General features: G+C 37.4%; 1 protein-coding gene and 1 long non-coding RNA gene across 6 annotated transcripts; one reads left to right on the plus strand and one right to left on the minus strand.

The window, feature by feature from the left end:
• The first annotated feature begins 261,160 nt into the window (after positions 1 to 261,160).
• Positions 261,161 to 958,138, plus strand: PCDH9 (protocadherin 9). Of its 5 annotated transcripts, XM_030036363.2 has the most exons (5): positions 261,161 to 261,754; positions 262,984 to 266,153; positions 563,689 to 563,754; positions 705,888 to 706,089; positions 951,620 to 958,138. In XM_030036363.2, exons 2-5 carry the CDS (start codon positions 263,118 to 263,120, stop codon positions 951,991 to 951,993), a joined length of 3,678 nt encoding a protein of 1,225 aa, XP_029892223.1. In that variant the 5' UTR covers positions 261,161 to 261,754; positions 262,984 to 263,117; the 3' UTR covers positions 951,994 to 958,138. The 5 variants fall into 5 exon arrangements, with proteins under 5 accessions (XP_029892223.1, XP_029892224.1, XP_029892225.1 ...); XM_030036364.1 differs by lacking the exon at positions 563,689 to 563,754; XM_030036365.1 differs by lacking the exon at positions 563,689 to 563,754 and having other exon boundaries at positions 706,014 to 706,089.
• Positions 958,139 to 1,103,984: 145,846 nt separating this feature from the next.
• On the minus strand, positions 1,103,985 to 1,121,813 carry LOC121233801. Its single transcript, XR_005933969.1, has 3 exons — positions 1,121,790 to 1,121,813; positions 1,113,902 to 1,113,908; positions 1,103,985 to 1,103,997 (listed from the first exon to the last, which is right to left on the minus strand). It is a non-coding gene; the product is annotated as an uncharacterized LOC121233801 (long non-coding RNA).
• Between the last annotated feature and the right edge of the window lie 31,620 nt (positions 1,121,814 to 1,153,433).

Below are 1,153,433 nucleotides of genomic sequence, written 5' to 3' on the forward strand. Positions count from 1 at the left end.
ATTGATTTCAGGAGAACTGTGAGGGTTTTGTGCATTACTCAACTTTATGTAAAATGGCCAACTAATGACAATATTTAATTCTGAACTCTGTGTTCCATTAGATTTATAGACCTCTCTCAGTTCTGAACCAGAAGCACAGATATGAATTTGTAAAAAATTTATACAACATAACATTTTATCATTTTGTTAATTTCTTCAGGATAATATAGACATCTTTACACAGGCTGCAGTACTTCAAAATCTTAGACTATTTTTGGTTTAGTAATTTTAGAAGGCATTATGCTTTTATGAAATATATTTGTAACCTGATACCCAAAAATGACAGACCTGGCCTCATCAGTCAATTTAAACATAATATCAAAATGGTGTCTCTGAAATTACTTATCTGAAATATTAAAGCACAGAAATGTTAACAGTAACATTCATTCTTTCCTTTGTGATCTACTCTGGACTGCCTAATTTGCAAAGAATCACACAATCTGGATTTGCCTTTGAAAAAGAATGCAAGAGCCATATTGTTGGTTTTTGTGGTAAGGAAGAAGATACATATTATTCTTCATATTGGAAGAATAAATGATACCATCAAATTGTCACTGATGTAAATGGTGACTGGTTATGCCTAGGATATAAAAAGAAGACTTGGAGGGAAATGGAATTTCAGAAAATTACATTATTTCTGCAAGAGAGAGGAAAAATGTGGTAAAATCTTTGAGGATTGGCATGTGCCTCAGGGACTGGTACTAGCAGGAGCATTCCAAGATGTTTAATATTCAGACATAAGGGTAATATAACAACAGACTCTGCTTGCATAACTCAAAAAATAACATTTTAGGATTCATGGTGACTTGACTAAAAATGGAATTTTAATCTAGGAAGTAGTCAGTGAAGTCCTGCAAATTCTGATATACATGGAAACATGGAAAGCAGATATATAAAAATGGGGGGAAATAAAAACTTAAGAATCTTAAAAACAAACAAAAACAAAAACAGAAGGTAAGTATTAGGCATAGTATTTCAGAAAATGGATTGTGGTTGTTCTGATTGAGAACTACGTTAAAACCAAACCCAAACAACTAAAATATCTAACTAATAATACAACCAGGTTGGACAATAAATTAAAAGAATAAGAATTTCCATTGCAGGATAGAAAGAAAGGCAGAAAAATGGAGAGGGAAAAGAAGCAAACAAAAAATTAACATAGTGATTGACTATTAATTTATTTTTTTTCTCCATAGTTAAGAAACAGAATCCCTTGAGGCAGAAGTAACTCTGGAGAGGTATGTTTAGGAGCTATACTAATGGGATCTTCCTCTAGTCCGCAACATCCAGACTTGGATTGCAGTAGGAATCTTTGTAAGAATATGAAGAAAGAAGCAAGAAGAGGAAGTACATGATTATGGGAGACTTTAATATTCTGACATTAATTTGAAAAGAAATACCCCCATAGGCATCAGTAGGTCCTAAATATTCTTGAATGCATTAGTTGACAAATTTATGTACAAAATAGTCTATGAAGTAAAAATGTGCTCGTGCTACTTTAGAGTTACTTTAAGTAAGCAGCAGGGACGAGCAGTACAGGGGCTAGTTGGAAAAAATAAGCTTAGACTGAGTATTCATGAGCTGATTCAGTTCATTTTAAACTGCAAGACAAACAAAAATGAATACATAGCTGTCATGGTTTCAGCTGGGATAGAGTTAATTTTCTTTCTAATAGCTAGTATAATGTTATGTTTTGGGTTCAGTATGAGAAGAATGTTGATAACACGCTGATGTTTTCAGTTGTTGCTAAGTAGTGTTTAGACTAAGTCAAGGATTTTTCAGCTTCTGCCAGAGGGAAAGCTGCAGGGGCACAAGAAACTGGGAGGGGACACAGCTGGGGCAGCTGCCCCAAACTGGCTAAAGAAATATTCCATACCATGTGACATCATGCCCAGTATATTAACCAGGGTGAAAGCTGGCCGGGGGCTGCTCTTGGGAACTGGCTGGGCATCAGTCGGTGAGTGGTGAGCAATTAAATCATAGAATCATAGAATGGTTTGGGTTGGAAGGGACCTTAAAGATCATCTACTTCCAACCCCCCTGCCATGGGCAGGGACACCTTCCACTAGACGAGGCTGCTCAAAGCCCCATCCAACCTGGCCTTGAACACTGCCAGGGATGGGGCATCCACAGCCTCTCTGGGCAACCTGTTCCAGTGCCTCACCACCCTCACAGTGAAGAACTTCTTCCTTACATCTAATCTAAATCCACCTCTTTCAGTTTAAAGCCATTACCCCTTGTCCTATCGCTCCATGCCCTTGTAAAAAGTCCCTCTCCAGCTTTCTTGTAAACGCCCTTTAAGTACTGGAAGGCTGCAATAAGGTCTCCCTGGAGCCTTCTCTTCTCCAGGATGAACAACGCCAACTCTCTCAGCCTGTCTTCACAGGAGAGGTGCTCCAGCCCTCTGATCATCTTTGTGTCCCTGCTCTGGACTTACTCCAACAGGTCCGTGTGCTTCTTATGTTGGAGGCCCCAGAGCTGAATGCAGTACTCCAGGTGGGGTCTCATGAGAGCAGAGTAGAGGGGGAGAATCAACTCCCTCAACCTGCTGGTTACGCTTCTTTTGACGCAGCCCAGGATATGGTTAGCTTTCTGGGCTGTGAACGAACATTGCCAAGTCAAGTTGAGCTTCTCGTCAACCATTGCACAATTGCATTGTGCATCAGTTGTTTTGTATATTTTAATTCTTATATTATTATTATCATCATTATTATTATTATTACCATCCTTCTCTATCTTGTTAAACTGTCTTTATATCAACCCATGATTTTTTTTTTTTTTTCCCGATTATTCCCCCATCCCACTGCAGGGGTGAGAGTGAGTGAGGGACTGTGTGGTGCTTAGTTGCCTGCTGGGGTTAAAGCATGACAATAGCTAAGGTCTGGGGTTTTAGATGAGCAAACTTTGAGAAACTGAGAAATTAGTTACTAGGGTTGACTGAACTGAAGAGCTCAAGATTTGAACATAGTGGAAGCATGGAATTACTTTAAGTCAAAAGTGCAAACACTGTTTGAAGCTTGTATTGCAAGCAAGAGGAAAAAAAATCTTGGCAGGAAAGGGCTATAGACTTCTCTGGAGGAAGAAACACCTCACATAGGATATGAAGAGTAAATAAAGAACCTAAAAGGAATAGAAAAAGGGATTGATCAGCAAGGAGAGCTATGTCTCAGAGGTCAAAAAGGGCAAAAATAAAACAAGAATGGACAAAAGCCTAGTTGAGCTGAAACTTGGAAAGAAAATTAAAACAAGTAATAAAAGTTCTTCAACCGCATAAATAAAAAAGAGTAAGAAAAGAGAAAAGTAAGACAGCTACACATAAAAATGTTGAGAAAGGAACTAATCTAAGTATGGCAGCAGCATCAAATACTTTACCTTACTTTTCAAAAAAGATGGTAAAAAATATGACAGCAATTGCTGATCAGTCAGTAAGAATGAAAGTAATGTAAATTACCATATCCAAGGCAGAAACAAAACTTGAAATGCTTACACTGACCAGGTGAGGTATTCTATAAGCTCTGAACCCCAAATATGAAAAGAATGTGTAGATAAAATTGAAAAATAGGTTGCAAGGAATTTCAGCTGACTTGACTACAGTAAATACTTGTAAAAAGTCTTTTGATGCCTGTAGTGCAGAAAGATAGTTAGCAAGAAAATGAATGGTAAGCAACTATGAAACAGATGAAATAACAACTTGTGAATCATAAGAAGTGTGCAGGAAGTCACTGGAAAAATATAATGTGATATAAAAGCAGTCTCTTTCCAGAGTCCAAGATTCTTATATTCTGGTAGAATTATACCTTCTAGTTCACAGTTTCATAATTTGAGTACATTTTATAGATCTACCTTAAGAAGATCTGCAGATCTACACAAAGAATGTGGTTGTTTTCAGGAAAACAAAAACAAAAACAAACAAACAAACAAACCCATTTTTCAGCCTTTTATGGTTCGTGAGTTCATTATAGAGCAAAGTTGATTTTTTAGCTGCAGCCATATATTTCACTTCTATGAAGGAATATGGTACAGTATATGAAGTATTTCACATAAGCAAGGCAGTACATTTGATACTGGATTCTGAGAGCTGACCTTACTCTCGCTGGCATTTAAGACAAGTCGTGATGCCACTCTGGGACGGGATATTGGTGTATAGGCTGATAACATCTCCTGTGACCAAGCTGCTGGTTTATAGTTAGGTGTTGTGTAGTTAGGAAATATACCTGCCTGAGACAAAGACAGTTTTTTATAAATCCTGAAGGGTTAGAATATCATGACTATTTGTAACAACTCTTGCTGTTTCCTCCTTTTGTGGCTTATGGGAAGTATTTGAGAAGTACTTGTGCTATTTTTACCAGAAGCTTTCAGAGAAGGAATTTAATTTTATATTTTGGTTCCAAAATGAAGAAAGGTTTAGGAATTCCATAAGTTCCTTGTGGTGAATCATGTCAGAGAACTCCCTGTTACACTCATTTATGTAGTCTCTGCTGCCCAGGCTTACTACAGTCTTTCTTTTGCTTTTTGGTTTAATCATTGTTTGGTTGCACTCTCCTGAGATTGTATAGATTTTCTCTCCTAGAAAGACAGACTGACAGTCGTTGAGGGAGGGGGGCTGACTATATTATTGTTGATTCTTTTTTTTTTTTTAGGCAGTCATTGTCAGTGTTTGAAGCAGTGTCTATGCTCACGGTTTATTCACTAAGGGACAGCCAACCTTATTTTCACTACTGTTATTGTTGCTTTTTATATTTTCATGGAAAGCTGCTGCAAAGATTTAGAACGGATTATGAAGGAAAAACTAACAAAGGATATGGAAGTAAACGCTCATCTGTGACAAATCAACAGGAAGGAGAAAATGATGTAAAAACAGAGTCTGAACTCTCACAGGTCCCGCTTGGAAATGACTCCCAGTTCATGGAGGCCTAAACTCAACATTTGCTGTCAGCATCTTGCACTGGCTGCTGAGGCCATTCTGCTGTAGTTCTCAGCTGGAAGGCGTTAACATCCTACTGAGCTAGCAAGAAGCAAGTTGGAGTATATCAAACCAGAATTATGCACCTTACTGAGGAGGAACTACAGCAGGCAACCAACCAGATCTAGACAAGGTCTGCATGGTCCCTTATCCCTGTACATTACCTTCAGCAGCTCCTCTCCCTCATCATTCCTCTTCTCCAACAAGTGATAAAGAAATAAATCCTCTCAGAACATTTTGCTCATTATAGCAGGAATATGTTTTTCCCAGAAGTGTCTGTGTCTAGTAAGTTGTAATTGATAGAACTGACTCTACAGATAATAGGCAGATGAATAAAAACTACAGAAGCCCTGAACGTGGTTTACATTTTCATTTTGGAGACTGATCCTGTTGAGAACTGAATGTCACAGCCCCAGATGAAAAACCTTTATCACAAACTTCACATATGCATTGGATTGGGGTGCATGGGGGGAACAAGAATGACCATGGCATTGAGATAGCTTCATTGAGATAGCTTCTTGATAGTATTGATTAGACTGATATTACACTTAGGTTTGGGTTATTGGTTTTGTTTACCTTTACTGCGGCAACTGTCTTTAATGAAAATGTCCTTTTACAGCATGAGGCACTGCTTCTCAGTAGTTTTAATGAAAATTTTGTAAGGTTCTGTATGTTAAAGAAGTTTATGTCAGCTACTTGTTTCCTCACTATCAGTACACCTTTCTGTGATACTGCCTTTAAATTGAAAATGTTGCACTTCACACTGCTTCTCTATTATTTAGAAAATCCTTACAAGGGGATTTTACTATGTCCTGTGAACACATCATAGTGGCAGCTGCAACTGGGACTGTGGTGCTAGCTTGAGCAGCAAAATTAAGGATGATGTCCAGATTGGGTGTATTAGCTGGATAACAGGAAAGACGAGAGTCTGTTTTGAGGTCAGATATCTTTGAATAGTAGATCTTGTTTGAATCTGTACGTTGTACTGGAGTGGAAAGAAAGAAGATTGGGTTGGGGGACTGGCATTTTTCAGTGACATTTAAAATATAAAGCTTTGATTCATTTCACAGAAGTGTTTGAGCCAAGGATCAAAGCTATATGCGGAAGTAGAAATGACATCCTGTACTTCCAGTAGGAGAGTTAGTGGATGACTTTGTTTTGACCTATTTTCCAGGTGTCCACTGAGTAAATAACAATGATCTAAGATGATTTTTCCATCCAAACAGAAACACCAGATACACTGTTCATTCATCACTGCCTCTAAATGCATTCAGAGAAAGCAGAAAACACCTCCTTGCTATACTCCTTCTCCTCCTCAGTATTAGCTATGGTGTATAAAACACAGATATGATAACTTTCTCCTCTAACTCATTCTGCAGGCAGCAATCAATTTTCATTTCTTTCTCTTTCTACACTGGTGTGAACCCCCTTAAAGTTTTCAGTCTATGTAAGCTGGACCATAAATAAATGTGTGTCTGCTTTGAAGTTTTAAATGGTCTAATGTATGTCTATCTGCAGTTTTCTGTCATTGTTGCCATATACTTTAGTCCATGCATCTGTCTATTTCTTTTTTGTCAGAAGTTAATCTCAGCCCTCTAATGAAATGTCAGACCTGAATACAAGCTCCCTCTGAAAAATAATTCCATTTATTAAGTCTTATCATTCCCTCAGGAGACCATATTTCCAAGCTATTTTGAATATATCGAAAGTACATTTGAAGCAAACAACTGTACAATAGTTCATTACCATTTATGTACAATTAATTCTTTGTTTATTCACCTATAATGACATTTTGCTGTATAAATTTTTTTTGTATGTTTGTTTCTAGCTTTAAATTTCTGGGTTAATTATCTTTAATAGGGTTTCTTATATCTAACATACCACTGGACCCTAACAGTGTGTAGTTTTCAGTTAGTTTTATATATTTCTGTCTGTGAGAAGTGTAGAGTGAACTATAGAACTGAAACAAGTAGCCCAGTATCTTCTTCTTTATCCTTAGGTAGGGGCAGGGATGTGTGCTTTGGGAGTGGGGAGAAACGAAAGCCCTGTGAAAATGGAAGACTAATCAGTGGCCTAAAATGGCCATTAATACCATTCACAGTATCAGTTTAAGCTAATGGAGTCTTGACATTTCTTTACAAATACATTCAGTGTATTTTAATAAGATGTGGACAGGTATGTCCTCAGCAAATAAATTCAGCTCAGTGTGCTTTAGAGTATTTTTTAAGGTTGGAAACACAGAGGATGGGGAAAAATTTTGTCACCCAATATGCACCCTATCTGATCACATAAATAAAAATATTGAAGTCCCCTCAGCCCTCTGTTAAAGTGAAAATATTGTCCAAGATCATGTAAATAGTCACATCAGTAAAATCATTCCTCAAATCCCTTGTTAATTCCTTACTTCCCAGCAACCATTCCAGAAAGCAGGGACTTTTTTGCAGGCTGTTTATAAAATATCCTAGAATATATTTGTATAGCTTCCCCAAATATTAATTGATTACCAAGGAGTTAACCAATGGCATTTTAGCTAACTGTAATTCTTTACTAACTTAATAATAAAATATTTTAGACACTTGTTAGATTTATTCAATGAAGTCTATTAGTAAAGTACTAATAACTTAGCATATTTAGTAGAAAATGAAAGGCATTGTTAACACAGAGTAAAAAGAAATAAGAAGCATCGATTAAATTTCCTTATCATGCTTCAGGCTTTAATTTTCTGATTACAGTACTGGTGTAATTTTTTATTTCCAAAGTCAATGTCTGAGGAACAGTTTCTTGTAGAAAAGACTAAGTTTTCTGAATCTATGAGAGCTACTGTGTACTTGTTTTTATTCTTCTGGGGAGGTATTAATTACTTGAAGAGACATTTTCTTGCTTTTTCATATGATTGTCTAACTGTCATGCATATGTATAAGTATTTATGTATATAACATAAAAAGCAAGCATGATGCCTACATAATCTTTATATCACATAACCACGTTGATTGTGAACTTCTTTGACAGCAAGTGACCTTCAGTTGCTGCTGTAGAAGGCCATAGGCACCATGTGAAACTTTTCACTTAATTGCATGGTTATGAAGCAAGTTGACCACATTTTACCAGAATCTCATTGCGCTGCTTCTTTTGTATGTAAACTTATTAGGAGATCTATGGTCTTCTCAAGTAGGATCTGAAGGTCAGGCACAATACCCTAGAACATCTCATATGACACTAGGCAACTGTATCAAGCCTTCAGCAGCCATTGACTGTCAAAAGGGTCCAGGTACGTATGGTTTTAGCTCACTTTTCCATGCATAGGTGTCTTAATACCATCTGAGATGCTTGTCTTCACAAATTACAACTGTCCTCCAGCTGTGTATCACACCTGCTTGTTCCACAGGGATGTCTCTGCTACCCTTGGGCATCTCAAATGCTGCTAGACATCTACATGTGGGTAGCTTAAGTGACTCCCTACCTTAGATGTGTAACATGTATTTTAATTTTGACCTGAGTCTCCCCCATACTAATTCAGTGAGCTGTCTACGCTATGAAAATTAACATAATGTACTCCTTCAAGTCTCAGGAGAAGCAATGTATTTTGGAAGGAAAGAGTTGTGGGTTTCACAGAAGAAAAGAGACTTTGTAGGTATCACAGTTTGAATGAATTTTTTTTTTCTCTCTCTCATATTGCTTTCCCCATTGCAGAGGGATTTCTGCTTTGTTTTGTCCTTCTTGGGCAATTTTATTTGGTGAGAAGCAGCCACTACTTCTACCAGAAATGTGTCAAGCAAAGTGTACGTACTGTCAAGATAAAAATCTCCTCATTTTCCGATATAAGACATCAGCAACAGGAAAACTTGTGGCTTTTACCTTCCCCTAAAAAAAAAGAAAACGAAAGCCAGACAGCATATGCTCAAACTTACTAGTGTTTTCTGAAATCCAGCCAATACAGCTGAGCAGAAACATTCAAATACCTCATCTAAACTTAAAGTGACTTAAGCATAATGAATATAAATTACATTCTTGATTTTTTTCAGGTTTCTTCCTTTTCTCATCTTCATTTTTCATCAGCCAAAGAAGTACGTGTTTTCCTGATAATTAATCCACATAACTCCTTGAAATTTCTCTTACTCCTAAGAGGCCAGATGAATCTTTATCTCGGTAGACATACATCTTTCTGAACCATTTACTAAGCAAATGAGAATCTCACTACCTATTACACAGAAAGTACAATTCTGTTAACCTTTCACTCAGATAGCTGGTTGTTATCTAAAGCCATCTATCTACAAATGTGTAAGGACAGAACATTTCCTCAGTAAAATAGCTCATTGCAGCAATCAAGAATAAAACAGGCTTCCTGACAGAGGATGTTGAGTGTCTTGCCTTCATCAAAATAAAACATCTGTAGCTCATGTCTGCTCCTGACAAAAACTGAAGGAAAAGATAACTTTCACTTAAAGTATTGCAGGAAAACTGATAGCTAATTAGTAAGCTTGCCCCTGTGGCCTTACTGTTTGAGTTATATAATAGTCTCTACACAATGAATGACTTTACTTATTAAAAAATTCCCAATTTCCTTCATGACAGTGAGTTGAATGTCTTTTTTCCTTTTGGTTATGTTATTCCAGTGTTGGTGATCCAGCTAACCTCTAGGCAACTTAATAGAAGTGAATCATATTTTTTGTCATTATAGTTCCTGCTAATCTTACTGTAATAATTTTTTCTGTATTTAGAGATTGAAAGATGGGCTGTAGCCGTCACTGTTTCCAAAGGAGACATTTACTTATATTGCCTTCCTTGCTAAAGTTGGTTAGAGCATGTGCCAATATGCATAAAGGTATATTCTACACATACATCACTGGAAAAGCTTGTTGTTATCCATTGCTGTCAAGGATGACAATCCACAACTTCTTCCCAAATTTAAGTTTGATTATTAGCTTTCATGTGATTATCAATACATAATTTTGCAAGGATTATTTTCCCACAAAGACAACATATGAGTTCATCTAAGAGTTGTCCTTTTACAGATTTATTTTGGGCTTTCTTCATTGGTTTGGATAATTTTATTTCAATTTTATTAGATCTTCTTTCTTCATGTGACAGAAACGCTATCTGCCAATAAGACAATTTAAAAGGATGTGACAGAGTTTCTTCATATCTTGGGATATGATTCCATATTTTGGCTATCTTCTGCATAAAGTGGAGTTATGATTGTCCAGATTTTCCCCATTTTTTTATTTGAAGCCTTTAAGCAAATTTCAGCAAGGCTTTCCCAACCTGCTGCTTGAGACAGCATGAAACTGATTTTATTATCCAAAACCATACCATGCAGTCTGATAATTCCTGTGTAGATATGGTTACAGGCAAATAACTGCCAGTGATTATGTTAAGTAACAAACACAAACAGTTTATCAGAAGGAGGTTGATAACTCTTTCCATGTTGCTGAAACCAGTAATAAATCCATTCAGGCCCCTGATTGTTGTGCTTTCGAAGATCCTGAATGGATGAACAAGAACTCCCAAAAAGGAAATTCAGCCATGTGAGGTTTAGGTGGTAGCAAATGAGCAAATGCCATACAGCAGGCTATCAATGATAAGGTGTGTTTTCACATATATATCTATATTCCTAAAGGCATACATGAAAATAGATTTAAACAGTGCACTAAACAATATATCAGAAAAAAAAGGATTAGCTCTTTCACTTTTTCCTATGATTCTAGTTATCAGGCTATAATGGATGGACAAGCAGATCAACTGGATGAACTTTACAGAATAAGTTATTCCATGTGCTACTAGTAATAATTTCCAAAGGTCATTTCCACTGATCCTGTAAAGAGCTTTTGTCAGACACACAAAGGCATAATAAACGTTTTTGTTCTGCCACTTGCACTGTAGTTTATATATATATACATATATACACATACACACAGGGAAACAATTCCCTACTGAACTACCAAGTAAAATTTTCTTAGCTACATCTTCAACACAGGAATTTAATTAATCCAAGCAAAGATTATTCTGAAGTAACAATCAGAAGATTTCTTTATGTTTGTCATGTTTTTCCGTTCATTGATTTTAAATAAGGGAACTGAAGCGTTACAGAATTATTTCTTTCCAATTATTGCTTCATTTCTCTGCTGGACTCATTCAAGGATCATTCTTAAAAATTAGTTAGTGAACTCTGTCTGAAGTTTTATGTTTTGTCTGTCAACTGTGTGGAACAACTACTGCTTATAGATAGGAAAGAGCCATAAAAACCCAATGACTGCTTTTAATTCAGAATCATTCTCACTTAAATTTTTGTTTACCTGCAATCCTATAATTAGATCACACTAGATTGCTAATTTTTAGATTGCAACAACTGGGGAATGAATTCACCTTTGTGTGTGCTTGAATGGATTGTTTGTTAGTCTTCAAACCAAAGAACAATGGGGATGGGTTTGGTATTTTTTTGTTTGTGTGATTTTGTATATCCTGCAAAAAGTTCAGTAATCTAAACATACGGTCTTTTATTCCTACATACTGTGTCTGTCAGGAACAGATGTCATTCATCATAGAAGAAAGAACAGGAGTAAGCAAAACCACAATGTGACAGTGACAAATTTATTAGTGGAGACAAATATACTGTAATCAAAATATTCAAAATATTGGTGGCTAATTCTATTCAGTCTCTTAATTAGTCAAACATGAAAGGGTATTATTTGTATTTAATTGTTTTTTGCTGACATAGAATACTGCAACAATTGCAGACACTTGTGGGACTTTGAAAAACTAAAAAGGATAAAAATGTGATTCCAATGTGCACTGCAAAGGCACCTGTTAACCATTACTTCTGAAAACAGTTAATGTTATTGGATAAGAATTAGATCAAGTTTAGGTCTTGCTGCATGCTTTCCAGGTAGAACTGTAGAAATTCCTGGAGCTGCAACAAGTTTTCATGACAGATTCCCTCAAATGGTCCCATAGTAACAGAGGTGAGAGGCAATGGACAAAGAACTCCTCTACAAGCAGGTGTGGAAAGTTCCTTCCCTTGATTTAGTCAGAAAGGAGTACATACCAACCAAGTAAAAGTTTCTCCATTATTAGACTTCAGATGAAAGAGTTTATGCTTACATTTTTGTGTACCATAAATAGGTTCATGTAGCTGCCACTGTTAAGCCAAAAAGAATACTAAGTAATAACATATTTCATCATTTCTCCTGTCTTAAATATATAAATAGCAATGTATTTCTTGTCTTTGTGAGGTTTATACTCATTCTGAAGTTTAATTGCCACTAAAATTTTCCTTAATATTTCCCGGCTACTGCTCTCTGCTTACTCAGTTTTCACTGTGAGGTCACTGGCATACATTAACCTATAATTTTCATATGCTCTGTAAAAGTTAAACCTAGGCTTGCTTTAGTAAGAGTTTGCAATTCTAAATTGTAAAGCACACTAATATGCAAATCTAAGAAGATGTTTGTGAATTTTGTGACTGCCTGAGCTAGTTATTCAGCAAATGTTTAGGAATTTCTTTCCATAAAATGACCTCCACAGACCAAGAATATATTGCTTTTGGAATTTATTTATTTCTTATTTATATTGGCCAAGTAGTTCATAGCAAACGTTCACTTTCATCTTCCATATTCATAATTCAGTAAGTCTTGATTGCATTTTTCTTTGCATTCATTAGATAAGATCATAAGAGTATGAGGAATTTTTTGTTGTTGTTTTTATTTAAGAACTGTTACTTTGACAGGTATTGGGGTGTACTTTGTGTTAAAACTGAATTTACATGTAGTTTATAAAGTGTTAAATAATTGTTATATTTTACATTTATGTATAAATAGTGTCATTTTCACACTTGAAAAGATGGTTTTAGAATAACGGTTATAAGTAGTTACTGTGCATTGTAACATATTATGTAGCTGGAAATCATTAACTTTTATATCAAGAACTGCAAATGTGCTTTTTCTGTGTACAGTATACCACAGATCATGTCAACTAGCTTATGCCCAAAATGCCTTTCCAAACATGGCAAGGAAATATCCTTTCTGGGAAAAATAACATACAATCTAATTTAAACAGTAAGGATATTGAAGTAATTTGAAATAACAATTTTCAAAACATGATTAAAATAAGTCTGAACACTTTTACCAGGAATCCTCAAGTATTTCTGTGAGCTCTTCACATATGTCAAATACACCTCTACTTATTCACTGTGTTATGGCTTGTTCTCTCATCATTCAGATATTAGACACACAAAAAGAAATGAAAGAGAGGAAAAATATCCAGAACACCACTGTGTACTAAAACCTAAAAATATTGAAGCTACTTTTAACAAAATAATTTTCAAATTGTTTTACTCAAAGTGATAAATAAATGACCAGACTGTCACATACATTCTCTTCTGACTTTAAATCTTAGTGTCCTGTGTTAGAGAAATCAAATCAAGATTCAATCTTTTCCTTCATGTTTAGTATTCCCATTAAATAAACAGTTACTTCACTACATGTATTTCCTATGACAACAGAGCCATTGTAAAGCATTTATATCTTACTTTAGGTACAAGGTTTTTTGTACCTGTTCCAACACAAGCCAAATGCAAGCAATGAAAATGCTTTATTAAATAGGTGAACGGGCAACAAAGCTGTATGAAGATGACATCTTCTAATTGCCTACAGTGCATCTGCTAATAAACTGCAGGGGCTCACAAAAAGCACTTCTAGGATAAAGGCCAGGACAATTGTAAAGGCTAAATTATTAATTAATATCAGGCAGCTATCATAACTTGCTGGTTTCTTGCCAGGATACAGCATGGTGTTGGAGGGCTTAACAGGAAGGGGTTTATGAATGCTGAAGACTATAATAAATCTTAGCATGTTCTAATTTTACATAAACCTGCTGCAGCCTTCATTTGTTGCTAATAGTCAGACTGAAAAAGCTGTGATGTCCTAATTGCCTTAGATAATTCACTGAGGATTTAAATTCAGCACAATGAATAATTTCCCAGAAACTGTGAGTAAAATCTAATGCTTTGTTGCTGAGTTCTATATGATTTCTTACTGCATTTATCTGAAACAAAAAGATCCTCAAATTATGACTTGGAATTTAAATTTAGGAATGGCATACTGAATTTACCTCTGCACTTATTAGTCCATCTTCTGGTCAACAGACAGTTGGTGAGCTGCATTATCACCCAAATCTGTAGTATGATGTTTAATGGTAAGTCCACACTGGTTTTAGAGTAATAACTTAATCAGGCATCTCATGCTACTTGTCCTCTTTAATGAATTAGAGTCCTGGGATGATCATTGGTAGTTAATTCCCTAAATGATGGAAAAAAGGTCATCTTGGTTCAGGTAAAGAGGATATTTATTAAATTTGCCAGAGGCTAACAAAAAGAAGTGATATTTCTTGCTGATGTCTTCAGCTGCATCACCATTCAAAATAGAGGAGAGTTCACACAGGTGTCAAGTTTCATCCACCTATCTCAATTATGCCCACATATAAAATTAATAAGCATAAGACAAGTAAATTTTATTATAAAAGGAAGCAAAGAAAGGAGATGGATAATGCAAGTCAAACCTGCTTAAATCATTATTTCAGATGGGGACATTCCAACCTAATTTCCTAAACTTCCTAAGAGAAGCAATGAATAAGTGAGCAGCAGACACAGAATTTAGTTTCTTTATTTTAGAGAAAATTATATGTTCTGTTAATTTTCATTTAGAACTCATGTAAAAAAAAAAAAAACAAACCCTTAGTGTCATATTTCATTCATTCTGAGATAGCACTGTTTATGATTTAGCAAGAGAAAAACCAGGAAATAAGTAATATGTTGTTTATTGTCCATATTGGAGTCACTTTACTTGGCTATGGATAACAGGAATAGTTGTCTCATACAGATGTATCATTAGATATTGTTTTCACACATTAAACTCCATAGGTTGGTTTATTTATATTTGTATTGACAAAACAAATGAAAAGCTGAAGTACAATTTTTAAAGTGTTTAACATAATAAAAGCTTAAAAAACTTAATTGGGCCATTGAATACAGTGCAGTAAAGTTCCAACTATTTTAAGTGTACATAAATGCAGTTAATGAAAGAATATAAATTATGAGAAACTAGGATTTATTGTCTTATTTTCTATTTCTACTTCCTGAATAACATAAGATCTGAAAATTGAAATCTCTGTTATTATGCACATTGAATTAACTGAAGTTCATGGACATTAACAAAAGTTTGACTATTGAAAATGTGCAGATGTATTCTTTTCAAGAGACTAGAGTTTTTGTCATGAATCAATTAAAACAACTTGAATCTGGGTCAAATCCAGTGTGACACTCATAAATGTATCACATAAAGTTTTCTCCCAACATCTATAATAGCAGTTCCACCAGAAAATGTAAATCCTACACCACTTGTTCTTCAGTAAAATTGTATGGGTTTGATTAGTTTTCCTAACCCAGTTGGTACATATTTTTGTGTGTATACATAAATATATATGCCTGTGTTTTCTAAATATATATGTGACTGGACTGTGGTTCATATTGTGCTAGTAAGGCAACAGCTAAACCTCTCAGAAAGACAGCAAAGAAGACTCCCTTTCTTTTCTAATGATTTCAGTTCCGAAAAAAAACCCACCTAACAGTGATATTTTCTATTTATTTCCTGAGGTGTTTCAAAGCACTTCAGAAACAGTGAAGTCTAATGCCACTGAACCACACTGACCTCTGAAAGGCAGGGAATTGCCTTTGAAATACAGACTTACTTGTTCAATGGTTGATTTTGGAAGATAAAATGTTGTCCAAGGCAATAGGAAACTACCTCTTATATATTTTATAATGTCAAAGTGTCTGAAGTAGACATGTTGGGCAGATAATGCATCTATTATAAACAACATAGTGAACATAACCTGTGAAAGGATTTACCTGTTTGGACTTCAAATTAACTTCATGCATATGACTATAAGAATATGTTTTAAAAGCTTGTTTGATTAGAGTTTCATGAAAAAGTAAAGCCTTAGATTATGAGCTAATCAAGTACCTGTATCTGTTTGATCAAAAAGCCTCCTTGGTTTTCATTTTCCAGAAAGAATAACTAATACAAAGATTGAACAAAATTAGGCTTTACTGTTCAGACGAATTTCCCCTTTTCTGATATTTACTTTTTTCATTGATTCAAAGTAACTTCTATGAAAAGCAGCTCTCCAGTAGAAGGACGTGAAAGCTGGCATTTGTTCCAGTAGGGAACAAATCTTTCTTGAAAAGAAACAATTGCAGACAAAGTGTGAAAACAGAATAAAACTGAGGTTAAATATTATTGCAATGAGGTGTCCTGCATTTTCAAGGCACATATTGAAACAAATTATTTCACATTGTTTTTCAAACAGAGTTTGAGAGAGGGTTTATGAACAATAAAGTAAAGAACTTAAACAAGAATAGATGAACAGAAAACTTGCGTTCGGCATTCTTTTTGTCTAGAAAAAAAAGATGTAAGGATTTAATAATTCTTTTTTTCTTATCTCCTTTCTCAGCAGCTGTTCTGTTAAGAGGCTGAATTGCCAACCTGATGATTTCTGTCTTTGGCCAGAAGTAAAATTCTGAGGGAGAAAACCTGGTAGCAAAAAGCCTTACTGACTTCAGGCAGTATATTTGATTTTACTTTGTAATCTTCACAAATATACGAAATTTTATCTTGTCTTTTTACAAGGTAAAGGTGATAAAGGTTTACATATTAATGTGAAAAAAAAAAAAATTAAGAGATTTGGAGTTTAGAAGGCAAAGGTATTTGGGGAAAGCTGCCCATGAGAGGGAAATCATACCATTCTTTACTTTCAAAGACCACAAAAATTGCACTTTTTTTATTGAGCAGTGGGATGAACTTAATAAGAACAGACTCAGCCTAGCATATCATTCAATAGATAATGCAGTGAACAGTCAGTGTTGTGCCATGTGTACTCTTACACAATGGCACTGACACATGAGGTGTCTAGACACATGACAAAGTTTTGAGCTTGAAAATATTATCAAGGATTCAGGCTTGATAGATACTGGTGGATGAGCATTTTTGTAGTAAGCACTCTACTTCCTTTTCAACTGCTAGAAATTCGGTTAACCCCACAATTTGTAAAAGACCCGTGCTCAATTTTACATTATAGTAATGTGGCAAGCAATGGACAAAAACATTTCAAGTAAATTCCTTCCTAGTGGACTTCAGCAGAAACTGAAATATAACTATATTAGCAGAAGCATCCTGACATTCAGAAACCATTATAGAAATAATTTCCTCCATTTCTTTACCCACCCCCAGCTACCCGCCACTTACAATACCTTGCCTTGCACATCTTTGCTGGAAAGAAATGTGGTTTGCAGTGCACTAATAAAACTCAGGATGAAGAGCAAATTCAATTCCAGAGTAAGACTAAAATCAGAAACACAACTCAGCATCCTTCAGTTTGCTTAGAGCCAGCAGACACAGAGTAGACAAATTCTAAAATCAGGGATTATACCAACACTTTAAGCCTCACACGAGCAATGGAATATTATAGCAGAGCACCAGTTTCATTATAGTTATGAGTAAGGAGGGCTTGCAGTTTAAAAAATAACTTAAGTACTCTAAAAATCTGCATCCCTAGAGTATCTTGAAATTTGCTATGCCTCATATGCATGTCAGGTCGTGTTTGCTGTCTGTATCTGGGGCAAACACAAGCAAGAAGCAGTAAATTTATATCGAGGGATATATACACATATATAACTATAGGATATACATATAGTTATAAAGCTGTCTATATATAAATTTGTTATATATTAAAATTTACCTATAAAGTTATAAATATATATGTAAAAACTATGTAAAATTTCATATGTTTCTAATAAATTTCCCCAGCAAATCTCAGTTTGTCAGTATTTATCCTCACTAAGAAAAAGCATCTGATCTCCATTTCGGGGCAGGCTACTGAAGAAGGCAGGATGGCATGTAACAAACATTCTTTTGCCAAAGAATTAAAGTAGATGTATGTGGTAAGCCCGGACAAGTTTCTCCTGCTTGTCACTGCTGACAATCAAAAAGATATCTCTGCATCACCATTGAAAAAATATACTGAGTACTAAAAGATAACTACACATCAACCCAGGTGGAACCCATGTATTTAATTCCCCATGCTTAACACAAGCTACAGAAAGGAAATTCTTTGGACTGTACTCTGACCTTTCTTGTGGCCAGGGTGGCATGATACTGTGGAAGTCAGGAGACATTACAAGCTGAACTGAATTCTTACTTATCCAAGATATCGGTGAGTACGTACTAGAAAATATTAAGCCTTCGTATGGTTCACATTTGGAAAGACATTAAATGTTACATCCAGTTCACACAAAAAGAGCTTACGAAGCTTATATGCCTTTAGGAAACAATGGAACTGCTATTACAAAGAAAATCTGCTTTTAAATTGCAAAAAACTAATCCAATCATTTCATTTCAGAAGCTCACAAATGGCTTAAATTTCCACTGTGTTAAAACACTGTTATGCCATAGTAACACCTTGCACTCAATGAAGTGACACTATTAAAAAATTATATAGGCAAGTACTGTATCCAGTCCACATTCGTAAATTGCTCACTGTAGATAACAACAGAAATATCTAAGGATTTATAAAATAATGTTTCAGGCGTTTTAATAAGACCTTCCCATGGGAGAATAATTAATTACTTACAGCACCAAAAATAACCCTACATCATTTGCATCAGAAGAATCTGAAGGAAAAAGATCCTCGATCTGCATTTGCATGAACAGATTATTCCCATTTAAGATCTTTTCATTTAATTCTTACTAGCCATTCTTAGTCTGCCTGCAAGCTTCATTCACCCTACCTTGTGAAACTAAAACAATCGGCTAAGCATACATTCTTGAGAAAGAAAATACAGTTCACAGCATATAATTTTTTTTTTTTTTCATTTTGCAGCACAAAGGCAACAAAACTGCTATGCAACAACTCTTTGGGTTTCTCTGGATTAAAAGAGGTGAATAGTGCGCAAAACACACTTATCATCTGGTAAAAAAGCAGAAACTGATTTTCTAAACACATGTCCAGTGGTTGGGGAGGGCTCCATGACACCACCTAAAACGGAGAACTTGGCCGCTCATGCCAGGGTTATCCTTCAAGACACTCTATCTCCCATAACAGGCTTGACTCTGTGTGTGCACCATTCCTCTCCCTGCTACAGGCTGACTTAATCTCCAATTTGCACAATGAAAGGACAAGGACAGAGAACACACCAGAAGTCATTTAAGATATAGTCTTATATTTATTCTGCAATCAAATTGTTCAGTCATTTTGAGACTTTATTCTGTTTGGAGAAATGATACCAGACATTAATAGGTGTTTTGGTTGAACAAGAGTAAACTAAGCACATTATTACAGATCCATGAGATAGCTTCAACATTTAATTTAGTGTAGTACAGGGTACATCTATCTGTATGTAAAACAAGGTCAGACAGTGAGATCAAGCATTGGATCCCCAAATAATTCATACCAGTTAATTGCTAACTTGCTCTCTTTTAGCCTATTTTGGATCACTCTAACTAGTTCTCTACGAGACACTGCCAAGTCACAGTTCAGTACAGAGTTCACAGCTGGGGCCCTCCCTGAAGGCAACATAGACAAGACAGGAATAGATACTCGGCTCCTTTTTATTTAGCAGCTAAGACATAGCCAATAAATAATACTGTTCACATTTGCATGCAGTAACTCTCAACAAAAATGGGTGTGTATCTGCGAAATATACAGGAGAGAAAGAGGCAAGGAGAGTGGGAGGGAAGGTAGGCAGGGAGGGAAGAAGAGAGGAAGGTAGACAGTAGGGAGGAAGGGACAAAGGAAGGAAGGAAGGAAGGGGAAAAATGAAAAAAAGATAAAAAAGGAAAAAAGGAAAAAGGAAAAAAGCAAAGGGGAAGTCAAAATAAAAAGGGAAAAGGAATAGGGGAAGGGGAAAGGAGAAAGGGAAAAGGAAGAGGAAAGGGAAGGAGAAAGAGAGACAGGAGAAGGAAAAGGGGAAAGGAAAGGGGAAGGGAAAGGGAAAAGGAAATAGGAAGGGAAAGGGAAAAGGGAAAGGGAAAGGGAAAAGGAAAAGGAAAAGGAAACGGAAAAGAAAAAAAAAGGAAAAGGAAAAGGAAAAAAAGGACAGTAGTATTGCCGGACAGCAGTATTTCTAAGAACCAAAAAGGAAAGGAGAACATGAATATCTAATAAACATATATTAATTATTTAGCTTAAAATACATTGAATTTAAAACTTTTTTCAAAAAAAATCCCACTAATTTAAGGCATAGTTAACTATTATTGTCTACAGTATCATTTCATAGTCAATACAAATACTATAAGCTGGAAATTAACAAAGCTGGTGGCACCAGAATTCAACTCAAATATTTTTATCTACAGAAAACTGTTTCTTCAATAGTTCTTACAGACTGTATTCATTATCACATTTGTTGTGTTTTAACATATTTTTATGCAATATGCTGTTTCCAATCCTTTACTTGAGATAAGCAAGGCAAACAAGTGAAACATGATATAGCTCAGAAAGAGAAATGGAAAAGCTTAGCAATGAGCACTAAAGTGCAGTTGCAGATAATGAACTTCCGTTTTGGTTTTGTTTGTCTGGTTTTTTGTTTTTTAAATAAGGATAGTTTTTCTAACAATTTTCTAAAATTACAATGAAAAAATTAAAATTAAATAGAAAAAGTAAAAATAAGGGCTGTCTACTTCATTTTTCATTAAGGTTTGTTTTTTTAATAAATTTTTATTTCATTTTCATTTAAGTGTATTTACATGCCACATGGAATTTTCAGAAGTATTCAAGCAGCTGTTCTGCAAGTTTTAGATGTGTAGATACTTTGAAAAGCCTCCCAGGGATAGAATTCAACTGTAAACTGCATACACTTAACACTAAATAACTACACGCATGTCTACATACAACATACATGAGAGATAAGAATCTAAGATTCTTACACAAGGAGGTCTAGTCCATGGAGTCTGTACAACTATCCTTTTCACCTAAAATTAGACAGGTCTGGCTCAATGTAGGTGGCCAAAAATAAGTATTATTGCCCTTTTGGACACCCTAGGTTATATGGACATCTACTCAGGACTGTGAGATGTGGGGCAGTATCTTTGGGAGACGTATGCTGTGCTGAAGTGGTGGCTAGTCTTCAGGCGTAACTGCCAATATGGCACATCTCATATGACATTAGACACCTGTGGATTAACAAGTAATTACACCATGATGTTTGGTCAGCACTCACCTATATTTAGGTTTCTGCAATCTGAAATGGCATACCTGCTAGAGACTCACTTCACTTAATTATTCATAAACTTCTCATCCTTAATGAGGCTGCAGGGCATCCAAGACATCCCCAGGGAGCTGAGAGCTGTCACTCAGGGTCTCTGGGACACCAGGCTGTTTTAGGGTGGCAGCTGACAGCTCTGAATAATGCTCCAGCTGGTGCAGGGGTACTCTGATGGCTCTAGATATTAATGAGTGAGAACAAAAAGATGTCTGGGTTACCTGTGTTCATCTTCAGATGAGCACATTCTTTTGAGATGACCCTTTAAAAATTTGGTCTTTAGACATGTAGCAGCAGCTTCAAAAAGTAAAGCAGTTAAGACCAGTGCTGCAGTGCCTACAGTTTAGGAGTTTATCTCCAGAAGTTGAATATTCAGTTAGGCATTTCCCAGTTGCCAGAAAACAGAAATGAGAATTCACAGGATGAGAAATGAGAAAACAGGATTCACACAACTCTCTGTGCTGTGCTGGGAGGTAGCTGAGCTACCCAAAAAGAAGGCCAAATGGACTGAAATAGACTGAGGGTGTATCCCAGATACATGCATGCAGGACACTGACACGGCCACAGCTGTGGCTGCACAGTTGGCCACAGAGCAGGGGGTGCCTGCGGCAGGCCCCCCCACTCAGGACTCGGCCCAGCCACGTCCCCTCCTCCTGTGGGGCTGGCAGAGGCAGAAGGTCCCTGCTGCAGCACACACCCCGCACTCTCCACCTGCACCGGCGCCTTCGCCGATCCCCCCGGCACCGGCACGGACCCTCTGCCCGCCCGGCACCCCTGCCCGCGTCCCGGCCCCCCTTACCCGCCCCACGGGTCCCCGACTCGCCGGCCGGTCCCGCTGGGCGCTCGCCGCACACGCGCAGCACTCGCGCACTCGTCCCACGGGCACCCCGCTCTCGTGGGTCCCCCCGAATACCAGCACGGACCCTCCGCCTGCCTGATACCCCTGCCCGGACCCGCGGCCTCCTACTTCCCCGGCCGGTCCAGCTCGGGGTTGGCCAGCGAATCCACGCGCGCCCCACGCACACCCGGGTTGGGGAAGGTACAGACACTCACCCCCCGCACCCGGCACACGGGCTGTGACCCGCGGTCCCGATCCAGCGCTGAGCCCCTCACTCACTCCAGTCCCCCCTAATAGCTGTTTTGGGGGACACACACCTCTCCCATCCCACTGGCTGGAGGTTGAAGACCCCACTGGCTCCAGTAGCTGACACCACAGGCCAGGGGTGCCCACAGCCCCAGTCTGAATCCAGCAAGTAGCATACTGACACACATGGGATAGAGAGTGAGATTATGCAGAGACATCATTAAGAAAGGATTTAATAAGAAGACAGGACAGACTGGGGTGATCAGGCGCTGGGCTCGGTCAGACATGTGTACTGACCGTCATAGGTTTACACACAAGTGGCCCCTTTTGTACCCCTTCTACCTGATCCTCCTTTTTTCCTCCCCAACTCACTTACCCTAAACATTCCTTCATAAACTTTGCACAGTCCCACAGGCCCCCCTCAATATCCCAAATCCTCATATTCCTCTACTTTCCCCCCTCTTACCAGCTGCAAAGACCAGGCTGGCCCTCTCCAAAGCTGTGCCTGCAGTACCTCAATGGCCCATCAATTAATAACTGGAGACTTTGGATTTTGGCATTGTCTCCATTATGCCTTGTCTATCAGGTGTGTGTCTCTGAGTGGTTTTGTTTATCACTTCTCCCTTTACTTATAACTGAATATCGGTTTATGTATTTTGGTCCACAGTTTGTTATAATTGTTACCTATGGTATGGTGCAATAAAGAAATACGACAGCCATGTCAAGTCAAGCTGTATGATGAGGCAACACTGAGTGAATCTGGTTCCTTGAAGAGCTAGAAGTCAAGAGAGCTTCTGGAGCATGCAACCTCAGCCAGAGGGGAGTCCTGAAAGTATGTCCAAGTTCCCAAGGTGTCAGTAATAACCAGTGACAGAGGCAGAGCCTTGAGCATGCCTCCAGCTGGTGAAGGCTCAGCAACATTAATGTCTAGTCTCAAGCCTCTCCCTCTCCTCCTCTTCTTCTTCTTTCTCGCTCTCTCTTTCTGTCCCTCTGTCTTCTGTCTCCACCCCCAATATTACTGGCGTCCCCATCTAAAATTTCTTAAACCCCAATAACATTCTGCATAAAAAGCATAGCTCTTATGACGTCCATACAAATTTACATCTGCAGCTAAAATGAGTATGTCAGTATATTAATCACTAAGCTTTTTTTTTTTTTTTAACATTACTAATCTAATACTACTTATTCCAAGCAGGCTAATATTACTGGATTTTTCTCAAGAAATATGATCTGGCTTAATAAATACAGCCCAACAAAAACAAATATAAGGAGAAAAAAAAAAAAAAAAGAGTGAGCTCCATCCCATCACAATGGAAGAAATCAGTTCTGACCATTTTCAGGTTAATAGAAGTACAGTATATCACAATATAATAAAGCTTTACAGGCACACTGCCACAGTTATGTTTCTGTCAGCAGTTTTATAAATGAAATGTCTCATCAGTCTGCAATTCCATTTCCAAAATACAATCCATATTTAGAGGTTTGAACTTGAAAGGTGTTACAGAGTTTTAATAATCATGGGATAGCTCTATTAAAAAACCCAAACAGATATTAAATAACAAATTGTATGAAAATAACACTTCAGCACTGATGTTACTTTTATTATTCCTGTAGTGAGATATATATATATATCTACAACACATTTATTAAATCCACAAAACTCACAGGGGGCGGGGAGAAAAAAAAAAAGTTAAACCTTAAATCCCAGACTCTGATCTCAATTATATATTTTAGTCAGTTTTCATTTAAATCACTTCTAGTTCCAGTAGCATCTATTGATAGAAATATTTTGTAAAGTATTTCTTATGACTAGTTTTATACAGTATATACTAGTCTCCTCTTCAGACAGTTTCTTTCAGTTGCCTGGAATAACTTAAACTAAGAATACAATTAGCATTACTGAACTTTTTTCTTTTTTCAAAATGCTTAATTTTATTCATAAATTGACTAGAAACAGACGTGAATATGGAAGAAGATAAAATAAAAATTACAGAAAGGTCTGAAGAAATCAATACATTTGCTCAATGGCATGGGTATTTAATGTACAAACTGGAAACTATGGTATCTTTCTTTGTTGCTTGGTGTAAATTTTTTATTCTTATAGACCTAGAAATACAACAGATATATCTAATAGGAAGAAAAAAGTGCCAGATTTATAATAAATTTCGTCAGACCAGGAAAAAAAAACCCAACAATAAATTTACAATTTACATGCATTTGGAATCTGCTGCTTTGAAAGAATAAAGCAAATATATATATTATATATAGTAATAATAAAAGGATTAGAATATACAAGTGCTACACAATGCAGTTGCTCACCACCCACCGATCAACACCCAGTTAGTCCCCGAGCGGCAATGCCCCCGCCCCCACTCCCCCCAGTTTATATACTAGATGTGACGTCACATGGTATGGAATACCCCTTTAGCCACTTTGGGTCAGCTGCCCTGGCTGTGTCCTGTGCCAACTTCTTGTGTCCCTCCACTGGCTGGGCATGAGAAGCTGAAAAATCCTTGACTTTAGACTAACCATTACTTAGCAACAACTGAAAACATCAGTGTGTTACCAACATTCTTCTCATACCTAACTCAAAAACACAGCACCGTACCAGCTACTAGGAAGACAATTAACTCTATTCCAGCTGAAACCAGGACATATACATATGCTGATTCTGCACAGATTCTTCATTAAATTAAATAAGCACAGCATTACTAAATAGGGCTATACCCGGGTACCCTGAATAAAAAAGTTTAAAACAACAGCCAGACAAGAATTAAGCACTGTCCTAGTTCAAAAAGGTACACAAGACTGGAAGCATAGCAACTCATCAAATCCAATAGCCTTTCTTATGTTTGTATGAGAGGACATGTCTTCACCACATGCCAGATCTCTACAAAATGACATCTAGACTACCTGCATACCTCCCTGTGAGCACCATATGTACTCAGACCACCGAGAGCACATCTTGGTTCTCAGAGTTGTAATCCCTCTATTTGAAATACACAATATATGCCATGCCAGATGTGTGTCTGGCCAGTTTTGGAAAACACAAACCACAACCCTTTGTTGTTGCATTTGGCCTTTTTTGTTTTGACAAAAGATCTGTATTTCTGCCTCTGGCCTCAAAGAATTTACTTAGGCAGCCTGAATTTAGAATCATATCTGAACTGGAAATGCAGAATTTTGCCCAAGGAACCCAGTAGCTTTGCCATATATTTCTAAAAGTGGCAAAAAACTTTGAAACTGTGAGGACTTCAGAATCAGGAAAAAGGGGAGTTTGTTAGAAATGCTACATGGTGGGTCGAATCTGGCTAAAGATGAATAGATGAGGTTTTCAACACAAGAGGGAATAATACAATTATATCAGTTCCATTTTGCATGTGGTGGAACAGGAGTTTCCTACAGGGTGTCACATATCCAATAAAATGCAATATGGTTGGCAATTTATCATTGTTAATAACTCAGCTGCTTACCAGACCTTGGCAGTTTTGCTGACCTTATTCTGTTTTTTCCAGCAGGAAATCTGATAGTCGTATTCACATTTTCTTATTTTCATTCCTCTCTCATTTTTCTATATTAACTTTATTCTGAATTAAAATACTAATATACATTTTCAGAGAAGAGTGGAAGTATAACAGTATATAGTTAAAAATGTGACTATAAAATGTGAGTTGTGGCTTATTGCCCGCATTTACCAGTTTTTGTGCATGAAGAGTCTAACTCCACCTGTGTCAAGAAAAGCTAAATACATGTACAATAATAGAGTCACAGAATCACAGAATGATGAAGGCTGGAAGTTATTGCTGGACATCTAGCAATGTCAGCTAGAGGAGGTTGCCCAGGGCCATGTCCAGTTAGGTTTTGAATGTCTCCGAGGATGGAGACTCCACAATCTCTCTGATCAACCTGTTCCAGTGTTTGACCACCCTTACAGAAAAAAATATTTTCTGTGTTTCAACAGCATTCCTGCATGCTCAGACAATGTCTCTATTTTTCTCCCTGATCACCTATTTCTGAATTTATTTCTTGTATGTTTCCTCTTTACATTTAAGCTTAGTCAGAATCTCTTTGTTCACCCATGCAGAAGTCCTGCCATCTTTGTTTGAGTTCCTTCTCATCAGGATGGATTGTTCTTAATCCATGAAAATCAACTAGTTTTCCTCTACCCCTCATTTTTGTAGGACAATAACCCATGGGCTTCTTCCAAACAAATCCCAAAACAGGCCAAAGTCTGCTTTCATGACATCGAGGACTCAAATCCTGCTGCTTGCCTTGCTCCCTCCTCTCAGGATTATGAACACCCTGTCATGGTAACTACGGCCAAGGCTGCTTCCAACCTTCTCATCTCTGACCAGTGCTTCCTTGTTAGTAAAGATGAGGACCAACAGAATGTCTCCCCTCATTGGCTCCTTGACCACCTGTGTCAGGCAGTTGTCATCAGTGTACCCCGGAAACCTTCTGGATTGTTGTGTCCTGTTGGGTTGTCCCTCCAGCAGATAATCAGGACTGCTGAAGTCCTTCAAGACAATCAGGGCTTGTGAACATGAGGCTTCTTCTGATCATCTGAAGAAGGCCTCATCTACTTCTTCTTCGTGATCAGATGGTCTGTAGCAGACACCCACAACAACATGTTACACTGCCCTCTAATCCTTACCCACAAGCTCTCAGCTGGCTCAACTCTTGTCCCTAGGCAGAGCTTCATGCATTCCTGTTACTCGCTCACATACAAGGCAATTCCCTGCTCCTTGAAGGAGAAGAGGAATTTGGTCTTGTGGTTTAAAACGTCACTGAGCAACCTGCTCTGCCTGCCTATATGCAATTATTGAAGTTGTCTTACAAGAACATTAAAAATGCAAACTAAAATCTTGATCCAAATGAGTAGACAGAGCTAGGACTTCATCACTGAGTCCATCAAACTGTGTATTAACACATGTACTTCCACATCCAAACACATAGACAAATTAAAACATATGAGACAATATGAGTGACATTGCTTTCTGAAATGTTTAAGGCAGGAGATATTTAGAGTATAGCATCTGTCTTATAAGCCCCTTTCAAGTATTAAAAGGCTGCAATATCTAATCAATGACATGCATAAAATGAAGCCAGAGCTACATTAGCATATCTAGTAGAATCCTAATGAAACCAAAGCTGTTCTCAGAAAAGCAAAAATCATTGTAATCTTTTATCATCCTGAATCCAGAAAATATCTGTCTTGTTACCAGAAAAAATAAAGTCAGTTAAAACAAATGGGGTGTAGACTGGTCATGGTCATAACTGACTGGAGAAAGTGGAAGAAATTTAAAGGCTGAAACAAATTTGCTGAAGTAGGCATTCATAGCTTCTTTATTGAAAAAAATAAGCAAACAAAAAAGCTAAAACTTTAAAAGTGATCATCTGAGGTCAATAACACATTATTGTTATTGAGTGGAGACAAAATCTCCAGATACCTAAGTCCCAACTTTTCTGTTATCAGAATGGCCTTAGTATGAAAAAATTACTTCCATCCACCTTTCTCTCTCTCTCCTCCTGGGGTATGACACAGTGAAGTCTAAAGATTTGTCTACTGCATCATGAAGACAATGGTTTCAAGGGACCTCCCTATAGACCATAAAGGAGGTAATCAATCATAGAATACCAGGTTGGAAGGGACCTCAAGGATCATCTGGTCCAACCTTTCTTGGCAAAAGCACGGTCTAGACAAGATGGCCAAGCACCCTGTCCAGCTGAATCTTAAAAGTGTCCAATGCTGGGGAAAACACCACTTCCCTGTGGAGATTATTCCAATGGCTGATTGTTCTCATTGTGAAAAATTTTCCTCTTGTGTCCAATAAGAATCTCCCCAGGAGTAGCTTGTACCCAACCCTCGCCTTTTCCATGTGAATCCTTGTAAAAAGGGAATCTCCATCTTCTTTGTAGCCACACTTTAAATACTGGAACATGGCAATAAGGTCTCCCCTAAGCCTTCTTTTCTCAAGGCTGAACAAACCCAGCTTGCTCAGCCTATGGCAGGCTTCCCAGTTCTTTGATCATCTCTGTGGCCCTTCTCTGGACCCTCTCCAGCCTGTCCACATCTTTTTTGTGTAGTAGAGACCAAAACTGAAGACAGTATTCCAGGTGTGGCCTGACAAGCATTGAGTAGGGTGGGACAATGACTTTTTTATCTCTGCTGGTGATGCCCTTGTTGATGTAACCCAGCATCCTGTTGGCTTTCTTTGCCACAGCAGCACACTGTTCTCTCATATTGAGCTTGTTGTCCACCACGACCCCCAAGTCCCTTTCCACAGAGCTGCTCTGCAGCTGGGTAGATCCCAGCCTGTGCTGCACTCCTGGATTATGTTTTTGCAGGTGCAAGGCCTTACACTTGTCCTTGTTGAACTTCATAAGGTTCTTGTTAGCCCACTCTTCCAGCCTATGCAGGTCTTCCTGCAGGGTGGCTCTCTCTTCCAAAGTGTCCACTTCCCCACTCTGTTTGGTATCACCAGCAAAATTCATCAGGATACACTTGATCCCCTCATCCAGATCACTTATGAAGATATTAAACAGCATTGGGCTTGATATCAATCTCTGGGGGACCCCACTTGTGACAGGTTGCCAGTTGGAAAAGGAGCTATTTACCACCACCCTCTGGGTGCAGCCCATCAGCCAGTTCCCCATCCACAGCATGGACCACTTGTCTAGACCATAACACATCAGTGTCTCTAGGAGGAGGCTGTGGGAAACAGTATCAAAAGCCTTGGAGAAATCCAGGTAGACAATGTCCACCACTCACCCCACACCAACCGAGCAGGTTACATTGCCATAGAAGGCGATCAGGTTTGTCAAGCACAATTTGCCCTTGATGAATCCATGCTGGCTTTTCCCAATCATGTGCTTCATTTGACTTGTGATAGCCCCCAGGAGGATTTGTTCCATAACTTTCCCAGGGACTGAAATAAAACCGATAGGCCTATAATTTCCTGGATCCTCCTTTAAGACCTTCTTGTAGATGAGGGTAACATTTGTCACCAGTCTAGTCTTCTGGGACATTCCCCATTCTCCATGACTTCTCAAAGATTATGGAGAGCAGCCTCACAATGACATCAGCCAGCTCTGTTAACACCCTCAGGTGGATAATATCAGGGCCCATCGATTTGTAGGGGTCAAGCTCCTGTAGTAGTTCACATACTAACTCTTCCTTCACGGGCGGTAGGTCTGTGTTTGCATCAACCTCGATTTTTGTTTCCAAGGCCTGGGGCCCAACAGTGCTGGTAAAGACAGAAGTGAAGAAAAAGTGTTGAGAACCTCTGCCTTTTCAGTGTTGTTGGTAATAAATGGCACATAACATGCTTTTGTCAGTTCTTCAGCTTCCTAAGGAGACGGTGATGCCTCAGAAATCTCTGTTTCACCAGGGAAAGTTCTTTTGCACCGACACACCTGTAGAGGTAGCAAAACCAGCTTCAAGAATCTGATTGCAATGTGTCACACATCTGAACATAACTCCAATCCAAAATGTACGATATTATACCACTATAACTTTTAGGTTGACCCAACAAAGAAAAGGCTAGGAAAGGTCAAAAAGATCTTGTGGTGATTATTCTATACCATGCCAGCTCTCCCTGGAGCCTTTCTTTCTTCATTTTTGGGGGGTTTGGGGTTTTTTTTATCTCTGCTGTTTTTTGTCACAATACTGAAGAACACAAAACATTACAACAATGTAAGGCATTATAAACAATGTAAAGCATTATAAACAATGTAAAGCTTTATAAACAATGTGAGCAGTGGGACAAATTGGGGTTAATAACTATGTCAGCTTGTGAATAGTATTCTGGCTCTCTGAATATCCTGGCATATTTCAATGTCTATTTTGAATGTAAATTTAAAGTAGCTAAATTAGTTCAGCATCCATTTTGAAGGTGGAAATAGAATTCATATACAAAATCTTAAGTACCTGAAGTTAGATGTCTAAACCTCAGGTAGCCACCCTAATCTCCCATTGTAGTCAATAAAGAGAGATGAGAATATACAGTTTCTGAGCTCATATGGGCATAAATGAGCATATATGGTTTCTGTCTCTTTCTGAAATTTGTGTCTAAATTGCTGGGACAATCTTATTTTCCAGGGGATATATTTAGCTGCTCAAGCATATTCATTTACTGCCATATGAAATTCTCTAAGCATCCAAGGCATCCATGACACCTGGAAAATCTGACACACAGGTTATAGGAGAGCAGCACCTTCTGGACCAGCAGCTAGAGGTCAGATATAATAATCGATGGCAGCTAGATAATGCTGAAAATCAAGAAAAGTTAAAGCCCTCATTATAGGGGCAAGATGGCAAGAATGCAAAATCCTCTTGCACAAAGTAGGTGTCACACCTAGCAACCAGAGCAAGGAAGAAAGCTTGGGACATTTAGGTGCATGGGGATTTTGATAGAGGAGTAATTATTGAGAAAATAGGACTGAATCAGGTTACAGAAACTGGAAAACTACAAAAAATGTATAGACAGATGGTCACAGATGATTTACCAGAAACATCTTAACTTCTTTTACCTGTTTTTAGAACAGCATCCTCTCTAGGGAACATTTTTAAATAATAATCGGTCTCAGTACTGTACATGAATGAAAAACGTGTAAACAACATCAGTGGTTAACTGGATTTACTGATGTAACTGGGAAAAAACTTTTTTTTCTTGTTAAATGAACATTTTCTGAGGTTCTTTTTTTTAACCTTTGATGAAATTGTAGTAGGATTTAGTGATATGCAAATTTTGAAATTTTCACAATATGACTGCTATGGCTAAATGTATCTGAGATCTTTAGAAATTTTGAGTACCATTTTAAGCACCTGAAAGTTTAAAATATTTTGACCATTACCTTCAAATACAAAACAAATTTAGAATATATAATACTTTTCTTGTGTAAAATTTTAATGAGACTGAACTTAATGCTCATTTTACAATAACAGCGTAGTATAAACTGTGAATTTCTTAGTAAATGAGTCTATTGTAACCAAAATTGTAATTGACTATATACTTTGACCAACTTCATTCATACTTTGCAGGAGAAAACATAACTGACCACTGCCTGTGTTCATTGGATTAAAACTAGCACAGTTATCCCCATCTATGCTATAGAGTTCATCAGTTTACTCTAGATGTTGCCCTTGGATGTGGCTATATAGGGGCACTCAGGAAAATAAACTCAAACTAACACTGTGAATTTAAAGTAGATTGCTTAAACCAGATTAAGCTCATATTGAAAGAAATTGAATTTATCTAAATTTATGAAGTGGCCTAAGTAATCCACTATAAAAAAATATTAACAAAACTATTTAGAGTGGTTTAATTAATTTACTCTGAAAGTTAATTTGAGTTAATTTTCCCCTGAAAGATCTCAAGTGCACAAGCCTTTAAGAAAACCAATATTTGATACAGTATACTTCAGAAGTCTCAGGTACCCATGTCTGTGTAAATCTACAGAGATACATATCTCTGTATAGATGTGAAGTATAAATATAAGCATTTGTTTACTGTTATCATTAAATATTAAATACAAGGTGGCAAACTACTGAACTGAGAAAGTTTTATTTGATTCTATTAAATACAGATCATTCTAAGGAACAGACGCACAGTTCAAACAATGACTAGTTAGCAATTTCCTGCTATGAACATTTATTTGCATAATTTCTAAAACACAGCAAGAGAATTACAGCACATCCTGCTGAACTATGTAACATTTCCTTTGTATTTTCTGTCACTCCATACCTGTAAAGAAATTGCTTCAGGGTTCACTGTAACACTGACAACTTTTTGCATAGCAAGCAAAGTTGAATAGTTCAATATACAAGAATAGCATTGATTCTGTATATTAGTAAATCAAAAGGTAAATCCTACAATTTTGTTAAAATAAAATCTCTACATTTCCAGGCTTCTTTGACTTTTATATTCTTTCCTTCCACTCAACATATCAGAGAGGTGCACAAAACCCTTGTCTCATAATCTCTTCTCAGTCTTCTTGCATTCTGAAAAATGAGGCCTTATTATCAGGTTCACTAGCAGAGATAGAGGCATTATCAACCCACTCTACGCAGCACTTCTCAGGCCACACGAGTATTGTGTCCAGTTCTGGTCCCACAATTTAAAGACAACAAAGACAGACTGGAGAGGCTTCAAAGGAAGGCCACAAAGATAATCAAAGGGCTGGAAAACCTGCCTTCTGAGGAAAGACTGAAGGAGTTAGGTGTCTCCTCCCTGAAGAAGAAAAGGCTCAAGGGGGCCTCATCACAGTATTCCAGTACTTAAAGGGCAGCTACAAAGAAGATGGAGGCTCTCTCTTCACAAGAAGTCACATGAAGACAAGGGACAATGGGAACAAGTTGCTCCAGGAGATGTTTCATCTCGATATAAGAAAGACATTTTTTACAGTAAGAATAATCAATCACTGGAACAACCTTCCCAGGGACATGGTAGAGTGCCTATCACCAGAGGTTTTTGAGATGCAATTGGACAGGGTGCTAGATAATCTCATCAAGGCTCTCTTTCCCATGAAAGTTTGGACCAGATGATCTTTCAAGGTCCCTTCCAACCTGGGCTGTTCTAGAATTCTGTGATTTATTGTGATTTTAAAATTCTTCTTATGTTCTACATAGGAGACAAATTTTGAATTATGAAGTATACTAGTATATTTCATTTAGGTACTTAAAATGGGTACCACTGGGGCCAGGGTTATTTTGAATCTGTTTCTACCTATTGGGTACCTATTGTATTGGGTTTGTGTGACAAGGTTTTGGTAGTCGGGGGGCTACAGGGGGGCTTCTGTGAGAAGCTGCCAGAAGCTTCCCCTATGTCTGACAGAGCCAATGCCAGCCGGCTCCAAGACAGACCTGCCGCTGGACCAGGCCGAGCCCATCGGCGATGGTGTTAGTGCCTCCAGGAGAACAGATTTAAAAAGGGAAAAAAACCTGTGCAACAGCAACAGCAGCCAGAGAGTGGAGTGAGAACATGTAAGAGAAACAACCCTGCAGACCCCCAGGTCAGTGCAGAAGGAGGGGGAGGAGGTGCTCCAGGCGCCGGAGCAGAGATTCCCCTGCAGCCCGTGGGGAAGACCATGGTGAGGCAGGCTGTCCCCCTGCAGCCCAGGGAGGTCCACGGGGGAGCAGATCTCCACCTGCAGCCTGGGGGGGACCCCACACTGGAGCAGGTGGGTGCCCAAAGGAGGCTGTGACACTATGGGAAGCCCACGCTGGAGCAGGCTCCTGGCAGGACCTGTGGCCCCATGGAGAGAGGAGCCCATGCTGGAGCAGGTTTGCTGGCAGGACTTGTGATCCCGCAGAGCACCCACTCTGGAGCAGTTGGTGCCTGAAGGACTGCAGCCCATGGAAGGGACCCATGCTGGAGCAGTTCATGAAGAACTGCAGCCCATGGGAAGTACCCACTTTGGAGAAGTTCATGGAGGACAGTCTCCCATGGGAGGGACCCCACACTGGAGCAGGGGAAGAGTGTGATGAATCCTGCCCCTGAAGAGGATGAAGCAGCAGAGACAATGTGTGATGAACTGACCATAACCCCCATTCCCCATCCCCCTGTGCTGCTGGGAGGGGTAGGTAGGGAATCTGGGAGTGAAGTTGTGCCCAGGAAGAAGGGAGGGGTGGAGGGAAGGTGTTTTGAGATTTGGTTTTACTTCTCAGAAGCAATAGACCTACTCTGGTTGATTGGCAATAAATTAAGTTAATTTTCCCGAAGTCGAGTCTGTTTTGCCCATGACAGTAATTGGCTGAGTGATCTCTCCCCGTTCTTATCTCGACCTAGAAGCCCTTTGTTATATTTTCTCTCCCCTGTCCAGCTGAGGTGGGGTGGGGGGGAGTGATAGAGTGGCTTTGGTGGACACCTTGCATCCAGCCAGGGTCAACCCACCACAATATTGTACACCTTTCTTTGCTGTTCCTTAATGCATTTCCAACAAATAAGAGTGGCAACAATACCATTTAGTCTACTTTCATTAGCTAACACTAATTATATCTTTGTTGACACTGTTTAAGTGAAACTGATGCCATTGCCACTAAATGTATTTGTACTTTTCCTGTAAACATGCTAAAGAGAAAATTTCCCTACACCAGTGATACATGGCTTCTGAAAGAAGGTCTCAAATCAAAATAAGCATTTTCTTATTTAATTATATGTATCTTTGTGGTGGATTGACCCTGGCTAGATGCCAGGTGCCCACCAAAGCCGCTCGATCAGTCCCCCTCCTCAACTGGACAGGGGAGAGAAAATATAATGAAAGGCTCATGGGTCTAGATAAAGGCAGTTTAATAAAGCAAAAGCAAAGGTCACACACAAAAGCAAAGGAAAACAAAAGATGTTATTCTCTACTTCCCATCAGCAGGTGATGTCTGGCCACTTCCTGGGAAGCAGGGCTTCAGTACTTTTAGCGATTGGTCTGGAAGACAAACGTAAATAACAAATCCCCCCCCTTCCATCTCCCTTTACTTAGCTTTTATATGAACTGACGTCATATCTTGACCCACGAGCCTTTTGTTATATTTTCTCCCCCCTGTCCAGCTAAGAAGGGGGAGTGATAGAGCGGCTTTGGTGGACACCTGGCACCCAGCCAGGGTCAACCCACCACATATGGAATATCTGTTTGGTCAGTTTGGGTCACCTGTCCTGGCTATGTCCCCTCCCAAGATCTTACCCAGCCCTAGCCTGCCATTGAGGGGGGCAAAAATGTTGGAGAGACAGCCTTGATGCTGTGCCAGCACTGCTCAGCAGTAGCCAAAACACTGGTGTGTTACCAACACCTTTCTAGCTACCGATGCAGAGCACAGCACTATGAGGGCTGCTATGGGGAGAATTAACTCCATCTCAGCCAGACCCAATACAATCTTCCATGTCAAATTTAATAAATTCACTACATTGTTTTTAAATTATGCCACTGGAGTCTTTAGAATTCATTATCTTTTTTTATTTCTCTGTAAGAAGTCTTTTAAAACAAGTGTTGCTTGGGGGTTAAAATATATTTTAATTGCATATAATTAAATATATTTGTATTTTATTTATATATAAAACTCCTTACAATGTGTTTTAGATCCAGCATTTTCTCATTTTAAATAACTTACCTATTTTAGATCCACTTTTAAATACAATTTGAAGGTTATTTTCTTTAGACAGGCATTGTTTGTTCCAGGCTTTATTTTACTCCAGATTTTAAAATTAAGTTTATTAGATGGAAACTCTAAGTCTCATCTGTTTCACTTAGAACATTGACCCTGCAGCCTTAGCTTAAATTTCCTATTCTGCCTGTAGCAATTAGTCGTTAATACTACCAAAGGTTTAACACATAATTTTTATGACTGAATACTCATAACCCAGGCAAGATTTTCCAAATATTTTTCACAATTCTTTAAAAAAATAGAATTGTTGATATTTATTTTCTGAAAAACTGCAGATTTTAATCAGCTTCAGTACATGCATATGTAAGTTTTTACATACATGTGTGGGATATACCACACAGTGCATACAGATGTGGCAAAATCACAGTCTGGCTTCCACTTCAAGGAAGGGTGCCAGGAAAGTTGTACTGCTACATTTCTGTTGAGCAGAAGACGTGTAGAGAAATCACAGAGATACAAGATCCCCCAGAATATTGCAGTCAGGATTTTGTGGAGGTTCAGCCCACTAACATATCTGGTATTATATAGGGTCAGGCAATGGCAGAGAGAGGAAGTTAAAAAAAAGAACAAGTGCATATAATCAGTGTGGCTATAGGATGGCTAAAGCTTTTAAAATAAATAGTACTCAATTCAGTTATAAAGACATCTATGTCTAATAATATTTGAGATGCCTTGACATATCTTGCCTGACTTCCATGTGCTAGTCTAGATGTGGTTTTTCCATAGTTCCTGTGTCATATTTCCCAGACTTTCATGAATGGCTAGGGTACTCCAGGGGTATGTAGAGAGCATTGTAAAGCTCATTATGTGGTATTGAAAAGTGACTCCATTAGGTATATTGACCATGTTTGGAATTTTGGCTAAAATCCACAATCTGAACACCTCAGTTAAGCACAGATGTTGGGCATCTAGCCTTAGTGCAATGATTGAAGTGTCCTAATAATCAATCAACTAGGACAATATGGAAGACAGGGAAGTAATTAGAGACAGCCAACACGGCTTCACCAAGGGCAAATCATGCCTGATTTATCTAGTGGCCTTCTATAATGGAGTGACTACATCAGTGGATCAGGGAAGAGCTACAGACATCATCTACCCAGACTTCTGTAAGGCCTTTGATGCAGTCCCCCACAATATTCTTCCTGCTACATTGGAGAGACAGGGGTTTGACAGATGGACTGTTAGATGGATAAGGAACTGGCTGGATTGCTGCTTCCAACAAGTAACGCTCAATTGCTCAATGTCCAAGTGGAAACCAGTAATGAGTGGTGTCCTTCAAGGGTCTGTACCAGGACCAATACTATTTAGTATCTTCATGAATGACATAGAAAGTTGGATTGAGTGCACCTGCAACAAGTTTGCAGATGACACCAAGCTGAGTGGTGTAGCTGGTTCACTAGAGGGAAGGGATGCCATCCAGAGGGACCTGGACAAGCTTGAGAAATGGGCCCGTATGAACCTTGTGAAGTTCAACAAGGCCAAGTACAAGGTCCTGCACCTGGGTTGGGGCAATCCCCAGTATCAGTACAGGCTGGGAGATGAACGAATTGAGATCAGCCTTGTGGAGAAGGACTTAGGTATACTGGTGAATGAAAAGCTCAACATGAGCTGGCAATGTGCACTCGCAGCCCAGAAAGCCAATCATATTCTGGGCTGCATAAACAGAAGCATGCCCAGCAGGTCAAGGGAGGTGATTGTCCCCCTCTACTCCTACTCTTGTGAGACCCAACCTGGAGTACTACATCCAGCTCTGGGGTCCTCAACACAGGAAGGACATGGACTTGTTAGAGAGTGTTCAGATGAGGGCCACAAAAATGAGAGCTGGAAGAGCTCTCCTATGAAGAAGGGCTGAGAGAGTTGTGGTTGTTCAGCCTGGAAATGAGAAGGTGCTGAGGACACCTTATTGCAGCCTTTCAATATATAAAGGGGGCCTATAAGAAAGAAGGAGAGAGACTTTCTACAAAGGCCTTTAGTGACAGGACAGGGGGAAATGGTTTTAAACTGAAAGCCCAACCCCATGGCAGAGGGGTTGGACTAGATGATCTTCAAAAGTCCCTTCCAACCCAAACCATTCTATGATTATATAATGCTATGAAAGTAAGAGGTCTTAATTCTAGATTGTATAATGTTTCTTAGATAAGACTTTTCCTGCAAGCAAAACATTTAAACAGAATATTGTATTAATTATTGACTAGTAGAACATCTTTTTTTCTGGCCCTATTCTCTGAAAATCAGAATGCTATGCAAAAACTTTATTCATATTCATCTATATCTTTGGCTATATCACTCAACCCTTTGAAGCTCCCTGTTCCCCATATTTCTCCATGCTTAAATCAAGATGCTTAGCCTCTCAATGTCTTGCCTTACCCTCTGTATTTGCTCTTATTCATTGTTATTACCTTGCCTCCAGTCTGCAACTGATCAGTCTCAATTGTTTACTTTTTAATTTTTTAAGAAACGTTCTCTTATATTTGAGATATGCTCCCCAGATACTTCTGAAAAATGTCTCTTTATTATTCCCTGATCTGCTGCAAAAAGTCTCAACAACAGTTAGGCTGCTGGTTTGATGATACCACATACTGACTTAATACAGTCCCTCAAATTAACCTTTCTATGTGAAACCAAGTGATAAAATTTGTCTTGGATTTTGATGAAGAACTTGTAAGACAATGAAGCATCCTTTAGTTCTGTGTTTGTACAGTATCTAGTTCCATGTGGGCTAAAATAATAAGGAAAAATTAATACTAAAGAAAAAATTGCTAACAAAGCCAAGTATAGATTTCATATACATGTGTGTGTTTGTATGATTACTATGAAAAAGTTGTGAATTTGGAAAGATGTTACCTTACACTTTGAATATTGCATTGCAGGGTATTCCAGTTGCTTGGAATAGGGAACTGATTTAAATTTAAGTATCAATCCTGAAAAACCAAGTATATTTCTCACCAAAAGCTTATTAGCAGATGTTTTGCCAAAATGCTTCAATATAAGGAAGGAAAAGAAACAAGGGTACATTTAATTGGTATTTTAATTTGAAAATATTTTGGACTGTGTACATTACAAGTTATGAAACTTCACAGCTGAAAGCAGATTCAGTTTTTTGCCTGGGAAAGGTACAGAAAAATGTGATATTTACGGCAGCACAAAAAGCCATCAAAAAGCCAGTATTCCAGTTAATTCTTATAACCCAATGGAGCAAAATATTCAGCAAAATTTGTGCATTCTGTTGAATTTATGTATAGGGGCAAATTTCTTCCAAGGAACAGTATTCTGTTATAGCTTCAGTTAAAGTTGAAGGTGTTTCTAAGTTTCCTAGTTACATTTTATTTTATTGTACTCAAGTGTCCCCAAACAAAATTAAAGAAAATACTGAAAGCAAGCTGTTAGTTACATGTTGCTGCTGAAAACTTGACAGGTAATAAGCAAGCTACCTAATATAATAGGAGGAATATTTTTCTGTAATCTGTCCATCAAAGGGGACAATAAAAATACTTTTAACTTATCTTTCCACATTTTCAATTGTAAATCATTGCATCCCCTTTTTTCTTCTTTTTCTTTTTGTAGAATTACAGTATGTTAAATTTTGTTTTATCTTTGCTACTTCAAAATTTCTCCAGAATCTAGACTTCTTTTTATATCAGTTTTCAATACATAGTCAGAGACTCCAAGCTGTTAGAATCCAGAAGTCGTGTTTCATAATCCTTTTCTTCACTGCACAAAAAAAAGGCTGTCATGGCATTTTTGTATTTATTCATGATGTTATTTATCTCTGAAACACTCAAAACAGTGTTCAAGAGAGTTAGTTTGAAAATGATATCAAGTTATACCATGCAACAGCATAATGAGTGTGAATGAGATACAATGGTAAAGGATAAAAACAGCTTGTTGAATTTTTTTGCCTTTTTTGTGTGTTTTTTTCTTTAATTTCAACTCATCCTTCTGAATCAGGGAACAAAAAGAAAACAGTAGACAGTCTTGCTTCTACAGAACTTATGACACACATAGTTAAAATTTTATACTGACTATAAAAAAGACAATGCAATGTATTGTGTAACTTAGGAACATCTTACATGCAGTTTGAACACAAAATATTCGTACATCATTTATGTTTTGATTACACTCTAAGTGCTGACAAGGTACTGCATTTATGAATAATGCAAAGAAACTGAAAGAACGGGCTTTTTATATTCCATTCTGAGCCTCTGTTTTTCAGCCAAAATGATTTAACAATGTAAAACACATGTCATTGATGGAATATGATTAGAAATACATTGTGTTCTTGACAGTTAACAATTATTCCTGTGTGCATTACTGACGCAGTCATAGCAGCTATAAAAGCTAAGTGTCAGGTATCTCCAAAAATATAAGACCACAGTCATTTCAGTAACACCTAGCACTTCTAACTCTATCGGAATAATGTTTTGCCATTAAAACAAATAATTAGAGAGGAAAATTAAAATATAACTCTGTGGCATTTCCATTGATCAACTTAGTAAGCATTGAGAAAAAAAATGCAATCACATTAGAAGTATATTCAGAAGCACAGTGCCCCATACTCAATTAATTCTAAAAGAAACAAACAAAAAAAACCCTTAAGAACCCATGCACCCCCATCCTGCACAGTGAAGCTTAAAACTCTGAAAATTTGTTGCATTTTTAATTGAAATGCATTGCATGATTAATCTTTATTTATGAAAAATCTAATGTCTGTTCTCTTTTCATTTCCCTTTGCTGAATATATCCTTAGTCATCTTTTTAATCAATATTAGAAAAAAAATCCACTTTGTCACATTACAGTAGGATCCCACAGAGCCTAGCTCCAGCATAAGCAAAATTCTCCAACTGAGTAATATTTCATCTTGGGCTACACAAAGCAATTAGCCCCCTTCAATGAACGACATCTAGATGTTTAATGATTATTTGTTTCAAGTGACTTAAACAGTTACTATAAGTTACTGTAAGTTTTACATACACAAATGAGACAATCCTTCTCATTAAGATTTAATGAGAGTGTTGTTTAATATAGTCACTTTAACTCTATGGAGTCTTTCCTCAAGGACTTCTATTCCCACCATTTAATTAGGACAGAAGTCTATTCAGAGCTATATTCTATAATCAGAACAACACCAAGATGTGAATACCATATTCAGAGTTGGTCATAGCTAGAAGCATTTCCATTTTTTAAAAATAAACCAAAAACTGAAGCAATGTGCTTTGTGTGGGATGGGAAAGTACTGTGCACAGATTACACCAGCACACTAAGACTTAGGTATGTTAGTATGCCACTAGACACTCAGCTGAAAAAAAGGGGATAATTTTTTTTATTTATTTAATCAGTTTTTAAGAGCATGTTAGGATGAAATTTACTCTGCACTGCAAATGTCTCTGCCTTAAGGGAATTCTAGACCCCTTGTTCAGACATATGTGTCTGCGCTGTAGCTGCCTAAAATCTGGCAGGATTTTGCTGATGACGTCCTACCACAAATTATTTCATTCCTTTCAGTAGTCTTAAAGACAAAGAAGACTGTGTATTGCTAGGTTGTGATGTTCATATAACATGGTGACATGTTAAAATATTCAGAATCAAACTGCTTTCTATTAGATACTTTTGAAGACATGCTCCCTTTACAATACCCAGCAAAAGAGGTTTAAGTTCCCATTTCTACACATTGCTTAAAATAGTTCTGAGTTATTTGTTTGGGAATACAGAGCATCAAATGCAAGCCGTGGGAAAGCAGAGGAATGTATTTTAGACCTTTATTATACCTTGCAAAAAAAATCTGCTTCCATTCTGACTGTGTCAATACTATGGAGTCCCCTCTTAACTCAAAAAGAGCACAGAATACTTTGGAGCCAAGGTCCAAGGAAATCAGAAGGGAGGATGGGACCATCAGTGGTGGCTTTAATGAAAAATGTATCCTCTAAGAATTACATGAAATATACGTTATTTATCAGTTGTGAATGGTAGGCAGATCTCTTCTTGATCAAATTCACTGAGAGTCCCAGACTTTTTTCTTCTCTATAACCTCCCAAGTCTTTCTGCAAGGAGAACCATCTTCCTTGGAAAGAGGTTTAAATAGATTTTGATCTTCCTGATAAAGCGAACAGGTAAATGCCTAACCTTATTTTGTGCCTTTTATTGACTTTGAGGTATATTGTAGAGGTAACTGTTTTATAAATATATTTTCAACCATTGTTTGTTTCCTATGTCAAACAGGATATTAGATTTCATCAGAAAATCTTTGAGAATATGCTACAGGATGGAAAGGAGCCACCCAAAAAGTATCTGCTGAGTCTCAATAAAAATTGCTTTCAGGCATGAAGGCTTTTTCTAATCCAATGCAGTCATTAGAGATAAAAGTATAAAATCTTCTACAAAGTGAAGGGAAGAAAGGGACAAAGAAACTAATTTTGCTTTTATTCAAAAAAACTTAGTTCCCTGATAGAAGAGGAACTTTGATACATGTACAATATGTTAAATTTTTTAACATGTGTGGTTTTATGTCATGGGTAATGCTCCTTGAGATTTTTCCAAATTGCTCTGCAATATCCCTTTTTATTTTATTTAGTTTAGCTAAAGTCATATGCTAGAGCATATGACCTCCAGTCAGGAAGACTTTTCCTGACCTATAATCATACCAAAGCATTCCAGTTGAAAATGTTTGGAAAGCTGTTCTCAAGACTCAGCAGGGCTTAATTTAATATCAGAATTTTCTACTTTTTTAGACTATCAAATCTCCAGCAAGAATTGAGTTTCATTTTCACGCAGTTCATTTTGTATTTATATTTTTCACTCAGAATGCAGGAGTCAGCAGGAAAAAGAGATGTATTTGAATAAGGAGGAGGTAAATACATGATTAAATTTTTTTGGTTTCACATTTTTCAGATGTCAGTCTGCAGTTTACAGTCAAAGTTAGTATGCTTTAGTTAGACTTCATGAAAACAGGTCTTGCATCTCTAAGATATCTCACATTATAAAATCAGAAACAGGTGATAATAGTGTCATCCTTCTTATCATTTGTACTGTTTCTTTTGAGATTAAATGATCTGTCATTCTCATTTAACATCCAGCTGTTGCTCCAGAAGGCCAGGGACCTCCTTTAGGTCCTGCTTTGTGTATGATAGACCAATGTGGATGGCTTGGACATCTTGTGATGCCTTCAATGGCAGTAGATGCCTGCATTTCAGCAACTGAATTGTCCCCATGAGTAAAATTTAACTCAGATTGAAGACAGCTTAAAACAGGTGTCTATGTACAAGTGTTTGTATATAACCTAGAGCTCTAAGCTCCCATCCTATCTCATCTCCCATTGATCTAAATCTCTGATCAATGAAGCTAAAGGAATTCTGAAGAGCTACTCAGTTCACTGTAAAAAGAGACATCTATGTTTAGCCAGATGTCTTCTCTCTGTTATATTTCCTATATTGACAGGATCTCATGGGTTTTGGCATTTAGCTCCTATATAGACACCTGCCTTTAGACCCCTAGAGTCTCAACAGTGTGGAACAGATTACCACCCCAACAACGTGATCTGTTTTACCTAATTTTAGCAATGAAAAAAATAGTTTACTTGTCTAGACAAGTAACCTAGTTCTTTCCATATTAACAGATATTTCAGTCTTCAAAGAATCAATTATACTACTTGTCTTAAGGCAGGAGTAATGGCTTCCTGGAATGAATACTTGTCATTCATTGCAGAAGAAACATACATAATTAGGTTAGAGTAATTAGGCACAGTTAGGTAAAACTTCAGGAGATACAGGTGAGATGAGGCCAGTGATGTCTGTTTCCTTCTCTGCTGCTACAGCTTCTTTACCAGTGCACTTTTATGCATCAGATGTGAATTCTATTTATTTTTCTTCAATTATATCTCAGCTGATGTTAAAAAAATCAGATTTTTAAAATTTTCACCATGAGTGATCACAATTCAAGTTTTTTTCCTGTTAGATATTATCATTATCAGCATCAATTATCATATATGAAGACTTTTAAATTACTTCTGGACTATATATGAGCTGTTTCAAACTCTGACTTTGCCAAAGGATTGGAACTTTTACAGAAAGACTAATTTGGATGTTTAAATATCATAGGTATTTTGTTCCCCAGTTCATTTTCTCACAGACATTACATTTGGAAATAAATGTCCTCTCTGAGATAGAGCGATGATCCTTTTCCTTAGTATTGGAATTAATGAATCTAAAGCAGTATTGGAATAACACTATAGCAGAGAATGATTACATATCCCACTACTGAAAGAATACGATTTGTATACAGAAAATATCACCCACTAACATATTCTTATATATAGCAGTACAACATAACAGAATAACTGCATTAAATCATTGGGGGGGGGGGGGGGGGGGAGAGAAACAACCCAAAACCAGAACCAAACCATTACATTTTTAGCCCTCCAATTATGCAGTTCCTTCTGCAGTATTTTTTTTTTTTCAGGTTTGATTCTTCCTGAAGAGTGACTGTAAATGACATCTTCATTTCAAAGAGCTGTTTTTCCCATGTATTCATTTGTAAACTCATGTAAACTCATATAAGTCAGCCTAGATACTGAGTTTGGTATGGGAGGGGAAAGAAGGGAGGGAAATGACCTTAACTTTTTTTAGGACCAAACAGACACTTCAGGAAAGACACTGGAACAATGAGAATAGCTGAATTCATGTCAATCAGGTCATAATCTGAACATGGGGTTGTACTAGTGACCTTCTGACCCTTCTCTGTGGAAGAAAGTACATTCTGTGTCAGATCATGAGAGATGGCAGTAGCAGCAAAGACAGTTTCTTGTTTGAGAAGTAACTGCATTGAATCTTCAGCCACTGAAAGATGAGAATAGGAATCCCATGATGTCATTTTTTCAGTCATTTTTTTTACTATAGTAGAACTTTTTCCTTCTGTATGAAGCTTTTAGGGAAAATAATATTTTTTATATCATCTCTGATTTCTGTTGAATTTACACATAGTTAATGAATTTTAAAAAATAATGATAGCTAATTACCTAAAGGAAAAATTCCTCACAAAGACCTTTTTGTTACAGAGAAATCATTAACCCACATATGATGTTCTTATTTTCTCAGTCTAAAGCCTATTATTCAATCTATTTTCAATAGCTCACACAACACTGAATTCAGTTCTTAGGTGTTCATGAAAGCAAAGTAAATGGTTACTACAGGAAGCATACCATAATGCACCACAGAAATCATGCCAACAAAATAATGTAGAATTAATGACAAAGCATAGACAAAAGCTGAGATCAACTCCTGACAATCTGTGTCCTGATATTTATTGATGGGACTAGGTAAAACAGAATCTAGTTGTTGTCAGACTTGATCCCAGGCACTTGTTGCCTGATTCCTGAAGTGCCAATAAAAGGCAAAGGCTGATCACTTAGAAATCTTGTGCTATTTAAGAATGTCACTACTAGGTCTGATCAAAAGTCCAGTAACCTCTGTTGAGCAACATTAATGTAGCAGATACTTAAGGGCAGAAGTTAAGTACCAATAGAATAAATTATTCTTGTTGTCCAAAAAATAGTAGATTAGAGACTTCCTGGGCCAAAAGCTGAATTCGGTTTCAATTTTTTTTAAGTCTTTTGTGAACCCATTTACGCTTTGGGTCTCCACAGCGTTCTGTGGTGTTCAGTTCCATGACTCAACTGTGCTGTAAGGAAAATTTTACTTTTTTCTCTTTGTTTTAAATGTAATGCTTGAGAATTTTATTGCATGTCTTCTCTTCTTCTTTCGGGAAAAATAGTACACAATTTTATTTCTGGTGCAGCTTTTCAAACTTTTGTTCCTTCCTACATGTCTATTTCTTTATCCATACTGTGTTCCAAATCCCAGGGTCTTAAGTTTCTCCCCATACAGGAGTTATCATAAAGCTGACCTTATTTTGCCATCCTTTTTCTAGTTTTCACTTTGAAGAGTGGATGACCAGAACTGCACACAACATTTACAATGGAGGTACTATGGATGCTTTGTACCATGATAATGGAGTTCAGAAAAACTAACACCTGTGTGGAAAAGATGTATTTTTACTGGGGAGACGAAAGTCAATGAGTCCCTCTTGACGAAGATCAAAGGATGGATGCATGGGAAAAGAAGTTAATAGAAAACGAACCCATAAAATATTGTTTCACCAAAATTTACAATTCCATTCTTCCATAAGGTATATATGAAGCATGAGGTAAAGGTTTAAGAAAGCAAGTAGTTTTTTCTATCTTTCTGAAATTTCCTCAAGCAATCACAGCTATTTGAGTTTAAAAATTTAAAGGAAATTTTGATGGTAAATATTCTATTTTACTGCAATTTTTTTAATATGTATTACAGGTTTTTGCCTTCTTTTGTATTTTCAGTTAATGAAAGTCAAGTTTGACTTAATATTTTTGCACTATTTTTGTGTAGTTCTAATACTTTTTCTTCAATGATACAATACCTGTGGGAAACCTTGCATTTCACCACGTTCATAGTTATAGCTTCTCCGTGGCTTGAGACCATTTTTTATCTTAACTATATAGTCTAGTCCTGATGTATTACATGTTTGTCCAGATTTTCCAGGAACACACTTGCTTTGGTCAGTCAGTTATATTATTTGAAGATATACTAATTAAGCTTTACATAAATTAAATAATATTTGAATGTAAAATGATGTAAGACCCATTCATATCAAAATTATCCTTTGAGTAATGTATCATCATCACAGGTCATTGCTCTGATGAAATTAATCTGCAAAGCCACCTGTGTGACAGAGCTAATGATATATTAGTGTGATTCATCATTAGTGATCATCAACAGCCGATGATGTATTAGTACGTTGCTCCAAGGATGGCGCTATCCAGAAAGAATGAACTTCTGTAATTAAATTATGGCACAGAAGTCAATGACAAGAGCATAGTCTAACCCAGTCAACAGCAGGTAGGAACACCGGCACTAAATCAATTTGTCTAGAATTTTTTGTTTTGGCTTGCTAGTGGCAGTTTTGCAACTTTGTTAATCAGGTCTTATTACCCTTGTGGAAAATTACATTTGCTCTACTTCCTTCTCCAGTAGCATTTGGCAACACTTACACTATTAAACCCTCCAATACTTAGAGAGGGGAACATTTTTCACATAATATAAAAAACCGCAAAGCGTCTTGCCAATAGCACTGCTATGCTTTTCTGTGAAGGTGGCAAACTAGGCATTTATAAGAAATTTTTACAGTACCACATAAATTAAGTTAATAGACACTTTTCAGCTTTGCCAATTTTTACCTTTGTCATGGTAACGGTCAGCGAAAATTAGAGAGCAGGAAGCTAAGACAGACAAAACATACTAGAAGAGTAGACTACTCAGACCAACCTAATCATTTTAGCTTCAGGATTAGGTCACAAAATCCAGTTCGGAATGACAGAACTATGACAACATAGAACTACATTGTCCTCCCCTTATAGTAGACAAAAAGTCCTCTGGAATTCTACTTCTACTACTCAACTACCTTCTTTTCGTATCCCACCTAGATGATAGGCACCTGTATCCATTTTTTTTCAGAATCTTCTTTCCCATTTTAAGCTTCTCTTAATTCTCATGTCTAGATCCTTGGTCTAACATCTGTAGAAAGGTGAAAAGACAGATCTCTGTCTCTATGTTTTGCCCAATGTACCATGTGCTTATGGTGCAGACCCACCACTCTTGGCATCTAGCTTTCTGTCACTCATACTTCTCTTTCAGCCAGGTGAACTAAACTTGTTCAACAAGGCCAAGTGCTGGGTCCTGCACTTGAGTCATAACAACCCCATGCAGCACTCCAGGCTTGGGGAAGAGTGGCTGGAAAGCTGCCTGGTGGAAAAAGTCCTGGGCGTATTGGTTGACAGCCGGCTGAATATGAGCCAGCAGTCTGCCCAGGTGGCCAAGAAGGCCAACGGCATCCTGGCTTGTATCAGAAACAATGTGGCCAGCAGGAGCAGGGAAGGGATTGTTCCCCTGTACTCGGCACTGGTGAGGCCGCACCTCAAATACTGTGTTCAGTTTTGGGGCCCTCACTACAGGAAGGACATTGAGGTGTTGGAGAGTGTCCAGAGAAGGGCAACCAAGTTGGTGAGGGTCCAGGAGCACAAGTCTTATGAGGAGCAGCTGAGGGAACTGGGGTTGTTTAGTCTGGAGAAAAGGGGGGGTCAGGGGAGACCTTATCGCTATCTACAACTACCTGAAAGGAGGTTGTAGTGAGGTGGGTGCTGGTCTGTTCTATCAAGTAAATAGTGATAGGATGAGATGAAATGGCCTCAAGTTTCACCAGGGGAGGTTTAGATTGGATATTAAGAAAAATGTCTTTACTGAAAGGGTAGTCAAGCATTGGAACAGGCTGCCCAGGGAAGTGGCAGTGTCACCATCCCTGGAGGTATTCAAAAAAGCGTAGACAAGGCACTTCAGGACATGGTTTACTGGGCATGGTTGACAGTTGGACTTGGTGATCTTAAAGGTCTTTTCCAACCTAAATAATTCTATGATTCTAAGGACAGGGCATAAAAGCATTTCCCAAGGCAACCCAAACTCTAGAGTAAAAATTCTGTAAATCTTCAGAATAGTAGTTTGTAGGTGGCCAGTTTGCAGGCTTCTCCAAGCAGAGCATTTATGCCACCTTGCACATCTCTATGCAGTCCTATAGAATAGAATAGTATAGAATAGTTCACCTGGAAGGGACTTACAACGATCTAGTCCAAGTGCCTGACCAGTTCAGGGCTGACCAAGTTGAAGCATGTTGTTAAGGGCATTGTCCAAATGCCTCTTAAACACTGACAGGCTTGGGGCATCGACCACCTCTCTAGGAAGCCTATGCCAGTATTTGACCACCCTTCTGGTAAAGAAATGCTTCCTAATATCAAGTCTAAACCTCCCCTGGTGCAGCTCTGAACCATTCCCATGCGTCCTGTCACTGGGTACCAGGGAGAAGAGCTCAGCACCTCCCTCTCCACTTCCCCTCCTCAGGAAGCTGTAGAGAGCAATGAGGTCGCCCCTCAGCCTCCATTTCTCCAAACTAGACAAGCCCAAAGTCCTTAGCTGCTCCTCATAGGACATGTCTTCCAGCCCTTTCATCAGCTTTGTTGCCCTCCTCTGGATACATTCAAGAACCTTCACATCCTTTTTAAATTGTGGGGCCCAGAACTGCCCACAGTACTCAAGGTGAGGCCGCACCAACACTGAATACAGCAGGATAATCACCTCTTTCGAGCAGCTGGTTATCTGTGTTTGATGCACCCCAGGATGCGTTTTGCCCTCTTGGCTGCCAGGGCACACTGCTGACTCGTGTTGAGCCTCCTGTCGACCAGCACCCCCAGATCCCTTTCTGCAGGGCTGCTCGCCAGCCACTCCTCTCCCAAGTTGTACTTGTGCCCGGTGCTACTCCATCCTAGGTACAGAATCTGGCATTTTAGCTTGTTAAATGTCATGCCATTAATCATAGCCCAATGCTCCGATCTATCTAGATCCTTCTGCAAGGCCTCTTGTCCCTCAAGAGAGTCAATGGCACCTCCCAGTTTGGTATCATCAGCAAACTTGCTAATGGTTCATTCAACTGCATCCAGATTGTTGATAAATATATTGAACGGAACTGGCCCTAGAATTGAGGCCTGTGGAACACCGCTGGTCTCCAGCCAGATGTAGCCCCATTCACTACAACCCTTTGAGCCCTGCCATTCACACAGTTCTTCACCCAGCGCACCATGTATCTGCTCATCTTACAGTTGGACATCTTGTCCAGAAGGCTATTGTGAGGAACAGTATCAAAAGTTTTACTAAAATCCGGAAAAACTACATCCACCACCTTCCCATCCCTTCATCCACTAGGCAGGTGACCTTATCATAGAAGGATATCAAATTAGTTAGACAGGACTTTCCTTTTGTAAACCTGTGTTGACTGTGCCTCATGATTCCATTGTCCTTTAAATGCCTTTCAATAACATTTGAAGTATCAGAGTGCTCTGCTTCGAGTCCCTCATGGTTTTTGAACCTCTGACCTCATCTTGATCTCTTTTCTTTTTCTTTTTTCTTCCCATTTATTACACCTGGATTTACATGGATCTCACTTCCACGTCACCTTTATTTGGGGATAAAACTCCTCTGAGAAATTGAGTAGAAACAATGACCAGAGCAAAAATAAAGTTAAAAAAAAAAAAGGCAAGTGTAATTGATAGTTCTCCCAACTTTTAACAAACCACAGCTCCGGGATTTCTGAGCCGCAACTTGTCCACATCATCAACATAATGTCCACATCACTATGTCTAATAGCCTCTAATGAACTTTTCTTCTGTGAATGTGCCTAATCTTTGCTTGAACCCCTTTAAATATTTGTAAAAATTTTTATGGGTTTGAACCCATTTATATTTTTGGCCTCCACAGCATTCTGTGGTAATAAATCTGACAGCTTAATTATGGGAAGAAGTACGTTTTGTTTACTTTAAGCTTGCTGCTGATTTAAAGTTCTCTGGCTATCACATTGAAACTGGACCATATCGTAGTCAGGAAGGGATGAGTCAGTGCTGAAATAAATACAAGATTCATAGAGATAGAAAGGCATAGAGCAGGAAGGTGGCTGGTTCCATTCCTCACAATTAAGAATTCTTTTTGCCAAAGAAAGTCATGGGTTTCCCAGCTTTACTCCTGGAATTTCTGCTACAATTTATAATTATTTTAGTAAAGAAATAATCCAAGAGCTGTAGCACTCCAAAGTGAAAATGCCTACTGATTTCACGTGCCTGCAGGAGTCAAATGGTGTTTGACAGTACAAAAACTAAATCACTTTCTCAAATATAGACAGTCTCCACTACTGTGAATTCATTTGGCTGAATGTGGATGTTTACAAGAGATATATCTACATCTGAACTAGTCACCTACAGTTATTTTTGTAGTCAATGGGAAGAGAAGGAGCAACTTTCAGAGGGCAGTTGATTTCATCCTGGATTAAACACCCATATTTTATCAGATGAATCACATTCTAAAAGTGTCAGTTCTCCAACATTTTAGAGTCCTAGACAGAATACAAACTAAAGTACTAAAACTTTCTTAAAACCAACCCTACTGTCCCTGACAAGGAAAAGTCTTACGTAGAGAATCTGAATTTAAAGCCCTGACAAATTCTGTGATGAAAAGTGACAAGTATGGTCAGGATCATGTTGACTGACACAGTACTCTTCCAACCATATACACTTGGAGGAATCAAAAAGGTGATACTCCAGTAAAACACTTCTCAGATACATGATCTGGCAAATACGTATCTTGTTAAACACCTAATAAACGGAAAGGAGGACAAGTGATTAAATATTCCCATCTTTCAGGTGGAGAAGGTCCTAAATCAGAAACCAATTACCAAAGACATTCCAGTTCTGAATGAAGTCGGTTTGATTTAGATGGATCACAGCTGTCAATACACACTCAAGTTATAGCAAGGTGACATTTTATACAATCTTATAACTCTTGCTGAGAAGTGTGCCACTTCCTTTTGATGAAGAACCACCCCTCCTCTTCATTTTCTGGCAAAATGAACGTGGCATGGGTGGATCAGAGAAAAGAAGAGAGAAGCCCAGTGAAGGCTAATGATAGTACAAGTGCTTACAGGAGGGGAAAGATGCAAAATGAGAGGGAAAAATGGTGTGGGGACATGTACCTGAATGTACTACATTTTTGCTAGTGGGAAATAGCTAAGTGAGCTCTGGTAATTTCAGAGGAAATGCGGAGAAAAAAGTGGATGCCAGGTGCCCACCAAAGCAGCTCTATCACTCCCCCTCCTCAACTGGACAGGGGAGAGAATATATTACAAAAGGCTCATGGGTTGAGATAAGGACAGGGAGAGGTTACTCAACCAATTACCGTCACAGGCAAAACAGACTTGACTTGGGGAAAATTAATTTATTACCAATCAAACCAGAGAACTGTAATGAGAAATAAAAGCAAATCTCAAAACAAGTTCCCCTCACCCCTCCCCGCTTCCCAAGCACAGCTTCACTCTTGAATTCTCTACCAGAAGCACAAGGAGACAGGGAATGGTGGTTACAGTCAGTTCATCAAACGTTGTCTTGGCCGCTTCTTCCTCCTCAGGGGGAGGATTCCTTACCCTTCCCCTGCTCCACCGTGCAGTCCCTCCCACAGGAGACAGTCCTCCATGAACTTCTCCAAAGTGGGACCTTCCCACGGGCTGCAGTTCTTCATGAACTGCTCCAGCATGGGTCCCTTCCACAGGCTGCAGTCCTTCAGGCACCAACTGCTCCAGAGTGGGTGCTCTGCGGGATCACAAGTCCTGCCAGCAAACCTGCTCCAGCATGGGCTCCTCTCTCCATGGGGCCACAGGTCCTGCCAGGAGCCTGCTCCAGCGTGGGCTTCCCATAGTGTCACAGCCTCCTTTGGGCACCCACCTGCCCCAGTGTGGGGTCCCCCCCAGGCTGCAGGTGGAGATCTGCTCCCCCGTGGACCTCCCTGGGCTGCAGGGGGACAGCCTGCCTCACCATGGTCTTCCCCACGGGCTGCAGGGGAATCTCTGCTCCGGCGCCTGGAGCACCTCCTCCCCCTCCTTCTGCACTGACCTGGGGGTCTGCAGGGATGGTTCTTTTACATGTTCTCACTCCGCTCTCACAGCTGCTGTTGCTGTTGCACAGGTTTTTTCCCTTCTTAAATCTGTTCTCCCAGAGGCACTACCACCGTCGCTGATGAGCTCGGCCTTGGCCAGTGGCAGGTCCGTCTCGGAGCCGGCTGGCATTGGCTCTGTCGGACATAGGGGAAGCTTCTGGCAGCTTCCTAGAGAAGCCACCCCTGTAGCCCCCCAGCTACCAAAACCTTGTCACACAAACCCAATGCAACACACAAGCAATGGATAGATAGAAAAAGAACGCACATCCTTTGGTCTTCTCAGAGAGTACTCTCTTAAGCTAATTGTGCTTCTTTATTTTTGGTGGCAAGAGGTGTCAAGAAGTCAGGAATGTCTTCCTTTCCTTCTTCCACAAAAAGATACATTATTTCCAGATTACATCAGACATACAGCAAGACATACTGCTGGCATGGTCTTTGTGATTGAAAGGGATGCAAGAATGTTTTCCATCCCTCCATCCATCCTGAGCTGTCAGGTGTAAAGTCCTAAATCCTGACATGGTCTTCAGCTTCCTGTGCAGTATTAATCTTATCTAAAAATTCTTGCAGAGGCATCTACTTTCTCTAGTAAGGTAGGAAGAGGTTTGGTCATACACTGTTCTTTCTAGAAGCTTTCTGAGCTGTTCTTTCTGCTTTGATCATGAAAATACTTTTGGTGCATTACCTTGGCAGCATAAATCAGAGTTCAAGGGTCAAGCACCTAATTTTTAAATAGTCTCAAAAAAAAGTAAAGATGAAGAACTTTTATACTATATGAAAATATCCAAGAGATCTTACAATACTCTGAAACAAAAGAATGGCCTCTACAGATTTTAAACTTCACTTGTCCTGCCTTAATGAAGGAAACAAAATAAAAAGAACCTTGAAATCTCATTGAGCTTCCCTGCTTTCCTCCAGGTTTTGTAGAATATTTCATCTTCAAGGAATATAGAAGGCACAAACCCCATACACTTGAATTTACATAACAATAAATAATTGTTCATCCTCAGAGGGAATAATCCAAGTGATCCAGAATTTGAAGTCCAGATAAAATTATCAAATGAAATTAGAATAATAATTCCTTAAAATATGGCCAGTATAGGTAAAAATAAGCTAAGCAGTATAAACCAGATTATGATTTGGTTTTCAACAAAATAGATCTAAATTGACAGGATAAAAATGGAAACTGAAATGACAATATCTCAAGAACAAAGAGAGGATACTCTGAGCTGAATAATTTCTTTTTTCAAGGATTGACTGCAAGAGCCCAACAATGAAAGAAATACTGTTACTGATATAAATGCTGGGACATGGAAAGAAAATTGCATCTTTTCTTATTTCTTCGAAATTTTCTCCATTTCTAGTATGATATCCAGAAAGAAAATTCATTCTGTTGAGTCTTTTCCACTATCAACACTACCATCAATGCATAATAAATATGAAATAACATTCATTAAATTTAAAGCTGCTAAAACTATATTCATAGTCACATAAGATGAATAGTAGAGGAGAAACCTCATATGTCATAAGTCTGGTCTTGTGAAAACTTTTTTGATACATAGCTGCCATATGTGAAAAAGGGAAAAACATAAACATCATAACCTTTTTGTCACACTGCAGTAAGTACAGTTCATTCTTAATAGACTCAGCATTAATAAACAGAATAATTGTATCAGTAAAAGAACGATGTAAATCTGAGAAAGGTGTTAGAAAAATACATGGCCATACTGTAAACTTTGCTTTGATCTTATGGACTCTGTGTGTTGTTCTAGAAAACCAGTTCCATCTCTCTAGAATAAGAAAAAAAAAAAAAAAAAAAAAAGGTGTGCCAGGATTCTTCAGAGGAAATTACTGACATTAAAAAAGCTATGGTAGGCAGGCAAGCAACACAGCACACTTTCATAACACTGGATTCCTTTATTGCTGTTAAACAGAGTGTGACTAGGTCGGCAGGCCTAGCAGAGCAGATTCTGTTTTATTCCATGAGGTCCTGAACAGGCAACTTATAAAACAGAGCACTCACTCAGAAATGGAAACTGTTGGAAAGAATACATGTGATTAAGCCATGGAGGTATCTATAGCAACTGAGGTTTGGAGTCTGAAGCATCTCAGCCAGCAGACTTCCACACATGAAGGGATAACAGTGAAAGAATTGAAGGAAAAGGTAGAACTCGGTCCTACTCTGCTCAAAAAGCAAAAAAGAACAGAGATTTACTATTTGGGATCTAAACCAAACAGCTTTGTGGGTGTGCAGCAATCCTACTAGTGCTGTAAGGCCAGTATTAAAAAGCTTCAGTGTGGGTGCTAATCTTTAAGCTAGCAAATCTGACTCAATTTTTCTTGTATATGTTTCAGCCTCTTCAGCCTCTGCACTATATAACAGTAGTCAAACAAATATTGGTATTCGTGTCTAAATATTGTGAAACCAAAAACTGTCTTTGTGTTGATTCAAAAGGGAATTTTAATCTCCTTTAACACCCTACAGTAAATTTTGTCCATATTTTATTATTACATCAGTAGATCAATTTCACAGCGACAGGGAATGTCAAATACATAAACTGAAAATGTGATAGATCAGAAATTTGTGTTTAAATATAACAACAGTTCAAGCCAAAGTGCATTCAAATTTACAATATGTTTATTTATACTTCTGTGTCTGTGGAAAAGACATACAAACCGTGCAGTGTCAAGGAAAGTGAAGAATGCTCTGGATATTTATGTTCTTTCAAAGCACACAATGTAACACAATTTTTACAATAAATTTATAGTTTTCCTCAGTATCAGCACTTACTTTCAATATCCCGAAGCTAAGAAAAGGTTTAAAGACATTAATATACAATCAATATTGTTTCCTGTAAGTATTTTTAAAGTTTGATTCGATATTTTAGATGTTAAACTATCATTAATAACTCATCAAAATGAGTACATTTGTAAATCCCATAAAAAACTTTAATCAGTATTCAGTTCTTATGGATAATTTTCATATTTAAGTAGCTGTATGAATATTAGAAAAAGTAGGAAAATTTCCAAAGATTGGTTATTTTAGTACCACTCTGGCACTAGTAAGAATCTAGAAAAGAAAACAGGTCGTTCATGGGTATGAAATGATAGACAAGGACTTTAGGTCACCGAGTTTCAATTGTAGAGAAACTATGGACCCTTTCCATTCCTTTTAATCCAACTAGAATGGCATCTGAAAGCAGTTCCAACTTTTGGTTTCACAGTTCCTAAAAATTATGTATCTGAACAATCATTCAAAGAGTTGCAAATATGTTCTTAAAATCTGTCTATAATGCCTGGCAAAGTTACAGACTTCAGACACCCATTAAGTCAAATCTGCTGAGTAGACCTGACTGCTAGAGACTTCTACTAGTCAAGAAGAAATTATACTATAGTTAAACTCCAAGTGTTCTCTAAACAAAAGGCACTTTCCTTAACACAGTCAACAAGTAAATTTTTTCCACAAAACTGGAAGCCTAAGTAGAACCTAACTGGAGAGAAAACACCAAGGCAAGGCAAGAAATGGGAAGAATTGACATCTATCTGCTTATGAGTAGTGATTAGATTTCAGAAGGAAATAGCTGACCTAAATTCTAGCTCAGATATAACTCTTGAACTTGATAGGATTTGACCCCAACCCCAGGCTCCCACTTTTCAGGAAATATTCTAATTGTATGGCCTTTAACACCCTTTGTTGAATCTGGGAGTGCTTACAGTCCCAAATAGAAGAGGCATGGAAGCAATGGGGAGATCTGCTTTTTATATCTTCAAATTCAGGGCATTTTTCCAAACACTTAACATTTACCAAAGACACTATAACTTAGATAGTTTGGATGACTTCCTTAAATTTAGGCAACAAAATTTCAGCCTCCCTTATTTTAGACACCAACATAGACTTTCTGGATCTGTTCCAAAATCTCCAGGCCAGCTAGTAAGTCATCTGTCATTGTCTTCAATTATGTGTATCAAACCTGTCTAAAAAAGATGTAAGAAGGAAAGTTGTTCTACACTGATTTTGAAATTTACCTCAAATTCCCAGCAGCAAGTGAACAATGCAACACAATCATCTCCAAATATTTTTGTTGTTAACAGAATACAATATTGGTAATCGTTAACAAATAGTTAATTGCAGTTAATTACTGCAGTTTCTATGAATTTATATTACTTACATTGTAAGTAATACAATGTTGTAATATTGTATTGTTGTAATACAATATTACATTACTCTACTTACATTGGCTTTTACTGTGATCCTGACTGTTCTTACTTGCTTAGAAAGGTTGAGGTCAGCCCATGTGGAAAGCTTCCAAGAAAAAGCTAGATGGTACAAGAAATAGTACTAGTGATTTAGTGGGCAATATTTTCCCCTCTGATTCAACACTGAATCAGTGCCTCTGCTTTTAAGGGGCACTCTGCAGTTGTAAGGATGATATTTCAGAAGAAAAATTAGTTCTAAGAACTTGACTTCACTATTTCTGGTCAAATAAAGTACAATTGCATATATTTATCTTGTCTTCCTTGCCAAGTTGTCTCCTGCAGAGTTACATTTTGTTGTACACTTCTTTTTATATTTCATTTCAATAAGGGTGTTGGGGTTTTTTTTTTTGCTTTTCACTTTATGGCTTAAACTACTGAGTATCCACTGGGCAAAGTTACTTTGCCCCTTGAAAGAGCTTTCATGTTCCATATCCTTTTCAGTGACAACATTTTTCTAATATAATTTTTATTGTCATATGGGTATAGTAAAGCACTGGAACAATGTTCTTAGGGACACTGTAGAATCCCTTTTGGAAGCTTTTCAGAACAAGTTAGACAGACTCTTGTCAGAGACAACATCAGTGCACCTGATCCCATTTCAATACAGAATTGGACTGAATAGTGAGAGTGGTTTCTCATGTCCTTTCAAGCTCTACATTTGTCTTATTCTCTCTTTCAGAGTTGATTAGAAGGGCTCATTAAGTACTTTAAATTAAGTAAGTTGCCTCTATCCATGGAAAGTGTTAGTAATAGTACAAATAATAAAAAATAAATTAAGAAAAAATCAAAGTTACTAGTCTTCAAGTGCTTCAAATGGTAAAAGCCTAAAATGAAACAAAGTGTAGTTGCAGAAGCTTTCAAGTGATTCCATACAGGTATGTCACTGAGTTGATCTTTGACCCACAAATACTGCTTACAGTACAGTATAAATATATTGACCGTCTACATAGTCACTTTTTCTTCCTGAGCAATAATTACACTTTCTTTCTGCAGTACTCCCTGAACATTTATCAAAACACCAGCGGAAATAAGGAACACATCACAGCATCAGCCCTCAGGAATAAAGTTGATGCTGACAACAATAACCACATAAGTCACTTAAAATACACAAGAGTTCAATACTAATATTTCATTAGCAAATAAAAGCAGTCAAATAGACTCTTGAGATAAATTCTATACAAAGAATTCTGGGCAATGAAATGAGTGTTTTCCTTCAAAAATGAATGAAACCAATGTAGTATAACATAAATGGTTACAAGTGCATAAAATAGTCCGGATTTCTAATTTAATTTTGAGATTGATATATATTTTGCCAAGCTAAATAGTGCCACTTATTTGACTTCTTACTTTAGGCTGTGCAGTATTAGTTCATTTACTTAATAGTATTCCTAAATATATTTTATTACTCCAGTGAAAATGATTTATCTACTAAAAATTTATGTACAAGTAAATATCTGGGGCAAGATCTAAAATGGACATCAATCAAAATTGTTCTATTAAATTACACAGCAAGTGGCCAATTTCTCAACTAGTGTGAAAGACTTCACTTTTGTGAAAATGAGCTCAACCAACCTGTGGAATTATTTGGAGGAGTTTCTCCAATATTTCAACAGGCAACAAAAGTGAATAAAACAGTGAGAAGCATGAGAAAACAAGAACCAGGGAGGAGAAGGTGTGTGTATATATATATATAACAGATAATAGATAATAGATAGATAACAGATAACAGATAACAGCTAATAGAAAATAGAAAATAGATAATAGATAATAGATAATAGATAATAGATAATAGATAATATAATATATTGTGGTGGGTTGACCCTGGCTGGATGCCACGTGCCCAAAAAAGCTGCTCTATCACTCCCCCTCCTCAGCTGCAGTGGGGAGAGAAAATATAACAAAAGGCTCGTGGGTTTAGATAAGGACAGGGAGAGATCACTCAGCAATTACCGTCACGGGCAGAACAGACTTGACTTGGGGAAAATTAATTTAATTTATTACCAATCAAATCAGAGAAAAGTAATGAGAAATAAAACCAAATCTTAAAACACCTTCCCCCCACCCCTCCCTTCTTCCTGGGCACAGCTTCACTCCTGGTTCTCTCTCCCTCCTCCCCCCCCAGTGGCGCAGGGGGACGGGGAATGGGGGTTGGGGTCAGTCCGTCATACCTTGTCTCTACTGCTCCTTCCTCCTGAGGGAGAGGACTCCTCACTCGTCCCCTGCTCTACCATGTGGTCCCTCCCATGGGAGACAGTCCTCCATGGACTTCTCCAATGTGGGTACTTCCCATGGGCTGCAGTTCTTCACGAACGGCTCCAGCGTGCATCCCTTCCACGGGCTGCAGTCCTTCAGGCACAGACTACTCTGGCATGGATCCCCCACAGGGTCACAGGTCCTGCCAGCAAACCTGCTCCAGCGTGGGCTTCGCACAGGGTCACAGCATCCTTCAGGCACCCACCTGCTCCAGTGTGGGGTCCTCCCCAGGCTGCAGGTGGAGATCTGCTCCCCCGTGGACCTCCCTGGGCTGCAGGGGGACAGCCTGCCTCACCATGGTCTTCCCCACGGGCTGCAGGGGAATCTCTGCTCTGGCACCTGGAGCACCTCCTCCCCCTCCTTCTGCACTGACCTGGGGGTCTGCAGGGTTGTTCCTCTTACATGTTCTCACTCCACTCTCTAGCTGCAGTTGCTGTTGCACAGGTTTTTCCCTCTTCTTAAATACGTTCTCCCAGAGGCACTACCACCGTCGCTGATGGGCTCAGCCTTGGCCAGCAGCAGGTCTGTCTTTGAACTGGCTGGCATTGGCTCTGTCGGACACAGGGGAAGCTTCTAGCATAATCTCACAGAAGCCACCCTTGTAGCCCCACATGTACCAAAACCTTACCACGCAAATCCAATATATATATATTTTTTTTCAGACAGTGTACTAGCATAATACTTATGAGACAGAGAGACAAAAAGCAAAATATGTAACTGAAAGATAACTTACACAGGCTGCCTTGGGCACTAGTCCTTGGTAATGACAAAATCAAATTATTGAATAAATACAAAATGGTAACAATAATAACATTGGTCAAATTCTTTAAAATGGAATGGCTCTCTTCCTCTTTTCTTGTGCAAATGATAGAATACTCTATATGCTCATTAACAGTTAAAGACTCTGAATATGTTTCAGCTAAGCTTTCCTTATTTTTGTTTGCATTTGAAGGGTATTCTGCAGAATTACTTTATATCCAGAAAATGAATGGAAAAAAACACCTGGATTTGGGGAGAAAATTAGTCAGTACCACAAACTGACTTTAACCTTAATGTCCAGTGAAACTTAACCCATACCTCTCAGCTTTATACACTGGAAAGCTATATAGCATACATAGACACTAAGGAATACTTTATAAATTATCCTTTTTTTTAAAGGAGTAGAACATAAAAGACTGCTTATGATTAGAAATGAGAGGCAGATGAAGTTAATTGAATGCATTCCATATCTGAAATTATTCACTGAGCTATATAGATGTTAAGACTTCTGGCAGCTGCCAGCAAATAAGGGTAGGATTAATCTGCCCTGGTTTCTAGTCATCTGACTAGGCATGTCTGTTTGAGCTAATCACTCCAGGCTTTTTCATAGTCTGTGGAGAATGATCAACATCTACAGAGCCAAATCGTCTCCCCTTAGGCATTTAAGAGGCAAATGAATCATCCTTAGCTTGTTTCAATCTACTATCTCAAAAAGGATAACTGGCTGAGGAATAGACTTGTAAGCTTTATATGTCTCAACCTAGGGCAGAAGAATGGCAGAACTACTTGAGGAGTTAGAAAAAAAACCTGACTTAATTACAGACATGGTTGAGATTTGGTGTTTTCTATAACACCAATCATGGGCACTATTAGAAGGAAAAGGCTTGTTGATCAGTTCCTACCTGCTTACTTTTTTCCTTGGGCTATAATCTGTCAAATGTATTTGCAGACACTGTGACCCAAATGAAACATGTCTGAAAAATTCACAATTTTATTTTTAGGCAGAAATTCAAGTAAAAATGTATTTGATATATTCTTCAGTTTAAATGCATCATTAAGCTTTCATTATATGCCAAATCCTGCAGCTCTTACTTAGTCCATATCCAGATAATGTTTGCTTTTGAAGTCAAGCATCTGGCAAAATATGAATACTCCCAGACATTTTTAAAAATGAAGATGCCAATGGGATCTGTGCTCTCTCACCATTTCAAAGGGACCATCAGTAGGAGTTGTAAAAGGCTTGGTTCTCCTAAAACATTAGGTTTTCTGCTGAAAGCCAAAAGTTCTGTTTGAGAACAACCCAGGAATGAGATCCTATTCCTATTTTCATGTCACAGTGGCCTTCTCAGAAGTTACGATTTCAATCCTTATGTTCCTGTCTCAGGCTTCTGCAGAGTGAGTTCCAGAATTTCCCTGAATTTCTTTACTACTGATGTGACCTTTGAAGAACTGTGATATATATCATCTAGTTCTAGTGTCCATTTTATCCAAGTTACATTTTTACATATTCTGGAAGCGATAGATGTTTATATTCCAGAGAAATGTCTAGAACTGGCAGAGAGTTTTCAATTTACAAGTTTTAAGGAAAAAATTGAAGGGGGGGGGAATCTGTTTTTTAATTTATTTTGGGACTTTCTCCAGAACCTCACAGTTAACAGAAAGACATTGACTAACCTTCAGAATTTGTCTCTGGAAAACAGCAGGTTGTCTTTGTGGTTTACATGTACCTGGAATACTGCCTATTTGTCCTTGAGAAATGTTGGACTACTTTTACTGAGCTTTCAGAAACATTAAATCTTATGGTGCTATAAGTTTTCTGTTGTTGCTTTGACTGTGTAATTTCTTCCATCTAATCAGTAAACCTCAAATGTTCTTCACCTTTACATCCTTTTTTGATCTTAATCCAACACCTCATCATTACTTTAAAAATAAAAAAAAAATAAGCTCCATCTTCATCTTAACCCTTGTTTCTAACCCCTCTTCCTCAAATGCTCTGTACACTCTTCTTGCCTTGCCATCTGCTTTGCCTCTTCCCAACGTGAAAGTTCAGCTATATTTTAGCCATTTCAGATAGCTAAAGCTTGGCTGTCGATTGCTTTCCAGTTGTGCTCACACATCTTCTTTCTTTCTTTTGTATTATTCTGATCATGAGGAAGGAAGTTTCTCTGATCTAGAGGCGACAATACAAAGGCAGGGATCCTGTAACATTCACAAGAATAGTTTCACAGCCTTTGTTAACTTATGAATAAGTAATACGGCAGAGCTGGCTTAACTTTCTTGTTTAAAAAAAAAAAGTGTTGTTTTGTTTGTTTGTTTTCTACAGGAACTACATTGCACAGGCTGATAAAGCGATTTGGAACCAAAGCTTGTCTATTTTTTCAGTTAATAAAGATCTAATGGAAGATATTGCTTCTTCTGGCACACTCTGCCTCTAAAACTCCATAAATGTCTTTGAAAAATGTTTTCCTGTTTTTTCACAGAACTATTTTGATCATATTCTAGAAAGTAAAGCAAGCAAAGAAAGTACCAAATCCTTTAAATATGTCCTCATGTCTCAGGTCATTAATGCCATTTTCTTGCCTGTATCCTACCTCTGTACTGGGCTGGCTTCTTTGGCAGCTGGCTGGAGAAGTAATTGTTACGTTAAGTGCTATATATCAGCTTATTTAAGCAATGAAACTGAAATTGGATATTTCTTCTGAAGACGAAAACATTAGAAACTGCTATAGAACACATGGAAAACATTAGCTTGTTATAATTAAAAATCAAGATGAAATTAGACAGATTTGAATAGCTCTAAAATACAAAATATAATACAACAACGTGTTGTGATTGGACACTAAAATAGAGGGTCTCCACACTATAAGCCAAGGCTTAAAGGTGGGTACAGAGGGTGTTTATTATTCCACTACTATTCTACTAAAATTACTCAGAGAATTGTTAGATAGAAAATGTGTTACCTGTACATAGGGCACTGTAATTTTCATCATCTTAAGCTATTTTGCGAAAAGAATGTGCTGTGAGGCAGAAGATTTATGGAATCATGTTAGACATTTCTAATTGTCTTCAAGGTTGTTATAAAATTTTGAAAATAATTTAAAGAAAGCTGTCTAACTGGGCCATCATCCCATTTTTAGTGATGTGGCTCAAGAGGCGCAGTTCAGTAGTTGAGGTCTAAATCCTTTACAGAAAAATTTTGCAAAATAATATCAGACTTTGTTATTTTAATTTGGTTAAATTAAATTTGTTATTTTCATTTATACTACTACGAGCAGGAAAGGAATTTCTTCTTCTAAATTATAACACAATTTCTGATTTTCCTTGTGCAAACTGCCCTATGTTGACACAGTATTTAAAAACTATAAATGTTTTGAATACTGCTGAATGAACCATCTAACAATCTGGATGAATTATTATTTATGTCATGTATGCTCTGTAGAATGAGTTAAATTTGAGCTCATGGTAATACACACTATCTGGGTTGTTACCTGATCAAATATGACTGCAATAGAAATACAGGTATACTGGTTCTATTGCTTGATTTGCTGTTAACTGGTTTTGGCTGAGTGAGATTATTTTAACACAATATGGAGGGAGGGCGGGGATAATAAAAACATTTAAAACTACTGACATTACTTAAACTTTTTGTGTTTAAAAACCTTTATGTCTTATGGGTATGAAACATCTAAAGATGTAAGCAACAATTTAGCACTATTTACTTTAACAAAGAGTAGTCTGTAGTTTTACATCTTTTTTTTTTTAAAAAATCTCCAATAGCATGTACAGTTGAAAATGAGTATTTAACTATAAAACAGGAGAGTAAAAATGGATTTACTACCTTTTCTGATGGCTGAGATATTTCATAATTAATTTTAGATATGTAATACCTAAGCATCACCCTAAAATGACTAATTTTACAACACCTACCATAATATATTCTTGAAGGTGTGTCTTGTTGTGTAGATTTTAATGGAATGAGCAGTTTTATTATCATCAATAGAATAGCCAATAATACAACCCCTACTGCTATGTCTACATTGCTGTAATATGCACTGTAGTTCATCTATGTGTGTATCACATTTGTATGTCTGCTGTATTCTGATATAATGACATATGGTTAGAACTAATTGAATGTTTAATACATTTCATTTATATACAGATTAAAATAAGTTAGGAGTGCTATGTCTTGCAAGGCTGCTATTGTCATCCACCCAAACCAACTATTTTTTTATTATCATTTATCACCTTACCCTATGATTCAATTGGTGCAGCAGTCCATTTTTTGTATGTGTTTATTTTCAAAACTGTATTTGAGTGTATGTACATGCATATTTTCAATAAAATGAAAGACAATTCACCAACAAAAGTATTGCATAGCAAACTATATGTTCTTTTGCATTCAGAACAAGTAATCTGAATGCTGAGGATCTGCCAAGATCAGTCTTTGAAATCATATCATGTTGTCTCTTGTGCACTTACTGTATAATAACTTGCCATAAAGCAAAACCTGCAGCTCAGAAGCTTAAAAGCCCTTACAGTTTAAACTGGTCTGTGGATAACTCACTTAGATTATACTGATGTCATTTTCAAGAGTGCCTGATTTGATCCAAAACAACATTTATTTCTCAGACTCTAATTTTCCCAAAACACATAGACAGTAATAGGTAATTATTTTGGGGAAATAAATTTGTTTCCTTAGTGTAAATACATGTACTTTCAGTAAATTACATTCAAGTTTAGATAATGTTACTTCACTCATGAAGGAAGCAGTTCAAACATTACTTATTCATCTCAAGATGGTCACAGGTATTTTAATGTAGACACTTCATAAAAGAGTAAAAAGACATACAAAGTAGAATTGCCTTCAGGAAAACTACAAGGCCCTTTCAGCTGGGCAAACCCGTGGGATAGGTAAATCTGCGGGTACCTGAATGAAATGAATAGGAAAGACTGAGAGTCAAAAAACTAGTTAGACTGTGGGCTTGCAGTTCATCAGTCACCGTCATTTAAATGCATGCAAGATACAGGTCAAGCTCTTGCTGGAGAGTCAGTTTAAATGAGAATTGTGTACAGGGCCCAGTGAGTCAGAACTGGCGCTTAGTATAAGGTTAAATATGGATTGGCATGACAAGAAAGAAAGAAGAATTACTATCTGGAGTTTCATAAAAGAAAAAATTCAATTATTAAGGCATAACTTTTAGGTCACTGAAGAAAACTGTAAGCTGGTTGAAATTACACAGAAGCAGAATTGGCCATGATTGAAGGCAGTGGCAAGCCAAACAACTTGTGATAGAATCACAGAATCACAGAATCATAGAATCACAGAATGGTTTGGGTTGGAAGGGACCTTAAAGATCATATAGATCCAACCCCCCTGCCATGGGCAGGGACACCTTCCACTAGACCGGGTTGCTCAAAGCCCCATCCAACCTGGCCTTGAACACTGCCAGGGATGGGGCATCCACAGCTTCTCTGGGCAACCTGTTCCAGTGCCTCACCACCCTCCTCGTAAGAAATTTCTTCTTTATGTCCAATCTAAACCTACCCCCTTTCAGTTTAAAACCATTGCCCCTTGTCCTATCACTACAGGCCCCGGTAAAAAGTCTCTCTCTGTCTCTCCTATAAGCCCCCTTTATACATTGAAAGGCCGCAATCAGGTCTCCCTGGAGCTTTCCTCTCTCCACGCTGAACATTGGTATAGATTGGTAGTTGCTCATCAAAATTATTGTATATGCCAAATTTTAGGGAAGATGGACACATTTCCTTACCCGAAAGTTGATACAATTTTTAAACTCATGTTAGGAAGGTGACTGTTTTTACATAGCAATGCATGCAAAGGAAACCAGTCAAGCTAGTCACTAGTGCCAACTTGTGGCAGATAACATGCTCTTTCTAAGTGTCTTGGTGTATCAGGGAAGGAACATTGTTTTCACACCAGAGAATCTGGCAACTTAGTATTAATATTTACAGCAAAGTGACTACCTTCTTCACTGAACTTGTAGCCCTGACAAGAGGAAAAGGCAGCGACGTCCAAGCAAAGCTAGGCACCTGCTGCAATGGGACACAAAAGGTAGTAACAGCCACTCACTAGGTAGAAAGAGGAAAACAACAAATGATGACCTGCAAAATACTTTTTGCCAAATGGCTACCAGATGAGTAAATAAAGTTGTGTCCTAATTTAAGTGCATGTCCTCCTGCAGAACAGTGTACCACTGGAAACTACAGTCATGTCACTTCACAGTCCTTCACTCAGCCTCATTTCAAAGGGGTGTTTTCTCCAATTACAAATGCAGTGTCTTTTCACACTAAATTCCTTTCACCTTCAGTAGCATTCCATACTTGTCCAGGATTTGCGAGTTCACATTATTTGTGATTTATTGCGCTAGCAAATTATAGTCAACAAAAGGGGGGGGGGGGGGGGGTGGCAGCTGAATAGATATTTGAAGTTTTCTTTACAATCAATAAAATGGGAAGCATTCAACAAATGCCAAAGAAAGAATGAGTCTGCAGAATGAAGGAAAAAAAAAAAAAAAAACACAAAACAAAAAGACAGAGAGAGAAGACGCAAAAAAATGGAGAGGAGAAGAGAGGAGAGGAGAGGAGAGGAGAGGAGAGGAGAGGAGAGGAGAGGAAGGGGAAAGGAAGTTCCAATAATTCGTATTTTTGTTTCCTGTGCATCAAATAAAAAGGAAATCCATGGATAACTGGTATTCTGGAATACTCCTTCTGCTTTTCCTTTTTTTCTTTCTTTTCCTGCATTTATTTTCTCCTTATCCAAAGTCAAATAAAACTGTTTCCAAAATCACAACAAAATTTCAGTTATATCTGCAATAGTGTGTTGACTAGATGTTTGACCCTATGTGGACAGTATTATTAATCACAGCAGCAAGAAACAATATCACTGAGCTATTTAAAATTTTAATAAATTTCCCTGGAATTTATATACATTTGATTGATAGAAACTCAACGAATCATGGCAGGAGTTACTGATGAAATCTCAAATAGGTTTTATTATCACAGGCCCTTTTAGCTGCTGTTCTTGCATGCAAGGTAAGCAGATTAATGCAGTGAATACAGGAAATATTTGAAAGCTGTTGATTGCAAATTCTGCCCTAAACTATATATTAGAGAGGTTGACAGAAATGGTGTGTTTTGCTAGGGTTCTGGTAGAACTGTTACTGACTCTTCTGTTCTGACCACCAACACTATTTACAGTGTGTTCTGACACTGTCCCATGACAATAACCATAATTATGACCTCAGGCCTTAAGATCCAGTATGTATTTTCCTGCAATTCCAATGGGTTGTTTTGATTATGAAGTCAGGAAGACAAGTTTCAGGTGCAAAGCACTGGCCAGTTTGTATGATTTCAGCTTGAAATACTTGTGAGGATTGGAAACTGAGGCACAAAAAAAGCACAACCCGGAAATGTGATCACCCAGAAAACGGGTAGAAGCCTTCATCAATTGCTTCCTTAGACTCCACTTCAGTATTTCCTGAAGAATAAAAGCAAGGCAGCAGGAAACTTGTTTTTCCTATGCTTGTACAACACATAAAAGGGCACCTATGCCTCAGAGATGCTATCTCAATAAGAGTAATGAATGATAAGAAAGGCAAAGAAACCGGGGCAGCATACTCAAGAGTCAAGAAAGCTAAGTATTATGTAATTTATCTAACATCATGTCCCTCCTCTAACAAAATTACTCCAAAAGATGTCTCAGTATATGGCTCACAAAATGTGTACAGAATGACCTAAAAGCCACTGAAATACTAAGGGAAATCACAGTTTCTAATGTATTTCATCCATTATGATCAGTACTGAAGTGTTTTAAGAAACTTCATTTTTTCAGGAGGTATTACCCCGATTTTGTATAGTTCCGTTTGTAAATGTAGTAGTGATGCCATCTACAGGTTAAATGGGGATGAACTAAAATACCCCAACATACAAGCTTGACACAGTAACTCATACAAACTGAAGGTTTTATTAAACACATAAAAATAATAAGCAAACTAGAATATATTGAGTTGACTAAAGTATGAAAAAGAAGAAACTTTGCTTTTCTAGTCAGACTACATTACTGATAGACTTTTTTCCTCCACTAACTTTTCAAGAAAAAGAGGATTTATGACTATGCATCTCATATCCTCATATTGATCCTCAGAGGTCAATTTGCATAGTTTAATTAACCTCTTCTAGTTCTCTGTCCTGGTTTCAGCTGGGATAGAGTTAATTGTCTTCCTAGTAGCTGGTACAGTGCTATGTTTTGAGTTCAGTATGAGAAGAATGTTGATAACACTGATGTTTTCAGTTGTTGCTAAGTAGTGTTTAGTCTAAAGTCAAGGATTTTTCAGCTTCTCATGCCCAGCCAGCGATAAAGCTGGAGGGGCACAAGAAGTTGGCACAGGACACAGCCAGGGCAGCTGACCCAAACTGGCCAACGGGGTATTCCATACCATGTGATGTCACATCTAGTGTACAAACTGGGAGGAGTGGGGGCGGGGGGATCGCCGCTCGGGGACTAACTGGGCATCGATTGGCGGGTGGTGAGCAATTACATTGTGCATCATTTGTGTATTCCAATCCTTTTATCATTACTGCTGTCACTTTATTAGTGTTATCATTATCATTATTAGTTTCTTCTTTTTTATAGTCTATTAAACCATTCTTATCTCAACCCCTGAGTTTTACTTCTTTTCCCGATTTTCTCCCCCATCCCACTGGGTGGCGGGGAGTGAGTGAGTGGCTGTGTGGTGCTTAGTTGCTGTCTGGGATTAAACCACGACATTCTCATTGCTACTAGAAAAGCTACTTCAAATAATTTTTTTCTGAGGGGGGAAACCTCTGAATTTTGTCCTTTGAGTTGAAATTTTATTGAGGCTTTAGTTATGTCGAAGGAATTAAATATTTGCACAATGCAGAGGAAATGCATGGTGTTTAGTGCTTTTCTTTTTATAATATATAGGAGAACATGACTAAATCCATATTTGGACATTGAAACTATAAAAGTAAAGTGGGAAAGACAGCAAGGGATGGAAGATATGTGGAAAACAAGTAACTGATACCAAGGTAAACACAGCTAACTCATAACTAGCTGTGAAAATTAAAAAGCTTTCAGAAATATTATTCCAAGAAACTGTTCTAGGAGTCTATGAAACACTCATGATGTTATTTTGGCCCCCTTTAGTAATTTTTTTCCATTGGGTCCAGTGAACTCACTGCTTCATCCTCTCACAGACGTTTAAAAGGACTTGGAGTATTTCCCCCCCAAAGTCATAAGGACAACACCCTTCCGGTGTAAATGTGAAAAAAATTAATTATGTGTTGAATATTTAGAGGCTCTTTTACATTAATTGAATTCCTACAACCATGTAACTTTCAGTGTAAGTTACTAAAAGACATAGGTAATGCTGCAGATAAGAGCTGTATTCAGCTAAATACATTTCTAGCATCAGTTGGATGAGGGGTAGAGGGAAGAACGGAAGGTGAGAGAAAGGCAAGCTTTCTCTCCAGTAGGCCTGGCTTTGCTGGAAAAAAGCTTCAAAGATGTTTTTAAATCTGTATCTGCAGAAGTAGGTTTCTCTAGAGTGTTTCCAAACCTGTATGTTGAAATGCTTGTTAGGTAGTGCCTGAATATCACCATTCTGGAATAGCATTTGCAAAACATTTTCCTTGCTATCCCAGACCAAACAAGTTTTCTGTATCAAAATGATCCTTTTTAATGAAAAGTGTAGATGTTTTTGCATACTTTTTTAGCAGCTTGATCATATCTTGGTGTAATCAGCCTTGGTGTAAATCTAGTCTACCTCTCAAAGGAGAGTGTTATACTGAATAAAAAATTGCATAGACTCTGGTTTCCCATGCACAGTTTTAAAAATAATGGTAAAGAAAATTATACAGAACTGTGCTGTTTAGGCAGACTTTTAATGAATCCAGGTGATTGATAGGATTTTCTATAAACAAACAGCCACACAGAAGCAGTAAAATGGAAAGGAGGATTCATAGAATAGCATTATGCTAATCCCAGGAAACTAATTCTAGTGATGTACTACAACAGCCACTGTATATGTTCCATTCACCCAAAACAAGAAAATATACTGCAGAGACCACTCAAAAGTTTAGTGTTACCTCGCAGTGCTTTACAGCAAATCAATGTAATATGCATTTCTAGTGCCAATATTAGGATTTTGTAAGCAGCTATATAAGTTTGCCAGTTCAAAAAAGAGATGGACAACAAGTCTTCCTTAATTCATGGAAGGTAATATGGCACGTGTCTTTCTTAATCTCAAATTTTTGGTCCTAATGGAACTTTCTCACAGCAACATAATATAAAACAATCCATGGTTGCACTTTCTATGGGAGCACAACCTCCTGCATCCTTCTCTATTTGTCTTTCCCAGAATATTACTTTTCCTCTCTCTTCCTTTCCCTTCACCACACATTACCAAAAACTTCTGAGCTTGAGAAAATTTGCCATGTTCTAATTTCAAAACTTACCAAAAAAGGAGTAGACAGAGCTTTTGTAAAAAGCTTCAGAACATATGTCATTTGTATAAATCTCCATTATGTATGCAATTTGATTAGAATGCACATGCTGGTGTTAAACACATCTATACTGCTACAACAATTATGTGTTGTTTAGTGTTATAGTGTAATAACATATGCTTTTAAATTGATTAGACATTTTAACTATCACTCTTTGCTCTTCTCTAACAGCACTTGTTGTGGAGATACATGATTGACACAACCAGTAGTGACATATCACAGCAGAGAATGTGGGCCTGGAGGGGGAACAAACAAATGCTGCTTGTCAAAAACACATGATCAAAGTAACCAGAGATTTCAGGGACTTCTGTTAAAAGAAAACAAACAGAAAAAATAAATGCAGACACGGAAAGAGGTCTGCAGTTAGAATTTGCATATGCAGAACATAGAGGGAAAAATCAGGTTTTAATGTCATGTTTCTCTACAGCCCTATGTGGTAGAACAAACTCCTTATGTGGTACTTATCTATATAGTTTACGGAATTATGAAACTGAGTATCTTAATCATTAATGAGGTTTTATTCACCCACATCTGTGAAACATCCGTCTTCTTTTATGTCATGAGTGGCTAATACAAAGAAGAGGCCAAGTAAATTCTTCAGATAAAATTATCTTCTCTATAGCATATAAAATACCATTAAAATGTTTTGATTTTTATTAATAGCAGTAAAACACTATTGTGTTACTTCATTTACCGTCTCCCCAGTGGGATGGGGGACAAAATTGGGAAAAAAAGTAAAACTCAGGGGCTGAGATAAGAACAGTTTAATAGAACAGAAAAGAAGAAATGAATAATGATAACACTAATAAAATGACAACAGCAATAATAAAAGGATTGGAACATACAAATGATGCGCAGTGCAATTGCTCACCACCCGCCAACTGACACCCAGCTAGTCCCTGAGCGGCCATTCCCCGCCCCCACTCCCCAGTTCCTGTACTAAATGTGACATCACATGGTATGGAATACCCCATTGGCCAGTTTGGGTCAGCTGCCCTGGCTGTGTCCTGTGCCAACTTCTTGTGCCCCTCCAGCTTTCTCGCTGGCTGGGCATGAGAAGCTGAAAAATCCTTGACTTTAGTCTAAACACTACTTAGCAACAACTGAAAACATCAGTGTGTTATCAACATTCTTCTCATACTGAACTCAAAACATAGCACCGTACCAGCTACTAGGAAAACAGTTAACTCTATCCCAGCTGAAACCAGGACAACTATGTAAGGAAGAGCTTGTAAGATGACTTTAAAACAAAATTTTAAATCAGAAGAACATTTTTAAGGCTTGAAAACCTGTCAGATTAGAAAGCACAGAAAGTACATAGCCTGCTTGAAGGATCCAAGTACAGGAACAAGTACATTCCAAGGGATTACACAGCAGTGGCTATGTAATAACTAATGCTAATTACATGTTAATAGATTTTAAAGTTAAAATGGACTTCTAGCATCAACTGACCTTGCATGCGATACAGTTTACAGAGATTCTCATTCTCTGTGCCAGCTTTTTTTTTTTATATTCAATTAAAAGTCTTCAAGGATGGAGAGAATGCACCCCAGTCTCATGTAACCTGTTTTGTTGAAAATTGCTCTTATTAAAAAAAAAAAAAAAGTAATTGCAGTATGCATTCAGCCTCCAACTAGGGGTTCTTGATCTGCTTTCATATATTAAGGTAATCTTTAATATCATAAATCCTATCTTCAGGTGACTTGGAAAAGTGTATTAGGTTACTTCTTGACCTTTTTTTGATAAGATAAATAAGATTCTCAAATCTCTCTGTAAGATATATTTTTCAGCTTCTGAAATACCGTGAAATCTCCCCTCCAGTTGGGGTGGGCTTAACTTGAGATGTCTACTATTATCAACACCTGTACATGAACTGGTATTGTGGCATCCTTCTGCAGAGACAAATAAGCTCTCTAAATGTCTAGTTCACCTGACCATTTTAAGACCTGTGTTTTGCTATAAGTGCTTACAATAGAAATCAAGTTAGATTTAGTTAAATTTAGTGAAATCAGTCTTGCACTACATACATCTTGGTTTTGACAACATAGACGACCAATAACTTGTTAACAATTCTTAACTGCTTTTTTATCAGTATAAATGACAAAACTGTTACTGTTATGAATCTGCAGTCATAGCAAGTACATGCCTGAGAGCAACTGAAAAGGGCACTATTTTTAGGTTGTGTCTTGTGAGCTGTCTGGTCAATAAGCTTGGGTTTATGGAAACCTGGACACGTGTGTGGTGTACTGTTGGTGCACATCTTGCATTTTACCTTCTTGTAGCGGTGAGTGTGTTTGAGGTGCACAGCTGAGCTTTGGAATTTGGTTGTACTTCAAGCACCAATAATATTTAAGAGGTCAAAATTATGACATTCACATCTGATCTGAATATGTTTAAATTATTTTCCACTATTTTAAACTATACAGTGTGTACATTATTGTCTTTCAGGACAACAAGAAACACTGTTCATGTGTTCTGAAAAGTGCAATTATTTTAATCCTGCTAGGAAAGAGATTTGTGCATTCTCCAGAGAATAAGAAATTCCTCCAAAGAAACTCAACAAATTCTCTATCCAACCTCTAAGGAAAATTGTTTCAGTAGTTTCCACCACAGTAATCACTAACAAATTCTATTACGGTGGGTCAAGATGTAATACTAATCTATGCATAGTCACAAACTCTTTTCTTGAGCACTTTGGCAATTTCTTACAGCTGGCAATGCTTATGTATGTATATATTTTAGACACATGACAGAAACTGCTGATCATTAATATGATTTATTAAATAAACAGGTCACATAACTTTGGTAAAGGATAAATTTCAAAATGTTGCTTGATCCTGAAAGAAATACTAAATGGAATAAAATACTTAATGTTTCCTTTTGCAGTTTGTTTTTGACTGATAACGGCTCTTACATAAGTCTATGTTGGACATGTGTATTTTCCTGACTTTAACTTCCAGTCATGGAGTCTTCTTTGGCATTCTTGTGAGATTAATCATCACTTTGGGAGTTTACATTTTCTCCTCTTTGTAGTACTGAACTATATCTTCATCACTGGGGGGGGGGGGGGGGTTGTGTGTGTTTTGGTTTTTGTTTTGTTTTGTTTTTTGATGTGGTTATCATAGGCTTTGTCTGTGCAGTTTTGAGGTAGAGAGAAGCTAAGTAGGCAGTAGAAATGTTTTTCTTGGTTCCATAGTCTGTAATTTAGAGTCCTTTTGTTGTGATAATGTTATTTGGGAGAATATTCAAACAGGTAGTTCTGCAGGTGTCCTAAGGTGCCTACATTTCTTTTACAATAAATTTGGAATCACAAAGTTATTTATGGTTAATAAAGAGTTTCCAAACGAAAGAGTCGAGAGATGATCAGGAAGAGTGATGTAGATTTTTGTCTCTCAGAATTATTGTGTACTTTCCCTCAGATTATCATTGCCTAAAATGCCAAATACTTATCTGGAAGAGGAAATGAAATATCCTATATTATTAGTCACTGAGCTGTTAATCATGTGTCCTTTCTCTGTCATCTGATGGCCGGAAAAGGGTCCTAGGACATGGAAGAGGTAGATGAACCCTTAAAATTCTCTCCCAGATAACTGCATTAGTATATAATAAAGTGGTCAATAATTATTTTTTCATTGAAATTTTGTATTGTTGTTCTGTTATATACACTTGCCATTTTACACTGAGAATAGTCAAAGCCTACCCATCAGATAAGATCTTCAAGAGATCTAGATGACTGAAATACCTACTCCAAGATCCTCTTTACAGTTAGGCACCACAACAGCACTGAGCTACTCCCCCTTATCAAGACTATTCAGAAAGATAAAACTTGTGTCACCTAATGAATTCTACTAGGAGTTTTTTGATGTGCTTTTGGATCAGTTAGTATCTACATTACATTTAATTTCAATTTTTTGTCTTTTTGTGACACTTTAAAAGATATGCCCATCCACTTCCCAGAAGATTTTGAGAACTAGAACAGTAATATTCCAAAACTAATCATGACCTTTCTTTAAACTCTTATAGTGGTAATGTGAAACTAAAATGTATCAGGCAAATTCTATTTCAAACTCCACAAAGGATGGATAGACAAAATGGCTTAATAATTTCTAGTTTCTAATTTCTTCTATTAAACTTAATTGTATTGGCAAAATATTCATATCAAAACACTTACACTAATGAAAAAAAATTAGTTCCAAGCCTTTGATTTTTATAGCATAATTGCTAAATGACAAAGAATGTGGAATTTACATATGAGTCAGTTAAAGCATGAAGGACTCCATGTTCTCAAATTACAGAATGATAATAATAATACCTTTCATTTTTATAGCATCTTTCATCTTGGAATATCAAGATGTGTAATAAATAGTAATGATTCTTTGAAAAGAATTCATGCAGTAAAGTTGCAGATAAGAAATCACTATATTGAGGTAAAAAGTATCAAAAATCCTGGCATGGATGCAAATCCAATGAAGTAAATGAAGTTCCCCCAGTTTTTTAGAGTAGTCTTCACATCAGAAGCTTACAGGAAGTTCTCTCTACTGGTGTTGATGTGACTGGGATCATAGCAACATGTAATACCGAGAATGGCCTTTAAATGCAGATTGAATTTTCAACAGCTATCAGGTACCTACAGCCATATACAGAATGATTGCTTTATACACAGGAAAGAATGTTCTACAAACACAGGGCTAGTTAAACATTTGGTCCTAGGAAATTCTGTTAATTAAATTAAATATGAAAATATTTATGATCTATTGCAGATATTTAAATCTGAATAGATCTCATTTAAAAGATAACATAACGCTATGCTCATGTTGCATTAGGCTTGCCACGTATTATTCTTCTTTTTCATCCTTTTCCATTTACAAGCAAAATGTTAGCAACTTTTACATATTTTCATGCAGAAGAACAATATCAAATTCACTTGCAACTGTTAAATGTCATCAGTGATCCCTTTAGAAGGAACAAAAGGGTAATTTGTATAAAGGGTAATATCTCCCTGGATGTTGTTTTATGACATGTCATGACCTGACTGAAAACCATAATTATCTTTTGGGAATAACTGTAATCTTTTGATTAATAGGCTTTCATGAGTTGGAACTGCTTGAAGTTTGGGCTCAGATTTAGATCTCTTTTTCGGAAAAATAAATCATAAATAATTATACTGAGTCCGAGGGATCAAAATGAGTCTAAATTTAATATGCTAGAGATCAGAATAGACACCATCTTTCTTGAAATTTTTAAATGGCCTCCTTTCACTGTATTTCTTTGAAGAGGAAGAAAAATCTTGCAAGAAAAAAATTCTTTTATCATCACTTAAGACAACTGCAGAAACAACTCAAGCTTACAAATAGGAGTATGAAAGTTTGTCAACAGATCTAAAATATGGGCTGCATGTTGTCTCTTTGGTTAGTGAAGTTACATACCAAGAGGGTTTGGAGTTTTTTTGTCAGGAAAAGATCACTAACAAATGCAGTCAATGTATTCTGTACTTCATCTCTTGGTATGCAACCTCACTAACTGAAGTGAAAAAAAGCTAATGATTCTAGAAATCTTGAATTAGTGTCATGCCGCAGTCATCTTATTCTCCTAGAAATGGGAACTTAATCAAAGCTCTAATGACAAGTTCCAGACACGGTAATAAAAGTAGTCTGAGTCATAGTGGCAATGTGTTGTCTTCAAACAAAAATTTTCAAATCCATTCTGCACAGCTTTCGTCCTGGAAATCCCCTGCTGTAATCAGGAGAAGTATGCAGAGCCAGCTGTTAAGGCACAGTGTAGGCATCTCTTAATTAATTCTTCTTTCTGTGGTTGCACTTAGCATTCTTCTAGTAGACTGTGAAATTCTTATATGCACATAGCTTCTATATTTACAAAATACAAGTAGCCACACATAAACATCAATGAGCATAGTTTCTTATACTTAAAAATATAACAACATATAAATATTCATATATTGCATCACTTTTTGCCAATTTGGTATATCAGATTGAAGAAATAGTATGTGGAATTAAGTCCTAGAAGGTTCAAGGATGATCTTTTTCTAAAAGACATAGTTTTCTGTATTTCTTCTCAGTTAGATTTTAATTTTTTTTTTTAATCTAGAGATTTTCTTGCCTTGGGTTGTACATGTTTTCCTACAACATAGTCCTTGTCAAAACAGACAGACTACTGGTTCTACTACTAAGCAACAAGAGAAATATGCATTTGTTAAAAAAAAATCTAAGAAATGTAGTAACAAAATTACTTATTACAGCTACCTTTTTTTTTTATTTTTTTGCCAAAACTCATGTCCTTCACAGACTTTCTGTACTTTCAGTACACTATACAGACAGTTGATAAGCAGAATCAGAGCATATACTACTGTTATTTACAGGAACAATAAGTCCAAAATATTTTACTGCTGCTCTGTGTTAGCAGAGCAGGTCTCTAAGACCTTTTTTTTTCTTTTTACATGTTATTAGTCACTTAGCTTTTTGAGGAAGAAAATTAAGATTCCATTACTTTTTGTAATAAAACTATAATATCAGGGTTTCCCCAGTGTACTGACAAACATTAGTCTTTAGTAACATCTATACAAATAAATAGGAAAGGCCATTCTCTGACCTTGAGGGAGAGCCATAGCTTTTGCCATATGATTAAAGTATCTCCCCCTCCCTGAGAAGGACGGCCTTACTGATAAGGCTACTGTGTAAGGTCCCTGGCCCATGTTGCTCCCCAATCATCCCTGTGTATTGTGCATCGAAGTGCAGCTATGGATCATCACATGCCAGTGCTCTGGGGCCATGCCTTCATTTTGTTTTCACTAGCATAGATATAGTCTCTGGAGTATACCTGGAAATTATGTGAACATCCATGGAGATGTTAACTGCTTAGTACTTTAAAAGGATCATCCACTTTTTTAAGTATATTTTGGAGCTGAGTGAGTCTGTAGAAGTTCAATGGCATATGAGAAATCTTACTAACTTGGAACAAGTGTCTCTTCTGATTTTAAAAGTACTGGTGTTTTAACATTATCTAACTACCACATATACCAAGATATTAGTAATATGCAGTTACAACTGACCCATGTAACTGCAGACACACACACAAAAAAAAAAAAAAAAAAAATTAGATTTTCACTTCTGATAGCATAAACAAGGCTCAAAGAATGTAGAGTTTTTATTTTGTCATATGATACATTTACTTGCAAGAGTGACTTCCAACTTTTCTTTTGCCTCAGGGGTCTGTATTATCAAGGAAATATCATGTTTACTCTGTGCTTCATAGTAAAGATTGGATATTTTTAGTGATTCAGTTTCCTAATATGCAGGAGTTAGCAGAAAATTCCTGTTTTGACTTTCAGCATGTAAAATTAACAGACAAATTATGTCAGATTCAAATTAATCAAAATGAAGAGTCTTTAACATGTTCATTATATTGGGGTTTATTCTGTTTTTTATTGTTATTGGCTTTTCTTACTTCTGATTAGATGGACAGTGCTGAAAAATTACTAAATACATGAAAATTTTGAAAATAGTACAAAATAGAATTTTCTCATGAAGTAATTTGCTCATTTTTATGTCTACTCTAGTCAGATGACATGTCTTTCCTAATTAGATGTATAATTCTGAGACTTGAATGTATGGGACAAATATTCTTATTTTAAGGTCCAAAATTCATGTTCCTTAATGCAGGCTTAAAATTTGCTTTCATGAATATCCTGCCAATAAGCTTATTCAATGAAATATTTACAGACATCTAGCACAAAGGAGATGCAAACTCAGCTTAAGCATACTTCCATCTCTTATTTAAGCAAGTACATAAAGACAGTTTTTGAGTTATTAACCAAGCTGTACAAGTCATTGACCTATATAATTCACAGAACGGTACCAGAGCAGACTTCTGTCAGTGGCAGATAGACTTGTTGTTAAACAGTCCATCACATCCTCAGCGAATGTATCAGTCTCAGCCTATAGTAGGAGTATCTGACAACAACCCTGTCATGCTGATTGCTAGACCAAATTTTATGTTACCTTTATGTGGAGAAAAATTATTTAGAGCAAAAAACTTGGATCACCATGAGCTGGCAGTTTAGAGTGCTTTAGGGAAGATATTTACTGAAATTAATTTATGCTTTAAGAATATGAACAGCCAATCAGAAAATGTGCACAATATAAGCTGTCTTAAAATATTCATTTTTACTTTTGTGTAAAGCTTATACACTAATTTTTATGTTATCTTTGTGTGTAAGAAAGGAGTCATCCAGAATCTGCTTGTAATATAATCCCTAAAGAAATATAATTTTAAAAGACAATGTTGATATTTAAGTATTTTTGTCCTTATCTTTTTTCACCACATAGGTAGTTTAACTGTTAGACTGCCATAGGGTATTTTTGCTTTTGCTAGGGCTATGAATAAAAGATATGTTCATGTGTAAAATCTAAATGATTAATTGATTAAAGAAAACAGACATTATGTTCTTCTAGAGAAGTTCAGGTACTTGTATGAGAGAATATAATTAAAACTTATTGATAATGCAGACCAAGGAGACCAACTGTAATAAATTAAGTGACCCAAATATTCTCATTTATAGAAAATACTCTCCCTTATTTTCATATTTGTAGTGATAAACTAAGAATGGTTTTAACCATAAGATTAAAATAGGTCTTCATACAGTATGATTTTTGTATACAATTCAGTTAGATTTTCTGCGGTTCATATTCCCCGCTGTATCACTCAGGACACGGAGATCTAACACAGCATTTGTTCTGCACTGGTTTATCCTACAGGGCTGGGCATCAGGCCATGGATCAAAATATAAGAGCCCTGTGATTTTAATAACTCAGCTGCTTTCCCACCAACACCTATCCAAGAGACACATAGTTTTTCTTTTAGCTTCCAGTTTCACATTCTGGGCACGGTTTCACCACCTAGTATTCCTTCTTGGAAGGCAGACTCCACAGTTCACTTCAACCCCCAAAATTCAAGTACTTGCTTTTCAGATCTCCATTAGACTTGTAATATCCCCTCTTCAGGAATATCTGATAGCTGGAACAAAGAGACAAAGACTTCTCAGAGATATGCACAAACACTCTTCCATCAAAAGCGCAAAAGATACACATCGTTTATCTGGATAATTGTCATGTCTGAGGGATCCTGTTGGAAACACTGCAGAAGTCTTGCTTGCTTTCTCCTTTAGAACATTACCTTCCCATAGATGGATTCTTGATACTGAGGGAGGTTACTTTACCTTCTTTTCCCTTCACCATAAAGTTTTTCATTCATCTTTCTGTTGCACTGCTTTTAATTAGCACATTGTTGGCTCCAGCTTTTCTCTCTGATAGAGCCTTCTGCAGATAAACTAGTAGAATTTTATACAACTTTACTGTAAGAAATATAACACAGCCTCCTTACAAGATTTAAGCGATGCACTTCAAGCACTGAATGAGGACTGAAAATAATAGCACAGATGGTCAAATTAGGAAAGCAAGGTTTAATTTGATTCCAGTATGACCTTTGTAATACAGGGTGTGTGAGATGATCACACATGACTATTATTGTCACTATCATTTCTAATGAATGCTCAACACAGGGTCATGGATATATAAGTGAGTTTTTACACCATTTCTTCTCAATACTTCACACCCCACCCTGATGCAGTTTAGGTTAGCTAATGGCAAGCTCAAAAGGACTAAACTGGTTTTCTTCAGATTCAATACAAGTTTGCAATAATTTATTGTTATAATCTTGCAAAATATTTTATGCATTTCAGATGAACATCTATAAACCCAGTTGCCTCAGGGTCTATACAGTATTTTTGACTGCACTGATACTGCTTACCCATCACATTTCTCAAAGCCTAGGTAATGTATGGATTTCTAGGATTTCTTCAGTCCTTTAACAGGATTTTTTTTATTTTATTTTTATTAGCTCATTAGCTGAGTTTCTAGTACTGCTTGATTTTCTAGTAAATCTGCCTCAGGTTACTAGTCTATCTTCTTTCCACATCAGCATGTCACCATAACTTTTATTCTAATCAATTGCAAAGATGACCTACAGATTAATTGAATATGCAGTCTTGCTTTTTGATTAGTTCTCAAAACCAAAACTTTTCTCCTTTTAGCAATTTGGTGGTGGTGGTGTGTGTACATGAACAGACTACAGTCCAGAAAAGTTCTTTGCTTATAATCTTTCGCGTTTACTGATACTTTAGTTCCTACACCCTCAATAGACAAAAAAATAAATTAAAGAAAACTGAATACTCCATCAAAAGCAGCAGTTCCTAAAAGTCAGTTTATAACTATCACTTCCTTTTCAGAAATTAGCCCTCAATAGGGCAAAGGAAATTCCTCATCTGATGGTTGTTTCCTGAGGTATGCTGGTACCTTCTTCTACTCCCCGGTATCAGAGGCAGGAAGGACACAAAGCAAAACTCCAGACCTTTCTACCATATCCTTTCTACTATATCTACTTATCTCCTCCTTCTAAAAGGTCCTTCTGTGTTTTCTGTAAATGGGATTTTCCTACCTCCTGTTGGGGGCAGGGCTTTTTCTTTTTCCTTCCCCTTCTCCCTAATGTATCTGATTAACATTTCTATTGTATACCTTAATGAGTACATCCTTGGTTTCAGGCTGCTTGGCTCTGTTACAACTTTCTGAAGGCACATTGTTAGAATCATGAATATAATTTTAAAGGAACAGTAAATGTGCAGCCTTCTTTCTCAATTTATAGTTGACATTAGTCTGTAGCCATCACCTGATGGCCACAAATGTGGTAAATGGAATGGGATTCTTTAACTAAGTAAATCTCCTTCCTTCATTGTCCAGTCAGTTCTTGGCTTTACATGGTCTATTCCTGCAGTCTCCACCACAGGAAGAAGAGAAGGTTTCAGTTTGACTTCAAAAAGCATAGAATATAAGCAGATTCTTAAGGACAATTGCAGTATAGGGATATCTCTCTGAATCCAAACCTTAAAATGTTTTGTCAAATGTAAGTAGACATTATTCTTTTTAGTACAGAAGAAAGAAGCTTCAAAAGGCTTGAGAGTGTATCAAATAAGCTTGCTATAAATGCATTAATAATTAATGTCTGAACTAACATTGTCATCATCCTCATGACCTTGATTCAACAAGATCTAAGTTCCATTGCAGTAAATGGGACTGCTGCATGTTTCTCAGAGCTTTACACTTTTTATAGTGGAATCATTAATGTAATGAGGAGGACAAGTAATCTTAATTATAGTGTTACTAAATTAAATAGTACATATGATTACAAGTGACAACTCTGTGTGGCTATGAAATCTAACATGTTAAGGTTCTTTGTTTCATTTTTTTATTAGAAGTCTCTAAAGGATAACAAAGAAAAGTTTTAATTTGGCCAATCACTTTAATATGAAATCTGAAAAATTTCTTTTAATTGGAATTGTGTCGTTATAAAACATATTTCAATTATGAAGAAAAACTATTGGAAAACATTTAAAAATAAAAAGACATATTTCAGATGCAGTCAAAGAAATAGCTTCATTTAGCTTATGATGGTCATATTGTAATAGTATGTCTTTTTTCCGTTTTGTCAAAAAAAAATTTACTTTCATAGATCTATTACTGACAGAACACTAATATACATACTTATGCTGATATAATCAAAGATACAAATGCAGAAACCAAAAAGCAATACAGCAATAGACATACTGGCTTTTTTAACAAAAATAAACTACAATAGTGCAATGGTATGCACGTATACAAGAAATATCAGATACTAGAAAAATATTTCAGATATCTCCCAAAATTATGATTTTTTACAATTTTTGTGTGACTTTAAACCATTATTTTCTTCTTAAAACATTGGCATTGAAGGTGGACTTGATAAGCAGCTGAGCCCAGAAGACCAATTCAGGGGCCAAGTTCAAAGTGAGTTAAAACCCTGCCCAATTCTGTAGGTATTTGAAAAAGAGGCACTTATTTTTTAACTAATAAAATGTGCTACATGCCCAGAGTTCTGCACTTGGTTATGACTAGAATTGTCAAGACTGCCTTCTGCTTTTAACTACTTCACACAAAGTAGTTAGTTTTGTGTCTATGTCTTGAGAAGTGTTTGAACCAGGTTTTGACCATAGCTAACCCACACTGTAAGAATTAATTAAACTCAGAGGGACAGTCACATCAATTTTTGTGTAAAATCTCTGGTGGAATAACACCTGGTAATATATAGGGATAATGATAGGGATGTAGTCATTTTTTGTGCTCAATTTAGCATAACAGATTAGCAGTTAGAGTTTATGTTCAAGATGGAACTAGACTCTGTGTCCTCTTAAGTCTCTATATACTTCCTCTGGATTCAAATCTTAATTCTCCTTTCCCAAGAGAAGAACTTAACCACCATTCTGGGAAAGAAGGAATGTATGTTCTCCACATTTGTTAAACCAGTAGAACAATGCAGAAAGATGACAGAGTCTTAAGAACATAGGGAAGGCAGAATAGGGTGCATGACCTGGTAGCCTGATATTTGAACTACTAATTTGGGAGCAAGAAAGTCCTTAAATCTGACTTCTGTTCCTACAACTGCTTACATGTTTTCCATTTCATAATATACAAATAAAATTTTTTTAAAAAGCCACTTTCTCAGATGAACAGTCCCATCAGTGGGTTAAGAGTCAAGGAACTTCTTATGCTTATTCTCTCTCATCCCATAAATCTTAAATTCTCAGCTGCAGTGTCAAAGCTCTGTCAGAAGAGCTGGAGGGAAAGCTCCCTCCCTTTCCACTGGTTAAGTCTCTCTCCCGGGAAATGCAGGTTTGAACAGCCTCAGGCTGAGGAAGCCACAGAAATGAGATCTGTTACATCTTGAATGTGTGCTCTAGGCTATCCTATGAAAGGTGGACAACGCTGATACTTCCAGACGTGTTTCAAAGGAGGCAGAGAGGGAAAAGATCCAGTTCACACAGAGAAAGACTGTCAGCCTAAAAGGAGAAATTTTCACCCTGTTAATTGCCATCTTAAATAACCAGGGAATTTTGAGCAGTGAAGGAGATCCCTAAGTTCCCTCTCCTGTTTTCTGTTGGCTAATTTGTGTTTCCTTGCTTCCTGCGCTGGCTAATGGAAACCTTGTTTCATAGTGTTGAATTCTTTTCCTAAAATGTAGGTGGAATTTTAGCAGCTGATGTGAAATTAAAAATTTTATTCTGGGAGCCAAATAGTTGCATATGGATATGGGCCCTATTTCTCATTTCCCTAGAACATGTTTTTTATTTTCCGAGTGCATTTTCCCACGAGTCTGAAGAATTCACAATGTACCTCTAGGTCCACCTTGTTTCCCTGACAGATTACTTGTCACAAAAACTATATTTACCTAAGCAAGACCAATCTCCTGCTGCCTCTACAACTAGAGAGCAATTCAGCTCACCAATAGTTTATTTTATTGAAGTCACTGTTCAGATATGCCTAGCTCTCTTTTGGGACTATAGAGAGAATGTAGATATTTAAACTAGCTTAAGACTATATACTTAACTCTGGTTGCTTACATTATATTACATTACAAGAATTCTACTTTATGTGCTATCATATAAATTCATATAAAAACTAGGTTTTAGAATCTGAAACTGATCTTTGTATAAACAGTTTAGAACATTCAGTCCTGATCCACTGGAGTAGCTAACTAGTGTCTCTGTATAGTAGTATATAATTGGTTGATATAGAAACAGAAATTACGTATCATATGGTAGTCAGAGATGCCCTATCTTTGGGATGCAGTATTGGGTTTTAGAGGTCAAAAAAGGGTCAGATGCTGTTTTTGTTGAATACTGTTGAAAATACATTCTTTTTTAAACTTTCCATTCTCATTGTTTTCAGCCGGTTTTATAATGTTACATGAAGAAGTCTGGGTTGGTGACAGAAGGCTGAGCAGTTGCTCAGTACACTTCCAAAAGATTTGGAAACAGGGCTACAGGTTATGATTATTTGCCCTGGTGTTTTAACTGATATTTTGAATACCTTGAATTGATATTTTTTACAGAGAGAACTCAATTTGCAATGAAAAACTGCATCCAGTGATTTGTAACAGAGAGAGAAACCACTAATGCATATAATTTCTATGAATTGCATGCTTGTATATTGGGGGTGGGGAAGAAAGAAACACCACACTCTAGAATGTGTATAATGCCAAAAGATAGTTGCTTTCTCTGTTAGATGCAAATTCCAAAAGAAAATTCAAGGAGATCTGGATGATGCTAAGTATTGTAACACTGCAAACAGTGAAACACTGATGCTCTGTGGAAAATACACAGGCTATTTGATATGACTACTATATTTCTTACATCACTACAGTAATGACAACATAATTTGATGGAGGCAAAATTGTACTAAACACTTCTGAAAGCCTATCTTTGCTCTGAACAATTTATTGCCTAACTAATGATTTAAAAAAAAAAAAAAAAAAGATATGCTATTATCCCTATTTCACTAGGAATGGATCAAAGAAAACTAATCATTCTTTTTCATAGTAAAGCCATGTCTGTTTCAAAACCACCAATGAAAAAAAATTTCTAAGTTTTAAGCAGAAATACATGAAAAGCCAAATCTCATGAGTCATGGGCTTGAAGCATTAAGGCCTTCTTTATTGTCTAGTTGTTCTTTTCTAAATTGTTTAGTATTACAGGTGTTGTAATTCTGCTTTTTCATAGTTCCATGAAATTGTTCAAGTACAAGCAAATGCATGAACATGAACAAAATAAGATCAGTCTTCATCAGCAGGAACAGTAGTGACACTGCTGTGTCACTAGACAATACTAAAGGTGTGTATGTCAAACACTTATTTTACACTTGGTCCTGAACACTTCCTTTATGTAAGAAAGACATATCTCAAAACAAAGATTTTAAACATAGCTTATTAGTGAAAGGAAATAAGCACACTAAAGTCATAATCTGATAATGAAATTGCTTAGATCTTGTCAAACAAACCAATAATTCCTTTTAAATTTTATGTATCCATTTACAAAGGCCACAGCTGCAATTAATTAAAAAGGAAGTAACCATAATCAATATATGTGATTAGTGTATTTATATTCTAGACTGCAACAGTTTTCAACTAAAGCAAATGTAAAGTTACAACTGTGATGCTATTAAAGGCAGCCTGGCCAAATTATGAATGGCACAGCACTAGCCTGTCTACACCTCAAGCCTAGCATGAAACCTCAGAGTCCTGTGTGATGGCATACCCTATTTCATTTTGAAATGCTAAGAAATAATTGTTGAAGAATGATTTTTTTCAAGATTAAATATATAACTCCTGATAAAAAAAACTTCAGAACAACAGGGTTTTTTAATACAAGTCTGTCGTGTTGAAGAAACTACTCTGTAGGCATCATACTCAGATAATTTCTTTTTACCCATTTCTGCACACCTTTATTCAAGCTCAGTATCTACCAATTGCTGGAGTTAATTGCTTAGGAAGTAGAGTACTGAGTAAAGGCACCCCTCTATTCATGAAAATTAAAAAAAAAAAGAAAACAAAAGTGCAAAAGGCTCTCCCTTCTGCATCACTTAACATGATTTTTATTACAAGTATGAACATACGATGCTAAAATAAGAAAAAGGTCACGATTTTTGCAAGTCAGTTGGTTAACATCAATGGATCACTAGCTGGAGACTGAGGTTTTGTAGACATGGTCAGCCAGTAAGGCAGAGGGAACTCAAGACTACATGTCTGGCATGGTGATATCCCCTGGTCAGAAGCCATCAAACAATAATAGTGGCAATCATGAGAGCCACAGGAGCTTAAATCAAACCCTAACAGCAATGTGTACATGGTGATCACCCCTGTGGATTCTTCCACAGATGTTTTCAGGCAAATCATCAGAGGTACCCTTCTTCTGAGGCCACTAATGTCACCTAGTCTTACACTCAGCTTGAAAAAGTCCAACTGAACAGCAGAAATTTGATAGAGACATAAGCAGTTGAGAGCAGTGACTTGCAAAAGCAGGACTAGGCAGCCTAAAAAACTGGTAGTACTACCATCCTCACATATGACCCAAATGTTCACAGGCATGTATACATCACGTTTCGCAAGAACTTTATGCTATGTTTTTTTAACAAAGTAAATAAAAATAAAATTGGAAACCATAGATTTAATATAATTTCTTTTGATTCTACCATTTTTGCTCAGTTCTGCACGTGCATGTGTGGAATCAGTGAAGTATTTTGTCCAAAGTAAATGAGGCTTGTAATTAGAATCACCTTCTCCTTTCCAATAATTTTGCTGGTTCCAGGAGCAGACCTGTATCATTTCTAATACTCCAAATGAGTAATATGAACTGGGCAGGGGTATTTCTTGTCTTCACACAGCTAGACTTTAGATGATATCTGTATTTGATGTCTACGTCTGAGCTCATTTTCTAGATTCAATTATGGTCAATGAAGAGAAAGGTGCAGTTAGAGGCAGTAACACATTTAATCTTAAAATAGGCATATAAAATCACTTCTCTGAACTGACCCCTCGAGAATTCCATTTCTCTTTACAAACAATAAAGAGAGCTCAGTTCATTTGCACTAATGACATTATCTGTATAGTAGGTTTATAAAATAACTTGTGATAAATTGTGCTCTAAATTGAGATTGTTTCATTTTCTCCCATTAGTAAAATAACAAGTTGTCATCCTTCACTCTACAAACAGCCGCTGCCCTTTTCTGTATCTTAGTTCAAAGTATTTCCAAACGTACTTTCCATTGTTTTTATTTTTAGTAAAATACTACTTATTCAAAAGGCACCATGCCATTTTAAGCTTCTTTTCCACCCTCATTTTCCAGGTCATATATCACTAGTTGTGCTTTTCTCTCTTAAGGGAGCTCTTCTGCTGCTTTTCCTTGTCACTTCCACCCAGTATTTATTTTGTTTCTTCAAGCTCATTCTGAGTTGAAGACAAATTTACAGTCAAAAGATTATGCATCCAAAAGTAGAAACTTAACATAACCAGCTGTTTGCCAACTAATCACCCAAATCGGCTAATCTTAATTTAGTTAGATAGTTTCTAAACCTTATACATCTACTACTCTTTACCACAAAAAGCAGGCATTAAACAAATTAGTCCGAACTGAATGCTAATCTCTGCTTTCACGGAGAAAGAAATAATTTAGGATTTCATGACCATTATCTCCTCAGTTCCTTGCCTGTACAAAATAGCACTGCTACAGGGAAGGTAAAAGATGCTTTCTGTCTTCTCTCCACTGTACTTCTTTCAAGAACAAAGACAGATAACTGTCACAAAGCATTATTTGGCTGTTTGAAAATATCAGAGGCTCTTGTTGTCAGTTTTCATTTAGGGGAATCCAAAGTTTTAGGTACTTTAAAAAGTATATTAAGTTAGAAGTGTGTCAGCATTTTGAGACTTTTTATTCCAGTTTTGTTTTTCCTGTAAGAAACAAAAAGACTTAAAATAATACTGCATTGTCCACAAGGAGAGCATAAAACAAAACCAGCAGACTAGTTCTCCATTAAAGACTTAACTATGATTTCTCCAATCAGTGGTGATTAACAGGGTACTAAAAAAATCAGAAATGCCAGATAAGCCTGATCTCTTTTTTATGTGATTATGAGTAAATTGAGATCCAATATGTTGATATAATTTACTTAAACTATGATAATGCTCAACATAAGTGATCATGCTATTACAATTAAAAATACACACACAATTCATGTACTGCATTTCAAATGGATTAAAATTCCCAGACATAACTAAATAGAAAACTATCATCAAATCAACTGTTTCTACTGGAATCCTGTAGTAATCTGTGTTTTTCCCAGTGCTAGTCTACTTTTTATCAGTTGTACTGAGGCAATGAATGATTAAAAATATTGCAAGAGACATATAAATTAACAAAAATGTTCATAGAGTTGGAAGACTGGGAAATATAAAACACATAGTTAAACTGATAGAATCCCATCTAGCTTTTCAAGGTTGGAGTATAGTGTCTTCCAACTCATCATACAGAATTACAAATCATTAAACTGTCCATATCATTGTACTATGCTGTGTAGTCATTCTTGAATAGTCTGCTACCCTCTACCAGGCCAAAGAAGACAACATGACATCAATGGTCATCTGTTTCAAACCAGTTGTATTATTTAATTTGTGATGTGTCCTTTTCTGATCACTACAAGAATCATTGTACCATTTCATTTCAAAAGCTGCAAGTCTTTGGATGGTTGTTTTCCTGAAGTTTTTCATATTTGATCCATGAAGGCTCATTATATAGACATCTTGAGTGGTCTGACTGCTGGGTTTAGCGAAGTTTTATATACATATATACATCTTCCTTGGAAGTTACTAGGTAACAACTATGCCAGATGAATCCCGCTCATAAGCTCCTGAGATAAATCACTATGCAACATGAAATGCAACTTGACAAGCCTTTTCCATTCGGTCCTTCACACTGTAATGAGAGCTTCCTTTGTCCTTAAAAGGTAGTTGGAGATCTTCCGATTGACCTATGCTTGTCCCAGTATTCAATACCCAGTATTTGACAGTGATACTACTGATATGAGCTATAATGATGATGAAAGCATACACTTTTTCTAGATTACAAGCTAGAATTGCAATTGCTTAAAACTGTAAAGATTCAGCAACTTGCAAAACAACAACAACAAAACAGAAATCAGTAGAGTTCACAATTATTCCCATAATGACTAGCATTGGAATCAAACCTGCATATAAATTGTGGGCATCTAGTAAACCAGTTCTCCCACAGTAAAAAACTGAGTTCCCCCTGTTTGTCAAGGGAGAGGGCGGGAGTATTGAAAGATTTACAGAAGAATATTGGATTAATCTAACTTGGAAATCTGAGTAAGGGATACTGATTCTCACTCTATAATATTAAATAATTATTTTAACGTATCAGAAGTTAAGATGTTATAGAAAATACTTCAGAAACCACACTGCATTAGTGAGTTTGGTTATTTTAAATTTAAAATACATTCTTCTTTTTGTTCATTGGGACCTGCATGATTTTTTTTTTTCATTATTTAGATTACATAGCTTTTAAAATGCAGTATATTAGGGCAAAACTATAGAAGATTAAGCAAAACTATAAAACTCTAAAAAAATTAAAGCTCTCTTTAAGTAGCTGGTCAGATATATAATTACCTGATATAATGTTTGTTTGTTTTTCATAAAAGAAAGCCTATATTTTATTAATGGATCATTTAGCAAATCAGCATAAATCCATATATATGTTTCAAGTGCATTAGTTATAGATAATGATTAATTCTACTGATCCACATTAGAATAGGTTTATAATGGCTGCATTATAAATAGGAGGAAAATGACATTATATTTCTAGCTATTTCAATTATCTGAGTGTGAATAATTTTTAGGATTAAGTCTGAACAATTATATAAACAATATTTTTTCTATGAGGTGTCTTAGTGTAAGGCCATATAATGTCCTTGGTCAATGTACACAACTGCCATTGAAATCACCAGCAGCTCCATTGTGGTTAGGGACAATATATAGCTTTGTTTGCTAGATTGTAAGTAATGTTACATATCAGCCATAATGTACTCCATAGGGGAAGAAAAAATGTCGATAATATGCTTCTGAAATTGCATGTTCTTCTCACAGTCCCAAAGAGTAAAAACATATAAATTCATGTGGGGGTTTTTTGTGGTCATTTCATGTACTAGATATCTATGAAATACACTTCTCATCCGTATTTAAACCTTGTATCCGGAATGAACTTATAAAAGCAGTTTTGCACATTAAAACACTTTTAAATAAACAAAACAATATCCCTAAGTGGAATTCCTAAAGATATTCCCAACTCCCTCACTCTCACTTCTCTTTTTTATGAAGCTTGGGGGAGGTATAGGGGGAAGGAAAAAAAAATGTTTCCTTTAGGAAAAAACTCCCTCAAAAATAATAGTGACAGAAATTAATTAAATAAGGTGTTTCAAAATACTCTGAAAAGTTTTCTCTGTGCACAGCTCTTCAAATGAATATCAGGTCAAAAGTGGTCTTTTTGTGTTGGGTCTGGAATTTTGGCAAATCCTTTGTTTCTTCTTTTAATTCTAAGGTAAGGACATTAAACCAAAGGGGTATAAGAAGCTGCAGACTATGGTGGCTTTACTTCTTTCATTATTTACTATAGACGTTGTCATTTGTTCGTCATCACTTGCATTTAAATAATCTGTCCTTCACACTTACATATTTTTGTATTTATTTTTACCAGGCAAGGTTTTACATTTTTGGTGGCCACCTCCTTGGTTAGAAGACTGCATAGATTACCTGTTCCAGCTTTAGTTTACATCCAAATTAATGTCACATCTGTAACAAAATGGTACTCTCTCCTATTGTTAAACACTGTAGGGCCAAGGTTGGCAAATTAGTTAGTATTAGCATATAGACCTTCTGGCAGGAAAAGAAAGCTTTCTACTTGGAGCTGGGCACTCAGCTGGGTCTGTCAACTCAAAGCTGCCACTGGCCTCATTATCTCATTTGTCTTAGTTAGTCTAAATTGGCAGTTATGTCTTCATGGCAAATGTTTGTTTTTACAAATGAGCAATAGAGCAGTGAGTAGAAGACATAACACAAGGACTTTTTCCCTGAAATTTAATCGGAGAATGCTATAGCTGGTGACTGCCTTCTCTGATTTTAATTCCCAGGCAGTTTTGAAAACTATCCTTCTCTTTCCTGACTCAGTAAATGTACTGTAAAGTTATGGAAATAGAGGTTATGAAACTAATGTTAAATACATTTCTCTTCTCTCTCTTTTGGATTTTTTTTTTTTTAAATAACGTCAACATGTCTTGCAATGAAGTATTTTGGAAACCGTAACTAGATCAACAAAAAACATTGCCACGGTCATGATGATGTATGTACACCCCATTTAACAGGGCTGACAAGAATAGGCAGGCAGGAAGGTTATACATCTTATTAAATAACATCACATTGCACTCTGGGCCACAAAATGACAATGATAGAATTTTCCAGTTAATCAGCATAGAAAGGCATTGCACAAAAGAGAGCTATAAAAGTTACATAATATGCTTTTATGCTTAGTGATATCTGGCACTGCAATCTCACTTCCAGTCATGTTCTCAAAATGACATTTCTAAAGCCCATTTTAAGTCCTAAGAACAATTTCCTGGCATAAGAAAAGTCCTTTCCCCTCTTTCAAATTTGCGCACATCTCTCTTCAGAATGACAGGGTACTATAAAGGGGTTCTGGCCCATCTTTCCGGACAGTTATGCAAGAACAAGTGAAAATGATTATGCAAAATAGAACTTATTAACCACATTTTTCTGAAATGTATAATAATGCCAGAGTAGGTTTTTTCCCCAAGGGTATAAATAACGTATTAGGGAAATAAGTTATTTACCTTTTATGATTTAATCATCTTTCACTTAAGAAATGCTCAGCTGCCTAAGAGCTGAGTTGTAGACCTGTGAATCAGGTTTAGTTCTGGTTTTCATCCAGTGAGTGTGTAATATAAAACGCATACAGTGCCTGCAATGCACAGTTGCCTTTCCAAGCAGAGTAGACTAATTATGCTGTTGAATTAGGCCATGGCTTGCATATTCCCATCGTAGACCTCTGAAATTTGTCACTGCATAACTGGAAGATCTGGAGGCAGGGAGGATCCTTATCCAGTTCAGCCTTCAGGCCCATTGACAGTATAATTTTTTGAAACTGAAAAGGTCTTCCTGTGAGTGTTTATTATACATTTCTTACATATTTGTCATGGCATCTACAACTGCCTTTCATGAAAGACTGAGTCCTATTAAGATTTATTAGGCATGCTGCCGGGTTATCTATACATTCAGGTTCTTCGTTAATGTGCATATACTTTGCCTGGCTTATAAATAAAACTGAGGTTCAGGCTAAGAGATAGATCCTTTGCTGTTCACACAGCAATTTTGGACATATGCAGAAGGAGAAAATAAACTGACCAATAAACTTGTAAGTCTGAAAGGAGGAAACATAAGTCATCTAACATCCAGAGAAGAGGAAGAAGGAAGGTAAGTTTTAGCTTTTCTAGTTGACCTCTAAAATGTTTTGGATTTTCTGGAAGCTACTAACAAATGAAGTTTCTGAGCAATTTCCTTAATGTTTCTTTAATAGTAATATTTCTTTAATGTTATTTAGATGTAACTTATTTCATTCTGTTATTCAGAAACAGTAGTTTACAGTATTATATAGTGCAGCTTCCTAGAAAGGTATGCATATTGTATTACCAGGTTATGCAGTTATATATTATGTTTCTTCTAAAATAATTAAATAGCTAATAAGAATTATATGAAATTTAAGACATTTCAACATTTTTGCTATGGAGAAAAGTTAAGGTTGTTAACTTTAACTGATGTTAAGACAAACAATTAAGTGATATATCAATTTTTTACATGAATATTACTACATATTAAAGCTTTTCAAATGTGAAGTCTCTAATATAATATATGTATATTTAAAATATTTATATATAGGTGTGACATTTAAACAAAAACCTTTAAGTAAAATAAGTAGTTTGGACTGTGCTATTTACAAACACCACCATTTTCAGCAAAACAAGTCTTAAGTGGTTTGACAGGGAAAGATACCATCTGATGATTTGTTGCTGAAAAAAATGACTAAGCTGAGGTCAAAATAAGTGTTTAACATTTATTAACCTGTTTTATGAATGGATTCTTTAATAACATGTTCATTATGGTTTGCACTGCCTGACTTCTGATCCCCTGCCTAATTTTTTAGAAACAGCACAGTTCTTGCAAGATACAGCTTTTCCTGATGATCAGACAAGCATGTTAGGACAGGTTGCATTACTTATTTAACACAATATGCAGAAAGCTAGAAGGATGCACTAGTTTAAAGGCATTTGTAATTAATCTTCCAGGTAGAAAAACTGTGTTCTCTTCAACTTCATCTTCATTAGCCTAGAACCCTCTCAAGTGGAATCTATACTTCATCCTATCTTCAGGACAAAAAAAAAAAAGACTGGAAAGGCAGGATTAGAGTACAAAAGTCAGAACTAGAGGTATGCCAACCGAACAACTCTGTGATCAAGGAGTAGCAGCTGGAAAAGAAGGCAACAGAATCTCATCAAAGGGGAAAGCTCATGGACAGACCAGAAGTTGATAAAGTAGTTATGGAGCATTGATTTTTCAGTCGTATACAAACCTTTACAAATACAAGGAATCACAAAGACATGGAAGAAAGTCAGAGGACTCCTGACATAAAACCAAGTAGAGACTTGAAGAAATACCAAGAAGACAGGTCAATATGGGTAGCGCAGGAGAGCACAAGCACCAGAAGGTTTCTGGACAGCATTGATGGTAAGTTCCTAGCACAGATAAATAAGGAGAGGTATAGTCTGCTGGACCTTATACAGACAAGGAAACACTTGTCAGGAATCTGAAGGCTGAAGGCAGTTTTGACTGGAGCAACCCAACTGGTACCCCCTGCTCATGACACCTGGTACACAGTGTTGCCAGGATGACACCCATTATGGAACAGAGAAGCATAACAGCATATGAGATATTCCTTATGGCAAAACCTGTGATCCCCTGGTGTTCAGGGATGCCTCCTGTGACTGTTCACTCAATTCTTTCTCAGATTTGAGTAACACGCAGACCATGCTAAGGGCTGAGGTATCCTGGGAGCAAAGCCATTAGGTCAAACGAGAGCAACAAGTAGGCAGGACCAGACATAGCAGTGGACAGGAAGAGATAAAGATCATTGTGCAGCCATTACCACCTGCAGCTTGCTGTCCCTTGCAGTCAAAATTCTTGCATTTTTATTGTCTGGCAGCCTCTTCAGAATCCACTAACTTAAGGTTCTTGAAGCTGACCCAACAGCAGCCAGACTGCTAAGGACTTCATGCTTCCCAGTGTGGTAAAAGGGAGGCCTGCACCATGGTGGAGGGGGAAGGTGGACAACCCTCACTGTTGGCTAGAGTAACTTTGCACCAGCTCTGCTGTTCTTCTTCCTCTGAGGACTGACTCGTGTACTTTTTAAAGTCAGAGTCTAGATTATTATTATTATATTGCTCACTGATTATTAAGAATTTGACTCAATCTGCAGAGGGTCCAGGTGACTGAAAAGTCTAGGTAACTGACATTTTAGATAATAGGAAAGCTATGCTAATGGCTAGAAATTCTGCACATTGATAAGTTATGCTGATTGCTAAAATCTTTGTATGACAATAAAGCTCTAAGTATAACTACAACCCTGTAGCCAGTTTTCATTCTATCAAGGATTCGTAAAAGCACCTGCCTGTCCCCATAGCGTTGGGTAGCTCTGGATGACAACCACCATGAGATGGTAGAATTCAAGATCCTCTGAGGAGGGACTAGAGCAAATAGCAGGATCACAGACCTGAACTTCAGGAGGGCAGAATTTGGCCTGTTCAAGAATCAACTTGGAAGAATCCCATGGTAAGCAGATGTGCAGAGAAGAGAGATCCAGAAGAATTTATTAATTTTCAAGGATTATCTCCTTCAAGCTCAACAACAGTCTATCTCAGTGAACAGGGAGTCAAGCAAAGGTGCAGAAGCCTGCATGGATGAACAGTGAGCTTCTGACTAAACCCAAATATGAAAAGGAAAAATACAAGAGGTGGAAGCAGGGACAGGTACACAGGGAAGAATACAGAGGCACTGTCTAAGCATGGAGGGATGAAGCTGGGAAAGCCATGGCCCACCTGAAGTTGAATCTTGTGAAGGATGTGAAAGTCAACAAGAAGGCCTTCTACAGGTCTATCACTAGCAAAAGGAAGACTAGGAAAAATGTGATCCCACTACTGAGTTGGGTGAGGAACCTGGTGATAAAGCATAAAGAAAAAAACGTACATATTCACTGTCTCTTTACCTCGGTCTTTTCTGGTGAGATCAGACTTCAGGATCCTTAGGTCCATGAGACCTGTGTGAAAGTCTGGAGCAAGCAACCCTCAGAGGAGAAGGTTAGGGAACATTTTTTAAAAAATTAACATGCACAAGTCAATGGGACATGATGGGCTGCACCCACGAGTGCTGAGGGAGCTGTTTGATGTCATTGCAAGGTCACTCCTGATTATCTTTAAAAGGTTATGGCAATTGGCTATCTTCAAGAAAGGCAAGAGTGAAGATCTAGGGAACTACAGGCCAGTCAGCCTCACATTGTTCCCTGAGAAGGAAATAGAGCAAATAATCCTGGAAACTGTTTTCAGACTCATGAAGGTTAAGAAGATGATTGGCAGTGGTCAGCATGGATTCACAAAGTCAAAATCATGTCTGACCAACCTGATATCCTTCTAATGGTCAGATGAATGGTTTGATGGATGAGGGGAAGGCACTGGATGTTGTTTATCTTAACTTTAGTAGGGCTCTTGACCCTCTCCCATAATATCCTAATAGACAAGCTGATGAAGTACAGGCTAGATACATGGAAAGTGACGTGGATTGGAAACTGTCAGAACTGCTGGGCTCAGAGGGTTGTGATCAGAGGCACAAACTCCAGCTGGAACACAGTCACCAGTGGTGTACCCCAGGGGTCAATGCTGGGGCAATACCCTTTAAGGACTTCGTTAATAATGTGGATGATGAGACAGAGCACACCCTTGGCAGGTTTGCAGACAATACAAAACTGGGAGGAGTGGCTAATACATCAGATGGTTGTGCTGCCAGAGACACCTGGACAGGCTGGAGAATTGGGTTGAGAGGAATCTCATGAAGTTCAACAAAGGCAAACAAGTGCTTCCCCTGGGGTGGAATAACTCTACCCACCAGTACATACTGGGGGACAAAAAGGTGAAAAGCTGCTTTCCAGAAAAGGACTTGGATGTCCTGGAGGACACCAAGCTGACCACGACTGAGCAATGTGCCCTCGCAGCAAAGAAAACGAACAGCATCCTGAGCTGCATTAGAAAGAGCATCACCAGCAGACTGAGGGAGATGATGCTTCCCCTCTACTCTGCCCTGGTGAGACACATGTGGAGTACTGTGTCCAGTTCTAGGCTCCCAAGTACAAGAGAGACATGGACATGCTAACACAAGTCCAACAAAGGGCCACAAAGATTAAGGGACTGAAAAACCTGACATAGAGGAGTGTCTGAAAGAACTGGGATTGTTCAGCCTAGAGAAAAGAAGACTCGCTGGGGATCTTACCCATGTGCACAAATACCTGATGGCAGGGAATAAAGCAAAACAGTCCACACTCTTCATAGTAATAGCCAGTGACAGGAAAAGAGGCAATGTGCACATACTGAAATACAGAAAATTCTGCTTAAACATAAGAACAAAATGCTTTTACTGCAGGATCAATCACACATTACAGCAGATTGCCCAGAAAGCCTATCAAGGCTATCTCTATCCCTAGAGATCTTCAAAACCCAACCAGACATGTCCCTGAGCAACCTGCTTTGTCTGACCTTGTTCTGACTAGAGCTATACTAGGTTGGACTAGACGGTCTCCAGAGGTATCTTCCTACCTCAGCTATTCTGTTACTCAATGGATAGTCTGGTCTCTGATACCTAAGAAATACAGTATCACAGACACAAAGCATTACCTTAGAATATGATCTCTAAGTGGATATTGGATCCAAGACTAGTATGTCATTGTTTAAATTTTTGAGAGGCACTTATATACAACTTGGACTCTAGAGACCCCCCCAAGTTTAACTGCTATTGTAGCTGGAATACCATCCATATAGGGGCTTTTGAAAAAATGCTGAGAGAATTTGACTTCAAAAAAATTTGGAGTAGCAAAAGAACAGGCTGGAAAGGCTATCTATTGACCTGAGAAGCACTATTGGACCACAGTTTAGGATCAAGTTAGAAGTAATTGTCATTTACCTTTAGATTTAACTAGCAACATTAGGTTTTTCTATTCATTTTATTTTCTGGCAGCTACTAAATATTTCCTGTGTGGCAGGTTGCATAATATTGCTGAGCACTTCTATGGCTTATAGCATTTGAAGTACCTTTAGAATTTGTCTTCAAATCATTCTATGCCTGGCACTTCATTAAACACAATGAGCACTTCAGCATACCAAGGCCCTAACAAGCACTAATACTTCCAGAATATAACTCTCAAAATAGAGAGGAACTGAATGAATCATATAATTTCTTAGCAATTGTTGAACTGATGGCCGTGAACCTCTCCTCAGAGGGCCTGTATCTGCCCTCAGGTACAAGTTAAACCTCCACTGAGTTTATATCTTCACTAGATCCCAATAACAAAACAGTAGCAATGGCATTGCAATTTCCACATTGATCATATGTCTTGTCACTGCCTAAAGGAAGCACATTTACAGAAGAGAGAACCATGCTTAATGAATCTTTGCTCTCTCTGAGACCACTGCCAAAATGAAGTGTGTGAGTTCTTTGTTATGTGAACATGTATAAAGAAGAATCTGACATTGAAACAGTGTCATCACTTTGTTTCACATAAAGGAAGGAAACAGCCATCCAATGACAAAGACTCACAGTCAATATCAACTCCCTTTAACAGATATCAGAAAGCTGGCATGCTCTACATCCCACTTTCCAGTATCTTGAGTCATTATGTCTCCAGGTCTCTCTTTTCACACACTCAGTTCAGAGCCTTATTTTCCTGATAGAAAGCAAATATTGAGCCAGTGTAAAAATTGGAATTTGTACCCTTGGGAAATGTAGCAATGGAAAACGTAAGCCCGAGTGTTAAAAGAATTCTGTTCATCAGAGCATGAAAGCTAGCTGAAACAAAGGTTCCTATTGTACATTTCAAAACCCAGGTCCTGCTACTTTGATTGCCCTTTCACTATCATTGTATTGGTCTTTGCTTTAGACAATGTCTATGATTTTTAATTCTTTTGTATTTCAATCTTTTCAGAAGACTTCAGAATTTTGAGATTTTTTTTCCTTCTTCAGCAAACTTTGAAATGCTTATAACCCTATTGTCACTTTTTTTCCATTTATGTATGAAGAATGAGTTTCTCTTAATGTCACTGATCACAGTGTTTGAAAAAGTAGTTTAAGGACTAATACTATGTCATGCTTTGTCAACAGTCACTGATATATGAGCTGTTAGCTCCTGAAGGCCCCTCGGAGCCACGTTCTTATTAAAGACGTGTGGAAAAGCAGTGTTCACTGTGGTCACTGTTTTCACTCCCTCTCTTTTTTTTAATAATGATTTACATTACTGCACAAAACGGTTGTTATAAATAAACCAACAATGTGTGCAGCTCATTCTAGAGGACAATAAGGCATTGGATTCACACTCCAAAAGTCACTGTCTCGTTGTATGAAGTTAATATTCCAGTTCTTATTTTAGTTTGTGACAGGGTCTTTAAAGACAGATTTTAGGTAGCAGATCTGCTGGCATGGGGGGGATTTATTCTTTTTTCTTTGTCTTTATAATGCTGTGAAGCTCTATTTATGCTTACATAAACCAAAGCTACTACTATGACACTATCCTTCAAACTCTATTTTATTTATTCACATTTTAGCCTTGTTATCAGGCAGGAGTTGACTGAGCTTCTCTCAGAAAGGGAGCTTTTGCTTTCCAATATCAAGCAAATGGAAGTACTTACATAGAATGTGTCATTCATATTTTCTTCATCTTATGGTATATTTGAGTCTCAAGAGAGTAGAGCTCTTCTAGACTATTAACAGATCTGCAAGTCTTCTACAAGGATTTACTTATCATTGCTGAGATGGCACTTCAGTCTGAAACTAAAACCAGGAGCACAGCAGAAAAACACAGCAGCAGATTTAAATTTCCTCTTGTTCAACATTCCTTCTAGTATGGACATCTTCAGTGCCCCTCACTTCTTTCTGCAAACGCTTGAGCAATGAAGTTGGGAATTCTTCAATTCTTTGTTCCTAGCAGTGTCTCTTCAGTGCCCATTACATTTTTATGCAAATGCTTGAGCAATGAAGTGGGGAATTCTTCAATTCTTTGTTCCTAGCAGTGTGTCTTCTTAACTCTCTTATGAGAGAACTGGGACATACAAGTTTGCATTCTCTCTAAATTACTAGTTTTTATTTTTAATCCTACAGATGTTCTCATCAGTGACAAATTACTTTCTGAATCTTGCCAAGCTCTTGGCCTTGGTGATATAATAATCCCATTACATAAAGTTCCTTTTCTATGTAGTCAGCTACAGTTTAATTTGAGATGTTACACTCTGTACATGTGCATATATGTATTTGCATATATTATTCTTACTATTATTATGTTGGAATATTGTTACAAACAGAACAGAACCTTGTGCTTTGCTTTAACCTTTCCATAAGAGTGAACTATTGCAGCACCTTGACAATGGTACTTCAAAGAAAAATAGCCTTCCTGCATTCCTGAAAGAAAGGCTTGCTTTTACACTCTCTGAACGTATCTGTAGAAAGATCAGCATAAATAAAGTAAATAGAACTAGTCATACAGATTCTGTTCAAGATGCCTCAGAAAGAAAAAATTAACCTGGAACACTGAAATCTACTATTCTTCATCAGACTGTTTTGAGCATCTTGGCAGTGAGTTCTACAGGGCAAACATTCATTTTGCAATGATATTTTTTCATTTTCAACTTTAAGTTTTCTACTTTTCAGTTAACTAAACATACTCTTGAAAGCCCAAACCATTTGTGTTCGTACAAACCTTTCTACACTATTCACTTATTAACATCTAATTTGTCTCTACTTCAATAATCAATAAACTAGAGGCTCAATAATCCATAAAATAGAGATAGATTATAAAAAAAAAAAATCTGTTCATGAGCTGCCATATCTCATGGCAATCTCTGAGTCTCTGAGTTCAGAGAAATCAATGGAAATTTATGTGAAATTAATTACTATTTGTGATAAGCCATAAAGAAGAAATGTATGAAAAATATTTATGTGAAAACGATTGATCTCTGACTTTTTAATATTTAAGTGCTGAAAGTGTTTTTTATATTACACATAATTTTGTTGATCAGTTATAAAATGTTCCACGAATTAACTGTCTCTGAAAGTGATTGTCAGCACCTAGAACTTAAGTTAACAGTACGCATTCTCACTCTTAAACAAGATTGGACAAGTTTCAGTTTGAGTATTTCATATAGTTTAAATTAGCTATGAAACAAAACATACATAGAATCAGAAAGTTGTAGTATGTGATATAATTACACAAACAGTGTTTAAAACTATGCTTTGGAAGAACAGAATTCCTTCAAAAGCCCTATTAAGAAAATATTTCTGATACCAAACTGTAAGTACTTCTATGAAAACTGAAGATTATCTGTTCAATATCAGTACTGAGCATTTTTACATTAGCAGACTCAAACTTCTGTCACTTTAAAATTTTCCTAGTAGGAAAGGTCAGATACTCAGAGATGTCCACATACACCTATCCTTGAATACCTGCACAACTCCTTATATGAAAAGCCGTGCCTGAATATCTGGTCCAATTGTATCAGAGAAGGTTGCATATTGCTTTCTAGTGTTAGGCAACCTTTGTCCTCTGTCTACTGACCTTTATACTGCCATTCAACTCTTTTATAATTGTTTCTGTACTGGTTCTCCCTAAATTGCACCTTTTGACTCATATACCCTTATGACTGCTGAGCTCTCTGGATATGTTCTCAGAATACTTCATCAGGATAGGGTCAGCTTGCTACTGTGTTACTTAAAGAAATCTAAATCAATGCAGCAACTTAATCTAACTACAGACGGTACCGGTACTCTTTTCCTCTTGAACTTTGCCTCTGGAGTGAGTTACCTAAGCTCTCCTTTTCACAACGTGCTGGCTGTGTGCAGTCTTAATGGGATCTAGGATCTCCAAAGCAAAGAATCAGCAATTCTAGACCAGGGTAACCTTCCACAGTCTTCTCTGTTGTTGGAAAACAAGTTTTCTTCTTCTACCAACTTCTAACAACATGATAACTGTCACCTGAGATCTATTAAATGTTATTACCTATAATATGTGCAAGTTAGTTTTTGCCTTGACAATAGCACTTTTCATCCATCTCTAGTACTCCCACTGTATGTTTTTATGTAAGTGCATTGTGGACGGCTATCTCACAATGCTGCAGTAGCAAGTCTCCAGGTGGAGTGAAATTTGACTAATTTATGGACCCACCTTTCACATACATTTTTATCCTGTAGAAAATACCTGATGCTTTTCCACATATAGAGATGAAATAAGGAGCTACTTCTGAGTACCACAGAGGAAGATCCCGTATAGCTATATTTAAATACCAAAATTTAGGCATTTGGGTGGGTTTTAATTAACGGAGTCTTGAAAACTTCAGGTGAACAAAAATAACTGTCTATTTTCCAGTGAATTGAATTGCTCTCTAAGCTCCCTTCACTAGTTATTGCTAGAACATCATTGACTGTAATGGTAACATAAATACCTAGATAGATGTAGAATTGTGCACTGAGACAACTAAATTTAATTACCTGCAATCAACATCTACAATCTACAATTTGGGAGCTGAATCTAGTCCCCAATTACAAGGAAAAGCTGCTGAAGCATGGGATTCAACCCTTGCAATATTTAGATGTATACAGCAAAGATATCAGCTCAAAGTCTTGTCAATTATCCATAGCAAAGTTTAGACTCTAGATGGATCTGAAGAGCAAACCAAGATTCAAAGGTCCCTCCACAGTTAGTGCAGAGGATTATTGCTGGTGGTGTTCATAGTGATGGATAAGGAACAGGAAAATGGAAGAAGTAGGAACTAGAGGCTACAAATGCTGATGTATTAGTGCTAGAGAAAATCATATAAATCATAATGTAAAACTGCTCAAAACTAATGTAGTTCACCACTTAAAACCATCCTGTACTCTGCAAAGTTTATAACATCCTATTTTGATCACAGTTTAATTCTTTATCCTGGATGTTTTATGTCTAGCACATCTTATACAGGCTTTGCCCTAATTACCTAAAATAGTTCTCCTATAGTAATGTAAGGATTTCAATTTTACACCTCCTGGATTAAAAATCCACAACAGCAGGCTGTGTATGTGTGATTATTTCCTCAAACTGGATTTTAAATCATTTTAAAACAGGCTTAGTCAGTTACTGTAACTGTTTGGGGTTTGGTTTGGGGTTTTTTTTTAATTATTATTATTATTACTTGTTACTCCTCTTAGTAATTCAAATAGTAATTTTCTGTAATTTTATATGTACTGTTCAGACTGGTCTCTTCCAGAATTTACCTTACAAATATGCGACAAGAAGCAGTCCATAGAATTAGAAACTTTTCTGTAATATTTCACTTTAGTATGTTGTAAAATTATTTAAAGCATTATAATCTCCTGCTCTGATCTGAGGAAACTGAGGCACCAATAGCTAAAACAGACATTGCCAACCACTAAACTAGTGGCAGAGACAGGATGAGAACTCTTTTGCTCTCAGACCAAGAATTTAGACCCTTAAACTGGTGTGACAATCACCTGCTCGCAGCCCTAGCAATGCCTGATACTCCATCCCGAACCTGATGTTTCAGAAGAATTCTGACTTCGTAAGCACTGATGCCTACCTCTCAGCCTATGCTTATCTTACAGACAATCGAGAGAAATAGTCACAAATGAGATCTGTTCACCTGACCTCTTTCAGAGCTCTATTACTGGAAAAGATTCTTCACATCTAGAAGTGCTTTCTGTCTTCATAAATTTTAAAGAGTATTTCAAGTAGCTAGCACAGATGTAGAGGCCTACAATGTAGCTATTTTCATGTATTTTAAAAAATGTCACCCTGCCTTTTTTCTCTGTCAAAGTTGCCTACGCACAGTAACCAACCATCATTTGAGACACCCAAACGTATATGGAAATCCACATGAGAAATCCTCTCTGTGTCACAAGACCTACGGAAGACCCACGGAAGACCCATGACCTTCTGCAGCCGCTGCTAGCAACCAGGCTCCTGGCCTCTGCAGACTTTCCAGTAACAGTGGCCTCGGTAGGCAAGTGAACTGAGACCAGTCAATCTCCTCTTCCTCACTTCCACTTCTGTAAATGTCTTGCAAACTGTGTTCACTGAACATGCAAACTGTCATGCATCCCTTTCCTCCTTCTCCAACTAGCCCAGCTCCAGCTTTTCCTGTTCAGCCTCAAAATGAAAATGTGCTCTTCTCCTTCCAGCCTCTGCTGAGAACTGACTTCTTTTTATTTAGCTTCTCCTGCCCTTCAGACCTCAATCTAGATATCATCTATGCAGCCACTAAATTAATATAAAGCTAGAAGCAAAAGAAGATATAAAAATATGTACATACCTGCCATCATGTTTAGCATACATCTTTTATTATAAAAAATTCCATGGTCCAATATTCCCCATTTTGTCCCTTCTCTCACCCTTCACCTTGCATTATATTATGCCAAATCAAGAACATAAAACCTTTGGGGATTTTGCGAGTTAAACTCTTTACCCTTGAAACAGGTCAACTATATATGGCACTAAAATAAAAACAATGCCAAAAACAATGTTAATGAATCTTTGCACTGTAAAAGCTGTGCAAGGTCTTGAACCACCAGACCACATGAGTCATGCACTAGCTTAAAGATAGGCACTCAGGTCAAGGTAATAAGAACATCCTCTCCCTACTTTTTCTATTACATACGCCCATTCATTGCAATACTCATATTTATGCACAAGCCCACGAGCATCAGCAGCAGCAGTAGTGCAGATGATCAGTATAGCAACATTTTTAATATTAGCCACTGATTTAGTATTCAGAATTGTTTGTCTGTTGAAGATTCTCTTGAAAGACACTAAAGAGAGAGACTACAGCAACACATTTTTTAAAAAGGTTGTTTCTTGAGGCATTTTTATTTCATTGTTAATTTAGTTCATTTTAATGATACAACTAAAAATCTTAAAAGCATTGTTTCATAGAAACCACAGATCTTGACCTCAAAATACTGAAGTACTACCATTAGTTATTCTTATTTTTTTTCTTTTTTCTCTTTTTTTTTATTTTTCATTTAGAATTTCTGTACAGAAGTGGTTTTCCAATGAGAGGAAAGGAAAATATATATCAATGTTTCCCTGGGCTAATTCTTGGCCCTGCTGAAGTCAATGGCAAAATCCTAAATGTCTTCCATGAAATTAAGATCTGACCATACTTCTTTTTGTTTTAAGGAAATCTGTCGGTGTTAGGCATATGGCCTCTTCCATGAGAAATCCATTCACAGAAGTGGTCTAAAGGGAGCCGCCACAATCTTTCTTCCATTCCCAATGCAATGGAGCTTTCCATTATTGTCTGTATTCAGCAATATTTTGTTTCACAATTATTTTTAGTATTTTTAGCAGCTTTACATATGATAGTAGAAAAGAAAGAGTGACAGAAATATGGAAAATTAGATACATAGTAGAGCTCTTAGGCTTAATGTGGTTGCTTACATGTAGCAATTTTTTCTGTTTGAGATTTCCTTGGAGATCCTGCCCAGCCTCTGGCTGCCACTCTGATAGATTATGAATGTCTCATAAGTACTCTGCTGTATCTATTAGCTGCATACAGATGTCTCAGGCATGTGGGGTTCTCTCAGGTGGCACTAGATGCCTGTGTCTGGACAGCTGAGTCACAGTACTCAGGCAGGATTCTGTGCCAGGTAACGGACACCTCTAACTGGAGATCCAAGCTTTCCTTATCAGGCAAACATATATATGCAGGTCCTCAGAGCTTGATTTTGCTGCTTACACTCAGCTGCTTTGGGTACTGACTCAGAGCACTTTAGTCATCCTCAGGGCATCCAAGGCAGCGAGACAAGTTTCTGGTAGATATGAGATACAGCTTGCAAAAGACCAATACCCTTCTAGCATGATAGATAGAGGTGAGGTAGGATACCCAATGACATGTCCATTGGCCCTAGAAAACTATGTTCAGACTAATGAATTGACACTTATATTTACGGTCCTGCCAAGGGGAACTTAAATTTCTATAGTGGGATTCAGCTGACAAACCTGTATCCGATGTCATGCCACACATTCATCTGGTGCTGGCAGATATCACAAGGAACCTACAGAAAACCTTCATTCATTGTATCAGCATCTATAGGCTAAATAGGATGCTCAGCAGTGCTAGAATGACACTAGATGTTTATAGTAGGCAACCTAAACCTTCAGTTCTGTTACCCATGGGGACTCACTCACACAGAGAGTAGAATTGCCCAAATAAAGATGTCTAGTACTGCTTTAGATTAACTGTGCTGTAGCTACTGGTAAGTGAGGCTACAGCAAGGCATCTTCTTTCAGTTCCATGTAGATTTGGATTCTCTTACCTGTGAGGCATTTTTTGTGGAACTGAATCCTGCCCCTATACATAGAAACCTATTTCTAACTGCAGAGGTATCACATAATACTACCGTCACCTTTTTGAAAATCGACTTGCTCTGCTTAGTACCAGACTTCAGAATAAGGCTACGCAAAACTGATGTCAGGTTACATAGGTACATGTCGCTTCATTTTGGCTCCCTACTCTAACAGTCAGGATAGCTGGATGCCTGATTTAAGTAAACTGAATCTCCACTCAAATGGCTATAGATTTTAAGCATTTCGAATTGGTTTTCTACATAGTGAATAGAGCAAGATGTTCCCTTACTTAGGTAAATTATATCAGATGTTCCTGGAGATATCTAGCCAACTTCAATGATTGAATCATTAAACAGGTGTGTTGGGTTGAGATTAATGGCATCCTGGAATATTTATTTTTTTCTATTGACTATAAAAGGAAGCAAGATGAGTAATGCAAATGCAGATATTGCAATACAAATGTCTAGTTAGCTGACATGCATTCCGCTTTGGGTTCCTATTTTTTCCCTTCTGCTCTTCACAGTGAAGTCAAAGCCCAAAATCTAATGCTTTTATTTCAAGTTATTTTTATGGATTTTTTATACTATTTTGCTTTCTAATCACAGTCCTTATTTATTTTGTAAATTTTCAAGTTATGCAGTGATATTTTACTAAGCAAAACCAGGAACTTTCTAATTAAAATATCTTTGCACGGAAGAGTTCAATCTTTTAAAGAGCGGATATTATACTTGCTGCTGTCTCTTTGATCAGTCTTACAATATGTGATGTTCATTCTGAGTTGATCAGTATTTTTTTTCTCTAGTAAAGAATTATTTTATTCATTTGAAAAGTTCTGGGATTTGTATTACACCAAACTATTATTAGAGATCTACAAGCTTTATGGAAATTATTTAACTCACACAACTTATATAGTCTTGATTGTCTTATCCAACACAATTTTGGATTATGGGAAAGAGAGAAGACTATTTCAAACAATCCAGTTCCACAAGGGAATGATTTTTCATGAGTTAGAGGACAGGAGAGAAGGTAAATGTTGGCTCTGTGGGAAGATTGACTCTGGGTTCCATCCTGAAAGACTACATGCCACCTTTATTTATGTGGTCGGTTGACCCTGGCTGGATGCCAGGTGCCCACCAAAGCCACTCCAGCACCTTGGAGCACCTCCTTCCCCTCCTTCTTCACTGACCTTTGTGCCTGAAGAGTAGTTTCCTCACATTTTCTCACTCCTTTCTTCTGGCTGCTGTTGACCAGCAGTTTTTTCCCCATCTTAAATCTGTTCTCCCAGAGGCGCTACTGCCGTCTCTGATGGGCTCAGCCTTGGCCGGCGGCAGGTCCGTCTTAGAGCCGGCTGGCATTGGCTCTGTCGGACATGGGGGAAGCTTCTAGCAGCTTCTCAAGAAGCCACCCCTGTAGCCCCCCCCAGTTACCAAAACCTTGCCATGCAAACTCAATACCACTTAATACGCTGGTTACCTATTCAGCTGTCCGTATAACATCTGTATATGAGCTCCTATATACTGTACTTTCCACTGAGAGGGTTTCAACCTGTAATCAGTCTCTTTCAGAAAGTGCTTGCAGCCTGGAAGGTCTGGGGCCAAAGCTACCCCAGAAAAAAACAGTTTGCAATAAGCTATAGCTGAAGGCTCTGAAGCTGCTATCACACAACTCTGTTTGCCTGCCTTTTTTACAAAAACACTTTTGTTAGATCTGCCTTGGATCTAATGAATTTACACAAATTAATAGAGTTCTTATCTAAATGAATAGACATATGCTGGCCTAAACTGGAATGATACAGAGAGAGGTTATGACCTTTGCATACCAGATATCTGTTCTGGTCAATTTCTGGCAGCAATTTGTAACAGAAGCTGTTAAAATTGTTCTTGGGGCAAAGCAATACATATGAACCTTTTTTTTTTCATAAGCAAACCAGCTTTTTTTTTTTTTTCCCCATGCTTATTAATGGAATTGGAGAAAAATGGGAGTGCTTCTGTTTAGGACATTTTGGCAAATCATAAATTATAGTTCCTCTTGTAAGAAAGTGGTAACCAGACAGTATGGTTTGTACACCTCTGTGCAACTTGTTCCTGCTTAGTTTGGATAATTATTTAAATTAGATTTAACATTAAGTAAATAAGTATATTTGAACAGCCTTCTCTTACTGCCAATATTAGCAACTGTCACTGTACTTTTACTCCACTGACCTTTTAGAATCTCAGCCCATTTACACACTAAAACTCCATTAGTGTGTCTGATCAGATTACATGTCTGGGGCTATAGGATGATTATCAATTATAAATTATTTGAAGGGGATGTACCATTGTAATATATTTGCCTGATGGATCTTCCATAAAGCTCACAATTGGCATAGAATGAGGTCGTGGGGATGTTATTCAAGTTAAAGTTTCCATTCTTAGTTTCAAAATCTCTGGAATCTGTCTTCTATTTACATCATACTTACTGGAAAATCATAGCAATGACCCTAACAACAAGAACACAAATTTAACACTTCCCCTTCTAGAGTATGTAGTGGTTTTCAAAATAACAAAGAAAAATGTCTCAAATTAGAGAAGAATCAAGCATAGTATATATGCATTATGTATGTTCATGAAAAGAGAAAGTAGGAAGGATGTTTCACACTGTACTGGGTGGTTCCCCAGAACTCAGTTACAAGGAACAGGAAGGAATCCTTTATAATCGGATAGTAGGAAAACTTAAGGAATACGAAAACAGTCATAACTTTTTGTTTGTGTTCTTCCTCTCTTCTGTGATGGTGGTAGAGAATTAGAGTAATCAACAACCATCTTCGCACAGTAAGACAACTTCTATCTAAAGTTAGTAGGGGGAAGCTCTAGCTCAGAGAAGAAGAAACAATCTGTATCAGCATAACTAACTACAAATTTCTGCTTCTTTTTTCTCTCTTTTAATTTTCTTCAATAAGCCTATTCTACTATTTCTGGATAATATTATATGTAACCTGTTTCATCCCTATACATATGGCATAACCTGTGAAGCAAATACCCTGTTGCCTTGCGAATTGCTCCACTGTATCCAAAGAGCCATATTAAGCCTCTACAGAACCTGCAGCAACTGATTAGAAAACTAAAGTTCAGGAAAAAGTGAATTCTTTCGGTGTCCCCTAGCAGCCAGGCAGGACTCCTGACATGCAGAAAAGTTGTAAGGATCACACTGGAACAGAGGAAGTACGGCATATTCATTTTATCAGCTTTAGAAGGGAGGTCCTCTTTAAAGTAATGATAATACAAAGATATGTCGAAGGTATTTGTGATCCATTTTAAAGGTTCTGCAAGCTAACAGGACTGACGCATGACAGATCTAGTTATTTAAAAACAAGGGATCAGATACCTTTGATTCATTTAAGAAAAATCTTTGCACTGTGCTCCAAATTTAAGATCTATCATCTAGATCATCCAGATGCACTAAACACATTTTGTCACAATAACATGGAGTTGACCACACACATTCAGTAAATGGAAGTATTACTATGCCAGTATTAATCCTTAGCATGTGAAGTTTTCAATTGTCAAGATACATGTAGTTGTACATACCTTTCAGCTTAAAAAAAAAAGCTAATTAAAATCTCTGACTGCCTTTTATAAAATTTATGATGCCCTGGAGACCCTTTCTTCCATAGATGAAGAAAGAACACATAGAATATTTGTACTTGTGACTGATCCCAGAAACATGCCACATTATAAAAAAGAAAATATTTTTCTATTTCTGAACATGAAGATGGTAAACACTGGGCCAAAATAATCAAGAGTAGAAGTATAAGAAGTGGGTATATTATGCATACTATATGTATGACTTTACTGAAATATCACATTAAACTATATCAAATTATATTGAACTGCAGCCTACTTGAGATAGGGTGTAGGGACTTTCATAGTGTACAGTGTCACCATAAGTAAGGCAATAGGGACCAGATTTATCTCAGAGAAAGGTAGGAAGCTTACTTTGGGTCATAATTAAGTTGGTGTCCTAGTTCCTTCAGAACGTAACTGGCTCTGTGATAAAATCATAAGGGCCTTATTCTAGACTCTGAGCACAACTGGTCAAGTGGGATTACTGTAGGAGTTAGGGTAAAGCAATACTGTGTGTGATTTACTCTCACTTATTCAGTATTTAAAGAGTAGTCCTCTGAAGCAGCTCATATGTAATTAGTATCAAGCCCGTAATTCACCCTTCTTTATGCATGTAGGATATTACCAATGATTACAGTCTTGTTTCATTGTAATAAAGGGCAAAAATCCACAAAGAAATGTCATATTATGTATGAGTTCCTTTCAAAAACCTGATCTCTGAGTTAGTGCTCACCCGGAGATTCAAGTGCCACTTACTGAATTAACAGCATCATCTCTTGTCAACATGTTAGCTTTTTTTTCTCTTTAAGTTTTCCAAGAACATTCTAGTAGTGAGCAATTTTGATATTAGCTAACCTACATAACTGACTGGAATGAAACAAGATAGGATAAGTGTTAAAGCTGTGAGCCTTGAGAGCCGATCATTACTTCTTTGAAACCCTAAACCAAGTTTGAATTCCCATTTAGATGCTTCATTATAAAAATACTTCCTGAACCAAACAGGACACTGACTTAAAATCTGCACTGCTTAAGAGTCTAATGTTAATCCACCGAAATAAATGGAAAAGTTACTATTCATTTCAAGTCCATTTTTGGACCAGATCCAAGAAGCATAATTTCCCCCCTCTTATAAACAGGAAGTGGTTCTTTATGCAACAGTTAGCTCCTGAGCTTCAGTGAAAGCTCTGAATGAGTAAAATGTCATCCTATATACATTGCTGGATCGGAGTCAATTTGTTGCCCACCAGGACCCCCAGGTCCAGATATTATATATCTGACCATATATCAAATTACAATAATCTTGTTTCACATTTCTGGCAGTCACTGATTTTTCAGAAAATTCTTATCTGCATTAAGTATCTGAAAAGTTCTTCATTTTCATTCCAGATGGAAATTAATAAATTTCACCAAGGGGCAGATGCCTTGTCTTTCAGCCTGTGAGCATTTTCAATGCTAGAAAGCTCATCAATATATTTAAACGAGCAATGATATCACCAAGGGTGTCAGACAGAACTGGTCTGTCTTCCATCAGACATATCTGAACATGTTGTTTTGAGTAGTCAATAGGGAGAAACAGGGAAAATTTGGCACAGCAGTCTCACCTATTGAAAATAACTATGAGGTAGATGTCTAGTTAGGTAAGATGAATTACACTCTAAGGATCCATCAAAGGTGAGGACAGAGTAAGTAGCAACCCACAGTTGATATAGATCCTGAGGTTTATTGAAGAACCAAGCAGATTAGAGCTTTGGCTCCACTTTTACTTGCTCACACATTCACTCACTCATTCATTCCCCTCCAGCGTTACATTCATAGGTCTTACCATGCCTGCCCTGCAGACAGGTCACTGCTGGCCCAAAAAGGTTCTTGCCATGCTGCTGCTCACAGGCACCAGCCTCGTGTATTACTGCCCAAAGTCCCTGGCCATCACCCAGCATTTGTCTCCACACAGGTCTTCACCCATTTCCCAGATCTTTTCTTCAGCCAAGATCTTCACCTTCTTACAGAGACCACTTCTTCTTAAATCTAAATAGTCAGCGTGCAGAAGCACAATATGTGATCAGCCTTGTGGTGGGCTGGCCATGGCTGGACAACAGGTGCCCACCAAGGCCACTCTGTCACTCCCCTCCTCAGCTGAACAGGGGAGAAGAAATATAACAAAGGGCTTGTGAGTCGAGATGACAACAGGGAGAGACCACTCATCAATTACCATCATGGGCAAAAGACTTGACTTGGGAAAAATTAGCTTAATTCATTGCCAATCAAACCAGAGTAGGGTAATGAGAAATAAAACCAAATCTTAAAATACCTTCCCCCCACCCCTCCCTTCTTCCTGGGCTCGACTTCTCTCCCAAATTCTCTACCTCCTTCCCTTGTGTGATGCAGGGGAACAGAGAATGGGGGTTGGGGTCAGTTCATCACACGTTGTCTCTGCTGCTCCTTCCTCCTCAGGGGCAAGACTCCTCACTCTTCCCCTGCTCCAGCGTGGGGTCCCTCCCATGGGAGACAGTCCTCCATGGACTTCTCCAAAATGAGTCCTTCCCATGGGCTGCAGTTCTTCATGAACTGCTCTAGTGTGTCTTCCTTCCATGGGCTGCAGTCCTTCAGGCACAGACTGCTCCAGTGTGGGTCCACCGTGGGGTCACTGGTCCTGCCAGAAAACCTGCTCCAGCATGGGCTCCTCTCTCCACAGGGCCACAGGTCCTGCCAGGAGCCTGCTCCAGCGCGGGCTTCCCACGGGGTCACAGCCTCCTTCGGGCATCCCCCTGCTCCGGTGTGGGGTCCTCCCCGGGCTGCAGGTGGAGATCTGCTCCACCGTGGACCTCCCTGGGCTGCAGGGGGACAGCCTGCCTCACCATGGTCTTCCACACGGGCTGCAGGGGAATCTCTGCTCCGGTGCCTGGAACACCTCCTCCCCCTCCTTCTGGGCTTCCCCCAGACATAGGGGAATCTTCCAGTAGCTTCTCACAGAAGCCAACCCTGTAGGCCCCCCACTACCAAAACCTTGCCACGCAAACCCAATACAAATTCAACCATTCTGTCATGCAATATTTTGTAATATCTTGTAAATTTGTCATGATGGCATTTAAATTTATAAATAGGTCTTACGCTGACATTTGTTGTATCACAAACCATTCCTATATAACCCCCAAACCTGAACACACAGGTTTGGTTATAGCTCTTAGTATCTGGAATCCTTCATGAGTATTGTTAGAATAGTGCCCTGCAGGGCTCTTATGAAAAGGTTAAGCACTTCAGTACAAGTTATATCCTCAGTCTTGACTTCCAGACTTAACCATTTTATTGAGACTAAGTAACTTACTTTTTATCTTTTTTTTTTTTAACTGCTGCTTTGCTTAGTCAATTTTTATTTGAAATAAAATATTGAAATGAGTTAATGGCCTTCACTTTAATAAATTATCTCATTGCGAGTATATAGCTGCATCATCTGGCATAGGCAAAATATGATGGTAAACAATATGAATACTCAAAAAGTAGTTGCATTGTGAAATCCAGTTTTTAGAAAATAATATCTGTTCTGTCAAAGGCAACACTGCATAGACAGAGCAAAAATTTATAAGAAAAAAACCATTCTGAAGACAGAGTAATCATCTCTCAATACTAGCATTTCTTTCACAGTTGTTGATAGTGTATTATGATCTGAAACTGTGAAAACCCTAATATTTCTTGTAAGGTCTTGTCACAGGTAAAAAAAACAGATTGAAATGTGAATGCTAAGACAGCAGATAACTGGGTGTATGTGTGTCTGAAAATTTTGATAAAACTTGGACTGAACAAAAGTGGCATGTCCTGAATCCTCTAGCTGACAGCGACATGAGACGGAACTACCAGTCAGGAGGCTGCATTGGGTTTGCATGGCAAGGTTTGGTAATGGGGGGTCTACAGGGGTGGCTTCTGTGAGAAGCTGCCGGAAGCTTCCCCTGTGTCTGACAGAGCCAATGCCAGCCGGATCCAAGATGGACCCGCTGCTGGCCAAGGCTGAGCCCATCAGTGATGGTGGTAGTGCCTCTGGGAGAACAGATTTAAGAAGAGGAAAAAAACTACATAACAGCAACTGCAGCCAGGAGAGAGGAGTGAGAACATGTAAGAGAAACAGCCCTGCAGACCCCGAGGTCAGTGCAGAAGGAGGGGGAGGAGATGCTCCAGGCGCCGGAGCAGAGATTCCCCTGCAGCCCGTGGGGAAGACCATGGTGAGGCAGGCTGTCCCCCTGCAGCCCAGGGAGGTCCACGGGGGAGCAGATCTCCACCTGCAGCCCGGGGAGGACCCCACACCGGAGCAGGGGGAGGCCCGAAGGAGGCTGTGACCCCGTGGGAAGCCCGCGCTGGAGCAGGCTCCTGGCAGGACCTGTGGCCCCGTGGAGAGAGAAGCCCACGCTGGAGCAGGTTTTCTGGCAGGACCAGTGACCCCACGGTGGACCCACACTGGAGCAGTCTGTGCCTGAAGAACTGCAGCCTGTGGAAAAGACCCATGATAGAGCAGTTTGTGAAGAACTGCAGCTGTGGAAAGTACCCACACTGGAGAAGTTTGTGAAGGACTGTGTCCTGTGAGAGGGACCCCACGCTGGAGCAGGGGAAGAGTGAGGAGTCTTGCCCCTGAGGAGGAAGGAGCAGCAGAGACAACGTGTGATGAACTGACCCCAACCCCCATTCCCCGTCCCCCTGCACGGCTGGGGATGGTAGGTAGAGAATTTGGGAGAGAAGTCGAGCCCAGGAAGAAGGGAGGGGTGGGGGGAAGGTATTTTAAGATTTGGTTTTATTTCTCATTACCCTACTCTGGTTTGATTGGCAATGAATTAAGCTAATTTTCCCCAAGTCAGGTCTGTTTTGCCCCTGACGGTAATTGGCTGAGTGATCTCTCCCTGTCCTTATCTCGACCCAGGAGCCTTTCATTGTATTTTCTCTCCCCTGTCCAGCTGAGGAGGGCAGTGATAGAGCAGCTTTGGTGGGCACCTGGTGTCCAGCCAGGGTCAACCCACCACAGAATTTTACAAAATTCTATGTTGCTAAAGTTGAACTGTTCCATATTCTAGACAAAAAGCAGTATCATTTTGTCTCTTAAGAAATTTCTAGTATTTTTATTTTGTCACATTCTAGCACCCCAAACGTTCTACGTGCCAAGACCTCTGGAAACACCAGTCATTATACGGCTGATTGGTCTGAGGGTGAAAAATTCTGCCTGCAAAAAACGCTGGTACTCCATGAAAGCAATACAGAAAACAAGGGTCAGAGAAGGCTGACAGATGGATGGTTAATTTGTTTGATGAGGCTCAGGGCAGGTCAAATGGATTTGTGTGTATTTGGTGATCATAATTTCTCTGAAGCAGACAGGCATCTCTCTGCTTGTTTTTTATCTTATAAGGAGAGCTGATGGAGAATTTGTATTGTCCAGCTTAGAAAAAAATGTGCGTTCTGTATCTCGTGATCATCATATATTGGAGATGAGGAGGCTGCAAGATCCCTCAAAACTCCAGGCAACACTAGGAAAGCTCAGGGAAACCACTTTGCTTCTATGTTCTTTACCTTGCACAGCGACAGATTTCAGTATTCTTGCTTTGTTAGTCACATTTATAGACAAGTACACAGTAAATATTTCTTGTTAAAACTGCCACATCCTTTCACTTTGCAAAAGAATCACAAATGAATGCTCAGCTTTAACTTCTAGGTATGCTAGTAGCTGTGTTTGAATCTTTCCTCCCTTCTTCCAAAGTTTTTGAAAACTTCTGGACTGGCCCTTCAGAAATGACAGATATGTTTTGGCACAGCTATATCATCTATTCCTTCTATACTTATGTTTAGCATTGACAATGCAGAGGTCTTGTAACTTTCAATGGCTGGAGGAAAGCACATATGGGTACTAGCAATGTCTCTTCTTATAGAAAACTATAAAAGTTGTGCTGTTGTAGCATTTGTTTGCAATTCAAATTGCACTCTTCAACATGTAGTTTACCTGACATAAATTTCAACTGAAATGAATTACCATTGTAAACCAAATTGATTTTGACTTTGTAAACATATGCCACAAATATTTCACACTTTCAAGTGATGGGCATTTTTAGTGGACTATTATAATGAATACTGATCATTATTAACAGAAGCCAGATAAAATTAGTTCAGAAATGTTTAATGCATGGCAGTCAGAATTGCTAGTTGTTCTAGTGTTATATTTTTGTCTAGAAGTGTATGATTTATATTAGCTCTTGAATACATATGCTGGTGGCATGAATGTGTACATCCCCTCTGCAAAATCCTCTTTTCTCCTCAAAGGACTTTATTAGCCTACTGAGAAATTAAAGTCTACACTGAGAGCTGATAATGAGACAGAAATACTTAGAAACAGATCTTTGTGTTGGAGTATTCATTTACTCTCTTACATATATGCCTAATTCATGTCTCGTTCTTGCTATTGAGAGGTACATTTTACGTTTCAATTTTCAAGATCTATTTGTTGACAAAATATTTTAAAAACAATATTTGCTTGAGTGTTCCTCCCTCTCTTCAGTTCTTGGTGACTTTGCTATTGGATTTTAAGAACTACAAGGTGAAATATATTGGATAACACAGTCAAATACCTTGTCAAATACCTTCAGCTTTGAAGGGAATCTGTAACTTTGCAGATTTGAATAGACTTCAACTCAAATAGTATTTTAGTAGATAAGTGGATGGATCAGATCAAAGAAAATAAGAGGCTTACATCTGAGACAAACCAAACCAATAAAAACATTTAATACAATAGGGGTCATAATTTCATACAATTTATTTATCAATGCTTCCTTGTTTTCAGAGTATGTTTGTTTGGCCCTTGTGGGAGAGGCATTTGTTTTTATGCTTCTCTTCACTTTCTGATAAATGGATATTGCATTCAGAACAAAAACACCAGGAAAAAAAAAAAAAAAAAACTACAAAAAAAACCTTTATTAACTTTATTTCTGTGCAATAACATACAGATTATAAAGAACAGCAGCAACAGAAAACATTATGCAAGGCTATACTGACTACAGTGGTCAAAAAGCAGAATCACAAACTTAATATCATATACAAATCTGTGGCAAATTTAAAATTGTATTTATATGGGGGGGAACAAAGAGAAAGATTTCACAGCTCCATCCAGTAAAGTGATGATCAGTGATTATTCATATTTAAATTGAGGACATACTTTAAATGCTTAGTTAGATCTGATCTTGAAAGCTTAGCTTCTTGTAAGTTTAAGTTCTTAAATGACACATGTTGTTTCACATGGGAATTCTGAGAAAAGAACTGTAACTTAAGAGTGGACCTGTTTGCATGTAAATATGTTTTAACCTCCAAAACCGAACTAGAATAGTAAATCACAGATTGTTCACTTCATATACAAGATTAATTTCATACTAGACCTTCATATAATACAGGATGTGAACTCACAATTTCACAATTTTTCATAGTGTTGCCAAAGCCAGTGCTCTAAGAGGACCAAGTCGGAAAAGCTCTATATGAAAGAAATAAATCGTTTTGCAAAAGGCTCCTTAAAATTAATAAATCATCAGGGGGCAAAAATAGCCCATTTTGGCCATTGATTACTAATAGATTTTTCATTATTTAGACTTCTATAAATTTGTTATTTTTAATTGTTTGATGGACAATAAATGTGAAAAATTGCAGCCTGTGGATTGTTTCCCATAGCTACTCAAAATTTGCTGTACGTGATTAGTCATCAACATCACATGGTTTTGTTTCTGCTTCTGGTAGAGTTACTGTAAAGAGAACAGTAGAGAATAGCAAACACCAAATAACAAATACATATGTCCATATGTGAATGCCTTTCTTCTCATATGAGTAAGTACATACAGAAAAAATGGTATTCCCCCAAACATCCTTACAAGCAAAAACTTGTTTCTGTAAATATTTAGAGTTTGCAAATAAAAGCAGCTTGAAAACAGTTAAAGCAAACACCCATCTGGAATTTAAACAAATATTTGTAAACATTGTTTTAATACATTTCTCCATATCTGTCTGCATACATATTTTACCCTCTTACACTTTTTAAAATGCAGAGGAAAAAAACATATGAACCATGGAGCTTTTAAACCAAATTTCATATTATATTTTTTGTATTTGCCTTATTCAGTGTATGAAATAGACCTAGTGTTTTCTACAGGGGAGCCTTGATTGTTTTTTTTCATTCATTAATCTTATGTTTTTAAAACCCGTAGCAAGTACATCATATTTCTCTGTGAATGTTATCATTATATTCCCTGATTGTTGTCCTATGTAATAGGGAAAGTAATCAACTATCCAATTTTTGTTGAAAATCACAAAAAGACTGTCATATAAGCTAGAAGAAAGTAATTTCCTGAATTCATTGACCTTTCAATTGATATCATAACACAGCATAATCACTAGGCATTCAAATTAGCAATGTAACTCAACATAGACGGGTAACAGTGAAATCTCAAGGGTTTGTTGCCTGAACAAGACCACAGCACTGTAGCTAAAAGGGTAAATGTGCTTCATGTTTAGGGATGACCTTTAAGTCCCACAGCTGCCTATCATATGTCATGTTAATCAGCCCTGTTGTTGGGTTCATCTGCTTATTTTATCCTTCTTTTTTGTGGAAGTTCAGTTTTCAGTCAGGTCCAACGCTTCTGCCAAAGGTGCAGCCCAGGTCTGTGTGCTTTATTTTATCTTAATCTAGGCTCACAGTCATCTGCCTGAGGAAAATGTTCAGGCACTGAAAAATAAAAAAATTTACTCTTAAAAACTTTGTCTTTTAAATGAAATATAAAATACAAGGAGAGTTTCATAACGCTTATTCTTTGACACGTGTTTGATTAGTAGTAGGATTCATCCGACAGAATTTTTACTTCCTTAAGGTTAAACATCTAACATAACTGTTTATAGTCTGAATAGTCAACAGAAAAGAACTTGGCACTCCCAACTTTTTCTAGATATTATAGTACCTAACCAAAGATGAGGCAAAAGAATGTCTACATAGAGGTGTCTCTCCTTTTCTGTACTGAGGATAGACAGCAGCAGCCACTCTCTCTGATGGCAAGGAGAAGAACTCCACAACAAACAGGGAGAACTCCAGGACAAGTTTTTAGATGAGGTCACTTTTGAGTGAAGAATTCAAGGTTTAAAAAATATTGTTTTTTACAATGCCTCTTCTATTTGCACTTACAGACTGTCTAGAAATGAAAGTGCAGCTGCATAATTTCCTTTGTCTGGACCCACAAAATTAAAGATTTTCAGTTTGTGTGCCTTTGAAATTATACATACATGTGTACAGAGACTGGATACATTCTTCACTATGAAGGTAGTGAAGCACTGGAACAGGTTGCCCCATCCTTGGAAGTGTTCAAGGCCAGGTTGGACGGGGCTTTGAGCAACCTGGTCTAGTGGAAGGTGTCCCTGCCCATGGCAGGGGGGTTGGAAGTAGATGATCTTTAAGGTCCCTTCCAACCCAAACCATTCTATGATTCTATGGTTCTACATCTGGTAGGATCATGGTTCAGCATTAATCGTGTCCCATGAAAACAGAGGAGATTATTTAATGAAAAACAAAATTAAAACAAAACAAAACAAAGCAACTGATTAACTTAACCAGTACTTAAGTCTATGAGGTCAAATTCCACAGCCATTGACTGGAAAAGCTTTGGAAGAAGCCTAAGGAGGTTTGTTTGATGAAGGACTGGAAAAATTGATTCATTGGTGTCTGACATTGGTGTTTGAAATGGGTTTGGGTTTGCTTTCCAATCCTTAACAGTCAAGTGCCCATACCACTGAAAAACTTTGGCGCTGACAAGAAAGATGTTAAGGACTGAATGCAAAAGGCAGTTGGACAAACACTTTTATACTATAAATCACCTCTTCTGGGCATTCACAGCTATATTTTTGCTCCAGTTGAATTTCTGCGGTTATTCCTGCTTTTTACAGAATGAATTCTGGTAATCTAAATAAAACCTATTTATTCAGTATTACCTACTGATTAGCTGTTGATCCCAACAAATCTGTGATGTACCAAAGTAACATCCCACATGAGCTGACAATACATGACTCTTGGTAGCCTTGACAGCAATACCAGAATGTTCCTCTTTAAAAAGAACACAAGTTAAGTGATGAAGTTTGAGTTTGTTTTCCTTTTAATTAGGGGAAGAACTACAGTTTTGTGTACACAAATTACTCTGTTCTTTTAATCTATTTTTTTTCCTCTCTGACATACAAAGTTTTCTAAAATAAGCAGTAATTTTCTGGGTTTATAACATTCATTATCCCCTCTGCTTATCTTGTGTAGCAGGCTTGTGCTTTTTAAAAGGACATTTTTCTTCTTGTATTGCTGTTTACTTCTCACACAGTACTTTTACAGAGAAAATGTCACATTGTGAAGTCTCCAGGTAACCTCCACGTAATGCTTTTTTACCACAACTTTATTTTACAAAAGGGCTTTTTAACAGCAAACCCAGTTCAAAGCTCTGCAGACTTTGGAAACAAAACAAAAGTTCCACAGTAAAGAAAAATCAATGATCTTTCAAATAAATCAAGATTAAATCAAATCAAGCCAGCTTTAACAGAGGATTTTAAAGCCAAACAGTGACTTGGCTTACCTGATAGCCAACCACAGGTACAGCAGATCAGATGAATGTAAAGCCAGTAGTAAATGGCTGTACCCTCTCCAACCAGATGTTATAAACAAAGACATTGAATTAGTTCCTGCCACCTTTATTCACCATTGGCAGCCACTTATTCCACAGGATGTCTTTCTGATTTCAGTGGGACTAGACTTAAAATAAGATGCTATTTTATAGAAGATGGCAGAAATTGGCTTTTATCATCAATCAGATATATCACTTTAAGTAATTGTGAAGTACTGAAAGTCAATAAATATATTCAACATCCCAATTAAATATTAGAATGGCTAAATTGAAATTCAGTAAGCTGTTTCAAAATATGCAGGCCTTAACTACTTCCTTTTGCACAAAACACAAGCTAGATAATTCTTTAGAATAGTATGTCTCATTAAACGCTATATTTATTCATCAGTCCTAGTGGGGGGAAAGGTTTATAGCACATAGTCAGCAGCAGGAGGAAAAATATTTGACTTGAACTTGTACATTTGTTCTTATACTGTAACTGATTTTGGCATTTATAAACTGATTCTTGTTCTGGGCTCCCTAAATCTCAGCTAAAATGCCGAGCTAGTCATTAGCCATCCATTTCCCTTTCATCCAAGTGCTCTGCCCAGTGTACGACTTGACACATTAGACAATGTGGTGACATTCTGCATATATGCACCGTCTCAGTTTATTGTTTTAGTTGCCAGCTAAGCATGGCTAGTTTTGCACAAAATAGCACATCTGATTTATCAATTCAGTCATAAAATATAAAGTTATCATCATAGCTGAAAGACATGAAGTTTCTTTTTAAGCTGCCTCCAATTTTGCTAGCAGATAGCTAGATCATAGCAATAAAATACTAAGTTCCAACTCTCTGATGATAGTTCACAGTTTACAATCTGTCTTGGGTAGTCCAATGTTTTAAATGATCATGATCAGGGTTTACCTCACAGGAGGGAAAAGAAGAGATAAGCCCACATTTCACTAATAAAATACTACTCAAATGTTCCCAGTGAATTCACCAGCCTCCCTAAAAGCTCTCAAACAATGAAAAATATCTGCATATCTTTAGCCATACAAAAATCTAACACAGAATGTAGGATTCATCTCATTTAGCTTTATTAACATAAAAGTTAGGCATCTACCTTTGAGCTAGACATCCACTATATGCTTGGTACTCTTCCATGGCAAGGAAGAAAGAGGGCTTAGATTTAGGTATCTGATTCTTGCATATCAGAATGCAGGCAAGAAGAATCCTAGCCTTCATTGTGCAATATGTTCATTGCCCACTTTAAAAGGATAAACATTTTCATCTGCTACTGATATCAATAGATTTAGGAAGCATTTACCTCCATCTGACTGGAAGGTCACACCTCCAGTCACATCTCAAAGTGCTGCTTTAGATTCTCTTCTCAGTATCTTATGGGTCTAGCACATACAGAGGTACTTTCTGGCATGGACGTTTGGTTTTCTTTTTTTTCAGCTAGACATTGATTTCTATAAAATAAATGATAAAGTTCATTTTCAACTCATATATTCATTTGTCTGTATGATTACCCCTTTTCAATAATTTCATCTGGTTAGCGCCTTAAAACAACACGACAACATAGATGTCTTTACTGAGTATCAGGCAGGATGGGTCTTACCTTCTTGGTTTTGATGTTCATTTAATATTTTTAATCCTCACAAATCACAGTATGTTGTTATTGTCTCTTACAGTGTCTTTACGATGATTTGCTATGTGATTAGCGGTAACTTCAGGAAACAAAAATCCTAAACTTCTTGCAGAAAATACCGCTAAATGCCAGTATTTTTCCCAAAGCTTCTGCTCACTGGTGGCTTTTTTCAGTTCAATTTTCCAATGCAGATCATCTTCGCAACAGCTGCACTAATAGCCAATACTCCATGCCAGGTCTTATTTTCTGATCCATAGAACACATTAAATCACTTTTACTCACTAGTTTGCCAATTAGGTTTTTCCACTGGATGAGTTTTCTTCATCAATTAAAATTATTGGTGATCATCTAAAGTCATTTCCCTAGTTCATTGCCACTATTTCTGTGCCACCATTAAAGCTGGCACATTATGCCTTTGCCAGCTGCCTTTAATCTGTCTATTGGTCTAAACAGACCAATGCTGATATTTAAGTTACAATGCCGGATCTCAGTCATGCGCTCAGTAACAATTTGGGATCCACTCAAAATTTACCTTTTTGTTCCCTTTATTTCTTCTGCTTGCTGGGTCCTTGCTTTTCCCACACCTTGGATCCTGTCTGGCTTTTGTCACATTAACTAGATTGATCTCTTATCCCTTCTTGATTTTCACTGTCATGTTTACTGTGTAATACAGAGACAAATCTAAAACTTCCTTCACATAAATCTTATCTAACAATTTCATGACATGCAAAACAGCATTACAAGCAAATATAAACAACCGAAAAATCATTATTTCCCCTCATTTTTCTTTTTAATGAAGCCAGTCATCAAAAAAAGGATTGAGGCATAATCGTAATGTTAGTTGAGTACAACTGAAATATATGTGACCAACCATTGAGTAGTCTCTATTAATGAATCACAGAATATGAATACATTCAAAGTGTTGCTCCAGCCCCATGTCCATGCATGATAAGTATGATGTGATGCGGGTTTTTGTTGTTGGTTTGGTCTTGTTTTTTTTTTTCCTGAGGCACTTTCAATGTTCTTCCTATTTTAGCATCCTTTTTTTCTAACTCTTTTTTAGAGATTGCTGTATTTTCTTGGTGCTTCAGGAATCTGCAGAATATTGTTCAGTGCCTGAACTGAGAGAAAAGATGGGAGAAGGAAAATATCATTAAGCTATTTAGTACTGAAAAAGCAATCAAGCAAGGTTGTTCATTACATACTGCTTCTGAAATTCATGATGAAACTATTCAAGAATAAAAATTAAATGAGAGATAAAAACTAATGTGATCCAAACTGCTTTAAATGAATAAATAGTGACCACATCAACACCACGGGGCAGATGTGCTCTACAGTCTTGGATCTATAAGTACATGATCTGGAAGCATCCCAGATGCATGCCAGAAAGACACCTGGGTATGCATTGTGTCTCTGTACACTAAGGTTTCCTTTGGAAGGAAACCTGGGCACATAAAGAACTACAATGTGTTCTGGATGACTGGAAAAACAGGTGCACAACAGAGTACATTTGCTCGGCAATACAGACAGCAGTTCTGACTCAAGAACAAACAACATTATCCAAGCCCTCTACAAAACTTACAGGCATCTTCATTGCCTGGGCTTCCAATCGTCTTTCCAAAAGAGAAGATAGTTGGCCCTGCCGTTGACCAAGACACCTTTTTTTAATATATTACTAGTTTGTAGCCATTAATAGAAATATTGGGGAGTGGGGGTGGAGGTGGTGGTCTTTGGCTTCAGTCCAATTTATAGTTTCTTTATTCCAGAGTTGAAACTGCTAATATTGCTTGCAAAGTGTATATGAGTGAGCTGAAAGTAATCCCTTTGATTTTAACCTACAAATATTACTGGTGTCAACTTTTATTTTCATTAGGAAAGCATTACTTTCAGTGTAGACTAGCAGTTGCAACACTAGCACTGGTCAATAATCTGATTCAATTTAAAATATAAATAAAAAGAGTCATTTATGAAAAAAATTGCAATAAAAATCTTTAATAAAGTAGTTTAGCGTCTCATGAAAATGATAGAGTTTCTCTATCCTCCTTTCTCCTTTTTTTTACATTTTATGCTATTCAATGGCATAGGAAAAATAAAATCGAAATCAAGGCATTTTCCCTCTTTTCTGATGGCTTACTACTTTTTTCTTTTCCTTCTCCACTATTCCAAGTATTGGAAAGGTACAACAGCAAAAGGAAAACATACAAAACAACACCAACAATGAAAAACACTTTTCTACTACACATTTTGTTAGTGGCAGAACCAAGAATTTAGAATATTTAAAAAATAATCAGTGTATTTTAATTCTTTAACTAGAATCCCATTTTTTTTACTCATTTGACTGAAAAAAATAATTAATTTTTAAAGTGCTGTAGTCCCAAAATTCTATTACAGCCAAGAAATAGAGATGATAAACTTTCTACATATTTATAGGTCTAATTATAGTGGATCATTGTCACATTCTCAGATCTGGAAACTGATTTAGGTAGCAGTTTCAATGGAAGTTCCTCCAACATGATAAGCAAGATCTTCCCCAGTAAGACAGTTTTCTTTATCAATGTCAAAGCAGGTTGGCTACATATGACCGTATGTTTTCTGATATTATAATCAGAATTCTATAAATTTGTGATTCAGCAAGACAGAGTTCATCCTGAAACATCTTTTATTTAATAATAAGGTATAGAAAAATACATCTACTAAAGTAATGTAATTATCTAGATCAGTTGAAACATTTTAAAAGTAACCATGTAGTCAGTTTTTATGAATGCAATCATAAATTTAAGGTTAGACTGTAGTGGCTAAGCCACATGTGGTGGGTTGACCCTGGCTGGATGCCAGAGGCCCACCAAAGCCATTTTATCACTCCCCCTCTTCAGCTGGACAGAGGAGAAAAATATGACAAAAGGCTTGTGGGCTGAGATAAGGACAGGGAGAGATCACTCAACCAATTACTGTCATGGGCAACACAGACTCAACTCAGGGAAATTAATTTAATTTATTACTAATCAAAAGTCAGAATAGGGTAATGAGAAATAAAACCAAATCTTAAAACACCTTCCCCCCATCCCTCCCTCCTTCCTGGGATTGACTTCTCTTCTGATTTCTCTACCTCCTCCCCTTGTGTGATGCAGGGGGACGGGGAATGGCGGTCGGGGTCAGTCCGTCACACCTTGTCTCTGCCGCTCCTTCCTCCTCAGGGGGAGGAGGACTCCGCACTCCTTCCCTGCTCCACCGTGGGGTCCCTCCCACGGGAGACAGTCCTTCATGAACTTCTCCGGTGTGAGTCCTTCCTGCAATGATCGGGGACATCTCCAACTAGATCAGGTTGCTCAAAGCCCCATCCAGCCTGAGCTTGAATGTTTCCATGTTTTTAATATCTTAGATCCTATTTCTCCCTTCAGTTTCCTCATCTTTAGGTCAAATGTAGTGCAAACAATGTGAAAGAAAGGAATAAGGTCTCCATTATTACTCACTTCAATTTTTCAAGACATAAATAAGATTAATCTTTCTCAGGATGATAAAAAATAGCCCAAGATTTCCAATAATTGTAAAGAAGAAGTAGAAATGAGAACTGGAACATTTTCACACCCTGACAAAGCCATTGCATATATCTGAGGTATTCTAAGAGTACTGAGAATTTATTAGGTTGTCTTGTCATGTTGCACATTCCCAAAATGTAAGCATCAGCAGCTGTCTGTTTCACTTTCCTGTAAAAATATTAAATTTGACTAGTTCATAATGTAGACCATTCAGTTTCCAAACATTTTTAAAATGAAAACTGGCTTAGCAATGATGTCTTAGAATATATTGTGAAGGTACTCTGGGAATGGAGTCTGGTCCTAATATCACAGATCAAAACCTGCACATACCTTTTAATGGTTCCCAAACTGAGATAAACTTTGACTTGCATCAATTGACAAGCTTTATAAACTAAAAAATTCTGCTGTAATAGTAAGTTGTTCAATAAGGGTGTGGTAATTTCTTTCAGCAATCTCATAATAGAATACGTAATGATCACAGGCACAACTACTACCTGTGGCTGCAGTTCAGGATGCTTAGTTATCTTCTTTCTTACAGTACATACACATAGATGAAGTAGACTGCTGGTCTGGATGCCAATAGCTTCAGTGTGAGAAAGGAACTGATTTTATTCAATCTGTTTTTGTAGTAACAGAGAGAGCAAGAAACAAAGATAATAAGCCAAGATGGCTGCTAGGGTGCTTAGGTCAGTGCAAAATAAACCCCTGTATTTACAGAAAAGAACAGTTATTTATTTCAAAATATTAAATGGTATGTTTTGATAGTAGTCAATTAACACAAATAGACACAAATTGTCTATTTGTTGTGTGTGATTGACCAAGCAGATGATCTGCTATCTAAAATGCAAGCTTCGGGCCTATTCCGGGAAAGAAAGAAAACAACAAAAAAAATCTTCATAATTTATATTCTCTCTCCTGACAATGTATTCTGATTTGTAATTAGTTTTCAATCTGATTAGGTCATTTCTTGACTGTAAGGATATCTATGGCTCTATTTCAGCCCAGGCATTCTTAGGTTGCAAGACTAGCTACTTCTGACAGCTGTATTTCCAAAAGATGTGAATGATTCTCATGTTTTGATTAATTTAAGCATGCTCTTGTAGGGGATTAGCCATGGCTAACAGTCAAGCACACACACAGCCACTCACTCTCTCTCTGGCCCCCACCCTGCTCAGCAGGACTGGAGAGAAAATATGAAGAGCAAGGGCAGAAGAACTCACGGGTTAAAATAAAGACAAGGAACCCATTCTCCAGTTACTTTCATGGGCAAAAATGGATTTGACTTGGAGAATTTAACTTCATTTAAAACATTTAATTACTAATTCAGATATCAGGAAACAAAGACAAACATTTAAACACTTAGGGAAAACACCTTTCCTCCCTTTGCTAGACTTAACTTCACTCCAAACACCCTCATCTCCCCTTCCCAGCCTCTACTCTCCTTGTTAACACCACAGATTACAATCTGTGCCTTAGGTGAGGCGACAGACAGTGCGGGAGGCTGGGGTCAGGGCACAGCCATTTCTTTCTTCAGCCCCTTGTTCCTTACTCTTTTCTTCCCTTGCTGATTCATTCTTACTCATTTTCTCTGCTCCAAAATGAGTTACCCAAGTGCTGCAGTCACCTTGGGTGTGAACCTGCTCCACCATGGAGCACCATCTACTGCTCTGGCCTCTTGTTCCTGTCTCTTGGCATTTTCTACTCTTTCTTAAGTGTGTTTTCACAGAAGCACCATAAACTCTTCCAACTGGTTCAGAGATGCCACCAGCTTGGTTGATGGGCTCAGCTACGTCCTGCAGTGGGTCTGTTCTAGAGCCGGCTGGAACCAGCTGTGTCTAGCACAGGGCAGCACATGTCCTCTTCTCTCAGAAGCCACCCTGCAGCCACCCTGTCTACCAAAATCTTGCCACAGACACCAAGTACCGCATTATGGGAATCTTTTGTTAAATTATATTCTTCATAATGAGATAAAATTGCTTTCGCTTAGGCCATTAAAACTCTATATTTTGGAATGAGCATGATTTATAGGGACACAGATAGGGAGGGCAAAAAAAGTAGGAAGGGAGTGAATATCAGCTTTTGAGGAGGAAACTAGAGAGCTGGAATTAACATTTCCATTTCTTCTACATGGGAAAATAAGTCTGTTGATTACTTTAGTAATCTTCTAATATTAACTCTTATAAGTTTAGATCTAATGTTTTCTTTTAAAACCAAATGTAACTTTCATCAGTAAGAAGTCAGAAATCCATGAAATAACTATTCTATAGCACTTTTCATCCATCTGTCCTAGAAAGTTTAATAAATGTGAGTATGAGAAATACTTTTTCACAAATGAGAACACAGAGGCACAAAAAAAAGAAACAAGCAATAGTGATTGCTGACATAAACCCAGATGTCCAAGTCCCATCCTAAAAACCAAACCTTATACATGTCACCAAACCAGTTTAGTCACATAATATCTCTTAACAGTGAATAAAAGAAAGGAACACTTTTTCTGAAGCAGATATTCTGAACAATTTTAATGCCTGCCTTACAATGAGGTGAATCATGCCCTAGACTCCACTGACTATATCCACCAGATTTTATTGACTATGAAGTAAGACCTGCATGAAAAGCTCCAATAGACACATCTAAACTCTATACTTGGTGAGACAAATCCCACATAAAGACTTTGAAATCATTATGCAATACATTAAACACTTTTTAGCTTCATTCCTCTTCAGTAAAAAAATAAAAGAAAGTCTTTGTAAGAAATGTCTTGTTTTCTTGAAAGTTTTATTTTGCTGTATGTCCTGGGGTTTTTTGTTGGATTTTTGGTTGGGGGTTTGTGGGTTTTTTCATTTTTACCAGGAAATTAATAGCCTAAGAAAACCTAGAGCAAGGGAAAGAGGATAGTTTAGCAAGGCAATTTTTGATCTTTCAGTAATGAGTTGATATATTTTTCACTGGAACCACTTATAAAAATTATTTTAGCTTGCCATATATTTGCTAGATAGTTATAACAACAAATTAATTTGATTATTACTGCTGCTTACTCCTCTTTCTATATGCTTCGTTCCCCCTGTAGATTTCAATATATGCAAAAATCAGCCTATAATTTCTCTATGCACCATGAAACTAATATCCTGTGATGGAATGCTAATTTAATTGAACTTACTTCGAAGTGGATGTTGCGTTGTCATTCCAACCAAAGTTTCAATAAATCTTGTCTAAATCCTGTATAGTTCCTTGTAGTATAGTCTTTGCAAGCTCAGAAACCTCTTCATTAATTTCATTTGATAGGTTTAGACATCACAAGACAACTCTTCGTATCAAATGCTTGTTCAAAAATAAGTCATCACACTAGGGGGAAAAACTCTCAATTATTATGTTCTTTAGTTCAGTGTTTCCAAGAATATGAACGTTATAAAGGGTCAATGTGCATTTGGTACTGAGGTAGGTGGCTAAAGAAAAAGGTTGTATTTCAGAACTAATTACTGTACCTGTTACTTGTAACTAGGCCTCTACAAACCACTTATTAAAAAAAATGAACACAAATTGGACTCTCATATTGTATGCTGACAGAAGCATGATTTTTTTACTGAAATTCCCATTTCTAACAGTGAGACACAAAAACTCTCTAGAAAGATTTTGCATGACCCTGCCCCACAATGGTTGAGATCCCCTGTCCTGGGATCATTTTCTAGGACTGATTGGCTGGCTTTATCATCAAAGTATAACTGACTGACAGCACCAACTATTCATGAGTCTTGGAAAGGTCAACAAGATGCATCTGGAATATATATTTGCAATTGAACTTCTGCTTGAAAGGTGAATTAAAATAATGGAACTGTAAATAAAGGGGTGTAACAGAATATAAATGAGAAAGAAACTCTGAAAGACTACTGAGAATTTTCTCTAGTAGGACAGGACAATGACTTGTATGTAAGGCATCTATACATGAATTCATTTCCAAATTTTTCAGACTAAATGAAGTCTCTGAAACATGGTGTTATCTTTCCAACTTTTCTGCCATAGCAGCCATGAAATGTGTCTCCTATACCACACCTATAATTACAAGATTTTTCATGTTCAGTGTTATTGCTAAAATAGAGAAAATTGTAAGAATGAGACTTCATTCCCAAACAATAAGAAATAAATTCTCAGAATATATAGACTTCATAACTGAAAGGCTACCATGCTGAAGTTGAAAGTTTCCACCTTAAAGAGCAGTACTTTGCACAGCATCCAGAGGGGAGGATGATCTGAGAGAGATACTGGTAGCTTGGTAGCTTACAGACACTTCCAGGATAAATAGCCATCTCTGTACTTACAGTGATCCTCTACCAACTAGATCAGCATGAAATTAAATTAATAAGTTTGTGGGGTTGTTTGGGTTTGTCCCCAAAGAAATACAGTAGAGATGACCTGGAAACAGACTCCTGAGAAAGACTGAGCAATAAGAAGGAGGAAATAAAAAACAAGCCAGAAAAGTGCATTAGTATCACTATCACATAAAGGTAAGTCTACCATTTTCTAGGCTTCAGAATTACAGTTATGCAAAAGTGCAACTTTCACACTGACTGGCACAGAATCTTGAGTGTCAAGGCAAGGTGAACAGGACTTCCAATACCTCCTACGAAAACTGAATAGCAAGCTGTTTATCCTCAGTTCATCTGCAATATGAGTCAGCTCTGACAGGACTTGAATCTGTGATCAAAGGGGGCACATAAACCAAAGTTATTAACGGTATAACTGAAACAAATACAAGCAAATTTAACTCCCAAGGAGTTTACTGAAAAAAATACAGAATATAAAGTAATGTTTTCCAGCTTTAAATATTTCAAAACCCCACAAAGACTTTACCACATGTGTAAAAGATTTATTCTGTGAACACTAGAATGTTGATGGTTTGACTAGTCATATTTTCATTGATTCTGTCTATCCACAAATGTTTGAGGGAGGTTGAAAAACAAATTAATATTTGAGTTTTAGAAACATTGCATATTATATTATATTATATTATATTATATTATATTATATTATATTATAGTTGTTATAGTTATTCTATTATTTGACACCATATGTGTTTGGATGTATGTATCTTTTACATGATATGTGGACTGACATATATGAAGGATATGCTCCTTCCCATTGCAAACTATTCTTGAAATCCCAAATATTTAAATTCTTTCAAGGCTTCAACCACCAAAGACCAACAAAGCTACATTTAATTTTTGCTAGGTTCTTATTAAATGTCTGTAACTAAATGCAACTCTACTCAAGTCAAACATGCTTCAGGGGAGCACAGATTTGGATGACTTTAATGGAATCTGAATTTCATATATTAATATACTTCTCATCAGCACACTAAATATTGACATTACCTTATACTGACATAAAGAGCTAAAGTTTTCTAGGATACATACACAGCTGACAGTTACATGGGACTGCAAAACAGAAGCGTTCAGCTGTGTCTAAACTGCAGTGAAAATACGTGCTCTATCCCATGGACCCAGTGCCTTCACTTTTCAGATGATTACTCTCTTCTTGTCAGACTCTTTGGCCCTCTTTCCAGTAATTTCAGCTCATTGCTAATTTTTTGTGTATTTATAAAAGTAAAATGAAAAATAATCATTTAATCAAAGTAATTATTTATGAATTTTACCTAAAGTAAATTTACGGTGAGTGCTGCAATATACTGCTGTGTCATTATATAATGCAAGTAATTTTTGTTTTAATTAAATACATTTCTGAAACTTCTTGGTTTGTATCCTTGAAAGTGTTTAGCAAGTCCACAATTACTTTTCTCTTCTGATGATTTTTATTTGGCATAATGAATTACTAGGCATTTTTCTTGACTTCTACTCTTTTCTAGATTGTCTCCAACTGGTGCATAACTTTCTAGGCATATGGTAACTAAAATGAGACAAAATAGCAACTTGAAAACTTTCCAGTCCTGGGCTTGTTAGACAGTTACTTCATATATCTTACAGATTATGCTATTCATAGATCATGATATGATATTAGGTGGGTTTTTTGCAACAGCATTATTTTTTCCATGTCTGTTCATCTTGTGATCCGCAATAACCCCATTATATTTTGTTCCAATACATTGCATTTCTTTCTATCAAATATCATTCTCTGTTTTTCAGACCAAATCACCAAGATTTTCCCAAAATTAGATCTTCAGTATTATGACATATATATATATATGATCTATTGTACCACTGAAGTCATTAATTAAATTATTAAATTGTACCAGACCCAGAAGATACCATGCAGAATTCATTATAAGAACAGCTACATTAACCTTCAGTTAACTCACAGAATGGTTGAGGTTGGACAGGACCTCTGGAGATCATCTGGTCCAACCCCCTGCTCAAGCAGGGACACCTAGAGCAGGCTGCCCAGGACCCTGACCAGACAGATTTTTAGTATCTCCAAGGAAGGAGACTCCCAACCTCTCTGGGCAACCTGTGCCACTGCTCAGTCACCCTCACAGTTAAAAAGTGTTTCCTGAAGTTCAGAGGGAACCTCCCATGTTTCAGTTTGTGCCCAGTTTGCCTCTGGTCCTGTCACTGGGCACCACTGAAAAGATCCTGGCTCTGTCTTCTTTGCACCCTCCCTTCAGGTATTTATGTATATTAATAAGATTTCCCCTGAGGCTTCTTTTCTCTAGGCTAAACAGTCCTAGCTCCTTCAGTCCTTCCTCACACGAGATATAATCTATTCCTTTAATCATTTTTGTGGCCCTTTGTTGGATTCTCTCCAGTATGCCCATGTCCCTCTTACACTGGGGAGCCCGGAACTGGACGCAGCACTCCAGGTGTGGCTTCACCAGTGCTCAGCAGAGGGGAAGGATCACCTCCCTCAACCTGCTGGAAATACTTTGTGTAATGCTGCCCGGGACACCATTAGCCTTCTTTGCTCCAAGGGCACATTGCTGGCTCACGTTCAGCTTGGTGTCCACCAGGACCCCAGGTCCTTTCCTGCCAGGCTGCTTTCCAACTGAGTGGCCCCCAGCATATATTGGTGCCTGGGGTTGTTCCTCCTCATATGCAGGACTTGTTGAACTTCATGAGATTCCCATCAGCCCATTTCTCCAGCCTGTCAAGATCCCTCTGGATGGCAGCATGACCCTCTGGCGTATCAATCACTCCTCCCAGTTTTGCGTCATTGGCAAACTCGTTGAGGGTATGCTCTGCCCCATCATCCAGATCATTAATGAACACTCAATAGATATGGTGTTACTCTTTTTCTTCCAGTATACTCAGAAGCAAAGGAGGAAAGTTTTGTCTTCTAAGCAATGTCTTCCATCTAAAGTCTAGATAAAATATTTTACGTGTGTGAATGACTTTGCCGAATGTTATCAGGCAAAAACAAGAAACCTGGGGAGAAATTATGTTTACTGGGACTGAGAAAAATTAAAAAGGCCCAACAAACCCAAAATTTTTACCATCCTGGAGGTAATTAATCAGATATTTCTAAATATCTGATAAATATGTATCTTTAATAACTCATTCCAATATAAGGAAATTATGGGGGGGGGGGGTGTTAAAAAAAAGGTCTTTTTCCTTGTTTGATACTAACTTATTACATAGACACATTGTGTTCTGCTGAATTCACAGGTCAACTTTGAGTTTTATTGGAAATCCTGCATAATTTTCCATCTTTAAAGCTACTGGTATGTGTAGAATGCTTCTGGGTTTTTGAACAGATGTAGAAGGAAAATGAAACAATTTCTGAGCACGTTGCTGGATTAACAAAATTAACAGAGATATATAATCTCAGACTGAGTTTAAATGGTAAACTGGCCATGAAGTGTACTCCATAAAATTAAGCAAAAAAATAAGTACAAACTGCAATGGACTTGACCCTAAAATAGACACAAAACATTGCACAGCAGGAAAGCAATAGTAATAGTGATCAATTATTTCAGAGAGTAACAGTTTTGCATGACTTGTAAAATATATAAATGGTAGGTCAACTAGGAAACAGCATTTGGACAATGTGTGCTTTTGTAGGGAAACAGAGTTGCAGCATATACACATGTGGTTCATTTACCAAAGGATATCTGAATAACCTTGCAAATGACAACACACAGTCCACTGAAAAATTATAGCAGCTCTCCAGCTGTTTAATTTAGGATATGATAAATGGCATGCTGTTTGGATTTCTTTACAACTAGAAAGGATGAGATTCAAAATCAAGCTGAATATCTGCCTGCTCTTTCTGTAATTTCACAGTAGGGTTATCAGAGACTATTCAGTCTGGACTAATTGAAGAAAAGTTCAGTGCTTGGAAATAGGTATCTGTGAAGTAATGTTTCATTTCATTTCAACCAGGAAGACAAATTGTTCTTTGTCTTATACTTGAAATAATCACAGTATCATCTCTACAGAAAAGAGGTAATATGTGAGAATACTCAGTTAAGTGTGATATGTGGTAAGTTATCCCTATGAAGCTTAATGCATTCTTAAAACAGGAATTACATGAGACATTTGAGAACTGTAATGCCATTCCTTACCAGCTGTGGTGCAATGGCAGGACTGATAAAGAAATGGAGGACATAGCAAAATAAAGTCATGGGTCACAGTAAACAAAAACGTTTTTACATTCTTGGGAATGGCAAACAGTTCTGCAGTCTTTTTGTTTCATAATTTTATATCAATATCCAGTAATCATGATTCTATTTTATAAAAGCCTAGAACATACAGTCTACCCGTATCTCTAATGAGTTAATACCAAGAAGGGCATAGACAATCCAAAAGCAGGATATCTTTGAAGAAACTATACATAGAAGAGAAGTCTGGATTCGCTAAAGGGAGATGCACTTCCTGGATATCTATTTCTAAACTATAATGATATGAGGCTTTTCACACTTAGAAGTAAAACCATTTTGACGGGTTTGAAGAATTCTCTTTCCATCTTTATTAAAACCTTTGTTTAGAAGTGCTGATGCCTGTTTTCACACAATGATTGGACTTTAACCCATCAAGAGCCAGCAGTTTGAATAAAGTTTATAATCACCATCTAAAACAGAGTTTATGTTTAGTATCTTTTCATTATCAGCTGATAGCTTCCAGATACTTTCACTCTCCATAGAGTTAGATGAAGCTATTTATGGGTATTGAGATGAAAAATTGGGTGATATTTTCTGCTATTTTCAGATCTATTTCAAAATGTCTGAAATTGTTACCAAACTAATAGAAAGGCATTTTCACAGGGATATGTCTCTGCTTGAAATGGCTGGTTCCTAGCACTAAACAGATACACAGAGTAGCACAAAATAATAGTGACCTATTATTTGTCTCCATTCTTTATATTTTTGTCATCTTTGTATAAGGGAGTACAAGATAATTAAACTCTAAGTCTTTGATCCTTGATCCTGGCTGCAACAGAGCCCAAGAACTGAAGAAAGAGTTTTTACCAGAACTAACAAATTATGACATAAAGAAAGTGCAAGATTTCAGGAAAATTCTTATCTGCTCAATTATGGCAGGTCATACTCTACTGCCGTAGCTGTTGGAAGAAGTGTTAACACAAAAGACCTATTTCACACTCTCAGAAATCAGATGGCTTCATTGTTTAAACTTGGCCAAGAAATAATAAAAACTGACTGCCAAGTGCAGCAGCAACCACAGGTGCACATCTGGGTCTTACTCAAATCTCATTTATACCTCTGTAAATTAAAAATAACTTGATCGAGATCAATACATTTAGAGCAATTTAAAACCAATGTAAGACTATAATTAGGCCAGTTATTAAAAAAAATAAAAATGTATCTAGTAAGAGTATATCTGGCATAGATTTTTTTTCTACTCTTCCTGACTCATTTCCTAAATCCTAAAGATATATTTGTGTAACATTTATTAAATGCCAAATCATGGTATAGTATAGATTAAATTCTTTTGTTTGAAGCTCTCCAGTCCTAAATCAGCTAGAAGACAATATATGCTTGGTTGCTTTAAAACAGATTTTGATATTCCACAGCTCAAAATTATATAAATGGCAATTTCAACTCTAGATGAGACCTGCAATGAAAAGACATGTCAGAGGTCAGATATAGACAAATACTTGAACCAGCAATAAATAAAATATTTCATTTCACCTGAAAAGGTATGTTTATATTACACCTATGCTTTGACCCCTCACTTGAATACTGTTCATTCAGTCAAAAAAGCTTCCCTTAATGAGTAACATGTGTTGGCAAGTCGGCACCACTTCATATACCAATATAGCCATTATAGTCATACCAGTTTCTGAAACATGTGGAAGAAATGATGCACTGGTCTATATTTCAAAATATCTTCACTCTTTGGTAAACATTTATTTTGTACAATTATAAATATTTATATTGACTAAGCTCTCTGGTAATTGAAGACTTCACTCCTAATAAAAACTCTCTGCACACTTTCAGAGAAAGCATCAACCATCCTTGTAGCCATAATCCCCCAATTTTGGGGCCCTTTCAAGTGATGTGTCCTGCCTTAGTCTTTCAATATGTGCACACAGACAATATTCAAATGTAAAACAATTTATCTCACCTCCTATCTTTCACTCCTTTGCTTACCCTAAATCAGTCAAACAATCAATTAGCCCATTATTAAAGTATAACTACAGTAATAGTTGCAGCACAGTTGAATCTGAATTGTAATAAGATACTTTACAAAGGCTACATCTCACACCTTGGGCTGGGGATTACAAGGGTAGGCATTCTTCCTATGCATACCACTTCATAAATGATTCAGAGCATTGTTTAGTATTTTAGAAATACAGAGTCATATCTTTTAAAAGCATACAGTTAGTAGCCAGTTCCAGGAAGACAAATTCTATTTTTCTAATATGAATTGAAAAGTAGCCATGTGGTTTTCATTCAAGCTTCACCAATTGATTGTTATCTTTTCTGGAGATAAACTGCTTGCTATAATTAATGCTGCCCCCAGGTAGTTGTAAAATTTACAAATAGCATTTACTCAACGTGTCATCATAGGTCTCACTGGCCATGATAGCAGCATGGGGTCACATTAATACAGATTAAATGATCTTGAAAAAAATCTTCAGTATTAAATTTATCTCTCCAGCTATTTTCTCTTACAAGTAAGTCTGTTGTAGAAGTAGGGAAAAGAAAAACCCCACCAAATGCAAATAATGTTTGTCATCTTTCAATTGTCTTGAATTGCCAAAGTGCTATTCATACCTATATTTGTCTTTATTTTATATGGATCAGGCTTCATCTTTCAAGTGTTGTAAATCCATAAGGTTTTTCAATGCAGTATTTAAAGTTCCCGCTAGAGTACACTGTATTTAAATGGCTGCTCACACAGCCAAAACACTTGTTCAACTGTCTTCTTGGTTTCAACAGTATGCACTTCACTATTCTTTCCAGTCCATCACATCTCATCTCTGCCACAGCAATATAAAATTAATAATACTAACGTTTAATTTGCTCTTTTTACTGTACCTGAAAGCACAAGGATGGGGTAAAGCATCTTGTTTTCATCCCAGTTACCAGATGAAAACTGAAAAGCTAGTGGATATGTTTACAGAGTTTTTGCAGCCTCCTGGAGTAGTTGTAGAGGTCTGCTCAGGCCAAAAAGAACAACACAGTACATACCCAGTATATCTGATATCTATCTAGACACAGCTGACGTCTGTGAGGAGCTGTCACTATTGAAAGCTACAATTTAAACCATGCCCAAATTTTACTCCAGAGATAGCGAGTTGACTCTCTCAGAACAGAGGAAGCCCAGGAGTTAACCAGCATGAGTGTAATTTGCACAGTCAATGGACCAATGCCCTGGAGCAAAACTGGGAAAGAAACTGACCGTATGGACACACTCATTTCTTCATGCTTTGTCTTCAAGCCACAGCCACTACCTTGGAATTTAAGACAACATTTAAGATACCTGCTAAAAACTATGAGGTAATTGATACACAAAGCCAGTGACTGAATTAAAATGAGAAATCTGGTGGGTCTTAAGGAGCTTTAGTTACTTTGGCTAATTGGTGAGAAAATGAGTAGCTCTTCTGAAGGCTAAATGGCTGAAGAATCAGCTCTCCCAGGAACCAAGGGCAATCTCATGCTTCTTCAAAGTACAAGATGTAGATAACATCTATTGTTTTCTCTAACAGAAATATACAGAACAATGAACTTTTTTCTAGATATGTGTGCATATAACATAATATTCATAAATATTTCTACTGCTGGGGAGTGAAAGAGAAAATATGTTGTTGAAAGATTCAGACACATCTGTGACAAAATCACCTACATAGCATAGACTATAGAACAAGTTAAGACTACATATCTCCTTTCCAGTCCTCAATACAATGTCTACATAACCTCATTTCCCACCCTTACAGTTTTATCTCTGTTATGTTCCCAAGTGCGTTGCAATAACATCTTCATAATCTAACTTAGTACCGCTAAACATCACTTCTATAAAAATTAGCAGCTGCACTGCTTATTAAATAGTTATTTTTTATGTAAGTGGGATTTTGCACTGTTGATAATCACTGTCCACCGGCAAAAAATGGGACATTAAAACCACAGCAGTCATGTAGGCATCATTTCAGTAATGACTCATGCCATTGCTCTGGTGTTCTGACCTCACTGTGCCTCCCTAGATCAAGTCTGGCATTATGACACTGATATCTTTAACACTAACAGCCCTCTTGAGACCAATTGAGGCAGCTTGAGATGATCTCAGAATATTCAACATCCAGGTCTTGAATAGCTTCTGATTCATGAGGAGGATACTTCTGACAGTCAAGCACTATCCTCCAAAGTGAGCTCTAAGTCTCAGAGGTGGTTAGAAAGTGAAAAAGGTAGGCAGAAGTCAGAAAAGCTTGAGCCTTCTTTATATGACACTTGGCCTGGTTAATGTTAGTGAATACGTTATGGGCCAATAGAGCAGTCACTCACAAATTCACAATGCTCTGATTTTGTATTCTTCCCATGAGGTTAGGATAGCTTTGTTAGTTCAACTTTACAACTACAACAACAACAACAACAACAAAAAGAAAAAGAAAAAGACAGGTGCGATTTAGAACACACATAGGTTATTCATTGCATTGGTGAAGAGACAGAAAATATGAGGTTTTTCAACCTTCTTTTTATGTAGCTCAAGGCCTTGACCAAAATGAAAGCTGCAGTGTACTTGCCCTTATACTAATAATGAAGACATTATACCTGAAATACAGAAGTTAAAGCAGGATAAAATCAAGAGGGGGTTTTTTTGCAGGCAGATAAAAAGGTACAAAGTAAATAGCAGAAGGTTGAAAAAGATTTTGTCTCAAGATACTCAATAGTTTTACAAATTTTATATTAAATGAAACAAAAATGGGGCACAGGGGAGAATTCATCAGTACTCTGCTGTAGAATATTCTTAGCTCATGGTCTTTAAAAGTGCCAAGAGGTTAGTTCAGGCCTTTCCACTGGTTAGCTCTCTAGAACTTTAAATTATCTTATCACAATAATAAACTAAAGCTCAGCTTTAAGTGCTCCTATGGGAATGGATGCCTGAAAGGATTATTATGCATTTTGAAGACAGTGACCTCTTGGTCATCCATTTTAATCTAATTTGGCTAAGTAATAGCAATAAACTGTTATAATCCAATGAATGTTTAATGGCATATATAAAATTACATGTGTATTGTTATTTTTGATTAATGATCTAAGTCTGACTCTCCTTGATTCTTGAAAAAAAAGTTATATATCCATATTACCATTTATATGCAAATACATTTTAAAAGATAGGTCTATTACATTCTAAATTAGACATAATAAAGGACTGCTTTAGAAGACATATGAAGGCAAAGAGAGGGTGATATGCTAAAGTGAAACGTGCGTCTTATTTCCTCTGTACACCAATGTTTTATAAACAAGTGCTATGAGTGCTCTGCAACTGAGTAGTAAAGTTGTCATCATGAACTCTTGCCTCTCCTCAAATTCTTTGAAATAGTTAACAGATACATCCTAGAAAGAAGTCTTGTGACAGAAGGAGAAGAAAAAAAATGACAGCTCCTTATTCGCACTTTACGCCTTCTCAGGCAACTGAAAACAAACCTTAAATTAAACCCAGTTAAAATGCTTATCATATAGGCCATAATTAAATGAACGTCCAGTCTTGAAGAGGTTGTCTCTTGAGGATCAAGGGTTCCAGCTACAATATCACTGTCATTTTTAAACCATATTGTTGCTTAGATGAGAGTGACTAAGCAAATATTTAATCCATCTATTTATGGTTTTGATTTTGACAATTAGCAGACTCTCGAAAGACTGCAGTAATTATTGACCCGACTCTTCTCACTGTGAAATTTCAATAGCATTGACTGAGGTCATGAATAGAACCACGTGTCTATAAGGCTTAAAAAGGTACTTCTGGGACCTGGCTGATGCTCCAAAAGATGTTTGCATAACAAAACAAAGCCAGTGAATATGATTCTCACAAATCTGAATAGATCAAAGTTTTCCAGATGCTTCAAATCAGCCGAATCCCAAAGTCACTCCATGGCACTTCTTTAGTATTTTATTTGCATAAGCAGAAGAGGCTTGGGTATTTGCTCATACTGGTCACAAACAGAAAGAAAACATTATTGCCTTTTTTTTCCATATAGCGCCTTTTTCAGAAGTTAGCATGATGCACAAATAGTTGAGCAAATTAGCAAAACTACAAGCTTTGCAGCAATTTTTGAGAGAGCAGAATCATAGGACTTCAAGTGCTACAGCATACTGAGAGTGAAATGCTGAACAGCAATGAATGAAATGGTATCTTGCACTGGGGTTTATCACACAGCCAGTGCTGCTGTACTCAGACATATTACATCTTGTGCTTAAATCCGTAACACACAAAGAATGCTCATAATCGGGCAGCAATTTCACCTTAGCTACTGTCATTGTGTGCAGTTTTAAACTGCACATAAATATCTATAAGAGTCAGACACTTTTCTCTCTGAATTATTAAGTTTGTATAAAGAAGTTGCTCTCCAAAATATGATAATAGTTGCTGATTTTGGAGATCAGAAATTAAATATATGTATATTACTACTACATGTACAATCACCTACTACAGAAAAAGTGAAACTGAAAATTTTATTAAGCTTATAAAATGAAAAGTTTTATTTTGAAAAAAGGTAATTTTATGACAACAAAAAAGTAAATTTTTATTGAATTCTGTTATTCTCTATTACGATGAAGTATTTTCATATAGTAATATATTCTATTTTCTTCAAATGGGCGAAGCTTTAGCTATGCATTTGGTACACAAACCTGGGAATTCAGTTTGGCTATTTCTTTTTAGGTAGTATACCTTTAAATACTTCCACTGAAGGGCTTTTCTGGCAAGAATTTCAAGCTGAGAGGTCTTAGAAAGTGATTTTGTTGTTCTTAATCAAATGTAAAAGTCACCTATATTGAAAGTAATTGTTTTGACTTTTTATGTATAAAGCAGAAAAACATTTTCTGCAAGGGCTTTTATTTAAAATGTATAGATAGTTCCTGGAAGTAGAATAATCATGCCATGCCATTTAAAAATCTAAACACTTGAATTCTTCCCTTTTGCTTTTCACTGATTTCCTACTTTTTTTTTTACAACTAAACAAAACAAAACAAAAAACCAGCAGGGCTTTAATATATTTCCTTTAAAAATATCAAAGAATTAATTTTTCTTTATTTATTTTACAGACAATAATGAAAGCAAAGTTGACGGGTATTGCCACTATAACATGCTTTCTATAGTCATCTCAAGTGAATGCTGGGGTTGATTATTTACATTATTGTAGTTCCAACATAAGAAGCTCAGCATATGGTAGGATATTGTAAGTGACATTCACATGACTCAGAACTCAGAGGTCTGATACATAAAGCAGGAAACAGAGATATAAATCCCTCTTTGAGGAGCACACGAGACACTGGAAGGTTTTAAAATTTATTTCATTTCCCTAGGCAATTTGGCTCCACCAAATTTATCCAGGAGTTTACAAGATAATAGAGCTTTTGCATACCATTTTACCTTTGGTTATAATGAAAAACTCAGACAAGTCTCAGTATTTCTTCTTTTTTGCCAGTCAGGAGAAGACAGTTTATCACTCACAGCCTGTGTATAACTTACTTCTTACTTTCACACAGCTGTTTAAACACTGACTTACAGTGACTTTGCTAAGCTTTCTCATACATCCTGGATCTCCTGGTTTCACATGAAAATATGATTTAGAGTAAAGAGCTTTTAAAATTCAAGACTGTTTGAATCCTAAATATCTTTAAAAATAAACCTTTGTAAAATTCTTAATTACATTTAGCCCTGAAAATGGTGCATTACGTTGTTCAGAAATCACTAAAAGCTAAGTCCGCCAGCAGACTGCTTCACTTAGAACAAGCTATGGTTGTCAGTACTCAACATGAGCCTCTGAAGAACAGAAAATACGGTCCAGCTGATATATGTTAAACCAGTTATGATCTCTCAAAACACACTTTTTAGGCATACAAAATTAACTAGTAATCTACAACAATAAAATTTAAAAAACATCTTTTACAAAACACATATTTCATCTGTGATATAAAACTAGCTAGGAATGTGAAATCAACTTCTCAAGTGCCTGACACTGTCACATGTACCTGAGGACCTTTCTTTAAAAAAAAAATCAGTAAAAAACCCAACTGCTGTTACGTAGTAGCTCCATTAGTTCTGACCTTGACTGGGAGTTTATTGTGAAAAAGGACAAATTATTGAAAGATCTTCAGAACTCCTTTTCCTGCTGGATGGTGTTTTCTAGAGCTGACATCATTCTTCACTAGACTGTCTCCAGTTGAGCCTTATCTTTCTTGAAAACCTCTTTTTCTACTGAGACCTTACTTAGGCCAGCCATTGCAGAATATTTACTTCATCTCTTGGAGTCAGAAAAAAATTACTTTTTACTGTCTTCTTCCTTTCTGCAAATTGGAGAGAAACAGGCATTTCAGGGTAAGCTTCATCTGAATAATTTTAGATTTCTTATCTTTGGATCATATTTTCTTTTAAAAATATTTTCTACACTGCTCAACTCAGACATTGATGGTACATTGAGACTATATAAAGTTAGGTGAGAGAAATTCCATCTGATGTTCCAGCTGAGGTTCTACTAGTATTCTACAGGACTAATGGATTACACTGCAAGACATACATACTATTCTTATGTTTACTTAGCTCACTACAAGGTCTTGAGTAGCAGGACATTACTGAATTTAATGAAACATGAGATACATCAGAAAAACTTACTTTTTTCAGAAACGTCTAGATTTTATTTGGGCTTGCTTTGTATAGGTGATGATTTCTGCCTAAGACAATACCTTGACTTGCTCCTAATGAATGTGTTCTATTTTTTCAGGCAATAAGACATACAAAGGTGATCTGAAAAACAGTGAAAAATACGCAACCATTTACCTGAAAACTGAGTTAAAATAAAGATTAAAAATTAATATTTGAAGTGGAACCTAAGTGGATTTTTATGTGCCTGTGACCAAAAAACATGAAAAATAATGAAAGGACTGTACAAGGCGTTTGCTAGATGTTTCATAAAGATTAGGTGGTCACTGTTTTTTAAAAAATATTTAAATACTGCTTTAGAAATTGAATCTGCTAGTCCAGAATCTATCTGATCTCTACATTTAGGGTGGAACTCTATACATTTATAGTGGAAGATGTTTGCCAACACAATCTGAAATTCAGGAATGAATCCCAGAAATTGACAGTAAGCAGCTTATGGTCAGTTTTAGCTACCAATTTTCCTCTAGAATTAAAGTGAAGCTTTTCATACCTAACACTAAGAACTGATTTATCTTCTTTATTTGAACACAATAGAACATAGTTGTTAAAATACTCCATGACATTTAGAACCAGCTATGATGAAACATTGGTTTTTAACATTCATGTATTACCATGAATAAGTTAAGGTATGACTGCAGTGCAGTCAGAGCAGAAAGTCAGGTGTATTGTAAAAAAATCCCAGGCAGCTAACATACCACCATGGAGCCTGCAAAGATACATTTTCTGTATTACAACAGACACATATCCTTAGTTTTCTGTTTATCACAACAGTTCTAAAGGGCTAAGGTTCACTAAGCTTTTTGAACAATTATGTAATGCTATGCAATACTATAAAAACATTTAAAAGAAATGAATAAAAAAACATTTCGGTTCTTTAAATTCTTTGTTAGAATTTGTATCTCGGCTTTATTGGACAATTTTGCACAGTAGCACTCTGGGGTTACTGATATAGGCATAGAGTTCCAGCGTTTATTTTTATCATGAAATATCCTTTCTTCTCTGCTATAGTAGGCATGCTGAGGATCAAAACAGTTTTACTGTCATCTTCTCTTACACCTTAATTTTTTCCCAGGTATATTTCCAATAACAAAAGCTTAAATTTTTTTTGTTTAGCTTTAGCCCAGAAGCTATGGTTTTCTCCAGAACTGCCTGGAGTCTGTAGCCACACTTTTTTACTGTCACTTCTCAGAACAAAACATCATCTGTGCAGAAATTACCTGTCTCTATGCAATAAAATAAATCTGTTGCCTTTCCCAATGACATGCAACAAGTGCTGAACATCATACAGCAGTCAGAGGAAATGGTACTTTCCAAGAAGCTATACAGTGTGCATAAACATGAGCTCTAGTTTTCTATGGTCCTATATCAGGACCTGGATGCTGAATCAAATTAGAAAATACCTGGCATCAGCTATCTCTCAAAAAATTATTCTCTTTGTAGCTGAATTTAAGTTCATTTTCTAGGTATTTGTTCCTTTGAGCCTATCTATAAGCATAAGTACCTTGTTTTCTTTTCTCCATGATTTTACATTTTTCCTATGGTTCAATAACAATTAAGTCTATGAAGTAATTATACATTTTCTCTTCAATCTCTGATATAAAAATTAAAACAAAATGTCTTCTTTAAACTCTGCTTCAGTGTATGGTGAACTTTCCCAGAATCTCCATCTGTGCTGTCTGCATACTCAGTGGTGGTGGCTTTTTTTTCATTTATGTTGAAGTCAAGTCAGTGACCCTGTATAATCTAATTATTTGTGGTATGGTTGCTGGTAGAAATTAAAAATTGCAAATTCTTCTATATATTGGCACATATATTTATCTCACATACTTCTGTTTGTGAACAAAATAATCAGGTCAAGACCCAAATAATTATCCTGCCTCATTTTTTTACCTATAGATCCCTTTAACAATACTAATGTCATTATTTCTGACACCACAGTGCCTTTTGTATCAATTTAAATTAGTACAGTTCCTAGGTACTTTTCAGCCATTCCTTCATCACTGTAACACCTTATGAATAATTCTTCTGAACCAATGGTACTTTATCCACATGCACATTCTGTTCTGATACTTGCAATCTCTTATGGTGATGATCATTTCCTCTGTCCTTTCCCAAATGTTAAGTGTTGGCTTGGTCCCCTGCCATGCAGAGTTTTAGATGGACTCCACCTTTGAGTTTCCCATATCCTTCTGTTTCAATATCTTTCTTCGTAATATGTTCTCCAACAGTTCAAGAATCCTATCCATTGTCCATCACATTCAGTTTTGTTTGGGTAATTTCCGTTGCTTATCAAATTCTGCTTCTTTTGCTATCTCCAATTTGTTTCCACCCAGGCTTTTTTTAATGTTTGTTTGTCTTGTATATTTTTTTTTTTAATTTTCATTGTATTTCTATTTCATAATAGGAGATTCCAATTACTCCCGCAAATTGCAAGATGAGCTCTTATCCATAGATGCATTACAGATTTCTCACTGCTTTTATTTTAATAAACTCTATTAAAAGCATCTTTCCATCTATTTTGCATGAAGTGCAGTACTTCTCATTTCTATAATAGTTATATAGTTAGCCTCCTCTGCTTGAATTAACTGAGCAGTACTAAAATCAGGTAATGCTTCAGAAATAGCTGCTTTAGAAATAAGACTACCTCTAAATGTCGTCTTTTCTGCTATCACCCATTTATTACACATTTCAAGTGAAGTTTAAATCTTCCACATTTCCAAATACTTTTAAGACTAGGGAAATTTTTCATTACTCCAGTCTTCTTTTGCAGTTCTCATTTAATCTTTTTTTTGGTGCTGTGCACTGTTCAAGAATCACTGAAAAGTGAAGTGTTTAAGAATGGTGAGGTACCTTGAGTCACACCAGATTTCTAATTGATCTGCACTGTGAAGCATGGGCCATAGCATCTTATAACATTAGTGACAATTAATTCAAGATTGCACACATTTTTAAAAAGCGTAGAAAGGAGGACCCTGGGAACTACTGACCTGTCAGCCTCACCTCTGTGTCTGGGAAGATCATGGAACAGATCCTCCTAGAAGCTTTGCTAAGGCACATGGAAGACAGCGAGGTGATTCGAGACAGCTGGCATGGCTTCACCAAGGGCAAGTCCTGCCTGACCAACCTAGTGGCCTTCTATGATGGATTGACTACATCAGCGGACAAGGGAAGAGCTATGGATGTCATCTATCTGGACTTCTGTAAGGCCTTTGACACGGTCCCCCACAACATCCTTCTCTCTAAATTGGAGAGATATGGATTTGATGGATGGACTGTTTGGTGGATGAGGATGGTCACATCCAGAGGGTAGTGGTCAATGGCTCAGTGTCCAGTTGGAGATCAGTGACAAGTGGTGTCCCTCAGGGGTCTGTATTGGAACCAGTACTATGTAATATCTTCATCAATGACATAGTGGGATCGAGTGCACCCTCAGCAAGTTTGCAGATGACACCAAGCTGAGTGGTGCAGTTGACACTCCTGAGGGACGGGATGCCATCCAGAGGGACCTGGACAAGCTCCAGAAGTGGGCCCATGTCAACCTCACGAGGTTCAACAAGGCCAAGTGCAAGGTCTTGCACCTGGGTCTGGGCAACCCCCGGTATCGATACAGGCTGGGGGATGAAGGGATTGAGAAGAGCCCTGCAGAGAAGGACATGGAGGTACTGGTGGGTGAAAAGCTGGACATGAGCTGGCAATGTCTGCTCACAGCCCAGAAAGCAAAGCGTATCCTAGGCTGCATCAAAAGAAGTGTGGCCAGCAGGTTGAGGGAGGTTATTGTGTCCCTCTGCTCTTGTGACACCCCACCTGGAGTCCAGCTCTGGAGTCCTCAGCACAGGAAAGACATGGACCTGTTGGAGTGGGTCCAGAGGAAGGCCACAAAAATGATCAGAGGGATGGAATACCTCTTCTGTGAGGAAAGGCTGAGAGAGTTGGGGTTGTTCAACCTGGAGAAGAGAAGACTTTGGGGAGACCTTATTGCAGCTTTTCAGTACTTAAAGGGGGCTTATAAGAAAGATGAGGACAAACTTTTTAATAGGGCCTGTTGTGATAGGACAAGGGGTAAGGGCTTTGGATTAAAAGAGGGCAGATTTAGGAGTACATTTTTTACGATGAGGGTGGTGAAACAGTGAAACATGTTGCCCAGAGAGGTTGTAGATGCCCCATCCCTGGTAACATTCAAGGTCAGGTTGGACGGGGCTCTGAGCAACCTAATCTAGTTGAAGATGTCCCTGCTCATTGCAGGGGTTTGGACTAGATGACCTTTAAATGTCCCTTCCAACTCAAACTATTCATGATTCTAAGACAGCAAATTCTTCTATGGCATTCTGGTTTAGGAATGTACTTTAACAACCACCTCACCAAAATTTTAGGCATTTGGCCCCATGGAGGCAATTCAGTCTATCTAACATAATGTCCTCTGTTGTGTCAAAGGAGGAAATCATTTAAAGACAAGCAGAAAGATATACAGTCCATCCAGATAAGGTGCCTGCTTTTTTTTTCATTGAATGTATAAAGAACCTTCAAATGAGTTCTTTCAAAAAGAAACTCAGTTAATTAGGTCAACTATCTAGCTCTTTCTACTGGAGGGAAATTACTATCTCAAGCTTCTTGGAACTCAGTCCATCTCACCCACTTCACTAAAAGAGTGGAGAAAAGCATTTTCTGCCCAATAATCTACTAGTTTGAGCATTCACTCAGTCACAAGAGGACTTAGTCATTTCCATAAAGGCAAAGGTGGGTTGCAACCACAATTACATGGAGTATTGCTGTTCTTTCTGGTTAACTTCAGGCCACTGTGAAGCCCAGCATGCAAGCACCATAAGACCAACCAGAGAAAGGAGTGATTAATAGTACATACAGCTGAGTGCAAAAAAGACTGATGGTTTCAAATTCGCTTTCAGAACTTTTTTTTTTTTAAGTGCCATCTAATTGTAGTTTGAAATTAATTTTTACAATTGGACAAAAATTGCCCATCTCAGCAGAAAACACATCTCAAGCATGTGCTGGCAAACAAAGTACATAATGCATTTTCAGAATAATGAAAACTAGATGCTCAAGTAGATGTCTAATGAATTAAAGTACCTACTGTGTTAAGCACTCCCCTAAGATAGGTGGACTAGATTTCTCCTTGTATTTTAAGTGGCTTTTAGGGACACCAGATTCTATGTCTACCACCATCTGAAGGTAAATACTCCATCTTAATTTCTTTTTTTTTCTTGGCTTTGTAAATTTTCTATAGCAATGAGTTCCGTACAGTTTATGAGAAAGTATTTATTTTCATCATTTTTTAATATGTTACCTTTAATTTCATTAAATATCTTCACTGTTCTTGTGTTCCAAGATATACATCGTATTTTTATCTTTGCCATTCATTAGCTTAATCTCACTTTAAATGACAATTTTTCCATTATTCTGATCATTCTTATCATGCTGCAGTACATTTAATGCATATTGTACTCTCCAGTCTTCATTAATGTGACATATTTTATGAGACTCGCAGCACAGCTTTGCTGCAAGAGTAATTTACTACTATTCCTCTGCACACCGTATACACGTCTATAGCACTAAAATTAACATATGTAGTCTCTTAATGTAAAAATGTATTTTTTTATATGAAGACTGTATATCTATATAAACACACATGGATATATGTGCATAGTTCTACACTGCTGAACAAAAGAGAACCAGAGCCCCAAACTTGGTCCTCCTTCTAAGTGTCACATACTAATTTGTATCCACAGTCCTTAACACTGATGCCCTTCAGAGAAGATTTGTGTTTAAGTAAACTAGTTGAAAAGGTTGAAAGCAACAATCAAAGATGCAGTGAACTATTAAGCAGCATGGGCAATCAGGGTACAGTGATCTCCTTGGTGTTCTCTTGTTTGCAATGCAATTATGCCCAGATTAATCAAAATTAATGTCTAAAGAGTGCCACCCATTTCTGAGTAATCCTAATTCAGCTGGAGTGAGTCTTGCTGGAACCCTGCTTAGAGTGAATCAAACACAGTATGTGATAATGTCATATGAAAATGTTTCTCCAGGACAGTGGACTCTGCCATTATTTAAAAACTGGGAGAAGTGTCATAAATCTCCCTTGTTGTTCTGATCTGTCTTGTTCTTACTTTCTCAAAGCCACTGGAGGTAGGTTTACACTGAGCAATTTTAACCGGCCAACAGTTAGCTTGAAAATACATTTAAGACTAGTAGGAACATTGCCTTCAAAAACTTCTCCTTTGCTCCAGACACCTGTTTACCAAGTGCCAATAAATTTACATAGAAAACACCTAGTGAAGATCACACAGTTCCTTACTGAAATATTGATTTAGAAATTGGTAAGAATTAATAAAAATCATCTTTTTCCGCCAACCAACCAACCAACTTAAACATCCTCTTCACTTTGGAAGACTTGGGAGGATGCAGCAAACAGTGCACAGGCTAACAGTATTGCTTCTCTCACTTTTATTCAGTAGTGTGACATCTGCTACATTTGACTATCTGCAAGTCATAACACTTTTTACCACTTCTGCATAATGTTTTTGGAACAATATGAAGCATCATTAGTGTATTTCAGTTCCCAACATTATTGTCTCATGTTGCTTTATTACCATAATAAACTTGTGAATCATAGTAACTAACACAGTAGGGCTCCCGTAGTGAATTCATTTTCATAACCTCTTTTGTTATCATAAATGTGATCCAGAAAATTGTAAAGTCAGCAGTTCTATACAGCTTATTAATAAAGCACATTACAGGGATGCATTAAAGCCTCAACAGCTGTATTATAATGAAACACTCTACTTATAATTACAATTATGCTAACACTTAATAATAATTGGGCCTCTGTGTCTGTAGCTCATTTGCTCAATAGGAGATTGGGTCTTGTCAGAAGTAGCCATTCCCTCAGCAGGTGACCTGGTTGCAAACATAACAGAGTTTAAACAGAGCATGAAGTTAGTAATGGCATGAAAAGGGCAGATCTGCAGGTGGGGTTACCATCTGTGAGGAGGAAAATGTGAAATAATGAGATATATGGGCTTACCTCTTCGTGGAGATCAGCTATCCAAGGGTGAAAAGAGGAGAAACAAAGATAATGGATGAGAGAGGGAACAAGGTAGACAGGTGAAGAAATACCCTAACATGCAATGCACAGCTTGCTACCATTAACAATATGTAGGACTACAATGTCAAGAGTAAACAACTAGTTACATATGTCCCAGTAATGCTACCAACTTTTCTTCTGAAGTAGAAAATTAATTTGAGAAGACTAGGAGTTTATTATTGAATCCCAACTTTCTCTTCAAGGGTGATAGCAGGGATCTTGGAGATAGATAGACTATTGTCCATTACAGCTTCTTGGTCTCCAACAAAAAGACACTGATACACTCTTAACTTAATCAAGAAATAGCAGCAGGAGTGAAGCTGCAAAACTATTCTTACACTCTAGAGATGTAGCTGTGCAGCCTGGAAACTCTTATGTTCCAGGTGGTAACAGGTTCTTCACAAGAAGCCAACACTTCTCCAGTAAGAAAAGTACTTTGCATCCAAGAATTTAAAGGAACAGAAACAACTCGTTATTACCATCCCTATGAAATTACCAGAAGCAGAGGTGGTGCACAGCCTTGCACCATGAGACAAAGTTGCAGTTCCTATTGCTGTCCCAGCCCTTATCTAGATCAAGGCTGCATCTGCTTTTGGACTCATGGTGCAAAGATTAAGAAGATTTCTACTTCCAGTAGGAGAATCTTTACATGGGATTACCCTTTCCCCAGTATCACAAATAAGCTTATTGTGTTTGTATTGTGTAGAAATAGACACATTGTGACCTCTTTCAGACAACGTGTGGAAATAGTGACTCCACAAGCATATCCTCCTGTACTGTATTGTAAAATGACTGACTTGAACAAGGAAGGTCTTTCATATCTTGTGGAAGAGTGACTGAGAGTCACTGGAGCATTATCAACTACTGGTCTATTGCTAATTGGATAAAAATGTCCCTTCCATGGTCATTCTCCAAGGTATAGTAAGTGCGGTCTAGCGGATTTATACCTTCTCAGTGTGTATAGGTGGCATTGGAAGAGGAGCCTATCTCAAAGCAGAATGTATCTTTTGCAGAATCTTCCATTGCAGTTGAAGACTTGTTGGCAAAAGGGAGAAGGAAGAATTTAGTTCAGCCTGAAATACTGGTGAATCTCTGATTCATGAAAGGAGGGGAAGCTGACAGCCTGCTTGTAACTCTCAGTTGCTTTAATAGAAAGTGGAAGTAATTAAGAAGGTGTTTTCTGCTCCTAACTTTATGTTTCTTCCTGCCAAATTTTCTTGGAAAAATATAAGAGGATATAACTGTAGCTTGGGAAAGATCTGATAGAGCATGAGGAAATAATGAGGGAGCTCAGGAGGTTTGAAGCACTTAACTTGAAGCACCTGGAGGCTGGATCACTCAAACAGCATCAGGCATATAACTTGAGGTCAGTATTGTGCACCAGAGATGCAGAAACAAGAACAGTCATCTGCTTTGGCTTATACATCTATCTTCAGTTAGGATGAATGATCCTTATTTATCCATCTTCTTGGGGAGGTTTACACAACTAGCTTAGACTAATGTTTACCTTTCTAGGAGTACATGAAATGAATCCAGGCAAATTATTGAAAGATGATATAAGAATTAATCTCTAGGAGGAGAAAAATGCAGGAAAAGTGGCCTTCAGATACTGAAAGGACAGAAATGGGACCATACAGACCCAGTATTGATTCTTATCTCAACTTTTCAATGAGATTCTGAATTAATTAATCTGAGTGTCCTAATGTCAGTCCATATTGGTCAAAAATAAGTGCCATAATGCCCCAGGTGTATCCGTTTCTAGTGGAATATTCAGAGCTAGAGAAATCTGGGGTCTTTATTTAGTGAAGCAACTTAGGCACCTTTAAAATATGATTCTGTACTCCTACATGATGTTCCCACCTAGAACTAGAGTTGTGAAGACACAGTTGGTGATCCCTCAGAATTACTCTTAGATGCTGTTCAATTAAGCCCACAGTATGCCTTTCTTAGGATATATGAATATCACGATTCAAAAAAGCATGCCAGTGATGTGTTTCTTTGATGGAACTTTTGAGTCCATCAAAAATTACTGTCAAGTATTTTAATTTTTGTTAGGGGTGGATATAGCATAAGTGTCACACACCCATGTTGCTTTCAGTAGAAAATATTTCTAAGGACAGATTCTATGTGACAATCAGTGTAATGCTAGAGTTGAGTAAATCAGCATAGTTTAGATGGAATGAGTGTTCACTGTACTCTTCTGTGCTTGTAGGGAAATAACCGAGAAAAAAACTTTATCAACTGTTCTCTGGAAAGAGGTATCTGGACTTATTTAAAAAAATAGAATGAGAGAATAAGTTATCTCCCATGGAGAAGTGAATAATGGGGTTTGTTTATAGAGAAAAGTTTTCAAAATGTGGTCCCTCTAAAAAAATGTATATAATTGTACTTTTATTTCTTACCAATTTGATCTTCATTTTATTACTTAAGAATTCTTATCCCATCAGAGACATTTGTATAAAAAAATTAACTAGTAGACTGATTTCTTTTATATTCTTTTACCATATAATATCTGTCTTCACAAATTGTCCCACCTACTTCTGTGAAGCTTGTCATATAGTAATCATAGAATCATAGAATCATTTAGGTTGGAAAAGACTTTTAAGATCATCAAGTCCAATCATTAACCTAACACTGCCAAGTCCACCAATAAACCATGTCCCTAAGCACCACATCTACACATCTTTGAAACACCTCCAGGGATGGTGACTCAACCAGTTCCCTGGGCAGACTGTTCCAATGCTTGACACCCTTTTGGTGAAGAAATTTTTCCCAATATCCAATCTAAACCTCTCCTGGCACAACTTGAGGCCGTTTCCTCTTGTCCTATCACTTGTTACTTGGGAGAAGAGACTGACCCCCACCTTGCTACAACCTCCTTTCAGGTAGTGGTAGAGAGCAATAACGTCTCCCCTCAGTCTCCTTTTCTCCAGGTTAAACACCCCAGTTCCCTCAGCTGCTCCTCATAGGACTTGTTCACTAGACCCTTCTCCAGCTTTGTTGCTCTTCTAATAGCTATTTTATCTGATTTAGGAAGACAATTTAAAAAAACCAAACCCATACTATATTAAAATCAGACATTCTTTTCAAAAGACATCAGAAAGCACAATTACAAATACACATTAGTAGAGCATACACATTAGTATATTTTTAATTTTATCAGTCAAATTATTTTTGTAACCAGTAGGACAATATACATGTGACATTATAGCATTATAGAATATTTTCAGTTGGAAGAGACCCATAAGAATCATTGAGTCCAACTCCGTGCTCCTCACAGGACTACCTGAAACTAAACCATATGACTAAGAGCATCGTCCAGACACTCCTTGAACTCTGACAGGCTTGGTGCCATGACCACTACCCTGGGGAGCCTCTTCCAGTGGCCAACCACCCTCTTAGTGAAGAACTTTTTCCTCATGTCCAATCTGAACTTCCCTTGACACAGCTTCATACCATTTCCTCATGTCCTGTCACTGGTCACTAGAAAGAGGAGATCAGGACCTCCCCCTCTGCTGCCCTCCTTGAGGAAGCTGTAGACTGCAATGAGGTCACCCCTCAGCCTTCTCTTCCCCAAGTTGAACAAGCCAAGTAACCTCAGCTGTTCCTCGTAAGTCTTGCACTTGAGACCTTTCACCATCTTAGTCACCCTCCTCTGGACACCCTCTAATAGTTCAATGTCCTTCTTATATTAAGATGCCCCAAACTGCACACAGTGCTGGAGGTGGAGCCACACCAGTGCTGTGTAGGGTGGGACAATCACCTCCCTCGACCAGCTAGCGATGCTCTGCTTGATGCACCCCAGTACACAGTTGGCCCTTTTGCCTGCCAGGGCACACTGTTGACTCATATTCAACTTGCCATCAACCCAAACCCCTAGAGCTCTTTCTGCAGGCCTGCTCTCCAGCCTCTCATCCCCCAGTTTGTAGGTATAACCAGGATTACCCCATCCCAGCTGCAGAATCTGGCACTTGCCCTTGTTAAATTCCATATGGCTGGTGATTGCCCAGCTCTCGAGACTATCCAGATCTCTCTGTAAGGCCTCGCTAGCCTTAAGGCAGTCCACAGCTCCTCCTAGTTTAGTATCACTAGCAAACTTACTTAACATACATTTGATTCCTGTGTCCAGACCATTTATAAAAATGTTAAAGAACACTGGCTCTAAAATTGAACCCTGGGGAACCCCACCAGTGACTGACTGCCAGCCTAATGTAACCCCATTTATTATAACTCTTTGAGCCCAACCCATCAGCCAATTGTTAACCCAACATATCATGGACTTGCCTAGCTGTATGCTAGACATTTTGTCCAGAAGGATACTGTGAAAGACAGTATATGGGAGACATTAATACATGTAACATTGAAATATACTATTGGAATACATGTTCTAAATTCTCTTCATCTTGAGTATTTTCACTGATGAATTAGTGAATGATGGAAATAGATCTGAGTAGGATTACATGAAATGGTAATTGCTGTGATTAAATTTAGTCTAGACAGGAAATAGCCCTGTCATACAAATGTCTTCCATCTGACCGTAATCATTTATCTTCAGGTTTGAATGATTAAGCCTGATTTACCAAATCTGTAAGTGAATTGTCTTCTTTTGATTTTTAGGTATTACTTGCAGATTTGTATAACACTATATGGGTTTATTTATGGATTTATGGATATTACAATATTTTAATACATCCTTAAGCTTTTTAGATTTAGACTGGTTTGCTTTATATAAAGTCCTTCTTTGAAATGTGCCAGTGTTCAGTTTTGATTGTTCGCTCAGTAGATTTAGCATTCAAGAAAACATTTTCATATTAGCTAGACTGCTTCACTTAGGGTGTTGTAATTCCATAGCAGAACTCTCAATATTACTACATCATTGTTCATACTTTATTATTGATTATACAATTTAGGGTCAGTATATGGCCCTTATGTTTTAAATCTTGAAAATACATTGCCAAGCATTTCACTGTTATGATTCACACTTCTGCAATATGGTCAACTGCTCTCTATTACTTGAGTCCATCAAAACTCAATATATTTTTATCCAGAATTGGTAATGGGCTCTTCTGCCATTTTTTTGAGACATGGAAAATTGTTAGCCCAATAAATAGATTCTAGAATATTTTATAGCTGAAAACATCTGTCACTATATTCTAAAAGCTTTCCTCTAATTTAATCATCTCTTCATAACAGTTATGGTTTTTGTTAAAAAAAATGTAATACAAGCAAAATAGTTTATGCATTCCACTGCTCAGCTTTAATATTGAAGATTAAAACAGATTCTAGGGAAATTATCTGCCAAATTCTACTGAAATTCAGGTTAAATCACCCCATTAAAACTCTTTGCAAGAACTGATGTGTCCTCAGTGTCCTCACATTGCATAGAAACTTCACCCAGAGTCATCCAAACATCTTCTGTTTAACTTTTGGAATAATATATTGCTCAGTACACATAAAGACATGAATGTGTAGGAGGGTAAGAAAAGATTATTTAGATGTCTAAAGTCACTAAATAATTTATAAAAATGTTTTCTAGCTCTTGATTTTTTTTTCTTTTTTTTAGTAATTTATTCTTAAAGAATATCTACATTCTTTCAATGTCACTAGACACATCATTGTATTTTCTTCTTAACAACTGTTGAAGAGATGGCTCCCTATTTCCTCCTTTCACAGCTTGGAAGGAAAGTTGAGTAATTAACACCAGATAATTTTGTAAATTAATATACATATTTTAAATTCAAATAGCTTATTACAGCTACATTGCTGGAATATGTACTACATTACTAGAAACTTTAAAATTAGTTTCTTGTACCAAAACTGTCACCATACAAAAGACAGGAGAAGTACGTAAAGTGATATCATGTTCCCCTATATATCTTATATGTGTAAACAAGATATAACTTGTAGAACGAAATTTTGGTCACAAGCAGATCACCAACAGTGGTATGGCTTAGATGAAAGATGAACTAAAAGTAATCAGAATTCTTTGCAAAATAGTTTCTAGTCAGCAATATTTTATTACAATTTGAAAGAATTACAGTGTTTATGAATTAAAGGCTTTCAATAATCTTTCCAATAGGAATTTTTATCATAATTCTAGTGAATTTAAATTGAAGGGTCATTTGCAATATGAGAGAGGAAAGTCAAATTTTACAGTATAGTTTATCACTGTAATGATTCCTACCTTTCTCATAATTCCTGAAGAGTAAAATACATTATTTTAAGATTATTGTTAGTAATAATGTATCAGTATATCAGTATTATTTAAAAAAATAATAATTATGTAAGGTTCACTTTCAGGGATTCTCTGTTAAAATAGTGTTTTATACAGAGAACATGATTCTATAAAAGAACTAAAATGTGATTGGTCAAGAGTTCTTGATAACATATTTTTAACTTTCCTATATATAAATTGTAACATACACAAAAGACTTCAATCAAATCTATTTAACCATGCAATATGCCAATGACATCACTTGTACACATTTTACAAAATACTCTGGACAATATTATAGAAAGTTGGAGTACGAGAAACATATTAAGAACATCCCAGAATGTATATAAAAAATACTGAGATTTCATAATTGTAAGTGGAATCTCTTTAGATATTCAAGATTTTCTGCACAGTGACTGAAAACAGAAACACCAAAAATTTGATAGTTCTTTTGATCTTTTAACAAAAAATATGCTTATTTTTCAAGCATCACAGATTTCTCTTAAAATTCAGTAGAAGCATAAGTAAACTCATAATAGCATTACATGATATGAATATATTACAATTATTATATTAACAGCCACTCTTGATTCAAATTGAGGTTTTCCACTTCAGTGAGAATATGAATCCTAATAAAATATGCATACTTATGTATGTAAGACCTAAAGAGCAATTTAACACTATTACAACACAGTTACTTAATCTCTTACTTTTCTGTGGTATGTAGATGTTCAAGAGACAACTTCAGAAATACATCTTTTAAGTAGATTTACTGTCATAATAAATGATCAGGTTAATAGCAATTCTGTTTGGAATATGCTTTTTAAAGTTGCTTGTCTGACTCACAGTACACTGTTCCCACAGCTTCTGAATTTTAATATTTTATATTAAAAAAGAAACATCTATCAAAAAGTAAATATACATATATTGTTATTTACAGCAGTTTCATATTAATTCTTCAACTTAATCAATGAGTATTAAAACTGCAAGTGGCAAAACAAGTTCACACTTCTTCCTTCTAAAACACAAACAGTAAATCATAACCACGCATGATTTCTGCTGTTATATATTGTAAAGGTTATGTTTATACTATGAGCTGTGAATTAGATTAATGAGTTTTCTTAGCACCATAAACCTCCTCCACCAAAACAGGAGCTAAATTGCAATAAATCACTGTTTATGTTCACATATTTATGGGACAGCAAAGATTTAGAGTTCCTCTATAGGGAAAACTACCCCAACACAAGAAGAAAAAAATTACAGCTTCTGTATTGTAAGGTGGATGAACAGGGGCAAAAGCATGAACATTGTTTTCACGTCACTATAATATTGCCAGTAATTTATTAAAAGCAATTGCTACAGCAAAGCTTTTTGCCAGTGCTTCAGCCAAAGTGACAATACACCAGCCCAATATGTTTTCTCCTTTTGTGCCACTGAAGATCAAAACTATTAAATTATACATCTTTTTACATTATTCTTGGAACCAATATTTCTTTTTTGTCAAAAAGTTATTAGTGATGGTATAAGTGAGCTGTATTCTTTATCTACTGCATACATTAAAAACTCCTTACATGAGCTTGAACAGTATTATTTACTTCTACACATTTACACTGGTGATTTCAGATTACTGTGGCCATGATTTCTAAATGTATTCCTCATAGAAGAGTACTGTGCTGTCTGCATTTTCCGCATTTTCTTTCATCAGTCTTTCACTCTACATTTACTTTCATCAACTACCCATAAAATTTTCTGTTATCTGTCCAAAAGAACAATCTTATCAAGCCCTTTTTAATTTTTAAAGAGGGGTTTTTTCCTGATTTTTTTTTTTTAATATCTGCCCTTGAAAAATAAAACCTCATATATTTCCATGGGAATCTTATGCAAATACACCTACTTTCCACTGTGTATAGTAATATTTTCTACTTATGGAGAAACACCTGAAATTACAACAAGAATGTTTTGTGGAGCTAGTACTTTTTATTTCTTCCAATAGCTTCAAACAGAGGAGCAGTGCAGCGTTCCCTCCCCTGCCCAGGCACCCAGGCAAAACAACAAAGGAGGGGAACATTCTTATCACACCATGTGCATTGTTAAACTGTGGAACTGATTTTTATAGAATGTAGCAGATGGCAAAAACTTATATGAAGTACAAAAGTCATCAGATAAGTTCAAAAAATAAAAACATGCATGAATAGGAAGCTTTGTTAATGGAAGTGATATTTTGTGCTTCCTACACTACAGCTTTGTGTTCCAACACTCTTCTCTAAAGCATCTATTATTTGCTATCAACAGAGACAAGTATGAAACTGTGTGGTCCTTAATTTACATCATATGGTTCTTAACCATCCATTGGTTCTTACAGTTCTTACTTTACATTCTTATGCAATTGCAGTGTCTTCTGCACTCGCTAACCTGCAGGAACCAATCTGCTGCCACCTCAGCTGAGAAACAGTAAAATGGTGGTAGTTACTGAGTTTTTCATATAAGCGGGAAAGTGAATGCAAGATCTTTCCTAGAAATAAAGTTACTCATTTTAAATTGAAGTGATTGGTTAATAAAACGTAAAGTTTTGAAGGAAAAAATGTTTAGTTTGGATTTATAAGCAGAAGGTGGCACAAAAAGACACATGACCCTGCATAGGTGGATTTCATTTTCAAAAATTTGAGAACCACTGTATGCATGGAAACATGTTGCTATGCTATAGATATTATTTCAGGTTTGTAGCTTCTTAGGGACCAGCCATGTCTTTTAAAGAAAATAAATCCCAAACCCTATAGAATCTCTACTTTTTAGGAAGAAAATCATCCTGTTGCCTGGTGCAATACATTTCTATTGCTCTTCCTTCTCCCTTGAACCTCCTAGGCAAGTGTATACATCATACTCTTGTTATTTAAAAAGACTGGAAAAGGTCACTTAGTCATAGTCAATGAAGAGAGATAAGACCTTCTAGTAAACTGTCAATCTGATCCCCGCTGATTATATACTTCAGGATGCTATGCCCATGTCCTACAAGTGCCTGTTCCTCCTCACTGATTGTAAAGGGAGCATGTGCTCACTGTCTCAGACAGAGTTGTCTTCACCGTGGCAGTCTACATGTAGTCAGGTGATGACTCCCACCTGAGGAACAGAAACTCTTTAACACAAAATGAAGAAGCACAAGTGTTTCTTTTGATGTGTAGAGGGATGAAATTAATGATGTCCACTCTAGAAGCAGAATGGTATGCTATGTAGTCTTACTCAGTCCAAAATTAACAAAAAAAAAAAAAAAAAATCCTCAGTTAATCACCAATCCCAAAAGTTCTTATTCAGGTCACTAACTCAGGGTAGTGTCTAGCACAGGTAAATTTATGGCTGCAGAAAAAGTCAGATAAAAGATTCTAGTGAGCATTAATTCCTTAGACACACTACAATAAGTCATCAAATCGCAATATTCAGTTCATCACTTACTGGACTTACTGGAAAAAAAAAGGTTACTGTTAAGATCCTGCACATGAGAAGAATGAGAAGGAACAGCAGAATATTTTCTATTCATTAATTAATTATCCTCTTGATCTGATACAACAGGGTCATTCTAAAGGACTGAAACTTCTTATCAGTTTTTAAGTGAATTTTCTCCATGGAGATAGTGTCTGCAATGCTAAAAAAACATTACACAGCTTGAGGTGAGGGACAAATTTATGGATCCCCATTCATACTGGGTAAAGCACACTTCTCGAGCAGAGACCATCCTTACATTTTAGATCTATATGACACTGACAAAATGTTGCCACAGATATCGTAATTTCTGTTCTACATCTAGTGTTCCCACATGCAGCAATGAGCATGTTTCAAACTCAATTTTCATCAACATAGCTGACAAATTCTGGAAACATCCAGCTCCTTATGGCTTAATTAAGATTCTTCTTAGTCATCTGGATATGCAATTACTCATCTCTGCAGTTTTTCTGTAAAAGAGTTAACCACCCAGAATCTTTGAGTTTTTAGCATATAAAGGCTTGCAAATGTATCCATCTCATTAAAAAAAAAATATTTCAGGAATATTTATAGACTTATCAAATTTCCAAGCCATGCTTCTTTTTCCCCTAGGATGAGCAATTGGTTATTGCATTCTCTGTCCCCAGAAGAAGACTTGAATAACCTAGGCTTTTCCAATTTTTTTCCAGTTCTTAAGTGGTTTGTGCACAAATGCTGACCTGATTCCTAGTCGTTTGGTTAAATAAAAAAGAAACCTAAAATCCAGCAGCATTGTAACTGTCCTGGTTGGTTTTGTGAAAATTTTTTGTCTTCAAGTAAAATACAAATTCCATTTTTATTACATTGCATAAGAAAGAAGCAGTGTCTTCCATGATAAAGAAAAAACCCAAAAATATATATTAATGGCAGGGAACAAAAAATGTAAAAGTTCTGTCTGTTGACGAAAATTCCATTAAGTTACGTAACTTCTCCTGGAGTTTTGCTTTACTTTCTTTGCTAATCCTGCTGCTAAAGCTGCTATTAGGTACATTGAGTAAATTCATGTTAGACTTGCTCCAGCATAACAAGTCCTCATTTTACAGAGTTAAGGTCACATGCAGAAGTATTAAAATAAAGAATCATTTAATTTCCATAGTAACAAGAATAACATTTTTAGAAACAGAGATATACAGATATCTATAGTTGATAAAACTTGCGTTGTTTCAACATAAGTTCAGATCATCACACTATTTTTCCTACTTTTCTGCCCTTTAAAAAGCATTATGCCAAGAAAATACTATGCATCCATTTCTCTTGAGGAAATAAAGAATTTTACAAGACAAAAGTTTCTTCCCTAATGGGTTTTTTTGTGTGTTTGTAAGTGTATCCCAGCTGCTATCTGGAGAAGTAGGTTGTTTCTTAGATAATGGAAAACCACATACAATTCAAATGTCCAGATTGTCTCACCAGATAACTCAGGTATTACACTAAAACCTAGATGTTACTTGACATATTTTATTATGATTTATGGACAATCACTTGTGACTTGCTGTAGTCTGAATTGTAATGTACTGAGGGGTAAAGAGGACGAAGGATAAACAGTCACAGGATGGCATTCCATATACAAAACAGAAATTTCCATCTAAATGATAGTGACCATTCTTTACTTATCCTTTATTAGACAAAAAAAAGGTAAAGGAAACTGTGTAAGGTACTCTCCAGAGAGCTACAATTCGTTATGGAATTATTGATTATTGATATTTTATTGGATTTCTAAAAAGGAAAGTTCCTTTTTTTTTTCCCCAATTGTAGTTATTTACTATTTGGTTAATTAATGCTGTTAAGTCATGCATTAGCTTGAACTTGATTATAATATCTCTTTCTGAAGTAAAATCTGTAAAAATGTAAATAAATAGGTAAGAATAGTGGAACAATTTGAAGCAGAGTCTGCCAAAATCATATTCAGTTCATACGTTGGAGGTTTTACATTAAGTACCCTAGGAAGAAACAGAACATAGTGTTTACACCACAATCGTCTTTGTGAATGCTAGAAGAGGAAAGTAGTTTACAATGTGCGTTATATAAAAAGGTGATCACAGCTGCCGCAGTGCTGCAGTCATCTTTGGCCAAACAAGGAACTTTGTGACATTGATTGTTACCAACAATGGCTTTTGAGTGGAATCGATTCCCACAGCTTTTCATTTTCTTCTAGTAAAACTTTTGGAAACAGCAACATTTAGGGCCTATGTAAAATGTCCTATGAGGGCATTAGATCATTTTTCAGCTGGTATTTTTACATTCATACCAGATATAATCACTAGATTATCACTATTTTGCTATTTTGGATTAACTGAGGCATCTAACTATTTGGCAGAAAGATTTTTGACATATTTATGAGTTTTGGAAGCTAAAGGCTTTTCTTTCTCTTTCAACATTTCTTCCTACAACTAAGACACTTCCTAGCTAAGTCCTTCTGGATTGACTGTTTTCCCATGGGGCACTCTCTTCAGGGGTTATTCAGGGCTTCTGTTGTGTTACTTTTTTTATCATAGATTCCTTCTGGACCAGGAACTATTGGGCAATCTGGCCTATGACCAGACTGTAACAAGCATGATTAATTTACTGTAGTGATTAACTTATTATAGCCCTCAACTTACAATAACTACCTGAAAGATTAAACTTCTCATCTAATCTAAGCTATTTTAGGTCTCTCAGGAAGCGGAGATAAATAAACATGTAAAGAAAGTGGCTTATCCCCTCTTAAAATAGGTGCCTAAATTGGATAACACATCATCTAGGTGGCCTATCTTCCCCCATTAACCAACTACAGTGGAAACCAAGACAGGTAGCTTAGAGTAAACACTTTGGAGCTTTCTGTACAGTGCTATTTATACACCTCAGCATCCTGTTCCACCAAGGTTCTTTTAAGTATAAACCTAAAACAAAAGGTGATCTTGCTCTGAAACTCTTTATGCTTGGATAGAGATAGTGCTTTAATTTAATTATGAAGTTAACTTGCTATTTGTTTTCTGTAGTGCAGACAGTGGTTTTTTAACAACATGGTTCTGCAGTGCAACAAACCTAACTCAGTAACACATGTGTAATCAACACTTCCTAACCTGACAGTTGACAAATTCTTGAAGCTCAAGCCATGTAAACCAGTAACCTTCCTGGTTCCCTGGAAGTTGCAGTGACAATAGAGTGAGGATTATAAAATTCTCATTCTTTAGCACAGATTGTGTTCTCCCTTATATTTTCATAGAGACCACAAATGACATGAATAATACAGATGCTAGATTTGGCATTTCAAGTATTTTGTCCCTGACTTTTGTTAGCTGTGGGACTCGTTGTTTTAAATAAGCAGATCAAGTGACAGAGAGAGTGAAATATAAAGAGCATGAAATAATTGTACTAGCCCTCCAGACTTAAATTACAAATGACACTAAAGAGACAGAAAATACCTATGTGAAAGGAGAATCTTAATTGTGACCTAGTTGGTTTTATTAGAGTTAATTAGGTCAGTGGAGATGACCTAATTTTTTAATTAATAAACTGATTCCAAAGGAACGCATGAAAATATTGCCAGAATTCCATAAACCAGGCAGGATAATTACAGTGTAGATATTACAAAAACAGTTTGTAACCACTAATTTTTCATTTGAATAACTAGGTTCTTACACAACAGTTCTAAACTATGCTGTAGCGTAGCTACAGTGTAGGTGGTACTTCTTACAGAGTTTATATAAATATGAAACAGCAAGTATGCATTTTTTTTCTCCCCCCAATTCTTTAGTCTGTATGATTTGGGAAAAGTCTATAAGCATATACTTTTTTTATACCCTTCTTATATATTTCCAAATAGAAAATACAGATAATTTTAGCAACCAGAGGACATTATCAAAACTGTGAGCAAATTTCCCCAGAAGTTTTTTTCTAATAATGTCTTACAATTAGTATAGTTACGCTTTATACTCAATTTCTCTGCTGTTATTTTAATTATTTTCATTTTTATATTGCCTTAGAGAAGATTAAGTATTCCTAATAATTAGAGAACATTTTAATTGGTTTTGAATATTATAAATAAATCAGCAAGGTTCTTCCCTGGGAAAAAAAAAAAAAATTGTAGACCTGATGAACTGTTTTATATTCCCAAAGGAATTCTGAACTCATTTAGGTTAAGTTACCACTAAGATTAAACACATTTTTTTTATATGCCTTACAATTTGAAAATTAGTTGTAAAGAAACTAACATAGGGAAAAAAAAGTTTGATAACATGAGTAAGAATGTTCATATTATACCATAACATTAGAGAAATTTCTTTGGAGGAAATTTTTAAAAAGGTGAATGGCCGAGTAATCAGAAATCACCTTTTATTAGCACTAGATCTGAAGCCAGTTCATTCCCGGTTTCACCTGGTCCGTCTCTGCTCAGTCTAGTAAGGTCCATTGCAAGTTCTTACACAGTATGTAAAAGATGACACTTTATTGCATGGTCTTTCTGCACAGGAGAAGCTATATAATTCTGATTCTGCAATGCCTTTTACAGGCTCATAATCTCAGAACTCCAAGTTTACAAGTTTTTGAGCCTGATCTCTCAAATCCCATCACACAAAACTTCTGTTGAAGTCCAGGAATTTTAAGAAGTACAGAATCTAATACTTAGATATGTATAAACTATTACATTCAATACAATACTATTTAGAAATATCTCATTTCTGTACCTCCTAAGATTTGTCCTGCACTTTACTTCTGGAATTCACAGATCAATTAACATGTACTCATCATCTTATGTTGGTACACTAACTCTGTTAATAACTGAGATATGTAATAAGGTAGGTATTTATTTGGTTAAAAAATTCTTTTTAACACTAAACAGCAATGAATTCTAAGTATATCATGGAGCATGATACAGTGCACAAAGCACTGGGTTCTAAGTCAGGAGAAAAATGCTATGTTGCAGGCTGGCTGTTATCATGCACAAAATGTTGAGGTCACTTCACCCTCTGTGCCTTTGTTTCCTTGATTATAAACCAGAGCTTGTCTGTATAAACCAGACTTACATTTGTATGTATTTATTACATTACTTCTAAACTGACTGTGATGATGATGATTATTAATTATTATTATTATTATTATTATTATTGGCAGTATAAATTCCTGGAGATAGGCTTACCAAATATTAATATTAATCTATGAATCTATGATTATCAAAAGATGATAACAGCAACTGAACCAAATAAAGATTTAATTGATTTCCTTTATAAAAATAGGAAACAATTATATGGGTTTAATGATATCCATTTTGATCTAAGATTGTTTAGTACCTTAATCATTTAAAATGTCCATTAATACTTCCCGAGTTCGGGAAAGAGTTGTATATTACTTTGGGACCCTGGTCAAGAACCAGGTAGGATAACCAAGTAGGATAATGAGAAATAAAAACTAAATCTTAAAACACCTTCTCCCCACCCCTCCCTTCTTCGAGGCTCAACTCCACTCCTGATTTTTTCTCCTTCTTCTCCCCCAGAGGTGCAGGGGGATGGGGAATGGGGGTTTCACACCTTGTCTCTGCCACTCCTTCCTCCTCAGAGGGAGGACTCCTCACTCTTCCCCTGCTGCACTGTGGGGTCCCTCCCACAGGAGACAACCCTCCACTAATTTCTCCAACATGGGTCCTTCACATGGGCTGTAGTTCTTCACGAACTACTCCAACATGGGTCCTTTCCACAGGGTGCAGTCCTTCAGGAGCATACTGCTCCAGCGCGGGCTTCCCACGGGGTCACAGCCTCCTTCAGGCACCCACCTGCTCTGGCGTGGGGTCCTCCCCGGGCTGCAGGTGGAGATCTGCTCCACCATGGACCTCCCTGGGCTGCAGGGGGACAGCCTGCCTCACCATGGTCTTCCCCACGGGCTGCAGGGGAATCTCTCCTCCCCCTCCTTCTGCACTGACCTGGGGGTCTGCAGGGTTGTTTCTCTTACATGTTCTCACTCCTTTCTCCGACTGCAGTTTCTGTGCTCGCTGAAACTTTTTTTCCGTTCTTAAATATGTTATCACAGAAGCATTACCACAGTCGCTGATGGGCTCGGTCTTGGCCAGCCATGTGTCTGTCTTGGAGCCGCCTGGTATTGGCTCTGTTGGACATAGGAGAAGCTTCCAGCATAATCTCACAGAAGCCACCCCCGTAACCCTACCATTACCAAGACCTTGCCATGCAAACCCAATACAAAAGGAGAACAAGCATGATACAGGCTTTTCTTTAGAATCCTACCAATTTCTTTTAATCAGGTTTCTTCAAGATAAGTATGTCCTTGGGGGAAGCAAAACCATGTGGTAGGATGCCTTCCTTCATAAATCTGACTATGCTTACTGGTATCATTTTTCACTATCCTCACCCTGAGTCCTGACTACATTACTCCCCAGCTGCCCTTTACATGAACTCTAAATTTTATTCATAACTCCTTAGTAACAGAAAACATCCCTAATCAACAACTAAATATGAAGTGGAGAAAGAATGAAATGCAAAAGGGTATAAAGTAGAAACAATGCTTCAAAAATCTAGCTGAATATGTTATCCTTCTAGCAATGTGTTACCCTTCACTAGCTATCCATTCTGCTGCTGTAACATTCTTAAGTGTAGTATTTAACAACTTTTTTTCCTTCTTTCCCATTCCTCCCTTGCCAAATATCATAGCTTCATAGCTTTTCCTAAAAATCTTGATTTTTCATTTTTACACCATGTGCTCTCTTACACTTTTGAGACAGTAAAGCTCCAAGTTTCTTTCTGCATGGTGTATAATCACACTGTATGAAAACTCAGGAAATTGTTTGCATTAATCTTTATAAAAACAAGAACTTCATCTTATCTGCCTGCATATACTGAATTAATCAAATTTGACTATTAGAAAGAAACTGAATAGAATGTAAGTATGATGTGATAAGGTGCTATCATAGAGAATACTAACAAGAAAAGGGAGTAAGGGGGTTTTTTGATGGGGAAAAGTCTTGCAAAGTAGCCAAAGGTGTTCTTCCTAAGCATGAACCAGGCCTCTAGAGGCTTGAAGCAGCTGACCCAATAAGAAGGTCAGTAAGCTGTAGCACATGTTGGGAAAGAGACATACAGAGCACAGAGAAAGCAATCCTATTTCTAGATAGTTGGGGGATCAGTTGGTATGGGGAGAGTTTAGAAATTATGGGAAAAGTAAGTAAATCGTAGCTAGTATTCATAGATATTAAGCTTTTTTTCCTTCTTTTTCTTCTTCTTTTCCTTTCTTTTATATTCCATGAACCTTGGGTGAACCAGTAAATTACATATTGTTTTGCAGGAGAGAGTTTTTGCCACTCACAATCTACTAACATCAGTGTGAAAGAGTTCACAGATGCCAAGCTCTTCTATGCCTGTCATGTTAGTATGATCAGGAAATATGGGGCTCAGTGCAGAGATCTAGCATACCAGTTCTGGAATGGTATGGTGTTATCCAAAGAGGAATGAAGTGACATAAAACCTTTCCCAAAGGACTATACTTTAAATGAACGGAATAACTCTGAAGTTGTATCTGAACTGGGATATACTAATGGTAATTTCCTTGCTAGCACCAACCTCAAATAGTACACTTGTCCCTGCCGTGCTGAATAGCAACTGCCAAAATCAATGCCCCTTTTCAGTCACTGACAAAAAGCTCTGCCTTGAGCCAGTTTGCAGAACAATGGACCAAGGAGGTCAGCAGCAATAAGAAGCTTAAAAACAACAGTGAGGAACCGAGTTTCTCCCTGTGCTGTTCTGCAACTCTTTTCACGTCTCTGACATGATGGGCACATTTTAAAAATACATAGATAATTTAGAAATCATGCAAAGACTCCAACTGACTTGAGTACCCATGTACTCTCTCACTAGTAAGAACATGAGCCTCCTGATTCACAGAACATTATGTTATTGTCCTCTAACCAAAATTTTTATTAACCCCAGTGACAAGACAATTTAAAACACATGCAAATCTACATAAGAGTTCTAATTGCCACATTTGGCAACAAATTTAAAAAAAAATTCTTTATATCTCAAATATACCGGATCAAACAAACAAGCAAAGAAAAACAAAACAACAAAAAAATCCCAAACCAAAACCACCACTGTTTTTAAAGAGAAACTGGAGCTTTTTACGTTATGCTTTACTTACTCTGGCATTCTTTTTGTACTTTGCAGAGTAAAAATTATTAAGGATTACCTTATTCATGGAACAATATATACTAGAAATGAAACATCAAAAGAATAGTCCTCTGTAGCAGATCATATTGTAATGCTTGCAAATACATTGCTACAGCCTAAGATTTTTGTACCTATATCTTCATTTTACAGGCAAGGTTGATAATGACTGTGCATATAATATATTTTATTTGGATTTGTAGAAAGCCTTTGATCAAGTTTTACATGACAGGCCTCAGCTTAAAACTACAAGCTTCAGAGATCCAGATTAAGACACAGAAAAGGATAAAGAACTAGTTAAAAAATAGACTAGTGATTATGTGGTGGAAAAAAATAACTCAGTGTGGTTTTATGTGGGTCAATGTTCACATCTGAAAGTGTTAACATCTGCAGAATGTGTGAGGTAAGTAACAACACCTAACTAACTGCCCATAAATGCAAGGATGATGCAGAGTAAATGGAGAGGTGGATGGCAGCTTTCCATGGGGGTGATAGTGTGAGGAGAGCTGGGGTACCTCCCCCTCAAGAAGCACAGCCACCCTTTCTCAGGGGTAATTTGGGTGGCACAGGCCCACTGCTGCACTCAGGCATGCTTGCAAGTACATTGGGCATCCTCAGTTTATGACTGGACGCCAGCTTATAACTATGAAAAGCTGTTACCTCCGTATGTGCTTAAACCATTTGCTTTCCTGCTCACTTTCTCATGACCTGTATCATTGACATGGCCACGAGTGCTGTCCCATATGCTCTGCCATGGGGCAAGGAGGGAGGTAAGTATATATTATGTCACTGAGTTACCTTTCCTAGGTGAATATCCTTCAGTGAGCTGGATAAAGTCCATTAGTTTATGGCACAGAAAAAAATACCAATAAAATTATATCTAAGTCTACAAGCTTTTAAAAATGCTTATATTTGTTCTACAGAAGTAAAACAGTTCTGAGTTTCTCATGTTCATTTTTGTGCATTGCTTCAGTGCAAATTAAGTTCATAAATCCAAATGTAGAAATGTAAATAAATGTAGACCAATTTTAAAGAGGTTTAGCTCTTTCACCTTTCATTGATTCCATCTGTGGGTACCTAGTTCTTAGGAAAAAAAAATAATTCTAGTGTAATATTTAGTTACTTAAGCACTAATCGAAGAGCTTAACATAGCAACTTGAGCTTAAAAATTTGCACTGTATCTCACGTGTATACTGTAGTAAAACACATCACATACGTTTCAACATTTCAGAGATTAAATACTTTTAGGTTATCATTCTGGGGGGAAAAAATATAATTTAAAGATGTTTGGGTTTGCAACAGGGCCTCAAGGCCTTACAGGAAAACATGTCCAAAGCTTAGGCAAAAGCTATTTTCTACCTGGAAATTGGAATCAAAATTAGCCAATGCGGTAGCACTGCAGTAGTGGGTAGCCAGAGCAGTTGGGAAGGTGACTTGTATTTTTTACTGGTTTTAGCTGGGATAGATATCTATCTACCTCTCTATCTTTACAGCTCCTTTAGGACTACTCAATGTACTGACCTTATCATGCTGCCCTTTGAGTTTTGTCTAGATGAAAGATTTGGGGAGACATGAGAAGGGAGAATGAGAGTTTTGACGTTCCTGATTCCAGGTGGAAAGAAATTTTTAAAGTATCTGAATTTTTGTAATTTTTGTTGTCCTACATCACTCTTGAAAACTTTTTCCTTCCCATAGTAGGACTTTTCTCCATTACTCTCCTGGAATTTACTAAATCAAATTGAATAGAATAGAATCATTATGTTGGGAAAAACCTTTAAGATCATCAAGTCCAACCATTAACCTAACACTGCCAAGTCCACCAATAAACCATGTCCCTAAGCACCACATCTACACATCTTTTAAACACCTCCAGGGATGGTGACTCAACCAGTTCCCTGGGCAGACTGTTCCAATGCTTGACACCCTTTTGGTAAAGAAATTTTTCCTAATATCCAATCTAAACCTCCCCTGGTGCAACTTGAGGTCATTTCTTCTCATCCTATCACTAGTTACCTGGGAGAAGAGACTGACCCCCACCTCACTACAACGTCCTTTCAGGTAGTTGTAGAGAGCGATAAGGTCTCCCCTCAGCCTCCTTTTTTTCTAGGCTAAACAACCCCAGTTCCCTCAGCCGCTCCTCATAAGACTTGTGCTCTAGACCCTTCACCAGCTTTGTTGCCCTTCTTTGGACATGCTCCAGCACCTCAATGTCTTTCTTGTAGTGAGGGGCCCAAAACTGAACAGAGGACTCGAGGTGTGGCCTCACCAGTGCCGAGTACAGGGGGACGATCACTTCCCTGCTCCTGCTGGCCACACTATTTCTGATACAGGCCAGGATGCCGTTGGCCTTCTTGGCCACCTGGGCACACTGCTGGCTCATATTCAGCCGGGTGTCAGCCAGCACCCCCAGGTCTTTTTCCACCGGGCAGCTTTCCAGCCACTCTTCCCCAAGCCCGTAGCGCTGCGTGGGGTTGTTGTGACCCAAGTGCAGGACCCGGCACTTGGCCTTATTGAACCTCATACAATTGGCCTGGGCCCATTGATCCAGCCTGTCCAAATCCCTCTGGAGAGCCTGCCTACCCTCAAGCAGATCAACACTCCTGCCCAACCTGGTGTCGTCTGCAAACTTCCTGAGGGTGCACTTGATCCCCTCATCCAGATCATTGATAAAGATATTAAACAGAACTGGCCCCAGTACTGACCCCTGGGGAGCACCACTTGTGACCAGCCGCAAATTGGATTTAACTCCTTTCACCACAACTCTTTGGGCCCAGCCAGCCAGCCAGTTTTTTACCCAGTGAAGAGTACACCCATGCAAGCCATAAGCAGCCATTTTCTCCAGGAGAAGGCTGTGGGAAACAGTGTCAAAGACTTTACTAAAGTCTAGGTAGACAACACCCACGGCCTTTCCCTCATCCGCTGAGCAGCTCAACTTGTCATAGAAGGAGATCAGGTCAGTCAAGCAGGACCTGCCTTTCACAAACCCATGCTGGCTGGGCCTGATCACCTGGTTGTCCTGTACGTGCTGAGTGATGGCACTCAAGATGATCTGCTCCATAACCTTCCGTGGAACTGAGGTCAGACTGACAGGCCTGTAGTTCCCTGGATCCTCCTTCTGGTCCTTCTTGTAGATGGGCATCACATTTGCTAACCTCCAGTCAACTGAGGTTAGCAACATGATGGAAAATAGCTTGGTGAGCATTTCTGCCAGCTCCCTTAGCACCCTTGGCCACTGTTGCTCCGGGCCCTGCCCAGGCCCATCAGCTGCTGTGGCACAAGTTGTGGGCTCGCGGCAGCTCTCTCAGCATCCCCAGAGGTTTCCGTGGTTCAGGAACTCCCCTGTGCACCACGCTGGAGCACTCCACTGCAGATCATGCAGGCATCAGAGCTGCTCGCCTCAGTGAATTGGGTTTAGTAACTTCAGAGAGCTGTTCTGGTTTTTTTTTTTTAAGAAAGCATGTTAAATTTATTTAAATTTTCCAGCCCAAGTAAATAATAAATGCAGGAATAAAGATTGACTACAAATTTTTGTAGATGTCTATCAATTTGTCAGACAAAAATATGTCCATGCATGTTATGGAGCTCATGCACAATGTCTCTCGCCCAGCCAAGATGGTGTGCAATCTGCTGCCTACAGATAGTGTGTTCATTCACAGAAAACCTTATGTGCCCTGGAAATCATATACATGTTGTGGTGGGTAGACCTTGGCTGGCTGCCAGATGCCCAACCAGCTGCTCTCTCACTCCCCCTCCTTAACAGAACAGGGAGAGAAAGTAAGATGAGGAAACTCATGGGTCAAGTTAAAGACAGGGAGATCACTTACCAATTACCATCATGGGCAAAACAGACTTTACTTGGCGAAAATTAATGTAATGTATTGCCAACTAAAAGAATCAAGTGGTGAGAAACAAACACCAAACAAAAGTAAAACAACATCTGTTCCCCAGCTCCCTTTCTTCCCAGGCTCAACTTCACTCCTTCTTTCCCAGTTCCTCTACCCCCACCTGGAAGGGTGCTGGGGGATAGGGAATGGGAGTTGTGGTAAGTTCATAACACTTTGTCTCTGCCACTGCTTCCTCCTCATGCTGTTCCCCTGATCCACCGTGGGGTCCCTCCCACAAGGTACAGTCCTTCACAAAATTCTCCACTGTGGGGCCTTTCCATGGGCTGCATTTCTTCAAGAAATGGGTCCTCCAGCATGGGTCCTTTCCATGGGGTGTAGTCCTTCAGGAACAGACTGCTCCAGTGTGGGTCCCCCAAGTGCCAAGGTTTCTGACAGAAAACCTGCTCCCGCGTGGGCTCCTCTCCATGGACTTCAGTTCCTGCCAGGACCCTCCTTCTGTGTGGGCTCTCCACAGGCTGCAACTTCCTTCAAGGGCACATGTACCTGCTCCGGCGTGGGGTCCTCCCCAGGCTGCAGGTGGAGATCTGCTCCACCGTGGACCTCCCTGGGCTGCAGGGGGACAGCCTGCCTCACCATGGTCTTCCCCACCATGGGCTGCAGGGGAGTCTCTGCTCTGGCGCCTGGAGCAACTCGTTCCCTCCTCCTTCTGCACTGACCTGGGGGTCTGCAGGGCTGTTTCTCTCACGTTTTTCCTCACTCCTCACGGCCAGGCAGCACTTTTTACCCTTTCTTGAGCACACTTTCCCCGGGGCACCCCGGCCTTGTCTGCGGGGCTGAGCGGTGCCCTGGGGTGGGCGGGTTGGAGCCGGCTGGAACCAGCTGGAACCGGCTGGAACCGGCTGTGTCCGGCATGGGGCAGCCCCGGCCGCTCCTCGCAGGGGCCGCCCGGTGGCCCCCCGCCGCCAGCGCCTGGGCACCTGCACCCAGTGCACATGTTCGTTACTTGTGCAGAACTTCTTTACTGTATAGGCATAGTAATCCAACATATTTGTGAAGTTGTACCTTTATTGTGTGTACAGACCTTTTATATGAGTGTGTGTGAAGTAAAACTGAATTGTGCCCATGTAATAGATATGGCTGATGTTGCTGAATGTTTAAAATTCGCAGATACTTCATGGACCAGAATTTGGAGTAGAAAAGAAAGACGAAATTGTGAAAGAGTCAATCTTCCTGTACAAAGATCTGAGCAGCAGAGCTCTTATTTCTGTATGAATAGTCCAAATTTGCCACACTTAAGTATTCCCTTTCTTTTCTGAGTTTCTTGTCAGAGCACATTCAGTTCCTCTTCTTGAACACCATGAATGGTTCTCCTTATCTCCAGATGCTTACTATTTTGTTCATTCACTAACGTGTGAATATTTACACATTTTATTTTTTAATCCTACCTATTATGCATGATTATTCATACAGTCCTTGTCTTAATCCAAATGACATCATCTCATAGTGAGTTTTATTCACCAACTAGTATTTCCTCTGTACACAGTGAAAATTATGCTTTACGTTGCTTTTTAGTCTATTGATTTTCAGTATTGCTGGTTGCTCATCAGTCCTTGCCTGTGAAAATAGATCATACTTAAGAATTTAGTTTACTTTTTCTTTATTGTTATTGTATGTGTTCCTTTTAATTAATTATCAGCCAAATTTGCACTGTCCCACTGCGTTTCTCAAATGCCTCAAGATAAATTTATCTCTGCCTTACAATACTTGCACTTCATGCAAGGGTTATATTAAAATTTCTTTTGGAGAAGTATCCCCAATTCTACTCAGGTTAATTACTTTATGTAGGTTTTCTTAGAAATTGTTTTAGAGTATATTCTTTTGGATTTCTTTTAATCACAGAGCAGATGCTTTCACCTCAAACTTTGCACGTGATCAATGTCCTCAATGCTCTTAAAACTAAAGGAACAGCAATATACAGAAAATGAAAATTAGCTCACTTAGGCCCAGAGTCTATGCTTATGTTATCACACAGAACCCTGAGGCATTTTAATCATTCATATCATGGCTGACATTGCCCATTCTACTTTAAAAAAAAAGAGATGAAACTGCAGAACGCTTAATAGCACAGGCCACAGAATAGTGTTGTATTTTTACACATACAGTAATTGGAGAAGGATCTTCTTCAAAAAATATACTGGGAGAACACTGTTAGAGGTTTGATTAAACCTCTCCAACTCAGTAGGATAAATTGCATCTTTTATCAAAAATAGCAGAAATTATTAAACTTATTAGGGAAGCCTCCAAATTGAAACAAAATAATTGTAGTCACTCAGCCACTTGAGCTTTCTGGACAGAAGATCTCTGGGATACAATGTTAAAATTGCAGAGGTCAGAAAGAATTGGGGAGGATAAAAAACAGAAAACAGACAAAGATGGAGGGAGGAGAAGGAAAAAAGCAATCTAACCATCAGATTAAATGTAATTCTGAGAAAGGACTACAAAGGTTTTGGGGAATAATGAGTGAAGGAAACTTGTTTCAGTAACCCAGGAAATTGTGTCTCATAATTTCATTTCTCATACTATTCAGCATGTCAACATTTTGTATGGGTTTTTGGAAATACAGACATTACCTGAAAAAGGCATTTGAACCTCTCAACGTGTTCTCCTCCTAACTGTAATAACCTACAACATCTCAAACCTTTTAGTGTCTCATGTGAAAGGGATAATATTACAATCAAAAAATTAAAATTATGAGGTGATATAATTTCTTTTGATCCTGCACAGCATTTATGTAAGAAAACTGTCTTGCAGCCTTCATTTGGATTTTCATTGTATTCCTTCCCCCCTGTATTTACCAAAGTTAATCCAATGAGCACTAAATTAAGATTGACATTTTTTCAGGGACAGCAAAAAAGAGTTCTGAGGTATAGACACATATTAACAGCAGAATGCATTTTCATCCTAACAGAATCAGTAACAAGTGAGAGACAACTAAAACTTCAACCAGAGCACAAGAATTTTTCAGAAATTTGTCCAGCAATCTAAGCCGCTGCACTATGGTCGTGTAGCCCACAAGCGGTCCAAACCACACATTCCCAACAGGCACCTGTCCTTCAGTCTTGCTCTCAGTCTAGAAACCATTCAGGGGCTCCCCGAGTTACAGCAAGCTCTGCATCACCTCCTCTGAATCCCTAGGAAAAGTCTTTCTTTCCCTCAAAATGAGAGACAGCTCTGCATATGTTTCTTGCTTTTCTGAGATATCTATTATCTAGGAGAACTGCAGATTCTTACCTCAGGAGCTGTCACTTGGTCTCCCTCTTGGCCTCTGTCACCCTGTCCTGAGCTGCAGGCACCTCACCCCGGTGGGCGAATGCTTAGGTGGAGAGGGAGCAGGCAGAAAGCACCACGCTCTCCAGATGTCCCCGTCTGACCCAGAGTGCAGGACTGTTAATTTCTGTGGGCTTGCCCCACAGTTTTTGAAGAAGCAGTACACGAACAAATCAGATATGCCCAGTTACAACCACATAATTCTATAGTTTCATTAACATATTCCTAGAACTCATGCTTGAAATTGAAGATACGTGGAAAGCTTCAAAGAAACAGTTTTGTCCATTGACTTCAGGAGATGCAGTTAGGCCACTGTGCTCATGGTACAAGCAAGCTATTTTGTGCTGACAAACCAGAGGTCAGATAGTTAATTAACAGTACATTACATTGAATCTTCCTTTTTTGTGCTTTTGAAATTTCACTTTACCCAAATTATAAGATCTTGAGGCCAAGCAAGGATAGCACAGGACAATCGGTATGCACTGAAGTCCGTTTCAGCAAAGGGTCTCCTACATGCTAACCCACACAGAGTCATGGATGGTGGGGGAAAATGTAGAGGCAAAGCTATTTTGCTTTTCACACTCAGCCTAATTACAGATACATAATGAGGTGGCAGACTCACTGAGTGCCAAGCGTATCTGCAGAGAACAGAGTCCATTTTCAAAATTTGTCTCAGTTTAGTGAAATTCATGTAACTGAGAGCAAGATGACAGAAGTAATAGCTTTGAGAAGAGAAGCACAAGACTGGAATGCTTTTCTTTTTTAAAAAAATAATTATGATAACAAATATTTGAAAAAGAAAATATCTAAGCCTGAATATTTTTAAAATACATATTTGATAAGTATAAAAAAGAACAAAAGACTTAATTCTGGTTACATGCATCTCGTCAATTTATTGCATTGAGGTTACGGAATACTTGAATTCCCACCAGTTACACACAGAATTTTGTTATGGGCAAAAAGAACTCATCATATATGCAAAGCTGAGAACTTATTGTTAGTCTCATTAAAGTGTTAACAGTGTAATCAAAGAACTATTACTCCAGTTGCATTGATTTTAACACCTCTAGATCAAATCATATGCAGGTAGAATGATGTATACACAAACTCTGTAGTATGTACCCCTTTCTCTGGCATTATGCTCAGCCTTCTACAGCTCCTCTGCATCCTATGGTCAATGGCTTCAGGTCTTGGGGACTGGGGTGGCAAGTCATCAGTATACCAAGTCCTTTGAAGTATGATGCAAATGTTAATGATTTCTTCGTCCTCACTCTAGGATCCACTTGGGGTTATTTTTATACATGTATTATCACATTCTACATCCTTCTTTCACCAGCAAGTCCACCATACTTCTGAATTTACGGTATATGGTGTGATTTACATGTAATGGATACTTGCTCCCTCTTTTTTTTGTCACCCCTGTAACTGTTTTTTCCCATCTCCCAAGGTTGTATTCCTTTGAAGACCAGTAGCTGAACACTGGTGAGTGGTTCAAAGACATTGGAGCCTCCTTTCACCTTGGGCCTGTATTTTCCAGGCCTCTGTGATCACTGTCTCTATTCTCCTTACTATTCTAGGTTTGCAGCCTGTCACAGGCAATAGCAACAATGTATTTACTGGATTACAATGCTACAGATTTGCAATACAGGAATTTCTGATCTAATTTCACATTGAGTAAAAATGTACTTGTCCACAAAAATAGTACAGTACTTTGCCTAAAAGAGAAATATTGAATTGTTTTGACAGTGATTAAATAACATATTGACACTTCCAATTTCAACATTTTTTTTCATCTAGCTGACTCTGGTAGCTCAATATTTTTTAACCTGTTAATAGAGAATTAAAAGAACTTATGTCAATGATATCCCATATAATTGTCAAATAAACCTCCCAAAACTGAATGCTATATTCTATTTCGTCATAACAATCATATTTTTTGTGATTTTATTTAGTTCCTTACAAGTGTTAATATCCTATGATAAATGTATTCACTTAAAGTTTCTGAGATCTATTACCCTTGTTATGCTTCTCATTTCCTAGAATTAGTGCCACTTCTATTGTCAATATTTAAACAGGTGTGAATTTTAAAATACAAATTTTATTTAGAAAAGTTCAAATTCAGCAGGTGAACAACAAATATGGTCTGTTTTATTCAAGACTTTTGTTTTATACCATCTTTATGTTAATGTCCTTTTATTGATCATGACTACTCTTCAAGAGACAAAAGTAGTTATTGGCTAACTATGATCTTCCCCACTGAATTAATGAAGCTCCTCACACTACCTGCTGTGGTTAGACAATGATATTGAGCACCAGAGTGGCACTGTACTGTGGTAACTGTTATGTAAACAGAAGTTAATTTAAGAAGTTTCAACATAAAACAAAATAATCCTTCATATTTTCCAAATCACCAGCAGTACTATTTCAACAGCTCTACACTATGCTTTCAAAAATGGATGCATTTTCAGAGAGGGTTTTTTTTATCACTTTGCCATGGTGATAAAGAAAATCTTCATGATTACAATCCTTGGTTCATGATATTATAAAGCCTCTGAAATAAGAAAGTCAATGCTTATTAGACAAAGAGCTGACAGAAAAGAAAGGAAAAGCAAGAAACTAAAGATAAGGAAAACAACAGGAGGTTGCTTGTTGAGCCTAGTGACCTTATTTGCTGCTCTTAATATGCTAAAAATTTTGCCAATCACAGAAAAAAAGAGAAAAAAAAGTTCTTTTAAATTCAATTTTTCAGCACAGCAGTTGGATATTGTCAGGTTTTTGTTTCCTGCATCTGTCTTCAGTACTTTTATTTTTTACCCCTCAGGGTAATACTTTAAAATGCAACTTGTTGTAAGCTAAAACGGAAAAAAACTGATTATACATCTGTAAGTTATTATTACTGACATGTATGCAAACTGCTAACCAGTGCTGTGTGCCCTTCATTCAGCTTGCATTATTTCCTTGACAAGCAGCACCAAAATTACTTGGGAAGAGTGAAATACAGCCTTGAACTAGTCTCAGAGCTTATTAAATATTTAATAAGTAATAAGAATCTGTCGAAGGATGGGCTTTACCTTACCTGTGACAGCTAGAGGCTAGAATTGTTTTACAACTTGGCCTGAAAAGTGATTCTCTAAGAAAATGACATGAGCATAAGAGGCAGGAAAGAGGAAAAACTATTCTATTGCTAGCATTTAAATATAGAGTAATCTACAAATAGCTGACTTACTGGCTTTTACATTTATTATTATGGGGCCCCAGGAGCTAGCAGCTATGACTGCAGACATAGTTATGTGCACTTATCTGTGTGTACGAGTATGAGTTGAGTAACATGGAAGGCTTTGATCCAGTTTCAGCTGAAATTTCATCTTTCCTGCTTGTGCTACCAACTATTTAGACACCATAATATCTGAAGAATTTTAGTGCTGTTACTTTGCACATAATTAAGAAGGAATATGTAGCTCAGTGCTACTTTTGGTGAAATATACATACATTCAGTGTTGCGTATAACTGGCTTTATCCTGAATAAGAATCATAGAATCAGAGAAGAGTTTGGGTTGGAAGGGACCTTTAAAGGTCATCCAGTCCAACCCCCCTGCAACAAGCAGGAACATCTTCAACTAGATCAGGTTGCTCAGAGTCCAGTCCAACCTGGCCTTGAACAATCCCAGGTATGGGGCATCCATAACTTCTCTGGGCAACCTGTTCCAGTGCCTCACTACCCTCATTGTAAAAAATTTCTTCCTTATATCTATTCTGAATCTACCCTCTTTTAGTTTAAAACCATTACCCCTTGTCCTATCGCAACAAGGCCTACTAAAAAGTCTGTCCCCAAAGAAGCCTGTGTTTCAGAGAATATGCTAAACTTGGAGTTTCTTTCGCATCATTCCCTATCTTTTATAAATCTAGATTATCAATTCTAAGAGCTACTTATCACTTTTGCAGCATTGGAAACTGTTCCTTTAAATATTTTTGGCTGGAGAGGGTAAAAATTGAAAAGATAAAAGTTCCAATAAATTACCAACTTCAAAGTAGCCTGAAGTAGAGGAATGAATGGCTAAAAACTCTATCTGTGCTGAAAAGTCCCTGAAAATGCAGAATATACCCAGGTGAATCAGTGCTTCACCCAGGGTCTCTGAGCAACAAGCACCGGTGCAGAACACAAATAAAGCAACCTCACATCATATTATCACAGGTCCCATTGTATTTGTTGCATTTTTTTTTTCCCATTACATCAGACAAGGGCTACTTTAATAAGCAAGAAATTTTAGAACTCTGGCATTCTGCATATAATTAAGCACGTAGAAGACAGGGTTTCAAACAGTGAAATAAAAAAAAAAGTAAAACAATTTTTGAATGTCATAACTCTCTTAAGAGATGGTACAAGTCATTTGTCTCTGGTAAGTAGTAAGAATTGACCAAGTACTAGACAAGGGTCTGAGAGATTCCTGAATTAAAATCAACCATTAACAAAGTAGCTATAAATTCATCAATCAAATTAAATTATAATCAATAATTAAATGTATAGAAAGTACAGAAATGCTGTGACAAGACTGAAAATTTTAATTTAATCCAAGACAAGACACTCAATATCAACTGAATGCACAGTTCAGAGCTCAGGAACACCAACAGTACACCAATTTTATCAAAATGAGTACAGGTTACGAAAATGTGCATTAAAAAAAATGAAAAAAAAATAGCTGTCAATTGGATCCATTTGCAGACAGCTAGAGTGAGCACTATGAAGATAAAAGGACAACTGCAGCACCTCTAGCACCGATGAATTGTTTGGTGGAGCAGTGGAAAATTCAATATAGGTAAACTATCACACTAAAGTAACAGTAACATTTACTTATTTAAAATGACACAAAGGTGCACAGACTGCTGTTACAGCAGAAGCAGAATTAACACTAAAATACAAGTAATGAAAAGTTAAATTTAAAATTCCAAACTTCCAATGGTGTGCTTATTACCACTAAAACTATATATGAGAAAGATGTATGAGGAAGATAAAAATAAGAAAAGCTTTTATAAACCAGGGAAAAAAGGATGTTTGGGGGCTAAAAATGCATCTAGCCAGATAAAACAAATGATTGATTTTCTTATTTGGTACTGTAAAGCTTATATTTTAAACACATGTATTGCAGAATCATGTTCCTTGCAGAAGGGACATGTCTCCAAGGAAATATTAGAGTTATAAAGGCAATCTGAATGATCTGTTTCATGAGTCTGGTAGACCCAGAGAAAGAGAAAAAATGAAATATCAGAGTGTATATCTGGTCATGCAAACATCTCCAGTTGTTAGGCACCCCACTTCAGGATTAAAATAGAAATTCCAGCCTGCTTCTGGTTTGAATCCAGAACCTGGGATAGACCACTGTTCAGAACTAATACAGAATTCAGAAGACAAAACGCAGAAACAAATCATAGCCACTGATATGAGCATTCAACTGAGAAGAGCTTGGTCTCTGTGCCTACTAACTTTTATTAATTTTCTTCATTTGTCAGCAGATAAAATAGGTTCTGATGTTTTAAGTTGCCTAGATTAATTTTTTTTTTTTGGCTGGAATGTATTAAAGAGAGACAGTTAATTGGAAGAACTGGGGAAGTGACAGTAACTTCCAACAAGTGATAGAGAGTGGCCCTGTTTTGCCATCACAGTTAAAGCTAGAAAAGGTTGTAAACCTTTGGCATGGGGAAGGACTGAGCACAGCCTAGCCAGTTATGCATGCAGCAAAATCTTTGTTAAGAACCCTGAGAGTTTAGTAAATATCGATCACTACATATGGCTCCCACTGGACTTGAACACACTCTGGGCCTTCCGCAATGTGCGATACTCATTGGGTTGATTACACACAAAACAATATGTATATGAGCAGTATGTTGTAGTTTTAGTGTCTAGCAATATAGATAACTTTCTAATGAAATAAGGAATACTTCACGTCTTTGCAGAGGTTTCCAGAAGTCTCTGTGGTGTTTATAATGAAGGCAAAAAGATCCAATGTTCTCATGAACTTTTGCACCTTTCAACTTGGAAAAGTGCGTTTAGATATCTCCAAGGGTAAAAAGGCTTAAGCAGCTCCAGGTAGTGATGAAGAGAGTGCACACCAGGGATAAGTTCAACTTGTCTTACAAGACCTAGATTGTGCTCAGACAGACATTGTCCATAATTGATACCATTCTGATTGATAACTAGTTTAACGGGGTCCTAAGAGGCCCAAAGAAATAAGGAATTCCTCAACAATGTTTAGACTTTTATCTTGAAAAGTTTAACTGTCACTCTTGACAAGAGGATGAAAAACAAATTACTTGTGCTTTATCATGGATTATGCCTCATACTGTTTTTCCTTCTGCTAAAAATGTGTAATTGTTAGTGCTGTGTTAAAAAGCATTGTACATTTTTTGTGAAGTGTCTTAATTATTTAATATATTTCTTGGAAAAGCAGTGAATTTAGTATGATGTCTTTTGTTTACCTACCCAACAGTGAACAGTTAAATAGAAACTATTAACAAGTGCAAGGTAGTTAGCAGTGTGTCTGCGGGGTAAAGAAATGTTCTCTCAGCCATTCTATCTCAAATGCAGAACTGACTCACTGAGCATAAGTAATATCTAAGCTACAGAGAGTGGGACCTAGATCATCAATAACATCTAGATTTCTACTGATTTTAACGGGAGTTACATACCCGAGTGTTTCTTAGGATTTGGCCTGTTTGGCATACCTCTAATTACATAAAAAAGCATGGTGGCACATGGATGTTTCAGATCCAAAACTTGTGTCCTAATAATTGAGCCTGACCTCAAAATTAATTTTATATCCTAGAAAACTAAATTAACCATTTATATTTACACAAGTTTCTGCTAGAGAAACCAATATATGAGAGAGATTGCAACAGAACTGTCCATTGCAGCCTCCATTCCATCATGGGAGAATTACATACAGGTGACTATGTCATTGCAAGAACAGAGAAGAGACCATGAGGAAGGTTGAACAGGCATTGTTTTAATTGGTTGCCTCTTCACTGTACTCTCCTGATGAAGGTGTTAGCAGAGACAGCTGATAACGTAAAGCTATATCCACACAATTTTGGCGATAAGTTTTACGGGAAGAAAAAAAATCAGTGTTTGGTTTCTATTCCCTATACCAAATTTGGCAACAATATGTCAGAACAAATACTACATTTTGTATAAAATGTGGATTACATTGCATTAAAAAAAAATCCAGTAAACTGAACATTTTATTTATGTATTTCTGAAAACATAAATGTAAGCAGTAAGAAAGGCAGTACTGTCCTCTTCTGTACTATTTTTACCTTTACAAAATAGCATCTTTTGATGCCAAGAATGAAGATGTTGTTTGTTTGTTGTTTTCTCTTTGTTTTAACCATGTACCATGTTCTCTTTGTTAGAGAAGCAGGTGTGGTGTAAAGAATAACTAATGAATTCAGGAGGAAGGATTCATTGTGTAATTTCAGTAAAAGAAACTCTCTTATTCAGTCTTTCAGGACCTGATCCAAGTCTTATTGAAGTCAGTTTGATTCTTTACTCCAATCATTCAATACTGAATCAGCAGAGACAAAGTAAACAAGACACATCCTAATAAGTTCCATAGGAGCTATGATCTTGCCTAAGGAAATCAATACAACTTCCGTATCTAGTTGTCTCTCATTGTAGCCATCGTGCAACAAGTACCTTGTACCCTCCAGATTTAGACACTGAAAGTACCGATTTCATCTAGGCATCAGTGCGCCAGTTCTCAAAATCCCTGTCTGCTGAGAAATGCCAAATACAGCTGAACTTGACAACCCGTAGCCTTCCAGCATCTTCTGTATCTTTGAGTTTCTGAGTTTCTTATCTCACAGAAAATGCAGAACTTCAGCTGATTCAGAAACGTAAGTCTTAGATATGTCAGTGTCCAATTCCTTGGGATATGGACCACTAAGACTTGCTACCTTGCATTTCCCATTTATACCGTGCTTGGCAACATAATCTAAACTGGTAAGTAAATGTGTTATGTGTTGAGTTGACCTCACCCAACCCCCACCCAGTCATTCGCTCAAGTCTGCCTCAGTGGAATACGGGAGAGAACCGGTGTGACAAAAGTGAGAAAAACTCATGGGTCCAGAATAGAGCCACGAAGGGAAGGGAAGGGAAGGGAAGGGAAGGGAAGGGAAGGGAAGGGAAGGGAAGGGAAGGGAAGGGAAGGGAAGGGAAGGGAAGGGAAGGGAAGGGAAGGGAAGGGAAGGGAAGGGAAGGGAAGGGAAGGGAAGGGAAGGGAAGTCTCCAGCTAATGGCTACTTTGCAAAGACTATGCCCCAGTTCTATTGCTGAGCACATCTTATGGTATGGAAAATCCTTTTGGTCAGTTCAGGTCAGCTGTCCAGGCTGTGTCCCCTCCCAGCCTCTTGCCCACCCCTGTTCTACATGCTGTGGGGGCAGAGTGAGAAACAGAGAAGACCTTGATGCTGTGCAAGTACTGCTCAGCAATAGCTGAAAAAATGATGTGTTATAAACCATGTTGATAACATAATGGTGTTTTATGTTTCAGAAAACATAAAACGTATCCGAGAATACTGTATAGTCAGGTACTTAGGGATTCACCTGGGAGGGAATAGTTCTATTTCCCATTCACAGGGCTGTTTCTGTATTTTAACACATAAAACAGACCGAAACAATCTTATACTTGCCCGTCTCTTTCTTGCCCAGTGAATCTTGAAGTCTATGTGCAAAATAGCACAGCTTTAGGCACTGCTTCTACCTGCAGAATTCTTATATCTGTTGTTTTAAGAATATGGTCACGGAAGATGCATGTTGATATTCAGATTGCATGTTGTTTGTGGAAGAAATGTTTGATTTTAACAGAAGAATCAAGAAAATTTGCCTTCAAAGAGGCAAATGGCTCAGAATTTATCTACACAAACTACAATTGGAACAGGAATATGAGTTTTAATTTATTGCTTTATTTCAAGGTAAATCAAGTGCAGGGAACCATCTTTTTTGGTAATAACATAATTTGATAAAACATTTTGCTCTTGAAGGCATAAGGGTCTTATTCTGAACTGAACCATTGCTTAGAAGCAACAGAACTACAGTGAGTGCTCATTTTTTTTCTTTCCCTTTGAGCACATGTGAAAGATCCAGGGACAGTCTAACTCTTAATTCTTGTCTAGGTAATTACCTCCTAAATAAGTTAATCAGCTTTCTTACCTACTAAAAGGATGCATGAGTAAACGGCAATTTTTGACACTAACACCTTGACATGAGGAATAATGTGAAGTGACTGATGGAACAACATACAGCAATAAGCCACTAAGAAGATTCACTTTCCAGTTCTTGCAAATGTGATTTTAGATCATCTGCAGTTTCATTTCTTCAGCTACACTTTTTTGGCACTACAAAAACTTCTGAAGCACAATTTCTACATCTTTGACAGCTAGTGAGCTATATGCTGTCTTTTGCTGCTAATTATCCAGCATAATTTTCCTGGTATTTTAAGACTATTTACAACTTGCTATTGAATCCCTGTTTCCAGCTACTTTTTTGTTATTTTGGGGTGCTGCATAGCAGTAAAAACATTCAAAATGTTTACATACAGTAAACTTTATGGGTGATTATCGGAAAGGCTGTGTTCCTATCACAAAAGAGCTGATTGCCGCTGTGCTGTACCTTGACTGTACCTTGGCTTGACTCTGAGGGACACCACTAAGCTGCAGCTGGCACAGCTGGCAGCAGCACACCTGCTAAGCAGAGCAGGCTAATGAGAATATCTCACACCAGCATGCCTTTCTTTATGGTAGATAATATAGCTCTTCAGCAGAGGAAAAGTCCTTGTCCCTATCTGCAAAGTCCAAACTCTGTGTGGGTCTGTTGCAAGCCTGTTCACCGCTTACCCTGAAATGACAGCTGCAGTTAGCATGCAGTGTTACATAGCAAAACCCTGTATTTATTTATTTGCCTTCCAAATGCTCTCTTTCAATCCTTTGTATGTTTTTTTTATAGAATTCTAAAATACAGGTGTACAAACCAAAGAAAATTATACACCTCTCGCTACTTTACCTTCATATGTAAAAAACATTATGAATATTCCCCTCAGGTAGCAAGCACGCAGCTGGTCACCACAGATTATGAAAATAGTCAGTCAATATTTGCTCACCTTCATGTGAGGAAGGGTAAAATAGTTAAAAATTACATGACCCCAGCAGACTTTTCCATGTCAGTTGTTGATCACCTCTGCAGAGCCATATGCTAGCAAAGTCATACCATGTAGTGTCACAGCCTTTGGAGAAAGTGTGTTTTTATAAAGAACCTGTGTATTATGTATGGATATATTTTACAAAACAAACACTTTATTAAATATGTATCAAATAAAATGTGTACAGAATTTTCATTTTCTAACAAAAAACTTCTGGTTAGCATTTTATTCTCATAAGAAAATAGACTATGGATCTCTAAGATTTTGGTTGACAAATGCTTGGGGTGTGATTATGTAATAAAAAAGACTTCTCCGATGATATTTTTCACATTAGGACACCCTAGGTATTAGCTATTTACATAAGTTTTGTGTATGCTACTTATTGTATATGATTTCTTATCATTAGTCCTGCATCTAAACTGTTAATAACTCACAAACCCTCCTCATATTGTCACTGATAATTAACTAGCAGAACAATTGATCATCTTCATGGAAAATGAGACAACGCTAGTAGAAACTTTGAACTATACCTCTAACAAAACGGTAAATACAATGATTGTGTAAATAGAACTACCCAACATTTCCTTTTACGTGATTCACCCTAATTAAACAGGCTTTCAGTGTTAATTGCCTGATATTTCACTTGCAGATTGATTAGGACACTGTTTTCATGAACACTCTGGAATTTTGCCGATATCAGCTTCAGATTTTTGTCTTTCATTTATACTTTTTCAGCATTAGAAAGCTCTGAAGAGACAAAAATGGCCACCTTATTGACAGAAATCAAAGTTTCATAACCTCCAGACTGCATTTTTTTTCCCCAGATACTCTGTAAAGAGGTAGGGGGAAAGTACAGATTTTGAAGGTTGTTATTAACATACATTAGCTGGCGATTACTGAGTTCAGAATGTCATTCTCTAAAGTGATACTCTGAAAAAACTTTTATGCCCTTCAACTTCTTAAATTGTTTAAAATCTGCACAAGTGCTATAAAGCTGATTATCAGTTATTCAATAAATTAGATATTTATTTGAAAATAACACTTTTCTTTCCACATATCTTTGAACTCTAACAGAACTTATTTGAAATTAAAATATATATATATTTGTAAGGCTTTTACCCCACAAAATAATTTCAGTTTTAGTATTAAAGAAGCAGCTAGAAATTGGATGACTTGTAATAGTTACTCCAAACCTCTATCAAAAGAAAAAAAATTATCTCATGTACCTTGGACTTCACGGAGCTCTCTGTTGCCTTAGACGTTCTTCTCCCTAACCATTTAAAATATTTAAATACTGATAGTTTTGTATCATGTTTCAGTATATTTCTTGTAAAGGTAACAACCTGGATTGAAGAAAACAGAGTTCTTGTCTGTTTAACGTTCCTAAAGTTGTTTTGAATCATTGGGAAAATATCACTGTTGCTGGAAGGTAACTGTTACTACACTTGCTTGGTACTTAGCAAATTTTAGGACTTGTCATCACCAACATACAGGTTGTACACCATTGCATTTGACTAAACAGAAAAACTATCATAGCATTTTGTAAGTGTCTCCTTGAAAAACTAAGAAGCAAAACAGCAATGCAGCAACGCAGCAACAATGGTGTAATTTGATAACCAGACAATGTTTACATCAAACATCCAGGTTGGATGCAGATTCCCGAAGTTACTGAGTTAGATCAGTTATTTCAGTTACTTAATCATTTCAGTCCAACCACCCGTGTAGCTAGTCAGAAAAATAGTATTTAAATGATGTTTCAACCAAAGTTTTTACACATTTTTTAATATATGGCACAGAATTGTCATTTCCTGCCAAAGCTCTCTACCAGCATATCAAGTTTATTAGTTTATTGAAACAGCATCAATGGCTGTCTTGAGTGAGGGACTTGGGAGAACCCCTCCGAACCAACGTCTCCTTGCACATACCCAGAGGAGGTCAACTTTTTATGAATTCCTCTGTTCTTCATTCTCCTCTTCCTTGTTCTGTACATTACACCGGAGGAGGCTCAGGCACATAGAGGGAACAAAGTAGCCTTGATCAGGTCCAGCTAGACAGTTAGGGAAGAACTTTAGGGCATGCCTCACATCGCACCAGTACCTCCACATGAATTCAGTTAGCATAATATAGTGAAAAACAAAGCAGAGAAAGAGAGTCATAACACAGTGATTCCTATACCATCATAAAGAAGAAATTAGGAATGGAAACCTCGCAGCATTTTGAGAATACCCAAAGACTTCCACTAAAGTTAAATATTTGTAGAGATACTTTCCAAACTAGAAACAAACTTTGAACCTGAAGGCTTTGGTGGAATACATGAAGTTTTAGTTGTAACTCAAGTTTTCCACCTCTCTGTAAGACAGTCTAAAAGGTTTGTTCATACCTGAAACAGGACTTTTAAAAGGTGTCTATGCTATGGTTAATTGAAGCTAAAAATAAGTATCTATTTCTTTGGTAAACAAGAGTTGGCCTTGCCCTGGGTGAACCAAATTTTATTGAAAATGAAAATGAGTAATTAACAATGTCTTCTGCCTTATCCCATTATAGAAAACCTTTTATTTCCCAAAGAGAAGAACATAAGCTGCTTTAAACAAAACAGAGCATAGCTGGAGTAATTTGAACTGTAGGCTATGCACAATTAAAGCTGGAGCTAGTTCTGCTTACGTTCATTTTCAAAGTGTGTGATGCAAGCTAAGAAAACAAAAGATTTTAAAGTGCTCCGCCCAGGGTTGCAAGGGAATAATAAGAAAGCCACAAGTTGGGCTGTTCAGGGTACTGCTTTATAGTACATGATACAAAAAACGTACATGAACAGAGAAGCCTAGTGTTTCAAAAGCCGACTCCGGTACAAGGCATGCAGCTTTCAGCAGCGGTTTCAGAGCGGCTAAGTTTCACCGGGAACACTCCTGTCACAGTGTGGCAATAACGCGTGATTGCTCCTGCCCATGAGTTTAAAAGCAGACAGAAAGCACTGTTGAATAGTGATTGTCAGTGGGAGAAAATGAAAGTCTAAACATTATTTTGCCGGACCTTAGTGCATTCAGTAGGTGCACGTAAAGCGCCTGTGCGTGGGCCTGGTGCTGCTCTAACTGTCCGTCAGCCCGCTCCCCTCTCACCTATGCTCTCGCAGGGACAGGAGCGCAGCTTTGCTTGCTCTGTTGATGACAGTACACATCCCCCTGCTATGTAAGAGCCTATCAGCAAATGGTGTCAGGAAAAATCTGGGCTGTATGGAAATCAATAACAAAGCTTTTCATTGATTATAATGAAGCTGGATTTCATGTTGCAAACCAGAATTCTTACACATTAGCTTATTGCATTTCTTTTCATCGGCATTCAGGAGCTGAAAGGATTGATCTCATGACACCTTTTATTTTTAATTTACTTATGATGGAAAATTCTTTAATTAAAAACCCTTGTTGGGCAAACAAAGAATTGTGGGAACTTGTTTATGAAATGAAATCTGTGTTTACTATTTTATACACCCTGGCTTACTGGAAAAGCTGTTAGGACTTCTCTGAAAGTATTAATATATGTTTAATAAATTTCAAATCAGTCTGAGGACATGCAGCAACAAATACTCTCTTGGTCTTTCTTGCTGTGGGCATGCGGAAGGGATATATGATAAACACACAAATTTACAACCACCACTGAAATATATCTCTTCCTTTTATTTAGTGTCTTAAAGTGTTTAACGCTCAGTGTCCCAAACACTGCTTCATTCTTTTAATAAAAGTCACAAATTTTCACATTTATTGTTTAATTGATGGTGTTAATTTCAACAGGAAAAAAAAAAAAGAATTCTCTTTATTTAAATGCATTTTAAATAATTCATCTGATCTGTTTCATAAAGAAATAGTAGAATACTAGTGGAAAAACTAGTATTTAGGACTGTTTAGAAGCTGATTTGTTTGTTTGTTTCTTAGCATATTCTAATATTTCACTGAAGATAAAAGAGGTAATTCTGAATTTAAATAGAAATACAAACTTTTGAAATTAACTGTCAAAAGGAGAGTCCAAATACATTCACTCCAGACCATCAAAACAGTGTGTTTCAAGTAATATGATTTTTTAAAATGTTATTATTTCATGCATTTATTAATGTACATACCAATAAATACTTTTACTTGAAGTATAAAAATTTACATTAACATACAATCTACTCTGAAATCACTGGTTTTATTCCTTTATTGCTAGTGATAAGCCATTAAAAAATATTTTATATTCATAAATTCATTTAAACTTAAGACTGTTCAATTTAAAATATTTCAGCCAAATCCTTTTGAAAATTATTAGATAGTATAATGAAAGGAGCCAATCTTGATTTTGGGCCTGATCCAAGACTAGGATATTTCCACTGATTCAGTGGTGGGTGCCATCACATACTGGGATGTCTTCTCAACTGATTCTGTCACCTACAACTTAGGTACCTGGTTTGAGTTAGCTACTCCAGACTCCTTTTGTAGTCAACAGAAAGAAAAACAAATATTTTAGGCTGTGATTCATGTGACCACAGGCGACATGATTTCTGCCTAAGGACTCAAATTGCAAATTTCTTTGCCTACAGTGCGCTGATATTTCAGATGTAGATGTGCAGATTTTAAATATGAACTCTATTGAGTCAAAGGAATCCTAGTCTCAGTACACCTTCCTTTATTCAAGCTATCAAAATGAATAATGTTGTACAAATGCTATGGGCCTTCATTGCCTCATTAGAAAGGGCAATAGCCTTCACACCAATGACCCACATGTGAAGGCATGGAGGGATGCAGCATGGCAGCGAATACCTTGCAGTGAATACAGTGAAGCTCTGAAGACAGACAAATTTCTATTTTGTAAAATACCAAAGTGAGGATAGACTCCCAGGTTCTTAGAGCATTGGCTACATACACATCATGCACTAAAGTACAGAGCTGTGTAACTGCTGCAGGAAGTATGTCTTTTATACAGTGCTTCCCTCTGCTTCAAGGTACACCAGGACAGAAAAGCCTGGCTCTTCGAATGGCACCATGGAATGAATACAGATCCTCAAAGGAAGAGGACCTTATTTGCAAACAGCTTGGCTCATGTTTAAGGTAATTTCTAGCTCACTAATAGGAAGTCAGTGAAGGGCTGGAGAAGAATTATTCAGATTTTGCTCATACTTTTTTTTTTTTTTTTTCCAGGATGGGGGGATGACCCATAGTACTTAGACCTGGTTGAAAATGAGATTGTTTTCAATGTACTAATAAACTAGGAAATTTGGGGGGACTGTGAAATCTCAGAGAGTAACATGCATTTCCAGACAAATAGGTGCAAAGATCTTAAATACATCTTCTAATCTAACTGAGGATTTTATTTTAGCTTTCCACATTTACAGTAACAGGCACCTTTCACTCAAAGCCTAAGTAATCTTAGACCTTAATAGCTTTTCACTGCAACATGAATCATACTTTCCCTTACTCATCTCCAGCAATGGAAATGTGAATTTGAATTATTGGAATAAGAAAATTATAGGTAATTCATGTTTGTTGTAGTCTTGTTTCTATGATTTCAAGAGAAGATGGCCATAATTTGTAGCCCTGGTAACAGGGACTGCACATCCATTTGTTAAAGCTGACCCAACAAACCACTTGTCCCTCTAGATTTTAGTTGGGGGAGGGGCAGGAAGAAAGAAAGTAAATGAGATTAACTCATCATTTGGGAGTTTTCTTCTTGTTGTTATTGTTTCATTATTCAAGTAGCATTAGAGAATGAAATATTATAAAAGGATTTCATTAATAACTGCTTCTGCTGGAGTTATTTTTAATTGTCTCAATCTTAAAGAAAACAAAAAAATATTTCCTTTAAATAATGTTTCTGGAAAATTCAGATGATAACACCAATAATCACCATCCATTTAAGAACACACTTGATTTCACCATATGCCTAATATCACCTGTTCAGATTTTTACCTAAGAGCTGGTTAAGCATTTACTTATAGTTGTGGCAAATTCAGACCAAACAGTGAGAGTAACTGCATATGGCCTGAAAAAAATCCTTCAAAGACCCCAATTTTTTGTGAAAGATGTGGATCATGACTTTCTGTTCCCACTGTAGTAAATAGAAATTAAAATTCTTTAAAGCTTACAAGAGGTGCCTAGTAACTTCTAGCATCTTGTCCTTGATTAGCATCAGTTTACAGCTGAAACGTTGGTCTGTTAATTTAAATTGATTTGGTGTGATGGAGCAGACTGTGTTCTAAATGCTTTTTCCTAAATCACACTCAATTAAATAAAAAGCTTGTGATGTGTTGATGTGATATCAGTGCCTACAAGCTGTAGGGTTTGTGTGTATTATACAAATGCTTCTTTTTAAAAACAAAATGTCAATCTCTGTGCTTCTCTATGATATATCCTTTGAATACCACTGCTGAAAACATACCCATCCCCTGAAACATTCCCATTCTAATGACCACATTCCATTATCCACCTTTTTTCTCAAGCATGTTGTTCTCTGAATCTAGAGTACCTTTTACCCTTTACCTCCCTGCATACGTCCAATTTCTCAGCCATTTTACACAAAGTAGTGAATTTCATCTTCAAAGTCCGTTTACCACATATTTCTTCAGCTCTTAAGTAAAACATTCAGTTACCTAAGCAACTGTCACACCACTGAATTTTGCTAGCCGAAAGAAAATGCATGCACCTATGCACAACACCCCATACTTTTTCTTTTTTCCAGGTAAACAAACAAAACCAAACCCCCGCTACTGATACACAGATTTGTCGAGACTATTTACTTGCACTGTATGTGAGGTCTGGATTGAATCGCTGGATCCCATACGTTTCTCCATCTCCCAATCCTAGTTAATGGCTGATCATAAATTCCGGAAAACTTTCTTGGATAAACTTCTTTAGTGCAAAATCAAGTTAGATCCTGTTTATGTAATGGAACACCATATGGTGCTGCTGCTAACACTGTAAAACCTGTGTATCAGGCTCCTTGAGACACAGCTGTCTACGAAAATTTGACTTGGAAATTTTTGACAAAAATTTCTGTGCTCCAGTGTAGTCCGATTTCACGATGGCAACATCCAGCGACAATGTGCAGGAAAAGAAAGAACCACTGGCTCAGCTATGCGATTTCTCCAAGATGCATACACGCTTTCAAATTTCAAAAATAAAGCACAAATCTATGTAAAACTAAACATCCCAGAAAGCATTTACCATTCCTGTTCCTTTAGCAACAGAGTAGACTCAGGATTTAGGCTATGTCTTCGAGACAAACAACCCTCTGGCCTTGTTCAACTGCCCACCTGGCTACTGAAGAAGAAACTTCCCTGTTTGCAGCGAGAACTTTCCCCTTTTAAAACAGCCTGTGACTGCTTTCAACACCCTGCACTTATGCTGCAAATTTTCCAGCTCTGACATGAACACGCACCCTTTCAGCTTCTGGGCAGAGAGTTGTTCAAAGTCAATGGCCCTGCTGCTTGCAAGCCCATTGATCCACTGGTGTAGAGCCATTAAGTGTTGATGGCCCTTGATTGCTCTATCAAAGCTTCCCAGCTATGGTCTCTTCACTATGTGTCAACCTCCTGCTTTAAAATGAATGCTCTAAGCTGCGCTTAATGGTACCTTCAAAATGAAGTGTAAAACACAACAGGGTATTCACAAAACACAAATGGGAATCATACATTGACAGCGACATAACCACAAACCCTCACCACTATTCTTGCGAATTAAAAGAATGTCAATTACTCTTTCGGTCAATTAAAAGACTTTAAAGTCTAACAAAGAAAAAGTGAAGAGCAGAGTTCGAAAGACTACTGCAAGTATGAGAATGGAACAGAGAAGAGCGTCTCTGAGAAAATGGATGGATAATAGTGCTCTGACTTCATAGCAAAAAGGACAATCTCTTACTAAGGCTGAGCTAAATGAAGGGCTATAAGAATCTTAAGTATTGTCAATCATGTGACCGAACTATCCTAAGGAGTCGAGTTTTATATAAGACTTTTTAATGAGCTCAGCTCGACTCACTCTTTGGCACAGTGCATATGATTACTGACAATTTGCACACTAAATCGATGAGTAAATTCTCATAATAAATTATTGATTTATTTCATCCCATTTCATCCAGTCAGGCATATAATTAGTCACAGTTCTGCAAAAACACGGACTTGTTAAAATCCAAATATGTATGTAATCACCAGTGCTTCTCAGATTAGTTTTAATCTGTCAACTAATAACGTGCAGATTGATATTCCAACTCAAACAACCCTCTCTTCATTGAAAGTATGGACGTATATCGAAACAGCAAATGGATTTTATATTTTATCTTCTAAATAAATGCCAGATGCTCAGCTGGTGTCACCTGGTATAGCTCTATTAAAGGCAATGTCAATTTATACCAGCTGGTCCATGCGACTAGGTGAAAGTGAAATTTTGTTATTTGTATACAGAGTTCTTTGTTCCACTTACTTGATTCTTCTTTAATGATAGAAAATTAGAGTCAGCTGCATATGTTGTTTTGGTTTAAAAATAAAATGTACAGCCTAATGTTGCCTTTATGTCTGTCAAAAGAGCTACATTTCCAAACAAACCCAGAAAGGGACAGTTATTCCCCCATGAGAAGGAGGAGCAGTTTTCAACTGAGTTAAAAAGGCAAGTGAAAAGAAAAAAAAAAAGGGGGGGGGGGGGGTTGTTGCAGGGGAGAGCACAGGAAACTCTAGAAGGACTAAAACTCAAAAGTGGAAAATTCATGCAAGAGTTTCAGTAACGAGCAACTGCAGTTACAATAAGCTGCAATCTCAGATGTTTCCATACACGATTTTTTTCCCCCTGTGTCTTCAAGAACGACATGAATATGTACAATAGACCAGTCTATCCCAGTCCTATATATGAGGTTTTATAGGTAGCTTCTTGTTACTGCTTTGCAGTTGTTGTTTTCAAGCTGCTTTTATGTCTCATTTTGATATGCAAATAACAGAGGCTCAAATGTTAAATCACCTACCAAATAACACGACAATCTTATTTCATTCTACCTTTCAAAACATTCTTTTCTGGTTTTGCCTTTTTAAAGGCAAAAAAGCTCTTCCATTCAGATGAGAAACAAGGCTCCAAACTAGGCTATGTAAACTAATGGGATGATTCTGAGATTAAATCAAGTCAAGAATTTAAACACTTTTTTTTAACAATATTTTGATAAACAGCAAGGTTTTCACAAAGGCATAATTATAAACAGAAAAATATATAAATACACACAACTGAGTGATCTAAACAGTGTAAGATAGCACTGAGACCAAGCCTACCTCAGAGTCTAAAAGAGCTAAGTCTCCTCAGCAGTATTTTTCTTCCCTTCGCTTTTAAGATATTATTTACATATACATGCAGAGATTTATGATAATGCATTTGCAAGTATTGTGGCCAGACAGGAAGAATAAAGTAAATGCACTTGTTACCTACTCATATGAAGAAATGCCATAGGAGTGAAAGCCTGATAAGCAGAGCATCCCTATACCACAGTGTGAGAAACTACCCCTGAAATAAGGACGGAGCACAAGCGAAAAAGCTTTCACAGCACGGTATCAGCTGAAGTTGTGCTGCTGGGAGAACCTCCTGAAAAACACTCTCAATACCACTCTCAGTGAATAGTTCCACCAATGGAGATAACAGAAATCACCGAGAACTGGTGGCGCATTCACAGGCCAATGTGACTGTGACTCTATATATTCCATATATAAACATTCCTGTTGTTGTCTCAAGCCTTCAAAAGACTGATTAACAAATAAGAAGGTGGTGAGAGCATAAAGAAAAAAAAAACCTAAAACATGAGAAGTGTGATATCCTTGCTATTCAAGGACCGTTTAATTTATGTGTGCTCAAGGTAAAGCTTATCTAGTTTAAGATTCTGCTTACAATAGAGGGTGCCTAAGGAGTGTTTGGATAATAGTCAAGGCACCAGATAACGGACATTTCAGAGTCACAGACTTGCTAATTAAGGACATCCATCCTCCTTCGGCATTGAGAAACGAGGGGTTGGCAAGAGCAACAAAGCCCCTGGTGTCGGCAGATGAGGCATGCCCACAGGAGGACAAAAGGAGGAGGGCTAGTCTTCCCCAAACGACCCCCGAAGACCACCAGAGACCCCCGCGCAGGCACAGAAGACTCTGGGATGATTGCACAAGAGAACAACACGTCATGCTTGCTCGACAGAATGAATATGCAATAGTTAGGCGGAACACATGTATTAGACAGGCGTGGTGTTTTAACTATAGTGTGTAAGTATGGACTGAAAACCTCAGTAGGTCTGCTCGGGGTTTGTGGGGGTCTTCTACCTTGCATCCTGTGCAGAATAAGGCAACGCCTCCTCTCTAAATATACTTTGCGTGTTTCGGGAGTTACTTTCTGATCAGGTAACACTGTGACTATATATATGCCACCCAGGAAATTCCACAACAGTGTATGCTGAAAAATCATGTTCTCACAGCTGGCTTAAGTTGCACTTTCTTTTTTAAATGAGCACTGGACAACACATTCTGCCCAAAAGAACTTCTATTTGTGTAACTAGGCAACACAGGCAGACTAGTTATCAATTATGTCATAGTTTGCCAGTAATCAGTGCCTATGACATCAAGGTTTCCTTCTTGTCCTTGAGTAGTTCACATACAACAGCGTGCTAATAACTGGCAAATACTAAGGACTTTCCTTTATAAATAGGTGAATAACTGCAGTGGCTCAAAGTTAGAGGCAATATTAAATAGGAAATAATTAGCCATGGTAGAACAATACTTACATAAACAAAACAAAACAAGCAAGGTCCAGCCACCTCTGAAAAGAATCCTGGGACATACTTGAAAGCACTCAGCAAACCAGCTGTCTGGACAGAAAAAGAAGACTAATACTTTATTCAGTTAAAATTAGCAGATGAACTTCAGGGAGCAGAAAGCAATTACTTGATTTGGAGTTTAGCTCAGCCACACCCCAGTTATGTGACAGTACTATAGATCTTCTGTGGCCACAAACAGGCAAACTTTGTCTTACAATTCACAGAGCTGTACTGGGATTACGGTATCTGCTTATAATTTTTGTGGGTACTTTATAGACTATTCCAATGCTGAAATTGCAAAGCAACTTGAAGATCAGTACATTAAAATTTTATGAAAGTGGATCAAAAAGATTATTTTAAAAGTTCTTCTGGGAAATGTTTATTTGTACGTTCAACTTTACAATATAAATTACTGTAAGTGAGTTAAAGATTCTAAACAAAGAGCATACCAAATGCTCAAAAATAATTCATTTTCCTATATCATCACCTGTTCAAGAGGCATCTCTCCCTTGAGTTTTTTAAGTGTAGTTGACAACTAGTGAAATATTGCATAACACAGGCCCACTTGCGCTCTTCTGCTAAAAATAATCACTGACTTCAACTGAGCTTGCCAAATTTAGATCAGCAGTGTCCAGAGTAGAAACTGGACCTCATATATCATAAAATTTGTTAGAATTATTTTAAAAAATAGTACTTTTTGGCAGTCGCGACTCAGAAGGTTTGCAGACTTCCCAGTGGAGGAACTAAAAAATTAAACTCTGCTGCTGGACCACAGCTCTGACAAGTGTATACAAGATGTTTTTCTGTTACTGTGCTGTTATGTCTACCACGCATTGGACAAAGTAACGTGGTCCATCGTGCCTGTAGCTTTCCTCAGCTTGCAGTTTATAATGTTCTCTGTGGTACTCATTATACAGCCTGCAGCCACTAACAGTTGCTGAACATGTTTTTGAAGTTCAGTATTTGAGCCTTTCTTGCTCTCTGACAGAAAAGTGAAAATGCTGTCTGTGCAGTCAGCTGATTTAGTTAGAAGAAGATGTAGATATATCTAGTGGTACATATGTAGGTTTTCTTGAGGTTTTCTTAGAAACAGTGTATTTTTATTTCAGAAGAAACTATATGCACTTCTCAGCTGGAGGGACAGTGTGGATCAAGCTTGGGGAATAATGAAATGTTGGCAGGGGAGAGGCAGAGAGATTTGTTTTGCAGAGATTTGTTTTACAGAGAGTTTGTTTTACAAAGTTTAACTGGGGGAAGTATCTGACCCAACACTGTAAAATTTTGAAATGGGAGCGTGTAATTAGGAAAATGATTCTATGATTCTGTGATTCTGTGAAATGTAATTAGATCTGTCTGATGTGAAAACTGGATGAGTCATCATTTTCTGTAAGCAAATAATTAGTGCACATATATTTCAAATATAAAGTCTAAGGAGTGCATACTGTCTGCAATATACATTAATGACTATAATCTTCTAAATGGGTGTCCAGATATTACTGGGGGAGTAAATAAAACAGTAACAGGGAGTTGTCATTTTTCACAGCTTTCTAGCTAGGAAGTGCAAATGCGGTATTATGACTGAGGAGCTGTCACTCATGGGAGTGTTTTTTGAATGTTACACTGTACTAGGACACTTTTATTTTCTACTGCTTCACTGGAGTGAGGTGAAATATGATATATAGCTTTAAGGGATGGAGGCTATTTGTAACTGAGTGTACGAACGTTAAGGAAATCAGAATAAAAATAAAACACTTAATGACGTATTTCTGTGAGAGCAGTTAGGACTGCACAGCAATATTTTTGCTAGCATTAATAGGTCAACATTAATGATATGTCCTCTGCTCCACAATTAAGCTCTCTGCTGTGGGAATATATGCTCCTCCCTGATAATGTTTTTTTCCTCCTTGAGTATAGATTGTGTTCTTTGTTCAATGCAGAGTAAAAGGCTTTTGTCACTATAAATATTATATGTCTACTTCAAGACATGCATGATAATGAGTGTGTTTTATAAATGTATATATATTTTTAAAGACATATATAATAAAAAGAATGATCACTAATCATGTCTTCAGGTGCAGAAATCAAGATAAGGGTAATTTGTTTTTCAGCTCCCATTTATTTGTAAAAATATGGTGTCTCTTTTTAAAGCTCTTTTATTATACTTCAGAAAATTTAGCATAGGTTTATTGGTAGAATTGTGGCTTTTAAGTTATGAACAGCAACATTTATTCTGAAGACTCCACATTTGTATGAACTATTCTATATACATCCTCTTGATGTAACTGCATGGGATTAAGTTTTCAGCTATACATTCTATTTACATAGAAACATTTGTAAATATATTGAGAGAGAAATTCTGAATCTCTAAAAGCAAACAGATGAGAAAATAAATGACCTACAAGTACCAGCCACTGAGTTGGTAATCAAATCTATAGCATCATGTCTTGAAAGAGAATCACGGGATTGCATATTAAATACTTGACATTATTTTCTTTTCTCCCAGAGAGAATATGACTTTCCTGTGCAAAACATTCAGACTGTAGTTTGTGTCCTGTGCTCTCAGCCCTTCAAATTGTTTAAGACTTTAAAATTTAATCAAGGGATTTCTTAATGGAGGCGAAGGAAGAGTAACATCAGAAATACATTTGACAAAAGGGTAACAAATTTCTACTTAATTATTTACAATGCCCCTATACTGCTACTTAGAGACACAAAGTAGTCAGACTCCTGAGCATCAGATCCAACAGTCTGGAAGGACAAGGGCATCAATTCGTCCTCACATCATGCAAACAGTTTTCAAGATTGCATCTTGTTGATCTTGATGAAATTACAAGTCTAGGATCTGATGCAGCATGCCAGTAATTTATGATCACAGGTCACTCCAAGCTGAATGTTTTCAGGGCACATCAAGCCTACTTGTCATTTGCATGCAACTCATTTTATCACCTAAGAGATGTTTTTCATCAGGCCACTGGGCAGACATTTGCAGTTCTGGAAGGCCTGCATTTTAAAAAAAATTGACCTCTTTTCATCCATCACAACATTAAAACAAACATCAATGCAAAATGTAATATTAAAGCAATTAACCTATTATCTTCAGGTCAGGTGTTTGTTATTTTGCCATTTACAGAATGACAAACTCTCCCACTTGGCTGCTGCTGTTTGGACTGGGCCAGCTGTCTGTTCTTTCTAAATGCTGTTTCAGTTGATTACGTGACTATGAAGTGCCCTTCTTCCTGCCATTTGGGATTACTCGTAGTTAACTCTATAGCTGAGCAATTTTCCCTATATTGCCTATTCAAGGGGTGAAGGGGGGAAGATTCCGCAGCTATTATGTTCTATTTTTCTCACCCTGCAACCTTTTGGACAGGTTTTCTTTTCCAGAGGAATCTGTCTCACTCCTAATGTACTAGGTGCAAAAAAAATTAAGTTCTTTGATATTGTTATTTCTAATGTCATGACACTCACAGGAATCACAGGGTTCCTACAAGAATAATAACAATTTAGAAAAGGAAGGCAACATTTCTTAAGACATTTCAAAATTAAAAGCTAAATGATAGAAGTATGCCAAGTGCCATATAGAATTCATGGAGGAAGTTTAAATATTTGAATAATTCTGATCAGGGTAGGGGGGGTGGGGAGTAGAGCGGAGTCTGCAACAGGAATAGGATTTATTTGCACTAGCTTAGGCATCTTCAGTCTATGTCTGTGCTAGTCATCCTAGGTTCCTTTGCAAACAGCTCCAAAAGGGAATTCATCCCACCCGATGATCAGCATCTAAGATAAATCAGAAAAAAAGCCTCCTGAGGGTTCCCATTTCTGTCTAATGACTATGGGGGGAGACAGGATGATTCATTCAGATTTAGATATAGAATTGATGGTTGTCTGACGTTATGCAGGATGAATCCTGCATCAGGCATACTTCTACTCTAGGTGCAACTGCCAAGTGGGTCAAATCTTTGCTGTGGCATACTTAGTGCACAGGTTCTGTATATCACAATGCTATAGCTCTAGCTAGCTACCATGCTGCAGATGTCTTGCTTCTATTCTAGAGAATAACAATGGAAATGTTTACATGGTCATATAAAAGCATTCTAACACGAGTAAAAAAGGACTATGCCTATACTGCCCTCACAGTAGTTTAAAACAGACTAGGTTCAAAGCATCTGACTTGAAACTATCTCTACCAGTGATACCCACAACAGGCTAACTATTGCAGACTATCTTGCTTCCTTGATCCATTTAGAGACTACATGATACCAGCCCAGTAAGATTTCGATCCGAGTAGTCAATCTGGAGATCAAACCTAAATCAGGGTCTTCAACAGCAATTTGATTTGAATCACTGTTGTGATTGCACTAGGCATATTTATAGTCTCTGATCTCACTCTCCCCCAGACCCTGAAACAGAATAGTCCAAAAATGCATATGAAAACATGTTTACTGAACAATCTGAGTAAAGTTGTTGCAACCTGACCCTGTTCAGACCCACTTATGTACACTTTCATGCAGTTTTCTAGGTGATTGTGTGTGGTGCATAGCTTGGACTTTAAAGTAAGTGATATGGATGTAGTATTTTAAAATCAGCTCTCTTTTTCCTTCTTTGCTGGTATACCATGTTGTACTTTGCACAGCCTGTTGCCCTTATGCTTTGTCTGTTTTACCTCATCAGCTTTCATGTTTCAGCTACTATAATTAGACAAATATCTATATCTCTCTCCACTTTTTGCTATTCCATGTAATAAGGCAAACAGCTCAACCAAACTTTCTATAATGTCATCCTGCCACCGATTCAAACACAACAGAGGAAAAAAATCCCCCCTCCCTCTCTACTGCTACCAAAACTGTCATACAGACTTATAACCCAGGTCATATAATTTCCTCCAGAACGTTTTCTGCAACATTCATGGGAGATGAAGGTGCAAAGAGCATCCAAGGGTGTCTTGTCACCTACAGAGGAATCCAAATTAGTCTTTCAAAAGTGTAAGGTTTGTTCCTAGTTCATACCTTTTCTGAGTGAAGGGCCAAGTATGCTTGGACACAGCAGTTACTTCTAAACTCCAGCAAATGCAAATAGATATTACAAGAAAAATAAGACATTTTCTCTATGTTCTGTTTTCCTAAAATATATGCCTATTAAGCTTTGAGCAAGAGTACCAATTAAACTAACCATAAAAGCTTGATATTTAATAGTGAAACAGATAATAAGGGAACACAAGTGAAACCTTTCAGGGGAGTGAGGAAACTGATAGTGAGTCATAGCACCTGGAAACATCCGTTGACTCTGTATGAAACTTAAAGGACAAATTACATGCAGATTATAAAAATATAATTTTATAATGGATACAGCAACTTGGGTGCTGCAGTGCCATACATCTGTTTTATAGACTGCTGAATAATTTAGTAATGAATTTTAAAATTAGAATATGTTACGAAGAGCCATTAATATTGCATGAAGCATTGTTGAATTACATGGTATCAAAATTACATCTGTTATAGGGTGTTTCTTCCAGTAATGGTCAACTATGTTTATACATAGTCACTGCTTTTCTTAATTGTAAGTATTTTACTGATGTTCTGGAGAGTGAAATCAACAGATGTTATATAGTATATAGCTCTTCCAGATGGTGAACGCTCCTGCTTTAATAGCCTAAATCAGCCTTTTTTTTATCATCAATACCTAAATGATCACTACAAAACTCTGGTTTTTTCTTGCAACTATTAAGTTGGAAAAAACTTGTTATAAATTTTTCAGTGTGCCCTCAGAAAGATGACAAACAGTGAAGCCTTAATCCTGTAAATATCTACTTGATTATGGTACACATCCCATCTTCTCTGAAGTTCCTCAGGGAAGGGTTTGGAAATTGTGAAAACCATTGCTGTTGAAGAGAAATAGGCCCTGTTTCTTTCTGTATCTCACCAAGCGTCACCATATTTCCCTTTTAAACTGCCACACTTCTATGTTCTCACCAGACAAAAACACAAGGCTTTCTGAAAGTGAGTGGAGAATAAAACTTCCACTTTGTTGTTAGAGTATAGAAGGGTGTCTTATACAGTAAATTACTTTCTACTAATATGATATACAGTATTATTTTATAAGGATGATATTGGCCAATCTTTATTGCTACTACTTTTATTGATTAAAAAATCTTTTCTCATATTCTTTTAGTGAATGCTGTCTTCATAATATGACATAATTACTGAAACAGTATTTCAAGATGCTGATAGACTCGTTGATTAGCATTCTGAAAGTAATAAAAGTGATTGTATCTGACCCTTTTGGTTCAGAAAGGCACAACCCTTGGCACGGCACTATTGCAAACAGCTACCACTAACTACTTTCCTTACTGAAGCCTAATTACAGACATTTAAGTATCTGCCTTCCCAAATACAAACCTATATTCATTTTGCTGCAATATTACTGTCAATCTCAGCACAGCTGTGAAATATAACAACCCAGCTTGCTGTACTAATGAAGAAAAGAGCTTTCTGTTTAAAAAAAAGTGGTAAAAATTATATTCAAGCCCAGATTTTTTTGGTTGATGTAAAGGTAACTTCTATGTTTAGTCACCGGCTAACTACCTGGACCACCTCCTGCTTCTCCAAAGCTCACTGAATCAAGTTGACTTTGCAGGCTTCCAGCTAGGTACTTAGCACAGATGCACACTGTTTTTTTCTCCCACTCCTGCCTCAAAACACAAGGTCATATTGCCACTCTTCCGTCCCTTGATGGGTACTCTCCAGCCGAAATCTGTTATGTAGCCATCTGTTTATTAAATACCAGCATTCTGCAAAATGCACCTCTATAAGAATCTAGACCTTTTAGAGATACCAACTAGCACTTCAGAAAAACAAACTCCCTTTTCTGCACCCCAGTCTTGACAGTGATTTCCCTCTACCTTTTGCCTGTTTTGACCTTCCTTATTGAGCATTGATCTTTTCCTTTCCTTCACTGTTCACTTGAGTGAATAGTGAATGTTCCTGTTTCATGTATTTTGTCTGTGCTCCAAAGTCCTTGCTGATACAATTATTGTGGTAATGTATCCAAGACTTTCTAAAAGCTGTTTTCTTTCTCCTGTCTGTGACTGAATGCATACTGAGCATAAATCATTAAAGAATTGCAGTGCTAACAGAGGTCCAAATTTTGGAAACTGAACTGTCAGCTTTAGGATATTGCAAAGGTTCTTCACTGATATAAGAGGGGTAGAAGGAAAAAACAGAACCACTTTTCTTTCTTTGTGATACTAAAATTTCTGAGATTGAATTTTTCCCTATTATTAAAATTGTAAGAGCTCCTTAGTCCATTTGTTCTTTGTCTGATATAGATGTGTGTGTGTATAAATATACACGTACACAGACAACAGGTGATTGCAGGCAACAAACACAGAGTATGTGTTCAGAATTCAAATCCCTGGGCAGGTTGCTTCAGGTGTTACTGCCTGCCATTCTGCAGTTTGCAGTAAGTTGGTTCACAGGTGCTGCTCAGTTACCATCTTTGTCTGGAAGTGGATATACACTATACATTTTGGCAGTGGCAAAAGTTGGAGGAAGAAAGTTGGTGGTCTTTTAGAGGGAGGGAGTGGAAACTTTCCAGGCATGATTCTGGTGCAGACAGGAGTTTTGGCAGTAATTTACAAGACTGTCTGTAAAAAAACAGATGAAGAAGTGAAAAGTATCATCACAGCTCATTTGCTATCAAGTATATTGTGTCTTTCTCTCTGTTTTTTTTTTAACATATCATTAAGAATCACTGCATCCCCTATTACAACCTGAAAGTCTCAAATTTTAAGCCAGTGAGAGGGGGACTAACTTAAAAAATATATTATTAATATTATAACCAGGTGTCTGATTGATAGAGAGAAATAGGCATCTGTTATAAGACAGGTGTTTAAGATCAGCAGTATTGTTAACTTCAGAGGTCAGACCATAAAAATAGCTGACTGTGGAAGAGTTAAACAGACAATGAGCTATAGTGAATACACTATGAGCCATATTTATAGCTAATACAGCAAACTGATTACCATGGCAGGTAAATTACTGACAATCCCATGTCTTACGTAAGTGTGTCAGAGTGTAGGTAAATTATCTGAATAGGCTATTGAGTTATTCTATGAGTCATTCTAGTTAAGCCTTGCTGAAGGAGAGTGAAAGTGGATGGTGCATACTACAGATCCTGACAAAATCCATTCTTACCTCCTTCTTTATTCAGGACACTTGTAGCTAATCCACAGTTCAGCGACATCCTGAGCATGAATATTTTCTATACTGCAGCTTATCATGTAAACACATCATATAGCTATGTATCATATAGATTATACAATAATTACTATATTGCATTAAAAGCACCACAATCGTGATACATAGAATATAACTTAATTCGAATATGTCGAATTCGACATTTTCTCAACACATACCAATATTCAGTGGTTCTAAATTGTAAGCCTCAGGAACAAAATATGATTTTCACATAGATTATTCACATAGCCAAGGCCTGACATTTTCAAAGGCACCACTTGGGGACAGGGGTCTATGTAGTATAGAATATAACCGAAATAAAATATATGAGAGCACCAGGGAGAAATAAAGATGTCTTAAAATGTCTCCAGGCACAGATATTTTTTATATGCAAAATATACAGAAAATCTCTATCAAACACTGCATAGAATGGCCTTGATTTTAACTCTTTTATGTTAAATTCTAAATGGAAAAGACATCAGTAATGTGTGTACTGTTGTTTATTTAGTACAGGTCCATGGCTTTCATTACATTTCAAAGCATTATTTGCTGCTTTCTAGATTTGAATTAGTCTCTCAATCTTCCTCCAACAGAAATCTACCAGCTGTGACCATCAGTAATTCCTCTTTTTTGTCGTAACAAAACATGTAGTGCCATATCCAGAGATAAATTAGTCTGGTGGGTTCAGAGATGGGAGTCAGCAAAATTAAAGAAAGAATGTATTACCTAAGAGCGGAACAACGAGGCTGAGAACAGACCCACGCTGAGGGTGCCGTGGCACAGATAGATGTACAATGTAATCAGCATAACAAAAATAAATACTTTACTTCCAGCTGAAGAGACTCCAAAATTTCTGTCCAAACAATATAAATGAAAACTGCTTCTTCTTAAAATTTCTGGACTTCTTCTGTTTCCTGACAAGTTAAAGTACCAGTTATTATTAAAATGATCTCAAATTTTAGCAGGCAGTTCATTCTTTTTGTTTCCATTAACTGCAATAGATATGTACTTTGTGTCCCTGCAAGAAGAGATATCCAGTTATAAAAAAAAATGTACTATATTTAAGAGCAAACCTATTTTACACATGTGTCTCTGTCACCATCTCAAATTTGGTGCAGCTTCAGAGATGATGTCTTTACGGACAGAACTTACCTCAAAAATTATTTCCATGACATAAAGATCTATACTGACTTACACTAAAGGGAATCTACTGTATTTTTTAATGGAAGGATCCCTCTTGGCATTGTAGAGAACAGAAGGATCTGCAATTTTATAGACTGAAAGTTGATGTATTGATGCCACTGAGGGGGAGAAAATAAGATGAAAAATCTCATGAGTTGAGATAAAGACAGGGAGATCCCTTACCAATTACCGCCACAGGCAAAACAGACTTGACTTGGGGAAAATTAATTTAATTTATTGCCAACTAAAATAGAGCTGGGTGGTGAGAAACAAAGACAAAAAAAATTTTAAAGCAACACCTTCCGCTCACTCCCCCCTTTTTTCCAGGCTCAACTTCACTCCTCCGTTCCTGATGTGTGGATAAACCTGCTCTGGTGTGGTCTTCTCCAGGGGCTGCAGGGGACTCTCTACTCCGGCGCCTGGAGCAACGCGTTCCCTCCTCCTTCTGCACTGACCTGGGGGTCTGCAGGGCTGTTTCTCTCACATTTTAACTCACTCCTCACTGCCAGGCAGCACTTTTTACCCTTTCCTGAGCACATTTTCCCCAAGGAGCCAGCACCTTGTCTGCGGGGCTGAGCGGTGCCCTGGGGTGGGCGGGTTGGAGCCGGCTGGAACCGGCTGGAACCGGCTGGAACCGGCTGTGTCCGGCACAGGGCAGCCCCGGCCGCTCCTCACAGGGGCCGCCCCGCGGCCCCCCCGCCGCCCACACCGGTACACAGACATAGGCTGCAAACAGGAAAAAAGGATTTTCACCATCTGAACTCTAGCCGATGTGCATCACTGACACTCTCTCTGTTGTTATACAAACACAAAAAAATGTAGTCCTGCAAAAGGAGACAAAATAATCGGGTTCGTTCATAACTGGGAGTCAGCAAAGTAGCACTCGCTACCTCAGCACAGTTAGGGCCTCATAAAAACCCAGCCTTTCAGAATGGCGCTTGCCTGAACTTGTGTCAAAAGTTGCATTCAGCCTGTCTGACACCGACGCCTCAGTGCAATGCACATATCTCACCCACAAGGAAACAGAGGGGAGAGCAAAATGTCTTACGGGACTTCTGAACCAAAAGGATGCTCAGTAAGGATGTGATCCCACCTTAACCAGTTTTATAGCTCTACAGTATAGATATCTACACCTTAGCTGAACACATTTGTCACCCTTTACAGCCAACGAGAGAAACAGGCATTCTTCAAGGCACAATTCATCTTACTGTTGAATAGACCCATTGGTTGGTATTACCATGAAAAACATTCTCTATTTACCTATAGATTATTTGGATTTAGCCTAAAAAAAAAAAGTACTGAAATACAAACCATAAAATTAAGGAAATCCAAGCAGCATGAAATCTTTGTACTCCTCTGTTATAGGAACAGTGTGCCTCAATAAAACTGAGTAACTAGCTAATTGAAAGTCTCATTTTGTTCAGTTATTCATAAGCTACAAGCAATACATTGAACCCACTAGAAATGTTGAGCTACAACAGAGACCATCACAGTCACCACTGTGTAGATATTTAAACAGCAAAACACATGGTCTCCATTATATGCACCCCAAAAGTTCCTAAACTCCCACAGGCTGCATCTTTCCTCAGTTCCACCTGTCCTAAAAAGATGGATGAGAAAACAAAACAAAACAAAACAATGCACTAAAAACATAGTAAAATTTCAATTTAAAACTGAGAAAGGAGCAGTGTGTCCTTCGGTCAGTAGCTCTGAAAGACAATGTGAGAAAGAGATGCTTTGAGACACATATCCATGCTCCTCAGCTTGTTCAACAGGATAGTAAGTTTCTGTTGGTCTAATCCAGCAGCAAACAGCAATTCCCTTTACAAGACAGAGTTGTCTTGGACACTGCATTGAGGAGTGGAGTCAGCGCTCTGCTTTCTTCCTGTTCACGTCTCGCCTGACTTGGGAGGACTAAGCACACTGAATAACACGTATCCCAGCTAGGTTTAGGTACCTAACCAAGCACTGTTCCTGTTAGCTCCTCACACAGCCAGTGGAGATCTGAATCACCTATGGCAGCTGTGGTCGTAATTTAGCCACTTCAGTTAAGTGTCTTAAGTGAAATTAATGCAGGCCCAATTACCTGCATAAAAATTGTATCTATCTGCAGGCCAATCATCAGGCATAAAGGTGTAGGGGGGAAGCTATTTACTCCCATGGGCAAAGGTTTCGTCCAAGATATTCAGATGTATTACAAAACAAATGTGCGTGCATGTATATAAATATGGAGCTGGCCCAGCTAAGAAAAGCAGTGATGCCTTAGCCGAAAGCTGAAAAATGACTGTTTTAATAGGTGAATTAAGGACAGATTCTTATCATATTGCATCATGTGTTATATAATTGAAAACACAGAATAACTCAGCTAGGTTTAGTAAACACACTCCCCAAAGTAGTTGGCTTTCATAGATTTTCAACACAAATGTAGGCAATGTTTAGTTAGTCAACAAAATAGTGGGTTTTTTCTTGATATACAATAAGTGGCAATATCAGCGTAGTGATAAACACAGACCTGTCTTGGCTAGTATTTTTGCCCCTATTTCTGAGCACTCTGTCAGGCAGTCTGTCTAAAGCTTTCTGATTTTCTAAAATAGTATTATGGAGCTGTGGTAGTCATTCCATGGCTAAGGTTGTAAGTACCTTCCATTATAAGCTCAATTAGGCCCTTCCATCTAATTTTAACATCAGACTGTTCTATTAGAAATTTCTCTTGTGTGGTATTCTGAAAGAAGATGATTTTTTTTCCCCCTAGAAAGTTTGAGGGTAATTGGACAAGGCATTTGTGAGATTTGAGAGGCTGTAAAATCAGTGGTAATTTGCATTTGTTACATTATCCTAATGTATTTCAGAACAGCATATCCCCAAAACAGCATGTTGTAGAAACGGCAAATGCGGTTTATTCTCCTGTCTTCACTGAAGACTGAGTAGTTTATGAGCTTTACAGGACTAGACAGAACTACCAGGGCTAGGGGAGAATCAGAGCTTAAAAGGTTCCCAGGAGCTGGGCTGCAGTCAGAGCTTTTGTTTAGCAGGTGCTCAGCAAAAAGCAGGCCTTTGGAGCATCTTCCTGCCTGAGAACACTTTAAAAGACAGATTTAGGAATAAATAGAAATATTAGATTAAGTTTTCTCTTAATAAAAATAACCAAATTCCCTTAAAAATCACTGACACTAATTTTCCGTGTCCATTAGTTTAGAAAAAACCTTACTAGAACATTCTGCAAGAAATAGGAAATTTGAAAGTCAGGAAACTGTAGTATTCTAAAGGAAGATTAATAAAACCTAAAAATAAGAAACATTAACATTCTTATGTAAAGTACCAATACCTCACTTAGTTCTTTCTCCTACTCTCGATCATCACGTAGCTTTCAGGTACAGTTCAAATACTATGTATTGACCTAGACTTGTAGGTCATGATCGCCTACCAAGTAATAAAACACAACTGCAAAAACATAACATTAAAATATGGGTACCATAAAGTACTGAAAAAATATTACATATTTAAGCAAAAAGAAATCATACTTTTATGCTGTTCTATCCCCCTTTCCCTATCTTATGAAGTATTCTCTGTAAAGTTCTTAGAACACACATATATATAAATTACATGGGCTTATCTTTATTATCACAGGTAACTGATATATTTTCTAATGTAAATCTCATGCTTCCATTTTTCACACTTTACTTCAAGGAGGCTGAGAAACATAGAGCAAGTGCCACATTATAAGCCTGTAAACTGGGCAATAAAACATAACCATTACAAGTTGAATACCAAAATCCCCCCCCCAAGTTACATACAGATCAAAGATTAGAATATTACACACACTATTCTTCATATTAATATTTTATATACCTTACTGCAGGTTTTAATGTGCTGTATTTCATATACTTTTCAGTATTATTCATAGAACATAATTATGTGACAGACCAGAGACTGATTATTAATCCAGCTAGTATGGAAGGCATGGAAAAGAAATTATTTCACCTAACTTCAGTCACCTAAAATTTAGTCACCATGTCCAAAGTAGGTGTCCCAAACTCTATTTATCCCATGAAAACAGAGAACACCTCCAGAAAGTAATTAATCCCCTTTTTGAAGAGTCAAAGATGAAGTTCAGTTGCCTCAAAATAGGGATTTTCTGTTTCAAGTGCTCTAAGATACCTGAGACATCAAGATGAGGTTGGCAGACATGACAAAAGAGACCCCTTTGGAGATCGCTTTGGAGCTGTTGCTGAAAGCGAAACAAGACATACCAAGATATTTAAAGTGTCACTAGATTAAATGTTTGGGGAACTGAATTCCACTCAGCTAAGTTTAAACTAAATACACAATCTGCTTGGTGACTTAAATTAGGTAAGAGTATTGCCACCCACCCTCATAGACATAAACATAGGCCTAGGAGGTGGGTTTGCTAGTCATGTGACTTTTTTTTTATTATTATTATGTTACCTGGAGAAGAGTTAGTACAGGTCTGCCAATCTATGTTGCAGTTGCAGTACAGTTATACCATCACAGAGATATAATGAAGCTATAATGAATGACTTTTACAGCAAGAAGAGCAAGCATAGACAGTTCTCTGAGTCCTTAACCTGTGAAAATGTCACTATTTAGGAAAATAATTAAACACATTCTAAAAACACGTTTTTCAGTCTCATCAACTTTAAGTATATGCTTAAACTTAGCAATTGCCAGGCTTTTTCTGAATGAGAGCTTAAAAGATGAAGGATAAACACAAGAGAGAAAAAGAGATCACTGGGAAAAAATTGAAGATAAGAAAGCTAAAAATATTTTCTTCTCTCTAGAGTAATACATTTTCTTGGAAATACATAATGATCTAAGTACAGTGAGGCTCCTCTTACAATGAAAATTTATTCTTAAATGATTTAGCAATGGCAGTGTATGATGAATAAATTATACATGAAGATTAAGTAAGGCAGCATTAGAGTGTCAATTGCAACTTTTTTTTTTTTTAAACAGAATTTAGTCAAGGATACTTTAATGAGGGTTCTGTTTGAAAAATTTGTGAACAATCTAATAGCCCCAATGCATGAAACCAGTTTTACACAGATAATTTCAGAGTTGTCCCCTGTATTTATAGTTGTATTCTAAGCAGAACTGATATTATTTTACGCATCGTATTGAAGGAGTCCTTAAAAGAATTTAAGAAGTTATTTCTCTTGTTAAGATACAAATCTTGAGGTCTAGAGACACTCCTGTAATTGCAAATTTTTGGACAGTCTGACGTGCTTTGGGCAAATTTTACCAACCTACCCTTCCTCTTCATGTGCAAATGATGCCATATCAATATTTGAATATAGTTATAGGTGTCAACACTTAATGGACTACTGGAGCAATCAGTACAAACCAGCTCATTTAGTCTACAAGTTTCTTGTACCATGGAAGAACTTTGTGCAGAGATTTGAAGTCCTATTTACAATTACCCATTCCACACTTGTAGCTTAGTCATTTAAACACCAAGTGAGAGATACGTAAGCTTCCTTGGTAATCAGCTGATGGCAATCATATTTTCAGTTAAGGGGATGCCTAGCATGCAAGTGTGAAAAACAGACAAAAAATTGCTTCTGTGTTCTTTAATGGTTTCCTAAATCAATATAGCACATTTTGTTTCATAGTATCGCTCATCTTTCTTCAAACAATTCTAATTACTATCTCCTATCAAAAGACTAACAAAGAGAACCCATCTTAGATCAATTTTTCATGACAGATCCTTTTAATGATTGCTACCCAGTACGCATATTTTATTTGTTAAGCTGACACAGCAAATTAGCTCTACTTTTCCTTTAAAACCCTCTCCCGCAAACAAATCAAATGACACTGAATATCAGATAGGAGAATAGTAAAGACAGCCTGAGAAACTGGGATTCTTTAAAATAACGTATATTTGATAGACATTAAAAAGATTATTAAATACCTCTCCCTTTGTTATTTGGCATGAGCAGTCTAATATATTTCATTTTAGTCTATGGGGGTTTTTGTCTGTACATTAAATGAAACTGAAGAAATGCAGGGCAGACAACTCTTCATTCAGAGAACTCATAAGCTCACTAAGCCATAAGCCCTGCCTCAAATGAGCTATCGTTTTTCACTTTTCTTACACATCTGGGAGGCATTAAGCAATTTTTCCTACAAAGGGGACTTCTTTCCCTATCCAAAGGAAGTCCTCTCCTTGTATAGCGTGTAAATAACAAGCCACTTTAAGAAAAGTATAAGCTGAGGAGCCTGTGTAATAGAAATGCTACATGCAGCTTATATGTGGGTAAAAGCCCATGGTGAAAATTCTACCTCCCAAATTTCCTCTGACTGCAGGAATCCTGGACACGGATAGAGATTCTGCTTTTTATCTAAAGTACTGTATGGTTAAGAGTTTGGATCTTTTACCATAAATCTTCACTTAGTAACAGGATGTTAGAAAGTGTTATGTGGTCTGTGATATACAAGGTCGTATAAAGTAGATGTTCTGTAGATGCTGTACAGGGCACTTACCTACAATTCATAGGGTTTGAACTGGATTATTTCCAGGTCTTTTCCATCCTATGACCCTACTATTTAACCTCTAGATGATAGCATGTAAAATCACTTCTGAAGGTTATACATTTCATCTCTAATACCCAGAAAATAGCTTTGTCCAAGTTTTCAGTCCTATCATTGCACCTGCACCATGCTTCTGAAGAAAACTGTAAATTCAAAGGCTTGAAGCTTTGATGAAGTGCTTGAACTAGAGCCGAATCTGAGGAGGGAATCTGGCACTGAGACTCAGGAATGTGAACTTCCATGTCTGAAGAAGGACAAGGAGATAGCTAGCTATCAGTGCTGATTAAAAAGCATTTTTACAATCAGACACAGAACCATGCTGCTCTACATTTCACTGCTGAAGTCTGAACTTGCACTTGGTTAAATAAAAAATAACATTCCCATTTATTCCAGTGATTGTCGGACTAAGCTCCTGAGAGGACACTTGTCATACCCTTTAAATACAGGGGAAACCTTCTCAGTAGCACACACTTCCATAGTTTTCAGAAGACATTATGTCTTATAGAAATTACAAAAGAAAGTTGTTTCTAGTTTGCCTTCTCCTGATACAGTTTAGTCTCAGAAATTATAATTGAGCCATATATAGCAAAGAGTGGGTGAAAAGGAAATACCACAGCAAGAATACAAAGGCTACCTGATACATGATACCTTTCTCTCTGTCAAGGCACTTGTGAAATACTGACTGGAACCTTAAGGAAATTAATATGAATTATAGTCATAGGGAGCAAAGGGAAAGAAAGATGTTAAACTTGTCTTTCTTGCTTTAAAGGTTATTTCTAATTTTTCATTTAATCTCCTTAATGAGATGCCTGTTGTTACCCTAGACATACTTGCCTGCTTCAACAGGTGACAGATCGAACCCCAAGCTTCAAATATTAGAAGATAATAGCTAGTTAAGGATTTTTTTATAAGAATCATAATGAAAAAAACCATCTACAAGTGTTCAGAGAATTCAAAGTGTTCAAGAGTGTGACCCATTCCTGAGTTTTAAATGTTAATTTCATACAGCTGATTTTCAAAATAAAAGCATATATGCTCCAACATAAAGCATTACATGCATATTAAATAGCTTTACCAGTGAATATATGAAGATGTTAAGAAGTCAGTCTATTTACAGCTTATGGGCTGTGTTTCATATTCAGTGCTAGTACATAGTGCTAGTACCAAGTGTCAGGTTGCAACATCACTTTGAACCTGGGCCTTGCATGTCTTTTCTGCTGACTTTCAGCTCAGCATTGAGCTAAATCCCACAGGTGGTGTTATGAGAAATTCTTGCTTTTATCACAGAGCAGACAACAAGAGTCATTAAACTTTGATGACTTAAATGGGATAATGTTCAACAAAGAGATGCATGCAACCCAGAATATTTTTCTTTTAAGTTTGAGTGTGAAAGATAGCATTACTTGGTAACAGATTACCCTGTAAAGGCTTTGGTAATTTGTCTGAGAATTATCTGAAAGTCAGTTGACAATTATAACAGAAAGGTTTGCTGAGACTCTTCTCTCCAGAATGGGTGCACTCCATAATAAACCTCATAGTCCTTGTCTACCAGTTATCCATGGGAGGGCACCTGATGAAGAGCACAGGAGCTTTCTCTAGCCATCAACTTAACTTTCATCCACAACAACTGATGCATCAGTGATAGAAGGGCATGCACCCAGGTCTTTTTCCATTGTGTACATGAGAATCTCTCCTGGGTTAGTCAGTTCGCATACAGCCTTGTATGACTGGAGTGAGAGAGACTGAAAGAAGAAAGTCAACTGCAGAAATGCGAGGATATTTCATGGCTTGGAGGAAATATTGTATGCCAGAAGAAACACAGAGAAGGGTCTTGGGCTCTTTTACAAGCCTTTTCCTAAAACCTAAGGATGCTCACCAGTCATGATAAAACTGAGACAGAGAAGCGTGTGCAAGTATTTATTGTTTTACATGATCTGGTCTTCCATTAGCAAAGCATGACACGTTTATATGTGTCTCTGAAGACTGACTGTAAACCCAGAATGTACTGTTATGTTTTTGTGGGAAAAGGTGTTTAAATGACAGTAGAGGCTGAGCAGGAGCAATGACATCGAGCAAGATTGCAACTTGCTTATGGGAAGCAGTAACAGACAGAGAGAGACCTGTGCCCTGAAAGGATGCCAGAGGTTATATCTACACTGCTAAGTGCACTCACCCCAGGGAGGGGTCCCTGCCTACAGACCAAGAGGTAGAGAATAGTGCTCCACACTGCTGAGCACTGGTTCACTAGAGCGGACTGGCTATATCCACAATACATAGAAATCAGTGCTGGATTTTTCTGACTCATGTAGGCAAGGTGTAATGATTTTATTTTTTTTTTCCTTTCTCCCCAGGACAAAGTGAATAATGTGAGGGCTCTACTGCAGCTCACCAGAGTGATCTTTTTACAACGTGAAAGAGAGGCCATGTATTGCATGCCCAGGGGTGTGTTGTTAGAGCATGTATGAGGTTGGGATAATATTGAAGGGAGGAAACAAACCTGCTTCATTCTTGTCTACCACACCTTTTAAAACAATTTTCTGGATATGTTTGGAGGTTAGCTGCTTGATGCATTGTGAGCTTCAGCATGAATTAACATTCATGCAATCTGGAGCAGCAGGAGACCTGCACACCGGAGGGAACTTGGAACTGAAACTGATTAACACCAGAGATGTACTCACAGCGGGCAGTGAGGAAACATATTCAGGCTAAGAGAAGTTCAGGAGTACAGGAGTCCTCTGTGTTTCTGGGGAAAATGTACCTGGGATAGGTAATAGCTAATTATTCTTTCAACATGTATCATTTTCTTTTGAATTCAGTCTTAATACTAAGTGATTTCTTTTCCATGATGGTATGAAGCAAAGTTTAATCCCACCAGAGCAGCTACCAAGCTTTAGAGGGGAATAGGAATGCAAGGAAATAGTGATTATTATCACTTATAATGTTTTATACCAATGTACAAGAGCTTTCTGGAATTTTTTTTTTCTTCTTTTTTTTTTTTTTACCTTGTAAAATTTCATGACATAGTAACCATATTTCTGCTCCTTGCATTGCCACCATGTATTCAAACCTTCTCTCTCCATCCATCCATTAAGCATTTAGGTAGAAAATGACCTTCATGACTGAAAAATCTTTTGCTCTTTTTTTTAATGAAGTACAGTCTCGATATATTAGTGCTAAGTAGAGATAGCCTCTTCTTACTGACAGTGCCCTGAGCAATACAAAATTCCTGTTTGTCAGTAGACATCCCTGCTACTTCAATGTTTATCACTAAAATGAGATAATAATAATAAAACCCCTTCTTTTTTAAGGATGACACACTCCTCTGGCACTGTACCCTCTGTTGGCACCATATGATCAGATCAAAGTAAGAGTGACTTGGGGGAGTGTAGAAGAGCAAATCATTCACAGTGAATAATTTAATAACATTTAGCCTCTTTTCTGTGTGTCAAGTGCCAACAAGTAGCTTAATACTTTCTCAACTAAATTCATTACCTGCAACTATTCACCACATATTTTGTCTCAATAACATGGATTTTAAATTGTTCATTTGAACTGTTTATTCAAATGCAGTATTATTTTTCTTGACATACAAATTTTGTTCAATGCATAGATAAATGCAAATGAAGTCAGGTATCTGGTGGAAATATCTTAGATTAAAAATTCATAATTTACTCTCTCAAATATTTGCTATGTGAGCAGTAAACATATTTCTAGTAGCAAGTTTTCACTAGAATGCCTGCAAATATTGTGAGTACAACTAGAAGACATTTAATAGCTATATTCTGTTTGTTAAGGTAGTCTCCTAGAATGGGAAACCAAATCAACAAAAAGAATTAACCCAATTCTACCCCCACCCCCAAAAAAACACCCCGAAGCAAAATCATGCCAATATTAAAATAAACAGGTCTGATATTAATTTATCTCTTAAACCGGTTTCTTCGGGGCAGTCTTTAAGGTTTGGGGGTAAGTTCTGATGTCTCTTTATTTTCTGTCTCTTTCTCTAAAGCACTCAGATGATATACACTAAGCAACCTTTTCTGTGAAAAGCTATCTATAGCAGCATAGAGGTCAGCCTCACCCCTTGGCCAGGAGTCCTTGGAACAGTAGTTTTAGAAGTGTAATCCAGCCCTTTTTTACTAGCAAATGTGATAGCCCTTTGGCAGAGCTCTTATAAGCTCTTCCCTCTCTCATTTCAGAGTGCTTTACTACATGTTGCATATTCTTTCTCTAAAAGCTAGTTCAGCAGGAATGTTCAAAACAGATATTAAAGCCATTTACCTGTTCTGTGCTCCTCGCAATATTTAATGATGGTAACGAGGCTTTCCATAGAAGACCATTGAGATGTTACAGTGTTTGCTAGTATCTACTGCTTTTCAATCCTATTACAGCATGCTGAACCCATTGATCACTCATTTGTATTGCACATGGACTCATTCAAGCATACACAAGTTTGAATTCCTCCAGCTGTTACTACTGTGCTTGACCATAAAGGAGAAACAGCTCATGCATGACTTCCCTTTTTGTAACTCTCATGCCTGTGGCATTATTTTTCTTTAATATCATCTCTAAAGAGGACCCAAATTTTATTTTACCCAAAATGCCAAATTTACTGCAAAGCTAGATATGGATATCTGCAACTGATGGACCCAAGGTTAGTAAAAGGGTGAGGGGTTGAGACAGGTCATTCATTGAAAGCCATTGTACAGACAGAAGGCAGCTACTGCTGCTGCCACCTGATATGCTGACAAAGGCTCTAACTGTTGCTCAGTTTCCTTTTTGTAGCTATATTCACAACCTTTAAGTTGCTGAGACTCGGTTCCCCTTTCCTTTCATGCCTTTTATTTTACCCTTATCACTTCAATAACTTTTCTTGAGAGATTTGCAGGCAGGTTATTACTGCAGTAGGTCTGGTGGTGATAACCAGGATCAGCCAAGAGTCCAGATCCCCAGACAAGTCTGTAGGGATGGGGAACATCCAAAGTCAAGCTGGGATGTCATCAGCAAGCCAGGGTCAGGATCAGGTCTGGAGACAGCACGAAGAGTCAGACATAGCCCAGCAATATCTGGGCAGGTCTACAGTGACAAGGCAGGTCTGAAATCAAGCCAGAAACTCAAGTCTGCAGTATGCTGTATGTACCCTTGTTTCACTAAACCTTTTGTTCATTTGAGATTTACTCAAATTACAATCATCAGCACCTATACTAATCAAGCTGGAAATCCAAACAAATAGTTTGGATGGAGAGACCATCTCTTTTTTTTATTATCATATACCTACCCATACCCTGTGGTAGCTACAATGAGAAAGAAAAGTGTGAACTTTCTCAAGAGCACATCTTTTTCATAACATATTCTTATTCACAAGGCAAACACCACAGGTCTGTTTCCCTGCTAGCAGCATGGTATTGTATTTGTTTCGGGTCTGTGTTTTGCCTGATTCATAGCCATATTCTGTAGCCTTTTCCCTAAGTATCTTCAGTATTAGCCTGCTGAATAGCTATGCTGAAGCAAGGTCCCATCTTCCACTATCTCTGTAGTGAGGGGATATTACTCTGCTTCTCATGCTGTCCCCAAAGTCATTCTCTATTGTAGTTACTGTGTTTTATAAACAACAGATGCTCTGTGCCCCTTGTCCATCTTAAACAATTGCTGTCAAGATGTAGCATCAGAATAGGCCACCTTGGCAACAAACAAACATAAAATCCCCCATTCCAAAGTCTGGACTATAGGTCATGCTTTTAAGTGTTAACTGCTCTGGCTGGAGATGTGAACATCATGCCAGCTCTTCTGCCTTCTCTCTGGGTTTAAAGAAACAGAGTTCCCAGAACACTTGTAATTCTGGCAAAAGAATTCATTTAATGAATTATGCTCCAACGAAACACAACCATATATGTAGTCAGTGGGTAAGATTCATACCCATACCAATGCAAAAGACCAGTAGAAAGCAAAATATACCCTTTTACTACTGAGCTAACTTTCCTCCTTTCATTCATCCCAGAGTTGTTTTAGCCATGAACTGAAAAAAAGAAAAAAATCTCCAGCATAATAGCTGTTTTCCATCTTTTACCAGAGAAATTCAAGAGACTGTATGTGTTGGGTTTGCATGGCAAGGTTTTGGTAGCTGGGAGGCTACAAGGGTGGCTTCTGTGAGAAGCTGCTGGAAGCTTCCCCTGTGTCTGACAGAGCCAATGCCAGCCGGATCCAAGATGGACCTGCTGCTGGACAAGGCCAAGCCATCAACGACGGTGTTAGTGCCTCTGGGAGAACAGATTTAAGAAGGGGGGAAAAACTGTGCAAAAGCAACAGCAGCCGGAGAAAGCAGAGTGAGAACATGTAAGAGAAACAGCCCTGCAGACCCCCAGGTCAGTGCAGAAGGAGGGGGAGGAGAGATTCCCCTGCAGCCCGTGGGGAAGACCATGGCGAGGCAGGCTGTCCCCCTGCAGCCCAGGGAGGTCCACGGGGGAGCAGATCTCCACCTGCAGCCCGGGGAGGACCCCACGCCGGAGCAGGGGGATGCCTGAAGGAGGCTGTGACCCCATGGGAAGCCCGTGCTGGAGCAGGCTCCTGGAAGGACCTGCGGATCTGTGGAGAGAGGAGCCCACGCTGGAGCAGGTTTGCTGGCAGGACCAGTGACCCCACAGGGGACCCACACTGGAGCAGTCTGTGCCTGAAGAACTGCAGCCCTTGGAAGGGACCCATGCTGGAGCAGTTCATGAAGAACTGCAGCCCATGGGGAGGACTTACATTGGAGAAATTCATGGAGGACTGTCTCCCGCGGGAGGTACCCCCGGCGGAGCAGGGGAGGAGTGCGGAGTCCTCCTCCCCCTGAGGAGGAAGGAGCAGCAGAGACAAGGTGTGACGGACTGACCCCAACCCCCATTCCCCATCCCCCTGTGCTGCTGGGGGGGAGGAGGGAGAGAAAAACTGGGAGTGGAGTTAAACCCAGGAAGAAGGGAGAGGTGGAGGGAAGGTGTTTTAAGATTTGGGTTTATTTCGCATTACCCTACTCTGATTTGATTGGCAATAAATTAAATTAATTTTCCTCAAGTGGAGTCTGTTTTGCCCATGATGGTAATTGGTTGAGTGATCTCTCCCTGTCCTTTTGTCAACCCACGAGCCTTCCGTTATATTTTCTCTCCCCTGTCCAGCTGAGGAGGGGGAGTGATAGAGTGGCTTTGGTGGGCACCAGGCCTCCAGTCAGGGTCAACCCACCACACTGTATTTGGTAATTATAGTTCAAACTTTAAAAAGGCATGTGAAAATACATCAAATTCTCCCCTATGAAGACAGGCTGAGAGAGTTAGCGTTCTTCAGCCTGGAGACGAGACGGCTCCAGGGAGACCTTATAGCAGCCTTCCAGTAGCTAAAGGGGGCCTACGAGAAAGCTGGAGAGGGACTTTCTACAAGGGCATGGAGCGATAGGACAAGGGGTAATGGCTTTAAGCTGAAAGAGGGTAGATTTAGATCAGATGTAAGGAACAAGTTCTTCACTGTGAGGGTGGTGAGGCACTGGAACAGGTTGCCCGGAGAGGTTGTGGATGCCCCATCCCTGGAAGTGTTCAAGGCCAGGTTGGATGGGGCTTTGAGCAACCTGGTCTAGTGGAAGGTGTCCCTGCCCATGCCAGGGGGGGTTGGAACTAGATGACCTTTAAGGTCCCTTCCAACCCAAACCTTTCTATGACTCCATGATTCTATGAAATTCTCTTACATGACTTGTCCTTAGGTTCTGCTGGTACTGTGGAAATCGGTACTGTTTTAATTATTAATTTTTCCCAGGCTACATGTTCAATGCTTTCTTCTCTTAGTGGAAATTTAAAAATACAATTGTATATTTTTATCTTAATATCTATGTTAGAGTTATGTACTCTCACCACATAGTTTACAGACACTTGCAAATTCAGGAAAGCTAGCTAAGGAAAGAAAGCTGTATTGTCAGTTTAATTCTGGACTTTGCCTTTTCATTGTTAAAGCGTACAAGGGGCTGAAAACCATAAAAAATGACCCTCACTTTATTCCTTCAGTTATATATATTACAGCTGAATCAAAATCAGTTCAAAGAGTCCCATGGCCTGTGTTAAGTCTGGCAAGATGATTAAGATGATTTTTTTCTGGCCTTAGAAGGTATAAACCTATGAAATGACTTATATGTGATAGGTTGGAAAGTTATGCCAGTTTAAGCCTTGTGCCAACAAACTGAGTTTATTTTAGATATGAGCATTTTTTTTTACAGATACACAGTTGTGAATTTCCTTTAAAGCAGACAGGAGAAAGCTGATTTGCATGAGTTTGCATGCCAAGGACCCTGAAGACAATACAGGTCAAATAGGCTCCTAACTTACTTTAACTTACACCTTCTTCTTGCCTCCTGGCATAATGATTGCACCAATTTACAGTCCTTTATACATCAGCAGAATGAAAGCAAGAAAAAAGATTCCGAGTGAGTTTAATGGGAAGTACTCTAATTTGGACAACCTTATGAATAATTTTTGGACTTTCCCCATAGAAATTAATGGTGTGGAATGTCTCTTAATTCACCTATTCCATCCCCTACAGTACAATAAATCTACCCTGGCCTTACGAGGTTCTATCTTAGATGAGAAAGTAATGAGAAGCTGTCTTAGAAAGCACCTACTTAGCCAATGATTTGGGAAAAATTTCTGACCATGTAGGAGGGGAAATACATAACAGATTAATTTAGACATATGACTCAAAAGTAGCTTGCCATTCAGGAGTAAAATATACATAGCAATAGAAACCTTTCTAATGTGTCTAATTTTGCTATACCATTCATAACAGAGACTGCACACAAAATTCAGCCATTTCCACCCATTTCTAATTTTCTAACAACCACAGTGATTTAACTTTCAGAATATTACTAAGATCTTTTTGCTTTTACAGTAGTTTGGAACAAAGCAAGAAGTGGTCATTGTGATCATCTGTCCTATGAAATGTGGACACTAGGAAAAGACTGCACTGTACTAGCTACTCCACCATTGCTGAATGTAGAGTACAGTTCCAACACTAACTTGGTATTGTCCTGCTTGTGTAAGTAATATTCTCACCAGTTCTTTCAGTTCAGGTGTCTTAATGGGAGCTTACATACAGCTGATGAACCCTCTGATAACTGAATTTATTTTTCCCCAGTCACATAGACCTGGAATATAATTTCTTATCTTCCATTTTTTCAGTGAGTGACGACACGTTTGGACATACTAAAACACCAGTTTGTTTGCTTGTTTCTAGTTTAGAAGCATCCATATAACTTTCTAGCAACATATCATTCTTTCCATTATTTAGTATTTCCCAGTCTTTATCAGTCATGTTTTATTCCATATTGTAATAGTAAATGAGTGAGCAGCTGTGTCGTGCTTAGTTGCTGGCTGGGGTTAAACCATGACATAATCTGAAATAGATGGGTGCAAAATCCAAGACCATATCTACACATAAGGTGGCCAGGGGCAGAGTTCTGTTCCCCAAGCCAAGTTTAATGCCAAAACAGCTTAAACCTAGCCTCCTGTACAGCAGATTGGCTACATTCACAGTCTGTGGTATCCCTCTGACCCCAGGGCATAACTACCATTACTACTTGGAGAAAAAAGTCAGGTCAAGTATCTGAAGTAATGTAAGAACTGTTTTGCACAGTTGCTTGAGAAGGGCAATGGCCTGGTCAACTTCCACCCCCAGTTTGGTAGTCTACTCTGTTCTTCCAAACATACCAGTAATTATTGGGCACTGTACTTTATTAATACATTGTAAAAAGGAAAGCAAAATCTACTTTAATTATTTTACATCATCCAAGAAAAATACTTCTATTTGCTGTGTAAGTAGTCTGGCACCTTCTTTTCAACAAGTATCTTAAGATCAAGATTATCATTATATATTTTTTTAATTGCAGCACAATCAGCAACTGTATCCATATGTTACTTCTAATTCCAGTCTACAGCTACTGCTTATTAGCAAGGTGATTTAAAAAAACATTGACAATGTCTTTCAATGCTAAAAATTTACTGGAAGCTTTTAAAACTGTCAGGGTTTTTGCAGCAAATGAAGTGTACTGCTTAGAGAAAAGTAAACGAAGCTAAACATGTACTTGATATTGATTCAGTCTACACAACAGATGGCAACATGGATGCAAATAAAGTGCTTGTCCTTTTATTATTATTAGTTAATATTTACATCACTGGAATGCCCAGAGGCCTCAGTCAGGAGCAGAGGCCCATTATGCTAGACACTACACAAATACGCACCGGAACATTTTGTTCCAGTATCATCTTTCTCCCGCTGCACACTAAAGTCATTGATGACTCATTTGTATTTCCCAGAGAGTCGTTCAAGCATACAGAGGGTTGATTTCCTCCAGCTGCTCTGAAAAGTTTATAACCTAAGCAGCAAAGGAAGGAAGGAAGGAAGGAAGGGAAGAAAGCAAGCTTCTGAAATGTAAAATTTCACTTTGAAGGTTTTGCCTTGCATTTTGTATAGGACAGATGTGTTGGAATACCCCTTCACTTTCTTGTTTCTCAGGTTCCCTTCTTAGTTTCCCACTGCTCCACCATTCCACTCATTTTCTTAATCCTGTCTCCTTCCCTTTGCTGCATTCTCTTTGCTTTTTCTCCACCGCTTTCATGGCATATACTTTTACCAGAACATCACCCCATATCCTCCAAGCCTGATAAGACACTAGGATCTATATAGGAGTTACAAAGTGTACAGTATTCACTGGCCCGCAAAGACATCTGTAATTATTAACTAAACTAGTGCATTCAATTTTCAAATTCAAAATGTTCCACTGTTTTCATCCAGAGCGTGATGTATTTTAATTATGACAAATAATGTGTTGCTGTATTGTATATGATCAGTTCTACAATACAACTGTTTCTTATATATAATCAATTCTCCACAGAAAAGCCTCTTTGGTGGTAAGTTTTTGTCTGAGGACCGTTTCTACCAGGTAACAGGAGCAAGTTCCTCCCAAATTCATCCTTGCCCTCAGCAGGTGCATTGGTCTGTCTCTCACAGTTAAGCCCTAGTGGAGTTGGAAACTAGATTTCAATCAACTGCTTCCTGATCCTGTGGATGGGTCTCAACTACATTGGTATACAAAGTGTTTTCTCTCCTCTTTTTCTGCTTTCTCACCTCTTAGAAGGAAAAATTGAAAGACTTTTTTTAGAAGTCTACTGAGTTTTTTGATGTTTAGGATTGAAACAGGAACCTGCTATTTAGCTTATTTCAAATATGGTGGAAATCCAGCTACCTAAAAAGAAGAATAGTCTTTATCATTTTAAAATTCAAGAGATGGAAAAATCAGGCTTTGTACGGAAATTTTGTTGCAGCGTAAACTACAAAGTACTGTATTAGCCTTACCAAAAAGAGAGAAAAAAATTCTTAAATGCAAAAGAAAGTATTCCTTTGCAAAATAAAAACATTTAAAAATTCAATTAGCATTAAAGAAATATTTTGATGTCTTATAAGAAAATGATGCAAATAGGGAAAAAACTTAAGAGAAGTATTGCTTAGACTTAGTATTAAGAATCTGTACCTCACAAAGTAATGAAGTGTTCTTGATAAAATTTAAAGGAACAAAATCCATTATATTTGCAGTCAGTCATGATTAGGGTTCAGAGTTAATACCCGTACTGCTACCTTATACCTCTTCAAAAATGTCACAGGTAGTGATTTGTGCATACAGCGTCACACTGCATTTATTTGATTAAATGTTATTTAGTTTCATTGCTAGTAGTATCTTTCTTTTGTAACTCTTGGGGCTAAAAGAAATATATCTGCACAGATTGCTGACTGGTACAGCTTAGTCTAAACTTACACCCCAAGATTCAGTAAAACCAGTTAATAAGTATATTCACGCTAAGTTTCTTTGGGAACTATTGGCTAACATCAGGGAGCACTGAGGTCTACTAACAGTCATTACTGAGGTGATCCTTTGACTCATATTTTTGTAGTGAAGAAAAAAACATGTTAGTAATATCAAAACCAAGGATAATTGATTATGTACAATCTCATGCAGCTACTCCTATGCAAGAGTGGTAATACTGTCCAGGTTACTATTACTGTGCTGCACTATTACAGGAAATGAGAAGCACTGCAATATTCCCCCCAAAGAAAACAAGAATATTCTGTTCCATACAAATACTTCCCTTTTACTGATACTACCTTTTGTCAGGGGCTGTTGCTTGTAAAATAGTTCTGGTAGGATTATTTAGTTAGCTGTATTTACTGTAAATCAAATAGAAACACTAGGTCAAGCTCTCACCTGGAAAATTGGGGGAAAATTATATTAACTGCCTATGTTTGATAAGTAATAATTCCTGATTCTTTAGTAATAATATTGGCTTTAAAAAGAACAGGAAATAGTGAATGCAAAAATTAACCTAGAAGTTAAGATAATGGGAGGGGAAGGTTGATCCATAGGGGACTGGCAAATAATAGAACAATGTTATTTGTGAAAGTTCCCACCTCCGGATGTTTTGACAACAGATACTGCCTCCTGATCATGAAGAGCTGTTGCTATTCAACCATTACCCATCAACTATCCTTCCTTGTATTTCCCACAGCTTATTGTCCAGTATTGATAATCTACATTTGGACAAGACCACCTCTTGTCCTTCTGACACATGTGGTTCCAGAGGATGAAACAAAATTATTATTGCTCTCTATTTGGCAAGGTTGCCTACAGAGAGTTTTCTGGCTTCAAATGAAGCACTCCCAACTTATCTGAATATTGCCTTATAATACTGCCATCTTACTCAGGTCTAAAGCCAGTATTATAGTATCAAGTGGGAGACTGTAAATAGACACACGAGACACACATGCTCCTAACTAATGAGGTAAACATTTCTCATTCCTTCTGGAATAAAGCTTTGGATCAAATGTCATCAAGTAGCTCTAGTGGTACCAATTACATGACTAGATTTCTATTGCCCAGCTCTTTGATTTATCTTCAAGCTTGATGCAAGCAAGAATTCTGGAATTCATTTCCAAGCCTTGATTTTTGTAATTAAATGTGAATGTGGTGGCCTGACTCTGCACCAAAAATGCCTTAGAACATGTGCTGTGAACTGCACATGTTCTCCGTAAGTCCCTAACACTAAAGCTTTTTGGTAGCACAATATGAGTGTTACAGTAATTGCAACTCTGCAGTCAGGAGCCTATTATGTGTTTCAGGGCAGTAATCTGAACTCTGTTCAGCTGGCATTTTTGGCAGTGGTACACACCTAATCAGAAGTTCTTGCTCCCCAGCTCATGCCAACTATGGTAATGCCATAACCCCTCACTGACAGCCTTGATGACCTTCCTTTATAGGTAGTCCAACTGCACAAGGTAAAAAACAGGAATGACAAGAACATTGTGTAAGGTCACAAATTCAGATACTAGCAGTAAATCATAGGCTTCAAATGCCAATAAAGCTGGAAATAATGAATGCCACCAATAGCAGCTCTCAATATGAAAAAGTTATTTTTAATGTTTTTTAAAACAATGTAAGTATGGCTTTAGAAAGTCACACAAGCTTATTCTGGTGATGCATATAGTAGCAGCCTCTGCAGCAAGAAGGTCAGATTCTATTCTGGTTTATGTCAAAGACTCAAAAGAGTATTCCAGGTTGACACTGGGGACAAGGAAGGAAGAATCTGACCCTTAAAAGCTTGTATTAAAGAGAGGACAATGGGTTTTTTGTCAAAGACACTTGGTTTCAATTTGTGTGTAGTTTAGCCTATATTCTTAACATAGTTCCAGATGGTATACATTAAAATATCACTCTTCTGACTCCACTATGACTTACTTTAGCTTTATTACAAACCATGTGTAAGTATTGGTTGGGGTTTTTTTCAGTATGGAAAAAGAGGCCCGGAAAGATTTTTGATGTATCTGTTCGGTATTGGTCTTGATCTGTGTCACTGCTCTGTTTTTTTATTGACACAATTCAACCGTATACTGATGCGTCACTCATATTTTAGCCTAGCATATATGAAAGAAGAAAGGTTCAAACAGTATGAAAAAGCAAGTGTAGGGCAGACTTATGTTGCTAGTACGGGTTAGAGGAATTTTCTTAAGTATTTTGGCACTCTTTTTGCCAAATAAAGGTTTTAGTAAGTTTTGCTGCTGAAAAGAGGAAGACAGGCTATAGATTGTTTTCTGTTACAGTACTTTATGAGCCACATAATTTGCCATGTGTCATGTTTGTCAAATAATGCTTATTAATAAAGTTAATCTTCAGCTATTGGCTAATTCATCTGAAAATTCCTTAGCACCCATACATGATATAACCTTTTCATAAATGTGAGTCATTCACTTAAACCAAGAAAATGTTTATGGCAGTGTAAAACATTAATTAGTTATCAGTCTAAGATAATTCGAGGAATGAATGTTCAAACTCCTTGTATTTTAACAAGTGACAAAGAGATTAAGTCAAATAATTAACCTTCATATGACAAAAAAAGTCATAGAGGAGAACAAGTCTTTAGTGTATCTGTTAAACACAAAGAAAGAGCATGCAAATATCTAATCAGCAAAAAGAGATGCAGTTATTTCTATACAGAAGTATATTTTACATCAGATGTCATTCAGGGTACTTGTAGCCTTCAGCCTATGATTCACATTGCTTGGGCAGCATGTGGCAGTGCCACAGCAAATCCATTCCTTAGATTATAGTCTGAAATAAAACAAATTTTAAATTATGGTCATAGTTTACTAACCCATATTAAATAATATGATGTAGTGACTCTGCATTGCCTTCCATTTGGGGGACTGGCTTGCCCTTGGTTAAATAATGCCCTTGTAAAATTGCAAGGCAAAAATAAACTGTTTTCCTCTTAACTAAACACAGATAGCCCTGTGATGTGAAATTACTGAAAAGATGTGATTTGGGGAAATTACAGTTCCTTGCTTAGTATGTATTGTGCATGCCCTACAGCCTTCCCTAACCAGTAGCTCCCAATTTCATTTAAATTGTAATGATTTCCTTTAAGGACAATTACGTTGCCTAAGAGCAATGCATGCATAATAATGCTGCTTTGGCATGGTTCAGTATGGAACGAGAGTAATAACTGTTTATTAATATGATAATTAACTGTTAATGCTTAGCAACCTAATTATATCTGTTAAATAACTTACATTTTTAAGCCAAATTCTAGCAAAAAGAATTCTATTAAAAATAATAAAAAGCTATGAATATCATAGTAAAGGCACAGTTACAGTTTAAAGTGCTGGATTTTTACTTCACTTGCATGAAACAGATTCTCAATTTCTGCATACTGTGAACAAAAGTGGCTGTAAGGCCTTCCTTGTTCTAACAGGAAATGGCTCGATGTTAGAATTTGGGGCTTATTTCAGGGAATGTATGAATGAACTACGAATACCATAAAATATGAAGAAATTAATAAAACTATATGTACTCTGTAGAGTTATTAGAAAGAGTTTAGAAAGATAAAAACTCTTTTAGCAAAAGTTGCACAAGTTTCACCAATGGTGATCTTAGTAAATTGTATTATTACTTTTCCTTTCTTTGGTCTAGCAACAAGAACTGCCTTGATATTGAACAAACACAAGGACAAATACAGCCCTGGCAAGGTCTTGGCTAGGAACAATAAAATTTCAATGCCATACCTCAAAAAGGTGGACTAATTGGTGATAGTCTGAAAGAGAAAAATAAGAATGATCAAATACCTAAATGGTATAACCTATGACAGAAATGCATTTGTTTAGCCTAAAGAAGAAAAAACTGAGGGGGAACATGACAGTCTTCAAGTCAGAAGTTAAGTAGAACTGAGCAAGAATTGAATTGAGTAGAGTTAGTGAACTGAACATGAAGAATCATCTTCAACTGAAGAAAAAAATGTTAAGGCAAGGCATTAGAATGTATTTCTAATGATAAACACAGCTTTTCTGGGATAAACATAGGTTTTCTGGGAAGACTGTAAAGTCTCCATCATTGGAGGTCTTGAAGCTAGTGAAGCAGCAGCTGTCAGGAATTACACAGGCTGAGCCTACTCAGAAGCAGCAGCATGGATCAGTCAACTCCTGGAGACTCTCCCAGCCCTGGGACTGTTTGGTAGTTTTTTTCTCCAGAGCAGCATAATAGGACTAACTATTATTTCAAATACTCAAAATTTTAAGTAGTGGCCTATGAATGGATTGTTTGCATTAATTTGGCCAATTGTTCTCTGAAGTACTATCACTGCCCTTCAGATATCTGTGCCATTTGATTATCCCTCTTACTATTCACTGGACCTGCAACCTGTGCAGCAAAAGCTACATTTTCACCTCTGTGGCTGCTAACTTTTTATTGTGTTCTTCTCATTTCTTGACCATACAATGCTTAAAAACATTGCAGTTGCAATTTCTATTATCCCTGTTCTATAGACTTTGGAACAAAAGCTCAGGAAATAATTCACCTCAGAATATCTAGGGGCACAGATAAGAATGAATCTAAGTATCTTGAAGACAATGCCATATCATGGGATTCTGTTCTTTAGATAACCCTTCCAGCAAACATATGTTTCAGATGGAAGTGGAAATTTTCCACCTTACTTTGTTTCCTACAGCATCTTCTCTTGCCCCATAATTTTGAGGACTATTATTTTTCACATGTTTGGTCTCACACTAAGCCTCAGTTCAGAATTTTATATTATAATAAAGTCTTTTTGAAACCCTGACAACCTCTAATAAAACCCAGTAAGAATCTTCTGGATTTTCCTTCCCTCAGCCCTTTCCTCTGCTCATCACTATTAAGTTAAATAAGAATATAACATAGAAGAATTTTATGTAATCCTTTTGATCTCCTTTGGATAGGACTTCCATAGCTCTGAAACTGGTTTTATAACCTACCTCCTATCAGCTTCATTATCATAATCTATAATTCCATTCTTCGGGATAAAGAATACAACTGGATTCAGTATTTCAAATGAGTTCTCCCTGTGGCGTCCAAACATAAGTAATTGAAGGTTTTAATAAGGTTTTAATAATCAACAACAAGCATTTGAATTTAATTTTGTTCCACAATTAAGTCTAACTGTCATTTGCAGAATACACTGTCATACTAGCCAATGTCACTCAGTTGGCAGACAGACACTTACTGAACGAATACACTTTTCCCCTAGGAATTCGTTGGCATGCCAAGGTCAACATACAAGGGGCATGTTGAAGATTAAGGATGGTAGGTAATACAGGGATTGATTTAGAATCCACTGGAGCGATCCAGAAGTTTTGTATTAACTCACTGGACACTAGATCAGACTTTACAATATAGACATTACAAATGCCAAAAATTAAAATATATCCTAATAATGGTCATTTGAATCACAAATATAATGGTAGGAGAACTGACTGACACAAAGTGTACTCTCAAATGTCTTATTAGCCCTAATCTAGAGATTTTAATTTGTAAGAATTGAAGGAAGCAAAAAAGGAACAGTGAAATTTGTGACCTTTCATCACAACTGGAATAAATCAACTCTAAAATAAAAGGGCATAACACTAGTGCTCTGCATTCTCCACACTGAAGAACCTCATCTATCTCTCAGAAGAGAAATGGATTCTTGGCAAACCGAGCTGGCTGACAGTGTTCTGACTTGTTTGAGCCAGCTATTTCAGGGTGATTCATTAAGATCTATTAACACAAAATTTAAGATCCCTGACTTTTCACTTTTTATTTCAGAATTAGAAATTCTGCTGCAGAGAGGTCAATTAAACCCTGTATTATTACCAAGCTGATAAAGTTAAAAAGACTTTTATTTTCCTTTAACTCATTTACAGATGGTGCAGGCAGATTATACTGAGCACTAGAACTGTACTGCAATCAGAATCGGGAGATTCAGGAATCACTGCACTGTTCATAGCTCTACGAAACATACATTACACAAATATATACATACATGAAATAATTATGATTAGCATGAATCACAGTATGATTTCAGTGTTTACCCCCCTCAGGGGAATTGTACTTCTATCCCTTCAGTTCTTTGTGATGCAAAGAGAGAAAAAAGATTACAGTTGCTTAGAGGAATCTGAAGCACTTACCAATGCAGTGCTGGTTAGTGCCTGTACAACATGATGACCTGACCCTGCTGATTTCACCTCATCCCAGATACAGACACCTGGCCCTAACAGAGTGGCTCACAGATCCGGACTTCAGCATCTTCACAGACTGTTTTGCAATGACTAGATACAGCCTGAGAAAGATGATCTACAAAACCATTTTGCATTTGTTAAGGAACTGTGTAAAGCTAGTCAATAGAAAACACTCCATACGTATTTCTGGATGCAGACCTTCCTTCTCAGAGACAAGAAGCCTCTATCGATCTAGGATCAGAGGTTAGGCCCATTCCTGAAAGTCTGGAGGCTTAACTGAGCAGGCTTGTATTCATTAAAGAGCAGATTCAGCGATGCGCTCTGACTGTATACACTATCCTGGCAGGTAAGTGCACTCACCCAAACAGTGAGGGACCCGTGCTGAGTTTGCAACTCACCCTGAGGAAATTCACATCCGCATTTTAGTCTGGGTGAGTGCAACGTTTGGCTTTCATGTATAGCCAGATGACTGTACGAAAAGGAATACAAGACTTGTGGTGGCAGGTGGAGAACAGGGGAGAAAGGTAACTCGGCAGTCAGGTTTTGAGTGTCCGCTGCTGGGATGTGGAGGAAATTGGGTTCGGCAGTTGTCAGTCTGCTTCTGATTTTCTAATCTGGTTACCAAGCAGTGTCAAAATGCATAAACAGTTCAGGGCACAAGGATTCAAATGCAAGTCTCTCTTTACCAGTCACGTATCCCATCCACTCATCTGCAAAGCCCAGTTTCCGAAATTGTCTCCGTCTGGTCCCAGGAATCTCACATCTTTTTGTACGTTGGTACAGGCGCAACAGCGGGAAACATCTGTGCAAGGCAAGCTGCGGTGGCTCTTCCCTCACCTGAGAACTGGAGAAGTCTCCCAGGAGGAAGGCGTGGGTTTAAATACGAAGCGGGAAAAAACCTGGCGCTGGGTTTCCCATTTCCTCCCTAAACCGGGAGCTGTCTGAACTGGGAGCTACCCGGCTGAGTCCTGCCGAAGGCACGCCTGTCCTCTGGCCCTGCATTTCAGGGAACGCGTCCGCAGCTGCTGCTCTCCCGAGAAGGGCCGTACCCCGGGCGCGCCGCAGCAGTGCTGTGAGCGTGGCTGTGGGGCCAGGCTCACGCCGGGCCCCCCCTGCCACCGGCCCAGGTCATGGTGGAGCACAGGTGAGGGCCCGGCACCTCACGCCCCGAGGGCCACTTCTCCTGCGCGCCTGTGGGCACCTATGACGCTTTACGACTCAAAATTAAGGCATCAAACTAGAGTAAACAAGTGATGAGTTGCGTGCTTTTGGGATATATTTCCACATACGGTGGGGGTTTTTGGTGCTCGCTCTTCCTGATTTGCGCCACATCAGTAGTTTCTTAATCTCCAGGCGTACAAAAAAAATAATAAATCTAAACAGATAAAAAAACGTCTCTCCCATCCTTCAATCCCCTTCTACCCAGTGGCCTAATGCTCTTCCTAGCAAAAACAAGAAAAAATGCAATTGTATTATCCACAGATCACTGGTCATGTAATTTTTTTGTAACTTGTCTGTAAAGCACCAGTGGAGCGATATAAATAACAAGGAGAAATTAAAAATGAAAATCACTCAGTGGTTGATATAATCCTCTCCACGTTGCTTTGTATCATTGAAAACCTTTTCTTGCCTCTTGGCATTTTTTTCCCTAAAAATTAGTAAAGTGGAGAAAGGTTGGGATGTCATATGTCAGCCTCCCTAACAGGCTCTTGCTCACTTTCATTTAGTGAATGACATTGCACCTCACAAGTGATCCCAGACCATATTCTCTCTTAGTGTCACTTTATTGTTATTTATTGTGCTGCTGGAGCCTGTATGCAGCAATTTGTAGAGTACGAAAGGCAAGGCTGCTTGGCACTCCTCAGCTTAGCAAAACAAAAATAATATCATATTCATAAATTAATACTCAAACACAAAAAGATATATAAGTCCCAGTGTAAAAAGGAGAAATAAAATCACTGCCTTATTTATTATTGATTTTTCTAATGTTTTTCTGTCTTGGCAGAGTTTTCTTAGCACACATATAATTACAGACATGATTAAAATCATTGGTGACTAAAAAGGTATAGGAATAAAGGCATTGTGAAGGAGAAAACTATAAGGTGACCTGAAGAGACTGCGCAATTTGTTGTGGGAAAGGTATACAGAATTAAAAGGAAAGATATCTGGAAATGGAAGGTAAAATTACATAAAGGCTTACAAAGCAATATCCTTGTGAGAGATTAAAAAAAAATATTTTTTTTTCCATAAATATATTTAAATATCTGCATGAACTCCATATAAACAACAAAAATTAATACTGTGCCAATGCTCTTATCCATTTCAGGATGATGAGGGATTTTAGAACAATAAAAGCAACATGTTCCTCAAATTTAGGAAGAAGAAATATAACATAACAACCCAGACAGAATAAGGAGAAGCATATAGCACTGGGAAAAAAGCTTTCATAAAGTATTTCCAGTCTGCAAAATGGCAGAGCAGACTGTAAAAAATGTTAAAAAATCAGTTTGTAAATAAAAGTGTTCATGATGATGTGTAGCTATATTCAAAATCTTGAGATGTTATCAAGATGTTCTTAGCATCACTTTGTTGTTAATTTTCTACCATCATTGTAAATTAGTTCTAAGCTCTTTTTAAAAAAAAAGGTATCATAGGTAACAGTGTGTGGAATAATTGTCTCTACACAGCTGAAATTGACTTTATCATCAATCAATGCCACATTTGAGCCATAAATATTTGTACGATGTCACAGCTGTTAAATGATGTCACAGCAACACATTAGCGTTATACAACACTAAAGAGCTGAGGGTCGCCGAACAGTTTTGAGACTTCACATTGACAGCACAACTTTTTGGCCACTTGGAGCCATTTGATACTATTTTCTCCTCCTGTTTCATCCCTAACAGAGAAATATATTTGGTATCTGCACCTGAGTTAATCACGCTCACTAGTCTTGCTTTAAAATCAGTAGGGAAGAAACAAAAACTTTCGAACCATCGTTGATCTCATTTTAAAGTAAGCGTCTAAACTAGGTCAGAAGTGTTGCACCTTGAAAGGTTTTATTTCTGTCCCTTGATTAGAAAAGGAGCCTACAAAGGCTATATCACGTAGATTTCTCTACTGTAGATTTCTAAAGTTAACTGAGATTCATTCCACTAATATATTTTAAATCTTTATTTTTCTGTATAAAGTCCTGGTTACATGTGTCCAAAAGTACAGGTAATGCTCCTGTGAGTGCCAGTGCTCCCTCTGCTTGCTTCATCAAATCTCCGAAGATTCTGCCAGAGCAGCATATCATATTCCAAATATATGTACACTGAATTGTCTTTAACATTTTGTGTCTCAGTCAAAACACTATTGTCTTCAAGGTAATATTTTCTGAAGGGAATTAATTATTCATATCCTCAGAAAATGTTATGATAAGGAAGAACAGCTTATGTCACTTAACTTCAGACATCTAAAAGTTACAGATATAAGACTGAGCCAGTCACCCTAAGTTCCCTTGGTAGTCACTGGAAAGAAACTGGCACCTCCGAAGGGCAATCCATCTGACCTATCCTAGATACCGATCTTAGGATGAGATGAATCATTCCCTTGAGGTGCCTATTTCTCTTCGTTGACTACAAAGAAAGAATAGGGTGAGTTAGACAGAGAGATTTAATTTTTTTTTTATGCCTAAACTAGGGCAGATTAATCTTACCCTAGGAGGAAAAACATTAGGCTACTTTGTACAGAAAGCTCATAAGAATATAACACAGACCAAACTGAACTCTGTTTAAAACAGGGCAACAGCACAGAATTTGGTGAATTTCTTGACGTGTACTAGGCTGAATATATATTCAGTATAACTAGCCACTCAAGAAAACTGTAAACAAAAAGGACTTTCTGATCACACACAGAAATAAAGTATCTGTTCCAAAGCAGCCACATATTTCATATTTAATGCTAAGAATCCTTTTTGGAGTTCAGACTTAAAAAAAATTGATAGGCTAAATTTACCTGCACTTTTAGAGTAATAAATTAACCCTTCTGATACTGGTGTTGTGCCCATAGAAAAGCTTAAAGCCAACACCCTCCTTATACGTAGGAGACTTTCAATAAAAAGGCACAGGCTTAAAGCCAAATGCAGAACCTGACCTACAGTGAATGCATGTTTGGAAGCTAGTCAGGGCTGGGTGGACAGGAAGGGTAGGTTTGGAAGGAACTGACTGGAATATAAGAGGAATAACAATTTCTTGCTCAATTAATTTACAAGAACTATCCTATATCAATTAGATGTATATTTAAAACTGGTAATTAAAATTGTTCCTAAAATATGGAAATTGCTTGTAAAGAAGGGAAATTTATTTTGTTCTATCTTGAATTTCCAGTGGTCTAACTTGCCAAATTGGGCATGCAATGATTTAAAGCTTTTTGTCAGGGTTTTGTCGTGGGTTATTTTTGGTAACTCTAGCTTAAAATATAAACATCACACCTTCATACAAAGTGCAAATAAAACAAAAGCATTCTAGACCTTTTTTTTTTTTTTCCATAAAAACAAACAAAAACCTCCTTATATGCTAGTATTTTAAAATCTATAATCAAGGGTAATTTATGGAGGAAAAAGAAGGAAGACTCCTTACGTTCTTCAGCTAGATATTGCATAAGGTCAGGTTGGACGGGGCTCTGAGCAACCTGATCTAGTTGAAGATGTCCCTGCTCATGGCAGGTGGGTTGGACTAGATGACCTTTAAAGGTCCCTTCCAACCCAAACCATTCTATTCTATGATTCTGTAAGCTAATATTTTCATAAATGTGCATGACTTTTTGTAGAGTAAACATATAGAATAGCTGTCCTGAAGTCAGTAGGAACACTTCCAAAAAGTTGGTTAGGGTCAGGCTTTCAAATGGTTCTGGGTGTATTGAGACTGTGTTTTCTACCCAGACCATTGCACTATAGGTGCTCTCTTCCCTCACTCATTCTGTTCGTTATACTGACTCTTATTTGCATAACGCAAATAGCATATCTGATATTTTACTGAAAAGAGACAGGACTTGCTTTGGTCAGGCGTGGGGCCTGTGGTAGGAAAGAAGGGACACATGCATGAGCACTAGGGAGTAGGAGAGCACTGGAGTAAAGACAAAGACAGACCAGGCTGCACAGAGTAGTATCAGCTGAAGTACAAGGCTAGTATCATGAATACCTTGACATCTCAAAAACTTCAATAACATTTGGTTTTAAAGCACATTTGACTACATTTAGAATCATGATATAAATACAGTATCAACAACCTACACTGAAAAAGGGGTTTTTTAAGTCTGTCTGATTTTACAAACGCATTTCTCTGATGGAAAGTTAATACTCTAAAAAGTTCTTGGAATTGTCATTACATCATATTTTTTAAACTATATTAGACAGGAAGAACATCTTCATATTTTCCTAGCAAAGTCAAGTTACCTAAGAATTTGTTTTTAAACCCTGGTGAACATAACTATGCTTGCAAAAAGTTACCCAGAGTATATGGCCTGATGCATTGACAAAGGACAGAAGGAAAAGACTTTATCAAAACCTTGAATATATAGACTACAGGAAAGACAGCATTATGCTATGATTCTGTGTTTGGGAGCACCACAGGGACACTGGAACTATGTACAATATGAAAGAGATGATGCAAGATTCTATTTTTTTACTCTGGAGTTTATCAAAAGTTATTTCAATGTTAACTAAATGAGACTAGGAGTAAAATTTTCCATAGTGATAATCTTGTTTCATAATGGTTCTTTTTAAGTGTCCACAGGGGACACTAGAAGGAGAACGCCAGGTCAGATAAGCCACAAGTCAGATACAGTATAGTTATTTTAATGGTGCAATAAGGAAGACAGGGATATGATCCAGAAGGTAGGAACTGAGCATAGAATTCCCCCAGTCCAGACTAGTGCAGGAACCAAATAGAGTAAGATGGAGAAACCTGAAAGGAAAGAAGGATAAAGGATATATTTGGAAAACACATCAACGTTGGATAACTTAGCATTTAACTTTCAACATAGCACAGACAGAGGCAAGTCCAGTCAGGAATATTTACCTAACTGAAAACATGCATTTGTATGTAAAATGCACTTTTTTTCTTACACCAGACTTAATAAAAGAATTCAGCAGCAACATAACATTTCCATTTTACAGATATCATGGCTTTCATGAATCTTGCTTTTACTTTTTACCTACATACTGTATTCAACAGAATGATCCATGGTCTTTCATAGTGGATAAGCACACAAAGGTCATAGACTCAGGCTCCACACCTGGCTGAACTACTCAGCAGAAATGCAGCTGGACTGTGGAAACCAATTCTGTTAAATTCAGCAGGTGTCCCCCGAAGTGAGTAGCTGGGAACTACTTATTTCACTCAGACCAGTTTCTTTAATTTCATCCTTCCTGTGCACCACTGATTCCAACAGGCCTCACAAACAACCTCCTATAATGGTGAAGACTTAATGAGAAAATGAAGCCAATGTTCTGGATTAATGCCTTCCAAAGTCACAGGCTGTTAAGTAGGTGCCCAGAACAATTTTCAGACACGTTCTCTAATCATCAAAAGGTCCTTAGTATCTAAGCAATGACCTCAAGCACAATTTTATTAATGCTTATCATTAATTTATTGCTGCTGCATTCAGGTTTTGAACAGAAAGTTGCTGCCAATCAGCCTTAAAATAAGCTTAAAAAATCTTCCTACTTGTATGAATGTCAGTTAAACTGCTTATAATATGGCAGGTTTTGACTAGGAAATTAGAAAAACATTGGATGATGATGTACTAGTAAGCACAGGACACAATTATAATGAGAGTATTTGTTACCATAAATGCTAGGGTATACTATCAAACACAAAAATTCAGGGCGAGAGCTTAAGAGGGAAAAATTTAAAGTATATTCTTTTCTTAAATAATGTACTTTCTTAAATGTAATACACATTTCTTATGATCACTGTAGAGGAAGTTATTCTCTAAAGGAATTTGAATACGTAAGAGCTGGTGGTTAAAGATTTGCTGACACTGGAGAAAATCTGAACATGAGGATTGGGTGGAAAAAGAGTAAGGAGAATAGTGCAAGAAGGTAATGAATTGGGTATGAAGGTTAGAGCAGAAAATTGGGGGCAATTAGTCTGGAACACTGCAGAGAGTCCATTGTTCCTGGCTAGGACGTTTGCTGAGACTGCAAATCACATATTTATTTATTTCTGCTGAACTAGCCTTCTAAGTAATAAAGTGCTGCAAGGGCACAGACCAAGAACAGTAACATAATTCATTTGAAATTAAGTCACAGCAACCAGCTTATAGATAAATGGATAAAGAGCTACATATTCTCCTGGCATAAATTGGGTGTAACGTCACTGGAGTCAATGGAATTGTGTCATTTTACATCAGGAGAGAATTTGTTCTACAACACAAGCAATAGTTTTGGCAGTTATGTCCCATTTTCAGTAACACCAAAGCTAGAGAAAAATCCCATTTGCAGCTTCTTGTTGATCTGCCTAGTAGTTCTGTCTAATGGCTGGAAGGGTCCCCAATAATTAAAAAAGAAATCAATTTCCCTACTGGTGGCATCCAAAGACAAAGGTATGAAATGAAATTCTGACGCTATTCACACCTGAAGTTTCACTGAGCTCAACAGCACCATTCTATGACACACAAGTTTGGTACATTGCTTCCTATAGTTCTTTGCCATTTAAATATCTGAATGTTTGTGTAGTAACAAATACAATATCTGCATCGTCATGGCTTAACCCCAGCCGGCAGCTAAGCCCCACAGAGCCGCTCGCTGTGTCCCCTCCCAACTCCTTGTGCCCCCCCAGCCTGCTCGCTGGTGGGGTGGGGGGAGAAGCAGCAAAGCCCTTGGCTCTGGGTAAGCACTGCTCAGCAGTAACGAAAACATCCCTGTGTTACCAACACTGTTGTCAGCACAAATCCAAAACACAGCCCCCTACCAGCTACTATGAAGAAAATTAACTCTACCCCAGCCAAAACCAGCACATGCATAAATGTAGATACTTTGACACCTTCAGCACCGACATTTCCTTCATATACAGCTTGATCAACAAAGGAATGAGCTGGGACAACTTGTCCAGATTGAACATTTAAACAGCTTTATTCCTTAATGAAATTTCCATAGTGTTTTTTTCTTTAGGCATTTAGAAATTGTGTTGCAACTTACAGCAATGATAATTCTTTATTTCACAAACCACAGAGTTTTACAGGGATCCTAAAACACTTCAAAAATTAATTGAAATACTTGTCTCTGCAGAGGCATTGAAATTCTTTCTTGCTCATATTTTGTTGTGTATTTGTTTCTTTCTTGTTATCATTTTTTGTTGTTGTTGTTCATTCTGATATTTTTCAGGTGAAGAAAGAAACTAAATCTCTTTGAGAAGACAGATGGATCTAAGAGCAGCATAAGCCTTACTAAGAATATGCTTTTTATTCTAAAATATTTCTATATTTTTAATTCATGTTTCTGACAGTTCATGGAATCCAACAGAAAAACAGAAATGGCTTTTACCAAAAGGGAAAAGCTTTGTTCCAGAAGATATTAGTCATTTCCTAAATATTGCTACATATTTCTTCCTGATTTTTCAACAAGATACATGGACTTCTGAGAGTCTTATAGACTCTTTAAATTTCTTCTTCAGTCTGCTTAAATGCAGATAAAATAGGAAGAGCATAAGAAATTGTTATTGTCAATGCTGCTTGGATCACAGTCAGCTACTTACAGTCATGACAAGCACCCTTTCATCTTTTTAGTAAACAAGAAGTCTTAAACTGAGGCTGTCCATACCCTGATGTGTAATGTTAATGACAGGACAACGGCTTACACTGGAGGCTTGTGGAATCTGGAAACTTTAAGAAAAAATGTAGCCTGCAGTGCTGAAGAATTCACAACAAATTTAGACTGCATACTAGTGATCTGCCATAAACATATTTTGGTGCAGGAAGTACTGTGACTGTGTTGCTGTCATACTAGGCTACATCTACAAAGGGACTTGCACACCCAGCACCGACGCTGTGGCTTTGCTGTTGCTCAGAAGTCTTGTTGGACTGTCACCTACATCTATAGGCAACTGAAGACCCTTCATTCCCTGTCCAACGATCTCCGTAACAGAGGTCCTGACGCTACCACACTGCTTTGTGCCTATGCCCTGGTAAGGCTGTTAAATGGCTGGTCTCACCAGGGACTTACTTCCAGTATGGTCAACTCTCTTATATGTTTGAACAGCGTCACACAAAATGCTTTTATCCAGTATCTTAGTAGTCTCCTAGGACAGAGGAGACCCTGAATCCTCACCTCTAACCTCGGCCTCCTTTGAGATGAATACTCTATTACTATACTGAGAGTGGCTGGGACTTTTCTGTAGGCTTTTCTGTTGTTCAGTTTTTATTTGTCAGGTTTGGGGTAGCAGTGTGTAAAAGAGGTGTCTTAGGCTTTTACATGAGAGAATTCTTGTGTCAGAGAAATAATTATGTCTTTTTGAGGAAGGGGCTGAGGTCCTACCCTTCTCTATCTTCAGTATTTTCAAAGAGCTTGACTATTTCATGCAAATCCCTGTTCAGCTTGCAAGTTTCTGTGACACCTCACTTTCCCCATGCATTGAAAAAGGAGAAAATACAGTTTGTCTGCAAAGCTCTCAGAAGTTAGGTATTGCAGTACTTAAATTCTTCTCTGGTTCCCTATCAATTTCCCTGATGACCTGGGAAAGAAGGAAATTGTGCTGCATTTCTATCCAGCACAGCATCAGAATTTCAACTCATTACTATACTATAATTACAGTTAGGTACATAGAGATGCAGATTCAAGGTATTCATTTCTGATGGCCTCACATCCACATGGAGAGGTAAGTGAAATGTCATAGCTGTGCAGAATATGCTTCCTCTTTATCAGTGACCAATACAGAGTATTTGTAAATATTAAAACATTTTATTTCCAGTACTTCTCTATTTAATAATGGTTTTCAAAGTATTAGATTGAATTCACCCTCTTTAAATGTAATAAAACCAGTGGAGTCTCACCAGGAATGCATCTGATTTGGTAACAATAACAACAACAGCAACTTTTATCTAGATTTCTTTCATATCAAAGAATCCAAACTCCTTTATAAACAAAGGAATGAGTTCAGATACTAATGAAATGCAATCACCCATAGGTGAAATGCAGCAGATTTCCTCTTTTAAAAAAAAAAAAAAAATGTACATAACTGTTCAGCACTGGTAGTGGAAAAGAATCTCTGAGATGAGAGAAATTGTCTGCAACTGATTTTTTTTTTCTTTACTCCCCCGAACACAGCAAAACACTGTGAAGTTTCAGGGTGAACTACCGCCACAGTTTTAGAAAAGAGGAAGGCTAAATTAGGCCCTTAACACATAAAAAAATGTACAAGAAAATGACTTACAAACCCACTGATCACTAATTGTCTCAGCTAGGTTGAGAGGTGCTTGATGAGCCACTTATTTGGGTAGGGACACAGGACTTATTAACAGAGGTCTATGCGAGGAAAGAAAAGGCAGTCTCACAATGAAAGGGTTTAAGATGTCAATAAAGCACATGTTTACGGCAGTAACATTAAGCAGTTAACTGTGATTCATGGTTTTAAAAGCAGAAGTCATTTAGCTTGCTAATTACAATAACAGCTGCAAAATTGAAGAATTCTTCAACTATTTATGAGGTATGAAGACAAAGCGTGGAGATAAAGCACTAGAACATTTGAGATCTGGCCGTTAAGGGTTTCCTATTAAAACAGTCTCATCTGAGTCCAGCAGAGTCCCACCAAAGGGACTTTAGAGGCATCCTCAGTCTTTCCTGCTCAGTCCCTGTCTTGCATATAGTTTTAGATGCTGCTGGTCCTTTAGCTGATTGTTTTAGCACATTGGCCGGGTGTTCAGCATGTGAGACGCCTCGACTGGATATTGTGAATTGAATTCTTATATGCCTGCAGAAAGTTTGATTCAATGAAATAGCAAGTCCTGTCACAGGATGAGCAGGCCACAAACCACAGATGTCTAAAACAATTCATCTGAGTTGTGGCTTCTGACCCCTTCTTTTCTGCACATACCGCAACCATGAGAAAGTAGGCTGTGACCTATGCGACAATTCCTGGTGGTCCATCCCCAGGTCTATTTCCTCCTACTTGCTCTTCTGAAATTCACTGTTCCTCTTCCATTTGTTCTACAGACGTGAATCTGTTTTCAGTCAGAATATATCATACTATATAACCTAGTACATAAACAGCGGGTTCTGTGGTGGGATATATACACCTGGTCACGCCCCTAAAAATACGCCAGGGATGATCTGCACACAGTTTATGCTTAACAGGACTCTGAAAAATTCCCTGTATCTTTTGGCAGCAAGGGGTTAGATTTCTTTCTAAGGAAACTATAAAAGGGTCATTACTCTGGTTTTTGAGGGACATCCAGATAGAAAAAAATGTAGGAAATTTACCCTCTGCATAAGGAAGCAACAGTTAAATACGCAGTGAAGGAACTTGAAGACGCTTTTACGTAAAGCTGACCTGAGTCGATCTCACAGGATTACAAGTTATATTAAAAAACAGTGCAGGGAAATGAAAGTGAAGGCACAGTATCCATCAAAGTAGTGTAGCAACGTATATAAACAGCCCTTTGATAGCTATCAAGCATTGGATGCCACTGCAATGGCACTGGCACTAAATACAATAAAAACCTGTAGCGGTCATCCACTGTCATACGTTGGGCAGTCTCATACTAAGTGGTACTGTGCATGCTGTGCTATCCTTAGGAGAATGCATTTAACTCTCTGGAGCCTTGTTATTCTTATTTCCCCTATGAAAAAGATTTCCCAGCGGGAACACGTGATAGAAGCCGCTCCTACAACTGTGTGGACAATACCTGGGAGTTGCTCTTCTATGGCATAAGTAAGAGAAAGGAAAGGTAGCTGGCAGATGCTCCCTCTGTGCCTGGGCAAGAGCACCTGGAAATCAGGTTTCACTCGATACATCACCTGTTGCCTATCTACCGTCTTATCATGGTTTTTCTTGACAGCAACTAACTCCTGTGCCTCAAGAATAAAGACTATAACAAAATCCACTGTAGGAAACAGCCCCAGTCCTTTCATTTTGCATCCACACTGGTTAAACATTTTGGGTAGGAAGGGCCCCGCTGTTGGACTTGCTTTTCTGTCCTCTGTCTGTCTCCTTTTTGCCCACCTTCCAGCCTATCTACATGAATAAAATCCACATTAAATACGCAACGGTTAGTGGAGATGTACTGGAGAACTTGCCACTAAATAATGTCATTTAGCTAATTAAGTTAGACTGCTAATAAAGCTAATGATAGAAACAATAGTTTTGGCAAGAAGAGCCGGGAACTGTGGCGGAGAATGTGATTGCTGCTTGGATCATATTCACCTTTTAAAGTGCCATTTTGACGTTCATAAAGCAAGCACTGCTTGGTGGAAAAAGAGAGCGCTTTCAGAGCTGCATAGATCAGTAATAACTACAGAATCAGGGGATAAAAAAGGCTGTTTAAGATTCTGGGTGTCTCTCATGCCAAACTCTGCGTTCTCCAGAGAGTTCAGAAGCTCAGAGCCAGCCTCTTCTGGAAACGTGTCACCTTCGGTTGCTATTGATCAGTAGCTACCTACTGTTGTGCTGGAGATTCAGCTCACCAGCAACAAAGTATTGTTGGCACCAAGGGTGTTGCACAACAGTGCACAGAGCTTTTTGATGACTAAAGTAAAGAAAGAGGTATCTTTGAATAAGGTCAGAAATTACTCAGTGATAACATGTTTTCATGTTTTCTGTGAAAGCATCACCATGGCTCAGTTGACAGAGGTGAGAGACTTCTCCAAAACACTGAGGAAAAAAATCACATAGGCTATCTTGTTTTTCTAATACTGAAGAAAAGAGCTTCTTTCTCTTGTTTTTATCTTCATTTTTATCAAACTGAACTTGCACTGTATTACTTAAGTTTTATGTAATAATACTTTGTGAAAAGTGAGTTATTTCTAATGTATCAGCAAAATATTTCCAAAAGGTGGTCTTTTTAAAGTAGAAAAAACAGAAGTGTATACTAATTTCTATAAAAAATTGAAAATCGTCTGTTGTAACTGTACATTAGAAAAGTTAAACCTGTGCAAAAAAGAACTAAAGTTATGACAAACGAGTTGCACACAAGTCACCAAAGTACATACACGCACATCAATTCAGTTTACAGTCTAGTCAACCTATGGACTTTCTGTCTAACTCCTTTCCTGGAAACCTGTGGGCCGTAAGGCTTTGCAGTATGTTCCCTCTTGAATTCAAGGTCCAAAGCTCAGCTACGAGAAACTATTCTTTTTTGGTATAGGGAGTGGAGGGAAAAACCTGTGCAGCTTGCACCTACCTTTTCTTCTCTGCAGCCCCTGAGATCATGGCAAGGGTCTATGCAGTCCTCTGGCAGGCAGTAGAAAAGTCCTTTTGAGACCATCACTTATCATAGTCAAGCAGAAGAAAATCTTCATGCTGTGAGTAATCATCTGACTTGTTTCCTTGAGGAATCCCTTACAAACCCACACGTCTCCACAAAAAGAGTGGTAAAGAGGGGGCTGTAGGAAAAAAAATGTTGAAGTCAGAAAACACCATTACTAGATATACACAGTAAGATGATGCATAGACACTTTACCTCTGGCCAGAAATGCAATGGAATGGATTATCTTATCCATCTGTTGTGGACTTTTCAGAAGGATGTATCACCATAGACCTGATTCTCTTTTGTCTAAGTTTCTGCAGTTATTTCCCATGTGGTTTCCTCCAACATTTACAAAAATTGCATTCAAATTATAATAATGTTAGCATAGTCATTATCTAACTGGTTATACTTAACTTTGGGAGGGGCAAAGTTAACAAAAGGCAGTATTTTTCTTTCCTGTCAGCCTCATTTTTGTGACCAGCAACTGACTTCCTTTTGCTTTTACAAGCTGATTTGCACTTCTATTCACATTTCTAACTTTCCGATGGCAATTAGGAACAGTTGGATGAAATTTAGTTCAATGTCAGGCTATTAGTATATAATTACTAAAGGTGATTGTGCTTGAGAGCACGCATCTGTGGGAAGCCAGGGAATGGGGGGGTGAGGTTCTTAAAGTCTAAGGCCCGGTCTTAAACATATGCTGTATATTTACTGTAATGGGTGAAACACTGAGTTATTTACAAAACCTGGAAAGTTCTGCAGCCTGCTATTACAGGAGGCAATGTTCAGCAGACTTAATAAAAAGATGTGCCCTTCAGACAGCTCTCAGTTTGTCCTATCGTGTCTTTTTCCATCTTCTGCCTTGTAACTTTTTCTGTGCCTTGTAAACTGATAGGAATTCATTCCTCAATGGTCATACACAGAGGTTAATAAGCTCCCAGCAGCAGCTGACTTGGCACTAGAGAAGAAATACTCTCCCCTACATCCAGTTCAGAAATGTTACCTTCATATCCCCTTCCCTGTTTTGGGAAACTCTACTGACACTAAGTCTTTTTCCACCTCAGTTCTTCTGGATGTAGTCTGGCAATGCAGTAAGTTTTAATTCTTGTCCTGTAGCTGAGAGGCTGTTCGTTGTGCAAATTGCCGGTCAGCGTGATGTGACACTGAGTCAGCCAGAGCCATGAGGTAGGCGTGCCAACATTATTCCTTACGTCAAACCACAAAATAGGGCTTTGAGTGTTAAAAATAATCATTCATTAGGTCACAGCGTAGGACGAGATAACTATTACAACAGACAAAAAGAAGATTGGGGGGGGGGGGGGACAGCTTAAACCATTTGAAAAAAAAAAATCTCTGCCCTATCCGCTGTGTCCGTCCTTCCTTCTGACCTTGTTCTCCATCCAGCAGTTTTCACCGTGGATTGCAGCAGACTCCCTCTGACTGTCTCAGAAAGTTTCCTTTCCATCACCTCCGCGTCTGTGCTCTCTGCTTTCTCGCTGGCTCCGCACGCCAGCTGCCGGCTCCCTGCCTGCTCCACCCTGCACTCGCCAAAGGTTTTTCCAGCAAAGCCTCTAAGCTCGCTCTCGGAGATAACACCATCTCCCTCTCCCTTCAGAGGGTGCAAAATCCAGGACAAAACAAAGCAGCAGCTCTTGACCTTGCTGTCCGGAGCAGCCTTTCAACAAAACAGACTGCGCACGGAAACTGTGAACAAACAAATAACTCAGGCTGTTTAACATGGCACAGTGACAGGGTGGTGAACGGTAGGAAAGGCTAAAAGAATTTAAGAGATTATTGGAAGACAAGCAACTAATCCTATGTGTATTTCTCCCACATTTCTTACATTGTAAAATGTCATTCACTTGTGTAGCCAGGAAGCAGAGAACTTGCTTGTTTAAGAAGAACAGATCAGGAAGGCGCTGAGGATTTTTATTACTCAGAAGGATTCCTTCTAAGGTGATAAAAGCACATAGTTATCTATACCGGCACAAACAGCAAGGTGTCTCTGCCTTGTAATATTAGAGCCAAAATATGACACACTCTGTGCCTTAAATTCTTTTTTTTTTTTTTATCCTTGGAAGACATGTACAAATTCCACTATAAAATAAATAGAGCTTTGCACCGAGTGTTGAGAATGTTAGAGGTTAAAAATATTCTCTACCTTTCACCTCATCCCTGACCTGCCATCTCTATATATTTGCATACATATGCAAGTTTATGCTGTAAAATGTTCCTAGCAAGAGTTTGCTATTAGAAATGCTGTGCATTATACCTGATAAAATGCTGAGATAAAATGGAATTACAAAAAGCTGTGAAATACACCTCGGACAGCGTATGATGCTGCGCTAGGAATTGTACCTCACAGGAAACTATGAAACCTGTAACCCAAAGCATGGCACCAATCAATCTACGAGGAAAACTAATATACATGATGCCTGGGTTTCATGTACTCAGTGAGCATATTCACATGATAAGGCTTTTTGTCATTTGAATGTGCTGCACCAGAAGGGCAAGGATAAAAAGTACGCTGTCACCGATTTGGAATGACATCTGTAGCTGTCTGCTGGAAAGGAAGCAGATCATAAATGGGAGAAAGGGAGATGTCTAAATAGGCAAGGCTTTCTACAAAAAAACACCTGGAAGAATGAAGACAACTGCTACAGTTTGGTTTTTTTTGGGGGGGGGGGGGGGGGTGCTACAGATTTTTTCAATTATAATCCTCAAAAAATTTGGAGACAGTAATTAATGTAAATGTTGAAATGTCCTCAATTTACCTTCTTCTTCTTTTCCTGCTCTTTGCAATTTAATACAATAATATGAGCAATGTTGAAGGATTTTCTTCCACCTTTTCCATTCTTCCAGACCCTCAGCTCCTTAAACAGTCATGAAAGCACCAAAAGAAATATTAAGCCCTGTAATTTTTCTAGTCTGCTGCTTTTCCAACACTCAATTTTTTAAAGTTAAAGAATTCCTTTTTTCACCATTCTGAAGCTTTCATAGGTGAAAATTTACAAATATAAAAATAAGCCCTAACAGAACTGTCCCTCAGTGCATTGAACTAAATGGCAAAAATGGGGTAGGAAGAGAAATGACAAGTAAGGGAAATTGAAAAAAAAAATTAAAAAAATTAAAATACTTTTTCCAAATTAGCTGCTTTTAAAAATGCATGTATATTTGTATTTTTTTGCTTGTGTCTTCTCTTCTAGTTTGATCTTTACAGCACAGAAAAAAACCTGCAATATACCATTTATTTATGTTTTTGGCTTTGCACAAATGTTTCTCTGCTTTTCAATAAATTCTACTCATAACATGTAAATATCTGTGGCAAAGACCATCCCCCTGGAGTGATACAGGATGCATTGCTAAGCAACATTTTTTTGAGTTTGCTTTAGTTTTGTCCTTTTGTTCTCTCTCAGAATTCTTTTTGTCATTTGTTTTCTTACCATATGAACGCAGATGAAGTTCCACAAGGGCCTCTTTCTGCAAATAATATACACGCAGCTATGTAAAGACTTCAGATTTCAGGTAGCCCGTGCAGAAGATCATGACATTTATTAACTAACTTTGAACGTGATGTTCAGAAGCAGAATCCCACCGGAACGTGGGAATACAAATCCAGAGTATTTCCACTCTAGATGACCATTACTCTCTGGGTGGATGGGTCTGCTGCAGGCTCAACTCTACAGCAGAAAATTATGAATTTTTCCACTTTTTTTCCTTCCTCTGTACTTTGCGTTTTTTGTAAAAGCAATCTGAGCACATAGACTAGATGGGAGCCCCTGAGCACTCCAGCAAGGTCCCTTAACTAAGTGATCAGTGGTGAGGACTTGAAGACATGCTGAAGTATGCAGTCTTTGACCAACTTCACACAGCCTCAGCTTGTCTGAGTCTCACCTAACTAAGGATAGAACACACATACAACAGAGCTCCTCGTATCATTGAAAAGCAAGCATAAGCCTGAAGGTCTAAATGTGTATCTCCATATTTAAAATGTTTGAAAATTATTAATGGACATATATGCTCTAAAATTGCCAACCCAAACAGCAGAAATGCAAGCACTCTTATGTTCATAGATCTGTGGCTGTGCAAAGTGTTCCCAATACAGAATACTCTGCCAAAAGCTAAAAACATAAAATCAAACTTTTTGGCATTTTCCTTAAAGAAAAAAAGTTGTGGGTTTTTTTTTTTTTTTTAAAGTACAAGCTGCTTCTGAAACTGCCATTTGAGAAGATTAAGCTTTTCACCTCCTCAAATCATCATGTGTCTTCCTGCCTTGCTCTTTTATTGAGACCTGCATTTTTGTTGATACCACTGTTAGGTATGACACGGCAGCAGTTTCAAATGGGTTTACAACTGACCAGTAGCAATCAGAAATGGTAAGTTTCCAGATGTTTATGACAAAATGCATCTCTACAGGCAAGGAAATCTTATACTGGTATGATACCGGCAGCTCCAAGGCAACCTTGACATAAATTTTCAGCAAACATATTCCTGCCGTTGCTAGCTGTGCTATCCTATCAATTCAGTGTGATTATCTAGTCCAATACAAGGAATCCACATTTAATAGATGGTTCCAACGGCAATCCTCTGACACCATCAGCTAAAGCTTGTTCTCACTATCTTCTTTACCCTCGTCTTTATTGCTGTCTGCAAGAGAGCTTCCCAGTTCCATGAATTGGTATGTAAGGGCAGGTATTTGCTTCATAAACTCCTGCTGTTTCTCAACTGTTTGTCGGTGCAACAGAGGATTTTCAATACAGCATGTAATTAACTATTACTGAGCAACTAAAAACAGGAGCAAGAAGTGTTTGTTGTTGAAGTGTAGCAGAGAAAAATGTGATTTGTCCCCGTTGTTCCTTCCTACAGTTTTTAAATTGCACCATGTCTCTCCCAAAAATGAATTCATGAAAGACTATGGTATTTTCACCAGTGATCTCTGCTTGTGGAAATGGAAATTCCTGGCTGCCCTCCAGAAAAATAAACTCTCTATGAACAGAAACAACCCCTCAGTGTTGCACGTAGCAAGGCAGCAGTGCAGATGTTATAGGACACTTAGGCATGGCAACAATTCATGGACATCCCTACCCATTTTAATACAAATATTCATTTGTAATGAGCTAACAAAACTAATTTTGGGCAAAAGTTACACTTTGGAAGAAGTTACATCAAGAATTTTACTTTGAGGTTTCATACTTGGGGCAATTATATTTGTGTGATCTTTTCCACTGAGCACAGAAACCATTTTTGCAAGCACTGGAACTATTTGGTGGGGACAGTCTGAGACACTCTGGCAGTGCCTTTAACACTGAACTATATCGTCCTCTAAGAACACTGGAGGTCAAGGCATTAGGCCACTGACAACTTGACAACTGTACAACTTCACTGTGATACTATCAAATATAAGCATGTATTAAATGTAAATATTAATCTCAAACTAGCAATTAAGCTTGAAAATATGGTTGTATAACCATCAATCAAAAATCTTGTTTTAATTATACCAAACTTATATAGTTGCTGCTCTCTTTCTCTTTTTGTTTCCTAATTCATATCCCCTCTCTTGGTGTTGCCTTTGTTTCTGCTTCCTTCTTGGCCTTCCTGACTACAGCCCTTTCTTGTCAGAACACTCTCACATCTTTGCTACCTAGTGCTTCCTAAATGTCTATCATCTCTACAGCTAAACTGCAGAAAGCATTACTTTGCTACCAAAAAAAAAAAAAAAAAATCTTCTGCGAGGGATCACATTTTCCTATTTGATGCTCCTATGGACTGTTTCCATTTCCCCAGCTATCTCGAGATAGGAAGCCCAGCTGTTTGCTTTTCTCACTTCTTTCATTAGAGTTCACACTTTACCTCCAGATACCCTGGTAGAGCAACTGTCTTCCTACACCAAAACCCTCTGGAGATGTATAAACATTAGTGATCATGTTAGAAGTACTAATGTGCAGAAACTTACCCTGTATTGCGTATGCTGCCTCTCGAGTTCTGCACAGGGAGCAGTCAGTCTCAGAGTGCTCCTCTGTCTGAAAATAAAAGAGAGTGGATGAAATGAGAAGGGTTCTGTGCAACTGCGGGAACATGTTTGTTTTCTCCTTATAAATGCATTTACCAGGCAAACATCCAAATCCAGCAGAGTTCTGCCTGACGGAGCGCCTGTCCCTGCGGGGCCGTGGTTGCCGTCTCTTCAGGAAGCATCTCTGGATGCTCTGCGCTTCCCCCACCGCCTCCACCTTCGTCCCTCGTAACGGGGTGCGCTCCCGGCTCTGTGGTCTCTTCCTTACCTGAGAAAGCAAGGTCTTTTGATTACGCGACTGGGCTTGAAATAGCATTTCTAATCATTTTAGTTACTGTCACTTGATCACAAAGAAGGTTACGGTCCTATCGTCCTTGTCGCCAAACTTTACGAGAGAGTCACTAGAATAGGAAAAGCATCACCTGACAGGCATCCTCCTTCCTCTAGCTTCACTCCTGCAACTGTTTGCAACCTTTCTTGCCAGGCAATAATGCGCTGGATGCAGAAGCATTTTTAATTACCTCGGTCACCATTCTAATACTATCGTTACTCCCATAATATGTACCCATATAAATGTAAGCTTATTGTTGAATGCAAGTGATGTCAACCTTCAAAATGGACGGTCACTTTAATTATAACAGAATTATAAAGGGAAAATTGCTTTTTAGCCAGTATTACCCTGTCAAAGATTTTATCTGTAACCGGTTAACTTGACAGCTTTACTGAAACTTTGTTATAATTAAATTTCTGTATCATGTAACTGCCTTGTTTGATTTTATTTCATATTACAGTTTTTAATTCATTTAATTAACATTATAGCCTCATTAAGCAATGGTATGTTTTTAATGCAGCTCATTTGTAAAACAGATATTAAGTTACATCCTAATGGACCCATTGCACTCAAGTTCTATACAGATTGCACTCTTGCCTGACCCATGACTGAAATTAGACACAGCCTTAGATATTTAAATTCTTGCAAAATAATACGAAACTGTGACAAGCAGGAGTGGGATAACACATGAAATTTATAAGTCTTTCTCTGGCAAAGCAGGGGTAGCAGAGAGTTGCAGGATATGAAGATGTTTGTGGTTTAGACAGAAAAAAAATGCAATTTCAGTTAAGGCAAGCAGTAACACTTTTCCTAGCAATTGTTATTTACATACAGGGGTTTTGGTTGGTTGGTTAGTTGCTCTTTTAAATAAAAAAAGTCTGATAAAGATTCTAGCCCAGAAAATGGCAGAACTGAATTATGAAAAAAGGGAAAGAAAGACATATATAACTCATCACCTGTTAATGGAATGAGGTTTTGTTAATTGTTGCTACTTGCTGCATCTAAGGTTGGAAATAATAGAAACTTCGTAGTAATGTCACGTTGTCAATGTAAGATGACATTCAAAACGTGCCTCTCTTTTAAGTCCTTTCAAAGAGATCATTTCCTACCATAGGTGCCATACTATTGTTTGATGAATTAACAATTATTATTTGCTTGCTTTAGTTAGGTTTTAAAAATAATTTTTTTTTTTAAGTGCAATTTGTATTATCTTATATTAAGCACAAATAACTAAAGGCAATTATTTAAATATGCACTGGTTAACACCACATAATATTACAAATTATTACCTTATTTTCTATTATGGCAATTTTATATAATATATTGTCACCTTAATTGAACTGAACCAAAGATTCACAGTAATAGTGGATGTTAGCTTAATTTCTTTAAATGCTTGTAATTAAATGAACAGCCTTAAGGCATCCAAGTATTTTGCTGTGACAGTGTATTAGGCTTTCTGATGTCCCAAAAGCAGAGTGTATTCAATAATACTTTAAAAAAAAAAACCCAAGATAATTACCAGGGCAACTGTCTAGCTTCATGCTTTCACTTTGCTTATCAAAATCTTTGTGGAAGACATGTTGTCGATGACATGCAGTACTTAAAAATATCCTCTAGATGACACTGTTTACTGCATTTAGAAGATGTGCGGGCGTTTATAAGAACTAGCTGTAAATTGAACGAAATACATTTGACAAGTATTGTTTGAGCCTAAGCCTGCTCTCTTGACGTCAGTGGCCAAGTTTTCAGCAGCTTCAGTGAAAACAAGAAGAGCTTCTATATTTATCTATAAAATGAAGCAAAAATCTTCTGGTTTTCTTTCAACAGAAAGGACCTCTCTTTAACATACAATTAAAATAGTTTTCATTGCATCCTAAGCTATAAAATGTACCATAGGAATGCTTCCTAATTACTGAAACTCCTTCTTACATACACGCACATACTTAATTATTCTGGATGGCTTTGTTTAAAAATGACACTGTATAAATATTAATCTTTTTTCCAACTATTCTTTGTTCCATGATCTACATTCATTGTAGCACAGTAAATTTGAGTTCATTAGATCAGTTACTGCTATTTAGATGTAAATGTCTTCAAGGAGGATTAATTACTCTCTAATTCTGATTTTTTTAAAGTCAGGATAATGAAGACATTCTCTGACATTTCTCTGATAAAAAAAACCAGAAACTCCCCTTGTGCCTCCATATGACACGGTTCACAGCAGATAGATAAAATTTTGGAAAGTGTCTGGGTAATTTTGGGGGACTTGAGCTAGTAAGTTAGGCTAGGTTGAGCTCCAGGAAGCCATTCAGTGGTTGAAATGTCCATGCTTAAGTCGTCTGTCCCCCCCAGGGGCACCTTGGTTGCCTCTAGAACACATGGGAAGAGTGACAAATTCCGGAGTGCTCTCCTTCAAAAATGCATGAGAGGCCACTCTTTCCTTTAAGCCAGTCGGAGAAGAAGGAACTGTGACTACCATGGTGATTTATCCACAAGCACAGGCAGAGCGTGTAGCTGTACATCTTGCAGCAATATTTTGATCAACTTGTCAATTTGCACCTCCCTGCAGATCCTCTTCAAGAACGAGAGTCCTGTTTAGGAAACTGAACGTAACTGTTAGTAGGAATGTTTTTGAATTACCTGTTACAGACCTCTTAGAAGTGGTAAATGAACCACCAAGAGCACTTGAATCACAGGCTGGAAATTCCTGACAGTTCTCCAAGTAAGCGGGAGAGCCAAGAGGTTTTTTTCCTTCTGTCCTGTGTGATTCGCGCGTGCACCACCCTTCCGTTAGCAGAGTATCTTCACCTGCAACTCGCTGGTTATTCATGGAGAGTCAGGCTTACTGACAGGGCGCAGGATTTTCTTCAATGACTGCTTCATGCAAGGGACGTACACAGTTCGTGGAGGAGGGAATGTAAGCCGAGACTCTCCCTCCAGTCTTACCACTGTGCTTGGGAGTCAGCACACACACCCCCACATAACCTGTCCCGATAGGACTTTAACCATAGTATCAAAGTGAACAGCATCGTCAGGAGACACAGTTAAGATGTTCTTCCAGAAATTAGGAGTTGTGATTTTGAGTGTATAAAGACAAAAACTGAATAAGTGCCTTCTGAGCTAAAGGAATATTAAAACCATTTAAACACAAATTTCATGGTTGTGCTTAAAAATAAGGCAAAACAAAACGCGCTATGTTTTACACAAAGCTTGATTTTGTAGGCATGCACTGTTTTATCCAGTGAGAAGAGGAAAAGCATCTTATTTGTAGACCCTGATAGGCTTGAGATATGTGTTGCTCAGACAGGCCAAGACTAAGAAGCTTTTGAACAGCCACAAAAGTACAAGCTCAGCTTCTCAGAAATTTTAACTAGGTAAATTGAAGCATGCTGTGGAGAAACTTCCTCCAGTTTGATGACATTTAAGTTCATATCTTCTCAGGATTGCATTACAAGGCAGATGCCTATATTCTGTCCATAACTTACTTTAGATCTGTTTTTTGAGGCTTTGGGTTTTTTTAACCACTTATCTTCTCAGTGGTCTTACAGTATTATGCAAGATCTACTTCACATCAGAACAAGCAGTATCAGTGTTAATGAGAACAGAATTTGTGACAGTATACTTTAAATTAGAGCTGCCTTAGGCTATGTGGGAACACTGACATAATCATTTGTAATGCTAACTTCATACAATTAAAGAAAGAATTATGAAAATGAGCCTCATGTCTGTATTTTGTGGGGAGGAGCTGGGTTCTCAACATTACTTCCTCTCAATACTACTAAGACATGCAGGTCCTGATCTTAAAATGAGTTCCAAGTGCCTTAAAACCATGTTTCTGATTCAAGGCCAATTTTTTCCCCCATTTTTAGGAAAACTGAAACATATGAGCTTCTGAAAGAGAACCTGTTAGGTTCAACTTCTGTAGCCTGATTGGAAGCTTATATCCATTTAAAAAAAAAAAAAAAATTAAAAATTACCCTTTAGCCATAGATGTGTAACTGCCAAAGAATGCCAAGCTTTGGCAAAAGCTTTGACTTTTACCTTATAGCATTTTACATTAAATACTTCCAAGTGACAGATTGGGCTGGCTGAGGAATACCTGGGTAGTTGCTCCATAGAGAAAGTACAGGGCACTGACGCATCACACACCAAAGTGGGTCTGCAACAAACACTTTTATCAATGGAATGGAGATTTTCACTCACGTTCAAAGACTTAGATTCAAGACCAAGTACTTAATGGGGAAGAAAATTGAAGGCCTACAACTCCACTGGTTCTCTCATAGTAGCATAGGTATATGTACAGAGAAAGATTCCTGCTATACCATCTGTAAAAAATACGTATCTCTAGGGCTAGCAGAGACAGTCTCTTCATTCACTTAAATGTAATCATGTTAATAAGAATTTCATAGTTTCTGGATTAAAGAAATTCTTATTTCTGTCAGTAATGAACAGCATATTATTGTGCTGAATACAACTGGCTACCCTCATCGTATATCCTGAAGTCCTCTGGCACTCATGCTATATGAAAAAAATCCTCTTCAGTAAGACTCCCTACATTGCTCAGTCAAGAATCAGCTGAACAGCAATGTAAACCAAGCAATAGCTGAAGACCACCTTTGAAATGACTGCTGTTCAGTATATGAAGTTTACTAAATTGTGGAGGTGTTTTGGGGGATTGACAGCAGTGCACCAGTAGGGAAAAAAAAGGCTTTGTAATTACTACTCCTCACTGGTATGATAATAGCATAGGCAGGGTGGATCTGGTTTTACAGTGACTGACATACTTTGTAATGCCTGAATGTAAAAGACCTCCCAATTACAGAAATGAGATAAACTCATCATTTTTTTATTATGCCTTCATGTGTCTTCTCCTAGCATCACATGCGTTTCAGTCCAAGAAAATCTGTAGGTTTCTTTTTTTTATTGCACAAATTTACTGTCTTCAGTGACAAATAGTTACATAGCTATACACTATACAGAAAAAGAACGTCTAAATAGGACTCTGAACAAACTTGAGTCACTGTTTTCCAAAATATCGTATCTTGGAAACAAGTATCCTCTCCTCATCACAGGCCTGAGGTTTGCAAGCACGGATATAAGCTAATCAGCCAGAAGGCCTTCAGTCTATCCAAGCTTTAAAAAGATAAAGGGGAAAGGCAGAGATATGAAAGGGAATCTAAGCACTGATCCCTGTAAATCCATCTCAAAATAACAACTTTTTGGCATATGTCAGAACAAACTTTGCTAGGGAAAAACTATGGCACTTCCAAGTGATTCCTAATATTGGATTTTTTGGATTCTGAGGTGTCCTCCCTGGGAGGGAGGATTTTCCTTGCTCACGCAACCTGAGTCTGCCCAAGCCCAGTTGCTGGGCAGACGGAGATGGGTGCCTTGTTAGGCTTTGCTGTGGACCACTGTGGCACCCTCCTGCCTCTGTTAGGACTAAAAGCAATTTAATCTACCTGTCTAGACAAGGCTTTGCTCTGGTCTGATCCCTCTCTTTGGTGTTGCTTGTGACATCCAGAAATTTGACAAGGAAAGCAATTATTGATCAGTCTGAGGTGTGTTTTGCTGTGATAATTGCCTAAGCATGACTGAGTGATGCCCCTATAGATAGGTGCTTACTTATTTCCTGAGGCATGTCGTCCTCAGAGCGACAGAAACATTGATAAGGAAGAGGACAAAATGACTAACTTTGATGGAGTTTGTGCTGAAACATCTGCCACTTGTCAACATGGGAGGCAGAAGCAGTGATTTATTAGCAGTAAAAAAGGAAAGCCAATGAAACTCTCTGTCTTATTCTTCCCCTAAACTATTTTCTGACTATGAATGCCCAGTAAGTTCCCATGAAGAGAAAGTACTGTCCCATTATCTGTCTATTTTTACTTTGCTTACATTACAACTTACCACGTACATGATAACACATTATTTACTTTAAAACTTCAAGTAACTTCTGCCTATTAAGGAACCTGGCCGATAAAGTCACTGAGTGGAAGGGTGAAAATCTATGGACGGGTCAAACTGTGGTCATTCAGATTTTTTTTCTCTTGTCTAGAACCTAAATATTTTCAGGGTATTGAACAGAATGTAAATGAATGCGAAGATATTTGGTGACATTTCCTATTCCCTGAATCCATACCACAGACCTGTAATTTTCCCCCCATTGTTTTAATGAGAGTAATTTTGTTTGGATCAGTCCTATCTTTCGGGCTCAGCTCTGCATGGGCACTCTGCAGAATACTGGCTTCCACATCAAGAGGAGCTCTGAGAAGAATTAGCCTCCAGAAAGCCAAAATTACATCAAAGCACTTTCCCAGAACATGGTGGCATGTACAGAGTCGGGGTACTGCTGCCCGCAGGAGGAGGATGCACACCTTCTCTTTTACAGCTCTCGAGCCCTGAAAAACAAAGGTTCTTTGAGGATCGCAGTCATACCACAGGGGCACAGAAAAGCGACGCGGTTCAGGAATCAGTGCTCTTCCCTTCAGTGCATATGCATGGTAAATAGCTGGGCTTAATCTGCTCAACAAAAGGGTGTAGCTATTGCAATATTTCTACTATCAGAACGCAAAACATACCACCCCCAAAAGACAAAACCTCAAACCCGTAGATCCCTTGGTTTAACTGGAATGTTAAGAAAAGCGAAAGTGTTAGAAATAAGAAGAAGCGATCATAACAGCACAACGCTTTTAAACAGAAATTAGTCATCTGTCTGCCTGCCTATCTGTAATTTAAAGAATGAAGCTATGTCTATGTCGATCGAGTATTTTTTTCCCCAGAGGACATAGTTTAATCAAGCTTCACTACCTTAGTAACCTTCTGTAAATGGTGAGGCATGACTGACATCGGAGTAGAACTGAAAAACAGAAGATATTTAGGTTCAAATCTGGATGTAAAGATGTCAATCTCACTAATGCAAGTTAGTGTGAGTATATATATTGATTTAAATTGAGCATTTTCTATTTTCTGTGCAAGCAAGGAGCAGGTCAGAAGTTGAAAGCAGAAAAACAAAGTAAATGCCTGAAGGAGGTCTCATTCCACGCTTCGGGTCTCATTCTGATCCTGTCAACATTGCATCAGCATAACTCCATCAATTAGATTTACATTACCGTTTTGATGGAAATTAAAATGCTTTAGTAAAGCTTTCTTCAGACACTATTTTGTCTGAAAACCTTTAGACTTCCTTTCTTTTCCTGTCTTTTTCCTTCTGTTTTTAAACAATAAAGCATCAATAAGACATCAGGTTATTTGCAGGTCTTGGAATATTTTCACCTTACACAAAAGCACACTGGTTGGAATCTGCTTCTGTATTCTGATTCATCAGCTACTTCCATCGTAATAAATAACGTGAGGGTAGGAAAGAATAAAGCGGTTTTTTTTTCTTTTTGTGCCACATGCAATTACATCTCTTTTAAGTGGTCCAATAATTGCATTTTAAATGGCACTTGTTTATTATTCTCTTTTTGCTATATCCAAATTGATTTTTATTGTTTTACTAAATAGTTACTAAAGCCCTGTGAAGGAGAGAAAACCCACACACACTTTCAAGCAAACAATTAAAGTCTGTACGTTAATCTGTACCTTTAAATAAACAGCAATAATTAATGGGAGTTCGGCACCTTGCTGAATTGTACAGTGACAGGGATTAAACACTGGCACTGCAAAATGCCAGTTTTCAGCTTGTGCATTTGTAGACCCTTCAGAGCCACGAACTGACATTTGCAATCTTTGTCAGTCACAAAAAAAAATGGCAAATTCAGTTAAATTTAGTTCTGCCATTCAAATGGAATGAAGGTCGTCACCTGCCCCTTTTGTGATTTGATTATCCAGGGACTGAGTTTATTTTCCTGAAGAAAGATACAATAAAAGGGCCCCAATTCTGCAACTATTGCCCCATCTCAGCAGCTCGATTGGCTTAAATTATTCATCATTAACTGACTTAGCTATTACTGTTTATTTAAGAGTACAGATTAATATATAGTCCTGAACTGTTTGCTTAAGAGCTCTTCCTTTCCTAGAGCCTTCACGACCATTCTGAAAAACAATTAAATTGAAATTATAAAAATGAGTATATTAAATATATTAAATATAATTTATAATTCAATTACCTGGCTTTTTGAAATGCTGTAGTTATGTACGGTTTACATTACCAAAAATCTTTCCACTGACTTCATTTGAACTACTCACGTAAATAAAGACTCCAGGTTCAATCCCTCCGCCCAAGAAGAGAAGGAAACTCTGAAGCAAGCTCCTGAAAACCAAACCATTAGTTGTATAAAGTCTGGACAAAAGCAGCATGCTTGTAAGGAGAAACACACCTGTAAGGATGTGCAGAAAACATGGGCTCCACAATTCTCTCCGTATGCTGCTCCCACCTTCGTGGCATTCTTGTCTTCAGACTCCCTGAAGTTTTGGGGGTTAGGAGCGCAGCAGATGATAAGCATCACTTTTTGGCCCAGTACTTCATGTAAGAAGTGGATTTCCCGAGGTTGCCGTGGGACTGAAGTGCGGCAGAAGCCCGAGGCAAGGACAGAGCAACGCCAGTGCTAGTTGGAGTCGAGCAAATGCCTGTCTGCCCTGTGGAGGTGGACTACTTCATGGATTAAATACTATCTGTAACAGGACGAGTCCTCGCTTCTCACCTGCCACACTGAACTCCGAACTCCTTCTCTTTCGGGGACAACGACATCAGGAACACCCTGAAAGATCTCAGCAGAACCGGCAATTTGGCCTTGAATATGTCCTACTGGCAATGGGACCAAGGCTGTATTTGCTAATGACTTAAGCAACATTTAAGAAACAAGGCCTCCAGGGATAATGCTAAGGATTGCTAAATAGCTAGCACATAACCTGCTATTTGAACACACAAGCAGATGTTTGTAACGCATTTTCTCACTGTGCGGGACTGAAGCGGACATGCTATAGGTGCACCATAGGTGAGGTGCCAGTGTTGCAGTGCGATGGCATGAAGTGAAAGAGCTCGTTCATTAGCATATGAATCAGCTCTCCGTAGAAAGTGGTAGAACTGCAGGAGAGGAAAAGCCATTTTGCTTTAATAATAACAGCCTGTAAGAGGCAATCCCAGGTACAAAATGATCAAGTGACCAGAGCCAGTTCAGTGAAGAATGATAGCATTTTATGCTCAGCACTTCAAGATTAAAGTCTTTAGTTAGCTAAGCATAATGTGAATCAGTTTCATGTATAATGTATTGTGTGAGCCTGTAGCCAGTATGATACAATGTAAGCAATTCCATTTAGTGCAATTTGACTATAGCTAGTACAGAATAATTGGAGTCAGTTTCTAGCATGCTAGAATTTGAGTCAAATACGATATGGAAAAGAATTTGATACATAATAATATGGAAGCGAAGATAACAAGCAATGATGTGGATGAATAGTTAATATGCTATAATACAGAAGTCATTTTAATAGGTTATGATGTGATTAGGAGTCCAGTGTTCTTATATGCAGACAAAAGCCTAATACATCACAGTAAAGAAAGGAGACTATTAAGGAGCAGTATAAATAATGGTACATAGCTGTATTTGAGGAAAGCGTAACATCAAATACGGCAGTTTTCTCAAATATAAGAGTGAGCGAATAAACATTTACTGGAGGATAAAACATGGCTACTCAAGTGAACGTGGGAACTGTTTCCGAGCAGGTCCTCACTCACGTTTCAGGCGCAGCGCAACGCCGCACTGGGCGATTCCAGCTCCCGCGCAGGAACTCAGCCCTTTCTATTCATTTTCTCCCATTATTAGAAGCAATTGTGACAGTTCTAGCCCCTTCAGTACTCCGGGCCTCAATTTTACAATCTGTTCTGCAAATACTACGGTCTGAAGACCTGCCTCTTCTGTGAGGTTAATAATGCATGATTAAAGAACTACAGCATTTTAAAGCAAGCACATAAACATTAACATGACAGGTCTGCACGTAAACATCTTTGGCTTTTTAAAATAACTTGAGAAAACAGCAAAAATATGCTATTATTGTGACCTGTGACCGGGCTGGGTTTAAATCGAACAGCCACCATCGTCCCACGCATTGAAATTTTACTTTTTTTTTTTCTGTTCCTAACTCTTCATGAGGCTAACCCTGTGTACATGAGAAGAGTTCATTTATGAGCATGTACTAATCAGTTCTGACTACAAGTTAAAGTCATCCCTGAGCAAACAGAAAACTATTCAGCTTAGCAATAAAGTTAAATAATTATTACCAGGCTATGTGATGTGACTACAATGTGACATTGAAATGACTATGGTGTGATTAGAATAAGAATGTTATATGTCTGTGATGTTACTAGAATGAGGCTATAAAACGTCTGTGATGCCATACTGCTGTGATATGACTAGTGTCAGGAAAAATGTGTGCATTATTAACGCATACATAAACATGCCGTATTTCAGAAGCAGACTGCATTACGCAGAATGCTAGTAGTTCTAATTATCTTCTTTATTAATGGCTGTTCTGCTTTGTATTTTAAAAGACGAAAGAACTGCATACTTAATTCATTCACAGAATTCTTTTTCTAAGTGGTTTGGCAGTAAGGTTGCTCCTTCATGTCACTTGCTTGACTTTCAATGCTGGGGCTCTAGCCATCCTTTCTGTATTACATAATGAAGGTTTTTCTTGAACTATTATTAGATTCAGTTCCGTTTGCTACCATTACTCGATGTCATCAAAACCAGGATCAATTTTTTTCCGTGTGTATCTGTAACAGGAGTCTCTTGGACACAAATACAAAGCACAGCAAAACTAAAGAGTGTTTAATCTTTACACATCATGGGATTACAGGATGTGCAGTGCTCACATACAGCGTCTGCATCCCTATGACTAGCAAGGATATGTACGTTTATCAGTATGTACCACACAATACCAAGCCATGCAAATTACTGACCTCTGACAGATACAAGCAGCTTCCACCATTAGTTAACACTGTGTCGTATGTGCAGACGCATATGGGAGTCTAAAGGTAGGAGCCTGCATCTGAAAACGTAAAATCTTCCAAAGTAGGAACTCGGACCTTTAGCTGGCCAACGCTATCAACTGAAAATGCGTGAATTATCTAGATACAGTACCGCGTAGAGAAACAGTCAAACGTTACCTTTGGGTTTTGTGTGCATATATATTTGAAAGGCTTAACCAGAAACAGCAGCCAGCGTGGCCACGTCCCTGGGCACGCTAAATTGGATAGGTACTGTGTCATACGGCTCGCAAGTTCAAGCTAAGAAAAGCTAGCAATAAAAGCACAGTCAAACGAAGGTTCATTCATGCTTCAGAAAACGTTGAAAAAGGCAATACATTTAACGCACTATATATAATGCACTATAATCATCTTCTTGTCACACTTTTGAGGTCACTCATATTGTAATACATCGGCATTTTATTACACTGCCTTCCAGGCATGTGATGCTTCTTGTGGCTAGCCGGATAATTTACCTGTGTCATTTACGGGGAAGGCGAAATGATCACTTTTATTATTTATCAAACCACAGAGGGGAACGTTTTCCAGCTCAATGTTTAAGCAGACAAAACCCAAACCCGCCGAGCAGCTCTCTCCCTCCTTCGGCAAGCATCTCGGCTGACCCTTCGGGAAGGGGAAGGAGAAAGGTGTGCAGGCGTAAATGGGAGCCGAGACGGGGCTGGAGTCAGAGCGGCGTGAATTATAGATGAAAAGGCATGTATTAAATATAAAGTCGAACCGCGCGGAGGCGGGCCGGGGCAGGGTGTTTCCCGCGGCGGGAACTGCGCGGCCGCCAGCGCGCCGCGCCGGACCCGCAACCGCACGGCGGGCGGCCGCGCTTCCCGCTCCCCCGCGCAGGGGCGGGGGGGTGCGCTCGGAGGCACCCCCCCCCCCAAAAAAAACCCACCCCCACCCCCCAAAACAAGCCACCGCCGGCCCAAACCCACCCCCAACCCTGGGGTTTCCGCATTACCGCGGGGCTACTCGCGAGCCCGCCTCCGCGCCCACCGCCCCGGCCCCGACCCCTGCTGCGCTGCCCCCCCCCCCCCCCCCCCGGGGCGACCGCGGATTGCCCCCCCCCCCCGCACCGCGCCTGCCTCCGCGCCCGCGGCCGACCCCCCCGCGCCCCCCGCCCAGCCCTCTTCCGCGCGGCGCGGAGCCGCTGCGCCGCCCGCCCGCCCCCGCCGGCCGGGCGGGCCGGGGAGCGACGTGCCCGGCGGCCAATGCCAGGGCCGAGCTCCGGCAGCCACCGCCCCCGCCGGCGCGGGCCAATGCGGTGCGGCGGGAGGGGGGGCTTCGCGCCGCTCACCCCCTCCCTCTGGGCTTATTGAGAGTTATATCAAGAATTTCAGTTCAGAGAGAGAGAGAAGGAGAGAGCGTGTGCGAGGGAGAGAGGCTGGGAGGGAGGGAGAGGGAGGGAAGGAGGGAGAGAGAGCGCCGTCGCTTCCTCCCGTCACTAAAGCAATAACCTATTAGGATTTTTTTATTTTAATTTTTTTTTTTTTTTTTTTTTTTTTTTTTTTGGTGGGCAACTATCACCCCAGAGGTAAAGAGGGAGAGAGAAGCACCGCCAGACCAACTCTTGTCATTTCCAGTAAGAAGTTGCAGACTTCATGTAGCTGGCTCTGCTCTGCCGAGGGAGGGATGGAAACCGTGTGCAGTGCAGAGTGGAAAATACCCCCGGTCTAAAGAAGTGCACCGGATTTTTGCTTGCTGTTTGTTTGGGTTGTTGCGTGCACGTTAAACGCCCGAAGGATCGCCGCTTAATAGAAATGAAACGTGGAGAGGATGACTAACGACGGAACTGTGAATTTGTTCCCTGGAGTTGCTAATTTGCCACCCCGAAGCAACAAATATCTCAAGGAGGACGCGTTTGGCTGCTGCTGATTTCTCCAAAACTGGTGGTTTACCAGATGCATTGTGCTGTATCTGCTGGAACAGATCATTGCTTAGCTGCAGCAGATCGTCAAAGGTAGACAACCAACGTAAGTGCAAAGTTACCCATACACTGTGATGCATTTCATTTAAAGGGGAAAAAAAAAAAAAGAAAAAAAGCCAACGCGCAGTGTATTTCTCTAGGGAAAGAATCAGTGTTTCGGATTCAGTTGATGTTGGTGGCAAAGGCTCACCTACTCGCTGTCTCTGCATCCCTACCTGCATCACTCTGCTGGAAGTAATCACGGGCATCAGCTATCGTGCAGCTTAATGCAGATAAGATTAGTGCTTAGGGGCTGCCCGGTTCCGCCAAACTGGAGGTGCCGGCAGCCTTGCACCCGGATAATTCGCCGTTAGCAGAGCATGCAAACAGAAGTCTGGCTGTAGCTTGCCTTTTTTTTTGTCACCTGCATTATTAGTCTGCAGTATTTATGTGTGGCAGCTGCTAATAACATCCTGAAGGGAGATCAGTGTCAATGGGGAAAGGCTGCACCTTTTTCCTCCTCTCGTCATCAGAAAATAGATTCCCGCCCCCCCCCCCCCCCCCATCTGTAAACATGCGGGCTGCTCCTAAGTTGCGTTTGGAATTTCCAGCCTCCTGATGTAGACTGTGTTTAAAAACAAAGAAAGAAAGTTTAAGGTTATTAAACAGAAGGAGAAGTATCCAACATCTGGACAGGAAACATTGAGCTGAGAGTGTAAGAAACTGTAAGTCCTGTTATTGTCTCATCAGTTAACAGGGATGTGAAGTAGCCAGTGACGCCTGCTGCAGCAGCAGCATGTCCGGGTGGTTATTTCCCAGTACCAAAGCTGTGGAGGGGGATGCGAGGCACAAGGAGCAGAGAGAAAGCTGGTTTGCAAGAGCTAAAAAAAATACGTGTGGAAGCAAACAACAAATTGCATTTGGCAGCTGACATAGCAGTTAGAATCCAGAAGTAGTGCGGGAAGATTTTTTACTTGCACCAAATGACTGGGTGGAGGAGGGTAGCGGGGTAATGCACGTTACGGCTTACACGGTGTACCACGAAATTATTCAGAAAGTACGTGTTGAAAACGGTAGCTACCCTTAATCCTGCAAGTAGTTATTTCCATTCTCGCTCTGTGCAAATGCAGCCGACGGGATATTGGTGCATTTGTCCGGAGGGATTGCTTGTAAAAGGGAGCAGTGGGAAAACGTACTGCTGCAAGCGTGCATTGCAAAAACAGGTAGTAGTTGGCGACTGTGGATTTGTCATGCCTAAAAAACCAATAATGCTGTTCTGTGTGGTTGTGTTGACAGTGCTGTCTCCAAATAAGAAATGAGATGTAATGCATCCTGCAGTCCATGCATGCCTCCTCTTGCAAATCGCACATCATTCCTCTCTGGAAACCTTTAAGTCCTAAAATCCGGGAAAAGAGAATAAAAACATTATCATGGACCTGAGGGATTTTTACCTGTTGGCCGCTTTGATTGCCTGTTTAAGGCTGGATTCTGCTGTAGCTCAAGAACTTATTTACACTATTAGAGAGGAGCTGCCTGAAAACGTACCCATAGGGAACATACCAAAGGACCTGAACATTTCTCACATCAACGCTGCCACGGGGACCAGTGCCAGCCTTGTCTACAGACTGGTGTCTAAAGCAGGGGATGCCCCTCTGGTCAAAGTGTCCAGTAACACCGGGGAAATCTTTACGACATCTAACAGAATAGACAGAGAAAAACTCTGTGCTGGAGCTTCCTATGCAGAAGAAAACGAGTGTTTCTTTGAACTCGAAGTGGTGATTCTCCCCAATGACTTTTTTAGGCTGATCAAAATAAAAATCATTGTAAAGGATACTAATGACAATGCACCCATGTTTCCATCCCCTGTCATCAATATCTCCATCCCAGAAAACACTCTGATCAACAGTCGCTTTCCAATCCCATCAGCAACAGATCCCGACACAGGTTTCAACGGTGTGCAGCACTACGAGTTGTTAAACGGGCAGAGTGTCTTTGGACTGGATATTGTAGAAACTCCCGAAGGAGAGAAATGGCCTCAGCTGATCGTGCAGCAGAACTTGGATAGAGAGCAAAAGGACACCTACGTGATGAAAATCAAGGTGGAGGATGGAGGTACCCCCCAGAAATCCAGCACAGCCATCCTGCAAGTCACAGTAAGTGATGTCAATGATAACAGGCCAGTGTTTAAAGAGAGTCAAGTAGAGGTTCATATACCAGAGAATGCCCCTGTAGGCACTTCTGTAATTCAGCTTCATGCTACAGATGCAGATATAGGAAGCAATGCAGAAATCAGATACATTTTTGGTGCCCAAGTCGCCCCTGCAACCAAAAGATTTTTTGCTTTAAACAACACCACAGGGCTGATTACAGTTCAGAGGTCCTTAGATCGAGAAGAGACTGCTATTCACAAAGTGACGGTGCTGGCTAGTGATGGTAGCTCTACACCGGCCCGGGCAACTGTTACCATCAATGTCACTGATGTAAACGATAACCCTCCTAACATAGACCTCAGGTACATAATAAGTCCCATCAATGGCACAGTGTACTTATCTGAGAAAGATCCCATCAATACAAAGATTGCCCTAATTACGGTTTCAGATAAGGACACTGATGTGAACGGCAAAGTGATCTGTTTCATTGAGAGAGAGGTCCCCTTCCACTTGAAGGCCGTTTACGACAACCAGTATTTGTTAGAGACCTCTTCCCTGTTGGACTATGAGGGCACCAAAGAATTCAGCTTTAAAATTGTTGCTTCTGATTCTGGCAAGCCCAGTTTGAACCAGACTGCCCTGGTAAGAGTTAAACTGGAGGATGAAAATGACAACCCTCCGATTTTCAGCCAGCCTGTAATTGAGCTGTCAGTTTCTGAAAACAACCGACGTGGTCTATACTTAACAACTATTAGTGCCACAGATGAAGACAGTGGGAAAAATGCAGACATTGTTTATCAGCTCGGCCCTAATGCCTCCTTTTTCGATCTGGATCGAAAGACAGGAGTTTTGACAGCCTCCAGAGTTTTTGACAGAGAAGAGCAGGAACGTTTCATTTTCACTGTTACAGCCCGAGACAATGGCACCCCTCCTTTGCAGAGTCAAGCAGCTGTAATTGTTACTGTGTTGGACGAAAATGACAACAGTCCCAAATTTACTCATAATCACTTCCAGTTTTTCGTATCGGAGAACTTACCAAAGTATAGCACGGTGGGGGTGATCACGGTGACCGATGCGGATGCCGGGGAAAATAAAGCAGTGACCCTTTCCATCCTGAATGACAATGAAAACTTTGTGCTGGATCCGTACTCTGGAGTTATAAAGTCCAATGTTTCTTTTGATCGAGAACAGCAGAGCTCCTACACCTTTGATGTTAAGGCAGTGGATGGAGGGCAACCTCCTCGCTCTTCTACAGCGAAAGTAACCATAAACGTCATGGATGTTAATGATAACAGCCCCGTTGTCATCTACCCACCTTCTAATACTTCTTTTAAGCTAGTGCCACTCTCGGCAATTCCAGGATCGGTGGTAGCCGAAGTCTTTGCTGTGGATATAGACACTGGCATGAATGCCGAGCTTAAGTACACAATTGTAAGCGGAAATAACAAGGGTTTGTTTCGGATTGATCCAGTGACAGGTAATATCACTCTGGAAGAAAAACCAACTCTTAATGATGTGGGGCTGCATCGCTTAGTTGTCAACATAAGTGATTTGGGTTATCCCAAATCCCTGCATACTCTCGTGCTTGTATTTTTGTATGTAAATGATACTGCTGGAAATGCCTCTTATATTTATGACTTGATACGCAGGACTATGGAAACGCCTTTGGACCGGAACATAGGGGACAGTAGCCAGCCCTACCAAAACGAGGACTATCTCACGATCATGATCGCTATTGTGGCGGGTGCCATGGTTGTCATAGTGGTGATATTTGTCACGGTTCTCGTTCGCTGTCGACACGCATCCAGATTCAAAGCCGCCCAGAGGAGCAAGCAAGGTGCTGAGTGGATGTCTCCCAATCAGGAGAACAAGCAAAACAAGAAAAAGAAAAGGAAAAAAAGGAAATCTCCGAAGAGCTCTCTTTTGAACTTTGTGACCATTGAGGAGTCCAAACCTGATGATGCAGTTCATGAACCTATCAACGGGACAATAAGCCTTCCAGCAGAGCTGGAGGAGCAAAGTATAGGAAGATTTGATTGGGGCACAGCACCACCAACAACCTTTAAGCCTAACAGTCCTGACCTTGCCAAGCATTACAAATCTGCCTCTCCGCAGTCTGCTTTTCATCTCAAACCTGACACTCCAGTTTCAGTGAAAAAGCACCACGTGATTCAGGAACTCCCGTTGGACAACACCTTTGTTGGTGGTTGTGACACCCTTTCCAAACGCTCTTCCACTAGTTCAGATCACTTCAGTGCCTCAGAGTGCAGTTCCCAAGGAGGCTTCAAGACAAAGGGCCCCTTACACACCAGACAGGTAAACGAGCACTTTTACTGGTCTATAAGTACTGCATACAAGTGCCCGATCAACCAGTATTAAAAGTGCCACTAGGTTGTGGGGTTTTTTTGTTTCAGTCTAATTTAATTTAGTTACATTATGGGGGGAACAAAAAAAACAAAACCCAAACAAAACAAAAACAAACAAAACCCAAAACTTGACCCCGCTATCATTTACCTGGGGCTTAACCATGCATTTGTAAAATGCCTCTGATACTTTGGGCTTTGAAGAATACTGATTGTTAAAGGACTGTTATGCATCTGTGCATCTGCACATACATGTGCATAAACAAAACTGAAAAAAAACCACCAAAAGACTTTTTTTTTTCTCCCCAGTATTTGAGTGTCCAAATGTAAAAGTTATTGAAGAAGAAAAACTGTTTCCTTATATGCTAAATTTCAGTCAGAAAACTTGACTGTTTCAAGATTGAAGGGATATGTACATTCAGTTTCAAATTGCAAAGTGAGTTGGCTTGAGTTTCTTTTACAGTTCAAGCTGATTTAGAACCTTGCTAAGTTAGTGTTCCTGAAGGGGTTAATTTTTTACCCTAAGAAAGACGGCCAAATTTCCAAGCTACTTCATCTGTGAAGCACGTGGTTTGTTGGTAGGATATAACTAAGCCATACGGAAGTCTTCCTCTGTTTTGCGTTCAAAACGATTTTGTTGTAATAGATGAAAGTTGGTATCGCAGAGACAGTTTGTTGCGTATGTTAAAAAATGGCCAAAGCATACTTTTGAAAGGAATGCATTCTCTGAATACATCTGAATTATGCAGGAAAAAGAAGTCAGCCCATTGTAAATATTTTCTCATCTTAGTAATGCATAAGTGATCTGTCATAACTCATTTTAAACTGTGAAATACGCCATATGAGGAGGGATTAGGAGGCTGAGAAACTCATATTTCAACCAAATCCAGCATTAGTTTTTCTTAGGTCTAATAATTCCTTGCTAATAAAGATTTAAATGCGGCGCTGTCTTAATTTATTTTAGGGGGGCTTGCCTCTCGCCACGGGCGGAGCGGGGCGGGCCGGCCTGTAGATGGCACCAAGGTACCGCGTCGCTTACGCTGGCCCGGCGCCAGCCCTGCGGTAGCTGGGGAAGGGGGGGGGGGAGGATCAAGCTGATATTACAGCCAAAGAACCTTTTATTTAATGATAGTTGCACTGGAGTGGTCAGTAGTTAAGTTTCCGCGCGTTGCGAGGCAGCTTCTTTGGCGCTTCGCTTTCGCCGCACCGACGTCGTAGGCGTTAAGGGTCGCGTTCGCGTTCCTGCTGGCGCCGTGCTCTCCAAGTGATGGTGGTTTGTCTGAATTTATTAGGGATGTGAATCCTAGAGAATCAAGTGAGACACATTTAGGCTTGTCTTTGCAAAAAGATTTTGACAGTAGCCAAGTTTAGGATAAAGTCATCCTCTTGCTGTTGCATTAGCCTTATCTGAGATGAATGTGACGTTCCCAGAACTGTGTCTTGACTTTGGGTGTCTGTAAGGTGTCACGCTAACAAGATGCCAAGAATAAAACAAGCACTTGTGAGGCAGTTCTGCTAAAGTAACTGCTCTAAAACAACTCGTCCTTACAACGAGACACTGAAAAACATCGCAGAAGATTCTCACAAAAGCTTAACCTTTCTAATGACTTTAAAGAAGGGTATGCTCCCAGAGCCGTCGTCAGGCTGTTACACAGCACCGTACACGTACTGTCAGCATAAGTTAAAAAAAGAACCAATTTAAAAAAAAAAACCAACAAATTTATAGGAGAACTCTGCGTAATCTGTGGTTACTCAGCTGAAGTTTTCTCCCCAGTTTTAGTTACCACATGTAACACCCCCAACCCACACATCCCTTTTCTGTTCTGAGATGTTGTTAATTTAGCTTAAATTAGCTTTCCAGACTCTGATAGGAAACTCAGACTTAATCCCCCACAGCATCTAGAGCCAGTTGAGACCCAAAAAATGATTTACCTGACAGAATGTATAAGCTCTGCTCAGTGAAATTGAATATGAGGGGAAAAAAAACCCCAACTCCCCAAAAAACTACTGGCAGTATTTTCAGTCACCTGTGTTCATTATATTAAGTACACTGGTTTCAGTTTAACAATAATATCAGTCATTATACCTGTATATGGACCTGATTCAAATTCCACTGAAGTCTTATTGAATCCTTTTTGAAGTCAGCAGATACTCGTACCGTATGACTTGTACCGCTCCCTGCAAAGGCTGAAATATTGTATGTAACTGAAAAATATAACTCTTTCTTAGGTAGACAGTTGTCTAAACTAAGCTTGTGTATTTTTATTCTGTGGGGGAGATAGCGTCTTTTTTTTTTTCCCCCCAGTGAAGAGTGTTACAGGACATAACCTTTTTATGCCCCCTTGTCACTTTTGGCTGGGGGAGTATAGCCAGCGATGGCAGTAATCATTAGCAGCCTTCCTATTATTCTGTCTGTAATTCCTGAAATGAGGATGCATTTTAGCTAATATTCATTGGCACAGGAGTTAAACACACCTTTCATAGGTCTTTTTTTAGATTTGTGATAGAGTATGGCTTTTAAGCAAAGTATTCAGACTTAAAAATCTTACTGAACAGTAGTGTATGCTAATGCCACAGTATCTGAAAAACATTTTTTACAATTCCTTTCGGAAGAGATACTTAGTTCTGTGCCACTGTACTGTTTTCTTGAGGTTTAACATAATTAATTTCTCTGTATCTAATGTTGGAAGTTGTATTAAGTTACCTATATATTCGGCAAGTTTTCTTTACGTGGTTTGCAAAGGGTGTGGGAATTGTGGAGGATGTTAAGATAGGGAAAGAAGAAATATAGGATTAATATATATCTCAGAAATACTAGCATCCTCCATTTTTACTTACAGTTTCTTTCAGTCCAAGGTAAATACACATGCAACGTATCTTGCAGATACATTAATATTAATAGAGAGCTGAGACCTAAGTCCACACTTGGACTTCATTCAAGCAAAATCCCGTTAATGTTAATGGGAGCTTGGCCCTAGAAATCTGTTAGAACTGGCTCCTAAGTCAGAAAGGTTTTAGAATTCAAAAATAATTGTTAAATACAAATTTCTTAGTATTTTTTTGCTGGGTAATTTCTGTGCAATCGTCAATAAATTTAGTGGAAATTCTGTGGTTAAGTCTTCACATGTCACTTTGAATTGCACAGGCTGATGTTTCAGAAGTACCCAGTATAAAAACCAAAGCCTTCTTCAAGTGCCTATCTTGCAGTAAACCTGGTGGATGTTCTGAAAAGAGCATTTTTGAATACTTGAACTTGGGATTGTTCTAAATGCTAATTCACATAATTAGGAGTACGAAAAGGATGTTGCACACCACCAGCTTATATAGCTAAGCTTCCAAAATCAGTGTTATGACTCATAAAGAATACTGAAATCTATGCAGGCTTCTCAATCAGTGTTCTTTTCAGTATTTGATTGAACTTTAAAATGCACTTCAAATTAGTAAGTCACTACACCAAACAGCTACACAGAAATACAGTAGAAGACGACATGTTGTATTCTTCTGTGTGAAAGGCCTCTTAATAAAAAGCAAATAAACAGACAAAAAACTCCCACTCAGTGTCATTAGATTAACAATAGGTTAAATAGTAAAAGAAATTAGGGCCAATTTACCATGGTTATCCCAGTTTTAAATTATAACAACTTCATTTAATCAGATTTGAAGTGCAGCAGTGACAAATAACACAGGTTTAAAAATATGTGTCAGTATGGGTTATGAGCAAAACCTTCAGTCTTCATTCCTAATCAAATAGCATTTAGGCATGTGCTTAACTTTCATTTAAAGTGGTGGGACTGAAGCAGATCCTTAAGGTCCAAATGACTTTAGATGTTGTCTTCAAGAAAGACAGCTGTAAGCACACTCTAAGCACTTTTCTGAATTAAGATGATAATTTATAAATTTTGGAAGTGTGCACAGTTCTAGTAGATTCAGGAAAGCTAAATACATGTTAACGCTATCCTTTTATTTCTGTGCTCTGATGGCAGAAATTAAGGATTTGGGGCTTGACTGACACATTAAATGCATTCCATACTAAGGTATGTTTTTAATCATAGAGTCAATAGCATCAGCTCTATGGAGCTTGCTTTACTCCTTTTTCAGTCAATGGACTTCTTGCCTGATCAAGGAACGAGTAGCCAGGCTCCCGCTGATCAATGCACATCACTTAAGCTTTCTGTGGCAAATGTAACTGATGTTATCTTACTCTGGAGTGTTTAAATTTGTAACTTTAGGGTTTATGTAAGAGAAAAGAAAAGGTGAAAACATTAATGACTCTTAATTTGCTATGCTGAGAGTGGCAATTTCAAGGTGCGTAAGTTGATGGAAATCTGCATTGGAACAGCAGTGCAGAGTCTACGTCACCTGCAAATATTAAAATTCTGTAACCATAGCATTCCGTAATTCTGTGCACGGTATTATTTTTAGTGGCCTTGTTTTACTGCTTAGTATAAAAAAAATACAATTCCATTATTTCTTTTTTATGCTTAATTTCTTTTACGTATTAGCATGGATATTAGTCTTGGGTGAGGACTAGTCACCTGGAAAAACGTCTGCATGTAAAATTGAATTGTTTTCTAGTTCTGTATATTTATATATCTGTATCTATACTAAATATTAGAAATGGTGAAAATGTACAGTGTATTTTTTCTATCCTTGTATAACTGAAAAATAGGTTAACAGATTTTGCTCAACTGTCTAAAGAAATTCATCTTTCAGCTGAGACCAAGCATGGAAAATTTCAGCTGAAAAGAAGAATTTTTCAGAAAGTTAAGAGCATGTGAAAACTGGGGGTTATAATGGAAATCTGAACATAACCCTAAGCTATAATACCATTTTCAATAGTGACAGTAGAAATGCTAAACTAGAGTAGGGAACATTTTGTGTATACAGATACAGACAGTAAAAGCTTAGCAAGCTTCATTTCTCTTTAAACGTTTCCCATGCAAAAGATTTTTATCAGAATCACTGGGGTCTCATCTGTCCTGAATGTGCAAAGCCAAAGTTTCACAAATGCTAATAGGTTTGTGCCACACACGGGAGTGAGAACCGGATCTTGAGAGTTTAATGCTATTGGAATTTTGTGATAATGTTCTTTTGTATATAGGAACAAGGGAGGATCTTTTTGGTTTCCATTTCAGATTTTGACTTCCAAAGAATCTATTCTTCTAGCACAGCAAAACCATATCAGCCACACTTTATTGACAGCCATTTTATTGTAGCTAGAGGCTTACAGTAAGCTGTTTATTGCTGTTCCCTAACTCGGTTGACAGCAATTGGGGAATTAATTTTCTTGCCCCTGATGTGCTTTCTTGGGTATAAACAACAGATGTTAAAGATATGAAAACTGTGACCCATTTACATTCAGCAGCTCTTTACGGGCACAGTCTACCTGTCTGAAGTGTAGGTTTCAAGTCCTAAGTAAGATTGCTTCATCAGTTGTAGGATTCTTATTTTTGCAATAGAACTGCTCATCTATACATAATCTGTATGCGGGCAGATACATAATACCGAATGGACCAATCCTCATCTAGGCAAATTCAGTTCAAGAATAGCCGAGTTCAAGTTTCATTTATTTCAGGAGATGCTGTGCCTTCTTACTGTAGCATTTAATTGCACCGAACATGCAGAATATAACTGACAAAATGGACATACCATGTTCTGAAAGATGTAACAGGAATTGCAGGTGAGACCTGAATTTTTGGTATCACTTCTCCCACAAAATATCGTGGTGGTCTGTAAAATCTGTAGTCAGAAGTTTCCTCAGTTGCTACTCAAGTACAGCCATCTCACACACATTCTGTAATGCCCGTGTCTTCGCTGAAGGAAAAACAAACATACACAAAATCATCTATTACTTTCCTCTTCTTTTATTACTGCTTTGACTTTCCACCCTGTGGTGGAACGTATGTAAAATGATTTATCCCAATAGACTGATGTGGGCATTTAAGCAGTTCATTTCTGGTTTACATGAGGTAACATTCCATTGACTGGAAATAGATTTCCCAGGCTGTAGATAAGAAATGAATGGATGCTATCATATTTTACTGAAGTATGGGGGGAAGGTGGAATCTTTTGTTTGTTTCCATTGGCATCTTTTAGCAAGACATTTGCAACATAAGGGGCTTTAGCATCTTACCTAGCTGAGAATTTAAGTGCTTGTCTAGATGCAAAATGCGTATCATCTTGACTGTTCCTTTAAAATTAAAATATCATACAAAAAAGTTCCTTCTAGTATAGTTGCAATAATTTTGTTGTAACGAATTGTGTTGTAGTGAGCTATAAACTCTCTGTGGAAACAGAAATAGCCGTTACCGACAGAAGACACCTTAAATTGGTATTACTGCACTATGGCATTGGTCGTGCGATTATGAAGACTTCAAATAAATAAATAAATAAATAAAATTGTTTTGTATAGCAACATTGTTGTAGCCATACAACACCAGTCTAGATTATTCCTAGGACCTAAGGATTCAAGGAGGCATTGGAGCCACCGTAATTTCAATACTAAATTCATATTGATCTTACTAAAAATATCTGGACTTTCAAATCTTGGAAAGATTTGGCCTGCATTCTCAATTTAGTTTTCAGGTTTTGTGAGTACCATGAATTATGTGTGATAATACAGAGAAAGGTGGTTAAAAATCTGGTTTGTAGTCATACTGAGGTGTCTAAATCGTACCAGTCTCAAAAGTTACCCATTCTTTGTTTCTTGTTGTTGTTTCTTTTCCAGCTAGTGAGTTGTGGGGGAGACTTGTTTTAAAGTCTTGGCATGGGTTGTCCTGCATCTTCTGTTGCACAGAGGGAAAATTGAGTAATTCAGCGTTTTTCAGGATTTGTTGGTGTGTAGTGTCTGTAGTTTCCTGCGAGCTGATGTTGTAGTTTTGCCATTTCTTTTGTGAAATGCCACACTGATTTTTTAGTGCACAAATATTATTACTTGTTGTTCTGGAATATGCACACTTCTCGCTACAAGAGGAATATAAGGAGCTCTTTCTTAGAGTAACAGTTTAACATTTGAAGCTAAATCCAAACTGGGGTAAAACGGATGATTTACACCATCTGCAGCTCTTCCTGATGTTAACTTCTTCATAAAAGCAATAGGATGATGTTGAGATAATATTTCCAAAATCTAAAAAATATGTAAAATTAATTGGGAGTCAAGTGAATTAAAAATAATTTTATTTTGAGCTGAATTTGATAAAATGTGGAGGATCAACTGTCAGATTTTTCTTCCTTCCTTTGTTTCCTCCCCCAGGTTTGCAGAAATAAGACTTAGGTAGCATTTTAAAATAGCAACCTCTCCTCACTCCAAAAAATTAAATTGGATATTCTCACTGGCTTATAGCTGAAAGAGGATAGCTATTGATATTGATTTGTAAAACACTTAGTAGCCTCAAACTGGTATTTGTCCATTCTTCCTCATTCCTTCCAGCCAAATCAAGTGTTAGATACAACAACTTTTATTTGTAATTTTGCAGGATATTCATAATACCTCCTAGGCTTTCATGTGTTATTAGTAAGAAAGTTCTGTGATTGGTTTTCTTAGTTGTTAAAAACTGTTAAATATCTGCTTGTACAATATTTTCAATCAAATGAGCTACTTTAGCCTATGCCTTGTATGGTCATATAGCCTTTAAAACACCAAAAAAGGTAAGAGGAAGACCATTTCAGTTGTGAATGGTATTTGCCATTCTGATAGCCTCTTGTTGATTGGTAGCTAACAGTAATACCTCTTAAATGGCTAAACCTGATAGGTGCAAATTTCTGTCTCATTATCTATGCTCCTTCAAAACACATAAGGTTTTAGAGGCAATTGTGGTTTTGATGTAAAGGTGTCTGTAGGATATATATGTTTCTATATATGATCTATATATCAGGTTATTATAGGAAGTGTTCACTCAGATTCCTTAAGGATTTGCTACTGAACTTGATGGTGGAATACTTTCACCACTGAGGTTTATGTGAGTCTCTATCTTCTCCTACCAGTATTTTTTGGAAGAAAGTTTTAACAAAAGTTTGGTTTTACAGGAAGGGGTCCAGGAGCTCCAGAACAGGGTGCAGACTCCTGAATTTTTATTTAAGAGAACACCTCCTTCCTGTGTAGAATAAGCCTGAAGGGAAGTGATATTTAACCCATTTTTAGTAGCTTTCCATTCAGTGGGGCTAGTTTTGGTAATACTGTTGTTATGCCAGCCCCTCTCCTTGCAGTATGTAATTAATATATCTGAACATTATGGTTGCTTCAAGTGCCCAACTTCTGATTGTGGAGCCAGCCTAATTTCTGTAAATGATGTTCACCAAAAGTATAATTTGTATCATCTTCAACAGTATACTTAGCTGGCAGCGCCTGTGCACACAGTACCTGATTTTGCTTCTGTGGACATTATGTTGGGATTCATCTTGTCTAACTTCTAATTGTACATCAAATCTAGTCTGCTTCACTGGGTTCATGATTTACTCCACCCTAAAGAAAATATTCTGGTTTAAACTGGTTGCCAAACCTGATGGATACAGTTGGGTAAGATGCATCCCACACCAGTGAAGAGTCTGATCCAGTGAAGAGTATGACCGTGTCATCCATACTCTTCCCTTTACCAGTGAAGAGCATAATCCAGTCCAGTTTTCTCACTGAAGTCGAGAGAAAGGTTTTAAGGGTGTTTATTTCTTTAAGTAAAGGTATTATTTGAATAGTGTTTATGTGCACAAAAATGTATAATGTGCACAGCTGCCTTTGGGAAAGTCTTCTTTAGATTATGGCTCAAATTCAAAGGCTCCCAAATCAACAGAAGGACTCTTAGTGACTTTTTATTAAATTGTTATCTGGCCATTCGTACAGCTGTCTATTTTAGGAAGATGGTGCAATGAAACACCGGCTATTTTGTTTTGGTGCTGTTCTGCATATTTCTGGTTTTCTTCAGCGCTGCATGTTCCTTGATACCTCGTTCTGTGAATGTGAGTAGAGAAAAAGGGAAGTTGTAAACTTTTGATCTCTACCCTTGGTCACATCTGGCCATTCGCATTATAGTGTAAAAATGCTTCTTTTGCCTCTCTGGTTTAGCTGTGTGTCTATAGCACTATAGATTTTCAGTCACTTGTCAGATTGTTTCACTTTCGCCATTTCAAAAATGCACGTCAAAATATCAGTGAAGTGCTAGTGTTACCAGTAAGAGAATTTGAAATTGCCTTCAGTTTGTGACAACAGTACCCTGAAACATGTATTGCACTGAAGTTGGTGGCATCCAGAGCAGCAGGAGGTAGACTATGCACCATTAGAAAAGCCCTAGTCATCTCCCATATTTTTAACAACTACCAGATAAATAAGAAAATAAATGAAATCTGCATCTGCCTAAGGACAGTAAACCTTGCCTGTTGAAATTTAATCTCTCCCCTGTACAGGAGATGGACTTTCCTGTTTGAGATTTCATCAGTTTCATTTCAGAAAGCTGTTACATCTGTCAAACATCTCAGTTTGAAATGAACGCCTGATTTTTTTTGCCTTTGTATGCTACAAGAGCACCAGGTTGTCAATCAGCAGAAATACAAAATGAGACAAGATAGGTGATCCGCTACTATGATTGGCATTTTATTTTTATTTTACAACCCCTTTTTTCTTCCTCGAACTGCAATGACTTAAAAATGGCAATGCTTGTCTATACTGTGGAAACAGATGAGAAACATGGATAGAGTGAAGGGAAGCCACCCTTGGTTTGCCCTGATCCTGTTTGTCTTGACTTCTGATGGCCGTCCTTTTGAGACTACCGATACAGTCCAGGTGGGCAATGAAGCTGTAGCTGGCTATCGCTATGAATTGTGTGAATGTCAATCTCGTGTGAATAAGTTGAAAATATATTGTATGAATGAGATTTAAATACATTTACTTTTGCTTTTCTTCATTTTTGCTATAGAATTAATACATTGCAACAAACCTCATGCAGCCCATAATATTTAACCAGTAGAGCAGGACCACTTCTGGGTGGGCTGTGTAGGCTTTCAAAGTACGTCCAGGCAAAGGGGTGGTCCAGAACCTTCAGCAAGTAATTTGAATCTCGTAACATTTTGGGTTTTTTTAATCTGCTTCCCTGATTACAGATCAGAACTTTTGTTTCTTAATGTGATTTTTCGAATTCTGGACTAAGAAATTGTCAAAATGGTAGGTGCTTTTCGAGAGTTTTAAGATACTGATGCACTTCTGTGGTTCTGTGATGTGTCTATTGATAGCATCCCTGCTGAACATCCCTGGATTTCACTATTACTCAGCTTTGCTCAAATCTAGGCTTTGGCCTTCTTCTGTGCTTTAGCAGTTGATTAAGAAATACTCTAATCTGACACAGAGTACCAAGAAACTAATGGCTTGTGGAGTATTTTAGTCTTCAAGCTTCCACTATAAATGATACGAAAAATAGTGTCATTTGGCTGATGCTTAAATACATCCCTTTCTTTTTTGAGATATTGTTCCTGTCCTTTCTTGTTTCTCTTTTTAATCTCCTCTTTCATTCTCTGAGCACACTTATTTTCATAAAACATATGTATGCACATATTAGAAATCTGAGATTTCCCCTCAAATGAATACTATGACAGTAGAGAAGTGGCACATCTTGTGTGCGATCGGTTGTAGCACACCTGACTCGTAACCACACGTTGCTGTAGGTAAGGACTTTTAAAGAACCAACTGGTTTCATTAGGATTTGAAGCATTTGGAAGCCTATCTGGATAGAAGTGTAATATGGGAAGTAAAACACTTTCTAAACTAGATAGACACTTGCTTTGACATGCTCCAGTAGATTTAAAAGAATCAAATTAGAATGAATTATAGTTATTAATACAAATCTGAGAAGAAAATCCATTCCTGCAATATGTAACACACATTTTCCCTCTGTAGCTCGGTGGCATACTACATTTGGACTGCGAAACTGAGCTGAAGGTTGGGCAGAGGAGAAACTAGGGCCTAACTTCCTAACTGTGGATTTGCAGAGCTGTTGGCTGCGACAGCTTCTTCTGGTGATAGTGGGAACTGAGGGAGTATATGTATCTGGCCCTAAGTTGCATGTCAAAATCTGAAGTATGTTTAATTTAGTGGGCTTGTAAGTACTAAAAGCAGTTATAGGATGAACAGAGATGGCTGGTTTTGTAGTGTTACGCATCTGCATTTTAATACTGACCAAATCTGATTCACTTGTAATTAATTTTATATAGGCATCCTAGATGTGCATTATGGAGGAGTGAAACTAGTTCCGTATGGTATAATGGCTTGTATGAATCATTTGCCCTCAGAGCAGTTAACATCTGTATTATAGACACACACAACCAAAATCCTCTGTATCTATCCTCACCTACAGCTGCTGGAGTACTGTGCAATACCATAGTACCAGCTAGCCTGCTGGATTTCACCAGCTATTTTTGTAGCCATCCTGCATCTGTCATAGTTAAAACAAGTAGACAAAATATTTCCTTAATATATGTTTTGCTTGCTTGCTTTTTTTTTTTTATAAGATTGTTCATACTTTTCTCACAGATGGCATAATGCCTTCACAATTTGTAAGAGGTGTGGTATCTCACTGAGACTTATGATAGAAAATTGATTCTGAAAACAACAGCAAAAAATGTAAATCACAAAGCAGAACAGTGGAGATTGCAACTCAGTAACTGGATAGTGCTTCTTGAATTCAGCAATTTGAAAGGGAGACTGGGATGAGAGATGAAAACATTCATGTATCTTTACATTTCAAAATGGTTAAAAGCTCAGTGTGGATGTCTGGATTTGTAGGAAAACTTATTCTTTTAATAAGAAAGCTGGCAGTGCTGCTGTGATATACAGAATGTCAGTGATCCTTGCGTCTGCTTGTTTAAAGCAGCATGCTGAGCACTTTTCAGCAGAGTGGTTTCATGCAATGCCTACTAAGATGCTTTATAGATGGTGCAGATCAGCTCCAGACAAAGTACTTCTTGTTGCCATTTATGATTTTTATCTGTCATAAATATGTCACAGAAGTAATTCCCAATTTCAGAACTTTCTTTCTTTGGATCAGTGGTGACCACATTAAAAAACATTCTGCATTCACTATCTTGCACTTGGTGTTTTTTAACATTTTCATGTCCTAGTGCTAAATACAAGCCTAGCTTGTATTCAGTATTGTTGAAGTTCATTTTGGGAAGCCTCTAGCTACTGAAGAGTGTTATATCTTACTTCCTGCCGTCCTCAGTAAAGATAGTTGAGGGTCGGGAGAGCCCTCTGCACGGTGTGCTGCTGCTTGCTTTTTCTCATGGCATTTGGAGTCTGATAGGAATGCTGTGATAGCACCTTCAATTAAAAGCCACAGGCAACAAGCATAACAAAGAGAATCCTTAAGACTGCTTAACATTATGCCATTGCCTCGACTAGAATAAAACCAGCATGAGAATAAATTGGCTATGTTAGCTTAATTGTGATCTTCACCTAAGTGCTGCCCATGAGACCTTAGACCTAGCAGACAACCCTAGCTGAAATATTGAGGGGCTTTTTTTGAGATTGCTTAAATTTATCATATTTCCATTAGAAAACACTAACACAATTCTATTCCAGTTTTAAACCCTTAAGCTTTTGCTGCCTGTTTTGGGTTTTCATTACTTTTACATGTACACAGTTACACAGATAATGAGAAACCTGCAAAACCTGCATATCACTGCATGTAACATCGCTCTGCAACTATTTACCACCTCATTAGTTTTTTCAATAGCAAAGATAAGTTAGCATTCTGTCATGAAATTTGAACTGCCACCACATCCAGCTGAAGCTTATAAGCCACGGCATAATAACTTTCACAAAGTGCATTAACTCTTGCACCAGAAGATGCAATCTTGTACACACAAAAAATTCATACCACTTTTTATATCCGTGAAGCCAATTTGTTTGACATTTTCTCCTGTAAATTTTGCTGCTCTTAGAAATCTTTCAAAATACAAAGGGAGAAATCTAGTTTTTGTGTTATTCTGCACAACTCAATTGAGTGAGATAGGCTTGATCTCATTTACATTTGGACTGTGCTGTACACTCATTACTCTTTAAACATGATGTACCTTTTTCTCATTTTTGTTAAGGCGCTATCTTCACTGGAAAAAAAAGGTGTGTTTTACATCAAGATTGCTATTGTGAGGTATCTGTCTAAATGTAAAATCCTTGTGGAGGCAAGAAGCAGGTATTTCATACCTTGATGTAGCTGGTCGAGGTCAGCCCCGAACAATACACCTGGGGTTGATCTCAACTGGCTGTGTACAAGTGAAACTACAATACCTTATCATTAGCAGGATTTTATACTGCATAACCTACTTCAGTGTAAAATCATGTTACACTATCTTGCAATGTAAAGGTGTCTTTAAGGATACGAATTACCTGTGTACTTTCGACGTCCTTGTATACTTCTAAAGTGATGCAAAGTGAATCTCTGCCCTACTGTCTGGCAAAACCATACAATTTGGTCCTGTGGCTGAATTAAAGTCCTTGTTGGACTTTCACATACATCCCTGGTGGTATTAGCGGCGGTACTCCTGAAAGTTCGTGCCAGGCTTGCATTACCATCTGGTATAATTCCAATGCATTTTCATACCTTCTTCAATGTTGGTGCTACCGTTTTGCAAGCTATGCACGATTGCATCAATGATTGAAGCTGCATACAATGGTTATAACTCAGTCATCCCCCCAAAGTGGAGTAATATGAAGCATCAAAAACATTAATTCAACATAGGCCATTAAGTCATGATGGTGATGGTAGAGATGTGCCTGTATTCAATTTTTACTTCAGTAAAACACAGTGTTTTATAGGAAGCATGATCAGAATAAAACATTTCATCCACAGTCTACTCTATGTTGACAATAAATGAATAGAATAGGAACAAATGCCCATTCCTTTGCAAGCAAGGTGAGCAGTCCTGAGCATGAGTTGCCTTCTCCAATTTTTTTGTGCTGTAGTTTGGCTGCCTGCTCCTAAGAGTGCACTTATCAGTGTATGTCTCCCACCTTTGTTAAAGTGTCTTCCTGAAATTGTCCAGAGGTTTGGATTGCTGTCAACCGAAGGGTTACCATTCCTTTAAAACCACCCTTAAGTTTTGCTGTTTATTTTAGGTAAGCACTCTGGATTAACAGTTGTTTTATACCTCTTAAAATGTTCCTTTACTGTTGTCTCATGTCTTCATTTTTTATCTAAACTCAATGACTTGTTTTTGTACTTCCTACTTCTGAACTTTCTAGGTAATTTGCTTGCTTCATATCCTGCAAAGACGCTCCACCCATCCAAGGATCCTCTCGTTTTCAATATACTTTTTTTTCCCGCTTCTTATTTTCCCCAACAAACCTACCTACAGGATGAGGTACTTGGTTCACAGTCAGTAGTGACTCAGTGGGAGACATTTCCCATTCACTTGTGATACCTGCTGGCTGCTGCTTCCAATTATGCCATATGCTGGAAAGCCGAGCTGTTGAGGTATTGGAGTCAATGTTACAATCAAACTAGTTAAGAAGGTAGCAATGTGTCTCATAAAGGGTTCTGGACAATGTCTGATTTCTGCCATAAGCAAAATACTGACAAGTCCTGCTTTGTTTTGCTGCTTTTTCAGGTGGCAAAAAGCTAGACATACATTCATTATATTGTAAAATCACAACCTTAGAGATCTTGCTGAATCTGCCCTACAGCTATTTATCACATGATTGCAGGGAATGAAAATAACATTTTTCCTTCTACTAGGAATATGTTGCTAACCTTGAGGCAAGATAGTGCATAATTTTATGTGTGCCTAGTCTTGCTGTTATATATAGACTATTTTGAGATGAATCAGTGTTATCATTTCCCAGAATTTAGCACTAGCGTTTTACCAGAGCCAAGGAGATTTCATATACTTAGGCTCTTGGCTGCAACAGTGACCAAGGATCCCAAGTCTGAGTCACATTTACACTAATGCCATTTTATAGTAATGGAAAAAGGCCAAGAAGATGCTAATATCATTTACTCCTAAGTTAAATTTTTTTTTGTTGAGCTTAGAGCTGCATGTAGTAATCTCTGTGTGAAGGCTATCTGAGCGTAATTCTGATTTCACATCCGTTAATTTTATATTTGTGAAATTACAGCTATTTCACTGATGTTTTTGCTTGTAATCAAGAGTTGAATCTGTCTCCTCATGTCTGTGTGATAATCCTTCTTTCTTCCTCCCACAAGCAACAGTCTGCAGGAGACTCAGATCTCAAAGACTCTTTTTTCTTTCCTGCGGCACCCATCCTTCTCTTGCAGCTTTTTGAGTAATCTCTGTTTTTTAATATGAAGCATTAATTCACTTTAAATAGCAAGAAGTAGGGAAACTGGAGCTCAGTCCATCTCTACAATTACCAGTTTAACTATAAAGTTGCCTATCTGATGCTTTTATAAGCATAGCTTGACTATAGCTGTGTACCTTATACGTAGCTCTGACTTCTTGGTTTATTTTATTTGCAGAGTGACCTGCAGCGAGTAGTTTTAAGCACATTGAAATAATTTCTGACACTGCTTGGACTTTTTCTGTCATGGTCCACTTTTGAGCTACTTATGCATATAGACAGCAATTTTTAGGTATTGTCCAGAGAGAAACATTTCCAGAATGCAGTTTCCAAGGTATGTAAATTGAGTTTCAGTTTTTAATATTTGTGATACTTTAACATCTTAAGAACATCAGGACAGCATGAAATTTATAGAAAAAAATTGAGGCGTATACTGATGAAAACAGTTGAATATGCAAATCAGGCCACATCCACTGTTTTAAGGAATGAAATACTTCTCAGTGTAGTTGTTAGGATCATCTGTGCCCTTAACAGGAACTTGTACAGTTATAAAATAGATGTCATTGTTTTCTAAGCATGGGGGACAAAAGAATCACAGTCCATGGATCTGTGGTATTTTGAGGTAGTTTAACACAGTGGTGAGATGTATTGTACTTAATCCAAACCCACTGGAGCTTCAGATTATGTTGTTCCAACTTGCTGTGTGAATTTTCTTTAGGGGATTCCTAGTTGATTAAAGCTTGATAAAAACAAACATCAGAAAGGGCGATGTTTGGTTTTACTCTCTTCTGGATTGGGGTAGCTGTCCCAAAATATAGGTATGAAAGCGGCAGCCCACTTTTGCAGACTTAGCTGAGGCAAAAATATCGTGATAAATTCTGCAGAACATACTTGGGCAAAATGCCCATTTGTTTTATTGAGAATTTTGCCTGATTAAGACCTGTTTTCCCTTATCTCTGAGTTTCTTGGACAAACTGTGTTGACTCTGATCCAGTAAAGTAGAGCAAGCTTCTTAATCTGGCACATTAAATAAAAGCTCAGCTGGGAAAGGAATGCAGTATTTTGTCTTTGCATTTCAATTGAGTTGAAACTTCTTATTTAAGCTTAGGCTGTGAGAATCATCTCCAAACAGTGTAACATCATTTTCAAAGTCAGGTGATAGATGCTTGGACTGAATACAAGTGTATGATGGGACACATCTTTCCTGTTAATAAAACCAAAAATAAATAAATGCAGCGTTCAGACTTCCTTATTCAGTTCTTTCAAGCAACTCCATTCTGACTTCAGCACTCCTGCTGTTTCGAGTCGTGGACCTTTCTTTTAACACAGACAGCGCATTGTGCTAATCTGCATGCTGGGCAAAAGCCCAGCTGAGAGTAGCTGAAAGTGTAAAAGAAGTTTCACTTTTGACCACATCCCTGTTTTGAACCAAGATTGCTAATGTAGAAAGACTTGCTACCTCTAGAGGTGTGGAGAGGGTCTTGCACCTCTTCCTTAAAACTCTGGTGTCCTTTTTTCCTGTCATTTTGATTCCTTTTCTCCTGGGGAAATTACCCATATTTTTACTAGTGTAATAATGAAAAGAGTTGCACTCTTTATTTCTAAAACAAGCAGGCATTTTTTTTCCCCTTGTACTGAGACTTCAATCTCTGCCAAAAATCTGAAAAGAAATCACCAACTGTTCTGTAACTCTTTAAGCAATTACCATTGAATACACACACTATGGTTCAAAATGCAATAAATACATAAAACTTCAGCAAGGAAAATCTAGCACAAATCATAAACAAGTAACTGATGCAAGTACTAACATACATATTTTTATGTGACTACATATAAGTTATGAAATATAAGTAAATTGTAAGTAATCCCATGGGTGATTTAGTGTATCGTCTTATCACATGGTGAATGAGGGGAGGCTGCATGTACACTGAAGGCTTGTAACCTAATTTATCTCCCAGGAATACTGAAAATAGTCAGTTTAATATGCAGAAGTATTTGTTAAGAAGCTTACCAAAACAATATGGTGGGCTTAGACTAAGACCATACCAGAAGGTCCATCCTTCAGTTCTCTGAATCATAAGAAGAAACAGATTGTGTCAAATGGAAAGTAATCTAACCAATCTGCACTTTGGCAGAGTCTTTGTAGGCTGGCTGAGGCTTCTTGCCTATTGTCAGTTAATGTCGGTATTTGACACGGTACTGAAGAACTGACCATTTTAATTGTGAATATGTTTTCCTGGAAAGCAAAAGTCTCGGTAGGTTCAGAGGAGTCTTTATTGGTGGGCTAGTTACCTAGTGCTCCTCAGGGTCAACCAGCACGGTGAACCAGTTGGTTGCGTCAGTGCTTGCACCAAGCCTCATTTGGGAACTGCAGTATTTAAGAGAGCCCAGGAAAAAATAGATACTTGCTTCCTTCACAGGTTTTATTGCGTCCTCTGAAGCCTTCTGTCCATGATTCCTGTTGATCTTTGAAGTTCATGAAGTTTTTTTCTGGGGCTTGGGAACTGTCACGTTTTAGAAATTTACTGAAGAAAGTTTTTTGACTCCTGCTCTTTTTGCTGAGGCTGCAGACTTAGTTCTTCTGTCTCTTTAAGGCGCTTTGGCTTCTCTTCCTAATGTCTAACCAACAGTAACAAGAGTATCCTTACCTTTGTCCTCTCTCTTGCCCTGACTGCAGGCTTACTGTTTTTCACCTTTGCTTTATTTCACAGGAGAATGTGCAAATACTCCCACAGAGTACCCATTATTTGTTATGAAGTGAATCATACGTCTGTTGCATATTACTAGCTTGTGCTGTTTTAGCAACAGTTAGTATTAACTATGTAGGCTTAATTAGCATATTTGGTTTTGGAATCTTAAACTATAAAGCTTTCCTGTTTCCTAAAACAATCCTTTTAATTCTGTATAAATGACAGCTATTATTTCAAACAGAACAGGCAAAAATACTTATATGGGATATAATGTTGCATAGCTCCTAAAAATAAATTTGTTTTAAAAAATTGTTTATATAGTTTATATAAATTTAAAAGTGGTTTAGAATAGAGAAATATCATTATTGCTATTTCCACAGAGGGTAAACTGAGGTATAGAGGAACAACATCTTAAAGGCAACAGTTATTTTCAAAGCCAAGAATAGAACGTGCATTAAAGACTATGTACGTTAGATGCAGTGGCCCGTATGTAGAACAGTTGTTGAATTAGATATAAAATGTTGATGTTTTCATGGAGGAAAACATAACAGTTTTAGAAAGCTGAGAATGCCAATACAACATCAGCAGTTATTTGCATAGGATTGTCAGGGACAACTATGGTGGAGACAATTCAGTGAATCAGAGCCGTTTGATTAATCAAATCAAGTCTCTGTTGTAGCAATGCAAAGAGGTTATGTCTGCTGGCAATCTGATTTGAAATCAAATGTTTATGGATTAATGAACACAAGACAATTGCTTCTAAGCCTCTTTTCAAGCAAAATCTTAGGTCTTTAGAAATGTGGATAAGTAGGGAATGATTAGCCGGGTCTGACAGCACAAGCGAGAATTTATCCCCTCAAACATACACTCTTCACAATTAAAGAAAATCCAAGCAATTAAAAGCAGCCAAAATAAAGCAAAGAACAAAATTTACAAGTTGTGTTGGTTATTTTATTAACATACGGTAATGTAAGCAAATTGTAATCGTAGTTACATTGCATTCTAATTGAATGACAAACTTAACAGAGCTATGTCATTTCATATCAACTGAGGATCTATCCCACAACCTGCTTTTTAAAAAGCAGTCCAGGCCTCATCTTCAGATGACCCTTGCACTTTAATGTATTGAAAAAAAATCATTCTTTCTTTCTTAGCAGTTGTTGTTCATTACATTATCTTTAAAAACTGTGAACAATGTGCATATTATAAAAGGAAATTTGTAATCCATTTGAGCATAAAAGAAAGTTCTTCTGCTTTTATACGAATTGACTCAGAAATAATTCAGGTACAATTTTGTGTTCCCTTTGGTCTCTTTCTTCTCTGAGAAGGCTCTCTGCTTTGGTTTGATACTAAATTAGTTATATCTAAATGCTACCTTCGTTTCTGCCCCCACTGAGCTTAACAGTTAATTTTCCTAGCTAGAATAAAGAAATCCTTGCTTTCATATTTTATCCCATCCCCATGGTGCAGTAGTCCAATAAGAAGCGTATAGTTCTTACCAAGTTAAGAGAATAGGAGCACTTCTCTGAAGAAAATTGGCTGACTTTCACTCGCTACATAAAAAATCATCAATTAAAAATGGAAACAGCTGGAAATGAACATCTTCCTCTTGTCAAAGGTGAATATTAAACTGCTGCCTGATTTGACTTTCCTTTTATTTGTTTTATGATGATCATCATTATTTTGCAATGACTCTCTTATTTGCTAAGGTAGCAGCGATAGCATTACCTGCTTGGGCTTGTTTTTGGAAAACTTGACTATGCATAACATTTGATGTACAAGTAGCTGCACTGGCTTCTGTGCATGAGGTAACTGAATCCTAAGTTCATAGGGGGATGAAATTTTTATCGGAACAGTTTAGGGTTAGCAAAAGACTTCCTTTAAAGTCTGTGGGAATTTTACAATTGATACTAAGTGCTCTTGAAAAACCTACCCTTTTGTCTCACGTTAAACTCAGGAGGATCACTAAATCCTAAGGGTGTTGTCTGCTACTTCACCTGAAAGGTGATGTAATTTGGAGGTTAGAACATTTTAGATGGAAACAGTAGTTAATCTGACAAAAAAGTTAGCAAGACATCAGCCACACTGTCTTAAAACTGTAACAGGTAGATGCTGTTTTGTGCAAGGAGAAACTCCATGAACTGGCCACTTTGATCAAGTTTCATACTACATCATCATCTCAAAGTCATGATTCCTTTAGTGCGTAATGGTGTGTCGTATTTTTTAGCTGCTTACTTTAGTTCTATTAATTTTCTTTGTTTGTTTTAGTTATTTTAGTTGCATTAGTTTAGTTAGGCCTAAAATAATTGAAGCAAGGAGAATATGATGTCACTCATCAGATTGCCTTGTCACTATGCATGTGCATATGTAGATATGTGTACAGATATATACAGGTGCTTGTATGTACAGGATTATATATACTTATTGAAATATACTGAGGATTCTACCTTAAGGAAAAGACACAATGCTGGCCAAAGGTACATTATTCATGTTGCCTAAAGAACATGCACTAGTATATAGTTAATAGCTAAAGAATCATAGGAAGGAAGTTCAAAGTAATTCTCGGCACTTTCAGAAAGACCAACATTACTTCTCTTATGACTAAACCAAAATTGCTTTACATTTTCAAGTTGAGAAGTCAACCAAGTCCTCAGGTAGTACTGGACAATCTCTTTGTTTATGAAAACAGCTGAGGATCTGATTTAATGACATTTGAAGAACTATTTTACAGGATAAAAACAGATCCTGGACATTACAACGAACCATCTGAATATCTAGTGCATTTGCAGTCCAAATCAAGGTGAAGGTTATCCCACAGAGACCTATGGCATATATACATCAGAGGTGAATATATTCTGTAGGAATGCCTTTAGACAAAAGCACGATAGAAGGCAGAAGAGATGAACAGTTTGTAACAGCCAGGCTCCTCCTTAGCAAGCAGTTCCCTGACTGTAGCCCTGCTGCTTACAGTCTAAAGGAGAATTAAAACAGCTAGGGATGTCATTAAGGCATCAGCTAGCATGTGATAGGAGAGAGTTTCTAACTGGAAGAGATCATGAGGTACCTCCACATGAATATTTCTTACTTCCTTTGGGTTTACTTGCATTTTAGTATTTGTTTCTTGATGTGAAAGTCTTCAAGACTGCAACTACATGAATCTTTGGTCCTGTAAGAGCTGGGCAGCTATTTTCAAAATTTCAGTCAGGGAACACCATGCTGGTACCGAGAGTGAGCTGTCGGGTACCACAGTTCCCACGTGCAGGGGTGTAGCACTATTGCATTGTGCCAGAAGAGAAACCCCTTGTCATCAGCATGGCTTGTACAGCTGGCTGTGGCTTGTTTGGGTCTGTGCTGATGAGAAGGCCTGTCCCGAGCATCTCCTGAGGCAAAGTCCAGGTGTAAATGTCGTTTGGCCTAATGTAGGCAGCAGTGCAGACTGGTGTGACTTGTTTTGAAGTGCATGGTATCTGCTACTACTAGTATGACCTTTAGAGAGCTGCTAGGGTCAGAATTAGACACCCAAACCTTTTTTTCCAGTCAGATTTCTCTATCAGATATTGAATGTGTATCATTGCTCAGCATGCATTACGATCGCTTAAACTAATTGCATCGAGCCTTTTATTTTCATGTAAGAAATTGCATTTTGCTAAGTGTTTTACCATAAGAGTGTCCTGCTGGTTTAAACAGTGTTGCAAGGACACATGGCTGGTATTGCTGGTGGATCGTTTCTGATTATATTTAGTATTATAAATGTTGAAGTTTGGCAGTGAAATCTCAACTATTTTTATAATTAGTCATAGAAAATAATTCCAGTTTGCCTTTCAGTACAGAATGTGTTAAGTTTGGGTTAATTGGAGGTGATTCTTTAAGCGATCCGAACCCCTCTCTCTCATTTTAAATTCCCCTCCATGACAGTTAGGCTTCAGTAGTCCCATCAAGCTTAAATATGATTCTTCTGCACAGAATTTTCCACATGTTATGCCCTGTGTACATCAAAACAAACAAAACTAGCTCAGTGATCTGGAGGCAGTATACGCTGCACCCATGGGTGAGTAAGACTGATTCATGCCACAGTATGCTAAGAAACCTAAGGGGTGTGTGGCGAGCATGTAGATCATGTAATCACACTCACGACTGCTGTTCTAGTGGAAAGGATAAGATCTTGCTGGACTTCCGAACGATGAGATAGCAGTGAAATTACAATACTTCCAAAAGACAAGTCAGATCTGAGAAATAAAATGTTACAACTTTAAATACCTGAGATGATAACTAAGAAGAGGCTTTTTTTAAAATTTCCTCTATTTTGTGGTTGATTAGTGAAGCTTTGGCTGTTTCATATTTTTTGTGATTTATTTGCTTATTTATTTCCCTACTTATTTTATTTCAGAATTAAAATATCTAAATATTTAGTCAGGTTTTTCTTAATTAAAGATTGTGGTTGGATATGTCACTGAACACAGACCTTAGTACAACTAATAAGCAAACAAGCTTTTCTGTAAAGGCTTCACTAGGTAATCAATCACAAATCCTGGCTGGGAGCTTGTAGCTGTTACTTTTTCTTGTCAGTAGAATTAAACCAAGGTTTACAGGTTTAAATTAAACAAGCTGATGAAAGGCTGTTTTTTGTTTGTTTGTTTGTTTGTTTTCCTAAAAAGTAGATTAATTTGACTTCTGTCTACATGGGAAAAAAGATAGGCATACACATAGTTGATTTGGGATAGAAACCTGGTGGCTTTGTGTGTGTGCGCACGCGCGCATCTGTATATGAGAGAGAGAGAAGATCCAGGCAAATAGATTACTTTGCAGTGTTAAAATGTTGAATTAAAAAGAGAATCGCTCATGTTTATAGAGAATCTTGTATTTAACAAGAGCAGCCCTGGAAAGGAATGCTCCCAGTAATCTCTCTTTAACCGACTCAAGTGGAAGAAAGCCAAGTTGTTCAGTTGCACAATAGGTTGCAATCATGTGGGAGAGTTCCCAGTTGGGAGTTGAAAACTGAAAACCTGACATGCATAAGTGAATGAAGCTACCCTATGTGATGTGTTGATTTAAGATTTTTCCCCCCTCCTTAAAAATACAGCTGTGCTTCCGCCTTTGGGTACTGAAGAGGCGACAGTGAGACACAAAATTAGTTTAAAATTGACATTTTGGATGTCGGTGATAATTTGTCCTGATGTTATGGCTACTGGTTGTGATTGTGACAAGCAGGCTTGATCCAAACGGGCACTCTAAGTGCCAAATTTAATAGACGACCACTGTAATTTTCTGCCTTGCGGACAGCAGAGGCTTTCCAGTGTTCCTTCACCACAACAATCAGGGATTACTAAATAACAAGTCCACAGGATTGGGGGAGGATTGAAAGGATTAATGGAGTATGACAAAATTGCACCTGAGGGGGAAAATCTGTAGCAGTTTTTGTATGGTGATGTGGTACATCAGGCAAATTGGCAATTGCTACTGATCTTTACACATGCATGTCTTCAAACAAAGTGTGTCAAAGTCAAGCAGATGCAACTATGTGGCTAAGGCTGTCATAAACATTTATGTCATCAACTGCATAAATCACTTAATACTATCGTTTTAAGTATTTCGATGATCAACTATATTAAGCATCAGTGGATTGTAGGCACTGTACTAAATCATTTTTTTACTCTGCTATAACCTCTTATCCTGCTAAACTAAATCCTAAAAAAGATTAAAAACGTAGGGTTAGTCCAACCCTTCTCTTCAAAGATAATTAAGGAATACAGTTCCTGTTTAGCAAGAGTATTTCCAGCTTTAGAACTTAAAAAAAAATAAAAATATATATATATAAAAATTGGTTTGCAGTCTGCATTCATGTGCTGACCTGATGTTAAATAAACCCCCTCTACTCCTTTGATAAATATCCATTTCAAAACAACAATAACAATCTTAGCCCCAAGCTTTTATGGGATATTAATGTGTTTTTAATAAACTGTTTAGCACTATGAAACACCAGAAGTTTGTTAACAGATGCTTGGTGTCTTTTCACACTGGTTTAAATCAAGAATCCCACCACTGATGGCAATGGATTTACATGAAATAGAAACAAAGAGAAACAAGAAGAGAGGTATTCACCTTTATTTTTAAAACCCTAACTTTTCTTTGGAAAGGAACTTATCTATTAAACATTGTTTATCACCTCCAGGAAAAATCTAAACTTGGGGGTATTTTTTTGTCTTAAGTGGAAGTTTTAGATTTATGTTGTGTTCATGATAGCTGAACTTAGCCTTTAGAGCAAGATACTTTCCCTTTTTTCCCAGTTTGGTATAAACACTTGCAACTGGTGCAAACGGTTAAACATTCATCTATTAGATCTACACAAGAGAGAGAAAAATTAAAGAAGAAAAATCACAAACACATCCATAAGTTGCTGTCTGAGGTCATCTCTCGTGTTGTAATTGTTTAAGGAAACGCTTCTTCGGCAGCGTTGACTGAAGGTCATATTGTTATTTAGACTTCTTACTAGTGAACAGCAAACGATTCATTAATTCCATTAGCAATCCTTTCTGCACACTGGGAAAAGCAAATGTAATTGTCAACTATTCCTACTGTATACTTAAGCTGTCAAGGATCCTGGAAGGCTTCAGTTATCCTCTTTGAAGATATCAAAGGAAGGGGTGGGCTATTTTGTGTCTTTAAAACAGAAATAGGGAAAAAATGTGCCACATAATGTAAGCTAAAAGATTTCTTTTTAACCTAAAGTGACACTCTAATACAGAAACACTGGGCAGGTTTCTGACTGGTAAAGCTTCTGGTTATTATTATTATTTTTTTTAAAAAAGAAGTCTTAAAGTACAGCCTGTCAGCCTGCCATTAGCGTCATCTCTAAACCTGTCTTGTCTCCAGGAGCCATACCAGTGACTTCTTGTTTCCCTTCCCTTTGGGTTCCCGAGGCAATCCGTAGGTCTCACCCTGCGTGCGGCTGCGTGCGCTGGACAGGCGAGTGTAGCATGACTGAAGTTGGCGGGCGTGCTGCACTCTTCTTGCATGGGTATTTGGCAAAATCGGCATGCCTATTTTTATAGCTTTACTCCGTGAAGTTTCCGGAGGGTTAGTGGACAGCAAAAGTGAAAAACATCAGGTGGATCTGCAAAACTCTTAGCATTTTTTTCTGCTGTTAACGGGGATGACAGCTGAAAGCCTAGTCTACTACATTTAGCATGAAAAAGCAAAGAGAAGTTCCAGGATTAGTACCCCCGCCAAAAGTGGATTACAGCTGAATTGGAGTGTCTGCCCTCTAAGTGATCACTGCTATTAGGTAGTGTTTTGCAGAGAGAGAGTAAACGTTTTCTCCATAGAAGAGACAGTTATATCCAAAAGGCAGTGAGGCTCTTTGGTGCAAGAGGTTTCATTTTAACTCTGGTGAAGTCCAGGAAAAGTAGGTAAGCAAATCCATGACCAAAATCCACCCTACCCGTGTGCTTAAAAGAAATAGCATGCTCTCTTCTGCAGATCTTAACGTCCCAGACATCCTTGGTGGCGGTTAAAAATCCACCGTCAGTTATTACACATTTCAGCATATTCCTTTTATTTTGGCAATAATGAATGCAAAGCTGTCTTGTCCTTTGCAGTGCTTTGAGCTGTTCAGATAACACATTGCAGGGTGGTTGGACACAAATCACATAACCCTACTGTGCTCTGTTTGAAAGGAAAGTACAACTTTTAATTCATTATTGGCTAACTAATTTTCTGGTATGCTTTTCCCACAGTTTTGAGTGACAGCCCCACACCCCCAATACATGGTTTGTTTAATTGCGGTGCCGAAAACTTGACTTTCTCTTTAAAGATGTAATTTTACATCCTGATTGTAAAATAATTAATAGTTTGCCGCTCACTCTTCGATCCTGAAAAAGGAAACACATTTTGCATACTTCTCAAGACATAACTTTGTCACTGTGTTATGATTTTTCTCTAAAACATGAAAAACTGTGGAAAAGGAGGTCCATCTGTTGGGAAAAGTTTTGCTCTCCTCTGTGTGATATAATGTAATGAGTAATCATAAATGTAAAACATTTGATGTGACGATTTCCTATATAATGATTATGCAGTAGTTAGTAGCCACAGTATACTATATTACTCCTGTTATGTATTTTGGAGGTGGACGCTATGGATTCATAATATGGTTTAACTTGTATAAGTAGTATCAGTCCATCTGAGGGATACTCTTCCCCCAGGTTGAGAATTACAAATTTACAGTGTTGATTTTTTGAATCTTATGAGCCACTACAGAGTGGAAAATATTTAAGGATAGCAGTGTATGTACTTCTATATGTTACTGAGTGTTAAAATAAGCAATCAATTGATTGTTAAATAAACTAATATATATATAATGCATTATATTTATGCAAAAAAATAGCTGCAAAAATCAGGTGAAGTGTTTCACTTTTATTGTAGTAATAGGCACCATTGCTATGTATTTATCTATGCATAGTTTAGGAGAGAAGAAGATGCTGTCAATGATTCTGTAATATTTTCTTCATTGTAGTGGCCATTGAGTTGAATAAGAATTCACTGATATGTATAGTAATGAATCTTTAAAACTATCATTTCTAATCAGTGTTGGACAGTGCAAACACGTGTCCTTTAAAAAATGGACCTTTGTACACTTTGAGTAAAGAACTACCTAAAAAGGATATAAAGTAGTTGTACATTCAAAATGTATTAAACTCCATTTTTACTTTGCTATATTTTGTAAAACATTTTCATTGTAAACAGTATGCCTCTCACACATGTCAAATCAAAACTCTTGATTTTAAAAATATATACCTAATGTAATTGGAAGCTTATTGCACTCTCATGCAATGTATATATTGTGACTTCAAAAAGTCTGTACTGAACTTTGCTTAAACTACTAGTATGTGGATTTCTTTCAAATTTATTTTTAATTAATGATATTAAGGATAAGATCCTTTCTAAATGTACTTTAAAATACACAATAAAGTTTCAGAAGTTGTTTTGTACAATGTTGAGGCTTTGTGTTGAATTTTCTTCTTGAAATCTTTTTAAACTGGTACCTTGACCAAGTTCCACATTCCTCGAGTATGTGCAAATCTGTGTTTAATATCATCATCATTTAAATCTGGTGTGCCATATCACAAAATACAGTATCTCCACTTACTTAAGAGCTGTCTTCATTAAATTAGGGATTGCTGCTCTGTTGAACACAGCATCCTCTGGCACTTCTGTAATTTCTGCTGGAGATTTAGTCTGGGTTCAAGAAACTCTCTGTATTGTAGTTGAAGGGTGGGGTAAAATGTATACTGTATTTTGTGTATCAGCTCAATCCAGGAGACAGTATGGGAATGAGTTAGATGAAATAGTGGGGTAAACAGAGAGAAAAGCATGTGTTTATTTTAGAATATCTAAAAATCTGGTTTATAGCTTCCAATGGAAACAAGAAATAAATATGACAATATTGGAGGAAGATGCAGTGGTACAGTATACAGTCAAATCTATTGCAAGCTTTCATTTTTATTCTCTATGTCTTTTCATTTTAATGGTATTTTATTATTAGATGATTCAGTAGTTATTGAGGTAAAAATGTTGGTGGCCTCAATGGGAAATTTGCTTGAGTAAAGAGGTAATTAAGCTCTGTAGAGCTTGGAATAACAATTATTTTTCATTTCTGTCCTTCCTCAACTGGAAAAGAAGTGACAATTGTTTTGCTCAGAAATAGAAGTTTCTATTAGCTTTATGTTTAGCAGTGACTGAAAAGGTTAAGCAAGAGGGTGGTATAATTTTTCTTTTAAGGATAAAATAGTCTGTTCCCCATGAAACTTACTACTATTTAGCTGTTTACTTAACCAAGAGAGGACTAGGCTTTCAATTTTATGGATGAAATTTTAAAAAACATTTAACATTGTCCCACTGATGTCACTGTGAAAACTGCTAGTGGCACAGTTTTAGGTCATTGGTGTACATGTTTGACAACCCTACATGGCATACCTGTATTATCATGACATTGTAATTTTAAAAGATGCTTTCACTGGCACTGTAGCTCTGCATATCTGAAAACATATATAGCTTGATAGTTCCCATTCAGAAATCCCAATATAGCTCCTTAACTATGGTTAGCTAGATTTCTGTACATTAAAAATGTAATTCTGATGTCAAGTAAATCTGATTTGAGAATGAGCTAGAAATCTATATGTCTTTCAAAATCCCCTATTTAACTTGTCTGTTTAAATAGGTAAAATTCTTCCAGAACTTATTTCCCACTGCAAAGCTTCAACTAAGGTCCAAGGTAAAATTAGACCTAATTATCTTAATGGCAGATAATACTCAGCTGAATACTTTACTTAAGAAATGCCTTAAATTTAACAGTGCTATTCCTACAGAAAATCAGATCTTTCTTTTCGAGGGACTCCTTCATAAAAGACTGAAGAACAGTTTTGAATTGTCTTTGAAAAAGAATCTGAAATTCAGGCTCTAAAGAGAGCCCTCAGATCTCTAAAGAGATAGATAGTTTCACCATACTTGGCTATTTTTTTCAGTCTTTAATAACATTTATCTCCTTAAAGATCTGCTATAGGGCTAACTCAACACTCAATTACGGTGAAGCACTGATACTCCAAACGAGAGAACCATTTTCACTTTTAATTCTGGAAATGGAAATGGATGTTCAAGTATTCTCATGTGAGGAAACACTGATGACCAAAAGGAGGTAGGATCGTGTACTTTTCTTGCAAATATAGCCAGAGACCAGAAATAGTGCACCAACATTACTGCACAACAAAATAAACAAAACACTCACTGTCATCAGGAATGAAAGTCGGCGCATTGTCTGTTGCCTCGTTTGACTCTAGTCGTTGCCTGCTCGGCTTGCTGGTATTTGAGACCCATAATTGTCTCTTGATGTATGACTTTGTGTCTTTTTGCTGAGGCTCACATCTTCACCTTCTCCATTATGAATTATGAATCTTTTTATTGCAATACTACTGCCAAAGTTAAGCGATTAGCCTAATTTAGAACCTGATTGTGTAACCCAGGCTCATGTTAGCTGGCAGCTAAATAATCTGCAAGGGTCCCCATTAGTTTCAATACTGCACAGTGCGCTTGTAAGCGCTCACTGGCGTGCCAGGGGTTGTGTCATCCAGTGCTGAATAGGTGGATTCCCCTGTGCAGAATCTGACTTTAGCCAAGGCTGAGGGCCCCCTGTGTTAATTTTTAAATAATTTGATCTCAGTGACAGGACAAGGATCCCTGGTGTGCATAAGCAGAAGTCCCATCCTGAGTTTCATTTTATATAGTTTTATAATACTGCAATACCTTGGTAAAATGGTGCTAAAAACAAACGTGTAGTCAAATTAGGATATGGTAACTTTCCTCAAATAGGACAGACTTCTTGTAATGGGATTTTTTTTTTAAGACCTACACATGAGACTGATGAGCACCAGTTTCTATGCCATTTATTCATATTGAATACCATACACCAACATAAACCTTCTCTAGCTTATTAAGAGCCAGACTCTGCCCAGAAACAAAATAAAAGAAAAAGAGAGAGATAGATGGGAGCCAGCTGTAGCAGGAGGTGGGGTAGAATGAACTAAAATCTCTGCACTGATAGCCATCATCAAAGAAAAAAAAGAAAAACAGAGTTTATTATGAACCCAGGGGAACAATTTAGTTTTTGAACATAGATAAACTCAAAAACAACACCCTACAGAAAGAGCTTTAAGTTAAATCTGATTTTGATCTTATGAATGTCACATTTTTTTATTTGTTGCAGGTTTTTGTATATCAAGTGGTATGATCAATCCATGAAGTTAGATGTTAAAAGGCATTATAACAGACTCAGTCAGTTACTTCTATATGCATGTATTTTTTCAATTTTATTTTTTTTAATAGAAGAAATTATTTTGTTGATGAAGTTTCAGGAAGTGCTCCAGCATCTCTACTTTGCAGCTTTCTTGAAGAAAGAGGGAATTTTCCAACAGCCAGTGTCTAAATACCTGATAAAAGCCTGCTTCATAAGAAATGGAGTAAAATGCTTTTGTCTTTGAAAAAGCTTCCCCTAGATTTTTGATAGTAAGCAGATTTGCTGGAGGAACTTGTTCAAGTTCATTCCTGCATATTCACTTTGCATTTAATACAAAATGTTTTCTTGCTTGCAACATGAAGCAGGATCTTGTCATAGCACTGCAAAGGGAAAATACATAGTGGGCTTGGCATTCTCTGACAATATGCTTTCATTAAAACTTTAAAATGTAAATGTATGGAGAAACGCATGTCGTAACCCATCAGAGAGCTTCACAGCTATTGCATTCATTGCCACTATTATGTGGCAGAGTTGTTCTTCTTATAGCTTGTTTCCCTTGTAAATGTAACTATATACAGCGAGTTATATTTGGGAGTGAATGTTTTACCAACCCTAGCTAATCTATAGGAGTCTTAGCTCCAGCTCTGTTAGATCATCAGTAGTTTAAATCAGTAACCAATGATTAACAGATTTTTAACACTGCAATTTTTCTCTCCCCCCCCCAAGTTCTGTCTCAAACTTCTTTGCAGCACTGTTTTCAGGTCACTACTCAATGTCTTATCAAAAGGAGTGGGTGGATTAGAATTCAGATACATGAGAAATGTTAAATGGAAATTGCTCAGTACTGCTTTGACTATGGCCAGAAATATGTTAATTAAAAACAGTGGAGAACATAATCCGTTTCTGAATCCAAATGGCTATGACAGTTCCTACAGTTGGGAGGCATGGGGCATGCTTTAACCAGTTACAAAGCTATTTAGATGGATCAGAAAATACAGTGTAGAAAGATTATACCAGTGAATCCAATTCCAGAAGTGTCACATCATCCCTCCTTTTGCTTTTAGTTCCTTATTTTAATGTTAAATACTTGAAACACAATCTATCATTTGGAACATATGTTAATTACAAAATAATGTAAGAGCTCATTTTGCTGTCAGAAACATTACTTTTTCGGTCTGGTAGTACACAGCAATATGCCTGACAATAGCATTATCAGTGGTTTGGAAAGCTTCTTTTGATCCAGCTTCTTCACACTAGCCTTTCCAAAAGCATGTTCAGAGATCACAGAGACAAGTCTCATTTCATGCCAGAAAATCATACTTTCCTTAGTAAGAGAGGGTGACCACAGAGGCCAGTTGAGAACCTATCCGAGGATATTTTTTCCTTGCAAACAGGAACGTCGCTGCTCTGTCTTCCATGGGAGATGGCGGTGGAAGGAGCTGGAGTTACGTATGCTTCCATGACAGGACTAGGAGACATCACTTTACAACCAGTACACTTGGTATTTATCTCCATGTGTACTTTTAAACCATGGCTGTAAAAGAATTATTTTTGCGATTGATATGCTTCTTTTTATAGAAGTCTCTGATAGGAGACTTACTCTGTGGTGACATACCTGCATACCACAGGGGTACAGTAAGAAAGCTTCAACGGTGTTAAGCATCCATGCTTCTTTGTGTTTTTATGCTTTATTTTAAAAAGTATTTTGTCATGGCTTTTTTGTGGGTTTGTTTTGTTGTGGTTTTTTTCTCTTATGCTGGCCCAGTCTTTCCAGACTTGCAAAATTATTGATTTTTTTTCCTAATTAATATTCTTTCTTAGATAGTCTCTTCTGCTGATATACCTCTCTTTCAGGGTGACACAGTATTATCTTGTTGGAGGCAAATGTTCACATCACCTAGAGTTATACCTTTAAAAATGGAAATAGTATATTACTGTTCTGATCCAGAACAAATCACTACACAAATACCATTGTAAACATCTTTGCTATATACCATGACAAGAAATTAGGCAGTCTGTCTTTGTAAGTGTGACAGGAATGTCAAGCTACAGTAGAAATAAGTGGGAAATCAGCATTATTTAAGAGAAAAAATAATTCACTCTCTTACCCAAAAATAGCTGGTTACCAAATGCAAGTATTTCACTCAAGTCAAGTCTTTCGAGCCTTCTTTAAACAGATCTATTTTAAAGATTCAAAAAAACCCCACAAAACCACAAAAAACCCCAACCCATTAAAAAAAAATCTAGAATTATCACCAAAAAATACAAACTTCACTAAGATAAATAATTTAAAAAACCCTCTTACATATTTTCTCTAAAGAACTGGTGACACAAAAAGCTATGTAAGAGGAATAGTTTCTGAGAAATAAATGCTGTCCTCTAGTATTATCAGCTGCCTGCTTCTCCAGTTATCTTGGATTAAATTCATCTGATCAAATGATGTAATCACCTAGACACCCTTTATTGTTAGTGGAGAGAAACAAACAATTTGGGGGTTTGATTGATCTGATTTCATCCTGAAGTAGGTGCCCCAAATCAGTCCTGTGAATTTAACCCTAAATGTTATCTAGCTCATGTGTAGACATGAACCCTGTAGAGATTTAAAGCTAGATGAGGTCAGTTTTTTCAGACCTCCTATTTCTTTGAGTGTTCTAAGTATTTCCAGCCTCAATATTTCTCTGTCCAAGGCTGTGAGTTCAATATATAGAATAAAAGTCATTACTTGCAATGTGCTTCATTTAGAAATGTGTAAGGAATAGAATTAAATGGAGCTGAATGTTTTCAGTGACGGCAGGCTGAAGCCTTGATAGTCATTGTGATTGCAGTACCTTAACAAAAAGCATAAGTGATGATCCTAGCATTTCAGTTAATCTTTAACACTAATGTGAAGTAATATATGTGGGTTTATACCAGTTGACCACTTAAGTGATTTATATGTTGGTCATTATCTCCTTTGAAGCAGGTGAATGAGTTAATTCTTAGGACATTCCTAAGAGTAAGCCCTGTAACCACCAACTACTTTGACCTACTTTTTAGTTTAAAAAAAAAAAAAAAAAAAAGCATTAAAATTAAATTTTATGCTGAAAAGTGGCTTTTTTACCTTTGTCGCCTGCAATCATTGTCTTGCAGCCACCTGTGTCTGATTCGTGTCTAGCTTACTCTATAAATTGATATTTTTCTAACGGCTAGCCCAGAAAACTCAAATCTGAATGACAGGCTAGAATTCTTTCTTTCTTATGCATCATCACCAATTATATGTGAGTCAGACTAAATTGCTCAATCAGATTTACGTGTTTTTCTCATTCTCTGAGGAATGTGTGCCTCTGTAAGTGTTTCCTCACAGATTTCTTTTGTTTACTTTTCTGAATGGAAGGGATTTGCTTCACTATTAAACCCTAGATATTGTGACTGGGATGGAAGAAGGTTTATTGAAATATTTCTGGAATTTTCTTCCAAATTTCACCTTACTGGAACATCACTCTGGAGGGTATGGATTTTTATCTGTGAACCTCAGTGGCAGCGCAGTCCTGTCCGAGTGCCATCTCCATAACACCTTAAGGCACTTAACACCTTAGGTCTAGCTGGGTTTCTTCAGGTGTCAAGGGTGCTGGGGACAGGGCTACCTTGGTTGCTCTGTTCCTCTCACTATTACAGCTTTGAATCCACTGCTTCCATTCTTTTTGTCTCCAGGGTGAAGAGGAGGATTTTAGCTTTTGATGACAGCAACAATAACCATAATAATAAAAAAATGAAAAAGGGAAGAGAAAAACAATTTCAAGCATAAACTCTGAAAGAGAGATCAACAAGCCTATGTATATGTAATTTCAAACACCTATAGATTTTCAATAAATGCGCTAGCAAAATATTTATTTCACAGTGGGATATGATCAGCAGCCTGGAATTTATAGAAGACTCTGAGCTCTCGATCCATTCTTTTTTTCCAGCTGTTCTGCCTTTGGGAGCAGTGGAGCAGTCTGGAAAAGACTGCAGCAGATGAATCCAGAGACTCCTTTAGGAACATAGCAATGAGTAAAATATATCAGCATTTCTCTACTGACAATATGCAGTAGGTGATCTTTTTCAAAACTCTGTTACACAGTGTTAAAAAGACATACAAAAGCTTAGCGTGCCCATGGGGCTTGGGAGTCAGATTATTCCTCTCGGTGAGTTCGCATCCATAAGTTAAGGACTGTATTCTGGATGTTAGCTTTGTTGGTATAATAAAGTCTCATAAAAGAGAAATATATAAAACTAGATCCATTACCATGGAAATAGTGAAAGGTCATTTCCATGGAAACCATGGGAAGCTCTCATACTATAATTTTGAAGAAGCCTGTCTTTGAAGCTACAATGCATTTATACAATGAGCCTTGTTTTAAATTAAATTAAATCTATATATGTAAAGTGATAGACATTTGGAAAATTCTAGCATAGTAAAGCCATTTGCTGGAAAGGGAATGAGTATCAAAGCCAGATGTGTTACTCATTTTGGCTATGGGGAAGCTGTTTGGTATCTTTTTGTGTCTCATGTTGTAAATAGCTGAGCTTTTTTACTGAGAACAGTAACCTTTTAGGATTCGGGACTGAGGTTTCCGTTTTCCATGGTTTCCTTTCCTGTCTAAGCGTGATGCCAGAACTTCAGCCTCAGGAGAATGCTTGCTAGTATATATGTATATATTTGTAATTTGAGAGCTCAATCAGGCACAGTGATGAGACAATTGGCAAGGATCTACCTTTATGAAGAAATTCTATAAAATTAGTACAAAGAGCAGGGTTCTATAGAGATGTCTGTGCTAGCTAATTTACCCTAATTTTTTGTTCCTTATCGTCCATCACCACAATCTTTTTAGATTTTTCTTTAGACAGTCTTGTTGGTAGTCCTTTTTAGAGACTCTTGAATAACATTTCATAAAAACTAAATAGACAATCAGCCTATAGATGTAAAAAAAAATCTTATCTGAATAAATAATTCTCCAGTGTGATTTTTTCATAATGAGAGAGAATTTACTGTTTCTATAATGCAGGTCTGGAGAGGTAGATGGAAAAAGAAGAACACTAAGGTATTTAAAGGTGGTTTTTATGATACTGGAACACACATACACCTGCCTTCAGTGTGGATTTCCAAGGAAATATGAAGTTTGCTTGCAAAAACTTTGAAAGTTTGCTAAACTAGCTTTAAAAAGTAATTCAACTTCAGGATCCTCGAGCACTGGAGGGTAAGAATCCTTACTTAAAATAATTTACATAAAATCATAATGAAGGTTGGAGCCAGACTACTTTCTTTTTCTCTTATCTCATCAGAATCACTGAAGCAAAAGTCAGGGCATCTACTTTTACATACCTGCTTTAGATTTGAAACAGCAGTAAGCTTTCAGACATCCTACTCCCCAGGGCTGCCTATGAAGTCAATGGGAAGAGTCAGTGATATCTAAGGTTAGGCAGACTCTGCACTACAGGTCCTGCCCACAGAAGTGTTTAGGAGTCTCTGCCCCATTAAAATCATTGGAGTGCAGTCACTTAAATGTCTTCCCCAGTCTGACTACACAGTTACTTGATTACAGAGGAAGCCCGGTTTTGCAGCCTGGGAGGGCCATCTGAATCACCCTTTATCTTCGAATAACAGTAGTTATAGGGCTGTGGCTGCACTTTTCTAGATGAGGCTCTGGATGCTGTCCATACTGTCTTTCCTGTCAGGATTTCAAAATGCTTTCCAAATGTTAAACCTTTTCTCTTTCTGCATATGAGGGAGTTAAGGATCAGAAGTGTTAAGGCCAGCATTTCTAAGTTTCCACTAATTCGATGAAGGTTTATCAGTACTCATTTTGAAAAAGCTTGGGCCTGACATCAGTCTAAGAGTCTAGGAGTCTAGGACAAGGAGTTCTTGCTGAAAATAGTATCCGCTAGCGTCTGCATTAACTGAAAATCAATTTAAGTTGTTTATCAGAAGTTTTTTACAATTTACAAGTGGGAAGAAAGAAGCCATGGACTGATCTGATGCACGGGTCACTATGAATAAGGTTTTCCTGATTTGACATCCTGACTTTTAAGGTGCAGTTAAACTGAAAGAGGTAAATGAAAACATTGTGAGTTTTCTGCATTATTCCTCGTGTCAAGCGGACAGCCTTGGTTGGGGTCATCACACAGTTTGTCACAAACTATAGTGCAGCCGTGCACTTCAGACTTTGAAATTGGAGATTTTCCAGTCAAAACATTTGCATTTTTTAAAAAGTAATATTCAGAGAGGCAATTGCAATACGAGGTCTTGCCAAGAACCAGCTGGTGTCATTAAATGCTCTAAATGCATAGAACAGTGTTAAAATGTTTTTGTAATTGTATGCATGTAATTCTCTCCATCTGGGAAAGCAAGTACTTGAACTCACTCAGAGCATGTATTTAATTTATATTAATTTAGTTCAGTGATACTCTCCAGGTTATCTCATTTTTTTGGCCAGTCCCAGACTGGCCAGATGAAGAGGTGTGGATGCTGTTATGTTGAAAGTCCACTTTGCTCCTTGATTGTCTGAAGGATGTTGCTAAACATTAGAACAGTGGTTATTTTACTCTTCCTCACCGCTGCTAATCTCTGCTGAGCAAAGATACAGATCTTGATAGCAGAAGATTCTTTTGACATGAGACCACCATGATCTCTCTGCTGAGTGACATTTAGGTTGGGATCTTTCAAAAAAGTTCTACTCACATCCCATCTTTATTCACTTATCTTAGTTTCATGTATGATATAGAAGTCTCCTTTAATTTTTAATTATTTGAAATGTCACTACAATCCTATGGCATTTGTCAGAAAATGTCCTGCTCTACAGGTTTTCTGGAAATCAAACCAAAATATTTTGAGAATTAAGTCAACAGCAAAAATCAGTCTACCTTTTCTATCCCATATCTTTTGTCTTAAGCCTCGCTCCTCCAGTCTTCCCAACTGGGAAGTTATGTTCAAAGTTATGATTTTTTTGGCAGGAAAGTTCTGAACTACATTCAATGGACAGTACATCTATACTTTTTAATTTATTTATTTTATTTATCTATCTACTATTGCCAAGGAACTGTAGTTGTCTGTTATGTTTTCTTCAAATTTGGCCATATCCAGAGCAAAGTCAAGGGAAGACTCAGAAGTTTCAATGAGCTTTGGAAGAAACTCGTTCATTTGCATACAGCTAGAAATATCAGAGAGTAGTATTTGTAAGGGTTTCCAATGACATGAATCAATCCTAAGGCAAATATTGCAGTTATAGAATTTCAGTTCATAGGTGTTGCATATGAAAAATAGCTTTGAAGTCGGTTGGGATGGAGGATATGGGAAGACACTCACCAATGGGCGTTCATATAGGATTCCCTTTGTGTCCTCCCATGAGCCAGCTTTTAAATATGTAGATGACTTTCTTATTTTGCCTAAATTATGACTATTTCTAAAGCACAATTTGGCTACTTCCAACCTTCCCTGCTCCCCCCCCCCCCCTTTTTTTTTTTCAGCTAGGTTTTTAGAAGACTAAATTTAGTACAGTCAGTCACCAGCTAGCTATGGTCCATTGCCCCAAGCCTCCCCTGACTTTTACCATTTTCACTGATGTAAAGGTAGTAGTTTAAGTAGCATTCTTTCATATTTTCCAGCCATTAAAATAAGGAATGAAGCAGGACCAGACCCGTTTGGTCTAACCTTATGGGTCCAATCCAAATCTTCTGCAGATTTTCTCAGTGACAATGCTTATACCACAATGTACTTTTCACCTTTGGTATTTGGAAGAACTAGATCTGTTCCTTTGTTTATTCATTTTATAAAGGATATGCTTAATAAATGCATAAAAATGGGTCTGCATTTCTAAACTAATCATTTTCATCAAAGTAAGTAGGATATGTCATTTGATATCATTATAACTGACAGTGTTTAATTGACATTTTTGAGATTAAAAGAAAAGAAAAATAGTTTTAAATTATTAAAATGGGTCAAATGGTAATTTGGTGTTTTGAGCTCAAGAACAAGAACCAGAACAGTATTTCTTTGTATATTTCCTGCTCTTGATGATGTGAAAGTGGGAAATTGGAAAATATAAGTTTGATTTCTTTAGAGGATATTTATCTGCTCAAAGGTCAAACAAAAGGTTATCCTGAGATGACATTTTTTAGTATTATGTGAAAAGAGGGATGATAAAGATTCTAAAAAGAGATGCAAGGAGTGAAAAAGCTTTATAAAAAGCATCAAAAGAGAAATTATCCGTCATTTCAAATTTTCAGGAGAATATATGCTAAAATGTCAGAAGAAGAATATTCATTTTAATTATCAATTTATCAGTAAAAGAGATGACATACACCATCACCCATGATTGTTATTGTCTGATTTAGTATTTTGATTACAGACACTGTTTATATAGACAATAATTTCAAGAGTGTACTGTCACAGCCAGATCCCATGTGCCTTGCTCTCTGCATTTGCAGAACATCTTACAGCATTGGAGCCAATTCTGCAGACAGTCACTTTTAGCAAATTAAAGAAAAAGTGGTGTGTATATGTGTTTCAAGATCAAGTCCCCAGTTGAGAAGTAACTCAGGAAACCAGAGACAGAATTTTGAGTATGTCAGGCGGTAAACAAAACTGTAGGAAGACACAGCTGGCGGAGAATTTTAAAATAAAAGCTGTCCGCAGTCTGTATTGTACCATGTGAATGTCAAAAGTACTATAATTGAAGTGGAGATCAGAGAAGAATGGGCTTGAAACACAGAAGCTTATCGATATTTTTGAGTGGAAAACAAAAAAAAAGTGATGGTCATGCCAACAGAAAGAAAATCTAGCCTCACCCACTCTAATTTATTATTATCTAATTAATATTATTGTTCATAATATTTTTTCTGATAGTAATAATAAATATACATAGGATGTATCTGAAGATTAAAGGTGTGATAACTGATATGCTAGTCACAAAGAGCCAAAGAATCTCAAGCAATTCCTTCCGACTCAAAATGTGACACTGGTCTCCTTAGGGATATGCTGGGTGCAGGAGAAGGGCAGAAGGGGGAGCAACCGACAGTAGAGGCATCCATTCATCCTGGGCTCATGAAAAGCCCTCTGTCAGTGACACAAATTTGAGCTGCCTGGTAAGCACTGGGTAGGGGGCTGAGGTCGAGAAGAAGGGACCAGGCGCTTGTTTCTCGTCACCTCCTGTATCCTCCCCGGGCACAGGGAAGGATCGAAGCCGAAGTGATTGTTCATTAGTGGATGCAGTTACTGACACCAGACAGACCAACATTTATCTTTACCCAATTCTCCTCTGACATAGTGTACTGCCCAAAGGTCTGACTCAAGTATAATCATGTATGCAAACTGAAAATCTACTAGCATTTCAAAGGTACCCGTTGGTGGACAGTTACAGCATTGTCTGTGAAGATACAGTTCTTGCCTGTCTACAACATTAACCACACTGCCAGTGCTAAAGGAAGTGATACTAAGTGTAAGACCGTAATATAATCAATAATAATGCAAGGTATAAGGCCCACTTCTTCCATTACTGAAAAATCTGCTGAAGTTAAAAAAACCGTACCAAGGCAAATTTGGCTTTTCTTGTCATTTCACAATATATAAACATAGGATACACAATGAGTTGTCACAGGATCCTGAGGATAAAATTCTGCCAAAGATGCTTTCAGGTCTTTTATAAGTCACTAACACTGCTGTGCATTAAATATATAGCACAGGATTTCTTTTATTTAATGTTTGGTATAGTTTAATTCTTCCTTTAATATTTAATAAACAGAATAAGAACCATTCAGAAGTTTGTTCTGTGGGGTATCCCCTAATCTTAGTCTTTATATCTATTTCCACTTTGAGAGTTTTTTGGAAAGTCTTTTTATTCTTTACATTTTTGTAAGAATCCATTTATTTACAAAGTTTTACAGTTATGGCATTACTGGCAAAGTGACTAAACATGTAGGAAAACAGTAATCCCTATCTTATTTTTATATTATATATCCGTATATATAATAACCACGTACAGAAAACCCTTTTAAAATCGGGGGGGGGCGGGGGCGGGGTATGTGCACAGATCTTATAATTTAAGTAAGATGATATATTTGGTGCGGCTTACATTTTCCATGTTCAGGTAAGTAATTTACGGACCATTTTGTGTCAGAAAATTGTTACATAGTTTTGTGTGACTTCCTCCCATAAGGTTCCAGCTCATCTCAATGACATTGCAGTTTTTGTTGTGCAGGCATTATCTCTGTCTTACAAATACTAAAGACTTTAAAAACACTTTTTGTTGTTGTTGTTTTTATTTGCAAAATAAAGCAACAACTGTCATGTTCCCGTTGATAATAGAGATTTTGTGAATGATTCCTGTGGGAGCTGGCATACTGGTGTAACACATCTATCTAGATCATCCAAACAGCATTCAGAATCCCCCCAGAGTTTGTTGGATCTATGTCCAATCCAAATTACACAGTGCAGTTAGATAGTTATAACTAACTACACTGGAATCACTAACTTTGTGGCGCGTTGAGCTGGTAAGTGTACAAAGAGCTAACATATGTTTGGAAATAAGCATTGGAATTACTGTGCTGGGGATATTTTACATCCTTCTTGATATTGGTTTTCATTTCCATCACTCCTAGTTGCACGCAGATATTTTAGAGAGATAAGATTGCTGGTAATATGATCAGAAAAATGACTCTGAAAAGCCTGTAAAGTCCTGTACTTCTTCTCAATGACTTTTCTGTCAGTGTAGGTAGGAAGTCAAAGATGGCTTTTCTAATTGCCAGCTCTGTGAATACAATATCTGAAAATCCATGCTTCTGACTTTTGCATTTACCTTACTAATAAAAATTCTGCAGTTCAGATGTAGATAAATCATTTTGCTGATGATGCATAAGATAGAACAGAAATTCAGCTCACTTTTAAATGAGGTGTAATTCTGATGGTAGTAAAAACTTGGTATTTGTTGTTAAGGGAGACTTGCATGATTTTTAGAATGGCTGGGCAGATAGGTCCTTATGAGGGGGAATGGCAAGAATTGGTCAAGCAGTGACTTTCCTGAGTTTACTTTTAAATACTGAATGTAAAAGACCTGACCTTAAGCCTACTGAAAAGAAGATCCTCTCTAATTTCAGCAGGCTTTGAGTGTTGGGCTGATTACAGATTATAAAGCACGCACTTCTGGTTCTTGTAAGTACATTTATGAGAGTTTGTAAGGTTCTGCATGTACACTATGCACCATGATAATACCCTGCTGAGACCAGGCACTTTGAACCTGTCCTCCATCAAACTTATTCTGACTATGCAGATGTGAGGTCCAGTTACCACCTAGTCTTGCCTTTTTCAACTTTAGAAACATCTCCATCATATTTTCAATTTAATATATTCCGATTTCATTATTCTGTGAGAAATTACTTTTTGAAATCTAAATTTGCTAATTAACGCACAAGTTTTTTTCAAGCCCTTAAGGAAAGAAACTTTGAATTGAGTGTACAAGGAAGGTATGAAAGGCAAAAAGTCCTTATAAATAAATCTTTATGCTTCAAAAATAGTTTGATGGAATCAAACACTTCTTTGAAATAAAGCTGAAATATGCATGTGATACAATGATTTTTAATGGCTAGAGTCCATGGGTGTCATGAGACATCCCATTTCCCATTTCTTGGCAGTTATAGCAACTGATGCCATGTAAGTCAAATCCATCAGAGGACACCTCTCTGCAAATTTCTACGCTCCACCGTTGCAGAGCTCCCTGAGGGCTCTGGAGAGACATGAGGAGAGATGTTTATTATGGGCTTCATTTATTGAAGAAAACAGCTCTTGCATTTAGTGGGAGGATCACAGAGGCGCAGTGAAACACGGAGAAGTCCCTCAGCTCTAGATTTTAAATCTCCCAAGCTTGCTTGTTCTTTTATTTGTTTGTCATTGTGCACAGAACAGCATGACCACTGTTTGCCTCCCAAGCCACAGCTGCCGGCGGGGGATAAGCGAGAGGCCCAGTGCAGCAGAGGGGAGGGGAAGATGTTTACCCAGACCCAGCCGGCTTGAAGTTTATGCAGGAGGAACTGCTATTAGAGATGTATAAAACTGTTAAAAGGGAGGATTGCTTGTCATCTAACGGGGAACTTTCTTAACCTCTGCCTCGCTGTCTTTCTGCCTCACAGAGCGAGGGATTCTCCACCTCCCTTCAGCTCTGCTGAATTTTCTTTAGCTGAAGCTTTGCTGATCAGGTGGCCAGCCCTGGGGAACCTGGTTAAGTGTTAAAACAGGCCGGGTCTGTGGCCCAGTGGGCAGCTGATGAGCTTTCTGCTCAGCGTGGGCAGTGGGGGCTCCTTGCTGCGCGGTTGCAGTCACTCCCCCCTTCAGTAGCGTCGCCTCAGGGTTGTTTCTCCATCCGTGCTCAGGCTGCTGTGAAAATGCCAAAAAAAAAGTGCCCCAGCCCTTCTGAAGCTCTTCATCCCCAATGGTCGCTACAGATTTTGCAGCGATTGCTAGCGTGCAGCCTCCGGACCACACGCTTCAGTTTCTTGGGAGTGGCACACCTTTGAATACCCGTCCCAGGAAGCTGGGTGGCATGTGCTGTGTCAGTCTTCGGAAAGGTACAATTCACTTCTCCTTAGCCACCTAGCAACTTCAGTGCGCTCTTACCATCCCTCCTGGACACCCGGCAGCGTAAATAAACAGCAATCTCTTTGCGAGGAAGAGGGAAAACCCTGCATGTGATCTCATGGATGCTTCAGCTGCAGCTTGGCCTTTTGCTTTCTTTGGACTACCAAATATTAGGTGTATAATGTATTTGTATTTTTTTCTCTAATATGCTAATTTATGTAAGCATGTGAAATTCTACTCAGAGATTGTATCACCTGAAAGACAAGAACCATGTTCAGGGTGGGGTTCATCTCACCTAACCCTAATTGCCTACAACTTAGATATTACATCTGAGCTCCGTATATAGTTGTAAAGAAACAGGGAATAGGGTGTCACAAGCCATTTGGTGTTTTTAACAGCACAAGATGACCTACAATTCCTTATTTTGGTCCAGTGACTAAGTGTAGTAATGCTGTAGCATACTAATATTTCTTCCAGGATGGGATTATTTGGATTTGATACATTTGATCAGAGAAGGAGCTGGTTCAGTGTAACACATGTATGTCATAACACATTCCCCCAGGGCATGTTAATTGCTTTGATCAAAAAAAGTTTAAAGTTTTTTTTTAAAAAAGGTGTTTGTAATCTAGAGCAGCTATGTTATATGGGTACATTTTCCTTTATAGCATGTGTGATATTTAAAACTATGCTACTACAGTATTTTTATAATCAAGCACAAGCTTTTCCTCAATTTGAATCACTTTATTGTCTCTCTGTATTTATTTCTTTTCAAGCGTATTTGTCTCTTTCATACCTCACTGTGTATTTTATTTGCCTATGGTTTCTTTCTCTCTGTTTTATCTGCCAGTCTAATCTGTCTAACCTATTTTAGGCTTTTATAGCAGACTTATCACTACAGTATCTAGGCATTAACTGCTTCAATGAATTTCTGAAGGCTTTCATTTTACTTAAATGCCTTTGAACACACTTAGGAAGTGTTATTAATTAGAATCAGCAGCCCAGTACAACTTCAGGTACTAATTAGACATTGCCCTTCCATAAATTCTTTATAACTTTCCCCCACACAGAACATTTTAGCTAACTCAATAATTTGGAGATGGAGAACAACATTGTATGTACTTCTGTCAATCTTTACTGTGTACACATTAGATATGACATGGTTAGATTATGCTTTTTTGTAGAAAACAAACATAAATCTTAAAAATAAAGTTCTGTGTGGCCAATTATGTGTACTTAGGTAAGTTCTGCCTTTGGTCCCCTTCATGGGGGATTTAATGAAGACAGTGAACTTTAAAGGCAGTCATCCAGTGGCAGTTTAATGCCAACATTTTGTTTCCTTTCATGTTTGGTGTGGCTTAAAGGGTTGGTTTGTTTTATCTCTTTTACCACATAGAAATAACTTGCCCAGAATATTTTAAACAACATTTCCTTCTTCAAAACAGTATGGCTGTACTTATACAAGTCCTGTAATTTTCAAGTTGAAAACTCAATAATGGAATGGTAAATATGATGTCCAACCTTTTATGTGAGTATGACAAATTGTTTCATCCATCTGGTATTGTATCAGCGTTCCTAGCACAAAGCCCAGTGAGCAAGAATTTAAATACTTTAAACATCTCAGAAAATATCTTACTGTTCATTGAAAGCTAGGCTATCACTGGGAACTAACAGAAGCTGTCCTTACTTCACCGGAAAGCAAAACTTCCTTTGCACTGCTACAGCAGTTAGAGCTACAGAGCTTGGATGCACCTCTCGCCACCCTGGGGCTGTATGAGTTACGGGCAGCATAGTGCCGTTAGGCAAGGCTGCCGTACCCTTCGTCTCACCACTTGAGCTACATCTGCGTGCGCAGCCTTTCCCCAGAGGTTCAGCATCAGGGTTGTTGCTAGCGATCCACCAGCTGTAATCACTTTGCTGGCCTTCTCACAAGATAAGGAATGAATAATGCTTTCTCCTGGTAGTTGTTCGGATACAAAAAAGAAGTCAAATATGAGAGACTTCAGTTACATGCATAAATGCTTTCCTTGGCATTTTTTTAATGTGGTGGCAGTACTTGCAGGACACTTCAACAGATCATGTGCACTTAAGAAAATAAATTGACCTAATGTTATAAACTCAGTGGGGAGAAATACAATACGTGTTAAATGTGAGCTGCTTTAAGTCCAATTCCATGCTAATGGGCTTGAAGAATAACTCCTCTGTCTTTTGTGCTGTAAATTTTGAACTGCATTTTTTAACTTTGAAATTGTTATGACGGGAATGAAAATTGGATGTTAGATAGAGTAAATATGAGGCTATTTATGAGAAGAGGCTAAGATAGATTTGCTTAACTTAAACAACAATCTTTTATTTGCACCACATTAATCTTTACACCAGAACTCAATTTCTGCCTTGCATATTTCTTTTCTAGTATGAGCACACGATATTGTTTCCTCCAAATAATTCTGTGAAAACCTGAGCCAGCTTGCTACATTTGGACAACATTCAGTTTCTTATGACCCATTTTTATGACCTTTTTCTTTCAAATAGGCCCTATACTTCATGTACCTCATAAAGTCAGACAAATGTGAGTATATTCTGTGATTAAAATTGCAGCTAGTATAGTTTAGCCTCTTGACACAAGTTTAAAACGAACAAGTTTTTCAAATTATTTTACTTTCCATTACTTAAGGTGCTGAAAAAAGAACAAGTACATGTGCTCAGTTTATTCTTTTGCATGAATCAACATTACACTGAGGGATATCCTCAGCATTTACACTGAAGCAAAAAACATCCTTCCTAACAGTGGCACTTACTGGTGTTGAAAATTGTAGGAGATTCTTCCCACTATGTTTACTACAAAGAGATCAAGGAAGGAGCTTGCAAGACATTTAAACCTTAGATCTTGGCTAGAAATTCAGCGCCAGAATCTGTCGTGAATGGACCCACAGTGTTTGCAGAGGCCAGATCAAATGATAGTCATTGTTAAACCCATGTTTAAAATTGCATCTGTATAATACCTGAAATTAATTTATGAATCTCTAAGGAAAACGATAGTGCACTTGATGAACACAATTCGAGCAACATGCCAGTTTTAAAGACAACTGTCTCCAGAAAGGTTTATCTCAGCAGGCTGACTTCTCTACCTGAAAATAAAAGTGTCATAGAAAGGTAGCGCAGTGATTTATGAAATATAACAGGAACTGATTCTCAGATCTCAGAAATCTCCACATAACCTCTGCATGTCTACAGCTATCCCTGAAGTCATGATGCTGAATCCTAAAGAGCTAGGAAAGAAAGCAAGCTTTTGTCAGAAGTAGAGCCTTTGCAGTCCTTCAGGAAGGAAGCTTTTGTTCAGCTCAGTGCAGTGAGTTGCAGCTCAGCAGAACTTTTTGTACTTTATTTTTTGGCTGACATTGGACTGCAGCTGTGATACAGACACCTTTTCAATGGATCTTTGCTGAACAAAATGAAAGGTTGAGACAGGGCAAATATTTTTATGAGGTCTTCGGGGGAAGTTAGGATCCCTGGAGCAAAAGGAGTAATGATCATAAATTCACATAGTAATCTGACATTAACAGTTCACCTGAAATCTGAACTTTAAACTAAAGGACATATAGGTCACATTTAGGACATGGAGACCACAGCATCTCTCTTCTTTCCTCATTACTTCCAGTACAGCATATCATGTACACAGCGATCTAAGTAAATCATATCTCCTTAGAGTGTCAGATTCCTATGAAATAGCCACTCTTCTCTTAAATCATATTAGAATGAGTTCTGCCAGAAGCCCACCAACTCTACACTGTCATTCGTACACAGAGACTTATATGAAGGAGTGATCTGGAAGTCTGAACTGAGTATGTATCAGCCACCGTACTGAACGCACTGTGTGTGCTTCCAGTTGTGTTGTCTGACACTGGAGCATCTGTTACTTCTTTTGATACTCAGAATACATACTAAGGCACAAAGAAATGCTATTTGTGTTAATGTGTACATTTAATGTATATTGGTTTGTATACATACATTTCTGATAAAATTCAACATTGTAGTTATGCTTTAAGAATGAATGGAAATTAGTTAAGTGAAATGAAAAAATCATCACATTATGTAAACCGTAAACTTAGAAATACCTGATACATTTTCAGAAAAATACAGCTGTAGGTATATTTTAAACATGTGGAAACTTCTCTCACTTTACTGAAAAGTGGTGTTGGCTGACAACAAGCATGCAATACAGTTTGGGGGTGAAAATTATCTAATTGCTAAGAAAGTTTTCTTTCTTAAAACTGATGGCTTTATTTACTCAGTTTAGTAGAACAAGCCTTCATTGTGGAAATTGCATGCAAATTGTTTGTTCTGCCCTTTTTTATTCCACAAAGATTTCTCTTGGTTTTTTACCAGAAAAGAATTTTCAAAAAAAACCCCCCAAAACCCCAATAAAATAGTAATACAATAAAACAATAGACAATAAAATAAACAATGGAAGTAATTCTCCATTTAATCTGTTCCTTTCTCTTGAGTTGAACTTTTAGCTCAGGTAGAAAGAGTAAACCTTCCTTCATTTAAGAAAGCCATTTCAATTTTTTAAATGTATAATGTGAAAAATAGCTTTACAGCTCAATCCACATCCATCTGAGCATTGCAGGGTTGCTTTCATTCAAGTGTGGATAAAATTCCTTATATTTTAATGGCAAATAGCTTAGAAATATATGGGTTCAATGCCCCGTGCTTTTTCCAGGGCAAGTGACTTACAGAAATCCTTTTTCCAGATCTCTCCAGGGATCTCTCAGTAAGAAGCATGACAGGGCTAAGCATCCTATCTGAAACACGGGTTGTTAGCCTCTCCATTCTGACTACTTTGCTCCTGGGCATCATAGTCCTTGTAAACAGATGTTTGCAAACTTTGAGATGAACATGACTGAAAAAGATTCCTTTTCTTCTCTGTGTAATAAATACCAGAAATTCCTAGTAACAGAATGTTTTCTCTCTCTGTAGGCCTAGCTGACCACTGCTGTAATAGATTCCTGATTGCTTATGAAAAAGGCAACTTTCATCCTCTTTTTTTCTTTAAAAATTGTTTAAAAGACATTTTTTTGGTTTGTGATGACAGGAAGAATATATGATACCTTTCAAAGGAGTCTCACTGGAACTCTAAAACTTTCTGATGTCAATCGATTTAAAAAACTCCAGCCAGTTCTCTGTTTATCTTGTACAACATACAGAAGAAACAGCTTATAGCATCATTCCTACTGTCATACCTGCGTCCAGCCCACCATCTGCATAACTCTTTAGCATGAGAATTTAATGGCCAGAACTCTTGGATGAAAAGCAATAGCTATTCAACTCCTGCTGTCTCTCTCAGGCATTCTCCATATAATATAGTATCTCTTAGTTGACATCATCCTAAAAATGTACCCTGGACAGGTGTTTTTTTTTTAAAGTGATAGTTTCCTGTACAGTCTGCTCCATCTTGGATCCAGTTCAGTACAGAGGAAGGTAATTTATCATTCTGTAGACTGATTTCATAAGATGGCAAGGGTTGGCTCCTGCGAAGTCAAAATTACTGTAGTGTCTGCAAATACTAGCACCTGGGAGCAATGGCTGTGCAGTGATCTCAAGCTTAGTGAATTAGGATTTTTCCCATTCTAGAACTCTCCAAAGCACACTCATCTTCCGGTCCTCTTCCCAAAAACCTGAACCTCCAAAGACAGTACCCTGCCACCAAGACAATAGCTGTGTTTCCAAAATGGACCCAGTGGCATCATGCCATTGCATCTCGATGGATAAGAGGTCACATCTACTGCTCTGGACCATCACTGTGAGGGCTCCACTTCCTAAGAGGGAAATACTGTCCTACAAAATGCCCAGGTTCTCTCTGTCCCCTGTTCAGCCTAGAAAGGAAGGAGCATGATGGTGACAAAGCTGACTCTCTAGAAGTCTGACAAGATCTGTCATCCTCACTGGTTGGTAAGGGGAAGAGAATACACGTTGTTATGTGACTTAACGGCGGTTATGAAAGATCTAAAATGTCCTTCTGTGCAGATTTTCCTGCTATCCAGCGGGAATTAGAAACGGTTGCTCGCGGTGCTTTTCCTTATACGGCACAAAGCCATCACACATTTTGTTTCCCAACAATTTTGGCTTGTATCAAATGTGAAGCTGGCTCAGAAACAGCTTGTAAAAGAGAGAAAACTAAGACTCTTAGCTCCAGTAAGTGCCTGAACACTCTTTCTCGTTAACTTGGCATGAGTATGATGGTATTTCAACTTGACATTGACATGAACATTTCAATGGCTGGACAGTAAGCTCCCTGATAAAGCCATTGTCTGACTAGGAAACAAGGCTCTTTTACAGGGCAGCCTCTTTATAGCAATTATAGTAAAAATTAACCTTTCAGAAGTTTCTGTTTGAGGGGCCAAAACAAGGAGTGAAAGCAAGGATTAATTTCCCAGCAACAATCTAAGCTCTTTCCTTTTCAAATGAAAATAAAACTCAGACAGGATTTTATGAGAAGTATTTAGATGCACATGAAAATATCAGTCTTTTAATTTTTCTAATTAGGCTCTGCTTCCAGATATGAACACAAAGAGTCTTACATCTGGAAAAAAACCTTTCCCAAACTTTAAAAAATTCAAAGCAAAATAAAGAGGAAACCCGCACAGAAAATAATATTTTTTTAGAATAGGACAAGCTTGTACTTTTAGGAATAGATTTTGACAAGAGTTGCCTTGTTATGCTTGGCATTTTTTGGCCTGCAGTTTGAATATAGTACTCTTTCTGAGCACTGCATAAAAATATAGCTTTGATATGGCTTCGGATGCCTGTTCTGTGGTTCTCTGTATATTTCTTAGTTTTACATTAGTTGCCATTGTGTGTTTTTCCAAAATGTACATGCAACTCTTCATTTGTCTCTGCTTCTTCCTGTTCTTTGTTCCTTCCCTTTGGTTATAAGCATTTTATATCAGCCTTCTGAATCTGTGTTACTATACTAGAGCAGTGCCATAAAGTGATATCATCTGGAAGTTAAATAGAGGCATTATGTTTTGAAATGATTCCTAAATCATACATTCCACATTAAGAAAAATCTGGGGGAATAAAATTTCTGTCATGGCTTGTAACTAATGTGTGAAAGACTTGCCCAATACTGTCAGACAGTAATTGATATCCACAGTGAGAGTCCATCATATTTAGTTTATCAGTTTGCAGTCCTTTCAGTTATATATTTTTTATTTGAAGGTTTATTATCAGTTGCTGTACATTCATCCACTTATTTAGGTTTCAGTCATCTTCTCCCTGAATGTATGATCTTAAACCATTTATTAATCTGAAGATTAATCTGCCTTTAAAGAGTACTTTTCCCCCTTATTAGCATCAAGAAAGCCTTATTCCTTGCTGCTTTAGATGAATGCAAATTGTTTTGGTTTGTACGTGATGGCAAACTAGGACTTCTGCCAGATCCCTTGATTGTTTTAGAGAAATTCCAGACAGCTAGTAAGTAGTAGCTCCTTAATGCATGTTTAGTATTTGTAAGTCTCCTATTGATGGTGCATTAATAGCTGTCATCAGAAGTATCATATAAAAATGTTGGTGTCAGCAGTGCTATGCCTAATGGCAGTCTCCTTGTGAACAGACTACAGAGAGAGGTGAAAAAGGATGGATGATTGTTTTAGACCCTTGTCCTTTATTTAGAGGAAAAGAGGGGTAAGACTGTCACTTTAAAGAATAGTTTTCTACTTCAGGAGATAGTTTGTTGGTTATTCGCTCTTCATGTTATGCCAAAGTTGATTTTTGTGTACTGGAGACAATAAATGTAATGCAGGAGCCTGATATGTATTCATAATTTTGCTCTAAGGCTAAAGTGCTTTCCTTGTAAATTCATCTAGCTACAGATATTGTGAGCACCAAAAGCAATTACTTCACCCCATCAGTTTGGTCTAAAAAAGAATACCATTAAACTCCTTGTTCTATATTTATTGTTCTAACAGGGAACAAGAAGAACATTCTGCTGAGACACCAGTGCAAGAACCAAAATTAGGATGCTTTTATTCAATTATATTTGACAACGCTGGACACCTTTTTTTCAATCTGTAATGTAGTAAATTTATGTACCTATCAAAAACAATTCATAGAGCTCTCCAGTGTTAAATCGTGGTAAAAAGGGAAGGCTAGGCAAATTTAGAAAAAGAACAGTATGCTTTCCATTTGCAAAGGAAGACATGAGACTCAGCAAAGAATGCTAATTTTCCAAGTTGGTGTTTCTACTGTCTGTTTTTTCACTATATAACACCTAGAAACAAGAATCCATTGACTGGGTTCTGTACAGAGATCAAAAAGATGTGTCCTGACCCCAACACTTACACATAACAGAATTAAAATCTGTATAAAATCAAAGGGACAGTGGAAAACAGAAAAATGAGGAGTTATTTTATGGTAAAGAACAACTATAAGTGAAAATTTAAAAAAGAAGAATGTACTAGCTTTCTAAGTAGGTAGCTAGGAGGCATTTCACCAAGCTTGAAACACATATAGAGAAGTATTTGTTTGAAAGGGAATAGAAGACAGAAGTTGGGCTCACGGGCTCATCAGAGACAGAGGTCAAACTCTCAGTACAGAAGAAAAATTGATGGAAAGGTGGAAGGTCAGCTGTAAAAGTTCTTGAACATTAAAAAAAATAATTTCTATGGCAAAGTAAATAATGCAGATGAGGCAACATTTATAAGGAGCACAAAGCAAGGAATATGATGAAAGCATCAGACCGAGCCAATTACCTTTTGCACAAGTACTTTATATCACTGCGTCATGGTTTCAGCCCAGCCGGTAACGAAGCACCACGAGGCTGTTCGCTCTCTCCTCCCCTCCGGCCACGGTGGGGTGAGGAGAAAATATAAAGAAACGCTCGTGGGTCGGGACAAGGACAGGGAGGGATCACTCACCACTTGTGGTCACGGGCAAAAGACAGGCTCAACTTGGGGAAAAAACAAAATCAATTTAATTTGCTACCAATCAAATCAAAACAAGGATGATGAGAAGCAAACCCCACCTTAGCACACCTTCCCCCAGCCCTCCCTTCTTCCTGGGCACAGCTTCACTCCCGGTTCTCTCTCCCTCCTCCCCCGGCGGCGCAGGGGGACGGGGAATGGCGGTCGGGGTCAGTTCTCCACACCTTGTCTCTGCCGCTCCTTCCTCCTCAGGGGGAGGAGGACTCCGCACTCCTCCCCTGCTCCGCCGGGGGTCCCTCCCGCGGGAGACGGTCCTCCACCAACTGCTCCAGCGTGAGTCCTTCCCGCGGGCTGCAGTTCCTCACGAACCGCCCCGGCGCGGGTCCCTCCCGCGGGCCGCGGTCCTTCAGTGCCAGGCTGCCCCAGCGCGGGCTTCCCCAGGGAGCGGCGGCCATCTTGGGGGGCACCCACCCCCTGCTCCGGCGTGGGCTCCTCTCTCCCCGGGCTGCAGGTGGGCATCTGCTCCCCCGCTCCCCTCCGTGGGCTGGGGGGGGACAGCCTGCCGCCTGGTCTCCCCACGGGCTGCAGGGGCATCCCCTCCTTCCCCCCTGCCCTCGGGATCCGCACAGGGGTTCCTCTCGCACCCCGATCCCCCGACTCCCGGCAGGTTTCCCCTCTGGAATCTGTTCTCCCAGAGGCGGGTCCGGCTCCCGGCCGGGGAAGCTTCCAGCAGCTTCCAGCAGGAGCCGGCCCTGCCGACCCCCGCCACACAAACCCGTAACACACTGCTAGTGTGTCAAGATGGCAGTTGTTGAGGTAAGGGGGGACTGTGAAGATGTGAGGTGGGGAGAAGCTATATGATAATTTTTGCTGTGTGCTTTGGGAGATACGATATACAGATGCTGGCCTGGAACTATACTAATTAATGGAGCTGCCAACGTTAATAACATAGTGGTCACTGATTCACTATGCAGTTGATGGACAGAGGCACCTCCAAAGCATCATCCATCCTAAACCGGGCAGGCAAAGTAAATAAGATGAATCATTTTTCAGGGATTCCTGGGTTTTTTTTGCTATACAAGGCAGTTTACTGACTACCCCAACTTATAACATAAACAGCTTGTCATAACATTATGCAGGATGAATCTTACCAATAATTGGATGGTGAGCGTAGATTTTTACTGCAGTACTGCCAAAAGGCTCCTCACTATGTTAAAATCTTGTTGTGCAGGTGCTGTAGAATGTATACAGACATGTATCTTTCTGTACATGCATCATGCATCTTACTTGGGAGACTTCTGAAGCAGGAGTCTTGTGGACCAGAGGCAAAAGCTTGATGAAGTGAACCACAAAGAGCTTTTGAAATGTTTTTAAGTGGGCTGAATTGTGTCCAAGGCTGTTCATAGACCTTGTTTCTTCTCCATTTAATGGCACAAATCTCAGGCACTGTTCTTCTGTTTGGGAATGTAGGTAATGTGAACTGCTGCAAACCAAATTGCATTATATATATTTGTATACCATATTAGATGAAATGCACAATTAAAATTACATATTTACCATGAAAAAATGATAGTGAAAAAGAAAATTATTTTAAAAGCTAATTTATCTGTGATTTTCTTTTTTTTAATGAGTACTGCCAGTTTAGAACTGGTGTATACAGAGTTAATATCTACAGTTGTCTTTTTTTAAAATGTGCTCTAAACAGTGTGAGAGTGTCAATGAGTGAGTACTTGTAGCTAAAGAAGAATTTAATGTGTGTGGAAAGAATGTATTTCAGAATATATGCAAGGACAAACCCCTATTTTTACACAGATTTTCAGATTTTATTCTTTCCTGCCTCAAGACAAAAAGAATTTGCTTGGGGAAATTAGAATTTTCATACTTACTTGTTTTATTGTTTTTAAAATTAACCTCAGGACAGAGTAGTTTCCTATGCAGCACTGGACTTACGGGTTCACTTACTACTGTGAAGAAAGAGACTTTATTCCAGAGGCTGAGCTACTACATGGTGGTGAGGAATGGATGTGCCATCTTGGTGGCACCAGAAATGTGGTTAGGAGCTGTTGTTGCCCTTATCACTGTACTATCTCAGCATGACAGTTTGAATTTATCTATCGTCACTATCTTCTGTGAAATAGGAAGTTGTTGTCCTTTCCTCTGAGGTGGCAAACATGCTGGATTAAGTGATTTCACCAAGATGACATAAGAAATTTGTAGCTGTAGTAGAAGATGAACACATGCCTCCTTAAGCCTATTCAGTCACTTATCAAATTAACACCCCCACCCCAATTTTATTTGTTTTTCATTAGGACAGGTGTCTCTGTAGTGTGCATAGAGAAAAGCTTTGAACTCTGCTGAAGTTGGGGTTATATGTCACGTAATTCCTAGAACCCAGAAGCAAAGATATAATATTATTAGATTGGTTAGTTTAGTAGGAATGTTTCTACTTGGTATGATATCTGTGAAAAGAAAGTCTTGCCTAACTACCAAGGAACTGGAAAGAGGAGCATGAAGAGCAGGGCCTCCACATTGGAAACCCTTATGGTTAATCTAGGAGGGAGCAGACATCTTCAGCTTTTTGTCATGGTTTTTTTTGCTATTCAAAGTTCTCAGCTGTTTTTGTATGTCAGTTTTAAAAACATGATTTCAAATCCTGGTTGGCTTCTCTGTTCTTAACAAAGCTTGCCGCTCAACACATCACCATCTCAACATGTTCTCTGTCTGGACACCCATTACAAGGTCTCTTTCATGCAGTAGGACACATTGCAAATGATCTGTTCCCTCATCTGTCCACATACACAAAGGCTTTTTTTTTCCTGCAAACACTTACTGTTTTTTAAGCAAATTCTTGTCAGTGTGAACAGGATCTGCCTGTGTCAAGGTGGGAATGAGAACGAGATTTGACTCTGGATGTACATCTGAAGTAGGTAATTTGAAGTTTGGCTTCTGTTCATCAGCAGTACTGGCCACCATTAGTATTCGGGAAATATTTTGGATGTTAACCTCTGTTGCTGTAGTTACATCTGTACTAATGAAAATTTCTGTAAAAGTTTCACAGGAAAAACTATCACTGGTAAATTTGAGATAGGGAAGTTTTCAATTCATTGCTTCTAATAAATTCAATAATATAAGAAATTAAAAGAAATTTGGTCTTTTCTGTGAAGATGCTGTAGTGCAAATAGGATAGTTACAATGAGCTATTGCACCCATTGTCAAAAGCCCTTTAAAATAAGATTAGATCATTTCATTGTTGTACCATTTTCAGTTGGCGAATTGTAACTTTGTTTTATGAGGCTTATTTAATATACAAATTTCACTGGAACTTGAGGGAGTGAAGTAATAGTTGTGATGATTTAAGATTAGAAGTGTTTGGATAAACACAGGTGATAGTTGTAATAGATCTGAATTGTCACCTGAGATTATATAACCTGATTTATCATTTCACTGAAGAATTGCAGATAACAGTTTACAATATATTTTCATATGTGGTCTTGTCATTGTTTCCTTAGTAAATTATGCTTCTCTATATAGCAGAAACAAGACTTTTATTTTGTCCTGAGGACATGTAAGATTTATGGAAAATAGTTATTTTCTAGGTAGAAGAACTGATATTATTTGCTCATTCACTTTGATACACAGAGGGACAGTTAGGGTCTTCATGTACTTATTTATATTTAATGCATTTTGTTTCTCCTTTGTGTTCTGGAGTTGCTAGAATAACAGCATTTGTGAAAAGTTGCAGTTAATTTACTTTCCATTTGCCAAAGTTAATAAAACCACTCTAAGAAAATTGCTTCTTTGTCAGCCTATTCTAATGATTACGGTGACTAGACAGGTCATGTCTCTCAGCTTCTGGAATCAGGAGACAAGAAAGGATTCTGGTAGGACAGTATAGTTTGTGCCGAAGTGTTTTTGCATAAGTATTTTTGCATAGATTTCCCAGCCAACTTCTCCAAACTTTACTATTAAAATCTAATGGCTTGTTTAACAAAGATTTTCTGTTTCAGTGGTCATGAGTCAGATAGCTATTTTCTCTGCTCGAAGCAGCAGTTTGTTTGACATAGATCTTTTTTTCTGAACGCATGATCACAGAGAGGGCTGCAGACAAACGAACGCACAGTCACTTTCCACCCTCCTGCTATGCGTAGAGCGGCACAAAGGCAAGGTTGCACCTTATTTTCCTCATTCACCCAGGCCTGTAGCCTTTTTGTCAAGGGCACTGAAGTACGTCCAATTTTTATTTTCTGATGCAGTCTGCTGCTGACTCAAATCTAGGTTGAAACCTTGTGACCTTACCCCACGTGCATTCTTTCTTGTCCTTGGCAGCAGTGCTGTTTGATGGCTGCGCTGCGAGCTTGTAGATCAGCCACTGAGAGGCATGTGGCACCGAACAGTTTCGGCTGCACATGAAACTGTTGTTCTAAACCTTTCTTATGCAAGAGCTCAAGAGTTAATGCGCTGCCTGTTTGAAAACATCATATTCCTCCATGAGTGCTAAGGTATTTCAGTAGCAATCCAGCAGTGTCACCTAGAAGAGGAAAATAACTTTCTGGGGTCACAGTAAAGGTCCTGCTTCTGGCAGCGGACAGCAGCAAGTGTTGAAGGAATGGCATGATGGCGGGGAGCCCAGAGAGGTGACCTTCTGAGGTGGAGGGTTATTTATTTCTTGCTGCTCCATTCAGAGCAGTTAGCAGTTCATACAGGTAGGAATCAGGCCTCCTTCGTTTGATAGCAGGGGCAGAGGGAGTTAACGCGAAGCAATGGGAAGTAGAACATGAATCAAGCAGGAGAAATACAGCTTGAGTATCAGAGAAACTACTTAGTGGTAAGCTGTATTACAGAATCAGGCAGCTTCCCAAGGAGAGATGACGGATTTGTATTGCTTGTGGCATTTAAAAGTGAGCTGCGCACAGCACATGAAGTATGTTAAGAGGGTTCTCACCATCACTAGCAGAATGACAGATTAGATGAACATCTCTAGATACAAATGTGTTGCTACCCAGAAAAAGATGTAAATAATTTCCAGAATTGCTTAAATAAACACAACAAAACCAAAATGCATTAACTTTTCTTTGAGATTGTAAAAAAAAAAAAAGTTTCAACCTTTTTTTTCCTGTTCGTCTTGCAGAAATTACCTTCCTTCTGTGAACCATAGTTTTGCATGTATAGCTTAACTTTCATAACACTTGTTCAGTGTTATAAAGGTCATATAATAGTCTGTATTCGTACTTAAAATATATATGCATTTTTAGAGCACTAGGTGACTGAAAATATCTTGCGTAATTTTACTTTACAAAACTAAATTAGTATGTACTGTATTCTAGCTAATGCCAAACAGCATCTTACACCAACTCTAGCTCCGTGGGAGTAGCATACTGTTCAGTCTAAATAAGCATTTCATAACCCGGGCTTTCATTTTAGCGAGTTGAATGCATCTGCCTTGTGTCTTTTAATGAATACTTTGTCCAGAATGTCATACACCCTCTAGTGAATTAAATTCTCCGTAGTCTGAAGCATTTACATTTAAAAATATTTAATGTGCAGCTGCCTGCTAACAGACATAGCAAATCTCCATGTGAAGCTATCAAGTAGAAAAAAAGCACTTAAAAACTTCGAGACATCACACAATTTTGCCATTGAAGACTGTTTAAAGCTTTAGGCACTTAGGTAACTTAATTTTTATATGAGGGAAGAAAGAGATTTAGGTATTCAGAAGAAGATGAAGTCAGAGAGTGCTGTGCCAGGTGTTTCAGCTGTTGGAAAGCTTAAAGCATGGAAGGAGCAATGTAGCAGCAAAGCAGACCTGCTGAATAATTCATCACTGTCTTACACACTTCTGCGGCTGTACCATTATTTAGGAAAGAATATTATATTGTTATTGATTACAGCACTTGCTGACACATTTCATTTGCTGGGAGGTGTGTGTGCATGCTTTGTATTTCCGACATTTACACCATCACCAGAGAAACTTACGTATGAGCTCGATTAAAATTTAATGGGCTGGATGTTATACACACACACACGCACGCACACACATACTCAGCATTTATCCCTAACACTCCCCGTTTGGGGAGGCAGAGCTTGCTTCATGTGTCAGAGGAACAATCTTCCCACAGATAGTGTTTTCGAAGTGATGAAAAACATTTCTTAAGGGAGTACAAGCGGCTTTGCCTTTACTATAACACTGCTGGGAAAGCGACTCCTTCGTTATGCTGACCTGCCACTTTGGAGTGCCACAGAAAGGACCCAGGAGCATCCTCTGCTGTGAGAGCCAGCCCCGCTGTGCCGTGATCACGGACAGCCCCACTTCCACAAGCCAGACCCCAAGGGTGCCCTTTACTTAGGCTGCTGCAGTTGCTGATACAAATAAACTTTCAGCTGTAGTTGGCTAAAGGCCAGAGGAACTTGATGGCTGTTGCAGCTAGTATATGTTATTTGAACAATGAAATGAAATCCTGTTCCTTACATGCTTGAAAACAAATATAGAGATTTATATATGCATGCATATATAGAGGGACAGAATTGAATATCTACATAGAATATAGATAGACGTGTATACAAATATAGATATATGCCATTATTTATGCTTCCAGATTTATACTGGAGTGTTGCAAGATATTTCATTTTTAGACTTCTGAAACAGTGAAGGATATTCTCCTCAGTTAAGGAGAGGGAAGGGAAGAAACAAACCAGAAATATTTTTCTGACTTTTTTTCTTTGTTTGTTTAAGGGAAATCTGGTATAGATGAAAAAGGCATTGTGGCAAAATCTAGATTGTCTAGAAACAGTATTGAGAAGATCCCAAGTGGCTGTGGTGAGCTTTCTCTCAAATGTTGAGCTTGTAGGGGATCCTGTGCCAAATTCTGAACAGCACTGGAGATTGACAGAGAATGAACTGCTTGTATCCTGGAGGAAACCCTTTCCTTACCTCTCTTTGCATGTCCAAATCCATAAATAGCAAAAAAAAAAAGACTATAAGCAGAACACGAGGGACCCTGAATGCTTTACTAAAAGAATAATCAGGTTTCTTTCCCCATTTTAAAAATCAATGTGGTGGAAATAAAATTTATTTTATACCAGGATTAATCCACAGTAAGATAACTGATCTGTTGCAGCAAATGGCTGCCCTCTCATTGATTTCAAAAGAGTCAGGGTTCCCTCCTAATGGCCAGTTTTCTCACGTGGCAAACAGTGATTAGATTCATAAATATTTGTTTCATAAATATTTGCTTCTGCTCAGATTTTGGAAGAGCCAGTTCACATTTAGCAGGTCCAGAAGCTTAGCAGGTTGCACGATCCCCCAACCCATCAGTCATACATACACAGCATATCCCTGTTTGATGTACGCAAACTGATTTTGTATAGCTTGGATATTTTTAACTCTCTAAATACTATATGAGGACTGCTCAGTAGAATATTTAGTAATAGAACTAGCAAGTGTTAATTGCAGGTTTGTTCTGTTGTCTCTCTCTCTCTCTCTCTCTCTCTCTCCTCTCTCTCTCTCTCTCTCTCTCTCCCCCCCCCCCCCCCCTTCATTGCCAGGGGGAGAATTAGAAGGACAGTTAATATTTGATTTTGTAGATTTTTTATTTTACTCCTTAAAACTGAGATGGCAAGACGGAAGGAAAGTGGTGTGCTTGGAAGAGAAGATTTTAAATAGATTTCTCGTGGGTTTTGTTTGCAGTGACTCTGTATGGATATTGGATCAATATCTGAATAGAAATTTGTGAATATAAACTTGCAAAACCGTTCTTCAAAATGCTTGGCCTTTACTATGGCAAAAATGGATGAATGCCGCAGATTTAGAAGTAGCTGCTTCAAGGCTTTGATGCTTTTGCATCAAAGACATCTCTTACTTCCACTATTTACTTATTGTGATTTACCTAGAAGAAATCCATGCACAGATTCAGTCAGTGTTTTTGATTCTTGGCAGATTTAGTCAGTGTTTTGATTCTTGGTAACTAGTTAAAATGAAAAGCAATAAATCTCTGAAACTTATCAAGAATGTTAAAAGGTACAACTTAATCGTTATTTACTGTCTAGAGCTTTCGGTATGTCTGATTCATTTTCAAGATAAGTGCTGAAAAAAAGGAATGCAATGTATCTTTTACAAAATGCTCAGCAAAACTTACAATAATATGGTAGTGATTAGTGCAGAGCAATGCTTACAGCAGTCGTGTAGTGCCAGTGATTATACTTCGGATCCACTATAAAAACAAGCTGTTCCTGATGTGCTCCTCAAAAGCAGGACAAAATGTTCTCCATTAGTCTGTTGCGACTTAACATCTTTCTCTACATCGCATCTTAATTTTTCTCTCATGCCATCTGCAGAAAAACATGTCTTTCAACCTTCTAGATCCTGAGATGGCAATTTTCAGAGCTGTAAGAGGAATTAGGCCATGTGAGAAGGGAATCTTGTCATGGTGGTACTGTAGAGGCTTTTAAAAATATACAGCTAAAGAAAAAAGTTGCCAGCACTGATTTTTGTCTTCAGTACAGGTAATTATATCGTTATTCACATATAAAGTCAAATATAAATTCACATATAAAGTTCAAATATAAATCATATTCTGTGATTTGAGTCTAGTTTTTTGCTGCCAAAATATACGAATGTTTACACCTTTAATCTTGGTGTTGGTCATTAAGTTAGAGCAATGTGAGAACAGAATGCATTTTGAGAGCAGCTGAATGTATCTTCCTCTAGAAATGAAAATATTTCATAAATAATTACACATAAAAATGTACTCATTGTGAAACATGTTCTTGTACATGTATATGTCTTGTATTGCACAAAGAGGGCTCCAGCTAGGTAGGGAGCATCATGGACCAGTCTGACAGTATCTGGTGTATGCTCCCTTGCCAGCATGTCCTCTGCAGCAGAATGCTGATGAGATGAGCCTGGACCCCAGTGTCCTGCTGGACCGACACCATGGCACTTAGTGTCCCACCAGCCCTGGCTGCCTCCAGGGACTGCCTTGTACATTTTCAGCTCCCTTTATTGCAGGTGAACAAAGAGCAAGAGTGTGTTTCTGCTGCAGGGCAACACTGGGATCTCTCTGGACTGGTTGGTGATGAAAGTGGAGAGGGAGAAGTGTGGGAAGGACTTGAGTAGTACACCTAAATTCATTGGGCTTTTCAGAAAGAGGAGCACTTGTGACCTAGTGACACAGTGAGTGGTGGCATTTTTCTATAACACAAGTTGCTTCCTGACATGATAATGCCGTCTGTGCCCTAAAAACTAATGCTGCTCAGCTACACTGAACAACTTGGCTCGAGAAGCTCAAGGTATTATTCTACCTATATGAGAAACAGGGCTGGTTTGGAAAAGATTAGAGGCCTTAATGGGGCTCAAAACTGTACTCTGTAATGCACTGACAAACTTGAAGCTTCAGAGTGAATTATAACTGTCATGATTGTAAGGAAGCACCTATGGACAAAGAGGCAAGGCAGCTAGAAAATTTTGAATGGGTTTGCTGAGTTGAGAGAGGGCAAAAAATAATGGGAGATGCAACTAAGGATCTTATGACAGGCTGAGACATGGTATGATGTGAAGTTTTGTTGAAGTCAGTGAAAACTAGCGGAGCTGAGCATTAAAGGAACATCTCACTCACCAAGCGTCCATCCATGTGTCATGTGGCAAATCCCAGAGACTTTTAGCATGTACAGTATTCTCCTCCTTTGGCTCTTTTTCCTATTTCAGACACACTCTTTCTCTCTCCCATGTGCCTGCAGTTTTCTTTTTACAGTGAGTTTCTTCTTTTGCTTAACAGTGAATATTTGATTAGCAGCTACTCAAGTACTATCCAACTTCCACTCCAGGTAGCAACAGTCTTTTTTCCTTTTTTTTTTTTTGCATCTTTCACCCTGGCTTTTTATCCCAGGAGTTTTTATCAATGCTGCATTTTTGCAATTCTCACTGGCATCACCATTTTCTTTTTTCCTATTCCATTTTACTTTCCATTCTATGTTTCATTCAGTACTGAGAAGGGAGATTGGCAGGTATTTTATGCCAAAAAATAAAGGGTTGGAAACAAAGGGTTTTACAGAAGCGGATAGAATTATTTATTGTTGAAAAAATCTCAGTGATCTTTTAAAATTAATTGAAATACCTTCAGTACTGAAAGCCCAAATATCACAAGGTTGTGAAAGAGCTTAGCCTAAAGCAGACTGATGCCAATAGAAGGATCACAGGTGACTTATAGTCAATTGGTATTAGAGCTGATTGGGATCTGTGACACTTCTGTGAAAAATATGTCCCTCTTTCTGGGATTAACTAGCCTTAATTTGTATTTACAGTGTGAATATAGCTGCTCTTGCCATAGGATATGATTGCCTTTCATGTTCTGCAATGTACTATATCATATACTGTACTATATTATGTAGCCTGGTTTTAAAGATTTTTCTGTTTTCCATTTTACAGTGAAGAACTGAGGCACTCACTGCTTCTATGGCTTGCTCAGGGTAACATGTGGAAGTCTGTTTCAGAGCAAGGACTTGAATTTCAATCTTGTGAGTCAGTGCTTTAGCACTCAAACAGTTGCTACTCTCTGACACCTCTCTAGTAATCAAAGACCAAAAAGTGAAGAAGGGTAAAATGCCTATGGTATATCAATCTTTATGTTGAACAAGAAACAGAGGGAGAGAATTAACCTAAAAAACCCCCTTCTAAAATGTTCTTAGTTTATTGAAACTGGGCCACTTGTGCACCCAGGGATTCAAGATTCATGGATTTAGGACAGCAAACACGAAGGTGCTTTATTGTATATCCTAGTGGCTGAACAACTCCCCAGGGATACAGGAGTCTTAGAGATCTGCTCATTGCACTGTTCAGGCATTTTATATTAGAAAGTTGTTAGGTAAAGAAAAAGAAAGGAAGAATAATGGAAATTAACACCACCACCACCCCCCGCCGCCCAGAAATATGCTCAAGTTAAATTTTAGGAATAAATGTAAGGTTTATTCTGCATTATTCCTGCAGAAAGTGAACATCTAAGACTGCTTAAAGGAGAGGTTGCAGGCATGCTCAGAACAAATACCTAGGACATGGTGTGGCATGCACTCACAGTACAAATAAGCCTGATCAATTTAGGCATTTTTCATCCTTTATGCAAATATTTTATTTTACATTTATTTGAAAGAGTGTTATTTGTGCTTGCTGTGCATAAAAGAGGTACAATTATGTGTATCTGAGTGACATCTCAGCAGTTTACCATGTTACTGTGCCTCTCAGATAATAGGTGCAGAGAGAAAATATGGTCGGCAATAACATTGTCTCTTTAATTAATTTCACATCAATACAAGTACACATGGACATGTGTCTTCATGGACATGATTCCCACATAGGAACTGTAGAGCTATAGAGGAAAAATGTTGCAGCTTTAAATTCCACCGTCTTGTAATAAAGTAGACGTAAAAATTGAGAGCTCTAACAAATGTGTACACCAATCTTATTTAAGGACTTGCTGTTGTTACAGAAAACAGAGTTTCAAGCTATGAGACAGTATGTTTAGGAAAGCTTCTTGTGACACACTGGTCTTTTGAGAGCAACGATCTGGAAACGTATGCGTCAGGAAGCTGAGATAATCATATATGAACTTTCCTGAGAAGACAGTCCTTTGCTGATTTTCTGATTAAAATACATGCTAACCGTTTTGGGGGATTGTTTCTTCTTCTTTTCCCTGTTAATTGCGGCAATATTGGAATATCTGTAGAATAAAACTGAATTGGTTGATTGCCCCTTCCCTTCCCTTCCCTTCCCTTCCCTTCCCTTCCCTTCCCTTCCCTTCCCTTCCCTTCCCTTCCCTTCCCTTCCCTTCCCTTCCCTTCCCTTCCCTTCCCTTCCCTTCCCTTCCCTTCCCTTCCCTTCCCTTCCCTTCCCTTCCCTTCCCTTCCCTTCCCTTCCCTTCCCTTCCCTTCCCTTCCCTTCCCTTTCCTTTCCTTCCGCCACTATCTTCTATGTCCGTGTGTATCTGTAAGGTGCTTTTTTCTATTTTATTGTGGTTACTCCTTTAGCAAATTTCAGCAAATATTCCTTCACCAAAATTCTTGACAAGTTTTATTGCTACACTTCAACCTCTTCCTCCACTTAGGGGTAAAATAATGTCAGTCATCTTGCTCTCAAAAATAAATAACATAAGTGCCATTTCTTTCCTCATTCTTCCTTTGGCAATATGCGGTTCTCTGTTTTCATTGGGAAAAAATGCTACTTTTTCAAGAATGTCCCTGTTTTGGAAGATTTCATAAAGAATATAGTATCATGGATTTTATAGATTTGGACAAAGGGTAGCATCATCTTGACTGACACAGTGAGGATTTAAGCAATGACTTGAGTAGATGTGCCTATGTTTACATGCATCTGTAATTTTAAAGAGCCACACAGGATGCAAAAACTGCTCAATGGCTATTTCAAGACTAGTAAATAAAAGAGCTAAAGCCTGTTCTTCAGCTCTGAGGACAAGCAGTATGTCACAGCTTACATCCATGCAGCTAGACCGTCTTTCCCAAAATCAAGATGACCACTGTCCTGCAGTTTGGGATCTGTCCCCATTCCAACGTAACCCCTGAACTATGCCATGGTGTTGTCTATGACAGCAATAGTTGGCTTAAAACTGACAAGGACTGTGCCACTAAACATAGTGGATGTGCCCTACTCCTGTTTAGTTTATGAAGCTGGATGAACTTTTCATTTTGTATGGTTCAACGACAGGGTGAGAGGGCACACTACATACTGAGAAATGAGCTACATATGGTATTATAGTTTTCTGCCTGCTACACTGAATCTCAGCAGTATCCTACTTCCATAGAGGTTGCTATTTTGGGATTATAAACCCAGGAGATGATGAACCCCTGGGATTAATCACGGATATCCAGAACTCAAAGTTTGTGGATGCTAACTCAAATGGGGGCCAGGCCCGAAAGGGACATTTGGTAACGGGGTAAAACAAGCATGCCTGACTCTAGGACACCACATATGTTTGAAAAGTTGTTATGACAAAAAGTGGTCATATGTGAAGAATTAAAGCTAATCTGCTTAATATGCACTGCCTAATCATTCTGCATGTATGGACAGGTCTAATTACAATAGTCACTGTTAAAAAAAAAAAGCTTTTTTTCTTTAGCCATGTATATGCATGCAACCTGGGTGCATTAACTTGGTAGGAGGCTTCAGTGAGTGAAAAATAATGAATAGCAATCAGATAGCTATCTATCTTCTGTATGTATTTTTCTAGTTTTGAAAGGGGAAAATATTATTCAGTTTCAGACATTGAGATGTTTTCTCTAATCTAATTGTATTTTTTTGTGGAGTGCTATTTCTTTTTCAGAGGTATCCCCTATTTCTCAGTTTTTCTATCTTGTGTTATAGAAGACACCAGTATTACCAGCATATATTACTGAATATTCCTATGTATTCATGGCTTCTTCTAAAATATTAATGTCTATTAAAATCCTTATTAAAAAAAAGTTATTTTTTGTGCATAAGCGCACATGCATGTTGATGTACAAACACACCATATATCTTCCTCCTTCCTTCCCTCCTTCCTGCCTTTCTTCCTTCAGACATAACTGCTGGCAGATTGCTGTCCTGTCTTGCCATTCAGAAGGGACATCACTCATTTTGAAGCTGAAGATATTTTCAGGAAAATGCTCAGGTCTTTTCACATTGAAAGAAGCTTGATTTGATCAGAGATTTGAAAACTTCCTTTACCTGTCCATGGAGTCTATGAATTCGACTGCCCTTATGTTGTCACTGTAAAATAAAAGCAAAAATACGTATGTTTGTGAAAAAGACATTCCTTCAGTTTTGCTTTTATATCGATAAAGCGGCTTGAATGGCACAGCATGGCTTCAGATACTGAGGATAAATAGCTGTAAGAAGTATATTGTTAATTTTATCATCTCAGAGAGAACCAGGCCTGGAATTCATTATTCCATTTTGGTACTGGAGGAGAGAGTTTGGCTGGGGCTTGCCTCTGCATCTGCTTGGATCCAACTGAAAATACACAGGATTTCATCTTTCAAGCTAGCTGAGAGATGATGCTCTCAGCCCAAAGGAAGCAGAGTGTGCTTATTCGTTTTGTGTATTTGGTGTGCTCACTTTTCTTCTGAATGTGATAGAGTCAAATGAGGCAGGGTTAGGAGCTTTGTAAGCTCTGTGACATGGTGTGGCTCTTAAGTTTATCTAAGATCATACTTATGTAAGCATGCTTGATTTTATCCAGCAAGCATTTACCATTCATCTTCTGGTTGAAAAGCAGAGAGTCTAACTGCTTCTGTAGAGGTGACATGATACTCTGGCTGTACCATAAGTTACCTAACTCAAGCCTAATGTGTAGTTCCTAGAAATACCCCCATTATTGACCTCTACATGCCTTTCTTCTTTTCTGACTAAACTTTTCCTGAAGTGAGATACTTTTCCGAACTACCATAAAGTCCCTCAGAAAAATACTTATGGAACCTTTAAAATGAAGTCAAAACAGGAACCTGTGCAACTAAGTAGTGTTTTCCCCACTTCTATTGTACATTATCGCCTTCTTGTCTGTCCCTGTTGTGTTTCCAGACTAGAAACTCCTGGGGTGACAAAGCAGGTTTTGTTGTTGCTGTTGCTGTCTGTTAAAAAAAAAAAAACAAACAAAAAAACCAGAGTAGCTTATGGTGAGCAATGATAAGTAATAATATCCACTGATTTGGAAAAAAAACCCGCTGTGATTTCAGATTTGGGCAGACCGGTATTACGCTAGATTGAAATCCTTCCAATCATTTAATTTGTGGGATAACACAAGATTTAATAAAAGTCTTATCCTTATTGCATTGAAGCCAGTTCACACTCTCAGTGACTGCTGTGTGAACAGCATCAGCTTTTATGCATGCAATAAGGTACAACTCCTACAGTGCTTTTTTAAAAAAAAAAATGTTTACCTCTCTGATAAAACCAAAATTGAATTAATTCTCCCGGTTCTTTTCTGAGACAGCAGTGGCAATAAGTCATGACTGTTACTGAAAGCCTATTTAAAAGCCAGTGACTACCAGAGCTTTAATATCTCAGTTATCACAGAATTTCGAGGTTCATAAAGAAGAAAAGGCTACATGCTGGTCTCCTTGAGTCAATGAGAACTTTGCATTGATTTTGAGGGAAGCAAGATGAAGGCCCAAGTGCGATATCTTGGATTGTACATTCTGGTTATCAATAATAAATATTGACTTCTTTCATGGCAGGTACTAAAGATTATTTTCCCCATTTTACAAGTGACAAAAATCAAAGCTGAGAGGTTAAATGCCTTGTGTTCAGCCACAGGTGAAGAACATTGAAGAACTAAGAGGCTCAGGGAGCTCTTGACAGTCAACTCTGAGCTGAATCTCCCAGAAATTTGGCAGATAGAGCAGGCAGCTGGTGAGAAAGGAGGCATATACTGACTGAAGAGCCAGAGAAATGCACTGAGATCCTTAGTGGATTGAGTAAAGCATGGGCTAAAAAAAGGCCAAGAAACATTTCCATGTATTGAAACTGCAGTGTGTGTTGTTCATAATGAAGGTGTGGAGGGGCCCCGTCAAAGCCAGGACTTCAAGGGTGTGGGAGCCCTGGCTGGGGATCCTGATCATGTTCACTACTGGATGAGGTTTGACAAGGTCATGCATTGCTTCACTGGCACAGTGGGAAGTAAAATTGCAATGTGCAGATACAGAAGCACCAAGTGAGCCTGCATGTCTGGTATACTGTGTTTAGGGAGGCTGAGATTGATTTAGTCAGGCTTCTCTAGATGACAAAGTAAGAGAAGGAGCTGAATGAGCAGGCTAGTAGCTCTTTTAACCTTAGAACATGAAACCTTTTGTACTGATCAGCTTTTCCAGAAGGCCTCCCCATGAAAAAGAAAATTTCCTTAGTACTAAATGATGTAACCAGCAGGATGCACAGCACAAGGAAGTGGATTTTGTTAGCTTTTTGCCTAGAACAGTTTTGCTGTCTGGAGTTTCTGCAGAAGGGAAAAGAGGAAGAAAATAGTGGCTATAGGAGATATAAGTTGCATAAGCTAAATTGATACATTATGTTTCAGGTTTCTGCTTTTCTTTCATGAGGGTTCTAGTTCACAGTAGAAATTATCACATTAAAATAGGTGGTGAGGATTACTTATACATAGCTAGAAAGAACATAGTGTGTTTTCCTCGTATTCCCCACGACACGTGTAGCATCCCTGTTACCTAGGAGAGGAAGGCATGTACATCAGGTGTAGAAATTCGAAGGACACGAGAAATGTCTATAATTGGTCCCTAACTGTCTGCAAAAAGAGGTGTTTCACACAAGAAAAATGATCTTATTAGGCAGTGGTTTTGCATCTTCATTAATAGAGAAAAGGAGAAAAAAACCAACAGAAATTACAATTCTTTTGCCAAAAAAATAGTCTGGATGTACAGTCATCAACCGTAAAGGAGTGTGATATGCATTTCATATATCTATATATCTATCTGTATCCACGCATAACTATTTATAAATTCTCAGTATCACTGAGAGCTACTGGGCTGCTGAGGACTTACGTTAAAAAGATAGACTTGCATTTAAATGCTGATCTCAACTTTCCACGAGGGACCACTAAAAAGTCTTTCAGTAGAAAAGGCTGGGATCAGCAAAACATGAAATCATTATAGCTGCAGACTTTCTTGACCTGCTTTGTATTAAGCTTTTGAAAGGGACATTTGTTTAAGGATAAGATAGTTTTATCTTGCCTCGAATGCTTAATCCTTTGCTATGGCAGAACCCCCATGTGCTCACAGCAAGGTCACTGAACAAGCACTGAGGCACACACCTGTCCACCCCCTCCAAAGTGACACACGACAACGTCCCACTGCAATCTGACTCTTAAAGGATGCCTACACTAGGAAACCTTGAAGTCTTTGTCTTGATTGCATCATTGTTTACATCATCATTTATCAAAACACATCAGTCTTAAGATGTAACATGGATTTAACAGAGGTGACAGGGCAGCCAGGTGAGAATTTACCTGGGTGAATGCCTTGGGGGATGTGCCAGCTTTTGCCTTCTTCAATTCCTTTACTACAAGCAAAGTGAAGGTAATACTTCCACTGTCATGGAGTGAGTATGACTTTTTCAGCTTTCCAGGGTCTTTCTGAATTCCATCATAAATTTGGTCATACAATGACGTTGTCATTTCCCTGTAGCAGCTGAGTGAGGGGCTAGCATGAAGTGACCTGCAGCACCAGGGTGACCTTTTATATCTGAGTACATAGCTCCAGAGAAGAAGGAACATCTGCTGGCCCTAGATTCAGTGATGGGAAAAAATAAAGTACCCGTGTTTATGGTAGATATTTTTTTATTTGCACAATCCGAAGTGTCACTGAGGAATTACAGGGGAGCACAAAAGGGATCCCATGCCAATGTAATCCTGTGGAAATTTGGATGAAGAATTGTAGATCATCTGGGCTTTATCTGTGAGTTGATTTATCTTACAGCTGCACTCAGGTCATTGGGATGATTTGCAGACCTGGGTGGTCCCTATAGTCTGCAACCTACAGAAGACAGAGACAATGCTATGAAGAGACAGTTGGTAAGGTGATTTGCATTAGGATTGGCAGAGATAAAAAACATTCATAAAAGCAATACTATGAAAGTGAATACTGTGTAGAATAACTTTTTTTTTTCCCCAGCGTGTGTTAAAGAAACACTTTGTCCTGACTTCTTGCTGCACATCCCTTTCACCTGGCTAGAGATAACTCCTCATCCTTTTCTCACTTCTTCACGATTCTTGAAGACGTAGCATATTCCAAGGCACTTTTTTTATACATCCCTTCTGCATCTTTTGATGGTACTATTTGCCTTGGGTATTAAGTTCTTTAAAACAGGGATTTTCTCTGGGTAGCTTACCAAATTCGTCTGTCCAATATTCAAAAAAAATTAAGTAAAAACCATAGCAATCAACTGTGACTTCATAAGCAAGCTGATTCTTGCTCCATTCTTTGGAAGAAAGAGTGAATGGACTTCTGAAGTAAAAACTGTGAATAAGAATGACAGATACACTAAAGGGGGTGCTAAAAAAAACAGTTGAATGTACATGGTAAGCACAGACCTCAAAGAAGTTATCTCATAATAGCCTTACACAAAGTCTTTGATTTGTTCATATACAAAACAAGACTAGGAATTCAACATGTTGAGAGGGTCAGAGCTGAACTTATATTCAGTTGCCTGTTTAATATCTGCATGTATTAAAAATAGCAGCATAGATGTTGATTGTTTAAGCTACTCAGTGATGCATGCCATGTATCTGAGTCTATAATTTGGCATCTGGGATACAGAAACTGTTCTCACTAGAAGATTTGCTTATAATCCGATGATAAATGGCATAAGAAGTGTCTTTTCCTAGAAATGAAGGGTGGTCAAGGAAACAAGCTTTAAAATCCTTATTCTTTTCCCCTTTTTTATAATAACTATGAGTCCACTGAAGTATTCATACACCTGATGAATGCTGAACAGGAACATTGTGACGGAAAGTGCACTGCTTGGTAATCCAAATGCTTAGAGGTAGGTCGCATCTCCTGAGCTGCTGAATTTTAGCTATGTGTGGGTGAAACATAACAAAACAATGTCCACATAGTTTGTGCACTAGTGTATAATTAGCCAAGTACTTAAGCTTTCCTTTTTATTTTTGATCTTTTACATGTGATAGGTAATGTTCTGTACATAAAAATGAGACAAAGTGCTCTCTGCAATTCTTTCAGAGTATTTCCATTTATAGAGATGTCAGAGAGCTTTTTTGTTATAATTCTGAGGAACACGAATGTCTATGCCTCCGAACTGATTAACATCTCGTGCATGCAAATCTAACACAAAAGAATCTATTTAGAGCTTGACTTCACAGCAGATTGCTACCATATTAGCAAACACCTTTAAGTAGTTTGAAAAAGTGATGATTTGTTATTTCCTTTGGGCTGTGTATCTCTCACTTGTATATGGCTGCTTTTTTCTCTCTCTTTTAATGATCTCCCCATCATCACCACCACCACCACCAAAAAAAAAAAAAAAAAAGCCTTTAATAGTCGCTCCCCATGCTCCCTATGTTGATGGATAATATACACAAAAATCATTTAAGGTGTGGCATGGAAACCAACTACTTCAGTCTAGCTGTGGTTGTCTTTTAAGTTTTTACAGATGGCTGGAAGACATCCCATAGAATCTTAATTCAAATTAGAATTTCAATGTGAATATGACTAGAGTGTGAATAGTGTGTAACCAAATGCATCAGAATAAATTAGTAAAGAAAACTGTTTTGAAAAGATTTTTTAAACAAATTTCTGTTTAGCTGTCTTTGCAATACATATATTATCAATTTAATAGTGGATCAATTCAATTTCTGCTGTATAGGTAAAAATTTATGTGCATTAATTAGCTTACAGACAAAAATAAAAAGAAAGCTGAATGAGCATTGAGACAATTTTACAATCTCATGCCTAGGAGTGGTTATTTTGGGTCAAGGATATTGTGAAGGAGAGAGCAAGCAAGGACAAGCAAGAAATCTTGCTCATTGCTCCTATGTTGTGCCTGCTCTAAATTTGGCTGTTTTTAGGGAATTCAATCCTACCATGTTCAAAAGCAGTGCTGAATGAACAAAAGCATGTCTGGGAAGAGGGGACCAGATTCTTAGTTGATGTGAGTTATCATGGCTGCACTGACATCAGTTAAGCTACTGGTTGCAATATACAGTGTTCCAGAAAACACACACACATATGTATATTATATGTATGTATATCTTTTTGCTAAGATATTTATATTAATGGAGGGGAAGACGAAGAGGGAATCAGATAAATGTTTGCATTTGTAATGGGCATGGAGAGGAAACCTACTAAAACTAAAAACTAAAACTAATAGAAAAATATTTTTATAGTTAAATATAGCCTTAGAAATGGGAAAATAAAGACTGCTAAATGTTTCATAATAAAGTTGTAACTTAGTAAAAATTTCACAGTGAAATAGAAGGAAGATTAGTTTTAGGACTCCACTCATAGCTTACGTGAGCTGCTTCCAAGCTGTCCAAAACAATATGTTGTGAGGAATTCTTTGGTTTAAGAGTAGCTAAGCTAAAACCAATGTGTCTCATTGAAAAGTCTGCTTACTCTTATTGTATAAAAATGAGACCACAAAGAAAAAGCAAAAAAATGGAAGAAAAATATGTATCATGAAATACATATCATGATCATCCTTTAGATAATGATGATGATGATGTGTATTTCTTTCTGTACCACTGTTACACCACTGACACAGTTGCGGTTTGATGGTTGATACTGAGAATGCCCAAATGACAAAATAACATGGTTGCAATACTGTAGTGTTATGGTGCTGTGAGTATAACATGATGCATAACTGAAATAAATTTACACAGCAGAAGTGCTGTAATTTTGAAGTTCAACTGATTCCTAGCCTAAGTAAATGGAATACATTGCCGTTGCAGCGGTTGGATACTTAACTTACTGTTTTATTGGTCTGACATACCATTTACAAGCCTTAGTCCTGGAGATGGATTCTGTTGCATTCGATATTGTCCAAGCCCTGTTAAGGCCACACCTGAAGTACTGTATCCCGTTCTGGGCTATGCAGTACAAGAGAGGCATGGACATGGAGTCCAGTGAAGGGCCACTAAGATGATGAGGGGACTTGAGCATCTCACAGATGAGGAAAGGCTGAGAGAGCTGGGACTGTTCAGCTTGGAGAAAAGAAGGCTCAGGGGGGATCATACTAATGTGTATAAATACCTAAAGGAAGGTTGCAAGGAAGATTGAGCCAGACTCTTTTCAGTGGTGCCCAGTGACAGAACAAGAGACAGTGGGCACAAACCGAAACACAGGAAGTTCCTCCTGAACATGAGGAAACACTTTCAGTGTGAGGGTGACCAAGCACTGTCACAGGTTGTCTAGGGATGTTGGAAGTCTCCATTCTTGGAGATATTCTGAAGCTGTCTGGACATGTTCCTGCGCAACCAGCTCTAGGTGTGCCTGCTTGAGCAGGGGGGTTGGACTAAATGACCTCCAGAGGTCCCTTCCAAGCTCAACCATTCTGTGATTCTGTGAAACAGGGCTGCTACCTGGTGAATTTTTGAAGGTTCAGAGCTTGCTTTATGGTGCTGGACTCTTGCCACAGTATGAAAAGTGAGGGCTATGTTAGGCATCCATCTGAATTTATCTACGAGAAGACTTTTTAAAACTCAAGGAAAATAAATGATTGTCTTATGCTAATGTGGGAATTAGTCCTATAGCAGTGGAAATTATACTTGTGCAAATAGAAGTGTAAAGGATATAGCCCTGCTAACTAACATGCTAATTCCTCTTATGGTAGAAGAAACAAACCAGGTGAAAATGAAGGCTAAAATTAGAGACTTCACAAAATGTTGCAAGACTGAGGAGAGCCAATGTTTCTAAGAAGGATGTGAAATAGAACTCAAACTGAAGCTGGCCTGTGCTTGGACTTGAACCTTATCATTCCTCGTAATTAAGAGGTCTGTTTCCAGTAGATGATGCCATTGAGAGCATTCTGTAGTAATAAGAAGATAAAAAACCATTGTGTCCTGGGAAATACTGGTCATATGTGTGAGATTTTGCCCCCCCCCCAGCCCCGCTACTTCTACCCATGAAGTACCTTAAATTACAAAGTATTAAGAGTAGGATGGGAAGAGCAATCAGAAGGAGAAAAGCTTGTGTGAGAGGCTGACATCACAGCTTTTTCAGGTATCTCTTGAAGAGACTGAATATGGAAGGGAAGAGCAGGTGTTCATCTGAAATAAGGTCACCAACGAATAGAATACTAGACACAGTTTTACTAAAATTGGGTCTGACTCATTTTGGAACAGTATGAAACAGTTTTTCTCAAAAGGACCAATTCTCAAAAGGATTTTTCTCCGAAGAGCTGGTTGGTCAGTCTGCTTTTAGAACATCATATGAAGGGACGAGGAGTTGAGAAGTGCTGTCGTTAAGCCATTCAGGTTTTCATTATAAAACCTTTGCTCTTCCTGTCTTCATGAGAGTAGTGAAGGTTTTCTAGCATGATAAAATGATGCTCAGGTATCTTGCCTTTTCAGTTCTATTGTATTCTGTTCTGCCACTCTTCAATCTATTGTATGCCTACAGAGCATTATAAATGTATCAGAATGTAGTTTGCGGTTTATCATTGTCAAAATATAATGCGGCTGTGATTAGTACAATAAATGTTGAAAGCACTGAAACCCAGTAAATAATACCAAATCTTTAACAAAATTCCAAATTAAGACTTTCTAGTTCTTTACAAAATGTAACCCTGTGTTTATTGTCATACACAAGCACAATGCTAAACAATTTTTAACATGAACAGACCTTAATGATCAGAGATTTAACAAAGAAAGATATATTAGGCTGCCTTTTAAAAGATAATTTCTTCTCTGTGCCTGTCTGAAAAGTATGGCTATTAATCAGTCAGATATTGTGAGTAACCTAAACATTGAGTTAAGTCAGGGAACAGAGAAAATACACTAGAGTATGGGAGGTAAAAGAGTTTGGACACCTTGTGGTACAGACAAAATTGATTAGGAGAGTTTGGGGGTTCCAACTAAGCACACAGTTTTCTGTGTGGTCCTCTTCCTGAATTCTTATCACTTGTATCTGCTGATGTCCTTTGCCAGCCTCTTGTTCTTAATATAGTCCTTCAAGATGCTTAGATTAGTTTTCTTGGTTTATTCTGGCCCAGTTAAGCTCAAACAGCTGTTTCTCATGTTGACCTGGCCCATTATTTATCTCTTGTACTCACAGTTTTAATTTTTTAGATTTGTCTTCTCTTTCGGAAGAATTGACTAATGCTTATTTAGCGGAGCAAAAGCTAATAAAGCATTTCAAAGCAAGGTAGATAGCTTTTTTTTTTTTCCCCCTCCATTTTGGCAATATCAGATGATGTGTTACACAGCTCTTTAAAAGTCTTGGTGATATGGCTGATATCACTTTTACTGACATTACTTCTAGCTACTCTTGGTTTATTACTTGTTTCAAAATGGAAGAAGGCCTCCTTTGACGAACTTCAAAACTGGAACAGTAGAGATGGAAGGGTACCCATGTCTCTGCATTATTCTGCAAATCGTAATTAAAAAAAAGCAAAATGCTAACTCCTTCGACATCTTGAAATATTTTACATTGAGACCATTTTTACTTTTCAATTTTACATTGATTTCCATTTCACCCTCAACGTTGATGTTTTTTAAAGCATGTAAATTAGCTAGTAATATGGTTATGCTATATCCATGAATATTTTCAGTTCCTGTTGTCCTGCATGTTCACTTACTGATAATTTATAGAGGAGATCATCCCAAGTATGATGTCTTTTTCTTCTGATTAGAAAATGCAGCTGTATGGTTCACACTCAGATGAGATTAATATCTGTATACTGTGCTAGGGAATTTTCTTGCTAGCATGTTGAAGAAATCTGCTCAGTTTATGTTAAAGTCATTCATAAAGTCGGTGATGAGATTTCTGATGATACCCATCTATAAGATTAATTTGCCTTACAAAATACTAGGGACTGTTCTTATTAAAGATGACAGTCCATTTCTAGCTATTAAAATACCTAAAATGTTCCATCTTCATTAAAATTCTTAAACTATTACTACCTTAACTGATAATTAGTAAAATTCTTTATCAAATCCATTATTTATGTGAACCAAAAAATGGCAAACCAACAATTCATGATGTGGCTTTCAAAACACAAAAATGGGAAAAGTGGAATGATACATTTGACTGTTTGCATTTGTCTTTGAGAAGGTTGACTCAGAAGATGAAACTGGATTAGTCAAAAATCTTTTGTCTCTCATGGAATTCACTTAGAGCATAAAAATAGTTTAACTTGAAGCAAGGGTAAAATCCTAATCCATTGCAATGAATTATAAGGCTGCTTTGGCTTTAGAGGTGACCACTAGTTTATCTTCGTTGCCAACTGAAAAAATTTCTGAGAACCATGAATGTAAATGCTCCTAATTAAATTGTATTGTGATGACAACTTAATCTGAAGTAATCTTGTAGTTCATATTATTTTCTTCACATACATATTTTGTAGTTTGACATTTCCCCTAAATCTCTTTGTTTTTAGGAGGGGATCTTTGTGGCTTGAGATGTTTTCCTAACAATCCCAAGGACTTTCATTATGAACTTGCTGTAAAATTTCAAGCATGATTTAGCTTCTTTAATTCTTCTATTTATCTTGGCCTGTGTATTTCAGTCAGTCATGTCCTCAGCCTGGATTCTCTGTCAAGTCTATGGACTTTGGTTTCTATCAGGAGATATGGTCTGTTTAGTTAGAAAAAGCACTCAGCTGTATGCCAAAACTGTGGTTATTATTTAGAATTAACAATGTTGGAAATGCAGCGCTTGATTTTTTCAGTACTTATTTTGGTTCTGTTTGAAGGCACTGGGCCAAAATCAGGAACAATATGAAAAGCTATAATTCTATTGATGTCGGTATATTCAATCCTCTAACTCTGAGGCTAGATTGGCCCATTGCCTATGCATTTTAACTTTCAGAGGATCTGATCCCAGAGCAATGGACATAGAAAGCATTTGCCTGTCAGTCTTTTTCAATTACTTGAGAGTCAATATGGTATATTCCTCAATAGCTGTAATTATAGTTCTCAAGGGATAGTCAAGACACAGAGCTTTCCTTTCAGACAATGCTTGTTGCCTCAGGGGGGAACAATAAACATGCAGATATTCTTAGACAGCCACTGCCACTCACAATAGCTGTTCCTAGATGTATAGGATCATAATGCTGAGGAATTGTATGGTTTATTGTAAGGATTTTTTTTATATAGTTGCCAGCAGCCTCAAACTGCAAACTAGTCCAAAGACTGTATTCATTTATTAAACTTCATCTAAGCTAGTATCAATAGCCCATTGAAATGGTAAAGAGTCGCAGAATAAGTTCACAAATATGAATACATTGCACAATTAATTTAAAAGTTAGTCTTATCTGCCTGGCATTTCTCTTTAAATAAACACTTTTAGATTGGTAGGTCTAGACTGAAGGTGAGAGATGGAGTCTGCTGAGGGTTCCCTTCTCCTGGGTCAGAACTTTCCAACACACTGGGAAGAGCAAAGTCATCCGAATGCTGATGGTCCTCTGGTGCCTTCCTACATTATCCCTGAGGATCAGCCAAATGTGCTCATAATTAACCAGGAGAAAATGCTGGAACATCTTAGCACAAAGAATCATGGGTTCTGTCCTTATCAAATACAGCTGAGTGCAGAAACAAAAGACTCTGCTATTAATGGAATTGCTTTGCTATAGGATGCTTGCATGCGGGCAAGGTGGGCCTGGATGCTCAGTCTTGGATGCCAGTCCGTCAGCTTGCTGGCTACTGCAGATAAGACCTTGGTGCCAGAATGAGCTGCCCTCTCCCTCGCCCTCTGCATGTGACAGTATGACCTGGCTACAAGAATCAGAGATAGAAATGGAAATGGTCTGTCATTTCTTGTCATAGGCAACTGCTGTTCAGAAAGGAGAAAAAAGGGTTCTAAAGTGGAGGCAAAAGTGCATTCCTATTATAAATGTCATTTATTTAAATACCAGGATCACTGAAAGGGTATTTTATTCATTTTCCTGCTTTTGAAAAATTAAAGGAATATGTCTGAGAGTTTCACCTCAATGATCGCAGTACAGAAAGCGAGGAAACAGAGGTCAGCTGTTAGTTGTCAGTTTTCCCATTACATTATACATCATAAAATGAAGCTTTCTGTGATTTACCATTTGTGGTGTTTATTGCTTTCATCCAGTTTTGGAAAATCCATTTTTTAAAAAATTAGTGTTAAATTAATTCTGTCAGAATGTAAGTAAATTAGCAGACTTCATAATGAAATTGTGATGACTCCTGGCTCTGAAGGTACCTTGAGTACTGCTGCTAAGCCATGCTTTCAGGCGGTATAATGGTTATCGGTGCAACAGATTCTTTATCCAGTACATTTTGTTTAAGGTCTTTGTTCTTTTAATAAAGATACGAATCTGAGGGACTGATTACTTGCATTGTCTTAGGTGGAAATAACTAAATGGATGTCAACATTTTTCAGAGTTGTGTTTGAATAGGTTTGGACTCCTTTCACAGGAGCCTACAACTTTTCCATTCACAGAATTCCTGCAGAAGCAGTGATCCTAGTAACTTTAACTCCGTAAAAATACTTGAATGACTCTGTTTTCAGGTTTGTCCTAAGATTTTACTGAGATCAGCCAAGCCTCTGTGTGACTAGAGTGAAGGAAGAGTGAAAGGTTTCTTGCATCTTTTCTTCAAAGCAGTACATCTTCCTCTTCATGTGTCTTTATGTGTGTGTCTTTGTGTTCAGGGCAGAAATGGTTTGAGGATGAATGCATGCTGGCAAAGGAAAGAGGGTTTGTCTGGAGGCCCCATGTGGCCTACATTTATAAAAATGATGACAAAAAATTAGGACAGATGTGAAAAAAGGCGCAGGTATTTTTAGGGACATAAAATTGCTCCACTCACTCCTTCTGTAGATATCTATGAATGAAAAGGTGGAGGATTAGGTTTTGAATATTCAATATTGCACTGTAAACTCTCATCTGTGGGTTGTCCACTGTTCTGCTGAGGCAAAACAGGAAAGGGAAGGAGAGGAAGCTAGAGGTCTGCTGTGAAAAAATAATAACCATAATATAGTTCTTTTCCAAATCGAGATATGTAGTGCTGCATGAAACACCTTTGTTTGAAAGATGAGCTTTGGAACAGGTGAGGTTATTGTGATCCACAGCTGAAAGGCAAGGGAGAGCAAATTAGGGGCTCCTAAAAGAAATATAAGTATCTGTCATCAAAATTAATCTGCCTTGTCTAAACCCAGAAGATAAAATTAACTCAGTCCTGCCTATCAGAAACATAGTGGATGGATTTAAGGTTAGTTATTCTTAATTTGTGACATATTTTTAACTGCCGAGGACAGGGTTTTAGTTAGTAAGAGCATAACTTTGCTTCCCAAGATCTCATCTCCACATCAGGTAAGTCACTAGAGAATAGATAGATGTATGTGCTGTGGGAAGGAAACTTATTACACTCATTGTTTATGAATTGGTCAGAGTAACCAGATGAACATTTCATGCTCTTTAAATGAAGGAGACTCACAGTTGATTTTTTTATTATTTTACTGTATGAGCCTTATTGATCGTACATAGTTTAAAGTCCCATTTCAGAAGTTAAATCCTTAAAATCACTCCACTTCTTTTTTATCAGGAGCAGATGAGTGCTGGCTGACAGTAAAATTGAGAGACAAAGACAGAAGTTTCTGAGAATTACTTTGTAAAGTATTTATGAACTCCTGTGGAACTAAAATACATAGAACTTGCACTAAATGCATCCTTTATTTTTGAATACCAATTTAAAATATCTGGTAAGAAAAATGAAAAAAAAAATGTTTTCAGATCAACCAAATTTTTAAATTTTGGTAGATGATAGTTTTGATTATGAGCATATTCAAATGCTTTTAATAATTTTGAATATTTAAATTAAATTTTGAAATTAGATCATGAATACCTATCATTTAGATAACACCAGAACTAAAAGTAGGTGGCCAGTCCCTTGGCTTTATAGGGAAGTTTGGTTTTGTTGCATTCATTTGCACCTCTCCTTCATGGATTACTGACTGTTTCAGTGCTGTAAAGCTGTATTTGTCCCCACCTCTCTCCCCTCTAAACTGTGCTCTTGGGCCAGTTTTAGTGAGTGTGCATAACTAACTTCCATCGCTTTGGTACAAATAAAATAAATTGCTGAATACTTTCTTCCCCCAAGTCGATAGCTGTGTAACTGCATGCCTTCTACTCATATTTATCTGATTGTACATATTGCTTTACCCAGAAAATACCTGCTTTATATGCTTATCTTCTCAAATATATTTTTGTTTTGTCATCCTGAGTCTTAAGCCATATATATTTTTTCTTTCTCAGAAACCATCTCCCAGAGAGAACTAGCTTCTTTAAGGGTTGCTCCTTTCAAGGTGACCCACTGCAGACAGACTCAGCAACTTCAATTTGTCTTTACCTTCCTCGGGCAAAGCAGAGATCACAATTCGGTAGTCTGTTGGCAAGAAAAACAAACAGTGACAACCTCAAGCACTCCAGACTTCTCAGAGAGCATTCAGTGTATAAAAATAACCAAGTTCATATTTATTTTGTTTGCCTTTTGGTTTTAGAACATTTTGAGTCCACCTGGGTGATATTTGCAAAGTCCTCCCTGCAACTAAGGAGCTGCATGTGTATTTTATTTACAAGCCACTCGGCCTTCTTCCCTCAAAATGCTCATGCATTGTTATGACTAAAAGAGCCAAAAAGCACAGAAGAGGCTACAAAATACGTGATAAATCCTGGAAGCTGATCCAAAGCAAATGTGAAATGTGCAACTTCTCATGGCCTAACAATTCCTTCCCTTTATTGAGGAAGGAGAAAAAAAGAGGGGGGCATATTTGCAGCTCTTTACTCAGTCATTTTATTCTTACTTCTGCTCCAGCAAAGCTGAGACAAAGGACAGTTTACCACGACAAATAATCTGTTGCTACAACAGGAAGCTTCACTTAGTTCAATCAGTCTCATATACAAAACGGAAATTGAAATTCCCCTGTGCAGATATTGTTTATCCTCATTGTATGAGGGTTTTTTTTCACTGAGGTGACTTTAGAATTGAGCCTGAAAAAATAAACTCAGTGTGAGTGAAAGTAGTGTTATAGAGGACCACAATATGCTTATTTTAAATGGAAGAAAATTCTAGAAATAAAAGACTGTTTACTGTCCCATTGCAGGTACAACTGAAGCTGAGAGAGTTGCAGTAATGCTACCTCTTCCATTGCAGAATGGGAGCGGGGGAGGCCACACTATGGAAGACCAAAATTTGAAATCTCTTTAGACAGCAGAGACTATGAAAGCCAGCTTGCATAACAGGATGGAACTGTACAGACATTTCAAGGTGTGCAGCCCTCTAGTGTTTTAAGATCAAATACTGTGAATAGTGGAACCCAGCAGCTTTTCTCCAGCTAAGAGACTTTTCTGCTGTGCCAAACAACTTTTGCATTTTCATTATTAGCTGAAGTGTAGCAATCAAGAGACCTGATTCAAGTAAATTACTCATGCATCAGCTGCTTGCATGTATGTTACTTATATGGAACAAGTTACAAGTTCCAGCAGCTTTTATAATCAATGCAGCAGCTCACTGAAGAAGACATACTTTGTGCAGACAGATTTTGTCATTTATTCTGTCAGTTCCATAGTTGCCAGATATGGTATATCTCATAAGATCTCTTTATATTATGGTGCTTTGCTATAATCCTCAACTTCAGTGAATTTCATTGAAAGCAATAGAATTGTGCGCTTTTACTTTCAATATGAATTTGACCCATTAATCTAATTTGGTCCATTCTATTTCATCAGCTACTTCATGTACCAACTTTATGAGGCAAAACGTTTCCATAGAGGTGCCTGCACACACATTACAGAAACTTAACTCACAAAAACCCAACAACCGCCCCCCTCCCCCCGAAACCGCACACAATACAGAACTTTACCTACATAAAAAACACAAGATGAAAACAGTAAAACAGTTAAGGAGACCGACATGACACATTTTCTTTTTTGCCTCAGAGTGGAAAGGACACATTCTCAAGGCAGAGCCTGTGGCTCTGAATGCAGTATTTAAAGCATTGTATACAGTTAGGGTATTATGTGCTTTAAATAAATCTGAACTGAAAAATAAACAAAAGGATATTTGTAGGTATCAAATTAGCATATTATAATTTAATTCAAATTTACAAGTAATGAAAAATAAGTGTAATTACCTAAAAACACACACAGAGGTAATAATCTCCTGTGTTTAAAAAATTTCTTTGGAAGCTTTGGCTTTGTGGAACAACTTTAAGTTCCTAATTTTGAAAGTTTTTTTTTTTACTTATAGTAGCAAAGTGGTGCATCCATAGCCACTGTGTTAGTCTCATATGGCACAGGAACAGGGGATATGCGAGAAGGTATATACTAATATACTAAGACTGCTTTGTTTCCAACATTTATTTGTAAATGTGCGGTTGAAAAACATTTATACATCATATCACTGTGAGTGAAAAAGAGATGCTGAAGATGCCAGGAAGAGAAAAATAAAGCGGCTTTGATTTTTCTCTGGGTTGAGCTAAGAAACCCTCGCAAGTTCCCGAGTGTGTCTGTGTGTGTTGGCTCTGTGTGGGGGGTGTTTTATCTGTGATGTTAGTAACCTAATGGCAAACATCATAAAAACTGTACAAAAAAAAAAAAAAAAAAGTTATTGGCAGAGCATATGCAGTCACCCAGAGCAACAGAGGGGATTGTTCTAGAAGTGACAAAGTTTCTCCTGGTATATACTGATTTGTCACTTCCCTTGGGAAATAAATACGTCAATGCATTTGCTGCCTTATGTGTAATAAAATACCCTTGCAGCCAAAGAAACAAATAAATGTTCCCCTCCTCCATCCCTCTCTAGATAATAAGCAAAACTGAAGTCAAACTCACTTTCCGTCTCCAAGCAATACCTCAAATAAGAAGCAGTGTCCTGTAATTTGATTCAGCTAAAAACTACCCTCCATTCCATTATTCAGGAATGTCAAATCTAAGCTTATGGGAGAAGGATTTTGAGCGAGAGAGATTTTTACATGGGTGCGGTTTATTTTGATTTTACATGCAAAGTAATGAAAAATCAGGCACAGCGAACCTGAAGTCAGTGTGTAACCTGCATATGTGGGTTTGCACCTCTGGACGGTGGCCACAATACACACGGTCCATAAAACAGGGTTCAGTCACATGCGAGCAAACGGCATATTCATTGAGTACTCACTGCAGAGAGTACTCCTCGAGTGTCCAGCAAAGCTACAAACTCAGCTTTTTATTTCGACATGATCCTCTGTAGTGGACACTACTGTAGAGCTGGACTGACAGAGCCCTTTGCTTGGTCTAGGCCATCTGTCTCTTGGACTTTATTATTCCTGGCATGGAGGAATTTAAGCAAAGATAGTTTGTGACTTTCTCAGTATTGCCACATTGAGTTTCCATCTGTTTTATTCCTGTACAAGAACGCGTATTAGTGCTACCCCAATGAATACATGTGAGTTCAGCCTGGTTCTTCAGGTGTGCTTTGTGGGAAGTGTCCAGCTGTGCTAGAGTGCTTTAGGTTACCGTAGTTATATCATTTCCATATTGCTCCATTTAAGGAAACTTTTAGTGGAATTTGGTGCATGCAAGTTGAGTAAAACATAACAATTTTTTTTATTTTTAATTTCTGGGGGGTTTTGCAGTCATTGGCAGTGCTAAAAAAAGTATGTAATAAAAATTGGTCTCAAAACCTGTATTCTCTATAAAACATTAGTTATGAAGGATCAATCTGAGCTTCAAAAGCTTTTTTTAAAGACAATCCTGTATTCTCTTGATCAGAAAAGTGTAACTAGCATCCATTTTGTTGCATACTTAGATAAAAAAAAAAAAAAAAGGCTGGAAGGGGAGACAACTGTTTTGTTTAGTGCCAATCATTTATTCTTATGTTTCTGTTATATTCAGGAGATAAATTTTGCCTTTCCAGTTATGACTTGTTATTTGACAGTGTCTTAGTTCAGAGTGTCGCATCTTGAAAGCTCTACAGTCATTTTAGACCTTTGAAATCTCCTCATGAATACTTAATTCTGCATTTGTAGGAGAAGAGTCTGTGCTGGAGAGATCTGTAGTACCGTTCAATCTGTTGCCACTAGCTCTCAGTGCAGATTGTGCAAGGCTGCAGAATAAATTAGTATTATTTTGAAACACCGTTTGTCCACTGGAATGTCACCCCTTCAGATTCTCGCACAGAGCATACGAAATAGCACCAGATGCAGACAGTGATGTATGTTCCAGTGTGGTTCTCCCAATTATCGTCATGAAGCTCTCTTGCCTGCATTGACGTTTTGTGAGAAGAACAGAGAACGGCGCTGGTTCCTGATTATATGTGTGATGGATGGCATTTATTTTCATTTCTTTGTTCCTCTAAAAAGGGAGTGACTGGGTAGGATGGAGCTAGCTTTATTTTCTTGTGTAGGGGAGATCCCAGAGCAGAGGGCAGAGAGCGTGTGGCAGCTAAGCAGGAGCCTGTAGCACGGGCAGAGGGCAGGGAGCTAGTGAAAAGTGAAGGGAGCAGATGTGCTGCAGAAGCGCAGAGATGATGGAAAGAAAACTTTCAAGGGACCTAGAGGGTACTGCATAGCATGTGCTGCAACCCGGATCGAGTCATTTGGTCTGAAACCAAGCCTAGAGAGAAGGAATTGCTTTCAAATATATGATTTGAGATACACTGAAGGGAACATTCTTTATAATCCCGTTTTATTTCTGTTGTTTTACTTAGCTGAGTTTTCTCCATTAAAAAGTATTTCATCTAGTGTTAGTTCAACTACAAACCTGCTTTAATGATTAAGAACCTGTTGGAGTTTTTCGGGTACTCCTTATACTGAAAGAGAGTACCATTTCAGTGTAAGTAAAGGTCTGTCTGCCTTTGGCTCTTGTCACAACAGATTGAATTTTTCAGATCAGAAATGCATACTTTTTTTTTTAAACAACCTCCCTGAATTACTTGCTCTAAAAATGGATTCTGTAATCATTGAGCTATCAGGGTTGGGCAGATGTAAATCAAGAATGGCATAGCTGCTGCCCTGGATTCCCCCCCGCCTTTTGCTTTAACTATTTAGACTTCTTCCAAAAGGAAAAAAAAAAAAAGATCCCAAAGCCTAGTTAGCATGCAAGGTGTTGCTCTTTATGGCTGCTAGAAGTAGTGTCTTGAAGACCCTAATCTGCTTCTGGAAACTGTAAAAATAAGCAGTAAGAGGAAAAGAAAAAGTATTAAATTATTTTCTCTTTTTCATAACTTCCAACAGAATTAACTTGTTTGAGCTACCCGTGCATGGCATCCTTAACATACTGAATGCCATGCTGTTTAGACAAACCAGAAGCCGTAATAAAAACAATTCAATTAGACAAGACACTTAACCACTTTACCCTTAAGTGTAAATTGATATGTGAGCTGAACTCAGTGGAATTTTCCCACTGAGCTCAGTTGTGCTGGAATAGATGAAATGTTACTGGTTTGTGTACACGACTTACAAGTGAGGGGGTTTGACACATGCTGCAGCAATTCTGGCAAACATTCCCTCTCACCCTCTTTTTTCCTTTGAATTTCCTGAGGGTCCTAATTAATAAAGTTAGTAAGAAAAGCAGTCACAGTCTATCAGCATCCCTAGTGGACTTTCATTAGAGGGGAGGCCAACTTCTTGCGTGTTTCTGATCCTCAGTCTATTGGCCACAATATCTGGTTTGGATCTGAAACCTTTATTTTCTTTCAAGATTTCTGTAATAATAAATTCCTTGCCAGACAACTCTATTTTCTAAATTTTGTACTGAGTTAGCCTCTCTACAATTATGTCATTTTTGGGGGGAAAAGTTAGGGGGCTTTGCGGTCACAAATCTTCTCTTGGGTTGCAACCAAACCTCTAGCTTCTTAGCCAGAACACCTGAGAGACAGAGAAACCAATATATTTACACAAAATACTGGCTACACATACTTATAAAATAGCAGTTAATCAGCAGAGCTCAAGTATAACCCTGGGGTTGGCTCTGTAAGAATGGCTTGTTTAAAACCTCTCAGTGATTAAAAAATAATAAATACTTAGTTCTTACTTTGGCATTTGTTTGAGTAGATTTAAAAGCTTTTTAGAGGAGGTAACCTTGACTAACCGTGTTTTACAGATGGGAAGAGAAGGACTTAGCTCTCCTAACTTTGCTGAACAAACCAATAGCAAAGTTACAATTAGAAATTCAGGCCTCCAGGCTGCCTGTCAGGGCCGTCTATGCTAGGTCCCATTTACAGGCAATAATATAATATGAAAGTTGTCTCAGTGCCTATTCTGGATGGACTATTATTAGTGTTGTGTATTTACAGAGGTTTGTGTCCTTTGACATTTACACACAGGCATCACTGTTCGTAATAGGTGCATCACGTAACACCGGCAACGCTAAACCAAATGCAAAGTGGCTAGGAATGAATGGGGTTTATGGCAAAGACGCTTGGGTGGCAGACTCTGGCTCTTGTTCTTGCTTTGTTAACCACTGAAAGAGGGGAGAAAACCCAGCATGGAAGAAGGCAGAAAATAGGCAGTAATCAATAAGGATAAAGAGCAATTGCCAGAAATTCTGGAGGAGTGTGAGTGGACCTCTGGGAGCCTGAGGGGAGAAGTCCCAGGTTTAAGTGGTCTCAGGGAGAGTGGAAGTACATTGACAGTGCAGCATTATTTGATTAACAAGAGGGAGGAGGTCAGAATAGAACAGTGACATGGACACTCTGGTTTTAATCAAACTGAGAAATGAATAGCTAAATGCAGCAACTAATATTTTCCTAATAAGGCTATGTGACATTCCTAACTAATTTTCATGTGAACCAGAGTAGGTCGCATGGTCAAGGTCTTCCATGCAAATTTTGTCTAAACCAATGTTAAATTTAAGTTCAGTGATGACAATTTTTCTGTACAGAGCAAGAAGAGTGCACATCAGGTAATTCCCACCCCAAAACCAGGCGGTGAGGAAGTAGCCGCTAGCAGATGGGACAAGCCAGTGGATTTTAATCTTGTAGTCAGACCGGGGTCTGAACGTGAATTGAACAACTCAGATTCAGATTATTGGGCACAACACAGCAGGCAGCCAATTGCTGGCAGCCCGCTGGGCTGCATCTCTCGAGAGTAAGATCAAGCACTCAGCAGTGGAATGGAGAGATCATTTACTATGGGAGGCTTAAAACTGTATTCGGTTTAGGCTCCATTTAACCTCCAGGACCTTTGTGAATACAAGAGACACAGAAAGTAAGGAGTGAACAAAGAGATGAGAAAGGAAGGATAACTGAGTCAAAAGTAGATAGAGGAGAAAATGACTAGGACATGAGAGAGGATGAAGCAGAGAAAGGATGGCACAAGGGAGAGAGGGGACCATCTTGTGCTCGGGGAGAAATGTGGAAGAAGTTTCCTTTTAGAAGGTTTCCACCCAGCAGTATCTAAGGCCCACAATGAAGATTTCATGATTCGTACTACTTTTAGTAGTACATACTAAAACATACATGCTTTTACCATCTGGGCTTGAGCCTGCCCTGCTGCACGGTGTCCCTGCAGGGAGTAGGGGGGTGAAGGTGGGTGCCCCCAGCACCTTGTCTCTTCCCAGTGCGGGGCATTTTGCTCGGGACGGCAAGCACAGCATGGGGGGGATGCGGCCACAGGCAGCCGAGGACTGTGAACCACGTGGGGACTGGGGCTCAGGGTGGGCTCTGTGCTGGAGCGACAGCGGGTCGGGGCTCTCGCAGCAGTGGGGTACCAGGGCACTTCTCAGAGGTCCCATTCAGAAGTGGGAAGGAAGCAGAAATGGCTGCTAGGTGTGTGACTCAGAGAGGCCATTCATACCTCTGCTCTGTCCTTTCTCCCATCTCAGGAGCTGTCATATTTTCAACCATCTTCATTATTTTGCTACTTTCCTCTGGATGGACCTTTTTTTTTTTTTAAATTCTTCTTTTTGAGACAAGACAAGAACATAGACTATTTAAGGTCAGTGTATTTAAAGGCTTTATTTTCATTATTGTTCTCTCTTTTAGTACTCTGAATTCTTCAGGCCTTAATAATATCGTTGGGCTTTTTGACTGCCGTTGTACATGGAACAAATGGTTTTATTGAACTGTCCAAAATACTTTCCACATCTTTTTCTCTGAATAGGTGCACTTAATTTAGAACCCATTTATACGTTGGGGCAATTCACATTATTTCATCCAGTGTGTATTGCCTCTTGTCTACACTGAATTTTATCTGTTGACTTTCTTAACGCGTAACTTTGTTCAGCTTTTCTGAAGTTCTCCCTGGCCTTCTCTAATCTTGAGTAACCTGTGTCACTTTGAATGTGAGTTTTAAAGGTTCCATTAATACTTTAAATGGTTTTTACTTTTTTGTTTTGTTTTGGGATTGGCAAGGCAGTATCAGAGGTACACTGAGAATACCTTTGTTCAGCAGAGCTGCAGTAATTGCTTCTGTCTCTTGTAGTTTGAAGAAAGTGAAATAAAGTGAAAATACCCATTCATAACAAGAAAATGTAAAGTCAAATAGGCACAAAGTTTTTAATATTTAATTTTCCACATTATAAAGCAGACTCTTCTTCTCCGCCTTCCCATAAATGCAGAAATGGATAGGATTAATTAAACATTAAACCATTATTCTTCCTAAAAGAAAAGTCCTTGCTGGTCATGTTTGATATAATATATTCCCAAGGTGATCTTTCCCCCATCTGAAGTTTCCCCATCATTGGTTTAAAAAATAGTTAATAATAAATAAATAAATATTTTGTTATCATATTGCTCTTATCTTTTTACTGGATGAGAAAGGGTATTATTTCGTAAATCTTCCTTTAATTAAATAATTGACTGGAGGACTGATTCCATAATGGAAATGTTGTGTGACATTCAGTGCAGGCAGTGATTTAGAAATGAGACAGTGAGTCTGTGGAAGGAAAAAGGTTTCTAGGTCCTTAGGCTCTAGGGAAGAAGCATATTTACTTTCCAGACTGTTTGCCTTCTAGAAAAGGAGGAGGAGCAGGGAATGAAACCAACAGAATAGGGCCACTAGCATTTTTAGCTAATGATATGCAGTGTCAAGAAGGTGCTATTTGTATCTGTGAGATATTGCTATAGGCTGACAGAGCAAGAAAACAAGAAACATATGAAGTAAACTCAAGAAAGGAAAAATATGCCAGGAAGAAAATAAACCAGAGAATTCCCTTTTTTTGGTATAAAAGTAAGTCATGCTTGCTTAAATTACTTAAGGATTGCATTTTGTAACCATGAGCATATGAACATAACTATTGCATTGGCTGTATCTTGTATTCTTTAATTTATCTCTATTACTAGCTTTGTTACTTTGCAGAGTGTGCTTAGGCTAAATGGATAGTTCTGGTCTACATTTTAACCATAATAGCACTGAATAAAAATTATAGTTATTGACGTATTTACACAAATTAATGGGAAAAAATAAATTGTCTTTATAGACCTACAAAATTAGGGGGGGTGTGGGGTTGTAAGAGAAGGAGATATGTCCATGTAATATATTTCCTGATGTGATGCTGGTGAATAATGAATTGCCAGGAACTCTCTGGACTTAGGGAGATAGGGAACTTTAAGAAACAGTCTGAGCATTTACCTACTCCCTTTATTGCTCCATGGAAGCTCAGAGGACTTCTACTGATCCTTTAACTCAGACTTTACCTACTCTTTTCGAGCAATAACTCTACAATTTGTAGCACTTTCTTTTAATCTCCCAATGGTATATTTACTATCTTAGATCATATGTTAACAGCACAGTGAGTCCCAGAGGAAGAAAAGGGAGACCTCTTGTTATTCAGATGTATAAAACCTTCTCTCAGACAACATCCACCAGTATCTTTCTAAAATGAAACCAAAAGAAGAGTGGACAAATGATACAAACTTGGGGTGCAAATGTCAGTGGGAGAGGAAGTGAAAAGAAAGGAGATAGTGGCCCAATCACTGCTGTGAGTACAAGAATTCAATCTAAGGTAGGGTCTTTCTAGCTCCCAACTGCCATAACTTTGATTAACCTTGCAGTGTTTCAGCACAGGGTCATGCTATCCCGTTGACACTTTTCCTTTGAGATGTCAGTCACATTTCAATAACTTTCCAGTGTGGGCTTGTAAGTCCTGTCTCCTCATTGACTTTGAATGAGGCAGGTTGCTTATGAATGCAGCTTGAAGTGTCATTCAGATATTCTTGCATTGTGTTATCTTTGATTGACGTGTCTGGAGTGGTGGAAAATTCAGGGTATCTAACTGCCCCTGTTTTGACAGTGAGGACCCTCCATTTTTTTTATTTTTATTTTTAATTCTTGAGACTCTCTTGCCCTTCTGATGATAATGAGATTTGGTACTGCTTTTTTCTTTATGCTATTAACAAGCACAGGAGAGTCCCATCCAGCAGATGTAGCATCTTAGGATTTCTGTCTGGAGTTTAGGTTCTCACAGCACGAAAAGCATAAGCTCCACTAATGGAAGATAATACGTTAATGATAGCAGAGAAAGCACCGGTACAGGAAAGGGCATAAAAGAAATTCCTATTGGTTTAGCCTTCAAGATAGCTTTTAGTTTATGTCTGGCTTGTGTAATTCCTAAGGGTTAGGCCCAAAGCCATTTAAAAAGGGCCAGAAAGAAGGAAGGAAAAGCATTTGTAGTTTTTCAATGTTCATTATTAGCAACATAGACTGTAGCTGTTTTTGTGGAAGTTTCACTATGTAGTAGAAGGCTGTGTCCCAGAACAGTGATTGTTCCAAGGCTGTGTTATTCAATAAGCTGATTTATAACATATGACTCCAGTTATAATCCAAGAGTTTCTCCATTTATTTTAAACAAAATAAATATTTCTTTGCTGTAGCCACTTGAGGTTTATAATCTTGTTTTCAGGAGTGCCCTGGCTCACATAAACAGACTTACCCCCCTTCCAGTGCTAAAAGAAAACGCAGGGTCTGTGGTGGAGGAGGGGAAAATTCTGTAATATAAAATGGTTCGTATCTGTTCCATAGTGTTTCATAAATCTGGTTCCCAGGCAGTGGAGGAAAATGAATAAGAAGCATTTTTGGTTTTTTTCAAGCTACAACTATAGTTTTTTTGCTCAGCTGAAGGGAAAGAAGTGTATAAAAACAGCTAGTGCTGGAAACTAGATGTAAACCAATTGCAAACAAAAAAACCTTTAACAAACATAATCTGTTGTCAGTGAAAGGCGAAGACATCATTAAACTCACAACAGTGCTTATTTTGCTAATGTAAGTCGTGGAGGAAGCAGTCATGCTGAGATGTGAAAAAGGAAGCAAGGGCTGTATCCTGAGCATTGCCACGCCAAACTCTTGCATGCGTGTCGGTCTCTGAGGCTGAACCTTGGCTGGATCCATAGCCACCCATGTAGCACACAGGGAGACTGCCGTGTCTGGGGTGGAATCCACAAAATTTACTGCAATGAGCAGAGAGCTATTTAAGCAAGATAATAGCACGGAGAAGGGGGTGTCTTATGGATCATCATGTACGGTTTCAGCAGCAGGAATGAAAAATAACCCATCATAGCTCATAGTCTTATTGCTGTGGCATTTTACTTGGCAATAGGAGTTGGAATACTCTTGAAAGACAGTTGAACTGTATCCCCTCACATGTTACATCAGTGCTGGAACTACTGGATAATTGGGACCAATGGTTCTTCCTGAAGCCAGGTTTTATTTTTGAAGTGGTACTTAGAGTGGCATTCTGTATAGACCTCGATCTGCTACAGGTGCTTGAGCGTGCCTGTAAGATCAAGCTCTCAGAAAAAGGAGGCAGAAGAATATCTAGCTTATTGGTCCTGTTTGCTCTGGGCATGAAACTGTTGAGCTCTATCGAAACTGAGACTCTTCCCTGTGTCTTCAGAAGCAGGACCTTAAATGTGTGAAAATCTTCAGTGTATGAAGGAAGCATGGTGGGTTGATCTTAGCCAGATGCCCACCCAGCGGCTCTCTCACTCCCTCTCCTCAGCAGGACAGAAGGAAAATAAATTGAAAAAGCTCATGGGTCAAGGTAAAGACAGGGAGATTGCTTACCAATTACCGTCACTGGCAAAACAGACTCGACTGGGAGAAAATAAATTTGATTTATTGTCAATTAACACAGCGTTGGATGGTGAAAAACAAAGACAAATTAAAACAACACCTCCCCCGCCACCGAGCGATGTAGGAGGATGGGGAATGGGGGGTTGTGGTCAGTCCGTAACAGCTCTTCTTTGCCACTCCTTCCTCCTCGCATTTTTCCCCTGCTCCCCCATGGGTCCATTCTATGGGCTGCAGTCCTTCAGGATAAACTTGCTGTGGCGTGGGGTCCTCCAGAGGCTGCAGTGCGGATATCTGCTCCACCGTGGTCTCTCCACGGGCTGCAGGGGAATCTCTGCTCCGGCGCCTGGAGCACCTCCTGCCCTCCTGCTGCAGTGACCTGGGGGTCTGCAGGGATGGTTCTCTCACATTTTTCCTCACTCCTCACTGCCAAGCAGCACTTTTTACCCTTTCTTGAGCACACTTTCCCCAAGGCACCCCAGCCTTGTCTGCGGGGCTGAGCGGTGCCCTGGGGTGGGCGGGTTGGAGCCGGCTGGAACCAGCTGGAACCGGCTGGAACCGGCTGTGTCCGGCACGGGGCAGCCCCAGCCGCTCCTCACAGGGGCCGTGTCTGCAGCCCTCCGACATCAAAGCCTTGCCACATACACCCAATACACCAAGATACAGCACCTGAGGAAGGTAGATGGGTTCACGGATACTGTAGAAACTGGGTTTTCAGGATTGTTATTTTGTCTTTAGCTACCAATGAAAAATTGTCCAAGTTCTGTCTTGGGATCAGGAGAATCCCAGCCTGAATTTGTAAGAAATAAGGAGACACTATTTTAATTAACTTGCCTTTGAGTTACTATAAGATGTACTAATAATTTAACAATTCTACTCAAAAGTTCCTCTTCCCTTTCGCTCTGTATTTTCTCTAATACTTATCACCAAAAGTTTATGAAACTTAATTAATGTTTGCAGAAGCTTTGAGAACTTTGGCAGAACCAGTAAGTTCAAATTTGTCCAAAAGCTAGTGCTTTGATTGGAAATTCCACCACCTTCTTCTAATACACGTTGCAAGCAGATGTTATGTTTTATTATGTGATGCTTAACAGTACCAAGATTAACCTTAGTATGCTTTCCTTATGGCTTACACACACAGAAAAGGCAAACTGATCTATGAAAATGTAACAGGTACATAATAGACATTAGTTCATTGGCTGGCTTGGAATCATGATTTTCAAATGAGAAGCACAGAGATGCATTCACAAATACCTAGATGCCCTTGCTAGTAATTATTTTTTTATGATGTTTTCATTTCCATGAGTAGTTACACATGTTTCTTAATACTCTGATACCTCTTTAAATGTTTCGGGAAATAATGTTAGCATATTTTCTTTGCAAGTGGTTTCTTCTGTTTTTTCGTCATTTATATAACATATTGCATATAACATTAGTGCAAAAATGTGTACATATGCATATGTGTATATTTGATGTGTGTAGTATAATATGCATAATATAATGGAAGGATTTTTTCAGCAGCAACATTATGGCCACCTCAGTGATAGGAGCTAATAGGCTCAAGAAGAGACCTTTCTAAAACATACTAAACCTCCTTCTGATACTGACATCATTCTTCATTCACCTGTCTTGAAATGTAGCAGAGCAATAAGAAAAAAAAGAAAAAAAAAAAGTATCTCCCAGTGGACAGCCATGAGCAAAAAGACAGAAACCTGTGACATGACTTGAGATATCACACTGAGGGCCTTTGTCTAACTGCTGAGGTCTGTGTATTATCACAATAAATGGCCGTGGAAAGTCTTTTAGTTATCTTTCTGAAAGGGGTGTTCAGGAGCAATTTTCTAATGTCGCCATCTAATTTGTGCTTTAATATTCAATGCCTACTGAACTATTTCTCCTGACCTAAGTGCCTGTATTTTTATGCAGTTACTGAAGAGATTTAAGGTGTGTAAGCAGGCAGGATCTCTCTGTAAGCCTGTGGAGGTGCATAACTTCTCTTCATTGCTAAGTTAAGTTGCTCATAAAAGCAACGTAATGTACTTTAGGAAGTTGGATTTGCCAGATACTCATGATGTATCTGGCATCATAGGTGTAAACAAGTTAAGTTAGGCTGAGTGCTAAGGATCACATTTAACTAGCATAGCCAAATATGTAGTGAATACTACATAGAGAAAAAATGAAGGGAGGGACTAGATTTTCATATTAATCTTTGACTGGGAACATAAATTTTCATTTTTATTTATTAGTCAGAATTTTCTAGGACTCCAACTTTTTACAATTGTACACTTTCACCAGGAAATTTAGCTTATTTCAGGATGAATAAAAAAAAGATGTTAGAAGGCATCTGTCTCTGTATCCAGTACTTCTTGCTCTTTGCAGCTCTCTACTTTCTAGCAGTCTGACTGAATCTTTATCGTATGTGCTAAGTGTGTTTAAGCCATTCTTGTCAAGAGATCATCGTCAAGTGTGGCAGACTTGGTATCATTAGGAAGTCTTGCCTGATATTTTGCTAGCAGGGCTCTACTGAGGTTTGCAAGGTAGTGCTGTAGCTACAGGACTGCAGGACTGTACCACACACAAGCAGTGGCAAGGTGGTATGCATTTCTGGGATAATGACAACAAATACTTTCTAATCACTTTGGAAATTAGTGAATTTTTTTTTTTTTTTTTTTTTTTTACATTTTTGGTTTAGTGATTCTACCTGACTGCATGCGAGTGCTCTTTGACCACTGCTGTCATCTCTCAGTTGATGACTCTCGAGTATTAGCCTACTTTTCCAACCACCTCTCATTTGTCCCTCTCTTCTGCAGCAATGATGTAGTTGTGAAATGCTACTATTACTTGAAGCTTTTCTTATTTGAATTCCACTTTACTTCACTGTATAGGTCATATAACTTGTGCATTAATATCTCCCTGGGAGAGTGGGAAACACTCATCGTTTTGATTCCCTTCAAGAAAAATGGCTTCAGCCCAGTTCAGAATATGTGCCCTAACCTGTTAGATGAAACAGCAACAACTATTTGTGTGCAGTGCCAGATTTGTTAGGTGTGACCCAGGAGTGCTTACTACTGAAACTGATCTAGCAAGTCTCCGTCATGGATTTGGATGGACTAGAGAAGGAGGCACTCAGTCCTGAGAAGGCAAGAGACTGGATTTCATGCCCAGGTCAGACATATGACTGAATTACAGAGGATTCATGGTCACTACACATCTCTGAGCTTCAGTAGCAGATTGTGTGAGTACCCTTATCCAGTGTTAATTGAAGTGTAATTAGACATCATCCGTTGATGTAGCTCAGCTCACGTATGGTATGCCTCTATACTAAGGTCACTCGAGAGTGTGAGTAAGCCAACTCGGATAAGCAAAAAATACTGATTTGAAATAGAAGGGAGGGTTTTTTAGGGTAGATGTTTAGAAAAGCTTTTCAGTGGCAGAGATGGTTAAGCAGCAGGACTTTTTTGTGATAGTGCTGTCACTGTGGATCTGGAAGACATGAACATGTTAAACATAGTAAGAATTGTCTTCTTATGGGTAGAGGTGACTTCCAGCTCTAGGACTGAAAGGCCCACAAAAGAATTTGCTTGCCTGAAGCCATTTAGCAGAAGTTACATGGTAAGCCTGTGGTGGAAGAGGGAACCTAATTGTGGTTTCCCAAACCCTGCCGTTCATTTGAACAGAATCTTCGGTCCACAGCTTTTGTTTACAATCTTTTAGATATTTTTTCAATCTGTCTGACAGTATTTGTATTTCTGTCCCATAAACACATACTTCTTTCTGACTTCTATTTGTTACTTAGATGTTTTCCATCCAAATTCTGAGCTAGGATGGTTTTGCTGAAATTGTGGTTGCTGGAAGAACTGCGAGGACGAGATATGTATTTTGTTTGAGTTCCTTCATTTAATCTTGAGGGGAAATAAAATTATTTGCCTTCAATGTTTAAAAAATGTTCAGTATTATAAGCAGCAGCTATCATTCCTGCCTCTATATGCATGTGTGCCTCTGGAGAGAATAGCTGTGAGAAGCACCTTTTTCTAGAAGTCCCGGGGGTGATTCTGGCTGGAGTTTGAGTGCCATAGTCACTCCTGGCTTGATTCTCGCCATGCATTTACCCTGGGGCAAATGCGATTTTAATTTCAATAGCATTTACTTTTTATTAATTTTACTTCATTGTATATTTTCACTTCAATTTCATTTGGGCTTTCTTTTCCTACAGAAAAGTTGTGTAGAAATTAGAAAATAAATTAAAAAGAATCACTGACACACTAGGAGACACACAGCTCAATAACTCATTAAGGTTTAGAGATGCTTATTACATATATTCTTAATTTTCATTCACAACATGCGAAGTGCAAACTCCATCTCTCTTTTGACTGTGCACTGTTGGTAAAATGGATTACATTTTTTCCTTGCGCAGGATATATTGTCTATTGAGATCCATGAAAATAAACACAATAAAAATTCCAATGAAATGTTATTGTATAGAATAAGTGGTTGCTTTTAAAGTCTCACTATTTCAGCTGCATTAATTGTACAAGCTACAGAGTTTAATATTTTTTGAGGAAAAAAATTAGGAACTTGTTTGAATTATTCATGTTTTGAAAATGGCCTGTATGACAGCTATTTTCATAACTCATTTTTACTGCAAGTTTAGCACATACCAAAACTCCCACTGAATTGAGAAATTAGGATAGTTATGATTTTACCTAAAGTATTTTCATGCTTTCTTTTAAAGAAATAGCTTCCTTACTGTTAATATGCTGCACAGTCATGAATGGGGAACTACGGATATATGGAATCATATAATACTTTTCTTCAATTCATCATGCTGTAAGATTTTCTCCTTCTTAGTGTTAACAGGATAGCTTTCTAATTAAAAGTTTTTTAATATCTTCCTTTCTCTCAAGTGCAGGGAAAACCTAGGCTCCTGTGTTAATGGTAGTTTCATAATACACGATGAGGAAACTGGTAGCAAAAAACCCTAGTATTAAGCCTGGGATACTTTTTTCTAGTTTCGGCCTGTAGAAGGGGAGAGTCAGAAACTGAAAGCTGTCTCACTCTCCTGTCTTTGTTCTCCCTCCCTGGACCACATCGAAATAATTTGACAAAGGGTCTCAAGTACCTTGGGTGCAAAGAGAGAGTAACAACTGAAGGGCAGGATTTTTCTCTGCAGGGACCCAAGTTGCTTGACGCATGCAGATTAGCCTGGATCTTGGTTCACGCTTCTCACAGTTGAATCCAAACACTTAAAGTTAGCAGCTGGAACCCTAATATCCTCCTTGGAAGAATGACACTAGATCCATATTTATTCAGCACCTTTTTAGGAATCTCATTTGTGCAATCAAAAAGATTACTTTACTTCCAGCTTGCTGCTCCTCTATTGCAGCAGCGATGTTTTTGTCCCTGAGTACAGCCAAATTAATAATTTCTTGATATATGCCAGGTTATATTGCTCTTTCCTGACCAAATAAACTAATTTAAATATGTTGCTTGTACTACACTTGGATGCTGACCCTAGTAAATTGTGGTGACATCCAGAAAATTACTCATTAGGAAGAGGTATTTAGAATAAATGAGCTGTAGATTGAAGGAGCAAATGTGCTATAAATCTCATTTTTTTTATGTGTTTGATTTAATTTACAGTCCCAGTTCTGGTCCATCTTCATCTGGATATTGCTTTCTTCTTAAAAGGATTTTGAACAAAATATACATCTGCCTAGCAGGGTATTGTGAATATGTGCTTACCTTTGACAGACCCTTGGGCTTTAAAGGAAAGTAACAAAAGCATGTTTGCCCTAATAAAGGGATTTTTTAAAACAAAAGAAAACCACTAATTTCTAATGAAAAACTGCTAAACATTAAAAAAAAAAAGAAAATCATGTGCCATATGGCAATTACGCCAAAAGATTGAATTTATTACCAAATAAAACTGTTGGCTTGTGCATTTCACAGTTTCCTCCATTCCCAACCAGTGTGTTTTTAGAGGCTTTCTGTAGGGTTAGTTGCCCAGACTTCTGCAAAAACAACAGTTTGTCCTTATTGCAGGAGGTGTTAGGAAATCAAATCCAACTGGAGCACTGAATGAAATTACAGACTGGTTTTGTCCCAGCTGCATGACACATGCCAAGAGCTGATTTTTCAGTGCAGACATTTCAAGAAATGAATACAGAATTCTATTTGTTCTCCTACTGAATGAATTATCCTTATTGTGTTTTTCATACTTCAGTGTAATATTTCAGCAAAGTCACTGTTTGCTTTCAACTCAGTGAAAATGTTTTTATATGTCACGTTTTCTTTTAATAAGTAATCTTCTGAGGAAAAAAAAATAACAACCTATGTAAAACTTGAGTTTGATTACTAAATAATGTTTGTGTGTGACAGACTTATTGTATCAGTGATAGCCAGATGATAGCCGTAATGACTTATAACAGCTTCAGATGTAACATGTTTCATTGTTGCTGTTGTTTTATTGAATGATATTTTTTCTAAAAAAAAATCTATGGGATTTCAGAGCAATTCAGTCACTGGCATTACAGAAAATTCCTGTGAAATTTCTTCTAATGTTCCCTTGTCTCCCAGAACCTGCAAATGAATAGTCACATCACAACATGATTTTGAATCATTAAAAATATGTGTTTAATATCTGAACTTTTGTGCCACCAATTTCCTTTATAATCCACAGTTTTAATTAGGTCACATTATGGAAAGTATTTTCCCTTCTTCCTCCCCCTCCCACCTACTGCAGCCGTTCATCTATGAAAGTGGACATTTGCATTACCACCTCAGATTTGTAGATTTGTACTCTGAAGTTGTGAGGCTGAGATGCAGTTAGCATGCATTTAGCATGCTTATTTAGATGACATGCATATAGCTTGCATCCAAATTGTAAAACGACATCTTTTTTTGTGCAGGCACCTACTGAATGAGCTTTCTCGGTGTGTTCAGCAGTGCTTACTGCATTCAAATTCTGTTGCCAAAAAGAGGGTGAAGGGATAAATTTGAAGACGTGAGATCCCCTCACTTCCACTTGGGCACGCAGTGTGACTCTCACAACTAAGTTGGCAGAGATCCTTGAGACATGAAAGGGAATTCTTCAGCAAGGACAATGGTGTTTTTATTTGGCAGTAGGAAAAGATGTAAGGGAACATAATTAAGCTCCATACTCTTGTGCTGAATGGCTTAATTCAGCTATGTTTGTTCACCAATATTTCACTCCTGTTCCTGTGATTGGCATGGAGAGGAATACAGGAAAACAAGTCCACAGAAGCTCTCTTCACAAGGACAACTTATCTATAACCTGTCAAATTCGCCACCAGCTGATGTCAGTGTATTAAACCCTTTCTGAACTACTTGCGCAGTTTGTTGATCAGATCGGTTCTGTGAACAGAACTCATCCTTGAATCTCTCCCCTCTCTCAGGCCTCTCCTAATTTGCCATCTTTGGCATTTAATGTCAAGGAAATAGTATAACGTGAATTTGTGAAAAATATTTTCAGCAAGTTCATGCTGATATAGAATTTCCCTGAGAGGCAACATTAATAATGGGTTGGCACAACACATTTGCTGGAGTGGGTTTGATGCCTTGATTGAGTTTCCGTGGTGCGTTTGTTGTTGCTTTGGGGAACGTGCGGATATTGGGTTCAACAGACCATAGAATTTTGAATTAACCTCTCTTTTTCTCTTCATGAATATAATGGCTTCGCAATCTGTTCTTTCTTTGGCCTTTTATTTAAGGGAAGAAGAGAAGCTTTGATTTTTAAAAAAATCTGCCATTTTTGAGAGCATTGTGAGGAAAAATAAATATACATAAGGAAACATTGATTCATAAGAATCTCTTAGGCTGCTTTCCCTCAAGAGTTTCCTACACTGATTCTCTATAAAATATTCAGTTTAGCCCTAAAGTGCAAAAGATGAAAACCATTAGCACTAAGTTCAGATATGGTAGCTCCAGTTACACCCTTTGTTTAGGAGAAGCCTATGATGATTTTAAGAGTCCTGTTAAACCGTGTCAGGGGTCTCATTTTAGGTGAATTTCTCTCCTGGGATTCATAATTGAATAATGTAATTTTACAAGATGAAGACTGAAAAAAAAAAAAAGAGAAAAAAAAATTTTTTTTTATTCCCTGGTGCTATGCTCAGAGTATGTTCTGGATGCCTTTTCAGTCAAGAAATTTGCTTTGAAGGTCTCAAAACACCAGAGTAACAATCTGATCTTTGCATTATTTCCAAAGTCTAAGAAGTTTCTTTTGTGTGTGTGTTTGTCTGAGAGAGTTACTCACTTGGATGGGGGAGAGGGTAGCTGCTAATAGAAAATAGTTAGAGGCTGTATTTGTATTGCAAGGTGAAGAAATGTGCTCATGGTTAACAGGGGAAAGTTGGTATAATACCTACTAATATGGTGATTTGTAAACTGAGCTATAGGGTGAATATGAAATTTGTGTTATTTAAAAATGGTATAACTGCCAAAGTACGTAACCTTCTTTGCATGCTATTTTTACTCCTTAGATTGTTATATTACAAAGAAGGTAAGCATTAAATTTACTCTTTATCTTCAATGTTTCACTATGTTTACTCTTTAAGCCCTGTTTGCTTATCAAGACACATGTTCAAGTTATTTTAATTTACTAACCGCCTACTTTAGCTCAATCTCACCGTATTTTGTTTGTTCCTCTCACAAGCAAATGTTTATATCTAAGCTTTTAATTCAAAATAAAAAAAAATAGCCTGGGATAATATTATTATTTAAGGTTTTGGTTTTTTTTTTAAAGAAAAGCTGATATGAAGAGTTTTTCAAGTTCACTAGTTTAACTCTACCTTCCCAGCAAGCCATTGGCATATTCCTGAATGTTCTTTCTGCCTAAGTGCTGGCCATGATTACAAAGACTTAATAAAGCTGTTTCATACTTTAGTGATTTGTTTCCTGAGATCCTTGTTCAAAGCTGTGTGGGTTTTAGAAAGCAAGTTAAATTGGGGGAAATTAAATTAACCTTTGGGACAGTCTGTCTGTATGCCAGTCTTGCAGTAAATAATTTGGGTGAAATTTATTTGCTCTAGGAATTAGCTGAAATTATGCTGACCATAGTTTAGCTCTTAAGAAAATGGTGTTTTAGACTTTTAACATGCCTTTTTTTTTTTTCTTCTGACAGAAAGGCCCAAAAGTGGCCGTTTCCTCCCTTTGTTCATAAAACACTACAGCAAGCATAAAAAGGCTTTTCACTGGTTATTGTATGCACCAGGATTTTTTCCAAATTTTCTTGGTCTTCCTATTTTAGCTCCGTTTTTGGTAACAGTGAGGAAAGCAAGAAACAGATAAATAGGTCTTTGCAGCAAGACAAGCTTAAAGTAGCATAAGCATAGGGTGAAGCTTCAGGAGTAGGGGGCACTGTTGTTTTATTATCAATTGGCTTAACATTCCTGCTCTTTTTGCTCTTGCCTTTGCCCCTACCAGCTCCACAGGCAAGAGTCAGAACTGGTTGTTGAATGGACCTGATTTTCTGAATGGTCAGCACCTGTTACTCTAAGTAGGGTACAGAGAACTGAGAATGCCAGCAATCCTGTAAAAAGATAAGAAACATTCCTTTAATACTGTCTTTTCCACTATTTTTATCTCTACTGGGCTCAACTGTAATAGCGACAAAGGAAAATTTTAGCAAAAGTTGTCATGATATTGCAAAGCCCACACAACTGCACTTGATTTGGTAGTTTAACTTCTTGCATGACACAAAATGTGGGCAGTTTTGGTATCAGAAGATCACACTGCTTTTTTACACGCAAATAGAAGGCACTTAGCTTGTCACCATATGGAACAAAAGTAATTACTGAGGATGAAAGGCAAAGCAAGACAATTAGCACGCTTGTTGTTTGTCAAGAAGCAACCTTCTATATCTCAGAATGCTGTAATTCGGGTTTCATGATGAGGGTTTTTGGGAATGCACCAGAAGTAGTGATTTGAAAGATTTATTCATTTATTGCAGTGACAAATGCAATGGAAACCTGTTCAGAGGCTTGCTTTATACTCAATTGCTTCTTGTAACTGATTCATTTATCAGGTATTTGACTAGGAGGAACTCAGTATAACATTATATTGATGTAGATCAGTGCAGAACAAAATATGTTGAATTTCATAGGCTTGCCTATACAACAGAGCTGATTATCACTGTATCTTAAATATCAGGTATTTTCTTTGATAAGATTTGCCACCTGTTGAACGTGATCTTTCTGTAGTAGTCTTATGGCATGGTAATTTATAATGATAAATATAAGGAAATTCTAGATATATAGAAACAATGTAACGAGATTGCTCCTAATTTCCTGTCTTCTCTCATGTGATTTCGGTCAAGGATATAAGAGGGGCTGTCCTTTTTTCCGTGGCAGAATATTAAAAAGTGAATGTGTTTTGGAGCATGTTTTCACATGTTCTCTGATCTAGATTTAGCAAGACCAGTTAGTCTAGGATAGGATAATTCAATAGGATAATTCAAGTTTACAGTCACATTATTCCTTCACTTGTTTTCTTCTTCAGGAAAGCTTCAGCTCTTAAAGTCATAAAGAAAATTATCTCAACAAAAGTCCCAGCAGAATAGTTTGTAACTGGCCACACAGAGAGAATAGGCTGGCAGTCTGCAGTCCTCACAGTCTATATTGGGTGCTTTGATGCAACTCTGTGAGAATTAGGGATGCTGTTAAACCCTTTGCTACCACAGGTTCTTCAATCCTGAGTGAAAAAAATCCTTAATGTGACATGAAACACTCTTTTGTCTGGGTTGGAGTCTATCCATTTTCCCCTGCTCAGGAAATGCCCTGGCATTTTCTCCACCCTCTGTGGTACATTGCTTCCTCTTCATGACTTGATGCATTGGATAGGGAATCTAGGGACAACGAGAAATCTGGAATCCAGTGTATGTCCTTACCTATTTCTGAAGTCTCCATGTCACATTTGTAGGATTTATAGTTATTTTTTCTGAATAATCCTTTCTAATTTCAGGGTAATGAATATTCAAGCCATCTGTTTAGACAGGACTATGCTATTTTACTCTGTTTCTCACCACAAAATTTTTCTTAACTGTAAGGTTTGCATGATATTCCCATGTGAATGTTTCAAATATGTAAAAAAAAGTAAGATGGAAAATTACAAGACAGAAATTGACTTTTTTGAGCCTTTCTTATTCAGGGGAACATTTTAATAAATTTTATGGAGCATATTCATAAAATATTGTCTGCTAATTGTGAAATGATTGAAATATTCTCAAAATAGATACTATGTACTTAAGTTAAAAATTAAGAATGTGCTGATAGTCTTTAATAAAGAATACCAAACTTGGTTGAAAAAAAAAAAAAAACAAACCCAGAAATTTTATTGTATGCAATTAATGTTCTGAAATGGTATGCTGTACCATCATGTATCAGTCTGCTTCAATCCATTTGTATGCTTGCATATGTATATATATTTTACTTATGCAGTTGTTATAATACTGGAGTAATGATGAGAAAGTGAATTCAGAGAGGATAGGTTACACACACAAAAAAGGGTTATTTTGTAGTTGACCTGGGTGATGGAACTGTTGACTTACTAGTTGCCAACAGAGCTACAACACATTTTTTGATCGACTTGCATGAGAATAGCGGCAACTTGTCCAAGGGTTGTGTTTTTGTTTTCCTTTTGTATTTCAAAGACAGCAGCCTTAATTAAGATTTGTGTGATGACTTTAGCTTAATTTTTCTTCATTTAGTCAAAGCCTTTAAATTTCTTAATGGTGCTGTTTATAGTATGCTAATTTGAGTTAATCTCACTGCACTAGATGATACACTGATTTAGAAATGCATGTAATAGTCCAATTTTGAGTGGAAGGAGACCCTTTCTTGGTTTATTCTTGTAGGCACGTATTGTCTGCTCTGACCTGCAATTCAAGTAATAAATCATTTTTAACACTGGCACAGGTGTCCTTTTGAGTTTAAGTATGCTTTCCGTTCATATTGTCTGCTATAATTTTTTTCTGATGTATGGCTCATTATCACATCATTCTGTGTGTGCAAGTATTTTTATAGCATCAGCTTTTGTAGCCATTTCTAGTTTCATAGCTGAATTTCCTATACTCATTTTTTGAGTTTCATATTCAAACTGTATGCATGAGCTTTAAAATAGCATGTTCGAATCACTCTTTCAATTTTTCAGTGAAATTTGAATCTGTCTGAACCTGATTTATTCTCCAGTCTGAAAACAAATGGTCTGATCAAGTAATGGTTGAGAAAGTAGAAAAGAATTCCAGAGTTCTCTATAATTTCAGATATAGCTAGCTACCTATGGCATTACAGCGGCGAGGGCTTGACTCTGCAGAAATAATTTATAGTAGTTCTTAAACACACAGGTAGTATTTCTGGCAGGCTATGTGTGTAAAGGACTACAGGACTTTCTCTAAAAGAAGTATTTTTTTTTTTCCTCAATTTGAACTGAAAAAAAAAAAAAAAAATCAGGACCAATAATATGGTTGATGATCCAGTCCCTTCCAAAGCAAGATCAGCTATACCTAGGTCATTCCTGACAGATGTTTGTTTCTTAAAGACACCCACCTGTAGAAACTCCAAAGCTTGCTTAGAAATCTGTTTTAGCATTTCAGTAACCTTCCTTACTGTTAGAAAGGTTTTCAGCATCTTGCTACAATTTAGTTTCACCAATTCTTTACCATGGACAAGATATTCCTCTTCAGAGCTACCTTTTATATGTTAAAAGATTGCTATCATCTTTATGTTCAGCCTCCTCTTCTTTAGCTTTAACAATCTCAGATCTTTCCTTGTTGGTCAGACTCATGATAGTTCTCCTTTGGACTTTTTCCTGTTGGTGTGTATCTCTTTGAGCTGCCCCAAATAGGACAGAAACAGTCCATCCCAGATTTTTCCAAAACTGGAGCAAAGCAGAAGATTTCTCTTTTGCATCCTGCAAGTAGTTTTCAGTTTTACATGTCCAAGGATGTATTTCTTGCAACAGAAAAACACTTTTAATTTATTTCCAGACTGGATCTCCTCATCCTTTCCTGAAAAACCTCTACCCACCCAATTGTTCTATATCTTGCATTTGTACAGATTGCTTCTTGCCTTTTAGAATTTTGCATTCTAACTGACCTTCCAGCACACTGGCAGGCCCAGTTATGTGTCTTCTTTAAATGCAGTAAGCGCTCTCTCCATCACTCACACTATTATTAAAACTTTAAACAGGCCTGCTAGAGAAAAAAAAAAAAAAAAAATCAATTTTTAGCAATAGCTTAGTCATGATTACACTATATGTACAGTTATCCAATCAGTTCTGCACCCACACTATATTAGTACCACTTAGACAAGCTTTCCCTTTCTATCTTTTTTGTATGTTTGAGAATTTTCTGAGGCAAGAGCTACATAAACGACCTTGCTCACAGCTCACCTCTCTTGCTTACAGCTCACCTCTCCACAAGGTCTGTTACCATTTTGTAGAGACATTTAATTCTGTTGACATGATTTGTTCTTAAAGGATTGACTAATACTTAACTAATTGATTTTGCCTGTTCCTTACCTCCTTTTCATATTTCCAGGTACTTACAAATCATGTTGTTCATTTGTTTCAGAACTTTTCTGACACTTAATAGCTGACAGGCAAATTTGCTATTCCTAAGTTCCTGCTTCCTTACTTCTTTAAAGATGAGTATTGCATTTTAATTTTTTTTCCATTTTATTGATACTTCATGTGTCCTTCACAGACTGCTTTTCTGATGGCAACATGGTTCTGAGATGGCTTTACCAGTTCTCTAAATACCCGAGGCAGAAGTTCATCAGGCACATCTGTTCTGAAAACTAATTTACTTAAGTACTCTCTAACCTTTTCTGTCTGTATTTTTAATTGAAATCATTCCTTTGTTGTTTGTATTAATTATGCTAGTCACCTCCTCATTGTTGACCTTTTTAATTAAAACTAATGCAAAAAAGACATTAAACACTTTGGCCTTCTCAGTGTCATCTGTCAGTAACTTTTTTTCTCTATTGGATGGCAGAATAACACTTTCCTTTGTCCTCCTTTTAGTCAGTTTGAATAGATTCAGTTTGATCAGTGCAGGTTGTGGGTATTTTAATTATGTTTTATCCTCCCAGTAGGTCAGTTTAAATTTCCACAGAAGGGATTTTTTTTTTTTCTTTCATTGACCTTCCTGTGTTCATGTTCATGCCAAAAGTCAAATTGCTGGTATTCCTGGAAAGTTTTCTACAAGTAAATATACATTATTTAAAAAGAAAAAAAAAAAAAGGCATTCAAGCCAAAATCAGGAAAAGTTGAACTCCAGTGACTTGACAGTTCTGTTTTCTGAGTGACACATTCAGCCCCTCATTATTCACACACAATGAAAGTGAACACTTCGGCAATTGGAAATCACTGGCATGATCAGTCAGTCAGAGGATTTGATGGTGTGAACATTCCTGATTCTCTAGTCTACTACAGAGGATCTTTTATACGCTGAAATGGTTTTTAGCACATCTAGCAATTTTCAGTTGTAACTGTTCTACCATGAGAGATGAGAGTATCATGAAATATGATATTAACATGGAAGTGTTAAAAAGGAGCAAACAAGAATAAAAATAACATCACAATCTTATCTCTTTCAGAATTAACTTGGACTGATTCTCCTTCACTTGTTTAAATGTCATAATTTGTTAATATCATCTTTTTAGATTTACTTCTGATACTGTTTTAAAAAATTAAGTACTTAGAAGATATTCTCCCTGGTATCCAGTGACAGGACACATGGGAATGGTTCAAAGCTGTGCCAGGGGAGGTTTAGACTGGACATTAGGAAGCATTTCTTTACCGAGAGGGTGGTCAAACACTGGCACAGGCTTCCTAGAGAGGTGGTCGATGCCCCAAGCCTGTCAGTGTTTAAGAGGCATTTGGACAATGCCTTTAACAACATGCTTTAACTTTTGGTCAGCCTGAATTGGTCAGGCAGTTGGACTAGATGATCATTGTAGGTCCTTTCCAGCTGAACTCTTCTCTCCTCTCCTCTCCTCTCCTCTCCTCTCCTCTCCTCTCCTCTCCTCTCCTCTCCTCTCCTCTCCTCTCCTCTCCTCTCCTCTCCTCTCCTCTCCTCATGTATGCTGGCCATGATGAAGGCCGCCTACAATTGAATTAATACAGGTCTTACTAAGCAGTACATTACTGCAAATACACTTCTCTTTCTCACATTGTCACTCGAGCAGCATGATCTTAGAATGATTCTTACATTAAAATCACACTAGAAGAATTAAAAATAAATTACAAAAAATTAAAATTGGATTTGGTAATATCCGTGACAACGCTTTCTATAGCACTTCAGTAGCATCTGTTTGACCTAGAAACAACTGTTCCTTATGGCACAGTAACATCACTACAAGCTGGCTGAAGATGGTTTAAAGCAGTTAAGCAGGGACACTTGGGGAATTTTCATTAAGCGGGTCCTTCAAAAAATTTTTCTACCACCTGAAGCAGAATGAAGTTTTACCATTGTATGTGCAATTTGCAGACTGCCTATGAGCTGAAGAATGGAAAAGTTGACAACCAAGAGAATATACTCCTGGATCCTTTTGTCTTCAGATGGGAAAAGAGTGTTGAACATGATGATATGGACTCTGTAACTATTCATATTTACTTTTAGTCACTGGAAGAGCAGCTTCCTGGCTAGAGGAGACTGAGATTTACAGTGCTGAAAATGTATTAAATCTGCCTTGGGGAACTTAAAGGAGGAGTTCACAGCTAGAGGAAAGATTTGTCTTTTGGTGTATGTGTAGGAGAAAAACGAATGTGGAAGAATGTACTTAAGAGTTAAGTTGAATCTTTCAACTTACTATATATGTTCTTCAGGTGAATATATCAAGAGGCTTTTATTGGATATATAAGTATAAGGACATAGAGCATCAGATACTCATGTAAAATACTCTGCTATCAGGTCATAGGAGATTTCAGGATGTTTTGTTGTAACTAGACAGCTTGGAAGAAAAACTTGCCCTTTGTTATAATACAGATTGTCCATGATGCCAGGGCTGCTAATGTACCATAAGCACTTACAGGCAATTTGCTAAAGCTGTGATAACTAAATTTCATGCCAAAGATATCTAAATTATTTGTGAGATTTTAACAGCCTCAAATGTAGCTACAGTATTTTCTAAGGAATAGAAAACATAGGGTTGTATTTCACAGTGACAGTAAATTTAGTCTAAGAGGGGGAAAGAAAATTTAATTCAGCAATAGCTAAATAGCATAATGTTATTGCCACCAGGGTGTGGCTTTTTAAAAATTTTATTTTGTTGGTTGTATCCCATGAACTGCTTGCTGTTGCTTGGTTAGGTATGTCAGGTGCTAACTTGCTGTAGGCACCACAGCGAGTGAAACGAGTGAAATGCTGTTACAGCCTTGGGCACCTAACACCCATGCTGTTTGTTAGCATCATCAGACAGGTAATTCTGAGCATAGATGATACTAACTTATCACAGCCCCACATACCACAAGGGTGAAATCAGTCTCCCCAAGTTAATCCTGAAAGAGTTGACAATATATGCTAGAATATGTATGTTGTAGCTTTCATCATTCTGTTCATCAAATACCGTTTTGAATAGTTTATAAATACAGGAAAACAAAGCAAACAAAACCCAACCAACTAACAAAAAAATAAACCCCAGCTTATTTCACTTTATGGCTTTGTATTTCAGAAAACATATTGTGTTAATCCCGCCATTGTTGTCATATATACAACATTCTTACACCATCTTCCAGAGAATGTATAACCCTTCCACTAAGAACTGGGTGGAGGCAATGGTCCCATCAGCCTTGTGATAACCGAAAACAATCTACCCTACCTAAACAAGGTCTCAGATTTCATTGTTTATTTGGGGGCAGTGTAGCATGAGAAGACTTTTCGCAAATCCTCCATTCTTCTTAAACCTTGCTTGTGTCTTTATTAGGCTGGATTTCATTACCAATAAAACTCTTTTGCATTTATCTGTTGATTAAATTGCAGGTTTGTGCAAATGCTAAGTAAAGTTTAGCTAATGCTGAAACCTGCTGCAGATAGTGTACATTGGGGTCAGTGTAATTCCTGCAATAGAACTTGATGCTAAAATTACTTGGCAATCAAAATAAAAAAGATTTTCAAAGGGTAAGTAACTATCCAGTATGTACCACAGTACATGTGTAAACGTTGTTCTCTGACTCAGATACACATTAATTTTAATAACCAATTTCCATCCATAATAATATTATCTTTTCCTGGTCTCTATTCAGTTTATCAACCTTAAGCTCTAGGTATTATTATTTTTATTTATTTATTTATTTTTTATTATTTTGTATGCACAAATGTATTGAGTGACCTCAAAAACAGATGAAATTTTGAATTTTTCACTCTTAAAAAGGAAATCTTTGAAAAAAAGATTTAAAAACCCTCGACAAAACAAACCCACAAAACTCCTATTTGGTTTTACGCAGTAATTTATTTTTGATAATGCAGTGTTAAGGACAATTGTTATGGCCAGATTATTACGAAGAAGATGAAACAAACCCCAGCAGTTCTTTGGTCCTTTTTGGTCAGAGAGGTAGCGTAGTGGTTTAGCAGGAGTCTGGAAACTAGGAGGAATCCATCTAGACCATATTATCAGGTCCACAACAGTTGTTCAGTATTTTTTAAAAGGACTGAAATGATTGCATCCTTCTCCACCTACACTCCCAGGTTCTGTTCACCTAACACCCATCCCCACAGCAGTTATGTTACAAAAGAATTTTTTAAACTTAACACAGTTTGTTCCCTTTGCTTCTGGAGGCTTTTGCATTTCTTTAGTCTCGGTTCGATATTGCAACTTTCCAAGGTAATTCTGAGTAAGAAGTAAAATAAACCAAACTGTATGTACAATTACAGTAGATATTGAACATGCTATGTGTGGAATTATCAGCACATAGGTCATCATCTTAAGAAGATGTTATTGTCATGGGCTAGAATTTAGTGAAGTAAACATCAACACTTTCAATGGTGAAGCATTAAGACCTGCTACTCGTATTGAGAAATCCTTCCTCTTATCGATTTTATTTTTCTTGGAGAAAAGTAGTAATAAAAATGGATTCTAGAATAAATTTAATTTGCAGTTTTTTTCTCTACTGCATAAAAGCATTCATTTTTAACTGTTAAAAAGCTGGTCTTCTTATCCATATTATTGAAACAGAATACTGTGCTGTTAAATTGCAGTTAAATCTCTGGCATAACTGTATTTTTATGGAGGTAAAAAGACAGCTAGCTGAATTGGAAACGAGAACATTTCTTTCCTTCTGTGTTGATACAGAGGACTCATTAAATCTCATATCAGGCTTGCAGGCACTGTAGAAGGACAGACATTTCAGAGATCTTCAACCTCTTAGGAACTTTGGAAGTTAATGAGCCATCCCATAGTTATTATTTTGTGTTTTATCAGGGGTTTGCTCTGGGCTTTTATTTGATTTTCAGATTGTAGTGTGATCTCCTATGTGTGAGCCCTGGATGACATCAGCTCTAGAAATGCTGTGTTTTCCAGTAATGATGGCCTATACCAAAATCTTTTAATGCTCTTTGAGTCTTTTATGATCCTCCAAGTATGCCAACACCATTAAACATTTCAGACAAGAATCAATAGGGCTTCATGGAGTTCTTCAGAGAACCAAGGACACTTTGGACATGGTGAAGTCTGTAGCACTAGGATCTGCTAGGTGTACTGGGACATCCAAAAATTCTGTTATCTACCCATAGCATAAATAATGCTTCATCTCCTTCAGAGCCCCCAGGCTACCTTTGCTCCTATGCTTGTCTCAGAAGTGCCCTGTTTGAGGAATTTTGATGTCAGGATGAAGGGCGATCACTTAGTATGGGGAGGAGGGCATAGCTGCCTTCTCTTCCTCCCCCTTGTCCCTGGCAGCCTGGAGAGGCCAGCGGGGGAGCACTGCCTCAAATCTAGAGAAGCATATGGTGAATGGGAAGAAAAGGAATAAAAGGGCACCAAAAAAATGTATTATGATATTACTGAAGCATCAGAATTGAATAATTTTTGTGTCATTTGGGGTCAGTCACTGATGCTACTTTCCTGTTTGTTTCTCCCTCTGAGACAGTCAGAAATGCTTAAAAAAAAAAACCCAACAAAACAGGCTTCTTTTCTACTGGTTGTTATAAGGCTACCAGAATATTGTTTCAACAAAAGCTGCCAGTAAAGAAGTATATCAGAAGATATTTAAACATCTGGGAAATGTGAACCCACTCCCTCTAAGGCTAACAAAGAGCACCACTACAGTCACTGGTGTTACACCATTAGCATAGCTTGATTTATCCAACCTGTTCATGTAGACCCGTAAAGCACAGCAGTAGCATCACCCTTAGAAATGATGATTTACCTTGCCCATGTTATGTGTTTGAACTAGCGGGTCTACGTCAGAGGAAACTGAAGTTCATTCCTGGAGTAAACCAGGTCCTTTAGATATAACACTTAGAAGTCAGTAGCAACCTTTCCATCTCCTTCTTTGAGCTTTTGATCAGAAACTCAGGGTCGATTTTCTTCAGCTAGAAGCATCCTTTTGGAGAATTTCAAACAAAACTCAAAACTATTCCTCTTCACACATTCTCTCTCCTACCCTGCAAAAGTCTGTCCTTTATTCAGAGACTTGTATTCAAGTTTCTCGTCTTACTGGTTTTGATTACTTAAAATCAGAAAAACAAAACAACCATGCTTTTTCTGAAAATATATTTATCTTATGAGGTAAAATGAGTACTGGAGTTCATTGTCTTTTGAACTTAAGTAAGAAGTCAAAGAATGAGAGTCAGTTGAGTGAACCTTTTCTTTGTATGGGGGAGGGGGTTAAGGAGGTGAGGAACTAAAAAGATTATTTGTTTTATAGCAATCAGGCCTTCTCGTGCTGACATGCAGTGTTTTTCCACTCCAGCTGACATGGTTAGACATCCTCTGACACCCTGGGGGATGTAAATCAGAGACTGAGAATTGTAGACTTTTTACTCTCTGGAGAAATGTACCCAGTATTTCAATGATTATTTATCTTTCCCAACTGTACATTTGCTTAGATGCATGTAGATTTAAATATATACAAATACATATCCCATCTCAAATCTTTAGAAGACAAAAAACTTGAGTCTGTATAGCTTATCATTTTTCTATACATTTTCCAGAGGTGTACTAGGAACAGCCTGCTGTACAGCTGTTCTGCTCCAGCTGAACAGGTTCATAGGGAATGAAGAGCTTAGAGCAATTTGTAGGCAATGGAGCAAAAAGCAAAATCCACAAAGCAGCAGCTGATGTTAGCAGCTTTTAAAGAGATTGAAAGAAAGAGGGAAGAATAGGGAGTCAAATGTAGAACAGAGAGAGAGAACATGATTTTGGAAGAAATCTGAATTACTATTTTTCCAAACCAAGGAGAAGGTACAGTGCTTACCTTATAAGCCATACTTTATCCTTTCATGCTCTTTACTGCTTGCTGAACAATATGTACACTTAGAATATGCAGACATTAAGCCAACTCCTTACCTTCGTTGCACAAATGGCTAGGAGCTTGAGACTGGCAGCCAAAGTTTTGTGTTACAGCTTTGTCACTGACACACACCTAGGCCTCAGTCAGGACCGTGTTTAGGATGTGTTAGATTTTAAGCACATGGTTAAATCCCACTACTTGCAGTAATACCTTTCTGGAATGAAACCTGCATGCTAAACTCCGCAAACCAGTCTTGCAGTGCCTGTTTTCCTATTTGTAAGCCAGGAATAATCATACCTAGTTCCTATGTGTGTTTTGAAGCTTAATTCAGGGCATTTGTACACCACTCTAAGCAAAACTTTTAACATGACAGAATTGTGGTTTATTAGCACAATTATTATTATTTCATTATCATTAATAGGAATTGTTATTATGGGTGTGTAGTTCAAACAGATAAACATCTAAATTTTCATGGCATTACACAGTATTAAGAATTTTAAAGGGAAGACTGTCAGTATTAATTGTCATTAAATCAATATCACAGAGACAAGTTCAGCTCCTTAGCTCGCATCAAATCACATGGGTATTACTTCAAGAGATCCTTTAGTCCTTTTTTTTTTTTTTGCTTTAGTTATTTGCTCCCATACAAAGTGAGTGTGAGATATTAGCAATCAAAACTGTATATCAATATACAATTTACTTTCCAGAGGGGCCTATGAACTAAGGAAAGCGGGGATGAGGTGAGAAACTTTATGAACGACGTGTAAGAGCAGCTGTGAGAGTACCAGATATTTTTATTTAGATGTTTTTATATGGACATTGTTTAGAAAGAAAATAAATACTTCACGATGTACAGATAATCTGATAAACCATTAAAGGACAAAAAAACCCCAACTGTGAGAGAAAGAATGAAGAAAAACACTTTAAAATGTTGTGTCTGCTGCATTTATTAAAACACATTAGTGATTTTGAATTCCCCATAAAAGTACGTTTGATATTCCTGAGGTATGTAATAGATGTGATGCAGTGTCATGGCACAGAGGGACCCATTATTATATGTCATTGGTTCTTTTATTACCTGAGGGTTAGCACAGGCAATAGAACTAGGTGTCAAACTTACTTTTAACCTTTGGTCTTAGAAGAAACTAAATGAAGGGTTTAAGTGTATTTTAAGTTATTATCCTTAGAATCGTCTCTCTCCTTCTCTGTTTGCAACTGGTGAACATGAATGTTATCCAGTTTGCAGTGTCAGCCCCTTATATTGCGTTCCACTTAGACCAGTTGTTTTCACCACAGGTCCCTTCATGCTTTTTCCTCTGCTTTGTGTGACAAGCTATAGGTTGTGTCAGATAACTTCAACATGATTCCTGCTTAGGGGAAAAAAATGTTAAAAAAAGAGAAATATTATTTCACTTTTGAGTGACGGTAGAAATGTACAAGACTGGCGTATTTTTTTGAAACATACACAGGTCATAGATCAGACAGAGGAGTGTGGCACCCATACTTAGAAAGAGGAATAGACTGTTCTTAAATACTGGAGGATAAAAAACTAGAGAAAATGGCAGAATATTTTTCTAATGCAGAAATATTATGGGTGTATGTTAGTACTTGCAACGCTGCCAAAGCTTGTTCCTAACTGAGCTTCAGATATAAACTGTGGAGGTCAGACAGAGGGTAAACCAGGCTAAATCATGCCTCTGCTTTAGAGAAGGCACGTGGACTGTGAGCCAGGAGAGCAGGGAAAATAATTTTACTATGAATTTGGAATGGAATTAGAACTATGTATTTTCTCCCACTTCCCCACCTTCATCCCCTGCCACACACAGTCTCCAGTCATCAAATAATGTGAAAAGTGATGGCGGAGGCTGATGGAGAAGGGACCACAGTGCTGATAGCCTTCCCTCTCTTCCCTGAGAAATTTCAGTTTGACAGGAAGATATTAATGTGAGGATGTTAGTGTCTCTTAAAAAGAAAAATTAAGAGAGAATAATGTGGAGAAAAATAATGTAGAAAATATTTTTTTAGCAGCTTTAAGGTTTAAGGAAGCAGCGCCAAAAGTCCATTATTACAAGCCAAGGAGACCTCTTCTGTGTTGGGTAAAAAAATTATATAAGAATCTCCTATGACTTTGACGTTGGAAAGCACTGAAGGTTCTCCTAGCACTAAGCAAAGTGATAATAAATATTTTACTACTGCTAACTGCTTAATTCAAATTCATATTCTAGTGTTCAAGATTCATTATTTTATTTTCCTTAGACGTCTGACAGTTGTCTTGGGGTGGTGAAGGATGGAAAGTGCTGAACTCTCTCCTCATTGAAGCTGATGTCATTAAGTGTCCTAGCCTTTACCCCATACACATAATTCTGCCTGTAGTTTTGTTTGAGTAAAGCCAGCTCAGCAACAAAGACAATTATTTTGAGAGAACTTTTATGTTACAGCTCTTTATTTTACTACTGAGGGTTCTCTGTGTTTAGTGACTCCATCTTGGGAATCCACCTCATTTCTTGGCTGCAATGACCTTTGTGTTTATAATGTTTCATCAGTTTCCAAGCAGTCAGTTGGAGGTGAATGCTGTAGTATTAATATATTTATCATCAATTCATGTGACCTGAACATAATTCCTTACCCCCCCTGGCTCTTTTCCCTTTTAAGCTCTGCTGTAATGCATGTTGTTGAAATCCAGGGGAAATATTAGGTTCACTGCTTTTCAGACAGATATGAGGTTTTATGATTTTAGGCTTCTATTGTAAATATATCAGTTTGCACTTTCTATCATTGCACATTATTTTTTTCCCTGCCAGTAGTTTGAACACATCTAATACCTGTTCATTATATCATTGTGTCAGTGTTTCACCCTTAATACTAAAATAGCAATACAGTATTCTGCTTTTTTTAAAGTTTTTCAGCTGTAGATCTGGGAGTACTTTACAAAGGAAGTCAATATTGTTAGCCACAGTTTACATATTGGGAAAGTGAGGTACAGGAAGGGAAATGACTTGCCCCAAATTAAACTAAGAAAGCTGAGATAGAACTGGGGTTAGAGGCCACACTTCCTAACACTTGTAACCCTCTTCTGCTTCCAAAATGTTGAGGTTATTATGTTCCCATGCAGATAAAGAAAGAAAAAACACTTCTTAAACCACATCCCATTCCTTAATTTTGCAGGTTATTTAAAACAAAAACAAAACCAAAACCCCCAAAAACCAAAGGATCATATTTGTAAGGATTTCTCCAAATATTAACACACTCTGTTTAAATTAAATTAACTGAAATTAAATCTGTATGATCAAAATACCTCTACTGGAGAATAACCAGTGTTTTAACTTTGTTTTTCATTTGGGTCTGGCTTTTTGCTACTTTAACAGGGTAAAGATGAACTGGAATAAGGCCTTTGCTATGCAGGACCATCGGAGAATGTTCTTGTGTATTGTCTAAGTAGCATTTTACAACACAAAAAAGAAAAAAAAAAGGACATTTTAAAATCAGCTGCAAAAACATACACACCTCTTTTTGATGTGGCAGTGCCTCCAAAACCGTATTTTAAATAACTAATCCTTCAAAACCAAGATCAGTTCATTAAAAAAAAAGCCAGTCAGTTTACTAGTAACATATAAATGGATTAGTGCCACGTTGTCTCTGTGATATATTCTGGTAGTCAAAGTTTAACAAGAAAATACATACCAAAACACAATCCATGTTTGAAACAGGATGAGTTTTTGGTAATAATTTACTGAAACTACATTTAGTTCACTAAAAGCTTATTTATATGGAGAATTTCAGGAAAATTAATCTGTAAAACGAATTTAAAGTGGATTAGTTAAACCTAATTAAGTCCCTGTATAGATGTTCATTCAGAATAAAAATTGCCTTGATTTGGTTTAACTTAACTCCCTTCCAAATGAATTACGACTACCAGAGATTTAATGTAGTTTAAATAATCTACTTTAAAAATTAAATGCAGAATAATTTTGCTGCATGTCTCTGTGTAGACAAGGTCTCTGGGAGAAATCTGTCTGTCTGACCCTTTCCCAGATGTTAACATAGGTGTAGACATTAACTGAATTTCAAAGGTAGTCTGGAGTCTTGCGAAAGGTATTATATCACTCTGAATTCAGAAATGATCTTCTAGGAGAGGACAAGATGCAGGCAAATAAGCTGTTTAACAAATATGGACATATGATAGCGGGGAAGGAATATCTTCTGGTGGTACCTGCTACCAGTAACGGTGGAGAAAGTATAGACTTCAGCTTCCAGGCTAACTTTTGGTGAAGTGAACACGACTCCCTCCCTGAGAAGGAATAAACTGGGTAGGGTCATCTTCTGTAGGATGATCAGAAGCTGGAACCTGGTTGGTTATTACCATAATTATCTGTCATCTGTTTAGAATATGATAGCTTCTTTATTCTGAGATTCCTGTTTGGATACATCCTGGTAATATTCCTGAATTACCGATAAAGTATTTATATGGTTCTTTGACTGTGTGTTTTTTAAAGGCTAGCATTTCATTCCAAATTTTAGAGTATTGCCACATACCACAGTTTCCGAGTGACAAATGACTTAAGCAGACGTAAGGCCAGACAGATTCCTAAAGAAAAATAACACCCATTTCTGCCATAGCTGTGCTGTGCTTGAATGGACGTGGAAGCTTGGAGGAACATAGAGGCATGGTCAAAATGAATTTTGAAAAGACCTTACCCATGAATGAGCTTCTTAGGGTTTAAAAATGAAGTCTCTTATGAGCAGGAGAGACTTGCATTGCAAGTGATGACAGTAGCTTTTGTGCAGATGATCTCATTGACTCTTTTGGAGCATTGGAGGTAACTTCTTCCTGTCTTAATTTTTCTCTGCCAGTTGTGCATGTTGCGTGATTCCAATACTTCCCCTTCGGTTGTAGTGGACTGTATTTTTTAACAAGGGACTTAGGAACCAGCATTATTTGAGGCTAAAATGTTTTCATCAGTGGTAGATTATCTCCCCTTACTTAAAGCAATAGAAAGAATGATGCTTCTGTAAGGCCTCAAACTGATAAATTTCCCAGTACATTGAGGGTGTTATCAGAACCACTGTACGTTAAAAATACTGTGTGTGTGTGGGAAGTTATTGAAACTTAAGAGAAAGACTGATAGTTCTGCGTATACAGTAAGTACACAATGATTCCAGATATAGGTGATTTAATTTTCAAAACATCAGCAGTATTATTGTTCTCTTCAATTAATTTTTACATGGCACAGTTTAAAAGCTGGGTTCGTTTCTCTTTGCTTGCTTAGTAACAAACATCAGTGGAGAGCAAACTTCCAATCACTATAACGAGAAGTGTCACAGAAATGCTCATTTCAACACTACTAACTTTACACAGTGATTGTACTATTGGATTTTGAAAGAACAGGAAGGAAAAACAAAATATAGAGTAGTAATAGAAGGAAACAACAGAACAATTTTGAGAACTGAGAACTACCTGGTAATATCTTTCACATTTCACCTTTATGTGAAATAAACCACAGAACTGTAATGAAAGCCATTACTAGTGCATAAATGTACTTCTCCACACATACAGATCAACGCTGGAGTAACTGAAAAAAATTATAATGGGGATAAACAAAGTTAAACTGTGCAACTGCAGAGCTGCAAACATACACTCGACCCTTTCAGAAAAGGATCCTCTCTGCTGAGGGTCCCTGGCAGTATGAACCAGCAAAATCCACCCTGCGGAGGTACCTCCTGCCTCGCCCCAGGTGCACGTCCCCATCCTCTGTTCTGTCTGACCTCTGTGAGCTGTTGCTGCTTGCCATGTCCACAGAAAGCAAACCGTACCAAAACACAGTAAGTCATTTTCTTCTGGCTGAGCAAGCTAAATATGCTTCCTGGGGGGTCAGATGAACACTGGTACCTCCAGGCGAGGAGTGGGAAAATGTGCCCTGAGTGAAGCGGGACAGGGCAGTTTAAACTGCTTTTGAGTACACTTGAGCATTGAATTCAGGTACAGATATGAAAATGTTTGTTGTCTGTATAGGTGCATATTTTTATTGTTCTTACACAATCATGCAGTACATCTGAAGTGATATATCTGCTTACTTCACATTCATAACTTCGGAGCTGAAAATGCTTCTTCCCTTGTTTTCTGTGGGGTTTTTGTTTGTTTTTTTTTTTCATTTCAGCTTTTATGGTAAATATTGCTTTGTTAAATATTTTCTGAAATGTCTGAATTATTAAGGCATAAATTAGATTACTTAAGAGCAGAACATTGTTTATAAAAGTGCACTTGTCAGTGTTGGGGAGGTAAAAAGAAATAATCCTACCATGACAGTAGTCCCTCGGGAAGACCTTACCTTCCTGATACCATTCATGTTTCTTGTGGTTCAGAACACTTGTTAAGCTGAAAGGGGGGAAGAGAAGTGCATGACATTTAGACTTGTTGTAACATAAACCATTTCTTATCTCTCCCCTCAGTCCCTCTCCTCTGCCTCCTTTCTGTCTCCATTTACAACTTCACTATCCCTCCTGCCTCCTGGGACCATAACCTTAGTGTAATCTTTGTTCTTTTTGCTTCCCTCTGCATATCTAAGACAAACTGTTTCTTTTTTTTTTTTTAAGTCTTAAAAAAAAATTCCACATTTCTCTCAATGTTTTTGCTGCCAGAAGCCCTGTTCCTTCTTTTTTTTTTCAGACTAAATCTTCTCCTATCTCATCTCTCTGCCTCACAATTCCCATATCAGCCAGCCCACAGGACTAAAATCCCAGGTGACACTACCAATTCTACCTGCTAGTTCTAGGGTTTTTTTTGTCATAAAGTGGGCATTGTCCCATTGGGTTGTAGAACTGAACTCCTTTATTTCTTTTCCCAAAAGACAACCTGAGAGATATTTAATTATGTCAGAATGCACTGTTCTTCCAACCTGGACTGGTTTTCAATAAGCCTGGAAAGCATCGCTATGCCATTATCAACTTCTCAAATATTCACCAGCCATTTTACTCACACTTGTTAGCATATTTCATGATTTTCATGTTAATTAGACATTTGGCAGTATAGGTTTTTGTTTTTCAAATTCCCAAGTGAGCCAAAAGTTCTTCGTCAGGGTTTTCCCAGAAGTACTGCTATCTTCGAAGAGCAGTCCAACTTGCACTTTACCCTATTTAGATTTACAAAGTAAGCATCCTTGTGCCTAAATCCCATGGGGATCTATCTGGTCTGGATAGGTGCTCTGCAAAGGAGCTTAACACACACAGACAGCAGCGAGCTTAGCTGCAAGTAGTCATGACCACAGCCACTTTCATTCAAAACACGTTTAGTATATAAAGTGGTGCTGTCTTTCTTTTGGAGCATTTGCCCAGGAAGTGACAGACTTGGGAAGACCTGAATGATGCTAAGTTCCTTTATGGGTTTCACCCTAAACTCTGTTGCTTCACTTCTTCAGAAGAATAGGAACAACAATATTTGCATATGTCACAGGGTGTTTTGAGATCTCCTGTTGAAGAGAACTGTTTTTTAAAAAGATGTACAGATTTTAAAAGAAATTTTGAAGTGTCCATAATTTTGCATTAATATTTCTGTATTAATAGTTTTGAGGTTCAAATTAATGCTGTTATAAATGGCACCACTTAGATATGCCTTGTATGTTCCTAACTGTGCAATCACCAAGCAAATGCAGTAGTGAGATATCTTACGGCAATTCTATGTGGGAGAACAACTAAAAGTATGAAGTTAATGCAGCTAAATTAAGGACCATTAAGCCTCTATATGGAAACTCTTATTGAGAAGTAGAGTGCTTAAGGGAGGATTAAACTACAAAAAATAAAGGCATTTTAATTCAGAATGAGAGCATCTACATATAGTTTAATGTGGTTTAATTTCTCTGCATTAACTTCATAGTTTTAGTTGATTCATTTTAACATTCCCAACTGCAGGCAGTCCCAAGGGGTACTACTTTTTCACCAAAGTGTATCTTTGGAAGCCTTCTCTTTAAAATTTTATATCCTTCTATCCCACTCCTTGCAAATAACCCAAGAAAATTCTTGTTTAAAAAATAAATAAAAAGAATAGTAATATGCATTCTGTTGTCAGCTGATTATGGCAGCAGACATGATCGTCAGAGTGAGAAAATACTTTACCATATTAAAATAAATATATAAGCTAAAAGTAAATTCATATTTTACAAGTAGAGGTTAAAAGCTTAAGGGGAATTCAAAAGTTCATGAATGACAGACACAATGGAAAATCAGTGAGAACAGCAAAAGAAAGACCAAGATAGTAAAAGGCATAACATACCTGCCCACTGAAACTGCATGGCTGAGTTCAAACCTGATGACTGTGGCTGAAGTGAAAAATACAGATATTTGTGTGTTTGGCACAGCCCGTGGTAAAGAAGTACATGAAGCTGTGCTATGCCAAAGCTGGGATTCATCCTGTTACTCCATGCAACTTGTTCCCAAAAGAATATTTCTCTTCTTTATTTCTATGGTGTCTCCTGAAGCTTTACTAGCTTTGGAGGGATTCAGCTTGGCTGCTTGGTTGTCATTTTATTGTCCCTTAACCAGAAATATCAACTCCGTATAAAGAAATCTATAAAACTGCCAGATAAACCATCCCACATCTTATATGCTATAGTCAATAGAAATTTCTTCTCAGTCATTAACATAGGAATTCTGCAACCTTTTCAGCATTGATAAAGCTGCGTCATGGACATGAGCATTAATACTTATGTCCACTGGAATCAACACTCTTTGGGTTAGAATTTAAATAATTAGATATTGGTCCTTTTTTTTGGCACTTAGACTGACTTAAATGGCTTCCAAATATTAGATTTCCTTTTTTTTTTTTTTACCCCTGGCATTATTTCTAAAAGTTCATGGAAATTAACAAAACTGTGGCCATGTCCACTGGCAGAGTAGTTGGTTCCAGTTACATTCTTCACTGATGTTTGTGTTATGCTGATGATAACACTCAAGTAAATGGAAAACTAGCCATAATGATAGTAGAATACAGTAAGAAACAGAGGCATCAATATCTCACATAGAAAGCAAGCAAAGTATTTTCTAATTCTAAGAGTTACCTCATCTGTGAAGGACAAAAGTCCTGCTTGTCGTTATTGCTGAGTTTAGATTTTAAAGGAACTTGCTAACATCACTTTAAGGTATTAGAATGCTACTGACTTTTTAAAATAATAGCCTGTACAATTAAGAAGATTAGAAAATTCAAATCTTTTGTAGTTACTAGAGAGGGTTTTTATGCAGTATTGATATAGTCAATGCTAAGTAGATTTATGTAACTTGGTTATTATTATTTTTTAATATTTAATTAGATATTAACAGTAGACAGTAGGGAGTAATATTTGAAAGCAGTGCAGCATTTCAGTTTAAGGTCACATAACTAAATTTCAGTGCAGATCTTTACAAAGGTGTCCTGCTACAAAGGGAGAAACACAACAGTCTTCATAGATAGATGCCAAATCCCGTTCATTTACTTTATCACGAGTTACAGTAGACTTCCAGTCCTGGGGCTAGTGCTTCTTCTTGTTCACCCGTGCATTTTGTTGTTAGAGTGTGTAGACTTGCATTCTCCATTTAGAGAAATCAATGCTTCCTTCCATCCCCCCTTTTTTCCCACTGCCGACCATTTTTCTTGTCAGTTTGCTTTCCCCGTTGTTGGGTGAGCAGCTTATGAGAAATAAACCACTGAGGCACATCAAACCTTATAAGAAGGCCAGGGCAGTAATTCAGCGGCTGAGTTTTTCCAATCCATTCTCTTTCAAGTGGCTTGTTTAAAAACAAACAACAGAAATGAAACCTTACAGTGTCTCTTGTTGATATTTAACAAAACTATAGAAAGACCTTTTGCCTTAATAATGCCAGTGACATGCATTTTGTTTATCTTTCTAATTATTTATTTATAGTTGACATGAAAATGCTTCCCACTAGACATCACTAACTGCACGAAACCCAGTTGTGTATTGCTTTTGTGAGACTTTCGTTATTATAGCATGATTAAAATAGTACATTAATTATGCATCCTGCTATAAAACTGGATACAGCAGAGGAAATAAATACATATTAATAATACATCAGTTATTAATCTGTATACTTGTCATTTGAATGAGATGCAAACTACTACATCTTCAGTTCATGAAGACCACCACTCATCTGCTTTTTAAGTCCACTTACATTTCACTGCTGTGGAAGGACAAGCTTTTGTTAAAGGTCACCTTGTGCTACAAGTGAGTAGTCCCAAAATTAAGTAGCCAAAACAGCTCTATTACAAAGCTAAAATTTTACCTGACTGTGAGATATGGTGGTAGCATAATAAAGCAGATTGGCCACTAGACTGGGCCATGTGCAGTCAACTTTTGATCATTAAAAGTGGTAGAGTTTATGGTCATTACAAGGGAGACACCTTCCTGAAGCAACAAGAGTGATTCTGACTTTTTATTTGTGAATTTCCTTGTACAGCTGGAAAGGAAACTTTTATACTAAAGGGAAGACAGCTACAGTTTGCTGAATTGATGAAAAATATTGTAGACGTGGGTATTTTAAAACCAGTAGTTCTTGTGAAGTACATCATGTGATCAGATTGCTGTAATAGAAGATTGTAAGGTTGTGTGTGAATATCTCAAATGTGAGGAAGTTACACCTATTTAGTAGTAACACAAGGGGTTTCTAAATCTTTGCACATAAAGCTGTCATTTAGTTAAAGGACAGAGCCAATAGATTAAGAAGTAAAATTGCAGCCAATTAGCTGCAGCAAACTTTTATTAAAATAAACCATTTGCTTTCTTTTTGGCTCAAGCTAGAATAAAAATTAGTTTATTTAATGTAAGAGCTGCTTGGCAAGATTTGCACTAGGAAATTAAATGTGCCTGGGACTATTGATGCCAATGAGGTCAACTGTCATGGAGTGACCCATGTCCATATTATTAAAATTTGCTAGTCTACAGAAGAAGGTGAGTGCAGGCAAATTGCCTGTGGAGAATACTGTTAACTCCTAAAGCTTGCCTGAAATATAGTTTGGGAGAGGCCTAGCTGGCCAGGAATAAAACTATGCCGGGGAGTATTTGTGTAATTTAACAGGTGGTTGAGTTTCAGTCCCTTGGTACATTTGCTAGCACTGATTATTTTCCTGGTTAGTGGTAGTGTTGTTGAGTGAATGCCCAGAAGATGGAGTTTTCCAAAGATATATTTTCACTCAAGATCTTAGTTCCATCATTAAATGGCATATGTCTGACTTCTGTATTGCTTAGAGTTTTTAGATATGTTTTAATTATTGGTCCAATGCATGTGAAGGGGAAGTTAGATACTTCTGCTGAGGCTAAGTTAAAACCAGACATAAAATCCTTAAACTGTCAGCTACATTATGGTTAAGTTTTCACATTGTCTTAATATTGAACAACGGCAAGTAGAAACCTTCATCATGGGTGTGCAGTTTTAAAAGTTGTTTGATTAACTTGATTTAAAAGTTCTGTCAGCCAAGGCAGGTTAAAATAATTAATATTAATATTAGTAATAGCAATACAACAACAACAACAATAATAATACATAGTTCTGACTTGGGATTTGCACCAATAGATCTAGAAGCACATGAACAAGAAAGTAAATATTATTTTATGGACTGTGAAAGTGAAACAGAGTCAAGTGGAGTGTCATGACCAGAATAACCTTTTAGGTCATGGGCAACATCAGGAATAGGATGTAGATCTCTTGAATCCCACGCTAAAGCTCTGTTCACTGTACAGCACCCGTGGTTCAGCACATAGGTTTAAATTTTTCCCAGATAAATTCTGAAGAAGGTTCTGAATCATGTAACGTGGACAAGTCATCTTTAAGGGTAGTGATTCAGAACAATATGTGAATGTTTATTAAGCTAAAACGGCTTTCTCTCTTTCTGTCTCTCATTTCTTGTATTTTCATATCTTCTTAGTTTTCTCTGACAGAAGACAGAAAAGATCACCCAGTCAAGAAAGCTGTCTGCCAAAAGGCAGATTCACCTGTCTATAAACCCTTACTGATAAATATTTTATACACATTTTAAAAAAAAAAACTTCCAGTGGTGGAAAATAACGGTCTCTTTTTTTGTAATCTTTTCAGTCTGTCATTACCCTTACTTTCGGAAAGTTGGGGTTTTTTCTTAGTGTCTAACCTACATTTCCTTTGCTTTGAGTCCATAGTGTCCTCTTCACATCTGGCTCTCTTCTGTCCAAATCCATTGCCTTCCCTTTTATAGCACCAGTTGATGTATTTGAAAATTGTTTTATGACCTTAAGTATGGAAAAACTTGACTATCAAGTATACCAAAGAGTGGATCTATTCCTTCTTTCACCACTATTTGCAAACCTTTCCATCGCTTTCATTAGAACACTCAGGAAACATGTTAGTATTTTTCCTTGAAAATGTGGTTATCTTCTTCCCTTCTAAAAACACTGTTCATTACAGTGTAGGCTCCTCTAGTAAGAGATGAAAATACATGAATACTGGTGAATACCAGCTCGCAAACAAGAAAAAAGCAAGCTGAAAAAAACAGCACATTGATGTTGTAACCATTCAGCTGTTGTACTGTTGAATTTCCTTAATTTTAAAACAATGTTGCACAATTATATATTCACTGTTAGCTTTGTTTTGTAAAAACCCTGGAGTGATTTCTGTGAGAGGAAATGAAATGATCTGGCTGGATGCTGAATGCTTTGGCTGCTTTAGGGCACTTCGGTAGAAGTGGTTTTGCATTAGCTGTTTGGATTTTTTTTCCCCCCTTTATTCTCTTCCTTTCCTTTATTGTGGAAGGGCAAGTCATAAATAACTATACTCCAAAAACGTGATACCATAGCATTTCTGTAGGAATCATGTCCTGCTGTTTGCTAGCCTTATATAGCAACACTGCATTTATTCAATTAGTTTACAGGGATGCTTTGGCAGTGCTATATTGTCATAAATGCATGCAAATCCTTCTGTGTAAAGCACTAGGTTTTCTTAACTTCTCCAAATACGCTAATGGTGCTGTAGCTGACAGAGCACAAAAAAATCAAACAATATCAGAAGAGTTATCCCTCAATTCCCACACTGCTACATAAATGCTTTCCTTGTTTAAATGAACTCTTGACTTGTGCTTTGGTAATGTTTATATTTGTGATTAAAGCCCCTCCCAGTTTTTCTGTAAGTTGTTGATTATGCTGCATTCATCCATCAAGGTTGGTGAGCTGAAGAGAAAAAACCCCTGACACTCCTAGGGGATTTATTGGTGGGGGAGAGGAAGTTGGAGCCATTTCCCCAGGGCTATATAACACTCTTTTAGTTCCAGGAATCTGTAAATTTCCTTCAATTAGACCATTACTCTGGAGCTATCACCAAGAATTGCTCTCTATATGTACAGGCATTTTAAGGTATGGGGAAATGAGCAATGGAAAACAATATGTGTCTCAAGCGAACTTGAAACCTCTAGTTCCAAATAGAGAATGTTCCAGTTGTATCTCAAGACAGCACAACTTTGATAAATCTTTTCAAAATCCACTTTGAGGGGAAGTTCTGTGGCATCTCTTTAAAATTTGCTCAGATGACTATGCTGAAAGGAACAGTTTGCAAAGTAATCTGTAGGGTCTGAATAGACTAATTAAAAATTCTTTGTGAAGCTAGAGAAAGGTGAACTGGAGTTTGACAGGCTTCCTACCTTACGCACTGGTCTGAACTGTATGATACTTGTTTTTTAATACAGAGCAGCAACATAAGATTCAGGAGTTAAAGGTTAGGTGGTGGTCATGTACGAGACATGAGCTTAAGGAATATGGTTTCCTGAGATTTGGGGTGGTTCTTGCCCTCCCTCCCTGCCTTGGCAGCCAGTTAGCTTTCTTTCTGAATAACACCTGTGGCTTCTTGGTTTTATGTGGCTGGTAAGGTCACAGGTATTTTTGGCTGGGCATCATCATCACATATACACACATACATGCAGGCACACATGCACAAACCCTCTCTCTCTGCCTGGCAACCACAGAAGACATGTCCAGTCAATCTAATGATAAAATAAAAATGCTATACAAGTGAAGCTACTGCTTTGTGGTTTCTTCATACTAATGGTTTGACAGTATGCCAAGGCATTGCAACTCGGATCTGAGATACAAATGAAGTCTGGAGTGAAAAAGGAAGGGGAAAAAAAATGACAATGTAACACCAAAGTGAGCTGAATGTTATTCTGAGAGGTGCTAGCAGCTGAGAAAGCAGGCAATGGTGTAATATTCCTCTTTCATTTTCCGTTCTTGCTTGTTATCTTTCATGTTTGCTTGGAACCCCTTTTTATGAGTGAGATATGCTCTGATAAAGGAAGCGATGATACGTGAAGTAGCACTGTGACAAAGCACAAAGTGATCATTGCCCTCACTTATCCTCACTGCACTTTCAGACCATTAACAGTGTAACTAATAAGACTTACACTTAGGATCTCACCTTTGTGCTTTCTGTGGTAGTGCCATACTTGTGAAGAGTGACAGCCCCTGCTAAAGCACTGCAAAGTATTAGGTGATTCTCATAACATCACTCTAACCAGACGCATCTTATTATTTCCCATTGTGTAGGAAGGTTAAGTGACTTGTTTCTGCTCAAACAGGAGGTCCGTGATTATGATCGGGAATTCATATACTTTTTTTGGTACTTAATTTACTTGAAATAACATTATAACATTAACGAACATGGAAAATAACTGTGCATATTTGGCGATTGAGGCAAATTACCAGACTGTGGTAACTAATTTTAGAATTATTTACATAAGCAATTTACTCATCTGTGTAAAAGTTTTAATTCCCTTTCTGCTAATATTGAGATTTCTTTTTCTGGTTCCTTCTCTTCATTCCCTTTGGTCTGTTTTTTTTTTTTTCCCTCAAAGTTCTTTCATCCCTTTAGCCAGGATCTGCTCCTAAGTACTTTGCTTTCAACAAGAGACTGTCTTTTTCGCAGCAGACGCCAGTTCCAGTCGGTGGGATTGTAAACAGAAAGTACCCATGACAACTGATTAATCCCCCACAGAGACCACACATAGTACCTAGGAAATGTCTGCACTTACAAAGAGTGGATCCTGTCCCCAGCTCAGGTTTGCAACACGAAGTGCCAGAACAGGTGCCATGAGAATTCGTTTTGACTTGAACTTTATGAATAAACTAATGTATGATGAGGAATGCAGTCTCCACTGACGTTGCTGCCTGCATTCTCGCTATTGAAAGAACAGAGGAGCAAGCTTCAGTCCACAACGTGTGATCATTTCCCCCAATACCTGATTTAATAGGAGTAATTTCTACTTACACCGTGTCTTCCTTTTGAGAAGCTCACACTCTACAAACATAAATTAATTAAGCTTTATACTCCCTCTGTGCAGCATAGGTAGACTCAGGAACAGAGTGGTTTAACATTATACTAATGTGCCAGTTGGGAAATACCAGAAACCTAGTTTTCTTACTTTCCACATGCCCCGGGGCAGATTCAATGCATGCCTTAAATGCAAGGACTGAAAAAGACCATGAGGAATGTGGTATTGATAGTGCCACTAGGCTTATAGTTTGAGACAAGGAGCCCTGCTTGGAAGAGCTGGAGTGCATGTGGCAGCGAAGCGAAGGCTGATTCCTTGTGAAAACGTGTATGCTAGAGCCTGCTGAGGTACACAGCCTTTCCAGTGGTCCTTGAAGAGACTGTCTGTTGCTGTAGCCTGTACAGTTCTGCCTCGTTGCCTTCTCTCAGCTCAAACCAATTAAATTAGACATACATCTTCCTTATAATGATTTCCCTAAGAGCAAGGTGGTGGCTGTGTGCAGGTATGGATTTCCTGGTGGGGCTGAAAGGGTAAGAGCATTCCCATTTGGCATCACCTGCTATGGCATATACTCCTGAGGTATGTGACAGCCATAAAAACTCTAGCCGGTCAGACTGGTACTGTGTATACCCCCAGAACAGACAGTTGAGTTTAGGAATCCTGTCTCCCAGTTTTGTTACTATCAAAAGTTGTCTAATAAATACTTTTAATTTTTTTTTTTCCTCTCTGAAGCCCTATTTTTTTATGTGCAGTAACTTTTGGTTTTGTTTTCCAGAGTAGCAGCTCTGCACTGTATAAATTATTACCTCAGGCACTAGGACACTGTTGCTAAGAAAGCAAAAAGAGAGACTGTAAATGGGTGTGAGAAAGAAAGGATTTCCACATTTTAAGAGTAATGGCTAGAAGACAATTAAGGCCTAGCTTTTAAATCATAGGGCTAGGCCAATGTATATTGGGAGTGCAAATTGGAAATGTTGCATTATTTTTAAATGGCTGAATACCTGCTGCGGCATCCATAACAATTGTTACTTTGCTAAAGCTGCATAATTTACTGCAGTGAAAAAAAGGAATGAGATTTAATCTACCTAAAGAGAATATATCTTGACATTTACCCACCATTAAGTATACATCCTAATCCCATGCTATCCATACACTTTGGTTTACAAACAAATGACTCAATTAATGTCTCTTAAAGCCCTCTGGGAGGGAGAGTGGAGGACATGCACTGCTTGAGCAATGGTTGCCGAAGGCATTTTGATTACTTAAGCTTGGAATAGGCATAATATCCCAGCATGGGGGGTCCTTATGCCCTGGCAGCGCTTTCTCTTCTCCTTCTGGAAAGTGTTCACATGCTCCTGCAGTAACTCAGGCTGTTTACTAATCCCCAGGGGGAGGCTGTGGCAATGCTGCCACCCAAGGAGATGCAACCTCCTGGGGGTCACTCAATACCTAGGGAAACATGAGGTGCTCTCCTTCTTCCTTTTGTGCTTACCCAGTAATCCCATTCAAGTATCTCTTTCCTCTAGAGCTTAAGGGAGCAGCGGAAGCCTTTTTTTCTTATAAAAACTGGATAAAATCAAGTCATTTGATGTTTTTAGCCATTAAAAATTATCAGGGATGTAATTCCTGAGACGAGCATTGATCCACAGCTAGCGTTTCAGGGGCCTGGAAGCCACTGATTTCTGAGCCAGAGAAATGGGTTCCAATCCTACCTTCTCTCACTTGTCCCAGGTGAAGCTGATCCTCTGCTTTCATTTTTTATTTTTCTAAGTCTTAACAAGCAGCAGAAAGCTGTTCCTTATTGTTTTCAGAAATGTGTCCTCTACTGGTGGCCGGTCTGATGTTCCAGTTGGCCGGTTATATGTTGTTAGGCTGTGTCTGTCCTCTTACGACTTCCAGCTAGCAGAGGAAACATCCAAATATGTGAAACCTCTCTTAAAAGCTCTGGTATGCATCTAGCACAGTTAACCAGGATTAGCAGAGTCCCTTTACTCAGTATGGGTCAGGTTATGTCTAAATTCTGTTTGCAATTCAGAGTCTAGCCAGAACTTCATGACAAACTTAAGGAGGGAAAATAATTGAGTCATTCTACCATCAGAGTCAGTTTGCCCATCCAACATTACCATAAAAGCAATTGGACTCGTCCGTTTGCTTTGTAGGGGTTCTGCTACTGGCACGTACCAGCTTGTCCTAAATGTCCACTGGTCTAAATCAGGGTATGTCAGGTTTTAATATTAACTATTACTTCTGTCACAGAATGAGTCCTCTAAGGGAAGTAGAACTCAGAAGGGAAAGATATACCTTCGAAGTCCTCTATCTGTACGTGTGATAACTGGCGAATTCCTTGAGCAACACAACAGGAATCTTTCCAGAACCTTTTGCAAATTCTAGTTGTGATTTTACTAAAACTATTTGTTCACACTTCCAGTGCTTCTTGAGCAAGGGATTCTGTGTAATACCCACCAGATTGCTTTTTAGCTTATGCAAATTCACTGACATAGATTGTTGATGGCTGAAAAAGAAAAAAAAGGAATCTCTTTGATTTCCTCAAGTTACTTCTGAGTTTAAGTTGCTACAGCCTAGGCATCTCTGCTCAGTTTAGTTTCCTGTTTTGGTAGGCGATAGTGTTAGGAGATGCTTGCATTTGTCAGAAAGTAAATTTAGTGTTGTAACTGTGCCATGCTGAGACGGACTGAAGCAGTTAAAAAAATGAAAGGGAGAAACCAGAAAAACAAGAGGTTATCATGTCAAATTCCCCAACTGATTTTGAATTAAAAGCAGAAATATGCTTTGCTTTATAATCATGATTAAGTTCCACCATTCCAGTCCCCACCCCAGAGAAGACTGTATTCATTCTGTTGAAATATGGAAAACTGAAAATTCATTTTGATATTGTAATAGGAAATAAAAAGGGCTGAAAGATTAATAATAGAATGTCAATGTATACGTGTAATCCAGGCTTGAACCTGAGGGCAGTCCTTTCAAGGAGTTGAATGACATCTGTGTGTAATTTAATAAATGACTGTCGTAACACAAGTGGAGAAGCTCTCAAACACATTGTTTTTGTGTTGATTGCTCAGTTCAATTACTGTAAACAAATAATGTAACGTTATAATAGTCACTGAAATAAATCTAGCCTAAAAGGGTTGGAAAAAGGTTGGAAATATCAAAGCCACATTTATCCATAATTCAGTGATTTGATGCCTAAAAATACAACTCACCTAAAAATAAAAGGCCATCCTTCTATGAGTATATCAGTAGCAAGGTTACCAATTTCAAGAGCTTAATGACAACTTTTAGCTGATGGTTAAAATAGATATTTTTTTTCCCAGCATAAATGTTCACAAGTTATTTTACACATAGAAACACTTAACAACAGATAGAGGTTAAATATATTAATTGGTAGGCTTTTATTTCTATTTACAGGCACTCCTATAGAGAGCTGGATTTTCAAAGAAAAGACAGATGAATGAAACTGTAATTTAAAATTAAACATTTTTTTTTTTTTTTTTTTTTTTTGCCCTTTGAAATAACCAGGTGGTTCATTAGATAATAAACCAAGTTCCTCTGGAATGTCCAATTTCAAGACTTAACACAGTGCTCCAAAATAATTTTTCCCCATTCTGCTTTTTCCTGCAGACTACAGCTGCTTTCTTGTATTAAAAAGGTTTTGTTTGCTTAGTAGATCACCATGTGCCTGAATTTTCATGCCCTTTCACCCCAGATTTTTCCTAAACCTTTTGCGTAATTTGGTTACCTCATATCTCCAGCTTTTTCAGCAGCAGCAGCCTTGCCTCCTTCCCACAAGCTAGCCCTACCCAGAGCAATGCGTTCAGGCTGAGAGGACAGGATGCAGCTGCCTCTAAAAGCCTGTCAATGATGCTTCTTTTTAAGCTACTGAGAACTGCTAGCACAGCTGCACAGTGAGGTGGATTTACACTTTATACTTTTCTTTTTTTTTTTCTATATGAGAAATTTCTCAAAAGCTGTATAGAATAATGACTTAACTGCTGATGCATGAAGGCAAATGAAGACACTGCCTTATGCTTAATGGCATCCTATGGACAGCCCTGCATTTTAGAGCTAGTTTTTCTGGGGAGACATTGTCTAGGTCAGATGCTGGGGTTATTCTTTACAGGGAATTTAAGGAGATTCTTAACTTCAGATGTGACAGTCCTAGAGTAGGAAAATATTTGACTTAGCATTAAATTTACAGCTTGTATCTTATTTCCTCTGAGCACATAATTGCTTCAATCTTGACGGCTCACACAGTACCAGTACACTGCAGCAAAGCAATTAATTTGGGGCTCTAATTTATGAGTTATGATGCATTTTAACATCAATGCAGGTTTTTTTTAATACAGAGCAGTAGCTGGTGGCCTTAGTGACCAATGAGCCCCCCCCTTTCCCAGCACTCCTCTTTTCCCTGCAGGCTCCATTAGTTACTAGCTTCATCCAGTCCAAGAAAAGCAAAAGGCAAGGGAGCAAGCCTGGCAAGGCTGCAAACTGATGTTTCTTTTCCTGCTTGCTTCCACTTTCCCTTTTTCTGTTTATTAAAGTTGTAGCTGTCATCCACATGGCAGCTGTGCCTGGTTGGAGGAGGGCAGCAAGGGCAGAGGAAGACCTGGGCAGTAACGGCAGCGAGAGTGGATGCCACTGGATGTTTGTTGCTGTGGTTAAAAGTGCCAAGTTAAAACCATATCTTAACATTGCAAATGAAAACAAGTCATTGTGGCCTTCCTGTAATTTCCAGCTGGGCTGATTACAAAAGAATCAAACATACATTTGATGCTATAAAGAACCTCTGTCCATATGACAGTCTGGAAGAGTGGGTTTACGGCTTGGTAATGACTGACCTAATGACTCAGACGTTACCTAATGCAGATATATGGGAAGAGGCTTGAGTTGCCCCTGTCCACTTTCCTTCAAAACTGAAGCCAGATCTTCAAAACTGAATTCTCATCTTGAAAAAACAACAAATCATGGGCATGTGAGACTTGCAGAGAATTGCAAGCAAAGGATTGTATTAAATTCTCTTAATTCCGTAACAGTATTACTGCAAGATAATCTGTTTGGATTTCTTTTTACAAATTTATGTTTAATATGCATCCATATGTATATCCATATGCATCATGTTAAATTTTTCATAATTTGTGTTCTTGTGCCACTGCTTGTGACAGAGGAAGTGGCCACGTTTAAAGGGGACACGATTTCATTAAAAAATCTCCTATTGCGGAGATCAAACCCTTTGCCTTGTAAACAGGCTGGAGAAAACATTCTCAAAATGATTAAAAGGTCTTTGAAAATGTAATTCTAACAATCAAAACCAAATTAACTACCAGTTAACATGATTATGTGCATTAAAAAGTAAGTATAAAGTGTGAAACCAGCAGCTTCATATGATTTAAGTTCATAAAAAGGAGACATCAAAGAAACCCACAACTATAAAATGTTACCAAAATTTTTGGAAAATTAACTTAAGGTTGTACTGTGGTGATTAGAATTCATTTGAAAATTCTTTAAAAGAGATGTTCTGACTCGATTTTAATGAAAACACTTGCTTTGGTGGCTTTAATAAATTGGGATTAGTTGGTAAGAAAACATGAAATGTCAGCTGCTCCTACATGATAGAAAATATCACCTTTCAAACACCCAGCAGAATTTCAGAGTAGCTACTAATCTGTTACTTTGCCAGTGCTCGGAAGTGATTGCCATATTTCCAAATGTCATCAGAGTAGTTTGAGTCATGCCATACACAAGTGAATTTCTGAATATTCTAATGAGCTTTTCCAAACAACTGAGTTCCTCTGGCTTTGGCAATTCTCTAAGCTGTAGTTTAAATACCCCACAAACTCATTGAGCATTTTGGGCTAAAGGACTTTAATCACTTAAATCACAGATTATGTGGGTATGTTCAGCACTTAGATGGGAAGAAATCCTGAAAACTCTCAATAGCTACCATTGTGTTGAAGTCCAAAATATCTGCTGATAAAACCACCAACACTGCTGCATCAATGTATGCATACAGCTGTTCATGTACTGAAGCTTCTGGCTTGCTAAAAGCCCTGCCTTTTGCATGTGGTATTTTCAAAGCAAGTATTTTTACTGTTGGGCTCCCTTCTTTTCGGCTTTCTCTGGCTAAGAAGACAGACTAAACCTCTACTCACCTGTCCAGAGAGCCTGTCACTAGAGCCCCTGCCCAGGACACGGTATGCATGCTTGCATGGAGAGGGAGAAGTAGCAAGGACAGATGACATTCCCTGTTCCTTACTTTTGCTTAAGAATTAATGACATGACATGACTCCAACTCCTTTTGGAGCATTTGACTCCAGAAGGGGGAGGGAGTGTGCTAGGAAGCTCTACAACCTGAAGTTAGGTGACATACTGTCCGAGAGGTGGGATTTACACATCCCCTTCTCTTCTACTTCTCTCTGATTACTTTCTGCATCTCCTTGTTCAGGCTGCTGGCTTTTGCAAAGCTATTCTCAAGCACTTAAAGTGCAAGAACCTGACAACATAACACAGATCTACCCAATCCTGCAACTGGGTGCCAGACAGATATGTCACCACTGAGTATTGCAAAGGCTTAGTCCTTCTTTCTTTTATCCTAATTAGCACCATGATTAGAAAAGTGGCTGCAGGCCATGACTCGCGCTGCTGTTACCAGTCCTGGAGTTAGACCAGTATAACAAGAGAAAGTATATCCTTCACCATTAAGCCTCCTGTGAAAAAGGCAGCTTTTACTGGCATGTGATTAAAAAAAAGCAGTGTCCCTTTTCATGGAACAGCATTGCATGTTGTTCTGGCAATGTTAGATCAGATAGTGAACCTGCTGAGAAAGCACTGAATGGGATTTGTTGGGGCAGCTGCCTTACACAACTACCCAGGTATAAGGGAAATGGTTAAGCCTTTCAAGTTTGGTACACAGGATTCCCAGAAGCAGACAGCACTAGGGAAAAGGCTCAAGTTTCATATACAGCAATACTAATTTTGGATTGCTCTTTTTATTAATAAATTAGGTGCTCAGTAGGGTGAAGGTTTTTCTTCTTTCAAGGAGTTGGCATGTACTTTTGTTTGTAACAGATTAGAAATGTGATTTCACAGAGGAAATGTAATCTCATCTTAAATATTTACAGAATGCTAATTTTATGCTTATACGTTGGCAGAAAAACAGAATAGCATTAATTAGTCTGAATTATTTTCTAACAGAAACATGTTCTCTCCCTTTGGCTAGGACTATATTAGTAAAAAACAACATTCAGGCCCATTCTTTGGCCCTCAGATAATGCAACACAGTTTGCATCCATATGGCTAAATTCTCCCCTGTTCTTTAACCCTCCTCCAAAAGAGGATGGCCTGCTTTGTACAGCCAGGTGGAAAGTGCTACTGGTTCCTCCTATTTCACATGCAATACTGCCGTGGTTTCAGCCCAGCCGGTAACGAAGCACCACGCAGCAGCTCGCTCACTCCTCCCCTCCGGCCCCCGTGGGGTGAGGGGGAGAAAATATAAAGAAACGCTCGTGGGTCGGGACAAGGACAGGGAGGGATCAGTCACCACTTGTGGTCACGGGCAAAAGACAGGCTCAACTTGGGGAAGAAACAAAATCAATTTAATTTGCTACCAATCAAATCAAAACAAGGATGATGAGAAGCAAACCCCACCTTAGCACACCTTCCCCCAGCCCTCCCTCCGTCCTGGGCACAGCTTCACTCCCGGTTCTCTCTCCCTCCTCCCCCGGCGGCGCAGGGGGACGGGGAATGGCGGTCGGGGTCAGTCCGTCACACCTTGTCTCTGCCGCTCCTTCCTCCTCAGGGGGAGGAGGACTCCGCACTCCTCCCCTGCTCCGCCGGGGGTCCCTCCCGCGGGAGACGGTCCTCCACCAACTGCTCCAGCGTGAGTCCTTCCCGCGGGCTGCAGTTCCTCACGAACCGCCCCGGCGCGGGTCCCTCCCGCGGGCCGCGGTCCTTCAGTGCCAGGCTGCCCCAGCGCGGGCTTCCCCAGGGAGCGGCGGCCATCTTGGGGGGCACCCACCCCCTGCTCCGGCGTGGGCTCCTCTCTCCCCGGGCTGCAGGTGGGCATCTGCTCCCCCGCTCCCCTCCGTGGGCTGGGGGGGGACAGCCTGCCGCCTGGTCTCCCCACGGGCTGCAGGGGCATCCCCTCCTTCCCCCCTGCCCTCGGGATCCGCACAGGGGTTCCTCTCGCACCCCGATCCCCCGACTCCCGGCAGGTTTCCCCTCTGGAATCTGTTCTCCCAGAGGCGGGTCCGGCTCCCGGCCGGGGAAGCTTCCAGCAGCTTCCAGCAGGAGCCGGCCCTGCAGAACCTACCAAAAATCCCCGCCACACAAACACAAAACAAATACTTAGGCACTACCTGGGACATGCTATTTGGAATGACTAAAGGAGTATTGATAATTGTGTACCAGTGCTTGACCCCACGTGTTTTATAAGTATAGAGAGAGCCTGTGGCAGATGCCTTAAGACCAACACACAGGGGTAATACTGAAGGAAGAGCTAAGTACTTGTGCTGAACACTGAACTTAATTCGCTGCTTGCCTACATAGATGTTAGACAAAATATAGCATTACACCATACTTTTAACTAAAAAGACTCTCCAAGCATTGAGGTATGTTATGCAGGAGGCTGTGAAATGCCTATTTCTGCAAGTTTTTAAGTGTAGGTCAGGCAGATATGTACTAGGCATACTTAATCCTGCCTCACATTAGGGACATGAACAAGCTGATGTCCTGAGGTTCTATCAGTAGTCCCCTTCTATAATGCTGTGATGTTAGAATGCTTCTTTGCTAGCAGTTATGGCATGTGTGGAAAAAAATTCACAAGTCTCTCTTGTACTGAGTAAACAGTTCCCAGATTTTTTGTGCTCACTGGCATGGTCTTCCAAAATGGTGAATTTTTTTTTTTTTTTTTTTTTTTTTTTTAATCTCAGAAATACTGATATTAGAAAAGATTCCTTTGGGTATTTTGATACTGAGACTTGCTCTATATCTAGAAACTGATCTATAGCCATGTATGCAGATTAATTTTTCAATAGAAAAAAGGAAATTTAGAAATACATGGTGCGTTTTTCTTTGATGACTTAAGACTGCCCAAAGGAATATTTCCTATTCACATAAAATCTTTAAAAAGGTAAAATGGTCAACAGATCCTTTACAAGAAAAAGCCATATAAACATTTGAGTTCATCCGTATTCAGTATAGCTGTTTCTGATCCATAAATTGAAATCTCTTAAAGTTAATCTCTTATCTCCTCTTCCTGCTCCCCACCCTCCACACACACATAGGCTTTCACAAAGGATTGTCTCAGGATACATAATGCTAGGAATTAAAAGTGTTGCTCTCCCCTGTAAAGTTATCAGTGTTTTGGGATACGACTAATATGAAATAAATTACACTTTTTGGTTAACCATCATGATTTATGTTTTCTGTTTTACAGGAAGATTGCTTGAAAACTCAGTTGTAGATTCAATGAAAAAAATGGCTCCTTTGAATCCTAAGAACCAAAATCTTATCCAAAATCAGCATTAAAAATGAACTTTCATTTTTGTGTTAGTTAAACATCTGACACATTCTATTGCAGTTTTTCTTTTGTGAGCATAAAAAGTTAGAAGCTTCTCAGATGGTGTTTAGTGTTTATAATGCATTTGTCTGGGCAGATGTGCTTGTAAAATTACCAAACCATTCAAATTTATAAACATAGTTCAAATAAAGCTTGCTTCATCTGTGTGAAGGAGAATGATTCCTTCCTCCCCAGACTTCCTAGAACACAAACATTATTACTGCTGTTTAATGGATGCCACTGTTCTATGTGGATTGTGACTGCTGGTTCTCCCTGCTTTTTTTGTTCCTTGGTATGTTTATTTATAGGGGAGTTATGAGACTGTGATTGAAGTTGGAAAAGACGGTCCCCTTGGGCCTGAAAAGTGACTGACCCCAATCAGCAGGGCTTGTTGTCAGTGATGCTGGAATCTCTTCATGAGTGAGTGGAAAGTAGTTTCCTGTCAAGTTTAGTTAGGGTTGGGTTTTTTTTCTTTTCATTTTTTTGTTTCTCCAGCATAGACAATCTTTGGTTTTATGTACAGTGTGATTCCTGTGCTGCCTTAAAGACACAAAGAAGAAAGCCTGTGTTTGAAATAGAGAGACTATTACAGCTAAATTTTGGTTCAGTGGAGTTGTCAAGTAAGAGCTTTCTGTACATCAGAGATAGATTTCTCCAACAGCGAGTCCTGTCAGGGACCCTTAAAAAGTACAGACTCATGATTGAGTTTCCCATCACAGTCCAGTCTCCTTTATCTTCTGCCTCTGCAGTTTGAAACTAACCTTGATTGTGTCTTTGCATAATAGGTTGTACAGGTGATATGTGAGGCTACACAGGTAGAGAGTAGAGATGTGTCTGATGATGCTGTGGTTGGATGAAGGAGTAAAGAACATGCCTTTGAAGGACATTTTCTTCATTCTCCAGTGAAGCAGTTTTCCACACTGGAGAATTAATAAATGTGAGTTTAGGGTTGTGGTTTGCTTTTTTATTTGTTGAATAAATTTAGGAAAAAAATGTACTTTAGTTGAGGGGATTGGATCCATGTTTGACAAGACATTACCCCTTTCTGAGAGTGACTTCTAATTTCCTTTCGACATTCCTTCTGTAAAAAAATCCATTTTCCTTTGCAATATTTTTCTCAGTATGATGGTCTGGCATTGACCCTTTACATTTGGCAGAACCAAGATACAGTTCTCAAGTAGCCATTTTATTTCTGGAGTTTGCTGGCTATTGTTCCTTTTATTGTTCCAGTGGTGAATGACTTTAACTCCTGTCATTTTCCCCCTCTAACTTCTGCTTTAGGAGAAAAAAAAAGAAAAGAGAGAAGGAAATTACTGAAGGAGAATGACATTTTTCACACTTACTTTTGATGGTCAGAGAATTTATTAAAGTGCTGTTCTTGACAGGATGGTTTCAATTGCAATTGAAGCCTGGCCTCAGATCTGAGTCAGAGCCTGGATCTGACTAGGACAGAAGGGTTTTTGCCTAAAACCTTCTCGCAGTTCCAACTACATCAGCTACAATCGCAGTTTCCTGTTTTTGAAGATTGTTGTGAGACTTGGTTTTTAGATTAAAGTGCTTGGAGACAAATGGTGGTCTGTCATAGAAGTGCCAAGTATTATTAATTATTAGTAAAAGTATTTAATTAGATACCACCTTGCTGGTAGTGATTATCTGCAAATCCAAGGGGCAAGCTCTGAGATGGTTGGTATTTAAGTGATTTGAAGCTTTTTTTCAGGATTTTGGCGCATTGTCACCAGGAATTGTGCTGCCTTATGAAAAAGCCAAAATGCTTCAGTATGTCAGAGGATTACTTTTGTTTCCTACAGGTCTCGAAGCAACTGCTTCCCTCTCCCTTTGTTTGCTACCTTTTGACACACTTACAGCGAGGAATGATTGAATATCTGATTAACATCACGTAAGAAGCGTTTTTGCCCAGTTTTCTGACGAGATACCGAACCAGTCCAAATCCCTTGAGTCTTATGCAGGAGGTAATCCCACGATCCAATGTCAGCATAATCCCCCCAAGACAGCTTAAATATTTGCAGTTCTTTCTTAAATCAAGAAATCCCTTGAGGTTTATACCAATCCCAATTTAAAAAATTACTTGACCTGAAAACCCTGGAGGAATGTTTGAATGAGGTTGTCTTGCCTCTGGCTTCTTGGCCAACTTGCTCTAATAAGATATGAATAAGATATACAAGGTCATAATTTATAATATGATATGAAAATTATGCATCCAGTGAAAGGCTAGGGGGAAAAATAAGGGATGGCAGTGGTGGTAGAGACAGCATTTATTGTGATTACTAGAAGGGGGCCTTAGTGGGCTGGGATTATTTTACTTTAAGTGAAATTGATTTTGTTCATGATTTGATTTTAATCTAGTTTAGATGAATCAAATTCTACAAGGAGCAGATATTTAATTTAGTACATTAGGATGAAAAGGACATCAGTTCAGAGAAGTTTAATGCATATGATGTGATAAAAGCAGTATCTGATTATGAGAGGAGTTTTTATAGTAATTCCTTGTTATTTCATTACTTCTTGGATTTTTTTTTTCTCTCCACATAATATTTTTATTAAATCCAGCCAAGATTCTAGTCTCCTTAATGATATTTAGGCTGATTGCCTGAGCAAAAATAATAATAATACTAAAAATTGGAGGAGGACAGGGAGGGAGACAGAATTCCAGACTTAGCACACTGATTTTTGCTAGAGATCTACTATTGGAACAAACAGAAGATCCTCGCTTGCCTCCGGGGCAGTTGCTGCAGGCGAGCTCCTTTGCAGAACGAGTCATAGCTGTCTTGTTACAGACTGCAGTTGTAAACAGAGAGTCTGTAGAAACCAATCTCCTGCAATTTTCCAGTCTACTGTTTTCTAATCTAGGGGAGCTGGAATGCTTTGCAATTTGGAAGAAGTTGGTTGCTGTTGAAGAGAGGTCTCCTACACTTTAGCAGTCAGGACCAGATGGATCTGTTTTCTTAGGTTAACACCAGAGTTGGGAAAGCCATCCATGCTGAGAATGCATACAAAGTTCAGCTGATGTGTGTATATATATATATATAGATATATATACACACAGAGGTTTCTTTTTCTTATAGAATAGTTTATGTGAAAATATTCCTATTTCTCTCTTCCCTGACACCCAGTTACTAGCGGCCTCTTTTTGGAAGAAGGAAATACTGTTGATTCACTGGCTTTCTTCACCTTTTTAGCACTGTTCTTTGGGTTGTTATAGATAAATCAGAGAAGTAGTTTCCTCACTGAAGAATGTTTTCTGTTTGGATGCTTAATGAATAAACCTTTTATATGCTTAAGGAAAAAATTTGCTGTGGTGGAAGGGACTTTCTATTACCATCTACATTCACAAAGATCAGTATGGGTCATGGTGATCTGCATGGGAAAATAATAAAAAGGAATAATGAAGGAGAATTCTTACATCATAGATGCAGGGCAGAAGTTGGCAGAAAAACATTTTAATACATCAGTCTGGGGATGCTTGATTATATGTCACCTTGCTGAGCTTGCTTGTGTTAAAACTAATTATGAGTGCTTTTGCCTTCGTTGTAAAAAAATATAATTAAGATTTTTCATTTGTTGAAATGCTTTTCAGCAAAAGGCAAAAAAGGAGGGGCGGGGAGGAAGATTAAAAAAAAAAAAAAAGTGGCTGTATGGGTCTGGCAGCCTGTGTCCAGAGGATGGGACCTTCCCTTTCAGTGCTTAAATCTAATCATGTGTCTCAGGCAAAACTACATCCCCCTTCAACTCCCCCTTCCGTATAACAAGTTGTTCCAATTTAAAACCAATTTAGTTAAACTGGGACACTGGTGGGTAATTGTCAGATGCCTCCTGTTTGGAGGCAGAATGCACTCTAGAGAAATCTCTGGAGATGGGTTTACATTGACGTAAATGAAATTAAGATTTTAAAAGAGTGCACACTATCTGTAGAAAATGCATTGGGTTTCCCCCTTATACTGTTTTAAAGCTAGTACCTATCACCTATTGCCCTGGTCCAAGACCTGTGGTCATTGTGGTTCCCCACCAGAGGCTGAGAGCCACCATAGGAGCCATTTGAAGGACACATTGAGGATGTGGTCTGGCATGACAGAGAGACACTGTTTCCCTTTCTCGTTTGGAGACTTGACTCCTTTTTGGAATATCCAGTAAATAACACTTCCTGAGAGCCTGATGAATCAGCAAAAGTAGATGTTTTATATTTTGGTATCTTATACAGACACTTTGCCAATGAGTAGATGTATTGTTTCTTTCCGTCCTTAAATACTTGCGTGTTGTAGGCAACAACTGGAATTCTAGCTTGTTGTTTTAAAGTATAATGCCTTTATCCATCTACATTGTTTTATTTTCTGTCATTGACTAATTGGCATTGGCAAATAAGGTGGTATCGTTTTGGATCACATGAAGTTCACCTGAGGTTTGAATGAAGTAGTGTTAGACAGGGTAAGGGATAGAGCATTGAGTTTGGTCCATGCCTTATCAATAATCTTGAATTTCTACCACCTGCAACAACTATAGTTCCACTCCATCTCTTGCTTTTTCTTTGAGATGCTGGGAGTAATGGGAATTTTATTGTCATTGCTGACTATAAGTCCTGTACTGAGATTGCATGAGTTCATTTAGCAAGAGCTTTTCAGGGACCTACTGGCAGGAATTGATTTCCTTATTTTGGTCCTTCCATTTTGTGGATCAACCCAAAAAGGAGTCTTCAGTGAAAGAGGTTCTACTCTTATATGTATTAAAAAAATTATCAGCACGTGTTATGCTAGGGAATCCAATTTTCTTTATATGTAAGTGTATTTTAAATTTGCTGAATGCTTTAAAACATTTTATTTCACATTGCAATGCTAACTAGTATGTCTTTAGGAAGAGAGGGGTAGAAGGTAGCAAAGTAAACATGCAAATCTGGACATTGTGTTGATGAGATAGACTAATCTGGTGCAATTAAAGGCTTGAGTATATTCTTATTTTTATCGTATTGTATTTCCTAGCTCTTACTAGGCTTTAAACTGCCTGAAACCGTGAAAGGCTATATTCAATGTCACAGATGTGTGCAAGAGAATGCAAATGGGTTGACATGTACTTGTCAGTGTCAGCTGAGAAAAGAGCTGGCATGGATTGTTCAGTGGAACAATGAAGGAGGTGGTGTCTCCGGGACAATAGCATTAGCTGGCGGAGCAGATGGACTGCTAGCTTGGGAGGTCTAACTAATCCTCGATCAGAACAATGAACAAGAGTTTACGCTTTACTTGGCTAAACTCCACTAAAGTGAAACAGAAATGTGGATGTGTAGGGAATCCCGAGTTAGGGCCATCAAGTGCAATAATTTTGCCTGTTTTAAATATTCCAGAACGAGTGAGGGTATCAGCACAGGGATTCATTACTGTTAAGCAAATCTAGAAAATTTACCCATATGAGCAAACTCTCATAGGTGAAGTGGTAACATAATTTCTTGAATAAAGAACCTTTCACTAGGAGACTATCTTCAGTTCCTTATAACTTTGCCAAAATGAAGTTATCTGACATTTTCCCTTGCCAAGATCTGCCTAGGCTCAGATTTTTGAAAATGTCTAGAGGCAAAATATATTATTAAAATGAAATTAAAAAACAAAACAAAACAAACAACCCTCTTCTAACTGTTTATTAGAGGAAAGTCAATCCCTTTGTGCTTTGGAAAATGAACCTGGAATTGGTAAGAATGTATCTTTTGCTCTTTCTTTGGGAAAACCACCCACATTTAGTCCACTCATACACATTTAAAAATACCTCAGTTTGCCCTGGCTCAGTAGCAACATTAGCATTTGGCAGCTAAAGTCTGTGATTTGTGTCTGAATTGAGCTTGCTTTATCTCTCAGAAATCACTGGTGTGACCTGACTGCACATGAACTATCCCTAAATGGCTGTATCCATGTATATGAGGGTGAGCAGCTCTTTTTTTTTCCAATATGGTATTCGCAGAGGGCTCTTGATCTCCACAGCGAGATTCTCTTCTCTGTTTTCAGTATTTGTCCACCTGATGTCCAAACACAACTGAGAAGTGCAGTCTGGCGTGGTTGCAGTGAGATGAGGAGCAGGCGTGGAGTAGGAAACGGGAGTTGGAGGGAAGAGGTACCTTGGTCAGTAAGGAGAAAGAGGTGGCAGGAGCCACCCGAGAGGCATAGGGAGGCCCATGGGTGGTACCGACTGCAGCTGCAGTGAGGCAGGAATGTAAAAACCGGAGATAAGAGCAAAGGTGGTGAATGATACTGGCAAGGTAAACAGGGCTTATGAATCTGGGAGAGCAGTGGCAGAGACTGGACAGGAACAGTCACTGAGGAAAATGTAGGTAGACAGGTCAATGAGAAGCTGACAGTTGGAAAAGAGCTATGAACTAGAAGCTCAGAGTTAGAAAATATTCATGAGGGCTAATTGGAAGGCTAGAAGCTTGCTTCTGTAGGATCGCTCTGATATTGATGGTGAGAAAGCCACATCAGCTGCCTGTGGCAGATATGCTAAGTCTCCCTCTTCACTGGCTGGAAAGGAAATGTAGGAAAGAGAACTTTTTTATGCCTGAAGTTAGCCTGGCGATACATGACTTAAATGAAGCTTTCATTTCAGTGAAGGCTTGCTTGCTGTGTGTTTCTTATTATCCATGTGACAGCCTGTGATGCACTGACTCTGATGTGCAGAATGCCTTGCGCTTGCCCCGGCAGCCGAGGCTGAGGGGTATCTGCTCAGAGCCTGCGGGAGGCTGTGCAGTGCCAACCGCTGGAAAAAGCAAGACCCTGGAGCTCCGAAATCTATTTCACACCTCTCTATTTTTGGTTTCAGCAGATGTACATCAGCTTTTCTTTGTGAAATATGCCCAGCAATGCTACCGCACGCTGCACAGTGACATTGTGTGGATAAATCTGTTAATATTTAGAAAGAACTAAAAATCTGTAGTGGGAGAATCAAGAACCCGTGAGAAAGTTAATATTTTGGTATCAAGTCATGATTTGAACAGTGTGCTGGAAAGGATATATGGTGTATTCACTGAATAGTGAGGAAAAAGTAAGCACAGAATAGCTGCTATTTAACAAGCAGTGCCTACTCTGTGCACTCAATGAGAAGAGATAGCAGATGTGATTTAAAATGTTTATGTACAGAGAGGGGAAAAGAAAACAAAGCAATTGTTATTCTGGCATTCCCTAATTTCTTGTTACCTGATTTTGTGGTGTTAACAGTCTGCTGTATTATTTCAGCAGTGCAGCTTTCACTAATGTTCAGGCTAGTCCTACCTACTCATCTTCTTTACTTCAGAAGGCTTTCTTAAAAAAAAACAACCAACCACAAAAATTCGTGCTTGCTGGGAAGGGGTTAAATAACACAAGCCTTTTTTTCTGTCTACTTTGCTAATCTGGACACCGTGTTAGAATCACAATTGCCTATGAGGTTATCTACCCTGTTGAAGCTCAGAAGAATTTTCAATGACGCTCATTTGTAGTAATACCTGTTGGGGGAAAGAAAGAGCTTGTGCAATTACAACTTCTCTTATAGCCATTGCTTATCTGAGTCTGCCTCTGAGTCAGGAAGCCTTTTCTGGCTTGAGCAGTGCAGTGAAGAATGACTCTGCTGCCGACAGAATGGAAACTCAAAACGAGATTGAGTTTAAATCCACAGCTGGGACTTGAACACTTGGCACCAGGGATCATAAGGTCATTGCAGTAAGACAGGGAACGTTCAGTGTAGTGTCTAAGAAACACATCGGCTTGCCAGTCCCCACTGCAGATTTTCACTATCTGGTATATGTGTGCCGTACAATAGATGCCCACCTTTTCAACCTGCAAAAACCCCCCAAGTCTGTATGATTTTTTCTTTTTTATGGTCAGACAAAAATATTTACCTGCAGCAAATAGTTATTTATTAAAGTTGTCACTTCCAAAACAGTGGAAAATGGATTTTCATATTTTTTTGACATATAAAAGATACAAAATGTCCTATGAAATATGATTACATTGCTCAGGATATCAAAACTCAAATAACTGAAGGCAGTTGTTTGGTTTTTGGGTTGTGTTTTTTTTTTTTTTGTAAAACGTTGTTTGGGATTCATGTATAGCTTTTAATGCCTTGCACACTGAAGATTGCAGGGCCACTGAAGTTATTAATAGTATTAAATTCAGAAAAAATAAACAAGGATTGTTTGTAAAGGTAAAGCTATAGTAATAGATAGCTACAGTCTTACAGATTTTCTTGTTGGTGTTTATTCCAGGTTAGGTGTATTACCTTTCATAATTCTTGATAAATTCAAATGACCAATAGAGCAAGAGCAACTTTTTAAAGAGACAGTGTGACCCCTGAATCCAGAGGTGCATATTAATCTTACAGCCAATAATCCTGCCTGAAAAAATACATAAAATGCATTTTAATAGAATCAGAGGTAATAATTTCTTGCTTTGAAGGAAAGGTGAAAGCTTCACTGAGACAGAAAGCAGAAACCAGTCTGGCTTCAAGGACTTAGGGTAAAACTTGGTACTGTACAGGGGAACAGGCACGGGAGCAGATTTGGGAATCTGCAGAGGACTGAGTTCACAGGAATAACGTTGTCTGGTAAGAACTTATTAATGAGAAAAAACATTTAGTTGACATTATTTATAAGCTCTTTGTAACTTTTGTGATTACTAATGCACTAATCTTCTAGACATTTAACATGTTTTTTCTGTTGTCTGATAAATGTGACAAATTTGTCAGAGATTAGATGTATGTACTTTATACAGTATATAAACTATACTTTTAGGCATCTGAGTCCTCACAAGAGAGAGCTGTTGAACCCCATGAGCTTTGAAAAACAGAGCTCGCATGGGATAATTGAAATGCCAGACATAAAACCATATTAAACAGGGCTTCATCGGTTAAGCCTCTCACAGAGCTGTTATGTGCTGTATAAAAACTAGCAAACCAACCAACTGGTATTCTGACTTTTACTTTCAAATGACGTGATTGATTGCTTTTTTATGGTAAGTGGGGAATAACTAGGGGCTAATAATCCAAATAATGCACACCAAGGATGGACTAAATGTATGAAGAAAACCGTAAGAACTACAAAAGGTAGAGCTGAAACCTCTATCATTTGATTTAAATAGACTGTAGCACTGTAGACTATTAAAGAAAGGAATCCAGATTTGGGAATCTTATGGTTTGAGAAAAAGGTCAGTCTGAACTGGATGAAAAACAAACCCTTTTGCAATTTGCTGAATCAAAAATTAAAAAAAAAAGTTTCAAGAGTGCTGGCACACAGTGTTTTGAATTTAAATAGGCTCCCTGCAGTTGCTCAGTGAAGCTGGCATTCTTGACAGACCAGCAACTTCAGTTTAGTGATCAGCTACTTTGGGTTTTAGGATCTGTGGCTCTGATAGGAATTGGGATACTTGAGGCTGTCCCCATTGCAGAATGGGAGATAAATACAGAGAGAATTGGACCTCTCAGCGCTTTCAGTCTCCAGGCTCCTTCACAGAGCACCCCTGGCATGACTAACTGCCCTGATGGGAGCCCTTAAAACTCTCTTTTGGATTCATCAGCAGTTCATCTATTGCAGCAAGCATGGACCCAAATATTTTTTGGGGTCAATGAATACACAGTCAGAGAAACTCCTCAGGGAAGCTGAATAGAACTTGCAGTAATAAGGAAAATGTCACTTTTCAGTGACTTCCCTGTCATTTTTTTCTGTTTTACAGTAGTGTCTTCTTAACTTCCCTTGACAAAGCTTCCCATCTAGTCCAAGACTATTCAAACTTTAATTTACACTGAAACCTTTTTGACTGCCAAATCCAGACTTTATTCAGTAAAACAAAATTTTTCTGGCCATGGTATGTTCTCTCTTCATTCCTCCCCCCCCCGCCCCCCTTTTTTTTTCTTTCTCTTGGCAAGACAGCTTTTCTGGCTGCAACTCTTCATGCTTCTCAAAATGGTGATTAAAGACTCAAACTCAGATACTGATTTACTGCTGAAAGGTCATACTCTCCCCCTTCAATTAAGTGGTTTATCCATTCCTTATCACAAGACACAATCATGTCTATGTAACAGTTTCCCACGCTGCTTCCACTTAGATCTGTGTTGCATCAGTTGCTAACAACCAAGAACTCTCTAAATAAATAAGTAAACTCAGTTTAACCTTCACTTTACACAATGTTCTTACAAAATATGTTTTGTTATTTTAAGGTTTGTTCTGCCAAGTGAATAACACCCAAGATCTTCATAAGTAAGTATTAAGGCTAGAAATACGGACCTGTGTTTACTTGGCACTACATTTACCTTGGCAAAATGAAGATCAGGTTCTTAAAATATGATAGGACAATAACCATTAAGCTCCCACCTCTTAACCTTTCATTCTGGCTTTCCATCTTTATGTATTAACCACAGCACTTTCTTTCATTCTGATTTATTTTTATTGTACTTTCCCAGCAGGCTTGCAGTAATGCTGCTTGCTGTGGCTTCTATGTGCAGAACACACACTCTTGCAGTAATCCAAATTTTGTTTATTCCATTTCAGGGGCAAGCGGATTTGAAGAGAAGTACCTTGATGGCTAATTCTCTTCATAGTTTCTCTTACAGCAGGTTGCAAATTATCTTTGACTGCTATTGTAGGCAGAAGTATACTGTAATGACAAAAGAGTATTGATATATGAAGGAATCCATTAACGGTTTGTGGCTGTGATTTTTCTCATCTATGGTGTGCACGTTTCAATATATGTTCTGCCGAACAAATCCATAGCTCATACTACAAAACAGCTTCAGATGGTTTCACTCATACAGAACACTTTTGTCTGCTAAAACTATTGTGGAATTATGCTACTGACATTTCAGCCATTGAAAGTGGCCTTTCTTTGCTCTAATTAGGCAGCTGAGACTGTCAGCTATTTCTATGGAGTAAAATTTTTATAAGATTTACGGTGGCTTCTTCTTCAAGAGGAATTAGCTGTGAAAGACAGATCTAAGTAGAAAAACTTGCCGCTGTGCAAACTGTTCGGGTTGTGTTTGAGAGTGTGAGGATTGCTGTTAAAGACACACTGGTGCAGGATGGATAGTTGGTATTGCTCTGCCCAGCCAGTAAAGGCAGGGTAGTTTCACAAAGCCTTCTTCAAAAATTAATTGTATACATCCCAGTATACTGTCCTGTGAGTAAAACAGTCAGGGCTACCCTTGGGGGCCCTGTAGAGACTTTCATGGCTGTTGGCAGGATACACTCTGTAGAATGTATTTAGTCACTGTATGGAACAGGCTTCTTTTTGGTGCTTTTCTGAGGTTTGAGGGAAAAGGCTCTTCACAGCCCCTTCCTCCCTGAAGCAGTGCATCTGTACACCGCACGGTGGGATGTGCTAGCTCTCAGGCTCCTGGGTACTGTGAAGATGCTGGACTGTATGAAGGAAAGTGTTTGTCATGGTTTAACCCCAGCCAGCAGCTAAGCACCACACAGCTGCTCACTCACTCCCCCCTACCCAGTGGGACAGGGGAGAGACTCGGAAAGAAAAAGGTAAAACTCATCAGTTGAGATAAGAACAGTTTAATAGAACAGAAAGGAAGAAACTAATAATGATAATAACAACAATAATAAAATGGCAATAATAATAAAAGGATTGGAATATACAAAACAAGCGATGCACACTGCAATTGCTCACCACTTGCCAACCGATGCCCAGTTAGTTCCTGAGCAGCGATCCCCCTGGGCCAACTCCCCCCAGTTTATATACTGGGCATGACATCACATGGTATGGAATACCCCTTTGGCCAGTTCGGGTCAGCTGCCCTGGCTGTGTCTCCTCCCAGCTTCTTGTGCCCCTTCAGCAACAACTGAAAACGTCAGTGTGTTATCAACATTCTTCTCATACTGAACCCAAGACATAACACTATACCAGCTATTAGAAAGAAAATTAACTCTATCCCAGCTGAAACCAGGACAGTGTTACACTGCTGAATTCCCCCAAATACCTCATCTACTATTTGCTTCACTTTGAGTTAAGTTTTTACAACTCTTGAAAGAACAAAGCCTGGTAAAGTTTTCAATTAAAATAGACAGCAGGGTGGTATACTAGCAGGAGTTGTTATTTTGTTAGTGAGGAAAAGAAATGCAAAAGTGATGTATATGAAAATTGGACCTCAGAGTGTATAGTGTATGTATTGCTGCAAGACCTACCGTACAAGATACATCTCTGCTTGTCAGTGAGACTGGATTTTTAGGAGCAGATGATTTGATATTTAGAACAAGACAACTTGCCAAAGTCATTACTTTAGTATTTTCCATTAGATACACTCCCTGTTCAAATCAATAAAATACCCATCCTCAGCTTTCATTAAGCACGAGCCAAATGTCACCATCTCCTAGAAGTATGCTGCGAGATTACAACATGTAGCTGCCTTCTGCTTATACACGAGTAAGCTTGTGATAAGTTCACTTTAAACCGGATTTTCCTCCTCTTCCTTCCTTCCTCATCCTTCTTTCTTATTTTCCCCTTGCTTGTAAGGGTTTAATTTTCACTAGCTTGCCAAAAGCATAATTATACTTGCTGCATATAAATATCCAGTGGAGATCAGAAGAGAAGACAGAGAAAGTAATTTTTAGAATTCTAAAAAAAATTGCAAATGCAAACTGAAAGTGCCGACAGGATTGGAAGTGTGTGGGCTGGATCACTAATTTCCACTAGGGCAGGCTTCATTCAAGGGGAAAATACAGTTAAATTAGACACACTTAGGTAATGAATTACTTGCATATCTCTAATGAGCACTTCAGATTACCTGCTATTAGAATTCTAGGACACCCAACCTAAATTTGGGTGGGATACTGCCTACACAACTCTCAATTTCAGGAAAAAGAATTACATTTACTTTTATTATATGGGCATTTCATTTGACTATAAGATGTTTTGTGTCTTAATTGAAAATGCTGTCAGTTTATGTAGGATTTAACTATACATACATACAGAAAATACAGGCTGGTTTATGTGGAGAGTCTTTGTTCTTTGTGTTAAATTGTGATTCACTGAATTCCAGTGAGGCAACTTTAGCAGATTGAAATAGCAACATCCCCACTAACTTTTAGCAAGCTCTGCTTGCTGATCTGTGTTTGGAAAAGAACAGGGTAGTTCCGTGTGTTAGTACATACTAATTTTAAAGTTGTCAGGGCATTCATTTATCGCTTTATATAACCTTTGACGGAAGGTATGGACTGTAGGTTGGATAATCAAGTCACAGATACACAGTTTACATTATTTAGATGATATTTTGATATGATGATATTTTGACACAGGCTGTATTCTTATTAGCATGGCTTAAAGAAAAAGAAAATGCCTTCAGATCATCAAGGTGGAATTCATATGGTCTGATCAGAAATCCCCTGTAGTCATTGAAAAGACTCCTGTTAATGCAAACAGACTTTATATTAGACCGAAAACGTTCTCCTTCAAAGCTCTTCCCAGCTTTGTAGTCACTTATTTTTATAGATTGCTTTTCCTCTAATTCTCTTTACTACAGAGTGTCTCTTACTGATCTCTTGTTCTCTATTTTGTCCTAATACCTTTCTCCTTCTGGGCTTTTATTCTGGATCTCACTATTAACTTTTGTCGACTTCTATTCATGAGTTAAATCACTGTCTTTTGTCTTCATTCAAATAACTCTTCAAAACTCATCCCTTTTATGGAGCCTTTAGGGAGAACCCATTGACTTAAAGAAATCTGAAATGCAAATAATATACTTGGCAAATATACAGTATAGTTAATCACTTTCACTGGAAAACTGTGGTTTTCCAGCATACTTGGGAATATTCTTATTTCCTGTGTGGTTTTTCTATGTGCCACTTTTTTTGTATTCCCCACTAGTTTTTTGTTCATTGTCATTAAAGAACTTGTGCATTTGGTTTATTATCACTAACATTTTAAAATGTTTCCAGAAGGTTCCTGACCTTATTTCCCTATAACGTGTGTGATTCACACATGGGGTTAATATATCTGTGTATATAGAAACCCATTAGATTTTGTGCTTAAAAATACCGTGCTGCTGATCTACTGTCATACTTCGCTTTTATCAAGCAATCATATTTTAAAAACACGTATACAAATTTACCTGAATGTCTGACCAAGGTCAGAAGTAAAATACATGTTAACTTTGTGAACGCTAATAAATTGTCCTGTAATCTTTTCTGATATTTGAGCACTTGTTTTATGTTGTTCCATACGAGTATAATGAACCTTTTCCATTACCTTTTATGGGTATTGCTGAAAGGTTCATTAGAAGAACACTGACAGGTGGATAGGAATGCATTTTAAACCTCTCTGAATATACAAAATGTGAATAAACTAGTTGAAGGTAAAATATTTCTCTAGCCTTCCTGTATGCTTTAAAATGTATGTCAACCTTCCCCTGTCTGTGTCAGGTCATGAGTGACATTTGAACAGCAATTTTTGTTCACGTGGCACATCTAGGCTGTCCCCAGATTTTTCTTTAACAATGAGAACAACGTCTCCCCTCTGCCAAACCCACAAACACAGAACAATTCCATAATGATGCCGTTTCCAAAGCCCTTTGTGTCACCACTAGAAGCCAATATACAAGTCATTCTTTTGTTATATAGAATCAATACTTTGTCTTATTTGCAAGAATTTTGCATGCATATAAAGATTATTTTGTTAGAAACAAAGACTGCCAGCATCCTTTTAATGGTAAAATGTTTCAAGTATCATTTGTCTATTATCACCAGAATAATATCATCAAAGTCAATTCAGTTTTTAACAAATCCAGTTAGATGCTAGATGTTGGTTTATAACTTGTGATACCATTACAAGAAGCGAAAAACTCTACTAATTTGCACTAAGATCCTTTTGTGCATATAATGCTTAAATATTAAATAAATTCTTTCTACTGGTATTTTGCAGCCAAAGTTAAAAGTAATAAATAAAGAAAACAAATTAAATTGAGAAATATTTGAAATGACAGGCTCAGATTTTCCTCAGCTGGGTTAGAGCTCAGAGTTAAATACAAAGGGGTTATTATGAATCTGCTTACTAATAATTGTGATTATCAGAAATGAAAAGAATAATTGTTATATTTACTTTGCATATGGGTCCTCACAAAACAGCGTGTTATCTCAGGACCCATGTGCAAAGCAAATATAACAGGGTAGTTATTCTAACAAGGCTTACTGAACAGCTACTCCAGCAACTTTCTTTTATCAAATGTGTGAAACCAAACACTTATCTATGAAGAAAATATAATGAGAAGAAAAAGTAGGGCTGCTTGGCATAAGATAATATTAAATGCAAGACACTTGCATGATGTTCTCTTCAAGATCAGAAACTTCTTGGTTATCATTGGGTAAGTTTCAACAGGAGGTCTGGTTTTTATTTTTGTCTTGAGAGATGTTTCTCTTTACAGTTGACATCAAACTTTCACATCAAACCTTCACATGTATAAACAAGATCAAAAGTTTTGAAAAACTTTAAATTCCTCAGTCAGCATCTCTTTTTATGAGCTCAGTCATAATGTTACTTTACACAGTGTGGTATGGCTGTTTTCCCTGATTCCTTTTAGTTATTATTCGTAACCGTGTGGAAGAACTAATGGTGTTAAAACCTGAGAAATGGAACAGCATCAGAAAATGGGGTAAAAGAATGGTCTGGATCAAAACGTCTGGATGTAAAGGTAGAGCTTTCACGGGTTGATAAGGAATAGACGAAATGATTGGGATTGTCATATTCTGTTGCTTTTCAGTTCTCAAACTGCTGTATTTTTTAAGTTAAAGAACAGTGGATCTTCATGCGTAAACCTGCATCTTGGATAATCTATGCAAAATCAAAGCTAGAGGCAGGGGGATCAGCAGCAGGGGTGCTCCTGGGAGGCAAAGGAAGTGGGCTGTAAGGGATTGACAGGAACAATATTAAGGAAGGGGAGTCTTTGTGTTAAATTCTCCTTGCATGCTCACACATAGGTACTTTGCAGAATCCCTTGTTTCATTTTGGTTTACTTTTATAATAGATAACCACAGGATCAGAAAATGAAAAAAGCAGTAAACCCTTACAAATTATATGATGTTTTCTGAATACCATATAGTCTCCTCTGTCATTGAAGGGCCAGATTTTTTGCTGGTGTGAACCAGTATGGTTCCATCAACCTTATGGAGTAACTGGTAGGATTGGCAACAGTGGGATTCCAGGGATTTACATCAATTAAAACTGGATTTCAGACTGAATTCCCTAGTTTTGTTTTATTTTATTTTGCCTTAATCTGTACAGAGACTGTTTTAAGTACCATTGCATATTTCCTCCCCATGACTCTCACGTTTGTCTGACCTTAAAAAAGTTAAAGTTGACAGCCAAATAAGATTTTCTTAGTGCACAAGGCATTGTGATATGCATTTAGGTGTCGTCTCTTTCCGTTTTACTAACTTGCTGTATAGTTCATCTAACTTCTCTGAGTTGAGCTGAAAGCCTTGTATCAGGAGCTGTAGCTATCAGTGGAAGTAAATGAGTTGCCACTAGTTACAACACTTTTTTTTGCCCCTTAAGCAGCAGTAGTCAGGAAGCCTGGGACAGGATAAAAAAAATCAAAATAATTGGATGTAAGAAATCTGAAGGTACAGCAGAGTCGTCTTTTTTTTTTACAGGTAACTGTAGAATTTGAATAATTTAACCTTTAAAATGTTGTTTATTCTGTTGTGATCAAGAGGAAAAAATGTCACTCCTTTCTTTTGCTGATGCCATTTACAGGGTATGATTACAGATGCACGGTGTAGGTGCTTGTGTACAAGGAGCCTTCATCTCGGTGAGGAGCTTTGCTCTGCGAAACACATCAGCCAGAACAATTAAAAAAGGAAAAAAGAAAATCACACTCAGATTTACCTAGCATCACTCTGGGCATTTACAAGGTGAAGAGTTTGGCTTGTGAAACTGGACAGGAAAAATCTGGCATAAACTAAGAAGAGCTTTTGGGTTTATCACCAAAACCATGACCATTTCTTTGCTTTGTTAGATAGGTACCCGTGGTCGCCCCATCTCTTATCCTCTGGAACTGGTTGCTGCCTGGGCAGTACACGGGACAGTGGCTCCCTGTGGGCTGGGGCTGGCAGGTGGGGGTGTCCCCACGGGGGTGGCAGGGTAGGAGCCCATCGCCCCAGCCAGGGGCAGGGCAGTGGGGGCAGCCCCAGCCCTGGGCGTCAGGCACCTGCCTGGGGACGGCCTGGGAGTCAGGCCAAGGTCTGGACCAGCGGGAGGAGAGCTGGGCACAGGCAGGGCTCTTGATGCAAATGGCGATGACGAGCGGTAGCACCTGCTCTTCACAATCCGTTGTACTCCACTTCTGCGTCCTTTCCTGCGCGCGCAGTGGTGGACGCCATTGAAATTGCGGTCGTAGGTGACAAAATCAGAAAAGACGTTGGGATGACTGGTTCCAGGTGCCGTAATATGGTCGGGTTTACATTTCGCAATGTCCTGAAGTTGGAAAGTCGCTATTCTCTTGCCTTTGCTTGAGGAGATGCAGTTCAGACTATCATTGTCTGTCACGCTGCGTATAGCAGTGCTATGTGCTGCCTGGTACTAGTCATTGTGGAGCTGAGAAGACCTTTACTACAAAGACCCTTATTCATAGGGTCATATCCATATATGCTTTGCCAGCACTACTTCACCACTGGTGAGAAGATGGCTGGCTGCCTTTAATATTCCTATTCTGGGAAAGCCAACAGAAATGTATTAATGGAAAAGTGAGATTAAATCAAGGAACAGATCTCTGACCCAGAACTTTGTGTGCTTTAAAACACGACCGATATGCTCCAAAAAATGGCCTCACGATGTGGTATCCTTGTACCTTCCAGAAAAAATGTTGTATTTTCTGGAATGTATTGCTTTACCAGGTCTAGAATATATTCTGTTCTATGCTGTGCCACTGCAGATAGTCCACTGAAAATACTTTGCTTTCCTTAGGAAGCACGGCCTGTAGCATGCCTTAGGGCATGGCACATGTGGGGCTCAAGTGATAGCTGAGTTACTGTATACGCGCTGTATAGTTGCTTATACTTACTTCAACATAAAACAGCACATTTACACATTAGACAAGCACAAAATGGTCCATGTGGAACTACTTTCACTTGAGGCAAAGTGTCCTTGTAGAGGTTTGAAGTGTGAAGTGAATTTTATCATTTTAAATTGTACAAATAAGCAGAAAAGAAAGTTAATTTGTATTCTTTTTCCAGTTTCAGAACAGTTGAGGGGAAGGTTTTCCCTTTTTCTCTGCTTCTTTTTTTTTTTCATTTTTTGGGGAAGGGCAGGAAGGCTAAGACAAATTATCTTTTTCTTAAGGGTGTAAACCAATTTCCAAAGGAATATAAAATAAAATAAAGAATGTGGGAGAGTGAGCCTCTCAAAGGTGACTTGACATGTGTGATGAGTAAATTTATTTTGTGTTTTATTATGTGGAGCTTTTTATTTAGATGGGTGCAAAGTGAAAGTTCACGGTCTATTGGAAAAAGTGCTATGAATTTCTCTTTCCCTGGGAAAGCACTAGCCATTGGACATACCAGTTGTGTATTTGAATATATTTCAAGATGAATCTTACAGGTTGTATCACTTGCATCCTACTTCAAACACTGCCATATGCAGAGAGGTAGTGCAGTGTAGAATTTATCCCTTTACCTCACAGGTGTTTGGGCAGGCATGCTGTTCCTGAGAGTTTTTATGAGTTTTTAAAAACTTTCTCACGTCTTACTGTCTAGTTCTTTTCATTCAAAATTGCAGTTTTCCCTGAGGAGCTTTCTGAAAGATGCTCACCAAAACATAATAAACAATTTGAATTATTTGGATTTAGTGCTTCAGGTGGAAGTATCACCAGTGTGCAGTGGCAGATCTGAGAAGACTGTGATTCACGAACAGCAGCAGTAATTCAGAGACCAAAATCTGGTCCTTTGAGCTTGCAACGCACTATGACTTGCAGAGTAGTAAAACTGAAGTCTCTCCATGGAAGGCATTGGAACTACATCTGAGAACGAAGCCACTACGCCCCAGTCACCATACTACAATAGTATGCTTGCAAGTAAAATGCCTGCGGAAACAGCCGAGGATTCCTTTTTTCGCTGTGACTATGAAAGCTTTGGCAATTGCCTTTTCAAACCTAGAATGTCTGAGTTTCATGGAGAGCTCAGGACGGCTTAACGAGGGGTGGTCTCTACAGCTGCCTGGGCCTGAATAGACAGGGCAATCTGGAAATCAGCCTCTCTAGCTTGTAGTTCACTATGTGTTAAGCTCCCATTTTAATTTACAGTCCATAATATAGTTTCTTTGGCAGGGATTCATAAATCTCCATTTCACTTGTACGACTGCTGCATGATAATGGACCTTTCTCTGCTGCTGCCTCTATCTCCATGAAGCCTGCCTCTTAGGACACGCAGAATTCAGTGGTAGGAATATCATCCGATGCCAGTCCTCGCAGACGCCTAGCGTTATGGAAAATGTGCTGGTACCTCACATTGCTATGCAGGTCCATGGTCATTAAAATTTTATCATAAAAACCCTGCCGTCTGCACCAAAGAGGAATTGAGAGCCTTAGCAGAGGATGGCCACATATTTTATCAGAATCTTCTGAAAGGGAAAAAACAGCAGGTTCATAGCAGGAAGGAACCAGAATAACATTCCCTTTAATTTAAATATAATGTAATGTCAAACCCCTTGAAATTTACATTTATCTACTGTAGTTCATGTTAACTTTTTCCTCAGAGTGCCTCAGTGTCCCATGGTTGCACAACAGTTCAAACTAGTGCCACATGATATAATTTTCATATGTTTCTCCTGCAAGGCAGATATTCATCAAAGCATGCAAGAGACAGCTAAAACAAAAGGCAGCAAGCTATAGATTATAACATTGATTTATCAGGGGTCAGACTGTCAGATTAGTAGGTTTAGAGGCTAGGCCATTTGTGCTTCCTAGCACCAATGCAGATAGAAACTGGCAGGACGATAATTAAGCAGAGTATTCTGCAGGCAAGACAATTAAGAAGTTTCAATGTAAAAAAAAAAAAAAAATTAGCTAAGCCATTTATTGGCCAAACTCTTTTTGGTTTGTTGTTAGCAAAGGATCAAATGAAAGGAGTTTGGCCTGCTTGTGATTTTACCAGGATTCTTTTTTATTCTTAATATTTTGCTTGTGTATGTATGGTTTCCTTTTCAATTACAATTAAAAAGAAATTAGAGATTTTTTAAATATATAGGAAATATTTAGGAAATGCTTATTCTGGATTAACTAGAAAATAAAGGAGAAAGGTGAATTTGAGCTAAGTTTTCTGAAGTGATAACCCCTTCTATTTTTCCCTATCTGAATACATATCTTGAGATAACTTGTATATAGAAATTACACCTAGCTTCCACTGAAGACAAAGAGAGTCTTTCTGAGTTTCTCAGCACCTCTTGTATTAGGATCTAGTTCCCACAGAAGAAGTACTCAAAATATAATACTTTGAATCCACAACGTGTAGATTCAAACTTCACAATGACCTGTTTGCCCCTGAAGAGAGGTAAGGTCCATAAGCAAAAGTTTCTGCCCCATAACCTGTATTTAGATAAATAAAACATACTTGTTCCTCAAATGAATAAAGACAAAGCCAGATCTACTGCAGGTAAAAAGTATTTCCATTCATATTTCATGCATACACGAACTATTTCAGTGTTAGGTGGACTTCAATGATTAATGAATTCAGGAAAGGCAAACCCCAATTTTCCTAGAAGAAGAGTGGCATCTAACTGTTCTTGCTTTAAAAGCTAAAAAGGGGACTTTTTCTGTAAAGCATTAGGACTAGTGCCAAACACTTCAAAGGTACTTAAAAGAAGCACAAGTGTTTTCATTATTTAATGAAATTAAGGAGCAAAAAACCTGTATTTTCTTATTGAGAAATAATGTTTATCCCTAGAATTAACAATAGTGGGTATTGCATGAATGTTTCTTCTGGATTTCTTCTTACTCTTTAATGTAACAATGGCTTTAGATCAGATGGCTACCTAGCAAGTTCTTACCTTACCTTTGTAAGTGTACCTATTATCACAGTGATTTTATTTCGCTTATGAGTTAAAAGTGCTTGTTTTTTTCAGCTCTTGGCTTATCTTGTCTTTTTTTTTTTTTTAATAGATGAGTGCACCTTTGTTTATTTCTGTGTCAGGCTAGCTTTGTCTAAATAGAAGAAGTACTTTGTTATGATGGCTTGCCCCAAATTTTTTAATAACAAGCAACGATTTATGTCAGGGAGGGTCTGGCACTACAATGAGAAAATGTTGTGAAACTACAGACAAGCAAAGATACGTTGATGTTCAAAAAACTACCTGTTCTCTCAGAACAATTTTATATTCTGAGCTACAGGGTTTTTTTCATTTCCTAATTTTCTATAAGTGAGCGATTCTGCATGTGTGAGAGTTACTCACACTTTTATGATTCTCTTGAAGCTCCTGAAGGAGGATGCGAATGGCAAAAGGACTGTGGAGCCACCATCTGCGAAAGGAGAAACTGCTTCTTCCAGTGTGAAAATCTCCATAGCTTCATCTTTGTCCAGCTTTGCCTTCTACAATACAGGCCCTCTGAGAAAGGAGGGTGGAAGGTAGAACACGGGGTTTAAAAAGTTTTGGAGGAACTGGTAGGTTTCAACGAGGGCCTGCTTCTGGTATCATTCTTGAAGATCACTGAGCTTATTCCCATGGGTTCAAATGCATTAGACATAAATGAACAAGGGATTTTGCATGAGAGATTTCTGTTTACTCTCATCTTTTACTGTACTTTGGATGATCTAGATTTTTATAGGGATAGTAATCATCCAGGTGAGTATTATGAGTCACCTACTGAAAAATAACAGGTTGCTCTTATCTGTTAAAAAAATAACTGTTACCCTTTCTGAATATGAAGAAACTGCAAGAAATTCTACCATATGCCTGCTTTCTGTAAAAATCAGCTAGATAATGATACTTCTGATCTCTGATTAGTATTTGTTGACAGGGTTGCTATCAAGTGTTTTAAATATAAAATTTGAAAAATGTCAAGGTTACTCTCCAAATATTTAGAACATTATTTTACTTACTTGTGCTTGTAGGCATGTTTCATATACTCGTAGCTGAAGTCTGCTTCCTTACCAAAAAAGATATGCCCTATTTTTTGAATGCATATAACCTTTTAAAACTTGTAACTTGATGAAATCTATTTGGACTTGTTTTCATGGATCTAGCAAAAGAGAGCTCTGTGACCTTGGTACTCTTTCTTTGCTTAGGATCAGGTTGTGGCTCAAAGTCTTCATAAAGCTATTCAAAGAAAGTACTAGAAGAATTCTCATTATGAGTAGTAGCTAAATGACGTGGTTCTAATTTGTTTCTTTTTCAAAACCAATAAAAAACTATTTCACTGAAATACTTGGTAAAATCAAGTCAACACAAAACATCAATTAATAAAAACCCTGAGCCAGTCTGATTCAGATGACAGGCATAATTTTGGTTTCATACAGTAAAAGTTGCACTAAAGTGTAAGTAAATGAGAACACAGCTTTCCGTATGTTCTAGGAAACTTGGCAGCCTTCACTAGGGGCATTTCTACCAGCTATAATCATCATATTATTTCTTGCATTCCCTTAGCTGTGGGAAACATGATGAGTAAGAGCAGTCTCATAATGTATATTGATCACCTAAGTATTAATCTACTCAAACAATATTTACCACTTGCTTAGCACTTTTCATTTCTTTAAACATGAAGGCACTTTTAAAAGGCTGAGTGGGTCTGTATTTTTCCATTTTACTTATGGAGAAAACGAAGAAGAGCACAGCTAAGTGACTTTCCCAAGTCATGACCTCAGAAGGGCAAGTGAAGTGACTTGGGGCCTCATGCTCCCAAGGAGTGGAAGAGGGGACAAATATGGCCAATTTCTCCAACCGTGGTTGCTCCTGCTATTTCTGGAAAAGCACATATTTGTGTAAATGCCTCTCTAGATATTTATTCTCCGAAAATAACAGCTTCTTCCATGCTTGTTCTATCTCACAGCTTTTTTGTCTCTACCCATCTTCGTGCCATTTCTAGGCTTGAAAAGCGCATGCACACAAATCAACCATTGCAGATTTCTAGGGCTGAATACGAGGTTTTCTTGTTCATCCTCTTGATTGTGTGTACAGTCAATCTTGGGAAAAGGTGCTTGTAGGGAAGTCCAGTTCAGCACTTCAGCTTTACCAGACGTAGTACTTCATTTTTATCTCTTTCTGCCAGTACTCCAGCAGTTTTCCAGGGGGCTGGGACGATGTTTTGAGAGAGATAAGATAATACAGTGCACACACACTGATTCCTAAAAAGTGTGCTTTCTAGCATACCACGTTGATAGCACAGCAAGTAAACAACAATAACTACCTCTCTGGCATACACATCCACAGCTATCGCTAAGGGACACTGCCATCCAAAACCTTTTCTTCCATGCGGTGCTGCACAGCTGGGCATGGGCACTGTGATTTATGGTCCACTGACTGCAGTTCCAGCTAGCCTCCTTTGAACCAAATTTTGCTTTTAAAATGACCAGTCTCTGCTTTGTTCTTTGTTTGAAAAAAAAAAATCAACCGAGTTTTCCACCAGATTTGTAAAGTTCCAAATCCTTTTATTTCAGTGACAAATACTTCTTCCATTGAGCCCTTGTACATGTCAGAGTGGAACCATCCCCAGGCTAATTTAAAGGCAAAGACAGGAATGGGCCACTCCAGGCTTCCTGTAAACAGTTTAGATGAGAACAATGTGCTAACAGTTCCATGCAGTTTTCAGAGGCAGCTGAATTTGCTGGATTGCTGAGTCACTGACAAGCTGTCGCGTGAACGAGACAGTAATTTCTTTAAATTAGAAACCCATACAGGCAGGAATACCCTTCAAATATCACAGGGGTAAAATGGAAATTCAGCTCCATTTCAGTGATGGATTCCTCCACTGCCATAGAGCAAGTGGCAGACGATGGAACTGTGCATCCACTTATAGACATCAAACTTCTTTCCTTCTTTTCTTTTTCTTTCTTCCTTTCAGTATTTCCTAACTATCTTTTCTAAATTCATTTTACTGTTGGCTGACTGTCACTGGTTACCATAGCAACAACCTCTGGTAGCAGCAAGTCTGGGATGCCCGATGTGAGCATCTTCACATTTGAGCCTTGCCAAGGCTAGCTATAAATCCAGGGTTATATATTGGTTCAACACTGTAAGATTGCTCTATTTTTCCCCTCTTTAGCTGGCTGCCAGTCTGCTTTTCCTGAGTTGGTTACTTCTTTTCTCACATAGCTATTGGGCAATCTGGTGTTAATTTTCATTTGACCTTTTCATGTTGGTTATTCTGGAGGACTGGTTAGCTTAAATGTCTTTTAACAAAATAACATACAACACGATTGCACTAAAGAACCTCTTTTTCAGTATGGTTCTTAATGAAAAAGAAGGATTTGAGGTAATCTTGTTCTTTGGACAAATAGTCACACTTTATTAGAACAAATTTCACTTGCAAACTGTTTAAATGCTTTGCATGGTGCAACAATGATTAGTTTTTTACTAGGGTAAGGGGGAGAGATACATTTAATGGTAGTGTGTTTGGAGACAGGCAACTAGTATGGAACAGGTGTGAAAGATGCAGCACTTAATGGCAGCAGTGGAAGGGTATAACGGTCTTTAAAATTTTTTAAACCCCCATACCCTCACCATAAAACAACCCCTAATAGCAGTTGAAACCTTGCTGTAAAGCAGAAGTAGCAAAGTGGTTAAGAGTAGTTGGTTGGGAAATGAGAGCTGAAAGAGAAAACTGCAGTGCAGTGATTGGTTTGATTTGCTGAATAAATTGCTATGTTCAGATTCAATTTGTATCAATAAGCAAAGCACTGTACACCTGCAGAGCCTGTCACACTTGGTATCCAAAACTCTGACACAGCTGGTCTTAAACAATCTTTTTACTGTTGCCAATAATTAAAGCCAAAAAACCCCAAACCATCCCACCAAAAAAACAACCACTAAACTTATAATATTTGCGGTTTTATTCCATATAGATGAAAAAAGAGAGTAATGTTTCTTTGGGGTATTTCCTTAAAGAAACACAATACTTTTTATAAATATATGGAATATTGTAGTATTCTCAATGGATTATTTAAAAAGTAGCCAAGGGGTACTGTTCATTCAGTAGAAGGATTTCTCTTTATTAAACGTGACTGAAAGCTAGAAGCATAATATGCTGTCTCCTTAATACAGTGGAAATTGCACTTTGATAATTTGCAGCTATGATGTAAAATGGGTAAATGTGAAGGCTTTTACATTTGCACCCAGGCAATTGATGTTTATCCCTGTGTGTAATCCCTGTAGCTTTTCAGGACTGAGAATAGCTGGTTTCTAGGGAGTGCTTTTCTTGCTTTTTGTTTTGTTTTGTTCATATTTTTTGGTCTCAAACCTCTTTGGATGTGTTTTGCAATGAGCAATTCATTCAAAATCTGAACTCTCCTTTTTTTTGGTTTGTTGTGGGGTTTTGGTTTTGGGGGTTTTTTTTGAGTTTGGAAAAATCCCTGCAGGTTTGTTTGGAAGTTTGAGTTCAAACTGCTGTGATGGGAGTTTTCGGGAGAAACAGGACTGAACTCTTACAAATGATTGATGTAGAATAATATATCTGGAGAAAGGGGAAGGATGGATCCTGAGAGGAGGTATAATGGCTCCAAGGTGTACAAGCTTATTTGGACCAACCCTAGTAGATTTTAGGGGAATTCCTCAGGTATTTAGAAGGTTGCAGACCTGACTGAGAGGCCTATCAGCTTAATATTTTCTATTAGGGAATTCCATTTATTTCTAGGAGAATAGAAAGAGTGTAAATTAATTATTTGTTTGGGAGAGTAAGTAGGGTGAGTCGATGCTGAGAACCTTTTGTCCTGACTCTTTGAGCTGCTATACTCATACCTGATTTTCATCAGAATCCTGCAGATTCAGTTTCTTATGGTAAAAATGCATCTTTTTCTGCAGCCCAGCATTAAGTACAAACTTTGAAATGTTGCTTATTAATTACAGTTGACATTTGTGAGCTTGGGGTCAGGCTACTTTTTGAAAAAATGTCTACATGGCAAATTTCAAAAAGCATTTTTGGCAGTTGCAACCCAAAAGACCTATGGACAGTTCTATAAACTAGTTTTCAGCCTTCCTTAATATTAGTTTAACACTCTAATGTTTAATCAAAGTATTTGATATTTAAATATTAAACCTTGCCATTTTCCTCTGGACACTTAAACCAATATTAAAACAGAGTGAACATGAGCATCTTGTTTAATTATTGTTAATGGTCCAGGCAAATTCCAAGACTGAAATATCAGCAGTTATTATACATCTAAAGGAAATGTGATTCTATTTATTCTTGGTGACAGGTACTTTCACCATGTGATCTTAAAATGTTTTGAGCTGCTTCTTCAATAGATAATTCCTTTACACTGGAGGGAAGTTTGGTGTCAGGATGAAAATGATGTTCAGTTTTTTATGACTGACAGAAAGAAGGTCTCCTTCACAATATAGATAGGAGTGACAATCTGTGGTCAGAAGTATATTACCAATTTGGAATATATGTCACTGAGTATTCTGGGCTAAATTTTTTAAGACATGTAGTTTTGCCCTGCATCTAATGTGAGACCTTCACATTGTAGGTTAATGGTCTCAAAAATACCCAAAATATTATGGAAAATCAGTCTTAGAAATTTGTACTTTCATGCAAAACAAAATATTTGAAAAGGCCATATGCAACTGTTTGGATTTACTGGGTCTTCTGCCTTTTTTTTTGAAACAAACAAACAAAAAAGCAAACGAGAAATTAAAAAGCAGGGAAAAAAAAGCAGCTTGGTTTTCAGTGGTGGATGAAATCCAGAAGACAGTCCAAAAAAAAAAAAAATAAAGGGGGGTAGGGGAAAGACCTTTGACAGTGGGTCTGACCACTCTGTTAAACTGGGTTAAATGAAGTTCTTTAACCTCAATCTCTAACTTTGTTCATGGACCTAGTTAAATTGGTGGGTCGGCTGGCTCACCATACTTCCTTCAGGCTACACAGAAGGAACAATTAAACACTCTTTTATGTAGTCGCTGCTGGAAACAGTAGAAGCTGTGCCACAAAGTGTTTGGCTGCATGGCAGAACTTGTACCTACCCACCTGAAGAAATAAAAAGTATTTCTGAAATGGAAGTTCAGAGGCTAGTGGATTTATTGGCTGCAGCTGTGAAGGTGTGTGGCTAGAAGCAGCAGACATGGCCATTTGGCTGTGAAGATGCAAAAAAAAAAAAAAAAAAAAGGCTCTTTCTGTGTTCTAAGGATTCTTTTTTGCTGATAATGTTTATTTCTGAGCATGAAAGCTGTATTTTGTATCCAGTTTTTAGACAAAGTCAGGTGTCCTGACATTTACTGTAAGTAAACAGGATTGTGTGAAGGAAATTTTTGATGACTCCTTTGTTTCTCCTAACAGAAACAGCAAGCAAGTTCTCCAGTAATGGCAAAAAATTTAAGATAAAATATGCATGACAGCATTAATTGTTGCAATATATTAAAAACTAGATGGATTGTTGTACTTGTGTTATGCTTCAAAAGCATGATCTTCTCTTACATCATTTTTAATACATCATTTTGTTAGAAATGCCATGGATATTCAGCAGTTGCTGTACACAGAGAGGTTTGCCTGAGTTTCTGTCAAATCTCTGTTAATTTATAGAAATCTTTAAGGCACTTTAGCCAAAAGGGATTTGGTCTTGTGGTGCCAGTGTGCGCTGCCAGCTTTTATGGTTTTACTATACCTATGTTCTTGGTGAATGGGCTGTTCCCTGTTTCTCTACTTTTAGGGAGCTTTGCTCCTTTCAACCTTGTTGTTAATGAAGCTAAGGAATCTCTTCCTACACATCTTTTTGACTCTCAAGCTTTTGAGTGGAGGAATGGAGTCCTGAGTTTTGATTTCTTGTTGGTTTTAGAACAAGCAGACAAGAAGCATTGACTTACTGAACAAAAGAGATCAGACTTAGATGATGATGCAAATGATGATTCAGAAGAGGTTTTAAATGAAATGCCAATAAATATGATCACAGGTCATACCTACTCAGCTATTTCTTGATCAGTTGGCACAGCTCTGTATGTGTTTGCTACTAAAAGCCATTAAGCAATTTGTTTGTGATGAAGACCATTAAACTGTAAAAGCCAAATGCCTGAAACAGAATGACTATGCTAGTCATGCAAATATTCTTTGGTGTACAGAGACAGACAGCTTCCTGAGACCGTGGTTTCTTGATAGGTAGGTAAAGACCTAAAAGTCAAGATGAAATTGAGAGGATATTCAAAGATCTTCTGTTTTTCTTGATTGTGAGGGAAAGGATAAATAATGAATAACAGCAAAACAAGCCTAGCAGTAAGAGGCGACTGGCTTTTTCTGCCACGTGATGAACATTTGCTTCATTCATGCATCATAAGTTTGCAGCTTGTTGTCAGTGTTTTTCCTTAGTCTTCTAGTGGAGAGCCCTGGAGCATACCCACACTACTTGTTCTTGGAAGTGTATTGAAATAATGACTGTGATTCAGGCCGAGGTGAATGGAGAAAGGAGGGACTTCTGATTTGTACTGACTAGATACGTACTGTTCATGAACTTGCATTTACTTGCTCTCTGCAAAGGTGGGGGTTTTTTCCGAGGTGTTACTCTGCATGTGCTGCTTTTTATTTTAAACCAGATACAGCCATTTACATCACAGGGAGTTTATAAGCAACAGCTCCTGAGGCCTGATTTGCTACTAACTTTCTTTAACACAGAGTAATACTAAAACACTAACAGATCAAAATGGTAGTATTTACATCACCAAAGTGTAAAAAAAAAAAGATGCAAACCAGTAATTTATTAAGAGTTTGCTCATTAACCCTCCTGAACAGTAAGAGATGCATCAGTTCCTGCCAACTGGGATGTGTGGTGCTGGAGGCAGTTTACCTAAGGAATAATACACCTGGCAGGTGAATTGGTGAGCTTTCTGAGGTGAATGGCTTACACCTGTGAGAGGGATGGGTTTGCTTTTCCCCCATTTTTTTGATTTGGAAATGGTTGCAGCTGTTAGCCTGCCTGTAAATTCTGCCCCCCTATGCAGCTAGTATTACTGCTGTGCAAAACTCTAGTTGCACTTTCTTTGTCACAGGCATTTTGGGATGGAGTCACCTGGTAATTCTCATTGACTTCCCTGAGAACTCATTTGCAATACACAGTCATTTTAGGTACTTGACAGTGATTTGATTGGTTATTATTTTGTTTCAATCAGATCACATACTGCATGTCGCAGCAAATTGAAAATATTTCATACACACCTGTTCCAAGTTGTGGTTTTATGAGTTAAATCTAGATCTAAAATATTTTTAACCATGACTTTTTTGTTACTTGTGGTTGTTTTTCTTCTTATTTTTCTCAATGGGACTTTTTTAATTTGCTTTGTTGGGATCTTTCTGAATTTTCATTAAATACATAGATTTTAAATGTAAATTGAGAAATAGAGATGAGCTACCTGTTTATGAATGTTAGGGATCTCAGGTGATGGCCACCTGATTTTTTTTATGTTACATTATTTTTAGTTTTTACTTTATTTTACTCTATGCCTTTAATTGCCAGACAGATAACATTATCTGCAGTGATAAGTGATGAATACAGTGGGTCCCAGTAATGGCCATTACCTGCAACTTGTGCCCAGTTTGCATTCTAATCCATTACTAGCAAGTGATGTTTTAGGTTCATTTATACAAAAATGTCATTGTATTTCAAAGTTTGTATACCAGTAAGTTATGCTACTTTAGAGAACATAGGGCTTTACAAAATCTTATGCTTTAAAAATAAAGGGAGAAGTTTTCCAAGTTTCTTTTCAAGCAACCCTTTGCAGAGTGAAAGCAAACTACATACACATCAAGAAAGCGGCGTATGATAGACATCAAGAAAAACCTGGAACACTTCTCTTTTTTTCCATCAGATAGTTTGAAAATGTCAAATAAAGGCTATGTTGTTGTTTTCATTTTAACTAGAAAATTCTCAGCAATACCTAGGTAGCAGGAAGAAAATATTCATGGATTGTTATGTTATAGTCACAGTTTCTCTCATTTCCCAAAATGCACAGCTGCTGTGTCATTTTAAGATTTAGAAGTCACTGCATTTACGTTTTAACGATCAATGGCAGCTGTTGATCTGAGTCATTAATGAGATTTTGACTGCATCTGCATTTAAACCTTGTATCTTCTGCAAAAGACAGAGTATGCTTGGAAAATGAGATTTCTTTCACGGTAATAATGAAGAGTTTTACATGCTCAAGCTGAGAGGATTCACTCTCATGAATCCTCTGCTCTACCCTGTGGAAGGTTACACTGTACAAACTTTCCGTTAAGTGAGAAGGGTCAGATAGAGAACTCTTGCTGCGATTTCAAATGGAGCCCTTCGGTCTACAAGCACATAGTAAATGGCCCCTAGCTGAAGGTACCTGCCACTTCTATGTTGAGAGCAAAGTAGTAGGAAAGTCTCCTCAAAGTGAAATGTGATTTTGTAGCTCGCTCATTTATTAAAATACTATCTATTACTTCCTTTGAGGGCAGCAGAGTACCTTGAGAATGACAGATTGAGTGTATACAGTGTCACCTGGGGGTTGTTTAATATAATGTCATAGATATCTGGGTATAGTTAAACTGCTCTTAAAAATGGCAAATAATGACCTTCCCAAACAATGTCCAAATTGTAATTCTGTTCCATAAAATCCCTCCTTATAATTAAGTGTTCTTGTATTATTATTTTTTTAAGGTTGTAAGTATCAGTGGGTTTCTGTATCAGTAGTAACTTGCTTACAGGTTAGTAGAGAAAAATATAGATCTTTTTCAAGCTACAGAGTGAATTGCTAACAGTGTTTGCCTTCTTGCACACTGCCTTCTCTGATGTATGTATTTCACTAGTCTATCTATCCTTTCACTCACAGACTTGTTCTGTCTACTTCAGATCCTTGGGAAATTCCTCTGGTTAACTTCTCCTTGCCAGTAGGCTAAATTAAATTCCCAATATAACAAAAACAATTTTCCAAATTAGAAGCTGGTGAATATGTGCAAAAAACCAGAGTGAACCATGATCAAGTTTTCTTGTAGAAGTGCTATAATGTTGTATTTACTCCTACTGAACAAGGAGTGATTATAGGCACCTCACTGGGTCCTTAGTAAAGCCGTATCTTTTTCAGGTGATTGCTAATTATAGTCTAAACAGGCCAACTGCTGTTGCAAAGCCCAAAGTACTGCCCATTAGGACATGTGAGAAGTAGCTTGGAAGAGCTATGGGAGGATGCTGACATGTAATTGTTTGCAGAATGTTGGGACCAACCTACTATTTCAAATACCTTACTTTTGTGAAGACTAAATCTGTGAATTACCCAAGACATTAGGTAGAGAAGTAGCGCACAGCAAAGTAACAAATCAACTAAATACTAGCTTACTTTCAGACAATATACACCTGCTACTGATTTCTGGTAAGGCAAAGACTCACAATCATAACCATTGCTTTAGAAAAAGTTTGCTAAAACATCCAAAGTCAGGAATAATGGTTGTTGTATAGGTTATTCATTAAATGGGGTTAACTGTGTTGGAATTTGGCTGGCATAGACAGTTTAGGAACATATAGTACTTCTAATTTGGCCAGAGAAATTAAGGACAATGAGAGATAATGTTAAGGTTGACAAGAACAATAACACCATTTTGTTATCTCTTAAAAAAAATTATCCACTGCTGATTAAGATTATTTCTTCATCCCATTTGTCCTATACAAATCTTTGATTTGGCCAAATGCCAGCTCTCAGTTCTTCAGCATCATCATCTCATTTACAGCAGAGAGCTTATACTTTGGCTTTTGACATAGTACGTTGCAATTGCAGCCTGTGTTAGCACTAAATCTTGCCACTTGGGCATTGCAGAACTTAATAACTAGTGAGAATTAAATAATTTCATACAAATAAGTACAATTGTAGCAGACTCTTTCCCTTGGAGAATTTATGCTATGTGATTGTGAGCCTCAGTTCTTTATGAGCTTGGGTAGAGGACAGAATATCCATAGCCCAAATGTACCTTACCTCATCATCCAGATCTTGAAAAACTCAGACTGTAACATGTTTAGGACCTTCCCCATCTCTACTCCTTCATCCCATGTCAGGAGTTCATAAAATTATAGAATCATTTAGGTTGGAAAGGACCTTTAAGATCATCAAGTCCAACTGTTAACACTGCCCAGTCCACCACTAAACCATGTCCCTAAGCACCACATCTACACACCTTTTAAACACCTCCAGGGATGGTGACTCAACCAGTTCCCTGGGCAGACTGTTCCAGTGCTTGACACCCTTTTGGTGAAGAAATTTTTCCTAATATCCAATCTACCCCCCCTCCCCCCGGTGCAACTTGAGGCCATTTCCTCTTGTCCTATCACTTGTTACTTGGGAGAAGAGACTGACCCCCACCTTGCTACAACCTCCTTTCAGGTGGTTGTAGAGAGCGATACTGAGCCCTGGGGAAGACCACTTGTGACCAGCTGCAAACTGGATTTAACTCCATTCACCACAACTCTCTGGGCCCGGCCAGCCAGCCAGTTTTTTACCCAGGGAAGAGCACGCCCATCCAAGCCATGAGCAGCCAGTTTCTCCAGGAGAAGGCTGTGGGAAACTGTGACAAAGGCTTTACTAAAATCTGGGTAGACAACATCCACAGCCTTTCCCTCATCCGCTGAGCGGCTCACCTTGACATAGAAAGAGATCAGGTCAGTCAAGCAGGACCTGCCTTTCACAAACCCATGCTGGCTGGGCCTGATCACCTGGTTGTCCTGTACGTGCTGAGTGATGGCACTCAGGATGATCTGCTCCATGACCTTCCACAGAACTGAGGTCAGACTGACAGGCCTGTAGTTCCCTGGATCCTCCTTCTGGTCCTTCTTGTAGATGGGTGTCACATTTGCTAACCTCCAGTCAGCTGGGACCTCCCTGGTTAGCCAGGACTGCTGATAAATGATGGAAAGGGGCTTGGTGAGCCCTTCTGCCAGCAACCTCAGCACCCTTCGGTGGATCCCATCCAGCCCCATAGACTTGTGTGTGTCTAAGCGGTGTAGCAGGTCGCTAACCATTTCCCCTTGTATTATGGGGACTTCATTCTGCTCCCCGTCCCTGTCTTCCAGCTCGGTGGGCTGGGTACTCAGAGAAGAACTTGTCTTACTATTAAAGACTGACGCAAAGAAGGCATTATGTACCTCAGGAGTTATGCTGGGACGTCACGGAAGCCTCTTGTGATAATGGTGTCCACTTGCATCCTCTTCTGGTGAGATAACTGGCTGCTTTCTACTTTGAGATCTCTTGGAAGAAACAAGTGAGCTAAAAACCCCTGTTCTTATGTCTGAACACTGACAGTTTTGGAGATTAGGAGAAGGGAAATGAAGAAGAATAGTTCAAGAGAGAGCTCTGGTTACCATGAACTGAAAATCCAATTAATTTCATAAACTAAGTAAAAGAATGTCTGTCTCAGCGGTGGTTCAACAAACTCTTATCGCCCCAGAGACTGCTTTGCTTTTTCAGAATTCCTCTTACTAGCAATTATAATATCAGGGAAAACAAACAAACCAACAAACAAACAAAAATCCTATGTAGTAATTGTCCACTGCACAGTGGACTGCATAAGATGAGCACTCTGTAATGCCCCTTATAAACTTAGAAAACTGACCTTCCTGGTCAAATAACTACTGGCTAACAACAAAATAATGATTTCAGGCCTCATCCTACAAATGCCTTACATGTGTAAGTAGTGAATAGCATGTGATTAATTATATGGATAAGGGTTGCACATCTGGGCCCTTGGACACTTTGGAGTCCTGAGTAGAGGCTGATTTTGAGACAGGAGTACTTTTGTGGAAGCTGTTACAAATCTGCTATTACCCACATTTTTAATATTGGAAGATGTTAATTCCACATCAGACACTAGATGCAGACAAGGAAAATAGTAACAGATCATATTCTATGCAGTAACAGCCAGAGTTAAGTTTATGCTAGGACAGTAGCAGCAGAGAATTTGTTATTATCTTTGCTATTGCTTGGAACCTATGGTTTATTTTAGGATTAAAAAAAAGGTATATATGCATAAACCATATATTTATGTTAAGTTACATTTATAAGTATACTTAAGTATTAGTTATGTTTAGACTTATATTAAGTATGGTTAAGCTTTTCCAATTGTTTAACCATTTTCATGGAAATATGGCTTAGGTCCTGATGGAAACTACAAAATAAAAAAGCTGTCCTTTAGTGTTGGTGTCTTCCAGTCACACCAGACCTTGAAATAGCTTTTCAGCCTTAGGAAAACCAATTCAGAACCATTAAGCATAGCTCTATCTCCTGTACTGAGGGGAAAAAAAAATAATCACTTTTGGATTGAGGGTAAAGCCTAAGTGTATGCCAAATCCCAAATAATGTGTGAGAAAGCTACAAGCAAATGAATGAGTTCTGCACAGAACTGAATATGATTGTGTATATTATAAAGTTGTAATAGACTGGAGAGCATAAAACTCAGTAGGCCTTTGTTTCAGCGTGCTCAAGAGCATCCCTAACTTTCACCTCTGTTACTGAAGCCTAAGTTGTAACTGGGTGACATTTCTGGGTTTGGAAGGTTCACTATTTAGAAGTGCTGAGTAGTGTCTTGTAACATTCTGCACATTCACTTTTTTGTCATTTAAAATAGGCATGAATTCTCTTTTCTGTTTTGAAAAGACATTTGCCATAATGGAAGCAGATGTGATATACTTCTCATTGGTACTTCTTCCAAAACTCATTTTCAAGTATACAGTGACACCAAACAAAACAGTGTGCCCTTCAGCTGAGATGCTAAAATCTATCACATCCATATTTAATTCCATGCATATTTCTACCTAATCTGATTGGATCTGAACTTCTAACATGAGAAGATTATTTTAATGGTAAGAGAAGTGTATTTATTTGTCCATACCAGGCACAGTGTACAACAAAATAACACATACCCAATACGAGGTACAGGGAAAAAAGCACAATATGTTGTTTTGATTTAACATGCAAAACAAGAAGATAGCATGCATTTGTGTAACATGAATGAGGTAATGTTATTTGGGAAACCTAGTTTTGCATAAGCATAATGAAATATTTTATCTTTTATTTTAATAGTTGGCTGACATTTATGCTTCTTTGCTAAGAAAGGGAAAGTAAATTAGTTGAAATAGTTTTCAGTAATTGTGTAGATTTTTCATATGAAAATAATATTTGACTTCAGGCCATGCTTTTTAACTGATGAAAAAATTTAGAACAGAGGACTTGACTTGCAAAGGTAGGCTGGCAGACCTGAAAAGGTAGCGTGGGCATCTAGGTGAAAACTTTTTGTTGCAAAATAGTGATCATTTAGCTAAATCTGCTCTTCCTGATAAGATGTTCTGCTACTTCTTTCACAATATGAAATATCAAGAAAGAAGCTAACTTAAAACTAAGTAGTTGTTAGTAAAAATAAACCGGCCAAATTATGGCTGGAAATACAGTATTTATGCAGAATTAGGGTGTATTTTTTGCATTTGTGTAGTGTCGTGGTTTAACCCCAGGCAGCAACTAAGCACCACGCAGCCGCTCACTCACTCCCCCCCCACCCAGTGGGATGGGGGAGAAAATTGGGAAAAAAAGTAAAACTCATGGGTTGAGATAAGAACGGTTTAATAGAACAGAAAAGAAGAAACGAATAATGATAATGATAACACTAATAAAATGACAACAGCAATAATAAAAGGATTGGAATGTACAAATGATGCGCAGTGTAATTGCTCACCACCCACCGATCAACACCCAGCTAGTCCCCGAGCGGTGATTCCCCGCCCCCACTCCCCCCAGTTTATGTACTAGACATGACGTCACATGTTATGGAATACCCCTTTGCCCAGTTTGGGTCAGCTGTCCTGGCTGTGTCCTGTGCCAACTTCTTGTGCCCCTCCAGCCTTCTTGCTGGTTGGGCATGAGCAGCTGAAAAATCCTTGACTTAGTCTAAACACTACTTAGCAACAACTGAAAACATCAGTGTGTTATCAACATTTTTCACATACTGAACTCAAAACATAGCACCATACCAGCCACTAGGAAGACCGTTAACTCTATCCCAACTGAAACTAGGACATGTAGTACTTAATAAGAAGAAATACAATACACTTTTTTCCCAGTAGGTGGCTTTCAAATTAAAGGTATTTCATTGTTTCATGATTGTGGAATTGTTATCAATGAGAATTAAGTCTTAATAAAAATTTAAAAGGTGAAGAACAATACACACACCAATTATCTTGAGCTCATGTTCGTAAATACTCATAGGCTGGAAACAGCTCTCACTCCTGTGAGACCAGCAGTATTTATACATTTTATTACCGTACGTAATAGAATATCCATTTCTTCTAGGCTTTTAAAATTAAATTCCTCATTGTTGCTAACCAGCTCCTCCTCTTTTGCTATTGAACGTTGTACTATAGTAGCTTATTTATGCCAGAGCGTGTTCAGTGCATGTCCTGTGGACTGGATTCAGCCTAAAACCAGTCTTGCAGACTAACTGTAAACCCTCAGACATATCTAAACCATATGGTGAGTGCAATGTGGATGTCTCAAAAGACAGCGCTGACACAAATATGTAATCCATATGGTGCTTTGTAGCGTTGTGCAGGGTATACCAGCTCAAGATGGGAAAGGCAGAACATAAACTTTTTGTGCTGCTTTAATCATAGGACCATGTCTGATTAGCGAGGCATGCATCTGAAAGTTGAGAAAAATAAACGGTACCAAAGCAGAGGCAATTCATAGAATCATAGAACAGCCCAGCTTGGAAGGGACCTCAAAAGATCATCTGGTCCAGCCTTTCATGGGAAAGGGAGCCTTGATGAGATTATCTAGCACCCTGTCCAATTGCATCTCGAAAACCTCCAGTGGTGGAAGCTGTTGGGGAAAGAGAGGAGATAAAGCACACCACACCTTTCTTTGTAGTAGCTAGTCACATCTTAGCTCAATTGGAGCTGCCCGTCTTCTCTCAAGTATTATCCCATGGTCAGGTATCTTCGCAGTCTCTCTGCAGCGTCCATCTCGTGAGCAGTCTGAATTCAGCTTCTCTTCAAGGCAGCTGCAGCCCTCCAGCATTTTGTTCAGCCAGCCAGCCCTACAACAGCAGCTGCTCTGTGTGCCCTCACCCCCAATCTCTTCACTTACTTTCTAGTTACCCTCAAACCTCCACAGAACTTACCAGGTTTTGCGCTGAACAGGTGTCAGATGAAAGCAACAGTAGCAGTTAATTGAACCTCTTTAAAGGTACCAGTATGGTTTATCTCCCTGCTATCTAGTTTAATAGCTTCTGTTGAATGAGGTCTCTGACAAGCCGGTTGAATCTGAATCTTTGAAGATTGTAGGTGGTTTCAATGACATATAATTAAATTGCCTTTTACTATAATACCAATAATAATAAATAGACTACTACCATTTTCCTCCAAAAGCTTTAACAGATACTTAGAATACTTAAAGGTTTTTTCTCCCCCTGCCCCCCTCCTCCCCCTCCCAGCTTTGAGAATGTAATGAAATTAATAACAGTGGAAGGAAGAATTATTTGAGAATACTGTTCAAAATCAATGATCCTGCTTCTACTAAGTATCTTTCACACTCTCTTTTTGATTCAGTTTTCAGTTAACAAATCTGACTTGAGGAAAAGCTCTTTTATGCTTGTGCCTATCATTATTTACTTTCCCTGAAAGTAAAGGAAAGAACTAGGGAACGAAAAGTTAATGAATTAGAAAAGAAATAGTTTAAGAACAAAAGGGGGAAGAAGAATACCTTATCTCTCTGAGCAGCAAGACAGGCAGAAAGGAGAAAATAATGTGGTAATGAAACTGTGGAGAATAGGAAGCATAGGAAGCAAAGAGTCTCTTGTTTGGAGACATTGCGTGTGTCTTCCAGCTGCAGGATGTGAAGCAAGATGTCAATAGCATAGCTGGAGGTTAAGGTAGGGCTTGAAGACAATTGGCACACATGCAATCAATTGTATACCTGCCACAGCAAAAAAGTATTTGGTTCTGCAGCTAGAAATTTCACAGTTGCTCCAAACACATGCACAGTGCTATACAGCTTATGGCAATGGTTGTACTAATTGAGAATGGGTGACAAAGCCAGCCAGCTAACTGGAATAGAGCGGAGTGGAATACAATAGAGCATCGGACAATTATTCTGCAAAAGGGAAGACCAAAGTCCTAATACTAGGATTTCATAGGAGATACTAAGATACTAGGGTAGTACTAGGATAATAGTTAATTGATCAGAATAGTGATTCAGTCTCTGTCCAAGGCTGCCCATTTTCTCAAGAGAAAATGCAGACAAAACAAGCAGAGCAAAGAACAAAATAATCAAATAGCCAGAGATGGGAAAATCCACTTCCAGGGAACTTTTCTCCAAATTCTTTTTGAAAGTATTGTCTTTTAAATCATGAAAAATGGCACATAACCTCTCTTTCAAAACTTTTTAACGGTTAGTCTGCGTAAGATTCCTAAGAATATCAAGAGTTGTAAGTGCCAACTCCTTCTTTGAATCTTGGTAAGGTCTTGACATCAGTGACATCCTGTGGCATGGAGTTCCATAATCTAATTATGTGCTGCGTTAAAAAGTATGTCCTTTTATCAGATATGGAGCTGCTGCTTTTCACTTTCACTTAGTGTCCTTTTGTTCTTGAATTATGAGATGCAGGACTACAGAAGCTCCTGATCTATTTTCTCTTTGCCACTTACCATTTTTATACTTTCATCATATCCCTCCTTATTCATCTTTTTTTCTAAGGTTAACAATTCCATTTTTTTTCAGTCTTTTCATATGAAGGCTTCTCTATATGCCTAATTATCGCAATCGCTCTTCTCTGAATACCTTCTAATTCAGTAATATCTTTTTTGTGATGGGGTGACCAGTACTTCACACTATTCCAGAGGAGGGAAAATTATTGATTCATATAATGACATTATATTTTCTTTCTTATTCCCCAACTCATTTCTTATGCATCTTAACATTTTACTTGCTTTTTTGACTGCAGCTGCACGTTGAGCAGGGCTCTTCATTGAGCTGTCTGCAGTGAGGCCCTGGTGTTTTTCCTAAGGTGGTGCTCTTAATTGAGATCTCTGGTAAAGTGAATGATTTGCTACAGCTTATTTTTTACTACCAATATGCATTACTTTGCATTTAAATATATTATTTTCACCTCTTTTAAGATGGCCCATCCATCTAGCTTGGTCAGTTACCTCTGAAGTTTCCTGTCTTCGTCAGACTTGGTAAAGAGGATTTTTTTGCATTATCTGCAAATTTTGCCACATTGCTGTTCACTCATTTTTTTGACATTAATTAATATACTTTGAACACCTGGTCCTCGTATGATGTCGTGAAGCACCCTGCCCTTAACTTTTTGCTATAATGAAGATAGACAATATATATGCCTTTTTTTATCTTTGAGAAGAGTTTTGCTTCGTTTTGCATCCTATCCCAAAATGATTTAGTCTCTGACTGAGATGGGAGACCAAGTTAGTCTCTTGAGAGGAACATTGTTCTTGCCACATTCATTCAGTTACTTTAACAAGGTTAAGGGCCGGATACCTTCACAAGTACAGCTAAATCTTTGAGAGACAACTATGCTCTTTGTGACCACAAGTATGGAAATTAAGGACAGAGGATGGAAAAGTAGTTAATTAATTCAGTATGTTGCGCAGATGCATTCAAAATTAAGATGGGAGCAAGCTTTTGACATAGCAGTTCTTAACGCTTTCTTGTTGATAATCCTAAAAACCAGGAATATAATTAGTCTAAATAGACAGGAGTACGAGTCTACTTCTTACACCTAAGACTTCGTGTGAAAATAAGGAAAAAAAGGAAATGAGTGGTAAGGTCTAGGCAGCTGTTCATTTTCCAGACTTTCTTTCAAAATCTGATATGAACCGAGATATTTTAAGATTTGGAATCCCCAAAGTTCTTGTGGAGAAGGGGAAAGGCAAACTTATTTTGAGGCTTTGTATGTCCTGACATCCCCTAGGCCTGCTTATTTCCTGGTATCTCTCTCTCTTTCTCTCAAGTGTTCCCCATCCTCTCCCTGAGAGAGTCTATGTCTGCTTCATCAACCCTGACTGCCTACAGTATGCAACAGACTCCACCACCTTTCTTCACAAAGAAGATTGCTTGCACAGAGGAAGGCTCCTCAGACTGCTTGGGACACCTTGCACAGATGCATGCCACTGCCTTGAATTCAGAACGGACACTAAAAGAGATCCTGAACATACTGGTGGAAATGTGATCACTCACCTGCAACTCAGACCCTACCTGTTTGGTAAAGGAACTCTAAGGACAACTAGAACTTCTCGTGATATTGCCAAAGTTTTATCTGAAGGAAATAACATTATTTTCCATACCATAGTCCACCCAACCCTACACCAAACTATTTTGGGTGGAATGGAGGTTGACAACAGGTATCAAGTCTTTATTTTCTGAACGAGCCTATGAAACTGCTAGTAACCTCTCTGCAATAGTACTGGAGCCTAATAAGATTTGACGGCAGAACATGGAATATAATCTATGGCTATCTGTGGACCAATTATACATACATATATATATGCACAAATATACATCTTTGTGTGTGTATGAGTATATATACTATATATATTCTTTTTCCTTGCACAAGCTATTTTGGTACAGTCAAATGTAGGATGCTGAATCATAAGAGAGTAACAGTAAAACTTGACACCGTGACCTTTTTTTTCATGCGTAGCAACACAAAAATTATCAATATAGCACAATCAAAAATATAAATACAGTTTCTTATTTGAAGGAAGAATAGGAAGAAAACTTGGTGCTCTTCACTTAATTTTGGAAGGTTCTAAAATACCACAGTGCTTGTGCAGCATAAGAAAGTGACAGGGATAGAACATAAATTGCACAGTCACACCTATTAAAGAACATAATGTTATATTAATGATGCTTTTGCATCAAATATAAGAACAGAAACTGTACTGCGTGTCATTTAGTTAATTTAGAGGGAAAAAAAAATGTATACCAAAAAAATGAGCTCACTGCAGTGAACAACTAAAAGCTGAATGCTCTTCACAATGTATTTGCAAAATAAGCAGCAACCTAATAAAAAGTTATGTAAGTCTTTACAGTTTGCCAGCCAAACCTAAGAAAATTACTTAATGTTAAGTGATTGAAAGCTGAGTTTTGCAGAAACAACGCATATGGAAAACAGTGAGAATACTGTGCCTGCTGCTGGCTTCATACTGAAAATATCCATGCTTTGCTTTTGCTGTGGGTTAATGTATCTCTTGAAATGTGTGTGTATTCAGATAGTATTAAGAGATAAATATATGCCTTTCTAATGGTGCACTGCCATTTGGGTGAATAGCACGGAATACTTTTCAACATTTCTAGGAGGCTGTCACTCATTAAATGAAGCCTGTAGCCCACTATTTTTCATGTAAACCCACCATGATAAAATGTATCAATAAATAAGCATTAAAACACTGTCTGAAATAAATCCGTATCCTGGTAATATTCCAGCACAGAATTGGCACATTTTTTTTCAGGATTTTTTTTTCTCTTTTCCTTTTCTTTGTCTCTAGAACCTTTATCAAAATTAATGTGAACACAGAAAAGATTTACCAGTGCTTTTCAGGCAGGCTTCTTGGTTCTCTCCTTTCCTTAAAAGGCTGTGCATCCACCTATGTTCCCCAGATTTTAGTAGGGTATCGGAACCCATAAAAGATGCTGCATTTTTCAAATGAAATGTTTTAATACCTTCCCTCCCTCCATCCTGTTAGTCCCTGGTAATGACTTCTTCTTGGGGAGTGGTATCAATGCTTATAATTTTAGTGTACAAGATAATAAGTGAAGCAACACAGTGGGAATAGGCTGTGAAGGATTATATTGGCTAACATCTTTTGTTTGGAAGGTCCTGTCTGATATCCTTAAACCTGTGAAAAGAAACCCATCAGCTTCTCGTCATGGTAGTTACTGTAACTATTGGGAGCAGGCTTGTGTTGTACTTTTAGTACCTCTGCATTTCAAGTTCATATAAACCCTAAAATCATTATGATTTTTTTTTTTCTTTAGGCTAAGCAAACTAATAGAATTATGAGGCACAAAAGGTAACCTTTCTGAATTTTAGCTCCTTTTTTTTTTTTTCTTTCTTGACATTCACAGCTATAAAAAAATTTTCTGTGTAAGATCCTTACTCAGCTATCCTACACTTAATCAAGAACTGGGACAAGGTATTGTTGCTGCCCTTACTGGCGATTTTCCACATATATACAATCATAGAGGCATAAACACATGCAATTGTTCTTTTCAGTTCTTAAAAATTCACTTAAAAGTAAAAACTGTATCAGTAAAAATCAATAGGAATTTTGTTTTTTACTTCAGTGGAACTCAGATTTCATCCAAATGTGACAAAGGTATAGTTGAAAAGCTGTTCTTTATGAACACTCTGAAATCACTTGTGATTTCACTTTTTTTTTGTGATGGCACTCTATTTCTCTAAGACATTGATTTTTTCCTGACACTTTTAATTATACTTGTCTATGTAAGACAAACTGTGATCCTCAAACCATCCAGTCAAAACTCTCAGAGCAGAATTATATATGGTTCCCAGAAGGAAACAGCTGAAAACACTAAAGCTATATGGACAGATACATTAATTATTACATTAACTTCAAATATTTTTTTTTTATACCAATTCCACTTTGAGAAATGGAGAATCTATCAAATCAAGTATTTGACAGGTAATGTACAAAATCTCATGCCATTTATCTGTTAAAGAAAATACTCTCCTAGCTGAATCTTACTAAAAGAAATTTCTGTGTCTTCACGCTAACAAACACAATTTCACAAGATACTTAGGTCTTGCCTATGCACAAGATGTGCATACCCTATTCATCCATATTAATTTTTGTTTTAAGTATATTAGTGTATTGTTAGCAACATGTGAACATCAGCAGATGTGAATGTCGTTCATCCCTAGAGTGGATTGCCTTTTGAAAACATAACTATCAGAGTGCTTCCTTTGAATTTTTCTAATTGATATGGAACCCAGGGCTGAATCGGTGGAAATATTTAATCTTTTCTTACCAAAATTAAATCTAGTATTGCAAATTCTTGTGATATATTCCCAAACTCTTACTGACCATTCATTGTAAAAGCATATCAAACAAGAGCGTCATTAAAATTCAAGATGTTCTATTCTGAAGATTTAAATGTTGTATTATCTTTGTAATTTTGTAAAAAGGATGCTAACCTATGAATAATATCTTTATTTTAAAGGTGACTCTTTCGTGTGTAACTTAATAGAAATTAACTGCCTTGTCATTTAATAGCAATGGTAACTGTCATAGCTTCACTCTCTAATTTGTTTTTTGTTGTTCATCTGGGTTTTGTTTAATTTCAGATCTCACTGATTTTGAACAGTGAAATCAGATTGGCCTTTAATTTTTAGGTTCCATTTCATATTCCATTGAGCAGGTATAACACAGTGCCACTCATGCAATAGTAAGTTAGGGCTACAGGAGGGGGAAAAAAAAAACCCCACCACAAAACAGCAAAGTACTTCATGTTTGTACTTTCTTTTTCCTTAAAATGTAAAAACATATCAAGTCAACTAACTTCTTTTTATAACTTCAGAAGTATATGTATATTCAAGGTACTGGAATTTTTTGTCCCAGACTTATTTTAGGAAAGCAATTTAAAGACTTAGAGTACAGCCAGAAGTGTTGATGATAGTGTCAATGTTACATCATAGTGCTATTGTACAATACATTTTTTCTCACCAAAAGAAAAAAAAAAAAGCCACAGTACTTAATTTACAAAGAAGGCAACTGATAAACATTTTAATCCTGTGCCTAACCGTAAAAGAAGAATTTTAATGAAGCAGTAGTTAGTTTGCATACAAACATCTCTGAACTGCCTTGTAAATTTTAGCCAAATGTTTGAATTTTGTCCGTAACACTGAGAAATGTGATGTTTAAAATAGGGTACGTTATATAAGTTCTTCCTACCTCCCAGGAATTGGTAAACCCAAGGAAGTAGCCCTGTCATGACTGTCAGTCTGTATGCCCTTATATAGATTCAATTTAAAATGCTTTTTGTACTTAAAACCTGTTTGGACAGATCTTGCATCTTTCCATATCCTTGTGGTTCTCCTTAGATAGTCAATTCCTAGTAATTACTGTGGTGGAAAGCAGATCTGATTAGGAAGGAAAAACAATGTTATTTTGGGTACAACTAATTCCACTAATTTTAATTAAATTTTTGATAAATAGGAATTAATAGTAATTGCTAGATATACATTTTTTGTAAATCTAAAGAACCATGGATAGAAATGCCTTACTTCTTTCAAAATCATTCTTCGTATGCCTGTGTCAGCTAAACATTTTCCTGGACACTTAAAATAGATTTGTGATATTTATATTATATAGTCTATGGGATCACCAACATGTCTGCTATTAATGGAACTTCCAAGATAAAGCTTAATGTTATAATTCCATAGTCTTTTCCCTACTGTTAGTACACAGTTAGTTATGTTATAATTCCATAGTCTTTTCCCTGCTGTTAGTACACAGCATAGCACACTGCGTTTTTATGCTGTGGACAGTCCATATTCAACTATATATGGTCTTCATCTTGCCTCTGTAAGTTTTGTTTAAAGTACATGCATTCATTTTGCAATTGAGACGACAGAAAAAAAATTACTCGCTTCTTTTTCTGTCTCTCATCACCTTATCATATGTAACATTTTTTAACTAAATAAATTGATAGTTGATATGTATGTTGATCAAGACTTTTCTTACGGCTTGGTTGAAGAGGAGGCTTTCAGAAGTTGATCTTGAATATCTGGCTTGCAGCTCTCAATATGTTGAATTAGGATGCATAATTTATGGCTGACATAATTAGTTGTGATACATGGAAACAAGTAGTTTTAACATTAGATCCTGATACAAGAGGAACTTAGTAAATTCTTAGATCACTTAATTTGTGTGAGAGAGATGATAAACTAAAAATCAACGACGTACCAGGAAATCATTCAGACATTTACAGTATAAGCCTTTCTGTGTCCCAAGAGATCAAAAGAAAAGTATGTGAGTGGTGCACTTACCTGCTTCTCATCTTGAGACTTACCAAGGTAGTTGTCAGTGGAAGATCTGTGTTGAGCCAATCAGGAATCCCGTGTTAAGCAAAATGTATGATCTTTGTCCCCGTGGTAACAGGTGTGTTTAGCACAACACAAAATGTGTTGCTCTAATCATTGCTCTAATTGGCACCTTTGTTGACAGTCTCAGAAGAAAGGTCAAGACGTGGTTAGGCATGGGACTGATGTACTGTCTTACCCACAGCTGCAGCCTCCTTGGCTGCATGCTGCAATTTATTGAGCAGCCATGTGCTTTTTAAATTCTACTAATGTTTTAGAAAATTCCATGGGTAAATACCATATGCATTTAATCTTTTTATTTCCTCTTTTTCTTTTATGCTTTCCTACAGATAGTGTGCTTACTGTGTTAAATTTAGGTGAGAGAAAATGAAAGTGAGGTGCTAAGCTAGTGAAAAAATATCTGCAACCCAAACACTTCATAAATTCACTTACTGTTGACAGGCAGTGTTTTATACAGTGGAATATTAACACCACCTAGGCCAAGCTACTTTGGGTATTTGAAGAAAGTACATATTAGAACACCTAAGTTTAAAAATGACTATTCCATATATAGTCATATTCTATGAGGTAGGCACTCGTAGAGGGTGATTCAAAGCCCTAAATTAGTTGACTAAAGTTAGACAGTGTGAATACCTCCCACAGTAGCAATATGTTGCAGAGGGACAGAAAGGAGACAAGTGAAGGGAGAAAGGGAGGAACAGAGTGATAAGGACTATAAATGAAGTAAGTCTACAGTGAACTTTAGAAACTGTTAGAAATGAGTGTAAGTTTTTTGACAAAAGGAAGATCAGTTTGGTTGGTATAGCACATACTCCAAACTGAGTAGCATCTTCACAGGTAACTGTAACAATAGTATAGGTATGACACCTTCAACTGTGAATATCCATACATACATTTATTATATCTGTATTACAATTGTTCCTGGAGTCCCCAGCCAATACTGGAGGACTAAAGTACATTTATAAATAATTCCTGCTTCAAAGAGCTTGCAAGAAAAATAGGACTCATAGGCAAAGAATAGGAAGGCAAAGGAGAGAAAGAAGAATGAAATTACCTGCCCAAAGTCACCAAGGATAATAATTCTTTCTTACTATAACATGGACTATCATCTATAATCCCCACGATTTCCATGTTTGAAAGCATTTATAATACACACAACTTTGGGGAATTCATTTGTTTAAAAAATATTTGCCTTTAGTAAAAGAGCAAGTATTTATACTCACAAGTAATGGTACCACAGTAAACAGTTGTATTTATGTGCATAAGGGTTGGGTACAGCTCTTGAAAGCGTAGTCCTTTCACAGTATTTATGGCTCTTCTGTTTTTGATTAAAATAATTCATTTGGGTTGTAGGCACCTTTTTAAGGAGAAATCAAGAATTCTGCATTCATCTGTCTAAATTTATTAGCTCATTAGTCACTGTACAAGTGGATGGCAAAGCTCAATTTTTCATCCTCAAAACCAAAGGTTACTAAAGGACAGACATCCTACATGTCACAGACTTTTGATTTTTTAATTTGTATTTAACATCCATTTAGATGTCTTTTTGGCATTTAATGGGATTGCCAAGGAGCTTTCTAGTCATGCATGGACATATATGCACACACAAAGTAATGCTTTGTATCTGTTCATTTACCTATCTACCTATCCATCTGTTATCTTCTGTTAAAATTGGTAGAGCCATTATTTCACTTGCTGTTCTCTTTGATGGACTTTCCTTTGCTGACTCACTGTAAATTGGCTCAATTGATAAAGTTTTGAAAGTCCATAACTTTAGTTTTGGAAAAGCTAATATGTGAGTCATAGGTTGTAGATTCAGGGTTTCCCATTTCTAAGTACTGATAGTACAGATAGTCTGATATCAATCTGTATCTAGTGGCCACTTTTACAGAAGTACACTATATTGGAGTAGAGCAATACCTTCCTGACAGTATGTGGGTTTCCTAAATTGCATCATATTTTAGATCTGGGTTTAGGTTTGGCCTGGGCCAGCTGTTGTAGACATAATGGTACTGTATATATTATATTGTGGATGAAACTCAGCATCTATGCCAGTTACTGTAAGTCTGTTTGATCTTATTGGACAGAAGGCTTCAGCTGGATACCTGTTTACTAGCAGAGAAGTGCAAATTTCAGCTTGCATTCTTTTATTTGATAACAGGCAAGAAAAATATTTAGGCAAGTTATCTTCTGCCTGAAAATACTGAAATAAATTTATATGGCCATTTATCCTATTCAAGGATATGTGATCTTTTCGTTGGCTACAGAAAAGGCACAGGCTGTATTTGATATCCAATGGCTATAGTTTTCTTTAGACAGGCTCATGAATTTTGCTTATTAATAGAGAGAAAGTGAACTAACCCATGTTGCAGTGTCACATATTTAGCAACGAGAGCTTTATAACTACTGAATATTGAGATTTTTACCGTTCTACAAAAAGCTCTAAATGTTAAAACACTAGAAAAAGATCGATTTACCTATTATTGTAACTATCACTTTATAGTCCTCCCCCTGCCTAACTTCCCATACTTTTTTGTCATTTTAATAGAGAGAATATTCAGATATATTGGATTGAGTGTGTATCCTTGGGTAACAACTGCTTCACTCAGTCACTATTTTCTTTGTTCTGGAGTAGAGAGATAAGCCCTTTAATTCCAGCACTATCAAACTTCTCTTCATATATATCTGTAGCATTGGACACATTAGCCCTGCAAATGTCCAAGTCAGGGAGCACGTTCCTAACAGGATGCATATTTCATATTTCGGCAGCAGCAGGACATCTGCCATATTCCTCTTCTCAGTGTCCTGGTAATCCTGGAAAGGAAATCAGGGCACACGGACTGGGCAGAAGATGGAGTCATGTTCCAAGAGGGTAAGTTTAGATGCAGCTGGAACATTTTGAGCTACTTAAGCTGTGCTTGATTTTCTGCTCTCTTATAACATGTACTAAACATATTTATTTGCTTGCTTATGTACACACTTACTCTTGCTTAAAAGTGTTAACATTTTTTATATGCCTGAGTTACAAAGCAGTGTACCTCAAAAATGCAGTCAAAATGCAGTAGTTTCTTAGAAAGTACTACAGCAACCAGTTTCCCTTAGTAGCTGAAACTGTGTCTAAAAGAATTTCTGTGGAAAGAACTTCCTTTAAAACTGAGTCTATCTTCTTTCCCACCAGCAAAGAAAGGTGATTTGGTAATGAAGTATAAAGAAGAAAACTTCTTGTGAAAGGAAAGTGGCCATTGTAAAAAAAACCAAAACCAAAAAGGTGTTTACCTGTTACCAGAATAATTAAAAACTGGTTGTGCTTTAACCCCGGCAGGCAGCTCAGCCCCACACAGCCACTTGCTCACTCCCCTACAGCAGGATGGGGGAGGGAATCAGAAGAGTAAAAGTGCAAAAACTCATGGGTTGAGATGAAGACAGTTTAGGTAAAGCAAAAGCTGCTTATGCAAGCAAAGCAAAAGAAGGAATTCATTCACCACTTCCCATTGGCAGGCAGGTGTTTAGCTGTTTCCAGGAAAGCAGGGCTCCATCATGCCTGACGGTTACTTGGGAAGACAAATGCCATCACTCTGAACTTCCCCCCCTTCCTTCTTCTTCCCCAGCTTTACATGCTGAGCATGACGTCGTATGGTGTGGGATATCCCTTGGGTCAGCTGGGGTCAGCTGTCCCGGCTGTGTCCCCTCCCAACTCCTTGTGCCCCCCCCCAGCCTGCTCGCTGGTGGGGTGGGCTGAGAAGCTGAAAAGGCCTTGGCTCTGGGTAAGCACTGCTCAGCAATAGCTAAAACTCTGGTGTGTTATCAACATTGTTTTGGTCATAAATCCAAAACATAACACCATACAGGCTACTATGAAGAAAATTAACTCTATCCCAGCCACAACCAGTACAAAACTAAACTTCAGGATATTATTAATCTTATTTATTTGTTGAACCCTGTGTATTCTTCATATAAATATATACTGCATAATACTTTCAAAACCGGCTTCCTTTCTTGGATCCAGTCCTGTACACTTCAGGAAAGCCCACTAATGTCTAAGTTGTTATCCTTACAGAATGAAACAGAAAAAAGGACATTTTTGTTTCATACCTTTTCCTTCTCATTTTGAATACAAATATAAAATTTTCTTATACATAGGCAGTTTCTGTTATAAACTGTGACTACTCATCTGAGGTTATAATATATTTCCTTGGGTCAGCTAAAGACAGATAGGATTAAATATAGTGTAGTTCGACTTTGGGTTTTTGTCATTTTTACTGGTAGCAAGTTCATCCCACTGCTCATGTTTCCATGCAACCCTATGTCTATGTGAAATCACATTTCATTTTTTGATGAATAAAGTCCTTCTAATTTCCTCTCACATCAGCTGTAGGACTCATAAGCGGGGTGGAAAGTGTCATGTAGTTAGATCAAGATTATAATATATTTAGAACTTACAAGCACAATCGTGTGCTTTGTTTTGTTACTCACTTTCCTTTATATTGCTTAGATGCTGGGAATTTGCTTCCTGACTTTTTGGAAGAATGCCAGGCTCAAAGGAAGTTTCAGGGTCCTCTTCCTTTTTACCTTCTTGTTCAGATGCTCTTGTGCATTCAGCAGGAGGATGCCAGCTGCATGAATTCAAGAAGCGCAGACTGCAGGAGAAGACGTTTTTAGCATAACTCACTGCTCTCTGTGGTTTTGCGTGTTGCTTATTGGAACCTGTTGTTCTTATGCTGGCTAACACTGTAACATGTGTGGCAATGTGAGATGGATAACTATTGAACACTGACATTTTACAATTCTGGGAAAAAAGCATGCTAAGTATTTTTTTTAATTATTCGACAGTGGGGGGAAGGAGACTTTTCAGGCAGTTTTAACAGTCATTTACAATCATTTAGTTTAGTGTCTGTGGAAATATATAGTACAGCTCGATTATGCTGTGAAAGCCTTTCACTGCTTGAGTGGTAGTGTTGAGCTGTCCTGCTCTATGTAAGCCAAATGTTTTTGAAATGGAGTTGCTTGTGGAAATCTTAGGATGTCTCTGGAGGGATGTGCCAGGGCAGGGGCATATTGGTTTTGACTAAGGAACTTGTAACCATTTTTCCTAGCCAAATTATATATTACTAATGACAGCAGTTCTACAGGGAAACACAAGTAAAGGTGCTGTAGATAACTGCAGAGGAGGGAGAGAATATATCATCTCCCTGCCTTTTGTTTTCAAAGTCTAGCCTTAGAAAATTAAAGGACAGGAGAAAAATAAATTATTAATACCGCTCATGAAATTTTAAATGTACAAACATATCCTGAAATATAGTAGCAGAAGGGTGATAAACCCACACCCTTTCCACTTTTTTTCAGTAGTGGACATGTTCGTGCAACAGCACTCAAGCACAGCTTCTTACTGCAGGTGCTCTTCCCATTTTGGGAGTTCACTGCCCTTGTTTTGTTAGCCTCAGCATTTTGAAAGTGGTGGCTCACCCGCAGTGCTTGCAAATGTATCACTGTCCATGCTGCCTTTGCTCTTTGTATTTACTGGTGTCTTATGCTTCAGGGTTTCTGATGCCCTTGAGAAGCTGTGACCATTTTTTACATCTGAAAGAGTGCCAATTCATTTATTAAGACAGAGTCTGTGAGGCCTGGATAAATTTATTCTATCTAACATTTAATAAAACATTAAATTAAAAATGTGACTTACGCTGTGACATACTCAGCATTACCCTTCCAAGGTTTATATTTGAGTGTTGCAGGGCCCCACTCTCCAGAAGGTAACATGCTATCAATCCAGCTCTGAGGTGACAAGGCCACTGATGTTTTCCTGTGGTGGTTGTTTAATAATTAATTTTTCATTGCTGGTGTGTTCAATAAATAGATTGCAACATTTAAGACCAGTTTAATAGGTTTATAGGTTCCTTATAAATTCCAATAATGATAATAGTTAATAAGAGAATAATGAATTTGCACTCAAAGATCTCAAGATCAATCAAGCAAATTAAATCTGGCCTACGCCTAAGCTGTGGCTGCTAGGGTGGGGGTTTTTTTGTTTGTTTTGGGTTTGTTTTACTATAAAATGTACCCTGTGTGGATAAGCCTATCTGCTGATTTGTTGAATTTCTTAGTGTTTCACTTGTCATATTAATTTAAATCTTTAATCTGAGGACGTGGCAGGCATATGAAGTGGCGCATTAAATCAATATTATGTTGCAGACAATGTCTCTGAAGAGGTTGCCATTGTGTAGGGGAATGCAATAATAGGAATAATAAAAAGAAATTGCATTTTGATCTTTCCACATATGTTATTACAATGCTGTTCACCCATTTTAAAAAACATAGAGCTCTGCTTGTAAAGGCAATCCCTTGCACAGTGCTTTGTCACCTACTCAAAATGCAAAGTAAAAAAAAAAAAAAGAGTCCAGATGGGGAAGTCTTGTCAGTTACTATTAGGATTCGAGAGCATCAGCCCTACGAAGAGGGAGTCTGTTGCTTAACAGGCGTTTCCTTGGCATTTAAAATAGATGGTTGTTGGTCTCCTTAGAGTTCCTGATAGTCAGAGATAACCTCATTAAGAAAGTTAATAAAGGAGGAAGGTACATTTGGTTTATCTACTTGCTTTATGTCTCATCCAGGGCCTGATTTTCCACTTCTTTTCAAACTTTTCTATATAATCACTTGAACTGGGGTGATTCTGTGGTTTCACAGCCATCTCCACAGCTCTTTATTATTGCGCACACAGTACACTGGAAAGGGATTCAAAGCACTGTTATTCATTCCTGGCTCTGAAACTATCTTACTGAGCATCCATTCTCTTCATTATCTGTTTTCTACATCTGTAAAACATGAATTAAGCTGATGACCTCAGTAAGATGTTTGGATTAAAAATGCTGGATAAGAGCATATTATGTGAGATGCAAAACAGTGGGAAATTGGGGCATTCATTCTTCCAGAACTTTAGGATCTGACTTAAGATCTTTTTTTACCAGTTCTTTTTTTAAAGTAAGTCTGCTTAGACAGGACCTTGCCAAAAATCTGTGATATAACCTGAAAAGCAAGCAGAAAAACAAACCAAACCAAACCACAACAACCACATCTATTATTATCTAGATTCTAAAGAAATTAACCTTAGGAAAGACTACATATCTAAACAAACCCCTGGCAACCAATACTTCCTGTGACACATCAAGGCATTTCTTTAACCTTCCTCATTCTTGCCATAAACCAAGGCTAACACCTCTCAAGCTTGCAGGCAAGGAAAAGACAGCAAGGTAGCAAGTAATCATCGCCTGGGCAGCAGTTAACTGTGGCTGCTGCTCCAGTTTATCTGCTAAACAACTTCTAGAGATATCATAGGCTGGGTATCCATATGTAGGTGGACGAAATAAGAGAAGGGCTTGGGAAATGCAGCTGTTGTGGTTATTGCAGATAGAAAGATATGCAACTGGAAAATTATGTTGCACTACTAAGGAGTAGAAATAGGCTGGGAGGATGTTGTAGCAAAATGTAAAAGAAAACCTCGGGCGTGGGGGTATCATAAGATGATAAAAAGAGGTGAAGGGCTGATAAACCTCCATTGCTACAAAAGAGTTAATTATTTAGCCTTGATTAGTGGAGATTCCACATATTAAGAACAGGCACTACTTATCATTAACTGGTCCTAGCCTGTTTCTGGTTTTGGCAGTAGCTGATTAATACTATCAATGGCAATCTCTGTCCTGACAAAAGTAGGTATTTCACTAGTGTAAGCTCATTAGGTGCTGCAAACTGGATTTGCCATGCTGCAACCCATCAGTGCCACCTGCCATTATTGCAGTATTTGCCATTTTCAAATTGGACACACAATGACTGCTTATCTTGTGGCAGGAGATCATTGCTAACCCATTTCTGCACACAGCAGTTGCCAGTCAGTGGCCGGTAGTGACCTTTTTCTCCCGATGTTGAATGGTCATCACTGAGAAGCAATGGGCACTGACCAGTGAATGCAAATTGCACTTCTTGCATAGCAGCTTGCTAGCAGGGTATATTCTGTGGAGGCTCTTATTTTGGGGCAAGGAGCTGCAGAAAGCAGTTATTGGTTCCTGCTAGCTATAGGTCCCTAATTAGCTTCTGCAGTGACTTTGTGATTCACAGCAGGTGATGAGCAGTGATAGTTTACTCGTGGAGAATGTAGTGACTTCAGATAAGAAGCCTGGGGCTGAGGAGATAGGAAATGTAGTAGGAAAATGGGATTATTGTGGCTACAAGGGAAGCAGGTAGCAATATATTTTTTTTTTAAACTGAAGATATAACAAACAAGCTAGTTAAGATTTTGAAATAGAAGGAGAGAAGAAAGGAGGTAGGAAAAGGGATTACAGCATGGAAATCTTAGGTTGAAATTTAAGTGGCTCACCCATTCATCTGCCTCGTGCACTCTCATTTAGTCTAACTAATGTCTTGATATTGCTGTGACTGAAATCCACTTAATATTTATTCTCTGAAGACCCATGTAATCTCAGTGAAGTCATTCCTGAAACACAGTGGGAGATTCAAACTCAGTGCATGTGTGTCTACAGAACAGCCACTAAATCCCAAGAAATGCTATTTTCTAAAGGATGGAAGGAGCAATGGTGGGTGGCTTGACTGAAGATAAGCATTTGGAATAGACACAGTAACGAGATTTCTGCTCGATGTACAATAAGTGCATAGAAAGAATAGCAACAGCAAACCTATGAAGTTGGAAATATTTAGGGGAAAATCAGAACGTTCAGCAACTATTCTCTCTCCCGGAAACTGTAGGAAAAATTATTAAAAGTAGTATTTTACTGATGGCTCCATATAGGCAAATGGGAGAGCATACTAATTTGTTTAGTATTCTATTTTGACTTCAATTTATGAGGTTAGCAGTAACACTGCAGTGATGCAGAATGATATGTACAAATCTTTGCATGAATTAGTGGCCCTTCAAAAGTTATGCTGATCCTACAGAAGGCAGGCAGGCCTTTATTACAGTATTCCTTATTATCAAAGAGAATTTTACTGGGTGAGTAAGATACCCTTTTGTAGCCCAAAATAAATTTTGAAGAGGGGAGGACTAAGAAGTTGTATTTCCTTACCTGTTAGAACTGCGATGAAATAACTCTTAAAAATCAGCAAGGTGTGAGTTTTATTTAAATTGTACACTCACTTGATTCCCGTTCCCTAGGTATGTAACTCATATGTACAATTAGCATTAGCTCAGTTACAGTATGGTCACCTTTAACTGTCCTTCTCTTGGAGCTAGTTATTTCAGTGAATCTGGGAGTGACAAATCCCATTTCTTGCACTCTGCCCAGCACTTACATCTGTGCAGGAAACCTTAGTTGCTACTGACTGAGAGTCCTTCTTTAGCCTATCAAAAGTGCATTTTTTCTTTCCTTTAGTGCTCTCAGCCTGATATAATCATAACCTCCTCCAAGTCAATGTTAATATTCATTCATTTAGGGTATGGAATCTCATGTCCCTCCTTAATTACCTCCTATGGTTGGACATGCTATTTAAAAGCCTGGGCTTGTTAATAAAGTATGGTATGTGAGGTCTCAGTTCATTCTATTTTAAGTTTATGAAAAATACCATTTCAAATCTACAGTATTGTAACATTTGAAAAATGCTGACTTGTTAAAGATAACCATTGCATATTTCTGCAGAGAATGCTTTGAGGACATTTGCTTTTAGAAAAACATCAGGTTTTAGGCAGAAGAAATAGTTCTAACTCCATCTAAATTATTTCTTCCTTGTTAGTGCTACTTTCAGAGGACTATGGAGGTGTTTAAATACCCACACAATAATTTGATGTGGGTTATTGGTGCCTCACTTTAAACTTGGGATCAACACACTACTTTATTTTTCAAAAATAAATTTGCAAATAAAATGTAGCAGGCAGTTAGATTTTTGTTCTCTGACTGGATTCCTTGATTTTCAGGCCATGCCATGGAGGATCAGAGTGGTATTCCCTCGGGGTCCTTTTTTAACAGTAGACAGTGTCAGAGGGAAATTAAGGGAACTATAGAAAGCTCCAAAATGGAAACATAGCAACATTTCCACTGAGCCTGTTTCTATCCTGCATTTCTAGTAGCAGGGTTATGCACTGAAATATGAGAATTTATTTTCTTATAGAAAAGAATACATACTGTCCAGTGTAGCAGTTGATGGTCTTGTTATCCATATAAATATCTAAACCTCCTTTGAATCCTGCTGGGCTCTTAGCTTCAGTCATGTCTTGAAGGAATATGATAAAACATGCTTCCTGACACCAACTTTCTCTTCTCTTGGGAATGAGCTACTCATTATTATGAGGAGGTATTCACCATGGTCTTCTGGCTCTGACAGACCTGATCAAATACATTCCTACCAGAAGTGGCCAGCCTCTTATTCCCTGGGATAGAAAAAATGTGCTTCTCCCTCTCCACTCTATTAATAGTGTTTAGATACTAATGGATTGGTCTTGCGAAATTGAATTCATACCTGCTGACAGCTACCAGCTCAGGCTTGATTCAGTCAGCCATATAGATCATTTATGGACCATGGACAGATTCAGGGCAATACTTCAAAAATAAGAAAGTATGGTATGAACTCTGTATAAATCCACATCAGACTTAGAACAGTTGGGTTGAAGTAAAAGTAATTTAGAAAAAAGTTTGGTGTACATTGCAGGAATATGCAGATTAATGAAGTAATAATGACAGAGGGCCAGATCCTCAGGGTGTTGTAAATCATCATCACTTAGCTGAAGTTACTGAAGCTATGCTGATTTACAACAGCTACAGAATTGATCCAGTAGCAAATCCTTAGTGATAATGTTGGTGTTTTCTCCTGGTAACAGAGCTGCAGGCATCAGGGATGATGGTATGTGGGGCAAGTTTAGAACAGAATATTAGAACAGAGAAAAGACAATGTGCATATTTACAGTGTGTGGGGAACTTGAGGCTGGAGAAGACCTTCAGGAGTTTCTGTGTTCAGTTCCTTTTTACTGTTGCAAGCAATGACATCTTATCATCCCATTCAATTTTTTTCTTAGAAAGGAAGTGGTTAGTCGAGGCAGAATGGTATTTTAAGCACAGCTTTACTCTGAAAAACAGATTGAATGGAACTTTTATCACATGCTGCCCTCTGGTTTCTTTTATGATCACTTTTGCATCTTTCATTTGAAGAAAGAAAATTATATATTAAGGGGGGGGGGTTGTGTTTGTTTTTTTTCTTTGCTGGTGTGGTTTTGGGGGTGGTGGTTGAGGGTTTGGGTTTTTTTGTTAATGCTATTGGTAACCCTGTAAAGCTGGGGGAGTTGTGGAAGAACAGTTGATGGTCTTCTAGTGCATTCATCTTTCAGGATGTTAATAATGTTCTCCGTTTTCAGGGTATATTTTTGTAAAGGCTGCAGGACCTAGATACACTGCCTATGTAGCTAGAACGGGTAGCATTGAGGAACACAGTATGAATGCACTACAGCCAGTAAATTGACTTGATGCTGCTTAATACTGCAGCATGGAGCTGCACTTAACTTACTATCTGAAGTATCTGTTAATCTGGGAATGTCCAGCACACCCCAGTCCACTGTACTGTGTCTACTGAGCGAGGAATTTTGTCTGCCAAATCTTTAGTGCTGGCAGCAATGTATGAAGCCAGAAGGACAACAGCTTGGCTTACAAGTAGCATGCTGAGTCTGCAAGGACCAGATAGATTGAAAGACTATTGACTTGTACATTCAGAAAATTTGGTAGTGAATCCTGTGGCATACTCAAAATGCAAAGGTGTTCTATGCTGTTTATGAATGTAATTTACAGAATAGGATTACACTTCAGGTGAACATCAGCTTTTTATGCAGCAGTTCTGAATAAACTCTGAAAATTTTTGATCAGTAATGAAGCGTAACTTCAGCTCCAAAAACATTTGAAATTGTGTGTTGCTGGTTTTAGCTAGAGATTTTTACTTGCTTCAGACAGTTACTAGAGGAGTGCATATGTGATGATGTCATGCGCGGGTAGGGGGGGAGATGTGAGAGAAGGAGAGAAAGGAGGGCTTTTTTAATCTTCCAAAATGCAGTTCCTGATAACTGATAGGGAAGATAGCATGGATAAGCATTTGGTGTTCATTCCCTAAGCTCAATCTGATTTATCTGAATTTATCAAAGTTTCCCTATCTCCAGAGAAGAATGAAAATGAACATTTTGCTGAGAAATGTTTTATGATATTTCTAGAGGTTTTTTTTTTTTTTTTCCTGGCTAGCTTTGAGAGCCTCTGGGGTCTCTTTTCCTGATGTTTATCAAATTCAGTTAAGGTACCATCAAATCTTTGCAAGGCAACGTATACAGAAATTGACTGTTACGAGAGACTAATAAAAGTTATCAAGCTTGTTGTCTTTCCAAAACCCTGTGTTCTTATTTTCCTGATCAAATACAGCGTATTGTGAATGAGAGCTGCTTTATTTATTCAACTAAATTGTTTTGAAACAACAACAACAGTAACAAAAGATTTCTGTGAGGTGTTTGCTGGAAAACTGTATTTACTCCTTCTAGGAAAACACTGGGTCTCCTGCAGAGGAATAGTTATCAGCTGTTTGAACTTTGGAGCTAAAGCATACTGACATTAAAGACAGCATCCCTATGGTAAACAGGTTAAAATATCTTCATGTTTGACTGGTGAGTTTTGGTTGGGTTTTTTTTTTTTTTTTGAAAGGGAAGGTGTTGTTGGTTTTGTTGTTGCTGTGGTTGTTTTGTTTTGTTTTGTTTTTTAATAACAGGCCAAGGAATTCAGGTCATGAAGAAGTTCATAGCAGTAACTGCTGAATCAAGAGTTTGAGACAGGACACAGTCACATGCAGGAATAACATATATATTCAGATGATACTTTAAGTATCAGTAGTAGTGCACATGTTCACTGGCTTGATATTCCTGACAAGGGTGCAGCAGAGCAACTAAACTCATCTAAGTATTTAGGAAAGTGGCAGCATGAAGGAGCTTCAGAGGTATATGGGCTAATTTTATAAAGCACCATTGCCATTATCAGACAGTTGCATTCACTACTAGAAAAAATTCATTGGGGAATGAATTGCATTGTTTCTTAAAGGGCTCGCAGGTATGAAAGTACAACTTGGATAATGAAATGTAAATTTTGGATCTGTTCGCTAGATACAGTATTTAACTAATGGAAAATGGTATATGTTAAATCAGCAGGAACACCACCACCCAAGAGTTATTTTAGGATATTGCCCAATAAAAGGCACTTTTCAGGCTTATACTATGCAATTAAAGTGGTTAATTGAACAAAATTGACTACACCAAGGAAAATGACATTAAATTGGTAAACTTGGCTATTACATAGATATATGAATATACTCATTATTATAGACCAAAACTCCCTTTTTTGTAGTACATTACACTAATGTGAAGCTGCCCTGGTTTGCAGGGTGATGTACAAACTGTCTTCAATTCCCCTGGCTAGTACCCAGCAGCAAAACTCTGTCTGTGGATGTACTTCTGCCTGTGGTTTATACTGTGCAAGACAACAGCTGAAATGGGTCTGTTGTACTTTGTGTATGGTAGATTTTTTGATACTATAGATACCAACAATTTATTTAGAACAGCACAATTCACATATGTATGGAAACTCTTAGCTGCTTGGTCCAGTTGCTTTCTCATTATCATTATTAAAAAAATATTTAATTAGCCAGTACAAAACGTGCTACAAATGCACTTAAGGACATCCGAGAAAAACAGACGAACAAGTCAAAACCCTTGAAGAATTAAATTAAGATAACAAAAAAAAAAAAAAATTCATTGAATCCACAACTTAATAGAATGTAATCTTGCAGATCTGTGAATTTAATACCATGTTTAGTTGGAGATTTAGAGCAAGTTATATGATGGAGTCACTGTAGTAAATGGTGATGTGAAAAGCAAAAGTCTGGAAGAGTCCTTAGATTGAATAAACATGAAAAAAAGTCCTTATAATAGAGTATTTCTATTTTACTTACTTGTTGCAGTTCACCATAGTATGTCTCCCTAGAAAGATAGCAACTGAGCAGTTGAGAAGCAGACTCTTGTTTTGCATTGATCTGGCCTCTGCACTTTGGCTCAGACAAGTATCTGCAAAGAGAGTGTTTACCCCTTTGCTGGGAGCAGCAGGACATCGGGTGGGAGAGGGGAGTGAAAACTAAGGATGGGACTTGCCGCACAACACAGACCTGGAGTCTGCTGCTGCTGCCGCCGTGGTTCCAGCCCAGCCGGCAACAACGCGCCACGAGGCTGCTCCCCCCGGCCACGGTGGGGTGAGGAGAAAATATAAAGAAACGCTCGTGGGTCGGGACAAGGACAGGGAGGGATCAGTCACCACTTGTGGTCACGGGCAAAAGACAGGCTCAACTTGGGGAAGAAACAAAATCAATTTAATTTGCTACCAATCAAATCAAAACAAGGATGATGAGAAGCAAACCCCACCTTAGCACACCTTCCCCCAGCCCTCCCTTCTTCCTGGGCACAGCTTCACTCCCGGTTCTCTCTCCCTCCTCCCCCGGCGGCGCAGGGGGACGGGGAATGGCGGTCGGGGTCAGTTCTCCACACCTTGTCTCTGCCGCTCCTTCCTCCTCAGGGGGAGGAGGACTCCGCACTCCTCCCCTGCTCCGCCGGGGGTCCCTCCCGCGGGAGACGGTCCTCCACCAACTGCTCCAGCGTGAGTCCTTCCCGCGGGCTGCAGTTCCTCACGAACCGCCCCGGCGCGGGTCCCTCCCGCGGGCCGCGGTCCTTCAGTGCCAGGCTGCCCCAGCGCCGGCTTCCCCAGGGAGCGGCGGCCATCTTGGGGGGCACCCACCCCCTGCTCCGGCGTGGGCTCCTCTCTCCCTGGGCTGCAGGTGGGCATCTGCTCCCCCGCTCCCCTCCGTGGGCTGGGGGGGGACAGCCTGCCGCCTGGTCTCCCCACGGGCTGCAGGGGCATCCCCTCCTTCCCCCCTGCCCTCGGGATCCGCACAGGGGTTCCTCTCCCATCCCGATCCCCCGACTCCCGGCAGGTTTCCCCTCTGGAATCTGTTCTCCCAGAGGCGGGTCCGGCTCCCGGCCGGGGAAGCTTCCAGCAGCTTCCAGCAGGAGCCGGCCCTGCCGACCCTACCCGGTTACCAGAAAACCCCGCCACACAAACCCAAAACAGCTGGGCAGGGCAGGGAGGTGAAGTGGAGCCAAGTTGTAGGAGGGAAAGGTTGCTCTTGGTTTTTTCCTGTTTGTTTTCTTCCCTAAGGGAAAGTCACTTCTATGGAGTTTCTGCAGTGTCCGAGCTACTGAAAGATAGCTGATCTGAGAGGAAAGCATGAGAAAGAGACACAGCAGGCAAGAGAGATATTTTTTTATAGTCTTATTTGTTACATTCTGAGTTTTTTCCATGTTAATGTATTTGTTTTTCCAACTTATTTTCTAATACAGCTCACTAAAAAAAAAAAAAAGAAAAAAAAAGTCATACTTTGCTTTGCTTGTAGAGCTCACCTGAAGGAAAAGGAATGGGCAGGCTTACTTGCAAACTGTTGCTGACTGAAGCCTAGTCATAGTCAAAAAAAAAAAAAAAAGTAACTTGCTAAGAGATGCTATGCAAAAAATTCCAGATGGTGAAGCCTCAGGAACTTTTAGGCTGATTACAAGCACTATGGATAACTGAGTCTGATAGTTACCAAGATACCAGCCACCACATCTGGTGACTTTCTTTCTTCTTGTCCTGGTTTCGGCAGGAATAAAGTTAGTTTTCTTCCCAGTAGATGGTATAGTGCTGTGTTTTGGATTTCGGATGAGAAGAACGTTGATAACACACTGGTGTTTTAGTTGTTGCTAAGTAGTGTTAAGTCCAGGATTCTTCAGCTTTTCATGCCCAGCCAGCAAGAAGGCTGGAGGGGCACAAGAAGCTGGGAGGGGACACAACCAGGGCAGCTGACCCAAACTGGGCAAAGGGGTATTCCATACCATGTGATGTCATGCCCAGTATATAAACTGGGTGAGTTGGCCATGGGGCACCACGGCTCAGGAATTGGCTGGGCATCAGTCAGCTGGTGGTGAGCAATTGTATTGAGCATCACTTGTTTTGTATATTCTATTATTATTATTATTATTATTATTACTATTATTATTATTATTTCCCCTTCCTTTTCTGTGGTATTAAACTGTCTTTATCTCAACCCACAAGTTTTACTTTTTTTTTTCAATTCTCTCCCCCATCCCACTGTGGGGGAGGAGTGAGCAAGTGGCTGTGTGGTGCTTAGTTGCCAGCTCGGTTTAAACCATGACACTTCCTTATCATGACATAGGTGGAGAATGGGGCCAGACTTGCTGCCAGTGCCAGTGTTTTGGGGGACTGCATGTTTCCCCCAGGGAACTAACCACTGAAGGATTTTTTTCTTTCATAAATGGATATGCACCTGACACATTGGGATGGTGTCAGGGTATTATCTTGGCATTTATCCTCAAAAATCCAAATCCCGTGTTAGCCAGTTTGGTGCTATATACAGTGCGTGAGTTAATCGGGAGCAACCAGCCATGTCTGACAACCACAATAACAAGCATGATAAGTTGGAAGGTGCTTTCAGCATGTGGCATTCAGGTATTTTGACAGCATACATGCAGCAGTTTTGAAGTAAGTTATATAATGCACCTTGGGAACAGTGACTGTATAGCCACTCAGTAAAGAAATACTTAGGATGACAGCTACAGGTGAGTTACTGGGTCCAAAAGTGCTTCTGACGAAACCTTAACATATTGCAGTGTATGCGTAGATGAGTATTCTAAGAATAGGACTGTAGAGTCAGCGTGCACGTGGATGTCTGTCTTTTCTCTTTCCATAAATGCTGGATTTAGGGAAATTTTCTCAGAGTTATTCTCTCACTGGAACTGACCTTTTTAAGGCTGAAACAGAACAGAAAATACCAAACTCTTTCTACCTCCCTGTGCACTCCAGTCAGTTCATAAGGGGAGGCTACTCTTTGAGAGGTATTTGAAGTAACAGGGTTATTTACCTTAGGTATTTACATGATTCCTAAAGCACTAAATTAAGAGTGGATTTTATGTATTTTATTACAAATGTAATTATATCTTCATTTAGATATAGACTGGCAATTAATGGGAATGAAAATGCAGGATGATTTTATATAATTTGCAGCTAGACAATTCAGGGAGTTGGGAAGGGGATGATAATATGTTTTCCAGTTTTTGTGCATAGTATATTAAGTCCAGAATGGGTTTGTGGCTTAAAGCCTTTTCCAGCCATCTACAAACAGCAATTTTCATTTGCTGTGGTTAGGACTGAGTTTGATAAGAGGTCAGGAGCTGATTCACTAAGTCGCTTGACCTCCTTTCAGTGTCTTATTTCAATACTGAATCCTGTCCTTTTTATCTTTTGCACCATCAGCTGAGTTCACATCTTTTTGTTATGCTCTGAGGCTTTTCTACTGCTTTGTGGTTTAGTCAACAGTACTCCCTTTTATATATGTATGTCTATAAATACATGTGTCTATTTACAAACATCGAATTACTTCTCTTGTGATATAACACTTTGTATATTAACTGACATTTTGTCTCTAGAAGGTAAAGATAGCGCTTCCCAGGGAAGAGCTAAGCTCAGGTCCCACAGATGTCTCTTATGGTGTGTGTGTGTCTATGTTAAACTGCTTGCTACTTACAAGGGATCCAGAACCTTTCTTGCAATCTCTGTGCAGCCTTAGCTCCATAACAGAATTGTGACAAACTTGAAATTTATTTTTTACAGAGAATTTCTCAAATTGGCTTTTGTTTTGAATTCTGAACTGGATAGGTAAGACAGAACTTTTTTTTTTTTTTTTTTTTTTTTTTTTTTTTTTTTTTTTTTTTTCAGTTTATGTTTTCAAAATATTTTGGGAAGATTGGAATGAAATTTTTAAAAGGTTGACAGCATCAGGGCAATCTGGCATAACATTATTTTATGATACTTTACCAGTCAGCCTAGATTTCATGCTTTTTTTTTTTCTGGATGTCATAACTCTTTCAACCATAGCTACATGTCAATAAGCATTACAGGTCTTGTTCTTCCAGTTTACTTTTATTACAGTTTGTGATGCTTAGAAGTCTGTTGTGCATATACACATCTTATTTTGGATATTCAAAGTCTTGATTGTTGGGGCAGTTTTTTGCTCTGTAAAATCAGTCTTACTGATGTCAATAGGACTACTTGTGTGAAGGTAGGTAATATTTGTGTTCTTTTTCTTTTTTATTACATATATTCATTAATAATATAGTAGATATAATTTAGGTTATTGAACCTGGTAATTCTTTGGGTGAGTTCACAACAAGGGCACATTGGGCTGAATGAAAAGTTGTAAAACTTTAAAGTAGTCAATAAACCAATTAGTGTATCAACAGTATATACTGTTAGGCAGCAGTGCAGTAATACTGCTCATACAGCAGTCTTTAAGGTTTAATCTGGAAGAGGAGTAAGATACTACTGTTCTTTTTTATTTGTGCTGCTAATTTAAAAAAAAATAAATTGATGTGAGAGTAGTGGAAGGTAAAGGCAAATTTCTTCAAATTATTCTTTTCGAATAAATGACTTTTGAATAGGTCCTAGCTTAAAAAATAACAACAACAAATATAAACAATGAAAATAGTGTAATTTAAGAGATTGCTCCAACTTCTTAAAACACAGTTTGTTTAGGAAATTAAATGCCTATTACAATATTCTGAGTGCTATCAGTGGAATTAAGTGAGGTTTTTATTTTCAGTAAATGACAAGCTGTGTAGCAGACTATGCCACACCCTGCAGTTTCTCTCCCCCTCTGTTTTAAGATTAAGAGCCTCAAGTATCATTAACAATCAAGGCAGGCTTTCCTACAGGAACAGTATCATCACAAATAAGTAGCTTAACACTCCGTGCATGTTAATGCACAGAACAAATCCTAGCACTGATTTGCTAGGACTAAAACCCATTAGAACACTGGCCTCAAAAGGGGCAAATAATTGAAAATTTACTAATTATCAGTCAGGGTCTTCGGAAAGATTTTGGGTCAATGCCAGGCATTATTAAGATTTTCAGTAAGTTTAGACTGAGTTTTCTGTTTGGTTCTCTGTAGAAACTTCTAGGTAGAGAATTTGTTTTGTGCGTGCATATTTTGAAACCTTATGGGTTTATGGAAGTTTTTGAGTTAAAAGAAAATCCCTGTTTAGTGGGTTCCTGTGTACTGCTGGGGTAGGAAGTGCTAGCAGCACACTGTGCTGTCTCTGAAACCTATATTCAGCCTGTGCTTGGGTCTTGAACCTGGCCCAGGTTATATCACCATTGTTACTTGCCCGTCCTTTGTCAGGAAGCTGAAAAGCAGTCAACATAAAATAATAAATGAGTAAATGTTTACACCGATGTCATGGCTGGTACACTGCAGAGCATCTGGGGCGGGGGGGGGGGGAAGCTTGTCAGTGAAAAATGGACAATGTGTGAATTTATGGCTCTGTCAGGTCATTTTCATGGCTAAGGGAATGGGTATAGTGGTTATCGACCAGCGGAGAATTTATATCTAGCATTGACTATCGTTGTTCAGTACAATGGATTGTTTCTCTCATGTCTCATAAATAATGTGCAGCTTTTCATTCAAACTGATGAGTATACCAAAAAGTTGTATTTTCTGCTTTCCCTCTACATGGTGTTGAAACAGTGATGACATCTTGCCACTTTCTTCTGCTGCTTTTACATCTATGAGGCCTGAGAGAGAAAAGAAGATAAACAGCTATAGAAGCACCTACTTGCTTATTTTTTTTAAGCAGTCAGAAGCCATCTGTTACAGGATGTGTACTGACACTGTCTCATCACCGCCGGAGTCCATGGTGCGACTGGGTTCTCCACACTTTGGCATCTCAAGATGAAAATGTTCCAGGAAGGTGGTAGAAACTGAATTTTCGAAGTAAATGGGACGTTCATTGGCTTCCATGAAGGTTAATTCATTTTTACAGTGCTGGATAGTCTGGCAGAATCTTTAAAGCGCATATTCCTTCAAATAAGCAGAGAAAAATCATCTTATAGCTGCTTAGTCATGTAAGCTTGTGCTACCTAACTTGAATAATCCATCATTTACCTTTTCAGTGAGAGGACCATAGTCCTCCACTACTGTTCCTTTTAGTAGTGTTCATGAGAGCAGGTGAGAGTGGGAGGAGACGGGATGCTTCAAACAGTCATGGAAATTAAGTGTAGGCTTTTCCAGCCTACGTTCTTCATTTGTGAGCAGCTTCCACACAGGTAGTGGCGGAAAATGTTGACCGCAAAACTTGTGGCTTTCAGGGATTAGCTGGGAAATCTGATGTCAGTGTTAGGTACCTGGATCTCCTGGTGTGACTGTGCTTTTCAGAGTCAAGGTGGTATTCACTCCTTTTCTCTGCTAACCGGGTCAGATCCCAGTCGGATCCCTGTCCGCTTAGTGTTTGTCTAGCAACTGTGTACTGTGGTGGGCAGCCTCTGTGGTGATACTGGAGCTTAAGCAGACATTCCCAATTAGCTTGAAGTGAGCCAGCTTTGCTTTTGCTAGCAACGTAGCCACGGGCAGCATGGTGGGAGCTATTTGCTGAAGTGTTTACTCAGCATCTGCTAGATGGGGCAGTCATTAACGGGCTGATGTAATGGATATACTACTATGTAAAAATGTGAGTGATAGCGACTGTGGTATAGTTTACACCACAGTGGTAATACGTCTCCTGGGGATTTGCACCTCAAAATGGACTGAGAGCTGTGCAGGGTTTGTGGGGGCTTTGTTTCGGTTTTTGTTTCCTTTTGGGAGGAATGGCTTTGTGTTGTTTGTTTTTCCCTTCAGCTTCATTCTCCCTCAGAACAAAGACATGCCCATTCTTAAGATGTAAAGCTGTATGCTATTGTGTTCCTCTTAGGAAGAAAATTCCTTTCTACTAATTTCTAATGCTTTAACTATACCAATGAAAGTACTGCATGGGTTTATGTTAGAAAGCATTACTCTTCATAATAAGAACAAGTTTGATTTAAAAAGGCCTGAAGTGGATAAACAAATAGTTTTTTTCCTAGTGCTTTATTTTAATTCAGTTTAGTATTCTTCAGGTGTATTTTAACTGCTGTATATTAATTTGGATATTGTTTTTCCTGCGTCTTTGTGAAGGCAGTTTGTGGTTGCCGTTGCAGTAGATCACCAATCAACACTAAAATGTCTTGCCTGGATTTTGAACCTCTTAATTTTGGGGTTAAAGAATATTTGGATTTGCTTTGGTTAGAATTACTACCTCCTGCTGTTTGAGGAAAATACAGTTAGGACTGAAGCAAGATATTTTTTGCTTAATAAAGGGAGAACAGTGTGTTCGATATGTGTAGCTTTATTCTCAGAGTCTCAGAAGTGAATTCATTAAAAGGGAAACTAAACTAGTGATTTGGTGATAAAGCAGCATGCTTCCACGTGGAAGATTTAAGTTCAAATTTACAGCTTTTTTCTTCATGTTTTGGAGTAGCAGTTATGAAGCAGACATACTATAATTTCTTAATCATTTTGCCCTTGTCATACACTGAATTCCTGTAATTGAAAATGGATGCAGAACCTCTATTCAAAGGATGAAACCTATTCAGGAGTTCCTGCACCAAGCATCGGCTGTCCCACAGCAAGGGATCATGCCAGTTGAAACGCTGCAGAAGTGCAGGGTGAAACTGTTTCTGAATGCAGGGCCAGTGTTAGCTGTGTGAGACATTTTTATGTTTGGATTTGGGGTTTGTTTTTATTGTATTTTCACTTGAAAAGAGAACTTAACTGTAGCTGAACCATAATACTTCACCAGGCTTTGCTTGCTATAGCTTGCTAGACATAGTTCCCTTGGGAACAGCAAACTCCCCTCAGATGCCTCTGAACAGCCAAGATTTCTTTTCCTTGACCTATGGATTTGATCCCAATCGACAGGGATCCCAGAGTGCAACTGATACTCTTGTCCTTGATCCATCTGGAAGCAAATCCTGCTGCGATACAGCTGGCGGGCTTAGGCAATGTATACACATAGAAGGACTCAAATAAAAGCCATTGCTGACCTTGTTTGCTTATTTTAGCATGATCTTTTGTTATCCATTATGAAATTGAGATCGAATGCACAGTAGTGCTGAAAGCAAAAGGCCTGTCATGGACAACCGAGGGGATGTGTGTCCAGTGATGAGGATCAGTAAAAGAGATGCATCTTGCTAATGCGATACGGAGTTAAATACGCCTCAAGCTCCCATATTTTTGAGTGAGAAAGACGCCTTGCCATCCTTTATGAGCCTTATCCTTTATGAATGGGTGTACTTCTGCCCAGAATAGTACTTCTTTGCTGTAACCCCAATGCCAGCGTAAGTTTTGTGTTTAATCCCCTAGATTCCATCCGTGTGTCTAAAATGCATCCCATAAGCTCTGTGAGAGCTTATATCCAGTATTTTGAATAAGCAAGTAGGATTTCTTCAATAGTACTTCATTTGTAAGAATGTCCATGCACGGTTCTGTGGTCACAAAATTTTGTTGATAGCCTGCAAATTTCTGGAGAGAAGGAAGATTATATGTTCATTATTTATACAGAAAAATGATTCTTCTTTCTCCTCATATTTACTTGTGGGTTGTTTGTTTGTTTGTTTGTTTTCCCAATAGACTAGGTTGTGTATTTAGAGGAGGCTGTAAGTATGTGTATTTTTAATTGTATAATAGATCTGATCTTGTGCCACTCATAAAAATGATATGCTGATAAAGCACTGGGCTGAGATCTGGTGTTCAGTCTCTAACTTGTTTAAAGATTTTGAATAAGCCTTGGTAACTCACTTATCTCTGTAATTAATTTCACATCTGCAAAGTAAAAGACATTCTTACTTTTTTCTTCCTTATATATTTCACTATTAAGATTTATGAGAGAAAGATTTTTTTTTTAAAGTATGTTTCTATTGAACAAATTGAACTAGCTGTATCTTATCTGGGTTTTTCAGTTAATCCTCTAATTTAGTCAAATGAGAATATTAAAAGTAAGAATTCGTCCTTTTTTACTGTTGTGAAACAAAGGAAAAATATAGTGTGTTTAAGCATAATACAAGTAGGAATCATTATTATGATTTTTTTAAATAGAGAGCTTTATTCTTGCATCAGGATGAGGACAAATCTGACTTTTTTTTTTTTCTTTTCCAAAGTCAAAAATACTTTTCCATTTTTATCACATTGATCAGTTTGGTTTTTACACATAAAAGGATAGTACTCACTAAGATTAATGTGTATTTGCATTATATAGAACAACATATACATTTTTAATGCCTTACATTCAAATTCTAGCTTAGACTATTTTTATAGCTCTCCTTACTATGAAACTCATGTGCTGTTTCATCCAGTGAGTGATTCCATCTCTAAAATCTGGTGCAGAAAATAAACATCTAACAGCACTATCAACAATGATATTGTACTTTCAGAACAGCAGTATTATCCTTGGATCTTAAGTTGTCTTCACAGGACTTGATATAAAATAGTGCATTGTATTTCAGTCTCAGTGCATATTGTTACTAAATGACTGTTCAGGCAGCTTAGTGATGAGTAAGAGAAAAGCAAAATTCTAGTATGTTCGCCCAAAACCTAGCAAGTAAGTCCCTAAATAATCAAATATTGGGGTAAGATCTGGCAATAACTAATGATCTGTAAAATGAAGGTTCTGCCACAGCTATGTAGCTTGGACACTTCAGGATCTGACAGCATCTGGGAAGATGTTTTTAAAATTGCAGTTTTGTAACATACCTGTTACCATAAAAATGTATTTTCTTTACCTGTTAAGGTACAAAACCCACTGTGGCTTCCAGCATAGCCTGCAAACAAACATTTCATTTACAACATACGATTTTTTTGCCTTTAATATACAGTGTGAACAAAAGTGCTTTCAGTGACTTTAACTATTGGAAGTACCCCGAAGTAGGATTTGGATTATTATATAATTTCTGGATATTAGTCTGAGAGCCAAATAAAAATGCCGGAGCTAAACTTTCTAAGATCTTTCATCCTATTTGGCAATAGCATATGTATATGCTTCAATTTCTAAATCTTAGTGCGTGCAAAATTGGAGTTTGATAATCTTGTATGACAAGCACCTATTCTGTATGCTCAGTGATCAACATTATTACTGCTGTGTTTGCAGTAATGATTATTAATGCTACTATTATTTTAAAATAAGTATTATAGAATAGAATAGTTCAGTTGGAGGGGAGGGGACCCACAACGATAATCTAGTCGAACTGCCTGTGGTTTTAGCTCCCTGATATAACTCGGGCTGATGCTGAGAGAAATGGATAAATATGTAAAATAGGTAAAAACTTTATTTAAAAGGTAAATATTCATAAAATGATAGTGATCCTATACATACAGATAGTATTTGCAAGCGATGAATTTCATATTAACTCAGAATTCAGGGCATGTCCAGTAGCTATCTGTTGGCAAGGCCAAATTGCACAAACAACTTCAAGCTAATTGGAAACAGGGAACAACTCCAAAGGCAAACTTTTTGCCTTGCACAGATCACTTAGTTACTCGGCAGTGAAATACTTCTTGGTGCATGCTGATATAAAGATTCCCTAAAGTTAGACAATGATTTGAAAACTAGAGCTGGATTTGTCATTTTGAATTTTTGGTGAGTTTTAATTGTGTAAATGCCAGCTTCTCAAAATTCCTATTGTTTGCTATAGAAGATCAATCCTTGGCTTGCATTAGAGCAACTATTTCGATTTTCATGCATGTCGCAGCCTTCCAAATCATTGCTGCAGTAAAAGCAACCTTACTCTTCTGTCTCTCTCCTCTCTCTCTCTTTTTTTTTCCCCTAAAATATTTTATTTTTTGCTTTTTCTTACCATGCACATGTTGAGAGTTGCTACTTTCACCTATAGGAATTTCTGTGATTCTTAGTGCTGCAGTACACAGCCAGCCATCTTAATTTAAAAGACCAGTAGAGGTGTTTTGGAAGGTTTTCTACTTAAATTGATCAAGGATTATTCAGACAATCCTGTCTGCTAGCACTTCTGTGGGATGCAGACATCTTAAACCGCTGAAGCTGTTACTAAAGTGGTTGCAACTACACCTTTGAAGTGCAAAAAGCTTAAACTATAAGAAAACAAAGAATAATGTCTTTTTTAAGGTATTGTTGCTATTTATAAAGATTATTTTAATTTCTTTTGTACCAGTTTTGTATTACTTTTTCAGATAAGATTTTGCTGGTAGCTGATTTTAGGTTCTGCTTCAGTGGTACACATTTTTAATGTAAAAAAAGGATCACTAAAATTTTGACTTTGGAAAATCTGCATTTCATATGATGGTATTTGAATCACTGTTACTAAAATATGTGTTGGGTTTTTTTCCCTTTTTCTTCTGTAACAAGAGAAAAATAAAGGCTAGCTTTGGAATCACCTAAGTCTTAGTATGATCTTACTTTTTATGGTAGGTAAAAATAGAAGGAATATCTTAGTAATTTTTCTTGTTTTCTTTGGGCAAGCATTTTGGAATGGAGTAAGAGATTTAAGGAGCTGCTTAGAAAACAATTATCAATGTAGTCAACAGATTTTACAGCAAACTGCTTGTAGAGCCTTTCACGACCATATGCCAAGACAGTATGGATAGTCAGTGTCTAGCCTGACTAGTATCTTGCTGGTGTAAATCATCTGAGCCTTTTTTCCAACCATTTTTCTTAGTGATGTTTATGGAATTTTTTGTTGTGCAGGTAGAGAAATAGCATGTCTTTGTTGCTTTAAGGGAAGCTGAAGGCAATTATGTTGAATCATATTTGGGAAAGGCGATGTATGCGAGTCCCACATCACCTACAGCCAAAGTCAGAGTCCTTTTGACTTTCAGTTTCTCTCTCTTATAGTAACTTCTATGTATTTGAGTACTGAATCTTTTATCTCTGGCAACATTTGAGGTAGCGTAACATTGTGTAAAAGGAAGTGGGAAATTTTGGAATGTGCCTCCAAGTCCTGGTCTGCCAAGTGCTTAAGTCAGTATCTGCCCACAGTATGGACAACTGGAGAATGGAGCTGTGGGCATGGAGGAGAGATGTGTTGGTGCATACTGAGAAGCTATACAAGCATAGAAGTTATAGTCCCTGGTCCCTAGCCAAGATGAGAAGTGACATTGCTTTATAACTGTACAATTGCACTTTTTGTTTTGTGTTATGTTTCAATCTGTTTTGAGAATTAATTTGACAAATACTTCAGTGATGCGATTTTTTCAGCATCAGTGATCTCCCACACATGGCCAACCTTAAAATAGCTATTACACTGGTTTGATGGACAGGAACATGATAGGAAAACTTAGGTTAGCTTGGAATTTGCAATTAAATAGTTCAACAGCTAACTTTAAGGCCAGTGACATTAACCCAGTGCTGTATTAGGAGTGACCTCAAACAATATGTGACATCTTATTTCAAGTCATTTCCCCAGTGTCCAAGAAGATCATCTTCACCATGTTTGCGTATGTTGAGTAAAATTTGAGTCCCCAGGTAGTTTGTAATTATTCATTCTCATGGAAACTATTGAAACTGCTATTTCTCTTCAAATTTGGCACAATCTCTTGCACAGTTCAGCAGTGCTCTGTTTTCATCACTACCATGTTTTTGTTTACTGATACACTTTATTCTTGTTCTTCACTTAATCTATAAATGATGGATTTCAGAAAGTTTTTGAAAAATGAGAACTTAAAATTGTTCTTTGGAGGGTTAATTAATGCTTCTGTCCCTCTGTCCTCTCTACCATGCATAGTCTGAGATTTATTTTTGGAATATAGCACTTGAAAGTGTTGCCGTGCTGCTGCGTGTTCCTCCTTTCTCTGTGGGAAGTCCTGGTTAGGCCTCAGGCTTGTCTCACACATGCACCAAATTATCATTCAGAACAAGAGCACAATGAGTTGCTATTGCTCAGTTATTATTGCTCAGTTAGCTTACATTTTAGCATCCTTCAGTTGGAGGTGCTTTAATCCCTACTAACTCAGTGGTTATTTTTTTAGAATCATAGAAATTAGGATTTGTAAAAGCCTATTGGATTGTGTAGCATCAGCCTCTGCTATAACAGGAATTTTCTAGACTGATTTGAAAAAGTGAAATCTCAAATCAAGTGGCTTTTGCCTTGTCACCTTACTAGACCATGGGTTTTTTTTGTGTGTGAAATCTGGTGTCCTAGTTTCAGCTGGAATAGAGTTAACTGTCTTCCTAGTAGCTGGTACGGTGCTATGTTTTGAGTTCAGTATGGGAAAAATGTTGATAACACCGATGTTTTCAGTTGCTGCTAAGTAGTGTTTAGACTAATGTCAAGGATTTTTCAGCTTCTCATGCCCAGCCAGCGAGAAAGCTGGAGGGGCACAAGAAGTTGGCACAGGACACAGCCAGGGCAGCTGACCCAAACTGGCCAAAGGGGTATTCCATACCATATGACGTCCCATCCAGTATAGGAACTGGGAAGTGGGGGCGGGGAATCGCCGCTCGGGGATTAGCTGGGTGCCGGTCGGCGGGTGGTGAGCAATTGCACTGCGCATCATTTGTACATTCCAATCCTTTCATTATTGCTGTTGTCATTTTATTAGTGTTATCATTACCATTATTCGTTTCTTCTTTTCTGTTCTATTAAACTGTTCTTATCTCAACCTGTGGATTTGCTTCTTTTCCCGATTTTCTTCCCCATCCCACTGGGTGGGGGGGGAGTGAGTGAGCGGCTGCGTGGTGCTTAGTTGCTGGCTGGGGTTAAACCACGACATCTGGTTTTTTTAACCTTTGTTTCTTTGCTTTCCTTGATTCCTATACTTGGCCTTCAAACAGCTTTTGTTAGGTATCTTAACTTTTTCTTGGGGTTTTAAGCCCTCACCTTAGAGTTTGATATTGCAAAGCAATGTATGAACAGGAGCTGAAAACATTATTAGATATTGGAACACTTGGAACAGGGATGAGATAATTTTCCTGACTTCAGGGGGACTTACAGTTATTATTACCAACTAAAGTAGTATGTATGTGTATTGTAGCACATAAAAAGTTTTATTTAAAAAACATGTGTGCTTTCACAGTATATTAAGTAGTATGTAAAACTATCAGCTATTAGTGGGTATTTTACAGTTGTCATATATTTTGAATCTTCTAGTGCTGATGAAATGAGATAATTGATGAGGCAATTTGCGGTACAGCATAAATATATAGCATTCATCAGATAAAAATGGTTGCTGAGGAATTATACCATATTTAGTAGCATTAACTTTTTTGCCCTTTATATAATGGCATAAAAATGCTTCTGGAATGAAAATGGGTCTTTCCTTGAAATATATCCTCCATTAATATTGCTTGTAATTTCTGTTATGTATCACCAATTATATCTTGGCACTTTGCCTATCATAGTGGATATGCTGTTACAGTTGCAAAACCATTTCATCTAGAAGACCTGGTGGCCTGGAACAGTGCATTACGTTTACAGCAGAGAGAATTTAGGGAGAAATGCAATTTTCCAGAAACTCTTGCTAATGGAGGTTGGATGCCTACCAGAAATGATGCTAAAGAGATCTGAGGTATGAGAGAGACAGTGAGGGAGACCTTCTGCTCAGTTGCCATTCAAGCTGTAACCTGCTATGACAGTTGTCAACATTGCCCTTTCTGATTTCTCCCAGTTGTATTCCATTTATTATAAGCACTTCAAAGAGATGCCTGCTGGGGAATCCAGAGGAGAGTCACTGCAGGAGTCTGGCTAACAGATTTAGTCAAAAGTATCATTGCCCCCTGCTATGAGGAATAATTTAATGAGCACTTCAGGACAACAATATCAAAATAGGTATGCCCCTTGCTTTCAGTGGAGGGAACAGGTGAGAAGAGTGGGCTTCCAAAATGCATCCTGTGTTTTTGCAGCTGGGATCTGAGCCCCTATCTTCTTCCCTTGTTACAGTGAGCATAGAGCAGAAGTAAGTTAAAAGCTTGACCTGTTACACCGGATGCGTGATGTTTGAAAGCAGACAAATACTGCAAGGTTTTCTTACTGGCTCCCCAAAGATCTCTGCCCCCCCCCGCCTCTGAAAATGACAGAGGTGGGAGAAGGCTTGTACCTAAGCAGTTTTGTGTAATTTTGAAGGGAAGATGCATGTTACTAAAGCAATAGACAGAGGGTAACGTACAAATCTCAAAACTTTTTTGTGGAATGTCAGAGAAAAATGAGTGGAATAAACCAATACAAGGTCTGCAGAGTGTGGGAGAGATCTTTAAATAAAGTTAGTAATTCTACTTTTGGGATATCTGAGTGGCTTACTCTGACTGGTTTAGGGAGGTGATCCTTGTGCCCTCTACCAGTACAACCTCTTGCAACTCTCTTTTGCTGGAGTGGGAAAAAATACATAGGCAAAGAATCACAAAACATTCTTTAGAAAAAGCCATTTCCTGTCTGAGAGCAGCTGAGCATGACTGTCTGTGGTACTTGCTTGGGGGAGCAGTGTTGGCCCTTCATCTAAAAAAGGCACTTCTTAAAAATACATTTTCACCTCAGTTGAAGCAGTGGGGCTTTGTGATGCAGTAATTTTCCAAATCTTGTGCAATAGTTGTGCAATGGCATCTCCTCCAAAGTCGGGTAAAACAACTAAATTACTGCTAAAAGAAATGCACAAAATGAACGTGTGCACAGCAGAATCATCCGCTGGAGTACCAAGAAAATAGCATTACCTGGTAAAGTGCTATGTAGGTTTGCAAAGAGAAGGTATTTGCATGCAGGAATAGTTATTTATTTACACATTTAGTTAACTGCCTAAAATATAGACACATGTTAATACCTGGCACACATTTCACAGGCACAGACTTGATTATTTAACTTTTGAGCCACAAAATTATCCTTGTATTAACGTCCTATATACTTGTTATAGATCAGTGCCTGTATTTTAGATTATTCACTAGAGTTTACAAAATCTGTTGTTCTATGATCCTAATTTAGTTTATTTTCAAAGAGAAACTGTAGGAGGCCATTACCAGTACACTAATATGGGGCAAGCTGTTACTAATATCAAATCAGAACTCATTAAAACACAATGCTGGAGATACCAGTCCGTTATTAAAGTCGGGTTACACCAGTGCATTTCTGTCAATGAAGAAGGTGAGTAGTTCACTCAGGATTACTAGTGCAGTTGCTCATAATTAGCCTACAGGATCTTGAATGTCAGTTCGTTACACCTTTAGACTATTTATGCCCTGGGGGCCTGAAAATTCAGTTTAACATATCATATAACGGACCTTCCTATTATATCCTGCCTTGGTTGTTTCCTGTTTTTTCTCTTTCTTCCAGCGAAGAAGGAAATCTCTTCTTCAGTTATTTACCAAAAGGCCTCTTTTTATGCAAAACAGCATTGTTGAAATGAACTTGATCAATTTCATTTTCTTGCTTTCTCTGGGTCCTACTATGACATTTCAGCTTCACAGAGAACAGACAGCTGGCTTTGTACCTTGTAGGAGTGTGGATATCACTGAGGTCTAGATAACATTAATGTGACTGGGAGTTAATTTGCTTGTCTACGTGCTCTGCATTGTGGGGTGCATCTTTAGGTTTAACAGTTGTGCTGGAAAAGCAGTCTGCCTTCAGAGCTGGGTAGTATGAATAAGAGGAGATAAGAGGATTCACAGCCAGAGTAATTTCTAACTGATGCTGTTAAACCTTGATTTAGGATATTTCTGCACAGCTTGGCCCATGCTCACAAAATGAAACTGGTGGACTGTGGTGAGATCATAGGCAGTGATTAAACATTTATAGTTAACCGTAGTATACTATGGTATTGCTGCTGCCCAGAGGCAAAGCATTGTAATGCAGATTCAGTATAGCTGCTGCAAGAACTCTAAAACAAAAGGGGACATAGAATCTCCTCTGCAGTACTGGCTCCTGGCTGTTCTCAAAACTGTGTGTTTCTGTAATATTCTTCTTTATTTTAGTAGGGTGGCAAGGGGAAAAGTAAGTGGAGGCTGCTAATAATGCTTCAAAAACTGCAACTTCCATCCTTTGTCTGTCCTTTGCATCTGTCCTCTGCTTAAAGTTTACTCTCATGTATGTTAGGTTACTCAGCTTTTGTAAACTGGTTTATGCAATTAAGTTCTGTTACCCTAATGCAAGTATGTAACTGCTGGTGGTGATGGCTCAGTGGCAAGATAGATAGATTAATTAGAATGTCTGCTTGTAGAGGGCCACCATTTATTAAAGAAATGGGTGTAGACATTGGGATTTTAAATGCAGTCTTGTCATATCTGTGATCTCTTTAGGTGTATATATGACAATCATGTTTAAAACAGTGGGGGTCTTGTTTGTTTTTAGGTGATTATAAGAAATGATTTCTTGACTACCAGCAGCAGGTGATATTATTCAAGAGTTCTGTGTTTCGCTTTGTTTGTGTTTATTTGCATACCAGAGACTACTGTTTGCATAATAAGACCACTTTTAGTTTAAGTCCCTGTATGGCTGATTGCACACGCATCGCAACGTGGTAGTTTTTTTATGCTATGTTGAGATCCAGTTCAGCTTTCTGTCTTGCAAAGTGTTGACTTGTAAATGTTCATTGTATCCAAAGAAAATAATAGGGTCATAGCAACATACTTTTGATGCTAAGTGTCATAATTGTTACGCTGTGAATTTCCTGATGCTGGCAGATTGGTGGAAGAGGGAGAGAGAAAGGGACTTAAAGGACATAGATAATCACATCTCCATTATGCAGATGTAGCGGTTCGGATAAACAAGTGCTAGTTTACTGCAACAAATGGCACTGAGGAAAGAAAAATGGTTGTCTGCTAAAGTCACTTAGAGGAGGAAATTCTAGGATGAGTTCCTTTGGGACATACAGAAAATACTTAAACCTGTTTTAGTCTGCATTTACTGCTGCAACACTGGAATTACACTTCTAAAATCACTTGTAAGCATGTATATGATGTTTTTAAAGAGGACTTTTATGATGAAATTATATAACCTGTGATATGATTAGCTGGTGCCACACTTGGGCCTAATAATTAATGTGATTTAAAAAGAAGTACCTGCTGGGAAGGCACTTACTGGAGGGGTAATTATGCATTGGTAAGTTCTTAATTCACATGCAGCAGAATATAAGCATGCCTGAAAGCGGAGCCTGACCTTTTCTCAGAAAAGGATTGGGGATTTCAGCCGGTTTCTTTGAGGAAAACATGGTCTGATTGGCCCCTGTATCAGATAAATGGCACCAGCTCTTAGAAGAAGTGCTGCTGCTATCCTTACTGGTGTTTGTATTTTCTATGGAATTTAGCTGCCCTAAGAATTCCTTGAGTGGCAACCGTGTTTCACAAGCTCTTGATTCATGTCAGCATTTGAAAAAGGGAAGAAGTACATAGCTGTTGGCCAAAAAAAGCAATTAAAGGCAACATCTTGTTTTAATGCAGCATTTTGAAAACAGGGATGACCTTTGAAATCTGTATTGTCTTTTTGTTGTTTTGTCTTTAGCTTATGACAGAATCTATACAAGCCTGATTTGTCACAGCACAGCGTCATCTGTTGAAGAGAATTGTGGAACTGCTTGCTGTCGCTTATCTTGCCCTTTTTCACCTTATTTCTTTCTGCTTTTGTGTTTACCTTTTCGTTCAACATAAAGACACCTTAAGCTTTACCCACTGGGAGGAAAAGCAAAGAAGAGGTGCAAAACCATGTCTATATGAACCTCAGCATGTCAGAAAAACAGACCTTTGTATCAGAGGAGGATTTATGTCTCTCTTCTAGGGCCTGGGGAAAAGGAAAAGGAAAGATGGAGCAACTGCAATACGTAGAAAATGAAATGAGAGCCTTTACTGATAATGCTGTTACAAAGTGCGGGTGTGGCTTAAGTGTTAGGGCAGGGGATTGGAATTAGGTCACCTGGAGGCATAAGAGTTTCTTCAGTTGATTTATCCTTGACCTTAGGTTACTTCTTTGTGGTTCAATTTGCTTGAATATATAATAATATGGAGTTTTTTGTTTTGTGTGGATGTGGAGGGAATTGACTGTTTGCAAAATGCTTTGAAATTCTCCAAGCCAAGTGACTCTTACTGGAGACAGTTTGCAACATTTTTATACTTGTGTTCTGCTGAGAAATGGCAAAGGACAGGTAAAAAGTAACGCCTTTCAAACCTGACTTTCACTGCCTTGCAACGTGTGTAATCGTTTACCGTGGTGTAAAGTGAGTGTAAAAATGCTACTGAACTAGAAGAAAACAGCATTTTATGCTCATTTTATCCAGGTACAGATGACTACACAATGATCAAGATAGTAGGAAATCAGGCTTTCGTGGTAGATACAGGATGCCCATGCTGGACAGGTTATGCTGCTATGCCTGCAAATTCCCCTGAGAAACCCTCTTTCTCCTCGAAGACGACATTTCTCATGGGAAGTTTCTAAGCAATCAGAGAACAACTTTCATCTTTCTGTACAGTCTGCCTCAGTGATGGCTTGAGACCTCGTCCTGAAGGTGGAGCAGGGGAAAATGGCATAATTTCTGAGCTAATGGTGCCTGAATTAGCACTGATCGTGAATCTTAATTTATTGCTTCCTCCTAGGTGTGTGCTGTACCTGGTGGAGATAAGGGCTAGGTTAGGGTCTATGTGCTGTCTTGAGTTGAACAGTAAACCTGTGCTTTCCATTGCTTGCAGAGCTCAAGACCCTCTTTTCTAGGTGAAATGGCTCTAAAAATGTGGCCTGACAGAAGAGGCAGGGCTCTCATGCATCCCCTTCATTGCATACCACATTGCATAACGATGTGAGTAAACTAATTGCATTCTTTTATCAGCTAGAATCCTTAAGTCAGGTTGGACTCCATGTAGCATGGCTGGAAACAAGCCCAGAGAGGTGGAAGGCTACAGAGTTAGCAGAGTCTAGAAAAGAAACTCTCAAATATTAGTCCTGCTTTTTGGGGGGGGGGCGGGGGGTGGTTGTTTTTAGTTTTGTTTTTGTTGTTGTTTTTGGGTTTGGTTTGGGTTGGTTTGTTTTTTTTCTTCCCGTGATTGTAACATACTGTCCATATGTAGTGAACTTTTTCTAAAAGCTGTGAAGAGATGGCTCCAGATATGTGGAAAATAGCCTATGACATGAAGTTTTAACTCTTCAGTAGTATTATCAGTAGCATCTGTGATTTTTAAATTAAGATGGGCTAATTCCTATGAAGCTCCTTCAGTATAAGAGGTTGTTAAAGACAAACTGTGTCTCAACCTAAAGTCATAGTGCATTCTTTAGGGGAATGCAAATTTCAGAAGCTTGCCAGGTGTATTTCAACCCAATAGTCAATATTTAGAGCAGATGCCTATTCTATAATTGATTTTGGTTTTTTTTTTTTAATGACAAATAGTAGAACTGTGTTGGGAGAAAGACAGGTGATGGACTCTGTTGATCAAAGTACTGATATTTACATATGCCTTCTCTGTAAAGGACCCTTTGAAGTTAGTCTGCTTGCTAATTCATTTACCTCTTTCCTTAGAAGGCAGCTTTGAGAGTGGCAGTGTTTAATTTGTGAGTGAACAATATTTTGTTTGGTTATGACTGGGTCTCAAACATCATAGGATACTAGCCTTGGAGGTCAGATTTCTTTGGCTGATCACTGACTCTGGTTGACTGCTTTCTGCTGTGATTCTGTGAACCATATCAGTATTGATCAAAATAAAACTGCTTTCATGTCTGTGATCTCTGGCTGTGCTGTAGAATAACTTTTATTTTAGCCAAATTGTGCTTGGGTAGCTTGCTGAAAAACTTTTTCTGTTTTTTTTTAAATCTTGCTTTTGTATAACATCTGGCAATATAGCCTATCTATTATTTGTTCTCTTAGGTAGCATAGTAAGAAATTCACCTTTTCCTCAAGAGTTGTTTTATTGGGTCTGGCTAAGATGGAGTTGGCAGCCCTTGTGGTGCTGTGCTCTGTGTTGGTAGCTAGGAAGGTGTTGATAACACACCAGTGTTTTGGCTATCGCTGAGGAGTGCTCGCACAGCATCAAGGCTTTCTCTCCAAAATTCCCTCCTCACCAGTAGGCTGGGGGTGAGCAAGATCTTGGGAGGGGACACAGCCAGGACAGCTGACCCAAACTGACTCCAGGGATATTCTATACCATATGACATCTGCTCAGCAATAAAACCTAAAAGAAAGGAGTAGGAAGAGGGGCGTTCGTTATTACGTTTGTCTTCTGGAGCAACTGCTACGTGTACTGAAGGCCTACTACCCAGGAAGTGGCTGGACATCGCCTACTGATAGGAAGTAGAGAATAAATCTTTTGTTTTCCTTTCCTTCGGTGCGCAGCCTTTGCTTTTGCTTTATTAAACTGCCTTTATCTTGACCCATGAGGGTTTTTTTTCCATCTTATTTTCTCCCCATCCTGTCCTGCTGAGGAGAGGAGTGATAGAGCGGCTTGGTGGGTAGGCACCTGGTGGCCAGCCAAGGTCAACCCACCACAGTTGTCAGTGCACAGTTGTCCACACTCTGTAAAGATGTTTTGGAAAATTCTGTTGAAAGAAAAAGGTTGCACTTGCTGCATGTTTTTTAGTGTCTTTGGAAAGCTACATTTGCCAAAATGACCTGTTGTGAATGTTGGCATGGAGAGAAAGGAAAAAAGTTTGTTACGGAGCACAAATCCCTGCAGTGCAATGCTTGGAGGGGTACAGTGCAATGTTTAAGGGGATGTTTCGTGGATCACCTCACCCTCTAGATAGCAGGTTAACCAGTGAAAGTCGGAGTCAGATTTTGAGGTGATCAGTGAAGCTTTCTGCCTGTGTATGAGAGGAGTGTGTGGCTTCATATTTTCACTTACGTGTGTCCCAGTATTACTGCCTGGGGTGGAACTGCACAGTTTTTTAGTGGCAGACAGTGAGATAGCAAGTTTAAATAGGGATATGAGGGTTGATTATGAAAATGTGCTCCTGAGGAAATTGAAAATTTGGGTAGTGAGAAGTCCTCAGATGGAAAATGGTTGTCAGTAGCTACAGGGATGTTTTAGAAATCACCTGTGCCACATTTAATGAATCTCTCTGAGCTCTCTGGCTGGGAAGATCAGACCTTAAAAAAAGAGAATGACTCAAAAAAGGAAGCAGAAGAGACAGGGCAAACCTAATCTAGTTGTTCAGGTAAAGCTTTGTGACTAATTTATTTCTTCAACATCTGTAAAGGAACAGTTTGGGAATCTGCTAGACCAATTAAGATGCATGTGTGTACACATTTAATCTGTATTCTAATGGTGTATGGTTAGCTGTGTTATATTGATATATGAGCAAATTCTTTTTCTTTGATTTCTTTGATTTCTTTTTCTTTTTAAGAAAGTCGAACAGATACGACCCAGATGAGTTTTACTTGTTTATTTAAAAAAAAAAAAAAAAAAAATTGAAAAGATACCTATTTAAAACAAGCAGCATGTCTATATAAAAAAAATAACCAACTTAAAAGAAGAAATGAGGTCAGTTATTTAAAGGTGAGATAATCTATAAATAGATACAGGACTTGCTATTAAAATAGCTAAGCTAAACAAAACACTGTCCTTACTCAAGCATCAGCAATCTCTAAACAAATTGTAATTTTCTCTTGGTTCCCTATCGAAATATGTAGTTCTTTTCTAAGCAGTGTGCTACGTGGTTTACAGCTCACAGGTAATAGCAGCATCCTTCCTGCTGTAGAGCAGAAATCTGTTTTTTACAGCCCTAAGTAAAGCAAATGGCAACTATAGACAGCAGTAAAACAAGCAAGGGTGGTCATTTTTTCCAATTTTTAACTTCATACTGATAAAAAATACACTTTCTTGTAATACTAATGCTGGAAGTTTTTTTGGCCAGTAGATGGAAGAGGATTATAGATGAATGTCAGTGAAACTATTACAGGCCATTATTAACATCTCCATGACAAAGTATGTATTAGTATAACTGCACTGTATATACACTGGATTTTTTTCAAAAGCTTCTTTGGCTTTGTAGAGGTGTAATGGTCTGTGCATGTTGCTAGTGGAGAGTCTTATCCTTAGGTATGCAGTTCATTTAACAAGAAGTGAAGTAGTAATGTACGTGGATGTGACATACGTACATATCTTTTTTTATATATGGATTTCTCTAATGAGACATACAAAATTTCAGTATTTTATTCTTTTCTGCTTTAAAAGTGCTTGTGAGGGGATCTTGCCTCCCTGTTGTTTCTTCCCTATTTATTTATTTTATTGTTTTCTTCTAAGGGTAGTAAGCTAGGAGATGCATACTGCGTATCATGCTGTGTTTTCAATTGTCATTTTGAGATGATCTCCAGACAGTAGGGTCAGACAAAAAGTGTATGCCAAATGGGCCAGACAGAAAGAAGCTGGTCAAATGAATTAAAAATAGAATAAATGGATAAATATTCCAGATTTGTGAAGTGGTTGGCTTTAATCTCTCAACCTTCTTTATTGCTTTTCTTCTCCTCACGTACAGAGTTCCTTTTGAACTAGCAGGTATACTGCACAGTATAGGAACTTTTCATTAAGGCATCAGTTAAGATTTATTCCCATATCTTAAAAATAGCAGTATATTCATAACTTTACCGTATTACACATTAGAGATTATTTTTCATCAGATTTTGTCTCTGAAATATATCTACATTGTTTTGTATTTAATGAGCGTCTCAAATATTTTTTGAATTTTAGCAAAAAACAGTATTTCACTTGTGCTTTGTATCTCTTGAGTAAAAGATGTGCTCAAACATTTCTTAATTAGTTAATCTGAAAACCTCACACTTTTTCAGTGAGGAATAGATGTTCCATTCTAAACATTTCAGCTACCTCATAAGGAATAGATATTTGTATCTAAACGTTTCAGCCACCTCATACTGGGCAAAATGTGTTGTACATAAACAAAAAAAAAATTGGATTTTTATCTGACTCTGCATGTCTAGGAAGCATGCATAGCAAATGGTGTGTAGATGAAACTTAAATTTGAAATATAGTCACCCACTTATCTACCTTTTTACTCTGTGGCTATGGTACCAAAGCAGCTTCAGCTGTTACTGAATTTGCAAAATTACAGAATCTGGTATCTGTCACCGAAGCCTCACTGAGTGCCACCTTATACGATAGTGTGAGAGTTTTACTGCACAAAGAGCATCCCTGGTCATTCTCTCATGTCGTATATCTGAACATGTTGACAGAATTTCTGCCCAAGGAGTTAAATTAAGTATCTGGATTCTGAAAATACACCGTGATCAGCATCCCATCAGAGAAAATAGCCAAATCATGATATTTTCCCATGGTCTTCATAAATGAAACATCCGCAGCAGTATAACTCACAATCTGCAGTAGCTAAGGGTTAAACATGTCCAGACAACAAGAAGGTTATCTGGGAATGCACTTTTTACAAGTAGTCTCCTGCCTCTGATCCTCTATAGTCTGCTCCCTCTACTGCAATGACCCCTTTTGCTATGATTGGTTTTTTTTTTTTTTTTTTTTAATAAGTAGGTTATCTGAAGTGCTGGTTGTATGGATAATTGTATATTTTTAAGATAAGGGATTCATAAACTGTAAAATACTGCATAGTTCAAGCAGTTTTTTTTTTCTTTAAATATACATGAACTTATTTCTCAGAGGATAAATTAAATTCTCTACTATGGAAGTGCAAATGAAAACATATATATGTTGTTTACAACCCTTACAAGTGTGCTGCCTCTATCTTGACAAAGAAAAACTTTCTTTAAAAAACAGGATACCGTTCCTACTCCTTTCCTTACTAAATTCTGGTTTGACACATTTATTCTCCCTTCTGGATCAGAGTTAGATTTTACATAAAATGAAACAGATTTATATTTATAGGTTAAATGAAGATAGGCCTATCTGGAATTTCAACTTTTAAGACTAGTCAGGATGAATATCCAGCAGAACCTGCTTGTCTTTTACTCTAGCAGTGCTACAAAAGAGAGTAACAATTCATTTTGGAACTGGAGCACTAAAGTATCTTTAAAGTTCATATTTTATTTGATTTGACAAAGGTAGAAGAGTGCTTTGCTTGCAAGCTCATGTCAGTTTCTGTTTTCTCTTATGGAGTGGAAACCTAAGTGGTTAAACATCACCAGTTGCCACAGTTTATTGTTTTTTATGAACAATGAGATCTATAGCACTGAACAGTGGAATGAAACTCTCCTGCCTTAAATGTATGACACTAAGACTCTGCTGTAAAACTTTCACCAACAGCATTCAAACATACTGTTACAAAGTGACTCATGTCGTCATTAGATGATGAGACTAGCATAAGATTTATCAAGACACAGGAGTATGGCAAAAGTCCTAAACTGCTCAGTTTCCTTAGATGAGAGGAGGATTCATTTCAAGCAGGCTCTCACCTCCCCACCAAATAGTCTAAATGGTGTTTATTTTAGATTCCACTGATACAAGAATTCGTCATTATAATGTAGTTGCTTTTAAAGATAATAATTTTATCTGAAGAGGTTAGCATTCAGGAAGCTTTTGTCATTTCTTACGTTTTTAGAGACAGATGTTCCACTATGGAATTGAATGTGAAGAAAATTGAGAAGTGTGCGTTTGCATGTTTTTACTGGAATCCACCACTTCACACAAAATCTACCCATTGCGCTGTTCCACAGTTGTGTAAGCATGAGTGCCCGGCATGTAGTCTGGGGACTTCATGGAGTGTGGTAAAAATTATTTTCTCTCCTATCATGCTTGCCTCAGTTTGACCCTTGATGTTTCAGCAAGTTTTTGAAATCTTAGAAACCTAGTCTGTGGAAGAAGAAGGTAAAAGAGCAAAAATTTGAGTGAGATAGCAGGTAGAGCAGCCCCAAGAAATAGAATTGATAGAGCATATTAAATATTTTATAGGAATGTCTTAGTTGTCAAACACTCACTCATTTACAGGCTTTTCTATAAGCAGCTCTCAATATGTAAAAACTTGGGAATCTGTGTTCATTAACTTGCTCATGTTCATAATGGGGCACAGATGCAGTTTCAAAGGCAAAAGTGATAAAGGTTTGAATACTTTTCTCCTGTTGCTGGTAGCAGAAACTCCAGTGAGGTAGAAAATAGGAGTTATGACTGTTGCTATCTAACTGCCACAAATGCACCAGTATGGCAAGGTGCTTACACTTGCAATGTGTACTTGTATTTCTTCTTGACCAATTCATCTCTTTCTTTAGAGTATAATAACTTTTAAAACTTCTTTTCTCACTTATTAATTTGATAATTAACTACTTTAAGTACATTTCAGAACACAGCTTTGAAGATAGAAATGTTTTAGTTGTCTGTGGAAGTCAGAAGCTGAGGAAGTACTGAATATTAAATATTGAATGTTGTTCTGGCATACTGGAGCTAGAAATCTTACTCTTGTCTTCCTCATGAAAGGTTAGTAATCTGCAATTAGTACATTAGTAATTTATAGGATTTTTGTCACCTTCTGCCTTTTAAGTAAGGTCAGAACTGGTCTGTGTGGGGATATCACTTTTTCAGTGGAAGGTTCATGTACGAGTAGTGTGAAGCTTAGAAACAGAAGTTTAAACAGAACAGTTTAAAACCAGAAATATTTACTAAGCTAATAGCCCAGTCTGGTAAACAGAGTTTTTTTGTAAATCAGGGCTGGTGCTTTCAGGTGGGTTGTTAATTCATTTTAAGCAGGTAACTACCCTTTCAGTATTGTGGTTAAAGTTCAGAAAATGCACCTTGCACTGCCCAAGTTACTTTTAAAGTGACAGTTGGTATTTCATTTACTGTGATTTAAAAATAAATAAACAAAATAAAAAGAGCAACCCTCCCAACTTTTTTCCTTGTCTGGAATCCTGTTCCTGATGTAAGAATCCAGTGACAATAAAAGGTGATAGGCAATATTCATGTAAACAGTTCCACAGGGGAAAGACTAGTATGAATACTTGGGGAAAGGGGAGGAGTCCAAGCAACAGTGGGTAGAAAAGCCATAAATTCTATGAAGGAAAAGTAAGAAAAGCTTTTATATTGCCGTGCTACCTCATCTGTTACTCTCCACCCTTCTTAGGGCAGGGTGTCAGAACAATTTATTTCTAGAAATTTATGGTTAGTAGATTGAGATGCTTCAAGATAAAGATAGATTCTTTTTGGAACAGATATACTTAAATCTTAAATCACCATAGACTTGCGATCAAATTCATGTAGATGGGAGCTGTGGAGAATGTCTTTTGAAGAGTTTTTTTCAGGTAGTGGAATGGAGTCACTGTTTATTAAAAAACAAAATAAAAAATCATCAGGATTGTTAACCTGTTCCTTAACAAAACTGCATGCTTTGGTTCAGGAGCTGCAAATAGTCACCTCGTTCCTTGCAGAGCATAAAGTTAAGTATGTGACTGAGCTGTTGCTGGGGTAGAGTCTTAGCTCCAACTGCTTCTGGAGATGAACTGTGTGTTCTTATGAATTTTTATCTAAAATATCTTTTTCCCTCTTTAGCTGTTAGCTGCTTTCCAAGTAATTCATCTGCTTTTTTATCTGACTGAAAGCTTGTGAGGCCTCATTTAGTGTTAACCAGTAAGATCTCTTACAGAAATAAACCATTTTTTATTGCAGTAAATTCTATGAAACGATTATTTTCTTTCTGGAAGGGGAAACAATATCTTCTGTATCATCGCTGTATGTTAGTTGCAAAGAAGAAACTGTTATACATTAGAAATTCATGACTCCAAGAATTTTCCACTTTTTTCTGCTGAAGGTAATTAGAATTCATGTAACCAGACCTACTGTGAAAACAGCGTAGAGTCTGAATAACACAAATCTGCTTTTACAATAACAACAACATTGTTGCATGTATAAAACCTGAGGTCTTCATTTTAGTATTAAAAACCAGAAAATAACCACCAGGAATTAATGTTCCCAAAGGGTTGTCAGTAATGGTTTCTAATAAAGCAAATGAACCCATACTTTCCCTTTGCACATTAGGTACTGAATGAGAAGTGTTAGCTTGGAAGGATTTACTGTTTAGCACTTCACATGGTAAACACAAGTAAGGATTTGATTAAACAGCTTAAGACAATGTTTCCTAAAGCCGGTAACTTCCTTAGCTCTTCTACATGGTTTTCTGAAAGGCTATGCATTATAGTTGCAAAAAGATTGCTTCTGACAGCAGTGTTCTTCATAGTAGAGCATTGTCAAAACAGGTATATACATAAGGACAAGAAACAGCTGAAATAAATCGCTTGCTGAACATATTGCTGGGCATGCTCAATCTGGCTATGCAACTGCATAGCAAAGCTCAAGGCAGTTACACAACAGATGTAGTGACTTTGGGCAGTGAATCTATACTGTTGGAATTATTTTTTTTTTAATAACTTTTTAGCGAGGCTTGAAATACGTTCATATTTTGGGTAAGAAGGAGTGATTCATCTTCTCATTCACATGAATTCACATTCAACTTTTGTATTTTGACCAACATCATTGCTCTGTGCATGCTAAATGATGGTGGAAAGTATATAAAAAAAAAAAAAAGTAGCCTTTCTTACATTCAATTTCTGATTTGATTTCATGATTTGCCCTTGGAGTCATTGAGTCACATATTTACAGCATGGCTGCTTGAGGAGTTGCATACATTATCGTGCTAATTAGACAACAAAGAGACAGAACCAAGTTAGCATAATTGTCATATACCATCCAGGTATTTACTCTTCCTTACTGAAGTGAGGGCGGAAATCTGTTTTTCATCAATAATAGAGGAGGGACTTGTTTTAGATCTCTCTCTGAACCACTCCTGACAGTTTATACTCAACTGAGAATCTGGACCTTGCATAAATTCATTCTCTTCGTCTCCCAAAACCTGACCTTGTCACTTGAGTGTGTTGTCTTTAACTTCTGCTCCAGGAAATACATCTTAACATTTTTAGAGTCAGGTTTAATAGTCAGCAGAGAAAGAAAATTCTAAGACTAACTCATCTTGACAGAAACTTTGAACATTTGCTAGACGTGTTTGGATTAGGACGCCAGTTCTTTTCTCTCTAGGAGGGTAATAATAATAAACACTGTAGGCTTTTGCAGTGTCTCCTATCCCAATTTAAAAGATGTCTAATTTGGAAATACTTTATTATGCACATGAGAAAGCCTAAGAAATGTGGGTCCTTATCTCAGGCCAGTAGAGGCACATGTGTGAACATAAATTGTTTGGTTTTCTGAATGCCCCAAATATTCTTCTAGTCTGTGCCTTGATCTTTTTGTGCCTCAGTTTACAGGCCTGTAGTAGCAGTAACGACTCTGGGTTGTTTTGAAGCATAGTTAAGGGGCAGATTCTCTGAGGGAGGCACAAAAAGTATAGATTACTCGTTACTAGACAGGATCTGTGTGTCCTACTTAACATGTAAAGAAACAACCCGTGTTCTTCCTTGGATCTGATTGACTTGGGAACTGCAACAGCAAAAATAGACATCTTGCCTTAAGTGTTGCTGTTCCAACCTCTCCAGTGCAGGCCCTTCTCTATTGCAGACCTCCATTCCCATTTCCCTTCCCACCTCCATCATATCGAGGCAAAAACAGTTGAGCCACCTGGTGCAGTGTATCTGCAGGAATCAATTTTCATTTCCTGCTGGCACGTGAGCATCCGCTCACAAGGTGAGTCAGTGGAAGCTGGCTGCTCCTCTGTTGGAAGCAGTGTATGAATTACAAAGCATTACTGCTGTGTTGTGGAGTGGGGGAAGGGGGAGTTGGTAGTGTCATTTAAGTGTAAAAATATGTGGTTTGCAAGCAGTGTTACTGTAGTTAGCAAAAAGTCACACCAGAGTGCAAAAGAGGGATTTGTATCACTGACTTTCCAGCCTGTGAAGTGCATTGTGCTTTACTCTGTGAGAATGGAGAGTATGGTACAGCCACCTGTCAGCAGCCTGCTACTCTATGCAAGAGTAGCTGGTAGAGTCAGTATTCATCTGTGAAAACATCTGTGTAATTAAGCTGAATGCCGAAGAGCATGGGAGTTCAGATGATAGTAGAAAGCTTCAAATATACCCTTAGATAGAGAGATTTGATTATCACATGGTTTTCCCAGACTTGGCTACATAACTCAGTAGGCATTAATCAATTGATAGGCGTGTATGCCAAGTGCATTAAGAACTGTTATACTGAAGTTAGGGTAGAAAGAGAAAGAAGTAATCTCTTTAACAGATACTTTCTTGTAAATACACAGCATTCTCACCTTCTGTTCAAATGGGAATTATGTGGCTTTCTACTTGCCGTTCCCAGTTACAATAAAAAAAAGTATATGATTTGTGGTATAAAATAAGGATTTAGTTAAAATAATCCTATTTCTTCTTACAAATAAAAGTGTTGTCAAGTAAAAAATGTGTTCTAATTGCATTAATAACTTGTAGGTGGTGCATACTCTCATTATATCAGTGTAACATGAAGTATCGGTATGGTGTGCATAAGACGAGAATACCAATGTGTATGATGTGTGATTGCAATATGTTGATTTTTGCAGAATGTAATTTTCTATAAAATGCCTACAGATGTTTTAAAAACAAACATCATTCTCAGAACACATGCTTTCCTGAAGATTAAAAGTGCATACAGCTGTTGGGGCTTTTTTTTTTCTTTTAAATCACATTTTTATTTTTAAGGGATTGTGAAAGTCTTACATTAAGGATTAAATTGATCTCAATACTAACTGAGAGTTGTTGTTCTCTTTAAAAAACAAAACTAGATTTTGTCTAAAATAATGAATTCTAACTTTCTTCTATGATGTATCAGATTCAGCTGGGAAGCTAGTGAATATGAACAGATGTGAGATAAGTTTTGTGCTACTCTGAAGTTTTGTTGGGAACTTTCAATAGGAGCCCATTTAGGACAAAGGCTACATGATTATTCATTTATTGCCTTTTTTCTATCATATTGCAATGATACTATTCATGTCACAATTCAATTTCTTCTATTTACATTTTAACCTCTGAATATAGTCAATTTTGCTATTGAAAAAAGAAGTGTTCCAGTAACTCATCTGCTAACGTACTCGCTTGGTTTGATGAATGGACTGAGTCTAAAGGATTCTCTACTATGATGTGTGATACCTCAAACAAATAGAAATATGTTTTTCATCAACACATTGGAAGGAATCATTTATATTGTCACATATGAATGACTTGTTCTGAATGTTGTGTTTCCTCTGTCATACTGAGCCGCTTATTTAAAGTGTGCAGGGAGAACTCACTGGATAAAAAATGTTGTTCAGCTAAATAATATCCCCAAATATTTAAAGCAAATCAATCCAGTGTTACTTTGTGGAGGTTGTTTTGGTTTTTTGTTTTTTGTTTGGTTTGTTTTTTTATAGAAATGACAGCTCTGTTTTTACTAGCATTCTGAGCAGTGTTGAAAACTAAGAATAGTGGCCAGTCTTTTAACGTTAAATGTTAAATCAGTGTTAAAACTTAGATACTTTGACATGCACAACAGGCAAACCCCTGTGGTTTCTAGCTTAAATACCTCAACATCACTCAGAAATGTTTATTAATTAGCAATGTTGAGGATCAATTTTTTTTTTATAGAGACTAAACTTGACCTAAGAAGTACATTTGCAATGTAAAAATGTTTGTGTCTGTATTTCTTTTGTCAGTGGAAGAAAAACCTAATGTATGCATACAGTATTTCTTGTGCAATTAATTAATTTCCTATTCTTTGTGTGGGGTAGAATTTCTTAAAAACACACACATGCTCGTCTGATTTGCCTCTCATTTTAATACTTGCATAAAGATTCTCTAGGCTTTCTGATCTTCTCTTTTACATATTTCATTTTCCTCACACTCTGAGGAGGTATTGTATTGAGGGAGTCAACTGGCACAATGCCCGCAATTAATGATGAGACTTCCCTTGTCATTCTTTCTCTGCATCATTGTAGGCATTTATGAGTAAAGTAAAAGAACATAGTGTATCTGTGCTTCTGAATGCAAAATCCGTCACTTCACCTTTTCTTCCAGGGAGAAGATGTGTAGTTGAAGGGACAGGCCAGGACAACTGATGTCACTAAGAAATGCGTAGAAAGCTTGCTTCTTTCTTTTTCTTTCTCATATTTATTTATTTTTAGGCTTTTCTTTTTAACTATAATATTTGCTCATAATTAGAAAAAGCATTTGTAATACTGTAGTTTTAGTCCACTTATGGAATTTTTTTGAAGGGGACTGTGTGAATGAGCCTTCACAGGCATTTAGATACTGCATACTGGTATCAACAGGGTATCACAGTGGATTTGGCTTAATAATGCTAAATGCAGGATCAAAATATTTGAGAAGGTTGTTAAATGTTTGCTTGAAGATCCTGTACAGACAGGTCGTATATTTCCCCAACTTCTTCTCTTATAAACATGAAGAAAATAATTTTAAGGATTGATCTGACTGATCTTAGTGTGGTGTGTACCTGTCCTGTGCTCCACAGAAAAGCTCTGAATGACTCCTGTGCAGAGAAGTGTTTTGAGTAATACAATGTTTAGGCCTTTATGTAATGTCACTTCCATTGGTCATGTTGTCTTGTACCAGTCTTCAAGGTCCAGATTCAAAATCCAGTGGAATCAGTAAAATACTTTCTTCTAGGTTCAGGAGATTTTTTATTTTTTTTTTTTTTTAATTGGCATACTCTGATTTTAATGCTGCTTCTAGGGTTAAAATTTAAGCCTCTACACCTGGACTTCAAGAACCTTCTAGAGAACCTTTAAGGTGACAAGAGATTTCTTGCATTCTAGCAGCTATCATAATTTACAGTTAATTAGCACTGGCTTTCAGATTGTCAGCAAAGAGAAAAAATGAATCTTCTGATTCAGGGTAAAGAAAAGAGTACATGGACATAGTATATGCTAACTCTGATTCTCTGCTGTAAATTATAGCAATGGCTAGTAGAAGGACCTTTCCCAACTGTAGAATGTAGTTTTTGGTACAACATGATTTTGAGTCAACAGCATATAGTCCTCTACTAAGGAAGTATTTTTCTAGTTTTTCTTACCCTTTAGAGAAGAGGGACTGTGTCTTAATGATTTTGCAGTTGTGTGATGGTGCTAAGAGACCTATTTATGACAAAAGAATAGCACTGTTACTAGGAGTATAGCATGACTTGTCAAAAGATTAATTTTCAGTAGATTTACTAGATTTCTTGACTGAAATCTTGACGGATGCTGGGTCTATCAAATTACTGATGTAACCTTGTTGATACCTGGGTGTGTTATACAGGCTGTGAGGCAAGAAGAATATGACAAAAGGATGCCTATAAGAAAATAACACTACTATGTCTTATCTTCTCTAGAAAAAATGATATAGTTTTGCAAAATATATATTGCGACATACACAGTGGGTAGCTTTCACAGATAACCATCACATGTTCAGTATCAACAGAGGACAAGGTGATATTAGTTGATGATACAGTCTTCTCTGCATTGTGACATTTTGGGATGGCCTTCCAAAATAAAACTCCATGGAGTTACTAGGATGTAACATTTTAAAATAATTTGTTTTTAAACATTTTATAAAATCTAGAATATTATAAGCCACATTCAGATTGCCTACTATACAGGTCTAAATTTTGTATTTGTTGAATACATATGTAGAGACAGTCATGGGTAATAATTTCAGTGACTTGCTCTGTTGAACTAAATATCTGCTAGTGGAAATAATACCCGAGTACCATACCTAGCACTTCCACTGTATTGTCTTCCCATATAATCCTGTTAGAACATTAAGTAGGTAGATTTAAAAGATGCCCATACACCATGGTTGTTTTGTGTATTTTTGGAAAAACTTCTGTAGAACTCTATTTTTATCTGTATTAAATTCTGTTGTATTTTTCCACTGGAGCATTGTTTGCCAGTTGGTTACTACCACAGATTTGATAGAACTATCAATCAGAAACATTGTAAAAAGGGAAAATAAAAAGCAAACAAAACAACACAGCAGAACTGGCTGTGAACAAAACCTATGGCCTTTTTTGTACTGTGGAAAGGACACCTATCGGAACGTCCTGATTTGTTTGGATGCAACTGAGCTTCAAAAGGGCAAGACAGGTATGCTGTTTTTGGGAATCTTAATTTATTCTGTGACACACTTCATAAACCAGTGGCTAAATGTGAGAACAGAATGCATTTTGGGGCCAGCTCAATGTATCTTTACTTTCTCCAGAAATGAAATTATTTCATAATTTTTTCATGCTATTAACCTTCTGCACTTGAGATGCTGTGGCATCACGGCAGAGTGGAGAGCCTTCTGTGAGAGATGTGCCAGGATGCTGTCTGCTTGGCTGGGTTAGCTCAGCACTTCAAAAACCTGGACAGATGGGGTGCCATCTCATGAGAGGTAGCATTCTGCTGGGCTTCAAAGGAGCTAATAGACGCAGGTAGGGCACTGTATCCAGTCAACATACAGTTCTGCTGCTAGCTTGTGTTACAGCAAATGAGAAGATGATGGCACAAAAAAATCCCAAAGAGGCAGGCTAGGGAGCAAAGTTATACCCAGCAGAGCCTGGTAAAAAAAAAAAAAAAAAAAAAGGATAAGCATGCCTGTTGTGTTGTGTCTCTCAAATCTTTATATTGACAGTTTTTAGAGGTAGGAAGAGTCTTTGAACAGACCTTTACTTCTTCCATTGTCCTACTCTCTCTGTCTGGTCCTGCACTTTCTGCGTGTAAATGTCCAAACCAGTACAGAAAGAAATTTCTTAATCCTCTGAATATCTGAGAATCACTTCCAGTTTTGTGTTTTTGTTACTATTCCTGTAAAGATCCTAATGTACTGTACTGTTTCTGTGGCCTTTATTGAAATACGAGCTGTGCTTCCTACACTTAGTTCATTCTTTCTGTACTATTCACCAGCACAGCTCTTTTTCCTCTTTTTAAAGCATTTGTATAGAAACAAATCAGCTGCATACAAATGGATCTGCAGTGACATACCTTCTGCTTGCAAACAGCATAGGGCAGCCAAATCTCTACAAGAGATCAAAGAGTTAGGTTACGTGGGTAAAGGTGTGCATTGGAGACAGAGCAGCTGCTTCAGGCTTTTGAACTTTCATTTACCACCTCCTCCTTCACAAGCATGGTATCATGGCAGCATTTTTTCACAGCCATCAGAGACTGCATTCTTTTCTGAACCGTTACCAGATCTCTGGTATAAGACCTCTGGCATATGCTTGTGCTGTATAATTGCAATTGAGCATGGTTAGGGCTTACGCAGGTTAAAGTACTGCGTGTTGAGGACTGAGTTTAGCATTTAGCAGTGAAGTCACTGAAAGTCAGTAGCGCTCTTGTACATGGGAAGGGCTCACTATTCATTTACTTAGCTAAAAAGCAGTCACCTCTTCCATTCGTACCCTGGTATAATAGTTCAGAGTTGTCTGAAGGAAGTGGAATTAAAAAATACCACTTTGTATTTTAAAAAGTTATTTAATTTTCTTGTCCTCGTTGCAATTTGGAAAGAAGAATGGAAGGCTGTTTGCACTTTCCTGAGTGACTTCTGCCTACAGCACAGTCCAGTGGCCCTACACTGATGTGGGGCTGTGCGCACAGCTGATTGTGACTGGAAATGAAGATGACTCTTTGTCTCTTCTGTCATGTTGAATTGTAGGACTGGCATTTAAGAAGCCCTTTTGAATGAGTAGCTTCAAATTGATCCATTTTGTTGAAAAGCTTGAGGCCCACTGAATTGAAAAATAGCATTTGGATTGGAAAAAATTATAGATTTCAAGTCACTATGCAAGCTTTGTGAGACTGGATTTTGCATTGCAGCAGTCATTTAGAGTGTGTAACTGCTTGTTTCAGCATTCTTCTAATTTAGTGACTCTTCCCCCACTAAATTTAGAAAACTATTTCTGTATGTATGTGTGTATATATGTGTCTCTGTGTGTGCATGTACATATAAGTAACAGCTGTATATAAGAAATAATTATTTGAAGTACCCCCTAATGTTTAAAAGGGGTTAGAAGCTATTTCAGTGTATTTTCTGAGCATGTTACAGTTGTGAATACCATGTGTTATGGCTTTACGCAGATCTGTAGAAGTTGCAATATGTGGTTGAAACCCTTGATTATAAACTTAAATGCTGAATTATAAGATTTGTGGATAATCAATTACTGTGGATTACAAATTTATTAAGACATTATTAATTTATCAGCTATTCATAAATACGTGAATTGTTAATGGTGTCATGTGAACACACAATATCGTAATTTCATTTTAAGCTTTACTGTTTTTCCTTTCAGGAGATTTTATGGCTAGAATCTTGTAGGTTTTTTTCTAGCAGTAACATCATGAATCAGCAATTAGCCTTCTGTTTGCAGAAAAACTTCAAAATTAAATGTGGAAGTTTTTTAGTAAGGTTGCATGATGCATTTATTCTCATTTTTGAAAACAATCTAGGTATAATGAGGACAGTTAAAGCTTACTGCTTAAACATTGATTTAAAGCATGTATTTCCATGTGTTGTCCATTTCTCTAGAATGTGTTGGTTTTAATTAGAGGTTAACAAAAGGATTTGGAAAATTCCATTCTTCAGACGTCACAGCACTGATCACAGCCATACACGTAAACATTTATTGTCCATCTTCCCTGCCTGTCTGTTCTCCCTCCCCCAAAAAGGTTGCCTCCTGGGAGAGCAGTCTCAGGCCATACTGACAGCTTGAACCATGTTAAGGAATTGTTAAGAGTTTTCACAGTCCAAACAGTGGACAGTTTACAGGCTAGTGAACAGTTTGACCATGTGGATATGTGTGTGCCAGAGTTCAAGGCTGTGACCTGCTGCTGGTCAGGGTACTAGGACAAACGTAGCCATTGGGACCAGGATTAGCTGTTTAATTAGAACACCATGTAAAATTCGTATACTATGTTATTTGCTGAACAGGACCTGTATCATTATACATCTGGTATATCACAGTGAAAGGAAAGGGAAAGTCAAGTAGTACTTACATAAACAATATAATTAGAATTCTATAGTTTTTGGGGTGTCACATCATAATGTTCAGGCTTCATAGTTTGCATGAATTGCCTGTGTTTAATCACAGTAAAATGCTCCAGGGCAAAATGCTGTCGTGGAAAACAGTAACAATTTGGCACCGTCATGTATTACAGTTTGACATAATAAAAAACATAAACCACTAGGAAGTTTGGAGGCATTTAAGTGAAGAGCAAGAATATCAATCACTATGATAAGTAATGCTAGCAAGAATAGTATTGGGGTTAAAATTCCCCATTTCAAGGTTTAAACTAATTCCTTGCTATTAAAAATTAGGATGAAAAATAGAGATGAGATGACCTCAGAGGTGCCTAATGGGTACAGTGGGTTTATTCTGCACAATACTGGTAACAGCTGGAAACAAGATGCTGGATTTAAATGGAACATTCATTTGCCTGAAATTTTCTTATCAGTTGCTAAATTCCAGAATGGAGCTGTATTCTCTTTTCCAAGGTGGGCCAGTAAGTTTTATAGCCTAAACACTGGTGTCCTAGGTAACTCTTAAATACCAAGGCCATTCAGACTTCCAGCTGCTAATAATAGCTGGTGAAGCTTTTGTCTGTTCTCAAACAGTACAGTGACACTTGGTCCAGAGTTATGCTTGTACAGAAGGGAGACACATAGTAGGACCATGGGGAAGACAATGGAATAGTTGCATCAAAGTGGTAGTTTACTATGGCTGCAGAAGGCATATTCTTACAAAGACTGTAACTGTAGTTGCTTACACTTTCTGCATTTATAGATGCAATATGCCTGAGAGGCTGATCAAGGCAGTGACTTGCAATCCTGTGCTTAGTTTATGGGAAAACTCAGAATTGACATTTGGTGACTACACGTAAATAGAATAATTTTCTCCTAAGAAAAAGTGTCATACTTAAAATTTGATATTTTTCTTTTCAAAATGAAAGAAGCCTTTGGCATAAAATTCATTCAGGGTCACATTTCACCCATAACCTGTTTTTTTTCTTTTTCAAACCTGTACCTAGTTACACTTTAATATTTGCAGTCTCTCTAGATTGTCAACATCATTGTATAATAACCAACTTATTATAGAAAGCAGCAAATGCCATGCTGCCAATCACTTGTCCATCACGCTAACAGGTGCACTGCCATTGTCAGTGTCAGGCTGAATACTGGGGATCAGTTAGACAGGTGGAGTAATTTACTCATCTTGTAGTGGCAGAAGGGGACACCTTATCAAGGAAAAAAGAGAAGTGGCTTCCCTAGGTGCATTTGGTATGTGGCTATGTAACTTGGATTTATAGTGTCTCTGTAGGAACTGATGCACAGACTAAATTGTACTCTAAAGGCGGGGAAAAAAGTTCTTTTGGGTATTATGCGAGAGTATTTGTTTTTCCTTTCTCTTCACCTTATCCACTGTCATTCTCACCCTCTCCCCCCACCCTGAACCTTTTACTATTGTCAGCTTAACAGACTGCTAGATGCTAAATCCTTGAAAGATCTGTCAGTCTACTGGAGTTAAAAAAAAAAAAAAAAAAAGACAAACTTCAATAAGAACTAGCAACTCTCTGCATTAAAATACCTCCCACTGCAATTTCTTTTGGCAGTGTTTGGCCAGAGCATGCTTTACCATTTCATCTGAAGGAGAATAAATGGAGGAGTTTTATTACAGCAGTACTGATGCCAGTCTTTACCCTTCCTAATTTCTGTAGCCATGACAGCTGCTGGTTAATACCCAGAAAGTTTCTGGGGGCAACAGGGAAAGAAGTTGCTTTATTTACCTGTCTTTCTCTGTTACTATAAGTGTGCTGGACAAATTTTCCAGTATCATCTATGACCTCCTGACTGGAACTTTAAACAGGAGAGGTAAGCCTGGTATGTTTGTACTTGTACCTTCTGACTAAAACCATCTGTGGTCAGGTATAACCAGTAATTGCCCAGGCCAGTAAATAGAGCTATTACTTGTAACAGGGATCTATGAGTCTTCAAAGTCAGAACAGTAGAGGCAGCCTCAGGCTAAATAGTGGGAAGGAAGAATTCGTGGTAATAGTTTTGAAACCTTGCTTTTATTGTAGCACAGAGAGCAGTGTCTGCTTGGTAGACGAGATCCACTGAAGGTTAATTCTGATTTATTCACAGAAACATTGTTAGGAGTACATGTACCCTCACACGAGAAAATTTGGTGTTTAAACAAACTTTAGCTTGCTGAAGTGTCAATTTTCTTTAGGATAGTGCTAATAATAGGCTTGACCTGTGGGTTGACGGGGGGATTTGTGGTGCATTGACTGTCATATTTAGCAAATGGCTCCCATAACCTCCAATTCCATCTTCCAGATATGTAGTTCAGCAATTCTTGTAGACAGCAGAGCTTTCCTTTCTTCTCTTCTCTGTCTACCAAAATGTAATGGGCAGTGCTAAAACTTCAGACGGCCTTGGGCATAGTATCACATTATACCTAATCTGATGTAATTACAGGCTGCTGCCAACAGGGATGCTCCCAGCCCTTGTGCCCTTGTGCTTCCTGTTGCTTATCTTGTATCCCTTAAAAGGAGAAAAAAAAAAGTTCTTTTCCACTAATCAGTAAGAACCAACTATCTGCTAGCTGCAGGAGTGCTGGGAGATGAAGACGGCTAGGATTACCTTTTTCTGTGGCAGGCAGCAATTAGGTGGAGGGTGAAACTGCACCTGTGCAGTTCTTTCCTGTTCTGCACGCAACCCTTGTGGACAGGCACCTAAAACTTCCCTCTGATTAATTTGCTATTATTCCCCATAAAGTGATACAAGCCCATTACCATAATGTGTTAACTTCTGTGATGACATTTTTTTACAGCACTCTAATGTTATCTCTGTTTACCTAGTATGATGTTTACTGGTATTAAAAAGCATGATCCCATCTGAACATTTGGTTTACCAGAACAGCATGCAACCCCAAAGCCTGTGATTATAAAAGAGATTTTTTTTCTTCTTTTTCTTTTTTTCTTTTTGATGTCACTTATAAAGTTCAGAGTCATTGACAAGTTTGAAGAATATGATCCAGAGCATTTTCTTTTAGGTTACTACTTTGAAATTCAAGTTGCTAAACAGAAAAAACAGGAGAGTATTTTGCATAGATGGAAAAATGAAACAAAAACCAAGCAATGCTGAAAATAGCTTTTCATACTGGACACTTAAAGAAAACATTTTTTTTTTTCTCTTAAATCCATTTTGTATTTTAAGTTGGCATTCTTGCACTGTACTAGAAAACTGGGCTCAGAAACCACAGATCAAGGTCAGGCCCTGCAAATGAGCCTGAGGCTTTAGCTACACAAAGGCCCAGGGCTGGATGCACATATCAACTGATCAGATTCTGATTGTGCAACTACCTCAAGACCTTTATATTCCAGTCTTTCCCCCTTTCTAAGCCCTTTCTTCCTAGAGAAAGGAAGTGTGGGTACACACCCTGACTGGATGCTAATGTGTATGATAATTTGGTAAATCAGGCCCCTAAGGCATGCTTAAATGCATGCAGCCACAAACTTTCCATCAGCATTGGGACTTTTGTGTCTGCATCAAGAAAAACAGAAGCCAGGTGATCCCCAGCTCCAGGTGGTTTGCATGACAGGGCTGCCATTATGGAATTGAGGTTCGGTAGAAGACAAGGCTTAGAAACTTGGTTTTGGTTAAATGCCATTTTGGAAAAATAGGTGTTTCAGCAAATGCCACTGCCACTTCCATTTGAGAAAGTATTTGACGTCTGAGAACTGAAACACTAAGAACACCCTCTGAAGGTATAGATCGGGAAATACATTTATTGCTGTTTATTCATAATAAAATGTTCAACAACAAAATGACTACAAATACTTAAATTAGGTAAGAAACCTCTGCAATGACATAGGCTGAAGATTTAGTTTTGGAGTCCCCTATACATATTTTTCTCTCTCACTTGAATAGAGATTGCAAAGATTAGTTCAGTTATCACAGCTATATTGACTTTCTTTTCATTTTCAGAGGTACTTTTAAAGGTAAATTATGCTATTCACTGACAATAAGCATGCTAGTGTTCTTTGCTTCTTGCAGTTCTCTCTATAAATTAAAACTATCTCTAGCGCTGGCAGTCCAGCTCTTTGCATGACAGCTAAATTCCCCTTTTCTCTCTCATGCGTACAGTACAGTTTCTCAAAAAAGCCACACTGCACCACCTCTCTTTCAATGCCTTTTAAATATTTCTTCTATTTCTGCTATGTAGTACAATCTAAAAGGAATGTGGTCTTTCACCAGTTCTGATATTATGGCTTCCCACCCAGTGATACAATTTTGTCTGAAGTATAACCAATGCTTTCAGATCTGGTGTGTAAAGCTAAGTGTCTGCACCCATAGTGAATTGAATAAAAATTGCAGTTAAATATACCCCATATGGATTCAGGAGCTGAGCCGTTAAGTGTCAGGTCTGAAAATGTTGGTCTGTGTGTTCTGTAGCAATGAAGGGGAGAAGGAAAGGATAACATTAAGGAAAAATAGTAAGGACTTTTTTTTTTTCTTTTTTTTCCCATCAGAATACATTTATGTTGCTGTCATCAAAGTGTGCATGTGGAAGCATCTCTTTAGAAAAACTGAATTCTTTAACTACATGCTGCTTCTTAGGTAGCAAAGCACCACTAAAATGCTAGGAAGTTCTTCATCACTGGATTGCTTTTATGTGTTCATAAAAGCTCTAATAATAACTTCATTTTTTGAGCTCTGTACACATTGCAGGATTCAGGTAGTGCTTACCACAGTTCAGAGGAGCTGTATACAGTGTGACGTGTTCAGGCACTGTTTTGTGTGTGGTTTTTGTTTTCTTTGTTTGATAGAGTAGTGAATAGAGACACCAAATTTCAAGGGGTTTCTTGTTTAAAGAGTGAATACCTTTTTCTGCCTGGAAATTTATATTCATAAATCTTGTTGGCATGATAGGGAAAGTAAAACACTTAGGATATGTAACTGTCCTGATGAAGATATACAGACCTCCTAAAAACTTAATCTGGTGCTTAGAGTACAGAAGGCTGAAATTTTGCTTATATAGCTAAAATTGTTACAAGATTGAAACCCCAGAGGCCAACTCCAGAGAGAAACCGTGTACTCAGCTCATGTATGTGTGGTGGTTCATTTTTCAACAAATTTTTCAACAACTTGCCATTTAAATGTTATCACATAAAGGCGCAAGGGATTTCTCATCTTCTGTTGTTAACTTGAGGTGCCATACTGACAACTGCATGTAGAAAATTGCTTTTCTGTTTTTTGGGGGGGGGCTGGGTTGGGGGTGGGGGTGGTGTTTTTTTGTTTTGTTTTGTTTTGTTTTGTTTTTTTAAAAGAGCTCAGCTCCCTGTTCTTAGAGTATATTTTAAAAGAGATGTCTCAGCTGCAGTTTTTTGGGGGAATGCTTGTATTGCTGCCAGCTTACATCTCCCACTGGGAGCCACTGTGGAGCAGGGATTACCTCAAATAGGTTCTAGCAGATTAAACAAGCCACCAAAAAAAGCTTGTCTTTATTTTTTCTTTCTCTCTCTACAAATAACACTGTAGACAGAAAGGGATGAATTACAATTTAGTGTGTCAACCATAACCAGCCTGCATCTCAGGAGGTTTTTTCCCAACTTTACTAGCATATGAGTAAGGTATCATCTGAAAACTCCTAAAGATAATAGCAAATATGTATATGATATCAAATTTGTAGGAACGTGTAGATTTTGCTAAGTTTCTGCACTGTTGCTACATTGTAATTTTACATTTCTGTTCTCAGTCAAATGTTCTCTTTTGTTTTGTTTCTGCTTTCTGGGACTGAAAGGCATTTGAATTTTGAAGCAGCATGTACTGACACAAACCAGTTATGCTAACCAAGTTTTTCGCTAAACAACAAATATGGCTTGCTTTTACACTGAAGGAAGGATCTTTTCTTATTATTTATTTGGGAAAAAAAGAGTAAATCTTATGCCTGCACGCACGGGCCGTGGTTCTGTAGATGTAGTTGCGATTCTTGCTTGTTTGTCTCCGAGGGCTGTTGAAGTCAGTTAATGTTTTTGCATTTAAGTTGATCATTGAGTTTCAAGACTGAGAAAATGTTGTGCATATGTACTTGGAGCCCACACTTTACCTGGTGTAGAGAAATGCAATCCATATAGTCTCTCATGGTGTACGGCCACAGATGACTGCTGAGTTTCTAGCCGTAAATGTCGCTCTGTGGGAGTAAAGCAGTAGTGGCAGAGCATCTTTGAAATTCTACTTGGGGAGTAAAAGTAAAATTCTATTTGAGAGATAGGCCACATGCAGAAGATTTTATCTTGTTAAATTGTTGCTTCATGTCCTATCTGTATGTAACTGCAGGCATTTTTCCACATCATAATACTACCTTCGCTGTTCTGGCTGATTCCCTGTTAGAATCTGTAATCAGTTTCACATTTGTCTCCAACTGAAATCTCTTCTTCAGTAACTCCAGCCATTCAAGGTGAAGTGATGCAGCTTGCCTCACTGATGTGTGATTACATATTAATTATACAATACAAATTCATATTGTTGAAGGCACTTTATAGGATTGCTTGCATTTTTCCCCTAAGTTGAATAAGGACGGGTATATCTTTTGTTTCTTCTACAAGCTTTATGAACAAATTATTAAAAAAATTCCTAAGCCTTTCAGAAAACAATTGCATATCATTCAACTGATAAAAATGTTTCCTCTTTCTAAAGAAGTAAAATGTTTACAGTGCATGCTTAAGGTCTAACTATAGATTCTCACAAATTTTTTGCAAGGAAAAAGCAATCACTTAATGCTTTCCAATCCTGAATTGCTATAACAAATGTCCAGCAAACAATATCAGTTCACAACAAACAAATATTTGTGCACTCCACATATTTTATAATAACATTCTTCATGCTGTTGTTGGTGATATTTTATACTGTAAGTAAGAACAAGTGTGAAGTGTGATTGCTAGTTATGACTGAATTGGGGAAAAGGAGAAACCCCATTAATTTTCCCCAAAACTTGGCCTAAGCTTCTCGAAAGTTTGTTTTTAAAAAAGTTCCTTCATGTTATTTGGAAACTAAATTAACCTCTACAGCAGTATAGTTTATAGTGGATGAATGATAATGGGATTAATGCTCATACACAGAAAGCATGACACTGTAAATCATGTCATTCTTGAAATGCAGTTACAGTCAAAAAGGTAACTATATGAAAATGACAATGCGGAGTTCCATATTTATTCTTTCTCAATGATTTCCCTATTAAACGTGTTTAGCTTGCAAGTCAGAAAATCATTTTTCTAACTGCCAGCTGTTCAAACTGAACTTGAGATCTTAAATCTGTCTCTCATCTCTTAACCAAAGAATAGAGTTCACATATTGAAACTTAGATGCCAGTCCCTTTTAGTGATGGATGAGGCAGAATAGGACCCAGCTCATTTTTCCATGTGGTAGCTGGAGTGACATTACAACTGCATTGCAACTAATTATGAAAACTTTGCTAGATGAGGAAGCAGATGCAACTCTGTAAATAGAAGCCGTTATGTGGACTGGAAATATGTCATTTTTACATCTTATGTTTTGTCTGCGCATACCAAAGCAAGTTCGAACAAATGCAGGTGTCATTATCTTTCCTTTATAAGGAGAGAAAATACAGCTGAGAGGTTGGAAGCTGGCTTATCCAAAGCCACAAAGTTTTTTCATAGTCTAATGTGTGTCACTTTAAGACTGATTTGCTTATCTCTATGGCTAGTAATAATCAAATATTTTAACTTCCTGAGTAGTTGCCTCACAAGATAGCGCAGCTGTAAATTGAAGGGTTGTCAAATGGTACTTGTTTGTCTGGGAAGCATATATTTAAACTCATTTTTATGTGCACTGGGGTCTTTTCTATCACTTTCCCTTTCCATTCCTTATTAATTTTCCCCACAAACAGAAACAGTGAACATCTCAATCTCTTTCAGCTGTCTTCCCTAGAGAAGTCAGAGCCTCCAGATCTGCGTATGACCAGAATTATGGAAATGTGTAATCTTAACCAGCTGATAGCGTCCCCCATGTTTGTAGGCTCCTTTTCTCCCTGTCACCTATCTTCTTTTCCATGTAGCACCATTGGGCCAGTATTTGATTCAGTAAAACATAAAGATTTAAAACAAAACTTTCATTCCCCACTTTTTGCTAAATATTTTGCTTGGCAGAAGCTTCATTACACAATAAATGAGTCTTTTGGAAACAGCCAACTGCTTCATATAAAACAAGCTCCTGTTCCTTTATTGCTTTCTGGGGAGAACAATGAAAATTCACTGTTACTGGCCACATCAACCTGAATGAAAGCCAAATAGGAAAATTGAAAATGATTGTCAAGTTCATCATATCTAATACAATAGAGGCAAATTTGAGTTATCTGCAGCAGCAGAAGTAGCAGCAGATTGCATTATAAATCATCATATCATTGACAGTCAATTACATTCAAAACTTTTCAAGCATGAGGCAGCGGCAGTGTTTATCTACTAACAAACTTATTCAAGCCAGAAAACACAGTGTGGGTGCATGAGGAGAATTTCTTGGGGGTCTGAAGGGTTTGCATTTAAAAACAGAATTTCAGCAGAAACATATTCCATGAAGGGTAGAAAGGATGAAGCCTGGTTTGTTGCACAATTGTGTCTTTAAACCTATTCTGCCTTTCTTCTTCCACTGCAGTAAACCCACATTTGCCTGTTGTCTGGGAGAGCCCTCCAGTAATGTCAACTTCTCTCCAGTCTTCTCTGCTTCATTACCACTTCTGCTTTCACAGTACTTTCAGCTCCCTTCTGAGTTCCCAGCATTTGCCCCCTTCCCTTTTTCTGTTTGTTTGTTTGTTTGTTTGTTTTCAGTTTGAAGTACATTTTTAGTTTGTCTCCTTCAGGAATGAAGAGCTTTGTGTAAGTTATTCAAAGTAAGTAACCTTGCATTTTGGGGAATCAGTGACTCACGTAATGGATAATGTGATTTTAATTAAATAAATTCTAATCAAGTAGATTGTATAAAAAATTAACATAAGCTGAGAGAGAAGTCTTGACAACATTTCACCAGTCAATTTATTGTACGAACTCTGAGAATTGGACTGAACCCTCAGAATTAAATGCAATTTTTTCTCTACTGGAAGTTACAATGGTTGTACTTTCTGGCTGTTCCCGTGGGCACCAGGAAGAGCACAGAGCAGGAGCAAAAACTTCAGGCCCTGAGAGGAGGGTTTGTGATTTTGCTGTAGTGCAAAAGAAGGGGAGAGCGCTCCATATGATGGTCCATCTACCTTTTCGATAGGCGTGGAAAGCCCTGAAGCAGTAACAGAGTGTAATGCAGGGTTAGTATTGATCTTCTATCCACGCGCCTGTGTGGGGTAGGAGACGTTGTTGGATTCTGGGGAGAAGATCTTAGTTTTATGTTTATTTTTTTTTAATTGAATCTGGGTAAATCTCCAGAGGCTCTCTTTTAGGATCAGGTCTCTTCATATTTTTTGAATGACTTGAGAAAACTACCATGCAATAGAGCAATGAATTGCTCTAACATTAAATTGAGTAAAGAGTTGAGAGCTGTGCTGCTGTTTTGCAGAATAAATGATTTATTTTTAAGAAGAAATGAGAGACTCCAGGCCTGAAGTCTTCCTCTTCCAAGAGCTCTCCTTTGTGCTCTAAGTGCCACTGTCTCCATCCCATACCAGTCAGCTGACTTCAGTTACACTGCATGGAGACATGCCTGCGATTCGTTCTCAATTCCAGTCCTAAAGCACCGCATAATTTTGGCATTAGCCACCCAGCCTGTGATGTACCTGAGATGAGAGGAGCATGAAGGTGAAGAGCCACCTTGTTACAGTTGCCACGCATCTCTGCTGAATTTTAGTTTTGCCACATCTGAGAACTGATCTGTGGGTCCCTCTCAAATTAAGCAGCCACCTGAAGTGCTAAACTTAGTACTTCTTGGCTAGTTAAAAGGGAAATAGAGGTAACAGCAGAAGGTAGTTCAGGTACTAGGTGGGTTGAATCATGCTGAGAATCTAGAATGAAAACTGAGTTAATGTAGGTACCATAGTTAGTTGCCCGAAGATAAGATGAACCTATTAAGGCTAAGATCAGAATGAACACGAAAAGGAATTGTTACACTGGCATAAAGTGTTAATAAATTAGATTAACAGGTAGAAAAGAAAGGCTTGTGCATAAAGGTGAAATCAAAAGTGTGTGTGTGATTTTACATGTCTGGAAACAATAAAAAAGTCTCTTAGCTGATGTCTGTATCAGGGAAGTAAGGAATAAAAATGTGGATACTTCGGGTGGAATTCAGATGTCTGAACATAGTTGTCCCATGCAGTTTGGGATGCCCTGGCATACCCCAAGTATGCTGCTCTTCTAGAAGTAGTTGACCTAATAGTCCTATGTTCTATCTACCCTATGAAACAGCAGATATGTCATAATCTGTTATGTGAGGGAGTCTCTGGGGCATTTTAAATGACATTAGACATCTCTGTTTAGGTAACTGAATCTCATCCAGTCTTTGGACTGTTGTCACATTATGAAATGCCAACTACAATATAGAAAACAATTATGCAGTTATTGCAATTGTTTGCTTTTGTTTTAGAAGATGTTTCATTGAGTCTGGGCTGAAACCTAAACTTCTGTGTTTAGCCAAAGTTTAGCATATTTTCAAAGATTTTCAGTTTTACTAAGTCCTTCATACAGTTCTGACTGTAAATCATATCTTTATTTATCCATCTCCTCTGCCTCTTTTAGCTTTTTATGAAACACTCTTGCACCCACTATTGAAATACTGAATACTAAATTTAGTATGTAAGTAGTTTTGTAGAGGATTATGTTCTATATCCATACCATATTAAGAAACTGTGGCATTTGGCTTGCTTGGTTGCTTTTAGGGCTTCTTGACAGCTGGGATATGACAAAAAAAAGCTTTTATGTATGCTTGTTTTGAATTTTTTTGGACTTATATTATTCAGTAGCCCTAAATAAGTCCAATTGATCCAGGTTATTTTACATTTGCTTTCACACATTTCACATACTGAGTTCTGTTGTGTGCTTTATTCCAAAGGAATAGGTCAGGGTTAGTAACTCTGTGGGTAATATTCTGAGAATGTGTTAAGCTCAAGAAGGACTTGATTATGTTTATAAATATATATTTCAGTAACCATCATGAATAAAATACTAGATTTCAAATTATGTTTTTGATTACTTGAGAGTGGAAGTTATTACCATTGTGTTATCATAAATATAAAAGCAAACTTGTGATAAGAACATTAGTTAAGATCAAGAGTAGTGATTTGATCTCAATAGCATAAAAGACTATTCAAATCAGAGTCTGTTTTTTTTTTTTCTTCTAAATCCATTATTCAACTTCATTAATCTTTTGGGACAGTTTTTCAGTGGTTTTGTTTTTAGCTATTTTCATAAAAAAAAAAATAATGTCTTTTTTTTTTCACCTGTACCGAGCTACATGATGCTGCTAGTATTGACTGAAATTGGTAGGATACCTATCTTGCTTAATGCTGTGTATGATCCTTTATTTTAACTACTGGAATTGGTTTTGGAAACCCAATTTTCTGCTTACTAGCTTTAAATGTGTGGTTTGATTTAATGTTCTGAGCAGACACAAACAGGGCTTCTACAAAGCAGTTCTGACATATCGTTAAGTAGTATTTAGATTGTAGGAACTAATTTGATACTTTGTTCTTGCTCTCTTATTAAAGTGTATGTATTGCCAACTAATATTTGGGATTATGTTCAAACTCTTGAACATGTCAAACCCTCAAAACCATTCCATTTCATATTAATGCATCCTGAATTTCAGCCTTATCATAAGACTTTATATTATAACAATATCTTTCCTACAATTGGAGGCCCTTGATGTCCATCTTTACTAAATGCAACATGACTCAATTCCTGTATTTCCAAGAAGTCTAAAAAAGTTCTTCTGATTTGTAAAGTGATGCCATCTTTTGGGGTTTATTTTGGATTTCTTGGTGGATTGGGGTCTTGGTGGGGTGGGGACAACTGTCTGTATTTTTAACTGCTTCACAGTGGGAAGAATCTTATCTATAAAAAGCCTAATTAGAAGCTACGGAAATGCATATGTTCTCTGAATTCTGTAGTGTATAGACAACATGCATAATTTATGTAACACATTTGGGATTTGCACCTTCTTTCTATTATTTTGTAGGAAGGAAAATGATGGATTGTCAAATCATGCTGCATGTTTTAATTTTTGATAGAAAGAGTGAATATGTTTATACAAGGTCACTCAACTCCTGTAAGAAAGGTTATTAATGTGAGAAATTATTTGCTGAGGTATACCACCTCTGTTAGACAGCAAAATTCATCACTCCAGTCTTGTTTAGGCATGTACAAAACACACTGTAAACGTTAAAATTTCAAGTGAATTAATGTTTTAGCCAAAATATTTTCAGGCTATCATAACAGTAACGCTGGGGATCGATAACTGGTTCTGTTGATGTCGACACAAATGGTTTCTCTGACGTGATCCAAGGTTTAGATTGCCAAATGTCAGCTACAGTATGCTGACGTGGTTGAGTGTGCAGTGACCCTACAGAATGTGTTTATCCTCCTCCTGTTTGCAAAGGAGTAAGACCAGGCTTGCAGGTAGTTATTGTGAAGTAGCTAACAAGATGTAAATTGTGGCAAAGTAAAATTGCACCTTATCTGCCAATTATATACCTTCTAATAATGCAGGATTTCTTTTATACTCTATGCTTTTTTGTTTTTTTCCTTTAAATAAGTTTGCCTTCTGTGTTGTGTTTGTATTTTAAAGCACTTCATAGTTTGTCTGGCACCCAACTCAGTCTTCTGGAGTCCCATTGTATTAATATTTGTCTTGTTCCATATATCTGTTCTCTATTTTAAGGGAAACAACATTAATTTTTTTCCCAGTTGCTAGCAAGTATTAAAAACTGTTTCCCAGTACTCCTGAATTCAAATTGTAAGTGAAGCTTTTTCAAGATGGTGATCACAGAACAGAATGCTAACTGTGTCTAGTTATCAAATGTTTTTCCCTGTAAATAACACAGTACCAGTATTTATACTAGTCATGTTTTTGAGTGGTCAACTATTAGTACTTAAAGGGGAGAAGGTTATTCTGAGACACATGGAATTTCCTGAAAAAAATGCAGAAGTTTTTGCAAAGAGAAAGAGAGTTGTGGGATAGGGTGTGGGGTATTGTTTTGACATTCTGAAGACCTGGGTTTATTAATCTGAGCATGACAATTGTTTATGACCCTGTCCAATTGTCTAAGACTCAAATTTTGAACGTTTGAATAACATGTTTGAATAAACAATTGGAACCTACCTTTCAATCTTCTTCCTCACAGAGAGGGAGATGCATAACAGTAGAATGAGGATTATGGACTTTGACAAATTTAGGGAACAGGTAAGTAGGCTCCTTGAGGAAGATCATCTTAGGTATATTGATAACTGGAGACACAGACTCTGGTAGAAGTAGAGCTCCAAACCCTTTTGAGAGATGCAAAAGGGACAAGCAACACCATAAAATCCCTTTATGACTGTGTTAGAAGCTCTTTGATAACCTGAACCAGAAAGAAATCCTATAAAAATTGAAGAAAGGTATGTGTAACTAGGCATAAGAATAGAAAATAACCTGGAAATAAAGATAAAGTAATGCAAAACTGTATGTTAGAAAGTGGTGGAAAAAAAGATAATGAAAAGGCTAGGTTGATCTCATAGACATAAAAATAAGAAAACAGTATCTTTCCATTATAAAATATGAAGAAGAAAGTAAATATAGGATGATGTAGAGAAAGCTGAAGAATTTGGTGCTGTTCTTTGCTTCAGTCTTCATGCAGCATCATACAGAATTATTTGACCAGATACTCAATGGAAGTGTTTTACGGAGTACATAGGGTATATGAGAAACGGGAGGACATATATGATGAGGTACATGCTGAAGTATGGCTGCCTATAAAAAAGACCTTAAAAAATAAATTTCATGAATGAAAGTAAAAATTAATAAATGAGAGCTTTCTCTGAATCTTCTACATTTTGAGAACTCATGGACGTTGAGGGAGTCCTTGGGGGTTGGAGGAATGTAAATATATTTACTGGGCTTCAAAATAAGAAAAAAAAGAGAACAAGGATGTCATAGCCAGTCTGACCTGAATCCTTGCAAATAGTCTAGAGCAAGCTTTTAATATCTCCAAGAAGTGAATTTAACTCTAGAATGCTTTTGACAGGATAACAGATCTATAGAAATCTGTAGATGTAACACAACTTGCGTTTAGTACACTCCTTCACCCCGTCCCACATGACATTCCTGTAGGCAAACTTGGACTCCGTTTAATCAATATCACGTGATGTATAAGAATCTATCAGTTACTGTTAGTCTCCCCTCAAATTATGAAGGCATGTGAACAGTCCTGCATTTGTCTGTCCTGGACAGAGTATTCTTTTCAGTGTTTTCATTAATAATTTTGGTGATAGACTAATGTATCCTTGTAACACTTGCAGATAAAATCAAGGTTTTAACAAAGTTCACATGTCTATGGCGCTTCCTGGGGATCAGCATTCAAAAGTTTGGAAAGCACCTTTAAAGTGACAAGTTGATATTCATTCAAGTTTTGTGGGAAACGTTACACTCAGAAAGGAGAAATTAAATGCAGCAAGCCGAAAATATCTGGCTAATCAGGTGATAATTGGTCAGAAATGAAACATGAATTAACAATGTGATCCTGTAAAACACGAACAGGATTACTCTGTGCAAGATGTGGAAAATAATTATTCAAGTCAGTGCTTCTGAGGCCATATCTAGTATATTGTACAGTTTTGGTCATCACAGTTTAAGGAAGAGTTGAACAAGCTAGAGAAAGTCCAAAAGAGAACAGTAAGAATGATGAGGGGTTTTGAAGATATGACCTATAAAGAAATGCTGATAGAATTTGTTTTATTTAATCTAGACAAAAGAAGACTCAGAGAAGATATGAGGTCTCTGTTATGCAAATTTTGTTGCAAACAGGACGATGATCAATTGCTTTTCTTGGCCACTGAATGAAAGAGAAGAATAAATTGGGTTAATCTACAGATTAAGGTTAGGGTAAAAGATGTTAAAGCTTATCAGGCAGTAAACCACTGGAATGAATGACCCACAGATATTTTCCTTCCTGGAGTTTTCCTCAAGTTTGCCAAATGTCTGACAAATGAGTCAAATATAATTGCTTTTCTTCATTTTATGTAGTTGAAGTAGATGTTCTGTGAGATCTCATTTCCCATTCATTAATATGAATCCATAAAGTTTATGTTTATTGTACCAGATTTATTTTGCATTTTGTGCCTCAGTTTCTTAGCCTTAAAATAAAATAATAATTTTTCTACATTTGGTAGTCATGGTGGGAGTATGTGTACATGAAGTACTGAGATTGCTTGGATACTGTGACAAAGGAAGCCATATACGTTTACACTGTAGAGTGATAGACAGCTACTCTATGAAGTCACTGTGGAAATGACATCTCTTTGTCTTGAACTCTTACTTTCTATTTCTGGGAGATTGGAAGATACAGTGGCTTCAGAGTTGTAAAGGAAGTATCTAACCTCAGTTGTGCCTCTTGGGACCCCTTGGACAATTTTTGGAGAAGTGTTATTTGCATATCTACAATCAACTCTTTGGCAAGTATGGGAAAAGTTCCCAGCTGCCAGTTTTGACAGCCACAATTCTGGCAGCTGTTAGTCTTGAAGGGGAAAGAGCGAAAAAAGAAAAAGTAATAGCGTTGGTATTTTTGTAGCGCTTGGGTGACATTTAATATTACCTACTGAAAATAATAAAAATAAAAAGGCATGAACGAGAAGGAGAGAAAAGGGTTCCAACTCATGGAGCAGATAATAGTAATTTAGTATTTTAAAGCAACTCCATGACTATTTCATCTCTGAACAGTTCCGCTTTCAGCTTGTTAAATTGGAAGTGGAAATAAGAAATTACAGGCTGAAGGAATGGGGTTAAAAATAAATCCTCAAGTGGGCTGGCAAACTGCAACTTCTTGGGGAAAAGTAGTTTAGCTAATGTCAGTTTTCTGTTGTAATTTTCACAAGTGCTAAGTATTTCTCAAGAGGGAGGTTGCTTTAATATAAAGGTAAAAATACATAATAATGCATATATAGAATAATTTTTTTTAGGTGTTTGAAGGTTTTAGAGACAAAACTTTACTAAAGGGAGAGATGCTGTTTCATATATTTTATTTGTACTTGCAATATTTTATTTTACTTCTAAACAATAAAACACTTTAACTTTTCAATTAACTGTGGTAATTTTAAGGAGAGATCATGATGTGGTTTGGCACTGGTTGCTGGTCATTTTAGTGGGATTTGTGTTTTCATTGACTAGGAGACTATAGTCTTCTAAATGCAAAACTGTTGTTATAAGAAATTTTGCTTGAGTAGGAACCACATAATTTGACCTGGAGGTCACAGTAGATTTTCTCTTGTATTGACGTGTCATGGATAGTATCAATCTGTATTTGTCTTTTGTTTTCTGCTATATGTTATCATGATGCATTGCCATTATAATAACAAATAGCCTGTCAACACATTTACTGGACCGCAACCCTCTTGGGATAATCACTGAATTTTCATCAAGACTGCAATGATTAGTGTTTCTGATTATGATAATCAAATAACTAATTAGCTATCATGTTTCAGAAAAGATATAAAATTAAAAATGTTTTCAGGATATGTTAAGACTGAAGTTTTTAGCTACTTCCACTTTTTTTTTTCTTTTTTTTTTTTTTTCCCCAAAAAGCTTAGAGAATGTAGGAAGAAATGGAAATTGCTAATTTTTATTGAAAAGGAGCTGAGTTGTTTCTCACTCTGTCCTGCTATGTAAAGACCTGTACTTATGTTCCTTCCCTGTATTTTTGAGCAGAGCTGATTAAAAAATGTGGTGAAATTACTGTTGGACTGTGTAACACAAGATAACACATTTTGTTTCTGGGGTTTGTACATTTCTTTTCCCTTTTCTTTATATTTTGTGCCTTTTTTTGCAAATTTTCAGAAGTGTTAAAGTCTGATTAAATGTCAATGTAGAGATAGAGAGATCTCATCCTCACAGATTGCCTCACAGCGGTGTTGCATTGTGGTGCTGAGATAGTGTTCTCACCTTTACGTGTATTTTCTCTTTTTGTATTTTTACATGAGGAAAGCTTGTGGTGGTGTTTCATTCAGGTTTCCTGCCTTCAGAAGTGAGTGTCTGACTGGAATTTCAGGGTTTCATTTTCTGTTTTGTTTTCTTTAATGGTATGACAGAGAAAGAAGGCAACACAAGGAACGCTGGAGTTTGTTAAAGGATTCATTACATGCAGTTCCAGTTCCTTGCTCATTCCCAGAACTATTGTTGGATCCAGATACTTGTAATTGCATTGTTTTCCACGCTGTCCTTCATCTGTGCTCATTTTAAATGTCACAGAGAGAGGTGGTGACATTATGCTAATTTGTAATGGATTCCAGTGTTACATTGCCCCATTTCTTTGACCTCAGCAAAGAGCACTTGCTGAGAAGAACAGAGGATGATTACCTCCCCTCTGAGCATGAGCTAGCTGCTATGGCTACATGACCTTGGATTTAAAGAATAAACTCTAAAATTGCTGTGCAGAGGTTGTACAGGTTTTGTGCCTAAAACAAAGAAAGGATTTCAAAGAGAATTTTTCTCCCCTCTGTGGCTGAGTTTACAGATTCTTCCTCATACAATGTATCTCTCATTCAGAAATTCCCCCATCTAAGCTTGTGAGATCAGTTTTCAGCGAATGTGAAAAGAAATGTCGCTCACATATATTTAGGATACACTCTTTAAGAGATATCAAGCTTTTATAGGAGAATTAGATGAAAGACTTAAGTATTGCAGTTTATTATGAGTTCGTGGCTGGAGTTAGACTGTACCTGTATCAAGATAAGGATCTTGCCTGAAAGATTGCTGTGGTTTGATCCTCCTGCAGCCTAAATGCAGGAATTATTGAGCTCCCAACTACAAAAAGACTGTCAAAGCAGCCCCTGAAACTATATCAATTCTATACTGCAAGAATATAAAAAAATGGTGGCAGGATCAAAGGCATAGTTCAGCCATTACTGCTCCTTTTAAAAGAGAACTGAACAGGGTCATGTGGGAGGACCCTATGAATGGTGGAATTGAAGGAAGATTTCAATCTCCCTTTGAAAATACACTGGCATTAATATGATTTTGAAGAGCATGAATAAGAAGCTCTACAGTCAAAGCACTGCTGCAGGAGCAGGGTTTTGGCCTTTTTTACGTCAGTTACAATTACATTGGAGCTCCAAATAAAAGGTGAGTAAAGCCTGAGGACATGATTCTGCATTCATTCCTCACCCAAAACTCCCCCTCACGCTTGGTGGGAGCATAAGGGGGAGTTTTGTGTTATGCAACACTGCTTCAGTTCTTGATTCTGGTTCACAGTGAAAGATAAATCCATTGTGCAACTTCCTTATTTCTCGTGAATCAAACAAATCAAAACCAAAGAGAAGAACCCAGTAAGCAGATTTTAATTCCATTTGGGAAAAAATAATCTGGTTTTCTCCAGATGTGTTCTGGTACTTTGATTTTAAAAGATTAGGTGCTTCACACTTTGTGGAAGTCAGAGGCTATTGAGCTCTGTCCAAGGAATAACTGATATTTTCATGTAATACCTTTGATTTTGGGTCTTGACACTAATTATTTTTTCTCTTGATGGTTATCAGATTGTTAATGGTACTGAACTGAAATCTCTAAGACTATCAACAACTTGATGGATTTGATTTTTTCTGTCAGTAGAATAGGAAAAGTAAAATTACATCCTGAACAGATGCAGAATGAATGTCAGTTGTAGGTTACTGTAGCGTTTTTCCCTCCATCTTAAAAACAGATTTTATTTGTTCTTGAGGGAACAGACCTTAGCTTTGGTACCCCTTTGGGCTTCATAGATTTTAAAATTTCTGAGCAGGCTAGACTGTTTTGTAGATTGAAAATGAGGGAAAAAGCAGTGATCTTAGTAAAAAAATCCAAGCTTTTCAGTCACACTGAATGTCTTCCTGTCTTCATATTTAGTATCTTTTCCCCTCCTTGAAGCTTGCTTGTAATTGTTCTGCAAAGTTGCCAGAGAAGAAAGCTTAAGACCATATAGAAAGATGATTTTAATGTTCATTATATTGTTATGTTGTATTATAGCTCAGGTTCATGAATCAACTTATTTCAAAATGTCATCTTTATCCTGATCTTAGCACATTCACTGTCCTAAGGTCCTAGTAAAGAATATGTTCTCTATCTAAAATCTAAAACGAACACTTGTGTGGGTGTGCACACATATTTGTGCAGGTAATGAACAGGGTTGTTTTTTTTTGTATGCTCAGAACGTCCTTAATTTTAAGACCCCAATACATTATTAAAATCTACTAAAATAAATCATATTTGTGTTTGCTTTCTAGTCCCATAATTTTCTAAATATATCTGAAGAAAAACTGTAGTTTGAACTATTTGTTTATATGTCCAATCACATCTATAACAGCTGCTGAAATGCATCTGCTTTTGGGTGGATTGTGACAGGTGATTAGAATGGTATCTTCCATTAAAATTGTATTACAGTTTTTATAACGACAGGTAAATTTGAACTCTGAGCTAAAATACAGCTAGTTTCCATATTTAGACAGGCAATCACTTATTTTAATCAGATACCAGTATTACAGTGTTGTACTTCACCTGTTTCAGAAATAAATTTCTGTTGAAATATACTGCACAGGAGGTTGGGTTTTTTTTAGCACTGCAGTAAGGTCATATTTCATATTAAATATATAAAAGGAGTTAATTCTGCGGTGTAAAGGTAACTTCATAATATTGTACAATAAGAATAGTATGTTCACTATACTTATAACGCTTCGGTTCTTTAGTGGAGTCAGTCTACTTAGCGGCAAATGGAATGAATTCCTTTAGCTATTAATGAAAATATCTGATGTATTCTTCCTAAGGCAGTCTTTGAACCAAAATGGCATTCGTATTCATCTGGTTGTAAAGTTACAAATGCCTATATTTCTTGTCTCAATTTATTTAAAGCATAAAGTTGAGGTAATCACAGTGGCCTGTAATGCAGATCTGTAGAGCCAGTCCACCATGTTATCCTATTGTAATTTGAAACCTCTCACTGCATTTTCCTTCCATGAAATAAATTTTTGGCAAGACAATAACTGTGTGTGAGGAAGTAGCAAGGCAGATCCCATTATTGTTCAAAGTATATTTTAATGAGAATTTTTTTTAAGTGCATACCCATGGCAACTTGGTCAGAACAGGGGCATAAATTTCAAATATAATGGTTACGAACCATTTAAACCTGAGAAACAGGCACAGGACATCTAAAAAGTGTGATCCATACTGAAGCATTTCTGCATTCCTTCTGCTTCGTGAGCAATGACTTGAAATTGCATCCAGTTTGGATATAGTAAAATGGAGAGATGGACAGTAATTGAATGTGAATAATCTTTACAGTTAGACTTTGAAATACAAGATTGGCTTTCCCACGTGCAAGGTTTTGCTTACCATTCTCCAATCACTTGTTTCTCTGTGTTTTTTTCCTTGGCACACTTAATGCTTTGTTGGATTTTAGCTGAACTAGTCTGGCTTGTATATTACAGATCATTTACTAGGAACCTGCTGGGTTACTTTCAGAAAGGGTGCTGTTCTTCAGTTCTTAATGAAATCACCAACAATTCCATTGTAATCGTACATTTAATATATTATTTGCAAACTTTTGCTGGATTATTTTCAATGGGTAACTGAAATAGTGGTTTATTTTATGTTTCTGCAGTATGATGGCTGTTATATGTGCAACAAATACACTGTTAAGCTTGAATCAGCTCTAATTTAAGTATTACCAAGTAATAGTTTATTTTTTCTCTTATTCACTTTAAAACAAGACATTTAAAAATAGACCTGGTTTATGAGTAATTTTCTCTGATATTTTTAGGTGAGTTTAATTACGAACATATGCCGCGGAGCTGAGTGTTCTAAATGTATTATACAAAATGCAGTGGAAAAACCATTATCAATATTTGATATCTTTATGTCTCAATTCAGTTTTACTATCACAGTTTCAGAGTTAAAGGAATGGAATTATTCTTACCATGACATATATCCCTGACTTGATCCTCATCCACTGCTGGTTGTTGCTTTCCACGGTGAACACTGTCTCTCTTCCTTCTTGGTGATGACTCGGGCGAAGAAAGCATTGAGTACCTCAGCCTTGCTTGTGCCCACTGTCACTAAAATACCTGCACTCTTCAGTAACAGTCCCACATTTTCCTTGTTCACCCTTTCACTATCAGCATCGTAGTAGAAATTCTTGTTGCCCTTGATGTCCATTGTAAGTGTCAGCTTTAGGTGGGCTTTCGCTCTCCTAACACCAGCCCTTCATGTCCTAGAAGTGTTTCTAAATTGCTCCTTTTGTAACTTGTCCCTGCTTCCACCTCTTGAAAACTGTCTTTCTTACATTGGAACAATATGGTATTGCACAACTATAATGTTGTGCAATATTTCATTACATGAGGTTATGATAATAGATGCATTTATTTGGGATGGGATTCTGCTGATAAAATTGCTTCAGGCCTGAAGGAAAAATCAAACTTTGTCTGACATTTGGCTGTTTGGTTTCACTTCACTTTGGTGCTAAATTCTTTCAAATCCTTTTCCAAACAGATACATTACTTACTGTAAAATGTCCTTTAGTGAAATACCATTTAAAAAATACCACTCATTTTGCATAATGGAATAAGTAAGTTTTTATGGCAACAGGTACAGTTGCAAGTTTGACAGGTTTAATTGTAAGGAAAATATATGGTATTCTTCTGTGATTCATCCTGTTTCTGTCAGCCTATCTTCTTTCTGAGACTATCCTTCCAGCTTTAAGAAAAACTTGAATGCTGGTTTTAACACAGTGTAAAAAACATCTTTCTAGAGTGTGACATAACAAACTTGCTAATATAAAAAAAGGAAATGTGCTGCCAACAAACATTGTGAATTTGTTTCTGTAGACCTAACAATTCTTGAAATTGCAATTTCTGTTGGTCTTGTATAGACATGCAGATGAACGTTCAGTGGAAGACCTTCTATGACTTCCTTAAATCATCGTGTTGTACATAGTTGCAAGATTTTTTTTTTTTGCCTTCCACCTAATATTAATTTCATACCCTTAAGGATTTATAGATGTGTTTGTGCACACTTAATGCTTCTCTGATTTACAAGTCATTCATAACAATTCTGAATATGAGAATATTCTACAGACCATATGTACAGATATTTAACACTACTAGTATATAATACTAAAAAGAAATTACAGCTTTGTAAGTATTCTGCTTCTTGGGCTATTATTAGACTGTGATATTTGCAACCATAGAAGTCAGTGTATGTTTACTTGTATTTATTTATTTGCTGTTATGGTCCAACAGCCTTTCGTGGCATACTTCAGTCTTTGTCTGAGTAATTGTGTGCTTATTCAGATTGGTTGAGATGTATTCCAAGAGTATTTAATGTGAAGAAGAGCATTGGGAACATCAGGAAGAGCAATGGACATCATCTGCCTGGACTTGTGCAATGCGTTTGACACTGTCCTGCATGATGTCCTTGTCTCTAAATTGGAGAGCCATGGTTTTGATGGACGGACCACTCAGTGGATAAGGAATTGGCTGGATGGTCGCACTCAAAGAGTTGTGGTCAACGGCTCAATATCCAAGTGGAGACCAGTGATGAGTGGCATTCCTCAGGGGTTGGTATTGGGACTGGTGCCAATTAACATCTTTGTCGGTGACATGGACAGTGGGATTGAGTGTACTCTCAGCAAGTTTGCCGATGACACCAAACTGTGTGGTGTGGTTGACACGCTGGAGGGAAGGGATGCCATCCAGAGGGACACTGACAGGCTTAAGAGGTGGGCCTGTGAGAACCTCATGAAGTTCAAGAAGGCCAAGTGCAAGGTCCTGCACATGGGTCGGGGCAACCCCAAGCACAACTACAGGCTGGGTGATGAGTGGATTGAGAGCAGCAGATTGAGATTGTGGAGACGGACTTAGGGTTATTAGTGCATGAAAGACTGAATATGAGCCAACAATGTGCATTTGCAGCCCAGAAAACCAATTGCCTTCTGGGCTGCATCAAAAGACAGTGTGGCCAGCAGGTCGAGGGAAGTGATTTTCCCCCTCTGCTGCGCTCTCATGAGATCCTACCTGGAGCACTGTGTTCAGCTCTGGGGCCCCCAACTTAAGGACGTGGACCTGCTTGAGTGGGTCCAGAGGAGGGCCGTGAAGATGATGAGGGGGCTGGAGCACCTCCCATATGAGAACAGCTTGAGAGAGTTGACGTTGTCTAGCCTAGAGAAGAGAAGGCTCCGGGGAGACATTATAGCAGCCTTCCAGTACCTACAGGGGGCCTACAGGAAAGATGGGGAGGGACTCTTTTTCAGGGAGTGTAGAGGTATGATGAAGGGTAATGATTTTAAACTGAAAGAGGGTAGCTAATAGGAAAAAATTCTTTAACGTGACGGTGGTGAGACACCGAAACAGGTTGCCCAAAGAAGTTGTGGGTGCCCCATCCCTGAAAGCGTTCAAGGCCAGGCTGGATGGGGCTTTGAACAACCTGGTCTGGTGGAAGGTGTCCCTGTCCACGGCAGGGTGGTCAGAGCTAGATGATCTTTAAGGTCCCTTCCAACCCAAACCATTCTGTGATTGTGAACCAAACTTGACTGAGCGTGCATCAGTCTTAGTGGATAAGAGGCTACATCCTTTTTCAGATAAACATGTAATATGAGAACTTTGTAAGAATTGTTACTGGCAAAAGTTGTTGAATAAGCAAACTGGAAATCACCATCTTCCATCTTAACGTTTCAGCCCTACAAAAATTTAAAAATCAGTTGTGTGCTTTCCAGGAATAAAATGACTATTAATGGTAGTAAGATCCTTTTCAGGTGTAAAACCATATAAATATATGCATATGGGATGTATGTGTGTGTATGTGTATATTTATATATAAACACACATAAATGGTTGTTCGATTCCCTTCCTCCTCTCACAAAAGAAAGCCCTATTTTGATCTCTATTTAATTTTGAAGAAATTTCCCACTTTGTTTTGTAAGGAACTCGGCGTATAGTCCTTACCTATTCCTTCCACTCCATGTTCGTTAAACTCTGTTTCCTCAGCAAAGGATGTGAAGAATTACATTTCCTTCAGGGCTTTTAAATTCAGAGCATGGGGCTCTTAATGAGGTAGTAGAAATTGGTGGTACTTGAAGCAAATAAATAAATAAATAAAAAATGGTTTAGTGAGGAAGAACTGGTGTAGCTGATAGAGTGCTAACTCAGTCCTGACATCTGTTGGTCTTTTAATGTATCCTGCAGCATAAATATAAGACTCCTGCCTCCTTAATTATAGTGAACACATTTTATAATGGTTCTATTGATCTTCTGTGAACAATGTTGATCTTGTAGGAAGGATAGGTTGAGCAACTAAGTAACAGCATACACTGCTATTGCTTTCCAGCAGGGTAGTGGCACTGAAGTGCTTCTTAAACAAAAATATTCAATTATTTGTGTAATTGATGTAGCATATATTTTCAATATTCTAAAAAGTAAGTGAATATCGTTCTCAATTTCATGACTTGGACTGTTATCAGCTTCTGTCATTCACAGGAAATTACATCCTAAAATCTCAATAGATAACATGTAGCTGCTGTAAAAGCTGGTGAGATGAGGTAATGCTATGTAGGCAGTACAGATTGTCCCTGATTGAATACAGATTGAATATAGCATTTGGAAGAACTTTTGCCAATCACTGAAAATAGTAATTATATAATTAAAATGAAAGAAACGCCTTCCTGGATTGAAAGACTTTTTTTGTAAGGAAACTAATTAGTGATCTTAATATAACAATGATATTTCAAAGTTGGATAAACCCTTGCAGAAAAGTGGTAACAAGGATCATAAAGTACAATCAAATTCAAGCTATTCTAGTTTTCTTTCAATCACTATCAGTAAATGCTCAGTTCCAGTACTGACAAGGAACTGTCTGAACTTGGTTAGAGAAACTGTTCTTTGTATTAAGCTATTTTTATTTACTCATTAGATGTCATAGCTAATCCTGAGATACAAAACATAGAGCTCTGTAATTTTTTCCTGGTTTTGCACTGTTTTTGAATCTAGTATTTTCTTATTTAAGTAGAGTTTGGAAACACAAGCTGACTGCATAAACTGTGTCAAATATCTCATTCCAAGAGATGGACAAAATCCTTCTGACATTACTCACAAGGGATAGTTTGGCATAATTCAATGAAATTGGAAACAGTATTTGATAGTAAGAATAAAGGTCAGAAGCATGGGAGGAAAAAATGTCTTCCTTTTGCAAACAAAAAGCATAAGTACATTATGTGCCAAATATCATGCGTCATTGGATGGGGGAATGAATTGTGTGGGATCTGACAAGTTCCCAGCACTATCTAATGGTATTTTAAAAACCCATGTTTTATTGTGACTTTTCAGAAATACTGTTAGTTACAATTTAGCAGATCCTTCAGAGAAATTACATGCTCTTCAGGAAAAAGAGCAGTTATAACAGGCAAGCATACTTGCTTGTACGATTGAGGCCTCCGAATTCATTCTGTCTCTCTCACCGTATAGAAAAGCAGCAGCATTTCAAAAGAAAACATTTAGAGTTTTACAATACTGCTGTAAAAATACGCTGTCCTATTCAGTGACATTTAATGCAAAGCAGTACCCTACTGAAGTTGGTAAATCATTTTCAATCATATTTATCATTATGAAGTATTCCTAGCTTATGTATCCATCGTTAAATATCCCCTATCACAAGAAAAAATGCTGCAAAACCCATAAAGACTTATAATAAGTAGGTAGACTGGCATTCAAGATACCATTTTAGGATAAGTTCGATCTGGGTCTGGCAAGGACTCATTCATTCTGAATGAGCAAGAATTTTTATGGTGTCCTTTCTTGCAGTCTCTAAAATCCTTGTTGCAGTTGTTAGCTGGGAAGAGGAATTGTTTATAAATTTGCCACAAACTAGTGGGGAGGATCTAAGTCCTAACTCTGTCCTCTTCAATGCTGAGTCACACTTCTTCTGTTGATGCATGCTAAGTTCTGGTCTGCCAATAATTTGGACCACTGTAGGGTCAAAACTGCAGCTCTCATCTTGGCCTCGTGTCCTGCCTGTTGTGACAACCCATGACCCTACTACATATTATCTCTCATCTTTTTGAGATTTGTATTATTTGCGGGTTTAAAGACTGCTGCCATCTGAATAGGAGTCAGTAACTGATGTAAATAGGTCATGCTATGTTGATAGCCTTTGAATGGGGAACAAGGCCTTGACTTTCCAGCAATATAGAAATAGGAAGGAACAGAATATGTGAGACGCTTTATGTATTCACTTATTCTGTTGGGAATTGGGCAGTCACATTTTGTATTAGTTTCAGAATTGTAACATATGGCAGCGTATATGGTAACTAACAGTCATCTATTTGGTCTGTTTTAGAGACACATAATTTCCTAGATAGCTGGCAGTGAAAACTTTTTATATAGTCAGTGTGTAATAATGTGGGACTAGGCAGAACTCTAACAGATTCATACTCTGGAGCTGAGTTTTTATATAAAATTCAGCTTTCCCATGTAAAATTATAGGACTTTCTGACTTACAGATAGTTTCAGTGATTTCCATGGCTTGCTTTGTCTGGAGCACTTGATGTTATTTTTTCTGCAGTGAAGCTCATTATTGGTAATCACCTTGAGCTGTGAGTAGCTGACTAGTTTTTCACAATCATTTGGCAGTCACATTCAGTGCAACTCAGCCTAGCAAAGTTGACAGTATTCTTCTCACAACTGTGCATGAAATCCCTATGTGATAATCTCTCACTTGCAGAAGTCTGGAAAAAGACAATATGAGGTATGTTTCTAGGGAGTCTTCATGTTTGTGTCACTGACTTTCTCCTTGATCACTTGGAGGGTTCTCTTTTATGTTGCTGTTTCCTCATTAAGTTTGTTGCCATTTTTAATCATCTGGTTTTTGTGGGTGTTTTGTGGGTTTCTTTGTGGGTTTTTTAATGATGTCTTCAATACACTATTAATTTATTAATACTGGTTATATAAAACTAAACAAGGGAAAAATATTCTACATTAATGCCATGAGGTAAAATGGTCCTAAAAATTTGCTACAGAAATACAGCTTTTCAGTCAAGCAGTTCAAAGTACTGATTAAACTTGGCAACTCTTACTAGATTCCATAGTTGGAAATTTCTTGCAGAGGTAGCTTAGAGCTTCTTTCTTTGATTTCTATTTTATTCAGTTTTTGTCTTTGTGTTTTGTTTTTCTATTTAGCTCAGTAGTCTGTCTTCCAGAATTCTCTGAGAAACAACCGCTGAGCATGGCCAGGTCAGCTCCACATAACGTGGTCAACAATGCATCGCAGGCACATTGGGCTCATGGTACCTGTCATTAGAGGGATGGGATAGTCTTAATTTATACAAAATTTGAAATGTTTACTTGGAGTATACAGTTTATTGGCAAGTGCAGCATCGATCTTTCATAGGACCTACAGCCATTAGCAAATTTGCTAGTAGTATCAAACTCAATCATCTCATAAAATATTGTGATACCTTTTTTTGGTGTCCTCATCTCATTTGATTAGAGACATCCTTGAATTCTAAGTGCTTCCCAACTCTCAGCCAGAGCTTACTTATTTAACACAAGATGGAGGTATCTCCACTTAGCTTTTTTTCTTATGAGAGAAACTACTTATGGAATGGGTTACTTAATCTATAAAGGTGACAAAGCCAGGCCATTCTTACCTATTATTTCCTCAACATTAAAATTGCTGTTGCAAACCTCTAAGTTTCAAATTTATCGTGGCAATAGTGTCAGTGTAAAACACTGTTGTCCAACTGTGAAGAGAATCTGTTTCAGCAGGTATGGAAATTTAGAAGATACCTAGATATGGATGAATTTACCTTCTCATTTTTTCACTTCCTTTAATTTAATTGAGTAGTTTTAACCTTAGTTTATCATTTGGCATTTTCAGTTTTTTATGCTCATAACCATGTCTTACCACAAAAGACTTTTTGTTTGTTTCTTTTATGCAGCTCTTTAGGTCCATAGAAGACATTCAAACATGAAAGGCTAGAAACCCGGGGGTGTAAAATTCCAGCACAAACCTGAAAGTTGGAATATGTCTTCTGACCCCACTGGACTAACTTGAGCTACTAGAGTTCATCCACCCATACACAGTCAAAAATTGTTTATCTCTGGGACTAGGATTTTCTAAGAATGCTTAACTGGGCACTGTGCAGACTATACCGATCTTCATGGTGATCTCAGCAATGGCAGCAAAGGAATGGGATGAAAAATGCATTGCTTTAGACTGGTCTGAGTGGAGAACCTCCTAGAGTGTAGATTAATTTGGGGATTGGGCTTGTTTGTTATCATTGCAGGTATAGGAGTATGAGGGGCACAAACTGGAGATAGACTAGCCCTTTTTCTTTCCTCCCCCATGTTAGAGGAAGAAAAAAACCCAGCCCAAATACTCCTAGTGATACCTCAGGTTGATCTTATGCTGCAGTCCAACAATATGGACTTGCAGCATATATACACATGCCTGATCAAGTAGATACAAACTTAACTATGGCAATATTGTGTTCAGTGTGAGCTGAAATACTCTCACCCTCATCCTTTGGGAGCTTGGGTAGACTGGTCTGGCAGCTGGAATGTCCTCAGCTCATTCCACTACCCTGATTCCCCAAGCTGCTTAGATTATATTTGGGGTCCAATTGCAGTCGCACCTGGGACTGCAGTGTAGGCATTCACTCAGAAACAGTGGGAATATAAATGTTAAATTTGGAAGAGAAATGTGTTTAAACTTCCGGTAAGGAAAGTATAGATTTCTGTTTCAGTGTTGGGTTTGGGGTTTGTGGGGTGGGGTTGGGGTTGGGGGATTTGGGGGGGGGTTGTTTGTTTGTTTGTTTTTTCCTGGAACAAACAAAACAGGAAGGATGTAGTTGAATGTTTCTTTGGCTCATCCAGTTGTGTTTATAAGAATATGATCTGTATTTCTCTGGATTCATCTATCCCTTTAGACCCCTTTGTGTATCTGAAGGTACATTTGTCTAAGACAGGAAGGGAGAAGTTGAGGAAGTTAAAATATCAGTAATTGATAAGGAAGACAAAAGGGTTTCTTTTTGTGTGTGTTTTGTGTTTGATCAGTATAAGTGACTGTGTTAAATGCTCAGTGGTTTACAATTTCAAGAAAAATTAAAATCTCTGTTTCTGTGTACTCACAAACCTGAATTGCATTCTGTGAAATATAGATTATGAGGCATACATGTCCATGCACTCACTTTCTCTGAAAATTCGAGAAAATTCCTCTGCCCCTCAAAAGTTAGTCTTTTCTTGCATTTTCTCACCTTTGTACAGCAACATATTAGTGCAGTTCTCTTATCCCCCTTTTTTATTACATTATTAAATGTTCTTCTCAGCAAACCCTGTTTGGCAACAGCTTTTGCTGCATGCTCCAATAAAAACCAGTATAGAACAGCGTACGAACACAGTTTAATGTCTTAAAGTGTGAATTAGGAACCTTAAAGCTGAGTTTGCTGCCTCGCCATTCATAGAAATATACACAGAGATCCTATTTTAATTGATGACAGTGTTTGCTTCTCTTACATACTTGTTTGTACAATGAATAAAGGATAAAAAATGGATTTCTAAGGGGATCTGTCCTACCTGTAATAGAATGTAAGGTTTTGTAATAATGAGCAGTAAAAATACATATTTCCTTTTTCATTTTCTTCCCAACTCAAAGTTACACAGGTCTTCTATTTAATATACTTTTTGATCTTTTCTTGAGAAATAGAACTGTTACAGGATATTTGCCTTTTGCTGGTATGGTATCTAAGCAATAATAATTACAGATTAAACATTTTACTTTTTTTAATATTGAGTTTCTCATTACTTTGCAGTCAGGTGTGTATCATTCAACACCATCCACAGAATAAAGTGTGAATGGTTGTTATTGTTGTTTTATTTTAAAATAATTACTTCCATGAAGGGTTTTCTTTTTCATTTTTTAAAGAAAGCATTGCATTGATCTTCTGTTTTGTAAAAACTTTTAACAAAATGAATTTTGTAATAAAAGCAAACTTTAATTGTTATTTGTCTCAACCAGATAAACAAGGAGTCTGTTGATCATGATAAATTATCACCAGTCTGAGTTAAGAATTCCTTTTGAATTCCATCTCCTTGAATTGCTATTAAGAAACATGACTTAGAGATTTTTTCTCTGAAAAACAAAAAAAAATCACCCTATCAGTATTGCCGGTTAAGTAAATGACTGTGTCTAAATTGATATACGTGGGATACTTCCGACTTGGGGTGAACATTTTGCCATATCTCATTTCTCTCAAAGGACAGGACTGCAGTAGCTGCACATGTGGTTTTCCACGAGACCAGCACAAATTTTACTCGGTCTCAACACAGACTGAATCTTTCTATGAGTGAGGATTTTTTCTATGGTTGAAGTGACTAAATCAGTTCCTTACGATTGGAAGAAATGGGAGACACAATTCAGAGGAACTGAAACCAGATCATTATAAACAGAGAGGGAGCTCTATGTACATTATAAACAGAGAGGGAGCTCTATGTAAGGTTAAGCACTTATGTAAATGTTTGTCATAATGGGGCATAATCAGGCGAGTCAAACAAAGTGTGGAGATGTTAAAATTAAAAATCCAACATCAAAAGAGTTCAGAATTTATCCTGTGAACTCCAGAAGTGCTTTAGATCTTTTTGTAATGTCAGGTGGTCTGCTCTTTATCTAAGAATGTACTTTTAATTAGGGGTCACATCACTGTAGTAACTGGCTGAATCACAAGCATTCGAAAATAGAAACCCTTGCAGATTTATAGAATAATGCTTATTTTCAGGAAGCTTAATGGTATGTGAAAGCAGGTGGAAAATTAATGTAGTTCACTATACATCTGGGAACAAATGGAATTTGAGTGCAGCATAGAACTGTCTGGAAAATGGGGAAAAAAATACTGTTCCACTCCCTTCACACCCTTCAAGTGGGATTTTTTTCTTTATTGGAAGTTTCTAAAGCTTCCCCTTCTTCCCTTGTTCCCTTCACAGAGGACATTATATATTTATTCTTCCTCACTCCTCTTCTCTTTTTGTCAAAACTATTGTATTTTTCGTTTTCCAGTAATTGTCTCTTGGTTCAGCCTGTGTCCTCTGGCAGTTGCCACAACAATCTGTGTATTTTCAGATGTTTCAAATGCACAGTTGTGGTGCTTCTTCCATAGCTGCTACCTCATTCTGCTGAATTTAAAAAGGGAACTTCAGAAGTACGATGAGTAAATGAGTTGCTTCTTCCCATCACAACAATTTTTTTGTTTCGCTGAAGGTATGAATGAATGAGTGAAAATTTATGTTAACTAAAAGAATTTAATTAATCTCAGTGTCCATTTCTTTTATTAATCAATTAGCATACGTAAGAATGGTCCTACTGCACTCTGGCCAAGAGTTGACCTAGCCTATTATGTGGCCTTCAATAATAATAATATAAAAAAAACCCCTAGAAGATTAGGACAAACATATTGTGTATGTATTGCCTATTTTTGTTTGTGTGGGGTTTTTTGTTTCTCTGTTTTTAACCTTTGTAATCTGTGGTTTAAGTGCCTGCTGGATCAGGGGCTGTATTTTATCTTTGTGTTCTGTGGATCTTGATGGACTTCCATGCTGCAGTTAAATGTGGAAAAAGACTTCTTTGGGTTTTTTTTTCTGTGCATTTAGACATACCAGTTCTTATTTTACATTTCACTGAATTCAGCTGACAGCTGAAGTAAAGTAGTTGTTTTTTCTTTGCTATTTCTGTAGTTCTGAATTGTTAATTTTCATCTGGGAGGTAAAATGCATGCACTTCATTTGTTTTCAGAGGTACTTTTATGAAGTAACAACTGAGCAGTGTATATAACTGATCATACAGTAAGGTTTTTGACAAAGCTTTTAAATTAGGCTATTTGATAACTGTTTTAAAATAGAAGACAAAGCATAGAATAATTTTATATTGTCCATTTTAGGCAAACGTTGAAGTCAAATTGTGAAAAATAGCATTAGGTAAAATACTCCGCTTTTCCCAAACACTGTGATCTTAATTAAAATCCTGCTGGAAGTCACATTAGGCTGTGTTTCAATGCAAGTACCTGTTCCCTGTCACTGTCTTTGATGCTTCAGCTGAAGTAGTTTTACCAAGTCATCCGGTGTGCAGTGTATGAGTGTCTCTGATAAGACTTCTTCCTTGTAGGGATGAAATCCAAAAATCAATGTCAGATGGGAATCAAAGTTCTCAAAGTTTGAAGGATTGGTGGAAAGAGATTTTAATGCGTGTGAATTTCAAGCTTTACCTTCGTAAATTTGGCAGAAAGGGCAATCATGAAATCCCTGGGTGCAGATATCTGGGAGAGATGTTTGAAAATAAGGAAGTTAAAAAAAGTTTAAATGAAAATCAGGAGTAATATTTTGATGGAAAGAAAGAAATATTTCTTCCATATTTTACCTGGAAATGTGACTCAGATTTTGAGGAAATTAAGTATATGCCTGGACTTTTGTGAAACTGGATGATAACCACATTCCAATTACCTCTCAGTAATAAGAAGCATAAAACTTAATTGCTTCTATTCAAGTAGCTATTTCTTCTAATTTAAAATAAATAAAAAATCCCACCACCCAGAAACAGAGTTACTGAAAACAGTGCCAAGTTGACTGATTAAAGTAGAAGACCCAGACAAGGGAAAAGTATTTCTGGGAGATGAGGTAATTCAGCCTAATTTTTTTTTTTTCTTTTCTTTTTATTTCAGCATGTCATCACACAAAATATTCTGTAAGCTAAGGTTAATTTTGTCAGTGATCAATTATAGCTATATGGAACTAAACCAATTTTAATTGGTAGAACTGCTGCATCCATATTTTTCAATAAAACCCCATTTTTTTCTAATAGCTCTATTCTGATTTTTTTTCTGTTCAACCAATTCCAATTTTTCTTTGCTAAAAATTGTGTGCTTGTGCCATACATTGGATATTGGCACTTAAGGAGCTAATTTTATACTATGATGGGCAAATCATTCAAGTGAAAATAAAGGTAGTTGCTCTTTCTTCATGTAACAGTATCAAATGAAAAATAAGTAATAAAAACAAAGGAGAGAAATAAATTGGAAGCTTATTCATCACAACAGTTGGGTTCCACAGCTACTAATTCTAAACCTGAGATTTGCCTCCTTTAAGTATTTACTCTGAAATAAAAATGCAATTAAGAAACAAATGGGGAAAAATAGTTTAAAAAAATGACTGCAGTGAGAAAACCTTTTTGGAGCAGGTTATATGCTCTATTGACGAAAGAGCTTGGTCTTTTTGGTATTCTGGATTTTTTTTTTTTTTTCCCCCTAATGGATATTGCATTGAAAACACATAGCCTTATGATATTTTTCAGAAGTCTGTGAGAAAGATGTCACTTTCTTACATGAACTCGGGCAACAGCCGTGCCTGTGTTTTGTGAAGTACAAAGACTTCACAGGTAGTGAGAGTTTGGAAGAACTCTTCGTGCCACAGGCATAGTCTTTTCCCAGGTGTCGTTTGAGAGAAGAGCCATTTTGTACTCAACTGCATGAAGCTAAAACTGGCAATAGAGAATCTTCATCCTTGGAGATTCCCCAAACTTGACTAGACAAAGTCCTGAGCAACCTGGTCTTGCTCTGAAGTTAGCCTCTGCTTTGAGCAGTTAGACTAGATGATTTCCTGAGTTCCCTTCCAACTTAAATTATTTTAGAGTTCTAAACAGCACTATATTTTAATATTTGGCATAATGGCTGTGCTCAGATTGCATCTTCCTGATGCGACGGCACCATGCCCACACTAATGGCTGTAGCTAAATATTGTACTTTAGCTTTGACGGCTCAGATCTCTACAAACCATTGAAATTAAATATGGCAGCTCCCCATGGGCATCCCAGAACCTTTTGCTCTATAGTGACCTAATCACAGATTTACTTTCCTTTCTTGTTCCCTTCTACATTTTCATCTTCTTGAAGAAACACTCCTACAGTCCAAAGGTTGTCATTTTGACTGGAGCTTGGCTTCAGCTAATTACATGTGCTTGTAGTGCTCAGTGTATACATAGTAAGCTTTGCTGTGGAAGGAAAAAAAAATCACAAGAAATTGTATGTTCTTGGCTGTTATTTATTAGAAATATGATTTTTGGGGGAGATGAATGCTTTTAGAGGATAGATTCCAAAAACTGTGATCACAAATACAATGCCAGTTACAGGTGTATTAGCCTCTATTTCTACAAAAAAATTAGTCTGTCCCACCCTTGCATTTTGTGTCTCGTTTTGCTGTCATAGTTGTGAGTTGTTAGTAGAGGAGCTAACTGGAAGAGACAAAACATATGCATAGAAAGGGCTTTAGTAGGTATGAAACACTTCCTACTGAACACTGACACAGCCTGACCCTCCACTTTCTCTCTACTACCCCTACGCCACCATCTTTCCTTAGCTGTAAAAGGAGGCTTTGCCAGCCCCCCTAAATGAGGAACCAAACACGACAGCTCGGCTGATGGTGTTGACATTGGCAGAAGACTTGATGGACAGCACCAAACCTTGCTGTGGCCTATCTCCTGCTAATTAGCTGCTCGAAGGAACTCTGTGTGCCACAGGCACAGTCTTATCGGAAAAGGACATCTTTGTCGTTCACCCTGACAGCTGTGATGCAGCTGTTCGTGGAGCGAACTGAGCACGGAAGGGGAGGGTGGGAGGCGGAGGAGGAGGATTTAGAACAAGTGACAGCTCCGTTAGCTTGCATTGAAGCCGTCCTGAGCTATAATAAACAAGTGGAATGGAGAAGAGAGAAGGTGGGAATCAAAATTTATAAAATGGGCACATAGGTTAGGCATGAAACAAGAGGAGGAGTGAGAGGAAGGAAACAGGACTGTCCCATGAGGGCTCTCTAAGGGAACTGGAGCTGTATGCTCTTGTGATTAATGCAGGCTGAGGGATTTAACATATAAACATTTGTGATTTTCTATAGGTCGTGTGCATGTCCGTGGATATTTATGGGGTTGTGTACCAGGAAGTCCCACAACTGAGCAAGACGGGGAGCGGCATGGGCCTGAATAATTTCTCGGGGTGCCATAGATCTGATGGCTTTGGAAACAGGCTGCGGGAAGGAGTTTAAAAAAAAAAAGAGAAAGAAAAAGCGCTTGCTACTTGCTCTGAGTGCTTACGAGTGGGGAACAAGAGAGTTTGAGAAAGTGCTCCTGCCACTTTTCAAAGCAAATACCCCTGCTGATGCAGAAACTCTTAAGTGGTAAAATACACTGTTGTTACAACTTTCTTATTCAAGCTTGTAATGTATACTCTATTGACACTTTTGAAGACATATGTCTAACTTGGTTGAATGTTAACTAAATGGTACAGAAGTAAAGGTGTGGAGTTGAGGATGTAGAAAATTCAGTTGAAACAGTGACATTTTCACTGATGTACTTTTCTTAGTTCCCATTCATTTTTATTTTCTAGTGGTTTGGTTTTTAAAAGAGAGAGTGAGACCATTTTTAAACTTACCAGTCATTTTATAATATAAGTTGAGAGGGGCAATAGAATGCAAAATTTCACAAATAATTTTTAAGATTAAAGAGGGTTTGCAATTTTTCAAAAACTTGATCTCATTTAGAAGGTAAAAAACCAGTTTAGATTAAATAATTGAAATAAGGATGACTGCCACATTCCCTTCCCCAGAACTCAGGCTAAACACTTTTTAATGCTGATTGTAAAAAAAAAAAATGTTATTACAACATTAATTGATTTTCCTCTGTGTTTTCTAGAAGCAGAAAGATTAAGACAAGTATTTTGCTTGCAATATATCTGTCATAGGCAAAGGTAAGGAGTTTTAGATTGCCTGGGAAATCTTGCTTGTAAAAAGCTTCCGGTATAATTTTACAACTGAGTGGATTAGTTTGTGATAGCATTGAGACTTGGGATGTTCCTGCAAACTAACTGTTTTTAAGATTTTCTCTTTTTATTGCTGATTACCTGTGGGCTTTACTACATGCAACTTCTCTTTTCTCTACTGACATATAGACAAAATAGCTAACAGTATGCTGCAGTCAGTAGCCAAAAATGTCCCAAAGCAGATGTTTCTATTGTTACAGCAAAGAAACCACACATATGCTTATACACATCACCAATGCTTTGTTTTTACATTTACTACCATGCTTGCTATTACCTCTCATCCTGCACTGAAGAACTCATCTTGAGTTGCCCCCAAAAAATAACATAGAAACTTAGAATATATATCAAAGATGATTTTCCTTATTTATATGTATATAAAAAGCCCAAACTAAAACACTCAGAAAAGATGAACTTACACTTCAGGGACTTTCTCAATCAATAAAATACAGATCCTTGCTCTACTTTATAGCGATACTGCTCCTGTAATTTTTATTTGTGTGTCTGTAATGTATCCGGTACCATATTTACAGAGACGTGCAATGGCTTATGCTGACATTTTGTTTATTTTCACTCCTGACTTGTGAGGTAATCCCAATTATCATACGGAAAACTTTAGATATTCTTCATAAACATTTGATGTGCCCACATAACCTGAGATTTATCTTTCAGATTTTATACAAGTCTAATGACAAATGTGAAATAAAATTTTAGTGAAAGTGATTTTGCTCAGTAAAAAAAAATTGTTTAAGTGTTCACTCTAAATGGTTTGTCCATTATTTCTGACCTTTTTGTTACGTTTTTTAGTTTTTAAAGAATTCAGCATACCATTTACAAATGAGTGGGAGTTTATATTTCTCCTGCCAATACTTTTCAAAATTGTACAAGATTAGTGTTTTTGAGTGTTTAGATTTTGACATCCGTGTAACTGATCGCTCCACTTAATAATTTTAATAGTAAATCTTATATCAGTATCTGTTCATAACTGATTTAAGCGTTCATTGTGCAAATAGAGATTTGGAAAATGCTTACTTTTATGTGTTTTCCAGCTTTAGCAGTAAGAAAACTTCAGAGGTTTGCATGTACTATCATACGACTACTATTCCTGTGTTCTGAATTGTGTGAGTTTGCCATTGCACAGAAAATTAGTGTTTTCATACAAGGGATTTTTTTGTAGCTTTATATTACTGGTCTAGTTCACTAAAAGTGAACTAATTTTGTGTCTAATTATTTTTGCTATGGCTACATTTTTGGTAGTGGGAAAATTGTTCTATATTCATCTCTTTTTCAGTGGGTGATATAATGCAATTTTGTGTGGCTTGTGCATGGATGGTCACAGCTGAACCTTATGGTGTATTAACAACATAAAATTAGACTTACTGTTCTTAACGGGTAATTCTTCTACAGGAGATAATGATATCTTTCACTTCTATTTAGGTTATGCAGAAGCCAAAGACAATATTGGTAGGTTCTTAAGAGTATACCAATACATACCGTGTGAACTGCCAACTTTTTTTATATTGAACAAACTTAGAAGCTGGGAGTGTAAACTAACTTTAAAAAATCCCAAGCTAGCCTTAAGGTTTAGGCAGAGCTGTGCCCAGAAGATGGACATGACCTGCCAGTCATGAAGAGATGCCTTAGAAAGGCCTTTAAGGGTTAATGTGTTTAATAGTCGTGCTGCATGAGAGTATGAGCTGGGTGGCAAAAAGAGGAGGGTGGGAATTTTTAACCTTGTTATCCTGTATAAGTGACAAATCAGTGAGGTGAAAGGAGAATGACAGTTTCTTTCATTCTGTTTTCACCAGCAGTCTCTGTTGTTTCTTTACTGCTGATGTGACTGAAGGGCAGCAGCAGAACACCCCTATAGATACTGGCTATTAGGCATACTTATGAAGACCAAATACATCAGTAAGAAATCTGATTTTTTTATTTAGCATTTTTGTAGTAGTGAGTTTTGTTTTAATCTTGGATCTTTTTATTGGAGATATTATGATAATCCACGAGCCTACTGCAGTCATAATCTTTCAGGTTTCTTCTCTCTCTGAAATGAAAATGGTGCCTCTGGATGCTGCAGATACAATCTGTTTGATGGCATGTGTTTATGAGTTTCTAAGAGATGAACAGGAAGGAGTTGTTCAGAGAAGCACAGTTTTTCATCTGTCAGATATAGTCAGTGTCCATTTAAAAATCATAAGTGTATGTATTTTCAATGTAGTTAATACTTATATATTAGGAATGCAGTTACCAGAAGCATTAAAATGCTTTTTTTCTAAATAATGCTGTAAGTAGTAATAAGCCATAGAGGGAAGTTTCCATGTCTTGTTTTCAGGAAGGGAGTTTCCATGTTTGGTTTCTCCTTGTTTATTTTCCTTTGTCTTTCTTGCACTCTTCCTTGCTCTGTCTTACTTTCTTTCACATGTTCCTCTGCACTATTCCTGTCACACCTGTTGCGCACAGTGTTGCATTTTCTCTTTCTCACATGCATGCTCCCTGTCTCTTTCACACTTTCTCAAGCACGCTCTCTCTTTCATGTGCTCTCTTGCACATGCTGTCACTTGGTGTCTTGCTCATTCTTGCACACTCAATTTCTAGATCACTTGCTTTCTCTTTCTCTCACTGTCACATGCACTCTCGTGTGTGCCCACTCTCTCACTTTCTGTTGTGTGCACGCTTTCTCTTATGCTCACTCCCTTTCTCACTGATGCTCTTGCACTCTCATTCTCTTTCTCGCTCCTGTGCTCTGTCTCTCTGTCTCTTGTTCTCTCACTCCTCTCAAATTTATTGTATCTTATTTTTTCTAGGGAAAATATGTCCTTTTTGTTACCCAGCAAGTGGTCAGGGATTAGTGATACAAGATAGTTCGATCACCAGGGATAATACTGCTTTATGAACCTTCTTAACTGGATTCACAGGCGAGATTTTTTTTTTTTTTCCTTTAAGTTGTCCCCCCTTCTTCCTTTCACCCCGTCCCCCCCTTCAATCACATCGTTGCTTGGAGGCAAGAGAGTGTGGGGAGAGGGGAGAGAAGCTCATTTAGCAGCCCTGGTAGACATAGGCATCACAGTACCAATCAATCAACACACACGCTTTCCCACTGAGACTCCCCTGTGACCTTGAGGAGCGTGACAAATGACTTAGAGGACGGAACAGACAGAAGGTTTGTGATAAACCAAAAAATTATGTTCTTCTGGGTGATGAAGAAAAATAAAAATGAAGAGTGAGGGTAGATATATATTTGGTTTGAACAAGACTCGATAAATTCTGTAACTACCTTTTGCTCTACTGGCTGTGGCTAGAGGAGTTTACTGTCATGGTAATCAAGACTTCTTCAATAAACCTCACTGCAGTGTTTACAGTACTTTTTTGTGCAGTACTACAGTACTTTATGGCTCTGAGCCCTCAACTGTGGCTGGAGGTTGTAGCAGTTATTGATAACAGATTCCAGAGGCAACGTATCTCATCAAATTCATGTTGAGAGAAAATAATCAGCAGAGTGAATCACTTAACCTGGATTGACTTGACTCATTCTGAAATCTGCAGCATGTTAACTCAGTCATGAGAAGATTATTATTAATCATAAATGTTTGATACATTTAATAAGTGCACCAACTTACAGTCTGGCTGTAGATACATTTTCAGCAGATTTTTAAAAATTATTTTTACATACATTATATATATTTTTTAATAGAGCAGTTGGAGTCAGCAATCTTTATATGTATCTACGTATATAGTGCACTATGGGAGAAGGGGTGCATTTTCTTGCACCCACCAATGTGTGTCTAGTCTTAGCAGAAAACAATATGTTAGGAGAAAGATACCTTTTGCCACATTACTCATTCTTTGTGTCTCCTTCAGAATGCAGATTGGCATTTTCACTACTGATTCTTACCCATTCCATTTTTCTCTAGTTCCTTCGACCCTTATCAACATGACTACTTGTATTTGTCCTGTGTTAAGCCCCTAGTAATAGCTGTTGCTATTACATATTTCAGCCAGCCAAATCACTGATACTCCTGGTTCTATACTTAGATTCCTCTTCTTTGCAGCTCAATAAAAAAAATAGTGACCTTGTTGATGAAATACAGACTGCCAAATATACATCAGAGGTCAGTAATGCTTGTTCTCCATAATTGTCATTGCATTCAAATCTATACAGGACATAAAACTGAATTTCTAATCTCATTGCCAGAGTTTAGAAGTCTATTTCCATTCCAACTTTCTTTCGTGTTCTGGGAAAAAGACGTCTATTTACAAATTTGGAGACTACATTTTTTCTAATGACAGGCCACGCTTTCCAATGCAGGAAAGGTATTTTGGTTCATTAAGCTCAGTAGCTGTGCTAGTAAACCAAAGGCTAAATGAAAGGAGGTGGCATGTGTTTGGGGAAGCAGGCAGTAGAGTGTCATCATCCTTCTAATGATATTGAAGCTGGTCAGATTTACTGGTAAAATGCCCAGATCTCACTTGTAGCAGCCATAATCCAGTATATGTCTGATGTTTTAGAGTGCCAGAATTGCAAATCAGAAAAAAATAAACCATTACCTTGTGGAGAGTTGAAATGATTTAAAGAAATATAATCCAGTTTAAGGAGGATTGAATGACAATCGCTATAAGGTCCTAGAAAATGACAGGAGAAGGCAGTCTGTTACTGTTTCAAAAGACTTGTGTTAAATTTACCAACAAGGGGTGTGCTATCAGAGGGCAGCAGATACATATCAGAAAAAAATTCAGAAAGTTGATTGTTCCTGGGGCTTTTAATGAGGTCAGTAACCCAGTCCTGTAGAGGAATTAATTTCTTCAGCACCTTGCTGAATGCAATTCTGTTTTGAAAGTGTTAGGCTCTTCTCTCTCAACAGATTTAGCTGCACTTTTCATTCAGGTAGAGCCAAATCAGTACTGTGTAACTTTGCTGCCCACTCATCCCCTCATTTGCTCTAACGAGGGCCTTCAGAGTGGGTCTGACAATGGAAAATGACAGACAAGTGGGATTATGGATTAGTCTGAGGAAAAAAAAAATGAAGTAGAGAACGGTTTAGGTTGTAAGCCATTAAGTATGAACTGTATTTACTGAATGCTCTATTAATATGACTAACTATTCAGAAGTGTAGAAAGCAAGACTCTGTAGTTTTCTATCCAGTAGATGTTTTAAATTCCAGATATTATACCTGACAATAAATACCAGAAAGCCATTAAATGGTTTTCAAGAGCTTCTGCTTTTCCAAGGAAACTTTTTTTTTTTTACACTGGATATCATGTTGAAATATTGTCCACTTGGAATTCATTTATTTTAGTTGGATCAAGTCTGTGTCTACCAAAAGTAGTTAACTTAAAAAAAACTTTTGAAAGTATCTTCAAGGACAAGGAAACATGAGCATCTGGGTATTTTTATTAGCTTGGGAACACAAGTCATGTAGCTTTGTGTCTCAAAGAGATAAGGAAAATAGAACAGAGACTTGAACCCAGGTCATTAAAGCCCTAAGATAACACTTTAATCACTGTACCTATCCATCCTTTCGAAGATTATTAATGCAAGTATTTTCATCTTCTGCTTTTAAAAGTCAGTTTTCTCATAAAATAGCAATACACCTCAGTGGAGAGTTTCTGCAGCTCCTGTCTGGATTTAATACAAATTAAATAATAGGTTCTTTGTGTTATCAATGCCAAAAACTTTCAGACTGACTTCTGTTTTGGTTTATCCCAAAAAAGAAAGGTTAGCACATTTGAGAATAGAATACATATCTCTTTATAAAATTTGTCTTTATATGGCAGAAATATGGATCCATTTGGCTCGTTCAGTTTACTGTTGAAGGCATGAAATACTAGAGGCCAAATTCTGAGACACCTATATAGTCTATTTAATGGAAATACATGGTTTTGTAGGGTGAATGCAAGGTCTGAATTTGGCTTTAAAACTAACAGTAACTCTGGGAAGTGTTAAGTATGCTTTTAATGCAAAACATAAACACAATTGTATTGGGACGGGGAGGATAAACTAAAAATTTTGAGGGGAGAGCCCAGTAAAACCAGCGCTTAACAGACTAATCCTGTTCTTAGTGCTGTTGAACAAAACTGTATACACATCACTTTACATAGATAAACTTTGCTGTAGCAAGATTTAATTCATGGGAATATTATGAATCATAGTGATGTAGTGTTTGTTAGAATGTGATATTTTAGGTATAGTCTAATTTTGTGTGTCAGTTATGCTTCTCCATAGATTGGTAACTGTGGAAAACCTGCTATATGTGGCGACATAAAACCAAAGCAAACAAAAACATTCTTGTTTTGTGGTATCAGATTTTAGGTTTTTCTTTTTTTCCCCCCAGTGAAGAGGTCCAGTGACAATGGATCGTGGTTGGTGTTTTGTAATCTTTAAATGATTATTAAGCTAGAATCACCATGGGTGGGTAAGGGTAAATGAGTAAATAAGGAGGAACCGAGGAAGAAGAAGCCAATATATTACCCAATCAGTGGTGACATTGATTCTGAATAGAATTTCTTAAAATAGGTGCTCAGAAGTCATGAGACCATAGCTGGGTTTAAGGGAAGGATGTACCAGAGTCACTGCCAGTAAATTTAAATTTAAGATATTGGTTATCCTTGTAGTAACAGATAAAAAACATAATTGGTTTGTTGTTTTTTTTTTTTTTTTAAAAGAAAAATAATTAAGAATCCCATAAAGGTTTGTGACCTGTATGTTCCTGAGTCCAGCCTTTAAGAAAGGAAAGAAAAAGAAAGCCTCTCAAACTGTAATGAAATGAATTTTATTTTGCAGGCACTGGGCCCATGCCATTTCATTTCATTACCAGGATACGCTGAGCGGGCTGGAATCAGCAAGAACTACAGGCAATGCAAGCTGATGATAAGCATTTCATCATGGCCCTAAACATATTAAATTTTTAGCTATAAATTTTATCAACAGCATCTACATGGCTGGATAGCATTTCCCCCCTTCTTTCTTCACCACTCCCCCACCCCGTTCTCTTGTGCTCTGTAAATACAACTTGTACTTGACTGTTCTGAGAACAAATTTTGAAAATCAATAAGTAAAAATACATCTACAATTTAGCTAGTTCAGTAATTATCATTCAGGCTACCTTCTGTACTTACTGAAAATGGGAAAACAAAGTTACAGCATGAGCAAGGGTAACAATAGACGAACCTCATTAGGTTTTGTGATAGTCTCCAGAAGATTTCCTCCTAAAGCTAATAGCATATCCCAGGGGAATATTTTTCAGTTGAAGACCTCATTCCCAGACATTTGGTCTTTATAGAATACTGATAGAGAAATAAAAGGTATAAATCTAAAAGAAAAGGTTGTAGATTTGACATTTCTAATAATATAGTCAATAAAATTTCACCAATTTCAGATGGCTGTAATGGTTAAATGGCCAAAACCAGAAATATACTGGAGTCTGCAATAATGTTTTTAATTAAATGTTCCTGAGGATCAGGACCAGAAGAAAACTTAATCCTCTGCATTACCAGGTGATATCCCAGTAATCAATAGCAGACAAAAAGGGAACATAGAACTGTGAAACAGAGGGAGCAGGTGATCATTTTGCTTTAGACTGGGAAAGGGCTGGTTTTCCTGAGCAGTACTCTGGGTAACTATAGTAGCATCTTTAATGATAAGAGAAAGAAAGGTGCCTATTTGAGAACTCTAAAGGCATAACAACTCTGGGGCTGGTTAGAGGCTAATTAGTTTCAGAAGTGAAGACTCTAGAGTAGCTGAGGGAAATCCTAATTGTATTAATAATGAATTCTGTTCTTGCATAGTGTTATAGTACAGTTCATCATTGGAAATGTGCTTTTAAACAAATAAGTTCTCTAAGTTTTACGTGATAGTTAATACTGACAGAGTGGTCTGCTGGGGAAGATGACCACACTCACAGATATGTTGAGTGCTAAAGCTAGCATGTCCAATATCCTGATGTGACTCAGGAAAACCTGAAAACTCAATACATTGCTCCTCCACTAAGCTGTATGTGCTCGTTTTGAAGCTTGTAGTGCAAGATCTAGGGAGCAAGAAACAGGTAGTGGTGATAATTATAGAAGCAACTCATTGGTCATGTAGCCATACAGGGAGTAAGTAGGGAGAAGGCCTCAAGATCCTAAAGAAGTTTGTAACAAGTGTGTATGGCTTCTCCTTTTTCTCCTTCTCATCCATTATAAGGAAATTAATCCTGCTCCTCTATCTGGTATTCCTGGTTCCTATTCTTACTGTTACAAGTAAAACCTGTTTGCCTGTGAGGGAGTAAGGACTGATAAGCAGTGACAGTTGGAAAATTTGTAGGCATACCTGGATTTTATTTAAAAAAACACCCTGTAGTTTGAGAAAAACTAACTGTTACATTAGGCCTGGAAGTATGGCTAGGACAGGCTTTTCTGATGGTACCTACACCGTATTAATGTAATCATTGCTTATACTCAAAAGTAGAAAAGATGCATTGTTAAAGGAAAAGCATAAAGGAAAGCATTTTTGTGTCAATAGTTATGTTGAATATTCATCTTTTTCTTTAAATAACATTTTTATTATTATTTTTGCTTCAGTTTTTGTTATATAGTATAGCTTTTTGAATATGTTTTATTGGTACAGCTCATCCTGGGCATATTGCAAAGCCTGATGCATGTGGCATTTGTACAGGTTGCTTTGGGAAGACTTCAGGAAATAGCAGCTGACATTGCAATTCTTGGAAGTGGGCAAATTATTCTTGAAAGAAAGTAGGGAATCTATCTAACTTCTAATATGGTTTTCATCACTGTGGTATCTGAGTGTTTCATACAAGTAGAGGTAACAATAAAGGCTTTTCTCCTTCTTCCTTTCCTGCTGAGAAAAATGCAGCAATGGCTCTATGGGACATCTGGTACAACATACAATAAATGATTAGAGCAGTGTCTGTGCACTGAGTTTATCAGATATTGGAGCAGACCCTATGTGGCTGCATCCCATTTGTCTCTATGCAGGAAGTTTAGCATGTAAAAGGCTACTGTAAATAGGGAAGGACTAATCTGTTCTCTGTGTTATGTCTGTGGTGGGTACAACAAGAATTAGCTTAAACTGTAGCACTGAAAACTCAGGTTAAAACTTTCTTCCTATAATAGTTCAAAAGCATCATCACTTGAAAATAGGTTACCTGGAGAGACAGAAGACTTGTCATCACTGGAGGTTTATTAAGGGCAGAGTTGATAAATATCAGTTAAGAAAACCATTGACAGAGTTTGTCGTGTCCTGGAGTAGGAAACAAGGGGATGACATCCTGCAATTCATTCTAGCCTTTTGGCTTCAGGACTCAAAGCAAACACTAATGATGTTTCTTCCTTTAGATATGCAGTTAGAATTTCAGTTATAGGTGTTTGCATACTTCTGCAAATGGCGAGCTCACTGACTTCTAACTCACTCCCAACTGTATTGCAAATTCAAAGCTTATTCCTTTTTTTTTTTCCTGCTAGCTATTCAATCAGTAAATTCAAGAACAGTAACCATCAGGTTGCTTAGAAATACTATCCCTCCATGTCCTATCTCACTAAGAGATTTCAGCTTCATGGCCAAACCACCTCTAAAGAAGAGGCAGCAAAATTTAAAAGGCTGTTTCTTTCATAAAAATGTTTTGGTTTTTTCCTTTCACCTATGGCATATTAATAAATACTTGAGCTTTGTCTTTTTCCTACTCTTTCAAGCATCAAGGAAATACTTCTTCCAGTAGAAGCCAAGACAAGAAAACTTTATGAAAAAGTAGGTGAAACTTTCAGGCAAATAGAAGGTGACTAAATTTAGAGAATGGCAAGGGCAAAATGAAAAATTACCTTATCTAATAATTTATTTGTTAGTCTTCTTTCAGAGCCAGATAAGATCTTTATTCCTTATGTCTTTTAATTTTACTGGAATTCTTTCAGTTAAGATACAGATGAAGACTTCTGTGTTCACCATCTTGTGTTGAACTCTTGACATACATAAAGCTACTCTTAGAAATGTAGAAAACAATAAATTAAGAAATAAGCACTATTTTTTTGTGAAAATTCTTAAGAAACTGAAAACAATTATTTAGTTCAAGAATAGTTAAGAAAATAAACTACATGAGAAAATAGTTTCACATTCTAAGATGTGAAAACCCTAAGTTTGCCTTAGGCTAGCATGGTCTTTATGATTCATTCAACCTCTTCCTAAACTCTTCTGTCCTCACTTCTTTCTTTTTGTTTTGTTAATATACTGGCCTAGCATTCATTTCTCCTTACTGTTATTTCTGTAATTTTCACAAAGGCAAATTAAATCTGTTGCATGACAGCATTATGCAACAGTTCAGTAGTTTCACAATTCCTACAAATATTCCAAGTCTATTGCTGTCATAAGTGATGCTTTTCTGTGTGACTTTCAGAGAGCAAAAGCTTATTATAGGCAGCTGTGCTAGTTGTCCCATTCTCAGTTCTTGAAGTGAGCACAGTGGAAGAATTCTGTTCTGGTATGCCAAAACTCCCTGAGAAATCATCTCATGCCCATCATGGATTGTACACCTCCTGATGTTGTGCAATCCAAAGCATCTTTTCAATTACCACATGCCTCTGCTGTGCCTTTTGTCTCAGAACTTGTTTGTTTTTATTTGTACTGAATGGTCTTCAAACCACGGCATCTAAATACATCTGCAATTGCATGAATTTCTCATGATTATCTTACATTTCCTTCTCTTTTCTTAGCAACATCTTTTGTTCTGTGTTACTGACGTTACCATTCTAATAAGCATACGTTTTAAAATAAACAACTAGAATTAGATTTTTGCGGACAATTTCAGTTTCCCCTGTTTGTTTTGCTTTGTAGGGATATAATTTTCTGTATGCCGTTTTTAAATATTTAAAGCTACCTGGCAAATATCACTGCTAATTTGTCCTTCTGCTCATTGCTACTCTCATCAGTGTAATTTGATGAGTTATAAGGAAGTATTATTTCATGGAATGATACAGCATTAGACAAATGAAGCTATTTTGCCACTCTCCAACTGCTCTTCTTGTTCACTTCCAGTGAAAGCTCTTTAAGTTGTGGAAAAGAAATATGAAGTTATGGAAACAAAGTACAATGGATGGTGGTAAACCAAATGATCATCTTGCAGGCTGTCAACTATCCATATTTTATCTGAAAATTTGGAAAATGTTGGCCTCTCTGTATCTATGCAAAACTAATTTCTATATTAAAATAACTATTTTTAGGTCATAAGTCCTAAAGCAGTTGTTGTCAACCTTCATTGATTTATTAATAATTCTGCTCCCCTTCTGCACCACCTTGCATTCAATATCGGCCTACCCCCCAAAAATTGGTGGAGATGCATGTTATGGTATATGAACTACAAGCCTCTTGTCAGTATGGTTATGTGGTATTTGCAGTTACCATCTATCTGTCCTTATGCATCCATGTTCTGGAGTTTCTAAAATAGTAGTACAAAATACTGATAGTGTTGTTAGGTGTTGAGAGATGCCATCTGAACACAACAAGCATTTTTCTTGGCCCTGGAACATGAGTTAAAATATGGTTACTCTCTATCTGTCATACAGCAATGACTGAAGATCGGTAACCTATTTTTACACTTTCTGAATAATCACCTTTTTAAAAACTTTAGTGATAATAATAATATATGAATGTAATAATAATAATAGTAATACAGTAATAATAATACACGAGACTTGACATTATCAGCTGCAATCTCCTGAGTTTTTCAATATCGCTACTGATGCAATCTCAACAATACTGAGTAAAGTTGAGCTACGCTGGTCGTAGAGGTATGCAGCTTGCCTTATTTGCCATGAGATGCACATTCCACCTGACATCAGCCATAAACTTCAGAGCCCTTTTAGCAGCCAACCACTTTCCAGTCTGCATGGGGTTATTTCTTAAAACTTTGCATTTTACTGAGTTTTTTTGTTGGTCCAGTCCTCAAGTTTATCCAGGTTCTTCTGTATTGAATCTCTTCCATTTGTTGTGTCAAGCACTTGCCCAACATTACTGACACCTTCAGACTTGTTGAGGGTGCTGTCTGGGATATTCTGTTTGTTACCAGCTGTTAGCCAGATACCCAGCCTTTGGTTTCATGGCAACGCAACCAACTTTCATCCCACCTAACAATCCTTTTTTCTAGCCCATGCCTCTTCAGCTTTCATATGAAGAAAGTGTGGGACGTAATGTCTGCAGCCTTACTAAAGTCAAGATAGGTTAAACCACTGCTCTTTGCAGCCAAACATTTCATCAGAGGTGTCAGTTTGGTCAAGCATGACTTACTGTTGGTAAATCCATGTTGCACATTCCTGATTACTTTTTTGTGCTCATGTGTTTGAAAAAGGATTCCAGGGAAACATATCCCATGATATTTCTATAGTCAGGGGCCTAGCTGAGGCTCATACCATTATTCTCTGGGTCATTTTTCTTGCCTTTTTAAGGATGAATGTAATGATAGCATTTTTACAGCCATTAGGGACCTCATCTAATTGCCATGCAAGTTACAGACAGTGGACTACAGTCAGCCCTTACAGCACTCTCAGGAGAATCCTGTCAGGTCTTATGGATTTGGATACATCCAGCTTGTCAATGTTGTCCACAAGCTTTTGTAAGTTTTTCCTTTGGTGTGAATAATACATCATTTCTTGCCTGTTAATTATGTCATAACTTCCCCTTCTTTTGAATTTGATACAACTGATTTTTTTCTTGTATTGAGGTAAATTGATCTTAGCAATTCATTTTCACAAAAAAACTGTTACCTGGAATGATATTGTGGCTAATATTCTGGATTCAAGAAACTGGCTCTACAACACAGTTTTCCACGTAAAAATAATGTAATTCATGTGATTTCTTCATGTGTAGGTTCTCCTTCTGTTATACTACTTTTCTTTTTCTTTCTTCCCCCCTGCTGCTCCAAGGCAGTTGTCTGTTGTCACCCTGCTTGTAACATCGGAACTTCAGTCTAGGCTGAGACCTCAAGGTTCTGCAGTAACCCAAACACTGTTAATAGGTCAAATGGCTTGGACTATGAGTTCATTCTTCTCAAATCATATATATTTCCTGAAAACTCAATTTTTATATTCTCCTATTTTTTCTTACTAATTTCTCAGTCAGTCAAATGACAGACAAGAGTTGGTTAGTTTGAAGTAGTCTGCAGTGTACTCTTTCCCCTACCCCATTACAATTAATAATTTGCTAGAATACATATGCTAGAAATTACATTTTTTGCCTCACAGATAGGCAAGCATACGGTAGTACCTTTAAAAAATACACTTCTAATTCTGAACATTTCTCAGAAAAATCTGATTTAAGACACTTTCACCTCTGAACTTTGAACCCTTTCAATGATGTTGCTCAAAGTGTAGATTACTAAGCATTGCAATATCATATGTAAAATTTGATTAATACAGTTGATAGTTTCTGGTAAGTTGTCTCTTTTCAATGGCTTTACAAAGTTTGTTATGGTTTGCAATGAGGAATTTTGTAAACACTCTCAAACCTGTGTTTTTTTGCCTATTGCATTTCTGTTGAAGTACAGACATCGTCATTTATGTGTAGAGGGCATAAAAAGGACTTTTACCATCAGGACTTTCACCATCTCATCTGTGGTATGTGCTTGTTTCTGTTTAACTGACAATATAGACAGACTACAGGACTCCTCTGGTTGCAAATGGCCCACAATATAGGTATGGCCAGAAACCAGATGAATGCCACCCATACAAATTTAATTAAATGGTCACAGATGTTAATATCTTCTTAAATTCTCTTAGTCAGTTGTTATAGTTCAATAATCCAGTGTGCATAGATCAAACTCAAGGTGCTGATTTTGGATTAGATGTTACTCACTATGGGTTGTTCTTCTCAGTGCTAGCAGAATGTAATTGATTGATTTGCAAGGCAAGGCAGTAAGACTTCGTGTGTCTGGCATAGGTGAAATAAGCAGATTTCCAAGATGTCTGAAGAGACAGAACATAATACAAAGAAAAAACAAGAAAAGAAAAATAGGTTAATTTCACTGGGACAGGAAGGGAATTGATATACTGGGGGCATGGGAAAGGTTAGAACCCAAAACTATTAGAAGAAATCTAGTGCATAATACTATCGATAAAAAAATCACCCTGAAAATCTCATCATTTCATCCTTTCTTCACCACCCCCCTCTCCCCCAATATCCTTTATAGGAACCCTTGGCAGTCGTGGCAGCTTTCATTCTGGCCAACACTTGGGCATTTTCAGTGTATTTTAGCATTGCTGGCGTCTTTCCTAAAAGTGAAAACTATGACATTTTTATAACAAGACAAAAATAAAAGAGGAAAAAAGTGTCCTATTCACCCATTTCTGTGTGTGGAGGTTTCACATTTGTGGTTTTAATGCAATTAATCAAAGACCAATGCATTTGTATTCTCTGAACGGTTTGGGAATACTTTCGTATTTTCTCAGTGTAGCAGTGTGAAATGGTGCAGGATGCCAATGGATAATAGTTCTGGGAAAGATATCTTTCATGCTAGGACAGTTCTTACGGGTTTTGTTTTAGATGATGGATTGTAAGTTCTCAGCCATTTGCAAGCCACAAGCTTTACGTGTGCTGTCTACATTATCAAATTTCTCACTCAGTTTGAAAACCATAGCATTTTAATTGAAAGGAATGCTAGACCTTCCTGCCGTATCAATGTGGGAAGGTTGTTAGACTCTGAGAAATAACCTTCCCATTTCAGAAAAATGAACAAATACCATACAAATGTTTTTACCTTAGTAACCAATGGGGCTGAAAGGTGAGTTGGCACACATTCAAGTGCAAAATATCAAACAGTGAACCCTGTGCTACAAGGAACTCTTTTTAAATTCACTGACTTGGAAGAGATTGAATATCTGAGAGCTTAGTAATGTCTAACGATGGTGTCAGTCTTCCTAGAACTGCCATAGAAAATACTTTCTCCTTTGAGGCTAGTTTCAGTGTACGACAGAGATTACTGGATCTGTTTCAGTAAGAGAAGGGATCAGAGCAAGGGAATTGGGCATTTGTACAGCAGAAGCTCTAAGATTGGATTGGTGCAGCTCATCAAATCGTGGAGTTTAATTTAGCTCAGATCTCACACAGTAAAACAAACCTCAGTAAGAAGTGAATACTTTAGGGCCTTGACACTGTGAAATGTCTTAAGATAAGTAGTATACTGGATTTAAAAATAAAATAGGGACTTTATTTATACTGCCTTTTTCAGTAGTTGAAAATACTGCCTTCTCCAGTGGTTGGAAAGTTACTTTTCAGAGTGGCAATGTATACATAGTTTACACAATGTTTGGGCATAACTGCTGATGTATGGGTATTGTAGTTAATGAATTTAACTTCACAGGCTGCTCCTGATGTTCTGGCTCCCCTCTTCTAATCCCTGTTCTGAGGACCTACCTTTGACAAGTTATTTTCAAAGCCACTTTTGGAAAATCCAAAAGCTTATTTTAGTTGAGAGGGAAGAAGATCTGTGCGGATTTCTGGAAGTGTGAAAACATTATTTAAATGGTTTATTTTTCAGATACAGCTATTTTCTGAGTATATATTAACGTTTCTAGGGTATATTCAGTGTTTGTCATTGTGGCATTTATGAAGACATCAGTTTAGTAGCTGTGTAGATAATAAGGCTGACACTGAATTAGGGAGAATGACTAACAATGAGATTGAAATACATCTGGGAAAGTATCAGGTTTTGGATCTTTACCTAAATAATCCCTAGTATAGTATAATCTGAGTTTTTCATTAAAAAAAAAAAGATTTAAAACAAAGGTCTAAATCAGAAGTTTTGACTGCTGTTTTCAGGTGCAATCTGAAGTTTTAGAAGACTTACAGAAGTGTACTTACCCTGAAAGTTCAGTTGTAGAGATTATTTTGTTGCAAATTGCTCTTTCTGGAAAGAAAGACCACAGTATGTCTCTAAGTCCAGGCACTTATTTGAAGAAGTAGCTACTGATATTGTTCAGTAAATATTCAAGGCAAACAGTTTAAATCTGCAGTGTTTCAGTTAAGTAAATTTTCTAGAAGTATGCTTCCAATAATTGTCAGGGGTGGACCACTGATAGGAAAAAGTCATTACCTTTTATTCCTGAAGCTTCTTTGCCATGTTTTGTGTGAACCAGGCTTCGTATTAAATGGCTTATCCATTTTCTTCATAGAGAGAAATTCTAATTTTATTTTTTGTGATTTCTCTCCCATTAACATGAAATTAGAAGTCATCTGGTAGACCCAAAGAGCAAGCAGTTATAGTTTACTATGAGCACTTTGGTTTGGCTCTCTTTCCTTCTTTAAATGCAATATATGTACCTTTTATGGGCTTTATTGTGGTAGATGTCTGATGAACCTTTTCTCTAATAGCTCTCAAAGGAACAGCAAAGTGACTACTTTGGCAGGTGCTCCTGACTAAATCCTCTGGTTCTGTGGCTACTTGTTCTTTTAAAGAACTTGTTTTCCTAAGTTTTAAAAAGTCAGTATCCTTCTCAGTGTGCCCCTTGTGGAATGATAGCCTAGCTTCAGATACCATAAATCATCAGATCATTGTTCCAGATAGTGAAAAAGTACTGGTGTTAGCTGGCTGTATAATAAAGCTAGTTCTAATGGGAATTCATGTTCATCTCATGCGCTTCTAGTTCAGGAGAAGAATACGGAATGAGATACAGCTCCTGTCATATAATATTCTAGCTTTCTCTTTGATGTCTCAGCATCAGTTTTGACCACACTGCTGCCAAAAAGGCAAGTCGTGCTCTTTTCCCTGCCTCCAGCTGTCTGTTCCTGCCACCTCTGTTGTGTCAGCACTAGTGATTGTTCAGCTGTTCTGGGAAAAATAATAATTTGGGGAGGCAGGTCTAGTTTTTAGTCAGTTCAAGGAACTGACATAACTGGTGAGCTACGTGATTTAAGTACTGACATAGCAAAGGATGTGCCCAGCAAAAAAGAAGAAAGTGAGGGCAGTCTTTCTGGTGGCAGCACAGCCTGAGATCACATAAAACTTGATGAAAGTTTACAGAATGAAAAAATTCCCTTAAAAATCTTTGGCTGGGATTTGTGAGTGTTTGCTAAACTCTGGAGTTTAGCAAATGGCAACTGCTTAATTCTGTTGGTATCTGCCCTTGTACCCTGCTCTGTTACTTGCGTTTTCAATTTCGGTGATATCTGAAGATTTCTATTAAAACAAGTGAATTATGTAATCAGGTTTGTTGTTCTTTATATTATATGTATCCTGATGCAATTCTTGATTCACTTGTATGTAGAAATTTGCAAGAGAAAACTAAGATTTTGCTTTTAGTTCTGAAAGTGCTGAAGCGCAACTTTTCCTGGGAAGTCAACAGAAGGAAGAATGGAAATTCTTTCTACTACTCTTGATGCCTTCTGGTGGTACAGTTTGTTTTCAGAGGAGCCTGGTTGTCATGGGAGACACAGTGGGAAATGTAGTGTTTTGAGCTAAAGACATTCTGTAGCATCTTTCTGTTGAACTCTGTAATAGTGAGAATATCACTGTATGGACAGAATACTAAATTAATATGTTGCTATTTGTATCAGCTGGACTTCTTAAAATCATGGTTTGTTTGGGTTTTTTTTCCTTTACTAGATGCTTAAAGAGTAATCCTCAAGAGTCCAAAATATGTGCAGTTTGAGTCACTAAGTAGTAGCCATTATTAAAGACAGAATTAGAAACAGACAAATCAAAAACACACCCTAAAGCCCCACAGTTGCCTGTATAGGCCAGTTCAGCTTTAGCTAATTTCTTTCTATTCAGATGATCACTTTTATCAGTTGTTGAAGAATTTATCCTGAGTAAGTATGAAATATTGACGAAAGTTGTGGGTTTCTAAACAGCTTTCAAGGCTGATTTTCAAATAATCAGAAGCTGGGACAAAGCTTGAGGGATGCTTGCTTATCTCTTGCTTTTCCTAGGGCCAGCATGAACTGTTTGTTGTAAACTTTGGTTTGGGGTCTGTTTTCTGAAATAAAGAACTGCCTGTTCTTTTTTTCTCTAGAAGAATGACCAATCCTGCATAATGTATGCACACAAGAAATTACACATTTATTTTAGACCCGTGAAGGAATAAATCCACTGTAGATCCAGATAACTGAGTGTTCTTGAGTTTGTACTAGAGTAATTTCATAAAAGTTGTCATGGTTGGAGACAGAATACTGAGCCAGGCAGGTCCTTGACCTGAACCAGTATGGCTGTGCCTCTGGAGGTCATCTGATCCAACAACCCACTACCTGTCACGTGGCACATTCAAATATTTATGGCTGCTTGGGTTTTCGGTTTTTGGTTTTTTTAAATTTTTTTTCCTTGTAGTTAGGGTTACTGTCTGACAAGCAGAAACATGATGAGATGGGCTGTCTTAGTCACGGCACCCAGTCATGTTGTACATGCCTGGACCTGGAAGCTAGGCAGTTGTCCTAATTTCTGCAGTTCTGAAAAAATCTTGACTGACTCTGTTGTAATTAGGATCATAGTACTTACTATAGATTATGTAATTTAATGCTGAAGTAGTAAATAAGTGATGTTGGCTTGAAAACCACCCTAGTAAATTTTAAAAGTGAGAGGGTCTTCCTCTTTACTACCTAATCTTCATGGAGGATTTTAAAGTCTCAGGCAGCTTAATGTGGATCTTTAGCTTAAATTTTAAAGTCTTTTGCTTTCAACTATTGAGGTTTTCCTCCAATCCCCAATCAAACAGAGGCCAGGAATTTGATTTCTTCCTCCTACTTATCCAAACACAAATAAATAAGTAATATATGTATATAAAAGAGAGAGAACATAGGGTGACCTGCTTTATATAACACTTCAAATAAAAGCTATGTGGGGAGAAACGATTTGTGAGACACTTGGTGATTAGAATTTGTTTGGGGAGGAAAAACAATTAGTTGAATGATCCATATAATTAATTTGAAGAACTTTGTGCAATACTACTGCAGCAAATGCTTTTTAGTAAAACATACTAGACAAAATTTATGCAATTAAAAAAGTTAATCTATACATTTCCCTTCCCTGTCTTTAACTTCTAACATGATTTTCACAGTTTCTTTCAGACTTCATGAAATTATTTTCTTTTGCCAGTAAACTGATGATTTGTATTTTAAGTTGAGGATTTTAAAAATTATTTTGTTTTCCTAAATTCAGAATTTAGAAGATTGTGTGTAATTAAACATAGGACCTGTATCATAGCACTGCAATCTACCTTTGCAAAATCTGACATAAGTAATTGTCATGGTAAAATGGATTCTAAATTCATCAGTGTGCTAATATTTTCTTAAGATAATATTGAATTTTATGAAAAAGAATGAAAAAGTTATGTTGGATTTCTGAGTTAATAAAAGCTTCAAATAAGTTGCTGTGTTATCAGCTGCTATATTACATCAGAGGATTCTGTATCACATCAGGGAATATTGGATTTGCAATAGGATACTAAATGTCAATGTAATATAAAACTTGCACAACTGATATTTTTTTAAAGCTGTTAATATAACAGACTAATCGAGTGAATGATTTTTGTATTTTGTCAGCAGCTTAGGAGTAATGAAGAGGCTCATCTTGGCTGCTTAAACTGAAACTGAGTCACAGAATGGTATCATCCTGGTCAGTCCTAATTCTGTATGATTGTCTTAGGCAAAAGGAGGGAGAGGAAGAGTCATTCCTTGGTTGTCTGTATTTTCATGCCAGCTGCCATAGAAATGAAAGATGTAATAGATCTCTAATTTTTTCTAAGCAATCCTTAGATGGTGGGGATCTTGCAGGATTTTTTCTTCTTCTCTAAGTGGAATATCTCACTACCGGAGGGATAACTTCATGATGACCCTGAATTCAAGGATTAAAATTGTTGCTTATTTTAGCATAGGATTACTAATTGTTAAACATCAGCCACTTAAAATGTAAAAATGTTAAATGAAATTAAAACAGAGCAAGCAGCAGTAAAATTTCAACTCAGACCCAGAAGTGGAAACAGATGATTGATCCATCTATGTAAGGGCAAGAGAGCTTTATTTGGGGGTCAAAGGAAGGATTCTGTTTAGGATGGCTCACCCATCTTTTCCATTTTCTTGGGTTTCCCAAGCAAGAGGTAAAATTTAAAAGTCAGAAGTGTTGAGTTTTGTTACTCAAGTTTATGATTTTAGTAAAATGATTGTGAAGGTATTGATAAGTGGAAACACAGAAAATATTTAATACAGTCATGTACCATGAAAGTGGAAACACAGAAAATATTTAATACAGTCATGTACCATGAAAGTTCCTTCAGAAAAACTGTGTGAGTACACCTGTGAATGTAAATTTCCATCAATAACAGCCATAGTTAAGATTGTGTGTGCTTCCAAAGAAAATCCCAGAAACCACCACCACAACAACTACCCAGCACTGCCCACCCCACCCAAAAAAAAACCCCAAACCCACACTTCTATTATGTCATTGCTTGCAGTAACCAAACTGTAAAAATTTGGACTGAAATATTCCATGAAAGGTATTGACTATAGCCATAAAAACTTTTGAAGAACACTGAATTAAAATGGTTCCACTGTTTCTAAAAAAATGAGATTAGAGAAAAATCTGTTTTCCATCTCTGTATAATTTAACCTGACAAAACAGACTTTTCTCTAACCTCATATGGATCATATCATAGTGTTAAGGATACCTGTTGGCATTCTGAATGTCTTACTAAGCTAATAGTTCTCTACAAAATGGAAAGTGAATCACATCAGCCAATTGTCTGACGGTATGGAAAATATCTTTGAACAATGATGATAAGATCCTTCTTGCTGAACTTTTCAACAGCAAGATGATAGACACTGAAGTTCAAACGCCTACGCTGGGCTCCATCTCTAGTAAAAGGAGTGGCACTTCCGGAGGGCAGATCAGCATAATACAAGTGGAAAACTGAGTTACAGACCGTGTTTCTACCTTTGCCAATAATGTAGCATTTGACTGCTGGGAGTTGGGCACCCTCAAATTATGGTAGGATATGCAGCAAAAAGACATGAATTTCTTTTTGGGTTTGGTTTTAGTGGGTTTGTGTGTGTGTGTGTGTTCTTTTTTAACGGTTTCAGGAAGGTGACTAGTTTAGGACACCATCCAAATTCTGGTGGACTTCAGAGACTTTCGATCAGACCTAAGATGTCTGTCCCTACATATCTGTTAATCTACTCTGTTTTCGTTCCAACAGTCCCTGTTGAAATACTGTCAAAATGAGGTTTTGTGCTGTTCAAAGGGTTCCTCCTTTGAAAATGAAAAACATTCACTGCACTGCTAGACATTTTAAAGAAGAAATTCATTTGATGCTGTGGTACCTACAACCTTACTCCAGCCAACAGTAAATACAGACTATTGAACATATGCTTTCCTGGCCAGCAGTCAGACTTCTTTAGCAGAGATTCTTTTATGCATACGCTCCCTTTTCAGCTAATGGAATAGTGACAACATGTTTTCTAAAGAAAACCTGTGTATGAGAAAATTGCTTAGACATGCATAATGTTTTTTCAAGAAGCTGTCAAGGATTTGTATTGACGCTTGATGGTATGTTATTAACATGCTTAGAAAACTAATTTAAAGGCAGTAGAGCAGGGCTGTTTATACTATCTGTGGTAATATTACCATTACTAATTACATTATATTGTAATACTCACTGATACAGATCAACTGCTGGCAGTGTCAGGATTAGTGTGGGATGGTATAACAAGCCAAGATTTTAGACCTTTGAGTTCAGTTTGGCATTATCTTGTTGAAAAATGGTTTTTATCTTGTTCTTTAACATAAGTGGAACATGTTTGCTATCCAAATTACTGCAAAGACAGCATTTATTTGTTGACTTCTGTTTTCACTTTAAGCTTTGCTTTTGTAGAATTAGAAAAATTTTAAAGAGATTGAAGACTATATTGTTCATTTAAAAAGGTAGTCGTGTTTATGAAGAAACACAATAGGGAAGGTGTCATTTTTTTTTCTTAATATGGAGATAATGGATGACAATGTGATCAATACAGATCAGTTAAGATATCTTAGGGTATGAATCAGCCTTTGACTGATTAGGCAGGCAGCTGTGTTAATTGTATTACTAAGTATGTAAGGGGTTAAACCTCAGCACAACCCCTTCCTCTCCTGTTATTAACATCAGTGTAAGAACTGGGCTAAAATTTGTGACATTCAGACAGAAGAGAAAATAAGATTAGACTTACTAGGAACAAGGTATATGAATAATTGAATAGGAATGTCTGTAACAATGTAGGTTCTTTATGTAAATCTTGACAAAATATTTTTTTCTGTTTGTGAAAGGGAAAAGTTACTAACAGTGGGCTCAGTCAATCATATCTTAGGCATTGCAATCAGGGTAACTTCTGAAGTTTCTTTCAAGCATTGCTTTAGTTTCTTTGATATCCTGATGGTCTTCATTAGGATGACTTTATCACCATTCTTTATAGTGAGAAAAATAAACTGATCACACTAAAATCCTTATGATTTTCTTCTGACTATTGTCAAAAGTTTACACTTATTTTCTTTGAATGGCAACAATAATTAACTGTACCCCTCCTCCTCAACCAGAAGGCTGCTGCTCCCTTCATATTTTTTTCACTTCATAACAGAGAATTGCCATGCTACCTGTGCAAATCACTACCAGAAAGTCTCAGTGTATGTTTATTCCCAGCACAGATTTGAGCTTATAGAATTCACAGGTTTGGAGTCAAAGCATTAAATTGGGAAAAAATTAGTACATTGAATCATTGTGCCAATTTTAAAGCTGAATCACACCTACCTTTGGGATTTCAGTAAAACGTAGCTTTGCATGACTAAGAGTCTTCTCACCAGACTAGAGTCCTCTTCTGAGGTGTAAAGGATTGTCCTTTGCAACATAGTATGCTGCCTCTGAGAGAAAGAGAAAATGAGAGAGAGATTTTATTGCTTTTAAAGAGAGATTTTATTTAACTTTTTTTTTTTTTTTGGCAAACTGTCACTTAGTATTTAGAAATATCTGGAGAGTACAAAAGTGTGCTCTTTTTTCTTTTTCCCATGCATAAGGTTTGCTGACTTAATGCTGCAGCTACTGAAACAATGTCCCCTGGATGTTGCTGTGCTTTGATATAATTGACCCCTCTGTAGTTTCACCTGAAGAAAGTTTCACAGTGGTGAAAGGTGATATATAGACCTTTAGCATCCACTTTTGTCACAGTGTATCCACAGAATATGTGGAGTGCAATGAACAGCAGTGCAAAGAGCCACTCACTGTTAGTCAGGTAGTGGTTTGAATCTTTGATCTTTTTGACCTTAGAGTTACCAGTAAGTAGTCTACTTGTATTTTTTCATAGATATATCACATCTGCTTTGAGCTAAATTGAAACCACCAGTTTATTTCATGTAGGAGTAATCCACACAAGCCAAAATAGTGGTTGTCTGTTTCTCAAGAACCACACATTATTCTTTGTCTTATATGACCATGTCTTTCCTTTGCCCTTGGGATGAGGATGGAAGACTTCACAGATCATAATTTTCAGCAACACTGAAGAAGCAAAAAACCACAATAATTTGATACTTGCAGGATGATAATATAATCTTTTATGGCTGAACCCAGTTATAAACTGTCATCATTAACAGTCAGTCCAGATCCATTTCAGCCATAAAGAATTGCACTGTACTAGAAATACCAAGAGGTTTTTAGTTAATGATTGGATTATGTTGTCCTTATGCGTGGATTGCATCTAGGTGTCTGTGTTCAAAATAAGAAAAGTCTTTTGTTGAAATTATATATTCAACACCTTACATGTGATAAAGTTTTATACCTGTCAAATGGTCTCACATCAGGAGATCAGCATTAATTAGACATCACATAGACAATAAATAGATGAGAGCAATGAATTCACTGTAGAATATGAAAGATGAACTTGCTGTTAACATTTGCACTGTCTTTGCAATGTTAGTTCCTCTTTACATCTCATTTTAACAGTTACTAGTCAAGTACCAGAGACTTATTTAACAAAGGAGTCTGGGACAAAAGCAGGGAATATAGGTCCATGAGGCAATGGTGACTAAGAAACGTGACTCTAACAATAAAATTTTGATAGTGTAGAGTATTATGTTGCAAGTACAGAGGTTGCATGGGGGCATACACATGCTTTGAGCATCAAAACTGAATTATGAAGTCTCTTTTTGCTTTTTTCTGATGGGGTAGAATTTCTCTGTGATCTCCAAGACATTTCTCTTAGTAGATTCTCTGTGTTCTGTATTCACTGCTAACATCATGTAGATTCTAGAGTAGGTTTTTTGAAGGGGAAAAAAAAAAAAAAAAAGAGTAAAAAAATGTACTTGGTTTCTTTATCTAACAAAATGTTCATTTGTCTTTCTAAAAACATACTAATTGCTCACACAGCAAAATAATTACATGTCTTGTGAACCTTTCAGTTCTAACGCTGACATATTCTTACTTTCATTCTTTTCAATAAATTACAATTTGCCTTTTAAGGTTTTACTTCATCTTTTAGAAAGTGACTGTGCCTATGCAGGTTTTTTGGTTGGTTTTGCTTTTGAAAGCAAGCAAAATTGCTTATCTCTGTAACTGATGTATTTCTTGCTTTTACTTTCTGGTGTTTTTTTCCTCATCCATGATGAGCAACCATCATGGTATTATGTAAGTATTATTTATTTAGTAGTTCAATAAAATTTATTTATTTAATATATTTAATAAAGAACCAGTAGGTATTATTTATTTAATGTTTTTCTGTGTGTTTTCAAGTCCTGTAAATTACAGCATTTAAAAATAAAGGCAAGCTGTAGGCAAAAGAATGCCGAAGTCAATTTAAACCATGCCGGCTGGCAAAGAAGAGAACCCAGTGAGTTGGCAAGGACTTACCTGGTGCTGCTTCTTCAATTGAATGTTTATTGTGGAGGTATTTTGTGTGTGTGTGTGTATTAATGTGTCAATGTCCGTCATCCTTATTTTTCCTTCTTTCTGTCATCTGTTGGATCTTTTATTTCTTCTCTATAATTAAAAGATCAGTAGTTCATTATGCTTGAATTCTTCATAAATGAAGGCAATGTTACAGAATCTCCACAGATATTACAGCACCTTCACAGGAAGGTATAATCCTATGTAAGAATCCATGCAGAACTGTATCGTTTCTAGACTGTATGCCAGTGCAGTACAGCCTCTCACAGGCTCTCTAAACGAGCAATTAAATGCTGTGCTGTCCTGTCAGTTCTTGCATATATATACACTACTGCGCTGTTGAAGTGTAAAAATGAACAAAGGAAATTATCCTTGCTAAGGCCTGTTAATGATCAGCCATAAACAAGTCTCATAGTTTTTCTTAGGACACTGTTGTTAGTACTACCTGATTTGACAGGTTATGGTGTATTTTATTTTTATTTCTGTGCAAGAGCCTCCTATACTTTTTCAGCGGGAGAAAACTGAGAATTATGGTGGGGTAACGATGCTACTGTATTACAGCCAAAAAGACAGTAAATTCTTTCGAATACAGAAATTTCTTGCTAGGTTTTGGTTTGTAGTTGGTTTTCTTTAAACTGTATAAGAACTGTCATTTTCCTGAAATGAGTGACCAACAGTCCGCAAATTGAAGTGATTTACTGAGGCATACAAATAAGGATTTAATTTCATTCCTTTTAGGCACTGACATGTCAGACATATATTGCAGGTTGTGTGAGGCTAGATGGGAGAAATGGGCGCTAAACCTCAGTCCCTTAACTCCTTATTTGCTGGGAGTGAGAGACAAGGCTGTTCAGAGTCCTTTATGTTTTGGTCTATTAGTTTCAGAGAGGTGTGCCTGATTAGAAAGCTTGTGCACACACGTTTCAGTTGTGTAATTCAGACAGCTTAACTTCCACAGGCAGTGTGCAACAACATCTGTACGAACTGTTTGAACAGGCCAAAATTAAGTATTTGGTGTCCAGGTAACCAAGATTCTTCAGAATCGGGGTTTTATTTGTGAAACTGAGCTAAACTTTTGAGGATAACAAAATACAGCAGGCTTTTTTCCTCTGGCAAGGTTATGACTTCTAGTGTCCGTATTTTTTAATATATGATCCTAGTGGAAAAGGAGAGGAAAAAACTAAGAAGTTTGATTAATGGAAGAAGCTTAGAAAGAGCTAAGTTTGAGGACTGATCTCAGAGCTCTTAGGCTGGAAAAAACGTCCCATTAATTTTAGTGGGAGTTTTGACTGCACAAGGACTTTCAAGATCAAGTGCTTTCTTGTTCATTAAAGGATAGAAGGTAATTAGAAATAAAGCACAGAAAAGATTTTATATAGTATTGCTTTTGTCAGCTGAAAAAATCCATATTATTGTAGGAGTTTTAGGCTAATCTTCTCTCTCCCTTTCTTGCATAAAATGATGACACAGTAGGTTGTTTTCATTACTCTTAGAGGTCTGTGGTTCTATCTGTTCATTTTATTGGGAAAAAGCAATTGGCAAGTTTTTTCTGTGTTATCTTCCTTGCTGTTGGATTGCAATCTCATCTGTGATGCTGACTTTGTCATTTCCCTCCTCCATCCAAACTGTTTAGCTCAAGATATTCCCACAACATTTTTGTTTGTAAATGTTGGATGATAAATGAAATAAAAATCCAGTGTGCATTTTGGTTGAAGGATTTTGCCTATGTCAGCTCATGATACAGAGGAACAGTTGGAAAGAAAAAGATAAAACTATGTAAGTTTTACAGAAGCAAATCTTGCATGTTTTATGATACCTTAAAGTATGTTGACTTTTGAACGCTTTTTAAGGAAGAGGCTATATATACTTAAGACCTCTTGAATCCAGCTCTGAATTTTAAATGTATGGCAGTCATGAGCCATTTCAGGAATCATGAATTTGGGTCATCAGCTGATGGGAGTGCTTTCTACACTGACCTGAGGGACAAGGGACTCATCTCTTGTTAGAACTTCAAACCATTCTTTGTAATACTTAAAAATATGTTTCATGTTACTTGTTCCTTACAGCTACTTTTCCTGCTTCACCCTCCCGCCCCTGGCCTGTATCAAAACCTTTTTTCCCTTAGCCCCTAGCTGTAATTTATTTGGGTGAATTCTAGTTGGAATTGCCACTGGTTGTAAGACTGAGAGCAGGAGCCGCTTTCTGTACAGCTTTCTCTCATGTACTGGTGGGCACAGGGAAGCTGTAGAAGGATGGGGAGCCAGAGAAGCTGTTGTGAAGCTGTTGCTTCCCTGGTTCTCTTTGCTGGCCCTTCAATACATAATGATCTTAAGCATTCCCAAAAGCAAGGAAAAGTGAGAAAGACATATTTCACTTCTGATGTAGCAGTAGTCTGCTTTTTGAGAAAGTAGTTATGTAGAAAAAAGGCATTGTATTTAATGATGCCATGCATTTGTCTTTTCAAACTGCAATTGTTATACGAATGAGATTTTATTGCTGCTCATTCCTGTTTCATTTTGGTGGTCTCCCTAAGCTTTCAACTAGCAAAAGGGATGGGGGAAACATTCATTATGTGTTGTTATTGAGATTACTCTTGTGATTCCTTTCCAATTATTTTCAGGAAACAATACTTACTATTTCTGCAAAGGTGACTTATTTCTGTAAAGGTGACTTCCTAACAAGTAAGTAGGTATTTGGTAATAGGGAGTCTGCCTTCGAAAACTCATCAGTTTATCAAAGTGGATAAAACTGTGCAATATACATTCTAAAAAGAGCTTGATCCACAGGGACCCCTCCTTTGCTTTTTTACCAGTTTAATTCTGTTGCCTTTGGGTGAATTGCTCTTCAGTTGTACTCATGTAAATGAGGAAAACAATCATAGGTAAAATATCAGAGGAGATACAGGCAGATTTTAAAATGAGGCATTCTCAGTGGCTTTTACCTTTCTGTTAAGCTATACTTATTAATCTCCATGGAGTGTGTAAGTGCATTTTCATTCAGAGTGTAAGACCAAATAACATTTGTGCTTGTGTAAAGCATTTTGGGTTTGTTTTTTTTCAAATGAAATTTTAGATGACAAAGAAGGGACTTCCTGAAGTTAGTTGGAAATGTGACTTCAGATATCAGAGTAGAATATTTTTGGTAGATAAAATACATAAGATGACTTTCTGCTTTCAAGGGGATTTCTTGAAAAAGCTTTCAGAACTGTGATATAATTCTCCAAGAACACAGAATTGTGTGAGATATCTGAGGTACCTGTTGGGAGTACTTTGGGAGAGACATATGTTTTCCATCGTGAGTAAAAGTACTATTTGATGTAAAGTTTTCTGAGGATTTTGCTCACTATATGATGGTAAAGGAGCGGATAAACCATTCTGTACAGAATACTAATGTCCTTTCTGAATATGGTGCACAGAGTGCTTGTTTGCAATTTGGGCATATTACTCTACAGAGGATGGATTTGAAATTGTCCGACTTTCCAGAAACATTACTCTTAATGTAATGTTCTCTCTCTGGGAAGCTTTGTTTTCTCAAATAAAATAGAACAGTACAAAGGCCTGGTGCTGGGTTGATACCTGAGTTTCTGACTGTCCTTCCAAATGGAGGTGTTGCTCTGGCTTAGATTGTTCAGAATTACTGTGGTACTATTCTGCTGCCGGGTCGGATAACCAATTCAGTTCCTCTAGGAATAGGCAGTTTTGAAGGTTCTGCAGACTTGGTAATCTACTGAACTTTCTCTCCACAATTCTCTTACAGTCACATATACACAGAGTCCTTATGATTCAAGTCCTTGGAGACATGATATTTTGGGGTGTCTGAGTATTATACTCAGGAGGGAACCTGAAGTAGATAGGGCTATTTATATTCAGCAGTTGGTAACAGAGCATGAACATCCATTAATGCTCCCACATTAAACACAACTTTAATTGCAGTTTTAAAGATCTGCTGGTTTTGCTTTTTAGAGTCTCAGGGTTGATTAATAATATCTTAATAAAAAGCTTAATAGTGCATTAAACTAAAAAAAAAAAAAAGTTTCTTCATATTATGAGACAGCTATTTCACTTGGTAGTTCACTAAACAGAACAATAAAAATCCGTCTGAAAATCTGTTGCCTGGCTGCGGCAAAGTGTTATACAATCAGCCTTCAGAAACCAAACTGAGGTTTGATGTAGCATTTTAAATGTTACCATGTATGTGTTTGGTAACACTAGGCTATGGCCTCTGAAGTTTGTGAACCCTCATAAAAAGTTATTTATCTATTTTCAGTAGAAATTTGCTCACATTTTGCTTTCCATATTACCAATATCGGGCCATTGGGGAGGTGGGTTATCTGAAGATCTGTAGTAAGAATGACACATCTTTTTTATTTAAATATTGTTGCTTTTTAGGCACTGAATTTTGGAGATATGCCGAAGTACTTGTGGGAGATTTGGGTACCTGACAAACCATGGGTGGTAAGATATCAGATCCACTGACATAAATAAAATAAACATTTAATTTTAAGATAGGTGTTTTGGGCCCTGCTGTCACTGAATTCAGTGGGCAAAACTCCGGCAGGGCTTGTAAGAAGTCCATTACTGCAAATTTATGCAAGTGTGTTTACATTCTTTTCAATATTGTCACACTGGTGTGAAGCTGAAGTAATGCCTCTAGTGAACTAGAACTGTGCAGTAGCATCTGACGGGGGGAAGAGAGAATTCCTCAGCTGAAGGTTGTAAGATCTTTAATCTTTACTCAGGCAAGCAAGCAGTTAGCTAGTGCCCATTGGAGCAACTCATGGTTCACAGGTGGGCCTACTGTATAGTACCTTTCTCCAGGCACCCTCGTTAGTCTTGTTTAACACTTGCTCTGGACTCCAACCCAGTAAGTCAAGGAAAATAACAATCTCCTTTTGAGCATCATGTGGACTTCTAAGAAAATGAGTCTGGCAGATGCTGTCTGTCCTCCAGTTTCAGAGGCAGTAATCAGAGAAGAACCAGGGTTCAATGCTTTGATTTCTAAAGCTCTGCAGTAAGGAGGAGCCATGGTTTATTTAGACGCATAGTTTCTTCTCTGTACAGAACTGTCTAGTCCATTGGTTTCCATGCTGGCTTTTTTGTGTGAAATAAAGGACTGTAGTATCTATCCACTATCTGTGCTTTTTAATGAGAGTCTCTCCAAAATTAATACCAGAAAACTCCATGTAGAAGTTCAGAAATTCCAATTGTTTTAAAGGTTAAAAGCAATAAATGCAATTTAAATTTAATTGCATCTTATGATACATTTAATTACATTTGTTCAACTGTTCAAACTACAAGATTACAGTAAAAAGTTGTTTCCTTTATAAAATAGCCCTCCTTCCCCAAAACTAAGCGCTCTGTGGCACTTGCTTTAAGCTACATCAGCAGAAGAAAATTTCCTGGAAACTGGAGATTCTTGTGTCAGGCATTAAATTTAAAACTACATTTTTTAGCTACCTACTGGGTATTTGACTGTTTAACCTTAATAGTAGGCTGTTTTAGCCTCAATATGGGCATTTCAGAGATAAGGGAATTGCTTTCATTTCGTAGTGTAAAATATTCTAAATAAACTTTGTTGAGTCTCTCTTAGTGCTCTGTTAGTCTCTGTTAGTTGATATAGATACATAAATCTAGATATCTATCTCCTCTCTAATGATAGAGAATGCTGTGGTTATATATTAATTCAGTAACACAAGAATTTGGAAGGAAATTTTTAATGAAAAAAAGGCATTACACACAGGACAAAGTAATTTAAACTGAACACAATAGTAAGTGGGATTTGCAGTTGTACTAGATGATCATTGTAGGTCCCTTCCAACTGAAATACTCTAGTCTATTCTATTCCAGATACTAGAAATTTAGGTGCCTATAGCTATATATAAATTCTTATTCAGGCAATGGAGAATGGTTAGACCACTCTGAGGTGGATTCAGGCAGTGGAGTACCATCTGAGACTAAACATGCACTTAAGCTCTTAGCTCAGTTGTGGGATGTCTTTTTTTGTATCAGAACTAGAGTATTATGTTTCAGCAGAAGCTGTCACTTCTAATATTTTATTTTGCTGGATATTAATTACATAATAAACAGTCCTGATGTACTGTTTTATTTAAAGCTCTAAGAACAATACATATGTAATACTTCATGGTCAAGTCCAGTTTTTTGAGAGAAAGTGTATTATTCTGTACGTTACACTGTAAAAGCTGGTCTTTGAGGAGTTACAGGTGTTAGGGAAATCTTTTTCATAAGTTGGATGTTGATTACTAGAAAGTAAGTTCTAAAGTAACTAAACAGGAAGTTCTAAGCTTTTAAGCTATTTCTGGAAGATTTTATGGAGCGCTCTCAGCCTTTCCCTAAGAATTGTTGCCCTTTGTTAGACAAATCTTTTCATCTAGGTTCAATACTTCAAGAGAGTTAAACAAATGGGTAAACTATTTCCCATGCCTGTTCTAGGTTTTAAAAAATGTGAAAATTTATTGTCTTTTCTCTACCAGCTGATATTGGGCATGGAAAAATTTGGGCTTTTTTTTTCTAGCTGACAACAGTAGCCTGGCTGATCAGTTTAATTGAAGCTTCTCTTCCATCCATGTGAATGTTAGGCTTTGAAAAAATCCTCCAACCCTTTACTTAGGGAAAGCATTTAAAGTATTTTATTTATTTTTATGGTTTTAATATTGATAGATCTTCACAGTCTGAGCAATAACTAAGTAATGTTGATGGTCTGTAAAGTGAATGAGGACTGCTCATTTTGCAATGCATTATTGAGTATGAATAAAGATGTATTGTATTCTTGCTTTTTAAAAAACAGTTGAATTACCTGTGAGTACATTGCTGATCTAAATAGCAATTACACAGTCTCTTTCTAAAGGGTTCTTGGCAAAGAAAATCTCCATTAACATTGTATGTAACAGAATCTAAAAAACCCTCTTAAAACAAGTTTCAGACTTAATGGATTTTCTATTTCTTGAAGTTAAATTTTAGTTATTCCCTTTAATGTTGGTGGTAGCTGGACCTAAACATTAGATGCAGAAGTTCTTAGATAAGTGTCTGGTGTACCTGATTAAGCAGCAGTTCAGACAGCACGATTTTGTGGGGGAACTAGGCTGGGGCGGACGGATGCAGGAATGGAAACACAACAGTCGGTGATGAATAATCTAAAATGTATTTAGCGCGTGGGAGGGATGGTAGCATGTAGATAGCAATTTGTCTTTTAAGAAACCTATTCTACAACACATGCACACAGATAGACACCAGTCAAAGCTGCATTTACTCCAGCCCAGTTCAGGCCAGCATGCAGGTGTATAGGACACTCACTCCAACAGTGCAACGTGTCTGGGTCCTGGTTGTCAGCAGGACTCCTGTGTGCACGGTTCAGGCTCAGCCTTCTATGGGATGCTGGATGCCAATGGATGTGTCCGCTCATGAGGAGTTATTGTCTTAACTGTTTATTGGTCGAAAAATCATGTTGTTGGCGTAAGCCACTATAAGCCAAGCTAGTGAGGCATGTGGCCTCACTGGTCATGTAGCCTCAGGCCAATCTCCTTGCTATCATCCATGTGTAAGGCCAACTAGCATTGTCACTGAGGTTTCTATCACTCTGGTCTCCCAGTCCAAATGTGTTACAGAATTGTGAAGTCAGCAACAATTGTATGATGGAGTTCAGCTAGAGCAGCTTTGTTTTCCATCTCATACCAGGTTAATTTTGTTATTTGCAGATGGGCAGATGTAGTCATGGTCGCATTTATCTGAGCAGTGCTTTTGGGTAGACTCCATCTTGTGATGTGTGATCAAAATGATCCCTTGTAGGAATATAATGGTACTTTGGCATTGGTAACATTAACATCTGTTCCTTTGGGGTGGAAACACCCCCTCCCACCCCAACACATGAGCACACAAATCTGGGAGTATGCATGTATAAAATGGAGAAAAAATGCATGGAATAATCAAAAGCAGGACGCAGATTTGTGAAGGATGTATTACGAGCATAAAGCTTATGACTGAGTCATCCTAAAGTAACATTATCTTTCTTCAAGAGAGGAAAGAGATGTAGAGCTGTAGGAAATGGGCTAAGGTTAAAGGAAAGAATCTGAGACTATTCAAATATCTCATCTGAGTATGTTCCATATAAATGACTTGGTTTCCAAACAGTAGATCATGCAGGAATAATTTTTTTCCTGTAAAAAGAAAAAACAAAAAAAAGTAGCTTTTTCTCTGCTGTTCAAGCTAGATGATAATAATTGAGTCAGGATTCTGAGGAATGCTCTGTACATTTTGTTTTTTGGAGTCTGCATATACAGATATTGTTATTAAACCTGGCAGAAGTTTTCACAATTTGTGTTTTGTTCTGATCATAACTCTCTGTGCCTGTTAGCTGATAAAAGAAGTCTCTTAAGTTGGATGTAATTCAGGGATCTTGGACAAACACTGATCTTCTTTGTAATTAGATTTTATTATGACTTTGTTTTCAAAAGTAAGCTGCTTTTTAGTTTAGAACCATCATTAAAATTACTTGTGAAGCAGCTCTTTCAAATGAGTTAAAATAGATGCTGGTCAATGAGGTACTGCTCTTCTGTCTCAAATGCGATTGAAGTGAAACTGTGCAACCTCAGATTTATATAAAAATAAATGTTTACATATATATCTTGACTTCATTTTTCTCCCTAATTAGTAGCATGCAATGTACCATTCTGATTTTTGATTCACCCCCTTAGTGCCTGCACCTCCCTTTAGGGATCCCAGCTGTTTTCCTCTCCTGCTGTAATTGAAATCAAACTTGTTCCAGCCTGTAATTGATAGTGAATCTAACCATCTAATGTTTTCTGTGAGACAGATGCACAGCAGAAGCACATGAAATGGCATATGGAAAGCCAAGTGCCCTACTGGGGTGAAGAAAGATCCATTCTTGTTTTGTTATACAATATTCCAATACTTTAATCAACTAGTTCACCTATATTTTAGTAAGTTAAGATTGTGATATGTGTAGAAAATTTGGAGTATATGTGATGTATTAATTGAAAAGGTTAGGCCAAGTCTGTCTGCTCTTATGAAGAACTGTGCCTCCAGACTGCTCTTACATATTATCCTCTTCACCTGCTCTTTTCTTTTCCGATGTTAAGGAAAAGTATTCTAGTGTGTCTGAACGTTGTTATGACGGGTCTAATGGCTCATATGGGAATGTAAATCTAGATATTCTCTCTCACCCTTGTTTTGGCATCTAGTGCAAACCATAATCTTGTATAAAGAGTGCATCTTTTTGTCTCTGGGTGAAGACATTTGCTAGGAATCTGCCATTGGAAGCAGGATGCTGCTGTCTGTCAGCACTTTGATATATTCCTGTTTTTCTTTCTCTCTTAAACCATATAATGCTTCCATTCTTAAGAGAATAAAATAATAAGGCATTCCTTTATCCTATATCTCTCTGCCTCTCTCTCTGTATATAGTATATGAGAGAAATGAGCATCAGTCATGAATATTTATGTTTAAGTAATATTTTAAACCATGGGGTTTTGGTTGCTTTTTTTTCCCCCTCTCTGTTGGGGATCTACTCTAGTTCCTACACTAGAAGGGTTATATAGTTTTAATACCATTCTTCTACCTCTAGCTTCTCTTCATGACACAATAGACAGTAATTAAATACAGAACTAAAGAGAAGTCGTAGGTTAATAATAACTATGTTGGCTGCTGGATTTCTTGAGCTATTTTTGAAGCATATTTTCTAAGCAGAAATAATGTAATACTCCCCTGTGTGGATTCCCTCATATCTGGTTTTGAAAGGAGCCTTGTGTGTTCCTTCCAGTACTACTGATAACGAGGTGTTATCAGTACATCTGAGTCAGGCAGACTAAGGCTTTGAGCGATTGCATCTGTAACTAAGACTGAAGACCTAGCTTAAGTCAAAAATCACACTTATTCTGTACTGTTCCTGACTCTAAATATGGTTGCCCTGTGTAAAGTTCAGCAGGATTTCTCCTGGGGTAGCAAAGTTCCTTTAGGTATATCTAAATAAATATTAGCTTTCTGATGAATACTTATAAAGAGATTTGGAGGAAAGCTAGTTATTCTGTAACTCCTCAGATTATACCTGGTTTCTCAGGGACCTGAGAAAAAATAGAGGAGAAGTTAACTTCTTTATACTGCTCACAATCACAGTGGAGATTATTCTCATTAAATATTTATCCATCATGGAGGAGGAAAAGAGTTGAGTAATCAAACAGTTGGTGTTAATTTAAATGTCATAACCACAATTAGAAAAAACATCCTTGCAATCAAATTTTATTGTGGTTTCCCAATCTGTGTTCTGAAAATATCCTTCACTCGAGGATTTCCACTCTGAAGGAAGAGAGGAGAGCACAATATAGATTTGACTCAATTTTCCTGAACTTTTTCCTCTTTCTCAAAATTCCATAAACTTCTGTGACTTAGTGATCCCTTTATAAGATATACTAGGTTAATTTGGGGTTGTCAGTTGTTTCCTGCAAATAGAGTTGCCTCCAACTTGATCACCCTCTACCCTGAAAGAATGATCTGAAGCCACTAGCTGTACTTTCTGTGTGACCTTAATGAAATCAATACAATTGACGGCAGAGGGAGAAGTTGATGTGTTTTTTGATTGGTTGTGGTTGTTGTTGGGGTTTTTTTAACATCTGTTTGTTTTTTTGTTTTTGTGGAGAAGAAGCTCATATACAAAGTAGTGCATTTTTGTTGATGTTATTACAACATCAACTCATTTCATACTGTGTCAGGTTACTTATCTGATACTATTTCTAATAGCATCATCAGAACACTTTTAGTTAAAAGTAGTTCTAATATTAAAATGTGTAATGTTTAAACAGATTAGCTTTGATGTATGATTAGCTTTTCTGTGTATTACACAGAAAAAAATTACATCCATTGAAATACTACATAAAAATGAAAAGTACTAAATATATTAAGGCTAGGCATGTGATTATTCTTAATAGTCTTGCTATATGCATGGAGTACTGTTCTATTATCATGGAGTAATCTAAGTTGGAAGGGACCTTTAGAGGTCATTTGATACAGTGTCCTAGCCAAAGAGGGCTAATTTAGATCAGGTTGTTCAGGGCCTTGCCCAATCAAGTTTTGAATATCTACAAGGCTATCTCCAAGGCTTGCCACGGCCTTGCTGGGCAGCCTGTTCCAGTGTTTGATCATCCTTGTGCAATTTTTTTCCTTCATATCAAATTAGAATTTTCCTTGTTGCAACTTGGGTTCTGTTGCTCCTCATCCTGTCACTGTGCAAAAAGAGTCTGGCTACATATTCTCCAGGCCCTCCCGTTAAGTGGCTAAAACTGCAGTACTTTTGCATCTTAAGGGTGAGCACGTGCAGCTCTCAGAGGCCTTCTTTATAGTCTCCGGCCTCTTGACCAACTTGTTGAGCCTTTGCTGGGCTTACTCCAGTGTTTTTCCTGTACTGGGGAGCTCAAAACTGGACATGTCATTCCACATGCAGTCTCATACATAGAATCATAGAATTATTTAGGTTGGAAAAGACCTTTGAGATCATGAGTCCAACCATAAACCTAACACTGCCAAGTCAGCAGTGTCCTTAAGTGTCATGTTGCCAAGTGGCACATCTAGATGTCTTTTAAATAGCTCCAGGGATGGTGACTCAACCACTTCCCTGGGCAGCCCGTTCCAGTGCTTGACAACCTTTTCGGTAAAGAAATTTTTCCTAATATCCTATCTAAACATCCCCTGGTGCAACTTGAGGCCATTTCCTCTTGTCCTATCACCTGTTACTTGGGAAGAGAGACCAACACGCTGAATAGAAAGGAAGAATTGCCTCCCTGAGCTTTTTGGCTATATTTTCACTGATTCAGTTTGCCCTTTGTTTAAGGGCACACTGCTGACTCATGCTGAAATAGTTGTCCACCAGGACCAGCAGGTCTTTTGCTGCAAAGCTGGTTTCTATCCAGTTGGCCCCCAGCCTGCATTGCTGCATGGGCTTATTCCCTCCCGGGGCAGGACTCCATGTTTGCCATTGCTGCACTTCTTGAGGTACCCGTTGCCCATTTATCCAGCCCGACAAGCTCCCTCCGAATAGGAGCCCGGCCTTCTAGCGTGCAGAGCACTTGCCCCCCCAGCTTGGTGTCATCCGCGCACTTGCAGAGGATGCACGCTGCCTCATGATTCAGCTTATTAGTCCAGACATGCCATGCAAAGGCAGCATTGGCCCCATTATCCACCCTTATGCACCAGCTGCCCATTGGACTGTACACCTGTGATCACAGCCCTTTTGAACCTGGCAGTCCAAGCAATTTTTCCAGCCACCTGGTAGTCCACCCATCCAAACCATATTTTCATCAAGTTGTTAGTATGGACAAAAAAAGTGTTGCTGGCATCACTGTACAACTTTTTCAGGAAGGCAGCCACCTCATCACAGAAGCCGATCAAGCTGGTCAAGCACGCTTTGCCATTGGTAAATGCACGTAGGCCGTTTCCAGTCTCCTCCTCCTCCTCCTTTATGTGCCTGGACGGATGTGGCTTCCAGGAGGATTTGTTGCGTAGTGAGGCTAGGCTGACTGGCCTGCAGTTCCCCTGATGATCCTTCTCCTTCTCTTCAAAAATGGGTGGTTTTTCGAGTCATCAGAAACTTACCCCAATCACCCAGACCTTCGTAAGACCATAGACAGTGGCCTTGCAATGGCATTGTCTGGCTTCCCCAACACTGTTACAAGCATCCCATCTTGTCCTATGTTCAATTTACTTAATTGGTTTCTACCTCGATCTTATACCGTGGGTAATTCTTCAGTCCTCTGGATCCCGGCACAGGCTCTGACCTGGGAGGCTTGAGGCAGACTTTACCAGTAGAAACTGAGGCAAAGAAAGCATCTAGTACCTCAGCTTTTTCCATGTCTTTTGCCGCTAGGGTCCCTACCACTTTGAGTGGCAGCCCCATGGTTTCCTTTGTCTTCCTTTTCCTGATAGTATAACTTTCTTTTTATGCTTCACAGTCCTCACAGTATCAACTCCAAGAGAGTATTGCCTTTTGTGATTCAGCTGAGCTCAGTCGGCATTTCCCCATTATCCACTCTGACCTTATGCTCTGCTTGTTTGACTTCCTGGGCATCACACTGGACTTTTTCTGTGCTTTGAGGAAGTTGTCATTGATGATCAATCAGCTCTCCTGAGCTCCTTTACTGCCCACGGCAGTCTCCCATTAGCCCCCACCGAGTGGATCCCTGAACAAGTTTAACTCTGCTTTTCTGAAGTCTAGGTTTGTAATTGTAATTTTTTTCCTTTTTTTTGTTTTGTTTTTGAGTAATAGGTCCAGCTGAGTGTCTCTTCTGGTCAGTTTGTCAGGCACCCATATGCCTGTATCAAAAAAACAGTTCTCGATGCTTGCCAGAAATCTCTTGAAATTTTCGTGTTCCACCATTTTGCCCTTCCAGAAGATGTTGGGGTTGTTTGTATCCTCCCTGAGAACCACCCTTGTGATTGTGAGGCTTCCCCCAGTTTTCTAAAGGAGGCTTAATTTCCTCTTCTTGATCAGTCAGTCTTTATCAGACACTCATCACTGCACCCACCCTGATCTTGACCCATCAGCTCTGGACTGGTTGGTCACCTGCTCCAGTGCAAAGCTCCATGCAATCAAACTACCCTTTTCCATAGAGCGCATCCTCTCTTCCTCGCTTGTCCTGAGGAGCCTGGTGGGTTCCCTGCGATCTGTTTTCCACGCTGCGCGTGTCTGTGTACAGGCACTTAAGGTGAGCCCCCCAGGTGCACTGTGTTCACCGGTGACGTTCCTCGTGTGTCGTGCTTGCTCCTGAGCACTTCCTGGCTTTCTCCTATCCCTCCCTAAGTCTCAGATCATTTGTCCACCGTCTCCAGATGTTTAAAGGCCCTTTGACTAGATTAGCAAGCTTCCCTGCAAGGCTGGGTCTTGCCCCACGTTATTAAATACACGATAACATAGAAATACTTTGGTATATTTGTTTAACATGTACATACAAAATATCTATGCACGTATTTTATGTCTGCCCATGCTTAAATACTGTATGCAAGTTCATGAAGAGAACAGACATTGTATATATTGTTATGTGTTTGTGCACAGCAAGAGAAAGAGGAGAATGTTAAAAACTTCTTAAAGTACTGAATAATTATCTTTTTGTTTGGGAGTATTGTCTTCAGCTTTTTACCTCCTACATGCTTTACTGGCACTCTTATCTTTCAGTCTGATTTTTCAAATGGTACAATGTGTTTTTGTTTTTGTTTTTTTGAACATCATTGAAGTGTGAAACTGAAAGCAGTCATACATATGCTTGGCCAATTTGATGGTGATGGTTTATTCTTCTTTGTAAAGAAGGTGTTGAAATGTTTTGGAAAGGCTGGTCCTGTATAGGGGTTCAAAATACAGGAGTTAAAGAGATACAACAACTTTCATGTTCTTTTCTTCCAGAACTATAATCATACATAAAATAAATTTGAAAAATCATCAGCATGTATTATTATAAACACACGTGAACTGTAATACTGAATTGTACTATCAAAAAAGACATTTTTAAATACTCCCACAGATTTATTTTGTTTAAAATCTGTTTTTCTTGGGGGGGGGGGGAAAGATCATTTTCAAGTATCTGAATATTTTAAGGAAGATATATCTATTATTTAACGTTACTAATATGTCAGTCATGTTTGGGAAGGAGGATGCCACAGAGGTTATCCATGTGGCTTTGTTTGATAGTATATTTGCATGAGAAGTCTCTTGGACATTCCTGTTTGTGTACCATTGTTTATGCTATTTTGTTTTCTTAAACCAATAATTATCATTGTAGGTGGGAGAGGTGAGGAAGTATGCGTGAGAAAAGTTCTTCACAAATTTTCTTCATCTGTCCTATACCTATTAAAATAAATTTACTTTCCGTACTGAAGGATACACTTTCAGTTGCATTTTCCCTTGGAGGAGGAGAGAATTAAAAAGAACATTGTGTTCCATAATTCAAAGGTTTTCTGATCTAGTGTTAAATGCAGAGGTGGAGTAGTACAAAAAAGGGTACAGGTGTGATTCACAATAGTATCAATTTTACTCTTTTTTGGGATGTGTGTGCGCATTTCCTTTGATTGAAGATTATAGTGTCACAAAAAGAATAATTTTTTTTTTCTGTTGATGTTTACCTAAGGTGTTGGTTTTTAGGTGTCCTGTCTTATATGCTTCTAAATGGGTAGTTGACTGTATTGGAGAGCATGCAGCATACTTTATAGTATCTCAAATGTTAGCAGACCCCATGTTTAGACAATTGAATGAAGTCTTAGTACTTCAGTGCCTGTACCTGGAGTTTAAACACCTATATTGTGGATGCCTAACTTTGGGTGTCTGACCCTAGAGTTGAAACACAGCCGTCAAGTTCATCCTGTTTTTTTTTTTGTTTTGTTTTGTTTTGTTTTGTTTGGTTTTTTTTTGTTTAGTTTTGGGGTTTTTGTTTGTTTGGGTTTTTTGTTTGTTTAGGGTTTTTTGTTGTTGTTTTTTCCAAATCATATCCAGTGAATTTGTTAAAGAAACTTGGGAAAACTCTGCTCACAGAGATTGAAGTGGTGTATGGATGTCTAACATTTTTGTCCGTCTTTTTTGTGCCATGTGACATCAGATGGTGAGACCTGTAAAAAACACAGCTCACATGGTTGTCACTGAGGGCAGAATTTGATAAGCTTTCAAATGCAGAAATTGAACAGGGACATGAAATGTCAGTATAGGCTAGCAAGAGTGTCTTGTGGGGATAAACACAAGTGATACATAAAATGTAATTGGGCACCATCTTTGTCAATGAAGAAGCATAGATAAGGATACCTTTATCCTGATTAAAGTCAGCGGACATTTGCGACTGACCATAATGCTTCTGGATTTTACCCACTCTATTTGACTGAAATGGAAGTTGGCCAAATATGTGCCAGAGATTCCTCTCATCTGTAGAAATTTAGTCTGTTCTGGGTAAAAGCTTTGTTACTATTCCTTTCATCAGGGTGAGTTATGCAGACATTACTTAATAGCTTTAAAAAGTTTTCCTCATTTGCGATGTTTCACCTGATTGGAGAAGAGTAGGATCAAACATTTGTAGTGAATTTAGTAGCCTCTGAGGATCCAAAATAGGAATAAGAAAGAGGTTTCAATTTTTTGCATGCATGATGTATCAGATTAATTGTTTCTGGTTTAGGATTAATGAGGCTTCATGGATAGGGATAGAGTGGATAAGCAGTCAGTGATCTTTGTAGGAAAGGAATAGAAAGTATTTTATTCTGAAATGTTTCAACAGTGCTGATTCTCTTCAATCAATTTTCTGTGTTTAATGCAGTGCTGTTTTGAGCTGTCATATTTCTTATATACTGCAGCACTGTAAACCCTCACAGCCTGGACCTTCCTTTAGAAGATTGGGTATATACGCCTGGGTATGTGAATGTAGCAATCAGGAAATAGCACAAAGTGAAATGGCTGTTACTGCATGTTCTTCAGCATGACAATGTACTGCAGATCACAAGGATTTATTACAAGAGGGGTTTTTTTTGTTTTTCTTTTTTTTTTCTTCTCCACATGATCTCTGCTGTGGTTTTTTTTCATTATACCATTCCATTGTCAGAAACAGTAAATCCATTAATAACTAACATTCACTCACTAAATATTTCCTTAATACAGAGTAAAATAAATCATTACATTTTGCTTCATATTCTTTGTTTCCCTCCTCCCAAAATACAACTTGACCTCTACCAACTTTTGTTAAGTTCAGTATCAGAGGCTTTACAAAGATGAAAGCTGCCAAGTATATTTGCTAGCAATACATTTGTACACTTTTCAATTTACAGAACTGGCCCTCAGTCTCAGTTTTTAATTTGGTGCTTTAGATGAAATCCTATTTGGGGAAATCAATGAGAGGTTAACCAAAGCCTAGGCAGCTGTAGTGGTTAGAAGTTGACAGCTTTGATTGCATGCCAAACTGACATCTAGGTTCAGTTTTTCTGTTTTACTTATTCCTCATTCTCCAGCCTTTTGCCATATCACATGACATTATTCTATCAATCTTCGATACTGGGAGGGGAGAATTAGTGTGCTCAACAGAGCATTGCTTGTTACCTTATACTGTAATTTTACAAAGTCGGAAATATCAAATGAAAAAAAAATATACAGCAAAAATAGATATTTAACACAGAATTTCTGACAAGGTTCCAGCTGCTGTGCATGTTGTTCTGACACCCTTCACTGCTGCTGATTTAAATCAGGCTAGTGATTAAATCATATCATTGGTGGAAGGTAAAAGGCCAAAGATTAATTTATACAACACAAATGATACATACAAAAATACATTATTCATACTCACTGCATACAAAATTAATGTGGGCCACTTCATGTTTTCCACCAAATTCCTTTATCTTTTTTGTGTTAAAAAAAAATTTAAAATGTTCTTGATGAATTAATATGGTAGTTAAATGGAATGTTAGCAATGAAATTAGGACAGTTAATGTAACAGGATGTAGATTTCCCTCTCCCATCTTACTAATGGATTTAAGTGGGGGAAAGAAGAAAACTAAAACAAAGACAGTTCTCAGCTATAATGTTTTCTACATGTAGCCATGTGTATAGGTTATTATATGTATTATTACTCATGTAAAAGCTACTATGCAGAGATCAGTTAAGAAAGTGAGCAAAGTGTCCAGGCCTGATAACAGAACCCACATTTGCTGTGAGCCTTACAGTGCCCATGTCCATTTTACCATGTAAAACCAGCCTCCAGATGTCTGTGGAGGCAAAAAACCAGGCACTGTAAACAATGTGTAACAGAACAGCTTTTGGCACTATTACAGTGACAGAAAGCAAAGGCTAGAGGGGCAAAAATTAGAGATCATGATGCTGGGAGAAGGCGGGAGCGATGGGTTCCTGCTTGTAGCAAAGATCCTTCACTAGTTGCATGAAGGCCCCTGACAGAAGCTCTGTACATTGCTCATTGCAGCCATGGGTTATTGTCCTGGTTTTGGCTGGGATAGAGTTAATTTTCTTCCTACTAGCTGGTACAGTGTGTTTTGGATTTAGCATGAGAACAATGTTGATAACACACTGATGTTTCCGTTGTTGCTAAGTAGCGTTTATCCTAAGTTAAGGATTTTTCAGTTTCCCATGCTCTGCCAGCAAGCAGGGGTACAAGAAGCTGGGAGGAAGCATGGCTGGGACAGCTGACCTGAACTAGCCAAAGGGATAGTCCATACCATAGGATGACAGCTCAGTATATAAACTGGGAGGAATTGGCCAGGAAGGGCGGATCACTGCTCGGGCATTGGTCAGTGGGTGGTGAGCAATTGTATTGTGCACCACTTGGTTTTTTCCTTGGGGTTTTTTTTTGTTTGTTTGTTTTATTATGTTCCTTTTCATTATTGTTATTATACGTTGTCATTATTATTGTTAGTAACACATTTTATTTTACTTTAGTTATTAAATAATTCTTATCTCAACCCATGAGTTTTACTTTTTTTGCAATTCTCCTCCCCAACCCACTGGGTGGGGGGAAGTGAGTGAGCGGCTGTGTGGTGTCTAGTTGCTGGCTGGGGTTACACCACGACAGTTATGAATAGTAGCTTTGTGTCAAAGGCAAACACCTTTTGATAACACTGTTCCATTACAGGTATGACTAACATTGAAGGCTCTTTTGGGGAACCTCTTATGTCACGCTTTTATTTTATTCCAGTTGGCTGAATCTTTCCTGCTGGAAGTAGGTCTGAAGGAAGAGTAGGTGTTTGATCTTGCTCTGATTAAAGTCAGTGCAAAATTGGTTTTGAGTTCAACAGCACGAATTCAGTCTATAGAGAGAAACCATTTAAGCCCTTCCAGCACATTTAGAATATTTCCAATGTGAAATGGGAACTCAGAAGGTGAAAGCTTACGGTTTTTTACCTAAACTTCTTTTTTGCTAGGCATTTGTTAAGCAACCGGAGATTGCTTTGACATGCTATTATTCACTGTAAGTTGGGAGTTTAATGGAATGAAAAGCCAGGAGCAGTAAATTAGATCATCTTTCTGTATTTCTTACTGTACTTTAAATACTACCTCAATAGTAATCCCAGAACATAAGGTATGGTTTTCAAATGGTGGCCTATAAACTTCTAGTGACCCACTGTTTCAAAAAAACTATGCAAAGAATGACTCAGAAAACCCTAAGAGGTTAAGTTAATTATATTAATATTGAAATTATTCATCATTGTCTGTGATTATAGCTGGCTGTGTCTTTTCCATGTTGTTGACAAAGGAGGTAACAACTGAAATTAAGTACAGTATCAGCAAGAAGTGCTTCTTTGGTTTTTGGGATTGGGGTTTGGGTTTTTTTTTTTCACGAACATAACAAATCTCAAATTGACCTACGGGGTTTCTTCCCTAAATTTCCTTTGGGGTGTCTTCTTCAGCTGGCTGGAGTAATTTCTTTTTTTAAAATCACGTAGTAATTTTATGTTCTCTTCTGCCATTTTTAATTTTTTTCTCACAATGGAATGTACATTCATGTAAGCAGAGAACTGTTTCTATTTATCAAAGTAATAAGTGCTTGGCATGAGAATTTGGCTTCTATCTAAGGCTGGACATATAACTAAACATTGGAAAGAGTATAGAAACAGTGAGAGAGCAAATTCCCAGACATAGATTGGTGTTTAAAGAGGTTAGCTTCTAAGCTGTAGAAGGCAATTCAAAAGAAAAAACAAATTACTTTATAGCTTCGATGCCGGAGAGCCTGTAAATACCTAAGGTTTTTCAGGTGAAGTTTATGTATCTAAAAATCTGCCAATGCGGATGCACAGAGGCAACACCCAAATTGACTGAACTAAATATTTTGTTGTCAGACCTGTGAATTCCAAATATGTTTAGGCACAAAGTGGTCACCTCTGTGAATGATCCCTGTGAGAAGATACATCATCTAGCAAGTGGATTTTAGGAATGCGTAGCATTTGCTGGCCGCGCTCAGTACAGCACGAAGCACCAGCCATCACCATTTTTGCTTGGAGGTGGACAAAGGCAGAGCCAAGCTGCAGTGCAGGACGCTAGCACAGTGGTGTGCAGCGTTTTGTTGGGACAGAGCAGAGCACTGTCGAGGGAGGAGCGTATGACCTGTCACATAATGATCATAGTGTACATCTTTTTACTTCACATATGCAGAATTAAAGTTTTGAACCTATTGTATTTATTCAGTGAAATCATATTGGGTAATGAATCTGGCATCACAGACACTTAGTGCCTTTCCTTGAAGCTAGTGCAGTTTCTGTATGGCAGGGAACCCAAGATTTGTGGTGTAGGAAAAGAGAGCGAGCTCAAACAAAAGGAATCATGGCTTAGTAGCATATTTTCAGTCATTCTGGCATGTGTGTGCTCTTCATTTTCTGGGTTCAGTTCCAATACTGTTATTTGCCCAAAGATTTTAATGCAAAAGCAGTTTTAAAAGAAAGGTATAGAATCCAGGGCAAAAATTCAGATTGTTAACCTCTAACCCAGCTCCCATATTAAAAAAAAAAAAAAAAAGAAAGAAAGAAAAGAAGAAGAAGACAGACAATTTTGGGGGTAAACAAATTCATAGAAATTAAAGAAGTGAATTACGTTTTAAACTGTAGTCTCACAGAGATGTTTACCTCAAGATTGCAGGTATGAACAAGTCCAGGAGAGAAAGATGCATCTACTGGGTGTTTCCTGTTGATCAGCATAGCTCTTCTCCTCCATGACTAGCACTATCTGCCTGTCTTAGTACACAGTTGCAAATTCCATTCCAAGAAGTTCAGTATATTACAGAATTTAGGTGTGCAGCTTCTTCAGGAAGTCTGCCCTGAGAGTAGGTACCTAGACACCTAATGTCCTTTATGGGTCTTTACAGAGATCTATGGCATATTTAGAAACAGATTTCTCATTTGTCACGTTACAAATTTCTTCTGTAATGTTACTTAAAGATGTGGAAACTTGGCATTAGGAAGCTTTTGAACAAAACAAAACAAAAAGATGAGAGAGGAACACATGTATTGTTTTTGTATTGTTAAAGAGCCTAAAATCTCTGTAATGAACATGCTCCCCTCCAAGCATTTAATCCTTATGTAATAAGTAATACTGATTTTGGAATAAATTTGTCAAGTTGAAATAAAGAACTAATCATTCTAAAGATTGTTTTACACTTCTGTTGCAGTGACTAGATTTGAGACTTACAACTGCTTTAAAATTACAAAGTAAATGATCCTGCCCCAAACCTTTATCCTAATACTGCAGCATTCAGAGGGCCTGAAATCACTGTCTGCAGATTATGTGCAACTTCCATTAGGTCAATGGCAATCTTTCACATCTTGTGTAATGAGACTTAGGGTGCATAGCTTCAATCTGCATATATTTTGTTATATTGTGTTATCATGTGATACTTCATGATTCTTTCCCTTGGAACCAGCTGCTTCCTTATTCTATTTATACAGGTCATGCTGTGTAATCCACAAAGATTGTGTTGTCTTTGCTTCTGTGAGGAAAATATAAATTAGTTTATTGTGAAACCAAAACACAGCTCAGGACCCCACATGAGATGCATTCTCAATTGCAAGCATTAATGGTGTTAGGTTTACAAACACTGGCAGGATATGTTGAAAGATGGACTGCTGCCTGGGCTCTCTGAAACAAGTTATGAACCCCAGAATGCTAGCATGAAATCCATGGAAGCTTTACCATGATTTTTGTAAAATGTCAAATTATGCCTGAAGAAAGATGGACAGCTGTAACTCATAAGCACAGTAGGAACAGATGAATTGCAAGGTCAAATTTTGTTCTGGAGTACAGCACTAAGATTGATTTTTATTTCATTTTTAACTCCACCTGAAGATTGAAAAATAATGAAATTAGGTTTTCAAGCTTATGCATGAGTGTCCATAGAGTGGAAGGGCCTTCTCAGAAGTCTCTCTTTTTTTTCTCATGATTTGTAAGTATAGATTTTTTGTGGCTATATGAATGAAGATGACTTAGGAGAGTAAAACTTCTGGGAACAGTGAACATCTGTAATTTTGAAGGAAAGGAATTCATGACCAATTTTCATGCAAGTTTTCATGTGCAAAATTTAAACTCATACATCAGTTGTGCAGAATAAATTTAAAACAGCTCTATCAACCTGCTCTCTCTTGAAAAACAAAATCTCTAAAAATTATATGAGCTGTATAGGGGGTGTCACAGCAAAAAATACTTTCTATTTAACCCCTCAATATAAGGGTAGGTAATGAACTAAGTAGTCACCATCTGATAAAATGAGCTGACTTCCATGCAGGTCCCAGAAAGTAAGATACGCCCTTTTGTTTGTTTTTGGCAACCTCTGCTAGGCCAAATGAATGAATTCAGGGACTCAAATATTCCTTCATCCTTCAGATCCTATTTCAGGAATGCTGAATCTGAAGCTTGATCCATCTGTTCAGGGCTTGGCACAGGATCTGGATAAGGAGTAAGATTGAAGGACAGCTTTTCAATTCATTTGATCTATCAGCTGATCTTGAACCAAAAGCAATCAAAGGAATTGTTTTGCAGTTGGGGGTTGTCTGAACATGGAAGGAGATTGCTTGTCATTTCAGGTGTTGTATTGTTCTGTGCAGCTAATTTCTCATCTACTACATTTTGGAAACTAAGGATGGGCTTCCTCTTTCATACCTTTGTCTACCTAAAAGTTATTTTTATATTCTAAGCTAGTTATCGCAGGCTTTCTCTATAGTCGGTGTAAATTTTCAGAGAATGTTTCTTTTCTTCTTCAGTAAGTACTCAAAGATAACTGAAGTTAGGTGCTCCAGGAGTGTACTCATTTCCAGCACAAAGTCCAGCTTTTGAATGTCTAAGGTCAGCTGAATCTCAGCCTGAAAAATGAATTTAAAACTATAAACAGTAAATGCAGTGTAGCTGATTTTAATCCAGAGTTGCTGTCTTTGTTGCTAACAAGTGAGAGCTAGGTATGGAAGTAGCAGAAAAACTGAACCAAGTCAAATACTAGCTTACAAGCCTATTTTAAAATAAATGCAACATATGGTTTGGCAAGATGTACTCCTAGAGATTATATGATAGAATTTCTGGTGTTGTAGATGTTATTTATTGAGGTTTCTAATCACAGAATGGTTTGGGGTGGAAGAGACCTTTAAAGGTCATCTAGACCAACCCCTTCTGCATTGAGCAGGAAAATCTTCAACTAGATCAGGTTGCTCAAAGCCCTGTCCAAACTGACCTTGAATGTTTCCAGGGATGGGGCATCTACCACCTCTATGGGCAACCTGTTCCAGCGTTTCACCACCCTTGTTGTAAAAAATTTCTTCGTTATGTCTAGTCTAAATCTGCCCTCTTTTAGTTTAAAACCTTTACCTCTTGTCCTATTGCAACAGGCCCTACTAAAAAGTCTGTCCTCATCTTTCTTATAAGCCCCCTTTAAGTATTGAAAAGCCACAATAAGGTCTCCCTGGAGCCTTCTCTTCTCCAGGTTGAACAACCCCAACCCTCTCAGTGTTTCTTCATAGGAGAGGTGTTCCAGCCCTCTGATCATTTTTGTGGCCCTCCTCTGGACCCGCTTGAGCAGGTCCATGTCCTTCTTATGTTGGGAGCCCCAGAGCTGAACGCAGTACTCCAGGTGGGGTATCATGAGAACGGAGTAGAGGGACAGAGTCACCTCCCTCGACCTGCTGGCCACACTTCTTCTGATGCAGCCCAGGATACGGTTGGCTTTCTGGGCTGTGAGCACACATTGCCAGCTCATGTCCAGCTTTTCATCCACCAGTACCCCCAAGTCCTTCTCCGCAGGGCTGCTCTCAATCCCTTCATCCCCCAGCCTGTACTGATACCAGGGGTTGCCCCAACCCAGGTGCAGGACCTTGCACTTGGCCTTGTTGAACCTCATGAGGCTGACATGGGCCCACTTCTGGAGCTTGTCCAGGTCCCTCTGGAAGGCATCCCGTCCCTCAGGAGTGTCAACTGCACCACTCAGCTTGGTGTCATCTGCAAACTTGCTGAGGGTGCACTTGATCCCACTGTCTGTGTCATTGATGAAGATATTACATAGTACTGGTTCCAATACTGACCTCTGAGGGACACCACTTGTCCACTGATCTCCATCTGGACACTGAGCCATTGACCACTACCCTCTGGATGCAACCATCCAACCAATTCCTCATCCACCAAACAGTCCATCCATCAAATCCATATCTCTCCAATTTAGAGAGAAGGATGTTGTGGGGGACCGTGTCAAAGGCCTTACAGAAGTCCAGATAGATGACATCCATAGCTCTTCCCTTGTCCAGTCATGTAGTCAATCCATCACAGAAGGCCACTAGATTGGTCAGGCAGGACTTGCCCTTGGTGAAGCCACGGTAGTGGTCTGGATTCACTTCCCTGTCCTCCATATGCCGTCTTAGCACAGCTTCTAGGAGGATCTGTTCCATGATCTTCCCAGGCACAGAGGTGAGGCTGACAGGTTGGTGGTTCCAAGGGTCCTCCTTTCTACGCTTTTTAAAAATGGGTGCAGTGTTTCCCTTTTTCCGGTCACCAGGGTCTTCACGTGATTGCTGTGACTTCAAGTATAGAGTGGCTTGGCAACTACATCAACCAATTCCCTCAGGACTCTGGGATGCATCTCGTCAGGTCCCATAGACTTACGTGTGTTCAGGTTCCTCAGGTGGTCATGAACCTCATCTTCTCTTACAGTGGGAGGGACTTTGCTCCCCCAAGCCCCATCTTGCAGTCCATCTACTCGAAAGGTGTGGGAAGAGAGGTTGCTAGTGAAGACTGAGGCAAAAAAGTTGTAGAGTACTTCAGCCTTCTCCTCGTCTGTTTTTACCAGTTCACCAGTCGATTCTGTCGGGGGGTACGCTTTCTCTGACCTTCCTTTCCTGGCTGATATACCTGCAGAAGCCCTTCGTATTATTCTTTGCATCCCTTGCCAAGTTCAGCTCCAGCTGTGCGTTGGCCTTCCTGACCCCATCCCTACACAACCGGGCAGCGTTCCTGTACTCTTCCCAGGATACCTGTCCCTGCTTCCACTGCCTGTGCATTTCATTCTTGCTCTTTAGCTTGCCCAGCAGGTCTTGACTCATCCATGCTGGTCTCTTGCCTGCCTTTCCTGATTTCTTACACCTGGGGATTGAGAGCTCTTGCACTCATGACTTAATGCTTCTAAAATGTATTCGTCTGCCGGAGTTGTGAAGTCTGCTCGCAATCTAGATTCTTCAATATCAGACAGCTATTGATATATTGGATGTGTTGAGGAAAGTGGAAAAAAAGGGCCTGGCATTAAAGGAAAGTTCAATATATGTAAGTATATATAGCTTGTGCTAAATGGGTATGCAAAATATAGCCCCTAAAAAGGCTTTTTTGAACATCTTTGGAAAGTAGAATTATTTAACTTTTTTACAAATTTATACGTAGTATAAATTTATACTGTAATTTATACGTAGACGGGTTTTTAAATGAATTTCACTGAAAATATCAGTACAATGAGTGTTGATATTTTTAAATTGGCTTATGTAAATGTTGCAGGAAAAAAAACAGTGAAAGTATCAATCAGTCCTTCAGATATCTGAAACTAGATTAGACAAAGTTCTCAAGAATGTCCTGTGGGAAATAATTTCCTCTAGAAGAAGAAGAGTTATCTGGCTATATTTATTTGTTTATTATTCTGTGGTGCTTAAAATCCAAAATCTATATCTTATAGTTGAATCTCGGCCAAGAAGTGAAACTGCTATGAGAACTAAAAACCACATCACATTTCATTCCAGGTCAGAATATTAGCTCTCCCTTAAACAGCGATTTAGGGTCTTTACTCAGTTCATTTCTGATTGTTCTTTTGATATGTTACTTGCCGAAGCACTGTGTATTGCATTCTCCAGACATTAAATGTCTGCATAGGAGAAAAAACAGAATTTCTGTAATTTGTTGAATGTCTCTTGTTCTTTCACATTGGTAAATGTCATCATGTATGTCCTTTTCTTTCAGGTCTGTTGTTAGGCTTAATGTAGTGTACATTCACATGTCTGTAAGGCAAATTCATGTCTTACACTATGTCTGAGTATTTTTTCTCACTGACTGTGATTTTTGGGGTAATGTTTGGACTAAGATTGCGAGAAGTAGTAGCTATACTTTTGAAACTGTTGTCATGGTGTCACTCTTTATATGGTAAAACAAACTTTCTGAAGTTCCAAATAGTTACCTCTGTAGAGTCTTTATATATTCTGGCTTTCCCAGCTGTGAATCAAGAGCCCGTTAACAAGATTTCTTTCAATCTCTATTGCTACATCTGGCACAGATAAAGAGGTACCTTCTAAGGAAGATAAGATCTAAGCTATAAAGGTCCTCAAAGATTAAAATCAACAACTTCAATTACTCCTCACACTGGTCCAGAGTTAAGTGTAGTTCAATCCTTGTAACCACCTCCCCGTAACAAGTGAGTCACACATTTTGTACCGCATGAAGGCTATGAGTATTCTTAAGTGTAGCCTGAGACTGAAGCCATCATATAAATCTAGTCCAGCTGGACAACAGTATGACTTAATTTTTTCCTCAAATTGGTGTACAACATTTTTGCATGATTTCAGGGAAAAAAAAAAGTTTTGTTTAGTAAAAATAAAAATAAATTAATTGGTTTGGTTTTCTTTCAGTTTAGAAGTATTTTTTAAACATACTGACCATACCTGTAGTGCTATTTGAAAGAGTATACCATGGTCAGCTCTCCGGCTCTGATACCGAGTCAAGAGCATTTAAACCTAAAGTCTTCTGTGGCCGATTTGTTTGTAGATAGGTTGTTGAAACTGTCTAGAACAGACCCAAAAGGTAATATAGCAAGGTGAATGATCAGGGGCCTAGTATTGGAGGTTAGTTTCATTTAGCAAAATAGTTTACCTAGTGGTATACAAATACATTGTTATGCAACATGATAAATGGTTATAAATTCTTGAATAACAACTGTATTGAACTACAGTTCAATAATTAATAAATAATTGCAAAATTAAACATAGGTTAAGCCTTTGATAATTTACATTTGGCAGGTTTGGGTTTTTTTTATCTTGTTGTCTGAGATATTAATATAGTACTCAGCCCATGTACATTTAATTTCATATACAAGTTCAGCCTTCCAGACATATTTACACCTGGCCGTTGACTGAAGAGGAGACTTAGGCAACTAGTCTTCTACCTTAAGTAAGAAAGGCTGAATACAGAAACTAGTACTTTTGTTTTATTCCCTTTCAGAGTGTTCTCTCATAATCCAGACCATTCTGTTATACAGGGAACTGTAACTCACTTCCTTGACAATCCAGAGAAAGTACTTTTTGTAGAAGCTAGAAGTGGGATGACTCCCATGCAGTAATGTGTTCAGCACCTTATAACAAAACCTCATTCCAAGTACACTAATTACCAACCAGCTCCTGTAAATACATTTGTCTGATTCCCTCACTATAGCTGCAAACTGTAGTCCCCTATCTAAGCAGTTAGTGCTGGCCTAATATGTTGGCAGATGGCATGCTGGTCCTTTTCCAGTAGAGTCTGCCAGCTCACATGGCTACCACCCACTCCCTTCCTCTTTCCCCCACCTTGCACCTCCTGTATCTTTTTAGTACCCTTGCATCTCCCCAGAGCTCTTGGAAGGTGGTATATTTAGAAAAAGGACAATTTCATGTTCCAGGAGATTTTAAAACTGTAGCCAACTATGGCTTAGCTGGCATGCTGAAGTTTGCAAGAGCATCTGTCTATAAAATATTCTGACTCTACTTCTTACTGATCTCTGTTGGAGGTTTTGAGGGGAAGCTTGCAGTTCTTGTTCTACAAACTAAAAAAAAAGCCCTTTAAAAAAAAATCCTTAAAGTGTTTGAAACTTGATAGAAAATATATTTTACTAGTACCAAAAAAGACAGCTGCAAGGCTACTACTCTATCTTCTCTCTCCTGCTCACTATGATTTATTCTAAGAACTTGTGCCCTCAACAGAAAATTTGGAATAGACTTCTCAGGATGAAGGCTCTGGAAATAAAGACTATTTAATATCTGAAGTAAGAGTCACACTTTTAGTGAATTATAAAATCTGAAAGTTAAAGTAATGAGCAGCACAAAAAAAAAAAAGACATTTCAGCTGTGTGGGTGTTAGATTTTCTTATTAATTAATACTCTTATATAACATTATAGAAAAGTCTAATTCTATGCAAGATCAGATTCCCCATAGCGAATGGTTGGCTATGCCTCAAAGGCTATATACCATTTACAAAGAAAACATGGGCAAATAATGAGTGTCAGGAAGTTTTGTTATTCTCAGTTTAAAACCATAAAATAATTTTGAATTTAGTAGTTATTTTTAAGAGTATCTACCAGCTATTAAAAAACATTTTGGCCATCTCCATCAAGTGTAATGACACAATTTGTATAGGCAGAATAGGTTTGGTGCTTCTACATTTTAGCTTATGGTGCACCTAAACTTCATCCACTATTTGCATGAAAAATGTTATCATTACATGAAGGTAATTAGGTATCTGTCATTGCCAGATGCTGTTCCCTTTTAAGGATGGTGACATTTCAGCATTGAATTATGACTGGATTTGAATAAGGAGTTACAACAGACCTTCTCTACACTACTGCCTTATCATAAAGCACACTGTACCTCAGTAATTGTAGTTTTCTTCATGCCATTTGCAAGGAGTGCTGTTTAGGGTGGAAAACAGGACTCAGAATTTGTGAGGAAAGCTGGCACAAATTAAAGCTGCAGTTATGACTGAAAGTTGGCAGACAGAGACTACGGAGTAGTTTGCTCCAGCATGTCTATCCCTGCACGACTGGCTTCATTATTGGCCAGCAAGCAAAGGAATGAAAGCAAAGAAGTAGCAATCAGAGCATTAATCTTATCTTTCTTTACTTGGAAGTTTTCAGTGAATAAAAACAAGAAATCATATGAAAAATGTGATGATCACTGCTTTGGTGAATTCCTGTATTCAGTTGCAGGTTGCCTGACAAGGTGGGGTTTTTCATAGGGAAGAGCTGCTCGCTCTACTCTTTTGCACTTCACTGAAACCAAGATCTTGTAAGCTTGTTGTATTTTCTGAGTCTATGGAAGCAGAGATCAAAGAAATATTCTTCATCATGTCTATGCTCCATTTGAAAAGTTGATGAGCTATAAAATATCTTTTTGCTTTGGTTGGTCTCCACAGCAGTTCCTTAGCTGAGTATTTGCTTCATGTGGCATTAACAATTCCTATAGGCAATGTTTTAAATCCCAGAGACTTTCTTTGAAATAAGATACCCAAAATGCGGGGATCCTGTTTTTTTCTGGATATAGGAGGTGGTTTTGTTGTTTTTTTTTTTAACCACATGTAACTGAATAAAATGTGGCAGTCAGAAGACTGGAATGAGTCAGTTATACATCTATTGACTTAGTATTTCCAGTTTTCATATATCAAATCCAAAAGAAACTTGCTTGGTTCTGCTTATGTTATGTCAAATTATTATGATATGTCTCTCAGTCATTTTCTGACAATTTCCACTGTTGTCGTAAAATTGTTAGCGGTGTGTAGGGTTGATATAGTAATATTTTCAAAAATAACTAATGGCTTTGGCTTTAGTTGTTGATTTTTGCTTTTTAAGCCTATTTCTTTTTTTGAGTGACTGTGGTGTACTATTATATTTTCACAGGTGCATAGACAGTAAAGGTAATAGCTAAAGGGAAAAAGTCCTATAAACTGTAAGAGTTGCCTGCACACTGCACCCTCTCACCTTGTCACTGCTAGATCTTTGGGTTTCTAACCACCTTCTAATTGCAGCTGCCTTCCTGAACAGCTTTGTCTCTTCATGATGCAGGTGAAATTCAGGCCTTCATCCTGACTCCAAACTGGGTCTTTTTTAGGCTAGGTGTTAAATTTGGAAGAGACTTCCTGCATGTCACTGTAGTTCTAACAGAATTATGGTACCCCAGTAATAGATTTTCAGGTGCAGCTGAAAAAGAAGTTAATGCATGAATTTGTTTTTAGCTCTGTCTCTCTTAAAACAATAACGGCAGAAAAGTGTAGTGAGTGCAGTAATACACACTTACAAGACACAGTTTCACCAGATCCGTCACAGGATGTTAAGCAAGTTTATTGTTTGACATATCTTTATTAAAATGCAAATTCTGGCATTTTCCCAAGCTGGCAAATCCTTTCCACTCTACAGTATGAAGCAATAAAACCCACATAACTGTATTCAGAGAGAATGTAATATTGCCTGGGCAATTTGCTAAAACCAGTAAAAATTTCAAACTTGGATAAAGAAAAATTATTAGAAGATTCTAAAAGGAAAGAAGTAAAATCATAATCTGGCTTTCAGTGTTGTCATTCTCCTACCTTTCTTATTCACCAACCAGTATTTTCTCAGTATTTTTATTGTTCAGTACTGACCTGCATGTTTTGTAATCATACTTCAAGACAAAATGACTCAAATAGTGTCCTAAACATTTTTGACAATAGCTTATCAGTATAAGCATTCTAGCTCATATATATTTGAATATGATATACATAAATTGAAGGCAATTGTACGGTTACATTGTGAACTAAATGAAGAAAAAAGGGGAAACATTTCAGTAAGAAGGAACTGTGTTTGACTAATGGGGCGGGCGCTGAGGTATTCAGCATGCTATATAGAAGGGAGTAAAGCGTAGCATATTGAATTACATTCCTTTTGATCAATTAATATCTCTGTTAGCAAAACCTTCTTTTTTTTAACCCAACTGACAGAATTGGCTTAATAGCATCTAACGAGAAGTTTAATATTGAAAGAAATTTACTATCATTAAATAACTACACAAGTCAGACTGTGACACCAGTGTGAAAAGTTAGACAAGTTAGAGAATATCTAGCAAGTCTTGAAGAAAGTAGATGGTATTTAGCATAAGTAGAGACAGAGGAATAGTTACTGATCAGAAGGTCTCTATTTTATAAAGGGGTGAAAAAGATCTAGAGGGAAGTACTTAATGCTTCTTAACTTGTGCATATGGGGGCACAGTACTGCAAATGAAAAGGAAATTAGTCCTCAGTCCTGGGATTATATGCTATGATAAGATATAAAGTAGTGCTAATTAATTATAGGTAAGAACGGGCTAAACTGGTTGGTATGCACTGCTGTAATTTATACAGCGAAGTCAAAATATTAGTATAATGCTAGAATCAACCAAAGCTGTTAAAATCTTGTTTAATGACAGAACAGAAACATTAGAGCTCTTTTGTAGGATCCATTCGTTACAAGGCATGCTGGATTGTTTAAAAAAGATTATAGACCTGCCCCGGCTTTGTTTCTGATTTATTTTAGAACCAGATAGTTGTGGGATTTACAGTTGCCAACATGGGAACTGTTGGACTCTCAGCAAACTATTCTGAAAATAGAGGCTGAAGGGAAGGACTACTTTTTCTTGTTAAGAGCAAAAGGACGAAATGAGCAGAGTCTTGGCTGTGTCTCTCTTGGCAAAGAGCCAAACAGGATTCTGAAAGAATTTGGATGACACATGATAAAAAAGAAGTAATGTTTTAACTAAACATGTAATATGCGAAAAGGATTACCCTCTATCTCCAGTGACTGCTTTTACGTTTTCACAGCCAGAGAAGACAGACGGAGAAAGAGGCTGATTTAAGGATTTAGATCTTTATTTCATCTGGAACGAATGGGACTTTCACTTTAGTGGAAGGGCTAAACTTTCATAAGGAACAGCTTAATATTGAGGGTGAAATGAATCACTGCAATTTTAATAGTTGGAAACTGGCAGATGAAAAGAACTGTTGCAGCCTTCATCAAATAAAGAAAATAATACCCTAATCATATCCCTGTAGAGACCAAAATATTTAACAGACATTAAAAGTCTCAACTCATTAGATTATTTTAAATTGGGTTGTATGAGTACTGGAGATTATATTTCATGGTCATTCCCACCTTCAGAAAAACATAACACATACCTTTGAATAAATGTGCTGTTAAAATCTTAGAAAATTTAATAATTCAGTGTTAAACTGGTTTGATAAAGCAGTCTGATGGTTTGATAATGGAATTTAATTTCCATTTTCAGGACAGTGGTCATAAATATAGGCTACAAATATATATATATTTAAAGTATAAAGTAACCTTTGCTGAGGTAGGCTCAGTGTTTGAAGATCTTTCAAATACAAATGATGTACAGAAATCTAAGATATTCGTGTTGTGAGACAAAGCCAAGTGGTATTAGTGGCAGGTTAATCTTCCTTGCCATGGAAGATTACACTTGGCATACATAATGACTGGATTTCTGTAACCAGAAAAAAACCATCTGAAAACCCACTTGTATAAAATATAAAGTCTAATCATCACACAGTAAGTCTGCAAAACAAGTGACTACTCAGGTATACAAAGTTATTTTCTTAAGAAAAGAAAAAAACAAAACTATTGCCTGGAGAATGGGTGAGAGAACCAAAGGAAAACAAAAGGAAAACATTTAATCTCTTATTGGCATTACTGACGTCAGATCCCAAGAAATTTTTAACGTATTTGAAGTAGAAATATAAACCCACTAACTATAATTTCAAGTCTTTCTCTACTCCAAGATAAAACTGAGAATTCATTCTCCCTCACTTTTATCAAGATGCCAGACTTCTCATTCCAAGCTGCATGTTTCTAAAATGCATGCATCTTTCAAAAGTTGACAGAACAACAGAATTAATCAAGACTGATGTGCCCTCATTTCAGCTAGTTCCTTGTAATCCATCAAAAATATTTCTGTAAAGATTGGATTAGCCTGGAAAGCATTCTAGAAAGTTACAATTGATAATGACCATGTGCTTCAACTCCCAAAGTTTAAAAAATTATGCATATATATGCATGTATATATATATCTATGCCTAAGCACGCACACACTTTTTTTTTTTTTAATTCCACTTTTTGGAGACATTATGGTAATTTCAATAATTTTATTAAATCTTGTTACAATCTTATTAGTCTATTACGGTTCTTTAAAGTTATTGCAAAGTAGTGGTCCTTTATATTTATTGTTTTATGACATGAACAAAACAAACTGAGTGTTGTAGTTCTTTTTTGAAGTCCACACCCATGTTCCGTATTTGGTCCCTTACTCAGTTCCAGTTTTCTCTTTACCACCATCTTAGATTTCAGCACAAGAAAAGAAGTTGCTCCCTAATATTACAGTTTTAGGGACATAAAAGAAATAAGATGTGTGTTCGTGAAGAACCTTGTCTTTTTCCTAGAATGTAACTGTTAGTTAGTTTGTGCAGAAGTACTAATCATGCTTCTTCTTAAGAGCCATATATGCAGTCATTTTATTTTGTTTATATCTATTTTTCAAGTATATTGTACAGAATGATGGCAGTAGGAGATTCCACCATCAGTTTCTGTCATCATTCATGTTTGGAAATCAGTGTTTTTCTTTTTTTTTCTTTTTCCTCCTCTGTAGTCACCCAAATAGCTGCCTATTCCTATGACTCCTTTTTTTTTCCCCCCCCTTATAATTTTTATTTCTTAGTTAACATTTTTATTCTGTTTTACCTTAAATTATTATTTTTAATTCCCATTTTCTTTTTCTGATTGTTCATCTCAGAGATATTAGGACTTGTGTCATGAATGTATCTTCCACAAGAAGAGAAAAAGTATTACTGTTTTCCATTCGACTCATTGCTTTGCGTTTAAAAGGATATTTGCAGGTATTTTTCATGCCTCCCTTTCTATAACCCAGCAGAAAGTTTATGGATTGTTATCATAAAGTATCTATTAGTCTGAAGAAACTGAGAAAAGTCAGTAGGAATTATGGAACATTTTAATGTTTTAGTTTGGAACATTTTACCTGTACAGGAAGGCAATGAGCATTATTATGAAGGTTAAACAAGACTAAAGCCTTAAAAAGAAACCCTCTCTTAATCAGTATTTTTCCAGATGATAAAAGGAAAGCCAAAGAGATGAAATTGACAAATGCAGCACATAATGGTCCTTCTTGGAGCAGTACTACAGGGGCCTCATTAGTAGACGTTTTAGTACAATCATTTTTACCCCTGTGGCTGTCACTTCAGACTACTCAGAAAAGGTGGCTGTAGGAGCTAATCACAGCGATGCCTTTCTCAATTTTATTTTCCTTGTAAAAATGAGGCACAAGAGAGCTACTAAGTTCTAATTGAAATCAGAATTATCATTGCCATGGATGCATGCTGTGTCTGTAGGGTATGTTTGTGCCAGTGGAAAATTTCCTTTTTCCCTATAATAAGTTTGGGGGCTTTAGACTTAAATGTAAAGTTGTGCTGAAGTCAGTTTTAACAAACATTTTGTTTTGCTGTTTTCAGCAGCATTTCCATCTTGCTGAGTAGGAGTACAGTTGTCCACTTATGCTTAACATCACTAACTGTGGTTGATAAGAGGAGGGGCAGACTTCAAGATGCGCCATTTACATTGCACTTTGAAGTTTAAACGGGCTCTCTCTTGCATGTAATTCCTTTTCCTTCAATATTCCTCTGTTTCTCTTACAAAAATAATTATAAGTACCATTTGCTGCTTGCAGTTTAATTGCCACCTTGAGAGACACTACAAGATCTCCATTGCTCAAAAAATTGTGTAAGACCAAAGCAAAGTATTGTAACGGTATTTTAAAGTGGAGCAAAATCTCCATTTTATTCAGCTTCAGAGAAGTATCCTCCTGTAGTGGTCCATCATGCAGATACCAGAAAAAAAAAAGAAAAGAAAAAGATTCCTGAAATTCCATTCCTCCCACCATTGAGTTGATGTGGTAGTGATGGAGTAGCAATCACTTGCTGTAGCAAGTCTTCAAAAATATCTTACCTTTTTCTCTTGGAAAATAGGAATTTCTTAGAAAGCAGAACAGAGATAGAAAAAATGGCTTATCAAGTTTTGAGCTCCATTGAAGATGTCTTTCAATCTCTGTTCATGTCCTGGAACTTTCTAGTTTTGGAGGACTGAGACATCTACATCCTAAAAGGAAGGCAAAAGGAAGAATCCCATCTTACTGTATGAGCAACTGATGAAATCTAAAAAAAAAATCTTGAAGAGTTTCTGTCTGAGAGAAGATGATACCACAGTGAAAAAGAGATGAGACTCTGTGAAAACATAGGTTAGAAAGATTGAACTTTGCTTTGGTTTAGTACAGTCTTTTCACAATTGAGAAAATGGAGGCTAGACCTGGAATACCTTTCCACCCAGCATTTTTTGTGCATGTCTTTTACCTGTCTTCTAATGTCTGAAAACATGATTTAAAAGTTACAAAGCTTTTCTACTGTGTTGTTATTCTTCTGGAATGAATTGTTGAACGTTGCCGTAACTAAACATCTGAAAGTAAACAGAAACCACCTGATTGTTGTTTAAGTCTTACAAACCAGAAAACCTTTCAGTAACTTAATGAACTGTGATTTTCTGATATAAGGGTAAAGAACCCACTATGGCATAGCAGTTACATGTCATTGCTATCAAGCAAAGGCATGCTTAAAAAATGAGAAAACTTAAGAACAGAAATTCTGACAGTATGCCATCAGCAAAACGGATATTCACTGCATGTGGTTCTTGCAAAGGCTGACAGTTGAAGAGAAAGGGTGAAGCGATTCATTAATGAAAGTTGCTATTAGAATTATAACTAAACATAGACCTTTTAGACACCACCTATAACATGGCTAATTTATCCGTGATCTCGCCATCTTTGGCCAAGGAAGCCAAATTGTGTTATGGAGTAATAACTGGGATAGAGCAGAGGTTTTTTTGAGTGCTTCTAGTTATCCAGAGTGCTATTGAAGCAACAATAAGCAGGGAGTGTGAAAACAGGTAGCTATAATGGAAACTATTTTTCAACTTTAACTGAAGCAGGTGCTATCACATACTTTTTGTGATACTAACTTCTGTGGAGGTGAGCATCAGGAGTTATTAACCTAAGAGGTTATACTGACAGAGGTGGAATTAAGGTCAGCAGAAATACAATAAATCTATGTTTCATGAACGTCCAAGTCCAAGCACGGATATTCTGAATGGTTTTATTTGTCACCCGCAGAGCTATCTTTTTTTTAGGGGGGAAACAGTATTGTGGTAATGATTTCCTAATGCTTTACAGGTTCTGGGGAGCTGAGTGAAGTAATTCTAAAGCTGATGTCTATAGGGATAGACACAGCTTCCAGAACAACTGTTGTAATTGAGATGTAGTTGTTTGTGTGCCTAGTCTAACCGGACAAAACATCTTAGCTAACTGACAGGAAATCACATAAATTAAATTTATTTATGAATTGTGAACTTCTTAACCAATCTGCTGCATAATTTTATAACTGCTTTATATTTATAAGTAGAAACATTCTGTCATAAAAACACATGTATAAGTGTTTACTTCATTATGATTGAAGATCTCTCAAAAAGTATAAAGCCAGAACTGATCACTTAAAAAAATGGTATAAAGGCATATGCATGGTGTCAACTCTATATCAACAACATTGTATTAACAAAGCCTCAAGAATGGAAAATTCAGTTTTAATGGGAGGAACAAGAGGGAGTGCTTTTGTTACTATTAAACTTTGATGATTTTAATAATTTTAAACAAGATTTAAGTCAGAGATAAAAATAGGAAAAGGTACTGTAAGCAACAGTTAAGTTAGGACTTCAGGAGTTAGAAATGAGAGACAGAAAGAATTCTTGATCTCTTTTCACATCAGTATGAGACAAGTTTCAGAAAATGATCCAAAAGATGTAGGAATAGTTTATAGTTTGAGGAAGCTTTGGGGGTCTTAAAAGGAGCTGGAGTGAAGAAGTCAACGCAGAAGCCTGCTAATACTGTTTTACTTTTATTGATAGTGCGGATGACAGTGTCAGTGCTGAACTGATTTTCTAGTCAGTTGTCTGGGTTTTGTGTCTGAAAAACTAAATAGCCTTCAGACTAATTTGGTTCATTTATCTGACTAACCAATTGTCTGGTTCCTTCACTCGGTGCAAGGAAAGTAGCTTTTGTGGTTTTTTTTCCATTTGAGATCTAAGCCTTGTATCATGGAACACTCTTATCTCTTCTTCCTCTGTTCTTCTATGAAGATGGACATGGTGAGAGAGGTATTTGAAGCAGTTCTGTTATGGGTTACAAATTACCTTTCCCACTGCCTTCTTCCCCCAAGTCCTGTTGTCCATGTGCTATCCTGAAAGCATGAATAATTAAGAAGGCAAGTACAAAAATACTGGTAAGAATCGATTACAAAATTATTTTAGAGGAAGAAACTACATCATTTACAGATGTAAATCTTCAAAACCAAAATCCTTTTCTCTTGACTTTCGTTTTGTATTAAAATGTTCTTCATTACAGAATAACTGAAAGTGCTGAAATGTCATCAGCGTTGTTTCTGTATTGAATTTTTTAAAGAAAATGTAATGTTGTCATCAAAAGTTATATTTATATATAGCAGTGTCATGTTAAAGATATGGGGCAGAGATACCATAAGCATTGCATTGGAGGAGCAACAGATTCTTGCCACATTCTTGTTCCCAAGTTGCACTCAGTGTCTTTTTGTGTGCTTCATATTTGCATGATTAAATACTTTTGTAAGTAGGACAGACCTCGGTGTGGGCTTACGTACAAGATTTTAATGATTTTTTTCCCCTCTCATAATAATTTCTCACTGGAAGAATGTTCACTGAGAAGTTTGGGAATATTCTTTATCCAAAAGTGTAGATATTTAATTCCTTTCTCTTTTTTAGTTTTAAGGCAAATAATGTTAATGACACACCCATGAATATCAGGAAGGGGTCTGTAGTTCATAGCAGTTCGAATTTGTTTCAGAGACTAAGTTTCAAGAGTAATTCCCCAACCTTTGGATAAACAACCATCTATTATAAACCACAGTATGTAATGTGTATTATTAATGATGCTCTCGTAGGGCTGTCTCTCTCTCAAAAAAAAATTTCTCAATTGTCAGAATCACATTCAGAGTGAAGGAAGGGAGGGCAGCAAAGGACAAAGAGCCAGACTCCACACTACAACTCTATATTCTGTTAATGCAGATGTTGTAATTCATCTTTCAAGTCAATTACCCTGCTGGTGGCTTATGGGGAGAGCACAGACATTAATATTTCCAATAAACCTGATTGTAGTCAGATGAAATTTCAAACAGTTTTCAAGCGGGAAAGGAAATTAGGTCAGGAGAAATAGCCACTACAAATTAACGAGCCCACTGATAGCCTCACCATTAGCATCACTATTTCCATAAACTATTCCGATGATGTAGAATTAAATATCAGACACTATTTCACTGAATAAGGAGAAAATATAGTCATTATCTCTATTTTTTTCCTTTCTTTCTTTTAATACACTGAAAAGTTTGCTGCTGGAGCAAGCGGAGTATAGATTTTTAAAATCATTAAATATGGGGGTTTTGGTGTGGTTCCTTTCTTCTTCTGCTATGCTTTTCTACATGCTAAAGCATTTATTCTGTAGAGAATAAATTGCAGGTCTGTCTCATAGAAGTGCTACTGTATGATATCAGAGAAATCCAGAAAGAAGAGACAACTGGGGTGGGGGGAGGAGCTTTAACTATGTATATATAAATCAATATATTCTGTAAAATGATCACCTAATAACGATTTTATTTTAGAATGCGAGAGATGTGAGAACCATATTCTCTGCCTCTTTCTCTCTTGCTCTACTATTAAAAAGCATCTATGTATCTACAAAATAGGTAATAGTGTCTGTGTGTCTGTGTGTGTCTGTGTCTGTGTCTGTGTCTGTGTACACATGCAGGGACTTCAAGATGCCACAAGTGATTGTTCATAGCCTGAGAAGTCATCTCAGGCCTAGATAAAGAAATGAATCAGAACACTCCCTGTATTTGATGTATATATGTACACATATGTAGTATACTCATATAGGCCAGAACAATAGGCACTATTACCTTTGCTTTTCGTGTCTTTCCAAGGTGATTACTTTAGAATCATTTTGTACAAAAAGGAGAAGAAATACACTACAAAACCGTGGAACTTCCTAAAGATAACATTACTGTGTAAGAAAATAACAAAGTTAGGTGGAAAAGCTGTATATGTTTCATGTTGCTTCTTGCTTTACTGTGATGAATCTTTAAGCATTTAGAAAATTTTGTTGAAGTCCCATGAAAGTTTAGGATGTAAACATAACATTGCAACTGAATATAGGTATATCTCTGTATACTAGGAAGTTAAAAGAACATTGTGATGGGAATGTGATGGGAGAAGACTCCAAAACCAGCCAGCTTCAAGCATCAGAATGACTCTTGACTGGATCGACTGGATTTGTTAATGCACATTGCCAGTATTTAGCACTTAATCACTATCAATCATCCATAACAAGTTTATCTTAAATTAGTTGCAAGTGTACAGTGCCACTGAAGTGATGCTGTTTTAGTTCATACTGATAGCTATAATCCATCAGTCCAGAGAAAAAATTGAGAGGGAAAGCCTTCTTTCTTCCCCATCTTTCCCCATAAACCACTACTGATGTTTTGTACTCCTCTGCCTCCTCCCCACAAAAAAATTGGGTGATCTCAGCTTCTCTTGACATTTATTTTTGAGATGAGGGCTTGTTCTGGTTTTGCATATTCTGCAGGATTATTCTGGTTCCATCAGACGCCCTGCCTGCCTGCTCTGCAGGATTATTTTGGTTTTACCAGACATCGTTCTTGCCTACTCTGCATCCTCAGTTCTTATCTTGCCAAGTTTAATACTTACACATTTTTTATGCACCCTGTTTGTGCCACTGTATCACAACTCCATCTGCTCCTTTGCAATTAAGGCTATTATTTATATATTAAAGCTGAGCTGCATTGCAAGACGTTATTAATGTTTTTACTATATTAAAATATGCTTATATATTGTACCTGGTTTTGCTATTTTAGTGTGCTTATGTCTGTGTTCCAGGCATGTAAATACTAATTTTCTTGCTTAGTAGGCATCTAATTACTGCATGCAACAGGCATCCTTTTTGGCTACAGTAAAACCAAATCATGGTTTGGAGGCAAGAATATTTTAACATAGGTTGAAACTCAGTCCCGTACATGCATCAAATAAAGGTTAAATCTCTAGTATAGTTCTAATTAAACTCAATTTATATTAAAAAGGAATGTCTCATTATAACTTACTCAAGTTTAAATATGACCTAGGTGGTGTATTTAGCAGGCAGAGACTGAACTGCTCCTAAAGGAGAATACTCATATATTAGTGTTCTGAAAACATAGGCAGGTATGAGTTTTCTTCACCATGTTAGAGCATAAAGTCTAGATGGCAATCACTGAGTTTAAAACAAGACCCCCTTTCCCTGAGCAACAATTCAAAATCATGAGAGCCTGCCTTAATCACAAAGTAGTAGGAATTTTGACAACCACAAAGCTATTCTGAGTATGTCTATGAAAACTGTGTTAACATACTTTTTCTGTAGTTTTTCTTAATATCTATTCATCTAGAGGAGTAAATTTCAATTTTCTACAGATAATTTACTTGAAAAATTGAGGGAGAGACTTGGAAAAATGTTGTCATTGGAAAAAATGGGGAAACTGTTGGTAACAGGAAGCACCTTGTGGTATTAAACATGCTGAATCTCCTGTAGCATTTTGGAAAACCTTACAGAAATTGCATGCGTAAGTTAACTGTGTGTGCTTAGGAGACTACTTAAAATCACTTGAGGCAGCTAAGCAGCAGATCCCCTTTGGCTGTTATGTGTTTGCCTATATTAGCATGTCATACCTGCACACAGATATTCAAGCTGTTTTTTTTTATTATTTTTTTAGAATTTAGCATTAGGCACATGCAGGCATTTTTCTCATTTCCCTTCCCCTTCCATCCCTTCCTTCCTTCCCTTCCTTCCTCTCTCTTTTTCTTTCTTTTAATATGGCAGATATGTAGAGTTTTATCCTTTCACTTTTTTATTAGGATAGAGTGGATAACTTCTAAGGGCTTTCACAGGAACTCAGGTCAAAGTGAGCCGCTAACTGTGCTGTACATCCTGATCCAGAATGGAAAATTGAATTGTTGGTTTCAAAGTATGCAAACTGATATTTGGAAGTCAGCTGCAAATCTGGTTAGAAAAAGTAGAGGTATTTTAGAAAAGTGTTCAAGTTTTCCCTGCCTGTTTTGTGTCCAAAGTGGAGCCTGTTCAGTATACAATGAATACTTGAATTGCCAGCCACCTCCTGATCTGTGATACTCTGCTGCCTATTGTAAGAGAACATCCTTTACTAATGACATCACTTTTTTAGGGGCAGCCCAATCCAAGCTATTCACATTCTTAGACCTGGCTTTTACACCCAACTAAGTGACAGGAACCCTTGGAGGATTTTCCTGCTGTTCTTTCACTATTTCAGGCTACAAATAATTTAAAACCTTTGAACTTCAGTTTACAGATATGTAAAATAAAAGCTTAGAATCATAATTAATTTCATTGTAACACTGAGATGCCCATACGGAAGAGTATTGGAAAATTTTGGAAAATAAGTGTGTCAGTCAGGGCTTGGAATTACATGTTTTTTCATAATATTCCCAAGGCCATTTGGGAAGGAAAGGCATATTGGTCTTCCCAGTATGCCAAATGGCATGGGGAACATGAAAAAACTATCTGCTTGAGCAGCAAACTACATGGGACTTATGGTTTCATAGCTGAGTAAACTCTAAGTTATTTATAATTATTATTCTTATAGCACACTTATACCATAGGGAAATATAAATATCCCTGTATTATAGAGGTCTGTCACATATTGGAGAACTGGCTTCATTGGAGTAAAGGTCAAAAATTCTATCAACTTCAGTGGAACCAAGAATTTATGAAAGATTATCAACCCGATGTTGTGAGTGAAATGTCAAGGAAAAAGAAATTGTTGCTATCACCAGATGCTTTGTCCTTTTCTTAGACCAACATACTGGGATTGTACATGCTTTGCACAGATCTCCATGCTCTGCAAGGTATAAAGTGAAAAATGGAAGGACACAAGAAATAATAATAGTAGAATAAGAAACATTTAACTAGTAGTATTTTTCTAGCTTTCGTGGCATAGAACTTTAGAAAACACATATTATTTTTCTCCGGAAGTAATTTCAGTTTTAGGGAGGACAAAGTTGATTTTTCTTACTGTGCTATGAGTCTATCCAGAAAATGTATTTTGTCTTGTTACCTAAAAAGTGTTTTCATGAGTAAAAAGTCCAGAGGAGGTGAGGACAATAACTTTTTGAACATTGGTGTTAGGAGATGTTTTCCAGCTTCCTTTCGCTAGCTATAAATTCTTTCAACTAATTTCAAGAATGTGTATAATTACTTGGGTGAGATGTGGCTTTTTGTGGTAGGTTTTCCTAGAAAAATAGGGTCATGTCAGGTAGGAAGGACAGGTGAAATTACTGGAAAATCTCTCCAGTTCAGATTTAAGAGCTCACATTTGAGGAATCATGCTTTGTATACTCTGTTTTAGTAAAACAATTTGATATCTGCATTGAAATGCATTTTCAGTTAATGTTTGTCTGGAGGCCAGTGGAGTGCTGTGAATGTTGAACATTCTTTGGCTAAAACACTGAGCACACACCACAGCCATTCCTGCTGTGTTGAAGACCAGCTGGGAAAAGATACGTACTCTGAAGTTAAAATAGTCAGAACAGGTCCCCTACTTGATAACAACTGAGTGCTGTAGTCAAATACAGCTATTGCAGCGGGATTCTATTGATTTATACTGGACAAAACTGGTGCTTTTATCACACAGTTTTGTGGCTACTCAGCAGTCTGTGTCAAGCCATAGGCGAAGATTTTCAGGAAGTTCCTGGCTTCCAGTGAGACAGAGAAAACTGGTTATTATACCAGGCAAATCGCTCAAATCACTTAACAGCATGCCTGCCTCAGTCAGATGGAAAGCACATTCACATTATTCGGATTATACTGCAAGCTAGCACAGCAGAAAGATTAGGCCTCACAATTTTCCAGGTAGTGTTTAAAATCTTTTCCCCAGCTAAAGGATATAGCTGACAGTTCACACTCCAGAGTCAAGTTAATCTGTAACATTATCCGCCCATTTTGCACTGAGCAGTCCCCAAAGCAGTTTGTAATATGCATATGAACTGAACCATTGTTGTGATCAAATTTTAAATACCCTTGTGAAATGGGAAAAAGGAAAGATAAAATAAAACCCTGCTGCTCTGGTACTGAAGATTGACAGCAAAAGGAAAAGTATTGCTTCATTGAGTGCATGGCTCTGGCTACAGTGGCTGCATTAAGTTGCTGGTGGGACTTCCAGTCTCTCCTCTAATGCATGGCTAATAGCTCAGCATTAACTCTGTAGAGTTGGGAGATGAAGCTTTCCTATTTCAGAATATTATGAAGTTGCAGTGGTGTGAAATTAGTGTAATAGTTATCGTAAATTTGTTTCAGACAAGGATACTTGGTTAATATAGCTCATGAATGTAGTTTTGCGTGGTAGGTGTTTCACAGTAGCTCACCACTGCAGCAGCAACAGTGCAAAGTGATAGCAATATTTATTACATTTTCTGAGATTGATGGCTTTTAAAATTATTTCTTGTGCTGGAGATCGCACATCTGTTTGAAAGTGAGAGGAGAAACGGAGCACAAGAAACAATTGCCATTATGGCAGAAGGTAGAAAACAACACATCCTTGCTCGGTCTTCTGCTGGCATGATGCCCTCTCCTAGAGTGGTTGACACCATAATTAATTATATCCATTTGTTTCATAATAGTGAAATTCACTCCTGACTTTACTGTGTACTCAGAATTGATCCCATTTGTAAAACTATATAATTCACTTTAATAACCTCAACACCATCCGTATGCCATGAGATTATTAAAAGCTTCTATACTTTATGACTATCTTGTTAAATTAAAGAGCTCTCTGTTAGTGTAGTCTCCACAATATGAGGTGAATTAAAAAAAATAATGTATGGAATTTGTATTATTGCTGCTAGTATTTTAGTTCCTTCTCTGGCTTATTAGCTATTTACTTTTTCTTATCACTGCCTCTACTATGGCTTATTCTTGAAAAAAGAAAGAAGCAAATTATTTTTCGCTCTTTACCTCACATGGGATTGGCAAAACACAAGTATTTAATCCAGGTTTTCTCACAGAGCAACAGAGAAACCTGCAACATATTTCCCCCCACTTTCATAAACTATATTTAAAGTATTATTATGAAAAATTATGTCTCTGTTGTTTGACAGACTGTGTTTTAGGAACATGTTGAATCAGTCTTGCAGTTCACACAAATAGAACTGATATCTAATATGACTTTTGTAGAACTAATACTGGTTATTCAGTATTGAGATGATTTTATAGCAGTTTCTTTTCTCTCAAGGCTGCATTGGAAGTACAAAGACATTCAGCTTTTGGTCCTGCAAGCTACTTCTATAAACATCACATAAACAATTAAAAAAAGCTCATCATTGCGGGGAAAAGGATGCAAGCAATGATGCAGCTTCCACTTACTATTACATGATCTTAGGCTTGGTGATATAAAATGTATGATGAAGTCAACAAAAGTACTCCATATCAGTTTGCTTCTAACTAACTGATAAATTAGAATGATGCATGACGTAACTAATATGAATTGTGTTTGATTCCAAACCAAATCCAAATGCAGTTTATAGAGGTAGAACTCTAGGATACTACTAAGTTTTCATAATCATTATAAATTAGTATGAAAAAATAGTGTTACATAGTTGTGCAAAATCAGCAACAAAACCATTAGTTTAGTAATACTGTGGCATGTGCCTTAATTGATTTACTCACTTTATTGTGGAAGTCTTTTTTATGTTAATATTCATGTATTTTATCTTGAAATAAATGTAATTATAAATTCTGACACAAGTATTATTTGCATAGCAATTGGTCACAAAGAGTAATTCATTAATATTCAATGAAGTGTTAATTTGTGCAGAGCCTGGGGGGATTGTAAACTTCATTTTACCTTTAGATGGAAATTTGTTGTAGTGCAAACATAACTGTGTATAATTGTATTAATCAGTCCCAAAGAGTATTTGAGGTTGAAACATATATTGTTCTTTTATTTTTGACCTACAGTGGTGCAATATGAAATTGTTATCATGACAGAGAATGGGTTTTCTAATATTCTTAACATTCTGCTCTACAAATACAGTTAGAAGCAACTGGGTTATTTTTTGAAGACTTTGTTATCTTTGTTATTTGTTACCTGAGTTATGAATTCAGAAGGATTTTTCCTTGTATTTTCTGTTGGAGATTTGAGAAAGAGAGAGGGAGAAGGACATGAAGAAGTTACTTTTGAGAGAGACATTTTGCTTTTGAGAGAGATGTTTTCAGAGCAACATTTGCTCACTCTGATTTTTTGGGGGTCTTTATTGGACTGTAAATATGAAACCTATTTATTTTGGTTTTAAACAGATAGGGTACTTTTGTGTGCACCTATGCGGCTGAAAATGAATGGTGTTGCACCTCGGCAGCTGGGGACATCTACTTATATTAGGCTTAAATTAACGCGCTTTGCAAGTGGAAGTAGGCAAGTGAATCCCTGAGCCTTGTGATAATATGGATTTCTTTACTGTTCATAGGTAGGAGTTAAGTGGGAAATATACAATGTGAAGGAACAGTAAGCTAACCTAAATCAAACATGATACCCAAAAGGGTTCTTCTAACAAGCTGCTAATGACCTGTATTATATGATTATAAAATATGGAAAAATAGTGTTGAACATGCTGCATATTGAAGGTGCATAGAACTTTGCCACTGCAGCTAGTATTGACCTTTGTCTCAGACCTTATAACTTCCTGTGCTATATTGTTTCTGGATTGTCAGGAGAAAATGGAAAATCAAGAGAGAGCAAAAGGTACATGCGCTGCAGAAATGCCCGTATCGCCAAAACCAGTTTGGGAGATCAGTAAGTAGGGATACCGGCAGTTCTCAGCAGTTCTTTCTGGAAGATTACTACCTGCTGAGAAGAAGAAAAGCTTGTATCACTGTAGGAGGACATCATGGAAGTAGGTCAAATGCAGACAGGTGACTGACCAGTAAGGATATGTTAATGCATGGGTCTTGCTCATATATTTTCTTTTTGTTCGTTAGGTTTTTTTTTTTTGAAGTGTCTTACTAGTGGGCTCCTTACAGCTTGCCAGCCATCTGTCATTTAGCAGAAGTCGTTTGATAGCAGACTACTTGCAGTATGTTGATCCCTGCTTGTTATTCAATCCAACTGCTCTATTACCTGACCTTTAGTAGTAAAAACTGCATACAGTATTTTCACATGAAAGGATAACCTAAAGAAGTCTTGTTTGAAAATGATAGTTCATGTTAGAGCAGTTAACTGGATTGCCAGACTTGGCAAACTAGGATTATTGTTTTTGAAGCTGTGAAGAAATGTAATGATAGGTTCAAAATTTATTTTTATTATGTAAAGATGTCTTGCAAAGGTAATTTCATTCATTGAAATGTTACCAAATGTAGTTCCTTAATAGCTTGTATAAATTTCAGCATTCCAGTTACAATTAACAGGAATAGCTCATTTAGAGGGAGCTGATCAAAAGAATGTAGGATTTTTTTGATAGAATGAACAATGGAAGCAGTGGTGGAGTTTATGTGCACTCAGGTGTTTAACAGCCATAAGCTTTTGGTTTCATGTGGAAAAACAAACCAGCAAAATAATTAAAGCACAAATACAGATAAAAATCATGTTTTCAGAGCCAAAGTGTACAGATTACTTTAAGCTTTCACTGTTATCTGACTTCAAGCTCTTTGATTCTGTATTCAAGATGGTAGAAATGCAGTACTGAGCGATTATTTTGAACACTCTAAAGTTTATAGTGTTTTTTAAATCTAAAATCTCATGTTGATTTAACACATAGGAAAACTTTGATTTTGTCTGATCATATCTCAGCACAGCTCTTTAGGGGATCTCTTGTACAGATATAGCACCCAAATCTCTTTTTCTATCAATAAATGAGATTCCATTTAACATCAGTTAGGCTATGCCCATTTATTTTGGTAGACTATTTGCCCCTCAGGATTTATCAGAGGAACTTCAGTTTTGCATTTCCTTTATCACTCAAGCTAGAGAATCCTCTTTTCTGCCTATTTGAAATGGATTTCACCTGTGGAAGACAGAACTGCTTTTTACAGCTGACCTTTCAAATCTGTTCTGGTATGTCCAGTTGAAAAAAAAGTAGCTCTCATAGCAATATTCCTTAATTCAAACCTGTCCCATTGTATATAACTCCTCCCACACCCCTGAAAACAAAAAACTAACCAAAAAAAGGACTGAGAGAAAACAAGAGGAACTCTGTGAAGTGGCACTCCAGAGGTTGTATCATATTAACACCGTGTCATCTGTGTATCACAAAGATCTCCTTATTCTTTTCCAGTGCCATTTGCTTACCTGTAAATTAGTTGTATAACATTTTCAAACAAGTCTATGCCCTTGTCCTCTTTTCCTTTTCACAGCCAAAGAGTGTGGCTGGTGAACAGTAGGTTTCCCCAGTTTACTTTCCAAATGGGAGACAAGTTTGACTTGGCAATGCTGCCAACAGCTAAAGCAGGCTGGGGGCACAGCTTAACTGACTGTCACTAATTGAAGGGAGAAGACTAATGGCTACATGTAATATTTTCACAGTAATGAGAGCACTGCACTGACACTGCTGTGTTGCTCTGTGAGAGACTAAAATGTTTTACAGGGATGGCAAGGCAGTACCACTCTCAACTCCCTCCACCCACACAGCCTAAATGTCATAATGTAGTGAACAAGCTGGCTTGGCTGAGGAATTTCAGGCTGCTTCTTTTCCAATTCAAAATGGGAAGAAAATTGGGCCTAGTGGAAAAACACTGGCCAGCTACAACTCAATGCCAAGAGCACTGCTTAACCGACATCTAATGACAACCAAAAAAATGTCCCCATGCAGACCACAGTAATTACAGAGTCCTAGTGATGCCACGTCGACATGATTGCTTAAATTACTCTTGAAGGTATGCTGCATTGGTGACAGACACGGTTTCACCAATAAGTAACTAATGCAGTGAATTTAGTGTGAAGAGGGAGAGGAAGAACCCGCCCCAATGGGTTCAGTGCACAAGGGAAAGGCTGGACAGCATCCACCATCTCCCGTCAGAGAAATGAACAGGTTTCATTCAGGAAGCTGAAACAAATCACTGCAAGATAGTGGGGGGGGAGACCAGAATTATCTCTTCAGACTCTCCAAAAGGTGCTGTTTAATAGCTCCAGTCTACACTCAGCTTTAGTATAAAATATTTTTTCTCAATTGCACAGTATACTCTGGCTTAGAAGTTCGTTTTGTCAACATGAACATGTTTACCGTTGCTTTCAAACTCTCTTAACTAACTGGCTTGGCAGACAGGTAGCTCAGCTATGGAGAAATGTGGGACAGCAGCTGCATCTGTCTGCCTGCTTTATAAAAGGAAAGGAGGAGACTTCATCTGAAACTTTATAGCTGCTCAGGGCAGTCTCACTGATCATTGTCCACCCTTACACATGTCCTATTCTAAGAAAAGTAATGAAGAGGATAATAAGGTGTGAATGGTGTATTATGATGCATGAGACAGAAAAAAAAGAGGAGGTTGTGTTATTCCAGGTAATTTGGACAGGGTTATACATTTAGATATCTATCAGGAAGATATTCAGCTAGCAGAAAATTTACCTTTGTAATCTGTTCTCATTGTGTTCCTTTAGACCTGAGGACATTAAGCTTTTAACAACCAAAACATTACCATTAGAAAGCCCTTGGCAGGATTTTAACATAGAAATGTATTTGTAACATTAATTTGGCCCTGCCGGCTTATGGAACTGATGAAGTGCTACTTCCAGGCCAAGGACAAGTCATAGGTGACATAAATGCTTCTTAATTAATACCTTAACATCAGAGAAAGTATAAAACAATGTTTATATGCCAAAGAATTGTCATATTTTTCTGGAAGAATATAGATATCAGATGACACAAGGGTACTTGCTTGGTATTATCTCTTCCGTTTGGTCCTACTGCAAGACTTGAACCTGTCTCATATTTTAGGATTATATAGGTCCCCAATTGACGTAAACACGTGAATGTGCTTTAAATGCTATTCTAAAGGAAAACTTTTTTCTCTGCTACTCCAACTTAAAGGCCACTAGCTCACACATTTTCTCACAGCGGTATTGAGATGTCACCCCTACATCAAAATCTGTATCTCTTCTGACTTTGGTCCTGTATGTCTGTAAAAAATTCTTGGATGCACTGGTACATAAAAGGCATGTAATGTGGTCTGTGGCACTATTTATTTATGTATTTATTTATTTTAATGAGAAATAAGGATTAATAAATTGTACTTTCTAGGAAAAAATAACAGTAAAAAACTTCTTTAAAGTAAACCCCTTTTTATTCACCAATAGATAAATTAACCCTGGATTTCCATATTATATGTATTTATTATTAATCCATTTGCAAAATTATCTGATTAACAACTTTATCAATGAAATGTAATTTAGGATTAGTAATGATGTTACTCCTGTCTCTCGAGATTAGAAGTAAGCTGCCTGTGGTGTAGATTTGGACATGGTGCAAGGGCTGGTGTTTATATGCATGCAGTTTTCTTTCAGTGTACAACATGCAGACATTTGTTTGACAAGTATTTGCTGTAACACTTCAAAGAAGTGGTAGGATGCTACTGACAGAAAATTTTGCATGGGGGTAGTTACTGAATTAGTGTAGGATGAAGTATTTGCAGGGTTAAGGTTAAAGGACACATAGAATGAGCTGGAAGTGGTTGGATACCCCTAGCTGTTCTTCAGTGTAGATCTCAACCTTAATCCATAAAGATTGTTAGAGCCTCTGGAGGGGCTGGGTGATAGTGGTGACTGTTATCCTAAAAAACAGATGGTAAAGTGAGTGACACCTATAAATGTGCAGGCTGTGTTACTTCACTGACAAGATGCTAAGCCCTTCTGGCACTAAAGTAAAAAGACAGGTGTTTTTGACACAAAAAAGTAGTATTGAAACTATGCCTCAAGCCATGTGGAGAGTCGGAGCCAATTTTTCAAGTAAAAGTAACTAAAAATCTAAATTGGGGTATACAAGTAAAAGCACAACAGCTTCAGACCTTTCCCATCGATAAATTTTTGACAAGTTCTAGTGCCTGTCTCATGCCTGCAGAATTAGCCGATTGCCTTTCAAATAAAACTTTAATTTTCGAGGCTTGACTAGATGGTAGCTTTGCTCTGGAAATCTTGTGCAGCTCATTTCCAAGTGAATGAAATGGCAAGCAGTATTTTTGGGCTTCTGTGATAACACCCTTTAAGTTTGGTGGTAGAATTCTTCGATTACCTTTATGTCTGCCTTAAATATAGTATGAAGTTAATCAAGGGTTCACATACCACATATTATATTTGTAATTAACAATGTCAGGTTTAGAGATTCATGTAGCCAACAGGGAAACCACAGTGGTGTAAACCCCAATGTAATGAGTATACTTACTATAAAATCCATTATCACTTCAACAGATTACTTTGTTTAAAAAGGTATTAAAGTTAATAGCATTTAATCTACTTGCTTGAATGTAGTAGTATTTTTCAAAAACCAATGAAAATAAAGCTTCAATAATCGAGCACTACCAGATGGTAAAATCTCCAGTGCAATTCTTTCTCAGAGAAATTAGGTTTCTATCTTTTTTTCTGCTTTCAAATTTAAAACACCTATTTGTGTTTATGGATGAAAGGAAGCTGTTAAGCAATAAAAACTGCATCAGGTATTCACCAAAATAAAATCCAGTGGAACCCACTTAAAAAAAAAAAAGAAAAAAAATGCATAAAAAATAAAGGGAAATGTGCCTTCTGTTTGCTGCCATGAAGTGAAATTAATTACCTGCACTAGTTAAAAACTTTCTTTGCATTTGTATGACAAGGCTTTTATATATCCAGTAGTTTGCTTCTCATTTTCAACAAGTACAATGTCCATTAGAGTATACTATAATAATCAATGCCAGAATATCCTGTCCTATTTCCCTCTTGTCTGTTTCCTTCATTTAGTTAGGGTAGTTGTCTTCTTGGCAAATAGTCTCCTTGCACATTCAGATTTGTTTCGGCTGGGTAATTTATTATCACAGTTCTGATGAAAACCATGTGTCCAGCCACTATGTGTTACTGGTAGCAGGGACAGTTTAGCAATGTATTGTGTTATGCTAAGAGAACTAAACAAAATTGTGATTAGAGGGTATAGCTATTTCAGTGCAGGTGCAGAAGAGCACATGCAGTGAATGATATGCTGGTGACCATTTGCACATCAACATAAATCAGAAGACAATTTTTTTTAATTGTTTCTCATGTTTTCATCCAATGTCAATATGATAGAATAGTGACGTCTAACACAAAAAACATTTATGGGTCCAAAAGTAGGGAGCACAAGAGAAAACATGGCTCCATTGTCTTCTGTTTGGGTTACTAACCTAGGAGGGGAAATCCAGTCAAGAATTTTTTTTACTTTTTTTCTTTTTTTCTGTTTCCGTTTGAACGGCATTGGATAAAATCCTTGGGAGTAGGGACTGGAGCCAGGGACTTCCCTCTCCTCAGTCTGTGCTTGTACTATTAGGCTGCCTCATTTGCTTTACTTTCATGACTAAAAATTCTACATTCTTGATTTTACAAGAAATTTCTATAGGAAGAATAGAGAATACTTGGATTCTAGCCTCGTGATCAGGACATCCTCCAGGGCTTCAGTATAGACTGGGAGGACCAGGTTTCCTGTTTCTTGAGTAACTGTCATAACCACATAATTACTGTGCTAAAGCTAGCCATCATAACAACCTCAGTTTTCCGATAGCCACGTTTTAAAAAAAAAAAAAAAAAAAAGTTGAATTTTGCTAGGGATGACTGTAATTTACTGTGTCTCATCTACTGAAATTCAAGTGAATGAGTATTCCAAGAAAGTTTTATTTTCACAGCCCCAGAAGTTTAGATATGGTGAAACTAATCTGCTTTCACTGCCATTACTAATACCAGTAAGTCTCTTTCCTGATTGTTTTTTACAGCTTTTCTTTACTATTTATGCACTTTTGTTACCCACAGTAATGTTTCTATTGTGCGTTTTTAGCACCATATATTACCCAAGCTCATCACAGAATGTGTCTTTGACTTTGGACTTGTTTAGTTTGTTTTGTTTGCTTCTTCAAGGAGTGCATAATATATTGATATGTTTGATAGATCACTATCCTTCTTCTAAGCCTCAAATAGCTTATTTATTTCCTAATAGTTCCCCAGCCAATAAGCGTCAAAAATGTAGTATTGCTCATGAAAAAGTAGTTTCTATTTCATGTCTTATAATTTTTGCTAACAACAACATGGAACAAGAGAGTTGTTTCTCACCCATCATCTCTTTTAAGACTGAGATGTGCATATGGATGTCTTTTGGATTAATGTCAGATTTGAAGTATTCTGTGATGCTAGTTCTTTTTCAGTAGTTGCAGACTTTCATCCATATTACCATTCATAGTATTCCAAGACTAACTAGATGGAAATTCAGCTTTTCAAAATGTGAGTTTTTAATTTGACCTGAAAGAACACTGGGATGCTTCTTCATCGGTCTTCTGTACTTCACCCAGTTTGGCTTGGTAGACCCAGCTCTCAGAGAATGTACTTGTTACCTGCATGTCAAGACTTTGGGTGAAATCAAGTCCTTCACTGTGTGAAAAGTCACATTGTTTATAGGACTACAAATTTCTAAGACTTCAACCAAGTGCATAAGCTTTAAAGTATAAAATTCTCTCTGACTTGTATCCTTAATGGATCTGGCAGAGATATGCATAAGTAGCAGTCATAAAATCATAAAATATTTTAGATTGGAAGGGATCTCTGGAGGTCCAAAGCCCAGCTCAAAACAGAGCGCCCCAAACTGGACACATTATTCCAGATACGGCCTCACAAGTGCTGAAAAGAGGGAAAGAATATCTACTCTCTTCAAGCTGATTACATTTTTGCTAATACAGCCCAGTATGCAATTGGCCTTCCATGTTGCAAGGCCACACTGTCAAGCTCTGTTCAACATGTTTTCCATGAGCTCCCCTCAGTCCTTTTTTTGCGAAGCCGCTTTCTATCCAGTTGGCCCCCAGCCTGCATTGCTGCATGGGCTTATTCCCTCCCGGGGCAGGACTCCGTGTTTGCCATTGCTGCACTTCTTGAGGTACCCGTTGCCCATTTATCCAGCCCGACAAGCTCCCTCCGAATAGGAGCCCGGCCTTCTAGCGTGCAGAGCACTTGCCCCCAGCTTGGTGTCATCCGCGCACTTGCAGAGGATGCACGCTGCCTCATGATTCAGCTTATTAGTCCAGACATGCCATGCAAAGGCAGCATTGGCCCCATTATCCACCCTTATGCACCAGCTGCCCATTGGACTGTACACCTGTGATCACAGCCCTTTGAACCTGGCAGTCCAAGCAATTTTTCCAGCCACCTGGTAGTCCACCCATCCAAACCATATTTTCATCAAGTTGTTAGTATGGACAAAAAAAGTGTTGCTGGCATCACTGTACAACTTTTTCAGGAAGGCAGCCACCTCATCACAGAAGCCGATCAAGCTGGTCAAGCACGCTTTGCCATTGGTAAATGCACGTAGGCCGTTTCCAGTCTCCTCCTCCTCCTCCTTTATGTGCCTGGATGGATGTGGCTTCCAGGAGGATTTGTTGCGTAGTGAGGCTAGGCTGACTGGCCTGCAGTTCCCCTGATGATCCTTCTCCTTCTCCTTGGAAATGGGCAGGAGGTATGCCTTTGTTTAGTCCTCAAGAACTCCACCATGAGCGGACTGCGTAAACTTACAGAGAATTCTTCTTTCTTCCTGAAACCACAGTTGATTCCTATGCTCTTAAATTTACCTGGGATTTTTTTAATTGACTAGTGTTAAAAAAAAAAGGGGGGGGGAGGTAATTCATATGTAATTCTCTTTGTCTAGAAAAGAAAGGCACACACTTTTGGTCTAAAATTCAGCCTTGAAGTATCTTTTTGTGAAATTGGAGAACAGAGGCTTGGATTCATCTCACATACAGTCATTTAAGGTTCCTCTGTGGTTACGGTAGTGATGCAAGTGGATCTGAGGATAAATCCTAACAAGTTTGGTGGTGGTCTACCTCTGTGTTTTTTCTTCAACGTCTAGCTAAGGAGATTATCTAGGTAGTTTACACTAGGTGACTTAAGTTGTGACATCTAAAATTAGATGAAATAAAGACTATGTTTGAAGTGTATTTGATTTCACAGAATTCTGTTCTATATTCTAAAGGCATTGAACTGCATTTCCTAATGTTTCTGTAAGAAGTAGCAATGCTTCATTAAGGGTGGGAAATTTATAGAAATTATTATTAAAATTATTAATTTTTAAAATTAATTCCCAGCTGCTATGGCAATGGGCAGTCTATAGAGTAACTGATTGTGCTGTCAGATAAATGTACGTTTGGGGATGTCTGAGTTGGGCAAAATTTAATTACTCATAATGGAGTTTGCAAAGGTCACCAAGTCTAACACTGATAGTATTTTTTATATGGGGAAATACTTCATGAGGTTTTAAGCAATCCCCAGTGATCTGGATCTTGATTTTCTTTCTTATTTGAGAGATGGCACATTAGCATTACGCTCCACTGTCTATCACTATTCCTTACCAAGCACATCATCACCTTGCAATTTTCTTTTAAACAAAGAGGTAGATACTGATGAAGTATAACATAACCTCCTGGATTGCTGATATTTCCATTGACAGTCTTCTATCCTAGTATTTGCTGATCTGCATGGTGTATAATTTAACATCTGATTCCCTATGCAGATAAAATATATTCTCTTTAAATGCTGTATTTTGAATCTGTTGGTGATAAGACTATTAACCTACCATTTGTACTCCTTAATGAGGAAGTCATGCATTTTTTTGCATTTATTTAATAATTTCATAATCTTTACAGACTATAAATTATTTACAAATAAGTGTATGCTGAAATCAACCTCTGAAACTAAAAACCCTAATTGCATTTCATTAGATTACTCTGTAGAGTAGTATGAAGCCATTACATATATTGACTAAAATGTTAACTTCAATATATTTAAACAATGGAATGACATCTGCATGTCAATATTACCTCTAAGGAATGTAGATCCTGCCACGTGCACAGACATTATGTAGGCTTTATCTAGTTCAATATTTCACCAAATATATTTACTAACATATCGGTGATACTATTTCATATTGTTTCTTGTTTATAAAGACAGGAGGAGCCATGTGATAGTGCGTTTCTCCATTAGAAAGGCTACATTGGTTGTTCCTTTAATTTGAATCTCTCTTTTAGAAGAAAATAGTTTTGCTTTAAAAATGGTCAATGACAGTGAATCTCCCAGAACTTTTGATATTTTTTTTATAATTAAACTTATTCTTAAATTAATGTAAGATGAACACCATATTCTAGTAATGGTCACCCCTGCATGAAATAAAACCCCCTAATGCATTGGTCATGTTTTAATATTAAAACTATATGAGTCTTCTGAATAGAATGTATGCAAGAACCATGTTAGTCTTCTTGATTGCTGTCTTTTACTTGGAGCTCATGGTCAGCTGATTATCCCTAACAGCCCTCAAATCCTGTTGGCTGTAATTACTTCCCCAGCTGTGTGAAGATGGTCTGCAAGGTTTCCTGTTTGTTCATTCCCCACCACCACTCCCATCCCACATTTTTTTTTTTTACATCTGGTCATGTTAAAATACATAGTTTGCTTGGTCCCAGATTCCAGCATGATCCAAAATTCCTTCTGAGTCACTTATTTTACTTATTCACTTTCCCCTAATCTTTATCTTCTGCAAACTTCATCCCTAATTTCTTTGCTTCATCCATTCATGAAAATCTTAAATCACAGTGCAAAGACTTGGGACCTGAAGGGTATCAGTAGCATTAAACCTGCTTGATAATGATTCTATGTTTACCTCTACATTTTGACACTTACTAATTAGCCTTATTTATTTAATTATTTAATATGTAAGGACTTGATTTTAGTGTCTAGTTTCACTAGTAAAAGGTTGTGGAGAGACAGATTTTTTTAAATTTTTTTTTTTTTTTAAATAGAAACTGATGTCAATAACTACTGCTATTTTTGTCATACAGAAATTAATCTTGTAAAAAAAATTGTATTAGTTTGGCTGAATTTGTTTTTCATGAACCTATGTTATCTTATTTCCTTCCTACTCATGTCTGCGTTATTTTTTGTATCTAAATCCCTACAGATATGTATTACTTTGCTCAGAATCAGAATGAAATTGACTTCTACAACCTTTTATGTTAGCTTGCTTTTTTCTGTGAAAAAACCCAAACTATTTATGGAATATTTTTGCCTTTGTGTCATCTTTAACTATTGCACCATGCCAGTCTCACCATGATTCTTTTGAATTTAATGTACACTTCTTAAAGATGTTTTCCCTTCTGTTCTAAGCTGCATTTTAAATGAGTACTACTGTCTTTCTTGATCATTGTATCTTTTGGGATCTAGTAAAACATTTTTTCTCTTATCTGCATCTGATCCATTTAAAGGTATCTACTGTCTATATGGTGCCACATATGCATATTTATGTACTATGCTTATCACAGAACTGAGTCTTTAGCATAGAAGACAAACTAGAGTTTTGGACAATAAACATCTCTTATTCATAGTACTGAAAGACCAGGGATCTTCACAAGAGCATATTATGAATAAAATATTCGGCACAAAGCTCCACATAAAATTATGGTGCAGCTTCCAGTGCATTAGGACAGTCTGTTCCTGATTCACCCATACACAACTGTCCCTAGCTCAGTATATATGAAGAGATTGCAGAGGCACTTATGATACCTTATTTCTTCCCTGAATGACCCAAAACTTACCACACTGAAAATGGAGAAAAGGTTAGTACTCTTAGCATAAAGATACTATTGTCTCTGCAGCCCTCCACTCTTGCATACAAGAGTGCAGGAATCTGTAATGATCACAGTTACTCATGACCTCTTTTATTACTGTGTTATTTCCAAAACACAGTTTAGAACATTTGGCATCATGACAGTAAATTGGCATAGTATTCCATGAGGTGATGAATGCTGTAACCTGTTCAGTCAAGTATGATAATTCAGTTAACTTTTTTAGGCATAAAATCTCTGAGTTTATAATAAAACTGCTCCAAAGCATAATACCATTAAGCATGTATAAAGCTATCTTTCTCCACTGATATCTGCAGGATTTTTTTTAACTGCTGCTCAGTATGCCACTGAGCACAAACTGCTGCTCTGTTTCTTCTGCCTTTGGATGGTCAAAAATACTATCTCATGCCTTTGGCTGGTTTCAGTGAGTATTGTATCAGGTGTAACAGTAGAGTTAGATATTTGTAAGATTGCGTGTATTCTTAAGGGATAGAAAACAGTTATCATAGCTAATCTGGTATGTGTTCCACTCTGCAAACCATTTTCCACACACCAAGGACAAAATTTAAGTTCTGAACTAATAAGCCCTTAAGAGATAGAGTCCCTACTAATTATAATTTCCAGTGCTGCTTTTTTATTCCTTTGTAATCTCAGTAACCATTTTAACACCTTGTCAGGCATTCAGTAACTTCCATCTGTGCAGCCTAGTGCATTTGTGAAATAAACCCATCTGTACAGCTGATTAAAAGTTGGATGTAGTCCATGTTTTGTCTTTATCCTGAAAGAAACAGTATTGCTGCAGCAGTTGTTGATGTAGGGCCTGAATACAGAGTGGAATGCACAAGGCTAATGGAGCAAAATAGCTTTTAGTGTTTTCATTTGTATTTAATAATTGTTTAAAATAAAATCAGAACAAATTAAGTGTGACAAGCAAGACCAATTAGAAAGGCTGTGGAGTTCAAGTCTGCAGTTAGATGCAGGAAGCAACTCTAGAATTGCTGTCATTTCAAGCACGTGTTAAAACAGCAAGGTGAATCCAATGAGATAGCATCTTCATGTACTCTTCTTACTCTTCTACAAACATACTTTAATTTATTCTGAGAGTGCATGTGTGTTTTTCATCAGTGTGGTAGGCAGTTTTCAGTTGCATGTTTTGAGAAAGGTAGAGGAACAGATGCACAATTCCTTACCTACAAACTAGGTCAGTAGAATAACTGCATCTGACTGCTTGGTTTGCATCCATGTTCGGTAGTCAGAGATACCGTCTCATATTTCTATTCATAATCTCACTGCCACTGCTAAAAGTTTTATAGATGCAAAGCTGTACCTTCAAAAGGTTTTAAGGAACATCTCATCTTTAGAAAAACAAAAAGAAACAGCAAAAACCCGCCCAGCCAAGCAGGTTACTAAAAATTTCAGATGAAGAGACATGGATAGGGAGTGAATTATCCTCTCACAATTCACATGGGCATATGGAAAAGAAAAAGGAAGAGAAAGAGAAGGGGAGTGGAGTTTAAGAGACAGAATGAGAATCTTTGTCTTATGGTTTTTTGGTATCCTCAGGACAATTGTTATCACACATCTTTCTCCTCTAGCATAGCAATGCACACCTACTTTTGGATATCAGGAGAGGTATAATAGAAAGCATTAATTCCACACTGAACTAGGATAAAAGTAGCATAATAACATAGGTTCTCATATATGGATCTGTGAGCTAATGTTAATGCAGGCAAATAAATCTGAATCAGATGGCACATCACCACACAAATGTACTAGGTCACATTTCACTGGTGCAATGCCATGGACCTATTTCCTCAGCATTGCATAAATGTGTCTATGTTGCTGATTGCTCCAAAGGTATTTCAGACAATGCTTGCTCAAGGATGTATGTCACGTGTTCGATTGTGTTGTATGGGCATGCTCATTAATGTTTTCTAAATGACAGGAGGTATAATATAGTGGTAAAATAATATTCATCACTGGATGCTCAATGTAATGCAAGACCCTTTAATCCTGTTACACCAATAAAAAATATCATGCGGTCTCATATATGAAACCACATCTAAACTTCCTGAGCTATGATTTAGGTCTATGGCCCTTTATTGCAACATAAGTATAGGACTCGTATCCATTCTAACTATCTGCAAGGACTTCCAAAGTCTGTAGGCTGAGAGGATTTTTCTGAAGTTACACAAGTGCAACTGAAAAAGGAACATGTCCTTAGGTTTTTAGGTGAGAAATATGGAGGATTTTAGCTAGCTAAAGATGCCAACAATACCACGTAAAATGCCATAACTCTCAAACTGGAGCAACAGAGTCTTTTATACAGAGTCTTTTATACTGCTAAATAAAGATGAGTAGTTTTTTTTTTTTATTTTTTCCAAGGCATTTATAGTAATCAACAGAGACCTTAATTATAATGTAGATGCAGCTGATAATTACATTTGGTAGCAATGTCATATATTCAGAAACCAAAACAAAAGAAACCTCAAACCTCAGAACCCAGAGTGGTGCTAGAAAGGAAGGATAATCCAGGTGTTCCAGTGAAAGAATAGTATAGGTGGGAGTTATTTAAAGAATCAAGATAAAGAATTGTTTAAATATTAAAATGCATCTCCTTAGGTGTTTCGAGGGGTGGAGAAAGGTGGGTTTGTTTTTTTGTTGTTGTTGTTGAAGTTGAAAAGTGAAAACACATTTAATCCTGGGATGGGAAACAGCAACTATAATTATACACTGCAGAATTGCTTCCCACTGAGTACTGTTTTGTTGAATATGGTTCACTTTTGGTGTTAATAACAATACGTCATTTGGTGAATTGTGAATTCCCTCAAGGAATTTATGATACAACCCTGGAGCTGAACAAATCCCAAGTGCTGGTGTCTGACTTAAACGAGATAAATGCAGCTGCTTCCTATATAGGACAAGTGTCACTAAAATATTTTTAAAATACTGTGTTTGGAATTTCAGTTTCAGGTTGTGGAGTTAAATTGGCTTGAATGCACTTTAAATTTCTCCCCTCCCCCCCAAGGGCACACTTTAGTAACATGTACGTGAAAAGATGATAGACATAGTTTTCCCCTCCCTTTTCAAGCACCTTGTTTGGTCTACGCAGTGCTGAGCCATCAGCTTCAGGTGTATCATCTTTACCTTCTCACAGATGCAGAGGGTGATTCATTCAGGTATAATCTAATCATTACCATTACTTGAGGAGGAAAAGTCAAGGTACCTGACTGGTGACTCATGTTCTGGTTCCTTTAACAGACTAATACACAGAAAGCTTCCTCATTCCATGTGGATTGAATGACTAAAGGTGCTCCAGGGAAGTACTGTACTGAAGACAACAGAAAGAATTAATTTAAGCAATGTCATATGTAAATCCCTGTTGCCTTTTCACACCAGAATGTTAATTCTAGGGATATGTGACCCCACTGGAGTTTGTGTCAGTCTCAGACAGGATAATATAGAGGTATGGCACAACTGAGGGAATAACTTTTAGGTTTGAATAATGCTGACTTCAATATGATAGTGACAAATTCACCAGTGGCTTACACTGGTGTAACATAGAATGTCATTTGGGTTATGAATTGCATAATAAAGAGAAGAACTTGTCCGAGTGTTTTTGCATGAAAGATAAAGAAGGCTGGTTTATATACAGTCTAATTTATTCAGTGCAGTGTCAAATCAAGCTGAATGTAAAAAAAGGTTTCGGGCATCATGTTTGAAATCAATTAAATTTAAGGGGCTAAAACTTAACATTTATGTTTGCCTCCCCCAATATATTTCCTGAGCAGACATCTTTTTCAGCCACACTGTTTGAGCAGCTGATCCAAACTCATTAATGTAACAGTATTTTAGCAGAAGTCATGCTGATAGCTATTGGTTCATTACTGCCTGAATCCAGAAGGCATATAGAAATAGTTGGAATCAACTGCCAATCTTGGCTTCGAATGCGATGCACTTATAAATAGTTTAACAATGTTTTTTGAGATTTTTGTCTGTGTGTTGAGAGATCAAGATTATACGGTGTTTGAAAAGATTGCTAGTAGATCTACTTTATTATTGTGTGTTTATTTCTCACACCAAGTTACAAATTAGTTGCCACTTATTAATGATGTGTTTATTGTTATCTTACTAAGTCATGGTGTTATACCAAATTTATCACACAATTTCATTGACTAAAGCTGACATCTGTAGTTATGTCAATTAATGTATCACTCCATGGTATAGTTCTAACAAGATGAAGCTAGAGACTTTTTTGGAGCTAGGAAAAATCATGAACAAGAAAAGTTGCAAAGTGTACCCATCCAAAGAGCAAAGTATGAACATGGTCAGAGGCCAGAAGAATCATCAGAGAACTGGAGGAACCAAGAAATCTGCCAGTCTGTAGGACATGATGATGGGACACCATTGGCCTGAACAATTTCTTCCACCCCTGCTTCATCTTTGTCCTAGATTCATGTTACTAGATGGAGTTTAAAATGCAGAAAAGCAGGATCCTGAGCTGTAGCAGCAGGAGAGAGGAGGTAGGGTAAAAGAAACAAGGCACATCCAAGCAGCATCTCAAACAAAGAGCAGTGGGTGAAATTCCATAAGATACCTGTTAGCTGAGGTAACCATATCAGGCTTGTAGGGTAGTTCTTAGTCTTCAAGAAACTCACCATGCCTAAATGGATAACTATAGATTAATTATGCAGGTAGGGCCTGACAGCTGGATCTTGACAGCTTGACAGAGATTGGGACAAGATGAAGTAAATGTGAAGCAATTACAAAAAAGGAATCTTTGACACATTTTTTTTCCCTATTTTAATCCAAGAATGGCTTGAGACCACCTGAAAATATTTTTGTAAATTGAACAAATAGCCATGGGCCATACCATGTGTATTCAGAGAAGGACTTTGTAACATGTTTACAACCCCCTGAAATACACACCTCAGAAACAGCCTTCAAACTTTTCTAGACTAGATTTTTAGGGGTGATTAATTATGCCGATAACTTTCTGGATTCCTATGGACCACGTAAATTGTTTTACACTAAAATTGTATCACAATAAATCCAATTCCATGTATACTCTGTGGGATTTTAAAACATTTACAGAATTCAAGCTTCTCATCTGTTGCATGTAATCTCAAAAATAAGGATGGTGAATTAGTATTGAAATAAGTTATTTTGCATACAAATCAAATTTGTAATGGAAAAGAAATTGTCTTTATCTTGAATGTTGTCATTTAGGAAAGAACATATGGTGCTTTTAGAAAATATGTAATTTCTTTCTTCTGTGGGTGTTTTCCTACCCCTAAAGGGAGATTAAAGCAGGAAGTCTGATCACCTTTTGTGTTGTATGAGTAAGGCTTTCCTACTGTGCTTTCCAAGTTGTCTAAGGGACACACAATTCATCAGCTGGATGCCAAAGTTTCCATGACACTTGTATTATGGTATTAAATTGTTTCTCTTTCAAATGGTTTCACTAAAATTAGTCCTTGGAGCAATTCTGAGAAGCAGTTTTTCTTTGTAGCAGTTCACCAGATCTTTATAGTCTTCTTCTTTCTTTCTTTTTTTTTTTCTTAATTTAGTGTAGTATTCTCAGGGTAGGTTTCTCTTGAAGGACTTTGTTTGACTGCAGAAACTATCATGGTGTATGTATGTGTTAAAATAACATCTCATTTAAACTGTAATCACAGAAGGTGAAACTGTATTTGAACTACTAATGTACACAGCAGCTACATGTGGTTTACAGGTCAAAGTATAATAGCGTGAGCATTTTTTGATTGGTAAAAATTGTAACCACGGTTGTCAACTTGGCTCCAAGAATCCAATGCACTTGGGGAAAAATAATAATGTGGTTTTTAACGATGCCAAAGTACTTCAGGATATTGCTTCACCAAATATTAATTCTTCTGTGCAAGTTCCACTTTCCTCTTAGTGCTGCCCCCAATTAAAGCTTTAAGCACTTAACCTGTAGTTGTGAAAAAAGCAGTTTATGATGGGTGTAATCTTATTCCCAGAGGTCTAATTATCTCAGTTGGTTCCCAATTAATCCATGAAGTTGTTAGGTCTTCCTTTTAATTAGAACTGTTCTTCTTGAAGAACAGTTTTATTTTTCATATTTCACTTTATTATTTCCTTCACTGGAACCCTGCAGGGTGGGAATTCTACTTTGAAATGTTCTTATTTGTTTGATTGCTGGTTGATGCTTAATGAAGATGATGTTCTTTACCCACAGCTTACATTAAAGTTCAGTTTGGAGATTGGAATGCAAGTCCTTTAAGCATGAAAATTAAATGTAAATATGTACCAAGTGAGAGAGTGAATACTTCCTTTGTTCTAAAGCCATTATTTAAAGGTGGGGTTTTTTTAAGTTAAGGCACATTATCTTGTGTCCAATCTCACAAAATTGAAATTGAGGTAATTCTAAAGATACTCAGAATTAGCGTTTTTGTTGTTGTTGGTGGTTTTTTTTTTGTATTTCACTAATGCATATATTTAAGAGGATGCATATATGAGGAAGTTGGATATAAAGTCATATTTTCCGTCTCACTTTCACCTGTGAAAAATCTTTTTATATAACAGGGATCTGCAGGCAGGAATAGAAGCTTCATTAAGTAGTCACAAAAACAGCCAGTAAGTGGAATATTATCTGAAGGCTGTTGGGAATTTCACTTACCCCTCCACTCCTGTGTCAGCTCTGCATGATAGAAAGCTATATTGGTTTATCTGACAGTGTCCTTTCCTCTGTTGTGTGTCAGTGATATTCCCTTGCTGTATTCCATCACAAAATCAAACAGTACCCACTGGAACGGTGACTCACTTCTAGGAATAGTGATCATCTGTAGTCTTCTTAACTGTGGAATTTACCCAGCCAATGAAACTCTATTTGATGTATGTGTTACACAGTTTCACTGACCGAAATATTTTCTTCCTGTGATGCACAAGTTCTGTTTTGAAACCTGCATCAGTTTGGTAGCTGTTTAATTTTGTATTAATTTTACAGTTAGTGAAATAACTGTCCATTCAGAATTCACTATACCATTTAAGGATTACTTAATAATCAGTTAGAGTTCTTTATACATAAATAATAAAGTTCATTGAAAAAGGCAATATTCACTAAGACAGGAATGAAAATAATAATCAAAATAGAATCATAATTATTGTTCGTAGATTGCATTCATCTCCACAAATACACATTTTAACAAAATTACATAGGCTACATAAATGAGAATGGGAAATAATTGTTATCGAGAGAAGAGGCTCTGATACATTTTCTACAGTAATTGATGGTAGTGTACTGTAGTAGTGAAGTGGTTATCATTTTGTGCTTTTAGGAGGAAAAGTATATAAAAATACTGGGTTATCCTGTGCCTGGCTGTAAAGACGTCTTTTTCTTCTATCACAAATTAAAAACTGTGAAAATAATTTGTAACTCCCTCAGATTTCATTGTATCCCTTTACACCTCAAACTTAGCAGAGACCCTTTGTCAGGTGGTATCCATATAAAGAAGGTGGTGGTATTTAAGTGACTAAAAAGAACAGTAAGGAAGAGCCAAGAAATGTACATTGTCCTCTTCCTGACCTCTGGATATTGGTTAAAGAGTGGAAGTCTGAAGGACTGTTTCTGCTCTTTAGGTTTTGGGCAGGGGTATGACCAAGGTTTTCCATACTGGTACCCTTCAACTCTTTTGCTAGAGAACAACATGGGCAGAAAAATCCTGGAATTCACAGTCTAAGAACTTACCTTACTGATGTTTTTTTGTTCTTTTTCAACGATCAGTGTGATGAGCAGAAAAGAGACACTTGTGGCTAGTCTTTTTAAGGGGCAATGTAGAAAAATGTTCTAAGATAGTTTCTGTGAATATTCCTCCCCTGAGATGAAATAATTGGAAATATGTATGTGGGTATGCTGTACCTTTGAAGAAACTTGCTTACTTAAAATAATCATATGGATTTGTTTTGAAATCCTTCAAATTTCAGTTCAGGAGTTTCTTCTCTGTTCTCTTACCTTAATTTTCTTGTAACAGCTTGTAATTCTGTGACTTCCATAGTGATGGCAGTCATTCTAGCAATGTCTAGCTAAGTCTGTAAAGGAGAAAGTGACTTTAATAGTGGTTTGAACAATCAGCATAAAATACTATTTAAAAAAAAAAAAAAGTCCAGTGGCTACACTTAGCATAGGTAATTTTCTGCTGATGTGATGTGCCTTTCTGCTGTGTGCAAAAATTGCTTTATTCTTAAAAACAAAACAAACAAAGAAAACCAGAAAAAGTCAACAAAACCTCCTAAGCCCTACTCACCTTCCTCATTTTGTTTTTTTTTTTTTCTTTCTCCTAGAAGCAAGGAGTTCAAGTTTGCTATTTTACTCTTTCCCTAAGTATGTAGACTACATCTAATACTATCAAGTAGGGTGACACAATAGACCGCCTTAGAGTGAAGCAACTGATGCTGAGGTCTTGACATCTATACCTTATGAATTTTCAGAATTTTGCTAGGTCTGGCTCTTCTGTGGTCCTGTGCTGGATGCCCTGGAATACGGGACCTCATCTTACTGTTCAGCTGAATTCACCTGAAAGCCAGTTTGTGCAATTCCAAACCTCCCCACACTGTAAACCAAGGCTCAGTCAGTGAACACAAGCTGTATGTTCCATTCTAAAACTTGCTCCTGATTCAAACCAAAATGCTCACGTAGGTGAATCCCTAGATACATGCAGGTTTTAACTAACCTGAATATAACAGGGATTTCTGGCAGTCCAAAAACATTTAGTATGGTTGAACTACTGGTACCACATTGTTAATTTTATTGAAAGCTGTGTTACCTGATTTTCCTGCTAATGTGTGGTGTTAGTTGCACACTCCGCAACTTTTTAGTTTCTAAGGAAATTTTTTTTAATAAATATGAAAAAAAAAAGACCAAAAAAAAAGAAAACAAAAAGGTTTATGGCCACGTGGAACTGTGGCAGGAAATTGAATATTGTTGTAGCTACATTTTTAGGAATAAAAGTGTGATATCACACTGCATAGCTGTGAAATTGTATCTAAATGTTTAAGTGGAAATGGTAGTGAAATGCCGCAACATTTTTCTTGTTGAACTTCATATGTTCTGATGGCTGAACACTTAAAAATGCAACCATACTAACCTAACATCAGGTGTTGTTTTAATTATAGCTAATGTGTGCAACATAGGTGTATGAATATTCTGCTGAACTCCCCAGCTGTCAAACCTGAGGTAACATGAGGAGAATTGAAGGAAGCAGAAAGCTGGTGTTATAATGGAGATTGCTGATATTGGACCTTGCTCATACCTAATCCACAGTCTTTTGACATTATGGGGAGGCCTTCCATCCTTTTCATCTACCCTAATCTTAAACTTTCACCATGTTATCGTGATCTCAGGTCTTCAGGCTGGCAGTGATGCAAAAGTATTTTAGCTAGTGCCATTGATGCACAAAGCAGGTGGCACAGGGCATGAAACAGAACCAGCTGCTACACTTTCTGTCTCCATTAGAAATAATATCTTTACTGATACCTATGCAATTGGAAATATTGGAAAAAAATAGAATTTAGTTTGAAAAAGCGTTGGAGTTTTCTAAGAGAAATCATTGGATTCTGCTCTATACAAGCCTGGATGTAAAACTTGCCAGTAGATGGCATGACCCTGCCCCTCAGTTATCAGTGGTCCCTAAAGTAAATGAAAAGAGAAATCAAGTTCAGCCCCAGAGCGGTGATCCATGAAAGTTAAGTACGCTTCAGGGACAACATGATAAAGGTGAGGTTGTGGCTGTTGGCAGGTAGATTAAAAGGGAACGAAGAAAATAGTAAGTTCGTGTAACTAGGAGAATTTATACAAATATTTAAAAAAACCCAGTTATTTTAAAAATATTATTTTGTGGTGTAGATTATTTTTATTAAGTGTGTGAAATTTTTAGGTTGACTTTTATTAAAATGGGGTTCCTAATTGTGAAGTCTAACCTCTGAAATTGCTCTGGCAGACCTTTGTTCATTATGCAGTAATTAGAAAGGCACCATTAGCATCTATGCTGTGAACTTTTCAGTGTAGTTCAGGACACATGGTAGTATAGCCAATTAAAACACAAACATTTAAGTGGGTAAGAAAACTATTAAAGCCAATTCATTAGACCTGCACATTTTGGGGTCAGTGGTACAGAACATGCACATCAAAGCAGAAAAAGCTTGAGTTGCTAATATGCCCCAAAGCACTGAAGTGAGCAGCATTGCAGATTGTGAATTTGAGAGGTAGGGCAGCCTTAGGGTACTGATTACATTGATGAGGATATGGTAATGACTTAAGCAGCTGTCAAGAGTTACAGAGACCAAAATCCACAAGGATGTGTGGCTAAGTAACAGATGCCTTTAAAACTGTCTGTTTTGTTACTGTTCAGTAACTTACAGCAAAACTTTAATGAGGTGACCTCCACAGCATTTTGTACGTAGATTAGGTTTCAGAAGCCAGGTTTCTTACAGCAGTGGATGAGCTCAGGTAGATCTGATTTGAAGAGCTACCAATACATGTGTCAGATCAGAGAGCAGAAATAGGGGAAGAAGGTGATTTGGAAGAATGCTGAATAGTAAATTAATTCAATCAATACAGGGCTTTTCACTGCCTTATACAAATCCAGCTGAGACCAGACACCAATGATCCTTGAAGGTCTCTTTTAAGGCCAGCGTTATGCTGGACAAATAGGATCAGGTTGGTCTAATGTCCAGTCATATCACAAATACTTCTGACAGTCTGACCAAAGCCTGTAGACCGAGAATCAACAATAGAAATAGATTGGTCAACAACTTGAAAGAATCTAGAGACTGAAATCATAATTTGTTTTCTGTCACGAAAGTTAGTGTTACTAAAAGTTAGGCGCTAGGTCAAAACTGGTCATCCCAGGTCTGCCTATGGTCGGTGTAGAAAAACAAGCATCTCAAGGGAGTGAATCATGGTGTCTGGGGCATCTAATTTCTGATGTTTGAATTATTCTCTGGAGGATCTTTCTCTTTTGTCTATAGATGTGGACTGGATGAGTAATTTAGATTGGATGCCTAACTTGTGGAAGGCTAAAATAACAGACAGTGGAAGAGGGGTTAAATAATAATGTGCCTGTGACAAATTACCCAGTTAGTACGACTGTGTAACTATCTGCCCATATCCTATCCATTTTTCTATATTCATATATTCCAGTACTTGCAGACCACTTATTAAGTATATAGAGCCAACTGTCTTTTTTCCCCACGCTGTAGTTCCTACAAATGTTCCACCAATAAAACTGAATTGTGCTGCCTGGACAGTATTGTCAGTAGCAGGGTGCAAAGTGGTATTGGCCTCAGGAGAGGTGTGGGGAATCACTGACACCTGACCTCCGTTAAGCTTATATGAAGTGCTGAAAAGGCCTCATACTGATTATAATAATTCTTCAGGGATCACCATCCTTCTCTCCTGCAGCTGATGTGCAGCTCTTTTAATGAGCAGCTCAGTGGTCTTGTCCACAGCAAGGACAGAAGAGAAGACAGTTGAGAGCCAATCAGCAATGTGATTAATCCCTGTTAACGTAGGAGCAGGGTACTGCCGACTGTTGGTATGCACTGTTTGATTTGAATGCATTTATCCGGGGAGGTGGAAGTCTCTCTTTATTCTGACTGGAGCAACCCTGCTGCTTCCAACAGCTGCTGAAATCAAGCATGTTTCATTGCTATTAATTCAACACAAGAAATCATTATCATTGTGTTGAGGCGCCGGACACCTGTCATTCTTTCTTGTCTGAATTCTAAAGTCAAATTAATAAGACTCATGTGCTCCTAGTCAATAAACTGTTATTAGGTAGATGGTTTGTCCTAGTCAGAGTTCAGTGCTGTTGTTTTACCTTGCAAAATGATGCAGGAGGTATTCAAACTAGTAAGACTCAAGAGTAAATTAAAAAGTGTGTAGTTCTCCTTTATACCAGATGTGAATAGCTCTCTATGCTGATACTCTGTGTGATAAAAATCAAGGATTTGCGTATCATTCTTGCATCTCAGAGTGATACTGCCTTTTCCCTGCTGTTTTTGTCAGAACATTATTAAGACGTTTTTCCTTGCTTTGCCTCCCCATTGAAGATGATGGATGGTTACTTCCTTTTGCTGTCAGCTAGCCAGTGAATAACCAATTGAGAGGAGGAGAATATAGGACCAAGCCCCTTTCCATTTCACAAAGTTTTAGACTTTTAACTGAGAAGGCAAGCATTAAATCTACCCTAATCTATTTACTGTAGGCTGCCGTCCATCACCCTGGTATATGAGTGCCTTCTAAATGAAATAAATGGCAGTAGAGAGTCCGTAGCTGAACAACAGCAGTCTCCTTGTTTGAGATAAAGTCCCACCATGCTCACAAAAGGTTTTTATTGTTTGTGGAATTATTTGCTTTCCCCTCCCCTCCTCCGGATTATTAAAATACAGATTTTCAGTATTAAGTTCCATTTGTATAGTGAAAAGTTTTCTTTGGACAATAATTTTGGTGAACTTTATTTTGTAGAATTTGTAGAATTTTATGAAATAAAGATCCTCAAGCTTTATTATTTCTGAGTTCTTCTGAGAACCTCTTTCATAGCCACCCAGTTTCCAAGTGGTATTTTGGACTCATGCCCACTATTGTAATCTTGAGTGTACCTCTCACAAGGAAGGAATTACGATGACATTATGTGGGGTTCTTTAATTTTTTTTTTTGTTTTGTTTCTATTGTCATGAAGCAATGAATTAAAGTAAAATAATAGAGTTTTTATGATAATTTATGGAAATATTACTTTAGACCAAAAAGGATAGTTCTTTAATTTGCGAACTTCTCATGACTATTTTGACATGATTTTCTATATCTTGGAAGCTTATATTTTGGTTCCTGAATAATTAGAAGCTATAAGGTGGTTATTATTATTGTTATTGGCTTTTTAATTTTTATTGTTATTGTTGTTGTTGTTATTATTGTTTTCCTTTTTTAGAATAGATGCTGTTAATTTAAGTTACCATATAGGTGGCACCTGTACTCTCAACTGACTAGAGAATATTGCTGAGGTGACTGTTTTGTTGACATTTTTAGGGGAATATCATCAGGCTACATGCAAAAAAATTGTTCTACCTTCTGCTTTTGATAGTATTTAGCAAATGGGAATATTTGATTTATGCAGCTATTTATGTTTTTTCTTTATAATTTCAATTAATGAATTCTTGAATTCTTGCCTTTAAACTTTCTCTTCATGTGGTATTAGCGATCTGATCAATACAGAATCCACAGAATTTTGTCTGTTTCAGGTAAATGGTGTCTGTTTAACCAGTTATCTGTAGGCTGATTGAAAGGGGTTTTTTTTATTACTTTATTTTTCCCCCCCTCTATTAGAAAGTGACAGTGAGTAATCTATGCAGAAAAGCAGGATATAGAAAACATTATAGAAATTTAAATACAGTTTTTTACATTCTTGAAAGAGAATGTTAATAAGCCCATCTATGCTGAATACCCTAACAGAAAAGTGAATATAAACATTTATTATGTGTATCTGAAGTTTTATGTATTTATGTTTTGCCTCCAGTATTTACTTGCCTGCAGCACTTCCCCATTGCTAGTATTTCTTATATATCCCGTGTCCATTTTCTACTGTGTGTATAGCCATTTAAGGTGTTTTGTTTGCTGCTTTGGTAGTTTAAGAGCAGTAAGTAATATGAAATGTTAATGAAGTACTTAGTAACCATAATAGAATACCTGCTTGTGCTTTGATTGACAGATCATTATATGAAATAAAAAAAGTCACAGTCAATAAATTCCCAGCCATTTGTCTGGCATAAGTAAAGACAGACTATTAATGCTTCCAATATTTCTTAGAATACCAACCAGATGGAGACTAGTAAGTACCTTGTAAACAAAAATATGACATATAATGGAACATTGGCCTGAAAACTTGAGCATGCTCCATTTATCCACTGCTTAAATAAACTGATTCAGACAATGAAGATCATAAATAGTAATTATTTTTGGCTTGCTGGTATTATCCAAAACATCAGCGACCAATATCAAGAATGGACCATTAAAAGAAAGTTTTTCATATTATAGGGGCAAATAATCTGTGTCACATGAGCTAACCCAGCTGTTTTCATAAAAGCCTATGCTATAACGTGTACATTGTAACTGTGCTTAGAAAAGGTGCTTAAATCAGATGGCTAAGTCAAAATTAGATGTCCGGGATAACATTTTCATGATTAAGAAGTTACATTTCATTTCTAAAGGTGAGCTTGGAGCCTTGGTCTCCTTCTTAATTCTGTCAGTCTGTGATTGAGTTCACAATGCTGTGAATCTCCCTGTTTCTGATTTTCCTTTAAGACTCTGCTGACTTGATCATAGTCAAGCCGTATTACAGAATAGGATGTGGCACTTTGGACAGCTGATGAGCTTTGGCTGAAGTACGGATTGAGTCCTCATCTAAGACTACATTACAAGAAGAACATTAAACATACAGTAAAAATTAGATTCCTAAATTTCAGTGTAGTTTTCAACTCATTGAATTTTAACAGCCTTTGAAATTGTGTTTCTTGTAGCTTAATTTTCAAAATTATGCTCAAATAGGAGCTATTCAGTATCTTTTAAACCAGGTGTTCCATGTAATCGTCTAAATCTGAATTTTAGAGAACACTGAAAATGCTTGCTATCTGATCTTGAAAATGTTGTCCTATCTTTTAATTTCATGTGGCAAATTACTATGATAATAAGAACAACCTGTTTCTACTTGAGTATATATATTTCAAAAGTATCTTATAAACAGTTATTAGAGAAGGATTAGTATTTATTTTTCTTTTTTTGCTTGTTTGTAATCAAGGAAGTCTATAGGAAGCTTTTGAAAGCAGTAACCTTAGTTGTGTGAGTTTTCCTAATTTGGGGGGGGGGGGGGGTGGTTCCTGGTAATTTGTAATAGCTATATGGTGACTCCTAAATCACTTGTATGCTTGAAGTCAACACAAGCATTTCTCATTCTCTGTTACAGGTTCTCAAAGTTATAGTGCATGTTAAAGAGCTGGTACTTTGGATGTTATGAAAACACCCCTTCAGAAGCTATTACTGTATTTAGCTTTGATTTGACAAATATTACCTCTTGACACCTTGAGGTTTACCAATAACTCTTTGCATGCTGGAATGTACAACATGCTTAAGAACTGCAACTATTTAATGATGCTTCATTAATTTCAGTGGAATGCTGGGAGGCATATTTTCAAAATGACATACTGATATCACTGTTCTGGGAATACATCATGTTTTGCAACAATTACAACATCCATAGGGCAATACATCAGTTAACTATGCTCCTCTAGGCCCAGAAAATGAGCTAAATCGCTGTTTCAGAAACAACTTTTCCCAAGCTCGTTTAAAATGAGGAAGGTTGGAAAGGAAACGTTAGTACAGGAATAAATTGAAAGACCAAGTGAGGTATATATAGGTAGAATAGAAGGGCATCATGGGGACCATGAGCAGGATTCTTTCTGTCATAGTATACAGCTAGAGATAATGACAAAAATGTGCTGTAAATAACCTATAGCTACGGAGAAAACTGAAATAAGAACATAAAACAGTGACTTATGATCTCTGCATTTTAATCGGGATGATGGTTCCACAGTTTACTTCCAGCTGTGGGGGTAGGGAAAAAACAGAACAAAATCCCTTGGTCAAAAATTCTTTTAACTCCTGATGTCCCTCGGTCCATAGCAATATTCTAAGTTTGTATCCATTTAAAGCTTTTGATCTCTGTGAAATACTGTGGTGTCCGAAAAAAAAAAAAATTGAGTACCAAGGAATACCAAGAATTATTCCTTTATTATTCATACAACACACATATATATATATTTACTATGCACGTGTGTGTTGTGTATATAAAGTTCTTTAGGGTTTTTTACTATTTTTCCCCAAACTTTCATTTAACTCCGCTTAATGTAAAATGACACAGCAGAATCGTCAGGTAGTCAAAAAAAGAAAAAATAACCCACTTAAATAGGAAACGTTGTGACCTTACAACAACAACCTTTAGTGTGAGATATGGTATAATGTATCATAATACTGTGCTGCTTGTGAATTGTTGGGCTTTTATTTATTGTGGAATGTGTGTGTGTGCATATATATCTACACATATGTATGCATATCTATAGATGTGAATAGATATATATACACATGTATATAGCTATATATAGAGGTATGCATATCTATAGATGTGAATAGATATATATACACACACTTGTATATAGCTATATTCTTTTTTTTTTTTTTTTTTTTGCTCGAGTTCATTAAGGCTGCCGTCTTCTTCACAAAGTCATACTTTAAACACATTTGTGCACCCACACACAAATATGGAAAATTCCAAACTTTTTATTACAGTAGTGGTAGGGACTTTTTAAGTAATTGAGTTATCTCACAGGCAAGAGAATTACATATAATATGAAGGAAATATATCTGGGGCCTGCTTCACCTTTTATAGTTATGTTAGCAAAGAGCTTTGAAATTACAGAAGTTTCATACATGTAAAACTGAGATATATGTAGAATTGTCCACTATATTTAAAATACAGGAAAACACTGGAGCATAAACAACTGCAAATCATATAAACTGCATATTTCCAGTCCAGTGGGCTGATTGGGAAATGTATCTGCAAAAATATTGACAATTTGCTGCAATTCTGGAGACTGGGTAAACTGCAAAGATTTCTTCTCAAATAAGACATGAACAAATTTGGGATGATCAACAACATCAACATTTCATTGTTTAGTTGGACTGAACGAAACTGTGAACATGATAGGATCTCCAAAGTACCTGTGCTTCTGAACTTACTGTGTTTACTGATACAGTGAGAAATTAATTTTATATGTATTTAGCTAATTTAATACACATCAGTGAGTCCTTTTCTTATGTGAAGCTGCACCTCCCAGAGCTGGTAACTAGTCTCTAGATTTATTTGTCTCTTTATGGGTATGTCAGAACTGCAGTCAGAGGGATGACTCCTGTTGACATAGTCAACCAAACTTTCAATTCCTTCACTCAGTACTGAGTGTGATAAGACCTACATAATCTTGCAAAATACTTGTTTATGCTAGATTCCCTGTTACCACAGTATATGAGTTTGCTAGGTACAATTAGCAAAGTACAGCTGTGCGAGCTGCAGTGCACTTAGCACGTGCAAACTGCAATGACACCTTTGGTTGAAGAATACACGTACATGTCTCCCCAAAATTGCATGTATGTAATACATGTAAACATCTATACATTAAAACAATGCCATAAAGCATTACAGATATATTTTTTTCTCTTTTCCTATATATTCTGCCCTTTCCTTCGTGTGAAATTGCTTCATAATCTTAACTTAGCCTACCTGGCAAACATTATTAAAATTAAATATGTATAAAAGGACCTGTGTTCCAGCATTCTCTATCAGTTAATTTCAAAAAACATAAAACATTTTCTTGTTTATGAAAAAGTGCATATATTGGAGCCTCTCACTGATTGGTACACTTCAGTAATTAAAAGTGTTGCTGCTATGCCATACCTAATATGATCGAGACCCAAGTCCTTGTAGGTTGTCCTTTGTGTCAATCTGCAATAATAACGCAGATCGTGGTACACATAGACGTGCATTTTCTTTTTCTAAGCTAACCTTTGAGGGAAATGCTGGCCATTATAGGTTTTCTGTACAAAGATTGAGTTAAACAGAGCATACATTTGATTTCTGATATTAGATAATTGAAAGGATGAGGCTCAATTGCTGACAATCCAGAGTAGAAAAATGTGGACCAGTTGAAAAGAGTTCACTACAGGCGAGCTATGAGAAAGATCAGATGTCTAAAGAAAACATATTCCCCGAGGAAAGTTGTAAAGAACGGCAGTTTTTCAATCTAGACAATACCAGACTTGTGTGGGCATAACAAATAAAGACTCAAATCAGCAAGGGAGATTTAGATTAGACATTAAGGAATATCTTTAACAGTAAGGATGCTTAAGCACTGGGTTAGAGGTTTGAGAAAGGTTTTGAAAACTTCACTGTTGAGAGGTTTTGAAGTTAGACCGATATCAGCTAGGATAGAAAACAAGTGTAGTTGTTTCTATAGAGGGGAAAAGGGTTAGAAAATGTGATCTTCTGAACTTTGTAATAGCCTTTTTCTTCCATGATTATATACTCTGTGTCTACTCAGGATTGCTTTCAGTCCTGAATTAAATAAAATATATAGGGATTTCTTTGTTAGAGGGAGAGAAATGTTTTCTTTGGTGTTTTTACAAAGAAATAAATCTGCTATATGTATGTGTCTATTGTCGCCTCATCATATGCAAACGGGAGACTGGTGAAAATTATTACTCTTAAAAATGATTTTGGGGAAGTACATACACTAAGTTGTTGTTTTCTGTCCTAATGAAATTTGCATTTTTTAAAAATTCCCATAAGCAGGTAGCTGTATTCTGCCTTCTGTTACCCTTTCCTTGCTGCTTTTTCTTATAGTTAGGAGAAGATGTTTTGATCTGGTTTCTTGTATTTATTTTTTTTTTCCTCTGTGTACATGATAATGAAGTGTACATGAAAATAAATGTTTGGGCATTTGAAGTGATAAGCTATGAAAACAATTTGAAGATGTGACTGAAATTTTATTGGTACTTTGAAAAACATAACATGAAAATAATGATGTTTTGCAGCAGAATTGCCTATAAACTCCTTATGGAGAGAGCTGACTTAACAGCGTGGACAGTTCAGTTGGATCAGAACTGTTGAACGATATGGTACGTCTAGGATGAGAAACATGATCCAGCAGCAGGATAGCTGATTTTCTCTTTCCCATCCCTAAAATGACTCCTAGGCAAAATGCTGCAGGAAGAAATATGGTTTATATGTAGTGGGTATTAGAACCAGCCTGCGGCTGAATCAGAAAGAATTAATTTAAACAGGGAGGCTAGGAGGGAGTTCTTAGGACCTGAGATGGATATTGGGAGGTTAAAGGGCTAGAAATGCAAGGAAAGACTGTAAATATTGGTTTGACAACAGATTGACAGTGGTCTGCAGGTTACAAAGTTTGGAACTAATAACTTACTGATTTTTTAACAGGATTGTATGTTATGCAGACATCCTTTTACTGATGTCTGCATTTTTCCTAGTCAAATAATATTCTGCATTAATGTGGCATGTCTGTTTTGATTTGGTTTTAAGGGAGCTATTCCAGGGTTTTAAATCAAGCAGTGAAATTGCTCCTGCGCTGTATGCAAGTTTGTAAGTGATTAGTAAATAATATAAATACCTATTTCATTCATTTAATTGACAGAGGCATAAAGTTGTACAATTGCAGAGACAGGAAAAAACCTCAAGCAATCCAAATGCAGCAGGTAATTATTTTTCCAGAGAGGTAGATTATGTCTGAACAGCAAGAAAATAGATAGAGGAGACTTGTCAGGACACAGAAGGAAGACCGTCCCAAGTGGCTGAGTGATCACAGTAAACAAACTCTCTACAAAAATAATGAGATTGTGTGAAAGGATGGAGATGCACCTCAGTTGGTGGAAAGATGATAGATAATCAGAAAATATAATTTGAGCCAAGTCATGGAGTTTTTATTTGTTGATTGGTTTTAAAGAATTGTGTTTTTATTTAAGCTTTCCTTTCTTACAAATAATTAAGATTGATTCCTCTAATGCTTTTATAGGGTGCAAAGTTTTAACTTCTGCATTTAATAGTTTTGCAGCTTATGTAAGTTAAACTGTATTTCTCCATCTTACAGAAAAGATTGGCCTATTAATAGTGTCCTTTTCCACATATGGTATTATATTCCGTCAGTACTTAAACAGGACATGGTTCTTTTTTTATCCTGAATCCCACTTGTACTTCTAAACTGATGATGCAGAGTTATCAGCATTAATTTTCTTACAGAAATCTTGCCAGATCTTTCTCATTGCCTAATGATTATCTGTGCTGTAGCTTGTATTCTATCAGTTTCCCAGAATTCAGTGTTCTTTTAACCTTATTGAGTGATTTATTTTTGCACTCAGCAGGCTTTGAATATTCATTTTTTATATCACAGAATTGGATTTTTACATGCATCCGGTTTTGCCATTTTTAAAGGAATAGAAAGATGTGCAGCCTCTTTTAGACTGTTTGTGGTCTTTTTGCAGAAATCCTTCACATCCTTTCTGATTCTATCACAGGACTTGGGAAGTGTCTCTAAACAACTTGCAAACCATGATTTTTACATCTACCTGGCTTCTTTTAAATAAAAGAAATAAATAAAAAATTATAAAATAAAAATACAAATAAAAATAAATCTTCCTTCTCTCTTGAGCTAATGGTATCTTTACAAAATTAAGGAGATTATGCTTCCTCAAAAACATTCATCCTACTTCTGCATCATCCCCACCTTGCTAGTATTGATAGTCACGCCAATAAACCATTAAGTTAAAGGCCTATGGCTAATTCTTGTATAATCCTGTTTAAGGTTTGTATAAAAAGCCTAAGCATGCTGATGGAAAAATATCATAGAGTCTATGCAAGCAAATACCAATAAATTAATATTGAGCTAATTAAGGCATATATGGTAGTATCTGTCCAATATGTGATGGGATAAAGACTGAATACAAATTAATTCATTTACTAGTACATGGGGAAATAGAAGCACCTAGATAATGTGTGTGTGGGGGGTGGTGTTTTGGTTTGGTTTTTTTTCTGTAAGTGGAATCCAAAAACTTCTCTGCAGATGATCAGGAGCTAAGGCAGAGGACTTCTTAATGTATTTGAGATAGCAGGAGAAAAGAATCTTAGGATCTTCCGTTATTTTTAAAAAACAAATTGATGAGCCCAAATAAAAATTCAGTATTGGATGAATTTGAGTACTTCGTAATAGAACATTAAGAGTTTTGCTGGGAACAGAAAATCTATAAAAGAAGCCTGAAATTGTAACGGATTATATGATAATGCCATTTCTTAGAATTCAATTTGCCAGATAGAAATTTCTTCATGTTTTTCTATCCAGGGAGGTGCTGCCCAGAGCAGAAAGAGTAATTGAAGTAAACTTTTAACATTCTTATTCTGTTATAGACATTTAATGGAGTTTAACTGGAGTTATGAATAGCTAAAATTAATCAACCTAGCATGCCTTTTAAAAGCTGAGGGAATCAAAATGGAAGTCATGCCTTTGATACAGTATCGTTATGACTAGTTCACCAATACAAAGTTAGCAGTAGCTTTACCGCACTGCAGTGTTCACCTTTCTACTGACTAATCTTTATGCAAGGTTGTAAGCACTGTGTGTTCTGATACCTGTGAGATTCAGAAGTGTAAATAGTGTAGGGTTTTTGGAGATGAGTAAGACAGTCTTGACCTATGCTTTTGGAAAGTAAAAAATACAGAAAAACTCAAAGGTGTGATTTTTGCAATTTATACAGATACTGTCCCTGTGATTAAAATCTCTGTGGAACTTGCTTTAGTTTCTTCCTGAAGATGAGAAGTAATCTTACTCCATCAAAATACTTTAACATATTATTCACAGTGGAGGTAGGATATGAATTCATGATTACAAGAATCAACAGTCATTTATAATAAATGTATCATTAGTATTTGGCACTTCCAGATATTAAAAAATCCTCCAAAATGCTTAATCCCAAATCAGCTGAAGGCAAATGAAGAACTACAGTGATTTTAGTGAGCTTCTCTTGCACCCCTAATACATCACATTACAAATTGAAACCCTGTTCTGTTGCATATTAAAGCAGTTCAGTATGTTTGCTACAGCATGCTGGAAAATGTTTTTGTTCCTTAGAAGCTAAAGATACTTACTAAGCCTTTTTTTGTCCTTTACAGCAGTTCACTCAAAAATTCTAAGTGTGATTTCTTGTCTGTATCAAAAATATTAGAGATTTTTTCTTACACGCCTGGTGAGTTCTTGGACAGAAACTATCAAGATTGTAAGAGTCTACTAAAGAACATAGACAAGCACAAAACAAAAAGGAGACATAGTAATACTTATGAACAGAAAAATCTTTGGTGATTCAGGCTGCAAAGAATTCTTGAAATCAGCTTTTACTTCTTTAAGACTCCAGTGCATCTAATGTAATTACAGTATCTTACTCTTTTCAGTCATTGAGGTGAGCAAATTATAATTTTGGTGATGTGAGTGAGGAACTGATTCTTATTAATCAACAAAGTACTTTCATCAAGGGTGCTCTTTGGTAGGGATTATGTATTTTTGTATAGAAAAGAAGCAGGTTTTTTAACTTTTACATAGCAGCCATTTCTCCTAACTTTACCTTTGCTCTGCTTTCACCATTTCTTTTATTTTACAGCTTTAGGAACATTCCAGATAAATTTAATATAACTCTGGAAGCATGAGGAAAACACAGTAACAGAGATGTTTTCTCAGTTTTCTCACTCAAGACTTTGAATGTTAATCTCCTTATTTTTTTAGAATGAACCCACGTACAGTATTTGTCCCTCTCAGCCTCCAACTGTCAGCACAACTATGAGATTCGAGGCTTTCCCATCCTAAAGTATACCTTAAAATAGCTTGACTGTTTGATATAGATCATGGCAAAATAAACAAAATTGAGTCCTGGAAATGCATGGAAGTTGGCATGAATCTATCAGCTGGTGACAGATCAGGATTAGGTGGCTGACTTCTAAAAGGGATTTGTTCTTCTCATCACACCTATTTCCAGTTTTCAGATTATATTCCTGGTAGATTACATTTCTGAGTTGTTCTGATGTTTCAAAAGCATAGAAAATAAAATTTCTACTACATATTTCATATACTTTATTGTTATCTTGTACCCGCTTGTAATTCAGAAAACTTTCTGTGTATGGAAGAGAGCTATCTACCTCTATTTCAGTTTACTTTTTTGTCTGGTTGCTTTTTTGGTTTGCCTGGGTATTTAGCTGAATGTTGTATGTTGGCTTTGGCTCTGCTGTGGAATCTAAAAAGCTCAAAACTGTGTTTAGAACTGTTGCTTGTGCAAAGCAATTGTAGAATTACAAATAGACACAAATAATTATCCTAGGCCTGGGGAATACTAGAAAGTTTTCATCTCTTGTATTTGATATAAGTGAATTGTGTAAGCCTCTTACATTTTATGTAATTTAAATAGGTGCTCAGTTTGAAACATCCTGATTTCCTTTGGTGGACTAGCGAGCTTCCACATCCTTTTAGGATCAAAGATGTATGGAAAAGAGAAATACATACTTTTAAAAGCTGAGAGGAAATACATTATTGAGGACGTAGAAAGAGATAGAAATTAACTTACTCCAGAGATAAAGAAAAACCCAACTGGATAATGTGGAGGCCTCTATTTCTAGATATTGGACAAAGTCTTTCACAACAGTTTTAGGAGAATACACAAAAGAGAGTAGGTAGTTTGAGATAGAGTGACAAATAGTATTTTAAGGACAGTTTGATTTAAAAAAAAAAAACTAAATAATTATTTAAATTCCCTGATTAAGAAGTGCATAGAAAGCTTCTCTTCTATAGTATTTCCCCCTTGTATCTTCATCATAATGACATTTAAAGTCCCATTGTGTTTTTAAAGTGAAAAACTTTGTCTTAAGATCTATGAGCATGACAGAACGATGCTATACGATTTTCCTTTGAAGTTCAGAAAAAATTCTTCTCATCTCATTGTGTGACAATTTCTTAATGAGAAGGAAGATATTGCTGGAGTGGAAGCTCAACGATTTTCTGTGTGAGTGGCAAGGGCTTCCTTTGAGTTAAAAAGACTGTGAAAGCAAACTGTAATGTTCATATGGATCTAGACACTATCTATAGCTGTCTTTATTATGTTTGCTTATTTTGCCATAATTTATTTACGACTAAATTACTTGGTGGAGTTTCAGGAAGACCGAAAAGGGATTTTCTGGTTATTAAAAAAAAGCCCACAAAACACAACCCAAAAACTTATTTTAATTGTTAAAAGCTTTAATAGTATAAGAGGAAACTCAAAGGGGTAAAAAGAGCAGATATGACAAATATAATACGTAAAAGACCTGCCTTAGCATAATACACAGGTAACAATCAGATTACTTAGGAACAGATTATAAAATTGCATGTTGTTCAAATGAAGTCTTATCACCACTAAATTATTTATACTTCAGTTTGAAAAGTAAATAAATGCTAAGGGCCTCATACTTTTTTCTTTCTTTGGAAAAGACAAATATAATCTCTTGCTATCAAAAGCTCTCTATCATTTATGAACTAGATTTCAGCCTGATTTGTTTGAAATTAAATTGCCTAATATATTTTATGCGCAATCTGGACAGCCATGAGGGAAAATAAGTATGAGTTATTGTTTCATTGGAAAAATGCAGTTTTATAATAAAAAAAAGTTAAAAATCATTCAGGACTAAACTCTTCCCATTCACCTTTGTAGTAACTCTCTTGAAGACAGTATAAAGCTGTAGAATCTGGAGATACAGCATATCATGACAGACAGATGTTGATACCAGCAGTTGACACAGTACTGGGCCCTTCATGAACAAATATCAATTCCCTCCTCTGCAAAACCAACCTATAGTCAAATATGTTGAAGTGCTCTATCTGAGCAGCCTTTCCGTGAGGCTCTGGCGCTTGCCAGTCTCAGTCTGTTTGATTACCATCAGACTCTTCTTTGCTCTGCGAAGTTAGGCACACCTGTGCAAAGTGGCTGACGTAGTCTCAGGAGCAGACCTTCTGCTCACACAAATTGTCACAGTGCTATTGACTTCACAGGAGCTATGATAACAGTCGCTGCCTTGTTTGACTGCTGTCTTATTTGAGCGGATAATCTGATTTAGCAGTGATTTACATTGTCTTTGCAGGAGTGTAAATGATTACTCAAGGTAAAACGCCACAGAGGATCAAGTCTCACTCCTTGAGAATGCTACATTGAAGAGAGAGATTTTTTTGATACACATGGTGGAACTTAATACATAAACAAATGTCTTTTCAGCGTACGTGCTTTCTAATTAGGGGGTTTCAGAGTTACTGTTTTATAAACAACTTTTTTCATGGTCACACATGGAAAAAACCTGCAAAAAACAGGAGGAGAATTGTCACAGTGCAGTATCTTTTCCAAAATATATACTTTTTCCCTCATTACATGAGTCTTCAATTTGTATTAATTAAAGCTACTTCCTGGGTGGTCAAAGATACAGGGTGGAAATTTCGTTAGGGTATTTTACACTATAGCTAAACACCCTGGTGTTTTATTGCCAATTTTCACATTTTCACTGCAGTTCCTCATTGCTTTGGTGGGCTGTGAAATTATTCTTTACTCCTATGAAATGAGGTAATACACTGTAGTCTGTTAAATGGGAGATCTTTTTTCCGAGTTCCGATTTCAAAGTTTAGTGTTTATGCTGTTTACATTTAAAAATAGTCTTATTTCGACTCTGCAACAAAAGAAATGAATAGATGTCATCATTGCACCACTTAGGCCACTCTGGTTGAAGTGCATTCCCTCTGGTGTTAACCTGGTTGAAGTAATGAATAAGTCTAACCCGCGGTCTCAGAATGTACCCATTAACCAGAAGATCCCCTCCAAAGGTCCAAATCAAACAAAAACCCTAGAAGTCCAATAAGGTAAACTACAAAGTAGCTTGTTTTAGAGTTTGCACCACTGCCTGCAGGCTAACAATTTTCTACGAAGATTGGCTTTTAAAATCCTAGTAAACCTTCCAAACTCTGTGTTGGTTCTTAGTCTGTGTTTTTTCCTTTGGAGGGCTGTGGAACTTGTTTTGTGATACGGTTTAAATCAAAAGTTATTAAAGATAAAGGGGACATTGTAAAAGGAAAGCAAAGAAAACAAAAGCAAAGAAAAAAGAAACCTAACCAACCCTATACATTACAAAGTTGACCTTGCATTAGCTTCCCTCTGGCAAAGAGGAGATATTATTTCACTGGAAATTGGTTGCCTCTGATTAGCCTGGGTAGGAATTATCTCACCCAACTCATTTGTCTAAGAATTGTTGTCAAATTGTAAACTGGACATCTAGCTCCTCCTATGGTCAGTGGAGAGAAATTGACACCAAGTGATTAATAATCTTCAAAAACAGGTGTCTGAGAGTGGTGGGAAGTCCCTGGAAGAAGGCTTTGGACTGGATAAAAAGGGAGCCTGTATATGTGGTTGAGACTTAGATCACTAATCTTAGATGGGTAAGGCTGAAATGCTTTGCTGGCAATTAGCCTTAATACATCCCTTGCTGCATATATACAGTATCTCATACTTAGGATACTTATCAAGTACTTGATGTTAGAACTCAGTATCATTTTGCAGTTGGGTTACAGGACGAATTCACAAAAGTATTTAAGAATACCTAACGGAGGGGACATCAAGTATTTTTCCTTTCTTTCCTGACGTATCTCTAAGAAGTTTGCTACCTTTTTTCTTGTTCAGAATTTCAAAGGAAATTTTGCTTTCTCCTTCCTTATCAATGTGTGTGGCGGGGTTGTGTTTTGGTTCTTTTGGGGTTGTTGTTTGTTTAGGGGTTTTTTTTGTTGTTTGTTTTGTTTTATCTGTACCTGGTATTCTTGGAAATTTTATGCTTACATTGGAAATATCTGTTTTCTGATTCATTTGGTCACAGAAGTATTCAGACCTTTCGTACCAGTTTTCCCTATTAGAAAGTATAAGTAATGGATTCCAATGCCTTTGCCACATAGTTCTTTGAATACTGTCATGATAAAAATATTTACCACTGTAGAAAGTATTCATAGTTTTTGCTAAGGAAAACTTGAAGAAACACAGGTTTGAAGTTGAAGGAAAGCTTGAGACATAAACTTCGTAGAGGTAATATGCTGTTACATACTAATTGTTAATTAAGAGCAGTACAAGGTTATGTTGCATTTTGTTTGTGATATCAGGCTACCTGTTACAGTTGGTAAGAAGGAACAGCTTTTGGATACATAGGCCTCTTCTTGATCCTTTTATGTACAGTACCAGTGCAGCTATTTGTGAAAACAGTTAACTCAAAAGTACGGTACTTAAACCTTCTGGAATCAATTTTGTGTTCAATTACCTGCGCTCATATAGCTTTACGTTAAAATAATAAATTTCTGTTAAAAATAAAACAAACAAATTTTACAGATTCATTCTGCAAAACTGGGACTTAGAACAAAATTAAAGACATTGCCAAGGGGGTGAGCAATGTCTTGTTTTAGAAGAATTGTTATAGTGTCATATGAGTGATATACCTATGTTTAATTTTACTGCTGTGGTGGGATAGCCTTGGCTAGGGGACAAACTCCCACCCAGCCACTCAGTCACCACTCCTTCTCTGTGGGAAAGGGGGAGAAAATCATCTGAGAAAGCTGGTAGGGTGAGATAAAGACAGGGGGGTTGCTTACTAGTTACTGACTTGGGGAAGGTTTAATTTCTTGCCCATTAAAGTAGATTTGGGTAGTAAGAAACAAAACCAAATAATAAACCAACACCTTCCCCCCCGCCTTTATTCATGCCCAACTTCATTCTTGGCTCCTGTGCCTTCCCCCCCCCCCCCCCCAAGCGGCACAGGAGGATGGGGAATGGGGGGCTGTGGTCAGTCCCTAACAGCTCCTCTCTGCTGCTTCTTCCTCCTCGCACTTTTCTTCTTCTCCAGCATGTGTCCGTCTCATGGGCTGCAGTTCCTTTAGGCTAAACCTGCTCCAGCGTCGGCTTTCTGCTGGCTGCAGGGGAATCTCTGCTCCACCACCTGCAGCATCTTCTTCCTCTCTTTCTTCTCTCACCTTTGTATTCATAGGGCTGTTTTTCACACCTTTCCCCCCCCCCCCCCCCTCACTACTCTCTTGTCCAGTGTTTTGCCCTTTCTTACATGTGTTTTCCCCAAGGCACCACCAGCTTGGCTGATGGCTGGCACTGGCTGTGTCTGGCACAAGGCAGCCCTGCGCTACCAAAACCTTGCCATTTACACCCAGTAAACTGCCCACAGAAAAAATAATGCCATACATAACTACCTTAAATACTGCGAAAGTTCCGAGTGAACATTTCTATGAGATTTCCTTGGAGTAGCAAATAGACCCTTCCTAGCATGAAAAAAGAATTGAGAGTGAGGTTGAAACAAAGGCAGTGTAAATTTCCCAGTCCCTTTGCAGTATGAATTTAGAATTCAGTCCTGTTGAATTCTCAGGCTAACAAATTACTGTTTCATCAAAAAGATGTGAATTTAGGAGGGAGAGAAGGTTGTGAAGGATTTTCATGTTTTGCAATCATATGTGGGGTTTTTTTCTGTTTTAGATAGTTATATCTGTGTATGCAAAGAATGAAAGTCTCTGATCCCTGTAGGTAATTTTTCACTCCATTGCTAGAAGAAATGTTGAAGTAATTGCAGTTTCAGTAACAGTCAATGAGTATTTGTGATTGCAAGTTCTGTGACTACTACACAGAACCATATATTAACCAATATATAGAACAACATCTGTATTTGCCTGATTATATTTTTAAGAAATTATAGAGTCCCTTAGTCTCATTTAAAGATGCTGTAAAAATAGCTGCAATGAACATACTCCCTGCCCTGCCCCCCCCCCCAAAAAAAAAAAAAGAAAAAAAGAACAGTAGTACTATGACTGTATAAATGGGGGAAAAGGCATAATTTACATTTGTTAACCTGGCTGGGGTTTGACAATTAATTGTAGCCCTCTTAACTGTTATCTTTTACAGAAATTTTCAGTTTGCACATTTCCTAAGATTGTGCTACTGTATTGTGGTGTAATTTTTTTTCTTTTTCTTACACTTCATGTTATAAAAGGATTGTTTGTGAATCTAATAGTCAAAGAAGAAGCCCCTCTCTGTTATTCATCTCAAAAACAAAAGAAAAGAAATCTCCTTGCCCTTGCCTGTCCCTCTGAAAGCAAGGCTAGCCTAATCATTTATATCTAAGGTGGGTGACTTGTGTGCAGTTGACATTCATAATGGTACATCTTAAAAGCACAAGACTTTTCCAAACTGACTTGGTCAAGATTATGATGAAAGTAATCACATGATTAGACCTGGTATTAACATCATTAGTGATAACATCTTCGAAATGGTTTAATTGTTGATGGTATAGGAAACCTTTGTCTAAATCTTAAAATATCTCCATATTGCAAGACTGTGTAATTAAGGCAGTGACTAAACACGGTCCTTGCAAAGTATAAATTGTATTTAAATGCATATTATTCTCCAAGTTTTGTGGAGGGTTTTTTTCTTCATCGTTTGTGCAAGTTATTTCAGATGGACAGCCAGATGAATTGAAAAAACGATAGAGTGAGACATGGAAAACAATCAAGGTATTTTCCTTTTCCTAGCTAACCTTTCTAAAATCATGCTTGATCTTCAGAAACAAAATGAAAAGTGTTCTCTTCCATTAATATTGAGAAAATATTTCCCTTGGTATACAAGAAGTAGCGATAGATTTAAATAACATTGTGCATAGAAGAATTCTCTGTGGGAAGCTTTTATTTCTTCTTGCAAGTAGCTAGTATATTATCTCCTGAATAAGTATCATGGCTAAGTAAGTAATCCATACACATGCACAGCGTTTTAAGAAGGTGTGAGCCAGTCCACTCGCAGAATAGAAAGAGGACACTTGGGGCCCAGATTCATGTCACTTAATATGAGGCACTTAACTGAGACAGCTGAAACACGAGCATAGGTGCTCCAGGTTTCAGTGGTCAGAGTGTGACTGAGATCTGAATTGGCTTATCGAGATACCTACCTGTCATTACTGTCTGTCCAGGAAGCGTAGGAGGACAAACCTGGGTATTTTTAAAGGCCCTGCTTAGATGTTTTTGATTCCAGTGGTTTGGGGCTTTTGTTAACAATGGCAGGAATAGCATGAACTATGATTTTTCTTTTCACCTAACCATCTGATATTGTTGACATAACAACAAAAGTAACAATAACTGTGTTTGAGTTATCTCAAGGAAGTGAGCCTGAAAGCTGTGTCTCTAAAACCACTTTAGTTAAAGGTTAATGTTCATTAGTGTGGAGTCAACAGCACTCTGATAAACCTCTTAGTTTAAACTAAATGACAGAACGAGAGCTAGTAGTACACTAGTGAGCATTACAATAAAACTTGATGCATTGCATTTATAAAAATAAAAACAACAGACTTTAGAATACGGGATAATGCTTGCATTTGATATATTACAACTGGACTTTTATTCCCAGTTCTTCTTGCGGTCTCATATGCAACATTTCTGTTGCTTACATTGTATAATAAATGAGTGCTGGATTTCATTGCTTAAGATCAAAAGATGAGACCCAGGTGGATAAAGGTCAGAAAATGCATAGGTTAGCTCACAATAGTCTGCGAAAGGGTGGTAGGTTTGGAGAGGGGGCAGAGACAGCGCATGGTACATTTTCTCGGTTCTGTAGGTATGCACAACTGACTTGCCAAGTGCAGGCTATTTGGCAGATCTACTCCAGCAGTGATTTAAAGCAAGACAGGGACTAACCTCAGGAAGAACAAAGCAAATGTTCTCTACACTGAAAAAAGTATTAATTTAAACTAAGGGTGAGCAGAAGCCAACTTTTATTCTAATCTGCACGCCAGCCTTTTTTCTAGACAGTTACTGGGATCTGAACCCCAGATCAAAAATAACTTTTAGACTGAAGCCAGTCAGCGTTTACTCTAGCTAATCAGCACGATAACATTTTCTTGAATTACTTTACTAATAAACTCAAAGCACAGCAATAGCTTTTGGAGGATGAACATGGAATAGGAATGAAAAATAAGTAAGACTCTCAGAAATAAGAAGGACCAGACCAGTCTGAATTTAAAGTTAGTTCTGGATTTCCATTTAGGACAGCTCAAGTTTTATTCCTGCTTTAATACTTCAGAATTATAATTGGTTAAACAATAAAATTCCAATTCATAAGTGAGGTTTTTTTTATCATGGCTCCTGTTCTGTAACCCATGAAGGAGATTATAATGAAAAAATAGTTGTTTCATGAGCTGGAAAGGGATCATGAAAAGTGAGACCTAAGAAACAGGTATAAAGATAAAATAAAGCTGTTGCTTTGGTAGTTTGGATCAAATCTCACACATATCTAGCTGTTCACAAGCAGAGGTTAAGTGCCTATTCCAACTCCTGAAATAATCAATAACAACAAATATTGCAGTCAACTTTCTGTAATAACTTCAGACATTTCAAACCAGAAGCACACATAGGAGAACTCTAAAGATTTTTAAACACATTGCAAGTAAAAAAGTATTATATTGATGAAAAATTGATTATGGTTTTGATTATTTGTATGTCCAGGTTTCCATAACTGCTGACAGTAGAAGGGACTTTTTTGCTTCATTTGAATAGTACAGTTATTTGAAATAACAGTTTTAAATATCACAGTATTATGTTTGGATTAATGGTTGGGGCCTGTGGATGCCTTTTCTTTGCAAAACCCCAAGAAGTTGAAAATTTCCCCATGAATCCTCTTTAGCTTTTAGGGTACTCCACAAACCGGTATTGTATTTTTATGGTTGATCTCATTTGAGTTCTTTCGCCAGGTGCGCTGTATTGAGGACTTTGGATTCCTTTCTCATTTTAGATACTTAATCTCACATTTTTACTCCTTGTTTAAACAAATTTCTAGAGCTGAAAGCATTTCAGGGTCTACTTCCTCTCTAGAAGATAACAGTGTACCAAATATTGTCTGGCTTCCCTATTTTAATGTATAATATCCCAAACTGGTACACAATAGAACTCTAATTCAAGACTGAGTGTGATTTTTTTTTTTTTTTTCTTCCCCTCTTAAGAACTGTATAGACCAGTATAAGAGTTAAGGACAGGTAGGTCTGGTGACTCAGCTTGAGGAGTGAGGAGCATTAAAGTGTCAGTGTACGACAAGTATTTTGGTGCCGAGTTCCTTCAAAGATGAGAATTAGCTGTGCTTTCAATTGTTTTTCATTTCCTTGTTGTTGTAGCGGAACTGTAATTGGTTTCTGTGGGCCCAGAACATCATCCTCTCTAACACAGCAACATTGCCTTGCACATATAAAGGTGATGTACCTGTTAATATAAAAAGAAATGTAAACACACTCCAAAAGTCTTTCAGTAAGTAATTCCAATAAGTAGAGCGAAATGTTATTTGTCATTCTTTCTCTGTATATATTTATATATTTTATAAATATATTTATCTGTTTTATAAATACATAAAAAGCCATTCTTTGTATATCTCTGTTTCTCACAGCAACAGCAATTGGCAGTCAACCATTATTTTTGTACAGTAAAACTGTCCTTAAAACTTAAGCTGTTCTTAAACCTGGATGGTGTAATTGACCACGCCAGTGACTGAAATAAGTTAAATTTAATTGGATCACCTAAAACCAATGCCTCACTGTAGCACTCTATGAATTTGGAGATACTTTTTTTTAAAGTGTTTTATGATGTTCTATCCTTTGAAAATGACATCTTAAACACATTTCCCTCTGATCTTGAGACATTCCACTTTCATGGGTATGTGTGTGCATGTGTAAATTCATATTTTTAGGCATCTGTTTTTATAGTTTTGTGTATCAATTGATTTTTAAGTCAGTCAGTGGGAAAAAATAGGGATTCCATAGACATCATTTGTAGAATATTCAAACCCAAATTGGTATGTTTTCTTAATAACAAAACTCGTTTGGTTAACTGGTTAATTTGGGCACTCTGAGAGTGCCCCTGTTTAACCAGTATGGGCTTTTTTTTAATAATTGTTTTGGTGTATGTTTAATACTGGCTAGTGTATGGCCAATCAGACTAATCAGACATTTGCAAATGGAAAATAATAAGTGTATCACTCACACCACCTCCTGCTGCCACTTATTGTTCTGTATATGTTCTGATGCTTTGCTAAAAATGGTTAAGTTCTTACACTAAACTTGCAAGATTGTTCCAGAAACAAATCAATGCCAGTGTTGGTAATTTGTTGGTATTATTTTTCTTCAGTAGTTTTTACCTCTTACTTCTACTTACTACAGCTTGTTGCATTTCCATAGTAATTTCTCTACTCCCTTTGCTTTAGTGGTTTTAAATTCTACACAGACTATATGCACCTCTCCTACTGGCATGTCTGTTGCTGTTCTCCGAACTTCCTTTCAAGAAAAGGATGATGAACATGTAACTGAGCTACAGTTGCAGTAAGCTAGAATAGAAAAGAGAATATTTGCTTTTTATTCCATGGTGCTTTTGTTACTGGAGTCTAAGCTTGCATTGGAAAACATATAGCCAATTTGCCTCTGTTGGGGAGTATTTTTCAACATCAGTGCTAATAAAATTTTTAGCTTCCATTAAATATCAATGTTTAGAATTATTTCACTCCAGCTGTTATTATCAAATGGAACTTGTTGTTGCCCATAGTTTTAACTTTCTTTATAATAAGTTCATCTTCTGTGACAATAAGGTCATCTGTGATTTTTGTTACTTTTTTAGAAGGATAGTACAAAATGTTCTAAATCCCCGCCCTGTTCTGAACAGAAGATACATCCAGCTATTATTACCCAAAGTTGTCCTTTTCTTGGACTATGCTTTTGTTGTTAACTCAAATGACACCAAAACATATTTATCTTCCTAATCTAATTGTTTTCATGTGTTTCCTCACAGGACCTTTCCTGTCCCACCTTCTGCTTTCTTCTCTCTGGTTAAGCATTCTAGCAGCTCTCACATCCTAAGAGGTATTAATAAGGGCCACCTGCCACTGTGACTGATTTAAAATGTCTCTGCACAGTCTAAGATGAGAGATAATAAATATGTCCAGGCCATGGGGGATCAGAACAGAGCCATGAGACAGTATTGGTCAGCATGATGGGCAGTGGTCTCAGCATGAGAGCAACCTAACCTTATGCTCCATTATTTCGCTGTGTAAATGCTCAGCAAATGTCACAATCCTGTCCGTACGCTGTAAGCAGTTTATGGCAGGTACCACATGCTGCTGCAGGTCTGCACGTAACCACTGCAGTGTTAGCTTTTAACAAGTCATTTTTGATACCCCCCAAAACATTTCTGAACAGTTGCTGAAGTCTTTTCTACCAAAAAAATCTCAGCACTTCTTTTGTATATTTTCAATAAAAAGTTAGACTTGCTTTTTTTCTTGGAGGAGAATGGATATGCCTCTCCCTCCTGTAGTTTTGCAATATTAATTCATTCAGTCATACTTCTAGCTCTAAGCATCCCTAGCTAAATTACTTACTTAAACTACTATTCCTTCTATAAGTTCAGCACTTTTTCTGGAAAGGTTTTCCCATTTCCTTAGTAACATTTTCTCTTTGATGATAGTACATGTTACCCCGTAAATATACAAATTTTATTTGCTTTCATCTAGCATGCAGTTGAGAGGATACAAACAAGCAGTGGATATAACTTTGTAAAACCTTTATGTAGTGAAGGGCATGGCAGAGGCACTTGTCTTTGCAGATGGAGAACATGTGTCTGTTTCACACCCAGAGCATAATTTTGTACATGGCAAAGAAAGCATTCTTGTCATGTTGTCTCATGTTTTTTTTTTCTTTTCAAATTTTTTTGTTTAAGTTGAAACAAGATCAGACATTCTTCAGAGAGTCAAGCTAATGCAGTGAATCTGATTTTGTTTTGTACCCAAAAATAATAAAAAAATTAAAATAAAACCAGAACCATTGTTTAACAATAATGAATTTAAAAAACCACCCAAACCCAAAACCCACCATAATTGGAAAACACTACTGAGAAAAGCTGAATGCTGCTGTACAAGAAAAGAAGTTTTATTCTTTTAATAAAATACACTAAATAATATGGAATATTTTCTTAAGTCTTAGATTTGACTTTCTAGCTGATTTGCTGGGGTTCTGATGTATGCCTTCTATTTATTGTAGTATATTTCTTCTGAAGTATTGAAAAGTTCCCTTCCAAATGCTCTTGGCATTAGAAACAAATTTGGAGAATAAAAATCTGAAATAAAGCAACATGATATCTTAATCAGCCCTGAATTTACAAAACTTAGGCCACACAGCAAAGTCGCTGCCACTGAAAGGAGTAGTTCTTAGGTGCAAAATGCTTCCTACTTCTTCATATCAACCTCCAGAGAACAAGGATTCAAAAAAGGGCATCAAATTCAGTCTCAGTTGCACTGTGGAATAACATGAATCATCATTTTTTTTTCTCAATGTGAACATTACATTCCTGTAGAAATTCTGTCAACTTTGCTTAGATGAAACACTGAATTGGCGATAGCTGCAAATTAAGTAGTGTGGTATGATAGAGGGAGTGAAGGCTTGTCTGGAAGAGCAAAAGATACATACTAGTAAGACTGCTCATATAGTAGATAAAACTCTTCTTCTCCCCAGTTTGAGGACTAGGAATGTTATTAGTCTTAGAAGCATTATCTGTCCTTTGTAACATCTGTCTGACTGTAAAGCAGATGCTGGTTTTATTCTACTTTTCTCAGGCAATCATTTTCTACTTTCTATACTTCTTTCTTTACGGTGTCACTCATCATTTGGAAATGATCAGAAGCGTTCCTTGCCACCAGCCCAAACCAGCTTAACACTTTTAGAACTTTCCTCTGTGCCTCTGGAGAGCTAGCAGATAATTTTGGATTATTCAAGTATACTGATTCAAGGACTGAGTGCAGGTGTTCATTCAGTTGGCCGATTTCCTTTCTTACCAAGAAATGAAAAGATGCTGTTCACCCGTTGGGAAAAATGTCTTTGTCAAGTGGCCATATAAGTCTTTTCAGGTCAAATGTTATTTAACATCTTAGGCATTTTTGTTTCCAGCCTGTAGTAAAAGGGGCATGTTGTCAGAAAGACATTTTGTGGTATTTTCCTACTTCATTAAGTTATCGGTTAGGAAAGGGAAGGGAAGGGAAGGAAAGGAAAGGAAAGGAAAAAGGAAGATAGTAGGGATTTTGTTTGTTTGCAGCTTCAGCTTGTCAGGGAAGTACAGTGTAAGTAACATGTAGTAAGGGTCTCATGTAGCAGAAAAAGGTGGAAGAAAAAGAACCCAAAGCTATTTCATATGCTAAGTTAAATGCTTGTGACTGAGATGCAGTTAAAAGAGCAATTGTATCATTTGCAACCAGAACTTCTTAGAAGGTTTTTGTCACCGATCCGTTGCTTCAGAATAAGCCTTCTTTTCCTGAAATGGTATATAAGTTGTCAAATGCTATAATCAACCAGCTCATCCAGGCTTATGGCAAAATTAAAAAGCCCTGGGGATTTTCTTATGGCTAAAATATTCTGTCTCACTTTTGATCACATCCCAGAATGTACTGTGACCTCTTAAGTTGTGACAAGACTGCTTCTACTTTGTCATTTTGTGGAATTATAATCGACTTCTCAACCCAACCACCATAAATGTAGTTGGGGGGCAAGTTTCAGTCTACAAGCTTAGTTTCACTGAAGCATGTGGAGTCCTGCATGGTCTCACTAGAGCAGGCAGATGCCAGAGTTTTAGCTGTAAGGCAGAGTTTTCTGTATGCAGGAGATTGCATCCTTCCCACTTGCATGTGGTGCCCAGAGCGTAATTCTAGAATTAGTGCATTATCCCTAGGGTATTTGTAATTTTAACACACATTTTTCCATACTGTCCTCCTGTGTATGTGCATATTCTTCAATACGTAAAATGTGTGTGTATATTAAGTTCATGTGCATGTGTCTACCCACGTGTATAAATTGCCACATAGGAAGCACTGTTTAGTGTTTTCTTTCTCATCTTCTGAAGTTTCATTGCCAATAGTAGTGACTTAAAAACAGCATGTTCACAAAAATTATCAAATAAAGTTTAAAACAGTTTAAATATGTGTCCATTAAAAGAAATACTTCCACGGTATTTGCCTTCTATGAACATTAATCTCTTTGATTTTCTGTACTTAGACTGCTTGACTCTCTTGCTATACCAAATAAACACCTCTCAAAAAAGACAAGGGGAACACAATTTGAAAAGGGCAAGGCATGTAGGCTGAGCAAAGCCGGTGTCAAAATACTAACCACCTGCTCTTGTGACACATCCAGTATGATGAGACTACATTTTCTTTTGGGCTTAATATTATCATGATCCTCAGAGATGTCCAGTATATAGTCTTTACAGAAGTCTGCCTCAGACTTGTCCTGGCTAGGTATTTGTATTTGGGTGAAGAATAACTCCTCCCCGCAGATGAGCACAGAGCGAGAAAACTGACTATGGATAGCAACTTCTGTTCCTCCACCAGCTCTTGATGGTTGCTCATCCCTGCATAAGTGTTTGTAGTGTTTCATGAAAAGCCTGCTAATCCCTATAGGTTGTGTAAAGCGATTCCCTGCGGATGATCTAATTGAAGCAATTAAGGTGGGTTTATTATCGCTGTTTAGTAACTGGACCCATAGTCTTCCTGTTGTATTCTCAGATTGAAACAAATGCTGGCTAGGAAGAGTGATGGGTATTTCTTCTTCACAAGTGTGGACAGAATTAAGTAGTATCAAAGCTAAGCTGATAATCAGACGGGTGAGTCAGGGGTTAATTTGCAATTAGAAGGTTTTCAAATTTATTAGCTGCTTCTCCCTTAATTAAATTTCTGTTGAAGGTCAGTTTTTGCCTTGATGGTCTCTTTATTTTATCTGTTAAAAACAATGGCTCTGATAAAAGCTTTTACTGAAACCCAGAACAGAGCACAGGGAAAACTTAAGGGAGCATATTAGCATGTAAAAGTGAGGGATTCATCTCCAAGGTGACAAATTTCCTGAAGTCCTGTAGCTTCGACAAAAGTCAGTGATAACTAGGCCCATGCCGGTTAGGGCTGTTAGTACTGCGGTACTGCCTCAGAGGGACTGACATAAAACTCTGGACAACTTGGTGCCACTTGCTCCTTTAAGCTCTACCATTTTGTTATGTTAGCTGTCAGGTATATTGAGCGGATATCCGAAGGTCTGCTTTTTATCCAGTAAAAATATGTCTGTGATAACACAGAGTTCCTGCCTTAATATTTTGTCTTTCCCCCTAATTCTTTGGAGGTGAGCTCTGAGCTGTAAAATGTAAATGCAGCTAGCAGACCCTTTCTGTTGACTCCTCTAAGCTTACCAGCCTTTAGCTAACACAATTTTAGCAGATTATAGTATTTCTCAGATTGCCACACCCTTTTAAATTGCGTTGGGTCTCCACAAAGATCACAAATGAGACGTTAATAACATGTCATGTCAGTAAGAGTCAGTAGGAATAAGAATGTCCAACACACCTTTCCCAGTCCTTTTGTCAGAATCGGGAGCTTAGGCTGTCACACAAAACTTTTGAGAGGATTATATCTAATACCTGCATATAATACTTAGTTAAAAGCAGGCTTCAGCCTAATAGATCCAGAATGTTTTAGATCATTGAACTATTACGAAGGCCTTGCAATTTTTGGTAGGCTCCAATGCTCTCTTGTCACTCTTTTAAATCTCAAAATGCTATTGAAAACGTGCTATTTATAGTTTGTTGAACTAACTGCAGAGCCACTTGGCCTGTGAATAACCAAGAGCTACTACTCAAAGCATGACCCCAAAATAAGACACATCTGTATTCAGGGTCATGTTTTCCAGGGTCCGTATTTCTTCAGGGACATGTTTTCAATTGGAAAACTAAGAAAAGCAGTACAAAAGCTTTTGCTGTGTAGAACAAGTTCTCTTTTTTGAATTGGACTTAGCCTTGCACCGTATTAGATAGGACTTCTTTTTTTTTTTTTTTTCCCCCAGCTTAATTGAAAGAAATTGTCAACATCCTGTTTTCAGTTAGTTACATAAATGTAAATCATGAATAGCTGGGCTACTGTCAGAGAAGTTATTCTATATTAACAGTTTGCAGTCAAGAGACAGAATTTGGCCTCTAACTGGATTTTTGTGCACTCTCAAAGACCTTCAAGCTACAGGGGAAATTGCTGGTCTGAAACAATTAAAATGGACACATCTCATTAATGGTTTTAGTCAACTTTTGTAGCATCATTCCTCTCTTGATTTATCTGGGAAAAAAACAAAGATACGGAATCAGGCTTGTCAGATCTGCAACTTGCTCTTTTAAGCTGTGAGAATACACACAGTTGATTTCTTTTCTTAAATCACTGTCTGAACCTCCTTGGAATTGCAGTTAGGGACAAAATCAGAGTAAAAAAACCTTCTACTATAAACCTCTCCTGCTCCTGTTGCTCTCTGAAACTGCAGGTGTGAAAGGAGGGGAACGGCAAAATGCCCATAGTTGTATTATTTTCAGAAATGTAAGACTTTGGAAACCAGCCTGGCTGTAGCTGCTCCCGAAAGAGGTCTTGTGTACCCATCAGAGAGGGTGTGTGATGAATTTCAGGCTTCGCGTACATACCAGGAGTTTTCACTACCCTCTCTCTTCGTGGTGGCAGCAAGCCAGAGTTGTTTTCCTTCTGGCTTTCTCTTACAGGTTTGCCTCTGCCCCTGTTGCAGAATGAGCAAAATGTTTGTCCGTCATACTAAGGGCAGTAAAAATTAAATTTCCCCTCATATCCTGAGAAGTGTTGAGATTGCTCTGGTTAGATGCCAGTGTTCAGCCAGTGTGGTGCTGGGTCCATGTGAACTCATTGCAATAGTTGGGGATCTTCTCTTGGGTTTTACATGCGTTGCATAAACTGCTCTCAGGCACCACACAAGGGAGCACAAAAAGTGCAATAAAGATCAGCACTGCAGATACGAGCTTTGCAGCAGCATTGAGGAAGAGATTTTTACCTTAATTATATTTTTTAAAATTCTGAAGGGATTTTGACTCCTCTCGGCATGCTTAGATTTTTATCTGCCAGCCATCCAGAAAGGAGAGGCATGTGCTCCTCTAGGATACAACAAGTAGCGGTTGCCATTTTCTTTGTAGTCTTTTTATGTTCATGTTGTTTTCATTGAAATGATTTTAATTTCCTTCTTTAAGAAATAAACTTGAAATATTGTTTTCCCTGATAATTCAGCTAAGGGTTCTTACAAAAGGCAAAACATTGTTTATGGTGATCACTTTACACTTACTTTCTGCATATTATCTTATGAAAACACAAGATCAGCACAACTTGCAAACTTGCATTCATTTGAAGTATTCAATAAAACATGAATGTTCTGTGTGTGTATATATATATACAGGTATATGTACAAGTTTGTATGTATATATTTGGAAGCTTACAGAAAAACAGCACTAGAAAAGGTCTGGTTTTCTTGACTGTTGTGCTTGTCACGTACAGTTTGAGATGGGTTCTGTCTTACTGAAATATGGCTGTATGCTATAGTGAAGGTTATAGCTATCTAGAAAAATTAAGACAATTATTTGTGATATTCTTTTTATGCAACAATCAGCAACATATTTATACATCAGTCTGTCAATAAAAAGGCTATTTTTTGCATTTAATTTGTCTGAGAAAAAAACCCAAACATTCTTTTCAACACAAAAACCGTGAACAAATTATTAAAAGCTGAAAAATATATACTAAATATTAATTTTAAATGCTGTGTAATATTATGATACACATGCTGTGTTCTAAAAATGTAGAATGTCCATTGCAAAACTTAGTTTTTTAGGAAAAAAGATAACTTTCCCTTCCATCCAAAAACCACCTACATTATGTCCATTTTGACCAGAAAGAAATAGTAAAATAACTAACACAGACTGTCAAATCTGCTATTACTTAATGTAATTAAAACTGTGTTCTGATAAATCTTATAAATAGTATAAAAGCAATTCTATATGTGTTGCTTTTCTAGATAAAGCGACGCTGAGCATTCATAATGGTGTTGGAATGGAGAAACTTTGTTGTCTTTTCTGTGAAGTATAGTTCTAAAAATTTGATCTAACGTAGTTAAACCTGTTGTTTTACAGCACTGAATCTGTGTTGTCCTAGCCAAACACTGGTTATCCAGGTTTCAGACTGAAGTGAGTTTTCAATTCAATTTCTCCTGTCATATTGAATGACTGTATACAGCTTCTGTGTGCTGTTAATAGCTTTCATGTGCTGTGCAGCCATTTCAGCAGTAGATGGTTTCCTCTCTTTCTATGGTATTGACAGTTTGCAAGGCAGAGTTTCTGAATTAAAAAAAAACAACACAAGAAAACAGTGTAAAATATGAAGGTATAATATTGTAAAAGAAACAGAAGTGGGATAAGAGGTTGTTTTGAAAATCTTCATTGAACGATGGGATTCAGACACAGCAGGCTGTGTGAGATTTTGATTGCAAAATTTAAGTTTTACGCATCCTGTGTACAAATAAACTTTCAAAAAAGTTGTGAATTTATTAAAAGATTGCAGAAAATCTGACACCTTTACACTGTTCTTTTCTTACTTTCTTACTGAGTTTCCTTACCTGAATTTAGACGTCCAAATGTGACCCAAATGACCCAATCCATGTAAAGAAGTAGGTGCCTACCAGCCACCATTCATCTCATTTTAAGATCAGTCAGATAGATCACAGCAGTCATGCTCTGGCCATACCTGCAAAAGAAGACAAGCTGACTAGCTTACACTGAAACACAGCTTCTAGACATTTAAAGTGAGATGAATTGTATCAAAGTATTGACAGAATGTAGGTACATATGAAGCATGTATGAAATTTGTGTTTTAAAAATTTAGTAATTATTGAGTGGTCTTTATTGGTCTTTGTTGGTCAAACTGAATACCCTGAATTTTAAGGAAATTTGAAAGAACCAGTGTGAGGTACAGCTGAAAAAACAAAACCACTGGACAGCATGTCATTTAATTGAATATACCTTAGAAGTTATACTTAGAAGTCCTCTGTGCCACGTGCTGCATCCCTAATTCTCAAGGCTGCTGCTATCATACTAGGCCAGTAATTCTCTACATCATCATGCTAAAGTCATAAATAACTCATTCTATGTAGAATAATTGCTTGTAACTGCTATCTATGCAAAAATATGGTTCTACTGTACAAAGACACACAAAATTGATGCAGATTAGCCATAGACACCTGGCCAATTAAAGAAATTGCTGTCACAACTCAACCAGGTAAAACAAAGCTGCAGGTCCAGGAAAGCTCAGTCAGAGCACGCTGGACAAGCTGCAGTCCAGAGACCTTGCAGATTTAGTACAAAGTTTACGCCTGTTTTTATCAATGACAATAATGTATTACTGGGCTACAGGGTTACAGCGTGTAAATGGGAGTAATTAAATGAAATTATGGAAAATAAGGGAAAATAATGACTAATATGTATTTGACTGTGAAGGAAGAAAGATTCATCCCATTAATTTTGTTGCTTTACACAAATATCTGCTTACTGCGTTCCACCACTTGCAGCATAGATTATGTTTTCTTATATATTTTTATGTGATTTTTGACATAAGTATGTACAACATCCACAAGGGGTTGTCTGTAACAAAGTCTCCTAAGCTTTTGGTATTATAAAGCATCAACTGTGGTGCAACTGTCTTACCAAGGAAAATGAAATCACTTGGTTTTGGCTATTAAATCAGATTACACTCTGACAATTTGAAAGGCTGTACAAGAAAAAGTTGTCTATTTAAAAACTTTACCATTAATGTTGCTATTCTGTTACTGGTTTCCTTTTTAAAATCACAGTGATCACATTGGACATGCTTCTTTTCTCACACAATTGAAATAATAATATTGACTTCAGTGGAATTATTCTCCATTTGCCTGGTCTGAGCAGAGAATCAGATTAATTCACCAAAATTATTTTCTTGCCATGTTATAGGAACTTCCTACTTTTCCCTGTCAGACATTATCATGATAATTTTAGTAGGGAATAGATTAAAATAATCTTCATCCAGTTGGGCAAATAGAGTCAGCCTGCTGCTGTGTTATATAGCCCGTCTGTTCTGCCAACTTATTTTTGATGAGCTTCTTAGAAATAGTTGCTTTTATGCCAGTGACTTAGGGTAGGATTGTCTGTAATTATGCTCTTAGTAACATTGTAAGTATAAAGAAAGAAGCGAAAAAAAAAAGACATAGCTCTTTTATGGGACCTCTTGTAGGCTTCTGTCTCATTATGTTAACAATCTGCCTAGAGAATGGTGTCAGATTTAGAGAGCAGACGAGATTGATTTACTTTTCAGGCCCTTCTACCCAGCCTAATTATTGCGTTACAAATGGCGATTCTTTCACCCCTCTGAAGGAGCACTTTGATTAGTGTCTGCAATGCAGGTGCCAGGGCTTAATACGGTAAGTGCATGTCAACTAGTTTCTTTCATCACATAGTCAAACTGTATAAAGCAGCCGCTGCACAGTAGGAGCTGGGACATGGTTTTACCATAGCTTATATGAGCTTAAAATTGATAGGGTTACAACAGCTACGAAATTTGCCATCTTGTTTTGTTTAATGGTTTCTTTTGTTATTCTAGTAAACACAAGAATGATGGATAGATGCGAAATGGAAATAAAATCAGTGTGAATACGTAGTTTACCATTGTAGAATTTTATTTAAAATTCAGATCAGATTTCTCCCTTCTCCCTGCCCCCAGACAAGATTGAATGGTTCTTCTCACAAATTAGAGGTATAGTTTCAACATGATAGGCTCTCTTCTTTGCTCATGTACTTGGTGACTTGACTTACTGAAATGGTTTTATTATTGAGTGATAGTAGAGTGATGTTCTTTTTAGTTGGTTAAAGATTCATTTATAAATAGCATTTTTTAGCAGTTGACAATGGATAGGTAAATACAGACTCAGCTAAGTACATAGAAACACAGGATTTTATAGTTAGCACCAATTACTTTAAAAATTAAGAATCCACACTCCTGCCAAATTCGACAGGATTCATATCAGACACTAGACTTCCCAACAACTTCCTATTGCAAGTTTCTCACTTGTTTGATATGTTACCTCATTTGCTAGAGAAACAGTTACAGGTTTTTTTTTCACTTTCTGTGTACTGAAGGAGAAAAATGTAGAGGATAGGCAGTGTAAGATCATTTCCTAAATAATTTTACATAAGCTAGTACTAAAAAAAAGAAAGGGGGGAGGGGGAGCAATGGGGAAATTGTAGGAATGCTACTATTCTGAGTGGCACAAAGAGGCGAGGCTCTTGGGATCGCTGAAGATGGTGTGATGTTTCTCAAACACCTGTGCGCTTGAGTTCTTGGCTCAGAGAATGCCAGCTTCTTCCTCAGCAGCCTCATTCCCCTTGGATCCTCATTATGAACTCTGTCAATTCTTATCCCACGTTTAACCGGCATTGTATGTTAATAGGTATCATTTACACCTCAAATGACTTTTCCATGTTCAATTTGATACATGTTCCTTTCAAATTATGTCTGAATATATTCTGAATTACGCAAAAATTGTTCGGTCTGCTTCTTAGCTATTTGGTGTGGAATGTATGTAGTGTAATTATCAAAAAACAATATCAGTAATCATTGCGGTATTCATTATTTATACAACAAATATATCCAATGCCCATTAATAATGCTTGATAATAATTTCTGTTTTATCTTAGATTCTTAGTTTTTTTTAAATTTTATTTTCTAATTATGGATCATCATATGGAATGTACCTGGCAAAAATAGTATTTGTATTATATTAACACAGTTCTTCTAATTTTAATAAAATAAAAGGAAAATACAGAGACAAATGTAAAAAGTTAAATTAAAAATATACAACTGTTGCCTTAGTAAAATGTCCAACAGGGCTAAGATCTCACACAATATACCTGTATATTGTTGGCAGTCCAGTAATTGATTTTAATGTACCCAAATCAAAATTTTGTGTTTTCCCAATTAAAATAAAACAATAAGATTATATTTTCACATCTGAACTCACTGTAGTCACCTGTGTTAAACACAATTCAGTCTTAATATCCACATATAGACTTATTGAAACCAGACATCAGTGACGACTAGGAATATAAGCACTTAGAAATGAGAGCAGACATTTATAGAAAAATATTCATGTCTACCCAAATTTTAAAATTAGGCTACCCTAGTCATATTTTATTTAACTACAGTAATATTGACTCCCAGCTTTTTGCTTAACTTCCACGTCAGGCTATTAAAATTTATTTGCATTTTCTCCAATATCTAGATTTCGTCAAACTGCATTTTTTAAACTTCTAGTATAGCTGTTCATCCTTCTGTAAGACTTCTCCTTTAGCCTGTGAAGTTATTTACAGTCCTGTTGATGAATTTTGTGTTTTTCTTCTGTTTTTTTTTTCATGTACAGTATTACTGTGCAGAAGGTTTTTATAAGCCATGAAATCCTGACTTCATCTTCTTCCACTTTTCCATTTTTTTCCCCTCCATCAAGACCATTACCAAATCATGAGGCAACTTTCTTATGGAACTTTTTTTGTAAGAGTTCTTTCTCTTTGTCTATACATTTGAAACATTTTACTAGTTATCTTTGACCTCATTTCTTAATCCACTTTTACTCGCCATGCTCCGCTGGGCTGTGACATTCCATTTCACCCAAACGTGTAGCACAACCTCTTTGCACAGTTAAATGGATAGCGGTGAACCTTAATCCTCAATCACTGCAAATCAGAGTACACTGAATTATTTAGTTGGGATCTTCTGTAAGAACTTTGCATGTTGTTGTAAGACTTAACATTAATTATATTATTCCTGTAGTTATTTTTCTGTTTATACAGTATTTTATAGGTTTAAATCTCCCCACAACTAGATAATGCTATGTCTTTAACTCTCAGCATGTGCCTGTGTACTGTATAAATATGGTCTAAGAATTCCAGAAGTGACAGGTGAATTTAAGACTCTATATTGCTAGATAAAAGAGAGCCAGAGACTGATCACGGCCCAGCGGCTGAGTCAACATTTGAGTTGTGTAAGGGTATCTCCCTCTCTACAGCAGGTTTCTCTTGGAGATCCAGTGAGTTTGGATTTTTCGAAAATGAGACACTGAATGGTGCCTGTTTTGAATGTTCCTTGTAAAATCCTGCAAGGCAAGTGCAAGGTACATTGCAGACTTTTGGGGTTCTCTTTAAGCTTTGTTTTGTTATGTTGCAGAACTACTAGTTACATCCCATTTTTTGTCCTGGCTGTAAGTTACGGAATGCAACATAGTATTATAAAATACTGCCTTTATGTTGTATGCCTTTCGTAAAGGAATTAAAAACTTCTGTAAGCATGAAGGAATTAAATCTTGCATAAATATATTAGAGGCTTTTAAAGTACTTTGGCAAGCTAGAAACTGAAGCAGATTAATGTGGTCTGAACAACAAATAGTTAAAGGGCTATTTAAAATGCTAACGGTATACAGAGCTCAAAATTTTTCATCCAGTTTAAACAGAAGACAACAAACAAGCAAACAAGCAGAAACAGGAATATAATTTAGGGGATACAAGGTAAATGCAAAAAAGCCAGGAATAAAAGATTACTATGTGTACTGTTGGACATTTACTCTCCTAAATTTCTCTAGTAAAATGGTATGTGTAACCTTATTCTTTTGCTACTTTTTTCTGTACTGACTCACTAAGTCATATGCAGTCTATGGTGTAGATATTTTTAGCTTTTGGGAATGATGTTTATGCTCAGAGTGTTTGCAGAATGTGTATCATATACTTGAGTATAATTTAAAAAACAATCATAAAGGGGCAGTGCCACTCTGACATATGCATCTTGCAGCAGAATGAGTTTGAAATTTGGTTTCATAAGCTTTTAATGAAGTAGTAGTCAGGAATTTTAATAGACCACACTTTCTCACATATACTGAAGATACCTTACAGTAACTGGGAATAGAATTTTACTGTATATTTTCAGCATTTTAACTAACTAAATAACAAAATCCAGCTTAATCTCCAGACTTGTGAATTTTAAATCAAACCTTTGATTCAGATTAGGCAATTACTTATTTTTTGCACTTATCTGCTCAGATTGAAGTATGAGGCGTTTCAAAGCTGCAGCAACACATTATCATGCTTGCAACACTAATTACAACGTAGCTTTTTTCAATAGCATGAGAACACAGAGATCATCTGTGTCATCATTCTTGCTTGATGCGTAATTATGACCCAGTGCTTTAATTTGAATTGTCCAAAGGAAGGTTGAATTAACTTTCTTGCTAGTGAATATAACAGCTGGGATTCTGTTAGTTCCCTGCAGAGATCTCCAGGCAATATTTATCAGAAATTTCAAGTGCAAAACAAACTGTTGTGCTACAGCAGTCAGTCTGCACAGTGCTATGCGTACAGCTGTAATAAGTGGCAATATACAGTTAAACAGTGTGAATTTGATCCTGTTACGCCTCTCCTATCAATAATGCTCGCACATTTCAGGTGTTCCGATGCACAAACATTTACTTCATAAATACAATTTTTATGGGAGTGTGTAGCGCGTGATTTTTTTGTGCTGTAGAAACCAACTACGTTTCGTGCTTTTCGAAAAGGAGTTAATGCTGGTAACAGGAACACCGATGCTTTGTATATCTCTCTCTTCATTACATAATTTCTGATTTGAATTTCTATTCACCTGCCCAGATTTGTTAAGGTGCTTTTCTGTTCTTATCTTGAAGGTTGGCCAGGGAGTCTTGCTCTGGCTTTCTAAAGTCAGGAGGTCTGGAATCGTACTCTTTCAGTTGTGCAGAGACACAAGTAAGAACAGCAGCAGCAACTCCAACAGCACTACTACCACTAGTGACGCGAGCAGTAATGGAGCACCGCAGCTGGAGGAGCGCGCCGCGGCGCTGGGGCGCTCGGTGCCAGCCCAGCTCATCTCCCGGGAGTTGAACTGGTTTGTCAACAGCTCCATCTGCAGCCCACGGGCGGCCGAGTGCCACGCACTGCCGGCCCGGGATGTGCTCACGGAGCACGCTTGTCTGTGAAAATTAGATTTGAAAGGCAACACCTTAAAACACCTTTTTGCGGTTGAAATTTTGGCACTGTCAGGTTTTATATGATTTCTGAGAGTATAGCCGTAGGCTCTGTCAACGGAAACTCGCTGGGAAAGAAGCAGGGAGGGAGCAAAAGGAGAAACGAGCTATCGCTGTCGCTGAAGGCCTGCAATCAGGCATAATAAACTCTCCAGTCAGCTCTTTAAATACGCACACAGCAAATTAACCCGGTTCTTTGATATTTTTTTTTCCCTGTCCTTTCTGTGAATACGCGTTTATTTGCAAAGACCACACCTAAGCTTTCGGGGAGTTGGTACCATGTCCCTTGTGATGCGAGGGTGAGAGCAGTGTAACTCATTCTGCCGGCGCTGTGATTTTAGTTCTTTGAATAACTTGTGTGCCCAGCAGTGGCAGCGTCGGCAGGATTTCCTTCAGGGTGTGGGGCAGAAGTTAGCATTGCTTTGGTCTATTTTTAGCCAGGGTCTGTAGTTTGGCAACACTAGAGGGCTGTAGAAGTCTTTTCTAGTCACCTACAGGTGACAGGGTTTTTGTGTTGTTTTGGTTTGGTTTTTTTCGGGGCGGGGGGGAAGTGGCGGTGCTAATGGAAGTACTTGTGCAGGGCAGGAGGTGTGAATGCCTAAACAAGTTTCAAACCAGCACTAATTTTAAACATCTTCGAATTATCAGAATGCAAGGAGTTTGGTTATGAGTCCAATTATAACTATATCTTTATATGTGCTGACTTTTAATAATGTAGTAATTGTCATTACTATATAGAATCATTCAGCATAACATTTGTCTCTGCCTTACTTTACTTTGTACTTCAATTAACAGCAAGTGAGTGTGAGCTTGTGTTTGGGTTTTTTTTTTGGGGGGGGGGTTAGGTTCACCTTCATACAACAAGCTATTTCTAATGCTCCCGTCTCTGTATATGTAGTGTTAAAACTCTGTATGTTGTCTTCAGAACACCTTCAGATATCTTTTTTGACCTATTGGTGCTCTTGACAAATTAAAATGCCATTCACGATGGACAGGAACATTAGTCAGAAGGCAACAGTCATTCCCTGGCCACAGAAAACAGTACACAGAAAACCTTCCCTTCCCCTTTTCACTTTTCATGACAGCAATCCTACCTACATGTCTGTATAGATGGATGGGGTTTTGGTATATTCTAAAGATTAACAAATTTAGATCACTTCAGATAGGTGTGGAAGTGAATTCTGCAGTGAAAGAGCACTCATATACCTTGTCATTAGTTCCCTATCTTTCACTCGAAGGTGCTTCAGTGCTGTCAGTAATCTTAACACATGGGGAGTGAGTCAGTCTCTCAAAAAAAGCAAGCTTCAAGTCATTTTGGGCTTTATAGGTCAAAAACAGCACTCCAAACTCCACTTGAAAAACAACAGGCAGCCAGAGCAGATTTGGAGAGCAGATGTCAAATGCTCATAAAGGGATACAAGGCATATCAAGCAGAATGGCACCTTCCTATACCAGATTGTTTCCAGGTTGATTTAAGGTGCAACCCAATGTAGAGCTCCTATCAGTAGCCAGATCAGCTACTTGCTAAAGACATGTTTGCAAATGCTAAATTACGGTAGCATATTATAACACAGAAATATAATTATGCATTAAAAGAAGAGTTTATCCTCATAATTTTGTGTGTTACGAGGCCATGTAAGATTGCATTCAGAAGGGAGCAATACTGCTCAGTGTACTTCAATTTCACCTAGAAAGAAGCCACCTCTACTCAAAGGCCCACTCACTTGGCATTGTTATTGCCATTGTCTCTTTGGGAAAGCTTCACGGATTGTAATGTACTTCCTTGGAGATCTTGAATAAGACTGGAGGAAGCCAGAAGCAGAAAAAAATCATTCCTACATATTCTTCTGATCTTAATGACTTCTGTAAGTCTTTGCAGAGTTGTAAGTTTATGTGTATTATTAGTAGAACTATTTTTTCTAGGAACAATGCCCCTTGCTTTCAAAGATACAGAACTTAAAAATAAGTATTCCCTTTCAAGCATTAGATTTCAAGATGTCTTAATAACATGCTATATGAACAGTATTAATCAGTATATTCAGATTCTGCTCTCTAGATCAACCCTTCATTTTAAATGCAAATTTATTTTTTTCCCTTTGTATCACTTTATTGTTGCAATAGATTTCATTTAATTTTGTACATCCATGGCATTTTTGGAAACCGGAACAGTATGCTTGATTTGCTTAGATGGCACAGGATGTACAAACCATGGAAAATTTTTCGTAGCACCTTTCATAAGAGGCCCTCGTATGTTTTATAAACTCAGTCAACCCATGCTTATATTATTTGTGAGGCCATTTTACATCATGATGAAAGTCAGATATCTGTTGAGTAGAGTGGCAGCTCTTACCAATGTGTACTGACATTATGTGACGGTTTAAAATGGGAAGTAAAGAAGGCAGCATCCAGTCTGCAATATTTCTGGTATGTCTAAGTATGGTCAGCTTGTTAACAATTTTTTTTTCTATTGTGGATTATAATCAAATGGATTTTGTTTCAAACTAGCATAGAATAGCAAAGTCTTTGCTACTGTTTTCAGCTGTCAAAATACAGTGCTAGTAGGGTTTGTTATCAGCTATTGCTGCCAGGTATTCATTACAAGAAAGGAAAACAATAGGTACTCAATCTGGGCAAAGCGGGGGGGTGTGTGGGGGGGCATCTTACAAAGCTCAAAACATAAATCAGTTAGCTCTATCCCAACAATTCTTTGTATTTTCTTCGTATTTTCTTCCCATTAGGAAAATACTGTAAAAGTGAAAAAGCAAAGTGGGATGGCGCTTTTACTAAACTGTCCAGAAAAGGACAAGTTTAAATGTACAACAGATTCCTGCTATCACTGCAGCTAAAAGGGAGTTTTTGGGACAATATAGTTCAGGTTTGCAAACTATTACATATTTTATTCTGATTTGATGGTGCATACAGTATCAGTAATTTTTATAGGGAACTTGGAAACCCATTAATTATCTGATTAAGGAGCATCAGGGCTTGTTTAATTCTATTTTTGCTTGGCATCAAGCAGGTCTTAATATCCTGTGAACTGACCATTCTGGATGATCTTGTTGAGCTCTTTGTAACATTAGTGCATTACTGATGTGTCCTTGAAGAACTGAAGGTAAAAAGAAATGTTGTGATACCAGTTATTTAATTTCTTTTATTGATTTATCTGACTATGTAGCAGGTTTCCCAGCATCAACTGTGAATAGCATGACCAAAGAGCTTCGTATTTGATTATACAAATAAAGTGAGAGCTAAACTTTCAAATGTGAAGAAAATGAACCAAGAGGGCATTTGTGCTGCATGAGGGAAATTGGCTCTTGTTTCTCTGTTACTTTGTGTGTTGAGGAATTAAATCATAAACTCAGTAATGGTACAGTTTTCTTGTGCCACATAAGTTGGTAAGTGGTTGGTAATAAAGACAGAAATGGCTAATTCTGATCAGACTTGCTAAACTGATATGAATTCTACTGGGAGCACTGTAAAATCCTGGGAAGATGGACCGTATTTACAGATGGGAAACTACTGCATCAGGAAAGCAGTCACTTTCACAAAGTGAAAACTTTGCGGAGAGAAATGCTGGATAAACAATGGAATGTGAGCTCACAAAAGTGACAGGTTTTTAGAGATGTGGCTATGCAAATATTGAGTAAGGCTCAACAGATTATATTGCCCTGGCTCTTGGCATTTGTATGACTATTTCATGAATATTGTGTCCTATTCTGGTGCCATCAGTTAGGAAAACAAAACACTAAATGTCAAAGAAGCACAAAAAAATGATAGAAAGGACTGGAACACGTGCTTTGCAATGAAAAGCTGAGCTTAGTCTAAAAAAAAGAAAAAAAAAGTGGACTTAGCAGGTATTTGATTGGAAGCTATAAATACCTACATGGAGAATAAAAATTTGTTAATGCTGGTCTATTAAGTCTGTAGGCAGGAAAATGTCGAAGTGTAATGGCTAAAAGCAGAACATAGACCAAATCAAACTAAAAATAAGCTGGTTATTTTAACTAATCCTGGAAGCTACTTTCTGATGCAATTGATAGATTTTCTGTCACTGGAAATAAAAATGTGACGTTTATTCATTTTCTTCTCTTAAAGATATAGTCTAAATCAAGCTTAAATATTGAATTTGAAGCAGAAATCATTAAAGTGTAGTATCTATAATATACAGGAAGTCAAATAACCACAATAGTATTTCCTGTCCTTAGAAGTGCATTAACTGAAAATAGAAAGCATGCACACTTTCTGTTTCTTTTAATTTCCTTTCTATATCCTAACTGTTAAACTATGTGCCAATTTGTTGTCTACTCCTGAAAATACTGTGTGTAGAGAGCTTCCATTTATGTCAATAAGATTAGAGGATATTAGAGTCATACCCTTAATATAAAATATAATTTATTTGGATATTGGCTATCTTCCAGTTGATACCATAACAAATTCTACTTACCTGAAAGCATACAGATTTTTTTTTCTTCCACTCAAGAATGTATAGCATTGCACAATTGACCAAGTGTATTATGGGAGAAGTTCATCTTTCTATAGAGGATTAAGTACTACCCTTCCCCAGAGGCAGAATGCCAGATTGATTTGATGGACCAGTTTACCATAGCAAATTGCATATTCCATAAGCACTTTCGACCAAGAGTTACTGTCTGTAGTGTACCATCTGCTAAAAGTCTGATATCTCTAAATTTAGATGATCGGTGCAGTCAATTTGGATAGTAAATTATTCATTTAAACATTGTAGTGGACACTTCACCACATGAAAGCCTGCTTCTATTTCTTCTGAAACTTTAGTTAAGTAGGATAGAAAACTGGTGGATAAAAGCAAATAATACATTTTTTCACTACTTTGAACCTATACAATTACTTACATCCAAAGAAAACCATCTATCAGTAGAATTGCAATTATAATGTGAATACACTAATTTGACACTCAGCACAGAAAGTTAAGTAATGAAGAATGAACTCAGGCACTGCAAAGTAATGGCACTGTGATTACATTACTTCGGGATGACAGTTTACAGGGTGTAACATCACACTGTGTATGTCTTTAAACTGTTCTGTCCTGAGAACGAGGGAAGGCAACACAGAATGTGCAGCTGCAGATTTTTTTACTTTTTCTTCCCCATTTATCTATTTGTCCTTGTATCCAAAGGGGTATTGTGTAACTCCTTTGAGAACAATGACTGGCGACAAGCCTGACTTGCTGGTTAAGCTGTGTAAATTGACAGTGTGTCTGGGCTAGAATGGTGCTAGGCCAATAGTTTGTGACTGCCCATTGGGCCAAAAAGTACAAATTGGAAGTGTCTCATAGGCTTGCCATCAAAACTGAAGTTTTCTTGACTGTGGGATTTGCAGACAGCCCACTCCTGTACTGCAACATGTCCTAAACCCAAATTTAAATGACAGCTGCAGACTGAGCTAGCAAGTTAGCAGTTCTCACAGGTATTACGGGTTTCGCTGGTAACATTTTTCTAAGTAGCCTGTGCGCTGACAAATTAGAGCATAGCAGGAGTACCGAGTTGGGTGTTGTGTTGATTCTTTTACGCTTCCTCTTGATGGCCCTTGAGACAGGATGGACTGCACGCTCTCACGTTCTGTGCTTCTGTCTCAGCGTTTCAGGGTGTGACTTTTCCAGCTCTCTGAAACAGGCTTTGCTGGTACTGTGGACCCATACGTGCTGCCTGTCAGCAGCTTCGAAGCCTTTGTAAGCCTCATGTCTAAGTAAAGATGGCATTTCTAAGTAACTTTGAAAGGTGGAATTAGAACACATGTAGTACATTAGGAAATTTCAGTGCTGTTTCAGATATAATTCATGTTGGAGAATTAAGGAAGTAGCTCAGAGCCGATGCTATTTTTCAGTATCATCCACAGGAGCCAGCGGATGGTTTGTTACTCAGGCATATGCGTGAAAGCAGGATAGGCAGTACTTTTAGTTAGCGTGATAGATAGCGGCTGAGTATCACATCATGTATAGCATTCACAGGCTTGACTGCTCGTTTAACAGAGTCTTGCATTATAATTTGTTAATTTTTTCATTCTTGCTGTTAATGATCTTGTTACCTGTATGGTAGAATAATACAGTGTTAGTATGGTGTGCTGGCTTTGAGCTCTCTCTATTGCTGGGGATAGTGGGGGGGTTTGTTTGAAGTGATGTGGTGAACACACTGAAATATCCGTTGCTGATTGGGATATGTGTGTCACTGATAGTTAATTAGTGCAATTTTTCCAGAGGTGTTAAGTAGAAATGTAAAGGTAATGAACATAAAGCTCAAGTAATCGTAAAAGCAGAAGTCAGAATTCTGTAATGTTTAATTTATGTGGGTGCTTTTCTGTTTTCTTTCCTTCCAGATTAATGATGAAAAATATTGGTCCAATAAGAAGTTTCCTTATTTAGAATGAAAATGAAAATAACTGTAATGTGTGGCTTGGGGGGGGGGGGGGGGTGTTGTTAGGGTTTTTTTAAAAGTAACTACAGACTGCATGTACATAATTACGAAACACTAATTACTTAAAGGTCACAGAAAGAGTTTCCGATTTTTTTTAATATCCTATGGTTTCCTTTTTATAAAGCATAGTAATTAAATTCCCTATCAACCAATTTCATGTGGTGTCATTTCACTGCATTATTCTAAATGGAAATACGTAGAGTTTATGCTGGTATAGGACTTCTTAATCCGCTGTTTTTGCTGATTGACACATGTATGGAATATTCCTTAAGAAACAATATAATTAGTCTATTTGCATTGCCTGGAATTAGGTGACCTTTGGTTTTGGCAGTAATTAGACTATCCCTGCTGTACACTGTTACTTGCTGGTAGTCACTAACCAGGCAAAATAGGAGTCCAAGCAGCTCATTTAGTGAGCTACAAAAGCTTTTCAAATGTCATTAAAATGATCAGGAAATTATAATTAGTAGTGCGGTATCATTTTATGGATGTGTCCCACAGATGAAATGTGGCTAGAAGCAGTTATTTACCTAGCCAAAAAAAACCCTTAAAATAAACCAGTATTTTCTTGGGCACAACTTCGGTAGCCTCTAATCCTAAAATTCTTCAGTGGTACAGCACCTGAGAACATGTGCATTTTCTGAGTGTTTTCGTCACATACTGAGCCTAATTTTTACCAAAGGTGTTTATAACTGGTTCTCTAAGGCTACTGAAAAATTTACGTAGCTGTGTGTATTATTTATATAATCCAAAGCCATATCTCTTTTATAATGCTTCAGTGTTATTAATTATTTTTTCATAGAGCATATTTAAAGGCAACGTGGTAAATTTTGGAATAATATTCTTTTACACTATTCACAGAGACTTAGAAAAATCGGTAAGAACCGAATTCCCAGGTACTTACATGGTTGATCGTATATGGATGATATCTTCCTGCATGAATCCAGCCCTGCAATAAGATAAATCTGGATTGCCATTACAACAAATTGAAGGTTCATGCTTTCATTTCTAGCAGTTAATTGAGGCACCCAAGTTGATAGCCTAGATTAAATAGACTCCTAGTTTCGGTCTCGCTTCTGTGCTTCAAGTTGCATGGTAGAATGAATCAAAATTGTAGGGTACCCGTAGTAAATGACTCACCAGAACTGAATTCTACACAGAATATCAGGACTGTGTTGAAGATTTACCAATAAGTAATGGCTGCATTGCATCACCTGGTTAAAATAATTGATCTATGCATTTTTATGATTGGCTTGTAGCACTGTAGCGTTGGAAGACAAATGAGGCATATTCACAGGACAGTATTAAAAAACAGAAATTACCGTAGTCAACTAACTTCCATGATATGCTCTCCTTTCATTGATCATAATGGATGTGAGTTAAAAGTCGTATAAATTCAGGAATGCTGAATACCAACCAAGAGGGGGTTTTTTTGGAGGATAATTGGAACCTTTTTCTGGGGGGAGTTGCAAACATCAATCCTCAAGTATTTTTGTGGGATAAGTATGCATTATCTATTTTTATATAGACATCAGAAGAATTATTCTCTTAGCTGAGTGCACTGTATGATACTATAGCTTTGCATGCTGTTTTCTGTCTCTGTTTTCATAAATAAGCACCAGATGTTGAGAAGTTCATTTAAATTCAAATTATTGTTAACATAATGTAGAATTATATACCTTGGAAATAAGCGATTTTTTAATCTAAAGCTGCAGGTATTTTTTTCACTGCTGGCACCACTGCTTCAAATCCTTAACCAGCAAGTGGTTTGGAAAGGTGAGCAAGGTGATTTTTCTTCTTAGGAAAAAGATTTATTCTACCTTACTTTAAACATCTAAGTCCCACACCTTAGAAGAGTCATCTTTCTGTAGTCAGAGGAGATAAAATAGATGCACTTTTCTGTAGAGATGCCTATTTCTCTCTCTAACTACTTTTGCCTCTGAATAAAAACTTAAAGGTAAGTTATCCAGGATGTCTAATTTCAACTTAAACATCTGATTCTTAGATTTCAAGACTGAAGTACATTGATCACACTTTTCTCTAAACTTTGACAGCTGTGTCTGAGTACCATCAAAGAGCTCAGCTGAAAGAAAGTTAACTTCAGTACCTTACATTGCAGTTCTGTAGTCAAACCTCCCACCGAGTTCACTGAAAGAAGGCTAGAGACCTGTGTTACCATGCTACCTTTGTCTTTCAGCTGTTTGGGTTTTTTTTCACTTTCTTTTAAACAAGAAGCCAGTTTATTAGAAGTAAGCATACAGGTGTTCCTCACTCGCTTGTCTGAAAGAGTTAAAACTTTACAGTGTCACAGCTGAGATTTCTGAGCACTCCGAGAACCTGAATCGGTTTTGACAGTAACAGTAGACAGGCGGTTGCAAAAATGAATAAATTAATTTAGAAAATTCAGGATCTGCTATTAAAAACAGAAGACTGACAACTAGCAAACTTTTTTTCTCAGGCTTGAAAAAAATCTTATTCTTGACATTTCACAGTCTTTTGAAACACTGGTTCAGTGAGATGTCAAACTTGTAAATGTAACTTTCAATACAAAATGGTTATTTTCGGTTTTTATTCTGTATTAGTAAATTTGATTTTTTAAAAATACCCATCACAGAAACAATCCCGTTATCAATAAAATAACATCATGCGGATGCACACCTAGAACACTGTTGGCAGAGGCCCAGCCTCTAATAGATTCAACTGTCTGAAAAATTAGGCACCTTACAATTGTCTGATGAAGTAGAAGGATATAGGCACCTCCACAGGCTGCTTAATCTCACCCATTTTAGATATATTTCTATCTAAATAGAAGTATATCATAAACTTTGTTTATTTTTTATCATTAATTTTTTTGACAATGTATATCAGTTACATTGAACTAGGTTTAGACAATTAGCTGAGGTTGGATCCTTAATTTTAATAACTAGTGTTAGCTGAGATGCATGCTGCTCCAAAAGTTTCACATTGATTAGCTGCCAGTGGAAAAATATGTGGAATTTTGTCTCTCTTTCAAAGTATAAGAATAGAAAGCAGCCGCTATACAATGTGATTCATCCTAGAGATAGTGACATTTGGTTATAGCATTTCATTAGTTCCACAAAACATTCATCAATCTCTATACTGACACAAGAAATCTGAAATTCTTAAAGGATTCTTAACTGAGGACTGCTCTGAATGATCTCCTCTGACCAAACTTGGACAAACAGCCACTACTTGGGTGAAAAAAAAACCAAACCAAAAACAAAACACAGATTTTTTTTTCTTTCATTTTAGTAACCTGATAATACCTCTCAAGTCTATTTTAGGAACTTTCACTATCCAGCCACACCATTTTAGTTCGTAAGTTGCCAAACATGATGATGATGTTTCAGTTTTATAGTAGGAAATTATATAGTGCAGAAGTGAGGGGCAGGGAGTAAAGCATTAGACTAACTGATTGAATGCCATGTCATGTTACTTTCCTTCAAGAACGGATTTTTGTGTTTGTCATTTCAAGTTTAGTGAATCCCTCATTTTGTGAGCTGCTGGGCGAAGGTAAATTATGTTGATTTGCCTACTTTAAAACAAAGTTGTTAAAAAAATATTCAACAAAATATTTTTCTAGCTGAGGGTTAAAATAATACAGACTGGTGCTCTTTTCTATGTGTATTATTACTTTGCCAGTGTTCCGTGGATCTGTGGAAAAATGAAAAGAAACACCCCCCCCCCCCCCTTTTTTTTTTTACAGAATCCAAAACTGTCTTTTCAGTACCTTCCCTGGATAATGAGACACAAATATAGATATTTATGAATATTTTGTGTAATAGAAAATCTTTGTGCTTATTTCTAGAGTGTAGTCTATCTATCTGCCTACCCATCCACATGTTTACAAAGACATGTAAATACACAGACCTGCTGTGCAGACATAGATACATTGGCTGGGAAACTGAAGTATTTTGTCAACTGTATTTTAGGCCAGATTTTTAGCTGAAGTTGTAAGTGAAACCTATCTAGATGTAATTAGAAAAAAATGTTATTTTTTTAAAATATAGTGAAACATCAACTTTAGTAATTTCTAATTATTACATGTGCGGTTAAGAAGGATTTGAAGGATAACTCACGTACAATTAACATTCAGTATTTTCAAATTCATAAAGAGCAGAAGATACTTTTCATCACTTTCAGTTTGGACTGTTTCTAATTTATTTCCCTAATCAACATCTTAAAATCCAACCTTCTAAACCTCCTAAATAGGATGTGAAATTGTCTCTAACTGTAGCCCACAAAATGTTCTGAGTGTTAAACCTACTAGAGAACTACACAAAGTACTATCCACAGAGAATGGCCTTTTCAATTTCTTTATATTTCAGAAATGTTACAGGAGAAACAATAATGGGATATGCTTGTATATAGGAGTCCTAGATGTACAACAAAGGTGGTTGTAGAAAATGTTTGCAAAATTGGCATTTTTCTGTGCATAAGGGATGGGAAGATTTTTCCTCCCAAAAAGGATGAAAAAAATTCTGGCTTCAACTATATTCAGAATGACTCTAAGTTTGTTTTGCTTTAATCACTTAAAAAAGAGAATAATTAGATTTGATGCAATGGCTTTTTGAAATTTAGTGTCGAAAGTAACTTGAGTCAGTGGGAAGTGCAAAGGAAAGGCTTTGTGTTATGCCATGAATTTTCCAGTACACTAGAAATACCCACAGATGCATTTGTGAGAATATCTTTAGCTCAGAAGGATTTGTAAATTATAAACCTGTGAAATTAGGAATTTAGAAAAAAACGACTTACTGACCCTTAGCTACAAAGGTTTCTAAATCCTTTATTAAATTCACTGCTAGCATTATAGGCTCTGGAACTATTGAGAAGAGGATTATGCCTATAGTTTGGCTCAGGATTAGATTTTGAAGTGATTTACTAGCATTATCTGAAAGGTGTTGCAACTCCCCCACCCCCTGCAAAACAAAACAAGAAATCAATATTGAACGTTGTATTATCCTCAGATTTTAGTATCTTTATTTCTAATAATAATAAGTAGTGGAATTTGCTCTAGCTAAAACATGGAAGCATACAAGCTATCAATTCTATTTTTATACGTAAATATTGTAATTGGAGTAACCCATATTAATTTGTATTATTTACAACAATTCCAAGCTGTTGGTTTTTCTTTTAACCTGTACTAGTCTTAATTACCTAAAAAAGGAAACAGGGATAGAGTATTTCATCTGCAAACATTTTTCCCTTCTGTATTTCTCATTTCTGTACCAAGTAAGAAACAGAATACTTAGAAGTTCTTTGGAAGTTATTAAAACAAAGTGTCATCGACAGCCTAAGATGTTAAAATAGAAAGTTGTCACTGACATTTTATCTATGCAAAAAAGATTTCTAATCTCAAGATGTGGAGGTAAAAATGACAGATAAATGGTAAATAGAAGTACAGTATAAAGGTGTCACTTCTCTTTTGCATTTCCAGCTGCTTTCCTCCTCAGCCTTATTCAAATTTATTGCTGATTTTTTTCAAGGCTATTAAATCCTGGAGTGTAACACAACCTCACATAATGCTCCCCTCAACTTTTATAGCAGAGGTATGATTTACTATTGCAATAAAACTCTGCTATCAAGTATTTTCTAACTGCTTTTATCTCTTCTGTTGATGAATAAAATGTAAAATGAGATTCCCATCTGAATATATAATTGAAGACAAAGTTACATATTGCAAACTACTTTGGGAAGCAAAATAGATTTAGGTGTGTTAGTTTAACACTGACACAAAAATGTCTCACGATGTATAATTCTTATCTTTGGTACCCAGGAGCCTCAGAATTTAAGCAGACTGGTAAAACCCACAAGACTTTGACTCTGTAATCACAGGGGCATACAGTAATTTCTGTGTTTGACTTCTGTATCAAACAATTGGATCATTAGTGCTGTTTTCATGATAGAGTTCAAATCTGATCCAAAAGCAATATTGCCCAAGCTGTTTCTATATATTCCAGTTATGCTTCACTTTTTTCGATCAAGAATTACATTTCTAAATGCTAGAATTCTGAATTCTTTGCAAAGAAAAAAGGCATAAAGCATTTTATTCATACAAAATAGTCATGCACCAACAAGCAAAATAGATTTTACACCTGCTCACTTTCCCCTTCATTCATTACTCATTAGCTTTGCAATACTTTCCTCAGCAATGTTGCACGAAGATAAAAATAGAAATATAAAATGAAGAAAGAAAAAAAAAAAAAGGAACAATACTGCATATTTCCTCCAGATGTGAGTGCTGTTGAATGCCACATCTTAGAAGCTTTGGCATCCATTAAACATGCTGCCCCCTGTGGCTTAGAAAGAAGTTGGGTTGATATTAAATTCAATGAGTTTTTTTCACAGGCCTGCATGGTGGAGTTGCAGTTTAGCATAAAGGAACAGCTTGTAGTCTGAAATGTGTGGCATGCAGAAACTGTCAGATGCACAGTATGGACATCGAGAACGGAGTATTTTCTAACTTTGTGTGCAGGGATTTCTGCATGGGACTAACCTAGGCATGAATGGAGATGGTAGCATACCCTGCTGAGTTGACTTTTGTGCTTTTATTGCAGTGCTCATACCAGACTTACATACTGTTTCTCTACTGGTTTCTCTTCTCAGATGAACAGTGGGAACTGCACTTACTATTTGCTACAAATTCTTTCTCCTGTTTGCTGCCCTGTCAGATTTATTTGAAAGAATTTTTGGAGCAGTGGGAAAAATGTTACAAGGCGGCTGCCATTTATAAGAAGCATTGTTTATTAGAGCTTTTTGAGGGCCTTTTTTTTTTATTTTTTCATGAATGAGCTCAAGCTTTTGAAATGTGTCTTCCTTCTGAATTGGAACTAAATCTGAAAATTCATATGAAGGGATTTTTAAAAAATAATTTCAGATTAATCATTTTTATTTAAATTCTATTTTGTACTGTACTACACAGAATAATATAAATAGAAAATAGAACAGGATGACATTTCATGGCTGCCTGTGACAGCATGGTTTTGGATTTGCTAACCTAGTAGATCTCTTTCAATTCTATGAATAGTAATTTCAGAAGAAAGGATTAAAGACAGTCGACATCGTCAGCTTTTTGCTTCTTTGAAACAAAATTTCAGCAAAATTACAACACTCTGCGAGCTGTTTCACTGTTCCAGTAGAAAATGCTTCCAACATTTCTTTTTCTCAAAATACTCTAGGTGTTCAATATACATTTTAAGAAGTTACTCGTGGAAGTAATTAGACTGCCATTTTGTATGTAAGGTGTATGCAGAACAGTACTTTCAGTTTGTGCTGGCTTTTTTCTTCAGCATGAATTACTAGAAGGTGAAATTGTGCTGCTAACCTTGACTTGCTCTTATCATAACCCAGTAATCCTATAACAATTCTCTACCTGCATTTTTCTTCCCCTTCCTGTGAGGTTTTAATTTCGATTGAATGAATGGACCATCTCATTTTTGGTGGAAGATATTAGTGAACTGCGACATTAGCAGACAAGAAAAGGCAAAATGCAAACCAGAAGACTATGCACTTAACTGCCTTGTAGCCCCGTGGAAGCTAGCAGAGGGTTTGAATTAAGAAACAGAATACCAAACAGCAATGCTGTACTAAAGGACTGTGCTACTCAGACTTTTCCTAACTAAACATTACTTAAAGAAAGACAAGAGGTTTTTATAAGTACTTAATAAGTCTATCTCATGAACAGTGTAATAATAAGGTTTTAGAAAGGAAATTTTAATTACAACTATTTCAGAAATTAGAACCTGGGGCAAAAAAAGGGGAAGAGGCTTGTCTGAAGTCAGCAACCAGAGCAGGGTACAAAATTCATGTTTCCCAATTTTTAGCCACTACAGCAAATGCCTTCTTAACACCAGAGAAAGTGTGTATAAATCACTTATCTCACTTAATCAATTGTCTGCCATTTCAGAGGAGTTTGGATTGGTAGCATCTGTTTTTCTCATTTTCTGTCTGCCTTTGGCAAAAAGCTTAGTCTTCTGAGAACTGGAGTGCTAACTAAAGTCTTTGGGCTTAATTTAAGAGCTTGTGGGTGAAGCTTAATGGTTTATGATATATGGGAGGTCAGAGCAGATGATCTAATAGTCCCCTCTCACCTTAAACCATATGAAACTGTGTTGACTCCTGAAATATGATAAAGCTAGTACCAGTGTCACAGATCACGGTGATAAATGCTGAGCTAAACCTTCTGCTTGGCTGCAGCCTGAGAACAAGACTGACTGTGAGCATCCCAGTGCTGTGAAGAGGCTCAGCCTGCCGCTGTATGCCAGAGAAGAGCAGAAGTGCAGGAATCCGACATAGCTGCACCTTGTGTTATAGGCAGCGTGTTTTGTGAAAAAAGAAAACTGTTGGAAAGTAAACTCATACTTGAAAGAAGTATGCTAAACAGTACAATTGAGAGTGTGGCTCACTTAAATGAAAAGCTCATGGTTTTTGTTCTCAGGAATGAGAACTGTTATATACGGAGGTTGTTAATTCTTTTTCAGAGTCTTTTGGTTTTCGTTTAGCTACATACGCTATGAACAGGTTTTCTTGAAAAAGGTTATTACTGAGTCTCAAGTAAGGGACTGAGTCCCCTATGGCCACTGAGTTGAGGAATTTCTGGAAACCGCAATGTAAGCGGGTTTCCAAAAGGGTCTGAACCTATTTCCACGTTATCCTGCACCCTATATGTACCAGTGAAAAATGCTGCTTGCGAGAAGGGTTGCATGTCCTGGATGACAGGTTGAACACTATGTTTCAGTCACAGCAGGCTGGAGGTGAAGGCTCCACTGAAGTTTGCTGAAAAACTACTGTGGAGTAGAAGCCGATTAGAAAATGCCGCAGAGGTGGGATAATTTTGCTCGTGTGGAAATACACCTGCTTTCTGTATACGTATTCCAGGCAGGAGAGCAACTGCCACTCTCAGATGTGCAGAGGCAAAATAAAGATAACTGAAAACCTGATCTAGCTCCTGAAATATGTACAGAGGCATCAGCACTGCATTTCACTCCAGCTGTTGTCATCCTTTTCCCCATGCCCTCTCCTTCACTGAGCAGCATGACTGCTTTTGCTATTGCTTTGAAGATTTACTCAGCAGGTAGGTCTTGTGATGTGGGACGCTGCACTGCTAGCTCTGCTGCCCTTGTGCAATGAGAAGGGCCTAATACCTTATGAAGATCAACAGACATGCATTTAGGGGAGGAGAATTTTGTGGATAAGCTTCATTCTTTGTTTCTCTTTTCAACTCAAATTCTTATGTATTGTCATTAAAACATAGGCAGGGATGATGCAGTTAGGTGATCTTTGTGATAGTATTCTGAATGGAAATGAATGGAGCAGGAGTGTGTTTTATAAAGTGTGAGGAAGAGATGTTGCTGTAATCAAGGTATAGGATAAAAAGATGGATAGGGATTTCAGTTGTGCAGACATAGCTGAGAAATGTCTTTTTAAATCTGTCAGACAGAAAGAGTTCTTAAAATTTAGGCAGTATCTGGATGTAAAGACCTAGAGAAAGGAATCTAGAGAGAAACATTACTTAAAGTATCATTATTTTAAGTGACACAATAAAAATAAGGAAAGCGATCAGAAAATTGCAAAATAACAAGCAACTAGCAAATTCATTTCCCCATAGGTCAGGTCCTACATACAAATGCAAATTCTAAATGCACGAATTCTTCAGATGGAGATTATAACTTTCTTAAAAACTAGAGATTAAAAAAGAATGTTGTCCTAGCCAAAATAAAGTTGTTTAAGGGAAGAAAGTCCAATACACATTTATGTTATCAAACACAGGTAAATATCTTTCAGGAACACAAAACTTTTCCTGAATACCCATGTTGACTGAGAAACTGTAAATCTTTTAGTCTCAGAAGGAAACTAAAAATATAAAAGCAGCTTCATGGAATAAATTCTCAATTGGCAAAACTGGGATTTTGATGGAGTTTCAACAACATATGCTTGGCTGACATAAACTTATTCTATAGAATGCTGTTCTTCATCTTACTCAGAATTTGTGCGTGACCAGGTCTTTAGACTGTTGTCCAGCTTCCTCCTTTCCAGCTGAGTGCAGATGAGGACCTGTCTCATTTGTGATCTCATTGTGACTCTGCAGGTCTGTTGAAATCTGGTTGGAGGTGCTAATGCACCTTCTGGCTGTATTAGAAATGGATAATTGAAACAGGAAAATGAAATTGGCTTGTATGGTACAAACCCATTCTTCTTATAATCATATGGGTCTGTTACAAATATTTTATTAAAAGAATGACATTACTACGAAAGGTGGGGGGCTTGGGGGTCTTTGGGTTTGGTTTTGGGGGTTCGTTTGGGGTTTTTTTTGGTGTTCCCCCCCACCCCCCAGGGAATTCATCAGTATTCATATTTGTGACTATCCAAAAAGGAAGAAAAAAATCTACATAAAATTGCACATGAAAATTGAAGAAGACTAAACCACTTTTTTACTTACACATTAAAACTAAATATTGACTTCTATTTATATAAGTGCATCATAGTGCAGAAAGAGAAATCTTATGCCTATACATAGAGAAATATTAGCCAGCTAAAGAGAATGAATATCATTGAAGGGCACATTAAAGCTCCTTTTGCTTTTTAGCTTTACTAAATATTAATCAGTGGTTTTAAGGGTTTCCCTAGCAATGTCACGCTAACTAAGGGAACCACATCCCTCCCTAATCAAACACCATCAATACAATAAGTTGGTCTTGCCATGATTTTGCAGAAGTTACTCAGCCTGGTGCACTACCTCTTAGATTCCAGGAAGAGTGATTTCCTTGTCAGTTTTTCTGGCAACGAGAGGTTTTTCTCATTCTTTGTATTTAGCAGGCATCAGGCTACAAAATCACGTTTCAGCTATTTAGTTGGAATTCACTTCTTATGTCAGCATTACGTCACATAAGTGTATCTTCACTGAAGAGGTTTTGGGGTGTATGTGACTTTTATATCCAATCCCACCTTACATTTGTAAGAACTAAACCTCACTGAGGCATCCTATAAGTGTAAATCAGTTGTGATATAAATCTCAGAATTTTCCTGAAGAATTTTCTCTCGCTTTCCGATAAACAGAATTTTACATTTACTAATAGCCCTTTGCCATTTTCTGCCCAGACAGCGTATTAGATTTCCCTCTCATGATTGCTGACTGCAAGGAAATAGTTAACCCAGCGTCAAGATACTAATTTCCGGCTATAGAGGTGAAGTCTGAATCATGGAGTATAGCTTCTTTATACACTGGAAGGTGTATTTTGTGTAAACATGCATATATTGGCAATCACAGGTTATGCACATAACTTACTAGGTTTTTGCTGCAATAACACATGCTGGTAACGGAGCATTTCGAGGTGATTGTGGGCTTGGGGCATAAAATTCAGCCTTCGCTTGGACAAATACAACAAAAAACTGCATTAGATTTATTTCTGGATATGATACAGAAACTAATGACCTTGTATTGACAACAAAAGACAACCCATTTTTTTATATAGACTGTGTCGTATCTGTTCAGTGCCTCCTATATTATTAATCAAGAGGTGGAGATGGAGTCTGAGAGGGGACAGATGAAGTTGTTCTGGAGTTGTCCTGTTTCTTCCTTGCTGGGATGAGATACCGGGTAGCGGAGAGCAATGGCTTACCCTCCGTGAAGGTCCTCTTGCACATGGATTGACTTAATTGACTCTCCTGCTTAATACTTGAGGCGATGGAGTGAGTTGATAGAACAGGTGGTATCTCTTAACAGATGGATACTGCATGCTATCTGTCTTTAAAGAACTGAAGTGATGATTTTGATTTGCTTATCTAGTATCTTCTTGTAACTGGGGTTTGAATGAGGTCATCCTAATTATGATTCATTTCACAGCTGAGTGACTTTATTCTACTATTAGTAAGAGTGATACTAGTCCTCTTTAGATGCATGTGTATCTGTTATTGCCGGCAAGTGTCCTTTCTTTCTTCCACCCCAGTAGTTAAGGTCTTTCTAGCTGCTATTTGTTTCAGCACAGTAAACATAAAACAGCCTCAGCTTACTATGCATGTGGGGGGAGGCACAGGGGAGAGTAGGAGCTCTCTGTGTGCACAGGTGAATTTTGGCTTTATCCACATGCAAGCAACATGTTCTTCTCAAATGCTGGATGTTGGGAATTCAATGTCAACTGGTTGATACCTTCCTTTCCCCAGTCTAAAGAGGGCACAGAATAGGATCTAGGGCAAATAATTCTGCTGTTCGGTGTAAGATTAAAAGTTTGTGGAAGAAGGGTATGCTTTTACAGTTTACCATAAAATTAAATTGCATTTACTGGTGGGTAAAAATGTTGTGAACTAATTTCACCAGTTCATTTCAGACCTTTTCATTTAAACTGACAGAAGCAAATTATGGTGCTATAGCTCATTCATCCATGATTTCACGGTCCTGCACCCTAGGAAACAAGAGGCAAATCTCCACGGGTTTCTCCGTGGTAAAACAGTTTTAATTAGTAAATAATTCTGAAGCTGCACATTGAAAACAAATCCTCACTAAGCAAGCCATATTGTCAATTCCAATGACAGCACTTTCAGATTTCTCAATGACTGCATGCATAGGTTCACTTTTCACAGCAGCTTTCTCTCCAAAGAGAGGAGAGTCAGTCCTGAACACTGTTGTTGTTTCTTGCCAGTTAGACTAGCATACAAATTGAGCCAAGTATGCCTTTGTGGAAGCATTTCAGTCTGCAGTCCATGAGGCTTATAAATAGAAACTAAACAGTGAGTGTTGAAAAATCTGAGAGAATGTCAAACAAATATGCTTTTGGTTTAATGGAAGTATGGTCAAAAATAGTGTTTTCCGGTGATGGCTTTAACAGGCAGAGTGAAAAACAGAAACTTGAATGTCTTTGTAATGTCAGTTTGCTTTTAATTCATAAAGAAGAGAAGCAATTAAAACTCCTGGGCTAGGATAAAGAGGATATAAATAAAACAAACAGGAAAAAACTGAACCATATTTCCAAAAGATTTAGAAAGACTTGGCAAAGATGATTGAAAAAGGTTGTATAGAAAGCACAGATTTTCTTTCCAATTACTTTGATTTCCTTCCCCATAGCAGGACTACCTCTCACACTGGTGTGGATCCCTTGGCAAGACGTCCTCTCTCCCTACCTGTTTGCAAGTTGCTGTGGTATATCCACTAAGAACAAAGTATATTTAATCATCATTTCAATGTTGCAGAATCTAGCACCCAGCAGCCAGTATTAATGTTGCTACTGGAAACTCAGTTCAGCCCCTCTGTGTGTAGGAATTACAATAGTCTTTAATTACCTAATCATATATCAATCATTGTTTCCAGAGAATCTTGATCCTATTCAGTGCACAAAATATTCAGTCCAAGTTAATGAGCTAACCTCAGTGTTTGCCTTCCTCCTTGTTGTTCACTTTATGTTAATGTTATTTGTTGCAGTGTTCATATCCTGTTTTGAAGACAGAGCTATTAGTTTTCTCATGGAATTTGCTATGACGTTTATCACTACTGTATCTGAATGCTTTGCAAATATTAACACATTTATTCTTCAGTGCAGAATCAAAAGGATATTAGTACCCTTTGTGGCTTTGAAGAAGTGGAGTATAAGGCACTGTTGCATGCATGGTCTCAACTCTTGGACACTAAATTAACCATTCAGGAAATAAAGAACAGAAACTGAAGGTGAAATTACCTGACTTCAGTAACATTTCATCTTACTTAGAGGAGGTCATGTAGATGTTGGTTTTAGTCAATGGAAAGTAAGTGGCGCTGACAAGACGTGATTCATCCCATCTTAAGGATGACGTCTTAAACATGGCATTCCTGGCAAATGCCCATGTGTTTCCATTGACTTGAAAAGTAACCTATTCTTTTCACCCTAATTGGTTCTTTGTAGAAAGTGTAACAACTTCCCTAGTACCGTATACACATGTGGTGAAGGCAAGGACAAAATCCAATTCAGAGCTGGATTCATCATATAGCTTTTCCAGGGGACATTTTTTAATCCTTTAACCTATATATTTTAATACCTAGATTTGAAACAAATGATCCATTTCTGATCACTATAAAACTATTCACTACTAAATTTTGGTTCATTCCCTGGAGAGTTTTGTCCTATTGCACTCAATCAGGGAGTGTTTTCTCTTAGTTTCTTTTCTCAGTGGATTTCTCCTTGTCTCTTCAATCCATTTCCTAGTCCTAACTGTGCAGGCCAGCTAGAGGGTTTTCTCCCAATTCCTTGTAACATCTGCTTCCTTTCACCACCACCTTCTTCTCCCACTGGTAAATAAGAATTGGTATCTATTCTTACTTCGTCCTTGGCTTGTCATACAGCCTTGGTCTTATCCACTATTCTTGTGCTGCCTTTCATTTCATTCTTCTTTCCTATCTACAAGTTTCAGACTGCTTCCCTGACTCCAATCCTCCTCTTTCTGTCCAGTTTCAGTCATCTCTCCTGTTATGTTTTTATTTCTAGACTCAGCTTCCTTGCCACTTCCCTGCTCACAGTGTACATGCCTTACATCCTCTGCAGAGATCTAGCTCGTGTCCCCAGTCTATTGCTTCTTACGTCTTGCTCCAAAAGACAAAAGAAAGTGTTGTTTCTCCATAAATGACTGTATTGTGGAACAATGTAGTGCATTAAAAACAACATTTAGGCTTGTTTTCCTGGATTTTTACTGTTAAAAGGAGAGAAATCAAGAAATTACCCCCCCCACACATGCATTTAAAGACATTATGAAGTCTGGTTGAAAAAGTAGCTGCCTTGCTAACTCATCTGCCCCAAATCACATGTGCTGCAATTTACAGGAGTGAAGCAGTCCTGTACTGTTTACTTTCTTCAGTCTTCCATAGTCTAAACTGCTGCAGAGCAAAACTAACCTCCTTCTCGTCAGTCTCCTACTGCTCGGAGAGTTTTGAATAGCAGCAGGAAAATATGACAAAAGGCTCTTGTCAGTTTTAACTCTGCTGTAGCCTGTCAAATCTTTGGGTTACAGCAGTGGCACTCCAGCTGTCTGTCTGCTGATTTAGAAAGCAAGCACCGCATTGCCTTCGTTCAGTTTATAGTTTTGAGACCTTCTTTTCAGAATATTTTAAAAAGCTTAGATTCTGCAGAAGCCGATAAGGGCCTAGAAGGAGTGAATGTATTCACTAATAACTCAGAGCAAATTTCCAGGTTGACATTAATTTGATTCACCCATATAAGTGGACTGGAATTAAGTATTACATTGCATTTTGATATCCTGATATTTCTTTATGATGAATATCTCACAGAGTGTAATGAAATTAACCCAAGTACTAGAAACATCACAAGAAAGTGATCCTGCTGAGTGTTCAACTGAATGAACATAGATAGGCAGAAGGGCTCTTTTAACATTGGAGTGTGTCTCAGAGGAATTATGTAGGTGAGTATTGGCATGTAGAAAGCTAACGCATTAGGCACTTTCAAAATACGCTGCTTCTAAGATTTTTCAAAGATTTTTTTTGCCTATACACATTTATGGTTTGTATTATTGACATCACTTAGAGGATTGCATACAATGATGCTTCATGTGAGTATCAGATAGAATCCTCATCTTGAAATCCTCTATTGCCTGTAGCTTTCTTGTCACTTCAAAACAAAATGGCAAGTGAAGGAAGATCTTTACCCTGTCAGGCTTCACTAATGTATTGCAGCTCCTGTAGTGTTCTCCTAAAGTGTCAGAATGCTGTGCTGAATGTAGGCACCATTCAAAAATATCAGCTAGTTCACTACCCCCCACATCTATCCTTTACTTCAAAGCATTTTAGAAATAAGCTGTTGTGTTGGAATTGCTTTGTCCAAGTCCTTTAAAGACAACAATTGCAAAGAAATCAAACTGCCCTCTCTCTCCTTGGCCTGGAAAGACCTGAATATTCTAGCTGTCTCGGCAGCCAACTCCACTGGAATTTGAAGAATTACTTCAAAGTTTGATTGTCGGTATCCCAACCCCTGTTAAACTCTGGACAATGCTTGGGGAATTAGTTTCAGAGCAATATTTAGGGTCTAAAGGAGCATGTCTGTTTAATCTGGCAAAAGCCATCTCAGCAGTATTATTAAGCCACTGAGGGAATTTTCAAATGCTGGTTTCTTTGTTCTTCTTCCTTCTGGCATCTATCCTGAATTGCTCCCAGATCAGAGAGATGTGAAAGTCCCTTATGATTAAGGGTCTCTTTGTGAGAGTGTGTGAGTGGCCCTGTGCCAGACCACTGCCTTTCATTTCTGTAAAACCCTTCACCTGCAGATGACAGACAGTAGAGTGACTGAGTGATAGCTGTTAGAAGGAAGGTGAAAGAGAGAAAGCTGTCATCGGTGTGTTGGCAGATTCACAAATATGTGACTATTCTTCCATACTTATCCCCAGGCGAGATAGTGGCCATTGAACTGGGTATTGCTTTGCAAAATTGCTGCCATTTAGGCATTGGAAGAGAGAAAAACTTTTAGGCATCTCGGGTCATCTGCCTTAGAAGCTATCCTTGCTATTTTGCTCTGCTGGTGCCCGAGCTGCTGCAACTTGTTGTTTTCAAGTGTCAGTAAACAATTTGAGAATAGGTGATGCTATTGATTAAAGCAAATAAGGCAATGATTAAAGCTTCTGATATCCTACCACTTCTGCACTCAGCCAGCTCTAAAAGAATTTGAAGTGACGCTGTTGGATCCATGTGTTTTCATGTAGGCATCTGTATACTGCGACTCTCTTAATTAATACATCTTGTACTTCGTAGGATTCACTCATCTGAAAAAAAAAACAAACCACAAAACCAAAAAAACCAAACCAAAACCCAAACAGAACAGCAAGGGTTTAGAACAATATTTAGATACCCTTACTTTTAACATAACCTATTAGTCTTGTTCTAAGTCATCATTGCCTGCATTGCCTTAGAAATAGCAAAGCACAGAACCTGACATATTAGTCATTTCTTCCCCAAAGTGTGCCTAAAAGATGGGAAACCTGGTTTTGGAGTTTACGGGGAAATTGTTACTAGGCAGAAGGATTAGGATTTTGCAAAATATTTTTGTTTTAGAAATGCCTGGGTTTCAGCTCAATCCTCTTTCTTGTCAGTCTTTTAAAAAGTGTTATTTGTACAAGGTTTTCAGCGATATCTGTGAAATAAACCTTCCAAACCTCTTGCATTACCTGTTATCTAGGGGTATTTTTTTCCAAGATGGATGCTGATTTGCATTAACAAGGGTCAGAACCTTATTATCAATATGGTGTTCTATTTGTAATCTGGAAGGTTTGGGGAGTTTGGTCAAGATCCTGATGCAGAACTGCTGTATAAGCTTATATAAACTATGGATTTTGTATAGAAGTGTGGCAAAATCATTGAAACTAGGTACATAGATGATTTAGTTAAAGTTACTGATAAAAAAAATAAAAACAACCCACAAACCTTGAAGATGGTATGCAAACGTATGAACCTAATCAAATTTTCCTTGAGGGCAACCCTGAAAGGAGTTTACGGTTGTAGTACTGTATATGAACCAGGGAGGGGTATTTTCACTTGACAAGTGATGTAAGCATGCAATTTTTGTTTAGATTATATTCTTGCAAGTGGATACACTTGCTTCTTTGATGTAATTGTGACTCTATGGACGTGTGTGTGTGTGTTGCCATAGTCTTCGTCAACACATGTAATTTATAAGTGCACTCACTGCTATGCTGTGTAAGCACTTTTGAATTCAGGACTCTCTTAATCATGGAGAATAGGTTTATTAGAGAAAGGAAAAAAAATATTTTTAATGAATAGAATTAAAATGGATCTCTTCTTTTCTCCAAAACAAAGCATAAATGCTGAGAATAGTAAGTGTTCTAATTGTAATTCCAGAAACCTCTCATGGTATTCCTTATTTATTTATGTAGAAAAATGCATGTGAAAATTTCAACTCCCCAATCTAATTAATTCTGCTCACTAAGATTCTGACTGGCAAGTCTTCTCTAGGCTGAGCTTTTGTGGGTTTGCTGTTCATATTTCTTAATTATTTTGGTCAAAAAACTCTCTCTATGCTCATTTACCTCAATTAATTTCACTCAGTTATGACTGGATCCCAAGCAAAAGTCTTTTAAGAAGAATTTTCCATTAGTTTTTGTTTCTTTTACCCTCTAGACTCTTTCATTAGTTTTGCCAACATGTCTGCTTTTTTGGCACACCTGCTTTTGCTGCCTAGATTGTGTTAGTTCTTCTCTCAGAATCAATCGTGAGCAGCTTGCAACCAAATGCCTGATTAAAAAGTTAGCAGACCTTGAGTGCAATTACTTCAGCTCTATGGCATTCACGCATTAAACCCAGTGTTAATTGTTTCCCATTTTTGTAACGATCCTTATAATAGGATAAAACCAGAAGAGATCATTTCTTGAAGTTAAAACAGCAGAAAATAAAGACATTTACTCTGATCAATCATCTCAATATGAAATTAAACACAATCACAAGTAAACATAGAGTGTCTTTGTGCTAGATACCAGTGGAAATTGTCATTGGTACTGTTTGGAGTATTTATTCTGGAGGCTGGCACAACACACACATTTGTCATATTTGTGTTTAGACAGAAAGGAGGATTGAGTAAAGCAGTTTTTGAGTTGCTGGTTTGGAGGAGTTTCACACCATTATTTATATAAGCAATATTTGGATATTATCATAGATAAATATCCGTATCATGTAGTGTGTATAAATATTCATAATTTTCCAGAAGTGAATAGTTCTGTGGTTTCACTTGGGCTACTCATGTATGATATTGTATCAATTCAGTAATGATTTTTGTAGATTTGAAGAAATCTTAGTTAAAAATATCTTTAAAGTGGCAATAAAAGATAGCCTGAAAACACAGTGAGCTGAGTGGTATCACAGACTAATGACCTCTTCTAAGATTAAAACAACTCCTGTAATTACTGGAAAACTTACATTTTGGTATTTTCACAACCATTTCATAGAAGTGTTAATGCAGATTATCCTGTTCTCGCCATTACTTTATAATGGGTCTTCCTATGTTTACTTTCCCAAAGATGCCCAAGCTGTTTGCAGGTAGGTGACTACTGGATTTTACAAGGAAATGTCTAAAGGGGGGAGCAGTAAGTGTAATTTCTATTTGTTATTGTTTTAAGAATCAAAACCTGAAAAGGAATATCTTAAAGTAAAATTCATCATAATAAAAGTTAAATTAGGAGATTAAAGAAAAGAGCAATAGGTTATGAAAAGAAACAGAGGAAGATCTGCTTCTTATCTTTCTTTTTTTTTTAAGAAGGAAAGTATATCTCCAGAAACAACCCGAAAGCATAATGATTTAGATCCATCAAGCAGGACATGTAGCTAACCATAGTAATCATATGGAGCTGTTACTGCTACCTTTGTTATTTCCCTGTGGCTCTCTTGTTGTCTTTACTTCATCCAGTCTTCAGTCAGATTGTAAATTTTCTGAGGGAACAGCTTTCTTTCCTATGTTGTTTGAGTATTACCTCTCACAGTGCCGCTCTTCTGTTTTCTCTACCACCCTTCCCCTGCTCAGTGTTAAGCCTTTTATAATCAAGTAAATGGAAATTATAAACATATTTCTTCTACCTCATTTTATAAAATAATAAAATATTTAGTCTTTGGATAGCATTTGCCATCTGAACATCTTAAATTAATTTGCAAATATCATGTTAGCTTTCGTAAGCATCATGCCTAGCTGAAAAAAGGCAATATCTTTCCCACTTATCAATAAGCAAACATGTTGAGTGTTTCACATCACTGGCAGCTGACAGCAGCTGGCCACCATCAGGAGGTTCTCAGTACCTGGAAGGTAGACCCCAGGTACCTGAGTCTGAGTCTCATTGGAAACTTTCTATTGATTACAGTGACTTACATTTTGTTACGCATGAAATCTGTCACAGAGTCAGTCTTCTAACTCCATGTCCTGTGCTTTAACCACATGATCACCCTCCATCCCCTGGGTGCGAATGACTACTTATATCCTCTCACGTGTTAGCTTCTCTGTCATTTTCAGTTTAGCTTAGAAACTCAGTATCATGAATTCTTTAAGATGCTACTTGTCTGACCTGGCCCCTGATTTTAATTGTTAAGATTCAGGCTAGCATTCCAGATGGTCCCCTCTACAAGGGCTGCACAAACTGGACCTGGCTAGTGTTTTGCCATTTCCAAGGAAAGTGCCAGCTGTTAGTCATTTTGCTTGTTACTGAATACCATTTGAGATGATACTAGTGGGCAGAGTCCTAAAGGATATTTGGCATTACTGCTCTGGTGAATATCTGTAGCCAGCATTATTGAGTAAGCAGTTTCATCTATGTCTGATAGTCATCTTACGGGGAAAAGAAAAAAAAAAAGATGAAAGGAAAAAAAAAACCCCAAGAAATTAGAGCACATCTGTCTTTCTTTTCCTTCCATCTGTCAACCCAGGGCATGTACCATATCATTTTTTTCCTAGTGTGGGAAACATTTGGCTTCCTCGTTATGAAGTTAACTGTACAGTTTGATGTTGGATTATTTTTGTTACTTTTACTGTTGTTATTAGGACCGCTATTCAAAATACATTATCCAGAAGGTTTCTAGTGTCAGTTCTAGAGATTTTGGACTATGCATTTTCCTAAGAAATAATGATAAATAACCTTGCCTATACAGAGCAAAGCCCATACCCTCTGGTCTTTTTCAAAGTGCATACAAGGCATTCCTCTAATCTGTTATATATACATGTTTTAGGCTCTTTGCATTAGATGCAGAATGAATTATTTAATCATTTTGATTGTGTTCCTTTCAATAAAACTAGTTACAATAAATATTATCTATGACTATTCCCATGGAAAAAGATAATTTTGTGGTAAGCACTTATCCAAATGTAGTCTTACCTGCTTTTTTCCCCAATTCCAGGAAATCTTCCAGAGAAATGCCTGATACCAAAAAGACTGATCTAATTAGCCGACCTGCTGTTTTCCTCCAGTACATTGTTAGAGCTGTTGTCACTCTGCCTTGATGCAATGAGTGTGCTGTTTTAGGAGCAAAGGGAATACATCTCTGCCGAATGGGACTTCTGGTGCTATTCTATCATCTGCATATACGTGAGGACTGGTCTGGCCAAATATGATGCATGCTTGACGCTTTAGTAGTTTGGCCAGTCTGTCTGTATAAGGAAGGTATTAATGGAATAATTACCTGTTGGTGAAATCAGCAATCCTTACTGCAGTGCAAGGCCTCCATTACCTTCTGAAGAATTAACTCCAGGATTTGGCCTTTAATGAAACATGCCTGTCATTTCATACTGAAATGTCAATCTCACTTTGACTGCCGCATAATTTTTAACTATGTTTTTTTAGCCATTGGGTAATTCAGAAGTTGAGGGCATGCTTCATATATAGTTCATTAATTACATGTAAGAATTTGATGTCCATTTAGAAACTAGAGAGATAAGCTATTAAAAGAATATATATTTAATTGATTCTAGAAAGTTCAAGCATAGGAATCTGCACACACACACAAAAACCTGACACACAAAACACTTACTGTCAACCTAAGTGATTATTTAATATACTTAAAGCTCGTTTAAGAAGCCATAATCAGGTTTAAATTTTTATATCCAAAGAACACTTATTAGCACACACTGGAAAAGAAAATCCAACGCTACAAGGCAAAAAAGTAGATTATATATGATGAGTGTCTTCAGTACAAAAGATAATATCTGTGAGTAACATAATTTAGATTAAAAAGGTTGGTAAAGTCAGAAGCATTCAGAACAATGACGGTTAGATGACAAGAGAAACTTGGGATTTTATTAGCTTTAGTGCTAACAAAAGTGCTGAGAAACCAATCCTAATGCTATTGATAACCTGTGGGAAATTTTCCAGTGACTTTACTAGGTTCTAGGTTAGGCCCATGTTTATTCCTTCTACAAATGAAATTCAAAATTGTGTGAAAAAGTATTAAAGTCTGCATTTCAAAGGATTTTCTCAGACTTGAGGTTGTTTTCCCTGCTCTTGTCACTGCTTTCTTACATTACGAGTAACTGTAATGTAATAATGACATCTTCTTCCTCCGCTCATTCTCTCTAAAAAAACCTTTCAATTTTCAGATTTTTGCTAAGTAGGCGTGGTTATGTGCCATTTTTGACTAGCCATTGTGACTTTCCACCCTACTTGCAGTTCCTGTGGAAATATCTCAGGCTTCCATATCTGTGATCTGTCAACAATAGAGATCAAACCGGGATGCATTCCATTTGGATGCATTCTTTACATGCCTTGTCAACCTGTGAAGGCTGAGATAAGATGACTTCTACAGGCACTCAGCTCTGTGATGTATTCTACAGTTCGATAACACCTTAAATCTCAAAGTAACGCCATGTATTTTCTTCCATCTGTCATAGTAGTACGTATCAGAAAGGATCCTGATCTACTACTATGTGACAAATTGATATTAAAACAATAATACAACTCAGTTCGATTTGCCCATAAATAGGTAACATTTATTTAATAATTGTTCTAATGCTGAATTCTCACTCAGAAATGCATCCTGTCTGTTCTGTAGATAGCTAGTAATGTAATGTAAAATGTATCATGACATAACAGCAATGCTCGTAAACCGTTGGTTTAGGTTTAGATACAACCTCTTTGGACTTCTTTTTTTAATGTTCTCTGGAAAACAAAGACACACAAGGCATGTGCATATACCTTTACAAAATTTTTCTGAAGAGCAATTTCATTCCTTTGTGCCTCTGTGTTTTTCATGCTTTTATTTAAATTAATATTGTTCCATAAAATGTGAAACAGAAGGTTTGTGCTTGTCAGTTTGCCTAATGAAAAGCTAGCATTTGCAAAATACATATAAATTACCCTTGAAATGTTAGTAAATGTTGGGCTCAAAAGTCAGCAGTCTTTGGCTATCTGTATTAATAGACATGGTCGTGTTCTCTAGGTGGAAAGTGCACAAGTAAGTCCATCAGTTTTAAACATTGGGATCAAAGGTGATGGCATCCAACAAATTCTGTGAAATGAGAAACTTGCTAGTATGTAAATTTGGAAAAAATACACACCAATCACTAAATGGTTTATGTTCAAAGTAAGTCTCCAATGTCCTGCTTTCTCTAGTTTTGCAGACAGATAATGTTGGAGAAGTCACAGGCCAAGATCCTATGAAGGTCTGTAGTTTTGGGTATGTGACTTAGTGAATCTATTTCCAACAGAAGCTAAGCAGAAGCAGGTGGTTATTAGCACCAGTTAATGTAACTTCAAAGACTTCTGTGAAGTTATTCTTTTAGACCACAGAAAGAAAGAAAGAAAGAAAGAAAAAGAAAGAAAGAAAGAAAGAAAAAGAAAGAAAGAAAGAAAGTCACCAGTGTGAGTTCACTTTACTAACATTAAACTCAGCTGGCACAAATTAGGTTAGATCATCAACACCAGAACATGAACACAGACTATCAAACTTACCTCTCGGCTTACTCCAAATGGTATTGTATCCCATGGCATTGGCAGTGTTTTCTAAAACTATCCAGACCATAGTCAGAGTTCTTGTTTTCCCTATAACTTTTAATGTGTCAAGAGCATGCCATATGTAATTTGTGGAAAATACTGAAAATCGGATAATCGCTATTATTATAATTGGATATTATTATTATTATTATTACTATTACTATAATATTGATACTACTGTTATTATTGGATAATATTATTATAATATTATTATTACTATTACTGTAATATCGATACTATTATTATTATTGGATAATCACTATTATTATTGCAAGTCCAATAATAATAGTGATTCTTGTCAGCTCTCATTTGACTACTACTTGAGGCCAGCAGAAAATATATTTCTAACTAGTTACTCACAGTAAGATACCTATGAGAGTGTCGGCTGTTTTGATAGTACAGTAGTACCACTGTTGTCTCTGTGTAGCTGATTTACATGCAAAAAGGCCTTATTTTTTCCTCTTTCTTTTTTCATCTTGTTTGTTAATAAATGAGGGTTTAGCTTTCTTACTGGCTAAGCTGCTGAAGCATATATTTTTTCTAGAAATCTCTGTGTGGAAACACCTTAATATGCTTACTCTTCATTTTGCATCTTACTTGGGACTATAATTTCATGTAGCAGAGATTTGCCCCAATAGTCAACATGGCACAGGAATGAAAGACCCATTATCAAAACAAAAAAGCTCATTCAACCACTGAAAGTCCTAACATTCTCTGTGGATTTAGTTTTCCAAGCTTTGACATCATAAGTTATTACCAGGCAGATGTACATATGTGTTATATGTGGTGAAAGAAGAATTTGTAGTCAGTATTTGTAGTATGTATTGTTTTCTGAAGAATCCTAAGTTAAAAGCTGGGGTTTTATTTATCTTTTCATTTTCTGTAGCATGTGTTTGCATATGCAAAATGAAAACTCCAAAGCTTTGGGAGTTCAAATAAGAAAGAAAACCAAAATAAATTTAGAAATCTGCTCTTAGGAAAGCAGTTCTTAACGATATCCTGTCCCAAGGAACAAAACATAGGTTTTTATGGTGCAAATACTTTATTGTCTAGTTCCTTTTCTAGTAGACATGCAGATACGTTTTAACAGGGGTGTTTTAATTAACTTAGAGCGAGTGCACTCAATTGCGGTAATAATACGAGCTTCAAAATTAAAATATTATAGAAATTGCATCTTTCCCAGGATGCACCAGCTTAACCGTATTATCCTTGACAATCATGTCCACTTTCAGCTTTTCCAATGTGGATCAATTTATCTAATGTGACAGCTATAGTGTCCATTGTGTTAATAGGTGTGCAGCTGCTTTCTAGAATCATAGCATGTAAAAGGCCTTATCCTCAAAGGGCAATGCTGCTGCTCTTTCTGCTTTCCGTGCTTGTAGGAGAAGACATGACTGCTGACTCAGAATTAATTGTAACCCAGTGAGCTGTCAGTGACAGATACCCATTACACACGCTAGTACTAGTTCAGGAGGCAATGTTCTAATGTACTCTTCTCCCTACAGCATCCCTAAATTGAGAGCCTCCTTCCTTGCCCTCCTCCCACTCCCATGCTAATACAGGATATCCTTAGAATCTTCATGAGGATTCAACTTTTTTCTGCCTATATTAATCCTTGCTTTATTGAGGAGCAATATGATTTTCTTAATTGCATTTCCTCAGGCTCACATAAATAAAAGTGGAGTTTGACATCACGATGTCACTATGAGCACTGGTTGTTTTAGAGTGTGATTGTTTAAAGGGCTTCAAATTTTTTTTCTTCCTTTAAAACAGTGTTAATCTGACTACCTTTAAAGCCCTATGATACCTAAATTCCTAGTGGACAGCTGGTCATTTGCTGCTAAATCTGTGGATTTTGAAGTATGTTTTTCTTCCTCTTAATTAAAAATGAAGTATTCAAATCCTGAAGGTTAGAGTGAGGGCTGCACTGCCCTGGACAAAAGATTGCTACCTTTACACAAGAGTCGTGGCCTGCTTCATTTCCAAGGTTATATGCCGTACTAAGGAATGCTAATAGAACAGAATCGTAAAGGGGTTTTTATCACATCTTTCTTTTTCCTGAAGATCACTGGAAAATTTCCTGCTTCCTGGTACTGCATAACTCTGCATATCTGCTGTAGTGACTGACAGTGATAAAAGTATAAATATATAGCACTTCTTTAACACAGTAATTATCAGCTTCAACAGTAAGATGCAGTATCAAGAATGATTATTGACATGATACCATATGTATCAGTTTACTCTATACAATTAATAAAGCTTAGCTGATGGAATACTTCTGTATCTCATTAAATGCTATAAACATAATTTATGTTAACATTATAGATATAATTGGAAATATAGCAGTCAATATTTTCATATATGACAATAATAGGGTTATTTTTGTAAGCAGCCTCCAGATAATGTACATTCCTTAGATGGGAAATATTCTCGATTGTTTCTTCTCACATTTAAAAATGTAATTTATAGTTAAAAGAAAGTCCCAGAAACTTTATTACCCTGTTCACATTACTGAAGCCAGATGAGTTTTACAGAATGTAAATCAGGGCAAATTTATTATTATAATTAAACTTGTAAAATTTCAGCAACAGCTGTTTCTACATTTTAGTAGTTCATATACGTTATTGATCAACACATGCTTTTACTAATGTAAAACTTCTCAGAGTGTAGAGAAGTTACGCTGGTCATTGTTATAATTGGTACAGTGCTTCTGCAATGCGTCTTCAATTGAATGCACTCGTAATGTGCATTATCTGTCTTGCTAGGAGGAGCTCATCACCAAAATCAGACTAAACAAATAAATTGAAGATCACTGAAGTCATTAAATTACTAAAGATCCCATAAAATATAATTCTATTACAACTAAATTGTTTATATGTGAGGTTCTTTGCATGCTGTAATACAAATAAGCTCTTCTTATAAAATGTGCCAGAGCAACAGATAAGTCAGTGTAGCATCTTTTTGTGAGTGAGATCTGTTTCTTCAGGTTTTTGTATCCGAAATACTTAATGGCAGCTAAAATTTCAAGTGTTCAATGGCTAGAGTCAGGTGGCTAAATAGTTATGAACATAGCGCAAGATCTACCTTTTCTTACTGGTAGGTTAAATTTGGGCATTTAAATTGGAAAACTCTAAATTTCATGTCTCTACTGTCAAGGAGTATAACAATGAGTTGGCAAAGGAATTAATCTGTCTTAAGTCTTCTAATACATGTCCTATGTTTACCTAGTCATCTGTAGTCAATGATTGAGTACAGACACCTCAAAAAGGCATTTTACTGTTATTTTACAACCATATATTTTTTAGGATGGTATGAATGTTCACTAGCACTCTTTCTCCATTAACTACAAATGTGTTTAGAAAACTATCCTAGATACAACACTAATTTTTAATAGGTATCTACAAAATGACTACATTTTTAATGAATCCTTTCTCAGGTTTATTTTCCACAGAGCTGCTGGGAAGAAACATGTAATAAATACAGCAAACTGTGGTTTATTAATGTCTAACCATTTGGATGAATGATGTTTCTGAACATTAACTTAGTTGTCTACTGGTAGCACACCTGGCTACTTTCTTTTATGTTTTACTGTGTACAGCAGTTTCCATCTCTTCCCCCCACTTGCCTTTCCATGCATCTGAGATATTAATTTGCATAATTGTAGGCTTAGAACTGATTTCCTGAGTCTCAGACAATTAATTTAGGAGGATGGGGGCTAAGACTGAAAATGTTGAAAATTTATTAGTATTTTAACAGACTTCCAAGTTGAACAAGGTAATACTGTGGTTTAGACTAGATTAAATTGTAACACTCAGCTTTCCTGCTAGGTCAAATTTACCTTGTGGTCAAGATGATCCTAGATAGATAACAATACTTATTAGGAAGAGGAGTATTTGCTATCTAAGTGGATATTAGGAAGGCAAAACTTAAATATATGCTAGTCCTGTGTTCAGTGTCTTTACTTAAAGGGTTTTCAGTATGTAGAGTGTCCAATTTAAAAAAAAAAAATTATCCAACAAAACCCAGGAAGAATTTATGGCACAAAGACTATAGTTTCATGAAATAAAATGAAGGAACATCACTACATAAACAAAGGAAGAAAGTGATATTACCTCAACAGATGACTGAAACCATAGGATTTGACCGCAGGTCTTTCTTCATTCACTGTCTCTGCAAAACTGAAACACGTCCCCAACCAGAGAGGCTGTCTGTTGCCCATGTTTAAATGTGCTTGGGACCGTCAAGCAGTCATTTCCTCCCCAGGCAGTGGGCAGACTGTAATTGAAAATATTTTTCACCATGAAGAAAAGGCCAGTTCTCTGCAACCTAAGTAGCAAGAAATATAATAGGTGATTATATTTATGCTTCCTTTTAATATATTACAGTGTAATTTGCTGATTTCTATGAAACTTTGGTACTGCGAAACGGAGCAGAAGAAATCAAATGATTGTCTGGTATAACAACAATTTACATTCTGAAATCAATACCAACATTGTTACCTTCGGGGGAAAAAACAAGTAAATACCTAACCACTCCAGCTATTTATATGGGTAGCATGGTATGGAGATGTAGCATGAAGATGCAGTATGAATTGCTTTTTTCTTTTTTTTGTTCTTAGTTTAGCCTGAGAGATTGATGGAAACCTTATCTATCTCCATTGTCTTGGTTCTGTGGGTAAGATATCAAGATGGGTGTGGAGAATGGGTTATCCTGTGATGCAAGTAGGATCCTTGAATAAGGACTGCCATGGGAACTGCACAAAGGAGTTTTGTTTACATGTAGCCAAGAAAAAAATAACCCTATTTCTGTTAGCAAATTGCAGGGATCTACTGCACAATTTGTATGTAACTCAGAGTTGAGTCGAGATTATCTGGGAGACGCAAGAAAGGCTTTTACTAAGAAAGTAGAAGGATTTTCTCTCAGATTCATATTCTTTTGTTAGCTTGAGTGAAACACAAAAGAAGAAGGTGTGTGTAAGTGATCACTGAGCTGAATTGTACGAAGCCCTATTGGAGGTGCTTTGCGGCCTTCCCTGTAAGATACACGACAACTACACACTTTCAGAGAAGGTCACGGTCCAGAAGTATATTTTCATTCATCTTTCCAATTTGGAAAAGAGAAGGTAGGTTGTAGATTTTAGGAGGCTTTCATTAAGTCAATCAGAACTGAAAAAATATATAACAAACCATTGTTTATTTATAGAAGAAACTAATACAGCAACCATACGGTAATTCAAAGATCTTGCCATTTTTTTCTGTGGAGCAAATACAAACATAGATATTTCTTGTGTAAGTTTCTTGTTGTATTTTAGTTCGAAAAGAATCCCCTTATCCCAGATTACACTCTTGCCGCGTTAAAAGGTGCACTATGTGTGCTTCCAGCATAGGAATTTAAGAGAAAAATGTGGTTTATCTTAGGAGAAAAGAAGGATTTAAATTTTAGTTTGTTAAAACTATATTTTAAAGCTTGGTGGTGCCCTGCACATCTTTTCTCTTCCCCTCTGAAACTGTTATTAGTCTGTTTTTTGTGACTTCTTCTATTTACAGGCTTGATCTCATTAAAAAAAAAAAACAACAAACCAACTAAACTTCATGTTTTGGTGCATGAACCAGGAGTCTTTGTTTTGATCCTGGGAGGAACAAACTTTATCAGACATCTTCCACAGAGGACCTCCAGTGAAGCATAGTTTTTTCTTGTGTCCTTACAACATTTTCTTGACCTTGTGCACAAATGATATCTTCTTGATCATCATAATTTCACAGGCTTTTTAGAGTATTTGGCTACTGTTTACACTTGATTTTATTTTAGTATGTTTCTTCTCTGACTTCTTTATTCATGAGTGGGGTTTAAGTTTCAGTAAAGTATGTAAGGTGTAGATTCTTCTGTTTATTTTCCATGACGGTAAATTATTTTTTCAAGTTTCTCTTTCAAGCCTCCATATCAACAATCTTCCCAGAATGTTTTCTGTGTCTTTGTTTTTCCTTCATAATATTCCTTTGTCATCTTAACACAAAGTATGGCATGATATTTCAGAAAGGAAAGGGAAAGAATTTTTGTTGATGCAAAATCTCCATATCTGAAATAAAAGATCTCGACGACAATTGAAGATGTGTCATGCTTGAATATATTTTCTGATATGCAAATGTATGGCCCATTCTGTAAAGCTTAGTTTGACTTGCTGTGAATTGGATGTTTTGGTGACTTCTGCCTGTCTGGGAAATCAAGGACAAAAATCAAGGCTCTTAACTTACCACTATATTGAGCGGAGAAGAGGGCATTTTGTTTAAAGTACCTGATTTGTAAACTCAGAAGCCAGCTCAGTTGGTTAAAATTCAGCAGGTTCTATTTGCAACAACCCAGTGTAGAAATGCTTTTTTAATTATAGCTTGTTTTATAACAATGGATAGGATCTGTAGCCAAATCTGTCCCTGTGAGACATTCAGCAACGGAACAATAGTATAATTATTTCTTGGATCCCTGATTAGCAAAAACAATACAGTAGTTGTACAAAGCTTGGAAGTCTGGTTTTCAGAATAAAACAGTCTCACCATGCAAAAGCTCCTCTTAATGGTGATTTCTGTAACTTGCTATTTGATTCAAGCACGTAATTGGAAGTAAAATGCATTTTAGAAGCTAACATACAATGGAAAGCACTGAACAGTTTTGAAAACTGGTGTTTATACTTCCTACATTAAAGTTCTGTTTCCAACACAGCCCGTAACTCATCTGCCGTAGGACATTTCAAACACTCGATATCACATAGCATGATACTTCAGACTTTCAGCGCTCAGGTCAACAAAATAACTTAGACTATTTACAGCCCACTTTCTGCCTGCATATGAGGGTTTCTGGGAAAATAAGGCGGCAGCAAAAAGCTTAGTCTCACAAGCAGTACCCAAACCTCACTGGTATTGGCCCACCTTTTCTAGAAATCCATGCCGAGGTACAATTCCTACCAATTCTTTTGCTTAAGAAAGGATTTCAGGATTGTGTCTTTAATGCTCTGTGCCACTTTCCAAAGCAATAGATTTGTATGGAATGAAATTACAAATTCTGGTATCAGAATACATTTTATACAGCTAGGATTGTCAGAAATAAAGTATTTCAGTATCAGATTATGTTTTCAGGACTGGAAAATTATGAAACGGCTCCAGATATTTCTAGATTTTCTTTTATTTTCAATTAAAATTCACAGAATCACAGAATGGTTGAAGTTGGAAGGGACCTCCAGAGGCTATCTACTCCAACCCCCTGCTCAAGCAGGGACACTTAGAGCCGATTGTCTAGGACCGTGTCCAGATGCCTCTTGAGTATCTCCAAGGAGGGAGACTCCACAACCTCTCTGGAACACTTGTGCCAGTGCTCAGTCACCCTCCCAGTAAAAAAGTGTTTCCTGATGTTCAGAACCTGCTGTGTTTCAGTTTGTGCCTATTATTACCTGTCCTGTCACCGGGCACCGCTGAATTCCTCATACCAAGACAACAGATGTGAGGAAAATAGGACAGAAGAACATGAGGAAGGGAAGATGATAAGCTGCGCCTAAAATATATTTTTAAAATGTTTTCAGTATCTCCAGGTAAAATATTGTAATGAAGAAAAATGCAATATGCTATGTCAAGCACAGGTTCTACTTTTCTGTGCTTGATCAATAAGATTAGGAATATCCCCCACCCTCCACCATCCATTCCTCCACCCAAGAGAACTTGCTGATATTTTTATTGGCATTTTCAAGTACCACAGGTATTACTTATATTCAGTAATTCCACAAATTACGATTGTTAGAAAGTACTAGATATGTATTTGGTTTTGTTGTAGCAGGAAAAAAGCAGCTAGACCAGTTTCATGTGTGGTTGATTTGATACAATTTTGGTTGTTACTGTGATTAAAAAAAGTATCGGCTGGCTGACCACCTGGTCTGAAAACAGAAAAGAAATGTGTTCCTATTATGCTTGAACTGTCCTTTTATCAGCACCAGAGTTTGCTATCCTTTATCGCCATCTAAGATACAGAATTAATTCTTCTCTATATCTCTTGTGGGTGTGAAGTCATGGTTCACCTGGATGAGCTTTATAGAATCTGCTGCAATAGGTGATTAAAAGAATGATTCCATGTAATGGATACCAATTGTTTTCCTGATTTTTAAACTCAGCCCAGGTTCAAAACCCTATTGAGTCAAGTTGTTCTGAATTATATATTGAAATTACTTTGACACAGGTTAAAATCATATCATTTTGACTGAATTTTACTTTCAGTTTTTGTTTTCACATAACAATGATGTGATATTTCCTGATTAAAAATAAAGACTGGGTGTTTTTCAGGACCTGAAGAAAACCCATATCCCCCCCCCCCCCCCCCCCCCGATGGTTTATGATTGAATATGTCACAGATTTTACATTTGAATTTTGGCCAAGTGTTTTGGACCTGAACCATAACCCTACCTCATGCTGTATATAATCCTGCATATGTTGCAGCGTAATTAAAATTGTAATTACTTGTTATCATTAGTGCCAGTGTTGTACCAACTATAAACCTCATTACTCAGAATAACTTGATTCTGTCTTGAGGTAAAAAGAATTCAAAGCTGCATTTGGTTGCACAAGGGAGCAGATAAATACAAACAGTCTAAGCATGTTGTAGGTTTTTCTTCTGAAAGAAGAGTCCCTGATACTGTTGTAGAGAGAAGAAATTCTATGTACAAGGGAGGGGCTCAGCGCTGGATCGGGACCGCGGGTCACAGCCCGTGTGCCGGGTGCGGGGGGTGAGTGTCTGTACCTTCCCCAACCCGGGTGTGCGTGGGGCGCGCGTGGATTCGCTGGCCAACCCCGAGCTGGACCGGCCGGGGAAGTAGGAGGCCGCGGGTCCGGGCAGGGGTATCAGGCAGGCGGAGGGTCCGTGCTGGTATTCGGGGGGACCCACGAGAGCGGGGTGCCCGTGGGACGAGTGCGCGAGTGCTGCGCGTGTGCGGCGAGCGCCCAGCGGGACCGGCCGGCGAGTCGGGGACCCGTGGGGCGGGTAAGGGGGGCCGGGACGCGGGCAGGGGTGCCGGGCGGGCAGAGGGTCCGTGCCGGTGCCGGGGGGATCGGCGAAGGCGCCGGTGCAGGTGGAGAGTGCGGGGTGTGTGCTGCAGCAGGGACCTTCTGCCTCTGCCAGCCCCACAGGAGGAGGGGACGTGGCTGGGCTGAGTCCTGAGCGGGGGGGCTGCCGCAGGCACCCCCTGCTCCGTCTGACAGGCTGTGTCCGTGTCCTCGACGCGTGTCCGTGTCCGTGCCCGTGCGATGCACGCTCAGTCTCGGTACTTCGCTAGGGCCGCGGGGACAGCGGCAGATGCGTCCCTCCGCCTGCGCAGAGACCCCGGGACCCGGGCACCGGGCTGGGCTCCAGCGGCCGGGCGGGAGGGCCCTGGACCGGGCAGCTGGGGGAGGCGGCCACCTACCCCCTCACTTCACACGGCCATAAGCTGCCAGTAGGCTGAGCGACGGTCTGCCCTTGCAATTAATACGGTATGCGTAAGCTTCGGTGTTTGCTTCGAATCTCTCTTTGTGGAAGGCTTTTTGCCCGCACTGTTTTGATGGCGCAGCTTAGTCTAAAGTTTCTTGACGGACTGCATGCTGTCCGTTCATCATCTCTGGAACTGGATCACTGTTTACCTGACCTTTAGATCTTTTTATAATCCTTTATGGTTTGCGGGTCCTCAGTGGGGAGCTCAGAAAGCCGAGCCGGTATATTTTTTTCTTGTCGTTTAAAGTATGGATTTAAAATTTTATAGCACCATCAGCTAAGAAGGTGCCGGTATTAGTGTTAGGCCTGTGCCATTTTACTGGCTGACCGGCCCCTGTCAGTATAGAGTCAGAGCAGATTTTGGCTACTGTGAGGAGCTTTTGTTACCCAAGATCAGTATTTTTACTATATAACTCATGAAACTGGACATTTTTGTAATTATGCATTTTTCTTTTTATTTAAGTGGTTAATTAATTACAGGGGGTTAATTATTTTGCAGAATCTTAAATAGAAATTTTCATCTCCTCCCTTACTTCAAGGATTTATTTTCTCAGTCATTCATATTTTCTCATAAAGTCTTTTAGTTTAAAAATTGAAAGTAATTTCCTTTTCCTGTGCCTCTTGCTGATTTTACTAGTGAAATAAATTCTTACTTTGGAAAACCAGATCTCTAAATTTGGGTTACTGAAAATAAATGCGGAAAGAAAAGATTTTAAGCTGTGTAGTTAGCTATGTTTCTATTTTGTTCATATTGAAGGGAAAGAACCTGCTAGTGATTAAAAAAAAAATTGTTCAGAGTGGCAATTCCAGAATAAAAAAGTTGCAAGAAAAAGTAACAAAGTGTGAGGTAGAAGTTTGCTTAGTGATAGTATATAGAGTTAGGTCCTCTGTTGATGTAAATGACTACAACCCAATGACTCAGAGGATCTATTTGGTTTTGCTACAGCTGGATTCTAATCCTAAAGCTAGAAAAGGAACTTAAAAGCAAAATGCTAATCATAAAATCACAGCCAAGAGCAAATATTATTACATCTATTTCTATACTGAATTACACAGTAGGCCAAAATTGACTTAATCAACTATCTATGTCCACCCAAGGGAGATGAATAAAAAGAAATCTGGTAGAGGATATTGATCATCATATAAAATGGTAGCAATTACCATTAACAAATAGTTTTTAATAAGCAAACATACAGTTATTACCATTAACTTGAGGTTTTCCTCATTAAAAAAAATAGCGTGAAAAAAAGAGAGTCGGCAAAAAATGTGAGTCAGGGCCTGATGCTCTTTCCATTAACTTCAGGAAAACTTACTTGGATTTGGAAGGGATACAGGACACCTGATTTTAACTACTTAAAAATTGGTAACTAGTGGAAGATACCTGTTGTCGTATCTTCCTGATGTTTCTTTCTCTACTGACTCTGCAGAAATCTTGAATGATTAGCTTAGATATAACCCATTACTTTCAGATGGCTAATATTAGTAAGAAAGTAACCACTAAACTAAAGAGTTATTAAGCGTAAGGCAAACTCTGTGAATCTCTTCTTTATTCTAAACCAATCTAGCTAACCAAATCACTCAGGCTCCCTGCTGCTGAAACTCATTTTTTGTGGGAAGATGTGTTTAACTTAATTTAACCACTCTCTTGAGATGCTCTTGAACTAGTTGTTTCCGATGCTTCAAAGATGCAGCGTTTTGATCCATGAAGACCTATAATATTCCTTTCATGAATCCCACAGTCGCGGTTGCTAAACAATTCGCAGCAGTGCTGTCGGCTCTGGAGCTCATGGGGAATCACTGTATCATTCTGTGGCCACAATTCAGAAAGTCGGGTTATTTTTCCAGATGAGAGAGGTTCAAAATCAATAATGGTTAACTAATCCAACTGTACACTGCAGATTTTTTTTTTTTTTTTCTTTTGAGATGACTGCAGGGGGTTTTTTAAGAAGTTCAGGAAAATCTGTAATTCTGGCTCTCATTCCCTGTGTTGTTTTGAACAAGTATGTGCTGTTTGTTTTTATTTCTCTTACCAGAGTGATAATTGCATTTTCCATTGTTGCATTCCGTGATTCTTTGCTGACTACTGTGATTTCACAGATATATTATCAATCCTAAATATCTGTATTAGTTAGATAATTTGTATCTGTTAAATATCCTTATAGATAGGTATTTATATATCCTTCTATTCCTGGAAGATGACAACCGTTTTTAATTGGTTTGTTTAACTTGGTGGACTTCTTTTTCCAGTATGAACAGTGATAATACAGGTTTTAACCTCAGAAATATATACTTATTACATTTCCTGATGTCATTTGCTTTTCATAACATAGTTTGCAATGGTTTCTGCTTCTCAGAGAGAGTTTTTATAGGTCATGCTTTTAAAATTAGGAGAAATATACCTAACTGTCTACTGATCACTTTCTTGTGAGAAGCTTACTTCACAGATGAGCATGTGCAGACCTTTGAAATTTGGCTCTCCTGCCTGCCATCTTCCCTGGGTTGCTCTAAAAGCAAGCCAAAAGAAAAAAACCCAACGAGCAAACACAAGAATAACAATTGCCTCATAAGCATTGCCAGGAATCTATTTAAATGTCAAAAGTTTAAAAAAAAAAAAAAAAAAGAGTCAGGAGAACAGAAAAGAAGAGCACTAATCAGCGTGTCCTGTGCTCTTCTTTGTAGTCCCAGCGCCGTGTTACATTTCACCTCCCCGATGGCTCCCAGGAAAGCTGCAGTGACAGTGGTCTGGGAGACCACGAGCCGGTGGGTGGTGGAACCCTGATCTCACACCCTCTCCCTCTGGTTCAGCCGCAGGACGAATTCTACGACCAGGCTTCACCGGACAAGAGGACTGAAGCTGATGGCAACTCTGACCCCAACTCGGGTGAGTCACTGTCAGTGCTCTGCTTATCTGAGTTGCTTTGGTAACTCGGTTACTTTCTTGTTCCTCCTTTTGAGCTTTGCAATGGTAGAGATGTTTTTAAGCACGTACATGAATATTTGGTCATGTTAGCTCTTAACAATTAGTAAGAAATAATGTAGATTACCTGAAGTGCCTTATGTTGTCATTTGACTGTAGAAACAAAAAAATATCCAATGAGAAAAAGCAGCTCCATACTAATTGCGCAGTAAGTGAGAACAGCTGGGAAGAAGGAAGGCCTACAAGGTAGCAAGCTTTTCTTGATGTTTGCAGTGCTGTTGCTATTTAGCATTGGACATCGTTTTAGGAAAGTCATTGTAAATACAATTTTAAAGAGCAAGGACATGGAGGTCACACTATCTGTTAGACTAACACAGAAAACAGTAAATCGGTAAAGCACTGGAAAATTTAAAGAATCCCAATTTGTGTAACACACCTACAATTCCCCCTTCTAACAGCAAGAAACACAGGGTTTCTTTGGTAGGTTGGAATGGCATGATGTTCTGCTTTTTGGAACTGCCAGATACGTGTTTTCATACAAATATTAAGTATGTGCAGTTTGTCTGATTTGGGAATTTATGCCTTTCTTCTTCTTTCCTTCTCTATAATACATTTACATTATTGCAGTGTTTTTGTGACAGTCAGTACTAAAATTGAAGTGAGGTCTTAACCAATACTGTGGCTAGTATTTTGGCCTTGGAATGTGGAGACTTGGCCATACTGAAAACTGGGAAGGGGCAGTAACACTGCCCTTAAGCCTCTTGTTTTCTGTCTAGAATGTGGAGGCAAAGGTTAAAAGTCTTATCTGTGCTCTTGGAAGGTAATTGAACTTGAGTTCTCTTGCATCCCAGGAGTATAGAAATAAGAATTAGTTTCTCCCTTTGGCATTTCTCCCTTTTGTATAGATGATTAAATTGTCACTGGGCCTGTACAAGCCGGGAGAGAAGGTGGCCTTGGGATCTGATGAACAATATTAAGGTCCATGTTCTCATTTGGGCAGAGCTGGATCTGAATTATGACATTTAAATCGTGGCAGATGAGAATGCAAACTGTGGAATATTGACCTTAGAAACATTTTTCTCATACTTTTTATGGGAAGACTGAGAGGGTATGTTGGGTGAAACTCTATGAAGAAACAATTTGAAATGCTTTACTGTCTCTGAGTTGTATTCTGGTTTCTTAGTCCCTTTTCTCCTTTTCCTTTCCCTTTTTTCCTGGTTATGACACCTGCATTTTATTTTCTTTATGAAAACAGAAATGTTGTTGGAACTATGATCTTAAACCCTAAATCTGTAGAAATACAAAGAACTGTAAAAGAATAGCAACTATGAATGGATTGACTCTGGAGCAAGAATCTATGTCTGTTTAAGCAAGCGAGGAGCTTAAGTGGAATTATCCTGTTAATTCTTTGACCACGTATGAGGCGTGTGAAAGATTTAGCAAGATCAGAGAGGAGTTTTAAGGGAGCATTGCATCTTGGCACTGTCACTATGGCTTCACTGACTCTGAACTGCACATCTCTTCAAAATGTGACATAAAAATCCTCCAGGAGAGTTAGGGAAAAATGGGCTTAGTAAACTTTATACCAAGTTATTAAAAATGTGTTTTTAGAAATTTTGTGTCAAGCACATTGTGCAAACTTAGTAAATTAATCATGATGATCTATTCATCCCTCATACAGAGACTAATAGAAGATTAGTCAGAGTGAGTAAGTGTTCTTAAAAGCTATATGAAAAGTTTTAATATGTCTGTGGTTATACCTGGTTTAGCCTTGGGGATGCTAAATTCATGGCAAATTTATGAAAATCTAACCATCAAGCTGTACTGGTGATTAGTTAAGTATTGAAGTATAGATTTTTCACCTTTTATCAGGCTGAATTAGGACAGACATTGAAATAGTGCATTCCATATCTCATCAAATCTCACAAACTCAGAAGGGAATGATATGGTCATTACTGTGACAGAAATCATCCTAGGAGAACCCAAGGCAGGAAGGGAGTGATGCTGCCCATTAGATGGATTTGACTTTTATATCTTATTCAGTATCAAGCTATTGCCTAGGCATTGTGTCAAAAGTTATTTTGCTACTGGAGGCATAACTTTTTGGATGAGATGTGAAATAGAGTTTAAAGCAGTTTATGGTTATTGAAGAACCTGTGGCAATTTTCAGAAGAGAAAAATGCTATCTGGTGATTGGGCAAAATAACTTTGTGGGTATTTACACGTGTTCATGGTTTAACTGTTGTAGTATCATTTCAACATTGTATTGTTTGACACTTCTAAACTGAATTTCTAGTTCTATTGCAGTGAAATATTAAATAGCTGTATTTAACAGCAGAGCTAGTTTCATTTCAGTGGCTGTTTAAGGGATTGCTGTTTATGAAAATACTTGGGGCATGCTGAGGTAAAAGATACAGCTATAAAGTAAGGAAGAAGTCTTGGTGGAGAGTAGTAGTATTACTATGTACAAGTACTGCTGCCAGTTTTGGATGATAAATGTTGCAGAACAATATTTTATTTTGATTTTAAATCTTTCAACTGAAGAGAAGTGCTTATGGGAATATTTTCTAATGATCTCCAAGAATAAAATCTACACAAAAATACAGATTTGTCCCACTGTATTTTTATGAAAGTTCATTCTAAGTGAAAGTTTGCTTCAGCTCATAGGAATATGATGTTAATCTTGGTAGTAGAGTCCTTGCCTCATGGTGAGAGCAATTTTGGTTAATGGCTTTAATGCTCAGTGAATTGTGTCGTTTATTAGTGTACACTGTGAAGTTATGTGAATAAAAATGTAGCCATTGTGTCTCAATATTAGTTTGTTGCTATTTTAGTTATATTTGAAGAGTGACCAAGGCCCAGGTCTTCAAAACCTGAAATAGGGGGAAAAAAAATAGCTAAAAGACTTGATAACTTATTACACAAAGGTATGAGAAACCTTATTGTCATATTTTCTTGAGACACAAGAGCTACAATTACATTATTTAATGAAAGAAACATACACAGTGAGAGTACATTCATCTAGCTAATCTTAAAACAGCGATCTCTGTCACTGGGGGAAACTGAAATGAAGAGAGATGCCAAACACTGGCATTGTCAGCCACACACTGTCACTGTGCTTGTGAGGGAAAGGCAACAAGATACAAATATGATGTAAAAAAATAAATTTTATAAGAACTTTTATAAGACGTGTATAGTCCAAGTTTGGTTTGCATCATTCAAACCTGTCTTCTTTGTATGGAGTCTTTTATTTTTAACTCGAGGGTTTCAGTCAGTTCACTGAGATATCTTTTCCATTTCCCCATTGGTAATTGATCAGTATTAATGGATTGTCAGAGGACTATGATGTTAACCTGCCAGTTGTAACTTCCTTATAGTTCACCTTTGTCTCGTTTGCACCCTGGTAGGCTTTATAAGAATTGTTCCATCAGTGAGCAACAATTCACCATGTTTAAAAACAATGTAACGTTACAGAGTGACACCAGCACTGTGGTTTTGTTATGCATTATTAAATGATAATAACAACAAGTAATTCAAATTTACTACAGGAAGTCTCATTATTCAAGAGTCATGGTTATGATGATTTAATTTTGCATACAATATTGATTTGTAAGGCAAGCCTTGTGTATGTTACAACATTTTATTGCATTTAAATGCAGTGATTAACAACCTTAGCTTTGCCTTGCTGACCATGACTTTGCCAGAAGCATGGGCCAAGAGGAAGGGAAAGCAGCATGGTATTACCTGGCTGCATTGTGTGTCACCATGATGACAAACAAAAGAGAAAGATTGTAAATATTATAGTGTTGAGAATCTGTAAAAAACCCCAACAAAACAAAACAAGGCACATGCCAAAAAGGAGATTCTATAATTTCTTGGAAACTAATGGTTTTGAATAATCTGAACGGTGCTTTGGTGTGTGGAATGCTAGCCTCACATGTTCTCCAAATGAAAGCTATCTTTTGCATTTGGAGGGTGTTATAGTACACTTCCTATAAAAACTGAAGGAAGATATTCCAAAGATCAATCAGCTGATTACAGTTCTTTACCTTTTAGTATATCAGATAAGAATGTAGAAAACATAAAGTTTCTTTAGGATCTAAAAAAAAAAAAGGTCACTGTAAAATTGTATTTACGGGTATGACTTCATAGCCTCTCTTATTACCAAAAATCCTGCTTTTTAATGGTTTTAAATGTGTGTATCAGGAATTGCACTTTTAACACAAACGTCTTCTTTATAATCAGTTACATTAAAAGTGTACAGCTGTCTGATGTATTTTAATGTGAATTATTTCTTTAGTAATCACTCAAAGGAAAACTGTGTTTTTGTTTGCCAGTAGTCAGGTGCAGAATGTTATTTTTCATTACTATAAGTGTGGTTTTCATTGGCATATTCTCCCCCCCCCCCCCCCATTAGTGAACAATTCTTCTTTCACTGTGGTTTAGTAAAGGTTGTCAGGGACTTAAATTTAGATTGAAATTGTTAACGTTTCTAAGGGTTTCATGCAGCAGAGCTGTGCAATAGAACTGTATGAAGGAAAAATGTGCCTCCTAGTGTAAAGAAGGGGAAAAATGCACTTTCATGAAAATGCTTGATAAATCACATTTTGATAGCTGCGAGCTGTGGATGTGATTCATTTTTCTTCAAAGAGATAAAGAGGAATAGCATATATTTAGTGGAGTGTTAGAACTGCTCTAGGGAAAAAGCCTACTATACACTGTGGATGAAACTATGCAATAATTCCAATAGTTTAAAACCAGACAGAAATATAATATTTATGTCTTCTGATATATGTTTATGAAGCTAAGTAAATGCTTGCCTAATTCCTACACCTCATTAATAAGTAGTATCAGTGTATGTTACGTAACACAAACTAATAGCTTTATAAAAACAGGGAGCTGTAGAAAAAATTTGTTACAAAAACACTGTTTACTAAGTAAAAAGGATGGCCTTCAAATTAACTAGAATATTCTATTATATCCTAAGTTATTAGTTACAAATTCCAAAGCAATTCCATATTCTTGGAAGCAATGTTACAGTGTTGTCTATCAATAATACTGTTTGTGGATAGCTTTTTTATTTCCAGTACATTAAAAATTGTGTGGATAACTGTGGCTGTTAAATATGAGTTCCCACATTTTAATAAACCTAATACTATGGTGGTTTAGTCAAGTGATGTCAGGGGTATTAAATCATACTATAATTCCAGTAATAAGTAGGAATATCTCTGTGGCAGTGGTTTAATTATGATTAAAGTTCAGAGTAATGGCAAGATTGCCTTGTATTACACTTGGTCATATGATAGGGTCCCATGTGGAGAAACTAAGCCTTTCATGCAAAGAGCTTTGGTTCTACAGTGTCACTATCATTACACCCGCTGGGTGATGATGCTTTAACCTTGCGGGCGTACCCTCTGCTTAATCGTGCCTTTCGTTTTGCTGCTTCAAAAGAATCTTGTCTTTCTTGGCAATATTGGAGTCCGTAGCTGAACATCCTAAGGTGTAGGAAGAAATGTTACTCTGTTAATGCTTAGCTCTAGATAAATCACTGTCCATAGTTATTCTTGTGTTTTCATAATATGAGACTCTATGTGAACTAAAATAGGAACATTTGCCTTTGAGACATTTCCTCCATTTCATTAAACACAAGTTCATACCTCACACAGAATCTAACACTGTCACATTTAGCTACAGGCAAGTAGGAGTAAGAAAAACTGGAGTCAAGTTGGTGAATTAGCCTACCGAAGAGCTATAAAATAGTCTGAAGTCTGAATTCAATCTTAGCCCGTGTGCTTATTTCTTTAAAAAGATAAATAAAATCTGGGAGGCATAAGAGGTATTGCTATCTCTTTACATCTCTTTGCTGCCTCATTACAGTGAGGATTTTAAAATTGTCTTGGTTTAGAAAAGCCACTGTGCTACATCTGTTCCTGTTCTACTCTCTTTTCCCCCATACACCAAAGCTAATTGGAGTGTAAATCAGGATGGCAGAACCATTGAAAGAGCAGTGAGAGGGGAACTTGTCCCATTGCTTCTCTAAGATGGACACCTAATGTGTCTGAACTTTCTAGCTGCTGCTGCCATCCAAGGTGAGAAATTGCAGGTCTTCAGCAGTGAGCTGAAAAGGCTAGATGGGGCGTGGGGACTATTGAGACTTGTGAGAAAAATTTAGAAGGGTTAGAGGATTAAAGGAAGGGGAGGGTTGCACATTAGGCGAAAGCTGGTGCCTCTGACTGCCATGTCTGAGGATACCTAGGACAGTTTAAAACCATGGATGCTTTTGACAGTGGTGCAGGCTAAAACAAAAGACTGATTTAAGGAATTGCTAAGAGTTATTTTCACCTATCAGTAAGAGTTATCTTCTCACAAGGCTTTTCTTCTTATCACAGTAAGCCCAAATCTGCTGCAGAGATTCATGGATTTTTTAAGTTTTAAAGCATTATCATTATCTAGTCAAACCTCTGTCATAGCACAGTACATAGAATTTCACACAAGATTTCTTAAACCAAGCCTGTATTTTAAAGTATTCCAGTGATTTATTTCTCTTGGTGTTTATATTGGGTTTATATGGCAAGGTTGGGGGGGGGGGGGAGGGGCTGCAGGGGGTACTTCTATGAGAAGAGACCAGAGGCTGCCCCCATGTTAGACAGAGCCAGTTCCTGCAGGCTCCAAAACAGACCCACTGCTGCCCAAAGCTGCACAGCAGCTGGGAGAGAGGAGGAAGAAAAATGTGAGAAACAACCCTGCAGACACCAAGGTCAGTGAAGAAGGAGGAGGGAGATGGTGCTCCAGGCACCAGAGAAGAGATTCCCCTGCAGCCCGTGGAGAAGACCACAGTGTCCGCTGCAGCCCATGGAGAAGACCACGGTGTCCCCTGCAGCTTGTGGAGAAGACCACGGTGTCCCCTGCAGCCCGTGGAGAAGACCACGGTGTCCCCTGCAGCCCGTGGAGAAGACCACGGTGTCCCCTGCAGCCCGTGGAGAAGACCACGGTGTCCCCTGCAGCCTGTGGAGAAGACCACGGTGTCCCCTGCAGCCTGTGGAGGACCCCACCCCGGAGCAGGTAGGTATGCCCTGAAGAAAGCTGCAGCCTGTGAAGAGCCCAAGCAGGAGCAGTGTCCTGGCAGGAACTGCGGCCCGTGGGGGACCCATGCTGGACCAGTCTGTTCCTGAAAGCCTGCACCCCGTGGAAAGGACCTACTCTGGAGCAGTTAGTGAAGGACTGTATTCCTTGGAAGGGACCCCGAGGGACCAGGGGAACAGTGTGATGAGGAAGGAGCAGCAGAGACAAGTGTTGTCAACTGGCTGCAACTCCCATTCCCTGTCCCGCTGCACCACTCGGTGGGCAGGGGGAGGGAGAAGGAGTCAGAAGAGTAGGGAATGAAGGAGTGAAGTTGAGCCTAGGAAGAAGGAAGGGGTGCGGGGAAGGTGTTTTTAGTTTTGTTTTTCCTGTTTCTCACAATCCTACTCTATTTTTAACTGGTGATAAATTAAATTAATCTTCCCCAGCTTGAGTCAGTTCTGCCAGTGATGGTAACTGGTGAGTGATCTCCCTTTCCTTATCTCAACCCACAAGGTTTTTCATCTTATTTTCTTCCCCCGTCTTGCTGAGGAGGGGGAGTGATAGAGTGACTTGGTGGGCACCTGGCAGCAGCCAAGGTTAACCCACCAAAGTGTTAAAGTGCGTATTGTATTCCCAGTCTGAAAGCATTTATCTTCAGTGTCTAGCTCTTGTCTGTGAGACTGTACTGCCCTTTGTCAACAGGAAGTCTTTGACTTCCAGAACTGCATAGGCATTTGAGGCCCAAGGGACTATTTCGACTAGTACAGCCTCCTGCATAATACAGGTCAGAAATCTTAGCCAATAACTTATAAAAATAAGTGTGTATTTCTGCTTGTATCTACAGCGTATGTTTCAAAATGATTCCTTGATTTAATGATCTTCAGTGACAGAGGGAAGAGTATTCCGATGCTTACTGACTTCAACTGACGTCAACTTTTCACCTTTATTTGATAAACTGGATGTTTGGTGTCCATAGTTTAGACATAGTGCTCAAGTCATATTGGATCTGTAATAAATTGGTTAGTTCTTTGTAGTATTTTGAATGTTGCAGTATTTTGTTCTTGAGCACTTTTTTTTCTTTCTTTTTTTAATATTGGTCCCGTATCTGGCCAGAACAAAAAAGAACAGTGAATCATTCAGTCCTTTCTAACACTCTTACAGATAAATGACATAGTCAACAGTTTCAACTTAAATATTCACAACAAGAAAAATAAAACATAACTCTTCTAAATCACAGACTTTTAAAAATCAGTCTCTGTCATTCTCATTCATTGTTTTGACCTGAGTGCATACTTTTCTATGCCTCGTGAGCATGGTATTTAACAGTACTTTTTAGCAGTAGAACAGCAACAGATTTTTCTATTCTTTAGAGACTTTCCATGGGAAATAAAAGGAAAAAGCACGACTGAATACATATAGCTTTAATCATGGTTAAATATTTTAGAAGGGCTTTATTAGCATTCTAGGTGCTCAATCAGATAGCTATATTGGAGACAATGCAACTCTTAAAGGTGTGATAGTGTGATTATGGCAGCAATATTTAAGATTTTTGAGGTCGCTTTTTCTGAAATTCAATGGAAGTTATTATTGCCAGCTATGACTCTTTTTTACATTGATACTAAGATTCATTTTCTGATGTTTCACATTCTGTTTCTAATGGAGTCTTAGCAGTGGAAACTCCTATTCACAATGGCAAACATTTAGTTGTTTAAAAGAAAGACTATAGTTGTGAGAATAAAGGTGTCAAGTTTGGCATGGAATTGTTAATTTCAGCGTTGAAGTGCTTACAATTTGTAAGTAGAATTAGAATTGCTGATGGGGCCAATGAGAGGAATGTAACTCCATGCAGAAGGAATAACCCCACTGCACCAGCACAGACTTGGGCCTGACCAGCTAGCAAGTGGCTTTGCAGTAAAAGAACTGGGAGTCCCTGTAGACAACAAACTGACCATGAGCCAAAAATACACCCTTGAAGAAAAGAAAACAACCTCCTGGACTGCGTTAGGAAGGGTCTTGCCAGCAGGTTGGTGGAGATGATCCTTCCCCTCTGCTCAGCACTGGTGAGACACATTTGAAGTGCTGAGTCCAGTATTGGGCTCCCCAGTACAGAAGGGAAACGGAAATATGGAGTGAGTCCAGGAAAGGGCCACAAAGGTGATTAAGGTATTAGAGCATCTGTCAGATGAGGAGATGCTGAGAGAACCGGGCCTGTTCATCCCAGAGACGAGAAGGCTTAGGGAGAATCTTACGAGTGTGTGCAAATACCTGATGGGGTGGAGGGAGAGAGAGTAGAGATAGAGCCAGACTCTTCTCAGTGGTACACCAAATAAAAGAAGAAGGGGCAATGGGCACAAAGTGAAATACAAAGAAATTCTCTTTAAACATAAGGAAAAAAGAAAATACTCACACTTTCTTACTGTCAAGGCGATAGAACTCTGCATCAGGTTTCCCAGAGAGATTGTGGAGTCTCCGTGCTTGGACATTTTGAAAATTGAACTGGACATGGCTCTAGTTGACCCTGGTTTCAGCAGGGAACTAAACGATCTACAGACGTCCCTTCCAACCTCAAGCATTCTGTGATTCTGCAATCCTATGAATTAATGAAATTTGTCTTGTATAGACTGTGCAATACAGATGTGAAGAAAGGAAAGTAAAATCGATATTCTCCAAGGTAAATGAATTATAAACTTGTAAATTTATGGTAGGATATCTTGTGTAGTACTATACACAGTATAGAAAGAAAAATAAACATAAATGTGTACAAGCCAAGCTACTGGTTTCTGGTCCATTTGCCTAAACGTAACAATGCAGTGCCATTTGTGATGCCATAGGGTGTGCAATACATCCACATCTGACATATATGCCACAGGAGCTATTTTCTATGGGAAACCAGACAGGGTAATGAAAAGATACCTCAAATTACACCAAAAGCAGCTATAAGGCAACTATATTGAGACTCAATATCTACACTAGTTTGCCTAAGTAGTCTTTACATAGAAAGATATAGACCATGGTAGGCTTCATAAGAACGTAATAAAGGAATAAGACCAATGGTCTGTCTAGCCCCATACTTTGTGTGGGCAGAAGCAGAAGCTATATATGGAAAGCACTTTAGCTCCTAAGGTAGGTATCTGAAATTGGTCAAGTAAATTTCATAGAGAAGTGCCTGTATCCCACCACAGGTTATGAATGAAGGCTGTAGTAAGTAGCCAAGAGGTATGTGTGTTAGTTCCAGACATCAGTGATGGAACTCATCTCCATATTATAGACTCCTGAATTTGGATGCTTACACATAGAGATCTAAAATTTTATCCTAAGCATCTAAGCTCCCTTTTTGATTTGTTGAGCACTAGAGCTTTCATTTCATCTTAAAGCTGGTACCCAAAACAGGTCGGCTAAATTTCACTCTAGAGTCCATTTACCATATTTCTATTCAATATAATAGGAGCTCAAACACCAAACTCATATATAGACATTTGGGATGGAATTTAGCTCCAGAATGTAGATGTATAGGGCTCAAATAATTTGTTATACATAGGCTGGTGCTACTTGAAATACCCTGAGGTTACCTACCTCTTGTTAACTGCACTCCCTTCTTTCACATTTGACATCCACATGCAAATATCTTGGGTACCCCGGGATGTTTCTAAACTGGCATTGCATGCTAATGGTTAGGCAGGACGAGTGAGGTTTAGGTTGAGATTCATTCAAAAAGAGGTTAGCACATTTAGGTGACTACTGGTATAAGTGCAGGTGTTATATATGTAACCTCTGTATGGATCTATAACTCATTCAGATGTGAGTTAGGTAGTCTGAGCTCCAATTACAGTCAGCAGAGACCTTGTCAGCATCATAATTTAGTCTAGAGACCCATTCAGTTACCAAACATGTGTGTCTACTTTAATGTGAGAAGCATAGTTTTCCAGACTACATCGACTAGATTGCCATTGTGTATGGGGGAGGCTTAAGACACCTAAATTTAGTTGATTCCAACAAATCCAACCTTTTGTGTGTGATTAATCCCAGCTGTTCTTGTTGCTAAGGGAATACTGTTATCTTTTGGGAGATTGAACAGCCTTTCTTGCCTACCTGCACATAACATTTTTCAAAAGAACAGCCCATTTTTTAATTTCCTTCCTCATTTTTACAGTACTAATTGAATACAAATACCAATTTGCATACCTTCCTCTTCCTCTTTTCTAGTATAACTGAAGTTAAAACATCCTATCTTTTAAAGCACAGTTCTAAAGAAAGATTTCTAATAATGTTTTTTATCTCTAATCAGTTTTCCTTCCTCCAAACAACCACCAAATATTTGCTAGTAAGTAGTGTAAGTCTCATGCCGTTTTGCAAAATAGCATGTCTTGAAGTGAAGGTTTTGCATTTTGACTGTCTCTTTAAGAATGTCCGTATGGGACATTAATGGAATCCAGTCACAGGATATTGAGTTCCTTCCTTAAAGCAAATAGCTTGATAAGGTTTTGCTTTCCAAGACGGTGATCTAGTCCTTTGGTAGAAAAAGTGTGTCATCTTAAGAAATACCCTTACATATCAGCGTCTCCAGATTTGACCTAGTCTTGTCCAGAGACTAGGCGTTCATTTTGTTTATTATGCTTATTTTATGGCCTTGTCTTTTTCTCAGATTTTATGTTTGCTTCTTTGTTGTAAATCTAAGGAGAAATCCATGCATATGAAGGAAGGTTCCCTGAATAAGATCTGAAAGTTATCTGTTATATAGGTAATGAATATTCTCTTTTCTTTCAAAAATTTTCCTTCCCAAGGAATGCTTTATGTTTCTGTGCATAAACTTGATCTGTTTGTCTTAAACAAGAGGAGAAGGGGGAGGAAAGATGAATTAAGCAGATTGAAAACAAATAAGGAATTATATTTACAGTCTAAAACATATATAAGTAAACCTTCTAGAAATAGGAATAACAGTTGAATCTTTTCTTAGTCTAAAGCTTTATCCCCTTTCATACTGATCCAGGTAAATACATGTTAAAAGAAGATAAGTAGGGAGAATGAACATAATAATAGAATACTTACTTTCTTTATTGTGCACAGCATGTTACATTTGTTTATTCTTTGGTTGCAAGGTGAAGGCATGCCTTCCGGAGAGAAGTAATCCAGATGTGGTAACATCATAAGCGACCAAACTTAGGACATATTTACATTCAGCAAGGAAAGGGAAATATGTATGAAATCTTTACCAAAGCCTAAACCCTTGTTTTTTTCCCGTCTGCAATCAATTAAATAGATAAATAAAGACATAAATAATACTTTAACTCTTCAGGAAGGTTAGAGAATTTTGCAGCTTTAGCAAAAAGATTTTCAATATAAAACCCATGCTACATCACAAAATTTAAAAAAATGTTACTCTTTGTTTAGTAACATCTGGTCATCTTTGGGAGAAAGTAGAAAAAAAATATTTTCTTGCATATACCCATATATTATTTTTATAACTTAATCAGTGTGGTTATAGCTACATTAGTAAGTAATATACAGCACAGTAGGAACAGGTCTGAATGTGAAGCAGCTGATGCTGAGGATACAATGTTTGCTGCGTACAATTCTGTGGCATTTATTCTGGACTTGTGTGGTCCCATGGACTGAATGCCCATTAGTTACTGGAGAATACTTCTGGTTTCATTTCATCCAAAAGGAATCCCATCCTTGTGCTCCAAAAGGGCTTCACAATAAAAACCCAAGTGTGTCAAGTGGAGACGATTAGGAGATTAATGTCAGAAGTACACTCCTGAAAGTTAATGTAGACATACTGTTTAGTAACATACGTTTCTTTCTCTATGGGCCAACTGACCTATCATTTTAAAGAAATTTACATTACTGAACTACCGTCCAAATACTGCATGCTTAAATATTCCCAGCTTATTTATGGTGATTTTAAAGTTCTTCACCCTGAAAAACCCACAGAAATGTCATTTTCAAGATAAAACTTGAAATTAAATTCTGGGTGCCTACCATTTAGGAGAAGGATTCTTTTTGCTCTCTTGGTGATATGCCCAATTACTCTTTTAGATTAGATCTGTGTTGTCTTCAAGATCTAAAGAAAGTGTTTACGTTCATTGAGAAAGATTGAATAACTTCTTTCTTTTACTTTATCCTTACTAAACAGTACTGAAGTATTTCATTGCATAGCTGCATTTATGGAAAAATGTCATGGAGATAGCTATTGAAGACATACTTTTATATCAAGTAAAAGCATCAGTTATAAATGATTCATCCATCTAAAATAACTGGAAAAAAATGAAAACCTTCTCAACTTTATAATCATTGCATATTTTTTAATCCAGAAAACTCATGGTGTGCATGTTTATCACTTTACTTGTCCTTCATTTTTGCTTATGTATAATATATGTATGACTGACATTAGAGTGTGATGGAATAATTGACCAGTTTTGATGTTTAGCTTTTACTGAATATTAACATATCTTTTTCTGTTAAAAAGCAGTGGTCAGTTACTGAATTTAAGGAAAAGCAATTTATTAGTCAAAACACGTAAGTTGCAATTTAAAATGTACTTAAAATATGCGAGCACTTATTTCAATATTGCCAAAGACTTAACTGTAACACAGCAAAGGCATACAAAATAGATTTTATTTTCAGTAGAGAAGCCAATACAGTTTGGGGGTTTTCTTTTTTCTTGGCTTTTTTTTTTTTTTTTTAGTATATTGGTTTTGCAAAAATGTAACAAAAGAGGCTAGTTTTAATTGGTGGTGTTATTGCAAGGCCCTTGAAACCCAGCCACTTGGTAGTTGTGAGTGTGAATGTAATCTGGCAAGCACAGCATAGTCATTAACTAATGGATTGTAGCTACAGTCTTTCAATAAAAATGTGTAGGTGGTTAGTAGTACTGTAGTGTTACTGGCAATTTTAAAGTCATTTGTAGGTTAGCTTGTGAAATTAAAAGTGTAATCAAAAATTTCCCTGCGCTGCTGCCTTTTTCAGTTGATTTAACTGCAGATTCCTTGGATCATTGAGAAGAGAGGCCAAATGACTCAAAAATAATCATCCACACCACAGTGGATTAGTTGTTTGAATGATAGTTTCACAGTTTATATATTTCTCTTCATGAAAAATGAAAGGAACATGAGGTAATTGCTTTGTGCCATTACTCCAGGTCTAATTTATTTTGTTGATACTATACATACATGTCCTTTATTATTGCTTCATTATGAATGGAAATCATATATTTTCAGTTGTAAATAGACAGTTAATGATATAAACCTCTATTTGCATGAGCAACTACACTGTTCGGAGACATATTAATGATACTTTTTGCAGAAGAGTGAAAATATCTAACATATGTTATAGATGAATATAGGTCACTGTGCCAGCTGTAAAAGATAAATATATGCATATCTATGCATACTGACATGCATAGATATAACACATTCAGCTAGGGTACAGAGATGTTCAGATAATCTAGATGTTTACTAATGATACTAACCTTTGGCTACCCAACTTCCCTTCAGCATTTAAAGACATAGCATGACTGATCTTAAAGATGGACATAGTTAAAAATAACCTGATGCATCAGTGGTTATGTTCTGTTGATACTCTGTGCAGTCTAATCAGACACTTAGGGTCACATTTTCAAGAAATCCTAGCTAGGATCTTATGCTCACAAGCTCTGAATATATGGACTCCTGCATTAGGCATAGAAGGCCTGTCCAGTTCATCTCTGAGAAACCTAACAAAAATAGTCTCTTTAACCCTAATTAGACCTTATGCACACTTAAGTCTCTAGCCTATAATATGAGTCATGCCTCCCAACAGAACAAAATACTTTGGTGTTAAAAAAACGTATTAATATTCACTTTCTATCCTGAGAATCAGACAGCATTTTTGAGCTACTCTCTGTGCAAATGGCAAAAGAAGAGGTCATGTCAAAAGAGGGGAATGGGATGAAAAAGACAACTTTAGAGACACTTGTGAGTTTATCCATCGTTATTTTGCAAACAATGACAACATTATTATGAAAAAGTTATCCATTGAAAGAAGTCTGGTTAAGCAAAAAATAATGAAGAATCCTAGAATAGCCAAATAGTGAGTTGCTTTGCATGCTTTACTCACTTTTGGGCTTCAGGGTGATCAGCTGGTTCCACAAGAACATACATAATATAAATTTAAAAAATCTTTATAAAAGCACAATAAAAGTGAAAGAAACATTTAAGAAATAATTTGATCCTTTGGAAGATGTCTTGGTACAAAAGAGATTCATGGGCCACAGTCTTTCATTTTTGGAGGAACATTTTCTGTAACCTTTTATAAGTCTGTATCTCTCTCTTCCTTGCTTGTTTGACTAAAAGTGTATTCTACTCTTCTGTCTAATTTAGTTCAACTGCTGTGCATCTTCACACACTAAAAGAATAAATCCTGGTAGCACTGTATGTTAATGTCTGTCTATATCTCATGTCTTTCATTTAGAAATCAATATGTTTGTGTTGATGGTAAGACAGAGTGTATTTTCCAGTGGAGCAGGTCCAGAAGTGACTGTTGGTATTGCCTACTCTGTTGCACAAGTGCAGGGAAAGAAAAGGAGAGAGATTAGACTGGTGTTACTGGAGAGGCAGAGAAAGGAATGGTATATGAAAAATGGAGTGCTGGGGAACTTACATTGGTATAGGTAATTCTTCCATGTACACTGAAACATTTTAGAACAGCTCTGTGCTGTTCAAAAGTCAGAAAGCACTTCTATTTATGACTCAAAAATGTCCATGAATCATTCTGTCAACTGAACAAACTTGAAGGGAAGAATGCTTGTCCTCAGAAGACTGAAAAATTCCAGAGCAAACTGGAAAACAACCCAAATTGAGAAAGAGAGCGCTTAGTTGGGGGAAAAGATGAGTGTAATACTGCTTAATTCAGCCTCTTTCCTTTTTGGTCTTGTCAAATGTTTGCCTATCACAAGATGCCAGCCTACTCAATGTTGTATTCTGCTACAAGGTATATGGCATCTCATAAATCTGGCAGTTCACTGACAGCAGTGTTCTACTTTTCTACCCTGGTTGCCCATTAAAATCTGTATAATTAAGTTGGGGCTATGTGATCTGAGGAGCACGTCTAGACTAGCCAATGGTGTTAAACTGTCATGGTGCCAGATGTAATGCTTAAGAGCAGGTAGCACTGACCTCTGAAATGTATTGAGGAAATATTTGCATATTGCACATCTCTCCTAACACTAACAGTAGTATAAGAACAGGCTTTTGGGTTTTTTTTCTTTTCTTTTTTATATCATATGTGGTATTACTTCCTCAAATGTGTATAATTTCTATACATTCTGTTCAGTGAATCGGAAATTAAAGTATAAGTCGTATGCAAATGAATCTCTTTAACGTGGCAGGCGTACAGAGTGGTATATTCAGTCTTAGGAAAATAGAGTAAAGATGACAAAATACTTTTTTTTTTTTCCCAAATAAATTTGGCATATATTACTTCTTAGCCCAGATTAAATAATTGGATCATTTAAATTATTTTACTGGATGAAAAACTGGAAATCTCTTTCCACTGGAACAGATAAGTGACTATAAACATGGGTTTAGTGTCTACCTACATCATTAACAGTGTTTTTGTTTTGATGGAGTTTATTCCACAGCTTTGATCATTTGAATCAGGCACTCACAATTAAAAAGGGTGGATTTGTGTAGCTAATTGTATGTCTCTGGATGATACTTCAGTAAAGTCCCAGTTTAAAATAGCTGAGAGATGACCAGTTAAAAAAAAAAAAAAAAGAAAATAAATAATTGAAAATAATCTTGAGCTTCTTTCTGTGGTTGAGGATTACCTTTGCTGATAATCTGCCTTCTGAAAGTTTGTCAGACTAGGCCATTGGTCTGTGTATTAAAGGGCCAAACTGCAAGCAACCTGAAAATAGTGCTTTCTAATGTAATAGTTGGTTGTACCCCATAATAGAAACTGGAGATTTTTAAAGGAGAGAAAAGCAATGATTTTCATTGTTGGGGTTTTGTTTGTTTGTTTGATTGTTTTTTCAAGGTGCTGCCTTTCCAGGCAAGACATTTGAGGAAAGTAGTCCTTAGTTATCATTGTAAGCACATTTGTTTGATGATCAGGAATAAAAAGCTAATTAGCATAGAGATCTAAACTTCCAGCCATGTGTGCACAGACATACATGGATTTTCCTCCTTATCCAACAAATGTGGTTTTAGGAAGCACCAGAATGATCAGCTAATTATGAAGCACTTTGGTTATTTCTAGATCTGTTTTGCATAGTAGGTTCCCAGATACACTGTACTAATCAAATAATTTCTATTCAGCCATACGAAGTGTAATAAAAAACGAGTACCTCATCTATTGCCATCTCCTGTTTGCTCAAATCTTTTCATGTGTCTCTTACAAAACTTTACGACTTAATGCCCTTTCAACTCTTCCCAAATAACGCTTTTAATTCATAAGGGTAAAGAAGACGTACCAGTTTTATCTTCATTAGCATGTTATGTAGTAAACAAATTTGGCATGCAAGAATTTCTCTGTGTTAAGATTAATTCAATCATTAGACTAACGTTTGCTGCACTACAAATACCCATTTCAACCTATTGAATTTATTATCTGATATCTGTGGGCACTGATTAGCAGTTTTGCCCATTATCACTCTGAACCTGCTACATAAATCATGGCCTTAAATTGTTTGTGTGATTGTTCCCTGAACTTTTTTTAACCTTTCTGGCTCAAGTGTTTCAACTAGTTTTTAAAAAGATAAATATTTCATTTTTCATGTTTAATCTTGACTGTAAATCAGACCAATATATGAAAAATTCCCTACAACTACATAGAAAGAGTCTCTGTCTCATTACTCAGCCTGGGTCTATGCTATAAAACAAATGTGTACATTTTTATTTTGCTAAATACTCTTATATTTTTTCAACCTCATTCACTTAGTATTTTTTACACCCTACCCCCCCTTTTTTTTTAAAGTATAACGGATGTGGTTTCAAGAATTATGTAGAGATGTATTTGTTGTAGGTGCCCAGGCGCTGGCAGTGGGGGGCCGCGGGGCGGCCCCTGTGAGGAGCGGCCGGGGCTGCCCTGTGCCGGACACAGCCGGTTCCAGCTGGTTCCAGCCGGTTCCAGCCGGTTCCAACCCGCCCACCCCAGGGCACTGCTCAGCCCCACAGACAAGGTGCTGGCTCCTTGGGGAAAATGTGCTCAGGAAAGGGTAAAAAGTGCTGCCTGGCAGTGAGGAGTGAGGAAAAATGTGAGAGAAACAGCCCTGCAGACCCCCAGGTCAGTGCAGAAGGAGGAGGGAACGCGTTGCTCCAGGCACTGGAGCAGAGAGTCCCCTGCAGCCCCTGGAGAAGACCACACCAGAGCAGGTTTATCCACACATCAGGAACGGAGGAGTGAAGTTGAGCCTGGAAAAAAGGGGGGAGTGAGCGGAAGGTGTTGCTTTAAAATTTTTTTTGTCTTTGTTTCTCACCACCCAGCTCTATTTTAGTTGGCAATTAATTAAATTAACTTTCCCCAAGTCAAGCCTGTTTTGCCCGTGGTGGTAATTGTTAAGCAGTCTTCTCATCTTTATCTCACCCCGTGAGCATTTCTATCATATTTTCTCTCCTGTCCTGTTGAGGAGGGGCAGCGAGAGAGCAGCTGGGTGGGCATCTGGCAACCAGCCAAGGCCAACCCACCACAAGTGGTAGTTTAAACTAGTTGCCTAGGAAAATAGCCTCAGACTTTAGAGAAAAATATTATTCAACAAATACTCATCCTTACCAGTGAAGATCCCAGTTAAAACATTATGGCCAGTTTTTGATCTATCCTATATTCTTTTAATTTCTGGCTTTCCACTGTCTCAGTTTCTATTGACAAGGATGTCAGATGCTAACTCTGTGACATTACCATACAGATATATGTGAGGAATTTTGGCAGAAGATGTCATAGCTCTTCTTAATTATACATAATGAAGTTTTGGGAAACTGATGTTTTGAATGTATATATATTTGCATTTCAGAGAAGGATCCTGTCATGTCACTGAGGCAACACTCATAAATATAAAATTTCAGAACAGAACCTATGCTGAAAGAAGTACTGTTCCCTCCCACCTCCACCCGAGGTTTTGTTCAAGCCTTTGCTTCCTCAGCAAAATCTTTCCATGCTGAACAGCAAGCTTTCTCCTAAAAAAGCTGTGGTGTTCTGTAAGTGTTTCCCATCTAGGAAGGCAAGCTTCCTTAGTGACATACGAGAATATTATTGGAGTCATAAAGCCAAAGATAATAAGCCATGTCTCACCTATATTAGGGTCAGCGGGAAGAGATAGCAGCAAGAAACTAGGATCTATTAAGCACGGATCGTTCTCCTGTTTTCTTACATGAAGAAGCTGTAGAGAGTCTAAGTCAGTCTGCCATTTCAGCTCCTACAAGGGCTGTAACACCACCATTCAAATAAAACACTTCCATAGTATAAGGTTTTGCTTTTCATATAAGTAGAAGGGAGCCTGGGAAGAAAAACGGTAACATTTGCCAATCCACTTTGCATAACAGAAGCTCTCACAGGTTCCAAATGACCTGTGCTGTGCTATCACTCACCTCATTTACCCTGCTTCCCAGAGATTTTGAAGACTGGTTTACACAGTGGTAAACAACAATGCTTTGCGATATTCATATTATTTTTTCAAAGATAATTTTCCTTTCCATTCTTACAAAACAACAACTATAAATAAAAATAGAAGTCCTGCATTACTGTCATAAAACAAAATTAAGATATGGGTGCCAAAAGCTGTCTGAAACATGTAGCAGTGCTACTTCTTGGATTGGTATCTAACTTTATTTTAAACACTTTACTCTAAGAATCTCACTTCCTTGCTTCATCAGAACAAAAAATGTTGGGTTTTCATACTTGTGGGTTTTTTTTCTGGAAAAGGAGCAGGAGACACTGCAAATGCTTTGTACTGTATTCTCCTTCCTTCCTTCCCCTCTCAAATACACTATATTGCCATTCTGAATGGCTTATCCAGAAACTATGAAAATGAATTCTGAATATTAAATAATGTATATCTAAACCTGAAAAATGCATTTTAGAAAACTCAAGGGTTAGAGTCTTTCAATTCACATCACACAAAACTTTTTTTTAACCCAACAATACCATTATCATTTTATTTCCAGGTGAGTATATTTTTATTGCATGCCTGTATCTGAAAAAGCATTCATATCTTTATTTTTTTCCTAAAATTACTGCCCTGACATACAACTGTGAACAGCTTAAAAGGAAAAACTGTAAACAGCTGTCACAGAATACGTTGATGTTTCACAAGGCTTTTCTTGCAATCATTTTTTTCAAAGTACTGTAAGAGACTCTGCTTATGTTTCCATTATAGAGAGCCTCATTCTCTGCTAAATAGTGTGTGGATCTTTTGTCCCTGGTGCTTTATTATTTCATCCTTTGGATCTATTTTTCGCTTGGTTGAATAGTCAACTATTTAACATGAGTTCAGATAACCTTTGAAAATGGCTTTTCCTGATGTTTGCTATGCAAGACCTGTTCTCCAAATGCAAGCAACAGCATTCTTGAGAGCATTTTTGGTTTGTTTTATTTTGGTTTTCTTTGATTTTTTTTTCCCCTTTCTTTTTCCTAATCTGACTGCAAGGCATATTTAGGAGTGTAAGCCCACAATTGCTTACAACACTTCCACCTTCTGTCTGTGCAACTGGAAATCCAGCTGTAGAATACAGTGAGCAGAATAAAGATGTGAAAAAAAAACCCAAGAGAATAAGAGATGAATGGAGCAGTCTGGTCAGGGTGCCAGGTTTTGTAGCATTAAAAGAGAGCCTTGACTCATTATGTTATAGTACACCCTATAGGTCAGTGTCTCAATTTTTATGCAGTCTCTTCAGACCTAGTCACTCATTGATCAGGAGTGTCCTTTAAGCATATATATAGATGATATTGAACTCCTTGTCATTGTTTTTATTAATACCATTGTGTAGCTAACCTAGAAGATGTTTTCTATCTCTCCAGAAAACTCTTCAGAGGTAAATTCCCAAATGCCACACTTCCAGAAAGATTCTGCTCAGTTGTTTGAGCTTTCTAGGTGTCTTATGAACTCTCAGGATACCTCCCTTCCCATCAGCTGAACCTACTCCTGTTGTTAACTAATTGCTTATGATACAATGATGTAACTAAAGGTAATATTACAGCTGTCATAAATACGGTTGAAATTCTAATTTGCTCGTGCCATCAGGATTTGGCAAATGTGTGCCTGGTTAGTATGGCAATTCATTTTTACACAGGGTGTTTCTGTAGCCAAGGAAAGTTCTGCCATGACAGGCTAACTTCTGATAGAAGATGGATTCCATATTTGATCTTTGTGGTATTCCTCAGATGGGATAAATTCTGAACCATACAGCAAGAATAGTATCTGACTCCCAGCAAGCAGTTAAAACTTGATTATAGTTTATCTAGACCTGATACATGACCATGACTGCATAATTCCCTAATTAGAATTGCTTAGCCTGTTGGGCTTTACATGAAGTTCAATATTAATTTCAGTCAAAACAGTATTAAAATAAAACAGAATTTAGAAGTCAGTAACTTGAAAATAATGATTCTTGAAACAAAGCTTTCTAAACCTTTCAGTTTATTGCTTCATCTGTTTGAAATTTAGCTACAAAGGAGGGGCACTGGACTTTTAGTTAGTTCAGGTAAATACAATTTTTTCATGTGCTACTCCTTCTTTACAGAATTTTGCAAAGTACAGTGTTGTCTTCACTGAGACCAAAACCATGATAACCCCTGAAGATGGATGACAGAGTCAGTTGAATTGTGGTGCATGAAAATAAAAGTGCTTCTTTAACCACTCACAAGCATTATATAGAAACATGGCTCATGATGCTAAGGAATAGCGTGCTTGCCTTTGTGGTAATTGCTGATGATGAAAACAAGAGTCCTGAAGATGAGAAAGATACTGTATCTGTGACTACAGGTTATGTGAAATTTCTGTATTTAGGATAAGTTGAGAAGAACATGTCATGTTTTATTCGGTTCTGATTTTAAATTTGTCCTCCTTTTTTTTTTTACCCCCAACTTTGTGTGTGTGTGTGTGTATGTATGTATTCCTGAGGTTCTCTCCTTTGAGTGTAAAATAAAATAAAAAGTAATAACACTGAAAAGCCGATGGGCAAAAATTGATTCATAAATGAGAAGGTGGCATTCATCTCGGCGCTCTTATTGGAAACCTAAATCTCAGTAAATTTGTAGCCTAAGGATACAATGGGCTTAAAGGATTTCTGTCTCTGAAGAAAAATTAGAACGCCTTTGAGGTAAGGTAAATGGAAAAGGTTGTTTGGGCAAACGTGGAGCTCTAGCACTATTAAATGTTAAGCACCATCAGGGGGTATCTCAGTCATTAACAAGAGTGGCATGTTGAAGATTGTTTCAAGCAGGAAAAGAGTTATGGATGGCTATGTGGAGGTGGCACAATGCCACAGGGAAATTATGTCAAGCAAAAAGAAGATTTTTTTAAACTTATTGTGGGGAAAAAAAGTACTGAAATAGCATCCTTTCTTTACCTACTTTAGAATCTTTTCCCCAAAATAACCCTATGTTGTCCTTTAAATGAAGCAAATCTTGGACACTAACTTTGAAGTGTATTGTGCAACCTTGTGCATACTAGTCTCCCTTTTTCTTTGGCGTATTTTGTGTTCATTTGCAGTGTAAACATAAGTACCAACTTAATCCAAACATAAGCATGTTCACTTCAAATCCAAGTAGTTAGCAGTCTTGACTGACTTGGAAGTGTTTTATGGACCTTGTGTGTTAGTTTTGTGTATAATTAAAAGGGATCTCAGGGGTTCTGTAGGCAGCCAGTAAGTTAAGCTATCTGGTGTGAGAATAATGTGTTGCTATCTAGGGAAGGAAAGATTTAGGAGCCAGGCTAGGATCCCTGTTTCAAGCCAACAGAGCTTGAGAAGTGAGCAGACATGAAGTGTTATATCTCTAGGCAGTAGTTACCGGCTTTCTCATTACGCTAGCACATCCTCCTGGCTGCTCTGCAAAATGGCCCTGAGATTAGAAGCTCTGCAGGAAGCTATCCGTGTTCTCACAGTTGGAAATATGTTGTTAGGATGACAGCAGTTACATGGAAAATGGGTATTAAGATAGTCTTCAGCATCGAGAATATTTTGCTTTCCCAGTTTGCCTTAAGGTATTGCTTAGAGAGAATAGCAGGTAGTGTGGCCTGTGTTGTAATCCTATTTGAGAGTAAATAGTGAGAGATGCCAGTTTAAGTTTATCTTCTAATGTATAGTGTACAATAAATTGTACTGTGGGACAACAAATTGTACTGTAGGAGGACCTTAACATTTTGCTCATAGAGTGATGTTTAGTTTAATATAGAAACACTCTTCCATATCTTCACCACTTCCTGTATAATTTGTTATCACATAATATCCTTGCAGCTACTTGCATTGGGTTTATGTGGAAAGGTTTGCTAGCGGGGGGCCTGCGGGGGTGGCTTCTGTGGGAAGATGCCAGAGGCTGCCCCCACATCAGGCAAAGCCAGCTCCAGCTGGCTCCAAGAGGGATCTGCCGCTGGCTAAATCTGAGCCAATCAGTGACACTGGTAGTGCCTCTGGGATAACATTTAAGAAAGGGTAAAAAACACGGCGCAAAAACACCTGGGAGAGAGGAGTGAGAATATGGGAGAGAAACAGCCCTGCAGACCCCCAGGTCAGTGCAGAAGGAGGGCAGGAGGTGCTCCAGGCGCCGGAGCAGAGACTCCCCTGCAGCCCGTGGGGAAGACCATGGTGAGGCAGGCTGTCCCCCTGCAGCCCAGGGAGGTCCACGGGGGAGCAGATCTCCACCTGCAGCCCAGGGAGAGAGGACCCCACGCCGGAGCAGGGGGATGTGCCCTGAAGGAAGGTGCAACCTGCAGAGACCCCACACTGGAACAGGCTCCTGGCAGGACCTGTGAACCTGTGGGGGACCCTTCAGATCCATTCCTAAAGGATTGCATCCCGTGGAAAGCCCCCATGCTGGAGCAGTTCATGAAGGACTGTATCCCATGGGAGGGACCCCACGGTGGAGGAGGGGAAGAGTGTGAGGAGGAAGGAGCGGCAGAGACAAAGTGCGATGAACTGACTGCAACCCCCATTCCCCATCTCCCTGTACTGCTCGGGGGAAGGAGGTAGAGAAGTCCAGAGTGAAGCTGAGCCTAGGAAGAAGAGAGGGGTGGGAAGGTGTTTTTAATTTGTTCTTATTTCTCATTATCCTACTCTGCTTAATTGGCATTAAATTAAATTAATTTCCCTAAGTCGAGTCCATTTTGCCTGTGATGGTAATTGGTAAGTGATCTCCCTGTCCTGATCTTTACCCAGGAGCTTTTTGTTGTATTTTTTCCCCTTCCTGTTGAGGAGGGGGAGTGATAGAGGGGCTTGGTGGGCACCTGGTGGCCAGCAAAGCTAAACCCACCAACTGAAGTCAAAGCGTGATTATGTATAGGAGAGTTGACAACGTGTGACCTTTCCATTTCCTTTGAACTGTCATTAACGGCTGTGCAGCGCACAGATTACAAGGTCTTATTCATCTTGCTGTTACTGTACACTGGGATCTTAACTGGTCTTTTCATCGTCCTTACTTTGGACCCTATTAAAAATGTAGCGTGGTCCTTTTTATAGTATTCTGGCATATGTTTGATCCCTTTAAAACGATCCATGGGATAATACATTTCATCAGTCCACTTAGCTTTTGTCTACCCTTCTCCATCACTTTTGACCTAAAGCAGAATAGAAAGCTCTTCCTATCTTTTTTTGTCTTTGGTCCACTTGTAAAAATGACGGTTATTTTAGACCAGATTATGCATACAGTTTTCGGTACAGATTCTGAGATTGCCATTTACTTTGTGAATACCTTTGTAAGCTTATATGGACCAGGGATTGTGTCTTGTTATTTTTTCTACAATGCTAACACCTCTTGACAAAAAGAGATATATTAATAGAAACAAAATCACACTGATATGCCAACTGAAGTATGAGCTATCATAAAGCACTGATGCAGTAGTTCCAGGCCTGCCAGACACTTACTAGTGTCAACAGTAGAAACATCAGTCCTGAAAGAGGTTATGGGTAAAGGGGGAAAAGTGTTGGACTGTGACCCAGATTATAACACATTATCAGTTTTTTCGGATGAGATGCAGCTACGTATATCTTGATACCTTCTCTACTAAATAAACACCTTCTTATTGATAGTTGTTATTCAGAGATTTAACTCATGTAATTTTGATTGCCACCTAAGCCTGTGGAACTGAATGTAAATTGATGTTGAGAAACGTGAATAAATGAATGAAATGACCATTATAATGAATCTACATTGACGTCAATTATATCATGGTCTTTTAATAGTATTAAGGAAGGAAAGAATCCACTTGTTTGGGATACAGGTAGGAAAGAAACTCTTATTAACAACATTATTATTAAATGTTGCACATGTTCAGAATATGTAAACACCTTGACAGAGTAGTACATGAAGGGTTAGTATGACTTGCAGTGTAGTGGCAAGATGCTGGGTGGGTAAATGGGACTTCATTCACTCATTTTTCATCTAACATTGTTCAGAAGAAATTCAATTTCAAGGAGTGAACACATTCTCAGAAATTGATAACATAGCAAATATGTATAATCATGCAGATAGAAAACTAATGTGGTACTTTACTGGATTTGCTAAGCTCTTTTTTGGTGACAAAGTCGCTCTACAATTCTTAACCAGCTTGTTCAGGGTATTTAATGTCTTTAAAAATTAAAACTCATTATTCCTATTTCATATTTAATACAAGCCTTAGAGTTCAGAGACTAAAAAGCTGTGGAAGAAAAAGATCAGTTTCAGACTAAGATGTTACTCCACTAATCTTGCAGAAACAGATCCAGGTGATGTGAACTTTTATACAGTTTGCACTTAAACATCCACTTGGCGAGAGGAATTAAAGATAAAGAAATGCATGTAAGCCCTGAAGTGTTGGCTTCATTCCTTAACTAGAAGTTTTAGGCTACAGATTTAATGCATAGCTTCTGAAAATGTTAAATATCATACATATTAAGGCTACTTAATTCAGATTTAACAGTAGGAGTTTTGGAGGCCTGCCACGTACAAAGTAAAGTGAGAGAGGTAAGCACTCCCCTGATGTTAAGAGGAGCCATCACTCAGAATCATTTCTGCCTAATTTAAAACCATAGATTTGCACACTGAAATCCTATGGAAGATTTGTGCTTCAGTCAAAAGTTTACATTAAACCCAGAATAAATTGTCCTGGCTACAATATCTATGTATCAGCACGAGAGACTTTTGCTTTGTGTTTTCAGAGTTTGAATAAAAATACCTGGTAAAACCGATTGAGTCCATTGCCCCCTATGGGATTTTGTTAAACTGTGATTATTGAATGTAAAGAATAGCAATATCAAGACATTATTAATAATAACGTAATATCTGTTTCTTCCAAGCAAGTGCGATATTGATTGACAATGAATAGCTGTAGACCAAACTTTAAATTACAGTATTTATTATGAATGTGACTTACAATTAATTATTTAAGGGATACATTTTGTCCTCATTTACAGTATTGAAGTTCTCTGGAGTTGGACATGCTCATTAATGGCAAAATGAAACTCTCAATTTAAAAGTTTCACATGATTCATGTTTTGATTAAAGATGTTATTCTTATGAATAGAGTTTAAAGCATAGTTTGTGTACAGGAATCAAGACACCACATCTTTTTGAACAGTTACAGTGAGATAAATTTTTAGGTATTTGATTTAGGAAAAAACAAATGAGAATTTAGGCACCTATATTTGACAGGAGGGTACATGATTATGCCATGTACAGTCCAGTTTTCCCAGGTTTTGATATGGACACCAGCTGGAGTGTTCCACAGTTCTGTTACTCTCTCCGATCTTGTATATTATAAGTTCCTTCATGTGGCTAACCATTAGTTAACACAGCTGATGCCCTGCTGAAGAGTTAGGAAACAGCTGAGGCATATACCTGATCCCAGGAAGCTGAAAATGTAGAAAAGTAGTTTCCACAATCTATATGTAGCTCATATTGCCAAAGAACAGTATTCAAGAAGTGAGTATGCTGAGGAAAAGTATGTCTAAGATGGGGAATTAGAAATGGTCGCATACAAAGATTTTGTATGTCACTAGACTTAATTGTCCATTTGTGGTTCAGATTAAATTTCTACGGTGAGGCTGTGATTCACAATTAAAAATCCACTTCTAAGATTAAATGTAAATAGCTTCTGCGGACCTGAATAAGTAGCTGAGGCATTAATAATGCTGGGGAAAGAAAATAAGGAGTGTTTGCCTTTACATAATAGCCTATTAAATGGAGCATCACCCAAGAGAGTGGGAGATTGCACAGAGGACTGCTTTGGGGAAGGAATGCAAAATTCATTGGGTCAGAGAGATGAGTATTGAAAGATTCCCTTGAAAGAAGTGGGATACTGGAGTCTTACCTGTCCTGCCACAGGAAACTGCCTCTGCCTTCTGTGTTTTTAGAGAGGCCACTGGATACATTATAACCATAAAGATATAATGTATAAAGACAAGCTTTAAGAGGAGTAGTAGCCTATACTTTTGCTGCTCCTGCAGTATTTTCCTGGGTTAACAGTTTTCACTACATATGGAAATCTGGAAAGCAAGGTAGAGAGGAAGAATAATGGAAGGAACTGGCCATGTATAGTAGAGAGCAAATGCTTTCAACCACGTAATAAGTGGGGAGAACCAGTGCAATCTTCCCTGAGTGCAGAGGAGATGCAGCAATTGTAGAAAAAGTGGGGTTTTGTTGTTGTTTGTTTGTTTGTTTTTTTATAGTGTACCTTCTTGGAACATAGATTGGACAATCCACTGACAGCAGTTCCACAGTTTTATGACATATGGATGATAAAGCCTAGTTATTAGTCTTGGTCTGAATTCAGCCTGTAGACAGGTTTGGTGCACTAGGGAGAGTGATAAAGCAAAAATGATAGGAAGTAGTCAGCAGAAAGAAGAAGCCAAAAGCGTAGTTAATGATTAGGCTAGGTCACAGAATCCACAGGTATATCAGCGAATACATGTGCACCAATCCAAAGAGAGACAGTGAGACCTCAGTGCAATGCCAAATAATTTCAGAGTTCAACCAAGCAGGAGAAACTGGACTAACAAGCAGGCAGTATTGCCTCAGAACCTATGTGAGCTAGGTAGGGATAGGAATTAAGCATAAAACAGCACAATTCAAGGATGCAAACTGAAGAGGTAGGGTTCAGAATCAAGAATGAGAACCAAGAACTCAATAGGCAGAAAATTACAAGGCAGTCTACAGCTTCCAGGATATGCGCAGGTAGCTCTCACTCAGAGGCGTAGCAGGCATGAGTGAACCAGAATTTGTGTCCTGTGTATATAGCATCCGGGTCCTGCCTGGGGAATGACTGTCCCCTCTAGCCTTCTGTCTGCAGGCAGGCAATGATTTGTTAGGTGGTCACACGTTAAACAGTTTGGATAAACAGAACTGAAATGTTTTCTTCGCTGTTTCACCTGTTTCAGTTCTAACACCACCAAACTCCTCTGTGGGCTTCACTGCACTGAAGAGGAACAGTGAGGATGAAAGAAACTGTGGATGCTCACTGTTCCCTGTGTAAATATATCTTCTAGGATAAAAGAAAGCTTTGCAGTCAGTGTAGAAACCTGCCAAGGAGGTCAGAAATAGAATTCAAAATCATCCAACACCCTGGTTTTGCTATTTATAGTTGGGGAGAGAAGGAAAGGGTTTAGTCATCAAACTACAATCTCATTAAGGAACAATCTGATAAAAATTCCATGTGGGAAACCTTAAGGTTTTCATTCATCCACTTGATTTTGCATACTTTCCTTTGGGAAAGGTCAGAATTATTATGCCATCACCTTATAATTGTGTCATTTTACTTGTCTTTGTTTTGGTTTTTTGTTTTGTTTTTATGTTCCTCATCTCTGGTTTAGATTTATGCTCACTCTTCCTCTTTTAATTAAATTTAATCTCTAAAGTTTATTAATTTAATATGCAATCATATCATCTTTTGATTATTTCCCCCTGAAACTGATACCTTACTGGGCACCAGCAAAGGTTGCTGAACATCATGCATCTAAGTTTATACAGAGTCAAAACTTTTACTCTGTAAACATTTTTCTTTTATTTTTTTTAAAACCAGTAAGTCATCCACTACTATACAACTCAAGTGGAACACCCAATCTTAGTAAAATATGAAAGCAATCTCCTGTTGCTAGAACAGGCTGCTTCTATTTCGGTTGCTATGGAGCTTTACAAGTAATCAAAATGCAGACATGAGCTATGACACACCGCACCTCACGTGTTCCATTGATTGAGACTAGGGACCCCAAGTCAGTGAAACATGTATACAGGGAAGTTGTGTTCCCATATAGGCAAACCCTAACCTTCGAGCAAGAATTAAAGTTAACCTTAAAAAAGTAGTTGCATTGAATTTTCATACTAGGGGCAATATACTCTCATGCCTGTAAAGTAAATTTAGTATGAGTTCAGTAAAACCAATCCCAACAGTGCTTACAGTGTTTTTTTCTTAGTGAGATTTAGTTGCAGAAGATCAAATATTGCAGAAGAACAAATGATGCAAGCATACATAATGATATGCTTTTATGTTATTCATATGATTAGATGCAAATTTCCAAAGTTATTTCAGTGCTTCCTCATGTTCTTTATGTAACAGCAAGTTTCTACCGAAGCGCGCTCTTTTTCTCAGAAAGTTAAAGATTTTTGTTGCACTTTGTGAGTACTTAGGTAGGTGTATAATTTTCTATTTTCTTTCCTTTTGTTGAATCTGTTGTATTTGATATTTTTCTTTGACTTTTTACTTAGAAATTTAAGCCAGAAGATTGGTAGCAAGATTTTTTTCTGAAGCATGTAAATGCTAGGTATAACAGAGTTGATATTTATTACTTCTATATAGACATGTTCTTGAAATTAAACCAAGAATGTGGGTAAAGACTAAACGCAATATGAACACAGGGAGGATATGCATCATTTTAAATCCAAAAATTGGCTCCTAAGGAGTGGTTTTACAGTATTTTAAGATGGAATCATTTAGTTATTCCTGAACATGTGCAGTGTATTTTTAAATGTAAATCACGTTTCAATTTTGCCATCTTACATGCACCAAAAAAAAAAATCTTTGAATGATTCCTTTCTTCACTATATGTTATTCATAAACTCCATTTTATCAACTAGTGAATGATTTGAAAACAGTCCGACTCACAATTTAGCAGTAGTAATTGTTAAGTAAATTAGATCTTTCTCTAGAGGTTTTTGGTAAGGATTTAGAAACATAATCAAGACTATTTAAGATGGGGAAAACCTAAACAAAGAAAAATAATTAAGAAGCAAGAGGAGATATTTTGTAGTAATAAAAATGCTTTTTTCATTGAACATTTTCCTAATAAAGCATATCTATTTTTATTTTAATTATATGTAGCAACTCTTTCTGACATCCATGCTACATTTGCCTTGAACTTTTTATTTCTATAGTTCCTTTTCTCCAAGTATTTAATGCCACTCAAGAAAGGAAAATTGAAAAGGAGTTAGGCTGTGCAAAATAATTGATGTCCCTTTAGGTTTGCCCCATGAGGATGCTCACACAATAGCCCAAATCCCCTTGATTTAGGTCTCACAGTTTAACTTGTCAATATGTAATTATGATTCCAAAACAAAACAGATTACTTCTCAGTTTTAGTGTGGTTTCAACCATGCAGAATGGAGTAGAAACACCCAAGGCTGGTAAAAGGGATTGTCCCATTAGTAGTTTTTTATATAATAACCCATGGGGACTGGGACTATACTTGTTTATATCAGTTCAACAATCTGAAACAAGAAACCTTTTCAGATCCCCTCATTCATCTAAAAGAACTGGAACTTTAATTTTGATTACCACTAATAAATTTACAAAGCAATAACATATTTTTTACATACTTACTGTTTGTTTGTCTTTCTTTAACAGTTGTTGGAAATATCTTCCCAGGCAGACTGGCTAAATAATTCTCTACAGATGACATTTTTGTCACATCAAAGCATTTTCTGTTACAGATTGTAATTGATTTTTTTTTTTTAACAGTTTTATGATGGCTTAACATTAGTATGGATTATCAGTACCAGTGCAATTTCCCTCACATAGTAAAGGGGATCAGTTAAGGTAACACCTCTTCTATTACTATATTTTTAGCAGCTCCTCAAACAACATGGAAAATGTTCATGCTTTCTCAATTCTTAATGCTTTATCAGACATTTATCCTCACCTCCAGTTAGGCAACTGGAGCTCTTTAATCCCAGCAAAGAGAAGTTACTTCTTAAAATGATTATACTTAGTGCAGTTGTTAAGGGTTCCTGTTTAGTGTACTTTGATTCATGAGCCTGTGGGCCTTCTATTAAACCAGTTCTATTTTAAAAAACAGTAACCACAGCAGTGAAAGGCAACTACATATACACTTTTTTCTATGCCATAGCTATCAGTGTAATTACTATAGGTTCATTTTAATCCAGCTGGGGAGCCTGGTGGCTCAGTTGCGATCATCAGTGGGACTGTATTCCCTCCTCCAGTCGCTTCTAACTGAACCACAAGTTTTAATGCTGAGGAATCCAAGAACTTCTGATAGGAGGACAATTTCCGCTATTACCCACTGTCTAATTTGAATACCAATGACAAGCATCAGTCATACCCTTCAAAAATCAAGAATGTATGTCATTAAAATTACCTTCAAGAAGTTAGTTTATATTTGTGTCATTGGCATCGCTGAGATTGACTCATGAGCGGTTGTTTTCAGACAGCTTGACAAGCAACAACTTCAGCTAGCAAGTGGCTGGTTAGCAGAACGTGCTTCAGGAAAGTCTGTCAGAGCAGGTAGACTGTAAAGGGAATTGCGTCAGGCACATCCAACTCTACTTTGACCAACCTTCATTTTAAAAACAAGCAAACCATCACCTTCTAGCTCCATAAATTCACATGAATAACTGCTCAAGTGTTCGTGGTTTTCATTTCTACATTTTATTTTACCTGAAAGTTTTGCAGTTTTTACTACCCTACAAATTCCTGTGATACTCAAATGAGTAGAGGACAATTTCAGGTTTGCTGCCACTGATATTAAACAGTAATAACATATAAATCAACTAAAACATGCATTAAATAACAGAGATGAAAAGCATCTGTGCTACCTTTTAATGGAATAAATCTTTATGAAGGCCAAAAAATTATATCGTGAACACTGCCTTTTAAATAATTGCCTTTATTTATGGACTAGATTGGTTTTATATATAAGTAAATATATTAGAACCAAGACCAAAGTTTTTTCTGCTGTCTTTCTACTAATTAAGAGAATTATGCAAGCAATACAGTTTAACTGGATATTGTTGTGTTCTTTGCTTGAACGGAAATGCTTTCTATTTATTGATATTCCATAAGCACTTTTTAAAAAAAATCTCATATTGTGTTTAAGTTGTTGCATTTTTCCCTGTGCATACAAGTCACTAGTTTTCATTTATACAAATATAATTATGCATGCACTGAAGCCAGAATGATTTGGATAGTCAAGGAAATAGGAAAGAAAATACCCTTTTTAAAATAAAGGTCTCACAATAGTTGGTAAATGTGAATTTTTTAAGCAAATCCTTAAGTTTAATAAACAAAGTACAGTAAACACCATATTGTGTTTTGTTGCCTTGGTAATAGCTTTAGTCCTGCGGCATATCAAAACATGTAGTTCAGTTACTTGGTAGCTATGAAACTTACTAGGAAGTGCATGGTAGTAAATCTTCAGATATATATTGTAAGTTCACTTTAATAAAATGTATTCTACCTGCTTCCCAAGTTCTTTAAAGATAGTGCATTTATGCTTATCCCTCATACATTTTCTTTAAGTTCCCTGCCTCTATTTTCCCTGCTTTTTGAAAGAGATGACATAATCTAATTTTTTTTTTTTTTTCTTTGATCAGGAAGAAAAAGCTGCATTAAGGGTATTTGGAGAAAAATTGACAATTGGAATTAAGGTTTATTCCCTCAGCTGTCATAAACTCTATTGTTTGGTTGTTGTTATATTCTTTAAGCAAAGTGACTGCACCTTGACAATGACCTCAGATACAATGTTAATACTAGTGAATTTTGAAATCTGGTATTACATTGCATAGAACTGTATTTCATGGAAATTCATATTATTTTCAGGAGATGATACAAGGGAAATTTTCAGAATCTGGGAAGAAAATGTTACTTAAACAGAGTTTTCATCTGCAATTCTCAGTCTTTTCAAAGAGGGAATAAGTGTTGCTATACAAATAACAGTGTGATCATAATATGGATATTTACTTTAAAAGTTTTATAACCTTTTCTTAAGAAATAAACTTGTAAGAAGTATGTATTTCAATGGAATTCTGGTTTTAAATATGGTTTCAGGAAATATGCTTGAAAGCTTATGTTATATTTCATTGGATTGGATTCCTTTAAAATTCTTAATTTTTTACCAGAAAGCTATCAGACTTTTCTTGTTTGACTAGTGATCTGTAAATCATTTACTGCTTCTATTTCCGTCATCTTCTGAGTGCTTTTCTTCTCAGGATTTTTACATTGTCTTGCTAGGGTTTTCCACCAGTATCACCCCTCCCAAAATGATCACTTTCTGAAGTTTGTATCACACTTTGTGTTTTCAGATCATTCCTCCTACTGTCTTCTCTCTAAAATAATGTCATTGGTAATGTAATTACAACACAAATGCATTTTGATTAAGTCACTGAGTTTTAAGTGTTCCATAATTAATATGTCAGTGTACTCGAATAGTAGTTTAGATCTTTGTGTTCTTGAGGTATGGCAAAAATGCAAAGGGTATATGCATAATTGGTAAAATAAATCCTAATAAGCTCTGATTTAATCCCATCTTTTACTTTCTGTACAGTTCCTGTCTTGGGGCGCCAATAGATACTAAATGCCTACTTTGTTTAAGAAGTCTAGTAATGTGCACTGCAGTTAATTTATTTGGGAACAATTACTAACAGAGACTTAGAAGAGAACATTACTACTCCTGTCCTCTTGCTGGGGGCACGCAAAGGGAATGTGAGTGACAGCGTGCTTAGTGCTGGTGAGAGGTTTCCGTCTGTGCTCAGAAATGCCCCCCCTCAAAACCCGGAGGGTGCAGAACGGGCACAGAGAAACACAACTGCCAAGTAACTGGCCTGTCAGTGCGTATGTAATGGAAATGTCTTATGAGAGCTGCTTCAGCGAAGGTGATTTTGGAGTAATACACAACGTATTATAAAGTTATATTAATTTGAAGTGCCTTTGTTGGCACTGTTTTGGGGTTGGGGTTTTTTGAGGAAAGACCTGTACTTTTGCAATTCAACGTCTGATCTGATGTAGCTGTTTTGTATTCCCGGAATTGTCTTTTCTGTTTTCTGTAAGACATCTAGAAGTCAGGTATTTGAACCAGCCAGAGGTTTGATGCCTCTGAGAGTATGGAAATCTAGATAGTCTGTTTGAACAACATATAAGTTTATTTTGCTTTCAGTATTATAATTTACATGGGTATTTTTACCTTAGATAATAGAGTTACTTTTCTACTGCCTTCAGGTGTTTTCTGTACCATTGTCTTATTGACAGATTTCTCTGTAATCCCTAACACAAAATTAAAATCGACCTGTAAACTGAAACAAGTGTTAAGCACTCAATTCACCCCTCACTAACAGCATTTTTTTCTCCCCTTCCTTTATTAGAATACATACAGAATACTATACATTAGAAATATTCCTTCCTAAGTACTATGGTGAAATGATAAAATTCTTCAACGTTAGACTGTAAAAACAGGTTAGTTTATAACTTGGTATCTCCATAGGTAACCCCTACCCTAATATTTAACTCTGTGTGAGAGACAGAAAGAGACCTGTTGATTTGCAGTAGTGAAATAGGCTGCTGCTTCTGTAGTAGCTGCAATATGTAAAATTCATAAATTACAACAGTATCGTCTCTGCTGCCAGCCCATAACTTCTATTAAATACAGCCTGAATTCTCTTAGAAATCTTCTCCCCACGTGAATACTGTAGCCTGTGATCAAAGTGCCATGTAGTCTTCTCACAGAGAACTTAGACTGTCTTAAATCTCTTATTTTGAGAGCAGCTTTAAACTGTTGCTTCATTCCTTTAAAACTTTACTTTTTTTTTTTTTTCCCTCCTTTCACTTTGTTTCACTTTTTTCAGCACTATTTTGGAAGTAAGGATTCCAGAGCTAGATACAGCTGTCCAGTAACGCACTCACTGCTTATGCCTATGCTGCCCGTATTAGGCCCTCTGTGCTCCCTGATTAACCCCTGTATATCCATGTTGGTGCTGTGTAAAAAAAGCAAGAATGAGGGAAACATCCAAGGAAGGAAAAAAGGTGATTCAACACTGGACACCGCTGTGCAAGCTCTGAAAAGTGAAGAGACAGACCTAGACTGCAGAAAGGTTCACAAAGATGAAATTGGGACAGTTATTTCTGCTTTGCAAAGGAATAGTCTCTCGAGAGAATACAACAGTTTGTGGCATCCAGGCTTCATGAATTTGAAGGTGGTTGAGCAATTGAGTCCTAGCTAGCTTGCCATGTGGAGATGGTGACCTAGCATAAAAACCAAACACAGAAGTACAGATAACTTAAAATTCTTTTCTTTCTCTAAGAAATCTGATGTAATAGGGTAATACTTTGGGCTAAAGATGCAAGAAGTAGTTTCTTAATTTTTCTTTTAGTCACAATTAACACAAACAAACAAATAAAAATACCTTCCTGCCTGCTGCCTTTTTTATCACAGTAGAACTGTGGTTTTGAAATTCTAATAAATATTCTCAAAATTGAATCGTTATTATAATTTTAAATATCTATTTAAATTTATTTTTCATAACTAATTAAAAGGAATAGGGTTTTCTTTCAATACATACCACATGTTTGTTGGTGGGTGGCATATTCTATTTGTATATAGATAAGTATGTAAAATTATGGTCACTACATTTTAGTGAATATTAGTTTTTAGATCAATGATTGATTCAAACTGAGTGAAATTTCTGACAGATCCAAGGCAGAACACCGTTAGTGAATAACTTCTTGTTGTTGTTGTTCAGATAATTAACTTACAAAACATGCAACAATAGAATAAATGCTTGAGTAAACCCACACTTTTTATATAATCTCTGAGAATTATCATTATGTAATAATACATCTAATGACTTTCATGATTTAAAATGATAGAGTAAATTATAAGAAAATGACTGCTTAATGAAATCCAGATGGAAGCTTTTTGTCTCATTGGGATTTTCTCCCATTCCCTCTGCTATACCACCAAGCCATTCTAGCAATTTCAATTTAGAAAAGATGTTGAGAGTAATATGGTGAGCTTAATTCAGTAAACCACCAAAAAAGACCTAATTTAATCCAGAGGAAAAGGTCTTTCAATATTTTATGTTTTGCTCGGTCTTCAGTTCAGGAAAAAAAGTTGAGGTTTTAAATCTTATGTAAAATATTTTTCAAAGTTATCTGCAGATTCCAAATACTCATTTTCCTAGTGTAAAATCCTACCAGATTTTATATTTTGGTGTGGCTTTTGTTCCCTCTCAGCCTACCAGTTTCTGATACAGGCAGAAGAGTAATAATATGCTGAACAGAGCAAGTGTTAGATCTGGCAAGGGCTTTCACCGAATTGCCTGTCATGTGTATCCAATTATCCCTCAGCCTCAGGTTTTGGATTAAGAACTTTTCCTTGGAAAAATAATCCTTGGTTTCTTTCTCCCCTCTCAGAACTTCTCAGTGCTCTTTTAAATAAAAAAAAAAAAAAAAAATTATGCAGGTAGGCACAAAATTCCTATTGTAAATATCCACTAGTATTTTGATATCAGTGGTTAAAAAGGGAAGTATTGGCACTTTAGTTAGGGGATAGTAGTGTCAACCTATATAATTGAACTGAACACCACAGCAGAAGAAGTTGCAATGATTAATCATCACATCAACTTGAACACAGGAAAAAAGGCTTTCTGTACAGAAAGGAAGCCTCAGGTTGTGGCCTCTCTTACTACTAGAGTCAAAAGAAGGACTTAAAACCAAACTGGTCATATTTGTTGCCAGCTGTAAGTACTTTTCTATTCTCAAGTACAGGAATACATTACATTTTTAAATATATAGCTTTTTTTTTTTTTTTTTTTGTGTGGTGTCAGAATTAAGACTGTATTTTAGTAAAGCAATGGACAACTATAATGTTGAAAGCGAAGACAAATGGTGTTGCGTGGTTTGGTTGGGCCTTTTTTAGTTTTTCCTTTTAAGACATTATGTTTTATGTTATTGTGTCTGGTTGCAGTGACTGAACAAGTAATAAAAGGAAGTTACATCCTCTCTTTGCTAGCATTATTATTTTCTGTGTTTCAAAAAGCTGTTAAGATTCCAAGTCCTTTGTTCTGTCTTTTCTCTAGTACTACTTAGAAAATGCAGTGGAGAAATTAAAACAGTAAGAAAAAAAATTCTTAGAAGATTTTATTAAAAAGGTCCAGCAAGATTCACCTTCTCTTGTCGTCAGTCCCTAATTTTCTTTTTTGGCAAAGCATTCCTGTCAAGCTGGTACAGATTATATTCCTTCCACCATAAAAAATTCATGCTCCTTAGGGAAACTTTTCTAGAACACCTGAAACAAAGTTTCACATGGCTTTGAGATAGACTTCATTGTAACACCTTATAGCCCTCGATGAGTCAGAGGATGTGGCAAACAATAGTAATAATGTAGGCCAGTTTCTTATGAAAGCGAGAAAAGATTAACGATGAAAACAGTGTTTCAAGCTTATGCAGAGAACAGTGGCAGCTCCAGAGGGCAATGGCTCATTAGAACCTCTGTTCCTCTGCTTTCAGTTAAATTGGGTTGAGAAAACTGTTTCAGATAGTTCCATATGATGTTCTGAGAGTGAAGGAATATTGCACTGTATTCTGAGTAATTACATAGTCCTGTATGATTATAGACAGCTTCACTTTCTAAAATGGGCACTTAAATGATAAATTAGCTTAGGTAGCTTAAACAAAGCAATGTGCAGCCAATTACTTATATGTATTGATAAATCCATTGCAGAAGAGCATTCAACAGCATTGGTTATTTTTTCTCTATCTCTCAGTCCTATTAGAATTGTCATCTTTGTGCAGTGTTATAGGAGCAGCTTTTCTATTTTGATCTTAAAGTCTCGTTACTTTTTTCTTCTATCAAATTAAACTATTTTGTGTTCTAATTTATTCCTGTTTGATGGTCTATTGTACTGAATGAATATATACAAAGCTCTGCTGGTCTATAAGAATTAAACATTTCATGCATACTTATAGATAGATAGACAGACAGACATAAAACATTAATGGAATCTTAGCAGAGAGGTGCATTTACTTCAGGAGAATCTAGATTTCTGTTACCACAAAGATGGTGAGTATGTGTAGCAGCAATAAGGCTATCAGATAGGCATTTTCCTGATACCTTTCATTTCCAATACTCTTATTTTTATGTTGCTTCTATATTAGTTACTTGGAAATAACTTGAACACTAATATATAAGACCTTTGATATATTTAGATAGTTCACTAACTCTACTGGCTGCCTGCCTAGTTACAGAAAAAAAATAATCTTGACCAATCTACTTGGATGTTCGGTCTGAAAACTTAATGTCCAGTATGAAGCTGAACCAAAACCAAAAGAAGTATTTACTTACTTCAGTAACTATTTAGGCTGTTATCGTAAAAATATGTAGATGCATAAGGGAACGTTGCACAAAAAGTAGTTTTGGGGTGTGGGTCTTTCTCCCCCCCCCCCAGTTTTGGTAATGAAAAGTTTTCTCTATGTAAATTCTCTCCTGACCTGCATGCAAAATGAAAATGTGTTTAGTAACATAACTTAGCAGTAAAGTAACTGTTCCCATACCTGTTTTAACTCATGCTTGAGCTGAATGCAATTCAAAAAAGTAATTAGTAAGAAAAAACAGACTTCTTTTTCAAGAGTTTCATTTGGGTTTTTTGCTTATTCTACCAAAATTTCTGTGGGAAGACCCTTGTGACTGAAACAGTGCAAGACACCCAAGGTTAGGAGCCTTTCGCACTTCTCTCATTGTAAGGATTAGTATGACAGCAGCATACAATGTTTGGTTAGTTTATTTAAATGAATAATTTTAAAACGTGGTCTTAAACCGATGGACTGGAGTAATTTTTTGAATGACTATATGTTCATCCAACATTTGGCTGTAGAAGCACTTTTGTTACAGGAATAATTTAATTGTATCGGATGGACTGTTTTCTTCATCCATGTAAAAAATATATCCTTTATTTATTTCTGGATAAGGCACTCAAGGGGTTAACTAAACCTCGTTTCTATGGTGTGAAAAATAATTGGTATTGATTAGCAGTTGATGCAACATTGCTGGAAGGGTTATTAAAGCCCTAAAGTACAGTACAAAATGATACTGAAAGCATCATGTACTCCCTAGACTGTCCTATACTAACCATTCTTGTGTTTGAGATGTCCTCCTGACTTTGCTTATGATTCTCAGGAGCTTTGTTATACTTAGTGATTTCAAATTCTAAAGAACATTTAATTAGTTAAATGGGGGCTAGGGTGAAGGCGAATTACCCAGATGTAGAGGCTGCTGTCTTTCTCCTCAAACAAAACTTGAGAGCTATTTCATTAAGAAAGAGATCATTAATGAATTGGATCTTATAGCCATATCTTTTATGCAGCTTCACTGTATGTGATAACAAAGTGACAGCAAGGGACTGGAAAATACATGTTTGTTTCTTTCCTTGTGCAGCTATTTCATATTCTCAGTCAATATATCCTCACAGTGAGCCAAGAATACACTGGACTTTGCATAAGTGATATCCCAGATAATCTACTCGTATTTGTCACTTATATTTTAAGAAAATTGCTTGTCAAGAAATTCTTTAAAAATTATGCTAAATATAGAAGTAGCTCAAGGAAAACTTGCGTTAAAATTAGAACAGAAGTTGTGCATCATGAGCTTAAATATCTTTTCACTTAGATTGATGCTAATCCATTTTTTCTGTATATCAAACTGAATATACTCATCATGACAGTTCTGACTGTTTCAACAAAAATAAATGAAGTTCAGTAAAAATGTCAAGCACAGTTAACTGCTTTAGGGCCTTATTTAGACACTAGGTAGTGGCTTAGAACAATGTGGTTGGACTGTGTCTTGTGCCTGGGTCTGACTCAAGAGATGCTTCTCCTGCGCTGCCAGGCGGTTGTGACAGGTCGAGGAGCAGCGGGGGGGAACTGGGGGGAGTCTGAGGATGACAGTGCATGGTCCATGGAGAGGTCCCAAAGGAAGGTTGCAATCCCTGTGGCTTCTACACTCGGATTACCTGTGTTTAGAAAATTTGCAATTGCTAAAAAATAAACTGCAATTTCGTTGAAAGGTTTAGCGGTGTGGGGTTTTTTTTTAATTCAAGTTCTCTGGTAGTATGCCATTGTAATCTCCTAGCAGTACAGTTGTTCCAAACTCAGTAAATTGTTTCCAGGACTTAGCACAACCAACTGCTAAAATGGACTCTTCTAGCAGAAGTTGAGCAAGCAAAGAAATGCTGTGGCGAAGCTCCACATTTTTCTTCTGCTGTTTCTCCTTAAATTCAGTGTACTATGTCACCCAGTCTGTATGACATGGTTGGCATTAGAAAAATCTGGTCCAACATCTAGATTTTTACAAGTAGATATAAACATAGTAATAGAATGAGTACTCCTGCTATTTATGTCCATATATATACATTGTTGCTATTAGTAAAAATAGTATCTTTTTCTTACTAGTATAAAACTGTGTATCTATTGTATATTATTAGTGTTAATAAAAAATTCTTAAATCTTAATTTCGTTGTGAGGAAATAAAGTGGATCTATCATAACAGCATTTTTGCTTAACCTAAATGAATTCTCATTCAGATTAAAACTTGTAAATATACTATTTAGGAGATACAGGGTAGAACACTAACTTTTCCAGACGAATGTTACTGCAGAGTGCAGTACATCAGAGAATAGCTAAGTAATTTAATTCCTTCTTGCCAGATATGTTCGGAGGCACTTGACTGTCTGTAGTAACACACTACCAGACTACCTAGATTAACTAGTCCACCTGCCCAAAAATTTTAATGGGGTAAAAATTTGAAATAGCCAACCTGCAATAAAAAGCTGTATTATCTTGAATTAAATCCTTCCAAGTTAGCCTTCCATAAGTGAGAGGAAATGAAACATCAGCTGTCCATCATGAAACAGACAGCTTTGCAAACACAGAAAGCCAAGTGTGCTGGTGGTTTTGTGGGGCCACACTTGAGTTTTAAGTTACTGTATGAAGGTAATACTTATTTGCAAAAGTTTACTCCAAAATAATACTGTAGTTTGTGATCTGATAGGTGAGGCAGTGCTTATCCTGTCCTTTGAAGCTATTACTATTGACTGTTTAATGTTTCTTTTTGCAAACACACTTTTGCCTGGTGACACACTGCAATATTTTCGTTATCATGATGGTGTTATCCTTCAATTTTAGGAAGGAGATGACACAACGTATGCTATGATTGCTGGATATCCACAGTCCATTGGGACTAATGCATGAATAATGCACACAGGGATCTTTTGAAAATACTGTTTCACTTTTATTTTCTCCTGCCCCCTCTCTTCAACTCTACTACTTCATATTTGTTTATTGCAACTTAGTTTTCCAGGTATTCCCAGAGTTCCCTCTATTTTAAAAATAAACCCAAACATTGTACTTTACAGATGATCTAAACTTATATTCAGTGATGAAAGAAACTGCTGTAAAATGTTGAAGGAACTTAGCAGTAACTTGAACAAGAGTTGCCCACTTCACATTATATGGTGACAAACTACACTGAGTACTGAGGCAAAGTACTTCAGAAACATCTGCTAAACAAAGACACAGGTAATGATAAACTAATCAAATGCTTTTGTGGATGACTGTCATCCAGCTTTACCTAAGAACAGACAAGCTGTCAAATCAAGCTAGTCATTGTTAGGAGTTACTCAAGGAAGACTCAAGAAAGCAGTTCATTTGAATCTGTTTCAAGTAAAGTAATATTTTTTCTACCAATTATTTGATCTGAAAACCACATAAATAGAAATGCATCAATCCTAGATTCACCTATTTCATTGCCGTGAAAAGACTCCTGTAAAATTGCTTGAGAAAACTGCAGTCTTCAGTCACAATGTTGGACAGTTCACACAGAACCTTTACTGTTATCTTCGGTGAAAGAAGAATCCGCTATATTAGTGTATTTATAAAACTTCTCATGTGTGTCCGTTCCTTAGTGAATGATAGTTTTCAGGCCTGTAGTTCCTGTGGTCTGTTTGGAGTAATGTGAAGAGCAGTAGTTTATTTTGCATTACAGTAGAGAATTTAACAGAGTCTACAAATATGTGCAAATATGTATGCCTGTTCTGGTCAATGTGATTATTAGGATACTATACTGCCTAAAACTTAACTGATAGCAAGGGTATACATGGTCTCCTTACAAACGGATATAAGTCACTGCCATGTCAGTGTGTGTGTCCCAAGGGGAATGTCTTTGACCATTTAAATGTGAGAGGGTTAGGTGCACAACATAAAAGCAGGTGGAAACACTGAAAATAAGCTACTGCACCTTACTGATTTCATGAAATAGGGGAATTTATTACATTTGCCTTTGGAGCTTCATTATACTTTTCCTTCTTATAAAGTGAACAGCCCAAATTCAGATTCTTAACAGTAGTAAAAATACCATATTGAAATGGAATCCCAATGAACTGTATTTATTACAGCTGATCAGAGAATTTTGCAAGACTTAATATTTCATTTAAAAATAGAAAAATTTTTTTTTTCCTTTTTGTATCACTTCTTGTCTTTGTCCATCAGTAATATTTCTTTAGATTCTTAGCTTTCTGCATCCCTTTTCCCAGCTGTCTTTGATTATAGTGAGAGTTCTTTGACATTTAAATATAAGGAGAGAAATATGTCTTTTCATTGATTGAGTTTAATTATTTGGAACAATGTAGCCTCCTCACTAAGGAGTTGAAATGTAAATTTGAAGGCCTGTGCCTGTAGTCTGTTATGAATTTACCACTAACCTCCTCTGTTGTCTTGGGTATGTCATTTTTCCACTCTAGGCTTATGTTTGTCCTCAACCTTTGTGCCTGATTTTTCCAGTTCAAATGTAGATGAATTTGGTCAGGAACCTTTTCTGACTTCATGGCTGCCCAGCACCTGGTTTCACTAGAACCTTAATGATACAAAAATAATAATAATAAACCAAAGCAAATGCAAACCAATTGCAAATAGCTTTATCTTCTAGTCTTTTAAGTTTGTGTTGGAAGAGAGAGGTTATGTCTGGTGAAAGTCTACTGTTGCTCAGGAATAAGTTGGATTACTGTGCGCTCTTTACGTTAACTGCTCAAATGACCAAGTCCACAACTGTAATGGGAATATTCTTTATACACATTAAATCTTTCTATGGTGAATTCTTTTTTTCTTTGCAACTTATGACTTCTGAAAGATGTGAAATGATTTAATCAAATAGATAGAAAGAAAGATAGGGAAAAATTGTGATAAGCATGAAATCCAATGTAAGATGTAATTTTCCACCAATTTGGTGTCTGCCTTCAAAAGATATAGTCGGGTAAAGGTTGGGGTTGAAAATAATTAGTTTTGTTGTCTGTGTTTGCAGGGTGAATTGGGACACAATCTGAACAAATGATGTTTCTTGTAAAACTGTATTAAAGCAATTTCTAGAAGAAAGTTGTGGAGAAGCAAGACATTTTGCTATTGGTGCACAGGTCTCAGGAGTTTACAGTTGAAAATATTAATGATTTTTGCATTAGTCTTAACTCTAGGAGATTAAGTCCTTTTTGACTCAGAAACAAAATGGCAAATTGTGCCTTCTTAAACCATATACTAATGAGATTTGTATAGGTCTCTCTAATTTTAGTTGGGTTTTATTGTTTTTTCCCCTAAGATCTGTAAGCCAGCTTTTAAGCGTTGTGAGACTTTTGTGGAAAAATTGTGTAAATCATTACCAGTTCTTTTTATTGTTTCTTTTAGTGGAGAAACCGATCTTGTGTAGTCTTTGGCTAGTGTCACAGTGAACATGGTAAAATAAAGAAGAACATAGTGACATTACCAGGACAGGGAAGGGGGAATTGATATCCTTTAAGTAATGCAAACAAAGCAATGAAAAGACCTGATTTTTTTAAAAAAAGGAAAGGTTGTTCATCTCCGTGAATTTTCATAATTTCAGAAGCATGTGCAGGACCTTTTTCACCCTTGTCTTAATTCTTCTATCTGAAACGCCACAGTTTCATGTTAAAGAGATGAGTCTTAAATTAAAGACAGCCTCCAAATATTGCTGGTCTGCCTCCTGCTGCTGCCCAAGAAAGGTAGATGTGAGGCACCACATGTGGTAAAAAAAATTCTGCATTATGGCTGGACTGGAGGAGCAGCAGTGACAGGGACAGCACCAGGACACTGAGTATTACTATTGCTATTTTCCTGTTTTATGTTTGTCTCTTCTGATGTTTGTCTAGTGCTGAAAGAAGATAGGGACAATTGAAGTGATGTGACCTATCACCTCACATGTGCTGTGGCAGTTCTCTCTGTGTGCTATGGACCCAATCACTCCCTGGGTAGCATAACATATAATTTCCATTGATTTTGGTGGGAGTTGAACAGAGGCAAGTAAGGGCAAAATTTGGTCTTTTGGCTGCCGTGATTCTGTGCTTGAAGATTGCAAAGGCAAATAAAGGTCTGTGTGATTCCATTCCTTCTGAGTAAACTACTGTGTGAAAAAGACTAAAAAAACAGAAACTTGCTGCAGTGTCATTATCGGTTTGAAGCCCCAGCTTGTGTCACTGTAAAAAGAAGGGGAACATAAGCCAAGTTTTTGAAAATGTCAAGAATTATCTCTGCTTTGTCAGATTTGAGAGTGGCATCATGGGGCTTAATTAGACATCGTGTAATAGAAAATGCAGGGGTGTTAGTCAGTAGTGAGTGTCTTTCACAGAGATATAAACATTCATGCTGCTACATTATTCGACATCTTTCCAGTGAGCTTGTGAATGACCTAAAATATAAAGAAAGATTATTCTGCTATGAAATGTCAGTCTGATGCTCAGGTATAAATTCTTCCCTATTTGTTTCTAAGAGGTTTCTCTAAATCTACTGAAGGAATCAACTACAATGATTAGGATTTTTAAATATAAAACCTTGGAATTCTTTAACTGGTGTTTTGTTATGGGAAAACTTAAAAAATCCACTGGATAATTTTGACAATATTATTTTAATTTTTTTTTTTTCCTTTGAGAGGCTTTTAATTTGTAGGAAGTTGAAAGTGTTGTATTCATGGAGTTCAACTATGCTTTTCTGAAAGTGTATGTGCATGAGCCTCATAAAAAGCCCTGATACAGTTAGATACAAAAGTTTTGCAGTCCCTTTTGGGCATATCTTTGAAGAAATTTAGCTTCAGGGACATATTGTCTCTGAAAATTATAAGAAATAATAAATTTAAAAATCAATAAGTCCAAGATAAGCCCTGGTACCAGCTTTTTTGCATAGTTTTTGATTTTTTTTTTCCTCTCCAACTTATTAGAGCTTTAGATAATACCAGAAGACTGAATTTTAAATAATTCCAGAGGGGACATGCAGAGCTAATCGTATTGGATTATTTGGCTGTTAATGGAAGGTAACAATGGATGAGCCTTTGCAAAATGCCACCTAAGATTCATGGTTGTAATAATACACTTTCCCTACTGTGATGCTTGAATGGATACTAAACTGTGATAGAAATTTAGGACAGATTATGATAAGATGCATAATAAGGGGGCAGTTTATCTTTTTTGCAATAATCATAGAAATAATAATTAATAAAATAAGAGGTTTCCCCCCCAGAGGTGGGATTGCATTGATGTAAAACTACGATGTGAAAGAAGCCTCTTTCACAGTGCTTGAAAATCTATATCCCTTTCAGTTGCACTGGTTTACAGAATGGTTCTTTCTTCTGTACATCAGCAGTTGCTATTTTCCCTCAGAAATTTCAAGTATTCTTTGTTCAGTTTCTGCAATGCTACTTTTGAGATTATGCTGCTCAAACCTGAGATTACACTTTTTATTTAACAGGTTGCTGTAACAAAAACATCTTGTACCCTCACTGATATCAAGGGACTAGAACAGTTTTTATATAGTGTAGTGTTCTGAAGACTGATCAGAGAATGAGAAGATCTCTTCCCCTGGGCCCATATATTTGCATACTGCTTCACTTGATGTATGGAAATAAAAATGATAGATATGTAGAAACTTATAATGATGGACACCATTGTAGCTCTATGGAGATATGCATGACAGCATCTGTTATGACATCTACTTCTGGATTAAAAAACCCCAAACAAATCCTTCTAAAAATCTGGAAAACTACAGTTTATACCTGTTTTCATTAACTTTGACCTATCCAACAATGAATGCAGTCATGCATTAGTCATGCAAACATTCTTACTAATACACCACCCTGTCACATTTTGCCATCACTGAAATGGAAAGATAGATATTCCATATATATATATATATATATATATATATATATATATATATGTACATATGCATTTGGGGTATATATAATCCCATTTGGGGGATTTTTTCATCTTTACAGTGGAAGACTTTCAAAACCTTTCTTCTGCTTCATCAAACTTATGCAGATGGGATCTTCCAAAAGAGAATGAAGTCATGCTCTCCTGAGTATTCAGCAATTAGGTCTCCTATAGATACTTTTATCAATATGTATATTAAGATACAGTGTTCCATCCTGTGTCTGTTGTGCTGAAAGATAAGTGATACATTTATTGATATTTGCGTTGTCTTAAGTTCAGTGTTGCTGTCAATCCCATGACATGTTATATTGTGGAAGCCATTCCAAATTGTTAAGGAAAAAAAAAATATCTAGGAACAATCTACCAAGGTAGGTACTGAAATTATATTTTATTAATATAGAATATTAATACATAATACATATTATCGTCTCTTTTTTTGCCTGATTCTTGTAATACCCATGTTGTCACAATATCAAAATGCCTTGCTGAAGGTGAAGAGCATCATAGGTATAAGAATATAATTAAGTAGTTCCTGCTATTGGAATAATTTCTTAAATAATTCTGATCTATTTAAGTCTTTTGATTGCTTCCCTTTCTGCCTGTGAAATTTCTAAGGTGGAATCAGACTTTAGAGACCTCATTTCTGTGGCTGATTGAAAACCTGAGTATGCAGGCCTTGCCGTGATGCAAGAGATGTATAATTTTTTTTTACTGCCTCTTATCTGAAGCCCAAGCCTAACATAGTAAATCAAAAGACAATAAATAAATAAATAAAAATAATTTTAAAAAACACCTAAAGCTTATGTTCTCTAATGTCCAAGCAGAATTGCTTCATAAACCCCTGTGAAATTTACTTGCAACCTTTATCTTTTGTTGCTGAAGATGGTATTTAGCTCTTAAAAATGAACAGGAGTAGTCCTTCAAGAAAAAAAAAAAAAAAAGGTGTGCTCTATACCAGAGCAAGAGAGAGAAAGAAAAGGGTTATCAGAGTCTTCCTATTCCTAACTGCTGCCAACACGTTTTGTGGATTCTAAAATGCTAAAAATGGAACACAAAGCCAAACAAGGTAAAAGGCAAGAGCTGTAGTTGTATCTGTTCAAAGTGGTTGAACACAGGTTTTATTTGGGTTTATTTCCTATTTTATAATTACAGAGGTATGCTTACGCCTAGCTGGAGTTTCTCTGTGAGGAAAATGGAGAAAGCACCATCACAGCAACATGCACAAGTTTTCCTTTTGCCGGCTCATTAGAGGGAATGTCTGCTTAGTGATCCTGTCTCTAATTGTTTACACCTTTTAAACATCTGCTGCATGTGAAAAAAACCCTAGCTCTTACATTAGAGATGAATTATGCTTTTAAAAATAAAACCTGCCAGTTTAGGGTTTGCTTCTGCATGGGTTAAAAAAACAACAACAAAGCAAAACCAACTAAAAAACCCCACACAGACAAAAAACACCCAAAACCAAAACCAGCAACCAAACAAACCTGAGACATCTTTAACAACCAATTTCATAACAACTGCCTTTTTCCCAATTTTCCAAATAATATGCTACATTGTAACCTGTCACATTAGATTATATCCATCATGTAGCACTATAGCACCTGATTTGACGTAATGGGATGTGAAGGCAAGTATTAGATACGAAGAGAAGAAAAGGGTTTTATAAATGTTGAGGATGCATTTGTGTGTTTGTGTGTCCTCACTTATCTTACTAGTAACGCAAAAAAGCCACATTTTGGTCGTATTAAGGGTTTGACTTCAACCCACTGTACCAAAGACATTTTGAGTGCAGAATAAAGCTGTGTCCTTAGCTCACCCTGCCACACTACAACACATTACTGTCTCTGTTACGTAACATCAGTCATTCTTTCAAAGACTTGTCTGTTGACATTTGAGTGATTTAAAGGTACCGTAATTCGGGGGGGGGGGCTTTTTTTCCCACTTTATATCATGTAGGCTTCTCTTGTGTGTGTACTTATGAACAGTGTGTTTTTTCAGCTCTCAGCAAAGCTTGTGACTCTTAGAAGTACTTTTCATTTATTTTCCTTCTCCATCAGCTGTTATAAGTAATAATACTCCTACAGAATAATTTGTGTTCAAAGGAATCTCTGGAGGTCATCTAGCCTAGCCTCTTCAAAACAAGGCTAACTTCAGAGTTAGATCTGGTAATATGACCTTTCACTTTTTAATGTGTAAGCATTGTATTACCAGAGTTGGTGACTATCATACAGATCATGTAACAATATCCAAATTTTTCACTTCATAATGGGTCCTTTCTTTTTTCTAACCTAGGGGCTTGTATATGTGTTGTTTGTGTTGTTATGCCTAAGTAAATAATAGATTAATAACATGGAATAATGAAAATTATTAAGAAAATTACACATGAAAATAATGTATTGTGTTGTCAAAAAGGAACACTTTGTTTTATGTATAATAACTAAAAAAGGCCATTTTTTTCTTAATGATGGCATTGGGTCAAATTGCAAATTGAACTGATTTTGGTTTTGTTCCTTAGATTCTGTTGTTTAGAACCTCTCAAGAACTATTCCCAGTCTTAGGCAAGGCTGAAGGAATGTGCTTCTGAAAGCTAGCCAGATGCTGTCTTCCCTTAATAAGGAAGACATACAGCTTTTATTTTAGCAGTGCAGGACATAGTGTCCCTGCTTTACTTAAAACTCAGTCTACATGGCCAAGTAGCTTCAGCATCTTTCTATTTTAGTATTTATTCCTACTGTTCTCTAAGAAACATGACTCATATTTCCACCTACAGGTGGATGTGTATCTGCATTACAGAAATACAGGTTGGAAGAGACCTCGGGAGGTTGTTGTAGTTCAGCCTCCCCACAGAAGTCAAGAAGCAGGACTCTTGAATAGTGACTATATCAGGTTACCTATGGTTTTCTATAGCTGAGTCTTGAAAATCTCCGAAGATGGAGATTTCACAACTTCTCTGTGTGACCTGATCCAGTGCTGTACAAAAGTTCTTCCTAATGCCAAATGTAAACCTCCCCAGTCACAGCTTATAGCGGTCGCTCCTTGTTTTACAATTTGCCATTGCCAAGAGTTTGACAGTTACGGTCGTAGATTGAGTTGAAGAAGATAATAATTTACCTTCATCTGTTGACCACAGTTTGTCTTATGTAGCCCTGTATGTGGTTTGCCTCACTCGCAATGAGAGCACACAGTTCGATCCTACTTAACCTGCCATTCACTGTAACACCCAGATCATTTTCAGATGGTCTGGTACTCAGCCAGCTGCTTCCCTGTCTGTATCAGTGCATGGGTTTATTCTGTCCTAGGAACATAGTTCTGCACTCTGCTGAACTTCGTGAGATTGCTGTTAGCCAAATCCTCAGCCTTGCAGTCAGTCATATCAGCAAGCTCTTTTAATATCCTCAGGTGAAGCCCATCCAGTCTCAGGTATTAGGTCTACATTTGTGAGCTCTAGGATATATATATAAAATCTGAGGACGAATGTAAACACAAAGTGCAGGTTTCAGAGTGTGAGGAGCATGGCTGCTTTTCTCATCAATAGACAACAGCATTTCACTATATCCTTGCCCTCACATCTTCCTCCTGTGAGCTACCATCTCTAATTTCATACTTTGATCCTCATCTGGTACTCATGAATATAACAGGTCCAGGCAATTCTAGTTTCATATATGAACCACAAGGAAAGTTTCATTTCTCAGGGATAATGCAAATCCAAAACCTGACTGAAGTATGTAAGTATTTCTTGTTGTGCATTCGGTTTTTTCCTTCCCCCCCGCCCCCCCCCCCCCCCCCCCCCCCTCCATCAAAACACAAGTGCTGTGGACTTTCCTCACTGAAAATCCAAAGACAAAACTTTTTCCTTTAAATGTGTTTGACTAGTAAAGAATTCCAAAGAAATTCCATAGAAAGAGCAGAAACAGACCACTCTGGAATTGCTATAAGATTTATTTCTTTTTTAATCATAGTATGAGAATTGAATCTGTAAAAATACTGTTGCTTCAGAAAAAGAAAATAAGTAAGCATAGTTTTCTATGAACATGAAGAAGGCTGCTGAAATCCTCTCTGATCTGTATTTTTGGTGCATATAGCAATGATAGCCAATACCAAATTCTGAAATAGGTGGGGTATTTTCGCTGTGTAACAGGAAGATTCAGGCTCTTAAATGGAGACTAAAGTATTACAAATAATTAGTAAAAAAATCTATGAAAAAATGACTAAATAATGGTAAGCTGGGTGTTTATAATCACTGTCTATTGATACCAGTCATGACATCAGTATCCATAGACAATACATAATTGAACCTTATGGGTAGCAGTACAGTGAATTCAGCTTATTCATTACTAAATAAACAAATCTGTATTTTTGATGTCACAGATTATGCAGTTATGTGGAGATACATTTTCTTCCAAGGAACTAATTCCTTGTTCAGTTATTATCAGTCCATTACTTTTTCTGTTTCATATCATCCTTTTTTCTATCTGTAATGTTGACTCCATCTTCTGTAGGACTTTTTTTCCTTACTTAACCTCAAATAACCACCAGGAAATTCAGGGGCTGGGGGCGCGGGGCTGCAGAAATAATGACAGCACTAAGCAGATTTTTCTCCTCAGTGAAACTAGATTTTTACTTACGTTGCACTATTTTTATCCCTCTAGAAATTTGGCTTGGTGATGTTCTGCTAGCAAGACAGATACAAAATTTTAGTGCCAGATGTGATTAGAATTGTTGTGGGTTAATGAATTGTCATATAATATTTCGACAAATTCTGATGGACAAATTATGTACACTTTTCACTTACTGTCTGATAACTTTAGTGATCTAGAGGAATGTGTCAGTATTTCAACAATTTGATGTACAATTGATTTCCCCGTTCCCTCATGCCATTCCCTTAGGAAAAGCGTTATGCAAAATGAGAAAATAGAAAGGAGGAAACTTTTTTCCCCCGAAAACTTGATCATATAAATTGTTTATAGCATTTCATTAAACTAGCTGCTGCATATAAAAGGCTCACTCTAAGCTTTAACATACTGTCTTCCTTGACATGGAAAATTGACGCTTTCTATTGTTTGTGTTCAGGAATGTATTCAAGATAGGCCACCAATACAATACACACGGAACTGTTGAATAAATAACTAAATGCACCGTGTAACCACCACTGACGTTTTTCCTGTCTGTTTACTACCTAAAATAGAGACCATTTCCAGTATCATGCTGTTGTGGCATTGTTCTTGGACTATGCATTTTTTGCTAATGGGAGTTGTGATGGCCATTTCTGAATTTTTCTAGTTTTACTTCTACGTGTTTTTCTGTGTTTCTCACATGGTGTCGTGATTTAACCCCAGCCAGCAACTAAGCACCACGCAGCCACTCACTCACTCCCCCCCCCGCCCCCCAGTGGGATGGCGGAGAGAATGGGGGAAAAAAAAGTAAAACTTGTGGGTTTAGATAAGAACGCTTTAATAGAACAGAAAGGAAGAAACTAGTAATGATAATAACAATAATAAAATGACAATAATAATAAAAGGATTGGAATATACAAGTGATGCATAATGCAATTGCTCACCACCCACTGATTGACACCCAGTTAATTCCCGAGCAGCGACCCACCCCCCCCCCCCAGGCCAACTCCCCCCCAGTTTATATACTGGACATGACGTCACACGGTATGGAATACCCCTTTGGCCAGTTTGGGTCAGCTGTCCTGGCTGTGTCCCCTCCCAACTTCTTGTGCCCCTCCAGCCTTCTTGCTGGCTGGGCATCAGAAGCTGAAAAACCCTTGACTTAGTCTAAACATTCCTTAGCAACAACTGAAAACATCAGTGTGTTATCAACATTCTTCTCATACTGAACCCAAACCATAACACTATACCAACTCCTAGGAAGACAATTAACTCTATCCCAGCCGAAACCAGGACACATGGTGAAAACTAAAAAAGAAACCATTATTGTTTTGAGAAAAACAGAGCATTAACAATTATTTGAAAGACATTCAGTACTGAATTTCTTTGACAATACGGGATTATAACTGAAGGAATATTCTGATGACCCAGCAATAGTCCATTATCAATAAATTTGGTTAATTTTTAATGTTGCTAATATCATTATAACAGCAGTTCTTATTGCTCTGGCAGGTTATTAAAAGAAGTAAGTAATTATACATAGTGAAGTGAAATATTGTCACAGCTCATTGGATAAAATAGGATGCAAAGAAAAAAAAATGTGTTATTTTTTTCTCATTTCAAAATGTCAGCAATGAAGCTAAGTTCAGGTTCTGTATTTGGTCTTTTACTTTTCACCTTTGTTTTAAATATCCATATTAATAGCCTGAAAATACAGAGAGTAATGAGGTAGATATATTTGCAGATGACATATTTAACATCAAAGAGATGTTTATTTGGGATCAGAGAAATCATGGGGTTTTTTAGATATCCAAGGCAGCTGAAACAAATGGTAAATGAGACTTAATACAATACTTTCAAATTGCAGGAAAAATAGCTTATAATTGAATTCAATCATATAATTTATAGCCTTTTAAACTGGACATACCAACTTTAAAAAAAAGGGTATTTATCATGTATAATGGTATAGAACTCAAGGAGCAATTCAGCTTAGCATATAGATGTAGTAAAAAAAAAGCAAGCTTTTAACATATATAAGAAAAGGGATAGCAAAGAACAGAAAAGATATCATAATGCTTTAAATACCTCTTTTAGAATGCTATGTAATACTGACCATCCTGTATCTTAAAGGATATCAGAGAAGAAAAAGAGGTTCAACAATAAGTAATGCAATCATGAAAGGTGTGGAAAAGTTCTGTTGAAAGAAACGGAAACTACTGCAAAAGAAAATGAGTAAATGAGGAACATAATAATAGATTTTCTGATTTATGTTATAAATCACATATTTCCACATGGCAAATTCTGCCTGTCTCTGAACACAAGAAAAAGAGGACAGTAACTTGAAATTAAAAGTTGTGCAATCCAGAAATACTTATAGTTTTACTACTGTTTTTCATGCACATATAAATGGATTATAGAGCTCATTAAGACAGGACATAGTTTAGATCAAATATTGAGGAGGGTTTTAAGAAAAGAAATAATGACATTGACAACACATTTAACTTCTTGTAACAAATCATAAACTATTGTTTTGAAATGAAGATTTCAATCTTAAGGTTAAAGCATTATCTGTCTTTTAGATTGAATATCCCTAGATCTAACTGTTGTAGGTTTCTTGTATCTTCCTCTGTCAGGGACAGGATATTGAACTAAATAGATCTTGGATCCATTCCAAAGTATCAGTTCTCTCTTTGTGCTCAGTGCACCATGTGTTTGTAGTAAAGCTCTATTAATACCAAACTAAATGCAGGTTCCCTGTAGTGAGGCACAGTCCTTATTTCAGAAATTCAGAAGGGAAAAAGAGATGGGAATGAAGCCAAGGAAGTTATTGATGAAGGGAAGAAGGTGATAGAGGAAATAATGTAGATGGTAGGTACACAATTTATCAGTATAAGCTCAGGCAGAGAAACGGTATGGGAGATTCAACTTTGATTTAACTTCATATGGTCTTCAGTTAAACACCTAATACTAAATAAGATACTTTCAGCTTTGAATCATATTTGCTTCTTTCTACATGGAGAAGAGAGGGTACTAAGTCAGACGCTCAGTTTGTGGCAACTTTAGGTACAAAGCTAAGTCCTGGCCCCAAATTCACTTAGTTATACATGTCACAAATATTTGCCATTGCATAAAAAATTAGCTTGTTTGAACTCTTTTCCTAGTCTAAGTAGTTTTGCCCAAGTCAGTCCCCAAGGTTGCGTTTTTCAGCTGTTAGAATTTGTCATCCCTAAATAGTTCATCTATTTGATGTATCGGATAGACCTCTGTGCAATTGCCACATTTTCAGAAGATACTATCTTGGCAGATTTATAGTTCAGATTGTTCCAGGCCTTGGTTTTTTTTCAGAGTCTGGCACAAACTCACAGTCTGCAAAACTTTCATAAACGTTTCTAATCAACCACTCTAATTGCACTGCTAATAGCTGCCATTGAATTGTTGTCCTCTGAATTTTAATTTTCAGATTTATTCTGTTACAAGCCTTCTGGTCACTATCAAGGTAAACAATTAGGAGCTAATCTGCCTGTTGCTCAGCCATCAGTGAGTGCTGAAGAGACACTAGCTTCATAACAAGAGAATGGTTTCATCCTTCATGCACAGTTAAGAACTTGCAGCTGACTTGGCTGCGTTTGGGGCTCAATGGGTAAAAGAGTCCATTAAATCATTAACTGTTAAGAGTCCATTAAATCATTAACTTTCTTTCTGGATATAAGTTTTTTAATAACATGATTACAGGGATCAATGGCCAAGAACATCTGTCCTATTGTTGCTGTACCAATACCGAAACAAATCTATGCCAAAAGTTGCTGGATAGAGTCTTCCATTCTCTTAGCAGGCCTGATACCAGGAAGTGCATTCCCTTCTTTTTTCTAGGACCTTTTGTTCTTTTGATCCATCTCCAAATATTTCAATATAAAGAAACTTTTCTTTTCATAGGCAAAATATTTGTCCTTTCCAAACTGCTCATACAAGCACCCTTGCTATCTCTGACAAAAACTTTCTAGGCCTGAAAGTAACAAAAAAGTTACTAAACTATAAATTGTTCCATTATTTCAAAAAATGTTAGTTACGTGACCTTAGGGCTATCATCTTCTCCCTGTTCTTCATGTCCCTTAGCCTCATCCTTCAGCAAATCCTGAATGTAACGGTTAGAGGAACTGGGATTCCTAGTGTTCTTAAAGATTTTAAGCCAGTACGTACCAGGCTACCTAGTAGCTTACCAGTATATCTGGCTAATTTGTGCACCAGAAATGCCACAAATTTATTCTAATGTTAATTCTGTGAATTTCATGAAGTCTGATTTAAGCTTTAGCTGTCTTCATTTTATTCTGGGCCACAATGGCCTTAGTTCTCTTCCCTAGTATTTGCTGTGCCTTAAAAGCACTCTTAATTCACAGGAAAATTTCTGTCCTGGTTTTACTAGTTTTTGCCCTGAGAAAGTCTATGCATTTTGGGGGGCACTGAGAAAGGGAAACCCCCTTCACTTATGTTTTTTCTGAAGTTTTGATTATTTTTTCAAGTCTTTCAAGGACAGGGTGATTTTCATTCTGGTATAGAAGACAGAGGATCTGAGAAGAAGTAGAAAGAGAATCTCCTGTTCTCCTAGCTAGGTTTGCATCATAAGCCTCTTTTCCCCAGTCCTTTCCTTCTTACAGGTGCTCTATTTAATTATTATTTGTTTGATTAATTACCCCTCTAATTGAAACAGGAGGGAAAACCACATTGCATTGAGATTCAGTCATACTTGTGATTTATTTGACTGTTAGGCAATGTTTAGGAAGAGGTGGGAGAATTAAATGAACTATTAGTTTTTTATGGGTTTAAAGGGAAGAAAAGATAGGCCTCTAAAGCAGAATGCAAATACTAAATTAAAAAAAATGCATGAGAAAATGGTTTCTATTTGAAAAGTGTGTGAGGGTCTTGGTCATATCTCTATTATGGAAATATTTATTGCAGTTCAGATAAAACCCATAATTTAAATTAATTTTAACATAATCAGTACCTTTATGTTCTGACTGAATGTATTGTGTTAAAAAAGAGTGAACAGAACACAACAACTTGAAATACCTTGACGTGGCCAGTACAGTACACAGTGCCTAGTGAGAGCTGTGAGTGTTGACTTACAGACAATTTTACCAATGTAACTAATATAATAGGCAGCACCAAAATACTACCAAATTATGAGCTCACATGTCCCACCAATTTCAATAGAATCTCTAATGCTGATTTTAGAGAGGTAAATAAGATTGTAACATTATGTTCTTATATAGAATCCACTCTGGTTTTATCCAGAATCTTATTGCTGAGATTGTGGAAGTTATCTGCTAAGAAGTTAAATAGCTGAGCCTTTTACTTAATAAATGGTGCACAATAATCCAGTGTGCCAGACATCTATAACCAAAGACTCATTAAGCCAAGCTAATTAAATAAAAACAGTAAGCCAAATAATTAAGATGAAAGTCATGACCTGTAATGACCCCAGGTCCTGTCTATGACACAGAATTAATCTTTAATCATGCCTAATGGCTGCTTGCATATTTAATGCCTCCTACAGTTACTATCCTCCCCAAAGGGAATCCTCAGTTTCTTTCCTTCTTTCAGTAGTTCCTTTGGGAATATGTGTTAATTGCTCTTACAGAGAAACAAAAGTAGTTCAAGTTTTCAGAGCTTTTCCTTTTTTTTTTTTTTTTTTCCTTTTTTTTGTTGTTTTTTTTTCCTTGATGACTGTCAGCAGTGTAAGTGCACATAAACTTAGTTGTGTCCTCAGTGGCATCACATGTAAGACTAACCTCAAGAGTTCCTCAGAGAACTTTAAACTTTAGGTGTAGTGTAAGAAATACCTAATAACTCATTTGCTGATAGCACTGTTCAGATAGCGTAAGTTGCATTTAATTTGGGTGAATGGACCTGACAGTTTGATATATGGTTCAGGTCAAATTTAATTTCTTGCTGAAATGACTAAGTTGGCAAAACTGGCACAGCCATATCAAATGTGTTATGCTCATCTATCAGATGTTTTTCAATAATGTTAAGGGATTTAGAAATTTTGTTGCCAATCTTGTTGTTTTCTCCTGCTCTGAGCAGGAGGAGATTGATCATCAGGTTTTGTATTCTTTCTTACATTTATTCAGTTCTTCAATTCTATTTAGTTTTAGGAGGGAAGAAGGTGTTTCTCTTAGAGTTGTAGATCCCTGTGAGGGAGAATATGCCCTGTCAAGATTTTCATAGGCTCTCACACTGTCAATGAAGTTTCTAAGCTCACAGAACGCTTCTCCCCTTCACTGCTGCAGAGAAAGATAAGTATCATGAACTTAGTTTAACTAGACTGCAGCCTTTCCAGGGTAACATATATTTAAAGAAACTGTGATAAAGTTGTCCTTTCCTGCAATCAGTTCCACCTTTTGAAGGGCTGCTGTCTCCACGAAAAAAGTGCCAGGGAGCTAGCAAAAAGAGGTTATCTTCTTGTAAAAGACAAACCTTTTTAAAAGAAGGATCTTCTATTCTACTTCCAGTTATCAGAAAAAAAAGAAAAAAAAAAAGACTTCTGAGTGACCATTGCTACGCACCTATTCAGCTATGGCAACATGATAATCTATTAGACTTACTAAATCCATGACTGCTAAAGTGAAAGAGACTGCCATGGAGAACAGAAGAAAACTGCATCACACAGCTCAAAACCCACCAGCAAAATACGAGATGGTACCTTAAACATCCCCAAATTTTTGTGTTATGTATATCCAGATAGATGTTAGAGAGGGTTTTTTCCTCCTGGTGTATTATGATCTCTTTGATGATGGGAAAGTTTCAGCAGCCATTAACCTTGTTCTGCATCCTCCTGCTTTTGTGATTTGCCATTCAGCTGTTTCTCTTTGGCTCAGCCTCTAAAGGAGCTACGAGATTTCCTTTGTCTGCATGGCTAAAATCAGGTAAGCATACTTTTTACATAAAGTTTTATTTTTTCCTTCCAAGTCTGATGGAGAGAAGGCACTTTAACAATAAGTAAATTTCACTGTCATCCTAATTCAGTAAATCATTTACGTATGTGATTAGTCTTCCATATCTTGTGGACTTCACATATCAGATATTCACCTAGTGTAAATTAGCATAATTTCACTCACAACTGAAACCACTCTGATTTACACCAGCTTTAGAATTGGCTTAGCCTCTGTATCAAAAGCTGCAGATGGTTACTGGAGACTTGAATTTATTACATATTATAAAGTGTCAGAGTCCATTACTCTCTGATCAAGTTCTTTTAGATATTCCACATGTGGAAGGTGTAATGTTTAATATCAAATTTACTTATTTGAAGACAATTGAGGTTATACAGGATTTCTGTTTTAGTGGAGCAATACAAAATATACTGAAAACACAATACAAATGTAAGTGACGCTTAGCAAAATATAGCAATTGCAATATACAGTTCAATCACAATACCAATGTGATTCCCATTACTAGTCTCTATAATATGCTTAGTGAAGTGAGCGTTACATCTTGTGTGAGCTCATTTTTCATTTTTTCCTGTATTTTTAGATTTTCCTATATCTTCAGATATAAGAAGGTGTAACATTTGCACCATTTGAATCTGTGAATCCAGCAATTTCATGTTTTTTCCCTGTTTACTTATTCTCCCAAGTCATGGTATTAATGGTCGTAGATGATTTAAATCCAGAAAGGAGGGAAGAGTCAAATTTAGACAAAAACATGGGGCTATGTCTCAACCCATTACAAAAGTACTGAGTAAGCATGGCACCAGCCCAGAATTAAACGCAGCTAAACATATGAAGCTAAACCAGAACAGACCAAAAGTTCTGCAAATCTATATCTATACAGAAAGAAAAAGATGTTCAAAGCACCCCATATCATTGTTTTAGAGTGCTTATTATTTTATTTGAGTGACTTTCAGTCCCCCTCCTTTTGGGCAGTGTGGATAAACTGCCGATTGCATGAGCAAGCACCTGACATGTATGAGGCAAGTCAAAGTGTTTAGAAATCTGGTGACTGCACCGTTACTTTGGGTGAATTCCTGAATTCATACTATATAAATATTTTGCTACATCTGGACTGGAAGATACCCTTCCAAAAGACGAGTAATCTTCAAATGGTAACGGTGACTTATGGTTACAACACGTGCGGGACCTGGCGCAAGTCCTTACTGTGATCCTCTCATCCAGTGATGACTCCCCCACACAGCTGGAAAAATCGAGTCTTGTTTCAAGGTTGAATTTGCCTAAATTCAGGTTCAAGCCATTTGATACTGTTTTTCACTCTGGCAGTGTGAAACTTGCTGCTATCAGACCTCTCACTCTGGATGTGCGAGTACTTGCAAACAGTGACCAAGTCACACACTCGCTTTTCTCATAGATGACCTCTGAGCTGGCTCCTGTGTTTTCTTGATATTTACTGAAGTGTGTGTGCCTGGTTGAGATGTTATCGTCTCAACCAGTGTCAAGTCTGCGAAGTTTAAAATATTTCCTCCGGTTATAGCACTGAGGGCAATTATTGATGTTGATTCCCAAATACTTGTTGAGGTACCGAGTAGGCTGGGGGGTCCCCGTGGGGCCTGTCAGGGCAGGGCCGGGCAGCCCGGGCCCATCCCACCGCCCCAGCCAGGAGCAGGGCGGCCGGGGGCACTGGGGGTGGGTGACCCAGGCATCGGGCACCTCCCTGGGGACGGGGACAGGCCGAGGCCGGGCTGGGACGTGGGCCCACGGGTGGGCCCGGCTGGGGGGGAGGTCCATGGCCGGGCAGGGCTGTGGGGAGCTGGAGACCGGCCATGCTGCGGCGTCGCTGGGGCGGGGGCTGACGGCCCCGGGGGCTGAGATGGCGTCCTGGGCCGTGGGCAGGGTGGGGGACCGGAGGGGCGAGCGGGGGCAGTGAGGCCTGCCAGTGCCCTCAGGGCCTTGACGATCCTCTTCCAAGCCACTGCTTTCTAAGGCTCCTAATTTTTAAGTACAGCTTGAATTGTTAATGCCCAGGTGCATTAGCTTTTATTTGCTCTATTAAAATGCATTTTGTTCAATGGGGCCTTTGAGCTCAGTGATCCGCATCGTTCTGTAAAAGTAATGTGTCCTTAGTATTTATTATTCCATCAATCTTTGTGTCATCTGTAAACTTCACTAGTAAAAATGCTAAATTATCCAGTAAACTACTGGTAAAAAGTACAGGAATCATGTTGGATTTACAAGCCCTCTCTGCAGGACCACAGCAGGACTTCAGTCTGTAGGCCAGCGCTGGTAACAAGGGAAGTAAGGGAAGAAAAGAAAGCCCTTCTCCTTCCTTTTGTGTTTCAAGTAAGATATTGTGTTGTGTTCACAGTGAGAGGAGTCGTTTGGCCACAGATTCTGCTGTCGCTCTTCTCAGGTTTTAGGGCATTTAAGGACATACAGCCCATTGTGTCAAATGGAGGCTGAAAGCAAGGTGCTTGGTAGTTGTAGTGCGGAGTGGTGACAATGCATGGCTGTGTTTTGAAGCAGGGCATCAATACCGGTGAGCTTGTGGGAATGGCAAAGTGATGATGATGATGATGGTGATGAAGCAGTGTCAAGGAGGTCACTCCGCAATTTTACAGCTCTGGATGAGTCTGTCTGCAAGGTCAAATTGTGGTATGCTTTAACCATTCTGTATAATTATCTAGGAGAACTTTTTTTTTTATTAGCTAGAAAGTTTTATTATATTTTGTGAACTCCTCTGTCAGATGCCTAGCACCTGCTCTCTGCAAGTCACTCTGTTTCCAGCACTTTGTAAAACCTATAGGGGTTTTGAAGGATGATAGGCTTTCTTATTTTAGTTTTTTAAAGCTATTAAAGCTTCTTTAAACTACTGGCCTTATTTGATAAGAAGTCCTGCTGTCACATGTTTTCGCTTTTTCTAAATCAAATAGAACACACAGAGATGAGCTGTAGTTGGGGACTGAAAGAACAAACAGTTCATCTTGTGATCTGAAATGTCTGCTATGAAAATACCAGCATCTTCAAGACACAATAAAGTGCTAGCAGTGGTAGAACATTAAAATGTATGTGAGTTTATATAACTGTTTGCCTCTGTCTTTTCCTATTCTCTCCCTTTGAAGGTAGATAGGAAAGTAAGCACACAAAAGTGAGCTAAATTAATGAAAAGCGTGAGTAGAACATTTGCATTGTCTACTCATGTGTCATTAGGATGGAAATGTTTATTTAAGTGCACCTTTGTCTCTTACCTAGACAAGTAGGATAAGTCTAATGAGTCTGAGCAGCCATTGCTTGTATCCATATAAACCCTATCTGTGCCTTTTGTCAGGCAGAAAAATAATGATAAAAAGGAAAGTAGATTAGCCTTTGACAGTGACAATTCTCTATAAAAGACTTAACAGTCACTGATGGTGTTTAACGTATAACTGTACTGGATAACATTTACCTTTACGATGAAACTGCATAAAGAAACAAAAACATTGGCTTAGCGGGTTTTAGCTGTAGTTGGACATTATATGCTACAGAAATCCCAGCAGAGCCTGCTGTTCGAAGACTTCATTGTTATTCAGTTTGTTAACATGACAATGATCAAAGATATCCAGGCTAAACCACTCATTTATTCTAATTAAAATAACTGTTCCAATCTGTTATAGGTTTTATCCTTATAGTGTGTATATCTAGCAAAAGAGTAATTGGTAACCTTAAAATGTTACAAAGAGAAGCACAGTGCATTCTGTCTCCAGGGGCACTGTGATTTGATGCAGAAGGACCAGAGTTTTTAAGGGCAGTCCATTTTTGCTTCATCTAACTTGTAGCGAAAGCATTGGTCATTTACTGAGAGGTGGGCTCCTGGCAATCAACCAGGTAGCTTGACACTTTATTTCGTATTACAGTTGGAAATATGACAATAAGAAATGGCACTAAGCAGGCTGATTTATACCTACTTTAAGCTTTCTTTTGTTTCAGTAAAGCATACAAAGGCAGGCTTTATGTGATAGTCCAACTGATTTATTTGAATCAGAAACAACTCTGTGGTATATTGATTCTTGGTACATTTTATTTGCTGTGTGTCATGTCCTGCAAATTATTTGTATTTAATTTAAATTACCTGACCTTTTAGAATTGCAAAATAATTAGGTGTCTTCCTTACAGTGAGAGATGGGCTGGCACTGAACTGATCAGCGTGCTCAGCAGTTTGAACATCATCAAAATATTCAACCAATTGCTTAAAAATAAAGGAGTGATGAGTGTGCATATTCTTTCCCATTTTATACCAGCTCTTACACCACTCTCATCTCAGAACCAACCTCAGGAGCTGTAATTAGGTTTGAGAATGATAAGTGATACAGTCTGCCTTCTTTAGGAACCTAATTTAAGTTGTATGATTAAAGTTATGTGCTGTTAAGTGTCCTGGTCTTAAATCTTTACCTTTGCTTAGGCAAGACTACTGATTTATCTGCTGTGTCCAAATGACAGCTATTGGTCAGAGCAAAGGACAAGTTAGGGTGGGGATTCTTTTGGTGGGGGAGTAGCAACTGAAACTACCACTACCAGTGTGAGAGTTTTCTAGTTTTCTCGCATTCACTCAGCAGCAACCAGCAGACCAAGCGTCTTCCAGAAGTCAACGTGATTCTCTCCATCTTGGAGAGAAAGCAGCACTATTATAGTATTCATGATCAGTTAACAGTGCTGGTTCGCACCTGAGACCTGCATCTCACCTAGGTGGGTGCATGCATTACTTAGGAAGTGCAGCTGGGCATCAGGCTCAGCTGGGAAACTATACATTTAGCTGCCACCTCCAATGCATGAAGCGAAGCAGGAATACTCATATACTCAGGCTCTGGACTCAGCTGTGAAGCAGCAATTACAAGCTGAGATAGCTACAAGCAGATTTCTAACTGTTGCTGCCTGTAACCTGCCATCCTGTCTACTTGACGTATTGGAACTCAGGAGGCTTTCCTTTAAACCTGGGAAACCCAGTGAGTATCAAGAGATTAAATCTATAGTCTGGAATTAAAGATTTAAAAGTATGTTCAGCTGGTGAATTAGGGCACAGACTTGAGACTAATACTAAGCCATAGCCTATTTCCTGTCCTTGGCTGCATCTGAGAACCATCCATGAATAATAGTCAGAATTGCTATAGCTGTCTAAAATGCAAGTGTCACAGTGACTACATTTGAAGTCTGATTTCATTGCCCTTTGTTAGTGCAATTTTTTTTTTTTTTTTTTTTTTTTTTTTTTGTTAACAGAGTTAATTTTTTCTCCTTTCTTCAGGAAGAAAATGCTGGTTGACATATCACTATTCTGCTGAGATTATGTCTTTCTTCACAATAAGTTGTCTAAATACTAAACTACATTTTGGCATTTATGAAATCAAGGTCAAAGCAGCTGCCTGGTCTATTTGTAGAAATGAGGTTTGTAGGAAAAAGGTGTGTCTAACAATCTTAGTATTGTAAACTTCCCCTTTATTTCTGAAATCCCAATATTTTCATACATCCATTCCCTGCCCCCCTAACCCCACATGGTTTTATAGTCATCTGAGGTGAATATTGTTTTTTTCTTAAGATCAAAGTATAAATAATACTTTTATTACACATACGGAGTGCCACTGAGGACAAGTTGAGCCCAGCCCAACTGCATAGAACTCAGATTTACTTCTGTGGAGTCTTATGGCAGAGATAAGCTGAGTTCGGTTTTTTTTGGCTAATTGTGTGAAACAAGGAAGATTTTCTTTGTGACAGAGACTCTTGTTCCTCAAACTTTATCTCTCTGTCCATACCCCTGCATAGAACATAGCTGTGAAATAGTATTTGTATTCAATTTCCTCCTGCAGTGGCTTAACTCTGTCTTGTAGTTTTGTCACAACAGGTGGTGGGAAAAAAAAGAAATAAGCATACAAATACCAGAAAAGCCTCAAGACCTGAAAATAAACCAGAATAAAAATATAGCAATGTTTTTTATTTTTTTACAGTATACTGTGATATAATAAACAGACTAAGAATGAATGATGGGGATAGGAACTATGTAATAAGTAAGGGCAGGAACACTTTAAAAGCACATGTTCTTTCTGTCAGAAGCAAATCAGGCTTACTTTTTCATCTTGTTTCCCTTTCTTCTCTCCTTCCCTCACCACTTAAGCTTTCCACCCCATCAGTTAGGCTAACAGCTGAATCAGCTGTTGATGGAGATAAACATTAAGTGAGAGAATGAAACCTAGCAGTGAGCAGGAGCTCAGTGGCTGGACATAGAGAGATAAGTAGATAGAAATAGAGTAGCAATCACTTAAAATGATAATGAGAAATAAAGTGTTTATAAGTCATGAAATTATAATTGGGAGATGCTTATGGTTTTACAGCTCCCATTGACAGCTTGGTGTTCAGCTCTCTACTTGGAACGTATTAAGCCAGAGCATCTTGGAACTGTCCAGCCTGAGATCCTTCTTTAGCAGTTTTTCTACATTATTTTGCACTGTTATTCTTAAAACATAAAATTAGCCACCCAGCCGTCAAAGAGAAAGGAATAAAGTAGTCACAGAAAAGTATTAACACTGACTGTCTGCTTTATATCAGTGACTTGCCAGTGCTGAATCACAACTCTAGAGATGCCTGCTATCTCCCTTAAGCATATGGGGAACTTAGGATCCTATTTTTATTTTCTAAGTAAGTAATAAGTAGTGTGGAGCAATACAAATAAATTGGCAAAGGGTACAGTGTTCATATTGTGTACATTTCAGAGTTTTTATTCTGGACTGCTTTATTTTAATCTTTTAGATTAAATGCCTGTTAGTGGTTGGAGTGCGTTAGAAATATATCTACAGTAGTAGGTGGAGTGGCCCAGTAGGAGCAGATGTATAGAGTGAGAGAGCTGGTATTGAGGACTCTGTGTCCTCACTGAACATGTTTTGGGGTGTGTATATGTACTCTTGAGAGGAGCTCTGGTTTGATCCTGTGGGCTGAGTACCCATTACTGTTAATGGTGGCAACTAGAGTGTCATTTTTGTCTTAATTTCATCCAAGAAAAAATTTGCGCGCTCCAAGAATTCTCTGCTTTGAGCCAAAGAGCAGTAAATGGGAAGTTCAAGAGATTCCCTTCAAAAGTGCACTCCTGATCAAAACCAAAATGCTAGTGTAGATGTTCCCTACTTAAAATACCTAATTAGACTATGTGAATAGATACTTAATAGTTAAATCTTGACTCATATTGAAAACTACTTAACTTAATAAATAGTCCCATTAAAATCAATAATGAGACTGCTTCACAGTGAAGTGCTACCCAATATGAGTAAGAACATTAAAATCTATCTTAAAGTAGTAATAACAGTGTTCAGGATCTGTAATTGATGGACTCATTTGCAGACCAGAATTAATATATGAGCTTTTGTCATACTGAAAAAGAGAAATTTACGGTATTTCAATGTGTGCTTTATGGCTTTTATTCATAGATTTTCTGGACTGTAATTGTTTACTTACCCACAGTTAATACAAACTTTAGTAAAAATCAGTCATCCCAGTATTAAACATTCATGGAAGCGGCTGGTTACTGACAGCAGTTAATATAGTAGTGATTAAAGAGCACTTTGAAGGCATGTTCTCCAAAGCAGAATGTTTAGGACATTTAAGCTTAAAGGAAATGGCCAATGGCAAATAAAAGATTTGTCTTATAACAAGATTTCTGAAGTCACTAGTCAATGCCAAGCAACGTTGACAAGAATAATAATATATAATTCTTTTTAAAAAAAGTAACCCCAAAACTCAGGTCTTTAATTATTGATCCAAGTAATATTTTCCTTTCAAACTCACCCAGGGGCTAAGAGCCATTAGTTAAAGCATCTGACAGAAACTCTTCCTAAAGGATTAATGAAATGAACTCTTCAGCAGTTTACAAAAAAGGATTTTTACACTAGTAGATTAAAGAAAACAGACATGTAAAGCACACTGATTCACTTAGAAAGAATAATAATTACACTAAGGTTTCTTCCATTCCTCCTTTCCCTGTACACCACTTCGGAGTGATAAGTGGTACATTAGTCTAATCCAAATGGTAATTAATGTTGCATGTGAAAACAAAATCATTTTCAGGTCAAGTCTGCTGCCTTTATTCATACTTTATTACTTTACTGTCCAGTATGTCTGTTTATATAAATAAGATTGAGTAATAAGATACTGCTCATTTTAAGGAAAGATATCATAATTACAGACCTGATTGTCACTGTCTTTCTCTTCTTGTGACTGCTTAGATGTTTGTGAATTATGTGTACATAAGTATTTCACAGCGTTTGATATCTTTATGTTTATGAGGCATGTGTGAGGTACGCAAGTTCTCTTATGGCCATCTTAGAAATCTGTACCTTTCACCCCATTCTGTAAAGTCAGCATAGAAGTTAAAAAGAGTTAGATATCTGAAATGCTTTTTGAAAACCTAATCTGGTGCCTGTCTGTATTTCTTGAAGCCTAACACCTTTAAAAATTGAGTCCGAAGTGACTTTGCCAAGATATTACTGGAAGAGAAAGGACTTTAACAGAGATCCTAGGTTTATGCCCCAGCCCTTGGATCACTTCTTTACAGTAGTTTTTTCTGTCTTTCTGCAGTCACAATTCTTATAAACGTCAGTAGGAGCAAAATTATTAATATATGGAGTTATGAGCCAAGAGGGGGAAAAAGCCTACTTAGATAAATTTTATTTTGCACTCTTGCAAGCCGTTTTTCAATAATCCACTTTATGGTGCTCTACACCCTGTTGAATTGTGGGATAAAAAAGTACAGCTGACATAATTCACCACTGAGCACCTAAAGGCAGCCTCTCATTTTGAGAGTGGTGAAGTAGGAAGACAAAATTAAATTGGTTGAAGCCTTGATAGGAGCTGTAATGCTGGCCTATGCCATTTTACCTAAACATGTATTTTCAGTGTTTTGTGTAGAATCAAAAAGCATACATTGGAATTCCTATCTATTGTAAAATTAAATAGACATTTTCACTTGGGTGTACACCAGGAGTGAAATTATGGCCCCATTCAATCTGATGGAACTTTTTGCAATTGACTTCAGTGGGACTAGGACTTCACCCCAGGAGTGTACTTTCGGGCTAGCTAACATCTTTTTTAATGTACCCCCTACATAGCCTATTAAATATTCTTGTCATTACAGAATACAGAAGAGCCCATTTTCCAATTTGTCATGCTCTGACGAGCACTGTTTCATAGAGCTCCCCTCAACCCCTGTTGTTTCCTACTTACTAGTTAGAGCATGAAAAAGCCAGTGGGTCAGAGGTTGCTCTCTCAGTCATCACGTATACCTTATAGCAGCTAACGGGGTATGAAGGCTTCCTAACAGGCAACCTGAATTTAGTTAGAGGCTTTTGACGTACCTGGTCCATCTTTTATTTGAAGATTTTTATTGTAGGCATGGTTTAGTAAAAAAACATGATTTGAAACAGCTGGCCTATGGAAGTCATAGGGAGAGAAGGCACCATGGGAAAGAAGAGAAAAAAAAATTTCCGAGCGTCTCTTATGCAACCACAAAAGAAAAAAAAATGATGCTGGGTGTTAATGACTATATCTTTTGTCACTCCTTACAAAAAAGCCATTTTTAAATTTGTGGTGCATTTCAATAACTCTGAAAACATTACCTTGGTACATTCGCGGAAGCACCCTAGAGTCCCTGAGTACCGATGTGTGCTGCCATCGCTGCAACAGTGCTGCGGCTGTTGCTGTTCCACAACGCTGCCTACAGCTAAATGGAGTGCAGAGGTGAAGGAAAGACACATAAAACCAGTTATTTTCCCCCAACAATGTTTACTAAGGGATACAGGAGGGTTGGACTTCATCACAATAAAATTTGAGAGGGTAAAATATGACAACTGAAATAACACTGAAACTGGCTGCAGGTTTTCCTTTTGAAGGATCTAAACTGCCGAGAGCTCAAAGCGATTTACTTTGGATTTGATGGGAAAACTTAGGAGCCTCACCTGATTTAGTTAGTTTAGTGAGCATTTATCTTCTACTCAGATATTTATATTTAAGAAATGTTTTCCATTTCTTTGTGTAAATAGAATGAAAATGATAATCTTAATGATAAATTTGGGATTGCCAAAATCTGAATTAACTACCTGTTTAGTTAATTGGAACTGGGAAAATATATGGTCCTCTGTTTTTATAATGTTCTTATCATACAGAATACATCCAGAATGACACAAACTAACAAAAATAATAATGGATACAGTCTTACAAGGACATAATTCTTGCTTCATTTTTATGGACACATTCAGAAACCTAATCCCATGTGATCAAATCCTAGGAATTAGATTAAGTTCTCTAGTTTTCCTTCCCTTTATATGTCAGAACTTCTATTGTCTTTAAAAAATTTTGTTGTTGTTACTTGCTTTTTAGAACACTGCATTAACCATATACTTTCAACATAGTGTTTTCCTCACTTCTCCAATATACTGCTCCAAATTTTCTCTGATATAAATATGTGCAGGCCTGCACTTTATTTTACTGCTTGTGTAAATTACAAACTCTGTTTAGGATTTATCTTCAAAGCAGGCTACAAACAAAGCATTCTTCTAACTGTATTCAAGTGTGCAATCATTTTTAGAGTCTGAAGTGATTCTTGCTTAATTTGGGAAGGTTTTGGGACTTTTTATGTATAATAGAGCTGGTTAATATAAAGCACTAGTATGGGCCTGATCCAACAACAGGATAAAAAAAGCCCTCTATGCCCTGCATATCTAATACATTCGACAGTTTTCAAGCTAATTTACTCAACATATTGTGTTGTTGCTATGGTTACTCTACATTATGCTGTCTCACACATGGCCAATATATATGTAAAGATAAAGACCACTACATCCTTACATCAGAGGATTTCATACAGTTTATTTTTTGGGATGTTCTAATTCACTGCTTGAAAATTATTAATGTATATGTACAGTATTCATGAAAAAAATGAAAGAAAGCCCTTTCTTTCCTTTATTTGTATTCAAGAAACACCAGAAACCTGAAATGCTATTGCAACCCCATTGTGTGAGGGGCTATAAAAAATATATAGTAAATCTTTTTTTTTTTTTTAAACAGTTTAAAAACAACAACAACAACAAAGAATTGGAGAAGAGAAGTGTTTATATCCCCATTTTTACAGCCAGGAGTAAGGTTGGAGGACTGGGTCATTGTCATGGTTTAACCCCAGGCAGCAACTAAGCACCACGCAGCCGCTCACTCACTCCTGCCCTCTCCCAGTAGGGTAGGGAGAAGAATCAGAAAAAAAAGTAAAACTCATGGGTTAAGATAAGAACAGTTTAATAACTAAAATAAAATAAAATATAACAATAACAACAACAATAATAAAATATAATAACAATAACTGTAATGAAAAGGAATATAACAAAAACAGAGAAATTAGACCGAAAAAAAGACAGGTGATGCTCAATGCAATTGCTCGCCACCCACTGACCGATGCCTGAGCAGCGATCAGCCCCTCCCGGCCAACTCCCCCCAGTTTATGTACTGAGCATGACATCCTATGGTATGGACTATCCCTTTGGCTCGTTCGGGTCAGCTGTCCTGGCCATGCTTCCTCCCAGCTTGTACCCCTGCTTGCTGGCAGAGCATGGGAAACTGAAAAATCCTTAAGTTAGCATAAGCGCTACTTAGCAACAACTAAATACATCACTGTGTTATCAACATTATTCTCATGCTAAATCCAAAACACACTGTACCAACTACTAGGAAGAAAATTAACTCTATCCCAGTCAAAATCAGGACAGTCATTCAATCAAATATCTTGTTAAAAATGTGTTGTCTTATTCCTGTTCACTTTTGTTCCCAAATACATCTACCAGCAAAGTGGGCTAGTGTACTGGGTATGTGATAGGGTGTATGTTTGTTTGGGAATTTAAAAAATTATTTTAATTCTAGACTCCTATCCAGTAGACTCTCTGTTACACCTAATTTTATAATACAGATCAAACACGTATCTGTTTATGTTTTGCGCTTAAAAATCAAAAGAACAAAACCTTTCAGGATGTCTGGGAATAAGCTCTTAATAAGGTTCAGTCTGAGCACTTTTCAAGAACATCATTTCAGCAACTTCAATCCATCTTGTTTTCATTATTTGTCACATTTTAGGTAAAAGCAAATGGTGAGATAAATTAAGGGTAACACCACAGTGATTCTCCATCCAAAGGGCAGTAGTTGGATACTTGAGCTGAAATACTTTGTTGGCAATGATAGCAGGTCAGTCTTTGCCTGTATTGGTCTGTTTAATGCCTTTCTAGTTAATTAAATGGTTTTACCATAATTTAAAAGAAACAAGACTGATTCTATTGGTGGTGTTAAAGTGAAAGAGAACTGGCCATGTTGAATATAAGAATGGATGACTATCTCACAGTGCTGAAAGCGAGATGGGACCAGAAAGGCACAGGGCAATATTTGTAAACAATGCAAAGCTATCCTTTTGCACTGAGAGCTAAAACAGGGGTTTGCCTCCCCAGCAGGCAGTCATCCATCCTTTTGTATAGACTTTTTTGTACATATCCGCATTCACAAGAGTTAATAGGAGTGTACGGAATTGGGTAGGAAAGAGAATGTAACTAGCCTGTTCTTTGGATATGCAAATTGTACATAGCCATAGATTTAAAAGGACTTTGCGTCATTCACAAAGACTTCCACTTACCTTTCAGTGCTACAGAAACAAATGAGCAATCAGACCCTAGACAGGTCTTAGTTGCACCACCTTCTGTAGTAGTTATCATTGGTTTAAATCAAACAAAATTATTTTCTTTACAACCTACAGAGCTAATTTTATGCATTCTTTGGTTTTTCAGTATATTTACTCTCAGATTTTCAGTGTGGCTAACTGTTAGAAGCATTAGTTAATGGGATAAAAACAGTAAAGGAATCAGTTTAAAAATCAGCAATCTCAGAGGGGTTTGGATATCAGCCTACTTAAAAACATCTTTAATGTGTATTCTTGAGAGATTTCTACTGGTGGCTTAAACTGCAGCCAATCAATTTCCCATTCTCACAGCATTTCTTGTACACCTTAAATGCACAAAAGGGAAGAGCGAGTATTTTTCATCCATCCCTAGCTCTTTTCAAAGCTAGATTACCTCTGTTGTCCCTTTAAAACCTCTGCAGTCATTACAGTGAAGAAATGGCAAGTAATGAGGCATGTGAATGTAAAGAGTAGGATGCTGAGCCTTTCTAGGGAGAAGTGCAACTCCCAGTCTGAGAAATTAGAATATGCTTGGAAGCCTAGAAATATTTTTAGTAGGTTGTGGACCAATAAATGCAAAAGAATAATCGAATATTCTTATGAAGATTGTAGTCCCTTTCTGTTTAATCAGAATGGTTCATCTACCGTATTTCCTATATTGCATTGCCATCTATCTCTCTAATATGAACATTCAAAGAATGCAAAGGAAACCAGGTGACTAGATCTTGGGTCATACCAAATGAGAGGGGGGGGGGTTGTCCCATCTTTGCTGATATATTATGGGAAGAGAGATGTCACTTGTCACTGTCTTGTTTTCCCAGGGGTAAAATAACTGTATTAACAAAGCATTAGAGATTTATGGATGAAAAGATAAGTAAAAATCATTATTAAGAATGTACATTTTTGTAGTATCTTTGTTGCAAATTGAAATTTAAAGATATCGTTGTTTCAAGGATAGGGTGATAACCTCATACATACATAATTTTTGTCCTTTTCGTGATGTTCCTGGAAAATATTTAGCATTGTACATGGACTAAATTGTGCGGGTTAAATATAACCAAAGCTAACATTATGATACAATGTGCAAGTCTGCAGTGCAAAATCTAGCAGTTTCTCCTTCTGAAAGTAGGATTCAAGAGAGAAATCATTTAACAAATATTTCTATTTTTTCCCCATATCAGGTGTACAGGAATATGTTAAGGAAGAGCAATGAATGTTTGCTGTTTTAACTTCGGCATTAGGGTTTAGTTTCAACTGTTTAAATATGTTGTATGACCTAATCCACCCCAAATATCATGTGTTACTGTGGATATGTCATTAGCATTTAATTGTCATCAGCCTCCCATCATCAACCCCCCTAAGGTTAGATACCTTTATACCTCTAAGTGACTGTGCCAGTATCTCTGGCTATATCTATATTACAAGGTGAAGAGAGGGCTTTACTTCACCAACTCGGGCACCCATTATTTCTGACAAAATTGTTTTCTATAGCACAGCTGTGGTGAAGTCTCAGAGCATCCCCACAATACTTTGTATTTAGTGGATTGTCTGGGCTATTCTGTGCTTGGCTGTGGTCATGCGTGGTCAACACAATTACAGAAACATCCTAACATGCTCAGAATATTTAGGAGCTTGGGCTATGCACATATCTGAACATGCCCTTGAAGGTTTCTAATGTAAATAGTTGGCATGTATGCTCATTGAACTATTGGTAGGTACCATATGTCTTAGTTCCCCTTTCACATCTGTATGTTAAAGAAAGGAAAGTAATTCAATACTTTGAATTGCAACAGAAATCATAGATAGGCCCTTCATATTACTTTCATCTAAAAGTGGGGGTAAAAAACTTCCTGGTTTATTTGCTTTGTCTAAAAGGTGGTGTGGTCCAGACAAAGCATCTGCACTAGACAAGGACAAACAGTGAGAGGAAGCAAAATTGATAACCAAGGACATTCTGTCTATTATGATATTATACTAAACTGTCAGGAAAAATTAAATCAAAAGGTTGTCTAATCTCAGAGGAGAATCATACAGAACTTTAACAAACATATATGCTATTCTGCCTTATTTTTGCTTTAATCAACTCCCTCTTTTTTTCTGTGCTCTCAATTTTCAGTGTTATTCAGGACTGACAAATGGGCAAACATGACACAGATAGCATTTCAAAGGATGCAAGTCAGGCTAAAATCTGTTCAGAAGGGGATATCAGGCATCATAGTTTGCTCAACATTGGTTTTACTGCCACATTAGATAGAGAAGATATATATATCATAACTGAACTCTTGTCACAGTACAAATATTAGTGAGGGAATGTTCCAGTACAAAATGCTAGTGTGAATTTTTAAAAGCTGCATTAATCTAGTAAAAAATACAAAATGTGCTTTGGAGAGTGTTAGGCATATAGATGGTATTTCAATAAAATATACCTAATAGCCATAAACAAGTGCTATCAATCATTGTTTTAGAACTTCAGAAAGTCAAAATTTGAGAAAGAGTAAGTGTCTACCTAGAAAGTGTTCTACAGTGAAGCTTTTGTATTTTGAGTAGTGTCAGCAAAGGTGCCCTCTACAAAGTCAGGGAATTCTAAATGGCTGTTTCAGGATGGAAGAGATGGTATTTGAAAATGTACATGGCTACTTTTTGAGTTTTATGTGACCCTTCGGTGTCTTAAATAACATTGTTGTATCTTCCCACTGGTACCATCCTCATTCTGTATTCTCAGTAATGTTGCAGTATTATTATGTACTTTGCTGATGTCCGATTGCAAACAACCATTGCTAATCGGCTTACTCCAGCTTCCATATATAACTTTTAAAGAGCTTATGAAGGTAACCCATTGAGATTAAGGAGGGATAAGGCCTGTTGTTTTCAGGTACCTGACAGGGAGGTGGAAATGAACCCACCTTCCTATACAGTGCAGCAAAAGCGGAGCAGCTTTCTGTCAGTAATTCTCATTTATCTTTAGTGTGTCAGATTCAGTGCTTTATCGTCAAACTCACTGCCTTATCACTGCCTAGTCTTGTATCAGGAATACACCAAGAATTGAGTTGCAAGAGGTTCGGAGGCTGGATATTTGGTTCAATATGTAGCAGTATGTTTTTTTCCGCAGTGATTTAAGGTTGTCCTTTATGAGGTTTAAAGAAAACTATTGGCGTAGTAATAAGTATTTAGAAAACAAATGTGACGTTAAAGAGAAAATCAGTATTTCCTTTAGAGACAGTGTGGAAATACTGAAGGTGAGCAAGGAGAAAACAAAAACCTCCTCTAAAAGTTTCCACACTGATTGTACAAATACTCCAAAAGAAAAAGTGATTAGTAAAGTATTTCAGAAACCATGTTTCATAGTTTCCACCCAGTGTACTGTTTTGGATTACAGTGCAAGAAAACAGCACAAAGATCATATCATTTCACTGTATAAAACATGCAACATCTGTTTCGGGGTTATTATTGAGAAAAGACAAAAAATGTATGTCACATTTTAAAAAAAAATTATTATAAAAACCCCATATTGAAGTGACACTTGGTACAGTTTAGGACACATACACATTTCTGAAAACAGACAAATTCCTTAGTTCCTTTACTTTATTCCCAGTTGTGCATTTTCTCTGCAAAGGAGTAGTATTTTAAGACGCTAGTATGTTTACTGCACTCATTTGCATTTCCTTGGTGGAAAGATATTTTGCCAGAAAAATGTTTTAAATATGTAAATATAAAAATATGATTAGGATTTAATATGTCATTGCTGGGCTTTGATCATGTAAATATACGTAATTGTGTAGATGTCCATGTTCAATATATTTGAAAAGGAAACAGTGATTCTCAGAAATTTTAAATGGGAGTATTTGAGAATAAAAAAGGGATATTTTGTACAGCACTAAACTTTTCATTTTTCTGAGCATCTTCAGGTTTTCAGCAGAAATTAGAAATAAAAACATCCCCCATCCCCCCCCCCCCCCCCCCCCCCCCCCCCGCGGCAATAGTCTTTAAGTGATGCTAATGTATTGCCATTGACTCCCTGTGTTGTTTCAGTGTTTCAGGCTTGTATATACATAATCAGGCTAACTGAAGTGCTAGCCGTGTCAGCACAAAGCTCAGAGCAAACTCATTTACTTTCTTCTCTTGAGTGTCCTTCTTCTGTCTAACCAGTCAACAGCAGAGTAAAACATTTCCTTCCTCCAACTCATGAGGTATATGAATGCATCAAAGTAGGTTACTCCTGTCTTTCCTATCCTCTCAAGTTTGACGTGCAGAGTGTGACATTCAGGTGCTCTGAAATGATGACAGAAATTTGGTTTTGGAAAGCCAAAACAACTAAAATTGGAGGTGTTTTGAAAAAGTAGTTGTTAAAAAAAGGTAAGAGTAATATAAAGATTCTCCTTTGTAGCATGCATGCACGTGCACACACACGCACACAGAGTATTACGTCCACTGATTGTGCCCCTCTATTCACCTTGTACTACTAATTGGTGCAGACTTTCCAAGTTTAACATCTTTGCTCCAACAACTGTAATACTGTGATGTGTCACTGTTTTGCTATATTAAAAAGAAAAGAAACTGTTTGTTTTACATAAGCAAGTACGTTAGACTAACAAAGTTAAATTTTTTGAAGATGACTTAAGGAAACATAGATAGCAGGAATGAAGTTATAATTTCCGAGTATCTCCAACTCATCCCTGCATGTTGATTAAGCCTAAGGAGACAATAAAACATGGCTGCATGAAAGTAATGTTTTGATGTCTGATGGTTTTTAAGATATCATGAAAGGAAGATTATTTTTCCTCTGTGGATTTTTTTTTGTTATGTAAATAATTGCCTTCCTCTTTATCTGATCGAATCCAATTACCTCAGATCCTCCAATGCCCAAGAGCTTTTTGCTTTTTGTTTTTGAATATTTCTCTGTATTAAAACGTTATAACTCTTGGGCAAATGTCTCCTGTTTTCTACTTTTAAAAAGTCTTGAAGTTCCACTGCTGAACTAAAATCTTTAATCCAAACCTTTTGAGTCTAAATGTGCTTTATTTCAGGTAGCTAAAGAAAGTGTAGGTCAGAGATTTCAGTTTCCCTTTTTCTCTCTCATGATATTATCTCCCCTGATGTAACTAGGCTTGTAGCCCCCGCTGAGAAGTCTAACCAATAAAGGGAAGCATAGGCATCCAAATTTAATTTCTAAGATTCACTGCATTTTTTTTAACATTGTATTTTTAAAGAACTAACTGAAAAGTTGTTGATTTTGAGCTTTTTCTTTTTATTTTTTTTCCCGCCCTTCACTAAAAAAACCCTCATCCACTGATCAGCTGTAACCTGCTGATGGTGTCTTGAATTGCGGGCAAGACCTCAGCACTGCCCTGTAGCTATGTGAGATGAAGGTAACTGCTATGGGAGCACCTAGGAAATAAGTGAAAATGTGTGTGTCACACTAAACATACGAGGCTTGGCAGGTTCTATAACTATTCAGGCTAAAATTTTCCATGCTGGCTAGTCACCTCAGGACGACAACTTGAAAAAATCCGCCAAAACGGTTCAGCTGTTTCCAGCAGCTAGACTGGAGAAAAATGTGTTGTTTTTCAAAGCTAAATCGTAAGTGACCTTGAAATTTGGCAGAGGAGTGGCATTTGTGTCATGGATGTTTCTTTTGCTATCCTGTGACAATCCAAGCAAATTTAGCCAAGTTGAAAAAGCACATATGTTCAGTACTTAACCAGGACTTCACTACTATTACCTCTAAAAAAGTCACTGAGGGTGTTTTTGTCTCTTACAGTTCATAGTACTGTCCAGATGATGAGATGCTATGCTCAAACATGACAAAAATATTTCATTCAGGTCAGAGCTGCAAGGGTGAAACTAATCACAGCTGTTGCGATCTGCTTTGAGCAAAGCCTGGCCGGGCACTCAAATGGGAGTAAGGGAATTTGGTTTTCACCTGCTTTCTCCCCTATCCCAGTCCCTTCTCTGCTCTCCCTCCACACCGCGGCTGAGCAAGCCGGCTAGCTCAGGTACATGGCATTTAAGCAGCCAGAGACATACATTGGTAATAGGAGTTTGGGGAGGGCTTGGCTGGATCAGGAGCAATCGAGAGAGCAGCTGGGGAAAGAGGCAGTGAGTGAACTGAATTAAATTGAATGAGGAATTAGGGGACTCAGAAGTACACAGTTGCGGAGCAGGTGGGAAGCAAGGAGAATATAAAAAGGACAAGGTTACTTTAAATAACATGTAATAATGATATCTGACATAAGAAGCTGCAGCCCCATGACATTTTCCTCCAGAAACTGGTTGCTTTTGGTACAGTGCTTCCTCAAAATCACTCCTGTTGTTGCTGTAAAGCTAAACTATATAGCTAGAATTTTCCATTTCCCTTAAGCGGGGTATTGGTTTCTCTGAAGAAATGGTGCATTTCAATCCCTCTCAGTCTGTCAGTATTTGAGGAGTTACTAACTTAGTTCCCTTTTACTCTGCCTTTCGAAATCTGACACGGATTTGTCCCACATCTCCCAGAGGTTTCCTTGTGCAATTAGCCATTGGATTCACGGAGTAATTACTTCATTTTTCATGTAAAAAGTGCCTGATTTATTGTATACTGGGGAGGGGTTGGCAGAGATGGGTCAACAACAGTGAGAGGAGATGAGCAGAGAGACTCTCTGCTGCTGTGGTAGCAGTCAGTCCCTGGGGAGCTGACTGCGTGGGAGCAGTGCCACTCAAGCCTTGGCAGTGGGGCGCCGTTTCACTTTGCCACTCCCCTGTGGAATTAATGTGAGTGACTGCCAGGCAGATTTTAATCCCTACCTAGCTATAGGAGCCAGCAGATTGTGGAAATGATGGAGGTGTTTAAAGAATGTGCTTGGAAAAAAGGGAGTTGTGAGCCGTTTTAGAAGCTATCTGCCAGACAGAGTGGTTACAGTGTACTGGGGGAAAAAGGTAGACTGTCATTTCTTTTCAGACAAGTATTATTTTCACTCACTGTTCTGGGTTAATGGCTTTTTAAATAGTGGTTTCAAAATAGTTATGCTAGAAAAATGATATGGAATACTGAGACTTTTTTTTTTTTGTCTGGAAAAGCAAAAAGCGTGGAGGGGCTTCTTAGCAAAAAGCATGAGCTGCTCAAGTTATATATGTGGTAGATTAAATTCTGATAAATTGTATAATGAAAATAATTATATAATGAACTCTCCAAAAATTTCAGTTGTTGTAGAACACTCCATACTTACTGTGCTTTTATATCAAATGTATCAGTGTTGATATTGATTATCCCTTTGTTTTTGTTATCAGTTATTTTATTTTAAAATCTTTCTAGGATCCAGATTTTTAAAACTGAATTTTGGAGATTAAAGGAGAATTATAAGGAGAACTAAATGTCACTTCTGAAGATGAAGGTATTTAACCATAGGCACAATTTACCAACAAGCATAATACATTAACCACTCCTTAAAATCTGTGAAAGGTTATTGGAATTAATTTTATTAAAAAAATAGTAAGTACTTTTACATAGAAAAGTAAGTATGAAAAAGAGGTTGGTAGATGAATCTCTACTGCTTTTGTATATGAGATCAAATAAGTGACCAAAATAGTAGTATTTAGCTTTAAAATTAATGTGTTTGGATGGTCCTTCTCTGCTGAGCTTGTGCTGTCAAGTCTGTCTCTCAGTATTCATTTTATGAGAAACTAGTCAGAAATATTAAATTATAATGGTGGATGCTTATGAGCTTTCTGAAGATAATGAAGATAATTTGTTACATGATTTTATTTTGTCCTACTTTGGAACATACTTATTTTTTTTTACCTTAATTCTATCAACTTTATCGTTCTAATCAATGTCAGTGTGTAAAGAGGTCATTGCACTGAGAAGGATTTTTGCTATCACATGATATCTGTGATACACAAAAAGCTCAGTGTGTACGTATAAACTCAATAGTCCACAAAAGCTCAATGTAAGCATTGAGAAATGTGTATGCACCAATGATAAAGATGCAGTAAGTCGGTATGATCTTAAAACAGAGAACAGTTCAACACACTTCCAGTATATAACTAGCCTATACTCCAAAAACAACAGGCAACTTACTGTCCCGAGGAGCATTCCCCCCCCCGCCCTGAGAAATAACCAGTAATTGCAGTGTTTTTCTTCCATTTGTATAAGTAAAGAGGATGACCAACTAAATCTCTCATTAAAAACACCGACTTACAGTACTCTGGGAGTGATTACAACTTGTACAGGATTCATAGAATTACACAACAGAAGTTTTAAGTAATCGTACATTTCCTGAAAGTTTGCCAATACTGTGAAGCAATTTTGTCAGAAAAGCTTTGTTGAGGATTAGTGGGTGTCAGTGCTGGCATGCAGACGTGAAGCAGTCCTGTCTTGGACTGAGTAAATCCTATGCACATCTACAGTCAAATAGGTGTATCTGGCATTTTCAGTGCGTAACTTTATTTTCTATATCCTTTTTGTTGTTGTTTTTCTTTAGTAGTGTTGTACAGTATTTTTTTCATTGAAGGCTTTTGTTTTTATAATTGCATGTGTTTATATAATTTTATTTCCAATAAATCACAAAGTTAAAGCTCCTTTTTTCTTCTTCCCTTTATTCTAACTCCAAACTTAAAAAAGAAAAAAAGACCCCCAAAACCAGATTCCATAAATTTCTCTGACATAAAGCACATCACATATAAGATTGCTAAGTGATGTCAGTAAGACACTATAATTTCTGATATGCTGATGGGGTTTGAATGTCTGATTTACGTGCAGCAAATCCAGACAAGTGATTAAAGTGCAAATGTACCCTTTTCTTCTCATTTTGGAACTTTTGAATTTTTCCTGTGTAGTAGAACAGGAAGATGAAAACTGAATTCCTGTATTAGTAGTGAAAAACAGCAAAATGTCTTTAAACTCTGAATTGTGAATCATGTGTGTAGAAAAGCTTGCTTGGGTATTGCCATTGTAAGATTTGAAAAATGTCCATCAGGGAAAAAAAATAACGTAGCCTGTTAAAAGAATTTAAAAAATCAGCACTGATCAATAGTTGTGACTGTGTGGTATCAAAGTTACGGTTACCATGCTTTTCCGATGTGATTGTAGTGAGAAAAATCTGTGGTATCATCCTAGCAATGTTCAATAAATACTGAATTTTGCATGCTTTTACTTTCATTCAGGAAACAGAAGGTATGTGCTTGACATATGGGGAGAAGAGAGAAAGGAAAAAAAAAAATCCAAAATTCAAATTATAGTGATTATTGTAGGCCTAATCTTTTTGTCAGCTTTAAGTCAGCTTTGCTGGAGGTGCTCTGTCTTCAAATCCACCCTTAACTTTAGCCAGGATGTCTTAAAATTGACGCCAATTTTTGGCTGGTCTGCCGAGTTTGCCCAGTTTGATCTGATAATACAGAAATCATCTAGATGCCCACATTCTCTATTTTATAACAAAAGACTGAATAGTGTTCTGGCAGCTGATATAAAATATTGATAGTAAATGTGTATATCAGAGACAGTACTGGACATTTGTAACTGATATACAGGTTTTCTATTAGGCCAGTTTTGAACTATGTGTTTCTAAGGTTCCCATAGCAATTCAATAACTGGTAAGATAAACTTAGCTTTAGCTACTTAGTGTTTTTTTTGTAACATTTTTCAGAAAGAAGCAGCTAATCAAAAGAATCCCATCTCTAGGAAAACAATGTTCTCTTATCCGTAAGGGAATTAAGAAACAAAGAAACAAACAAACAAAACACCTTCTCATTACTTTAGAGGTTAGTTGTCTTCTATATTTAATATCTCCTCAATTATGTTGTTTGTTTTTATTTCCCCCTTACTGTCACTGGACTTAAGTGCCGTTTAGGAGGAAAGTGAGAGACAGAGTGTATTTGTTTTCTGTCCTTTGTGATCCTTGGCCGGCTTTGTGATGGGTGACTGGCTGTCCAGTGTTCTCAGTGCACATTGGAGAGGCATCAAAGAACACCCAATGATATTGATTGCGAGGGTGGAGTCATGTCAGAGTCCTGATCTTAATGGAGCTGTATTCCTTCATGAGGAACCTAGTGGAGCTACGTTATTGCTACAGTACCTGAAAACGGGGTAGCCAGCCAAATGTCTTCTAATTCATCTTTATTCCATCACCGATATAATGTTTGCTGTAGGATAACTGAAGAGCTGAATCTAAGATTCCTTTGTATTTTCTCAGATTGTCTTCTCTGGAGATGAATGACGTTTTCTCAATGATTATTATGTTCAAAACTTGTGTCTCCATTATGGATCTATTTGCGAATTTCAGATAGCATTTCATGATTATCTTGAGCTCAAAAGGATGCTGTGACTTCCCTTTTACACAAAGTTTCAGGGGCTAAACTTTTCAAGAAGAAACAGAGAGCAAGATCCATTCTGTGTCTGAGGAGCTTTAAATAACTATTTTTCATTTTTCAGTACAGGTCCCTAAACATTAGAGTCTAAGGATTTTAGGCTTGGATTTTACTCAGTACATCCTGCTGCAGACATTCTGCTCAATATAGGAAGTTATTCAAATACTTATAGGGCCCAAGAGTGAAAATGTTGCTATTGCCTAATGATTAAAGCATCCATCCAGGAGATAAACAAGCAGCTTTCTGTTTCTCTTCCAGTTAATTTTTAATTGTTTAAATGGAGTAGATTGACAGGACCTCCCAGAAATGTTTCTGGCATATCCTTTTGTGAAGAAGAAGAAAAAAGAGTCACATCCCTTCAGGCAAACAAATAAGGCAAACCTGTGTTCTTGTAAGTCTGGGCTGTTTCTAACCCTGTTCCTCCTTCTCTTTTTTTCAATTTTTAAAATGCTGTGATTTAACCCTTATTTTACTCTGTTTTTCTTAAAAGTTTCACATATAAATATTTAATTTTACAATTTTTTTAAGATTTTATATCAAAGAGTATGAAATGTATTACATCTTTCAGTAACACAGGCGTACATTGGTACAGCCTAGTTTATTTTTGTTTGTTTCTTTCTTTTGTTCTCTACATATTGTCTTCTGACTTTTATCATCCTGTGTAAAATATCAGCACAACTACAGTTACTAGAATATCCAATGTCTTGATTTATACTTCTTCAAGGTAGGAATTTTGCCAGATATTTTTAGGGTTGACTACTCATTTTTACCATCTATTTAGAAGATTAATCTGTGTAATACTTCTTGCATAGATGGCTTTTGGTTTCCTAAATATAGCTTTTTGCACTTTTTCCTCAACTGATGTCAAATTGATTAGACACTAATGCCCTAGTATGTCCCTAGACTGTTTTCGTCCGAGAAACAGAGGTAGAATAGTCACTTTACAGCCCTCAGAGATTTCCAGCTGAAATGAGTTAACGTGAAAAAGCTGCTAAAGTGTCCCTACTTTCTATCCACTTTGCTCAGTCATAAGAACTATTAACCTTTGATTAACCTTTCTGTTAACTATATATTTTCAAATTCCTTATAAGCCGCCATGAGAATTGAAGTCTAAATTTCAGCTAATGTTCACAAAACGTTTAATTTTCAGGTAAGTAACCTGATTTTCAACAATCAGACCATAAACTTTAGAAAAAACTAAGTTCATGGGCCATGCTAACAAATAGATATTCAGCGTAGCTGTGTGTGAAATATAACTAATTAAACCCATGGACGTGAAGTGCATTCATTAAAATATGATTCAGCATTGCTTGAATGGTCTTACCTTTCAAAGGAAAGGTAATGTAGGCTCTGAGCAAGCTTCTCAGCAGCGTAGGCAAATTGAACTTTGCCTCCTCTGGTTAAGTGACATATAATTTATTTGGTCCTTACGGCAGGTGACATTGGAATTACATTTTGCAGGTGGTGTCCTAGTCTGTTGGGATAAAGTCTACTCCAGCCAATGCATTTAACCAGTTCTTTTACATTTCTACATAAATTCCTCCTTTCGTGTTTTATTGCCAAGCCCTTGCTTCTTTGTGCTCACCACTTACTTTATCCTTCCCTTTTTTGACACTTTTTTTTAGTTTAGGGCTATTCTGATATACTTTCAAAGGCTTTGCTCATCTTATTTGCCTCTCCTTTCTCTCCTTTTCTTCTCTCTTTTTTTTTTTTTGACCTGTCTCTCTAGCTGTTCCATAAAAATTCCTAATTTTATGCCTTATGCCTCATCTCTTCAAATTAATCTTTTCTGACACGTTCTTCTCCTAATCTCTTCTTAGTTCACTTGTTTGCTCAGTCTTTCTGTCTCCTTTCCTTTAGCAGTGTCTCTGGTTCTATTTTTTTTCCTTGTATGTCTCATCTGTGCCTCCTCTGGGGACTTGTAGCTGATCTGTCCTTCAGAGCTGACCATTTGCAGACAGAGATGATGAATGGGACAGAGGGGTGGCAAGGAAGCACTGAGTAAAGAAGCGCAGCACTTGCTGTTCTTGTGGAAACTACAGTGGGACAGCTAGGTAGTTAAATAAGTAAGTGAATAAATGTGTCGAGCTTTGAATCACAGTATGTGAAAGAAACACACTACGTTTCTGAAAACTGTGTGTAATGCTGGGACCAGTCTTGTAAAATGGTATATTCTTGACACACTTGGATAGACAGTCACCCAAAGTAAATAAGCATCAACAAGTAATGAAAAACAAGATCAAAACTGTAATCTAATGTGTGTGAGAAAAGGGCATGTTTTGTTCTAAAGGAAATTAACAACCACTGTACAACATCGTTACTTATTAAACTCTGAAGCTCTATCACAGACAATTCAGCTCCTTTTTCATTTTCCATTACTTTCCTTTTATTTGAATATAACTCAATAACTTCTCTAACACGATGGTGATAAAATAATGTGAACATGAGCTTTTCAGAAACAAGAACTTACTTATGATTGTCTCCCTATTTATGATTCATATTTCTTGTTTACATAACTAAATAGTGATGGATAAATAAAAATTGCTAACATTAGCTTATGATGGGAAAACTTAAGCTACCAGTAATAAACATTTCCTGTGGTGAGCTATATGAAAATACCCCAAATTACTCACCTTCAGGAAGATTTGTGGTAGTCTTCCAGCATGGGATGTTTTACAAGAAAGCACTCAAAAACTGTCTAATACAGAGACTTTTTTTCTTTCTGTGTGCAGCATTTATGTACTGAAACTAGGCATGTACAGAAAACTATACATGAAACTAGAGGTGGAAAGGTTGCTGGCACATACAAAATCACGGTATCAAGATATCAAGATACTGTCTCTTGGCTTATCTTCAGCAGTGGCTGCAGACAAGTCCTATCTCACCTTTTTTCTGCAGTCACATATCTAGATAAAGGTGAGTTTGGTACAGAAATTCCTAAGCTGGCATATCTTGGGTCTAGAAGAACCAAAACTGTTTTTGCACAGCTCTGTGCCTAACTGATAACTCCTGACAGGAAAATGAACACAGACATAAAGTTTCTGTGTCCCAACTCTGCTGATAGGATGAACGCAGACCTAGTATTCCAGCTCAAAGGTCCATTACGCAGTGTGGGTGAGTAATGTATATCCCAGGTTCAACTGATTATATCAGGATCATAAAAAATTTCTAGTAATGATGGATATTCTAATGAGGTTATTTAGCTAGCAACACCTAAGTAAAAATCTCAGATTTTGATTAATTTCACAGAATTTTCATCTCTTTAGCTTGACTTTAAGAATAATTGCATTTTTAAATGAAATATATGTATGTAATAACTGTATGTATGTTTAAAAAAAATCAATGTCAATGGATTTTACATGATTATATGGAAAGTATCAGGAGAAGTTAATCATATAATAATGATTTTCCCAAATAGGAAAAAGGCAGTTTTGAAGGCTACTGTATTTTGTATAATATTAAGCACATTGTCAATACTAAATATATTAAATCAGTTCATGTATTTTCCACCAACACAGAATTGCTTCCTCTTATCTATTTCACAAAGCTCAAGAGTGTGCTTTCAGATAACAGCTGAACTCCACAATAGATATCGTATTTTATCTAACCACCATCACCTGGTTGACCTGTAATATCTGTATTGTAATACAGTTGTAGTATGTTGTAATTTTCACAGGTGGGTTTTTTCATTGAATAGAATGCCTTTTGTTGGAAGTTTCTTTTGATATACTACTATAAAAATCCCCAACCAACCAAACTTCTACATTTTACGGTCAGCTTTTTCTACAAAAGAATGTACAAAAATGATGAGTGATGTAATGTTCCTTTCTTTCATTTAGTTATTTTAATAAAATCCGTAAACTAAGTATGTCTCTTTTCTTTGAGATATACTGGAAAGTGAGAAGGAAAAATCCAGTTCTAAATGTCAGTGGCACATGATGTGACTGCTGTTCAGTATCAAAATGGCCAGTATCACTGTGATAAATTTTTTTCTGAATCTTACCAAACCACATTACATTCTTAATCCTATTTACTCTGTGATTCTTTGTACCCTAATTAATCTCAACATATTCAGAACCTTAGCAGATTTAAACTCAGCAAAATTATCTTCTGTGTTTTGACTCTTGACACAATACAAAGAGTAAGTGAAAAACACAATTTGGTGGTACGTATCATTGATTTCTGATTGTAGGTACATACATGCACAAAAAGTTGTGCATGGGCAAAATGAGGCAAATTCACACTGGGAGGAGGAAATTACACAGGAAATTAACGTGTTCTGAAAGTTTTCTTATAGGGTAACTTTTGCATCTCTGATCTCTTTGGCAGTCTCTGAGGTGTCTTTTAATTCCTGCTTCGTGATTTTAGGCGGGAATTAAGGGAGGAGGAAGGGAAAGAGAGGGCAGTTAGGAAATTAGAACAGAAATGTGTAAGAAATGGATTTCTGCTAGTTCTGCCATCAGTCCAAAAGCGGTCATGTTTAGAATGGCATTCTTATCCTACAACACCTTTACTGAGTCTAATCTAAAAACTACTTTGGTGCTTACAATATGTAACTACTATTGCATGCTTGTCCGCATGTGCACCTAACACCTAACTTTATCAGTGTTGTGCTCTCTGTCAGTACTGTACTTAGAAACTGAACTGATGCAGAGGTAGAGGTGCAGAGTTACAGAGGCTGCGTAGACACAAATAACTTGTTATTTACTGAGCTGCTGAAAAGCCCTCAGTGACACTTCTTCGCATTGTTCACTATACTATTTGTTTCATAGTACCCGAATGCTTTGTCAATAGTTAAAAACTGAGGTCAGTATGAAAGTGGCATGTCAGAACAGTTGAGAGTCTCACAGATCTAATACTTCCATTCCAGTTTCAAAATGGGATTGTATAGTTTCTGGAAATGACTGACAGGAAACTTCTGTTTATAGCCTCCTGCAGAAGCAGCAAACCTCATCACGGTCCATTTCCTTTCAAATTGCTTGGGAAAATAAAAGCTGAAAAATGTGAAGGAAATGCTAAAGAAGCAATTTTTCACTCTGCTAATAATGTTCTACAACACACAAAGCCAAATACTGCATTTTATCTCTGTGAGTGTAACTCAAATTCAGACTTGTAAAGGGTGTGAGGGAAAGAGATTTAAACATAGGTCTTGGTTTAATTTAGAACTGATTGCTCATTAATCTTTGGAATAGTTACCCAAGCTGTCTTCCAACTGCAGGGGAGGCAATTGGCTGCTATCAGCAAACCCTGCTGTGCAGTATTCAGTTCTTCTTTGGTACAATATTTAGCCTTTTGTTCAATGTTTACATACAAAAAATTATTGAGAAAATATTGCTTAATGAGCTAGTATAGTTGGATCAAAGGAGTTAGACATTCAGTGTCTGCAAGTGGGTAGCCGGTGTGAACCCACTTGAGTTGTTAGATGTAAAGCATAATTATTTCACACTTTTGATTTGGTGAGGCAGAAACCTCTGACTCCATAGAAACTGAGGAACTGCTTGAGCTGCTGATTCAAAACCAGGGATAAGATGTGCAAAAACTAGATTTAATTGTGAATTATTACTTTGTGCCTCTCTGAACCACAAGAGTTTGATTTTTCTCTTCTGTGGGATAAAGAAGCAACACTTTGTAGCTATGGACTGAAAGATTCTGTGGGATGGTTAGGCCCATTTTAGCTTTTGGCTTTTCCTGGTGACTATATCACCTGGCAATTTGGAAATGATGAACTCTGATGTGTCCTTTCCACTAAGCAGGAAAAGAATTGGCAAGAGTGATTTCCAATCAGGACACACATTGTATGTTTGCTTGAGCAGGTGGGAACCTTTCTTTTGGCTCATTTAAAAAAGACAGGCTATTTGGTGACCCATATAATTCTTTCTGTGTTGACTGAGGTTCTTCTTTAGTTTGAGTGACAAAGACTGAATTCTTTGAAGGTCACATAGTGTTGAATGATGTAATGTTGGTCACATTAGAAACCAAACCATGAACTATCCATCTGAGATCAGAGCTACTAACTGACCAATTCCACTGGTGACCTTGGTTTAATATCACTTTTTTTAGCTTAAAAGTATCATGGAAGAGCCCAAGTTCATCAGCCTTTACTTTTTGACTTGGCAGAGGAATAAAATACAACAGAAAAATAATAGTATAACATGGGTTGAATGACAAAAATTCTATTTTTAGATGGGTGTCTGAGAGGAAAGAATAGTTCTGTGCACATGCAAAAATGTCAGTATAAAACTGTTAGTGAATTATCAATCAGAATGGTATTTACTTTTGAGAAATAAATGCATTTAAATGTTAGTATTATCATGATTAGAAAACAGAATACTAGTAAAGCCTAAATAAAGCATACATATGAATTTTAGGACTGCTGGCCTCCAAGTAATTTCAAGGAGCCTGAGGACAAGGACTTTTCATGTTATGTTCCTTTTTATATCCCTGTTCTGGCAGCAAAGGACAAATTGAGTAATAGGAAACTCATGCCAGTCAAAAACATTTTATTTAGTGTAATCCCTTGTCAGGCTAATGTAAAAGCATATATCTTATTTTAATGGGACTGCCACTGATCTGTCAAATAAAGAGAGTAAGTTGTGCAGCTTAAACATGTTAGTATTTCTGTCTTGAAAAGACACCCAAATGCAAGCTATGGCTGCTGTCTACAGCCATATCACCAAAACATATGACAGTGGTCAGAGAAATTAAAACAGATAGTCTACCATGCAATCAAGTCAGAATTAAAAGAGTTTTACCTGTTGTGAGATCTATTGGGGGGGGGGGGGGGGGGGGGGGGGGGAATTAAAGGAAGGAATATTCCATAAGGGTATAAAACAGAATAATCATAACAGGTACTTTCAACATATATATGGAATTTTAGTTACATCAGCATGGAACTATGAATTCTGTAGAGAGATATTATATTGTATTAGTTGTCTATCCCATTTGATAGATAAGACATACCATTTTGAGAAATAAATATTTGGGTTTCACTGGTGAAATATTTAATCAATTTTTTTCTGCCAATTCTGCACATTATAATCATGGGTCATTCTCTTATCTTTGTTGATAGAGAGTCATAGCAAAATTTGTACATATATATGAAACATAGGTTCTGCACCAGAGTCATGGAAATGTTTTTTATATATTTACATATATTTATAGTCATAGTATATAGTAGAGTATGTATAGTCTCATATGGTATGAAATACATCTTGTTTTCTATGGAAAAGTTGACATTTCTGTAATGGTTCTTTTAGGGAGAGCCAAAAGCTTCTGTCTGAAAACTTGTTCCCATCGTAGCTGGAATTTTCTGTAGGAAATATGTAACCATGTTTAATCGGGGGGGGGGGGGGGGGGGTGTGTGCGTATCATGTTGCAGTCTCTTCCCTCAGAATGTTGGCTCTGAAGGAAGGTGAGAAGCTTATGGGTGAAAGGCAAATCTGACTGCGTAGGCCCATTTGTTCAGGCAGGGTGGTTTGCAAGCTGGCTGCTGAGTACCTTATAGATGGTAGGGACAGACAATCTCTTCTCTCATCTGTCTCATCCAAATAGTCTCCTATTATCTTCGAGCCTTATTATGGTCCTACCATGTTTAGCTTCTTATCATTTAATTCTTGTAATCTGAATGGCTAGCACCAATTCCAAAAAGAAAATATTGAGATACCTGTTTTTCTTTCTAAATCTTGCCAGCAGACCAGCCAGATCCTTTTCTCTTCAACTCTGCTATTCCCAAAGCGTTACTATTTTATGCTTTTACCCATGGCTGTCAGAGTAAATGCATGAAACCATGTTTACAGGTATTATAAATACATATGAAAACATGCTAAGCCATTATTTTAAAGTACTGTGACTTTACCACCCCAGAGATGTAATGGGAATAATGGCATAGCCTTTAGAGATCATGTATTTGGGTGCTTCTCCTGTCCTGTGAACATTGAGAAGTGACACGACACCTTCACCCAGTGAATTATTTCAGTCTGCAGGTGTATCCACATGATCTCAGTTAAATATGAGAACTCTTCTGCGAAGATTCATTTTAAATTAAGACTTGAATTATTTTTCATGATTTCAGATATTCCCAATTTTTTATTTTTTTTTTTAAGTAATTGTTTTACTCACTAGAAATAAAAAGGGACATCCCAGACAGGACAGACACAAAAGACATCTGTCAAATTCTTTTTGAAGGTAAAATTAGAACAATTAACGTGGAAAAGGTGGTGAGTCAAAGGCTTCAATGTGGTAATTTAATGGCATAAAGTCTCCCTATGCTTAGGGAGACAAAGTAATGACTTTAACCTATTAAATAGTTAGGCACGCTTTGTAAAATTTTGCTGGGTCGTGCCGATCAGAAGTGAATTTTTGAGTCTGATATTCTTGAATATTTCATGTCCTAAGCAGCCACTCTGTAGAGTTACTGTCATGACTGTTTCTCACCATCAGACACTGCAGCTTGACAAACTCATTTCATCCTTCGTTTTTATAATCAGTGCTTCAGCTCTCATTGCTTGGCTTCTGACTGTGCTTCTTCATGTGACCGACTGAGCCAGTGATCCCTGCTCTTCCAATGTGTTGCTGCTTAGATGGGATATTTCATTGTTCGTCCCACTTGAAAGGATAACTCTCAGTGTTACCAAAGTCTGTGTTGACTGGAGATCAGCGTCAAGCATCTTTTCAGTGTAACGGTTACGGGGAAGACTGTTCTACCACTCTCCTCTGGACAGCATTTCTCTACTGTACTGAACATTTCAATTATTTCTACAAGTAATCAATATATCATATATGGAAGCAACATTTTAATCTAGACTACAAAATTTATTCTAACTTGGCTTAATATCCAAATATTGACGAGTAGAAATAGGTGAAACTGTAGAACCAGTCACAATTAAGATAATCTTCAGGTATCACAACAGACCTGGCATGCTGGTAATGCTATTACACTCTCTTAGTAGATGGGTTAAGCTAAGGAACATTTCATAAAACATGAAATCAACAATAGTAATGTAGATTAATTGTGAAGAAATGGCAAATGGAATATGGCTTGCGGTATTAACTAAATAGCACAGGCAGTGTTTCTGTTTTCTCATTAATATCTTAAGCAACAAAATGTGGAACAGCAGCTGAACCTACCACTTTGGGAATTATCAATAGTTTTAATCATAGCAGATAAAGAAGTCCCTTAGCTTTGCCTCAGGGTCCATTACTTTCCTAAGCAGTACAAAGCTGCTGATATAAATGCCTCTGTCTCAGGTCTTCCTACTTAATTGTAACCAATACATACCATATGTATTCTACTGTCTCCAGCTAGGTGTTATTAATACAGAAGCTCCGCATGTATTACCCATTGAATTGCACTTCTTCAGGGAAATATAAATTAAATTGAATTATTACATACTTCCTTAGGTTAGTAATAAATGAGAAAGAGAAAAGAGAAGTAATCTTTTTTGATACACTAATTCCTTTTAAAACAGGGGAATTCAAATCACATTAGGATGACATCTAAAGAATTCTCATAATATTGAAAAGATATTTTCTTAGCCTTAGCAAGGATCAGTTAATTTCTTTTAATACCATCCTGTTTTGCCATATATTATATTCAGCTTAGCAAGACTAGCCCCACAGAATACAGGAATAAAAAATTATAAATTATATAATGCACTAGATCCCCCTGATTAACTAGGAAATCTTTAAAAAAAATGGAGTACAAAAGGGAATATTAAGTGTCTGTTCCTCTAAGCACAGTATTCTGGGTTTGGATTGGTGATGGTGTATTGGCACACAAAAAGCTTTCATGACAAAAAAGTTGTCTTGTGAGGTTAGGTGTCTGTCTTTTCAGTTAGTATTGGAAAGTGATGGACTGTATCTTTGCCTGGAACTTGCATTTTAAATGTCTATATTTCATTTTAAGAAGGAGTCAAGTGTATTGGTTCCTAACTACAAGTTTTTTTAGAATGAAGTGCTGAAATATTTATTGCCAGCCTGGGTTATAGACCAATTAATTTGCACAGAACTTTGGACGACTTGCTTAGAGTAGGATTTTGCTTTGTATTGTGACTTTTGAGGAGTATGTGCTCATGCTAATCCAAAAGATGACTCTTCCACAATTCATAAGATTATGACTCGCATAGAAGGAGCCATTCAGATACAGGGCTGGCTAGATGCTCAATAAACTTGTAGTGCTTATGCTTTTGAAGGTCTTTCCTTTAAAACCTTTACTCAAAATGAGTTAAATCTACTGCAAACGTACAGCACTATATGTGCCCTGCTGTAGTGAAAACATTTCAATGAGTATACACATATACAATGTATTGTTTGTACATATTTTATATACATTCGATGTACATATGCATAAAAACTCATGTATTTTATGTGATAGATAGATAGATAGATAAAAATACATTCTTCTTCTTGTGGGTTCTTCTGGTAGGCAGGAGTGGGCCCATGTGAACCTCATGAGGTTCAACAAGGCCAAGTGCAAGGTCCTGCACCTGGGTTGGGGCAACCCCTGGTATCAGTACAGGCTGGGGGATGAAGGGATTGAGAGCAGCCCCGAGGAGAAGGACTTGGGGGTACTGGTGGATGAAAAGCTGGAGATGAGCTGGCAATGTCTGCTCACAGCCCAGAAAGCCAAGTGTATCCTGGGCTGCATCAGAAGAAGTGTGGCCAGCAGGTCGAGGGAGGTGATTCTCCCCCTGTACTATGTTCTCATGAGACCCCACCTGGAGTACTGTGTTCAGCTCTGGGGCCTCCAACATAATAAAGACATGGACCTGTTGGAGCAGGTCCAGAGGAGGGCCACGGAAAGTCCTGATCAGAGGTCTGAAAAATCTACAAAGAAAGTCTGAGAGAGTTGGGGTTGTTCAGTGTGGAGTCATAAAACTCCAAGGTGTCATGACCACACAATTGCTTCTCTGTATATATCTGGCACCATTTTCCATGTTCCATTAAGAGGTTTCAGGCATTTGTGTAAATTCAGTAGTAGGTATGATGAGATATTTCCGCTGTTTTACAGGAATTACTGAGTTTGTGAGTATGCTGCACTATTTTTTATTGACATGGAAGTTATGAGATCATTCCAGACCTCTACAGGAGGAACTGGATGGTCACTGTCATTGCCACCTCTTCATAGTAAATTCTTGCCCTTCTGAAGAGATTTCTGGGCTTGTTTGTGTCACTGACAGTTTATGAAACAACTTAAAAATCAATTTGTTCCCTTGGTTTTGGAAGTATTTTGTACTATTTGATACTCACGACAGGTTGTTAATCAAGCAAGTGGTAAAATAAACTTATTTCAAATATATGGAATCTTAACATTTACTTTGACAGTTCAGGATACGTTGTGGTTCTTATATGGCAGAGTGGGCACATGCCCCCAGAGACTGTTCAGTGCGGATGAAACTTCCCATGAGTTCAGGGCAGTTCAATACAGATATGCTCCAAAATTCTGACAAAGAAAGTAGAAAAGATAAATCTTGATAAAGAGTAGCTTCCTACCAAAACATTTTTTTCTCAAGTTTTCCACCACTTATTAAGTGATGGAATGCTGAAAGTCAAATTATTTTTACTAGTAAGTCATAAAGTCTGCTCATATCTGAACTGTTCACTTTGCAGTATAGTATCTCAAAGTCCTTTATAAAGTTAATAGCAACATCTGCCTGAGGCAAAAAACTCAGAAGAATTCTACATAGACTTTAGAATAGGGATTACCACCAAATAGCATTTGAGCAGTTCAAATTGTGGATTTCACGTGTGCTGGCAGCAAAGCTGTGCTGGGTGACCTAAATCCCTAGACGTAGGAGCAAGGTGCTACAGACTTGACATCACCAGGTCAGGGTGAGGTCTGACCTAAGTCAGATTTGCAATAATTGACAGGACCTTTCAGGAGACATTGTCCCTTCTTGCCTGTGAACCATTCCTGGAATTTTCTCTCTCTTCACCTTAGTACTTTTTGTGCTAATTACATTGCTGCAGTCAATGGTAAGAAATGGATTGCAATTTGTGATATCACCAAAAGGATCTTGCTCCTTTCAAGATGGCATCCACAACTGGGTATTTCTCATTGCAATCAGTGACTGCATCTGTTCTTTCGTAAAGGTTGGTATATAGTTCAGCCAGCATGATCTGAGTTCACACATGCGTTATTTCAGAAAGTGTACTTTGATCAAATTGAATCTGTTCTTGCAGTTTTGCCCTCTGTACGGCGTCTGAGTCTACTTTTAAAGATGCATCTCAGCCAGCAGTGCAGATATGTCCAAAGAGTCTGTATCCTTCTCTAAGAGTGAAACTGAACAAATGATCATGATCCATCCCATATTAATATAGAAACTTCTCTAATTTTAGTAAATCAATAGCAAGGCATGACCCAGGTTTTGTTTACAGAACAGTACAGCTGCAATTAACTAAGATATTACTGATGTCTTGCAATGCTTCTTTAAAATTGTCTTATTTGAGGGCTAATTCTCTTTCAGTTCTACAGACAGAAACTGGTAAAGGCATTTTTTTTTTCTTTTTCTTTTTTTCTTTCCCATAAGTCTTTGTGTCTCTGATTTTTCTTATTTTTTTCTACTTGGAGAAAACTAATTGCTTTATGAAGGAGTAGATTAGATCCCTGCAAAAAATTTAAAAATGGACTTTTGCAAGTTCTTGTTATGTCAGGCTGTGTGAGCGTAAAAGTACAAAAATGCAGTGGGGCATCAGGTTCAGAAGGTGAAGGCTGAAAAATCTGCTTTTTATTAGCAGAGACTGAATGCGGTACTCATCTTTTTTCGCATTTTAGGCTTGAAAGACAGAACAATGAATTTATTTTTTGCTAGTATTTTTCCAAAATACAGCAGCGTCTAAAATGTAAAGTACTGCATTGAAACTTGTTGATGTCAGTAAAAATTTGTAATTTCATTAATAGAGGGCTCCTGGTTTGCTTAAGGACATGCAGTAACAAAAGCCACTTAGGCAATTACAAACTGTTATATACTGGATACAGGCAGTACAAAAAGTCTCCTATAGTATGAGGTTCTTTAAATTAAATCAACAGTTTATTAAGTCCACATATTATTAGATACTTTTATTTCATTATGGAGCTGTGAGAGAAACTTTTTCTTTGAACTTTGTGGGAGGGGAGGTAGAAATCCTGACTTCCACAATTTCAAGGACAAAGCAAAGCATAATCTTTCCATTTTCAGGATATTTTTAAGCTAAAGAGGGTCACATCATTTGTATGCTGACATCCTTCCTATTGTTTTCATTAAAGAAAGAAGAATGAGAGTCTGAGAAATCTTGAGCTGCACCTGATAAGAAATTTTTAAAAGATGACCCCAACCTGTGGAGGATGATTTATGAAATCATGGTTTTCATTATTAGACTTAGTGCTGACTCTGTTGTTTTTGATTGATATGCCTGGAGCTTCTAGGCTTCATTTTTTTGTCTAAAGCAAAGAGCAAGGGCATTGGAATTTTACTGGAGAACAAAGTTATGTAAAAGGCATCCAGGTACCGGAACAGGTATCACTGAAGATAAAAGAGCTACAGAGAAAAAACGTTCATGCTTTTTAAATTACTATGTAATGTATGTAAAGTTAAAATTTTAAACAAAACTTTAGGGATAACAATATTGAAAAAAAAATTACTTTTCATACACAGTCACTGAATGTAAGGTATTCCAGATAATTTTATTCCCATCTGCACATCTGTCACTACAAGCAAAAAGATAACAAAAAAATCCCCTTAAAATCCTAGGGGGAAAAAAAAAAATCCCGAATGCAGAAAGTGCAATAAAAACTAGTGTAGTAGTCATATTTACTCATATTGGCATATGTGTGGTGACTGAACTGACAATATTGTGCATATCTCTTCTATTGGGATTACAAAATTATATGACTGTTGTTTAAGATACTGAAGATGTCTAAACTGAGTTGACAGCAAAATATGTCCTGCATTAAGATGTAGTTTAAATTTCATAGACAGTTCACCCATCCTGTCACCAATGTCCAGGTAAATGACAGTGTAATTGTCTCTCATTTTAAAAGTCTAAATTGTCAGAGTAATATTTCTTTGTGGGGAAAAAAAAAAAGTCCCATATTTTTGACTTGTGCCAAATTCAAACTAGAGAGGGAGAAGGTTACTTTGTTTGGAGAGCTAAGGGAACAAAATGATTAATGTATTTTTATGAAATTAAATTATTGATTGTGAGTAAAATATATTTATGGAAAACAAGATAGGAGCATGTACTATAGTAATATTTACTATAGTTGATATTATAGTCCTGTTTGCTGATAGTTCTTGTGCAAGTTAAATTATAGAGAAACATGATACTCTAAAAGAAAGATGATACTGTAACTCACCTATCAGCGTCCAAAATATATCATTAATATTTTGTTGTCTTGTGATACTTAGGTTCACAAGTGCTGAATATATATAGCACCTATTGCTAAGCATCACAGCAGCTGAGGCTAAGAACTTTACATTGGAGTTTTCATCCTCATCTACTTTCAGTAAAAAAATCCACGTTACTGCAGAACCCACTGGAAATTAACAATGAGGACAGTAAAGCTAGATGCAGAATGAAACTACTGCTACAGCCAGAACATGTTATCATGGATCAGTTGCACTGCAGTAACTGACAAGGAACTTTGAACGTATGGATTTACCTCCACTTGCTGTGGGCTAAGAACATGCAGGTGGTTCCTTAGCATGCTGATGGGTTGACTCACCCGTGTTTGTAAAAGCTCATTTGCTTGATCGTATGCCTTAGCCCTAAGTAAGCCCTATTGCACCAGTAAGAGTGAAGGTGCATATACCCACCTGAAAAAGAAAAGAAGGGAATGAGGGAGATGTGGAAAGATAAAGAATGGAAAAGAGGCTCTTCTGACAAGAGGGTTCTAATTTTCTTCTTTACTTACACGCTTTTGTGCATATGTCTGAATATCATGTGCATAGTGGCTTTTAGACACCAAACCAGTAATAATTCTGTTATTAACATGTGCTGTGCAATAATAGCTTCACGCTCTAAGTCGAAACCTAATAAACCACAATCTGAGCTACTGATTTTGGGGAAAATCCTGTAGACTTTAGTTGCACTCTACGCTGCACATGTGCATACAGTGTCGCTTGTGTTAAAGGAAATTTCAATATGAATACAAGAATCCTAGTGTACATTTTTAGTATGTGCAAACTTTTATACTTTTGAGAGATTCAAGTTTTGTCAAATTCATATGAGGAAATTGCTGCTCTGAAATGTCACTGATAATAATTAGACTATTCCATAAATTGCTTTGTGCAACTGTCTATTTTTAGCATAGATTCTAAATAGTGCCCGTAATTGCAGTGCTAAGCATAGTAGAAAATAGCCATTATACAGTAGTTGTGAGAGTGAGGAATTGGTGAAATTCAGGAAACTGAAGATATGTTCCTGACACCTCAATTAAACATCAGGAATCTTTTAGATCATTAGAATAATGAAATGCACCATTCTTCCAGTGCCTATTTGGGTTTTATTAGTTCAGTTGTTTGCGACAATTTCTTAAAAATAAACAGGCAGATATTCAGCTTTGTATTTTTGCTCTGTTCTGTTTGTATGCATGAATTTTCCTTTGGCAGACTAAGTACACAGTCCAGGAAATGTATTTCAGTAAGTTTTTTGATTTTTTCTGGCGTGTTTTTTATTGAAGCAAGCTATACTGAACTGTATTCAATATTGGGTAGTACAAGTTTAAATTCAATTGTAATCTACATTCTAGTAGATGAATAAAAAGTTTGGAGACCATAATAAGGTAGCTTTCTTGGTGGTAAGCTACTAATATAAAACTGTCTCTGAACTGGAAAATCTACTCAATTCCTTTTAAAGTAATTGAGTAAGCAGTTTTGCTAATTTTTAAACAAAATCTCTCAAACAATGTTCCTTCTAATACCAAAGTCACAAGCCACAGATTTGTAATCTCATAACAGTTTGTATGCAGGAATTTAGGCAGATCCACATAAAAGTTATCTTCTTTCTGCTACAGAACAATTTGCTTAGGCAAAAGGTGCTTTATTAGCAGGGTTTAGGGAATTTGACTGGTTCATTAATCCCCATCTATTTCTTTTTTGCATGAAGCTGACTCTTGCTTGTGTTTTCATTAGGCATGATCATTCCGCCACATTCCAAGAAAGGGAAAACCTCTTCTTTCCGACTCAAGTCACAGCTCTGTCCAGTCCTAGTAGAAAAATGTGGGTTTAGAGATATGTCAGGTACCTTTTTTTTCCCAAGTTCTTATGTGAATTCATACATATGAATTATAAAAAATAATACATAAAACCAAACAGACCTTGTTTAGGACAGTCAGTATGATTCTGAACTAAAGAGTTGGTGCATGGTTTCTCTGAGTTCTCATGTAACTCTCATATGTGTAGATGAGTCCATACCATTTCATACATACTTTGTTTTCCCCCTTTTTAAAAGCTGTAATACTAATTTCAATAGCTTAACTGATTTCAGTGGTATTTTTTTCTTAAGGTAAAACAGTGACATTTATGTACAAGCAAAGAGGATTGCACTACTTTTTCATTAGTTCTCTATTCGGTATTTCAGAAAATTATATTACCTATCTGACTCAGCTGGAAATCTATACTTTTTTGCCACATTTATAACATTTGAGAAAAATATATGTTGCATTAGGGAAAATGTTTTATACACCCTGGCATAGTTTGATCTACATTAATTTAGACTTCTTAAATTTAGCTGTCATCCATGGAACAAGACATACTCAACCATATTTGTACTAAGTGAGAGGACATAGGCACCATGAGAGCATGACCCTTCCGATCTGTTAGATGACTATTTAAGACACATCTGTACTCTTGTCAGATTCTCCACATTGATCCTAAAGGACACTAACATGACTACTTAAATGTGTAACTTTTAACAGTTCTAAAGTTAAGTGAGATTATTCTCTCTTTGTGTCCTAAATTATCACTTTAAACTAATAAAAGTGTTGTAACATATCTGAGAAACCAGATAATCAATATGTTCATGAATTTCATTTTCGATTTACGGATTTGTAAAATGGCAGAACAAGTATTAATTTTCCCTTGTAGAAAAAAAAGTATTTCTCAATTTATTCTGAGCATGAAGTATACCAAGAGATAAAATAGAATGATCAAAAAAGATATAATAATGCTTTTATCAAGGGTGATAATTTTTTTTGCATGATCTAGTTTAACTTAAATGTAAAAAAAAAAAGACTTATTGGAGTAAACTTCAAAGAAAAATGATCCCTTCTTTTTCCTAGTTTTTGTAATTTAACTTGCTGGGACCTTCAAAATTTAGTTTAGGGTTGTTGTACATATGAGAAAGCTATGGTCATTATGTAATACATTGGTAAATTGTGTCTTTATAATACCTAGGTAACCAGCTTTCTTCACCACTGGGTTTGAACATAGTATCTTTTCTGGGGCTTCTAAAGGATTGGAAATAGAAGATGATTCCATAAATTGAGGAAAGCGTGTCCATTATGAAAGACTATTTATGAAATTCAGAAACCCTGAATCATGTTATGTTTTATGAAATTGTAATCTTTTTGTAACTCTTTTTTATTCTTTTTTTTTTCCCTTGTTGCATGGTGAGTATGGTCCTGTGCTGAATCTCTCTGAATGAATTGGAGGGGAATTATAAGTAGTGGCATGATAAACAAGTAATCATTCTTCCAAGTACTTATCTTTAGATACTTTAGGCTTAGCCCCAGAATGAGAGAATTAATTTGTCTGGCATGTGAAATGAGCATTTAATAGCTAGATTTTGTTGCTTTTATTATTTCACCTTGGAGATGAAAAACCTGTTGGGATTTCAGGTACATGCACAGTCTAAGAGAATGTACTAATGATTTAGGGACAAAGCCTTAGCCGTTACTCAGGGACAATTCATGATGCCTTGGGATAAAGAATTCAATCACATTACTGGTACTTGTATCCTCTTCAACTAGTTTCCCTTTCTTTTAAGTAGGAATTTTGGTCCATGAGGAACCATGAACAATTTCTTTGTTCTTGTTATGAATATAAATTAATAGGGGAAAAAAAAGTATCTCTAATGACAGATAAGTTTTAGTATTGCATTCTCTGCATTGACAGCATTGATTAAAATTTCTTTCCCAGAATTCACCCCTGGAAGATTATAGTTTTTGTATATACTTCTGGTAAACATAATTAAACAATAATTAAATATTTCTAGCTGTGCTGTTCATCAAAAAGAAGCAGAGATAAAACGTGTGTTTTCTGCAATTAGTAATTTGAGTTTGTCCTTTCATAATTTGGTTCTGACACCTGCTTAGGCAGAAGCCGAGTTAAATCTAGAAGTAATTTTCCTACACAGTACTTTGCACTGGGACGAAAAGCATGAGGCCAAGACCTTCCTTCAAATAGATGAGAAGCCTAGGGAGAGAAATACTGTTTTGTCATAGAAGGAAGATAAGCATGAATGTCATAGATTTAAACACAAGCCTGTCTGGCATTTTAAAATCTTAGAAAAGCAGAACTCGTATGTACGATATGGATCAAAGACAAAGCAGATCATTAATTTAATAGAAGCTGGAATTTCCTGTAAAAATGGGTATGTAATCTAGAAGAAAAGTCTATGCTGTCTTATGGGGTTGAAATTATACCTGCAAATTGAACGGTATGTAATCATACTGACTCCTTCATGAAAAAATGAAGTAAAATCCCTTTATAGATGGGAAGTTGACCCAACGACTCCTAGACTAGGTTTCTGTGCTTTTCTTAGCCTTCTTGACCGAACAAGAGAAACTGAAAATCCATGCTTTAATATTAGGAGAAATCTCTCATTACTTAAGTCAGAAGTTCCAAAGCAAGGGTTAGAATTTGTGCTTGAATCAGGCTATTGGCTGATGTGTTCTTGACATTTATTTTCTTTTAATTGGAAGTTGGGATTTTACTCTAGAGATAACGGGGCCAGTACTCACTAAAGGCAACAAGTATTCATTATAGCCAGTGGTTCTCCTTTAAATCCAGTACCAGCCTGAGTCTTGAATATAGCGTATATTTTGCTGATTTTCGAAAAATATGTTTCTACTTCTGTTGTCTTTCTACTAGCAATTATTTTATATCCCACCTCAACCTTTACACCTTATCTGTGGTAAAGCAAGGAGGAACCCCATAAGATATGTCCAGAAGTATCTTTAGCATACAACACAAAGTTATCTTACACAGAGGGAAAGAAATGCTGTGCTAATGAATTTTAAACGGGAAAGCCCTTCTACACGTAGGAAGTTGGATATCGGAGATGGCTGTAATTTTTAGAAAAACACACGAATGTACAAACATTTGGACTTTTATTTGCTTTTGTGTCACATACTTCTCTATTTTTCTGATTTCACAATTCTATAAAAATTGTATTTGCTTATTAGTATTTTGACTGCATGATGACCGTAGCGGAAGGAGGGAAGTTATTAAATATTGCCATTTTTACTTATTTCTCAGTGTCATTTTAGAGTGGTTGTGGGGGGACAGCCATGAACTAAGTGTTTTCCCAAATCCCTCTGCCTCCCCTCTGTTCTGCTGCCTGGATAGGGTTAATCTGAGGCTGCCTGAAACTTAGCAGCTTACTAAGTCTCTTGACGGCCCTTGTTGGTATGTGCACTATCTATCTGGCTCACTCTTGCTGCGTGATCACATATGGCTTTGGGACACTCCCAAAATATAATGTGTCTCTGAGTAGAATTTAGTAATATGGCATTAAAAATGACCAAATCCTATGTTAGATTCCCAGTGTTAAAGCAACAATAGTGAGAATAAAACAAGAAAACTCTAAATAAAATAGTGTTTCCCCCATTGAGCTCTGTAAATGAACCAAATGTCAAGTCTGTGGGCCATTTTCCATTAATTCGGCTGCAACTGCTTAAAAAAGAATTTCCCCTGTGAGGAAGAATCCTTTGCTTCTATGTTCTGGATCAGTGAATTTTCCCGCTTTTTGTATTCAGAGGAAGACTTGTCTAGGGGGGAATTTAACATTTTATCTTTATTTGCTCAGACCTTTTTGGTTCCAGGTTGGGTAAACCTTGAAGTGAGTCTGTAAATTGGAAGTTAAGTCTCAAGACATTACATCCATCTGAAGATTTAACTGGACTTTAGTCATTACTGTAATCACTTACTTGCAAAAGTAATTCACCTTAATTCACTGCTACCTGCAGAAATGTTCACCACTATAAGGAAGTTCAAATGGTCCAAACTTAAGCTCCTCCACAATTTATTGTAATTTTATCTGAACAGCTACATGTTGAGGGGATCAGTCTTGATGTTTGGTGTGCTAAAAGTAAGCCATATTGGAGAAGGAGTTTACCTAGCCAAATAATTAAAAGCATGCTGCAAAGCAGGGAAAAGAATATCTGTGTACAGAAGTTTCAGATAAATGATTATTTGACTGTCCAGCCCTGATAAATAGACATCCTGAATTTTTAAAACTGAAAAAAATCTTCTATGACTTAAGTAGATTTTGCCTTGAGGAACTTCAGTCAGTTTGAACCTGAAATGCAGTCCAGGGATGAATATTTCATTTCACTTTCCTTATAAGTGAAGTTGAATCACTTCTACAAGTCTGTGGGTGACAGTTTCAAATTTCAGCTCAGGCAGGCAATCATCAGAGAATAACATTACAGCAGGGCAAAAAGTCGGTGACTCAGTAATGACATTTTAATATTACAGAGCAGTAGTAAAGAGATCTGCAGTCCCCTGTGAAAGCTTCTGTTGACTTACTAATCAATATCATCATAACAAGCAGTATATGTAAAATTGTACAAAGAGCCAGTGCCTGAGGATAATGGAGAAATGCATTCCTCAAGTTTTCCTGGGTTTGCAGTTTATGGCTTTTTCTCTATAAATGATTCAGAGCAGTACTATTTCAACCTGCAGCCCAGATACGAGCACTGAAGGGCCTGTGATCCACTCTTGGGACTTTCACACTTGTGGTCAGAATTACTCACATTTATCTCAACCCCAAATTAGTTTTCTCTGGGGTATCTCCTTACCCGTTCTAGGGTTAAGGTCAGATCAGAACATGGCTGACCACAACATTGTTGCAATTAGGATAGTGGAACCTGCTAGCCAAGCACTGGTCTTCACTGCTATCTTCATAGTCTGAGACTTCATTAACTGTGTCCAAGATCCAGAAGAGGGTTTGGTGCAAAGGAAAAGACCGGTCATGCTGAGCAAAAAAAAAAGAGGAATTACAATAAATTAAATGGAGTTGAAGCAGAGCAAGAACATAATCATAGAATCATGGAATCATACAATGGTTTGATTACGGGACCTTTAAAGGTCATCTAGTTCCAACCCTAGTTCCATTTCCTGCAATGAGCAGGAAAATCTTCAACTAGATCAGGTTGCTCATAGCCCTGTCCAACCTCACCTTGAATGTTTCCATGGATGGGATATCCATAACTTCTCTGGGCAACCTGTTCCAGTGTTTCACCACCCTCATTGTAAAAAATTTCTTCCTTATCTCTAGTCTGAATCCATCTTCTTTTAGTTTAAAGCCATTACCCCTTGTGCTATTGCAACAGGCCCTATTAAAAAGTCTGTCCCCATCTTTCTTATAAGCCTTCTTTAAGTACTGAAAGGCTGCAGCAAGGTCTCCCTGGAGCCTTCTCTTCTCCAGGCTGAACCACCCCAACTCTCTCAGCCTTTCCTCACAGGAGAGGTGTTCCAGCCCTCTGATCATTTTTGTGGGCCTCCTCTGGACCTGCTCCAACAGGTCCATGTCTTTCTTGTACTGAGGACTCCAAAGCTGGACACAGTACTCCAGGTGGGGTCTCACAAGAGCAGAGTAGAAGGGACAGAGTCACCTCCCTCGACCTGCTGGCCACACTTCTTCTGATGCAGCCCAGGATACACTTGGCTTTCTGGGCTGTGAGCACACATTGCCAGCTCATGTCCAGCTTTTCACCCACCAGTAGCCCCAAGTCCTTCTCCTCAGGGCTGCTCTCAATCCCTTCATCCCCCAGCCTGTACTGATACCAGGGGTTGCCCCAACCCAGGTGCAAGACCTTGCACTTGGCCTTGTTGAACCTCATGAGGTTCACATGGGCCGACTCCTGGAGCTTGTCCAGGTCCCTCTGGATGGCATCCCGTCCCTCAGGAGTGTCAACTGCACCACTCAGCTTGGTGTCATCTGCAAACTTGCTGAGGGTGCACTCGATCCCACTGTCTGTGTCATTGAAGAAGATATTACATAGTACTGGTCCCAATACAGACACCTGAGGGACGCCACTCATCACTTTAATTTTAAAACCTTGCATGGGTTTGCAATGTTTCATTGTGATGTAATGTAAATAAGAGACAAAACTGAGTTCTGATGGTGTGATATCATGGCATAAATCTGACACTGACTAGTTGTTATGGCAAAATAATTATATGATCTCTTGGTTATTCAGCTGCAATTTTGCAGTGTGTCTTGAACAATCACAAAAGTGCATAAATAATTGTTGTTTATGTTTAATAAAATAACGAGCTGTGAGTTGTTAAAAATAATATTTCTATCTAAACCAATGAAAACTCAATAAATTACATTTTTAAATTGATTTAGAAATACATCTTTGAATAGTTTCAGATTAGAATCTCACTTATTGCCTGCTTAGCTCCCTTTGGTTTCATAAACGGTATCTTGTCTGTATACAGATATTTGCATATAGATATTTGTGTGTGGTTTTGGGGGGTAAGCTCATGTGCAATTTTCTTTAATATTTTCCAGGGGTTAGTTTGCCCACTTGTCCTGTAAGATTTCTAATAAGATGAATGGCTTTACCATTTGGATTTCAGAAATTAGGAGGAGGAATGAAGTAGAAGAGTAAAGACCAGAAAGTGAAAAAGGACAAACAAGTATGTAGAATAGTGAGCCTCATACTAATTCATAATTGTTCATATTAGTTTGCTTCCTATCTTATGGGATAGAAAGGAACAAACCAGTAATAATTAGGCATATATACATGGGAGAGGGAGCATCATCGCTCTTTCACTACTTTGAAGGGTAGTAAAATGTGCTAGTTTTTTTCAAATTAATTCTAGTAGACTGATTCCTGTAGCTTACTGAGATCAGTGGTTCTCCTCATATATTCCAAAACTAAATATTAAGTGCTTTGCTGGATGTGGTCCTGATCACTTAGCTGAGTCTCTGTAGTCATTAAAACAGAACTTTGATTGAAATCAAAAGTTGGGTCTTAGTGAAAAAACAAACAAACAAAACAAGCCCTCCCTGATAATTGTCCTTGTGATTTTAAAACGATTTTTTAATAATTCTTGGTTTTAACTTAGATCTATGAAATACTCATTTAGGGAAGACCTCTAATGCATGGAATAAAAGAATGTTTGCTGGCTTACCCAATGATAAGGTGGCTTCCTAATTAACGTACCAAATATAGCTTCACAATAAGGGAAAATGCATGTAACCCAAAAGGGAAACGGAGCAGAAATGAAATGCTAGAGTTAATTTTAATACATTTAAACAAACTTAGGAGACAGCAGTCTTCAGTATACAACATCCTTTTTAGATTTTAAAAGAAGCTTCAACATAGCATTAATTTTAACTCTAGCATAAAGGTGAATACATAAGTAAATCTAGGGAGTCTTTTAAATATTATCGTAGATGTGATTTATAATTCCTTTTGATATTTCTTACCAAATCCCATTGGTCAATTTTGTACTTCAAAAAGTCAAGTTTCCTCTTAATAAATGTATTGAGATCATGCTCTGTATTACCTCTTTGAAGGGTAAGTGCCTAAATAAAGAAAACAAAATGGAATATTATTTTTGCCAAAGGGATGAAGGAAGGCAGTCTTCTTGATGTGGTAATAATTGAACAGTCACCAAAGGGTGAATCCTATTTGCACTGAAGTGAACATATTAAAATATTGGTAATATAACCTTGAAATATATACTGCAGGGACATTGGTAAAATATAATTTTAGAATTAATTAATAAAGAAGATAATTATTTAGACTTTTGATCTTCAGTATGTTTCTAGATATTTTCTTCTACTGAGGCATAACTAAGAGGAGCTTCAAACAATATTCTGTACCTTCAAAAAGCTTTTTGCTATCAGGAAATTTGTACTAATATTGGCATTTTACTAGGACTATGCTTTTGCACCTGGAAGTTCAGCAATCAAGTCTTCTTTGCCCTCAGATTAAAAGTATATGCTATTAGGCTTTTTCTTTTTAATTTCTTTCTTTTGTTTTACTTTGGGACTTTATTTCTTTTTATTTTCTAGTCAGGTATCTGTTACTTTTCCACATGCTATGTAAGCGTACTTAACAACATAGAAATCTGTTGCCATTTCCTCATTATTGGACTGCTTGAAAATGGCTTTTTGAGCTTCTGCCATGAAGTATTTGGGAATCAAATCCAAGCTGTGTGTGTGTCAGATAAACCTTTACCATTTCAGAGGCTGTGGGTTTGTAGGTGACAGGTGAACCACTGCATGTGATTTTTTTAGCTTAATGTTTATGATAGTCTGTCCTTTTAAGGTTTTTAGCTTTTACTGATAGAATGCTGTTGTGCCCCAATGAATACAGTACATTTATGTTGGGTTAGGAACTGCAGTATCTGAGCATTTCAAAAACAAATTAATAGTGCAAATATCATCCAGGTTTTGATCCTGATCTCATCCCATTAAAACTATTGATGTAATTCTCACTGATTTCAGTTGAAGAATACTGACCACAATTCTTGTTTTGATCCATCCTTTTCCACAAGAAGGGATGGACCACTATGAAACAGGCAAATCTTCTGCATTAAAACAAACAAACAAAAAAAAAGCTGAAAGAATAAGCTTATGTAAAAGGGACCATTGCCAGAAAACAGTATTTTATTCCTAGCTAGTCTCTTTAATTGAATTTTATTTTTCCACCCAAGAGAAATAAATGGGATAGCTACTTATTACATGTTTGCTTTATATCAACATATATATATGTATCTATCTCAGCTATAACTGATTGTTTTGTGCTTCCACCAAATCCCCAAGTAAACCCACAATTACCCTGAATGTTTTCTCTAATCTGGAAGGTACTGCTATCAAGTAGCATTTTGAAAAAAGACCTTGATATAAAAATGATGTTATTCTGTGTTCCTCATAGTGCAGAAGTCTATAGCGTGGAATATGACTATCAGTACCCAGGATACATCTTAAAACATACTAGATTTTATTTTTATTTTTCCTTAAGCAAAGAATGTGCATTTCCTCACTAAAACTGGAAGCAAGAAAAATCAGTACCACATTATGCTAAATAGTTAATGTTCTTAATTTTGCATGCATCTGTTATCATGAAACTGAGTTGAATTAAAAATTACAGGAAATGAATAATGATCTAAAAGCTTAGGTACTCATTCTGGAGAATTTTGTGTGGCTTTCTAAAGAAGATTCTCAGTCCATGCTATGTGTTAATTTAACGATTTTAGCTATAGTCTGATATCAGCAACAATATAGAGCATATGCATAATAAATATTCAGTAGATTTACATTTTTCATATGGAATGTCACTTACTTCTTGTCAGAATGAGAAAGTTGTGTATCTGCCCTGAAAAGCTGTGGATTATGTCTGTAAAATAGCTATAAACAAATTCATAACAGCTTCTATCCCAGTTTTGGTTGATTTAAAGGCAGTTCTGAAGTGCAGAGTAACTGGCCTGGTCCTGTAGTTGCCTTGAGGCTTTGCATTTCTGTAAGTGCCCAGATTTACTAAGAGCCCTGCAGCAAGCATTGCTGTGTCTGTAGTAACTATATTTTGCTTTACGGCTGGCCAGTCATGTTGGGAAAAGCGAAAGAAATGAAAATCTGTTGTGCGCCACAGGAGGTGGACAGCTCGTTTCCATAATCTCATGACCTCCCAATCTGATCTTGTATTTTCTGCCTTTTCAGAGCAATTTATGTTTTCAAGGAATTTGCATAGCTGGCCTCCTGCAGATCCACTATCCCTGGTTTCTGATCTGGATGTGTTCTGCTAGTTTGAGCACTAAACATTTTAAAATATACTAATTCTGACAAGCAACTAGTGACATTATGATGGAAAGTATATTTTTAAAGCTATTAAGTACTTACTGTATATATATCCTATATTTCACTTATCATTTGACAGCAGAGTAATTGCAAAATGAACATTTAGACTGAATTGAGGACACCACAAACTGGAACAGCTGTGGGTGGGAAGACAGACAGGCTTGGTGGTACATGCTTTGCAGTATGTCAAACTAAATAAATAAAGTTTGCCATGCTGACAGAATGCACAAGGTAGCAATGGTACTTTCTTGTTAAATCTTCATGCCTGACCTTTTATAGCACTTGCTATGTGACAGGTTAATTCCTGAGACTTGGGTGAGTGAAATCACCTTTTGGAGTATCAGTTGGAATATGTGCTATTCATTGACTATCGAGTAGACTGCATAGTAGCTCTATCCCACCCTACATCCCTTAATTAAGTTTCTAAAATTGGTGTTGGTTAGATGACTTATTTAAGCACAAGCTTAAGTATTTTGCTAGATCAGCAGCACAAATATTTATCAATTAGGCTTTATTATATTATATCATAGAAATTTCACAAATATTTATGAATAATATTTGCTGCAAGCCTTCATTTAATAGCAGTTTGTGAATACATCAGTTTGTTATATGGCCAGCTTTATTTTCAGAAAACTTGATCAGGAATGTTGTTGGGATTGTACAAAACAAAGAAAATTGTGAACAGTCCCTTTGAGTTGCCCAGAAAAGAAGACTCAGAAACCTCTATAAGCATTCAATCCCAAGCTTATTTTTAGCTTGAATATTAGGTTTGCACAAAATATTTCTCAGTTCAAATGTTTTGAAACGACTGTATCCCAAAATATTGGTGTATGCCTTATGTATTTCTTACTTAAATGTAAATTTTCTTGTTATGTCAGTTTTAGTGTCAAATGTAAACTCAGAAAATATTGTTTCTTTTAATTTTGGGTCTGAATAGTTCAGCTCCTTCTAATGAGGTGGACTATTTGCCTCATTAATGTAATTGCACTGCTATTCTGCATTATTATCTTCAGCACTAGGCTGTTTTCCAGCAACAATTGTTATACAAGTCATACTAATTTGTACATTTTCACTGCCCTAATATTCCACTGAGATACTACTTTAATTAAAACATGACCTTATTATTCATAACTAAATGTGAAGCATAACCTTTTATCCTCAAGGAGTGTCATCAGAGGTTGCATCTTAGTTCTGCATCAGATCAATGACTGTCATGCTGGATGAAGCTCCTACCGTCTGTGAATGGCACCCGATGGTAATTTATAACATTACCTGCCAACTCATCTATCTTTAGAGACACACTGCAGTCGTTCTCAACCTGCCTTAGATGCTTTCATTTAGCACTGCCTAACCATCACTCCCCAATGATAGTCAGGAGACAATTCATAAAATCAGAGTGAATTACCATGTTTATATGTGTCTGAGTATGAAAGGCAGTAAGCAAGTCTCTGAAGGCTGAAATAAGTTTGTATATGCTGTACCATCAATTTATTTTGTTATTGTACCCAGAGGGGAACCACTTTTGTTTTAAAAGGTGAGCAGTTCTGCTTCAGAGTTAGGGGACTGTGAAGCAAAACTGAATGGTTGGATCTATCTCAGAGGAAGAGTGAATGGAACAGCCTGCAATAAAAATAGCCAGCCTCAGGTCAGCATAAAAATTCATTACCATGGCAATAGAATACACTGTAAGAAAAATAACTAATGAAATAACCAAATGAAGTGCATACTGCCATATATGAATGTTAAGTAAGGATTTTTTTCCCCTAACAAAAGAGACTTTTCCAAGAGTTAAAGCTATTGACTGGAAACCCCTGCCTTGTCCATAACGGATATCACTATCTGCATCACTGTACAGAGTCCATTCAACAGCTAGTTCTATCAGACGAAGCATCCTTCTGCAGAGTGCCCTTACGCACTCACCTGCGTGCAGTTCTTTGGGCTCCCGTTCAACCTTGGCATCTGATGCGCCCTGTTGGGCTGGAAGGCATAAGGGTGATGGAAGAGGAAGGGCTACACAGGAAAATTCAGAAGCTGTTTTAAGAGTGTTGCTGGATTTAGATAACCGTTGTGAATTTGTCCTTATTGCGGTTGGATATCTTTAGAGGGAATTATTTTGTTTTACTTTTCTGTCACAGCCAAGCTAAAAACAAAAGTACCGTTCTCGAGCTATTACTGTTAAAAAAGGTCATTTAATGAAATAATTTTGTTTGCTTGTTTTGCTCATTGTTTAGTACCAATTGATTACTCTCATAACATCTAATAGGACTAGGTCTAATCAAAAGGTCAACTGAGAATTGCTGTTACTCTCTGGTACTGTTTAACTCAGATGGCAGAACACATGCAGCTATGGAGCCAAACATTTCCGTAAACTTTTGCAGCTGTGAAGGTATTCTTAATATTTTTTCCAGTACCAATCATTTCTGTGAGGACCATCAGAATAAGATGCTATTTTGCTTTTTTGTACCACAATGAAATAATATTATGGAAACATCAGATTTATAATTTGCAAGGGAATAAAGTTTTAATATTGGAGGAGTCAGTATAATTAGAAGGCTCAGAAAATTGCATGTTGTAAAATATCTAAGCCATCTTTAAATTGACTGAAACCACGGAAAGAACACAAGAACATGTACTAATAAAAAAAAATCTGGTTTTCTACTGCAAATTAAATTCATTTTCATAAAAATTCATGAATTTTAAAATGAAGTTTCAAAAATTGCAGTGAAAGAAACTTTACATTCCAAATAATTAAAAATAAAAGTTGCTATTTCTATCCATCTCAGAAAAAGGAAAACATTCTAATTCAAACCAGTAATTCACGTCATATACATTATACCAGCTATGCAAGAAGCTATTTCCAAATCTTCGAAAGTATTCCTCTTTTTCCCTTCTGCATCTAATTTTTTCGAAGTTCAATCATTGGCACTTCATTTTTTTACACAGCCTCCCACTGTTTTAAAGCATGCAATGGTATTAGTATAGCATCACTCCCTAAGAGAAAAAAAAAGAAAATGAAAACAAAACCAAACCCAAAAAAGCCCCACATAGCTAGACATTGATAAAAAGGAGAAATGGTGTATTGCAATAATCAGTATTTTCATTGTACAGCTTAGTAATGCTCTGTTGAATTCCTTATACAGGAGTTGAAAAAACAGGTTAATTCTGCTGTGAGAATGGCCTATAGATTAGTGTGGTGCACCATAACACTGAACTTTTTCATTGCCTTTGCTTAGTTTTCTTTTAATCTTTAAAACATAACTTACCTTCCTTTTATTGAATCTGTTTCATGGTAGTTTGCCAGTTAAGAAGGAAAGCATTTTTTCTTCCTTCAAGGCAGCGGGTTTTCTAAATCTTAGCAGTATGTCATTTTGACAATGTACTTCAGATGGAAAAGAAAAATAGTAATAAAGCATGTTCATGTCCTAAGAACTGGCTTTAAAAATGCTATGCCAAGTTCCATGGATGTTTTTTAGTGAACTCCTGAATTTTACTTAATTTCTAAGTGAAAAATATGTATATATTTCCTGGCTTTGTGGTGTTGAATGATCGGTTTGAGCTTTTATTTCAGTGGTGAAGATGCCGTATTCTAACATTAACCTAGGGTTCCATTCTTGACTGGAGTCTTTGAGAGTGCTGCAGTAAAGTAGTCAGGAAGAATAATAAATACCTGCTAAAGCAAGCTTAGCCTCCACTCCATCAGGTCCTTTTCAGCGGTGCTGCTACCAAGCCTATCCATCTGTACCAGCACATGGGGTTCTGCTTTGCAGATGCAGGTCTATGACTTTTGGTTTTTAATTCCCTGACATCCGTGGAAGCCTATTCTTCCAGCCTGTAGAAATCCTTCTGAATGATAGTCATGGCCTCCAACATACTGATTGCTCCCCCCAGTTTGGTGTCATCCACAAACTTGATGAGAATGTATATCTTACTTGTTTGGATTTATTGTTTACCTGTGTTATTAAGTCAAAATCATTTGTGCAAACAAGCAACCTTTGGCGGGGGGGAGGATGGGGTGTATGTTTGTATGTATTTTTAGAATTCCTTGGCTGTTGGAGGTAACTGCAGCAAACATAGAGCATTTAGGATGCAACATTTATTTTATTACAATTTTTTTCTTGGTAATTTTTAGAAATCATAAGGATCACGAGACTTCCAACATATGCCATTCAAGTTGAAGTCTCACAATGTAATGCAGTTTTTCCACCTACGCAGCAGAAATCAGTGCTTTACAGGTCAGCCATCCTTCTTCCTAGACTAAATTTTTCATCTATTACAGACACCAACTAGTACCTTATCTAAGCTTTTTGTTTGTTGTTTGTTAGAGCATGAATCTATGAACATGCAAAATGGTTTTCTTCTGAGTTACCAGAGAACTGAGGAGCAGGTAATACCCCTTTTTTGATATAAAGTACCTTTATTCTTTATTGTTCACTAGATCCTGCCTAAATACAGTGTATCAGTGATTTTAACATTCTACTCATGCAAATCTTCCCACCAGGTCTCAGTAATACTGGCTAGATCATAAAAGAGCAATTCCAATTCCAATTTCTCTTTTTTATTACCCAGGCTTCTAGCATTCATATAGAGGCAACTAAAGCATTTCTGTTCAAGCTTCTTGGTGCCTTGATTAATTTTATTCTTGACATCTTGATTTTGTGCTAAGTGAGTGTTCATTTGTTTCTCCTTTACACCCTCCTTGATAGTTGTTACTTTAATGTCCTTTGACTGGCTGAGTCAGCTGATTCCCTACAAGTTCTATGAATTCAGATGGATAAATGGCACTTGTACTAAAATGGACCATCCCCAATAAATTCTTGCGCAGTGACTAGAGATACGTAAATAATCTTGTATTTATGCTGTGGATAATATTTATTTTAGTAATATAAGTAAGGCAGGCATCTGGTCTAAGTTGCTCTATAGGCTTTCTCTACAGTCAGTAGAGAAAGGTATCTCCATTCTCCAAATTTAGAAGCACACTTAAAATGAAAGGAGTAATCATCTGGAATCTCTCTGCTGGTGGAAGAAACAGCCTGGATGAAGTCTCATTAACTGGAATACCATCGCTCATGTTTAGGGGTAGGACTCACTTAATGATTAGCTGAGTCATCTGGAAATGGTTATTTCTTTTCATTCACTAGACATTCCAGCACATAGCTGACATTCCTAAGTGTAGACAGTTGAATCCCACCCAAAGGAAAAAAAAAAGTCCATCCTATTACCTGTCTGTTAATGCATGATACTCTTTATATCCTCAGTAATGAGTCCTTGAGAAAAATATTTTTCCTTTTTTCCAACTCACTAAGTTCTTTCTGTTTGTGAGCAGCCATGGTTATTCTGCAAGACTAGCCAGGCAACTGTTTTCAGCTATTTTCTGTTCCTTCCCATGAAATAGGATTTATTTCCTGTAGGAGAACCTTCTCCACATGTGGAATTTTCCCTGGACCTCTAAACCTGTGTTTCTCTTGTCTTGTTCATTCTCATCTCCCTCCTGTCATCCAGAATGTTTCCATATCTTCTAACCTGTAGGGATAAGTTGGCACCCTCTTCTGGTTTCCACTCTTTGTTCAGTATCAGGTGGGTATAGATCTTAAATCAGATTATCAAATTCTCCTCCTTTGTTGTGCTCTTTCTTATTTGAAGTTATATACTAACCCTAATCTCTGCAAACCACTCATCATTATTTTGCAAGATAGCCACCTGTTTGTACAAAGAAGGGTCCTTTTGACTTCAGAAAAGAACTAAAATAGAGCACCCAAACATCTTGTAGGTCATATCCTCTGTTTCAGTGATGACCAGTGCAGTATGAAGCAAATGTACATCCCTAGAAAATGTATCTTCCTCTTTTAGGTATTTTGTTTGCCTGTTCTTAATAGAAAGTGTTCTGCATCTCAAATTTCTTTTGTGTCATTTCTGTAACCACTTACCAGCTTCAAATCTTAAATAAGGTTGGAAACCCATGCTATTGTGCACCAGGGTTATTCCAATTTTACATTTAAATCACAAAACTTTTTTTCTGCTAGCTACTGCTTTGTAACATTTCTTTCAAGCTTTGGAGGGTGGGGAGAGGGGTATGTGTACTGTGATTAAATGAAAGCGTAAGATCTGATTAAAGAAGTGGTTATTACAGTCTAGTGTCAGGGAAAATACCTGGGACTCCATTTCAGTGGCTGTACTGGTTGGCTTCATTGTATCTATGTTAAATTTTTTTTGTGGGAAAAAAATTAGTCTTTAAAAGTCCTGGAACAAGACATTTAAAACAGATTCTCCTGTTCTTTACCAATTCTTAAGTCAGCTGACAGCTTACTGAGAAGAAACCACATTGAGTCAGCATCCGCTATGGGCCTTTGTAACACTTTTGTTTCAATTAAACAGTGGAGTCTCCTCCATAAAGAAATTCTCCATGAAGAATTTATGAAGAAACAAAACTTAATAACCTGTTTCGCAGGCATTGAAATCCAATCTTTAAGTTCCTTCACTGCCTCAGTTTCTCTATCCATAAACCAAAGATAATTGTCTCTCCATTTAAAACTTACTGAATTACGTTGATAAGAGAATGCTATAGGAGAGCCAAGCATTATCATCCCTATTACTGTTACATTTATAGATTGTAATCTGCATATGACTCATGATATGAAAACAATTGCTTTGCATAGGGTCCTATGACTGAAAGTGTAATATGGTATTAAAGGCAAACATGTACAATTATAGATTGCCATCACACCAAAAAAAAAAAAAAAAAAAAAAAAAAAAAAAAAAGGAAAAAACCACAACCTACCAAACCCTAGAAAAGTCCTTTCTTTGCGGATAACATATGACTCAAAGTTTGCTTTCCCCCTGATTACTCAATGCTGGAGCTTTACCAGTCTCCAGGGGAAATCAAGATCTGCATTTAAATAAAGATATTAATAACTAGAGTTAGGTTTTATTTTGCAAGGATGGTAAGTGTTGTAAGGTACTTTGTATAAGAAAGCATGTGAAATGAATACTGAATGACATTCCAAATATTCTGAAGAGTTCATCTCTTGTCATTTATCACATCTTGTACAGTAAATTATAGGTTATATTGCAGGGAGTCTAATAAATGCATTATTCAGGAGTAATTGGTGGAATTCTGTTAAAGCAATTCAAGTTTAACTTTAGTGTGTATTGCTAGGACTGCTTATACACTAAGAGGCAGCATATGTTCATTAAGGCTTGTCACCATTACATAAAAGCGAAACAGAAAAAAGCCCCAAACAAAAAAAAAAAAAAAAAAAAAAAAAAAAAAAAAAAAGAAAAGAAAAGAAACACCCAGCAAAACAATTTTATTGGTGGAAGCAAGCAGCTGTGTAATTTAGTCTTGGAATAAATGTTTAATGTGAAATGAGAGTAACAGTCCTCCGAAGATTATGTAAAGGTTAGGTTAAGGAGGCTTTTGGGCATTATGAAAACAAAAATCTGGTTCCAGAATTTAGTGTAAGGGACAAGAAGCAAGAGGGGTTGCAGTGATACAGGACTGTAGGGTGGTGAGCAGTGGTCAGATCCCTGTACCATATGTCCATGATTTTTTTTTTTAGTGGGAAATCCTCAAGAAGTGTGACATCTATCTGAGTGTTAATAGGATGCACTAAATTATAGTTTCCATCTTTCCATCTAATCTCTTTACTTAATAGCGCAGGACATTGTGCTGCACTTGGGCCTCGTTGCAAGTTACAAAGTAAAGAGCCAAAGTCCTCTTTGCTGTTAACTAAATCTTGTTTTATACTTCATTGCTGACAGTTTTGAAACTCCTATGCCTTTTTACCCTTCTGGAACTGTAAGTCTTTTTTTTTAATAGTACTTTGAAATCATCATTTTTTAAGGTGGTCATGAAAGATGTCATTTCTACTTTTAGACTGCATAAGTCTGCTCTGTCCAACAAAAAGTACTGCTAGGGATTTAATTCTCAGCAAGACACAGTCAGCATATTTCCTCCTAATTTTGCTTACAAATACTATTTCCATCTGCGTGGACTGGAAAGCTGAGAACTGGGAATGATCCAAAATCAAATTGTTTATATTTTGTCAACTTGCTATGCCTTTTGATTTTTCATTGTTTAAACTATATAAATCTTTTCAAAGCTTTGCTGTTTAAGATTGATTTCTCAAGACAGTGTCCAGCAGTGCAAGTACACTGAGGCGATCGTGCTTCATGCTGTGTTTAATCTGCTTTAGGACATACCGAAAAAAGAGTGAAATAGCTGACTGAGCTGGTCACTAAATTCCCCTGGCTCTGGCTGGGCGGTCTTGGAGGTAAGCGAGGGTCCCTTTTTTAATGAGTCGAGATGCCCTACTGGTGTTTCCCCCTCCAACAGTGGTTGCTGCTGCTCGGGTGAAGGACTAAGCAGATGATGGTCTTTGCCCAGAAGTTTCCTCCTCCAGCTGCAGAGGCGGGTGCGGGAGCAGGTGACTGCCTGCCTTCCCAGCACCACTCCTTCTTGCTTCAGCTGCGGGAGTTGGCCAAGGGGAAGAGAATGGTGCAAATTCTCCTGTATTTCAGCTTCAAATCCCATGTGCGGTACCAGAAACATTTGGGAAATACCGGGAAAAAAGTTAATATTCTAATATTGAACACAGGGATTTAGATCACAACATAGGAAATATGTTATATGAGACACGTATTTTTTAAAGAGAGTCATAAAATTTCTGAGGATCTCCATCCATCCATCAGGACCTTGCTTAATTGCTGTTTTTTCCATAGAAGTAGAAATGGAGGTACCTGTAAGCTAAGACGGATACTAGTACAGTTTAGTAGATAGTAAATCTGGTTTCAGCTGAGTTTATCTTATATGCCATTCATGTTTCTCAGGCAAATACTGCTCCAACACATATTAATTGCAGTCATGATGAATTCCTGGGCTTGCCTAAGGTGTCAGTATGCGCAGAATCAGGCCTTGTCTGTGGCCTGGCCTTGTCTTCGTAGAGTCGGCTCTAGTAGAAGCTAAATGGATAGCAATTTTTTTTTATTCTCTAACATTTTGCCCCTACTAAAATTGCGACAAAAGTGAATTACAGAATACTGTCACTTTAGTGGTTAAAGTAATAGCTGAAAGTAGATTAATACTTAGTCATTCACACATGAGGGGGAGGAACAGCTGAATGTATTTGAAGCTTTGTCTTTTTTAAGTTACGATCCTTCTCTTCTCCAGTGAACCTGTAAGTAAAAGAGTACTATGCCCCAGCAATCTCTGACGTGTAATATTCATAAGTAAAATGACACTAGAAAAAAGATCTTAGTCATATTTTCACTTTATATTATTATGCTCTCAATAGTTGTTTCTGCAGCACTATCATTGTGAGACAGCATAATGTGCTTTTGTCAAAGCACAATGTTTCTTTGTGCTGAAAACAGGTATATTACTGTCCTCATTAAAATGAATTAAATTGTCAACCATGACTATATATCTAATTATTTAATTTCTTAGCTTTTTCTAAGGAGGTGTGGTGAATGGAAATTATTTATAAATCCGAGTGAAATGCTGCTTTCCAGGCTTTCAGTATTCGATATATACTGATATATGTCCAGGTGAAGACAGTATTTTCTTGGCTTTATTGTTCTCTCTGTTACAGCAAGGACTCTTGGGGTCAGACCCTTTGCGTGCATAAATCAACAGAACTCAGCTTTCTCTAAGACACCAGCTTAATTTCATTAGGAGTTGCTCTAACAAATACTGCTGGTTGAAATACGTTTATAAAATGATTTGTAAAATATTCGAATATTTTCTCAACAGAGTAAGAGTAGCCTAACTTTTTCCATTGAAAGACAAAACCTCTTTTTTTTTTTTTTTCTCTCTTATTATGTAGCTGAAAATGATGAACAACCAGTAATAAGAAAGCAAAGTTAAGGAGGGTGTGAGGGGGGAAGAAAGAAGAAAAATTGAAAATTAGGGGGAAAATGTTTAATGGAGGAAAATATTCTGAAACACAAATACTGAATGTTGTGTGAGCAAAGAGGAAATAAAGGTGTACCATTTCTCTAATGATAAGCTACGCTGGGGCAAGAGTTCATCAGCTGAGATCTGGCTCAGTGTGGTCCGCTGTCAAGGCCGATGTTTTGTTTTCTCGTATACAGCTGGAACTGTAAGAACTGATTTTTCGAGAAAGAGCGGTTTTTTGTTAGAAAACACAAATTCAGCAGAATCATAGTTTGTTCAGAAACATGCCAGGTCCAGTGAAGATTGTCCCAAGAAATGTTTCCCACATCCATCGATCATTTTCAGAAAAGAGAGAGGAAATCCCCGCTCCGTAACGCTCGGTAACTGGCATTCCCTGGGATGGAGAGACAAGTTCACGCCGCTGCTTTGCCTCGTTAGTGTAAGGGCCCTGAACGCAGGCCTCCCGGGGGACGCATGGCCGCCGTCCCCGCTGGCACCTTCTCAACCCTTGTTTGTCGTTCTGGAGCGGGCGTAGCTCTCTCCCCACTCTTGAGAAACTTTGAAAGGCCTTTGGTTGTTCAATTGTGGTATGAGAAAGTTTATGAAAACTCGCAAAGTAAATCTTGATGGGAAAATGATTTCCCAGGCAGCTTTATTTGTGGTCAAGTCTGGTTTACTGCCACGGTTAACGGTATGTCCCTATCTCAGATCAGAGCTTGCTCCCAGTAAGTGATCAATAAGCCTTGGATTCTTTACAGAAGAAGTTTAGAGTTTTGGGTATAATATGAAAAATATTTATTTCTCTCTCTTGTTACTTTGTGCAATTTTGTGATGTTCTGCTAAATGCAAATTGCTCCTCATTACATTATTTTGGTGGCTTGTTTTCTGCTGTTCATCCACATGTTTATTTATAAACAGATTGCTATATATGATAGCAATTACAGTGCCAGTAAGAATAATAATCCAGCAGACCAAAGCCGATAATCATTGTGAAGTAGTATATAGGAAAGGCCAAATTAATACCAGAAAAGTGTAGTCATGCTACAGTGAAAAAATACCCACTTCGGATACTGTGCTTATGACAAAGTCTCTAAAGTATTAATAACTACACACTCACAACAAGAAAATTTGATACTTGAAGGAAAGGAGTATTAAATACTTGTTATTACAGCAATGCATATTATTAATGAACATAATAAAATACGTGAATTAGTAATACAAAGGAGAATAGCATATGAGGAAAACTTAATGCTAATAGTCTTGCAGGGGAGGAGGTGGAAGCCCCATTGCTTGAGTTATTTAAAATGGGAGAAAATGCAGCCTCCTAAAGAAATAGCCTGTGCTGCAGGTTTTTGCGCCACACTGAACGCTACCCTGTTCTTGCAAAATCAGTCAGAAGTGGATAGTGAATTTAGCAGATGATGATGACAGTGTGAGTCAGGTGCTGAGTGCACAGTATCACATAGGTAAGCTTTTGAGAATATCATCAATGAGTCCCAAAGGAACTGCGATCCAGAAGATCTTTTTTATTTTCTTTTATTTTATCAGTGCTAATGACCAGATAGTGAAAAAGGACAAGCTTTCCCAGCGACTGTACCCATTTCAATTCTGAAATGCCTTTAAGGTGATTATTTTGCTCCAATGACTGTACAGAGAAGGCAGAGCAACTTAAATGCGTTTCTTTAAAATTACCTGAGTGCTTTATGTATCCAGCATAATTTGGAATTTGGAAGTGGTTTTGGGCCCTTATAAATCTTGGTTGTTTGACAAAGGATGAAAGGGACAGTACCTACGGAGCATATGCCCTATGCTTCTGTTGCTATGTGGGAATAACACAAGAAAGAAAATTGGTCATCAGGTTGTGTGGGTTTACAACACGCATTTTGTCTCCTTTTGTGTGATAATACATTTGATACTGTTTCCTAGGGAAAAGTCGTATAGAATATTAATTTTTCACAGGTTCTCAGGGAGTATAATGAATAGCATTAGATGGGGCTTGCATACTCAAATATATGCTTACTTCGTAATATAGTCAATTTGTATTAAATTACTAGTTTTCAAAACAATTTTGTTTCAGCTTGAACTGACATTTTCAGAGTCAAGGCAATTTAAATTTACCAACTTGACTGCACTTCTTAATTCAAGTGCACGTTTGAAAAGATTGAAAAAGCTGTTACAATAGCTTAACTCTTGCTCAACAATTTGAGAGCCAAGAGTAATGGAGAGTCGAAGTCATTCCTGTCTCAGCATAGGCTGCTAAAATAATCTGAGGATTAAACCTAGCATTTTGAAGGTACGTCAAAAAAATAGAACTGCTACTTTTGCCGCCCATCTAATTCTTCAGTGAGACAACTGGACTTCCAGGCTCTTCCAGTAAAACATAAGTAAGCTCTTAATGCATCCACAGGAAAACTGCGGGCAGGTTAGTTTTGTTTGATTGTTTGGGGTTTTTTAGTTTAATCAGGAGGAAGACTGAAAAACAGAATAAAAAATCCCAAACCTTCCTCTCATCCCTGTACTTTTCTGGACTGTCCTGATCACATCCAAATGGGATTTTTTGTGAAGGAGGCTGAGAAAAGAGAAGATGTACTTGAAACTGCTGTAACTCAGTGTTGTAGCATCATTACATGTCTGCAGATTTCTAGATGTAAAAAAAAAATCTAGAAATGGGTTTGATGGAATACTAGACTTAGGGAAAGTCTATCAGATTCCATTTTGCAGGCTGAACTTCTTGCATTCTCTGATCTGTTAGGCAGTGTTCTCAATCTATGGTACACAGGGAAAATCTTGTCTTTAATATAACTCACACTCACTGATTGTTGATAAAATAAAGTGGGAAACAAGCGAAAGAGCATAATATGATGTTGCAGATTCTTCTTGCAGAATGCCATTGCCCATGGATCTGCCAAGGTAGGGGACTATAGCTTTAGGACTGATGCTAATCCATTCTCATTATCTCTCTCTTTACTTTCCCATGTTCTAAAGCCTATGTATATTAAATATTTATTTTCTGATTTTTTAAATTAAAATTTAAACTATATTATTTATTTTCTGATTTAAAAAAATAAAACACTGTTGTTGTTTTTCCAAAGTTACTGCTTGATGATTTTAAAAGTTCACTTCAACCCAAATAAAGGTGAGGTATACTGATAAATGAGCTGTGAGTGAATTCGTAGTGAATTATTCATTGATATACATGAAGTAAGACGTCCTTACTACTTTTCAGAATTCTGGCTCTTGCATCGAGATCAAAGCAAACATAATTGGAATGATGGTAACAATGCTATAAAATATAGAAAATTGAGAGATGGAGAGCCCAGTCCCTTCAGGTTGCAGCAGAACAAATCTTGAAAAATAAGTGCTTTCACAGCTACCTAAAAATCAAATAGAGGAAGCTCTGTGGAATATTTTGACAGTCTGTTTATCAGAAATTCAGTGTGTCTGGGAGGAATTCAAGAAATCTATTTACATTCCTGCTAACTTTAATGCATTAAAGATTTGCAATATATAAACATATGTGTGGTGGCAAGAAGCTGTGCAGTTTAATAGTGGCTCACTTTCTTTTACCTTACAGTTATGTACTTTCTATCCATCACAAAAAAGTGGAGAATTAATTTGGAGTTATTCTGGCCTGAAGTACCTGGTTTTGCGGACTTTTGTCCTTCTACTTGAGAATCTCAGAAGTATTCATGAATTTGCTTATCAAACCTTCATGAGCCAGTGTTGTTGATTTTTTGACAGGTATCACCTGTGGCATGGAAAGATTTGAGTCCATATTTTTCTTTGGTGTAAATTGCAAGAATGCATATGAAGTTTGCCCAGGGAAATTTCTAGACTTACCAGAAACATGGACCCAGATATTTCAACTTTCTCACTAAGGAGAGATCTGTCTCTCAGGCTTTTTCAAAGTTGAGATGCAGTGAAAGAGTGAATCCTATTTCAGGGGTTAGGATACATGCTCCAGTCATGTCCTGACTTTTTCTGGGATGAATTCTGAGCTATTTGCTCCTACTCCTTCATAAGTAGACCTGGGTTTCTACGTTAAAAGAAACGGTGGTGTTCTCCTGCATGTTCCCTGAGAGGACTGACTGGGAAACCAGCTGTATAGACCAGGGTTGAAGAGTACTTCTCATGTAGAATATAACATCTGTGTATCCTTCTTGACTTCCGTGATTAAATTTTTTTCTTGTTGTTGAGAGAATGTAAGCTGAGAAACATAGCATTGTCAAAGTTGCTCTATGTAGGAGAAGACACTGAAGTGTTTCATGGTATCCTTTGCTTTGATATTGTCACTGATTTAAGGTTAACTGCATTTGTGTGCCATCTGGAGACAGAAATCTCTCTACAAATCTATCAGAAGGCAGCAGTTCCTTTGGGAAGTAAGTTAGGGTTAGAGCAAAATTAATGAGTCAGAGACTATGCTCTTGCAAGTCTTTGGACACTAAATCTTCCCTGAGATGTGCGTCAGAGGACAGAATCTGACCCTTAGCAACAAATCTGAATAAATATAGGGGATGTGAGAGCATTCAGTTACTTTTGTCTAATATTATGGCTGGGTTTGTTTAAATAAAAAACAGGGAGAATAAAAATCCATTCCTAAGTATTTAGGGTTTTTGTGAGGACTTCTTGCGTAAAAAATTAATCTCCACTTTTGTGCAAAGGACATTGAGTTTAACCTATTACAGTGGTCTCAGTATGCTGCTGGGTCTCAGAACTTACGTCATCATTTGAGATTTTCTGTGTCTTTCTCCTGTGACTTACTTCCACTGTAATATAGGAGCAGTCAGTGTTTCCTTGGTGTTTTAAAAAGACAGAAATCCTATTTTGTTTGTACGGTAAAAAAGCAGTGAAAACTTGAAAACAGAAAAATGCCTTTCAGTTTAAAATTCATTTGTTCACTAAAAACTGTTGCTTTTAAAATATTTACAGTACTTACTTCCCTAAAATACTTTCCCATATGATTCAATCCTATCTCTCCTCCTGCTCAGTAGTTTAGATCTTCCTTGGTCCTAACAATGCAGTATAAACATCTTTTTTGCCTCTTGCCTTACTCTTATGCATCTCTAACAGGAACCCTAGCATACTTCTAGTGTAAATTTATGCCTGGATTTATCCGTCTGATTTAAGACAGCTACCTGAAGCACTGACATTAACCGAAATTAGGGTCACAATTACCTAGTTTTTCTCCATGAAGAAACAGACATTTCCAAAGGGTGATTCATTCATCCTCTGGAAGGAGTCTGCGTCTTTTCATAGCGGTCTATAGGAACTTACTGTGTTTTCAGTAATTACCTGAAGTTAAGCTGGCTAAACTGAGCCTTCATCCCTATGCAAACTGACCGTGGATGGGCAGATTTGGAGATTTAGTTTGAAAAGGGAAATAGCAATGCAAGTTTCTCCGCAGTGCCTAGCCAGCGTGCAACAATTCTGAGGCCACGGCTGTGCATGAGGCCATGGCTATGCATGGCTAAGCAGTGAATGCTTGCTCATTCAGTGCTTGACACTACCGCTCAGACTGCCAAGAAATGTCACAATTCTTCTGGATGTTTTATAAGAACGACAGGCTTAGCCACAAGGAAGTTAACTAAGACAACTCCATTTCAAGATGAGAGAAAAAGGAAGCATCAAGGAATTAACTGCAGTCCGGTGAATAGTGGACTATTGCTAAGCCAACAAAAAGGCCAACTTCTGCAGCACCAGAACTGTTTCATTTGGATGTGTGCATTCAGTTAGTTTAGTGTTACTCCGTGTTTTGTAAAATGCCTGATAAAATCTTATGAAAATGGGTTGGTGAAGAATGAGTGTGGGAAGTTATGACCAGACAGTGGTTTGGGAATCAGCACTGAGATTTTAAGACCAGAAAAAAAAAAGAAAGAAAACAGTTGTAATTTCAGCTTTCTTTATTCATAAGAAAACTTGTGGGAGTTCCTTGAACTGACTTGATCTTTAAGAAGAATAGCCAAGGCTTGTCTATCTTTTAGGAAAAAATGTTAAATATTAATTTTATTTTAAAAGTTCAATAATGAAGTATTCAGTACAATTAGCGACAAAAGTCTGGTTTTAGTTAATACCCTCACTGTTTGAAAAACTGTAATTTATCTTTATTATTGGTTCCAACTTCAAGGAGTCCTTCTGCCCAAGAGCAAAGAACAAATAATGTGTTTTGATAATAAAGGCTAAAAAGAAAAAAAGAAAAAAAAAAAACCAACTTCAGATTGGAATGGAAACATGAAAGAGAGAGCCTGGAGCACAATCAACACGAATACAGACTGCCAATAAATTTGTACTTTTTATCAGACTCAAAATATAGATATCAAGGTATTTATTCACATCTTATTAATGAGGCAGAGCTGGAACATTGCCCCTCTTCCAATTTCATGGAATTTAGATATTAGCAAAATGAACCCTGGAGAATGGCTGTGTTAACCTCATAATCAATCTTCCATGTCTTTCTATATAGTTAGATTTTACTTCAAAATAGCTCGATTTTACAAACATCAGAAAAATCACCCAGGAAGGCCTCTGTGTAGTCCCCCCTTAATTGTCTTGTGGGATCCATTCTGCATTTGCTGTTGAACACAGCCCTTCCCAAAACGATCCCCTTGCAACTTCTCAGCAGCACAGCGTTCTGATATATACTAGCGTTTCTACCAATAAGCGAACACATATCAAGACTGCAGAATGCCTGTTCGTATTTGTGATCACCAAATATGTCCAGTGAGTTCAAAATTTATGCAAAATTGGGTGTGTGCTCCAAAATTTCCCTGATCTGTACTGATACGCCTCAAATGACTGAAGCGGGCTGTTAAAACTTGTGCTTGGGCCACTACAGTTTACTGAGTAGGTCACATCCTGCCTAATTATTACCAGGACTGTAATTCCACGGAACCCAGAATTTTTGGAGATCTCCTAGTGGTCCATTTGAATAAACAGTTGTAGTGTTTATTTCTTTTTTACTTAGCATATTTTACATTACACTTTTTTGTCCATGTTTACCCATGTTGGTGGTTAATTCACATTTGGTAATGTGGAAAATATGGAAAATTCACCTTATCATGTATCATTTCTTTCATATTCTTTTTCTGTGGATAGATAGTAGGAAAATGTGTTGAAGTAATAACCTATTTTACTAACAAAAATGCGCAAATCAAAACTGAGTACCACAAAAATCAATTAATTTTATTCTTTTTCATCTAAACATGGCATAAGGCTGTTCCTCCTTATAAAGCTTGGAAGGCTGACGTCAGTCTTTCAAATCTGTGGTCTTTGGCATATGACTTTTTTATGGACATCACTCTTAAATGAATCTGCATGGATTTCAGTCATTGCAGCAAACCACAAAAACAGCGATGTGGACAATTAAGTGTTTTGTAAGTAATGGTAGCTTCTGATTTTTTTTTTAAATGAGTGTAAGCTCTATGATTGGCTGACTTAAAGTACAATTTACCACTGTGCAGCTGTGAAGTGACTGCAGTGAATTCTGTCTTCCGATTATATGTTAGTGGGTTTTGTTTACAGAATGCTTTTAATGTACATATAGTAAGATGGCAGGAAGATAAAGTCAATTTGACTTTTTTGTTTAATTTTGCTTGTTTCTTGGTTCTGCTCAGAATGAATAATTATTACCAACAGAAGGAGGAAAAAAATCCTTCTTTTTCTTCTTTTCCATTTTGTACATTTGATAGCCTTTCTAGTTAATCAAAGAAAGGTGAGTGCCTTCATTACATTCTCAATGTGCAGCTAGCACTTTTTTTTTTTATGATTAGTAACTTTTACCAATTTTAGTACACATCATAAGTATACAGAAATACATGCGGATTCCAGCACCACACTGAAACATGGAAATATAGTGTGGGAATATTAATAGTTATAAGGCTAGCTCTATACAGAGACAATTGTTCACTTAAAGAACCCTTATTCCCCAAGTATCTAGATTTTCTTTGTAAGTTTGGTGCATGCCCTATGCCACAGAAGGAAGAAGGACTAGTTTTTAAAGAGCGTGATTCAGAAGAATTTTAAATATACATTTATCGTCCACTTGGCATTTTCTACTGAGTAGCTTGAGTGCACAGATTTACCTGGGGAAAGAGAAGTGAGGAGCAACAAACCCAGTGAATTTACAGACTCCTACTTAGCTTGGGGTTGCATTGAACACTGAGAGGAGCGTCCTTTAAGCCTCACCTTTGCGAGAATATTGTCCCTCTCACTGGATTCATGGGTGAACATGTCCTGAAAACAGGGATTCGAGAAAGTCCTTAGCACAAGATTCTGCACATTTTTTCTAACAGTTCACCAATTATAGAACCATTCAACATACGTGAAACTTTTCTTTAGGCCCTTTTAGTGCTTGATGAAACTTGAATGCATGTTTCCTACAAGATTGCATCAAGTACTGGGCTATAGATATATTCTGAATAAAGACTTTCTCAATCTCTTTTCTTCTTTATCTGCTGTACTTGTATGATCTATTTCAGTATTTGTTGGAATGGAAAAAAAGATGAGGCAGGACCTTATTTCATAAACTGAAAAGGCTGAAGACTTATCCACAAAGATGGTACATATGGTTTACAGTCTTTTTCTCTTTTTCTTCTGAAAATGGACAACTGTACAGATAGAAATTCAGAAGAACTTGAAAGATGGCAAAACTGAAAAACATGTGATTCCAGTCCCAGCTCCCAGGATTGGGTTTCTGAAGTTTTGTACAAAACTTGATTTTTGTATAAAATACATAAACATTCCTGGAGGCTGTGACAAGAATGCTAAAATAAACATCCTGAACAGACCAGCAGATTCTGTCAAGCCATTTATCCTGTCTGTGATGACAGCCAGCCATTTGAAACCAGATTTTCGTCTTCCCCTGCAGGATCATGGCTACCTTCTTCTCTCCCTTTTGGGCCTTTCATGATTCCTGCAGGCATAGCCACACAACAGTGGCACTTACAGCAGCCTCAGCCCTTTTTTCACGTCTTTTCTCTGCAATTCACAAAAAAAGTCATGTTAAAATTCTTTGTGGAAATGGCTTTAATTGTTATTTGTGCTGGATGTGGTAGATATCTCTAAATCTACCGAAAGAGAAGCCATGCAAGAGGCTGTGAATACAATATGATCTTTGATCTGCTTTCAGATTTGAAGAAGCATTTTTTTCTATGGCAGTGAATTAATGTGCGCAATGGCCAGGCTTCTGCTTGTCTTGTGGGACTCCGGCTGGCAATGCCTGGAGTTACATTTGCAATTGAGTGTTCTGATGGGTTTGGCCTCAGCAGTGGCATTGGGGCACCCTACACGATTCCTATTTGCACTGCGGACTTTCTTAGACAGGCTTTGAACATGGACTTCCATGATTTCAAAGTGCAAGGGAGGCCTGAATCAACAGGAGATATTCCCTGGCAGAGCCTCCTGCTTCTGCACTAATTTAGACGTACAAGCTGTTACAGCGTCCAAAGTGGAGGTGTTGATGTCGGGTAGGTGCTTCCAGTTATTTGACAACAGAAGGCATTTTCACAATCCTGTCTTCAGCACTGAAGTAGGAGATCAGCATCTCTTCCCTGAGACTTATTTTGGATCTAGCTTATTATTCTTTTATAGCTGATGGAACTATCCTCATTTACACCAGCTGAAGATCTGCATTAAGCATGCACTTAGTTTGGACCGTTGCATGCTTTCATAATACACGTTCACCTAAGCATAACGTGTATTTAGCACTCTATGGCTCATGGACAAATATGGGCCCTGGCATTAATTACTTATTATTAAATGTTTTTAATAATAATTGCCTTCTAACTGTAAGTGTAACTGAGTGAAAGTGATGGCTGTACCTCTCTAGCTAGTAAGTTATTTTGGGTTGAACTTGATTAGTAAAGCAGATCCTAATGCAAGAACAGTGCATTTACAGGTTGCTCCCACATGCCTTGAGGGCTACCACTCAAGCAAACAGAATATTGAGGTTGGTAACACTGACAATAGAACAAGTTTTAAATGGGATGAAAATGACGACATGAGAATAGGAGCTTCCAGGAGGCATATGTTGTGGTTGGAGTGCAGAGAGAAAAATGGGGTTGAAGAAGCAATTGATGCTGGCTTTCCTTTCTAAGTCAGCAGCACTTCAGATAAGAGATGAACTCTGAGAATTCCTCATTCTGAGTCTTGGCTTAAGTATCAGCATTGGAATTCTCTTTCCTGAACTTGTTTTCCTGAGTCTGCCTACCATCATCTCGTATAATCACTACTTTAGAAGGGTACTCTTGCCAATCAGTCTGTATTGGAAAACTAAAGATTAGTCTTCTGTATGGATTCCTTGGGTTAGAATCACTTCAGGCAGAGAAAGCCTTTCAGGTGTTTCTAGCAGTTAGAAAAAAATGCAGCTCTGTAACTGGTTCCTACCATTAATTTTTATACCTATGTGGCAATTCACCTTTCCCTGTCACTTTCTCCATATTACATTCAGGTCCCTTATATAGGTTTATATACAACCTAGAGTTTTCCTGCTCATTATTTAATCCAGTTCTGGTATTGTTTCTTTGAGATACGGATCTCCATTACAAATATTTAAAAAACAAACATCGAAAATTTTTGTGTGATGTCCACAGTATGTATTTCACTAAGTCTCAAAAAATTTAGAATGTTATGCGTAGTAAAAACAAAACAACAAAAAAAGTGAAGTGATTTAGAATTAAGAATGCTAGAATATCTAATTTAACACCAAAATTATTTTTCAGACTTACTGACTTGTTTCAAAACTGTAACATACATATCATTGTAGCCAGGAGGCTTTCAGGATAATTTAAAGTTAAATTCAGGATGCAGCTGCATTACATGATGAAAAATTTAGAACAACAGAAGGTACACATTTATAGCTTCTTTACTCCTTTCTTTTTTTAACTTCCGTGTGTTTATGCAAATTTTTTAATATCTGCAGATATCACAATTTGGCACTAAGTGTGTGATACTGAATTTAAATTGAAATGCAACAGGAAGATATTTACTAATTGCTGCAATACTAAATACCTGAATATCTGAAAGAATTTTATGCTAGATGATAACATCATGGTGAAAAAGCGAGACATGAACTTGTACTGAAAGTGCAGGATAGTGATACAGTAAATTAATTTAAAATGTTTAGATACACACCTATGCATCCATGTACTAATTCTATTACTGTAAATGATAGTCTGTTCTGTAGTTTCACTGAGCTAATTCCTGACTTTCATACTGAGGAGAGTAGCTTTCAGAACTACGCCAATGGCTGATCAAAGACACCCTAGATTTTTCTTGCCATTTTAAAAATACAGAGCTTTTGATCATGTCAGAATCTATCAGTGTGAACAGCTATGGAGGTATCACCAAAAAGCCATGTATTTTGTCTTCAAGTCGTACAGAATACCATTAATTATTTTATTTGCCTTTTCATCCATTCCTCTCTGCTCTTATGTACTTGCTGACAGCTGTACTTAGTGGCGTGACACAGAGCCTTCCCTGGAGCAGAGCCCTTTGAGCATGTGCATTATTGTGTTGCTCAGCTGGATGGAATCTATTGCTCTAGGTCAGCCCATCCACGTAGGCAGCCACTTAAAGGAGACCGATTCACTTCTACCCAGGATGTAGCAGGACCCTAAATTTGTGCTGGCAGCACTGTCAGTAGAAAGCAGAGAAAACTCTCCAGCAAAAAAGTATGAAGATCAGGATGCTCTCCTGCTACTCCTTACTTATTTTTAGCTACAGTAATTGAAGAATATTGCTTTAGTGTCACGTTCTGTTACTGCATTAGTCTGAATAAAATGTTGGGGTTTTGACAGTAGATGTTACAAGTCATCATCTGAAACACACGCCATTCAGATATTGTTGGTAGTTTGGAGATATCTTTTGGCAATTAATATACTCAACCAAGCATGATTTACATAAGAGAGTATATACTAGGTGCGCTCTTCATTAAGTTGATCTAAGAAATGCAGTCCTAGTACGTATCAGCTGTGTCACCGTTATGGGGAGGACACATTGGCTGTTCATCTGCTGTACAAAATGGAGTCGTACTTCTGGCAAGTCACAGTTTACTCGGTGCAGATGGTCTTCAGATAGTGTTCCAGAGTGAATCTAAGTTTTACCATATTTTTCTGTTGATGCGGTTTTATTGTGTTCAACTTGGCTTTTCAGTTCAGATGACATAAGTACTTACTCACTTGTCTCTTACCTCCTGTTCAGCAGGAGGGTGGAAAGAAACAAAGTGAAACGGTAGACAAACCACAGAAATTATTTCTATTGCAATTTCTTAATAAAGAAATCAGAGTCTATCTAAAATGAATAATCTTATTTTTATGCTTACTTCTTTCCTTCAGAGGCATGAAAGCAGGATAATAAGTAATGATGCTCTCTTTCTGTGATATTGTAGCTTAATTATCTCGTTGCTGCTTAGTAGTGGCATGAATAACATTTTGAATGAGTCATCATTAAAACTGTTTTGGTTTCCATGTGGTAATCTATAGGGAGAGAGCTAGTAAGGTTGCAGGAAGAAGTTAAAACCTGATTACGTGCCTGCAACATCATTCTTTTGTAAAGTCTCATTGGAATGGTAGGAAGATGTCAGAGCTGAAGTGCTCATGCTGTACCGTCTGCTCATTGACAGGACTGGGGAGAAAAAAGACTCTCCTTGGTATCAGTGCTTCTTAAAAAAAATACTTCCATTGAGCATGGTGGATTTTCTGGAATTCCTGCATCTTCCTCTGTGCCATAAAGACACATGGCACAATAGTCTTAAGAAGCCAAACATCACAACCTGGTCAGAAATTTGTCAGAAAATGTATACTCTAACAATTGTACTAAATGAAGAGAAAATAGAAAAGCTCCAAGAAGTTTATGCTGAGTACTCTGTTGTCTTCCAACAAAACTGTATTTTAAAATGGATAAATGCCATAAAAGTGTATTTTCAGCTTCTTGTGTCTCTGGCAGATGAGCACAAATTAATTTTTGCTATAAGCATGCAAGCTTCTGAATCCTTCACTGAATTTCACCAAGGGCAAATAACTGCTATCAAAGTATTTTCATGCTTCCATTGCTGTGCAACTAAACAGAACTCTTTTACAATATTAGCCACTGCAAATCAAAACTGTCAATATTCTGTAAGTAGAAGCAAAAAGATATTGGTCTCCATGTTTGAGTGAATCCATGTGTGAGGAGGTGTTGCAAAGGCATTTGATTTTCTGACTCAAGTTCGTGTTTTCTTTCAGTAAATTAATTGCTTCACCAATCTATACAATAATCAGAAATTTCAGAATGATCAATTTCTTTTCATATGCCTGGCTATTTAAATTGGGTTTATAGCTTCTTTATCAACAGGAGAATGGAGTTTGTGAACACTTTAATTTTCCTTAACAGTCATTGCTTCCTCTTGATCCTGCAGTCCTTACTGAAGCAAAACAGCCATTCTCACTAAAATAAGGGCTACAGAGCCCTCTGTCCTTGCTAACAATTTTATCCAGTGAAAAGGACTGTTGCACAATGTAAAACCTCTGAACTATGGCTAAGAAATCTTGAGTTCTCTTAATAAATCTGCCACTGACTATTATAGGACTTAGAACAATCCACTTAACCCCTGTTGCCATCTTCTTTCCATTCTTTGACTGTTTTGTGTATTTAGGTAATTTTAGCCATTGGCTTGTCTCCTCACAAATTTGCAAAAAAGTCTTGGATACCTGGTCTCAGTCAAGAACTCTGGAGAGATAATATCATACAAAGAAATAATAAATCAAATCTACAGGAGGCTTGATAAATGACGATCATTTATTTTTATGGGTCGCAAATAAATTAGACTTGCAGTCCATTTGGAGGAATCTGCATCAAACAAGATACTTTTGCCTGTCAGCTACTTACCTTTAATTTCTGCTCAGTCTTTTTTTGTTATGTTTCTGCTTAAGAAACATAGGTTTTTGTCCACTCACTCCCACCTGCAATTACACAAAGATTGAGGAAAAGTTGCTTAATGCTGCACTTAACTATCCTTCCAGCAGCGCATATCCTTTAAGACCTGTGTTTACTGACAACACAGTAAGCAAATGCTGTGAAGGTTAAGCAGAGAAGTTAAACAAAAAGTAATCCTCCTACATGTTCTTCCAAGGGCACTGCCAGCAGCTTACCAGGATGGGAGGATAGGAGTCTGACATTAAGTGAGTAAGTGTTCTCTGGTTCAGTCAAATTGAAAGATACACAGAAAATATCTTTTCTTTTCCTCTCTTCACAAGTATGCCCATGCTCTTTATTGACATTTTGCGTATGGTAGTTACTTCTCTCTAACAAACAATGCTTATGATTTGTTATCTCTATGGAGAACAACTATTGATCGAAGTATGTCTTACGGCATAGTATACTTACTTCTGATGCTAATCAGAGGGGAAAAATAGCATTCTTTTACATAAATTCATGATCCTGAAATACAGATCGTAGGATTAATAAGCCAGATGACCCACGCAGTATTCATTCTTTCATTCTCCAAATTCTTTAGCAGAATAAAGCACTATTTCATAGTAATGTCATGGTGTTAAGGTTCAGTTACAGGACCTCTTAATCTAGTACAATAGGACAGAGTATATTTTGAGGAAAACGGACACCTTGTGTTTGTAGTTTGGCCTTAACTTGTTGAAATACTTAGGTCTAAATTACTTTCATAAAAATAAAGAACTCTTTGTGTAAAAGGCAGAAGAAGAAGAATTATAAAGGAAGAAATGTATGTTGTTGTTATCCATTTCATTACTGCTATTTGTGGTGAATATTTGAAGCAAGGTACCTGCTACCTTGAGGACACTTACATAAAGTGCCTGCATAAAAAAAGACTTATTAGCATACTTAGTCCTTATTAGTATACTTAGTTCTGCTAAGGACTGCATTGCAAAACAATAGGACCTTCAGCTAAAGTTATTCATAATAGCCAACAATCAGAGACAGAATACTTTGTCTGTTTCTAGGAAATTAATAAACAGGCTGTTGTTAACCAAGGAAGAGGAAATCATCTCAACAGCTAGGGAAATTGTAGCACTCTGCCACTGAATCCCAAAGGAATAAATCCAGATGCATTAGTAAAAGTTCTTCATTGCCAAGTCAGCTGTAGCAACATATGAAAACTCATTAACAGAGAGGAAGGAAAAAGGGGACCAAATACCTTAACAGTTATTTCTTTTCTAAATACTTTTTTTTCTTGCAAATGATTATTTACAAACGCTTGCATTGATGCATTTTGGATCTCTTTTCCTAGCACTTAATTACTTGCATCTTTAATTACCCAAGTCTGCCCAGTGCTTACCTATGAAATTTAGGTTAAATCAAACTCTTTTAGAAAAGTATAACTTCCAAATGTTTGCATTTATTTTGAAATATTAGTAAACTATTTTTTTTTAAAGAAAAGGGTCTTAGTATTAACTTTGCGATGAATCTCTGTGTAAGTGGTAATTAAGATACCATGTAAGTGGTAATGAAGTATGTTCATTTTCACATCTGTTAGAATGAATTTGCTCTATCTCTAATATTACTGAGTGTCATTTTGAAGTAGATGTTTATCTTTCTTTAAGCAAAGCCCGCACAAGTGAACTGTGAGAGAGGAGGATATAGAAAATAAATTAATCATCATATATTTTTTTTTAAATTAAAATTATCTTGCCCTTGATTCAAACAATTACCATAGCGTTATTCAATAAACCTTTCCTCACTGGCAGTACTATTTCATTTAACAGGGTTTTCAGCTAGGCGACACATTTTTCTGTAATACTATTTTGTATCATCACCATATCATCTCATGCAAGAGCGGGTAATGGAAATTAATATTGTAGTGATACCCAGTGACACTAATTGGACTAGCTTACTTCACTATTATTGAGGAAAGAGGATTGTCTAAAATTTGTTTAGAGGACTTGCAGGAGAAACAAATACAATGCATCGTGTATGCATTTGTCTGAGCTACTAATAATTTACTTGGCTTTGCAGAACGTTATTAAACTACCTAAGTATATGGTGCATAAAATTACATTTTGTATATAATTGAAGAGAAACAAAAAGAGCCAAAGGAGTAATGAGAAAGGCTTAAAAGTAGAGGTGTAGGAAGATAAGTGGATGATCACCACATGAGGAAAAAAATCCACATCAGCTGAGTGACACAGACTTAAAAGTAGCTTTCCTCATTGTAATTGCTGTCTTGAAAATGCTTGCCAATTTACAGAAGATTTACTAGTTATATTTAAATTTGTCTTTTCTATTTATCATGGTCAAGAATTAAATAATCTTCCCTGGATACAGCTAAAAGGATCACCTAATAAGATACTAGATAGGCTATTTTGTTTGCTACTGATCTTATCGTCAGCTAAATCATGCCTATGGATAATCCAGCGGAATTATAGTTTGTGTAAAGTAAACATGTCTCCAGCCAGTGATATCCGTATGGTCATTTCAGTGGGCTTCTGGGACTTGAAATGGCACTTGAGATAGTATACTTCTTTTAAAAATATATGTGCATGCTATGTATTTGAGTTTAGTCTCAAGCTGTTAATAGGGTCTTTTATTCGTTCATAATCTTTGCAGAAAAAAGCTATTATGCATTTGTTGCACGACAGGTGCTGGGAATACTTGTATATGTAATGGCATATAGTATTATTTTTTCATAAGGTGCGAGCGAAATAGCTCCAGGCTTTTTTACCCAGAGGCCTTTTCTCAAGGTACAGGAGCTATTTCATTCCTCACTGAGATTATAGTAATGTTAATGGAGAGTGAGATACCCTAGCCTCCCATCCTCCCAAACAAGGGTAGGTTTTTTAATTTGGTTCCTTTCAGCAGATGTTTGGAAGAAAGGCTGTAGGCTGGGTCTCAGAATCCCAGAGGCTCACAGGAGCCAAATTATGTCTATTTCGAAGTTACACAGTGTTTAATTTTGGGGTTTGGGGGTTGCTCTCCCCCCCCCCCGATTTTGTTTACTTTTTATGACTTTGTGAATCCTACCATCATTTTCCTGTAGTAACTGAGCCTTGTAAAAGCTAGGCTTTTATTTTGGTCTGGGTTTATGCTTGAACTAAAGAGGATGAGAGATTGTACATGTATCCACTCCAGTGCACAGCCCCTAGGAAACTTGCATAAAAGTAAAGACACTGGAACTTGGAGTAAATCAAAAATCAGAAAACCAGATTAACCTCCTGTGACTGCTAAGCCTCAGGGAACCAGGTCACAAAGAGGCAGAGCTATTATAATTGAAGTAATGGTGTTACATGCTGTAAACATAGACCAATGGGACCGTAAAAATGGCTGTCCATTGCAAATACCCCCTGTACTGCAATTGTGAAGAGGTTAGATGGAGACTTCGCTTTGATGCGATTGTGTGAATATATGTACAGCATGATTGGAGCTGATAAAATTTAGCACAAAAGATGATTCATTGTTCCTAGTTCATGCACCTCGGAGTTTTTATGTGTGAAACAGAAAGCTGCCGCTTTCTAAATGTTAAGCACACAAGCAAGGGCTAAGTGCACTGGTACTGTATGCATTTCTGGTAGTAGCTGGAAACATCTGCTTTGTGTCTCTTGGAATGAGAACGCCACGAGCCGGTCTCGCGCTGTCAGTGCTCAGACTCTCACGCTGCATAGAGCTAAAAGACCATGTCATGGCAGGAAGGATGATAGACACCAAAAAAATCACATGTGCATTATCTTTTGAACTTACTGATTTCCTGTCAATGAACTCACACCTCATGGATTTGGAACTGCTTTTAGAATGAATTCACATGCTTATCAGAGTTGACAAAGTGACAGGGGAATGAAAAATAATTCCCTGCTGTTTCCTTGATTTGCTTTCCTATCCCTTGCATTAAGATTTCATGGGATCAACGTGGAAATAGGGCTTTCTTTGAGACTTCAAACAAATCAACAAACCGTTGAAAGAATGAAAAGTCATGCTTTCAATAAAGTATTTGATTTCTTTTAAAGAACTAATTAACTGCCTAATTTACTTTTAATACCAGTTAGTTTTAACATTATTTATACTCAGTGATTCTGTAGAAAATATACTCCTAACCTACTAACCTATCAAGCATATCTTATTGAAAGATTGATTATTAGTTCCTGCAAGTATGGTTGAGTGTTACATGAATATTGCAAGTTCATCATATCACCGTGAGCTCAGCATCTGGGGTGGTGCGGATTCACTTCTAATTATTCCTCAAATCTTTTCCCTTCTGGGCCAATTTTTTATAATTCAGTATAACCATTTCTTAACTTAGCTTAATCACTGGATATAGGAATCTTCTAGATGCTATCGACAAAGCCTTAGAAGAGCACATTTAAGATTAGCATGACATATTATCTGTATTTACAAAGTGAGTTTTGTCTTCTGAGGACAACAAATTAGGTGGGAAAATAAAATATTTTGAAGTCTGCTTAAAGTACTGATCCTAAGACTGGCCTTCTAATGATTCTATAGCTTTACTTGAGTGTGGGTATTTTTACCCTGTAAAGTAAAAGCAGAATGCACTGTACTGTTCTCATTTTGCAACACTTTAGGTAAGTAGTGAATCAAGCTCTTCTTACCACACAAAAAATGTCTTCTCCTCTCCTGAGATTAGTGTTAAGAGAAAGTCATATAATCTGTTTTGGACAGCTATCTCAAAATTAAATTGTCCTCTGGAAATACCCCACTGGATGTACAGTGAGTCTGAGGCAGTAGTGTGTAGTAGATACACAGCTTTTAGGTGGGTAAAGCTAAGGGAGATGCTTCTCACGTTTGTTTTTCTCACACAAAACGTCACAGCAACAGTGGTATGAACAAAAAGATCTTGCCTCTTCTTTATGATATGCTGATAGCTCACAAACATCAAACCTGACATACTCAGCTGATGAGTGGTAACTCAAGCCAAAGTTATTTAGTTACATCTTGATTTTTCCCTTCTCTTTCCTTCCCTTTGCTTCCCTCCTTTCTTGAAAAAGGTTGTTGTGCCTCTCACCCTGCCTGATATTTCCTCTAAAAAAACATCAAACAAACAAACAAAAACCCCACCACATTAGCCAGAAGCTGCCTCTACAGTGAACTTGGTGGTGTCCATCTATCAGACATGACTATCAGATAAGGTCCCTTAGGGATCTCAGGTACAGGTCCACTTCTGACTTTCAAATGGGTTTCACGTGTGAAACAGATACTGAAATGCTCAGATTAAGTAAAGTAGCCTCTGGGGTAGCCCCTGGGTCTGAGCAATTGCAGAACTTGAAGCAGCTGAAAGCTTTCCTGGCAAAACCTATCAGTACCTGGATACTAATCAGATTTCTTTGCTCTTCCTGCTTAAGGTACATTCTCTTTCCACTGGACTGTGTGCACTATTTGTTTGGTCTATCTTTGCCTAAATTTTCCATATTTGAGATATGAATTCTAATACTTCATTACTAAAAAAGCTATTGCAAGGCTGAAATTATTAAAAAGTCTAAAGCAGTCTGGGTCTATGGTGACAGAGGTCAGCTATTTATTAGCTTGTAAAATCTGGTTAAAAGAAAGCATTTATATTTTACTCTGATGTATCTGTCTTAGCTGCATGAAAGGAATAGAAAATTCTGCATGTGACCTTCAGGTACTTTCTCTGAGTGACATAACTGAAGAATACTGATAGGAGGGCTGGAGCTTTTGCAGAAACAATTACAAATACAACATTTTCATTGATTCAGTACCTTTCTAATAATAAAAATGTCATTTATTGAATTTTTGGGAGGAGTGAAGGCCAGTTCTTCATGAACTACTTTGCAATTTATTTCACAAAAGCAATGCCCTTGTTCATATTTTTAAGCTAGCAGTTTCGGGAAAGACTGGAGCAATAAACTATGCACAAGAACTTTTGCACTGGTCTTGTCTTCTGGGCATAGGAATGTGTGTTCTTACGAGCTTATATTTAGAACATAGAGAGCCAGCCTTCAGGAGGTCTGAAAAAGAGAAATTATATTCAGTATTAGCATGCAGAAGTGAAATATAACAATATATCTAACATTATATTACTAAGCACAGAAGAGTACAAATCACAGCATGCTGGAGATGCCGTTCTTGAAAGAAAGGGAAGGAGAGAGAGGGAAGGGAAGGGATAGGGAAAGAAGGTGTACTTGGCTAGGATAGAGTTAATTTTCTTCACAGTGGCTCATATGGTGCTGTGTTTTAAATTTGTGACCAAAACAATACTGGTAAGATACTTCTGTTCTAGCTTTACTAGTGTCAAGGCCTTCTCTGGTTCTCACCGTGACCCCCTGGTGTAAAGACTGGAGGTTGCACAGAAGGTTGGGAGCTCACACAACCATGCAGGTGATGCAAACTAACCAGAGATACTCCACAGCATATAATGTCATGCTTAGCAATAGAAGGGAAAAGAGGAGGTTTTAGGAAGGTTAGCCATCTTTTGGTCAGGAACTTGCTGGGCATCTGTCTACCCTTGAGAGGTGGTGAATGATTGCCTTTGCATCATTTGTTTTGTTCTGTTTCCATCTCTCTTCTTCCACTTATCCTTCACTTATTAAAGTTTGGTTTTTTTTTTTTAAATCTAGACACCCAAGTTTTCTTTCTTTTATTCTTCCTTTCCTCTTCCCCCATCGCACTGAAGGGGGGGAGGAGGGGGAAGTGAGCGAGCATCTGTGTGGTGCTTAACTGCCCACCGGGATTTACCAACAACACAAGGGAATTGGAAAGGGATGGAAAAAAATCATACTAATTTCTGATGCTCATTATGGTAGGGTATATGGATTTTTCATTTGTAGCATATTAATTAAATTGTGAGTGAAAAAATTAAAAAGGGCAGTGAATGACACTGGTTGTTAGCAGGTACTTCAGGATTACAATTTCAAAGAAGAAAAAAAGTCAGGTTCTGAGAAAGCATAGCTTTTGTTCTCCAAGTTATACAAAACTATATTAATCCTGAAACTGCAACTGTTCCATTGTGTAAAGGATTGAATTATGAAACTGCTTTTACAATCCTTACTATTTTCAGGTTCTTTTGACTACTTAATAGCACCACAAAGCAGTTATCATTTTTTAAATTATTGAGCTCCGTGGCTATCCATGTAGTTGCTCTTAGAAAAGCAGATCATATTGCTATTCAAATGCCTACTGTCCCTTTTTATACGTAAACTAATCTTAGGAGGTTTCACTGAGAGGAACAGATGCTCTTGCAGTTTATCCCTAATATACAAACACACATTTCTTTCTGAACTGCATTAAAGAGATTGTCTTCACGGTTTAATTTCTTTATATTAGGCTCCTGTCCTCTGACAGGAAGCTGGATAGATGATAGAAACTGAAAATAGGCTTGTACGGTAGACTAAACAACAACAACAAGTGTGACCTTCAGTGGCAGCCTGCAAGACAAGATTTTTAAAGTATTTTTCTTTAAACAGTGTTACCTTACTGTACTTCTAAAGGAAATCTGTTAGCTTATTTGCAATGGACAACTACTTTAAAACAAAAACACATAGGAACTAATCCTTTCTAATACATTGCTGCCTCCACAAATAGCCCTTGCTATGTATCTATCTGCTACTTCCTTAAATAAATATCTTTTTTTTCATAGCTCTATTTCCAAACATTGATTTCCTTTTGGCTACAATACTCCATTGGTTCCTTCAGTCTTGGTCAAGTTTATTTTTCTTCAGCCCCTCTTTAACCGATTTCTTTGAAGTGCCCTTATCTGAACTAAGTACAAATTTGTCTCTATCGCTGAGAGCCAGCATATCTAAATTATCCTTTTTATTTAACTGTAAGGTTTTTGAACTGTCTGCATAAATCTTTCCCCTTAACCCAGGGACAGACCTGACTAGGATTTTTTTCTTGGAGTATTACTTCTGCTAGATGTAGTAAACAGCAAAAGCTTTCATGGCTTTCTCTGCCTTCAGAAGCAGGAGAGTATTTCATCAGAGCAAGCTATACTCGCAGGAAGCAGAACTTTATTGGCTGGAAAGGACCACTGGAGGTCCTCTGGCTGACCCCTGCTCAAGGGAGGTCCAGTGAGAGAGAGTTGCCCAGGGACGTGTCCAGTTGCATTTTGAATGTCTTGATGTCCCTGCGGAGACCCCACAGTCCTCGGGGTAATAGCTTCCAACGTTTGCCCACTCTCATGGTAAAGAAACCCCACGTCCCCACTGGAGAATCTCCCACTCTCCAACTTGTGTCCATTGCCTCCAGACCAGTCACCGTGTACCTCCAAGAAGACTGGCTCCGTCTTCTCTGTGCCCTCCCCCAAGGTATGTGAAGAGAGCAGGGAGGTCTCCCCCGAGCCCTCTCCTCTGAAGGCTGGAAAGACCTCGCAGCCTCTCACAGCGTCTCCTGGCACACCATGTGCTCCGTTGCCCTCACCAGCTCGTTGGCCTTCGCTGGACCCACTCCGTCTAGCAGTGTCTTTCTTGTACTGGGGAGCCCAACGCTGGACACAGCACTCGAGATGTAGTCTCACAACTGCCACCCAGAGAAGGATTGCTCTCCTGGACCTGCTGGGTACGCTTCTGCTAACGCATCCCGGCTTGCAGTTGCCTGTCTTTGCTGCAAGGGTGCACTGCCGACTCACGTTCGATTTGTCCGTCAGAACCTTCCGAAACTTTTCTGTCAAACTGCTTTCTATCCAGCCAGCCCCCAGCCTATAGGATTGCATGGGTTTATTCCCTCCCAGATGCAGGATTTTACACTTTGTTGAATTTCATGATGTTGCTGTCGGCCCATTCCTCACACCTGTCCAGGTCCCCCTGAATAGCAGCCCTGCCCTCAAGCATATCATCTGTTCCTCCAAATTTTGTGTCATCTGCAAATATGCTGAGAGTGTCATCTCTTCCATCCTCCAGGTTGTTAATAAAGTCGTTGAACAATATTTGCCCCAGTAATATTGCCGCTTGGCTTTTTTACTGCTGATCACCACTCTTTAATACCAACAGTCCAGCTACTTTTTCCTCCCGCTTTATTGTCCGCTTGCCCAGTCCGTAGCTCATGAATTTGGCTATAAGAACACAGTCAGAGACTGTGACAGATGCCTTGCTAAAGTCAAAGTATGCCACATGCACCATTCCCCTCTCACGCACACAGCCAGTTCTTTCATCACGGAAGGCAGTCGGGTTGGTCAGGCACAATTTACCTGTAAGGGGAACTCGGTGAGTAGCTGGTCTGAGGCTGGCTTAGTTGTAGGCTAAATTGCGGAACGGCGTGTTCTTCTGCGCAAAGAGCAGAGAGGTGCAAGAGGCCTTTGGTTCCTGGTATTTTCTGTGTGAACATAATGACATAGAAGGATCACTTGTCGAGTCTCAGTCCACGTTACATATGATCCAGGTCATGATAGAGGGTTACATTAATTTGAGTGTCCTCTCCCCACTCAAGGATCTTCAGTAGTGATTAGCCAACCCTATGAAAGATTAGTGCTCCTACCTTAAACCAGCATGATGTACTTTACCTTGTTACCTGGATTACCTCTTCAGTTACTGAAAAGAAGTAGGCTTTTCTAGGATATGATTCAACGAATTTATTACAAACGGCTACCTGGTAGTGAAATAAGATCACACTCTAAAAATACTCGTTCTTTTTACTGAGTATAAGGAACTCTGTCTTAGTTGTAAATTTAGTCAGATAAATCTCACACAGAAACATTTCTTTTGAACTTCCCCAGGACATTTCTATTACAATTCAGTTGTTATTAAGTGGATAGGAGAAAGTATAAATCTAGATTTTCCTCACTTCTAAAATATTCCAATCCAGAGGCCCTTGAAGATTTTGTATAGCTTATGGTACATTGTATCTCACACTAATAAATATATGATTGTGTTTCCTTCTGATGCTGTTAGCTGTGTTCTATTTGCAACATCTGAACAATCTGTTTCCTTTTGCTGCTGCTAGCCATTCTTTAGGTATTTTGGAAACATGTCAGTTTTTAAAGGGATCCAATCTTGCCTGAGTCAAAAATAATGGAGTTTTCCTATTGCCTTCGATAAATGCAGAATCAGGTCTTCAGTCTTATTACTCTAATGTGATTCTAATTATGTTACACTTTTGTCCTTCTTCTGTGCTTTCCCTTGCAACGTTAAACTTAATTTGTTAATTACCCAACATTTGCAAATTATGAGGCAAATCTGGAACTCATTTCATTTCCTTTGCTGCTTGCTCTGTGTCCTCCCTCTTAAACAAATGGAGTGATAAGCTTATGACTATTTTTTGCTAAACTTTGTGTCCTTTATTAAAGTCTGGTGTACAATGGTCCCCCTTATAGTCTTGTCAGTTTACCTTATACAAATTACTTTATCTTTGCCCTGATTCAGAAAGATACTTAAGGTTACAACTATCCACAGCTCTGTTAGGAATAATACTGAATTTAATGAGACTGCTCATGATGAAGGTTAGGGTTGTCTGTAATTGCTATTTGGTAGTAGGCACTGCTTTCAGAATAATCTATTACAAGGATAAAAGCATTTATGAAATACTGTAAATACTGGAATAGCCATTTACCTGATGCAAAAATGGCACATCTGAGAAAGTAGGTTTTGAATAATGAAAGTGATTTAAATGCAGAATTTCATCCTTTACATGTATTTCTTGAAATATTGCTGAGCACCACATTTCTACTGAGGAAAGGACTACTGTCAATCTGAGATTAGCTACAAAGAATATCTTTTGAAAGATTATTCAAAGTCCTATATTGAAAAAGCCAACCAAACAAACTGTTTTCTGCAAGAAATCAAAATCTCTTTACAGGTTTTCTCCTCCTCTGCTCTATCCATGGCGTCCTTCTCAATACTGTCAACAAGAATGTCAGTTGTAATGCAGATATCTGTCCAACAGGAAGTGAACTGAGACCATAGGATCAATTTTCATAAACAATTGAATAGCCATCAGTCAGTAATGATGTTTTGTTTGGACATATTAATGAACTGGATCACATACAAACTAATGGTCTGTCAGAAGTTGAAAGGTCATAGTCCTTTTACCTTTAGTACTCTGAAATGTTTTATTTCATTGTCCTTCTGGTTTTTTCTATCAACTTATTATTTTTTTAATATTCCTTTTAAACTGTCTTCTAAGCCTTGTCTTAAAGCCTTATTTTTCACAGGATATTTTTTATTCCATGTTTATATTGTATCAGGCACATTTAGGTCCTCAAATTTGACTGGATCTCCTAGGCATTAAACTAATAGTAAATAACAACTTCATCTCCATGCAAAATTAGACCTGAAAAATGGAAGTAGCTAATGCTTGTTTCTCCACAATCATCAGAATATCAGAATGATTCTTTAACTGCTCGTAGCCTCTGGATGCACCATCCTGGAGGTTCAGATCTCAGATCACATTTGGAAGATTTCCAGGTTTGGAGTCTTGCCTCTGCAGCAGGAGTTCCGCCATGCTCCAAGAATCCTTACTGTAACTGCAATACTGAAGAGCATGACTTAAGCCAAGGATTTGGGGCTCCTTCTTCCAAGAACAGAGAGCAGTGAGGATCTGGCAGCCCTGCAGGCACAAGTCTGGGACTCGAGGAACCCTGTGGCAGGACCTTCCACTTGCCAGCATCTGCCTGCAGCCCCGCAGCTCAAAACTCTGCTCATCACCTGGTATCTCCTGGCTGCAGAGCATGTTCATGGTTTGCACTCCATGAACATATTCTGGCCTGTTCCATTAACTCTGGCATGAATTTTAGGAGTCTTAAACTTTATATAATCTCAAACTTGAAAAATTATAGATTTGCAATATTTCAACATCTGTCTTCTGTCCTTTCATGGCAACTTCTACACTCATTACTAGAAGGAAAAGTTGCATTATCATTCCCTTTTGCCATTCCCTGTTATTGACTGCATGCCTTAAGGTGAGGGTCATAGTTTCAAAGAAGGGTCTCTGGTTTGGGGTATGTACAGCTATAGCTGTTCGTGTAATAAAAATACTTGCAGTCAGATGCGTACACAAGGCCTGTAGGCTGAAAATTCAAGTTGGAGCCAAAGCCACCAAATTTGTCATCCTAGAGTCTCATCAAATATGCATTCTTTCTCTCCATTCAACCTTATCGCATGTCTTTCTCACCTGCAAAATAAACTCCCTGTAAAGAGCTCTTGATTATTCCCTTCTTCTTACCCCTTCTCTCACTCCTAAATCTATCTAGAGCTTCCAGGAATACTTACTGTAAATGTACCACCATCCTTTGAATTAAGCTGTGCTGTGGTAAATGTAGGCATATATAGTAATTTTCAGCTGCCTTCTTTTCAAGTTTAATTCATATTCTAAACATGCATCAACCAACTCTTGAGTTTGCCACTAAAATAAGGATTAAGTATTCATTTGGCATGCTTATCATACGCTGGCTACTGCTATGCCAGGGGAACCAGCTGGACTGTGGAATAAAAACCTCATATTGGATTTTCCCAAGGACTTTCTGTAAAGAAACAAACAGAAATAATCAGAAAAAAAACCCAAACAAAACACAATACAAATGTTTACAGCATGAGTTGGAAAATGTGTTTGTCCTTGCTGCTGGAATCACCTATCCTCACATTTAAACCTACTGTTTTTGAAGGTCTATGATTTATTCTGACATGAAATTCCTAAGACCTGCAGCAGTTTGAGTTGCTCCCACTAGCACATGAAACACTGACTAAAAGTCTGTGTTATACAGCAGGTGCATCTTAACTGTAGTTCATCATATTTCATTCCTTTTATAAAAATCCTCTAATTCACAACACTCTTACCTGAAAAAAACCAGCCAAACAAACAAACAAAAAAAGCCACCCCAAACAACCCCAAAAGCCCCAGCTATTAGAAGAGGGCACTGCAATTTCTCTCCTTGTGGAAGCTTTCCAATAGTTAAAACTGTCGTCTTTTTATGCCTCTGAGCTACAGTATGTAAAAGTCAGTCCTACTAAGATATTATTAGAAGTGTAGGATAATTCTAGTGCTGTTTTACAACTGATGAAATCTGCTTCAGCTCTATCTACCACCTGATTACCATGGAAACCATTGCTGGCCAACAGAGTAATTCTGATCTAAAGGAATTATTATTAATCTTCCCAGTCAAGGGTGGACGGAGGTTCGGACAGCTTATGTTAAAGTTTCTGGTACAGGCTGAAAGGTTCAGTAAGGGTAAATATTAATTCTTAGTGTGTTAGAGAGCAAGAGTGTTTTGTTATGAGACAAGTACAGCTGGCTATCCAAAAATCAGGTATTAGCAGATTGCGATATCAGCTGTGCAGCATCCAGGAATTGGGCATAAATAAAGGTAGTTTTCTGGATGGTAAGAAGCTACAAGAAAAGCTGACATGAGAAAATTAACTGTCTGTTTCAAGGATAGTCAAATGCTAGTTTAACACCTAGTGCTGGCAGGAAAAAGTAGTAAGAATGTTGTACACAGGTTAGTGTTTAGACAGGTAAATAGCTATTTTGCCAAAATATACTTAGTTAGAAAAGATGCTTTTGTTTTTCTTTTTTTAAAAAAGATGTTTGATATACAGAGACAATAGCCATGGTTTGTAATAAACATTGAAATCTAAATATTTTACACAGGTTTGAGAGGAGATCACAGAAGCCTGTATCAAACTTCTGGTATTCGAACAGTGTTTCTTGTTTATAGTAAGACTGCCAAGGCCAAAGAGAGGCCATCATTTTCCAAGAATTCCCTGTCTCTTGAAACAGGTGCAAATTGATCAGCATTTGGTGTTTCTAGACTTCAGAAGTTTTTTGGTTCACAAATTAATGTTTATACCAGACACAAATGCTACCAAAAACATAATACTTGTACATTAAAACGGTACAATTCAAATTTTCCCATGGTTCATATACCAGAAAGGCTAAAAAGAAAGAATCCAAAAAGCCATCACAAAGTTGGAGTGAGGAAACAATGTATGAGGAATCTACATCGAAAATAATTGTAATAATTTTGTTCTGCTTTATGTAGAACAAAAAGAGTTTTATTACCTTTTTATCAGTAAATAACTTATTTTACTGCTTTCCTCTCTCCTTTAATGGAGGAAAGACAATTAGGCACTTAGTTCCCAGGGAACTCAGTTACAATGAAATAAATAGATATTAGCAATTAGTTGTCTCAGTGAAGCTATTCTTCCAGGCTGTTTCTGTAGACAATGGAGATAGGTACCTTCAGACAGTGATTTAACTCCATCTTAAAATGGTGTTATTAACCTAAATTTCAAAGTGGCTTTTTATTTCCTTTAACTATAAAGGCAGCATGGATGATACATTCAACCTGCTTTTAAAAGACGAACCTTGCACTTGAGGAGCTTCACAAATGACCGAGTGACTTGGTGGTTAACCACTTGTTCTCTTTGTCTGATATTACCCTGGTGACTTTTAAAAAAGCACAGGCCACACTGTTTTAAGTATTCAACTGTTTATAGTTTTCTCTGTAGAACAGATTGGAAGATTAATATCAGGCTGGGATGGAAAGCTGTTGGGAATGACAAGGAATAGATCATTGTTAGTATAGCAACATACTAAAGCCGTGCTAAGAGGAGGGTTGGTTTGGGGTTTGCTTTTTGCTTTTTGTGTGTGTGTGACTGACTGGATTAATATTGACTCTATAAACATAGTTATTTTCCTGGATTTTGTATAAATAAAAAATGAAGAAGGAAACATTTTGCCTAATGTAATGATTTGGAAGATGAGAGGAAGTACTGATATGTTGAAAGCCAAAAACATGGAGGGACTCTGGAACTCATCGTTGTGCTTTATAATATCAGACTCTCAGTCTCCCAATGGGAAATAAAACAAGACTTCTCTCTTACCGTCTTCACCCTTGGTGGCCAATTAAGAGCCTTTTTGGTTCCAGCTGAAGATTTGGCACGTCTACAGTTTTGGCCACAATGTGGTGAGAGTGTAATGAAAGTTAAAGTTAAATTAGAGTTCAGCACCTGTGGCTGGCTTGGCTCTGTGTTCGCATTTGACACTAAGCCAAGGCAGAGCCAGAGTGAGAATCTTCTAATGTTGTTTCTTGGCAAAGTCACCTTAAATATCAGTTAATACATTTATCTTTTCTCATTTATATAGTTAGCTCCAATGCTTTGACTTCCATCTTGCTTAAAGGGACAGACTAGGACCTTGGCATGTTTCTGTTACCACAGGTTTGGCTGAAGTAGCTATGCAGATTGAAGAGAAATTTACTTTCTAAATGGCAAAGATGAACCCTTAGCAGTTACTGAACTTTACTGAGGCACACTGTTGTTGTTTTCTTAAAATCTTTTTTGATCTCCTATTTGAATGGGAGATGATTTTTCTATTCTGTGAAGTCTTTTAAGATTTTTTTAAGTTTTGTGGTCTGCATTTAATAAAACTAAGACTTTTGAAACCCCTCAAGAAGAAAGTGAGACCTGTTTACCTCAAAATAACCATTTTTCTAAGGACTACTATACTTCCAGAGAATGGGTAATACCTGTTTTTCAAGCAGACACTTGGAGCTGGCTCTCTAAAGTAAGTAAAACAAATCCATTTATTGACTGTTTTGGGTTGGGTTTCTCTCAGTCTCATTGTGGCTGTCCCTCTTTGAACTTTTTATTAAATAGACACTGGAACAGGATCTTTATTCTTTTATCAGGAGTGAGTACTCCAAATCTTTCATTTTACGTAAATCAATATGCCAAAAAACTGAAGTAGGTACACTTAGAGAGCAAAAAGGGATGGTATTTATCTTAGAGGCAGGATCTATGTCTGAGCTACCTATCTAGACTCTGATTACAGGTTACAGAAGAAAAAGGCAGTTCTAGGCGTAATTCGTCTTATCGTAAAGCAGATATCTAAGAGATCAAATAAATTTCATGCTAACAGCATCCGTTTCTCTCCATTGATTATAAGGAAACTAGACTGATTAGTTCTGTTGCCTACATTGTAGTTTTGTTTCAGGTAGATAAGATTAATCGTACCCGCGCTGTCTCTATGGTCTAATGTTTTGACTATTCATCTGGAAACAGATGGGGAGACTCAGCCCCCTTGGAAAGACTGTAATGGGACCACCAAATGATGCTGATACTTTACAGAGAGATTAGATAAGCAGTAGAAAATGACTGGGGTAGCCAAGTATACTAACTTGAGCAAGCAAGGTGTGGTCCTGAAGGCAAGTGTTCAGACTACATGTTTAGGAAAACACAGTACCTTTCATTTTCTCTTAGTGAAATACATGTAATTCTTGAAAAAATTTCTAAAACTAAAACTATGCCGTTTAATTACTTACCTTCTTAACTATTACTCTTATTTTCTTATCAAATTTGTGTATATACAAGGCCTATTAAAAATAGTTAATTTTTTGTTCTTTCTATACCTCTATTGCTTTCAGTTTTAAGGATGATTACATTACAGAAATGATACGTGAGCATCAATAGATTTATACAATACTGTTCGCTGACAGTATCAAAATAAACCACTGATATTAGTGGGACACATGCATATAAGTATTTATGAATGTATATATTCAACCGCATAATACAGGGGTAAATGTATGCTTATGTGGGCCTAGGTATATGTTTGCATATCTGTTATCTTTCCTTCTTAGAAATGGGACATATGGTACTAGTCAAGACAAATGTTCTCATATCACAGTGGAAAGATTACAGGTTACATGCTTATTCTTCATGATTATATAATTTTAGTCGTCTTCTCAATCTCTTTCTAAATGCGTCTCTACCATTATATATTGGGAAGTTGCTTATTTTATTTCTATTTGATTTTGAGGTTTTGTTGGTTTTGGTTGTTTATTGGAAGTTTTAGTGGGGAATTTTGTATTCTGTTTTTTAATCCATTGATTTCCAGGTTACTGCTAGGGAATAATAGATGGTATCTGTTGCATCTCCTACTTCAAGGCATTTTTCTTAAGAAAATAAATGTTAAACCTAAAATTAACAAACCTGATCCAACTGGAAGAAACAAAGGTACTATAAACTTATTTAAATAGGAAATCTGGGGCACTATAATGTAAGTCATGCCTAAAATGTGTGTTGAGGCACAGTTCTGCTTTCATTCATATGCAAATATTATGTATTTGAAAGGGAGGGAATTATAGGTGGTTTATTACCTGTTAAGATTTATCTGTCCTATTATAGCTACAGTCCAGAGGGTGGAATGCTACAGAGAAGATCTATTAACACAGATGACTAAAAAAAGAAATAAATTTAGAACTGAAACAGTAGATAATGGGTCACTGCTGCAGTTTTCAAGACTGTATTCGATCTGCAACACTGTACCTCTAATACAGCTTCTGCTGAAGAAATACTGCAGTGAAATTTTGCCTCTAGAAAAAGGAAGTGCAATTCTTGCTATTCAGGAGTAGAGAGCTGAGACAAGATTGTGCTTTAGGAAATCATAGCTGTCATTTTTTTCACCCTTGTTCCTAAAGGAAAGTAAACTATGCCAGTTGTGGATATCTGACTCATTGCTTCTTTCTACACCAACGCAGCTGTGCTAGCCATTTCAGGGCAACAGCTGAGTAAAAGCCCTCACTATGTCTCCATCCTCTCATTCCCACCTCTCCCAACTTTTCAGAAAAAGTTGCAGCCCATCGAGATAGCTCTTATAAACTCCTTTGGGTTCAGTTTACCCTTATCTGGCCTGCATGCTAACGCAGATAATAGCAGATAGCAGTCTTGTCTGCAGGTTCAAAAGATGAATACAGATCATTCCATGAATACAGTCATAGATAGAGGGGTACCTGAGCTGAGCTTATGCTTAGCTAAATAAATTTGGTGTACACACTAAGTGCAATAGGCATTCTACAGATAATTTTTCTGTGGACATGTGCTATCCCCTGTGAAATTTGTGTTGACTAAGGAAATGCACCTTATGAAGCACCAGGAATTTACTGATTGTTTAATCAATATTTGAACTGCCTAGTGAAAATAAAACCAAAGTTATTATGAGTCAAATTACAGTGCTGCTAACACTTATAGACAGTTTTATTAAAATACTGCTAATTCCCAGTAATAAAACAGTGAGCACTGATGCATACAGACTTTCTCATATCCCTCTGCTTTTGCTGATGTTATGGTCACCCTCCTAATGCTCTGCTGGATCCCAAGGTAAATGGCACCATGTTCCCTCAAGGAGAGTGGGAGGCCATTTGCATTATGCACCATTTGCATTACAGAATGACATAATACTTCCTGCATATTCAGTTATGAGAACTCCCTCTTTGGCAATTTCCCCTCAACTTTCTTAATGAATAGAGATGTGTTTATGTGAGGAAATTTGACAGCTCCTATCTTTTCAAAAATGTTGTTTCATTTTAAATTTGTGTTAATTCAACTTGGAAAATTTTTCTTATCCAAATGAATAAACCACAGCTGTAAAGCCATGTTTGTATCCTTTGTCAGTGATCGTATCATCTCCAACATATTCCTCAATTAAGATACCATGCTAGTATGGTAGTCAGTTATCAGAGAGCAACCAACTGGAAATACAGGAAAAGGACTGAGAACATCATCACCCCTTGATGCAATAGTCATACATCAATGGATGTATTCCAGGAACCCGAGTTATTACAGTGGCTGCACTGTCAAGAGAGGATACTAAGACTGCCTTTCGTTTGACTGTTATACGAAATGTAATCATCTATCATCATATTAATGATATGAGGGAAATATTGCCAGTAGAAATGCTTTCTGTGATCTAGTGTAATAAAATATAAGCCGGTATACTTAGGAAGTTACTTAAACAGTGAGACTTTTATATCATATCTTTGGCCTGCCTTTTGTCTTAATGATTTCATTTAAATTAATATGATATGAAAGGTACTTGACAGTACATGATCTGAGCACTTTACTGTGCTAGTGAAAAAGGAAGAAGCTAATCTCATGAAAGTTGTTAATAAGTCTTAAAGTATTATCAATGTTTTAACATATTATTCACTTTTGTATGCTATTAGGGAGAGGGGAGTTGGCTAATGTGATAAGAAACCAATTAATATGATACAGAAGCAAGTATATGATAAGACCTTTGTTCAGAATATTGCTGGCTTTGATAAAACCTCCCACACAGTCATTCAATAGCTTCTTCATTGCAACTGTGATAGTTTCTTTTAATGTCCACCATAGAAGAACATCGGGATTTATTTGTTGCTCTTTTTACAGCTCGTAGCATTATGCGTGATGAAGTAACAGTTCAGAAAACATTATATTACCTCTTTCTCTGAGAACAATTCAATTACCAGCCCACAGCTAAAACTTATGGGTAACTGACACTTTTTAATTGTATCTGAAATATTCAGCTCAACTGTTATTCCTTCTATTATTTTTTGTGTGACGATTTGGAATGTTACAATTATCATCCCCCTAAAATACAAATGTTTTGTAATTTAACCTGGAGTGAAAGAAGTGTCTGATTGCATGCTTCTCTTACAGACCTCATGATAATCTTGGTTTTGAGAGATGTGGAGCTCAAGTGTTCAATTAATATGCATATTTATAGGCACTGAGTATGCTTCAGTAAACATGTGAGCTTGAACACATATTTAAATACAAATCCTAAAAAATCTTATGTACTACTAGATGTTCTTATATTCATCTTCAGCAGTCTATACTTCACCAAATAGTTTATCAGTAAATAAGAACAAAAATAATCAAATATGTTTCCTTTTTATTGATGCTGTTGTTCTATGCAGTATGGTGTTTCAGTGATTTCTAACTGCATCATTAATACTCCTATTAGCGTTTAACAGTGGTGAAATTTAAAAGGCTAGGTTGGTAGATTTTCCTTTATTTTTTAGTCTCTTTCATGTGTTGCTGCTTAACATTTTATTATACATAATGGTTAATTTCTCCTTACTAAATATATTGGTTTCCTCCTATACTGTTAAGTCATATTGGAGTCCTGTATCTTTAAAACATGCAATAAATCCTACTTTGAAGCAATGTTGAAACTATTTTGACAGACATTTGTCATTTTGGATTGTGATTTGCCTGGGATCTCCAGAAGTTTGTCATGTTGTGTCACTATAAAACTGTAGTATGTAATACAGTATATATTTCCATTTCTGATTTTTTCCCATTAAGGCAAGCCTGTTAATGGCTGCATTAAAAAAAAAAAAAAAGTGGAATATTTAAAAAAAGAGGTAGTTAAAGAGGAATACAATAAAAAGAAAGAAGGGGAAACAAGCAGTGCAGAGCAGGTGAATAAGAAAGCTTGATTCTTTCAATCTCATAACACAGATAGGCAAGACATTAAAAAGAAATGAACAGTGGAAATTCTAAAGCTAATAAAAGAAAGTGAAAATTACTCTTTCCGTACACAAGGTGCATTTTCTTTAATTTCTTTCTGATCATAAGTTTGGCACCTTGTGCTGGAAGAGAGTAGGACTAGCAGATGCTGCCTTCTAAGGCATGTTCAAATATGTTCTCAGCTTGAATTCGGAAGACACAGCTGACTTGATTTTAAAACTGGTGGGAAAAGATGAATGCAAGATTTAAAATCTGGGTGACAGCAGCTAAAGGAAGCTAATCGTATTTTTAGTTAACAATTTTTTGAATTGGTTGCCAAAAGGAAGTTGTTAAACACTCATTTGCTTTTTCAAAGTAAAGAATTAAAGCCTCCACCAATGTGTTTCTTTTCTTACTTTCCCTCTCCCTACAAATGAGATGAAGTTGCCCTTTCTGAAATAGATGTTGAACTCAAGGAGCCTTGAGATTAAAGCATTGCTATGTGTATTTTAATTCTATTTTAATTACACTACCTTAAATATTTTCTTTTAAATTGTTCTTTTGTGATTTGCATTTTCAGTTCACTAGGTTCTATTCTAAACATCACTGAGCTTGTAATTGTTTGAGGCACAAATAATAAAAGCTAATTTGTTGACATTCCCTGAAACACCAAGGAATCCAGCCGAGACTTAATGGATTTCTCTATCCCTTCCTTAAGAGGCAGTTTCTAGTTTAATTCCTTCTCTGGCAAAGTATGTTTCACTGATGCGTAAATTCAGGGATCTAAAGGTTATGAATATAGCTCTTTGCTGTCCTATTTATTCATCCAGGGTCATGAAAGCTCAGCCTGAGATACTGATCTCTTTTTAATCTTTAAGACAAAAATAGAGAATACAGTAAACAGAATGAATTAATTTCTTTGTGTAAATGGCAAACACATTCAATAATGTTATTTACTACTTTTTAAAATTTGATAGATACTACAAGTGGGACCTCTCAAATAATCAAAAAACCTGAGTATTGTCATATTAAATCTGCAAAATGTGAAAAGCTAATCTAAATGAACTTCTTCCTCTGGATCTTCCAAATGACTGTATCTTTCCGAGCCTGTTGTCTTCTATATTCTTTTAAAAAAAAAGTTTCCTTGATAAATGCATACATTATTTAGCTCACAAGCTGCTTAATAGTATTATTCAACAACATAATTGCTAGCTCTGATTGCTATAATGATATTTCCCCCAGATTGTCTCAAAGTCATTTACTTATTTCAGTTGCTGCATTTCATAATGCTCTAGATTTCTAAGCATGAAGTGGATTTTTTTTTTTTTTTTTTTTAAGATATATAATATGTGACTAGTTGGGACTGATATAACTGCAAGAGAAACCTTTAAGAGAAAATTATAATGTCTTAGTGACTGATCTTTAAATGCTTTCAATCACTGACACTGCAACTATCACTGATTTTGTGATTCCTAGGAAATTTGTGAGTTTTATATTAAATCTAAAAATTATTATTTTTACCTGTGCTTACTGTTCCTTTGTCATGTCTTCATGTAAAAAGTGGTAGTCAAGAGCATTCTGGATAGAAATGAGGAATTTGGTGTTTCTAAGGGAACAAGCTTAATTTTATCTTAAATGTACAACGACAAAGAGCAGGAGTGCTGAAATCAAGCAAGGAGTCAGGATGTTCCATACAATTCTCCATCCCATGTTGCTGCTGCCAGCTGAACTCAGGAAAAACTTTTGAGGGGCAAACCTGAAGATTGCAATTCCTGTGAAATAGAAACCCCTAAAGGTATGTATATATACATACAGGAAAAACACTAAGTACTTTAAATTTGGTGCCCACATCTGAGACAGGTGTGAAAGCTCCCATTATAGTCAGTGGAGATCTAGCCACACTAAGCACCTAAGGCTTCATTTAGCTGCTCACACAAAGGTGCTCACACAAAGATTACATATGACAGAAATCTTCATCGGTCAGTCATGTAAGACAAATAGCTCTGCCAGCCTTGATGGAAACTTTCTTGATGAATTCCGCTAAAATAAAAAAAATTTAAAATCACATTTTGTTAGTTTATTCATTGCCTAATACTCTTCTGCTTAGCAATAATAAATTTCCACTCTGGCATAAAGCCTTTGGCTTTTACTCCCCTCATTTATCCTCTTAGGACCCACATAAGTGCCCTGCATAGCTAAAAGTTCATTTCACCCTTCTTTAATTGCACGTTAATTTCATGTAACTTTTACAGGAACATCGTTGAAAAGGAAGATAATTTGACCTATTCTTTTATAATTAAAGGACTAACAATTAAAAAAAAAGTAATTGCTGAAATTCTCCATATATTAATGAATTAAGCTTTTAATTGATGATTATACATTTAACTTGCCATTTAAAACTATGATAATTATAGGTTAGCATTTTAATTTAGTTGATAATTTTCATTAAATAAATGTATTAATTAAAATATATAGTGCTTTATCTTTATTTCTGTGTGACAGCTATCAACCTAAGTTGATAATTTATGCGGTATAACATCAGAGAACACTCACAATAAGTATATCATTTTCTATATAGTTCAGAACCATCATAAAGGGAGGCTAGCAAGCATGATTGCTAAGTTTAAAATATTAAACTGCAGTTCTTTCAGTGTTTTATTAATCTGTAAAAATTTAACCTAAAAACTTATTCTTGCTACAGTTAGTCTGTGCCTACAGGGTTTTTCTTTGCCTCCCCACCTCCGAGCACCCCACAAAAAGGACTGAACTTGAGTATGAATTCAGCTGTTTTCAAATCTGAAAGTAGATGGAAAATTTGTAAAATATGGCCTTGAAATCCACGTTTAAAATGGAAGCTGTTCTGATGTTGAAGGGAAATACCCAACAATATGTCCTGCTTTTAATTTACCTGTTATTAACTTCTAATGTTATGTACATATACTGGCTAAGATAGAGTTAATTTTCTTCATAGCGGCTCATATGGTGCTGTGTTTTAGATTTCTGACCAAAACAATACTGATAAGACACTAATATTCTAGCTTTTGCTGAATAGCATTTGCACGACATCTGCTTCTTACTTTCCTCCCCCAGTGAATAGATTGGGGGGTGCACAGTCTATTGGGAGTTGACACAACCGTGCAGATAACCTGAACTAACCAAAGAGATACTCCATACCATATAACGTCATGCTCAGCAATAGAAGGGAAGAGAGGAGGGTTTAGGAAGGTTAGCCATCTTTTGCTTGGGAACTGGCTGGGCATCTGTCTACCCTTGAGAGGGGGCAAGTGATTGCCTTTGCATCATTTGTTTTGTTTTGCTTTATTCCCTTTTCTATTCTTCCACTTATTAAAAAATTCCTTCTATAATGTTCTTTTGCTTATTACTTTTTTTTTTTTTTTTTTTTTTTTAAATCTTGACCCCAAGTTTTCTTGCTTTTATTCTTCCATTCCTCTTCCCCCATCACACGGGGGGTGGGATGGGGGGAAGTGAGTGAGCGGGTGTGTGGTGCCTAGCTGCTTACTAGGGTTAACCCACAACAGTATGACACTTTTTTTTCTTATCCCAAGAAAAAATAACTCATGGCTGTATGATCACGTCTAGTTGGGTCACCATGATTAAAAGGAGAGAAGGAATACGATATTTATTAATTCCTTTATGATTTTTACAGTGCATGGAAACAAGAAATCTGCCCAACTGATCTAATGATCAGTTTTTTGAAGAACATTTGAAACACTTCTTTGATTAAATTATGGAAAATGGATTATAGACTACATTGAATTATGCAGATTTTCTCTAATCATGGTAAACACTTCTGAAGGCAAACATGTGAGATGTGTGTGAGGGACGAATCATGCTAGCTTTGTGATTGACTTTTAAGTGGAATCAAGGGGAATAGTAACTATGAAGTACTTGGAGTGGGGTTCCTTACCAAGCTGGCAAAAGAAATCACACATCTAGCCAATATTCCGAAGTCTTGGCGGTTGCAAGACTCCATGAGCTGTTGTCTTCTTGTTCCTGGTTATCGTTTCCCCCTGTATCTATTTCATTATTCCTCCTCTCCCTCCTCTTCTAAGCCTCTTTATGCTTCCTTCCTATCCAAACCCTTTATTTCATTTTGCAACAGTGCCCTACCATTTTCCCATCACTGCAACAAATTATTTGTTGCAATTTATTAAAAAACCTTTTTGAGATTTGAACCTTTCATATGTTTAATATAGTGCAGATGCAGTAGCCATGTCCCTTGAACTATTAAGTTAATGTGAAAACTCATGGACTAGAGACCCTCTTGGCTAGTATCCTCGTGTGCTGTAATCTCTTTGGTGTACATTTGTCCAAATTGCTGAACGCTGTGAATAACATTTTCAGTACTGCTTTTCTCCAGTGGTAGTGGGAGCTCTGCATGTATTGGAGTAAGTATCAGACAACACGAAGAAGGTAAGAGATGATAGAAGCCAGTTTGAGCTCCTTATATTGAAAGCAAAAAGCATGCTTTAGAATATCTACTGTATGCAGTAGTGTTTTTCTTCTGGGAGCTCTACCTGAAAAAACACGGCATGCTAAATTAATCACTAACTAGAATCGCCAATCCTAATTCACTAAGTACACATTCATTTTGAGGTACACACACACCCCCCACCCCGAATAAGAACAAGAACACTTAGTAAAGTTACTTTTTAGTAACTTTTCACAGAATTATCAGTCTGAAGTCACAAGTTTACCATATCCAGCATACGTTACTTATTTTCAGTATCTAGGTGCCATACAGTTTTGTTAACACTTATTTTTATTACATTTCTAAAATGTATTTAGGAAAACAGATTCTAACAAATGCTTCATATGACACAAGGTTAATGTTTTATGCCTGTAACAAAGTATCTGGCTCACATAAAGACACAAACATTGAAATCTGATGCACAATTAAAGAGTAGGACACTTGTCTGCAACCTCTACACAAAGAGTGTAAAAAAGAAAATGAGTTTTCCTTTAGTAAACAGTATTTAATATAATGACTACTAGAGCATAAGGTTTGGGGACAATTATTTCCCAGGTCTTCCTAAATGACCTTGTTGTTGAGAAATGATCATAATGTAATATTTGAGAGGAGTAAAAATTGGTTCTTGCTATATTCTGGACACTGCACAGTGAGAAAAGTGGTAAAGAAAATATTGCTTTGAAGACAGTGTAGCTCCACATGTTTAGTAGAAGGAAAGTAAACCTCATCTATCATCTTTGAAAAAATTCCCCAAACATGGTCTTCTTCAATGATCCTAGCTAGCCCAGTTGTATTGCAATATTGTCCTGTTAGTTATTAGCTGCTGGTATCAGACTTTGTCTCTCTGGAGCCTGTAAATAAGCTTTGCTGTCATGCTAACACGACACAGTTACAGTGCAGGCAGTTGTGTTACCTTTGCTGTTATGTGATAATGGCTTGGCATATAGACACATTCATTTGATCCCTATTCCACGTCATTTCCTATCACTGTAACCAAGAAAGTGCATTTGAAATTACACTTTCTTTCTCTAAAAAGGCATAGTACTTAAATGTTGGTTAGATCTGTTTAATAGCTTATCAGAAATAATAAATTTAGTTATTACTGGGAGCATAAATTCATAGCATCACCCAGTCTGGTTTTTGTTTATTTAATCCTATCATTTTAATCTGTGTATTCATGGAGCTGATGTCCATGAAATTTAATAAAATCCTGATCTTTCTAGTGTCAAAGGAATTTTGTGATTATCTTCTTTTAAATAAGGAATCCACACAAGGTGTTCAGGACTTCAGTGGATTCAGATTTCCCTCCTTTTTGTTTTGTTTAAAAATTTATTGCTTAAATAATGGCTCATCTACAAATTTTTATTCATGAATGAAGAAAATAGCTTCCTTCTTAATCGCTGCTCCTTAACAGTTTGTACTTCTATGGTCATTCTTTGCCACATCTCTCGAAAGCATTTAAAAAATGAAAATGAAATTTTGCCAAAGACAGCAACTTCATAAGAAAAAGGGATGCTCCAAAAAGTCACATTTAAACAACAAGATTTGTGGTTAACATCAATCTAGCTGGTGTTGACAAATATTTCAGCTCTTATGCATAAAAAGTCAGTGTAAAATTAGAGTCTCAGCAGTATCTAAATGAGATGCTAAAAATAAAACAGTTAATTCTTGAGATGTTCAAAACATTAACAGCTGGACATTGAAATTAATAGTGTCTCTCCCGTCTTTGGTCTTTTTTAGACCTGCGTTACAATGGAAATGTGAAACCTAGGGGCAAGTGAGCTGTATGTATGATATTATTTGTGCAATGATAATGCTAAAAACCATCAGACTGGGCAGCTACTCAGCCCCTTGCAGAACCATGTCACATCATTCCAACTAATGATTTATCTAGCCTTCGCTGTAGCATCTGCAATGATAGTGCCTTGACCAAATGCCCTTAAGGAAAGTATTTCTGCAACCAATTGATCTTTAAGTTAAGACCTTTTTCTTATTTACTGCCACCACTTTTCTCTTCTTTGCTTTCAGCCAATGCCCGTCCTTACCATTTTCTAGACTAAATAAATCCCTTCTTCCTTTTATATATTATTACCCTGAAGGTATCTGAAGAGACTGATCATGTCCCTAGAGTTTCCAGTTTGGTAGATGACACTAGGTCATTTAGCGTACCTTCGTATGGTTTATTTTCTGGTTGTCGTGTTTCATTTTTGCTATTGGTCCTTGTATTTCTTTAGTTTGTTCTGCGTGACTCATTATCTGTGAGAAAGAGCTCTGCAGATACTGGGCAGCAGACTCGTGGTCAGGACGTGCAGCTTCCCTGCCTAAAGCGGAGCAGTGGAAGTGCTGCCGTTAATGCTGAATGTGGTCCCTGTCCCAGGGGTGCTGGTATCATAAGAGGCTGATCCGTCGGGTATGCCACATAGTGCAGTTCCTAATGAAGGGAAGGGCACAAAACCAAGTAACACTTAAGGCTCCATTTAAACTTCGGGAATTGTTTTGTGAGCTTTGCCGTGGTCTACACCAAGGGATGAAAACTATCTCACAGATGGCACGGAGTTATTGAGGAACAGCAAGGGAAAGATTTGCTCGGGATGCTCATGCTACAAAATGCCAGTCAGTTTTTGTTTGCAGATTCAGACTGGTGTTGGACACTTCCACTCTCTAAGCTTTCATCTTCTTTTAACTGTACCCTTACGGAAAGTCAGGGTAATCATTTCTATCTGGGCTGCTTCTGAGGGTATAAATTTGGGTCTCTTTGCAGCATATCGCATTTTAGCATTCCTTCAGTGATGAGACTTTCGCTGCTCCTAAAAGTGAATGGGCCTGGAGAAACCAGGCCTGATATACTTCATGCCCCCCTCAGCTGATAGCTTTATAGGTGCCTTGAGGATGAGATAGGTAAGTTTACACTGTCTTTCTCTGTGTATGTATGTGCTTATAGACATACTCTCCTCACGTACCATTGGAATATAGACAGTGGTGAAATTACCTCCAACATGTCTTATAAATCTCAGCTGCAGTGCAATAAAGTAAACCTTGGTTTTTATGTGCTTTTTTTGTTTTGTTTTCTAAATGCATGCAGCTGAGGCATTGACTACATTGATGTTGAGTGCAAGCGTGAGTATTTACATCTAAACAGAAAATAATCTCCAGAATTTCAAGGGAGATTTAAGAGTTCCGTGGTAGTATTATGAAGAGAGCAGGTAGGAGAAATCTGGTATCAGCTGCCACACTTTCTAGTGCTGCTTTCACCTTGGATTCATTTTTAGCAGTTGGCTGCACCTGCACCCACCCCAAGGAGCTGATCCCATGCCAGCTAGTGCAGAATGGCTCATGTGCAGAGCATCACTCAGGGCTACCCCTTCTCAGACCAGACTCGCTGCATGCGTGCTACATAGCACACGGTCCCAGCTCTCTGTAATGCCTATATCACCCTAAGACAGAGCAATCATTTCTTGTGTGCTTTCTCAATTCAGGGTGTCTGAAATACTGCAAAGGGTATGCTGCAGTGCTCAGCATGAGAATTTTAAAGCACAAAAGAGGGTGTGAGGGTGGCCTCTCCTTTGATGTGGCCCGAGGGCAGGCAGGAATGCTTGCAGGTACACAACCTGTGGGAGGTGCGTTACAGGACTGTGTAGGGCAAAGTAAGCAAATCTGATATAGTCCTGTGTACAAATGATCCCTGGAGCAAGCTGTCCTTGGAACCATTGTCACGTCCCAGTTTCTCAAGACGATGACTCAGGTTTGCTGATTCCCAGGTCAGGATTAAGGTGAAATGACACCAGGGATCCTTTAACTCACAAAACTCACCTTTTATTTGCTCACAGCAAGAATTGGCACGCTCACCACCGAAATTGGTATGCTCACAACAAATATTGGCATGAAACTATGTCAGTAAACTGTGTCACATGTGCTAACCCTACATCACCAAACAAATATTACAGGCCTTGCTTACTTGGGAATCAGTTCAGGGAAGACAACGAGGAGATCCCTCCGGAGCAGACCCCTTTGCTTTCTAGACTCCTTCTCAGAGAGGAGCCCAGGGGTGGCTGGATCCGCTCCTAGTCCCAGACTTGGTCAATGGTTTATGTGTCTAAAGGGATGAGGTGTAGGGATTACAGAAAGGGAGAGAAAAGAAGAGAAGAGAAGAGAAGAGAAAGATTTCACCAGTCCTGGGTCCAGCATTAGTTCAGTCAGTCAAGGAGTCCAGTTCTGGTGGGCTTGCGCAGAACTTGCTGCACCACAAGGTTTGAGACATTAACTCCTTCAGTGTCTCACAACCATACTCAGGTTTTCTTTTGGAAACATTAATTGGTTTGCTCTAGAAAGTTAAAAATGAACTGAGATTTGTGTAGCAATGAAAATTAGGGAATGGATGTAAGTTTACATGGACGTAAACTGGACAACAGAGCTATTTAGCTTACATAAACATGTTTGTTGAGTATAGTTTAAGATGTTAGTTCTTCACTCCTTACCTCATAAAATTGTATTCCATAGTTTTCTCATTTATAGACTGGGTTGCAGAATCCGGTTTCACATGTATCAAACTGTTTTACCTTGCAGATAAGACAACAATGCATTTTGCCCTGGATATCTCTTAGCAGTGGTATTTAATGATCAGACAGCCTTGCTCAAACGAAGTATCAATTACTTTAACAGCAGATACAAAATTCTAGAGAAAAAGAATATTTTAAACAAAAAAAAAGATCCATGTGTGAGTGTGCCTCACGCAATATTTATTACGCTTTATGGCAACTCAGGCAATTTAAGATGCTTCTTCCTACCCCAGTGTGTCAGTCTGGTTCTTCTGAAGAATGTCCATTCTCTACAGAAAAAGCACATATCATTAATCCTACCATAGTTTTTGCATTTGTATATATTTTGCATACCATTCCTGTGCAGATTTAAAATCAGTTTGGGAGGTTGTTATTAGGAAGAATTAAGTTGATAATTTCAGCATTGTCCATCAGCAAATCTTTAGCTGTTTATTTACATACGGTTTATCTTGAATCATTCGTTTGCTTCCTACTTGTAATCTAGTTAACACAGAAGAACTCTAGTGTGACAGTTTAAATGTTATAATGTTCTGTATATATTATTTATTAATTGTGTTTTATTGCCTGCCAAACGGAATATATGCTGAGATTTCGGGGTTCTTGTTGAGATTGGCTGTGGAGAAAGATATCTTAAATATGTGTTTTCTCTTTCTCTATGAGAATCATACCAAGGGCAAAGTGAATCTTATATTCTTAGAATATTTCTAACTGTGTGTATTTGCACAGTAAATACTCATCTTTCCTATCCAGTGTCTAAAGAAACTCTCTGTAACAAAAATTGTCAGGCATGATAAAAAAGGTGAAAATAACAAAAGCAAAAGATGACCACAGTCATTCCTATGGGAACCAATTTTCCAAGCTCTGTGGGTTCTTCTGGTTCATCAAGCATATCTGAGGTAAAGGGGCAAGGTCCTGCATCAGTTGCTCTGTCCACTATCACTGCAGTACTGTAGGTCAGAAGAAAACTTCATGAACAAATGCAGTATCAGGCTAACTACCAACTTGAGACTAGCAGAACAGTGCTGCACCTTCTCGTATGGCTGTATTTTGAAATAGATGTTGAAAATTTGATCTAATAATCAGTTGACTTGTTTATGTCTTCAAAGGCTTTATATCTACCCGTCATGAATTTCATTCCCTACCTCATTGCCCAGTAGTGCACATATCCATTTTCCAAACCCATCAATGTCAGTTCAATCATAGTCTGTGAATTAGGTATAAATTTAGGAAGATGGAGAGATACATTCCTCAACAGAGAAAGAAGCAGTCAGTGATATCAGTTGAAGGCTTGCTTAGACAACAGAGAAAGAATATGGCCTGGGATTTAATACATTACCTATTTTATTTTTTATATTTATAATGAATATGATTATTCATGAAAAATTACTGAAAAAAAATCATATTCTAGGAAAATACTGGAAATGTTGGAAAGGAAAGTATTGTTAGGTTCAACATAGCCCAGTTAAAAATATGCTGTCCTGAGAACTAAATTACTGGGTTTTATTTTTCTTCTTCTACACTCTTCTTTTAGATTCTTTTTCTTCTCACTGAGATCCATCTTTTCTCCTTCCTTGTAGCAACTTCTGGCTTTTACTGCCTGCTAGCTACACAAGTCAAAAGTAATGCCCACTTTAAAGTTTTATATATTGGTTTCAGGATCAACATATCCAATAAATTAATGAGTAGTATGGATCTCCTCTCTTTGACTTGCTGCTTAAGGCCATCTTCAGACACAAAAAGAAAGGTTTTCCTTCCTAACTGGAAAGATTGTTACAACCAAAAAGAGTAGAAAGAGGATAAGTAATTCTAAACCTTTTAAGTAAAAGGCAAAACTTTCAATTGACATCAGCAAAGGCCAGGTTCACCCTACGTTCTTTGTGGGGTTTGAACAAAGCATGAAGATAACAAGCTACAGGAAACAGTCCAGGTCTGCCTCCTTGGCTGTATTTGTCACCCATGCATTCCCACGTCCCAGTTGGGAAATTGTGACTATAACTGCTACGCTTCCTTAGCCATAAGAAGTCTGTAGTGGAAATACTGATTCAGCAGCACTTTAACACTTGTGAGTGTCTCTCTCCCACTGACTTGGAATTTTTATAGGTTCTTCATCGTGACTTGGAATTTGAGCAGATGTGCAGAAAGATGAACACATCATTACTGAATTCTGAGGGATTTTTCACATCAGTGCATTCTAAGCTGCTTAACTAGATGGCTTTTTTTCCTTTAAAAAAAAAAAGAAAAAAGAGAAGAACATGAAGTGTAAGCATAGGAAGTCTTTCATATCTGTACTGATATAACTATACTTTCAGCCTGTAAAACTGGAGTTTTATATGTGCTTTCAAGGGAATTGTAGGGGTTCTACACCCAAGACATAAGAGAGTACCATAAGATAAATAAAACAGGGTGAAAGTCATCTCTGGACTAAGTATTGCATGAACTCAGGAGAGTTACATCTGTCCTTATCACAAGAATTAAACACCAAAGGAAATTATAATTACAGAACTGTAAATATACATAGTACTTTAGTCACAAATAGTAAGTCAAGGTTACCTTCTCCAGTCAATTTTTAATGTATCGAGAGACCTAATTACAAAAGTGCCCGTTTCCCCTTCAGCTGACTAAAGGTGGCACAAAAATATCCACTTCCACTGTTCATTCCTTGTTCTAACCTCCTTCACAGTCAACTCAGCTTAGTGGAAGGAGGTATTCTTTAAAAGGTTTCAAACATTTACAAGATAAAGGGTGGCATTTACAAGATAAAGGGAGATGCTCTACATCTGTATATTTAGAATTATCTCTATTTTTACATGCTTTAATTTGCTTAATTTCAAAATTAATTAAATCATTAATCCTACCCTGTTATGGCCCTCAGATTATTATCCATTATTGATTTTTCAGGTAGTCAGCAATGAATTTGCAACAATAAGTCCAAGGGCAATCAAGAGAGATGTCGGGGCCTTGGGACAACTGGTTAAGGGATCAGGAGCACAAGTAGTGTTCTCTATCCTTCCAGTTGCAGGGAATGATGAGGGAGGGAAGAAACAGGAAAAGCCAGCAGATCAATACCTGGCTCTGAGCATGGTGTCACTGGCAAAATTTTGGATTTTTTGATCATGGGTTGGTCTACACAACACTAGGCCTGCTGGCGACAGATGGGGTACGCCTGTGTCAAAGGGGGAAAAGGATCTTTGTGCAGGAGTTATCAGGGCTCATTGAAAGAGCTTTATTTGAAGGGGGAAAGGGATAAAACCAGGCTTGCTAGAGATAAGCCTGGGGGCAACACGCCAGTGTTTGAACAATGCTGTGCTAGCGAGGTCCTTCGGTCTGCCATCTCAGTGGAGGCAGGGGATGGAGATCCATGCGGCAGCAAAGACACAAGGGTTCTTGATGTGTTAGAAACCATGGAAGCTCCTGAGAATGGTCATGTAGGAATCAGAGCTTCTCCCCTGCAAAAAGGTGGAGGGATCAATAGCCCAACTAAAGTACATCTACACCAATGCACACAGCATGGGCACCAAAGAGGAGGAGTTGGAAGCCATTGTGCAGTGGGAAAACTATGATATAGTTGCCATCGCAGAAACACGGTGGGATGACTCGCACAACTGGAGTGCTGCAATGGATGGCTATAAACTCTTCTGAAGGGATAGGCAAGGAAGGAGAGGCGGTGGGGTAGCCCTGTATGTTAGGGAGCATTTTGATTGTCTAGAGCTTAGTGACGGTGATGATAGGGTTGAGTGTTTATGGGTAGCACTCAGAGGGAAGGCCAACAAGGCAGATATCATGGTGGGAGTCTGTTACAGACCACCCAACCAGGATGAAGAGGCAGATGAAACATTCTATAAGCAGCTAGGAGAAGTCTCACAATCACTAGCACTTGTTGTCGTGGGGGACTTCAACTTACCAGGTGTCTGCTGGAAATACAATACAGCAGAGAGGAAACACTCTAGGAGATTCCCGGAGTGTGTGGAAGATAACTTCCTGACACAGCTGGTGAGTGAGCCAACCAGGGAAGGCGCCGCGCTGGACCTGTTGTTTGCGAGCAGAGGACTTGTGGGTGATGTGATGGTTGGAGGCCGTCTTGGGCACAGTGATCATGAAATGATAGAGTTTTCGATTCTTGGAGAAGTAAGGAGGGAGGTCAGCAGAACTGCCACCTTGGACTTCCCGAGGACAAACTTTGGCCTGTTTAGGACACTGGCTGACAAAGTCCCTCAGGAGGCAGTCCTGAAGGGCAAAGGAGTCCAGAAAGGCTGGACATTCTTCAAGAAGGAAATCTTAAAGGTGCAGAAGCAGGCTGTCCCCGTGTGCCAAAAGATGAGCTGGCAGGGAAAAAGACCATCCTGGCTGAACAGAGAGCTTTGGCTGGAACTCAGGAAAAAAAGGAGTTTATGACCTTTGGAAGAAGGGACAGGCAACTCAGGAGGACAAAAAGGATGCCATTAGGTTATGCAGGGAGAAAATTAGAAGGACCAAAGCCCAACTAGAACTTAATCTGGCTATTGCCATAGGAGACAATGAAAAATGTTTGAATAAATACATCAGCAACAAAAGGAGGACTAAGGAGAATCTCCATCCTTTATTGGATGTGAGGGGAAAGATAGTGACAAAGGATGAGGAAAAGGCTGAGGTATTTAATGCGTTTTTTGCCTCAGTCTTTAATAGTAAGACCAGTTGTTCTTGGGGTACCCAGCCCCCTGAGCTGGAAGACAGGGACGGGGAGCAGAATGAAGTCCCCATAATCCAAGGGGAAATGGTTAGCGACCTGCTACACCACTTAGACACACACAAGTCGATGGGGCTGGATGGGATCCACCGAAGGGTGCTGAGGGAGCTGGCAGAAGGGCTCACCAAGCCACTTTCTATCATTTGTCGGCAGTCCTGGCTAACCGGGGAGGTCTCAGTTGACTGGAAGTTAGCAAATGTGACACCCATCTACAAGAAGGACCAGAAGGAGGATCCAGGGAACTACAGGCCTGTCAGTCTGACCTCAGTGCCAGGGAAGGTCATGGAGCAGATCATCCTGAGTGCCATCACTCAGCACGTACAGGACAACCAGGTGATCAGGCCCAGCCAGCATGGGTTTGTGAAAGGCAGGTCCTGCTTGACTGACCTGATCTCCTTCTATGACAAGGTGAGCCGCTCAGCGGATGAGGGAAAGGCTGTGGGTGTTGTCTACCCAGATTGTAGTAAAGCCTTTGTCACAGTTTCCCACAGCCTTCTCCTGGAGAAACTGGCTGCTCATGGCTTGGATGGGCGTGCTCTTCCCTGGGTAAAAAACTGGCTGGCTGGCCGGGCCCAGAGAGTTGTGGTGAATGGAGTTAAATCCAGTTTGCAGCTGGTCACAAGTGGTGTTCCCCAGGGCTCAGTACTGGGGCCAGTTCTGTTTAGTGTCTTTATCAATGATCTGGACGAGGGGATCCAGTGTACCCTCACTAAGTTTGCAGACGACACCAAGTTGGGAGGAAGTGTTGATCTGCTCGAGGGTAGGCAGGCTCTCCAGAGGGATCTGGACAGGCTGGATCGATGGGCCCAGGCCAATTGTATGAGGTTCAACAAGGCCAAGTGCCGGGTCCTGCACTTGGGTCACAACAACCCCATGCAGCGCTACGGGCTTGGGGAAGAGTGGCTGGAAAGCTGCCCGGTGGAAAAGGACCTGGGGGGGTTGGTCGACACCCGGCTGAATATGAGCCGGCAGTGTGCCCAGGTGGCCAAGAAGGCCAACGGCATCCTGGCCTGTGTCAGAAATAGTGTGGCCAGCAGGAGCAGGGAGGTGATCGTCCCCCTGTGCTCGGCACTGGTGAGGCCGCACCTCGAGTCCTGTGTTCGGTTTTGGGCCCCTCGCTCCGGGAAAGACATTGAGGTGCTGGAGCGTGTTCAGAGGAGGGCAACCGAGTTGGCGAGGGGCCTGGAGCACAAGTCTTGTGAGGAGCGGCTGAGGGAGCTGGGGTTGTTCAGCCTGAAGAAAAGGAGGCTGAGGGGAGACGTGTGAGAGACTGAAGGAGTTAATGTCTCAAACCTTGTGGTGGGGCGAGTTCTGCTTAAGGACTAACTCTGCATAACAAGGAACCCTGCCTAGCAAGGAACCCCAGGTGGAAAGCGGCCCATCAGCAGCCGGAGGGGCAGGGTGTGCAGGAGGGTGCGCAGCTCCCTGCTCTGGTGTGCTGTTCTGGTGTGCTGAGCAGGACAGATCACCATGCAGGGAAGGGGAAGTTACTCCCCAAACGACCCCCAAGCCCACGGCCCAAAGACTACCTACTTAGCCTAATGAGTTCAAGTGCCTGCCCGAAGGAGGGGCAAGGATGATAAAAGGACACAAACTGAAGCCCCATGGGCGCAAGCCCACCGGAACCGGACTCCTTGGCTGACTGAACTAATGCTGGACCCAGGACTGGTGAAATCTCTCTGCTCTCTCTCCTCTCTCCTCTCTCCTCTCTCCCTTTCTGTAATCCCTACACCTCATCCCTTTAGACACATAAACCATTGACCAAGTCTGGGACTAGGAGTGGATCCAGCCACCCCTGGGCTCCTCTCTGAGAAGGAGTCTAGAAAGCAAGGGAGTCTGCTCCGGAGGGATCTCCTCATTGTCTTCCCTGAACTGATTCCCAAGTAAGCAAGGCCTGTAATATATCTTTGGTGATGTGGGGTTAGCACACGTGACACAGTTTACTGACATAGTTTCATGCCAATATTTGTTGTGAGCATACTAATTTTGGTGGTGAGCATGCCAGTTCTTGTTGGGAGCAAATAAAAGGTGAGTTTTGTGAGTTAAAGGATTCCTGTTGTTGTTTCACCTTAATCCTGACCTGGGAATCAGCAAACCTGAGTCATTGTCCTGAGAAACTGGGACATGACAAGACCTTATCGCTCTCTACAACTACCTGAAAGGAGGTTGTAGTGAGGTGGTGTCTGTCTCTTCCCGAGTAACAAGCGATAGAATGAGAGGAAACAGCCTCAAGTTGCGCAAGCAGATATTTAGGTTGGATATTAGGAAAAATTTCTTCACCAAAAGATTTGTCAAGCACTGGGACAGGCTGCCCAGGGAAGTGGTTGTGTCGCCATCCCTTGAGGTATTTAAAAGACGTATAGATGTGGTGCTTAGGGACATGGTTTAGTGGTGGACCTGGCAGTGTTAGGTTCATGGTTGGACTTGATGATCTTGAAGGTCTTTTCCAACCTAATGATTCTATGATTCTACGAAAATACTATGTAGTATCTTATTAGGTGTTAGTGTGTGTTAGTATTGTTTTGTTTTGCATAGTTTTTTCTTAATGTTTATTAATTTTGACTAGAAATTAAGATATTTACTGTCATGTCATATGTTATTTATTATGCCACGTAGAATTTCAGTTGAATAATGCAGAAATTATGTGATACTAATGATAAGCAAACCTTTCTGAATGAAGACTGAACTAAGACCTTGACTAACATTGGCGCATGGAATTAACTGTTTTGCAATTTAAATACTGGACTTTTTTTTTTTTTTTTTTTTACTTATTATTCATGTTGATCTACTTCTTCACTTTATTATATCACCTGTGAGGAGAATCAGATTTACCAAAATCATGTACTATGTACTTCCAAGAATCTGCTTTCATTAGATTTCTGCTTATTTTATGGAAAGCTGAAACACATTTCACTGTGCCTTGTGATTCATGGAATTTTACTTTAGGAATGTTAGAAACTTAAAGTTCAGAGCAAATCTTGCTGGCTGTATTTGAGAAGTGCAACAATCATAGCAATTGAATTGGGACTGAATGGTGCCTGGAAAAAACTATAGATTTGTTATAGTGAGGCTATAAAAATAGAATATAAAATCTATTTGCCTATAACATATTCAATAAAGCCATGAAGTTAAAAGTATATTTCAAAGTGGAATAGACTAAAATGCCAAAACAGGATGCCCATTTATGAAATATGTTCAATGGTGTGTCAAGTTTACAAACATGTTTGCAGAGTCCTTCAGTGATTAACAGTGGCATATTCACTAATCTCTTCTTGGCTATTTCAGGTGTATATTCTTTGTATGTCGCTATCTAAAAGTGCATACCACTATTTTAATCTGTCTGAAAATTTAGTGTTGAGGGCCCAAATCTTCCATTAGACATAGCTGAGCAACTCCCTTGAAGTCAGTAAGAGTTAAGTGTGAAAGCATTTGAGGGCTGATCAAGCCTAAAGGCTCTTCCTTCAAATTCTCAAAGAAATTTAAGTTTACAGTTGCTCAACTCAATGGGGCTTCAATAGTGTATGAAAACGGTAATGTGGTGCTAGGCTTAACAATTCTTTTTACTTCATCAGAAGCCTTATAGTCAGTATCTGATAATGTTTTTAAAGGTTAAACAGAATTTTAAGTAGTTTGTTCTCATCCCTCACACTGCAAATGTTAGCCAGCTATAAGTTTAAAACATGGCTTTGTGGGAGTTAGTTGCTTCTTCTAGCAACAATAGGATAAACATGAAAATCTAATCCCATGTGTCCTGAAATACATGTTTTTGTGCACATAGTGACTATTGCAGGAGAGTTACTTTGTGGCTTTTTTATTTGATACCAAATCACTGTGATTAGGACAAAGGATGGGAATACAGCTATTTTTACTACTCCTGTTTTCCACAGAGATGCTTACTGCAGTTGTCCTTCACTTACACCCCCTGATCACACCCACAACACACACTCGTTGTATAATGCTTTATTGTTTAATCATTCATTTAACAAAGGTTTTAAGGCATGAAGTTTAATCTATCAATTGTGTAGGATTCTCCTCCTCCTCCTTTCTTCTTCTCCAAAGTAGGGTTTGGTACTTCTTGTGCAGTGATGTGAAGGTAAAAAGTGAAGTGATGTTTTATGTATTTCCTTAGGCTCTCCTTTTACATCAAGTTTTTATTTATTTTTTTTTTAAGAAGTAGAAACGTAATCCTTTAAAATGCTCTATGGTGGAATACTGTTATCTCTTTTCCTGTAGAAGCAAGCCAAATTATGGTGCATGATTACTAATTTCAGTTTCATTGCTCTTAGAAGTATCTAAAGGACTGTGTTCAGATTAATATGAAATAAAACGTGAAGTAGGTAAAAAATAGAAGGATATACAATCTAAACATTATCTGAAAAATCAAAATCTTGCATATGTATATGCTCCGAATTTCTTGAGTGTTTTTGCTTGCAGAGTTTTTGGATTTTTTTAGGTTGCAGGGAAGAGACGTAATGTGGCAATATATGGGACTAAGGATAAAAACTGCTGGTCTTGAAGTTTCTCAGAGGTTTCCAGCACAACTAAGAAGAGCAAGTTTATTAGAAAAGTGTATAGAACAAAAACTGTTTAAAATCTCCTACAGCATTTCATGAACTTTGTGCTGGTGTTCTTGCTTTCAATTTATCATCTAAACATGTATTTTTTCTCATAGCCACCTGTTGAGAAAAAAGATCACAGTAGTTCACTTAACAGGTTTGTAAGGGTGTTTTTTTCTTTCCACACACTATCAACACCTCACTGTATTGTTCAGCATTTCAAACACAAATTTTGTCTTCCTCTGCTGTTCTGTTACATTTCTTCTCACACATTCACACTCACTTGCTCTCCCAAGCTCTCAGTTCTCCAGGATTCAGAAGCGTCTTACCCAAGTTTAGGCATTTAACTATGCAGACCTTAAGCTGGCTGTGGAAATATGGGGCTACACCAAGCCCTTTCCACTGCCTAAGAAGGGTGACTGAAGGCCTCCTAATTTATTTGTCTGAAATAAGGACCTAAAATTCAGTAGTGATCCTGGTTCAGTTACCCCAAATTTTGTGCATTCCTACCCCCTATTATTTTTTTTTTCACTTTACTGCTGAGTTATGTGGTAAATGTAGTAAATCATAAATAGAATAGTACTTTTACTAATGCTTGTGAACAACTGGATTCTCTATCACATGTCCACATATGAACAAATACATTATTTACATACAAGAAGTCCTGCAGCATGGTTGATACCTGCATTATTTGGGACTGTGTCCCTCTGGAGCAGACTGGCTCTGTCTACTCCACACGGTGTCGAGCTGTGGGTTTCCTTAGAGCCCCAGCTGGTACTCCTGTATGAGGCATTAGTACCAGTTCGGAACATTTTGAACTGATGTGAGGGCTGTGTTGCAAACCATCAAAGCAATGTTTCTGTCGCGTGAAACAGAGGATGCATGTTGTGTTTCAGGTGTGGGCATACGAGGTCCTAAAGAACGCCAAGGCTTTTTTAGGCTACCAGCATTAGCCTGCTGGGACAGTGCTGATAGAGAGCAGCACAGGGCAAAAGGATCCAAAACTGCTGTGGTTACATCCATGCTGAATTTTCGGAAGGGTGTCTGACGCGAACGGCCCTGTGAGCTGTGCTGGGATTCAGTCCTGGCCAGAGCTGGTTAGGATGCTGCAAACGCTTCTGCAGTCATGATGGCTAGAGCTCCAGTTTGCTCCCTAGTCTCATTTATTTAAACAGTACAGATACACTCGGTGTTTATTTCTTCTTATCTATGTATTCCTATAGCACTACTGAACAGTTGCATCACTGTTGTTAAGGCTGATTCAATCTTTGGCATTTAACTGACTTTTTTTTACATTCTATACAAAGATGTGTCTGTATATATACACACACACAAACCCAGATAAAACTGTGTTTTCAGTGCTTTCAGATATCTTTCAGTGAACTGAAAATAATAGCCTCATACTTAGTGTTTAGAACTATATCAGCATTTCTTCGCTGTAGTTACTTTTTTTTTCCTGTCATTTAACATTGCTCCTGCCAACTCCAGAAACTTTTGAAGTATTTGTCTAACCCTGGAATATCTGTTTGTACTGTTTCCTGGCTTCGTTCATCAGGTTTTATAAACCATAAAGCAGATACTTTATAAACCATAAAACAAACTACAGTACTGGGTTTATCTTGGCGAAAAGAGCCTTAATGCTCTAACAATTTTTCCTTTATAAGCAATGTCCCTGTTGCACTGTGGGTGCCAAAAGCATCACATGCTTCTTTTTCTTAATCTCTTTAGTAGGCCCTAAATTTTAGTTGTGATTTATAGCTTCTCAGTAACTAGTTTCTAGTTTCGTACTCAGCAGTATCACAGTCCTCAAGTTGCTGACCTGCTCAGCAAGCAGTTTAGGGGAAAATTGTGGCACCTGGCTGGTTTCCAAGTGTGCCTGGACCTTCATTATTCTGGAACTGTAGGGTTCAATTATTTCAAACCAAAGCAACTTATCCAGAAAATGGAAATAATAATTAAAAAGAAAAAGAAAGAAAGGAATGAGCAAGTGAATTTGAAAGAAAAAAACAAAGCCTAGTGAACTCTTAAGTACAGTGACCAGTATTTGGAGTACTGTCTAACAGGTCATCAATGTGGTATTTATGCCTTCTATCCTTGTACTGTGTCATCCATGTCAAAGCTGAGTCAAAGAAAAATGCAATGTGAAGATTCTTTGTTTGAAAAGCTGACGCTGCCGTTCAAGGTTTTGACCTTTTTTTTTTCATATTAATGTAATTTAGAAATAAAGCTATGATTTTCAAATAGTATCTTACAACTCCATTAGAGGGAGAACAATGACTAAAGACAAATGTCTTTTTTTTCGTTACTGCTTTTTGATATCCTTCATCTGATCAGGGGCTGAAATTGAAATCTAAAACTGATTGCCCAGATGTGCTGTGTTTAGACTCCTTGCTCTTGAAAGAGAGGGTATGTTTAAAAGTGCCTGTTCTTTAATGATTATCTACTTTATTAATTCATTTTTTTAATATCTCCACCTAGCCGGCTTTAGGAAAACCCCTGTGCAAGGTATTAACACTGCACATGATTTTGTAAAAGGTGTTAGTACTGAGACATGAGACATACGACAGCTTTGTCCAAAGTGTCGAGGAATCTCAAACAGACTCCTTTTTAATGCCATAATAATGTTAGTTAGGCTCAGTGTTCAGTGCTGACTTCTTTTGTGGGAGATCTTCACTGCTGCAAAAGATCTGGAATGAGTTTCTTCTGAACTGTAGATGTCCACCTCCAGTCACTCTCTGTATTGTCAGTGGAGATAAATAGGCACTTTTAAGGAACAATTCATGTGACTTGGTTTAGCTATCCCCTCAAGTACAAGATGAATCACATCCATGAATTTTCTGTTTCTCTGAAATGACTATAAAGGAGCCTAACTTGTCTTCAGATACAGACATCTCTGTGGCATAGATATGTGAAGTTATTTGACAGAAATCCTACCCCTTCAGTCTGCTAAAGCCACAAATTTATCAATGAAAATGATGTTTAATCTGGGCAGCAACACTGGTATGGATTTAGCATTCAAATGGCATTAAAAATCTCAGCAGAGTAACTGAAAGTGCCAAAAAGTCATCCACAGTTTTAACCTCACTTTAAAGATTTGTGCATGTAGTTTACTTACTTGATAGTAACCAACCCATGATTAATATTTACTGCCAACAGTTGCAGCAACCTCAGAGAAACTTATTTTTTTACTACCAAATCTAGAAATCTTAGTGACCTCATATGAGGAAACATTAAATAGCTTTTCCTTTGTGAGTCTTTACCCACCAAAACTTACAGTAGCAGACATTGCCTGCTTCTTGTGCTCTAGTTACTCTTTACTGTAATACACCATCTTTCTCATAAGTGAACAAACTGGACCAGTCTTGCCATTAAGGGGAATGCTCAGCTTCTGGTTTCTTCTTGACAGTCTCTCGATCTTTGGGTTTTGGTTTTGTTGGGTTTTTTTAAGTTAACCACGCCCTTTTAATCAATTAATTTCTCTCCATTACACAAAGGAAAAGTAAATATATTCAAAGACTATTCATGCCAAGCCATGTGCTTTGCACCCCAGGAATCAGAGACCACCGGAGCTGATAGGATTTCTAAGACTCAGAAGCTGGTGCATGAACAACCCTTTTGTATGGGGAAAAATTGCTACTTAAACATCTATTTCTTGCAACTTTATTTGTCTTTAATTCTGTATTTGCTAGCCGACACTGTACTTGAAAGCATTTTTAAATGGGGGGTTGTTTGTTTGTTTGGAGGTTTTGTTGTTTGTTTTTTTCCAGGGCATAAGGAAACATTGCTTACTGTCCTGCAAAATAATAATTGGAAATGTTAGCATATAAACTGCAGTAGATGGTCAGCAGGTTCAGAAAAGTAAATTTCTGCTCTGAGAGCTGATAAATGCAAACACTTTAAGCTTCTGTTTTATTTCTAAATATCAGTGTGAATCTTGTTAGAGATTAAAACAAAACTGTTTGCCTGCAATGAGTCAAGCTAAATCTTTCATTTAAGAGATCAGCTATGACTGTAGGGAGCTTACTTGATTACTTTGGAACCAGGCACAATGAAAATAAACATTTTTTTCTATGAAATCAGTAAGTTATAATCAAATGGTTAAGGCTGTGATGTGTGGCAAAGTCCTGAATTATGTTTTCCCTAGATTGGGATCACATGTGAGGCAGCAGCAGATTTCTCCATGGCTGTTTGCATTAGATGAACGCTGCTGGAGGGCATGGCAGTGGAATTGGCTTCCATCGCTTACACAGTTATATAATGTACTTGGAATGGAAAAGGGATGCTTCTCCATTAGAGAATCCAGAAAGCTGTGTCCCTTACTGAACCCAGTGTTTAATATGCAGGGGAGAGCACTGAGAGGGGGAAGGCAGGGGGAGAGTGAGCTGTAACATAGTGCTCTTACATAGCTTTATAGCAGTTTGGGTGTTTGTTGTTTTGTTGGGGTTTTTTTCTTTCTCGATGCTGTGCCTGAGCATACTAATTGCTTCTTTTCCTCTTCCTTGTTAGTTCTGTAAGTGCTTCAAACACTGTACTGTGCATAAAGCCTTACACTGGAGGTGAAAGTGTGAAGGTCAGCTGGTAGTATGACATTGCTTTAGCGGAAAGGTTTTACCCTCTAGTATTCTTTGGACATGGTCTTTTCAGTTATAGCAGTACCGTGTATTTCATTTTTTACTTGAATGGATGGTCTGTTTCCGAGGGACATTGTTTCTTTTTGTTCCTTTGTTGGGTGGTCTTTTTTCCTAACTGGTGTGTGTAGGTCATGTGAATTGTGGCCAGAAGTTTTTCTTGGAAGCCTTGGCTTCAATTTATTTGAATGAGGGGCCCAGGCACTGTTCTGTAAGAATGCCTTTATGAAAGGCCCATTGTTGAAATTTTGGAACAGTGGAGAATATATTAGTGCAGTCCTGAGATATAAAGTGACTGCAAATACGATAGCGTGGCACTATTTATCTGTGTTTCCTTTACTTTTTCTCAGATGGACTCAATTATCAGCCAGGAAAAAAAAAAAAAAAAAATCTTTTCCAAATGCCAGGTCAACAAAATCAGCCTCGAATCGGACAGCCAAGTTAACATGTGTTTTCTGATGATACATACTTTGTGGTTGTAACCTAATTAAAATCTTTGTTGCTGTTTGAATTTGAAAAGAAATCATGCTCATTTTTTTGTACGTGAACAGTAAGAGTGGCAAACTCACTTTTCTACAGAAAAAAAGAGTGTGGGAAATAGAAACAGTGTCATTAATAAGATCCAGATTTACCCTTGTCATTGGTTTGACCTTCTATCTGCTTAGAGTCGATGCTCCTGGTGTGCCTTGTAAAAGAATTTTAATTCACTAGACACACATAAAATCTGATGACTGTTAGGTATTGAAGAAGATCAAGCATTTGCATTTATTATTCTGATCTATTAGCTGTCAATGATATACAGGTGTCTTGAATAGATACAGGTACATTTTATAATAGTAGTTATAAAGAATACCTATAAATGGTCTGCCTATAAATCACCTGCCGTACCATGGCTGCATCAAAACAGCATGATCTTGAGGATACAAAATCATGAAGGTTTTGAAAGCGAATATCAATAATGTACTTTACAAAGCCAATTTGTACTTAGTTTCTTACAATTTGTTTTCTTGATAGGATATTAACATTGGCAAGTCTGAGATACATTGTCTTTCTCTTACTTTAAGTTTTGGTGTTCTACTGCTTTAAGTGCATTTTGTACGATTAAATACAAACATGATATTGATTTAAAGTGCTAGGAATGAAGCATTTTAGCATAGGTGAGTTTAACATTACATTTTTCACAGCATGTCAGCATTAATAGGTACTCTAATTTATAGCAACATGGATAGTGACATCTGTGCACTATCCATTAAGAAGCTTTAATAAATCAAAAATCCAGGTCAACCAACAACAATATTGCAAATAATTGTAACTTTCAAATAATTAAATTAGGAGAATGAATATTAATGGTTAAATCAAATTACACTGGCATATACAGTTTATCAGTACAAAGCACAACAGAAAAACCTGCATTCATTTATAAAGATTCAAAATACTGGATTTTTTTTTTATCCTCAAAAGAAAGTTTTGGCATACTTCATATGAAGTAGCTGGACTGCTGAGTAACTATTATAGTTCTATTTGCCCTGAATTTTCAGCTCACAGTTTTGATCTTCAGAGCTAAAATTGCTTCTCAGATGGTGCAGTTTTCCCATATGTAGTAAGCTAGAATACAATTAATTTATTGTATATATCTGTTGCTAAACAGCTGAACAGCTAGTAATCGGGTATTAGAAATAAGCTGTCCTTTATTTGGTTTCTAGTTTTGCAGTATGTTAGTTACCTATTTTTACTTTCAGCTATCCATCCATGTGTTTACCTTTTTTCCCCTTTGTCTGCAACATTTAGACTTATAATATGGCTTGTTTTGGCAATAGCTGGCCTATATAACAAAATATTATGAACAGGTTTGTAATCATAAATAGTTGTGCTTTCCTTTATGCAGAAATACTTGTGTGTTAAAATTACATAAAGGCTATTTACTGATTTTATATCAGCATAATAATAATTAAATGATTCATAAAACATATGCACATTTCTTAACACTGTAGTTTTATACCCATACATCCCTCTGTACATACATCTGGCATTAATTAGTAATAGGTAAGTTACTGTAATTTTAGCACAAAAGAAATAAATGCATCAGCTATGGACTGCATAGTATTACTGTATCCACTTACCTTTCACCACAGATTTGACACACAGGGCTGTACTAGATGTAAGAAACTTTATCTTTGCTTATGCTCAGTTTTGTTAGCATAGATCTGATATTTATTTTGATTGAGCTATACATATATATGTATATGTCTCTAAATTCTTAGATACACATATGTATGAATTGGCCAAAGATCATTCTTAGTAGATACCTATGTAACTATACGGATGTAGGTATAGATATGGGTATAGATACACACACATACACCTACACACACATATGCACAAAGCAATGTATATATACAGTAACTCTAAGAATAATCCTCATATCATCCTAGAAACAGATTTTTTTGTTGTTCTGAAAAGCCTCTGTTATTAAAAAAGCCAGCATACCAACAGTAAGTGAAAAGGGTGTGTTAAACAAGCAAAGGAGTGAGAATTGGGACAGAGGGAGATGAAATGAGTTGCCAGTGAGTACAGAGGAAGTCTTTAGCAGTCGGGAAACTGGACTTGGATCTCTGCAGTTTCAGTAAGCACCTTAACCACACATTTTCTGTATTCATTTCCTTCCCATATAAAAAAAGTTCACCAAAATTAATTAAGTTCAGTATGCTGTAAGTGGGAAGTAAATAGATGGAGTTTCCCCTTAATTGAATTAGATTGAATCATGAGATCTGTGCTTTTTTTCTGGAAGCTTATTCATTTACTCTTCAGCAGAAAAAAACCCCAGTTTTCAGCCAAAAAAGTGTGTTCAAATTTGTAAAAGTCCCTTTTCCTGGAATAGAAAATGTGTGTCAGTCAGTAACATACAGACTGGCGCTGACGGGCAGTACAGGTTGCCCGCTGAGATCACAGTCAGTCCGGAGATGATTTGCTTTTAAGCAGAGATGCAGATCCAAGACAATGACCACACACGCAAGAGGAACGTGATCGTTTGTCTAAATCAGGCCTGTATTTAGCCAGCCGGTGACAGCCAGCACCGGCTGCAGTGGGGTGCACGGACTGGATCGTCCGGCAGCTCTGCCTCAGGTCACAGGGGAGCATGGACCCACCTCAACAGTCAGAGGACAAAAAGCTACACCAGGCAGCAGAAGAGAAGGATCTTGAAATAAAGTTACATCTCAGGCCACCTTTTCTGTAGTAATAGGTTGGATTTGCATGTCAGAAGATAGAAACAAAACCGCATGTTCACTTTCTAATATGACTTTCTGCTTTTCTGTGGGGCTCTTAACCGTTTAATTATTGATGAAGGTATTGCAAATAAAATATAGAGTACCTCGCGGTTGACACCAACCGATGGCAAATTACTATTCTAAAGAACAGTTACATTTTTGCCCCAATAGCTCTAACTCTTAAGCACATGCACCTGTTTCTCATGTGGCAGAACAGTAAATCACTAGAGAATATACAAAATCCACTTCCTTCTTTCATTTACAGCTTTGTCTTTACTATTCTATTTTGTTATCGGTTGTTCTGTTTCTGAGCAGGTATTGAGTGGGTAGTGTCAGAGTGACAAGGATCTGTAAAATTTTAGGATCCAGGACAGGGGGGTTTGTACAAGATGGGTAGAACTTTTGGCTAATAAGGAACTTAGCTGACCAGTTGGCAAGTGGCTAGTCAATTGAAAAATATTTATATTCATATAGAAATAGAATGAAGAATCTGTGTGGTTCATAGAACTGAAATGTGCAAAGTGCTTTGTTTACACTTTAGAGTGGATATGCTTGACACCATTTATGAAATGTTAATAATATACATTTACACAAATGGATTATCACATCACAGGACCCCAAAAGACAATACGTGCATTCCTTTTCACATGTGTAATGATTCAAATAAATAAACCTACAAAGTGTGAAAAATAAAAGATGTTTCACTCAAATATTAAGAAATACTAGGCCTAAGTTTTTCCAAGCAACCTGAATTTGATCCCTCTGTGTGGCTGAGGTACCTTTTCAAGGCAAGATTTGGTGCCTGTGGAGCAAAAAATAATTGAAGTGCTGTGTTTTGGGGGGAAACATACATGGCATTCAAAACAAAAAGAATCTCACATTTGTTTCTGCACCAGGTTGGTTTTTTCCCTAATTTTTTATTGTAACTTGTTTTTTATATTCATGAAAGAGTCAGGTCTCATCTGGTATCAAATGTCTTTAAATCCTCCTAGACATTTATCTGTATCTAGAATGTGATTTTCATAGATGGATCCAAACCTTGGTTAGACAGGAAAGCCTTTCGTACAACTCAAGATTGATATAAAAATGATCTTTACATTCGTTCAGTCTTTAGTTGTTTGGATTCCATGCTGCTTCTTGACAGGTATCTTCTCTTGCTTCAGTGCTGTAGTTTTAGCATGGCTTTGGTGATTTAGTTTAATTATCATTTTTCCAACTTATTTCAGCCAGTTTATTTTTATAATCTTTCAAGTCCTGTTTGAGCTCTAACCTTATTTTGGAAATATATTATCATTTTGTCTCGATATCATTTCTTCAAAAACATTTTTTTTAGGACTGAATTTATCATAAAACCATCTGGTTTTTGCTTGGGGTGTTTTTTTGGTTGGTTTTTGGTGTTTTGTTTTTGTTTGTTTTTTTTTTTTTTTTCAAAATAATACAGTATGACACCCTTTAAAGTAAATAGCATTAACACATGTAATGTGTTTCATGATAGTTTGCAAAAGGGTTATTTAAAGCTTATTTACAAACAGTTCTTTGCATCCAAATTATGTACTCAGTGCATTAATAGATTTGTCATTTTTACCTCTGCAATAAATTACAAATGTGCTATTATTTTGTCACTATAAATGTTTCTATTGTATCCTCTAAACTGAATGGGGTTTGTCTAGTGTCTAGCTTCAGTGCTGAAAGAACTTATCATTTTTAGTTAGTGTTGGTTTCATTAACATTTTAATTAACTTTTTTCATCAACATTATTAATGAATTCTTACTACTTTCTCTAAAACAAAACAAAAATATGAAACGACTTGATCAAGTCACATGTTTGAAAGATCAGGCAAGTGGAAAAACTTTGTTCTATGCAGACATATAGATTTAACTAGTTAAATTCTTAAATAATAAATATTTATGTGTGGTTATTTAATAATAAATAATTTTTTAAATATTCAATAAGCAATATATTACTATTAGTTTTTCATTTTAGATACTTGCTTAGTCTTCATCACCACATTATCTAATCACCTAATTTAGCTCTAATTTATTTCCCACATAGGGTTTCACCAGTGTAAAGCAAATTAATCTTATTTATTTAATGTTATCATTTACAGTTTTAATTCCCTCCTACTAAGCCCATATTATACATATATCATGATAGTGAATTACTGGTTTTCTGGGCTGTGGTTTTACCTGCTTCTTTACCTGCTTCTGAGAGCAAGAGTAGAATTGTATAATATTTTAGATCTAAAAAATGGTTTTATTTGTTGTATTTTCTACTCCATTTCTCTGAATCTACTGATAAGATTATCCATTTTCCTGTCATTCCTATTCCTATTTTTCCATATGTCACATTGGCATTATCTTTAGGGCATCTGTAAGCAACTCTTTTATATGAATTCTCCATATTTTTATTTTACTAGAATCTCTGTCCAAGGGGCCACCACAGGCTATCCTTACAGAATTTGTTTTAGCACACATACATAATCCTGGTCAGTGAGCTCCTGGCAAAAAATGGAAATGCCATGAACCTAATGGAAATAGAGGCACCAGGGCATACTTTTGCGGTCGTATGTTGTCACATGCACAACCAGTGTTCTTTGCTTCCCTGGATGCCCCAAGTCAAAATAACGCAATATAGTAAGGAAGAGGATGAAGAGATATGGATGCTATGAAAGAAAGTGAAATACTGTGATTAAAAGAGGATCTGCTGAATATAAATATGGCTTGTATCTAGAAAGCTTAAGAGGCTCTCTAGTTCCTAGCTAATATAACAAATATGTTTTCTGAATGCCCAGACTAGATGTGTGCTCTCACAAACAATTATGTAAATACCATGGGACTTGAAGCAAGAATATTTGTATGCATGCTGGTATCTTGTTGACAAGGCTGGACTCTTTGAAATGCATTTCTACACAGTATATGATGACTTATTCTGCAGATTAATTCTGTTGTTTATAGGTTGCTGTAGGCCACTCATGAAGTCATGAGCATGGTCATTCAAATACAGAACACATAAATTCTGGCATCAAAGAACACACAAAACTTCTTGCCATGCAACACTAACTTGAAACATTGAACCTGAATATTAATGTCTGTGCCAGGTGTTGTGAAGTGTGTTGTTTTTTCTTAGGAAAGCAATGAAATGTGTGACTGTAGCTGACAATTCTTGTTGACGCTGATGTGCTTGAAACATTTACTTTGTTCACATAACAAAAGAGAGAAGACAGCAATTTCTGGATCCAGGACAATTATTAAAATAAACCATAGTGGTACTTTAAAGAAATCACACATGTGGTGAAAATTGTAGGCTCTTGTGGAAGATGATGAAGTTTTGAACTGAGCATATCTCCTTCCTTTACTGCACTTAGATCTTAAAAATTCTTGAAGACTTTTTTTTATTTTAAATGCTATAAATATATGCTCTTCAGTTCTAAAACACTAAGTGCTGTGTTTAGCCCAGAGTGATTCTTTATGAGTAATAATGCCCTGACAAGAATGGAAGTGCTGGCAAACCCTTAATTAAAATGTGGTGAAGATCACGGCCATTATACAGGGCTTTACTTAGAGTAGGAGTCCCTCTGCATCTGAATGTGATGCTGCTAAGCGCAGTGAGACCCTGGGGTGTCTTGTGCCTGGGCAGGAGAGGGGTCTGTGAATTTAAAAAGGACATGCTCCATTAAGTGCAGCAAGTCAAGATACAATCTGAAGGATGTTTATCAAAGCCTCTATTAGTAGGCTTGATTTAGGCTTGATCTCTAAACTAATTGTGAATGAAATTTTATTGTAATGCAGATAAAATGTTTTGTTGTCTGATGTGGAGTGCAGTTGCAATTTCAAATCTTGCTTTAACAAACCTTTTCAGCTCATTATTTCTAGCCACTTTTTGAGGAGTCACATATTTTCTGCACAGCAAGGAATATTTGCACAGTAAGAATTGAGATGGAAGCAAACAAACAGGCCCTCCAGAAAGCACCTATGCTGCTCTCCCAGCAGGATCTCAATAATGGTATTTGAATTCAGTGATTGAAGCAGTGAGATCTCCTAGCAAGGAACTCATATGCACTTAGCAACTCCCTTTTAAAAGTCCATTTGTAATAAATTATTTCATGGCATTCCTTTAATTATTTACGATACCAAATGGTCATTCAACATTCTGACTCATGGCTTGATCCACTTAGATAAGCACAGCTATGCACTGCATGGCTTTCAAATGTGATAGGCAGTTTTACTTTACTCAAGCCTGGTTTAAAATGCCATACAAACTGCAAGCAGAGGCCGAAACTGATTAGCTGGTTTAAAATCTAAGCCATAACTTAAGACTGTAGCACTGAAAGTATGCCTATGTTATATATCTATATATATATATGTCTATAAAAGTAGGTATACTGTGTTCATACTAAGTTAAAGTAAATACATAAATATTTTTTATACTCTTTTAAGGGGTTTTTTTGTTTACTCATTCTCCTTAAACATACTTACTTGATTAAAATTCTGTACTATGATTAAAACATAAAATAATACATTCATGATAAACTCAATACTGCTAGAATAACCAGTGAGGTTGCATTTCAGATATTTATCTCCCTCTTGGGAATTAAGCTGTGGAGAGCTACCAGGACAATCTTATGCAGCAGTTAATAAACCCTCTAGTAAGTTGTGGTCTATTTTGAAGAAATGGTGCATTCACAATGGAAATGGACCTGCTTGCAAAATTGGAGTGTATTCTGGGATAAGCAGCTTTGAGGTGAAGAAACCCCATTTTTTTGTTATGTAGAAAACTAGCTAGCATCATTAGAGTCTTCAAATATGACATTGACAATTGAGGTGAGCATCTGGTAGCATTTGATAATGGTCTACCACCAGAAATAAGGTAATATATTTCTCCATAATGGTTCACTGACAACAGTGCTCATTTACGAGTGAAACAAGATGACCATTTATTTTCCCAGTTGGGCAATGTTGCAGATTTGTGATCTGTTCCTTTTGGTGAAGATCTTAAATGGCTATTAAAGATATATCATTGCCAACTAAGTGTGTTGCTTTCAAATACTCTCTGCGACAGTTCCTTGTTGTAATTATGTTTTAATGTCAAACACTTTGCAGATACATTCACATAGGAAATATCTGAGTGTGCAGAATCCAGCTCTTTCCAACTTACTACAAATACATGCTTTCTGGATTCAAAGGGTAAAAGCATAAATTTTCTGTTGTATGCTGGAGGAAAGCTGTGAATTGTGCTTTTTTAACAATGTAAAAATCAGCTTAAAGCTGATTCATATGCAATTAAAACAGAGCCTTTGTTTCTGCCACCTCTGAAGTAGAACATGCTCTAGGGCCTGGGTTCACCACCAGACTTGTCTGAAGGAATGTTGCTGAAGTATGCACATTTAGGAACTACTCTTAATTAAGAATCCAATGTTGCTTTTGGTTTTGTTTTCATCAGTGGTGGTGTGTTTCTGGGAGTAGCAGAAATTCACAACTGTTTGGGCATGTCACGACCTGGACTGGACAGACTAGGGAGTCCTGTTAAATTTGGAATTCCCTCAGGCTAAATTAAGGTGAAATGACACCAAACGATCAGTTAAAGATTTGATACATGGCAGAAGCAACCTGAACTTGGGAGGCATAACAGTAGGTGGCGGGGTTTCTCACAACAGGAACTGGCATGAAACTACCTCAGCAAACCGTGCAGCCTGCGGTAACCGCACATACATCAGTTCAGGGAGTGAAAAGATCCCTCCCGTCGGGTCAGGAGGTTCAGAGCAGACCCCCTTGCTTTCTAGACTCCTTCTCAGAGAGGAGCCCGGCGGCAGCTGGATCCGCTCCGAGTCCCAGACTTGGTCAGCGGGTTTGTGTCTAAAGGGATGAGGTGTGGGGATTGTGGGAAACGAAAAGGAAAGAGAGAAGACTGAGCGAAAAAAAGGAAGAGAGAAATATTTCACCGGTCCTGGGTCCAGCGTTGGTCCAGTCAGCCGAGGGGTCCAGTCCCGGTGGGCTTGCGCACCTGGGGCTTCAGTTTGTGTCCTTTTATCATCCTCGCCCCTCCTTCGGGCGGGCATTGGGCTAATTAGGTGTCATGAGCGGTTTGTGAGCCTTTGGGCTTGGGGGTCGTTTGGGAAGTAGCTTCCCCTTCCCTGCAGACGTGATCTTTGGCCATGCATGGTGAGGTGCCCTGCTCAGCGCACCAGAGCAGGGAGCTGCGCACCCTCCGGCACCGCCTCCCCCTCCTGTTGCTGATGGGTGCGGATGGGCTGCTTTCCACCTGGGGTTCCTCGCTAGGCAGAGTTAGTCCTTAAGCAGAACTTGCCCCACCCAATGTTTGAGACATTAACTCCTTCAGTCTCTCACAGGGCGAACATGTAACATTAGTCTAGGTCAGGATCTCCTGCCTCTAGACTTCTTGTATAACTACCAGAGAAAGCAGGCACGCTTCTACACTGCAGGAGTACCAGGGTTAGCTCTCAGCCTCCTTGTGTTGTCATAAGATTATGACAGAGTTGTTAAAAGCTTTCTCCTCTTGTCTCATCTCTAGTGTGTCGAGAGGAGAAGCTGGGTAATTCCAGTTCTCTATAAGAACATCTCTGTTGAAGTGCCAGCTAGGACCAAGACAGTGTGTCAAGAAAGACTAGCAAGTAGCAGCCGCTTGTCATTGCAGTAGTCTGGATTTGACGATTTAGAAGATCGCTTCTGCTGTGCTTTTCCTAGCAAAGATACTGTGCAGAAGTCTGGGGACCTTTATATGATCACTGAGAGCGTAACGTACTTTGCTGAACAAAGTATATAGTGTATGCTACTCCTGCTTTTTCAGTTAAAAAGATCTTTTTCTTTTTTTAAGCATGTGTATGTGTGTGCAGGGTGAAGGGTGAAGGACAGTAAGCTTGTTCATGATAAATGAGTTGCTGCAGCAAAAGGCATTGTATTGCTTACTATGTCTACTTGTCGTTAAGGAGAAATACAGTTGTAACAGCATTTCAGTTTCTGCATTACACGCATTTAAGTGCCTGTCCACTAAGGACGCCTGCTTCCACTGATTCAAGACAGGAAAGTTGGCATATTATTCCCCAGTGCTCTAAACTCAATGTTGGCTTCTATTAAATGCTGCCAGACAGGCAGAACAATATTTGAAACAAGACTGTTTGAACTAAAATGTAATTGGACTCATTTAAAGTCTTATTACAATGAAATCTGACTTCCTCCTTGTAATTTGACTTGTAGAAACCTCTCAAAAAAACATTACCTTTTGCCACAGGCTGTAAATTTAAATTCTGCACTAGGTAAGCATAATGGGAAAAGAAAGTTCTGACATGGCTGGAGATCATATCAGCTCTGGCTTGATTAATTATTTCCACACGATCAATCAGCACCTTATTTAGATAACTGGAGGCACTCACTAGTTAATTTGTGAGAGTAGCACAATGAGGGCAAGCATTTATATGGTCAGTCAATACTCCAATTAGTGTTAGAAAGTCAAATGCAGGTTTGAAAATAGCTAGTAGAAGAAAAGGGACTAAAATAACACAGCAGCTTCTCTGTTCTTAGATATATTCCTGTCTATGATTACACTGCAGTGACTCCACTCACCCTCCTTGTAAGTATTTACCTAGTCTTTCTAGTCACCTACTTCATAAAAAAAATTACAAAAGTTTCTGTATATTTTTAAAACTAGTTAAAATAAGTATCAATACTGCATTCACATAACAACCCTCAAATTTGCAGCTGTATGTCTAGTCACTCAGTTTCTACTTTAACAGGACTTACTGTCACCTGCAAGACAGACTTTAGTTCTAGGAGGTAAAATCTAGGAGTAAAAACTCTGCACTTTAAAACTCCAGAACGTTGCAAGGCATGTTATAGAAAGGATCAGTTACTGTTCCATGTACTGCCTGGTGCAGGGATTAATTCACCTGAAATACGCGATGGCCAAATCCGTACACTAACTTCTGCATTCAGAATAAACTCGCTGGCCGCAATGTCAGATATAGGGGGATAAACTGGCAGAGGTTTAGGATAGACATTGTCCAAAATTACATTGCTGTTGTTCCCCATAGGATCTAAGCACTGGAAAATGTCTATACATGAGAAAAAGAGAAATAATAATTTTATATAATGTCATATTTCTCCACCTTCTGCTTAGAGAAAGGAAAGAAGCCAAATTCACTATTTGACGTTTCAGCGAAACCATTTTTATCAACATCAGACTGATTTTGACAGAATCTTCTATGGGGGGAAAAAGTTTAGAAAATTAACACAACTTTTTTTAAAGAAAAATTTTGAAGTTTTGAAATAGTCAAACATGCATAATATTAATTTATTATTGCTGTTACTTTTGTTTATTTTTCTGTATAATCTAATATCATTTAAACCAACTCATTATGGCATAAAATTGTCTATGAAGCAACATTATTACATTTTTATTAGATATTAAGTAGGACAAAGTTTGGAAGGAGACTTGGTTTTGAGACTGATGGAAGAAAAAGGCAATATTTTTGTACACACATTTCTTAGGTGACAGCAACATCATTACTATTCTTAGATTCTGACAAAATAGAATAACATATTCTATTACTTTTATATTTTATATCCCTTTTTATCTTTAAAATCATAATGTCTCCATAACATCAAGCAGAGGTTAATTTAGATGAGAAGCCATCATAAAAATCACTATCACAGTTGCAAATCATAAGTACTTTTGCATAAATATAAGTACAAGGATCATAGGGGGAAGAGAAAAGAGAGGAAAAAAAAAAAAACATTGGGTTGCCTCAAGCCTTCAGTTAATCAGTCCAAAATGAAGCTGAGGAGCCTCATTGTTACACCATTGAATTGGCTTCCACAGCAATGACTTTTGCTATCGTGTGTGTTCCTGGTATTGCCAACCTTTGAGGGAGAGAGATGATTCACTGTAACATAAATAAAATTATTTATCTTCAAGTGTACATGTAAACAAAAAATATTTGCATCCTTCAGTACTGTGAAAACTGAATTGGTTTATTACTTGTTCAGTACTGCTGTCCAGTAGAAGTTCGCTCAGTTTCTTGGCGGACTTTTGAATCATTTGCTAAATAAAATTTTCATCAAGCTGCATGTTGATGATCTAAGAGATGATCTAGTTTACAAATCCTTAGTCTCATGTCACCTGATTGGGCAAAAGTTAGGTAGGTGGTAGGTGGGAATTAATTAGAGGTTTTTATCAGAGCTGTAATTATTGTAAACTGTAAATGCAACAAATGTGGCAGAGAAAAACTTTTCAGCTCACTTCAGGTTAAACCAACTCAGGATCAAAGCAGTTTATCAATTTTTTGAATTATATGTAGTTAATGGTCCAACTGGTGAAGTATACATTTGGGATCAGTATCAGCAATACAACGGGTAAAGCATAATACTGGACACCCACAAAATGTGAGTGTACCCCTACATATTTCTAACTGCCCTCCAATAATCCCAGGAAGCTCTAACTGCACACGCACGGGCACATGGTTATGTGCACACCCCGTCTCGCCTATGAGTGCGGGTTCCCCTCTTGATGCACATCTCCCGGGGAGATTGCACGTGTGCTGGCTTTATGTGTGACCTTTACCCATGCTGGTCGCTACAACCTGCTGCTGGTGCCGAAGGTCCGTTGGGCTCGCGCAGGTACTCCGAGGTGCAGGTCCCAGCGTGTGGCACCCTTGCAGTGCCATCCCTCATGCTGTCACAGGGGGAGGAGGCCCCATTAAGCCCAGAAGGAGGTCAGGATGGTGGTGGGACGACTTCTGGCAGTGACATGTTGGAGTTGGACTGCTGCTCTGGTACCGCTTTTCTGTTCCAACGTGTCTCCCCCATCACAAAATGTCATGCTTCTTTATTCTTCTGGTCAAACTGACTCCTTTTCTCAAAAGCCCCTTTGCAATTATCTGATTATCATTTAATCTAAGCAATGGTAATTTCATGCAAAGCTTGTCATTGATAATTTCCTCTTTAGGGGTCTCTGGTTTGGGGCAACATCATCTCAGAATGGGATATTCCATTCACACACGCTGCTAAAACTCACTTTCCTATCCATTGTTGTCATCCGTTGTTAACCTGAGCGTGTTAACGAGAGGAGGATTTGTGGATTCCTCGACAACAACTAATCTAACCAGGGTTAAGGATAAGAGCTTCCAAGAAAAGTAGAGGAATCTCAAGGAATGTGTTAATACCTGGATTTGGACACACACTGTGATATTTAGTACCTTTGGTCTATTAATATGGCTATACCTTGCTTGAGAATGAAGTATATGAAGTAGAATTTGGTTATGCTTCCTCTGACAAAGCAAGAATTTATTTACAAGATAGAAAATGTTTGAAGGGGTATGGAAGGCCAGAATAAGAAAAGGTGGTTGTATCTTTTACCATGTCTCATCTGTACCCTCCCCAGACTGATTCTCTTCCAGCAACTCCTGCAGAAACTGTTGAAGTGCTAATGGATGCCCTTTACACATGGCTGTATGCCAAGCCATAGGATTTTGTTATAATTCTCCTTTCCTACACCTCTTACCATATTGAATTTCTCCTTGGAATGGACGGCATCATTAGGAGTGAAGATTTAATTATAGCCACTTGGAGACAACTTAAGAACTGTTGTTTAATTTACTGCAATTTTAAAGTGGAAGCTAGATGGTAGTTTGGTACTTCAGCAGTTTCAGAACACTGACACGTAAGACACTTAGTCAAAGGTTTGTGTAGCACAAATTCATTCTCAAGGAGAAATGAAAGGAGTAAGGAGACTCAGACTAATTTTCTTTTTTTTTTTTTTTTTTTTTTTTTTAAAAAAGCACCAGTGACTATACCTAAGTGTAATCTGACCAAATCTTTTCAATATACTGGATTTTTATAACCAGCCTACTGGTGTTTTAACTAGTCATTTTGACTGGGATTCATCTTGCCTAGCTTTAGACATCTACAGTATACACATGTGCATCAGAGATGGTTAACGTTTATATTTAAGAGAAAGATGTCCATTTTAGGGCATAATTCATTTGACCTATTCTAGATGGCTTCTTTAGGTAGAAATGAATCGTATGCTAGATAAACCTATTTTTCATTTATTATAAAAGGTGCCTTTTTAGGGTGATTAGCTCAGATGTGGATATTTAGTTTTGTTATAATAAATTCCATTCCAGTTGTCTTATAAACCATAAAACATTTGCTTCTATTTAAAATACATGTCTGGGGGAGTTTTGATATATTTTTTTTTTATAGATCTGACAGTATCTAATTGAATCTTATTACTTTAGTGTCTGTAATTCTAGGCTCTCCTTTCCAGTCTCTATACATGTGAATTTGAAAATATGCATCTGTCATACCACTGAAAACATGGTAAACTCATGGTAACTCTTTTAGCCTATGCCAATTATTTATCCAGACTGAAGTGGATTAATTCAGAGTGGTTATTGTTAGAGTTTTTTGTTGTTGTTGTCATCGTTGTTGTTGTTTTTCTCTGTGTAAGGAGATCCTGCTGGGCAGTCAGATATCTCCAGGGATTTTGATTGCTTGTTCAGTAAATCGAATGAATTACACGTTCTCCATTTCCCTTTATATACCCAGAACAGGGCAACATAACACAATGTACTTGTACCTTAATACAGAGTAAGATTTCCAGACTGCTATTGGGTGAATATGTGTTTCTCCATTTGAAATCCATAGCAGTTTTAGGAACATTGCCATTGTAACCAGATAATTTCAAACTCTAAAATATTTAGCATACAGAAAGAAAAAAATAAAATAAAATCCCTGTGGCTTATAAATGAAGAGTTGATTTTGAGCTGGCATACACCATGCCTCCTTTAGGTAAGATCTGGCTGGTAAGTGACCTTCATTTTGTTGTACTTCACATTATTTTCTCATTCAGTCATTTGTTTCTACATAGAAGAAATACATTTCTATTTAGAAGAAATACGTTTCTACAGCTGACCTTGCATTAGGTTGTTGGTTTCTCTAAGTGAACAGTACTGGCAACTTTGGTACAAATTTTGTTTCCAGTTTCCCCTAGTAGCAGGCTAGCACAGAAATGGCCTTCCTAGCCTTCGTCAAGGCTAAAAGCTTCTATGTGGGCATGTTAGAGAGGAAAGTAGGTAAGATCAGATCTTGAGGACCATGAAGGAAATGTTACAATGAGGATTGTAGAGGTTTTCCAGTTTGTTTATTTGTTTCAGTGTGTTTTATATAACAGGACACTGCACTATCCCTGGGTTACAAGGCCGGATTCAGCCTAGAAATGAGTAAGGGGGGGGGAGTATGGACCTCTTTTCATGCTTCTCCTCAGATCTATGGGGAGCTTAGTGCAGACCTGAAGGACAGGAAAGCACATTTCGTGGTTTTACACAGCATTTTACCTTCTCTAGAGTTTTCTGCAACTGGCGTACTGACGTCTCGAGCAACGCTACTTGCTGGAGCTGTGGAAGGGCTAACGTCAGAAGTTCAGAGGAAGGAGGTTTTGTGCTATGAACATGTGCTAACTCTGTAGCTGGGGAGATGGGCGTGAGTGGGGAATGAAATTTCCTTATCCTTCTTCAGTCTCTTGTTGCTGCCCATGCCCTGCTTAATGGTGACATTTAATATTACTAGTCAGAATATCATATAGTTTAATTATGGTTTCTGGTTCCTTCAAAAAAATGTGTATTTTTTAGTTCTCAGTGATCTGCTTTTAATATTTGGCTGGTAGTGCTCGGAGAACCTTTGCAAATGTTCTTTAATGATACCTGCAGGAAAGTAGTAACTTGATACGTAATGTTGTGATGAAAATTAAAACAGTCCCTAACCATACCACTTTCTCCCTTTTAAAATGTTGTATTGTAATTAATCAATCTTCATTTTGGGCCCCTTCATATGGAAGTACTTGATAACCATCTTTCTACAACAACAATGTTAACTATGGAAAAATGTTTTATTCTAAGGGATACTGAAGAAAACCACCATTTCCCTTACCATTAAATGTATCTTTTTCTCTTGTGTATACATTTCCACAGCTCTCACAATTCTCACTGCTCTCAATTATTTTTAGCTTTGACTTAGTATTAACTGGTGCATATTATCAGTTTTAATGCATTTCAATACATCTTTGCTTTCTGAACTTCAGTTCATAACTCTTTATGCATATAATTGAAATTAATTTAAATCTCAGCCTTGGCAGAAATTATATTTAATGGGCTTCTACAATCTGCCCAAGTCTGTTTACACAAGAAAAATATTTTTTCCATTTGATGTAGAAATGGAGTAAGTAAATTCAACAAGTTTTAAAGAAATTCAAAAAGCTGGGATTTTAAGATAAAACATTAGACTATTTCTACTGTTTCTTAACAAGATTTCTGAAGCATGCAAACACACAATCTAGTATTTTTGAACTACATGATATTCCTCAGACAATTAAACAATTTTTTTTTTTGCCAAACTTTGCCATTCCTGCAGTCTACAAATCTTTAAAAGTTTCTTCCCCCCCGCACCTTTTTTTTTTTTCAGAAAAAAGTAACTGAATCAGGATGTAATAATTTTATTTCCGGAAAGCAATACTTCAAGTCAGTTAATTGAGAGAGATTGTGTCTTTACAATTCTTTTTCATTTTTCTTCTGCTTTGCCCTGGGGTGTTTTTAGATAAAAGTTATGTTTATAACCAAATTAATTGTCATTGGTTCTTTGTTGTCAGGTAATCTTTCAGCTATGCCAGAAACCTGAGCACGTACAAGATCAAATTTCTCTAATTTAGAAGCGGTATCATAAAAAGTTTTAGTACATGCTAAAATACTTGAAAGTAGTATTTAGTTGCTGACAAGGTCTTTTTTGTCATCTATAAAGAACTTACAAATTACAACTGAGCAGCCAGCCTCTCTTTACGAGAGTAACTTTTAATAGCTAGAAAATTTGCAAACTTCCTTTTAAATGTAAGTTACAAAGAAAACTTGCATCCTACCTCAACATCCCTGTGTATTTGCATCTGACCAAGTGAAATGACTCCTCTTGTTCTTAAACTAATTTGGTAGATGAGAATAAGTTGTTTACCATTTTCATTACATAACCCTAAGGAGGGCATGATGACTTGCACGTAGTCATGTTTGCTGTATTATTTTGAGAATTGACCAATTATATAGAAGCAAATTTTCATTTTCTTTTCCTGTTCATTTATAGACATAGCGGTATCTCCTGAAAGTAACAGCACTAGCAGTTGCAGATGATGGTACGTTGGATCACTGAGTGAAGTATATTTATGCATTTTCAAATACTCTTCAATTTTCAACAAGGGATTATTTTTTCACACTGAAGATCTCAAGACATGACCACATGGAGCCTGGACAGCTATTGTCCAGCTGCAAGTGATGTCACACCACATATGCAGTTCACATCGTATACAGTTTGTCTGCATGCATACTAGTGAGAGTAGATTTACTAAGCAAATGCTGTAGAATTATCTCTGCATATTTAGCAGTGAGTGTGTAGGGAGAGAAGGAGAAACTTTGCCCCTGTGAAGACAGTCAAGCGCAGGAATAGGCTGCCTGGGGGTCTCTGCAGTCTCCATTCCTAGAGGTTCTCCTGACTGCGTAAAGCCCTGACCAGTCCTCACTAATCCTATAGCTGATGCTGCGCTGAGCACAAGGGCAGCCTAGAGACCTCCTGAGATCCCTCCCAGCTTGAACTGTTTGACTGCTCGATTCTTTTGTGCAGCAGATGTGCTGTGCCCAGGACCTGCTTTCTACCATGACTTTAATGTCCAGAGTAGGTCTGGTTAGCAACAGGCAAAAGAGATTTTGTCTACTGGTATTAAAATATCTGATCAAAAGGAGATATTTGCCCGCTCAAGTACTTTCTCAGTGGGGGAACATCCAGGAGTGCCTCTGTAGCTCTGGAAGTCATTGTGTTCATCCTCATGACCTCATTTCACTGCTTTCCAGCTAACAGCTGCAGATTTGAGGGGGAAGCCTCAGGTAATATAATCACTTTGATTGAACATGTGCTGTCCCATTTATTTTCTGGAAGTTAAAAGAGGTCAGAACAGAATTTCTGCATGTCCTATAGCACAGCTACAAGAGGACACTTGGCCAAGGACTTGTTAATTTTCTTTATCCTGTAAACAGAAAGAATGCTTTCACATTTTTTATGTAAAATAAACAAGATATTTTATTTTTCCAAGAGAGGATTTAAATATTTATATAGAAGTAGGTTTAGATTGAGTTTGTTTTGTTTTGTTTGGGGGAAAGTGAAGAGGAGGAACGGGAGTTTCTGGGTTTGGACACATTTGTCTGGAGTTAAGAAGGCAAACCAATTGGTTTTTTTATTAAATCTTCTGGTTATAATGCTATCCCACAAGTAATCAAGATGCCTTTTTTTTTTTTTTAGCTTTGTGGTTTTATTATTTATGTAGGGCCTCCTGATGGTATTTTACAGTGTTGAGTGTGTTACTTTTATCACATTCTTGTTCTTGATTTTTCATCAACTTGGAAGTTTCCTTATAAATAAAAAAAAAGTGTTCACAGTTGGATTATACTCTAGTAATGCTTTTTATTTGGTGCATAAATTCTCTCATAAATAGAAGTAAGTCTAAGAGTTTTTTTTTAATCACTCGATAAAATTTGTTCTTAATATATTTTACTTTGGACATGTCTGACAAGCCTAGAGACTAACCTGTAAACACAGACGTGTTGGTATATTTGCTATGTTTGGTAATAGTGCTGTCAGTGTGTCACTTTATACCTTAAAGTAATTGCCTCTGAAGCTAGAGGGGGGGGGTTTGTTTGTTTCTAAAAACATACAGCTTAGAATATCTTGAATTCAGAAATTGTGGATTTAAATGCACACTTCTAAATTAAAGTTGATCATTTAAATGATATAATCAATATAATAAATTAGTTAATATATTATTTTAAATAGGATATCTTTTTGGCTGTATAATTTAATAAACCTGGAAAGGTTTATTTTGTGCATTTTATATTAGTAGAGGCTTCAAGTGCCTTTTCCTGATTGTATTCTGTAAAGAGCTATTGCTTCATAAGAAATGAAATCTGTTCAATGCTTCCCTAAGAGATCTGTCTTTTATATTAAGGCTTTATACTGTCATTCATAAACACGTCATTGAAAAACCTTCCACATAACTTGACTATCAATAGCAAATCTCTAGTGACAACATAGGCTATATTTATACTAAATAAAACAGCTCCAAGGAATGTTTCCAGCTGCTGGAACCGAATTGTATACATTGTTAAATTGTTAAATTTGTCCCTGGCATGGTTTTGGCCCAGACCAAATAAGACTCTTACAGGCAGCTCCTGGGCACAGTCCAGGAGTCAGAGCAGACCAGAGACCATCCCCAGCAGGCGTTTCAGATGTGCCTTGTCCTGACCAGATTGTTTTGGAGAGCAAAAGAGTTAACAGCAGCAGCACAAGCTTTTCCATGCTGGTGATCTCAGCACCAGAGAACAGTCCCAGGATGTTTCGCTCATAGCCTTAGAGGCTTGTTCTGCTGTCTTTTTCTGTATCAAGAATGTCCCAGTGAAGACCTTTGATTCCTTTATTTTTGTTTGTTTGTAATATGATTTCCTTATTATTTTGGAGGTCTTTGAGGGTTTCGGTCATTCATTTTCACCCTTTTGAGCTACTTCTACCTAGCAGGGTCACATAGATGGATCTATTGATATGTTATTGACAAAGTATTCTGCAGGGAAGTCTTTACCAAAACTGGGTATTTTGCACAGCATATGTTAGTTTTCTGCTTTGCCTTTGGGATCAGGTCTTTTCTAAATATAAACCACTCAATGTTTACTCACCATTGTACGTTCCATCTTGAGCTTTGTCAACCATTTTGTTCTAGGAAAATTACTGTCTAGGTATTTCACATGAAAAGGATTTGAAGTACTCATCACTATGTAAATTTACATCCTTAATCAAGTAGTAGGAGACTGGCATATGAGTGAAATATTGTTGTATAATGGTTGTATAACCATGTGGTAAACTATGTCAGTAAAGCACATGCACAGCAGGAGTTTATGTTTTATTTTAATACCACACTATAAAGTGAGTAAATGCCAGAGAACGTGGTTCATTCTTAATGTTCAAATTCTGTTTTCTTTTACTCTCTTATTTATTTGAATATATTTAGATTAATTGCAGCAGAAACATGGATACTTGAGTTGTAGCAAAGTTATTATGTAAAGGAAAACCAGAGGTTGCACACTGATCAGATCTTAAAGCTGGGTATAATTATATTGTTTCTTGGTACCAGAAATAAGAGAGGAAAGGAGTGTGGTATACTTACATCTGAATTCTTAGGAGCTAACAACTGTTATATGAATCAGAGATGGATTATTCCTTTACTGGAGGATCTGAAAAGCCTTTATAAAATATTATTATATTGCCAAAGTGTTGAATGACAACAATTCCAATATTTCATGTTTAAATCCATTTTAATTTAAACACACAGTTTTGTGCTCTACTTTCTCCTTGGGGCTTTTCAGCAAAGTTATTTCCATAATCATTCCTATAAAGAGGAGTTAAAAATGTAGCCCAGAAACACATTTTGAATTGAGTATCTCTATTTCTGTGTAATTCAGCTTTCTTGGGAAGTATATTTTTAATATCTAACCACTTTTGCTTATACAGAGAGAAAGAATGTAACATCATTTACAGTTTTGTTCCAGGAAGGTCCATTTTCAGTCTCCCTCCAGCAGCAATTACTCACAGAACTATTAATATTGCTTTGAAACAACTTCTGAAGCAAGTGTCTGGAGAAGGAGGGAGTTTCATATGATTTAACTCTTCTGAAAAACTGTGAGGTCCTGTTGCTACGAATTACTCTATTTTTTGCTATAAATTTGCCATAAACTAGTCCTATGTAAAACTCAAGGAGTGTAATATTGGATTAATGCAGACTATTTTCCAGATATTTTTTTTTCCTAGGTTTTGAAAGAAATAGCCAATTCTTTACAAAGAATTATTAATAGATTCCTAATAATCTCCTAATTTCATGCATAGGTTTTAGGACAACTCTAAGTATAGTTTTCATACACTGGTTTCTAAATCTTGTTCTGAAACATGAATTATTTGAGGTTTTCTCTGTCATCTCATTACATCTTACCAGTACAAAGTAACCACTATTTCTCAGACCTCTGAAGAGTTTACCATTTTTTCACTAAGTGATTGCTTTTGTTAGCTGCTGTTGAAGTAGTATATGGTCTGTGATAACTACTTGCATACTGATTACAGTGTACTTGTTGACATGTGTAAGAGAGTAACATAACAAGTGAACATGTTCATAGGAGTTTCCGCATTTAACCTACATCCCTTCAGAAGCTTAGTCATGGTTACTGTTTATTTTGGACTTCTGCAGATTTAAGTATACTCTGGGAGATATTTTGTGTTTTTTTTTTTTTCTTTCTGTATGATATGCATGCTGTTGCCTTTGGGTTTTATTTGACTTTTTAAATGTGGTTCAGTAGAAAAATACATACTAAGCAGTGGAGAACACATGTGGTTATGTGTGATATTTTAAAGAACCACCTCCGTGAACATTCAAAAGACATCACTGGAAATAGATGTGCTCAGAGGTCTTGTTATAATGAGCATTCAGACACACATGGTTTCTGCCCCAAAGTGCTGTCTAATCTAAGACCAGATAAAACAATTGAATGTGATGAACAGGGGCATGGTGAGGAAGGATCATCATGCCAAAGCAAGCAACACATGATGGATGTTACTTGCAGTAACTAGGACTTCACTGGAAGTGCTTATATATGACAGAGAAAAGCAAAATGTAAGAATGTACCCAGAACAGCCAGCAGCAATAACTTATTCATAAAGAAGTTAGGAGAACAATTCAGTTGGGAATTCTTCAAAATATCTGCTACCAAATCCAGTGCTGTGCTCTCACTAATCTTTTGTAACAATAGATGTTACAATTTATCTATTGTTGCAGGTAGTTTTATGTTGTATGAACTTGCCTGTAATATGGTGCAGATAGATAGATTTTTATCTCATTTTTCTTTTTAAACTTGTGCAAAAAGTTCTAACAAGTTTCAGCCAGGTTTTATTATTATTTAGTAGAGTTTTGAATTTTAAGTTCTTCTGAACTGTTGAGAAGTAATTTTACAAATAACAAAAGTCTAAGCAGTGGAAATCAGTGTATCCAAAATTTTGTAAAATATGCCTGCAGGACTCAAAGGTATGGATTCTTTCTGGCTAAATGTTGATATGATGTAAATGCTTTGTACAGCTTCAGTGACATTCACCAGCAGAGGAAAATGGAAGTTCCTTTCCATTCCTTTTGAATTGTGTTTTAAGCATCAGAGATAAGATCTCTACCTTCAAGTGAAATTCCAACACTAAAGCAGATAAACCACTGGAGGTCTGCTTCTTCATTAGATCACGTATTTTTAGTGTTCTATGTAAAATGCTATTCATTGCCAGAGGAGATTTTGGGAGGAGAAATGGGAAGGAGAGCAAAAGGGTGAAAATGATTAGGAGATGCAGATTAGAAAGCAGTACAGTTAGGAATATATGTGATGATGAATGCATTACAGTATTTTAGATGGATTAGTAGCAGCGTTAACTTTTTTTGAGGAGACCTTTGGAACACAGTGAAATGAGTGAATATGGACAAAAAGTTTCTGTCATCTCTCTGTTAGTCTTACTATATCTTACTAATTTAAGATGGATTCATTCTCCAAGTCACAGTTCAGTTTGTCCATAAAATTCTCAATTTATGCACTTCATTTACTTTTGTGTTTGAGCACACATGTGGGTGTGAGTAGGCAGGATAGTAGCCAAGGTTCTCCTTTCTACCAGAAAGCTGAGCACATAGCATATTTCAGACTTTTGCCAACCAGAATCTGCCAATAATATGTTGCAGAGAGATATGTACCTCATTTGATAGCTAAGAAATTGTCATTTAAACAGCTTATTAGGCTGAAAGCTAACAATTAACTCAATTCAAAACTAAACTAATTAAGACTACTTTAATCTATGTGATGTTTTAGGCCATGTCTCTATTGTGTGTAGGAAGAATTTTAAAAAGCCTGCAAAACTTTGCTTTTCATATGGATTATTATTTTTTTTTCTCTGGAAGACAACAAATAGGTGTTGATGATCCTTTCATTATGAGGAAAAGATGATGTGAATAGCAGTAAAACACAGTGGAGGTCATTTGTGAATGCTGCCAATAAATTACACTAGTTCTAAATGATGTCTTTGAGCAAATTGGAAATATCACAAGCCTTTCTTTAAATATTGATGTTCATCTCTCACGTATTCATAATAAGGATTTCTCTGTATTTGAAGTTAGGAAGAGCTATTTTTGATTAAATACTTCAGGTGACCTCTTCTGGATTAGCTGGTTTTCTTACCCTGTTTCTGCTTTAACAAAATTCGTCTGTTAAATTAAAATTACATATTCTGTAAAATAGGAAAATGTCTAATCTGAAGCCTTTGCACATAATTCATCCACAGAATCATAGCAAATGGGTGTGAATCAGATGATCTAGTTCAGCGTTCTGCCCTAATTCAGTAAAGTTGTTCTGTTTCTGATTTTCAGTGTACGTTATTTCAGATTTTACTTGATTTGCAGATAAGGCCTGAGGTGAGAAAACATTTGTAACTCTAAGATTTAGAATTTGGGTAACATAACAAGAAAAAAAAAATCTGAGTTTTAAACCAATCCATTCTAAGGACACTATGAGCCTTTTATGAGATTTTAATGAAAAATTGCTCCTTACTTACAAAAACATTTATATAAAGTAAGTTTTGAAGTAGTGATTCCTGCAAGACAATACCGAGAAAGTGCATTCTCATTTAATCAGGGAATGAGGTGCTGAAGAACTAACATTTTTAGAGAAGGAAAATTAAGTTTGTGGTTAGCCAATTTTCAGCGAAGCTTCTTAGTGGATTAGAGGTTGTCTACAGATAGGATTGTCTATATAATTAGGCTTAGATTCATCCTATTACTTGATACCTTGTCAGGTGCCTCACTGGAAGTTTATTAACTGTTAGCTTGCTGTTTTGTAACAGAAGATAGTGATTCAAATTTAAGGTACGCAGAACTACCTAAAGGTGTGCTCACTTTTGACTGTATTTGCTCTTAGATGTGTCACTTGCCTGAAGTGTTGGTGTTATGAGTCTAGTCACTAGTTTCTGGACAGGAGGACAACATAAATTTCTGCAGTAACAATATCCATTTCTGCAAGTAAATTAGATTTCTAAGCTATTTTGATACTGAAAAGCTTTTTGAGACAGAACAGGTTTTGCTGAGATGTTTTAATCTGCCTTCCTACAAAAATAAGCCATGTTCCTTGTTGAGCCCTAGTTCTAATTTAGCTATGATCTGGCCTAAATTAATCAACTAAATGGCTGTCTACAATGGAAAATTTTCCAAAACAGTTAGGTTTTCTAAGGTCCTTAAGCTACAACAGTGTGAGATTCATCTCATCTAACTCTGGCCATGTAAATGTTTGTCACCTAAGTTTAACCTAGTGAGGATCCTTCTATCATCAAAAGAAAGAAATAGGCATCTTCAGGAGAAACTGATGCTGCCTGTCTTTGGAAATTATTTTGGAAAGGGAGGAACTGCCATTTGAAGGTAACAGTTGCTCTGCAGTGACTATCTACTACCTGATGTCACTGTTACACACATATGGTTAGGTGAGATGAATCCCATTGATATTTAAAATTCTGAATTACTGCACTCTTCTGCTGTTACTTATACCGTGTTGTACTAATCCACACAGAGCAGCTCGTGATCAGAATGTTCATGTCTGGCAGTTTAATGCTGCATACAATATTCTTTCCAAACATCAATTTTCTGCATTTATTTTTATTTTTAATTTGGGGTTGTAAATATGTTTTCTGACATTCAGCCTGATCATCTTTTCCATATATTTCAAAAGTGCTTTCCAAAAAGAGTGCACACTATTTATCTTCTGAATTGTTCAGTTCACTCAGCAAAGCCATTACTATGTAAAAGTCTATTTTTTAACCAAGTTTATTTTTATATCTATTTTTACTTTTACCATTACAATTAATGTCTCTGGTTCTTTGCTTGGTTTCATTAAGTATTTTCGTCCTCTTTGTCTTTGCTTTTGGTTTCCAATATTTGCATGTGTATACAGACTTACTGATTTAATTTATTCTAATAATTTAGTAAAAACTTTGATGTCTGTTTTTCCTCTAATTTAAAAATTTTATTTTTATCTTTGTCTTATTTTTACAAATCCTTTTTTTTTTTCCCCTAAGAAAATAGTTCAGTCTTTGCAGCTAACCTGGGATTCTGTTGGTGTATATTCAATTTCCTTTTTCACATAGACTTCCAGTGCCACTTTCAGCAAATCATTTGTGTCTTGGCAGTTCATTTCCTTCTACTGTGCAGAGGATAAATCCATTAGCCTTCTGCAGATCTCATACATAACTCCAGTATGAGCCAGGGACAGTCTCAGGGTCTTCTACTGTTCTCAGTATCAGCTCCAAAACAAAAATACTGGTCATGGCTGGCTAGTCATATCTTGCTAAAGTTTCTTTTCTATCTTTGCTGTTCTCAAAGCCACTGGGCATTCTTGTCATAATCTTCACCACCTGTGTTGTTTCAAGCAGGCAACTTTTTTTGCATCCTTGGAAGATGGGAGGCTGCAAAACTTTAGCTGGTTTTTTTAAAGAGGTAGACAATAGTTTTGCCAGGTTCTTTCCTTCTTGAGAGCTATTAGGAAACCACAGTGTAGTCAGGGTCTTCAACATGGCAACAGAAGTGGGAGCAGCATTTTATTCCTGCCTATACTAACTGATGAATAAAATCAGACAGGAATCTGGAAACAGAAAAACACTTACTTAGGAATCTGTGGGACTTGCACACAAGCATAGGGGAAGCATCTTCCTAACCATGACTATTTGAGAAATGTGGTTAATTAAGGCAAGATTTTTACACCTGAATATACCATAAATTCTGCTTAAGTAACTGCTGTTTCCTCCTCTATTCTGCTTTTTAGGCATCAAGCTACCAATACCATTTCAATGACACTCTCTCATTTCTAGAGTTCTCCCAATTTAACCACTTGCAGGTACATGGTAAAGGCCCCCTTTCAGGGAAGGATCTCTATTCAATATAGAGCTTTAATTACATGATTACATTTTTAAGCTTGTGTTTAATTTTCACAGGCGTCAATGGCTCTTAAAGCACATGCTTGAAGATGAGCATGTGCTAAAGTGCTTCTCTAAATGCAGATAGATTTAAACACATGCTTAAGTGCTTTCCTGACTCAGGGACCAAATTATATCCAGGGCTAAACTCAGGTAGCTCTAGTGAGATTAATCTCGCATACACAGCTTTTAATTTTAATTCATTCCTTTATGTTTTAGCTGCTGTTTACTCTAGCTTTTCCCATTTGATACTTTGATAATATTTATGCTCTTTTAAAATTAAGATTGTATGAGTTTGCAATCCTTTTTTTGAAATTAATCACGCTTTGCTGAAATTATGTATCTCAGCATGTCATCTCACTCTGATTTCTCATCACACTGTCACGTAAAGTTGTCTTTCATTCCTACTCCACACAGTGTAAGCAAGACGTGCTAATGGAAACCACTCCGGAGCTTCATACCTTATTACAAAATAAATCAGTCAGGTAACTGTTATCTACATCCCTTAAAGTATGTTTGGATATAGAAATAGGTGGAGAGGGGAATGGAGATGGTGAAAAAAAGAGAGAGTTCTTTGGTGGTATGCTTTAGTTGAAACTTGTGTTGGATGTTTTAAAGAAAAGGAAAACAGGAAAGAAGGTTTGAGGGTGTAGACGTGAATAAATTGTCATTTATTCTAGATGAAACATAGACTAAATTCATGGCTATCCCCAGGAATACTACTTTAACATGTGCACAGCTAAGACTAGCATTAGAGTCAAAGCATTTTGGAATGCCGTATGCGTTACAGTTACTAAAAGTAATTCATCACATTCCCTCCCTCTGTCTGAATCCTGTATGCTTAACTCTGCTCACACCAGTACAAGTAATTCACAAAACAGGCGTTTGTTAATGGTATCTTTTTAAAAATCTGGTTGCTGGCCAGTATTTTATAAGTTTCTATCAGGAATGACTTGTATATATGCCCACTCTATAGAACTGCACAGTCAAAATCATGTTGGAAAAAAGCTTTTGGGGTTTTGTTTATTTTTGTGCTGTAAGTGAAGCTACTCATCTATTTAGAAAGTACCTTTGAAAACTCAAAGCTTAGTACTTCACATGAGACTTTTCACTCATATTCAGTGCCTCTGGCTTACAAGCAAGTGTCATATGGTTGCAATTAAAAGGATGTCACAAAAACTTCATTGTAAGTAGGGTAACATATGCTCTTAAGGGGTTTGTTTCGGTTTCCAGTGCTTTGAGTCTTGCTGGGGTTGGGAGTCACATCTTTCACAGCTAGTCAGCCTTCCTGCTTTAGATATGTCAGCTGACAGGGTGCTAGTTAAAACATCTTCCGGAAATGTTGACAAGTATCTGAAGGGAGAAAGCCAACTGCTCCAAATAAACAAAGATGACTGAGGAATATGAGTAGCAAGTTTTGCTCCAGAGGTGGTATATTTATCAATCAAGCGGACTATGGGTGGCATTTGAGAAGTGTTTCTTGTTGAGGGATAGGGGTGGGAAGGGTTTTCAGTAATTCTATCTTATTCTGTGGGAATGGCCACAGGCTTGCCAAACACGAGCCAGAAATAGGGACAGTGAGTAATTAAAAAAAAAACCAACCAAACAGCACTGATAGCATGGAGATGAGAGAAATACAAGATGTGTGACATTCCTGCTTATCACAGAAGGCTAAAGCTGCACAAATTCAGTTATGTTACAAGAACAAACTGAATTAGTGAGGGAGACTCATCCTGCATGCCTACACTATTAAAATGCATAGCTGCAAAATTAGTTGGATGTGTTTACAAAGAAATGCCTTGCAGAGCTATTTTCTCCTTATGAATTTGTTAGAACTGGGGCAGGCATTTGACTCAAGTTCTCAATTCACTTTGGCACATGTACAATCAAATTTTCCTAGATTTCAGCATAATCTTTACATCTACTATGCAAAGAGAGCAGGGAAATCAATCTGCAAATTGCACGTTCGAAGGCTATAACAACATATTGCCATTTGGTCTTCCTTCATGCAAATTTTTTTTCCCTGACAGAGACTTTTTTTTTTTCCCCTTTCATTTTAATCCTTTATTTGGCAATTGTGCTTTCCTTCCCATGCGGCTGACATCTCAGTGTACATTAGTAATTCAGCTCCGGCTGTCAAAAAATTTAGCAATTTAATGTGCTGGGCAGAAAGTAGCTATTCTTAATTATTTTCGCATATAACCCAAATATATTCTTTCAGTTATGAACGTTAGGGGAAAAAAAAAAATCCTGCTGCAGATAAGATCCTATTTCAGTCTGTTGTATGACTGAACTCATCATTACTTCCATAAAAGCCTTAAACATATTCCCTTTACCATCTGTGTTAAAGTTCTTACAAGGAGGGAGGTACTAAGATTCCAGCTGATGTTCATATCAACCAATATTTTAGCTTTGCTGCAAAACTTTATTTGGTTACTTGGCAGTGATGAAGATCATTTACTAGGTTAAGTTTATGACAATAGTATCTTCACAACTTGTAGTAAAATAAAATAAAAATAAAATAAAAATCCTTAGCAATGTATAGCATTGGGAAGAAAATATTTTTCTGAAATTAGTGATCTTTTTTCCCCAGTGAATTCTGCTTTTATACAGGGGGAAATCTGTTTAGAATTGCAAAGTTTAGTAATGCATCTGCTTTACTGTCTGTCTTAAAGCTGACAGGGGTCATAATGTTGAAAGTTTTAAATATGCAAGTAGTACCAAGGGTATTTACAATTTCTGGGTGATGTGCCTTTTTTTTTTTTTTTTCCTGAATCTAGCTGAAAATTCTACAAACTTATCTTGTCCTGTTAATTGTTTTCAGTTAAGTTGTTTGCACTCTGCCTAAACTATACTCATTCTTTATGACTTTAAGATAGCCTTACAATATCATGTCCTGCTATAGTTGTACTAATCTGATTTAAAAAGTCAATAAAACCAAACAAAAAAACCCAGAAAAGCAAAAAACCCCACCCTTCCAAACCACACCCCTACCCCTACTGAGACTGGGAGAACAAAAGGTATGTCTGAGGAAGAGCTAGACTGCGAAAGTTCAGAAACTGACCATATGGACAGGTTTTTTAGGAACAACATTGATATTCATTAACAAAAGTATTTTTTTCTTAATGAGGTGATTTTAAAAAGGGTAAGAGCAGACTCATTTTGAATAGTGCAAGAGCAGTGTCAACATTCGGCTCGCGATGGCCTTAGAAGAGGGGTCCCTCTTCTCACTCAGTTTAATGACTTGCAGTGCTTTGTGATGGTATGACCACATCATATATTTGGGGAAGGAGAGGAGATTTGGGCCCACTGTGTGTAAAGTATGAGATTATGGGACAAAGACCTGCTCTGATTCGGGACATGACATTAAGCCTGTGGTAATCTACTTTTTCTGTTAACAAAATTTAGCACTACACTGCTACATTTGTATACCTTTAAATGCCTTCAGCAAAAGAGGAATGAGAATAACCTATCCAAAGTATATATTGTTTTCACAATTTAGTCTCACAGACCTATGTGTTAATTTGTGCTTTCCACTAGTTGCTCACCTCAAAATAAGTGTTGTTTTTGAAGTCTTCTTGGGTTGCTTTTCTACTTTCCTGACAACAGTATCAATGGTTATACCTGACAGAGGTCTATATTTTTAAGAAATCTGTCATATTGACAGTATTGGAAAATATGGAAGGAAAATAAAATACAGCATATTGCTCTTACATCAAATACATAGAATTTTATTATTTCTCTTGATAAGGTGTCCTGATTAATCATGTTGAACTGAATAGTTGCTTAGAAGTAGTGTGAAATTTTTAATGCTACCACCCAGGACCTTCAGCTTAGAAGTGGCTTCCAGTTACTGCTCTGTCAAGGTCATTATTAATAATTCTTTTTCTGCATTGATGAAGAAAAAATTACAGTGCGTATATCTTCAGTGGATATATCTGCATTAGTGTTTTGGTTTGGATCAGTTGTACTGTTATAAAGCAAATGCTCTGTTTTTTCCTGTTTTTTTTCTGCATTGTTTTAATCTGCAGAGCAGTTTTGGTGCACCAATTCTGTTTTAAGGTAGACTTCTTTCAGAAAGTGCTAAGCTCTGGCAGGTACACACCAAAATGCTTTCTTTCCTCTAATGGGATGAGGCATCTGAACCAAACACTGCACCTTTGGGGGCTTCAAGCAACACACATGGTAGGGATGTTCAGTCCAGGGGGCCAGATAGAATATAATTCAAAACAACCATCCTCCCCCACCCAGCAGCTTTTGTAAGGGCCTTAGTACTAACTAGTGTGATTTACTAAACCATTCCTGTTGTTCCAAACTACTTGCTATTGTGGGCAATAGCCAGTGGTAACAGACTGGACTCTGGAAGCTGAAAGGGCAATACCCCATCCATTATGACAAAATAAGCCTAGCTATGAAAGGATTGAAACTTACAGTTTACTTCAGTGAAAATTCATAGTAAAAAGCTGTTTTGGGTTTGTGTGGCAGGGTTTTTTGGTAGCGGGGTAGGGTCGGCAGGGCCGGCTCCTGCTGGAAGCTGCTGGAAGCTTCCCTGGCCGGGAGCCGGACCCGCCTCTGGGAGAACAGATTCCAGAGGGGAAACCTGCCGGGAGTCGGGGGATCGGGGTGCGAGAGGAACCCCTGTGCGGATCCCGAGGGCAGGGGGGAAGGAGGGGATGCCCCTGCAGCCCGTGGGGAGACCAGGCGGCAGGCTGTCCCCCCCCAGCCCACGGAGGGGAGCGGGGGAGCAGATGCCCACCTGCAGCCCGGGGAGAGAGGAGCCCACGCCGGAGCAGGGGGTGGGTGCCCCCCAAGATGGCCGCCGCTCCCTGGGGAAGCCCGCGCTGGGGCAGCCTGGCACTGAAGGACCGCGGCCCACGGGAGGGACCCGCGCCGGGGCGGTTCGTGAGGAACTGCAGCCCGCGGGAAGGACTCACGCTGGAGCAGTTGGTGGAGGACCGTCTCCCGCGGGAGGGACCCCCGGCGGAGCAGGGGAGGAGTGCGGAGTCCTCCTCCCCCTGAGGAGGAAGGAGCGGCAGAGACAAGGTGTGACGGACTGACCCCGACCGCCATTCCCCGTCCCCCTGCGCCGCCGGGGGAGGAGGGAGAGAGAACCGGGAGTGAAGCTGTGCCCAGGAAGAAGGGAGGGCTGGGGGAAGGTGTGCTAAGGTGGGGTTTGCTTCTCATCATCCTTGTTTTGATTTGATTGGTAGCAAATTAAATTGATTTTGTTTTTTCCCCAAGTTGAGCCTGTCTTTTGCCCGTGACCACAAGTGGTGACTGATCCCTCCCTGTCCTTGTCCCGACCCACGAGTGTTTCTTTATATTTTCTCCTCATCCCACCGTGGCCGGAGGGGAGGAGAGAGCGAACAGCTTTGTCGTACTTTGTTGCCGGCTGGGCTTAAACCATGACACAAGCATTAAAACATCTACTTCAAATGTACAACTTTCTTCAAGAAGTAAAAGTTTTCTGGGGGAAGGGGCAGAACTATAATTAACAATTCCAGTGTTTTGAATCTTATCTGAGCATTGAAGCACATTTAGTAATGCAGCCGTAAAGTATGTATAAGTACTATTTTCAAGTTCTAAGTGGATATCTTCTCCAATCTGGGATTGTGAAGTGGTATTTTTAATAACTAAAATGAAAAGCACACGTTCTATTGTGGAAAAATCATCCGCACAATTCTCATTCGTCTATTAAATTCAAACCATTGTATTCCTGTGTGGTATATTTCAATTTATGTCGAAGAAAGACTGGTTTGAATTATACACATCTACTGTTAAGATGCAAAACTTGGAACAAATGGAGGACTCTAGGAGTGAAATTGAGACTAGCACACAACTCTTCACATCAGTTGAGAAATTCATTGTGAGAGTGCCGGTTCCATCTGCTTAATACATGCTGGTGGTGCTTTTGTGTAGATTGAGAGTTGTATTGATTCAGTAGTGTCCTGGTTTCAGCTGGGATAGAGTTAACTGTCTTCCTAGTAGCTGGTACGGTGCTATGTTTTGAGTTCAGTATGAGAAGAATGTTGATAACACTGATGTTTTCAGTTGTTGCTAAGTAGTGTTTAGACTAAAGTCAAGGATTTTTCAGCTTCTCATGCCCAGTCAGCGAGAAAACTGGAGGGGCACAAGAAGTTGGCACAGGACACAGCCAGGGCAGCTGACCCAAACTGGCCAAAGGGGTATTCCATACCATGGGACGTCCCATTTAGTATAGGAACTGGGAAGTGGGGGCGGGGAATCGCCGCTCGGGGATTAGCTGGGTGCCGGTCGGCGGGTGGTGAGCAATTGCACTGCGCATCATTTGTACATTCCAATCCTTTTATCATTAGTGTTGTCATTTTATTAGCATTATCATTATTAGTTTCTTCTTTTCTGTTCTATTAAACCGTTCTCATCTCAACCCGCGGGTTTTGCTTCTTTTTCCCGATTTTTTCCCCCATCCCACTGGGTGAGGGGGGAGTGAGTGAGCGGCTGCGTGGTGCTTAGTTGCTGGCTGGGGTTAAACCACAACAAGTAGAAACACACAGTGGCGTCATGTTATTATGTAGATTATCTCATCAGTTAGCCAATATAGGAATATAGAAGATTTTAACTTGAGTATTTGAGAAAGCAGAGTGGTACCCCATTTGAATGAATTGTCTTCAGCTTGCTCTCAAAGTCTCTCTCTGATCAGAGATTGTATCAAAGAATTGGCTTACCTTTGGGGTGTGTTACAAGTAAAGATTTCTTAGTTGCAAGGAAAAAAAAAAACTTTGATAGAGCTGGGATAATTGTTTGAGGTGTCAGGATCAAGCTGCCTGAGAATATAAATAAAACATAGATGTTTGTATGGTAGTAATTAGAGAGGCTGATATCAGATGCTACAATTCATATTAATCACTTTTACCTTGGATTCTTCCTATGTAAATTCGAGTACTATTCAAGTATATGAGTTAAGGCTGGTTTAAGTGTATTTTCAAATCACCCGAGATTGTTAGTTTGAAATATGTGTTTTAAATTTATGAAAGACTGGATTTGTCCTCATTCCTTTATGGTACAGGTTTGTGAGTTCTCTGTGAGGAAACAGCTAATTTAAAGAATAATGTCAAAAGCATGCTCTGTCAAGTACAGTGACAATGCACCTGTTTTTGTGATCAACATTTGCTCAACATAAAGAGATCTGGGAGATCTACTGTATGGCAGTTATGAAGGCGATAACTCCTTATAAACACCACATCTTGAGATTAATAAACACTCTCCTGGTTTCTGCATCTGGAGTGTGAGTTCCATTTTGCATAGGATGACCTTGGTTGAAGCAGCGAAACAGAAGCGTGTGTTACTGAATTTATAACTTGCCATTAATACCAGCTACAAGGAAATAACATACCTCGCTGTTTTCTGCTTTCTTACTTTATCAATATTACTTTACAACTTTATTCATCCAGGAGATATACAAAAGAGCATCTTTACCTCTGTTGTTATCAATGCTATTTCTTTTAAGATAATAAAAGAAAAACTCTCTGAAAGATGCCCTCATGCAATCCTTTTTGTTCTAGGGCCAAATTCAATAGCTGCTGATGTCAGCCAAAAGATTCATATTGAATTCATTGAGTGCCTAACCTTTTATCCTGGTTTCAGCTGGGATAGAGTTAATTTTCTTTCTAGTAGCTGATATAGTGTTATATTTTGGATTTAGGATGAGAAGAATGTTGAAAACACACTGACGTTTTTTAGTTGTTGCTAAGTAGTGTTTAGACCAAGTCAAGGATTTTTCAGCTTCTCATGCCTAGCCAGCACGAAGGCTGGAGGGGCACAAGAAGCTGGGAGGGGACACAGCCGGGACAGCTGACCCAAACTGGGCAAAGGGGTATTCCATACCGTGTGACGTCACATCTAGTAGATAAACTGGGGGGAGTTGGCGAGGGGGGGGTGGTGCAGATAGCTGCTCGGGAGCTAACTGGGCATCAGTTATTGAGTGGTGAGCAACTGCATTGTGCATCACTTGTTTTGTATATTCCAATTCTTTTTTGTTATTTTTTTTTTCTTCCTTTCTGTCCTATTAAACTTTCTTTATCTCAACCCATGAGTTTTACTTTTTTTTGATTCTCCCCTCCCACCCAGTGGGATGGGGGAAAGTGAGTGAGTGGCTGCGTGGTGCTTAGTTGTTGGCTGGGGTTAAACCATGACACCTTTATTAACCCTTATCCAACATGAGATAGATAGTCACCACAGGTAACTTACTGCAATCAACAGCTGGCAAAAGGTAGCATACTAGTAACTTCTCATTATTGTACGTGTTGGGTTTCTGAGTTCATATGCTTCCACACTGGGTCTTTTGGATGTTTCCTTTTGAACACAATTCATCTTCATTGGTTCTGTACTGAGAGAACAGAACCTACTTACCAATTTTACAGCCAGCAATATTTTTATTGTTGTTCAGAAAAGAGTCCTAAGGATGCGACTATTTTATTTTTTTAGGGACATGCTTTGTGTTTTCACTATTATGAATGATGACTTCAATATACAAGTGGAAAAATTTTAACTGTCATATATTTTTATGGATTGCCCAAGTATTTTGATTTATTGTAGTAGTGCCTTTCAACCTGTCCTGGAGAAGGACAGGGGTGATATCTGTTCTGTGTGTACAGTGTTTCTTAGCTGCTATTCATAAAATCTTTAGAGTAGGTACAATAGATCAATGGTGCTCCAAACCTGGCTGACCTACAGGCGGCAACGTCAAGGAAATAATAAGCTGTGAGCAGCAACATAATTTCTTCTACTTTATGATTTCAGTTTTCTTTTTAATTTTTCTGAGGCAATAAACAGAGTTAGAAATCCTGTGAGGCAACATGTTGCCTAAGAGCCAAAGGTGGGGGAGCATCCTGATGATATAAAAATAATATTCTGAAGAGCCAAAATCGATCCTGGTTTAGATCACATGATGGAGTTACACACAAAAAAATAAAATAATTTAAAAAAATTAAATGCATTCTCAATGAAATAATGATGAGGAAAAGAACAGCATGAGATAGATAGATGTTTTGAGATGCAGGGCCTGATTATTTCTCAGTGAAGTTTTTCTTCAAATAGTTTGTACCCAGTGAGTGCCTTCTGATTCATAACATGACTTAGAGATTCCCATCTGTTGAATTGAAGTATTCCACATGGTAAGTTTAATAAAATAGCTGAGTAGCACACTTCAGAACCTAGTCACATAATAAAGCCGCATAGCTGTGGATTTTGAGACCATCTGTATTGTGAATATAGCAACAAGTCATTCACATCATTTGCCATACAATAACAGTCAGGGAGCTATTTTAGGAGCAATGGTCCTTACATTGCAGACATCTAGCAAGAAACTACAAAATACAATTTATTTACTTCAGTGCTTCACAAAGATTAACTTTATCCTTGGGAGGCTAATAACCCTAGGCTCCCTTAATAGTCCATGGAAAGAAATAAGGTCTTTCAGTTGATTCTGAGCAGAACCCTTACTTGAAGGATTCAGACCATTTGGAAAGAGTACAGAAGAGATCAAGATGAGATTTCAAAACAATGATCTGCTTGTAAAGATTGTAGAAATTAGACTTGTCATGAAGGGAAGATGACAGGGGGATATGAGCATTTTAAAATACGTAACAGACTGCTGCAAAGACTGTTCTCCATATAGACAGTGAATAAGACAAAGCAATAATGCAACAAGGAAGATTTATATTAAACATAGGAAAAATCTTCCAGCAGTACAGATCGGGAAGCCCACTGAAAGCATTTCTCTCAGTAGATTACAAAGTCTATATTGTTGGTGGGCTGTAAGAGTAGGTGAGACAGACATCTGTCAGGAATGCCGTAAGTATAACTGATTCTACCTGCAGAAAGGAGTAGACTAGATGACCTTTGGAGATTTCTTAAAGCCCTATGGTTTTATGGCTTTCTCAAGAAGGGGCCTATTTTATGGGATGGATTAGGGAGATTTGTCTTTTTAAACAAACTTTAACTTTTGTAACCATTCCTTATTTAGTGTTCAAGAATATCCACTGAAAGGTTGTCAGGATGCTGTGTTCCTGCCCATAAGAGATCATCAGCCCATGGATTCTGTGCTTGAATTCTTGCACACTTCATACACAATGCACTTGACACTATATCATCTTCTTACAATACACATATGTATTAAAGCATTTGATGTTATTACCTTCAGTATTGTTTTAGCTCTCTTCTCCTAAGAGATTTGATTCCACGGTGATTCTATTTTTACTATGATAATTCCGTTTACTAATAAAGTGTTCTGAACTGTGAGCCAAGTTTTATACCCAGTTTTCATTCTAATACTTAAGGCTTTTTCAATCATGTCTTCATTCACTACTCCTACTGAAAAAGTACAGGCTTCAATGATATCTTTTCAATGCAATGAATTTATTGTTGTCATGCGATATATATATGTAGTAGACGACATACTGGATTTATTTCTCTTTTCATTTTTACCAGTGAAGTAGGAAATAATTCTTATGAAGTAACATCACTTATTGCAAATTTGTAATTCAATACTATTTGCCTCCATGTGTTTGCTTATAAAAAATGTTGTGGTTTTGGTTCTACAGGGTATGTTAGTATGTGCACCCTTTAAGTCCAAACTATAATAAGTATTAAAAAGTGAAAGATTAAGATTTTAAATTAAAAGGTATGTGGCTATTTTCACATTTTAAATTGATATATATAGCATTATTTTCTTGAATCAGCAGTTTCTTGAAATGAAGGTTCTTTAGTATTTCCCCCAACTTGAAAACCTGAAGTGTTTAGAATTGAGATCTTACATTGCCATTTCTTAGTATACAAATTAGACTTATAATTTTTAAAAGCAATTTAATTATGATGTATATGTAAGATTGAATTTTTGGTTTAATTAGACTTTTAATCATGACAACACCAAGTGTATTGCTGACTAACAATTTTTCAGTAGTACAAACCCAATGAATTTCTGTCCAACACCAGCTTTTGTCCTTTTGTTATGACATTTATTAAACTCTCCCAGCCATTTAAATGTAAGTATTTTACCAAAGTTTATCTGGTAAAAAAAAAAAAAAAAAAAAAAAAACCAACAGAAAAACACCACTATAAGCATTGCCAAGTGTGTTATACTGGAGAAGTATTAAATAGGGAAATATTAAAATGGTTACATACTTGCCCTCTGTTTGTGGATCTGACCCTACAATGACATACTCAAGTTATCAATATTGCATTTAAAGGAAAGTTCATGAATTCACTAAAAGTACACAAATATGAATGCAACTGTAGGCATTTTAAATTATGTTAGCTTCCTACAATAATAGTTTAAGATCATCCTAATCTTGCTTCATTATACTTTAAATCATACTTGGCAAAACTATATATAAGTGATAAGCAGCATGACTTCCTATTTCTTTTATTTTATTCATTTTCTTTCTATAAATGATGAGAAGAAGGTTGGGGTTCCCCCCTCCCCCCCTACATAATAGTACAACAGGTACAATTTAAAAAGCCTGCACATCCCCCAGCTCAGCTGAGGTGTTATTCTGCTATTGGAAGTGCACAACGCTTACACATCATATAGCAGCCGAATTAAAAAAACAAACAAACAAAACATGGCTTGGATAATCACGTGGTAAAGCCATTTACTAGAAAATCTGCTATATTTTCTTAATAGTAGTAGGAGGCCCAGCAAATGAGAATGGTAAATTATTGTCATGCAAAACATTAGCAAGCTGCATAATGTCCAATAGCACAGAGGACATAAATCTGCAATAGTATGGGCAAGAGAATATAAAATTCCATAGCATTGTGTGAAGGAACTGCAGGCCACCTTCGTTGTCATTCTGCTCAGCATTTCTTTTTGTTTTGTTCTGTGGGCATACTTTGCTAAGAAGAGTTAGATGATCTGAATTCAGGCCACAGTATGTAAATCAGTAGAATGTTGCAGCGATTTATATGTTTTTAAATCTTTAGTCTGTTGAAAATTTTCCTGTAAACTTATTATTTCTGGGCATTTTCTACAGAAGAGCAGTGCCAATTCTTTAGGGTTACATGTTCACATGATTGGAAGCATTTTTTTTCTTAAAAGTCCAGAATGATGGGAATATGCATGTGCATATAATCTTTTATTACTAAAATAATTAAATGCCTAGTATTTGTGATCTGAGGAAGAAACCTGGAAATGAAAAGTTATCTTAAGAACTGAAAGAAAGCAAAATGCATATCTAACCAATCAAATATGATTTTTTTTTTCTTTTTTGTAAGCTAGCATGAATTTTGATCCTGGACTCAGGATTTTAAATGTTTGAGATTGGCAGTGCTTCACGCGCATAGTCTTCTTGGGAGAAATTTTCTTTCAGCTAGTACATGAACCATGAAATTGCTGAAATCAAATGGAGTTTCAGGATTGTACATAGCGAACAGGCAGTTTTTCTTTGTTTACAGCAGTGGATAAAACAATGTGCCTGATGAGCTAGCCAAGGAGAAGCATTTCTGCAGAGATATGTTGGGTTTTTTCTCCGCTGCTATAAACTGTTGCAGATTACAGTTTTGTTAAAGGATTGCTAGTGTGCAGTCTGTGCATCTTCCATTTACTTCCCTGTGCTTACTGTCCTATAATTCTAGCCAGGGTTCTCTCAGAATTAAGTTTACCACTGATACATCTGATTCCCTTGACAAAGTCAATTTTGGATCACTGAGGACTTCAGAATTGGCATTGGACTACACAGTGTAGCAAAGGAAGAAAATTTCTTTTGCATTCATTCCTCCAAAGGAAATAATTTAAGGGGGAGTGGGGAAGTCATTGGAATTGCTTTGGGTTAGAATTAAGTATCTGATGGAAAAGCTAAGTTGTCATTGTCAGAAAGATATGGACAGACTTTCTGAAGAATTAACTGATATTAAACTATGTCTCTAGCAGGAATAATTACATATGGTAAATTATGATCTTCCTAATCCCCATAAACAATAACAATCCACAGTAGGTGTTACAATACTAATGATAATTATGTAAAAAGTGTATTGAAATTGCAATTATTAGAACTTTATTTTTTCCTTATGATGCTTTATCTGTTGAGGAAATTCAATCTAATTAAATCTTTACAGGTTAGAAGTATTTTTTTAAACAACTTTGTTAAATGACTGTGGTACTTAAAGCAATAGTAACTATCAAGGTCATAGTTTTCCCTTTCTTTTGTCTGTCATATCCTACAGAATGAGTCGGTTTCTTAAAGCTTCTAAACATTTAGAGGAGAGGCAATAGGCAATGTACTTAGAACATGTGATAAGGGGATTTTTCTTTGGGGGAATTTGCAACAGAAAATCGCCAATTTTTTTTTTTTTTTTTTTTTTTTTTTTTGACATACAAACTCACTTAAATTTGCATGGCAATTAGGAAGTGTTTTGATGAGTGTAGGGAGATATCCTCTTCAAAAGTAAAAGAAGTGCATTAGATTTGGGAAAATAATACCATACATTCAAAAGACCGAAAAGGAAGTAGTCCCATAGGCTACAGTACATTCACTTATACATTGATTAACATTATAAATAATTATCAAGGATTTGCACACGTGCTAAATTTTATTTTACACACAGTAAGTAGTTTCACTGAGTTAAAAAAATGTGTTTATTTCCACGTGCAAGTCTTCAGAGCCGGCTTCTAACTGCAAATGCTACAGTATAATCTTGGGTGTCCATACAGGAATGAATATAACAAGGTGAAGAAAGGGAACATGATTTTTGCGGTTGGCTTTGCCTTAAAGGGGAGAAAAAAAAAGTGGGTGTTTGACAGGTGCTTACAGATTTGGAACATTCAAAGTGGTCCCGGTAGAACAGAATTTGTGGGCCAAGCATAGGTGACATGATGCATGGTAAATGCAATCTAATTTTACACCTGTGGAGTTTATTGCATGTGTCTAATCATATCAGATTTAGCTGGAGTACCTACTCATTTGACTTTCTACTTGATATCCTGTTTCTTGCAAATCATCCTTCATTGTCATGTTTAAGGTTGCCAGATTGGACTATCCCACTGCCATTGTCTTGGGCTTGAAACTGGCATGGTGAGAGGGTAATAGAGAGAGTAGGACTTCTGCAGAATTTTTCATGTGTGATGCTACTCAGTGTCACTTGCTGTAAAATGGCTGTAAAACCTCTAACATAAGCCTATAGTTCTGCTGGCATGCAAAGGTTGTTGATCCTAGTTTCATTTTCCTCCTTTATATTCTTTCCTGTTAAGACAAGCAGGACAAAAGTGGTAAATAGTAAAAGTCACTCAAGTGACTCACTTCAAATTATACCTCAGAATCATGTGAAAGAGGTGTTTGGAAGAATAAATCTAATCTTTTGGGGGCAAAAATTCCAAACCAAATATTTTCTAGCCAAGGATCAAGTCTTTTAATTCAGAAATATGTTCTGGTACCTCAAAAGATCTGCAATGCAGATTCCTTATGCTCCTTTCTGTAGTTTGACCTTCCTAACTGGATTTTCATCTGCAGTAACCTTTCTTCTCTTTTAGAAATGGCAGAGAGTTACATCATGAAAGGTTCTATTTTCCGATGGAAAAGACCCTCACATTTTTATGAAAAATTTTCAACTAGACCTAGCACATGTGTTATAACATTTATGCTTTGTTCATGCTAGCTCAGGTAATTGGTTTCTCACTTCTGTTTCAGTTTGACCTATAGAAAAGTCCGGCACAAATACATAGGCAGGTAGGATGTGTATGCCATTGGAACAGATGACATTAAAGGACACCAGCGTATTTGAGAAGCTATGATAGTTTCCATTTTATATTGAGCTTAAAGTAAATTTTAAAAGTGTTGTATAAAGGGATTGTCTGTGGTGGTTTATGTAGTCCCATAAAAAGTACCAGTGCCTTGTTTAATAAAAACAGGATGTAGCTTTTCTATTCTTCTTTTGCTATGGGTTGGGGGAAAAAAAAAAAAAAACAACAAAGAAAGAAGTAAAACATCATCAGGCAAATTATAACAGATTACATTAGTTAGTGAGACAGGCAAAACTAGGGAGAAAACATTAAACACCATGAAAGCCACTAAGAAAAATATTTTGTTTCACTCTTAAATATGAAAGTCAGACGCACTGCTGGATTCTAATAAGTGGATATTCTATTTAGACAGTTATTTCTCTTCACAATATTCAGCCACCTAGTGACTGATTTGTGCCAGGTGGCATTTCTCCAAATATGTGATATTTCCATGTCTCTGTTCACAGCTTTCTGGAGACAGACTGATAAAAATACACCAGCATATCATTCTACCTGTGGATAGATGAGAATGCATATGAGACTGAGACTAATTTAATAGCAGCCTAAAAATGCAGTAGAAAGCAAGAGTTTATTAATGATTTTAGAGTAAATTAAATTGGTATTAGAAAGCTAGAGAAAAGCTAAGACAACACGTTAAATGCTTTTGAAAAAGGAAAACATGCAAACCAGAAGGATGGATCTACACCAAATATAATAATTCACTGTATTGTAAAAACATAAAATAAATAATACTGTTAACCTCCCTCTTTATCAGTGATCATAGCATCTTATAGTGAACTTTAAATAAATATTGCATTACAGTCAGCTGCTTGAAGTAAAAAAAGACACTAGGTGACTGTCAGATTGACAGAGCTCTCTTGCTTATTTTAAATCAGAGAACCCTGAAGTTTCCTGTAGTATACATTTAGTCCCTACCAGTTTGGAGCTTCAAAGGTAGGTCTCCCACACAGAACTGCAGAAAGGCAAAAAAATCAAGGTTTCCTGTTTCCTTCTCTGTGCTGAAGACTCCCATTCAGGAACTTGATGTAGGGCATACCTGGCCACTGTGAAACTTCATCAAAGGGACTTTGTGCTCAGAGAGAAAGAGTCTTACAGGAAAAAAAGCTTGGAGGTGATCTCCTTACCAACTGGGAAGGTATATTTTCATTCCCTTTTTTCAGCAGGTCTAAAATAGGACCCACATGTTGGTGATATTACAAGGTTTCTGAAAGGGAAGATGAAAGATCTTAACTACTTTGCAGACAAGATGTCCCAGAAGTGTATAAGAAAAATGATTCATAAAAATTTGCCTTTCATGTGAATTTGGCCAAGAATAAAAGGATCTGAAAAATGATGAACAGTAAATGCAGCTTTTATTGCAAACAGTTTTGCATCTGAGTAATTTTTGTAATACTTAGTATTTCTGCTTTCCATACTATGAAAGCTGCTACTTCTCACTGAAGATTTTATAGCAGCAGAAAAACAAAGAACAAAAGAGCACTGCATAGCATACTTAACCTGTGGTTGATATCTTGGACTTTTTGTGTATACTAGAAGAATAGGACTAGACTGTAGCAGAGCATTAGCATGTTCAAGACACAGAAAGGTATTCATTAAGAGCACCTTACTCTTGCTCCTTATACCATTTTAGACTCCCACTCCACTGTCCATGGAGGAAGCCTGAAATTAGCTTTTGTTAGTATTGCCCAATTACCAAAATGTAGTTATCTGGTATTTTTTAGAAAAGTTCATGGGATTGTGAAACGCTGCTGTTAAAAGCTGTAGAAGTTAGACCATTAGTGGATTTTGAAAAATATGTTTTCCTCTTTATTTTTCTGTCTCCAAGGTCTTGTAGCAGTATTGATCTTCAAGTCAATGCATCATTATGTTGTTCTGTGAGACCACTCATATCCTATTGCTATGTAAGTGCAGCCACTGAAAAAAAAGTGTATTTTTAAGGAAATAATACTTGGATTACAAGCAAAATCAAAAGAAAGAAAAGCAACAAAAGGAATTTCACTTGAATCTACAATCAATAATATTTGACCTTATCCAGTGTTTAATTGGTTGGTTCTTCAAATCTTTAAAATGGTGGATTACTTACCCTGGTTAGTGGAGCTGTTTTACAGCAACTATGTACCTTTGTATTGATCAGGGCTGTGAGCTTGGTCATGATTACACTGTAATGGATAGTTCAATTGGAAGAATTTACTTGAACACTGTTACCTTTTAGTAAGTCGCCACAAGTTCACGGAGCGGTGCAAATCTTCAGTTCTGTTCCAGAACTGAAAGATGCGGAAGCAATAATATTCTGAGACAATTTATAAGGCAGTGTTATCAAACTGGAAATATTGAAGTTGAAGTAAAAAGGACTTGGGAGCTGTGAAGTTCGATGAAGTTCAACAAAGAGCTGTCAATACTTTTGCTTAGGTTTTTTTTTCTTTTTAAAATTATTTCACTATCTCTTTATAGAAGTATACATGTGTAGAAAGACATGTTTATCCATACACATGTGTGCCTACACAAGCTTGAATGTGTTCTGTAAGTAGAATTATCATCAAGCAATTATATATATACATGTCCTTGTGCTTTTTGTGGTCTTCAATAAAGAAGGAATTTTTTTTTCCTTTCTTCTTCTAATTCTAATTCTTATTCTAGTTTCAATTTTTATCCTTGCTAAAATTTAGGACTTCAGTTAAAGGTGGATGATTACCAGCTACTGACAGCAGACATTTAGCAGTTAGAGATACTTTGCCCAAAAGAACTAAGATGCTTATTACCTATAATTTTGTTCATTTTCTTTACTGCATTAAATTTCAGTATATTTTTTCAGCTTCTGTGAAGTTTAATAATTTAAATTAAAAGCTCTTTGGACTCCTTCTCTTAAGTCAGTGTTACCTTCAGAGTATGTCTTTTTATTGTTGTCATTAACAGGAATTTCTCTACTTACTAAACATCCAGCTTCAGGAGGATTCCAGTAACATCACAGCCAAGTACGGAAATCCTAAAAAGAACTCATTATCTAAGTTGTGTGTCCTTGTATTATTATACAAATCATTCAGCAAAATATTTCTGTTATTAAACAGCCAGTTGGCTCCTGTATGCTGGTATGCAACCATGATGACTTCAGCTGAGGAGATATTTAGTGTTGCAGTGCATAAAATAAACACAGAACTGTTGACATGACATATTTAGGACAAAAGAAGCATGCATACAGTATTTAAAAGAAAAATCGTATGCTGAATATTTCTGGTTTTGAGACACTGTACAATTTGTTCATATAAATCCTTTGCGGAGTTTCTTTTTCAGTTATGAATTCAGAGCATACCCTACAGCACATTCTCATGCAGAAGCAACTAATTGAGGGAATTCTTTCTATTATTTATAGACTTTACATTAGCTTAAAATTCCGCATATTTCACAGTTTCTTTAGGATGGAGGAGCAAAACCTTGATCTAGATTCTCCAGTTAGATTCAGTTAAATTCATGTAACCTTACTACTTCTCTGCCTATGTAACAACACTGGTTTTATCTGAAGAAAATGCTCTTCTGAGCTGAGAGAGCATGCTGCATCTTTTAATGGAATTATTTTCACTGGAAACATGGTGGGACAGCAATTACAGCAAAGAATGGGTGTAATGGAGTATAGATTGTAAAGCATGCGAAACGAGTAGAGGAAGCTTTACAGATAGCTGATTACTCAAGACTGTTTTGTAGATTGTAGATTCATACCATAATCAGTGTTCACAGTGTGAATGAGTAGATTTATCCAGAAAAAATCTGTTGTCTTAAGTAAAAAATTATTTACAACAAAGGGCCTGATTATCTGTCTTTGTGCGTATAAAGGAAGCAAATAAGAAATTTTTATGTGGATTTTTTTTCACCAGAAACACTGTGTTTTAACAATGAAATCTGTGTATTTGAACAGTGAAAAACTTCTTTTCTTAATGTAAGTAATAAGTATAGCAAATTTTTGTCCTACAAGTGTGTTTTCTTTACCAGACATACCTTTTTGGTTTGCAGGACATTTTTCTTCTGCGTGACCTTTCAAACAATCATCTGTAAGCAGACAAGTGTAATGAATCATCTTCTGTTTTCACTTTTCAGTTCCACTAGGTATTTGTGACAGGGTAGTTCATTACAGTCTTTTCTTCTGGAAGTTGCCTCAAACTTTTTTTCTAATGAAAGGGATTTTTTCCTGTCCTTTAAAAATAAAAAATAAAATCACGTGTTTCTGGAAAAGGCTTGACAGAACAGTGAAATGTAAGCACTAATTCCAAAGACAGGATAAAACGCGACACAGGCCAGGATACTATTTGTGGCAGTAACATTTAATGTAGGAAATACATTTACAGTTAAATGGGTTTTCAAAAAAAAAGTTCTTGCCCTTAGTCCAAGTTTATTTTTATTAACTGAGCATTTTTAATGGTTTGCTCGCATATGTAACTCCAGACAGCCCTAATTACATTTATCTTATTGTTAGCAGAAAATGACACAAATTACAACAAAGTCTTTGATGTATTTTATTGGTTATGCTACAGAGACTCCCTATACAATAAATATGCCGGGGACTGTGTCAGTCAGTGAGACCAACCAGCTAGCCCGCGTCCACGTGAGCCAGCGTAGTCGGTCTCCTGAGCAGCGTGCCTGCGTGCCACCGGCCTGCTGGGAGCTAGCCGGGCCCTGTGCTCTCACCCCCGCCGTGCCTGGGGGAGGTTGTTCCGGGAGAAAACCATCCCAGGCACAATCTCACTCAGGTACTGGGGTTTTTTTCATTTACTGACTGTAAACCACGGAAATAACTGAGAGGTTACCTTTAATTGTTAGCCTTCAAGGCTATCTGACTGGATTACCTAAAATAGAAGGGAAAAAAAATAATCCCAAATCTAAAATAATCTCTGTTAGAGACGTATGTATGGCTAGACATGAAATTACACCTGTTTTCAATCATACCCACTTCTCTCATATAAAGAATATCAAGTGATTCATAAAGGCTAATTAATTGAAGCTTTTACATAACAAAGTGTATATATGTCAGTGATGTAGAAAGCAGACTACTGCTTGAAAGTATTCCTCCACTAATCAACATTGTGAATAAAAAAAAAGTAAAGCTATACTTTCTTTTCATAATGATAACTGAGATCTAGAATGTAAACCCAAACAATTAAGTTAAAATAAATTAGGTTGTAATTTAGATTTTTTTTTCATAAATTTAATTTGAATGAACCCCAAATTATACAGAATTTCACCTGTATTTTTTGGAGGCTATCCTCTGAAAAGTAATAAAATTATTTTTCACTCTAAAGTTCTATTAGAGTCATAGGCTTTTTCCAGTCAGTTTATTTAGAAACACTTTATTTAACAGTTGTTACTCTGCAAAACTTTTATAATTTCTGTGATTTGATTTAATTTCCTTTTCTGTGCTTAGCGTGTTCACTAAGGAGGGGGAGAAATACCTTACTTTGTGTACATTTTGTCTCAAAATTCACAATTCTAGTTTACAGAGACAAAAATCTGTTTCTTTGTTTTTACTTTTTAAACCTGTAAATGTTGTTTTATAGTTGATATTCTGGTATTGTTTTAAGTTGTGAAATAGTTTTTGGAGTATTTGCAAGACTACTTATGCTTACCACATAATTAAAAAACTGCATCAGAATTTTAAATAATTTTATTTATAACAGATTAATGTCTTTAAGAAGTTATTTTTAAAGAACATCCCTTTTTTAATCTTTATCATCTGATTTCTTTTTCTGAATACCATGTAAGCTGAGAGGTGAAGGTATAGCAGAGGAAATTATATATGAAAATTTCAGCATGAAAATATCTGAAAAAAATGAATATATTCCAGTGATTGGTTTTAAAGTTTATTCTGAAATATCTTGCCTAGCAAACATTTCACTTGCTATATTTATTACTGGACTTTGCAATCAAAAATACCATGGCATTAAGCAGGAAAAACGTTGGTAAAAGATGTTAATTGGCAATTAAAGCCAGGGATTCTGATATTATTTGCACCACTAAACTTGAAATAATGTTAGTGGAGCTCTTATCAGTTTGAGTTCATTTTTAGTTCAGTTTGAGAACATATTTCTTTAAAACACTTTTTCATGGATGCTTCAAGGGGGACAAACAAAGAAGGGGGCCAGCTGCAGCTTTCTTCAGATAGCAGAGAGCAGGGAAAGCACCATTCTCATTCTTTATTCATTATTTAACCCTTATTATTTCTTCATTGCATTTTCAAAAGATCTGCATCATCAGTTACTTTGAAAAGTACGAGTATTTCAAACCTTTTGATTATAGATTGCCAGGAATGTAGCCTTCCACATGTCTATTTTACATATCTAATTTGGCCTTAGAGAAAGGAGACCCTCACAAGTCTTTTTGATTAGCATTTATAGTCTGTGAAAGTGTTGCATTTTTTCTCTTCTTTGAACACCAAAAGCTCATCTGGATAAAAGAGGACTTCTGTAAACGTACTTAGGGACAGTGGAAATTCTCCAAGGAAATCCTGTGATTCAACAAAAATTCTGTCCACACAAGACCTATATAAACCTGACCCTCATGACTACACTACCAATAATTCAAATCAAATCATATATAACTGGCATTGGGTCATAGCAAAAGATACAGCTGTTATTGCTGTGCAGTGATAGATAGACTTATATAATAATGTCAAAACCTGATATTGATTCATGAAGGTTCTGCTACTTTCGAAATAAGCAACCTTCACCTTGCCTTCAAAATTTGGGGGGGGGACGATGACAGTTTCCCTTTTTCCCTTTCTTGGTCTAGATAGATATTTCAAAAGCTCATCCCCTGATACTTGTTATATTCACAAACTATTTGTGCTAGCTGTTTGCATGATTTACAGCAGAAGGGATTCAGTCTACATGAGAAATCATTGTCTGGAATAAATAAGTACAGTGGTGGTACGCATAGCATAGAAGATAACCTGAGGTGAGCAGCGGCCAAGAGGGTGTGATGCGAGTTAAGTTATGTATGCTTCACTTATAACTATTTTACATCCCTTTGTGATGTGTAGGTGACACGATGCACACTGTGAATCTTAAACATTTGCATTTCTGTTCCAGCTTCGAGGAGGGAGAAATACTGTGTTCTGTATTAATTGGATATCTTTGGCTCAAGCTTTTAAGTGTGACAAATGGAGATGTGCCAAACTGCCTGAAAGTAATTCGGGCTGTCAGTGAACCACAGTGGCTGCCAGTTTGCAGACAATTTCTAGTCTTCTTGGGTCTGTCACATCTCTTTCACACTACCTATTTACCATCTGAATAGAGAGCCAGCACTCTGCGACATAAATAAATGTATTCGTCTTTAATGTGAGAGTGTTTCTGTGAGGGACTTGTGGTACATTGTGCCACACATCATAAACCAACCTGAACTTCTGCAATGACACAAACTGCAGACAGGCCTCCTCAAGCAAGCAACGATTAATGTGCCACTGGAAGCCAAAGAACGTAATTAATAAGCAGGCGACTTTGAGGTTGCCACGCAATTTTCTCATGTTGGAATGATGTTTGTGTTAGATTAGCTCATTCTCACCAGGACACCTGAAAGTATATTTGCGATAGAACAACCAAAATACCCCTGCGGATGCAACAGCAGAAGGCTTTGTTGCTTCCTGAGTCTGGTCCAAAGCTGCCTTATGCTCCTTAGTTTACAGGAAATCCAGGGTAAACCTTTTATTTACAAATAGGGAACACTTGCCAGAACAGAATAAAAAAGCAGCTGATTAATCAGCATGCAGCTTTCATCTTGAAGGGCCTAGCTGCCTGGACCTTTTTAACATTTGGAAGATTAGCCTTGGTGAGAGAAACGTTGCGTGGAAATGCCTTTGATAGCTCTGTGATTAAGTCTATCATGCTTTGGAAAGGGGATTGCACCGGGTTTGAACAAGTCTGAATGACAGAACAGAGAATGTTCATGGCTGGGGAAAAAAATTACCTCGTTATAGTTCTGTACTGCTGCCCTTTGAAGCAAAATGAGAGGAAAGCTTGCACTGGTACTTCAGCTGATAAAATGTGCTTTCTGGAACATGACCAAGTCTCAACATATATCATCTATGAGAAATAAGGCAGACAAAGTATTGTATTCCTAAAAAGGCTTGGAATATCTTGGCAACTGCTAAGAAAACACAAATAAGGAACAGTGCCCTGCTAGTTCGACCCTTAAATTATGCAGCTGTTCATTACCAGAATTATATATCTCATGCTGCCCTTTGGAAGGAAGGCATGGTGCACAGAGCTGGAACAATTACTGAATTATAGTACAATAAGAAAGACCTCCTAAAGTGTCACATGCATGTAGAGGAAGATAAGAAAGGCCAGCTTAAGTTCTTGGCATTTTAAAGAAGGCAATCAAGAAACCCTTTGAATTCTTTGGTTTTCTTTCCCTGCAGTTCATCTACATTTTTATGCAAGTCTGACAAAGCATCCCATTCATATGTCAGCACTCTCGTCTCTGGATGCATTAGTGTTTATTACAGGCTGAATTTGCAGATGCTACCATTTGAAAACAGTAATAGAGCCAGTTGCGTGGCCTTAATATTTATATAATTACTAATGATTTCATGCTTCCCTCCCCGGTGCTTCTGAAATAAAAACAGCTACATTAGCATGGTCAAGCATAACAGTGCTCGATACAATCCTGTAAGCCTAAATTGTTTTGCCATAACAGGCTTTGAATTTCACTCTGAAATAAAATATGTTGTGTTAATCAGCTTACCGTTAATGAATGATTTGAGTGACACATTTGGCACATTTTTGCACATTTAGCTATGATCTGATTTTTTTTTTATTAATCACACATAAAATGTATACTCTGAAGAGTGTGCTGGAGTCTCTTGAATTTTTGTGTCTGCTGATTTGAAAATATTATGTTGTATTTTTCATTTCCCAAAAGCTTATCCGGGACTATGGTCTAGGAATTAGCCTAATAAAACATTTTTTTAATTCCTTATATTTTCAGATACTGTTTCTCTTCATGCATTTGGATTGTCCTGAGAATACCCATAATCATACCCATTCTTTTGATGAAGCAAAAGTCATACAATATTTGTAGTTAAGATATTACTTATCCAGAAACAAACCTTGTTGATAAAGAGTAAGAATTACACTCTCCCAGTATATTTAGTACAATAGTGTTCAATATGGCTGTGTGTTAAATGCTTTCCTCATGCAGACAAGATGAAAGAAAGCTAATTTAAAAATAAAACAGGTTCCCTATTTTATTTCATTCACTGGGAGTAGGAAAATTCAGTTATTTCTATGTTTTGAAGTTAAAAAAAAAGAATTAATAGATGTTGGAAGACTAGGAGAACATTTAAGGATGCCTGTTTTGTTGTTCATCTGCTGTTTTTTATTCTATTATTTTGTCCAGAGTTTTGAAGGTGATGGGTTCAGTAAATTCTCTGTAAATCAGGATCAAGTTCTAAGTAAACATTGTGTAAAAATATACAAAGGAATTATTAAGGAAGATCAATGTTTTAGAATCTGTCCCTCTGTTGTGTAAATATTACATGACTTAAGAAAAAGTAAAAGCAAAGCAAACCCTTTTGATTGTAAAGATGAAAAAAGGAATGACTTGCCCCTTAGAGGATCCAGCTAACAGGGTCTATATGTTTGGAGTTTGGGAATGATGTGTGAACACAGAGAGAGCTGTGATAGGCTTACAGTGTGGTTATGCCTACGAAACAGCATCCCCATTATCAGAGCTGAAAGACACTTTTATTGCTTTTATCTCATGCTCTGTAACTATGTTCACAGAGTAGCTTTACCAGAACTTCTAAGGACTGTGTGTGAGGGTTCTTGTGTCTTTTATCTTATATTCCATTTACTTTACTCTGCTGTAAGCTAGTCATTAAAAGCTTGTACCACTGCTAATTTCAATAAAATCTCCGTTGTGTAGACTGGGCAGAAGTCACTTTTCCCTTTGCTGCTTTCTCAGTGACCCAAGAAAAGGAGGCTTGAGAGGGGAAATAATTAACAAAGTCATTAATGCTTGTCGTTGGCTACTTGAACAAGCACCTAATCACTGCTCAAGTAGTAAAGTGCTTCCATTACCAGGGAAGTTGTGACCGTCTTCTGCAATGACAGCTCAAAAGTCTTTTGAAAGACTTTTATTTAAAAGTCTTCAAGGCTTCTGTCCATCTTCTCCTCAGTTTCCAAAACTTAAGCAGACCTTAATCAGAAGCAAAGCCATCTGCAAATCCACCACCAAGAGAGTAGCCGTAGCGCGCTCTTTGTCCAAACCCTGCCGTGGCGGAGGAGGTCCTGCAGGGAGCCCGGTGCCGGCCTCGGGCCTCAGGGCCACGCGCTCGCCGCGCAAGGTGGCCGCCGACACCGCTGCGCCGGCACGGCTCCTGCTCTGACTGCTGTCGGGTTGTGCGTGGCCTTGCTGTTTATCATTTGCCCCTATTGTTTGTTTGTGGTTGATAGGCAAGGTCAACGGAACCTCAGGACAAGCAAGTGGGTTTTGAAAATTTTGTGGGGAATGAGAGAGTTCCTGAGAGGAAGCAAGAGAGGAAGGCTTATGGGTTGAGTGCAAGAGAACAGAGGCTCCTTAGTCCCCTCGTAAATCTGCATAGGCATTATTTTAAAAGTAGAAACTATGTTATTAAGACCTCGCCAGTACAGATTTGAATGATCTTTGCAGTTGTAAATGAAAGCCATTACTAGGACACTCCCTTAGATTGCTTGCTGAAAATTAAACTGGGAAAGCTTGCCATTGCACTGAGAGTTTAAAAAGTCTCTCTGATGGAAGCTTTTTTTAAAAAAAATATCTGTATTTATCCATGTTTCTAGCCATGTATTTTGGCCGTTCTAGGAATATGTTTGCTCTCATGGAAATTTTGTTTTTAAACAAGAGAATTACCAAACTGGACTAAGGTAGTTCTGGATGCCTTTCATTTGGCAATGTTAGTAGCTTTCAAGATTTAGACCTCTGGTTTTGATCTTTCAGGATATCATTTGAATAATGTGATTTGACATGTCGAGATAGTTGACATTGGTCTCCCAAATTTTTCTGTCACTTTAATATATACGATTTCTCTACTTGCTATATTTTATTTAGGGTCATAATTTATTATAACAGGTAAAATGCTGTCTAAATGCTTTGAGAGAAAGACAATCTTTCTATTAAAATACAATAGCTCATTCAGTCATCAGTTTTTGTTTCTTGTCTTGGCAGCTGCCTGGTTAGCCATAACGTATGTTGCAAATGTATAGTTCTAGATAATCTGACATCATTTCATTGTTTTGTATGTGGCTGAGATTAAATAGTATTGGCTTATTCTTCTGTATCTGTTAGAGACAGATACGGGGGGGGGGGCACCCTCGAACTTTAGTGATATAGCTGGGGATCTGGTTTATGACTTCTGTGAGCTGTTCTGCCTTGAGAAGGAAAAAAAAAACCAACAAAAATTTACATTCATTTTGTGATTCTTTGTTCCTATGGAAATTGTAGAGGCCTTTTTTCTAGAAGATGAATTTCAGCTTTTCATATCTCTTGAGAATGAATTTCAGGCACTATGGGAGAACAAAAGAGAGCATCTCTAAGTAGGAAGAGTGCTTTCAGCCCAGACACAGAAAACATGACACCCCCCCACAGGTCTGGCTTGCTAGAGGGGTTACTAGTCTGTCATCTCTAGCACAGTTACCTCAGTACTTCTTTTGAGTGACATAAGAAGACTCAAATTCGGGCCTGTAAGCTGCAGATAACTTTTCCTGAGATCAAACAAAGAAAAGAATGTCTATTTTGGCTTTAAACATTGGATTGTAAATATAATGCTGTTTTTCTTATTATTGACAAGTACTTCTTTGTACCTATTTCTCTGCGCTCTCCAAATTCTATCATCAGCCATTAGCTCTAGACAACCTAACAAGAGATTTTTTTATTTGCAGCAACTTTGAATGCTTGCCTTCTCTTTATGGCTGCTGCTGCTGTTAAAATATTTATATCCTTGATTTTAAATAAATAAGGCCTCTATGTTTCTCTAAATCAATGTGGTTAAAAAACCCTTTCTCCCAGGGAATTCTGGATGAATGCCAATTTAGCCTTACAATAAAAAGGCACTTTCCTGCTGGAGATTTGTAAGCTTTGGCTGAAATATGAGGATGATTCTGACAGCGGTTCTAGGGTAAATTAGGAGTAATTCAGCTGAAGTCAATTGGTATTGGTGTAAATGAGGTCAAAGTCAGCCTTTGCATATATGAAACAAGCACATATCACAAGAGTCACAGTATAACACTAGAAATGTGTTGCAATGAATTTTTCACTAAAAACTTGAACACTGGAAACATTTCCGCGATAGCTGTCTTAAAAGAGGACAAAGAAAATTTAAAAGGATGTATCATGTATCAGTGAGCAATAAACACAAAGGATTCTTTTTTTGATGCAGCAATTGTTTACTTGAATCATGAGACAAATGGAACAGCTTATGACAAAGGAGAAAAACATATGCTATGTGAATTCTCTTATTTAGGAGGGAGGGATACCCCCTCTTTCAAAAACATCACTGTTATTTTTATGATTAATCATAGAGTGCTTTACACAAACCCCATCCTTCAATAGCGCTTTTATTCAGGGAGATGTCAAATGGCCCTCTCTGAAAATAAATTAGTTTGTGAGTTTTACTGTCTGTTCTTCTTAGTTTCCTCATTTAACAGTCCAGAAGAGGCTTAAGTACTTATAGGGTGTCCATTGCCATGGTATTAGAGAGCCATGTAATCTGCAACCCACTGCATTGCCCTGTAAGGTATGGAAATTCTGTTACACTCATTTTATAGATGAACAGTAAAGACACAGAGGAACTAAATGACATAGCTAAGGTCACACACATTGTCTTGATTTAGTAGATATTTTGAAAGATCTGTCTTCTGTTGCTTCAGCTGTAGAAGCTAAGGATCCCACGTACATATCTGATCTAGGCACTTTGGGTAATTTAGTAGTCAGCAGGGAGAAGCAGACACTTTCAGGGCACAATTCATGTCATCATAAAGTAAAACCTAAAGGAGTTCAGATGAATCACATTGTAAAAGAGCCTGTTTAAAGAATCTAGGTGATTAGCTGAAAGGTATTCCTCAATTACAAATGCCAGTATTTCATCAGATCATTCCTATTTCTAGTACCTTCTTTTACTAGATGAGATTTTTCGAAAGTACGTGAATGCTGGACAGCATTCATACTGAAAAATCTCACCTTCTTGCTAAGAATTGTTAGCCTTAATGCTGCATAGTCTCTCTGTAAGGAATTATAAATCCTTTTATCTATTGTATTAGAAAAAGTACATTGCGACTATAGTATCTTAATCCTTTATTCCAGTGCAATCTTCTATTGTACATCAGCTGCCATGACTGTAGTCAGACATTAAGAAATCAAATGGAAAAGTATAAACTTCCACTAATATGCATAATAAAAATAAGTTTACTGTTTTTCTTGTGGAATTTTTTGCTAAAATAAGAATCTAAATGTTTGGAAGGGGTCCAGTAGTCTGTTATCATAGACACCACGTCATCAGATTTATTCTTATGATAACACTAACTCTGAATTTACAGAGTCATTTTACGTCTCTATTTGTTTACCCTTGCTCTTCATCTCTTTGTCTCCCTGGTTTCATTCTCCTAAATGAAACAAGTTAAATCTCCTAGTCTTCCATAATAAGAAGGACTCCTGCCTTTTTTTCTTTCTCTAGTTCTTTTGATAAGATAACTTGGTCTTTACTGATGTACTTCCCAGTTTTGTGTCAGGAGCAGATTGTATCAGCCCTTCACATATCTTTATATCAAGGTCATTACTGAAAACATTATTCAGGATTAGTTCTCATACTGAATTGTGTGGAACCTTTTTCCAGTCCCATACTTCCCCTTTCAGCACCATCTATTCACTCCTTGAATCAACCTACAGGTTCTATTAGCATATATCCTAGCTAAACTAAAATAATTTCCTATATGGCACTTCATCACATGCTTTACTGAAGTCCAGAGAGATGAGATTTACTCAATTTCCTTTGCTTCTAAAAATGAAGTAATTTACCATGGTTATCTCACATTATCTACCATTCTTATAATATACATGGCAGATCTTCCCATTTATCAGTTGTCATGGTGTTATATTTTCCTTTTTAATTCTGTTTAATTCCTTCAGATCAATTCTTACGGATTTGCGGTAACTTGTGCTCGCATTTCTCTCCTCTAAGATTGGCTGTACGTTTATGACATCCCAGTCAAGTAGCACTCATCTCATACTTCACATATTTATAAAATTGGTTGGTGTTGAATTTGGATTTTTCCTCTGATTAATTGTGCCTGTTTGTGTGTAGTAAATGCCTCCCAGGAAATAGCAGGTATCAGACAAAAGCACATCAAGTGTGGACAGGGAACCTTGGGTGATATGCAACAGAGTTAGCATGAAGTTTAAGCAAGTATTTCTAGTTGGTGCTGTCACAGCTGCAGGCCACGCTGAGGTGGGCATTTGTGCAGACAAGTGTTGCAGTCCTACTTAATCCATCAGCCTTGTCAACAAGGAGATCTTACTACCTCCCTCTTTTAGCTGTAAAATAGTACGACCCTGAAGGTTTACTTAGGAAACTAACATAGACCCAGAGAATACGCTATCAATGCAAAACCATTAGGACAAAGAATGTTTTTAATGTTACTGCCTTCTGGGAAAAGAGCGCTGTGGGAGGGGTATGCAAGCCAGCAGTGAACAAATTACCAAGATGTTTATGTCATTCCCATGTTCTTTGACAGCACAGGTATAGAAACTGACAGAGCGTAAAGTTCCTTTGAAAGTCAGACTACTGAGAAGTTGCAAAGTGATTACCTGAGACTGTGAAATAAATTAATTAACAAAGAAAAAAAATGCAGTGCTTAATAAAAAGTTTCATATTCAGGGTGTCTGCCAGGTGTTTTCTGCTTTCAGTGCTATTTTTCTCCCCACAGCAGGGAACAACATTTTCCATTTTAATCAGGAATACTGCTAGCACTTAATGCCTGAATGGGGACCAAATGCAACTTACAATGTAATCCATCTTTTCAAACTGCATTGAAGGGTTTGTCATCTCACCTTGCACTCAACAAGGCCATTAGCATTAGTGGAATTTTCAACTGTTGACTGTTTTTCAGTTTTGTTGGCCTGGCCCACTGTCCTGCGCCTACAGCTTTGGTCCCTTAATACTGCAGAAATCCATACTGCTATGGTGACAGAGATCTGCAATACTGTGAAAATGAATGCTGTCCCTGGTATATCTATGAAATTCCATTCTATTTCTGTGTCACAATGCAGAAAAAAATAAAACTTTTCTCTAGAGAAGTTGTCTGGAAACTCTTCAGCATGTGCTTTGAGACCATCTGAAAGCCTTGCTAGAGCAGGGGTTCTGTTCTCTCCAGAGGGAATCCACTCACAAGTAACAGAGCTCAGGACAAATGAATTACTTCATTTGGTTTAATTTTGTAAATAAAAAAGTCAGCGGTTTGATATAGCAACTGGTTTTAAAGAAATAATTAATTGTGTGAGGGAAGGTTTCCTAATCTGTGCACAAACATTAAGAGATCAAAGTGATGAAGTGTTATGGCAAAGTCAAGGGTAGGACATAGCTCCATATTCAAATGCTAAATTTAGCTATCTACTATGAAGGTGTGTACATAAGAGTTAGGTGCCTTAACTTCTCCTTATGGTTAATGGAGATCTAGTCAAAACAGTATAATATAGAGAGCTGTTCAGATTCACTTCTGTACATTTGGTTTGCTGAATTACTACATTGTATTGACTAGACCAATAGTATTGACAGGATCTCTGTTAATTAAAATGAGAGATTAGGAAATACATATATCTGTGATTCCCATGTAGATATGTACATTGTAGATATCTAAACTTTGAATCTGATTCTGAATCTCAGTCCTATACTTGTCTCCTCTGTAGCACTTCATCACCTTGATCTTTTAAATTGCAAATATACAAGACGAAACCTTCCCTGTGCATAATCAGTTCAGATGACTGTCTCTAGAGCTGAACCCTAGGGTGGAATGAATCCTACCTTACTTATGACTCTGTTTTTAAGTAACCTTAAGGTTTATACCAAAATGAAGTACAAAAAGAAGTCCCTCACTCATTTTAAGTGGAATCTGGTAACTAAATTCAGTGATATAAATGTGTAAGAGAAGGACTTATCATCCAGGCAGCTGAGAAGATGGTGGGAGGAAATAGTTTTGTTGGAGAAAAAAACAGGAATACTGATGAGACCTGAGTTGAAAACATGTCAAAAAGAGAGTAAGCAGAACTATATATAGGTAACTTGGAAGAAGTAGAGTCTTGAGCTGAAGAACTTGTAAAGGAAGAATTGGTGTGGTATATGGGGAAGCTAAATGCTAAAGGAATGACTTGTAGTTAGTTCACAAGGGAATTGATCTGTTTCCTTCAGTGCATGCCTTCCTAAATCAAGCTTGCTGGTAAAATTCATTTGATGTTCTATAAAGACAAAAGACTCAGTTTTAACACCCAACGAAGGCAGTAGCAAAACTCCAACCTATTTCAAAGGAGAAAGGTATGTGTCCAATGAATGTGTGGAGAAACAGCTGCCTGTCTCTATTATCCCACTAAATAAATTGGCCTGGAATACTTCTGTTTGTCTACCAATAAAGTATTCTGGCATCTCAGATAGGTCATTGCGCTCTTAAGTGTTTGGCATTGTTTCTACATGACTTGCTGCCTCTGAAGTTACCATTTAATAAATTAACTCACTTGATACAAGGGTAATAATCTTCTTAAATGTGACTGTTAATTCCCTCATAACTGCAGTTTTATAATAGTTCCTCTTTTAAAGCTAAATCGTTGGCACAAAGCCGTGCATTACTAGCTAGGGTTTGCAGGCAAAGACTGGGTGTCCTAACCAAGTGTCAGTGATCCTTTTCAGCGTTCTTCAGCTTGAATCAGTCATTGAACCCAAGCGCAGGACAAAGTCATTAATGGAACAATAATTCTCAGGTGTTTTGACAAGGCATTCTATAAATGGTAATTAACATCTGCACCACAGTTCCTGTCAGGGAGGTAAAACGGTGGAAATGTTAAATGAACTAAATCCAGCAACTGGAATTCTCCATTTACTTTTCACATTTTGGTAAATCACCCCCCTTTTTTTTTTCTTTTTTTTTTTTTTTTAATGCAAGAAGAAAAATATGTGATTTCATTCAGGTCGTTAACCTGAGTTACTTCCTAGTTTTTTCAATTCTACAACAAGTTCAGTAAGCACAAAGCTGCTCATACTGCCCATTATTTTCAGAAGCTTGCATGTGATAAGCCTATAACATACCTCATTAAATATGTGTCCAAAATTATATTATGCATTTATTTTTAAATTTTTTTCTTTTTATTATTATTACAAGATGGAAAATAACACCACTAAATTCAAATATATGAGATTACTGTTTACTTTTATGGCTCAAACTGGAGCAAAAGAAAAAGGTCCAGTGAACTGCCAAGTATTCACAACTCTCATGTTATAGGAATTGTCAGATTCTTGTATGATTGCACAAGGAATATAAGTTTCTAAAGTTTCTAGCCACTTTGTATAAAAATCAAATAGATTCTAAGGAGGTAAGCAGGTCTTAAATCTTGTCTTTTGGTATTATACAAAACCAATGGTTGAAGGAAAGCAAACCAACAGTTTTTCTTGGTATGCTCCTGCTCAAAAATTGCTTTACACATGAACCAAATTTCCCAAACTTCCAATGATTTTTTTTGATTACTTGGGAAACCAAGCTGTGTACAATCATAAAGGAGAATGGAAAGAGCCTGTTACATGTGTAAGTGTTCATGATCTGTGCTCATAGTAACAATTCTTCCTTCAGCATTTTTCTCAATCCATTTTAATCCATTTAGAAATCAATATTTGTTAATATTTGTTTGCTTAAAAAAGTTCAGGCACCTGGAGATGCCATCCAGGATATTCCTCTACATGTGTTAGTGGAGACCCACCATATGTGCACTTTGTGCACTAATTTCAGACAATCTTTTTAGTGTGTACTTAGATTTGGATGCAACATAAAGTGGCCTACTTTCTAGCTTCTCTTGCATGAATAAATATAATACAGTAAAAAACAAGTGTAAGAGGTTTGGAAGGCTTGGTTTGCTAAGATTTTTCATTAAATAGAAAGAAGACAAAAGAAACTTTTCAACCTCCATTAAATGTGGATTCACTATTCATGTGAAATATGGTTTGATTTCCTCTTTAGAACCACAGAGATTTTTTTTGTCAGTCTTCCAGGTAAGATTTGAAAGCCTGGAAGTATCGCTATTGCCAAGGATTACAATAGGACTGTGTGACTAACCAAAATTATTTGGAAAATAGTGTATACAGACATTGCTTCCATATTAATTTTCAGTATATTGAATCTAATGACTAAATGCAGCACAGATTAATTTTCAAGCATGGTTTAATAAAATGTATTTTGACTCAGGAACATTTGTTTAATGGGAGTTTTACTGTAAACTTTATAAGCTCATTAAGAGACTTATGGATATCTCTTCTGAAAAAATGATGTAAATGAACATAGTTTTAAAAGAAAATGAAGGGACTGTAGCATGGGTGTAGCTCAGACATAATGAAGGAAAGCACTTTCTAGTATTCTCTGTGTAATATGCCTGCAGTTCTGACAACTCAACTGGCACTGAACTGAATTTTACAAAATTAACTAAATGAGATGCTGTTATACAAGCAGAATTAGGAAATGGTTCTTTCATCTCTGGATTAGTTTAATGGCATCTCTGACATCTGTGTCCTGTGAAATTTATCAAGCATACATTTTTGTGTAGAATGGAAGACAAAATCAACAATGTAATCAAGCTTACTAGGCACCTAATTTAAGCACTTTCTTCTGTTACTTACTTCAGTTATTCAGATTCATGTAGCTCAAGTTAGGAGAACGAGTTCCCAGATTTAGGTCCTAATTTTGCAAAGAGAAATATACTTCAAAAGGTTTTTTCAAGTCAGTTAAACTGCTTATTTACATAATAGCACTTACACATAAGACATCTGCCACAAATTTGCAACGAATTCAGTTTAACCTAAATTTGATTTTGGTCTGAATTGTACTGAAGGAAAATAGGAAAACACAAAAGTGACAAGAAACATACATTAGTAATAGGGCGTCATAAAAAAGATGCATTAAAACTTAAATTTAATGTTTGTTTAGATAGCTGTAATTAACCTAATTACAGAATGAATTTCATATTTCTGTGCAAAACCAGTCTTAATTGTATTTCTTAATTAACATTGTGTTTTTAAACACCATAGTATATGTCTGCATTTTCATTTTGCTCTTAGATGAATTGCTGTCTGGAGTGTAAGATTTGTAGCTTTTTGGTATTGTCTTTTTTTTTTTTTTTCATTTATCCCTTAAAGTAGGCAATCGATTTTTCCTCTTTTTTATTCAATAATCATGGGAGAAATGTTTACTTTGGCACTTGCCGCTGTACAGAGGTTAATCTAGTGCTAAGAAAATAATACTTAGGAAATAAGGCTCAATGTTTAAAAATACAACTGAGTGATAGAATTTGAAATGAAGCTACGCTGATTCTTCCTGGTGGCAGCTTTACATTATAAATTTGCTAAAGGTCCTGAAGTTAATAACATGGAACTATTTTTCCCAAGATTAAAACCCAGACTTGTTACTTTTGGAAAGAAACACACTGACAACCCCAGCCAGGAGTGCCTCATAAAACTGTGGTTTGTTTGATTTGAGAAAAAGTAAAACTTATACGAATACAGAAGTATGCTGAAATCTGGAACTAGATTCCTGGAAGTCTGGAAAGGTTGTAGGACAGTGAAGTAAGTTGTATGCTTATGGTAAAATAACCTTTTCCATAAAACTTAGTTTTAAGGAAGAATGCTACTATTTGTGATTAAATAAAATAACTCTTGCTGTGGTCCCTATGCTGGTTTCCTCTTTACATGTTTCTGCAGTGGATAAGAGCAGTAAGGTTATGTTTTGGAGACTCTGTAGTTCTCCAGTCTTTTTCATCAAGTTCTGTTGGACGCTCAGCCTATTGCTATTTCTAGAACTTGCTTCAAAGAACAAAGTTTTATGCAACTTTAAAACATGTGGTATCCTTTTAAAGGAAAAGTTACATTTTATTGAAATACAATACTTCCTATTAAAAAAATTCTTTCAATACAATAAAGAAACCTGTCTTCTTAACCTATCAAGTATATATTAAACTAAAGGCCCAATATTATTATTAGTGATATTTCAAGATTACAGGAAAATTGGCAATACTTGGGGCTTACAAGAGAACTGGAGATATTTGGGGAGAATTACTGAATGACTCATCAAAGAAGATTAATATCAACTAACAAAACTACTGAAATTTAATAGATGGTTTGGGTTTCATTAACCCTACGTATGGGATGAGAATATCCTGGAGACAAGTACAGTAAATAAAACCATATATGTCTCTGTTTAAATACAAAGTTTTTCCCTAATTTAAAACTCAAATAGATTTGTGGTGCAGTCAATAACTTAAAAAGATACCTTTCTTAATCTGGCCCATAAACTTAATAATTTTCACTTTTTCACAGTTTTATGTTTTCCAGGCTTTTAATTGTATGATCTGTCCTACTTTCAAGACTCCAGGAAACCTCAACAATCACAGTCTTCTCTCTTATAAATAGCAGCATTTCAGGGTCTGCCACCTGTTTCAAAGTGTGGAGAACTAGAAACATTTTGAAGTTTTAATTTTCTGAAAGATAACTTGACTATAGTAGGCTCCCTCCAGTAAGTCTCCTCCAGGCTTCACAGAATCTTCCTTCCTGAGTATGCTTGAGATGCACTGCCATTTGGGTATTTTGGATAGTGTAGTTGTCTGCTGGTTTATTCACTAGCTGCTGAAACCATTTTGCTTATAGTAGAAAAACTTTACTGAAGTGCATTTTCAAGAGATCAGAGTGAATTAATCTAACATCTTCTGGAACGGCAACAAAGATCTAGAATCATCACATCCATTTAAAATACATAGAGTTAGAAGTAATTTCCATCTATGGATTCCCTTTTTATCAATGGACAGATACTCACACCTCCAGAAAGTGAGTCAGGTCTTCAGAGAGCTGAATCACTTTGTGCAAATGATTCTCTCTCCATTGATAACAGAAGGAGGTTAGGATGACTGCATACCCAACTTGAGCACAGCATTTACGTTGCTCATTTTGTGAGTGATTACATTCACTTCAATGAGCATCACTCTGTTCATTCCATTCTGTTGTTAAGATAAAGGACTTGGATAGATAGAATATATATATAAAAATATGTATAAAAGTAAAAGTATAGAAAATGTGTGATATATATACAAATAAATCACTATATATATATATATATATATAATTGTCCAGATAGCACAGTTCATCATATATAAGTATATGATGATGAATTGTGCTTTTATTCAGTTATGGATTAGTAATGCATTACTAATATCCAATATATACTACTATTACTAATATATTACTATATATTACTAATATCCAGTATCCTTACTTCGATAAAATCACAAGATATCATGCCTGCCCTCAAGGCATGATCTGTATTTATCACAAGTCAGAAGATCAGGCGTTTACTGTAAGTTAGAGAGCAGTCGGGAAAAACAACACTTTAATTTAGGCTTCTTTTAAAAATCATAAAAATCAGATGGAATTCAAGTTGACTGGTTTTATTTTTTCTGCTGTACGTGAATTAATGGTGAGGCATATAGCAGCTGCATGAAAAGTTTACAAAACTGTACAGTGTTGAAATAAATATTGTTCAGCTCTGTTTCACAGCATTCTGCCAGTTTTTTTCATTTTGAATAATACCTTTTTTCACATTGAATCCTACCTTTTCTCACACACAATTTGTAGAAATTGCTCACCAAAATTTGATTTTATGATAAATAGTTGACAGAATCTTCCAAATTGAGACTTAAGTTGTTTTTGACGGACAGCGGGTTCATGTTTGGGGCATATTAATAGATCAGAAAATATGACCGTGTCAAAAGTGGTGCTGTCTCAGCAGGTTGCCTGTAAATCAATTCAACAAAATATTTTGATCAAGTACCATAAATATTTAGGTGTGAGAGAAAAAGGTAGTAAATGATTGTGACCATGGGATGCTTTATAAATATTTCATTATCATCATCCATCATCACCTTTTGGGAATAAAGACTTTTTAGGCAGCAAAATGAAGAGCTACATAACGAAAAAGATCAATGCTGAAAATGAGTATTATTCCAAATACTTGAACACTGACTGTGCTTTGGTCTCATTAAGTGATCCAATCAAATTTGGAAGGTTCATTTGAATCCTCTGTGGCATTTTGATTTGTTAGATAGTCCTGCTAAAATTAAATGTATGGCAGGAAAAAAATGCTAATTTTGAGGAAATAAGATTAGATGAGATAGCATTCTTCATAGGAGTAGCTTCAGCAGATGAGAAGATGGATGAGTTCCATGCCATGCTGAAGATGGGTGCAAATTTATAAAGATATGCTGTCTGCTCTTTTTGTGCCATATAGTCTGTCTAAATAACAATATCCTTTCAGGGAGAGAATCTGCTGTTCTGGCTGCCCATGTATTACTGTATTTGGACTATCTCCATTTGCAAATGTTGACTTTTCATCTGTGACCAAAGAATGAAATCTGTATGAGAGATGTGTAAAACATTTAATCTTTATTTATTTGTTAACAAAAGGGGTTTTTGCCAAATCCTGTTTGCACTTTTCTCCTGCTCTCCCTGGAAGGTGACTGTCTGCATCCACAATGTGACACTTAAGCTGAGAATACAAATTGCAGTCGTTTGTGGGGGTTTGTTTGTTTGTTTATTTGTTTGTTTTTAATGGCAGAATGCATTAAACCAGAATAACAATCCCAGATATTATTCTGTACCTTCTGTATTTGTAAAGGGTACACTACAATTGGCTACATTTGTCAGTGCAAGTTTATACAGAACACAGTTTTATGTTAGCATTTGCTGATACATAGATTTTTAAGACCAGAAAGAACCACTGGATTATCTAGTGAACCTACTTCTTAACTACCAGGTATAAAGTTTCACCCAGTTAAAGTTTGGGAAAAACAAAACAAAACAAAGGGTGGCATAGAGATCTGAACATAGGCCATGTGTAATCCCTGGCAAGTAACAGAGCTGGATTTTTATGAATCACCCAGGTGTGAGCTGTTCAGTGGGAACTCTGCACCACTCCAGGCCATGACTCCTCTGGAAGGCCTCGTGTGGCTTCTTCCTACCTTGATAGCATGGACCATGCCCGTGTGATTTCAGAGTGTTGTAACTTGCCTGCAAAATGGTCACAAGTCTAACATTAGTCAATTCAGCTATCTATTCACAAAGACTAGGCAGCGCTAAACAAACTTGACCCCTAGTGTCTCACAAGTTCAGCAGAGACATAAGGTGTATTCAGTAGAGATTAGGAAATGGGCTGCTTGCTATCTTCTGTGGACAACTGAGGGCTAGAATTTGGTTAAATCTCTGCAGCTTTTCAAGCAACCAAGAAGAACTACCCCTGGGCTATAAAAATGTATTTCTTACTCTGAGATGTTTCTAAGAGTTAAGTCCCAAATAAATTCACTATTAAATAATTTATATTATAAAAAAAACAGAACTAACCCAGAAATGTAATAACATACAGCTGAACTAATTTCAAGGGTGTGTTTAGACGGCAGGGGCAGAGAGATGTAAATGTGGCCTGCCTATAGACTGAACTTTCCATTTCCAAACAAGCTGGTTTGGAAGACTTCATGGGATTATTAACAACTCTAAACTACTAAACTCTGCTCAAATTCCTTATATGCTTTCTCAAAGTGTATTTGCTTAGGCATAGCAACATGCAAGCTTAGTCTTGTGGCACCGGCTCTGCATCTAGCTGGACAGTAGATGAAGTAGCCTATTTGTTCCCATCTGCAGAAACAGGCCACAAAATTCATTCCAAGGAATATGTAGGTAAGCAGGTCTAGGAAACCAAAGGCTTTTTTCTCAAAAGCATTATAAAATGAATTCCATTTCTTGGAAAGCGCCAGCTCTTGGAAGGTGTCTTGCCTTGGAAAATGCAGGGAACTAAAATTTTGTCTAGGCTGCCAGTGCTTCGAAGGGTTGACTCTGTGGTACCTGACTACTTCCTGAACGTGCACACATGGAGGTGCATAGAGGTTTATATACGTGTATGTCAATGCAAAAAAAATGGAAATAGGCACATAAAGTTAGGCTAGATAAAAATAACTTACTGACAACAGAGCCATTACTGATGGAGGTGTAACCTGTAAATCGTAATGTTATTAAATTTCTGGGAAGGATACCAGAAAATAAGAAATAAAATATAACAACATAAGTAACAATCCCTTTCCTGTAGATTTTGTAGTGGAGCAGCTATAGGTGAAAGGAACTCGAGACAAGAAATACAGAATACTTTCTATAAGTGATCATGGTGTTAACAGCTACCTTTTCTACAGTAGATTAGTAATTTCAGCATTCCCTAGGTGTGTAAGAAGTCCCCTTCTCTGCAGGATTACAGAACTGCTTCACATTTCTCAGAAGAGCTCTTGTTACCAAGATCGAGGTTGATTCTTGTACATCTATAGGAGAGAGGGACCAGAATCTATCAGAAAGAAAAGGGAACTGGAGCTGAGCCTTCCAGAAATGTTCTAACCACAAGTGGCCTCTGCACAATGTTTAAAACAAAAGGCAGGTGCCCTTTCTGTAATCAGCCTATGGGGATAAACTGGAGGGGGAAAAAAACCAGCCTGCTGGACTGCTATATTGTTCAAAGCTACAACCCGTTGGCATGTGTTAGTTGTACTCTTAAAATGCCAAACATTTAGATATTCAAGATATGAAGGGAAGGGAACACTTACATTCTTGACTCTGGAAAGATTTAGACATGAAGCAATCTCAGTCATCACAAGACTGAGGCAATTGTGTGTAGAAACAGAATTTCAAGTAGTTGAATAATGTTGCATTTCAAAATTTAGCTGTCTATGGAGTCAAAGAAGTCACGCGTGATTTTTGTAATTATAGTTTGGATCTTAGACACCTACATTTCTGTGGAACCCATCTGGATCACTTGAGCGCTTCACAGAATTGTGTAGAAAATCTTATTCTGCCAGTTTTTCCTGTCTTTTCAGAAAATATTTTAGTTGCTGCATTTCTGTGTTCTGGGCAGTACCTCCCACACACCCTTACCCCACTGCTTCCTGTCCCTCCTGTTATTGTGCTAATTAAGGGTTCTGGCAGCTTATCTCTGCTAAGTAATGCAGATATAAGCTAACCTTACAGTATTATTTAGTTCAGTAGTGATGAAAAAGAAGCTTGGGCCAAGACAGGGAATAGGAACTAGCAGGGGTTTCTTGATCTGTACCTGAGTACGGAGGATGCAGCTCCAGGAAGGGGAGGGAGAAGCAGCAGGTTACGAGGTGGTGGTGATAAGTCTACCAAAACCGGCAGCAGCAATGGTAGGAATCCAGGGACCTTGGAACAAGGTGATTTGGGGACAGAATGTGATTTTATCAGCACTGACTGTGCCAGGTGGAATGACCATGGAATAAGCCACTAAAAATATATTTTTAGTAGTCACTGAATCTTGCTGTTAATTAATAATACCAAGAAAACAGATCCAGCACAGCGTGTATGTGGCTTTGTAGTCTTGGATTATTTTTTTTTAACAGACTACAAATAAAGAACAGCCTTTCTCATTTATTTGGCTGATATTTAAGAGAAAAAAAATGTCAAAAGAATTTTTTTCGTTATAAACTGTTTTCCAGTTTTTATATTTAATATATACAGTAGTTGCGAAACCTCTATGAAATGTAATAATGTCATTTCAGTTCCAATATATGTGGGGAAGGCTGTAAAAACATGTGGTCTCAGAAAAGGTCATTTAGTAAAGTAGCCCATGAAAGCTTAAAAAAAGCTTTCTGTATTTGAGGTTAAATAGAGCTGAAAATGTTGTTGCTGTTGTTTTCTCTTCTTTTTTTTTTTTAAGATGCCATATGAAAAGTTAAATAAATATGATTGTCTGAAACACAACTGTGGCCATGTTCAAACCCACTATACTTAATGTTAGTGCCCTCAGGCAAAGAGTACCCATTCATTTTTTTGAGACCAAAAAGTCTCACCGAGTGGAACTTATCTTGTGGTCTTGACTCTTTCAGACTTGAGGAATGAATTTTCTGGCTTTAAGCAAGGGCGTTTTAAAGAGGCAGGTTGAAAAGCAGCTGGTCAACACACCAGAAACTAGTTGCTAATTGCAGCAGTAAGTTAATCAATGAAATAGCAGTTTAGCTTCTGGGTATAATAAAAAGAGATAAAAGACCACACAGAAATTCCAGCATTAGGGTATGACCGGCTCTTGAGTGGCATACATTATTTTCCTTCTTACACCTGTCTGCTTTTGAGTAGGCAAGTCATGCATCTGCTTGACAGCTATTAACAGAATAAAATAACAACAAAAAAGCATTTTTGGGTAAGATCTGATATAAATATTTACAAAGACAATTTAAGGGAGTGTTTGTTATGCACTTTTGTGTTTGCTTTCAAAACATTTAACTCCAGAGACAGATGGCTTGTACAGTTTTATCAGCATTTGTGTCATTATATATTCAAGCAGCCAAGACTGATAACCAGCCTCATGTATTACGGATTGTTCAGAGAACAAATACTTTGAAAAAAAAAAAAAAAACCCCACATATCAATAAAGTACTTCAGTGTGGAAAAACTTGATACAGAAATTTCAGTGACATTTTTATGAAGAGAAAGGAAACAAATTAATGCAATTATAAAATTAAAGCAGCAGGAACAGGTTTTTAAGTGGTGTCATTGTATGTGGTAATGAAGCAACTTTAGAAAATTGGGTGAAAGCTATTGTTCAGCAGTGGTGGAGGAGAAAGATAATTACCATTAAGGCAACATTATGCTTTCTCAATACAAAGCAGCCAACTCTTCAGTGCAAGCTACCCCCAGAAGATCTCTCTCCCATCATACTGCTCATGATCATTTCACTTTATGCTACTGAACAGCAACCTGAATAATAAGGAGTCTTAGAAAGAATAAACTGTCTATACTTGAGAACATAATTACACAAAACAGAAGCTGAAAAAAACCATATTGTCAAAAGACTGTCTTCTTTTTTTTTTTTGTAGGCGAGATCCTTTTTTCCCAAATCAGTTTTTCATCTTTTTCCTGTGTCTTACAGTAGGACATTTATAGAGTCTCCTAAATCATGATCATCACCATTATTAGCAATAATATTTACAAAAACATTATGCCTGTATCTAAGGGTCTTAACTGGAGATCAGGTGTGACAGGCACCACACACATGCATATTTAGTGCTAAGTGAAACCAGCTTATTACTCATTTAAATTTTAAATAGAAACAAATGTGTTATCTCTTGAAATTTATTTAACTAAACAGAAAAAGTTACTTCCCCCCCCCTCAGAACTATAGTACTGAGGACTCTCCTGTTAACCTTTTATTCCACTGTAGATTGGAAGCACAGAGTGCATGCACTGTATTTCTTGAAATGCGTCATTCTGTGGCGAAAGGTTTTCTTTGTGTTTTGAAAGTTTTAATCCCTGCCAAACCTTTCCTCCTTGGTGAGCAAGATAGTATTGTACTGTGAGAGTAGGCACGTTGAAAATAGTTCTGCCACTTTGTACTTTTTTCCTCTGAAAATGGGAAAAAAATAATTAAAATTAAATTTCTGTTGTCAGCAAAAAAATAAATAAATCAGCCTTTAACCTATAGATTAACCTTTGGAAATGTTAACAATATACCGTGAATACTTCCTTTACTTATTATTGCTTTTTTTTGTACTAAGTACCTGCCTCAGTTTGATTATAACTTCATACTAGAGGCTTCAAAGAAAAGCTTCATAGAAAAAAGAATCTTTCTCTACCAGAGAATTGTCACAGTTCTCATTTTAGGATCAAGGTTCTTGGTTCCCACTGAAATCTCTGCTGAGCTCCTACTTTACAGTTGCTTTTTCGTTTTTTTCCTAATGGTTCTGGCTTAATTATTTCATCTTGTATTGATCTATAATGGAAAGTAGCATTGATTCTATACATTTTTCATGTTATAGTTGTCAGCAATAGGACACTTTCTTCCATGGGGAATGCAGAAGCAGCTTTTCTTATAGTGTATTATATTCTGTCACATCAACAACATACTGTATATTCTCCAGATATTCAAAAAGAGGAGCTACTCAGAGATAAGAAGATTAACTAATTACATTGTAACATGTAGAAATATACATGATTGCATTTTCTATATGTGTGTATAAAAGCAGTGGGTTGATAATCTGTGGAATTTACTACCATAAATTGTTACGTGCTAGTTAAAAAAACCAAGCAAATAACTGGGAAAGAATAGCAATTTCCATAAAATTAATTGGGATAATTTCAGTATTCAGAAGAAGATCTGTTACTAAGAGTAATTTATTATATATGCTTGGAGTACAAAAGAATGAAATATTCTTTGGCATAGTAACACAGAAATCTTTTTTAGAGTGTCCTCACTTATCATTTTGAGTCTCAATTATGTTATTATAAAGATACACTTTTTTTGCTGATACACCACTGACATTTTTCTTCTGATTAGTAGTGCTTTTTAAGGTGCTTCATAACTTCACTATTCACGCATACCTGCTAATGTTCTTTCTCAAAAATCAATCTATAATTTCCTTCCTGTCACTGGGCTGTTTAATCAAGGAAATATGTCTCCTTAACTCCATGAATGTCTATAGCACTAGCCAGTTGATTTACTCTGAAGTCAAGAAAAGGCATCTCAAAATTCTTGCTCAAAATTACAATATCGTTAGCAAAGAATCATGACAAAGCATATCTCAGATATTGAGAAATATCTAAAAAAGACACACAAAATGATTTCTCTGCCTTTTTCCTGGCTTGCCCTTCCTCATACATCCAGTCTGATCAGATGAGCAAATTCAGCCATTTAGAAATGCACTAAGACTGAGAGGATTTTAGTGTTGCTGAAGACATGGGTGACCTGTCTGCTTGATTGCAAGATGCCTGCAGCTGGCCAGCTGTGTCCTCAGTAGTGTGTGAAAAATGATGTGGATATTTAATATGCATAGTAGTTCAGCAGGCTTCATTTCTATCTCCTGTGGTCTCATATTCCTGACTTATGAAGAATTATGAGAACAGTTCTGTCTTTATCAGGTGCAAGGTTTATATAAGCCTTCTCTTTTTATTTACCCCTTTATTTTTATGGTTGCATAGCAGCTATCTGAGATGTGTTTAATGGTCAGAAGAATTACAGATTTTTATTCTCTTTCCTGTTGCAATGTTTTGAAGTGTTTCATGTTTTCATATTAAATCCAGCAAAGTTTAACTTCTCTCTTACTTGTTGGGAGTGTGCATCAGAGTTTTATCCACTGAGTAGATGTCTAGAACTACGCACCAACCCAAGTTTGTGAAATAGTAGACATTAGAATAATCCTGCATACAGAGCATTCCTTTGGGCAAGCCAGTTTTTGGACAGTATGGATGTTTCTCAGTTTGCAGTAGGCTGGTAGTTCACCAAGGCTCTGCAGCAGTATAGTGAGTTAAAAGCAGACAAAAATACATCCACACTGTAGGCCTTACATTAAGGCCACACACAGGCCTTACAGAAAGCAGCATTAATTCTCACTCAGAATATGCAAGTGTATGTTTACTGCCTCTGACATTTTCACCTACCTAGCTCTTATTTTCTTAGTATGACTGAAAAAGGGAGTTAAGTTTATTCATAGTAGGATCTGCAGCTGATAACTTAGGGCTAATTGAACTGTAGCTCCACTTTTGGAAACTATGTAGGTAGCATATGTAGGGAGTATATGCCCTACAAAGCATTACTTTCTAACAGAATGAAAATGTATCTAGGATTTACCAGCACAATATTTTGTTGCAGAATCATTGTTAATTTTCTCATGAGGTATATGTATAAATTTGATGCCAAATACCACGATCTAATATTATGTTTTGGTTTTTTTCTTTCTCCCTCTTTCTTCTTTCTGTTTGTTTTTCTTCTACAGATGGGCCTCTTGGGCCACGTGGATTAGCTGAAGCTACAGAGATGTGTACTCAAGAATGCCTGGTTTTGGGTCACTCAGACAACTGTTGGATGCCTCCCAGCTTGGGCCCATACCAACAGCCAAAGTCTCCTCTCTCCACCTTTGCACCTCAGAAAGAATGGGTTAAGAAGGACAAACTAGTTAATGGACACACATTGACCAGGACCTGGAAAGAAGATAGCAACAGAAACCAGTTCAGTGACCGAAAGCAGTATGGTTCCAGTGAGGGCCATTTCAACACTGGCAACCACATGACTGACATTCCTCTGGCCAACTTGAAGTCTTATAAACAGGCCTCAGGAGCTGTTGAGAGTCCAAAGGAGCACCAGCTATAAGAAATGTTTACTTTGGACCAATGACTTTAGCCTACTTAGACTTGCTAATACTGTGTGTGTGTCAGAGCTTTATGTACTGGGTAGACCTCTAGAACTATGCTTCACCTAGCAGAGATACGCATATCTTTATGTTAGCACCGTGGAAGGTATGATGTCCTGCAACATGAAAGAGTGTTTCTACTAGTTGTGTGGTTTTGTTAAATAGACATGATTACAATCTGCAGAGATCTCTCCAGTTGGCAAATATCCTTTTTTTGTTTGTTTTTTGACCCTGGACTGCTGCTATGAACAACAGAAGATGCATTTGGAGAGTGAGAGAGCGAGAAAGTTCAGTGGATTGCAATGGTTGAAAAGCATATCCAGTTAGAAAATCGTGCTTTTGTTGTCATTGATCTATGCTGGGACTGTTATACTTGAGATCATATTGCAAACAAAACAACTGAAACTGTAAACATTAAACCTATTGTGCTATTAACAATGTTAGTGGACACAAGTCGATCAGTGTTCAAATACTTGTAAATAGAAACAATTATTACTTACAATTTTTGTGTACTTATAACGTTCACTTGAAAAGATACTGTAGCATATTTCTGTGTTTCACAGTTGCTTTTTACTTTCTTTCATTTGCTTCCTGTTGTTTTGCTTTTATTTTCAGTGATGGTGTTTCTGTGTTAGTAGTCTGTCTGACACACAATGTTCCAAGGAACTCAAAACACTTGTTAAAAGTGAAAAAAGGAGTGATAGGGTGGGAGGAAAGGTTGGTTGTAGAAAGGAAAAAAAAAAAAAAAGATTTTTCTTTCTATGTAGTAGCAAATGATGCCAGCATTCAGGTAGAATTTCTTCTTCTTTCTTTCTTTTTCTTTTTTAATATTAAGAGATGAAAGGACTTGTGTAAGGGCTTAAAAATTTAGCAATTTTTTTTTAATCTTCCATTGTGTTTCATAAAACAAGGAAACTGCAAAACAAAATAAGAATATTTAAATTTGTGGTGGTGGGTGAGAGGGAAAGCTGTTTGGAATCCTTGATCAAATTAGCTGCAGTCTGTCATTTAATGAGTGGTAGCTGACATTGATCTCAGCTGGAGTATACGGAGGAAATTCTACAGGAGCAAAATACGATAATCATGTTTTTCCAATTGGGCAGGTGTGTGTCTATACCTAAGACAGTTTGTATTGCTGAAACAGCAGCATTTGTGTTGATCTTCATCTGCGTTAATGTTGTAGTAACACAAGTGTTTTTAGACCATAGCCACAGAATATTTAATGTGTTGTGCCTTCATGATGTAACAGAGCATTCTCCTGGTAGGCTAGTTGGGGGAACTAAAGGGTTAAATCTCTAATTATTGCTGTTTAACTGTTTGTTATCATAGTTGGTCAATGCCTGGCAGGTACCAGTATCATGTCACCTCAGTCAAACCAGCAGAGTGACTCCTAATGTTAATAAGATCTAAGTTGCACGCAAAGCAAATCCAAATCCAAACATTTTTAGATGGTTTTTGTTAAGGCATGACAGATGATTTACGCAAATAAATAGCATGCAAAAAAAAAAAAGAAAAAAAAAAGTCCTTACAGAAAAAAGCAAAAGTTACTTATGCCACAGTGAAACATCAGTCTTAAAGTAACAAACTTAGCTAATCTGAAGGTGATTTTATTCTTACCAAAAACACAAGCTTTTTTTTTTTTTCTTCTTTTATTCTTTTGTATATAGCAGTTAACTTTTTTTTACCTTTTTTTTTTTTTTTCCCTCCACAGTATAAAAGGCATAAAAATGGGTTAGGGGTGCATTGCTTATTGCAGTACTTATGTCAGTTTGTGAGGGGTGTTTGATGACTTTGACAGAATAAATATCTAACCAGTTATCCTTGTTACTGCTTTGCCAGTTCAACGTTATTTAGTTATTCAGCTCTTGCAATAAATGTTCTGAATTCCTGATTGTGTTGTGTTAGTTCTTGGGCAGATGCCTAAGGGACTTTATTCCTGTTAATTTCTCTTTCTTTCTGTTGTTGTTGGTTGGTTTGTTTCTTTGTTTCATTCTGAATTTCCAGTTATTTTTCTAAGCATATCATGGTCCATTTGGTTCATATATATATATATATATAAAAGAATGGAATATACAACAAATGATAAATGCTGAGGGCCATATTCTGTCATTCCTATGGTAAGTACGAATTTATTCAAAATGAGTTATTTGAATTGGGTAAAGCGTTACTTACCCAGCACAAAGGTGACAGAATCTAGCCCAGATTTGTTAGGCATACTTAAGCACACGTAATAAGCATCCTTGCATGAGTCTTTGTAACAGTACAGTGGTAGCATATAGAAAAGTCAGCACTTACCATGCCTCAGTCTTTCTTTTGAGAGTAGAATAAAGTCATATCAAAATACGGAAAATACTTTCTCACAAGGAAAATTTGTGTGGTTATATAATCACTTTTGTTGCAGCACAGTAAAGAAAAGAGAAAAGAAAAAACTAAAAAGAAGCCGAACAACCTTGAAAAAGACATACCAATAAAAGTAACCTATTTTGGAACATGCTGAGTTTTAAAGCAGAGGTGCCCGGAGTTCTAAATTAAAACCAGAAATACAATAATTATTTGAAAACCCAAATAGCACCAACTATTTTGAATTATGAGTGCCTTTTTAAACAGAATATATTTCAAAACTTTCTATCATGTAAATGATGTGACTGTTGCTACAGAAAGAGAACTGTATTGTGTTCCAACCTTCAATACTTTGTGCTGCCATCAACCTGTGCAGGAGGAGCACAAACAAATATGATTTAAATTTCTAGCAGGTGAAAATTTTCTCATATAATTTTCTCAAATTCTGTCTAATTTTAGATTCTTAAGGCCTCACCCAACTTTGAAGTAGTTATTAAAAAAAAAAGACAGGAGAGAAAGAAAGTAAAGAAAGCAAAGGAAGAAAAGAAAGTGAGAAAGAAAGAAAGAGAAAGAGAGAAAGAAAGAAGGAAGGAAGGAAATAAATATCTGCAGCACTGAGAACTGTATCTTAATCCCATTTAAACCAAAGGAATGTTTCCCCAAAGGAATGTTTCCATGGAATCTGGACTTGGCCCTAAACATATATTCAGTAAGTGCCCATTCATTCACAATCATTTGGTTTGCTTAATCAGTACTACTCATACTGCTGTCTAAAACTCACAGACTAAGGAAAAAAAAAAAAAAAAAAAAAAAAAGAAAAAAAAAAAAAAAAAAGGAAATAAAAGAAAAAAAAAAGGAAAGGAAAGAAAAGAAAGATTAAATCCTGACAGGAATTTAGTGATATTTCAGATGAGGAGCTTTAAAAAAAAAAATTAAAAAAAAAAAAAAATCCCCCAAATCCCACTGCACAGGATGCGAAGGCAGCTGAATATTGGTGACTATTCAAGTTGACTAACTTTGAGGCTAAATATTACTTAAAATCATTGATAACCTGGCATGATATGGATGCCTCTGATGCCAGGTCTAGCTTTTGTTCTTCAGGTAGGAAGATTGGGTGCCCTTTATTTATTTATTTCTTAATGCACACTTTTGAAGGACTGCTAAAAAGATAAACCAAAGGTTTCTTCAATAGTCCTTTATTTTCACTGTCACTGACCAAAGCCCTTTGTCCAAATAGAAGATGGAAAGCATGCATAGAGAGAGTTATTTAGTCCTATGCTGTGCCACCTCTGACTAAAGATGGAGCAGTCAGGACCTCCTTCCCAAGCAACTGTCTGAAGGCAGACAAAGAAATATGTGGAGCAGAGTTAAGGAGGGTGCAGAAATATACATCGATTTTAACAAATAGATATGAAGAAAATTATATTCACATTACTTGCTTAATATGATTATTACCTTTTAGCAAGTTATTGATAGGGATCATGATCAGAAAGAATCTTAAGGACTTGCGCACGGAGCAGACTAATGGAGGAACTCGGGAAGCTTTGGATACATAAATAGCAGGAGATGTGTGTCTGTGTGAGAGGAAAGAACAGGAGCGATAAAGACTGATGTAGCTGACATGAGAAAACAAAGAAATAGGGAAAAGAGGATCACAACATCAATCAGAAGTTTAATCTTGGAATGTTTTGAACAAAGGGAGGCTCTAGTAGCTTTAATGAAAGAGAAGGACACAGTGAGAATCATGGGACATGGCAATAGGTGATGTCAGGGGATCCATGGAAGTCGTGACATGACAAAAGGCATAGGGGTAGGGTCAAATAGCCTTAGGCAGTAGCATCTGATACCTCAAAATAAGCTACAAAAGTATTCCTACTGGCATGTAGGTGGTGACACCACAGCAGTGGTGTCATATCTGGTTCAGACAGAAGAACAAGTAGACTGTGATGACTGATTTCCCATGACCACAAAATATTTACCTGGTTCAGCTGATAAAACTTTCTTATGGCGTGTATCCTTGCTGTAAAGTAAAATAAGCAGTAGAAGTTCTCTACAGCATGTGTGCTCACACGTGCTACTTCAGACAGCAAAAGCAACTGAGTACTCATGGCGTTATCTCTGAAGGCTCAATTCTTTCCTGTTTAATATACTTCTTCAGCAGAACTATGTTCCAAAGTCTCGACTTTATTTATTTTATATGCTTGCAGTCCTTGCTGCTGTGATGAAAAACTTCAAACTGGAAACCAATTCTAGAGCAGAGCAAGGCGTTTTAGTATACATAAACCATGATACAGTGTGACCCAGAGGTGTGAATCAGCTCAGTATATCATGGACAGTTAAGTTCTAACTCAATTAATATTAGTTTTATTAACTTTCACTGCTGATCACCTTAGTGGACACATCCATCAAATATAATTACCCCATAATCCAAAACCACCTTTGACTTTTCTTCTTGTTCCAGAACTCTCATTGGTAGATTCTTCCTTGTAAAATTGTAAGATATCCTTTATCACACATTACTTAAGTAGATTGATTTTTTTTTTTTCCAGTTTGGCTTCTCTGAAATATAATACATTATATAAATCAGCTGCTTATATTATAAACTGCTTTTCTTGTGAGACCCCATCCTATACTTTGTTTTCAACCAGTTGAGCATAGTAGGATCGTAACATAAAAGGCCAGATTCTGATCCTTCAAGATTTATTGAACCTCTTACAAAGCAAAATATCAGGACCTGTCCCATAAGTAGTAACAGAAATATCAAGTCCTTTAGTATGTAATGGACTAGTAAATGCTTGAGAAGAAGCAAATTTGTAATTTCTAGGTTTTTAAAACACAACGTAGTTTATTTATAAACTGAAATTAATGCTAATAAATGCAGAATTAGAAGCTCTTTTTTTTTTTTTTTTTTTTTTTTTTTAGTTGATACAGACATATCACTTTACTGGACAGTAGTAAAACTCATGTGCTGATATATATCCTCATCGTGCCAAATACTACGCAGCTCTTTTGAGACACTGAGTGCACTTAATTTCTTTAGAACACAGTGGTAAGCATCCTCTTGTAGGAGAAGCTCAGCATTTCACAGGACTGGGTCCACAATGAGAAGAATATCACAGACATGCATATCATATGCTAAGTTTTGAAGCAAGAATGCTTTCTCTAACTGCAACATCTCATGGCTCTAACTACAGCTTTAAGTTTGTATTGCTACCTAATTGTGCAATAGTAGACGTATGTCTTTAACTACCAGAAAGGATCTCAGATTCTCACTGTATATTATGAAAAGAAAGAACTGAAAGGAAGTAATAGCCCTCATTTTCAAAAATAAGTTTGTTTGTTTTTTTTTACCACAGCCATTCTTAAATCCACCTGTTGTGCCTAGGTATTGCAGCACATTCTAATATTGCATGGCATGTAAATAGATACCTTAATTACTCATAATGATATGATTATATACACATATATATATATATAGATTATATATATATACTTAAATATTATAAATCATAATTACTCAGTATTATTTAATGGAATTTTGGGACTATGGATTTTGTTGTTTGATGTACTTTAAACTGTATAAAGCAGCATAATCTTAAGACTACCCTCACCAATGCTTTTGATTATTTATTCATTAAATAAAGTGCTTTCTTTTGCTTGTTATAATCCTGTTTGTACAACCATGTGATAATGTTAAAATGGGTAAGTACTGTACGGGAATTATAACTGTTTCTTTTCTTGTCTAAATATATACCTATAACAATATTTATTAGTGATCTGAGTTTTAAGAATGTGTCTTTTTATGTGTTTACTATCTCCTTACACATGGTCCAAATTTAAAGGAAAGCTGAGGTAACATTTCTTCATGTAACTCGGAATGCCCCAATGGCTTTTAAAGGTCATTTTGCCCTTATTCACAAGTGAAATCAGGATGAGATCTGTACTTCAAATCAGCCATACAATAAATGCATAATACAGTACTTAGGGTTTGCTTACTGTAGCTATCATAAGTGATCCTACATTCTTCATTTCTCAGGTAAAGGTATATTAAGCCTCAAACGGGAGAGGGAGAGACTCTGCACTCAGAGTATAATATTTAGAGCAGCTGGTTTAAAAGAAAATGAGTCAGAAATCTTGTACACTAAAGAGTGTTTTTTTCATGTTTCACAGTCAGCTTCCATCTTTGTTTCCTAGAGACGATCAACTAGAATGTGTGCCTCTTTGAGGAGCTCAGACTTTTATTGTTGGTAAAACTGGGAACTGTTTTTGGTAACCTTTAGTCATATCAAAGTCAATGGGAATTTTCTTGATTATTTGAAAAAGCCAGTATTTCACCAGCATTTAAATGTGCATTTGTTCAAAGGAAACTCATCTTCTTTCTTTTCACTCACTGCAATATTCCATAGAAAGATTCTTCCCTTTCTTCCCTTCCCTTCCACTTTATTGTCTTGGATGTTTTCTGGAGAGGTAAGTGCTGCAGTGCTGTAAAATGATAGACGGAACTTGAGACAGTTGAGAGTTCCTAGTGCCTATCCAAATTGGACAGTTCTTTTAAGTTCCTTAGTTACTTTTTAGGGAATGACAGATGGCCACTATTTCCACTAGCCATTTCCTAAGGCTCCCTCCTACAACTCGCTTTTTCTTGCATCGATTGAGAACCCACCTGTACTCCTCAAAGATTTTAACATTGAGCTGAATCTGTTGCTACGTTATATTTAGCTGTACCACTTCCTTCCTAGGGTATAGGGAGGTACTTTTTTCTGTTTGTTTTCAGGTAGGAAATTGAAAGTGGGATCTGTGTGGTCCTGCAGCTATGCAGACATTTTTGACATCTTGTCATATGGGTATTAATAGAAAAGAAGGCTATTGACCTCATTGCTTCACAATGGAGAGAACAGGAGAGCGTGTAGCAGGAAGACAGGAACGGGAGGGGATAGCAGAAGGCTGTATGTCTTAGGGAAGAAGTAAACTATGGCAGCAATGAAAAGAGTAAGTTTGATTTTGATGAGGAAAATTATTATGAAAGCCCTTAAAAATGTGTTCTAGGTCTTCATATCTCTGTAACTCCTATCTGTATAGGTTTGTGTACACACGCTACTTTCTTGTGAAAAGGGGGTATCCAGAATTACGGCAAGGCTGTACCATTCTTCTGCTGAATTTCTTCCGTTTGGTGTTCACATTCCTTCTAAGAAATGCTACATTTTTTTGAGGCATTGCTCTTCTGCCTGCCACGTGTATATAGAGACCAGAAACAATTCCACACAATTGCATTAACTGAGCACTGAGTTTGACTAGTGAATTCTTAATATAAAATGCTTATAAAATCATCAGCTACAGATAGCTTGCAAATAATCCATATGCCCAAATGAATAAGAAATTATCTCTTACCAATTTTCAAAGAGAAAAAAAAAGACAGTACACAAAGGACTAACTCCTGATAAAAAATTCAGACACTTCTACCCCCTTCCCCCCAAAAGGGCACAGCTGATAAAGATACAGGCTTAATGCCATAAAGTGATCGGTGGATTTCTTTTCATGTGCAACATTCTACAGAAAGCTCTGAGTTGTGAAGATATTTGTGTTTCCATCTGATATTTAAATTAATTCAATGTGAGATTAAAGAACTTCAGTCACATAAAACCAAAAATCCAATATCACATTAATAGAAAAAGTTATTATTTACTTTTTTCTATTGCAAGTCACTATTTAATCATTATGTAACGAGCACTATATCCTTCTTAGTACTGGGTAAGGAGATTCTTTAAAAAGTATTCTCCAGGTTTGTATATTTTTATAATGCAAGTTTATAGTTTGTTTTCTTTTGGGAAGAGAAAGTTTGAATTCTCTTTACAGTGTTTGTACTTTTTTCTTTTTAGAATTTTTTTCCGGAGTATTATTTACCACAGGGAATGGCATAGGCCTGTGCTTTTACTGCATGATCTTGTACTCCTAGGACACTTAAGCTATCTTCAACAGGAAGTTCTTTTACATTATTGATAAAGATCATGCATAATTACTGTCCACCATGTGGTGTTAAGCTCCCAAGAGGGAAAAAAAAGAGAAAGGGAGGCAGCCACATAAAGACAATTATTTTATTCACACAAAAAAACCTGTACTGTGTTATGAAAGCAAAATTTACAATGGTCTATTCATTCAGCCAGAACTATCTACTTACTGATGCTGACTGATTTGGCAACACACCATTTGTTTCCTTCTTTAGGAAAAACACTTAATGAAATTGTGAGCAGTTATGCCTCATGGTGGGTCTAAACCTCATTCTGAAAATGATTTGAAACATGAGGAGCCTCTGGATATATGGATTTGGGGGGAATACAATTTTAGGTAGGTCTCTGGCTCCTTAGTTTTAGGTGCACAGTAGAGCAACCTTTTAAAATAACCTCACGTTCCCTAACATGCAAACAGCTATGTTTGAAGATCTCCAGATAGAAACCTTTTATTCCCAAGTTTAGACACACTGGTTCTCTGCTTTATGGAGAAGCAGAGTGCAGAACCGATTCCAAACTTCGCAGCTGACAGCTGCAAAGTCTCTGGATACTTTACCATGTCAAATTACCTATCACTAATATTGAAAACCTGAAAACCTATAAGCAGAACAACAGTGAAAGAGAGATTGAAGCTAACCTGTGCACCCTCTGATTAAAAAAAGGAAGCAAGCAAACTTTGTGGAAGGATGAGGGAAAGACACATTCAAGATTTTTAGATTTTTCTTTTTCTTTGTAAAACATGTAGCTGCAGGGAAATATATTGCTAATATTGCATTTTCTTTGGATGCCCTACTATGTATGGTTCAATTACCATACTAAAGGCTAATCTCAATAAACTTGCAAGCAATAATTCTACACAAATATGCATTGAGTTAATATATGGTTCTTGTATGGGAACTACAAAGAAACTGAGTTTCTCTGCATTTCTAGAATATCAAATGCATGATTACTATTTATAATAAGCTTGCAGTCACAGACTCTGTAATTCTTTAGTCCTGAACAATTGCATAATTACTAATTCAACTACATTAGCATTGGGAGTAGACATGGATGATTTCAAAAGGGATACTACTGATTTAATGAGGTCTCAGTCTGTATATTTCCAAAATTACAGAATTCTGTTTAAAACCCATTGATGCTTTTGGGTATTTGAACCAATAAATCAACCAAGTGCCAACCAGAAGAAGCATTAAAAAATGAAAACAAACAGAAATAAGAATGAAATTGCATTTTTCACGATATGCAGCTACCACAATATTATTTCCTGACTAGTTTCCAACAGTCTGGCTGGCTTTACTGTGGACTGGTTGCTGCTGAATCTATTGAATACCTAAAGCTGCCATTTGTGACAGTGTTTTTGTATTTTGAATGTTTATGGCATTGTGATTATGCTAGAATAAACATGACAATAGGCCATGGGCACAGAGGAGCTATTCTGAATTCATTGCCCTTCTCTTGCATTTGCCACTTCATTTTTTTGTGTGATAGGCAGCAGCTGATCAGATCCTGAGGTTTTGAAGCTGGTATTTTGCCAAAAGTAAATAGTTGGCAGTTCTGTCTAGAGAGGAATTTGTAAAATTTTGTGAACTTGCATTCTTTTTCTTGAAGGTGTCTTTATTCTGCAAAGGCCCCTGTATTAAAAATTCCCTTTGATTTCAGTGGGAGACAGCTTAGCTCAAGCAGTAGTTTTCATGTCAGCGGTCATTACACCAAATAAGGATGAAAGGATATGTCAATCAGAGACATCGTAAAATCCTTAAACTCATATACCCCCAAGTAATCCTGCTATGTAACCAACAATTACTTACATAGAGGAGTGAAGGGGAAGAATGATCTTAACATAGGAAGATTCAGACTGCCTAAATTACGGCATGTCGTTGCAGATCTACCACACAGCACCTGACTGTACATCAGCACTACCTCTTCACAGCAGCACTAAAATTAATGGTTGACATCCATCAGTTTTGATGGAGTTTTAGTGCTTACAGAGTAGGCTCTGCACATGTTCCTCACTTCCTCACACATCTCTATCCAATAAGCTGCTCATGGACTTAGGCAAATGCTGGCTTCATCAACATGTTCACTGGAGAAAATCAGTTAGATTCTTATCCTCAAAACAGGACACCTGAGCCTGAATGGCAAGCGAATGGGGACATCTTCATCTCTTCCTGAGAAGTGGAGAGCGGTGAGAGCTAAATCACATTTGCCTTCTAGCCAACAGACATTCTGAAGGACAGGCTGAACACTACAAACTGAGTACGAGTGTCCGCAGCTTGCTTTTTAGCCCTGTCTAGAAACAAGCATAGGTAATATGGGAGGCAAGAACTACCTATAGCACTACCTAAATGTCTTTAGCATTACATAGAGGTGTTGCGCCATATTAGTGCCCAAATGGTAAGCCTACAGTAGGCTATTTGTTGCATGAGCTCCTGCTGCAGAGGGCTGTAGGGTAGGTGTGTCACATGTGGGAGGACCTCCCTGACTTCTAGCCCATCCTTGAACATCAACACAGCTCTGCCAAAGGGACCTCTCTACATTCCCGCTACTGAGGGACCTCTCAGTGCCTCCACTGCTACTACTGGGGACAAGTGACCCCTTTAGACATCCTGGGACAGCCTTATGATCACTATCAAAAAGCTAGGATGAGCATAGGAGTGCAGACTGATGTGTCCTCTTCAAGCCAGAGCACTCTACTTCCATGAGGAGTGTATATACTGCCACTGGAGAATGACAAAAAAATAGTAAAAGGTTCACCTGAGAGATCTTGTCAGATGTGAAATGTATTTCTTTACCACCTTTAATTTCTGCTGGTGTGTGAAATAAGAACATTTTCCTTTTGATATGATCTACCTTCTTGTTTCCAGTCTTATTCTAGTAGCATTTCAGCCTTCTGGCTGCAAGAAAAGGATGCCGATGTTCTTGTGTAATCTCTCACTGCTCCTACCTATCTTTGCTCTACTGCAAAATCTCCTAAGATATCCAGGGTGAGTGACATATTTTAGTAAATCTTAAGCCTCCTAATCTTGCAGGACCTCCTCCTCTCTGAATCTTTGTTAACATTGCTGGAAAGGCCACTCTGTTTCCTCCTTTAGACCCTCAGGCAACCCAGATTGTCCATGAATTCAAAGTTTTGTACAACAAAGTATGTCCCAAAGATGACGTTGATTTGCTTCAAGACTTGCTGTAGATTACATCAGTGCAGGCAATACCTCCATATTTTGAGGGGAAAATCCTGCTTTTCAAGAGTGTCACAGGGTGTACACTTGTAGATAATTATGCAGAGCAGCTGCTTTCGGTAAGTGTGAAGGTTTTTGAAAGGAGCAAGAAGCCAGGCTAGGATGGGATGAGTTTGTCTGTAAAGAAAGGGAAAGAGAAAAGGGAAAGAGAAAAGAAAGATGCTATACTTGATGTTTGTGCTTGCTGTAGCCAAGATGATAGGATGTATGTCTTCTCGGGGAATGACTCTCTGTGATGTTTAAGACTATTATGCGTGACACAGGAGATGTAAATGTTGATTCAGATGTTATTACTCTTCCCCTCAAAAAAGTGGGGAAAAGTAGGGAAATAACTCCAAAGAGGGAATATGCAGTCCAGTTTTGGGCTGTCAAACCCCTGGAGCAGGTGGACTGCTGTGTATACACTGTAAGTGAAGCTCTTCCCCAGAACCCTGGGAGGTTGCTCGATGACCCAGAAATGCAAACTTCCTGGAAGGAGCTAGAATTATTATGGTAGTGATAATTCAAGCTGAGAAGAGAGGTGGTAATACGCTGGGAGGCTTTCACTTATGGAAGTATTTCTTGACTTCAATATTGGCCTCAAAACTCCTGAGTTCCACTGGAGTCTGAGGAGGCCAGATCTCTTGAATGCCACAATGCTCCAACACAACAACCACCAACCAGGGTGATGAACATCCTGATATACTTAGATCACCAATTTTCTAACCTCTCTGAACTGTAACTTGCCTCTCCTCCCTCGTCCATAAGCAATGTCTTCTCGTTTCCTTGTCCAAACTTTGCCCTGTCTGACCATAGATCTCCACACAAGTTCCCGTCTAACTAATCACATATTAGCCACATCTTGCTAGACTCAACCCTGAATTTCCACTAAAGCCTGCCGTTATCTGTAAGTCATCTTCATCTAATCTGTGCCTCTTTTGTGTCAGTCAATGCCACTTCCCCCAAAACCCATGTTCTGTTTGTTAAAGTCCTTAAAATATCACTGTAATTCAGATATCATGCATGCATGGCTGCAGACTAACAACAGAACCTGCGTGTCTCCTCAAAGGCTTTATTTTGGACAATCTTGATTGATTGGTACTCACAGTCCAGGCAAAACTGAAGTAATGAGTATGTAGCCAGTGAGAGCATATTATGAATCTATCTAGAAGTGGGATGTTAACTGTAATATATGTGAGAAGGCTGAATTGCAGATGTTGATGTTTTCTATATCTGGATGTCTAACTGCAGCTGCCTTCTAACTATAGACATGTATTTTTTTTCTGTGTGTGTGCATGTGAGTGTGGGGAAGAAGCAGTTGTTATAACTCTGATGAGTACTAGGGTGTCTGCCACCCTGAAGGACATCTACTTTTAGTCAGATGAGCCACATGTATTGTGACCATTATTTTGAAAGAAAAATAAGATGTTTTTCTTTTATTTTTTTTTAATTTAGTCATGGGACTAATGATTTCGCTATATGTTTACCAACCTCTGATAATTAATTTCACAATAAGAATTTCAAAGCCAAAATGTATAAATAAATAAATAAATAAATAACATATAGTGAAAGGAATACATATTCATTCTTGTACTGCCTAATTTGAGTTGAATATTTTTAAAATGCCACAGAAACTTTTTCTTTTACTGTTAGATTGAAGAGCTTTACTGCAAATCCAGAATCCAATTGAGGGCATACATAAACATATAATTTAGTTCCAGGGATTCAGAGATATTGAAAGCCTGATCTCAAGTCTATTGAATTAATTAAGCCTTTTCTATTAGCACTTAGAAATCAAAATAATTTTGTGAACTAATTCATTAGTTTGACAATTTAAAAATAAAATTTGAAACTAGTTTTATTAATTAAAATGAGGCTTTGAAATTAGTATCTAAACATTTAATTTCTGTTGCTTCAACTTCAATTAATGCAGACACTTAAGACTGAGTTTCTCATCAACTTAAGTGCGAGGCAATGCCTACTAGGTAGTTTTCACAAAAGAATCCCTTCTCTGACATTTACCAAATTCTTTTTGTTACATTGTCCTTCAGGAGTGAAGAGAATACCTCTCATGGTATTGTCCTGAAATATTGTAAGGGCTGGAAAAGAAAAAAAAAAATCAACAAACAAAACCCCAAACAAAACACAGTGCGTTACTGGGATGTCTTTTTCCCATTGGTTTCGTGTGTAGTCCTAAGGGATAAGTTGATATATTTTTTTCTTTGATGTCTCCTTTCTTTACTATGGATGCAATATTTCTGCTCAGATGCGCAGGATCACAAGCATCAGAAATGCCCCTGAGTTGGCAAGTCCAGATTTGCATTCTGCCTCCATAGGGAAACCAGATCCAGCCATATTAGCCTCCCCTGCCTGCACTCTGTAAGGAAACCAAACTCAGAGGTCAGCAGGGAACAATAATGACCTCTTAACTGGAGACCTCTGCCCTTGACAATGGGTTAGCAAGACCATGCATGCTTCTGCTGGTAAATTTAGATTCAATCGAGTCTTTTCAAGCTGAACTGTGCTGTACCAATCCTACCTGCCTGCCATCTTAGCAATTTTTATTACTTGAAGTTGAATTTCAGTATATCCTTGAAGTGGTTCATCTGTCTGTCCTGGTTACATGCTGCTTCTTCAAGTCCACAGCGCACCAGCTGCTGCAGGATGCCGGTGTCTTCTATCCTAGATGTGTGACCAGCCCAGTGCAGCTGTTCTATGAAAATCATGGCTACAGTCCCTGGAACATAGCTCTGCTCTGAAACTTTCTTATTGAAAATTTTATCCTGCCATCTGATGCACAATATGGTCCACAGATGGTGCAGATGACATTTGTCTAGAAGTCATGTATGTCGTCACTAGTCCATGTCTTCAAACCATTCAGCAAATTGGATAACAGTGCTGCTTTATAGACTCTTAATGCGATCTACCATTTAACATTGAGCTGCTATTTGACCTCAGACTAGCCTGCATCCTGAACCTCATGGTGCAGTACAAAAAGTTGTATTTTTTTTCTTGGACTTCTTAGAAGAAAAAGAAAATAGTAGAAGAATGAGGGGAAGGAATGTTATTCTTTTCTTCTAAAGGTTTGTTTGGGATATTTTTTAGTCTCGTTTCCATTGTTTAAAATAGGAAGTATTCCATTTACCTACTTCACATATCTGTTGAGAGGCAGTACTTAACATGTACAGTGCACTTACTTATGTTTCTTATTTATTGCTATAAACTGGTAAGTGCCTCATGTAAGGGCCAGACTTTGATCACAGCAGGCAGCAGGGAGTTAAATGTCTTATGAATTTGAGTGTATAGATAAACAAGTAGGCTGAGGCTGACAGAGGACATCTGCTTATACGTAAAAAATGCTGTATATAACTAAGGTTATAGAGCTTATCTCTCAGGTTCATATTGTTCAGGGTAATAAAAAAAAAGGAAAATTTTAAAACAAACAAACAAAAAGCCCACCACATCTGCTAACTTACCAGATTTCTCCTCTTTGCTTTGTCAATGGAGAAAACTTACAACATAATGGGAATATTCCATCTCAACTGCTGCCTTCCTTCCATTCCTTTGCCTTCAAGGAAAAGACAACCGGTAAAAGCTCAAGATCGCACAGAGCTAGGCTTCAAACCCTTTATTTCATTGTCACTGTCTGGTTTTAAGGTCGCAGATGTGGTAAGCTCTCTGCCAGCCAGATGGATGAAGAGCAGTTACTTCTGCAGTGAACCTCAGTTCTGCAGTGAGCTTTTTCGTGAACCCACCATCCCGAAAAGAAAGGGAGGAAAAAAGTCTGGAAACTCTGTCCCTGCCTCTCTATAGCCTGCTAGAAGGAGAGGTTAAATATTATTTATGGATGATGGAATTTCTCCTTTATCTATTTTTGTGGAAGAGAGTAAAAGAGAGCTCCCAACTTCAAATTGTGCTATACTAAGTCATTACTGGTATAGAGGGTACCTTTTTCCTTCAGCTCTATTCCAAACTATACAGTGCTAGGCTTTTAAATTTCTCATATGGAAAATTTCTTCTGGGTAGCTGCGTTTCTGTTCCCTTCTTCTGGACTATTTTTTTTTTATTTCTTTCTTTTTTTTTTTTTTTTTTTTTTTTTTTTTTTTACTGTTTATAATCTATATGACTGTGGATGATCAGAGCTGACTGATGTTTTAGGTGATGGCACTGTTAAATCACATACTGCTTCCATAGCACTTTTTCTTTTGCAATATTTTCTATTTTAAGATTTCTCTCTTTAAAAAAAAAAAATAAATAAATTCTAAATTACAAACTGAACATATGTTTCCAGTGAGCTTCCCAGGTGTTTAGCCTCGGTGAATACAGTTAATTTAGAACCCAGAAATGTATATGAGTAATTCAACTCTAATTATTCCTTATGATGTGTTCTGCCTATAACATACCTTATCTTTTATTCACTGAATCTCCTCCTCATTTGTCTAAATTTGTTAGCTCCCATTGAAGTTCTTGTCTTTTGTATCCTTCTCTGAGGATGTAAACATAGAACTCAATGGTTTTTATTAAATTCACTTAACTAGTATATGGGGTCAATTAGGTTTCCACTGTTTTTCATACTTGGCTAGTTCCTTTGAAAGGTAATATATTGCTTCCACTTCTTTCCTTGAATAAGACTGTGTCATAGCCTTAACAGTCTGCATGTGTTCCTCAGATGTGGGCATCAGATTGTTTACCATCTTGTCCAGACTAGTAAATAATGCTACTGCTAATAACGCCCAGTGTAAGCCTGTTTCCAGTCTGAAAATGGATTTTTTTCCCCCCCTCTGAGGTTTTATCTTCTAAACAGCAAATTATCCACAATAGCCTTTAATCCTCATCCTAATCATGTCTCTTTAAAGGCTTCATAGAAAGTCCACAAAATGGTGTCTTGAAACCCTGAAGGAAGTATATGTACTAGTTTGTTGTTTTGTTGGCATGGCTAGAAACATTTGACTCACATCTACTCTCTGCAAAAATTAGACTTGACAGAAGAAAAGAAGAAACAAAGTGCTTCCTAAAAAATAAAATAAATCGTTAGCTGCCTACTCCAGCAGAGACCACATTGACTTTTGGGCTTTTTCTCCTTTTGTGGCTACACAAACAAAAATAAGTTCTATTCTCTGTATTCTACTCTCCATTAAATATTGCTATTATACAGTGGTGAGTCTGTTTCTCATAAGCAATGAATAAAAGTGTTTGTAAATAACATTTCCCTTCCTTTCCCATCCCTCTTCCTAGGACTGAAACCAGCAGTGAGTGAAAGGACTTCCAAATACAAATATTTCAAATGAATTGAAACCCTTCCGCTAAGTATGCAACAAGTCTATTTTTCTCCCTAAGGATTTATTAATTTTAAATTTCTCTGTTTATACTTGTTTGTTTCTAATTTTAAAATATCTTCAGAGGATGTGCCAGAAATTTACAGCACGAATAGAATGTGCTACAGGGGAACTGCACTGTTAACAGCAGAATATCACAGGTCATCTACATAGGTTTAACAAATACATTTCTGATGCTTGATCTGTGTCAAGCAAAAACCAGAGCTTACTCACTTAATGGCATGTCTGTGTAGACATAAGCAAAGGTCTAGCTGATACTGTTTGGGGTTATTATGACTGACTCTGCTCTCCAAAATTCTTCAAATGCTATTTTCTAACCTTCTGTTTTAGAGCAAGGATTAAATTTTTAGAGCTAAAATACAACATAGCTGTTCAAAAGTCACAGTCACTGTAGTCCTACTATTCAGCTATGTCACAAATTCCTATTACTTTGTTTCTAGTTATCTTGATAATATTACAGTAAACTTAATATGGATGGATTGTGCATATTTTTCAAATAATACAAACATTAGATATGAAGTTCAATAGTTCATTTTTGCTCCAGAAACCAAGAAAAATTTCACCCTTGCAAAATTGTTTCATGAGGAAGGGAGATACTGAAGACTAACAGATTTGCATCTGTTTTTCCGTAAGCCTTCCTCTTACGTCCCCTGTGACAGACCTACGGAGCAAAAGGTAGCACATCTGGAACTAAACTTCTGCTGATTGACTATGCAATAGAGTTGATGGATCAGCCAGTTTTACACTAAGAGACATTCCTTGCCTCAGAGAGGGAGGAACACCTCTAGTTTAAATGAGTTGAAATTATGTTTACTTACAGTTGAGTATTTAATATATTTTATATATCTCAGCAGACTTTTTGAGTGGATTGAAGATGGGCTTTTTTCCCAATCATAACATTTTGACATTAAGATTTTCAGAGAAGGCAGATACTCTATATATGTAAACAACTTTCAAGGCTCAGGCAATTCAAGTGAGAAAAATTTCAAATGTCTCATTGAGTCACTTTGCCAATTCTTTCATTGCCTGAAGATGATAAAAATCCTGACTCATTTGAGTTTCACTTTTCAAGGTAGTTTTTAAAAATATGATGATAGATTACTGTCATTGCATGCTGTTTCTAGACGTTTAGTGATGTGATTTGTGTCTTGTTGGGTAAGAGTGCTGCATGTTTATGTATATTGACAATTTGGGTAATCTTATAATGCTTCCACCCCCCCCCCCCCCCCCCCCCCCCCCCCCCGTTTGCTGAATATTTCCCAGTAACTGAAGGTTTCTCTAGGGCTTTTGCCATGGAAGTTTGTTAATCTTCGTCCTACTGGGAGAGTATTTCCAAATGACTTCTTGGTTTTTTTGCCATGGTAGGTTTTTTCTGGGTGGCTGGGTTTCCTTTCTTGGTTTTTTTGGTTTTTGGGTTTTTTTTTCTTTAAGTAGTAGATAAATTTTTTAACACTTTCACCTCTGGAAAGCCTTTTGCTCTGATTTTAACCTTCTGCTCTTTTGGAGAGAAGCAGGTTCACGTAAACAAAAATTGTATAACTGAAAAGTTAAACACCAGTTTATTTTTGCTATGATGTAAATCCATTATTTTTTATGATTTTTGGGAGAAAAATCACAGGGATATTCCATTACACATAGAAATAAGAGGTAAGTTTTTATTAGGGTAAATATTACTTGCTCTGACTGATAGGAAATTCATAATACCTGTAGGTTTTTAATGTAAAAAGGGTGCAATTTAGGAAATGCTGTTGCTGAAATAAGCTGTTCACAGATTCAAGAAAGGCATGAAACGTTTTATTTCCTGTAGGTCATGTTGCTACAGTGGTGGGGAAATGTTGATCCTTACCTTTATCTCTACTGACTGTTTCAACAAGAACTGAAGGGACTTTCCTGGACCAGTTCTGCCAGCTGGTACATCCCTGCAACTCCCTCCCCCCAAAGCAGCCCAGACAATCCAACCAGCCCTGAATTGTGAAGGCGCATCAGGAAGGGTTCCCTTTCAGGAACACATTTCACCCTCCATTCTGTCTTTTCCTCTTCAGCAGGAATGGAGTTACAACTAAAGCATGTGTTGAGTCTTACATTGCTGAGAGATGGAGGCCAGGAGGGTGCCTTGTTTAACAAATTGGATGCTTTTCTCTCTTTGCTGTTCATCTTGTGTATACATATATAGACCAATGTGAGATGCCCAAGCATGAAATTATCTACAGTTCCATATTCTAATGTTTAGTGCACTTCCTTGGGTGGGACTGAGACCTTGCTTGCAGATGCAGAAACACTATATTATGCTGTATTCATTCTACAGTTATGTCTTAAAATGTCGCAAGAGTCCTATGGGCCAGGATCTGAGCTGTACAATTTAGGGTGCACGAGTAGTATATAGGTATTAGGTTTGATTCTTTTCTGAGTGGTTATAACAAGGATTAAGACTTGTTCAATTAAAACATATATTCTTGATCTTTATTACAAAAAAAAAAAACCAAAACCAAAAACCTGACAAGGGAGAGAATGCAAAGAATGTTAAATTCTGTTCTGCTAAGAACCCTACAAACGCCAAAGCTCTGGAAGTGTTAGCAGACTATTCCGACTCCTTGTGCCATTTTCAAACACAACTTCTGTCTAAAAATTCCGCTGCTGAGAAAGGAAAGGCAGTCAGGCAGTGAAGTCAAAATGCTCAGCCATTTAGGAGCACTGCTGAGACCTCGACCAGATCAGCTCCCTGTTTGTCTGCAGCCACCGTCTTCTACAGAAGTTATTGTAAGAGCTGAAGAGCAAGAAAAATGTGAGCTGCAGTGGGAAGAGATTTTTGTCTCCTTCACTGGGATACAAAACCAGCTCTCCGTTATGCTTTTCTTCCCCTTCTCACACAGAGAAGCATTCATATTTTGACGAGTGATGACAGAACTGCATACGCACGGTTTTATATGGTATCTCTATCTGATGAAATTTGCCTACTGGCATGCCTTGATCATTAAACTTTCTTCAGCTTCTCTATTTGATGTAGCCCCTAAAATATGATATAGCTCTGTTGCCTGAGGTTTTGGGGATTTTTTTCCCTGTTGCTCTTTTTTCTGGGAATGGAAAATATTTTTTCCTAGGGCTGATTAGAAAGTGTTGTTGGTAAACAGTGTTTGTGACCTAAACTGACACTCCCAGCAGGAAATTGTTGGTATAGAATAACTGTCCCAGTGGAACACATGGTTGGGGAGCAAATCGTAGTGCTGTATCACAGTGAAGTAACTTAATGAGACTGTAGAGAGAATCAGGAAATCTCATAATTTTTTCCCTGTTCTAAGATTTCTTGTAAAAATTCTGTAACAGAAAGTTGTGACCTAGCAGGGTAGAACGGGGAGTTTAGAACAGCTCTTTTTTTAATAGGAAAGTACTTTAATTTCATATGAGGAAGCACTATGGTTTCCATTGTTAAGGCTAAAAGCAGTGTCAGCATTTCTACATTTCAGTAACCCTGACCATAACTTTGTTGGGAAAAGAAACTGTAAGACTGCTTGCAATGGCAATCATGCAGAGAGACTCTGCAGGCAAACTTCTGGACTTACTCCAGTCATTACACATTTGGAAAGAGCTTCACACAAAGGTATTTTGTGCATGAATAGTCCAGAGGAATAGGTTTCTGGACCAACTGGTGTGTGGCTAATTTTAAAAAGTCAGTTTACCATAACAATTATTTTATGGGCTGTAGAGCAGATCTCATTAAAGTGGGGAGAGAATCATAAATTAAAGGAGAACCAAACACATTAATATGTCTAATACTGCCTCGTCTTAACAGGAACATTACAAATGGTAATGAGGACACTGCTCGTCTTTGTGGGGGAGGGTGGTAAATATGGTAAAAATAGACAAGTGTTATATTCTCAAGCACAATTTTCTGATGTTATTTCTTCTGTACTTTTTTTTTTATGATACTACATAGCAGCTTTTTTGTACTCAGAGACCCTTGCATTGTCATCCTAATTATTTCATTAGGTTATTTTCTTATTATCACATTACTTTCTCATTTTTAGAAATGCCTATGTATAAGTTAACCATAGTTTCGCCTCTGCTGGAGCTTGGAGCATTTAATTCTCATTACTATCCGTTCTCTCATGTATATTGTATTTTTGTTGTTTTTTTCATTTTCCTGTAAGTCTGAAAACATCTGGGCTGAACTAGTTGTGTATAACAAGTACACATGTGTGTATGTTGGTACACTCACAAGCTATTTAAGCTAATTTGATAAAAAGCCAATAAAAAAGCCAAAATGACAGATATGCTTTTTTCCTATGAATCTGAATGCATACTTCTCTCCAGGAAGTTCATAAAGTGGATCCAGTGTCCAGAAACACTACCATGATATGTTTGGGGGTCACTCTAATAACACAGTAAATCACTGTATGGAAGACTGAAGATCACCTGTATCTTCTTTAGTGTAGTCAATAACTGAATGATTAGGCTTTAGTTTTACATCCTTATTTCCAGATGCAATATATTTCTACAGATTTGTTTATATTTGCAGTGCTGATTATTTAAAATATTAAAAAATTACTTTTTTCTTTGTTTTCAAGTCCTAAATTTATTCATTTAACATTTGCTTCAAAAAAATGTGCATTTTTGTATACCAATTGCATATAAAACCAGAGATATTTTTCTGCTGTTTTGCTATTCAACTTTTATTCTTCCAACTTCAGCAGTAAGTATTAAAGAACAACAATAGTAGTCAGCAGGAGCTTTCATTGATTTCAATGAAATCACACTTAAATCTGAGCCGAGTACGTTTGAAAATCTCACCCACTATTAAGCAATTCTGAAAAACACCACAGGGGTGCCTAGAAATTATCATTTGCCATCCAAAATGGACAAAACTCTTCTCGTCCTTTTTTAATAATGGTAATAATAGCTACTTCTTTCATATTGCTTTTATCAGTCAGTCCTGGACCTCTGTGCAGAGGAGCCTGATTTCATACTTCCCACTGCATGGCTAGAGAGATGGAGGGACAGTGAGGGAAGTGACTTGTTCACCTCAGCATTTGTGAGGGTTTTCAATACTGATCTAAGGCCCAAGGTGATTTAGCAGCAGAGTGGTGCTTAAACAAAACAGTTACTCTTTGGGGAAATAATCATATGAATCATGAAACATACTTGAAATGAGGTAAAATGATATCTTGGATTGGTGTAAGTGAAGCAAGTAGTGTAATTATAGTAAAACTACTTAGAGTGCCGTGCTCCAGAGTTCAGTCTGGACCCTCAGTAATGAAGGGCTCCTCCACCCTGCCCTAGCTGCTGTAGGACCCTGCAGTAGTGACTGAGGTGAGTAGTTCTGACTCTTCACAGAACAGTGATAAATAGGACAAAAGTGCTTAAGCAGACTTGGACTTCGTCTGGCTTGACCTTGGGTGCATATGTCTGGCACACACTGGGTTTGCTCATGTCTAAGAAGAAAAATTCAAAATAAAAAAAAGATGCTGCTTAAATTCATATGAAACAGCACCATAGTTTTCATTGTTAGGTTGAGAGCAGTGTTGGCTTTTCTACTTTGTAGTGAGTCTGAACATAACTTTGTGAGGAAAGGAAACTGTAAACCTACATTTTTGATGCTTTTTTTTTTTTTTTTTTTTTTTTTGGTGGTCTTTCTCATTTTCAGTGTGTTTCTATCTCTACCTGTAGGTGCTGGTGTGTTAGCCTGGGTGTGTAAAAGTATTATAGTATCTGGTACAAACCAGCAATGAAAATAAGCATGAAATAAAGACTGGGCCTGAGCTCCAAACACCCACGTTTAGGTTTCTGTTTGTCTGTGGTATGCAGACTAAGTGTTGAAGCTTTCATTATTGCCAATGGAGCCTAGAAAGAAATTCAGCTTGGGGTTGGATTCAATTACCTAAACATAGATCTTTAGCACTAAATTGAGACTTGCAAAGATAATCAACAAGGCTGCATAGGTCTGCATATATGACACAAGACCTGTGGGAACGCTGTACCACCCTGAAATGTCAGATAGATGCTAGCCAAAGTATTCTTATGACTGAAATGGCAATGGATAGAAATATGTGGGCAGCTGAACTGAGCTAATTATTGATCATAATGTGAGCTTGTGATTTCAACATGTAGACATATAGATACCTTCATTAAGGTTTCTTAATAAAAAATGGTATTTTATCACCTTTAGTGGATGTATTACACAAGTTTGCAGAAACCAAACTGATGGAGAAGGTCAAGTAGTACTCCATATTTACTTTTTGTATTTAAAGAAAGAAAATTAAGAATAAATCCAGCACTTTTTTTCTAACTAGTTTACCTGAAAAGAATGCAGATGAGAATTTACATAGCCATAGAGCCAGTGAGCTAACAGAGTTCAGTTCAGTTCAAGAAATCAGTGACTAATGTGATGCTAGTTGCCCTATGCAGCCTACTTTGACTTCCAATGCCTTTCCCAGAGAGTATGATACTCCTCTAGATGCTATGCTGTATTTTTCATCCCTGTGGGGATATCTCAGGTAACCTAGAGTATTTCAAAAAACAGTAGTTGTCTTCTGTGTTTAGGCAACTGAATTAAGGCCTTAATGTTCTAGCTGCAAGGAAAAATTAATATTGAATTCTGAGTTTTTTGAGAAATTATGCTAGCAGTAGCAGAAAAGAAATAGTAGCATGTAACAATAAGCATAAGCATACACTTATCTAGACATTTGCTAGGAAGTATTATAAAAACTTTATTAAAACCAAATAATGCAGAGAGGATGAGGATATTAACCAGGAGAAATGTGCCTGACCAAAGGACAAAATGCAAACTTCAACAAGTTGACTAGTTAATGATTAGTAAGTGTAATCCCATTTATGCCTTATAACATATGTACTGGAACATTTTTAAGAAAATAAAGACAAAAACATCCATAAATGAACACTTGGAAAGAGAAGAATACTTTGATGTAGAAATAATTTAGTCTTTTTGTATTTCTATAGCATAAACACCCAAATCTGAGCTAACACCTTCAATCATAATTTATTGTCAATGGAGAGAAATAGACACTTTCACAGAGCCAGCAAGACAGTCTCTTTTAGACCTCTGTATTAAGATGAGATGAATCTTGCTTTAGAACTGTTTCTCTCCGCTGAGTAAACCGACAACTTTCCTATTTTTACTTTCATGAGGACAAGCAGGTCTCAGACAATGCTGTCATTTGATATCCTTCATCCCGTAGAGCTTTCATTTGTACGGTCCTGTAAAAACTATCTCTGTTTTACCTATTTTATATTTAGGAGAGAATCACTAAAAAACTTATGGCACTGTAAGTTTAAATTGACATGAGCATCCCAAGCATTCCCAGACACATATCTTTATTCTCTTAGATGTGGCTGCATCAATGACAATATAAGTAAGAACCTGAATGAGTGTCAGTTAAATGAACATCAAACTGAGTAAAGCATAAATAATAACAATAGGAAGAATAGGTTGTTCATTATGGCTTCTAGTAAAGAACAGATGCTGACTGGTGAAGTTAAGGAAGGGAGAGGTGAAGTCTACTTCATATACTTGCAACTTTTCTCTATCATCATCTTGGACTAGTGTAAAAACAACCATTCTTATTACTTAAGAAAAAGAGAGACAACATGTGTCTCAAACAAAACATGTCTCTGGCATTGTTCAGGAAAGCAGGGACCAGGAAAAGTATTACTTGTACCTTCATTGGGGCATCTGGACACTACAGTGATAAATTAGTAGGCTGTTTAGCTGATAGATAGTAGGGACAAAGGTAAAACTGTGCTTTAGTGTTAGCTCAGAGGGATCAAAAAGGGGAGAATTGGATTCTGTTCCTGACTCCCTCACTGCCTAGGTATGTTATTAGCAGACTGTGGTTTGATTAGCATAAATAGGCTCATGAGAATTTGACCCTTAGGCTCATTATCCTTAAAAACCTATTCTGAGGCTGACCTAACATTTAAATACTCTGATATCCTAACAAGAAAAGTATTATAAAAATGATAAATATGGTTTGGGTTTTGTTTGTTTGTTTTTTTGGTTTGGTTTGGTTGGGTTTTTTTTTACTAGAGAGCTGATGGTCAAAATAAGAAGCTATAAAGAAGAAAAGACTACATAGTCTGAAAGCTAAATTAAAAGACATAGCAGTTTCCAATGATAGCAAAAAAATCAATAATAGGATACTAGCTGTCTCCACATTGGCTTGTGTAGTTGGGCAAGATTTCTGGAAAAGAAAATTAATTTGAACTGAAGCTAGACAAATCACACATGTAGTTTAAAAATCTATAAGAGAAAAAAAGAGCAAATAAAAAAAATGCAACAACGCTGAGTCAGTCTCTGCTTTTTCCTGATCACTTTTTAAAAAATCATCATTTGGTAATATTATTTAATTATTTTGCAAATGTACCTGTCTTGTTCTGCTGGAGGAAGAATTTATTTGGTTATGAAAGGCAAAATATGAGCTTAGTTACACAGATTATTAAGAAGCCAGAAGATTAAATTCACCTAATAAAAATACATAGTTATAGCCTATTTTGTTGTAGTGCTGGATACACAAAGTACAATTGCCATTTCAAAATTACACACTTTTTTCCTTCAGCATTATTCCTTAAGACGAATTACTCTGAATAAATGTTAGCACATGTTCAATGTCAAAAAGTGTCCAAATATTATTATACATTTTTTCCTGTAAAGAAGAGAAAAGCTTATAATCCATATGGTAAAGGAGGAACTGGTTACAGATCTTACTGTAGCATGTCTCTTGAGCATTCATTTAGTTAAACTGCAAGAAGCAAATGAAGCTGAACTTCCTTCCTCAACGTTGATTGTGTTTGCTGACCTCTGCTAGGGCCAGAAGTACTGCTGTGTGATGCTGTCACTTCCTTCACAGTTGTAACTTGGCACTGTGGCTATTGTCCCTTCAGCAGGGATCCCTTGATTTGGTGGAGGATCAGAAGACATTGCCTGCACATGGCATATTTATAAACTAACATATGTTGCTGTGATTCTGAATCTTGACTGTCCAGGGCAATAGAATGAAAAATAACAGAGCTTATACATGCCTACAGATATACTTTTATTCTTTTTTTTTTAAAAAAAATTTAATAGCACACTATTTTAAGTCTATCTCTTGATTCCTTCATATCCCTTTGTTCAAAATCTTGTACAAATTTGATTTAAATAATGTATTTAAATATTGCAACATGTGGAATGAAATAAGTTTGCCTATCCTAACCACTTCATATGCAATAAAATTGACAATTCCTATATAAAAGTGATGTTTTGATTCATTACTGTTTACTTACCTTACTTTCAAGCAGCATTTTGCTTTTGTTGCAAGATAAACTAATGTTAAGGATCCAAGTACAATTCAGCTGTTGGTCACATTCCTTGAAATGTATGAAGTGTTTGCATAACTTTACAAGCATTTTATCTCTTCTCAATGCTATGAATACTTCTCAGTAAGTAAGAGTATTATTCAAAACTTAAATAATTCTCAACCAAATAGATTCCTATGTAAAGAAATACAACTGAGCAACGTATGGTTATTTTATAGGCCTCAGCAAGGTGGGGTCTTTAGAGTATATGAAACATCCATATTGAGGTTATCAGAGGGTAAAAGATAGGCACGATGGTCGTAAGAAAAGACAAGCGAAAGGAAGGCCTGATCTGAGTGCCTCCGAACCAAAGTTATTCATTTGATATCCTAGGATTCTGAAAGAGTCTTAAAGGGAAGAATATTTTTGCCACTACAGAAACATTAAATCTCTCCATTAGCTATGTCCAGAGAGTGCCCAGAAAGAACATTGACAGTCAATAGCCTCAAAATGCTGTTTGATTGCCCAAACCCATGTGCAGGACCTTGGACTTGGCCTTGTTGAACTTCATGAGGTTTGCACAGGCCCACCTCTCAAGCCTGTCAAGGTCCCTATTGTCCCAATTGTCTTTCAATTTCCTTTTGTTGCATCTCATGATATGTTTGCCCAATGAATTTAAAATATAACTCTTGCTACTGCCGTTGTATATCATAATATAAAATATCTCCTGCAACACTCTAAATAGGATAGGCATTACTTCTATTAGTAATGGGTGTTTGCACCTGTAGGAGTCAGTACAGGGGCAAAACTGCAAGATTAAAACTTCCATAGTATTTTTTCTTTTGTGTCAGAAATGATAAGAAATTGCAATTACTTGTTATTTCATGATGACAATATGATAGTAAGGAACAGTATATCACTGTACTGTTGTCTTATCAGCACTTTCCTCATCAAAAGTTCACTAATGAGTCCAGAAAAAAAAATATAACTAAATATGTATGAGTCTATATGTTTTCAACTTTACATCAAATGACATTGGCTGAAATATTACAGTAACCAGTAAGGTAGCCACCTGCCTATTTTCACTTTTGCTTTGAAAAATGAAAGCTTTTTAAAAATATATGCTATGCTTTAAATTGTAGAATTGCTTTTTCCACAGCGTTACTGTTTCTGAATCCAAACTGCCAAAGATCAGCTCTGTCTATAAGCCTCTTTGAGCTGCCTGACTTTTGAGCTGCCTGACTTTTTTTTTTTTTCCTTCTCATTTATAAATAGAAAAGGGTGTGGAAAAATGCATTTCTATTCAAATGAATCCACTTCTACATAATAAAACAAATGCTGCAATGTGATCCCTTTCAGGCAAACAGCTCAGGAAAGCAACTGTAAGCTTTTTCTTACTTTACTGCTATGCTTTATTGCTGAAGTAAAACACTTCAGGGAGGTATTAAATATGCATGCTATTCTTTTTTCTAATTTTAGTGTGAGAATTATCCTCAGAACTGTGTTTATACAGTATGCAGAATATAGCAGATCTGTGGCAGAGTTAAGAAACCCGTGAGGAGGTATCAAAGTTTATGCATCTTACTTCAAATTAAATCTCTGTATCAGCAGGGTATTTTCCTCTTATCTTTTATAGAGGCAAAGAGATGGGTTGAGAAATGTGTTAGGTGCCTTGTGCTTCGTTGTCATTTTTATCCTTTACTTTCTAAAACTAAAGAGACCTGTTAAAACTGTTCATGATAAGCTCTAAAATGTTATTTGCTATAATTTGTTTTTACAGTTCTGTGAGGGATTTTGCTTTTTCTAAGAGTCTGGACTTGGAATAATTTTAAGTATCTCCATCAACAAAAAAAATTATGCCTTACATAGCCACCTTTTGTGAGTTTTTAAGCTTTTATTTTGGAACTAAAAGGTTCAATCTGAAGTCCAATTTTGCAAAAACTTGTTTCACTAGGACTTGATATTTTTTTGTGGGGTTAATTTACAACAGTCATCGCCCGAATTCCTTTTCCAAATGATATACTGACTATTTAGCTCTTTATTTGAAATTGGAAGATAAAAGTACTGTAATCTTAAAAAAAAAACCAACCTAAAAATGACACTTAATTAATGATTTAATCCGGGGAAGCTTATAAGCACCTGCTTCAAACTGATTACTTAATTTGAGTACCATCAAAGTCAATAGGAGTTAAGCACCTCCTTAAAGTTAAACAAATATTAATATGCCTCGAAACAATGTCTACAAATACATATTTGGAGGAATACAACCTTAATTTGCTCATTTGATGACACTGCAGGACTGTGACCAAATGGAAGCCAGTGAACTCCTTGCAACACAGACCCAGTAGCTTATTAAGGACACTTAACTAGGTTGTAGGATACTAATGATCAAGCTTTTGTTTCTAGTCATGGGTAACCTCGGGAAAATAGGTATTTCATTACTCAGCAAAGTGCTCTGAATTGTTAGGGTTTTTATGATCATGCAGCAAGAGATACCTGCATGAATCACAGAGTGAATCTGAGTGCCTCATTTGGGCTGAAGGTTCTGTTGACATCTGCGTATATAAAAGCTAAATGATTAAATACCTAATGGTCATCTCTCTTGAAGGCCTGATCTAATTTCTATTAAAATAACTGGAAAACTTCCCACTGACTTCAGTCACCACAGGAGTCTGCTTTCACTCAGACCACCTTCCCAGGGGACTCATACTGAGTTGTACATGGCCAAGACCTAGATAAAAAGAAAGTGACTTGGGCAACAGACTTATTAGAGCAATTGAATGTATTTCCTATTTGTAACCTTAACTTACAGTCTTTCACAAGGTGAGATTACACATAAATGTCTTTTATCCAAACTGACAGCAAATCCATTTGAAAAAACAATTCTGTTCCATTATGTCTCTTCATGGTGTTGTGTATAACTACATGAAGTCGGAATATGTGAGATAGACTCAGTATGAAACAGCTTAATCAAATATGGCAGCATCATACAACTGCATTAGTAGTACAAATACAACATATTTTTAGCGTATCTGCCATTATCAATCCACTGCTGGACATAGCACTCCCTGTGTCTTACATCTTCTGCAGTATCTGGTTAGTGTGTACCCCTGCTGTTCTTGATTATCTACCAGGTTCTGTCTCTCTGCAATTCTGTTTAGTCTCTTCTGCTGGGATTCCCAGGCTTTGGCAACCATTCCAGAACTGTCTTTATCAATCTATCATCTTGTCTTCTGGTGACACTCTTGTATGTTGCTGCTGCTGTTCTGGATCTTCTCATATGTTATTTCACATTACTCTCCAATCCACTGCTTTTGCTACTTAAATATTAAGATAATTCTTATTAATAATTTATTTAATTCTTTGTGGAGCACTTATATTTTGATTTTTTTTTCAGCAGTTGTGGAAATAACACAACTAGAATGTGTATTATTAACAAGGAAATTATTGTATCAGTTTTATAAACCTTCTTCCGGATCGGTAAATGCACTGCTGTGCATACAGTCAGCACAAGACTGTGCACTATTTAGATCCCACTTACAGTTTCAAAAAGATGTTTAGTAAGGATTTTACACTTTTTACAAGAAGCATGAGATCTGCATTCAAATCCTTGTCGGGTAGAACAAGATACGTTTTCCAAATCCTGGGGGAATGCTCCAGTTGTGTTAATGGCTAATATGATGTAACGTGTTCATTTTGGTTTAATTTGTTTTGTCTTATGTGTCCGTTCTTTTTGCTTGTTTTGGGCTTCAGGTGTATTCCATAAACTCTATCTTTATTTGAACAGTAGAACTGGTTGAAAAAAGCAATTGCTTCAATGAAAAATGTCACTAACATTTCACAAATGTGAACATTTTTACGGAATGACTGAAAACACTTCTATTTTTCTATATAAATGACAGTCAAATAATCTGGTTTCATAACCAGTAATTGGAAGAGTGGAACTCTGATAATTTGGGACTGGCAGTGGTCTACAAATCTTCCCTTTCCCTATTTTTAATTTCAATCTGGCCTAGACCTGTGTTAAGTCAAAGTTCTTATTGTGTAAGGACTATTCAGTGGTAGATACAGAAATAATCTGTGATCTCAGCCAAAATGAAAATAAAATCCTCACAATAAACAAGAAAAAACTTAGTAATTGTCACTGGTTGGCATTACAGGTTGGCAGGCTTAAACAGAGAAAAAAAGATCATAAAGAGTGGATTTTATTTTCCACACCTTTAAAAAATATATAACCAAACAAAGCAGAGCCATGAGCATAGTTCATTTAGCACCAATTACATATCCATTATAGAAAAGGCATTTGCTATGTTAAAATGAATAATGCTTAGGTTTATGAGATTAAATGTAGTGGAAGACTGGTCACAGATATGTCCCTGCATCACAACACTGTTAAAAAGGAACGAAGACTTTTTTTTAATGCTATTTTTAAAATATGCATAGAATTTATAAAGTATATGTATATAAAAATATAAATTATATATCAAAATATATACATATTGCATATGTTTTATATATATTTTTATATGGCATGTATGTTTATATATTTATATATATTTACATGCACATGTGTGTGTGATTCCAATTGTAAAAGCGGTTACTAGGCTTCTGTTTTTAGCCTGATACTTGCTTAGTTTATTAGCTTGTAGATAGGTTTCTTTGTGTGTTGGTATGAGGGAGACAAGTAAGAAAAAAACCCCAATTTTAAAACTTCTGAAATATGTAAATTATTGATAGATGAGTAGAAAACTGAACCCAGTAGGTACAGATAAGCTCCACTTCTAGTCTGGAAGAATATGTGTATACATTAAATATTTTCCTTTAGGAATCAAACAAATGTAAAGTCCTATTTTCCCTTTCTGAAAGGGACTTGAACTTCTGGAGCTATGAGATGCCCTTTTATGGAATTAAAAGGTGGGACAGTAGCTAAGCGATTCATATCTTTTGAATTATATGCAGGGGTGACAAAAGAGAGTGATCTAATAAGGTCCTTTTCATAAACTGATCACTCATCTTTATTTTCAATGAGAGATGAGGTCCCCAAGCATCTTAGAAGTTGTTCTAATATAGCAGTACTCATGTAATTTCTAGTGATTTTCTCCCTTTCCTGTATTTTTTGATTACTAACTTTTAAAATCTATGGCTTCATTTTTTTTGAAACTACTTGGAGTTTACAGGTGAGGTCCTCCCTCAACTTGTGTAGTTTACAGGCTTCAGAAGACATAAAGTCTGATTTGTCTGCTTCTGTTCAGGAGTTGCTGTTCTTAACGCTAAGATGTATCCCTCTCATTTTGTAGGCAAATGTAAATTTTTCAGGAGCAAATGTAACTTTCTTAATATGTCAGCTTGACTGATGTCTCTTGAAGTTTTTGTTCATTGATTCAAAACCTATCTCACACAACTACTTTAAATATATAGTGATAAGATTCAAGTCTGCATTCACATCTGGCCACCTCTTTACCAGAAATACACTGATGAATTGAAACGAATAAAGCAACTAAGTGGTCAGGGAATTAAGCTGATTTGATTTAAGATAAGCAGAGATTAAAAGAATGTTACTATTCACAGATTTGCTAAGAGGCAGCAAAAAAGCTTCATGATAATCCCCTAGCTATTGCTCAAAGATGTACATACCAAAGATAGAAATGGAAAGGATCACAGAAAAATGTGTATGTAGTAGGAAAACAATACAATGAAATTAAAGCAGTCAAAGTTGAAGTGAAGATCAGAAATTTCCAAGCCTGAGACCTGATGTATTAGACTGTAATTGTGGTGGGAAAAAGCTATATCAGTAGGATTAGTTAAGTCAAACTGGACAAAGCATAAATACATGGGATAACACCGTGCAGAGAAGAAAGGCAGGAAAAAAATGGCTATTTAAAAAGAAAACACTTCTAATCTCTTGATTTCACAACATAGATACTAGAGATGGAGCAAGAGTGAAGCCAAAACCAACTATATGTTAAGGCTGAATCAAGTAAGACATAAAAGGTGCTCTAGATTGTATTGCAATTCCAAATAAGAGGACAAGATTGTTCATGTCATGGAGCTCAATAGAAAAAAATCCCCATTAATTGGAATTTAGTCACCTATAACCCTCTTTAGTGCCACACAGCATCTCAGTCTGCCTACATTCTAGGACTGCTTCACCCTGAAATTCATTATTTACTCTTCTTCTTAGCCTGAATGCTCACTTGCCAATGACAGTTAATTTGTCATGCCTGCTCAGAAGTGCCTGTTTTGAGGGAACAGATACTTCTCTTCAGGTAGGAACTCAGATGTGACTCATATGCATGATCGAAGTCCACTAAGAAACCCCAAAACATAAATGTGATTTGCCACTGTCAAGTTTGTGTTTAAACGTCATGTCTCATTTGATAGCTGTGATGTAGCTTAAGCATGAAGTAGGAATTTGTAAGCTTGTTTTTTTGACCCTGTCAGATGGAAAGGCTTTGAACTTGCGTCTCCTAGGACACTGCTGTGACAACCAATCTGTGGAGTATCCTCAGTAGGAGATCTTACATTTTTTGAGGCTACATCACTGTGCAGTCACGGATGAGAGTGTAATGGAGTTAGGAGGAATGCAAACTAATGTTATACAACAGTTAGGGCTCACATGTAGGGATGGGACTATCTATCTGTAGAGAGATTACAAATGCCATGGTAGGCTCAGATGCTATTTTCAATTTCTGTTTTGTTTTGTGGGTTTTTTTGGTGGTTTTTTTGTTTGTTTGTTTGTTTTTTTTTTGTATTAGAAAGAAAAATCCCTACTTGATTAAGTCTTATCCTCTGAAGGTGATGAGAAAAACTGATTCAGGTAGGTGAACATGGTGTGTTTGCCTAGCATTTTTTACCAGTTCTTATGCAGAAATTAGAACCTGAATCTTCACTGCGTCTGTAGGGAATTTGATTACTCCTCTTCTTGCAGGCATCTAAATTTTTGCTACAGTAGTATTTAAATTGTGTACCTAAATTAGAAGGTCTGTATAGTTCATTAACTGAAGGAACTGAGGTAAATACACACACACACATATCGATTTAGTAAACATGTAATCATTTGCGTGAGCTGAAAGTGTATTAATACATGACATGTACATTGACATGTATTGACATGTATCAATACATGTCAATGAAGAAAACTGGGAAAATGGCCAGACCTTGCTCATATTACAGTAGGATAGAATATTACATATGAAATTTGGTTATATTCAGTCAAAAAGCAAATAAATTCCTCTCTCTGAAATAGGGAAGAAGAGTTTTGCCTGTGCTAAAAAAATAAAGGTACCTTACAAATGAAAAGAGGAAAGTAAAAACTATGGGGTAACAGGTGTAGTAGAGGAACAGAATAAGAAAATATAAAATGAAAGCCTCTTATTTGTCTTCAATCTTTTTATGAGCTTAGACAGAGGTCTAGGTTTTTGGATTTTTTTTTTTTAAATGAATTATTCTTTCCTGAAATGTGTGAAAATAAAGTTTTTATACTTTTTTTAGATCCTTTTGTTAAATCTGTTAATCTATTTGTAATCTCATTCTGATCCTTCTTAGGCAGTAAAGATTATGATAACATATTGGCTTGTTTATGATAACATATTGGCTTCAATAGGTAGGGAAAATATGAGTACATTATATGTTTAAAGGGAAGACACATTCCATTTAACACACATTTGAAGATAGCCATATGTATGCACAGAAGAATCTAGTCTTTGGGAAAAGGGGCAATCGTATTTCTTATGGCTGGGAGATAATAAAATCCCTTGGTCCATTTCAGAACTGGTTTAGGCAGAGAATTAGCTCATTCTATTTAGCATCTGGCCTATTTTATGTCTTCTCCTGAAGTTCAAGGACTGCAAGCCTGGAGTCTCTGGGAGCACTTAGTTATGTGTTGAATGCCAACACTTTCCTATCATAGTTTTTACTCACAAAGTCTTTTGGATGCACTGGATACTGTCTTCTGGGATTTTCTGTAGCTTCTTGTAGCAACATAAAGAGCTTCCTTACCAGCACTACTTTTATTTCCTGTTTTGCAATGGAGAAATTTAAACTAAACAAGCAAATAAATTAATAGAATACTGATTCGATTCTGGCCAATCTAACTGTATGAGAAAAGTTCCTCTGTAGCTTACTGCTGTGTTTCAGTATGAACATTCCTTCAGCCTTGCTAAACAGAGTGTCTGCATGGGCTGTTGCTGATTCCTCAAGCTTTAGTCATCTCTGATACCAGCAGTGGCCTGGCTCATAAGTTCATCTGCTCACCCCAATCTGTGGGTTTTTTAGCTCTCTATATTGGGCTTATGTGGCAAGGTTCTGGTAGCAGGGGGGTGGGCTACAAGTGTGGCTTCTGTGAGAAGACACCAGAAGCTGCTCCCATGTTGGACAGAGCCAGTTCCAGCTGGCTCCAACATGGACCTGCTGCTGGCCAAAGCTGAGCCAGTCAGCGATGTTGGTAGCGCCTCTGTGATAATGTATTTAAGAAAGGGCAAAAACCCCTTTGTAGCAGCACCTGGGAGAGAGGAGTGAGAATAAGTGAAAGAAACAGCCCTGCAGACACCAAGATCAGTGAAGAAGGAGGGGGAGGAGGTGCTCCAGGTGCTGGAGTAGAGACTCTCCTGCAGCCCGTGCGGAAGACTGTGGTGAAGACCATGTTGAAGCAGGTTGTACCCTGCAGCCCATGGAGGATCACGGTGAAACAGATATCTACACTGCAGTCCGAATAGGACCCCATGCCAGAGCAGGTGGATGTGTCCTGTAGGAAGCTGCAGCCCATGGACAGCCCACACTGGAGCAGGCTCCTGGCAGGAATTGTGGCCCTGTGGAGGACCCACAGTGGAGCAGTGTGCTCCTGAAGGACTGCACACTGTGGAAAGGACTTGTGCTGGAGCAGTTCATGAAGAACTGCAGCCCGTGGGAGGGACCCACATTTAAGAAGTTCATGAAGGACTGTCTCCCATGGGTGGGACCACACGCTGGAGCAGGGGAAGAGTGTGAGGAGGAAGCAGCTGCAGAGATGAAGCGTTATGAATCGACCACAATCCCCATTCCCCATCCCCCTGTGTTGCTCAGAGGGACAAGATAGAAGAACTGAGAGTGAAGTTAAGCCTGGGAAGAAGGGAGGGGTGGGGGGATTTGTTCTCATTTCTCATCATCCTATTCCATTTAATTGGCAATAAATTAAATTACATTTCCCAAGTTGAGTCTGTTTTGCCCATGATGGTAATTGGTAAGTAATCTCCCTGTCCTTATGTCAACCCATGAAGTTTTTGTCATATTTTCTCCCTCTGTCCTGTTGATGGAGGGGGAGTGATAGAGTGGCTTGGTGGGCACCTGATGGCCAGCTCAGGTCAACCCACCACACTCTCTCATAAAGTGCTAGTCAGGAAAAGGCTCAGTAATGACTTACCTAGGGTCAAACATGTCCACCACGTGTCTACCTTGGTCAAACACATCCACAGATGATATTCTCGTCAAAATACAGCGTCTCCCTTCATAGAATCTGATCCCAAACTAGCATTGCATACAGAAAATGTGAAGGTTTAGAGATTAAGTCTTAGCCACAGGTACAAATGGTTTTGTTGGTTTTTTGTTGCCACCTTGCTCCTCCCAGTTCTATTACTGGTGCTCTCTGTGTGGCCTACAAGAACAGAAGACAAAGCCCAGAGTCAAAGACTTACATGAGCAGAAATATGTGTACAGAAGGACTGGAAGGAAAAGCAGAGGTGAAAATTCTTCTTGTATGGCTTTTCTACATGGTGAAACTTGGTTGCAACAGAAACTATTTCAATTATTTGCCAATGTCAGACCACTTGGAAGTAAGTCCTTTCCAAGTGCTAACTCTGAAACATGAACTCCCAAAGACCACTCTGACCAGAAGTCCTTTCCCTTGGAGAAAGAACTAACAATTTTTGACTATTTAAGTGAAGTCACAGTATAAAAAGGTATCAAACATAGTAATAATGACAAATACTCTGAGCAGAAATGGTGGCAAAAAAAATCACACTAGCATAGTTTTGTTTATTCTTTGCTCTTTATGATATATAGTAGCCCTAACTCTGTAGTTCACAGAACATCACTCCTCTGAACTGCAGTGCATCTAGTCCTTGAATTCTTCTTCATACATCTGTCATATTACATAAAGTATCAGGAACTTCTCAGCAGGATGACTTCTTTATAAAAATACCTAACCTGTTTTGGAAAAGAGACGTGAGTTTTTTGAGGTGAGAATGACAGAAATAAATGGAATTATGTAGTATTAATGGTGAATATTAATTGATTACTTGAGAAATTAAAAGTTGAACAATACTTTTGAAAAAGTTTGCTTCATTTCAGCTTCCTACATCTATATTTAGAGCCTTTTAATTTAGCACTCAGCACCTGGTTACTACTACTACTTCATAAAGGCTTGTACAAAATCTGGAAGGTCATGCCAGTGACACAGTTTTGACTGGCCCCAAGCTGCTGATTATTTTGTAGGCTCTGTTTAATTCTCTCTTGTTTTCAAGAAAGCCATGTGTGCCTGCAAACGATGTGTAATGTTTGTTATTTCTGGATGAATGCACTTAATTATCTCTAAAAATCATTTAATCAACAGATGTCTCCTCCTCCTTCTTTTGTACTAATCATTCTCCACATTTGCGAAACTTTTTTTTCTGAGTCCTTGTGTTCCCTTTCTTCTTATCTCTGAAGGATTTCTCCTCCAGGGCAAAGCTCTCTCTCAAAACCAAAAATGTGTAGCTGCTTAAAGCACACCATAAAAGCTTTGTAAACATTCCCTGGTGCATGTTTGAATACATACATGAGATCTGCCCAGACAGCTTAAAAGAAAAAAAGAAAAAAGGGGGGGGAAATAAAAAGCGCACATAATTTTAGTAATTGCTCCAGTATGTTGTAAAAGCTAATGCTTCAAAATACCCTACAGTACTACTAGCACTACATTATGGGTAAAAGATCAAAAATGTTCAGGGCTCATAAATCAGGAGGTGTACAAAGGGGAAGTTACCCTCGTAAGGTTAACACTACAATTAATAGCAGTTACATTTTCTGGTAAATCTTAATGACTATATGGGTAAAAAATTTAGAATCGTATTTCAAAGTGGAAAGAGAAATAGAAAGTATTGCCTTTGCAAAATAACTGTTAATATTGTGGAATCAACTTCATTTTTTTTGTATACAATCATAAATTTTTAAGCCCTGGTACTGCAATATTTTAATCTATTGTTATTATGGTAGCTGAGAAATGAATAGAATAAGTACTAATAATGAAAAATAGGTGTGTTTTCTTTATATAGTGTGAAACAAAACATTTTCAGCTAAAAAAATTTCTGCTTTTGTGCTTCAGAGAAGTACAGGGCTCTGACACAACCACTTAGGTTGTAAGAAATCCAGGAAAAAAGTAACCTAGGATTGCTTAAAAGGATATAATTCTCCAATTTGAGGAATTATTTCCATGCTTTTAGCCAAATATAAAGCCAAAACAATGATCAAGTCTGAAAGACAAAACAATGACACAGTTTTCAAAACTACATTTCTTTTTAGAATTTGTTTATTCACAGAAATGCCCTATAGGCTTGTTGATATATAATACAGTCTCTTAAAGAAATACAGAAATAGTGTTACAGAAATAGCAGTCTTTGACAGAAAATATTAACAAGTGTTTTTCAGCCCCAAACCAAGAAAATGGCTCTACACTTTTTTTCTATAGTATGTCATTTATCCATTTCTGTAAATTCATATAACCATATCCACTCATCTCACTGAGAATGTCAGACAGCTTTTTATCATAATTTATGTAGGCTTGTTTTTCCTGGGTCCTGCATCCCAGTATACATTACAAAAGAGAATACTTTCCCATACCTATTAATTTTAGTATTAGTACTACTTACCACTGTATTATTATTACCCATGGTGCCTAAAAACATTTGCTGTGGATCAAGACTCTACTGCTTTTCACATGGTACAAACACATACCGAGACAATTGTCCTTTCTCTACAGAGCTGACATTGTGAATACAGAATAGGTGGATATAATGGTTGTTACAAGGTATGTACTTCATACGATAAAATACAAGCATTTATACTCCAGTATAAATGGCTCTATGGAGTTAATCTCCCATCATAGCCAATGAAGAGAAATGAGTACTCTTAAATTGCAGACCTAATTTAGAGATCTAAACCAAATAAAAGATATTGCAACATATGCATGGCTTAAATATTTTAACATTTTACATAATGGTTTTGGTAGAAAATATCTGCACCATAATGTGAATAGTAAATTCAGACCTGGACTACACTGTATAATTTTGCTAGTACAGCCATTTTGGAGCAAAATGTCTGAGCTGTTAAAACCAGACATTTTGTTGTTTTAACTAATACTACATGGTGAAATTGTGCAAATTTGCTAACAGAAAAAAAGTCCTTTTTGGCATACGGTTTCTGTACACGTGGGTTCTGCTGATATAGCTATGGGTGTATTGCTATTATGGCAATAGACAGGCTATAGAATACTCAAGCCTCTCAGGGAAACAATTGCAGAAATCATTAAGGAAATCTAATTTGCATGGGCCCCAACTTCCCTAAACATGGTCTTCCTGTTAAGAGTCAGTTTGAAAGATAGTTTAGTGCTAGTTGACCTTAAATACAAATGTTATGCCTTAGGGAATAAAGGCTATTATCAAAGAACGGATGCAACGTATTTATTATGTATTGAAACATCAGTGTGACATGGTGGTCTTCAAGACATACAAAAAAATAGATTTCAGTGATTAACTCTTTGTCTGGTAAAATGCTTGGTAACAAAAATGCTACCTGAGACAGAGTTTAAATTATTCTGTAATTTAATAGTACAATAGTAATAGTACAATAGTACAATAGTAACAGAACTATTGTACATTTACCCGACTATTGAGACATTGGACAAATGACATGTGATTATTCAAGGTTTTTAGCCTTTTTTATAGATCCTAGGGAGCCATCACATGTAGGAAACTCTACTTACTGAACTGCAGAGCAGTTAACTAACTACTAAAATTTGAGAACATTAGGGTTACGTTCTTGTCATCACCCATCAGATTTTCACCATCTAAATATTATGTGTACAGCAATCTCATCTAATCTTTTTCCACAGTCAACAGAGAAATAATGACTCTCTGCTGACTATGGTAACCGGACTGTCTTTTGACTTAGGAATGACTTTTTGGGGTCTAACATTTGTATCACTAAACTCAGCCTCTTGAGAGAAAGAACAAACTGTGTTTTAATTTAAAAGAGGGGTTTGGACCAGTATTTATTTATTTGGTCATAGTGTCCTTAGGGAAAGAGGTACTAGTGCCAGAACCCAGTCAGGTTTGAAGTATACTGTTAAGAGAAGTTAAGAGCGGACACCCACTCCACCCGCGCCTGCGCAGGACACTCCTGCCTGGCTACAGGAGCCCAGCCCGGGTCCCGGGTCCCGGGGTCTCTGCCCAGGCTGAGGGACGCATCTGCCGCTGTCCCCTTTGCACTAGTGAAGCTGCTGCAGTACTGAGATTGAGTGTGTACCCCAGACACACACACGGACACGCGCCGAGGACACGGACACGGCCTGTCAGACGGAGCAGGGGGTGCCTGCGGCAGCCCCCCCACTCAGGACTCAGCCCAGCCACGTCCCCTCCTCCTGTGGGGCTGGCAGAGGCAGAAGGTCCCTGCTGCAGCACACACCCCGCACTCTCCACCTGCACCGGCGCCTTCGCCGATCCCCCCGGCACCGGCACGGACCCTCTGCCCGCCCGCGTCCCGGCCCCCCTTACCCGCCCCACGGGTCCCCGACTCGCCGGCCGGTCCCGCTCAGAGTTTGCCAGCAAATCCACATGGACACCTTATGCACATCCAGTCTGGGTGAGGTACAGACACTCGCCTCCAGCAGCCAGCACCAGGCACACTAGCTATGACCCGCGGTCCTGGCTTCAGCTTGGATAGAGTTAATTTTCTTTCTAGTAGTTGCTATAGTGTTATTTTTTAGATTTAGGATGAGACGAATGTTGGTAACACACTGATGTTTTCAGTTGTTGCTAGTAGTGTTTAGACTAATGTCAAGGATTTTTCAGGTTCTCATGCCCAGCCAGCGAGAAGGCTGGAGGGGCACAAGAAGTTGGGAGGGGACACAGCCAGGACAGCTGACCCAAACTGGGCAAAGGGGTATTCCATACCATGTGATGTCATGCCCAGTATATAAACTGGGGGTGTTGGCCTGGGGGGACAGATCGCTGCTCAGAAACTGCCTGGACATCGGTCTGCAAGTGGTGAGCAATTGCATTGTGCATCGCTTGTTTTGTATATTCCAATCCTTTTATTATTATTGTCATTTTGTTATTGTTATTATTATCATTATTAGTTTCTTCTATTCTGTTCTATTAAACTGTTCTTATCTCAATCCACAAATTTTACCTTTTTCCTTGCGATTCTCTCCCCCATCCCACTGGGTGGGAGGGAAGTGAGTGAGTGGCTGTGTGGTGCTTAGTTGCTGCCTGGGGTTAAACCACGACACCAGCAGTCCTGCTCCAGCACCGAGCCCCTCACTCACTCCCGTCCCCCCAGTAGCTGTTCTTTGGGAAACACACCTCTCCCATCCCACTGGCTGGAGGTTGAAGACCCCACTGGCTCCAGTAGCTGACACCACAGGCCAGGGGTGCCCACAGCCCCAGTCTGAATCCAGCAAGTAGCACCCAGTCCCCTCACACCAGCCCTCCCAGTAGCTGGCACTGAGTCCTTGCAGCACTGGTACACGTGGAATAGGGAATAAGATTATGCAGAGAGGTCATTACGAAAGGAACTAATAAAACAGGACAGACTGTGGTGATCAGGCACAGGGCTCAACCAGACGAGCATACTGATGGGCCCTGTTTTGCACCTGACTGGCCCCTTTTATACATTTTTCTGTCTGTTCCTGCTTTGTTCCTCCCTTATCCCCCTGCCCTGCACCAGCTGGCACAGTCTTACTGATCCCCACAGCCCGACCTCTAATATCCCGGACCTTGAGGTTTGCATCCTTAGCAGCAGCAAAGTCCTGGTTTGCCTACAGTTTCTTGATAGCTCATCAGTTACTGTGACCGGCCAGGTTTGTTTCTTGTCTTTGTCTCCATTATGTTTGTCTGCCAGGTTTGTGTCTCTCTACATTTTGTTTATGGCTTCCCCATTTTCCCTAGCAAACCATTTGATAATGTTCTTGATCTGACAATCTTAATGAAACATTTTCACAGTCCCACATACCTTATCAATTAATGTGACTGACCAGGTTTGGTTCTCCTACGGCCCCTCCTATCACTTGTCAGTGAGGCTTGTGCTTTGTATGTTCTTGTTTATGGCTTCCTACTTTACTTATTATCCCTTTTTGCATTGAAAAGGTTGTTGCCTAGACACCCTTAAAAGAGCAGACACTCCTTCCACATGCATTTACCAACATAACAGTTATTCAGAGGAATATAACAAGGGCTTGGTATACAGATAATTGTGTGAGGCTATCTTATGTTTGTAAGAAGCTAATAGCCAGAAACTGAGGGGATGCTTAGAAGAAAAAAAAAAAGGCATACGGGCTTGTAGGAAAGATATAGAGAGGCTTTTTACCAAGGACTGTAGTGACAGGACAAGAGGCAGTGGTTTTAAACTGAAAGAGGGTAGATTTAGGTTGGATATAAGGAAGACATTTTTTACAATGAGGGTGGTGAGACATTGGAACAGGTTACCCAGAGAAGTTGTGGATGCCCTGTCATTGGAAGTGTTCAAGGCCAGGTTGGATGGGGCTTTGAGCAACCTGGTCTAGTGGAAGGTGTCCCTGCTCATGGCAGGGGGGTTGGACTGCATGGTCTCTAAAGGACCCTTTGAACTCAAACCATTCTGTGATTCCATGAGTCTAGTATTCCAACTGGAACAATAACTTGTGAAGAACCAGCAAATACATGAGGAGACTTTAGACCAGAAATTTTAAGTAGACTTTTTGAATAATTTTTTTAGTTATATATGAAGAGATATGAACTGCACAAAATTAGTTCTGAAGGTAACAACATGGGTTAAACTCTACTTTGTGAAACCTTTTATTGCTGTCTATACTGTTAACAGTTGTGGGTTTATAGTGCTAGGATCCCTGTGGTTTTAGTTCATCCTTGTTTCCAATATCAACAAATTTTCCCATATAATTATCATAGCATTCTGGTTTTATGGAATTTAAGTAATGTCTGAACACTAGCTTTAGCCTTCCTTCGCTAGGTCTGTGCCACAATGATCCTTCTAGCACTGTGGTCTGTTTGCATTATCTAAGGACGGTAATTCTGAAAAAGTCTTTTTTATCTTAGTTCACATTCACCTTGTACTTACTTCACAAAGGCACAAATAAATACACTTGCTGAAAACTGATGGAGAATAAAGCCCACTGGTTTCATTTACACCTACGTGATACAACTGAATATACCACACAGAGTGTGAGGCAATTGAATAGAACAGAAAATGCTGGTCCAGCTTTCATAGAATGCATAATAAAGTATTTTCTTCTCTATTTTCCTGCCTTCCCTAGCTGTACTTATAAAGAGGAATGGAAGAAGGAATTTTATCCTGGGTTTTCTGTATTATTAAAGTAGGGGAAAGGAAGAAAGACAGTCTCCTATGTCAGACATATGAGATATCAATGAAAGTGAAGTAGGTCTAATTCTGATTCAGATTGTGTACTGCCTTGAAAGAACTTTGGTCCTCAACCTGACTCTTTTGTGCTCATTTTTGGAACTGAGAGCATTATCCCCAGTTGTGCAATAGAAACAATTTGTTCCAGGGTCCTTAGCCAGTAGTTTTCCAGAAACAAGACGAACTACAAAGCAATTCTCCCAGCACGTTTGTCAGAACAATGTGATACATGCCCAAGTGCAATAGTAGCAACAAAGCACTGATGATATTTCTAAAGCACGACTTAATTAAGTTGTTGTTCATGCAGTAAATACAACATCAGACTCCCAGGCCTGTCCTACTGTGTTGAGGGACATTAGAGTTACATAGCAGACATTGGAAACAAGGACACGCTTCAGGCATAATGAAGAAACCTTGGGAAAAAAAAAAAAAATCCAAGCAAATGAGGGAACAAAAGGAACCCATGACAGATAATGCAGTAAAAGATATTGGATCAAAAGCTATTTTTACTTCTTTTCATGTAAATGAAAGTTCTAAGGAATTTTTTTGCAATAGAAATGAGTGGTTTGAGGATTCTATGCCAAGAAGAAGACAGTAGCAATAATAAATAAATAAAAATGTGAATGAAACTAAGGTAAACTAAACTAAAACTTTCATTTCCCGTGATAAGGAAAAATTGGTCTATAGTTACAAAAAACTAGTGTAATTAGGAAGGACTGAATAGCTTTACGTTCTTGGCTATTACCAAACTAGGTTATTTCTCTGTTCTGATAGACCTACTCAAAGGGAAAAGGTATTCCAGATGTTGTATTTACTGCTCTTTTAAACCTCTAAATCATAAATCCAGATATATGAGAGAGATGGAGAAAAGTTAATTTGTTTATTTGTTGTGTGAATTGTGGTGCAAAATAGCACTTAATGGAAATACTAATGAGAATTTTACTTAAGTCTATATTGCTCTTTAAAGGTCTAAGAATGGTTTATCGGAAAAAAAAGTCCATTGTACTTGCAAATATATTTCTCAGCTTCCAGGTTTATCTAAGTATAAAAACAGGAGCAGTTCTTTCTGCAACACTTTCAGCAGGTACAGGTATGTCTTGCTGTTCCATGACAGTGATGTTATGAACTGACACATTCCTGCTCATGTTATTCAGGCAGAAAATCCAGCATAGGTATGCCTGTCTATGCCTGCCTCTGCTTGATTTCATAGGTAAGGAGGCTGTGGAAGAATATCTGCCATGAGTTTGGCCACCTTCTTCTCTATTCGCCTGAAGGAAATGAGAATCAGAACAACTGGCTTTAGAAGTCAGGTATTGTTTGCATGTGCTGCCTGATATTTTAAAGCATTTGATTGCATGGAAACATATCACTTAATAATTCTGTGATTTGTGTCCTTCATCCTACATGGTGATGGAAGTGGTTTGTGATCAATGAACAGCATAAATTTGTCACTTTTCAAGTAATATTTTAGTAATTCTACATTCCAGTTTGCAATCTAAAGTTTTTAATGACAGAATATTTTTTTTTTAAATCAGGGTATAGTTTTAGCCATAAGCATAGTTTGTCTTTCCTTGTCCTCTGCTTGAAATCACATCAGTCTATTTCCTCCACTGATAGCATCAAATTGTGAATTAAAACCTTTTCAGAAAATGGGATTATGCAGCACTGAAAGGCCTGAAAAGCCACTGTATGTAGAAGGACACTAGTATTCCACTTACCTGCCCTCTATAACAGTGATGGTTCTTGTTTGTTTTCAGTTCCTTCTACAAGTTCCAGGTCTTTATTGTGGATTGTCCATGGATGAAGATGCTTTGGGGAAGGGAGGGCGGGGAAGGGGAGAGAGGAAAAAAAAAAAAAGTATCAAATGGATAGGGAAAAAAGAAAACTAACCCCTGCTGAGGCATTGCTGACAGTCAGTCCCTGTGGAAGTACAGCCCATTTAATATTTGCTACTAGGAATTGATAGTGGAACTGAATGGTTGTAGAAATGTGGAAAAGAAAAGATGTGGCTGAAAAAGGTAGCCTCAACAGGAGGATGAGAAATGAGAGGAAGAAAAGCAAACAGAAGCTAAAAGAAACCAATGGGGCTTTTTTTTCTCTTTGTTTTTGTTTTTCCCAGAGTGCAACAGGTTGATCAATATAAACACAGTTAAATATGTACCAGTTATTTTCCTAATTTTATTTCTAATCTATACAGGTATTTTTCTCCCCCCCCCCCCCCCCCCCCCCCCGAAATACTCTATTTTTAGAAATTGATTTTTGAGATAATCTCTCTATTCTGATGTATAGAAAAAATTGCCATGTACAGTGTTTCACGAAAGAAAGAATATACTGTACTGGTAAAGCACTGAATGGAATCTTGTATTATAAAATCATTTTGTTTTGTAGTATTGCTTTAACAAGTAGATCCATGAGCCCTGTAACTAGCAAAAAGAAGTTATGCATGCATCTGAGCACCAATAAAAGCTTTTCCTCAGGCTGATACGTTTACAATGTTACATTCAAGGTCTTTTGTGTTCAGACCTCATTGAAGATGGACACACAGACAGACGGCTGGACATATAAGCACATCTGTACACAAATTACACAAGCTGCATTATGATTTGGTAAGTCTCAGTATCCTAGAGACCCACCTAAAGAAAAAAAAAACAGGTTGTCTGATACAGCAGCCTTTAATAATTGCTAAGAAAATGATTACGCATTTTCAGGTTGTACAATTTGGATATTAAACTGTTAAACTATTAAACTTCATGAAAAAAATTACATTTGAATGTTTAAATTTTGAAAGTTTGCCTTTAAATTAAAGTGTTTATTAAGAAGTATAAATGTTTTTTATTATTTTGATTTTTTGTATGTGTACTACATCTTACCATAAAGGCTTATCTTGGAAAGACCATATCTTGGAAATAGTATCATCCTAAATCTACCAGTCTTTGTAATGTCTTTGACAACACTGATACATGAAATCATAATGAATAGCATTTCTAAGCACAACACCATCTTTTATAATCACATTGTTTTACATGTTACTTTGTGGCTATTTGCATTCATTTTTAGTACATTTACCAGTCATATGCTTTCTATGACTAATTTAATCTTTCAACATTGAATTCTTAGGCCACTATTTTCTGAGGAACTGCAGTGACTTTTCATCTGATATACCATATAGTAACTCCAGATAAAAGGGTAATGTTGCACTTATACTTCTTTATAGCTCCTATCTTCTGTAGAAAGTCTGGAACTGCTTCATGGAGATCTCTGCAGGATGATTTCCATTTTCCCTTTGAGGAATTTCAAAGATGTTTTCCTTCAAATAGGAAATTTCAATATTTCTGTGACACTTTCACCATGAGAGCAATGTGCCACAGTCACACATGATGGGGGGCACTATAATATCCTTACACATGAGATGATACTATATTGCTGCTATTGAGGTTAATCCTTTAGTATTTTTGGATAGCACTTAAACTATTTGACTGAAGGTCTCATTCATGTTTCTTTTTACCCAGTGCTTCCAAATAAATCTTCAAGTTCTGCATTAGTCTGAAATAGACCTAAAATCACCTTTCAGGTATAGAAAATAGAAACTCATGTTTTTCATTTGTGCCAGATTTTTGTTCAGTAATTCAGCTTATAGCTAATTTTCTCCAAATATTTAGAACTACAGAATAGGTAAATTAATACCTGACTAGGCAAATTCTCAAGATCAAGCTTTCATGTGCTGTGCATCAAATTGAACCTGCTTTCTTTAGCAAGCTTTTGAAACATATAATTGATTAAATCACTGGCAGTTTCGAGTACATTTACAAATGAAATTGCACCCTGGTAAATAACATATGTCCATTTCTAATAAAAGGCAATAGTGTTTGTACTGACTGGATAGTCCTCAGGATGCTCAGAACTCTTCTGACCTAGTCTTGGCTGAGCTACTTTTATCTTGTAACAATTCCCTACTGGTAAGGGAATACCTGTCTCCCTTCTTAGCAGTACAGACATAGTCTATCAATCCAACAGGCTACAAGGAGTTGAGAGAAATCTGTCTGACATGCAGGGAATATAGTATCTGAACCTCATGGTAGGTTATGGATGGTAAGGGGAGCAAGGCAAGATTGTGTTCAGCTCAGAATTGAAAAAGGGACATTCTGACTTGTTAGATAAGAAGGATGCTAAGGGAGAAGTGGCTCAAAGTGTAATGGGATGAAATCAGGCTGGGATAAGAACAGAAACAATATACAAGTGGATATTCTTTCCAGAAGAGGAAAACCAGTTCAATCAAGACATGAAATAGGTTCCCAGGTTTGTCAGTCCTATAAATCTTCTTATTAGAGGCAATATTAACCCAGTAGGGTGATAAATCTCATATAAAATAACTGCTTTTTTTAAGGATACATTTTGGGTTTCGATAACTGTATAGCATGATGAAGTGGGATACTGAAGTGGTATGTGATGGATTTGTTCATGTGTGACTTCAGTGACAGCAATATGAAACATGATCAAGTCAGGCTTGGAAATAGGTGCATATAACTCTAATATGTAGAACAAATTTTCCTGAAAATTTCTCAGCTTCCTGGATATGGGACTACTCAAACAACTCCAAAGCAACCAGTCCTATGAGTCCTAGGACACTTACAACACCTGCTAACCACTAGTTCAACACTTTCTTTGTTAGAAGAATACAGAAATAAAGATGGAGCTGACAGAGGGTGAAACAGAAGCCGAGACTTGTACATGCTTTGATAAAAGCTTACTTTAGACTTAAAAATATTTACATTTACAGAGAACAATTAATTAAACAAGATATCACCTTTAATTTTTGATGTGTTTTTTTCAATGCTCCTTTAAAAATTTTAATATATGATGCTGCATACATCAGCAGACCAAACTGATATAACAGACCAACCATATAGATGAAGCAGTTACAGGATTTATATTTCTCAGGATAACAAGAGTAATGGCACCTTTATTGCTTATTGTATGGGGTAACTACAGGGGTAGATAGTAAGAGAAAACAGGTGGAATGGAAAAAGTCTTTCAGAATTTCACAATTTAAAAATCAACCCTCCAGTGTAAGCTAGTTATCCAGATTCCTGCTATATTCTGTAGCACAAACTATACCCTTAAAAACAATCTTTTGGTAATAGATTTATGATCCTACTGGCTTAATACTTCCTGATCTAAAAAAAAAAAAAAAAACCCAAACCAAAACCCCCCAAAACCCCAAACCCCCCAAAACCCAACCAAAGAAACAACAACAAAAAACCACCACAAAAACCTAACCCCAGATGAATCCTGTCTGGAGGTGCTTATTTCTGTCCACTGAATGCAGAGGGAGTCTGGATGACAGCTTTTGACCACAGAACTAGCATTGATGCAGATAAACTTTTTTAGATTAATTCTACCTATGCTTATACACTGAAAAGTTATTATCATTTTGAGTAATCATGTATTCTAGAAGAGAATTGTTCTAAACAGAACAGCAGGATGAATACTGGCAGAGGAGCAGATGACTCCTCCACATCAAAAGATATACTAAAGGTTGATTTCACCAGTGATTTATTGGCATACAGTGGAGTTTCACCTGTTAAAGGTTCATTCATCAGATCAGATCTTTCAGTGAGGCTGATGTGGAGAAGGACACATAGGCTTGCATGCTTTTTTTGGTGTGGTACATATAGATACTTCAATATTTACAAAACACAGGAAATTTACAGTGGCATGTCTTTGCCTAGCTTGGAGAAAAGAATGACAGACTCCTGAGAGTTATCTGCTGCCAACTTATTCCAGATTTAATCACAATGTAAACCTAAACAAGAAGAAAGAGGTGTGGTACTGGATCTGGCTGGGATGGAGTTAATTTTCTTCATCACAGCCCATATGGTGCTGTGGTTTGGATTTGTGACTAGAACGGTGTTGATATCACACCAGTGTTTCAGCTGTTGCTGAACAATGCTTGCACAGCATCAAGTTTTTTTTCTTTTTCCACTCTGCCCCACAAGCCAGTAGGCTGCCTGCCAATGGGGTGTAGTGAATAAATTACCTCTTTGCTTTGCTTGCATACTCAGCTTTACTTCACCTATTAAACTGACTCTGTCTCAATCCATGAGGCTTCTCACCTTCCACTTTCTCCCCATCCTGCAGGAGAGGGGAGTGAGCAAGCAGCTGTGTGGGTGGGGGTCAACCCACCGCAGATGTAGATATAAAAAAGGAGACAATAAAACAGATCAAATATTTATTCGATGTGAGGCTTCTTCACTTCCATGATTGTTTTCATAAGCATATGCTTGTTTTATCCTTGATGGTATTGCAGTCATGCTAGCTTTCAGTATGTTTGGTAAATGAGAACCTGTCCTTGGTTCAAACTGAGTTAGGCATTGACTGGACCAGGAGAAGATTGCAATGTAAAACTAGCAAGGGAGAGAAGAGAGACCTGTATGTGCAGTACAAGGTAGCAAACAAGCACAGATACTTTGTAATGTAAACTCTTCTATACCAAACAAGGTAGAACAGTCCTCGCTGTCCATAAATCCTAAGGGAGGGGCAAGTAAAAGTTGTTACCTGAAAAAAACTACTAAAAACCTGAGAGGAAAATATGACACCAGCTTTCTCCTACAATGTTTCAAAATAGATTTTTTAAGCAGAGTTTTATAGTGAATGAAGGAATGAAGTTTTAGTAGTGACAAATTCCTAAGTGTTTTTTGATACGCTCTTTAGGCATACTACTTTGTGCCAATCAGTTTCATGAACACATTATGCCAAGTAAGTCAACTTGCAGCCTAGTCCTTTGTCACTGTTTTGCCATGATCCATCACAAAATACAACTTCTTACACATTTTTCCTCCTTTTCCTTTAAGCAATACTAATATTTATTTTAATGGTTTTTTTTAAAGTAATATTAACCATAAAATTAAAGTCTTAAAGCCAACGGTGAAAAAATGAAACTGCAAAATGTGCATATGTGCAGTCACTGAGCCAGGACAACAGTGTTGTGTAGATACTTGTGCCTGTGTTCCTTCATTCTACTCAGAATTTGCAGCTCCATCTGGTTAGATTAGCTTTCAGATGTTAAATGACTGAGGAAGTTCTCACAGGAAAAGTTACTTTTTTTGCAGTCTTTGCACCTTTGAAATTTCAATATCACAGATATTCTTCTCTAAACTTCCTTCCAGTAAATTTACCAGTATGTGTATATGGAATGTAATCGTATTACTTTCACCCGCACATCCTCTCTTTGTAATAAAAAGACATGGAAGGCACCCACAGATTTTTCTACTATCTACTGCAGTCTCTGCAGACATTCTTTCCATTATCTGGAAGAGCACATCTCTGGTGCAATGGAGGAATGCCAGTTCTTTCGCTGGGACACAGCAATTTTTAGGAGCTTTAGTTTTTTCCTTGAATCAGATTTTTCTTTTTTTCCTTTGACTTAGAAGATGAATATAGGTTTCTGAAAACATAAATTCTGATCTGACTCACTTCTACCTGTTACTCATTATTAAGTTTAAACTTTAAAAGGCACCTTGATCTGAGAACACAAAGCTTATCTATTGTTTCAGCTCTATTCAACTAAATACAAGAATCTTATAAAGTGCAGTACACTGTGTTCTTCAAGTATTTATTAAGACTAAGACCTCAGTTTTTATTCAAGAGTCATTTTATTACTGAAAAATATTACTGATGATCTACTTTAAGTAAGAACTAGCAAAACAGAGTTAAAAGACTCTTCAGATAGCCAATCTTCAGAGAATTATATGTCCCCTAAAGTACATGAAGGCCATTCTCCACAATCTGTTTCCTGAATTCTTTTTCTGTATCTCAGTGTCTGTTTCAGAGTGTCATGGAAATCTTCATTTTACAGTTTTAAATAGCTTACCTATCTTCTAGATATCATTTGAAAAAGAATCCCTGTTGTCCAGGAAAGCCAGAAGAAGCCAGTTTGAATTAGTGTGTCGATTATCAGAGGGTGCTGACAGCAGCATGCAAAATAGTATAGTGAAAAACTCTTTCACTTTCACTTGTTCCCTCTTGAGATGATCAGCAAGAACTCATTAATGGAACTTTCCACATTATGCTGTAAAAGTGTTGCTCCAATACACTATGTTGAGATTTTAATAGGACTTTCATCTAAAAAGAAGAGAAAAAGATACTTGAAAGACTAATAGCATAAGCTCTTATTTTATTCAATGTAACCATGCTATATTGCAAGGTTTATGTGACATACAGAGTTACAAACTGTGTGTGCTTTAATAATTAGTAGAGTATGCTATTATAATTTTGCTGAAGTGATGGAAATATATTTCATGGGTATGGCGAAAATACCATAGCCAGATGGTGCATGCTTCGCTACAGTCAGTGTCATTACTAAACATTTATTTAAAAGCTGTGGGAATTTTAAACAAATGTGATTATAGCATATAACCAAGCTGAAGTCAGCCATGTCAAAAGATGGGTCAATAAGATGATCTTAAGATCCAGTTTTTGTTTAAATGAGAGCTTGGATTCAAGGCCAGATCAAGGACAGAGTTTAGATGTTCCAAGGTTTTGGAAACTGCTGTCACAACAGCTTAACCACAGTGTCTAGAAGCTTAAAAAGAATTTCTCTTCTTCTGAAGCTATCAATAACCTGGATTAAAATTTTACTATTATGGATATTGGCACTCTGATTTTTACCTTTGTGGAAACAGAAGCTGAAGAGAGACTCCAGTCGGCTTTGGACCTAATCCTAAATCATAAATCGATGAAGGAGTTTCAGCTAAAGAAATCAAAATCGAATTTTATTTTGTATGTTTCAAGTATTGCTCTTGAAATTTTTATTTCAGTTATCTCTTTTAGTGTGAAGCTATCTGATTCAACAATGGAGTAGAACTAACCCTTTTATATCTGACTTACAGACTGTTGGCTTTTTTAATGTATTTCCCTCAAAAGCCACAACTCTAAAAAGATAAAATTTTGTGATCTTGATTTAAAGAAAGTCTTGTGCTTCTTCTTTAAACTCTGTTATGACTTCTCAAATATGGCAGAATTTATCTGGTATATCCATATATGACTAAGACTGATCAAAATACTTGAAATATACATTTAAAGTTCTATATCTGTTTAAACTACAGCTATATTAGCTTGCTCAAATGAAATATTGATATAACTAGTGAATGCGCTGCAATAAAAATATCTGTGCACAGAAACTGCAAAACCACGTGTTTTTAAGCAGTAAGTTTATTAGTAGTGTATGTAGAAATACAGTAATTTTCTGTTAATCCAAGTCTAGTTACCACAGTGCTGTGCAATTTCCTCCAGGTTACTTAGTAGGAACTGGTGATTTCTCTCTGAAACATTGATCTATTACATAAAAAACCATAAAGATTCAAAGATTTTCAGTTACTGAGGTGGACACTTCAAGAAGCCGTTCAAAAGTCTTTGCAAGTACAGTTTCTAATAAGAAGTTTCCATTCTCAGATATGATCTGCAACTGCATTCTCCAAGACAAACTTCTGAAAACTACACTGTAGAGAAACACAAGTTATGGCGTTCAAATCAAGAGTAACTACATGAAGTCTTATATCATACAGAAGGTTAGACTAGATATTCTAATGATCCTTTCTGGCCTGATAATCAATGAATAGGTGAACCTTCTCCAAGGTTTTAATTTCTCTCCACATTACAAACTTAGACTCTGGAAGAGCACTGGAAAAACACTGGTAACAGAATATAACATATATCTTCATAATTTAAAAAAAAAACCTTTAGAACAATCTTTTTGTTACTTGGCAGTTAAGAATATTCCTGTTTCTAGCTAAATGATTCTAGGCTTTTTATATATTTTAAAGGATATTACTCTTTTTTTTTCTCCCAAGGGCATTTTATATCCATTCTGAAAATTAAGTTGGCAGTTTTTGCAAGTGCATGAGAGTCTAAGCTCTTTAATGACGCTGGAATTTGTAGTGTGATCTTTGAAAGAGGAAAATTAACAGTAGAATATGATGAATTTCATGTAGTAATTATGCTGTGTGCTTTGACAGACAAATTTAGGTGAACAGACTGGGATTCAACTTGAGTAATAATAGCAGATAGTTATACAATTAGGACATTAGTTACTCAGATCCCATAATTCAGTTAGAATATGTAAGTAATATGTGGGAATTGTACATGGGAGCTAGAAAGTTCAAATGTGTTTGTTATAAACTTCTGTGATTCTGATGCAGTTGGTGGGGGTTTCAGATTTGTAGTTCATTGAGATCTTTGTTATTTACTCTTTCTTATATCCAAGTTGCCAGCCATATGAGAACAGCAGAACAATCTGCCTGTGAAAATGCAGATTGTAGATAACTCTGCTATATACCTACTTAAATGTAATGGCCATTGATTTCCTCTATGAGAATCTCTGTTTTTTTTTTATGATACATGTAAGGTAACATGCCAATTCTGTACTTATTTAAAGCCCTGTGCCAAAATTACAGACCATCCTGAATAGATTGTTGGCTCAATATCTTGTCAAAACTGTACTTAGAGCAGGAAAATTTAGCTGATTGGGACCTTATTTGTACAACCCCAGAAGTCCAAGACAAGCGGAAAGTCATTCTTAATGATAACTGTTCTCTCTTAACATATTCAGCAAAACTGATAAACCAATTCTTCAGTGCCTACAGAAATAAAACCTGAATGCTATCAGGCTTAACCTCCCCCCACCCCCCTTTTTTTTTTCCTTTCTTTAGTTATAAAAGAAGTTGAGCTGCAAGAAGAAATTTCTCATCTTTCAGAAACATGTGTTATCCCATTAAATAAAAAAACATGTGAGGGGAAGGACTGGAGCAATCTTGATGGAAGAAATAGCTGTTCGACTGAGTCCAAATGGGGAAAAATCTCAAATTATTGCATGATATAGTGTCCTCGTTTGGGCTGGAATAAAGTTAATTTTCTTCTTAGTAGCTGGTATAGTGCTGTGTTTTGGATTTAGGATGAGAAGAATGTTGATAACACACTGATGTTTTCAGTTGTTGCTAAGCAGTGCTTAGACTAAGTCAAGGGTTTTTCAGCTTCTGATGCCCAGCCAGCGAGAAGGCTGGAGGGGCACAAGAGGTTGGGAGGGGACACAGCCAGGACAGCTGACCCAAACTGGCCAAAGGGGTATTCCATACCGTGTGATGTCATGGCCAGTATATAAACTGGGGGGAGTTGACTGGGAGGGGCATCGTGGCTCAGGGATTGGCTGTGCATCAGTCAGTGGGCAATTGCATTGTGCATCACTTGTTTTGTATATTCTATATGATGATGATGTTGATGATGATGATTATTATTATTATTTCCCCTTCATTTTCTGTCCTATTAAACCGTCTTTACCTCAAGCCATGAGATTTACTTTTTTTTCCCCAATTCTCTCCCGCATCCCACTGTGGGCAGGCGAGTGAGTGAGTGGCTATGTGGTGCTTAATTGCCATCTGGGGTTAAACCACCACATATAGTGAGCCAATAATCCTGTTTATAAACATATCTGTCTACAATTTAGACAGCTGACACTGTAAAACCAAATGCATCTGAGCTTCTTAATACAATCCATATATCATGCTACAAGCCACTGGACTTCTAAGAGAGTCACAGACCTACTTTTTCGCTTTCTTTCTCTTAGGAAAGTAGTTTATTGCAGCCTGGAAGAAAGTATGCTTTATTTTCAAGATTTTTCTTATTACATTTTGTTGTTGACATAATGGACATGTGAAAACTAACATAGGGATGCTGTGGATGGCTGCAAAGCTGGTGCTTGCTTCTCTGCAGGGAAAAAAAGGGTCTTTAGCCACTTTCAATGATCCTTTTATTCTCCAAATTGGGTCTTATGATAACTACTTAAATCAGTGATGCACTCTGTCTCATCATTGTGAAATTTTTATGACTTGAAATGTAAAATTAGTTTACTAGAGAAATATTTTAAAATCTAATGTATTTTTTTAAAAAGCTAAGTATTTGTGATTATGTCTTTGGCTATTTGCATTTATAAAGCTTTGATCTTGTAGTCCTTCCAATTAACTGAAAATCCATTTCTGAAGCATATTTTATTTCAGCTCTGCTAGAGCCATACAAGTACATGGGAAAGGTAGAAGGCACAAGGCAAACCTCTGTACATGTTTGATTTCAAAGAGGTAGTGTAGGTTTCAAGTCCCACTAAAAGTGTTGATCACTGCAGACCTCCATACTGAGATTTTCCTAGATTTTCCTTCTATCATCAGAATTTCCAATTGCACTAGTAAGAGGTAGATGCAAGGAAACAAAGCCACAATTCATAACCCTTAGCTTTTCTTGAGGTAATGGCAATGTGGAGGATGCCTCAGTCACTACCTTTTGATAGTGATTCCTATGGAACTGCCTAGCATGGAAGGATACCTGGAAGACAGAAGCCTCCATCCTTTCTGCCTAGTGATGACTTCTAGTGAAGATTCCTAAATTACGGGCCACAGCTGCCCATTCCAGAGAGCCTATGAATTCCCAAGCATGAAGGCAATTCCAATCTGGATATTTATAAGATTAATCTAATAAATTTATTACAATACAATAAAAATGAAAAGAAAAGTAAGTAGTGTGTGGGAGACACATAGAAAAAGATATGGCAGAAAGCTTGGTGTTACCGGAGTATTTTGTACATAGCAGATACATATAAGTGCCACAACACGTTTTATGGTATGTAGCTACATTTCTGGTTACAGACCACCAATTCACTTCCCAAAACTCTCTCACTATTTTGCACGACAGCTGTATTCTTATAATTGAAACTCAATCTTGGCAATTTATGGCATATTTCCAGCACCATCCTGTACACACACTCACAGTACCCAGCTTAGCATTCTGTGCCACTAGAGTAAATATCTCAAATGCATAAGATGTGAATGCATTTTAAGATGAATACTGGAGATTTGGATGACTTTGGTGAATTAAATGTAATAGGCATTGACATAATCCATATTAACAGTTCCTTTGGAACAGTTTTTTTGTAAAATGTAAATGCAGATTAATATATTTTGTACATGGAACCTACTGAAATCAATGCTACATTGCCAGAATAATGCATGCATAATACAATTCATTATGAAAAAGTTATGTAAATTCACAACAGCTATTTTATTAATATTAAAATTAATCTGCACACATTTTCATTGGAATATGCAACACATTCTAAGGTTAAGCCACAAAGCTTTTTAGATGCCTGTGTTCACTCTTTGGTTGATATTGATATCCTTAATACCACCAGTGAGCTGCTGTATGGACTGGTCAGTATCTAAAAACCTTCATTATCAACTTTCTATCATCTACCATACCTATATTTGTGACTGTCAGATGTCAGGCAAGCTCCCTGACTTTAATCAAATCATTGCCATCAGACACTGGGGTAATTAATGATTCAAATCACACCAGCTCCCAATCCATATAGCTTAAATTGAGAAACAGCCTCATACCATTTGGATACTCTCTTCAAAAAAGTATTGAAATTCTAGGTGATGCATGCATAGCTTAGAGTGATTCCAATTAAAAGTTATCACATCCAAAACTTTAGAAAGCTGGAGTATTACTCTATTTTAAGATTAAAGTCATCCTTATCTCAATGTTAAAAGAAATGAAAATATTTATTACAAAATCTAAAACATATGATGTATAGCCAAGTGGTAGATATGATAGAAATAAAATTTAAAATATACATACTTTTCTTAAAGCAAGATCCAATTCCAAAGCTTTCTCTTCCCTTCTCTGTACACAACTGATGGTTTGTGGATGCTTACCCAAATCTGTTATGCAAATTCCCTTGGGATGCAATTACAGACTTTTGGTAAATTGGGCTTCCTTCTGTACTGCATCCCTTTCTTGAGGTTCTATTGATATCTTCCTCTGTTAAAAAATTGTCTTTTACTTACTTAGTACCTTTAATATCACCTCAGGTTGTGTACTGTCCTAATCACTTTAGAAATTCTAAGAGCCCTTTGGTAGACTGTCATATCTTAAACTTGACTCAGCTATTAGGAAATCACTACCCATTGAAAGATAAACACTTTCCCGTCTGGAGAAGCAATGAGCTATTCTCATTGTAAAGCCTCTCTGTATACAGAATTCCATGGGATCACGTGAATTGACAAGCGTACTTGAATTAAATGTGGAAATGGAGTTAATGCATACTACTGATGCTAACTCCTGACTGAGTCCAGAGAAAATGGCTATGTCTATACTTCAAAAGAAAAGAGAGTCAGGGACTAATCCCCGTCTCAGAGCTCATGAAGAAATGACCGGCTTTTATCAACAATGCTTAGAGCATATCGCCACAGGGCTAAGACAAACTGGATGCATTAGCACTTATTCAATTCAGTCTGGGTCTCCTTTGGATCCCAGCTGAAGCCCATGCATCAATAAGACACTATTTTGTGCATGGTTTTTTTGTTGTAAAATGTTTATAATTAGGTTATAATAATGCAGTTCAACAGAGGGGTATTTTTATGGTATGAAACTGAAATTATATGCTACATGCAAAGTCTACTGAGATAGTTTTGGAAGAGTGTGTGGCAGTAAGGAAGCCAAACCCTGTTCCAGTCATACTTCCCCTTGAAAATGGTCCCTTGCAGTTGATATCCCCTATCAGAGACTTGGCCATGTTTCTAGGAGCTCTTGTTGACAGGAGCAAAATTGTGCTCAGCAATTAAGCTAACATTGGCTGAGTACTGTGGATTATCAGTGCTTGAACTTCCACCATGACTTTTTCTTAAAAGTATAGATGTAGCCAATAACAGTGGACCATTTTTATTTTATAATGAGTGTACAGAGATCAAGCTTTGAGGGATATCAAATAGTGATGATTTTTAAATAATGATGCCCCACCTATCTTACCCGATGAACATGACTCCTTGGACAATAACATCTTCAGAACAAATTTATGTCAGATGTAGTTTCCATGCAGTGTAATACAGCTAGACAAGTTCTTTTTCAGTATTGACTACCTTTAGGAATATGTGAGTGTTTAAACATTTTACTCTCTGGAGTGATTTACTGGGAAAAGTATTCATCCTCAGTTGAGTGTGTTAGCCATTAAGCACTCCACTGAGTGCTCTGTAGTAAATGTCTTTCATTGACTTCTATTTGAAGTATGGCACATTAAAAACATAATTAAATATCAACTGAGTAGATCGTCTGTGTTTCAGGGTTGTCTTTTCCCCTGTTTTAGGTTAGTGTCATAGCCACTGAACTGTAAAACAAAAGTGGGAATCAATCCGTGTAATCCCATCTGCACTGGGACATATGTGTCTAGGTCTGTCTAGCCTTGTAGTCATCTGAAGGACATCTAACCTACATTAAGAAAGATTAGACTGAGTCAACCTCTAGTGGCCAAGCCTTAGTGTCTGTATAATGAAAAGAGGTAAGCAGCTGAGTAAGATGTCCTGGATTTCACTTTGCAGGTCTACAAAATGCATATATCTCTAGATTAGCTTTATTGAAAACTTAGAAACTTACTTTTCATGGCCTGGATTGCCTCGCTGTCAAATTAGGTGCACTAGATTTCACTCTCAATATCTTGACTCTAATGCTGCATTCTGTTTGGAATCAAAATCTAAAAGTGGTCTTGCTTGCTTTCTGCAAAATGACCATGAACTGACCCTTAATACTGAATTTAAATGCGCTAACCTTATTCTCAATCATCTTTAAATAACAAAATAGTACAAAAAAGCAATTAACATAAATTAAAACATAAATTTTAAACAGCCAGCTCTTAAAAAAATTCTAATCAGACACCTACTGACTCAAGATCTAATACTGCTGCCATTGAAGTCAGGTCATATATTATTTTAATTTCTTCTAGCTAGCTTGCTACTTTCTAGTTCTTATAATAGCATATATCACTGCAGCATCTAAGTGTCACTGAGGAAATAGTAACTGCTCTAACAACTGGCCAGTGATCTGATTTTTTCTCTCTACTTCTCTTAAGGTAGTTAGAACTAGGAATATATTTTCATTTAGTGTGTTTTAAAGCAGATCTTTTTCTTTTTCTTGTCTTCTATTTTATCTCCTCTTCCATTCCTCAGTGCCATCATCAGTGATATTTGGAGAATATATATTTTAATTGAAAGCGTGTTAAATTTAGGTTTATTTTAGTCTGGTCAGATAAAGCTTTGATCCTGTTGTTGAGAAAGTACTGTACCACAATTTTTTTAACTTCCCCACTATTGTCAGGCTGACAGCTCCTACAGAAAACAGTAGTAAATGTGTGTCATCATTACCAGGATGGACATACACTGTGGGATATCTCAGCATTAGAGATCAACAGAGATTAATTTTGAAGGTGGCTGATATGGGATGGCTGTTTCAGGAGCCATCATATTAAGCAGTATTCTGGGAGGAGATGGTGGTGATTATTTTTTTTTCTTTTATAGATAAGAAGATGCCCACATTCTGAATTTGCTTAATTTTTTATTGTTATGGTGCTGATACCACAAAGCCAAATATTAACAAGATACCAGGAGAATGCCAAAATGTGATGATATACCACTACTACAATGGGATGGAAGGGTATCTTTTATCAGCCACTGCTGAAAAGAAGTATTAATTCTCAGTAAAACTCATCTGGCAGTCTTGTCTAGAAGAAAATGAGAGAAAATAGGTAGCTCACTTGAAATCCACAACTTCAAGACATTTTATTAACAAATTAAATAGGACGTAACCGGTGGAAGATAACACCAGAGACATATACCAAAGAAGCTGCAAAGGATAAGAGAAACAAACAAACAAAAGCTTTCAGGTTAGTTTAAGGATACTAAAACAAATAGGCTGCTCAGCTACAACAAATACATAATTTTTGTATGTACTAATTAAGACCAGTGACACCTTGAGTCTCCTGTTTATGTACATTGCACTATCCACAGCACAATTTAGATTCTCACAGCTGTTGCCAAAAGTCAGTCTTAGTCCATTACTTTAATTAATCTATGCTCATTATCAGGATGGCAGTCTTTCTGTGAACAGAAAGTCAAAAGAGAAGATGTATCATTAGTGAAGTTTTTAGAGCAATTTGCAGGAAACTGAGACATTAAATATTTTCTACCCCTAGTAAAGTTCTTTGATCTGTAACAATAACAATGACATCTCTAAATACAACCTTGAAATAAATACTTGAGGGCTTGAAAATCTGGTGCGTAATAGAAAATGTCGTTCACACTAACTAGCTGCTTTTTCATTTCTTAATAAATTAAGGGGTGTTACCTAGAACATAAGGCTTTATGATGATCTAAATATTCTTCCAAGATTATGAAAAAATACCCCTTGTTAGAAAAGAAATATGTAATTACAGCAACTCACTAAAAAAAAAAAAAAGTGGGGAAAAAAGGCAGCTATACAGGTGTGGTTTGAAATCAGTGCATTCTGTTGGAGAAAACCTTCCCAACCTACCTGATAGAGGGTCTGGAGCTGTCTCTCCCTTTCTGTCCTTCTTCTTCTCTCTGTGTATATTGTATAGCTATATAAGATATATAGCATGAAAATATATGCCGTGTTTAACTCTATTTTCTTATGGTAAAAATACGTTCTTTACTTGTATTCTATCAAAAAGTTAAGTACATAACTAAAATCTACATTGAATCTGAATTAAAAGTAAAAATGTAATATATTACTAAGGGGAAACTTGTAACAGGAATATTTAGTAATCATAAACATATATATTACAACTCCAGAAAATTAATTCTAGATGTTATACTTAAAAAAAAAAAAAAAATCAATCTGTAAACCTGTGGATATCCCCCAGTGAAGTAACAAATTATGATTACATCTCTCCAATAACCAAATAGTTCTGAAAAATACATACCAAAATATTTACATTATCTCTCAGTTAAGAAAGGATAAAGAAAACCAAAGCAAAGAAGGCGGCACAAAGAACTGCAAAACTCCAAGAAGACAGGATGTAACAGGTATGTTTTGCCATTTTTTTTTTGTTAAACAGGCAAGCAAACAAAACCCTCTTTAGCTCATTTATTTCCTATCAACAGAACAATGAATACAATCTTTAAGAAGTACTAATTTTCTTCCCAAATATATCAATAGGTTGTACCTGTTACCCCTATGTCTAAAGTATTTCTAATTCTTTCTCTCAGTGATCACAAGGAGAGTTTAAAAATGGACTAGAATATGGTTAGAATCTCATCTATTTAATGTCTCAAACTGTTATGGTGGAAGAACTTAATGTTGCTCTCTATAGGATTCATTCTTGGATTGGATTAAGTGATATGTTGAATGTCTCCGTGTATTTAATAAGTCTTTTGATCCGGAAGGATGGGTATTGAAATTGTAACAAAACCAGTCAATAATAATCTTCAAAAGGAGATAGCAATGTACGTTACTGGGTAATACTGTGAAAACAAAGCTAAAGTGGATACATAAGAAGTAATCAATATTTTTAAGAATGGAAACTACTGCTGTATATCAATCTGCTCTATACTAATAATAGCTATATTAGGGATCATCATGACGTGTATAAAGCCTCAGAGAGGGGCCAAGAAATATTAATTAAAAATAATACTGCTATTATGAATTATCCTGTAAAGATACCATCTTCAGCATGTCACATGCATGAAAAAAAAAGGAAAATAATTGAGTTATGGACAGGTTTCCATAAAAGATAAAATTTAAAATATTAGAACAAATGCTGTCAGCGTTGAAATCTGATGGTGGACACATCAGGTTGTGTGCTCACTGTCAGGTCATTAAAATGACCAGATTTTAAATTGCCACCCAGCATTTGAAGTCTCCAGCACTTATCATGTTTTCAAAGCAACTTGGATTAATAGTACATAGTTTAAAGAGTAATGCATAATTCAAATGCTCCTGCTGACTTGGTCACCGCACAGATCACAGATTTAATGCTTTTTTTAGTTGAGGACATAAATAGTGGTGCATCCCAGTAAATATAATTTTGCCATTAGTAGTAGAAGGCCGTAGACTTTGCACTGACCTGACTCTGCAGGGTCTCAGCACTTGTCTGAGCTTGTCCTGTCCTGGCTGGGTTTAGCTCATCAGTACAGCCAGCAGACTTCAGAGACCAATTAATCTCGCCCTAAAGTAGACATTTACATTTGACCAGCTGATTCTTGGTTGCTTTAATTATATTATTACAGATTTCCCCCACGTACTGTAGATGCGTCCCACTGCTCCCTTTCTGATTTGGCAGCCTGTCTGTGCCAGTTGTCCTTGTGACAGTGTAACATAGCCGGTGTTGGGAGACAGAGACCATCTAAATCCTTCCTAGGCAGACCTTCATGTTTCCTGACAAAAGAACAGAGAGAAATTATAGGTAGCATGAACTTAGGCTGAGCTCAATCTGCCTAAAAAGACAATACATAAAACCAGGTCTAGCAAATCTTCTTGACTTTCAGGCTCTTAGGATTTGCCAATTCAGGTAAGTGCGGATATGATGAGAAGGAATAGGAACACTTGCCTGAGCATAGAGCTTTAATAGATCTTAAAAAATATCTTTGAGATATGCTTTATTTTTGCTATTTAACATGCATCTTTCCACAGTTTTGAGCTTTACAAATGTTTATGTTCTGAAAAACATAAAAGAATAATTTGTAATCTTTCATGTCTGTAAGTTCATTACCCAAAAAGGGAGAAAAAAAAAAGATAAAAACAAGATAATCTACCATAACTGAAAAAGAAGCATAAAATATAAGAACCAAAATAATTCTTTAGGTGGATACAAATTTTATAGACATATATGTAGAAAGTTATAAATAAATTTTACATGTACAGTAACAGTGCTGGATATACCACTAACAGTACTGGATATTCAGGTATTTACTTGTTATGCTTGTTAACTTTGTCTATTTTATAAAGTATAATCCTAAGCTCACTAAAAATGAAGAACCAGACATTAACACAAAAGTCAGTTTTACACGTGTACCTTATTATTCATAAAATTAATGAACGTAACTTTAAACAGTTAAGAAATACACCTGTGGAATAAATCCATTAAACATTTACAAAGGCATAGTTTTAGTGAATAAGAAGTGTCTGCAGACACATAAACCTATGGGTCAGATCCTATAATTTGTCATAGCTCTGCTGAAGTCGGTGGAATAATATTTTTCACCGAATGAAAATGTATTTCTAAATATTTTTATTCTGTTATCATATTCGTTGCTTGTTGTCTCAATCTTATCTACAATTTTCTATTTTATTTCTAATTATATAGAATTGTTTTGTGTGTGGTCTGAATTGTCTTTGATTATTTGCCATACAATACCTTCCAACAACAGCTATGTTTTTAAATATATGCAATGAGTTTTAGCTATGTGATTCCCATTAAAGTCAATGGGAAATGCACTACTAAAATCCTTGTTTGCCACTTCAAAATTTATGAGCAAGAAACAAAATAAAAAAGTGCAGTGGCTACAAACAGAGTCTTTGTTGTTAAACTCGCTCAGCATTCAGTGGCTCAGCTTGCTGAGCTGCAACTTGTGTGCTTCACTGGACACTGTAGTTTCATAATTGGCACTGCTGGTTACTTCTAAAACCATCATCCACCAATTCATGGGTCCCGGGATAATATGGAATGGGCCTCAATGTGCACAGTTGTTTTCAAATTAGGAAAGAAAATACCAAGAAAGAGAAGGATATATCATTAAAAACACCCTAAAAAAAAAAAAAAAAAAAAAAAGGCAAAGCAAAAAAACCGCTCCATTTTTGTTCTGGGCTTTGCTTTTAATCTCCAGTCAGAAACAAGTCTGAGGTTACTTTGCAGCATATAATGTATTTTTGTTTACTTGTCTAGAATCCAAGGAATGAGACATACAGAATAATGAAAAAAAAAAAAATCCCAAATATACAATCTTTTTTTTCTTTCTTGAAGGATGTAAGCAGTAAAAGAGACAACGTTTGTACTGAGCACCATCTGAAAGCATTTCTTGGCAAAGCAAGCACTCAACAAAGGATGCTCTCCATTTTATAAGTATAAGACATGAAGACAAAAGAATGCAAAGCCTGCCTGAAGCCATTACAAGAGTCAAGTTAGACGCATTAGACTTGAAAACACTCATACATTCTTAGTATCTCAGCTGTGGCATCTGAGTACTTCTTAATTTTCCTTTCCACTGAAACAAAAATTTTATTTGTTAATCATTGAATGGGACAATAATTCTAAAAAAACCCAAAAGAACAAAATCCAAACATTTGTGAACACAGGGCGTTTTGAGAAAATATAATCTCAGCTATTCACCAAATACTTTGCTGTTTTGGAGTAATCTCTATGGCGTGCTAGTATTTCAGGAGTCTAGCTTGTGTATACCACATGCTTACGGTCTTAATTTTGGTATAGTGTGTTAAAAAGTGTTTAAGGGTTGGATACGTAAAGAAGATGTGTGAAGAAACAGAAGGGAGAAGGCAGGCGTGTGTGGTAACCTGCACATTTACAGCATGAGGGAGAGATTTTGGAGTGAGTTTTAGACAATATAATTTCTTTACTTTGAGATATTGCCATATATGCACTCTCCTCATGATTTACATTCATCTCGTGGGTTGTAGTAAATAACTTTTTTGGCCACCTGTCTGTTTGGCACTTGTGAGCAATGACAACACTTCTGTTTGGGGTGTAAAAGAAGGACTGTGCCAGCTGAGTTTCAGTTTTTCTCCATCATCACTTGGCTCACCACCAAGTGTCTTGCTGCTTCATTGACACCACCCTTATTCTGCTAGTTTTCATTTTTAGTTAGGTAATTTTGTCAATACATTAGTGTTGGTTTACTTAACAATGTTAGCTGAACATTGAAACCTTATTCATTTTGGCAAGATAGCCCTTGGTCCACAACAGTGTCAGGGCCCTGAGGGCACTGGCAGGCCTCACTGCCCCCGCTCGCCCCTCCGGTCCCCCACCCTGCCCACGGCCCAGGACGCCATCTCAGCCCCCGGGGCCGTCAGCCCCCGCCCCAGCGACGCCGCAGCATGGCCGGTCTCCAGCTCCCCACAGCCCTGCCCGGCCACGGACCTCCCCCCCAGCCGGGCCCACCCGTGGGCCCACGTCCCAGCCCGGCCTCGGCCTGTCCCCGTCCCCAGGGAGGTGCCCGATGCCCGGGGCCGGGGCTGCCCCGGTGCTCCCTGGCTGCCCTGCTCCTGTCAACCCAGCCCACAGGGAACAGCTAGCCAGTGCAGCGTCCTGGCAATAGTCACCTTGAAATTGCCCAGGCTCGTGTATGGATTATCCTGGGATACTACTGAGCAATGAACCACCCACAGTTTTGGCATATTTCATTTAATTTAAGAACTTACCCCTGCACGGATCATCCTCTGGGTGCACCTATGCTTCCGTAGAATAGCAAGGCTCTTAGCCGAAGTGGGTCAGTTATTAAGACATAGTAAAAAAAATTATTTTTCTCGTTTTCTTTGAAACCCTTATGGACATGGAAACTGTGCTAAATATACCTAGGACCTATATTATTAGATGGGATCTCAGTATCTTTATTTCACACATAAACTCCCTTGCAGAACACCTATAGTTCCTCAGGTGCTGAAGTGCATCAAAATGAACAAAAATTGTCAAGGAATGAAGTGGAAGTCAAGAGGAGTTTCCAATGGCACATATTTCCAGTAATAAATATCTCTCTCTCGCTGGCTTCCCCCCGAGTCTTCAAGCTTGCAAGCAGTTCCAAATAAAAGTCATGTGCCACATGGCAACAAGAACTCAACAGAGTGAAATCCTAATAATTGCCATTGGCTTGGCTTCATTTGCCGCTTGCTCAGTGGTACTAACCTCTGTGGAAACTTCTTTGAACACAAATATATTCCTGTTGTTTGCTAGTTCAGAAGAAAATGAGAGAGTATTCTGCCTTTTCTGTTCTGTGTGTAAAACGTGTAGTGATTCAGGGGATGCTGTGCAGTGTAGATACCATGGAGCATGTAGCGAAGGTGCCTGTTTCTGTACTTTAAGCATCTCACAAAAAACAGACAAAAAAAAAGCCTTATCTATATCTGTGAGATAATGTGAATATACTCAATAGGCAGTACTTAGTAAAAATATATCCTTGGAAATGTAATGCAATATCCTAAGGTAATTGCATAAATGTGAGTCACCTAATACAATTATAACTTTATAACATGCCATTTCAGAGGCAAAAAATCTTGATGCGTGATTAAATAACAAACTTTGAACATACTGAGGATTTTTAAAATTGCATCACTTCTTCTATTTCAGTTTCTTCTTCAGATATAAGATGAACTTTATATAGCCTTATCTTCAGTTTTTACTTTTTTAGGTAGTGTTAACAGTCTCTCTCAAGGAAGAGATGAAACGGAACTGAGACCACTAATGCATAAAAATCTCTTTCCTTCTTCTTCAAAGACAAGGGACAATACACTTTTAGGTTTAGTGATGTAGCTTTCACCAACATAATTCCTCATTATTCATGACATTTTGCCCATTATAGCATGAGATTCCTCAGAAGATAGAAATAATCATCCAGAAGTAGACTCTAGCTAATTATCTATTGTCTGAGAAATCGAGTTGGTGTAATGGATGAAACATCAGTTACAGCAATTGGTGGTGTCTACTGACAGAAGAAATGCATCTTTGAAATTACTGTACCAGAAATCTCAGAAATCTTCTCAGTCTTCCTTACCTGCTTTCTCTAGATGGGAAGGAAAGCTTGTTTGCAGCAGAAGATTATATAAATATACACACATATAAAAAAATTAAATGCCTAAAAAGTCATTATGGAACATTATATAAACATTACTTTTGTAGAAAGTGCAATCTATTGCCTTATTTCTTATTGTTTTCATAGAGCAGTTAGTGATTCTGTAAGAGCTTAGGAGGTACTATATTAAAGGAACTTATTTGGAGTAGGAATATATGTTTTTTACAAGTTTCACTTTAGTCCATTCTTTAAACATATACTATTAAAAATTGTTTATGCTTTGTTTGTTTGTTTGAAATACACAAAATACTTTAATTGCATAATAGAGTTAAAAGGGTAACATAACTGTTTTAGCACCTAAGCATGGCTGCTTAGTAACTTTTTCAGTTCTAGGGCAGCTAAAAACATTGTTAATTAAAATTAACAAGTAACTAGCGGGAAATTTAGACACTTGGGATTCCACAGGGAGGAGCTTTGACAATTGTACTGGGGACTTTTAGGACAGCTGGAAAGAAAACAAGAAGGATAAACAAAACAGTCTAGAAAGTGAAGGAACAGATGAAAAGAAAGCATATGCACGGAAGTTACAAATAGACAATGAAAATAATAGAATTAGACTGGGGCAAAGTGCCAGAGTCAGGACATTCATGTGAAAAGTTAGAAGATAAGATAAGACATTTTTAAAAAACTGATTTTGATTAAATTTGAGAAATAAGACCTGAGGAGAAAGGGAGATGTCCTACATTAAATATGAAAAGATTCTAGTGTAAGAAATTTGGGCCTGAGTTCTGCCTTCAGATAAACTACAGTGAGAAATGTATATAGTATAGAGGCAGGATTTGGCCCTTTTACTTTACCATTTTAAGGTGCTTGAAAATAAAGAGAGGTCAGAATAAAAGAAGATAGCTGGAGGATTATAGGCATAGTCTCCTTTCTCTATAGTCTGTTACTTTCTTTAATCCATTTTGAGATGTGCTTCATTTGCTGTATCTGGAAAGGTTACAAGCTGGCATTCTCATAGGACACTGAACTCTGTTCTCAGAGCTGGAAAGGAAAGGGAAATGAGTGCTAGGTACTAATCAAAGGTATAGAAATGGCTGTAGTTTTCTGATGGAATGGTGCCAAAGAGCATTTGAACTGAATTAGTTTTTTGTGTGCCTGTCTTGAATTGAATCATGGTGGAGGTCAAAACTGGGTAGCAATTTTTATCAAAACACTTTTTAAGTAAAAATTTTTGTAACAGTGGCTTTTCTGTTTGCAAGTAGTATTATCCACACAGGAAAAAAAACCAAATAAAAAACCCCACCAAACCCAAACCAACTCCTCTGAAAATAAAAGTATTACATATAAAAGCCTCTTCTGTTTTGAGAGTGTTCAAGGTAGTTGTATTTGTGAGCTTCTGTGGGTTTAGACCTCTACTCAGTTCACAAGTTGGAGAGTACTCTTATGAGAAATTGTCTCCTCTTCCCTAAAACGAAAGCCATGATTAACTGTAAGACATACATTCTGAACAGTGAGTAATAGCATGAAGATTCAGCATAATGGCAACCAAAAATCAGTGTCTAGAAGAAATAAAAGTATGTATTTGGATATAATCTAAAAGCTAAACATTTTCCCAGAAAATTTAAAACAACTTGATTTCTTAGATCCATTTTAGAGGCAATATTGTTCAGGGAAAACCATCTATACCCTATATAACAACCTAATATTCTTTAGAGTGTTCTCTTATGGCAGAAAGTTTACAAAGACAGACTGGTTTTGCTCAGCTTTTATTGTAGTCTTACAAGTTAGGAAAAATGAAGCACATGAAGAAATGAATTGACATCTCCAGGAAATAAGCTCGCTTATACATAGGAGTATTAAAGTGATAATAAGACAGGTACACCGTACAATGAACCTCCAAGGACTGGAAAAAGAAACGGAAATGAAAACTTGTATGAAGAGATAAGGAGGGCAAGTTAGGTTAACAAGATTGTGCTTATGGATGATTTGATTTCAACCTATTTCAACCTCCCTGGTATTAATTGGGAAATATCTGAGGCATGCTGTAAAATGGAGACAAAACTGAAAGATTTAGGATTTAGTAAATTATTGCTTTCCTAAACCACTGTGTTAACAGCCCAACATGGAATAGTTTTTGCTTAATCTAGATTGAATTGTAGCCAATGACTAAGGCAACAGTGGTAAATTATTGAAATAATAGAAGACAATAAAGTCAAATGTCCACAGTCCACAGTACATTTATTTTGCTGCATTTTAAAAATAGTGTTATTGTATACAGAAACAGCAGGTACACAAAGAAATTGTCAAAAATAGAATAAGAAAATGGTAAAGAATAGTGTAAATAGTGAAGTGAGGAGCAGTAGGTGCTATGACCAAAGACACAGTAAGTTGTCATATAATATTTTGAAATATTTTTAATATTTTGAAATAAATAAAATGGTGTTGTGACAGTCTAATCTACCTATAAGCCATTGATTTAAAAGGCCTGTGACATATATACAATTCTAAAATGTGTTTGATGTACATGAAGTCTTAAATGGTGTAGACAATGTCATCCCTAGTTACTATTTTCAGTCTACCATGCACAATGGTACAAGGAGACATAAATGGATATGAAGGGAAGTGATACTGGACCATTGCTATATACAAAAAATGATTGGACCTGTTGTGTTCCTTACACAGGTCTATAGCAGTATACAAATCCCCCTCTTGCAATATAAATATCATAGACCATGCACCCAATTTGATATCATTAACTGCCACATAGAATTGTAAAAAAAAAAATAAAGTCCTTATTCTGAAGCTTTAGAACTGTTTTGTGACCTTGCTGAAAAGTAGTAAGATAAAAGACTACAGAATCTTTAAAATCTTAACTGAGTCATGTTGACTGAAGAAAAAAAAAATCTGCAAATTAATGAGCATTGACATAAAGAAAGGCAATTGTCTCTTAGGAAACAAGTGCCTAGTGATTTTTTCTGTTTGCTATAAGTTGTACAGATGTTTTGTTATTCAAGAGACATAGCTCCTTGCTGAAGCCCAAATTAATGACTTATTTGAGATACAATTTCATACATGAAGATTTTTTTGTTTTGTAGTATGGCATTCAGAATCATGAGATCTCTGGAGTCCTTTTCCTGATTGATATTTCTTTCTGTATGTCTTAAAAAACCTGAGTTAAAATACTTGTAAGATTGAAAAGAAAAAGTAATAGCTTTGAACAATGACTAATATTTACAGAGAGATTTTAGTACGGTAACTGAACCCTGCTATTGCTATTGGATAGTAGCAATACATTTGGTGCAGGTATGAGATGATTGGAGAAAGAAAAAAGAGTATTTTCATCATAGCTACAAATGGCCTGAAAAAATGAATCTATAATTCTGGTATACACAAATATATTTCCAAAAGAAGGATGCTCATACAAAGGATCTTTAAGATCCTTGGATTCAGTTCATGGCAGGCACTGCTTAAATAATTTAATGTGTCTATGCTATATTTCTCTAACTGCAAAATGAGATAATATTCTTTCTGTATACTTTAACTACCTTGTCTTTCTAAAAGTCAAGTTCTTCTGATTGTGATATTTCTCATCTTATAACCATATCTATAGTTATAACAAGGTGAGAGCCTGAATTTGGTAAGCACCTCTGAACGTTGCTTTATCTAAAAATAACATAAAACATGTATTTTAGAAAGTCAGGTATCTAGAACATAATCCCAAACACTTACTTTGATTAGTTAAATAATTAATACCAATATAATACACTGAAATAGTCATTGGAACAGGGACTAGAACTTATTGTCATGCAGCAGCAAGAGAAGGAGGGCTGTTCTGCAAAGACAAACCAGGAGGTGCTCATCGTAGGAAGTAGTGACCTTACTGATGAGGGTGTAGTCCCAGAGTAACTGACAGGTTATCACTAAATTTAAGGTTACAAGTTTCCTGAAACTTAAGGCTATGATGTGGAAAAGTGTGTTGAATTTCATGATTTAGAAACCAGTTTAAGTGAGTAAAGAAACAGGATTAGGCAACTAGATAGACTAAAACAAAATAAGGTCATCATTTTGGCACTCATGCTCATACAGGGCCATTTATTGCCTGGAGCTCCAGCAGACTGTTTACAGAATTTATAACACCAAATTATTTTTTATCTCTTACTGATCTATCTGTCTTAATACTAGAGCACCTGAATAGTGAAGATTTCCAGGAGTATTTTAATGTGTATTTCAACAGGAAAAATGTTGATTTAACATTTTTTTCACCTCCTGTCTTTTTCAAAGACAAATCTTCTGGGAACTGTAAAACATACAAGATGGATTACTTTCTCAAGACTGGAGTCAAAGGAACAAAGTTCATTCAAGAACAACATTCCCCTCTAATAATAATAATAACAATAACAACAACAATAACAACAAAACAACAACTGCCTGAGACACTTTCCCTGTCAAAGACAGTATATTGTTCTAGACAGATCAATAGAAGGCCCCTAGATTTAGGTACAGTGAGGTCTTTCACCTGTCTTACATCCCAAGGGAGAATTCTAACCAAAAGTGTCTAAGGCAACCTTCCAAAGTACCTAGACTTTTAAGCAAGTGAAAGCCTACTTTTCTTGTAAATCCTACTAATACCTTTGCAGCTCTGGTCTGTTCTTACTCTGGTGAATACAAATTATTCAGGCTTAAAAGAAATGTCAAAAGTAGACTGAGTCAAGCCAGTCTCTAACTGATTGGAAATGTATTGGTGCTGACAATGCCTTTTAAATGTATGAAAAGGAATTCATCTTTTAAATAGCATGTAGGACCTGCTATTGCTAAGTAATAAATTAAAAAAAGGATTGATCATTGATACAGAAAGTCTTTTTGGTATTGCTGTCTTGTCCTACTAGGTAATTTGCTTAATGAGAAAATTGTTGACACATTAAAAAAAACAAATGATCCCATGTATCAGTTATCAAATGGTTTATAGAACATTACCTTTTACTATAAAACAATACAGAAAAAAATGATGATACAATCTGACATGATTCGCCTCAAAAGATTGTTTTCAAATACATTTATTTTTTCAGTTCTACTAACTGAAAAAAGGTAGGAAACACAAACAAGTAGCAGAAGGCATTTTTCCTAACACACAAGTATTACACCTACATTTCTTATTCTTGTAACTTCAAGGAATGTTACTTTCCATCTCTTTCCTTATGCCTCTGAATGTTTACATTTTATCAAATTATGCAAAATTTTAAACTGCAGGTCATGCATTTTATTAATTTATTTTAATAGGAAAACTGTGTGACATTCCATGATTTTATCTTTATAAGACACATTTATTTTCCCTGTATACATGTGAATTTTTAAAAAATCTTTAAAAGAGAGACATCAATCTGATGATTCACAATACATTTTCTGACAGGTTAAATAAGTGTTAAAACACGTGAGACAAAAAACATTTCTAAACCACTGCTTCTCATATATTGTGGCAATTAACATTTCTTATACAGAAACAAATGCTTATGTCTGTGTTAAATGTAATGAAATTATCTGTTGTTATTATTCATTAATGTTCTAACCATTTTCCCCTAAGAAATATTTAGTAATCTAAGAAGGAGCATATGTTTGTGCAAATTATATTCTCCCTTAAGATTTTGTAAGAAGCTCATGATAATAAGCAATTATACGGTACTTCTTTAGCTTAAACTTTTAGATTAATCACAGAAAGGTTTTGTGCATAACCTTATTGCCAAGAACACGCTTTAATGTGACAGGTTTATCCTCAATTATGTTTTGCTAAAGAGTCTTCTTTGTGCTATTATGCATATTTTGGTTTAGCACAAAGATAGTGTATTCTCTTTACAGATATATTAATCTAAAACATATTCTGTTGAGCATACTGCTTTTAGTGAATAATTAATTTGATAAAACTATTTTTTTCTCATTGGTTTCTTTTGTATGCACAGCTTAGCTTTTGATGATCGAGATGACAAGATAATACAATATCATCATGCAAACACTGTAACCAACAGGTAAGCCCTATGCCACAAATTGAAGAAATGTATCTTTTATAGTCTTATCTTATTGTTTGTAGATGTCAGCCAAACCCTATTTAATATCTTTTCTCACAAATAATTTGCATGTTTGAATAGTTCTGTGCCTTTAGGTTGAGAGAAAAAAAAAAAAGTCTAACTACAAATTCCAGTCTTCTGTACTTTTATTTGACATTATCAAAATGTACCACAGAGGCAATATGTCATGTTATGTCATAATATAAAATGACAAGCTCTGTACAAACACATGAACAGCAAATCTTTTATCTGGTATCAGTGAAATAAGTAGCAAAGGTATAAATGTCTTCATTTACAAAGGGACTAGATAGTGTAACTAAAGACGAGTGAAACCTGTTAAAGAGAATCTTTTAAATGACTGTATGCTCATAAAGTAACATGGGAGAATTAAAATGGGAATGTTTTTTGCAATAAAATAGATGGCGTCGCCATTTAAGCAGTTGTTTTTTCTTTGATAATTGTAGGTTCCTTCATGTTGACTGAGCATTCCCGCTTGCCTAGGTGGCACAAAGCAAAGGGGATTTCTGGTGTGTCTGGAGCACAGAGGAGAGCTTTCCAGCAGCAGGGTGTACTTTACCAAATAATAGATCACTAGAGAATATACTTACCACTGCGAGTTGATCACCAGTGAATTCTCAAGAGAAGACTGATAGTTGTGAGTAACCTTTTGCAGCTGTCTTCTGAAGACAGATGTGCTTTGTAGCAATTGATGCAATGTAGAGAAAGAAATGAAGCATTACAGTACAGAAAGCAGTGGGATATGACCTGTAGTCTCATAGAGGTTGGAGCAAGAATAGCAAGGAATGCGGTAACAGGTATCACTTAGAAATGAAGATATTCCCCAGGATAAGACAGTACAAGAACTCAGATAAAGGTGATCTTCATCCAGGTGAATATACAAAGAAAACATATCCTGTTTGAACACAGCTTTATATTGATTATGGTAGTATAAAGTAGGTAAATAAAACAAAGAAATAGACATTATGGAGAATTATACTTTAACTGTTGATTTTGTATATGCGTGGTCATAGTATGTTGCTTTTGGTAATAAAAGCAATTAGGGTGGTAGTTGTTGCTTCAACATATCTCAGATGTCTAAGTCTTAGCTCTTTGTTTTAGCTGCAGTTATAAACAACACAGAGATACAATAGCTGTCAGAGCATAAGTTACTTCAGCTATCTTGGGTACTTATCTTAAGGTACAATGATAAATTGTTTTATGGATGTTTCTTTTTTTCCCCCACTGATTATAAAGAGAACTTAACTCAGGCCAGATAATTCCTCCCCTATGACACTTCTCTGATGACAGCATGAATCAACCTCCTGAGTTCTTGTTTTCCTCTGACCATTAGAGGAAGGGAGTTAGATAATTATTTCATATGGATTAAGGGGGAAGGATGTAGTCCTTGGTTCTCAGCTGTTGCTGAGTTCTGCTATGAGTCTATTAGATGATATAATGATTATCTTTTTTTTTTTTTTTTTGTCTATTTTTCTTTCTGTTAACAGAATAAAAAATCCTGAGAAGAGAAACTACTGTTTCTCTCCTAAGAAGCCACCCAATTCAATTTCTGGTGTTTGAGATTTATACTGAGGTTTCACCCATCAAATTCAGTCAGAAACTAATAAAGTACAAATATACCCATAAAAATAACCTTACCTCCCATACTGTTTTTTGTCTGGGGTGGAGTTAATTTTTTCATAGTAGCTTGTATGGGGATGAAAACAGGGTTGATAAACGCAGGGATGTTTTAGCTATTGCTGAGCAGTGCTTACTTAACATCAGGGCCTTTTCTATTTCTCACACTGCCCCTCCAGCGAGTAGGCTGGGGGAGGGAAAAAAGTTGGGAGGGGACACAACTGAGACAGCTCTCCCCAAGTGATATCCCATACCATTTGATGTTGTGCTCAGCAATAAAAGCTGGGGGAAGAAGGAGGAAGAGAAGATGTTCAGATTTATGACATTTGTCTTCCCAAGTAACCGTTACACGTGATGGAGCCCTGCTTTCCTGGAGATGGCTGAACACCTGCCTGCCCATGGGAAGTGGTGAATGAATTCCCTGTTTTCCTTTGCTTGCACACATGGCTTTGCTTCACTTATTAAACCATCTTTACCTTGACCCATGAGTTTTTTTGCTTTTGCTCTTCCAATTCTCTTTCACATCCCACTGCAGGGAACTGAATGAGCAGCTGTGTGGGGCTTGGCTACCTACCAGGGTTAAGCCACAGGCACCCATAAAATCTTATGCATAACATATTTTTCAATGATTTGTGTGGTTGTGATCCTTTTAAAGGCTGACTTACCTGTTGTAAATGCATTTGCACCTACAAGAATATTTAATATTATTTTATTATTATCTGCATACACTGTAGGGATAAAGTGACTTAAGCATTCTATGAAAATATTCAGCCCTTTTTACAGAATTACTAGCCTAGCAACAGAACTCCTTGTCAGAAAAAGAAATAGTCTGATAAAACTCCATCTCTAACCTTGCATCCCTCTTTAGAAAGCTACAGGTTCATTACAGGAATTTATTCCAGTCCTTTAGATGTGCAAAGAAACACATGTGCACACACGCGTGTACACACACACTCATAACACAAATCACAGCTCTATAAAATGAATTTTCGAGACAAGTTGGAAATTTTATTGGAACAGCTGAACTAATTGCTTACCAAGGAAATTTTCCACAGGTAGTTACAGATCTGATGCTGAAGTATCAATTCCATTAACAACATAGAGCAGTCACTGATGGAAAAATACAGTGGTTAGTCACTTGAAATTCTTTACAAATGAACTATCATTGTGATCAGATATGTCCAAAGGTCAATGTGAGCTCTGCAACAATATTCTAAGACTTTGACACAGCTTGATTAATCTAATCTAAAACACTCCATCTGGACCAATTATCTTCACTTTAGGTGCTGGCTTAGCTTCTTTTCATCAGTGGTTTTGCACTGCTGCATTATTATTTCTTTGTTTTGTTTTGTTTTGTTTTTTTTCACAGAGCCTCAGATATTCAACACATTAACTGAAGAGAAAACTGTATGAACTATATGAACTTTCTTTATGAGGACAGTGTGTCAAAAGAGCTTTCCAGTGATATTGCGTGTCTGAGAGACAAAGTTTGCATAAGAGTTCAGAGTTTATTGCAGTGTGGTAGCACTATTTACTAATTGCAAATTTTACACTAAAAGACAGTGAAAAGAAAACTTGGATGACAAATACCATACATTGACAACTTCTCCACCTATAAAGGGTATCAAAAGTTACCCACAGAAAGAAAGAAGTGTCTGCAAGTCCTTTTAAAACCATGAAAAAATAGAAAAATAAGGAAAAATATAAATAGTTTTTTTAGAAGTGTTATTCCTGTCCTGAGCAGAAACTAGAAGAACTGAAAATCTCTATGAAAACTCTTTCATAAGATTAATTTTGTGGATAGAAGAGCCAAATTTATGTCTTTTTAAATTCTGTTAACAATGATAACAGTAGTTCAAGTAAATTTTGCATATTAAATTCTGTTTTTCTGGTTGTCTTGAGAAGTTCCTGATTATAAATATGGATATTAAATTTGTTTTCTGACAGTGTTAATTTACTGTTGTGTTGCTGTCAGAAGAAGACACTGATATGGTCTTTTAGACCATGGTGTTTTTTCAGCCTTTTCATTTTATATGCTACTATTCTTCAATAAACATTTTATCCTGGGCAGGCAGATGAAGCCATATGAGTAGATCTCAATCTTAAACTGACATATAGGGGCACATACTTCAAATGCTACGGGAGCTTAGGGCTGAAGTTGTAAACAAGAACAGTTCTCTGTGTTGCATACTGTATGTATGTTGTATACTGTAATTTGAACTGATATCAGGTGACACTCCCAATTTGGCAGTAAACAAAGGTTACACAGTGTAGCAGTAAAACTGATTTCTTACTGTGCTTTGAGGACCTAAACTATAACACAAAAGAGTTAGGGTCAAGTTTTCTCCCAAGGCTTTGCTGATACACTCGTATTTCTCACCTGTGCATGCTCAGTACGTATGATAACTACTCCTTTTCTAAAGATCCATTCTATTTCCCTGATATCTGTTTAAGTTTAATACCACCTGCTAACAGCAAAAGGAAGCTTTAAGGCAAACAATGCCAAACTCTTAAAATATTTTACACTGCAATTTCCAGTTTTACATTTCAAACTACAGTAATCTTTAAATAAGTTATCCCCTGCTCTATAATTGAAGTTTTCATATTATGGAATTAAGGTGGATACTGCTTGCATATTATGCACTCAAATGTAATTACAAAAATTAAACTGTTAAATAAAACATTCCTTAAATTGAGTGGGGCAGTGGACTGAAAAGTCCAAGTCTGAAAACTACTAACTAAAGTTAACAACTGTTCAAAATATAATCAACAATTTGGATCTTGCCATGAAACCAGGATGAAACCATTCCTGAAAACAGGGTGAAATTATTTCTTTTTTAGAAGTCTCTGTCATAAATGAAGAAGTGCAATATCCCCTAGGGGCTAAGTCATTTGCCTGAAGCACCAGCAGAAGTATTCAAGTACTGAAGGTGGGTAACCAAGAATCCCTTTATCATCATCAGTAGTGGAGGATCACACCCTTGTGTATTATGGATAAAGACTGAAATAATACACAAAATTAGGATCTGGATGAATCTAAATAAAAAATCTTTATGACATTCAGTAAATTGTTTAAAGGTAATTTCTAAACGTGTTTAACAATCATACTTTTTTTTTAATGTGTCCCATCTTAGCTCTCTCTTTCTGATGGCTTAGATGGCTTATCACATAAGTACACAGAACTGTCAGAATAAAGTAAAAATCCTCTCGTAGCACAGAAGTAAGAGAACTTACTGCTGCACTGACCTGGTCTTCAAATTACCTATCATCTCTACCAGAAATATATTGGCTAACTGCCTAAACAGCAATGTATTTATTTCCTTCAGTGTTTCACCTATAAACAATGCTATCCTGTGTGATTATCAGCAGTCAGGATTTTTAGCAGGTCCTACATAGATTTGTAAGGGAGAATAGTCCTCTTCTGAATGTCTCACTGTCTTTTCCATCTGCTGCCTGGTCCTCTAGAATGTAAATCAAAAGAGCAGATGTGTAATTTGGGAATGTCACTAGCAGCACTAAATATTGAATATGTTTTGTTTTGGCACAGTTTAAGTAGAAAACTACAGTTTTCCTGGCCTCTGCTTCTCATTTGCCAATTATATGGTTTCCCCTTGTGCAAACAGACATTTTGTTATGTACATGCTGTTTAAAGTGAGCCAAACGGCAGATTCTGGAAAGAAAATTTATAGAATGCAAAACTTCCTAGTTGAGTGTATTATTAATATAACCTGCAAAGAGGGCATAGAGAAAAAAAGCCAGACCCCGTAAGCTGTCTTCTCTACTTGACGCTCAAGGCAAGAAAAGCTAATGAAAACTGCTGCAGGAAGCAGGGACACTGCTTCAGTCTTCTGCTGTTGACTTTTAACAAAGAATGAGAAAAAGGAGTTTGGAACAAAAAGACCTTTTAAAAAAAATCATTCCTTTCTGTGAGAAATGAAAATTTTTCTCTGCCCCAAACATACCAGGTTTTAGGAAGAGGAGGAGCTTGGATTACAGCACTCCCAAGGTATGAGAAAATTTCACTCCAGGATTGTAAGCAATACAGAGTAGAGGTGGAAGTTTAAGGCAGAAAAGGTTTACATGGGAGATACAAAGAACAGATAAATGTGTAGAACTGACTGGAAGGCTGGATGTCAGAAAACAAAATCACAAGACACATGTATTGATTTTGGTATTTTTGTGGAAATTACTAGGTAAAGAACTAAGATTCTTAGGGAAAAGGTGTGTGAAGGTAGAACTTCCACATTTTTTCATATCTCTTCTCGCACTGCAGATGCATGTTATTTCTTAGTATAGTTGCAGAATAAATTTGCCTTAAATATGACACTATTTCTCTGTGTATGTATGCTGCTAGCACCTTTCCAGACTTACTCCTTTCTTCTGGATAATACTGACACCAATTCTACTTTGAGAACTTACAAGTACTTGTTCCTAAAAATCTGCAACAATTAACCTAGATAAAAGGTTTGAAAGAATAGAAGAGTGAGATGGTACTTTAAGGAAACAGCAGTGGGAGTGGGAGAGGGAGATTAAGATAATGTATTAAGATAAAGAGAAAATTCTCATTTACATTCTTCTTTACAAATTTATGCAAACTATTTAAACTTATGTTATTAATTTGCTATTTCTATCCTAAAAGCTAAATCAAATATCAACACTCATTCTTATTGTCAATAATTTCATTGAACATAGATTCTGTAGATGCTTTGCCAAGTAACTTTTTTGTAGACAGTCTTAAAATAATAAAGTATGAGTTTCAAAGCCTCAGAGATCTCCGTCTACTAAATGCATAAGACATGAATTCTGTTTGCCAAGCCTTAGCAAGCTTTGTGATTAATTTGCTGGTAAGAGTAAATAAATTTCTACCTTCACCTATTTAAGAATGCATACAGAAAGCAAATGGAGAAGTAGTCAGGATTCTGAGGTGGAGACAGGAATGATGGCACAGTAGAGATGTTGAAATGTTCAATGGCAACATAGCTGCATAAAAGTATGAGCTGGACCTCAGTGCTGAGGGTTGATAAGTGAGTGCAAAGAAGATCCAGAGGTGAAAGGAGCAAAAAAAGAGGCAAGGATAGGACAACAAAGGCAGAGATTACTTGAGAACTCTACAAAACCTGAGACTCAATGAAAGGAAAAGAAGGAATCGAAAAGGAGAGGCGCTTCTATTGCCATGACTGGCTAAGGTGGAAACATTATTGATTGCTGCAGATGCTTTGTTGAATGGTAGAGCTCCAGTGTTAAGATGATTTGGAAACCCGTGGCTATCACTTCCTTTACCATCTACTATTATCTAGACATCAGACAGATGGGGTACAAATTAACTGGAATCTTCATTACATGCTCTGCTTCTTGTTTGTATCATCAGCCATTCAGCCACTGAGCTTCTTTTCTTAGTGTCATTTTTCTTTCCGTGCTCAATGGTATTTACTTGCAAAATGACATTTACTTATAAAGTGACACTCTTTTTCACCCTCAAGTGACATTTCTATGGCACACTGTGCAAATGTTTGGCAAAGATTTGCTGGATCGATTAGAGGAAACAAAGGAAAAATACACAACAGATGTTGATTTTCTTGTTGCCGTGACTATTGTTTTGAAAGACTGACACAGAATTTTCAGGTTTTTTTGTCTTCTTGACAGTAACATTAAAAAGCTTGCCCAACTGCAACACACATACTTTCACCTTCATTAAACTGGCTCTGCAGACTCCTGATGAGGGAGGCTGCATGTCATCTTTCACAAGACGAGCTGTTCTGAAAGCAGCAAAACTATTACAGGACAGTCACGCATCAATCATGGAAATAGCTGTACTAGCTTGCATGTATAAACCTGACCTTACAGAAGTCTATTCTCTACCATCATAGTGGTCAGAGCCATTTCCCCAATCATTTCCTTTATTTAACTATTGCATTAATTTTTAAGAAAAATTAGATTTTGAGGGAAATCCTGGGCCTGGTGTAATACTCTCATTTAAAAGTATCAGTTTTCCTTTGCTCTGGTAATGAAAATTTTCTGAAAAAGTGGATACACGAATGAAGAAATATGTTTACTACATCAGGTGACCTTCAGGAACTGTTTGACGTGTTCTTTTAGATTTGTGCATTTTCTTATTCATTGCAGAAACAAGAAAGAGTTAATCTGTTCTTGGCAGAAACTCAGTCAGTAAAGACCCTGTGCTTTTGGCTGAATCTTTAGTTCACTAAATTTGGCACCACCAGATCATAATCTTTAAGCTCAATTTTAAAGAAAAGAGAGTAAAAAAGTACCAAGTTTCCATGTTGGCTTAATCATTTTTAATAAAATTTAAAAACCACTGGAAAAAAAGGTGTCTGGATGTTAATGCTAAATGAAGAAAACATTCATCCAAAATGAGAAGTTACATTTTATTGTCCAACCATAGTCATCTAGCATCATTTTATATGCCTGAAAATGTCTGGGACACCTGCATGGGATTTGCAATACACAGCACAGACCCTTGTGGGAAACCCAAAGGCTTCTAGAGCAGCAACTGGATGCCAAAGGGAATACTTTAAGGTATCTCAAATGGCACTAAACTCTTTAAGTCCAAGATGCTTGATTTTCTTCTTGCTTGGCTTTTTTTTTTTTGGTGAAAGTGAAATTCATTACCCAGTGTTCTGCTTCAGACCAAATACGGGATCAGTTTTCACACTTGCATTGAGAGCTTTTTTTCCTGTTTTCCCAGTTTCTTCTTTGTAATGAAGAGTTTCTAATCAGATCCTTTAAGTATTAAAAAATCACTACTTAGGTAAAAAACTGCTCCTCAGAAAAGATAAGCCAACTAGATGCTAAACTGTATGGGCAGACTTAAATTAGTCAGGGCCCAGACTCACCCCACCTAATTATATTCAGTTAGTGCCTTACTTCAGAGGTTAACTGATCCACAGTTTTGAGTCTAGCCCTAATTTAGTTTGGGACTCTCTAGTGTCTCATGTGACATAGAAGTGAATGTCATGGTAGTGCTCAGCCTAAAGACATCCAGCTAAAAATGTCCAGAGAGTAAAACCAACTGTCTAAGATCTGCCTTGACTCTTGAAAGGAAATCAGTCTTCACTTACTTTAAAAGGAGCTTTCAGTAAGTATAATTCTTAGTTCAGTGCTTACATAGACGGAACTAATTTATGTTATCTAGTATCTAGCTTTTACTGTACTTCTCGGAGCACTGCTCTCAAATGCCCTTAAGTAGAGGCTCCATTCAACAAGTAAGCCATTGCACATGGCTTGTTTCATTTTCCTAATTATAGTCAGGTATGGACCTTCTATCAGACATAACAATAATTTAATTGGAGAAAATACAGCCTCTCAGACATGAGGCCAAGAAGAGCTGACTAACTGTTACTGAAGTGTGGCCATCCAGCAGCAGCTGGGGATCTGGAGTAAACCTTAAATGAGAGCACCAGTGATGAGAACAGACATACTCACTCATCTAAAGATGCTGATATAAATTCTGCAATAATTTCCATGTGTTTTCCCCAGCTCACAAGTATCACGTCAGTTTGGTCTTAGCTGAGACTCAGACAGATTTCTCTCATTCATGGACTAGTCTTGATTAAATGACATTTCAGATACTGAATCGTATTATAAAATAACCTTTTATTCTGTTATTCCTATTACCGAGTCTTTATGAAATATATGCCTCCTTACACAACTTTGTGTAATATATGCAAAATAGTAAATACTTTAGTAATCTGATATTGTCATATGGATTAGTTAATTTTCCTGAATTTCTTAAATTCTGATTATGGGTATTTGATTTTTTTTTTTTTTTCCTTCACATTTTGGATATCATGAAGTGTGGTCCTTTCTTGTCATAGCCTCAGGAAGGCTCTGAAAATGTCATTTTTAATGATGGAAAAGTAAATAAAAGGATGAAATTACAACTAAGACCAATGCTCTGAGTTGCTACAGTCCTGTGAGTATGATTCCATTGGAATTAATTTTTATGTTGGATATGAATTCATGCAATATAAAGCAGAAGTGAACAAACAGTTTACATTATGAAAATGTTAGATATTGACATTAAACACAGCAGGCTGGACAATGCTGAATAGATTTTAAAAGGAATTGCTGACCGCACACCAACACACATTCATGTTCCTATCAGCATCAAACAAATTACAGTTTATGTGATTTTTACCCTATGCACTATGTATATATATTTTAAAATATTTTTATAGTATGTGAATAGACAGACTTCCCATGCTCATTTATCTTAAATTAATGGTATGAATATTTTTAATATGTTAAGGCCACATGTAGACTATACCTATCAGATAGATTTCCTTTGAGGAGCTGTGTGCATTATTATGATATTATTTCTATCTTTCTACCTTTAAGAAATATTCTGTAAGTGTTTCATCTTTCACCACCATTGAATTCACCAAATGTGTTGTATGTATTTGTACAAGGAGTAATAAACTTTATATTATCTTTCAGGAAACCAGTTTAGCTAAAATTAAATTGCATTGCATTATAAATCTATTTATGGGGATAAAAATATGTAATATTAAAGGTTATATTAAATATTAAAGGGTGGTAGTTACAGATAATAATGAAATATAGAAACAGTACAGCATAGGTTCTGATAAAGCAGGAAATAAGATGGTAATCTAAAGCAAATAGAAAAAAAAATGCCCAGAAATGGAAACTGACTTCCCCAGTCCTTAGCTTACTCAAATACTTACCATCATAAGACAAAAATAGTGAACAGAGGCTTCAATTAGTTGGAGGATTCGATTCCTTAAGCTGGTATGGAAAAATGAATGATTTATTAAAAGGCCACCACAATAAGAAATACAAAGAGTAACGACTGTCCTTGGGGAAAAAAAAAAAAAATCCCTGAGTAATTAAAATTCAAAAATATACTGGATGGGAGAGGAATGAAACTAATGAAAATAGTGAAAATGCTTTTGCAACATGAAAAAATTGGAATAACATAATCAAGGTGCAAAGTACAAATTTCTGTTAAAATTAGACAGGAAAATAAGTGTTATTAAATCTTGTATTGTGTAGGCAGATGGTAATGATATAATAGCTGCTAATGCAGTGAATCTTATTTCATTTTAAGTTTTGTATCAAGGCCTGATACAGTGATAAACCTGCTCAGATTTAATATCCTTATATGGTGGTATATTTGATCACATGAAGTTTCATATATATAATACAGAACTCTAAGGGTACAGTTAATCAATTCAGTTGTGCTACAAAAGTTCCAGTCCATTCCTTTCTTCTTCCTTTTTTTTTTTTTTTTTTTAATCAGTTTCATCTCAATTCTCTGAGCACTGTTTAGGGCTGCTATCAGTGAATGTTAAAGTACTAGCGTTAACTGCAGTCTGTTAGCAGGTGTTTATTTAGTTATGCCTTGGAGTGAAATATTTCTCCTGAGACTAGAGTTTGAAGGACTCATTTGTTAGATAATTTCCTACAAGGGTGTATATTTTATTTTATTTCATATTATTAATCTAATAGAAACTAGATCTAGGTTCTAATGACCTTTAGTTAGATAACACAGACAAAGACACAGGCAGAGATAGCAATACTCCTCACATAAGACATTGTCAGCCATAGGCAACCATTGCCAAACAATTTCTGGTCAGTGCTCAAAATCACATGATTAAATTCTGGCCTTTTGTATTAGAGATTGATTTAGCAGTCAAACAGTGTACAATGCACTTATTTTTTCTAATTTAACTCCAAGCTAACCTTTTGCTTCTGTGAGCTGGAAGGGATGGCCTTGCTTCATCTTTTTTTAATCCTTTCAAACTGATACCTGAGAACCCCTCAGGCACTCAGGTAATTGGTGGGGATACAGGGTGAATTCATAATAAACAAATGTCTTTGAAGGACTTGAAGGAAGACAAAAGAGAAGGGGAAGGAATAAAAGTCAGATGAGACATCACCTCAGTGAAAAATTGTTATGTGTGTACATCACTGGAAAGTAACACCAAAGTTGCTTTTCCATGTCAGATAATAAATAACCAGGTGGCAGTCAAGATTTTCTTGGAACTCCCTTTGCAGTCTTTTTTTTTTCCCTCTCAATCATTACATATTTTTCTGTTTATTGCTGTTTGGTTCTGGATCCCAACACACCCCAGCTAAGCCAAATAGCCCAGATTCTTGACGTATTTAGAAACAAGGTAGGAAAAAAAGACTTGACACAAGTATTGCAAAAGTTAAAGGTTAGGTGCTTGTTTGTGGAAGAGAACTAGTTGGGAGGCTATTTTGGAAAATCTGGACACCATCACTTCTTATTTTGGCAGCCTTTCTGAAAGGAACAAACTCTGAGTGCTGTACTTCTCATGGCTCCCTGTTCTGGGTGTATGATAACATAATTACAGGATCAGATCTTTTAATTCCAAATTAACTACTGGTTGGGGCACATGCCCCTGGGCATTCGTAGCAGCTCAGTGCTCTAGAACCAAAGTTTCTGAAGGAGGAGTTGCAATGTGCTTAAATTGGTACATGCTAGTCCTTAGATGAATGCATACCACTAGGACAGCATTTTAGGATAATTTACAGAGCCTAAAATGTTACTTATAAGCCTAAATTCAGGGCTGCAATCTATTAATGCTACCTAGACTTCACAGGCACCTGATATGTCCTAGGTGACTAAGACTTCTGTCAAAACCTTCTCTGTGGGCTGAAATTTGAACTACTGTGCATTCTTAGTGTGGTCTTCAATTTACTGTGTTAATTTTTTCAACCAAAGACTGTTCATTTAAAAAAAATACATACCCTTGCAAAACTTTCTTTATTCAGACAGCTGAGATGAATCTTACCTTATTGAACTCATTTCAGTCTCTCTCTGTATAACTGGTGATCTTTGTGCAGCCAGTTAGTGGCTAGGTCACTCCTTCAGAAAGGAGCCCAGAGTTTTAGGTCGCCTTCTCCTTTAAGAAGTTTGGATGCTCAAAGCTCCATTCAATCCGACCTTGAACACTTCCAGGGATGAGGCATCCACAACTTCTCTGGGCAGCCTGTTCCAGTGCCTCACCACCCTTACTGTAAAGAACATCTTCCTTATGTCCAGTCTAAATCTACCCTCTTTCAGTTTAAAACCATTGCCCCTTGTCCTGTGACTACAGGCCTGGTTGCAATGATAATAGCAAATGTGACCCTGGAGCCTTCCTCCTTCCATTCAGCTGGAAAGGGAAAAAAATAAAGTAATATTTTCCTATCTCCTCAAGTTATTTTTCTTAAGTTTTGCCTCTTTTATCCAGTATTTCTTCAGTGTATAACAAAGACAGCAGGTGATGACAAAGACCATCAGAACTGGAATACCAGGTTCTATCCTGCAGTGCTGTCTCATTCAGAATGGTCTGAAGTCATGGGAATTGCCTCTGATGTAGTGAGTTTGATTTAGATAATAGACCAATAGCAAATAGTTTGATTCAGATCACACTTCAGTCCTCAAAACTTCAGTGTAATTTCTCGTGATTATATATTTCAGATATCACTATTGCATGTATTGTACTTTGACTATCGTGCTATCTTGTTTCTCATATATATGCAGACAAATCACATTGCTTATACTAGTACATTCTCTTTTCTTCCTAATCTCTTTATGATGTTTGCTATTATATCATTAATATTATTACCATTATTTATTATCATTTTCTTCTTTGTTATTAATCATAATAATTTCTTCTAGTATTACCATAAAGCCTAGAAATCTGTTATAAGGAAAGACCCCAGTTGTATCAGTGCTGAATAACACAGAAAAAAAAAGTATAACATTACAACCCAAAGGACTTGCAAGTTAGTGCAAAAGCAGTGAGTCGGGTGCCAATTTAAATGTTTTAAGGTATCTAAAACCTCAACACAGAACTGGAAACAGGGCATGAGCCTATGAAAAACCCAAATCATTCTGAATCAGCAGCTGAGGACCAGCCCAGCCCTATGACATTGAAAACGGCATTAGACACATATTGCTGGATCACCGCCAGTGTGAAAGAAACAGCTGTATGTGTCCTATATAGTATCTCTGTATTGAAGTACTAAAATATAAAGAGGATCAATGAGGGCTTCCCCCGATTAGGCGTGGTGTTACTCAGTCTATATTAAGAGTCAGTGAGGAACAATTTAACCAATCTGCTTCCATTTTAATATTGCATCCTTGGTAAGTGTAGAAAATTTAAGACTCCCAAAACAAGGCTCCTTTGGAAGGGAGTGGAATAAAGAACACCACCACCCAGACCCTACAGTGATACAGTAACAATAACATTTTATTTCCAAGAATTGTGAGTTGCAAAATGTCTTTTATCTAAGAGTGGATGGAAAGCGTATTTATGTCTATTCTCTACTCATTTAAATTACAGACATTTCTCATCCTTGCCTACTCTGTAATGCTGGTTTTGACCTATGTCTCTTTTTCTTTTCCTCAGGTGTGTGATATTTCATCCACTGGTCAGGCCAGATAATTAATGGGTATTTTTTACTGCAATTTCAGAAAGCAACTTTAAAAGGAAGCCCCAAAGTATGCAAGATCTGAATGCAGTCTAGAGACAGACCTTCTCAGACCTTGCAGAATTAGTGGAGTTTGCCACAGGTCATCATGCAGAAAGAATAATTATTGAATGTATTTTGTCTTTTAAAACTATTCAGAATTTCTTTTCATGTTTGCTGTGAATTTAACATCAAAATTTCTCTCACACTTATTACAGAAGTTCACAGAAACTAGGAAGTTTATATACACACAAAGATATTAGACAAACAGACTTATAAAATTAGGAACCCTTGATAAACAAGTTATAAACAGAAATAATAGTTCAATTTGCAAGTATTAGTTTGACTGTATTGATCTAGCCAATTTTTATTTTATTTAGTGCAGTTAAAAACCACTGATAAGTCTGGGTGAGCCATTCCAGATCTGAAAAATGCCCAAGCTAACATTTCTGAGTGATAATAACCTTCTTTAAAATAAAGTTAATTTAAATTGAGTTTTTTAAAGACAATTCTCATCTCTAGGTCTGCCTGTCATATGCTGGGGACTTTAAAAGGCATATTTGCATCTGAAACCGATTTTCAGATTTTAATGCACTTGTTCATGATTTACACAAACTACATTTAAACTATTTTATAGGAAGAATATAAAAATCCCCAGACTCCCAGCATACATTACAGCTATGCCCATGCATATCCCAAATGACACTGGAGTGAACCGCAGCTCACCTTGCCTTCATTTCCACCAAAAGCAATCGCGGTTTCGGTGTTACACGTGCTACACACTAGTTTCAGGTCTCCCCTACTCAACACCAGCGGGTGGAAGGGACAGTCACCATCTACTAAAGGAACCAGCTGACCAAGGAACACCCAGTGGGCTCACCAGTCAGTGCTTATAAGGAGCTGAGAAAGGCCACCCTCACACTGAGGGAGGACAGCTGCTGCAGCTTGCCATGAGACTCTCAAGCAGATGCAGATGAACACACCATACTACCAGTCACCTAATACGGGACTACACTAAGTGTACTTATCATCTATTACAAATATGCAAAGCTTATTCTTGATTGCCTTGTTTCTTTGTGTTGCTAGGTCAAGGCCTTCTTTCTTCTGCTTTCTTCTCCATTCTCCTGTCTTCGATCTTTATCCTTAATAGGCTGCTAGTTATCACGCAAATCCAATTTCATTTGTCCAGTCAGGGGTCTTGCCATGCCTGCCTCAGTATTGATCCTTATTTCTCCTGTCTTATGGTTTTGACATCTGTCACCTCACCTGCTCTTTCTTCCTACCTTTTTGTGATCTTTCAAAGAGCTTACTTTGGTCTATATTAACACTGTGTTAGACTGAATACAAATCACACTGAATTATTCCAGGGCCAGCTATTCTTCCCAGACCTTTCTCTGGCATCTTTCCAACAGGTTATTTTGGGATCTGCACAAAGGCAAACCAGAAGCCACAGTGGGAAACAGTCTGTCTCCCAATGTGGAGAACAGTGAGAATGAGATTGTAGGAGTTTTAAGAGAGTGTCTGCATGACATTTAGACATTCTCTCTAAGAAACAAGTGATTGGATTGCTGGGCAGGAAGGTGGCCCATGAAAAAGCTTTCTGTTGTGAAGTGGTCAGTGAAACTAAAAGGAGGTAAAATATTGAAATAAAGTATGTATTCCAACAATTTCCCGCCTAGATTGTGAGACCACTTCAGTTTCACAAATGTAGGCATCTACAGTAGAGGGGCCCTTATACAAGGTATGTGTCTAAGCTCCCATTATAGTCAGCCAACACAGCCAACAAAGCTTAAAGAGTAATTTCATATGAATGCAGAAACCAGAGGTTCCATTCAGTTGCTTTAATTTAATTGTCTACCATCATTTGAGAAGTCCTAGGGTATTTTTTGTCTTTAGTTGCTGGTTCAGAAAGGTGCAGCTCTCTTGCAAGTCCTGTGTCAAATATAAGAGCCCTATATGGCTATTTGGCTACCCTAGTATGTCTCAAAAGGCTCTCCATGCCCATGTTTAGGCATCTGAATCAATCTGTATGTCTAAACACTTTATATAGTTTAAATGTAATGTAGTTAAATTATAAAAGCACAAGACAGGAGTCTGCAACTGTCGTTACTTGAGTAAAATTGGTACAGAGATTCACTAGTCTGACCAGGGATCCTTTTGGTTAGCTAAGATTAGCTACATTCAAAAGGGGTTTATCATCTAGATTACTTAGTTGAGTACATAGAAGTAAAAAAATATTCCAACAGACTGACATACTTGATAAAGCACAATGGCCCATAGTCAACCTGATTACATACATGCCTAGCATACACTTAAGCATTTTACTGTTTGAAGAGCAAACAGAACCTTGCAAGAGTACTAATTGCTTTCAGGTAAGTTGCCTCCCATCTAAGAGTGAGAATCAGTGTGTCACTGGCACAGCTGTGATAGTCTGTTTATACTAGAACAACCATATATTTAGAAACAGAAAAAGACTGGTCAGAATAAGAGATATTTGGAAGAAAATAATATCGTTAGCAAATTTCTGTTTGAAGTTTTTTTTTTTTTTTTTTTTTTTTAATTTTATGAGAATTTTAGGATAGGGGTTGCCCGTCATGAGAAGGGGACATCTGTTTTAAAATTCACATAATATTTTTCACTAAATGCATTATAAACAATAGAATAGGCCAAGCTTTTTCATCTTTAAAAAACATTTTAGATGTCTATAGTTAACTATAGGCTGCTTCTGCAAAGGCAGCTACAACCAGTTAACAGATGATAAACTGCCTCTCACTGACAAATTTGCTGAGACATATCATCTTTCTTTATCATTAATTCCTTCAATTTGAATAGGATTCTAGATGTAGCTAAGGGTTAAAGCTAATCTCTGAGTCATAAATTAAGTGTATTATGAGATTCTGTGCAATTTTTGTTTCTGTTTTGGTTTATGTCTCTCTCCTTTGCCACGGTCCAAATTTGACCATAGGGCTTTATAAGATTTCTCTTTTTTTTCCCCTTTTTTTTCTTTAACTTCCTTCATTTCTAAATAATGTAAAGATGCTGGCATGTACCATCTTTGACAAGTCAGAACGATTATTTCTAGAGTACTGTCAGGTTAGATAAGCTTTCCACCCTGTGTTAAAGCCTGAGTTGGAGTGTTTAATTCTAACTCAACCTTCCAGAGTTTGACAGCATGACACTAGGAATCTACTGATACATGGAGGAAGTACATCTGGAAATTGAATGATTCATTGAACTTTCGGAATATGCCTTCCTCTGTAAGTTTCAAAGTTTATTAACATAATTCATGTTAAATGATAGTATAAGGTTTCATAGCATTAAAACTTTTCCAGGTACATGATATATATATATATATTTATATCTATATACATATACATGTATGTATGTGTGTATGTGTATACATATATGTTTATATGTGTGTAAGCAGAGACACAGCACTGTGTAAGCATTAAAGTTATGTGCATTCCCTATAGTAAAAATATTATTTCAAACAGGTTGCAGAAGGTGTTTTTATCATGTTTGTTTCGTTTTGTTTCTTCCCCTTTTTCTTTTTAACTTATTATTATTTCATTTTTTTGTTTTCTGTTTCTGTTGATACTGGAGTTTTATTTTCTACACTTTTTTAGCTTTCTTTTAGTATGTTTGTCAGCTGTTGAAAGTCAGTTTTATTATGGCATAGACATGGAAATGCAAATAGCATATCCTTGTACCTAGAAAGATAATTTGACCACAAACTTATGGAAATTCATGGCAAAATTAGTGATTTACTTAACTCCACAGTTATGAATGACTGAAAAGAGGTGACTGTGTCACAATAATTTTTTTAATACTTTGCCCCATTCTGTGATCCAAATAATAAATGAATTCTCAAAAAAAAAAAAAAAATTAGTGAGATTTTGAAAACTGATTTGGAGCAAAAGACTGAATGTGATCAATTTATTTAAACCTTAAAAGACAGGCTGATTACACTCCATTAGTACCTAACATGAAAAAAAAAATTCTAAGATACACATTTTTCAGTGTAATATGGAAATGTTTCTAAGATCCAGGAGTAAGAAGTAAACCTAGATAAATTTAGGATAGAACTAAATGTTAATTGTTTAATAGGTGTGGTTTTAATCATTAGAAAAAAGTACCCTTGGATGTGCAGGATTCTCTCTCACTTGAAGTCTTTAACCCAAGAAAGCCAGTTTTTCACTGAAAATTCTGTGTCTCATTGCAAAGCTATGAATTTGTCAGAGGAATTTTCAGGTGAAATTCTAATGGACTTGGTTGTACAAGAAGTCAGAATGGATTAAGACAATGATCCCTGCTGGTCAGAAAATCTATAAATGAGTACAAACTTCTACAATCTAACAATTCTTGATTTGTGGCCTTTTTTGGCTTTTTTTTTTTTTCTTTTTTTTTCCGATTGTCTCCTTGGGAAAGGAAAGCGGCATTAACTTTCTACTTTGCAGACACCTCAACAAGTACTCTGTGGCATGTCATAGCCAGGGAGTGAATAATATGAAAAGAAAACTTAGGAGAAAAAGAAAGTGGAAACAAAAAGCAAACCAGTTAGATCTTTCCAGATTTCTTAGTGCAGTGACAGGTGAAACAGGTAATTTTCTTTGATTTGTGCTTGATTGTAGATTTCTGTGAAACAAGACAACAAACTAAAATGTATTTAGAATAAAAAAAAAAAATTTCCAATTGAGTTCACCTATCTCTCTTGCTACAAAATAGATTGGGATGTTTTTTGTAGCTTGGTACAACAATGAATGTATAGGATAACCTTGAAAGAACAAAATTTAACAGCATTGCCTATGCCTATTGCAATTCATTATGCTTAAACCATTAAAAAATAAATCCTCCCTTCCCTCTTCCATATCCACGCATCTATCGTACCTGTCTCAACCTTTACAAATACCCAATTCCTTGATGGGCAGTTAGATATTCCTTGGCAAAATTCCATCTAGTGGTGTGGAATGGAGAATTCTGTAGGGCTCTGATTTGTAACTTTAATCAATTGCTGTGTCAGACAGATGTTTCAATTAATGTGATTACATTTATATAGGTAGAGGTGCCCTGTCTAGGAATATAGGAGAAAATTTCTCACATTGAATGAGATTGAAAATTCCAGAAGGTATGTTTTAGATCTCAGAGTAAAGTGAATTTCTTGCAGCCTATAATTTCTTGCAGTTAAGGACTGCTTATGAATGTTGCTGATAAAATGCAAGGCTAGACCTAGCAGTTATTTTGCAAGTACAACATTTCTGCTGGTGAATATCCAGATATGAGAGCAGAGAATCACACATGCATTTAAAATATTTTAAATATTTTCTTCCTATGTCATCCAATTTGTCCTGATCTTTTAAATTTTCAGCCTGGTATATGTTGTTATTGTATTTTACATACTACAAACCTTCTACTAAACTGGAGGACAAAACTTGTGTGTAATTTCAAAGAAGTCCACATATTTTCTTGTTCCCCTGTCATAGAATATTAATGGTGGTTATTTAAAGATATTTAAAAGAAATTCAGCGTGACTGATATTGCAAACTACTGCATTTATTACATGGAAATTGTCCTAGTAATTAGATAGATCTTTTTCATTAAAATTACTATCTATTATTTATACTACTGACTAATAAATAGAGCTAATGAGTATGTCTTCTAGTAAATATCAATGGCTTTATCTAATAAAGAATGTGAGGATTCTGAAAATTGGTTTCTGAAGTATCTAACTTTATTCTGGAGTGGGATGATTTAGGTGCCTAAACACCTATGCAGACTACCAGGACAGCCAGGTACCTCAAAATGGTTCTGGAAAACAACATTCAGGAAAGAAAAGAGAGAAGCAGAGGTGTATCTCTTCCTAAACTGTTGCCAACAGGACTGCCACTTGGAATTGACAATCTGGAATTGTTTTGGTGAAAGTAGACTGAAAGGCAATTCTCTCTCTCTCTCTCTGAGAGAGAATATAACCTGTATTAAATTCTGCTCCCTGGGAAAATGTCCTAACTTGTGACTGTAACGAGCACTGAAATAATCTCCTTTTGGTTCAATCTGGCTGTGTAATTTGTAGGTTCTGAATGATATTAGGCTTCAATCTATTCAGACTCCTAAGTCTGAGATGTATACAGAGGTGCAGCTTTAATAGTGAGGTAAGCATCAATGATAAAAGGAAAGTACTAATATAGGTTAAGTGACTTCGAGTTGAGGGGACAGATGCTCAGGAACTAACAAGTTTAGCCTGTGCTGTCTAAATTCTGCTGGATTCCCGCTCCAAAGATTGTGGTTACTTGTTGCCTCTAATGTATATTTTGTTTTCAGCTGTTATGGATATCATTGTCAGTTTGTTTCTGGGAATTGGAGATTAGTTTTGAAGAAAACAAACTATTACTCTTCAATATAAATAATAAATAAAGACAATAAAAATATATTTTAAAGTACTGAATATATTAGAAACTAATTGCATCTCTTTAGGATATCACTAACCACAGTTAATTACCATTGCAGAATGTAGATTGCCATTTTGCTGTCTGTATAATGAAAGTTTAGACTCCTTCTTGAATTCCCTTTGTTCTCTGTAACCATGATTTGGTATTTATAATATTTTAAGATAACATACTTTTTTCATGATTTTTAAATGCTTAAGGGGAAAACCCTTAGACCTCAACATTGTAATTTTGAGACTGTGGTTTCTAATGAGAGTTTTTCAGTTTGACCCTTTTAGGCATTTCTTGTTCATTATCTCTTCTGTGACCTTCAAACATTCTGGAAGGAGATATTGAGATGATACCATTTCTACTTTTAGCATGTCTGTTTTATGTACATTGCTCATTTCTCTAAATGGAGGTAAGGAGGGCAAGAAGGAATTGGTGTCAGTAGAGTATTTGTTGCTCTTATCAGATATACTCCCCCCTGCCCCTGCAATAACTGTTTCTAAAGGACTATTTTGCTAATTTCTCTCTGTCTGTCATATCCTACATCTGGGTATGATTTCATGAGGATCTTTTCAGAGAAGGAGATTAGGAAGGATGGACAAACTGAAATGATTGGCAACAATGACCTTTCAGTAGTGATTGCCACACAGAGCTGGATTGACAAGACTGGGCTGCAGGAAGTTCTGCAGGTTATTTCAGCTCACGGTCACCGATGGCTATTGCATTAGCTGTGAACACTAATTAGGTTAAGCAAATACTAGAAAGAGTCCAAGAAAAACGTGACTAGAATGATTGTGGACAACTTCCCATAAAAAAGCCAGATGAAAAACTTTTAAAGCAAACAAATGCTAATCCTTAGCTAGGAAACCAGACATTGGGAAACAGAAGAAAAATGATTCTGGAAATATAATGATATTTTCCCCTTTTCTTTTTGTCTACTAAAGGCGTGAGCATGAATACATACACATTGTACCATGTCAGTATAGCATACATTCTCTACCATTGACCTTAGATAAGATGCCTATCTAGCTGATATTTACTAAATTCACTCACATCAAAGATCTAAGGTAGTCTTGATATGTTGAAAAAAACCATTGAACTCATTGTGACATTTGAACTGCAAGACCTATGTTCCTTCATGGCCCACACTGGCTAAGAGTCTGAGAATATCAACTAACTTATCCACGGGAATATAAATAACCTTTTTCAGACAAATATCTATACATGTAACAAAGATCAGTAGATTACCCTGCTGCTGTTACCTTTGTAATTTATTAAACAAAACTGGCATGAACTATGTATTCAAGGTCAGAAACACAAACATTCTGATAAGTGATGACTTTAACTGGTCTGGTCAGAGAGTAAAATTTATGCCTTAAAAAAATTAAACTTTTGATACTGGATATTTATGTATTGCATCCAGTACCACAAATATCAGTAAGCAAGCTTTGACAATGCAGGTATGAATTGCTAATTCCAACATTTCTTATATATGATTTGACCTCAGATATTGAGGAAATAAGAGTAATTAATTCCTCAACTCTAGAGTTTTTAAAGTTAGGAAATACAATGACTGGTGGCAGTAACACCTCTTCTAGAGCTAAGTGTTGTCTTGTTCCCAGAAAGACAGCCCAGATAAACAATTGCTGCATCTTCATTATCTTCAGTAATGAAGGAAGAGTACATTGCGTTTCTTGACTGAAAGTTCTTAAAAACCTTCAATTATTTATGGAATTTGGGATGAGTCAGAAGGGTATCAATTTTGTTATTTAAAAACTTAAATGATTAAAGATTCATTGTATCCTTGATCAGGCAGAAGCAGTAATGCTGAAAGTCTGAAGATCTATTCTGTTAGATAGTAGACAACTCCTACAAGATGTTTGAGAAATATCTTTATCTTTCAAATTTGAAAAGCTGCCATCTGGAGCCGTATTCCCACTTTTTGCTGAGTAGCACTCTCTTGGCTGAGAAGCAAAGTCATATGTTCTTTTGGGGATAGCTTATTTATGTACTCTTGAGCTTTCCTTCACCAAGTAATTTTCAGTGCTAGTCAATCTTCCAAGAACGGGGATTTGCAGAGGCAAGTCTCCACAGAGATTGGAGGGCTTTTCATGTGGAATGGTCTGGGTATATCACCTCTGCATAGCCAGTTAATCCACCATCTTTTCTTTTTCAGAGTTTTTGGTTGGTATTTCATATATACTGATAGGAAAAATAAACTGAATGAGTCTGGAGCCATAGTCCCTTGTGGAAACAGATATAATACAGTGAGATTTGAGATAGACCGCACATGCAGCACAAGCAGTCACTGCTTTCTAGTTGTCTGTGCATGTGACATTGCTGAAATACATGCTTTTCAAAAAAATATACTTTTGCAGAGGCAACATACTGGCAAAACATTTATTTTCAGGCCGGTGGATAAAGTAGTGTATGAATATCAAATCTTAAAAGCACAAATTGGCAGCTCTAATTAGCATTCACTATTAGAGTGCAGTCCAAGATAAAGCACTAAAATATTTTTAATCTCAAAAGGTTTTGGGGGTTTACAGGGCTTATGTGTTTTTCATCTTATTTTCCTTAAATCAGGACATACTCCTTTTTGTGACATAAAATTAAGTCCGCAAATAAGAAAATCACTGCTGTTATCCTGGCCTTAGTAAAGTTGCATACATCTGGCAATATGGGGTAGTAGATATTTTGGAAGCAAAAAGGAATGTTTACTGTGTGTGTGCCAGAAAAGATGTTTAGCCCACAGCTATTTCATGGCAGTATTAGTGTCCAAGATCTGAGAGCAATGGAATAGATCTTGCTTGCTTGTTGACTTTTGTTGTTATTTTTGCGTGGAAAATATCAGCTGAAAGAAAGTCTAAAAAGTCCTTCTATTTGAACATTAATAGCATTTCAAGAATAACACTAAGGATAATTATTTACTATACATTACTGCAGATAAATGCCTTTAAACTTACTTTCCACCACCACTCCTTTTTCACTTGGCCTCTTTTTCTCTAAGTAGCAGTGATGCAGTGGAATCCAGCAGAGCACAAGCTCAATTGATATCTATCTCAATTGATTAACTGTCTAGAAGATTTGATTTTCAGAATAGATACCCAAGAGAGCTCCAATTCATTAGTGGTTGTCCACATGTGATTAGAAACTGTGGGAGGGCTAACCCCCTCTTTTAATTGATCCAATTTCATATTCCTTGTGGTCATTAAGTGTGTTAATGGTAACTTAGCACCTGCATTAAGAAACCAACTTAACAACATCCTATAAATGACTTTAAGTCAGCAGGTGCCAAATTTACAGGAAAAAAATGACATGATTGCTGCTGTAATGTTACTGCAGGAGGGACATGAAGTAATAAAATGTTGCAATTGTTTAATCCATCACAATCAAGCAGTCATCATTAGATGATAACATGATTGTTATATTATTACTATCCTTTGTTACTGATTGCCCCTTCTTCACTCAAGGGTATCATTCCTGTTTTATGTTAATAACTACACTTTCATTTATACTACTTTGTAAAGAAGTAAGACTTCCCACTTTCTTCACTATAATGAGATTGCAGATAGCAGGCTGTTTTAGTTATAGGTTGTGCCAGAAAGGCTCACAGATTTTTTATTCTTGTGCTGTATTTATACAGCTTGAGAAATTTTTCTATAAATCATACACTCTAATAACATCATATTTCTAATGTTTTCTGATTCCAGCAGGATTGCCAGTACTTTAAAAATAAATTCTGAATGTTATGCAACACAGATTTTTGGAGGGATTACACTGAATTTTTCATTTTTATGTTATTTTTAATGAGGGACGTAAGAGTTAAAGTTTTAGTTTAGAAAGATTGTCCAAAATTTTCTCCTTTCTTCCCCCAAAATACATGTGCAAGATGACTGCTACCTAAATTTCAGGGTATGGCTAAGTTCCACAAATACAAATTCTTAGAATTGTACCTCTTCACATGCCAAAACCTGCCCCATTCTGAGCAGCCATATGCCTAAACCCTGTTGGTTTCCAGAAATTAACTGCAGAAATGTCTATGCTCCCTAAAGGGTTCAATCTGTGAAACATTTTGAGAATGGTGCATTTAGCATGCACCTATTGGATTAGGTTGTCATACAAAATGGAGTTACTCTAGGCTTTGTTACTGCACAACAGAGTAATTGGCAATAATTTCCCATAATATCTGAGGAATCAAAGAGAGTTTTGAGAGAGAAGGGGAAACAGGTCTGTTTTAAGCTATTACACTGGGTACCCCATACAGTTAAAAGACAGAAGGGAATACCAGGATGAGAACTATTCCTTGGAATTGGTTAGCATTTAAAAGAATTTAAGAAGGAGAATGTGAAGGATATAGGTAAGGGGAAGAAAAGAAGAGAGAAGGTAAGAAGGAAGGACAAGGGTTTAGGGTGGATGGCTGGCAGGGTAACAGAGAAACATCATCCTCTCAGAAAACGGATGAAGTTTCTAAAGTTTCTAATGTAATGGAAAATCAGCCTCATTGGCTTCTGGGCATAGCTGTAATACACAAATAAAGTAAGTCTAAACTTTAAACCAAATGCTCTTCAGAAAAGAAAAAGTGGTGATTTGAAACAAAGATGTACAAATATGGAAAGATATTTCTCCTTGCCATTAAAAAGTTATGAAAATTTAAGAAATGGCACACTGCACGTACATTGTGCCACTGACTGAAGAACTGCTAGACCCTAGATATATCCTAGATGGTTCCTTGAAACACTGGGACATACAGGGTCCAAGAGGAACCATCATAATGTACTGAGGGGTATTATGGTAGCAGGAGGACAAGCATATCTGAGAAGATAATTGGGATGTCTGATTGGTATCAATTGCTATTTCCTAGATGATTATGGAGCTCTACTGACAGAGCGCACCTCTTTCCTCCTTTCCTGGAGAGCAACAAGCACTTCTTTTGGTTGTGAAGGCGTGTCATTTCCTATTACCCTGCAGGAATGGTGGGGAAGAGGTTTGCTCCTACAGCTGGACTCTGTGCTTAGCTGAGAAGTGCCAGCTGAGACACAGTGGTAACTGCCACTTCGTGAGAGAGACCAAGGCTGCCTCCCTCAGAGAGGGGGAGGTGAGCTCTTTGGGTGTTGAGCTCTAGTCAGAAGTTCCTTGTTCTTTTACTTTACAGGAACGGTGTTTCCTGCGACACATCCTTTGTTTATAAATTTCTCAGGAGTCAGAACTCTTTGGGTGATTGGCTTTAAAAAGAATAATTAATAGAATTTGAGGCTCATATAAATATTTACATGTATGTTTATACATATATGCTTATATAATGATATTAAATTTGTTTAATTAGTTCAGCTGAACTAACAGATTTTCATGACTGACATAATGGTGTGCAATCAGCAAGTTGCTCTGTCAAAGCCCAGAGTTCAAATTTAATATACAAGGGAAACGTAGCACTCTTCATGCTTATGCTCGATGCCATGCTAGTTTTCTCTTGGGAACTGACAATATGAATACAGTTGGTTCAAGAAGGTGTAAAATATGATTCTATTAATATTACCTCACACAGTAAGTTTATATAATCCTTATATTCCCATCTGTGTCACATCTTGATGCAGAACATAAACGTTGCAAGACATTCTTCAATTATGTAGTGAAAGGAAAAAGTGTTGGAGCCATCTGTAAAATCCCACTGTAAAGAAATTCTAAATGTTTTGTATTTTTTATGCTTTTTGACAAAAATTCAAGAAATTGCAGCCGTAACTCTAGAGAAAAGGACAAGCAGCAATCTGAGGAAAAGAATAAGATCATGAACTTTGGTAATAGCGATTGGACCAGAAGGCAAGCGTTTGGCTTCAGCCTAGTAATGGGAGAGGAAAGGGAATGATACAGTTATAGGCCTAAAAGCTTTCATAAGCCTCTAAGAGAATGGCTTAGCAAAACTCCCCAAAATGTCTTTTTTTGCTTCCTGGCCTCTTTTTCTGATTTTCTGATCTTCTTTGTGCAAACCCACACAGGCTAAAGTGGTAGAAATAATTAATAATTATCCTACCCTAGCCTTTAGGAAAACTTGAATCTGTTGAAACTTTTCATTAGTATTTCCCTGCTTGTCTCTTTATTTCTTGATGAATTTCCCATGGGGAAAAAAATCATTATGAACTGACTAATGAATACCTGGGTCATAAATATAAATTATGAAGATTCTGTAGACAACTATTAGGTACAAAGTGAATCATTTAATTCTTCATTAACTCCTTAGAGTGAATATTCTATTATCTTGCCAAGTGTTGGCTTTATTAGTAAATTTAATTTAATGCTTATACTTCTAATAGAATATCAAAACATATAAAAAGAGCTACATAAATAAAAGCTTGTGTAAACATTTTTCACAGAATTCCAGCCAAATTCTCAGTTAGTGTAAACTGACTTTCCTTTAATGAAGTTAGTGATGAAATGCCTGTTTATAGCAGTTGAGGGCATGGCTTTTGATATCGTAGAAGCTATATCTGTTTTGGGATCCTACCTGACATTGCATTTGCAAATTGCTACAAGCATGGTGCATTGATATCCTGCTGTGAACAATTCAGACTGGAGTTTTTTTTATTTCAGTGCAAAGTAAGAAATGTAGTCTATGCTGAGAGAACTTAGAAATGTACAACTATATTTAGAGCTATACAATGGATGAATAACTGGGAATGTATAGTAACTTCAGCTGATGTAGAAAAACACATTCTGCTGACTTGTTCTCCCTTCAAACTCTTGTTTTATTCTAAGCAATGGAAAATTCTTGATGCATGAAAACTGATGGATGAAGATAACTTATCTTTAAACTGTACTGTATATATATGATAAATTTTAATAGGTTACCATTTAAGTATCTATGTGTTCAATATTTTATTAGAGTATTTATGATGAGGAGGAGTGAAGAAAGCAGCAAACTGTTTATCTTTACCTGGTTGCAGGACTTTGAATCAGCTGAACTGCTCCATGGCAAAGAGAAGAGTGCCCTGGAGCTCAGGGTAGGGCAAGCAGTGAATGGGAAATATGACATATGCATATGTGCATTTGTCAGCACATAAGGAGACACCAAAATTTAGAAGTTTTAAGCTTCTACTGTATCCTACTCCTATAATTGGGCAAAAATTTGCCCCCAACAGAGCAGCTTGCTTGCTTGGCTTCTAGTCTCAGACAAGATTTTGAAATCAGGTGGTGCCCAGGTCCCCTGAAGAATTCAGTCTAACAGGCCTTTTAAGAACAAGCCTACCAGGAAGACTGAGTGTCCTGGTTTCAGCTGGGATAGAGTTAATTGTCTTCCTAGGAGCTGGTATAGTGTTATGTTTTGGGTTCAGTATGAGAAGAATGTTGATAACACTGATGTTTTCAGTTGTTGTAAGGAATGTTTAGACTAAGTCAAGGATTTATGAGCTTCTCATGCCCAGCCAGCAAAAAGGCTGGAGGGGCACAAGAAGTTGGGAGGGGACACAGCCAGGGCAGCTGACCCAAACTGGCCAAAGGGATATTCCATACCATGTGATGTCACATCTAGTATATAAACTGGGGGAGTGGGGGGGGGGGGACTGCAGCTTGGGGACTAACTGGGCATTGATTGGCGGGTGGTGAGCAATTGCATTGTGTATCACTTGTATGTTCTAATCCTTTTATTATTACTATTGTCATTTTATTAGTGTTATCATTACCATTATTAGTTTCTTCTTTTCTGTTCTATTAAACCACTCTTATCTCAACCCATGAGTTTTACTTCTTTTCCCGATTTTCTCCCCCATCCCACTGGGTGGGGGGGGGGTGGTGGTGAGTGAGTGGCTGTGTGGTGCTTAGTTGCTGCCTGGGGTTAAACCACGACACTGAGTGTATTGGGTCTGTGTGGCAAGGTTTTGATAGCTAGGGCACTACAGGGGTGGCTTCTGTGAGAAGCTGCCGGAAGCTTCCCCTGTGTCTGATGGAGCCAATGCCAGCCGGCTCCAAGATGGACCTGCCTCTGGCCAAAGCCAAGCCCATCAGTGACAGTGGTAGTACCTCTGGGAGAACAGATTTAAGAAGGGAAAAAAAAAAGTTGCTGCAGCTCAGAAACTGTATCTGGAGAGAGAAGTGAGAACATGTGAGAGAAACAGCCCTGCAAACCCCAGGTCAGTGCAGCAGGAGGGCAGGAGGTGCTCCAGGTGCCGGAGCAGAGATTCCCCTGCAGCCCGTGGGGAAGACCATGGTGAGGCAGGCTGTCCCCCTGCAGCCCAGGGAGGTCCACGGGGGAGCAGATCTCCACCTGCAGCCTGGGGAGGACCCCACACTGGAGCAGGGGGATGCCCAAAGGAGGCTGTGACCCCATGGGAAACCCATGCTGGAGCAGGCTTCTGGCAGGACCTGTGGCCCCATGGGGAGAGTAGCCCACGCTGGAGCAGGTTTTCTGGCAGGACTTGTGACCCCACGGGGGATCCACACTGGAGCAGTCTGTGCCTGAAGGACTGCAGCCCTTGGAAAGGACCCACGCTGGAGAAGTTCATGAAGGACTGCAGCCCGTGGGAGGGACCCCACGGTGGAGCAGGGGAAGAGTGAGGAGTCCTCCCCCAGAGGAGGAAGGAGCAGCAGAGACAATGTGTGATGAACTGACACCAACCCCCACTCCCTGTTCCCCTGAGCTGCTGGGGGGGAGGAGGTAGAGAATTTGGGAGTGAAGGTGTGCCTGGGAAGAAGGGAGGGGTGGGGGGAAGGTGTTTTAAGATTTGGTTTTATTTTTTATTACCCTACTCTGATTTGACTGGTAATAAATTAAATTAATTTTCCCCAAGTTGAGTCTGTTTTGCCCCTGATGGTAATTGGTGAGTCATCTCTCCTGTCCTTATCTTGACCCACAAGCCTTTGTTATATTTTCTCTCCTCTGTCCACCTGAGGAGGGGGAGTGATAGAGCAGCCTTGGTGGGGACCTGGCATCCAGCCAGGGTCAACCCTCCACACCGACCCCTCACAACATGTGGCTGTACCTTTTCCTTTTAGAGTGTTCCAAAAAGAGTTGCTCGTTTTTTATGTGCTTCCTGGTTTGAGTCCTCACAGCAATTCTCAGAGCAACTACATCTATACTATTCTGCATAACAATATTTTTTCTTTGTACAAGTTAATTTCTTTCTTTGAAATAATGTAGAGCAGAATCAGGTCTTGTATGCACACTTGAGGAATGACACAGCATTTTTTTTCTGTTTGGAGAAGGTGATTATTGTTAATAAGTAATCATAAATACATGATGTATTGTTATTACTATGTATATATATGCTTTCATGATAACAATACTTTGGATGATTACATGATGTTGGGGGACTATGGTTTTTAAGTTACATTCATGACTATGTGTCTTCTTTAGGAACATCATAATTAAATTTTGGATCTACAGATATAACTTTATATAACCGCCAGACGTAATTTTTGTCTTAATTTGCCAAATGCTTAAGATTTAAGTAGTTTTCTCACACAGTACTCCTTTATCTGTATGTTAAAGGCTTATAGATTTCTTTTTCATAGTTAATTTTTCTTTTCTTCTGTCTCTTTAAACTCATAGGAAAGAAACTGGAGATGAGTGCTTTGTCTGAATTTTACTTGAGTTAACCTGCTTTGTTAAAGACTTCATACTTTGGCAATGTTTGTAGCAATGATGAAAGGTTTAAAAATTGCTTACATTCTTATAGAAGAAGTTCCACTGTGAGTAAACATTCAAGTGTTCGTTGGGACCTCAGTAGGATTCTGGGCCGACCCAGCAAAGCAGGGTCAGCTACAGAGCAGATCAGGTTCCTCAGGACTTTATGCAGTCAGGTCTCAAAAGCCCCCACAGTCTCTCTGGACAAACTATGCCATTGGCTGAACTCTTTCCTTCTCATGAAAAAGTTTTTCCTTCTAGCAAATCTGATCCTTTCTTGGTTTAGCTTGTGCCCACTGCATTTCACATTGCGCTTATATGATGTATTGGTGTGTGTATGTTTGGAGCTGTTTTCTTTTAATTAATTTCACACATTTCTCTTAGAGTACTGTCAAACAGACAATTGAATTAGCAGACCTGAAAGGTAGCACGAGTTCCCTGATCAGGTCACAAATCAGTAAGGGATTTCTTATGCTGGCTCTGTCAAAAACAAAGCTATAGTTTTCTAATAAATGCAGCTGCATATAGACATCTCAGAGTGCCTTTACACTGGTCATTCCTAATGGCTGCCTTTAGATATCATTTTACCTCTTTCATTCCCCCATCATTTTTCACCAAAATGCCAGAGACTTCTTTTTTTTTAAAAAACTTTTTTTTTTTTAACCTATTTGTCTAAAGGGTTTTGCATTCTCAAACTATGTAGTTCTTGTTCTACTCTCTTACTTGTTAGGAATTTAATACTTAAAGTACAGGAGACTCCTTTCTTCAAGCTTTTACATTCACAGTGGAATACACAGATTGGAAAACATAAACTACAAATAAGCATCACTGCCCTGAAGGTTAAAATGAATTCCTAGTTTTCACAGTCCCTCTAGACTTGCTATGCCAAAAGCTGAGGTTTCACGAAGGTTCTTGTTGCACCAAGTAACCTCCACTTCTGCAGATGTAGTTGTGCAATGTCATTTGATTGTGCTCTGTCTGGTAGTGTTCTGCTTACCTGAGAGTTTTGTTATCTTTTTTTTTTTTTTTTCTTTTTTTCTTTCAACTTATTTCCACTTTTTCTGCCATCTTATAAAAGTACTTACAATTTACTGGGTCTTCTAATTGAAGTGAAAGGCACTTGTTTGCACTTAAAAATAGCTTTCAGTGAATTTGTCATGTACCGGTAATAGAAGAACCAGCTTTCAGTTATTAGCGCTGCAGAATAAACCTATGGTTAATACCTTATTTACACAAACTGAAGACTTTTGTATCCATGTTTGGCGACCTTGAAGCTGCATTGTGTTCAGTGCCCTTTTTATAACCTTAATTACCAGGGAATACAGAGCTTTAAAGAAAGACTAACATTTCACTTTAACATCCACAATAATCTATTATAAAGCCAGCTAAGCCAGTCCCCAAATACAGAGAAATGTTATTACATGCTCAGCTAGCTGTCAAGGGGCCATGAGTCAGTGGCTTACAGTTATCAAAAGTAACAAGGTTGTTCAGAATTTCCTCCAACAAAGCCAACCAGCTTATGAAGGGATTAAGCTCTCTTTGATTAGAACAACTGGAACACATCCTGCCCTTTTAATTAGCATTCCCTTTCGCTTGGTTTAGGCTGGTAATTTGACACTCTTACTAGCCAATGCAAGAAAAGACTTACATTTTTGGCCTACCCATGAGTATTATAGCAGTAGTATACTAGCGTGCAGAAGCTAAAATGTGAGCAATCTTAGAGACTGTGGTCAAAGGCCTGTGAAAATCCCAAGGGCATAATGTCAATAGACACAGTGTAATAATATATGAATGCAATGTGTGACCACAGACTCCATGAGCCTTTAGGCACAGTATATTGCCCTGAGGCCACAACTTTCTACTTTCTATCCTAGACAACCAAAAAGGTTTTATGTCAGCTTTATTGATATTTTAGAGGTTTACATTTTAATTTCTATCTCAAGGCAAGCCAGTCATAGTGACATCTGTTTGCACTGGTGAAGAAATGAGTGAAAAATATGTTCAAAAAATGAAGTGTTGATCTCAAGACAGTTTGGCGTGGAAACATCATCCTTGCCATGTTGAAAAGAAAGAGAAATGGGTATTTTATTGGAATACAAGCACTGGTATCTTGATTTTGGATTGCCTGTCCTCACCCTTCCCCTGTCCTCCCTCTCCCTGCCCTGATACCTCAGTAGTGATTGGTATTTGATAAAAATTAAGGAAAGTATGGGTAACCAATGGGCTCTCCAGACTTCAGTTAGTTATGCAAAAGTCTGAGTGTTATACTGAATAACTACCAAGTGAAATGTTTCTCAATGTTTTGCAAGTTACCAACTTTCTCTGGTACCTTTCATTAATATGGAGTTAAAATAAATCCCATTGTATGTTGCTCCTCTTTGTCTCAGACCAACTGCTTAAATGTGTACTTGAGAATGTCCTCCTGCTCTCCCCCACGTACTATCCTTCCCTCCTTTCTTCTGTCCTTCCTTCTATACAAAATTAAGTGCAAAAAATTCAGTTTTGTTCAGCACAGTGGTGACAGGCAGCTAAGGCTGTCTTGTTTTTCAAGAGCAGCTGCTCATCTCTTACTCTCCACCCACCAGGCATTACCCCACCTTCAGATCTGCCCTGCGATCTGTTTGTGTAATCACTCCCTAACTCAGTTCAATCAAAATTATCTATGTTAGAGAAGTTCTTTTAAAGAGTTTGAGCTAACCAATGTCCTGAAATAAAACATTTCCTATTACATAAATTTACTAGTTTGATTTCTTTTGAAAATGGGTAATCAAATTCAATAAAATATTCAAATTTTACTTTTATTTTCTGTATTTCTTATTCCTAAAGGTACAAAAGTAGCATAAGATCTGCTTTCTTCTATAATCTTCTTCTAGAGCACTGAACAACTAATTTGAAAATATAGATTTTTTTTTATAAATATCTGAAACATTTGATTTCTGCAGATCAATGGGAATTAGATTTAATGTATTGCCTCCTAAAGCTATTACTATGTCTCCTGTCACCTCTTTACTGTCCTGCAGTGGAGGATTGAACTAGAAAATATATTTTTGTAGATATTTGGACCTTCATTTTCAGTTCATGCCAGGATTTTGGGCTCACTAGAAATGCATAAGGAAACTTATTTACCACTCTTTTCAAATTTTGTAAGTTGGTAGTGTTTTCTAAGGGCAGCAGAGCTGATTATTTGATGTCTCGTAGCAGTATTAGATTTAAGAAAGACTGCTGCAAATTACATAGAGTAGCCTGGGTTTTGTCCATTGGCCTTTTACTTTAAAGGCTTCATCTCTTATTGGGTTATTATGCTGCCTACAGGCAGGAAGGAGTATAAATTACTGTAAAAATCAGTAGCTGAAACTGCTTTTCTCTTAGCACAGCTCTTGCCCCTTTCCACAGTCTGCATTTTTGTGTGACCCAATCCATTCTGCCTGACAGAAACATTCAAAGGATATACTTGAAGTTTGGTTTTCAAACCTCTACAATGTTCTAAACCATTTTATAAGCTAAATTGTGCATGCTTAAAAAGTCTACATGCTAACAGAAGAATCCAATCCATTTTCAGGGATAGCATTAAAAAAAAAAAAAGTTCAAGATGGAGAAAATTTCTGGAGATAAAAAAAATGTAAAATTGTTTGCCCTTGAGAATGAATAACCCTCAGAGAGCTGATCAATTCTTTGCTTTTTGATTTAAGAAGAATTTCTGCTTTCATGAAAGAAAGAATTTTGTTTCAGATTGCCTGTCAAAAATAAGATCCCTTACAATGATGTATGAAATACCACCACAATGATTTTTCTCCTTGATGTATGTTTCTAAAAGATGACGGGCATGTTTTGGTTTGGGCATAGTAATTTAGGTCATGTATATCATTGTAGTCTTTTTGTAACTTGATTTCCTGTTTCTTGTTTTCCAGTTTTAGGTGTTGGTTTTTTTTTTTTCTCTATGTTGGGATGTAAAAATAATTTGAAAATTATAAACCACTTCATTTCAGATAGACATTTTCAAAAAGGAGTATTCTTGAAGGACAAGACATAATGAAATTAAGTGAAAGAATTTCTTTTTTCTCTTTTTTTCATAGAGGCTGTTAAGACATTTAATGTTCTATGAAATAATATTTTTTATATTGTGGTTCTCTAATATATTAATAACATAAAATTAAAGTAATTCAATGGAAGATATAAGGTAGCCATCTTATTTCAAGAATATTAGTATAGAAACACTGTGGATATGTTGTAGTATTAAAGATAAAGATTATTATAGGTGACATCTGCAAACTGCAAAAAGAGGTAAATAAAAAATACTCATGGATATATCCAGAATGTGAGGAGGGGTGAAAAAGACAGGATATGACTGTGCTTTATGCAGTTTATTAGACATTTGAGTTCTTTCATATGACAGGATTGCACACAGAGAAATACTGTTTGATTCCCCTTTTATGTGTGCCATGAACACCTAATAAAGAATTAATTACACAAAAAGGAAGGGTACACTTGTCATTTGCTGGTATTACTAGAATAACACTTTGATTTCATCTGTAAAACGACACACATCAGATTTAAAAAAAAAAAAAAAAAAAAGGGTGGAGTAACATCTAGTAAACAAATTACCTGGGAACAATTCAATTGCTAGGATGCTTTGCTTGTGTGCCACACACCCACATGCACATATAGACATAGTGTGTGCACAGACACATATACATTTGTGTATATTTATGATGACACACAGATATATATATACACACTAGAGACAAAAATATAAGGAGACTTTTCACTACAGGTGGAAATACTTGTGTATCTTATGAGATATCTACTGGTGCTCAGCTGTTCCCAACTGATTGTTCATTTGCCTCATTGATGCAAACAATGCAATTTCAGGATAAACTAATAAAAGGTTTTGTGTTTATATCAACAATTCATAGCTGCAATTCAACAACAAGAGAAGAGAAAATATCCATTATTAGTCTGTGCCAGTGTAATTCAGTCTTCCAGGTTGCCTTTTTCTTGTCTCTGAAGGGGAAAATTTTAAGAACATACTTCTTTTTTCTATAAACTGTTTGGACAATCAAAGTCTGATTTTTTTCAGATGTGAATCTATTTTTCTTTAATTTTAAAGGAGGTCAGACTTTGGGTTTTCAATTAGGCTTATTAGAGATAAGCTTCAGCTGTAAGGTAAACAAACATACACTACAAAACTCTGCAGTGTGTCTTTATGATGGAAATGGAGGATTGCAAAAGAAGAGGTGAGCATTAGAGCTATGTCTGATGACTGCTAAATAAAGGAGAAAGGAAAGGAGTCATGTAAAGTCAAAACAATATAGCCCTGCTTAAGCCCAAATGTATAACAAAATTTTTTGTGTGTGCAGTTTGTAACATATGATTAGATGTTTGATGTAATTATTTATTGATGTACTCATTTATTGTACATTGCATGTACAATAAATAATGCTAATTAAATTATGCCTGATCAAATTAATTTGATCTGGGAGGGAGGGAACTGAAATTGCTTTCTTGGGAATGCTATAAAATCTCTGCAGAATAAAAATAAAACTTCTTTATTTAGGCAGAATAGAGGAGGCCCTCATATCAGAAAAAGTTCAAGATGAAGTTTATCACAAAAGATGACTCCTTCTACTTGTTTTAGAAGGTACTGATATTGATAAAGGATATGAATAAGAAATGAATGTGTAAAAGGAATGCATCATTACTAAATAGTTCTGAAATAACTTTAGTTTAATGATAATATAGATACAAAGTGGGAAATGCATACTACAATAATGAGACTGTTTAAGGGCCTGATAAGATCTTGAGTATTTCAGCTATGGTTATGTTTGTATGAATACTTAAAGATGCACAAATATGTTTGGATTACATTACAAAGTGACTTTTATTAGCCAGTCATCAGGCAATGCTTCCTTCATGAAAGTACAGATATGATTGTTTCTTTAAATTTTCCTCTTTTATATGATGCTTAACTTACTGGTATTCCGCAGGTGCTAAGATAAGCTATCGTATCTATGAAATTCTAAATTGTAACATGCACAGTTTGTGTGGCTCAGTATGCCAATGAATTTTAAAAAAAAAAAAAAAAAGCCAAGAAAATGAAATACTATTTTTAAGTGCCTAGAAAGTGTTATCTGAGCGTAACAGCAGACTTTTCATGATACTTGTTCACTGCAAAATTTAGAGATCTCACTTTTGCAAACTGCAGATGGTTCAAATAAAAGAATTAATTCTACTGTAGTTAAGATAAATTCAAATTAAATCATATAATGATTACATTGTTCTTACTGTTACTCATTTTTAGTGATAAATTGTGTAGAAAGCAATATAAGTATAGCAGTCTGATGGACTCCTTGCGTTAAATTTGTCAAAAAAGGAAATTTTTGCAAACTAATCTGTCTTTTTTGAAAGCTCAAATACATATTGATAGAATTTATTCCACTTATGTAAAACACTCCTGCTAGCTATAAATTTGGTAAGAAACAGAACTGCCCAGATGCTGCTTAAGGAAGTATTCCTGTGCTACTGGTAGTGTGGCGGAAAAAAGAGAACTACAAACCTCACAAGGGAGCTGATGCTCTGTCTAATCAGAGGCATTGGATGCTCTGTCTAATCAGAGGCCTTCACAGGTCTTGTCCATAGTTTCTCAGCTGTGTCGCAGCGTGCCTCAGGATACTAGTTATCCAGACTGATAATCTTTGGGTGCCACAGATCGGTTCAGCCTCAGTTTATCTAGCAGCCTTGAGAAAACCATACATATATGTGGTGCAGAGGAATCTAATGTGTTGGACAACTCCTTCCATTGAGGAGTGGAAGCAGGGAAAGAGAAAGAAGCTGGGAAGCATTTTGGAGTTCCCTAATCTAGATGCGGTGAGGGGACCAACTTGCCATTTCATTTTAGGTCTACAGTTTAGCTTAAGGCACAGTTGATAACAGTACATATGACTCCAAATTGAGCAGTTTGGTATCATATTGAATATACACTGAATTAATATTGAATATACATGTTGTCTGCAATTGACTGCAGAGCTATATTATACAGAGCTAGAAAATTCGGCCCAGCAGGCAGATATTTTGGGTAAGACTCTCTTATTACACATCTGTACTTTTCAGTTTCATCTAAACTGAAAATTCTCCATATATCATTACTTGTTATATTATTCAGATGCCAATTTTTTTATTATTATTTTCCTGAGACAGACTTTTGTTTGTGGAAGCAGCTGCAACACTGTATTCATAATTGCAAGTCACATAGTATGTAGGAATAGTGTATGCAAAAATACAATGTATGAAACAAGGTAAAACTACAGCTCTTAAGTTTCTCTTTACTAGAATTAGTTATCCAGCAGAATCAGTTCTCTGCTAACTGGCTAGTGAAGGCAAAACACATCCTACTGACTTGCTGACAGACATCTTTCTGCAAAATATTAAGCATTACATTTGAAATAGGCTGCAAACAAATTTGGTGTCTTACGGCTTTGGAGGGATGAGACCTACCTCTATCCTAGCAAAATAAGAATGGCATGGTTCTTTGGCCCTGAGGCCAAATAACATGGAAATAATTTCATCCATACAGCGATAATCTCTTCCTCTGCAAAATAGGCTGGCTCTGTTGAAACAGATAGGAACAAACATCTTGGCAATAGTGATTTCTTGTGCTATGTCTCAGGAATAGCTGAGTTTTTTACAAGAAAGCTATGCTAACTGTTGAATAATTTAGCTTGTGCCCTGGCCAGCTCAGCATTTTAAGTGAAAGCATAGCTGACTGGTCTCTAGTCCATACACACAAACACTGTACAGTGAAAGAAACAGGCAGGACTTCTATAAAAAAACCCACACTAACATCCATCATTTGCTTTGCTATTAAAAAAACTCAAGACTAAAACCCAACAAAAACAACAAACAAAAAAATCCAAACCGAACATCCCCCCCCCCCCCCCCCAACAAACAAACAAAAACCCCACTGCTTGGACAGTGTTTTTCTTTTCCCAAGTAGGCCTGCCTCTCTGATCAGTATGGGCAACAGCTAAATGGGTTAGTTTCAGTCTATATGTTTCTTCAATGAAATATTATGTTTCCAAAAGATTTATGTCCTAATCTTAACATTTGTGGGGTTTTTTTCCTCTCTTTCAAAAGGCTTAATTGATCTTTTGTGACTTTGGGAAGAGAACAATGGTAGTTGTCAGTGTTTCAGTCTTTTGTAAAGTTCTATGAAAATCCTAATATTACGCAAGAGTTATGTTGATTTTCTGGTAGACTGCACACCAGATGAAGTCCACATTGGTTCTCTTTCTTGTTCCAGGACAGCAGTGTTGGGAAGATGTGAAGCAGGATCACTGGCTGTCAGTGAATGTCTGCTTTACCAGATCATGGATGATTAGTGTTACCTAAAATAGCTCTGGTATTTTCAAGAAGCATTTTCATTCTTCACTTGTCAGAAGTATGATTAGTAAACATAGGGCCTCCTTTATTCCTGGCAGCTTTTCAGCATCAGAAGGCTGATTCCTTCCTCAGCTAAGTGTCAAATGCATGTCTCATTTAGTTTTAGTTATTTAGCTTCATATACCTAAATATACTACTAAAATGGAAGCAAAATTTTAGAAAGGGCTGCCCCCAAAGATTTCTAAAACCTGTAGCTGTTTCACGTTTTCAGTATTTCTTTAATATTTCTGAGATATTTTTTGTTATTAAAAGGAAACTGCTATTTTTAAAGCAGCAAAATTAAAGTTACTGAAAACATTTTTTTGTATACAGTTACATATTCCAAATTTAGTGTATGTCTCTGTAAGATCATACTTTCATAAGTTTAGCAAAACTGAGAAACATAATTATATAATGGTACTGGCAGTTACTTTTTTTTTTAAGGTTTTTGTTCTTCACATGAACGGTATACATTTAAAATGTGTTGGGATTATGCTTCATGCTTTTCTAAAGAACTTCACTTTGCAAGTACCCTGGTTATACTAAACAATGGTTAAAACTCTGGGTTATGAATAGAAAACATAAGCATTGATTGTAGGAAAAGAACAAAAAAAGAGGCTTTTTAATTCTGGATACAACCAGGTACATTGGCTTCACTGTGCTATTGACATTCACTGTGACATTGACGTTCATTGTGCCATTTGGGGCATTTCCTGAGAAACGACGTGGTAAAGGAAGTATTCCATAGAACAGGAGTAAAGCTGCAAATTCAGTATGTGTGTAAAAATCAGATTAGCTGGTCATGGATTTAGGGAATGCTTCATATGCATCAATCATAGGTTTCATTCCTTGAGTGAAGATGTGGGAAAACAATCTCGAAGAAGGAAGCATCTAGCTATTTGATAACTTTTCTTCTCTGGTTTACCTCCTATTAGGAATAACTTCTTCATATACCAAATACCTCTTTTCATTTAAATATTTTAATTTTTTTTCTTTTTCCCAAGAAGATCCCTTTCTTTATGACTTCTTTCCAAACAGACATGGTAGATTTGAAATGGATACCACCCTGGTATACTATATTTTTTGCATTCAGTTTGCTTAAGATTAACATAGATTGGGCTCCACTTGCTACAGCCTGAGGGCACTCACAGGCTTCACTGTCCCTTCCTAGCCCCTCTGGGGCTCCCCCCACCCTGGCCCAGGTCCCCATGTCAACCCTCCCGGGGCTCTTTTTTAGAATTTTTGAAGTTTTGTGAATGTGTCATGCAATGAATGTGCATTCAATAAAGAAAAATATGGTTTCTTTGCAGACTTAGAGAGGAAAAATCCCATTCACTCAAACTAAAACTTAGGAGGACAGTACCTCTTTCTGGGAGCCATCAAAGGCATATTGCCTTTTCCCACTAATTTCTAAAAACCTTCACACACATTTTAGAATGACTGGGAATCTAAAGCTTAGATAGAGTGGATCCACGGTAAAGCTGCACAGCAGTTTGATGGTAAAAAGTGGCACACACTGAAAGGTGTAGCGTAACAGGACAGGAGAGAAAGCAGTGATAGGACAAGATATGATAGGACATCTCAGATAGCTATAGATGCCTATGTTCAGATATCTGAAACTGAGAAGTGAATTTCATCATATCCATGACTCATCTCATGTCCTTGTGTCAGCTGCCCTGGGGACATGGCATTTCCTTTGTATATCTTCTGTGCATCCCCAAAAGATTTCGGAAACTGAATCATTTATACTGAATCATACCATTTATATTTACAAATCGTAGAAAGTTTTCTAAATCTGCATGAAACAGAAGGTTATTTTAGTTACGATAGGGCAGTATGCACTATGTAGGCACCAGTTAAAACCCAAATCCATTCAGAAGATAAGGACCCTTTCTCAGGTATTTATGAAAGAGAGAAAGTCAATTGAAGAACTGCTGTAACTGTTATGTTTAACAACTTTTAAAAACTGTCAGGTCTCAAAAGGTTTTTGTGGTACTAGAAGGTGGGCTATGACTGACCATAAAGTTCAGAAGAAATGCACTGAATGTAAAGAACCAGTTCACTATACACATGGTATTTTTGCTGCTAGGGAAAATAAACAAAAATTGAACAAATACTTCAGATGATCCTGAATAAAGAAAGGGTTTGGTTGTGCAAAAATGCACGCTTCTTTAGTTGTTTGTGAATATTCCATTGATGAGTTTACTGTATGGAACTTGAGTTGAAATATCATATCCTGAGCAGGTATTAGAGAATATGCCTAGACAGTGAAGTGTGAACTCCTGAATGTGAGCAATTGTACTTTAAGCTACTTCTTATTCTTCGAAGCTACGTCCATGCTTTGAGCCCTGTTAGCTAATGTTACTATTCATAATAAAATACTTAATATCACTTACTTCACTACTCTTCCTGCCCTAATAATTACTTGCTCCACAGATCAAACATCAAATTCTAATTACATGGTTACAGCAAATGTGAATGTTAAGGTATTTTAGTGAGTTGACCCTGGCTGGATGCCAGGTGCCCACCAAAGCCGCTCTATCACTCCCTGCCTCAGCTTGACAGGGAAGAGAAAATATAACAAAAGGCTCGTGGGTTGAGATAAGGACAGGGAGAGGTCACTCACCAATTACATTAATGGGCAAAACAGACTCAACTTGGGGAAAATTAATTTAATTTATTACCAGTCAAATCAGAGCAGGGTAATAAGAAATAAAACCAAATCTTAAAACACCTTCCCCCCACCCCTCCCTTCTTCCCAGGCACACCTTCACTCCCAAATTCTCTACCTCCTCCCCCCCCCAGCAGCACAGGGGAACAGGGAGTGGGGGTTGGTGTCAGTTCATCACACCTTGTCTCTGCTGCTCCTTCCTCCTCTGGGGGAGGACTCCTCACTCTTCCCCTGCTCCACCGTGGGGTCCCTCCCATGGGAGACGAACTTCTCCAGCGTGGGTCCTTTCCAAGGGCTGCAGTCCTTCAAGCACAGACTGCTCCAGCGTGGGTCCCCCGCGGGGTCACGAGTCCTGCCAGCAAACCTGCTCCAGCGCGGGCTACTCTCTCCACGTGGCCACAGGTCCTGCCAGGAGCCTGCTCCAGCACTGGCTTCCCATGGGGTCACAGCCTCCTTTGGGGACCCACCTGCTCCAGTGTGGGGTCCTCCCCGGGCTGCAGGTGGAGATCTGCTCCCCCGTGGACCTCCCTGGGCTGCAGGGGGACAGCCTGCCTCACCATGGTCTTCCCCACGGGCTGCAGGGGAATCTCTGCTCCAGCGCCTGGAGCATCTCCTCCCCCTCCTGCTGCACTGACCTGGGGGTCTGCAGGGCTGTTTCTCTCACATGTTCTCGCTCCCCTCTCTGGCTGCAGTTGCTGTTGCACAGCAACTTTTTCCCTTCTTAAATCTGTTCTCCCAGAGGCACTACCACTGTTGCTGATGGGCTCAGCCTTGGCCAGTGGTGGGTCTGAGTTGGAGCCGGCTGGCATTGGCTCTCACAGGGGAAGCTTCTACCAGCTTCTCACAGAAGCCAGCCCTGTACCCTCCCAGCTACCAAAACCTTGCAGAGCCAATACAGGTATTCAGGCTCCAGGACTTTAAATAGGAAAGTAAATTTCAGAGTCAGCAGGGCCAATACCTGACCAGTGTTTTCTTCTAATTTAACATATGAGAAATTCAGGTGAAGAACCCCAATAGGCAGTCTACCATAGCTCAAAATGTAACAAATTCAAAAATCCCATCCACAGTTTGTTTCAACTGTATGGGCTGATGCCAGCTGCTTTAGTCCTGCTAAAAACTCTGAGGCATAGCTCGTAAAGCATTGCTATATGCGCCCATCTTGATGATTTTGCACTACCCTGTGTATCTGAAGAGTATTGGGCTACATCTCCACAATATCAAGAACTTCCATAATTTTGTTTTTAAACATCCTATTGCTCTCACAACATCTTACAGAAGAAAAGCTTAGACTGAGTCATCTTACATGCCCTCCAGCATCTCTCTCCAGTAACTCAGCTAAAAAGCAGAGTTGTTTTTCCTCTTAAGGTCCTTTACTGTAAAATTTGTACGGTGCATAGGAATCTAACATCCTTCCTCCGAGATGACTTATTTCTCCTTTGAGTAACAAATAATATACGGTTTACTGATACTCCTTCCTGTAATGAACATCCTGAACTTTGTGAGGATGACAGCACTTTGCACTTACAAAAGGCTTATCTTTATGAAATCTAGCTACCATAATCATGGGCAGGTACCCCTGCTGTGACTGGGAAGTAAGAGAGGACTATAAAGCCGTTCAGGCACAACAGAGTCAAATACTGCTAGAATATGCTCCCATCTGTCAATGGTACAAGTTGGAGTTAAGCCCGAACTACAGACACTTATGAATTTCATACAAAAATGTAGAAAGCAAATAACTCAGTGATTTCATAGAGTCCCAAAAATATGTGTCTTCTAGTGATAGCCACCAAAATTCAGAGGAATCCTCTTATATTGCAATAAAAATGTTCCTTATGCCTTACAGAAAACATGAGAGGGCAACTTTCCTAATACACCTAATCACAAGTACACGATTGCTGAGCTAAGGAAAAAAGGAAAAAGAAAAAAAAAAGGACAAAACCCAGTCCTCCCATCCTTCTTTTGTGTTTTCTTATGAACAATACACTGGTTTTGAGGTAGGATGTCCTGTCTGTAAATAAATAACAAAAAGCTTTGCTGGGTGCCTTACCTGTTTCTAAGTTACCTATGAGAAAAAGGGAAAGGTGAATTTGATCAATTTTCTTCCACCAGTATCATGTGAAGGAATGACTGTTCGCAGTTTGAAAATTCCTTTACAGGATTGGGTGTACATCATAGGATTCAAGAATTATAGAATAAATTAATAATTTCAGGTGTGAGGGGCTTGTGAAGGTCATCTGATTTAAATTCCTTCTTAAATAGATTTGATTTTGAAGTTAGAACATCTGCATCAGGATCTTGTCCAGCTGAGTGTTGGGTATCTCCAAGAATCTCAGCCATTCTGGACAACCTGTTCCAAACTTTGACTGCTCTCATTGTGAACAAACTTTTCCTAATAACTAACTTATTGCAACTTTGTCCACTGATTCTTGCCCTTTTGCTGTACAGCTCTGAAGACTGTGATTCTGTTTTTCCCACAAATACTTTTCAAGCAACTGAAAACACCAGTTGGATCCCCCCAGCCTTCTTTTCTATCCTTACATGTTGTGCTTCAGGCCCCTAATTGTTGTCGTGTCTCTCCATTGGATTCACTACTCTAGATGCCTTCTCACAAGTGCCAAACAGAGAAAAATAACCACTTCTGCTGACTTGCTGGCTAGACTCTCACTAATACCTGGCAGTCTGCTGTTGGTCTTTGCTACAGCAGCACACTTTCCTCATGTTCAACTTACTCTCCACCAAAATGTGTAAAGTTGCTTTCTAGCAAGATGGTGCCCAGCTTGTATTGTTTTACCACATTATTCAATCCCAGGTGCAGGACTTTGCATTTGTCTTTCTTGAACTTTATAAAGTTTCTGTTAACAGTATCTTCAACCTCCTGAGGTCCCTTTGATTAGCAGCCTTAGTCTCTAGGATATCCTAGATTAACAGATCCCCTCAGTTTAGACTTTTTTTTCCCTAAATATAGACATCTACTGGCATTTGAGACATCCTGGAGTAGCTGAGATATCCCATTGGGCTGCCAGTTATGACACAAGACCTTCAGGAAAGTATGTACCTTTTGGCACCAATAAAAGCAGACCAGAGTGAGTTGCCTATGCCACCCAGACATTTATGTGTAAGCACCTGAAGTAAAGAACTAAAGTAGTCCACATGCACATGTTGACGTGCGAGCTGTCTATGCTGTCGTTATAGTCTGTGGAGATCTGGAAATTTGTTCAGTTGCCACATACAGGTGTTCAGTGTCAGATGAGATCTTTAATGATGTCCAAGGTGTCTGTGTGGAGCTAGCAGATATAACAAAAGACCTGCATGAGAGACCTGTGTAGTGCTGGACTGGCACTTGAGGTCTAACAGGTCTGACAGGACATGACAAAGCATTTCAAATGGATTGTGTACCTATTCTGGAAAAATCAATCAAGTCTATATAAAAGTGGAGCTGAGGAGATCTAAGGAATTATTCAGTTCAGCCTTTAGGAGACATGTAAATGTAGTCAGCTGAACAGCTTTCCAGCCTGTATAAGCTTAATTCAATTGCCTAAATATAGGCTCCTGGTGCCATTTGAGATATGCTAGGATATCCAAGACATACACACAGAAGTGACAGATGGGACGTAAAGCAGACCTATGTCTTCTTGGAGTGGCAGCTGGAGGATTTGCAAACGCCATGAGATGAACACATTTAAGCAAATTTTTCAAGTCTCAGTGGTTGTATTGACCATAAATTTAATCAGTTGACTTAGATGTAGGCATCTACTGCAATTTTACTTGCCCTACAGTATACAAGCTATCTCACAGGTATGGTACTTTGGCCACAATGCTTTCAGGACAGCTATGTTTCTGAAACAGAAACTGAAGGACAGACAAAAAAAAGCCCAACACTGAAAATGGCACTAGTATTCTGTGTGTAGGCAGCTGAACTAAATCCTGCCTAATGTGTGTGAATCTGAATTCCACCTCCATGTAAGATGATAAAGTATACAGGAAAGAAAAGACTAACGAGAAAGAGAATGACCCAGGTGAACACAATATTGATGTGGTTTTTACTAATAAATATGTAATTATGCACTGTAAGCCTTATATAACACAGAATGAATTGTGCTTTATATTTAGCAGTATAAGGCAAGAAAAATGGAGAAAATAATGCTTATCAACCAACCCATTTAAAAGTCTACAATATAGCAGTATTTAAGCAAACACTTTTTTTGTTTTTCATATAAAACTTCAGAGCAATAAGAAACAAATCATTTTTTCACCCAGTTTACTATGTACAAAAATGGTAAAACCTCCAAGACTTTTCTGAAATCATACCCCTAACAGAGATACCAGGTGTGGTTTACAAGAGCGTAAATCTTCCATCTGCTACATATACAAGTGTCTCTGCCTTCGCATTTCTGCTAAAGATGATCCCAAACTCTTTTATAAGAACAGCTAAAATGATGGGTTGGGTACACTGGGAGAAGAAAAATATATTCTCTTTACAGATAAATGCTGTTGAAAGTTCATAACTTTAATGTGTGTGCCTTCAGGGGTTCACTGCCGGAAATCAGGGAACATGTTAAAAGGAGGTATAAAATATCTGGTTTTGAATTGATACATTATATTAATGAGTATTGTAATGCTGTTACTCAAACCTGTGATTAAGTTTGCAACAATTTTACAATAATAGTAAATAAATAATTATATTTTAAAATAATTATATATACATTCAGAATGACAGAATAATTCAGGTAATTAGCAGAGCTGAAATTAAATTGTCACCTACATTCCAGAGAACTTGCCCCCTGTCCTATCGCTTAATTCAAGGTGTGTTACCACTTTTCTCTTTTTATGTGTGTATGTAGTGCCTATTGATTTCAATAGTACCTTTGCCTAATTCTAGAACTTTTCCCCACTTCAATTTTCTTATGTACATGGAACAAAGAATTTTGTATTATTGACTTGTAGAAAACCCATCATTTTCTGTTCTTATGTATTTCCTTCTTGAAAGTGTATCTTCAGATTTATTGCCAGTTCATCAGAGCTGGGAATAATCTTGAATGCAAATGGAGGTTGAAATACAATAATGTGATATTCAAATAACATATATAAATCAGGACTTTAATTTATACTCTGGCTAGCTGGTTGGATTTCTTACCATCATTTCTCCCATCCAACGCATACATTCTTATTTTGGAATTTTCATAAACCATGTTCATCAAGCTCATTGCTTTCTTATAGTTGTTGCTCTCCAGTTTACTAACAATAAAATAGTGTCCTATCTCCTTGGTTAGCAATGAAGATGAAATAGCTTTGACTTGCAAATGCATTTTTTTAATAGGAAGGAGGACAATAAGAATTTTATCTAGAAAAAAAGATCAGGTTTTCAGGTACTGTGTTTAAATAATACATCAAAAATACAGTGGAGGCAATGGGTGACATAAAAAGGAAACATGATGGTTCATTAATCTTGAAGGTATATCACACAATGAAGGAATGACAAGATATTCAATAATTCTGAAAGAAAAGATAATTTTAAATGTAAGTTTTACTTTCTGAAGCAAGTGTGTTTAGACAAAGTTGAACAGCAGAAGGAAGTACAGCTTAGCTTGTTGCTTTAGAGATAGATATGTGTGTGTGTATATCTGACATTGTGTTCCTAAATTAACATCTCTGAGGCTGTTTGAAGGAGGTACATTTTAAAGATGCATGTAGTGGTAGGTTTTATTTTAATTGACTGTTCAGAGAATTGAGTGAAGGTCAAAGTTAAGAGCTAATGGAATTCTGAGAAAAGTTTTTTTACAGAGGAGAATTTTTCAGAGAATTACTGCTATATTTTCTAGTAAATTTTATCGTCTGTGAAGTATAGTTTGTACTGAAAATTATCATTATGTAAGCTTGCATTAAGTCATTTTTGAGGGATCTGGACATCTTCTGTATCTCAGATTTCTTATATTACATAAGTTTGTAGTTCAGAGAGCTGGCATAGCCTCTCTAACATCTGATGTACTTCTCACTGCCAGCCCAGTATTTTAACATGTATATCTTGATTTGAAGGATGTTTCTTGTAGCATTTTTTCTTCCCCAGTTTTCTTTTTCTCAAGCAGAACAACCAATTTTGTTCTAAATTTGCTCAGAGTTCAAATACATTTTGCAAGGTAGAATCCTGTTTTACTTTATTTTGGTTTCTTCTGTTAGCTGTCTATTCAACTGAAGGGGATTTGTGGTTCTGCCTACAAGCCGTTAGTTTGTCCTATATTAATCCTATCATCTTTCCTGTAGAACATTATACCATAACTTGGTATATAAAGTCTCAACAACCTGTAAAGTTGAGTGCAGCTTAGGAATCAAACTTAAGAATTTCATTGGTCTTTTGATGATTTAAAGTCTGAGGAGTCTAATCCATTGAAGAGCAGCTACTACAAGCACTCACATACGTTCTAGTTGACATATAAAAAACCATGCATACATAAATACCACATGTAATTCTAGCATAAAGTGCAATACAGATATCCATAAGAAATAAATCTACAGCTTAAAGAAAGTAAAATTCGTTGATGATCTATTGATGATATCAGAGTTCTTTCTCTATATAGATTAATCTGTAATTCTTGAGCAGAAATTCAGATGGAAGGACATTTCAGTCTGTCTCCCTGAAAGATTGGATCAATTAACAGTTAACATTTCAAGGCATAGTAAAATGACAACTAGTCTGGAAGATAACACTGTAAAATTTACAAATCCTCTGCTTTTCAGAGATTTTAACAAATTGTTTAGTTTTGAGCCTTTGTATATTTCTCCTGTGAATATCTCCTAAATGGTTTATTTTAATCAAGAAATATTAATACTGTGCTTTTATATTACCCATTTACGGGGCAACCTGTCTGAAAGAGGAATAAATAACTTCTTAGGAGTACTGAATATTCATTGAAGCATATATTAACTGGAGTCAGTAGTATGTTCTTTATTGTGCTAGAAAAATAGTGAGATGGTTTCACAATCCTCTCATTTAGATAAGAAGGTCCTCTGTACTTTGTACAGAAGCATAAACAGAGCTGTGTAAGTGTCATGATTTATTTTTGCTTAATTTCAGTGGATAATTCTATTCATATTTATAAATAGCAAATAAAACTGGCTATGATTGTAACTGAAAAATAAGTGCTTTAGTATCTATAATTTCAACTCGTCAATGATGCCCTGCAACAATAAAAATGTTTCCAAATTCCTGTTCAACACAGGACACTGTGACGGATTTGTCCAATAAGGTAGGACTCTCTCTTTGTTATCTAGGAAAATGTCATGTTTTGCTTTCAAACTCAGAGTAATAATCTGATATCTGAGTTCAGGGACTGCATTTTCGTACCATCATATTTTAGTGCAAGCTACTGACAAGCTGAAATATGAAAAATATGAAAAAGTCTATCAACAAAAAGTGAATCTAAAGGACCTTTAAAAGTAACCTTAAACTGAGTAACTGATTGTAAGATTATGATATTGGAACTGCTCACAGCTATCTCCTAAAAGACTTCTGTAGGCTTCACATATATTTCATAACAGCCTAAGTAAAGCAGGCTAACCCAATTTTTGCGGTATCAGACTTGCCAAGGCACCCAGATGATCTGTGCCATCATATGGATTTATGATCCAAGAAAAGTAGAAATTCCACGAGGGGAAAATAATAGAGAAGCACTGAAAGAAATACCAGTTTCACACAGAAAATAGGAATCAGTTTGTGATAAGTATTTTCAGTTCAGATATGTTCATACTTTCATAACTATTTCTTTTATGGTAAGCATGTTATTAGGCTTCCTAAAATAGTTATAAAATAGATGCTGTTTTCCCATTGGACAGCAAGCTCAGCCTAATGGGAGAATGGAGCTCACTTTTACTGGGATTTTACTGACTTAAGGATATTGTGGCAGTTTGCTTCAGTTCACCATGCAGTGTAAATTCACTGGCTAAGCATCAGATCAAAGAACTACAGTACTGTTCAAAGGGTTACAAGCTACAATCTGACTTCCAGAGGCACGAGAGGAAAAGGAAGGGAAATACAAAGAAGTGAAGGATAGGACAAATTGCTTAAGGTTATAGCATAGCGGCAAAGCCCATTGATGTAATGAAAAAAGCAAACAACAAAGCCACGCTGTAACTCTCCAGTAGTAGGTTTCTTTTCATTCCCATGGGGAAAAAAATATTTTAAAATACAAAAAGAAAACGATCGAAGTATTTTATAAAACAGTAACAGTGGTATCGGAGAGGCCAGGTCATGAAGCAACATAAACTGTTGGCTAGAACACTTTCCTGGAAGATGGGACTATTTGGTATAAATATATCTGACTCTGCAAACCCATGGATATGAACTGCAGAAAACCCAGAAAAAATCTTGGCAGGTGATTGCTGTAACAATGAAGCTACAGAATGTTTTTGAGTCAGTGATGAAGAAGCTCGTCCTTTTCTACTGTGGGCATTTTAAGACAGCAAATTATATTTTTCACATACAGCTTTAAGAGTTTAAAGTTAAAATACTTAGTTTACACTAGTTATATTGGTACATTCTTTTACCAGTAGGAAAAAGGCAGCCATTTGTAGACCTGTCCTGCAATGCTGATCACCTATTTTTAAAGTAATTATTTTAGACTAGGCTTTTCATGGCTGGAGTCAGATGAGAATTTCAGCCTGAAGGATTATTTTGAATTCTTAATTTCAAGAAGGAAAAAAAAAAAGGTCTAAATCTATGGTTTTATGGTTAATTTCAAACCAGTTTTATTTTACTGGTTTTCATAGTTAAAATACAAAATCTTGTGGATCCCAAGGGATTGTTCATGTGCTAGAAGGCTGGCAGAAATGTGTTACTGATTAAGAGTAGCGACCCCATGATGATGATGACAGCAATACTGATGATAGTTTTTCTCGCTCAAAGTATTTCAAATCCTTTGACCCAGAAGAATGTGTTGAGAAACAGCGTATACTCTAGGACAGTGAGCCAACTGTCATTTTGTAGATTTTTATGGTCTGATGAAAACTTCTCTTCCTCTGCAGTATTACCATAACACTTTAGCCATACCAGCAACTTGGAGTCCAACTGTTTCCACTGGCTGCCAGTGTGGAATCTCCTAATGGAATTGTTACATCTATTGGCACATGCTGGAGTCTAGCATGCTCCAAATCCCAGTGTACAATAAAAACGTGCAGTTTAAAAAAAAAAATCACATCGGGATAAATTATGTACATAGGCAAAAGAAGAAAAGCATATTTTTAGCTTGCAGGTATATTGAAACAGAAACTTAATAACTTCAAGTAAAATATAGAACAGTTTGTAGGAATTACAAGTAAAACTGATGCATAATTGAGTTGTGTCCCACAGGGAGACATTCACCTCAAAATTAGTACTTGAACAGATGAAATACTTGCTACAAATCTATGGTAATGCTGTTTATGCCACTCAACTTACAAAAAAAAAAAAAAAGAAAAGACAAAGAAAATCTAAATCTCTGTGAAAAGTTTCAGACTCATTTGATAAGAGAAAACAAACCTGTTATTTTGCTGGGGAGATCCAGTCTCTAGATTAATTTAGATAAATTTGTTTGGTTTGGGACTTTTTTTTCCCTATCTAGAGAAGCAGATTGCAATTAATTTTGCTGCAAGTCCACCCATCTTCAAACTGCAAAAATGCAAAACTTGCAGACATTGATATCTAAAAAATAAAATGCATGAAACTTGTTTATTGGCACTTCTCTACTTTCGACAGATTGCTGAGATACAAACATTATTACCTGTTTATATTGATTTGCATTTCAAATTATGACAATGCTGCAGGATGAACTGAGGCACTATATTCCTGTGTCAGGCAGTCCATCGCAGTTCTTTATTTCCATTTACTCATTTTATTTGAATGCAAGGGTGGTGTACAAGGACTACAGAATGCATGCTAGTGATCTGTATCACCTCCTGCTATTGGCCATAAGAACAAAATGGAAGAAGACAAGACACTGGAAGAGTGATATTTGACAACACTGCTAGTTAAAAGAGGACCAAGGAATGGTGCCTCTTTTCTGAGTTCTAGTGGCATCCCCAGCCTCACCTCTCATTACAGTCAGGTCATTCTAGAAAAAAAATAATATTTGGAACGGTCAAAAACAGTCGGGGAAGATGTTAATGACTCAGTTGTCTGTAGATGGCAAGCTGTTGGCATCAGGGGGCTGTGAAGAGAGGCCTGGGCTGCCCCGCGCCACTTCCAGCCGGCTCCAGCGAACCCAGTGCAGGGCACAGCCGAGCCCCGCAGCCAAGATGGTGTCATCTCAGTGATAACATATTTAAGAAAGGTTAGAAATACTGCACAGGCAGTGAGGAATGAGGAAAAAAGTGAGAAACAATCCTGCAGACTCCAAGGTGAGAGAGGTGGGGAGGAGGGAGGGAGTAGGTGCTCCAGGCAGCGGAGCAAAGGTTCCCTTGCAGCCCATGAAGGACCACGGTGGGTCAGATGTCCACACTGTAGCTCATGGGGGACCCCAAGCTGCAGCAGATGAATATGCCCTAAAGAAAGCTGAAGCCTGTGGGAAAGGCCCATGCTGGAGCAGGGGAAAAGTGTGATAAGAAAGGAACAGCAGAGAGAAACTGTTATGGACAGCCCCCATTCCCCATCTCCCCTGTGCCACTCGGAAGGGGGAGGTAGAGGGTTCAGGAATAAAGGACTGAGGCTGAACCTGGGAAGAAGGTGTGTGTTTTAGTTTTTGTTTTAGTTTCTCACCATCCTACTCTGTTTTAAATTAGCAATAAATTAAATTAATATTCCCTGAGTCGAGTCTGTTTTGCCTGTTACAGTAACTGGCAAGTGATCTCCCTTTCTTTATCTCAACCTGTGAGCTTTTTCATCTTATTTTCTCCCCTTGTGTGGTGGAGGCAGGGAGTGAGAGAGCAGCTGGATGGGCCTCTGGCAGCTGGCCAAGGTCACCCCACCATGATGATGAAGCAGGGTGGCCAATCAGTAGTCCAGTACATGAATTCGCACACTGCTCTTCTTTTACTTAAAGGTAATGGTATACCCAAAGATAAAAGGTATAAGAAAAAAGTCTCAATTGCTTTCTTAAGGTCTGAAGAGAAAAAGCTTTCAGTGCAACCTCAAAGCTAAACTGTGGAATAAAAAATATTTTAGGAAGGTACAGCTGTGTTCTGTAAAAGGCAACATCTATTTTTGTAGATTCAGAAAATTTTATGGTCATTTAATCTGACCTCTTGTTTAACATGGGCCAGAGGATCTCATTCAGAGATTTCTGCAATTAGTCTTTAGCCAAGGAATCCTATTTTGACTTTTTCTGATTTAGGTCTACTGTTGACATTTTGTGTTTACAGGGTAACTTTATTTTAGTTAGAAATAAGTATTAGCTGGTGAGATTTAAAACTTTTGGAAGTTGTTCCTTTCAGCCTCACTTCTCATTGTCCCTTTTTATTATTCTTGGTTGATTAGTTCTCTGATGCCACAGAGATATCTGCCTATATGTTGCTAGTGACGTACTCTTTCTTGCAGTCCCTTGGTAATGTGACAAGCAAAAAATAGCAATGTTGTTATTTCATTGCCACCAATCCAGGTATTGGTGCCTGATTTAGCCTACCATTTAAAATGCCAGCCTATAAAAATGCCAACACTTATTACATTATTTTGGAACTTGAAATACTGGAGTAATATTTAGTTACTAAAACTTATTATTTTAGAAGAGTATCTCATAGAGTAGAGCATGGTAAGAGTGGGTAACATTTTCTAACAGACCATATATACAGTAAATCTAGAAAGGCTGAGGAGTGCAGATCCAGTGCCATTGAAAGAAAATCTGCCAAAGTTACTGAATACACAAAATTTCTCATCCTATTAAAATAAGCTGTCCCTAACTGCAGACTGCATAAGTCTTCATTTAATAAAAGCAGAAGCACATTGTTCCCATACCATTCTAGAATTCCTAATCCTGGCATATAGTGTATTTCCTGATTGTGTAAAGAACTTTTAATGGATAGATCAGGAGAATAAAAGAATAAGCAAATGAAAAACATGATTCCCATGCTATCTTACTAGCAGAATTGAACAGCCTTGAAAGATACCCTGTGCATGTACATACACCCACAGAGAAGGCTGTGGGTGGTAAATTCATTGACAAACAGTTAAAAATAAAAGTCAAAGCCCCCTTGGTTAATTGCTCATGTTGCCTGCTTTCACAGTTGGCATTTTCTCAAACAAAAACGAAGTACTCTTTTCCAATATAGACTTTTGGGACAACAGAAATGTTCAGCTGTTTACAAACCTAGTAAATCATTTCCAGAAATGCTGCAACTAGAATGTGTTTAACTTTCAGGTGTAACGTAGGAGAGAATCAGAAGAACAATAACAGTCACCATCAGTTTTAAAATTTTAGGTGAATGTATAAATTTGAACTACGTAAATTATGATCAGTGTCTCTGTACAGTGACACGTACAAAGAAATCAGGTAAATTAAAGTTGTTATATGATATGGTAGGATGAAAACCTGAAATTGTTTCATTGCTTTCCAATGAGCAATCTACAGTTATTTATTTAGTCAAAAGTAATTTCATGCATTCTGTGATGAAAGCAGCTGTAGTTCTTTTAAGATCCAACTGGTGAGTGGACCAAAACTATTCCCTGAGCCAAAACTATTTCCTCAATTGATTGGCCTGATTGATGAGTAAGAGCAGCCCTCACTTGGTGTGCAGCTGGTGAATGATGTACTCCAAGTGCTTCTTTTTCTCCACTGACTATAATTTAATCTTTGAATGACACAGATTTCTTAGTCTGCATTGTTGATTTCAACAGCTGGATAAGATGAATCCCCTGGCCATACTGATCCACAAATTCTTGGAAGGCATTAATAACCATTTAGTTGTACAGAAGGCATAGAAAACATCTTGAGGATGTGATTCTAATTAATAGATTTTATTCTAATTAATAGAGAGGGACTGATTTGGAATATTAAGGTTGGACCTAGCTAGGAAGACTAAGTATGAAATGGTTACATTCATAGTCTTCAGAATAGGAAAGAGGAAATGCAGTAGAGTTGAAACAGGAAGGCAGACTTGAAGAGAAATAGGAATTTGTACAAAAGACTTCCTGGAAGCTGTGTCACCTTGTAGAGGAAAATTTGAGGTGTTATGAGTGATAAACCTGGCTAAATTGCATTCTTTTCACTGATCTCAAACAAAAGAAGAAAACATTTAGAAAATGACAACTGTCTTGTTGATACAAAAATAAGCATGGGAACACAGAACAAAAATAAAGAAATTAAATAAAAGACTAACTGCTAACTAAAATGAGCTAGCAACTGTTCTCTGGTTTTCACTAATGAGCTGGCCACATAAGCAATATACAGCCCTTAGCTCTGGATCTGATATAATACGGAGACTCTGTTGCAGTGGGAAACTGAGGCTATATCTACACCAGCAAAGTAAACCTGGCCAGGAACTTTTCCCAGCACTGATGTCAACTAACACCATATAGCTTATGCATAGCTTGCAAACTGAACTTCCAAAACTGCAGATGCAGGCAAATTCTTTATTGGAGATGGCCCCAGCAAAGTTATAACTCCCAAACTGTGCTCAGAAATGGTCAGTTATAGCTGGAATGTGCCAAAACGCTGCCAGGGGATTCTCTGACAGTTTGTGAGCACAGAGAATTGTGTTTCTGTGTCTGAGACTGGTCCTACGCGTATCTGAATTTATAAACATAGTCTGAAGATATGCACTCTTGGCTGCAGTATGACATGAAGGTATGTAGTGGGGGCTGACAGTGTAAAGCTTACTGCAATAGTTTTGGGGAATGTAGAAAGCTGAGGGAACCAAATCTGATATAGTCTTGCTCAAAGCACTGAATTGTGCCTTCATATTGCCTCATGCAGTATGAGGTTTAGCAAGCCAAACCAGTGCCAAAGGTTGTGTAAAAAATTATCAACATGAATAATGGGTGTCCCATGCCCTATTTTATTTCGTATCAGAGGTGTGGCTGGAAAGTTGTGGGAGCTTCTATTTGTTTTAACAAAAAGTTCATCTATTATCAAGTGGTTAATGCAGTTTGTCAAGAATATCAGCACAAGATCAGACGTCATCCTTGAATGAGAAAGAATAGGTTAGAGCAGGCTTAAACATATTATAAGTTTCCAGATTGTCTGGTACAATCAGGAGTTTCAGCCCATACTATTTAATGTATTAACTGATGGAATCTGAGAACTATTAGCAATTATTTTTGAGAACTCATGAAGTCTTTTTGAAAATACATGATTTTCTATCAAAAGTCTGGAGGAAAGCAGCTTTGGGCTCATCTTCAAAAAGAGGACAGTAGAAAATTATACAACTGCCACCTTAACTTTGACATGCAAGACAAATACTGAAAGAAATATTTGGAGTCACCTATACAAAAACAAGAAGATGAATTACAACCAATAGGGATTTATTAGGAACCAACCGGCTTCTATTTATAAAATGGTGGAGGAATTATAAACAGAGGAGCAACAAAGGTAACATATATCTTGATTTTAGTAAAGTCTTAATCAATTTCGGCAAGACCATCAAAAAATGCAAGCATAATAGGCAGATGTAACCAGGAATTATAACCTGGAAGATATGAAACAATCTCTCTACTCTACTCAGCACTGTACAATCTCGGTAGTAATACTACTTCCAGTTTTGGGCACCATATTTCTAGAAATATTTGGGCAACTGAGAATAGCCAGGACATAGTTAAAAGAAGAATTAAACTTCAAATGTTTGATCTACAGGATCAAATGAGGAAACCCTGAATAAATTAATAAATGTAGTTCAGAAAGAGAACAAGAAGGCTGAGGAGTGAATGCAATAAGCAGCTGCATATACATAAAAAGGCATCTGTGAGAGAGAACACAATGATTTTCCATTCTTTATTCCAAGCAACATAGGCCAAGAAGTAGTGAAGTTTAATTGCACCAAGGAAAACTGGACAGTAGGAAAAATTTTATAATTTAAATGCTAAGCAGCTTATTCCAGGGACTTAGGAGCCTTAATCATTAGAACTCTTTAACTGAAGGGCAGACAAACTTGTAGCTGTAGTAACTACATCTACTTGATGGAATACCTGATATTTTGGGGTCCCTTCTAAACTTATAATTTTATGAAGTCTAGTTTTGCAAAGCGTCAGCTTATATTTCTGTGAATACCTGTAGGAAGCTTAAACCTGATTTTGCGTTCCTCGATTCCTTTTTTGTCTGTGCTGTTTTTTTAACTTACCCTCTCACCTCTTGGCATGTTATGATGTAGTTTAATAAATCCAGAATATCCCGAGGACCAAACTGAAACTGGTTTTCATTTCTTGTTTTTTTGGCTTCCTTTCAAGTTCTACTGATTTATTGCAATACAACATACGTGAAAAACTGTTATAAGTATCTTAACTTTACAGACGGTATTATAAACCTGGTCAAATGTAGTGTAGAATAACTAGTGAGATCTCAGTGGAATACACTTTCCTAAAATAAGAAAAGAAAAGTGATGAAATAGAACAGTTTAAATTATTTGTTGGGAACTGATGTAGACAATTCTTCCTGTGGACTGCTTATGAACTTTTTTTTTTCCCCCAAACCACTTTTTTTAAAGTGTATATTTAATTATTAGGGACACAATTTCCAGCTGGTAATTGATTGTGCATATTGCATAATAAATTCTAGTTTCTCATTAGCTGTGTGGCCTTTTGTTAAGTAGGAAAATATAGAATGACAAATTGGTGATGGGTGCAGCTCCTCATCTTCAGATAATAATTTTCTTTCCCCTTACTTCCTCCTTCCCTTTATTGAATCTTATGGTGGAAGTGACCAGCTACACGAGGCTGCAAGAGCTGGTGGCAGACAAATGATGACGCTAGCAGCTGTGCAGAACTGCAGCTTGTAAGGAACTCAAAAGCAGCTGCAACATTAAACAGCAGCCAAAGTTTGGAGTGCCACTGAGCACACAGAAGTGAGGACAGATGGGTTAGTGAGGCAGGCAAAAATCTTCATAGGCCTCCAAACAATTCACAACTGTGATGACTATCAAATAATGAATTACAAACACCTATATTTGGGAATGCATTACCTTATTGACAAAGTATTTAGAATTGACAAAATATATTTATTTGTGATTTTTTAAAAGATCGCTTCTTTGCTCATCAAAACAGCTCTTACGTTTTTCAACTGTTTCTAATTTTCTCATGAAAAAAATGTCTTTTTCCTCTAATGTAGGAATGTTTTTTGTTTTTCTGAATCTATTTTACTACAAGAAAAGCAACAGACTACCTCACATTTCATTATTGCTTCATGAATGGAAGAATTTTGAATATATTTGGTGAAATATATTTTTGAAGCAGAAATACTTAGCAGAAAGCTGACGGTTTCAACCAAAGGCAAGATCTTTCCACTTCTCTTTGTAAGACACTAGGCAATAATGACAAAAACTAGCATTACATCCATACTCTGCATGACTCAAATTGACCTGGGGTAGTAAAAGCATAGCTGAATGAGATAGTACAAGGGGTTGAACTCAGTTATGTAGACAGGAAGCTCAGGCAGATGTTTTGTAACATAGCATCTTATATTGATAGCACTGACTATTGATGCTACAATTCTATGCACTTCATTTTCTGACAGAAATCTGTATTTTTGTTGGGTTTTTTTTTTTTTTTTGAGGGGTTGTTGGTGGTTTTGTTTGTTTGTTTGCTTGTTTTCCCATAGGATTAAACAGCTACTGAGACTTTACAAGTTTCTAGGGAAATGGGATTGTCATTCTCTAGTCAGCACTACTTTCTGGTGCTATTTTTACAGTAATTTCCAAGTCTTGCTTTATATTTTTTTTCCTTTAAAGGCTCATTGAAAATTGTTTTGAATACATACACTCCTATTTGAGGTCCAAAAGTGTTTTCCATCATTCTGAGGACTTTAAATATATCTGCCAACTCATGAGCTCATGACTGCAAAATATCTTTTGCTACAGCTGTTGAAATCAGTAATACAGCTTTCTTGACATGATTTCTCATACAAAAAGTGAAATGCGGCTGTCTACTGAATCAGTAAACTTCTTTTTTCCCACGTCTTCTTCTGTCTTTACAATTCTTTGGCCTCTAGCCCTAGTGTAGTTTCACTGCCTACACATTTGATAGCTATAGAATATTTAATGCCAGAGAAGAAAAGGAAAAAAAAAAGCTTTCTGCCCTACTTTATGTTCTAGTACTGTCACTAACTCTTACAAAAGAATCTTGCAGTCTGCACATAGGTCTTGTAAAGGGAAAAAACTGAGTTAACCTTTAAATATTGTAGGTAGTTGCTGCCTTCTGCTTCAGCGAAATATTCTGAAGTAAACTTCCTTACAAACTGTTCCTGAAAGTTACAGAGGATATAATGTGTCCCTTAACAAGCCAAAATAAAGATGTACAAATACTTAAAAAAATTCTATTCTTGAAAATATTACAAAATCTTCTGCACAGATGGACTGAGAGTTTAATTACAGCAACCTCTGAGTGTCATAGACATCACTGTTCTCTCAGAGTTGGAGACACAGCAACAAAAATACCCATCAGGAGCTAGTTTGACAGATCTGTATCAGTTATGATTGCAACCAGATGCTATTTCTTCTATGTCACCCAAACATCCAAAAATGTTGCAATATCCTTATTACTGTAGGGATATCTATTTTTAGGTATCTAATGGGGTATTTCAAACACAGCAGCAAAAAATGTCAACATGCAAAGGCCTAATTAATGATGTAGTTTTACTTAAAATGATGCTCTGAATACTTACTTTTTGGCAGATATGTGGAGACAACATACACACCACTGAATTCTCATTTGAGAACCCCCACTGCTGAGATGCTGTACCTCAGCTGAAGAGCTCTTCTGCAATAGTGTTCTAGTAATAGTCTAGTAATAGTCTATGGTCATGTCTATGGCATTGCAGTATATTGCCACATATTTTTCTGATAAAGGGCAAAATGCTCTGTCAAAACTGGAATGAATCTTATTATGGTGGATATGAATATAGATGACATAATATTGCTTGTGTTATGATTTTTTTCCCTACCACATGTAAAAACTCTCTCTGTTTGCTATTTAAAAAAAAAAATCTAATAAAAATGGAAACTAATGACATTGTTCGTAATGGGAAATATCTTTTTGAAAACCATAGGTAGTGAATAATAACCCAAGTAGGCAGCACTGTGTCACAGTGGAGCAAAACAATAACTGTTGTGAAGAAAAGCACTCAATAAAGTAAATATTCTACTGAGTTTATGGAATAGTACATGTGTAATGTCACAGCAGGTGGCATTTTAATTATCCTCAAAATAATATACAACACATACCATCTTTTGGCTTAATCATATGACAGTACTTATTTGTAGGTCCTGCTTATATATATGTGGGTCCTACTTCTATTAGAAGAATCAGTGGGGATTTGCACTTCCCTTCAGCTTCTAAAATATCTTGCAATAATTAGGAAATCTTTAAATGGGTGGCTGCAGACAGGCTGAATTTATTCCAGTAGTGCTTAGAGGTGGATGGATGTGAGACAGCCATAGTGTGGAAGGCAGTTACTTTGATGTGGCATTGTTCATGAAGTAGTATACCCTACTATACAGTATAACTTTTTGTCAGAAATGTGGACCTGCCATCAGCATTTTAATTTGTTCACAGGATGACTTAGAATCAGGATGAAATGCTCAGTTTCTGAGGAAAATATGAGGACAGTTATGTTTTCAGAATGCTGATGAAAATTCAACTTACACTGGTTAGTCTATGCTATTCATGATAATGTAAACTGAGCAGAATGAAGATAAAGTTCCCACTGTAGTTTCTACTTTAACTCTTGGCATATTCCTTAATCTAGAAAAAACACTGAAATTTGTACATAAATCTCAAAAATATGACAAAACCAAGTCTGATTTTGTTGCTGAACAGAAGTGGGGCTGAATAAGTGCTTCATGTTCAGCATATAAGCTTGCACAAAGACCATTCTGCACTTCTCAGACACTTTATTTTTAAAAGCAGATGTTATGTAAAGTTCGTAATTTTAAGGCTTTGGTATTTTCATTTTTCTATCCCATTTAAAGGGATTGTAGTGGAAAAATTTGACATAATTATTACATCTCCCTTGTGTCTTATGGATAGGACTTATATAGCCAGGTGCTTCTTGTAACCACTTTCAATCATTCATTTCTAAAAAGGCAATTATAAATTCCCTATCCATGGTAAACATTTAACCTCTCATGTCAGCAGGGCCTATCTTGTTGTCCTAAAGAGATTTTAGCTGTGAAGTGCAGATGGATTGAATTAAGTGTTTCAGCTCCCTGGAAATTATATGAGCATCCTACCAACATCAGTCTAATCAGAACACTATCTCCACTCTTCTGCCTTAAATAGCTTCAGTCCAGGACGCGTATAGGGAGGGGAAGATTGCTTTAACAAATTTCACTACCAACTGTTCCTCAAATGGTACAAAGTGACATTGCTAGTGAATAGAAGGTGCTGACTGTTATCTGTGGTTAATAACATCTCTCACTAGCCCCCATTCAGCTGCCAGTTAGCACAAAGCCATGTCTGCATGACTTTTAAAGGGTCTGCATTAATACACCCAGCCAATCAATGGTTTCTGCCCCTTCCACAAGGACACCGGTCTGTTACCATTACTAGACGCTGTCAACAGAAAATGACACAGGAGTCACAAAAGGTAAAATGGTGTCAATTTAATCAGAGAGCAGACAAAAGGCAAACAATGCCGCCCTGGAAAGGAGTATAGCAAGGAGACTCAGAGGTTGGCGTAAGCCACACTTGGCAGGTCCCAGTGAAACCAGATTGAAATTCAATGATACAAAATCCAGCAATGTGACACAGAGGATGAGAGCTGTTGTTTCCATTCAATTAAAATCAGTGACTGCTGCTGGCGTAAAATAAATTTGACAAAATACCAAGAGAATCTGTATTGTAGGTCAAACTATTTTCCTTCTAAACGGAAAGAAAATAACAGTGGTAAATGAGTTAGGGCAATTGTTGTCTAAATTACATGAAATAGTAATAAAAAAAGTCCTCCTGCAATTTCCTGTTCACTGTGAAGTTAAAAAACCCCTCTTACTGATTGAGATGATTCCACTGTAAAAACTAAGCAATTTTAAGTGTTTACATATTTATGACAATGGGCTGTAAGAAGTTTAAGATTCTTCCTTTTGGAATTCATACTGTGTTGTGCACATAATTTCTCAAAGGCTTGTTTATTTTCAAGGTTTTATAGAAAAATAACATGATATCAGTTCATGTTTGTGTGAAAAATTGAATATCTGGGTTATTATCAGACCACGTAAGGCTTTACAGCCAGTCTAGTTATGCATTTCTTTAATGTGGGTGTCCTGTACTGTCAGGATACTGTGACTAGACTGACTATACGTCAGCACAAAGTGTGCAGCTTCCTCCTTCCTCTCTGTGATCTTTCTTGTAAGGAAACCTTGGTGCTCACTCAGGGAGGGATCCAAATACTATCTGATCTGATCTGATCTGCCTGGGTTAGAAGAATGAATCTCACATGTCCTGCAGCCTAGATGCAGGTTTACAAACGTTTAGGCTCAGGTTCTTTTTGTCCAGTGTTGAGCACCAAGCAAGAATTCCTACATTTCTTTTCTAGATGGTACAAATCCAAAGGGCTATTTGATGTTCCCAAGCTCTGGATTAAAGATGCTGTGTGTCTCCCTCCACTGACTACACAAGAAATGGAAAGCTTAGTTTTCTGATAGTAGGTGTGATAACTTTGGTCTTTCATGTGTGCGCATAAAAAACAACCATGAGATGAACTATAAAGATAATTGTTAGGGTTCAGAAAACTCCCTAGATTCTTCTGTCTTCCATATAAACTACAAAGGTGAAAAGAGATTAGGAAAAAAAAAAAAAATCTTTATTTGTTTGTAAATGTGCACTTTAAAAATTAAGATTGCAAACTGCTCAAGTTGATATAAAAAATCATGGTCAGGTGAACCAGGTGTTTATCAATTATTGGTAATACATGAAAGCTTACATTCATGAACTCTTTGACTAATTTCTCTGTTAAACTTTCCTGTTCTGTTTTACTGATTATTTATTGGGGTACAGCAAGGATTTCTGAATATTTGCAAAGAGTTTTACATATGTATAGTTCCTTGACCTACATAATATGAGTAGAACTGAGTTGAGTATTCTGAAGACCTTTCTGGTCATCTGCATATGATTTCTGCATGTACACTACTTCAAAATAAATGAAAGTAACTGTAATCAAAATGACTTTGTAAGATGTAAAGTGACGAGGGCAGGTGCCAGCCTGGTAACAGCACTTCAGTAGTATGACATCCTACTGTGAAAAACAGCTGGACTGTGATTTATGAATGAGGATTTGTTAAAAAAAACATCGGTATAATCTTGCATGGACAATTAATCTGGTGGGAAGCCACCTAAACTTGGATCCAGTGTAAGGCAGACTGCTGCTTTTCTGAAATAGCATGGTCACTCTCCTTGATGAAGGAGTAACTTGTGTTGTAAGCAGTCACAAGTAAGTAGACAGTGACATGAGTTGAAGATATAAGTGCCTAAACCTAGTGTGTTGTTCAAAACAGGTCACTTATCCTTGGCTTTATCTATCCTAACATCAGGTACCTGAAAGACAAGCAGTTATCATAAACTAGGTGTCTATGCCTCCTATAAAACAGATGGAAAGAGGTCTCTCTAGGAAGACAGACTCATCCCATACTAGAACTTTGAAAGGGATCACCTGTGCCCTGGAAGTGCATCTTGACAGACATTTTGTTTTTCAGCCTAAGCTCCTCATTTTCAGCTCCTTATTATTTAAAGTGAGATAACATGAAATGGAAGCCTAATTTAATAATGTTCTAGTGAATTTCGGAGCAACATCAAGGTTTACATGAAAGTGTGATTTTAAAAAGCTGCTTTAATGAGCTTTACCACTGTAACATATCAGAAAATCTGTTTGGAAATTAGAGTCATGGTGATGAAAACATTACTGAGAGTAAGAAAAAGAAAAATTGAAGGAAGTTTTTCCATCTTCCAGTGCACAATCATTGGATCTCATGTGTTACAGGCACTTTGTACTTAGATTTTATCTATTTGAAGCAATATCTTTTCTATGGAGTGTGGTTCAAATTGATTTGGGTAATAATACCTTTAATGGAGCTGAGAAGAGAGAAAAAAACTTCAATATTGATTTTTATTGCAAATTGATTTACATGAATAAGGGATTAATTTTACTACATAATGATACATGCACGATAAACAAATGCAATATGGTTTTATTAGCCTAGCCTTAACATATAAAAAGATAAATTTTGCACTCAGTTTATTTTAGTCTTTCTGACCAGTAATTGTCTTCTAATGTTTCTCTGCCTATAGGTTATTCACAGAGAAGAAAGCAAGATATTGCATGATATTTGACATTACAGTACACTTACTGACCCAGAATGTTTACTGTAACACTACACTTTTACAGTTGCTTGGCTTTAATCTTGCTTTTCTGGAGATTATTTCATTTTATATTACGTTGTAATAGCAGCAACTACTGATGAAGTATAAATGTACATTATAAATTTTATATTAGCATTTTTATTTATATTATATAAATTTATATACATATAATACAAATTTATATTATCTCAAAGTGGCTGTAAAGAGCTGGAGTAGACATGACACATTTCTTTACTAGAATACATGATTTCCAATGTATCTGACTTTTCACTGGGCTATGTCTAGTAATTATTTTTAATTAGACAATTGATATTTGATTTCTAAATCACACAATAACAGGTTGATATTAATATGGATATACCACTGAAGCAGTAGATGCTGAATAAATTTATGAACCTCCAGGGTGCTACTCAGCCATGTAACCCATGTTATACATCCCCTTCTATGAGCTATGATAGAAAGTATTCTGTTTTTCTGAAGTAAAGCTTCACTCAGGTGTACACAGACATTTTTTCCAAAATAAATGTAATTAAACTATCTAAACAAATTGCACACACTTTTTTTTTTTGTGGCTGAAAAATAAAAAATAATTAGACCCCCTTGGAAAAAACCACAGTGCTAATAGTTTCAGTATAATAAAAATGTTGGAGCTAGAGTTGTAAGAAATGGGATTCCAGAGACTTGAGACATGTGAATGAGTTTCTGCAGATTTCCAAGCCTGTTCCTGTTTATCCATCAGGCTTCTGTATGAACTAGAAACTGAAGTAATTGAATTACCGTACCTTCAAACCACCTAATGCTTAACTTTGCAAACTTGGGAATGAGTGGAGTCACTGAAAATCTGATATGACAATCACCAGATTCAAAGTTTGAGTTGCTTTCCAAATAGTCATATTTAGTTTGGAATTGATTTCTATGTATCTATACTACAAAGTAGCTAGCATGAGAAGTTTTTAAATATGTGAGGCTTTGTAATCATACTCTGCCAGCAGAATTCTTTAATGTTAATGAGAATAGTCTAGAAAAAAATCTCAGATATTGAAAAACAATTTATATTTAAATGATAGTTACATACAAAGCAGTAAACATCTTAAAAAATTCACAAAACCCCTCTATTGTTTTGTGCTGATTTTTTGTTGGGTTTTTGTTGGGTTTGTGTGTATGTGTGTAAGACAGAGAATGGATCCCAAATGTAGACGCTACAAGCACCATTCTATTTTTGTCATGAGTCTGGATTAAAAACTTTTTCCAGACAGCATTTTTTCCACTCTTGAGGTAGAAGTTTAAGATAGGTCAAGTCAAGTACATCCTGAAAATTCCTGTTTCTCTTCTTGAGTTCTTAAGGGAGTCTAGATGATTAGTTCATATGGGTATCTACATAGCAGAAGTCTAAAGTTATTAAGGTTAATCCCATCCTATGCATATGTTTGAGGAGAGATGTTACACTTGGTTTCAATGCAGATGTCACCAAAATCTTGCATAGGGTGCTCCAATAGAGAGTCACAGAAATACTGTGATTGACTTCTAGACTTCTTTATACTACATTATTCTTGTTTTATTTGCACTATGTTGAAATCCATCAGATGAGTTTTGATTTGTTGTATCTCTAGAGTAGAGCATTACCTACCTTACTCATTAACATAGCTTAGACATTCAACACCTTAAGACAAAGCAGTCTCATCTAGTTTCTGATCTTATCCTTTCATAGCATTTTTGTAGACTCTAGGATTTTTGACCAGAAAAGTGTATTAAAATGTCAGAAAAAGAAAAGACATTTCAAAACCAGTAATACAATAGTTGACATATTTTGCCTGTTTTCAGATGAAAACCTGCCTATTATTGATGCAGTAAATGGTTTTCAGTTTGAATGGATTTATTTCTAAACTTCACTGACAACTCAGAGGGAAAGAGAATAACATGCAGGAGTACTTAAGCAATAAAGCATCGAACTTTAAAATACAAGGAGACTGGGACAACCCAGCCACTTATTACAAACCACTTCTCTGTGGCTGTGTTAGATAGAAGATTGTGCTCATACATGAATCTCCGTAAAACTAAAGAAAAGAAATACAGTTCAGGAGGTGTTTCTGATAGTTGTACAGCTCAGGTACACAATGCTGGTATCCCAAGTTATGTCCAAGCCCATTTTATAACTATTTTGTAATTCTAGTATTAAACTTTACAAATTATAATTTTCTGTAACTTAATTCAGTGAAAAATGTCATTTAACTAAATTCAATTGTAAATTACTTTCTATTTGATCAAAGTGGTTGTTTAAATAGTACAGGACTGTAACAGAGTATCCAGACTGGATGAAGCCCTGAGTAACGAATCTGACCTCATAGCTGACCCTGTTTTCAGCCAGAGACCTCCTGAACTCCTTCCAGCCTGAACTATCATACAATCCTAGATAAATTCTCATCAAAGCAATACTTTTTTATTCCTCCCCATTCCACGAATTATATAGAATTTCTATAGTTCAGAAGTACTTCTTTGCTTACCTGTACACCATGTCATGAAATACATATGCCTTGTTCTGCCTCTACAACGTAAACTGTGCCAGACAACATTAGAGACAGAACCATCGCTGAAATCTACAAATCCGCAAATCTACACATCGTATAGTTTCTACAAGCCAAACAATCAGGTATTTTCCTTCTCAGGAAACCATCCTGTATTCTATTCTTGCATTTACTTTTCCACACCTTTAAGAACCCTTGTACAATAGTTTCCTCAGGGAAGGCAAGAGTTTGAGAATGTTATAGCAAAAGGGGAGGAGAATCACACAGAGATCTGTAAGTTAAGAAGTATTCCACATTATGAATATATCTTGAAATCTCTACAAGAATGAAAGTGTAACAATTCAAGGAAATAAGAGGGTCAAGCTGAGGACTGTGTGAGGAGTCTTCATCAGTACAGGTCCTGAAACTTACGCATGTGAAGGACAATAGTAGTATTTTCAAGAGGCAACATGAATATTGTTGTAGACACTCTAAGCACCTCTAAAAGGATATGAGAGAATCTGTGTGTGCAAAGAACAGCTGAGTTGAATCCTGAGAGGCAGAAAGGCAAAATGCAAAGTTTGGATGGAAGAAAAGAACTACTTAACACACATAATTATATGTTGACTTTAAAATATTTATTCAGTTGTTTTTGCTGTATTAAAGTCCTATTTATTTCTGATTATGATGTCTAAAAAGAGGGAAAGAAGTTTGAAACCGGTGATAATGTGTTCAATGCAAAAGAAACAATTCTGCCAGTTCAGGGTTTTTCAGATGTGTATTGGGATGTCAGTGCAGTGTTTGGGCCATTTATTTCTCTGAGTGGATTGCCTGCATAGCCTTCACTTTTACTGTTGACCAGAAAGGGGTGAATGAGTTTTTCCTCTGTAAGTTGCAGCAGGCACACCTTTATTCTGGCTCCCTGATACTTCGGAATATTACAGAGTCTGGCACTCACTTTTTCCCCATTGGGATCAGGGCAATACCAGTTTTAAACTGTTGACTGTTAGCACTGACTTCCTTTTAAGATTTAAAAATATTTTAATTCTACCTACTGGTCAAAAAAAAAAGAGGAAAAAATTTTGCTTGTGGATGAAAATCCCATCTAAAGTAATTTATGAGAAGCAATTGACTTCTGTTCTTTGTGATGATGATTATGATGATGTATAAAACCTCCTTGAAAACAGTCAGGATCTAGTACTTCAGCGTATTCATATCCTTCTGCTTGAAGATGACAGAAAAAAAGGCTTTGGTAATTCTTACACCCATCCAGTTTTTGTTTCTGAGGCATACTGTAATTAGCTTTTGTTTTTCCAAGTGCATGAAGTAACAGATCACCTCTTGATGACAAAGTTTAAGAGTGTCTCAGACTTCAGATGAGTTTATCAGGTCAGTTGACCACATAGAGGCAGGACCTCTCATCAAGATACCTTCCATTTTACAGACACAGAAAGGGGGAAAATCGCACTTTCCCCCGGGATTCTTATTCTGGTTTCAGATACCTGATTCAAATAAAAGTGTTTTCAGACTCTCTATTTTAGGACTGTAGTCACCCTAAGCTATATCTACGGTCATTGAAAGACTACAGAATACTCCTACAAGTCATTCAGTCCACTTCTGACTGCCATTTCTGAAAGATTTTTTCCTCTTTCTCTCTCTCTCTGGACAAAAATATGACTTAGGCTCTAATTTAAAGCATTTCTCCAGTTGCACAGAAGGAATCTGGGTCCAAATGTCCAGTATCTTCTTCAAGACCCAAGTAACAAGAAAGAAGAAATATTAAAGAGTGAATTATGGCATATTTGTTCTAAATCCCTCATGTCTTTTCAAAGATAATTTTCATATGAGATTTTGCAAACATAAAGTAAAGCATTTTGTAAACAATATACACTTCAAAAAGTTGTGGTAGTCATTAGAATGGTGTATTGGTTTGCATGGCAAGGTTTTTAGTAGCAGGGGGGGTTACAGGGATGGCTTCTGTGAAAAGCTGCTGGAAGCTTCCGCTGTGTCCAACAGAGCCAATGCCAGCCGGCTCTGAGACGGACCCACCTCTGGCCAAGGCCGAGCCAATCAGCGATGGTGGTAACGCCTCTGTGATAACATTTTTAAGAAGGAAAAAAAAGTTGCAGGACAGACAGAAAACTGCAGCTGGAGAGAGGAGTGAGAACATGTAAGAGAAACAGCCCTGCAGACCCCCTTCACAGACTTCAGGTCACTGCAGCAGGAGGGCAGGAGATGCTCCAGGCGCCGGAGCAGAGATTCCCCTGCAGCCCATGGTGGGGAAGACCATGGTGAGGCAGGCTGTCCCCCTGCAGCCCAGGGAGGTCCACGGGGGAGCAGATCTCCACCTGCAGCCCAGGGAGAGAGGACCCCACGCAGGAGCAGGTGGGTGCCCAAAGGAGGCTGTGACCCCGTGGGAAGCCCGCGCTGGAGCAGGGTCTTCTGGCAGGACTTGTGACCCTGCCGGGGACCCACGCTGGAGCAGTCTGTGCCTGAAGGACAGAACGCCGTGGAAGGGACCCATGCTGGAGCAGTTCGTGAAGAACTGCAGCCCGTGGGAAGGACCCACGTTGGAGAAGTTCATGGAGGACTGTCTCCCATGGGAGGGACCCCACGCTGGAGCAGAGGAAGAGCGTGAGGAGTTCTGCCTCTGAGGAGGATGAAGTGGCAGAAATAACGTGTGATGAACTGACCGTAAACCCCATTCCTCGTCCTCCTGCGCCGCTGGTGGTGGGTAGGTGGAGAATCTGGGAGTGAAGCTGTGCCTGGGAAGAAGGGAGGAGTGGAGGGAAGGTGTTCTGAGATTTGGTTTTATTTCTCATTACACTACTCTGGTTGATTGGTAATTAATTGAGTTAATTTTCCCCAAGCTGAGTCTGTTTTGCCTGTGACGGTAATTGGTGAGTGATCTCTCCTGTCCTTATCTCGACCCACAAGCCCTTTGTTATATTTTCATTCCCCTGTCCAGCTGAGGAGGGGGAGTGATAGAACAGCTTTGGTGGGCACCTGGCATCCAGCCAGGGTCAACCCACCACAAATGGTTTCTACTTTCATGGTCTCCTGTCCTGAGATACTCCTACAAACTGGTTACAAGTTCTGTCAAAGCTTGTTGCTTTGTACCAAAGTTGTGACAGCAAATGTAATTTAAAAGCACATTCAGAGAGGGAGCATTACCATCTGTGGACTCCCTCAGAAACATTTCTGTCTTTGATACTATCAGACTCTGGGTTTATACTGTCTCCTCCAGGTCCCCCTGCCAGGTCCCTCTCCCAGGTTCCCTATCGTTTGGCCTATAAGTGCAGCTTTAGATTAGTTTAATAGGCTTGTCCTGAACTTTATCTTCAAATGAAGATCACCTAACACCTGCTGAAAGAATTATATACTGGTTACCAAAGACGGAATTTGTCTGGACAATCACTTTAAGAAAAAATAATGGTTTTATTAGAATAACGACTTCCTTGAGCTTTCTTCCGCCTTCCATTTTTATTTGTAATGTACTAAGAGGTATGAAAGTCTTGCTGTATGGTGGAAATTGTTATTCATGAGGAATCCAGTCTTGGATAGATGCACAAGCAGTACAGATTCTTTAAGAAAATGTTTTGAAGTATCATATGTGCTATAGAGTAAGTAATCTTTAGCCCTGTTTAGGTAAGTGCTGTTTTGTGCTTAAGGTTGTTGTATATTGAATGAAGTGTTGAACAAACTGAAAGGTCTCTCATTTCCCATGACCATGCATGCACGTGCAAAATCAGTCAAGCTAGGAAAATAAAGAGATAATGAGAAACTAAGCATCTATTTACATTCCCAAGAGGCTGTATTTGTTCAGATGTGATAGTTCCCCTGTAACTTTAGAAGTTAAAAGGAGGATTTCACCTGAAGTCCTGGGTGAAGGATTATTGATCCAGAAGAAAGGAAAAATAAGAAAGCAAAATAACCTTCTTCCCCAGAGGGGCAAAATTATAATATTAGGGGTTTTTTTTCTAAAGCTCTCCATCCAAAACAAGAAAAGAAAAAAAAAAACCCCACACAAGAAAAAGTAAAAAAAAAAATAAAAAAAATTTAAGTGGGATATGCAAGAAGTTGTCAGTACATAAGATAGATCCTGTAGATCTGCAGTTTTTTTCTGGACAGATGGGTAAACTGACAAATACTTACAAACTTCTGTGTGTGTAGATAAAACAAGAGCTTGCTATTCTGAAAGGAGTAAAGAAGTTTTCAGGATGGTGGAGTATCTTATTTCTATTTTAAAGCTAAAAACATTCTAAAAAAAAGCTAAAACAGGTCAGGATTTACTAATTATGTTTTTTAAACAAAAGTTCCCAGAATATCCTGGTAGGTTATTTAAGTACATTTACATTTACAGACAATCACTGCAACCACTAATCAAATGTATGGAGAATTAACATCTGAACTTCAATGAATACAATTACATATTTTAAATAGATGCCTAAATATCTTATGTATTTATTCCAGTATGTTTTATTTGTCATCTTTCTAAATGATGAGTTAAAAGCTTCTGCTTGTTATGCTGTTTTTACAAAACCATTTGTTAACCACTTCATGTAATATCAATGAATATCAGTGGAAGACTATGCTGGAGCTTACTGACATAATTTCTGAATAAGGGTAGAGTAGTAAGAAGAATTTTTACTTGTTAGTTCTTATCTAATGTCAGTATTATATGGAGGTTGGCAAACCAATTTTATGTATTTGAACATAATGTTATGGTAAGAACAACTAAGATGGCATATAACTGCTTCATTTAGGTAACAGAGATGCACTAAATATTGTAACGGGCACATAGCACAGAGGAACACAGTTTTTATTCTTTCACTGGCCAGTCTTCCTCTGTTATTTGGTCCAAATCAAAGCCTTGTCTGGCTTTTAAGACTAATTGAACTCCTCAGTTTTCAAAAGCCTTTCATTTCATCATTGTTTCTTCAACTACTTCAACTACTACTTACTAAAAAAAGCGGATGGTGACATATTTCTATTCTATACAGCTGTACAGGAGCTATTACAGTATGTATACATGTTCAGTTTGCTAATTGAAACATAAAGTGCAGATTATGCACATCAAAAACACCTTTCCAGTGACTAAATTAATCCATGTTATTCAGAGTACAAACATAGTGCTAGTGGTTCCTTTAAGAAATCTGGCTTTCTAGATCAGTTAAACATCAAACACCCCTACTTTGCACACAAAGTGCCTTCATAATAAACAAAATATGCCACTCAGATTTTATGTCTTCTGCATGTTATGGAAACTTCCTGTAAAGACTTTGGTGACGCCTCATGGAAAGCTTTGAAAGTTCTTCTTTTTTTTCAAGTAATTCTGCAAATATTATCAAGTATTTGTTTTTCTTTCTCATTGTAAGATGCATTATCTAAGACAACAGCTGTTGTATCTCTGTTACGAGTCTTTCTCTCTAAATGTAATAACCCATTATTTGTGCATGACACCTATTCTGAGTTACAATATACACTACCATTTCATTCCTTTTATTATTTAAGGTCAGGAAGAGGGAATTAATGGCAGTATTTCCATTTTGGTCACTGCAGTTGTGAATGTCAGTCCTAAAGCAATTTATCTAGCTTGAGGCATCCCTAGAGGACTCCAGCAGTGATTTTTTCTTATCCCCCCCGCCAAGTCATGATATAAAGCAAGTTTATCATTCTACGGTATAGTTAGCCCAGTAACACAATCTCTATACACATGGGCTAAACATCAGATATGGCACAATTCCTGTTTATGCTTGTGCATTTTACTCTTTGTGATGTGCACCGTCTTCATACCTCTCTGTTAATTATACTTTTCTTAGATGACTGTTAACTGGTGAAAAGAAAGGGTGAAGGCTTGTGGGAGTGGGAAGGGGGCTGTTTAAAGATGATTGGAAAGTACTTAACTCTGAATAAAATTATGTGCCTATGTTGGGTCTATTTACCACCCAGATACTTTCTGCATATAACTGAAAAAGAAGAGAGAGTGTGCAAAAAAGAAAAGAAAAACAAATATTGTAAAGATATTCATAGAGAATCAATTTAAAATAAAAGGATTTTTTTTTCTGTCTAACCAGAAAAAGGGAACATTCCATGGAAACAGAATTCTATATGTTGTCTATTTCTTTTTTCTCTAGTACTGGATACTATCAGAAGCAAAATTTAGATTGGACTGTTTACAGATACAGTATGGATGCTCTTCTTTTCTTATATGGATTTGTTCAGAAAGCAGAATACCTAGTTCTATGAAGGACTTCATGTGAAATCTAGATATAATAATATAATGTTGTTAAACTGTATATCAATTATGTATCTGTTTTTTATTCTCTTCCATTCGTCCTCTGGGCCCATTCCCAATCAATGAAACAAAGGAAGGAAAGGGAGCAGAAAGGCATTGACAGTGGCTTCATGGTGAAGGCCAGTTTTGCACTTAAAGCAGGAAAGTGCACTGTATACTCCCCAAAATTACCTTGTTTACAACCAGCATTTACTGTTTGAGATTTTGAGTATGGATAGAATTTTCTTAGAATTTACAAGTAATTCCGTTTCTTAGTATATGACTTAATTTGAAAATTGGTTTTAAAAATTTAGGACTTTCTGTCAGAATTTGTCACAAATTTTTTAAATAATAAAATCGTTCTTTAGACTCTCTGCTTGGCAAAATCTCATTGAATGTTGATACACAGGCATTACCTATTAACTGAATACTCATTTTAGGATTTTTTTTTTTCCCCCTGGTATTACACATAAATGAGAATGTAGTTTCAGTGACTTGAAAGACTAACTACTTTTTTTCAAAATGGCACCTAATTTCATTTTTGGACAAAAGAACAGTACTATTTTTGAGATGGTAGGCCTAATTTTATTTACTTTAAAATTGTTACAGTTTATGCTACTTCCTGCTCTCTTTACTTCTTTCAGATACCTTCCCTGATTCTACTTTTTTTAATATGTTAAGGAAAGAGAACTCTACTTAGTACATCTTTTTCTGTCCTTAAAGCAGAAAAGCAAGTGCTAAGTATCCCCAAACTGTAACTTAATTCCCATAGATGCTCATTATCCAGGACCTGGAAAGCTAGAACCTTTATCCTGGTGATTTCAAAGGTTCCAAAATGTCAAGTTCTTCCTCCTTTTGCATAAATAGGTAAAAATGAGAAAACTCTACTCCAGTAGGCAGTTCAAAGATGGCTGATTAGGTTTTATAGAGCAACAAAACTGGCAATGTCAATCTGTGAGCTCAATTCAAGTTTCCTCTGACAAAAGCATCAAGGTGAGCTGAGTAGAATAGAAGTGATAAGAATATAGTTATCATTCTTATTATCCGATTGTTATTGTTATCTGCCACAGATTGCTAATAGCAGGAGCTTGACAAAAAAGAGCAAATGCATAGCAAAGCTAAAACTCTTTAGTGTTTTGGTGGAACAGTTCACCTGACTAATTGGTTTCTTGGTTCAGGTTATTGTAGGTAATGCAGTGGAAGACACAAGCATTTTCTTATGAGTTTTCAGAGTATTATAGTCAAAAATGTCCTCTTTTTATCAGGGGAATCAATGGCCATATTCCCTTGCTTAAAATTATGCATTTCTTCAATGTGGTAGTCCTTCTGATTAAACTCCCTCCCTCCAGCTTTGTAGAGTAACTCTCTGTGGAGAGATACTGTAAAGTAACTTTCCAGAATCAATAAGGATACCTCATGTCATACTCATTTTTGAACACAGGTATACTCTTTAGGTCTTTGGCACACTGAGAACTTAGTAAACTTGAAAAAAAAAAAGTTATTTGGAAATCTTTTGGGATGTCATTTCCATATATCATTAGTCTTCAACATCTTTTCAACACTGTTATCATCCATGATGCTTGTCCTAGTTTCAGCTGGGATAGAGTTAACTGTCTTCCTAGTAGCTGGTACAGTGCTATGTTTTGAGTTCAGTATGGGAAGAATGTTGATAACACACTGATGTTTTCAGTTGCTGCTAGTAGTGTTTAGACTAATGTCAAGGATTTTTCAGCTTCTCATGCCCAGCCAGTGAGAAAGCTGGAGGGGCACAAGAAGTTGGCACAGGACACAGCCAGGGCAGCTGACCCAAACTGGCCAACGGGGTATTCCATACCATATGACGTCCCATCTAGTATAGGAACTGGGAAGTGGGGGCGGGGAATCGCCGCTCAGGGACTAGCTGGGTGCCGGTCGGCGGGTGGTGAGCAATTGCACTGCGCATCATTTGTACATTCCAATCCTTTCATTATTGCTGTTGTCATTTTATTAGTGTCATCATTATCATTATTCGTTTCTTCTTTTCTGTTCTATTAAACTGTTCTTATCTCAACCCGTGGGTTTTGCTTCTTTTTCCCGATTTTCTCCCCCATCCCACTGGGTGGGGGGGAGTGAGTGAGCGGCTGCGTGGTGCTTAGTTGCTGGCTGGGGTTAAACCACGACAATGCTGACACTACTCATTTTCATATCAAAAGTGTTAATTAAATTTATACAACACTTAGTGAAAAGATTTAATATTATAAAATGTTATTTCATTAATAATTTCTTCATTACATCTAAAACAATCTCAGATTGATTACTCTTCCTTTTCATCTTGTTTATCTACAAATTAATCTTTCAAGTTGATTCAGTACATTTATTCATAAAAAGATTCTTATGAATTGTTCTAATAAGTTAATTATTATGACTTATACATTTTTTGTAATTTGACAAAACTGAAGGTATATCTTACTGATGCTTATACATGATCATTTTTCTCTCTGGCTTTGAATTAGTTTTCTACATCTATCTGAATTAGAGATGCTTTATAATAGGCTGGAAATCCTGTACAGTTAACACTAGTACTGTTTCAGGTGATCTAGTTAATGTTGATAGCTATAATGAGTTAAGGAGCTTTCCTGCATAAAAAGATTGGTTGAATTAAAGACAAAGGAATCTGCTTCAGCAGTAAGAAGCCTGGTTAAAATACTGGCATTCCTGTAACACTTAACAGACACTACCAAGCCTAGTCTACATCAAGAAACTGGGGAAAATCATTGTCTTCCCAAAGCATAAGTATGCACATTTATAGACATATATGTTACATGTGCATAAATATGTTTTCACTTGTAAGCATAGTGCCCATATAAAACAAGGAAAAAAACCCAAACGAAACCCCAGAACAGGATAAGGAGTAGGCAATAATGCACTGAATTTTGAAAATCCAAAATTAATAAACCAAACCAATATGCGTGTGCATGTTTGTTTATGTTTTCAAGTGAGACTCATCTTTAGCACTGTCTTAGCATAGTCAGGTTCCGTACAGAGAGTGAGAATGCAGTAATGCAAATTTCTTTTCATAGTCAGTTCTGTTGTATGTTCATTGTGTGTACAAACATAGGGAAGCTCAGAGCTTAGAAAAGACCTTTTTTGATGTCCAGCAGAAATATTGCTTGTATTTCCCAGGAACACTGCCACCCAACTCAGTTATGAGATTTTATCTTATGGTACTTATTAAATTTTCTCAGCAGGTTGCTATGTTCTCCATGCTCAGCAACAGCCAGCTCTTCACTTCCAGAAAACAGCATCTAAGCTCCATAAATTATCCATTGGCTGTGGAATCCTAAATACAGTCCTCTATACAAGGGAAGCACTCTCCTCAGACACCATCTGATAAGAACACTATAGGAACATCATCTGGTCCTCTGGTGGGAGTGGTTAGTATCTTTAGCCTAGTCATGTAGAACTGTGATAACTGAGGTCTCTCAGCCTGGTTACAGTTGGTGTCATTCTTCTGCAGTTTGTTAGCCAGTGGAAATAATACAGCTGTATTGCACTAAAAGTCCAGTTGTACCAAAATGAATAGAAGTATCACTCAGAAAAAGTTTTTGATGTTTTGCTCATCTACTCATTTCTTCTTGCTTGCTAATAACTTTTGCCAGAGATTTCTTTCACCTTTCTTCTAACCTTTTTCTTCTTTAGCTTGTTAAGATTTCTTTACTTTTTTTCTTTTTTGCCAAGATGTGTTTGACTTCATGGAAGTCAAAAGTTTTCATGGAAAATACTAGTTATGATAAAACTTTCTAGACTTCAGGGTGAAATTATTAATTATAGAAGGCCACTCCACAGAATAGCCACAGGCTTAGTGGTTCAGTTAATCATCTCAAGAGTGAGCAAAATTTTAATGTCTACACTAAGTTATTTAAAGCAAGAATTAAGTTTGGCTCTTCCTAGTCAATCAAGTACCCTACATGCCTCCGTGTCTTTGAAAGGATTGTTTGCTTTATGATAAATTTCACTTTTATGCTGGTGGAAAATGAAAATAAATTTCAACCTCTAGACATTATATATGTGAAAAAGAATTCTTGTTTATCAGACAGGTTTAGTATTTCCGATAAAATTTCCTTATTTACTTCCCACAGCTGCAACCTATGGTGATCTCCTGCATTCTAACAGCTCAAAATCTTACTTGTTCATCTTTACCCTACAATAATTCAAATAACATTGTTCTGGGTTTGAAATCTAGTGCAGTCCATACTTGTTTTCTGATATAAATATTCAGAAAGACTCCTTTTCTTTGAATTCAGATAAAAAGTGATATTCACAACATTCTCACAGTACAATGGAAAAATAGAAATAAAAGAGTATTTGACATAAGAACATGAAATATCAGATACTGTCTAAATATATCTAAGGCATAAATCCTATGGTTCAGCTGACAGTTATATTTTATCCTCCAATTCCCCAAATGAAGGGATATTATACAAATGGGGCAAGTAGGAGAGAAAGAGGGTTTATTTCCTTTGCTCAAACACATTACCATTTGGAATGACCAACAGTATCCCCAATAGTCACTAGCTGCTACTCCATAGGTCTCCCATGGATTCTGTATTATATCTGCCAGCTTCTTATACCCTGGATATCTCAGAGGAACTCAAATGATACGTCAAGCTTCTGTTTAGCCTGCTGGCTTGGGTTCTGTATACTTATTTCTTTTTGACCAAAGATAACATACAAATATAAGCCTAGAATAGAATTCTCCAGTACCGCAGGCAGCTAGATCAAGTAGATCTTTCATATAGCCCTCATCAGTCCAATTTCATTCTGAAAATGTTACTACAATGTAAAATTACAGTAAGTAGAGGATGGTTATTACACATTTTTATTATTTGATTTTTAATTACAATTAATAATTCTAATGGTAATTATGTAATCTTATAGCCACAATAACATACACTTCAAAACTACCTTTGATATCTACATGTAAATTTAGAAAGTCAGTAATTTAAAACAAAGTTATTAGTTAGTATTTGAAAGTTATGTAAACAGACATGATTTCATATTTAAATAACAGTAGCAATTTCCATGGCATCTGAGCATTCAGGAAGACTTTAATTCTTAAAATGAGTTCCCAATGCCAAAAGGAAAGTGCAATTTATAGCTACTGGAACATAAAGCATCTGCTATGTTCTTTTTCCCTATTAGTTCTTTCTTTCTATCAGATACAAAAGCAGGGTTTTTAAACATCTTTCTCACCAATCTTTTCAGAAAACTATGCTTATGAATTGTTTAGTTTTGTCTCTCTCTTGCTTTACAAAGAGGACTCCACAGAAATTCTAAAATATCTTCTAAGCCACAGAATAGGAATTTCCTGTGTTGCCTGGGAAATAGCTTTAGGTAAATCAAAAAGCCACACTTAGTTTGGTATTAAAAAGTTGACATGGAGAATTATACTGCTATAAGTTCAGACTTTTAAGTGTGCTGGCACATATTATGCTAGTGCAACTGGTAAAACTTCTGCAAATGTGCATTGTTACTGTTGGTAGAGGGCATCTCTATATTATGAAGCTTTCTGGTGGGCCCTTTGCCAGAAAAGCATGGAATAACATTATGGACTGAGTGGACAGTTGCCAAGGAATTTTCTGCCAGGCAGTTGAGAACTGATTATGGATCCTTCATAGGCTACAGACTAGTTCAAAGGGATCATTAATTACAGGAGAATCAGGCCAAAAGTTTCAAGTATCTGCTTTTAAAGAAGCATCAAGATCAAATGAATCATGGACTCATCAAGTAACACAGCTCCAGACAGAGCACTATGAATCTGGTAGGTGCCGTCAGAATTTCTTTGGATTACCATCTCAGGTGCTTTTCTCAGGACACACTTTACTTGCCTGGCTGTTAGCTTCTAATGTCCTTTAAAATGCTCTAAACTGTACCTCCTGTAAGCCCCGTGTATTATTTGCCAGCCTGTTTGGATGTCCTAAGTACCCTAGGACATTTCAAACAGTATCAGATAAGGAAATTTAGGTAACTGAATAGATCACAAAGTCAAAATATTCAATGGAGTTTGGAGCTGTTAAGCTTCACTTTAGAGATCTATTCATTTCATTTACTCCCATGCAGGAGTCTCATGTCATTTTAGATGCCCCACGGAACTCACTTCACCTCTAACTGCATCGTATCTATCAGCCTCCATGGATGTCTTGGACATCATAGTGGCGCCAGGTGCCTATGTTGTCTAAACTCTGCCCTTGACTTCTAAAAGCTAGCAATCTGTGTCTGAGAGAGTTCTGGAGACCAGTTCACACACATTCACCAAGTGTCATTTGTGATGCCCTTCAGCTACTTGTCTGCCAGGCATACCCTGCAGACTCAAGCAGGGTATATGTTTTCCACAGGTCTTCTGACATATCTAACACCACATTTTGGATGTTTTGGATACCCTAGGTTCTCCAGAGATGCTTATCTGTGGGCTTTTAAACTCCTCATACAATCATTCAGTGGAGAGAAATAATCTTCTCCAGAGGCACTGATCCGAACAATCAGGGACACCAATCTTAGGATGAAACTAAATGAACCTGAGGATGATTTTCTGAGACTTAAACACAAGTTTTTATCACCATTTCAAATGCTGTAGGACATGCAAGACTTCCACGTGTGGCTGACAAATATGTCTTGGGAACTGTGGGAGACCTGTGTCCCGGAGTAGCAACTGGAACACAGACAGGATGGCCAACTGCATTTTTGATGGTACTGCAAATGGACAGCTGAATCAAGACCTTAACTTTCAGAAACTGATACTAGGGCAGAAGAATCCCACCCCTGGCCTATTGGGAAAAGAAGGCTGAAGTTGACTGGAATTACGTGGATTCTTGAAAAAGGACCGAACCTTCAGTGTTTCAAAGAGAGGGCTTTCATGCCTGATTCCAGGAGGGGATTAAGGCTGGTGAAATCTGGCTACTTCTGCCTACCCAATGGTAAAATACAGATGGGTATAATTTCAGATATATCATGGTCCTCACTCTTCCCTGTTCTGCAAATTACGTTCTGAGAATATCTGAAAGCACTGTTGCATGGATGTGTGCAGATAGATGCAAGCTTCCCTATACTCTGATGTGTCTATATGCTGGGCTGATGTGGCTATAGGCCTTCTAAAGTGAAGCTTGTTCATAGCCATCTGTCTTGGAGCTTATGTAGAATAAGTCTGCATCTTTCTACATATACATGTGCGTACCTGCACCCTCTTCATTTTTTTAAAGTGGACAGTTCTGATTATGGCAGAATTTATGAAAAAATGAGTTTTGAAAACAAAGTATGAACTAATATAAGACCCTCTGAGGAAAAAAACTAAGTTTTATTAAAAATGGAGAATGAGTCCACAAAAAGGATAATGCTGAAGCCCATTAAACATGTGTTTTGGTTGATGTAGTTGTCCATGAAAGCTTTGGGATAACATATACAATTCCTGTACTAGGAGCTACTAGTTTTACTTAATGTTTTTGATGGCTGCTTCGCATAAAATAATTTGTCTCTGCTGTTTCAGGATGTGTTCATGACACCAAACACTAAAAAATTGTTTCAAGAAAACATTAAAATACTATAAAAGTATTTAAACCCACTGGTAGTTACCTTGTTCATAAACTTACCTATGACAAAATCTGGGATTTATTTTTTTCACTTTTTTAAAACGTATATGTTCACTCATTAGTTTCAATATGATTCTTTTTTACCATCTTTGCAAAGCAGTCTGTGGGGCAGTGTGTATAGTGTGTGCCTGTATGAGAGAGGACTAGAGGAAAGGAATACAAACAACCTTTAAACACTTTACTTTTGTGAAAAGTAGCAAAATAATGCATTTTCTGGTGACCAAGCTGACTGCTGGATATAACATCTTGGTACTCACCAGAGATGCATAAATCTTTTGAAATTCTCTCACTAATCATTTCTTGTGTTCTAGCTTTATAGTATATTAAAAACATATATAATAAAGTTCAGAACTAGTCTTCTTACATGATATTAATTATGCCCATAAAGACCCCAATGGGACAGTCAACCCTGATTAAGTACTTTCAGCACTATTAGCTATAGTAAATCTAATATACAGTTGGCTTTAATTATTATTTATACATACACAATTAAGGGCTTGGAGTTTCCAACTCCTTTAAAAATTTGTTAAATTTTTATTGGTTAGCAAAAGTAGCATCATGCACTTTATGGTGAATGTGAAAAATATCCAGAAATTCCATAAACTTACTTATATCATTGTTGCCAAGATGTTGCCCTGGTATACATAGGCTGTTACAGAATATTGGTCACATAGATTTGGGAGAAAACAGGTCACAAATAAATTATTTTTAGGGTGAGGAAAAATTTCCACTCCACTACCAAGAACAGATTGAATCGTTCATCAATATTTTATTGGATCAATTAATTTACAAATACTAACAATGTTGTTAAAGGGCGAAACCAGGAAGAATCTTTAGTTATGTAGCAATTGTACTGCAATGCAAGTGCAAAGTCTAAAAGACTCTGGCTAAATTGTCAGACTTAAATTCAGAGCTCTTGACGAAGTAGTAATAGACAGACAATTTCTATAGAAATTTGCAATCTAGGTTGCTCCATAGCCCTCTTTTAGGTAGCAATACAGACCAAGTTAATTGTTTATTTTTCCATACGGACCAAAGTATATGATGTGTTTACTAATATGTATGTGTAAGGATATAATCATTAGAAGAAAATAGAAAACATATTAAAAAAATATTTTTATGATTAGCCAAAGCTTTCCATCTTAAAAAAAGCACATGTTTCTGGAATTTTTTGAGACCTGATTCACCTTTTGGAGATGTATATCTGTTTTAATAGACTAAATAGGGTGATTTCATTCATACATGTTTGTTACCTAAAATTAGATAAGATCAATTGAGGTCAACAAGTAAAACTGGAGGTATGAATCACCAACTGTACACACTGCATCTGTACAACTAGAATGAACCTTTTCTTTATCTACGTGGGTTTTTTTAAAGACTTCCTTTAGAATACATATTATAAGTTATTTCTCCTTATTTTGTGAAAATTAACACTCCTAAGCTTTCAGAAGAGCTGTCCTGTGCCTTGGTTTGCAGTAGTTTGCTTTGTCTTTTGTTCAGCTTATGTAACTTTGGCAGCTCAGTATGTTTTTTGATTTGTAAAGCGTAGCACATCCTGCAGTTTTATATAAATGATTGTTAGTAATAATGATCATAGAATCACAGAATGGTTTGGGTTGGAAGGGACCTTAAAGATCATCTAGCTCTGACCACCCTGCCATGGGCAGGGACACCTTCCAGTAGACCAGGTTGCTCAAAGCCCCATCCAACCTGGCCTTGAACACTGCCAGGGATGGGGCATCCACAACTTCTCTGGGCAACCTGTGCCAGTGCCTCACCACCCTCACAGTGAACAACTTCTTCCTTACATCTAATCTAAATCTACCCTCTTTCAGTTTAAAACCGTTACCCCTCATCCTATTTCTACACTCCCTGTTAAAGAGTCCCTCCCCATCTTTCCTGTAGGCCCCCCTTAAGTACTGGAAGGCTGCTATAAGGTCTCCCTGGAGCCTTCTCTTCTCCAGGCTAGACAACGACAACTTTCTCAGCCTATCCTCATATGGGAGGTGCTCCAGCCCCCTCATCATCTTCGTGGCCCTCTCCTGGACCCACTTGAGCAGGTCCATGTCCTTCTAATGTTGGGGGCCCCAGAGCTGAACACAGTACTCCAGGTGATATAAATGTATTTTCTATTAGTGCTAATATTTACCAAGGGAGAAATTCATTCTCTGTTCCTTAGAGAGCCTGAGTGATAGGCTTTTGTATAAAGCACAACAAGATGAGACTATACATAAATATGAGAGGTTATTAATAGATAATTATAATTTAGATATTATGAATTTTGCTGAGAATAAGTCAAATACAGTAATATATTTATTTTCATTGTCTAATCCTAGTGTGCAAATAGGCTCAGTGTTCTTTGGAAATGAGGTAGTCTATATTTTTAGCACAGCAGTAGAGCTTCAGGAAGAACTATTGTCCTTGTTTGTCCCTCCAGTCTTGAAAGTCCATAGCTGTGAACACAGATGAACAGGCTGAGTGTGTACAAGGGCACAAAGACTTGTTACAAAAAGCAACATATAAAGAAATGGGTATCAGAAACATGACAGTCCTTGAGGACAGTAGAGAGATCATAACAGGAACAGTGTTGTACTTAACAATATTTGTTTCCTGTGCCTTGGGCAGAATAATTTTGCTGCTGATGTGCTCAGTGAGAGAGACAATATGATCTTTTCTAGATCTTTCACACGTAATATAAGACTTCTCGTTACCATTTTTTTCCAGTCAAAATTGCCCAAATACAGCAAATACACTACAGTAATAATTTCATTTTAAATAAAGTTCAAATTAATAAGCTGCCTGCTTTCATGGCAGAACACTTTAAAATTTTAGTATTCATCTGTTGTCTTGTTTTTAACTATCAGGTCTTTTTAAAAAATGCTTTGGAAGTGGTCTATAATATAACCCCATTTGACCTGAGCAACTAGTCAAAGTTGAGGATTCAGTGCATTGTTTCCAGTAGGAGAAGAAATTGATTAAATTTAATCAGGAGTTTCTGATGCAATTTTGGTTGCTTGTAAAAGAGATATAAAGTTTCTTTATCCCCGAACACAAGATGACTCAAACAAGGGAATTCACTTTTATTTCCCAGATCTTTTCTACTGATCAACATATAGTTCCCCCAAAGCTTGCCCCCCAGCCCCAAATTCTGCTGCTACTACCTGGCTTCTGCACTTATCCATCATTATTTCTCTGGTTTATCTCTCTGCTGGTACTTCTACTCATGCACTTACAGATAAATTCAGAAGTTCTCAGTGATGCTCTCATTCCATTTAGGTCATATTCTTGAGCAGATTTCATGTACCTTTGCTTGACCACAGACTTTTGCCTACTGCGGATACCTGAGTTTCAGAAAGCATTATTGTTTCTACAGTATTAAATTGAAGAACACTGATTATGACCACTAGTTTCAACACTGTTTTCTTTATGTCAAAGAAAGCTTTCGTTACATTTCTATGGCTGAGTTGTCAGCTACAGCTGGGCTTACTAGTGTGTGAGTGGGACAAATAATCAAGGTGGCTACATAAAACAGGCTCAAAGCATTAGCTCAATCATTATCAAACTTCTGGGAAGAAATGGCCTGCTTCACTTAGCACTTTTCCAGAAAATACTTTGGCACAGTTCCTAGCAGAGTGCCTTTCAGGTACTGTTAATAGTAGGAATGTGTAGATGTGGCTACTGATTATAGGGGGCAAATGGAAGGAAAGCCAAATTTGATTATGCGATCTGGACAATGTCACTTGGTGAAAAATTATCTCTGTTTTGTTTTATTTAGACATGAAGGTGTGAATATATAGCTATTGTAAATAACTCAGGACTAGAAATGAAAGCCAATACCTGTAAGATATAGTGCTGCTCACACTGTTTTCTTCATTGGTTTAGCTATAGAAAGTGAAGCCTCACCTCTGTCTATTCACTCGTTATCTTTTCCACCCACATGTGATAAAAAAAGCAGATGGTATCTGTACTTAGATTTGTGCTAAGTTGTAGGAGGCTGGCTAAAGTGGGAGAGTCAAGTGGCTATGTCTGAAATGCCTTTTGAACTGAAACCTGTCATCCTGTCTACCATATTTTTGTTCATTCCAGTACTCAGATTTAGCCCTTGTGGGACTGTGGGACAATCCAGCACAAACACTTCAAGTGCATGATCCTCTTTATCATAGTCCCTGTTATGGTCCTTTCTACACTGTGAGCACTAAGATTAGCTAATCAGTCACCACGTATTTTGATGGTCTGAAGTGACCAATCTCAAGCTGACTAGCTAGCTATCTGTGGGATCATCCCTATAAGGCATAATTACCATGTGTCTACATGACAGACAGCATTTTACACAGTCTCAGGCTGGGCTATCAATGTAAAATTGTAAATACCCCCTGCTTAGCTACAGATACACTGTAAAGGCAATGGGGATATGAATTTCTGTCTTGGACATTTTCTTATGTTCATAATTTCTTTTGGCAGTGCTGATGTAACTAGTGCTTCATTTCTTTCTAGTCTACCTGCATGACATACGGTCACATTACTTACTTTCCACCTTTACTTTGTACTTGGTTGCATCAATCACCTAATCAGACAAAATTGATTATACTTAATTGAAAAGTCATTGTGGCATGTCTTGTGAAGGAGTTTGTGGAAGTGTAATAGAGAAGGGACCTTCTATAATGAGAAATTAGACACCTTGCTCATATTTAGACATTTCAGACAGCTAGTGCTAAGTTCAGCTGATCAAATTAGGCATCTATTGCCATTCAAGATGCTATTAGTGTAGCTCTTCTGTTCTTCAGACATAGAAAACAGGTTTTCAGCTGGTGGTGTTTACTGTCTACCAGCTCCATGAAGATGTCTCACACATCTTTGGGTACTGTAAATATATAGAGATATAAATAGAGTTCCTAAATTTAGATGAAGTGAATGTTACTCAGGATGTTTTCCAACTGTCCTTTGATTTACCTTGTTTTGTTTTGCTTTTAAATGAGTGTTTACCCCAAGACTTCTTTTGTTTTCTTCATTACTACTGCTTGTTTATGGATACTGTCATTGATGTCTGCATATTTTCTTAAGCTAAATAAACAGCAGGTTTATTTTATAAAACTGTGTAAATAAGCAGACACTTGTGAAAATTTGGAAATGTACCAATATGTTTGTCAATGGACAGCTAGATAAATATAATTAATATATTTCTAATAAATTGCTTTAGCTTCTAATTCAAGTTTAAAGGAACCTATGCTGACTGCAAAGAAGTTTTCTCATAGAAAGGATCAGCAAGTGAAGGAACAGCAAGGTATACGTGAACTAGAATATGTTTGTAGCTGGCACAAACTTATCGCCTACCAACATGCTAAATTCTGAACCTTAATACTAGGTGATCTTGCCTTGTTTTATGCATGCTTCTACAAATACAGCGAGTAGTGACTTCTGTACTGTGTCAGATGAATAATAATAAAAAAAAAGGTAGGGGGACAGGAGTATCATTCTTTCTTAGGTTAGTTGCATTCCCTAGTGATTATACTGAGTGATGGAAGTTTCATATAAAGATCAATGACACTGAAAACTGGTTTATAACTCAGTTTGACAGCTAGTATGGTCTCAGAACTGCTCTGCTGCAATCTACCCTGTCTTCCTTGGTTAGCAAACATTATCCCAATTACAGCTATGCCAAACACAGGTAGAACAGATGGTCCTCATAACCAACAACTAATTTCTAACTGCAAATTTATAAATATAAAACAACTGATTGCCAATTCAAAGAGAAATGAGAAAAATCTTTGTTAAACTCTGATGTGGCCTCATCAAAGCCAAAACCTTTATTGATGTTTCTGGGGAAATGGGATTACAGTGATAGGGCTGAGTGAAGATTAAACTAAAAGGTGGAGGAAATCCTGACAGAATCCATTCAGACAGAATTTCAGTTCCATTTCTCTCTGATGGGGAAAGATACATTAAATAGAGCAGTTGCAGTAGATGTAGCATTATAGAATGTATTAATATCCACTGAACACAATATACCTGTAATTTCCACATAAGTTAATCATAAACAACTTAGCAAAGCTGTCAAGTTAGACATGTGGAAAGAAAAAAAAAGTAGAAAATAATACATTCTTGCTTCTATGAATGCTATCCTTTGGGTACTAGCAGTAGTGCATTAATAAATACTTTCAGAGAGAGGAAAAGTATTTCCTGTGGAACCGTAAGAACAGTTGTACCAGATCTCTAGCCCAGTATCATGGTACTAAACATGTTTAATAATGGATGACTAGGAAACAGAATTTGAATGTAGCAATCTATAAAAATTCTTGGAATAGTTTATTTTTCTACATCATACTGGTATAGCCACAAATAGTCTAGACACAGGTTGTTCAAGATTCTTGTTCAGAATTAGAAAAGTAAATGTTTCTGTTAGCTGAAGCAATCAGAAAAAGACTATAAAACTATAAAGGTTTCAGGAGAAAAAGAGGTAGAAATGCTTGTATGTCCAATTTATCATAGATACTGACAACTATGTTTTTATTTCTATGGGAATTGACGATATTTCTTTCTGGTCTTCCAGGCCACCTGTATGACCAGAAAAGAAAACAGATTGTTGTTTTTAATTTAAAAGCCCTATAAATTGAATGAAGAGCATAGCATTCTTTACTTTTCATCAGCACAGGTTCCTTAGAAGCGTGTAATAGATTAACCTGTTGATCCTTGCCACTGGCTTTGAGCTTGGGATGGGAAACCTGAGTTTGAACATCATGGGTTAAGAAGAATATTGAGGCTGTATCTCCCAGTTTCTGAATGAGTACAAATATGTTATGGTATTTAATAAAGATAAGCATATCTTCCTTTTTTGTATCCTCACTTCCACATTTTTCAATTAAAGTAGCAATGGCTGCTGACTGTTGTGTTGGCCTCATTTTTTAGTGTGTTTTAGCTGTACTAAAGAATATCTTCCATTCCAACTGAGGCTTTGAGGAAAGCATGAATATGAAGATTACTAATTGGCCCAAGTATCAAACAAGTGTGTAGTAGCTCAGCCATGCCAAGATGGCAACAGTCCTGGCCATTCATGTCAGCAGCATGCTATGCATCTTGAGAATTTTCCTAGGGCAATCTTAAGTGTCAGCAATCTCTTCTCAGGATGTTTTGAGGATTATAGACTTGAATTTTGGTACTTACATTACTTCTGAGTGCCACATTTGGTGCCCAGGAACCTCAGATCTGCGAAACAGAGCTTAGATTAGAATTTTTGTCTGCTTTCATGGCTCTTAACTTGAGGTTTCTCTTTTTATAATTTTTAGTTGCAGATACTTTGGAAGCATAGAATATTCAGAGACAACTGCATAGTTGTTCTTTATGACAGATATATTTTTATCTATTTGCTCCCAATTGTATTCCTGCCTAAATGGTTCAGACAAAAGATATTTTCAGGAAGGGAGTCACTGAAGGGGTAATTAATACACATTCCCAAGCCTGGATTAATGAAGTCAATTTCTTCAAAATTTTACAGCCAATGGGAATAACATTTTATCCTTTATTGTGTTCAGGAAGATTGGTAACACAAAGAACCTCAAACTGTATTAAGAGGCAGTGCTGACTTACGGAAAGGACAGATCACACAATTCAAGAAATGATGTAGGGGTCTGACCAAGACAACAAAATGTTTTAGTGCTACCTATACTGATTGGTTAAGATTGACTAAATTTTTGATAGATTATTTGTTTAAGAAAGTAGTTTTATCACTTAATTTTCTGGTAGGCTTTATAGGTCTGTTTTTGTTCAAAGTTACCTTTGTTTTATGAGAGCTAGCTAATTCACTAAATAATGCCCTATTAGCACCTGAGAAAAGACAAGAGTACAGGTACAGGATAACTAAAATAATTATAAATTTTGGAGACTGAAGCTTAAATTTCCACTCCAGAAAGAGAAGACCTTGGCTGCCCATTCCAAGAGGAGGAAACTTATGTGAAAGTTTTGCAGAATGCTAGAATTTATGTGGAATAAGTGCTGTCAACCTAGCAACTGTGGCACAATTTATTGCCTTTTGTTTTTCTTTTTTTTTACTCCTATGTAAAACAGATTATGAAAAATATTTAAACAAGGAATTAACAAAAAGCATAATATACCATTATATAAAACTATCACATGCTTACAGTTTGAATATTGTGACCTCATGTCTTTCTATTCCTCTCTCTAACTGTATGAGTATAAATAGATATAGATGTAAAATATACATAGAATATAACATAATAATAGAAGTATATGCAACAGAACTACACAACAGAGAGATGAGGAAAGGTCTGAAACAGTTTCTGTACAAAGAAACATGAAATACACTGGACTTCTAGGGCTGCAAAAGACATTGCTGGGAAAAAGGTGGAAGAGAAAGGAGAAAATATAATAGGGATCCATGATATAATTTATGACATACAGAAGATAGGTAAGGAATGGAAATTTACTATGTAAGATTTGGATGACACCAGATGAGAACAAGCAGCTCATATTTTTAATTAAACTAAAGAAAAGACTGTCACACAAAGTGTATTAAAGTGGAGAACTCATTCCTACAACATATTGTCATGCAAAACCAAAAATGTGTTCAGAAAAAAAATGGACAAAGTCATAACAAAAGGCAATTAAACATGATGTTTGGATGTGATCTAAACCTTAAAAAAAAAAAAAAAAAAAAAAAGGCTGCAAATTGCAGAGTGAGGTGTTTGTACAGACAAAAAATATTATTCTTTACTTGGCCTGCTGTTTAAATATTTATCTATCTAGTTGACGCCATGAGTTTACATAGGGGTTTGATCTGGCTAATCTATACTACCTTTTTTTTTCGAGAATATGTCATTTTCCAGCTATAATTTTCTTTTTCTTAATACCTTCTCAAGTCTTGTCCGTCACTATGGTACTGGGGTTTCAAAATTGCTGCCTGCCTTCCTGCTCAATATTGATGAAGAGGACATCTTCTGCAGGTTTCATGGACAGGCCTAACCAAGGCAGACTGCTGGCTTTGTCCATTTCAACGAAGCTTAAAGATCATCTCTGTGATCAGCACGTGCTTCCTGAAAAGCCCTTTTCCTCTGTGCCATCTGCATAATCCTCTACCATCACTAAGAGAGAGACTGGGGTCTGGGCAGCAGAGAATTCTGTATGTGGAGGAGGGATATATGCTCTGCAGCCATCTTCATCATCTCACACTCTGACAGCAGTAGGAGCCACTCACTTCTGGATTTTTGGCCTGACACTAGGGCTTGTTTTTCTCCCAGTTCATCCCATCGTTGTAACAGTAGCAGAATTCTGGCACGCTCCTCCTTGGTGAAATAGTAGCACCTTGAGAAGGAGCTGCTGCAGTGATTAGGAAGTATAGATGCAATTGTGTGAGAGGAGGGGCCAAAGGGAATACTTGTGGAGAAAGCAGTTGCTGGCAAGTGGGATGCTTGTTCCTCAGTCAAGGATATAAGGATGTAGCTTCATTCCATCCCAGATCCACAGGTCTTCAAATCCCTGTTGATACCCGACATTCCTTCTGCCACCATCATCCTTAAGAAGATGGGACTGACTTCTCCTGTTCCAGTATCATTACCCCGCTGAACCCTGCTTCTCTTATCTCCTTCTAAGCCTACAAACCTCCACTGACTCTTTCCACCTGCCTCATTCCTTCTTGACAGTTTCAAAACCCTCCACTTATGTTTCCAAACCTTACTCCTCTCTCTGCAATCAGCACTGCCAATGGCAGAATATTGAATTTTTTGCCTTCAGGATCAAGAAGTAAATCTTTGTCCATAAGGAAGCACAATTCAATTTTGCACAGAATGCTGAAAGATCAAGAAGGTCCCTATCTGTGCCCACTTTTTCTTTTTTACCCCCCCCCCCCCCTTTGTATTTTAAGGATGACCAGATGTACATTGGGAATGCTGTTAGCTGCTCCCTTGGCTGAAACACTGTGAGTGACCATATGAACACTTCTGTTCTGTTTAACTTAAAATGACACAGATTCACTTGCACCCTTTCCATGGTTTTATCCATACTGATTTTAATAGCAATAGTGTAAAAGCCCACGTACAAAGAGTAATTTCATCTCAGATAATGAAAAATAATCTTTTAAAGAATTCAGTCAGGATTATACATGGTCCTCTGATCGTTTCTTCTGTTTGTGCATGACGTGATGGTGGGGAAACTATCTTAGTTTTTGTACTGTCTCATCTTACATTATTTATATATTGCCTAGCATAAGAAATTCCATTAGTCAGATAGGAATTCTGGGTTCTATTGCAGTACACAAGCAATTATAACATTTAGAAGTGAAACTGTAAAAATTGTTTTTGCTGGTTTGCTTGATATTCTTTCCTGAAAAATTTAGTAAAAGATCTTGGTACAGATATTGTAAACTGTCTCCATTTATCATGACTTAAGAGGAATGACTTCAGCCTTCATAATCTACAGAAATGCCTTAATGTGAAAAAAGATGACACTGTAAAAGTTGCATTAGTCTTCAGTGGAATGTATTCATCCACTTTATTGTATATATCACCTCTTCCCTAAGAAATGTAGTTCTGCTTCAGTGACCTGCTGACATAAATGAGGATTTTAAAATTCTGGAGTAATCAGAAGATCTGCTGAAAGAGCCTGTGCATAACTATTCTCACATCATCAATGAACATTCTCCAACACCTGATAGTGATCTAGTTGAAACTCCCCTCTGGGAATTCTGCATTTCACAGTGCAGAGAGATGGCACATTTAATGCTTACATAACAATGTCACAGAGCTGCTGTAGTTGAAGCTCTGAAAGCATTTCCATGAAAAATTTCTTTTCTTTTTTCCAGGGGTTTATAGCATTAAGTTAAAAAAAAAAAAAAAAGCCATGATAGTTCAGAATTTCGCACAAAGAGTTACAGAGAATATATCTTATTTAGTGGTTAAATATAAAACATTTTACACAAAATATCCACACAAACTATAGGAATGGGGAAGAATTTATTGACCCTGCAAAAATAATTCTTATGTCTACTTTGCATGTATGACTTAACATTTTTAATGTGCGGGTATTTAAAAAGTTGTTATCCAGAAATCTAGTGATACCTTCATGCAGGAAATTTTAAGAAATATGAAGATACATCATAATAGCAACACCTTGCACTGTGCTGTAGTACTGATATAGGAATTTAAAGAACTTGCTGCAAAATTTTATGACATTTTAATGGCTTTTAAGGAGGTTTAAGACAACTGAATCTGTAAAGAAGTGTTGAACATTGATGTGTAATGCTGCCTTTTCTGAATTAGGATACACACCAAACCAGGTATTTACTAATTAGCTGGCTGGTTGTGTTCAACTCCCCATGAACCATAATGTCCTCTTGTAACATTGTAGTGAAGCTATTAAACATCAGTTGTCAGAACAGGTTAGTAATGTGTCATAAGATGTGTTGGGGTAGCATTCAGGCTATGCAACACAAATCTTGAGCATGGGTGTGGGCTCAAATTCAAATACATCCCTTGGCTATGTTTTACATACTAAACCCACAGCTAAGTGACCCTCAGGGAATACCCTTATAGGAAACTCAAGCCTGTGGTATTATTTAGTACAGATCCTCACTGCGTTACTTATCTGCAGTTTGAAATGGGTTAGGCATATTGTGTCTGACCCAAACAGGTATATGCCTTCTTCTAGGGATTTCTGTGGTGACATGGGTGTCTCCAAGGAGCTTTGCTGTCTAAAATTAACTAGATGGCATTGGTAGGTAGCTTGGACTACTGACTTGAAATGGTTTTCCTGCCTTAACATTATGTGAATGGAGTCTCTGATGGAAAGCCTTTATTCTCTGTGACAATAATGAACCATACCACAGCACGGTATTTTACAGTTGCTGAATTACCAGAGCTGTGTATCTCTGTAAGAACAGTTAAATGTTATGACTATGATCACTTGGGATCATGCAAGGTCTGAAGTGTGGAAATGCTAACTACACTACTTCACTGAATTTCAGCTTGGACATGCAGAATTCAATGTGCCCTGTGTTAAATCATGACCTCCACCAAGGGCGATTTAATGTGGGAATAATTAGCTGATCTGAAGTTGAAATGATCTCTTCTATAGCAAAGTACGAATATCTCCCAACTTGGATCCTTCTGGAGGTTAGTAGAACAAAGAGAATCTAAGAATGCAATGTTTTTGATAGCTCCCAGACTAGCAAAAGCAGTTGCTGAGGGGTAAAGTTGAACAAAGAGGAGTATGAGGACATACTCATGGTTATTCATTATAATAACCCTGTACTTCTACGGAAATCAGTTCTTCACTTCCCTATTCTATGCTTCTCCTGTAGCTTTTTTTTTTTCCTTTTTTTTTTTTTTTTTCTTTTTTCCTGAATACTGAAATGTTGCGTAGCAGCTCAACCCCTTCTGGCTGTCCTGGGAATGACATTCAGATCTCCCACTCAGACAGATATGTTGTTTCTTGGTCAATGGAGCTTAGTGGATATGCTTGTCAGGACAAAAAAATAATGCACGAAGTGAGGATGGTTCAAGGGGCTGTGACCTTGGTGACCTAACTGGTCTTTTCCATCAGCAGTGTAGAACTAGAATATTTTTCCTTACTATAGTACAAGGCCAATTATGTGAATCTGTTATTGATATAGAACCTTAAATCAAAACCAAAACAGAACAAAAAAGCACTCACTCTCTAGCATTAATTGGAGTGCCCAGTCCTTTCTTTAAGGTTAGAATGTGCAATTTATTTTAAATACCACTTAAGGAAAACATTTTGCAAGAAACACAAAGGAACAATGACATTCACTCTTAAAGAGTGTTTTAAAACTGTTAATCTTCCATCTACTAAAAAATATCCTGGCTCACAGAGTAAAGTATTATGCCTATCAAGAAATACTTATTTGGACAATATGAGTTATCTTCTGCTATTTATCTATATTATTCAATAACGCTGATAATACAGACTTAAACCAAGGTAGAAACACAATTATTTACTGTTGTCTTTTGGATTACTTTCCCTCTGTAACACAGAAGATTAAACATAATCAGTTCCAGCTGGAAACATTTCTGTGCTTCATCAAGGACAAGCTCAAAAATTAATTTTACCTGTTATTTATATGGTTTATAAAAAAAATAATTTAAAAGGAATGTAATTAACCTTCCTTATAATAAAATGCTTAGAAAGTTTTTTTGTAAGGAAAAATATTTTCACATCAAAATGTCAATAGTTATGTGGAAGGAATACATATTTATTTTTCTGCAACTTAGAGTGTATTTGGGGCATTATATGTGAAATATTTAAATTTTTATTTTTTTTTTAATATTACAGTAAGAAAAATACATTACTTACTTACCAGAAATATCAGTATAATAAACATGTGAAGATATTATAGTTCTGGCTGTCAAAATTTTGGTCAGTTTTTCACAGTTGCTTTGAAAGATATATCATTATGTTAGTAAATCTGACAGAAATTTGAACTTGTAAATAGATGTCTAAATAAGAATTTAGAAGACCAACTTTTTCTTTCCAGGTCCTCAGTGAACAGTGTGACTGTTCATACCAGTTGTCTTTCTCTGTCATCTTCCTTTCTATTCTCTGCCTCTTTTTTTCAAAGAGTTTATATTTGGATGCCCATTTTTAAATTTGTTTTGGTGACCAGAACAATCTGTTTCAACAAACTCTAAAGAAAATAAAAGCTTCATTTCAATTTTCTCTTCTTTCCTGGGATCAACCAGAAATGATTGGTTAATGGGTTGTTTTTTGGTGAATTAGTATTACAAGTTTTTTGTTTCAGACTTTTCTGTAATTGAACTTTTTGAAAACTATTCATGGAGATTTCAGTGAAAACTCACTGCACAGAGACTTTAACATACTTTCCATCTTAAGGCCTGTTAAAGATTCCACATCTTATCATAATACTAACTGTGATATATCCATTTATTGCTTAGCATAACAACGGCAGATTTATACTTCCTATTTTTCTGAGCTTATTGGATATTTTTGTAACATTTGTAATGGTGGGAGACCTGTAGGAGTGTGTTTGGCTGGTGGAAAATAGTACAAATATTGTCTCAGTTTGTGCTCAGTGCTATGTAGCTCTGGCTGTCCTACAGCACTGGAACCTGAAGGATGGCCAAGATCTCTCTCCGCTTGCATTCTTTTCAGTTACAATAAGTGAAGATCTGTTGTAATTCAGGATCTGTCCTTAGAATCTGGAGCTATACAGAGATTAGTACTGTTATTTTTTGCTAAGCAAAACAGGCAAACCTTTTAATGTGCCAGTTTTAACAGCTTCTGCCATACAAGTTGCAATGTACTGCTCATAACCACATAAACGTACCCTAGGAAATGTCATTCTATTAGGAAAACAGTCACATTTTCCCCATTACAACCACCACACACACTTAGAGGCTTTTAAGATAAAAAGAGAAGCTGGATATAATTCCCTAATACCATACTGAATTCTTTTCACTAGGATGGCTGAATAGTTCAAAACAGCAGTTACCTTGAAAACAAATGACTATGCTGAAAGAAGAATTAATTAATTCAGATAAACTAAATAAACTCTGCGAACTGACTAATGTAGCAGAAATTACTGGGTGCTGATACTGCTGTTTTAATTATTAAGTCCACATTAATTAATTTCAAAGCTACCTTTTTTCAAATCCGGAGCTTGACCAACATTCAGAGTATAAAACATGCCAAGAGCCAAATTTTGCTTAGTAACACTTTTGCAAAGGCTGGAGCAGAGTCTTCATACAAGTAGATGTGATGAAGATTAAAAGAAAGTGACAGTTTCAATAAACAACATAGGATCCAAATAATTGTGTGGTACTTGCTTGACCACAAACTGAGAAACAGAATTTGTTTGTGACAACCTATTTCTTTCACAGAAGGAGCTAGGCTTTTTGTTAATTGTCAATATGGTTCTGAATCTAAAGGGAACTTAATATCTCTTCGAGAGATGCAGTAGAATCAGTGATCATGGCTACCCATGACTTTGCACAGCTACTGGACACAGTGAGATTCAGCCATCACCCACTGTGAGATCTGAACCTCATTGAACCTGAGCTTTGCATGCTCTGTGCTTCATATTCCTCGCATGTCTATTTTGCTGGTAGTAGATTGTTTTAATTACTGTTTTATTTTTGAAACCTTGAAAGATTACTGGATTTCATCCAAAACAGTTTCTCAATAGGTAGATTTTGTAACCCTTTCATTGTATCTATTGAAGCAGTGACTTATGGTCCCAAATGGGTGAGAACAGATATCTACCAACATTATGTGTTATGTTATATTTAGTAGTTAGTGTTGATGATTCTTGTACATCAGGACATAAGTAGCATAAAATTTATTTATACCATACTTTGTTCCCTAACACTTACCACGTGTGAAGGACTGTTTCGGATATTGCAATGATTGAAGTACTTACTACATACTTGTGTTTGGGAATGTTCAGCAGGGATTTTACTATCTATACATTACTCTAAAAAGACAGAAAGGAAGGTATACATTTAAGACTGTCTGTCTAGTGATTAGTTCCATAAATTGCTAAAAAAGATACAGCTCCAAATTTACATCCTCTGCACCACACAGCAGACAGCAATAACATCAATACAGTAACTAAAAGATACATTCCCGCAAGGCTTTTGTTCTCTAATCCCTCATCATTTTGTTTCATTCTTAAAATGAAAACACCTGTAGCAATAATTTCTCCTGACAAGCTGAAAGGCATGGAACAGAGAACAAGTTTAATAAAACACTTTAATTACCATCTTTAGTATACCTTCACCATGTATCAACACCTCTTATGAACATCTTAATCAAACTTGCTTTTTCTTGTTTTCACTTGAAGCAAATTCAAATTTTTTTGAGAACTCTACATACAACTTCAAGGACCAGGAAAGAGTGTCTTTGAGAAAACCACAGACAAAATAGCTGTAACAAAACCCCTTATCAACACTTCATGTCTTGTACTCAAGTTAAAAACATTTAAGGCCAGAACAAACTTCTACAGAAACTTTTGAAAGCAAGCTTTTCTGCAATAAAGTTGCTTTATCAGTCTATTCCTTCTGAGACTGTCTGCTACAAAAATTCCATGTAGGCCAAATCCCTGCTTAATTAAAAAAAAAGAAAAAGCAGCAGATTTAAAAAAAAAAATACATTTTATTTCATTGCCATATTAAAAGCACTTTCTCATAAAACCCCCAGATAAATAAATGACATCTTTAATAACGTTACTTACACTGCAAGTACTTTAAAAATATCACCTTCTGTGTACCTTGAAAGAAAGAAGTTACCCTTTCTGCAGTGTCTCCTAGTGAATAGCTTGGCAGTTTTCTGCTCAGCATGCTGCCAGCTGGGATCCTTCTTCAGACTGTTTTAAATTTCCAGTATATTGCACAGGGAGCACACGCACATTACTCCGACAGGTGGATTCCCCTCTGGGAGCGGGGCATTGCAAAGCTCAGTGTTACAATACCCATGCCATTTTGCAGGTCTAGCACTCAGATCGTTAGAACTGAATGCTTAAGAAATTAATATTAGTAGTCACACTACAGGAGCCTTACACATCAGCGTTGCCATTACAGCCTAAGTACCGTATGCTTAGTTTCAGCTCAGAAAGGATTTTTAATGCCATGTTATTCTAATCCCCTGAAAGTAGAGGTTTGACAAAGGGAATGTTGGCACACTCTTAATCGTGACAATGCAGGCATCCTGTTGCATGAGCTACTGAGGCTGATGCAGGAAGCAGTTTGGAATTCCACATATTGCCTGGCATTTCTCAGATGCAGTATCATGGTGGGTTGACCTTGGCTGGTTGCCAGATGCCCACCCAGCCACTCTCTCACTCCCCCTTCTCAGCAGAGCAAGGGGATAAAATCTCATAGGTCAAGACAGAGACAGGGGGATTTGTTACCAGTTACCATCACGGGCAAAACAGACTCAACTTGGGGAAAAATAATTTATTGCCAATTAAAAAGAATAGGATTGTGAGAAACAAAGGCAAAAAACCCAACCCCCAAACTCTAAAACATTTTCCCCCACCCCCACCCTTCTTCCCAGGCTTAACTTTATGCTTTTATTCCTGAATCCTCTACCTCCCCCTCTAGAGCGGTGCAAGGGTGATGGGGAATGGGGGGTTGTGGTCAATCCATAACGGTTTCTCTCTGATGCACCTTCCTCCTCACGCTATTTCCCCACACCAGCATGGGTCTTTCGCATGGGCTACAGTGTGGATATTCGCTCCACCATAGTCTCTCCACAGGCTGCAGGGGAAATGGTTTGAGTTGGAAGAGACCTTTAAACGTCATGTAGTCCCAACACCCCTGCTGTGGGCAGGGACATCTTTCACTAGATCAGGTTGCTCAAAGCCCCTCCAATCTGACCTTGAATGCTTCCAGGGGTGGTGCATCCACAACTTCTCTGGGCAACCTCTTCCACTGTCTCACGCCCTTCCTGAGGTTCACATTGACCCAATTCTCAAGCTTGTCAAGGTCTCTCTGGATGGCATCCTTTCCCTCAAGCATATCAACTGCACCACTCAGCTTGGTGTCATCCACAAACATGCTGAGGGTGCACTCAGTCCCACTGTCTATGTCATTAATAAAGATACTGAGCAGTACCGGTCCCAGTACAGACCCCTGAGGGACACCACGTGTTACTGATCTTCATTTGGACATAGAGCCATTGACTGTAACTCTTTGGATGTGACTATCCAGCCAATTCCTTATCCATCGAATGGTCTGTCCATCAAACCCATATCTCTCCAACTTAGCAACAAGGATATTATGTGGGACCTTATCAAATGCCTTACAGAAGTCCAGGGAGTTGACATCAGTTGCTCTTCCCTTATCCACCAATGCAGTCACTCCATTGTAGGAGGCCCCCAGATTAGTCAGGCACAATTTGCCCTTTGTGAAGCCATGTTGGCTGTCTCTAATCACCTCTCTGGCATCCATATGACTTGATGTAGCTTCCAGCTGAATCTCTGCTCCTTCTTTGTGTTCACATGACTGTTTGTCACATTTTTCTTTCTTTTTTTCCCTCCTCACACTTTTGTGTAGTGTTTTCTGCCTTTTCTCAAATATGTTTTCCCAGAGGCCCCATCACCTTGGCTGCAGGGCTGAGTGATGCCCTGCGGTGGGTCCATTGGAGACATCTGGAACCGGCTGTGTCCGGCATGGGGCAGCTCTGACCTCCTCACAGAGGCCGCCCTGCAGCACCCTGCTACCAGCACCCAGGCACAGACACCAAATACAGTGATATTCCCATCTTTGACTACTTTGTTTTGGTATATATATATAGTGAGTATCAGGTAGGTTTGGGTTTTTTTCCCCCTACTTCCACGTATACATCTGTGGTTTTGCTGTCCTCCAGAATATGTTGCTACTAGAAGATTTTGCTCCAACATGTCTTGTAGTCATATAAATCTTTTAAACAATAGCATGGTAAAAATTTAAAATGTAGATTTTAAAATAAATTGGCTCTTTTGAACAAGATTAAATTTTAGTTGTGAAAATAATTTATTTTGGAAAGTTGCTCTCTATCCAGAAAAAAATCAATACTGCTACTAAAAACCCCCCTTTGTTTTCTTTTAATTCAAGCAAAACATCTAGTTCAACTAGGAAAATTCTGTTTCTATAATCAAAAAGCAAATTATACTAAATTTTAAAAAGAAAAAAGTGTAAAAATTTTCATTTTGAAAATTTTGTCATTGTGTATTTTGGCAACATAATGAAAAAAACCCCCAGAGTTATATTTCTGCTGGTAGACATTTGGTTTATGCCAAATATGCATTTAAAAGAAATCAGATTTATATCACTTTTTTCTAAGCTTTAGACACAACAATATTTTTCTCCTTGTAAGGCTAGCTCTTAAAATGTAGGAGCTACCCTGTGGTTTTAATAGATGTCCCTCATGTAAAAGGCTTGGAGGCACATGAATCCAGAAGAAGTATGAACCTGACCCTAAGAAAAGTTTCCTGGAATTCCCCAGTACCATATGGATATAGCTATCATCCGCATTTCCAAGGGTGTTCTAATTTGCAGAGCTCTAGCTTAGAAAAAGGTATCATAGGCAGCTTATCTGCCACTTGATTTTTTCCTGCTTACCCTTTAGTACTAGTCCAGTGGAAATTAGATAATTTTCATTTTTAAAATTATTTCCCCTTCCTATACATTTTAATCTACACTTAAGTATATTCAGGAATAGGTTCTTCTTCTAGGTACTGGAACATAGCAACTTGCAATTTCCCAGATGGAAATTCTGAACAGCTGAGTTTCTGCTGTTTGCTTCCTGGTACAAGAAAAGGCATTTGTAGATCAAGCAAGCAGCAGATGGAGAACAATTGGAGTATATAATTATTCGGCCTGGGCTCCTTTTAAATGGGTAGGCTGAACTCTATCTATTTGGCTGGGAAGACAGAGAAATAGAGTGGCACATGGTAGACAAGCCTTCCAAAGATTCTTTAAAATAAATGTAGGCAAATATGTGAAATAACTTCATCAGTTACCAGGGTCTCTTTTTCTGTGAACTCCAAAATCTGGCAAGTCACTGTCAGTCTGCTTTTGAAGGTTGAGATTAATACACAGCCTACCCAAACACTTCTGTATTAATAAACTACATTGATTTCAGTATGTTACCTGAGGACTCCATCTGGTGACTCTCCTTTATTCTGCCAGATTTTGAAAAGCTGCAGCCTTACTGTGATCTATTGCCAAAATATAAAATCCACTATCGGAAAGTATTAACACATTGTGATTCTTGCTCTGTGGAAGTGAATAATTGAATTGTGTGACTTTTTGAAACTGCCCTCATAGGAGCACTATGTTTTGTAAGCTGACAGCTAACGGTAAGACTACATGCCAAAATCAGCGTCTAGAGAGCTATGATTATTTTCATTAATTATTCAAGATTAAATGGACATATGAAGGAAAATACATAGGACATCAAAACAGGAGTAATAAAGTATTATGAGAAAAAGAAGCCAATCAGAAGAATTAAAATACCAATAAAATGTAAAATGAGAAACAAATAGAGGACAGTAAAATATGTGAGAAGACAAATGGGAAGCTTTGTACCTTCTTAACATACCTAAATTGCTCTCTGAAACTACATAGTCAAATTAGAAATTACTCATATATTTTCCCTACAAAAGGTTTCATAGCAAAGAAAGACTAATAGGACAGAGAAAAATGGATGGAGCATTTGTTTCTATTAAGAAAAATAGAGATTAAAATTACAGCTACATGTAGTAAAGTTTACTTTTGTTTAGAAAATTGATGGAAAACAAACGATTTCATGATTGAAGAAAATTTTAGGGCTTATTGAAGTTTTCATTGTGCTAAAATCTAGGAAAAATCAGGACTAAAGCTAGCATTTTAAAGTGAAAGAAACAAGGAATAAGAAGAGTAGTTGAGCAGGAATGAAACTGTACTTGAAATGTTACATACTTTTTCCTATTTTTTTAGTTTCTGTCTTCCACCTTATCTGAAGTTTCAAAAGTTCTTTCTTTGCTAGGAAACTGTGACAAGAAAAATCTAAAACCTTACTACTTCCCTAACTCGTTACTCATGTATAAAGACTTCTGTTGACCTTAGTGAGAATTCAGATTAAAAAAATTACATGCAAAACAAGTAATTATGCAATGTAAACATATCTTATGTGCAATTAATGCCTTCACCTTTTCATCTCTTGACCAAAATAATGTTGATAAAAAATATTCAAGCATATGCAACAGATTGCCAAAGGTGCATTGATTCTCAAAGTCATTCAGGAAATTTAAAGCAAACTAGATCTTACACATGCATTCTAGAAAAAGTCTCACTGTAATTCAGTACAGAATGACTGAACAAAACTAGATAACTAACTTCTAAATTATGAGTGAAATATACTTACATTTTACATTTATTTAGTATAATAGGTACTAATTTGACAACATTCTTAGGATCTTACTATTTGTGCACATCACCGCTTTTAGGGATGAAAAATAGATTTCATACCCACAGTTTTTAAAAAATCTTTCCTGAGAAATGAATCTTTTTTTGTAGGGTTAGGGGTTCAGATGTACAAGAAGGTGGGCTATAACCACAATGAATTAATCTTTTGTTCACTTTTGAACTTTACTGCATTTTAGAGATCCTGCTTTACACAGTTAAATACAAAGCTTCAACTCAAAAACTAAACAAGAATACACATGCAAATAGTAAATCTATACCTCATTGAAAGGCAACAGAATTGTGATCTAGATTATTTTATATTTTCTTTCTGTAAAGAGAAACAGGTATTATTTTGCTTCAGCCAAACTGAGATGGATGCATATACACACCCCATTGCACACAGACATGTTGGCACATACACAACTGCACATACAGACATGCATTGGGGAAAGCGCTGAAGAATAACAGATGTTAATACGCTGTCCTTTCAAGTCAAAATGCTGGCATTTTTTAAGTAGCCTTAACAAAGTGATTACATCTGCTATATATTTAATAGCCTTTACTACCATCAGTATGACTAGAATTTGTATCCCATGTGCATTAATCATAATTACCGGTGTGTAAGAATTGTTCTACCAGAATTAAAATTCTGTTAATTGGATTTCATATATTAAATACACTGTGGAGTAGGTAGAATGTATACAGTAGAAATACATTATTTTTAGAATATTTAGTAGACAAAGGGAGAGAAGCTTATAAATAAACATGAAAAGTTCATTTCAAACAGTTGCCTATCTATGGTTTACTACTGAGAGTGAGAATTTTAGCCTGATTATTGATTTTTATCTGACTTAAATTACAATAAATAAAAGACTCTTATCTTTTCTAGCCAGAATCTTTCATAATCTACATAGGTGCAGTATACCACGTTACTCCGGATGCATTAACAGGAGGATGTAATCCTTTCAGTCTGCCACAAAGAGTGCACTTTCCTAGTTTTCACCACTATGAAGTCAGGGCTATCTTTGAACATACCAATGACTGCATTGTGCCCAACATCATGCTCTGCTGTTTTCCTGTTTTCATTATCTTTTTCTTTTTTTTTGGGTGGTGGTGTATGATTTTTGTGTATGTCTTTAATTCAGAAAAGTAAAATACACCATTGAAAGATGTGTTAGGTCTGGCTAAGATGGAGTTAATTCTTCCCATAGCAGCCCCCGTAGTGCTGTGCTCTGCATCGGCAGCTAGAAAGGTGTTGGTAACACACCAGTGTTTTGGCTACTGCTGAGCAGTGCTGGCACAGCATCAAGGCTGTCTCCCCAACATTTTCACCCCCCTCAACAGAAAGCTGGGGCTGGGCAAGACCTTGGGAGGGCACATGGTCAGGACAGCTGACCTAAACTAACCAAACAGATATTCCATACCATATGATGTCAGCTCAGCTATAAAAGCTAAGTAAAGGGAGATGGAAGGGGGGCATTTTCATCTTCTGGAGCAACCACTATGCGTACTGAAGCCCTGCTTCCCAGGAAGTGGCCAGACATCACCTGCTGATGGGAAGTAGAGAATAACACCATTTGTTTTTCTTTGCTTTCGTGCGTGACCTTTGCTTTCACTTTATTAAACTGTCCTTATCTTGACCCACAAGCCTTTTGTCATATTTTCTCTCCCCTGTCCAGCTGAGGAGGGGGAGTGATAGAGTGGCTTTGGTGGGCACCTGGTGCCCAGCCAGGGTCAATCTACCACAAAAGAAATACAATAAACTAAAGTTATCTTTAATTTCATGCTACTAAGGCCAAAGATTAAATTATCTCATAGGTAGCAGAAGAGACAGAATTTAGAGCAGAGCTGTTACATGATAGTTAAATATATAGAGAAAGAAAATGTAGTGATTAATGAGTCATGAATCTGGCCAATGATTGTTATTGAAACATTCTTCTGTTAAAAATGGATGGTATAAAAGAAGCAGTAGCCAGTGTGAAGTGGCTGCACTAAGCATGTAGCATGCAGTTAAAAGCATTGGTCCACATTTTTACACACACCTTGTGGCTATACCTGTTACTGATACTATCACAACATAATGTTAATATGAACTAAGTAATCTGTGATTGCTGTTTGGAGAGGAAAAGGAAGTGTAGCTAATGACTGTCATTACTGATTCTTCTGCTGGTGGGACTCATGGATCTACATCCTGTGCTGTGGAAATGGAAGAGAAGTGTTTGAGTACTGTTGCTTGACTGTACCATAGCATATTTGTATTTATTCTGTGTTTAATTCACTGACATTGCAGTCATCCTCTACTTCAACTATACTAATATCCTGAAATTGGGAAAGGAAGAAGACTGGAATGAAAATAGAAACACAGAAGTAACACTGCCATATTTCCTCTTGTTGCTATGGTTATAGCTAGAGGAGGCAACATCTTGATGTCTATTCACTGTGGAGGTTAAAACTAGCTAAAGACAAGCAGAATCAGATGATCTGTCCCACTAGGTAAAGAGGAACAGAGATCACTGTATCAGTCACTGACTCTCCCTTTCATTTATACAGTATTTTGGAACACATGGTTTTCTCTTGCAAGAGTCCATATATGCACAGAAAATCTAAAAGCTTCAGGACAAGAAGAAAGTTCTTTTGCTTGAAGATACCTGAAGGTGACTTACAGATGAACTCGTTAAGAACATAAACAAACAAACAAACAAACAAAAAAGGATCACTATTGATTTTTACCAGGGGTCATCTTGTTTAATGACAGAACTATCCAGACACACTTCTCCTTCCTGCAGCACAGTCTATATATAGGCTTGCTTTGATTCTTATTCTGCTTTTTTTTTTTTTTTTTTTTTGCCACTGACACATTTGCTTTGTATACCATATTTCTTTAGTTTTCTTTTGCTGTTCTATGTACTGCTCTTGAGAGGACTGCTTCAGTAATGTGAAGATGCCATGCTGGAGCTTCACTATGAATAGCCTGGATGCTAGAATAGAGAATATTTACATATGATACCAAGCTCAGGAGAGAATGCAAGTGTCTTGGAGGACAGGAATAGAATTCAAAATAATCTTGACAAATTGGAGGTAGGTTTGAAATAATAGGATGCAATTCAATACGGACAACTGCAAGATACTCACTTAGGCAGCAATAATAAATTGAACACATACATTATTAGGTATACAAATTAGGTAACAACTGTCTAGGTAAAAGTTCTGCAGGTCTTGAAGTTAGAGAGGATCCCAAGGTAAGCATGAATAAGTCAACAACATCATAGTATAGTTAAAATAAAAAAAATAAAGTGGACATTATGCTAAAACATTTCTTGTGGCCTACAAGATGTATGCAGTTATCCTTTTATTCAGTTCAGCATTCATGAATAGACTTGCATACTACATGAAATTTTTTTCTACCAGGCTTTATAATGAGTAGGTACCAATTGGTGAGAGTGCCAACCAGAGCAGAAATACTGATTGAAGGTCTTGAGATTATAACTTGCAAGGAAAGATAGAATAAAGAGAAGATTTGGGAAGAATGTGATAACAGATTTCAAGAAAATAAAAGACTATTTCAAAGAAAGAGATAATATGCTCTCTGTATCAGAAAAGAAGTAATGGGCCTAAATTGCAAGAAAAAAAGATTCATTGTCTAGTATAAGAGATATTAGAAAACACTTTTGGAGGGAAAAGGTAATGAAGAACTGGAAAGTTTACCAAAGAAACCTGTCAACCTTCTGTCATTGAAGGTTCTTTTAAACAGATGACACAAATGTCTGTCAAGAATGGATTAGTCTTCCAAAGTCTTTTTCATACTTAATATAGTATGAGGAACCTGAATTAACTTACGATGAAAACAATTTATTCTTCATTCTTCTTCTCTATATGTTTTCCTCTTTCCAGTCTTTGATATTTCTGAGATGCTTCTTGTTATTTTTTATGAACACCTGACAATAATTAAGGATAGCACTGAGAACACGCAAATTGGGGTTATATTCTTGGTCTCCATTTTTTGTTTTTTTAAGTATTTTTCTTTTGTTTCTCCTATTTTGTTGTGTGTGTGATTTTTTTTTTCTTCCTTCCAGCACACTGTTTAGTTTCCTACATTGGTGAAATCATATTGCATATTTACACCCACTGTCATATCAGTGTTGATTCTGAAGCTGTTCAATATTAAACCCCTATGAATTTTCTTTACTTCTCAGCTCAGCTTCCTGTTGTCTTCAGTCTTCTCTGTGTTTCTCTACAATACTCAGAAAAGAGAAATAATATTTATAATATAGCTCAAAACTTATCATGGATAGCCTATAGCTAATATTCACATTCCCATTCTTCATATATTCTCTTATTCACCTTCCTATCACTCTCTCTTATATCATCTCCTTTTGTTGTAATCACTGTGCATACTGATATCTGTATGAACTGACATGTAATTAAATTGTACTGTGAATTCACAAAGTGCTGGAGCAAGTTTATGTTTGTTGGAATTGCGGAGAACTGACAAAACAAACAGGAGTACAAACAAAACATGCAAATGGTCACGAGCTATAATGCAAAAAAGATTTGTAACAAAACGAGAACTGGTAAACTCTTGTTTTTTTCAAGAGAATAAAATCAACCAACTTGCCCTTTTCCCCAGTATAAATATTAAGCACAATCTTATAAGCAAAGGTTTGTAATACTCAGCAAAAGAACAACTTTTGCATTTAAATGGAAAGCATAAATGCAAGTTAAAATATACTTTCCACTCAATGTCTTATTTACATGCTAAACATAGTGTTTAAAGCTGGATTTGTAAATCAACAGAAGGAGAAAGGAAAACACCTGCAATTTGTTGATCTTCTGTGTATTCTGTAAAACATGTTGGTCTGACGATACTTCTGGGGAAGGCTGAAGGTGTGAAGTCTGGATATATGCTCTGTATATTTAGTTACCAGCTGATGCATTAATTTCTATAATGTAAGTAGGCTGCTGGGTTCTATTTGTGATAGTAGATTTAATGGCTTGCCACATGAGAAAAGATCTACTGAAAAAGTAGAAACAAATTTGTAATAAAACATTTCTATTTGTGCTCTTATGAAGTTTCTAAAAATGCATAAATTATATTGCTGAAGGACAATATTGGAGAAGACTGTTAGCGGCGTATCTGCAGGGAAGTGTGTATGTTCATGCATGTGTGTAGTCATCTTAATGGAAGTGAAGCAAAAATAATCAGGTAAACAGGTTATGGTTCATTAATAATTGTCAAGTAAAGTAGAAAAGAAGGAAAAATAAGAAGTCAGACACTTCCACTACTGATTTCATCCTGGTCTCTAAAATAAAACAGTTCACAAAAATCACAGAATGGTTGAGGTTGGAAGAGTCCTCTGGAGGTGGCCCTTTGCTCAAACAGGGCCACCTAGAGCCAGTTGCCCAGGACCATGTCCAGACAGCGTCTGAATAAATCCAAGGATGGTGACTCCACAACCTCTGTAGGCAACCTGTGTCAATGCTTGGTCACTATTACCATGAAAAAGGTTACCTTCTGTTCAGCACAAACTTCCCGTGTTTTGGTTTGTCCTCACTGCCTCAGGTCCTGTCGTGGTTTAACCCCAGGCAGCAACTAAGCACCACACAGCTGCTCACTCACTCCCACCCCCACCCAGTGGTATGGGGGAGAGAATAGGAAGGAAAAAGGTAAAACTCATGGGTTTAGATAAGAACAGTTGAACAGAACAGAAAGGAAGAAACTAATAATGATAATAATAACAGTAAAATGACAATAATAATAAAAGGATTGGAATATACAGGTGATGCACACTGCAATTGCTCACCACTCGCCTACCGATGCCCAGTTTGTTCCTGAGCAGCGATCCCCCCAGGCCATCTGCCCCCAGTTTATATACTGGGCATGACGTCACATGATATGGAATATCCCTTTGGCCAGTTTGGGTCAGCTGTCCTGGCTGTGTCCCCTCCCAACTTCTTGTGCCCCTCCAGCCTTCTTGCTGGCTGGGCATCAGAAGCTGAAAAATCCTTGATTTAGTCTAAACATGCCTTAGCAACAACTGAAAACATCAGTGTGGTCTCATACTGAACCCAAAACGCAGCTACTGGAAAGAAAATTAACTATCCCAGTTGAAACCAGGACAGATCCTGTCACTAGACACCTCTTGAAAGAGTCTGTCTCTGTCTTCTTTGCAGGCTCCCTTCAGATATTTGTACACATCGATAAAATCTGCCCTGAGCCTTCTCTTCTCTAGGCTAAACAGTCCCAGCTCTCTCAGCCTTTTCTCCAATGGGAGCTGCTCCAGCCTCTTCATCATCTATGTGGCCCTTTGCTGGAGTATCTCCTGTAGTTCCACCTCTCGTACTCTTGCAGCCCAGAACTGGGCATAGTACTCCAGCGGTGGCCTTAGCAGTGCTGAGGAGAGGAGAAGAATAATCTCCCTTGACTTGCTCCCAGGACCCCTCCTTATGCAGCCCAGAATACTGGTAGCTGCCTTTGCCACAAGGGCACAGTGCTGGCTCATGTTCAACTTGCTGCCATTCACCCCCACCCGAGTCCATTTTGCAAATCTACTCCCAGCATGTACTGATGCATCGGGTTATTCCTCCCTAGGTGCAGGACTTTGCACTTTCCTTTGCTGAACTTAATGAAGTTCCTTATGGCACATTTCTCTAGCATGCTGAGGCTTCTCTGGATGGCAGCACAACCCTTTGGTGTATCAGCCACTCCTTCCAGATTTGTGTCACCAGCAATCTTGCCAAGGGTACACTGCTCCGTTGTGCAGACCATTAGTGAGTATGTTGAAAAGGATTGGATCCAGTATGGACCTCTGTGGTAGATCACTAGTTTCTAGCCTCCAACTAGATTTGTATCACTGATAACCACCCTCTGAGCTCTGCTGCGCAGCCAGTTTTAAATCAACCTCCATGTCTGCTCATCCAGCCCATACTTCAACAGCTTGTCTATGAGGATCTTATGGCAGACAATGTCAAAAGTCTTTCTGAAGTCAAGGTAGAAAAGTGTCCACTTCTTTCCCCTCATCTACCAAGCCAGTCCTTTAACTGTAGAAAGTTATCAGGTCTGTCAAGCATGACTTTGCCTTGGTGAATCCATGCTGACTACTCCTGATCACCCCCTTGTCCTTCATGAACCTGGAAATAGTTTCATGGATTAGTTGCTTGAGCACCTGTTGTGCTTTAAGCCCAGCCGGTAACAAAGTACCATGAAGCCGCTCACTCACTCCTCCCCTCCCCAGCCCCAGTGGGATGGGGAGGAGAAAATATAAAGAAACGGTTGTGGGTTGGGACAAGGACAGGGAGGGATCAGTCACCACTTGTGGTCATGGGCAAAAGACAGGCTCAACTTGGGGAAGAGACAGAATCAATTTAATTTACTAACAATCAAATCAAAACAAGGATGATGAGAAGCAAACCCCACCTCAGCACACCTTCCCCCAGCCCTCCCTCCTTCCTGGGCACAGCTTCACTCCCGGTTCTCTCCACCTCCCGCCTCCGAGCGGCGCAGGGGGACGGGGAATGGCGGTCGGGGTCAGTCCGTCACACCTTGTCTCTGCCGCTCCTTCCTCCTCAGGGGGAGGAGGACTCCGCACTCCTCCCCTGCTCCGCCGGGGGTCCCTCCCGCGGGAGACGGTCCTCCACCAACTGCTCCAGCGTGAGTCCTTCCCGCGGGCTGCAGTTCCTCACGAACCGCCCCGGCGCGGGTCCCTCCCGCGGGCCGCGGTCCTTCAGTGCCAGGCTGCCCCAGCGCGGGCTTCCCCAGGGAGCGGCGGCCATCTTGGGGGGCCCCCGCTCCCCTCCGTGGGCTGGGGGGGGACAGCCTGCCACCTGGTCTCCCCACGGGCTGCGGGGGCATCAGCCTCCTCCCCCGCTCCTCCTTCCCCCCTGCCCTCGGGATCCGCACAGGGGTTCCTCTCCCATCCCGATCCCCCGACTCCCGGCAGGTTTCCCCTCTGGAATCTGTTCTCCCAGAGGCCAGTCCGGCTCCCGGCCGGGGAAGCTTCCAGCAGCTTCCAGCAGGAGCCGGCCCTGCCAACCCTCCACTGCTACCAAAAACCCCGCCACACAAACCCAAAACAGTACCTTCTCAGGAATCCAGGAGAGGTTGACCAGCCTGTAGTTCCATAGGTCCTCTTTCTTGCCCTTTTTGAAGATAGGAGTGACATTTGATTTTCTTCAGTCTTCGGGCACCTCTCCCAATTGCCATGATTATTTAAAGGTTATCAGTAGTGGTCACAATTGTTTAAGAATTATCTAGAGTGGCCTCAGAATAACATAAACCACCTCCCTCAGTACTCTTGAGTGCCTCCTGTCAGGGCCCACAGACTTAGGCATGTCCAGTTTGCTTGAGTATTCTTTGACTCAATCCTGTTCCAACAAGGGTGCATTTTCTGTGCTCCAGACTCCCCCCCGGTCTCTGGGACCTGGGATTTCTCAAGGCTGGTCTTGCATGTAAAGACTGAAGCAAAGAAGGCATTCAGTACCCCAGCTTTTTCCATGTCCTGTGTCACCAGGTCTCCTGACTCATTCAGCTATGGGCCTGCATTTTGTCTAGTCTTCTCTTTGCCACTTATATATTTAGAGAAGCCCTTCTTGTTGCCTGTGGCATCCCTTGGCAGATCCAGTTCCGAGTAGGCTTTCAAGTGTTACTGGCAAGTCTCTTTATTATGCAGCCCAGCATACCATTGGACCTCTTTGCCAAAAGGGCACAGCGCTGGCTCATGTTCAGCTCACTGTCCACCATTCCCCCCATGTCCTTCTCTGCAGAGCTGAGATAGGTCACCCACAGAAATGCTGCGCAGGGGACTTGCAGGCTGAAGGGGGTCAGTGCCTCTATCACTGGAGATGTCATTGCGGGATGCAGGGCAAGAGCGGTTAGGGGTGTCCGGGCGTTACAGAAAGATATGGTTCAGGGGACTGTGGAAATGTGTGAGGCTCATCCTAGGATGTCTGGGGGGAGACCCAAAGGTGGGAGAATGGGTTGGGTCCATCTGGATGGAGGAGGAAGAAGCATGGAAAGAGCAAAGGAAAATCATGGGCTCAAAGGAAAATTCATGTTGGAAAGGATGCCAGGAGGTCCCCAGTGAAGCCTCCTGCTTCCAGGTGTGATGATGTGGTTCAGGGCTTTCTCCAGCCTGCTCTTGAAAAGACTCAAGGATGCAGACAGCACAGCCTCTCTGGGTACCCTGCTCCACTTTGGACTGTCCCCATAGGGAAAAAGGTTGCCCTTTCTCTCGAGTGTGAACTTGTCTTGTTTCAAGCTGCATTGGATGAGACACCTGGGGCAGGCTCTGGAAAGCTGTCAGGAGGCCCTGGGGGAAGAGCTGGTGTGCCCATGACCCCCGAGCCCCGCTACTGTCTCCCAGATATGACCTGGTTTAGCACAGGGTACTTGAAGGACGCAGTCAGGGAAGGCAGAGGGGCTTGCTGGGAATCTTCAGTGCAGGATGACCCCTGCACCCTCCTCACGCCCATGGCCCCAGGACAGCCCCTGTGTGGGACCCAGAGCACCTTGCAGCTGGGCAGATGGGAGAGGAGAGTTGGAAGAGACTGCCTTTGCTCAGTACCTGGAAGTGCTGCTCTCCACCAAGCCAAAGCCTGAAGACCAAAACCACAGTCCTGCTGGAGCCTGCATGCCTTGCATGTGTGCCCACAGGAGTCCTGGACAAAATGAATGGGGACAGAGCCTGTGGCTGCTGAAAAGCAGCAAGGTCAGGGGGATGTAACAGCCACCCACCATTGGCTGCCCAGCCAGGAAGGCAGATGCCCCAAAGGGGGAAAACCTGCTTTTCAAGACATTTCTTATCTTCTCATGGCCTTGCAGGTAGGTTTTAACCTCAGGCTTATCAGGTCCTGTGATGAGAAGCTGGTGCCCTGTGCACAAGGGCCTGGCAATGGGCAGCTCAACAGTGTGGGTGGGGGACCCCTGGTGACCTTCTCAGTGCCAACAGAACATCCCGACTTGGCTCCTCAGATGGCTGTCAAGGGAGAAGGATATGCACCTTGTCACCAGAGGGAAAGCCCTAGAGATGACAGAGTGGTTGAGGTTGAGAGGGTCATCTGGAAGTCACCATGTCCAACCCTCCCTGCTCAAGCAGACTCACCTAGAGCACATTGCCCAGGACAACATGCATGGAGTGTAGCTCTGTGTATAAAACCAGCAACAGTTGGAAATAATAATGAAATTAATTTGATGCTGTTTAAACTTTAAAAATGAAAGTTTACAATGGTAAAGAATTTTCAAGGTTCTTGCTAAAGTCACAAAACTTGACCAATGAGGTGGTGAGGGTTTCTGGATGCTGAGGGAACAATCCTTAATAAAATTATTAGTGATCTCTTTTTGGTGGTTTTGGTGGCATGACGGTGAAATTCCTTTCTGAAGTTTCTTTACTGAAAGTTTCTTGCCAACTCATGTGTGTGTGTAGACTGAGGAAGCAGGTGTGACCATCCCAGCTGAAGGCCAGATCATTTATTTGGACTACTAAGTGTACTAACAAAACACTGAGGTTTTGTTTCCTTGCAGTTGTCCTGGGCAGACTAAGCAAGAAAAAGGAAATATGATAACTTTTTTATCTCTTTCAGGTTTGATTTAAATCCCTCCCAAAACCTGGCTGTGGACATGATGTTCTTGCTCATATTTTATCTTTGATATTTTCTCTTAGCCTTATGTTCTTCCCTTTTTTTTTCTTCTAATAAAACCGTGACCTAATTAACTTTTTTTCAGAAGTAGAGTAATGAAAAGACAAGCTTAAATCTAGAAGACAAAGTCATTAGACAGACACAGATGCTTAAATGTATTTTAGGCACTGAGGTTCAAGACCCAGGTGTCATTTAAATTTATAACCTTTTACCTCTGCTTCTGAATTCTGTAAACTGATATATGCTTCCCACCTAAAACTTTATATTGGTGAAGCCTCATGGATGTTTTTTCATCTACGGCTGAGCATGCTTATAGCAGCTTACCATCAGTTCTTTAGTGTCATCTCCCCCATCTTCCTAGCGAGTAGGTATGCTTGAAGCTCGCTTGAAACACTTTCCCTTCTCTCTTCCTCTTTGAAAAGCAAAACTTTTTGGGCTGCTGGCACTACCTGCTATTACTCCACAGCTGACTAGCTCTAACACACACACAATATGATGAAGACTTCATCTTAAATTTTCTTTACATATTCAAGTATTTAAGCTCTTTTTTGTCACTTTGGAAATGCTCTATCTAACTGGAAAATAGGGTATTTGTGAATATGTATGAGGTTCCCTTACCCAAACTAATTTAAGGTAATTCAGGAAAAGCACATGATTTCTTCACCTGTGCATCACAAGCAGTCTGACTGTGTGCTTGTTCCTTGCACTGACATCAAGACTTCCAGAGTACTCTCATGGCCTAATTTCTAGATCCAAGTCAGGCTTGGATGCTGAGGCATTTACTTGATCAAAACTGAGATGTGACACTTTCGGATACAGATGTATAACTATATGCCCTGGGAACTTTTGAACTTAAGCAATGAAGTACCTAAGGAATTTAGGCAAAGTAACTGACACCTGATCGAGGGTTTTCAATGTCAGTTAAAGACTAGGATGGCTTACATTACTCACCATTGCACCTCATTCAGCTAAGTCTGCTTTTGGACTTTTTTGGGTCTAGCCTAGATGCATAACTCCATGTCAGTGAATCCTAAATAAGAATGGTTTCATAAACTGTGATGAAGAAAGTAATACATGATTCCCTTGCCAATATTAGTAACGAGCACACCTAGGTGATCATATTGGCTTTTGTAGATCACAATCTCAGCAATCTAATTCTTCACTGGTAATGTAAATTTGAACAAGCATCAGGCATACTCTTAGTTACAACATACAAGATGAAGCATAAAACCACCCTTTGAGCCTAATCCCCAGCTTGAAGCCCTGACAGGTAACTGTACTGAAACTGATTTTTCTGGCACCAAGAATATGTCTTAAATATTTAGCCTGATTAATGTGTTTCTTAATTCTTTAATGCTCTATAATTGCAATTTTTCTGCTCTTGAAAATTTTAATTTTACAAAACAAAATAACTGATAATATAAATAAAAAGTGGATATGATATTTCAGAAGTGTAAATTAACATAGTATATCAAAAGTTGTCAAGAGGATCATGATCAAAGTCTTATTACAAAGTGCTAAACTTATTCCAATTCTATTTGTGTGAATAATGGGAGTCAGGATATTAAACACAGGTCCTAATTAATTTGCCAGTAAAGTTTTATAAATCAATCAAAAGTCATGAGATGTCAATGATAGTGTAACCAAAAAGTAATTCTGAAGTTAAGTAACTGTTTAAATGCCTAGGTAAAACAACTGAAATTCAAATTTCTTTTCTCAGGCTTGCTATTTATTTACAGTCTTTTTCCACTCAGTCACGTCAATTTACACAGATACCTATGTGTAAGATAACACATGCTATCTCTGTTACATAAGTATGATTTATTTGTTAATCTGAAATCTAATAAATTCATTAGCATAAGCCATCATTATGCCAGCAAAAGAGATTGGATTGCACGTTCATTTTGTACATACAGCTATAAATTCATAATTATTTAAATTATTAATCTACTACAAGTACAAAAGTAATATTGGAATCCTTGTAGACATTACTTTTGTGATTGAGTTCTTTCAACATGAGGATGAACCAGATTAAAATTCATGCCCTTTTTTAGTAGAAGATAGGCAGATTTTTATTTTCATGGACATTTTTGGAGTATCAGTTTTAGATACTGTTGATTAAAGGCTACCAACCTTGTAATCTATTTTGATAGGTTTGTTAGCAAAGTGAATAGACAGATACTGGAATCACTTGGGGGTTCCAGTTCATAACAAAAATCACATAAATAATTATGCTGAGATTAATTTTTCATGGTTTTATATAACAACTATGTTTTTTTAGAGGGACTCTCAGGGTTAAGTTAGGTGGGTTTTTTTTTTTCCTTTTTTTCTTTCCTTCTAGTAAAAATAAACTGGTCAAATCTCTCACATAGCTGTAAGATGACAACTTCTAATTTTAGTACATACACCTGCAAGTTAGCAGCAACTGAGAATGTAATCCAAATGTCTATAGATATTCATGTTTTTGATCTTAAAAAGCAGCTACAAAGTGTCCCCCCCAACATGGTACAGAGGATGCAACTCATCTGATTGAAAGTACACATCCAAAAATGAAGCTGGGCACCAAAGAGACATCATTCAACACATGATGGATTTCTTTCCTGAAGCTGTTGAGTTCTTGTAATGACCTTTTAGCAGAAGAGCTTTTCTACAGGAGTCATGATTGAAGGAGAAGGAGGAAAAAGGACTGAAGAGATACTTGTATTGTTGTGTGGCAACAAGTCCTGCCTGACCAACCTAGTGTCTTTCTATGAAGGAGTGACTACATCAGTGGATAAAGGAAGAACTATGGCTATTGTCTATCTGGAATTCCATAAGGCCTTTGACACAGTCCCCTACAACGTCCTTCTCTCTAAACTGGAGAGATATGGATTTGATGGGTGGATTGTTCAGTGGATGAGGAACTGGTTGGATGGTCACATCCAGAAGGTAGTGGTCAACAGCTCAGTGTCCAGATGGAGATCCATGGACAAGTGGTGTCCCTCAGGGGTCTGTATTGGGACCAATATGGTTTAATGTCTTTATCAATGACATAGTGGGATCGACTGCACCCTCAGCAAGTTTGCAGATGACACCAAGCTGAGTGGTGCAGTTGACACTCCTGAGGGACAGGATACCATCCAGAGGGACCCGGGGAAGCTCCAGAAGTGGGCCCATGTCAACCTCATGAGGTTCAACAAGGCCAAGTGCAGGGTCCTGCACCTGGTTTGGGGCAACCCCTGGTATCAGTACAGGCTGGGGGATGAAGGGATTGAGAGCAGCCCTGAGGAGAAGGACTTGGGGGTACTGGTGGATGAAAAGCTGGAGATGAGCTGGCAATGTCTGCTCACAGCCCAGAAAGCCAAGTGTATCCTGGGCTGCATCAGAAGAAGTGTGGCCAGCAGGTTGAAGGAGGTGACTCTATCCCTTCTACTCTGCTCTTGTGAGACCCCACCTGGAGTACTGTGCCCAGCTTTGGAGTCCTCAGTACAAGAAAGACATGGACCTGTTGGAGCGGGTCCAGAGGAGGGCCACAAAAATGATCAGAGGGATGGAACACCTCTCCTGTGAGGAAAGACTGAGAGAGTTGGGGTTGTTCAGCCTGGAGAAGAGAAGGCTCTGGGGACATCTTTTTGTGGCCTTACAATTCTTAAAAGGGGCTTATAAGAAAGATGGGGACAGACTTTTTAGTAGGGTCTGTAGTGATAGGACAAGGCATGTTTTTAAACTAAAAGAGGGTAGATTCAGACTAGATATAAGAAGGAAATTTTTTACAATGAGGGTGGTGAAACACTGGAACAGGTTGCCCAGAGAAGTTATGGATATCCCATCCATGGAAACATTCAAGGTGAGGTTGGACAGGGCTATGAGCAACCTGATCTAGTTGAAGATGTCCCTGCTCATTGCAGGTGGGTTGGACTAGATGACCTTTAAAGGTCCCTTCCAACCCAAACCATTCTACGATTCTATGATTCTATGATTCTATGCAGTATGGATGGCACAGGGAACAGAGGGGAGATCATTTCTCAGGTAAATATGGAAGGATGTAGCTAACGCAACAATCGAGATGCTAGATAGGTGTTTCTGCCACATACATGGGGATGAAAGAGGTGTCCCACAGTCTCAGACTGCCTATGTGCTTCTTTCAGCATCTGCAATGGTCAGGCTTGAGGAGCCAAAGACTTTCTGTACACAGGTGGATGCTGTTAGTAAATAACAACCAAATACCACAGAGCAGATTTTTTATTTTTTTATGTTATACATTTTGGTTGTTTGTATTTCTTAAACAATGTTGCCACATTTTCATTAAGCTGCATAGAACAGGCATTTAGGATGACTGAATGTGCGAACTGATCAGGTTCTGGAAATGTTTTTCACATTGCAAGAAACAGCTCAGTTTTACAGTCTGAGTGAGTTTGTGCTCTACAGTTTTAGTCTTCCTGTACTACCTTTCCCTGGAGATTAAATCCATTTTGAAGTGTTCCATAGAAAATACAAAAGATACATCTGTGGTGGGGTCCTTCTAAAGAGGAGAAAACACAGAGCTGTATGTATTCCTTTCCTGCATCTATGATGCATCTGATTATGGCAATAGATCAGTTTGAGCACCTGCATAAGCTGAATTAAGAACTGCCTAACCCTGCTGTCCTCATGAAAGAGCAGGTATGGCTTCTAAAAGTCAAACAAAACTAAAACCCTACTTGAGCATTGATGCTCACTGAAACGTCTCTTATTTAAATGGTAAGAGTGAAGTACATCCAGGGTAGAGATAAATTCTGTGACCTGTTTTCTCAGAATGAAAATAAATTAATTTAAAAATATGTGAAGAGATTTGCAATAAAATAAAAAAGAGGATCTGGTCTCTGTTTTCATTAATTAAAAACTCATGACACATCAAAAGTACACAGAAATCAGAGAGTATCGACACAGTCCATTTGTGTCCACAAAGCTATCTGATTCATGCTATCTGAGAATCATTTTAGATTAATTCATTTAGTTTTGAAAGATTTATTCAAAAAGTCAATTAACAGTCAGTGGAAATGACTTGGAACCCTTTCTTTTCTAAATGTCTGCGTTGATGTCCAGTTAGGCTTTGCATTTTAGCGTATCTTTGTTGTAACAGACTTAGAATATACCCTCATACAGTGCCAGATGGCCTGATGATTAGGTCACACATTGGAGGTATGGGCACAATTCTCTCAGGAGAACCAACATGCTTTTTAAATTTGTCACAAACTGGTGTAAAACTACACTATTTGCAGTGAAACTGATGTTGTCTTCCTCCATACTCTTACACCTCTACAACCCCACAGCATACATACTGATAAGTACACATGTGGCCTAGTAATCATTAGCTCAAGACAGTAATGGAATTGTACCCTTACACCCTCCAGTAAGTATTGAGCTCAGTCTGCTTTATATATTACCTGTAGCACAAAGCATCATTATCAGACTGACCCCAACAGGCAAGAGAGGTGAACAAGCATCTAATTTGTGGATCATGATGGAGTTTGAAAGCTAAGCTATTTAGTATTTTACAAACATTTCAGGCATGCCCAGATGCCATTCATTGCAAATACTTCCATAACTAGGTGGTAAAAATGTGGATTTTTTTTTAGGATTTCAGTTTGGGATTTCTGTGCTTGTAGTGTGTCATTTAGATGACTAAACCTCAGCCAAATCCTTTCTGTTGACCTGGCTGTTGCATTTTACTTAGAAAGAAAAAAAGATTGTAATTTTTTTTTTTTGCAAATTAAGGACAGAGACTAGTTTTGGTGGGCATAAGCCACAAATGTGTGTCAACTGTTACTCTGTGAATGATACTTTGCTCTTCAAGCTAATTATAAAATGAGCATTTAAAGATGAGATTGTCTCAACCTTTATGACTAATGTATTTGCACATTTATAGTCCTTTTGTGCTGCACCATGTCTCTGACCTCTCTGTGCCTTTATTCAGTTGTACAAGCAACTGATGAGACGTCAGTCTTTGTCAACCCAGAAATAAGCTGGTCCTTGACATTGGGGTTTTCTCATTGATTAAATTGTCATGGTGTATTCACAGCCTAAATGCTGCCTTCTGGTCACTGTCCTTTTCTTGTGTGGAAAATGACCTTTGTGAATAATTGCATGCCCCAGATGTGTCAAAATGAGGAGGAACCAGCAATCCAAAGTAATAACACAAATAGGAACTATTTGTCCCTTGATTCTCTTGTAAACTCTTGGGAGGGGAGGAGAAAAAAGTATCTGACATATTTTTTATCAATGAAGCATTGAAAGGTAATTTAAGGTGCATTTAGGAAATTTTATTTGTAGTTTGTATTCTGCTTTAGAATATTTTAATGATTGCCTTGTATTGCTTGTAAGTGTAAGTACATGCTGAGGTCTAGGTACTTTTTTGAGCCACAGATCCAGTCACTGCAATAGTAGGTCTGTTTAACTACCCTTATGATCCTAATTGTGGGGCTATTGAAGCATTCTAGGTAATTTATAATATTAGGACTACTATATTTTATGCCAATATGGAAACATCCTTAAGAGTCATTACGGTGGGTGGGAATTTCTGGAGTGCAGTGTATTCTGGCTGCACTCCAGCATCCTCCAATTTATCATCTGTGCTGTAGGACTTAAATGGGATGCCACTGAAATGATACAAAAGTTCTTCCTCTACCTTGCTGAATTGTCCAAACTCAGAACCGAGCAAAACTTTACAACTAATAATTCTTCTCTGAAAATAATCTGATGCAATTAAAGGCTTTCCTTGCAACTTTGTTGACTTAACTTACCAAAACCAAAGCAGATGGGTAGGTTGGAAGGCTTTCATGAATGCCTGTTTTTCTGTCAACTCACATACCAGTCAAATGACTGACACATTGTTTCCCTGGCTCCCTGAAATCCCACCTGTTTGGATGTGGGCTGCCCAAGTGCCTGGGAGCTCTGGCTAAATATAGTACAACTGATAGGATACAGGAATGCCACAGCTCCATGGATAACCTAGGCTGCATGGTTTCCTGGTCAGACCGTTTCTTGGCAGACTATCTATTTTTCTGGATCTCTGCCCAGAAAACAGACATGGTCCCAGTTCTCCAAGATAGTTGGGCAGACCTAGATTGCTGGCCTACAACTGACAGAAAATATGCACTCTGCCTTCTCTGAAACAAGTTTTTCTCAAAACATTACTTTTTGCTATAAATTCAGCTTTTGCATTTTTTATTCTGATTCATATTGAAAAAATGCCCCAAATTCTAAAATTTCTACAGGATGAAAAATCTAATTCTAGATTCAAATGACATTTCAAAGAATAAAGGAATTGATTGCAAGAGGCAAAAGCTAGAATCAAACATGTAATCAAATCCAGATGAAAATCAAGGGCATTTTTATTTAGGAATGGAAATCACAAATACTCCTACGAATGTGGAGGGAAAAGTCAGAGTTGTAATCTAACTGTAACTGCAAAGTGTCCCATGGTAACCACGTACTGACAGTTCACAGGTCTTACATGTTATGGCTTCTCCAGAAGACGGTATGACCATTCCTCAGAATCATGCCAGAACGGAATTTTGTATGTAGCTGTGAAGCTGAAGTATATTAACTAGATACGAGCTCCATTTCCTGTGGTCTCTTTATATCACTTCTTTTCTCATATGTCTTTTCTTGTCTCATAATCAAGCACTATATGAGATCTAATTACCTCAGCCTAAAGTTGCATGGCTGTATTGGGGGTTCTGCAGTTGTTTTGTGCATTCCTGTATCTTTACTCTTCCTACCTTTCAATGGATAACAAATTCTTACAGATAACCTGTTAAAGGAATATTGTTCTCAACAATTCAAATAGAATTTTAAGCCCTCATCTGTATATGCATAGAAAAAGATTTTTTTTCATCTTTTGCTTAGAACATGCCACTAATTCCTCAAATTTATATGGCTCTATATGGATATGGATATGGATATTGGTTTGCATATGTAAAAGTACAGCTAAATAAATGTGTACTATGTTAACAGATGCAGACTGATAAGCGCTTTTTAAAACATCTAAGAACAGTTTCTTCATATGCGTATGGTGTGTCTGCTTGCACATACCACAGACATATATACACATGCCACTGTCACATGAATCAAACACTACTAAAGTTATTCTTTCTGTTCTTTCATAAATCTTAGGCCAGGCTCAATATTTACTTCTCAGAGAATAATGTAGGTCACAGAACATCCTAAGAATTCACCTCATTCAAAATCCAAGAGAGAAAGCAACTCTGCAGCTTATTTTGGACTATCATCTGCTTGAAAGATACATGGCAAAACTAACGATATGCAAAACTTGTCCCTAAATCCTAATATTCATTTGTATAATTTAAAAGAAAAAAGGAATATGCCACAAAACAATTGAATGACAAAAGGTATTGCAGTATGTTTTTATTTTGCTGATCTTCTGACTGCTGGCTAATTTGTAAAAAAATGTGCTTCTCATAAATAAAAGTTTTGGGGATAAAAAACCAAAGCAATTAAAGTTGAGGTGTTGCCTCATTGATTTTTTAGTCCATGGTCCACTGAGTGAGGAAGAGTATTCAGTCAATGAAGCATAAATGACAAGAACATATATAAGCTATTATGTTAGACTGAACTCTAAATTTTACTAGGGTCCCAGGTTTTCTGTTTTTTCTCTGTGGCATATAGATTAATTCATGCAGTTTCCATCTATGTGAAATGGAGGAGTTATAGTGATCACAAAACTTTAACAGAGTCCAATGTGTAGAGCCTCTTGGACTCTTCACCTGCGCACAGTTTTCTGATCCAGACCTGGCTCCCAGAGACAATGCAACACACGCTGTTTCCAGACTTGACTAGTTGCTGATATGCTTGCTCTTCTAACCTTAACAAATAGTTTCGTCTGTTCCAAGGCTGCCATCAGCTTGAGGCTTCAGACCCTGCTGGACTGATAAGGCTGGTGAAAAGTTTGTCTTGACTAGCTTGTATCAGGGACTGAAGCTCAGAAATTGGTTGACCTGAAGGACAGGACGGTGAGTGACTAGTTTTGGAAATAGATACATCAAGATTATGGAAAAAGAGGAAGGGGGAAGGCCTGTGAGCCATTAGGTGCAATTACTATCTAGATCCTCATGAACCTGAAGACTTTGAGTTGCCTGCCTCCACAGTATCCCTAAGGACAAGCAGGACCTGGCTGTCTGTGTACCCTATTACTTAGGCTACCAAAAGCACAGTAAGTATCAGGAATTTATTTGTAACTTGGAGGCAGTTTCTGGAGATTTAAAAAATTTGATTTTATGAAGAAAGTGATATGTTCTTTCCTGCCTTTCCGAATATTGCTGGTATAGTGCTTTCTTTTCCTGTGGCCAACATCCACATGTGAATCAGGTGGACTCTGGTCAAAGAAGTATACTAGATGTTTTATTCCTGTCATCATTGAAAGATGGATCTAAATGAACAATGTGTAGGTGAAATAAACAGACTTAGAGCAGGAATTCTCAAATGGCTATAAGTGTGGAAAGGTACTAGCACTGGGTAGGTAGCCTTCATGAAAAGAAATTATTGCCTCTGTCAATTACGTCTTTGGCATCTACAGGCCTATGATAGGCAGGCAGCAAAGGGTCCTGCATTTGTAAGGACAGAGAGAAAATAATCATTTATGTGCATGGAGGTCTAGACATTGTAATTCTATGTATGTGATATTGTGAGAGACAAGTCTGTAATGCCAAGCCCAACTAACTTATTTGGGATTCCCTGACTGTCTCCCATAAAGGGGCTACGCTGTAGTCCTCTCCAGTCCAAACCTATAGAAACAGCAGCAAAGAGCAGCCACCGCTGTCCAATGATTGAAATATGAATGCTGAATGGATCTACTGGGCATGTCTTTCAGGAAGCAAATGGGAAACAGACAAATCCAAGATAGATTTGTGTTGTTGAAACGTACAGAATGATAGGATGATAGTTGTGCAGTAATGGCAGTCTGTCCAGTCTCCAGGTCCCAAGACTCTGGAGTACTGCACGTAAATATGCTTTATTGAAGTGAGCGTTTTTCCAGGAAACTATAATGTGTTCAGTACAACTACCTAAGATAGTAAAGATATAGCCTAAGTCATCTAGGAAAAAAGTCAAAAGAAGGGGCTTCTGCAAGCAGAATGTCCAGCAAGGCTAACATAGGTGACCTTCTGACCATTCAGGCCGTTCTGTTCATGATGATCCAGTCTGACCAGCTCTCTGATGAGAAGACTGTAGTCATGACCTTGATCACTCTGCAAAAAGTAGCACTAGCATCACAGTAGTTCTGTACTCCTGACATGATCTGACATGGAGTTCAGTCAACTACCCCCATAATGTGAACTGCAGCAGAACACTAAGTCCATGTTACCAGAATCAGCAGCTCTGCACACCCTGTGCAGTGACAAAATTAGCAACCCAAGCAACATTTTAACTAATCAGGGATGCACCTAAGGAGTAGAACCTTTACAGAGCAGACATTCCCAGGTGTATTTGGACTTGATTGTTATTCAGTAGGAAGTTTTTAAGGACCTAAATTCCCCCCTTATGCAGGATATGGCTAGATCAGATCCAGTCATCTGTTTACTCATATTTAGCTGGCAGGACTCAGATAAAATTAATCAAGAAGAAAACCATGAAGCCTTGTCAGAAAAGAGGAAAAATTAAAATGCTAAGAAAAAAAGGAAGAATTTGTACACAGTGGTGAAATTGGGGGAAAAAAAAGAGGGAAAAAGCCCAGCTTATTTGAAAGTAATAGCCATCTAATTTAGATACCGTGAAGAAAAGACTACATTTACTGGAATTATTAGAGGTTATATGTAAAGGTCAAATTAAGCCTAATCTTATGAAGCTTTCTGTAATCTAGTTGTATTCACTTCTGTAGCAAATAGAGTATTGGTCCAGCTTTTGGATGCAGATTGCATACTATCATTGAAGCATTATTAAATGAAATGGTACTTTGACAGTAACATAGAAAAGATCTGTAAATATTATTTTCTGAGTTTTATGGAATATGGATATAACACATGCTAGTCTTATTTATCAATTGGACATTAAAATACTGAAGACAGCTAACATTTTCTTCGTAGCAAATGATGTTGTATGGCTTAAGTTCTAGCTTTAGCTCTATGCTTATCGCTTACCTACTCACAAGAAATGTAAAGTTATTAAATTCTGTAGTCCAACCTCAGAAAATTAAATGGAACTTTCATACCAGTCATTTGTTGCTAGAAGTCATTTATAGGAGTCTTAAAAGACTAAAAGCTTTTCTTACCTATTAAGTGCATATGCTGCATATAGACTATTTACACATGAAACACTGCTTCAAATACATTTGATGGTCTTCTTTCAGAAAAATATGTGTATTGGAGTTCTGTGACTGAGGAAGACTTAAAAATATTTGTGTTTTCATTTGCACTGCTGCAATTTAACAGCTGCTCTAACAGTAATGCTTTAAAAATTATATGCAAGTAATTCATTGCTTCTTCTTCCTGTGCATTTTAATACATTCCAAAGTTTCTAATTCATCTTCATGCCTATCAATAAATATTTCATTAAATGTAAATGCTGCATTAGCAACAATGTGCTTTTACTACATCTGTACTTCAAGCATAGAAGAGCTGAACTGTTTGGGTGACATCCAGGTACAACACTCTACAGATTCAATAGGTTACTATATTTCATAGAGACTAGGAATAATACTGCTTGCTTTCAAAGAAGTCTGTATTTTAGTCTTCCATTAGTATCCTAACTGATATTTATTTTATTATTACATCATTCCCTAAATGCCACTATTTTCCTCCATCACTTCCCATATCCCTGAATCCTATAACAAATGAAAAAAGACACATTCTTCAGAAATTATCTTTACAGGAATAATCTCTGGTTCTGGAACATTTCAAACAGTGTTTCTTCTTTGATTCTTGTTTGTATCATACCTGAACCAATTACAACCTCAACTCTATTAAGATTCAGAGAAATATTGATCATAATATTTTGCTTAAGAATGAATTTGTTTTCCATTTCAGAAGGTCATAAGCCAGTTAGGAGTAAGAAAATCACATTTCATGGCTACTTCCTAGAGGCATATTGAACTGATAGTAGTATCTTTTGTCATACCAACATAAGAAAGAAAACGAAAGAGGCGGTTTCCTAATGGAGAAGGGAGTAAGGTGGAATACATAGAAGGGAAACTTTTTTTATTCTGAGTGTCAAATTTGGCTTCAAAACACATTTGTTGGTCTACATAATAATAAATGACACTAAAAAAAACCCCAAGTGAAACAACAACAACAATAACAACAACTATAATCATAATAGAATCCAAAACCTTAAAGATGTGACTTTAACACTTGAGTTGCTAATGTGATTGAGTAAATCTTTAAACTGCATTTAGCTTATGGGATACAAGTTGCCCAGTCCTATCTACTGCCAAATAGATGACTAGATTTCTTCATGAGGAAGTCTTTCTTGACATATGGGTCTTCTGCTTTGCAGTGACTATTGTTCCTGGAGGAAGTCTAGCATAAAGAGTCGTGTGGATTTTTTGTTTCCTCTACAGAGGACACTGTTGCCTCTGAGCAATGAAAATCTTTCAAATCACCCTCATAATAGGAAAATTTTAAGAGTTGGAGGGATTGTGATTTGATGGTATGGTAAACTTTAGATGACAAGTTTAGTCACAACAAATGGCGTAAGTCCCTTCCTTGCATTACCTTTGAGTTTTCTTGCTCATGGGGCTATGCCGTATGACTATTCCCACTACACCTTTGTGATACGTGTTCCCTACTCTTACCACCACACTGACAGTTATCATTGCTGAAAGTCATGTAGGGCAGTATCTGTGAATAAGAAACTAGCTGATAATATGGTAACCAAAGAAAAGAAAGTGTTCTCTCGCTGCACAGGAAAAGCAGAAGCATTTAGCTGAATTGATAGCTACAGTTTGCGTTCAACTTTTACTACCTCAAGGGACTCAATAAAGTGCCAAAATGTTGTACAACATCATTTTGTATATCCATTAAAAGTGTTTCTCCTTTTTCTATCATGTATTTTTAATAAAGTGTATTAACAAACTCAGACAAATATTAAAAAGCCATATAGGTAGAGAAAGCAACTATTCACAAATGAGCAGAATGAAGACTTTCTAAAATTAAGAAAAATTAGTGCTATCTGAGTTTCAAAATGGGAATGCCATGCTATATTAACAGTTTCAAAGACAGAGAGGAAATCTGTAGTGGCTTAACAGTAAGCCCTCTGGCTTCTAACTGTGCCAGTTAAAACAGAAGAGGCAAGCATCCTTTTATCACTAGTAGGCATTGGCACAAAAAGTAAAACCAGCTGATTTAAGGCTCTGCTGAATATTCAACAATGCACATCACAACTTTAAGTACATATAGTGTCCTAGAGGCAAGATCTTCAGAACAATGTAGTGCGACTCATAAAACAAGCGAATGGTATATCTGGAAGGCATGCTCCTGTAAAATGCAGTTCAGGAGGATATTTATTGATCCCTAATTTGTTTTAGTTGCCATAATTACTTCAGTGTTGTATTACCTTATTTCATCTTTGAAGAACGTGCCATAGCCTGACTTATTTTTGCTAAGGTCCTTTTAGTCTACTGTGTCCATAAAAATGGACCTTCAATGGGTGTGGATGTAATTCACTGTAAAAGAGCATTACAACCTCAAATTGAGAAACACAGAGCAGTAGTGATGTCATTTTTTTCCTAGAAGGACAAACATACTGAGATATAAGAGAACAGATTGAATTTGTCTGCTCCTTACCAGAGAAGAGAAATCATACTGAAGTGGACTATTTTAATTCACAGCTGACAAAAGATTTGAAGTCAGAATACCTGATTGTTGAACAAGAGTAACTGATCTTAAGCTGTCTGCTGTTTCTCATCATTTGTCATTTGGTTCATTCATGGCCATCACATTTTGTATAGTTTCTGAATGAAAAACGTTTATATAAATGCAGGTTGATATTCAAGATATCTACTGTAACATGGTAAAATATCTGTAAAAAGTAAATAGCTCTTTTGTATCATAACATGCATCAAAACAATGTAATTAATGTTGTCATACTATACTTAATAGAACAACTGTGTTTAAAGAATAATTCATGAGAATAGGAGACCTATTAATTTTTCGTTCTGACTCATCAAGAATGAAAGCTAATGTCTATTTTTATAGCACAAGCTTATACCGCCCTCCCCCAAAATGCACACAATTAGGAGTAAAGCTGTTTTTAGAAAAGTTTTGATTAACATGCCCATTAGATTGAACAATGAGAGAACAATTTTGAAACACAAAATTGAGAATGGTCAGTAAATCTCATTTTTTCCCTATACTACTTTTACCCTTCATTTTAAAATCTGTCAAAACCTTCCATTTATGACACAGCTTGTTAAAATTACACCTGTGTATTTTGAATGTAAAGTGAAAATACAATATTATAAAATGTTGATAATATAATATTATCAAGTGTTGTTCAATACTTCTCTATCTTTCTGTCTTTCTTTATTGTTCTCATGAATACCTGAGAATTTGGAAGTTATAATTTGGAAACTTTGGACACTGCAATTCAACATTGCACATGAGCATAATCTCAGAAAAGTTTAAAAAGCTGTATATGCAAAAGTACATATTTTCAAAGATGATTTGAGCTTTGTTATTTATATCTTTACAGGTTAATTCTTACAAGATACATGAAATAAATATTCTTTGGTTATGTCAAGTTGTGCTGATATTTTAAACACTTTACAGCACTTTGAGGGCCTGTGGGCATCCAAAAATAAAGCAAAACCTCTAAATAATTGATAAAACATCAAAATACTCAAAATGCTCTGCTCTAGCCTAGTGGTAGATGGTGGATGGAAAGGTCACTGAATTGAAGATAAGACAGAATGAAATGAATATAAATTAACTTTATGATGCTGAAAAGCAGCTTGATTACTAAGATTGTGAGACACAATTCTGTCCAGAAGCTATGTAATGAAGATTAATGAAAGTGGCAGGCTTGAGTCCTGCTTTTTGAAGTTTGAAACACAAGGTGACATTTGACATTATTCAATAAAAAGAAAGATTCATTTGGAACAAGAAAAAATGCATTTAAATCTGTTTCCTACTCAAGATTTCAAGACGTAATCTAAAAATTGTCTATCATTAAATAATTGTTTTATGTTTTTCTCTATTTTTACACTGATGGATATTTTTTGCAAGGCTTACAGGTACGAGAAATAAAATGAAGTCCCGCTGCCCCCTTTCAAAGTTCTTTTTGTTTCTGGGATGATTTTGACTAATAGAGATCTGCAAGAAAATTGTTACTGCTTTGTATAGTGACTAGAGCTCTTGTTACTCTTTTACTTTCTGTTACCTCTATGTTTTAGATTAAATGGTTAATGATTAAAGTATTTGTTTTACTTGGATTATGCAAGAAATAGTGTTAAAGTAGGCTTGGGCAGATCAAATAACCTGTGGACATAAAGCTGAAAGCCTCTGATGATGCTTGTTTCTTGAGTGACTGGATATGTTCTGGTAATTTGATTGGAGGATTTGTTGTCAGTGGGAATGTTTGTAGTTGCCTCTAGATAAGTGTTAAAATGTATGCTCTTGTTATTAAATAGAAGGAGCTAGTTTAAAATGTCAAGGTTTTGGCAGACTGGCAGGAAAGAAACCTTTATATTGTGATGCCTTTAAAATAGCTGGAGGGTGAGACAGAAACTATTGCAAGTGACTTTGATAGAAACTCAGGAGAATGAATTGGGGCAATTTTTGCTCTCATTTACACCAACATAAATCTGGAGTGACTCCACTGAAATAGATAGCTAATCCCGAACATAATCAAACATAATTTCTTCCTTTTATTATTATGATTAGAAAATAAGTAAAAATAATTGTTGTAAGTTATAATATTGTGGCATAATGAATTTTGCTCAGGGCTTCCCTTTGAAGTAGAATTTATTGATAATCTGCATTTAGCTATTATAATAGATGATGTGCCCTTTTAAGCTCCCTTCTTTCATCTGGTCACTTTTTCTCCAACCCTACAGCTAATTCTTTTGTGATCTCAAGTAGGGTTTCATTGTTATAGGGCATCACTGAGGAACCAGCTGGCATATCCCTTTCTCCCAGACTAGGCTACAAGGCAATCTCTGTAAAGAAGGCTGGCTGTGCATATGACTTAAGGGTATGATCCAGCCCCATGTTTTTGTTGTTCAGGTTATACAATGTTCACTATCCAGTTTGCACAACACATAAGAGACATGACACCTGCCCCAAGCAGTTTGCAATCTAAAATTAGATATGCTACAGTGAGTAACAAGTAATGATTTTTGTTGCAGTATAAGAGCTGGTGGGCTTGTAAAAGAAAAAAAGGAAAGAAGAAGTTATTATAATAAGTTTGCATGAATTTTCAACTTTTAGACCAGTTGTAGTTATAGGCATTGTATTAGCTAGTCAAAGGGCTTCCAATGGCTAAGTAATTTGTCTGGACTAGGGATTGTGGATGCAAATTAAAGATCACAAGAGGATACTAGAGCAAGATACCAGTGAGAAGTACAACTTATCAGCACCATTAGATCATTTTAATTACTGTAGAGGACGTGGCATAGTTTTACTCTCTTAAGCTACATAGCATTAGGATGATGGCTAATTTCGGAAGTACAGTAAAATATCTGGAAAGGCTTTCCAAGGCAGTACACTGCAAAAAAATGGGATGCAATTAAAGCTAGGGTCAGTGGGATTTTTCATTTGATGCTCTATAAAACAATACTCTCTAGCATATGCCAAACTTCTTGCATTGAGATTTTGTGTCTTGCTAGAGACAGAATGTCAGAGGAAGATAGACAAAAGATCTATATTTCTAGTGTTTGCTTTGAAATTGAAACTAAATAATTACATTTATGCCAGTGGTAAATCTTAACTGGCTGGTGTTTGAACAATACTTTGGAAATGTAAAGCAGTGGTGTATTTGTGCACAAGGGAGTATTACTGTCATGTGCTCCCTTCAGTAAGGATTCACTTGGTTCTTTAGTCAGAGTTAAGAGAAGTCTAAAAAAAGATGAGAACAATAGCTCTAAGTGACTCACATGGTCCATTCATCTGAATTCTGGTTGGCTCCTCTGTCAACATTTGCATATGAAGATAACATGAAGTCTACTTAGTTCATGTGCTAACAAAATCTGAACATGTAAAAGGACTTAGGATCAGCACAGCAGGAGAGTAAACTGGCAGTGTACTTTTTCCTGCAGTTCAGATTCTCCAACAGTCTATTATATCTGTTACGATGACTCTTTGCTAT

The sequence above is a fragment of the Aquila chrysaetos genome, chromosome 14 (genome assembly GCF_900496995.4).
Source record: "Aquila chrysaetos chrysaetos chromosome 14, bAquChr1.4, whole genome shotgun sequence".
NCBI lineage: Eukaryota > Metazoa > Chordata > Aves > Accipitriformes > Accipitridae > Aquila > Aquila chrysaetos.

Bases quoted from the DNA above. Each gene is read 5' to 3' on its own strand.
- PCDH9 (XM_030036363.2), top strand. From the start codon at position 263,118: ATGGACCTGAGGGATTTTTACCTGTTGGCCGCTTTGATTGCCTGTTTA. The intron at 266,154-563,688 runs GTAAACGAGCAC...GTTGCTTTTTAG, and splicing joins GCCCCTTACACACCAGACAG to GCACTGAATTTTGGAGATAT. The intron at 706,090-951,619 runs GTGAGTCACTGT...TTTCTTCTACAG, and splicing joins CAACTCTGACCCCAACTCGG to ATGGGCCTCTTGGGCCACGT.